The sequence below is a fragment of the Lepisosteus platostomus genome, chromosome 10, assembly GCF_059453375.1.
Source record: "Lepisosteus platostomus isolate fLepPlt1 chromosome 10, fLepPlt1.hap1, whole genome shotgun sequence".
Lineage (NCBI taxonomy): Eukaryota > Metazoa > Chordata > Actinopteri > Semionotiformes > Lepisosteidae > Lepisosteus > Lepisosteus platostomus.
This window is the reverse complement of record NC_142620.1, coordinates 30,684,867-31,680,456: the sequence shown is the minus strand read 5'-3', so window position 1 is coordinate 31,680,456 and position 995,590 is coordinate 30,684,867. Positions and strand designations below refer to the sequence as shown.

The following is a 995,590-nucleotide window of genomic DNA, read 5'->3' as shown; positions in this document are numbered from 1 at the left end:
TGAAATTAGAAGCTTGCCACGCCCGGACTGTTACACCAACGTATTAGCATGTTAAAGCGATTTCATTGAGGAGCCTAGCCTTTCTTAATTAGTACTGTACTTACCGGGTTTTTGAGGGGGGGGGGGTGTCTTTCGCTGTGAAACCGGTTTAATTTGTTACAGCCAGCACTCCTGCAGAGAGGGGGGTTGTACTTGCAGTGTATACAGTAGATGGGAAAGCCAGAGCCGACCTCTACGCCGCCCACGTGTTATGCTCTTCCTTAATGTCTAAGCCGGAACACATCATTATATCTCATTTTGTATTTCTTAAAAAAAAAAACGTTTGCCCAGCCTAACAGTATTGTTGTTATTGTTTTTAACCTGTAAAGCGCTTTGAGGAGCCACCTTTAAAGGCGCCATACACAATAAAGTTCATTATTATTACTATTGTTAATTTGCTGGACAGAGAGGTGAACATTATTACACAGAAGACAAAGAAAGCAATTTATGTTGCATTGTGCATTGTGCTGCTGTAATACAGTTTTAAATAATTAAAAGTCTAAACAGTATCAGCTTTATTTATGGGTTTTAAATAAAGGCGATTTAAACACGATTTAAATCAATATAAATGTTTATATTGTTACGCCTAGGTGACTATTCATTGTTATTAAAATGACTTAAATTCGAACATGTTGTGATATTTAGAAATATAAATTTGTTTGGTGCGAGTGAGGTTTTTTTCCCCCAACAACTTTCCAGAGGAGCTATAAATATTTTAAATAAATACACACAGTATTGCTCATAAGGTCTGATATTTGAGGTCCAGTTATTCAGATGCATACATCTTATTTTATCTCAGCTTTTCAGCTGAGATACACAGATCATACATAAACAATGCAGTAAAAAAATGTCTCATCAAGTATTTAATCATTAGGTATAACAGTTTCCCTTTAGGCCTCTGAAAACACCACCTTCTACCTTGTGAATACCAGTACCTCCTAATTGTCTAAAGGCTTTATTTAAAAAATTTAAAAAAAACTGATGTGCTGAAACAGTACAATTAAACACGCTCTGCAGAAAAGGGGATGGTTGTTAGGTCAGCTTCAGTTTTACACGTACAGTACACATTTGATTTCATTAAAATTATGAGGTACCCTGTATCTGCAGGACTCAAGAGGCTCTCAGTCATGTCACTTTGCAGTTGATGTCTCCTAGAGGTTCCTAGATTCTTATTGTAAATAAAAGGAACAGCATACAGTGGGACTTTTTCAAAAACGGGGAGCAAATTTCAACATCCGACTGCACCGAGCACACAAATATTGGTTCTAGGCTCCTGAATCACTTTTGGTCCCTGGATCATTGCTTTTAACCATTTACACAAGGTTTTTACTGTAAAGGACTTTCACAGCTCCACATAAATGGACCTTCTGGGGCACAGGCTTTAAAGGAGCTTTTTAAAAAAAACAGACTTTGCCTTTCCTGTTATAAGCTATTCTTTTAGCATATGACAAGCATGCCCTTATTATGGCGATATCCTCCTAAACATTGGAGAAATAACTCTAGAAGTTCAATTTAAACAGAAATGCTTCAAATCACTTGGGATACAACAACAAAGTGGTGTATTATAAAGTGTGTTAAAAATGTAGCTAGTTTGTTTTCATACCTTAGATACCTTAGATTATAATAAAACCTCACCATTTAACACCAACAGGTGTTTTCTTGAAGTCTGCTAGCTTCAAAGTTTATGGTTTGGCTTTTGTGTATAATGATAGTGAACTGCATTGGAAATGTAGGAAAGTAAGCATTAATAAGCAGGAAAATTAAACCAAGAAACACCTAAAGTACTGGACTATACTGCAGATAAACTACCGATCAACCTTTTAAGCCTGTACAACCTGCAGAACTTTAATTGATTGGACTCAACAGCCTAAGTTTTAAGGTTATCCTTACAAGTGTGGAAAAGCATAGGCATAATGTTGTAGCCTTTAGAAAATAATATTACGTAACCAAAAACCGCAATATGGAAACAGAACCTGTGTAATTGTTGACAGATGATGTACTCGTAACATTTTTACAAGACGAACTACAACATTTAAAAAATGACTTGTATGTACTTGATATCTCTAATCAATCCACTGCACTGCATTAAAACAAAACGAAAACTAAAACGCCCTGGGCATACCGTTTCGCGCTTCTTATCAGTTGCTCAAAAGTCATTTGACCGTATTAAATGCATAATATAAACCTAGAAACATATACGTGAGTATTTACGTAGTATCGGTGTCAAGACATACCTCTCAAATACTGTAAATCAAGTTAAAAATATCTCAAGACCGATTCTGGTCATAATGAAACCATGTTTCGTGTATGTTTTCTTTAAAGTACCGAGACCAGCCATATACTGTATGTTTATGTTCCAAAATTAATATCGTTTATGGCCTTCACACGTGTTGCAGTATGCTCCTATTCTTTTTATGCTCAGGCACTAAGATTTCCCTTCAGTGGTAAAATTCCATATAAATATTCAATACTTAAACGGGCACAGTTAAGACATTAAATATACATATACATACTGTATACAGTACAGTTTGCATACGGTAATATGTTTATGTTCCTAAATCAATCTCTTTTATGAGCATGTGAAAGGCATGGTGAATCGATTCTCAAAAATTACTGTACTTTGCATGATTGGAAAAAAATGCGTGATTGCGAAATGCTGTGGTGTTACTTTTACAAAGACGGTCAATGAAAAAAAGAATGTGGACCAGGGCAATACTTTGAGTTTACACTTACAGCTTGTCCAAGGTCATTCATTATTAATACTATTAGTAATATTTTCGTGAAAGACTTTGATGGCGACAGCTCAAACATGAGAGGTTGAGCTTTATTAGCTCCACCTTGCGGAAATTCCGGATACTATTATTTTGCTAGTGGTATTTACCGGTAACTCGCGGTATTTACCGGTAACTCGCGGTAGACTGCGTACAGCGTACCGGAAAATAATGTGGTATCGCCCACGCATTTTGAATGGCTGCATCTGTATGTGTGATAGGCCTCTGAGGACCAACTGCAGAGTTGTTTGATAAGATACTCTGGGATGTCTTGTCAAGCAGCGGAGGAAGTGGCCCTTGTTGTGAAGAAATGGCCAGAGAACTGATCAGGGTAAATCCAACAGTTAGGAGTATGTTGTGAAAGTGAGAGAGAACCAGCCATGGTTCACGATAAGCCCTTTTAGTTTACAAACAGAGGCCCAATAGGAAAAGCTCTGGCCAAGGTGCGAAGTTGCATGTAATTGGATAGAAGATGTAAGAATGGATTTTGAAATAATATATAAGGGTGTCGAATCCGAACTGATCAGTTTTGCTTTTCTTGAGATAAAAGGTTAAAGTTTCGGGAGATAAGATATTGATATCGAATAAGCAAGGTTAGGAAGAAGGATCAAAGGATGTGGAAGTAGCAGTCAATTCTGTTAGCTACTGACGTGGGGAATACAACAGTGCTTCTAGATCTTAGTGCTACCTTTGACACGGTTGACTACTCTGTTTTGTTACACAGGCTTGAGTTTGAGGTTGGCTTATGCTGAACAATCCTTAAGTGGTTTACTTCATATTTAACCAACCGTTTTTATTATGTTCAAATATCTAATAATTGTACTGATTCGTCAATGTCACCAGTTCAATTTGGGGTACCACAGGAATCAGTGTTGGGGCCAATATCGTTCACTCTGTACATGCTGCCGCTAGGTAGGATAATATGAAAACATAATATTAACTTCCATTCATATGCTGATGACACTCAAATATACATTTCGTTTACACCTAACGACTACTCTTCTATTATCACTTTAATTAATTGCTTACTTTCTGTAAGTAAGAATTCTATCGTAGCAGTACATATACCGGTTACATATGGCAATAAAGTTCAAGTTTAAGTTCAAGTTCATTAATGAAGTAAACTCAACTCTGATAAAACTGAGGTTCTGTTGTTAGGAGGCAACAATACTGATAGGACTACTTATAACTTCAGCACTTAACTAGGAGGATTTAAAAATTTGCCTCAAAGACTCAGCACATAACGTAGGCATCATATTAGACACAAGGCTCTCATTTAACTCAAATGTTAAAAAAGTATCTAAAACATGTTTCCTACAGTTAAGAAATATTGCAAAACTAAGCCAGTTTCTCTCCACTCAGGATACAGTGAAATTAATACATGCTCTTGTACACAGCAATGTTAGACTACTGCAATGTCCTACTATCAGGGAGTACCCACCGCTCTTTCACCTTACAGTGAATTCAGAATGCAACAGCTAGAACTGTTTTACAGAAAGTAAAACCATATAACCCCTATTCTTAGCTCTCTTCATTGGCTTCCTGTCAGGTACAGGGCAGACTTCAAAATCCTTCTACTTACTAACAAGGCTCTCGGAAGTCAGGCACCTGTCTATCTAAAGGAACTTATTAATGTATGCAGGTCTTGTTCATATTCCACGCATTAATAAAAAACAGTTGGCAGTAAAGCCTTTAGTTACAGGGCCCCTAGCTTATGGAACAGTCTCCCACCCCATGTTCGGGATCCAGAGTCAATCTCAGTATTCAAATTCAGACTGAAAACCTATTATTTCAGCCTAACCTACTCACACCTTACATTATAGCCTGCTCCAACCACAGCTGCTGGTGCTGCTGTACATGCCTTTGTGTGTCTATGTGTTGGCCCACCAGGTATATACAATTATTCTGACCAAACTATCCTATTCTCCTCCCTACATGTCCGTATGGTGCCTGGGCTGGGCACCATCTGAGCTGGATGCTGCATCACTGCCATGGATCCCAGAGGGACATCGTGGATATAGCTATCGTTTAGGAGGATTTTTCTGGTCTACAGAGATCTGCATGGAATACTAACCAACAGAAGACATGATGGATGGATTAACACCCTCATTGTTTCCTTTTTTTTTAGCATGCCCAAAGGGGTTGGGCAGCCAGTTGACCTTGGAACCCTAGAGGTTTATTGTCTCCTTACTAAGGAGTTTTTGGTTCCTCTCTTTTCTGTATTCACAAAATGTATGGTTACTTACATTGTTAAGTACCTTGGAGCAACCTTGTTGTGAAAGGTTTTATAAAATTAAATTGTATCGAATTGAATTGAATAAATTCAAAGCATCTCAGGAAGCTGATGAATGTCAGCAGCAATAGAGATTCCAATGTGCTGTCAACCCAGGGTTAGTGGTAACCAGATACGAAAACATAAATGCAGGATTCCAGGATGTCCGAGGTAAGTGGTGTGTGTTAATTCAGAAGGGGTTTCTCAGATTGCTGGAAGCCTTTTAGAAGGAGAGTTATTTGAGGGTGAATAAGGAATGGACAGGTCGTGCCAAAAAATGGACTTTGTGGAAGAACTGGATGCCACTGAGGTATACCTTAGTAGAGGATACCCGCACTTTGGGCGAGTTTCTACAATAGCAGATAAAAGATGATATGGTGAGAATATTAAAAGATGGGAACTTATGTTTATGGAGAGGTGGAAGGATTAGAAACTTTTCCAGGCAGTCCAGTAAGAACTGAGAGTATGAGGAACAATCCCTGACGGGAAAGGTTGCTGGGCCAGCTGGAAGTAGCAATGGAAAGGATGATTGAGAGGAATTTGAGTTCTGAATAAGTTGGTATTGTGCAAGGTTTCAAATTTACTTCTGGTGCAAAGTCCCTGAACTTCTGAAATGGAAAGTAAGAGAGAGAATCGGCTATAATAGATTTAGATGGAAACCTTCCTTTGTTGATTATATGAACTACTGCAATGTTATCTGAATAAATAAGAACAGATTTATTTTTCCAATTATGGCCTCAAAGAGAAGCAGCAACAACAATTGGGAAGAGAATTCAGAAGGCCAAGAGGTAGTAGCTTCCAAAGCCAATGGAGGGGGCTGCATTGGTAAAAAGCTGGATATCCTAGGGGGCAGACAAGAGATAATTGTAGAAGAAAGATATGCTGTTCCAGTTGGCCAAGAGTAGCTGCCATAGCCTGAGTTCAGATTTCCAGTTAACAGAAAGGCTTACATGATGACGAAGAGAGGATGCTGAAGCGGCAAACTCAAGAAGGTAGGAAATGAATGACCGGCCTTGAGGAATAATGCGCATAATAGCATAATTAAGGTGGCCAAGCAGGGAGAAAATTTCCCTTTTTGTGCAAAATTTAGCAGAAGAGTAGGTAGAAATATATAGCTGGATGCAGTCGAGCTTGTCGTGAGGCAGGAAGGCAAAAAAATTGATGGAATTGAGCATTATCCCAAGGAATTGAATGGTATGGGAGGGTCCAGATGTTTTGTCCAGGGCGAGAGGCACCCTTAGGTTCTTAAAAATGGAAATAAGTGTGGAGGAGGCTCTTGTAGTGGGAGCATGAGGAAAAACTATAGTGAGGAATTCATCAAGAAGATGGATAAGGAAGGGGAGCTTGTAGTTATTTAAGATGATCCAGCAGAGAGCTTCAGCTAAGGTGTAAAAAACTTTTGGGCTACTCTTGCAGCAGAAAGTTAGGCGGACTGCAAAGAAGAACTTATTCCGCCAACAAACTCCGAAGAGATGCCAGAAGATGAGGTCAAGAGGCATCACTTTAGAGGCGATGGAAATGTCAGTCTTAGCAAGCCAAACACCTCGACGTGCCATTTTGATGAGTGGAATGGCATCATCAATCATGATATAATGCAGGGAGAAGTCGGATCTGGGAATAAGACTATTGATGCTTGGCACACAAGAGATATGCAGAGCTGAGAGGTTGATTATGAGGCTTTTTTTTTTATCCGGAGTATTTACAGACTGCTATACCAATGGGATTGATACAGTATGTGGGAAATGGAGGATAATCAAAGGGCTTATCATGAAACCTTTCTCAACTTTGGATGCCAGCAAAGAATCAACGGACTGGGGATCAGCAGTAACAAATTGCAGGTTCCTGCAGATGGCAGGGGAAGATCGTCAAGTTCCTGTCGATGATTGGGAAAGACGGAGCACATGATGTCGCGAAAGATGCTGAAAGCCAGGCAAAACTCATAAATTGTTAGGAATGAAGTCGAGTGAGAATCAGAAGATTTGAGAATAATGAAGACTGTACTGCAGTCGACTGTTCTGGAGTAGGAGTTGTAAGTGGAGGAAGAGAGAAGGTGAGCTAGATTGCCATCTGTACCTCATAAAATTTGCTGCTGGAGTGAGAGGAATGGGAGGAGGCCTAAACACCATTGTATTAGGAGGAGCTGGAAGAGGAACAGCTGTTGGGAGAGAAACGTCCCTGTTTAGGAGGGATGAGGTTGGAGTGATGGGAGCAGGAGCGTGACCAGCTGGTGGTGCGGGAGGGAATGGTGTGTTGGACTAAGTAAAAGGTAGGAGTTGGACAGTTGGAGCCACCACTGAGCTATGTTGGATGCCAGGGGATAGGAGAGACAAAAGATTTAGTAGGATGCCTGCAGACTGGACTTGAGGTAGGATGCTGGGCACACCCGGGGCCGAGGCACCAGCAGTGCAGTGGACAGAGAGATTGGAATCTGGGGCGGAAGGCATTAGATGACTGATGCCAGGTGGGACGCCGGGGATAGGGGAAGATAAGGACAGAAAAGGAGTAGAAAGCAGACTGTGGAAGGAGGGGTTAAAATAGACCTGGGGCCTGACGCTCAGTGGCTTGGGAGATAGAAGTCAAAGGATATTGTGGAGGAGCAGGAGTGCAAGTGTGGGCTGGAGGATGAGCGGAGAAGGCTATCAAGTCGTCTTTGACACCAGGGGAGGGGAAGGGTGTGGGACACCTGCTGACTGTGCTGAAGGTAGTTTGCTGGATGAACTTGGTGCTGTGGGGTCAGCAGCAGGAGCAGCAGGAGCTGAAAGAGAAGAAACTGGGGATGAAGGCAATTGGAAGTTGGGCCATGTTGCACACTGGAGGCAGAGACATAAATTAATTAAAAAAGAGAGGAAGGGGATGGGGGAGGGGCGTGGACCTGGGGCCTTAAACTCGGCAGCATGGGGTTTAGAGAAGGAGGCTGAACAGAAAATCCAGGGTGCAGTTGCTCAGAAAACGTATGGATTGGTTGAGGAAGAGATGCAGCTGAAGATATAGTGGGACAAGACACAACAGGCAAAGGCACGGGCAGCCTAGGGGTCCTCTTATTAGGCTGGAGAACAGAGGCGTGGGTGACATCAGCAGAGAGTGCTGGGGAATGCTGTGGAACTGGAGTTTGCTTTTTGTAGATGGCAGATAGATACGGTGAAAACTGAAATTTTTGGGAGCATTTCATTTAAACTGGACACTGTGTTTTTGGAGCATTATCTGATGGCTTGTCTCAGTTCAGTCAGGAATCACGGGAGACAACCCAGGAGAAAGAGGGGTGGATATACAAAAACCGCAGTGGGGACATTTACGTGTGAGGCAGGGGCTGCCTGGAGAATTCACCGTAGGTGAATGAGAGGGCTGGATTTGTGATGTGGGAAGGACGATGACAGCAGAACATAATCTTCAAAGAGAAGCTGAATCCTGTGAGGACTGGCCAGGAGATGAGCGGTGCTGATAGGAACAAGCAGGGAATGGAGGTGACAGGATGGTGGTAAGAGAAGTACGAGGAACAGCGTGGTCAAGAAGAGTAAGGGAATCCTCAGTGCTATCGAAAAGTTCTTCATCAGAGCAGGAGATTTGCAGATCCATCGGTTATTGAAAGACAAGAGTAGTGCAGGGCAGAGCACTGACTGTGTGATGCAAAATGAGCGAAGAAGAAGAGAGGGTAATGTTCGGAGACTGAGTGCTTACGTCACACTTACATTGTTTTAACCTTTTCTATGAATACTTGTGCTCGTTAACGCAGCAAACAACGTGTATTTTATAGAATCCGCTTAATAGAGAATATAATATGGAATCGTGTATCTAAAGAAATTAATAATGATATTAATTTAAGGATCTAAATATAATATATTTATATAGGTCAAAGTATTACCATAGTCCACTTTCTTTATAAAAATCTGCATCAATTTGACTCATTCACTCGTGATTACTTTGGAAACATTTTGCCTGTCCTTTTTAACTATACACCGCCTATAGAAAGTCTACACCACCTTTGGATAAAGTGAAAAAGAAATCCAGACATTTTACTAAATTAATTAAAAATAAAAAACTAAATAATTGAATGTATAAGTATTCACAGAGACAAGGTACTTGAAAAATACCAGTCAGGGCAAGGATATAAGAAAATTTCCAAGGCATTGAATATACCTCGAAGCACAATGAAGTAAATAATTAAAAAGGTGAGAAAATATGTGATTCTGCCCAGAACTGGCCATCCTCCAAATCTGAGCATCTGAGTAAGAAGAGCAATAGTAAGGGAGGCCACCAAGAGGTCTACGGCAACTTGTAGTTACAGTACTTCATGACAGAGATGGAAGAAACTGCATGATACAACAATAGCATGCACATTTCATAAATCTGGCTTGTACAGGAGGAGTTTGCCCAAAGGCATGTAAGAGACTCAACAATTGGGAAGAAGATTCTATGGTCTGTCCATCCCTACAGTGAAGCATAGTGGTGGCAGCATCATGCTTTGGGGATGCAGCAGAGAATAGAAAACTCATAAAGATAGAAGGAAAGATGAATGGAGCTAAGTAAAGAAAACTTCTGGAGAAAAATGTGCTGCAATCCGCAAGAGCACTGGGCCTTTGAAGATGATTCATCTTCCAACAGTACAATGACCCGAAACATACAGCAAAATCCACACTGGAGTGGCTTAAAACTAAAAAGGTTAATGTCCTGGAGTGGCTCAGTCAAACTCCAGACCTACAGTGCCTTGCGAAAGTATTCGGCCCCCTTGAACTTTTCAACCTTTTGCCACATTTCAGGCTTCAAACATAAAGATATAAATTTTTTATTTTATGTGAAGAATCACCAACAAGTGGGACACAATTGTGAAGTGGAACGAAATCTATTGGATTTTTGAAACTTTTTTAACTAATAAAAAAATGAAAAGTGGGGCGTGCAAAATTATTCGGCCCCTTTACTTTCAGTGCAGCAAACTCACTCCAGAAGTTCAGCGAGGATCTCTGAATGATCCAATGTTGTCCTAAATGACTGATGGTGATAAATAGAATCCACCTGTGTGTAATCAAGTCTCTGTATAAATGCACCTGCTCTGTGATAGTCTCAAGGTTCTGTTGAAAGCGCAGAGAGCATCATGAAGACCAAGGAACACACCAGGCAGGTCCGTAATACTGTTGTGGAGAAGTTTAAAGCCGGATTTGGATATAAAAAGATTTCCCAAGCTTCAAACATCCCAAGGAGCACTGTGCAAGCGATCATCCTGAAATGGAAGGAGTATCAGACCACTGCAAATCTACCAAGACCTGGCCGTCCCTCTAAACTTTCAGCTCAGACAAGGAGAAGACTGATCAGAGATGCAGCCAAGAGGCCCATGATCACTCTGGATGAACTGCAGAGAACTACAGCTGAGGTGGGAGAGTCTGTCCATAGGACAACAATCAGTCTTACACTGCACAAATCTGGCCTTTATGGAAGAGTGGCAAGAAGAAAGCCATTTCTCAAAGATATCCATAAAAAGTCTCGTCTAAAGTTTGCCACAAGCCACCTGGGAGACACCCCAAACATGTGGAAGAAGGTGCTCTGGTCAGATGAAACCAAAATCGAACTTTTTGGCCACAATGCAAAACGATATGTTTGGCGTAAAAGCAACACAGCTCATCACCCTCAACACACCATCCCCACTGTCAAACATGGTGGTGGCAGCATCATGGTTTGGGCCTGCTTTTCTTCAGCAGGGACAGGGAAGATGGTTAAAATTGAGGGGAAGATGGATGCAGCCAAATACAGGACCATTCTGGATGAAAACCTGTTGGAGTCTGCAAAAGACCTGAAACTGGGACGGAGATTTATCTTCCAACAAGACAATGATCCCAAACATACAGCAAAATCTACAAAGGAATGGTTCACAAATAAACGTATCCAGGTGTTTGAATGGCCAAGTCAAAGTCCAGACCTGAATCCAATCGAGAATCTGTGGAAAGAGCTGAAAACTGCTGTTCACAAACGCTCTCCATCCAACCTCACTGAGCTCGAGCTGTTTTGCAAGGAAGAATGGGCAAGAATTTCAGTCTCTCGATGTGCAAAACTGATAGAGACATACCCCAAGCGACTTGCAGCTGTAATCGCAGCAAAAGGTGGCTCTACAAAGTATTAACGCAAGGGGGCCGAATAATTTTGCACGCCCCACTTTTCATTTTTTTATTAGTTAAAAAAGTTTCAAAAATCCAATAGATTTCGTTCCACTTCACAATTGTGTCCCACTTGTTGGTGATTCTTCACATAAAATAAAAAATTTATATCTTTATGTTTGAAGCCTGAAATGTGGCAAAAGGTTGAAAAGTTCAAGGGGGCCGAATACTTTCGCAAGGCACTGTATATCCAATCTGTGGAATGACTTAAAAATTACACAAATGTTCACAAATGGTCCCCATCCAACTTGATGGAGCTTTAGCAATTTTGCCAAGAAGAATGGGCAACAATTTCAGTGTCAAGATATGCAACGCTGATAGAGACTTAGCCAGAGAGACTCACAGCTGTAATTGCTTACCAAGTATTATCTCTGGGGGGGTGAATACTAATGCATTCTATTATTTTCTGTTTTTTATCTTTAATTAAAATGTTTTGATTTTTTTTTCTTCGACATTATACTTAGTGTTGATGAGTGGCAAAAATTCTTAGTTAAATAAATCATGGTTCCATGCTGTAACACAATAAAATGTGAAAAAGTCAAAGGGGGGTGTAGACTTTCTAAGGTACTTAGAAGTTTCCAAGCAGTGTGTTGGTGCAATGGCTTTGGACCCTGCCTTGCTTTCTGGAACCCCATGTTCTATTCCCGCTCAGGGAATGTTTTTTCCTTTAACAAATAAACATTCCTTTTAAAAAAAACAACTAAAATAGTAAATATTATGGACACACTTCATTTTTTGGTATTTCTAAATATCACAACGTATTCAAAGTTAAGTTATATTAGCAACATGAATGGGCAAACATGAATACTGTCAACAGTGGGAGTAAAAACCAATTCAACCAGTTTATTTCAAGTCAATTCAAAATACCTTATTCATTCATGTGGGGCAATTAAATATAAGCCTTTACAACAAGCCCTAAAATGAAATCATATATATTATAATTATAATCAAGAATAAAAAAAATGTATTAAAAAGAACACTAAAACTGAACAGTAATATCGTATCTAATAATTATTAATATGATTTTATTAATAACATCTCAGAATTTCAAATTGTATTTTGAAATTGTATTTTGTTCAGGGTGATTTATCACTGTTATCACAACCTTCACTTTCTTTTTAAAATGTCTATTTTTGAGATAGTATTCCAGACCTTTCTTTAATTTGTGAAACTCCCTCTGTATTTCCTGTCTTCACACATATAAGAATAAACTACATATGCAAATCTTTTCACAGGCAGAAAGATGTTCTGTGCTCAGTAGATCTTTCACCACAGTATGCATTGTTACATTTTTGGGCATCAATCGAAGCATTCTGAAGTCTGTCAAAATCGTAAAAAATGTAACCAAATAGTCTAGGTGAGACGGTTACGTGTCCTGGATAAAGCAATTAGAAAATAGATAAGACTGCTGGATTTACACTTGTAAAAAGATTTATAGAGGAGATATGTTGAATCTTTTCTTTTAAGCTTGGAATGAACTTTTATGTATTCCATTGCAGCTAATTTATATAATGCAGCTCCGCACTTCTTTAACAAACATTTTATTTGTCACAAAGGTTAGGAGTGTTAACATCGCACTGTGTTTGTTATGTAGAATACACAGTTTTGCTTGGGGGATGGGGATGGAATTTTCAGTAGCATATCATTGTTTTTAGCACTTTAACATAAGGCAAACAGCAATCAAATGTCCTGTTTTTTTAAACACTAGTTTTTCCATACTGTAGTTTTAAAACATGAACAAAGACGTGCCACATGCATACAGCATACAGTACAGGTTGTGGGAAATACAGTGGTGTGAAAAAGTATTTGCTTTTTCACACAGGGCCATGTAGGTTTGGATTTTTTTCCCCTTAATAATAAAAACCTTCATTTAAAAACTGCATTTTGTGTTTACTTGTGTTATCTTTGTCTAATATTTCAATTTGTTTGATGATCTGAAACATTTCAGTGTGACAAACATGCAAAAAAATAAATCAGGAAGGGGGCAAACACTTTTTCACACCACTGTACATGCCTGTGGCAGAGTTCAGCATTTTAATTTAATGAGAGGCTGTGTCGATGTTAGTGGTTTATAATAATAATTAACAAACAGTAGAGATATGAAAGCTTAATGTGGCATGTGAAGCATTTGGGCTGTCACCAGAAAACGCCCGGTTTCAAGTCCCAGTCAATGCTGAGGAAAATACCTTTTCCAATTACAAAATTTAAGTTGTATACTGTTTATACTTTTAATAATTTTAAACTTTGTACCGTAATGTTAAACTTTAAACTGATTAAAAAGTTGTATAAAAGTATATTTTATAAAAACAAGGTTGCTCAGTTGGACATAACTACACAACAGTATTCCACCTTCTTCATAAATATTTTATGCATCAAAGTCTTTAACTTGGTAACTTACAGTGGGTTATGGTTTTAATGTTCTTGTTCTAACATTATAAAGTTTATATACTGTACTTCATAAAGTAAAAAGTGATCCTTTAGAGTAATACTTTTGGTATATGTTTTATGTAGCCGGATGTGTAAAAATAGTTTCTCCGTTTACAGCTCGTCCATGGTTTAACTATATAACATATATCTCTTCAGTTTACAGAATATACGGTTTAAAGTTTTAAATTTAAAGTTAAATTGTTGCCTAATTACTGGCTTTTCTGATTGAGATTTTCTCCATTCGGATGTAAACCTGAAAGAGACACACAACAAGCTATAATAGTGGACTATTTTTCTATATTTGGCTATGTAAGAAACAAGCCAAAAGTAATTATCTGGAACAAGTGAACGATTAATTCCGGAAATGCTTTCAGCATGGGATTGCATAACAAACAATAACGAAAGAGACTGTAAATTCAGCCCCATCCCCCAGGCAAAACTGCTTGTTCAAAATTACAAACATAGTGGGATGTATCAGCTCCACCCTTTATAACACACATAATGTTTGTTAAAGAAGTTGGAGCAGGGACCGTCTTTGCATGTGTAGGCTGCAAAGGAACAGGTGATGTTTAACATAAGGCAATCAGCAATAAAATGGCCTGTTTTATAAACATACTCATTTTTCCTGTACTGTAGTTTTAAAACATGAACAAAGACTACATTCCCCATGTGCCACATGCACAAATCACATGAAGTTACATCCACATATATGCTGAACTGATTGTGTACGATTAACTGAGGGTATACTATTGAACTATACTGTATGTACAGTAAATACAGCATGATGCTGTATGGTTTTAAAGCCAATAAGAAATTTATTGGCAGTTATTAAAAAATTACGAAGCTTTCGAAAATGATATGATTGTTATACATTAAGTGGATTTTAAAAAGTACAAGTTTTTTTTTTACAATAACAACAGCATGGTGTTGGGGTATGTACCACATTCTACTACATTTCTTGCCGTGCATTATGAATGGCTGGATCTGCACACATAAAAACCTCAATCGCAATTTCTGTTTAAGGGCATCTTTAAATTTCCTTACTCTCTCCAAGTATCCTGGAGATTATTGGTCATGTGGTCAAGTGGCTGGTATAACTGGTTTTCTTTACTTGTATTTGCTAGCTTGTATTAGGAATATTTTTTAACATGTATTTAAACTTGTTAAACTTGCTAACATTTTTATTAGGATAATTATTAAATTTGGTAAAGCTATTGTTAGGCATTTGGTTAGGTTTTGAGTGGTCTGCCCCTAGACCTATTTTTCCCATAAGCCCTGTTATTTTTATTCTGCCGTTTTTCATAACACAAGGTTTTACAGTGTAGGCATCCTCTCACGAGGCACCAGTAAATGTAGGGGTTTTGTGCATAACTGGGACAATTATTAATTGTAGCAGTAAGTCACAAAATGATTCTTTGATGTCTATTTGAATCAACCTTGCGGGATAACTCAAACAACGCACACACATGGATATTGTTACACGAGAATACATTTATTAATACATAGAATGTGCATATAAACGTAACAGATCTTATCGTGAGGGTTAGCAGAATACAGAAGGTATATATTCAATCACGAAGAGTTACAAACCAAGAGGGACATACATTCAGTATATCATTCATTTAGACCGTTTCGTAAATGAACTTGCATTACAACTTCTACACTAGATACTCAAAAGCAAGTACATGACTCATAGGAATTAAATTGATATCAACTGGGGTTGAGGTAACAATTGAATTCTCAAGCTGTAATGCAGAATGTTGAATACTCATCCAATCTGTGTGGATTCAGATCTCCCGCAGACACAAACAGTGGCAGGCCTGTTGCTGTGTCCAATCGGTGTTCTCTGGCCCAGTGCCAAGCAGTGCTGTTGTGGCTTGCGACATGGTGGGAGAGATTCCTGCTGCGATGCTCTAGCAGTGGGCTCTCTGAAGACTGGCTAGTTAGTTCTGGCTTACTAGCAGAGTTTGTGCACAGGAGAAAAGTGACTGCGGGTCCAGGCAGATCACATTCTTTAGACAGGAAGAAGACCGGTTCATTCCTGATGTAGCACTAGTCCTGAATCCTTTGATTCAGCTGTCCACAGTTCCGACTGTAATTCACTTGTTGATCAGGTGAGCTTTCACGGTGGGTTCACGAGGCTTGCTGCTGGGCTAACCTCGGGTGGATCCTTTGGTTACGCGCTGAGCTGAGTCTGAGAATTCCCAGAAGGAGCCCGGAGGCGCCCTGTGCTGCCTGTTTTACTACGGTCGTTCATTGGTTGAAAGTTTCATGGGCATCCGAGACCCACGTGGGGTTACCCTGCCCTACCAGTTCCTGATTGGCTGATGATGAGTAACAATGCACTCTGACCTTAGAGTTGTAAACAATTTGGGATGAGACTCCCTTGGAATTTCCCAGACTTTAAGGCGCCAGAAATGACCATTTATTAGGATTGCTGGAGAATCTCAGCATTGGGAGTTGTTCCTTATCAGTACACTCTATCAGCTATAAAAACACCTTAATTTTGAACCTAATGGAATGTCCTTTCTGTATCAAGCACCACTGAGATGAAGGAGAGAGGCACTGGCAAGGGAGCAGCAAACTTAATTCCTGTACTTTAATAAGCCTTGCCACTACACCAGGAATGCATCTATCGTGTTATAGTAGAGACACCTGTATATGAAATTAAAATGAATTAATAAAAAATGTATAATTAATGTTAACTTTTTAAGGCCAAACTAGCAACTCTTGTGGTAACATTAAAATATAAGAGACAGAGTAAATTTTACTATTGAATGAAAGTAGCATAAGCATTACTTTCAACAGCACAAACCAGCACAGATGAAACACATTGTTTGTGTGATTAAAGGTATAACTCCTGTAATTTTGAAATTATTATTCTGTTTAAATGGAACAGGGAGTGTTTCCTGCACAGCATGTACTGTAGTTTTAAAACATAGGCCATAAGTTCATCCTGCTACCAACATTGAATAAAAAAAATCTTATGATTTCTATATTTATGTCTTTATTTAGTGGTTTCATTAGTGACAAAGGCTAAACTTTCTTGGAAAAATGTATTTTATGTGTTGCGGAAAAAACTGATTTGCTTTAACAAAGTATGTTTACAAATCCTTTCACCTGGCAATCTACCTGAATGCCCAACTATCTGAGAAGCCCTCCATGAAACCATGGTTGCTATTAATTCATTTAGGGCTCATTGACAGAATTGCTGTTTTTTATGCATGCTAATTTTCTGATTCCTCACTCTGTTTCATGTTTATAGATAAGACTTTATTGATCGTGAAGGGAAATTGATGTACATGTTCATGTACATGATGAACATGTTTGCATGTTCTTTTGTAACATACACCTTTTTGTGATTTTTTTGTATATCTAAGCAAGTGTTCCTGCATCCCTCTTCTGCACTATAGTCATGGCTTTTTTTCTGTTTGTTTATTTCAAAGCAACACCTGCTCCATTTCTAAAACTTTTTGCCCATGTGCATTTTTGTGCACTTTAACGTCCTGAATTTTCATTTGCATTAATTTGTAGAATGAATTTGAGTTTTAGCCTTAAGTTTTCACTATCTTTTGTTTCTTGTCCTACAACTGTTATTATTGATCACCGAATTATTGTACTTGACATGACTTCATTCAGCCTTTCCTGAACGTCTATGACAGGCAGAGTGCTGTTTCTGGTGCGATCTTTTGCAGCTGACATTTCACTGTTTTAAACGAACAAGAAATTAGATTATAAATCAGTTAATCTATATAAACACAGCGTAATTGCCCTCCGAAAATCCTCTTTTTCTTGTTCGTTTTAGAGACCTTGATCGAAACTGATTTTAGATGTCAGAAAGGATTTATTTTCTCTGTATTTCCTACATTGCTTTGTCGAGATTTTAACTTTATATCTAACTTTATATCTAGGCTCAGATTTCAACTATAAATCGTACAGTAATTAATAGCAGTAAATACTGATGTTTTGCGCCCTCTTACCACAAAAATATGTTTTGTAGTTGGGATTAACTTTATTTCGTACGCGTATCTACTCCGATTCGGACACCGAACAGTTAAAGATGGCGGCAAATCAGACACCCAGAGAGGGGGCGTCTTCTCGCCTCCATAACTAAAATGCCAAATAGGAGTGGCTTAAGCGACATACACAGTCGTGTAACTGACAGTTTGAGGTAGCCTATCGTGTAAATTTCGCTTTGTTGCTGATAGGTTAAGCTTTCGAAACTCTGCCCCAAAGTCATGTGACTGATTTTTCGCCCTGTTTCGTTGGTTAAACGCAATGATCACAAGCACCACCATGGTAACTGGGATGTGTAGTTTTTAATTCAGTTTGAATTATAACTGTACGTACTGTCTTCATATTTGGCCAGGGCTTTAAAGAGAAGGCGCGCCAAAAAATTTCGGTGCCGTCGTCTCCGCTTTAAAGGTACCCCCGTGCTGGAAGAATTTGACCTCGGAACGTTTGCCCAGCGTACTGTTAAACCAATGCATTAGCATGTTAAAGCGATTCTATTGAGGGAGTAGCCCAGCTACCACTTAACACTGTACTTCCTACTTTGAATACCTGTGAAACCGGTTTAATTCGTCACAGCCAGCACTCCGGCAGAGAGGGGGTTGAGTAGTGGAAGCAGGCGAGATTTCCAGCGAAAGACACCTCCTCCTCAAAAACCCAGTAAGCAGTAATGCTTTAAGTTGAAAATCGAGGTAGATTTTGAGGATGATAAAGAGGGTAAACTGGGATGGGAGGAGGGTTTGGTTTTGCATAAGGGGCAGAAGATTTCCCTTCTGCTTTGTGTAAGGATGGTATCAAAAGCAATCTTAAGTGGTGAGAAAGCTGTGCTCAATGTATTTAAGGGACTTAAAAGTAAAAGGAGATGCTTCATATTGCTTGACTAATTTTAAAAACTAAGTTATAAATGCAGACGCTCCCTCGGTGCACTGCTCTGGTACGCCGGCTCTTACACAGTGCCTGTCGGCCGTAAGCGTTACAATATACATACCCAACACTGCTTGTACCCATCTGTCATGCAAATAAAACACCTTGAATTGAATTGAATTGAGGGGAGAGGGGGGGAATACTAAAGCCAATACTGGCTCAATACCCTCAATGGGCTTTGACGTGCTAATGCGTTGGTTTAACAGTCCGGGTGTGGCAAGCTTCCAATGTCAACTCGACTCGATTGGAAGACAATGAACGTATTTTAGCCCTAAATAAATTGATAGCAAACATGGTTTACATAAAATACATTTTTCCAAGAAAGTTTATAATAATACGATCTATAGTTGAAATCTGAGCCTACTTTAAAAATAAAGGAAAAGCATTTTCAGAGAGCAATCACGCTGTGTTTATGTAGAAAAAGCGATTAGGTTTATGAGCAATCTAATTACCTATTCGCTTAAAACGCTATATAAAATAAAGTTTATTTAGAGATGAATGATCAGTGTCGCAGTTTAAATAATTTTTGTAGGAGGGCTTGGACAGATTCCAAGTGCATTTTTGCAATTTACGTTGCATTGTCCAATGTTCTGTTGTAATACAGGCTAGAATACAGTTACAGTAGTCTAAACTTTATCAGCCTATTTAAAATATTTTTTTTTGAATCCCCGGCGGAACACACTCCATAGGAATCAGCGCTTTTATACAGTATATCGCCTTTACACACATATATTTAAACACGCGTTTACGATTTAAATCAAAACGCGATTCAAATCAATATAAATGTATATTTTGTAACGCATAGGTGACTATTCATTGTTATTAAAAAGACTTAAATTCGATCATGTCGTGATATTTAGAAATATAAATTTGTTTGGTGTGAGTGAGGTTTTATTTAATCTCTGACCAAGGGAAACGTTTCATTTTTTCAAAGAAATGTTTGTTAAAAAATAAAGTCATAGTTCCATGGGATTCAATCACAGACCATGTGACATGGGAGTCAGGAAACTAACACACAGCGCCACCGGATTTAATAACGCAATAAAAACGCTATAAAATAATGTGACTAGGCACAGAAAAAGTTTACAGCACAGTACAATAATAATTGCTGACCATGACTTTAGAAGCATAAATTACCTTACACTCAATTTAAACACAAGCTGTCTTTCTGTATGAACCTCTAAGCTGGTTCATACAGAAAATGTAGAAATGCATTAGCCTGATTATGATTAAAAAACACATAATTAAACACCCGTTTGCGATTTAAATCAGAACACAATTTAAATCAATATAAATGTTTATATTGTAACGCATACTGTCCAGCCTCCATTTCTCTATAAAAATTTACTCTGTTGCACACACACACACACAATAGAAGCAGGAACCGCTGTCAGAAGGGAAGAAGGTGACTATTCATTGTTATCAAAAATGACTTAGAATCGATCATGTTGCGATATTTTGAAATATAAAAGTCAATTGATTGTCCATAATATCGCTATTCTATTTTTTCGAAGAAATGTTTGTTAAAAGAAAAAAAGTCCAACACCAGCTGGATTCGAACACACAGCCTGTTAGTCACACATCTAGACCGGTAGGCTACAAGACAACTCACATGAACAGGGAGGCGAAACAGCCCTACACAGCCCTGTCGCAGTACACGATATAATCATACCGTTATTAAATTCTTTAGATACGCGATTCCATATTATATTCCCTATTAATCAAATTCTAAAAGTATGCTTGTTGACTCCGGTATCACGTTAGTTAAAGACTTCAATGCTTAAAATGTTTAGGGAGAAATGGAATACTGGTGTGTATTTTTTTCTTTAAAGTACCAAGACCAGCTATATACTGTATGTTTATGTTCCAAAATTAATATCGTTTATGGCCTTCACACGCGTTGCAGTATGCTTCTATTCTTTTTATGCTCAGCTACTAAGATTTCCCTTCAGTGGTAAAATTAGATATGAATATTCAATACTTAAACGGGCACAGTTAAGACAATAAATATACATATACATACTGTATACAGTACAGTTTGCATACGGTAATATGTTTATGTTCCTAAATCAATCTCTTTTATGAGCATGTGAAAGGCATGGTGAATCACTGTACGTTGCATGATTGGAAACAAATGCGTGATTGCGAAATGCTGTGGTGTTACTTTTACAAAGACGGTCAATGAAAAAAAGAATGTTGACCAGGGCAATACTTTGAGTTTACACTTACAGCTTGTCCAAGGTCATTCATTATTAATACTATTAGTAATATCTTCGTTAAAGACTGATGGGCACAGCTCAAACATGAGAGGTTGAGCTCTATTAGCTCCACCTTGCGAAAATTCCGGATACTATTATTTTGCTTGTCGTATTATAGGAGAATTTACGGTAACTAGCGGTATTTACCAGTAACACGTGGTATTTACCGGTAGCTTGCGGTAGACTGCGTACAGCATACCGGAAATAATGCGGTATCGCCCGCGCATTTTGAATGGCTGCATCTGTACATGAACAGAAAAGATTACAATTCTTGATATGAGTATTGCATGAAGTCATATTCACAGATACCCAAACATTACAGTACATTTTCTACAGTATAGTACTGATTAGAGTTGTTCTTGCAGACTGCTTTTTTCTAGATGCCTTTACTAACACCATTGTTTTGCAAGCAGTCATTAAAATTATATTGCATAAATGTTTTTGAACTGAGCATACTGTACCCCAATGGCAAATTGTGATATCAACAATATAAATATTTTGGTCTACAGATGCAGCCATTCAAAATGCGCGGTAAAAACCCGCGGTACGGTAACCTACCCACAAGCCACCGCGGGGCACCGGAGCATACCGCAGGGCAAGTGATTGGCTGGCCAAAATGACCGACAGGGGCACTCGTGGTGCATTGGTTGGTAGTGCAAAGATTTAATCATTTAATGTCTTTACTGTGCACATTTTAATCCGCTTAGTTTTGAATATTTATATGGATTTTACCACTAAAGAGAAATTTTAGTAGCTGAGCATAAAAAGAAGAGGAGCATAACGCATCTGAAGGTCATAAACGATATTAATTTAAAACATTACTGTATGTATGTAAACTGTACTGTGTATGGCTGGTCTTGGTAGTTTAAAGAAAAAATACACACCAGTCTTCCATTTCTCCCTAAACATTTTAAGCATGAAAGTTTTATGAAACGGTACCTAAATATGCGATTGCTGTATAGAATGAATTTTAATTAAAAAAAAATATTTAACACGAACATTAAGCTGTTTACATCTTCCGCCTGAGAACAGTCACCCGTTGCTACCCAACGCAGAATGGTGATTGGCTGACACCATCTGACACCCCTCTGATTGGAGAAAAAAGACGTGCTGGTTTGCTATACCAGGAAGAGGATTTCTTTCAATTCTAAACGTGTATTTTAAAAGTTTAAGAAGTAAAAACCTTACAGCGTACACAGATTTCTAAACTGATCAGGATCATTATCTTTGTCTTATGCATAATAATGTTCACCGCTCTGTCCAGCAAATTAATAATAAACTTTATTTTATATAGCTTTTTAAACGAATAAGTAATTAGATTGCTCATAAACCTAATCACTTGCTTTTTCTTTTTATTTAGGCTCAGATTTCAACTATAGATCGTATTATTAATAACCATAATAACAACCGACCAACAAAAACAACCATATAAACATAATACCAACCAAAAACATAGATAACAACCACAATACAAAATCAAATAATCAAACCATTTTACACTCGCAAAGTCCTCCAATTATCATAATCCCGCCCCTTATGCAAAACCAAACCTTCCTCCCATCCCAGTTTATCCTGTTTATCATAAACAAAATCCACCTCAATTTTCAACATAAAGCATTACACAAAATCAATACCTCAACACTCCATACTCAACAACGATAATTCACAAACAGCCAGAACATGTAACTACACATTCCCAAACAGACCTAATTTCCATAGCCCCGCCCCTTATGCAAAACCAACATCCCTCCCCTGTTCTCTCTCTCCCCTGGCGGTTGTAATTGTTTTTATTTTCAAATAAATTTTAGCAAAGTCATGTATTTTAAAAATCTTAAGATTTTTCTATTTATGTCTTTATTTAGTGGTTTCATTAGTGACAAAGGCTAAACTTTCTTGGAAAAATGTCTTTTATGTAAACCATGTTTGCTATTAATTCATTCAGGGCTAAAATATGTTCATTGTCTTCTAATGAAAGAAGGGTTCCTTTCGCCGTAGTCGGGAGCCTAGCCTTTAACTAGTAAGTACTGTATTTACTGGGTTTTTGAGGGGGGTGTCTTTCACTGGAAATCTCGCCTCCTTCTTTGAAAATACCCGTGAAACCGGTTCAATTCGTCACAGCCAGCACTCCTGCAGAGAGTTGGGTTGTACTTGCAGTGCATACAGTACACGCGTTATGCTCTTCGTTAATGTCTGTGAAGTTTTATTTAATCTCTGAGCCATACTGATTCTTCTGGAAGCCAGTTTCCGCCAGGGAGTAAAAAAAAACACTATGGTATTCTCTCCAATGCAGTGCAGTTAAAAACATACCTCTGATGCTGCTCCTAAATGAATATCGTTTATGACCATCAGAAGCTTTATGCTCCTTTTCTTTTTTGCAGTGGATTGAACAGGGAGAGGCATTTCATGATGTACTTTTCACTGATGAAACAACAGTGGCTCTGGAACAGTTTTCAACCAAGTTGTTTTATAAAAAGGGGAGATATGTACACGTTACTGAAGCTAAAAGTTTAGCCTTTGTCACTAATGTAAACACTAAATAAAGACATATAGAAATCCCATTTTTAGGATCAGAGTCTTACATGTGGTTATTTCGAAAACGTTTGTACGTGCTCCTTCTTACCATGTTACTGTTTACCGTTACTGACCATATTAAGTTTAAGTGCCTGTGGGCACTTTTCCTGTCCGTGGGGGGTGGACCGTCTTTCATTAGAAGGTTAGTCTGTTCTACTCTGAGAATGTAGAGGCGGAGGGAAGTGCCCGCGGTCATTTAATTAGTATTAAAATCTTAGTTATCTTTCTAGTTCACAGGTTTGCATGCATAATTTAATTTTGAAAGCCACTGAGACATCAGGTACTACTGTTGTATTTATGAAAAAGAAACAAAACAAAAAACATACTAACAACTGTGCCATCCTACTCCTTAGTTAATACATTTTATTCATAAACAGTTAACATTGTTAGCAAAATATTTTGAATTATATTTAACCCTATTTTTTCTTTAGTTTTGTATTTAACTTATTATATGATAGTCAGACTTAATGTATATTAATGTATATTTGAACAATGAAAATATATTTTTACAAGATTTTACATTAAGCACTTAAAATTAATATGGTTAATAATAGTAAACTGTAACATGCTGTTACAAGATCGGTTAACTGCGAAGAAAATCCTTTCAGAGAAAATGTTTCAGGTGTGAAGAACAAACCTGTTCCCACACACCCTGCCCCCACTACCATTAGAATATACACAAACATTTTAGCGTTTCATTCTGAGCAGAAGACCCTCACACCTGAAGAGTGCTGGCTGTGACGAATTAAACCGGTTTTACAGGTTTCAATCACAGATTGGGACTCAGTAAAGTAACACACAGCGCCACTGGATTTGATAATACTGTACCTAACCAAAATCCGCAATATGGAAACAGAACCTAATTGTTGATAGATGATGTACTCGTAACATTTTTTCAAGACGAACTACAACATTTAAAAAATGACTTGTATGTACTTGATATCTCTAATCAATTCACGGGTTCCAGCACAAAACGAAACTAAAACGCATACCGTTTCGCGCTTCTTATTAGTTGCTCAAAAGTAATTTGACCGTATGAAATGCATAATATAAACCTAGAAACATATACGTGAGCAGTACTTAAGCACTGTAGTATCGGTGTTAAGACATACCTCTCAAATACTGTAAATCAAGTTAAAAATATCTCAAGACCGATTCTGGTCGTAATGAAACCATGTTTCGTGTATGTTTTCTTTTTCATCTTGAAATAACTCATTTCTAAATACCTTTTTCACTGTTAACATCTTGTAGCAACTTTGCGACAAAATATACACTCTGACAGTTCATCCTGCTACCAACATTAAATAAAACAAATCTTAAGATTTCTATATTTATGTCTTTATTTAGTGGTTTCATTCGAAGCTTACAATGTTTAGGGAGAAATGGAATACTGGTGTGTATTTTTTTCTTTAAAGTACAGAGACCAGCCATATACTGTATGTTTATGTAAAGATTTCCCTTCAGTGGTAAAATTAGATATGAATATTCAATACTTAAACGGGCACAGTTAAGACATAAAATATACATATACATATTGTATACAGTACAGTTTGCATACGGTAATATGTTTATGTTACGCGATTAAAAAATAAATAAATAAAACTGGAAGGTCCAGCACCACCATTATGTTTATATGGTTGTTTTTGTTGGTTGGTTGTTATTATGGTTATTAATAATACGATCTATAGTTGAAATCTGAGCCTAAATAAAAAGAAAAAGCAAGTGATTAGGTTTATGAGCAATCTAATTACTTATTCGTTTAAAAAGCTATATAAAATAAAGTTTATTATTAATTTGCTGGACAGAGCGGTGAACATTATTATGCATGAGACAAAGATAACGATCCTGATCAGTTTAGAAATCTGTGTACGCTGTAAGGTTTTTACTTCTTAAACTTTTAAAATACACGTTTAGAATTGAAAGAAATCCTCTTCCTGGTATAGCACACCAGCACGTCTTTTTTCTCCAATCAGAGGGGTGTCAGATGGTGTCAGCCAATCACCATTCTGCGTTGGGTAGCAACGGGTGACTGTTCTCAGGCGGAACATGTAAACAGCTTAATGTTCGTGTTAAATATTTTTTTTAAATTCAATTAAACGGGCACAGTTAAGACATTAAATATACATATACATACTGTATACAGTACAGTTTGCATAAGGTAATATGTTTATGTTACGCGATTAAAAAATAAATAAATAAAACTGAAAAGTCCAGCACCAGCTGGATTCGAACACACAACCTGCCAGCTGGTAGTCACGCACCTAGACCAGTAGGCTACAAGACAGCTCGCATGATCAGGCAGGCGAAACAGCCTTACACAGTCCTGCCGCAGTACACGGATATAATCATACCGTTATTAAATTCTTTAGATACGCGATTCCATATTATATTCCTTTTTAATCAAATTCTAAAAGTATGCTTGTTGACTCCGGTATCACGTTAGTTAAAGACTTCGAAGCTTACAATGTTTAGGGAGAAATGGAATACCGGTGTGTATTTTTCCTTGTGATATTTTAAGCTCTAGTTGAATGATAGGTGTCGCATTTTAAATCATTTTCGTAGCTAGAAATTATGAAACGCCCTGTTAAAAGCAAGGAAGTTTTTATGCCCCGTTGAAGTAAAACAAAATGCCTGACAAAGTATGGCTTGGACAGATTCCAAGTGCTTGTACAAATGTGCTAAAGAAATTATACTTTGAGTATACAGCTTGTCCAAAGTCATCCATTATCAATACTATTAGTAATATCTTCAGTAAAGGCTTTGATGCATAAATATTTCTGATGAAGGTAGGTTGTGTACTTCTGTCCAACTGAGCAATCTTGCTTTCATAATATATACCAACATTTTAATGACTGATGATTAACATGCTGTAATACACAGTTCAAAATTAAAGGCTCAAATGCTGTACATGAGAGGTTAAGCTCCCCCTGGCGGTTTTACAAGGCGACGCCGGATAGTTAGTCACGTGACACACGTGACACACGTGATACCGCGTGATACTGCGTGATACTGTGACACGCCCACCGCGGTATGCCGCGAAATACCTCACCCATTTTGAATGGCTGCATCTGTAAATGTAGTGCAGACTTGTATTAGCTGCAATGCATCTTTACAGTCATAATTGACAAAGTCGTTTAAAACCAATGTTTTTTTTTTAAATCTGGTCTCAGTTTTCTTTTCACAGTACATGTGTATTTGCTTTAAAGTACTGTACAATAATGGTATGATTTTAAAACTAGGAGTATAATATACTGTATTTTTCAAATTAAAATCTAGACTAAAATGATGTTTTTAATTACTATTTATATACAATTACTAATAATTCTGTATTAGTGGTCTCACTCATTAGTGGCATATTTGTGGTCTCAACGTGGTAACAACATCCTGTTTCAACAATGTAATAATTGCATTTGATGTAATTGTCGCTAATACAGTTACAGTCACTTACAGTATGATTAACAAAGGAAAGCAATAATGGGTTAATAAACATTAAATACTGTACTGAGTTGTGTGAAAGCCAGCAGCTGCAGTGCTTTAAGGATTCACTGTGCCTGGCAGTTTTACAGAGTGGTACAGTCCTGCATCAGATTATGTGGAAAAAAAAAAACAGAAAATCTTGGTGCTGTTCGTCATGATGTGATGCTTACTGCAGTATGGCGCCTGACACCTAGCACATTCTGGATGGACTTCTGTAATCTGTAGGTTTATATAGCTTCTTCTTACTTGTGCTCCTAGGCTGTGGGAGATTTTTCACAAAGAATTGAGCAATGTGACTGCTTAGTAACTTTCACATCATATCTTAAAACAATACCTCTTCAGAAGGTACCTTTCCCTTCCTATTAAGCATGTACACAGTGGTATTCTGACCCGTTGTAATATAAAGGATAGCTAGGACCTAATTTACAAAATCAACTTTTGTAAAGCAAAACAAAACATAAAATGGAACTGAACCTTTAGAAAACAAATCAAGTACATTTTAGCTACATACACACAAAAATCATAAAAACATAGCAGATTATATAGTTACCAGGAGAAGGAATAAGCAAACAAACCCTCCTTGGGTTGGTATTATCATTACTTATTATGATTATTGATTATTATGATAAGATTATCTCTGGAATTATTATCCAGTGAAAATTATGAACAATCTATAAGTATTAAGCCATGCTGAAAAGAGAAGAAAAGAAACACAGCACTTTAACTGTGGAGCCTTCTTCAGATGTGAGAGAGAAAGGAAAATCAGCAGCTGATAAGGTGTGGGAGAACAAAAACCAGGAGTGGAGAAGAGGTGGGAGCAGAAGAGAAGCTGATTTGATGCTCAGGTAGTGTGAAGTCAAGAGAGGTGAGGAGAGGATGAAATCAAAACCTGCAAATAAATAGAGAAGATTAGAAGGAAATGATCTGTCATTGAGAGAAGGGGGAGGGTGTGATCCTAGTTTCAGGATAATTTTGGTCTTTCTCTAATAGAAGTTCCAAAACGCAGACGGAGAGATCGGTATGATCATGGCTGTTAGAGGTGAAATGAGAAACACAGGGCTTGGAGAGATCTTTGATCCTCACATCTGTGACATGTTCCCTTAAATGGTCTCCCAGTCTCATTCCTGTTTAACCAATGTTGATAGCTGGGCATTTACTGCAAGACATGCGGTAAATAAGATGGCTCGAGATACAAGACGTCATCTGAGTGATGCGGAATTGTCCAGAGGGGCCTTAAATGTATATGGTATTGGATATATATTTCCAGGTGATGCAGCAAGTTCTGTTGCAGGGAAAAGTGACTGGTGTGGATGATTGCTAACGGCGGTCAAGTGAGCTGCGAACAAGAAAGTACCGCATATTAGGTAGTCGGCGATATTCATGACTTGGGGGGGGGGGGGTGTCAGAAAAAAGGGTAGCAGTGGAGGGATCATCCTGTAAGATGGGGAAATTGTCATTAATGGTTCTGGGCATAGAAAGGGTGTTAGGTTGGTAGGGAAGCACCAATGGAATGCATCTGGGAGGCCAGGAGTTGATAATGGGCTGATGATCTGAGAGGGCTATGTGAAAGGATCCTGTCAATAACATGGGTGGGGTATCCTCTGTTAATAAAAAAACAGTGCATTTTGAGGGCTCAGTTTTGGAAGTCCGTGCAGTCACTGCAAAGTTGTAAGGGCCTGAAGAACTGTGAAAAAGGGAGATAATTTTTAGTATATGTGGGGTGAAATGCAGCAAGGTGATGCAGCAAGTTCTGTTGCAGGGAAAAGTGCCTGGTGTGGATGTCACCACACACATTTAAGGCCCCTCTTGACAATTCCGTATCGCCATCAACTCCTGGTCAGCAGTTTTAAATTCCTGGAAATTACATCACAGAGGACTTAACCTGGTCTAACCACACCAACATCGTGGTTAAAACAGCATGGCAGAGCTTATTCTTTCTCCACAGGCTAAAGATGCTTGGCATGCCGTCACAAGGCCAGCTTCTACAGGTGCACTATTGATAGTATCCTGACTGGTTACATCACTGCCTGGTATGGGAACTGCTCCGCCCGGGATCGCAAAGTACTGCAGAGGTTGGTGAAGTCAGCGCAGCTTATTACCGGCTGTGAGATACCAAACATCCAGGATATCTACTCAGCTAGATGTCTTAAGAAGTCCAGGTCCATTCTCAAGGACCCCAGTCATCCCAGTCACAAACTGTTTTCTCTCCTACCGTCCGGTAAACAGTACCGAAGCATTCAGTCAAAGTCCAACAGATTACGGAACAGCTTCTACCTCTAGGCAATAAGACTGCTAAATAGCTAACCTACAGCTCCTTAACAAATCACCGGTAATGGCTACATGGGCATACTGTTTTCACTGTACTGTGCATACTGCACTACTTGGATATTATATTTTGCATACACCATGGACACATAGCAACTCTATTTATATTGAATTTTGTCTGTGTTATGTCCCAGTGTGTGGTCTGTGTGTTTTTGTTATGTTCCATACTTCAGACTTTGATTGTTCACCCTCCCCCATTGGTCCATCATTACACCACTGTTTACGTATGACATCCTCTTCAATTAGCTTCTCGACCAATCACAACTCATCTTATGAAGGCTTTCAGAAGGCCTTTCGTTTGACTTCGGCCCCGGTCGGGTTTGTTTTTGCTTTTGGTTTTCGCTTTGCTTAACTTCGCTTTTGGTTTTGCTTCGGCTTTGTTGTTTTGTTGGTTTCTGTTCATCTCTTTGTACTTTCATTTGTTTGTGTTATCCTTATTTTGCCATTACCTTGCCCAAACTTGTTATTGTATCAACCTCTGTGTTCTTTTGTACCATGTTACTTGTCTACTCTCGTTTGTATTCATAGTTCACTTGTGTATTTGTGTGAACTTGTGTATAGAGTTAATTCAGGTTGTTGGGTACATTTTGCACAGATGTAGTTGATTCTTGTATTAGTCACACTAGTTTAGCACGGGTGAGTGCTATTTGTCTTGTATGGTTTTGGGTAGAAGACCATGTGTTTCGTGTTTTCTTTTGTAGTCAGGTTAGCTTTCCCTTACTTTCTTAGCCAGCTCTATTTTGTTTTTTCTTTTCTTTTCTTTGGCACCACTCTAGTTCCCTTACCCTGTCTGTTATTGTGTCCAATTACAAACCAGTCACTTATTCAACTTAAAATCATCACTTTTGCACCGACCTTTGTTATCACGCTTCCTAGTCCCTCACCAGAACCCACCTGCTTCCAAAAAGTATCCTAAATGTTACACCCCTTTACCCCTAGACACTTGGGGTCGTAACATCTGTGTTTATTGCATTCAATTTCTATTACATTATATATTATTATGTAACCTTATTTTTTGTAACCTTAATTTTGTGATTCCCCCCCCCGGTGAGCTCATAGAAAAGACATGTCACAGCATGTAGCAGTAGTTGCTGGCAATATTGTTGTGCATTTGATAAATAAACTTTGATTGATTGATTGAAAGGAGCTAATGGATAGGTTTATGTCCAGCTGTGCATTTGTCTAGCTTGAGGGCTGTAAGACCATCATTGTTGGGAATGATGGTGTATAAGGATGTGATTTCCATGGTAATGTTGTACCAAACAAAGGGCATCAGCTGAGAGTTTGTGTTGAAAATCGTCTTTATTTCATATGCATATGGAAGTCTTGTGTTTGGACACAAGACTTAAAAAACAACACTTACAGTGCTCGTTTATACAGTGAAACAAACAATACAAGATACACTTCCACATGACTCTCTACTTGCATTGTGACTATATATGGTCATTCTAGAAAGCTGACCAGTATATATATTTTCTTTACTGCCAGCTTGCATGACAAGCAGCCCCTTGTGCTAAATAGACCATTTGTCATGGAATGACAGGAGAGCGAAAACGCCCTATGCGTAGCGGCGAGACGGGGGTTAGCCCGCGCTCAGCTGTTCAGGGAATGCCGTATAGAAACCAATGCCCTCAGGTAGCGGATATGGGGCGACATGGTGCTAGGCGGGTCTCGGGACATCCGAACGTTAATGCTGAGCCAAGGCAGAATGAAAGACCCGGAAATATATAGCCCTAGAGAGAGAGAGAGAAACACCGGAAGGACAACGGAGAACCGGAAATGAGAGACAGGACAGAGAAGGAGCGCTCTCTGGCTGCAGAGGGCGTGACACATTTATTCTAGTTGAAGTCACTGGTCATTTCCCTGAGAACTATGCCAGCTATGCGTAAAGACCCCATTTGGCTGTTATCTTTTGAGACCAGACATCCTGGGATGGATTTAGTAAAATATAAGTAAAAAGATACATAGTTAACAAGATATAATACAAACTTTTAGTGAAAACATTTGGTTAATTCCCTCAGTAGTAAAAATGAAACATTCTAGGCCCTGAAACGTTAAAAAGTTGGGGAGCATGGTTGGTGTCCATAATATATGAAAGAAGGTCTTTGATATATAGGTGTTTTTGCCACACCACAACAGTACCACCTTTTTCTGCTGGTTTGAAGACAATTTCACCTTGGGTGAGGGTAGACATGGGTTTACTGGGTGTGTAAAAGGTCTTGGAAGCTTGATTTTTGCATTGGTTAATGAAGTAATCTACTGAAAGAAAAAGGCCAAAGGGGGGAGTCCAACAGCTCTATTAAGGATTGATATTGTTAATGGCATCAGTAACCAGGTTGTCATCAGCTGCCAGTGAAGAGAAGTCATCAGCAAAATGTGCACTGAGACAAATCCTGCAGTAAAAGCGGTTGAGGTCAACTTGGGTTGGGGAGATGTCCAGTGTCTGGTTGCTTGGCAAGGTGGTGAAAGGGTTCTAAAAGTCCCTGAGTTGTAAAATTAGTAACATTCCACTGCCATGTCACCAGTAACTACAGTAACTCAGAAGGTTCAAAAAGCACTAAGGAACACATATCGAAATGAAATGGCTCATTTTTTTAATGACGTAATGTGTCTGAAATGGACCTGACAGGGTATTTTTATCTGATTTGTTCTCAAATTTTGTGGTAATTTGTCTAACAAATCTTCAACACAAAGTGAAAACTATACCAATTTTTCCCCCCATCAGTAATACACATTAAGTTATGTTTTCCAAACACCAAATTCATCTCTTAGACCTACATATGTCTTAGGTTCTTACATTAAAATTGTCATATAAACATTTTTATTTTTTATTTAATGCACAACTTCAGAAAATAATGATCTATCCATCTGTTTTCTAACCTCTTGCAATAGTCTCCAGCTTCCCCTGGGAGATTCCCAGGGGCTACTAGGCTAGCTGATGGATATAATTATTCCAGTGTGTCCTGGGTCTGCCCTGGGGTCTGTTCCTCATTATCACCAGATGCCTAAACCCCCTCAAATGGCTCCTCTCAATCCAGAAGAGCACCGAGTCTGCGGATGTCTATGAAGCGGAATGTCCTTGTACGCACTGTCCATCTACTGAAGCAGAGTTTTAAAGTGCTTGTGCGTTAATGCAGATTGAGCAACAAGTAAACTAATTATTTTCACAACTGCAGTCATCATAATACAATGAAGCATATTTCAATAAAACAATGAAAATATACTGTGGGGTGTCTAATGTGATCTTTACGTATCTCTTCTGTTTTGAGATCATAGCAGGGGCGCCATCAGTCGTCACAGAAGAGATTTTCTGAATGTCAGTTCAGTTTTAGGCAGCACAGCTCTTCCTGGATTCCATCATAGTTACAGTATGTCACAAGAACTGCTAATCGCGGAATGTTGCTTATATCCACGTACTCATCAAGCATAAGACTAAATACTTATGTCTTTTAATGCCAATGTCTGTTTTTAACATTTACAGCAGCTATATCACCCTGCAGCTCTCAACTGGCTACCTAAGCAGGGTTTAGCCTGGTCAGTACCTGGATGGGAGACCTCCTGGGAAGCTATGGCTGCTGCTGGAAGTAGTGTTAGTGGGACCAGTGGGGGGGCACCCACCATGCGGTCTGTGATACCCACTCATGGTAGCGGGGACACTATACTGTAGTGGGCACCTCTTCGGATGAGATGTTAAACCAAGGTCCTGATTCTCAGTGGTCATTTAAGATCCCCGGGCATTTCTCGATAAGAGTAGGGAGTTATTCCAGTGTCTGGGCCAAACATCCCCCCTTGGCCTTTACCGTGGCCTACAAATTGTCCCCATGTATGATTGGCTTGCACTTGCCCTGCAATGGATTGGTCCATCAAGGGTGTACCCTGCCTTGTACTCATTGCTTGCTATGTAGGTTTGCACACTGTATGGTATAAAGTGGTTTTGCAAATGACATGACATTTCACTGAGATGATCTCTTTGTTGTACAGACCATTAAATAAAACATATGGACATCTAAGAAAGGCCTCTTGTATATATTGCCAAAATTAACTGTCTTTCTAAGTTTTGCAACACGTTGTGCAATTTAATAACTTGCTTCTGTGGCTTGATTTTTACTCGCACGGAAATTAGAAAAGATGCTGCTTTGTTTTCTGTACCTCATTATAGCCCATTTGATAGCCTCATCCTTGAACAGTTTTGACCTGTTTTGTCTGAAAATGTAATTGGACACTTGATGTGTGACAAATGATGCACTCACAATGTAATTTACAAACAGCATTGTCTTTATGTTGAACAAATAAATATTAATCTCTCCAAAAGGGCTGAAATAAGTGAAGCAATTTACATGTTGTCCAAAGTGTTTAACTTTACACTTAATTGTCAAAAATGTTATTGGTGGCACAGATTGCAAGCTTTTCTGTGAAAACAAAAGGCTAGCCCCTCTAAATATAATTCTGTAACAATCCAAGTGAAATTCCAAAAACAGCTTTCACGGTGTAGTATGTTGTAGAGAATTACATAACATTCATGCATGTTTTTATCTTTAACTTTATTTCATTGTGCATTATTAGATTTTTATAGCACATTCCACATCACTACACATGCCATTAAAAATCCCTTTGTGCACTATAGATTGCTGACCACTGGTCTAGCTCCTTTCCCTGACATAGAGAGTAAGCCCAGCAACTCTATAAAGAAACCAAGTTCTGCTGCTTGTACCTGTAATCAGTTATTTCAGTAACTACCCAAAGCTTGTGACCATAGTTGAGGATGTGAACCTAGATTGACCAGAAAATAAAGAGCTTTGGTAAACATGATTTGGTACAGCATCTGCATTACTACAACTGCTACACCAATCTGCTGGTCAGTCTCACAATCCCCTCTGCTTTCAATCATGAACTAGACCCCAGGGTACTTAAATTTCTTCCCTTGGGGAGGCTGTTCCCCCACACCAAACCACTCTTTTATGGAACAGAACCATTACTCAGGTGTGAACCTCTGCAGTGTGTACCGGAGATCAGTCAGATGAGACACAGTGGACAACATCATCCGCAAACAGCAGAGATGTAACCAACATCTAAACTGGATATACTCCAAACCTCAGCTGTGCCTTGATATCCCATCCATGAAAATCACAAAAAGAAGAGGAGAAATTACACTCCCTTGGTGGAGTTTGACACCCACCTTTAATGGGCTCAAATTAATGCAGAGAATTCTTGCTCTACTAATACAGGGACTGAATGGCATGCAGAGCGGCCACAGCACCTAATCTTGCAGCACCTACCATAAAATACTCTGGGATAAACACCTATAAGCCTCTGTAGTGTGCTCTCTGAAGGCACCAGTTCTGTAGGGTTTGGGCATTTACGGGGACAATTATTAATTGTAGCCGTAAATCACAAAATTGATTCTTTTGATGGCTTTAGAATCCAACCATGCGATATAACTCAAACAACGCACACACACAGGTACTAATACACGAGGATACATTTATTAATACATAGAATATGCATGTAAACCTAACAGATCTTATCGTGAGGGTTATCAGAATACAAAAGATATATATTCATTCAGTTACAAAGAGTTACATCTATCAAGAGGACATACGTTCAGTATATCATTCATTTAGACCGTTATACTCAAAACAAGTACATAACTCTAAGGAATTAAATTGATATCAACTGGTTGGGATAACAATTGAATTCTCGAGCAGTAATGCATTGAAGTTGAATACTCATCCAATCTCTGGGGATTCAGATCTCCTGTGGGCACAAAGAAACAGTTGCAGGCTGTTGCTGTCCAATCGGCTCTCTCTGGCTGTGCCAGGCTGTGCTGTGTGGCTTGCGACGGTGCGCTGCAGATGCTCACTGACCGGCTAGTTAGTGTTAGCTTTAACTAGCAAAGTTTGTGCACAGGAGAAAAGATGACTGTGGGTCCCAGCAAGTCAGGAAGAGGACCGGTTCGTTCCTGCTGAAGCGCTAGTTCTGAATAGTGATTCAGCTGTCCACAGTTCTGACCTGTTCACGAGGCCTGCTGCTGGTGCTAACCTCGGGTGGATCCTCTGGTTACTCTCTGGCAACCTCCGCTCTAGACTCTTAGAACAAAGGAAAGTTCTGGCACTCGGACACACTGGCCGTTCCGTGGTTGTCCGGGCTGAGTCTCAGGATGGTCAGGAGGCGCGCTGCGAGAATGTCCTGCCCTTGGGAGCCTTCTGCTCCTGGGCCGTCCTGCCCTGGAATTCTCCTTAGAATTCCCTTTAGAAAAGTCTCAGAAGTCCAGAATCTCCTTTTACAGGCTCTCTGTGTTGCCTGTTTTTACCTGGAGGAACTTCAGCTTGTTCATTGGCTGAAAGTTCCATGGGCATCAGAGTCCCACGTGGGTTACTTGGCCCTACCAGTCCCTGATTGGTTGATCAAGGTGAGATATGAGTCACTTACTCCTGACACTTAGGAATGCAGTCCAGATGTCCATCTGGCACTCCCTAGACAAATAGGCGCCAATGGATGACCATTGATCATGATAGCCAGGCTCAGCTAAGTGCATCCCCCTTTGGGAGCTGTCCCTTATCAAAAGAAACCTTAAATCAGCCTGCATGAATAGTTTCTCTGTGGCTGCACCACAGAGATGAACAGAGATGGGGCCTAATTTGGGAAAGCTCAGAACACTTAATTCTTTCTTATTAATAAGCCTCGCCGCTACACCTCCTTCAAGTCCACAACACATCTGCACACATGGGTGGCAACCTTCCATGCCTCCTTAAATATCCATGTGAGGACAAATAATTGGTCTACTGTTACACAGCCAGGATAGGATCTGCTTTGTTCCTCCTTGTTTGCATACTCAACTATCGGGCTGAGCCTGCTCTCCAGCACACTGGCATAGGTTTTTCCTAGGAAGGCTGAGGAGTGTGTTCCATCTGTAGTTGGAACACCACTTCTGGTCCCTCTTTTTTTTTAAAAAAAAAACAGTCTGCCAATCTAGAGGTACTGTCCATGACTTTCCAAGCAACATTGAAGAGGACACCCTGACACTCCAACAATATCCAGTGCCTTCAGAATTTCTGGACAGATCTTAGCCACTCCAACATCTCTAACACTATTTCAAACCCAGACCTAATGTCATATGTGCTAGACACTCAAGTAAGAAGATGGGAAGCTCTGTCTACTGATAACTACTTGGTAGTGATTTGGTTCAAATGGATGTGGCTTCAGCTGGAAAGACCTGGGAGGCCCAAAAGGAAAGAGGGGGTGTCCTAAAAGCAGCTGGCAGATCCCTTTATATAAGATAAGATCACTTTATTAGCCACATACAATTTCTTGCATTAGGAATTTGTCTTTTCAAATACCCCAGCTTGCTCCATTTGAGACACACTGGCACACAAACGGGGAGAGAGAAGCTTGGGGTCAGAGCACAGGGTCAGCCATTTATACAGCGCCCCTGGAGCAGTTGGGGTTAGGGGCCTTGCTCAGGGGCCCAGCAGAGTAGGACTCCTCTGCCAACTGTGGGAATTGAACTAGCCACCTTCTACCCCTGGGAGGATGGGGTATGGGATGACGAGTTCTGACATTCAGAAAAGCTTCTCCTTTATCCTGGAGAAGGTCGGGGAAATTGAGTCCAATTGGACCTTTTTCAAGAACATAATGGATTTATTTGTATTTTTATGAAGGATTATTGCTGCACTGAATTGTTAAACATATAAAGCAAGGGAAGTGGGTGTGTACTGTGACAGGCTAAATAATCTTTTTGGTCTTGACCAGATGAGGTTACGATGGGTCCAGATTCAGTTCTCCAAGGGCCTTGACAAAATTCAACCCACTGGATATCTTTAAAACCAAAAAGTGAAAATCAAACCTGAGGGGACAAATGAAAGCTATGGCAATATATAGGCGAATGAAAGTCCATAAAACCAGGAAATACAGAAATCCAGCAAGAAGTCCAGGGTGAGTACAATTATGCTGGGCAAACGTTCGGAGGTCAAATTCTTCCAGCACGGGGGTACCTTTAAAGCGGAGATGACGGCACCGAATTTTTTTGGCGCGCCTTTTCTTTAAAGCCCTGGCCAAATATGAAGACAGTACGTACAGTTATAATTCAAACGGAATTAAAAACCACACATCCCAGTTATAATGGTGGTGCTTGTGATCATTGTGTTTATCCAACGAAACAGGGCGAAAAATCAGTCACATGACTTTGGGGCAGAGTTTCGAAAGCTTAACCTATCAGCAACAAAACGAAATTTACACGATAGGCTACCTCAAACTGTCAGTTACACGACTGTGTCTGTCGCTTAAGCCCCTCCTATTTGGCATTTTAGTTAAGGAGGCGAGAAGACGCCCCCCCCCCCCCCCCTCTGGGTTCCTGATTTGCCGCCATCTTTAACCATTCCGTGTTCTAATTGCAGTAGCTACATGTACAAAATAAAGTTCATCCCAGCTACAAAACATATATATTTTTGTGGTAAGAGGGAGCAAAACATCAGTATTTACTGCTATGAATTAGTGTACGATTTATAGTTGAAATCTGAGCCTAAATATAAAGTTAAAATCTCAACAAAGCAATGTAGGAAATACAGAGAAAATAAATCCTTTCTGACATCTAAAATCAGTTTCGATCAAGGTCTCTAAAACGAACAAGAAAAAGAGGATATTCGGAGGGCAATTACACTGTGTTTATATAGAATAAGTGATTTATGAGCAATCTAATTTCTTGTTCGTTTAAAACAGTGAAATGTCAGCTGCAAAAGATCGCACCAAAAACAACACTCTCTCTGCCTGACAGACGTTCAGGAAAGGTTGAATGAAGTCATGTCAAGTACAATAATTCGGTGATCAATAATAACAGTTGTGGGACAAGAAACAAAAGATAGTGAAAACTTAAGCTTTTTAAGGCTAAAACTCAAATTCATACTACAAATTAAGGCAAATGAAAATTCAGGACGTTAAAGTGCTAGAGGTGTAAAAAATACAAAAATGCACATGAGCAAAAAGTTTTAGAAATGGAGCAAACAGAAAAAAGCCATGTGTATAGTGCAGAAGAGGGATGCAGGAACACTTGCTTAGATATACAAAAAAAAAATCACAAAAAGGTGTATGTTACAAAAGAACATGCAAACATGTTCATCATGTACATCAATTTCCCTTCGCGATCAATAAAGTCTTATCTATAAACATGAAACAGAGTGAGGAATCAGAAATTAGCATGCATAAAAAACAGCAATTCTGTCAGTGAGCCCTAAATGAATTAATAGCAACCATGGTTTCATGGAGGGCTTCTCAGATAGTTGGGCATTCAGGTAAACTGCCAGGGGAAAGGATTTGTAAACATTTTGTTAAAGCAAGTCAGTTTTTCTGCAACACATAAAAGACATTTTTCCAAGAAAGTTTAGCCTTTGTCACTAATGAAACCACTAAATAAAGACATAAATATAGAAATCTTCAGATTTTTTTTATTCAATGTTGGTAGCAGGATGAACTGTCAGATTGAGCTAAGTGTATATTTTGTTGCAGAGTTGCTGCAAGATGTTAACAGTGAAAAAGGTATTTAGAAATGAGTTATTTTAAGATGAAAATGTTCAGAATAATTGCAAAGCTAGCAGGATAGAGAAAGCACAGAAAACTGGCAGTTAGATTGATCAGATTAGTATGAAAAGTCATTTAGCAAAGGGAATGAGAAGAGTGACAAACTAGTATACTTTAGATCTTTTTTTCTGAACCAGGTGTGGTGTCTCCGGGGGAATAGATAAATATAATAAGTACGAAAGTACTCACACCACACACTCTTCTTTTATTTTAGTGAGGTTTCCTCCTTTTCCTTCGTTTGTCCGTCTTCGAAACTAGTCCGTAATCCGTTTTCTCTGTCCTTGTTCAGGACGTGTTCCAAAAGTTCGTAAGATCCAACAAATCCGCGCCAAGTTCTGTTCCACTCCGTTCCACTCCACTCCACTCCACTCCACTCCACTCCACTCCACTCCACTCCACTCTCCGAAATGCATTCCCTTACTGGCTTCTGCGCCAGTTAACTGTTTCCGGGGCATATATATTTTGTTTCCTGATGAGACCCACCTGCGTCTCGTTGTCTTTCAGACTGAGCCCTTTCCATCTGCGGGTCAGCTGCTTTCTCTTAGCGGCCATCTTGGTAAGGTCTAAGTCAAGTATAGCGTGCAGATCGTTCCTAAAATACCTGTCCAGGATGACCCTTCCTCTGGTCCTCTTACACAGGGAAAATCTGATCATGTTTCTCTATAACAATAATAAAAAACTTTATTTTATATATCAACGTTAAAAGTGGCATCTCAAAGCAATACAGTAGATGTAAAAACAGATTGTAACGCAACGGGGGCTCAGGCGGGCGCCCTTGCCGCATTAGGTCGGCCCCCCACCATCGGGGGCTCGAACCCGGGACTCCCGCATCACTCAACAGGGACCCTGTTGAAGCGGGGTGGGATAGCCCTTCGCCGGGGACGGCGATTTAAGCGGGGGAGACTGTAGCGCTTACGGCCGACAGGCACTGTGTAAGAGCCGGCTTACCAGACTGGTGATGTCGCCGCCCTTCCCTGTGATAGCAGGGCTACAGCTACTGGGCTGTAGAGAGATCTCTCTTTAGCTCACCGGGCTGGGTCCCTGCTGAGTGACGCGGGAGTCCCGGGTTCGAGCCCCCGACGGTGGGGGGCCGACCTAATGTGGCAAGGGCGCCCGCCTGAGCCCCCGTTGCGTTACAAGATAAAAGGACCACAGATTACAAAGGAAATACATATATGAAAGACAAGCAGTTAGAGGTGCTACCAAAATTAGAAAATGAAGCAGATACAGACACTAAGTCTTCTGAAAAGAAAGGTTCTGAGGTTAGATTTAAATGTACTCAGGGTACGTGACTGATATCACTGGGAATACAAATTGAGAGCTCTGGGATGCAGCTAGAGAAGACTCTGTCACCCACAGAATGTAGATGTTCTTGGGAACAGCTAGAAGACCAGAGTCAGACGGACAAAGGTGGGGAGTAGACAGATAATAAGCCATATACTGTAGGTACTGAATGAGGATGAGGAATTTGAAGTTGACTCGAAACCTGATAGGTAACCAGTGCAAGGACTTGAAAACAGGTGTAATGCATCCCTGATAGGATTCTCGCTGTCATATTCTGAACATATTGAAGATTGCTCAGTGTGGATTTAATTTCCCCAGGGTACAGGATGTGCATTTATTAATTCTAGAAAAAAAAAGCCTTTCTTGATTTCTCTAGTTCTTAGTTTCTCTAGTTCCCTTTAAAATAAACTATTATTCCACAATGCAGAGTATTAAATGGCCAGTATTTACACATGATATTTGTGATTTAAAGAAATTAGCACAAGCAGGTTTTGGAGATTTAAGTGTTGGCTGAGTTATTGCAGGATAAAAGCATAGAGATGTTGGTAAGAAGAAGATAATTTTGGGAAAGCTGAGGAATACACTGATAACAAGAACACTTCCTAATGGGGTTAGGCATACTTTTGATGAAGATGATGAAGTTAACAGACTGTATGTTTACATAGATACTGAAATGAGGATTGTATTTTAGATTTTGTGTAGTTGCTAGCATTGAACTGTGTGTTGGATGCACATGAATTGAAGGAATGGGCAAACATAGCTGATGCGGATCCACAGAGCCAGCATATTAAGGTGTTTATAATTAGAGGCAATTTGTTTAAATAACTAGGTATGGATACTGATGTGCAAGAGAGGTGGAAAGGCTGTTTCCTTAAGCCAGCACTATAAAATATTTTATTCTCAGTGAGATGCTGCCATTTCATAGTGGGTTTCTAACACTTTGTATAGTTCCATCCACACAGTGCATTTACTTCCATCCATTTCTAATCTCTTTATCCAGTACAGAGGATTTGGAGCCTATCCCAGTAAGCAACAGACACAAGGCAGAATACACCCTGGACATAGCGCCAGTCCATCACAGGACAGACAGACACAAACACACACACACCAGGGCCAGTTTTCCCATAAACCAATGAACTTACCAGTATGTTTTGGAGTGCAAGAGGGAGTCATATCACACATATGGAGAAAAACCATGTAACCCAGAGAGAACATGCAAACCCCACACACACAGGATGGCAGGAATTGAACCTAGGACCCCAGTGCTGCAAGATAGCAATGCTAACCACTTCGCCACCATTATAAATAGATGGATATCTTAGTTATCTTTCTAGTTCACAGGTTTGCATGCATAATTTAATTTTGAAAGCCACTGAGACATCAGGTACTACTGTTGTATTTATGAAAAAGAAACAAAACAAAAAGCATACTAACAACTGTGCCATCCTACTCCTTAGTTAATACATTTTATTATTCATAAACAGTTAACATTGTTAGCAAAATATTTTGAATTATATTTAACCCTATTTTTTCTTTAGTTTTGTATTTTGTATTTTGTATATGATAGTCAGATTTAATGTATATTTGAACAATGAAAATATATTTTTACAAGATGCGGGGGAAAGTGCAACAACTTATTACAGTGCTAAATGTAATATTATTGATTGCTAATAGTTTATGCTAACACCTAACTTTCTTAATTTGATGTATCTAAAACAGTGAACTTAGTGTAACATACCATTCAGAAATACAATCGAGAACAGTTTTGTGGCGTTTGTATGGATTAAATGTTTCTAAAATGTATAACGTAACAAAATTAAAGACGATTAAAATCTGTAATCTTTTCACTTGTAATGTCATTAGACAGAACAAGAAGTTTCTGCTTTGTCTAAGGATGGTATCAAAAAGTAGTCTAAGTGGTGAGAAAGCTGTTCCTAATGATAATTAAGTGACTTAAAAGTAAAAAGAGATGCTTCATATTGCTTGATTAATTTTAAAAACTAAGTTATAAATGCATATGCGATTGCTGCCATAAGTGCTCCAGGCAGCAGAACGTTCGTTCTGTACCGCTGAACTCCGCGCCTCCTTCCTCTCTCGGTGCCGCGCCCCTTTCTGATGGAGCGCAGTGGGCGGTACGCTATTTTCAGAGCCTCTGATTGGGAAAAAAAGACCTGCTGATCAGTTTCACACAACAGGAATGGGATTTTTTCTCTTCGAAACGTGTGGTGTCTTTATGAAATTCTTGTATTTTAAACGTTTAATTAAGAAGTAAAAACCTTACAGCGTACACAAAGATTCTGAGCTGATCACGAGGAAGAAAAATCACCCATTTTTCGCGCATAAAAAGTGGTTTTTAACTCTTGAAACCTGTTTTTATATGTTTTAAAATTTTGCAATGTCTAAGTTAAGCAGGAACACATCATTGTATCTCATTTTTTATTTCTTTTTAAGAAATTTTAAAAATCGTTTGCCCAGCCTAGTACAATGAAGGATGAATTGTAGAGCTCAGGAGGTTGAAAACACTACAGAACAAGAATTGAAGCCAGAGCAGGGTTTAAGTAGGCTTGGGGAGGGGAGTGTGGTGATGTAATGACACTAGGCCAACCGGTAATGGCTATTGATGTTTCATGTTTCACTTTCTATTCCTTAGTTGCTTTTCCCTCCTTTGAATGTTTCTTTTCACCCATTCCAACCACAAGTATGAGTCTCAAAAATATTTTCATGTTTGCCACCTTATATATTGTTCTCTAAAATGTAAACTCCTCCAATTCTAAAACTGCAAAATTTAACTTCTAAAACTCATAACCTGAGCTGCACTTAAAGTAAGAAAGATTTTAACAATATATGATCTGAAGAAAAACTGAAATCTTAATCAAAATAATGTGTGCATCCCAGATTCCTGCTTAAAGTGAAATCATGGATACATGGTTACCATTGTATTTCAGCCAAAGAAAATATTTCTGTATAGGCTAAATCATCGTAAGACATTCTTTTAAAATACTTTTTACAAAGCTCGCTGATTTACCTTATCAGATTTGTCCTAAATTCTCCAAACACTTCTCATTGCTCAATTACTTCCAGGGGCCATAAACATTTAAAAAGGTAATCCCCTAACCCAAGTTATCCAGTTGTAGTCACCCCCTACTTACTCTATTTTTCTTCAATAGCATTATACTTAATTGACAACATTTGACTCCTCTGTAATCCTCAGTGGCAAGCGCGACAAGCCTTCTGCATTACCACGTAGTTTGGTCCCTTTGTATTCAATGTCATACTGGTGGGCACCCAGGAAGTGTGACCATCACTGTAGCCGTGACGACATCATCACTGAGACACCTTTCCTGGAGTTGAATATTGAGACCAAGGACTGATGGTCCGTAACCATGGCAAACCTTTGACTGTATAGGTAGTGATGGAATGTTTTAACATCCCATGCAAGACTAAGGGCTTCCCGGTCTATTTGTGCATAGTTGCACTTGGTAGTTGTCAGGGATCTGGAGGCCAAGGCTATTGGCCTTCCTGAGCCATCTGGAAATGTGTGACAGCACAATTCCATTCACAGCCAATTCTATATGGCGATGCATCATGCACCAGTCTGATGGGTAAGGATGCACTGAAGTGCACAACATCAGAAGTTATGAATCTCTTCATCTTTTGGAAGGCTTGTTCACAGCTGTTTTTCCACTTCCACTGTGACCTTATCTGCAACAATGCATTTAGAGGGTGCAGCAGAGTAGAAAGGTTGGGTAGGAATTTGGGGTAGTAGTTCACAAGCCCTAGGTATGAACAGAGTTGAGACTCATTCTGTGGCTGTGGTGCCTTAAGTATAGCTTCAATTTTATCTTGTGACCTGTGGAGACCATCCTTATCTATCACGTGTCCACAGTAAGAGATCACTGTTTCAAAGAACTCACACTTGTCTTAATTGGCTCTGAGTCCATACTCCCGCAGCCTAGCCAGGACCTGCTATAAATTATTTAGATGGTACTTGTCGTCTTTCCTCGTCAGAATTATGTTGTCAAGGTAACACTGTGCTCTGGGAATGCTTTGCAACACTTGGTCCATTGCCCTCTGCCAGAGGGCAGGGGAAGAGGCAATTCCAAAAACTAGACAGTTGTACTGGTAGAGCCCTTTATGTGTGTTAATGACTAAGAACTTCTTTGAAGTGTCCTACATTTCCATTTGAAGGTAAGCTTGGGCTAGATCAATTTTTGTGAAGTGTTCTCCACATACCAGAGATGCAAATATATCTTTGATACGTGGCAGGGGATATTGTATTGTATAAAGTGCTGGATTTATACTCACTTTAAAATCCCTGCAGATGCCCACGTTTCCTGTCTTTCATTTCTTCATCACCAGGACTATGGGTGTGGCCCACTCACTCCCCTCTACCATAGATAGAATTCCCGACTTCTTCAAATTCTCTAACTCTGCCTCCACTTTGAAGCTAATTGGAGGTAACTAAGGGTCAAGCCTTATGGAACTTTGGAGTAGTGTCTTCTTTCAGTTAAATTTTTACTTATATTCCTTTCAGTGTTCCTATCCCTCTCTCAAACACTTGTTCGGCATCTGCTAGTATCCGAGCCAAACTCTTACTTGTGTCCTTGTTAGTGCCATATGGGAACACATTCAGTGCTTTTACAGAGCGCCAGTCCAGTGGTATTGTTCTTAGCCACTCGCATCGGAGTAATGCAGGGCCTTCACTTTCCAGTACATACAGGTCTAACTGCTGCTGTTTGCCTTTGTGTTTCACATTCACTGACATTTTGCCCTTTGGGGACACCTTTTCCTCTTTATATGTGTTTAATATCCAATTTACTCTGTGATCTGTCTCGGTAATGCTATGCAAGACAAAATAGATCATCAGTGTCTGAACTGGATTCACTTGTATTTGATTCATTTTCGGTCACCTTGTGCACATTAGTGGTTTTATGCTTCTCTTTATTTTTTCTGTCTTATACGTGTGGCTTTTCTTATGACACTTTCTACACTGCTTCTCCTTAAACCAACAATCATTTGCATCATGAGATGCTTTGCAGCAATGGTAACATTTCTGCTTTTTTTCTAGTTTGACTGACATTTTACTTGTTGCACATTCTGTTTCTCCTTGTTGCAACTCTAATACATCCTTTGCTGCTGTCTCCATAGATATTGTGATATTCAGAGAACGCTCTAGTTTTAAATCTTTCTCTGTTACCTCTGTATGCTCTCACTATTAATCCCACATACAAGCCTGTCCCTTAATGCATCTGCCAGTCCAGCTCCAAATTGACAATGCTCTAAAAGTCTGTACAGCTCTGCCATATATTCTGAAATACTCTCGCCTTTAGATTGGTTCTATTTGTGCAATCTGAACCTTTCAGCTATTACCAGAGGTTTTGGACTTAAATGTTCATGTAAAGTTTCAACAATTTCCTTAAATGTTTTGTCTGCTAGTTTGTTAGGGGTTAACAAACTAGGGAGCAATCCATATGTCTTTGCGCCTATCACACTCAGCAAGACAGACACTCTTATCATCTGCTACATCATTTGCTTCCCAGTACAGTTCCACTCTTTCAATGTAAGTTGCCCAATCCTCAGTGCTACTATTAAATGCTTTAATAGTTCCAATCCTCAACATTTTTGTTAATTCCACAGTCCATTTTCCTCACATGTTAATTAGCTCATGACAGCCACTATAAATTTACTATGTGCATTTCAATGAACTCACGCATTCCCTTTTTGTTAGCAGTTAGTGTGTTTCATTTCACTTTCCTCTCCACTCCTGTTTTCTAATTTTCCTGTTATCCAGAGCATAACGGGAAATCAAAGCAAAGATGTGAATCACATCAGGAAATGCAGATCCATCCTCGTTGCCAATTTGGTCGTGTATGTGTGATAATACAAACTACTAAAAGAAATAAAAATAACAGAAGGCAAGGACTGTGTGTTACGATCCCTGCTTCCCGGAAATGGAAGAAGCAGAAGAAGGCATAGCCCACATTGAATTAGACAACCTATAAGACCACGTATTCACCACTACACCTCCGTTTCATCGTGTACTTAAGCACAGTTTTTCCCCAACCTCCTCGCTCAGTATTGGTTTTCAGTTTGAGCTACTTTGTTGCGCTATGCCTTATTCCCCTTGTCACACCCGACATCCCTCCCTAGAGGGCGCTCCACTGCTCCCATTATTGTCCGTGTGATTAAGCTCCCCAGGTGTACGCTTTTAGTGTTATTACTTAAAGACCAGCTCCTCCAGTCCTCGGGGCTCATCATTAGGGTAAGATGTCACGAGGCCCACCTAGCACCAGGAAACCCTACGTCCATCTCCTGAGGTGTCTCATCCCCGACACCTCCCGCTTCCTGAGCCCGGGGTCTGGAGGATCTCGCCCTGTCACCCTTGGACCTCCATGTTTTGTTTGTCCGCGTGCTCCCCCCTCCTGGGGATTTTAACTTTGTCGCATCCCAGGATGGATTCCTTGTTGATGGACTCTCGGACTGTGTTTTGACCTGCCCTTGGACCCGTTTGGATTTGGATGCCGTTTTGTCTTCCCCGTACACTGTCTCACGGACTGTCACTATTATTTTGTGCACTATTAAACCCTTGTGTGTTCCCTTTTACCACGCCTCCAGCTGCTCTTCTCATTTACTGGACTGAGCAGAACTACTTTCCAATTACGCATTACATATAACATAGCCACCAAGGAGGTATACATTTGCCGAAGGAAACAGATCCAGCAAACAAATCTCCATTCATTAAAATAATCATACCACTACCATTACCAAATGCCTCAGTTTAACAAATTGTGGTGGTAGAAAACTATACCTCTATTTATTTCTCTATGGAGAAATGTCATAGATGCCCATAATTTTCAGAAACTAAAAATACCTTCACGGCCACATCTTATTGATTCAGTCCGTAACAATACTTAAATTGTACTATTTTGAGTGTAAAAAAAAGACATAAGTAATATGGCTCATATTAAGATTTTCTGTAGTTCAGAAGAGGAGGATGGATTTAGTGGTTTGTTAAGAAGAGTAAGCAGAGGGATTTCTTTTGCAAAAAAGTGGATTTTATTGTACAGTATATAAAACATGTGAGGGCAGATGTTGCAGATGTTTAGCCATGCCCCTTGGACCACACCTATACCTTCTACCTCATTATGATTTCTTATTTATTTATTGCACATCTCCAGTCATTGTTTACACATCTTAAAGTTACACAGTACTTGTTTACTTGTACATTGTCTACTGTTTGTTTGTATATTGTCTTGATGCACTGTCTGCACTTTGTGTTTTTACACTTGTTTTTTAACAATCAAGAGACTTTCTGTAAGAATTCCATTGTACCAGTATATGTACCGGTTACATATGGCAATAAAGTTCAAGTTCAAGTTCACGTGCCGGCACACAAATTAATAAAACACACATACACATCAAGAATATATTTTTTCCATACTACAATGCGCTGTATTTTGTTTCACCTCTACATGTATATCTTTTTAACAGTGTAACTTTTCATTAACACAAACGTCACCTTTTCCAAAATCTGTTTGTTTATCCTTACACATTTTCCAACAGTCCTGCTCAGACCAAACACTGTCTGACAGTCTGTACCCCTTTTCAGCTTTTGATGTTCCTGCACAGCCTGTTTTAGCTTTTTGTTCAAACTAAAGGAGTTAAAGGAGTACATTATCTTTTCTTTTATTTAATGCTTTCAGTTTTTCTGTAAGCTCCTTTTTTTTATCTTATTCCGATTTCTCTTTTGCGTTTAACTGCCACCGCAGGTGCCGGCTGAACACCAGGGCTGCAGCTACATCCTTGTGCTTTTGCCAATACTCACATGCTTTCTTACAGGCATCTTCGCCCCAAACTCCCTCTGATAAACTCAGCTTCTTCCTATATTTTTCCTCCTTTTCTTTTAACTTACACTTGTCTGATACATAATCAAACACCTCCACCACATTCTCAAACACCCAGTTAGCACACATGTTCGGTACTGAATATTTACTGTGTCGTGTGTGAGGTAACTGTTCATAGGCAGATGCTTTTACTTGGAAATCCTGTGCATTAATGCACTTATCCAACTAAGGGCGTCTGTCACCTCCAAATCTAAATGCCAAATCTAAAGGACTTACACCGCACTGTTCACAGGTAAAAAACAAGAACACAAGCAATCCTCTTCCTGGATCAGTAATTCACCATCCCCAGAACACCAGCATTGCTGCTTTTGCCCCGGGGTGGATGTACACACCGGGCTCCAGTCAGAGCTATTCTCGGATCTCAACGTCCTTTAAATCCTGTTACTGAGTGATTTGTTCTTTTATTATGAGGTGTGTTTATGTTAGAGTGTTGTGTGTATGTGTATGTTCACAAACAAGGAAAACACATAAAAACTTACATATTATCTACTTCCCTCCTGTTCCCTTTAAAAATAAAAATCCACGCCACTTCGTGTACAATCAAGGCACAACTCAGTTTAGGACCCCGTGCGCAATTAAGGCACAAAACCAGTTCTGAGCTCTGCAATAAAGGCCCAATCCCATCCAAAACTTCACGCGCAATTAAGGCATCTTCTGGAGAATCCTGTTCATGATGCCAAAAATTGTTGTAACAGACAAATAAGTTCTGAATCCCGAGATGAAGTTTAAACAGCTAAGTTTTATTGCATGCAAGGAACAATAAGACTGAAGTATTGTTCGAAATATAAGTACAAAACTTCTAGTTTATATAGCACATTTAGACCGCTTCTGACGTAGTTCGTTTCCATGGTAATGGGGAGAGGTCACGGTGTTCGGATAGTCCCCAGACTTTGACCACTCTTAATGGTTGGTTTTAGGTTTCATTTGTTTGGGGGGAGGGTCCTAGCTGGTATCTGGAATCCTTATGAGTTAACCCACTTTCCTGCCATAACTTAAAGCCTGGAATGTCACAAGAAGTCCAATCTTTGTGAAGAAGGGGTTAACTGATTCCTTTCTTCACATCTTTCTTTTTTCGTTATTAATACATGACTTAGCTTCAGACATGTTGTGATATTTAAAAATATAAAAAATGTCAATATAGTGTCCATAATATTTGCTATTTTAGTTTTTCAAAGTAATGTTTATTTGTTAAAAGAAAAATGATAGCGACAGCAGGGCCTGACCAACAGACCTCAGGCTTATAATGCACACACTTAAGCCTTCACGCGACAGATGTAATCATGTGGGAAGTAGTGAAACAGAAGGACATATCCATAGAAAGTGTATTATACTACTATTTGAGCTACAGTACATTAATATAATTATACCATTATTAATTTATTTAGATACGCTATTCCATATTATATTCCCTATTAATCAAATTCTAAAAGTATGCTTTTGTTTACTCTGATAATGAACATATTCACAGAAAAGGTTAAAACATTAGGACTTTTCACAAAGTATATAAACTTAATATGGTCAGAAGGAGCACTTAAAAATATTTCTGAAATAACCACATGTAAGTGACTCTGATGCTTAAAATGTTTAGGTGGAATACTGGTGTGTATTTTTTCTTTAAAGTACCAATATGTTTATATTCCTAAATTAATATTGTTTATAATCAGATGCGTTATGCTCCTCTTCTTTTTATGCTCAGCTACTAAAATGTCCCTTTAGTTGTAAAATTCCATATAAACATTCAATTCTAAGCGGATTAAAACATGCACAGTTAAGAGAAGTGAACAGAAATAACCATTGGTGAAACATATCTAGTTGTACTGATTTGCTTGTGTTGGATGGGAATCCTGGAAAAGACCTGAGAATGAACTAAAATGAACTAGGGAGGGAAGATCAAATAAGACTGACAGACCCAATTTCCAAGATACCTCTTATCAGAGTGAACCCTTTGAATTAGAAACATGGACTTCACTGAGCGCTTTTAACCCAGTGAAGAGTCTGTCTGGATCAGTGGTGGTATAGGAAGACACTTATCTGAATTCTGGGCCAATTCTCTTTTGCTCATATCAGGGTTATAAAGAGAATTTCAGTTTTGGTTTTGAGAGATAAAAGGTTAAAATCAAGCAAGATTCTTAGCATTAAAATCTATGCTTATATATAATTTCAATAAACTATTCTAGAAATGTGTTCAGGTGTCCTTATTGACTCTGAGCTCTGAATGAGTCATCTTGTAAAGACATCTGTTGGGCTTTATGAATCCCAAAGTTAAAAATTCAGTTTGTTTTATATCATTAGCCAACTCCAACTGTGATTTCCTAAGAAGTGATTTTGAGTTTTAAGAACTTTCTTTTCTTGTCACAAATAAATACAGAGAATCACTAAACTAAAAACTTTACATTAATATATATATATCTAAAACAGTATATGTTAATACATCTTATTAAGGTTAAAAAGTCAATAGTTAGTCTTCCTTACCGCAGCCCTATCTAACACAGCAAGGGCTGGGAGTGAAGCCCCTGCTGTACAAAAAGGTTTGTACTGGTGTAGTGGCAAGGCTTATTATTAAATACAGGAATTAAGTTTGCTGTTCCCTTGCCAGTCCCTCTCTCCTTCATCTCAGTGGTGCTAGATACAGAGAGGCCATTACATTTGGTTCACAATTAAGGTGTTTTTCTAGCTCATAGAGTGTCCTGATAAGGAACAACTCCCAAAGCTGAGATACTCTAGCAACCCTAATAAATGGTCATCTCTGGCGCCTTACTGTCTGGGAGATTCCAAGGGAGAGTCTCAACCCAAGTTTGTTTACAACCCTAAGGTCAGAGTGCATTGTTACTCATCCTCAGCCAATCAGGAACTGGTAGGGCAGGTTAACCCCACGTGGGTCTCGGATGCCCATGAAAGTTTAAACCAATGAACGACCGTAGTTCCTCCAGGTAAAACAGGCAGCACAGGGCGCCTCCGGGCTCCTTCTGGGAATTCTCAGACTCAGCTCAGACAATCATGTAACAGACAGCGTGTCCGAGTGCCAGGACTTTCCATTGTTCTAAGAGTCGAGAACGGAGGTTGCCAGCGCGTAACCTAAGGATCCACCCGAGGATAGCCCAGCAGCAAGCCTTGTGAACCCACCGTGAAAGCTCACCTGATCAACAAGTGAACTACAGTCGGAACTGTGGACAGCTGAATCAAAGGATTCAGGACTAGTGCTACATCATTAATAATAATAATAATAAACTTTATTTTATATAGCGCCTTTAAAGGTGGCTTCTCAAAGCGCTTTACAGGATGACAATAACAATAAATAAGAAGACTACAACAATAAATAAGAAAAATTTCACAAGACAGGACACAATTATAATTACAGCAATACAACAATAACAATAGAGGAGACCGTGGAAGATGGTATTAAGAAGAGCAGAGGGGTGAAGAATGGAACCAGTTAAGTAAAGGCTTTTCTGAAAAGGAGGGTTTTGAGTCTGGATTTGAAGGAGTTTAGAGAAGGTGACTCTCTAATATCCTTGGGCAAGGAGTTCCAGAGCTTGGGGGCATAGCAGGAGAAGGCCCTGTCGCCCATACAATGTAGACGGGCTTGGGGGACAGTAAGGAGGGCAGAATTTGAAGAGCGGAGGTTGCGAGGTGGGGAGTAGGGCGATAAAAGTTCAGACAGGTATTGAGGTGCCAAGCCATGTAAAGCCTTGTAGGTGAGCATGAGGATTTTAAAGTCTACGCGGAATTTGACCGGAAGCCAGTGCAAGGACTCCAGGATAGGAGTAATGTGAACACTTGCACTAGATCTGGTCAGGATTCTGGCTGCTGAATTTTGGACATACTGCAGCTTGTTCAGAGTAGATTTAGATACCCCAGGGAGCAGAGCATTGCAGTAGTCAATTCGAGAGAATACAAATATGTTGATCAGCTTTTCAGCCACAGTTAATGAACCGGTCTTCTTCCTATCTAAAGAGTGTGACCTGCTTGGACCCGCAGTCACTTTCCTTATGAGCAAAAACTCTTGCTAGTTCAGCCAACACTAACTAGCCGGTCTTCAGAGAGCATCAGCAGCACGCCGCAGCATAAATCTCTCCCACTTCTCCCTTGTTGAACCAGCACTGCCTGACACCAGGCCAGAGAAAGCCGATTGGACAGCAACAAGCCTGCCGCTGTTTGTGTCTGCGGGAGATCTGAATCTACACAGATTGGATGAGTATTCAACATTCTGCATTACAGCTTGAGAATTCAATTGTTACCTCAACCCCAGTTGATATCAATTTAATTCCTATGAGTCATGTACTTGCTTTTGAGTATCTAGTGTAGAAGTTGTAATCCAAGTTCATTTACGAAACGGTCTAAATGAATGATATACTGAATGTATGTCCCTCTTGGTTTGTAACTCTTCGTGATTGAATATATACCTTCTGTATTCTGCTAACCCTCACGATAAGATCTGTTATGTTTATATGCACATTTTATGTATTAATAAATGTATTCTCGTGTATTAATATCCCTGTGTGCATTGCTGAGTATCCTGCTGGGTCGGTCTTCTAATAGCCATCAAAGAATCATTTTGTGACTTACTGCTACAATTAATAATTGTCCCAGTAAATGCACAAAACCCCTACATTTACACGTGCCTCTGTGAACGTTGTACAGAAACCTAGAGGATGTGTGTTTCCACACCTTTCTTGTTTGGGCTGATATTAAAATGCCCACAGGGGTCAGCTGATTGTTCTGAGGTGCGACGAGATCTTCCAGTTTTTGGATGCTGGATGAGATCTTAAAAAGCTTTTAACTGTCCCGTAAATTGCAGGGCATGTATCAGAGAATGGGACTTCTAGCATGGGTCTGATACCCCACTCTCTGAACACCTCCCTACCTTACCAAAGCTTGGCAAAATAAGTCCAGATACATGCTTCAGGTGCTGTCGTAAAACCTCTTAGAACAGAGGCCAGAAACTAGCACAGTAACTTCGTAGCAATATCTGGGACAGACTCTCCCCCCCCCCCAAGGGTAGCGGCCTGTACATTATTTCCCTCCTGAGTCTTTCCTGGTTCCTACCCCATAGAAATTGAAACATCAATCTCAGCACCACTGTGACATGGTGTGGGATTGAGAAGGTAGAAGACAGGAAATTCAAGACGGGCAAGAGCTCAGCTTTAATAACCAGCATCTTCCATGTCATGTTGAGGTCCTTCCATTGTATCAGTTTTTTATTTAAGATTGGCAATTTGTTCTGCCAATTCACTGTTTCCATCTCTTCTCCAAAATGCACCCCCAGGACCTTAATTCTCTTCTCTTACAGCCTGAGATCAGGTTCTTCTTTTGGCTCCCTCCAGTTCTGATAAAAAATCTCACTCTTGGATTTATTAATTTTTGCAGAGGAAGGCAAAGAGAACTGATCACAGCACTACAAGCTCTGAAAACAGAGGCATTGTGAGGGAGGAGGTGTCACGATTGTAATCCCTCCCCGTGGTCCGGCGCTTTCACATTTTAGTTGATAATGTGAACCTGCTCCTTTTTCCAGCCTCCCTATAAAAGCCAAAGGCTCACTGTGTTCTGGACTCTGCATTGGAACACAGACGCTCTGAGGCCCGCCTACCTCCAAGTCACCTTACGTCCGCGGCTCGAGGGCATAGGCCTCCTATCGGCGTCCTGAAACAGCCAACTCAGGGACCTGGAGCGCTTGGTCCTGTTAACCCTTTTTTTATCTCCCCGACCCTTCACCAGATCCTGCTCCGCTTTTTAACTTTGTCCGCCAGATCTCGCTCTGCTTTTTAACTTTGTCATGTCTCTTGGATTGGATCACCCGGCTCTGGACTTTTGCCTGCACTGGATTTCCCTTTGGACTCCCCTTGGACTGTTTGCCTGGACAATGCCCCCCCGAGCACCTGCGCACCTTCATCACACCCCCCTGTTCATCTACCAGCCCAGTTCCTTGTCTCCTCTCCATGTCTGTTCACTCCCTTCCGGATACTGCTGTCTGCATAGGGTCCTGAAAAAACACTTCATAACAGGAGGAGAGTGACGTCATCAAAGTACAGACACATCTCCTCCCCCGCTTCCAGGCACTGGTATCCCTTTAATGGCCTTATACTGGCACAAGATACCATAGCCAAAGCCATAGCCAAAACGAATAACAAGGGGGATAATGGGCAGCCCTGCCTCACCCCAGAACAGACTTCAAATGGACGTGATCTATAGCCATTTACCATTTTCCTGATGTTGCTACCTGTGTACAGCAGGTTAATCCATTTTCTTATGATGGGGTCAAACTTCAGGTGCTCAAGTACCGATGGTTAGTACTGCTGGTTTAAGCGGTCAAAGGGCTTTTCTAGCTCTACACCTAAAATGCACAGAGGGAGGGAGCAGTCCTCAGAGGACAGACAGACATCCCTCAACAAGGCCATGTCATCACTCATTAGGCGTCCTGCTATCCCACAAGTCTGTTCTTTCCCTTCTAGCAAGGCCACTACATTTTATAGGCGCAGGAAACTTTCACTACTTTCTTAAACAAGTGAGAGATAGTGCCTTCTCTTAAGGAGTCAGGCAGCGATCCTGTCTTGAAGCTTTCCTCGTATAGGTGCAGAAGAGGACCTTTAAGCAGATCCCAAAAGGTTCAATAAAATTATTTAGAAAGCCTGTCAGCACCCGAAGTTTTCCTCTTCTGTAAGTAGGCTGGACAAATGATTTTTTTTTAATTTTTAAAAAATAAATAAAAAATAAGATACAATGATGTGTTCCTGCTTAACTTTGACATTGCATGACTTTAGAAGCTATAAAAAAAGGTTTAAATAGTTATTAACCACTATTTATGTGTGAAAAATTGGTGATTTTTCTTCTTCGTGATCAGCTTAGAATCTTTGTGTACATGTAAGTTTTTTACTTCTTAATTAAATGCTTAAAATACTTGAATTTTATAAACACAACATGCATTTTGTACAGAAAAAAAAACAAATTCTGTTTTCTTCCTGTTATGTAGAACAGATCAGCAGCTCTTTTTTCCCCAATCAGAGGCTCTGAAAATAGCATACCGCCCACTGCGCTCCATCAGAGGGGGAAGCAGCACCCAGAGAGGGAGGAGGCGTGGAGCTCAGTATTACACAATGACCGTTCTATAGCATGTAGTGCGAATGGCACCAGTTGTGTCTGCATTCATAACTTAGTTTTGTTTACAATTAAACAACATAAATCATTTTCTTTGACTTCTAAGTCCCTTAATTATCATTAAGCACAGGTTTCTCACCACTTAGACTACTTTTTGATACCACTGTTAGACAAAGCAGGACCTTATTGTACTTTCTAATGACATTACACATGGAAAGATGACAGATTGAAATCGTCTTTAATTTTGTTATATATTTTAGAAAAATTATACAAACACCACAAAACTATTCTCGATTGTATTTCTGAATGTAATGTCACAGTTCATTCTTTTAAATACATCTTATTAAGAAAGTTAGGTGTTAGCATAAACTATTAGTAATCAATAATAAATTTAGCACTGTAATAAATTGTTACACTTTTCCCCGCATCTTGTAAAAATATATTTTCATTTTTAAATATACATTAAATCTGACTCTCAGAAAATCCTTTAAATACAAAATTAAAGAAAAATAGGGTAAAAAATAATTCAAAATATTTTGCTTACAATATTAACTGTTTAGAAAAATAAAATGTTTTAACTAAGGAACAGGATGGCAGAGTTGTTAGTATGCTTTTTGCATGTTTTTTTTCCATAAATACAACAGTAGTACCTGATGTCTCAGTGGCTTTCAAAATTAAATTATGCATGCAAACCTGTGAACTAGAAAGATAACTAAGCTCTCCATCCATTTCTAATGGTGGCGAAGTGGTCAGCATTTCTATCTTGCAGCACTGGGGCCCTAGGTTCAATTCCTGCCGTCCTTTGTGTGTGGATTTTGCATGTTCTCTCTGGTTTCCATGGGTTTTCTCTATATGTGTGATATAATGTTCTCTCATATTCCAAAACATACTGGTAGGTTAATTAGCTTATGGGAAAACTGGCCCTGATGTGTGTGTGTTTGAGTCTGTTTGTCATGTACTGTGATGGACAGGCGCTATGTACAGGTGTATTCTGCCTTGCAATCGTTGCTTGCTGGGATAGGATCCAAATCCTCTATACTGGATGAAGAGCTTAGAAAATGAATGGAAGTAAAGGCACTGTGTGGATGGAACTATACAAAGTGTTAGAAACCCACTATGAGATGGCAGAATAGTTGGCTTAAGGAAACAGCTTTTTTACACTTATCTTGCACATCGGTATCCATACCTAGTTAGTTATTTAAATATATTACCGCTAAATATAAACATCCTAAGATGCTAGCTCTGTGGATCAGCATCAGCTATGTTTGCCAATTCCTTCAATTTCTGGGCATCCAACACAGTTCAATGCTAGCAACTACATAAAATCTAAAATACAATCCTCATTTCAGTATCTACAGTATGTCAACATACAGTCTGTTAACTTCATCATCTTCCTCTGCAGTCTATAACATCTCCTGTCATTTTGTTAAAAGTATGCCTAACCCTATTAGGAAATGTTCTTGTTATCAGTGTATTCCTCAACTTTCCCCCAATTTTTTTTTCCTACCTACATCTCTAATCTTACATCCTGCAATTACTCAGCCAACACTTCAAATCCTCAAAAACTTTTTGTGTTAATTTGTTTAAATTACAAATATCATATGTAAATACCAGCCATGTAGTACTCTGCATTGTGGAATAATAGTTTCTTTTAAGGGGAACTAGAGAAACTAGGAACTACGGAAATCAAGAAAGGCTTTTTTTCCCCTAGAATTAATAAATGCACATCCTGTTCACTGGGGTAATTAAATCCACACTGAGCAATCTCCAATATGTTCAGAATTTGACAGCCAGAATCCTGATTGGGTTGCATTACGCCTGTCTTCAAGTCTTTGCACTGGCTTCCTATCAGGTTTCAAGTCAACTTTAAAATCCTCATCCTCATTCAGTATTTATCTGGCTTATTATCTGTCTACTCCCCACCTTGAAACCTTTGTCTGTCTGACTCTGGTCTTCTAGCTGTCCTCAAGAACATCTATATTCTGTGAGTGACAGAACCTTCTCTAGCTGCACCCCAGAGCTCTGGATTTGTATCCCCAGTGATATCAGAGTCACCTACCCTGAGTGCATTTAAGTCTAACCTCAAAACCTTTCTTTTCAGAAGACTTAGTGTCTGTATCTGCTTCATTTTCTAATTTCGGTAGCAGTTCTAACTGCTTGTCTTTCTTATATGTATTAACTTTGTAATCTGTGGTCCTTATAACTGTTTTTACACCTAATGTATTGTTTTGAGATGCTAGTTTTAAAGGTGCGATATAAAATAACGTTTTTTATTATTTTTATAGAGAAACATGATCAGATTTTCCCTGGTTCAGAAAAAAAAAACTCAATTATACTAGTTTGTCATTCTTCTCACACCCTCTTTGCGAATCGGCTAAATGGCATACTAATCTGATCAATCTAACTACTACTTTCTCTATCCTGCTTGATTTATAATTATTCTGAAAATCTTCGTCTTGAAATGAGTAATTTCTAAATACCTGTTTTCACTGTTAACATCTTGCAGCAACTCTGCAACAAAATACACACCGAGCTCAACCTGACAGTTCATCCTGCTACTGTAGGCATCCTCTCACGAGGCACCAGTAAATGTAGGGGTTTGTGCATAACTGTGTCACAAAATGATTATTTTGATGGTATTAGAATCCAGCCTTGCGGGGTAGCTCAAACAACGCACACATGGGTACTAATACACGAAAATACATTTATTAATACATAAAATGTGCATATAACATAGAGGGTTAGCAGAATACAACAGGTATATATTCAATCATGAAGAGTTACAAGTACCAAGAGGGACATACGTTCAGTATATCATTCATTTAGACCGTTTCGTAAATGAACTTGGCTTAGAACTTCTACACTAGATACTCAAAACCAAGTACATCACTCTTAGGAATTAAATTGATATCAACTCTGATTGAGGTAACAATTGAATTCTCGACCGGTAATGCAGAATGTTGAATATTCATCCAATCTCTGGGGATTCAGATCTGCAGACCCAAAGAAGCAGTGGCAGGCTTGTTGCTGTCCAATTGGTGCTCTCTGGCTCGGTGCCAGGCAGTGCTCGGTGCGGCTTGCGATATGGTGGGAGAGATTCCTGCAGCAATGCACTGCTGATGCTCTCTGAAGACTGGCTAGCGTTGGCTGAAACTAGCAAAGTTTGTGCACAGGAGAAAAGTGACTGCGGATCCCAGCAGGTCAGGAAGAAAACCGGTTAGTTCCTGATGAAGCGCTAGTCCTGAATACTTATATTCAGATTGGGTTAATGAAGCTTGCTCCGTTCTTGACTCTTAGATCAAAGGAAAGTTCTGGCACTTGGACACACTGGCCGTTATGTGGTGGTCCGGGCTGAGTCTGAGGATGTTCAGGAGGTGCTCTGAGGCTGAGAATGTCCAGGAGGCGCACTGCGAGAATGACCTGCGCTTGGGAACTGGGATTAGAGCAGTGGATTCTAACAGGCTGTACAAGCTCATCAGGAGAGCAAGCTCTGTCATTGGGTCTGGCCTGGACCCCCTGGAGGTAGTAGCTGAGAGGTGTCCAATTAGAGGCCATCATGGTCTCCCATCCCCTCTATGACATGCTTGTAGAAATGAAGAGCACGTTCAGCAATAGACTGATTCATCCACGGTGCGACAGGGAGCGCTACAGGAGGTCATTCTTGCCTTCTGCCATAAGACTGTACAATGCATCCACCTTGCGCCTGGGCAGAGGCAACATTGACAGTGACCTGTTTCTGGACTAAACAGTAAACTGATACATCTGTTCTTTTTTCTTTTCCCATTTAAAACCATTTTTGTGCAGTATATGCCAGGGACCTGTGCAATACATTTATATTTATTTATAGTCATATTGTGCAATACGACTTTTTTGTGTACTGTTCTGTTATGGTTTGTTCTTTGTGTGTTCTGGACTGTGAGTAACTCTTCTTAATGCACTTCTCACTGTACTGATTGTATTGTATTATTATTGTATCATTCGTTACACTGTGTCTGTTTTGGCTGTGTTAAGCTGCTGTTGCACTGCAATTTCCCTCAAGGGATCAATAAAGTATCTATCTATCTACAGATGCAGCCATTCAAAACAAGTGGGCGATACTGCATTATTTTGCGGTGCGCTTGACGCAGTGTACCGCAAGTTACTGTATTAATACCGTAAATTCTCGCATAGTGCCGCATGATACCACGTGGTGCCGCAAGTAAAATAATAGTATCCAGAATTTCCGTAAGGTGGAGCTAACAAAGCTCAACCTCTCATGTTTGAGCTGTCATCATCAAAGTCTTTACCGATGATATTACTAATAGTATTAATAATGAATGACCTTGGACAAGCTGTAAACTCAAAGTATTGCCCTGGTCCACATTCTTTTCTTCATTGACCGTTTTTGTAAACGTAACACCACAGCATTTCGGAATCATGCATTTGTTTCCAATCATGCAAAGTACAGTAGTTTTTGAGAATCTCCGATTCACCATGCCTTTCACATGCTCATAAAAGATATTGATTTAGGAACATAAACATATTACTGTATGCAAACTGAACTGTATACAGTATGTTTATGAATATTTAATGTCTTTACTGTGCCCGTTTAAGTATTGAATATTTATATGGAATTTTACCACTGAAGGGAAATCTTAGTAGCTGAGAATAAAAAGAATAGGAGCATACTGTAACGCATGTGAAAGCCAATATTAATTTAGGAACATAAACATACAGTATATGGCTGGTCTCGGTACTTTAAAGAAAAAATTCACACCAGTATTCCATTTCTCCCTAAACATTTTAAGCATTGAAGTCTTTAACTAACATGTGAAATAATGTGTATAAAAAGTGGTAGTTTTAAGCTTTTCTGCGAATACGCTCAATAAGCATACTTCTAGAATTTGATTAATAGGGAATATAATATGGAATCGCGTATCTAAAGAAATTAATAACTATATAATTATAATTATATTCATGTACTGCAACACAGTAGTACATGCTGTACAATGTCTGTTGATTCTGTATGTGTAGGGCTGTTTCAACTCTCCTCACCTGACCTTGCGGGTGGTACTGTGCTCTATGTTCCCAACTTCTAAAGAGGTTGTGTGTTCAAATCCAGCTGGCGCCGCAACATTTCTTTTAACAAACAATTCTTTGAAAAAATAGAATAGCAATATTATGGACAATTAATTGACAATAATTATAGAAAAGCACATATTAAATTTGGGAAATAGTTTTAATATGTAAATAGTTCCCTGGTTCTGCACCCCTGGGTGTTTCTCTCTCTCTCAATTCAATTCAATTCAATTCAAGGTGCTTTATTAGCAGGGCTCGTCGTGTGTCTCTCTCTGGTCGGGGCGCGGGAGAGCTCGCTGGCAGGTGGTGACGGAGAACAAAATAAAGGCAGCTTTTAACTCCCCAAGTCTGAGTTTTTGGGTCCGTCCTATCTGAACCCGAAATTGTTACACTATCATTCTGTCCATTGAAAACCTGTTTATATGTGACCTTTCAGAACACCTATCTGTTTTCTTCCTAGCACAATTTATGAGCACTCTGTGATTAAATTAATTCTCATTACATTATCATTCACACTGTGCATAACAAGGAAGATTAATAAACATTACGTTGTCTAATGACAATCTATTGTTTATCTCATGGCTAAATAGTCAAGTCTAGCCAAAAGAGGAAACACTGACTTTATTTAAACTCCAGCGAAAGTATTAATGGTTTTTAATTACCATACTTTTATGGTACATGACTTTGCTAAAATGTATTTACACTTGTAAAAAAACATTCCAATGTTAATGCGACATGGAAGATAATGTGGTGTATTGGTCGTTAGTGAAAAGATTTAATCATTTAATCTCTTTACTGTGCACATTTTAATCCGCTTAGTATTGAATATTTATATGGAATTTTACCACTAAAGGGAAATTTTAGTAGCTAAGCATAAAACGCAGAGGAGCATAACGAAGGTCATAAAGGTCATAAACGATATTAATTTGGGAACATAAACATATTATCTAAACTGTATGTTGCTGTTATTGGTATTTTAAAGAAAAAATACACACCAATACTAACATTTTAAGCACCAAAGTCTTAGATGTGGTTTTCATCACTCTTTGCGGGAGTGCTGGCTGTGATGAATTAAACCTGTTTCAAAGGTATTTTCAAAGAAGAAGGGGTCGAGTCTTCAGCGGGAGGGGGGATCAAGCTGCCCAGCCGTGTGGAATGCTACAGAACCCTAAACAGACAATACACACTAGCCGAATATTTGACCAAGATATCCAGACACAGCTGTATGAGCTCCACCAGTAAAACTCAAAGTATTACGCTAGTCCACACTATTTGCAACCGTCATTTTAAATGAAAAGACTTTATTTTTTCATCGAAAAAAAAGTAACACCCACCACAGGATTTCATTGATCTTACTAACAAGGATGGGACATTAGCTAGGATAAAGGAATAACTTACTTTTTTGTTTATTTCTTTAGCCAGTTATTTGAACATTTCCATCGATTGTACAAGCACTGAAAAACTGTTCAATCCCTAGTTCGTCTGGCATTTTCTTTTACTATAACAGATATAAAAACTCACTCGCTTTTAACAGAGCGTTTCATAATTTCTAACAACGAAAATTTGTTAAACTGCGACACTTTTATCATTCAACGATAAAAACATATATAAAAGATATGTGCATAAGATACTGTCCATGGGAATCCAAGCTTTTGTATCTACGCTAAGAAGTAGTCTTTAAAATTTCTTCATTACACAGTGAAGTCAAAATTCCGGAATGTGCCTATATTAGTACGCTGGGCAAACATTCCGAGGTCAAATTCTTCCAGCACGGGGGTACATTTAAAGCGGAGATGATGGCACAGAAATATTTTGGCATGCATAAAAAACAGCAATTCTGTCAGTGAGCCCTAAATGAATTAATAGCAAACATAGTTTCATGGATTCTCAGATAGTTGGGCATTCAGGTAGATTGCCAGGTGAAAGGATTTGTAAATATATTTTGTTAAAGCAAGTCAGTTTTTCCGCAACACATAAAATACATTTTTCCAAGAAAGTTTAGCCTTTGTCACTAATGAAACCACTAAATAAATACATAAGTATAGAAATCTTAAGTTTTTTTTTATTCAATGTTGGTAACAGGATGAACTGTCAGATTGAGCTAAGTGTATATTTTGTCGCAGAGTTGCTGCAAGACGTTAACAGTGAAAAAAGGTTTTTAGAAATGAATTATTTCAAGAAGAAAATTTTCTGAATAATTGCAAATCTAGCAGGACAGAGAAAGCACAGAAAATAGGCAGTTAGATTGATCAGATTAGTATGAAAAGCCATTTAGCAAAGAGGGAATGAGAAGAGTGACAAACTAGTATACTTTAGATCTTTTTTTCTGAACCAGGGAAAATCTGATCATGTTTCTCTATAACAATAATAAAAAACTTTATTTTATATATCACCTTTAAAAGTGGCATCTCAAAGCAATACAGTAGATGTAAAAACAGTTAAAAGGACCACAGATTACAAAGTAAATACCCAGGCAAACGCAAACGTGTTTTTAATAAAATACTTTTATTCATTCTTTATCAGACTCACATTCCCGAATGTCCCCCGCCCCGGTCAACAATCTTAGGAAGAACACGAAACAGCCCATTAATAAAATTGTTGCAATTTTGTTCAGTCAGTTCTTACCCCCAGAATTTGTAGATCGCATCGATCAGTTCTTGCTTTGTGCTGGGTTTAGCAGTTTTCAAAACATAGTCTTTCAGCGAATGCCAAACCATCTCTATCGGATTTAAATCTGTGGATTCGGCTGGAGTTTTCACCCAGTTCACTCCTTCTGCTACAAGCCTCGCCCTTGCTGCTGTGTGTTTCAGATCGTTGTCTTGAAAGAGTCTTGGTCCAAAGTGCTCCCTGATATATGGGGCGGCATGCTGTGTGACCACGACTTCCTCGAAGAATTCACAATCCATAATTCCTTCGAAAATAAGAAGTGGTCCTGGGGCTCTTCTAGATATACCCCCCCAGACATGAACCTTCAGTGGATGTTTGAGCTTTGGCTTGTCCACATATCTCCCCTTTTTACAAAATGACATTGTTGAAAACTGTTCCAGAGCCACTGTTGTTTCGTCGGTGAAAAGTACATTATGAAATGCCTCCCACCTGTTCAATCCATTGGAGCACCTGTTTGAGTCTTTCCTCTTTGTTTTTTACCCTTATCATGGGGCATGTGTTGGTTTTTCTGTATCTCCATCCAAGCCTTCTGCTCACTCTTCTAATCGATGTCGGACTCACGCTCGCACCGAGGTCAGCCCATAGCCGTCTTTGAACTTGCATCGCCGGTAGCTCATCATTTTCATCCGTCAGTCTGTCGATGTTATTTACCTTTGAAGCGTCCTCGGTTTAGATGCTCTTTGCCTCCTCTCCCCTTTATAATGTCGTCTCACTGTGCTTTCACAAACGAAGATGTCCATGGAAGCCAAATGCTTTACAATGTCTCGTGTTGACTTCCCGTTTCTTTTCATCTTCATTATTTGGTGTGAGAGAGTCTTCATGATTTTGGCCATAGTCTGTCCCCTTACCAAAGCGATGCAGTGGTGCAGCTTGAAGTCTGTACCTGTATACAGTATGGTACAGATAAAACGTACACCATACCGATAAGCTACTACCAGGGAAAGACACTCCTATTTTATTTAAAACACAATATGCCAGGAAATGTGTCTGATGCATTAGCAAGTTAAAAAAATAGCGTCGAAAAGCCAGGCGTAACAATTGTTTCCTTTTTCTGATCACCCATTTTCTGGATACTCGTCTCACCTGCCCTGTTCTTTGTTTTCTTGTTATTTGCTGAGTACTCCTGCCCACTCCTGCCCTCACACCTAAAAAATACTATTTTACAATTCTTTGTGCGGTCCATAGTGCAATTAACCCTTACTAATAAATTTGTGGCCTTTTCAAAGTATGTGCTGGCCTTTGAAAGCGAGATGATCTCTGGTTCTTTGACAAAACAAGGCTCACCAAATAATGTGAAAAAGACATGAATCGAAACCTGTTTTTATAGCTTTTAAAGTTGTGCAATGTGTAAGCAGGAACACATCATTATATCTTATATATGAAAAATACATAATATAGCTCCCAAACAAACGCAAACATGTTTTTAATAAAATGTTTTTATTCATTCATAATCTAACTCGCATACTGTAACTCACATTCCTGAGTGCCCCCCGCCCCGTCTGACAACTTCAGGAAGACTAAGGAAGGACTAAGGAAGTTGTCATCTGTTGTTGAAGCTCTGTGAGCTCTGTGACTTTGAGACCACTTGTTATCCCAAGTTGTTTGAATCGCCACAATTCAAATAGAGAAGAAAGAGCTGACTGACAAGATTTAAGATGTGGTTGTCAATGTTAGATTAAAAAAAACACATTACCCGATGTTAGTTACATTGCTTGAAAAATAATTTTATTTCGAGAGACTGGATAAGTAATTCAAGTGTTTTTTTAACTTCCTGAAAAACAAGTAATAATTTAACAATATGTGCAAATGTTTTATGATATGTCGCTGTTGTGAATGTCTGTGGAGTGTATCTTATTTGCCTGCCCTGGCTGGTGGAGCTCATCCAGCTGTGTCTGGATATCTTGTTCAAATATTCGGCTAGTGTGTATCGTCTGTTTAGGGTTCTGTAGCATTCCACATGGCTGGACAGCTTGTTCCCCCCTCCCGCCCCTCTCTGTGTACAGTAGAGCCTCCTGTACTGGCTGGACAGGAGGCTCTACTGTACACAGACAGGGGCGGGAGGGAGGAACAAGCTGCCCAGCCGCGTAGTTGAAGCTGATACCCTGTATTCTCTCCAGACACAGCAGTATGGGCTCCACAATCCAGGACAGGAAGCTCTACTGTACACAGAGGGGCAGGAGGGGGGGATAAGCCGATACATACTCTTAGAGTTTGATTAATAGGGAATATAATATAAAAATATAGTACTAAAAATAAGATACACTCTACAGACATTCACAACAGCGACTGTCAGAACATAGGACACAGCGACTCAGATACCCATTGAATGGAAATGGGCACTTTAATATTCTGTACGGCTAATATTAAAGCCAATACTTTAATATTCTTTTCTGTATGTTAAACAATAGTGGGTACTGGCCTAATTCGGCCCTGCACCCGTTGTTAGGTGTTTTTCTCTGCACATTGAAGATGTTTCTACAGATCTCCATGTGCAGAATTTCTGTGGGGTGTCCCATTGAGTGTACTCCTGGTCTGTGAGGGGACCCCACACTTCACTGCCGTACAGGGCAATGTGTTGGACTACACTTTCAAATATTTGGAGCCAGATTCTTGTTGGTGGATTGATTTTGAAGAGCCTCCTTCTTATTGCATAGAAAGCCTTCACTGCCAGGTCAAAACTTCCAGATGAGCTGATGGTACAGTACAGTATATGTGATACAGTATGTGATATGCCAAGATATGTGTAACTGGATGAGTGCTCCAATGTGTTGTTGTTAAGTGTGAATTTGTACCTGTTTCCCTGAGGTCTGGCTTTTTTCTGGAAAACCATAACTCTGGTCTTGTCCAGATTCACTGTTAGCGCCCAGGTCTGACAGTGCTGCTCCAGCAGTGCCAGGTTCTACCGTAGCCCCTGTTCTGTGGGCGACAGCAGGACCAGGTCATCTGTATAGAGCAGGAACTTTGATTTCTGTGTCGTGTAGTGTGAGACCAGGAGCCGCAGACTGTTCCAACATCCCTGCTAATTCGTTGATATAGATATTAAACTGTGTTGGGCTCAGGCTGCAGGCCTACAGGCCTGGGCTCAGGCTGCAGCCCTGTCTCACCCCATGGCTCCACGGCCAGTGGTGGTGATGTAATTAATACATTTTTAATAACCAGTGAAATCCAGGAAACACTCAATGTCCTCTTTGAACTTTGGAAGGGAAACACAGAAAGCCTTAAAACGTGTTAAGTTCCCTAAAGCTTTCTCAGTCAGGTATGTTGTGAATGTCTGTAGATTGTATCTTATTTTTAGTTTTTGTTTTGTTTCACGTTAATTTTATTAGGGAGAGTGTCATAGAGACGACTCCCTTAAGCCCCATCTTGATTTAAGTATTTTTATTTTTTCACAATCTGGCCAGACAGAATTCACATTTGCTGCAGCCAAATGGCCTTGCAGATCAGAAAATCAAGGAACAAAACAATTATTGCGCCCGGCTCCTCAATGGGATAACTTTAACGTGCTAATGCGTTGGTTTAACAGTCAGCGTGTGGCAAGCTTCTAATGTCTACCGACTTCGGCAAAAGGAACCTGTCTTTCATTGGAAGACAATGAACACATTCTAGCCGTACATGAGAATATAACATAAATACACCAAGGGATTGGCTGAGTTCCCATCACAAAAAAAAAACAGTGAAAAAAACTGTACACAGTACAGTATGGAGACCAAGACCTTTTATGGGAAGAGACGAGTTGCTTCTGCCGCCCCAGCTTGCAAAGAGCGAAGGGTAAGCAAATACAGCAGGCTTCATCTGAAATATGCGATTATAGCGCATATTACAAGGTATTATTGCAGTTTTGAATTATACATTCAATTATAAATATTTCTTTACAGCCTGTTCTTCAGGAAAACACCACAAGGGCGAAACAATCTTCGAAATCTACCACCAGGACAGTAAAAAAGAAAGCGGTAAGACGGATGAAAAGAAAAGTTTATTTTGAAGTCTGTTCCGCAACTGATGAATACTACTGTCTGACTTTATTTCTTACATATATTACGTTATTTTGCCACAGACTGTGGGTCTCTGCTCTCGGCACGGTACCAACCTGTAGAAGCAGCACCTGTATGGAGACTTTTCGGCAGCAGCGGGAGCAGTACGAAGCATTACTGAGGAGGATTGGGAGGCTAGAGACACTCCTGAAGATGCAGAAGAAGGAGACAGTATGTTCCGGCAGTCAAACGGTAGAGCAGCTGTCTCCCGATAAGTGCCTCTCCCCACCACGCAGGTTGCAATGCCTGGCGGAAGCTCTGCCCCCCACAGAGCACACACCGCCTCAGGACACTCTATCCCGGCCTCTCTGCTCACGACCGCGCAGGAATTGGCTGATGCTGTCCCCGCCGTCTATCTCCCCTCAGGAAGCACCGTTTACAGAGCGGAATTCACAGACGCCAGTGGGACTAACAATTCTCCCAGATATCCAACTGTTGCCCATCACTCAAGGGAAAGAGGGGGGGTTGTACTTGCAGTGCATCGGTATAGATCGGAAAGCGAGAGCCGACTGCTACGCCGCCCTCGTGTTTCGAAATCTTGTGACTTTTGAAATTTACTGGGGGTGGACCACATTGGTAAATTTCGATGGGTCCAGAGGCAAAAGTGCCTTGCCTTGCAATCTCCGAGAAACCATTAGTAGCATGGTGAATCAGATATTCTCAACACTTACTTTGTGCGATTGGAAAATAATTTGTGATCGGATCAATGAAATGCTTCGATGAAGGAGGCGCTCTTTTCGTCTAGTCTAACAGTCTGTGCAGAAACAAAACATTCCTGTTAAACAAGAGGAATGTAAAAAAAATTGGTACAAAACTAAAAAAACAATTTCTTTTTGACAATGAAAACCGGTGTATGTGTGTCTCTCTCTCTCTGCTGGTGCGCGGGCGCGGTGGGGTGCTGGTGGGAGGAAGAACTGACCGAACAAAATTGCAACAATTTTATTAACAGGCTGTTTCGTGTTCTTCCTAGGATTGTTGAGGGGGGACATTCGGGAATGTGAGTCTCATTAAGAATGAATAAAAGCATTTTATTAAAAAGGCATTTGCATTTGTCTGGGTGCTGACAAATTAAAAAACAATTACTTTTTGACAATGAAAAACTGTGTGTCTCTCTCTCCACTGGCGTTTGTAATTGTTTTTATTTTTAAATACATTTTAGCAAAGTCATGTACCATAAAAGTATGGTAATTAAAAACCATTAATACTTTCGATGGAGTTTAAATAAAGTCAATGTTTTCTCTTTTTGGCTAGACTTGACTATTAAGCCAATAAACAATCGTTTGTCGTTAAACAACCTTATGTTTATTAATCTTCCTTGTTATGCACAGTGAGAATGATATTGTAATGAGAATTAATTTAATCACAGAGTGCTCATAAATTGTGCTAGGAAGAAAACAGATAGGTGTTCTGAAAGGTCACATATAAACAGGTTTTTATATGAACAGAATGATAGTGTAACGATGACGGACACAAAAACTCAGACTTGCGGAGTTAAAAAAAAGTTCATTTCAGCTAAAATACATATATATTTTTGTGGTAAGAGGGAGCAAAACATCAGTATTTACTGCTAGTAATTAGTGTACGATTTATAGTTGAAATCCTGAGCCTAAATATAAACATTTCGATCAAGGTCTCCAAGATGAACAAGAAAAAGAGCATTTTCAGAGAGCAATTATGCTGTGTTTATCTAGAATAAGTGATTAGATTTATGAGCAATCTAATTTCTTATTTCTGAACATTATTACGCAGAAGACAAAGGTAGCGATTTACATTGCATTGTGCATTGTGCTTCTGTAATACAGTTTAAAATAATTAAAAGTCTAAACAGTATCAGCTTAATTTATGGGTTGTAATTTAAAAAAAGTCAAAAACAGCACTCAAAATGCGATTTAGAGCTTTCTGGCAAGAGGAGACAACCAAACTAATAATGTAACATACTACTGTTTGTGCATGAACATAGTTACAGTTGTAGTGTGCTCTCTGAAGGCACCAGTTCTGTAGGGTTTGGGCATTTACTGGGACAATTATTAATTGTAGCACTAAATCACAAAATTGATTCTTTTGATTGCTTTAGAATCCAACCATGCGATATAACTCAAACAACGCACACACACAGGTACGAATACACAAGGATACATTTATTAATACATAGAATATGCATGTAAACCTAACAGATCTTATCGAGAGGGTTATCAGAATACAAAAGGTATATATTCAATCAGTTACAAAGAGTTACATATATCAAGAGGACATACGTTCGGTATATCATTCATTTAGACCGTTTCGTAATTGAACTTGGTTACAACTTCTACATTAGATACTCAAAACAAGTACATAACTCTTAGGAATTAAATTGATATCAACTGGTTGGGATAACAATTGAATTCTCAAGCTGTAATGCATTGAAGTTGAATACTCATCCAATCTCTGGGGATTCAGATCTCCTGGGGGCTCTCTGGCTCCGTGCCAGGCTGTGCTGTGCAGCTTGCGACAGTGCGCTGCTGATGCTCACTGACCGGCTAGTTAGTGTTGGCTTTAACTAGCAAAGTTTGTGCACAGGAGAAAAGATGACTGTGGGTCCCATCAAGTCAGGAAGAGGACCAGTTCGTTCCTGATGAAACGCTAGTTCTGAATAGTGATTCAGCTGTCCACAGTTCCGACCTGTTCATGAGGCTTGCTGCTGATGCTAACCTCGGGTGGATCCTCTGGTTACTCTCTGGAACCTCCGCTCTAGACTCTTAGAACAGAGGAAAGTTCTGGCACTCGGACACACTGGCCGTTCCGTGGTTGTCCGGGCTGAGTCTCAGGATGGTCAGGAGGCGCGCTGCGAGAATGTCCTGCCCTTGGGAGCCTTCTGCTCCTGGGCCGTCCTGCCCTGGAATTCTCCTTAGAATTCCCTTTAGAATTGTCTCAGAATAGTCCTTAGAATGGTTCTCCTTCTCCAGGCTCTCTGTTGCCTGTTTTTACCTGGAGGAACTTCAGCTTGTTCATTGGCTGAAAGTTTAATGGGCATCAGAGTCCCACGTGGGTTACTTGGCCCTACCAGTCCCTGATTGGTTGATCAAGGTGAGATATGAGTCACTTACTACTGACACTTAGGAATGCAGTCCAGATGTCCATCTGGCACTCCCTAGACAGATAGGCGCCAATGGATGACCATTGATCATGATAGCCAGGCTTAGCTAAATGCATCCCCATTTGGGAGCTGTCCCTTATCAAAAGAAAACATCTTTAAATCAGCCTGCATGAATAGTTTCTCTGTGGCTGCACCACAGAGATGAAGAGGGAGCTGGGGCCTCATTTGGGAAAGCACAGCAACACTTAATTCTGTCTTATTAACAAGCATTGCCGCTACACAGTATACTGTTATTTCTTTAGATACGAGATTACATGTTTTTTTTAATCCCTGGCGGGACTGGGCGTCCATAAGAAACAAGTTATAGGTTTCATTGCGCTTTGACAGAAACCACATTTCCCAAATTTAATATGTGCTTTTCTATATTTATTGTCAATTAATTGTCCATAATATTGCTATTCTATTTTTTTAAAGAAATGTTTGTTAAAATAAGTCACGGCAGGATTTTAGATGAAAGGCAGCGACCTTAATCAAGCCCAAATCATAATTAAACCCATTCAAAGCCTACGTTACATTTTAGCGTTTCATTCTGAGCAGAAGACCCTCACACCTGAAGAAGGCTTGCGTTTTCTCTCTTCTCTTTTAAGCATGTGTACAATGCTGTAATACAATTTAAAATAAAAGTTTAAACAGTATCAACTAAACTCCATTAATATAAGTATTGAGTGGTATTAAATAAATACAGCTTTTTAGTATAGTTTACACTTTTCTAAAATGTTTTTAAAAAATAAAAATGATTATAATCTAATCATTCCACATTTGATCCCAAAATCCCAAGAAAAATAAATCTAAACGGGGAGAAAGCTATGCTGAAAGTTTATTAAGATACTTAGAAGACAAAGATCACAATTTATGTGAATTTATTGTGAATCAAAAAATACATTTAATTAAACACGCATTTGCGATTTAAATGTTTATATTGTAACGCATACTGTACAGCCTCCATTCCTCTATAAAAATTTAAAAGATCATTTGCGCAGCCTAAGAGGGGGGGGGTCTGCTCTCAGTGACAGCTGACAATCCTCCATACACTCAAGTGAAAAATTAATAATGCCAATGTAAATGGCGTATTTACAATTTGTTGATAATAGAAATGTTAAGTTCTCTAAAGCTTTGTGATAATTTACCCAGGCAGAAAAAGATCAGCTACACTGGGAAGATGAGATACAGAAGATATGATTAATAAACTTTTAAATCTGAAGGGTGATCTAAAGGGATCCCTCCCCCCCCACACACACACACGCGCGATAGAAGCAGGAAGCAGAAGCAGGGACAGTTGTCAGAAGGAAAGAAGGTGACTATTCATTGTTATTAAAAATGATTTAAATTTGAACATGTTATGATATTTAGAAATATAAAAAGACAATTATTTGTCCATAATATTGCTATTTTATTTTTTTTAAGAAATGTTTGTTAAAAGAAAAGTCACAGCACCAGCTGGATTTGAACACACAACCTGTGAGTTGGTAATCAGGCATGTAGACCAGTGGGCTACAAGGGAAGTCGCATGACAAGAGAGGCGAAACAGCCCTACACAGTCCTGTCGCAGTACACGAATATAATCATCTCATTATTAATTTCTTTAGATACGCGATTCCATATTATATTAGCAGAAAAGCTTAAACCTACCACTTTTTCACACGCTATTTCACATGTTAGTTCAATACTTTGATATTTAAAATGTTTAGGGAGAAATGGAATATCGGTGTGTATTTTCTCTTTAAAGTACCGTCTCCTGGAATCTGACTGGCTGACACCCTTCTGAAGTGGTTCCATAATATCTGGTATACAGAAAAAAAAGCGTTAATAAAAAAGCCTGGATTCTCATGTATCTGATACAAAGTATCTTTTAATACAGTCTTTGCTGTGCTCTTGAGGATCCTTGTGATATTTTGAGCTCTAGTTGAATGACAAGTGTCGCATTTTAAATAATTTTCGTAGTTAGAAATTATTAAATGCCCTGTTAAAAGCAAGGGAGTTTTTATGTCCGTTGAAGTAAAAGAAAATGCCTGACAAAGAAGGGTTTGGACAGATTCCAAGTGCTTGTACAAATGTGCTAAAGAAATTATACTTTGAGTATACAGTTGTCCAAAGTCATTCATTATTAATACTATTAGTAATATCTTCGGTAAAGGCTTTGATGCATAAATATTTCTGATAAAGGTAGGTTGTGTACTTTTGTCCAACTGAGCAATCTTGCTTTCATAAAATATACCAACATTTTAATGACTGATGATTAACATGCTCTAATACACAGCTTAAATTTAAAAGCTCAAATGCTGTACATGAGAGGTTAAGCTTTATTGGCTCCTCCTGGCGGTTTTACAAGGTGATGCCGGATACTTTCCGGCATGACGTCAAATGACATGATTAACCCCGTGATACTACGTGATACCGCGACATGCCCACCGGGGTATACTGCGAAATACCCCACCCATTTTGAATGGCTGCATCTGTAGACCATCATGCCACTTACACGGTCACATGATGAGTAGTGAAACAGCCCTACAAATACAGTATCAATTTTTGTGTTGCCGTACAGGAATAATTATATTGTTATTAATCTCTTTAGATACGCGATTCCATATTTTATTCCCTATTAATCAAATTCTAAAAGTATGCTTGTTTACTCCGGTATCGAGTGTATTCACAGAAAAGCTTAAAACTACTACTTTTTATACACATTATTTCACGTTAGTTAAAGACTTTGATGCTTAAAATGTTTAGGGAGACATGCAATACTAGTGTGTATTTTTTTCTTTCAAGTACAGAGACCAGCCATATACGGTTTACATAATACTGTATGTTTATGTTCCAAAATTAATATCGTTTATGGCCTTCACATGGGTTATGCTCCTATTCTTTTTATGCTCAGCTACTAAAATTTCCCTTCAGTGGTAAAATTCCATATAAATATTCAATACTAAAACGGGCACAGTAAATACATTTAAATCTTTCCACGACAGACAAATGTACCACGAGTGCCCCTGTCGGTCATTTTGGCCAACCAATCACGTACCGCGGTATGATGCGTTATGACATAGCCAAATGCCTGCAGTACGTGTTTGTGCCGCGCACTTTGAATGGCTGCATCTGTATTGTCTTCATATTTGGCCAGGGCTTTAAAGAGAGGGGGCGCGCCAAACATGTTCGGTGCCGTCGTCTCTGCTTTAAAGGTACCCCTCTCATGGAAGAATTTGACCTTGAACGTTTGCCTCGCATACTGTAAGATTTCCATAGCCTGTCTAAGCTCTTCTACTGTCAAATCCCTCTCAAGTACTTCCCTATCTTCTACGCTCAAAATTTTTTCTAGCTTTGAGGTAAAAAAAATGAATTTCTTCATCCTGTAGAGCTATACAGTCTTGAGTAGAAGGTCTCAATGCAGACAAGGATAGCACTTGGGTCTGTTCTCTCTCTTCCCCCCTCATCAACTACACTCTCCAGGACAGACTTGGAGCCTACCACTTTCCTGAAAAACAAGCGAGTACACTTCTCATTTTCTTTCAAGAATTGCACTCTGCTTCTTAAGAGAACACCTCGACTACTTTCTTCTGCTATGCTCTGGATGTCCTTTTTTAAAAGGGTGATATCCTCGAGCACATCGAAGCCATTATGCAGCATCGTGTAGATCCTCACTCCATCGGGGATTCCCACACTGGCCCTGAGGAACAGGAGTGGGGAAGAGATCCTTACTTTTCTCTGGGGTTTTTAAACCCTCGTGCTTGTCTGGTGCAGTCTGCAGTTGTGGGCTCATGGTGGATTTCTCTTCCACCAGCCCCAGAGCCACAGCAGGACTGATCCTACTGTAGCTGGTGGCTGAGAGTCTTTGTCCAACAAGGGTTCTTTGTTTGATTTGTCATTTGCTTTGGTTTTTCGGGCCGGTTTGGCTGAAACACACACTGCCTCGTCCTTTTCATTTTGAGTTTATTGGTGTAGGTGTGAGGGCAGTAGTTAAAAAGGTGTCCTTCCATGCTACATAATTTGCACTTTGGAGGCATTAAACAATCAAGAGGCAAAATGTCCCTGTTTGCCACAGGTCTTGAAAAATTTCACAGTGCAGGACAATGCCAAATGTCCCACACCACCACAGCACCAACACACGTTTGGCTGTCCAATATAAAACACATAACCGTAGCAGGCACCCAGCCGGATTGTAGAGGGCAGGATTCCTTGGACTGTTTGTGTTCTGTCAAGGGTTTGTTGGGATGAGAGAGAATCTCTGTTCAAGCTCAGATCATTTTATCCGTTTAGCCATTCTGTTAGTGGGTTTTCCACTGTCTCTATCAGGGTATTGTGTTCCCAGTAGATTATCAGGAGGAAACTTGGGTCATTTGAGAGATGTGAGTATGCCATGGGCCATGTGTCATTGGACCTTATCACTTCTTTATTTGCTTTCCTCCCTCCGCCCAAGGTCTGGTTCAAACTGACTCCACTCACACCTCCATGCCTCAGAACCTAAGTATGGTAATTGCTGTCTGTCTTGACAACCAGTGGGTTCTTAAACTGTTTCTATTTTTTCCCTGCCCCAGTGTCTAAATCAGAAAATAAGTTGAAAACTTTGGGGGGAGGCATACATTGACACAATCCTGGCCACTAATATAACTTAATTAATCACAGCCTGTTCATCCTTCAATAGTTTGCATTCTGTGACACAGTTTGTGTGAACTATATTTTTATAATCAAAATATAAAGTTAAATTGTTTCCTGATTATCATTGCTAAAATTTGCATTTGGTCAAAATATAGATTTTCTCAATATGGATATTGTCATGAACAGTTCTTTCCGGGCCCTATGCAGACGACACGATCCGGAATTGTGAAGAAACAGGGAAAAAGTCATGCAGGAGAGGGTATGGAGACAGGGGGCGTGTCCAAGGGGTGCAGGTGTCCAGGGAGAGTGAATCTGGGGCGAACAATCCATGAGTAAATCCAAATGGGTATCCAAGACAGAAGGTAGAGTCCAAGGCCAGGGGATCCATCCAGGGAATTAAAACCATGAACCGGGTCGGGACCGGCGGGGCGGGGAATCAGGAACAGAAGTTTAAAACCATAACGGAGCCAGACGCAACAGGACCCCATGCTCTCACGAAGCGGAATTCAATGAGGAACCAGGAGTGACGTCTGCTCTGGCTTTTAAGGTGGAACAGAAATAGGGAACAGGTGCAGATATTGGGAGAAAATGAGGAAGGGCTGGAGCGCCCTTAAAAGGAGGAGTAGCGATCGTGACAGATGCAACCCTGAAAGAAACAGTTGCAAGAGCCAATCACATTGACAACAAGCTATAATACAAAACTTTTTTTTCATATATCCGTCTATGTAAAAAAACAAACTGGGAATCAAGTTGGTCACCTTCTGAGTAGCAGGCGACCATCTGAACCACGGGGCTAAACTGCCCACTTAGACACGTACCGGAGGTAATTGGCTACGGCGTCGCGTATCGTGACGCAAGATGACACAGGGTACCGCGGTACGTGATTGGTTGACCGACAGGGGCACTCGTGGTCCGTTGGTCTGTCGTAGAAAGATTTACAGTAAACTTCTTTACTGTGTCCATTGTAGTATTTAATATTTATATGGAATTTTACCTCTGAAGGGAAATCTTAGTGCCTGAGCATAAAAAGAATAGGAGCATACTGCAACGCGTGTGAAGTCCATTAACAATATTAATTTTGGAACCTAAACATACAGTATATGGCTGGTCTCGGTACTTTAAAGAAAACATACACACCAGTATTCCATTTCTCCCTAAACATTTTATGCATCGAAGTCTTTAACTAACGTGATACCGGAGTCAACAAGCATACTTTTAGAATTTGATTAAAAGGGAATATAATATGGAATCGCGTATCTCAAGAAATTAATAACGATATAATTATATTCATGTTGCAAAAAAACTGCAACGGACATAAAAACTCCCTTGCTTTTAACAGAGCGTTCCATAATTTCTAACTATGAAAATGATTTAAACTGCGACACTTATCATTCACCAAGAGCTCGAAATATCACAAGGATCCTCTAGAGCACAGCAAAGACTGTATTAAAAGAATCGCGTATCTCAAGAAATTAATAAGATATAATTATATTCGTGTACTGCGACAGGGCTGTGTAGGGCTGTTTCACCTCTGTCTTCATGTGACTCGATTCAAAAGCCATTTAGCAAAGAGGGGATGAGAAGAGTGACAAACTAGTATACGGTACAGTACTTCAGATCTTTTTTTCTGAACCGGGGAAAATCTGATCATGTTTCTCTATAACAATAATAAAAAACATTGCCACACCCGGTCTGTTAAACCAATGCATTAGCACGTCAAAGCCCATTGAGGAGCTGAGCGCAATAACTGTTTTGTCCCTTGATTTACTGATCTGCATTAATTACAGAAATCGAGTTCCTCATCTTTCCTCCTCTTTGTCGCCCACAGAACACAGGCTGGAGCAGCACTGTCAGACCTGGGCGCTGACAGTCAATCTGGACAAGACCAGAGTTATGGTTTTCCAGAAAAAAAGCCAGACCCCCATTAGTCTTCCTGAGATCGTCGGATTATGAACGAATAAAAGCATCTTATTAAAAACGCGTTTGCTTTTGTCTGGGTATTTACTTTGTAATCTGTGGTTTACATCTACTGTATTGTTTTGAGATGCCACTTTTAAAGGTGATATGTAAAATAAAGTTTATTATTATTGTTATAGAGAAACATGATCAGATTTTCCCTGGCTCAGAAAAAAGACGATTAAAATCTGTAATCTTTCCAAGAAATTTCTGCTTTGTGCTAAGACATTAACGAGTACAACCCCCCTCTCTGCGGGAGGGCTGGCTGTGATGAATTAAACCGGTTTCACGGGTATTTTCAATGTAGGAAGTACAGTAGGACAGCACAAAAAAAAACAGACATTGTGTGGTATAGCACGGAGCTCAGTCAATTCAAACAAGTTCAGTTTCAAAAGAACTGCAACGGACATAAAAACTCCCTTAATTTTAACAGAGCGTTCCATAATTTCTAACTATGAAAATGATTTAAACTGCGACACTTATCATTCACCAAGAGCTCGAAATATCACAAGGATCCTCTAGAGCACAGCAAAGACTGTATTAAAAGAATCGCGTATCTCAAGAAATTAATAAGATATAATTAGATTCGTGTAATTCGTATAATTATATAATGCCAGCGAACTCTTGTTTTTATGTCCACTATAACTACGCTGGGACAACGTTCCGAGGTCAAATTCTTCCAGCACGGGGGTACCTTTAAAACGGAGACGACGGCACCGAAATTTTTTGGCGCGCCTTCTCTTTAAAGCCCTGGCCAAATATGAAGACAGTACGTACAGTTATAATTCAAACGGAATTAAAAACTACACATCCCAGTAACCATGGTGGTGCTTGTGATCATTGCGTTTAACCAATGAAACAGGGCGAAAAATCAGTCACATGACTTTGGGGCAGAGTTTCGAAAGCTTAACCTATCAGCAACAAAGCGAAATTTACACGATAGGCTACCTCAAACTATCAGTTACACGACTGTGTATGTCGACATTATGAAAAAAATGTTTCAGGCATTGATGTGAAGGACAACAGAGCTTTCACTGGCCGATTATCATTTTTATCATTATAATCATTATTATTAATAATGATATTAATTTAAGGGTCTAAATATCTAAACATATGTATCTGTATAGCAGGTAGTATCACTGTATTCCACTTTCTTTGTAAACACGGAAAAACAGATTCACAACGCAAAGCTGTATCGCTGTGTAAAAAAACCCGGTTTGTAATGAGCTGCTGAGCTAAGAATAGGAATGTTCCTGCTGGCAGAGGGGGTGGAAAGTGCCTGCGGTCATTTAATTAGTATGCTTTCAGAGAAAATGTTTCAGGTGTGAAGAACATAGATCTCCAATGCAATTTCAACCAAACCTGTTCCCACTACCATTAGAATATACACAAAGCACTCAAATCTTTCGAGCTAATGATCAGGTGACCCGAGAGAGAGCGAGAGAAACATCAAGGGGTGCGGAACCAGGGAACTATTTACATGGAAAACGGGCGATCTCCCCAGACTGTCTGCCCGTTTCACTGTTACCTGGATACCTCTTTATTTAGAACTCACTAACACTGATTTTTAGTTTAGAAGGATTCAAGTAGGGTTTTAGATGAAAGGCAGCGACCTTAATCTCTGACCAAGGGAAACGTTTCATTTTTTCAAAGAAATGTTTGTTAAAAAATAAAGTCATAGTTCCATGGGATTCAATCACAGATCATGTGACATGGGAGTCAGGAAACTAACACACAGTGCCACCGGATTTAATAACGCTATAAAAACGCTATAAAATAATGTGACTAGGCACAGAACAAGTTTACCGCACAGTACAATAATAAATGCTGACCATGACTTTAGAAGCATAAATTGCCTTACACTCAATTTAAACACAAGCTGTCTTTAGCCCTCTAAGCTGGTTCATACAGAAATGTAGAGATCCAGGCTCAGAACACACAGCTTCATTAGCGAATACATATGCAGGACAACTAGAGAAGACGTTTTACAGAGGATGGATTTTTAGAAACATCCCATTAGTGACATCACTGAAGTCAACTCCTAGGTACTGTAACTGTCGTGTGGATAGTTTCACAAGAATCAGACAAAGGTTTAAGCATCGCTTGTTCTAGATAAAACTGCAAAAAAAACAACAACCCATAATGTACTTCTTTGCGGCTCTGTTTGCCCAAATCATATATTCACAACGTGAAATCTAGAAAATAATATTACGTAACCAAAATCCGCAATATGGAAACAGAACCTGTGTAATTGTTGATAGATGATGTACTTGTAACATTTTTTCAAGACGAACTACAACATTTAAAAAATGACTTGTATGTACTTGATATCTCTAATCAATCCACGGCGACATTGTTAAAAGCAGAGTCCCAGCACAAAACGAAACTAAAACGCATACCGTTTCGCGCTTCTTATTAGTTGCTCAAAAGTAATTTGACCGTATGAAATGCATAATATAAACCTAGAAACATACACGTGAGCAGTATTTACGCACTGTAGTATCGGTGTTAAGACATACCTCTCAAATACTGTAAATACTGTAAAGTTAAAAATTTCTCAAGACCGATTCTGGTCATAATGAAACCATGTTTCGTGTATGTTTTCTTTAAAGTACCGAGACCAGCCATATACTGTATGTTTATGTTCCAAAATTAATATCGTTTATGGCCTTCACACGCGTTGCAGTATGCTCCTATTCTTTTTATGCTCAGCTACTAAGATTTCCCTTCAGTGGTAAAATTAGATATGAATATTCAATACTTAAACGAGCACAGTTAAGACATTAAATATACATATACATACTGTATACAGTACAGTTTTCATACGGTAATATGTTTATGTTCCTAAATCAATCTCTTTTATGAGCATGTGAAAGGCATGGTGAATCGATTCTCAAAAATTACTGTACTTTGCATGATTGGAAACAAATGCGTGATTGCGAAATGCTGTGGTTACTTTTACAAAGACGGTCAATGAAAAAAAGAATGTTGACCAGGGCAATACTTTGAGTTTACACTTACAGCTTGTCCAAGGTCATTCATTATTAATACTATTAGTAATATCTTCGTTAAAGACTTTGATGGCCACAGCTCAAACATGAGAGGTTGAGCTTTATTAGCTCCACCTTGCGGAAATTCCAGATACTGTTATTTTGCTTGTCGTATTATAGGAGAATTTACGGTAACTCGCGGTATTTACCGGTAGCTTGCGGTAGACTGCGTACAGCGTACCGCAAAATAATGCTGTATCGCCCGCGCATTTTGAATGGCTGCATCTGTACAACAGACCACATTACAGTCTATGAGCTTTTCTATGTTCATTACAACTATAAGCACAGTCATTAAAATGAACATCAAAATGTTTCCAAAATATCCACAATTGATATTTTTAGCTGCCAACATTTTTTTAGTTACATGATTCCAAATTAATATTTGCTATCAAGTGGTATTAAGTCAGAACTTCAACATTTTTTAGCAATAACATCAGCAAGTACAGTTTTCTTCTTACATGTTCTTAGAAAAGGTTAAAACATAGTTTTTTATGAAGTATATAAACTTTATGGGATTTAACACATGAAACCTTTTCCAAAATAACCACCGTAAGTTACCAAGTTAAAGACTTTGATGCATAAAATATTTATAATGAAGGTGGGATATGTTGTGTACTTTTTTAAAATTAGTTATTACTACCATCTACTGTATGTACAGTAGGTATGTATTGCATTATTATTTATTTCGATTTCCAGCTACCAAAAATTCACTTTAGTGGTAAAATTCCATATTAATATTCCATATTAAGCTGATTTAAATGTGCACAGTAGGTAATTCATTTACAAGAATATCACACGATCTGTAATTCTAACTATTGTAAGAGGTTGATAAGTTCATGTACAGAAAGATATATATAAATAATGGATTCAATACCAACAAAAACATTTACTGCTTCTTGGTATATTTTTTCCATACATTGCTCATGTATTTAAAGCTAGTGATCACACTTTAATCCATTCGTTGGATTAGTGACATAATTGTCATGGTTGACATCCCTCCTCCTCCACTACTCTTGTCATTAGTTCTGTGTGATTGTTTGTAAGTTCTCCCGGTGTGCCTTGTTTGTCTCCCCTTATTTAATCCCAGTGTCTCCAGTGCTCAAGCTCAGCATTAGGGTTTGGATGTCGTGAGACCTGTCTATCACCAGGCTGCTGGATGCCTGAGGGTATACTGTAGACCTCATCCCCGACATTGCATGATCTCTGAGCCGGGGGCCTGGAGGAACTTGCCCCGTAATCCCAGGACTTCCTGTGTTTATGCTTTCCCCTTCCCGGGGATTTTAACCTTGTGTTGACTCAGGATGGATCTCAAGGCAACAGACTCATGGACTGTGCCCTGACCCTCCTTTGGGCCTGTTTGGATTTGGATGCCTCTCTTTGTTCAAGAACTGTCTCTGTTATTTTGATGCACTATTAAACTCCCATGTGTTTTCCCCAAACTATGTCTCCTGTTTCCTCCAGCCCTTACCAGTTCACATAGAGTCTAACTTAACACCCGAGATGGACCAGGAAGCCAATCTGTAAAAATAAAGCATCATGGTAAGAATTCAACTTTAATGTGGCATAATCTAAGTCATGTGCAACAGCATTGTTTACAAGAAGAAAAATTAAGTTAGATTTTGATGTTTACAATATATATTTTTTTTAATTTCTGGAATCAAGAAATCCATGGCTCATCTAGGTTGCTGGCTTTTGTTACCTTGAATAATTAGATAAATGTGGGACATTTTTGCATCGTTCCTCAGTTCTTGTTTTTTGTCCCGTGAAAGTAACACTGTAAATAAAGATGCAGTGTAGATGGAATGTTCTATAACTATTTACAGGATTATAAATTGCTTCAGATAAGTATTTTTTATTCAATTCATTTTTAAATAGTGCCTTTCACAACAAGGTTACCCCAAGGGACTTAACAAAGCAAGTGACCAAACATGTTGTGACTACAGAACAGAAAAGACTAGAAAACAATGGAGGAGGGGAACCCAAAACTCCTTAGTAAGGAGAAAAAAAACCCTCTAGGGGTCCAAAATCACGTGACAACCGCTGTTGTCTGCACTGGGACTTGGACTTTGTTCTAAGCGCGGGGCCGAGGATCCTGTACGTACTCAAAAATTCTGCAACGACCAACGTGAATGCTCCGCTTGATCGACGGCAGCCTAAATTTGGACCCTCGTCGACAACCTGAATAGCTTATTCAGAAGCAGCACTGGACCGGGAACGAACCAGTTTCTTCCCATGCAAAAGAGTGACTTGCAAGGATCCGCAGTCACACTCTGTGCATAGAGACTTTCTACTAGTCAGCCGGACTGCTGGTAGACCCCTCGGAGCAACTACTGCCCTGTGCGCCGCAGTTAGATTCCTTCGCCCATCCTACTCCGAGCTGCACCTCGATTGGTTGGCCAGTAGCCAGAGGACACCTAGACGGACATCTATTGGATGAAAGCTGGAACAGAGGTTGCAACAGAGCCTGTCAGCTGGTTTGGTGTTCGTGCCGGGTAATCCGAATCCCTACAGTGGATAAGCAAACCCCATGTTCTACATTGCGTCTCGAGAATTTAATTGTTACCTCAACACAAGTTGTTATCAATTTAGTTCATGAGTAATGTATTTACTTCCAAGTCTAGTGTAACAGTGGGTAATAACACTGATTAGATTTGGTATAGCCGAACGATATATTGAAATATATTCTCTGTGTATCTTTGTGTGTTTGCATCTCTTTGAGATTATATACCTTGTATATTGATAACCCTCGCAGTAAGGTCTGCCGCCTGTATCCAGGCAAACTGGTATATGTTTGGTGCACAATTTATGTTTAATAAATTTATCACGTGTATTGAATCCATGTGTGTGCGTTGTTAGTTGTTCTGACGATTGATTTTCTAAAAGCCACAACTAACCACCTCATGATTACTGCTACAATTAATAATTTTCTCAGTAAAATCACAAAACCACTGCATCATTGTGTCTGCTGATAGTCTGTAGTTTTCATTCTCTGTAATTTCCTGAACTGGAACTTGCTTATTGTACAGTAGTTTTTAATTAATTTGGTTATAACTATTTGTACAGTCCAACCCATCCAATCAATTCTGAAATAGATTTGAATGCTGAAATGCAAAAAAGCTATGGCCTAATTTCATTGACTACAAAGGCGGCTTAAATTCTGTAAAATGTGTCTTTGCAAGATAAATCATGAACTTAAAAATTTCAGATAAGTTTAATTGCAGTAATCTCAGAAAACAGTTACTTTTTAGTTGTCTGCTTAGTAGTCCAATAAGTAATGGTTCCTTGCTATGCCAGAAGACAAGAATCAACAGGCAGTTGCTGAGTCATTCCCTCTGCTATCAATAAGTGTTATGTATGTAAAAGTAATGATTGCTCATTAGGAGCAAACTAGGGTGAAGGAATAGAATATTTTAAAGGTGTATTTGAAATTCGTAGAAAAAACTTCCAATTGTATTCCCACTCACATTGCAGCCTCCAAGCACATGAATGTGTGCATTCTGGTTTCTTTTAGCAAAACATATCTTGTAAATACTGTAGCTTTAGTGGTCTCCTGTCTGAGCATACTGTTTTCTCGAGAAATGTCTCTTCTATCCTGTTTCATGTTACGGAATGTTTATTATTTAATATGACAAAAGCTGATCTAGTATGTTGGTAGAATCCATTTGCTGTTGAAAATGTATGAAAATCCGAATGGTTGTCCGTGTTCAATAAAGTTCTGCATTAATTTTAGTATTATCATAACTACAGAAAATTATGCACAATTTGTGTTTCTGATTAAGTAATCAATATTTATCAAGAGCTGCTACCAAAATGCCTCACAATGAATGCTCCCTATTTTTTCTCACACTGAGCAAAAGTCAATATTAGCAACTTAAGAGTAAAAACGTTGAATTTGGTCATGCCCAAAAGATTTTTTTAAAAATAAAGGGGAAAGTTTGATTCATTTCTAAAATACTTTAACAGAGCAGTAGGATCTGGAGTAAGTGAATAATATTATATCTGTAGAAGGAGGAGTAACGACCAAAAGAGAGAACATAGTCAGCATTCATATTCTTTGTGTGGATATTAGAAAAACCGACTTCAGATGTTGGCAATCTGATTTATCAGTATAAAAGAGGTTACCTTAAAAGGAATTTAATCTAATCTGAGTTTAGGACTAGACCAGGTCCCGTGGTGAGACATTGAGCATTGTGAAATTTCCACTTTCAGAAGTGAAACTAAACATTACATTTATCAGGTTTTCGTGTTTTGTCAACTGACATTTGATCTTTCACCATTTATGGGCTAATAAAAGTAAGGCACTGCTTGCTGTATGAAATAAAGACACTATTTCTAACACAGTAGTTTAATGGACAAACCCATATGCCAGTGTAAGGAAGAGTTAGTTAAGTTCCACTCCATCTTTTTCATTTTTATGCTTCTTTCCATTTATCCATCCATTTTCTAACTGTTTAATCCAATACAGGGACACACCAGAGCGGAACCCTATCCCATCCAGCAATGGGCACAAGATACAATCTGGATGGAACGCCAGTCATGTTTCTTTCTGTCTCTAGAATTTTGCATTCCTTTAATGTTTTAAAGACTGTTGTTCAAAATTATCACAAATTGTTGGCTTTTGTATCAAATTAATACACAACTATGTGTTGTAATTTTCAGTTTTAATTGTCTCCTAAACTATAACGATATAGAATCTAAGTATAGCAAATACTGATGTTTTGAAATGCAGCTTATTTCACCTTTCTTATTACAGGTTTTATTAAAGATTTTCTTTGTTCTCTAATTTCATTTTTTTGCAGATAAAGGTATTTATTGAAAATGTTTTAAGAAAACTAGGCAGTTTTATATTAAATATTGTAAACAGACCTTTATAACATGTTTTTTACCATGTACCATTAAACTTATTACATTATTTGTTAAGTGAAAAGAATATAGTTAACGATCAATGACATATACAATAATGTAATATTCCTAACACTCCATTAAAATCTAATTTCTGCCTTCTGTACCCAGTTCTCTACCATTAAAGTAGTCAAAAGGTTGAATCATGCAGGAAAGATTATCAAAGCTGTACCTCCTGACTAGAAGATATCTTTATGCTGCCAGCAACACTTGAATTATTTACTCTATTAAAACAATATTTGTTATGTGTTGGTGATGCAAGTGAAGTCCCTCAAAGTGAGCAAATGCTTCATAGATGTTTCCCAAATATCTCACTTCAGAAACCAATGGTGTGGTAGATATAGGCTGAGATATTATAAATTATTTCCATTATAAAGCACTTTAGCCTTGTGTGGGCATTATCTCCCTTGAATATCCATTTTCAAATATTTAAGCACATTATAGTGTAATTTGAGTTCAACATTCTAGATTTCAGTAATTCTATAATACATGTAATTTTTAGAGTTTATTTTCTAATGGAACAGAATTATTCTAGTGACAGTACAGATTGATTTTGTTATAAATGGGTAGTTACAAAAATATTGAATAACAGGAATTGACCAAGCAGATTAGTCAATAAATAAAATAAATTATTATAACCACCAACTTGTAAGGACTTTTCCAAAAATATACCTGTGCAGTTGGTACAGTTAGAGGCATGTGAATTCTTTGTTTTCTGGCACAACTTTGGTTAAAAAAGTAATAATCCAGGCACACTTGCCCAAACAAATATTATTAACACTGACAATGACACTCACGACACTACACACAACATAAACATACAACACACTCTTTACTGTATTTAAAAGTTTACAGGCAAGGCATTTCAGTGTCCTATGTCTAGTCCACCCAGAAAACCCCAGGCTGCTACCAAGTACTTGGCTCTTAAATAATGCCTACAAAGGCCAAAGAAGAGATAAGATGCACTCTAAACTAAATTAAATCAAACCTACAATTAAATCTCTCTCTCTCAAACCCGGATGCCATAAAATAAATGGAAGCCTATCTCCATGTTCTAAAATACACCCACTAACAGTAGATTAAGTTATATTCTGAGGGATTCCTCACTCAGGAACTCCAAGTTCCCTACATAGCAAGCTCTCTTAGCGAGGTTCAAATGCTTAGAACCAACTGGGTTTTGTTCAGATGATCATGAAGTAGGGACTGACTACTTGTCTGGCTGAGGCTTCAAGCTCCAACTTCTCCTTCCTTTCTTTCTTTTGGTCTGACATTCATTTTCCCCCTTTCTCTCCCCTTTTTACTGGTCTTGTATAATCTCTTTCTGGATTGCTGATTGACTTAATTAACTAAAGTAAACCAAGGTGAATTGTATGATTGCTTTGATCACAGACCCTGGACCCCCTACATCTCAGCAAACATCCCATCTGCTTTGAAACAGGAAATGTTTACACAGCCATGTGTTACACACTTTATCTAGATATATCTAGAACCTGCCTCAAACTGTAATAATACAAACAATACATTTACTTTGATCTAACTATACAATGCTTTAACAAAAGGGATATTTGTTTGTATTACATTAGTCATTGTTGGTAATAGTGAGATATTATGCTTATTCTGTTGAAAAGAGAGGAGAGTAACCAGCTTTTTATTGAATCAGTGTGTAGTGTGCTCTCACGATGCACCAGTTCTGTAGGGGTTTGGGCATTTACTGGGACAATTATTAATTGTAGCAGTAAATCACAAAATGATTCTTTTAATGGTCTTAGAATCCAACCATGCGGTATAACTCAAACAACGCACACACACAGGTACTAATACACGAGGATACATTTATTAATATATAGAATGTGCATATAAACATAATAGATCTTATCGTGAGGGTAAGCAGAATACAAAAGGTACAGATGCAGCCATTCAAAGTGCGCGGTACAGACACGTACCGGAGGTAATTGGCTACGGCGTCGCGCATTGTGATGCACGATGACGCGCGGTATGTGATTGGTTGACCGACAGGGGCACTCGTGGTCTGTCGTAGAAAGATTTACAGTAAACGTCTTTACTGTGCCCGTTGTAGTATTGAATATTTATATGGAATTTTACCACTGAAGGGAAATCTTAGTAGCTGAGCATAAAAAGAATAGGAGCATACTGTAACGCGTGTGAAGGCCATAAATGATATTAATTTTGAAACATAAACATACAGTATATGGCTGGTCTTAGTACTTTAAAGAAAAAATACACACCACTATTTCATTTCTCCCTAAACATTTTAAGCATTGAAGTCTTTAACTAATGAGATACCGGTGTCAACAAGCATACTTTTAGAATTTGATTAAAAGGGAATATAATATGGAATCGCATATCTAAAGAAATTAATAACGATATAATTATATTAATGTACCGCAACACAAGAATAGTACATGCTGTACATTGTCTGTTCATAATGTTTCTGTAGTGCTTTTTCAGGCCCTCGCATGTGACCTTGCCGGTGGCGCTGTGGGTTAGCTCCTGACTCCCATGTCACATGGACTGTGATTGAATCCCACTGGAACCATGACTTCTTTTTTTAACAAACATTTCTTTGAAAAAATGAAACGTTTCCCTTGGTCAGAGATTAAATAAAACCTAACTCGCACCAAACAAATTTATATTTCTAAATATCACAACATGATCGAATTTAAGTCATTTTAATAAAAATTAATAGTCACCTATGCGTTACAATATAAACATTTATATTGATTTAAATCACGTTTTGATTTAAATCGTAAATGCGTGTTTAAATATATGTGTTTTTTGATTCACAATCAGACAAACGCAACATTAATTGATATCTTTGTCTTCTAAGTATGTTAATAAACTTTCAGCATAACATTCTCCCCGTTTAGATTTATTTTTCTTGGGATCTTGGGATCAAACGTGGAAAGATTAGATTGTAATCGTTTTTATTTTTTTAAATACATTTTTTAAAAGTGTAATCTATGCTAAAAAGTTGTACACCACCTGCTATAAAGATACATATTGTAATACTTTTGGGTTCGGATAGGACAGACACGAGAACTCAGACTTGCGGAGTTAAAGCAAGTTAAAGCCTTGATTTTATATATCACCTTTAAAAGTGGAATCTCAAAGCAAAGTAAATACCCAACACTGATTGTACCCATCTGTCATGCTAATAAAGCACCTTGAATTGAATTGAATTGAGGGAGAGAGGGGGGGAGGGCGAGCGAGAGAGCCAGGACAGACAGGCAAATAAGATACACTCAACAGACATTCACAACAGCGACATATCATAAAACGTTTGCACATATAGTTAAGTTATTACTTGGTTTTCAAAGTGCAATGAAATACAATATTGTTGTTGTTGCTGTTATTGTTGTTTTTATCCTGTAAAGCGTTTTGAGAAGCCACCTTTAAAAGTGATATATAAAAGTGCTGATTCTTATGGAATGTGTTCCGATTTCTTTCGCTGGAAATCTCGCCCCCTTCTACTTTGAAAATACCTGTGAAACCGGTTTAATTCGTCACAGCCAGCACTCCTGCAGAGAGTGATGAAAACCGCACTGCGCCACTCCTATTTGGTATTTTATATCTCATTTTGTATTTCTATAAAAAAATCGTTTGCCCAGCTTAACATTATTGCTGTTATTGTTTTTATCGTGTAAAGCGCTTTGAGGAGCACAGCTTTCTCACCACTTAGATTACTTTTTGATATCCATCCTTACACAAAGCAGAAAGTTCTTGTATTTTCCGATGACATACAATTAGAAAGATTACAGATTTTAATCGTCTTTTTTCTGAACCAGGGAAAATCTGATCATGTTTCTCTATAACAATAATAACAATAAAAACTTTATTTTACATATCACCTTTAAAAGTGGCATCTCAAAGCAATACAGTAGATGTAAACCACAGATTACAAAGTAAATACCCAGACAAACGCAAACGCGTTTTTAATAAAATGCTTTTATTCATTCAGCAGAGAGAGCGTAAAACCTGGGCGTAACAGCTGTTCCTTTTTCTGATCACTCGCTCTCTGGATAAACGTCTCACCTGTCCTGTTCTTTGTTTTCCTAATTTGCTGATTATGCCTTCTGCGATCCACTCCTGCCCTCACACCTACACAATGATCCCCCCAGAGTCTCTGCCCCGGGTGATTTGTTTTTTTTTGACAGAGGGTAAAAAACTCTCTCTCTCGCTTGCCCTCCCCCCCCCGTGTATTGTCTGTTTTTTTTGTGCTGTCCTTTGACAAAACAAGGCTCGCCAGATAATGTGAATCGAAACCTGTTCTTCTAGCTTTTAAAGTCCTGCGATGTGTAAGCGGGAACACATCATTATATCTTACATATGAAAAATACATAATATAGCTCCCAAACAAACACAAACGTGTTTTTAATAAGATGCTTTTATTCACTCATAATCCGACAATTTCAGGAAGACTAAGGGAGGTCTGGCTTTTTTTCTGGAAAACCATAACTCTGGTCTTGTCAAGATTGACTGTCAGCGCCCAGGTCTGACAGTGCTGCTCCAGCAGTGCCAGGTTCTGCCGCAGCCTCTGTTCTGTGGGCGACAGCAGGACCAGGTTGTCTGCAAAGAGCAGGAACTCGATTTCTGTAATTAATGCAGATCAGTAAATCAAGGGACAAAACATGTCCCCGGCTCCTCAATGGTTTAACAGTCCGGGTGTGGCAATGTTTTTTATTATTGTTATAGAGAAACATGATCAGATTTTCCCCGGTTCAGAAAAAAAGATCTAAAGTATACTAGTTTGTCACTCTTCTCATCCCCTCTTTGCTAAATGCCTTTTGAATAGAGTCACATGAAGAGAGAGTTGAAACAGCCCTACACAGCCCTGTCGCAGTACACAAATATAATTCTATCTTATTTATTTCTTTAGATCCGCGATTCTTTTAATACAGTCTTTGCTGTGCTCTTGGGGATCCTTGTGATATTTCGAGCTCTGATTGATTGATAAGTTTCGCAGTTTAAATAATTTTCGTAGTTAGAAATTATGGAACGCTCTGTTAAAAGCAAGGGAGTTTTTATGTCCGTTGCAGTTTTTTTGCAACCTGAATATAATTATATTGTTATTCATTTCTTTAGATACGCGATTCCATATTATATTTCCTTTTAATCAAATTTTAAAAGTATGCTTGTTGACTCCGGTATCACGTTGGTTAAAGACTTTGATGCTTAAAATGTTTAGGGAGAAATGGAATACTGGTGTGTATGTTTTCTTTAAAGTACGGAGACCAGCCATATACTGTACGGTTAAGTTCCAAAATTAATATTGTTTATGGCTTTCACACGCATTACAGTATGCTCCTATTCTTTTTATGCTCAGGTACTAAGATTTCCCTTCAGTGGTAAAATTCCATATAAATATTCAATACTTTAACGGGCACAGTTGAGACATTAAATATACATATACATACTGTATACAGTTTGCATGCGGTAATATGTTTATGTTCCTAAATCAATCTCTTTTATGAGCATGTGAAAGGCATGGTGAATCGATTCTCAAAAATTACTGTACTTTGCATGATTGGAAAAAAATGCGTGATTGCGAAATGCTGTGGGGTTACTTTTACAAAGACGGTCAATGAAAAAAAAATGTGGACCAGGGCAATACTTTGAGTTTACAGCTTGTCCAAGGTCATTCATTATTAATACTATTAGTAATATCTTTGTTAAAGACTTTGATGGCCACAGCTCAAATATGAGAGGTTGAGCTTTATTAGCTCCACCTTGTGGAAATTCCGGATACTATTATTTTGCTTGCGGTATTATAGGAGAATTTACGGTAACTAGCGGTATTTACCGGTAACTCACGGTAGACTGCGTAAAGCGCACCGCAAAATAAAGCGGTATCGCCCGCGTATTTTGAATGGCTGCATCTGTATATATTCAATCAGTCACGAAGAGTTACACATATCAAGAGGACATACGTTCAGTATATCATTCATTTAGACCGTTTCTTGAATGAACTTGGTTACAACTTTTACATTAGATACTCAAAACAAGTACATAACTCTTAGGAATTAAATTGATATCAACTGGTTGGGATAACAATTGAATTCTCGAGCAGTAAATCAGTGAAGTTGTATACTCATCCAATCTCTGGGGATTCAGATCTCCTGCGGGCACAAAGAAACAGCTGCAGGCTTGTTGCTGTTCAATCTGTGCTCTCTGGCTAGGTGCCAAGCAGTGGCCATGCTGTTGTGGCTTGCAGCGTGGTGGAGATCCTGTGATGCTCTGCACTGCTCTCTGAAGACCGGCTAGTTAGTGTTGGCTAGCGAAGTTTGTGCACAGGAGAAAAGTTACTGAGGCTTGCTGCTGATGCTAACCTTGGGTGGATCCTTTGGTTACTCGTGGCAACCTCCACTCTAGACTCTTAGAACAAAGGAAAGTTCTGGCACTCGGACACACTGGCTGTTACATGGTTGTCCGGGCTGAGTCTCAGGATGGTCAGGAGGTGCGCTGCGAGAATGTCCTGCCCTTGGGAGCCTTTCTGCTCCTGGGCCATCCTGCCCTGGAATTCTTTAGAATAGTCTCGCACCCCTGGAATTCTCCTTCTCAGGCCTTCTGTGTTGCCTGTTTTTACCTGGAGGAACTTCAGCTCGTTCATTGGCTGAAAGTTTCATGGGCATCAGAGACCCACGTGGGTTACTCGGCCCTACCAGTTCCTGATTGGCTGATGATGAGTAACCATGTCCTCTGACCTTGGGGTTGTAAACCACTTGGATGAGGTTCCCCCTTGGAATCTTTCAGACTTTTAGGCGCCAATGGATGACCATTGATCATGATAGCCAGGCTTAGCTAAGTGCATCTCCATTTGGGAGCTGTCCCTTATCAAAAGAAAACATCTTTAAATCAGCCTGCATGAATAGTTTCTCTGTGGCTGCACCACAGAGATGAAGAGAGAGATGGGGCCTCACTGGCAAGGGAGCAGAAAACTTAATTCCTGTATTTTAATAAGCCTTGCTGCTACAAGTGTGTATGTTGTCTGGCTTTGGACCAAATGTCAGTGTAGTACATGCTCTGAAGTCAGCTACTTAATGCATACTGTACCTCATGTTGATTTTTCATTACAATATTGGCTCTATAAACAAGGCAGGATTTCTGTGTGCATTACGAATATATTTTATTTTTACTTCTTGTACTTTTTTGTTAGCTGATTGTTAATCTCCAGTAATTGAGTTCTACACCCAGGCATACAATTTACAAATGATTGAAAGCCAATAGTGAATTGACTTGTAGATTAAGAGGTACAGTAAACAACTGTAGTTCAGACAATGATTTTTGTTAAAATTCTTTATAGCATTAATGGACATGAACTTCTGATGATTCACTGTAGTTACACATAATTTTTAGGTGGCAAAGGAATAAGTAGAGGTTTATTCCATGCTGAAAAGAGAAGAAAAGAAACATAGTGTTTCAGTTGTGGAGCTTTCTTTGGGTGTCATTTTTAGGTGATAGCAAGAGGAAGTGAACAACAGGATGTGATAAACAGAGTAAGCATACTTAAAGGTCACTTTCAAAGTGAAATGTTTTGTGAAGCAAAGAATATGAAAACCATGAGAGTATTGTCAATCATTTCATTTGTTAATGAAATGATTGACAACTTTCAAACAGAAAGTGAATATTGTGTAGACACCACCAAATTAGTGTAGAAAGAAAAATATAATTCATATATGTAATATGACTATTTCTCTTTTTGTATGTTGTCAGTCTTTTACTTGTCTGTTCATTTTGCTTTCTGTTTTTAATTTATCCACTTTGTGAAGAGGACAATACATTCTACTTTAAGTATGTTGTCCATTACAATGTTCAGGAATGAAGAGCATAGTGAGTTGGTCACTACTGTGACTCTTAATACTAGAATGGAAGAGGTGACCTGCACACTTTTTTCTGAAATGTGCAAGGTCAAGCTACAGATGCAGCCATTCAAAATGAGTGCGGTACGCTGCAGTACAACACGGTGGGCGTGTCGAATCAAAACGCATCATAATGCGTTTACCGCATGCAAATTAAATTATGTTAATAGTATCCAGAATCACCTTGTAAAACCGGCAGGTGGAGCTAATAAAGCTTAACCTCTCATGTACAACGTTTGAGCTGTTACCAGAAAACACCGAGTTTCGAATCCCGATCACTGCTGAGGGACAATCTTTATTCAATTAAGAAATTAAGTTGTATACTCTGTAGGCTTTTAAATTTAAACTGTGTATTACAGCATGTTAGTCATTAAACATTAAAAAGTTGGTATATTTTATGAAAGCAAGATTGTTCAGTTGGACAAAAGTACACAACCTACCACCTTTATCAAAAATATTTTAATTATGCAGAAATATTTTATGCATCAAAGTCTTACCCGAAGATATAACTAATAGTATTAATAATGAATGACCTTGGACAAGCTGTAAACTCAAAGTATTACCCTGGTCCACTTTCTTTTGTAACCATCTTCATAAACCAAACTACTTTATTTTTTCATTTACATAAAATATCACCACAGCATTTCTTTGAACCAATCACGTATTCATTTCCAATAATACAAAGTAATTTTTGAGAATCTCCGATTCACCATGCCTTTCGCATGCTCATAAATTAAATTAATTTAGGAACATATACAGTACATATTATGTTAACTGTATATGGCTGGTATTGGTGAGTTTAAAGTAAAAGTAAACACAAGTATTTCATTTCTCCCTAAACATTTTAAGCATCGAGGTCTTACATGTGGTTGTTTCGGAAATGTTTTTACATGCTCCTTCTGACCATATTACGTTTATATACTTTGTGAAAAGTGATAGTTTTAACCTTTTCTGTGAATACGCTAGTTATCAGAATAAACAAAAGTATACTTTTAGAATTTGATTAATAGGGAATATAATATGGAATCGTGTATCTAAAGAAATTAATAGCAATATTATTGTATCCATGTAAAAAAATCGTTTTGAACATCATGGGTGCTGTTTTTAATAAGCTGCTGAGTAAAGAATTTGAATTTTACTGCTGTCAGCAGTGTTGTGTATATAGTTTTTGTAGAGGCTGTGAAAATTTTCAAAAGTAGAGGTCTTTAAAATGCGCTTGGTTTGAAGGCTGTGTTACGTAGCATTCCCTACACGACAAACTGTATATGGTTGTTATTGGTATTTTAAAAGAAAACTACAAGTATTCCATTTTCTCCCTACTGTATACATTTTAAGCATCAAAGTCTTACATGTGGTTATTTTTACGTGCGTCTTCGTTCAGAGAGCCCTACATTAAAAACTCCAAGCATTTCATTTTGAGCTGAAGACCCTCACACCTGAAGAAGGCTTCACAGCCAAAACATTGCATTTTCTCTCTTCTCTTTTCAGCATGGAATAAACCTATTACTTGTTCCTTTGAAGACTACAGTACTTCTTAGTTAAACATTTGATACATTTTAATTTTGTAAACGTAACACGCATTCCATACAGAAATAAAATAATGTTTTCTACAGTTGTTAAACAGATTAGCAGGTTACTGACAAAATAGTGCACTGTCCACCACTGCCGAGTGATATAACTTTAATATAAACAAGATCTAATACCTGGTGCAGTTTTTACAAAAAACTTATTAAAAAATAATAGAATCCCATGGGTGAGCTCATAAAGCCTGAATACATACTATGCTTATGTCTGCGAAACACCTGATCATCTACTCTAAAGATTTCAGTGTTTTGTGTAAATTCTAATCACAGTGGGGACAGGGTGTGTGGGGACAGGTTGAGGTTGAAATTTAATTGGTGATCTGTATTCTTCACACCTGAAACACTGTCTTCTCTGAAAGCGTTTTCTTCCCTGTATAGCTGATCTTTTGCTCCCTGTGCATGCTTACACAGCTCCCTGGGTGAATTATCATACTTGACTGAGAAAGCTTTAGAAAACTTAACATTTTTATTGTTAAAAAATTGTAAAATTGACATTTATATTGGCATTATTAATTTTTCACTTAAGTGTATGGAGGAGTGTCAGCTGTCAATGAGAGCAGACCCCCCCTGCTTAGGCTGGGCAACCTGTTTTGAATACATCTAATTAAGAAAGTTAGGTATTAGCATAAACTATTAGTAATCAATAACATTAAATTTAGCACTGTAATAAATTGTTGCACTTTTCCCTGTATCTTGTAATATTATATTTTTATTGTACAATATTTTTAATGATTAAATAAACATTAAATCCGACTATTAGAAAATAAGTTAAATACAAAATAAAAAAAAAACATATGGTAAAATATAATTAAAAATATTTTGCTAACAATGTTAACTGTTTATAAAAATAAAATGTATTTTTACATTTTATGATATCACTGGGGATTTGTATTCCCAGTGATATCAGAGTCACCTACCCTGTGTGCTTTAAATCTAACCTCAAAACCTGTCTTTCTTATATGTATTAACTTTGTAATCTGTGGTCCTTATAACTGTTTTTACACCTGTAGCGGTGAGGCTTAAATAATAAGGCAGAATTAAGTGTTTCTGAGCTTCCCAAATGAGGCCCCATTTCTCTGTTCATCTCTGTGGTGCAGCCACAGAGAAACTATTCATGCAAGATGTTTTCTTTTGATAAGGACAGCTCCCACAGGGGGATGCACTTAGCTAAGCCTGGCTATCATGATCAATGGTCATCCATTGGCGCCTATCTGTTTAGGGAGTGCCAGTTGGACATCTGGATTGCATTCCTAAGTGTCAGGAGTAAGTGACTCATATCTCACCTTGATCAACCAATCAGGGACTGGTAGGGCCGAGTAACCCACGTGGGACTCTGATGCCCATGGAACTTTCAGCCAATCAATGAGCTGAAGTTCCTCCAGGTAAAAACAGGCAACACAGAGATTCAACAAGATTCAGAAGGGATTCTGGAGAGGATTCTGTGGACTGTTCTAAAGGGAATTCAAAGGAGAATTCCAGGGCAGGACGGCCCAGGAGCAGAAGGCTCCCAAGGGCAGGACATCCTCGCAGCGCGCCTCCTGACCATCCTGAGACTCAGCCCGGACAACCACGGAACGGCCAGTGTGTCCGAGTGCCAGAACTTTCCTTTGTTCTAAGAGTCTAGAGTGGAGGTTGCCAGAGAGTAACCAGCAGCAGGCCTCGTGAACAGGTCGGAACTGTGGACAGCTGAATCACTATTCAGAACTAGCTCTTCATTAGGAACGAACCGGTCCTCTTCCTGACTTGCTGGGACCCACAGTCATCTTTTCTCCTGTGCACAAACTTTGCTAGTTAAAGCCAACACTAACTAGCCGGTCAGTGAGCATCAGCAGCGCACCGTCGCAAGCCGCACAGCACAGCCTGGCACCGAGCCAGAGAGCGCGGATTGGACAGCAACAGCCTGCAACTGTTTCTTTGTGCCCGCAGGAGATCTGAATCCCCAAAGATTGGATGAGTATTCAACTTCAATGCATTACAGCTCAAGAATTCAATTGTTATCCCAACCAGTTGATATCAATTTAATTCCTAAGAGTTATGTACTTGTTTCGAGTATCTAATGTAGAAGTTATAACCAAGTTCATTTATGAAACGGTCTTAATGAATGATATACTGAACGTATGTCCTCTTGATATATGTAACACTTCGTAACTGATTGAATATATATCTTTTGTATTCTGATAACCCTCTCGATAAGATCTGTTAGTTTAAGGCATATTCTATGTATTAATAAATGTATCCTCATGTATTAGTACCTGTGTGTGTGCGTTGTTTGAGTTATGTCGCATGGTTGGACTCTAAAGCCATCAAAAGAATCAACTTTGTGATTTACTGCTACAATTAATAATTGTCTCAGTAAATGCCCAAACCCTACAGAACTGGTGCCTTCAGAGAGCCACTAACATTACATATTTGGCGTCCCTGAATGGCTATGAATCACTACACACCTAATGTATTGCATTGAGATGCTACTTTTAAAGGTGCGATATAAAATAAAGTTTTTTTATTATTGTTATAGAGAAACATGATCAGATTTTCAGAAATCTGGTTCAGAAAAAAATCTAAATTATACTAGTTTGTCATTCTTCTCACACCCTCTTTGCTAAATGGCTAAATGGCATACTAATCTGATCAATCTAACTACTACTTTCTCTATCTTGCTAGATTTATAATTATTCTGAAAATCTTTGTCTTGAAATGAGTCATTTCTAAATACCTGTTTATATGTTAACATCTAGAAGCAACTGTGAGAAAATATACACTTAGCTCAACGTTACAGTTCATCCTGCTACCTACATTGAATAAAACAATCTTTAGAGTTCTATATTTATGTCTTTATTTAGTGGTTAAATTAGTGACAAAGGCTAAACTTTCTTGGAAAATTGAATTTTATATATTGCAAAAAACTGACTTGTTTTAACAAAATATATTTACAAATCCTTTCGCCTGGCAATCTACCCGAATGCCCAACTATCTGAGAAGCCCTCCTTGAAACTATGTTTGCTATTAATTCATATAAGGCTCTCTGACAGAATTGCTGTTTTTTATGCATGCTAATTTTCTGACTCTATCCCATCAAACATTCATACACTCCCTGCCAGAAATGCACCTGATTATTCAAGACCCTCACTCTCTGCCAAATCTATTTAATGTTTGCACATTCTTTTGTAACACACACCTTTCTGTTTTTTTTATATCTAAGCTTTTGCAATTTGTATTTTTACATTTTACATTTATTTACACCTCTAGCACTTTATCGTCCTAATTTTTTTTACTCCATCCCATCAAACTTTCATACTCACCCTGCCAGAAATGCAGCTGATTATTCAACCCCCTCACTCTCTGCCAAATCTATTTCATATTTGCATGTTTTGTAACACACACCTTTATGTGATTTTTTTGTATATTTAAACAAATGTTCCTTTATCCTTCTTCTGCACTATGTCTAGTAATGGCTTTTTTTTCTATTTGCTTATTTCAAAGTAACACCTGCTCCATTTCTAAAACTTTTTGCTCATGTGTTTTTTGTGTTTTTTGCACCTCTAGCACTTTAGCATCCTAAATTTTCATTTTCCTTAATTTGTAGACTGAATTTTAGTTTTAGCCTTAAAAAACTTAAATTTTCTCTATCTTTTGTTTCTTGTCCTACAACTGTTTTTATTTATCACCTAATTATTGTACTTGACATGACTTCTTTTAGTCACCCTTTCCGGAAAGTCTATGACAAGCAGAGATGCTGCTGTGTCTGGTGTGATCTTTTGCAGTTAAAATGTCACTCGTTTAAATGAATAAGAAATTAGATTGTTCATAAATCAAATCATTTATTCTACATAAACACAACGTAATTGCTCTCTGAAAATGCTATTTTTCTTGTTCATTTTGGAGACCTTGATCGAAACTAATTTGAGATATCAGAAAGGATTTATTGTCTCTGTGTATTTCTGTTGCAGATAAAGTGCGCATTTCCTACACTGCTTTGTTTGTTGAGATTTTAACGTTATATTTAGGCTCAGATTTCAACTATAAATCTTAAACTAATTACTAGCAGTAAATACTGATGTTTTGCTCCCCCTTACCACAAAAATACTGTAGCTGTACTGTATACTGTAACTTTCAAGTTCACTCAGGACAAGTGGAGACGAGATAGCAAAACAAACGACTGCTTTATTCTCCCATTCAAACCAAAACCAAACACAGGATGTACACACACTTAAGGGGACTGACCGAACACATACACAGGTTTAGGGTGGTAACCCGTTAACAGAAGACTATACACTTACAAAGCTCCACAGGACACTTAAACCAATATAACACTATTTACATTTGCAGGGTCAGCTGCTGGTCATCGTGCTGACCCTCAGACTCCCCCCGGCTACAACTCCCAGCCTGCTTCATGGTACCCTGAGTGCCTAGGTGCGCTTCCTCCTCACCACTGGGCGAGGGCGCTACAATATATTTGTATTGTAGCTGGGATGATTTTTTTCTGTATGTGTCTCCCTACTGCGGTTCGGACATGGAACAGTTAAAGTTGGCAACAAGTCAGGCAACCAGAGAGAGAGAGCATCTTCCTGCTTCCATAACTTAAAAGCCAAATAAGAGTGTCTTAAGCGACAAACACAGTCATGTAACTGACATTTTGAGATAGCCTATCGTATAAATTTCGCTTTGTTGATGATAGGTTAAGCTTTTGAAACTCAGCCCCAAAGTCATGTGACTGATTTTTCGCCCTGTTTTGTTGGTTAAGCTCAGGATCACAAGCACCACCATGTTAACAGTTAACTACATGTGTAGTTTTAATTCAGTTTGAATTATAACTGTACGTACTGTCTTCGTATTTGGCCAGGGCTTTAAAGAGAGGGCGTACCATAATTTTCGGTGCCGTTGTCTCCGCTTTAAAGGTACCCCCCTCATGGAAGAATTTGACCTCAAACGTTTGCCCAACGTACTTAAACGTTTTTATTTTGCTCTTGTTTGCTATTAATTCATATAAGGCTCTCTGACAGAATTGCTGTTTTTTATGCGTGCTAGATGTCATTGATTTGGCAAATTTGCTAATTTACATTAGATATGAGTTTGAGGACATGTCCCATGAGGACTTTATGTTCTGTAAGCCGCTACCAACAAGAACTACAGGAGAGCCCATATTTCAGCTTCTGAATTAATTTATCAAAGACAAAAAAAATCTACAGACATATTACAGACATGTCACAGCATCTCGTTGTTGACTCCATCTTGGCCACAGGCTTTGCATGGTCTGATGGCCTGGAGTTTTTCTGATTTAGTGACTCCTCAATTTCTGCAAGTCATTTGTTTATGTATTTGTTTCTTTTCTTTTTCAGCGTGTGTTTGTAAAGTTTTACTGTTTCACAGAAGCTGAGCTTCAGATCTGTGTTATGTGGTTGTCTGTGTTTTTGGTTTGAGAGTTTTCGTAGTGCATTTCTGATATTTTTGCATTCTGTATCAAACCACTTTTCTTTTGCTTTTGTTTTTTGGTAGTTTTTTTATTTAGTTGTTGTTAGATTAGATTTTGATGCTAGTTTGTGAAATAGGTGATTTAGTTTTTGTGTGGCCAAACTTATGCCTAATTTGTTGGTTTCATATGGAGTGTTTAGGAATGTGTCCAACGGTGTCTGAATTTCTTCATCGCCCAGTGCAGTTTGGTTTCTGTCTAAGCTGTCTGTGTCCCATCTATACGCCTGGTTGTGATCTGGCTGTGGCCGGGGAAAGGAGTCTGGGGCCTGACAGGAAGGCAGTGATACAGGAGGGGTCCAGGTCAGTGATGGCATAGTCCACCACACTGCTGCCCAGAGCAGAGCTGTAGGTGAACCTGCCTAGAGAGTCCTCTCTAGTCCTGCCATTGATGATGTACAGGCCCAGCCCTTGACAGAGCTGGAGCAGCTCGTGCCCAGTGCTGTTGACCATGGTGTCATAGCTGCACCTGTGTGAGGTGACCGGTGTGTAGAACAGAGGGGATTGTCTGAATAAATTTGTGTTTCCCTGTGTGCTGGTGAAGTCTGACAGTGTGCCTGTTCATGCATTGAGGTCACTGCAGCGCAGCATGTTTCCTTGGCCGTGGAAGTGACCGATCTCCGTGTGGAGACTGGGGAGAATTCCCTTACTGTAGTAAGGGGATTCTGAGGGCGGGATTTAGACAGCACACAGGAAAACCTCATTTTCTGTGCAGATGATTTTTCCTTTGATTTTAAGCCAAATTCGTGACTCTTCTCTCTTTACTAATTGTATTGAGTGACTGAGCTCTGCTCTGTACCACACAATGATCCTCCCAGAGTCTCTGTCCTGGGTGATTTGTTTTTTTTTTTTTGACAGAGGGCACCATGATCTCCTTGTAGCCTGGGGGACAGTGGGTAGCCATGTCTCCCAAGCACCATGTCTCCTGTAGGATCATGATGTCTGTCTCCTTTACATTCTTAATAAACTCAAGATCATTGCTCTTCAGCCCAAATGCTGACGAGCCCAGACCCTGAATGTTCCACATACTAATTGTTAAAGATCTCATTGTGAGCATTTGAATTATCTTCACAATTTGGACATTTACATCATCAACAAAAACAGAGTATTGTGCTGGATGTGTGGCTGTCACTGTGGGAGCTGGTAGTTCAGCTCATAAGCCGGGTGTAGATGAAATTCAGGAGCTGCCAGGTTTCTCCCAGCTCCAAACTGCTCGGGACCACTGGTCTGGCCAGGGCTGCAATGTAGCTGTGCAGGAGGGGCTTGGTCCGGCTCTGCTGTTGTGCTGGGGGGGGGGGGGGGTTCATGGTTCTGGTCCAGTTCAGCTGCTGGTCTGGGTGAGGGGGCTGGGGTGGGGTGCTGGTTTTGGTCCCATTCGGTCATTGGTCTGGGTTGGGGGGCTGTAGGGTGGTGCTGGTTCTGTTCTTTGTGGGTTGAGCTGGTCTGGGTTGGGTGTGTGGGTGCTGGGGCGTTCCTCTGGTAGTCCTCCTGTTTGTCTCTGGGGTGCTGTTTGGGTGTCTGCCCAGTGTGGTGTCTTTCAGAGTTTTTGTGAAGACTCCAATGGTCTGTCTTTTGAGGTGTTTATGATCATGTAGATGCTGTGGTCCAAGGGTGGAGTGGTGGGCCAGGTAGACGTTTGGGAGCAGGGCGCAGCACCGTGAGATCTCAGCGTTGATTCTCTGGATGGTGTGGTTCTGCTTATCCTATCTCGGCAGCAGGGTGGAGATGACAATTCGGGCGCGAGGGAACTCCTGTATGGCCCTCTCTGCCACTCTCCTGATGGACTAGGCCACCTGCCCCCTCTGGCTCCTCAGGTCATTGGTGCCGATGTGGATGATGATGTGCCGTGGGGCTCCTAGGACCGACCTGGACAGCAGTTGCAGGGCCGTCTCTGTCGTTGGACACCAGAGCTTTGCTGTTTGTAGTCCCAGAAAGAGCCTGTTGATGTACTTCCTGTTGGAGTTGATGAGATGGGCTATTTTCGTGCTTCTGCCTCTGGTGTCCAGTCTGCCAGAGGGTTGCTGTGCTGCTGGGCAAGGAGCTGTGGAGGCGGGCAGTGTGTGAGGTGGAGGTGGGTGGGGTCGTCTGTGGGGCTGGGTGTGTGCGGGCCATCCTGAGTGTTCAGCAAGAACCATTATTCTCCCTGCTCTTCCGTACAGAACTTACAGTACAGGGATACCAATTATCTCAAGCACAACTGGCTTGAGAAGAAACCTTAAAGCAGGAGAGATAGCATGGACCAAGCCTTAGCTATTACTGTCCCTGCCCTTCTGTACGGAGTTTATAATACAGGGACATGAACCATCCCACACCAAACTTCACAGAAAACCTTACAGCAGGAGAGATAGCGCGGACCCAGCCTTAGCCACTACTCTCCCTGCACTGCTGTACGGAACTTATAATACAGGAATACAAACCATCCCACACCTGAATTTGCAGAAAACATTATAACAGGGGAGATTCCAAGGATGCAGCTAGCCCTTCCTGGGAGTACGGGGAAACCCAAACTCACTGCCTTCTTACACCATCGGTATGCTGCGAAAGCACCTTGTCCTCTGAATCAGCAGACAAGAGACTTCGGGACCTTTTTTTTAGAAAAGAGGAGTCCTTATCTCTTATTAAGTGCGCATTAGAACCGTCTCTCCTGCCTTTAGGGAACACAAAGGTTTGGGGATCCAGTGCATGATGCCAAATTGTAGAAAAAGAGGAATTCTCTTAGTCAGGTTCGCTGTGAGAAACGCAGTGAGTTTATTGTGTATGAATACAGGAATGACATGGCCACAGAGTAGCAGTGCAATTCAAAGTTGAGGTATACTGTTTATATACTGTAGACACACAGTTAGAGAAGATGAAACGGATTCCCAGTAAGTAGCTCCACCACCCTCCCCGACTGACACATTTGTACATCAAAGGAGAGCACCTCAGAAAACAGACAGTTTGTTTATGACCCCCCCCCACCAGTCCTGGAGCATCTTGTTATGTTTGTGTTTGACATAGTTTCAGTCTTGCTGGGCCACTGGCAGAGGCTATGCCTAATTTTACGACTTTTTATTTCTCAAGCATCCCAGCAACAGTTAGGGGCTCCAGGGAGCACTTAACCCTTTCCTTCAGGTCTCATCAATGAGAAAGGCAATATATCTGCAGAGTAATTCAAGTGAAACTTAAAGAGGCAGGACTCTATTAATCAATATTACCAACAGTGTAAGTATAGGAGTGTTAATGATCAACATGTATAAAATGTATTTGTTCAATTTGAACATTTAAAATCAGTATTAGGTTCACTATTTAGCTGAAATATCCCTTTAATACCCCTCAACAGGCTAGCTTTGTTAAATAATATGTAGCAGTTTTTGTGAGCGATATAATACCTATTCCATTAAAATTAATTAGTTGTCTTTTCAGGTACAAAAAATATATAAATAATCTGTGGAGAAGAGCTCCTTGACAAAGTACCAGTTCTTGGTGTAATAATATATTCATGTTAAAGTGTTATACAGCTGGTAGTGTATGTTGCATTAGAATTTCACAAGAATGCAACCATTGATGTGTTGCAAATTTTCAAATCAAATTTAAGTTCTTAGAAATTTTGTACCACTTAAAAGCACTTCCTAGACATTTTAAGCATCAAAGTCTTTCATTTGGTTACATACTGTAGTTATTCTGTGCTCTTTCTGACTATTTTAAGTTTATAGACTTCAAAAGTTATAATGTTTTAACATTTCCTATAAATATTTGTGTTCGTTATCTCGAGTTTTCTTTTAACAAATAAACATTTCTTTGGAAAAATAAATAACAAATATTATGGACAATATATTGACTTTTTTATATTTCTAAATATCATAACATGTTCAAAGCTAAGTGATTTATTAATTACAATGAATAATTTCAAACTGCTATTGTACTTCCACTACAGTATAGCTTGTGGGAAATACATTTATTTGTCCTGTGTCAAAGTTTAACTCATTCAGAGCACCCTACATTACAAACTCCAAGTGTTTCATTTGTCTATTGCTACTATTTTGACAGCAATGTAGTTAAAAGGAACATGTCAAAATGTTTCCAAAATAATCATATGGGAACAAGTTGAGGATATGATAATAACAGAGAAATCATAACAATGACCCCATGTTGCTAATCATGCATAACCAACTGAAAGAAATTTTAGAATTTGGTTATTGGGGAATATAATATGGAATTGCTTATCTAAAGAAATTTATAACATTAATTTAAGAATCTAAATGTATTTAAAATCTAAATGTATTTATATAGCTGGTAGTATTACTGTAATCCACTTTCTTTGTAAACACATTTTATTTTTAATTTGACTCATTCACGCATGATGAATTGTGAGAGAGTGATAGATGGAGACAAGATTCAATTCAATTCAATTTATTTTTATATAGCGCCTTTCACAAGGTTGCCCCAAGGCGCTTACCAATGCAAAGTGACCATACATTTTTTCAATACAGAACAAAAGACTAAAAGACAATGAAGGAGAGAAACCAAAAACTCCTTAGTAAGGAGAATAAAAACCTCTGGGGGTCCAAGGTCAACTGACTGCCCAACCCCTTTGGGCATGCTAACAATATCTAATTAAAAAAAGGAAATAAATGAATGAGGTTATTAATCCATCCATCCATCATGTCTCCTGTGTGCTAGTACTCCATGCAGATCTCTGTAGACCAGTAAATGCCTCCTAAATGATAGCTATATCCACAATGTTCGTCTTGGATCCATGGCAGGGATGCAGCATGCAACTCAGGTGGTGCCCAGCCCGGGCGCCACCCGGACATGTAGGGAGGAGAATAGGATAGTTTAGTCAGAACAGATGTATCTAACTGGTGGGCCAACACAGAGACACACAATGGCATGAACAGCAGCACCAGCAGCCATGGTTGCAGCAGGCTATAATGTAAGGTGTGAGTAGGCTAGGCTGAAGTAATACAGATGCAGCCATTCAAAACGAGCAGGCGATACCGCATTATTTTGCGGTGTGCTTGACACAGCCTACCGCGAGTTACAGTAAATTCTCATATAGTACCTCTTAATACCACGTGGTACTGCAAGTAAAATAATAGTATCCAGAATTTCCGCAAGGTGGAGCTAATAAAGCTCAACCTCTCATGTTTGAGCTGTCGCCATCAAAACCTTTACCGAAGATATTACTAATAGTATTAATAAGGAATGACCTTTGACAAGCTGTAAACTCAAAGTATTGCCCTGGTCCACATTCTTTTTTTCATTGACGTCTTTGTAAAAGTAACACCACAGCATATCGCAATCATGCATTTGTTTCCAATCATGCAAAGTACAGTAATTTTTGAGAATCTCCGATTCACCATGCCTTTCACATGCTCATAAAAGAGATTGATTTAGGAACATAAACATATTACTGTATGCAAACTGTACTGTATACAGTATGTATATGTATATTTAATGTCTTTACTGTGCCCGTTTAAGTATTGAATATTTATATGGAATTGTACCACTGAACGGAAATCTTAGTAGCTGAGCATAAAAAGAATAGGAGCATACTGTAACGCGTGTGAAGGCCATAAACGATATTAATTTTGGAACATAAACATACAGTATATGGCTGGTCTCGGTACTTTAAAGAAAAAATACACACCAGTATTCCATTTCTCCCTAAACATTTTAAGCATCTAAGTCTTTAACTAATGTGATACCGGAGTCAACAAGCATACTTTTAGAATTTGATTAAAAGGGAATATAATATGGAATCACATATCTAAAGAAATTAATAACAATATAATTATATTCATGTACCGCAACACAAGAAAAGTACACGCTGTACAATCTGTTGATACTGTTTTTGTAGGGCTTTTTCAACACTCTTCACATGGCCTTGCCAGTGGAGCTGTGGGCTAGGTTCCCAACTTATACATCATACGTTGGGTGTTCAAATCTAGCTAAAGCCATGACTTTTTTTTTAACAAACATTTCTTTGAAAAAATAAAATAGGGTTAGTGTTAGGGTTACTGTCAAACTTTAAATCAACAATTGATTTAAGGACCCTCTGTCAAAGTGCAATGAAATACAATATTGTTGTCGTTGTTATTGTTGTTTTTATGCTGTAATAAGCGTTTTAAGCGTTTTGAGAAGCCACCTTTAAGGGTGCTATATAAAAGCGCTGATTCTTATGGAATGTGTTTTCTTTCTTCTTTTTATCAGCATGGAATAAACCTATTACTTGATTCTTATGGATGCCCGGTTCCGCCGGGGATTAAAAAAAAAAACCATTGAATCGCGTATCAAAGGAAATAACCTTATTCATGCACAAACAGTGGCATGTTACCTTATTAATTTGGGTGTCTCCTCTTGCCAGAAAGCTCTAAATTGCATTTTGAGTGCGTTTTTTTACTTTTTTTAAATAACAACCCATAAATAAAGTTGATACTGTCTAGACTTAATTATTTAAAACTGTATTACAGCAGCACAATGCACAATGCAACGTAAATCGCTATCTAACCGTCATTTTAAATGAAAATACTTTTATTTTTTTCTTTCACAAACACCACAGCATTTCGTTAATCTAACTAACGAGAACAGGACATTAGCTAGCCAATACGATAAAGGAATGAGTTTTTTTGCTAATTTCTTTAGCACATTTGTACAAGCACTTGGAATCTGTCCAAGCCCTACTTTGTCAGGCATTTTCTTTTACTGTAACGGACATAAAAACTCCCTTGCTTTTAACAGAGCGTTTCATAATTTCAAGCCACGAAAATTATTTAAAGTGCGACACTTATCATTCAACCGGAGCTCAAAATATCACAAGGATCCTCAAGAGCACAGCAAAGACTATATTAAAAGATACTTGTATCAGATACATGAGAATCCAAGCTTTTTTATCTACGCTTTCTTTTCCGTATACCAGATATTATGGAACCACTTCAGAAGGGTGTCAGCCTGTCAGATTCCAGGAATCGGTACTTTAAAGAAAAAATACACACCGGTATTCCATTTCTCCCTAAACATTTTAAGCATCGAAGTCTTTAACATGTGAAATAACGTGTAAAAAAGTGGTAATTTTAAGCTTTTCTGATAATATAATATGGAATTGCATATCTAAAGAAATTAATAATAATATAATTATATTTGTGTACTGTGACAGGGCTGTGTAGGGCTGTTTCACCTCTCTTTTCATGTGACTTCCTGAGTAGCCCACTGGTCTATGTGCCTGACTAATACCCTACAGGTTGCATGTTCAAATCCAGCTGGTCCTGCAACTTTTCTTTTAACAAACATTTCTTTGAAAAAAATAGAATAGCAATATTATGGACAATTCATTGGCTTTTTATATTTCTAAATATCACAACATGATCGAATTTAAGTCATTTTAATAACAATGAATAGTCACCTATGCGTTACAACATAAACATTTATATTGATTTAAATCGCATTTTGATTTAATTCGCAAACACATGTTTAAATATATGTGTTTTTTTATTTACAATCAAACAAATGCAACATAAATTGAAATCTTTGTCTTCTAAGTATCTTAAGTAATATGTATTTTATGTGTCACAAAAAACTGACTTACTTTAACAAAATATATTTACTAATCCTTTTGCCTGGCAATTTACCTGAATGCCCAACTATGAGAAGCTATCTGTGAAACCAAAAGAACCGCAATTGAACGAGTGTTGATAATAAGAGAGAGAGAGTCCCCTTTACCCCCATTTTGATTTAAATCGCAAACGTGTGTTTAATTAAATGTCTTTATTGATTCACAATCTGACAAATGCAAGATTTAGATTTATTTTTCTTGGGATTTTGGGATCAAACGTGGAAAGATTAGATTGTAATCGTTTTTATTTTTTAAATACATTTTAGAAAAGTTTAATCTATACTAAAAAGCTGTACACCACCTGCTATAAAGATACATATTGTGATAATTTCGGGTTCGGATAGGACGGACACAAGAACTCAGACTTGCGGAGTTAAAGCAAGTTAAAGCCTTTATTTTTCTTCTCCATCACTACCTGCCAGCCCGGCTCTCCTGCACCCCCGACCAGAGACAGACAGCCCCCACCCACCAACAGCGTGAGCCAACACATGGCCCGCGCGCCCGAGAGAGAGAGAGAGAGAGAGAGAGAGAGAGAGAGAGAGAGTAACACCCTGGGTTGCAGAAGCAGGGAACTATTTACAAGGAAAACGGATACCTCCCCAGACTGTACGCCCGCTTCACTGTGGGACAGCCGCACTGGTCAGCGGCCTTCCTAAACCCCGCCCTGACCACTTTCACTCCTGTCCTGCCCATCTCCGCGCACCCCAGCCGGGTGCTCTTCGGCCTCTGCCCGGGGCGAATGTATATTTAGACCCGGCGCGGCACCGAGAGAGCGTCTGCATTTATACCTTAGTTTTTAAAATTAGTCAAGCAATATGAAGCATCTCTTTTCACTTTTAAGTCCCTTAATTATCATTAAGCACAGCTTTCTCACCACTTAGACTACTTTTTGATACCATCCTTAGACAAAGCAGAAACTTGTTGTACTTTCTAATGACATACAAGTGGAAAGATTACAGATTTTAATCGTCTTTAATTTTGTTACGTTATACATTTTAGAAACGTTTCATCTATACAAACACCACAAAACTATTTTCAATTGTATTTCTGAATGTTATGTTACACTTACAGTAGTTCACTGTTTTACATAAATCTAATTAAGAAAGTTAGGTGTTAGCATAAACTATTAGTAATCAATCATATTGAATTTAGCACTGTAATAAGTTGTTGCACTTTCCCCCGCATCTTGTTAAAATATATTTTCATTGTTCAAATATATATTTAATCTGACTATCATATAATAAGTTAAATACAAAACCAAAGAAAAAACAGGGTAAAATATAATTTTGCTAACAATGTTAACTGTTTATAAATAATCAATTGTATTAACTAAGGAGTAGGATGGCACAGTTATTAGTAAGCTTTTAGTTTTGTTTCTTTTTCATAAATACAACAGTAGTACCTGATGTCTCAGTGGCTTTCAAAATTAAATTATGCATGCAAACCTGTGAACTGGCCTGTGATACTGGCCATGTAATACCCTGCATTGTGGAATAATAGTTTATTTTAAAGGATAGAGAAAGCACAGAAAACAGGCAGTTAGGTTGATCAGATTAGTATGAAAAGCCATTTAGCAAAGGGAATGAGAAGAGTGACAAACTAGTATACTTTAGATCTTTTTTTCTGAACCAGGGAAAATCTGATCATGTTTCTCTATAACAATAATAAAAAACTTTATTTTACATATCACCTTTAAAAGTGACATCTCAAAGCAATACAGTAGATGTAAAAACAGTTAAAAGGACCACAGATTACAAAGTAAATATCCAGACAAACGCAAACACGTTTTTAATAAAATGCTTTTATTCATTCAGCAGAGAGAGAGACACACCGGTTTTCATTGACAAAAGGTAAATGTTTTTCTACATTCATCTTGTCTAACAGGAATGTTTTGTTTGTGGACAGACTGAGGTGGCAGCGGCAGGCGTCGCTTTGGCTTGTCGGAGCTGCGGGGCGAGCATGCCAGAGCTGACTCCCAGTAGGCCGGAGGCCGCCAAGCAGTGACCTCGCCGCTGGAGGGCACGGCCACCCCCGGCGCAGCACCCCGTCCCTCATGCCCAAGTCAAGGCAACCACCCACCTACTGCAACCAGTCCAACGCCAGGATACAGTCCTCACGGACTGGAGCAAGGCAGAAGGGGTGTTTCACCCTCGCAGCTCCAAAGTGCACGGTGAGCGCCCTGGGAGTCCGGCTACCTCGGTGCCCGGCAGGACACCAGGCCGCAGCAGGGTGATGGTGGAACCAGAGTCGACGAGGGCCTGGCAGGGTCTGCCCTCGGTGAGGCAGGGAAGGAATAAGCCAACTCTTCCCACAGCAGGCGGGGTGAAGCGCACCTTCTTGCTTAGAATATTATGGACAATCAATTGACAATAAATATAGAAAAGCACATATTAAATTTGGGAAATTTGTTTTCAAAAGTCCTCATATCAACGATGCCTATACTGTTTTCCTCTCGCTCGCCCTCCCCCCCCTCCCAATTCAATTCAATTCAATTCAAGGTGCTTTATTAGCATGACAGATGGGTACAATCAGTGTTGCCAAAGCAAATAAAATAATAAAATTAACATGGAACAAAACACAAAATAAAAGTAAAATAAAATCTACAGACCTAATACAGATTTTTACAACAGAGACATATTATAAAATATTGACATATACTGTAGACAGAAGGAGCATTATTGGGAGACAGGCTCACTGTTCCTCAGGCTGTGATAGGAGATCACATACTGGGCTGCCAGTTCCACTGAGTTCCCTCCTCCCTCTCCCAGTAGGATTGGAACCCGTTGTGATTTTTACATATACTGTAGGCATGATGTAGACAAATACGTGAGTGTTTCCCTGTATGCTGGTGTAGTCTGCCAGTGTGCCTGTTCGTGCATTGAGGTCACTACTGAGCAGCACGTTTCCCTGGCCCTGGAAGTGACCGATCTCTGTGTGGAGACTGGGGAGAAGTCCCTCACTGTAGTAGGGGGAATCTGAGGGTGGGATGTAGATAGCACACAGGAAAACCTCATTTTCTGTACAGATGATATTTCTTTTGATTTTAAGCCAAACTCGTGACTCTTCTCTCTTTACTAATTGTATGGAGTGACTGAGCTCCGCTCTATACCACTAAATGATCCCCCCAGAGTGTCTGCCCCGAGTGATTTGGGGTTTTTTGACAGAGGGCAAAAAACTCACTCTCTCGCTCGCCTACCCCCTCTCTCTCTCTCTCTCGCCCTCCCCCCGTGTATTGTCTGTTTAGGGTTCTGTAGCATTCCACATGGCTGGACAGCTTGTTCCCCCCTCCCGCCCCTCTCTGTGTACAGTAGAGCCTCCTGTCCTGATTAGTGGAGCTCATACAGCTGTGTCTTGGAGAGAATCCAGGGTATAAGCTTCAACCACATGGCTGGGCAGCTTGTTCCCCCCTCTCGCCCCTATCTGTGTACAGAAGAGCCTCCAGCCTCCAGATTAAGAGTACCCGTCACCCCCATTTCCATTTAAATCGCTTTATACAGCTGTGTATAAAGACATTTAATTAAACACGGGTTTGCGATTTAAATGGAAATGGGGGTGATGGGAACTCTTAATCTAAATAAAAATAAAATAAATAAAACAGGTTTCGATTGTTAATAACCACTTTTCATGCGTGAAACACCTGGTTTCCCAAAGAGGACAGGCTGTGCTCCCACTGCCAGCAAGCAGGGAGAAATAGAGACAGAGGTGCACTTCCTACTGCACTGTGACAGGACACGGGAGAAATGGAATACTGTGTATTTTTTCTGTGAAATACGGTAACAAGACCAGCATTTTGGGTTGTCCCTATACCAGAGATTATGGTAGGCTTCAGAATGGTGATTGGCTGACACCATCTGAAACCCCTCTGATTGGGGAAAAAAGACCTGCTAATCTGTTCTACATACCAGGAAGAGGATTTCTTTCTATTCGAAACGTGTATTTTAAACGTTTAATTAAGACGGAATTAAGACTTTTGGGTTGTAATTTAAAAAAAGACAAAATGCAATTTAGAGCTTTCTGGCAAGAGGAGACACCAAAATTAATAATGTAACATGCTACTGTTTGTGCATGAATATAGTTATACTGCTATTTCCTTGGATACGCGATACCATGTTTTTTTTTTTAATCTCAGGCGGAAGCTGGCATCCATAAGAATCAAGTACTGTAATAGATTTATTCCATGCTGAAAAAAAGAAGAAAGAAAACACATTCCATAAGAATCAGCGCCTTTATATAGCGCCTTTAAAGGCGGCTTCTCAAAACGCTTTACATGATAAAAACAACAATAACAACGACAACATTGTATTTCATTGCACTTTGACAGATCGTCTTTAAATCAATTGTTGATTTAAAGTTTGACAGTAAATGTTTATATTGTAAACATTCTATTGTCATTAAACAACCTTATGTTTATTAATCTTCCTTGTTATGCACAATGAGAATGATAATGTAATGAGAATTAATTTAATCACAGAGTGCTCATAAATTGTGATAGGAAGAAAACAGATAGGTGTTCTGAAAGGTCACATGTAAACAGCTTTTTGGATGGACAGAATGACAGTGTAATGATTTCAGGTTCGGATAGGACGGACCCAAAAACTCAGATTTGCGGAGTTAAAAGCTTCCTTTATTTTTCCTCTCCATCACCACCTGCCAGCGAGCTCTCGCGCGCCCCGACCCAGGGGTGCAGAACCAGGGAACTATTTACATATTAAAACTATTTCCCAAATTTAATATGTGCTTTTCTATATTTATTGTCAATTGATTGTCCATAATATTGCTTTTGTTAAGTTCTCTAAAGCTTTGTGATAGTTTACCCAGTTTACCCATTGTTATTAAAAATGACTTGGATTCGAACATGTTGTGATATTTAGAAATATAAAAAGTCAATTAATTATCCATAATATTGCTATTTTACTTTTTCAGAGAAATGTTTGTTAAAAGAAAAGTCATGGAGCCAGCTGGATTTGAACACACAATCTCTGGTTTACAAGGGCAGCACCTAGACCACAGCACTACACACAAGGTCGCAGGAGGAGTGGTGAAAAAGCCCTACACAAACAGTATCAACAGACATTGTACAGCGTGTACTACTGTGTTGCAGTATATGAATATAATTATATCATTATTAATTTCCTTAGATACGCGATTCCATATTATACTAGCAGAAAAGCTTAAAACTACCACTTTTTTACACGCTATTTCACATTAATTAAAGACTTTGACGCTTAAAATGTTTAGGGAGAAATGGAATACCGGTGTGTATTTTTTCTTTAAAGTACCGAGACCAGCTATACAGTATACTGTATGTTTCTGTTCCAAAATTAATATAGTTTATGGTCTTCACACGCGTGACAGTATGCTCCTATTCTTTTTTATGGTCAGCTACTAAGATTTCCCTTCAGTGGTAAAATTCAATATAAATATTCAATACTAAAACGGGCACAGTAAAGACATTTAAATCTTTCTACGACCGACCAACGCACCACGAGTGCCCCTGTCGGTCAACCAATCACGTACTGCAGTATTTTGCGTCATCGCGTGTCACAATGCGCGAGGCCGTAGCCAATTACCCCCGTTACGTGTCTGTGCCGCGCACTTTGAATGGCTGTATCTGTAGGTCTTCAGTCTAGATTTGAATATTGAGATTGACTCGGCATCCCAAATATGGGGTGGGAGACTGTTCCATAAGGTAGCGGTCCTGTAACTAAAGGCTTTACCGCATAATAAAATTATTTTGACCTGCATTCTGTGATCTAAGCACGTGACTTGGATGGTGAACATTAGAAGTTCCATTAGATAGACAGGTGCCTGATTTTGAGGTCCGCCCTGTACCTGACAGAAAGGCAATGAAGAGAGCTAAACATGGGGGTTATATGGTTGTACTTTCTGCTCCTAGTAACAATTTTAGCTGCTGCATTCTGAATTTGCTGTAAGGTGTTGAAAGAGTAGTGGGTTCTCCCTGATAGTAGGGCATTGCAGTACCCTAACCTGCTGTATACAAGAGAATTTATTAATTTCTCTGTGTCTTGAGTTGAGAGAAACTGGCTTATTTTTGCAATATTTCTTAACTGTATGAAGCATATTTTAGATAATGTTTTCACATAAGAGTTAAAGGAGAGCATTGTGTCTAATATCATGCCTAGGTTATGTGCTGAGTCTTTGAGGCAAATTTTTAAAGCCTCTGAGTTAAGTGCTGAAGTTATAGTAGTCCTATCAGTATTGTTGCCTCCAAACAACAGAACCTCAGTTTTATCAGATGTAGGTTCTTGTCAAAACTACATTCCCCAGAATGCAGTGGGAAATAATGTGCCACCCTCAGTCACCTGACCAGCTGATGCACTGCATCAGAGAGAATGGCTGTAGGATAAGCCCATTAAGAGTGAGTTCATAAACCCAGAATTATGTCCCATAATTACGGGATAGTCCCTATGTCTGCAAAACACCTAATCAACTATTGTAAAGCCTTCAGTGCTTTGTGTATATTCCAATAGCTGAGGGGGCAGGGTGTGTGGGAAAAGGTTTAGACTGCAATTGAATTGGCGATCTGTATTCTTCACACCTGAAACCTCTTGACTGAGAAAGCTTTAGAGAACTTTACATTTTTATTTTCAACAAATTGTAAATATGACATTTACATTGGCATTTTTCTCCTGATGGTAACTGTAACAATTTGTCATATTTTACATTCTTGCAAAACAATCATGATGTTCTCATCCAATCTAATCTTCTGTGTGACATTACCATCGTAATGTTCTTACAAGTGTAAAAAATGGCAATACACAACGTCTCTCCTCTATAACTCTTCAGTTTACAGAGAAATTCCACCAGAGCCAAACAATATTGTCCAATAATACTCTTCTTGTGTCTAAGTTCTAGTTTAGCAGGATTTGCGCGATAAGTACATTGTTTAATGGGGATGACATCACCATGTCTATATCACTGTACAAACAGAGCACCTTCCAATACATATAACTATTGCACGATTCCTTTATCTGTTTCAGCTAAATGAGGAGAATTAAATCAGACAGAATCTCGGAGTGCCAACTGTAAACTCAGCAATGTGATTTACAACTTCTGGGAGGAAGAGCTGACAGAACAAAGTTGAAACAATTTTATTAACAGGCTGTTTCATGTTGTTCCTAAGGGAAGGACATTCGGGAATGTGATTTCACAGATGCTTTTGTTCTGTCTTGCACTGTCAGATTGTGAATCAATAAAAGTATTTAATTATACATGCGTTTGCAATTTTAATAAAAAATAAATGAAAATAGTATGAAAATACTACTTCTTCAGCTTCACAGCCGAAAAGTGTTTTCTCTCTTCTCTTTTCAGCATGGAATAAACCTATTACTTGTTCCTTAACAATTACAACAGTGCATACTACTGAAAATTCCTTCCCATCCCCTAGAACTGTTCTGGTCCATTCTATTCAACATAACATTACACAGCGGGCTGTTGACAGTCCTAGCCTTGTGCCTTGTGAAGGCTGTGTTATATAGCATTCCCTACGTGACAAACTGTATATGGCTGGTATTGGTATTTTAAAGGAAAAATACAAGTATTCCACTTTCTCCCTATACATTTTAAAGCATCAAAGTCTTTCATGCCAGCAGCCATATCACCCTGCAACTCACAACTTGCAACCCACTGATGCTAAGCAGGTGTGAGCCTGGTCAGTACCTGGATGAGAAGACCTCCTGGTGAAAACTAAGGTTCCTGCTGGAAGAGGTATTAGTGGGACCAGCAAGGGGCGCTCACCCTGTGGTCCATGTGGGTCCTAATACCCCAGTATAGTGATGGGGACACTATACTGTAAACAGGTGCTGTCATACAGGTGAGACGTAAAACTGGGGTCCTGACCCTCTGTAGTCATTAAAAATTCCAGGGTGTTTCTCAAAAAGAGTAGAGCTGTAACCCTGGCGTCCTGGCCAAATTTCCCATTGGCCCTTACCAATCATAGCCTCCTAATAATCCCCCTCTATGAATTGGCTTCATTACTCTGCTCTCCGCCCCACTGATAGCTGATGCGTGGTGAGCGTTCTGGTGCACTATGGCTGCTGTCGCATCATCCAGGTGGATGCTGCACATTGGTGGTGGTGGAGAGGAGTCCCTATTACCTGTAAATGGGTGGAGTGTCCAGAAAAGTGCTATATAAGTGTAAGCAATTATTATTATTATTATTATTACATGTGGTTATTTCTATACGTTTTTACGTGCTTCTTTGTTCAGAGAGCCCTACATTACAAACTCCAAGGATTTAATTTTGAGCTGAAGACCCTCACACCTGAAGAAGGCTTCACAGCCGAAACGTTGCGTTTTCTCTCTTCTCTTTTCAGCATGGAATAAACCTATTACTTGTTCCTTTGCAGACTACACTACTTCTTTGTTAAACATTTGAAACGCTTTAATTTTGTAAACTTAACATGCATTCCATTCGGAAATCAATAGTGTTTTCTACAGTTGTTAAGCAGATTAGCAGGTTTCTGACAAAATAGAGCACCGTCCACCACTGCCCAGCGATATAACATTAATATAAACAAGATCTAATACCTGGTGCAGTTTTTACAAAAAACGTTTTTTTAATTAATCGAATCCCAGCTGTGAGTTCATAAAGCCTGAATTACGTACTATGCTTATTTCTGTGAAACACCTGATCATCTACTCTAAAGATTTCAGTGCTTTTGTAAATTCTAAGCACAGTGGGGGCAGGGTGTGTGAGGACAGGTTTAGGCTGAAATTGAATTGGGGATCTGTATTCTTCACACCTGAAACACTGTTTTTTCTGAAAGCATTTTCTTCCCTGTTAAGAGAATTTAACATTTTTATTGTTAACAAATTGTAAAATTGACATTTACATTGTCGTTAATAATTTTTCACTTAACTGTATGGAGGAGTGTCAGCTGTCAATGAGAGCAGACCCCCCCAGGCAGGGCAAACTTTTTTTTTTAATTAAGGCAAATGAAAATTAAGGAGGTTAAAGTGCTAGAGGTGTAAAAAATTAAAAAATGCTAATGAGCAAAAACTTTAAGAAATGGAGGAGGTGAAAGGATTTGTAAATACATTTTGTTAAAGCAAGTCAGTTTCTTTGCAAAACATATAAAATACATATTTCCGAGGAAGTTTAGCCTTTGTCACTAATGAAACCACTAAATAAAGACATTAACTTAGAAATCTAAAGATTTTTTTTATTCAATGTTGGTTGCAGGATGAACCATCGGGTTGAGCTTAGTGTATATTTTGTCGCAGAGTTGCTGCAAGATGTTAACAGTCAAAACAGGAATTTAGAAATGAGTCATTTCAAGAAGAATATTTTCAGAATAATTATAAATCTAGCAGGATAGAGAAAGCACAGAAAATAGGCAGTTAGATTGATCAGATTAGTATGAAAAGCCATTTAGCAAAGAGGGTGTGAGAAGAGTGACAAACTAGTATACTTTAGATCTTTTTTTCTGAACAGGGAAAATCTGATCATATTTCTCTATAACAAAAATATAAAACTTTATTTTATATCGCACCTTTTAAAGTGGCATCTCAAAGCAATACAGTAGATGTAAAAACAGTTTTAAGGATCACAGATTACAAACTAAATACAGTACATACAGTATACTGTAAGAAAGACAAGAAGTTAGATGTGCTACCAAAATTCGAAAATTAGAAAAAGCAGATTAAGACACTATGTCTTCTGAAAAGAGAGGTTTTGAGGTCAGATTTAAATGCACTCAGGGTAGGTGACTCTGATATCACTGGGGAAACAGATTCAGAGCTCTGTGGTGCAGCTCGAGAAGGTCCTGTTACCCACAGAATGTAGATGTTCTCGAGGACAGCTAGAAAACCAGAGTCAGATTCGAAACTCAAAACCTGATAGGAAGGCAGTGCAAGGACTTGAAGACAGGAGTAATGCATCCCGATCAGGATTCTGGCTGTCAATTTCTGAACATATTGGAGATTGCTCAGTGTGGATTTAATTTCCCCAGTGAACAGTTTGTGCATTTCTTAATTCTAGAAAAAAAGCCTTTCTTGATTTCTCTAGTTCCAAGTTTCTCTAGTTCCCTTTAAAAGAAACTATTATTCCAAATGCAGAGTATTACATGGCCGGTATTACATATGATATTTTGTGATTTAAACAAATTAACACAAGAAGTTTTTGAGGATTTAAGTGATGGCTGAGTTATTGCAGGATGTAAGACTAGAGATGTAGGTAGGAAAAAGATAATTTGGGGAAAGTTGAGGAACTGATAACAAGAACACTTCCTAATGGGGTTACGCATACTTATGTCTCCTGACAAAATGACAGGAGATGTTTTAGACCGCATAGGAAGATGATGAAGTTAACAGACTGTATGTTTTCATAGATACTGAAATGAGGATTGTATTTTAGATTTTGTGTAGTTGCTAGCATTGAACTGTGTGTTGGATGAACATGAATTGAAGGAATGGGCAAACATAGCTGATGCTGATCCACAGAGCCAACAGCTTAAGACGTTTATATTTAGAGGCAATTTGTTTAAATAACTAACTAGTTATGGATCCTACAGTATATGTTTCCTTACGCCAGCACTATAAAATAATTTGTCCTCAGTGAGATGCTGCCATCTCATAGTGGGTTTCTAACACTGTGTATAGTTCCATCCACACATTGCCTTTACTTCCATTCATTTTCTAATCTCTTTATCCAGTACAGAGGATTTGGAGCCTTTCCCAGCAAGCAACAGATGCAAGACAGAATACATCACAGGACAGACAAACAGACTCAAACACACACACACTAGAGACAGTTTTCCCATAAACCAATTAACTTACCAGTATGTTTTGGAGTGCGAGAGGAAATCATATCACACATATGGAGAAAAACCAAGGAACCCAGAGAGAACATGCAAAGTCTACACACACAGGATGGCAGAAATTGAACATAGGGCCCCAGTGCTGCAAGATAGCAAAGCTGACCACTTTGCCACCATTAGAAATGAATGGATAGGATGGATAATTTTGAAAGCCACTGAGACATTATGGTACTACTGTTGTATTTATGAATAAAAAACCATACAAAAAGCATACTACAACTGTGCCATCCTGTTCCGCGGTTAATACATTTTATTTTTATAAACAGTTAATACTGTTAGCAAAATATTTTAAATTATATTTTACCCTATTTTTTTCTTTAATTTTGTATTAACGTATTTTCTGATAGTCAGATTTAATGTATATTTGAACTGTGAAAATATATTTTTACAAGATGTGGGGAAAAGTGCAACAATTTATTACAGCTCAAAATTTAATATTATTGATTACTAATAGTTTATGGTAACACTTAACTTTCTTAATTAGATGTATTTAAAACAATTAACTTAGTGTGACATAACATTCAGAAATACAATCAAGAATAGTTTTGTGGTATTGTATAGATTAAACTTTTCTAAAATGTATAACAAAATTTAAAATGTTTAAAATCTGTACTCTTTCCACGTGTAATGTCATTGGAAAGTACAATAAGTTCCTGCTTTGTCTAAGGATGGTATCAAAAAGTAGTCTAAGTGGTGAGAAACCTGTGCTTAATGATAATTAAGGGACTTAAATGTTAAAGAAGATGATTTATGTTGTTTAATTTTAAAGACTAAGTTATAAATGCAGTCACAATTTGTGCCATTCACACCCTGCTCTGTAGAACGGCCATTGTGTAAGACTGAGCTCCGTGCCTCCTCAGTCTCTCAGTGCCACCTCCCCCTCTGATGGAGCGCAGTGGGCGGTACGCTATTTTCAGAGCCTCTGATTTAGAAAAAAAGACCTGCTGATCTGTCCTATATAACAGGAAGAGAACAGAATGTGATTTTTTCTGTTCGAAACTTGTTGTCTTTATGAAATTAATGTATCTTAAACGTTTAATTAAGAAGTAAAAAACTTACAACACACACAAAGATTCTAAGCGGATCACAAGGATGAAAAATCACCTGTTTTTTGGGCATAAAAAGTGGTTATTAACTATTGAAACCTGTTTTTATAGCTTTTAAAGTCATGCAGGGTCAATTGCAACGGACAAGGGCTTAGTATGCAGCTGCGGTTTAAACTTGTGCTACACCTTAAGACCAATTGCACTGAACTTTGCCGCTCTGCTTAGTCTGCAGCACCCTACTAAACCTGTTCTGAATAGCAATGAACACAAAGTAACAGCTGCTGCCCTCTAGAGGTGACTAAAGTAGCAGACTATCTTAAACCACCTCTTCATATGGTTTAAGCAACTTAGTACTGTACTTGGCGTAATGCTAGATTACTTTAGAAGGCTCCTAAATGTAGTGGAAATAATATTGTCACTACGTACTGAATTTATGCATCTGTCGCTTGGAAAATTATTGTAATATTAAACTCAAATTGCTTAACACTCATATCACATTTATTAATAATAAAGTTTATTAGCAAGTGTGTATTAACAAAAGTGTAATTTACATTTAATGTCAATTATAATTATTAGCTGTGAATTTTAAGATATCCTAAGGAGTGAAGAGAACAGAACTAGTTATATAATTGAAGCATGAGCCTTTAATGTGTTCTTTAAAATATAGGAGTCAACTGAATATTTTTGTTAAATATTTTTTGTGGTTATCAGAGGAAAGCAGGGACAATGAGGAAATGGATGGTACAGAGAGTAATATCTGTAGGCAAATGCAAGCATACATTAAAGAGAAAAAACTTGTCAACTTAAAAGTGATTATTTATGATAGTTCTTTGGAACACTGTCCCTTATCTGTACATATTGCAACATCATCGACTGTCTCAAACATAGAACACATTTCAGATATAACATCCCAACAGAAAGGACATTCTCTGCAGCCACAAGATGAGACTGACTCTGACATCGAAGGTCCCTCTGGTCTTGACACTCATGTAAGCCGTTGTAGTGGATCAGCCAACATGATTTAGCAGAGCAACACGCCAGCAAGCTCTTCCCCACTTTGAAAGGATGTTAGAACTGACTACCAAAGAACTTCATTTGAAAAGTACTGTAAGCTCATATTGACACATGAGGAGAGAGAGAAAATTATTTCAAGAGAAAATGTTCTCAAAAGTAAGCAAAAAGGTACACCATGGTAAAGAACTTAAAAAAACAGAAATGCTAAGAAAATCAGAGGGACAATAAACGTTTCTTTTTTTGCTCAATTAATTTTGTAAGTTTAATTTCCAGTTCTGTTAAAAATAAAACTGTTAACTTTACTGGTCATTAGTTTGTGTCTTTTGTAACGGTTTAGCAATAGCGATGTGTTAGCTTGTTTGTCTGGAGTGTCTTGTTAAACAAAGGAAATTAAAGCCGCAATAATACAGTAGCGTTCTGTTTCAAACGTGCAGCTGCGGTTCTCATTTGTTTCGGGACTAATAGCAATTGAGTTTCTCATTAATAACTACGTACCCTCATCCAGTAAATTGTAGCCTAAATGCAGTTCTTAAGTTAAAAACTAACATCAATTTTTCAGGAAATTGAGTTTAAATATGAACAAGAAACAGACAAAGTAATAATTGAATATTAACGTGGCCTACGTATTAATCCACTAATCAAATTAATTGAAATGTTTTGATGCACAGTCCACTGCAGTTCGTGCTAGTACAACAACGCTGAGCCCTGAGAACTGGATTAAGCACAAGTTCAACTGAACTCCATCCTTGTTCTGGACATATTTTCACTGCAATTGAGCTCAGAGCTAGAGATGATTTCCAGAAAGGACTGTACTAACTAAACCGCAACTTAGTAAGCACCTGTGTACTAACTTGGGAATTTCGTTGCAGTTGACCCGCAATGTCTAAGTTAAGCAGGAACACATCATTATATCTTTTTTTTTTAATTAAAAAAATCATTTGCCCAGCCTAGTATTAGCGCACACTGTATTGTCGTAGCAAATTACTTAGGCTGAGTATTTGACACATAAACTAATTTGATTAAAATAGAAAACATGAAAACCCATCCCAATTTTTCAGTGCACATGACAAATTTCCAGGGTCATCTGGCATACCACCTGGGGCCGCTCCGCGTACCACAATTTGAGAACCACAGGGCTAGAGACTTGACGAAAGCAAATCAAGAAGCAACTTACGTGTCTGGAAAATATAAGATCATTAAAAGCTGTATGGAGACAAATACCAGTGCAGTATAGGTGGATCAAATGAGTTAGATAAACAAAGTATCATAATATAGTATAAAAATTTGTTAAAACACAAGTTAAAATGAAGACAGTACAGTCTCTCAGTGGATAGCATTCGTGCACGGTACCGTTGAGCCTGAACAGGTGAAAAAAAAAAAGAACAGGTGAAATGTAAGGTTAGAACCCCTGGTCTAAACAGCTACTGTAAGTCTTTGTTTTAGAAGTAAAGCTGCAAGAGTTTATAGTTCCCAGATTGACAGGGAGTGAGCTCCAGAGTTGTGGAACAAGGTGGCTAAAAGAAATGCATCTTAGCACAAGCCCTGCTTATTTCACAGTTAGTTATTAAATTGTTAAGCATTGTAGGGTTTGGTGTATAAGGCTGTAGAAGCTGAAAGTAAAATTTTGAAGTAATTGTACTGAGTAATGGGGAACCAGTGAAGACATGTCACAGGTGGGGTTATATGATCACTGAGCCTTGAATGTGTTGATTTTGGAATATGTTTTGTTTAGAAAGTGGGTAGGGAGACTCACTGTAAAGGCTTATTACAGTAGTCCAGTTGAGGTGTGATGAAGGCATGAATCAGGTTGTTTTTAGCAGTGTAAACAACAAATGTGGGTAATGTTTCTAACATGAAGATTAGAATTTAGAAGTGTCTTTTATTTTTTAATCAGACCAGAGCTCAAAATCAAAAGTGACCTTAAGATATCTCATAATAAGATATAATTTGGGACTACTATTTATTACCTTTATTGTGTCAAAGGAAATTTGCTTTGTAGGCAGAATGGAAGCAGCGGGGTGCAACACCTCAGAAGGGAATCTAGAGAGATTCCCAGCAGAGAGATACAGGAACTCTGAGGTACTGATAGAGTCACAAGAGTCTGGCCTGTTAAAGCAATGAAATTTGATGCCAAGTAATTGGGCATCACAGTCAGATATTATGATTGATCTTTTTTCATACTTCCCATGAATATTATAAATAAGGAAAAGTGGATAGAAGTCAGCATTTCATTAAAAAAAAATATTTCCCAGAAACAGCTGGAAGATATTCAGCTAGTATAGAGAAAATGGGTGAGTTTTGTTGACGGAATTCAAAGCTTTCTTTTTTCCTTTCTCCTTTGAGTATTCAGGCTGTTGAAAATGTAACAGTAGTCAATGAAATAATTTATAAACTGAGTACTAAAAATGCAATAAATTAGTATTGGAATAGCATTTGTTACTTTTTTATTACATCTCATAAATTTAATTGAAAAAATGGCACTATAAAAAGCACTTTCATATCAAGAGTGTAGGACCTATAAATGTGTATGCATAAGTAGGACCTATATGTGACTCATATAAGGAATGATATATGTTCCCTGTTTTTTGTACAGTGAAATTATGACCTATAATAATAATGTCTGACTGGTTATTTTTATCAAGGTGAATACTACAAACAAAAAAAGGCTTTGTGGAGCGCTGGCACTGCAGTTAAGGATCTTTGCCTGTGGCTGGAAGGTTGCTGGTTCAGATCCCATGGCTGAGAGAAAAATCCTACTCCAGTAGGTCCCTGAGTAAGGCCCTTAACCCTAGTTTCTCCAGGAGTGCTGTATAAATGGCTGACCCCAAGCTCCCTGTCTGTGTGTCTCATGGAGAGCAAGGTGGGGCATGTGAAAAGATGAATTCCTAATGCACAGTTTTGACATTTAATTGCTTCAAAAGTTTACAGTAATGACACTTTGAACTAGCAATTAGTGTTTGTTATACGTACAACCTTCTCCACATATTCAAAGAAAAAACAAAAATTAATTTCATCGCATTGTAATTCCACATAATGGGATACCATATGCAGGATCTAAATACAAAGTACTGTACAATCATACTTTTTAGCCATTTGCTTTGTTCTCTTTTTTCCTGTATTTTAGGTACTGTATATACTGTTAGTTATTGCCAGCTATGGTATTACCGAGCCATTTATTGTAAAAATGACTTGCATATGATGATTTAAACTGTTTTTTACTGTGCTGTTTATTGCATAGTACAATGCATATACAGTATGGACGTTAGGGGATAATATAAGAGGAGACCACTGAACCATTTTTTTTCTCATTTTGTAGTTTAGAAACTTAGTGGGACATTTTTATCAAGGCGTTTTTTAAAATAAAAAAATCTTAGTTTGGCTTTCAACCTATTCCAGATGTCTGCATTTTACTGTATGTGTAAAGAAGCATTTCCAATTTAAGTTCTAAAAGAATTCCATTTTAGCTTTCAATCATGTGTCTTTCTTTTGCTGCTCTGTGTGACATATTGAGGTCTCCTGGGTTGCTTAAGTGAACTGTACCCTGTAGAATTTTATATATTTTGATAGAATCCTCTTTTAATTTCCTGTGCTCTAGACTAAAGATATTTAGTTTACTTAATCTCTCCGTGTGTGTCAATCCCTTGAGACAAGGAATCATTCTTGTTGCTGTTCTTTATATTCCTTCTAATGCTATATATTTTAGTAGCATAGTGGCCAAAACTGAATATTATCTTTTAAATTAGGTCTTAGTGCATTGTAAAGCTTGAGTATCACTTCACTGAATTTAAATTCCACAATTCTGCTATATTATATCAATTATTCTGTTTGATTTTTCATTGCTTCCCCACATTTTTTATGGAGGATATATAAGAATTAGCTTAGGGTCAACTGAGTATAGTTAATGCATGAACTACGGCATGTACAGTATCATGTTCTCTAATCAGTATTAAATGTCATTTACCAAGTGTCTCTTCCCACTTCCAAATTTCTCTTTATGTAATTCCTTTGATAAGTGTATCAGAATCCAAATTGTTGATCAGGAAGAACAGTGGTCCTAGAAGCGATCCCAGAGGTTCTTACATCATTCATTAATTACATCAGCCCAGTATGAGGTCATGCCCATTAAGATAACGTTAGACAAATGTTAAGACATTTTTTATGTTTATATATTACTTAAAATTCCTATGATTTTGGATTTGATAGCCTGCCTTGTAATGATGGACCATATCATACACTTTATGGAAATCTAAATAAATCATATTATAGTGATTTATTATTGTTGTTTGTAGGAAGAATTTAAATTTAAAGAAGTTACAGCAAATAAGACTTCCTCTTTCTAATTCCATGTCTGCTGCTTTGTTTGGTCATTGACAATAAAAATAACAGAAGTACAATGTCTGTGAAAATCATAAATGATATTTATTCATAAATACAAATATATTTTAATAATAATATAGGGTTTGTCCCCTTTTTTATAAATATAAATACATTTTAAGATAAGTAGTTAAATGTGGCTCATGGTATAATTATAAAAATGTTAGCACTACTATTTTGATCTTGGCTAGCCTATCAAAGGATACAGATTATACATTTCCTTGTAGATTTACCCTGGATTTACTCACACAGTTGTTTGATCCTGATTTATTTTGTAACTGCATCAGACATCAGTCATGCTATTGCTTTTGAAGAAAATGTAAAACATCTTTTACAAACATATTGTTTCTTGTCAACTTGTATCATGCCCTCATTCTATCACAGAAGTTCACATTGTATTCTGCTTCAAAAAGTGGAGGATGGGTATATGAAGATGATAAATTATTTTGTGCTAGAGGGCACTAGAATTGCAGAGATGCTAGTGATTTTATATTTAAGGAACACACTGGCAATGTTAGTGCTCTCTGTGTCCATATAGAGTTGGTACAGATGCAGCCACTCAGAACCCACATTAAAATTCATTGCTGTGTTAGACATACTACAGTATGATGTGGTGTACTTCATTGTGTGGCTCATACAGTAGATAGGCGATAGGTCACACTTGTGTTACATTTCACGTTAGATGTAAGTGAAATTATAGCTTCATTAGTCTGTTTCCTTACTGTACATTTTAAATCCACTTTATATGGAATATTAATATTGAATTGTGTAACTAAAGGGAAACTTTGGTAGCTGAATAAAAATACCAGAAGTAAAATGTCTCTGAACATCAAGCACATGCTGGACAAGCACACAGTGCTTGATCCACCCACCCAAACCCTTGTACGCCTTGCAGAATTAATACTCACACTGAATGCATTCTCATTTAATAACTTTTTTACCAGCAGGTTAGTGGAGTCACCATGGGCACCAGAATGGGACCCAGCTATGCCAATATTTTTGTTGGCTGGGTAGAAGAATGCTTCTTCGCTTCCTACACTGGCTTTGTCCCTGACCTCTACAAGCGATACATTGATGACTGCGTCGATGCCTCCAGATGCTCTAATGACCAGCTAGAACACTTCCTGCATCACTTCACCAACTTCCAAATATACAGTTAACACATTTTCCACTACTCTTCCATTTCTAGACATAAACCTATCCATTAACCATTCCCAACACTCTACTTTGGTCACTCCCTATTTCACAGTTCCTTCGGCTATGACGACTCTGCAGTGAACCATGGATTTTTCAAACCAAGCACTCTAGATGCACTCTTTTTCATCAACAGAGGATACCCCACCCGTGTTATTGACAGGGCCCTCACCCAAGCCCTCAGACCGTGAACTTGATCAGGAACTCTCGGCCTAACAACCACATTATTATGGTGCTTCCCTTCCACCCAAACACACTTTCTATCCCCAGGACCATTAACGTCAACTTTTCCATCCTACAGGATGATCACTCCGTTGGGACCCTCTTTTGTAACCGCCCCATCATCTCATATCGCCAACCACCTAATCTGCCTAACCTTCTTGCTCCCATGACCGCCCTCAGCAATCATCCACACCAGGCACTTTCCCCTGCAACAAAGCTTACTGCATCACTTCCAAGTACATATCTACAGATGCAGCCATTCAAAGTGCGCGGTACAGACACGTACCGGAGGTAATTTGGCTACGGCGCCGCGCATTGTGACACACGATGACGCGCGGTACCGCGGTACTTGATTGGTTGACCGACAGGGGCACTCGTGGTTCGTTGGTCTGTCGTAGAAAGATTTACAGTAAATGTCTTTACTGTGCCCGTTGTAGTATTGAATATTTATATGGAATTTTACCACTGAAGGGAAATCTTAGTAGCTGAGCATAAAAAGAATAGGAGCATACTGTAATGCGTGTGAAGGCCATAAACGATATTAATTTTGGAACATAAACATACAGTATATGGCTGGTCTCGGTACTTTAAAGATGTAAGATCTACATCTATATACGACATCTACATTCGATTTAAATCAAAACGCGATTCCAATCAATATAAATGTTTATATTGTAACGCATAGGTGACTATTCATTGTTATTAAAATGACTTAAATTTGATCATGTTGTGATATTTAGAAATATAAAATTGTTTGGTGCGAGTGAGGTTTTATTTAATCTCTGACCAAGGGAAATGTTTCTTATTTTCAAAGAAATGTTTGTTAAAAAAAGAAGTCACGGTACATGAATATGTTTATATCGTTATTAATTTCTTTAGATATGCGATTCCATATTATATTCCCTTTTAATCAAATTCTAAAAGTATGCTTGTTGACTCCGGTATCACGTTAGTTAAAGACTTCGATGCTTAAAATGTTTAGGGAGAAATGGAATGCTGGTGTCACGATGCGTGAGGCCGTAGCCAATTACCTCCGGTACGTGTCTGTGCTACGCACTTTGAATGGCTGCATCTGTATAATGAAATTTGTATTAATTTTATATATCACACAATGTCAAATATTAAAATACTTGTGGTGGGGTGGACATTTTGCATTGGAATTCCAGTATTTTCTGTGTATTTGTGTCAATAGTAAAATGAAAATAATTTCATTTTCTTAATGCCTGCAATATCGTAATGCCATTTTAGCCTTAAAAAGGGAACATTAACAGAATTATCACATTTTCATAATTGGATACAGTATTCAGAAATTATTAGTTTTTCTTTAAGGTTTATCTTTAATCATAGAAGGGTTGAAACCAATACTTTCACAAAATGCATACAGTAATTATAATCTATTTTGACTTAGTGGCATTTGGCTTTTTATGACTATATTTTTGCATAAATACCTGCTGAACATTGATTCTTGCAATATAAACTGATGATAATGCAAAGAAAAAAAGCTAAACTTTCTAAATATGCAATTAGATCATAGATATTACTATATTTAAATAACGTTTGCAAAAAAATCACAAGCAGTGGTCTTTTAAACATCATTGGTTTGGGGGAAAACAAAACTACAGGGGCACCAATAAAGGGATATCCAGTCCACACACTCAGAACTTCTATTATTAATGGTTTATTTTACAATATTGAAACAATACGAGATATAAGGTAACATTGCAATGTTTTCCTGATGTTGTAATTCAGTAATAAAGAACACAAAACAAATGAAACAACCTGTAGTGGCAAACTAACTCAGAGCACCTTAAAAAGGTCCAGAAGCTTCATTCTAACATTATTATATATAAACAAATAAATTTAAACAGACCAAATACATAACAAAGTATTCTCACAGTAAACATTTACAGCGCTTATTCAGATGCAAGGAAACTTCAGGCTAGTTTTATGGGCCCAGACAAGGAGGCTGGATAGTGTTCTTGACAGCACCTGATTGGCATGTAATTCAGGAAAAATAAATATTATGTTACTTTTTATAATTTAAAGCTACAATATTTATTTTGCCTTTTTTTTCTTTATCATTACTCACACACTCTGGGGCACTGTGGTGGCTCTGTGGCTAAGGATCTGCACCTCTGGCTAGTAGGTTGCCAGTTTGTATTCTGTGGCCGGCAGAGAAATTATATTCTTTTGGGCCCCTGAGCAAGGCCCTTAACCCCAACTTCTCCAGGGGCACTGTATAAATGGCTGACCCTGTGCTCTGACCCCAAGCTTCTCTCCCTGTCTGTGTGTCTCATGGAGAAGAAGTGGGGGTATGCAAAGAGAACAAATCCTAATACAAGAAATTGTACAGTACATGGGCAATAAAGTGATCTCATCTTCTCTTAGTTAATAACTTTGTTTACAATTCAACCAATAAGTCATTATCATAACTGGTTTCTGGGTCTATTTACAAGATAAAGTCACCTGTGACACAATAGACGGAATCTTCCTCTGCTCAGCACTAGAGGCCCCCTAACAACACCAATGCACCCCTCTAGATTGTTTTTCTCTCCTCGATTGCCACGTGACGATGTCTTTCATCAGCGCCACCTGAGCTTCTAATTAAGAGCCCTATATTAAATCCTCTCGCAACTGCCTCTTGTTCATTTTAGAACCACGCCATCAGGTAGTCAACTAAGATGCACTCTTTTCTTAAACTGATAAACCAGAGAATTATACTAATGCTTCCCTCTTGAGCTTTACTGTTCACCTTTAGAGAGCTCAATCCCCATTTTATATTATTGAAGAAACCTAACTATGAGCAACTGCACATCTGCTGTCTACCTCTATTCGAGGTATCAAACCTCTAGTGAAAAAGGCACTGCTAAAGACCCACACCTTTAATAACATTTCTAGCAAAAAGTGGGCAATTTATATCTTAATGTTTACAGATGCAGCCATTCAGAGTGCGCGGTACAGACACGTACCGGAGGTAATTGGCTACTGCGTCGTGCACCGTGACGCGCGATTGCGCGAAATACCGCGGTACGTGAATGGTTGACCGACAGGGGCACTCGTGGTCCGTTGGTCTGTCGTGGAAAGACTTACTGTAAACGTCTTTACTGTGCCCGTTGTAGATATTGAATTTTACCACTGAAGGGAAATCTTAGTAGCTGAGCATAAAAAGAATAGGAGCATACTGTAACGCGTGTGAAGGCCATAAATGATATTAATTTTGGAACATAAACATACAGTATATAGCTGGTCTTGGTACTTTAAAGAAAAAAATACACACCAGTATTCCATTTCTCCCTAAACATTGTAAGCTTCGAAGTCTTTAACGTGATACTGGAGTCAACAAGCATACTTTTAGAATTTGATTAAAAGGGAATATAATATGGAATCGCGTATCTCAAGAATTTAATAACGGTATGATTATATCCGTGTACTGCGGCAGGGCTGTGTAGGGCTGTTTCGCCTGCCTGTTCATGTGAGCTGTCTTGTAGCCTACTGGTCTAGGTGCGTGACTACCAACTGGCAGGTTGTGTGTTTGAATCCAGCTGGTGCTGGACATATTACCTTATGCAAACTGTACTGTATACAATATGTATATTTAATGTCTTAACTGTGCCCGTTTAATTGAATTTAAAAAAAAATATTTAACACGAACATTAAGCTGTTTACATCTTCCGCCTGAGAACAGTCACCCGTTGCTACCCAACGCAGAAACACAGCCACTAACTAGCAAAGAGAGGACATTAGCTACCCAATATGATAAAGAAATAAATGATTATTTTGTTTATTTCTTTTGCACATTTATTTGAACATTTCCATCGATTGTACAAGCACTTGGAAACTGTTCATCAGGCATTTTACCGGTCTGGCGCCGGTCTGTGTCTTCTAGGATATAATGCCAGCGAACTCTTGTTTTTATGTCCACTATAACAGACAATCTCCTTTGCTTTTAACCGAGCGTTTAATAATTTCCTAAAATGAAAATGATTTACTTTATTTCCCTCACGGGATCAATAAAAGTATCTATCATCTGTCTAAACTATGGGACAGAATTCTGGGGTCTCCCCATACCAGAGATTATGGTAGGGCTTCAGAATGGTGATTGGCTGACACCATCTGACACCCCTCTGATTGGAGAAAAAAGACGTGCTGGGTTGCCACACATACTGTACCAGGAAGAGGATTTCTTTCTATTCAAAACGTGTATTTTAAAAGTTTAAGAAGTAAAAACCTTACAGCGTACACAGATTTCTAAACTGATCAGGATCGTTATCTTTGTCTTATGCATAATAATGTTCACCGCTCTGTCCAGCAAATTAATAATAAACTTTATTTTATATAGCGTTTTAAACGAATAAGTAATTAGATTGCTCATAAACCTAATCACTTGCTTTTTCTTCTTATTTAGGCTCAGATTTCAACTATAGATCGTATTATTAATAACCATAATAACAACCAACCAACAAAAACAACCATATAAACATAATACCAACCAAAAACATAGATAACAACCACAATACAAAATCAAATAATCAAACCATTTTACTCTCGCAAAATCCTCCAATTATCATAATCCCGCCCCTTATGCAAAACCAAACCTTCCTCCCATCCCAGTTTATCCTGTTTATCATAAACAAAATCCACCTCAATTTTCAACATAAAGCATTACACAAAATCAATACCTCAACACTCCATACTCAACAACGATAATTCACAAACAGCCAGAACATGTAACTACACATTCCCAAACAGACCTAATTTCCATAGCCCCGCCCCTTATGCAAAACCAACATCCCTCCCCTGTTCTCTCTCTCCCCTGGCGGTTGTAATTGTTTTTATTTTCAAATAAATTTTAGCTAAGTCATGTATTTTAAAAATCTTAAGATTTTTATATTTATGTCTTTATTTAGTGGTTTCATTAGTGACAAATGCTAAACTTTCTTGGAAAAATGTATTTTATGTAAACCATGTTTGCTATTAATTCATTCAGGGCTAAAATATGTTTATTGTCTTCTAATGAAAGAAGGGTTCCTTTCGCCATAGTCGGGAGCCTAGCCTTTAACTAGTAAGTACTGTATTTACTGGGTTTTTGAGGGGGGGGGGGGGGGTGTCTTTCGCTGGAAATCTCGCCTCCTACTTTGAAAATACCCGTGAAACCGGTTCAATTCGTCACAGCCAGCACTCCTGCAGAGAGGGGGGTTGTACTTGCAGTGTATACAGTACACGCGTTATGCTCTTCGTTAATGTCTGTGAAGTTTTATTTAATCTCTGAGCCATACTGATTCTTCTGGAAGCCAGTTTCCGCCAGGGAGTAAAAAAAAAAAAAACACACTATGGTATTCTCTCCAATGCAGTGCAGTTAAAAACATACCTCTGATGCTGCTCCTAAATGAATATCGTTTATGACCAGCAGAAGCTTTATGCTCCTTTTCTTTTTTCCAGCGGATTGAACAGGGAGAGGCATTTCATGATATACTTTTCACTGATGAAACAACAGTGGCTCTGGAACAGTTTTCAACCAAGTCGTTTTATAAAAAGGGGAGATATGTACACGTTACTGAAGCTAAAAGTTTAGCCTTTGTCACTAATGTAACCACTAAATAAAGACATATAGAAATCCCTACGTTACAGACTGTATATGGCTGGTATTGGTAGTTTAAAGAAAAAATACACACCAGTATTCCACTTTCTCCCTAAACATTTTAAGCATCAGAGTCTTACATGTGGTTATTTCGAAAACGTTTGTACGTGCTCCTTCTGACCATGTTACTGTTTACTGTTACTGACCATATTAAGTTTAAGTGCCTGTGGGCACTTTTCCTGTCCGTGGGGGGTGGACCGTCTTTCATTAGAAGGTTAGTCTGTTCTACTCTGAGAATGTAGAGGGGGTGGAAAGTGCCCGCGGTCATTTAATTAGTATTAAAATTCACACTGATTCCCTTGCGAAGATACGGACATAGGGATATTCGTGCGTGGTCAAAAAATGGCATAAAAACGACAAAGTGAAGGCTGTGAAAACATTCACAATGTACTTTATACACAAAGCAAATATACCCCCCCCCCCCCCCCCCCCTCAATTCAATTCAAGCTGCTTTATTAGCATGACAGATGGGTACAATCAGTGTTGGGTATTTACTTTGCTTTGAGATGCCACTTTTAAAGGTGATATATAAAATCAAGGCTTTAACTTGCTTTAACTCCGCAAGTCTGAGTTCTTGTGTCTGTCCTATCCGAACCCGAAAGTATTACAATATGTATCTTTATAGCAGGTGGTGTACAGCTTTTTAGTATAGATTACACTTTTCTAGAATGTATTTAAAAAATAAAAAACGATTACAATCTAATCTTTGCACGTTTGATCCCAAAATAAATCTAAACGGGGAGAAAGCTATGCTGAAAGTTTATTAAGATACTTAGAAGACAAAGATATCAATTTATGTTGCATTTGTCTGATTGTGAATCAAAAAACACATATATTTAAACCCGCATTTGCGATTTAAATCACAACGTTATTTAAATCAATATAAATGTTTATATTGTAATGCCTAGGTGACTATTCATTGTTATTAAAATGACTTAAATTCGATCATGTTGTGATATTTAGAAATATAAATTAGTTTGGTGCGAGTGAGGTTTTATTTAATCTCTGACTCAGTGATGGCCTGGCATGGTGAGGTGCGCTGGCAGCTATGTGGTGTTACGCAGTGGTGGCCTGACACGGTGAGGTGCCCTGGCAGCTGTATGATGCAGTGGTGGCCTGGCACGGTGAGGTGCGCTTGCAGCTATGTGACGCAGTGGTGGCCTGGCACGGTGAGGTGCGCTGGCAGCTGTGTGATGCAGTGGTGGTCGGGTATGTAGAGGTGCACTGGCAGCTGTGTGTTGTGACGCAGTGGTGGCCTGGCACGGTGAGGTGCGCTGGCATATAATGAATATATTCATGTGCATCCAACACACAGTTCAACGCTAGCAACTACACAAAATCTAAAATATGAGCTCAACTTGCCACTTACAATACCAACAGTACCAGCTAACTTTAGTAGTGACATTTTCATGGATCTTTTTAACAATAAAATTTACAACATCAGACTTCAGACACAATTAAACAGGCCTCAAAAAAGTCTGGTACAAACATTTTCAGCATGGTGAAACATGGTGAACATTTCCACCACTGCGTCACACCACACAGCTGCCAGCGCACCTCACCGTGCCAGGCCACCACTGCATCACCCAGCTGCCAGCGCACCTCACCGTGCCAGGCCACCACTGCATCACACAGCTGCCAGCACACCTCACCGTGCCCGGCCACCACTGCATCACACAGCTGCCAGCGCACCTCACCGTGCCAGGCCACCACTGCATCACCCAGCTGCCAGCGCACCTCACCGTGCCAGGCCACCACTGCATCACCCAGCTGCCAGCGCACCTCACCGTGCCAGGCCACCACTGCATCACACAGCTGCCAGCGCACCTCACCGTGCCCGGCCACCACTGCATCACCCAGCTGCCAGCGCACCTCACCGTGCCAGGCCACCACTGCATCACCCAGCTGCCAGCGCACCTCACCGTGCCAGGCCACCACTGCATCACACAGCTGCCAGCGCACCTCACCGTGCCCGGCCACCACTGCATCACACAGCTGCCAGCGCACCTCACCGTGCCAGGCCACCACAGCTTCACACCACACAGCTGCCAGCGCACCTCACCGTGCCAGGCCACCACTGCATCACACAGCTGCCAGCGCACCTCACCGTGCCCGGCCACCACTGCATCACACAGCTGCCAGCGCACCTCACCGTGCCAGGCCACCACTGCATCACCCAGCTGCCAGCGCACCTCACCGTGCCAGGCCACCACTGCATCACACAGCTGCCAGCGCACCTCACCGTGCCCGGCCACCACTGCATCACACAGCTGCCAGCGCACCTCACCGTGCCAGGCCACCACAGCTTCACACCACACAGCTGCCAGCGCACCTCACCGTACCAGGCCACCACTGCGTCACACCACACAGCTGCCAGGGCACCTCACCATGCCAGGCCACGACTGCATCACACAGCTGCCAGCGCACCTCACCGTGCCAGGCCACCACTGCGTCACAACACACAGCTGCCAGTGCACCTCTACATACCCGACCACCACTGCATCACACAGCTGCCAGCGCACCTCACCGTGCCAGGCCACCACTGCGTCACATAGCTGCAAGCGCACCTCACCGTGCCAGGCCACCACTGCATCATACAGCTGCCAGGGCACCTCACCGTGTCAGGCCACCGCTGCGTCACACATATTTTAGCGCCATATATTTCATGGATATTATGGAATATAATGGATGGATATATTAGTTATCTTTCTAGTTCACAGGTTTGCATGCATAATTTAATTTTGAAAGCCACTGAGACATCAGGTACTACTGTTGTATTTATGAAAAAGAAACAAAACAAAAAACATACTAACAACTGTGCCATCCTACTCATTAGTTAATACATTTTATTATTCATAAACAGTTAACATTGTTAGCAAAATATTTTGAATTATATTTAACCCTATTTTTTCTTTAGTTTTGTATTTAACTTATTATATGATAGTCAGACTTAATGTATATTTGATCAATGAAAATATATTTTTACAAGATTTTACATTAAGCACTTAAAATTAATATGGTTAATAATAGTAAACTGTAACATGCTGTAACAAGATCGGTTAAACTGCGAAGAAAATGCTTTCCGAGAAAATGTTTCAGGTGTGAAGAACATAGATCTCCAATGCAATTTCAACCAAACCTGTTCCCACACACCCTGCCCCCACTACCATTAGAATATACACAAACATTTTAGCGTTTCATTCTGAGCAGAAGACCCTCACACCTGAAGAGTGCTGGCTGTGACAAATTAAACCGGTTTTACAGGTTTCAATCACAGACCATGTGACATGGGACTCAGTAAACTACAGTAACACCGTATTTGATAACGCTATAAAAACGCTATAAAATAATGTGACTTGGCACAGAACAAGTTTACAGCACAGTACAAAAATAAATGCTGACCATGACTTTAGAAGCATAAATTGCCTTACACTCAATTTAAACACAAGCTGTCTTTAGCCCTCTAAGCTGGTTCATACAGAAATGTAGAGATCCAGGCTCAGAACACACAGCTTCATTAGCGAATACATATGCAGGACAACTAGAGAAGACGTTTTACAGAGGATGGATTTTTAGAAACATCCCATCAGACATCCCATCATATTCACAACGTGAAATCTAGAAAATAATATTACGTAACCAAAATCTGCAATATGGAAACAGAACCTGTGTAATTGTTGATAGATGATGTACTCGTAACATTTTTTCAAGACGAACTACAACATTTAAAAAATGACTTGTATGTACTTGATATCTCTAATCAATCCACGGGTCCCAGCACAAAACGAAAGTAAAACGCATACCGTTTTGCTCTTCTTATTATTTGCTCAAAAGTAATTTGACCGTATGAAATGCATAATATAAACCTAGAAACATATACGTGAGCAGTACTTAAGCACTGTAGTATCGGTGTTAAGACATACCTCTCAAATACTGTTAATCAAGTTAAAAATATCTCAAGACCGATTCTGGTCATAATGAAACCATGTTTCGTGTATGTTTTCTTTAAAGTACCGAGACCAGCCATATACTGTATGTTTATGTTCCAAAATTAATATCCTTCACACGCGTTACAGTATGCTCCTATTTTTTTATGCTCAGCTACTAAGATTTCCCTTCAGTGGTAAAATTAGATATGAATATTCAATACTTAAACGGGCACAGTTAAGACATTAAATATACATATACATACTGTATACAGTACAGTTTGCATACGGTAATATGTTTATGTTACGCGATTAAAAAATAAATAAATAAAAATGAAAAGTCCAGCACCAGCTGGATTCGAACACACAACCTGCCAGTTGGCAGTCACGCACCTAGACCAGTAGGCTACAAGACAGCTCGCATGAACAGGCAGGCGAAACAGCCCTACACAGCCCTGCCGCAGTACACGGATATAATCATACCGTTATTAAATTCTTGAGATACGCGATTCCATATTATATTCCCTTTTAATCAAATTCTAAAAGTATGCTTGTTGACTCCGGTATCACGTTAGTTAAAGACTTCGAAGCTTACAATGTTTATGGAGAAATGGAATACTGGTGTGTATTTTTTTCTTTAAAGTGCCGATTCCTGGAACACCCCTCTGAAGTGGTTCCATAAGAAAAGAAAGCGTTGATAAATACAAGTGTCTTTTAATACACTCTTTGCTGTGCTCTTGAGGATCCTTGTGATATTTTAAGCTCTAGTTGAATGATAGGTGAATAATTTTAAATTATTTTCGTAGTTAGAAATTATGAAACGCCCTGTTAAAAGCAAGGAAGTTTTTATGCCCGCTGAAGTAAAACAAAATGCCTGACAAAGTATGGCTTGGACAGATTCCAAGTGCTTGTACAAATGTGCTAAAGAAATTATACTTTGAGTATACAGCTTGTCCAAAGTCATCCATTATTAATACTATTAGTAATATCTTCAGTAAAGGCTTTGATGCATAAATATTTCTGATAAAGGTAGGTTGTGTACTTTTGTCCAACTGAGCAATCTTGCTTTCATAAAATATACCAACATTTTAATGACTGATGATTAACATGCTGTAATACACAGTTCAAAATTAAAGGCTCAAATGCTGTACATGAGAGGTTAAGCTCCCCCTGGCGGTTTTACAAGGCGACGCCGGATAGTTAGTCACGTGACACACGTGAACCGCGTGATACCCCGGTGGGCGTGTCGCGGTATGCCGCGAAATACCTCACCCATTTTGAATGGCTGCATCTGTATATCTGTTCATCCATGTCATTGCTACTTTTAGAAAGAGGAGTTGTTTTAACAACCTAGCTTTACAAGTGCTTCATTTTCCATTGCACAGCAAAAAAAAGATTATATATTAATTGCAGATAAAGTGAAACCAAGACCAAAAGTCTGTTTTATTTGTAAATGAATCTACAGAATATTAATAAAAAAGCTGAACAAAAATTTGCATGAACGTACTGAGAAACACACTAAAAACATTTTGTTGCGGTTTCTGTGGAGTTATTGTGGCAAAAGTGTAGTTTCCTTGAAGAAAACCTTTTATATAATACAGACTTATAATATATTGCTCAACGTACTGTACAGTACATGGCCATTAGTCATTCAAGTCACTACTGAGCACTGTTTTTTTATTTGCTTTTAAATATGATATATTTTAGTATAATATACTATAATAAATATACTATAAAAATAATAAAGTGAAAAAGTGTTTGCCCCCTTCCTGATTTCTTATTTTTTTTGCATGTTTGTCACACTGAAATGTTTCAGATCATCAAACAAATTGAAATATTAGACAAAGATAACACAAGTAAACACAAAATGCAGTTTTTAAATGAAGGTTTTTATTATTAAGGGGAAAAAAATCCAAACCTACTTGGCCCTGTGTGAAAAAGTGATTGCCCCCCCTGTTAAAACATAAATCAACTGTGGTTTATCACATCTTTGGAAAGCTGAGTTCAATTTCTCTAGCCACACCCAGGCCTGATTACTGCCACACCTGTTCTCAATCAAGAAATCACTTAAATAGGACTTGCCTGACAAAGTGAAGTAGACCAAAAGATCCTCAAAAGCTAGACATCATGCTGCGATCCAAAGAAATTCAGGAACAAATGAGAAACAGCGTAATTGAGATTAATCAGTCTGGAAAAGGATATAAAGCCATTTCTAAAGCTTTGGGACTCCAGCGAACCACAGTGAGAGCCATTATCCACAAATGGCGAAAACAAGGAACAGTGGTGAACCTTCCCAGGAGTGGCCGGCCGACCAAAATTACCCCAAGAGCGCAGTGACAACTCATCCAAGAGGTCACAAAAAACCCCACAACAACATCCAAAGAACTGCAGGCTTCACTTGCCTCACTTAAGGTCAGTGTTCATGACTCCACCATAAGAAAGAGACTGAGCAAAAATGGCCTGCATGGCAGAGTTCCAAGATGAAAACCACTGCTGAGCAAAAAGAACATAAAGGCTCGTCTCAGTTTTGCCAGAAAACATCTTGATGATCCTCAAGACTTTTTGGAAAATGCTCTGTGGACTGATGAGACAAAAGTTGGAAGGTGTGGGTCCCATTACATCTGGCGTAAAAGTAACACAGCATTTCAGAAAAAGAACATCATACCAACAGTAAAATATGGTGGTGGTAGTGTGATGGTCTGGGGCTGTTTTGCTGCTTCAGGACCTGGAAGAATTGCTGTGGTAAATGAAACCATGAATTCTGCTGTCTACCAAAAAATCCTGAGGGAGAATGTCCGGCCATCTGTTCGTGACCTCAAGCTGAAGCGCACTTGGGTTCTGCAGCAGTACAATGATCCAAAACACACCAGCAAGTCCACCTCTGAATGGCTTAAGAAAACAAAATGAAGACTTTGGAGTGGCCTAGTCAAAGTCCTGACCTGAATCAGATTGAGATGTTGTGGCATGACCTTAAAAAAGCGGTTAAGGCTCGAAAACCCTCCAATGTGGCTGAATTACAACAATTCTGCAAAGATGAGTGGGCCAAAATTCCTCCACAGCACTGTAAAAGACTCATTGCCAGCGTTATTGCAAACGCTTGATTGCAGTTGTTGCTGCTAAGGGTGGCACAACCAGTTATTAGGTTTAGGGGGCAATCGCTTTTTCACACAGGGCCATGTAGGTTTGGATTTTTTTTCCCTTAATAATAAAAACCTTCATTTAAAAACTGCATTTTGTGCTTACTTGTGTTATCTTTGTCTAATATTTCAATTTGTTTGATGATCTGAAACATTTCAGTGTGACAAACATGCAAAAAAATAAGAAATCAGGAAGGGGGCAAACACTTTTTCACACCACTGTATGTGTATAATATATTTAAGGATCAAATACATGTAGATAATGTAATGACTTCGGGTTCACTCAGGATAAATGACAAGAGGAGATGGTGTAGACACACAAGCACCTGCTTTTATTTCCTTTTACACAACAAAGAACAAAAAAACAGGATTTACATACAGATTAGGGGACAGACGGTACATGTACACAGGTTAGGGTGGTAACTCTTTAACAGACTCTACAAACTTAACTTATTGAACACTAAGCTTCAGAGAACACGTTAGCTAACGCAGGTCTATTCACATAGGAGGGTCAGTTGCTGGTCATCTTATGGACCCCCGGACATCCCCTGGCTACAACTCCCAGCTGGTGAGGGAATACCCTCAGCAACTTGGTGCACTTCCTCCTCACCACCGGGCAAGGGCGCTACACTTCCTCCACTTGACTCGTACCAGGCTGTACTCATAGTCAGCTAATGGCTGTGGAACCCTGTGTGAGCGGCCTCCCTGCCGACCTGGTAGGGTACCAGGTGGTCTCGGTGTAGGACCACCACTCTCCCCCACTTTCGCAACCGGACACGGTGACAAACCTTGCCCACTACCCCTAGGTCCTCAGCGGGCCACTCCCATGACAGTGCCACCTTAGGGCTAAGGCCCTTGCGGTGGCACGGGCTGTATACCCAAACTAAGTCCCCGGACTGGAAGGCAGGCCCCCTGCAGAGCAGATCGTAGTGCCACTTTTGCCAGATCCCCGCCTGAGTCAGGTGAGTTCGAGCAAAGCTGTGCACTCGCCACATCCACTGCTGCAGGTCCCACTCATAGTCCGGTCTGGCCGGCAGTGCTAGCTCATCTCAGGGCGGGGGAATCGAAGGCCAGATCACATCTCCTGGCCCAGCATGAGCGAGGCCATGGTGCACCAGGTAGATTTCTGGACCGCAGTCCGGTACGACTAGAGCACAAGGGGGAGTTGGCGGTCCCATTCCTACTGATGCTGGGACACCAGGGTGGCCAGCTGGGTGGCAAGCATCCAGTTGAACCGCTCCAGCAGCACATCACTCTGGGGATGCAGTGGGGTGGTCTGTGTCATAGAGATCCCCAGGTGCTGGCACACCCTGGCAAAGACCTAGGACTAGGAAAGTTACACCCCTGGTCACTGTGTAACTCCTCCGGTACCCCCAGCCTGGCAAACATCCCTCCAGTGAAACATCGGCAACTGTAGGGGCACTTTGGTCTGGGAAGGCATAGGCCTTAGGCCTCTTGGTGAATAGTCCACTTCCACCAGGACGTAGCAGTTCTCGCCCTCAGTGCATGGAAACAGGCCCAAAATATCCACCCCTACTCGCTTCATCGGAGCCCCCACCTGGTGTTGTTGGAGGGGGGCCCACACTTGCTGCAGAAGTCCTCTTGAATGGGTGCTAGGTAGCAAGGGGGGCACACTGTCGCTGCACCCAGATGGATGGAGAGTGTCTGTTTGCCCCGGATCGCGGCAAGCTGTCCTGTCATGGTCCTCAGCCGCAGGTCGGTGGCCTCCCATCCTGGGGGATTGGCGCCCTCGGTGTCGGGGAAGATGCCAGGCCGGGGTAGGGTTACCGATGAACTGGTGTAAAGCAGGCCCAGGCAGTGCTGGTCCTCGATCTGGCAGTGGAGGTACAGGCCCCAGCTACATCCGACATGCCCCATGGTGGTGTACGGGGCACCAGTCTTCGCGGTGCTCTCTGAATCGGGGGTTGAGGTCTTCAGGGGTGGCCGTCCCTGTGCTGAGCCACCCTGCTCCCATTTCCTGACGCCGACCTCGGCGTGCAAAGCTCTGGGGCCCGGTGTCCCCTCTTCACACAGCATCGACAAAACAGCTTGCGGGGCTGCTCTGCGGGGTTTACTGCACGAGCTGGCTCCTCTTCCCCCTCACTGGACTCCTCTGTCGCTGCCTCGGTAAGCCAGCAGGGCACACTCCATCTGCTGGTGCTGCCAGCCCCACCGAACATGGCCAGCTGTAAGTGGGGCTGCAGCTTTTCGGGTAAGAGGGCCTTGAGAAAGGCCTGGAGAGCCATCTCCAGCTGCGTCTCCCGGGGGAATGCTGGGTATCCTCGGCAGGTGAGGAAGAAGACATCAGCTACGACCGAGCCCACTTGCTTTCCCAGTCAGCGCCGCCACAGGGTCAGCCTCTCCTGAATCAGGTCCGGTGCCTCCTCCACCCCGAAGCGTAGCTGGAGAGCGTTGCATAGTCAACCCCCCTCCTTCTCTGGGAAATCCAGGAGCACCTGGCAGGCTGCTCTTTCCAGCGCCGCCGCCAGCTCCGGCTCGGCCCGCAAGCTGGAACTGTGCCTCATACGTCTTCCATGACGCTTCCCCATCAAAGCGACTGGGTTGTACCCACGCCGGAAGGTGCAGGAACAGCTGGCCAGCCCCTGAGGAAAGCGCGTCCCCTCTCTGCAGCGTCTGCTGGACAGGAGTAGTGGGGATTCACTCAGCTTCCCCAGGCGGGCCACTACTGGGCAGCCCTTGCAAGGGCTGTGGCCAACCGTTGCACCCAGGAGTTGCTCAGGCTCCAGGTGTTCGCTGATGCTGGGTCCGGTCTCTTTTAGGGTCTGCTGGCGCTTGACAGAGTCCGCTTACGTCTGCCACGGGTTGTCCATCCTGCCCGCTTCTGACACCAATTGTAACGACTACAGGTTCACTCAGGATAAAGGACAAGAGGAGATGGTGTAGGCACACAAGCACCTACTTTTTTTTCACAATAAAAACCAAAAACCAGGATTTACACACACACATTGGGGGACTGACGGTACACATACACAGGTTAGGGTGGCAACTCTTTAACAGACTCTACACAATTAACTTATGGAACACTAAACTTCAGAGAGCACTTTAGTTAACACAGGTCTATTTAAATAGCAGGATCATTTGCTGGTCATCTTACGACATTCCCCGGCTACAGCTCCCAGCCGGTGCTGCGATACCCTCAGTAACTGGGAGCACTTCCTCCTCACCTCCGGGCGAGGCTGCCACAATAATAACTATTGCAGTACTGTTATGTACTGTACACTAATAATTCAAGGTACTGTGATTGTTTCACTTGATCCAGCAGCATGAATGAATAGCTCTTATATTTACTGGGGGGTTGTGCATTGTAGGTTTAGGACTAAACCGGGGCATTCTTTTGCTCTTCAGCCTGCTTACCACTACAGAAACCCTGAGTAAGTTCTGGCCCTATAGAACACTTACTTTTGTGAAGGTTTTAATAAAACAAAGGTTATCTGATTAGCATTGTTTTGCAATGCGTTCGTTTTGCATCGAACTGCGTTTTGCAATGCGATGAAACCAAGCACTGTGTGCAAATAATTGTTAGAGTTCATACATCACTGTTTTGAATATATTGTAACGCCCTCGCCTGGTGGTGAGGAGGAAGCGCCCCTAGGCGCTCGTAGTACCGCTGGGCATGCTGGGAGTGGTAGCCGGGGAGAGTCTGAGGGTCAGCACGATGACCAGCGGCTGACCCTACCTGTGTAAATAATGTCCTAGTAGTTCTAGTGCCCTGTGTAGTCCTGTAAAAGTATAGTGTGTTGTTAGGTAATTACCACCCTAAAGATGTGTACGTGTTCCGTCAGTCTCATCATGTGTGTGTATATCCTGTGTTTGGTTTTTGGTGTGGTTGTTAACAAATAAAGCTAGTGCTTTGTTAATCTGTTCTTTAGTTCTGAAAAGAACCTGCAAACGCTACAATATGTCAGTTTTACTAATAGATGGCTTTCATTGTAATTATTTTTTCCGGTTATCTTTAATGTCATTGAGTCGTGTTTTTAACGTAGTCTAAATAGTTGTTCACGAAAGACGACTAGTTATCATTATTCTGAATATTACGAATGGTGTATTCTTTCCTCATAATTCTCATATTTAGGATAGTTCGGGGGGGGGGATTTAGACCATTACTAATTAACTTTTGAGTCTTTAACAACCTGACATTTACATTTATGAAGGGGATAGGACTTCCATCCTTCCCTCTTCGGAGAGTGGAGCAACTTATGCGCCAGCTCTGTCGCCTTTGCTTTTCCTTTTGCATGGGTGGGAGGAGCCGGTTTCCTGCGATTGTCTGTCTCTTTTTTTTCTCTGAAGTTGCATATTCAAAACCTTAGCCTTTTCACTGAGCAGCCAGTGTTTGTGCTGCTAACCAGCAGATCAGCAGTCAGGTTTGTTCTTGCTACGCCACACGGAGACTGCGTTTGTGTTGCTTTCCTTCCTGGCTAGGAGCTCTCCTTCACTGCGTTTTTCTCCAGCCTTCAAAGATGACAGGGGAAAGAAATGTTCGGCATAGTAAGCTGGTAGGTGACTGTTACCCCTCCCTTCAGTGTGTGTCTCTTCTTAGTGTTTCTGGTTCGTGTCAACACTCTTTTCCTGAGAAAAGCCGAGAGAGAGTGAAGCAAAGCCAGACGTTTAGATGACTGCGTAACCAGTGAAAGAGTATACCAAATACTGGAGTAATTCAAAGCATATTTCTGTTCTGATAATATACGAGGAAAATAATCATATGTTATGTACTATATATACGATATATAGCATGTACTATAAAAATGCTAAGCATTGCTTGATTACCTGCAGACTTACATTTACTGAACTTTTTCTTTCATTCTGTAATGCATTCTGTCGATAATTTTCTAGATTTTGGGTGTCTATAGGACTGGTAACAATGTAAATTATTTTTTTGGCTGGTTTGCAATGTCTTTTTCCTTAGCGATGTTTAATGTTTAGCACTTGTAAATGTTAACATTTAACTGCACGAAAATAGAATTATAGTAACTTGTTCACGTTTATAAATAATAACTGAAAAAACTGATGGGTGTAGGTGGGTTTTACGGCAAATGCACGGCTTTATCATGAGACGAGGTGATTGTGTTGGTGTAGATTTTCTGTAATCGCCTGTACGCCCAGATGTGTTCCACCTTTGTGCCTCTGAGAAATTGTAGTATCAAAGCTACGGTTTTTGAAAATGATGTCGCTGGTGTTTTGTTCACTTCATTATAAAGGTAATGGCAAAGGATACATATATTTATTTCCTCCCAGAAAAGACTTGCAGATTTCTGTCAGTGATTACACCGATGTAAAGTAAATTATATAAACATACAGTATCAGTGTTTTCGTGTGACAGTTACAATAATGGCAGTATGATATTGTGAACATTTTATATTTAGCATTCACTCTTGACGCGGTCTCGGTTTTCATATTTTTCCTTTTAAAATACCCTTTAGATTTTATGTAATTAATTTTTATTTGATAATCGAATAACGTTATAAGACGGCAATGATCTTGTTAACATTTGTGGTAAAATGAATTGATTCATTTTGTTCCCGTAACAAGTTTCTGGAGGTTAAGTGTTTAATTGTTAAGGACTTTAATAAAGATTAAACATTAAGAAAAATCAGTACTTGAATTAGTTCATCATGATCAACTTGAGATCGAAACATTTTAAACGAGTGACATACTAAAACGAATAACAAAATTGAATGACCATAGACTGTAATGGGAAAAAATAATTTAATAGGCTATAAGCCTTAACAGAAATAAAACCATGATTATCTTAACTAAATAAAAAATTGATTGATTGATTGTTCTTTTCTAATGAATGACAAGGGAAACAAAAAAAAACATGAAAAAGTTAACCTTTTGAAGAAAAAAAATCATATACAGAAAAAAATAATATTCCTAACTCAAATTGCAAGTTCATAAATATATTTGCTATTAAATATCCTAATGTAGAAATTGTTATTTTCTATGGAATGGTGGGTATTTAAAAAATATGTGAAAATGGAGATGGAAACAATGCTGAAAATATCTGGAACCATCCAGATTCTGAATTCCATGAATAATGTTTGAAACAAATGTTTCTTGAATAAGAAGACCTTTATTTTTTGAAAAAAAATGTAAAGATGTTAATGGCATAATGGTTACTACCGAGTGCCTGTTTTTTTCTGTGCAATAAATTATTCTAACAAGGAAGATAAAGGTCTGTCCAAATAATAAGACTTATATAACAAAAGACATTAACATGCCACAAATATGAGGAAGCTTGCTTTTAAGAATAAAGATGTTGATGAAATAAAACAAGACTAAAAAATAACAAATGGAGAATCTTAGGCAAAGCATGCATTTAAGCAGCATTTGGAGGATGTTTTTTTTTTAAAGCTAATAGCTGTAGAAGACTCTGGGAAAGAGTATGGCAGGAATGTCTGCACTCAGGAAGATGATTGTGAATAGTAAGTTATGAATGCTTTTCTGTCAGGGTGTCTCGGAGCAGGTAGTTGTCTGAGGATCCTATGCATAGCTGTGAGCTCTGCGGGTTTAAGAGGTAAACAATCCAAAATCGTAATCCAAAAAACGAGATCAAAAGGGAAAAGTCAAATCCAAAAGCCGAGTAAGCCAACAAGAAAATACCGTGGACTAGAAAACTTAAGAGGCCTTACAATAGTGAGCGGGGTTTGGTGAAGGAACTTTAAATACTGAAGGGAGAGGAACGTGGTTGTGTAATGGGTTCAGGAGTGAAAATCTGTGGAATCTGGTGACTGTGAGAATGTGATTGGTTCAGTTAGGAGTGAGAGCATGAAACAGTGGGTTTGGGAATGTAGTGGGGTTTGCGAGGGCGAGTGCGGGACGTGACAGTATCCCCCTTTAGGGTCTGCTCCTGATGACCCCATTGAGCGTTCATGGAAGAAGTCATCAATGAGGCCGTGATCCAAAATATCTCCCTCGTAAACCCATGAACGCTCCTCAGGGCTATAGCCCTCCCAGTCGACAAGAAACTGCCCTCGGCCCCGGAGCCAGTGGGTATCCAGGATCTTGTTAACTGTGTAAGAATGTAGGCCGTCAATGATTTGTGGAGGAGGTCGAGGTTGGGAGAGGGGAGATCTGTGGTAGGGTTTCAAGAGAGAAACGTGGAAGGAGGGATGCACCCTGACAGTTGGAGGGAGGGCAAGACGATAGGTGACATGGGTGATCTGGAAAAGGATGTGGAAGGGTCCAATATAACGGGGTCCCAAATAATGTGAAGGTTGCCTAAGGGGTAAATTCCTGGTAGATAACCAGATGAATTGTCCTTGTCGTAATCTGGGCACAGGTCATCGATGATGATCAGCGGTGGTCTTCTGTCTCAGAGAGCATTTCAGAAAGGAGGATCCTGGTAAGTTCGGAGGTAAGTGAGGAAGCCTTGGTTGGTTTTTGTCAGGCCATTGGCTTCAGGGTGATAGCCGAATGTAAGAGATGTGGAAGTCCCTAGAGATTTCCAAAAAGCTCTCCAAAATCTAGAAATGAATTGAGGTCGCCGATCCGATACTATGTCTGCAGCAATACCATGAAGTCTGAAGCTGTGAAGAACAAAGAGATCAGCCATCTCCTGAGCGGATGGAAGAGCAGGAAGGGGAATGAAATGCGCTGACATGGAGAATCTGTCTACCACAACCATGATGGTAGTCTTTCCTTAACTCCTAGGGAGATCCGTCAGAAAATCCACCGAGATGTGGGACCACGGTCCTAGAATCGTAAGTGGCTGAAGTAGACCAGCCTTCTTGAGATGAGAGGATTTTGCACTGGCACAGATGGAACAAGCCTGCACGAACCCAATAACGTCGGTCTTCATAGAAGGCCACCAGAAATATCTAGAGATTAATTCCAGAGTGCATTTGACACCTGGGTGACCTACAAAACGCAAGTCATTGACCCCAGTGGAGAACCATAGATCAAACTGAGTCTGGAACAAAAAGTCTGTCCGGACGGCACTGGGGAGGAACGCTTTGGTTCATAAGTGCATGTTTGATCTGGTCCCTCAGATCCCATCTAATTGCAGCAATGAACTTCTCAGGGGGTATAACAGGTTCAGGAGGATCTACAAAGTCAGGTGGATCATGGAGACGAGATAGGGTGTCAGCCTTTACATTTTTGGACCCTGGTGTATAAGTAATGAAGAAGCGGAATCTCGAGAAGAAAAGCGACCAGCAAACCCATGCCAGGGTTTAACCGTTTGGCAGCCTGCAAATAAGAAAGATTTTTATGGTTTGTGAGGATAGTGAGAGGGTGTAGGGCCCCCTCCAATGTCGCTATTCCTCCAGGGCAAGTTTGATAGCCAGGAGTTCCCTGTCTCTGACATCGTAATTGACTTCAGCCCGAGACAGCTTCTTGGAAAAAAAGGTGCAGGGGTGGGGAATACCCTTCTCTCTGTGACGTTGGGATAGTACGACACCGACAGTGTTGGCTGATACATCTACCTCCAGAACAAAGGGGAGGTCTGGATCTGGATGATAGAGCAGAGGAGCTGTAGTTAAAAGTTTCTTGAGGTGAACAAATGCTTGGTCTGCTTCAGAGTCCCATTTGCCTCAATTAGTGCTTTTTCGAGTCAAGGCAGTAATCGCGGAGACGATAGAGTTGAATTCCTTATAAAGTGGCGATAAAAATGAGCAAATCCCAGGAAACGCTGAATTTGTTTTAAATTCCGGGGAGTAGGTCAGTTCTGAATGGAGTCGGTCTTGGTAGGGTCAATCTCAATGCCCAGTGGTGAGATGATGTAAACAAGGAAGTGAATTCTGGAAACATGGAAAGTACATTTGTCCAGTTTTGCGTAGAGTTTGTTCTTTATCAAACGGTGAAGTACCTCACCCACATGAGAGATGTGATCCTGAAGACTGCTGGAAAAAATGAGAATGTTATCCAAAGACACCAGGACAAATTTGTGTAGGACATCCCTAAAAACGTTATTCATGAAGCCCTGAAAGTCAGCAGGAGCAATTGCCAACCCAAAAGGCATTACCTGGTACTCATAGTGACCATGGGTTGTTATGAACGCCGTTTTCCATTCGTCACCCTCTCGAATGAGGATTAGGTTGGAAGCTCCGCGGAGATCCAATTTGGAAAAAATAGTGGCACCTCGGAGTGATTCCAGAGCCGACGAGATTAAAGGAAGGGGGTAATTATTCTTGATTGTTATATTATTTAGAGCGTGATAGTCAATGCAGGGCCTGAGGGACCCATCTTTCTTTTAAAAAAAAAAAAGAAACCAGCGCAGACAGGTGAGGAAGAGGGGAGAATGAAGCCAGAGCTTAAAGATTCCTGAATGTAATTCTACATAGCCTGCATCTCTTCACGGGAGAGGGAATAGATATGACCCTTGGGAGGAAGAACTCCTTGAATTAAATCTATGGGGCAATAGTAAGGGTGGTGAGGAGGGAGGGATAGAGCCTTGTGTTTACTAAATGCCAGGTGTAGATCGGAGTAGCGAAAAGGTATTTTGGAGAGATTATTGTGAGAAATATAGGAAACCGAAAGTTTCCGGTGGAGTACTCAACAATGTGAAAGACAGTGAGCTCCCCAGGCAGTGAGTTCTCTTTCTGACCAGGAAATGTGTGGGTTGTGTGTCTATAACCAAGGGAAACCAAGAACCACTGGGTGAGAAGGGGATTGGATGATAAGGAACTGAATAGCTTCCTGGTGGGTGGCACCAATACGGAGATTGAGAGTAGGAGTCTGCCATTTCACCCAACTATGGGAGAAGGGGGATCCATCAAGCATGAGCAGACGAATAGGTGGCGTAATAGAGGAATGTTGTGAGAAGAGGCGAGTCCGGAGTCCAGGAAATTCCCCTTGGATCCCGAATCAACAAAAACAGAGAGAGGAATTTGCTCTTTGTTCCATGAAAGATCAGCTGGGAGAAAAGCCCCGATCCAGACGAGGAAGATGAAGTAACACTGACCCTGGCTATGGGTGGAGAGGTGCAGGGTGGACCTCTTGGGCAGGAGGCCCGGAGGTGATCACGGGAACCACAGTAAAGACAGTGCTCCTTGTTGATTCGGCAGCTTCTCTCCTCAGAGGGAGATCCAGAAAGAGAGAGGGAATAGGAGGGGGTTCGATTATTCGATTTACATTGTGAAGCCTGATCTCAAGTTCAAAAACCCGTGCAATGAAAGCCTCAAGTGATGGGAAGTCCAGGGGTTGATGTGTAATAAGATCCTTAAATTTATCTGATAATCCAAGGCGGAACTGGTGAATAAGGGCCTCGTGACTCCAGCGGACTAGAGCAGCCAGGAAGCAGAACTCACTTGATGTAGTCCTGAAGGGAATGGGACCCTTGAGTGAGGGAATTGAGGCGTGCAACTATAAGGTGATGCGAGTGAAGTTTCCCAAAGAGTGAATGTAGGGCAGCTTCAAAAAGGTAGAAGTTGGAAGTCTCTGGAGCGTTCTGAGAAAGGAGATGTGCGGCCCAATCCAGAGCTCGTCCAGTGAGGTAAGATACCATAAAGGCAATTCTTACTGTATGCGTTGGGAAACAGTCCAGGTGGATGTGAAAAGCCAAATGACAATGAGTCAGAAAACCCTTACATTTGGAGGGGTCTCTATCAAATCTTTCTGGGGAGGGTGGGGGTAATAGATTTACAGGTGCAGGAGTCAGGTGAGCAGGAACGGGAGCTGCAGACTGTGGAGATGGTGACCGCGTGACATGGTTGACTAGTAGCTGGACTGCCGTAGTTAGTTGGCATAGAGTCCGGGAGTGTTCCTGGAGAATGTCAAGTTGATTTTGGCTCACAGGATCCGTATTATGGCTCACTATTCTGTCAGGGTGTCTCGGAGCAAGTAGTTCTCCAAGGATCCTGTGCATAAACAATCCAAAATCGTAATCCAAAAGGCGAGATCAAAAGGGAAAAGTGAAATCCAAAAACCGAGAAAGCCAACAAGAAAATAACGTGCACTAGAAAACTCTAAGAGGCTTTACAATAGTGAGCAGGGTTTGGTGTGTGAGGGAACTTTAAATACTGAAGGGAGAGAAACGTGGTTGGATAATGGGTTCAGGAGTGAGAATCTGTGGAATCTGGTGCCTGTGAGAATGTGATGGGTTCAGTTAGGAGTGAGAGCGTGAAACAGTGGGTTTGGGAATGTAATGGGGTTTGCAAAGGCGAGTGCGAGACGTGACATTTTCAAGATGCAAATATTTGCAAGACAACTGGTCCAGATAATATAAGCGTATTTATTTTGAAATGCTTTGCATAGTAATTCACTCCAGTGCAGCAACCAATTTTCAGTGTGTGTAGACAAGCATAATATTATACCCCTTCCTAAGAAACCTTTTCTGATTGATTGCAAAGACTATAGGCCAGTCGCTCTTGTAGCAGATTTGATTAAATCATTGAAGAAGATTTTGGTTCAGAATCAGTAAATGGTACTTTCATGGTTTACCACAGGAAAAAGCTTAGGACGTGACATGAAGTGGTATGTTAATAATAATAATAATAATAATAATAATAATAATAATAATTGCTTACACTTATATAGTGCTTTTCTGGGCACTCCACTCAAAGTGCTTTACAGGTAATGGGGACTCCCTTCCACCGCCACCAATGTGCAGCATTCACCTGGATGATGCGACAGCAGCCATAATGCGCCAGAACGCACACCACACATCAGCTATCAGTGGGGAGGAGAGCAAAGTTAATGTTAGCCCCCTCCAGCTATGTAATGCTAGATTAATTAGCTACAGATGCAGCCATTCAAAATGGGTGGGGTATTTCGTAGTATACCCCGGTGGGCGTGTCGCAGTATCACGCAGTTAACGGGGTAAATCGCGTCATTTGATGTCATGCTGGAAAGTATCCGGCATCAACTGGTAAAACCGCCAGGAGGAGCCAATAAAGCTTAACCTCTCATGTACAGCATTTGAGCTTTTAAATTTTAAACTGTGTATTACAGCATGTTAATCATCAGTCATTAAAAAGTTGGTATATTTTATGAAAGCAAGATTGCTCAGTTGGACAAAAGTACACAACCTACCTTTATCAGAAATATTTATGCATCAAAGCCTTTACCGAAGATATTACTAATACATTCGCCCCGGGCAGAGGCCGAAGAGCGCCCGGCTGGGGTGCACGGCAAAGAGCAGGACAGGACTGAAAGTGGTCAGGGCGGGGTTTAGGAAGGCCGCCGACCAGTGCGGCTGTCCCACAGTGAAGCGGGTCTAAATTTAGATATTTAGACCCGGCGCGGCACCGAGAGAGCGTCTGCATTTATAACTTTTAAAAAAGTTTTTAAAATTAGTCAAGCAATATGAAGCATCTCCTTTTACTTTTAAGTCCCTTAATTATCATTGAGCACAGCTTTCTCACCACTTAGATTACGTTTTGATACCATCCTTACACAAAGCAGAAACTTCTTGTATTTTCCGATTACATACAAGTGGAAAGATTATAGATTTTATTCGTCTTTAATTTTGTTACATTATACGTTTTAGGAACGTTTCATCTATACAAACACCACAAAACTATTCTCGATTGTATTTCTGAATGTTATGTTACACCTCCAGTAGTTCACTGTTTTAAATACATCTAATTAAGAAAGTTAGATGTAAGCACTTTAGATCTTTTTTTCTGAACCAGGGAAAATCTGATCATGTTTCTCTATAACAATAATAAAAAACTTTATTTTACTTTATTTACCTTTAAAAGTGGCATCTCAAAGCAATACAGTAGATGTAAACCACAAATTACAAAGGAAATACCCAGAGAAACGCAAATGCGTTTTTAATAAAATGCTTTTATTCATTCAGAAGAGAGAGAGCGTAAAACCTGGGCATAACAGCTGTTCCTTTTTCTGATCACTCGCTCTCTGGATACATGTCTCACCTGTCCTTTTCTTTATTTTCCTAATTTGCTGATTATGCCTGCTGTGATCCACTCCTGCCCTCACACCAAAGAAGACTATTTTAAATTTCTTTGCACGGTCCATTGTGCAATTAACCCTTGTATGTGCTGTCCTTAAGGTGATATCACATAAAGGTGATATGGAAAATTATGTTTTTTATTATTGTTATAGAGAAACATGATCAGATTTTCCCCGGTTCAGAAAAAAAGATCAAACATATACTAGTTTGTCACTAGTATACTTTTAATACAGTCTTTGCTGTGCTCTTGAGGATCCTTGTGATATTTCGAGCTCTTGCTGAATGATAAGTGTCGCAGTTTAAATAATTTTCGTAGTTAGAAATTATGAAACGCTCTGTTAAAAGCAAGGAAGTTTTTATGTCCGTTACAGTAAAAGAAAATAATAATAATAATAATAATTGCTTACACTTATATAGCGCTTTTTCTGGACACTCCACTCAAAGCGCTTTACAGGTAATGGGGACTCCCCTCCACCACCACCAATGTGCAGCATCCACCTGGATGATGCGACGGCAGCCATAGTGCGCCAGAACGCTCACCACACATCAGCTATCAGTGGGGAGGAGAGCAGAGTAATGAAGCCAATTCACAGAGGGGGATTGTTAGGAGGCCATGATTGATAACAGCCGATGGGGAAATTTGGCCAGGACACCGGGGTTACACCCCTACTCTTTTCGAGAAACACCCTGGGATTTTTAATGACCACAGAGAGTCAGGACCTCGGTTTTACGTCTCATCCGAAGGACGGCGCCTGTTTACAGTATAGTGTCCCCGTCACTACACTGGGGCATTTAGGACCCACATGAGCCGCAGGGTGAGCGCCCCCTGCTGGCCCCACTAACGCCTCTTCCAGCAGCAACCTTAGTTTTTCCCAGGAGGTCTCCCATCCAGGTACTGACCAGGCTCACACCTGCTTAGCTTCAGTGGGTTGCCAGTTGTGAGTTGCAGGGTGATATGGCTGCAAAGTAGGGCTTGGAAAGATTCCAAGTGCATTTTTGCAATTTACGTTGCATTGTGCATTGTGCTGCTGTAATATAGTTTAAAATAATTAAAAGTCTAAACAGTATCAGCTTTATTTATGGGTTGCAATTTTAAAAAAGTCCAAACTGCACTCAAAATGCAATTTAGAGCTTTCTGGCAAGAGGAGACACCCAAATTAATAATGTAACATGCCGCTGTTTGTGCATGAACAAGGTTATACTGCTATTTCCTTAGATACGCGATTATAAAATATATTTATTTTTTGAATCCCCGGCGGAACCGGGCATCCATAAGAATCAAGTAATAGGTTTATTCCATGCTTAAAAAAAGAAGAAAGAAAACATATTGCATAAGAATCAGCACTTTTATATATTGCCTTTAAAGGTGGCTTCTCAAAACGCTTTACAGGATAAAAACAACAATAACAACAACAACAATATTGTATTTCATTGCACTTTGACAGATCGTCCTTAAATCAATTGTTGACTCTTCTCTCTTTACTACTTGTTTAGTGTGACTGAGCTCCGCTCTGTACCATACAATGATCACCCCAGGGTCTCTGCCCCGGGTGATTTGGGTTTTTTTGACAGAGGGCAAAAAACTCTCTCTCTCGCTTGCCCTCCCCCCCTGTGTATTGTCTGTTTTTTTGTGCTGTCCTTTGACAAAACAAGGCTCCCAGATAATGTGAATCAAAACCTGTTTTTCTAGCTTTTAAAGTCGTGTGATGTGTAAGCAGGAACACAACATTATATCTTACATATGAAAAATACATAAAATAGCTCCCAAACAAATGCAAACGTGTTTTTAATAAAATGCTTTTATTCACTCATAATCTGACAATTTCAGGAAGACTAAAGAAGGACTAAGGGAATTATCATCTGTTGTTGAAGCTCTGTGAGCTCGGTGACTTTGGGACCACTTGTTATTTAATAGAGAAAAAAGAGCTGACTGACAAGTTTTAAGATGTGGCTGTCAATGTTGGATTTAAAAAAACACGTTGCCCGACGTTAGGTGCATTGCTTGAAAAATAATTTTATTTCGAGAGACTGGATAAGTAATTCAAGTGTTTTTTTAACTTCCTGAAAAACAGGTAATAATTTAACTATATGTGCAAACATTTTATGATATTTCGCTGTTGTGAATGTCTGTGGAGTGTATTTTATTTACCTGTCTGTCCTGGCTGTGCTCTCTCGCTCGCCCTCCCCCCCCTCTCAATTAAATTCAATTCAAGGTGCTTTATTAGCATGACAGATGGGTACAATCAGTGTTGGGTATTTACTTTGCTTTGAGATGCCACTTTTAAAGGTGATATATAAAATCAAGGCTTTAACTTGCTTTAACTCCTCAAGTCTGAGTTCTTGTGTCTGTCCTTTCCGAACCCGAAAGTATTACAATATGTATCTTTATAGCAGGTGGTGTACAGCTTTTTAGTATAGATTACACTTTTCTAAAATGTATTTAAAAAATAAAAACGATTACAATCTAATCTTTCCATGTTTGATCCCAAGATCCCAAGAAAAATAAATCTAAACGGGGAGAAAAAAAATGCTGAAAGTTTATTAAGATACTTAGAAGACAAAGATATCAATTTATGTTGCATTTGTCTGATTGTGAATAAAAAAACACATATATTTAAACCCGCGTTTGCGATTTAAATCAAAACGCGATTTAAATCAATATAAATGTTTATATTGAAATGCATAGGTGACTATTCATTGTTATTAAAATGACTTAAATTCGATCATGTTGTGATATTTAGAAATATAAATTTGTTTGGTGCGAGTTAGGTTTTATTTAATCTCTGACCCAGGGAAAAGTTTTATTTTTTCAAAGAAATGTTTGTTAAAAAAAAAGTCATGGCTTCAGCTGGATTCGAACACTCACCATGTGACAGGGGAGTCAGGAACGTAACCCACAGCGCCACCAGCAAGGTCACATGCAGAGTGCTGAAAAAGCCCTACAGAGACATTATCAACAGACAATGTACAGCTTGTACTATTCTTGTGTTGCGGTACATTAATTTCTTTAGATACGCAATTCCATATTATATTCCCTTTTAATCAAATTCTAAAAGTATGCTTGTTGACTCCAGTATCACGTTAGTTAAAGACTTCGATGCTTAAAATGTTTAGGGAGAAATGGAATACTGGTGTGTATTTTTTCTTTAAAGTACCGAGACCAGCCATATACTGTATGTTTATGTTCCAAAATTAATATCGTTTATGGCCTTCACACGTGTTACAGTATGCTCCAATTCTTTTTGTGCTCAGCTACTAAGATTTCCCTTCAGTGGTAAAATTCCATATAAATATTCAATACCACGAGTGCCCCTGTCGGTCAGCCAATCACGTACCGCGGTATTTTGCATCATCGCGCGTCACGATGCGCGAGGCCGTAGCCATTTACCTCCGGTATGTGTCTGTACCGCGCACTTTGAATGGCTGCATCTGTATCTTACCAAATATCTTATTGTTGTATTATACTGAACAAAATAATATTTGACCACAATAACTAGTTTGATTTTATGGAATTAATCAAAGATGCAGGTTATGATAAAAAATGAATGTTGATTTGAATTTTTATAACAAATCTGGGTTGAGTTTCCCGAAAACGATGAATCTTAGAGACTTTCGAGCAACTTTATGATGTTCATACATAACATACGTGCTACTTTTTCGTGCGTTTCCCAAAACCCCTCTTAAACTGTCCTTTTACGAGCAGGTATGAAGTACTTCTTTGTTAACCCCGCCTCCGATGTCGCTTAGCAAAAAGCATCACAGGTAGATTGAAAAACAATCGATTGACAATACTTTAATTATACTGTGTCTGTTTTGGTCCTTCAGTGGAATGAAATAAAGTTGTGAAAAGGAATATGAAGTAAACATGACATCATAATTTAACAACCATTTAAGCGAAAGCATATATATAGGCACAAAATGGGACACTTATTGTTTCTAAGAGAAAGTAAAATAAATGACTGACATGCCGTAAAAAAAACAAGAATGACTGCATGGACAGTATTTGGGTCCTGCACGACGTCTTTCATTTAAAGCAATATTTTCTTTTCATTGCTTTAGCATTTTTCACATTCTTTATGGAATTTAAATCAAATTTAAACTACACCTTAAAAGTACTAAAAGAGGGAGTATTATTGAACCATTTGACTTATGAATATGAAATTTACCCAGGATGACTAATAAATCCATTACTGTATAAATAAATGTTCTTTTTCAAAATTTCCTCTTACATAGTACTACAAAATCTAAAAATCCTTAAAATAAAATCTTAGTATTCTAAATTTCCATAGAATTGTCATGACGTGAATTTAATGTGCTCTGGTGATCTCTGTCGTAAAGGTTGGCGCAGGAGATAGCCAGTTTAAGAAGCACTTAGTGATTAATGAGTGGGTTGGGGAGCACGTAGATTATGAAAGATTTAACGTGCTACTTTAGTTACGATGGATTTTGGGAAACACTCGTAAATTAACGATAGATCTTAAGATCGAGTTTCCGATGTTCTTTGCGCTACAATGCTTTCAGGAAACTCACCCTTGAAATCATTAATAACAATTTAATTAATTAATTACACTATCTTATCTTGCTTTAACTTCACCACCACATCCAATACAGAAAACAATAAGAAAGCTCTTCAATGAGCTTCAACCAGTATTTTTAAAATAAAAACAAAAACAGAAACACTCTGAACTCACTGGTTCTTTAATATCCAGTTTTCTACCTATTTCGTGCTCTGTTTACCTTGTGGCAAGTCCAGCAAGTCTATCTTGCTACACTGTTGAAGAGTTAAAAGAATGCATACAGCTTTAAACATGTTTAGAATACTGTGAGTTTATTTTCACAAACTTCAGACGTTCTTTGGCACTGGAATCCAAGATCAGAGCAAGGTCCAATCACCTTGTGAATCTTCTTCCTTCCGTTAACTCCCTGTCATTCTCTCTCCTTTGTCTTTCTATGCTGTATTGTGTGTGTTTAGTGTTTATTATTTATTATTTTTAAGAAGAGTAAAACATTATTTTGGATCTTCTATGTATCATAGCACTTCTAGAGATAAACAGCTCAGCTTCTACTCAATTGTTTTTTTAATTTTATGATCTTGTTACATTATTATCAAATGTATCTTGATAATTAAAATAAAAATACATATCTTCTGGACCTTATTTCATACAGATGCAGCCATTCAAACTGACCCGTCCCGCATGCAACTACCCACAAGCCACTGCGGCGTAACTCGGTACGTGATTGGCTACCCAAAATGACTGACAGGGTACTGGTGGTGCATTGGTCGTTAGTGAAAAGATTTAATCATCTCTTTACTGTGCATGTTTTAATCCTCTTAGTTTTGAATATTTATATGGAATTTTACAACTTAAGGGAAATTTTAGTAGCTGAGCATAAAAAGAAGAGGAGCATCTGATGGTCATAAACGATATTCATTTATGAACATAAACATTTTATGTAAACTGTATATGGCTGGTATTGGTATTTTAAAATAAAAATACACACTAGTATTCCATTTTTTCCCTAAACATTTTAAGCATCAAAGTTTTACACGTGGTTATTTTGGAAACATTTTTATGTGCTCATTATGTGCTCATTATCGGCATAAACAAAAGCATACTTTTAGAATTTGATTAACAGGGAATATAATATGGAATCGCGTATCTAAAGAAATTAATAACGATATAATTCTATTCATATGCTGTAGCTTAAATCCTGCTAAACTAAAAATTAGACACAAGAAGAGTATTATTAGACAATGTTGTGAGGCTCTGGTAAAATTTCTTCGTAAACTGAAGAGTTAAAGAGGAGACAAGTTGTGTATTGCCTCTTTTTACAATTGTAAAAAGGAACATACCAATGTTAATGTGTCACGGAAGATATTATTAATAATGTAGTGCTTTCGGGCTCGCGTGGTTTTTGCGCCCTACACCCTGCGGGACAGCTGTGTACATACACCTGTTCACAATGTGAGAAATACTGCTCAATACAAGTTTGTGTGAACAACCCACATAGGTGATATTCAGAGATATTGTAGTATTTTCGGGTTCGGCGATGATGGGCACAGTGATTCAGACACTACTCTTCTTGTGTCTAATTTTGAGTTTAGCAGGATTTGTCCAAAAAGCACATTGTTTAATGTGAATGACATTACCCACGTCTATTATCACTGTACAACACCAACTACTTTCAGGTTGTGCCGAAAAATAAAGCACCATTTCATTCAACAAGTGTCTGAGTCACTGTGTCCATCCTTGCCGAACCAGAAAATGCCACAATATTATAAACGGCTGGGCAAACAAAAAAGTTTTTAATTTTTATAAAATAAATCAGTAATGAGATATAATGATGTGTTCCTGCTTAACTTAGACATTGCATGATTTTAAAAGCTATAAAAACAGGTTTTGATAGTTAATAACCACTTTTTGTGCACGATAAACGGGTGATCTTTCTTCCTCGTGGTAAGCCTAGAATCTTTGTGTACGCTGTAAGTTTAACTTTTTTCTCTTTTCTCATCTGCTGCGATTCGGGCACAGAAGGGTTAAAAAAAAGTCAGACAGGCAGAGGGAAGGCAGAGGGAAGGGGGAGGGGTGAAACTGTTACCTGTCCTGGATAAAGTGGTTGGAAAATAAGTCGATTTACACCTGTGAAAAGTGTTCAAATTTTAATGCAGGCACAGCCTGTAATGTCGGGCATATGCGTTAAATATATTTAGATCTTTAAATTAATATCTTTATTGATTTCTTTAGCCTCACAACATTATCCAATAATACTCTTCTTGTGTCTAATTTTTAGTTAAGCAGGATTTGAGCTACAGACCATAAAAAACAGGATTCACTTTTTTCACATATTAAATATTCATATATTAAACTTAATGTGTTCAGAAGGAGCATATAAAAATGTTTCTGAAACATATAAGACTTTGATGCTTAAAATGTTTAGGAAGAAAGTGGAATACTGGTGTGTATTTTTTCTTTAAACTACCAATACCAGCCATATACAGTTTGTAATGTGGGGATTTTTATATTTATGTGTTTAACTAGTTGTTACAATAGTGACAAAGGCTAAACTTTTAGCTTCAGTAATGCGTACGTCGTATGGCCAACATTACATACAGATGCAGCCATTCAAAATGGGTGAGGTATTTTGCGGTATACTGTGGTGGGCGTGTCGCATCAAAACGCGGTATCACGCGGCGTTTCGTGTCATTTGACATCATGCCGGAAATTATCCGGAATCACCTTGTAAAACCGCCAGGAGGAGCTGATAAAGCTTAACCTCTCATGTACAGCATTTGAGCTTTTAAATTTAAACTGTGTATTACAGCATGTTAATCATCAGTCATTAAAAAGTTGGTATATTTTATGAATGCAAGATTGCTCAGTTGGACAAAAGTACCCAACCTACCTTTATCATAAATGTTTTAATTATGCAGAAATATTTTATGCATCAAAGCCTTTACCGAAGATATCACTAATAGTATATAGTAATAGTAGACAAGCTGTAAACTCAAAGTATTATGCTGGCTCCACATTCTTTCTAACCGTCATTTTAAACGAAAATACTTTTATTTATTTTTTTGACAAACACCACAGCATTTCGTTGATCTAACTAATGAGGACAGGACATTAGCTAACCAATACGATAAAGGAATGACTTTTTTTGCTAATTTCTTTAGCACATTTGTACAAGCACTTGGAATCTGTCCAAGCCCTACTTTGTCAGGCATTTTCTTTTACTATAACGGACATAAAAACTCCCTTGCTTTTAACAGAGCGTTTCAGAATTTCTAACTACGAAAATTATTTAAACTGTGACACTTATCATTCAACCAGAGCTCAAAATATCACAAGGATCCTCAAGAGCACAGCAAAGACTGTATTAAAAGATACTTGTATCAGATACATGAGAATCCAAGCTTTTTTATCTATGCTTACTTTTCCGTATACTGGATATTCAGAAGGGTGTCAGCCAGTCAGATTCCAGGAATCGGTACTTTAAATAAAAAATACACACCAGTATTCCATTTCTCTCTAAACATTTTAAGCATCGAAGTCTTTAACTAACATGTTAAATAGAGTGTAAAAAAGTGGTAGTTTTAAGCTTTTCTGCTAATATAATATGGAATCGCGTATCTAAAGAAATTAATAACGATATAAATATATTCATGTACTTCGACAGGGCTGTGTAGGGCTGTTTCACCTCTCCTCATGTGACTTCCTCAGTAGCCTGCTGGTCTATGTGCCTGACTAGCAACCCACAGGTTGTGTGTACAAATCCAGCTGGCGCTGTGACTTTTCTTTTAACAAACATTTCTTTGAAAAAATAGAATAGCAATATTATGGACAATTAATTGACTTTTATATTTCTAAATATCACAACATGATTGAATTTAAGTCATTTTTAATAACAATGAATAGTCACCTTCTTTCCTTCTGACAACTGTCCCTGCTTCCTGCTTCTATCGTGTGTGTGTGTGGATCCCTTTAGATCTCCCTTCAGATTAAAAAGGTTATTAATCATATCTTCGGTGTCGCATCTTCCCAGTGTAGCTGATCTTTTGCTGCCTGGGTAAACTATCACAAAGCTTTAGAGAACTTAACATTTATATTATCAACAAATTGTAAATACGACGTTTACATTGGCATTATTAATTTTTCACTTGAGTGTATGAAGGATTGTCAGCTGTCACTGAGAGTAGACCCCCCCTCTTAGGCTGCGCAAATGATATTTTAATTTTTTATAGAGAAATGGAGGGTGTACAGTATGCGTTACAATATAAACATTTATATTGATTACAATCGTGTTTTGATTTAAATCACAAACGCGTGTTTAATTATATGTGTTTTTTGATTCACAATCAGACAAATGCAACATAAATTGTTATCTCTGTCTTCTAAGTATCTTGATAAACTTTCAGCATACAGATGCAGCCATTCAAAATGCGCGGGCGATACCGCATTATTTTCCGGTACGCTGTACGCAGTCTACCTCAAGCTACCGGTAAATACCGCGAGTTACCGGTAAATACCGCTAGTTACCGTTAGTTACCGTTATTCTCCTATAATACGACAAGCAAGGAGCTAATAAAGCTCAACCTCTCATGTTTGAGCTGTGGCCATCAGTCTTTAACGAAGATATTACTAATAGTATTAATAATGAATGACCTTGGACAAGCTGTAAGTGTAAACTCAAAGTATTGCCCTGGTCAACATTCTTTTTTTCATTGACCGTCTTTGTAAAAGTAACACCACAGCATTTCGCAATCACGCATTTGTTTCCAATCATGCAAAGTACAGTGATTCACCATGCCTTTCACATGCTCATAAAAGAGATTGATTTAGGAACATAAACATATTACCGTATGCAAACTGTACTGTATACAGTATGTATATGTATATTTAATGTCTTAACTGTGCCCATTTAAGTATTGAATATTCATATCTAATTTTACCACTGAAGGGAAATCTTAGTAGCTGAGCATAAAAAGAATAGGAGCATACTGCAATGCGTGTGAAGGCCATAAACGATATTAATTTTGGAACATAAACATACAGTATATGGTTGGTCTCGGTACTTTAAAGAAAACATACACGAAACATGGTTTCATTATGACCAGAATCGGTCTTGAGATATTTTTAACTTGATTTATAGTATTTGACAGGTATGTCTTAACACCGATACTACAGTGCATAAATACTGCTCACGTATATGTTTCTAGATTTATATTATGCATTTCATACGGTCAAATTACTTTTGAGCAACTAATAAGAAGCGCGAAACGGTATGCATTTTAGTTTCGTTTTGTGCTGGGACTCTGCTTTTAACAATGTCCCCGTGGATTGATTAGAGATATCAAGTACATGCAAGTCATTTTTTAAATGTTGTAGTTCGTCTTGTAAAAATGTTACGAGTACATCATCTATCAACAATTACACAGGTTCTGTTTCCATATTGCGGATTTTGGTTACGTAATATTATTTTCTAGATTTCACGTTGTGAATATATGATTTGGGCAAACAGAGCCGCAAAGAAGTATATTATGGGTTGTTGTTTTGTTTTTTTTTTGCAGTTTTATCTAGAACAAGCGATGCTTAAACCTTTGTCTGATTCTTGTGAAACTATCCACACGACAGTTACAGTACCTAGGAGTACGCTGGGCAAACATTCCGAGGTCAAATTCTTCCAGCACGGGGGTACCTTTAAAGCGGAGACGACGGCACCGAAATTTTTTGGCACGCCATCTCTTTAAAGCCCTGGCCAAATATGAAGACAGTACGTACAGTTATAATTCAAACGGAATTAAAAACTACACATCCCAATTACCATGGTGGTGCTTGTGATCATTGCGTTTAACCAACGAAACAGGGCGAAAAATCAGTCACATGAATTTGGGGCAGAGTTTCGAAAGCTTAACCTATCAGCAACAAAGCGAAATTTACACGATAGGCTACCTCAAACTGTCAGTTACACGACTGTGTATGTCGCTTAAGCCACTCCTATTTGGCATTTTAGTTATGGAGGCGAGAAGACGCCCCCCCCCCCCTGGGTGTCTGATTTGCCGCCATCTTTAACCGCTTCGTGTCCGAATGGTAGTAGCTACGCGTACGAAATAAAGTTCATCCCAGCTACAAAACATATATATTTTTCTGGTAAGAGGGAGCAAAACATCAGTATTTACTGCTATTAATTAGTGTACGATTTATAGTTGAAATCTGAGCCTAAATATAAAGTTAAAATCTCGACAAAGCAATGTAGGAAATACAGAGAAAAGAAATCCTTTCTGACATCTAAAATCAGTTTCGATCAAGGTCTCTAAAACGAACAAGAAAAAGAGGATTTTCGGAGGGCAATTACGCTGTATTTATATAGGATAAGTGATTTATGAGCAATCTAATTTCTTGTTCGTTTAAAACAGTGAAATGTCAGCTGCAAAAGATCACACCAGAAACAGCACTCTCTCTGCCTGTCATAGACATTCAGGAAAGACTGAATGAAGTAATGTCAAGTACAATAATTCGGTGATCAATAATAACAGTTGTAGGACAAGAAACAAAAGATAGTGAAAACTTAAGATTTTTAAGGCTAAAACTCAAATTCATTCTACAAATTAAGGCAAATGAAAATTCAGGATATTAAAGTGCTAGAGGTGTAAAAAAATACAAAAATACACATGAGCAAAAAGTTTTAGAAATGGAGCAAACAGAAAAAAAGCCATGCCTATAGTGAAGAAGAGGGATGCAGGAACACTTGCTTAGATATACAAAAAAGGTGTATGTTATAAAAGAACATGCAAACATGTTCATCATGTACATGAACATGTACATCAATTTCCCTTCGCGATCAATAAAGTCTTATCTATAAACATGAAACAGAGTGAGGAATCAGAAAATTAGCATGCATAAAAAACAGCAATTCTGTCAATGAGCCCTAAATGAATTAATAGCAACCATGGTTTCATGGAGGGCTTCTCAGATAGTTGGGCATTCAGGTAGATTGCCAGGTGAAAGGATTTGTAAACATACTTTGTTAAAGCAAGTCAGTTTTTTCTGCAACACATAAAATACATTTTTCCAAGAAAGTTTAGCCTTTGTCACTAATGAAACCACTAAATAAAGACATAAATATAGAAATCATAAGATTTTTTTTATTCAATGTTGGTAGCAGGATGAACTGTGCTAAGTGTATATTTTGTTGCAGAGTTGCTGCAAGATGTTAACAGTGAAAAAAGGTATTAAGAAATGAGTTATTTCAAGAAGAAAATTTTCAGAATAATTGCAAATCTAGCAGGATAGAGAAAGCACAGAAAACAGGCAGTTAGATTGATCAGATTAGTATGAAAAGTCATTTAGCAAAGGGAATGAGAAGAGTGACAAACTAGTATGCTTTAGATCTTTTTATCTGAACCAGGGAAAGCTGATCATGTTTCTCTATAACAATAATAAAAAACTTTATTTTATATATCACCTTTAAAAGTGGCATCTCAAAGCAATACAGTAGATATAAAAACAGATAAAAGGACCACAGATTACAAAGTAAATACATATAAGAAAGACAAGCAGTTAGAGGTGCTACCAAAATTAGAAAATGAAGCAGATACAGACACTAAGTCTTCTGAAAAGAAAGGTTCTGAGGTTAGATTTAAATGCACTCAGGGTACGTGACTGATATCACTGGGAATACAAATTGAGAGGTCTGGGGTGCAGCTAGAGAAGACCCTGTCACCCACAGAATGTAGATGTTCTTGAGGACAGCTAGAAGACCAGAGTCAGACGGACAAAGGTGGGGAGTAGACAGATAATAAGCCATATACTGTAGGTACTGAATGAGGATGAGGATTTTGAAGTTGACTCCAAACCTGATAGATAACCAATGCAAGTACTTGAAAACAGGTGTAATGCATCCCTGATAGGATTCTAGCTGTCATATTCTGAACATATTGAAGATTGCTCAGTGTGGATTTAATTTCCCCAGGGTACAGGATGTGCATTTATTAATTCTAGAAAAAAAAGCCTTTCTTGATTTCTCTAGTTCTTAGTTTCTCTAGTTCCCTTTAAAATAAACTATTATTCCACAATGCAGAGTATTACATGGCCAGTATTTACACATGATATTTGTGATTTCAAGAAATTAACACAAGCAGCTTTTGGAGATTTAAGTGTTGGCTGAGTTATTGCAGGATAAAAGACTAGAGATGTTGGTAAGAAGAAGATAATTTTGGGATAGCTGAGGAATACACTGATAACAAGAACACTTCCTAATGGGGTTAGGCATACTTTTGATGAAGATGATGAAGTTAACAGACTGTATGTTTACATAGATACTGAAATGAGGATTGTATTTTAGATTTTGTGTAGTTGCTAGCGTTGAACTGTGTGTTGGATGCACATGAATTGAAGGAATGGGCAAACATAGCTGATGCGGATCCACAGAGCCAGCATATTAAGATGTTTATAATTAGAGGCAATTTGTTTAAATAACTAGGTATGGATACTGATGTGCAAGAGAGGTGGAAAGGCTGTTTCCTTACGCCAGCACTATAAAATATTTTATTCTCAGTGAGATGCTGCCATTTCATAGTGGGTTTCTAACACTGTGTTTAGTTCCATCCACACAGTGCCTTTACTTCCATCCATTTCTAATCTCTTTATCCAGTACAGAGGATTTGGAGCCTATCCCAGTAAGCAACGGACACAAGGCAGAATACACCCTGGACATAGCGCCAGTCCATCACAGGACAGACAGACACAAACACACACACACCAGGGCCAGTTTTCCCATAAACCAATTAACTTACCAGTATGTTTTGGAGTGTGAGAGGGAGTCATACCACACATATGGAGAAAAACCATGTAACCCAGAGAGAACATTTAAACCCCACACACACAGGATGGCAGGAATTGAACCTAGGACCCCAGTGCTCCAAAATAGCAATGCTAACCACTTTGCCACCATTATAAATGGATGGATATCTTAGTTATCTTTCTAGTTCACAGGTTTGCATGCATAATTTAATTTTGAAAGCCACTGAGACATCAGGTACTACTGTTGTATTTATGAATAACAAAACAAAACAAAAAGCATACTAACAACTGTGCCATCCTACTCTTTAGTTAATAAAATTTATTATTTATAAACAGTTAACATTGTTAGCAAAATATTTTGAATTATATTTAACCTTATTTTTTCTTTAGTTTTGTATTTAACTTATTATATGATAGTCAGATTTAATGTATATTTGAACAATGAAAATATATTTTTACAAGATGCTGGGGAAAGTGCAACAACTTATTACAGTGCTAAATTTAATATTATTGCTAATAGTTTATGCTAACACCTAACTTTCTTAATTAGATGTATTTAAAACAGTGAACTAAGTGTAACATACCATTCAGAAATACAGTCGAGAATAGTTTTGTGGTGTTTGTATGGATGAAACGTTTCTAAAATGTATAAATGTGATTGAATCCCATGGAACTATGACTTTATTTTTTAACAAACATTTCTTTGAAAAAATGAAACGTTTCCCTTGGTCAGAGATTAAATAAAACCTCACTCGCACCAAACAAATTTATATTTCTTAATATCACAACATGATCGAATTTAAGTCTTTTTAATAACAATGAATAGTCACCTATGTGTTACAAAATAAACATTTATTTTGATTTGTATCGCGTTTTGATTTAAATCGTAAACGCGTGTTTAAATATATGTGTTTAAAAGCGATATACTGTATAAAAGCGCTGATTCTTATGGAGTGTGTTCCGCGGGGGATTCAAAAAAATTTTTTTTTAATCGCGTATCTAAGGAAAATTGCAGTATAACTTTATTCATGCACAAACAGTGGCATGTTACATTATAATTTGGGTGTCTCCTCTTGCCAGAAAGCTCTAAATTGCAACATAAATTGCAAAAATGCACTTGGAATCTGTCCAAGCCCTCCTACGAAAATTATTTAAACTGCGACACTGATCATTCATCTCTAAATAAACTTTATTTTATATAGCGTTTTTAAGCGAATAGGTTATTAGATTGCTCATAAACCTAATCGCTTTTTCTACATAAACACAGCGTGATTGCTCTCTGAAAATGCTTTTCCTTTATATTTAGGCTCAGATTTCAACTATAGATCGTATTATTATAAACTTTCTTGGAAAAATGTATTTTATGTAAACCATGTTTGCTATTAATTCATTTAGGGCTAAAATACGTTCATTGTCTTCCAATCAAGTCGAGTTGACATTGGAAGCTTGCCACTCCCGGACTGTTAAACCAACGCATTAGCATGTTAAAGCGATTCTACTGAGGGAGTAGCCCAGCTACCACTTAACACTGTACTTCCTACTTTGAATACCCGTGTAACTGGTTTAATTCGTCACAGCCAGCACTCCAGCAGAGAGGGGGTTGAGTAGTGGAAGCAGGCGAGATTTCCAGCGAAAGACACCTCCCCCCCCCCCCCTCAAAAACCCAGTAAGCAGTAATGCTTTAAGTTGAAAATCGAGGTAGATTTTGAGGATGATAAAGAGGAAAAACTGGGATGGGAGGAGGGTTTGGTTTTGGATAAGGGGCAGGATTATGATAATTGGAGGAATTTGCGAGAGTATAATGGTTTGATATATTTGATTTTGTATTGTGGTCATTATCTATGTTTTTGGTTGGTATTATGTTTATATGGTTGTTTTTGTTGGTTGGCCAATCACCATTCTGAAGCCCTACCATAATCTCTGGTATGGGGAGACCCCAGAATTCTGTCCCATAGTTTAGACAGATGATAGATACTTTTATTGATCTCGTGAGGGAAATAAAGTAAATCATTTTCATTTTAGGAAATTATTAAACGCTCGGTTAAAAGTCTGTTATAGTGGACATAAAAACAAGAGTTCGCTGGCATTATATAATTATACGAATTACACGAATATAATTATATCTTATTAATTTCTTGAGATACACGATTCTTTTAATACAGTCTTTGCAGTGCTCTAGAGAATCCTTGTGATATTTCGAGCTCTGGTTGAATGATAAGTGTCGCAGTTTAAATCATTTTCGTAGTTAGAAATTATGGAACGCTCTGTTAAAAGCAAGGGAGTTTTTATGTCCGTTGCAGTTCTTTTGCAACATGAATATAATTATATCGTTATTAATTTCTTGAGATACGCGATTCCATATTATATTCCCTTTTAATCAAATTCTAAAAGTATGCTTGTTGACTCCGGTATCACGTTAGTTAAAGACTTCGATGCTTAAAATTTTTAGGGAGAAATGGAATACTGGTGTGTATGTTTTCTTTAAAGTACCGAGACCAGTCATATACTGTATGTTTAAGTTCCAAAATTAATATCGTTTATGGACTTCACACGCGTTGCAGTATGCTCCTATTCTTTTTATGCTCAGGCACTAAGATTTCCCTTCTGCTTTGTGTAAGGATGGTATCAAAAGCAATCTTAAGTGGTGAGAAAGCTGTGCTCAATGTATTTAAGGGACTTAAAAGTAAAAGGAGATGCTTCATATTGCTTGACTAATTTTAAAAACTAAGTTATAAATGCAGACGCTCCCTCAGTGCGCTGCTCTGGTACGCCGGCTCTTACACAGTGCCTGTCTGCCGTAAGCGTTACAATATACATACCCAACACTGCTTGTACCCATCTGTCATGCAAATAAAACACCTTGAATTGAATTGAATTGAGGGGAGAGGGGGGGAATACTAAAGCCAATACTGGCTCAATACCCTCAATGGGCTTTGACGTGCTAATGCGTTGGTTTAACAGTCCGGATGTGGCTTCCAATGTCAACTCGACTTGATTGGAAGACAATGAACGTATTTTAGCCCTAAATGAATTAATAGCAAACATGGTTTACATAAAATACATTTTTCCAAGAAAGTTTATAATAATACGATCTATAGTTGAAATCTGAGCCTAAATATAAAGGAAAAGCATTTTCAGAGAGCAATCACGCTGTATTTATGTAGAAAAAGCGATTAGGTTTATGAGCAATCTAATTACCTATTCGCTTAAAACGCTATATAAAATAAAGTTTATTTAGAGATGAATGATCAGTGTCGCAGTTTAAATAATTTTTGTAGGAGGGCTTGGACAGATTCCAAGTGCATTTTTGCAATTTACGTTGCATTGTCCAATGTTCTGTTGTAATACAGGCTAGAATACAGTTACAGTAGTCTAAGCTTTATCAGCCTATTTAAAATAAATTTTTTGAATCCCCGGCGGAACACACTCCATAGGAATCAGCGCTTTTATACAGTATATCGCCTTTAAACACATATTTAAACACGCGTTTACGATTTAAATCAAAACGCGATTCAAATCAATATAAATGTATATTTTGTAACGCATAGGTGACTATTCATTGTTATTAAAAAGACTTAAATTCGATCATGTTGTGATATTTAGAAATATAAATTTGTTTGGTGCGAGTGAGGTTTTATTTAATCTCTGACCAAGGGAAACGTTTCATTTTTTCAAAGAAATGTTTGTTAAAAAATAAAGTCATAGTTCCATGGGATTCAATCACAGACCATGTGACATGGGAGTCAGGAAACCAACACACAGCGCCACCGGATTTAATAACACTATAAAAACGCTATAAAATAATGTGACTAGGCACAGAACAAGTTTACAGCACAGTACAATAATAAATGCTGACCATGACTTTAGAAGCATAAATTACCTTACACTCAATTTAAACACAAGCTGTCTTTCTGTATGAACCTCTAAGCTGGTTCATACAGAAAATGTAGAAATGCATTAGCTTGATTATGATTAAAAAACACATAATTAAACACGCGTTTGCGATTTAAATCAGAACACGATTTAAATCAATATAAATGTTTATGTTGTAACGCATACTGTCCAGCCTCCATTTTTCTATAAAAATTTACTCTGTTGCACACACACACAATAGAAGCAGGAACCGCTGTCAGAAGGGAAGAAGGTGACTATTCATTGTTATCAAAAATGACTTAGAATCGATCATGTTGCGATATTTTGAAATATAAAAGTCAATTGATTGTCCATAATATCGCTATTCTATTTTTTCGAAGAAATGTTTGTTAAAAGGAAAGTCCAGCACCAGCTGGATTCGAACACACAACCTGTGCGTTGTTAGTCATGCACGTAGACCAGTAGGCTACAAGACAACTCGCATGAACAGGGAGGCGAAACAGCCCTACACAGCCCTGTCGCAGTACACGAATATAATCATACCGTTATTAAATTTTTTAGATACGCGATTCCATATTATATTCCCTATTAATCAAATTCTAAAAGTATGCTTGTTGACTCTGGTATCACGTTAGTTAAAGACTTCGAAGCTTAAAATGTTTAGGGAGAAATGGAATACTGGTGTGTATTTTTTTCTTTAAAGTACCAAGACCAGCTATATACTGTATGTTTATGTTCCAAAATTAATATCGTTTATGGCCTTCACACGCGTTACAGTATGCTCCTATTCCTTTTATGCTCAGCTACTAAGATTTCCCTTCAGTGGTAAAATTCAAGATCTACAACAGGCACAGTAAAGACGTTTACAGTAAGTCTTTCTACGACAGACCAACGGACCACGAGTGCCCCTGTCGGTCAACCAATTTTGGGATTAAACGTGGAAAGATTCGATTGTAATTTTTATTTTTTAAATACATTTTAGAAAAGTGTAATCTATACTAAAAAGCTGTACACCACCTGATATATAGATACATATTGTAATACTTTCGGATTCAGATTGGACGGACACAAGAACTCAGACTTGCGGAGTTAAAGCTGCCTTTATTTTTCTTCTTCGTCACCACCTGCCAGTCCGGCTCTCCCAGGACCCCAACCAGAGACAGACAGCCCCTGCCCGCCAACAGCGCGAGCCAACACACCGCCCACGCGCCAGAGAGAGAGAGAGAAAAGAGAGAGAGAGTAACACCCAGGGGTACAGAAGCAGGGAACTATTTACAAGGAAAACTATTTACCTCCCCAGACTGTATGCCCGCTTCACTGTGGGACAGCCGCACTAGTCAGCGGCCTTCCTAAACCCCGCCCTGACCACTTTCACTCCTGTCCTGCCCCTCACCGCGCACCCCAGCTGGGCGCTCTGCAATATGTTTAGATATTTAAATATTTAGACCCGGTGCAGCACCGAGAGAGCGTCTGCATTTATAACTTAGTTTTTAAAATTAGTCAAGCAATATGAAGCGTCTCTTTTTACTTTTAAGTCCCTTAATTATCATTAAGCACAGCTTTCTCACCACTTAGACTACTTTTTGATACCATCCTTAGACAAAGCAGAAACTTGTTGTATTTTCTAATGACATACATGTGGATAGATTACAGATTGTAATACATTTTATTATTTATAAACAGTTAACATTGTTAGCAAAATATTTTAAATTATATTTTACCCTGTTTTTTCTTTGGTTTTGTATTTGACTTATTATTTGATAGTCAGATTAAATGTATATTTGAACAATGAAAATATATTTTTACAAGATACGGGGGAAAGTGCAACAACTTATTAGAGTGCTAAATTCAATATTATTGATTATTAATAGTTTATACTAACACCTAACTTTCTTAATTAGATGTATTTAAAACAGTGAACTAAGTGTAACATAACATTCAGAAATACAATCGAGAATAGTTTTGTGGTGTTTGTATAGATGAAACGTTTCTAAAATGTAAACGTAACAAAATTAAAGACGATTAACTAAGGAGTAGGATGGCACAGTTGTTAGTATGCTTTTTGTTTTGTTTCTTTTTCATAAATACAACAGTAGTACCTGATGTCTCAGTGGCTTTCAAAATTAAATTATGCATGCAAACCTGTGAACTGGCCTGTGATGCTGGCCATGTTATACTCTGCATTGTGGAATAATAGTTTATTTTAAAGGATAAAGATAGAACAGAAAACAGGCAGTTAGATTGATCAGATTAGTATGAAAAGCCATTTAGCAAAGAGGGAAAGAGAAGAGTGACAAACTAGTATACTTTAGATCTTTTTTTTCTGAACCAGAGAAAATCTGATCACGTTTCTCTATAACAATAATAAAAAACATAATTTTCCATATCACCTTTATTTTATATACAGATGCAGCCATTCAAAGTGCGCGGTACAGACACGTACCGGAGGTAATTGGCTTCAGCCTCGCGCAAAATACCGCGGTACGTGATTGGTTGACCAACAGGGGCACTCGTGGTCCGTTGGTCGGTCATAGAAAGATTTAAATGTCTTTACTGTGCCCGTTTTAGTATTGAATATTTATATGGAATTTTACCACTGAAGGGAAATCTTAGTAGCTGAGCATAAAAAGAATTGGAGCATACTGTAACATGTGTGAAGGCCATAAACGATATTAATTTTGGAACATAAACATACAGTACATGGCTGGTCTCGGTACTTTAAAGAAAAAATACACACCAGTATTCCATTTCTCCCTAAACATTTTAAGCATCGAAGTCTTTAACTAACGTGATACCGGAGTCAACAAGCATACTTTTAGAATTTGATTAAAAGGGAATATAATATGGAATCACGTATCTAAAGAAATTAATAACGATATAATTATATTCATGTACCGCAACACAAGAATAGTACACACTGTACGATGTCTGTTGATAATGTTTGTAGGGCTTTTTACAACACTCCTCATGTGACCTTGTCGGTGGCGCTGTGGGTTAGGTTCCTGACTTCTACATCACATGTTGCATGTTTGAATCCAGCCAAAGCCATGACTTCTTTTTTTAACAAACATTTCTTCGAAGAAATAAAATGTTTCCCTGGGTCAGAGATTAAATAAAACTTCACTCGCACCAAACAAATTTATATTTCTAAATATCACAACATGATCGAATTTAAGTCATTTTAATAACAATGAATAGTCACCTATGCGTTACAATATAAACATTTATATTGATTTAAATCGCGTTTAAATCACCTTTATTTAAAATAAAACAGATTCTGTTTAGACTTTTAATTATTTAAAACTGTATTACAGCAGCACAATGCACAATGCAACGTAAATCGCTATCTTTGTCTTCTGCGTAATAATGTTTACCTCTCTGTCCAGCAAATTAACAATAGTAATAATAATGAACTTTATTGTATATGGCACCTTTAAAGGTGGCTCCTCAAACCGCTTTACAGGATAAAAACAATAACAACAATACTGTTAGGCTGGGCAAACGATTTTTTTTTAAAGAAATACAAAATGAGATATAATGATATGTTCCGGCTTAGACATTAACGAAGAGCATAACACATGGGCAGCGTAGAGGTCGGCTCTGGCTTTCCCATCTATACCGATGCACTACAAGTACAACCCCCCTCTCTGCGGGAGTGCTGGCTGTGAAGAATTAAACTGGTTTCACAGGTATTTTTAAAGTAGAACGGGGCGCGATTTCCAGCGAAAGACACCTCCCCCCCTCCAAAACCAAGTAAGTGCAGTACTTACTAGTTAAGAAAGCTAGGCTCCTTAATGAAATCACTTTAACATGCTAATACGTTGGTGTAACAGTCCGGGCGTGGCAAGCTTCTAATGTCAACCCGACTACGGCGAAAGGAACCCTTCTTTCATTGGAAGACAATGAACATATTCTAGCCCTAAATGAATGAATAGCAAACATGGTTTACATAAAAGACATTTTTCCAAGAAAGTTTAGCCTTTGTCACTAATGAAACCACTAAATAAAGACATAAATATAGAAATCTTAAGATTTTTAAAATACATGACTTTGCTAAAATTATTTAAAAATAAAAAAGATTACAAACGCCAGCGGAGAGAGAGAACAGGGGAGGGATGTTGGTTTTGGATAAGGGGCGGGGCTATGGAAATGAGGTCTATTTGGAAATGAGGAGTTACATGATCTGGCAGTTTGTGAATTATCGTTGTTGAGTATGGAGTGTTGAGGTATTGATTTTGTGTAATGCTTTATGTTGAAAATTGAGGTGGATTTTGTTTATAATAAAGAGGATAAACTGGGATGGGAGGAGGATTTGGTTTTGCATAAGGGGCAGGATTATGATAATTGGTGGAATTTGAGAGAGTTTAATGGTTTGATATATTTGATTTTGTATTGTGGTTGTTATCTATGTTTTTGGTTGGTATTATGTTTATATGGTTGTTTTTGTTGGTTGGTCGTTATTATGGTTATTAATAATACGATCTATAGTTGAAATCTGAGCCTAAATAAAAAGAAAAGGCATTTTCAGAGAGCAATTACGCTGTGTTTATGTAGAATAAGTGATTAGGTTTATGAGCAATCTAATTACTTATTCGCTTAAAACGCTATATAAAATAAAGTTTATTATTAATTTGCTGGACAGAGTGGTGAACATTATTATGCATAAGACAAAGATAACGATCCTGATCAGTTTAGAAATCTGTGTACGCTGTAAGGTTTTTACTTCTTAATTAAACTTTTAAAATACACGTTTCGAATAGAAAGAAATCCTCTTCCTGGTACAGTATGTATAACAAACCAGCACGTCTTTTTTCTCCAATCAGAGGGGTGTCAGATGGTGTCAGCCAATCACCATTCTGAAGCCCTACCATAATCTCTGGTATGGGGAGACCCCAGAATTCTGTCCGATAGTTTATGTTGATAGATGATAGATACTTTTATTGATCCCGTGAGAGAAATAAAGTAAATCATTTTCATTTTAGGAAATTATTAAACGCTCGGTTAAAAGCAAAGGAGATTGTCTGTTATAGTGGACATAAAAACAAGAGTTCACCGGCATTATATCCTAGAAGACACAGACCGGTGCCAGACCGGGAGAATGCCCGCAGCGTAAAAGAAAATGCCTGATGAACTAGGGATTGGACTGTTTCCATGTGCTTGTACAATCGATGGAAATGTTCAAATAAATGTGCAAAAGAAATAAACAAAATAATCATTTATTTCATTGTCATATTGGCTAGCTAATGTCCTCTCTTTGCTAGTTAGTGGCTGTGTTTCTGCATTGGGTAGTGTCATGGAAATATCAAGGAATCCACAAGAGAGAGTTCTCACCTGAGTAAGGTCTTTATTTCAATATTGCAATATTGGGAGCCCTGTTGCCACTTTGCAAAGTGCAATCAGAGACTCAATTTGTTACAAGCAGTACAGGGTTTTTATAAGACGTTGCGCTGTAAAAAGCTCAGCGCTTTGTCCCTTCAAAACTTCCCCTTTCCCTAAGACAAAACAGATTACATCTTAGAGCGAGAGAAGAAGCACTAGATTTGTTATTCAAAGCTAATCGGTTACTTTCGGTTAATTCTAACGACCCAGACAGCATATATTGTTTTGGTACATTGTCTTCTAAAGTAACCTAAACAGTGTACTTTGTTGACGCACTGTTTTCTGAAATTCTGCACGTACTGTAGCACAGCAGTTACATCCTTGAAATATATTATCTAAATGCACCAATATATTTTTTGCAAAGCTCTCTACATTTTAAGAATCAATTTACTTATTAGATTTCCACTTCAGTAGCAACGGGTGACTCTTCTCAGGCGGAAGATGGAAACAGCTTAATTTTCATGTTAAATAAATTTTTTAAATTAAAATTCATTCTATACAGCAATCGCATATTTGGGTACCGTTTCATAAAACTTTCATGCTTAAAATGTTTAGGGAGAAATGGAAGACTGGTGTGTATTTTTTCTTTAAACTACCAAGACCAGCCATACACAGTACAGTTTACGTACATACAATGATGTTTATGTTCCTAAATTAATATTGTTTATGACCTTCAGATGCGTTATGCTCCTCTTCTTTTTATGCTCAGCTACTAAAATTTCCCTTTAGTGGTAAAATTTTATATAAATATTCAAAACTAAGCGGATTAAAATGTGCACAGTAAAGAGATTAAATGATTAAATCTTTTCACTAATGACCAGTGCACCACGAGTGCCCCTGTCGGTCATTTTGGCCAGCCAATCACGTACCGCAGTACACCGCAGTGGGTTGTGGGTAGTTGCGTGCGGTACGGGTTTGTATCGCACAGTTTGAATTGCTGCATCTGTAGTTATTAATGAGATACTCAATTGCTATTAGTCTCAAAACAAATGACAACCTCAGCTGCGCGTTTGAAACGGAATGCTACTGTACTCTTGGGGCTTTAATTTCCTTTGTTTAACAAGACACTACGGACGAACAAGCAAACACATCGCTATTGCTAAATCGTTACAAGAGACTCCAACTAATGACCAGTAAAGTTAACATTTTTATTTTTAACAGAACTGGAAATTAAACTTGTCAAATTACTTGAGGAAAAAAAGAAACGTTTATTGTTCCTCTGATCTTCTAAGCATTTCTCTTTTTTAAAGTTAATACTTAACTTAAGTTACTTTACCATGGTGTGCCTTTTTGCTTACTTTTGAGAACTTTCATTTTTTCTTGAAATAAGCTTTTCTCTCTCTCCTCCTGTGTCAGTAGGAGCTTATAGTTAACCACAAATATAAAATAAAACTGATATAAAATATAAAATATTTAACAAATCTATTCAGTTGACTCCTGTATTTTAAAGAACACATTAAAGACTCACGCTCCATTTATATATCTATTTGCTTAAGTTCTGTTCTCTTCACTCCCTAGAATATCTTAAAATTCACAGCTAGTAATAATGATTGACATAAAATTTCCCAGCGACGGATGCATTAATTCAGTATGTAGTGACAATATTATTTCCACTACATTCGGGACCTTCTAATGTGATCTAGCATTATGCCAAGTACGGTACTAAGTTGCTTAAACTTTATGAAGAGGTGGTTTAAGATAGTCTGCTACTTTAGTCGCCTCTAGAGGGCAGCAGTTGTACTTTGTGCTGTGGACTAAGCACAGTGGCAAAGTTCGTTGCAATTGGTCTTAAGGTGGAGTGCAAGTTTAAACCACAGCTGGGTACTAAGCACGTGTTGAACTCTTGTTAGTATGCTACTTTCAGTTCGTTGCAATTGACCCGCTATGTTGGAATCAAAGCCAGTGGATTTTTCTTTGTGTTCTAAAGTACTCCAGAAGTTGTGGTATGTTTTTTTTCAGCACAGTTATCTTGATGTACTGCTTCTGTTACTTTATCCCAGAGTGAGTTTTATGTATGTACTGTCCCAGAGAAGTTGTAATGGTTTAATCTGTCTGTAAAGTACTGACATAAGCAGCAAGCACACTGAAATGCTATAATTTTATTACCAGTTCTTGTAGCCTTGTAGTGCTGGAAAAGGTTAGGAAGAGAACTGATTTGCATATGATACTCTATTAGCATGTCAGTTTGTGTTTGGCAGGCCTTGATCTTTCTAAAGCTAAGTAAAAAAATGTGCCAACAAAATACAAAAAAAATATGATTGTAGACATAAAACTATAAATAACAATCTGATATATTTGATAGTTGCTCCAGATACTTTCCATTCCAGTTTCCTCCTTTCCACTTTTGTTGATTATCTTAATTGATTTTAATTTTTTTCAAAGAGCTACTGCATTTTACCACAACAGAAATTAACAGTATTTCTTTCTTTTAATTATTATCACAAGCTCTTTCAGAGTGATGTTTGTATAGATACGATTGGCAGCCTTCTCACCTGGAAATACAGTTTTTGAGGACACCCTGTTCTTCACAGTTGTGCCAGATTTTCAGATTTCTTTATAAATCTACTGTGCTCACTGTGCTCATGGGTATATCTAATTCCTTGGAATTTGTTAATGCATTTTCCCTGATTTGTGCTTATAACCCTATCCCAGAAAGTTCCCATTGTCTTTATGGAGTAGCTTTTGTTGGAAGCTGTACTAATCAACAGTGTGACTTCAAAGAGAAGATATATTTACACATGTGAAACACCCTAATTGCACATAGGTGGACTCCATTAAAAAAATTGTTACTTATAAAGACTTTTTGTTGCATCAGAGCCTGTTTAGGTGTGTCATAGTAAAGGGGATGAATTCTTAAGCAATCACTTATTTTCTGTTTTATATTTATAATTAATTTAGGAGGATTTATAGAATTATGTTTTTGATGTTATAGATTGCAAATGTTGATCAATGGCAAAAAGGAGCATATGATTACATTGTGATTCTATGTTGTTACTCTCATGCTCAACCAAGTGCCAGTGACTGGTCCTGCATACACACCTCCTGGCGCTGTTAGAACACGCTCTGGCAGAATGTTTACAGTGGGTGGCCAATTAAATCAACATTTAATAATTATTTCCTTATTAGTTCCATTTTCCTTAAATAATTCCCTCTCCCTTCACTCAGGGCTCTGTCATTAGCTTAGCTACTCTGCATTTGCTACTTCGTAGTTTCTTATGCCAGTTTTCCCTTTTCTCTACCTGTTTGTCCTTGCTTAATTATTTCAACGCTTTCCCTGTTCTTTGCAACCACTAGTGTTGGGTTTATCTTGTGTCTTTCTTTTCGTTTTGACTCTCCTTTTTCTCTTGTTACAATGTTCTTCACCATGCTGTTGCCTGAGACCTGATTGTGAGCTCTCAGCTATTTTTCACCTTGCCACATCATTACAGTTGTAATGTGAAAAATCCAAGGGGGAGTGAATAGTTTTGATATCCACTGTATTGCTCAGAAGCTTTATCTTGTGTCCAAACAAGGTAATTCAAGTTTTTTATATCAGGCAATATTTTCAAAATTGGTCATTATGTGTTCAAAGTTGCAATATTGGTTCAAATATATCTTATTGCCTGTATATGAGGAATTATTTGCTAAGAATAACAGACTTAAATACAAATACCCTGGCTAGTGCAGGCCATGGCTAAAATATTAGGAACATCCAATTAAATTAACATACCCTTTCAGTGGTAGGCAATGTGTGGTTGGCATGATGAGCAAACCTCGGTCCTTAATCCTAATGTCTTTATAACTGTTCATATGTAACTATACAACTTCAGGAAGCAGTATGGAATGAGCTGGTGTTCCTTCCTTGCGTGGAAGTAATTGACTTTACAATTGCTGACTAAGGAAAGGAGAAACAAAATCATAACATTCCAAACAAATCCCTTTATTAAATACCTTTAGATAAAGAGTGGAAGCAGGCTTCAGACTGAGAATATTAACTTGCAGCTGCCCTTTTTACAGTGTTATGTTAGTTTCTCATGGTCTCTAATGGCATACTGGGTCTCATCAGCATTACGCAATTTGCATCAGACTCCTAGGTTTACTGTACTGTATTGCTGGTTGGGATTATTTTGTTAGCAGCAGGTAGTAACTGTTAATGAGTAGGTAATAGTTTCCATTGTATGATTCTGAATTTAATTTTTGATGCAATTAATTAGACATAACTCTAATAGTATATATAATAGTATAATATGTTCTAGTATACATCTGTAATCTCTTTTTCTTTAGATGTATTTAAGCCCATTGGTTATTTTAAGTGAAAACCATATATTTGATTGAATAGACTATATACATTATGCTATTGAAATGGCAGTGACTGGAATGGTTTAGCAGTTTTCCTTTAGTCTTGATTTGTCAGCATCTTTTATCTGAAAGTAAAAACAAGTCGACGATATTCCAAAACCTCCTCAGTTACTCAATTCTAATCCTATAACTGTTCATACATATAATGTTTTATAAAAATAACAGTGTTTTTATAAAGTAAGAGCCTAGTTTTCTTTTGCTGTTCTCTTCAACTTTTCAGAAGTGATAGTTTGGCAATTTGTGAATAAATACAGGCCAAGGTGGTGTCCTAATTATTAACATCATGGTAACTTTATTGAGATTACTGCCTCAATGGAAAATATAGCTTGCAGTGGCGATCAACTTTCCACACTGCTGTTTTTCAAAAGTGTCAAACAAGTTGTCGGAAATTATGATTGCAAGTCACCTGTGGGCGGAGTGGTGACCGTGTGGCTAAGGATTTGCGCCTGTGGCTGCAAGGTTGCCAGTTCAAATTCCACGGCCAGCAAAGGAATCCTACTCCATTGGACTCCTGAGCTAAGCCCTTAACCCCAGCTACTCCAGGAGTGCCATTTAAATGGCTGACCCTGCGCTCTGAACCAAAGCTTCTTTCTCCCTTTCTGTGTGCCTGTGTCTCTCATGGGGCACAAGCTGGGGTATGTGAAAAGACAAATTCCTAATGCAAGAAATTGTATATGGCTAATAAAGTGATCTTATGTTAAAAAAATAATAATTTATGAGGGACATTGAATATTTGTAGACATTTAAAGTTTTGATATCACATATCTGTTGGTATCCTGATCTTTCTTGATAATGCTACTGGCAACTGCTTTTATTTTTAATTGAGTCTTGTGTTTAGCAGTTGGTTTGTCTTAAACTGTAAGCCTTATGCCAAATCCCATTTTCTTCTTGGTTTTACTAAAAGTTGAAGCATTTTTTTTATGACCATAAAATAAGGAGGACATAGTGTGATACAAAAATGCATGGTTATAGCAACTAGGTTAGTATAGCTTTTGAGAACAATAAAACAGTCTGTTTACACATTACATAATTGCTTTATGTCTTTAAAACATACATTTTATTAAAGGAGAAGAATAGTTTGTTTATTGGTATTTCCTATGAAGTATTTATTGGTATTTAAACTCTAAGTGGAAATATTAACATCGGTGTCTAGATTCTCAGAGACACCTCCACTGTCACCTTTCTTAGCCTGTAACAGTATGAATTAAGAATAAATACAATATTCTATCCGTTTACATTGCACTGCAAATTTATAATCTCTTTAATGCAAAATGACCACCATATATTTCCATATATGCCTATCAAATGATATATCTATTAATTTTTGCACTGATTGTACGGGGCACCAGATTAAAAGTTTAACTTGCAGTTTTTGAAATCATGTTTACAAATATGTTTTTCTACAGAATACATTCTGTTTGTGTTTTCTACTTAAACTAACTTCGTCTGACTCCAATTAATTAGTAACTTCTTTTGAGGCCAAGGTAATATACGGTAAAGTGAATTGTCTGAAACAGTATTTTGAATGCAGATTTTAAATATCTGATCTGTAACATTTTACAAAATCCATAAGAATTATTCTGGGGATTTTTGACCTCCCAAGGGACTTTACTGTTAAATGGTAGCAATTAAACCTGAACACAAGTTGTGTTTAAGATCCAGATGCCATGTTTTTTTTTTAAGGCAATTAACTGAAATTTTTTTCAACCCAATAGTATTTCTGTACTGAAGGCATTCTCCTTGATATTAACTTGACTTATAAATGTGTACAACTAATACATTTAATCTTCCAGTTAATATTTGCAGGTCTATGTGTAGGACAAATTGTAGTTGAATTATGATTTATCCAGGTTAGTGGTACAAATGTTAAATAGTCATATAGCCATTGGTGAAAAAAGTCCTGTGAACACTGTTTGTTACTACTGAGCTCTGAAAACAGGTGTAATGAATTCCCAGATTTAACAGCAGAAAAGGAAAAATGTGTTAATAATGGTTCAAAAAGAAGTGCTCACTAAGAACAATTTGTAAAATCGATGGACATGGATAAAATGTAGCGAGGAGAGGTTTATCAATATTTCATGAAATATTGCACTTGGCTTCACACATCATTTTAGTTATTTTATATTTCTAGACCTCTAGGAAAAAAAAAGTTTTGTTTAGTCTGGTAATGCGAAGAATGATCAAAAGAAGTATTCTTGCCTTCTTAGAAGAGTCTGGCTTTCAGAATTGCATTATAATTTATAAACGTTCTCCACTTTTCCTACTGCAAAACACTCTCATTCTATTCTGATATGCTGATCAATCTGAAAACAATCTGATGACATCAGATGAATAGCTAATCAGCTGCTGCCTTTGTTTATGGCAACAACTGTGGCAAAACAGAAAACAGTTTTTAATCCCAAGCTGTTCTGAAAGCTCCCTACAGTGTTCAGTCAAATGTGGAATTCACAGTTATATAATATTCAGCAATATGACTGTTTTAGTGTAAAAACTAGTTCTGAAGAACATGTCTGTAGTCATCCTGAATTGTGGAAATCTTAACTACTGTATATATATTCCCTTTGCTTGTGTTGGAGTTTTGTGAATTTGCTGGGACAATTTATTAATTTTAGCAGTAAACCACAAGGTGATTCTTTATGGGTATTAGAAAATCAATTGATCAGCGACGCACACATACGAATTCAATACACGAGATACATTTATTAATACACAAATTGTGCATATAAAACATATAACAGTCTGCCTGGATGCAGATGGCAGATCTTACTGTGAGGATTATCAAAATGCAAAGAGATGCAAAACACAAAGATACAAAGAATATACTTAGGGCTGGGCGATATGGGCAAAAACATTATCACAATAAAAATTCTCATATCAGTCGATATCAATAATTATCACGATAAATGTCAAATCATTATTTCTTTCAAGTTTAAAGGCAGATTTTTTCTCCTGAGTGAAAGTTGAAGAAACCAGACAGTTAATTGGTAAATTAAACAACTCTTTATTTTAATAACACAACAAACACTTGCCAAACAGCAGAAACATTAAACAAATCTGAGGTAGAGAGTATCCAAGTCTTTTTTATGTCAAAATATGCATGAGTAAAATTTACAAAATAAATCTTAATAGAAAAATTAAATACTGCAGTGTGATAAAACACACATAGAAGATGCTCAGACAGACTGCAAAGTTTAAAGTGCTTTAAAGGATCATATCAGAAGAAGTGGTGAAGAATGGCACCGTTTGCAGCTGCCGCTCTACCATCTCCCTACACTCTGCATACAGCCGATGAAGTGCAGTCAGTGCAAAATGTTTCCGACCAGGTAGCTCGTATCTGGGGTCAAGGACTCTGATAAGCTTCTTGAATCCCTCATTTTCGACAGTATTAATGGGAAGCATGTCTTTTGCAATGCAATATGCAACTGCATTTGTGATGTCTTCATGTCTTTTCCTTTTTTTGTCGTAAGGCACGGTGCTCGAAAATGATGCTACTATGGTTTGCTGCTGTTTAGTCGCACTGAATACTGGCCTGGTGCTTATAGATGGACCCCTTCCACTAACAACAGTAGTTTGTGACTGTAATTTTTTACTTTCTGCGTGTTCTAACGGGTGATGTTGTTTTAAATGGTGAAATAAGTTTGTGGTGTTGTCTGTCTTTGCTGGCACGGATCTGCGGCACAGTTTGCAGTGCACGCTGCTCTGTTTTATGTCTGATCATAAAAAGCCGAAATATCTCCAAATTACTGAAGTTGAATGACCTTTTCTGATGACGATGTCATCGTCCTTCGAGCTGGTCGTTGGCAGCACTACATTTGCTTTAGTGTCGCTCATTCCTCTGCTCTAACTACAATCCTGTCAGCCACCAGCGTGTGGGTAAACAGCCCTACGTTAGCTGCCCAGTCTGCAACACGCATGCGCATATCATGCGCAAAGCATGAACATATATATCGAACATTTATCGAACTTTTGTTAAAATTATATAGAGGAAAATTATATTGCGATAATTTTTGTTATCGAATTATCGCCCAGCCCTAAATATACTTGTATACCATTCGGCTATACTGTTTCATTAACCAGTCTCATTAATACTATTTCTACATGAGTATTTACTCAAAAGTAAATACATTACTCATATGAATTGAATTGAGCTGCAATCCAGGTAACACTGACTGGTGCTTCTATGTTTGTTCCTCTGGTTACACAATGACTTTACATTTCATAAGATGTTAAAATATAGTTTTAGGATCTTGATATCTGCAAAGTTAACATTTTTTAATTAGCTTATTTACAATTTGTTCCGGCCGACATGGACTGGAATGAAAAGAGAAGAGCAGAGCGGGATGTAACCAAGCTGAACATTTTTAACCACAACTTTCGGATTATCAGTGCAACAGATTGTGAGATGAATCTAGCCTCCCTGCAGTCTGTCCAAGTACCCTCTACCTAGCATCCACATCTAAATGTGTGGGGCATGGCAGGCTGCAGACACTTTTAGGTTCACTGACAGTTTTTGCCCATTGCATAATAATGGGGAGTGCTAATCATAGACAGAAAATGCAGGTTGGACACAGATGTGGGATTTTATGTTGTTTATTTTAACAAACTACTATATGTTTGTGATTTCTGTTTTTTCTTTTAGTTGATCAATGTTATTCAACTTAAAGACAATGCATTAGTACTTATATATCATATAAAGGAGTGTTACTTACTTCTTGTAACCATACTGTAATACATTATGTGACGGAGTGGACTTGGTCATATGCACATTTGTCTATTCACAAAGTTTCTCTAAACCAAATGCTTGCTAATGATAGCTTAAATAGAATTGAGCAATGATGTGAATAATTAAGTCTGGCAGGCCATTCTATGCTTCTTGGCAAATGCTATAACTTTGATTGATTTGTATTTTTGGGTTTTAGCCAAGTATTTTACTTGATTTTTTTTTTAACAGAGCTCCTTTAAATAAATGGTTTGCATCTTGGAAGAATGTACAGTAGCATTACACTTTTTGCATATGGATCTTTTCCTCAAAGCAGCTCAAATCTTTTAAAATGTCAAATGTCGAGCATTAAAGGAATGCATAGGAAGACAAATCAGATTAGTTAAGGTTTAAATATTTTTCAGTTTGGCAGTTGTGTAAATATGCCTAGACAGCAATGATAATGTCATTCCTAAATCACAGATCCAACATTCAGAGTTGCCAAGCAGAGAATGAAATGATAAGCGGTTTAATCTACCATTGTGCTTTCAGTATAACTTTATGGCTTTCATTATTTGTGAAAGTAGCATCTTTAGTATGAAAAGTTAAAGGAATGTGATTATAAAGTGTGATTCATTGATTTTAAATAACATAGCCTGCACTTAACATTCCTATCAAATCAAAAATCAATAGTGATCCAAATTGTTTTAACTAAAGAAGCCATGTTTACAGATGCAGCCATTCAAAATGCGCGGTAAAAACCCGCGGTACAGTAACCTACCCGCAGGGCACCGAAGGGCACCGCGGTAAGTGATTGGCTGGCCAAAATGACCGACAGGGGCACTCATGGTGCATTAGTTGGTAGTGAAAAGATTTAATCATTTAATGTCTTTACTGTGCACATTTTAATCCGCTTAGTTTTGAATATTTATATGGAATTTTACCACTAAAGGGAAATTTTAGTAGCTGAGCATAAAAAGAAGAGGAGCATAACGCATCTGAAGGTCATAAACGATATTAATTTAGGAACATAAACATTACTGTATGTACATGGCTGGTCTTGATAGTTTAAAGAAAAAATACACACCAGTCTTCCATTTCTCCCTAAACATTTTAAGCATGAAAGTTTTATGAAACGGTACCCAAATATGTGATTGCTGTATAGAATGAATTTTAATTTTTAAAAATTATTTAACACGAAAATTAAGCTGTTTACATCTTCCGCCTGAGAACAGTCACCAGTTGCTACCCAACGCAGAAACACAGCCACTAACTAGCAAAGAGAGGACATTAGCTAGCCAATATGATAAAGAAATAAATGATTATTTTGTTTATTTCTTTTGCACATTTATTTGAACATTTTCATCGATTGTACAAGCACTTGGAAACTGTCCAATCCCTAGTTCATCAGGCATTTTACTGGTCTGGCGCCGGTCTGTGTCTTCTAGGATATAATGCCAGCGAACTCTTGTTTTTATGTCCACTATAACAGACAATCTCCTTTGCTTTTAACCGAGCGTTTAATAATTTCCTAAAATGAAAATGATTTACTTTATTTCCCTCACGGGATCAATAAAAGTATCTATCATCCGTCTAAACTATGGGACATAATTCTGGGGTCTCCCCATACCAGAGATTATGGTAGGGCTTCAGAATGGTGATTGGCTGACACCATCTGACACCCCTCTGATTGGAGAAAAAAGACCTGCTGGTTTGCTATACATACAGTACTGTACCAGGAAGAGGATTTCTTTCTGTTCGAAATGTGTATTTTAAAAGTTTAAGAAGTAAAAACCTCACAGCGTACACAGATTTCTAAACTGATCAGGATCGTTATCTTTGTCTTATGCATAATAATGTTCACCGCTCTGTCTAGCAAATTAATAATAAACTTTTAAAAATGACTTGTATGTACTTGAAATCTCTAATCAATCCACAGCGACATTGTTAAAAGCAGAGACCAAGCACAAAACGAAACTAAAACGCCCTGGGCATACTGTTTCGCGCTTCTTATTAGTTGCTCAAAAGTAATTTGACCGTATGAAATGCATAATATAAACCTAGAAACATATACGTGAGCAGTATTTATGCACTGTAGTATCGGTGTTAAGACATACCTGTCAAATACTATAAATCAAGTTAAAAATATCTCAAGACCGATTCTGGTCATAATGAAACCATGTTTCGTGTATGTTTTCTTTAAAGTACCGAGACCAACCATATACTGTATGTTTATGTTCCAAAATTAATATCGTTTATGGCCTTCACACGCATTGCAGTATGCTCCTATTCTTTTTATGCTCAGCTACTAAGATTTCCCTTCAGTGGTAAAATTAGATATGAATATTCAATACTTAAATGGGCACAGTTAAGACATTAAATATACATATACATACTGTATACAGTACAGTTTGCATACGGTAATATGTTTATGTTCCTAAATCAATCTCTTTTATGAGCATGTGAAAGGCATGGTGAATCGATTCTCAAAAATTACTGTACTTTGCATGATTGGAAACAAATGCGTGATTGCGAAATGCTGTGGTGTTACTTTTACAAAGACGGTCAATGAAAAAAATAATGTTGACCAGGGCAATACTTTGAGTTTACACTTACAGCTTGTCCAAGGTCATTCATTATTAATACTATTAGTAATATCTTCGTTAAAGACTTTGATGGCCACAGCTCAAACATGAGAGGTTGAGCTTTATTAGCTCCACCTTGCGGAAATTCCGGATACTATTATTTTGCTTGTCGTATTTTATGAGAATTTACGGTAACTAGTGGTATTTACCGGTAACTCGCGGTATTTACCGGTAACTTGCGGTAGACTGCGTACAGCGTACCGGAAAATAATGCGAATGGCTGCATCTGTACTAATCATGTTGAAATACTGAATTGTTTTCCTTCTGAATTTTACAAGCATTATAACATGTTGTTTAGACAATTTTGAACTATAATCTGGTTTAATCAGTGTGGAATATTGAATACTTAATGTGTATATTCTGGGAAATTTGCTAGCTGTTAGACATCTCTTACTGCCTATATTTTTGCCATTTTATGTATTCAGTATTGTTTTGGTAGCAGTTTCGTTACGCACTTGATTCAAACAAATGTATTTGTGTTACTTTGCTTGCTTTGTTAAACATCAATAGAAGTAGAGTAAAAAAAGAACTACTTTCAGTATACAAGGACCATCCAAATATACTGTAAAGAAAATAATGGTTTGTATCCAAAGGGGAAATGCCATATGTTTATTATAAATAGAAACTTGTGACTTATTAACATACAAGATAGAAACACAGTCCCCTGCGTCAGAGAGAGAGAGGGGTCTTTACAATATTTTTCCCACCCCTTCTTGTCAGTTGGATTTGTAATAATCTTGTTCTTGTTCTTCACAACAGCTGTTAATTTATAAATAGCTGAATCAAGTTTTTTTAAAACCTCCAGGGAATTGTCTTTTTTGACTAGTGTGAAGAAAAAGTTTCTTGTGGAGCCCTGTTTCAATCCGTAGAATTCTTATCTACCAAAAGATGAATCAGTAAATGTAGATGTCCTGTAACTTTGCCAAACTTTGTGCTGTACATGAATCTTAATGTATGAAACACATTACAATCTGCAAGCTGTGCAATACCACATACGCTTTTGGTTATCAAAGTATAGGACTATAACAGTGTAAAAAAACAAACAGCTGCATAAGTCCAAAACAGGAGGAACACAAATTAAATACAAAGAAATACAAACGTGCATTTCTGAACAATGCAAGCATAAACTTTTTACTTGCCATCACTGTGTACTACTGGAAGTGGGTGGTCGGAAGTGACAAAAGCAGAGATCTCAGAGGCATGCTCAGTTAAATGGACTTGCTAATAACCCTTCAATAAGTCAAGCTTGCTCATTTGGTAAGTGGACTCAACGTGATCAGTACAATCTTCCATTCTAGGAAGAGGAAATTAATTTGGTATTCACGTTTCTGTAGTCTGTACAGAACTGCTTCGTCGCATCAGGCATAGGTACTAGTATACAAGGAGAACTCCACGGACAAATACTCGTTTTCGCTAGACCATGCTCGAGCAAAAAGTCTACCACCTTCTGCAGAATTGCATGTTTCATTGAGTTTACACGATAAGCATGCTGTTTAATTGGAGGGTCATTTCCCAAGCCAATGTCATGGTGATGCACAGTAGTTTGGGTCATAGTGTCAGGGAATAAAACAGAATGTTTTTCAATGAGAGACATTATGTATTTTCTTGACATTATGTATTTTCTGTCAAATGAGACAGGTAGGAAGACAAGTCAGTCAGGACTTCTGAGTTCGCTAATCAGGCACACTGTATTGACACATTACGCATTTCAAGTTAATCTATGTCTGGGCAATATTCACTGCTGCTAGCCACAGATGCAGAAGCCGAAGGAACTACCATGTTATTAACTGACTCATTTCCAGGACGGTCTATCATAGTACGGTTTTAACATATCAATGTGACGCACACGTGTTTGTTGTTTATGGTTTGGAGTGAGAAAACATAATCAGTTGCACTCAGTTTATAGTCAATAATATACGGGCCATTAATCATGCATGTAAAGCCGAACCAGATATTGTTAATAGGAATAAAACCTTCTCTCCTGACTGAAAAAAGGATTTAGTGTCATATCGAGTCTTCATTTTAGACTGCGAAGAAGACAGAGACTTTTGAGGAACAGAACAAGCATGATGTAATCTCTCACGAAAAGTACTAACACAGTCCGATAAATTATGATTATTGTCTGAATCTTCAGAGCTCCATTTGTCTTTTCAGAATTTCAAAGGACCTCTAACACTATGTCCAAATACAGGTTCAGCTAGACTGTACCCTAAGAATTCCTGTGTAGTTTCCCTCACAGCAAACAAAACAAGAGGTACACCCTCATCCCAGTCTTTTACTGTGTCAAAGCAATATGCATGCAGCATGGATTTCAGAGTCTGATAGAATCTTTCAAGCACACCTTGAGACTCTGGATGATAAGTGCTAGAATTGACATGCTCAACAGACAACTGTTTCATGACCTGTGCAAAAAGATTAGACATAAAATTCAATCCTTTGTCAGTTGGTATCACTTTTGGCAACCGAAAGATAGAAAAGAATTTAAGCAGAGCCTTCACAATTACCGGAGCCGTAATTTTACGAAGTGGTATAGCCTCAGGGAAGCGAGTAGCAGCACACATCACGGTCAGCAAGTACAGGTTGCCACATTTAGTTTTCGACGACAGACCAACCAGTCTCCAAAATGGTTCTCCAAAGATGGTATAGGATAGAGCGGAGCAGGGGGAATTACCTGATTTGGTTTTCCTGTTAATTGACAGGTGGGGCACGTTTTACAGTACTGGACCACATCTGCCTTCAGACCCAGCCAAAACAAATGTCTTAAAATATGGTTATATGTTTTCGTAACTCCTTAGTGTCCAGGCAAACAATGGTCATGAGCTAAACACGGGACAATAAGCATTAGGCACGATTATCAGAATTCCAAACCATCATCTCTACAACTGGGAGGAATCCACTTGCACATCAGGATTTCCTTATCTATAAAATATGCCATTTTTTATAAAATATTCTCTTTAACCTCCTTTGAATCCACAACAGCAGACCAACAAGCAGCGAGAAAAGAATCAGCTTTCTGTGCTGCAATAATCTGTTCTCTAGTTAAGGCAATTTCTGTCACGGACGTCCAAAGGGACTAACCAAGGGGAGCAGGAGAGCGGAAAAAGACCCATATGCGTAGCGGCGAGACGGGAAAAAGGCCCGGGCTCATTAGTGCAAAGAGTTCAGGAATGCCGTATAGAAACCTTTGCCCTCAGGGAGCGGACATGGAGCGCCCTGGTGCTAGGCGGGTCTCAGGACATCCGAGCGTCAATGCTGAGCGAGGACAGAGTGCAAGACCCGGAAATATATAGCCCAAGGGAAAGAGAGGGACCAGAAGGACAACAGACCAGAAACTAGGGACAGGACAGAGAAGGAGCGCCCTCTGGCTGCAGAGGGCGTGACAATTTCAGCATAGACATCAGGACACTCTCACTAAATTGCATCTGAGTCCTTTTAACACTACTTGATTCTGGACAAATCAAAGGAATTTTATCCTCTCCAATAGAAGTAGTGGAGCTGTGGTAACTCAGACGGCAAGGGCGTCCTGTCCAGAAGGTCCCGGGTACAATCCCAGGTAGAGGCAAGCGATGTAGCTTGCTCCAGTTCCTTCCAGTGTAACAACACATGCAGAAAATACATCAGGAAAAGTGTGTATTAAGTCATCCAAACAGCTAGTGAATTTTGGTTTATCTAAAACTTCTAAAACAGGTGACACTCTTCCACCAGCCAAATCATTCCCTAAAATAAAAGATACCCCTTTAATAGGAAGGCTAGGGCGAATGCCAACCTTAACAAACCCAGTAACCAAGTCGGACAGCGAACTTTCACATACCCCATCTCTATGCCTTGCACTAACACACTGGAGTCACAAAAGTCTGGTTCGAAAGAGGCAAGATGTCTGCAAGAATAAAAGACTAAGCAGGTCCTTCGGATCACCGGTTATTGACAACAATCCCTCAAAAATAAATGGTTCATACACTTTATTAGTGTCCAGTTTTGCGGTACACTCAATTTCACGAGCATGTGCCTGAGCCAAAACAACACTTTTGGAATTTTGTTGTTTGCCTTTTATCAGTCAGCAATTAAATGGCTGGATTTATGTAAATAAAAACACTCGTTTTTCTTTTAAGCGCGAAAGTTTAGGATTAGGATCGGGAGTCACTACAGTTGTCAAATTCGTTTATTTTTTGTCAATTCCCAGAGAATAGTGTCAAACAGAAGAGGAAAACACATTTTTTTGTGTCAACACAAACTCGTCTGCCAAAATGGCTGCTTGGGAGAGTGAGTACACTTTCTGTTAATTCAGATACGTTTTTGAATTCTTTTAAGTAGAGTTGGCTGCTTAAGTTGAACAAAATCGTTTACAAACGATACATCATTTTTCCAAACAAACTCTTTTCTCCCGTGCAAATTCAAAAAATGTCTGATTTGCAGATTTCCTGTGATTTCTAAACCTTTGACAGTATGCCTCAAGGACTAGTTCATAGGCATGCAACACCGCAGCCTTGACCATGTCATAGTCCAGACCTTGCTCTGGAGTTAACGCCAAACAAACATCTTGAGCCTTACTAGGAAAACAGCACTGCAGCAACAGAGGCCAGATATCCTTGGGCCAGGATAAAACTGCAGCAATACGCATAAAAATATGAATCTACCACTGCTTCCCGGAATGGAGGCACTTAATGCAGATGTCTACTTATATCGATGGCAGCTGGAGCATCGGAGGGATTAGACAATAAGACGACGGGACTGGACTGTGCAGCCAAGACCTCAACAGCTCTCAGGACCTCAACCTCAAGCCACTCTCTCTGCCTCAACCTCCAGTTTTCGAAGCTCCACTTCTGTCAAAGCCAGTTGCAGCTATTTAAGACAGACTGCTCTGGCAGCATCCTTGGACTCTAAATGCCTAGCAGCCACGGGCACAGGCACAGGGCCAGGAGTTGGGGAGGTTTTTACTTCAGCCTCCGCTTCCCCAACTGGACTCACCTCCACCCAAGCAACACTCATATCCATAGGCTTTACCTCAGTGGCAGGTAGGATCTGCAGCTCCACCAATTTACTTAGAAGAGTAGACTTTATCTCCTCCTTCGTAGCTGACTGGGGTACAGAGACATTTAAGAAATCTGCTATCAACAAGAAATCTGCCTTACAGCAGTTCTCAATCTGCTGCACAGTTGGGCACAAGGTAAAATTTTTGAGACAAAATGCCATGACAACACAGGACTACTAAGTCATAGCACCAGACTTGGCCATTAGCCTCGGCTTAAGTGTTGCCTTCCCGTTCCTCTCCACCCATTCATGCAGTTGGTCGGCCACATTCGGCCTCACCAAACCCCTCCAAGGATTAACTTGCAACCCCAAATACGTCTCCTCCTCCAGTGACCCTATTTTGGGTACCTCCATACAAAAGTGTATTTGCAAAACGTTTAAAAAATTGAATCATTTCCCAGTTCTCCAACATTACCACCCTTAGCATTCATAAAAACATATTAAACATACACCACTTCCAGACAACCAAAAATCTTAAAATTCTCAGCAGACATGATCCAAAAGCTGACTTCCAATAAAACGAAAAACAAGGCGCTATAGATCAGGAACAAAATACTGCTTTAATGACACGAAAAGGCACAAATGGAACACAAACAAATCTGGGGGGGGGGGGTCATTGTTAGTGCTGTTTGTAGAAGGGTCAACTTCACGTAGCTAAATTCTACCTGGATACAATTTGATCTTTCCCTGTGAAACTGAAAATCCAGACTTTTTTCAACATATTTACTTATGTGCTTTTTTAAATATTCTGTTCTGGGACTGCAGTATTTTGGAAAACCACCAGGTGGCTAGTGAATGCTTAATGTGGCATGTGGAAGCATTTGGGCTATCGCCAGAAAACAACTGGTTTCAAGTTCAGGTTCACGATTGTAGGACGATAGTAGATTCCAGGGTTTTGAGGAGCCTGACAGCCTGCGGGAAGAAGCTGTTACTGAGTTACAGAGCTAGCCCACACACTGCTATATCTTTTCTCAGATGGTAGAAAGGCAAAGAGTTTGTAGGATGGGGGATGATTGTATTAAATGCTGAACTGAAGTTAATGAACAGCATTCTTACATAAAAATCTTTCTTAATTAGAGAAATAATTAAATAATTATTTTATATATTAAAGATTTTAATTATAGAAATTATTAGACATAGCGATTTTAAAAGCATCGTAGCGCTAAGAACATCATAAACACGATCTTAAGATCTATCATTAATTTAGCAGTGTTTCCCCAAACACATTAAATCCTTTGTAATCTACATGCTCCCTGACCCTTTCGTTAATCACTAAGTACTTCTTAAACTGGCTACCTCTTGCACCAACCTAAGCGACAGAGATTGCCGGACAGAGCACATTAAATTCACATCATGACAATTATCTGCAAATTTAGAATACTAAAATTTTATATTAAGGATTTTTTTTTGTAGTACTATGTAAGAGGAAATTTGGGAAAAGAACATTTATGTATACAGTAATTTATTAGTCATCCTGGGTAAATTTCATATTCATAAGTCAAATGGTCCAATAAGTACTTTTAGTACTTTTGAGGTGGAGTTTAAATTTTATTTAAAATGAACCTCTGTTAAATGGTATGGACAAGCAACAGCTGTCCAATGATCTGAATGGGTTTTATACCCGCTTTGAGTTGAAATCTACAATCACCTCAGCTTATAGTAAATATTCACCCTGTATCTGGAGAGGTTTTAAAAATCGACAAAGCAGAGGTACGTAGGTTTTTTAGGAAAATCAATATTAGGAAAAGTGTGGGTCCAGATAATGTCTGTGGTAGGGTCCTACAATCTTGTGCAGATCAGCTGTTACAGACAGCATCTGCAGTCCATGTAGTAGACCCTGTGCGATGCGGTAAGAGCTGGAGGAAACAGGAGGCGTGGTATGGGAAAACACACAGGGGTTTAATGTTGCACAAAATAATAGTGACAGTCTGTGAGACAGTGAGCGGGTGAGACAAAGAGTGGCATCCAAATCCGAGCAGGTCCAAAGGAGGGTCATGGGCACAGTCCAAGAGTCCATTAATCATAGATCTATCCTTAGAGACGACAAGCATAAAATCCCTGGGAATGGGGAAAACAGGTACAGACAACCGACATGGAGATCCTGGGATAATGGGGCGAGATCCTCCAGACCCTGGGCTCAGAACACAGGAGGTGTCGGGGATGAGGCCTATGCCCTCAGAAATAGGACGTAAGGTATCCTGGTGCTAGGCGGGCCTCGTGACTTCCGTACCCTAATGTTGAGCCCTGGGCCCTGGAGAAGCTAAGAATACATAGGGGGAGACACAACAAGGCACACCTGGAACACATGTAAACGATCACAGGGAACTATTGACAGGAGTAAAATGGAGCACCCTCTAGCAGAGGGATGTCAACCTTAACATCAGCTTAGCACTATTTTTAGTTTTTGCTTCCAGATGTCCTTATACTTACAGGTCATTCCCACTCTGTGGAAGAAATCCATCATTTTTCCTATTCCTAAAACTGCCAAGCCTAGTGGCCTTAACAGCTACAGGCCGGTTGCTCTCACATCTCTCCCAATGAAAACTCTTGAGAGAATAGTGAAGCAACACATCACAAAGAGCACACACACCCTCATTGACACACTGCAGTTGGCATACAGGGAAAGGAGGAGAGTAGACAATGCAATACAAACATTGTTAAATCTGGTCTATCAACATCTGGACCAACCAGGGACCTTTGTAAGGATTTTATTTGTTGGCTTCTTCCCCACTTTCAATGGGGGGGAAGTATTTATCTGACATTTGCTACACATCAATTAGATCAGAACAGGGCTGTGTCCTTTCCCCTTTGCTGTACATTTTGTACACTAATGAATGCATAAGCAAACACACAGATAGACATCTCATTATGTTTGCTGATGAAACAGCCCTGGCCAGTTTATTAAAGGACATAGAATACCATCATGGGCCCATGCTAAATTATTTTACTAACTGGTGCAACGAATTCTCCATAAAGTTAAATGTTTCAAAAACAAAGAAACTGGTTTATTTGATTTTAGGAAAAATACCACACCCCCTCAACCCGCTATAATTGGTGGTCAGCCTGTTGAAATTGTCGATGACTATAAGTACTTGGGACTGGTCATAGACATAAACTTAAAATGGGACAAATGTTGTAACACTATAAAAAAGGCCAACAGAGACTCTTCTTTCTTAGGAAAATCAGCTACTTTAAGGTAGATAAAACTATTCTTACACTTTTCTACAAAACATTCATTGAAAGAATCTTAACATACTGTTTCACTTGCTTGTTTGGCAACATAAGTACCGGTAATTGTAATATGCTGGGTAAGTTAGTGAATATAAATTAGCAAAATAATCAGGAATAATCAAATCAACTTACGTATCCATTACAAACAGAGGTTGACTAAGAATGCCAAAAGCATCATGGAATTTGTGTCTTACCCCCTCCATTCTGAATTCACAGTTCACCCATCTAGGAGATGCCTGTGTCCCCAGGTGTAAAACCAACAAACTCATGAAATCTTTAATTCCCACTGCAATGACACTCTTAAACAATGCAAAGTAACTACCTTGTCTCTTGTTTCTTATCTCCTGTAACACTACTGTATTCTATTCCCTTTTGGTGATGTTTATTTGTCATTGTATTGTGTTTGACTTTGCCATAAAACAGATTTCCCCTAGGGGACAATAAAGCTTGAATTGAATTGTTAATACAATGGCAAATGTAATCGCGGTTCTACTGTTTATTGACTAATATTGTCATACACATGAGTTATTGTTTGGGTGAAAACTTACAGGTTCAGTCTTATTGTTTTCATATTGAAATAAATGTGCATGTGCTGTATTGATGTTAATGGTGTTTTGACAAATAAGGTTGCTTTATTACCTCATCATCATTAGTTTATAATTTGGCATGCAAAGCCTATATTTGAAACACATTAGGCTTAATATCTTCTGTTTTAAATTTTTTTTAAAAGATTTGTTCAATTTACAATTGCATACGCCATTGATCACAATCCTGTACTAGTACAGATGAAAGAACAGGATTCCAATTTATTGAAAACAGAGGAAGAAATGAGACAGAATTGAAGTAAAGTAGATTTGTGTGATTAAAGGCGATCCAACTACATTTTTATTGTGAGATGGTATGATCTCTTTCCATCACAATATGTGTACTTTACTGTAGTAAAACGTCTACCACGTGAATCAAATACAGATCAGCCATTCCAAATGCGCAGAGTACGCTGCATTAAAACGCAGTAGGCGTGGCGCATTATACCGCATGCAAATTAAATTATGATAATAGTATTAGTAAGCACTTTAAAAAACCTTGTAATAAAGCTAATAAAGCTTAACGTCTTATGTACAGCACTTGAGTTGTTGCCAGAAAACGTCTGGTTCCGAATCCCGGTCAATGCAGAGAGACAATCTTTTTCCAATTAAGAATATAAGTTGTATACTTTTAATAATTTTAAACTGTGTATTACAGCATGTTAATCATTAAACATTAAAAAGTCGGTATAATTTATAAAAGCAAGATTGCTCAGTTGAACAAAAGTACACAAGTACCTTCCACCTAATTAAATTATTCAAAAATATTTTATGCATCAAACTCTTTAACTTGGTAACTTAGTGGGTTCTGTTTTTAACGTGCTTGATCTAACATTATTAAGCTTATATTGTGTACTTCATAAAAAGTTATAATGTTTTATCCTTTTCTAAGAATATATAGTGAGAACACTTGCTGTTATTGTAAAAAGATAAATGTTATAGTGATTTAACATCACTTGATAGTTATATGCTATCTGGTAGGCTCCTGGTAGACTCTTGGGGCGGAGTGGTGGCTCTGTGCCTGTGACTGGAAGGTTGCCAGTTCAAAGCCCACAGCTGGCAGAGGAATTCTACTCTGTTGGGTCCCTGAGCAAGGCCCTTAACCCCAACTGCTCCAGGGGTGATGTACAATGGCTGACCCTGTGCTCTGACCCCAAGCTTCTCTCCCTGTCTGTGTCTCAAGGAGAGTAAGCTGGGGTATGTGAAAAGATGAAAACAAGAAATTGTATAAGGCTAATAAAGCAACATTATCATTATTATCATATGCAAATGGAATTGTGTAACTAAGCACCTAAAATATCACAGGTGGACATTTCAGAAACATTTTGACATCAGTTTCTTTTTAAAAATCTTTTATTGTCCTTGTAGTGGTAATGGACAAAGCACTGCACCCAATGGTTCAAAGCGCAATCAGAGTATTACTTTTGGTTTGTTTCTTATATAGTCTATACATAAAAATAGTCTACTATTATAGCTGGATAAAGAACTATTATATGGATAAAGAAATCATGCAGTAGTTACATTACATTACAGTATAGGTATTGCAAGGTGCTCTGTTTTATTAACAGACACTCTGACTAAAACAAGTGTTGTACAGTGATATAGATGTGGGTAATGTCATCCCCTTTAAACAATGTGCTTATCGTGAAAATCATGTTAATCCTGCTCTGGCGGAATTTCTCTGTAAACTGAAGAGTTATAGAGGAGATACATTGTGTATCGCCTCTTTTTACTTGTAAAAAAGAACATTCCAATGTTAATGCGACAAGGAAGATATTATTAATAATGTAGCACTTTTGGGCTCACATGGGTATGCACCCTACACTGTTGGGGGATCAATCCCAGGCCTCTGGTGTCACTCAACAGGGAACCAGCCAGTTGAGCTCAAGGGAGATCTCTCCTCAGCCCGGCAGCTCAGGTCCCTGCTATTCACAGAAGGGCAGTTATATCACCGCGCTGGCAAGCTGGCTCGCACAACCTGTAATGTCGGCCATATGCTTTACAATACCCTTTTAAATCTCAAGCTGTTTACTGTACTTCACACTGGCATGTCATAATCATGGTTGCAAAATAAAAGAAACACCAAACCTTTGATTGGATGAGAATGTCATGATTGTTTCGCAAGGATGTGAAACAACAATTTGTTACAGTTACCATCAGGAAAAAGAAAAGTTTATTTTTTAATTTATTTGTTGCTGGATAGTTATTTCTCAGTTGCTTTGTCAGTTTATCCGTGGGGGAAAGGGGGACTCGTACACTAGGCAAACGATCAAGGTCAAATTCTTCCACAAGGGGAGTACCTTTAAAGCGGAGATGACAGCACCAGAAACTTTTATTTGCAACACATAAAAGACATTTTTCCAAGGAAGCTTAGCCTTTGTCACTAATGAAATCACTAAATAAAGACATAAATATAGAAATCCCTACATTAAAATCTCCAAGCTTTTCATTTTGTCTATTGCTACATTGCGACAGCAATGTAGTCAAAAAGAACATGCCAAGATTGTTGATCAAGTTAACAGTCTGGGTGTGGCGAGTTTCGACTGTTTTCTGCCAGTCTTGGGCGAAAGGAATCTGTCTTTCATTGGAAGGTTCACCTATTCTGCTCGTACATGAAAATATAGGGGGGAAGGAAAAGATAATTTTTTTCACTGACAAAATTGTGTTGTGTTAACAAAAACTATGCTTAACAGCCGCTTGTAAGAGCAAAGTGACTTTCTGCTATCTAAACCATCTTATACAGCTTTTAAAGTCATGCAATGTTTAGGCAGGAACACGTCATTATATCTTATTGTTTATTTTATTTTTATAAGTAAATATAAGGCAACCAGCAATCAAATGTCCTGTTTTTTCTTAACACTCGTTTTTCCATACTGTAGTTTGAGTCTTTGTTTAAACTGTAAGTTCTTTTTATTTCTTAATTAAACATTTGAAACACTTTAATTTTGTAAACTCAACAAACATTCCGTACAGAAATAAAATCATGTTTTCTGAAGGTGTTAAGCAGATTAACAGGTTGCTGACAAAACAGTGCACTGTCCACCACTGCCCGTGATATAACTTTAATATAAACAAGATCTAGTACCTGGTGCAGTTTTTTTTAACTTATTTTGAATTAATCAATTCCCAGGTGTGAGTTCATAAAGCCAGAATTACGTACTATCCCTACGTCTGCAAAACACCTGATCATCTACTGTAAAGCTTTCAGTGCTTTGTGTATTTTCTAATCGCATTGGGGGCAGGGTGTGTGGGGACAGTTTGAGGCTGCAGTTGAATTGGGGATCTGTATTCTTCATACCTGAAGCATTGTTTTCTCTGATAGCATTTTCTTCCCTGTTTAGCTGATCTTTTTCTGCCTACGCATGCTAACACAGCTCCCTGTCTCATTGTCAGCTGACACTCCTCCATACACTCAAGTGAAATATTAATAACGCCAATGTAAACGTCGTATTTACAATTTGTTGATAATAAAAATGTTAAGTTCTCTAATGCTTTCTCAGTCAAGTATGATAATTTACCTAGGGAGCTATATAAGCATGCGTAGGCAGCAAAAGATCTGCTAAACTGGGAAGATGCGACACCGAAGATATTATTAATAACCTTTTAAATCTGAAGGGAGATCTAAAGGGATCCACACGATACAGGTTCCTGCTACTGGAGCGATTCAGAGGAAAAGACAGTGATTATTCGTTGTTATTTAAAAATGACTTAGATGCGAACATGTTGTGATATTTAGAAATATAAAAAAGTCAATTAATTGTCCATAATATTGCTATTTTAGTTTTTCAATGAAATGTTTGTTAAAAGAAAATTTGTGGCGCTAGCTGGATTTGAACAGCTGACATCTCGCTGATAAATTAGGCACTTACAGATGCAGCCATTCAGAGTGCGCGGCACAAACACGTACCACAGGCATTTGGCTACATCATAACACAGCATACCGTGGTACGTGATTGGTTGGCCAAAATGACCGACAGGGGCACTCATGGTGCGCTTGTCGGTCGTCTAAAGATTTAAATGTCTTTACTGTGCCCGTTTTAGCATTGAATATTTATATGGAATTTTACCACTGAAGGGAAATTTTAGTAGCTGAGCATAAAAAGAATAGGAGCATAACGCATGTGAAGACCATAAACGATATTAATTTTGGAACATAAACATACAGTATTATGTAAACTGTATATGGCTGGTCTCGGTACTTTAAAGAAAAAATACACACCAGTATTCCATTTCTTCCTAAACATTTTAAGCATCAACGTCTAACTAACATAAGAAATAACATGTGTATACAGTACTCTGTGAGAAAAGTGGCAGTTTTAAGGTTTTCTGCGAATACGCTCGATACCGGAGTAAACAAGCATACTTTTAAAATTTGATTAATAGGGAATATAATATGGAATCGCGTATCTAAAGAAATTAATAACGATATAATTATATTCATGTACTGCAACACAAGAATAATATACCCTGTACAATGTCTGTTGATACTGTTTGTGTAGGGCTGTTTCACCACTCTTCATGGAACTTGTGGGTGGTCCTGTGGTCTATGTCCCCGACTACTAAACCACAGGTTGGGTGTTCAAATCCAAAAGTTCAAAATTGGTTTCTGTCAAAGCGCAATGAAACCTATAACTTGATTCTTATGGACGCCCGGTCCCGCCAGGGATTAAAAAAAAAACATGCAATCGCATATCTAAAGAAATAACAGTATAACTATGTTCATGCACAAACAGTTGCATGTTATATTATTAGTTTGGGTGTCTCCTCTTGCCAGTAAGCTCTAAATTGCATTTTGAGTGCGGTGTTTGACTTTTTAAATTACAAACCATAAATAAAGCTGATAGTGTTTAGACTTTTAATTATTTTAAACTGTATTACAGCAGCACAATGCACAATGCAACATAAATCGCTACCTTTGTCTTCTGCCTAATAATGTTTAGAAATAAGAAATTATATTGCTCATAAATCTAATCACTTATTCTACATAAACACAGCGTAATTGCTCTCTGAAAATGCTCTATTTCTTGTTCGTTTTGGAGACCTTGATCAAAACTGATTTGAGATGTTTATATTTAGGCTCAGGATTTCAACTATAAATGGTACACCAATTACTAGCAGTAAATACTGATGTTTTGCTCCCTCTTACCACAAAAGTATTGTAGCTGGAATGAACTTTTTCTCGTACGTGTCTCTACCTACTGCGACTCGAACAGGCACCCAGAGGTGTGGGGTGTGTCTTTCCGCCTCCATAACTAAAATACCAAATAGGAGTGGCGCAGCGCGGTTTTCATCACTCTCTGCAGGAGTGCTGGATGTGACGAATTAAACTGGTTTCACAGGTATTTTCAAAGTAGAAGGGTCTAGCAAAGTCATGTACCATAAAAGTATGGTAGTTAAAAACCATTAATACTTTCGCTTGGGTTTAAATAAAGTCGATGTTTTCTCTTTTGATTAAATTAATTCTCATTACATTATCATTCTCACTGTGCATAACAAGGAAGATTAATAAACATAAGGTTGTTTAATGACAAACTATTGTTTATCTCATGGCTAAATAGTCAAGTCTAGCCAAAAGGAGAAAACATCGACTTTATTTAAACTCCAGCGAAAGTATTAATGGTTTTTAATTACCATACTTTTATGGTACATGACTTTGCTAAAATGTATTTAAAAATAAAAACTATTACAAACGCCAGCGGAGAGAGAGAGAGACACACACAGTTTTTCATTGTCAAAAAGTAATTGTTTTTTACTTTGTCAGCACCCAGATAAACGCAAATGCGTTTTTAATAAAATGTTTTTATTCATTCTTAATTAGACTCACATTCCTGAATGTCCGCCCCCCGCCCTGCTCAACAATCCTAGGAAGAACACGAAACAGCCTGTTAATAAAATTGTTGCAGTTTTGTTCGGTCAGTTCTTCCTCCCAGATTTTGTAGATCGCATTGATCAGTTCTTGCTTTGTGCTGGGTTTAACTCGGTGACATTGGAACACAGCGACTCAGACACCCGTTGAATGGAAAGGGACACTTAAAGTTCTGTATGGCTGGCACAGCACCCCACCACGCCTGCGTGCCAGCAGGGAGAGAGAGAGAGAGAGAGAGACACACCAGTTTTCATTGGCAAAAAGTAATTGTTTTTTAACTTTTGTACCAATTTTTTTTACATTCCTCTTGTTTAACAGGAATGATTTGTTTCTGGACAGACTGTTAGACTAGAGGAAAAGAGCACCTCCTTCTTCGAAGCATTTCGTTGATCCGATCACGAATTCTTTTCCAGTCGCATGAAGTAAGTGTTGAGAATCTCCGATTCACCGTGTTACTTATGGTTTCTCGGAGATTGCAAGGCAAGTCACTTTTGCCTCTGGACCCATCAAAATTTACCGATGTGGTCTACCCCCAGTAAATTTCAAAAGTCACAAGTATGCCAGAACATACTGTCTCCTTCTTCTGCATCTTCAGGAGTGTCTCTAACCTCCCAATCCTCCCCAGTAATGCATCGTACTGCTCCCGCTGCTGCCGAAAAGTCTCCATACAGGTGCTGCTTCTACAGGTTGGCACCCTGGCCAAGAGCAGAGACCCACAGCCTGTGGCAAAATAACGTTATTCATGTAAGAAATAAAGGCACACAGTAGTATTCATCAGTTGTGGAACAGACGTCAAAATAAACTTTTCTTTTCATCCATCTTACTGCTTTCTTTTTTACTGTCTTTTTTACTTATCTACTGGTGGTAGATTGTTTCGCCCGTGCTGTGTTTTCCTGAAGAACAGGCTGTGAAGAAATATTTATAATTGAATGTATAATTAAAAACGGCAATAATACCTTGTAATATGTGCTATAATCGCGTATTTCAGATGAAGCCTGCTGTATTTGCTTATCCTTCGCTCTTGGCAAGCTGGGGCGACAGAAGCACCTCGTCCCTTCCCGTAAAACGTCTTGGTCTCCATACTGTACTATGGTCGCTGTAGTGCAGAAAAAACACATTGCCTGAAGTTAAAAAGGCATCTTGCATCACATTGCTTGAAAAATAATTTTATTTCGAGAGACTGGATATTCAACATTCAAGTGTTTTTTAACTTCCTGAAAAACAAGTAATAATTTAACAATACAGTATGTGCAAATGTTTTATGATATGTCGCTGTTGCGAATGTCTGTAGAGTGTATCTTATTTGCCTGTCCTGACTGGTGGAGCTCATCTTGCTGTGTCTGGAGACTCAGGCCAGGGTATCGGCTTGTTCCCCCCTCCCGCCCCTCTCTGTGTACAGTAGAGCCTCCTGTTCTGACTGGAGGAGCTCATACAGCTGTGTTTGTCCTTTGAAACTCATAAAAAAAGATACACTCACCAGAGCTTGCACAACTATTGTATAAAAAGACCTCTTCACTGTGTGAAAATACAACTTTTATAAGTTTATGCAGGTAAATAATTTCTATTAGGAATGATTTTTTAATCTATCAATGTTAGATAAAAAAAAACACATTACCCGATGTTAAAAAAGCATCTTGCATCACATTGCTTGAAAAATAATTTTATTTCGAGAGACTGGATAAGTACTTCAAGTGTTTTTTAACTTCCTGAAAAAGAAGTAATAATTTAACAATATATGTAACATGTTTGTGTTTGTTTGGGAGCTATATTACAGTATGTATTTTTCATATATAAGATATAATGATGTGTACCTGCTTACACATTGCACGACTTTAAAAGCTATAAAAACAGGTTTCGATTTGTGTCTTTTTCACATTATCTGGCGAGCCTTGTTTTGTCAAAGAACCAGAGATCATCTCGCTTTCAGAGGACAGCACAGACTCAAAAGGCCGCAAAGATACTACAGTAGTGAGGGCTAATTGCACTATGGACCGCACAAAGAAATGTAAAGACTTCTTTAGGTGTGAGGGCAGGAGTGGATCGCAGCAGGAATACACAGCAAATGAAAACAAAAAACAAGGCAGGTGAGACGAGTATCCAAACAGTGAGTGATCAGAAAAAGGAAACAATTGTTACGCCCGGCTTTTCGACGCAATTTTTATTTAACTTGCTAATGCATCAGACACATTTCCTTGCATATTGTGTTTTAAATAAGATAGGAGTGTCTTTCCCAGGTATTAGCTCATCTGTATGGTGCAAGTTTATCTGTACCATACTGTATACAGGCAGAGACTTCAAGCTGCACCACTGTATCACTTTGGTAAGGAGACGGGCTATGGCCACAATCACGAAGACTCTCTGACAAAGTAAAAAACAATCACGAAGACTCTCTGACAAAGTTAAAAACAATTACTTGAAAAACTAAACTAACTGTGTGTGCGTCTCTCTCTCTGCTGGCATTTGTAATCGTTTTTATTTTTAAATACATTTTAGCAAACTCATGTACCATAAAAGTATGGTAATTAAAAACCATTAATACTTTCGCTGGAGTTTAAATAAAGTCCATGTTTTCTCTTTTGGCTAGACTTGACTATTTTGCCATGAGATAAACAATAGATTGTCATTAAACAACCTTATGTTTATTAATCGTCCTTGTTATGCACAGTGAGAATGATAATGTAATGAGAATTTAATCACAGAGTGCTCATAAATTGTGCTAGGAAGAAAACAGATAGGTGTTCTGAAAGGTCACATATGAACAGGTTTTCTAAGTACAGAATGATAGTGTAACGAATTTGGGTTCGGATAGACTTGCGGAGTTAAAAGCTGCCTTTATTTTGTTCTCTGTCACCACCTGCCAACGAGCCCTCCCGCGCCCAAACCAGATAGAGACACACGACGAGCCCTGCTAATAAAGCACCTTGAATTGAATTGAATTGAGGGAGAGAGAGGGCGAGTGAGCGAGGGAGAGAGAGAGAGAGAAACACCCAGGGGTGCTAAACCAGGGAACTATTTACATATGAAAATTATTTCCCAAATTTAATATGTGCTATTCTATATATATTTATTGTCAATTAATTGTCCATTATATTGCTATTCTATTTTTTCAAAGAAATGTTTGTTAAAAGAAAAGTCACAGTGCCGGCTGGATTTGAACACACAACCTCTGGTTTAGTAGGTGGGGACGTAGACCACAGTACCACCCCAAAGTCGCCTGAGGAGTTATGAAACAGCCCTACACAAACAGTATCAACAGACATTGTACAGCGTTTACTATTCTTGTGTTGCGGTACATGAATATCAATATATCATTATTAATTTGTTTAGATACGCGATTCCATATTATATTCCCTATTAATCAAATTAATCCGGTATCGAGCGTATTCGCAGAAAAAGCTTAAAACTACCACTTTTTATACACGTTATTTCACATGTTAGTTAAAGACTTAGATGCTTAAAATGTTTAGGGAGAAATGGAATACTGGTGTGTATTTTTTCTTTAAAGTACTGAGACCAGCCATATACTGTATTTTTATGTTCCAAAATTAATATAGTTTATGGCCTTCACATGCGTTACAGTATGCTCCTATTCTTTTTATGCTCAGCTACTAAGTGGTAAAATTCCATATAAATATTCAATACTTAACGGGCACAGTAAAGACATTAAATAGACATATACATACTGTATACAGTACAGTTTGCATACACTAATATGTTTATGTTCCTAAATCAATATCTTTTTTGAGCATGTGAAAGGCATGGTGAATCGGAGATTCTCAAAAATTACTGTACTTTGCATGGTTGGAAACAAATGCGTGATTGAGAAATGCTGTGGTGTTACTTTTACAAAGACGGTCAATGAAAAAAAGAATGTGGACCAGGGCAATACTTTGAGTTTACAGCTTGTCCAAGGTCATTCATTATTAGCACTATTAGTAATATCTTTGTTAAAGACTTTGATGGCAACAGCTCAAACATGAGAGGTTGAGCTTTATTAGCTCCACCTTGCGGAAATTCTGGATACTATTATTTTACTTGCGGTACCACATGGTATCATGCGGCACTATGCGAGAATTTACGGTATTAATACGGTAACTTGCAGTACACTGCATCAAGCGCACCGCAAAATAATGCGGTATCGCTCACTTGTTTTGAATGGCTGCATCTGTAATTATATTCATGTACTGCAACACAAACAGTAGTATATACTGTACACATACTGTACAATGTCTATTGATATGTGTAGGGCTGTTTCACCACTGATCATGTGACCATGCGAGTGGCATGATGATCTAAATGCCTGACTTCTAAGCGAGAGGTCGGCTGTTTAAATCTAGCTAGCACCGCCAATTTTCTTTTAACAAACATTTCTTTGAAAAAATAAAATAGCAATATTATGGACAATTAATTGACTTTTTTATATTTCTAAATATCACAACATGTTCGAATCTAAGTCATTTTTTAATAACAACGAATAGTAACTGTCTTTCCCTCTGATCGTGTGGGGGTCCCTTTAGATCTCCCTTCTGATTTAAAAGGTTATTAATAATATCTTCGGTGTCGCATCTTCCCAGTTTAGCTGATCTTTTGCTGCCTACGCATACATTCACAGCTCCCTGGGTAAACTATCATACTTGACTGAGAAAGCTTTAGAGAACTTAACATTTTTATTATCAACAAATTGTAAATACAATGTTTACATTGGCTTTATTAATTTTTCACTTGAGTGTATGGAGGAGTGTCAGCTGTCAATGAGAGCAGACTCCCCCCCCCTTAGGCTGCGCAAACGATTTTTTAAATTTTTATAAAGAAATGGAGGCTGTATGCGTTACAATATGAACATTTACTGTCAAACTTTAAATCAACAATTGATTTAAAGACGATCTGTCAAAGTGCAATGAAATACAATATTGTTTTTGTTGTTGTTATTGTTGTTTTTATCCTGTAAGGCGCTTTGAGAAGCCACCTTTAAAGGTGCTATATAAAGGCACTGATTCTTATGGAATGTGTTTTCTTTCTTCTTTTTTTCAGCATGGAATAAACCTATTACTTGATTCTTATGGAAGCCTGTTTCCGCCAGGGATTAAAAAAAACACACACTCTCTTGTTTAAAGCACCACGTCTCTTCCCGTTAAAAAGAGGAAACACTTTACACTTTAACTCTTCAGCTCACAGCGAAATTTCACCAGAGCCACTCACTAATAGTTTATGCTAGCACCTAACTTTCTTAACACACAGCAGTGCCCCCGGGTTCCAGTTACTGCTGATTATGCATCAATGAAAAACTGGAGGTTTAAAAAAAGATAATTAGCTCACTGATAGTTTTATGTGGAGGCTGTGAACATTTTCACAAGTTGTGGTCTTCAAAGTGCATTTGGTTTGAAGGCTTTCTGTGTTTCCCTTCCAAAGATATGGACAGAAGAATATTCGAGCATGGTCAAAAAAATGGCTTAAAAACGACATTGAAAACAGTCACAATGTGACACAAAGCAAGTGTTTTCGTAACTCTAGGAGGTCTCGTGAAAAAGCTACAGGTGTGCCAATTGTAATCGTTTTTATTTTTAAATACATTTTAGCAAAGTCATCTATACAAAAAAGTTGCATTTAATACCACTCGACAGCTGGCTGGCTGTGCCGAAAAATAGATAAAAACCGGTTTTAACAACTCTTAAGCAAACTTGTGTTTTTGTTAATGTAAGTTTATCAGTGAAAAGCCCACGGGCATTCTCAGAGCCCTTGTTAGTTTGGAGGCGTGGAAATTCTGACAACAATTGATTTAAAGACGATCTGTCAAAGTGCAGTGAAATACAATATTGTTGTTGTTATTAATGTTTTTATCCCGTAAAGCGCTTTGAGAAGCCACCTTTAAAGGCGCTATATACAATAAAGTTCAATATTATTACTATTGTTAATTTGCTGGACAGAGAGGTGAACATCATTATGCAGAAGACAAAGGTAGCGAATTAAGTTGCATTGTGCATTGTGATGCTGTAATACAGTTTTAAATAAAAATCTAAACAGTATCAACTTGAATTCTTATCTCCATTAATGTAACTATCAAGTGGTATTGAATAATTACAGCTTTTCAGTATAGATTACACTTTTCTGAAATGTATTTAAAAAAACTCCCATCTTCTTTAAAACACAATAGGCCAGGAAATGTGCTTGGCGCATTAGCAGGTTAAAGCGATTCCATTGAGGAGCGAGGCGCGATAATTTTTTTGTTCCTTGATTATCTGATCTGCAAGGCCCTTTGGCTACAGCAAATGCGAATTCTGTGCGGGATTGCCAAATTTTGAAAAAATAATGCTTTCAGAGAAAATGTTTCAGGTGCGAAGAGCACAGACCCCCAATGAAATTTCAACCAAACCTATCCCCACACAACCTGCCCCCACTGTGATTAGAATATACACAAAGCACTGAAATATTTCGAGTAGGTGATCAGGTGTTTGCCAGACATAGGCTTAGTACGTAATTCAGTCATTATGAACTCACACCTGGGATTCGATTAATTAGGGTTTTTAATTATTAGAGTTTATCAAGCCTGAATCGAAACTTGTTTTTAGAGCTTTTAAAGTCGTGCAATGTCTGAGCATGAACACATCATTATATCTTATATATGACAAACGCAAACATGTTTTTAATAAAATGCTTTTATTCATTCATAATCTAACTCACATAACTCACATTGCCGAATGCCCCCCCACCCCTTTTAACAATTTTAGGAAGACTAAGGAAGGACGAAGGAAGATGTCATCTGCTGTTGAAGCTCTGTGAGCTCGGTGACTTTGAGACCACTTGTTATCCCAAGTTATTTGAATCACCACAATTCAAATAGAGAAAAAAGAGTTGACTGACAAGATTTAAGATGTGGCTGTGTTCTTCCTGCGTTTGCGTTTGTCTGGGTGCTGACAAAGTAAAAAACAACTACTTTTTGACAATGAAAAAATGTGTGTGTGTCTCTCTCTCTGCTGGCGTGGTGGGGTGCTGTACCTGCTGTACAGAAAATAACAGTGCCCCTTTCCATTCAACGGGTGGCTGAGTCGCTGTGTCCCATCTTCTGACAGTCGCTGTTGTGAATGTCTGTAGAGTGTATCTTATGAGCTCCACCAGTCAGGACAGGAGGCTCTACTGTACACAGAGAGGGGTGGGAGGGGGGAACTAGCCGATACCCTGGCTTCTCTCCAGACACAGCTGGATAAGCTCCTCCAGTCAGGACAGGAGGCTCTACTGTACACAGAGAGGGGTGGGGGTGTGGAACAAGCTGATACCCTGACTTCTCTCCAGACACAGCTGGGTGAAATCCTCCAGTTCGTACAGAAGGCTCTACTGTACACAGAGAGGGGTGGGAGGGGGGAACAAGCTGCCCATCCCTGTTGTTAAAGCCGATTCCCTGGCTTCTGTCCAGACTCAGCTGGATGAGCTCCTCCAGTCATGAGAGGAGGCTCTACTGTACACAGAGAGGGGTGGGAGAGGGGAACAAGCCTTCGCTTCGCTTGTTGAAAGCGTTCAAAGCAAATGCACTTTGAAGACCACGACTTGTGAAAATGTTCAGAGCCTCAACAGAAAACGATCAGCGAGATAATTCTCTTTTTTTAACCCTCCGGTTTTTCACAGATACGTAATCACACACTTACTGGACCCCCCCGCAGCGGGGGGGTGGGACGCCGTGTGTTAAGAAAGTTAGGTGTTAGCATAAACTATTAATGAGTGGCTCTGGTGGGGGGTCTGCCCTCAGTGACAGCTGACAATCCTCCATACACTCAAGCTAAAAATCAATAACGGCAATGTAAACGTCGTATTTACAATTTGTTGATAATAAAAGTTTTCTAAAGTTTTGTGATAGTTTACCCAGGGAGCTTTGTAAGCATGCGTGGGCAGCAAAAGATCAGCTAAACTGGGAAGATGCGACACTGAAGATATTATTAATACCCTTTTAAATCTGAAGGGAGATCTAAAGGGATCCCTACATGATAGAAGCAGGAAGCAGAAGCAGAAGCAGGAACCGTTGTCAGAAGGAAAGAAGGATACTATTCATTGTTATTAAAAAAATGACTTAGATTCGACAACATGTTGTGATATTTAGAAATATAAAAAGTCAATTAATTGTCCATAAGATTGCTATTTTATTTTTTCAAAGAAATGTTTGTTAAAAGAGAAGTCATGGGACTGGGTGGATTTGAACAGCCAACCTCTTACTTACAAGTCCAGTACTTAGACCACCACACCACTCGCACGGTCACATGAGGAGTGGTGAAACAGTCCTACACATACAGTATCAACAGACATTGTACTGCGTAAACTATTGTGTTGCAGTATATGAATCTAGTTATATCGTTATTAATTTCTTTAGATACGTGATTCCATATTATATTCCCTATTAATCAAATTCTAAACGTATGCTTGTTTACTCCGGTATTTGCAGAAAAGCTTAAAGCTACCACTTTTTATTCACGTTATTTCACATGTTAGTTAAAGACATCAATGCTTAAAATGTTTTGGGAGAAATGGAATACTGGTGTGTATTTTTTCTTTAAAGTACCGAGACCAGCCATATACAGTTTTTATACTGTACTGTAATACTGTATGTTTATGTTCCAAAATTAATATCGTTTATGGCCTTCAACGTGTTATGCTCCTATTCTTTTTATGCTCAGCTACTAAGATTTCCTTTCAGTGGTAAAATTCCATATAAATATTCAATACTTAAACGGGCACAGTAAAGACATTTAAATCTTTCTACGACTGACCAACTCACCACGAGTGCCCCTGTCGGTCAACCAATCACGTACGCGATGAAGCTTGATGACGTAGCCAAATGCCTGCAGTATGTGTTTGTGCCACGCATTTTGAATGGCTGCATCTGCATTTGCAGCTGCAAATGGGGGTATTCATAGATAAAAACAGTAACAACAATACTGTTAGGCTGGGCAAACAATTTTTTTTTAAGAAATACAAAATGAGATATATTGATGTGTTCCGGCTTAGACATTAATGAAGAGCATAACACGTGGGCGGCGTAGCGGTCAGCTCTGGCTTTCTCATTTATACCGATGCACTGCAAGTACAACCCCCCTCTCTGCGGGAGTGCTGGCTGTGACGAATTAAACCGGTTTCACAGGTATTTTCAAAGTAGAAGGGGGCGAGATTTCCAGCGAAAGACACCTCCAAAACCCAGTAAGTACAGTACTTACTAGTTAAGAAAGCTAGGCTCCTCAATGAAATCGCTTTAAAATGCTAATGCATTGGTGTAACAGTCCGGGCGTGGCAAGCTTCTAATGTCTCCCGACTACGGTGAAAGGAACCCTTTTTTCATTTGAAGACAATGAACATGGTTTACATAAAAGACATTTTTCCAAGAAAGTTTAGCCTTTGTCACTAATGAAACCACTAAATAAAGACATAAATATAGAAAACTTAAGATTTTTAAAGTACATGACTTTGCTAAAATTTATTTAAAAAAAATGATTACAAACGACAGCAGAGAGAGAGTGCTTACTTTGTCAGCACCCAGACAAAAATACAATGCTTTTATTCATTCTTAATCAGATGGTGAGAGTGAAGGGGGAGCGATAAGGTTGAAGGTGAGGAAAAAGAAGTGAAAGTGGGGGAAGCTTAATTGACTAGAACAGGGGAGGGATGTTGGTTTTGCATAAGGGGCGGGGTTATGGAAATGAAGTCTATTTGGGAATGTGAAGTTACATGTTCTGGCTGTTCGTGGATTATCATTGTTGAGTATGGAGTGTTGAGGTATTGATTTTGTGTAATTCTTTATGTTGAAAATTGAGGTGGATTTTGTTTATGATAAAGAGGATAAACTGGGATGGGAGGAGGGTTTGGTTTTGCATAAGGGGCGGGATTATGATAATTGGAGGAATTTGAGAGAGTTTGTGGGCTATTTTTGGTTTGTATTACGGATAATTCGTACAAGATATTGAGATTTGTTGATAATTGGAGGACGGTTTTGCTTTAATGGTTTGATATATTTGATTTTGTATTGTGGTTGTTATCTATGTTTTTGGTTGGTATTATGTTTATATGGTTGTTTTTGTTGGTTGGTCGTTATTATGGTTATTATGTTTATTGTGTCATTTTTGATTATTGGATGTAATAATCAAAAAAGAGAGAGAGAGCGAGCGCCTTCTTTTTACTTTTGTTGCCAAAGGGCCTTGCAGATCAGATTCCCTTCCTCCTACGGAAAGACAGACACATGTTTTCACAGTTTAGAAGCTCCTATTCAGACGCAGGCGAGCAGCCCCTAGATAAAACATCAATTTTATTTAAACTCCAACGAAAGTATTAATGGTTTTTAATTACCGTACTCTTATGGAACATGCCACCAGCCATCTGCATTGAACGATTAAAAATAAAAACGATTACGATTGGCACTCCTGTAGCTTTTTCACGAAACCTCCTTTTCACGAAACTTCCAACAGAGCTGTTCAACCAGTTTTTATCGGGCACCTCTTATGTCAGGCGTAAGCGATGAATAAATTTATTTAGTTGAAAAGCTGTACAATGCAAGACATTTCGTTACTCTAGGAGGTTTCGTGAAAAAGCACATTGTGCTGCAGTAATAATTTAAAAAAAAGTCTAAACAGTATCAGCTTATTTATGAGTTGTAATTTAAAAAAAAAGTAAAAAAAACGCACTCAAAATGCAATTTAGCGCTTTCTGGCAAGAGGAGACCCCCAATTTAATAATGTAACATGCTACTGTTTGTGCATGAACATAGCTACTGTATACTGTTATTTCTTTAGATACGCGATTCCATGTTATTTTTTAATCCCTGGTGGGACTGGGAGTCCATAAGAATCGAGTAATAGGTTTCATTGCGCTTTGACAGATCTTCTTTAAATCAATTGTTGATTTAAAGTTTGACAGTAAATGTTTATATTGTAACGCATACTGTACAGCCTCTATTTCTCTATAAAAATTTAAAAGATCGTTTGCGCAGCCTAAGAGGGGGGCAAAAGCACTACAATAGATTAGCATACTGTAGAGGAAAACAGTATAGGCATCGTTGATGAGGACTTTTGAAATCAAATTTCCCAAATTCAATATGTGCTTTTCTATATTTATTGTCAATTAATTGTCCATAATATTGCTATTCTAAGCAAGGAGCGCTTCACCCTGTCTGCTGTGGGAAGAGTTGGCTTATTCCTTCCCTGCCTCACCGAGGGCAGACCCTGCCAGGCCCTCGTCAACACGGGTTCGACCATCACCCTGCTGCGGCCTGGTGTCCTGCCGGGCACCGAGACCGCCGGACCCCCAGGGTGCTCACCATGTACTTTGGGGCTGCAAGGGTGAAACACCCCTTCTACCTTGCCCCAGACCATGTGGACTGTATCCTGGGATTGGACTGGTTGCAGCAGGTGGGTGGTTGCCTTGACTTGGGTGTGAAGGACCGGGTGCTGCGCCGGGGTTGACGGGTGCCCTCCAGCGGCGATGTCAGGTGGCAGTTTGTGGTGTTGCGGTCGCTCTGTGGGGCAGTTCTCCAAGCGGTGCATGGCCAGCCGGAGGCTGCCAAGCAGTGACCTCGCCGCTGGAGGGCACCTGCCATCCCCGGCGCAGCACCCTGTCCCTCACCTCCAAGGCCTCCCACAATGCACAGAGTGCCTTACAGACCGGGTAGGGGCAAGCTTATCTCACCGTACTGGAAGTCAGCTCTGGCACGCTCGCCCTGACACCTGCGGCTCCGGCAGGCCCAGGCGACCCCCGCCGCTGCCACCTCCGCTTCTCGCTCTGGTCATCCCACACACCCCAGACACCTCCCGCCCCGCCCACCGCGAAACTGATTCGTTCCCCCTGCCCCAACAACTCTCACCGGCCCAAGTCAAGACAACCACCCACCTGCTGCAACCAGTCCAACACCAGGATACAGTCCTCACGGAGTGGGGCAAGGTACTGTAGAAGGGGTGTTTCACCCTCGCAGCCCCAAAGTGCACGGTGAGCGCCCTGGGGGTCCGGCTGCCTTGGTGCCCGGCAGGATACCAGGCCGCAGCAGGGTGATGGTCGAACCGGTGTCGACGAGGGCCTGGCAGGGTCTGCCCTCAATGAGGCAGGGAAGAAATAAGCCCCGGCTGTGGCCAACCCTTCCCATGGCAGCAGGTGGGGTGAAGCGCTCCTTCTGGCTTTCCGGAGTGGGGGTAGAGTCGCTCAAGGGCGGCCGTCCCCTCTTTAGGCCACCCCCCTCCCGTTTCCTGACGGCCTCCGGAGTCCCCGGGGCTCCAGCTCCCGGTACTCCCATGGGATGTGTCCCCCCTCCCCACAGCGGTGGCAGATGACCAACCATCGTCGCTCCCCGAGCATCGCCGCGCTGGGCGTCTCCTCCTCCCCATCTGATTCACCGTGCGCCCTTCCATTGGTGCCCACAGGTCTCCTCGAATACAGCATCAGCATGCTCAGCCAGAGCCAGGGCCTGCTCCAAGAGGACCGGCGCGGCCAGCATCACGTGGCACTGCACCTCAGTTGGCGCCAGGGCCCAGAGGAACGCCTGGAGCGCTATCTCCCGGTGGGCCTCCTCCGGGAGAGTAGGGTAACCCTGGTGGGCTAAGTAGGCCACGTCTGCGGCTGTTACCTTCACTGTTACCTGGATACCTCTTTATTTAGAACTCACTCTTCCCCCTGCCTGTCTGGCTTCTTTTAATCCTTCTGTGCCCAGATTGCAGCGGGTAAGATATTTTTCCAAGGAAAAAAGGAGAAATTAAAAAAAGAAATTTCACCAGAGCCCCTTCTCGTGTCTAATTTTTAATTTAGAAGGATTCAAGCAGGATTTTGGATGAAAGGCAGCGACCTTAATCAAGCCCAAATCATAATTGAACCCATTCAGAGCCTACATTACATTTTAGCGTTTCATTCTGAGCAGAAGACCCTCACACCTGAAGAAGGCTTGTGTTTTCTCCTCTTTTAAGCATGTGTACAATGCTGTAATACAATTTAAAATAATTAAAAGTTTAAACAGTATCAACTAAACTCCATTAGTATAAGTATCGAGTGGTATTAAATAAATACAGCTTTTTAGTATAGATTACAGTTTTCTAAAATGTATTTAAAAATTAAAACGATGACTAATCTAATCTTTCCACGTTTGATCCCAAAATCCCAAGAAAAATAAATCTAAACGGGGAGAAAGCTATGCTGAAAGTTTATTAATATACTTAGAAGACAAAGATATCAATTTATGTTGCATTTGTCTGATTGTAAATCAAAAAATAAATGTAATTAACTGCTCTCTAATTGTTAGAATTTAATTTGTTGTAATTTAAAAAAAGTCAAAAACCGCACTCAAAATGCAATTTAGCGCTTTTCCTTGCTATTTCCTTAGACACGTGATTCCATGTTTTATTTTGAATCCCCGGCGGAACCGGGCATCCATAAGAATCAAGTACTGTAATAGGTTTATTCCATGCTGAAAAAAAAGAAGAAAGAAAACACATTCCATAAGAATCAGCGCCTTTATATAGCGCCTTTAAAGGTGGCTTCTCAAAACGCTTTACAGGATAAAAACAACAATAACAACAACAACAATATTGTGTTTCGTTGCATTTTTACAGATCATCTTTAAATCAACTGTTGATTTAAAGTTTGACAGTAAATGTTTATATTGTAACGCATACAGCCTCCATTTCTTAATAAAAATGTAGCCTAAGAGGAGGGGTCTGCTCTCACAATCCTCCATATACTCAAGTGAAAAATTAATAACGCCAATGTAAACGTCATATTTACAATTTGTTGATAATAAAAATGTTAAGTTCTCTAAAACTTTGTGATAGTTTACCCAGTTTACCCATTGTTATTAAAAATGACTTGGATTCAAACATGTTGTGATATTTAGAAATATAAATGTCACTTAATTGTCCATTTCTATATTTATGTCTTTATTTAGTGGTTTCATTAGTGACACAGGCTAAACTTTCTTGGAAAAATGTCTTTGCTGTCTTGCTGATAGGTTAAGCTTTCGAAACTCAGCCCCAAAGTCATGTGACTGATTTTTCGCCCTGTTTCGTTTGTTAAACGCAATGATCACAAGCACCGCCATGGTAACTGGGATGTGTAGTTTTTAATTCAGTTTGAATTATAACTGTATGTACTGTCTTCATATTTGGCCAGGGCTTTAAAGAGAGGGCGCACCAAAAATATTCAGTGCCGTCGTCTCCGCTTTAAAGGTACCCCTGTGCTGGAAGAATTTCACCTCGGAACGTTTGCCCAGTGTACATATAGGCACATCCCGGAATTTTGACTTCAATGTGTAATGAAGAAATTTTAAAGACTACTTAGCGTGGATAAAAAAGCTTGGATTCCCATGGACAGTATCTTATACAGTACACATATCTTTTTCTATTGTCTTTGTTGATCTCTTGAGGATCCTTGTGATATTTTGAACTCTCGTTGAATGATAAAAGTGTCGCAGTTTAAATAATTTTTGATGTTAGAAATTATGAAACACTCTGTTAAAAGCAAGGGAGTTTTTATATCTGTTATTGTAAAAGAAAATGCCTGACGAACTAGGGATTGAACAGTTTTTCAGTGCTTGTACAATCGATGGAAATGTAATAATTGTGTCAAATAAATGTGCTAAAGAAATAAACAAAAAAGTAATTCCTTTATCATATTGGCTTGCTAATGTCCCATCCTTGTTAGTTAGATCAACGGAATGCTGTGGTGGGTGTTATTTTTTGTCGATGAAAAAATAAAGTCATTACAAATAGTGTGGACCAGCATAATACTTTGAGTTTTACTGGTGGAGCTCATACAGCTGTGTCTGGATATCTTGGTCAAATATTCGGCTAGTGTGTATTGCCTGTTTGGGGTTCTGCAGCATTCCACACAGCTGGGCAGCTTGTTCCCCCCTCCCGCTGTTTAAGGAGAAATTGAGTATTGGTGTGTATTTTTTCTTTAAAATACCAATAACAGCAACATACAGTTTACATAATATGTTTAAGTTCCTAAATTAATATCGTTTATGACCTTTATGACCTTCGTTATGCTCCTCTGCGTTTTATGCTTAGCTACCAAAATTTCATTTTTTGACCGGGGCGGGGGGCATTCAGGAATGTGAGTCTGATTAAGAATGAATGTTTTATTAAAAACGCATTTGCGTTTGTCTGGGTGCTGACAAAGTAAAAAACAATTACTTTTTGACAATGAAAAACTGTGTTTGTGTCTCTCTCTCTCCGCTGGCGTTTGTAATCATTTTTATTTTGAAATACATTTTAGCAAAGTCATGTACCATAAAAGTATGGTAATTAAAAACCATTAATACTTTTGCTGGAGTTTAAAGTCGGATGTTTTCTCTTTTTGGTTAGACTTGACTATTTAGCCATGAGATAAACAATACTTTGTCATTAAACAACCTTATCATAAGGCGCATTTATGAGCAATCTTATTTCTTATTTCTGAACATTATTACGCAGAAGACAAAGGTAGCAATTTACGTTGCATTGTGCATTGTGCAGCTGTAATACAGTTTAAAATAATTAAAAGTCTGAACAGTATCAGCTTATGTATGGGTTGTAATTTTAAAAAAGTCCAAAACCGCACTCAAAATGCAATTTAGCGCTTTCTGGCAAGAGGAGACCCCCAAATTAATAATGTAACATGCTACTGTTTGTGCATGAACATAGTTACTGTATACTGTTATTTCTTTAGATACACGATTCCATGTTTTTTCTTTAATCCCTGGCGGGACCGGGCGTCCATAAGAATCAAGTTATAGGTTCATTCATTGATAGATTCATTGCGCTTTGACAGAAACCAAATTATATCGTTATTAATTTCTTTAGATACGCGATTCCACATTATATTCCCTATTAATTTCTATAGGGATTATAAATTATAAATTCTAAAAGTATGCTTGTTGACTCCGGTATTGAGCGTATTCACAGAAAAGCTTAAAACTAACACTTTTTATACACGTTATTTCACGTTAGTTAAAGACTGCGATGCTTAAAATGTTTAGGGAGAAATGGAATACTGGTGTGTATTTTTTCTTTAAAGTACCGAGACCAGCCATATACAGTTTACATACTGTATGTTTATGTTCCAAAACTAATATCTTTTATGGATTTCACACACGTTATGGTAAAATTCCATATAAATATTCAATACTTAAACGGGCACAGTAAAGACATTAAATATACATTTACATACTGTATACAGTACAGTATACATGTTCCTTAATCAATATCTTCTATGACCATGTGAAAGGCATGGTGAATGTGGACCAGGGCAATACTTTGAGTTTACAGCTTGTCCAAGGTTATTCAATATACTGTAAATACTATTAGTAATATCTTCAGTAAAGACTTTGATGGCAACAGCTCAAACATGAGAGGTTGAGCTTTATTAGCTCCACCTTGTGGAAATTCAGGATACTATTATTTTATTTGTGGTATCATGCGGTTTCATGTGGCGCTATGCGAGAATATACGGTATTAATACCGTAACTTGCGGTATACTGCATCAAGCGCACCGGAAAATAATGCGGTATCGCCCGCTTGTTTTGAATGGCTGCATCTGTATATTTACTTGATATTTCCGATCATGTAAGAGTACTGAGGAATACAAGGAGACGGCCCCACCATCCCCCAGACAGACTGAGAAAGCAATTTGGAAGGGTAAACTATCCAGCCATTGCAAAGGCTGCAACTGCAGCAGCCGCTAATAAATAAAAAATCAACATTTTTCTCCTGATCATAACTGTAACAATTTGTCACAATTTCGCTTTCTTGTGTAACAATCATGACGTTTATGAAATATGAAGCTTCCTAATTTTTGAAGAACTGGCTATCAATACGTTTTCTGAGCATCATTAACAACATTAATTTATTGATATAGATATATATATATATATTTATTTAGCTGGTTGTATCAGGGTATTAATTTGATCTATTGCAGTATTTACATGTTCAATTCACATTCATGTTCTCAAAGCAGGGTACTGGGGACCCCACACCCCCAGCCAGACAAAGGTGATAAAGGTATATTTTTAGAATTTCAAAACCTTGGAATGCTTAGGTATCCCTCAGGGACTCATTCCTAGTATAATTCAAACAAAACACCTGTTGGACACACTGTGATCTCGACATGTAGGTTTGATGTAGGGTTGTTAACTTCTGTTTTAAAATGTTTCGAATTTGTATCTATTTTAACTGTTAATACAATGGCAAATATATTTGCTGTTTTACTGTTTATTGCCTAATATTGCAATTATTATTAATGTGTGTGGTTTTTGGAGTTACAATAAATTTAACACACATTTTTTTTATGGAATAGTTTGTATTACATATTGTTAAATCACACTGTTAGGCTATATACTGCAATGAGGAAAAAAATCATACCAAGACTTTTTTTCTCATCTCCTGACACTCCATGTGTGTGAATCACATGAAGTTATATGAATTACATTAAGTTATATCCACGGATACAGTATACCAACATAGTAGCGTAGACAGGTCAATGAACTGTAGTGTGATCGTATACTGTATAAATATACCATCTACACAATATAATACTGTATGGTTTTAAAGCCTGTACTATACAATATGTGAAATATATTTTTATAATAAAAATGTACTTGCTGCTGAAATTTGCATTAAGGCTAATTATTAATTGTCTAAATGTGAAAGTAAACCTGAAAGACGCATCATTCAGCATATAAATTAAATAAGAAAAACCTGTGGTTTGTACAATTACAGATGCAGCCATTCAAAATGAGCGAGGTACGCTGCGGTCAAACGCGGTTGGCGTGGCGCGTCACAATGCATCTTAACGCGTCATATCGTGTCATATCCTGTCATGCCACAGTATTGATAGTTTCCGGAATCACCTTGTAAAACTGCCAGGTGGAGCTAATAAAGCTTAACTTCTCCTGTACAGCATTTGAGCTGTCACCAGAAAACACCTGATTTCAAATCCCGGTCACTGCTGAAGGACAATCTTTTTCCAATTAAGAATTTAAGTTGTATAATAAAAATTAAATAAAAATATTAAACTGTGTATTGCAGCATGTTAATCATAAATCATTAAAAAGTCGGTATATTTGATAAATGCAAGATTGCTCAGTTGGACAAAAGTACACGACCTACCACCTTTATCATAAATATTTTAATTATGCAGAAATATTTTATGCATCAAAGTCTTTATGGAGGATATTACTGATAGCATTATTAATGAATGACCTTGGACAGGATGTAAGCTCAAAGTATTACCATGGTCCACTTTCTTTGTAACCGCCTTTGTAAACGATAAGACTTTATTTGTTCATTGACAAAAAGTAACACCACAGCATTTCGTTGATCCGATCACGCATTCGTTTCCAATCATACAAAATAAGTTTTGAGAATCTCCGATTCACCATGCCTTTCACATGCTCATAAATGATATTAATTTAGGAACAAAAACATATTATGTAAGCTGTATATGGCTGGTATTGGTACTTTAAAGAAATAATACACATCAGTATTCCACTTTCTTCATAAACAATTTAAGCATCAAAGTCTTCCATGTGGTTATTTTGGAAACATTTTTTACGTGTTCCTTCTGACTATATTAAGTTTATATTCTTTGTAAAAAGTTATAATGTTTTAACCTTTTCTTCGAATACGCTCGTTATCTCAGTAAACAAAAGCATACTTTTAGGATTTGATTAATAGGGAATATAATATGGAATCGTGTATCTAAATAAATTAATAACAATATAATTATATTCATGTACTGGAGCTCAAATTATCACAGTAGTACACTTTCTTTGGATATGTCTGCTTCAGTTTCACTCCTTCCCATGTGATTATGCCTGTGGCGTAATGGCTTATGCGTTTGCCTTATATGCCTGAGGTCGGAACTCATACTTTTTAGAATTAAATTATTAGGGAATACAATATGGAATAATATTTTCTGGACACTCCACTCAAAGCACTTTACACGTAATGGGCCCTCCAACACCAACAGCAGAAAAGCTTAAAACTACCACTTTTTCACACGCTATTTCACATGCTAGTTAAATACTTCGATGCTTAAAATCGTTAGGGAGAAATGGAATGTATTTTTCCTTTAAAGTGCCGATTCCTGGAATCTGACTGGCTGACACCCCTCTGAAGTGGTTCCATAAAATCTGGTATACGGAAAAGAAAGCATTGATAAATACAAGTGTCTTTTAATACACTCTTTGCTGTGCTCTTGAGGATCCTTGTGATATTTTAAGCTCTAGTTGAATGATAAGTGTCGCATTTTAAATCATTTTCGTAGTTAGAAATTATGAAATGCCCTGTTAAAAGCAAGGAAGATTTATGCCCGTTGAAGTAAAACAAAATGCCTGACAAAGTATGGCTTGGACAGATTCCAAGTGCTTGTACAAATGTGCTAAAGAAATTATACTTTGAGTATACAGCTTGTCCAAAGTCATCCATTATTAATACTATTAGTAATATCTTCAGTAAAGGCTTTGATGCATAAATATTTCTGATAAAGGTAGGTTGTGTACTTTTGTCCAAATGAGCAATCTTGCTTTCATAAAATATACCAACATTTTAATGACTGATGATTAACATGCTGTAATACACAGTTCAAAATTAAAGGCTCAAATGCTGTACATGAGAGGTTAAGCTCCCCCTGGCGGTTTTACAAGGTGACGCCGGATAGTTTCCGGCAGAGCGTCAAATGACGCGCGATTAACCACGTGACACTGCGTGATACCGCGACACGCCCACCGGGGTATGCCGCGAAATACCTCGCCCATTTTGAATGGCTGCATCTGTAAGTCACCTCTTGACTGAGAAAGATTTAAAGAACTTTACATTTTTATTTTTAACAAATTGTAAATATGACGTTTTGATTGGCGTTTTACTCCTGATGGTAACTGTAACAAATTGTCACGTTTCACATCCTTCCGAAACAATCATGACGTTCTCATCCAATCTAAGGTTTGATGTTTTTTTTTTTATTTTGAAACCATGATCTTGACATGCAGGTGTGAAGTACAGTTAATAGCTTCAGATTTAAAAGGTTATTAATAATATCTTCAGTGTCGCATTAACATTGGAATGTTCTTCCAAGTGTAAAAATTGGTGATAAATGTGTCTCCTAATCTTCAGTTTACAGACAGTCCAAGGTCATTTATTATGAATAATATCTTCCATATCACATTAAAATTGGAACGGTTTTCACAGGTGTAAATCCACCTTTCTAACCGCTTTATCCAGGACAGGTAACAGTTTCACCCCTTCCCCTTACCTCTGCCTGTCTGACCTTTTCCCATTTTTTAACCATTCTGTGCCCAAATTGCAGCGGGTGAGAAAGAGACAGAAATTATTTGTAGCTCAAATCCTGCTTAACTAAAAAATAGAGACAAGAAGAGTATTATTGGACAATGTTGTGAGGCTCTGGCGGAATTTCTCTGTAAACTGAAGAGTTATAGAGGAGTCACGTTGTGTATTGCCTCTTTTTACACTTGTAAAAAAGAACATTCCAATATTAATGCAACACGGAAGATATTATTAATAATGAAATTAATAATTTCAGGCTAACATGGGTTTGTGCTCTACACCCTGCGGGACCACTGTGTACATACATTCACAATGCGAGAAAAAATATTGCTCAATACGAGTTTGTGCGAACAACCTGCATACGTGATATTTAGAAATATATATTGTAGTATTTTCAGGTTCGACGAGGATGGGCACAGTGATTCAGAGACTCGTTGATTGAAAAATGCTTTTATTTTTCGGCACAGCCAACACAACCCCTGCACCCGCATGCCAGCTGAGAGAGAGATGTACCCACAATTGATAAACATACAGAAAAGAGTATTAAAGTATTGGCTACAGCTAAAAAACAGCAACCAAAATTCCTACCACCACAAAGCCCTGCTGAGCCCAACAGCTGAGCCCAAAACAGAGCCCCCTGAGAATGCTGGTCCTGAGGCTCACTGGCCCAAGCCACACAGACACCAGCTAGCCTCAGGACAGCATTGCTAGAACACCACAACTCAGACTCAACCACATCACAGCACAGAACAAACAGCAATATCTCATGCAATGGGACACATGCACACAAACACAATAGGGAGAAATAGAGACAGAGGTGCAATTCCTACTGCACTGTGACAGCTATTCTGGGATTAAAGATACAGTCTTCCCTAATATCAGAAATCTAATCCCAGAGTTCCCACACCTGCCAGAATTACAACGGGTCCCAATCCTACTGGGAGAGGGAGACGGGAACTCGGTTGAACTAGCACCCTGGTATGTGATCTCCTGTCACAGCCTGAGGAACAGTGAATCTGGCTCCCAATAATGCTTAATATGTTTACAGTATATGTAAATATTTTATGATATGTCTTTGTTGTAAATGTCTGTAATATGTTTGTAGATTTTATTTTATTTCTATCTTTTGTTTTGTTTCATGTTAATTTTATTATTTTTATTTGCTATGGCAACACTAATTGTACCTATCGGTCATGCTAATAAAGCACCTTGAATTGAATTGAATTGAGAGAGAGAACGAGGGAGCGCCAGAAAGAGCAAGAGAGTGAGGGCACAAATCCTTTTACCTGGCAATCTACGTGAACATTAAGCAAGTGGTCTCGTAACTCAAGGAGGTCTTGTGAAAATGCTACAGGCGTGCCAAAATTGTTTTCGAACTTCAAGCTAACTTTACCGCGGTTGAAAACCGAAGAAAAAAATTACTCTTAAAAAGTTACAAGAAGCTTGAAATTATTATTATTAGATTAATACTGTTAAGAATGACCAGACACATTATTATTGTTTCAGTGATATTTTTAATACCGCTTTGTTATTCTTGATCCTAATTACAATATATATGATTTCATTTTAAGGCTTGAGGCATCTGTGAGATTGCCCCACTGCATAAAGTGTTTTGAATTAAACTGGTTGAACAACTGTTAAGCACATTGTAGTTTTTGTTAACACAACAGAACTTTGTCAGTGAAAAAAATGACCGCGGGCACTTCCCCCCCCCACATTCTCAGAGGAGAATAGGCGAACCTTCCAATGAAAGACAGTCCCCCTCCCCCCCACGGAAAGACTGACAAATGTTTTCACAGCCTTCACTTTGTTGGGCATGATTTTTAAGCAGCAGACAAAAAATGAGAAAAATCTCTCCAAGCCCATTGTTTCCCATTTCACCTGATCATACTGATCTCTCTGTCTGTATTCACCAAGAGGGGTTTCGGAACTCTTATTGCAGAAAAACATCCGCAACCAAAAATATCCTGAAACTAGGATCATACTGTACCTTCCCACTTCTCAAAACGACAGACTCGTTTTCTTCTAATCCTCTTTATTCATTTGCAGGTTTGACTTCACAGCTCTCTTCACCTCTCTCAACTTCACACCACCTGAATATCTACTCTGCTTCTTTTATGCTCCTGCCCCCTCTCCACTCCCAGCTTTTGTTCTCCCATGCTTTATTAGCTGTCAATTTTCCTCTCTCTCACACCTGATGAAGAGTCCACAGTCAAAACTTTGTGTTTCTTTTCTTCTCTTTTCAGCACGGAATAAACCTTTACTCATTCCTTTGATTTCTTTAGACTTTATTTCAAGAATTAGATATAGCAATAAGTAATCTCAAAAATGATAAATGACCAGGTGGTGACAGCTAACATTAGAGTGGTTAAGGCCTTTAGAAAAGAAGCCATAAAAATGAATATTTCAGTCTTTACCCATTGCGATCCTCCTCAAATAATTTATTGAATGAGATGAGCAAACCTCTTGTTTCATTTCAAACAGGAAGAAACCAAGAATAAGATATGCAACATTACAGCTAAATAAAGATAAAGGGGTATTGCTTCTTTGGTCCTCAATCAGTCCTTTTTTCTCTGGTGAGTACAGGGCACAGAGGCTCTGCTTTCTGTCGTCTAGAATGGAGACATCATTCTGACTGACATGGAAAAACTTTCTGCTTCCTGCTATTCAAACAGTTCTTGGGTGACTGTTGAGATGACTGAGAGCTGCAGCTTATTATCACAGAGGTTTTTGGGAATGTGGTCCCGAAAGGGCTGCACTCTCATACTTCCTACAACAGGTAAATCTTGTCTTTTCAAACAATCAAGACAGAGTGAGGCAAACAGAGGGGAGAGAACAATTATTATAATGTGTTTCTGAAAGTTGTTCAGATTGAGTCCAAATGAAAAGTTCAGGAAATCAGACTTTGATGAACAGTTTAAGAAAAGCAGAATGGAATTGTTATGTTGCATCTGTTGTTTAGCAGTGCTGCAGTGAGTTAACAGATCAAGACCCAAGCTCAGGGCTACAGTGGAACCCAGAAAGATGAGTGGAAGGAGAGATGGCAAGAGAAAAATGAACAGGCAGACTAGCTAGATATTCAAAGGCTACAGATAGCAGTTTGTGCTCTGTCTGTGAAGGAGATTGTGAAGGAAAAGGCTTACCTGGCTTTAACAGACAGTTAATTACTTTTTCTAAATTGGAACTGGTGGAGAAGTGGGAAATCTCTTTTGGGTAAATGCTCGGATAGTTTAGTAGGATAGTGTTTTAGTGGCATGTCAGCAATAGTTTAACGCAGTTAGCTCTATTGTTGCAGCACTGGTCTAGCAGAGAGTCTTGTCTTAAATAGCCTGCCTAATGGTAATTGCCCTAATTGCTTAGCATTCTGACTTAGGTTGCAAGGAACTGGTGGAGGGCTGAATCTCTGAGCAAATGTGTTGGTTGCCCCTGCTCCCAGCCTGGGCATGACAGAAATAAGATAGATATGGTATCAGTGGAAAAAGGATAGCAACACTTTGAAAAGATTGTCCTTGAAACATTGAATATATTAATCCTATGAGCTTGCAAATCAAAATCTAGAAAATAGATCCCAAATAGTTCAGCAGATAAATTAGGAAAAATATAAGAGAAAAAAGCACTTAATGAAATTATTAAAAATAACAGAACCCAGTTAAAGAAAAAGAGTACATTGAACTGCATGCACAAGTTAAAACGAAAGGCCAAGAGAGGGATAAAAAGGAATATGTAGGATAACAATTAAGTAAAATGTATCCAAGTGAATGTAGATAAAATAGAATATGTGCTAAACAAACATTTTACTCGGGTGTCACAAAGGAAGAAATTTGCAATGTGCTACAGAAAGCAGAAAGAAATTATTGAAACGTATTAGCATAGAAGAAGCAGAAGTGCTTCATGTACTTGAAGCACTCAAGATAAATAAATCCCTAGGACCCGCTGACAGCTTGCTAATTGTATACAAAAAAATGAGAGATGTGTTTAGGAGCCTCTCTCAAGTCAGGGATGGTACCTGTCAAAGAAAACTCAGGTTAGGTGTGGTCCAGCAGAGTCCTTTATTCATGCTGATGGAGAGGATACAATCATACAGATCTGAGAGCAGCCTCTCAAATGAGATGGTAAATGCGATGGGTTTTATACAGCAAATTCACTTAGGCTAGCTCACTCTAAATTTTCATATAAGGAGTTGTTATCTCTCTACAAACACTTCTTTGTAATTGACCACTTTATTCTTAAGAAGCAATTTTACCTTGTATACAGAAAAAAGGAAGTATATAAATAAAAGGTGTGAAATTTAGCTAGATATTCTGCAGTTTCTAGCATAGCATCAAAACGTCAAATAAAATGCTTGCAATTGTCCTTTCATACTGTTGCTAGGAAAAATACACATTAGCAAAGCCAAATAGTCACCGTCTTATACACTTATAAAGGTAAATGCTAAAATTCTCCCTCATACCCATGGACAGAAGAATAGTTCATATAGTGACCATCCATAAGGAAGGTGACAAAACTGACTTAAGTAATTATTAACCTTTTAAGTTGAGCCTGTATTTCGACAATTATTTGAACTAAACTAGATAAACACCTACAGTATATGGAAATGACATACTAGGGAATAGCCAACATAGAAAATATAGGCTTTGCCTAATGGACATCCAAGTTTTTTGAAGCACTCAAGTAGGTATCTGCGTCAGCATGCGTAGGCTGCAAAGGAACAAGTAAAGACTTATTCCATGCTGAAAAGATGAAAAGAAACACAATGTGTTTCAGCTGTGGAGACTTCTTTGGGTGTGGAAGAGCGAAGGCTTTTAAATATAGCAATCTGGATGTTTATAAGTGCAGAGTGCTATCAGGGAAGCTAAAAGGCAATAGCGTAACAAACTAGAAATACAAGCTGCCTCTTCCAATGTACGCCAAATGTGTCAGGATATTCAGACAAATTCAGACAAATTGTAAAAAGCTAAAATAAGCAGTGTTACATCCTCTGATACTGATTTCTCTCTACCATATGAGCTGAATGCCTATTACACTCTGTTTGAGAAGGGAATCATGGAAGTGCTGGTGCCAGTGTTCCCAGCCGCGGGTGATACAGTCGTGTCTGTCACAGAGGCTGAAGACAGGGTAACTTGACATGAACATTCTGAAGGCGACCAGTCTGGACGGGGTTCCTGGATGGATCCTCAAATCCTGTGCAGACCAATTGGCCACAATTTTACAGAAGTTTTTAATCTTTCACTTTTACAATCTTCCTTTCCAATGTGTTTTAAGGAAACAACCATTATACCAGTGCCAAAGAAGAATAATGCAACCTATTTTACAGACCGCACTCACATCTAACATAATGAAATGACTTGAACACAGTGGTACCTGAGTGCTTAGATCCCCTGCAGTTTGCATACAGGCATAACTGACAACTCCATTTCCCTGTTTCTTCACACTGCCTTAGCTTGTGAAGCTTGGATGTTGAAGACACATACGCCAGAATGCTATTTATAGATTACAGCTCCAATAGCTTTAACACTATTATTCAATCCAGACTAATCAGCATCTCTCTAGCAGCAGGATTATGGTTTGTGAGGGTCAATGAAAAGCTTTCTTCCACACTGTCAAAATTGGTGCAACTCAGGTCTGTGTGACAACCCCCTACTGTTTAGCCCCCTGCTTTCCTTGTTTACCCATGATTATGTGGCCAGATACAGCGCCAATTCCATTTAAAAATATGCTAATCACATTACCATCATTGGCCAAATCACCAGTAATGATTTGGAAAATTTGGGTGAGGAAGTCTCAGGAAGGCTGGAAGTATTTCTAAGGATAAAAATCATCCTGATTCCTGACTTTTCTCTCCTTCACTTTGGTAAAAGTTATACCCTTGAGAATGAAGGCTGCAATTCATCCTTTCTAATTTTTTCACTTCATTTGAACAATCATTACAGAATGTTGCATGTCTGCTGACAAGTTTCTTCATGATCTGTTTTCAGTTTTCACTGTATTTCTCATTGGATGTTTTTTTTAAAAAACTTGTCTGTCATGGAAAGGTGTCAAGGAAAGAAAAACTTTCATGTTGTAATTTCTTGTTTATCATGCTGCTTTTCCCATTTTCAGAAATTTATTAACCGTTGTGTAGTGATTTTATATGTGGAATATTAAGTGCCTCCCAAAAGTCTTGGGACAGAAAAACCAAAACAAAGCAAATGCAAAAGAACATTTTTTTTATGATCGGATAATTAATGTGTACAATCAGAATGGCAAGTACAATATAATAAACATTTTAGTTTTCAGTAATCAATGCTTACGTTTGATGATATCAGAATTTAATAATACTTTTTCAACACACTGATTTCTAGTGACCATAAGATACATTCACTTTAGGTAAAGGTCAATATTAAAATATTAAAGGTATTAATACATTAAATTATTAAGCATTAAAATATTTAAAGTCCATATTTGATTGCATATCCCTCTGAAGCAATAATTGCATGAAGTCTTCGACCCATTGAGGTCCCCAAATTATGTTATCATCTGTAATAATGTAATCATTGGAGGTGCTTTGCCACACTTTTGCTATATCTACTTCGGGTTCTTGACTTATTTTGAGTGTTGTGATGATTTTTTCTTCACTGTATAAAATGCCCCATTGACCAGTCTTGTATTTTACACTTTTTTTTCTGATGATCATCTCCTAGGTTTCATTCACTTGTTTTTGTTTAAAGATATGCTGCATGGTGAGGTGTCACTCAATATTGTTACAAATGGGGAGGGGTAACAGAAATGGTGAAAATCAGGAATTGACAGAGCGGTTTAGTCAATAAGTAAAATAATTATTAATAACCCCCAACTTGTAACTAATTTCTAGCAATATAGCTAAGTGGCTGATATAATTAGAGGCATGTGAATTCTGTATTCTCTGGCACAGCTTTGTTGAGAGGAGTAATAATCCAGGCACACTTGGTTAAACAAATATTTATTACAATGACAAAACACAAACAACACTACACACAACAAAACATACAACACACATTACTCTTTGTACAGTATTTACAAACATTCTGTTTACCCCCCAAAACACCTGACTGCTACTCTTAATGCCTACAGTAGGCTGGGCAAACGATTTAAAATTTTTTTTTAAAGAAATAAAAAATGAGATATAATGATGTGTTCCTGCTTAACTTGGACATTGCACACCTTTAAAACCTATAAAAACAGGTTTCGAGAGTTAAAAACCACTTTTTATGCGTGAAAAATGGGTGATTTTTCTTCCTCGTGATCAGCTCAGAATCTTTGTGTAAGCTGTAAGGTTTTTACTTCTTAATTAAACGTTTAAAATACACGAATTTCATAAAGACAACACAGGTTTCGAAGAGAAAAAATCCCATTCTTTTCTCTTCCTGTTGTGTGAAACTGATCAGCAGGTCTTTTTTTCCCAATCAGAGGCTCTGAATATAGCGTACCGCCCACTGCTCTCCGACAGAGAGGGGCGCGGAACCGAGAGAGAGAGGAGGCGCGGAGCTCAGCAGTACAGAACGAACGTTCTGCTGCCTGGAACACTTATGGCAGCAATTGCGTCTGCATTTATAACTTAGTTTTTAAAATTAATCAAGCAATATGAAGCATCTCTTTTTACTTTTAAGTCCCTTAATTATCATTAAGCACAGCTTTCTCACCACTTAGACTACTTTTTGATACCATCCTTAGACAAAGCAGAAACTTGTTGTTCTGTCTAATGACATTACAAGTGGAAAGATTACAGATTTTAATTGTCTTTAATTTTGTTATGTTATACATTTTAGAAACGTTTCATCCATACAAACACCACAAAACTATTCTCGATTGTATTTCTGAATGGTATGTTACACTTAGTTCACTGTTTTAAATACATCTAATTAAGAAAGTTAGGTGTTAGCATAAACTATTAGCAATCAATAATATTAAATTTAGCACTGTAATAAGTTGTTGCACTTTCCCCCACATCTGGTAAAAATATATTTTCATTGTTCAAATATACATTAAATCTGACTATTGTAAGAAAACCGGCTCAGGAACGCCAAATATGTAATCATTCATAGCCGTTCAGGGACGCCATAAATGTAACGTTGCCATAGGAAAATTAAATGTAGTGGCTCTCTGAAGGCACCAGTTCTGTAGGGTTTGGACATTTACTGAGACAATTATTAATTGTAGCAGTAAATCACAAAGTTGATTCTTTTGATGGCTTTAGAATCCAACCATGCGACATAACTCAAACAACGCGCACACACAGGTACTAATACACGAGGATACATTTATTAATACATAGAATATGCATGTAAAACTAACAGATCTTATCGAGAGGGTTATCAGAATACAAAAGGTATATATTCAATCAGTTACGAAGAGTTACACATATCAAGAGGACATACGTTCAGTATATCATTCATTAAGACCGTTTCGTAAATGAACTTGGTTATAACTTCTACATTAGATACTCAAACAAGTACATAACTCTTAGGAATTAAATTGATATCAACTGGTTGAGATAACAATTGAATTCTCGAGCTGTAATGCATTGAAGTTAAATACTCATCCAATCTTTGGGGATTCAGATCTCAAAGAAACAGTTGCAGGCTGTTGCTGTCCAATCCACGCTCTCTGGCTCCGTGCCAGGCTGTGCTGTGCGGCTTGCGACGGTGCGCTGCAGATGCTCACTGACCGGCTAGTTAGCAAAGTTTGTGCACAGGAGAAAAGATGACTGTGGGTCCCAGCAAGTCAGGAAGAGGACCGGTTCGTTCCTGATGAAGAGCTATTCTGAATAGTGATTCAGCTGTCCACAGTTCCGACCTGTTCACGAGGCTTGCTGCTGGTGCTAACCTCGGTTGGATCCTCTAGTTACTCTCTGGCAACCTCCGCTCTAGACTCTTAGAACAAAGGAAAGTTCTGGCACTCGGACACACTGGCAGTTCCGTGGTTGTCCGGGCTGAGTCTCAGGATGGTCAGGAGGCGCGCTGCGAGAATGTCCTGCCCTTGGGAGCCTTCTGCTCCTGGGCCGTCCTGCCCTGGAATTCTCCTTTGAATTCCCTTTAGAACAATCCACAGAATTCTCTCCAGAATCTTACCTTCTGAATCTTACTGAATCTCTCAGGCTCTCTGTGTTGCCTGTTTTTACCTGGAGGAACTTCAGCTCGCTGATTGGCTGAAAGTTCCATGGGCATCAGAGTCCCACGTGGGTTACTCGGCCCTACCAGTCCCTGATTGGTTGATCAAGGTGGGATATGAGTCACTTACTCCTGACACTTAGGAATGCAGTCCAGATGTCCATCTGGCACTCCCTAGACAGATAGGCGCCAATGGATGACCATTGATCATGATAGCCAGGCTCAGCTAAGTGCATCCCCCTTTGGGAGCTGTCCTAAGAAACCTTAAATCAAAGGAAACCTTAAACAGCCTGCATGAATAGTTTCTCTGTGGCTGCACCACAGAGATGAACAGAGAAATGAGGCCTAATTTGGGAAAGCTCAGAAACACTTAATTCTTTCTTATTAATAAGCCTCGCCGCTACACTATCATATATTAAGTTAAATACAAAACGAAAGAAAAAATAGGGTTAAATATTTTGCTAACAATGTTAACTGTTAATGAATAATAAAATGTATTGACTAAGAAGTAGGATGGCACAGTTGTTAGTATGCTTTTTGTTTTGTTTCTTTTTCATAAATACAACAGTAGTACCTGATGTCTCAGTGGCTTTCAAAATTAAATTATGCATGCAAACCTGTGAACTAGAAAGATAACTAAGCTATCCATCCATTTATAATGGTGGCGAAGTGGTTAGCATTGCTATCTTGCAGGACTGGGGTCCTAGGTTCAATTCCTGCCATCCTGTGTGTGTGGGGTTTGCATGTTCTCTCTTGGTTACATGTTTTTTCTCCATATGTGTGATATGACTCCCTCTCGCACTCCAAAACATACTGGTAAGTTAATTGGTCTATGGGAAAACTGGCCCTGGTGTGTGTGTGTTTGTGTCTGTCTGTCCTGTGATGGACTGGCGCTATGTCCAGGGTGTATTCTGCCTTGTGTCCGTTGCTAACTGGGATAGGCTCCAAATCCTCTGTACTGGATAAAGAGATTAGAAATGGATGGAAGTAAAGGCACTGTGTGGATGGAACTATACACAGTGTTAGAAACCCACTATGAAATGGCAGCATCTCACTGAGAATAAAATATTTTATAGTGCTGGCTTAAAGAAACAGCCTTTCCACCTCTCTTGCACATCAGTATCCATACCTAGTTATTTAAACAAATTGCCTCTAATTATAAACATCTTAATATGCTGGCTCTGTGGATCCGCATCAGCTATGTTTGCCCATTCCTTCAATTCATGTGCATCCAACACACAGTTCAATGCTAGCAACTACACAAAATCTAAAGTACAATCCTCATTTCAGTATCTATGTAAACATACAGTCTGTTAACTTCATCTTCATCAAAAGTATGCCTAACCCCATTAGGAAGTGTTCTTGTTATCGGTGTATTCCTCAGCTTTCCCAAAATTATCTTCTTCTTACCAACATCTCTAGTCTCTTATCCTGCAATAACAAAGCCAACACTTAAATCTCCAAAAGCTGCTTGTGTTAATTTCTTTAAATCACAAATATCATGTGTAAATACTGGCCATGTAATACTCTGCATTGTGTAATAATAGTTTATTTTAAAGGGAACTAGAGAAACTAAGAACTAGAGAAATCAAGAAAGGCTTTTTTTTCTAGAATTAATAAATGCACATCCTGTTCACTAATTAAAATTAAATCCACACTGAGCAATCTTCAATATGTTCAGAATATGACAGCGAGAATCCTATCAGGGATGCATTACCCCTGTTTTCAAGTCCTTGCACTGGTTACCTATCAGGTTTCGAGTCAACTTCAAAATCCTCATCCTCATTCAGTACCTACAGTATATGGCTTATTATCTGTCTACTCCCCACCTTTGTCCATCTGACTCTGGTCTTCTAGCTGTCCTCAAGAACATCTACATTCTGTGACCTTCTCTAGCTGCACCCCAGAGCTCTCAATTTGTATTCCCAGTGATATCAGTCACGTACCCTGAGTGCATTTAAATCTAACCTCAGAACCTTTCTTTTCAGAAGACTTAGTGTCTGTATCTGCTTCATTTTCTAATTTTGGTAGCACCTCTAACTGCTTGTCTTATATGTATTTACTTTGTAATCTGTGGTCTGTTTTTATATCTACTGTATTGCTTTGAGATGCCACTTTTAAAGGTGATATATTAAATAAAGTTTTTTATTATTGTTATAGAGAAACATGATCAGTTTTCCCTGGTTCAGATAAAAAGATCTAAAGCATACTAGTTTGTCACTCTTCTCATTCCCTTTGCTAAATAACTTTTCATACTAATCTGATCAATCTAACTGCCTGTTTTCTGTACTTTCTCTATCCTGCTAGATTTGCAATTATTCTGAAAATTTTCTTCTTGAAATAACTCATTTCTAAATACCTTTTTTTCACTGTTAACATCTTGCAGCAACTCTGCAACAAAATATACACTTAGCACAGTTCATCCTGCTACCAACATTGAATAAAAAAAATCTTATGATTTCTATATTTATGTCTTTATTTAGTGGTTTCATTAGTGACAAAGGCTAAACTTTCTTGGAAAAATGTATTTTATGTGTTGCGGAAAAAACTGACTTGCTTTAACAAAATATGTTTACAAATCCTTTCACCTGGCAAACTACCTGAATGCCCAACTATCTGAGAAGCCCTCCATGAAACCATGGTTGCTATTAATTCATTTAGGGCTCACTGACAGAATTGCTGTTTTTTATGCATGCTAATTTTCTGATTCCTCACTCTGTTTCATGTTTATAGATACAACTTTATTGATCGCGAAGGGAAATTGATGTACATGTTCATGAACATGATTAACATGTTTACATGTTTACATGTTCTTTTGTAACATACACCTTTGTGTGCATTTTTTGTTTATCTAAGCAAGTGTTCCTGCATCCCTCTTCTGCACTATAGTCATGGCTTTTTTTCTGTTTGCTTTTTCAAAGCATCACCTGCTCCAGTTCTAAAACTTTTTGCTCATGTGCATTTTTGTATTTTTTACACCTCTAGCACTTTAACGTCCTGAATTTTCATTTGCCTTAATTTGTAGTATGAATTTGAGTTTTAGCCTTAAAAAGCTTAAATTTTCTTTTGTTTCTTGTCCTACAACTGTTATTATTGATCACCGAATTATTGTACTTGACATGACTTCATTCACCCTTTCCTGAACGTCTATGATAGGCAGAGAGAGTGCTGTTTCTGGTGCGATCTTTTGCAGCTGACATTTCACTGTTTTAAATGAACAAGAAATTAGATTGCTCATAAATCACTTATTCTATATAAACACAGCGTAATTGCCCTCCGAAAATCCTATTTTTCTTGTTCGTTTTAGAGACCTTAATCGAAACTGATTTATTTTCTCTGTATTTCCTACATTGCTTTGTCGAGATTTTAACTTTATATTTAGGCTCAGATTTCAACTCAAATCGTACAGTTATTAATAGCAGTAAATACTGATGTTTTGCTCCCTCTTACCACAAAAATATATATGTTTTGTAGGTGGGATGAACTTTATTTCGTACGCGTAGCTACTGTGATTCGGACACGGAACAGTTAAAGATGGCGGCAAATCAGGCAACGGGGGGGGCGTCTTCTCGCCTCCATAACTAAAATGCCAAATAGGAGTGGCTTAAGCGACATACACAGTTGTGTAACTGACAGTCTGAGGTAGCCTATCGTGTACATTTCGCTTTGTTGCTGATAGGTTAAGCTTTCGAAACTCTGCCCCCAAGTCATGTGACTAATTTTTCACCCTGTTTCGTTGGTTAAACGCAATGATCACAAGCACCACCATGGTAACTGGGATGTGTAGTTTTTAATTCTGTTTGAATTATAACTGTACGTACTGTCTTCATATTTGGCCAGGGCTTTAAAGAGAAGGCGCGCCAAAAAATTTCGGTGCCGTCGTCTCCGCTTTAAAGGTACCCCCGTGCTGGAAGAATTTGACCTCGGAAAGTTTGCCCAGCGTACCTACAGAGGCCACATAAGAGATGAGCTGCCTTCTAATTAAATACGAAGCAACCTTCAGTTAAATCTCTCTCTCTGCACCCCAGAAAAAGGAGCCTTTATCCCTATCCATAAAAAATGTGCCATAAGCAGGAAAGGTGTTTCCAAGTGAGGTACTTTTAACCAGGAACCCCAAGTTCCCTAAAAACACAGAAAAGCACGCTCTATCCAACAAGGTTCCAATATTTAGCTCCAGTCAGGTTTGATATGATCATGAAGTAGGGGCTCTCGCCTGGTGCAAGCTTCATGTCCCTACTCCTCTGGACTCCTCTCTTCTCCTCATTGCCTGCTTCTTGTTTCTACCTCCTTTCTCCTTTTTTTGTGCTCTTAATGTGATCTTGTATTGTTTTGTTTCTGTACTGCTCTTTGACAATCATTAACCCACAACATAGCTGTGTATACTAAGATAAACTACAATTATTTCTGCTCAAGGGACCCCCCCAGACCTCAGCAAACATCCTCTCTCTTTTAAGGTTCGAAGTGTTTACCCTTTCAAGTATCACAAACTTTATATGAAATCTAAGAGACGCTTCTCAATCACCTAAAGCTGTAACAATATTATTTTTATTTTCTTTGAGAATTTCATTGTCAAGGTTTTTTCAGAAAAATAAAAAGTTACATCTACTTAGCAAAAATAGGAAAGATGTCTTAAGGGTGAAAATGAGTTCGCCATATGTAGGAGGCAGAGTTATGCTGTATCTTTTATAAAATTAAGATTACATAGCCACTGGTAATAGGGACCAGGCAAAATTGTTGTGCAATACTGATTAAGAATGAGTCCCCATTTCAGTAACTAATGTTTTTCACAGCAAATCCTCCAGATTTTTAATGAGTCTGAAAAACTGACCTTCAGAACCACCTTGAAAGCTCTAGTTTATCAGTGCTTTATCTGCACCTAGTTTTTATTCCTGGTTCAGATAATTGTGCTTTTTGTATGCTATTTTTCTTCACAGCCTTCATTGGTAGAGCTACTGGGACACTGGGAGGGGGTGATGTTACTTATTCTTTTATTTCTAGTGACTGAGAGAGAAAAACAGTTTTGGGATTCTGAATAGGCCTAAGAATAATAAAAACTATTTCATTCACTGACCAGTCAAATCAGTTAGAATACTTTTTTTCATCAAAAACCTTGGTGCACCCACATCAGCAGTGTCACCAATGACTACTTCTGTATCCTGACCATCTAGGTAGCTGATAAGATTTTTATTTAGTAAAATTTGTTAAAGTGCAGATATTCAGAAATAATTTTATTTCTCCTCCTTTGTTTTCCAGTCATTGTTTAAGGCAGACACTGCTACAGATGCAGCCAATCAAAAGGCGTGGTACAAACCTGTACTGCACACAACTATTACTGTCATACTGTCATATGTATGTGATTGGCTGGCCAAAATGACCGACAGGGGCACTCATGGTGCATTAGTTGGTAGTGAAAAGATTTAATCATTTAATCTCTTTACTGTGCATGTTTTAATCCACTTAGTATTTAATATTTATGTGGAATTTTATAACTAAAGGGAAATTTTAGTAGCTGAGCATAAAAAGAAGAGGAGCATAATGCGTCTGATGATCATAAATTATATTAATTTAGGACCATAAACATATTATGTAAACTGTATATGGCTGGTATTGGTATTTTAAAGAAAAAATACACACCAGTACTCCACTTTCTTCCTAAACATTTTAAGCATCGAAGTCTTTAACTAACATGAAATAGCGTGTAAAAAAGTGGTAGTTTTAAGTTTTTCTGCTAATATAATATGGAATCACGTATCTAAAGAAATTAATAAGATATAATCATATTCGTGTACTGCGACAGGGCTGTGTAGTGCTGTTTCACCTCTGCCCATGTGAGCTCCCTGGTAGTCTGCTGGTCTATGTGCTGGGTTAATCACCCACAGGTTGTATTAATTGACTTTTTATATTTCTAAATATCACAACATGATCGAATTTAAGTCATTTTTAATAACAATGAATAGTCACCTTCTTTCCTTCTGACAACTGTCCCTGCTTCCTGCTTCTATCGTGTGTGTGTGGGGGGATCCCTTTAGATCTCCCTTCAGATTTAAAAGGTTATTAATCATACATTGGCATTATTAATTAACAAATGCAACATAAATTGTTATCTTTGTCTTCTAAGTATCTTAATCAACTTTCATCATAGCTTTGTCCCCGTTTGTAATCATTTTTATTTTTTAAATACATTTTAGAAAAGTGTAATCTATACTAAAAAGCTGTACACCACCTGCTATATAGATACATATTGTAATACTTTCGGGTTCGGATAGGACGGACGCAAGAACTCAGACTTGTGGAGTTAAAGCTGCCTTTATTTTTTTTCCCCGTCACCACCTGCCAGCCCGCTCTCCTGCGCCCCCAACCAGAGACAGCAGACCCCGACCGCCAACAGCGTGAGCCAACACACCACCCATGCGCCCGAGAGAGAGAGAGAGAGAAAAGAGAGAGAGAGTAACACCCAGGGGTGCAGAAGCAGGGAACTATTTACAAGGAAAACGGATACCTCCCGTACGCCCACTTCACTGTGGGACAGCCGCACTGGTCAGCGGCCTTCCTAAACCCCGCCCTGACCACTTTCACTCCTGTCCTGCCCCTCACCGCGCACCCCAGCTGGGTGCTCTTCGGCCTCTGCCCGGGGCGAATGCGCTACAATATGTTTACATATTTAGATATTTAGACCCGGCGCGGCACCGAGAGAGCGTCTGCATTTATAACTAAGATTAGTCAAGCAATATGAAGCATCTCTTTTTACTTTTAAGTCCCTTAATTATCATTAAGCACAGCTTTCTCACCACTTAGACTACTTTTTGATACCATCCTTAGACAAAGCAGAAACTTGTTTTGTCTAATGACATTACAAGTGGAAAGATTACAGATTTTAATTGTCTTTAATTTTGTTACGTTATACATTTTAGAAACGTTTCATCCATACAAACACCACAAAACTATTCTCGATTGTATTTCTGAATGGTATGTTACACTTAGTTCACTGTTTTAAATACATCTAATTAAGTAAGTTAGGTGTTAGCATAAACTATTAGCAATCAATAATATTAAATTTAGCACTGTAATAAGTTGTTGCACTTTCCCCTGCATCTTGTAAAAATATATTTTCATTGTTCAAATATACATTAAATCTGACTATTATATAATAAGTTATATACAAAACTAAAGAAAAAACAGGGTAAAATATAATTCAAAATATTTTGCTAACAATGTTAACTGTTTATAAATAATAAAATGTATTAACTAAGGAGTAGGATGGCACAGTTGTTAGTATGCTTTTTATTTTGTTTCTTTTTCATAAATACAACAGTAGTACCTGATGTCTCAGTGGCTTTCAAAATTAAATTATGCATGCAAACCTGTGAACTAGAAAGATAACTAAAATATCCATCCATTTCAAATGATGGCAAGGTGGTTAGCATTGCTGTCTTGCAGCACTGGGGTCTTAGGTTCAATTCCTGCCATCCTGTGTGTGTGGGTTTGCATGTTCTCTCTGGGTTACATGTTTTTTCTCCATATGTGTGATATGACTCCCTCTCACACTCCAAAACATACTGGTAGGTTAATTGGTTTATGGAAAAACTGGCCCTGGTGTGTGTGTGTTTGTGTCTGTCCTGTGATGGACTGGCGCTATGTCCAGGGTGTATTCTGCCTTGTGTCCGTTGCTTACTGGGATAGGCTCCAAATCCTCTGTACTGGATAAAGAGATTAGAAAATAGATGGAAGTAAAGGCACTGTGTGGATGGAACTATACACAGTGTTAGAAACCCACCATGAAATGGCCCCATTCCTTCAATTAATGTGCATCCAACACACAGTTCAATGTTAGCAACTACATGAAATCTAAAATACAATCCTCATTTCAGTATCTATGTAAACATACAGTCTGTTATTTAAAAAGTCTGTTGTTTAAGGTTATTTTAAAGGGAACTAGAGAAACTAGGAACTCGAAACTAGGAGAAATCAAGAAAGGCTTTTTTTTCCCTCTTCACCTAGTCAGGCGTGATGATCAGCCTGGCCTGGGGGATGGTGCTCATAGGGCTTTCAGTGCTGCAGGTGTTAATGGCGGTGGTTTTGGAGAGTGGCAGCTGTGGGGGATGGAGGAGGTGTTGGGCAGTCGCAGCTGTGAAGGGTTAGGGAGCGTGTGGCTGTGGGGGGATGGGTGTCGAGCCACAGAGGACCCTGAATCCCTTGGTGTATTTATGCTATATTCTCATGTACGGCTAGAATGTGTAAATTGTCGTCCAATGAAAGGCAGGTTCCTTTTGCCAAAGTCGGGAGACATTTAGAGGCTTGCCACACCCGGACTGTTAAACCAATGCATTAACACGTCAAAGCTATCCTATTGAGGAGCCGGGCACAATAATTTTTTTGTTCCTGGATTTTCTGATCTGCATTAATTACAGAAATCAATTTCCTGCTCTATGCAGACGACCTGGTCCTGCTGTCGCCCACAGAACAGAGGCTGCAGCAGAACCTGGAACTGCTGGAGCAGCACTGTCAGACCAGAGTTATAGTTTTCCAGAAAAAAAACCTGACCTCAGGGAAACAGGTACAAATTCACACTTAACAACAACACATTAACACCTAACAACGGGTGCACGGCTGAATTAGGCCAGTACCCACTATTGTTAAACATACAGAAAAGAATATTAAAGTATTGGCTTTAATCTTAGCCGTACAGTGCCCCTTTCCATTCAGCAGGTGTCTGAGCCGCTGTGTCCTATCTTCTGACAGTCGCTGTTGTGAATGTCTGTAGAGTGTATCTTATTTTTAGTACTATATTTTTATATTATATTCCCTATTAATTAAAGAGTATGTTTCGGCTTGCCCCCCCTTCCTGCCCCTCTCTGTGTACAGTAGAGCCTCCTGTCCTGGATGGTGGAGCCCATACAGCCCATACAGCTGTGTCTGGAGAGAATCCAGGGTATCAGCTTCAACCACACGGCTGGGCAGCTTGTTCCCCCCTCCCGCCCCTCTCTGTGTACAGTAGAGCCTCCTGTCCTGGATGGTGGAGCCCATACAGCTGTGTCTGGAGAGAATACAGGGTATCAGCATCAACTACACGGCTGGGCAGCTTGTCCCCCCCTCCCGCTCCTCTCTGTGTACAGTAGAGCCTCCTGTCCAGCCAGTACAGGAGGCTCTACTGTACTCAGAGAGGGGCGGGAGGGGAGAACAAGCTGTCCAGCCGTGTGGAATGCTACAGAACCCTAAACAGACAATACACACTAGCCGAATATTTTGCACATATTGTTAAATTATTACTTGTTTTTTTAGGAAGTTAAAAAAACACTTGAATTACTTATCCAGTCTCTCAAAATACAATTATTTTTCAAGCAATGTAACTAACGTCGGGCAATGTGTTTTTTTTAATCTAACATTGACAGCCACATCTTAAATCTTGTCAGTCAGCACTTTTTTCTCTATTTGAATTGTGGCGATTCAAACAACTTGGGATAACAAGTGGTCTCAAAGTCACCGAGCTCACAGAGCTTCAACAACAGATGACAACTTCCTTAGTCTTCCTGAAATTGTCAGATTATAAGTGAATAAAAGCATTTTATTAAAAACACGTTTGCGTTTGTTTGGGAGCTATATTATGTATTTTTCATATGTAAGATAAAATGATGTGTTCCTCCTTACACTTCGCACGACTTTACAAGCTAGAAAAACAGGTTTCGATTTGTGTCTTTTTCACATTATCTGGCGAGCCTTGTTTTGACAAAGGACAGCACATACTTTGAAAAGACCGGAAATGTACTAGCAAAGAAATTTAAAATAGTCTTCTTTAGGTGTGAGGGCAGGAGTGGATCGCAGCAGGCATAATCAGCAAATAACAAGAAAACAAAGAACAGGGTGAGATGAGTATCCAGACAGTGAGTGATCAGAAAAAGGAAACAACTGTTACTCCCGGGTTTTCTACGCAATTTTTTTTAACTTGCTAATGCATCAGACACATTTTCTGGCGTATTGTGTTTTAAATAAAATAGGAGTATCTTTCCCTGGTATTATCTAATCGGTATGGTGTAAGTTTTATCTGTACAATACTGTATACAGGTACAGACTTCAAGCTGCACCACTGTATCACTTTGGTAAGGAGACAGACTATGGCCAAAATCACAAAGACTCTCTCACACCAAATAATGAAGATGAAAAGAAAGGGGAAGTCAACATGAGACATTGTACAACATTTGGCTTCGATGGACATCTTTGTTTGTGAAAGCACAATGAGACGACATTATAAAGGGGAGAGGAGGCAAAGAGAATCTAAACTGAGGACGATTCAAAGGTAAATAACTTTCTAAAAATACTTTTCTTGCATGTAAATACAGCTACGCACATTATTTTTAATACTAACTGTTGATCTCTTTTTTTTTTCAAGTTCTTTTGCGTGAGCCATCGACAGACTGACGGATGAAAATGATGAGCTACCGGCGATGCAAGTTCAAAGACGGCAATGGGCTGACCTCGGTGCGAGCGTTAGTCCGACATCGATAAGAAGAGTGCGCAGAAGGCTTGGATGGAGGTACAGAAAAACCAACACATGCCCCATGATAAGGGTAAAAAACAAAGAGGAAAGACTCAAACAAGTGCTCCAATGGATTGAACAGGGGGAAGCATTTCATGATGTACTTTTCACCGACGAAACAACAGTGGCTCTGGAACAGTTTTGAACAATGTCATTTTGTAAAAAGGGGAGATATGTGGACAAGTCAAAGCCCAAACATCCACTGAAGGTTCATGTCTGGGGGGTTATATCTAGAAGAGGCCTGGGACCACTTTTCGAAGGAATTATGGATCGTGAATTCTTCAAGGAAGTTCAAGACAACGATCCGAAACACACAGCAGCAAGATCGAGGCTTGTAGCAGAAGGAGTGAACTGGGTGAAAACTCCAGCCGAATTCCTAGATCTAAATCCGATAGAGATGGTTTGGTATTCGCTGAAAGACTATGTTCGGAAAACTGCTAAACCCGTCACAAAGCAGGAACTGATCAATGTGATCTATAAATTCTGGGAGGAAGAACTGACTGAACAAAACTGCAACAATTTTATTAACAGGCTGTTTCGTGTTCTTCCTAGGATTGTTAACCGGGGCGGGGGACATTCGGGAATGTGAGTCTGATAAAGACAGTCTCTAGTTTGTGGACAGTCTGGATAAAACTTTCCTGTTAGACAAGAGGAATGTAAAAAAACAATTACTTTTTGTCAATGAAAACCGGTGTCTCTCTCTCTCTCTCTCTCTCTCTGCTGGATGTGTCTCTCTCTCTCTGCTGTATGAATAAAAGCATTTTATTAAAAACGCATTTGCGTTTGTCTGGGTATTTACTTTGTAATCTATGGTCCTTTTAATTGTTTTTACATCTACTGTATTGCTTTGAGATGCCACTTTTAAAGGTGATATATAAAATCAAGTTTTTTATTACTGTTATAGAGAAACATGATCAGATTTTCCCTGGTTCAGAAAAAAAGATCTAAAGTATACTAGTTTGTCACTCTTCTCATTCCCTCATTGCTAAATGGCTTTTCATACTAATCTGATCAATCTAACTGCCCGTTTTCTGTGCTTTCTCTATCCTTTAAAATAAACTATTATTCCACAATGCAGAGTATTACATGGCCAGTATCACAGGCCAGTTCACAGGTTTGCATGCATAATTTAATTTTGAAAGCCACTGAGACATCAGGTACTACTGTTGTATTTATGAAAAAGAAACAAAACAAAAAGCATACTAACAACTGTGCCATCCTACTCCTTAGTTAATACATTTTATTATTTATAAACATTTAACATTGTTAGCAAAATATTTTGAATTATATTTTACCCTGTTTTTTCTTTGGTTTTGTATTTAACTTATTATATGATAGTCAGATTTAATGTATATTTGAACAATGAAAATATATTTTTACAAGATGCGGGGGAAAGTGCAACAACTTATTACAGTGCTAAATTCAATATTATTGATTACTAATAGTTTATGCTAACACCTAACTTTCCTAATTAGATGTATTTAAAACAGTGAACTAAGTGTAACATAACATTCAGAAATATGTTTGTATAGATGAAAAGTTTCAAAAATGTATAACGTAACAAAATTAAAGACGATTAAAATCTGTGATCTATCTCTTGTATGTCATTAGAAAGTACAACGAGTTTCTAGTTTGTCTAAGGATGGTATCAAAAAGTAGTCTAAGTGGTGAAAAAAGTTGTGCTTAATGATAATTAAGTGACTTAAAAGTAAAAAGAGATGCTTCATATTGCTTGACTAATCTTAGTTATAAATGCAGACGCTCTCTCGGTGCCGCGCCGGGTCTAAATATCTAAATATCTAAACATATTGTAGCGCATTCGCCCCGGGCAGGGGCATATAATTAAACACGTGTTTGCGATTTAAATCAAAACGCGATTAAATTCAATATAAATGTTTATATTGTAACGCATACTGTACAGCCTCCATTTCTCTATAAAAATGTAAAAGATCGTTTGCGCAGCCTAAGAGGGGGGGTCTACTCTCAGTGACAGCTGACAATCCACAATACACTCAAGTGAAAAATTAATAATGCCAATGTAAATGTCGTATTTACAATTTGTTGATAAAAGAAATGTTAAGTTCTCTAAAGCTTAGTGATATGATTAATAACCTTTTAAATCTGAAGGGAGATCTAAAGGGATCCCCCCCCCAACACACACACGATAGAAGCAGGAAGCAGAAGCAGGGACAGTTGTCAGAAGGATAGAAGGTGACTATTCATTGTTATTAAAAATGACTTAAATTCGATCATGTTGTGATATTTAGAAATATAAAAAGTCAATTAATTGTCCATAATATTGCTATTCTATTTTTTCGAAGAAATGTTTGTTAAAAGAAAATCACAGCACCGGCTGGATTTGATCACACAACCTGTGGGTGATTAACCCAGCACATATACCAGCAGACTCCCAGGGAGCTCACGTGGGCAGAGGTGAAAAAGCCCTACACAGCCCTGTCGCAGTACACGAATATAATTATATCGTTATTAATTTCTTTAGATACGCGATTCCATATTATATTAGCAGAAAAGCTTAAAACTACCACTTTTTTACACGCTATTTCACATGTTAGTTAAAGACTTTGATGCTTAAAATGTTTAGGGAGAAGGGGAATACTGGTGTGTATTTTTTCTTTAAAGTACCGATTCCTGGAATCTGACTGGCTGACACCCTTCTGAATTGTACCATAATATCTGGTATACGAAAAAGAAAGCGTAGATAAAAAAGCTTGGATTCTCATGTATCTGAAACAAGTATCTTTTAATACAGTCTTTGTTGTGCTCTTGAGGATCCTTGTGATATTTTGAGCTCTGGTTGAATGATAAGTGTCTCGGTTTAAATAATTTTCGTAGTTAGAAATTATGAAACGCTCTGTTAGAAGCAAGGGAGTTTTTATGTCCGTTACAGTAAAATAAAATACCTGACAAAATAGGGCTTGGACAGATACCAAGTGCTTGTACAAAAAAAGTAATTCCTTTATCGTATTGGCTAGCTAATGTCCTGTCCTCGTTAGTTAGATAAACGAAATGCTGTGGTGTTTGTCAAAAAAAATAAAAGTATTTTCGTTTAAAATGACGGTTGGAAAGAATGTGGACCAGCGTAATACTTTGAGTTTACAGCTTGTCCAAAGTCATTCATTATTAATACTATTAGTACTATCTTCGGTAAAGGCTTTGATGCATAAAATATTTCTGCATAATTAAAATATTTATGATTAAGGTAGGCTGTGTACTTTTGTCCAACTGAGCAATCTTGCTTTCATAAAATATACCAACTTTTTAATGACTGATGATTAACATGCTGTAATACACAGTTTAAATTTAATAGCTCAAATGCTGTACATGAGAGGTTAAGCTTTATTGGCTCCTCCTGGCGGTTTTACAAGGTGATTCCAGATACTTCCCGGAATGACTTCAAATAACGCAATACACCGCGTGATACTGCTTTTTGATGTGACATGCCCACCGCGTTATACCGCGAAATACCCCACCCGTTTTGAATGGCTGCATCTGTATATAACATCTTTAAAAATAGCATCTCAAAGCAATACGGTAGGTGTAAAAACAGTAAAAACAGGACCACTGATTACAAAGTAAATACAGAAGGAGAAGCAGTTAGAAGTGCTACTGAAGAACTGCTTCTCTTTCTGTAGCTGTGTCAGCATGCGCAGTTTACAAAGGAACAAGTAATAGGTTTATTCCATGCTGAAAAGAGAAGAGAGAAAACACTGTTTCGGATAAGTCTTCTGAAAAGAAAGGTTTTGAGGTTAAATTTAAATGCACAAAGGGTGGGCGACTCTGATATCACTGAGGATACAAATCCAGAGCTCTGGATTGCAGCTAGATAAGGTCCTGTCACCCACGGAATGTAGATGTTCTTGAGGACAGCTAGAAGACCAGAGTCAGATGGACAAAGGTTGCAAGGTGGGGGGTAGACAGATAACAAGCCAGATAGTTACTGAATGAAGATGGGGATTTTGAAGTTGACTCAAAACCTGATACGAAGCCAGTGCAAGGACTTGAAGACAGGCTTAATGCAACCTGAACAGGATTCTGTCTGTCAAATTCTGAATTTTGGAGATTGCTCAGTGTGGATTTAATTACCCCAGTTAACAGGATGTGCATTTATTAATTCTAGAAAAAAGCCTTTCTTGATTCCCCTAGTTCCTAGTTTTTCTAGTTCCCTTTTAAAAGAAACTGTTATTCCTCAGTGCAGAGTTCTACATGGCCAGTATTTACATATGGTATTTGTCATTTAAACAAATTAACACATCTAGTTTTTGATGATTTAAGTGTTGGCTGACTTATTGCTGGATGTAAGACTAGAGATGTAGGTAGAAAAAAGATCATTTGGGGAAAGTTGAGGAATACACTGATAACAAGAACACTTCCTAATAGGGTTAGGCATACTTTTGACAAAATGACAGTAGATGGTATAGACTGCAGAGGAAGATGATGAAGTTAACAGACTGTATGTTTACATAGATACTGAAATGAGGATTGTATTTTAGATTTTGTGTAGTTGCTAGGATTGTGTGTTGGATGCACATGAACTGAAGGAATGGGCAAACATAGCTGATGTTGATCCACAGAGCCAGCATCTTAAGATGTTTATATTTAGAGGCAATTTGTTTAAATAACTAACTAGGTATGGATACTGAAGTGCAAGAGAGGTTGAAAGGCTGTTTCCTTAAGTCAGCACTGTAAAATAATTTATTCTCAGTGAGATGCTGCCATCACATAGTGGGTTTCTAACACTGTGTATAGTTCCATCCAAACAGTGCCTTTACTTTCATCCATTTTCTAATCTCTTTATCCAGTACAGAGGATTAAGATGTTACTGTACGTTTATATACAGTACTTTGTGAGAAAAGTGATAGTTTTAAGCTTTTCTGTGAATACGCTCGTTATTGGCGTAAACAAAAGCATACTTTTAGAATTTGATGAATAGGGAATATAATATGGAATCGCTTATCTAAAGAAATTAATAACAATATAATTATATTCATGTACTATAGGACAAACACTAGTTGTTATGTGACTGTATCAGTGGCGTGGTGGCTTAAGTACCTGACTTATAACCCTGAGGTCAAGTGTTTACATCCAGCTATCGCCACAAGTTTTCTTTTAACAAATAAACATTAGGCTGGGCAATCAAATTTTTTAATTTAAAAAAAAGAAATAAAAAATGAGATGTATTGATGTGTTCCTGCTTAACTTAGAAATTGCAGGACTTTAAAAGCGATAAAAACAGTTTTTTTGTGCACAAAAAAACGGGTGATTTTTCTTCCTCGTCATCAGATATTTCTTGGAAAAATGTCTTTATGTGTCGCAAAAACCTGACTTGGTTTAACAAAATATATTTACCAATCCTTTCACCTGGCAATCTACCTGAATGCCCAACTATCTGAGAAGCCCTCCGTGAAACCAAAAGAATCACAACTGAACGAGTTTTGACAATAAGAGAGAGAAGAGAGAAATAATAAGAGAGTCCCCATTAGCCCCATTTTAAATTAAAACATAAACGCGTGTTTAAATGCCTTTATTGATTCACAATCTGGCAATGCAACGGAAATTGTTATCTTTGTCTTCTAAGTATCTTAATCAACTTTCAGCATAGCTTTCTCTCCATTTAGATTTATTTTTCATACCATCGCTAAACGAAGCAGGAGCGTATTGTGATTCCTATTGGGATCAAACTTGGAAAGATTAGATTGTAGTTGTTTTTATTTTTTAAAAACATTTTTAGAAAAGGAAATCTATACTAAAAAGCTGTATTTATTTAATACCATTTGATAGTTATATTAATAGAGATAAGAATTCAAGTTGATACTGTTTAGACTTTTAATCATTTTAAACTGTATTACAGCATCTTACACATCAAACATGAAAAAGTCGGTATATTTTATAAAAGCAAGATTGCTCAGTTGGACAGTATAAAGCAAGTATGTTTTTTAATGTTTGTAATCGCTATTCTTGCAAGTACAAACACAACATTAACTAGAATGCTACAGAACCCTAAACAGACAATACACCTGAACCTAATATACAGTAGCTGTGTCAGTCTTCTGTGTAAAGAAATCAAGGACATCATGATTTGAACATCATTGGGTGCTGTTTTTAAAAAAACTGTCGAGTAAGGTATACGAATTTTCATATGTTTACGCTCTAAGTTTCAGTTTGTTTCTTTCTCACCCGCAGCGATTCGGGCACAGAAGGGTTAAAAAGAAAGTCAGACAGTCAGGGGGAAGGGTGAGTTGTGAAACTGTTACCTGTCCTGGATAAAGCGATTAGAAAATAGGTGGATTTACACCTGTGAAAAGCATTCCAATTTTAATGCGATACAAAAGACATTCATAAAAAATGATCTTGTACGTTCTGTAAACTGAAAATTTATGAAGGAGACATGTTGAGTATTGCCTCTTTTTACACCTGGAAGAACATTCCAATGTTAATGTGACACTGAAGATATTATTAATAACCTTTTAAATCTGAAGGGAGATCTAAAGGGATCCACACGGCACAAGTCCGTGCTAGATATTCAGAAGGAAAGACAGTGACGTCACCAAGCAGGCGAGCAGACACACCCTCTAATGTCAGGTGTATGCGTTAAATATAATTAGATCTTTAAATTAATATTGTTATTGATTTCTTTAGCCTCACAATATTGTCCAATAATACTCTTCTTGTGTCATACACATATCAATAGCAAGTCTTATACTAATGTTTGTGCTACAGTACATTAATGTAATTACATCATTAATTTTTTTAGATATGTGATTCCATATTATATTCCCTATTAATCAAATTCTAAAAGTATGCTTTTGTTTACTCTGATATCGAGCATATTCACAGAAAAGCTTAAAACTATCACTTTTCTCTCAAAGTACTGTAAATAAACGTACAGTAACATGGTCAGAAGGAGCACGTAAAAACCACATGTAAGCCTTTGATGCTTAAAATGTTTAGGGAGAAATGGCATACTGGTGTGTATTTTTTTCTTTAAACTGCCAATACCGGCAATATACAGTTTACATAATAGGTTTATGTTCCTAAATTAATATCGTTTAAGAGCATGTGAAAGGCATGGTGAATCAGAGATTCTCAAAACTTAACTTGTATGATTGGAAAGAAATACATGATCCGATCAACGAAAATGCTGTGGTGTTACTTTTTGTCAATGAAAAAATAAAGTATTTTTGTTTACAAAGACAGTTATAAAAAATGTGGACCAGGGTAATACATTGGGTTTACAGCTTGTCCAAGGTCATTAATTATTAATACTATTAGTAATATCTGCTGTAAAGACTAAAATATTTCTGCATAAATTAAAATATTTATGATAAAGGTGGTAGGTTTGTCCAACTGAGCAATCTTGCTTTCATAAAATATACCAACTTTTTAATGTATAATGATTAACATGCTGTAATACACAGTTTAAATTTAAAAGTCTAAAGACTATACAACTTAAATTCTTAATTGGAAAAAGATTGTCCCTCAGCAGTGACCAGGATTCAAAATCTGGCATTTTCTGGCGACAGCTCAAATGCTACATGAGACGTTAAGCTTTATTAGCTCCACCTGGCGGTTTTACAAGGTGATTCCGGATACTATTATCATAACTGCGGTGTGATGCGTTGTGGTGCGCCATGCCAACCGCATTTTAATGCAGCATACTCCTTGGATTTTGAATGGCTGGATCTGTATAATATATTTATATTCTTAAATTGATATCATGTATGATGTTCAGAGTCATTATGCTTCTGTTAATTGTATTGACAGCTTCCAAAATTTCCTACAGTTACAAAATTCCATATTAATGAATTATTAGTGAAGAAGAAAGAAGGGGCAGCAAAAATGTTTATAAAAAACTTAATTTTGATGTTTTTAATGTTATAATTTAAAATAAAAAATGCATTGTGACCTTAGTATTTGTGTTTAAAACTAAATACTGTACATAAAAAAACTCAATTGTGATTTCTGTTTCAGGGCATCTTTAAATTCCCTTTTTCTATCTGAGCATCCTTGAGATCGTTGGTCTGGAGGTTCATTTGTATTATCATTTAATATTTATTAATAATATTTTAATATTTAACATATTGTGATATATAACATTAACAAAAATATTAATGCTATATACATATTATTTGATTATTAGAGAAAGTCTTTGTTATGCCCAAGGGACAACTTGTTAAGTAGGTAACTTAGGATTTGACTGGGATTGACTTGCATGATAGTGCAGAATCCAACCACTGAGCCAACAGTGCATCACTCTAAATTGTGTATAATTTTCCATTACAATAGATGATGTTAAAGGAGGACATCAGCACTTTTCTAAAATAACAACAGCAAGTGACCAGGTTAAAGACGTCGATAAAGAAAATGTTTATGAAAAATGTTAAATTAAGTACTGCTACCTACTAAATATGTTATTATTTTTCATTATTTGTTATTCATAAATAAATATCATTAATACTGTTCAAAGACATTATTATACTTTAGTTATTTTTTATTTTTAGCTGCCAAAATTTCCCTTTAGTTACATGATACGGTATTACTATTCCCTATGTGGATTTAAAAAGTACTACAACCTTTTCGTACAACAGTAAAAAATTGATATTCCTGCATTTTAACAGATCATTATGCCATTTTTTGTTGTATCACAGGTAACTAGCCAGCTTCTGTGGGATATGATGTCATCTCTACATTGGTTCAATTGAAGATGGAAACACTGGAGCCGGAGCTAACCTGCCCAATTTGTCTGGAGTTATTTGAAGAACCTCTGCTGCTGCCCTGTGCCCATAGCCTTTGCTTTAACTGTGCCCACCATATCCTGGTGTCTCACTGCTCTACCAACTGGCTTGTTGAGTCCATTTCTGCCTTCCAGTGCCCTACTTGCCATTACGTCATTACACTTAATTTTCGTGGCCTGGAGGGGCTGGAGCGCAATGTTACCCTGCAGAATATTATTGACCACTTCCAGAAAGCTTGTCTGAGCAGACCCAGATTCCCTAGTGAGAGCCACGGTGAGCTCCCCTATAGTACCCAAGGCAGTCCCACCACCAATATGTCACTCGAGCGCATTGGCTGTCAGTTTTGTGAGCAAGATCCGCCTCGTGAGGCAGTTAAGACTTGTGTCACCTGTGAGGTGTCGTACTGTGACCGCTGCTTACGGGCTACACACCCCAACAAGAAACCTTTCACCAGCCATCGGTTGGTAGAACCTGTGCCCGACACCCACCTGCGTGGGCTCACATGCTTGGAACATGAAAATGAGAAAGTCAATATGTACTGCATTGCCGATGATCAGCTTATATGTGCCTTGTGTAAGCTGGTGGGCCGACACAGAGAGCACCAGGTGTCCTCACTGAGTGAACGCTATGACAAACTCAAAGTAAGTTTACTTTTTGCTTTTGTTGAAGAGTAAAAAGTTGATACGGTTGTTAGATAATATGTAGATTAGAGGTGGGATTAATTGCTAGTTGCTAGGCATTTAGAGAGTATATTTAAAATGAATTTACTGCAGTTATACAAATGCAGCCATTCAGAATGCTCAAGGTGCCTTATGGTGTACAACAAACTGTGGTATGGTATGCAGAGAAATTTGTTACATTGTACTGTACCGTGTGTCTGTCACAAACAGTAAATCTTATTTTAATAATTAAATTAAATGTTTATGTATGTGTTAATGCATTAGATTAAAAACTCCATCCTTTTCTGCAGTTTAATCATACTGTACAGTAATATTAATCAAATTCTAAAAAGTATGCTTTTTTTTACTGTGATAACAAGCTTAGGTATTTGCAGAAAAGGTTTAAAACATTATTAAAACATTAGTGGCCAATTACCAGAGCCAATCATATATCCAAGAGCCAGTGTTTTCCACCTGTGGAATTTCAGTCACACTGACACCACTTAATCAGTTAAAACAGTTGTGTTGAATTTTCACTACAATAGGTGGCTTTAATTAAAAGCCCCTACTTTCCCAATTACTTTTGGATACCCATGTTATAAGAAGGGAGAATTAGTGCCAGGTCACATTCTTTCATTGAGGATGCAGGGTGTATTTTATATTAGGTTGTCAATGTATTGTATAATGTTTCACTTTACAGGGTTAGGATTCTGGGTTTCGGGGTCTGTAGAATGAAGACCTCCGTTATCTACTGTTTTGTAAATAGTGTAACTAATGTTGCATGTTGTCTCTTTCTCACCTATTAAGTACCCAGCCTTCCAGTAGCCACTTCTGTCTGGAAGGATGTGTAATTCAAAAAAAGCTACATAAACCCTCATCATTACTTTTTGTAGAAGAAAATCAGTGTTTATCTGTGTTAATACCTGAATAGTTCTAACCAAATGGAATATATAGCATTTTAGAGCACTTAACAACTGTGATGTATTTCTGTATGTACTGTTCAAGGACTCTCAAACACATGTTCCAGTATTATATTTGAATAAGAAAAGGAAATGAACAGGAATATACAACATTTAGAAGCACATAGCATAACTGTTATATACAATATTTGTGTATGCACTGTTCAAGAACTGGACATAATGTACTCAAATATATTTTCCAGTCTTATATTTAAATGAGAAAAGACGATGAACAGGTAGCTACCTATTTTAGTCTGGTTGCAAATAAATTGTTTGAAATGTAAACAAAATCTGTATGGACAGGTAGTAATGAAGCATTTATTCTTGCAATTTTATTTATTCATAAAACCCTATCAAAATACTGCAGTGGTACTTTCAAAACTGGTACAGAAGCACTGCAGCAACTGTTTTTTTGTTTCCTGTCTTTGTGTTTCCAGGTCCTTACAGAATTGCATATCTTAAAACCTACTTTTTCTTTAAAAAATAATTAGCATTAATAACTAAGAGTTAATCTCTAAATATGAAGTAAACAACCCTCAATTTATTTTTTCATTAGATGAGCTAGACTTATAGTGATCACAAAGAATCACATAGATTCACCTAATGGATCCCTTTCACTAGGAAAGCTATTTTGTCTATATTGGAAACTAGACAATCGGCTAATGCTGCAGGACCTTGTAGTTCTGCAAGGTCATAAATGTACTGCAATGATAGGTACAAAATGAAAAGAAACTCAATTTTTCAGACAGCTGCTACAGAAAAAAAAATTGGATAGTAAGGAATTGGGACAAGAAATAGGTCTGAGCATTTATGGGATATATTTTGCACAGTCAGCTACTCTCACAGAAGCTTTGCATGATAAAGGATTCACTGACTGCTATTAACACTTCCTGTCTTAGGACTACAACTATTATAATTTTTATGGCAGCTGAATATCAAGCCTTCATATTATGTATACATTTGTAGAATATTACTTAAATGAATTACAATTACTGAATAGAACAGTACTGAGGACAGTGTGACAAATCTGCACTGTGTACAGCCCCAAAATCAAAATTTTAAATAAAAGCAGTAGATTTCTACTGCATATACAAACTAATGCAAGGCCCACAAATTTCTGAACAAAATGTTTTTGGAAATTACTGTGCACTGTTTAATTGTGAGAACTCATAATTCCTTCTTGAATCTTGCCTCTTTTTCCATGCTTTGGGACACAGTATAATCGTTAAAGCAGCATCAGTAGTCTAGTGATTTTAGACTACTTTCTAATGCAATACATACCTGAAAAACCAAATATCTGTCTGACACACTTAGTTAGATATTAATAAAACAGTACCTTTTTATTTTATAAGAGCTGACATAAATATCTTAACTTTATTTTGTTTTGCTTAACAAGCATTGGATGTAGATTATATGTGTCATTTGATCACAAAATGCTTGCAAATTCTAAAATAGGTATCTAAATTCTAGGTAATCTGCTAGATATAGAGTAGATTACTATATTCTACTACCAATGGGTCAGTTATTAAATATAAAATGTAATCTTTCACCATTTACCTTCAAGATTATAAAACTAATGTCAAACAGATGTAGTGACAAGATCTCTTTCACTTAGAATTAAAATAAGATTTCTAATAATCTATCTGCGCTTATCTGTATCTCAGCCTGGAGTTTTCTCTGGATGGCACAGAAATGTGGCTAAAGAGATCCCTCTGATAAGATACATCATAAAGCTGAATCAAGCTGAACTATGTCATGTTTCTTGTCAACACCAGAATATGTGAGCATATTCTGAGCAAAGCTATAGCTGGGATGAACCGAGTTCTCATTTTATTGAATTTGCAGTCAGATCTCAAGCAGACAAACTGTGTACAGACTGTTTTTAATGACCAAAGTCACCAAGACACTACTTTGGCAGAGCTACCTAAGCTTCAAAGCAAGGAAAAAGTTTTTTTCCTCTCTCTTTTGCTGCCATGGACAAACCCATCCTAGCTTTATACCAGTATGAAGTTTATGAAGAACAAGGACATTTGGCCAACAGATTGTTGAGTAAAATATATTCACATTATAATTAATCAAACACACGTCTGATATTTAGTTATTGATAGTAAATGCATATTTTCCTGTGTCTGAGAAAATAATTGTGATTTGGTTATATGAGATTGATAGAACCTGCAATCTAGACTGTAATACATAATAGTTGATGCATATTTTAATTCTGAAGTTATTAACTCTGGTCTTTGTAATCCCTGGGTGAATGATCAGCATGCTGTGTTCACAGCAGGTCGTTTTAAAGATATATTCTATTACACTTGCATAATTTATGCATGTTTTGGTTATAACAATAAATTGTATAGTGTATGTTTACAATCCGTGTTCAGTCTGTAAATTATTATATTTGATTGGTTCCTAAGAGTCATCAAGTACTCTAGCAATTTACTGATATAGTTTCTGATTGTTACAGTAAATTAAAATCCCCATCTACAACACAGAATTATTTTGAAATGCAAAGGGTGTTAATCATCCATTGTTATTGTACATATCCAAGGCATAATTCTGGGAATAGATAATAGATACAGATGCAGCCATTCAAAACCCTGTACCGCTCACAATTATCTACAGAATAGTGCAGAATACCGCAGTACGTGAATGGCTGGCCAAAATGACCGACAGGTGGCACTTGTGGCGCATTGGTTGTTAGTGAAATGATTGCTTAATTAAATCTCTTTACGGTGCATGTATAAATCTGCTTAATATGGAATTTTACAACAAAGCTGCCACATCTTGTATTCTGAAAAGTGGGGTTTGAATCCTGCTCATGGCAAGTTCTTCTTTAACAAATATACATTTTAAGTAGTTAATATTATGTACATTATATTGGTTTTATTTTTATATATCACAATGTGTTCAATGAATAAATGCCAAAAATAAAAAAATGTAACATTCTCTGCCATGATGGGCAACTGATTCTTTTAAATTTAAAGAAAATCAAAAATAAGAAATAGCATGTCCCTACCTAAAATAGACATTACATGACTTTAAAATCCATGAAAAAACGGGGTTAGACAGTTATTTATGGGTTTAGATAGTTATTGACACTTTTTATGCATGATCATCGTAGATTCTTTGTGCAAGATGTATTTTATAAACTTTTGAATTAAACATTTTAAACATTTTGATTTTGTAAACGCAACATGCATTTCATACAGATAAAATTGCATTCCTTCTCAACTCTTCCTGATGTGTGAAGTAATTAGCATGTTGCTGAGGAAACAGGACACCACCTGCTGAGCTCCATCAGAGGTGGGCCTGAGAGGAGGCTTGGAGTTCAGCAAGACCGTTCTGCAGCTTTGCACTTAGCGTTTCTGTCTACCTTTAAAATTTAACAATTGAACGTAAATCATTTCTTGAGGTATTTTTAATTCTCATTTAATATAGCTTTCTCATCAATGAGTTTTTTATATTTGAAACCATCGTTAAACAAAACAGGTGCTTATTGTACTTCCTAATGACATTACATGTGGTAAGATTATACATTTTAATCATTTTTATTTTTTTTAATTTGAGAAAAGTTAAATCTACACAAATACCACAGATTATTTTCTATTGTATTTCTGGATGTTACGTCACAGTTCAATATTTTATATACATCTAAACAAGAAAGTCAGGTGTTGGCACTCTCCATCACTCGGCCTCACTTTGCCCAGCACCCGCTCCACGACAGACAAAAGGGTGTGAACAATGCTTAACACAAGCTCTGCTTAATATACAGATGCAGCCATTCAAAATACACAGTACAAACCTGTACCGTGGGCAGCTACACTAAAGGGAATTTTTAGGAGCTGAGCATAAAAAGAAGAGGAGCATAACGCATCTGAAGGTCATAAACGATATTAATTTAGGAACATAAACATATTATGTAAACTGTATATTGCTGGTATTGGTATTTTAAAGAAAAAATACACACTAGTATTCCATTTCTCCCTAAACATTTTAAGCATCAAAGTCTTACATGTGGTTATTTTGGAAACGTTTTTACGTGGTTCTTCTGACCATATTACTGTATGTTTGTATACTTTGTGAAAAGTGATCATTTTAACCTTTTCTGCGAATACGCTCGTTATCGGAGTAAACAAAGCATTCTTTTGGAATTTGATTAATAGGGAATATAATATGGAATCGCGTATCTAAAGAAATTAATAACGATATAATTATATTCATACACTGTAACACAAACAGTAGTGTATGTGTATGGCTGATCCAGTGGTTGTTATGTGACTGCATCAGTGGTGTGATGGTTTAAGTGAGTGACTTTTAAGCGAGAGGTTGGGTGTTCAAATCCAGTTATTGCCATGGATTTTCTTTTGACAAACATTTCTTTGAAAAACTAAAATTGCAATATTATGGACACTCTATTGACTTTTTTATATTTCAAAATATCACAACATGTTTGAATCTAAGTCATTTATTAATAACAATGGATAGTTTCAAACTCCTACTGATATCATTATCATCAATATGTGAAAAAAGTGAATCCTGTTTTTTTATGGTCTGTAGCTGAAATCCTGCTTAACTAAAAATTAGACACAAGAAGAGTATTATTGGACAATGTTGTGAGGCTAAAGAAATCAATAATGATATTAATTCAAAGATCTAAATATATTTAACTCATACGCCTGACATTAGAGGATGTGTCTGCCCGTCTGCACGGTGATGTCACCGTCTTTCCCTCTGGGTAGATACAGTAGCAGGAACCTGTACCGTGTGGATCCCTTTAGATCTCCCTGCAGAATTTAAAGGTTATTAATAATATCTTCAGTGTCACAGTGTTTTCAGCGGAACACTTTTCACAGGTGTAAATCCACCTATTTTCTAACTGCTTTATCCAGGACAGATAACAGTTTCACAACTCACCCTCCCCCCTGCCTGTCTGACTTTCTTTTTAACACTTCTGTTCTCGAATTTTCCAAGAAAGATCTGATGACGAGGAAGAAAAATCACCCGTTTTTCGTGCACAAAAAGTGGTTATCAACTATCGGAAAAACCTGTTTGTATCGCTTTTAAAGTTATGCAATTTCTAAGTTAAGCAGGAACACATCATTACATCTCATTTTTTATTTTGTTTTTAATTAAAAAATTCGATTGCCCAGCCCAAGGGCCATTTATAATATTGTGGCATTATTATATAGGACGGACACAGTGACTCACGTTGCTTTATTTTTCAGTACAGCTGAGTACAGAGAGACACACACACACTTTTTCATTGACAAAAAGTAACGCCACACTCTCTTGTTTAAAGCACCACGTCTCTTCCCGTTAAAAGGAGGAGACACTTTAGACTTTAACTCTTCAATTCACAGAGAAATTTCACCAGAGCCTCTTCTCTTCTTGTGTCTAATTTTTAGTTTAGCAGGATTCAAGCAGGATTTCAGTAGAAAGGCACCGACGTCAAGCAAGCCCAAATCATAGTTTAACCCGTTCAGAGCCTACATTACATTTTAGCATTTCATTTTGAGCTGAAGACCCTCACACCATCGTTAGACAAAGCAGGAACTTATTGAACTTTCTAATGACATTAATCATGGAAAGATTACAGATTACAGATTTTAATCATCTTTAATTTTGTTATACATTTTAGAAAAGGTTCATCTATGCATACACCACAAAATTATTCTCAATTGTATTTCTGAATGCTATGTATTAAAAAGAACTTGCAGCTTAATCAATGATTCTAAGATGATCACGAGGAAGTCTATTGCATGTCTAATGCAATTCTAACCCCATTTTCACCATTTTGATTAAAATAAACACGTGTTTAATTAAATGCCTTTATTGATTCACAATCTGACAATGCAATGTAAATCATTATCTTTGCATTCCAAGTCCCTTAATTCACTTTAAGCATAGCTTTCTCACTATTTAGATTTATTTTTCATACCATCATTAAACAAAGCAGGAGCGTATACTACTTCCTCATGGGATCAAACGTGGAAAGATTAGAGTGTAATCCTTTTACATGAAAAGTGAAAAGTGTCATTTATAATACATTATTAATACCACTCGGTAGTTATATTAATAGAGATAAGCTCTCTATTAAAGCTCAGATCAAAGATCAAACAGCAATATCTCATACACTGGGACTGATCTGTGATCTGTGATGTGGTTGAGTGTGAATGGTGGTGCTCTAGCAGGCTAGCTGGTGTCTGTGTGGTTCGGTCGGCAGGCTGTGCCGAAAAATAAAAACCGGTTTAACAACTCTTACGTATACTGTATGTTTTGTTAGACCATTAGACATGCAATACACTTTCTCGTGATCATCTAGAATCTTTGAGTAAGCTGCAAGTTTTTTTTTAATTTTTAATTAAACACTTTAATTTTGAAAACGCAACACACATTCTGTGTAGATACAGTACAATCACATTCTCCTGTCTTCCCATGGTGTAAAACGAATTAGCAGGTGATTGAGATACTGTAACAGTGCGGTGCCCACACTGGGGTAAAGTTAACTTGAAGTTTGAAAATGATGTTGGCAGTAAATTGTGACTGTTTTCACAGCCTTCGCTATATCATTTTTAAGCAATTTTTTTTACCACGCTTGAATATTCTTTTGTTCATATCTTCGGAAGGGAAACACAGAAAGCCTTCAAACCAAATACATTTTAAAGACCATGACTTTTGAAAATGTTCACAGCTTGCACATAAAACTATCAGTGAGCTAATTCTTATTTTTTAAACCTCCGGTTTTTCATCGATGCATAATTACGCACTAACTGGAACCCGAGGGGATCGCTGTGTACACATGTTCACAACGCGAGAAATACCGTTCAATATGGCTTTGTGCAATAATATTGCTATTTTGCTATTGCTGTTTTAGTTTTTCAAAGAAATGTTTGTTAAAAGAAAGCTTATGGCAATAGCTGGATTTCAACACCCGACCTCTCGCTTATAAGCCAGTCGCTTAAACCATAATGCCACTGACACAGTCATCTGACAACTAGTGGAATGGGCGTACACATTTACTACTGTTTGTGTTACAGTGCATGAATATAATAATATCGTTATTAATTTCTTTAGTTACGCGATTCCATATTATATTCCCTATTAATCAAATTCTAAAAGTATGCTTTGTTTACTCCGATATAAAGCATATTCACAGAAAAGCTTAAAACTATCACTTTTCTCACAAGGTACTGTAAATAAACGTACAGTAACATGGTCAGAAGGAGCACGTAAAAACCATATGTAAGACTTTGATGCTTAAAGTGTTTAGGGAGAAATGGCATACTGGTGTGTATTTGTTTCTTTAAACTACCAATACCAGCAATATACAGTTTACATAATATGTTTATGTTATGAAATTATATCGTTTATGAGCGTGTGAAAGGCATGGTGAATTTGAGATTCTCAAAACTTACTTTGTATGATTGGAAACGAATACGTGATTGTGGTGTTACTTTTTGTCAATGAAAAAATAGTATTTTCGTTTACAAAGAGGGTTACAAAGAATGTGGACCAGGGTAATAATTTGAGTTTACGGCTTGTCCAAGGTCATTCATTATTAATACTATTACTAATATCTTCGGTAAAGACTTTGATGCATAAAATATTTCTGCATAATTAAAATATTTATGATAAAGGTAGGTTGTGTACTTTTGCCCAACTGAGCAATCTTGCTTTCATAAAATATACCAACTTTTTATTGTATGATGATTAAAATGCTGTAATACACAGTTTAAATTTAAAAGCTCAAATGCTGTTCATGAGAGGTTAAGCTTTATTAGCTCCTCCTGGCGGTTTTACAAGGTGATTCCCGATACTATTAACATAATCTAATTTACATATGGTAATTTGCGGTATGACCCGAAATGACGCGTTATACCACGTTTTGATGTGACACGCCCACCGCGTTATACCGCAGCGTATCCCACTTGTTTTGAATGGCTGCATCTGTAGTAAGGAAGGTGTAAAGTGACTTTCTGTTCAATTAAATAAAGCTACAGTACAGATTTTAAATTCTTTGAGCAATAATTTGGTGTTTGTCAATATGAGCCACCACTATTATTTTGTGCACCATTAAACCCCTGTGTTTTCCCATACCACACCTCTTGTTTCCTTTAGCTCTTATCTCATTGCGTAGGGTCTTCTACAAAACCGACATGTACAGCAGACCCTGTCCGTTACACTGCTGTTCCAAACACGCAAATCAGATCTAAGGTATAGAGTGCCTTCACATTTTATTGTGTTATAGCATGGAACCGTGATGTTTTTAATTGACAATTCTCTCTGTTTTAAGTCTCGTCATCGGTGGTGTGTGTTTCACTTCATGGACTTCTGTCTTTGAATTAAACGCTCTTTTTCTTGTTAATTGTGGGTGAAAATGGCTATTTTCCGAGAGTGATTACTTTGTTTTCACATATAATAAGTGATTAGATTTATGAACAATCTAATTTCTTATTCTTTTAAACAGCTGCAAAAAGATCGCACCAAAGACAGCACTAGTTCTGCTTGTCACAGACATTCAGGAAAGGGGGGTTAATAATGCAATGTCAAGTGCAATAATTCGGTGATTAGTAATAGCAGCTTAAAAATCAAATCAAAATGTATTTATCAAATGCACAACAATACAGCGTGCAGCAGTAATTGCTAGCAATGAAATGTCTTTTCTGTAAGCTCGGTGGGGGGGGATCACAAAGTTAAAAATGACATAATAAAGTTACATATCAATAGTGCAATAAAAAATTAATAAAATGAAAATAAACTCAATATAAATAGAACTGCTATATGTCTAGGATTTACATTACGTCTAAGTATTGCAGTATGCCAAATACAATTAGTAACCTGACCATTTAATAGATTAATGTAAAAGTACTGGGAACTTCACAATTAAAGAGCTCTGTAGGACAAGAAACAAAAGAGAAACTTAAGCTTTTTTAAGGCTGAAACTAAAATTCAGTTTAAAAATTTAAGGCAAATGAAAATTTGGGACATTGAAGTGTTAGAGATGTAAATAAATGTGAAAATACAAAAATGCATATGAGCAAAAAGTTTTAGTATTGGAGCAGGTGTTACCTTGAAATAAGCAAACAGAAAAAAGCCATGCAAGAGGAAATTAGATTACCTGGAGAAAACCCACATGAACCCAGAGAGAACATGCAAACTCCACAAATACAATAAATCAAGAATTGAACCTTGGACCTCAGCATAGCAAGATAGCAAAGCTATCCACCACTAAAAATGGATGGATATCTTAGTCACCTTTCTAGTTCAAAGATTTCCATGCATAATTTACGTTTGAAAGCCTCTGAGACATCTGCAGCTACTGTTGTATTTATGAAAAAACATACAAAAGGTATGCTAATCACAGTGCCATCTGATTCCTTAGTTAATATATTTAATGTTTATAAACAGTTAAGATTGTTATTAATTGTTGATTGTTAGCAAAATATTTTAAATTATATTTTACTCTATTTTTTCTTTATTAATTTTGTATTTTACTGATTATCCGATAGATTTAATGTACATTTGAACAATGATTTGTAAATTAATATTTTTACAAGATGTGGAAAAAGTGCAACAATGTATTAGTGCTAATTTTAATATTAAAATGATTACAATCTAATCATCCCACGTTTGATCCCAAGAGGAAGTACAATATGCTCCTGCTTTGTTTAACGATGGTATGAAAAATGAATCTAAAATGGTGAGAAAGCTATGCTTAAAGTTCATTAAGATACTTAGAAGACAACAATAACAATTTACGTTGCATTGTAAGATTGTGAATCAATAAAGGCATTTAATTAAACACACGTTTGCAGTTTATATAAAAATGGGGGGTAATGGTTCAATTGTCGTTCTTTTGGAAACATTTTGACATGCTCCTTGTAACTACACTGCTGTCGATATTGAAGCAATATACAAAATGAAATGCTTGGAGTTTGTAATGTAGGGATTTCTATATTTATATCTTTATCTAATGGTTTCATTAGTGACAAAGGCTAAACTGGCTTGCCTGCTTGCCTGCCACACACACTTCAGGACAGTGATGTCACTGCCTTTCGTATGAATCCTTTCATATGGAAACATTTTGACACTGCCTAACAATTTTAGGAAGAACACAAAACTTACTGTACAGTACTTACTTACGGTAGTACTTCTCACTTTAAGAAAGCTATGTGTTAGCATAAACTATTAGTAATCAATAATATTACATTTAGCACTGTAATGAATTGTGCTATTAAATTCTATTCTACTCTGAGAATGTACAGATGCAGCCATTCAAAGTGCACGGTACAGACACGTACCGGAGGTAATTGGCTACGGCGTCGTGCATCGTGACGCGCGTTGACGCAAAATACCGCGGTGCGTGATTGGTTGACCGACAGGGGCACTCGTGGTCCGTTGGTCTGTCGTAGAAAGACTTACTGTAAACGTCTTTACTGTGCCCGTTGTAGATATTGAATTTTACCACTGAAGGGAAATCTTAGTAGCTGAGCATAAAAAGAATAGGAGCATACTGTAACGCGTGTGAAGGCCATAAACGATATTAATTTTGGAACATAAACATACAGTATATAGCTGGTCTTGGTACTTTAAAGAAAAAAATACACACCAGTATTCCATTTCTCCCTAAACATTGTAAGCTTCGAAGTCTTTAACTAACGTGATACCGGAGTCAACAAGCATATTTTTAGAATTTGATTAAAACGGAATATAATATGGAATCGCGTATCTAAAGAATTTAATAACGGTATGATTATATTCGTGTGCTGCGACAGGGCTGTTTCGCCTAGCTGTCTTGCAGCCTACTGGTCTAGGTGTGTGACTAACAATGCACAGGTTGTGTGTTCGAATCCAGCTGGTGCTGGACTTTTCTTTTAACAAACATTTCTTCGAAAAATAGAATAGCGATATTATGGACAATCAATTGACTTTTATATTTCAAAATATCGCAACATGATCGATTCTAAGTCATTTTTGATAACAATGAATAGTCACCTTCTTCCCTTCTGACAGCGGTTCCTGCTTCTATTGTGTGTGTGTGTGCAACAGAGTAAATTTTTATAGAGAAATGGAGGCTGGACAGTATGCGTTACAATATAAACATTTATATTGATTTAAATCGTGTTCTGATTTAAATCGCAAACGCGTGTTTAATTATATGTGTTTTTTAATCATAATCAGGCTAATGCATTTCTACATTTTCTGTATGAACCAGCTTAGAGGTTCATACAGAAAGACAGCTTGTGTTTAAATTGAGTGTAAGGTAATTTATGCTTCTAAAGTCATGGTCAGCATTTATTATTGTACTGTGCTGTAAACTTTTTCTGTGCCTAGTCACATTATTTTATAGCGTTTTTATTGCGTTATTTAATCCGGTGGTGCTGTGTGTTAGTTTCCTGACTCCCATTATTTAAACTGCGACACTGATCATTCATCTCTAAATAAACTTTATTTTATATAGCGTTTTAAGCGAATAGGTAATTAGATTGCTCATAAACCTAATCGCTTTTTCTACATAAACACAGCGTGATTGCTCCCTGAAAATGCTTTTCCTTTATTTTTAAAGTAGGCTCAGATTTCAACTATAGATCGTATTATTATAAACTTTCTTGGAAAAATGTATTTTATGTAAACCATGTTTGCTATTAATTCATTTAGGGCTAAAATACGTTCATTGTCTTCCAATCGAGTCGAGTTGACATTGGAAGCCTGCCACACCCGGACTGTTAAACCAACGCATTAGCACGTCGCCAGTATTGGCTTTAGTATTCCCCCCCTCTCCCCTCAATTCAATTCAATTCAAGGTGTTTTATTTGCATGACAGATGGGTACAAGCAGTGTTGGGTATGTATATTGTAACGCTTACGGCAGACAGGCACTGTGTAAGAGCCGGCGCACCAGAGCAGCGCACCGAGGGAGTGTCTGCATTTATAACTTAGTTTTTAAAATTAGTCAAGCAATATGAAGCATCTCCTTTTACTTAGTGCCTGAGCATAAAAAGAATAGGAGCATACTGCAACGCGTGTGAAGTCCATAAACGATATTAATTTTGGAACTTAAACATACAGTATATGGCTGGTCTCGGTACTTTAAAGAAAACATACACACCAGTATTCCATTTCTCCCTAAACATTTTAAGCATCGAAGTCTTTAACTAACGCGATACCGGAGTCAACAAGCATACTTTTAGAATTTGATTAAAAGGGAATATAATATGGAATCGCGTATCTCAAGAAATTAATAACGATATAATTATATTCATGTTGCAAAAGAACTGCAACGGACATAAAAACTCCCTTGCTTTTAACAGAGCGTTCCATAATTTCTAACTACGAAAATGCCAGGTGAAAGGATTTGTAAACATATTTTGTTAAAGCAAGTCAGTTTTTTCCGCAACACATAAAAGACATTTTTCCAAGAAAGTTTAGCCTTTGTCACTAATGAAACGACTAAATAAAGACATAAATATAGAAATCTTAAGATTTGTTTTATTTAATGTTGGTAGCAGGATGAACTGTCAGAGTGTATATTTTGTTGCAGAGTTGCTGCAAGATGTTAACAGTGAAAAAGGTATTTAGAAATGAGTTATTTCAAGATGAAAATTTTCAGAATAATTGCAAATCTAGCAGGATAGAGAAAGCACAGAAAACAGGCAGTTAGATTGATCAGATTAGTATGAAAAGTCATTTGGCAAAGGGAATGAGAAGAGTGACAAACTAGTATACTTTAGATCTTTTTTTTCTGAACCAGGGAAAATCTGATCATGTTTCCCTATAACAATAATAAAAAACTTTATTTGATATATCACCATTAAAGGTGGCATCTCAAAGCAATACAGTAGATGTAAAAACAGATAAAAGGACCACAGATTACAAAGTAAATGCATATAAGAAAGACAAGCAGTTAGAGGTGCTACCAAAATTAGAAAATGAAGCAGATACAGACACTAAGTCTTCTGAAAAGAAAGGTTCTGAGGTTAGATTTAAACTGGCCCTGGTGTGTGTGTGTTTGTGTCTGTCTGTCCTGTGATGGACTGGCGCTATGTCCAGGGTGTATTCTGCCTTGTGTCCGTCGCTAACTGGGATAGGCTCCAAATCCTCTGTACTGGATAAAGAGATTAGAAATGGATGGAAGTAAAGGCACTGTGTGGATGGAACTATACACAGTGTTAGAAACCCACTATGAAATGGCAGCATCTCACTGAGAATAAAACATTTTATAGTGCTGGCTTAAGGAAACAGCCTTTCCACCTCTCTTGCACATCAGTATCCATACCTAGTTATTTAAACAAATTGCCTCTAATTATAAACATCTTAATATGCTGGCTCTGTGGATCCGCATCAGCTATGTTTGCCCATTCCTTCAATTCATGTGCATCCAACACACAGTTCAACGCTAGCAACTACACAAAATCTAAAATATGAGCTCTACTTGCCACGTACAATACCAACAGTACCAGCTAACTTTAGTAGTGACATTTTCATGGATCTTTTTAACAATAAAATTTACAACATCAGACTTCAGACACAATTAAACAGGCCTCAAAAAAGTCTGGTACAAACATTTTCAGCATGGAATAAACCTTTACTTTAATGGTATAAACCTTAAATGGATTCATATTCTCAATAAGATTTGGTGCTTAGTAACATGACTTAGAAAATGACAGAAGACATACGTATCATGCTTATCCTTCTATTTTTCATAATCGTAAACTCCTTAAGGCAGGTACATTTTCAAAGTACCTGCTCCAGACAGTAACCACTGCTAAGGGTTTATATGAAGCTTGCATTAAAAGACTTTAAACAAATGTCATGTTCCCATAAAAAAGTCATGCCTTGGAGTATAGACCCCCAAAGGAATGCCATAGACTCAAACTGCAAAATAAACACATACAGAAAGAAAGTATTTGTATTGTAATTGCAAATCCTGGTATGAGTGATTGGTATGACTTTCCTCATTACAAATCTCTTATTAGAATTTAAATTTCTCTGTAACTCCATGTCAGAACAGAGAAAATGTAACTGCCTTAAGGAGTTTACGATTATGAAAAATAGAAGGCCTGTTTAATTGTGTCTGAAGTCTGATGTTGTAAATTTTATTGTTAAAAAGATCCATGAAAATGTCACTACTAAAGTTAGCTGGTACTGTTGGTATTGTAAGTGGCAAGTAGAGCTCATATTTTAGATTTTGTGTAGTTGCTAGCGTTGAACTGTGTGTTGGATGCACATGAATTGAAGGAATGGGCAAACATAGCTGATGCGGATCCACAGAGCCAGCATATTAAGATGTTTATAATTAGAGGCAATTTGTTTAAATAACTAGGTATGGATACTGATGTGCAAGAGAGGTGGAAAGGCTGTTTCCTTAAGCCAGCACTATAAAATGTTTTATTCTCAGTGAGATGCTGCCATTTCATAGTGGGTTTCTAACACTGTGTATAGTTCCATCCACACAGTGCCTTTACTTCCATTTCTAATCTCTTTATCCAGTACAGAGGATTTGGAGCCTATCCTAGTAAGCAACGGACACAAGGCAGAATACACCCTGGACATAGCGCCAGTCCATCACAGGACAGACAGACACAAACACACACACACCAGGGCCAGTTTAAATCTAACCTCAGAACCTTTCTTTTCAGAAGACTTAGTGTCTGTATCTGCTTCATTTTCTAATTTTGGTAGCACCTCTAACTGCTTGTCTTTCTTATATGCATTTACTTTGTAATCTGTGGTCCTTTTATCTGTTTTTACATCTACTGTATTGCTTTGAGATGCCACCTTTAATGGTGATATATCAAATAAAGTTTTTTATTATTGTTATAGGGAAACATGATCAGATTTTCCCTGGTTCAGAAAAAAAGATCTAAAGTATACTAGTTTGTCACTCTTCTCATTCCCTTTGCTAAATGACTTTTCATACTAATCTGATCAATCTAACTGCCAGTTTTCTGTGCTTTCTCTATCCTGCTAGATTTGCAATTATTCTGAAAATTTTCATCTTGAAATAACTCATTTCTAAATACCTTTTTCACTGTTAACATCTTGCAGCAACTCTGCAACAAAATATACACTCTGACAGTTCATCCTGCTACCAACATTAAATAAAACAAATCTTAAGGTTTCTATATTTATGTCTTTATTTAGTCGTTTCATTAGTGACAAAGGCTAAACTTTCTTGGAAAAATGTATTTTATGTGTTGCGGAAAAAACTGACTTGCTTTAATAAAATATGTTTACAAATCCTTTCACCTGGCATGTTCGTAGTTAGAAATTATGGAAAGCTCTGTTAAAAGCAAGGGAGTTTTTATGTCCGTTGCAGTTCTTTTGCAACATGAATATAATTATATCGTTATTAATTTCTTGAGATACGCGATTCCATATTATATTCCCTTTTAATCAAATTCTAAAAGTATGCTTGTTGACTCCGGTATCACGTTACTTAAAGACTTCGAAGCTTACAATGTTTAGGGAGAAATGGAATACCGGTGTGTATTTTTCCTTTAAAGTGCCGATTCCTGGAATCTGACTGGCTGACACCCCTCTGAAGTGGTTTCATAAAATCTGGTATACGGAAAAGAAAGCGTTGATAAATACAAGTGTCTTTTAATACACTCTTTGCTGTGCTCTTGAGGATCCTTGTGATATTTTAAGCTCTAGTTGAATGATAGGTGTCGCATTTTAAATCATTTTCGTAGTTAGAAATTATGATATGCCCTGTTAAAAGCAAGGAAGTTTTTATGCCCGTTGAAGTAAAACAAAATGCCTGACAAAGTATGGCTTGGACAGATTCCAAGTGCTTGTACAAATGTGCTAAAGAAATTATACTTTGAGTATACAGCTTGTCCAAAGTCATCCATTATTAATACTATTAGTAATATCTTCAGTAAAGGCTTTGATGCATAAATATTTCTGATAAAGGTAGGTTGTGTACTTTTGTCCAACTGAGCAATCTTGCTTTCATAAAATATACCAACATTTTAATGACTGATGATTAACATGCTGTAATACACAGTTCAAAATTAAAGGCTCAAATGCTGTAAATGAGAGGTTAAGCTCCCCCTGGCGGTTTTACAAGGCGACACCGGATAGTTTCCGGCAGAGCGTCAAATGATACGTGACACCACGTGATACCGCGTGATACCGCGACACGCCCACCGGGGTATGCCGCGAAATACCTCACCCGTTTTGAATGGCTGCATCTGTAGGGGGGAGGAAGAATGTCTGTGGTCTTTTCACTGATAAACTTGTGTCAAGCTGTCAACAAAAACCAGCTGTCAAAAAATATATTTTTTTAAAAGTTAATTGTGTGTCCATAATATTGCTATTTTGATATTGCTAATTGCTATTGCTACTGAGTCTCTTTGTCTACAGTACATTGTTTGTGAACCAACCAAAGCGCTTTGAGGAGCCACCTTTAAACGTGCTATATAAAATAAAGTTTATTATTATTATTATGAATATTGATCAGATTTTTCCTCCCAGAACTTGTTAATTGTTGTTGTTATTGTTGTTGTTATTCTGTAAAGCGCTTTAAGAAGCATACTGTCCAGCTTGTCAGGTGCAATGTAAATACATTTTGTCTCCAAATCCACCACCACTTGTATGAATCATAGCCCTGCCAAACGATGCAAATTCTGCTGCAATGGTTGTGTGAAGGAATTATTCAGTATGGCATCTCCATGTTCAAGTAAACACTGCTCTGTGTGCAAATGCAAATGCATTTATTTATTTTTTTTAAAAGCCACCTTGAAAGGCGCTATATAAAATAAAGTTTATTATTATTATTAATATTGATGATATTCTTCCTCCCAGGACTTGTAAAATTGTTATTGTTATTGTTGTTATCCTGTAAAGCGCTTTGAGAAGCATACTGTCCAGCATATTGTATTTCATTGCACTTTGACAGATCATCTTATAATCACTTGTTGTTAGAATATCCCCCAAGAGGATATTCCCCCAAAGAGGATATAGAGGATATCCCCCAGGAGGTATCCAGGTAACAGTGAAACGGACGTACAGATGCAGCCATTCAAAGTGAGCGGTACAGACACGTACCGGACGTAATTGGCTGTGGCGTCGCTCATCATGACGCAAGATGACGCGGGGTACCGCGGTACATGATTGGTTGACCGACAGGGGCACTCGTGGTCCGTTGGTCTGTCGTAGAAAGATTTACAGTACAGTAAACGTCTTTACTGTGCCCGTTGTAGATATTGAATTTTACCACTGAAGGGAAATCTTAGTAGCTGAGCATAAAAAGAATAGGAGCATACTGTAACGCGTGTGAAGGCCATAAACGATATTAATTTTGGAACATAAACATACAGTACTGTATATGGCTGGTCTTGGTACTTTAAAGTAAAAAATACACACCAGTATTCCATTTCTCCCTAAACATTTTAAGCATCGAAGTCTTTAACTAAAGAGATACCGGAGTCAACAAGCATACTTTTAGAATTTGATTAATAGGGAATATAATATGGAATCGCGTATCTAAAGAATTTAATAACGATATGATTATATTTGTGTACTGCGACAGGGCTGTGTAGGGCTGTTTCGCCTCCCTCTTCATGTGACTTCCCTTGTAGCCTACTGGTCTATGTGCCCGACTACTAACTCACGGGTTGTGTGCTCAAATCCAGCTGGTGCTGGACTTTTCTTTTAACAAACATTTCTTCGAAAAAATAGAATAGCGATATTATGGACAATCAATTGACTTTTATATTTCAAAATATCACAACATGATCAATTCTAAGTCATTTTTGATAACAATCAACAAACAAACATTTCTTTGAAAAAATGAGACGTTTCCCTTGGTCAGAGATATAAATATATAATATATAAATAAATTAAATTTAACTAACGTGAAATAGCGTGTGAAAAAGTGGTAGTTTTAAGCTTTTCTGCTAATATAATATGGAATCGCATATCTAAAGAATTTAATAACGATATGATTATATTTGTGTACTGCGACAGGGCTGTGTAGGGCTGTTTCGCCTCTCTCTTCATGCGACTGTACCAGGAAGAGGATTTCTTTCTATTCGAAACATGTATTTTAAAAGTTTAAGAAGTAAAAACCTTACAGCGTACACAGATTTCGAAACTGATCAGGATCGTTATCTTTGTCTTATGCATAATAATGTTCACCACTCTGTCCAGCAAATTAATAATAAACTTTATTTTATATAGCGTTTTAAACGAATAAGTAATTAGATTGCTCATAAACCTAATCACTTGCTTTTTCTTTTTATTTAGGCTCAGATTTCAACTATAGATCGTATTATTAGTAACCATAATAACAACCAACCAACAAAAACAACCATATAAACATAATACCAACCAAAAACATAGATAACGACCACAATACAAAATCAAATATATCAAACCATTATACTCTCGCAAATTCCTCCAATTATCATAATCCCGCCCCTTATGCAAAACCAAACCCTCCTCCCATCCCAGTTTATCCTCTTTATCATAAACAAAATCCACCTCAATTTTCAACATAAAGCATTACTGCTTACTGGGTTTTTGATGGGGGGGGTGTCTTTCGCTGGAAATCTCGCCTGCTTCTACTTTACGAGTACAACCCCCTCTCTGCCGGAGTGCTGGCTGTGACGAATTAAACCGGTTTCATAGGTATTTTCAAAGTAGGAAGTACAGTGTTAACTGGTAGCTGGGCTCCTCAATGAAATCGCTTTAACATGCGAATGCGTTGGTGTAACAGTCCGGGAGTGGCAAGCTTCCTATGTCAACTCAACTCGATTGGAAGACAATGAACGTATTTTAGCCCTAAATGAATTAATAGCAAACATGGTTTACATAAAATACATTTTTCCAAGAAAGTTTATTTTGAATGGCTGCATCTGTAGGGGGGAGGAAGAATGTCTGTGGTCTTTTCACTGATAAATTTGTGTCAAGCTGTCAACAAAAACCAGCTGTCAAAAAATATATTTTTTTAAAAGTTAATTGTGTGTCCATAATATTGCTATTTTGATATTGCTAATTGCTATTGCTACTGAGTCTCTTTGTCTACAGTACACTGTTTGTGAACCAACCAAAGCGCTTTGAGGAGCCACCTTTAAACGTGCTATATAAAATAAAGTTTATTATTATTATTATTATGAATATTGATCAGATTTTTCCTCCCAGAACTTGTTAATTGTTGTTGTTATTGTTGTTGTTATTCTGTAAAGCGCTTTAAGAAGCATACTGTCCAGCTTGTCAGGTGCAATGTAAATACATTTTGTCTCCAAATCCACCACCACTTGTATGAATCATAGCCCTGCCAAACGATGCAAATTCTGCTGCAATGGTTGTGTGAAGGAATTATTCAGTATGGCATCTCCATGTTCAAGTAAACACTGCTCTGTGTGCAAATGCAAATGCATTTATTTATTTTTTTTAAAAGCCACCTTGAAAGGCGCTATATAAAATAAAGTTTATTATTATTATTAATATTGATGATATTCTTCCTCCCAGGACTTGTAAAATTGTTATTGTTATTGTTGTTATCCTGTAAAGCGCTTTGAGAAGCATACTGTCCAGCATATTGTATTTCATTGCACTTTGACAGATCATCTTATAATCACTTGTTGTTAGAATATCCCCCAAGAGGATATTCCCCCAAAGAGGATATAGAGGATATCCCCCAGGAGGTATCCAGGTAACAGTGAAACGGACGTACAGATGCAGCCATTCAAAGTGAGCGGTACAGACACGTACCGGACGTAATTGGCTGTGGCGTCGCTCATCATGACGCAAGATGACGCGGGGTACCGCGGTACGTGATTGGTTGACCGACAGGGGCACTCGTGGTCCGTTGGTCTGTCGTAGAAAGATTTACAGTACAGTAAACGTCTTTACTGTGCCCGTTGTAGATATTGAATTTTACCACTGAAGGGAAATCTTAGTAGCTGAGCATAAAAAGAATAGGAGCATACTGTAACGCGTGTGAAGGCCATAAACGATATTAATTTTGGAACATAAACATACAGTACTGTATATGGCTGGTCTTGGTACTTTAAAGTAAAAAATACACACCAGTATTCCATTTCTCCCTAAACATTTTAAGCATCGAAGTCTTTAACTAAAGAGATACCGGAGTCAACAAGCATACTTTTAGAATTTGATTAATAGGGAATATAATATGGAATCGCGTATCTAAAGAATTTAATAACGATATGATTATATTTGTGTACTGCGACAGGGCTGTGTAGGGCTGTTTCGCCTCCCTCTTCATGTGACTTCCCTTGTAGCCTACTGGTCTATGTGCCCGACTACTAACTCACGGGTTGTGTGCTCAAATCCAGCTGGTGCTGGACTTTTCTTTTAACAAACATTTCTTCGAAAAAATAGAATAGCGATATTATGGACAATCAATTGACTTTTATATTTCAAAATATCACAACATGATCAATTCTAAGTCATTTTTGATAACAATCAACAAACAAACATTTCTTTGAAAAAATGAGACGTTTCCCTTGGTCAGAGATATAAATATATAATATATAAATAAATTAAATTTAACTAACGTGAAATAGCGTGTGAAAAAGTGGTAGTTTTAAGCTTTTCTGCTAATATAATATGGAATCGCATATCTAAAGAATTTAATAACGATATGATTATATTTGTGTACTGCGACAGGGCTGTGTAGGGCTGTTTCGCCTCTCTCTTCATGCGACTGTACCAGGAAGAGGATTTCTTTCTATTCGAAACATGTATTTTAAAAGTTTAAGAAGTAAAAACCTTACAGCGTACACAGATTTCGAAACTGATCAGGATCGTTATCTTTGTCTTATGCATAATAATGTTCACCACTCTGTCCAGCAAATTAATAATAAACTTTATTTTATATAGCGTTTTAAACGAATAAGTAATTAGATTGCTCATAAACCTAATCACTTGCTTTTTCTTTTTATTTAGGCTCAGATTTCAACTATAGATCGTATTATTAGTAACCATAATAACAACCAACCAACAAAAACAACCATATAAACATAATACCAACCAAAAACATAGATAACGACCACAATACAAAATCAAATATATCAAACCATTATACTCTCGCAAATTCCTCCAATTATCATAATCCCGCCCCTTATGCAAAACCAAACCCTCCTCCCATCCCAGTTTATCCTCTTTATCATAAACAAAATCCACCTCAATTTTCAACATAAAGCATTACTGCTTACTGGGTTTTTGATGGGGGGGGTGTCTTTCGCTGGAAATCTCGCCTGCTTCTACTTTACGAGTACAACCCCCTCTCTGCCGGAGTGCTGGCTGTGACGAATTAAACCGGTTTCATAGGTATTTTCAAAGTAGGAAGTACAGTGTTAACTGGTAGCTGGGCTCCTCAATGAAATCGCTTTAACATGCGAATGCGTTGGTGTAACAGTCCGGGAGTGGCAAGCTTCCTATGTCAACTCAACTCGATTGGAAGACAATGAACGTATTTTAGCCCTAAATGAATTAATAGCAAACATGGTTTACATAAAATACATTTTTCCAAGAAAGTTTATTTTGAATGGCTGCATCTGTAGGGGGGAGGAAGAATGTCTGTGGTCTTTTCACTGATAAATTTGTGTCAAGCTGTCAACAAAAACCAGCTGTCAAAAAATATATTTTTTTAAAAGTTAATTGTGTGTCCATAATATTGCTATTTTGATATTGCTAATTGCTATTGCTACTGAGTCTCTTTGTCTACAGTACACTGTTTGTGAACCAACCAAAGCGCTTTGAGGAGCCACCTTTAAACGTGCTATATAAAATAAAGTTTATTATTATTATTATTATGAATATTGATCAGATTTTTCCTCCCAGAACTTGTTAATTGTTGTTGTTATTGTTGTTGTTATTCTGTAAAGCGCTTTAAGAAGCATACTGTCCAGCTTGTCAGGTGCAATGTAAATACATTTTGTCTCCAAATCCACCACCACTTGTATGAATCATAGCCCTGCCAAACGATGCAAATTCTGCTGCAATGGTTGTGTGAAGGAATTATTCAGTATGGCATCTCCATGTTCAAGTAAACACTGCTCTGTGTGCAAATGCAAATGCATTTATTTATTTTTTTTAAAAGCCACCTTGAAAGGCGCTATATAAAAAAGTTTATTATTATTATTAATATTGATTTAAACCGAATTAAACCGGTTTCATAGGTATTTTCAAAGTAGGAAGTACAGTGTTAACTGGTAGCTGGGCTCCTCAATGAAATCGCTTTAACATGCGAATGCGTTGGTGTAACAGTCCGGGAGTGGCAAGCTTCCTATGTCAACTCAACTCGATTGGAAGACAATGAACGTATTTTAGCCCTAAATGAATTAATAGCAAACATGGTTTACATAAAATACATTTTTCCAAGAAAGTTTATAATAATACGATCTATAGTTGAAATCTGAGCCTAAATATAAAGGAAAAGCATTTTCAGAGAGCAATCACGCTGTGTTTATGTAGAAAAAGTGATTAGGTTTATGAGCAATCTAATTACCTATTCGCTTAAAACGCTATATAAAATAAAGTTTATTTAGAGATGAATGATCAGTGTCGCAGTTTTAAATAATTTCCGTAGGAGGGCTTGGACAGATTCCAAATGCATTTTTGCAATTTACGTTGCATTGTCCAATGTGCTGTTGTAATACAGTTTAGAATACAGTTAGTCTAAGCTTTATCAGCTTTATTTATGGGTTGCAATTTAGAAAAAGTCAAAAACCGCACTCAAAATGCAATTTAGAGCTTTCTGGCAAGAGGAGACACCTAAATTATAATGTAACATGCCACTGTTTGTGCATGAACAAAGTTATACTCCAATTTTCCTTAGATACGCGATTAAAAAAAATAATTTTTTTGAATCCCCGGCGGAACACACTACATAAGAATCAGCGCTTTTATACAGTATATCGCCTTTAAACACATTTATTTAAATAAGTGTTTACGATTTAAATCAAAACGTGATTCAAATCAATATAAATGTTTATTTTGTAACGCATAGGTGACTATTCATTGTTATTAAAAAGACTTAAATTCGATCATGTTGTGATATTTAGAAATATAAATTTGTTTGGTGCGAGTGAGGTTTTATTTAATCTCTGACCAAGGGAAACGTTTCATTTTTTCAAAGAAATGTTTGTTAAAAAATAAAGTCATAGTTCCATGGGATTCAATCACAGACCATGTGACATGGGAGTCAGGAAACTAACACACAGCGCCACCAGATTTAATAACGCTATGAAAACGCTATAAAATAATGTGACTAGGCACAGAACAAGTTTACAGCACAGTACAATAATAAATGCTGACCATGACTTTAGAAGCATAAATTGCCTTACACTCAATTTAAAAACAAGCTGTCTTTAGCCCTCTAAGCTGGTTCATACAGAAATGTAGAGATCCAGGCTCAGAACACACAGCTTCATTAGCGAATACATATGCAGGACAACTAGAGAAGACGTTTTACAGAGGATGGATTTTTAGAAACATCCCATCAGTGACATCACTGAAGTCAACTCCTAGGTACTGTAACTGTCGTGTGGATAGTTTCACAAGAATCAGACAAAGGTTTAAGCATCGCTTGTTCTAGATAAAACTGCAAAAAAAAACAACAACAACCCATAATGTACTTCTTTGCGGCTCTGTTTGCCCAAATCATATATTCACAACATGAAATTTAGAAAATAATATTACGTAACCAAAATCCGCAATATGGAAACAGAACCTGTGTAATTGTTGATAGATGATGTACTCGTAACATTTTTACAAGACGAACTACAACATTTAAAAAATGACTTGTATGTACTTGATATCTCTAATCAATCCACGGCGACATTGTTAAAGCAGAGTCCCAGCACAAAACGAAACTAAAACGCCCTGGGCATACCGTTTCGCGCTTCTTATTAGTTGCTCAAAAGTAATTTGACCGTATGAAATGCACAATATAAACTTAGAAACATATACGTGAGCAGTATTTACGTACTGTAGTATCGGTGTTAAGACATACCTCTCAAATACTGTTAATCAAGTTAAAAATATCTCAAGACCGATTCTGGTCATAATGAAACCATGTTTCGTGTATGTTTTCTTTAAAGTACCGAGACCAGCCATATACTGTATGTTTATGTTCCAAAATTAATATCGTTTATGCCCTTCACACGCGTTGCAGTATGCTCCTATTCTTTTTATGCTCAGCTACTAAGATTTCCCTTCAGTGGTAAAATTCCATATGAATATTCAATACTTAAACGGGCACAGTTAAGACATTAAATATACATATACATACTGTATACAGTACAGTTTTCATACGGTAATATGTTTATGTTCCTAAATCAATCTCTTTTATGAGCATGTGAAAGGCATGGTGAATCGATTCTCAAAAATTACTGTACTTTGCATGATTGGAAACAAATGCGTGATTGCGAAATGCTGTGGTGTTACTCTCTCTCTCTCTCTCTCTCTCTCTCTCTCTCGGGCCTGCGCTCTTGGCTGCCTTGTCTTGTGTTTCTCTCTCGTCTGGGTGTGGGAGTGCTGCTGGCGGGTGGTGACGGAGAAGAAATAAAGCGCAGTTTTTAACTCTACAAGTTTGAGTCTCTGTGTTCGTCCTCAACGAACCCAAATTCATTACATTGGTGTCAGAAGTGGGAGGATGGACAGTGAACACCCGATGATGTCGGACTCAGAGAAGCGCCAGTTCCCCCAGCAGCTGAGTGACCCCCTAAACCGCCTTTTGGGAGCGAGCAGCAGCTGCCAGGGGCCGGGACGACTCCTCAGCACCGCCAGTGGCCACAGCCCTTATCAGGGCTACCCCACGGTGACCTTCTCAGCGGAAGTGGGGCCCTTTCCCGGGTCGCCTCAGGCCGTGTGGCAGGAAGGAGATGCCAGACCAGCAGGGTCTAGCCCGCCACCCCTGCTCCAGCCTGCGCCGGTGAGACCGAGCTGTTATAATGGGGGGATTCCATAGCAAATGTTTTGAGGCCCAGTTCCAGATGCTGGGCCACCTCGCCTCCGTCCTGGATGTACGTTGCTGGATGTACCCGGGGACCAGAGGTACAACTATGCGGCGTTGGCATCGGCCCTCTGGAGGCTTTTTGGCAGGAGAGGGGAGGCGCAGGCGCAGGGACTGCTGCGGGCAAGGTTGGCCCAACGCTGCTGCCTAGCTGGAGAGCCACTGGGTCCAGTTGCCGCAGACATGGCCTACTTAGCCCGCCAGGGTTACCCTACTCTCCCGGAGAAGGCCCACCGGGAGATAGCACTCCAGGCGTTCCTCTGGGCCCTGGTGCCGCCTGAGGTGCAGCGCCACGTGATGCTGGCCGCGCCGGTCCTCTTGGAGCAGGCCCTGGCTCTGGCTGAGCAGGCTGATGCCATATTCGAGGAGTCTGGTGGGCACCAATGGAGGGGTGCACAGGGAATCAGATGGGGAGGAGGAGACGGCCAGCACGGCGATGCTGGGGGAGCGACGACGGCTGGTCATCTGCCACCGCTGTGGGGAGAGGGGGCACATCGCCTGCGAGTGCCAGGCGCTGGATCCCCAGGGACTCCGGAGGCCATTGGGAAATGGAAGCGGGGCGGCCTAAAGGGGGAAAGGCCGCCCTTGAGCGACGCTACCCCCGCTCCGGAAAGCCAGAAAGAGTGCTTCATCCCGCCTGCTGTGGGAAGGGTTGGCCACAGCCGGGGCTTATTTCTTCCCTGCCTCATCAAGGGCAGACCCTGCCAGGCCCTCGTCGACACCGGTTCGACCATCACCCTGCTGCGTCCTAGTGTCCTGCCGGGCACCGAGGCAGCCGGACCCCCAGGGCGCTCACTGTGCACTTTGGGGCTGCGAGGGTGAAACACCCCTTCTACCTTACCCCAGTCTGTGAGGACTGTATCCTGGAGTTGGACTGGTTGCAGCAAGTGGGTAGTTGCCTTGACTTGGGCGTGAGGGTCGGGGTGCTGCGCCAGGGGTGGCGGGTGCCCTCCAGCGGAGAGGTCACTTGCTGCAAGCAGTCTCTTCCTCCCCATCTGATTCCCTGTGCGCCCCTCCGTTGGAGCTCACTGGAGCAGGGGTGGCGGGCTGGACCCCACTGGTCTGGCGTCACTTTCCTGCCACATGGCCTGAGGCGAACCGAGAAAGGGCCCCCCTTCCGCTGAGTAGGTCACCGTGGGGAAACCCTGATAACTGCTGAGGGGTCGTCCCGGCCCCTGGCGGCTGCTGCTCGCCCCCAAAAGGCGCTTTAGGGGGTCACGCAGCTGCTGGGGGAACCGACGCTTCTCTGAGTCCGACATCATCGGCCGTTCACTGTCCATCCTCCCGCTTCTAACACCTATGTAATGAATTTGGGTTCGTTGAGGACGAACACAGAGATTCAAACTTGTGGAGTTAAAAACTGCACTTTATTTCTTCTCCGTCACCACCCGCCAGCAGCACTCCCACACCCAGACAAGAGAGAAACACAAGACAAGCCCGCCAAGAGCGCAGGCCCGAGAGAGACAGAGAGAGAGAGAGAGAGAGAGAGAGAGAGAGAGAGAGAGAGAGAGAGAGAGAGAGAGAGAGAGACCAAGGGGTGAAGAACCAGGGAACTATTTACATGGAAAACAGGCGATGTCCCCAGACTGTACGCCCGTTTCACTGTTACCTGGATACCTCTTGGGGGATATCCTCTATATCCTCTATATCCTCTTGGGGGGAATATCCTCTTGGGAGATATTGTAACAACAATTGATTATAAGACAATCTGTCAAAGTGTAATGAAATACAATATGCTGGACAGTATGCTTCTCAAAGCGCTTTACAGGATAACAACAATAACAACAACAATTTTACAAGTCTTGGGAGGAAGAATATCATCAATATTAATAATAATAATAAACTTTATTTTATATAGCGCCTTTAAAGGTGGCTTTTTAAAAAAAAAACTTTTTTGAAATGCATTTGCATTTGCACACAGAGCAGTGTTTACTTGAACATGGAGATGCCATACTGAAATATTCCTGCACACAACCATTGCAGCGGAATTTGCATCATTTGGCAGGGCTATGATTCATACAAGTGGTGGTGGATTTGGAGACAAAATGTATTTACATTGGGTTGCTGTAAGTGGAGCACTAAGAACCCCAAAGCTCTACTTATTATTTTACAGGAGAATGCACCTGACAAGCTGGACAGTATGCTTCTCAAAGCGCTTTACAGGATAACAACAACAATAACAACAACAATTTACAAGTTCTGGGAGGAAAAATCTGATCAATATTAATAATAATAATAATAAACTTTATTGTATATAGCGCCTTTAAAGGTGGCTCCTCAAAGTGCTTTAAAGGATAACAACCGATGAAACAACAGTGGTTGGGGGTAGGAAATACCTATGAAACCTGTTTGTTCACAATGTGCTGTAGACACATAGTGTTACACCAATGCATTAGCATGTTAAAGCGATTCCATTGAGGAGCCGGGCGCGATAATTGTTAATAATTACTTATAATTATTTTTAATAATAATTAATTTTCTGATCTGCAAGGCCATTTGGCTGCAGCAAATGTTAATTCTGTCTGGCATTACCAGATTGTGAAAAAATAAAAGTATTTTAATCAAGATTCACTTATAAAATTAACGTGAAACAAAACAAAAACTAAAAATAAGATACAATCTACAGACATTCACAACATAAACATATCGTAAAACATTTACATATATTGTTAAATTATTACTTCAAATATATACTTTAGGTTACTGAAACAGCCAGTTAATAAAATCATTGCAATTTTGTTCTTGTTTGGAGGTGGGGATATTCTGACAACAATTGATTTAAAGAAAATCTGTCAAAGTACAATGAAATACAATAATTACGCTGGGTGAACGTTCCGAGGTCAAATTCTTCCGCGACAGGGGTACCTTTAAAGCGCAGACGACGGCACCGAAAAATTTTGGCGCACCCTCTCTTTAAAGCCCTGGCCAAATACGAAGACAGTACGTACAGTTATAATTCAAACTGAATTAAAAACTACTCCTATTTGGCATTTTAGTTATAGAGGCGGAAAGACGCACCCCCATCTCTGGGTGCCTGAGTTGTCGCAATCTTTAACCATTCCGTGTCCGAGTCACAGTAGGTAGAGACACGTTCGAAAAAAAGTTCATCCCAGGTACAATACATTATTTTTAATATTTTTGTGGTAAGAGGGAGCAAAACATCAGTATTTACTGATAGTAATTAGTGTACGATCTATAGTTGAAATCTGAGCCTAAATAAAAAGAAAAGGCATTTTCAGAGAGCAATTACGCTATGTTTATGTAGAATAAGTGATTAGGTTTATGAGCAATCTAATTACTTATTCATTTAAAACGCTATATAAAATAAAGTTTATTATTATTAATTTGCTGGACAGAGTGGTGAACACTATTATGCAAAAGACAAAGATAACGATTTACGTTGAAAGACATTTCATTAAACACGGGTTTGTGATTTAAATGGGAATGGGGGTTGTAATATTTGTGTGCGTCAGCAGTGAAACTGCATGTTGATTGGGGGAGGGCTGAGCGGGAATAAAGGTTACTCAGGGTCACAGGTCATAGTGAATGTAGGAGCTAACGGGTTCGGAGTTACAGGTAAAATAAAGAGTTTGTTCGAGTGTCACATCATCGTCCTGGGTTGTTAATTTCTACACTATACGTGTACGAGAAACAAGACAGGAGTGACGGGAACTCTCAATCTAATTAAAAATAAAATAAAACAGGTTTTGATAGTTAATAACCACTTTTTATGCACGAAACACGGGTGATTATTCTTCCTCCTATTCAGCTTAGAAATCTGTGTATGCTGTAAGGTTTTTACTTCTTAATTAAACTTTTAAAATACACGTTTCGAATAGAAACAACATATGTTGTTGACTTCCTGGTGTGTAGAGCAGATCAGCACGTCTTTTTTCCCCAATCAGAGGGGTGTCAGATGGTGTCACCCAATCACCATTCTGAAGCCCTACAGTAATCTCTGGTATAGGGAGACACCAGAATTCTGTCCCATAGTTTAGATAGATAGATGATAGATACTTTATTGATCCCGTGAGGGAAATAAAGTAAATCATTTTCATTTGAGGAAATTATGAAATGCTCGGTTAAACGCAAAGGAGATTGGCTGTGTTTCTGCGTTGGGTAGCAATGGGTGACTATATTCTCAGGCGGAAGATGTAAACAGCTTAATTTTCGTGTTAAATATTTTTTAAAATTAAAATTAATTCTATACAGCAATTGCATATTTGGGTACCGTTTCATAAAACTTTCATGCTTAAAATGTTTAGGGAGAAATGGAAGACTGGTGTGTATTTTTTCTTTAACCTACCAAGACCAGCCATACACAGTACAGTTTACATACAGTAATATGTTAATGTTCCTAAATTAATATCGTTTATGACCTTCAGATGCGTTATGCTCCTCTTCTTTTTATGCTCACCTACTAAAATTTCCCTTTAGTGGTAAAATTTCATATAAATATTCAATACTAAGCAGATTAAAATGTGCACAGTAAAGAGAGTAAATGATTAAATCTTTTCACTACCGACCAATGCACCACGAGTGCCCCTGTCGGTCATTTTGGCCAGCCTATCACTTTACCGCGGTGCACTGTGGTGGCTTGTGTGTAGTTGCGTGCGGTGTGGGTTTGTACCGTGCATTTTGAATGGCTGCATCTGTATATTACATAATATGTTTATGTTAAAGATTTTGATGCATAAAATATTTCTGCATAAATTAAAATATTTATGATAAAGGTGGTAGGTTGTGTACTTATGTCCAACTGAGCAATCTTGCTTTTATAAAATATTCCAACTTTTTAATGTTTAATGATTAACATGCTGTAATACACAGTTTCAAATTTAAAGTCTAAAGAGTATAGAACTTAAATTCTTAACTGAATAAAGATTGTCCCTCAACAGTGATCGGCATTCGAAACCAGGTGTTTTCTGGTGACAGCTCAAATACTGTACATGAGAGGTTTTATTAGCTCCACCTGGCAGTTTTACAAGGTGATTCCTGATACTATTGTGAGACATATTTGGTTTAGCATATTCAGCTGGTGTTCCTGGAGATGCAGATGATAGTTCAGCCTTAGGCAAAAATATTAGATGAACTGGCAACCGAGCCTCACGACCATGCACCAGATAGAATGGTGTATACCCAGTGCTAGCATATACACTTGTATTGTAGGCAAGCTGAATGGATCTCAGCAACGTGTCCCAAGCTTCATGTGTTTGATATAAACATTTGGCCAGTTGGTCCTTTAGGAACCGGTTAAATCTTTGGATTAACACATTACCTGCTGGATGGTAGGAGGAAGTTCGGGTTTTTGTCACTCCTAACTTAGAGCACAGTTCTTTTACCAAATCTGACTCGAACTGTCGACCTTGATCTGTGTGGAAATATTCTGGAACTCCATGCTCACTTATGTATTGTTCAAAAATAAAGTGAGCGACTGTGACTGCACGCTGGTCTTTCATGGGATACAAGTTCACATACCTAGTAAAATAGTCCTGTATAACAAGAACATACCTGTACCCACTGGGTGAGATAGGGAGTTCAGTTATGTCTGCAGCCACTTTCTGGAATGGTGGACTAGCTTCAATTGTCTGCAGAGGAGCAAGGTTATGGGGTACTGGCATAGCTCTGGATTGACACGCTACACAATGGTGACAATAGCTCTCAATGTCCCTCGCCATAAAAGGCCAGTAGAACTGCTCTCGAGCTCGATGAAGTGTCTTTCTGTGACCAAGGTTCATTTGTTTGTCGTAAACTCCAGCATGCTTATCAGTCCAGCCAGGAACATTGTGAAGCTGCACATCTACAACAACAGACCCAGTATGACAAAAAAGTTAAGTACTCACCTTACCACAAGGGAGACTTAGTTTTATTGAACGATCCAGCTCATTTACGGTGTAAACTGGCGCCACGTTGGAAAGGGCCATACTGTATCATACAGTTAATACGTCCTGCTGATGGAGATGTGGTGCTGTATGTCATTAGACAGAAAGTCTCCCCTGATGGACCTACACGAGTTGTTCATCACAACCGTCTGAAAGCTTATTTGACACCTGCTTTTCCACAGACAGAATGTCTCCCTCCAACTGCACCTGTCGAGCTTCAGCAGACTCAAAGGGTGCCACCCCAGGACAACCCAGATGTGCAGGTACCTAGTGCTACCCCTGAGTTGCCTTCCATCATTTTCTCTGGTGTGAAGCAGTGCCACCATCCTGCCAGACATACAATTAATGAACATACCACTACACAATGCGTCCAACACCTTCCAGGGGAATCAGATCACACTGCAGCACAGGTAGCATCTCAAATGGACAGTACCTCCTGCTCCCCTGATAACCTAGAGCAGTCATCACGACAGCCAAGTCGCAGGCCTGTTAAATTGCCAGCCCATTTCAGGGATTATATTGTAAAATGAAGTTAAACAAAAATGTACACAAAGTGTTTCAGTGGTTTCATGTTGTTTAATGATCTAATACTTGTTTGTTCTAGTATTTGTTACTTGTTATAAAGTTTAGTTATGGTTTTATTTACTTATAGGAATGTTACTTAGAAACGTGGATGTTTCTTTTTCCACGGTGGGTCTTATGTGAGACATATTTGGTTTAACATGTTCAGTGTTCAGTGTGTGGTAATTTCTTTGGTGTGAGTGAAGTTTTATTTAATCTCTGACCCAGGGAAAAGTGTCGTGTGGACAGTTGAGGAGAGAATGCAGGCTCGCACTGTGTCCATTATTTTGATTCTTTTGTCTTCTTCTTGCTTGATCGGCTAGTTTACTTTTTTTGTTTTACCAATAAAGTTTGATAATCGGCCAGTGAAAGCTCTGTTGTCCTTCACCTGAATGCCTGAAACATTTTACCGAACCCAGGATTTTACATAATTAACATAATCTAATTTGCATGCAGTAAAATGCGATATGCGGTTGACGTGATATGACGCGTTGTGATGCGACACAACCACCGCGTTCTTCCACAGCGTACCTCGCTCGTTTTGAATGGCTGCATCTGTACAGAACATCTGTACAGCTTCAGAATGCGTGAGGGATGCTGCAGTAGTTCACAGTCCAGCAGCTGCGCGAGACTGCGGGAGACCGCAACGTTTTAGACATTTTCAGAGTGCTCTACTTTGTAAAATTGCCAGGTGGAGCTCTGAAAGCTTTACATGGTGTGTGGAGCATTTGGGATGTCACCAGAAAATGCGCAGTTTTGAATCCAGGTCAATGCTGAGGGACAGTCTTTTTCCAAATATAGAATTTAGATTGTACACTGTTTAGACTCTTATTAATTTCAAATTGTTATTATACTGGAGCTTGTGAACATGATGTGCCTCTTTCAGGTTCACATCCACGAAGAGAAAATCCAAAGGTAAATTTTGGTAGCAGAAAATAATGAGTGCTGTAATGTAATACATACCTAATGTACACATATTAGATGGTAGTGAAAGCTAAATATGAAAATGTACATAAGAGTAACAGTAACCCTCAACAGTAACCCACTTTATAAATATTTAATGCATCAAAGTCTTTAACTTGGTGACTTACGGTGGATTATGGTTGTAATGTGCTTGTTCAGGCATTATATACAGTTTATATACTGCACTTCATAAAACATTACTGTATAATGTTTTATCCTTTTCCAAGAACACCTAGTAAGAACACCACTTGCTGTTATTGTAAAAATAAGTTGTACTAATTTAATACTACTTTATAGTAAAATTAGTATGGAATCGTGTAACTAAGCAGCTAAAGTGGAAACATTTTGACATTTGTTTTTTTTACAAAAACGTTTATTGTACTTATATCAATGTTGTCTGTCCAGGGGGCAGGGGGTTGGGCAGAGTGATGGAGAGTGAAATAAATTACCATCAGCACTGCCAGCACTTTCCCTTCCCCCTAGTGCGAGATGATAATGCACTGTCTGGCATGAAAAAATCCCTCTCGAGCTGTTTCAGAACATCTTTCAGATGGTCTGGAGGTTCATTCATGTTATTACATCAATATTAATATTAATTTGGCTAGCAACTATGTCACCTTGCAACTCACAACTGGTAAACCACTGAAACTAACCAGGTGTGAGCCTGGTCACTACCTGGATGAGAGACCTCCTGGGAAAAACTAAGGTTGTTACTGGAAGAGGTGTTAGTTGGGACAGCAGGGGGCACTCACCCTGTGGTCCCTGTAGGTCCTAATGCCCCAGTATAGTGACGGAGACACTATACTGTAAACAGGCACCGTCCTTCAGATGAGATGTAAAACTGAGGTCCCGACTCTCTGTGGTCATTAAAAATCCCAGGATGTTTCTTGAAAAGAGCAGGGGTGGAATCCCAGCGCCTTGGCCAAATTTCCCATTGTCCCTTACCAATTATGGCCTCCTAATAATCCCCATCTCTGAATTGGCTTAATGACTCTGTTCTCCTCCCCACTGATAACTGGTCTCTGGTGAGTGTTCTGGTACAATATGGCTGCCATCACATCATCCAGGTGGTGGTGGTAGGGGGGAGTCCCCATTACCTGTAAAGCAGAGTGACTGGACACTTCGTTTCCAGATCACTTGGCACTCGTGAGGTATCCACATGAACACATACACACACATACATAAACATTTAACTATCTAAACAAAGGCGATAACGCTGGTATCCAACGTAAACAAACTAGTCTGGATATCCGGGGATAGCCTTGCTTGCTCTGTGGGTGCACACACGGAGTAAAGTAAGGTTGTTCCCGTATTATCAAAGTTAAACATTAATTCAAACCAAATACCTGTTTTCCTTTGTTTTAGAAGTGAAATGAACCAAATTGGTGATCAACTCACATGTTTTAAATAAATAAGCTGTTTGGATTTCTCACCAGCAAAATTGTTTCTCCCGCAAAACCTGTAGGACCGAAACTTTGGCATGGCAACAGGGGCTGGCTTAGTGGTGCCTGTTTCAGGACTGCACATGCGTGGATTGATTTGTAAGAAGATACCATTAAAAGGGAATAGTATTTTCTTAAACAACAGTTATGTACATAAAAGGAGTATGATATTTTATTTTTGGTAATAATATGTTAATTGTTTAATTGTGTACTTAATGAAGAAAGGTGTATATTAGAATTCTGATTATTATTTTGCTTTATAGTGGAATATTCTAGGGGGAGGAGTTTAACCTAGAAAATGAGCTCTTTAAGATAGGAGGGGAGATATAGGAGAAAGTGGGTTGTGGGGTAGAATAGGAGCTGGCTACAACAATATATTTTTTATAGCAATTAATGAACATATTATTGTACTATAGCTTTCTGTTGTTTTCTTTTTTCCTGGTTAGTTTGTGGTTTTCACTTTGTTTTATTGGGTGTGGACTTTGGGAACACAGTTCTTCTTAATAAACACCATTGCACGTCTTTGCAATTGTGGCTTTGCCATCGTTATTGTAATATTCTATCTACGCCTCTAAACTCTTCAAGGAGGAGAATGACAGCGCCTTGAGTGGAGTGTCCAGAAAAGCACTATGTAAGTGTAAGCAATTATTATTATTATTATTATTATGATGATGTTAAAATTTGATATGTACAATTATCAGAAATGGGAATTTAGTTTGCATAGTATTTTATTGTGAAAGATTCGCAATTATATTCATCTTTGTATTAACAGTTACAGCTGATATTTCACACCTGGAAAACACATTTGTTTTTTTTATAATACTTGGAGTGTGAAAATTGAGTGAGCACCGGGGCGCACAGTGAGATTAACACTGTGAGATGAAATAGAAAATGTTAGTAAATATGTTGACAAATGTCTGGATTTTCTGTTTCACGAGTCAAGTTAAAATTGTATCCAGCTGTAAATTAGCTAAGTGATGTTGCCAATGTTATATACTCTCGCAAGTATGTTTTTTAAATGTTTGTAATTGCTATTCTTGCAAATACATTTTGTATTGTAATTCAGTTTGTGTCTACGTGTTAGTTGGTGCCATAGAAGAGTGTTAAGACTGGCTTTGTTCTCAAAAGTAAAATACCCAAAATGCTATTTCAACTTTTCAATCTCCATTTTATCAAAAGCAATGAAAACTTACATAGTCATTGCAAATTTCAGTGCATACAGAAATTACGTGATCTGCCAAATTATGAGACTGGTACACATAAAGTTTTGTCAAATGGACATGGAACTTCTATTCTTTTATGTACTGATCTGCTACTATATGGAAAGAGAGGGAAAACTTGCATATAACAAATTATTGGATTCCAAATTTCTGTCATCACTATACAGTTATTTCTGCAATAATGCACATTTCCAAAAGGAAAATTAGCTATTACAGGATTGAACGAATAGGGAGTGCTTTTTCCATAATAAAATGCTGGCTATAACGTGACATAAGTATACCTGAATGAGTCACTTGTAGAGTGAAAATCGTTGCATGGTAGTCTGGGCATAGCAAGACATTCTCTCATGTATTGACATCAGTCTTTGTTCAACCTGCATGTGCATCAAAGTTGTTTATCTGTACTCAGCTACTATATTTTCATTTTTGGAAACACTGATATAAATATAGATGTTACAACAATAGGCAAGTTTTGCTAGTGCATGTGGTGCAAGTTAAAGAAAAGCTACAGATGCAGCCATTCAAAATGCATGGTACAACCCCATACCACACAAAATTAACCACAGTTTACCCCGTTGTACCGACAGGGGCACATGTGGTTCATTGGTTGTTAGTGAAACAATTTAATCATTTAATCTCTTTACTGTGCATGTTTTAATCCACTTAATATTGAATATTTATATGGAATTTTACAACTAAATGAAAATTTTAGTAGCTGAGCATAAAAAGAAGAGAAGCATAACGCATCTGAAGATCATAAATTATATTAATTTAGGAACATAAACATATTATGTAAACTGTATATGGCTGGTATTGGTAGTTTAAAGAAAAAATACACACCACTATTCCACTTTCTCCCTAAGCATTTTAAGCATCAAAGTCTTAAATGTGGTTACTTCGGAAACGTTTTTACATGCTCCTTCTGACCATATTTCATTTATATACTTTGTGGAAAGTTTTAACCTTTTCTGCGAATACACTCGTTATCGGAGTAAACAAAAGCATACTTTTTAGAATTGGATTAATAGGGAATATAATATAAAATCACGCATCTAAACTAATTACTAATGATATAACTATATTCATGTACTGTAGCGCAAACAGTAGTATAAGACTTTCTATCGATATGTGTATGGCTGTTTCAGTGGCATTCATGCAACTGAGTCAGTGGTGTGTTAGATTAAGCTTGTGCCTTATAACCCTGAGGTTGGGTGTTGAAATCCAGCTATTGCTGTGAGTTTTCTTTTAACAAATAAACATTTCTTTGAAAAACTAAAATAGCAAATATTATGGGCACTATATTGACATTTTTTATATTTCTAAATATCACATGTTCAAAGCCAAGTCATTTATTAATAACAACGAATAATTTCAAACTGCTACTGATATTATTACTGACAATAAATATTATTGACACTATAATGAATTTGTTGGTCTTTCTAAATATCACAAAACATTCAAAGTTAAGTGATTACCATTTTCCATGAATACTTGCGCTCGTTATCACAGTAAAAGTAACTCATACTTTTCAGAATTTAATTATTATTTTGGAAGTATTTTTACGTGCTTCTTCTGACCATAGTGTTTATATACTTTATATGAGAAAAGTGATATTTTAACCTTTTTTGCGAAAACGCTCACTATTTGGAGTAAACAAAAGCATACTTTTAGAATTTGATTAATAGGGAATATAATATGGAGTTGCGTTATCTAAAGAGCATGCTTGCCAGCACGGTAACGTCACCGCCTTTCCCCCTGAATAGCTAGTCAAATAAGGCAGTGAAAACGTTTGTCTGTCTGTCCGTGGAGGGAAGGGGGACTGTCTTTCATTGGAAGGTACGCCTATTCTACTCTGAAAATGTAGGGGGGAGGAAAAGTGCCTGTGGTCTTTTCACTGATAAAGTTGTTAACAAAAACTACAGATGCAGCCATTCAAAGCGCGCGGTACAAACCCGTACTGCACGCAACTACCTACATCTTACCGTGGTACGTGATTGGCTGGCCAAAATGACCGACAGGAGCACTCATGGTGCATTGGTCGGTAGTGAAAAGATTTGATCATTTAATCTCTTTACTGTGCACGTTTTAATCCCCTTAGTATTGAATATTTATATGGAATTTTACAACTAAAGGGAAATTTTAGTAGCTGAGCATAAAAAGAAGAGGAGCATAACACATCTGAAAGTCATAAACGATATTAATTTTGGAACATAAACATATAATGTTAACTGTACTGTATATGGCTGGTATTGGTAGTTTAAAGAAAAAATACACACCAGTATTCCACTTCTCCCTAAACATTTTAAGCATCAAAGTCTTACATGTGGTTATTTCGGAAACGTTTTTTACGTGCTCCTTCTGACCATATTACTTTACGTTTAAATACTTTGTGAGAAACGTGATAGTTTTAAGCTTTTCTGCGAATACGCTAGTTATCGGAGTAAACAAAAGCATATTTTTAGAATTTGATTAATAGGGAATATAATATGGAATCGCGTATCTAAAGAAATTAATAACGATATAATTATATTCATGTACTGTAGCACAATCAGTAGTATAAGACTTTCTATTGATATGTGTAAGGCTGTTTCAGTGCTTGATATGTCACTGCATCTGTGGTGTGATGGCTTCAATGACCGATTGAGGTCGGGTGTTCAAATTCAGCTATCGCCATGTGTCTTCTTTTAACAAACATTTCTTAGAAAAACTAAAATAGCAAATATTATGGACATTCTATTGACATTTTTATATTTCTAAATATCACAACATGTTCGACGCTAAGTCATTTATTAATAACAACAAATAATTTCAAACTGCTACTGATATTATTATTGACAATAAATATTTTCGACACTATATTGAATTTGTTGGTCTTTCTAAATATCAGAAAACATTCAAAGTTAAGTGATAACCATTTTTCATGAATACTTGTGCTCGTTATCACAGTAAAAGAAGCTCATACTTTTCAGAATTTAATATTTAAGCAGTAAGTCACGAGAGGCCATGCTATATCGTGGATATAGTCACAGTTAAAAGGTGTTTTAACTGTGACTATATTCACGATATAGCACAGCTCTCGATTGCCTTATTGCTTTTATAAAACCGTCCCAAAATATGCGAGTGCTGTATAGAATACATTTAAATTTTTAAAAAATTATTTAACATGAAAATTAAGATGTTTATGTTCCTCCGCCTGAGAATATAGTCCCTCGTTGCTACACAACGCGGGAACACAGCCATAAGTACCATTAGCTAGCAAAGAGGACATTAGCTAACCAATATGAAAAAAAGCAATTGGAAAAAAAAGACCTGCTGATCTGTACTACATACCAGGAAGAGAACAGAATATGATTTTTTCTGTTTGAAATGTGTGTTGTCTTTATGAAATAAATGTATTTTAAACGTTTAATTAAAAAGAAAATAACTAACAGTGTACACAAACATTCTAAGCTGATCACGAGGAAGAAAGATCACCCATTTTTCGCACATAAAAAGTTGTTATTAACTATCAAAACCTGTTTTTATAGCATTTAAAGTCATGCAATGTCTAAGTTAAGTTGCCCAGTCTAAGGGCGTTTATAGTATAAGGGCGTATCTAAAGAAGTAAAGAACAATATAATTATATTCATATACTGTCTGGTCTGTCCTATTTATACGAAAGGCAGTGACGTCACCGCGCTGGCAAGCCCTCAGTCACCTGACCAGCGGATCGCTGCATCAGAGAGAGTGAGTATAGCTTCTGGGAAATAAATTTTCCTGCATCAAAGTTTAACTACTTCAGAGCGCCCTACAGTACAAACTCCAAGCATTTCATTTTGAGCTAAAGACCCTCACACCTAAAGAACGTTCTGTTTTCTCTCTTCTCTTTTAAAGCTCAGATCAAAGATCAAACAGCAATATCTCACACACTGGGACTGATCTGTGATGTGGTTGAGTGTGAATTGCTGTGCTCTAGCACAGTCCCCCTTCCCGCCACGGACAGACAGACAAATGTTTTCACTGCCAATTATTTGACTAGCTATAAGGGAAAGGCGGTGACGTCACCGTGCTGGTAAGCATGCTCTTTAGATATGCGATTCCATATTCCCTGTTAATCAACATCTTGCAGCAACTCTGCGACAAAGTATACACTTAGCTCAACCAGACAGTTCATCCTGTTACCAACATTAAATAAAAAAAATCTTTAGATTTCTAAGTTTATGTCTTTATTAAGTGGTTTCATTAGTGACGAAGGGTAAACTTTCTTGGAAAAATGTATTTTATGTGTTGCAAAAACCTGACTTGCTTTAACAAAATATATTTACAAATCCTTTCATCTGCTCCATTTCTAAAACTTTTTGCTCATGTGCATTTTTGTATTTTTTACACCTCTACCACTTTTAACATCCTTAATTTTCATTTGCCTCAATTTAAAACAAATCGTTTCCCCAGCCTAGGGGGGTCTGCTCTCATTGACAGCTGACACTCAACTGAAAAATTAATAATGCCAATGTAAACGTCAATTTTACAATAGTACATAATTCAGGCTTTATGATCTCACACCTGGGATTTGATTAATTAAAAAAAAAAGTTTTTTGTAAAAACTGCACCAGGTATTAGATCTTGTTTATATTAAAGTTATATCACTGGGCAGTGGTGGACAGTGCGCTATTTTGTCAGTAACCTGCTAATCTGCTTAACAACTGTAGAAAACATGATTTTATTTCTGTACGGAATGCATGCTAAGTTTAAAAATATTAAACTATTTCAAATGTTTAACGAAGAAGTAGTGTAGTCTGCAAAGTAACGAGTGATGGGTTTATTCCATGCTGAAAAGAGAAGATAAAAAACACAATGTTTTGGCTGTGAAGACCAGAGCAGGGAGCAGGGAGAAGGGAGCAGTTTACACAAAAATGGGTGATCTCTCCAGACTGTACGCCCATTTCACAGTAGGTCAGTGGCTTTCCTAATCCCCGCCCTGACCACTACCACTCCCATCCTGCCCCCCACTGGGCGCTCTTCACCCGCAGTGCCAGACGAATGCACTACATTCATGTAGGGCTTTCAGGGTCATGTGGGTTTGTGCCCTACACTCTGTGGTACCACTGTGTACATACAGTACGAACATGTGATATTTAGAAATATAAAAATGTCAATAGAGTGTCCATAATATTTGCTATTTTAGTTTTTCAAAAAAATGTGTTAAAAGAAAACTCACAGCAGTAGCTGGATTTGAACACCCAACCTCAGGATCTATAAGGCAGTTACTTAAGCCATCACACCACAGATTATCAAGCACTGAAACAGCCGTACACATATCAATAGAAAGTCTTATACTACTGTTTGTGCTATGGAAAATTAATATAATTATATCGTTATTAATTTCTTTAGATATGTGATTCCATATTATATTCCCTATTAATCAAATTCTTAAAGTATGCTTTTGTTTACTCTGATAACGTATTCACAGAAAAGCTTAAAATTATCACTTTTCTCACAAAGTTTATAAACGTAAAGTAATATGGTCAGAAGGAGCACATAAAAATGTTTTTTAAAATAACCATGTGTTAGACTTTGATGCTTAAAATGTTTAGGGAGAAATGGAATACTGTTGTGTATTTTTTCTTTAAAATATCAATACCAGCAATATACAGCAATATACAGTTTACATAATATGTTTATGTTCCTAAATTAATATCGTTTAAGAGCATGTAAAGGGCATGGTGAATCGGAGATTCAGTGGACCAGAGTAATACTTTGTGTTTACAGCTTGTCCAAGGTCATTCATTATTAATACTATTAGTAATATATTCGGTAAAGATTGATGCATTAAATATTTCTGCATAATTAAAATATTTATAATAAAGGTGGTAGGTTCTTGCTTTCATAAAATATACCACCTTTTTAATGTATAATGATTAACATACTGTAATACACAGTTTAAATTTAAAAGTCTAAAGAGTATACAACTTAAATTCTTAACTGAATAAAGATTGTCCCTCAGCAGTGATCGGGATTCGAAACTGGGTGTTTTCTGGTGACAGCTCGAATGCTGTACATGAGAGGTTAAGCTTTATTAGCTCCACCTGGCGGTTTCATAAGGAGATTCCAGATACAAATAACGTAATCTAATTTAAAGCGCGGTATGACGCGAAATGACGCATTATGACACGTTTTGATGCAACACGCCCACCTCGTTGTACCGCAGCATACCCTCCTCGTTTTGAATGGCCGCATCCATATGTATATGGCTAGTTTTGGTAGTTTAAAAAAAAATACACACCAGTATTTCACTTTCTTCCTTAACATTTTAAGCATCAAAGTCTTTCATTCGGTTACATAATTTTGGAATAGTTTTTGTGCTCCTTCTGACTATATTAAGTTTATATACTTTGTAAAACGTTATAATGTTTTAACATTTACTATGAACATTTGCGATCGTTATTGCAGTAAAAACATGCATACTTTTTAGAATTTGATTAATCGGGAATATAATATGGAATCATGTATCTAAAGAAATTAATAACGATATTTAAGGATTTAATTATAATTATATAGCTCAAAATATTATCGTATTCCACTTTCTATGTAAGAAAGTGGAATTAAAAGGCCTTTGTAAGGCCGGGCACTTAATATGTGAGAAAGCGACAACATACAACAATGGTGTTACACTATTAGATTACAGAGGTCTTCATTCTACAGACCCTGAAACCCAGAATCCTAACCCTGTAACCTGAAACATTATACAATACATTGACAAGCTAATATAAAATACACCCTGCATCCTCAATGAAAGAATGTGACCCGGCACTAATTCTCCCTTCTTATAACATGGGTATCCAAAAGTAATTGGGAATGTAGGGGTTTTAATTAAACCCACCTAATTAGTGATAATTCAACACAACTGTTTTAACTGATTAAGTGATGTCAGTTTGAATAAAATTCCACAGGTGGAAAAGACAGGCTCTTGGACATATGATTGGCTCTGTTAATTGGCCACTCCTGTGGATTAAAAATCTGGTGTATATAAGCAGCCAGTAGGACAAGGGCTGGAGAGTGTGTAGAGGTTCTTGAAGTAAAGGAAGAGAGTGAGCTTTCAGAATGGACTATTAGGGAGTCTAGATAGCACAGATGTAGTGTTTTGGCTACTGTACTTTAACAGCAGCAAAAAGACTTACAGTTTATGTTCCAGGAAGTGTTTGTGAGAATAAAGAATATGTAGGATTTTGTTGTGATTAGTTGAACAAAAATCCAAAGTGATATGTACAGTGTGCTCAAGAATTATTGGCACCCTTCATAAAGATGAACAAAAAAAGACATACAATAAAAAGGACAGACAAATAGAAAACACATAAAAATAAATAGCAAATAATGTCACCAACTCCTTTTAAATTGTAGTGTTATCAAAACAAAAATTTGTGATCAATTTTTGATCAATTGAGTGGATTAATGACGTATTGTGGTTTTATGTTAATGTTTTAACCTTTTCTATCAATTCTTGCTGTCGTTATTGCAGTAAAAATGTGTACATCTTAGAATCTGCTTAATATGGAATATAATATGGAATCAAATAACCAAATAAATTAATAACAATGTTAAGGACCTAAATATATGTATTCATATAACTGGTAGTATTACTGTAATCCACTTTCTTTGTATACACGTTTTATTTTTAATTTGACTCATTCACGCTTGATTACTTTCGAAACATTTTTAAGCTGTTCGTCACAGCTATGTTTCAAAGCAGCCAGTTGGTGCTGTCTAGGTTCTGTCTAGGCAATCTAAGTTCAATACCCTCTTACAACACAAGTTTTTCTTCTAAGAAATACTTTTTGAAAAATAAAATAGTAAATATTATATACACTATTTTAATTTTTTTGTGTTTTTTTATATATTATAGCATATTCAATGTCGCGATTTGTGAAAAATTTCACAGCTTTTATTTAAACAATATCTAGTACCTGGTTGCGTTTTTAGAAACCTTAGTTTGAATAAAGTAGATCCCAAGTGCAAGTGACTTCATAACGCAAGAAGGCATTATGCTAATTTTTTTGTTCCTTAGTTGAAGCCTTCTGAAGTCTCTCAAAAACATAAAAATGTATGATACTATTTTGTGGCACAATGGGCAACTGATTCTTTTAATTTTAAAGAAAATCAAACTTGCCTAAATAGACTGCGTGGTTTTAAAACCCATACAAATGGGTTTAGTTAAAAACACGGAATCCACGAAAAACTTGTGTTTTCTTCCTTGTGATCAGCTTAGAATCTTTGTATAAGCTGTAAGTTTTTTAACTTTTTAATTAAACATTTTAAACACTAATTTTGTAAATGCAACACCCATTTCGTACAGATACACTACAATCATATTCTCCTGTCTTCCCGTGGTGTGAAGCAAATTAGCAGGTGGTTGAGAAAATAGTGCATTGCTCATTGAGCTCAGTCAGAGAAGAGGCAGAGCTGTAAAGAGACTGTTTATGGCACTGAACGTGTCTGTCTTTAAAACGTAATAATGGAATGCAAATCATTTCTTTTAACTTGAAATCTTTTAATTTTCATTGAACATAGCTTTCTCACCAGTTAGTTTTATATTTGAAACCATTGTTAAAGAAAGAAGGGGCTTATTGTACTTTCTAATAACATTACACATGGAAAGATTATACATTTTAATTGTTTTTTATTTTTTTAAATAATTTTTAGAAAAGTTTAATCTACACAAACATCAGACTATTTTGATTGTATTTCATTAAAAATATTTTATATTCACATAAATAAAGTCAGGTGTCAGGTGCGTAAACTATTAGTAATCAATAATTAGTATTACATTTTGCACTGTGATAAATTGTTGCATTTCCACATCTTGTAAAATCATTAATTTGCAAGCCTGTGTTCAATCATATGTTAAATCTGACTATCATCTGACTTTTCTGTCTCTATCTAGTCTCTCTCACCTGCTGCAATTCAGAAACAGAATGGTTAAAATGGGAACAGGTCAGGCAGGCATAGGGAAGGGGGAGGGGGGAGGGGGGGGCATTTAAAATGGCAAAGAGAAATGGCTTGAAGAGCTGAAAATGTTCGGTGCGGTCTTCTCCGCTTTGAAGGTACACTCCTTGTGGAAGAATTTTCACCTTGAACGTTTGCCTACCTGCTAACACACAGAAGCAAACTGAATACAAAATGTACATGTAAGAATAGCAATTACAAACATTAAAAAACATACTTGCTTTATACTGTTATGCTTTACAGTGTATTAAAACACTCTATGGTTACTACACTATGAGTAATGCTGCCCATTAAACCTCTTTTCCACAATTTCAGGGGGCAAGGTCAGATAGCTGATTAATAGCTGGATACAATTTTATCTTGCAAAAATTCAGATATTTGTCAACTTATTTACTAAAACTATCCATCTAAGTAATTTCACTGTGTAAGCATGCCCCAGTGCTCACTCAATGTTCACACTCCCAGTAAAATAAAAATCCCATTTTCCACATTACCACCTCGCACCAGGGGGGGAAGGACTCATTCAAAAGGGTGTGGTGTGTTAACACAAACTCTGATTAACAAAGCTGCTTGTAAGAGCAAGGTGGCTTTATGGTCAATTAAATAAAGCTACAGTACAGCCAGATGTTAAATTCTTCAAGCAAAATTAGCTGTTAGTCAAAATCTGCTTCTTTTCAAGCAGTACACGACGTCTCAAAAGGTACCCTTTGTCTCTTGTGCAAATTCAACAAAGTTTTATTTTTTATAATTCCAAAATTTGAACGGTATGCCTCAGGGACTCATTGTAGTACTGTAGCGAATATGGTTCGTGCAGGAAAATCAACATATTATACCCTTCCCAGCCAGGTCTCACTTCCTGCTGTTCCAAAGCCATATCGTTTCAATGTGTGAAATTTCTTTTTTTACACCAGCATTTAATCCAATCTATTTTTACCCATCTGGCTATGTAAAAAATATAGCCAAAAGGATCTCTGTAAAAGTTAAATTCCAAGCTGAAAAGACAAGTCTCAACATGTCTTCTCTAACTCTTTAGTTTACAACTTGTCCATGGTCATTCATTATTAACATTGTAACGAACAGCAGGCATACAGATGGTACGTTTAATTAGAAAGTAAAAATCTTATAGCATACACAAAGATTCTAAGCTGATCATGAGGAAGAAAAATCACCTGTTTGTTGCGCATAAAAAGTGGTTTTTAACTATCTAAACCAGTTTTTTACAGCTTTTAAAGACATGCGATGTTAGGCAGAAACACTTCATTGTATCTTATTTTTTATTTCATTTTTTAAAAATAAAAAAAATGTTTGCCCATTGTGTTGATAAACTGTTCCTCAATTACCGGCAATTATAAAAAATAATCCTTCCCCCCTCCCTCGTTTAATTTAAAGATTTCCGTGAAGAAACCCTTAAACACACAACCATCATGTATAATAATTCATCCAGCTGGTTCCCTGTTGAATGACGCTGACAGACGAGGTTCAGTTCCAGGCAGTGTACTATACAGTACAGTTTAAACTTTTTTTTTAATTTCAAGTTAAATTGTTGGCTGATTACTGGCTGCTGACATTTGGATTAAGACAAAATATAGATTTTCTCAATTTGGGTGTAAACCTGAAAGAAACACATTTTCACAAAAAGCTATAATAGTGGACTATTTTTATGCATTTAGCTCTATGAGAAAAGTGATGCTCTGATCGCGCTTTGAACTGCCCGCGTGCTCATTATCTCTACAAGGACAATAGAAGTTTTTTTTAAAAAAGAAACAAATGTTAAAATGTTTCCAAAACATCCACCTGTGGTACTTTAGCTTCTTCGTTACATGATTCCATATTAATATAACTATCAAGTGACGTTAAATCACTACAACATTTATCTTTTTACAATAACAGCAAGTGGTGTTCTTACTATGTATTCTTAGAAAAGGATAAAACGTTATAACTTTTTATGAAGTACTTTTATGAATATAAGATTAATAATGTTAAAAACAAGCACATTAAAACCAGAACCCACTGTAAGTTACCAAGTTAAAGACTTTGATGCATAAAATATTTATGCATAATTAAATTATTTATGATGAAGGTGGAAGGTTGTGTACTTTTGTCCAACTGAGCAATCTTATTTTTATATAATATACTGAATTTAATGATTAACATGCTGTAATACATAGTTTACATTTTGATTATTTTGAAAAACAACTAATTTTGGTAAATCTTGCTCTTACAATTGGCTCTGTTAAGCAGTTTGAGCAGTGATGGAGAGTGAAATAAATGATCACCAGCACTACCAGCATTTTCACTTTCTCCTGGTGCAAGATGATAATGCGCTGGTGAGCAATCTCTCCCAAGCTCTTTCAGAACATGTTGGAGATGGTCTGGGGGTTGATTTCTTATTACATTATTATTAACATTAATATCAATATTTAATATAAACAATGATCAGAAATGAAAATATAGTTTGCATAGTATTTTATTGTGAGAGAATCCCAATTTTATCCGTTATTCTATTAACAATTACAGACGATATTTCTCACCTGAAAACACGTTTTTTTAATTGAACTGGGAGTGGAAGTGCAACAATTTATTACAGTGCAAATTTTAATATTATTGATGACTAATAACACCTGAAATTCTTATTTAGATGTACATAAAATATTGAACAAAGTGTGACATAACATTCAGATATACAATTACGAAATTAATTAATTAATATGAAATCAATGCAAAAATAGTCTGTGGTATTTGTATAGATGAAACTTTTCAAAAATTTATTAAAAATGTAAAATGATTAAAATGTATAACTTTCCATGTGTAATGTCATTAGGAAGTACAATAAGCACATGCTTTGTTTAAATTTAAAACTAAGTGGTGAGAAAGCTATGTTAAGAGATAATTAAAAGACTTCAAGTTAAATACATTTACATTCTATAATTAAATATTAAAGGCAGAAACACACAGTGCCATAAGTACTCCAAGCTGCAGAACTGTTTTTAGGTATTGCTAAACCTCCTTTCTTCTCTGATGGGGCTCAGCGGGTGGTGTGCCGTTTCCTCAGCAGCCCGCTGATTGCTTCACACCAGAAGAAGAGTGGAGAATGAATGTGAATTTATCTGTACGATATGCGTGTTACGTTACAAAATCAAAGTTGTTAAAATGTTTAATTAAAAGGTTAAAAAATCGTACAGTTTACACAAAGATTCTAAGCTGATCACAAGGAAGAAAAATCACCCATTTTTCATGCATAGCATTTTTAATAACTACTGTATCTAAACCCTTTTTCCATGGATTTTAAAGTCACACAATGTCTAATTTAAGTATTGCATGCTATTGTTTCGTATTATGTTTCTTTTTTAATTAAAAGAATCAGTTGCCCATCATGCAGTACAATATTGTTACATTTTTATGTTTTAAGAGTCTTCAGAACACTTCAACTGATAAATAAAATGTAGCATAATGCAACTCACTATAGCTACCAACTGATGCTCAGCAGGTGTGAGCCTGGTCAGTATCTTGATGGGAGACCTCCTGGGAAAAACTGAGGTTGCTGCTGGAAGAGGTGTTATTGGGGCCAGCACGGGGTGCTCATCCTGTAGTCTAATGACCCTGTTGGGTTTTGTAAATTTATTGGGACAATTTATTAATTGTAGCAGCAATCACGAGGTGGTTCGTTAAGGCTTTTAGAAAATCAATTGATCAGCAACGCACACACACGAATTCAATAAATTAGATACATTTATTAATACATAAATTGTGCATAAAACATATAACAGTCTGCCTGGATACAGGTGGCAGATCTTACTGTGAGGGTTATCAAAGTGTATATAAGAAGGTATATAATCACGAAGAGATGCAAAACACAAAGATATACAAACAAAGAATGTTCTTCAGTATACCGTTCGGCTATACTATCGTTAATCAGTCTACATTAGCTACTCACAAGTAAATACATTACTCATGTAAATTGAAATTATATCAACTTGTGTTGAGGAAAGAATTGAATTTTAGATGCAATGTAGAACATTGGGTTTACTTATCCAGATATGGATTCGTATTTCCTGGCACGGACACCAAGACCAGCTACCAGCTGCATCCAATCGCTGCGGCGTTCAATAGGCATCGTCCCAGCATCCTCTGGCTCCCACCCAACCAGTCGGGGTGCAGCTCGGAGTTGGATGAATTTGGAGGAGAGATTTCTGCTGTGGCTACATGCCAACAGTGTGTCTCTCAGGGACCTACTAGTAGTCCGTCTGACTAGTAGAAAGTCACTATGCACAGAGGGTGACCGTGGGTCCAAGCAAGTCACTATTTAGGGGGAAGAAACTCGGTTTGCTTCCAGTATAGCGCTGTTGCTGAATAAAAACTTATTCAGGTTGTCGACAAGAGTCCAAACGTATACTCCAGTGATCAAGTGAAGCTTCCACATTGGCGTTGTCTAGCAATTTACGTACAGGCATTCCCCAGACTGAAACAAGGTTCCAGTACCTATACAGAGAACACCGGTTCACGTGATTGTCTCTGAGGCTGTGAAAAGTGGCCGGAGAAGCAAAGTTTCTGAGCTGTGCAGTGTCTTTTAAACCAGGACCAAGACAGGTTGTGATTGGTCGAAAGTTTAGCGGGCCTTTCAAACCCACTTGGGGTTACCAGCCCTACAGGTTCCCGATTGGTTGGTCAAGGTAAGAGATGAGTCACAATGACCTCTGACATCTAGGACCGCAATCCAGATGTTCACAAGAATCTCACAGACAGATAGGCACCAGGAATGACCATTGATCATGATAGCCAAGCATGGCTGGGCGCATCCCCATTTGGGAGCTGCTCTAAATCAGAACTGCATGAATAGCTTCTCTGTGGCTACACCGCAGAGATGAGAGAGGGATGGGACCTCATTTAGGAAAGCACAGTAATGCTTAATTCTGTCTTATTAATAAGCATTGCTGCTACACTGTAAAAAGGTGCCATCCTTTATGTGAGATGTAAAACCAAGGTCCTGACTCTCTGTGCTCATTAAAAATCACAGGGCGTTTCTTGAAAAGAATAGGGGTGTTACCACAGTGTCCTGGTCAAATTTCCCATTGGCCCTTACCAATCATGGCCTCCTAATAATCCCCATCTATGAATTGGCTTCATGACTCTCTTCTCCTCCCAGCTAATAGCTGATGTGTGGTGAGCATTCTGGCACACTATGGCTGCCGTCACATCATCCAGGTGGGTGCTGCAAATTGGTGGTGGTGGATGGGAGTTGCCATTACCTGTAAAGCGCTTTGAGTGGAGTGTCCAGAAAAGGGCTGTTATGACCCCAGGTGTCTAGGGGTAATGGGGTGTAACATTTAGGATAGGTTTGGATGCAGGTAGGTTTCTGGTGAGGGACTTGGGGAGTGTGACAACAAGTTTGGTGCAAAAGTGATTGATTTTAAAAAAAGTGAATAAGTGACTGGTACATATACAGGTAACCATAACACACAGTGAAAAAGGAACTTGAGCGGTGCCAAAGGAAAGAAAATAACAACACCAAATGGATCTAGCTAATACAGTGAGGTCTAACCTAACTAACCCAAACAAACAAAAATCAAAAGGGTCTTCGGCGTCTTCATGCGCCCTAACTAACCTACACTGAAATAACCAGAACCAAAATACACTAGTGGCACATGTGCCTAACCTAGTGTGTCAAGACAAAAACAAACCTATGTGTACACAGTGTAACCTGATGACCTTACCTATACCTTTTCCCCTGGTGTACAACAAGTTCACAGTTAGCAATAACACGTCATGAGTGAACCAATTGCACGATTATGGGAAAATGGGTAATACCGAAGAAAACACACAAGCAAGGAATAGGGTAACAAATGAGCACAAGCAAGGTAAAAAGGAAAGTAACAAGTGCGGGCAAGGATATTACAAAATGCAGGTTATCAAAACAAAAGAACAAAGCCGAAGCTAACAACGAACCAACACAAACACTAAGAAGCAAATGCAAATACGAGCCAAAGCAAAAGTTGAGCAAAAAGCTGACCGAAACTGAAAGCTAACTGAAGTTGAGCTGAAAGCTCTCAAGGTCAGAACGGTATTTAAACTGTAGATCTAGTTGCTGATTGGTCGGGAGTTGATAGATGATGATGTCACAACTGCAGTGATGGTGAAGTGATGGACCAATGGGGCTGGGGAGTACGTGAATACAGGAAGGGGAAAAAACAAAACAAAAAACATGGAAATGCACATGGACATAACAAGCACTATATAAGTGTAAGCAATTATAATAATTATTAATTAAATTATTTAACACCTGGGATCCACTTTATTCAAACTAAGGTTTATAAAAATGTGAATCGGGTACTAGATATTGTTTAAATTAAAGCTGTGAAAATGTTCACAAATTGTTATTTTTAAAATGCCATGTAGTTTGAAGGCACTGTGTCATTTGTTGGCTGAGTTATTGACATCTAAAGCATCCTGTCTCAAAAATAGTATAATACTAGTATTAATAAGAAAGCGAAGGTTGTGAAAACAGCAACAAATGACCCCAAACAAAATACAAACAGTTTGATTAATTATATTATATTAATTATACAAATTAATATTGTTTATAGTGATCAGATATGTTATTATAGTTCGTTTCAGTGGTGTTTTTAATATAATATTTGTTATTCTCAATTATAATTGTAATATATACTCTTTCATTTAAAGACTTGTTTTAAAGGCTTGTCTTGAATAGCCCCGTTGGGATGTTTCATATTTTCAATTTATTTATTGAAGATGTTGTGATTGTAGAGGTTTGATGGGTTTACTGAGACAATTATTAATTGTAGCAGTAATCACGAGGTTGTTCGTTGGGGCTTTTAGAAAATCAATCGTCAGAACAACTAACAACGCACACACAAGGGTTCAATACACGGGATACATTTATTAATATAACTGTGCACCAAACATATACTAGTCTGCCTGGATACGAGCGGCAGACCTTACGGTGAGGGTTATCAATATACAAGGTATATAATCTCGAAGAGATGCAAACACAAAGAGATACACAACAGAGAATATATGTCAATATATATCGTTCGGTTACCAAATCGCTAATCAGTGTTATTACCCACTGTTACTCTAAACTCGGAAGTAAATACATTACTCATGAATTAAATTGATAACAACTTGTGTTGAGGTACAATTGAATTCTCGAGACGCAATGTAGAACATGGGGTTTACTTATCCACTGTGTTTGGATTTGGAATTCCCGGCACGAACACCAAACCAGCTGACAGGCTCTGTTGCAGCCTCTGTTCCAGCGGTTGTCCAATGGGCGTTGTGTCGGCGTCCTCTGGCTACCGGCCAACCAGTCGAGGTGCAGCTCGGAGTAGGACGGGCGGAGGAATCTAACTGCGGCGCGCAGGGCAGTCGTTGCTCCGAGGGGATCTACCAGCAGTCCGGCTGGCTAGTAGAAAGTCTCTATGCACAGAGTGTGACCGCGAGTCCTCACAAGTCACTCTTTTGCCTGGGAAGAAACTGGTTCGTTCCCGGTCCAGCGCTGCTTCTGAATAAGCTATTCAGGTTGTCGACGAGGGTCCAACTGTAGGCTGCCATTGATCAAGCAGAGCATTCACGTTGGTAGAATTCTGAGTACGTACGGGATCCTCGGCCTCGCGCTTTGAACAAAGTCCAAGTCCTTTTGCAGACAACAGCAGTTGTCACGTGATTGTCTCTGAGGATGCGCGAAAATGGCCAAGGAGAGCCCAGAACTGAGCTTGCGCTCCCTTTTTGATCAAGACCCAGATGTGTACTGATTGGTTGAAAGTTTGGCGGGCATTGGAGACCCACGTGGTATTACCACGCCCTGCCAGTCCCTGATTGGTTGGTCAAGGTGAGATATAAGTCACTTACTCTTGACACTTAGGAATGCAGTCCAGATGTCCATTCGGCACTCCCTAGACTGATAGGCGCCAATGGATGACCATTGATCATGATAGCCAGGCTCAGCTAATTGCATCCCCGTCTGGGAGCTTGTTTCTTATCACAAGAAAACACTCTTAAATCAGCTTGCATGAATTCTTTCTCTGTGGCTGTACCACAGAGATGGAGGGTGAGATGGGGCCTCTTTTAGGAGCATACCAACGCTTAATTCTGTCTTATTAACAAGCATTGCTGCTACATGATATATAAAAATAAAATGTCAATATATTGTACATAATATTCACTACTTTGTTTTTTTTTTTAAATTGTGCATTGAATGTGATTCAAACACTAATTTCCTGGTTGAGAGGCAAGCATTTAATCCACTATTCCAAACCATCATTTGGAGAGAACGCTGAAAAAGGTTGAAATGTTTCCAACATAATCACGAGCGAATGAGTCAAAGAAGTTGATGCAGATGTTTACAAAGAAAATGGAATACGATAATACTTTGAGCTATATAAATATAATGAAATCCTTAAATATCATTATTAATTTCTTTAGATACGCGATTCGATATTATATTCCCTATTAATCGTATTCTACAAAGTATGCATTTTTTTACTGCAATAACAAGCGCAAGTATTCATAGAAAAGGATAAAACATTATAACTTTTTATAAACTATATGAAACTTTATATAGTCAAAAAGAGCACGTAAAAACGTTTCCAAAATAACCACAGTAAGTAACCGAGTGAAAGACTTTGATGCTTAAAATGCTAAAGAAAGTGGAATACTGTTGTGTGTTTTTTTACTTAAACTACAAATACCAGCCATATACAGCTTGTATAATATATTTATATTCCTAATTTAATATCGTTAATGACCTTCAGATGTGTTATGCTCCTCTTATTTTTATGCTCAGCTACTAAAATTTCCCTTTAGTTGTACAATTCCATATTAATATTCAATATTAAGTGGATTTAAACATGCACCTGTAAAGAGATTAAATGAAGCAATCGTTTCACTAAGAACCAATGACCCACAAATACCACCTGTCAGTCATTTTGGCCAGCCAATCATGTACCGCGGTAGGCTGTAGATGTTTGCCCGTGGTATGGGGTTTTACAGCGTATTTTGAATGGCTGCATCTGTAGGTGATTGTCAAGAGAAAGGACAGTGCATTTAAAATATTCTATTGTTCTTTTTATCCTACAAAGAAAAAAAAAACAGGTCCTTAAAAAAGTCTGAAAGAAAACAAAAACTGTAAAGAACTGCAGATTTTTTATTGCATATAAATAGGTTCCAATATCTTCCATTATTTCAAAAAGAAAAAGATAAGACTATTCACAGCTATAAATGATAGCAATTTTGAAAGCTTTATTCCTTTAACAATCTGCCTTTTTTAAGAGATTCTAGAACTTACAGTAAAGTACTGAAATTACATAAAAGTAATGATTTACTGTAAATCTTTAAAGTAAAGATACCCATATACAAATCAGCTTACATCTCAATATCTGTTACACGCCTCAAGTATTAGCTAATGGTTATGCAGTGTATTAATAATACAAATCAGCTCACGGAAATGCTGATGCCCTGTCTAGGCAAAAACAATCTGCCCACTTAAAGTGGACCACTCTAAGCTGGGGGGAGGGATGTGTGACAGTGGGGGGGATTTTCCCACTGTATACCACTAGAGGGCCTTCTAGCTGCCCTCTTTCTAACTAGTTTTGTGTGAGAATGTATTTTAGCACCACCCGGGTCCCTATATAACAATCTCATGTGACCTCCCTGGGTTTGCCTCAGAACCACGGCACCAGCTACAAGGCTGCAAAAGTCTGTTTTACTCCCTTATAAATTCTTCTACCCTCACGTAGATTCTCATAGCTACATTAATTTGTGTGGGCTAAAAAGAAAAGAAGTGACTACATGTCGGCTCTCCACCGGTGAAAAAGGCAGCCTGAAAACCCACTCTGTTAAATTTGGCGCCCAATGTGGTGCTGCCTTAACCTATAGCCACTGTGACAGACCGACTGAGTCTGTTGGAGGAAGTGGTTTGAGCCCTCACTGTGTCTATGTCCAGAGAAAAGCTAATGAACCACCATGTCGAGCTCAAGACAAGTTACAGACACATCTCTCCACGCTCCAGGAGTCAGTCTCAGTGCTACCTGCAGGACCAGGTGACTGCCATACAGGATTGTGCTGGCAGATGGAAGAGAAGATCATGGTACCACCTTCTGAAGCCACACCCGGGACACTGGCACCGGTATACCCAGCCACGTCCTACAGAAAATGACTCCTGAGGATGATGTGGAAGCTTATCTATCAGCATTGGAGAGGATGGCAGAGTGGCTCCAGTAGGATTGTAACCTGTGGGCCAGCATTGTAGCTCCTTTCCTGTGTGGCTCAGAAGGCGTATTATGACCTGGACAGCTCCTCTGCCTCTGACAACGACTCACGTCAGAGCCCAGCGGTTCCGCAAGCTGCAGTACGATCCCCAAGTGTCAGCCCACTCTCTAAATGTTCAACCTAATTTACCTGGCCAAAAAGTGGCTCAGACCAGATACCCTCACTCTGAGCAAGATAGTGGAGCACATAATCTTTGATACATATCTTCTGCAGCTACCCCCAGAGATACGGCAAAACATGACACGCAGACCATAGACAACTTCATGGCCACTCTGGAGAGATATCTTGCTGCAGTGAGTATTGCCAGAGAGAGGGGCTCTGCTGTCTAATCGGGAGCATGCCAGGAATAGAAAAAGGTGTAAGCAAAGAGATGCTGCAGGGTCCACCCAAAGCCCAGGATTGCCATCGCTTCCCTCAGCCAGTCAGCAGGGGGAGCTCAACAGCCGCCGAGCTGTTCCAGATGTGGTATGGGGGGACATGAGGCAGACTACCACCTCTCAGATTATATGAAATTGGATTGCAATATTCCATGCCTCCATAAACCAGCAACTAGGAGTCTGTCTGCTCATGGATTGGGCCCCTCTTTTTCTGAACATATTCCTGAATGGGCAAACCCTGCAAGCTCTAGTCGACTCTGGAAGTGCTCTATGTCTGGTGTACCCTAAGGCTGCATCCACGGGGAACACAAGAGTCATCCTGTAGCTCATTTCAGCCTCCGCCTACGATCCAGGCTGCTGTAGTACAGGGGCTGCCACATCCCCTTATTTTGGGGAGACTCTTTCCCCAATTTAAAGAGCTTTTCACCTCAGCCTACCCTTGGAAGAACAAAAACTCCCTAAAGAGGTAGCTGTCTGTGCACTGGGCAAATGAGGTAGAAAGGAGGTTGCCATCCAGACTGATGTTGAAGCCTCTTCTACTTCTCCCTCTAGAACAATGAGATCAGAGTTTTCCTCAGCCTACACTGATCCCCTTGACAACTGGGAAATGTGGATTTTAGCTGTGGACTTTCCCCGAGACCAGGCTGAAGACCCTACCCTCACCCACGCCAGAGCCCAAGTAGTAGAACTGAATGGGCAACCTGTTGAAGGACACCAGACACATCTTAATTCCTTCATCAAGAACGACCTCCTCTATCAATACAATGGCCCAAATCAGTATGGACTTCTGGTACCACAGACGCACCGTCAGTTCATACTCTGGCTGTCTCACTCTCATCTGCTGGGGGGCATCTCGGGGTAGACAAGATGAGAGGGTCTTGAAAAGAATCTTCCTGCCAGGTGTATATGTTGATGTCTGGCAATACTGCACAGCCTGCCCTGACTGTCAGCTAAAAGCACCGAAGGCCAGAGGCCATTCCACTTTGGAGGGCTATCAGCAGAAGTATAGCCAAAAAGATGGTAAATCTATCACCAGGGTCAGACTGCCTGAAGAAATATTAATTTTCCTCCCAACTAAGTACCTCTGTGTATCATCCACAGACCGATGGCGTGTTAGAGAGGTTTAATGAAGAAGTTCCCTCAAACAGAAAAATAAGACTGAAATCTACTTTTATCCCTGTTAATGTTTGCTATCCAGGAAGTGCCACAGGCCTCAATGGGGTTCTCCCCATTCAAGTTACTTTATGGGAGGTCACCTCGGGGGATTCTCGACATTACCTGAGAGTCCTGGGAGACCCAATGGCTCACCTCCAACAACATCCTGGATCATGTGAACACATTTCAGGAGAGGCTGACTCAGTTAAAACCGATACTGGAACAATATCTGAGAGAGGCACAGGACAGACAGGAGAAATACTAAGATTGCAATGCGCATCTTTGGACCTTTCATCTTGGAGATCGCATAATATTACTACTTACGCAAATTTTGTAGGGACCCTGCCATTGGATGTAAAGTTTGCACTCCGGTGCGAGCAGTAGTAAGGGTCCGGTCGATGACGTGGAGATTCTGCCTTACTGTCCTGTGCCTTTACCACTTGAGCCTGTGAGACAGTAACACTCTCTCCACACCTCTCCCCAAGCTATACTGAGGAAACCCAAGCTCTGAACCAACATCTTTTCTCTGACTTACCGGGGCGAATGAACCTTGTTTATCATCACATCGCGACACCTCCTGGAGTCATAGTTAGGGTACCTCTCTACTGTATACCTGAAGCAAAGAGTGAAGAAATCCATAGGGAAATTCAGAAAATACTGGAGCTGGATGTCATTGAGGAAAGCATCAGTCCCTGGTCCAACCCCATCATTCTGATTCCCAAAGCCAACGGGTCCTGGCATTTTTGCAACATCTTCAGGAAGCTGAACGAAATGTTTTCAATCTGATGCATTTCCTAAGCCCCGGATTGATGAGCTCCTCTAACCAGTTTTGCATGAGAATTTATATTAGCACTACCTGGGTCCTCATTAAGAAACTCTATATAATATTCTCAAGCGATTTCCCTGCATTTGCCTCAGAACCACGGCACCAGCTACAAGGCTGTGGATGTCCATTTTACTCCCTTATAGATTCTTCTACCCTTGCATAGATTCTCATAGCTCCATTAATTTGTGCGGGCTAAAGAGAATCCATCCTTGTGACTACACAGCGGCTCTCTGTCTCAACCTGAGGTATCGACCCTCCGCTGGTGAAAAAGTAATCCCAAAGACACACTCTGTTACATGAGATTTATATACTCAAAATTAAAGATATTGTTCATGATTCACTTCTCGATTCAAAACATACAGTATCTAGTCAGAAATAAATTTGAATAAGAGCACAAAATGAAACCACTGGTTCATAACAGAGCCACAGAGACACATCCAGACAAACCTTGTCCTGATTGCTGTAGTGTTAAGTGGACTAGAGAGCATATGAAGTTAGACCAAAATTGTCGATTAGTTCCACCAATGCTTCTCCACATATGGTGGTTTGCAAACAAATCAGTCCATTCCTGCAGTATGGTGTGCCATTTTATAATGGCGAAATGATTACACACATTTTAACTTAATAATTTATAAAAAACCTGAATGTTCAAACTTCTAAGACTAAAATATTACTCTTCTTATCAGCAAAAACTAAAAACTGAAATGCGTTGATTGCATTTGTATTTAATTCATTATCTCAATATTTGGTGGAACCATTTTTGACAGCAGTTACACCTGCAAGTTTTTTTAGGTAAATTCTTTAGGTAAATCTCTACAAACTGCATACATTTGGTTCACATTTTGCCAATTTTTCATGGCAGATTTGCTAAAGCTTTCATAAGCTTATCACTTATGAAAAGCAATTTCTTCCAAAGTTCTTCCAAATTCCAAATTTCACAGATTCCAAATAGGATTCAAGTCAGGTCTTTGATGGGGTCTGCCACCTTGCATTTAGACAAAAGTGTTCCAGTTTTGTCTTGTCTTACCACAAATGTTTTGGCACCTTTGCAGTGTCACTTTGTTGCAAACCTCATGTAGTTTTTTTTAGGCTTATTTAAACCCTATTTGTAGAGTGACTGGCAGCTCCGTGATTTTGGCCCCCATTCAGACAGCACAAACGATGAAACCCACCTCATTCGTTAGTGCTACGTTTGTGCCGGATTGTGCCATTGAAAGTAACATTCCAGCTTTATTTTTTTCCTGAGATATAGTGCCTTCCTTGTTGGGGGTGTGACGTCACTCAGCCCCCCTACAACGTTGTAGGGGAACCGGACCAGTCTCATTCGTCCGTGCTGTGTTTGTGCCGATTTGTGCCATTGAAAGTAACTTCCTAGCTGCTTTCGTGTGTATCAATGACAAACGGATTACAGCAGACAATGACATGGAACATTTTAATTACAAATAATCGTGTCTTTGGACATGGGAGGAAACTGGACCGTCAGGATGAAAACCATGGCCATGCATGGCGTACATACAAACTCTACACAGATAGCACCCCAGGTCTGCAATTGAACACTGTGGGACAACTAACCACTGTGTCACCATACCACTCTCCATATTAATATAAAATATTATTATGCATAGTCATTGAAGAAAGGACTATACAGATGCAGCCATTCAAAGTGCGCGGTACAAACCCGTACCGCAAGCAACTACCTACGTCATACCACGGTACGTGATTGGGTGGCCAAAATAACCGACAGGGGCACCCGTGGTGCATTGGTCGGTAGTGAAAAGATTTAATCATTTAATCTCTTTACTGTGCACGTTTTAAACCCCTTAGTATTGAATATTTATATGGAATTTTAAACTAAAGGGAAATTTTAGTACTGAGCATTAAAAGAAGAGGAGCATAACGCATCTAATGGTCATAAACGAAATTAATTTAGGAACATATTATGTAAAATGTATATGGCTGGTATTGGTAGTTTAAAGAAAAAATACACACCAGTATTCCACTTTCTTCCTAAACATTTTAAGCATCAAAGTCTTACATGTGGTTATTTCGGAAACGTTTTTATGTGCTCCTTCTGATAATATTAAGTTTAATATGTGAATATTTAATATGTGAAAAAATTAATCCTGTTTTTTTATGGTCTGTAGCTCAAATCCTGCCTAACTAAAATTAGACTCAAGAAGAGTATTATTGGACAATTTTGTGAGGCTAAAGAAATCAATAACGATATTAATTCAAAGATCTTAATATATTTAATGCATACGGCCGACATTACAGGCTGTGCCTGCTCGCCAGCTCGTTGACGTCACATTTTCCCTCTGAATAGCTAGCAGGGACCTCAGCCATTGGGCAGAGGAGAGATCTCCCTTTCGTTCAACTGGCTGACACAGCTACCAGTAAAGCAGAAGGCCCAGGTTCCAGTCCCCAGCTGATTACTGTATTCCACTTTCTTTGTAAACACTTTTTATTTTTAATTTGACTCATTCATGCATGATGAACCATGATTTTGACATGGAGGTGTGGAGGTGTGCAGGTCTGAAGTAGAGTTCACAGCTTCAGATTTAAAAGGTTATTAATAATGTCTTCAGTGTCGCATTAACATTGGAATGTTCTTCTAAGTGTAAAAAGAGGCGATACTCAATGTGTCTCCTCTATAAATTTTCAGTTTACAGACCGCAAAAGATCATTTATTATGAATAATGTCTTCCGTATCACATTAAAATTGGAACGCTTTTCACAGGTGTAAATCCACCTATTTTCAAACTGCTTTATCCAGGACAGGTAACAGTTTCACCCCTCCCCCTTCCCTCTGCCTGTCTGACTTTTTTTTAATCCTTCTATGCACGAATCACAGCGGGTGAGAAAAGAGAAAAAAGTGAAACTTACAGTTGTAACGTTGCCATAGCCAAAATGTAAATGTAGTGGCTCTCTGAAGGCACCAGTTCTGTAGGGTTTGGGCATTTACTGAGACAATTATTAATTGTAGCAGTAAATCACAAAATTGATTCTTTTGATGGCTTTAGAATCCAACCGTGCGACATAACTCAAACAACGCACACACACAGGTACTAATACACGAGGATACATTTATTAATACTGTAGCGGCGAGGCTTAATAATAAGAAAGAATTAAGTGTTCTGAGCCTTCCCAAAAGAGGCCCCATCTCACCCTCCATCTCTGTGGTGCAGCCACAGAGAAACCATTCATGCAAGATGTTTTCTTTTGATAAGGACAGCTCCCAAAGGGGGATGCACTTAGCTAAGCCTGGCTATCATGATCAATGGTCACCCATTGGCGCCTATCTGTCTAGGGAGTGCGAGTTGGACATCTGGACTGCATTACTAAGTGTCAGGACTAAGTGACTCATATCTCACCTTGATCAACCAATCAGGGACTGGTAGGGCCGAGTAACCCACGTGGGACTCTGATGCCCATGGAACTTTCAGCCCAGCCCAGGCCTCATTTGGGAAAGCCCAGAACACTTAATTCTTTCTTATTATTAAGCCTCGCCGCTACACAGTGTTCACAAAGATTCTAGGCTGACCACAAGGCAGAAAGATCACCCATTTTTTGTGCACAAAAAGTGGTTATTAACTATCAAAACTTGTTTTTATAGCTTTTAAAATCATGCAATGTCTAAGTTAAGCAGGAACACATCATGATATCTCATAATTGATTTCTTTTTTAAAAATAAAAAAAATCGTTTGCCCAGCCTAAGGGCATTTATAATATTGTGGCATTTTCGGGTTCGTCAGGGATGGACTCAGACACTCGTTGAATGAAAAATGGCGCTTTATTTTTCGGCACAGCCTGAAAGTAGTTAGTGTTGTACGGTGGTAATAGACGTAGGTAATGTCATCCCCATTAAACAATGTGCTTATCGCGCAAATCCTGCTAAACTAAAAATTAGGCAGAAGAAGAGTAGTGTCTGAATCACTGTACCTGTCCTCACCGAACCTGAAAATACCACAATATATATCTCTAAATATCGCATGAATTCATATGTCAATATAGTATCCATAATATTTGCTATTTTAGTTTTTCAAAGAAGCCTTTCAAAGGCTTGAGGCATCTGTTAAATTGCCCCCACTAGATAAGGTGTTTGGAATTAAACCAGTTCAGCAGCACTTAAGCATACTGTTGTTTGTGTTAACACACAGCTTTGTCAGTGGAAAAAAATGACCGCGGGCACTTTTCCTCCCCCTCTTCATTCTCAGAATAGAATAGGTGAACCTTCCAATGAAAGACACTCCCCCTTCCCCCCAAGGACAGACTGACAAATGTTTTCACTGCCTACAGTATTATTTTAGAAACAGTATATGAATATAATTATATCTTTATTAATTTCTTTAGATCAGCCAAAAAAGAGGTAAGTTAGGCAGAGGGAAAGGCAGTGACATCACCGCGCTAGCAAGATAGATATTCTCTTTAGATACTTTAGATACTTTTCTTCAGATACGCGATTCGATATTATATTCCCTATTAATCAAATTCTAAAAGTATGCTTTTGTTTACTCCGATAACAAGCGTATTCGCAGAAAAACAGAAATCATTTTTAGAATCCGCTACATAGAGAATATAATATGGAATCGATTATCTAAAGAAATTAATAATGATATTAATTTAAGGATTTGAAAGAAAAGGATCAGAAAAGATTCACAAACCAACACAAGGTTGTGAAAGGTCAGAGGGGCTGTCTAGAGTGTAAAATACTTGGTTGCAGCATTTTGAATGTTGTGCTTGAAAAGCTATTGACTCGTGAATAGTACCCCCCTATCCCCATGTTACGCATGGTGCCATATTGAAAAAAATCATTAAAAAATAAGGAAAAGTTTTACAACCCAAACCAAGGTTGTATATGGTGAGGGGGGCTGTCTGGTGTGTAAAACACTTGGTTGCAGCATTGTGAATGTTATGCTCAAAAAGCTATTGAGTCATTAGGAAGACCCCCCTATTCCAGTGTATTAGAAAATCAGTTTGAACATGTGTTGTTTTTAATAAGCTACTGAGTAAAGAATAGGAATTTTCCTACTGTCAGCAGTATTATGTATATAGTTGACCTTTACATGAATGAAAACAGGACATAAAGAAAGGGTTTCAGAAATCAAACAAAGCTTTATTCCCATGCTTACAGGGTTCCAGTTAGTGCGTAATTACGCATCGATGAAAAAACCAGAGGTTTACAAAAAGATAATTAGCTCACTGACAGTTTTATGTAGAGGCTGTGAAAATTTTCACAAGTAGAGGTCTTTAAAATGCGTTTAGTTTGAAGGATTTCTGTGTTTCCCTTGCAAAGATATGGACATAAGAATATTCATGCGTGGTAAAAAAAATGGCGTAAAATCAACATAGCCAAACACTGCTGTGACTTTTGTAATTACTCTAGTCCACTAGAAGAAGGCAGCCACTTACTGTACTTTTTGGACCAGTCTTCCTGCAGTCCGCCCTGCACTCTACGTTTGGGCTGGTCTCTGGCATGTGCCCTGACCAGTCAGACTCTTGCCACACTCCTGGTCGACCATCCATAAGAAGTGTGCTACTGCTACTGATATTATTACTGACAATAAATATTATCGACACTATATTGTCATTACAAACATGTATGCCATACGGCGTACACGTTACTGAAGCTAAAGGTTTAGCCATAAAGACATAAATATAGAAATCCCTACATAAAAAAAACTGTATATGGCTAGCATTGGTATTTTAAAGAAAAAATACACACCAGTATTTCATTTCTCCCTAAACATTTTAAGCATCAAAGTCTTACATATGGTTAATTTGGAAACATTTTACATGCTCCTTCTAACCATATTAAGTTTATATTAAGTTTAAGTGTGGGCAGTTTTCCTGTCCATGGGGGGAAGGGGGACTGTCTTTCATTAGAAGGTTCACCTATTCTACTCTGAGAATGTAGAAGGGGAGGAAAAGTGCCTGTGGTCATTTAATTAGTATTAAAATTTGCACTGTGATAAACTGTTGCACTTCAACTTCTTGTAAAAACATTAATTTGCAAGACTGTGTTCAAACATACATTACATTTGACTATCAAAACACCAGTTGACTTTTTTCTGTCTCTCCCTACTTTCTCTCACCCACTGCGATTTGCAGAATGGTTAATAAAATGGGAACATGTCAGGCAGGCAGGCAGGCAGAGGGAACAGGGTGGAACTGTTACCTGGTAAGGCTTTCTGTGTTTCCCTTGTGAAGATATGGACATAAGAATATTCGTGTGTGGTAAAAAAATGGCGTAAAAACAACAGAGTGAAGGCTGTGAAAACATTTACAATGTACTTCGTACACACAGCAAGTGTTTTCATTTCTCTAGGAGGTTTCTCTAGGAGTGTGCCAAAATCATTTTCTAACTTCAAGCTAACTTTGCCCCTTCACAGACTTTCTTCTTTGAACTCAACTGTACTTCTGTAAATAATGTCGGAGTGTCTGTTAATAAAACAGGGCTTCTTCCAATACATATAAGTACTGCATGATTTATTTATCCATTTCAGCTAAATGAGGGGAATTAAATCAGTCAGAATCTCAGAGTGCCAATAGTAAAAATAACTCTTCTTCCCTCTTTTGTTTAACTTTGTTTTACTTTGTTTAAGAAATCCTTAATCAAAATCTCATCACTTAATTAATCCAGATACACAAATTTATACAAGAGCAAACAACAAGCTATAATAGTTGACTATTTATATGCATTCAGCTATATGAGAACCAAACCGGAAGTACACTGATGCTCCGATCGTGCTACATCTACAACATTTATCTTTTTACAATAACAGCAAGTGGTGTTCTTGCTACTGTACTGGATGTATTCTTGGAAAAGGATAAAACGTTATAACTTTTTTACAAAGTTGAATGCAGGTTGTGAAGACTTTAAAGACTTTGATACATAAAATATTTATGCATAATTAAAATAATTGTGATGAAGGTGGAAGGTTGTGTACTTTTGTCTAACTGAGCAATCTTGCTTTTATAAAATACAGCAACTTTTTAATGTTTTATGATTAACATGCTGTAATATACAGTTTAGAATTAAAAGTCTAAAGAGTATACAACTTAAATTCTTAATTGGATTAAGACTGTCCCTCAGCAGTGATCGGGATTCGAAACCGGGTGTTTTCTGGTGACAGCTCAAATGCTGAACATGAGAGGTTAAGCTTTATTAGCTCCTCCTGGGGATTTTACAAGGTGATTCCGGATACTATTATCATAGCTGCGGTATGATACGGTATGATGCGTTATGATGCGTTGTAATGCGACACGCCCACCGTGCTGTACAGCAGCGTACCTTGCTCGTTTTGAATGGCTGAACCTGAAAGAAGGGTTAAAATCTTTAACCCTAGAGCAGTGGTTCTCAAACTGTGGTACGTGTACCAGGAGTGGTACGGGGAGCGCCGCCAGCTGGTACACCATATGACCCTGGAACTTTGTTGTGTGAACTGAAAAATCGGGACGGGGTTTCATATTTTCTATTTTAAGACGTGTCAAATACGCAGCCTACGTACTACGATACAGCGTGCACTAATACTTGAGCAGATACAGAGCTACAATGTAATTCTATTCCATTCTATAGGAATGTGTGCTACGAACGCAAGTGACCAATTGTATTTAAAAAAAACTACCTCCAGCAAATAGGGAGGTAGGAGAATGTGCGTGATTTTGGAACAATGCCAATGTTGTAAACACAGAAATGCGTGCTACAAAAGTTGGTAATCTTGTGAGCACAGAAAAGCGTGATAGGTAACAGAAAAATATTTAAGAACTTTTCTAGGTTAATTTGAGAAAAATACACAGAGCCTCTCCATGTGTCGCTCCCATGCGCATGAAATAAAAACTTCTTTTAACTTCTGAGACAGACTCCTGAAACGGAAATGGGGAAAATTGCAAGCTTGCAGATTGCTAAAGCAGGTAAGCCCCACACTATTTTTGAAGAACCTTATTTACCATTGGCAAAAGAGCTGACACGGATTATGTGTGGAGAAAAAGCTGCTAAACAGCTCGACCTACTGCCCTTTCTGAAAGACACAGTCACTTATAGAATTATTGAAATGGCGGATGATAGAAAAAGTACGCTGATAGAGCACGTTAGGATGAGCAGATGCTTTTCACTGCAATTAGATGAGTCTGTAGTCGATTTGGCCAATTTGCTCATTTACGTTAGATACGAGTTTGAGGGCATATCCCATGAGGACTTTCTGTTCTGTAAGCCGCTACCAACAGGAACTACAGGAGTGTACAGATGCAGCCATTCAAAGTGCGCGGTAAAGACACCGCAGTACAGATACCGCAGGTAAGATGACACGCGATACCGCGGTGCGTGATTGGTTGACCGACAGGGGCACTCGTGGTCCGTTGGTCTGTCGTAGAAAGACTTACTGTACTGTAAACGTCTTTACTGTGCCCGTTGTAGATATTGAATTTTACCACTGAAGGGAAATCTTAGTAGCTGAGCATAAAAAGAATAGGAGCATACTGTAACGCGTGTGAAGGCCATAAACGATATTAATTTTGGAACGTAAACATACAGTATATGGCTGGTCTTGGTACTTTAAAGAAAAAAATACGCACCAGTATTCCATTTCTCCCTAAACATTGTAAGCTTCGAAGTCTTTAACTAACGTGATACCGGAGTCAACAAGCATACTTTTAGAATTTGATTAAAAGGGAATATAATATGGAATCGCGTATCTCAATAATTTAATAACGGTATGATTATATCCGTGTACTGCAGCAGAGCTATGTAGGGCTGTTTCGCCTGCCTGATCATGTGAGCTCTCTTGTAGCCTACTGGTCTAGGTGCGTGACCACCAGCTGGTAGGTTGGGTGTTCGAATCCAGCTGGTACTGGACTTTTCATTTTTATTTATTTATTTTTTAATCGCGTAACATAAACATATTACCGTATGCAAACTGTACTGTATACAGTATGTATATGTATATTTAATGTCTTAACTGTGCCCGTTTAATTGAATTTAAAAAACATATTTAACACGAACATTAAGCTGCTTACATCTTCCGCCTGAGAACAGTCACCCGTTGCTACCCAACGCAGAATGGTGATTGGCTGACACCATCTGACACCCCTCTGATTGGAGAAAAAAGACGTGCTGGTGTGCTATACCAGGAAGAGGATTCTTTCCATTCAAAACGTGTATTTTAAAAGTTTAAGAAGTAAAAACCTTACAGCGTACACAGATTTCTAAACTGATCAGGATCGTTATCTTTGTCTCATGCATAATAATGTTCACCGCTCTGTCCAGCAAATTAATAATAAACTTTATTTTATATAGCTTTTTAAACGAATAAGTAATTAGATTGCTCATAAACCTAATCACTTGCTTTTTCTTTTTATTTAGGCTCAGATTTCAACTATAGATCGTATTATTAATAACCATAATAACAACCAACCAACAAAAACAACCATATAAACATAATACCAACCAAAAACATAGATAACAACCACAATACAAAATCAAATAATCAAACCATTTTACACTCGCAAAGTCATCCAATTATCATAATCCCGCCCCTTATGCAAAACCAAACCTTCCTCCCATCCCAGTTTATCCTGTTTATCATAAACAAAATCCACCTCAATTTTCAACATAAAGCATTACACAAAATCAATACCTCAACACTCCATACTCAACAACGATAATTCACAAACAGCCAGAACATGTAACTACACATTCCCAAACATACCTACTTTCCATAGCCCCGCCCCTTATGCAAAACCAACATCCCTCCCCTGTTCTCTCTCTCCCCTGGCGGTTGTAATTGTTTTTATTTTCAAATAAATTTTAGCAAAGTCATGTATTTTAAAAATCTTAAGATTTTTCTATTTATGTCTTTATTTAGTGGTTTCATTAGTGACAAAGGCTAAACTTTCTTGGAAAAATGTCTTTTATGTAAACCATGTTTGCTATTAATTCATTCAGGGCTAAAATATGTTCATTGTCTTCTAATGAAAGAAGGGTTCCTTTCGCCGTAGTCGAGAGCCTAGCCTTTAACTAGTAAGTACTGTATTTACTGGGTTTTTGGGGGGGGGGGTGTCTTTCGCTGGAAATCTCGCCTCCTACTTTGAAAATACCCGTGAAACCGGTTCAATTCGTCACAGCCAGCACTCCTGCAGAGAGTTGGGTTGTACTTGCAGTGTATACAGTACACGCGTTATGCTCTTCGTTAATGTCTGTGAAGTTTTATTTAATCTCTGAGCCATACTGATTCTTCTGGAAGCACACCAGTATTCCACTTTCTCCCTAAACATTTTTAGGATCAGAGTCTTACATGTGGTTATTTCGAAAACGTTTGTACGTGCTCCTTCTTACCATGTTACTGTTTACCGTTACTGACCATATTAAGTTTAAGTGCCTGTGGGCACTTTTCCTGTCCGTGGGGGGTGGACCGTCTTTCATTAGAAGGTTAGTCTGTTCTACTCTGAGAATGTAGGGGGGGGGTGGGAAGTGCCCGCGGTCATTTAATTAGTATTAAAATCTTAGTTATCTTTCTAGTTCACAGGTTTGCATGCATAATTTAATTTTGAAAGCCACTGAGACATCAGGTACTACTGTTGTATTTATGAAAAAGAAACAAAACAAAAAACATACTAACAACTGTGCCATCCTACTCCTTAGTTAATACATTTTATTATTCATAAACAGTTAACATTGTTAGCAAAATATTTTGAATTATATTTAACCCTATTTTTTCTTTAGTTTTGTATTTAACTTATTATATGATAGTCAGACTTAATGTATATTAATGTATATTTGAACAATGAAAATATATTTTTACAAGATTTTACATTAAGCACTTAAAATTAATATGGTTAATAATAGTAAACTGTAACATGCTGTAACAAGATCGGTTAAACTTCGAAGAAAATCCTTTCAGAGAAAATGTTTCAGGTGTGAAGAACAAACCTGTTCCCACACACCCTGCCCCCACTACCATTAGAATATACACAAACATTTTAGCGTTTCATTCTGAGCAGAAGACCCTCACACCTGAAGAGTGCTGGCTGTGACGAATTAAACCGGTTTTACAGGTTTCAATCACAGATTGGGACTCAGTAAAGTAACACACAGCGCCAGTGGATTTGATAATACTGTACCTAACCAAAATCCGCAATATGGAAACAGAACCTGTGTAATTGTTGATAGATGATGTACTCGTAACATTTTTTCAAGACGAACTACAACATTTAAAAAATGACTTGTATGTACTTGATATCTCTAATCAATCCACGGGTCCCAGCACAAAACGAAAGTAAAACGCATACCGTTTCGCGCTTCTTATTAGTTGCTCAAAAGTAATTTGACCGTATGAAATGCATAATATAAACCTAGAAACATATACGTGAGCAGTACTTAAGCACTGTAGTATCGGTGTTAAGACATACCTCTCAAATACTGTAAATCAAGTTAAAAATATCTCAAGAACGATTCTGGTCGTAATGAAACCATGTTTCGTGTATGTTTTCTTTTTCATCTTGAAATAACTCATTTCTAAATACCTTTTTCACTGTTAACATCTTGTAGCAACTTTGCGACAAAATATACACTCTGACAGTTCATCCTGCTACCAACATTAAATAAAACAAATCTTAAGATTTCTATATTTATGTCTTTATTTAGTGGTTTCATTCGAAGCTTACAATGTTTAGGGAGAAATGGAATACTGGTGCGTATTTTTTTCTTTAAAGTACCGAGACCAGCCATATACTGTATGTTTATGTTAAGATTTCCCTTCAGTGGTAAAATTAGATATGAATATTCAATACTTAAACGGGCACAGTTAAGACATTAAATATACATATACATATTGTATACAGTACAGTTTGCATACGGTAATATGTTTATGTTACGCGATTAAAAAATAAATAAATAAAACTGGAAGGTCCAGCACCACCATTATGTTTATATGGTTGTTTTTGTTGGTTGGTTGTTATTATGGTTATTAATAATACGATCTATAGTTGAAATCTGAGCCTAAATAAAAAGAAAAAGCAAGTGATTAGGTTTATGAGCAATCTAATTTCTTATTCGTTTAAAACGCTATATAAAATAAAGTTTATTATTAATTTGCTGGACAGAGCGGTGAACATTATTATGCATAAGACAAAGATAACGATCCTGATCAGTTTAGAAATCTGTGTACGCTGTAAGGTTTTTACTTCTTAAACTTTTAAAATACACGTTTTGAATGGAAAGAAATCCTCTTCCTGGTATAGCACACCAGCACGTCTTTTTTCTCCAATCAGAGGGGTGTCAGATGGTGTCAGCCAATCACCATTCTGCGTTGGGTAGCAACGGGTGACTGTTCTCAGGCGGAAGATGTAAGCAGCTTAATGTTCGTGTTAAATATTTTTTTTAAATTCAATTAAACGGGCACAGTTAAGACATTAAATATACATATACATACTGTATACAGTACAGTTTGCATACGGTAATATGTTTATGTTACGCGATTAAAAAATAAATAAATAAAAATGAAAAGTCCAGTACCAGCTGGATTCGAACACCCAACCTACCAGCTGGTGGTCACGCACCTAGACCAGTAGGCTACAAGAGAGCTCACATGATCAGGCAGGCGAAACAGCCCTACATAGCTCTGCCGCAGTACACGGATATAATCATACCGTTATTAAATTATTGAGATATGCGATTCCATATTATATTCCCTTTTAATCAAATTCTAAAAGTATGCTTGTTGACTGCGGTTTCACGTTAGTTAAAGACTTCGAAGCTTACAATGTTTAGGGAGAAATGGAATACCGGTGTGTATTTTTCCTTGTGATATTTTAAGCTCTAGTTGAATGATAGGTGTCGCATTTTAAATCATTTTCGTAGCTAGAAATTATGAAACGCCCTGTTAAAAGCAAGGACGTTTTTATGCCCCGTTGAAGTAAAACAAAATGCCTGACAAAGTATGGCTTGGACAGATTCCAAGTGCTTGTACAAATGTGCTAAAGAAATTATACTTTGAGTATACAGCTTGTCCAAAGTCATCCATTATTAATACTATTAGTAATATCTTCAGTAAAGGCTTTGATGCATAAATATTTCTGATAAAGGTAGGTTGTGTACTTCTGTCCAACTGAGCAATCTTGCTTTCATAATATATACCAACATTTTAATGACTGATGATTAACATGCTGTAATACACAGTTCCAAATTAAAGGCTCAAATGCTGTACATGAGAGGTTAAGCTCCCCCTGGCGGTTTTACAAGGCGACGCCGGATAGTTAGTCACGTGACACACGTGACACACGTGATACCGCGTGATACTGTGACACGCCCACCGGGGTATGCCGCGAAATACCTCACCCATTTTGAATGGCTGCATCTGTACATATTTCAGCTTCTGAATGAATTTATCAAAGAGAATGGCATCGACTGGATAAAATGTGTCGGAGTTTGTAAATACGGTGCTAGAGCGATGACAAGCTGAAACAGCATTGTAGTTGCACGAATTAGAGAGGTTGCTCCAGAAATGAATGGACGCATTGCAACATCCACCGCGAGACCTTTGCCATCAAGAAAATGCCTGACGATTTAATATCTGTTAGACTCTGTTGTGAATTGTATCAAGGCTCGAAAAATGACTTCACTTCTGCTTTGCTCTACTAAACAGGCTTACCCCTCTCACTGAAATGGTGCTTTTTTATTGTTTATTTTTGTTTGTTGTTGTTCCTGTTTTTTTCTGTAAAGCGCTTTGAGAAGCCGCCTTTAAAGGCACTATATCAAATAAAGTGCATTATTATAATATGTATGGTATGTGTGTGAGTGTGTGCACACATGTGCGCTCATATTGGTCATTGAGATTTTCTGGGGTTCCTATGAAAAGAGGACTTGTAGGTGGTATTGGATGCTTTGATTTGATCAGGGGCGGTACTTGGTCGAATAAGTTTGAGAACCTCTGCCCTAGAGCAACAAAAATAAAAAAGGTTTTCTTTACACTTGTTATATAAATCACATTTTTAGCTTCTTTCTTATTCATTTCCTTTCCAAAAATGTACCACAACAGAATACAATATCTAATGCTATTTTATTATATAATAATAAAAAATAGAAAACATAGCATGCTGTTTAGGAGTTTAAGAAGTCTGTGATTTAGATATTGAAAGTGTTTTGTTTGGCCTGATTCAGCAGTTAAGGTCTTTATGGTGGGTCAGCACTTTGTCTCTACAGCAGACAGAATGGCTTTGCAAACTTGGCTTCGGAGTGCAGAGCAAGCTAATATGATACTGCCTCCCCACTAAAAAGGAATTTCTGTACAGATGCTTCTAGATAAACTGGGAAACACTGAAATTGTTTTTCCAATAGATTGAAAATCTATAATGTGAGAGAAATAAGTGTTTTAATCCCTTATGTTGAAACAGTAAACAAAACGAATAATTACATTTCCTTATGTACATATCCAGCCATTCAGATTATGCATCAGAATAAGGTTCTGACTCTGTGGTTATTAAAAATCCCAGAAAGTTTCTTGAAATGAGTAGGGGGGTTGACCGACAGGGGCACTCGTGGTGCGTTGGTCGGTCGTAGAAAGATTTAAATGTCTTTACTGTGCCTGTTTTAGTATTGAATATTTATATGGAATTTTACCACTGAAGGGAAATCTTAGTAGCTGAGCATAAAAAGAATAGGTGCATAACGTGTGTGAAGGCCATAAACTATATTAATTTTGTTACATAAACATACAGTATTACAGTATATTGCTGGTCTCGGTACTTTAAAGAAAAAATACACACCAGTATTCCATTTCTCCCTAAACATTTTAAGCATCGAAGTTTTTAACTAACATGTGAAATAACGTGTATAAAAAGTGGTAGTTTTAAGCTTTTCTGCTAATATAATATGGAATCGCATATCTAAAGAAATTAATAACGATATAATTATATTCTTATACTGCAACACAGTAGTACACGCTGTACAATGTCTGTTGATTCTGTATGTGTAGGGCTGTTTCACCTCTCCTCATGTGACCTTGCGGGTGGTACTGTGGTCTATGTTAATTAATTGACTTTTTATATTTCTAAATATCACAACATGTTCGAATTTAAGTCATTTTTAATAACAATGAATAGTCACCTTCTTTCCTTCTGACAACAGTCCCTGCTTCTGCTTCCTGCTTCTATCGTGTGTATGTTGGGGTGGGGGGGGATCCCTTTAGATCTCCCATAAGATTTAAAGGGATATTAATGATATCTTCAGTGTTGCATCTTCCCAGTGTAGCTGATCTTTTGCTGCCTGGTTAAACTATCACAAAGTTTTAGAGAATTTAACATTTCTATTATCAACAAATTGTAAATACGACATTTACATTGGCATTATTAATTTTTCACTTGAGTGTATGGAGGATTGTCAGCTGTCACTGAGAGCAGATCCCCCCCTCTTAGGGGCTGTACAGTATGCGTTACAATATAAACTACAATATTATATTGATTTCAATCGCATTTTGATTTAAATCGCAAACGCGTGTTTAATTATATGTATTTTTTTATTCACAATCAGACAAATGCAACATAAATTGTTATCTTAGATTGTAATAGTTTTTATTTTTTAAATACAATTTAGAAAAGTGTAATCTATACTAAAAAGCTGTATTTATTTAATACCACTTGATACTTATATTAATGGAGTTTAGTTGATACTGTTTAAACTTTTAATTATTTTAAATTGTATTACAGCATTGTACACATGCTTAAACAGAGAAGAGAGAAAATGCAAGCCTTCTTCAGGTGAAGGTCGCTGACTTTCATCTAAAATCTTGCTTCAATCCTTCTAAACTAAAAATTAGACACAAGAAGAGAAGAGGCTCTGGTGAAATTTCTCTTTTTTAATTTTTTTTTCTTGGAAAAACATCTTACCAGCTGCAATCCGGGCACAGAAGGATTAAAAGAAGTGAGACAGGCTAGGGGGAGAGTGAGTTCTAAATAAAGAGGTATCCAGGTAACAGTGAAACGGGCGGACAGTCTGGGGAGATTGCCCGTTTTCCTTGTAAATAGTTCCCTGGTTACGCACTGCTTCGCAATATCTTCGCAAAGGAACCAGTGCGAATTGTAATAATAATTAAATGACTGCGGGCACTTTCCACCCCCTCTGACAGCAGGAACATTCCTGCAGTATTCTTAGCTCAGCAGCTCATTACAATATAGGGTGTTCAAACAATTTTTTTTTTACACAGTGACACAGCGTCACGTTGTGAATCTGTTTTTCCGTGTTTACAAAGAAAGTGGAATACAGTGATACTACCTGCTATATAGATACATATGTTTAGATATTTAGACCTGGCCCGGCACTGAGAGAAGGAGGAGGCGCGGAGCTCAGCAGTACAGAACGAACGCGGTGCTGCCTGGAGCGCTTAATGGCACCAATCGCGTCTGTATGTATAACTTAGTTTTTAAAATTAATCAAGCAATATGAAGCATCTCTTATTACTTTTAAGTCCCTTAATTATCATTAAGCACAGCTTTCTTACCACTTAGACTACTTTTTGATACCATCCTTAGGCAAAGCAGAAACTTGTTGTACTTTCTAATAATATTACAAGTGGAAAGATTACAGATTTTAATCGTCTTTAATTTTGTTACATTATACATTTTAGAAACGTTTCATCTATACAAACACCACAAAACTATTCTCGATTGTATTTCTGAATATTATGTTACACTTAGTACACTGTTTTAAATACATCTAATTAAGAAAGTTAGGTAATCAATAATATTAAAGTTAGCACTGTAATAAGTTGTTGCACTTTCCCCTCATCTTGTAAAAATATTTTTTCATTGTTCAAATATACATTAAATCTGACTATCATATAATAAGTTAAATATAAAACTAAAGAAAAAATAGGGTAAAATATAATTCAAAATATTTTGCTAACAATGTTAACTGCTTATAAATAATAAAATGTATTAACTAGGGAGTAGGATGGCACAGTTGTTAGTATGCTTTTTGTTGTGTTTCTTTTTCATAAATACAACAGTAGTACCTGATGTCTCAGTGGCTTTCAAAATTAAATTAAGCATGCAAACCTGTGAACTAGAAAGATAACAAAGATATCTACCGATTTCTAATGGTGGCGAAGTGGTTAGCATTGTTATCTTGCAGCACTGGGGTCCTAGGTTCAATTCCTGCCATCCTGTGTGGGGTTTGCATGTTCCCTTTGGGTTACATGGTTTTCCTCCATATGTGTGATATTACTCCCTCTCGCACTCCAAAACATACTGGTAAGTTAAATGGTTGATGGGAAAACTGGCCCTGGTGTGTGTGTGTTTGTGTCTGTCTGTCCTGTGATGGACTGGCGCTATGTCCAGGGTGTATTCTGCCTTGTGTCCGTTGCTTACTGGGATAGGCTCCAAATCCTCTGTACTGGATAAAGAGATTAGAAAATGGATGGAAGTAAAGGCACTGTGTGGATGGAACTATACACAGTGTTAGAAACCCACTATGAAATGGCAGCATCTCACTGAGAATAAAATATTTTATAGTGCTGGCTTAAGAAAACAGCCTTTCCACCTCTCTTGCACATCAGTATCCATACCTAGTTATTTTAACAAATTGCCTCTAATTATAAACATCTTAATATGCTGGCTCTGTGGATCAGCATCAGCTATGTTTGCCCATTCCTTCAATTCATGTGCATCCAACACACAGTTCAATGCTAGCAACTACACAAAATCTAAAATACAATCCTCATTTCAGTATCTATGTAAACATACAGTCTGTTAACTTCATCATCTTCATCAAAAGTATGCCTAACCCCATTAGGAAGTGTTCTTGTTATCAGTGTATTCCTCAACTTTCCCAAAATTATCTTTTTCTTAGCAGCATCTCTAGTCTTTTATCCTGCAATAACTCAGCCAACACCTAAATCCCCAAAAGCTGCTTGTGTTAATTTCTTTAAATCACAAATATCATATGTAAATACTGGCCATGTAATACTCTGCATCGTGGAATAATAGTTTATTTTAAAGGGAACTAGAGAAATTAGGAACTAGTAAACCAAGAAAGGCTTTTTTTTCTAGAATTAATAAATGCACATCCTGTTCACTGGGGAAATTAAATCCACACTGAGCAATCTTCAATATGTTCAGAATATGACAGCGAGAATCCTAACAGGGATGCATTACACCTGTCTTCAAGTCCTTGCACTGGCTTCCTATCAGGTTTAGAGTCAACCCTCAAAATCCTCATCCTCATTCATTACCTACTGTATATGGCTTATTATCTGTCTACTCCCCACCTTTGTCCATCTGACTCTGGTCTTCTAGCTGTCCTCAAGAACATCTACATTCTGTGGGTGACAGGACCTTCTCTAGCTGCACCCCAGAGCTCTCGATTTGTATCCCCAGTGATATCAATCACGTACCCTGAGTGCATTTAAATCTAACCTCTAAACCTTTCTTTTCAGAAGACTTGTATCTGCTTCATTTTCTAATTTTGGTAGCACCTCTAACTGCTTGTCTTTCTTATATGTATTTACTTTGTAATTTGTGGTCCTTTTAACTGTTTTTACATCTACTGTATTGCTTTGAGATGCCACTTTTTAAGGTGAATAATAAAATAAAGTTTTTTTATTATTGTTATAGAGAAACATGATCAGATTTTCCCTGGATCAGAAAAAAAGATGTAAAGTATACTAGTTTGTCACTCTTCTCATTCCCTCTTTGCTCTTTCCCTTGTACACTAATTAATAGCAGTAAATACTGATGTTTTGCTCCCTCTTACCACAAAAATATATATGTATTGTAGCTGGGATTAACTTTATTTCGTACGCGCAGCTACTGCGATTCGGACATGGAACGGTTAAAGATGGCAACAAATCAGGCACCCAGAGGGGGGGGGGGTGTCTTCCTGCCTCCATAACTAAAAAGCCAAATAGGAGTGGCTTAACCGACATACACAGTCGTGTAACTGACAGTTTGAGGTAGCCTATCGTGTAAATTTTGCTTTGTTGCTGATAGGTTAAGCTTTCGAAACTCAGCCCCAAAGTCATGTGACTAATTTTTTGCCCTGTTTCGTTGGTTAAACGCAATGATCACAAGCACCACCATGGTAACTGGGATGTGTAGTTTTTAATTCAGTTTGAATTATAACTGTACGTACTGTCTTCATATTTGGCCAGGGCTTTAAAGAGAGGGCGCACCAAAAAATTTAGGTGCCATCGTCTCCGCTTTAAAGGTACCACCGTGCTGGAAGAATTTAACCTCAGAATGTTTGCCCAGCGTACTAATACAGACACATCCCGGAATTTTGACTTCGCTCTGTAATGAAGAAATTTTAAAGACTACTTCTTAGCATAGATAAAAAAGCTTGGATTCCCATGGACAGTATCTTATACACATATCTTTTTCTGTTGTCTTTGTTGATCTCTTGAGGATCCTTGTGATATTTTGAGATCTCGTTGAATGATAAGTGTCGCAGTTTAAATAATTTTCATTGTTAGAAATTATGAAACGCTCTGTTAAAAGCAAGGGAGTTTTTATATCTGTTATAGTAATAGAAAATGCCCGAGAAACTAGGGATTGAACAGTTTTTCAGTGCTTGTACAATCGATGGAAATGTTCAAATAAATGTGCTAAAGAAATAAACAAAAAAGTTATTCCTTTATCATATTGGCTAGCTAATGTCCCATCCTTGTTAGTTAGATCAAGGAAATGCTGTGGTGGGTGTTACTTTTTGTCTATGAAAAAATAAAGTCTTTTCATTTAAAATGACGGTTGCAAATAGTGTAGACCAGCATAATACTTTGAGTTTTACTGGTGGAGCTCATAGAGCTGTGTCTGGATATCTTGGTCAAATATTCGGCACACGGCTGGGCAGCTTGTTCCCCCCTCCCGCTGAAGAATCAACCCCTTCTACTTAAAAAATACCTGACTTGCGTAGTTAAAAGCTGCCTTTATTTTCTTCTCCGTCACCACCTGCCAGCGAACTCTCCCGCACCCCGACCAGAGAGAGACACACGATGAGCCCTGCTAATAAAGCACCTTGAATTTAATTTGAATTGAGAGAGAGAGAAAGGGGGGGAGAGAAACACCCAGGGGTGCAGAACCAGGGAACTATTTACATATTAAAACTATTTCCCAAATTTAATATGTGCTTTTCTATATTTATTGTCAATTAATTGTCCATAATATTGCTATTCTATTTTTTCAAATGAATGTTTGTTAAAAGAAAAGTCATGGCACTGGCTGGATTTGAACACACAACCTCTGGTTTAGGAGTTAGGGACATAGACCACAGTACCACCGGCAAGGTCACTTGAGGAGAGGTGAAACAGCCGTACACAAACAGTATCAACAGACATTGTACAGCGTGTACTATTCTTGTGTTGTGGTACATGAATATAATTATATAGTTATTAATTTCTTTAGATATGCGATTCCATATTATATTCCCTATTAATCAAATTCTAAAAGTATGCTTGTTGACTCCGGTATCGAGCGTAATCGCAGAAAAGCTTAAAACTACCGCTTTTTATACACGTTATTTCACATGTTAGTTAAAGACTTTGATGTTTAAAATGTTTAGGGAGAAATGGAATACTGGTGTGTATTTTTTCTTTAAAGTACCGATTCCTGGAATCTGACTGGCTGACACCCTTCTGAATCTCTGGTATACGGAAAAAAAAGCGTAGATAAAAAAGCTTGGATTCTCATGTATCTGATACAAGTATCTTTTAATACAGTCTTTGCTGTGCTCTTGAGGATCCTTGTGATATTTTGAGCTCTGGTTGAATGATAAGTGTTTAAATAATTTTCGTTGTTAGAAATTATTAAATGCTCTGTTAAAAGCAAGGGAGTTTTTATGTCTGTTATAGTAAAAGAAAATGCCCGACAAAGTAGGGCTTGGACAGATTCCAAGTGTTTGTACAATCGTTGGAAATGTTCAAATAAATGTGCTAAAGAAATAAACAAAAAAAGTCATTTATTCCTTTATCATATTGGCTAGCTACTGTCCTCTCTTTTCTAGTTACATGTGGCTGTGTTTCTGTGTTGCGTAGCAATGAGGGACTATATTCTCAGGCGGAGGAATGTAAACAGATTAATTTTCATGTTAAATAATTTTTTAAAATTAAAATTCATTCTATACAGCATATTTGGGGACCATTTCATAAAACTTTGATGCTTAAAATGTTTAGGGAGAAATGGAAAACTGGTGTGTATTCTTTCTTTAAACTACCAAGACCAGCTATATACGGTACAGTTTACATACAGAAATATGTTTATATTCCTAAATCAATATCGTTTATGACCTTCAGATTCGTTATGCTCCTCTTCTTTTTATGCTCAGCTACTAAAATTTGCCTTTAGTTGTAAAATTCCATATAAATATTCAATACTAAGCAGATTAAAATGTGCACCATAAAGACATGATTAAATCTTTCTACGACCGACCAACGCACCACGAGCGCCCCTGTCAGTCATTTTGGCCAGCCAATCACGTACCGCGGTATGACGTAGCCAAATGCCTGCAGTACGTGTTTGCGCCGCGCACTTTGAATGGCTGCATCTGTACAAATTCTTTGGCCTGGCAATCTACCTGAATGCTGAACTATTGCGTCTTTTTACACTTGTAAAAAAGAAGCTTCCAATGTTAATGCAACACGGAAGACATTATTAATAATGTAGTGCTCTTGGGCTCATGTGGGTATGCAGCTGAAATGTCACCGTTTAAACGAATAAGAAATTACAGTAGATTGCTCATAAATCCAATCACTTATTCTACATAAACACAACGTAATTGCTCTCTGAAAATGCTCTTTTTCCTGTTTGTTTAAAGTTATACTAGGCAGTGATGGACGGTGTGCTATTTTGTCAACAACCTGCTAATCTGTTTAACACCTGTAGAATGCGTGTTGCATTTACAAAATGAAAGTGTTTCAAATGTTTAATGAAGAAGTAAAAAGACTCAAACTACAGTATGGAAAAACGAGTGTTAAGTAAAAAAAGAGGGCATTTGATTGCTGGTTATTTTATATTTATTTTTAAAAATGAAATAAAAAATAAGATAAAATGACGTGTTCCTGCCTAACTCAAAACATTGTGTGACTTTAAAAGTTATAAAAAATGGTTTAGATAGCAGAAAGTCACCTTGCTCTTACAAGCGGCTTACTAACAATACAACTTTTTCAGTGAAAAAAATGACCGTGGGCACTTTTCCTCCCCCCCTTACCCTATTCTACTTGTACATGAGAATATACTGTAGGGGGGGAGGAAAAGTGCCCGTGGTTATTTTGATATGTACAGTGTGCTCAAGAATTATTGGCACCCTTGATAAAGATGAACAAAAAAAGACATACAATAAAAAGAAAAGACAAATACAAAATGCATTAAAAAATAGAAAATAATGTCACCAACTCCTTTTAAATTAGTGTTATCAAAACAAATAGCCATTTGCAGATTAAGGGTAGATTTTAGAAAACACTCTTGCTGTTCCTGCAATTAAAATTAGTGATCAATTTTTGATCCATTGAGTGGATTAATGACGTATTGAATGGTGGTATAAACTCAACTTTAAAGTTAGGATATACAGATGTAGCCATTCAGAATGTGCAGTAAAAACCTGTACCTCGGGTTTTGGGCTACAGGTACGTGATTTGCTGGCCAAATATGATATAGCGCCTTGTTTTTTTGGGGTCATGATGTCACTCAGCCCCCCAACAACGTCGTAGGGGAACTGGACTGGTCTCATTTCTGAGTGCTGCATTTGTGCCGGTTTGTGCCATTCAAAGTAACTTCCCAGCTGCTTTCTTTCCTTAGATATAACATCTTCTTTTTCAGGGGGTGACGTCACTCAGCCTCTCTACAACGTCGTAGAGGAACCAGACTGTCTCAATCGTTAGTGCTACGTTTGTGCCAGTTTGTGCCGTTGAAAATAGCGTTTGTTCAGCTTTCATTCCCGATATATAGCCCCTTGTTTTTCCGGTGATCACATGACCATGCACAGTGACTTTGACTTCCAGTAACCCCATCTGCCGCCGAGTTCAAGAGCTCTGTTTCCAGCGCGAGAGTAACAATTCTGCAACTTTGTTCCTCTGTTTGCCCGGGCGGGGGGCGGCAGTGGATTTTGCATTTTATATCATTTTCTTCTATGCGTTTGTGTGAACAGGAAAATTAAATTTGTCCCCAATATCATACCCGAATCAGAACTGCGGGTGTAGCTTTAAAAAGCTAACATTAGCAAACAATTGTATGTTCTTACGAAGAGGCTTTAACAAACACGTCACACGTTTAGTCACGGCACAAACCGACACAAGCGTAGCACTAACGAATGAGGTGGGTTTCATCGTTTGTGTTGTCTGTAGGGGGGCAACATCACAGAGCTCTATTATGCATGTTTAATACACTTAATATGAAATATCAATAAGGAATTTTACAACAAAAGGGAATATTGGCAGCTGAACTTAACAGTAACAGGAGCATAATGTCTTTGCACATCGTATTGTCTAAATATATTATGAATAATGTATATGTCTGTTAGTGGTAGCTTAAAAAAAGGTACACAACAGTATTCCACTTTCTTCATAAAGATTTTCTGCATCAAAGTCTTAAACTCAGTCACTTAATGTGGTTAGTCAGGAAAGGTTTTGATGTGCTTATTCTGACTACATAAAGATTTTATATACTTAATGTTTTAACCTTTTCAATGAATTCTTGCTGTCTACGTTTTAAAATCCGCTTAATATGGAATATAATATGGAATCGAATAACTAAAGAAATTAATAACAATGTTAATTTAATGATCTAAATATATTTATTTATGAAGCAGGTAGTCCACTTTCTTTGTAATTGTAAATGTTTCATTTTTTCTTTAACTCATTCACCCATGATTACTTTCAAGCCTTTACAATTACAATTACAAGCCTTACAATAAGGGTTAAAACAAAACTGTATATGTTATAATTATAATCGAGAATAACAAAATAGTATTAAAGACACCGCTGAAACTATAGTAATGTATCTGATCATTTTTAATAGAATTAATTTATTAATAATACATAATAATTTCAAACTTCTTGTATCTTTGTCCTTTGCTTTCTCTGGTTTTCATAAAATTGTTTTTTCTTATTAAAATGCCTATTTATGAGACACGATGTTTCAGATGTCAATAACTTTGGGAAAACATGACACAGAGCCTTCAAACCACAAGCATTTTGAAGATCGCAATTTCAGAAAATTTTCACAGCTTTTATTTAAACAATATCTAGTACCTGGTTGCATTTTTAGAAACCTTATTTTGAATAAAGCGGATCCCAGGTGTAAGTGAGTTCATAACGCTGATACTACATTTTTTATGCATCAGTTGAAGCCTTCTGAAATCTCTCAAAAATGTAAAAAATTTAACATAATATTGTATGGCATGTTGGGCAACTGATTCTATTAATTTTTAAAGAAAATAAAAAATAAGAAACAATAAAATGTCCCTGCCTAAATAAGACATTGCATGATTTTAAAAGCCAGAAAAAATGGGCTTAGATAGTTAACACTTTTCTGCACAAAAAACAGGTGATTGCTCTTCCTCGTGAGCAGCTTAGAATTACTGGCAATGAATGGCAGTGTGTTCATATATTGTATAAATATACTGTATACTGTAGTAGTTCAAGTGGGTAGCTGCGTCAGCATGCGTAGGCTGCAACGGAACAAGTAACAGGTTTATTCTATGCTGAAAAGAGAAGAGAGAAAACACAACGTTTCGGCTGTGGAGCCTTCACCTGAAGAAGACTCCATGGCTGAAACGTTGTTTTTTCTTTCTTCTCTTTTCAGCATGGAATAAACCGTTTATTGTTCCTTTACTGTATACAGTATCATACCGTATGGTTTTAAAGCCACTACAGTACAGTATGTGTGAAATATTTTTCTTAATCAAAATTGTTACATTTCTTGTTGCAAAATTTGTAAAATACTGATTATCCTGATCAACAAGCTATAATAATAAACTATTTTTATACATCCAGCAAAATATTCCCAAAAGGATCACTCTAAAGGTTAATTACAAGATGAAAAGACAAGACTCAATGTGCCTTCTCTATAACTCTTTAGCTTACAGCTCATCCATGATCATTCATTATTCATATTATTAATAATATATTCCGCATCGCATTTCAATGGGAACATTTTTACAAATATAAAAAGAGGTGATATACAACGTGTCTCCTCTATAACTCTTCAGTTTACAGAATAATTCTCACAGGGCCACACAACATTGTCACAACATAGTAAACAACAGCCACTGTCTCCACTGTCATGGTAGTTTCAACATATTGATAAGCTGTTCTCCAGTTACTGACAATTGTAAAAATAACCCTTCTTCCCTCCATTGTTTAATTTAAAGAATTCTGTGAATAAATCCTTAATCATGAAACAAATCACTTTTAATAATTCATCAAGATACACACACTTACGCCAGAGCCAATTTTGCCAGAAACAACCTCCCTGTAGGTTAATGAGACACTGATTAATGAGACAGTATAGCGAATGGTATAATAAATGCATATTTCTTTGTTTTGTATCTCTTCATGTTTGTATCTTTTGATATATATTCTACATCTTGGTAACCGTCACAATAAGATCTGCCATTTGTATCCAGACATAATGGATATTTATAAATACATAAAATTGTGCATATGCATATTAGTAAATGTATTGCGTGTATTTGAACCTACGTGTGTGTGTATTGCTGATTGTTCTGACGATTGATTCCCTAATAGCCATAAAGAACCACCTCGCAATTTACTGTTACAATTAATGAATTGTCCCAGTAAATTCACAAAACTCCTACACTTCTTTCTAATTGACCACTTTATTTTTAAGAAACAAAATTCACCTTTTATTTGGTGAAAAGGAAGTTTGTAAATAGAAAGTGTGAAAAGTAGCTAAACATTCTTTGGTTGTTCTTTGGTTATAGCATTAGCATCAAAAGATCAAATAATGTGCCTGCAATTATTCTTTCATACTGTTGCTAGATAAAAAAGGCATAGTAGCAAAGACAAATATTGTATCTTGTACACTTAAATGCAAAAATTCTTCCTCATTCCCCCTTTTTGTCCTTTCAAGGACATCTACACTCTATTCTCATATCTCTTAGAGCACACATTTCCAAAAAAGTGAGCATATTTTCTTTAAGCATACGACTTTAACAATAATAATAGCCAAAATCACAATCCCATAGAAGATATACTACACTAAGGTAGAGTATAAATTCTTCAACCAGCTACCAATTCCCCAATCATCAGGATTATAGTTGTGATATTTCTTACGCTCTTCCTCTATATGCTCAGCCAGGTTGCTTAAATGTTCAGAATTATATGAATTATATGAAATATAGGTGCAACACTCGGAGCCTATCACAGCACACTGCCTTGGGCAGCGAAAAGGTAGTCCAGTGCCATACGATTCTGCATTGAAATTCTCCTCAGTGCCACCAATGCCATGTTTATTGATCAGAATGATCAGAGATCCTCGGCTGTCTCATTTACCAATCTCTCCAATGAAAGCCATGTTTATAGCTTCACTGGCCAACTTTTCTACTCCATAAGGCAGAAAGGCGATAGCAAAGAACCTTTCAGTTTACATGATCTTGCTTTTCTGGCAAGCAGGCTTAGACTGGAAGGGGCTGTGCTTCTGTGACCTGATATGGGGTACCACATACCCTAGATAACACAATCCCAACTGTCCCTTGGGTAGTCAGATTTAGGCATGCTCCCCTCAAATCCAAAAAGTACCATTTAGGGGTGGCTGAGGTGCGAATTTAAAGCTAGTCAACTTAAAGGTCATATTATTTAAGATAATATACCATATCGAAAGGTGACTTCTTCTCTGCCTGTTATTGAGGTGTCGTCTTTCTCACTTGTTGCACTTGTTGTCTCATAAGTCTCTATTTCATATGCATGTGGAAGAATGGCTTGAAACCACCAAATTTAAAAATAGGTATCTAAAGATGGTGTTTTAACCCTGAAACAAACAGGTTACTACGACATATTCGGAGCGAACGATAAGACAACAACACATCCCCGTATGGTTATTAGTCATATCTAAGTTACAGACTAGACAAAAGTTAGTTCCTTTCATATGTTCTGGGCACACAGCCAGCTTACCACATACATGTCCTCTTATCCTACTGACCAAGGACAGGCAGCACATTTATATATTTATATATTTGGGCGCAAAGCCGACTTCAAGCCACTAGACTGCATAGTTTGCAAAAATACAAAAACGATATTATTATCTCAATTCCCAGGTGTCTCCCTTATCTCTTCACTTCACGGATACTAATACACGACAATACATTTATTAATACATAAAATGTGCATATAAACATAACAGATCTTATAGTGAAGGTTAGCATAATACAAAAGGTATATATTCAATTACGAAGAGTTACAAATACCAAGAGGGACAAACATTCAGTATACCATTCATTTATATTGTTTCGTTAATGAGCTTTGATTACAACTTCTACACTAGATACTCGCAAGCAAGTACGTCACTCAGAGGAATTAAATTGATATCAATTGAATTGAATTGAATATCAATTGAATTCTTGAGCTGTAATGCAGAATGTTGAATACTCATCCAATCTGTGTGGATTCAGATCTCCCGCGGACACAAGGGAACAGCAGCAGGCTGTTGCTAAGTCCAATCGGCGTCCTGTGGCCAGGCAGTGCTGGTTCGGCATGAGGTGGGGGAGAAGGAGGGAGAGATTCCTGCTGCGACGCTGGCAGTGGGCTCTCTGAAGACCGGCTAGTTAGTCCTGGCTTACTAGCAGTTTGTGCACATGGAAAGTGACTGTGGGTCCAAGCAAGTCACACTCTTTAGACTGGAAGAAGTACGGTTCGTTCCCGATGTAACGCTAGTCCTGAATCCTGAGATTCAGCTGTCCACAGTTCCGACCGTAGTTCACTCGTTGATCAGGTGAGTGTTTGCGGTGGGTTCATGAGGCTTGCTCCTTGGCTAACCTCGGGTGGATCCTTCTCGACTCTGGGCCCTGTGCTGCGTGTTTTATCCAGAGGAACTACGGCCGTTGATTGGTTGAATGTTCCATGGGCATTTGAGACCCACGTGGGATTACCCTGCCCTACCAGTTCCTGATTGGCTGATCGAGGTGGAGGATGAGTAACCATGCTCTCTGACATTAGGGTTATAAACAACCTGGGATGCGACTCTCCCAAGGAATCTCCCAGACAGTAAGGCGCCAAAGATGACCATTTATTAGGGTGGCTGGTGAATCTCAGCCTTGGGAGCTGTTTCTTATCAGGAAACTCTATCAGCTAGAAAAACACCTGAAATGTGAACCAAATGGAATGGCCTCTCTGTATCCAGCACCACTGAGATGAGGGAGAGAGAGACTGGCAAGGGAGCAGCAAACTTAATTCCCATATTTTTAATAAGCCTTGCCGCTACATCACCAACAGAGTTCTCAGACTCCTACTCTTCCAGGGCTGCTGGTCTGGCAGCTACATCTGCAGAGTTGTTCCCTTGAATTACTGGAAACATTTTCACTTACACTTTACCACAGCTACTTCAGTCGGCATCTGCAAAGCTTCTAACAGTTCAGAGACAAACCCAGCATTCTTAACTGGAGTCCGTGCCATGGTGAGAAAATCCCTATTACTCCACAGCCATCCAAAATTGTATGTATATATAGAATCTGGATAAATTGCTACAGTTTTCCATTTAGCATATTTACAAGCTTCAATTAAATCTTTTCATTCGGTTTGCTGGTTTAACACCAGATTACTCACAGTTTATACAGCCAGACAGGTAGCCGCACAACACACGAACACAGCCCCTTGGCCACCGCATCAAGGGGCCCTGAATAATAACTCACCAGGCGATGCCTACCTCCATGCTCCTGCACCAGCACAGCAGCTCACAACTCATTTCTTTCACTTACATACAGATTACATACAAATAATCCGTCTGAGGGAATCCAGCCGAGGGCCAGTGCCTGCAAGAAAGCTTGTTTCAAATAATTAAATTTTTTTGCTGCAGGGGTCAAGGCAATTATGTCTTTTTAGACTGCACTACCCCCTTTAAGCCAGTTTATCACTAGGCGAGCTCGTTCTGAGAAGGAATTCACCCTGGCTTTATAATGTAGTTAGTTTTATACCCTTTCTTTGTCAGAAGATCTAATACATGGAGAAGCCCGGCCTTAAGGATTCCCTCATCAGGTAAAACAATTACAATACCACAGAGCTCTATTGAGTTCACATAAATGCTATCTCATACAGTAATTCCTTATAAATGCAGCAGGGCATCCCAGCCCAATAGGTCTTGGGTGTCCCCCATCAATATCTGTAATTGAAACTTTATATCTTTTCCCAAGCATATTGTGACAGCTTGTATCTCCTTTAAACACAACCCTTTAAAACCCCCAACTCCTGTAGTCTCCAGCCACCCGTTAGAAAACTTTATATCACATCATTCTGCTGTATTAGTCGATAGACAGGACAGCTGTGCTCCTGTGTCCCCCAATAGGGGAACCTGAACACCATTTACTGCACACTGTAAGACTATTTATCTTTTATTAAATACTTAGATAAACTTAGGGCGGCTACAAAGGTGTTTCCTAGTTTAAATCTATTATTTCACCCAAAGGTCTCACTTCAGCTTCTGACATGTTCTTTAACTGTGAAATCAAGCCTCTTTTTTTACAATTTCTCCAAAAATGCCCTGCTTTTTTACTGTAATTGCACACTGGCTTATTAGCAGTTTTATCTTTGGGGTTTTGTCCCCCTTTTCCCACAGTGCCAATTACCGCCCCCCCTTCTGGATATGCCTGATCAATATAACTAACCCAGACCTAATTTCTTCCTTCAAGGGGAAGAAATTCCCATTATATCTGGGTATAATTTTGGGGCTGCACTATAATCGCGACAAACTGGTTGCCCCTTTTTCTCCTCATTGGGGAGTTTTTTTACCTCCCATTTGCAGCGCTTGCACTTTTGCATACATGCTTCACTCTATCTTCCTAGCTTTACGAGTTATTAAATCAAATCTGTCTTCACTCTCCATATTATCAGGAAAGTATAGTTATACATTCTTGGCAACATCAGGTTTTATCCAAATCAAGTAAATTTGTTTTATTACTGTGGAAGTATCTTCATACACTTCCTTTTCATCGGATATCCCAGAGTATACAGATGCAGCCATTCAAAACAAGTGGGGTATGCTGTGGTAGAACACGGTGGGTGTGTCGCAGTATACCACGCTGTACCATAAGCAAATTAGATTATGTTAATAGTATCTGGAATCACCTTGCAAAACCGCCAGGAGGAGCTAATAAAGCTTAACCTCTCAAGTAGAGCATTGGAGCTGTCACCAGAAAACATCCGGTTTCGAATCCTGATCACTGCTGAGGGACAATCTGTATTCAAATAATAATTTAAGTTGTATACTCTTTAGACTTTTAAATTTAAACTGTGTATTACAGCATGTTAATCATTATACATTAAAAAGTTGGTATATTTTATGAGCTCAGTTGGACAAAAGTACACAACCTACCACCTTTATCATAAATATTTTAATTATGCAGAAATATTTTATGCATCAAACTTTACTGAATATATTACTAATAGTATTAATAATGAATGACCTTGGACAAGCTGTAAACTCAAAGTATTACCCTGATCCACATTCTTTGTAACCGTCTTTGTAAATGAAAAGACTTAATTTTTTCATTGACAAAAAGTAACACCCCAGCATTTCGTTGATTCAATCAGGCATTCATTTCCAATCATACAAAGTATGCCTTTCACATGCTCATAAAAGATAGTAATTTAGGAACATAAACATATTACTGTATGTACACTGTACTGAATATGACTGGTCTTGGTAGTTTAAAGAAAAAATACACACCAGTATTCCATTTGTCCCTAAACATTTTAAGCATCAAAGTCTTACATGTGGTTATTTTGGAAACGTTTTTACGTGCTCCTTCTGAGCATATTATTGTACGTTTATATACTTTGTGAAAATTAATCATTTTAACCATTTCTGTGATTACACTCGTTATCAGATTAAACAAAAGCATCCTTTTAGAATTTGATTAATAGGAAATATAATATGGATTCACATATCTAAATAAATAATAACGGTATAACTATATCCATGTACTGTTTACATAATACACATAAATACACAGTTTACATAATATGTTTATGTTCCTAAATTAATATAGTTTATGACCTTCAGATGTGTTATGCTCCTCTTCTTTTTATGCTCAGCTACTAAAATTTCCCTTAGTTGTAAATTTCAATATAAATATTCAATACTAAGCGGATTAAAACGTGCACAGTAAAGAGATTAAATGATTAAATCTTTTCGCTACCGACCAATGCACCACGAGTGCCCCTGTCGATCATTTTGGCCAGCCAATCAAGTACCGTGGTATGGCATGGTGGTGCACGCATAGTTGCCCGTGATACAGGTTTGTACCGTGAACTTTGAATGGCTGCATCTGTACTACCCATAAAGTTATAAACCTTTCTGTAAAATCTGAAACATCCTCACTTTTTTTCTGCTGACATGCTGTTACTTTTCTCCAATCAGTTTTCAGTCAAAAATCCAAAAACCACACTAATTCCCACCCTTCTCCCAGGTACTCTATTAAGAGTCTATTTCTTATTTTGCTTTTTTTTCTTCATATATAACTTCGTTTCATTCAGCCATTGCTTTTAGCTTTTCAGGGATTTTTGTGTCTTATCCCATTCCGTTTTCTCATAACAGAATGATAGTTTGTTGAATTCCTAAATGTTTCCCTAAAATAAAACCTGTCTCTGTTTGCCTATTTGCCCGCAACCATATCACCCTGCAGCTCACAACTGGCAACCCAATGAAGCTAAGCAGGTGTGAGCCTGGTCAGTACCTGGATAGGAGACCTCCTGAGAAAAACTAAGGTTGCTGCTGGAAGAGTTGTTAGTGGGGCCAGCAGGGGGCGCTCACCCTACGGTCCACGTGGGTCCTAATACCCCAGTATAGTGATGGGGACACTATACTGTAAACAGGCACCGTCCTTTGGATGAGACGTAAAACTGAGGTCCTGACTCTCTGTGGTCATTAAAAATACCAGGGCATTTCTCGAAAAGAGTAGGGGTGTAACCCTGGCGTCCTGGCCAAATTTCCCATTGACCCTTACCAATCATGGCCTCCTAATAATCCCCATCTATGAATTGGCTTCATTACTCTGCTCTCTTCCCCACTGATAGCTGGTGTGTGGTGAGCGTTCTGGTGCACAATGGCTGCCGTCACATCATCCAGGTGGATGCTGCACATTGGTGATGGTGGAGGGGAGTCCCCATTACCTGTAAATGGGTGGAGTGTCCATAAAACAATATTTTTAGTCCATTGTTCATACACTTTTCTACATTTCAATTCAAACCATATTCCATCTGACAGTCCATATTTCTTTTTAAGTTTTGCTTCGCACTCATCTAATTTCTTTTTTTCTGATAGCCAGTCAGAAAACTCCACTATTTTTTTTTTCTTCACACCATGCACCCCATACAATCCCCTAGTCAAGGCAACCTGATGAACTATTCAGGAATGCGGACCAGGTTTAAAATCCTGACTTTAATAACACACTTCAATCAGGTTTCCACCTTCGGCTCTACTGCAAGTACAATTTGAGTTACTACCCTCAGCCATACTGCAGTTGTGTACCAGGATACAACACCTGGATTTACCTCACAGACAGGATGGAACGCTATTCCTTCAGCAGTCTCTCTTTTTTTATACCCTGCCTTCACACATCCAGTATATTTGAACTGGGAAAACACTTCCAGTATATTTCAACTGGGAAAACATGTCCAGTATATTCCAACTGGGAAAACACATCCAGTATATTTCAACAGGGAGAACAGCCAATACACTTATCAGACATCTACCACCACATACACCATAAAGTCATTATTCTTCTGTACTCGCTTCAACTTCAGAAAAAAACCCTCAATAGCAACACGGAGAGGATAAGGACTTTTTAGAAAAGTTTAGTCCTTAACTCTTTTTAGAAGTGGCCGCCTAGTTTTTCTTCTCCACCTCTCTGTTCCCTCAGCTCGCAGCATCAAAATTGTTGTGTCATTCAAATGACAAAGTCCAGGTATCTGTGTAGCAGAAGACTCTTTATTTTATATGCATATAGAAGAATGGCTTACCACCACTGAACTCAAAAATAAGTATCTAAAGATGGTATTTTATACCACGAAACAAACAAGTTACTATGACATATTCTGAACAAACGATAAGACAACAACACATTCGTATATGGTTATTAATCATATCTAAGTTGCAGACTAGACAAAAGTTAGTTACTTTCATATGTTCTGGGCACACAGTCAGCTTACCTTACACATTATCCTACTGACCAAGGACAAGCAGCACATTTATATATTTTGGTGCAAAGCCGACTTCAAGCCACTGGACTGCATAGTTTTCAAAAATACAAAAATTATATTATTATCTCACTGATAATCCATGATAGATCCCAGGTGTCTCCCTTATCTCTTCACACTCATCGTAAAATTAAAATGACAGGTGGAATTTCCTATAAATTGTGTGCCATTAGTTCTTACAGCACAGATAAATCCCTGTGGGCTTGAGCCCTGTATAATCTTGGGGGGTTTATGAGATAGATCAACAGCTGGATAATAACTTTTATTTACATTATCCCCCTGCCACAGCTGTGCCAAAGTGGTCAGTTCTACCTATGTCATTCAACAGTCAGGAACAGAGCTCAAAAGTGTTTTCTCATCACTATTAAAACATTCAATCACTGCACCACTAGAGCTGGCAGTCAACTGCTGACACTCAAAAATGGTGTTCATTTCCTGGGACTTTGCTTTGATGAGAAATCCTTCTGTTCCTAAGGAGTACACAGAAACACCTCTAACCTTTCCTAATTCTAAGTGGTGTTTCTCATTTTTTTCCAATCACATAAGCATATAGCCAATCTTCTTAGCTTCGGGACCTTGAGCTACTACCAGAATTATATGTGGAGTTACAGCTTCAGCCTGGTGAAATAGTAATTGCTGCTCAGGTGTGAGTGCTACTTCAATGCACATTCCTTCCTTACTGATGAAAACTGAGGAAAGGATCAGAGTATAAGAGCAACCTAAATACAGAGCGCCCTTTTTCTCATACCGAAGATCTTGACACCCTGAACCAAAGTAAACCGTACAGTGCAACTGTTCAAGCCAGTTCTCCACCATCACTTGCTGGTGTGAGCACCACTGCTCTTCCTGCTGAAACTGCAAGAGGACCTTGCATATAAAGCTAATTAAAATACGATAAATATCAGAATTTTTGGCTTTCCACCATAATACTCTATCTTCTGTACTCGTTTCTAGAAGAGACATTATGTAACCTCACTGGTCTTCTGATGTTTCTAAATAAACCCCCTCAGGAGTGCATTTAGTTCACCAGAATGTCAGCAGCCAAGAGAAACGCATGTTTCTCAGAAGGAGGTCCAAGTTCTACAGTTATTAGTTCTGTTAGAGGGACTGGATTAGAAACTCTGGAATATCCTACTGTGTTATCAACATTTCCAGATAATGATAAGGTTGGAAAATCTTTAATTCTGATAGAGAATTTAGTGGCACCCATGTCAACCAAAAAAGACAGTCATTTTTCTTGATCAGGGTTTCTTATTTTTCTTGAAATGGATTTTGGATTGTGCACAGGGCAGGGTTACTTGGTACCTCTCCAGGCTGATAGGCTACTCTAGGCTGATATACATTGGAACGTAGTGGGCCATTATGAGCTTGTTTTGGACAATTCTGTGCCCAGTGGCCTAATCCTCTGCATATTTTACAAACATCTCTCCCTGTCCTGGGTGACACCCTTGACCTCCTCCTCATCCCCAAGCTCCAATCTAGATTCGGTTACTCATATCTTCTATTTGCAAAGACATTAACTTAGTCTGTGCATCATCCTCCTTAAACTTCATTTGTTTAGCACAATATTGTGCAGTAGGTAATAACTCTCTACTGCCTTTAGATTCCCAGTCTATCGCAATCCTTGTTACTTCAGCCTTTAATTTTGGCAATAACCCGTTTACAAACTAGAGAATTATCAGCTTCCTCTTGCCTCAACCCAGAATGTCTCACAAAAATACATCTTAATTCTTTGAGATATTCATTAACATCTTCTCCAGCCCTTTGTTTACATTGATTTATTTTTTACCAATCAATGTGTTGAGGGCAGATCTTTTCTATTGCTTCTAGGAGTCGGTCACATCTCGGCCAATTTGCCTTCTTTTTAAGAGGGTACAGTAAACCTTTAAGAACAATATGATCTAGCAACAAGGTTATGTCACTGTAATTGGGCTTATGAGAATCAATAACAAGGGTTAAGTGTCTCCTAAAATATTTAGGATCATCAGGTAATTTGGGAAAAGACTTGACTAATACAAACAATTTGCTAGGAGACCAAGGTCAATGTACATATACTGAAGTTCCCGATGGACTTGGGAAAGCGCGCATTGGCATTAATTGAACAGAGCCATTACCCCCTGAACCCCCTGGGTTTTCTAACGGTTTACCAGGTACTGGGTCTTCATCTGATTTTGTAGTTTGAGGTTGTTGCAATTGTTGGGCTTAACGTTGCCCCTTTTGTGAGCGTGTGTTTGCAGCTGGGGATCGATTACAATTCCCTCACCAGCATAATAGTCTGGAGGAGGTGCACTCGGAGAAGTCTGTAAAAGTGGACAATACGGATTATAATATGGGGGGTTCCTTTCATCATCATGTTCAAAGGAATAAGGCTCTGGTTCCAGACTGCTCTCTAATTTTGGTGGAGACTTTTTAGTGCACATGGCCATGACCTAAGCTGCAGCTTGTTGTTCATTATTCTCAAGGCTAGCCTTTTTGATGCTTCCCATCATTTCTGTGATTCCTCTTTCCATGACATATGGAAATTTAAGCTGTCAAATTCACTTTCTTTCCTTTCTTCTCCTTCTCTTCTAATGTCTCCCTTAGGCTTTCTAATTTATCTCTGTCATAAGACCCATCTTCAGGGAACTTCTTTTTTCTATTTCAACTTTCCCCTGTCCATTCTGACCACTTACAAAGATCCTTCTTAGTTTCAAGCCCATAATTACCATACATAAATCATGTGCAAGTCCCCTTTTGAAGTACTGGTGCATTTTGAGAGATCTGATTATTTCCAATTATTACTTAAACTGCCTATATTGGCGCCTCTTTCGGCTGATAAACATTTTCCCTTACACCTGTTACCCGAACTTCACAGTTCATGAACGTATATTCAATCTATATCTATTTCTCTTTTGCTTTTGCAGGGACTTGAACCCGAACTATAATCTTTTATTTTCCTCCTGCTGGAACTTGAAACTGGGCTTAGCGGTACTGGAACCTACCTACTCTATCTTATCTTTCGCCAGGACTCAAACTCAGAGTCTGTCTGACCACATGATAAAACTCAACTCATGTACCCTATTGAACTTGGAAAATCCCTTCTATGATCGAGTGAGAACAGCAACCACTTAGGGAATTTCGAAAGGCTCCCTTACCTCTTTTGGTTTCACCCACTCTCTGGGAAAATCCCGCTCCACAAGAAACTGTCAAAGAAAATTCCTCACTCAGGTTAGGTGTGGTTTAGCAGAGTCCTTTATTCATGTGTTTGGAGAGTGTAGCGTTGCCATAGCCGGCCCAGGGACACCAATAAAAAATGTAGTGTGCTCTCTGAAGGCACCAGTTCTGTAGGGTTTGGGCATTTACTGGGACAATTATTAATTGTAGCAGTAAATCACAAAAATGATTCTTTTGATGGCTTTAGAATCCAACCATGCGATATAACTCAAACAACGCACACACACAGGTACTAATACACGAGGATACATTTATTAATACATAGAATATGCATATAAACCTAACAGATCTTATCGAGAGGGTTATCAGAATACAAAAGGTATATATTCAGTCAGTTACAAAGAGTTACATATATCAAGAGGACATACGTTCAGTATATCATTCATTTAGACCGTTTCGTAAATGAACTTGGTTATAACTTCGTTAGATACTAAAAACAAGTACATAACTCTTAGGAATTAAATTGATATCAACTGGTTGGGATAACAATTGAATTCTCGAGCAGTAATGCATTGAAGTTGAATACTCATCCAATCTCTGGGGATTCAGATCTCCTGCGGGCACAAAGAAACAGTTGCAGGCTTGTTGCTGTCCAATCCGCGCTCTCTGGCTTGGTGCCAGGGTGTGCTGTGCGGCTTGCGACGGTGCGCTGCTGATGCTCACTGACCGGCTAGTTAGTGTTGGCTTTAACTAGCAAAGTTTGTGCACAGGAGAAAAGATGACTGTGGGTCCCAGCAAGTCAGGAAGAGGACTGGTTCATTCCTGATGAAGAGCTAGTTCTGAATAGTGATTCAGCTGTCCACAGTTCCGACCTGTTCACGAGGCTTCCTGCTGGTGCTAACCTTGGGTGGATCCTACTGGTTACTTTTGAATAGTAATTCTTGCATTATGAACTAACTTACACCAGGGATCTGCTTTATTCAAAATAAGCTTTCTAAAAATGGAACCTGGTATTATATGTTGTTTAAATAAAATTTGGAAAAAAAAATAATAAATCACGATATTTAAAATGCCTGTGGTTTGAAGGCTCAATGTCATTTGTTTGCAAAGTTATTGATGTCTGAAGTATTGTGTCTCAAAAATAGGCATTTTAACAAGAAAGGCAAGGTTGTGAAAACAGTGACAAATTACCCTGAACACTATACAAGCAGGCTGAATTTATTTAATATTACTCAACGAATATTGTTAATAGTGATCAGATACATTATTTTAGCTCAGTTTCAGTGATGTTTTTAATACCACTTTGTTATTCTAGATTATAATTATAATATATAGGATTTCGTTTTTAGGCTTGATGTAAAGGCTTGCCTTAAATTGCCCCACTGGGATGCGGTATTTTGAATTAAATTGAATTAATCTGGTTGAACTGGTTTTCACTCCCACTGTTGACAATATTCACATTTGCTCATTCATATTTTTAATTTATTGACATAATGTAACATTGAACATGTGATATATAAACAAATAAATAAATGTCAATATAGTGTACATAATATTCACTATTTATTTTTTAAAATAGGATTCTTTATTTGTTAAAACAAAACTTGTGCCCTGACTGGGAATCAAACACAGATCTCTGGGTTGATAGGCACACACCAAATCCACTGAACCAAAGAGCTGCTTAGAAACTTTGGTAAAACAGACAGGTTAAAATGTTTCCAAAGTAATCACATGTGAACAGGTCAAATAAATTAATACAGCTGTTTACAAAGAAAGTGGAATACTGTAGTACTTTGACCTATATAAATGTATTATATTTAGATATGTAAATTAATATCTTTATTAATTTCTTTAGTTATGTGATTACATATTATAGTTCCTATTAAGTGGATTCTAAAAAGTAAACCTTATATATAATAATAATTGCTTACACTTATATAGCGCTTTTCTGGACACTCCACTCAAAGCGCTTTACAGGAAATGGGGAGTCCCCTCCAACATCACCACCAAAGTGCAGCATGGATGATAAACGGCAGCCATAGTGCACCAGAACGCTCACCACACATCAGCTATCAGTGGGGAGGAGAAAAGTAATGAAGCCAATTCATAGATTGGGATTATTAGGAGGCCATGATTGGCAGAGTGATATGGCTGCTGGCATGCTACATATATATATATATTATGTAGTCAGAATGAGCGATATCATAATCTTCCAAAATAACTTCACTAAGTGACTGAATTAAACACTTCTTAAAATTCATTAAATGTTTTTGAAGAAAGTAAAATAATGTTGTGTATTTTTATTTTATTTTAGCTACCACTACCAGCCATATACAGTATGTTTATGTATATTCTTAAATGTTTAGATCTTATGCTCCTGTTATTTTTATGCTCAGCTACCAAAATTCCCTTTTAGTTGTAAAATTAATATTCCATATTCCATATTAAGCAGACTGAATATGCACAATAGAGAGATTAAATGAAGCAGTTGTTTCAATAACATCTAATGCACCACATGTGCCACCTATCATCTTTGGCCAGTGAATCAAATGGTGCGGTAAAACGTAGCCCCTGTAATGTGGTATGGGGCTTTAACGCACATTCTGAATGGCTATATCTGTACAAGGCCACAAGACCCCTGTACTGAAAAAATCCAAAAAGAGGTTAGTTTAAAATAAAGATTTTAAGTAATAATTTGAATTAATTTGTTGCGTACTGTAAGGTGTATTTGTAACTAGGTCTACACTGATCCACACAAAGCACTATTTCTATGAGTAACAACAGTGCGTTTCCCTTCTCCTCTTCCCTTTGACATTACCCTCCAGGAGTCAGCAGTATACACAGACATTTTGCCTTCAGGTTTTGTCGTTTGGGGAAAACAATTGTGGGCAACACCTGCAGGAAATCACCACAGCTGGGAAGCATAGGAAATACTGACACAGACATTGCCAAGAATGCATCCAGTGGGTTTTATGGGAATTGGAGTTCCTAAGGTAATCTGCATCTGTGAGCATACTAGGGACATGTTAGATATTAAACTGAAAAAAACATTTTTTAAATAAAACATTTTTATTAAAACATATAATTGATAATTGCTTACACTTATATAGCACTTTTCTGGACACTCCACTCAAAGAGCTTTACAGGCAATGGGGACTGCCTTCCACCACCACCAATGTGCAGCATCCACCTGGATGATGTGACGGCAGAATGTGCCAGAATGATCACCAACTATCAGTGGGGAGGAGAACAGAGTAATGAAGCCAATTCATAGATGGGGATTATTAGGAGGCCATGATTGGTAAGGACCAATGGAAAATTTGGCCTGGACGCTGGGGTTACACCCTTACTCTTTTCGAGAAACGCCCTGGGATGACCACAGAGAGTCAGGACCTCAGTTTTACGTCTCATTCGAAAGACGGCGCCTGTTTACAGTATAGTGTCCCCATCACTATACTGGGGCATTAGGACCCACATAGACCGCAAGGTGAGTGCACCCTGCTGGCCCTACTAACAACTCTTACAGCAGCAACCTTAGTTTTAAATCAAGACTCCTTCTCTAAAAATAAGTAAATAATATGTACACTAAATTAACATTTAATTATTTTTATATATCACCAAATTAAATATTACAATTATATTAATAAATTAAAAACATTAATGAGTTAGCAAATGTTAATACTTTCAAAGGTGGGAGTAAAAAGCAATTTTACTGGTTTACAACAAGCCTTGAAATAAAAACACATATATATTCTAATTATAATCTAGAATAACAAAGTGGTATTAAAAAGACAATTGAAGTCTCTGCATATTATTAACAATATTAATTTATTAATCATAATAATCTCTATATCTATAAAGCGCAGTGTCTGTTTGTTTGTTCTTAATGCACGCTCTTATTTTTCATCCTAAAGACCTGAAATTGTGCACACAAGTACATCTTACCCTAGGCTAGGTTTTTAACATTTGACATTCCAAACACGCTGAGCATGCGGTAAATTTATGTTTCTTTATTTTATGATGTAATGCGGTGGCGCGTTATCCTTTATCACTCCGTGCAAACTCACAAGTAATCGTGATGTTGTGTTAATATCACTCTATATCTATAAAGCACCTGAAATTTAAACATTCTTATATACCATTTAATTAAATTAGATAGATCAAAACATGCCACCCAAGAAGAGGTCTGGATCATTGGGTAGGTCCACCAATGCAGCTTCAAAAGTCAAAGCAGCGCACCTATCAGAAACAGAAGATCAAAGAGAAGCAAGGTTACATGCACAAAGAACTAGAACAGCTGCAGCTCACCAAGCTGAAACAATTGATCAAAGAAGAACAAGGCAACAGGTAGAACAAGCAAGAAAAGCAGCTCAAAAACAAAGGCAGTTTGACCTTCACAATGCAGCTTTTGATTACATTAACAACTTGGACATCTCACAACACAAAGCTGTTGAAACTATGAGTGTGGTGTGCAATCACTGCAGTGAGAAAAAGCGGAAAGATGAACCACCAGGTCTTTGCTGCAATAATGGAAATGTGAGTCTTTTACCAATAGAACAACCACCAGAGCCTCTTCTTTCATTGATGGAAGGTGACACAGAAAAGTCCAGGCACTTTCTTTCAAGCATCAGAAAGTACAAACATCAAAAAGTTAATGTTTCCAAATGATATCATTTAGTGCTTCAAAACAAGTAAATGAGCCAGGACTTATGCCCACCTTCAAAATCCAGGGACAAGTGCATCACAGAATTGCCTAAATTTGTTCAAATTTATAATAATAAGTGCTTCGCTTTTCTGGACACTCCACTCAAAGCACTTTACAGGTAATGGGGACTCCCCTCCACCACCACCAATGTGCAGCATCCACCTGGATGATGTGACGGCAGCCATAGTGCACCAGAACGCTCACCACACCAGCTATCAGTGGGGAAGAGAGCAGAGTAATGAAGCCAATTCATAGATGGGGATTATTAGGAGGCCATGATTGGTAAGGGCCGATGGGAAATTTGGCCAGGACGCCTGGGTTACAGCCCTACTCTTTTCGAGAAGCGCCCTGGGATTCTTAATGACCACAGAGAGTCAAGACCTCAGTTTTACGTCTCATCCAAAGGACAGAAATTTACTTAATGGGCGATGAACAAGAACAAACAGATCGCAGGTGTCATATTATGCCTGGTGTTGAACAAGAAGTCATTCAGAGCCTTGAAAAAAAAATGTTCCACGAGCACAACAATTTAGTCAGAAGTTTCAAGTCGGTGCTGCAAGATCCTGCACTCAGAAATTACAAAGTCATCATTAGAGCAAACAAGACACCAGCTGGGGAGCATAACAGCATCGTCAATGCCCCAACCACAAATGAAGCTGCAATCCTTTAAGTTGATCAAGATGCAGGAAAACGTGACATTATCCTTCATCAGAGAGATGATACCCTACAGAGAATTTCGGAAACATATTGTTCTTATGATGCGCTCCAGTACCCAATAATATTTTGGAAAGGACAAGATGGCTACTTCATCAACATTCTGTCACTCTCATCATGAAAGAAAGTAACTGCAAGTGATTACTCTGCTTACCAGATTATGGTGAGATCAAACAGTTCCAATCACATTTTGAAGTCCAGAGAACTATTCCACCAGTACATTGTTGACATGTACGCAAAAATCGAAAGCAAGCGTCTTTTGTTCATACTCCAAAATCAGGCACAACTTCGAGCTGAGAAATATCACGGTCTGAGGGATGCAATCACTAGTGACGGAAATATCAAAAACATTGGAAAAGGGGTGGTATTACCTTCCACGTTCACAGGGGAACCAAGATACATGCATGAAAAGACTCCAGATGCCATGACTTATGTCACAAAGTATGGCAGACCTGACCTTTTCATTACTTTCACATGCAACCCTACATGGCATGAGACACAGAGCGAACTTTTCCCTGGCCAAAAGGCAATCCACAGAAATTATCTTATTACAAGAGTTTTTCAGAGAAAGGTGGTGTCCCTCATCAATCTTCTGAAAAAGAGCACAATCTTTGGTGATTCAAGATGCCACATGTATACTATAGAATGGCAAAAGTGAGGTCTGCCTCATGTTCACATTTTGTTCTGGCTGGTCAACAAGATTCACCCTAAAGATGTTGTCAGAATTATTTCAGCTGAAATTCCAGACAAAGTTCTGTTTGATGTTGTAGTGCAAAACATGATTCATGGGCCCTGTGGTCCTCGTAACTCACCATACATGCAGGATATAAAATACATCAAGAAGTATCCAAGAGAGTTCTTACAAGAAACTCAAACTGATCAGGATGGTTATCCATATGCACAAGAGAAGGAAGCCAGAAGATTGTGGCCATGAGGCAATCATCATGATTAATGATCAAGAAGTATTTGTGGACAACAGGTGGGTTGTTCCTTCAATCAAATCAAAATCAAATCAAATCAAAGATTATTTATCAAATGCACAACAATACGGCGTGCAGCAGTAGTTGCTGGCAACTAAATGTCTTTTCTGCGAGCTCACAAAAATCACAAGAATCACAAAATCCACTTCTCTCAAAAACTTTCAAGGCTCACATCAAAGTTGAATACTGCAGCTCTGTCAAATCCATAAAGTATATGTTCAAATATATCAACAATGGCATTGACACGGCAGTTTTTGGAATCCAAAACAAAGAAAGCAACAATGATAAGATCACAAAGTTTGAGATGGGCAGATACATAAGTAGCAATGAAGCTGTTGGAAAATACTGAAGTTTCCCATCTCCAAGCATAATCCCACAGTTTTTCTTCTTGCTGTGCACCTTGAAAATGGGCAATGTGTATATTTCAACCCAGAAACTGTTGACCGTGCAGCCCTCCTTGATGCAAAAGCCACTACATTGACAGCCTTCTTTGATCTCTGTGCTTCAAATGATTTTGCAAAGACACTGCTTTACCATGAAGATCCCAAATACTTCACTTGGGTCAGTGGACCAAGAACATGGAAACCAAGATCACATGGAACACCAACTGAAGGATCTGATGCTCTAGGAAAAATTTACACTGTTCATCCCAACAATGTAGAGTGTTATTATGTGTGTTTACTACTTCACACTGTTAGAGGTCCAACCTTTCTTTGAATCACTTATTGTTCAACCTACAGAGAAGTCTGCAATCTCCATGTACTTCTAGAAGATGACAAGCACTGGGATGAAGCTCTTACAGAGGCTACATTGACTGCTTCACCTTATAGACTAAGAGATCTCTTCTGCATAATGCTCACTGCATCTTTCCAACCCACAAGCATTATGGGAGAATCACAAGGAGGCTCTCAGTGAAGACATTTTGTACCGTGCAAAGCAACTGAATAAAAATACCTCATATGATGATACTATCTTGAGGCTTTGGTGAAAATTCAAGATAAGTGTCATGACCATCAACCTGCCCAGACCAGCCCCCAAGAGAACTAATCAGTACCAGCAGCAGGGCGATTACAAACGCCGCTGCACGTGTTTACTCAACATCAGATGCCCTACTGTGTGGCAGGCTGCACTATTTAAGCCTCTCCAACCCACATATTGCTGCTCGGTATTGAGTAAACTCCTGGAGAGCTGTACGTAATCATTTCTATACCCTTTGACTTCCTGGATTATCAAAGATACCTTTGTCTTTACCGGATTTCTACTTACCTTCCTTCTTCGACCACGATACCGCCTCATGACTTGGATTGTTTGCCACCTGGATTTGACCTGGTTTTCGACCTTCCTTTCTCCCTCCGACTACGAACTCGCTCCTTGTTTCATATTTGTTTGTTGCCGTGCCTCCCACCTACTCCTGCGTCTGCACAGGATCCCTATCTCCTCTTCAGAGTATCCTTACATCAAACTCCTTCATTAGGAGACAAAGAACTGAAGCAATTTGGATTGCCTCAACCAAGAACAGAAAAAAGAGGCAATGCTCAGGGAAACATCCTACAACAAAGAAGAGTTGAAGGAGTTTGTTGCAAGCAATGAAACAAAGCTCACATCAGATCCAGCAAATGTGAACAGAAAAAATCTAGATGCCATTGATCATGGTGTATTATTTTTCCTCGATGCTCCAGGTGGAACTGGAAAGACATTTGTCAATAACTTACTCCTTGCAAACTTGCGTTCACAATGACACCTTGCCCTTGCTGTGGCATCATCAGGTATAGCTTCAACCCTCCTTGCTGGTGGAAGGACTGCCCATTCCAGATTTAAATTGACTTTTGGTCTGATCAGACATGAGTCACTAACTTGCAACATCTCAAAAGGGACATCACTTGCACAGGTATTGATGGAGTGCAAGCTTATTGTCTGGGATGAGTCTGGATGGCTGGATGATGAAATTAATGGGAGGTTTTACATTTTTAATTACATGGATTTCAGACAAACTTTGCCAGTCATCCCAAAAGGAACCAGAGCTGATTAACTTAAGGCTTCAGTTAAAGCCTCGTATTTGTGGAGACATGTCCAGAAGCTTCATCTGGAAACAAACATGCGAGTTCATGTCAAAAAGAATAAGTATGCTGGAATCTTTACTGAAAATATGCTGAGAATAGTAAATGGTACATTGGCAACAGGAAAAGATTGGTCAATAAACCTCCCAAAGCATGTCACTGTTTCTTCCAAAGAAAGTGTTGTATTCCCAAATTTGGCTGCCAAGAACACCTATTGGCTTAGTGAAAGAGCAATGCTAGCACCGAAAAATGAGACAGTGGATGACATCAATGATCAAATGTTGAAAAAGATGCCTGGCAAAGCAAAAGTTTTCAAAAGTGTTAATACTGTTGTTGACACTGATGATGTTGTCCAATACCCTTTGGAGTTTTTGAACACCTTGTATCCACCTGGTCTTCCACCTCACAATCTACCTTTCAAAATTGGATGTCCTGTCATGCTTTTATGAAATTTGGATCCCCCAAAATTGTGCGATGGAACACGTTTAATTATCAAAAATCTTCACTCATATGTGCTTGAAGCATCAATACTCTCTGTATCGTTCAAGGGAGAAGATGTGTTCATTCCAAGAATTCCAATCATTCCATCTGATCTGCCATTCAGGTTCAAACATCTTCAATTCTCCCACTAGACTCGGTTTTGCTATCTCTATCAACAAAACGCAGGGTCAGTCACTCGAAAAAGTGGGCTCGAACCTGGAATCATCATGCTTCTCACATGGACAACTTTACTTCAAACAATTTCATGTCTTTGCTCTAGAAGGCAAAACCAAAAATGTATAAAGAAGCTTTCCACGAGTAAATATGTATGTGAAGATATGTAATACAAATCTTTAAGCACTAAAAAAATACTCAATCTTCATGTTACAGCTAGTAAATAATAAAGTGAAACTACTTGTATTTTGTGGGAGGATGATTTGTCATTGTTTTCACAACCTTCACTTCTTTTTGAAACACAATGATTCAGATATCAATAACTTTCCGAGCAAATCACACACAGCCCTTTTCACACCATTAAAAAAAATATCTACCTGGTTACATTTTTAGAAAACTTCGTTTTTTATGCACAGTTATACATATTCTTGAATAAAGCAGATCTGTGTCAGCGTGTTCATAAGCGAGAATTACTATTCAAAAGCTTATTCAAAAATGTATGTGAAACACCTGATCATATAAAGCAAAATAACACAAACACAACTCAAAATCCTTTACAATTGAGTTGTATCTTGTGTGTGTATTGGGTTCAACTTCTTTTTAATTTTTTGAAACTCTTTCTGTGTTTTCTGTTTTTACTCAGATAAGAATAAACTTCTATTAATAAACTGCAATTCTTTTGACAGGAGGAAAGATGTTCTGTGCTCAATGGCTTTTTCACCACAACACGCATTATGTTACAATTTTTTATGCATCAGTCAGCATTCTGAAGTATCTGAAATAACACATTGTAGGGACAAGGCCAATTATTTCACTTACAATTAAAAACATTGTAAATTCTTTGTGTGCCTGGACCAAACAGCCTGTTGCCTGTCACAGGAATGTAGTGAAAGAAGCCTCTCTCTGTGGTCAGCCACAGGATGACCTAGTGGTCTTTGCATGTGAGCAAGTGAGAGAGATGAGTTTATCATTCGGATAAGGATCTCTCCCAAGACAGTCCAGATCCATTATCAATACTGCCTTAAGATGAATGTCCACGGCGGGTGCCTGGATGTCTGTCAGAGGGAGATAGGCACATCTTGAAATAGTCCTAAAAGTAACAGGACATGGTAAATCATCCAACAAGGTGACCAACCAATCAGGGAACTGAAGGGTGTGGGTACCCATTCCACTTGGTAGCTTCTTCACCAATCGGCAATCATATTTTTCCCAGTCAAAAAGTGATGTGACACCTCTAACTTAGTCACCTTACCTGTCCGCTGAGCCAAGTTGGTTGACCAACAACAGAACCACGTGCTTGCCACACTTGTTGTCTAAACATTGGGATTTATCCCGAAGAACTGAGTTAGAGGGTGAGCTTGTACGTAAAGAGAGAATTCTGCCTGAAGTCTAGTCTGCAGCAGGACCTTCAGTCCAGCTAGCTCCTGCTGTGTGCCCACTTGGTCACCGGTGCAATATGGATGGACTTTTTATCAACATGCCTGAACATATCATTATTCAGCAGTAGCCACTACGTTGGAAGCAAACCGGGTTTCTATCCTTTTTGTGTGACTGCACAGCACAGACTTTGTCCCCAGTTCAGCTCAGTACTGTATCCGGATAATAAAATTGAGGGAATTTATTGTAAGCATAAGCCTACAGCAAGATTATTCTCTTACTCTTCTGATACCTTGAGCTGCCTAAGGACTGGAGTGGCATCGAGTCAGCAGAGCACAGATCGGACAGTGCTGCAATGGACCCAGGATCTGCGACAGATCCTTCTATGCAGGAGTTACTAATCCACAGTCGTGGGTGAGTATAATTCAATATTCACCCTCTTGAAAATTAAGTTGTGTTAAAATAACATCTTAATTTCAATTTAATTCAATTTAAATTGCTGTAGTTACTTAAGAGTGCCTGAATGTTAATTATTTTAATGGGAATGATTAGGGAGTTAGTGTAACCAATGTAGTTTCCTTGCTTTTACTTATCTTTTCTATATCAGCTTGATATTTTGAATACTTTTTATGTACACATTGTTTTATGTATCAATAAATGTATTTTGTGTGTTGTACATCCTTGTGAAGAGTTTTTGTTATTCTGCTGATTGATTCCTAATAGCCAAAGTAAATTCACACAATTTACTGTTAAAACTAAATATTGTTGCTGTAAATTCACAAAACCCCTTCAACACCAAAATTACTGTAGGTTGCATCCCTACTTTAACAAAGCCAGTAATTAAATGAGACTTTAAATGCACAGTATGTAGTGGTACTTTCACATACTCCTTGCCTTGCTATGCCTTGCATTGCCTCCTATGCCTTGCTGAACACTGAAGACACAAAAAGTCTGATCTTTTTAAATAAAAGCCCTTCTAAAACAGAAGATATTGAGTGTAGATTTGAAAGAACACAGGGAATCTGACTCTCCGATATCCTCAGATAAACAGAGAGACTATTGAATAACACAATCAATAAAATATCTGACTTGCAACATATCTCAAACTGCTCTAAAGTTGAGCGCAGAGTCAAATCCGTTTACCTCAATGCCATGACGGACATACCACCAATGACCTCTACACAGTATCTGTAATATACAAAGTGTATTTGCAAGGATAGCAATTACAAACATTTAAAAAAACATACTTGTAATGTAAAGATCGCAGCAATACACACTTATATTAAAACTTAACACTCTATGGGCACTACACACTCACTGAATCTTCAACTTCAGGATAATCAAAGCAAAAAAAATGTGATCTTATATGTTGATGTGAAATAAAGTAGGGTTAATAACTTCTTTTATAAAAGATCTCAGATTTGTTTTAAAATGTGTATCTGTTGTATCTATCTTCTACGCTGTTGTGTGCTGGGGCAGTAGCATCATGACAAAAGATGCAAATAGGCTCAATAAACTTATCAAAAAGGCTGGCTCTGTGTTGGGAATGAGCCTTGACCCCCTGGAGGTGGTGGCTGAGAGTAGAAAGCTAACCAAGCTCACAGCCATCATGAACAACGCCTCTCATCTGCTTCATGGGACTGTTACTGGGCAGCGGGGCACTTTTAGCAACAGACTGCTCCAGCTACGGTGTTCAAGGGAACGTTTCCGCAGGTCTTTCCTCCTGGCGGCTGTCAGGGTGTACAGATGCAGCCATTCAAAACGCATGGGGTATTTTGTGGTACACCACGTTGGGCGTGTCGTGTGTCTCAGTATCACGCGGTGTAATGCGTCATTTGATGTCATACCGGAAAGTATCCAGAATCACCTTGCAAAAACTGCCAGGAGGAGCCAATAAAGCTTAACCTCTCATGTACAGCATTTGAGCTTTTAAATTAAATGTATTACAGCATGTTAATCATCAGTCATTAAAAAGTTGGTATATTTTATGAAAGCAAGATTGCTCAGTTGGACAAAAGTACACAACCTACCTTTATCATAAATATTTTAATTATGCAGAAATATTTTATGCATCAAAGCCTTTACCGAAGATATTACTAATAGTTTTAATAATGAATGACTTTGGACAAGCTGTAAACTCAAAGTATTACACTGGTCCACATTCTTTCTAACCGTCATTTTAAACGAAAATACTTTTATTTTTTTCTTTGACAAACACCACAGCATTTCGTTGATCTAACTAATGAGGACAGGGCATTAGCTAGCAAATATGATAAAGGAATAAATGACTTTTTTTGCTAATTTCTTTAGCAAATTTGTACAACCACTTGGAATCTGTCCAAGCCCTACTTTGTCAGGCATTTTCTTTGACTATAACGGACAGAAAAACTCCCTTGCTTTTAACAGAGCGTTTCATAATTTATAACAACGAAAATTATTTAAACTGCGACACTTATCATTCAACCAGAGCTCAAAATATCACAAGGATCCTCAAGAGCACAGCAAAGACTGGTATTAAAAGATACTTGTATCAGAAACATGAGAATCCAAGCTTTTTTATCTATGCTTTCTTTTTCATATACCAGAGATTATGGTACCACTTCAGAAGGGTGTCAGCCAGTCAGATTCCAGGAATCGGTACTTTAAAGAAAAAATACACACCAGTATTCCATTTCTCCCTAAACATTTTAAGCATTCAAGTCTTTAACTAACATGTGAAATAACATGTGTATAAAAAGTGGTAGTTTTAAGCTTTTCTGCGAATACGCTCGATACCGGAGTCAACAAGCATACTTTTAGAATTTGATTAATAGGGAATATAATATGGAATCGCTTATCTAAAGAAATTAATAATGATATTCATGTACTGCAACACAGTAGTACACAGTAGTTTCTTTGCTCGCGCCCCTCTCTCTCTCTCTCTCTCTCTCTCCCTCCCCATACAGCTGTGTCTGGATATCTTGGTCAAATATTCGGCTAGTGTGTATTGTCTGTTTAGGGTTCTGTAGCATTCCACACGGCTGGGCAGCTTGTTCCCCCCTCCCTCTGAAGACTCGACCACTTGAAAATACCTGTAAAACCGGTTTAATTTGTCACAGCCAGCACTCCTGCAGAGAGTGATGAAAACAACATGTAAGACTTTGGTGCTTAAAATGTTTAGGGAGAAATGGAGTATTGGTGTGTATTGGTGTGTGACTTGTGGAGTTAAAAGCTGCCTTTACTTTCTTCTCCGTCACCACCCTCCAGCGAGCTCTCCCGCGCCCCTTACCAGAGAGAGACACAGGACGAGCCCTGCTAATAAAGCACCTTGAATTGAATTGAGAGGGGGCGGGCGAGCGAGCGAAACACCCAGGGGTGCAGAACCAGGGAACTATTTACATATTAAAACTATTTCCCAATAGCACAATTTAATATGTGCTTTTCTATATTTATTGTCAATTAATTTTCCATAATATTGCTATTCTATTTTTTCAAAAAAATGTTTGTTAAAAGAAAAGTCACAGCACCAGTTGGATTTGAACACACAACCTCTGGTTTACAAGTCAGGAACATATACCACAATACCACCGGCAAGATCACAATTGGGTGGTGAAACAGCCCTACACATACAGAATCAGCAGACATTGTACAGCATGTACTACTGTGTTGCAGTATATGAATATAATTATATTGTTATTAATTTCTTTAGATACGCGATTCCATATTATATTAGCAGAAAAGCTTAAAACTACCACTTTTTATACACGCTATTTCACATGTTAGTTAAAGACTTCGATGCTTAAAATGTTTAGGGAGAAATGGAATACTGGTGTGTATTTTTTCTTTAAAGTACCGAGACCAGCGATATACTGTAATACTGTATGTTTAAGTAACAAAATTAATATTGTTTAAGGCCTTCACACGCGTTATGCTCCTATTCTTTTTATGCTCAGCTACTAAGATTTCCCTTCAGTGGTAAAACTCCATATAAATATTCAATACTAAAACAGGCACAGTAAACACATTTAAATCTTTCTACGACCGACCAACGCACCACCAGTGCCCCTGTCGGTCAACCAATCACCGCGGTATTGCACGAGGACATAGCCAATTACCCACGGTACGTGTCTGTGGCGCGCACTTTGAATGGCTGCATCTGTATAATGCTGCCCTAGGCTAGGACTGTTAGCCCTTTATTTGCTTGTCTATGGACAGCATGTTTGCTCCATTGTACTTTTTGGACAATCAGTCTGTATAAATCTGTGCACATTTTGCACATATTTTATTATTTCTACAGTGACTATGATCATCACACCTATATATAATTTGCACACACCTATATATTTATTTATTTTGTATTTATTTATTTTATATTTATGTTGTTGTTTAATGGTTGTTATAACTATTCTGATGTCTGTTTTTGCTTGTCTTGGGCTGGACTTCTGTAACACATCAATTTCCCTATGGGATTAATAAAGTCTTATCTATCTATAAATACACTGGTGAATATAATTGTGATTCTGCCACAATGAAATAATAAGCAACTATTCACATTTCTGAAAATTGTACATATCAAAGTTTGTCAAATATTAAAAATAATATTAATGATAAAGTAGTAACATGAGTGAACCTCTAGACCAACAATCTCCAGGATGCTTCAAATTTAAAGATGCCCTCAAACATTTTTTCCTGATAGCTTTCCCCCCAAAGGTGTTATATCTAGTCAAAAGCATGCAGTGTCGCAGAGTTTAGCACTTTTGCAAGTTAATGAAAGGCTATGAACTACAGCAGTCCTGCTCCTGTGCCAATGTTAGTGGTTTAATGATAAATCAAATTACAATAAGATTAACTACACAACATCTTTTTTCTGTTTAAGCTAAATGAGAAAAATAGAAAATCAAATCAGTCAGGATCTTGGGGTTTAAGGTAACTTTCTATTCAATGAAATAAGCTACAATACAGTCAAATAGACAGATTTTAAATATTTCAAGCAAAATTGGCCATTTAGGTTTGTCAAAATCAGCTTTTTTGTGAGCAGTACACAACTTCTCAAAAGGTACCCCTTTCTCTTGCGCAAACTCAACAAAGTGTTATTTTTTTATTTTGAAACTTTTGACGGTATACCTCGGGGATTAATTTGAAGCATAATCAAAACAAATCACCCACTGTGCACACCATGATCTGACGTGTGACATACAGTAGGGTTAATAGTTTCTGTTTTAAAAGGCTTCAGATTAATAATATTTTTTAAAGGTTTGTATCTGTTGGAACTGTTAATACAATGGCAAATATAATTGTGGATCTGCTGTTTATTACCTAATATTGTGACTGTTATACATATGTGTTGCACTAGTGATGTTGTTATTGGGGTTACTCACAGGTTCAGTCTTTAGCATTTTCACATTGAAACAAATATGCAAAGATGCATTTTATTCTTGGAATGGTTTATCTTACAAAATGTTAAGTTACACTGTTAAACTATATAGTGCAATGAGGAAACAAAATATAAACAGGCATTTTTTCCCAATTAGGATTTTTTAAGTTTTGTGCATTTACTGGGACAATTATTAATTGTAGCAGCAAGTCACAAAATGATTCTTTGACGGCTATTAGAAAACCGACCTTGCGGAATAACTCAGCAATGCACACACACGGCTACTGATACATGACAATACATTTATTAATACATATTATTAATATATTAATATAACAGATCTTAAGAGTAAGGGTTAGCAGAATATAAAAGGTATATATTCAATCACGAAGAGTTACAAACCAAGAGAAACATACATTCAGTATACCATTCATTTATACCATTTCATAAATTAACTTTGATTACAGCTTCTACACTAGATACTCAAAGGCAAGTACATCACTCGTAGGAATTAAATTGATATCAACTGGGTTGAGGTTACAATTAAATTATCAATCTCTAGTGCAGAATGTTGAATACTCATCCAATCTGTGTGGATTCAGATCTCCTGCTGACACAAGGGAACAGCAGCAGGCTGTTGCTGAGTCCAATCGGCGTCCTCTTGCCCGGTGCCAGGCAGTCCTGGTTCGGCGTGAGGTGGGGGAGAAGGAGGGAGAGATTCCTGCTGCGATGCACTGACAGTGGGCTCTCTGAAGACCGGCTAGTTAGTGTTGGCTGAACAAGCAAGAGTTTCCGCACATGAAAAGTGACTGCGAGTCCAAGCAAGTCACACTCTTTAGACGGGAAGAAGACCGGTTCGTTCCCGATGTAGCGCTAGTCCAGAATCCTGAGATTCAGCTGTCCACAGTTCCGACCGTAGTTCACTCGTTGATCAAGCGAGCATTTGTGGTGGGTTCGTGGTGGGGTCATGAGGCTTGCTGCTGGGCTAATCTCGGGCGGATCCTTTGGTTACGCGCAGGCGACCTCCGTTCTCGACTCTTAGAAGAAAGTCCTGGCACTCAGACACACTGGCCATTACGTGATTGTCTGAGATGAGTCTGAGAACGTCCTGGAGGAGCCCCTTCTGGGCCCTGTGCTGTCTGTTTTATCCAGAGGAACTACAGTCGTTCATTGGTTGAATGTTTCGCGGGCATTCGAGACCCACGTTGGGTTACCCTGCCCTACCAGTTCCTAATTGGCTGATCGAGGTTGAGGATGAATAACAATGCTCTCTGACATTAGGGTTGTAAACAACCTGGGATGAGACTCTCCCAAGGAATCTCCCACCACTGATCCTTGGTGTACACCAAATTGAACTGATGACATTAATGAAGCAGTACAATAATTAGATATTTGAGTATCTAAAATGAATATTTATTAAGGACGGTTCCAGATAAGCCAAACTCAAACTCAAGCTTGTCTAACAAAACAGAGTGGTGAACCGTGTCAATGGCAAAACAAGCAGACGATACCGCATTATTTTGTGGTGCGCTTGATGCCATATACTGCAAATTACGGTATTAATACCGTATATTCTCGCAAAGAACCGCATGATACCGCATAATAACGCAGGTAAAATAATAGTATCCGGAATTTCCGTAAGGTGGAGCTAATAAAGCTCAACCTCTCATTTTTGAGCTGTCGCCATCAATGTCTTTACAGAAGATATTACTAATAGTATTTATAATGAATGACCTTGGACAAGCTGTAAACTCAAAGTATTGCCCTGGTCGACATTCTTTTTTTCATTGACCGTCTTTGTAAAAGTAACACCACAGCATTTCTTTGATCCAATCACGCATTTGTTTCCAATCATGCAAAGTTCAGTAATTTTTGAGAATCTCCGATTCACCATGCGTTTCACATGCTCATAAAATATATTGATTTAGGAACATAAACATATTACTGTATGCAAAACTGTACTGCATACAGTATGTATATGTATATTTAATGTCTTTACTGTGCCTGTTTAAGTATTGAATATGTATATGGAATTTTACCACTGAAGGGAAATCTTAGTAGCTGAGCATAAAAAGAATAGGAGCATAATGCGTGTGAAGACCATAAACAATATTAATTTTGGAACATAAACATACAGTATTACAGTATGTAAACTGTATATGGCTGGTCTTGGCACTTTAAAGAAAAAATACACACCAGTATTCCATTTCTCCCTAAACATTTTAAGCATCGCAGTCTTTAGCTAACGTGAAATAACGTGTATAAAAAGTGGTAGTTTCACGCTTTTCTGCGAATATGCTCGATACCGGAGTCAACAAGCATACTTTTAGAATTGGATTAATAGGGAAAATTATAGGGAATTGCGTATCTAAATAAATTAATTATGACATAATTATATTCATGTACTGCAACACAAGAATAGTATATGCTGTACAATGTTTGTTGATACTGTTTGTGTAGGGCTGTTTCACTATCCTTCATATGACCTTGCAGGTGGTCCTGTGGTCTAGGTGCCTGACTGCTTACCCACACGTTCCTTGTTCAAATCCAGCTAGTGTTGTGACTTATTTTAACAAAAATTTCTTTGAAAAAATAGAATAGCAATATTATGGACAATTAATTGACAATAAATATAGAAAAGCACAAGACAAAGGTAGTGATTTATGTTGCATTGTACATTGTGCTGCTGTAATACAGTTTTAAATAATTAAAAGTCTAAACAGTATCAGCTTTATTTATGGGTTGTAATTTTTAAAAAAGTCAAAAACCGCATTCAAAATGCAATTTAGAGCTTTCTGGCAAGAGGAGACACCCAAACTAATAATGTAACATGCAACTGTTTGTGCATAAACATAGTTATACTGTTATTTCTTTAGATACACAATTTCATGTTTTTTTTTAAATCTCTGGCAGGACCGGGCGTCCATAAGAATCAAGTTATAGGTTTCATTGCGCTTCGACAGAAACCAAATTTCCCAAATTTAATATATGCTTTTCTATATTTATTGTCAATTGATTGTCCATAATATTGCTATTCTATTTTTTCAAAGAAATGTTTGTTAAAATAAAAGTCATGACGCCAGCTAGATTTGAACATGCAATCTGTGGTTTATTAGCTAGGCACCTAGACTACAGGACCACCCACAAGGTCAGCTGAGGAGTGGTGAAACAGCCCTACACAAACAGTATCAAGAAACATTGTACAGCATATACTATTCTTGTGTTGCAGTACATTAATATAATTATATCATTATTAATTTCTTCAGATACGCAATTCCATATTATATTCCCTATTAATCCAATTCTAAAAGTATTCTTGTTGTCTCCGGTATTCCCAGAAAAACTACCAATTTTTTTACACGTTATTTCACATGTTAGTTCTGTAATACTGTATGCTTATGTAACAAAATCAATATCGTTTATGGCCTTCACACACGTTATGCTCCTATTCTTTTTATGCTCAGCTACTAAGATTTCCCTTCAGTGGTAAAATTCCATATAAATATTCAATACTAAAACGGGCACAGTAAACACATTTAAATCTATCTACGACCGACCAACGCACCACGAGTGTCCCTGTCAGTCAACCAATCACGTACCGCAGTATTGCGAGTCAACGTGAGTCTCGATGCACAAGGACGTAGCCAGTTACCCGCGGTACGTGTCTGTGCCACACACTTTGAATGGCTGCATCTGTAGATGCACAAGCACTGTTGCATTCCCTGTGTCAGTAGCTAACAGAATATCATTTACGACTCTTGTTAATGCAGTTTCAGTGCTGTGGCCTGGACTGAAACCAGACTGAAATTTCTCAAGTATATTATTTGAATCCAGATTCACAATTATTCTCTCAAGAATTTTAGATAGAAATGGGACGTTTGAAACAGGCCTGTAGTTGTTAAGAACCTGTGGATCCGAATTTGACTTAATCTAACAACCGCTGCCAGTACTTAGAGGGAATCTTTGACTGAGTGAGGATGGGATCTAGCGGACAGGTGGTTGACTTTTACTTAATAATTCATTTCTTGAGCTCTTGTTCATTAACTAATTGAAAAACACTAAAGAGGTGCTCATATTGTGTCTGTACCAGACTTCTTTGTGGCTTATTTGATTGTGTTTGAAGTCTGATGGCGTTAATTTTATCGTTAAAGGAGTTTGAAAGAGTGAAATTGTCACAACTAAAGTTAGATGGTGCTATAGAATCGGTCTTCTTTGTTAGATTAGATATTGTCTTAAATAGGTAGCGAGGGTTATTTTTATTGCTTTCTATAAGTTCAGAGTAGTAAGCTTTCTTATATTTATATAAGGCTTTCTTATATTTTTGCAGGCTATCAGTCCATGCCAACTTGTAAACCAGTACACCTCCATCTGAGCTCTAGTTTGCGGCACTCCTGTTTAACGGATCGTGTGTAATCATTATGCCATGGAGAGTGTCTACCTTCGTCTTTAACTGGGCAATTTCATCAAGGGCCTGTCTGACCACTGTATTATAGTTATGTGTGATTTCGTGAACCTTATTACCGAAGATGAAGCTAGCATTGTTGTTACGCCACGCCCCTGGAGGAATCGGCATTTCACCTCACATTCCAGCACAGTTCCAAAATAGCCCTTTTCCCCAGCCTATTTAATGCTGCCTCACACTCTTCCCGGTGCACAGTATTAGGGTTTTCCTGGTTAGAGCTACTGCTAGTCTCATTGTTATTTACTACTTGGCTTTTGGCTTCCTGTCCCTGGTTTGTTCTCCATCTATGTCTCCTGGTTTCGGTTTTGGTACTTTTGCTCTCGTTCTGGTTTTGACTCTCGGCTTTCTCGGATTACAGCTCCGCCTCTGGTTATTTGTACTTTTGCACCAGTTAGTTTACCTATGGCTTTCGGACCTTGGATTGTTCTTTCGACTACGCCTTTTGGAGTTTGCCCTGGTTTTCTGCATAGGGTCCTCACTACTAATTCCTAATAGAATACTGAGCCATTAACATGGACCCCGCAGAAGGCGAGGAGATTCTTGCAACATTGCTAACATTATCTCGCAACATTCCCATGGGTTGACTCAGCTGCAGGCATCAATCCAGCAGATCACTGCTCACCTGGCTAATATGTCAACACAGCCAACAGTATCGGATTAAACAAAAGCATACTTTTAGAATTGGATTCATAGGGAATATAATATGGATTTGCGTATCTAAATAAATTAATAACGGTATAACTATATCCATGTACTGTTGCACAAACAGTAGTATAAGACTTTCCAGTGATATGTGTATGGCTGTTTCAGTGGTTGTCACATGACTTGCCTTGGAGATGTGAAAGCTTAACTGACTGACTTATAACCGTGAGGTCGGGTGTTCCAACCCAGCTGTCACCATGAGTTTTCTTTTAACAAATAAACATTTCTTTGAAAAACCAAAATAGCAAATATTATTGGCATTATATTGACATTTTTTTATATTTCTGCATATTACAACATGTTCGTCATGTATGTATACAGTGGTACCGCAGGTTGTAGGGCGCAAATCCACATGAGCCCGAAAGCCCTACAATATTATGTTGAACACTCGCCAGTTTTCGCATCTCTCTCTCTCTCTCTCTCTCTCTCTCTCTCTCTCTCTCTCTCTCTCTCTCTCTCTCTCTCTGTGCGGGAGTGCTGGCTGTGCCAAATTTCACTCCATAAAGTCATCTGAGTCTCTGTGTCTACATTGTTTGTAAACAAATCGGTTTCACATGTAATTTCAAAGTAGAATAGGGCAAGTCTTCCAATGACTTGCACTGTGAATTTGCTCAACTGAAGACCTTCACCACTTGCTTCCGCCTTACTCTGGATTTCCTTCCTGTCTTGTTACACCATCTTGAATCATTGATCATGTCTCTGAGGTACACTGCACTCCAACTTCTTCAACTAAAACAAAACCACTTCTTGGTAAAAGACATATTAGATTATTGCCATTTTACTAGGATTTTACGACCGAGTCGCTACATCCATCGCAGCACAGGATGCCGTTTCTTTCATTCATCTGCTAGCAGAGTCTCTATCCCTGCCTTTCGGCACGTGACTGTAAGTCCATCCCGTACCGGTGCCGACCTAAAAAATCTCCTCTTACTACCGCACCTGGAATGCACTCTGCTTCCCCCTGCATCCCCGAGACTGGCCAGATCAGCGCTACTCAATACCCGCTCCATAAACAACATGGCTCTTCTTTTATGTGACATCATCAAAGAAAAACAACTGGACCTTCTGTGCTTAACCGAAACATGGCACAAACAAAACGATGGACTCCTGTTCAACCAACTAGTCCTTCCTGGATATGGTTTGTTTGACCTTCCACGTCTTTCAGGCATAGGCGGGGGCATCATTGTTATTTACAACCTTTTTTACAGTCTGAGTCCTATTACTATACCTCCTCCGTCTTCTTTTTAGTGTCTTGTTTTAAATGTTTCTATCCCCCAATCTACTATTATTGCCACAGTTTATAGACCACCCAAACCCAGTGAAGCCTTCTTAGGTGAGTTTGCTGATTTTCTCTCATTTTTATGCCTTTAGTTTAAAAGGATCCTTATTCTAGGGAACTTTAATATACAAATTGATTCAAGGTCTTCCAGTCTGGCTAAAGACTTCCTTTGTCTATTGGGATTTTTATGATTTTACTCAGTTTGTTTGTACTCCTACACATAACAAAGGACACACCTTAGATTTAATTATTGCAAATGACTCTTTTGTCCCCCACTGCTCTCCCCTTGATCTAGGCCTCTCTGACCACTTAGCCATTCTTTTCAATCTGGAATTACCTGTTTCTAACACTTCCCCTCACGCTCTATAAATTTCCGCAACTGGCGATCAATTGATCACCCAAGGTTTGCAAATTCTGTTCTTTCCTTCTTATCTTGTTTCTCTTCCTCTGACCCTCTAGAGGACAAAATACGGTTACTTGACAGTGCTCTTTTATCTACCCTCGACACCTTTGCTCCTTTAAAAACTCGAATCATTTCCTTCTCTCGCCCTGCCCCCTGGTACAATGACCATCTGCGATCCATGAAGGCAGCCTCTGACAAACTTGAGCGTAGGTGGCATCTTTCTGGCCTAAATGTACATTATCAGGCTTGGAGAGATTACTTATCTGAATATAAGGTTACTATAGAGTCTGCTAGATCCACCTACTTCTCTCACATCATTGAAAAACACCATAACAACCCCAGACATCTTTTCTCCACTACCAACAGACTGCTCAAGCCGAACTGCCCCACAACATTACCTGCCTCATCACAACTTTGCAACACATTCTTAGATTTCTTTAGTTTTAAGAATGACAACATCCGGCATCAAATTCTCTCCACTACGCATACCATTTCCATACCTCCTCCCTCCTCATCCAACTTCTCTGGTTTCCCTGCTCTCCAGCTTCTCTCTTCTTGACTCAGCATCCCTCAATAAACTAGTTAAGAACATGAAACCCACCACATCTATTTTAGATCCCATTCCTACCACTTTATTTCAGCCCTTTTTCTCTTCTCTCTATCCCACTGTCCTCAATATTATACATGAATCCATGAGCACTGGCATTGTACCAACGGGCCTCAAAACTTCTGCCATTACCCCCATGCCAAAAAAGCCTAACATGGCTCTCGACAATCTTAACAATTTTCGCCCCATCTCCAACTTACCCTTTCTTGCTAAAATTCTAGAATGTGCTGTCACACTTAAGTTACATAATCACCTCATGACAAACAACCTTTTCGAACCCCTACAATCTGGCTTCCGTCAACTTCACAGCACAGAAACTGCCCTGGTCAAAGTCATTAATGATCTTCTAATAGCTTCTGATTCTGGTTCTCTTTCTATACTCATCCTTCTTGATCTCAGTGCTGCTTTTGACACTGTTGACTATAACATCTTACTTTTTCATCTTGAGACTGTGTTTGGAGTTTCTGACACTGCTCTCAAATGGTTCAAATCTTACCTCACTGATCACTGTCACTTTTGTCTCTCTCAATGGGTACAGGTCTAGATTGGTCTTGTTAAGTCCGGTGTTCCTCAGGGCTCAATACTTGGCCCCTTGCTCTTCAGCTTTTACATGTTTCCACTTGGTTAGCTTTTAAGATCACATGGCCTCAGCTTTCATTTTTACGCTGACGATACTCAAATATACATCCATACCAAACCTGAAACTGATGTGGTTGTCTCTCTTCTATCTAATTGCATCTCTGACATAAAAATTTGGATGACTCAAAACTTCCTTTATCTTAACTGCGACAAGACTGAAGTCATGCTTATTGGCACCCCCCATCAACTTCATAAAACCAGTCCTGTAACCCTATCTGTAGATGGTTCTGTACTTGAGCTTCAATCAAAATTGAAAAACCTTGGGGTTATATTTGGTTCTGGCTTAGCATTCAACCCACATGTGCAGCATACTGTCAAAACATATTTTTTTTCACCTCAGAAATATCGCTAGACTACGCCCTATGCTATCGCTAACTGTGGTTGAAAAGCTGATTAACACATTTGTGTTCTCTAGAATTGACTACTGTAATGCTCTACTCGCTGGGGTATCTAAATCTACTCTGAACAAACTGCAGTATGTCCAAAATTCAGAAGCCAGAATCCTGACCAGGTCTAGTGCAAGTGTTCACATTACTCCTATCCTGGAGTCCTTGCACTGGCTTCCGGTCAAATTCCATGTAGACTTTAAAATCCTCATGCTCAACTATAAGGGTCTGCATGGCTTGGCACCTCAGTACCTGCTCTCCTTACTGTCCCCCAAGCCCATCTACATTGTATGGGTGACAGGGCCTTCTCCTGTTATGCCCCCAAGCTCTGGAACTCTCTCCCCAAGGATATCAGAGAGTCACCTTGTCTAAACTCCTTCAAATCCAGACTCAAAACCCTCTTCTTCAGAAAAGCTTTTACTTAACCGACTTCATTCTTCTCCCCTCTGCTGTTCTTAGTACCACCATCCACAGTCTCCTTTTTATATTGTAATTGTGTTTTATCTTGTGATTTTTTTAATTCTTAAAAAATAAATAAAAAATTAGATAAAATGATGTGTTCCTGCTTAGACATTGCAAGAAGCTATAAAAACAGGTTTCGTTAGTTAATAACCATTTTTTATGTGCAAAAAACAGGTAATTTTTCTTCCTTGTGATCAGCTTAGAATCTCTGTGTATGCTGTAAGGTTTTTACTTCTTAATTTAACGTTTAAAATACACTAATTTCATAAAATCAACATATGTTTCGAAGAGAAAAAATCATATTCTGTCGTCTTCCTGGTATGTAGAACAGATCAGCAGGTCTTTTTTCCCCAATCAGAGGCTCTGAAAACAGCGTGCCGCCCACTGCGCTACATCAGAGGGGGAGGTGGCACCGAGAGAAAGGAAGCACAGAGCTCAGTACTGCGCAATGGCTATAAAGCACCAATTGCGTCTGCGTTCATAACTTAGTGTTTAAAATTAAACAACGTAAATCATTTTCTTTGACTTCTAAGTCCTTTAATTAACATTAAGCACAGGTTTCTTTTTTAATACCATCGTTAGACAAAGCAGGAACTTATTGTACTTTCTAATGACATTACACGTGGAAAGATTACAGATTACAAATTTTAATCATCTTTAATTTTGTTATACATTTTAGAATCTATGCATACACCACAAAACTATTCTCGATTGTATTTCTGAATGCTATGTATAAAAAAAAACTTGGAGCTTACTCAACGATTCTAAGATGATCACGAGGAAGTGTATTGCACGTCAAATGGTCTAACCCTATTTTCCCCATTTTGATTACAATCGCAAACGTGTGTTTAATTAAATGCCTTTATTGATTCACAATCTGACAATGCAATGTAAATCGATATCTTTGCATTCTAAGTCCATTAATTCACTTCAAGCATAGCTTTCTCACTATTAAGATGTATTTTTCATACCATCGTTAAACAAAGCAGGAGCTTATACTATTTCCTCATGGGATCAAACGTGGAAAGATTAGAGTGTAATTTTAGAAAACTTTGATTTGTACAAAAAAGGTTGCATTTAATACCACTCGATAGTTATATTAATAGAGATAAGCTCTCTATTAAAGCTAAGATCAAAGATCAAATGGCAATATCTCATACATTGGGACTGATCTGTGATCTATGATGTGGTTGAGTTTGAATTGTGGCGCTCTAGCAGGCTAGCTGGTGTCTGTGTGGTTCGGGCTGGCTGGCTGTGCTGAAAAATAAAAACCTGTTTAACATCTCTTAAGCATACTTGTTAGACCATTAGACATGCAATACACTTCCTCGTGATCATCTTAGAATCTTTGAGTAAGCTGCAAGTTTAAAAAAAAAAATTAATTATACATTTTAAACACTTTAATTTTGAAAACGAGACACAACTTCTGAACAGATACAGTACAATCACATTCTCCTGTCTTCCCATGGTGTAAAAAGAATTAGCAGGTGATTGAGATAACAATGCGGTGCCCACACTGGGGTAAAGTTAGCTTGAAGTTTGAAAATGATTTTGGCACGCCTGCAGCTTTTTCACGAAACCTCCTAGAGATACGAAAACACTTGCTGTTGTCTCAATCCCAAACCGCTCCTGTTAAGGGCGCTCCAGCCCTTCCTCGTTTGAATCATTCCCTGCACCTGTTCCTTGTTCCCACCCCATTTCAGTTCACCTTTAAAAACCAGGTGCTCACTTCACTTGTGGCTCTGCATCTGTTTCCTAATCGTGCGAGCCTGGGACCTGGTTGTGGCTGGCTCCGTTATGTTTTTAAGTTTCTAAGTCTGTTCCTGTTCCTGTTCCCCTCGCCAGTTCCGACCCGGTTCCTGTTTTTAATCCTGCCTTTTGGATAGATCACCTGGCCATGGACTTTTGCCCGTTTCTTGGATTCGCCTATGGATTTATTCTTCGGATTGTTTGCATCAGCCACACCTCCTCGAATCACCAGCACTCTATGGACACGGCCCCCTGTCTATATTCCCGTCTCCTGCATGTCTCCTACGCATGTCGTCCGCAGAGGGTCCAGAAAGAACTGTTCCTGACAGCTGTGTGTACAAAGTGCATTCCGACTGTTTTCACAGCCTTCACTATGTCATTTTTAAGCCATTTTTTGACCACGCTCGAATATTCTTTAGTTCATATCTCCGCAAGGGAAACACAGAAAGCCTTCAAACCAAATGCATTTTAAAGACCACGACTTGTAAAAATGTTCTCAGCCCCCACATAAAACAGTGAGCTAATTCTCTTTTTTTAAACCTCCGGTTTTTCATCGATGCATAATTACGCACTAACTGGAACCCGGGGGGACCGCTGTGTACACACGTTCACAACTCGAGAAATACTGCTCAATACGGCTTCGTGTGAAAAACTCATATATCACCATAGGAAGCATAACAGCGCAGTCTCCAATTACCCAGCACGGGAATAAAGCTTTGTTTGAATTCTGAAACCCTTTCTTTATGTCCTGTTTTCATTCAGGTATGGGTCAACTATATACACAATACTGCAGACAGCAGGAGGAAAATTCATATACTTTACTCAGCAGCTTATTAAAACCAGCACCCATGGTGTTCAAACCGACTTTTTTTACACAGAAGACTGACACAGCTTCGCGCTGTGAATGTGTTTTTCTAAGAAAACAATTGTCAGTGCGGGGCAGGTGGACTGTCGTTCATTGGAAGGCTTGCCCTATTCTACTTTGAAAATACGTGTGAAACCGGTTTGTTTACAAACAATGTGGACACAGAGACTCAGACTTTGTGGAATGAAATTCAGCACAGCCAGCACTCCCGCAGAGAGAGAGAGAGAGAGAGAGAGAGAGAGAGAGAGAGAGAGAGAGAGAGAGAGAGAGAGAGATGTGAAAACCACGCAGCACCAGGTGAATGTACAACATTAATGTAGGGCTTTTGGGCTCATATGGATTTGCGCCCTACACCCTCCAGTACTGCTGTATACATGCAGTATAAACATGTTGTGATATTTAGAAATGTAAAAAATGTCAATATAATTCCAATAATATTTGCTATTTTAGTTTTTCAAAGAAATGTTTATTTGTTAATCGAAAACTCATGATTGACAACTGGGTTTGAACACCCGACCTCTGGGTTATAAGTCAGTTAGTTAAGCTATCACACCACCAAGGCAAGTCGTGTGGCATACACTGAATCAGCAATACACATATCAATGGAAAATCTTATACTACTGTTTGTGCAACAGTACATTTATATACTTATACCGTTATTAATTTATTTAGATATGCGAATCCATATTATATTCCCTATTAATCCAATTCTAAAAGTATGTTTTTGTTTAATCTGATTCGCAGAAAAGGTTAAAACAATTTTTCACAAAGTATATAAATGTACAGTAATATGGTCAGTAGAAGCATGTAAAAACGTTTTCAAAATAACCACATCTAAGACTTTGATGCTTAAAATGTTTATGGAGAAATGGAATACTGGTGTGTATTTTTTCTTTAAACTACCAAGACCAGCCATATACAGTACAGTTTACATACAGTTATATGTTTATGTTCCTAAATTAATATCTTTTATGAGCATGTGAAAAGCATACTTTGTATGATTGGAAACGAATGCGTGATTGGATCAATGAAATGTTGTGGTGGTACTTTTTGTCAATGAAAAAATAAAGTATTTTCGTTTACAAAGACGGTTACAAAGAATGTGGATTAGGGTAATACTTTGAGTTTATAGCTTGTCCAAGGTCATTCATTATTAATACTATTAGTAATATCTTCGGTAAAGACTTTGATGCATAAAATATTTCTGCATAATTTAAGTATTTATGATAAAGGTGGTAGGTTGTGTACTTTTGTCCAACTGAGCAATCTTGCTTACATAAAACTTATAAATTAAATACCAACTTTTTAATGTATAATGATTAAAATGCTGTAATACACAGTTTAAATTTAAAAGTCTAAAGAGCATACAACTTAATTTCTTAATTGAATAAAGATTGTCCCTCAGCAGTGATCAGTATTTGAAACCGAGTGTTTTCTGGTGACAGCTCAAATGTTGTACATGAGAGGTTTAACTTTATTAGCTCCACCTGGCAGTTTTACAAGGTGGTTCCGGATACTATTAACATAATTTGTATACGGTACAGAGCGAATTGATGCGTTATGACGCGTTTCATTGCGACGCACCCACCGCGTTGACTTGTGTATTTGTATGAACTTATGAATTTGTATAGGGTTAGTTTAGGTTGTTGGGTACATTCTGCACACATAGTTGATTTTTGTATTAGTAACATTAGTTTAGTATGGGTGAGTGACTTTTTTTCTTGTATGGTTTTGGGTAGTCAGTGAAGGTTAGCTAGGGCATTTGAAGACGCCGAAGACTTTTGTAGTTAGGTCAGCTTCCCTCTCTTTCTTAGCCAGCTCCATTTTGTTTGTTATTTTCTTTTCTTTGGCACTGCCCTAGTTCCCTTACCCTGTGTGTTATTGTGTCCTATGATGTACCAGTTACTTATTCACCTTAAATAAATCACTTTTGCACCAACACCTGCATCCAAAAATTATCCTAAATGTTACACCCCTTTACCCCTAGACACTTGGGGTTGTAACAAGAAGTGTCTCAAAAACATAAAAATGTAAAATTTATATGGCACAATGGGCAACTGATTCAAAAGAAAATCAAAAACAAGAATCAATAATGTGTTCTTGTCTGAATAAGACATTTGTAGTGTGCTCTCTGAAGTAGGGTTTGGGCATTTACTGGGACAATTATTAATTGTAGCAGTAAATCACAAAATTGATTCTTTTGATGGCTTTAGAATCCAACCATGCGATATAACTCAAACAACGCACACACACAGGTACTAATACACGAGGATACATTAATTAATACATAGAATATGCATATAAACCTAACAGATCTTATCGAAAGGGTTATCAGAATACAAAAGGTATATATTCAGTCAGTTACCAAGAGTTATATATATCAAGAGGACATACGTTCAGTATATCATTCATTTAGACCGTTTCGTAATTGAACTTGGTCACAACTTCTACATTAGATACTCAAAACAAGTACATAACTCTTAGGAATTAAGTTGATATCAACTGGTTGGGATAACAATTGAATTCTCAAGCTGTAATGCAGTGAATACTCATCCAATCTCGGGATTCAGATCTCCTGCGGACTCAAAGAAACAGTTGAAGGCTGTTGCTGTCCAATCCGCGCTCTCTGGCTCGGTGCCAGGCTGTGATGTGCGGCTTGCGACAGTGCGCTGCTGATGCTCACTGACCGGCTAGTAAGTGTTGGCTTTAACTAGCAAAGATTGCGCACAGGAGAAAAGATGACTGTTTGTCCCAGCAAGTCAGGAAGAGGACCGGTTCGTTCCTGATGAAGAGATAGTTCCGAATAGTGATTCAGCTGTCCACAGTTCTGACCTGTTCACGAGGCTTGCTGCTGGTGCTAAACTCGGGTGGATCATCGGGTTACTCTCTGGCAACCTCCGCTCTAGACTCTTAGAACAGAGGAAAGTTCTGGCACTCGGACACACTGGCCGTTCCGTGGTTGTCCGGGCTGAGTCTCAGGATGGTCAGGAGGCACGCTGCGAGAATGTCCTGCCCTTGGGAGCCTTCTGCTCCTGGGCCGTCCTGCCCTGGAATTCTCCTTTGAATTCCCTTTAGAAAAGTCCACAGAATTCTCCTGAATCCTCACTGAATCTCTCTGAATCTCTGTGTTGCCTGTTTTTACCTGGAGGAACTTCAGCTCGTTGATTGGCTGAAAGTTCCATGGGCATCAGAGTCCCACGTGGGTTACTCGGCCCTACCAGTCCCTGATTGGTTGATCAAGGTGAGATATGAGTCACTTACTCCTGACACTTAGGAATGCAGTCCAGATGTCCATCTGGCACTCCCTAGACAGATAGGCGCCAATGGATGACCATTGATCATGATAGCCAGGCTTAGCTAAGTGCATCCCCCTTTGGGAGCTGTTTCTTATCAAAAGAAAACATCTTAAATCAGCCTGCATGAATAGCTTCTCTGTGGCTGCACCACAGAGATGAAGAGAGAGATGGGGCCTCATTTGGGAAAGCATAGCAACATTTAATTCTGTCTTATTAACAAGCATTGCCGCTACAACAGTATCAGCTTTATTTATGGGTTTTAAATAAAGGCGATTTAAACGCGATTTAAATCAATATAAATGTTATATTGTAATGCCTAGGTGACTATTCATTGTTATTAAAATGACTTAAATTCGATCATGTTGTGATATTTAGAAATATAAATGTATTTGGTGTGAGTGAGGTTTTATTTAATCTCTGACCCAGGGAAACATTTCATTTTTCCAAAGAAATGTTTGTTAAAAAAAAAGTCATGGCTCCAGTGGGATTTATTCACAGACCACGTGAGATGGGAGTCAGGAACCTAACCCACAGTGCCACCGGCAAGGTAATGTGCCGAGTTCTGAAAAAGCACTAGAGAAACATTATCAACAGACAATGTACAGCGTGTTCTATTCTTGTGTTGCGGTACATGAATATAATTATATCATTATTAATTTCTTTAGATACGCGATTCCATATTATATTCCCTTTTAATCAAATTCTAAAAGTATGCTTGTTGACTCCAGTATCACGTTAGTTAAAGACTTTGAAGCTTAAAATGTTTAGGGAGAAATGAAATACTGGTGTGTATTTTTTCTTTAAAGTACCGTGACCAGCCATATGCTGTATGTTTATGTTCCAAAATTAATATAGTTTATGGCCTTCACACGCGTTACAGTATGCTCTTATTCTTTTTATGCTCAGCTACTAAGATTTCCCTTCAGTGGTAAAATTCCATATAAATATTCAATACTAAAACGGGCACAGTAAAGACATATAAATCTTTCTACAACCGACCAATGGACCACTGTCGGTCAACCAATCACGTACTGCGTTTTTTTGCGTCAACGCGTGTCACGATGCGCGAGGCCGTAGCCAATTATCTCCGGTACGTGTCTGTGCCACGCACTTTGAATGGCTGCATCTGTATAAAAATTAAATTTTGATTTCTGTTTAAGGGCATCTTTAAATTATCTTGCTTTTTTAGAACATCCTGGAGACTGTTGGTCTTGAGGTTCATTCATGTTATTAATTCTATTTTATGTATTATTATTAAATAATAATACTGTTACAAATTGGGGTTACAAAAATGGTGAAAATCAAAGATTGAATTTACTCAAGAGGTTGGTATAATTTGAGGCATGTGAATTCTTTGTTCTCTGGCACAGGTTTGATGAGAGGAGCAATAATCTAGGCACACTTGGTTAAACAAATATTTATTACAATGACAAAACACAAACTATATTACACACAACAAAGCATACAACACACAAGTTACTCTATGTACAGTATTTATAAACAGGGCATTTCAGAAGCCTAACATTCTGGTCACCCAGAAAACCCCGGACTGCTACTAAGCATTAGAACGAGCATGTTCAAATATTCCTAAAAAACTACAGTCGTTGACCTTGGTTTAAGACTTTGATGCAGAAAATGTTTATGAAGTAAGGTAGAATAATGTTGTGTTATTGTTATGACCACTTTCCTGCGGCATCTCTCAGCTAGCAGTTGCCCTGAGAAAATGGCTCACCGTTGAAAGGATGACTGCTTTGACAGGATTTACTTCTGGTAATCTGTCTTAATTAGTAATTATCCAATCTATTATTCAGTTTCTGTTTCTCTATTTAATGCCAAAGCACTACTTCAATGGTGTTTCATCATTATCATTTCTATATCAAGTTAGTCAAATGCCTTGTCAGCTTTTCCGGGTTGTCATATCACCCTGGAATGCAAAGCCCTCCAAATTGCATCCCTTTACTTGGATCTCGACCCAAGGATCCTGCTACGAAGTTGAATACCAATTCACCTTCAGAGCTCGCCAACAGGAGGCAACAGGAAGCCAAGGCTGCCTGATCCCTGCTGATAGACTGATTTACCAAGGTTCAGATCTTCATGCTCATCACTGACCACCCTCGCTTATCGACGCTGAAGCAGTCTTCCCTTGTCTCCAGCGTAGGACTTCACATACCTCTGACCTGGAACCCTGGACTTTTTCCCAATGACCTCTTTCTCCTGTGCCTCCATCCTGCTTTTCGAGAAGCAGCCTTCATTGTCCAGGACCTCAGGGCTCTTCCCGTGCAGTCAGATGGTCACAAGGTCTTGCTGCAGGCTAGACTTCAGGCAGAATTCTGTTTTTATGTATTGGCCCACCCTCGGCGCTTTAGGAAAAAAAGTTTAAGCTCCAACAAGTGTGGCAGGCATGTGGTTCTCTCGTTAATCAATATGGGTTAAAAGAAAGAGGAGGACAGCCAAGTTAGAAATTATGCATCTCTTTATAACTAGAAAAAATACAGTGGGTGATTGGTCAAGAAAATAACGGGTGGATTTGTTACCCACACCTTGCAGGTTGCTGATTGGTTGTTCATCTTGTTGGACCATGCCTTGTGACCTTTAGGATTATTTTTAGATGTGCCTATGTCCCTCTGCCAAACATCCATCTGGGCTGTCCTGGGAAAGATCCTAATCCAAAGCCCATCTCCCTCGCTTGCTCACAAGCAAATATTACTAGGTCATCCTGTGGCTGACCACAGAGAAGGGCCTCTTTTGCTACATTCCTGGGCAGGCAACAGGCTGTTTGGTTTAGGCAAACAAAGATCACTTAGAAATACTTAATATCACTTAATTCTACGTGAAATAATAGACCTTGTTCCTACAACCAATTAATTTCAAAGGAAGGACAAGACTGTGAAACCAGAAAAAGTAAACAAACCATACCGATTTGTTCTCTCCATTAGGTTCACAAAGATCTCATGTTGAAATCTACAATAATAATAATAATTGCTTACACTTATATAGCGCTTTTCTGGACACTCCACTCAAAGCGCTTTACAGGTAATGGGGACTCCCCTCCACCACTACCAATGTGCAGCACCAACCTGGATGATGCGACGGCAGCCATAGTGTGCCAGAACGCTCACCACACATCAGCTATCCGTGGGGAGGAGAGCAGAGTAATGTGATGGGGATTCATTCATAGATGGGGATTATTAGGAGGCCAAGATTGGTAAGGACCAATGGGAAATTTGGCCAGGACGCCGGGATTACACCCCTACTCTTTTCGAGAAACGCCCTGGGATTTTTAATGACCACAGAGAGTCAGGACCTCGGTTTTACGTCTCGTCCGAAGGACGGCGCCTGTTTACAGTATAGTGTCCCCGTCACTATACTGGGGCATTAGGACCCACACGGACCGCAGGGTGAGCGCCCCCTGCTGGCTCCACTAACACCTCTTCCAGCAGCAACCTTAGTGAGGGTTAGCAGAATACAAAAGGTATATATTCAATCATGAAGAGTTACAAACCAGAGTTACACCAAAGATGATCATTTATTGGGGTGGCTGGAGAATCTCTTGGGAGATTGTTCCTTATCAGGAAACTCTATCAGCTAGAAAAACACCTTAAATGTGAACTAAATGGAATGGCCTCTCTGTGTCCAGCACCACTGAGATGAGGGAGAGAGGGACTGGCAAGGGAGCAGCAAACTTAATTCCTGTATTATTAATAAGCCTTGCCGCTACAGGGGATTTTCTTCCACCACCACCGATGTGCAGCCTCCACCTGGATAATGCAATGACAGCCATACAGATGCAGCCATTCAAAATGCGTGGGGTATTTCGCAGTGCACCGCAGTGGGCGTGTCACATCAAAACACAGTTTCAAACAGTTTCACGCGGTGTAACGCATCATTTGACCGGAAAGTATCCGGAATCACCTTGTAAAACCGCCAGGTGGAGCCAATAAAGCTTAACCTCTCATGTACAGCATTTGAGCTTTTAAATTTAAACTGTGTATTACAGCATGTTAATCATCAGTCATTAAATAGTTGGTATATTTTATGAAAGCAAGATTGCTCAGTTGGGCAAAAGTACACAACCTACCTTTATCATAAATATTTTAATTATGCAGAAATATTTTATACATCAAAGATATTACTAATAGTATTAATGAGGAATGACTTTGGACAAGCTGTAAACTCAAAGTATTACGCTTGCCCACATTCTTTCTAACCATCATTTTAAACAAAAAGACTTTTTCATTGACAAACACCACAGCATTTCGTTGATCTAACTAACGTGGACAGGACATTAGCTAGCCAAAATGATATAGGAATAAATGACTTTTTTTGGTCATTTCTTTAGCACATTTGTACAAGCACCTGGAATCTGTCCAAGCCCTCTTTGTCTGGCATTTTCTTTTACTATAACGGACATAAAAACCCCTTAGCTTTTAACAGAGCATTTCCTAATTTCTAACAACGAAAATTATTTAAACTGTGACACTTATCATTCAACCAGAGCTCAAAATATCACAAGGATCCTCAAGAGCACAACAAAGACTGTATTAAAAGATACGTGTATTGCTTTTTTATCTAAGTTTTCTCATCTACGCTAAGAAGAAGTTTTTAAAATTTATCACACAGTAAAAAGAGATTATGGTAACGTTTCAGAAGGGTGTCAGCCAGTCAAATTCCAGGACCAGAATGATCTGTTTTATGATCGAGAATGTAATATGTTATCATGTAACTAAAGAAATTAATAATGATATTAATTTAAGGATCTAAATATCTAAATCTATGTATCTATATAGCTGGTAGTATTACTGTATTTCACTTTCTTTATAAACACGTTTTGTTAACACCCAAATCGCAGGTGGATTCTGTTTTTTGGTTTGTTATGGTCTGTAGCTCAAATCCTGCTTAACTAAAAATTAGACACAAGAAGAGTATTATTGGACAATGTTGTGAGGCTCTGGTGGAATTTCTCTGTAAACTAAAGAGTTATAGAGGAGACAGGTTGTGTATCGCTTCTTTTGACACTTGTAAAAAATGGAACATGGAAGATAATGTGGTGTATTGGTCGTTGGTGAAAAGATTTAATCTAATTCATTTAATCTCTTTACTGTGCACATTTTAATCCGCTTAGTATTGAATATTTATATGGAATTTTACCACTAAAGGGAAATTTTAGTAGCTAAGCATAAAACGCAGATGAGCATAATGAAGGTCATAAAGGTCATGAACTATATTAATTTAGGAACATAAATATATTACTGTATACAGTATGTATATGTATATTTAATGTCTTTACTGTGCCCGTTTTAGTATTGAATATTTATATGGAATTTTACCACTGAAGGGAAATCTTAGTAGCTGAGCATAAAAAGAATAGGTGCATACTGTAACGCATGTGAAGGCCATAAACAATATTAATTTTGGAACATAAACATACAGTATATGGCTGGTCTCGGTACTTTAAAGAAAAAAATTCACACTAGTATTCCATTTCTCCCTAAACATTTAAAGCATCGAAGTCTTTAACTAACATGTTAAATAACGTGTATAAAAAGTAATGGTTTTAATCTTTTCTGCTAATATAATATGGAATTGCTTATCTAAAGAAATTAATAACGATATAATTATATTCATATACTGCAACACACTGTACAATAGTACACGCTGTACAATGTCTGTTGATTCTGTATGTGTAGGGCTGTTTCACCTTCGTTGCATCTTCCCAGTGTAGATGAACATTTCCGAAATAACCACATTTAAGATTTTGATGCTTAAAATGTTTAGGGAGAAATGGAATACTGGTCTGTATTTTTTCTTTAAAATACCAATACTAGCAATATACAGTTTACATAATATGTTTATGTTCCTAAATATCGTTTATGACCTTTAGACACATTATGCTCCTCTTCTTTTTATGCTCAGCTACAAAAATTTTCCTTAACTTTTAAAATTCCATATAAATATCTAATATTAAGCAGATTAAAAGCACAGTAAAAAGATGAAATGATTAAATCTTTTCACTACCAACCAATGCACCACAAGTGCATCTGTCGGTCATTTTGGCCAGCCCATCACGTACCGCGGTACACTGCGGTGGCTTGTGGGTAGATGCCTGTGGTACGGGTTTGTACCGCAAACTTTGAATGGCTGCATCTGTAACTAAGCAGCTATAATATCACAGGTGGACATTTCGGGAACATTTTGACATCCGTTTCTTTTTAAAAAACGTTTATTGTCCTGCTATTGGTAATAGACAAAGCACTGCACCCAATGGTCCAAAGCGGAATCAGAGGATTACTTTCTGGTTGTTTCTTATATAGTGAATACATACAAATAGTACACTATTATAGCTTGTTCTTTGCATGAATTTGTGTATCTGGATAAATTAAGTGATGGCATTGTGATTTAGGATTTCTTCACGAAAGTCTTTAAGTTAGCAAAGGAGGGAAGAAGGGTTATTTTTACAACTGGCACTCCAAGATTCTAACTGATTTAATTCCCCTCATTTAACTGAAATGGATAAAGAAATCATGCAGTAGTTATATGTATTGGAAGGCGCTCTGTTTTATTAACAGACACTTCGAATCAAACCTGTGTTGTTCAGTGACGATAGACATGGGTAATGTCATCCCCACTAAACAATCAAACTTATCACGCAAATCCTGCAAAACTAGAAATTAGACACAAGAAGAGTATTATTGGACAATGTTGTATGACTCGGGAGGAATTTCTCTGTAAACTGAAGTGGAGTTTGTGTATCCCCTACACATTGTGTATCCCCTATTTTTACACTGGTAAGAACATTCCAATGTCAATGCAACATGGAAGATATTATCAATAAGCTTTTAAATCTGAAGCTGTTAACTCTACTTCACACCTGATGTCAAGATCACGGTTTCATAATGAAAAAAAAACAAAAACTTTGATTGGATGAGAATGTCATGATTGTTTCTCAAAGATGTGCAGCGTGACAATTTGTTACAGTTACCATCAGGAAAAAAAAAGTTAATTTTTTATTTATTTGTGGCTGTTGCAGTGGCTTGCAATGGCTGGATAGTTAACACATCGTATGCTTAAGTAAAAAATGTATATAAATGCCATGTATGTAAACATATTTACAATTGGTTTAAAATAAAAATGTGAAGTTCTCTAAAGCTTTCTCAGTCAAGAACAAGAATTCACGTAGGGAGCTGTGTAAACATGCATAGGCAGCAAAAGATCAGCTAAAAAGGGAAGAAAGCACTTTCGGAGAAAACAATGTTTCAGGTGTGAAGAATACAGTTTACCAACTCAATTGCAGCCTAAAGCTTTCCCCACACACCCTGCCCCCACTGCAATTGGAATATACACAAACAAAGCAATGAAAGCTTTACAGTAGATGATCAGGTGTTTCGCAGACATAGGCATAGTATGTAATTCTGGCTTTATGAACTCACACCTGGGATTTGATTAACTCAAAATATTAATTTTTTTAAAACTGCACCAGGTACCAGGGGGGACTCACTCTGCAGTCTATGTGGGTCCTAATGCCCCAGTTTAGTGACAGGGACACTATACTGTAAAAAGGCACTGTCCTTCAGATGAGACATAAAACTGAGGTCCTGACTCTCTGTGGTCATTAAAAATCCCAGGGCAAGCATAGGGGTGTAACCGTGGCATCCTGGCCAAATTTCCCATTAGCCCTTACCAATCATTGCTTCCTCCTAATAATCCCAATCTATGAATAGGCTTCATGACTCTGTTCTCCTACCCACTAATAGCTAATGTGTGTTGAGTATTCCGGCGTAGCAGATACAGCCATTCAAAGTGCGCTGCACAGGCACGTGATTGGTTTACCGACAGGGGCACTCGTTGGTTGGTCAGTCGTAGAAAGATTGAAATGTCTTTACTGTGCCCATTTAAGTATTGAATATTTATATGGAATTTTACCACTGAAGGGAAATCTTAGTAGCTGAGCATAAAAAGAATAGGAGCATACTGTAACGCATGTGAAGGCTATAAACAATATTAATTTTGGAACATAAAAATGCAGTATATGGCTGGTCTTAGTACTTTAAAGGAAAAATACACACCAGTATTCCATTTCTCCCTAAGCATTTTAAGCATCGAAGTCTTTTACTAACATTTGAAATAACGTGTATAAAAAGTGGTAGTTTAAAGCTTTTCTGCTAATATAATATGGAATCGGGTATCTAAAGAAATGAATAACGATATGATTATACTCATATACTGCAACACAGTAGTACACACTGTACAATGTCTGTTGATTCTGTGTGTGTAGGGCTGTTTCACCCCCCCCTTATGTGACCTTGCAGGTGGTACTGTGGTCTATGTTCCCGACTTCTGAACTACAAGTTGGGTATTCAAATCCAGCCGGCGCTGTGGCTTTTCTTTTAACAAACACTTCTTTTAAATAATAGAATAGCAATATTATGGACAATTAATTGACTTTTTATATTTCTAAATATCACAACATGATCGAATTTAAGTTATTTTTTAATGACAATGAATAGTCACCTTCTTTCCTTCTGGCAACAGTCCCTGCTTCTGCTTCCTGCTTCTATCGTGTGTGTGTGTGGGGGGGATTCCCTTTAGATCTCCATTCAGATTTAAAAGGTTATTAATCATATCTTCAGTGTTGCATCTTCCCAGTGTAGCTGATCTTTTGATAAACTATCACAAAGCTTTAGAGAACTTAACATTTCTATTATCAACAAATTGTAAATACGACGTTTACATTGGCATTGTTAATTTTTCACTTGAGTGTATGGAGCATTGTCAGCTGTCACTGAGAGCAGACCCCCCCTCTTAGGCTGCGCAAAGGATCTTTTAAATTTTTATTGAGAAATGGAGGCTGTACAGTATGCGTTACAATATAAATATTTATATTGATTTAAATCGCATTTTGATTTAAATCGCAAACGTGAATCGCGAATCGCAAACGTAAACGCGAATTTGTCTTCTAAGTATCTTAATAAACTTTTTTTTTTAAGTTTAAAACTGGAAAAGAAAAAGAAGATGCATCAGTTTACTGTTCAGTCCAGAAACAGGTCACTGAAAATGTTGCCTTTGCCCAGACGCAAGGTGGATGCGTTGTACAGTCTTATGGCAGAAGGCAAGAATGACCTCCTGTAGCGCTCCCTGTCGCACCGTGGATGAATCAGTCTATTGCTGAACGTGCTCTTCATTTCTACAAGCAAGTCATAGAGGGGATGGGAGATGTTGTCCATGATGGCCTCTAGTTTGGACACCATTCTCCTCTCAGCCACTACCTCCAGGGGGTCCAGGCCAGACCCAATGCCAGAGCTTGCTCTCCTGATGAGCTTGTTCAGCCTGTTGGAATCCACTGCTCTAATCCCAGAGCCCCAGCTTACCACCCCGTAGAAAATGGCGCTCGCCATCTCCGACTGATAGAACATATGTAGCATTTTACTACACACATTGAAGGACCTGAGCCTCCTCAAGAAGTAAAGTCGGCTCTGACCCTTCTTGTAAATGGGCTTGATGTTCTTAGACCATTCCAGTCTATCTTCAATGTGCACTCGCAGGTACTTGTACGAGTCCACCATCTCCACGCCACTCCCATGCATGTAGACAGGAGTAGGTTGGACCCTCTTCCTCCTGAAGTCTATCACCAACTCCTTAGTCTTAGCTACATTCAATTGCAGGTGGTTCTCCCCACACCACTCCACAAAGCTGCTGACCAGTCCTCTGTACTCTTCCTCCTGCCCACCCTTGATACATCCCACAATTGCAGAGTCATCTGAGAACTTCTGCAGGTGGCATGGCTTTGAGTTGTATTTAAAGTCTGAGGTATAGAAGGTGAAGAGGAATGGAGAAAGAACAGTCCCCTGAGGAGCCCCTGTGTTACTTTCTACCTTTTCAGACACACAGTTTTGAAGTCTCACAGACTGTGGTCTGCCTGTCAGGTAGTCAGTGATCCACGAGATCATGGAGGCATCGACTTGCATCTCCTCCAGCTTCCTCCTTAGAAGTAAGGGCTGGATGGTATTGAAGGCACTGGAGAAGTCGAAAAACATACTCCTTATGGTGTTGCCAGCCTTGTCCAGGTGTGAGTAGGCCCTTTGCAGCATGTATATGATTGCATCCTCCACAGCAACACTGGTCTGGTAGACAAACTGTAGGGTATCCAGTGATGAGCTAACCAGGGGTTTCAGGTGGGATAAGACCAGCCTCTCCAGTGTCTTTATGACGTTTGAAGTCAGTGCAACTGGTCTGTAGTCATTGAGGCAGAGGGGCGCCCTTTCTTTGGTACCGGGACCAGGCATTATGTCTTCCAGAGCACAGGGACTTTCTCCAAGTGCAGGTTCAGGTTTAACAGTCGCTGGAGCACTCCACTCAGCTGATCAGCACAAGCCCTCAGAACTCTGGGACAGATGTCGTCTGGTCCTGTGGCCTTACCCTGGTGCAGCCTCTTCAGCTCCGTCTTCACCTGGTCAGCCGTGATGGTCAGCCTGGCCTGGGGGATGGTGCTCATAGCACTTTCAGTGCTGCAGGTGTTAATGGCGGATTATTCCACAATGCAGAGTATTACATGGCCAGTATTTACATATGATATTTGTGATTTAAAGAAATTAACACAAGCAGCTTTTGGGGATGTGTTGGCTGAGTTATTGCAGGATAAAGGTTGGTAAGAAAAAGATAATTTTGGGAAAGTTGAGGAATACACTGATAACAAGAACACTTCCTAATGGGGTTAGGCATACTTTTGATGAAGATGATGAAGTTAACAGACTGTATGTTTACATAGATACTGAAATGAGGATTGTATTTTAGATTTTGTGTAGTTGCTAGCATTGAACTGTGCGTTGGATGCACATGAATTGAAGGAATGGGCAAACATAGCTGATGCTGATCCACAGAGCCAGCATACAGTATTAAGATGTTTATAATTAGAGGCAATTTGTTTAAATAACTAGGTATGGATACTGATGTGCAAGAGAGGTGGAAAGGCTGTTTCCTTAAGCCAGCACTATAAAATATTTTATTCTCAGTGAGATGCTGCCATTTCATAGTGGGTTTCTAACCCATCCACACAGTGCCTTTACTTCCATCCATTTTCTAATCTCTTTATCCAGTACAGAGGATTTGGAGCCTATCCCAGTAAGCAACGGACACAAGGCAGAATACACCCAGGACATACCGCCAGTCCATCACAGGACAGACAGACACAAACACACACACACACCAGAGCCAGTATTCCCATAAACCAATTAACTTACCATTTTGTTTTGGAGTGCGATATCACACATATGGAGAAAAACCATGTAACCCAGAGAGAACATGCAAACCCCACACACACAGGACAGCAGGAATTGAACCTAGGACCCCAGTGCTGCAAGATAGCAATGCTAACCACTTCGCCACCATTAGAAATGGATGGATATCTTAGTTATCTTTCTAGTTCACAGGTTTGCATGCATATTTAATTTTGAAAGCCACTGAAACATCAGGTACTACTGTTGTATTTATAAAAAAGAAACAAAACAAAAAGCATACTAACAACTGTGCCATCCTACTCATTAGTTAATACATTTTATTATTTGTAAACAGTTTACATTGTTAGCAAAATATTTTGAATTATATTTTACCCTATTTTTTCTTTAGTTTTGTATTTAACTTATTATATGATAGTCAGATTTAATGTATATTTGAACAATGAAAATATATTTTTACAAGATGCGGGGGAAAGTGCAACAACTTATTACTGTGCTAAATTTAATATTATTGATTACTAATTGTTTATGCTAACACCTAACTTTCTTCATTAGATGTATTTAAAACAGTGAACTAAGCGTAACATAACATTCAGAAATACAATCGAGAATAGTTTTGTGATGTTTGTATAGCTGAAACGTTTCTAAAATGTATAACATAACAAAATTAAAGACGGTTAAAATCTGTAATCTTTTCACTTGTATTGTCATTAGAAAGTACAACAAGTTTCTGCTTTGTCTAAGGATGGTATCAAAATGTAGTCTAAGTGGTGAGAAAGCTGTGCTTAATGATAATGAAGGGACTTAAAAGTAAAATGAGATGCTTCATATTGCTTGATTAATTTTAAAAACTTAGTTATAAATGCAGACGCGATTGGTGTCATTAAGCGCTCCAGGCAGCAGAACATTCGTTCTGTACTGCTGAGCTTCGCGCCTCCTCCCTCTCTCGGTGCCATACTATCTAAATATTGTGGTGTCTCCGGGGGAATAGTTTATGTAAACGAAGGTCGTAGTTACACCACACTTTACTGTCCTCCGATCCGTGGCGTTTCTTCCAACAACTGTCTTCCTAATACAGTCCGTAATCCGTTCCCTTAGTCCTGATTCGTTCCGAGTTCCAAAAGTTCGTAATAAAGACAATCCGCGATGTATCCTAAACCAGTGTCCGTAATCCAAAATCATAAACCTCCTTCTCCTTGCAGTGGTTCGTTAGCCCGATCCTTAACATCCACCTCTTTCCACTATTTTCCTCCAAAACGCATTCACCTTACCGGCTGCCGCGCTGTTCACTGCCTCCGGGCCACTTATATCCCGGTTCCTGATGCGTCTCAGCTGTGTCTCGTTGTCTCTTAAGGTAGACCCTTTCCATCTACTGGTCAGCTGATTCTTTTTGTCCGCCATCTCGCTAAGGTCCATCTCTAGCATTTTCAGCGTTTCGTTTCGGAAGTACCTGTTAGAGATGACCCTTCCCCGTGTCCTCTTACATTCCCTCCCCCTGAGATCAGCCCCGACCCCGGGCGATCTAGAAAAAAGCAAACAGTGCATTCGGGAGAGGGCGTCTACATTTCCTTGTTTCCTTCCGGGTCTATAGACCGTCTGAAATTGAAATCTTTGCAGACTAAGACCCCACCGCGTAATTCTATCGTTTTTATCCATATTTTGTAACATCCATGTTAATGGCGCATGATCTGTGTATAGTACAAATTGTCTTCCCAATAAATAATACTTCAAATAGTCTAGGGCCCATTTGATTGCTAGACATTCTTTCTCTATCGTGGAATAGTGTTTTTCGGCCGGATTCAACTTACGGCTGATATACAGAATAGGATGCTCCAGTCCTTCAATCTCCTGCGACAGAATGGCTCCAATCCCAGTGTCTGAAGCATCAGTTTGTACCATGAAAGGCTTACTGAAGTCTGGTACCTGTAAGACGGGTTGAGAAGTGAGAGCTGCTTTTAAGTCTTGGAAAGCCCTCTCTTCCACGTCGGTCCATTTTATTTTCTCCGGACAGCTCATCTTCGTCAGATAGTGTAGAGGGGCGGCCATGGCTGCAAACCCTGGGATGAAACGCCGATAGTAACTTGCCAGTCCCACAAACGTTCGAATTTGCTTCTTGGTAGCTGGTTTGGGCCAGTTCTTGATTAATTGTACTTTCTGATCCTGGGGCATGATCAATCCTCTCCCGATCATATAACCCAGGTAATTGGCTTCCCTAGCCCCCAGACAACATTTATTTGGGTTAGCCGTTAATCCTGCTGCTCGCAACGCTCCAGTCACTGCTTCCAGGTGATATAGATGTTGTTCCCAGGTCATGCTATGGATTACAACGTCATCCAAGTAGGCGGCTGCAAAATCCCGATACGGTCTCAGAATTCGGTCCATCAATCTTTGGAATGTTGCGGGAGCGCCATGCAAACCGAAGGGTAGGACCCTGTACTGATATAGTCCTTCAGGTGTGGCAAAAGCGGTTTTGGCTTTATCTTCTTTGGCCAGCGGCACTTGCCAATATCCCTTTGTAAGATCAAGGGTGCTGATGTATCGAGCGTTACCTAATCGCTCGATTAGTTCATCTATACGGGGCATGGGGTATGCATCAAACCGCGAGATCTCATTTAACCTTTTGAAATTGTTGCAAAATCGGATCGTTCCATCCGGCTTGGGGATCAGAACTATCGGGCTAGCCCACTCACTATGGGATTCCTCGATTATTCCCATCTTCAGCATTTTACCCACCTCTTCTTTAATCAGTTTCCTTTTGGCTTCTGGTACTCGATACGGGGGTAGCCTTACCTTTTTCCCCGGTTCCGTGACGATCTTATGTTGTATAAGGTGGGTTCGACCAGGTGTCCGGGAAAAAACATCTTTGTTTTGGGACAGGAATTCTTGTAGTTCCTGTTTTTGTGCCGGAGCCAGGTCTCCCACGGCTACCGCACCTGTTTCTTCTTCCAGAGGGTCTGGGGAAAAGTGGGTGAGCAGAACTTCGGAGCCATGCCATTTTTTCAGCAAATTGACGTGGTAGATTTGATGCTGCCGTCTTCTGTCATGTTGCTTGACCTTATAGTTGACTGGCCCCACCTTTTCCACCACTTCATAAGGTCCCTGCCAGGATGCCAAGAATTTACACTCTGGGGTTGGAACTAGCACCAGTACTCTGTCCCCAATCTGAAATTCCCTCGCAACTGCTCCCCTATTATAAATTTGTTGTTGTTGAGCCTGGGCTTTCTCCAGGTTTTCTTTCACTAAGGGAACAATAACATTTATTCTTTCTCTCATCTGTTCCACATGCTCAATGATAGTTTGTAGAGGGGAAGGTTGATGTTCCCACGATTCTTTGACCACGTCCAATAGGCCCCGTGGTTTCCGAGAGTATAATAATTCAAAGGGGGAAAATCCAGTCGAAGCCTGCGGTACTTCTCGAACCGCAAACATGAGATACGGGAGCAGCTGATCCCAATTTTTTCCATCCTTTTGCATCGTCTTCCTAAGCATGCTTTTCAGGGTCTTATTAAAACGTTCTACTAGACCATCGGTTTGAGGGTGATAAACAGAGGTTCGGATCTGCTGTATACCCAGCAGCTTACATAAGTCTTGCATGACTTTCGACATAAAAGGTGTTCCTTGATCAGTTAGGATCTCTTTAGGAATTCCGACTCGAGCAAACAGTTGTACTAGCTCCCTAGCTATGTTTTTGGCGGTGGCAGCTCTCAACGGAATGGCTTCGGGGTACCTGGTAGCATAGTCTACTATTACTAGAATATATTGGTGACCCTTGGTGGTTCTGATCAGGGGCCCCACCAAATCCATCCCAATCCGTTCGAAGGGGGTTTCAATAATTGGGAGGGGAATCAAAGGGTTCCTATAATAAGGTTGTGGCGCACTTTTTCTGACACTCGGGGCATTCCCGACAGTACTTCTCGATGGCCTTATAGATCCCTGGCCAAAAGAATCTAGAGAGGAGTCTCTCGGATGTCTTCTTTACCCCCAGGTGCCCACCCAGGAGGTGGCTATGGGCCAAGTTGAGGAGTTTCATCTGGTAAGGCCGGGGAATAAGGAGTTGTTCCTCGCGGGTCGGGATCCCCACTGTAAGGTAGTTGCATAGGGCTTCATCTCTGGGGTCTACCTGCATGGGTTCGGGCAGGCCAGGGCAATAGCTGGCTAAATGCCCTTCTTCCTGACAATTAAAACATCGCCGGGTTTCTTCCCATGGCCGGGGCCTTGAGTCAGACTTCCCCCGAAGGTTTTTTTTTAACTGTATAGGTTCCCGATAGTCACTATACTTTATTGGCCGGTACTTTAGTTCGGTTTCCAGACTCTTGGGACTTCTTCTCTCCTCCCTCCGAAAGTCCCCTTTTCTCTCCCTAATCAGGGCCTCTGTGGCATGGTGTCTGTCCACCCAGTCCACGGCTTGATCTAGGGTCTGGGGATCCCCTTCACTTACTTTTCTTTTCAGGTGCACAGGCAGACTCCTCAGGAAATGATCCAACACCACCCTTTCTACCACCTGTCCTGGGTTTAATTCTTCTGGCTGGAGCCATTTCTTTGCCAGATGTACCAGGTCAAACATCTGAGACCTCGTAGGCTTGTTCATCTGGTAGCTCCAATTGTGGAACCGGACTGCTCGTATCGCCATGGTTACCCCTAGTCTTGCCAATATTTCATTTTTCAGAGTCTTAAATTCTCTGCATCTTCTTCTTTTAAATCATAATATGCCTTTTGGGCTTCTCCAATTAAATAAGGGGCTACTCTCCCAGCCCATTGCTCTTTGGGCCATGCATTTCGAGCTGCAGTTCTTTCAAAAGTGGTTAAATACGCTTCCACATCATCAAGCTCAGTCATCTTTTCTAGCGTAATTTGTTCTTCCTGAGCGGTGCCTCTCCCCGCTACCGGGGCCTGCCGGATTTCTTCCCTTAACCTGCACAACTCTGCGCATATTAATTTTTGCTCCTCTATAATTCGTTCGTTGGTTTCTTTTTGGATTTGGTTCGCCTCCAGTTGCGCTTCGTTAGCTTCTCGTTGTCCTTGCAATGCCTGGAATTGGGCGAGGGTGGCCTGGGACAACTGCTGTATTAATTCTTCCATAGCGTTTCTTCACACGCGCAAAGCGGAACCCGCACACACACACACAAAAAAAACTTGCTCTCTTCGATTCTCAAACCCGAGCGGGAGCTGCCCGCATCCTCCACCAATTGTGGTGTCTCCGGGGGAATAGTTTATGTAAACGAAGGTCGTAGTTACACCACACTTTACTGTCCTCCGATCCGTGGCGTTTCTTCCAACAACTGTCTTCCTAATACAGTCCGTAATCCGTTCCCTTAGTCCTGATTCGTTCCGAGTTCCAAAAGTTCGTAATAAAGACAATCCGCGATGTATCCTAAACCAGTGTCCGTAATCCAAAATCATAAACCTTTCTCCTTGCAGTCGTTCGTTAGCCCGATCCTTAACATCCACCTCTTTCCACTATTTTCCTCCAAAACGCATTCACCTTACCGGCTGCCGCGCTGTTCACTGCCTCTGGGCCACTTATATCCCGGTTCCTGATGCGTCTCAGCTGTGTCTCGTTGTCTCTTAAGGTAGACCCTTTCCATCTACTGGTCAGCTGATTCTTTTTGTCCGCCATCTCGCTAAGGTCCATCTCTAGCATTTTCAGCGTTTCGTTTCGGAAGTACCTGTTAGAGATGACCCTTCCCCGTGTCCTCTTACAATATCTAAAGGTCTAAATATCTAAACATGCATATCTATATAGCAGGTAGTATCACTGTATTCCACTTTCTTAGTAAACACGGAAAAACAGATTCACAACGCAACGCTGTGTCACTGTGTAAAAAAAACAGGTTTGAACATCTTATATTGTAATGAGCTGCTGAGCTAAGAATAGGAGTTCCTGCTGTCAGAGGGGGTGGAAAGTGCCCACAGTCATTTAATTAGTATTACAATTTGCACTGAATTGAACCCATTCAGAGCCTATGTTACATATTAGCATTTAATTCTGAGCAGAAACCCTCACACCTGAAGAAGGCTTGTGTTTTCTCTCTTCTCTTTTAAGCATGTGTACAATGCTGTAATACAATTTAAAATGAACGTTTAAACAGTATCAACTAAACTCCATTAATATATGTATCGAGTGGTATTAAAGAAATACAGCTTTTTAGTATAGATTACACTTTTCTAAAATGTATTAAAAAAAATCCCAAGAAAAATAAATCTAAATAGGGAGAAAGCTATGCTGAAGGTTTATTAAGATACTTAGAAGACAAAGATACAAATTTACGTTGCATTTGTCTGATTGTGAATAAAAAAATACATATAATTAAACACGCGTTTGCGATTTAAATCAAAATGCGATTTAAATCAATATAAATGTTTATATTGTAACGCGTACTGTACAGCCTCCATTTCTCTATAAATATTTAAAAGATCATTTGCGCAGCCTAAGAGGGGGGGATCTGCTCTCAGTGACAGCTGACAATCCTCCATACACTTAAGTAAAAAATTAATAATGCCAATGTAAACGTTCTATTTACAATTTGTTGATAATATTAATGTTAAGTTCTCTACAGCTTTGTGATAGTTTATCAAAAGATCAGCTACACTGGGAAGATGCAACACTGAAGATATGATTAATAACCTTTTAAATCTGAATGGAGATCTAAAGGGAATCCCCCCCACACACACACACGATAGAAGCAGGAAGCAGAAGCAGGGACTGTTGCCAGAAGGAAAGAAGGTGACTATTCATTGTCATTAAAAAATAACTTAAATTCGATCATGTTGTGATATTTAGAAATATAAAAAGTCAATTAATTGTCCATAATATTGCTATTCTATTATTTAAAAGAAGTGTTTGTTAAAAGAAAAGCCACAGCGCCGGCTGGATTTGAATACCCAACTTGTAGTTCAGAAGTCGGGAACATAGACCACAGTACCACCTGCAAGGTCACATAAGGGGGGGGTGAAACAGCCCTACACACACAGAATCAACAGACATTGTACAGTGTGTACTACTGTGTTGCAGTATATGAGTATAATCATATCGTTATTCATTTCTTTAGATACCCGATTCCATATTATATTAGCAGAAAAGCTTAAAACTACCACTTTTTATACACGTTATTTCAAATGTTAGTAAAAGACTTCGATGCTTAAAATGCTTAGGGAGAAATGGAATACTGGTGTGTATTTTTCCTTTAAAGTACTAAGACCAGCCATATACTGCATTTTTATGTTCCAAAATTAATATTGTTTATAGCCTTCACATGCGTTACAGTATGCTCCTATTCTTTTTATGCTCAGCTACTAAGATTTCCCTTCAGTGGTAAAATTCCATATAAATATTCAATACTTAAATGGGCACAGTAAAGACATTTCAATCTTTCTACGACTGACCAACCAACGAGTGCCCCTGTCGGTAAACCAATCACGTGCCTGTGCAGCGCACTTTGAATGGCTGTATCTGCTACGCCGGAATACTCAACACACATTAGCTATTAGTGGGTAGGAGAACAGAGTCATGAAGCCTATTCATAGATTGGGATTATTAGGAGGAAGCAATGATTGGTAAGGGCTAATGGGAAATTTGGCCAGGATGCCACGGTTACACCCCTATGCTTGCCCTGGGATTTTTAATGACCACAGAGAGTCAGGACCTCAGTTTTATGTCTCATCTGAAGGACAGTGCCTTTTTACAGTATAGTGTCCCTGTCACTAAACTGGGGCATTAGGACCCACATAGACTGCAGAGTGAGTCCCCCCTGGTACCTGGTGCAGTTTTAAAAAAATTAATATTTTGAGTTAATCAAATCCCAGGTGTGAGTTCATAAAGCCAGAATTACATACTATGCCTATGTCTGCGAAACACCTGATCATCTACTGTAAAGCTTTCATTGCTTTGTTTGTGTATATTCCAATTGCAGTGGGGGCAGGGTGTGTGGGGAAAGCTTTAGGCTGCAATTGAGTTGGTAAACTGTATTCTTCACACCTGAAACATTGTTTTCTCCGAAAGTGCTTTCTTCCCTTTTTAGCTGATCTTTTGCTGCCTATGCATGTTTACACAGCTCCCTACGTGAATTCTTGTTCTTGACTGAGAAAGCTTTAGAGAACTTCACATTTTTATTTTAAACCAATTGTAAATATGTTTACATACATGGCATTTATATACATTTTTTACTTAAGCATACGATGTGTTAACTATCCAGCCATTGCAAGCCACTGCAACAGCCACAAATAAATAAAAAATTAACTTTTTTTTTCCTGATGGTAACTGTAACAAATTGTCACGCTGCACATCTTTGAGAAACAATCATGACATTCTCATCCAATCAAAGTTTTTGTTTTTTTTTCATTATGAAACCGTGATCTTGACATCAGGTGTGAAGTAGAGTTAACAGCTTCAGATTTAAAAGCTTATTGATAATATCTTCCATGTTGCATTGACATTGGAATGTTCTTACCAGTGTAAAAATAGGGGATACACAATGTGTAGGGGATACACAAACTCCACTTCAGTTTACAGAGAAATTCCTCCCGAGTCATACAACATTGTCCAATAATACTCTTCTTGTGTCTAATTTCTAGTTTTGCAGGATTTGCGTGATAAGTTTGATTGTTTAGTGGGGATGACATTACCCATGTCTATCGTCACTGAACAACACAGGTTTGATTCGAAGTGTCTGTTAATAAAACAGAGCGCCTTCCAATACATATAACTACTGCATGATTTCTTTATCCATTTCAGTTAAATGAGGGGAATTAAATCAGTTAGAATCTTGGAGTGCCAGTTGTAAAAATAACCCTTCTTCCCTCCTTTGCTAACTTAAAGACTTTCGTGAAGAAATCCTAAATCACAATGCCATCACTTAATTTATCCAGATACACAAATTCATGCAAAGAACAAGCTATAATAGTGTACTATTTGTATGTATTCACTATATAAGAAACAACCAGAAAGTAATCCTCTGATTCCGCTTTGGACCATTGGGTGCAGTGCTTTGTCTATTACCAATAGCAGGACAATAAACGTTTTTTAAAAAGAAACGGATGTCAAAATGTTCCCGATTTGTCCACCTGTGATATTATAGCTGCTTAGTTACAGATGCAGCCATTCAAAGTTTGCGGTACAAACCCGTACCACAGGCATCTACCCACAAGCCACCGCAGTGTACCGCGGTACGTGATGGGCTGGCCAAAATGACCGACAGATGCACTTGTGGTGCATTGGTTGGTAGTGAAAAGATTTAATCATTTCATCTTTTTACTGTGCTTTTAATCTGCTTAATATTAGATATTTATATGGAATTTTAAAAGTTAAGGAAAATTTTTGTAGCTGAGCATAAAAAGAAGAGGAGCATAATGTGTCTAAAGGTCATAAACGATATTTAGGAACATAAACATATTATGTAAACTGTATATTGCTAGTATTGGTATTTTAAAGAAAAAATACAGACCAGTATTCCATTTCTCCCTAAACATTTTAAGCATCAAAATCTTAAATGTGGTTATTTCGGAAATGTTTTTACGTGTTCCTTCTGACCATGTTACTGTACGTTTATATACATTACTTTGTGAGAAAAGTGATAGTTTTAAGCTTTTCTGCAAATACGCTCAATATCAGAGTAAACAAAAGCATACTTTTAGAATTTGATTAATAGGGAATATAATATGGAATCTAAAGAAATTAATAACGATATAATTATATTCAGGTACTGTTGCACAAAACAGTAGTAGATACACATATCTATTGATATGTGTATGGCTGTTTCAGGACTTTGTCACATGACTCTATCAATGGTGTGATGGCTTAAGTAACTGACTTATAAGTGTGAAGTTGAGTGTTCAAATCCAGCTCTTGCCGTTTTATTTTAACAAATAAACATTTCTTTGAAAAACTAAAATAGCAATAGCAAAATAGCAATATTATGGACACTCTATTGACATTTTTATATTTCTAAATCGAATCTAAGTCATTTATTAATAACAACGCATAATTTCAAACTGCTAATGATATTATTACTAAGTATTATCGAAACTATATTGAATTTGTTGGTTTTTCTAAATATCACAAAACATTTAAAGTGAGCTAAGCGATTACCATTTTCCATGAATACTTGCGCTCGTTATCGCAGTAAAAGAAACTCATACTTTTCAGAATCTAATTATTTAAGTAATAATGCATGAGAGGCTGTGCTACTGTATATCGTGTATATAGTCACAGTTAAAAGGTGTTGTTAGGCCCGACGTGATGCAGAGGGCCGGCAACCCTTTTAACTGTGTCTATATCCATGATATACCACAGGCCTCGAGTGCCTTATTGATTTTATAAAATGGTCCCCAAATATGCGATTGCTGTAAAGAATGAATTTTAATTGTAAAAATTTATTTAACACGAAAATTAAGCTGTTTACGTTCCTCCGCCTGAGAATATAGTCCCTCGTTGCTACGCAACGCAGAAACACAACCACAAGTAACTACCCAATGGGCAAAAGATGTAGAATATACGTATATTAAACGCATACCTTAGACGTATAAAAGTGGTCCATAATTAGTCTAGAATGAAATTCTAATATACGTATATTGTTATACGTCAATTATACATTTATGATTATATGTTCATTATACATAAATGGTTGGAATTCTATTATACAGATACATTTAGATGACTATTATACATATATGGTTGGAGTTCTATTGTACGGATAACTTTAGAGGACTATTATACATATATGGTTAAAGGTCTATTATGCATCAAAAATAGGTTGTATAGGCTTAGAAACTAGTAAATCAAGCCAATGATTTGGTTTAGAAATTTATTTTGAAAATGTATAATCTTCACACCTGAAAAATATGTAGTTCATATAATACATTATATACAATATTGGAATCAACATATGGATAATCATCATAAAAAATCACAACTAGTAAACTTCAGCTACAAATTCTAGTAACATGGCAATATATATAAAGTAAAGACAAACACAAACTAATTACATGAACACGCTAATATTTAACTCAAAAACACATTTCGATTCAAATATAAGTTTCAAAATTTACAACTTCTATTTTTCCAAGAAAATATTATTACAATGTGAACTTAAGACGATTTTTACTGTTCACCATTTGCAAAGCCCTGTCTATTGTCCTAACAGTTAGAACCAGCAACTTATCATTTTCAGTGTTTAGATTCCAGGCCCCCTGCCTTGCATACGCATTCTTCAATCAAAGCAGTGTGCTCCTTTATTTCTTTTTCTGTCGCTGTTGGGTGGGACTTCAGCACTGCAGCTAGGAGAAAATTTTATTATATTAGTACTCAGATAAATGATGATTAATCTCTTCTTGAATATAATCTCAAAAAAGAACCATTAAGGTTTACTAAGCTCAAAGTTTAATCAATGTATTAAGTTTAGCTTGCATCATAGTAATTGAGCAATAAAGTCTGTCCTAATTAAAGAGTACCCAAAGTTTGAAAGTACAACATAGAATAAGAGTACCTTTAATTGCTCTATTAAGATTTGTGTCTCCCGGGCCCCTCTTTTGGCCTTGATCTTTCCGGTTTGTGCCAGCAAAGTGGAATTCCATCATCAGTTCATTTGTCTTAAGTCTGAAAACCAAATTATCACTGAGCTTAGACATTTTTCAAGCGAGTTTCTGCTCTACGTTTATTTACTCAAATATTTAGGATCGAATGTACTACTGTAATCCTTATATTTTAAAAGACAATTTTGCAATTTTACACCTTGCAAATTCAGTTGTTAACGCATAGGTATCTATAAGCTAAATTTAGTGGATATTTTAACTTGATCAAATTAAAAATGTAAAAACATTTTACAAAATCAATAACCAATACCTTGTCAGCACTGTGAACACACTCTGACATCACTGCCACCTACTCTCCAAAGTTGGTTTATCTGGAAATAATATTATATTAGAAATAATATTTGAAGCTATTTTTACTATTGGATCTTCACTAATCAACTAATCAGACATAAACATTACACATGACCATTCATTGGAACGAACACATTTTCACTTATTAACTACACTTTGCTGCAGTATTTGCTAAGTCTTAGAATACAAAGTGACCATATTTGAAAGTACAAAAGTTGTAGTAACTTTTTAGAACATGGAACTTTATGTAAAACACTTTATTTTGGCATTAAAAGATAAGCAATATTATACATTATAAACTAAAAATAAGAAAGTATGCCAGAGATGGATCCTATTAATCAGATGTAAGCTGTCAAATTATGACCTATCTGTAACCTAGAATACAAGTAGTGAATATTTTCTACACCACAGAGAGAATATAATATCATACCAGCAGCAAGGACAGGCTCGTGTGTACAGAACTCTTCCATTGTGCTCAGCCTCTTGATGTGGAATTGGGAGTCCAACGGTTCTATACACCTTTCCACACGCCTCAATTCATCTCTGATCTCTATCAGGAGACTCAATAACCACTTCTGAAACTCTGAAATCATTCACATTTTGTATCAGCATTTGAAAGGAATTAGGTCAGGATTTTCTTACACTATTGTTATATTAGCATTACTGTAGTATTGCTAATGTGCTACATGCAATTTATAATCTTAAAAATTTAAAATGACACTTATATAACAATTTTCTGGACACTCCACTCAAAGTGCTTTACAGGTAATGGGGACTCCCCTCCACCACCACCAATGTGCAGCATCCACCTGGATGATGCGACGGCAGCCATAGTGCGCCAGAACGCTCACCACACATCAGCTATCAGTGGGGAGGAGAGCAGATTAATTAAACCAATTCATAGATGGGGATTATTAGGAGGCCATGATTGGTAAAGGACAATGGGAAATTTGGCCAGGACACTGGGGTTACCTCCCTACTGTTTTCGAGAAACACCCTGGGATTTTTAATGACCACAGAGAGTAAGGACCTCAGTTTTACATCTAATCTGAAGGACAGCATTAGGACCCACATGGACCTCAGGGTGAGCACCCCCTGCTAGCCCCACTAACACCTCTTCCAGCAGCAACCTTAGTTTTTCCCAGGAGGTCTCCCATCCAGGTACTGACCAGGCTCCCACCTGCGTAGCTTCAGTTGGTTGCCAGTTGTGAGTTGCAGGGTGATATGGCTGCTGGCCATATCACCCTGCCATATACCCTGCAATATCACCCTGCATATACCGCAGTTTGTTGACAAACAGGGGCACTCGTGGTGCATTGGTCAGTTGTAAAAAGATTGAAATGTCTTTACTGTGACCGTTTTAGTATTGAATATTTACCACTGAAGGGAAATCTAAGCAGCTAAAATTCCCACATTTGTAGTTGATTTTGTGTGATCTTCACCTTCACACTATTTTATGTGCCATTTATTGCTTATTAACGTACTATTTTAACCAAAATAATATTAAGTAAGACCTGTATGTATTCAAATAGTATTATTATTATTTATACTTACTTGTCAAAAGAGGTTTGCTGAGATTTTTGCAGATTTCTTCGTGACAGTATTTAACCAAAATGGCGACTAACAAATATCAGCAATGCATTGTGGTATATAACCGGAAGAGTTACTGTGTTAGATATGTTTTCAATGGCAATAATATATGCGTTTATTGATGTTGTCGATATTACGGTTGCAATTTAACACTGATAATATATTGCTGCAATATGCCCCCTGCTGTGTGCTGATGTGCAACTTTAAGGCATACAGTTAGTAAGGAAACTTTCACTATTGTAAGGTATTATATATAAAGATGCAGCCATTCAAAGTGCGCGGCACAAACACGTACCACGGGCATTTGGTTACGTCATCGCACGTCATACGTGATTGGTTGACCGACAAGGGCACTCGTGGTGCGTTGGTCAGTCGCAGAAAGATTTAAATATCTTTACTGTGCCCGTTTTAGTATTGAATAGTTATATGGAATTTTACCACTGAAGGGAAATCTAAGTAGCTGAGCATAAACAGAATATGACCAATAGGACCGCGTGTGAAGGCCATCAACAATATTAATTTTGGAACATAAACATACAGTATTACAATACAGTATGTAAACTGTATATGGCTGGTCTCGGTACTTTAAAGAAGAAATACACACCAGTATTCCATTTCTCCATAAACATTTTAAGCATTGAAGTCTTTAACTAACATGTGAAATAACATGTGTATAAAAAGTGGTAGTTTTAAGCTTTTCTTTGAATACGCTAGATACCAGAGTAAACAAGCATACTTTTAGAATTTGATTAATAGGGAATATAATATGGAATCGTGTATCTAAAGAAATTAATAATGATAAAATTATATTAATGTACTGCAACACAATAGTATACGCTGTACAATTTCTGTTGATACTATATGTGTAGGGCTGTTTCACCACTCATCGTGTGACCATGCGAGTGGTGTGGTGGTCTAAGTACCTATCTAACAAGTCTAAATGACTTGTAAGTAAGAGGTTGGCTGTTCAAATCCAGCCAGCGCTATGACTTTTCTTTTAACAAACATTTCGTTGAAAAAAATAATATAGCAATATTATGGACAATTAATTGACTTTTTATATTTCTAAATATCACAACATATTCGAATGTAAGTCATTTTTTAATAACAATGAATAGTCACCTTCTTTCCTTCTGACAACGGTTTCTGCTTCTGCTTCCTGCTTCTATTGTGTGGGAATCTCTTTAGATCTCCCTTCAGATTTAAAAGGTTATTAATGTCTTCAGTGTCGCATCTTCCCAGTTTAGCTGATCTTTTGCTGCCCAAGCATGCTTACACAGCTCCCTGGGTAAACTATCACAAAGCTTTACATTAACATTTTTATTATCAACAAATTGCAAACACGACATTTACATTGGCGTTATTACTTTTTCACTTGAGTGTATGGAGGATTGTCAGCTGTCACTGAAATCAGACTCTTAGGCTTCGCAAACCATTTTTAAAATTTGTATTAATTATTTGCGTTACAATATAAACATTTACTGTCAAACTTTAAATCAACCATTGATTTAAAGACAATCTGTCAAAGTGCAATGAAATACAATATTGTTGTTGTAGTTGTTGTTATTGTTGTTTTTAACCTGTAAAGCACTTTGAGAAGCCACCTTTAAAGGTGCTATATAAAAGCACTGATTCTTATGGAATGTGTTTTCTTTTTTGTAAACAACAATAACAACAACAATGAACAGAGAAATGAGGCCTAACTTGGGAAAGCTCAGAAACACTTAATTCTGCCTCATTAATAAGCCTCGCCGCTACATATCCCCCCTTTTTGAAGGTCACAAGGTCCCGAGGGATTGTTGCCTTCAAAACAAAACAGAGTTAAGTGATGTCCCTTGTCATTGGAACATTAACCTTAAATGTTCACATTACTCCTCGAGAATTCATACAGGAACCAGCATTGGATACAAACATTATGAACAACATCTGGAGTACTGTATGTATAAACAAGGTAGGAGACATCATCTCAGTCTAGGAATTACACATCAGGAAGTTCACTGTCAATATCTGATACCTCTGTAGTAGATATTTGGGGAGAAGTCACTTCCTTTCTTTTGACATTTCACTCATTTTTGCTACCCGGAGTAAGGCATTCAGAGTACACTGTCAGTCATGATCCAGCTACCCGGCAGTAGTGTTACAATAACACCAGTTCCTGTTCCCAGTCCCCCGATAAACCACAACACCTGTGTTGGGTATCTGCTAAGGTGGTTTGGAGGTTTGTTCCATTAAAGCAAACTCAACTACCTGTACCTCTTCAGGGCTTACTGTTTCTTGGATTTCTATCCAATTCAATAGTGTGGCACCTGAAGGCATCCACGACCTCAAGTTTGGTCTCATATTGTCTGGTTCCAGACCGTACAGTGTTAAGTTCAAGTTGTATATGGCCTCCTCGGGAACTTGCAGGAAAACTGTTTGATTAGGTAGCTGCATTGCGGTAGCTGTATCATGCCTGTCACAAGTCATGGTGACAGTTAAATGTGGTGTGCTGACCAGCCATTTACTTCCCACCTGCTCTTCATGGGGTTCATTAACCTCCCTCTGCCCATTAGTAGCTTTACACCCTTCATTGGTGAATCGTTTAGACACAGCCAATGGATAGCTTTGGTAGCCATACCCATCTCAAGATTTGGAACCGAATTCAATCTTGGATTGCCTCCTGGGTGAGCTATGAGCGATGGGGTTAATGTCACATACTCCTCTACTGAGAAGAGTGGAATCAAGTGGGTTGGGATTTGTGCCGTGGTTAGACTGGCTACAGTGGCACTAAACTCCCTTAACAGGTCTTGTGTCAACATTCTGGCCTGTTGCACACAAGCATAAACCCCCTGTTTAACACCGACAATCATGTCCACTGGTTGGGGAATAAGGTTTAACCCTGTTGCATAGGAAGTTGCCTGTAGGGTTTTCCCTAAGCTTTCCAACTTTTGCTGCTGTCGATACAGTCTGTCACTACCCTCTGGCATCTCTGACACCTGCCTTCTTGGGGCAGTAAGGGTGAGAGTGCCAGTAGCACACAAACCTACCAGAAAAAGCAAACGTGCAACAGTGGCGGCAGCAATCAGTCCTCCCAAAAGTCTTTTCGGGTGGCTGATCCCAGTCATCTCCTTCTGAGTGACTGTTGCCTTTCTAAGCTGGCACAGCGTGTACATGGTGACTTTCTCAGTATGCCCTGTGGCATCTTATGCACCAACATCCTGGAAATCTGGGGAGATCTGACGCAGCTGCTGATGCCGCTCCTCCTTTTCCAGGGCATTTGCTTTTTCGATTTGTTCATGCCTGTGCTCTAGGAACCCTGCAGGGGGCGGTGCAGCGGTGGAGCATGCCTGACCCTCGGCTGAGTGGTCATCTGGAGCACCTGAGTGATCTGGGATTGTTATCCCATTCTCACTGTTCAGGTCCACCCTGCACACCTCCTGATTGAGGAATCCCTCTATCGGCATGTTTACAGTCGTTCGCTGGGCGTGGGTGTAGGACACCTGCTCGCTCCCCCCTTCCCTCACTAGGGGTTCAGGGAGCTGCCCCAGCACTGGGATAGCTAGTTAACTGTCTTTGAACTTACTATCACCCACCAGGCCCATGTCAGTGCGGGCAGGGATTCTGACATCCCTCTTTGCGATGTCCTGCACTGGCAGGCGGGTGGCTTGACCATCCAGCTCCAGTCTGGCTGAACCACTGTTGGTCCGACTCAGACTGACAGACTGAGCTGGTGGCTGTAAGAAAACCGGCTTGGCTTTCATTCCCTGTCCCTTCTGGGGGACTGGGTGTGTTGGCAACCCTGCCGTTGAGGCAGGAACAATCAGGTCAGTCTCACTCACTACCTGGTAGTTGTGAGAAATAATGTTACCTGACTGCAGGTTCCCTGGGTCACAGCAGAGGGAATCGGCATCTGGGATCAGGTGTGTCCACAGCGCAGTAGTCTCAGCGTCCAGCTGGACCTCCTGTCTAACCTGTGAATGTTGCACCAGAGGCACCTGGCGGTGGCCCTGTGACAGCTGCTCAAGCAGATCCTCACTAACAGAGGACCTCTCAGGGCTAAGGGTGAGGGCTACATCACCAACCTGCTCTCCTGCCATCTGGATCCCTTCCACCACTGCAGGGTGGTGTTCCTGACCCCTCTTGGGTGCCAGGGTGCACAGGGAAAGCTCCTTTTCATCGCCAGGTGGGGAGATCTGCTCCTCTTTAGGGATGTAAAAGGGGTGTGCTTTACCTGGTGGATCAGGCGGCTGCTCGGAGCACCGCTCCTGTGGCATGGAGGCTTTTGTGACCTCGGCCGGGGCATGACTTCCCTGTATATTCGGGGAACAAGAAAATATTTTTATTTCTTGTCCAGAGGGAACAGAAGGAATCTCCGCATGGGCTTCTGTGTTCGGTGGGCACTGTGTGAGCACAGTCTGCCTCTTGGCCCCCCTTTCCTTCTGTACAGAAGGCTTAGGAGCCTTGACCTGTTTCCACACTTTGCCTTTCTGGTGATCCACCAAAGGTTCCTCTCTGAGTCGCATGCCCTTTTCTTTTTCTACCCATTTGAGCTTGCCGTGTGACATCAAACACCTTTCAACCTCAGTGTCAATCAGTGTCTCACTGTGTAAGACATCTCCCATGGCAGCCTCGAGGTAAAAGCTTCCTGCTTTTCCTCTCTGTTTTACTGCCTGCTCTGTGACTTCAGGGGTGGAGTCAGCACTCGCTTGGGAGTGGCTGACCTCATCCAGGCAGGAACCCTTCCGCTCAATCAGATAGACTGAGGGAGGGAGAGGGGGCGGGTCTCCGCCTCCTCCAGTGGAGAGTATCAGCTCATTCACGCTTCCGGCAGCCTTGGGGAGCGGTTGTCCCTGTCCTAATAAAGCTTGTTCAAGCCTGGCCAGGCGGGCGGCTACTGAATCCTTTTGTTCAGCCTTTTCTAGCCCTTTCCCTCCCCCGGTGTTCTCATGGCACTTAGGATGCTGGGTGCGGTCCTGTGTGCATGCTTTGGAACGGGGCTTAGCCAGCTCAGGAGCCTGTGCTCCTTCGAGCAGGAGGGAGTTAACCCTGCTGGCTCTGACAGCGAACACAGTCGCTTTAGCAGCTATTTGCTCAGAGCGACTTTGGACATCATACTCCCAGGCTTTCTGCACGAATCTCTTAATATCAGTCATTTTCATGGTCTGTGCATCTGTATGCATTAAGATCATCTTTCTGACTGACGGGTGGAGATTCGCAATGAATAAACCCTTGAATTGTGTGTTCTCCTCGCAACCCTCATCATTTCGCCCTGCAAAATAAGTTCGTCTAAGTCTCTCGTAATATTCGCGAGGGGACTCTGCTCTCTCGTGCTTAATGTTAAGGGCGGCTACTATCGCGGCAGTCGGGTCAATAAACCGATAAGTTTCGATAAGTGCTTGACACAGCTCCTCAAAATCATTACAGACTCCACTCATGTACGGCTCTGCTGGTAGTTTTCCTGACCAGAAACACTTTCTCCTGTTCTGTGGCGTTTGGCAGGTATTGCAGGTTATACCTGAGGTCCTGAATATAACTCTCGATATTATTCTCTGACACTGCAGGGTCAAATCTCTCTATGTCCTTCGCTAGCTCTCTCAGAGAATGGAGATTTATCCTTCTAGCTTCTCCGCTGACGGAGATATGGAAGAGATCGTGGTCAGACCTGTCGCTGCTAGAGAGAGTGCTTAATAGTGACTCGAATTCAGACCTTTTAGCAACCATCGTTAAACTTAAAGAGTATTACTTTTAAGTACGAAATCACAGTTTTACCACAGAAAACCACAAGATCAAGTATGCAATCAACCCGGTAGATTGCAAAAGATCACAAAACAATCAAGCACTGCTTAAAGAGCAAGGGGAACTTTTTTCCTTTTTGGGTTTCAGCACACTGTATTGTCGTGTATGAAACCCGCGGCGTTTTATTTTGAATTGTTCCGCTTGGTTGATTCATTTCAGTCTTTCCACGCCCACCCAGGGACGCCAAAAATGTAATCATAGCCATTCAGGGACGCCAAATATGTAATGTTGTAGTGGCTCTCTGAAGGCACCAGTTCTGTAGGGTTTGGGCATTTACTGAGACAATTATTAATTGTAGCAGTAAATCACAAAGTTGATTCTTTTGATGGCTTTAGAATCCAACCATGCGACATAACTCAAACAACGCACACACACAGGTACTAATACACGAGGATACATTTATTAATACATAATATATGCATATAAACCTAACATATCTTATTGAGGGGGTTATCAGAATACAAAAGATATATATTCAATCAGTTACGAAGAGTTACACATATCAAGAGGACATACGTTCAGTATATCATTCATTAAGACCGTTTCGTAAATGAACTTGGTTATAACTTCTACATTAGATACTCAAAACAAGTACATAACTCTTAGGAATTAAATTGATATCAACTGGTTGGGAAAACAATTGAATTCTTGAGCTGTAATGCATTGAAGTTGAATACTCATCCAATCTCTGGGGATTCAGATCTCCTGCGGGCTCAAAGAAACAGTTGCAGGCTGTTGCTGTCCAATCCGCGCTCTCTGGCTCGGTGCCAGGCTGTGCTGTGCGGCTTGCGACAGTACACTGCTGATGCTCACTGGCCTGCTAGTTAGTGTTGGCTTTAACTAGCAAAGTTTGTGCACAGGAGAAAAGATGACTGTGGGTCCGAGCAAGTGAGGAAGAGGACCGGTTCGTTCCTGATGAAGAGCTAGTTCTGAATAGTGATTCAGCTGTCCACAGTTCTGACCTTTTCACGAGGCCTGCTGCTGGTGCTAGCCTCGGGTGGATCCTCTGGTTACTCTCTGGCAACCTCCGCTCTAGACTCTTAGAACAAAGGAAAGTTCTGGCACTCGGACACACTGGCCGTTCCGTGGTTGTCTGGGCTGAGTCTCAGGATGGTCAGGAGGTGCGCTGCGAGAATGTCCTGCCCTTGGGAGCCTTCTGCTCCTGGGCCGTCCTGCCCTGGAATTCTCCTTTGAATTCCCTTTAGAAAAGTCCACAGAATTCTCCTGAATCCTCACTGAATCTCTCTGAATCTCTGTGTTGCCTGTTTTTACCTGGAGGAACTTCAGCTCATTGATTGGCTGAAAGTTCCATGAGCATCAGAGTCCCACGTGGGTTACTCAGCCCTACCAGTCCCTGATTGGTTGATCAAGGTGAAATATGAGTCACTTACTCCTGACACTTAGGAATGCAGTCCAGATGTCCATCTGGCACTCCCTAGACAGATAGGCGCCAATGGATGACCATTGATCATGATAGCCAGGCTTAGCTAAGTGCATCCCCCTTTGGGAGCTGTTTCTTATCAAAAGAAAACATCTTAAATCAGCCTGCATGAATAGTTTCTCTGTGGCTGCACCACAGAGATGAACAGAGAAATGAGGCCTAACTTGGGAAAGCTCAGAAACACTTAATTCTGCCTTATTAATAAGCCTCGCCGCTACACTGTATACAGTACAGTTTGCATACAGTAATATGTTTATGTTCCTACTGTAAATCAATATCTTTTATGAGCATGTGAAAGGCATAGTGAATCTGAGATTCTCAAAAATTACTGTACTTTGCATGATTGGATCAACGAAATACTGTGGTGTTACTTTTACAATGACAGTCAATGAAAAAATAAAATATTTTCATTTACAAAGACGGTTACAAAGAATGTGGATGAGGGCAATACTTTGAGTTTACAGCTTGTCCAAGGTCATTCATTATTAATACTATTAGTAATATCTTCGGTAAAGACTTTGATGGCGACAGCTCAAACATGAGAGGTTGAGCTTTATTCTCTCCACTTTGTGGAGATTCCAGATACTATTATTTAACTTGCGGTACCATGTGGTATTATGCAAGAATATACGGTATTATACGGTAACTTGCGTTACATTGCGACAAGCGCACCGCATTATAATGCGGTATCACCCAATTGTTTTGAATGGTTGCATCTGTAATGACATTATGGAATAGGATGGGGACAGGCCTAGCGTCACAGGGGGAGGGAGGAGTGTCACCCCCTCAGTTCTGGGCAAAAGGATTTTTGAACACTTTCTCTCACTTAACCTGCACCCTAAAAAAATGTTGTACTTTGTCAATGCTCAGATAACACTAATTGGCACTCACAGTCACTCGGACTGTTTGATGTACAGGAGGGCTATCCGTCCAGGAACTGCACATATCAGTGTCGTTATTTGGTGTAACATTATGATCCTGTTTGCTCAGGTGGGCCGATTCCTTGCAGTAGTTTATCCTTATAATTAAAAATAAAACTAGGACTAGTTATAGCAGTCTGTGCTTTCTGTTGGATTTACAACTATTTTTTCTTAATGATTCAGAACCTTGTTACCGTCGATGTAGCTCCAAAAATGAACACGTATACTTTGTCACTCCAGGCAATACTAACCGCGAGAGTGCCAATAAATATGAAACTGAACTTCATCACAAATACCAGATTGTTAGTCGTTATCTTCTATCATGAAGCACTAATCAATGGCATAGTTGCGAGATTTCATTTGGGCAGCTGCAACATACGGCTCCGTTTCAACAGAAATATCACCGCCACCCTCAGAATTTCAGACGCCCCCCTACAGATTTTTCCCTGGCACCGCGCCCTGATGGGGGACGGGGTATACAGGAAATTGTATCAAATTTTCTATAAAAATAAAAATAGAAAATCTATAGTCATTCAAAAATTTTAGTATTTTTTTCAGGCAGGTGGCAAGACCCCCTCTGCAAAACCCCTGTATACAAAGCTGTGTAAATAAATTACTGTGAAAATAATTTACTTCGTACACTATGCAGATTGCCGTCATACCCATAGTTGCGACACACACAATATATAAAAAGCCTTAGGCACTGTGTTAGATGTTTTTTTGACATTATATATGCGTTTATTAATGTTGTCGATTTTATGGTTGCAATTCAACGTTGATTATACATTGCGGTAATGTATATATACATATAGCCATATTTTCGCCGTGTTATATACGTATATTTGATGAATCACTGCCCACTGGGTAACTAACAAGGACAGGACATTATCTAGCCAATATGATAAAGGAATAAATGACATGTTTTTTGTTTATTTCTTTAGCACATGTATTTGAACATTTCCATCGATCGTACAACCACTGAAAAACTGTGCAATCCCTAGTTCGTCAGGCATTTTCTTTTTCGCTGCAGGAGCACTCCTACTGGTCCTGGTCTCAGTGCCTTCTAGGATATAATGCCAGTGATATGTTAAAATTGGGTTTCCTATAATGCCGCAGCGAACTCTCATTTTTATGCCCACTATAACAGACATAATCTCCCTTGCTTTTAACCGAGCTTTTCATAATTTATAAGAATGAAAATTATTTAAACTATGTGACACTTATCCTTCCACGAGAGTTCAAAATAACACAAGGATCCTCAATTTCTAAATAAATTTATAATGATATTAATTTAAGGATCTAAATATCGAAAGATATTTATCTATATAGTGGGTAGTATTACTGCATTCCACTTTCTTTGTAAACACGGAAAAACAGATTTACAATGCGAAGCTGTGTCACTCTTCTGTGTAAAAAAACAATTTGAACACCATGGCTGCTGTTTTTAATAAGCTGCTGAGTAAAGAATGTCAGCAATATTGTGTATATAGTTTTATGTATATAAAGGCTGCGAAAACTTTCACAATTAGAGGTCTCATTTAAAATATACATTTCGATTAGAAAAAAAACATATTCTATTGTCTTCCTGGTACGTAGAACAGATCAGCAGGTCTTTTTTTCCTCAATCACAGACTCTGAAAACAGCGTGCAGCCCACTGCGCTGCGTCAGAGGGGGAGGCGGCACAGAGCTCAGTATTACACCGTAAAGCATCCATTTTGTCTGCATTCATAACTTAGTGTTTAAAATTAAACAACGTAGATCATTTTTTTTTACTCCTAAGTCCCTTGATTATCATTAAGCACATGTTTCTCAGCACTCAGACAACGTTTTGACACCATTGTTAGACAAAGCAGGAACTTATTGTACTTTCTAATGACATTGGTGGAAAGATTACAGATTTAAATCATCTTTAATTTTGTTATACGTTTTAGAAAAGTTTCATCTATACATACACCACAAAACTATTCTTAATTGTATTTCTGATTGCTATATAATTTAGCACTGTAATAAATTGTGCTAATAATAAATTCTATTCTACTCTGAGAATGTAGGGGAGAGGAAAAATGCCCGTGGTCTTTTCACTGATAAACATGTGTTAACAAAAACTACAGTATGCTTAAGAGTTGTTAAACCGGTTTTTATTATTTTTTTCAGCGTGCTAGAGCACCACAATTCACACTCAACCACATCACAGATCACAGATCAGTCCCAGTGTGTGAGATCTTGCTGTTTGATCTGTGCTTGATCTTTGATCTGAGATTTAACAGAGAGCTTATCTCTATTAATATATTTATATCGAGTGGTATTAAATGCAACTTTTTTGTATAGATGACACTTTTCTAAAATGTATTTAAAAATAAAAACAATTACGATTGGCGTGCCTGTAGCTTTTTCACAAAACCTCCTAGAGTTATGAAAACACTTGCTGTATGTACAAAAGAACATTTTTTTACCATGCTCGAATATTCTTCTGTACATATTTTTGGAAGGGAAACACAGAAAGCCTTCAAACCAAATACATTTTAAAGACCACAACGTGAAAATGTTCACAGCACCACATAAAACTATCAGTGAGTTAATTCTCTTTTTTTAAACCTCTGGTTTTTCATCGATGCTTAATTACGCACTAAATGGAACACGGGGAGACCGCTGTGTACACGTTCACAATGCGAGAAATACTGCTCAATATGGCTTCGAGTGAAAAACCCGTATATCACTATAGGAAGCAGAACAGCGCAGCCTGAAACAGCCGAAACTTCATGTTGTCTTTCTTCTCTTTTCAGCATGGAATAAACCTATTACTTGATCCTTTGCAGCCTAAGCATGCTGTACGCGGCTACTCACTTGTATTAAACCTATTTCACTCAGTAGTTTAAACTAAGTGTAAAGTGCTATCAGGAAAAAAAGTCTCTGTGGGAGCTCATCTGCAATAGAAAGCAACCGGGAACTTCTGGTTAGGATGGGGACGGTAAAGGCAGCATAATACGAATTACCACCCGACAACTTTGTAATAAAGCCCTGAAAAAGTTTTTTTTCTACATTACATTTGAAAAAATAATAACTATGGCTAAAGGAGCTGTCAGGAGAAGCAGGAGAAAACTACCGACCGTGGAAAATGTGAAAATTGCAACTTCGGACCGTAGTAGGAGTAACTCAATGAGCTCTGAACAAGATGGCGCAGACACCAGTCTTTAGAAAATATTATACGAACTTAGAGACTTCAGACAGGAAAATAAAGAGCAGCTTACCGATATTAAACAGGAGCTGAGCAAGGTTAATAAGAGACTGGTTAAGGCAGAGGGACGGATCGAAGAAGTGGAAACAAGGGTCTTAACAACAGAAAGTGTGATAAAGAAACTCTTGAAACGACAAATTACTTTGGAAACTAAATTAACAGACCAGGAAGGAAGATTTATGGAATCCCTGAATAACTTTTCCATTATAACAAACAATTTTATGTGGATCATGATTACCCACCAACAGTACTCAAAAAATGTATGGGTTTCTCAAAAATCTATTTCTCCTCATATAAATCTGGCCATAGAAGAGGAGTGGCTATACTGATATCTCAAAAGGTTCAATTTGAGTTGCTTACAGAAGTTAAAGATAAGGAGGGGAGATATGTATTAGTTTTCGGAAAAAATGGAAGGGGAATTACTAACATGACTTAATGTATATGCTCCACCTGGTAGTGATTTTAATTTTTATTAAAAAATGGTCAATTTGATAGTTAATGCACAAAGGATACTGATATGTGGAGGTGATTGGAATGTGCATCTTAACCCCAGGTTTGATTCTACAAATATATCTTCTCAGAGAGATAAGTCACTGTATAAAAAGATTAATGTACTGATGGAGGAAATGGGAATAATAGATCTTTGGAGAGATTTCTATCCAAGTGGGCGGGATTACACTCACTATTCCTTCCCTCATTCGGTATATTCAAGGATTGATTATTTTTTTATACACAAGACAGATAGACATAGGGTTCAAGATTGCGATATTGGTAGAGTTGATTTTTCAGACCACGCTCCTATGTCATTGTCCTTACGATTAAGTAATAATCATGGAGATACAACATGGAGTATGAACTCAAGTCTTTTGAACGATCCACAATGTAAAGAACAGATAAAACAAGAAATAAAACTATTTTTGGTGGAGAATGATAATGGGGAAGTGGGACCAGAGATGATATGGGACACATTAAAGGCAGTTATAAGGGGGAAAATTATTGCTCTGAGCAGTCATAAGAAGAAAGTAAACAAATTCCAATTATCTAAGTTGAAAGAGTTGGAGAAAAAACATCAAGAAAAACAGGATTCAAAAATCATGCAAGAAATAAAGAAGCTTGGAAACAAAATAGATGTCTTATATACACAGGAAATTGAAAATATATATATATTTACTAGACAAAAATATTATGAATCAGGGTCAAAATCACTAAAGCTGCTGGCAAGAAAAATAAAAAAACAACAGACTGATAATACAAATATATGAAATAAGGAACCAGAACTGTAATGGTGTATTGTATAAATGGGAAGAAATTCAAAACACTTTTACAAACTATTACAGAAAATTATATACACAACACCATTCAGAAAGTGAAGAAAAGATGGATACTTTTCTGGAATCTCTCAGTTTACCAACTCTTACGGAACATCAAAATAATATATTAAAAACAACGAGAATTTAATTCAGTGATTACGAGCCTCAGAGCTACTAAATCACCTGAAACTGATGGTTTTAATTCGGAATGGTATAAAACCTTTCGAGCTGAATACCAAATCTTCTTTCTGCTTGTAATTCGGCATTAATTGATGGAAAAATGCCCCCATCATGGAGAGAGGCTATCATCTCAGTTATCCCTAAGGAGGAGAAAGATAGATTAGATTGTGGATCGTTCAGACCAATCTCAGTCTTAATGTTGATTATAAAATTTATACAGCAATACTGGCTAAAATAATTGAAAAGATTCTCCCTCATTTGATACACTATGATCAAACAGGGTTTATTCAAAATAGACAAACCCATGATAACATTCGACGCACATTGCATATCATGAACCATATTCAGCAACATAATTTAGAAGCTTCTTTGATGAGCCTAGATTTTATACTAACTTCGTTAGTTGGAAATACCTCTATTGGGTTTTAGGTAGGTTTGGGTTATGTGAAAATATTATTAAAGGTATTAAAACTTTATGATAGACCAACAGCACAAATTAAAATAAATGGTTATTTATCTGATAGAATAACTTTAGAACGAGGGACTGGACAAGGCTGCCCTTTATCTTCATTGCTTTTTGCTCTATACATAGAGCCACTAGCCCAGTGGATACGACAAAATAACAAAATAAAAGGTATTTCTATACAAGGGAATGAGCACAAGATAAGACTGTACGCAGATTACATTTTATTATATCTGGAGGATCCCACTAGTTCATTTCTAGAAGTAATGAAACTCTTAGATAGCTTAGGCTTGCTGGCAGGCTATAAGTTAAATGTTCAAAAAACACAAATTGGCATTTAATTACAACCCTCCCGATTTATTAAAAGGCAAATACCACCTTAAGTGGGACCAAAGTTCAATGAGATATTTAGGAGTCTATTTACCAAAAGATATTTCGGTATTAGCAACAATTAATTATGGACCCCTTATAACTACAATTAAATCAGATATATTTAAATGGAACCTAATCCCCTTTATGAGTTTCAGTTCTAGAATTGAATCTGTAAAAATGAATCTACTGCCTCGATTACTCTTCCTATTTCAAGCTCTCCCTGAAGAAGTCTCTGCAAAGCAATTTTCGGAATGGGATAAGATGATTTCTTGGTTTATTTGGCAGGGGAGAAAACTTAGAATTAGATTCAAAACATTGCAACTTTCAAAAGATAAAAGGGGTATGGCTTTACCAAATTTGAAAGATTATTATTATGAATCTCAAGTTAAACCTCTCATTAATTCCTGTAATCCAGAATATCAAGCCAGATGGAAAGATATTGAACTGTCCCTTGTAAATAGGCCCCCAATTCAGGCACGATTAGGTAATAGGAATTTAGACATAATTACTGAAAAAATATTCAATCCATGGATAAAGTTTCAATTAAGGATATGGAATATGATCACAAAAGAGTATAATTTAGGTAAAGTAAAGATACTCAGATGGTGCACCTATGATACGGAGTTTAAACCCAATAAATTGGATAATAGATTTAAATTTTGGATTACTAAAGGAATAACTGCATTTTGTAATATAATGGATAAGAATCAGCTACAAAGTTTTCAGTATTTGAAGGAGAAACATAATTTGGAGAATTCCGATTTTTATAGATATCTTCAAATGCGCCACTATTTTAATAAGGAGATTATATGGGGAGATTTAGATATTGTTAATGATGGGGTAGTGAAAATAGTTACAGAAGCCTACAAATCAGAATTAGGTAAAGGTATTATATCTAGATTATATAAGTTTTATGGAAAAGAAATCATATTCTACAGAGTATATAAAAGATAAATGGATGAAGTTAGAATTTCTAATGAAGAGTGGCTTAAAATTTGTGAATTTCAATGGAGATGTACTAACTCGCATTTGTGGAGAGAGTTTTGGGGGAAAAACATTGTTCGATTTTTCATTACTCCCAGTCAGAAGAAGAGGAAAACTCTAAGTGTTGGAGACAGTGCGGAAACCAAGGTATTCATTGGCATATATTCTGGAACTGCCCTAAAATAAGGCTTTTCTGGAAGGAATTACCCTGGAAACTATATTTGAAAGGAATGTACCTGTAGCGGTGAGGCTTATTAATAAGGCAGAATTAAGTGTTTCTGAGCTTTCCCAAATTAGGCCTCATTTCTCTGTTCATCTCTGTGGTGCAGCCACAGAGAAACCATTCATGCAAGGTGATTTAAGGTCCAAGGACAGCTCCCAAAGGGGGATGCACTTAGCTAAGCCTGGCTATCATGATCAATGGTCATCCATTGGTGCCTATCTGTCTAGGGAGTGCGAGTTGGACATCTGGATTGCATTCCTAAGTGTCAGGAGTAAGTGACTCATATCTCACCTTGATCAACCAATCAGGGACTGGTAGGGCCGAGTAACCCACGTGGGACTCTGATGCCCATGGAACTTTCAGCCAATCAATGAGCTGAAGTTCCTCCAGGTAAAAACAGGCAACACAGAGATTCAACGAGATTCAGATTCAGATTCAACAAGATTCAGAAGGGATTCTGGAGAGGATTCTGTGGACTGTTCTAAAGGGAATTCAAAGGAGAATTCCAGGGCAGGACGGCCCAGGAGCAGAAGGCTCCCAAGGGCAGGACATCCTCGCAGCGCGCCTCCTGACCATCCTGAGACTCAGCCCGGACAACCACGGAACGGCCAGTGTGTCCGAGTGCCAGAACTTTCCTTTGTTCTAAGAGTCTAGAGTGGAGCCTTTACATTTGAGGCTTTATATTTTGGTAAACTGGATTTTGATTGGAGGGGAACTGATTAATAACAAGAAAGTGGCTTCTCACAGATCTACCAACAATGAATGATTGGAATGAATTATTAAAAGAAATATATATAATGGAAAAAATAACATTGTCACTAAAATTACAAATGAAAAAAATTGTCAAATATTGGTTTAGATGGGTTCAGTACATTAAACCTTTAAGGTCAGATTTTGTTGAGATACAAAATAAATTAAATTTAATATGATACATTTATATAGTCTTCTCCCTTTTCCTATTCATAAATGTATACATCTTCTTTCTTTTGAATGTATATAGTTTTGTTAAAATGTTATATAATTGTAAAAAAACAAGAGGAACAAACAGGAATTTGTGCCTGCGATGTAAGCCTGAATAATGGTTGTTCATATGTAAAGTGGTTTTGTTTTGTTCTCTAAAATAAATAAATAATTTAAAAAAAGAAAGCAACCGGTTTGATATGAACAGTAAAATGTGACATATCTGGAGCGTCTAGTATATATCCAACAGTGTGAGCTCATTTGCAAGGCTATTAAGGTTGATTGAGTTACTGTAACAGTCCGGGTGTGGAGAGTTTCTACTTTCCCCTGACTGTCTTGGGTGAAAGGAATCTTTCATCGGAAGGAGTCTTTCATTGGAAGACAATGAACCTATTCTACTCATACATGAGAATATAATATAAATACACCAAGGGATTGGGCTGAATTCACATTACAAAAAAATCTGCGAGCCTGCACTACAGCGGCCATAGTATGGAGACAAAGACTTTTTACGGGAAGAGAGGTGGTGCTTCAGTTGCCTGTATGCGTTAACAAGAGAGTGTGGCATTGTTTTTTTGTCAATGAAAAAGTGTGTGTTTGTGTCTCTCTGTACTCTGTACCGTTTTTCATTCAACAAGTGTCTGAGTCACTGTGTCCGTCCTATATAATAATGCCACAATATTATGAACGCCACTTAGGCTGGGCAATGTAATGATGTGTTCCTGCTTAACTTAGAAATTTAATTACTTTAAAAGCGATGAAAACAGGTTTAGATCGTTAATAACCACTTTTTGTGCACGAAAAATGGGTGATTTTTCTTCCTCGTCATCAGATCTTTCTTGGAAAATATCTTTCTTACCCGATGCAATTCGGGCACAGAAGGGTTAAAAAGAAAGTCAGACAGGCAGGGGGAAGGATGAGTTGTGAAACTGTTACCTGTCCTAGATAAAGCGATTAGAAAATAGGTGGATTTACACCTGTGAAAAGCGTTCCAATTTTAATGCGATACAGAAGACATTATTCATAAAACATTATCTTGTACGGTCTGTAAAATTGAAATTTATGAAGGAGACCTGTTGAGTATCACCTCTTTTTACACTTGGAAGAACATTCAAATGTTAATGCGACACTGAAGATATTATTAATAACCTTTTTAATCTGAAGGGAGATCTAAAGGGATCCACACGGTACAGGTTCCTGCTAGCTATTCAGAGGGAAAGATGGAGATGTCACCGCGCGAGACAGCAGACACATCTCTGTGTCTAATGTCAGGCGTATGCGTTAAATACATTTAGATCTTTGAATTAATATGGTTATTGATTTCCTTAGCCTCACAACATTGTCCAATAATACTCTTCTTGTGTCTAATTTTTAGTTAAGCAGGATTTGAGCTACAGACCATAAAAACAGGATTCACTTTTTTCACATATTGATGATAATGAAATCAGTAGCAGTTTGAAACTATTCGTTGTTATTACTAAATGACTTAGATTCAAACATGTTGTCATATTTGGAAATATAAAAAAGTCAATAGAGTGTCCATAATATTGCTAGTTTTCTATTGCTATTTTAGTTTTTCAAAGAAATGTATGTTAAAAGTTAACACATGGTGATAACTGGATTTGAACACTCAAACACTCACTTATAAGTCAGTCACATAAACCATCACGCCACTGACACAGTCATGGGACAAGATATGTGTAAATACTACTGTTTGTGCAACAGTACCTGCATATAATTATATCGTTATTAATTTCTTTAGATACGTGATTCCATTTTATATTCCCTATTACTCAAATTCTAAAAGTATGCTTTTGTTTACTGCGATAACGAGCGTATTCATAGAATAGCTTAAAACTATCACTTTTCTCACAAAGTACTGTATATAAACATACAGTACCATGGTCAGAAGGAGCCCGTAAAAAAATTTCCGAAATAACCACATGTAAGACTTTGAAGCTTAAAATGTTTAGGGAGAAATGGAATACTGTTGTGTATTTTTTCTTTCAACTACCAAGAGCACCCATATACAGTACAGTTTACATTCAGTAATATGTTTATGTTCCTAAATTAATATCTGTTATGAGCATGTTAAAGGCACGGTGAATTGGAGATTCTCAAGGGTAATACTTTGAGTTTACAGTTTGTCCAAGGTCATTCATTATTAATACTATTAGTAATATCTTCGGTAAAGACTTTGATACATAAAATATTTCTGCATAATTAAAATATTTATGATAAAGATTTTGTTATGGTAGGTTGTGTACTTTAGTCATATTAATATAGCTATCAAGTGATGTTAAATCACTACAACATTTATGTATTGTACATATTATTGGAAAAGGATAAAACATTATAACTTTTTATGAAGTACAGAATATAAGCACCTTAAAGCCAGAACCCATGTAAATTACCAAGTTAAAGACTTTGATATATAGAATATGTATGAATGATTCAAATATTTGTGATGAAGGTGGAAGGGTATGTACTTTTTTCCAAATGAGCAATCTTGGTTTCCTAAAATATACCAACTTTTTAATGTATAATTATTAACATGCTGCAATACACAGTTTAAATTTAAAAGTCTAAAGAGTATACAACTTAAATTCTTAATTGAATAAAGAGTGTCCCACAACAGTGATAGGCATTCGAAACCGGATGTTTTCTGGTGACAGCTCAAATGCTGTAAATGAGAGGTTAAGCTTTATTAGCTCCACCTGCGAGTTTTACAAGGTGATTCCAGATACTATTTACATAATCTAATTTGTATACTGTATAATGCGGTATACTGCGACACGCCCACCGCGTTGTACTGCAGCATACCCCGCTTGTTCTGTATCTGTACATGATTCCAAATTCATATAACTATCAAGTGATGTTAAATCACTATAACATTTATGTTTTTACAATAACAGCAAGTGGTGTTCTTACTATGTATTCTTAGAAAAGGATAAAACGTTATAACTTTTTATGAAGTACAGAATATAAACATAACAATGTTAGAACAAGCATGTTAAAACCAGAACCCATGTAAGTTACCAAGTTAAAGACTTTGATGCATAAAATATTTATGCAAAATTAAATTATTTATGATGAGCAATCTTGCTTTTATAAAATATTCCAGCTTTTTGATGTTTAGTGATTAACATGTTGTAATACACAGTTTTCAATTACTATTAAAAGTCTAAAGAGTATACATCTTAAATTCTTAATAGTTGTGACAGAGATTAGAAACCAGGCTTTTTCTGGTGACAACTTAAATGCTGTACATGAGATATTTAGCTTTATTAGCTCCACCTTGGGGCTTTACAAGGTGCTTCTGGATACTATTATCATAACATGCGTTATGATGCAGTATGATGCACCACGCCTATCGCGTTTTAACACAGCGTACTTTGCGCATTTCGAATGGCTGGATCTGTACCTCTAAATTTTCCACATGACACCTATTAATATACTGATGGAAAAAAGAAACGCAACATTTTCTGGAATGAGAATACTATAGTTATAGCTTATGTAATTTCACAAAATGTTATCAATTTGTTTTAAGCCCTTTGACCAGCAATACAGCTTGTTCAGTGAGACATTGCAACTTGCCAATCACACGAAAGCTCGTTAGGTGCACTTTTACCCAACGAGGTCCATGTGGAGCAATGCCTGATCAGGTCACCTTTAAAAAGGCCTTAATTCAAAGCTTAGGTCACTGCAAGAAAAAGGCCACACATAGTCCATTTTCTGTGCATTCCATAATGCCTCAAATGTCACATGAAACAAGGAAGAGGGCAAATGGCATACTACAGGCAGGTTTCAGCAGACCAGCAGGACAGTTGACAGTCCAATATCCGGTCGCCCTTGAGTGAACACACCAGAGCAGGAGCAGGACTGACAACTGAGACTGGTCCATCTGAGAGATCTTTTCAGGTCTGCCATCCGTACTGCTGCTGTAACTGCTGGCAGACGCAATGCCCGCATTAGTGAAGGGACAGTGAGGCTCCATGCTGCTGGCCTTAGAGCAAAGCGACCTGTCAGAGGCCCTCTTCTCATGCCTCCTAGACGCCACATCCGACTGGCTTTGGCCAGGTCCTCTTCACGGATGAGTCACTCTTCAGTCTGTTCCACGCAGACAGGAGGGCCAGAGTGTGGAGGAGGAGATGTTACATTGTTTTTTTTTCCATCAGGATATTTGTTGGACATGTTATGTAATATAGAATATACAGTAGATATTAGAGAGTGAGTGAATGAACTCTAGACCAAATTACTGCAGTCAGCAGCACTATTTTTTTCAGTCTGTACTTTGCATTAGTTTGCAGATGCAATGTTGTGGTATTGTGTCCCATTCCTCTGGACAGTATTTGCCTGCTCACTAAATTCTGAACCCTAGATGCCACAAGTCCTCTCTCACCCACCAAATATTCAAATAAAGCAAGTGGAGCATCCACAGCATAACTAATATTCTCATCTTAAAACAAATTTGTAATTACACAAACAGCATGAGGGTGTGCCTTATTTGCTTGAATTCTGTCAAGTCAAGATGATCCCATAGGAAGAGCAGGTTGTGAAGTCATAGGACTTGATCAATGTAGTGCGGTGCTGTGAAGTTTCCATCAGTCACCTTTAGTGGAGTTCTGTAGCAACTAGACTGTCCTGGAACTTTATCATAAACATATCATTCTTCACATCTGCATACTTGCTGATGTCCATCAGGAAGTCTACACAAAACCTTGATTCCAAAGACAACTTTTCTCCATTGCGATTCCACCTGAGCTGAGTGTGTCCATTTTATAACATACTGATCAATAAGACTACAGTGTTATTCTCTTGATAAGTAAAGCACTTTGTTTTGCACTTTGTTTTATTTTAGGACTTTCACCAGTATTGGCATTCACCAGATTAAATAATTTCAGCCTCTGTACCCTATCAGTTCTCAATAATATTATGTTTATGCAATGTCAATTGAGCATGTCACTTCATCAGTTATGAACATCAGTTATGAATTATTGATTAATAAAAACCACTCTTACATGTTTAATCAACGTCAAAAATCCATATTCTCTATTTTTCTAAAAATACACATAAATTGTGACAAGTTTGTTTTTGATGCTCTTTATATTTGTGTGTATTCACCAATATACTGTAAGTATTAGAATGAAAGTATGCAATATTAGAATACAATTTTTAAAACGTATGCAAGTATACAAATAACAAAGTACAACTTTGGAATTAAACAGATATACTTGAAGGTACTCAGTAATATGTTGCTTAGTGCTGTTTCTATTAACCATAGCACTCTTTGTGCTGGCCATTATTTTGATTACCCCAAATACACCTGTATAACTAACAATAAATGGTTATGATAACTATATAAGAACTAGAGCACACTCAATAGAGCAGACTATAGCTGTGCATCCTGCTTCTCTTTGTGCTTAGTAAAGGACATTTTTCCCATCTCAACCATTTAACTTTGTAACTCTAAGTCACTTTTGGCCTCATTCCTAACAGCTGCTTCTTTGCCTGTCTGCAACAGTTCGGAGGGACAGTCTGATCTAGGCAGTTTGGGAAATATGATATACCATTCACTTTCTTAAAGCTTCACCATGCACAAAGGATCATTCAGTATCTTTGACATTTGTTTATACCCTTCACCTGATCTGTGCCTTTCTACTTTGAACTAATTTAGTGAATTGTCAAAGTAATCTTGCACCTAAGCTAATTTGGTTTTACACTAGCAAAAGGGGTGAATACAATGCAAACATCATTTTAGTTATTTATTGAAATTTATTTTCTTTTGCATATTAATGTGTTCAGTTAGAGCATTCAAATTTTGATAAAAAAAACTGACTTTGAAAAAATGTGAATACCTAATTTGTATTTCAGGGAAATGGAATTTAGTTGGAAAGGGGTAATTTTTGCTAGGCGCTAAAAATTATATTTAATGACGATTTAATTTTTCTCTCTTTTCGTTTTGTTGTTACACCTTGGGTCAATCAACTAAAGCTGTGGTATGAATTGATAGTCTTCTACACTATTTTACTTCTGTTGTTAAAGGATGTTGTCTGCATGCACTGCAAAAAAAGGAATGTTGCAAATTTTGTGCCTTTCTGTTACATTGATTAACACATACTTTCCCATCCTTTTTATTTTTTCACCAGCAAACTCTGGAAAACAATCTTACAAACTTGGTGAAAAGAAACACTGAGTTAGAAAATCAGATGGCCAAGCTCATTCAAATCTGTCAACAGGTAGAGGTGAGTGAGTTGTATTCAGAGATATGAATTTTCTTGTTGTTAAGTGGAGGGACATTCTTTCTCTGTGAGTAAAATAACGGCAGTTTACTGAAATATAACCAACTAATTCAGCCACATTCAGCCACTTAGAATGATTGTCATGTTTTGCTACATGCTGCAAATAACATACCACAGTACCTCAGAAGCTAACACCCCGCACCTTTTTATTTTTTCAAATACTCTACAGGACTGTACTTCACTGTAAAACCACCAGGTTGCACAGTATATCCTTAACCATTAGGTCTAACGTACTCTACAGTAAATCTTATTTTAATAATAAAAAATAAATATGTACAGATGCAGCCATTCAAAACGAGCAGGGTACGCTTCAGTAAAACTAGGTGGGCGTGTCGCATCATACCACATAATACCGCTGTTATGATAATAGTATCCGGAATCACCTCCAGGTGGAGCTAATAAAGCTTAACCTCTCATGTACAGCATTTGAGCTGTCGCCAGAAAACACCCAGTTTCGAATCCCGATCACTGCTGAGAGACAATCTTTATCCAATTAAGAATTTAAATTATATACTCTTTAGACTTTTAATTTTAAACTGTGTATTACAGCATGTTAATCATTAAACATTAAAACGTTGGTGTATTTTATAAAAGCAAGATTGCTCATTTGGAAAAAAGTACACAACCTTCCACCTTCATCACAAATATTTGAATCATTCATACATATTTTATATATCAAAGTCTTTAACTTTGTAATTTACATGGGTGTTGGCTTTAATGTGCTTATATTCTGTACTTCATAAAAAGTTATAATGTTTTATCCTTTTCCAATATTATGTATGATACGTAAATGTTGTAGTAATTTAACATCACTTGATAGCTATACTAATATGAATCATCTAACTAAGCAGCTAAAGTATCAAAAGTGGACGTTTTGGTAACATTTTGACATTTGTTTCTTTTTTCAAAAAACTTCTATTGTTCTTGTAGTGGTAATGAGCACTGTAATGTAGTGAGCTGCACCCAGGAGGTTCAAAACACGATCTGAGAATTACTTTTGGTTTGGTTCCTATATAACTGAATGCATAAAAATAGTCCACTATTATAGCTTGTTGTTGGCTCTGGCGTGAATTTGTGTATCTGGATAAATTTAGTGATGATATTGTGATTAAGGATTTCTTCTCTCAGTTCTTTAAGTTAAACAGTTTTTAAAATTGACACTCCGAGATTCTGACACATTTAATTTCCATCATGTAGCTGAAACGGATAAAGAAATCATGCAGTAGTTATACAGATGCAGCTATTCAAAATAATCGTGGCACGCTGTGGTATTACCCGGTGGGCGTATCGCATCAAAACGCGGTATACAGTGGTGTGAAAAAGTGTTTGCCCACTTCCTGATTTCTTATTTTTTTGCATGTTTGTCACACTGAAATGTTTCAGATCATCAAACAAATTGAAATATTAGACAAAGATAACACAAGTAAACACAAAATGCAGTTTTTAAATGAAGGTTTTTATTATTAAGGGAAAACAAAAATCCAAACCTACATGGCCCTGTGTGAAAAAGTGATTGCCCCCTAAACCTAATAACTGGTTGGGCCACCCTTAGCAGCAACAACTGCAATCAAGCGTTTGTGATAACTGGCAATGAGTCTTTTACAGCGCTGTGGAGGAATTTTGGCCCACTCATCTTTGCAGAATTGTTGTAATTTAGCCACATTGGAGGGTTTTCGAGCCTTAACCCCTTTTTTAAGGTCATGCCACAACATCTCAATCGGATTCAGGTCAGGACTTTGACTTGGCCACTCCAAAGTCTTCATTTTGTTTTTCTTAAGCCATTCAGAGGTGGACTTGCTGGTGTGTTTTGGATCATTGTCCTGCTGCGGAACCCAAGTGCGCTTCAGCTTGAGGTCACGAACAGATGGCCGGACATTCTCCTTCAGGATTTTTTGGTAGACAGCGGAATTCATGGTTCCATTTACCACAGCAAGTCTTCCAGGTCCTGAAGCAGCAAAACAGCCCCAGACCATCACACTACCACCACCATATTTTACTGTTGGTATGATGTTCCTTTTCTGAAATGCTGTGTTACTTTTACGCCAGATGTAATGGGACACACACCTTCCAAAAAGTTCAGCTTTTGTCTCGTCAGTCCACAGAGTATTTTCCCAAAAGTCTTGGGGATCATCAAGATGTTTTCTGGCAAAACTGAGATGAGCCTTTATGTTCTTTTTGCTCAGCAGTGGTTTTCGTCTTGGAACTCTGCCATGCAGGCCATTTTTGCCCAGTCTCTTTCTTATGGTGGAGTCATGAACACTGACCTTAACTGAGGCAAGTGAAGCCTGCAGTTCTTTGGATGTTGTTGTGGGGTTTTTTCTGACCTCTTGGATGAGTCATTGCTGCGCTCTTGGGGTCATTTTGGTCGGCCGGCCACTCCTGGGAAGGTTCACCACTGTTCCATGTTTTCGCCATTTGTGGATAATGACTCTCACTGTGGTTTGCTGGAGTCCCAAAGCTTTAGAAATGGCTTTATAACCTATTCCAGACTGATAAATCTCAATTACTCTGTTTCTCATTTGTTCCTGAATTTCTTTGGATCGCAGCATGATGTCTAGCTTTTGAAGATCTTTTGGTCTACTTCACTTTGTCAGGCAGGTCCTATTTAAGTGATTTCTTGATTGAGAACAGGTGTGGCAGTAATCAGGCCTGGGTGTGGCTAGAGAAATTGAACTCAGCTTTCCAAAGATGTGATAAACCACAGTTGATTTGTGTTTTAACAGGGGGGGCAATCACTTTTTCACACAGGGCCATGTAGGTTTGGATTTTTTTTTCCCTTAATAATAAAAACCTTCATTTAAAAACTGCATTTTGTGTTTATTTGTGTTATCTTTGTCTAATATTTCAATTTGTTTGATGATCTGAAACATTTCAGTGTGACAAACATGCAAAAAAAAAAAGAAACCAGGAAGGGGGCAAACATTTTTTCACACCACTGTAACACGTCATTTCACTTCATACCGCAAATTTGATTATGTTAATAGTATCAGGAATCACCTTGTAAAACCACCAGGAGGAGCCAATAAAGCTTTACCTCTCATGTACAGCATTTGAACTTTTAAATTTAAACTGTGTACTACAGCATGTTAATCATCATTCATTAAAAAGTTGGTATATTTTATGAAAGCAAGATTGCTCAGTTGGGCAAAAGTACACAACCTACCTTTATCATAAATATTTTAATTATGCAGAAATATTTTATGCGTCAAAGTCTTTTTGCCGAAGATATTACTAAAAGTATTAATAATGAACAACCTTGGACAAGCTGTAAACTCAAAGTATTACCCTGGTCCACATTCTTTGTAACCGTCTTTGTAAACGAAAATACTTTATTTTTTCATTGACAAAAAGTAACACCACAGCATTTTGTTGATCCGTTCACACATTCGTTTCCAATCATACAAAGTGAGTTTTGAGAATATCCGATTCACCATGCCTTTCACATGCTCTAAACTATATTAATTTAGGAACATAAACACATTATGTAAACTGTATATTGCTGGTATTGGTATTTTAAAGAAAAAATACACAACAGTATTCCATTTCTTCCTAAACATTTTAAGCATCAAAGTCTTACATGTGGTTATTTTGGAAACGTTTTTACGTTCTGACCATGGTACTGTACGTTTATATACAGTACTTTGTGAGAAAAGTGATAGTTTTAAGCTATTCTATGAATACGCTCGTTATCGCAGTAAACAAAACATACTTTTAGAATTTGATTGATAAGGAATATAATATGGAATCGCGTATCTAAAGAAATTAATAACAATATAATCATATTCATGCACTGTGCACATTTTAATCCGCTTAGTATTTAATATTTATATAGAATTTTACCACTAAAGGGAAATTTTAGTAGCTGAGCATAAAAAGAATAGGAGCATAATGCATCTAAAGGTCATAAACTATATTAATTTAGGAACATAAACATATTAAGTAAACTGTATATTGCTGGTATTGGTATTTTAAAGAAAAAATACACACCAGTACTTCATTTCTACCTAAACATTTTATGCATCAAAGTCTTACATGTGGTTATTTCTAAACGTTTTTAAGCGCTCCTTCTTACTATGTTCTATATTCTATATTGACATGTGTTGCTGTTTCAGTGCATGTTACACGATTTGCCTTGGTGGCTTGACAGGTTAAATGACTGATTTATAAGCCTGAGGTCGGGAGTTCAAATCCAGCAATTGCTATGAGTTTTCTTTTAACAAATAAACATTTCTTTGAAAAACTAAAATTGCAAATATTATTGGCATTCTATTGACATTTTTTATATTTCTAAATATCACAACATGTTTGTACTGTATGTACACAGTGGTACTGCAGGGTGTAAAGCCCTGCATTAATATTGTGTATGCACCTGGCTCTGCACGATTTTCTCTCTCTCTCTCCCTGTGTGCTGGCTGTGCTGAATTTCACTCCACTGTTTACTAAGTCTGTGACAACGTTGTTTGTAAACAAACCGGTTTCACAGGTATTTTCAAAGTAGAACAAGGCAAGTCTTCCAATGAAAGACACACACTCCACCTTCCCCCACGGATACATGTTTTCTTACTAAAACAGATTCACAACGCAAAGGTGTGTCAGTCTTCTCTGTAAAAAAATTCGGTTTGAACACCATGGGTGCTGTTTTTAAGACGCTGCTGAGTCAAGTATAGGAATTTTCCTGCTGTCATCAATATTGTGTATATAGTTGACCCTTACCTGAATGAAAACAGGACATAAAGAAAGAGTTTCATGAATCAAACAAAGCTTTATTCCTGTGCTAGTCTGGGTAATTGGAGGCTACCCTGTTATGCTTCCTATGGTGATATACAGGTTTTTCGCACGAAGCTGTATTGAGCAGTATTTCTCGTGTTGTGAACATGTGTACACAGCGATCCCCTCGGATTCCACCTAGTGCGTAATTACGCATCGATGAAAAACTGGAGATTTAAAAAAAGAGAATTAGCTCACTGATAGTTTTATGTGCAAGCTGTGAACATTTTCACAAGTCGTGGTCTTTAAAATGCATTTGGTTTGAAGGCTTTCTGTGTTTCCCTTCTGAAGATATGAACAAAAGAATATTCCAGCATGGTAAAAAAAATGGCTTAAAAAAGAAATAAAAAATTAGTTTTGAATGCAGGAAAAATGTATTTCCCAGAAGCTATACTGATTCTTATGGAAGCCTGTTTCCGCCAGGGAGCAAAAAAAAAAAAAAAACGAGCTATGGTATTCTCTCCGATGCAGTGCAGTTAAAATAATATCTCTGATGCTGTTCCTAAATTAATATTGTATATGACCATAGGACGCTTTATGCTCCTTTCTTTTTTCCAATGGATTGAACAGGGAGAGGCATTTCATGATGTACTTTTCACTGATGAAACATCAGTGGCTCTGGAACAGTTTTCAACCATGTCGTTTTATAAGAAGGGGAGATATGTGAACAAATCCCAAAACATCCACTGAAGGGTAGCCTATTCTACTCTGAGAAGAGTAGAGGGGGTGAAAAGTGCCCATGGTCATTTAATTAGTATTAAATTAAAATTCGCACTGATTTCCTTGATTCCAAACACATATTTGTTTCCAATCTCATTTGTTTTGAGAATCTCTGATTCACCATGCCTTTCACATGCTTATAAACGATATTAATATAGGAACATAAACATATCATGTAAACTGTATATGGCTGGTATTGGTATTTATAAAACTTCTTAATTAAACGTTTAAAATACACTAATTCCATAAAAACAAAACACATTTCGAATAGAAAAAATCTAATTCTCTTGTCTTCCTGGTATGTAGAACAGATCAGCAGGACTTTTTTCCCCAATCAGAGGCTCTGAAAACAGCATGCTGCCCACTGTGCTGTGTCAGAGGGGGAGGCGGCACCGAGAGAGGGAGGGAGCTCGGAGCTCAATAATGCACAATGGCTGAAAAGCACCAATTGTGTTCATAACTTGGTATTTAAAATTAAACAATTTAAATCATTTTCTTTGACTTCTAAGTCCTTTAATTATCATTAAGCACAGGTTTATTTTTTGATACCATTGTTAGACAAAGCAGGAACTTATTGTACTTTCTAATGACATTACACGTGGAAAGATTACAGATTACAGATTTTAATCGTCTTTAATTTTGTTATACATTTTAGAAGAGTTTCATCCATGCATACACCACAAATCTATTTTCGATTGTATTTCTGAAAGCTATGAATATAAAAAACTTGTAGCTTACTCAACAATTCTAAGATGATTACGAGGAAGTGTATTGCATGTCTAATGGTCTAACCCCATTTTCCCCATTTTGATTAAAATCGCAAACGCGTGTTTAATTTAATGCCTTTATTGATTCACAATCTGACAATGCAATGTAAAATCATTATCTTTGCATTTTAAGTCCCTTAATTAACTTTAAGCATAGCTTTCTCACTATTTAGATTTATTTTTCATACTATCATTAAACAAAGCAGAAGCGTATACTACTTCCTCATGGGATCAAACATGGAAAGATTGGAGTAATTGTTTTTATTTTTAAATGAATTTTAGAAAAGTGTCATTTATACAAAAATGTTGCATTTAATACCACTCGTTAGTTATATTAATAGAGATAAGCTCTCTATTAAAGCTCAGATCAAAGATCAAACAGCAATATCTCATATACTGGGACTGATCTGTGATGTGGTTGAGTGTGAATTGTGTTTACAAACAATGTAGACAATAATATTTGCTATTTTAGTTTTTTAAAGAAATGTTTATTTGTTAAAAGAAAACTCATGGCGACAGCTGGGTTTGAACACCCAACCTCAGGGTTATAAATCAGTCACTTAAACTGTCACACCACCAAGGCAAGTCATGTGACCACCCCACACATAGCAATGGAAAGTCTCACACTACTGTTTCTACAACAGTACATGGATATAGTTATACAATTATTAATTTATTTAGATACGTGATTTCCTATTAATCAAATTCTAAAAGTATGCTTCTGTTTACTCCGGTATCGAGCATATTCACAGAAAAGTTTAAAGCTTATCACTTTCTTACAAAGTACTGTGTATAAACCTACAGTAACATGGTCAGAATGAGCAAGTAGCACATAAAAATGTTTCCAAAATAACCACATGTAAGACTTTGATGCTTAAAATGTTTACGGAGAAATGACATGCTGGTTTTTAATTTTTCTTTAAAATACCAAGACCAGCCATATACAGTACAGTTTACATACAGTAATATGTTTATATTCCTAAATTAATATCTTTTATCAGCATGTGAAAGGAATTGTGAATCGGAGATTCTCAAGAATTACTTTGTATGATTGGAAACAAATGCGTGATCGGATCAATGAAATGCTGTGGTGTTACTTTTTGTCAATGAAAAAATAAAGTATTTTTTGTTTACAAAGATGGTTAAAAAGAATGTGGACCAGGGTAATACTTTGAGTTCACAGCTTGTCCAAGGTCATTCATTATTAATACTATTAGTAATATCTTCGGTAAAGACTTTGATGCATAAGATATTGTTGCATAATTAAAATATTTATGATAAAGGTGTATAATGTATAATGATTAATATGCTGTAATACATAGTTTAAATTTAAAAGTCTAAAGAGTATACAACTTAAGTTCTTAATTAAGTAAAGATTGTCCCTCAGCAGTGATAAGGATTCGAAACTGGGTGTTTTCTGGCGACAGCTCAAATGCTGTAAATGAGAGGTTAAGCTTTATTAGTGTATATCAGAGAATCACATTTCAGGACCAGAATTATCAGTTTTATAATAGGAAATATAGTATGGAATCACGTATCTAAAGAAATTAATAATTATATCAATTTAAGGATCTAAATATATGTATCTATATAGCAGGTAATATTACTGTATTCCACTTTCTTGGAAAAACAGATTCACAATGCGAAGCTGTGTCACTCTTCTGTGTAAAAAAAACAGTTTGAACACCATGGCTGCTGTTTTTAATAAGCTACTGAGTAAAGAATAGGAATGTTCCTGCTGTCAGCAGTATTGTGTATATAGTTTTATGTACAGGCTGCGAAAACTTTGACAAGTAGAGGTCTTTAATATTAGGTTGTTCATTAATTCTTAAAAAAATAAAGGAAAATCAGGATATAATGACGTGTTCTTGCTTAGACATTGCACAACTTTAAAAGCTATTAAAACAGGTTTCAAAAATTAAGTGATTTGTCTTTCTCCTGATCAGCTTAAATCTCTGTGTACGCTGTAAGGCTTTTACATCTTAATTAAACGTTTAAAATACACATTTTGAATAGAAAAAAACATATTCTGTTGTTTTCGTGGTAAGTAGAACAGATCAGCAGGCCTTTTTTTCCTCAATCACAAGCTCTGAAAACAGCGTGCTGCCCACTGCACTGTGTCAGAGGGGGAGGCAGCACCGAGAGAGGGAGGAAGCATTGAGCTCAGTATTGCACAATGGCCGTAAAGCACCAATTGCGTCTGCATTCATAACTTAGTGTTTAAAATTAAACAACGTAGATCATTTTCTTTGACTCCTAAGTCCCTTGATTATCATTAAGCACAGGTTTCTCAGCATTCAGATTACTTTTTGATACCATTGTTAGACAAAGCAGGAACTTATTGTACTTTCTAATGACATAACAGGTGGAAAGATTACAGATTTTAATAGTCTTTAATTTTGTTATACATTTGAGAAAAGTTTCATCTATACATACACCACAAAACTATTCTTGATTGTATTTCTGAATGCTATGTTACACTTAGTTCATTGTTTTAAATACATCTAATTAAGAAAGTTAGGTGTTAGCATAAACTATTAGTAATCAATAATATTAAATTTACCACTGTAATAAATTGTGCTCATAATAAATTCTATTCTACTCTGAGAATGTAGGGGAGAGGAAAAATGCCTGTGGTCTTTTCACTGATAAACTTGTGTTTAAAAAATCTACAGTACGCCTGAGAGTTATTACACCATTTTATTTTCAGCACAGCCAGCCCTGTTAGAGCACCACAATTCACACTCAACCACATCACAAATCACAGATCAGTCCCAGTGTGTGAGATCTTGCTGTTTGATCTGTGCTTGATCTTTGATCTGAGCTTTAATAGAGAGCTTATCTCTATTTATATATTAATATCGAGTGGTATTAAATGCAACCTTTTGTCGTTTTTAAGCCATTTTTTGACCACACTCGAATATTCTTCTTTCCATATCTTTGGAAGGGAAACACAGAAAGCCTTCAACCCAAATGCATTTTAAAGACCACGACTAGTGAAAATGTCAACTATCAGTGAGCTAATTCTCTTTTTGAAACCTCTGGTTTTTCATCTATGCGTAATTACGCACTAACTGGAACACTAAGAGACTGCTGTGTACACATTTTCACAACGCGAGAAATACTGCTCAATACGGCTTTGTGTGAAAAACCCTTATATCACCATAGTAAGCAGAACAGTGCAGCCTGAAAAGGCCGAAACGTGTTGTCTTTCTTCTCTTTTCAGCATGTCACTTGTTCCTTTGCAGTCTACACATGCTGTATGCGGCTACCCACCTGTTTTAAACCTATTTCACTCAGTAGTTTAAACTAAGTGTAAAGTGCTATCAGGAAAAAAATTCTCCGTGGGAGAACATCTGCAATAGAAAGCAACCGGTTTGACATGTACAGTAAAATGTGACATCTCTGGAGCGTCGAGTATATATCCAATAGTGTGAGCTCATTTGCATGGCCATTAAGGTTGGTTGAGTTACTGTAACAGTCCGGTTGTGGTGAGTTTCTACTGTCCCCTGACTGTCTTGGCCGAAAGGAACTTGTCTTTCATTGGAAGACAATGAACCTATTCTACTCGTATATGAGAATATAATAGAAATACACCAAGGGATTGGGCTGAATTCACATTACAAAAAAATCTGCGAGCCTGCACTACAGCGGCCATAGTATGGAGACAAAGACTTTCTATGGGAAGAGAGGTGGTGCTTCAGCTGCCTGTGTGCATTAAAGAAGAGAGTGTGGTATTACTTTTTGTCAATGAAGAAGTGTGTGTGTGTGGGGGGGGGTGATGTGCCAGCTGTACTGAAAAATAAAGCACCGTTTTTCATTCAACGAGTGCCTGAGTCAATGTGTCTGACCTATATAATAATGCCACAATATTATAAACGCCCCTTAGGCTGGGAAATCAATTTTTTTAATAAAAATGTGTTCTTGCTTAAATTAGAAATGACATTACTTTAAAAGTGATAAAAACAGGTTTCAATAGTTAATAACCACTTTTTGTGCACGAAAAATGGGTGATTTTTCTTCATCGTCATCAGATCTTTCTTGGAAAAATGTATTTCTTCCCCAATGCGATTCGAGCAGAAAAAGGTTAAAAAGAAAGTCAGACAGGCAGGGGGAAGGGTGTTGTGAAAATGTTACCTGTCCTGGATAAAGTGATTGGAAAATAGGTGGATTTACACCTGTGAAAAGTGTTCCAATTTTAATGCGATACGGAAATCATTATTCATAAAAAATGATCTTGTATGGTCTGTAAACTGAAAATGTATGAAGAAGACCCATTGAGTATCGCCTCTTTTTACACAAGGAAGAACATTCCAATGTTAATGCGACACTGAAGATATTATTAATAATCTTTTAAATCTGAAGGGAGATCTAAAGGGATCCACACGGCACAGGTCCCTCCTAGCTATTCAGAGGGAAAGACAGTGACTTGAATTAATATCGTTATTGATTTCTTTAGTCTCACAACATTGTCCAATAATACTCTTCTTGTGTCTAATTTTTAGTTAAGCGGGATTTGAGCTACAGACCATAAAAAAAACAGGATTCACTTTTTTCACATATTGATGATAATGATATCAGTAGCATTTTGAAACTATTCGTTGTTATTAATAAATGACTTAGATTCGAACATGTTTTGATATTTAGAAATATAAAAAAGTCAATAGATTGTCCATAATATTGCTATTTTAGTTTTTCAAAGAAATGTTTATTTGTTAAAAAAGGAACCTTGTGGCAATAACTAGATTTGAACACCCGACCTCAGCCTTATAAGTCAGTCACTTACAGTCACACCACTGAAGCAGTCACATGACAAGTAGTGAAACAGCCGTACACATATCAATAGATATGTGTATACACTACTTACAGTACATGAATATAATTATATCGTTATTAATTACTTTAGATATGCGATTCCATATTATATTCCCTATTAATCAAATTCTAAAAGTATTCTTTTGTTTAATCCGATATCGAGTGTATTCGCAGAAAAGCTTAAAACTATCACTTTTTTCACAAAGTACTGTATATAAACGTAAAGTAACATGGGCAGAAGGAGCATGTAAAAATCTTTTCGAAATAACGACATGTAGGACTTTGATGCTTAAAATGTTTAGGGAGAAATGGAATAGTGGTGTGGATTTTTTCTTTAAAATACCAATACCAGCAATATACAGTTTACATAATATGTTTATGTTCCTAAATTAATTTCGTTTATGACCTTCAGATGCGTTATGCTCCTATTCTTTTTATGCTTGGCTGCTAAAATTTCCCTTTAGTTGTAAAATTCCATATAAATATTCAATACTAAATAGATTAGAATGCGCACAGTAAAGAGATTAAATGACTAAATCTTTTCACTACCGACCAATGCACCACGAGTGCCCCTCTCTGTCATTTTGACCAGCCAACCACGTACTGCGGTACGCCGCGGTTGTTTGTGGGTAGATGCGTGCGGTACGGGTTTGTACTGTGAACTTTGAATGGCTGAATCTGCATTTGAATGAACAGAAAGTTACCTTGTACTCACAAGTAGTTGTGTTAGCAGATGAGTTTGTGTTAACACGTGTTTACTATTTCTGGTTGATTCCCCTCTCAATAAAATAATAAAAACTCAACAGTTCCAATATCTACTGTGACATCCAATGTTAACTCAAGGGCTGTTTCTTTGTGCAGATTAAGGAAAACTGAGAGTGTTTTTACTGCCATAAACCAGGCCATTTAATTGCTGATTGCCTTATGCTTAAGTGTAAACAGCAAAGTTCCAAAGTGTTTGTCAGTAGAAGGGCTAAGGGGGTTGTTGAATTAGTTCGTCAATGCACAAATTATGATGGTTCAGCCACAATAGCACTTATACTACTTATACTACTTTATCTAAAACCTACCAGACAACACTCTCCCACCAACCAAGTTGTTTCCCAGAATGAAAACCCCTTTAATAGGAAGTCTAGGTTGCACCCCTACCTTATCAAAACCAGTAATTAAATGAAAATGTAAATGCATATTATGTAGTGGCACCTTTACTCCACACTGGAGTCATAAGAAGTCTGGTTTGAAAAAGGCAAAATATTTGCAAGAATAAAAGACTGACCAGCACCAACATCTATCAATTTTTTTATAATCTTCTGGTCTTTAGGTTTTCCAGTTATTGACACAAATCCATCTAAAATAAATTGATCACACCCTTATTGTTTTAGATTACATTCAAACACATGAGGACATTTCTGATTTAAAACAACACTAAGACTGAGGGCTCCCTGTCACCGGCCATGGGAAGTGCTTTACAGAGTACAGGTGTTAAAACAACACAACAATAATTCTGTCAACCTGAACTACTGCTATATGTTAACCTGCCTAACAGCTGGCTAGTCACGAGGGTGCACACTTGTGGCTCGGCTAGCATTTTTCATACACAGGCAAACATACCTACATTTTACTCCCCAACCAGTGTTAAAGTAAGAAATCAGTCACACACATGAGTGTTACTTTCTGATTGTCTATTTGTATTTATCTGTTATTTAAAGAGTGCTCTTGTCTGTCTGTCTTTTTCCTTGTTGTAATGCTGTACATCCTGGGCATCTGACTTCCAGGTATGGTGAACTTGGAGGTCCAAACCTGTACTCTGCTCTCAGGCTGGCTTTGAAGTGCTTGCGCTGAAGAGAGCATGCCCACAATGGGTGCTTCCCATTGCAGATAATATAATTCAAATATTTTTTTTGTAAAGTATGAATGTGAATAATTTTAAGAGACGGTGCTATGTTCCAAACGAATGGAGCTAACCTTAGGCAAGCTTTAAGCTAGGAGGGGAGAGAGTTAAGAGAGAAGATCAGAGTGTGATGGGATTCCATAGTTTGATGTGTTATCTGTTTTTTTTTCTTGAGTTATTTCACACTGTATATTTGGTTTTGGGAGCACTGTCAAATCAACTTTCACTCTTGCACACTTGGTGTATACTGTCCAGATGCACAATCTTGTTTTGTAAAATGTTTTACAGTATTTCCTTTAACTGTTTATCCTTTCCTGCATCAGTGTTACCTAATTGTAGCCCGTTCTTCTTTACAGAACTGCCTTAATTTGGTGACATTTAAGGATAGAGAGTTGGGGTCCTGTCCTGGACTGTTTCCATGAATTGGCCCCATATCAGATAATTTTTTTTTTAGGAAGGGTCTCCCAGAATGTTGCTTCTTAAAATAAATTAGAGAAACCAGTGGTCAAAATTCAATTGAGTTAGCAAGAGTATCTAAGGAAGGGCCTTGGGTAGATCAATAGCAATTTTCTCACTTTTGTGGTATATTGTACTCAAAACAGAGAACGTAATCTTTCAGGTTACATTTCTTCTCAATTGTAGCAACCATGTGAAAACTGCCATTGGGAATTAAAGAAAACTAGTTAGCCAGCAGCTATTTCACCTTTTTAGCCTACAACTAGCAATCCATTGAAGCTAAGTGGGTGTGAGCCTGGCCAGTACATGGATGGCCAATTACTGCCCTCACTGAATCTCATACTTCAGGACAAAATACAGAGAAACTGTCTCTTGTGATTCATCCACTCATTTTCTAATTGTTTTATCCAATACAGGGTCACTATGGCATTTTGATCCTTGCAACCACATGCTATTAACAACTCACTCTGTATAGGAGCTGGCAGTAGAGGAGTTATTGTGCTGTGCCCACATTGATCAAAGCATTTTTGGGTTTTTCACCAGCATGAAGTTAATTTTGTGAAAAATGCAAACACAAATGAAAAGGAAACTACAGATTGTTTCAGTAATTAATTTGGAAATGTGCATGGTAACGCATAAAAAATAACTTTTCAATCTGCACTCACAAGGAATATGACATTTTGAAACCTTTTTGAAGGATTGTAATTTACATATGCCAGGTTTACAGAACTACTTCTACTGAAGTATCATTGTCAGGTTTCGTGATATTTTCACTTTGATTAAAATCTTCAGCAGAGTAGATAAATACATTGATGGTTTTGTGACTATGAAACTTGAAAACAAAAAAGCCACACTTTATTCTTTACCTGATCATGTGTAATATTTTTGTTTTATGTTGGTGGTCTCTGTGCTTGAAGCGGTTAGAAAATAGATGGATTGGTGGATGTATAATTGTAAAAACATTCCAATTTAAATACAATACGGAAGACATTATCTTTAAATGCTGTTTAAAAGAGTGCAACTGCCCAATGCCTTTAGGCATGCTAACATAATACAAATAAAAAAAATGAATAAAGGTATTAATCCATAGATCATGTCTTCTATACAGATGCAGCCATTCAAAGTGCGCGGTACAGACACGTACCGCAGGTAATTGGCTGCAGTGTCGCGTATCATGACGCAAATGACGCTGGGTACCGCGGTACGTGATTGGTTGACCGACAGGGGCACTCGTGTTCCGTTGGTCTGTCGTAGAAAGACTTACTGTAAATGTATTTACTGTGCCCGTTGTAGATATTGAATTTTACCACTGAAGGAAAATCTTAGTAGCTGAGCATAAAAAGAATAGGAGCATACTGTAACGCGTGTGAAGGCCATAAACGATATTAATTTTGGAACATAAACATACAGTATATAGCTGGTCTTGGTACTTTAAAGGAAAAATACACACCGGTATTCCATTTCTCCCTAAACATTGTAAGCTTCGAAGTCTTTAACTAACGTGATACCGGAGTCAAAAAGCATACTTTTAGAATTTGATTAAAAGGGAATATAATATGGAATCGCGTATCTAAAGAATTTAATAACGGTATGATTATATCCGTGTACTGCGACAGGGCTGTGTAGGGCTGTTTCGCCTACCTGTTCATGCGAGCTGTCTTGTAGCCTACTGGTCTAGGTGCGTGACTACCAACTGGCAGGTTGTGTGTTTGAATCCAGCTGGTGCTAGACTTTTCTTTTAACAAACATTTCTTCGAAAAAATAGGTAAGCGATATTATGGACAATCAATTGACTTTTATATTTCAAAATATCGCAACATGATCGATATTTGCGATATTTTGAACATATCTTCCCTTCTGACAGCGTTTCCTGCTTCTATTGTGTGTGTGTGTGCAACAGAGTAAATTTTTATAGAGAAATGGAGGCTGGACAGTATGCGTTACAATATAAACATTTATATTGATTTAAATCGTGTTCTGATTTAAATCGCAAACGCGTGTTTAATTATGTGTTTTTTAATCATAATCAGGCTAATGCATTTCTACATTTTCTGTATGAACCAGCTTAGAGGTTCATACAGAAAGACAGCTTGTGTTTAAATTGAATGTAAGGTAATTTATGCTTCTAAAGTCATGGTCAGCATTTATTATTGTACTGTGCTGTAAACTTTTTCTGTGCCTAGTCACATTATTTTATAGCGTTTTTATTGCGTTATTTAATCCGGTGGCGCTGTGTGTTAGTTTCCTGACTCCCATTATTTAAACTGCGACACTGATCATTCATCTCTAAAAAAACTTTATTTTATATAGCGTTTTAAGCGAATAGGTAATTAGATTGCTCATAAACGTAATTGCTTTTTCTACATAAACACAGCGTGATTGCTCTCTGAAAATGCTTTTCCTTTATTTTTAAAGTAGGCTCAGATTTCAACTATAGATCGTATTATTATAAACTTTCTTGGAAAAATGTATTTTATGTAAACCATGTTTGCTATTAATTCATTTAGGGTTAAAATACGTTAATTGTCTTCCAATCGAGTCGAGTTGACATTGGAAGCCTGCCACACCCGGACTGTTAAACCAACGCATTAGCACGTCAAAGCCCATTGAGGGTATTGAGCCAGTATTGGCTTTAGTATTCCCCCCCCTCCCCTCAATTCAATTCAATTCAATTCAAGGTGTTTTATTTGCATGACAGATGGGTACAAGCAGTGTTGGGTATGTATATTGTAACGCTTACGGCAGACAGGCACTGTGTAAGAGCCGGCGCACCAGAGCAGCGCACCGAGGGAGCGTCTGCATTTATAACTTAGTTTTTAAAATTAGTCAAGCAATATGAAGCATCTCCTTTTACTTAGTGCCTGAGCATAAAAAGAATAGGAGCATACTGCAACGCGTGTGAAGTCCATAAACGATATTAATTTTGGAACTTAAACATACAGTATATGGCTGGTCTCGGTACTTTAAAGAAAACATACACACCAGTATTCCATTTCTCCCTAAACATTTTAAGCATCGAAGTCTTTAACTAACGCGATACCGGAGTCAACAAGCATACTTTTAGAATTTGATTAAAAGGGAATATAATATGGAATCGCGTATCTCAAGAAATTAATAACGATATAATTATATTCATGTTGCAAAAGAACTCCAACGGACATAAAAACTCCCTTGCTTTTAACAGACCATAATTTCTAACTACGAAAATGCCAGGTGAAAGGATTTGTAAACATATGTTGTTAAAGCAAGTCAGTTTTTTCTGCAACACATAACAGACATTTTTCCAAGAAAGTTTAGCCTTTGTCACTAATGAAACCACTAAATAAAGACATAAATATAGAAATCTTAAGATTTGTTTTATTTAATGTTGGTAGCAGGATGAACTGTCAGAGTGTATATTTTGTCGCAGAGTTGCTGCAAGATGTTAACAGTGAAAAAGGTATTTAGAAATGAGTTATTTCAAGATGAAAATTTTCAGAATAATTGCAAATCTAGCAGGATAGAGAAAGCACAGAAAACTGGCAGTTAGATTGATCAGATTAGTATGAAAAGTCATTTAGCAAAGGGAATGAGAAGAGTGACAAACTAGTATACTTTAGATCTTTTTTTCTGAACCAGGGAAAATCTGATCATGTTTCCCTATAACAATAATAAAAAACTTTATTTGATATATCACCATTAAAGGTGGCATCTCAAAGCAATACAGTAGATGTAAAAACAGATAAAAGGACCACAGATTACAAAGTAAATGCATATAAGAAAGACAAGCAGTTAGAGGTGCTACCAAAATTAGAAAATGAAGCAGATACAGACACTAAGTCTTCTAAAAAGAAAGGTTCTGAGGTTAGATTTAAACTGGCCCTGGTGTGTGTGTGTTTGTGTCTGTCTGTCCTGTGATGGACTGGCGCTATGTCCAGGGTGTATTCTGCCTTGTGTCCGTCGCTTACTGGGATAGGCTCCAAATCCTCTGTACTGGATAAAGAGATTAGAAATGGATGGAAGTAAAGGCACTGTGTGGATGGAACTATACACAGTGTTAGAAACCCACTATGAAATGGCAGCATCTCACTGAGAATAAAACATTTTATAGTGCTGGCTTAAGGAAACAGCCTTTCCACCTCTCTTGCACATCAGTATCCATACCTAGTTATTTAAACAAATTGCCTCTAATTATAAACATCTTAATATGCTGGCTCTGTGGATCCGCATCAGCTATGTTTGCCCATTCCTTCAATTCATGTGCATCCAACACACAGTTCAACGCTAGCAACTACACAAAATCTAAAATATGAGCTCTACTTGCCACTTACAATACCAACAGTACCAGCTAACTTTAGTAGTGACATTTTCATGGATCTTTTTAACAATAGAATTTACAACATCAGACTTCAGACACAATTAAACAGGCCTCAAAAAAGTCTGGTACAAACATTTTCAGCATGGAATAAACCATTACTTTAATGGTATAAACCTTAAATGGATTCATATTCTCAATAAGATTTGGTGCTCAGTAACATGACTTAGAAAATGACAGAAGACATACGTATCATGCTTATCCTTCTATTTTTCATAATCGTAAACTCCTTAAGGCAGTTACATTTTCTCTGTTCTGACCTGGAGTTACAGAGAAATTTAAATTCTAATAAGAGATTTGTAATGAGGAAAGTCATACCAATCACTCATACAGTACCAGGATTTGCAATTACAATACAAATACTTTCTTTCTGTATGTGTTTATTTTGCAGTTTGAGTCTATGGCATTCCTTTGGGGGTCTATACTCCAAGGCATGACTTTTTTATGGGAACATGACATTTTTTTAAACATATATTTTTGTGGTAGGAGGGCGCAAAACATCAGTATTTACTGCTATTAATTACTGTACAATTTATAGTTGAAATCTGAGCCTAGATATGAAGGTAGATATAAAGTTAAAATCTCGACAAAGCAATGTAGGAAATACAGAGAAAATAAATCCTTTCTGACATCTAAAATCAGTTTCGATCAAGGTCTCTAAAACGAACAAGAAAAAAGAGGATTTTCGGAGGGCAATTACGCTGTGTTTATATAGAATAAGTGATTTATGAGCAATCTAATTTCTTGTTCGTTTAAAACAGTGAAATGTCAGCTGCAAAAGATCGCACCAGAAACAGCACTCTCTCTGCCTGTCATAGACGTTCAGGAAAGGCTGAATGAAGTCATGTCTAGTACAATTATTCGGTGATCAATAATAACAGTTGTAGGACAGTATATAAGGAGGATAAGGATTTTGAAGTTGACTCGAAATCTGATAGGTAACCAGTGCAAGGACTTGAAAACAGGTGTAATGCATCCCTGATAGGATTCTTGCTGTCATATTCTGAACATATTGAAGATTGCTCAGTGTGGATTTAATTTCCCCAGTGAACAGGATGTGCATTTATTAATTCTAGAAAAAAAGCCTTTCTTGATTTCTCTAGTTCTTAGTTTCTCTAGTTCCCTTTAAAATAAACTATTATTCCACAATGCAGAGTATTACATGGCCAGTATTTACACATGATATTTGTGATTTAAAGAAATTAACACAAGCAGCTTTTGGAGATTTAAGTGTTGGCTGAGTTATTGCAGGATAAAAGACTAGAGATGTTGGCAAGAAGAAGATAATTTGGGGAAAGCTGAGAAATACACATATAACAAGAACACTTCCTAATGGGGTTAGGCATACTTTTGATGAAGATGATGAAGTTAACAGACTATATGTTTACATAGATACTGAAATAAGGATTGTATTTTAGATTATGTGTAGTTGCTGGCATTGAACTGTGTGTTGGATGCACATGAATTGAAGGAATGGGCAAACATAGCTGATGCGGATCCACAGAGCCAGCATATTAAGATGTTTATAATTAGAGGCAATTTGTTTAAATAACTAGGTATGGATACTGATGTGCAAGAGAGGTGGAAAGGCTGTTTCCTTAAGCCAGCACTATAAAATATTTTATTCTCAGTGAGATGCTGCCATTTCATAGTGGGTTTCTAACACTGTGTATAGTTCCATCCACACAGTGCCTTTACTTCCATTTCTAATCTCTTTATCCAGTACAGAGGATTTGGAGCCTATCCCAGTAAGCAACGGACACAAGGCAGAATACACCCTGGACATAGCGCCAGTCCATCACAGGACAGACAGACACAAACACACACACACCAGGGCCAGTTTTCCCATAGACCAATTAACTAACCAGTATGTTTTGGAGTGCGAGAGGGAGTCATATCACACATATGTAGAAAAACCATGTAACCCAGAGAGAACATGTAAACCCCACACACACAGGATGGCAGGAATTGAACCTAGAACCCCAGTGCTGCAAGATAGCAATGCTAACCACTTCGCCACCATTATAAATGGATGGATATCTTAGTTATCTTTCTAGTTCACAGGTTTGCATGCATAATTTAATTTTGAAAGCCACTGAGACATCAGGTACTACTGTTGTATTTATGAAAAAGAAACAAAACAAAAAACATACCAACAACTGTGCCATCCTACTCCTTAGTTAATACATTTATTATTCATAAACAGTTAACATTGTTAGCAAAATATTTTGAATTATATTTAACCCTATGTTTTCTTTAGTTTTGTATTTAACTTATTATATGATAGTCAGACTTAATGTATATTTGAACAATGAAAATATATTTTTACAAGATTTTACATTAAACACTTAAAATTAATATGGTAAATAATAGTAAACTGTAACATGCTGTAACAAGATCGGTTAAACTGCGAAGAAAATGCTTTCAGAGAAAATGTTTCAGGTGTGAAGAACATAGATCTCCAATGCAATTTCAACCAAACCTGTTCCCACACACCCTGCCCCCACTACCATTAGAATATACACAAAGCACTCAAATCTTTCGAGCTAATCATCAGGTGACCCGAGAGAGAGCGAGAGAAACACCAAGGGGTGCGGAACCAGGGAACTATTTACATGGAAAACGGGCGATCTCCCCAGACTGTCCGCCCGTTTCACTGTTACCTGGATACCTCTTTATTTAGAACTCACTAACACTGATTTTTAGTTTAGAAGGATTCAAGTAGGGTTTTAGATGAAAGGCAGCGACCTTAATCAAGCCCAAATCATAATTGAACCCATTCAGAGCCTACATTACATTTTAGCTTTTCATTCTGAGCAGAAGACCCTCACACCTGAAGAAGGGGGAGGTGTCTTTCGCTGGAAATCTCGCCTGCTTCTACTTTACAACCGGAGTGCTGGCTGTGACGAATTAAACCGGTTTCACAGGTTTCAATCACAGACCATGTGACATGGGATCAGGAAACTAACACACAGCGCCACCGGATTTGATAACGCTATAAAAACGCTATAAAATAATGTGACTTGGCACAGAACAAGTTTAAAGCACAGTACAAAAATATATGCTGACCATGACTTTAGAAGCATAAATTGCCTTACACTCAATTTAAACACAAGCTGTCTTTAGCCCTCTAAGCTGGTTCATACAGAAATGTAGAGATCCAGGCTCAGAACACACAGCTTCATTAGCGAATACATATGCAGGACAACTAGAGAAGACGTTTTATAGAGGATGGATTTTTAGAAACATCCCATCAGTGACATCACTGAAGTCAACTCCTAGGTACTGTAACTGTCGTGTGGATAGTTTTACAAGAATCAGACATTCTTATTAGTTGCTCAAAAGTAATTTGACCGTATGAAATGCATAATATAAACCTAGAAACATATACGTGAGCAGTACTTAAGCACTGTAGTATCGGTGTTAAGACATACCTCTCAAATACTGTAAATCAAGTTAAAAATATCTCAAGACCGATTCTGGTCATAATGAAACCATGTTTCGTGTATGTTTTCTTTAAAGTACCGAGACCAGCCATATACTGTATGTTTATGTTCCAAAATTAATATCGTTTATGGCCTTCACACGCGTTACAGTATGCTCCTATTCTTTTTATGCTCAGCTACTAAGATTTCCCTTCAGTGGTAAAATTAGATATGAATATTCAATACTTAAACGGGCACAGTTAAGACATTAAATATACATATACATACTGTATACAGTACAGTTTGCATACGGTAATATGTTTATGTTCCTAAATCAATCTCTTTTATGAGCATGTGAAAGGCATGGTGAATCACTGTACTTTGCATGATTGGAAACAAATGCGTGATTGCGAAATGCTGTGGTGTTACTTTTATTATTTAAATAAATAATAAAAATAATAAAAGTTATTTAAATCAGAACACGATTTAAATCAATATAAATGTTTATATTGTAACGCATACTGTCCAGCCTCCATTTCTCTATAAAAATTTACTCTGTTGCACACACACACACAATAGAAGCAGGAACCGCTGTCAGAAGGGAAGATATGTTCAAAATATCGCAAATATCGATCATGTTGCGATATTTTGAAATATAAAAGTCAATTGATTGTCCATAATATCGCTTACCTATTTTTTCGAAGAAATGTTTGTTAAAAGAAAAGTCCAGCACGAGCTGGATTCAAACACACAACCTGCCAGTTGGTAGTCACGCACCCAGACCAGTAGGCTACAAGACAGCTCGCATGAACAGGCAGGCGAAACAGCCCTACACAGCCCTGTCGCAGTACACGGATATAATCATACCGTTATTAAATTCTTTAGATACGCGATTCCATATTATATTCCCTTTTAATCAAATTCTAAAAGTATGCTTGTTGACTCCGGTATCACATTAGTTAAAGACTTCGAAGCTTACAATGTTTAGGGAGAAATGGAATACCGGTGTGTATTTTTCCTTTAAAGTGCCGATTCCTGGAATCTGACTGGCTGACACCCCTCTGAAGTGGTTCCATAAAATCTGGTATACGGAAAAGAAAGCGCTGATAAATACAAGTGTCTTTTAATACACTCTTTGCTGTGCTCTTGAGGATCCTTGTGATATTTTAAGCTATAGTTGAATGATAGGTGTCACATTTTAAATCATTTTCGTAGTTAGAAATTATGAAACGCCCTGTTAAAAGCAAGGAAGTTTTTATGCCCGTTGAAGTAAAACAAAATGCCTGACAAAGTATGGCTTGGACAGATTTCAAGTGCTTGTACAAATGTGCTAAAGAAATTATACTTTGAGTATACAGCTTGTCCAAAGTCATCCATTATTAATACTATTAGTAATATCTTCAGTAAAGGCTTTGATGGATGAATATTTCTGATAAAGGTAGGTTGTGTACTTTTGTCCAACTGAGCAATCTTGCTTTCATAAAATATACCAACATTTTAATGACTGATGATTAACATGCTGTAATACACATTTCAAAATTAAAGGCTCAAATGCTGTAAATGAGAGGTTAAGCTCCCCCTGGCGGTTTTACAAGGCGACGCCGGATAGTTTCCGGCAGAGCGTCAAATGATACGTGACACCACGTGATACCGAGTGATACCACGACACGCCCACCGGGGTATGCCGCGAAATACCTCACCCATTTTGAATGGCTGCATCTGTATGTCAGTACTCCATGCAGATCTCTGTAGACCAGCAAAATCCTCCTAAATGATAGCTATATTCATGATGTCCCTCTTGGATCCATGGCAGTGATGCAGCATCCAACTCAGATGGTGCCCAGCCTGGCGCCATCTGGACATGTGGGGAGGAAATTAGGATAGTTTGGTCAGAACAGATGTATCTACCTGGTGGGCCAAAACAGACACACAATGGCATGTACAGCAGCACCAGCAGCCATGGTTGCAGCAGGCTATGATGTAAGGTGTGAGTAGGCTAGGCTAAAGTAATAGGTTTTCAGTCTGGATTTGAATACTGCGATTGACTTGGCATCCTGAACATGGGGTGGGAGACTGTTCCATAAGCTAGGGGCCCTGTAACTAAAGGCTTTACCGCCAACTGTTTTTTTTAATGAATGCGTGGAATATGAAGAAGACCTGCATTCTGTGATCTAAGCAAGTGATTTTGATTGTATAAATTAATAAGTTCCATTAGATAGACAAGTGCCTGACCTCTGAGAGCCTTGTAAGTAAGCAGAAGGAATTTTAAGTCTGCCCTGTACCTGACAGGAAGCCAATGAAGAGAGCTTAGTATAGGTGTTATATGGTCGCAATTTCTGCTCCTGATAAAAATTCTAACTGCCGCATTTTGAATCTGCTGTAAGGTGTTGAAAGTGCTATAGGTGCTCCCTAATTGTAGGACATTACAATAATCAAATCTGCTGTATACAAAACCATATATTGGTTTCTCTGTGTCTGCTTTAGTTTTGCAATATCTCTTAACTGTAGGAAGCATGTTTTAGAATCTGTTTTAACATGAGCGTTAAACAAGAGCCTTGTGTCTAATATGACACCTAGGTTACGTGTTGAGTCTTTAAGATTACTTAAATATGAAGTAAACCACTTAAGGATGGTTCCAGATAATCCAACCTCAAACTCAAGCCTGTGTAACAAAACAGAGTGGTCAACCGTGTCAAAGGCAGCACTAAGATCTAGAAGCACAAGCGCGGTTGCATTCCCTGCGTCAGTAGCTAACAGAATATCATTTACAACTCTTGTTAATGCAGTTTCAGTGCTGTGGCCTGGGTGGAACCCAGACTGGAAATTCTCAAGTATATTATTTGAGTCCAGATAAGATTGAAGTTGGGCCACAACTTATCTCTCAAGAATTTTAAATAGAAATGGGACATTTGAGACAGGCAGTCTAACAACCGCTACCATAAATTGATCATTTACAACCCCTGATGCAAGGGATGTGTTCTTCATACTAATTATAGGTCCTGCCATTTGTTTTTTATTTCTGTTAGGTTAGTTTATTTCAGTGTAGCCAGTTAGCTGTGTGGAGCATTCCCATTTTTGGCATTAGTGGGAGTTAGTTGGTGAAAATGTCTAACCTAGAATAGTAGAGTAGATTTTTTTATATGCTTCCAGGGGTTCAAGGGAGATGCAAACAGCTTTTTTTAAGTTTGTTTCATAATGTCAGTAATCTTAAGGGCTTGTTGTTTTTGTAATGTAATTGCAAGATATCGATTGCAAACATTAAAAAACATACTTGCTTTATACAGTTATACTGTACAGTGTATTAAAACACTCTATGGTCACTACACTGTGAGTAATGCTGCCCACTAAATCTCTTTGCCACAGTTTCACGAAGGGCAAGGTCACGTAGCTTATTCACAGCTGGATACAATTTTATCTTGTAACATATTTACTGAAACTATCCATCTCAGTATTTATGCATAATTAAAATATTTATGATGAAGGTGGTAGGTTGTGTACTTTTGTCCAACTGAGCAATCTTGCTTTTATAAAATATACTGACTTTTTCATGTTTGATGTTTAACATACTGTAATAGTTTAAAATGATTAAAAGTCTAAACAGTATTCAATTTAAATTTTATCTCTATTAATATAATTATCAAGTGGTATTAAGTAAATACAACTTCTTGTATAGATGACACTTTTCAAAATTAAATCAAATTATAAAAACTATTACAATCTAATATTTCCACTTGTGATCTCATTAGGAAGTACATTACACTCCTGCTTTGTTTAACAATGGTATGAAAAATAAACCTAAATGGTGAGAAAGCTATGCTTAAAATTAATTAAGGGACTTAATCAAAATGGGAGTAATGGAGACTTACCTTAAGTTACATACGTTCATGCATACTTTCCTGTCGGCTAGCTAGCTCATGACGGTGCACACTCGTGGCTTGGCTAGCAGTTGCCTACTTCATACACGCAAAACATTACCACATTTTATTTCAAAATCAGTTCCTGTTATCTGTAGAGATACAAACACAAACTCTGAAGGTCTATCATTATGTTTCTGTTTATTAGTACTTAGCTGTGTGAGAGAGCACTCTGTCTGTTTGTTTGTTGTCTTTCTTTGTGTTGCAGTCTGACAGCCAGGTATGGTGGACTCATTGGTCCAAATCCGATACCCATTTTCAGCTTGGCTTTGTACATTCTGTATATGCTATTGTTTAAAATAATTAATGGATTGCTATGTTTGGAAATTAGTTTATCTTGGGGAAATGCAGCTCAATAATTATGTAACAGTGGTACAGTCAAAGGGGGCAGGGCTATACAGTACCTATTTACGAGGTGGGGAGAGATCTTACAGGAGCTTAGTCTTGCTGTAGCTCAGTAAGGGGTGCCAATAGGTCCTAAGCTTGGTAGGACTCCTGGTCTCTAATTCTTAGAGAAAGGTTTTATGAAATTTTATGTGTATATTTGTTCCATTTTGTCGTTGTTGTTTTTTTTGGTATATATAATTGTTTGTTTCTTGGGAGCACCGTCCTAATAAACCATCACTTTTGCACCTAAGTGCAATTGCAGCTGAGCCATCATTCTGTTTTAATAAGGACTCACTTGGGCACCCCTCCTGCCCTCCCTGTGACAACACCCCAAAATAAATTCACAGTAATAAATGACGTGATCTACATTCACCTTTTTATTAAGTGATAGACAAAAAGCAGGGCAATGACTTTCTCTGCAAGCTAGTCAAAGAAGTAAGTAAGCAACTCAAAGCCTGAAGGCAGCAGCAACAATAATTTAAACACTGTGTATTCTCCTGTCATAGTATAAAATAGAACAATGCAGAGTAAGTAACATTGTTATGTTTGCAACAATGTTTGCAAATGTTGCGATAATTGTGCAGTATGTGCTTCTCGAAACACATTAGTTTTCGAGCAGGTAATTGCTCACTTCTGCTGCAGTAGAGTGTTTTGGAATCTACACGCTCTCCCCGCATTGTTATCAACAATGAAAATGTCTCTGGAATAGGCATGCTGTATAAATGATAAAGCGGAGGCTACGGAGAAAAAAATCGGAAGCAACCGGTTTGACACGTACAGTAAAATGTGACATCTCTGGAGCGTTAAAATACATATTCTTAATAGGCTAATCTACCCGTCATTCTCTCTGATACAGTGAGAACGTATACATCAGCTGGTCGGGTGACTGAGGGTGGTACATTATTTCCCACTGCATTCTGGGGAATGTTGTTTTGACAAGAAACCTCCATCTTGTCTCACTCTCTCACCATTCATTATGCGTGAATGAGTCAAATGAAAAATAAAACCTGTTTACAAAGAAAGTGGATTACAGTAATACTACCAGCTATATAAATACATTAATTTAGATCCCTAAATTAATATTATTAATTTCTTTAGATATGCGATTCCATATTATATTCCCTAATAATTAAATTCTAAAAAGTATGTGTTTGTCTTACTGTGATAACGAGTGCAAGTATTCATTGATATTGTTAATCACTTACCTCACTTAACTTTAAAAGTTTTGAGATATTTAGAAATACCAACAATTTCAATATATTGTTGATAATATTTATTATCAGTTATAATTGTAGTAGAAGTTTGAAATTGTTCATTGATAATAAATGATTTAGCTTCAAACATGTTGATATTTAGAAATATAAAAAATGTCAATATTGTGTCCATAATATTTGCTACTTTAGTTTTTGAAAGGAAGTTTTATTTGTTAAAAGAAAACACATAGTGACAGCTGGGTTCAAAGCCATGACTTCCAGCACAGAAAGCACACAGCTAATCCATTACACCACAAACATAATCCTGTGGGAAGAAGTGAAACTAATGCAGACATTTCCAAAGAAAGTGTACTACCGTGATAATTTGAGCTACAGTATATCAATATAATTATATCGTTATTCATTTCTTTAGATACGTGATTACATTATATTCCCTATGAATCAAATTCTAAAATGCATGCGTTTTTTTACTACAATAATGAGCGTAAGTATTCACAGAAAAGGTCAAAACCACAGTATGTAACCAAATGAAAGACTTTGATGCTTAAAATGTTTAGGAAGAAAGTGGAATACTGGTGTGTATTTTTTATTTAAACTACCAATACCAGCCATATACAGTTTACATAATATGTTTATGTTCCTACATTAATATGGTTTGTGACCTTCAGACATGTTATGCTCCTCTTCTTTTTATTCTCAATTACTAAAATTGACAGTGCACAGTAAAGATATTAAATGATTAAATAATTTCCCTAACAACCAATGCACCACAAGTGCCCCTGTCGGTCATTTTGGCCAGCCAAATCACGTACCGTGGTACACCACGGTGCATTTTGGGTAATTGTGTACGGTATGGAGTTTTACCTTACATTTTGAATGGCTGCATCTGTAGCTGCGTCGGCATGCATAGTCTGAAAAGGGAAGAAGACAGATGCAGCCATTCAAAACGAGCAGGGTATGCTGCGGTACAACGCGGTGGGCATGTCACATCTCAACGCGTCATAAAGCATCATATCGTATAATATTGCAGTTATGATAATAGTATCCGGAATTGCCGCCAGGTGGAGCTAATAAAGCTTAACCTCTCATGTACAGCCTTTGAGCTGTCGCCAGAAAACAAATGGTTTCAAATCCCATTCACTACTGAGGGACAATCTTTTTCCAACTAAGAATTGAAGACTTTTAATAATTTTAAACTCTGTATTACATCATGTTAATCATTAAACATTAAAAAGTCGGTATATTTTTTATAAAAGCAAGATACAAAGGCTAAACTTTCTTGGAAAAATGTCTGTTATGTGTTGCAGAAAAAACTGACTTGCTTTAACAACATATGTTTACAAATCCTTTCACCTGGCATTTTCGTAGTTAGAAATTATGGTCTGTTAAAAGCAAGGGAGTTTTTATGTCCGTTGGAGTTCTTTTGCAACATGAATATAATTATATCGTTATTAATTTCTTGAGATACACGATTCCATATTATATTCCCTTTTAATCAAATTCTAAAAGTATGCTTGTTGACTCCGGTATCGCGTTAGTTAAAGACTTCGATGCTTAAAATGTTTAGGGAGAAATGGAATACTGGTGTGTATGTTTTCTTTAAAGTACCGAGACCAGCCATATACTGTATGTTTAAGTTCCAAAATTAATATCGTTTATGGACTTCACAGGCGTTGCAGTATGCTCCTATTCTTTTTATGCTCAGGCACTAAGTAAAAGGAGAAGCTTCATATTGCTTGACTAATTTTAAAAAGACAATGAACGTATTTTGTGATATTTAGAAATATAAATTTGTTTGGTGCGAGTGAGGTTCTGACCAGGGGAAACGTTTCATTTTTTCAAAGAAATGTTTGTTAAAAAATAAAGTCATAGTTCCAAGGGATTCAATCACAGACCATGTGACATGGGAGTCAGGAAACTAACACACAGCGCCACCGGATTAAATAACGCAATAAAAACGCTATAAAATAATGTGACTAGGCACAGAAAAAGTTTACAGCACAGTACAATAATAAATGCTGACCATGACTTTAGAAGCATAAATTACCTTACACTCAATTTAAACACAAGCTGTCTTTCTGTATGAACCTCTAAGCTGGTTCATACAGAAAATGTAGAAATGCATTAGCCTGATTATGATTAAAAAACACATAATTAAACACGCGTTTGCGATTTAAATCAGAACACGATTTAAATCAATATAAATGTTTATATTGTAACGCATACTGTCCAGCCTCCATTTCTCTATAAAAATTTACTCTGTTGCACACACACACACACTAGAAGCAGGAACCGCTGTCAGAAGGGAAGATATGTTCAAAATATCGCAAATATCGATCATGTTGCGATATTTTGAAATATAAAAGTCAATTGATTGTCCATAATATCGCTATTCTATTTTTTCAAAGAAATGTTTGTTAAAAGAAAAGTCCAGCACCAGCTGGATTTGAATACACAACCTACCAGGTGGTAGTCACGCACCTAGACCAGTAGGCTACAAGACAGGTCGCATGAACAGGCAGGCGAAATAGCCCTACACAGCCCTGTCGCAGTACACGGATATAATCATACCGTTATTAAATTCTTTTGATACGCGATTCCATATTATATTCCCTTTTAATCAAATTCTAAAAGTATGCTTGTTGACTCCGGTATCACGTTAGTTAAAGACTTCGAAGCTTAAAATGTTTAGGGAGAATTGGAATACTGGTGTGTATTTTTTTCTTTCAAGTACCAAGACCAGCTATATACTGTATGTTTATGTTCCAAAATTAATATCGTTTATGACCTTTAGATGCGTTATGCTCCTCTTCTTTTTATGCTCAGCTACTAAAATTTCCCTTTAGTGGTAAAATTCCATATAAATATTCAAAACTAAGCGGATTGAAATGTGCACAGTAAAGACATTAAATGATTAAATCTTTTCACTACCAACCAATGCACCACGAGTGCCCTTGTCGGTCATTTTGGCCAGCCAATCACTTACCGCGGTGCCCTGCGGGTTGGTTACTGTACCGTGGGTTTTTACCGCTCATTTTGAATGGCTGCATCTGTATGTTAAAGGAATAACTTACTTTTTTGTTTATTTCTTTAGTACATTTATTTGAACATTTCCATCGATTGTACAAGCACTGAAAAACTGTTCAATCCCTAGTTCGTCGGGCATTTTCTTTTACTATAACAGATATAAAAACCCCCTTGCTTTTAACAGAGCGTTTCATAAGACAACAGAAAAAGATATGTGTATAAGATACTGTCCATGGGAATCCAAGCTTTTTTAACTACGCTAAGAAGTAGTCTTTAAAATTTCTTCATTACACAGTGAAGTCAAAATTCCAGGATGTGCCTATATTAGCATGCTGGGCAAATGTTCCAAGGTCAAATTCTTCCAGCACGGGGGTACCTTTAAAGCGGAGACGACGGTACCGAAATTTTTTGGCATGCATAAAAAACAGCAATTCTGTCATTGAGCCCTAAATGAATTAATAGCAAACATTGTTTCATGGAGGGCTTCTCAGATAGTTGGGCATTCAGGAAGATTGCCAGGTGAAAGGATTTGTAAATATATTTTGTTAAAGCAAGTTAGTTTTTCTGCAACACATAAAAGACATTTTTCCAAGAAAGTTTAGCCTTTGTCACTAATGAAACCACTAAATAAAGACATAAATATAGAAATCTTAAGATTTTTTCTATTCAATGTTGGTAGCAGGATGAACTGTCAGGTTGAGCAAAGTGTATATGTTGTCGCAGAGTTGCTGCAAGATGTTAACAGTGAAAAAAGGTATTTAGAAATGAGTTATTTCAAGAAGAAAAATTTCAGAATAATTACAAATCTAGCAGGATAGAGAAAGCACAGAAAATAGGCAGTTAGATTGATCAGATTAGTATGAAAAGCCATTTAGCAAAGAGGGAATGAGAAGAATGACAAACTAGTATACTTTTTATCTTTTTTTTCTGAACAAGGGAAAATCTGATCATGTTTCTCTATAACAATAATAAAAAACTTTATTTTATATATCACCTTTGGCATCTCAAAGCAATACAATAGATGTAAAAACAGATAAAAGGACCACAGATTACTAAGTAAATACATATAAGAAAGACAAGCAGTTAGAGGTGCTACCAAAATTAGAAAATGAAGCAGATACAGACACTAAGTCTTCTAAAAAAAAAAGTTTTGAGGTTAGATTTAAATGCACTCAGTGTACGTGACTGATATCACTGGGGATACAAATCGAGAGCTCTGGGGTGCAGCTAGAGAAGGTCCTGTCACCCATAGAACGTAGATGTTCTTGTGGACAGCTAGAAGACCAGAGTCAGATGGACAAAGGTGGGGAGTAGACAGATAATAAGCCATAGATAGATAGATAGATAGATAGATAGATAGATAGATAGATAGATAGATACTTTATTGATCCCGTGAGGGAAATTGCAGTGCAACAGCAGCTTAACACAGACAACACAGACACAGTGTAACGAATGATCAATAATAATAATAAAATACAGACAATACAATCAGTAGAAGAGTTCCTCGCAGTCCAGAACACACAAAGAACAGAACAAAACCAGAACAGTACACAAAAAAGTCGTATTGCACAATATGACTATAAATAAATATAAATGTATTGCACAGATCCCTGGCATATATTGCAAAAAACGGTTTAAAACGTGAAAAGAAAAAGAACAGATGCATCAGTTTACTGTTCAGTCCAGAAACAGGTCACTGTCAATGTTGCCTCTGCCCAAACGCAAGGTGAATATGTTGTACAGTCTTATGGCAGAAGGCAAGAATGACCTCCTGTAGCGTCCCTGTCGCACCGTGGATGAATCAGTCTATTGCTGAATGTGCTCTTCATTTCCACAAGCATGTCATAGGGGGGATGGGAGACATTGTCCTTGATGGCCTCTAGTTTGGACACTATTCTCCTCTCAGCCACTACCTCCAGGGGGTCCAGGCCAGACCCAGTGACAGAGCTTGCTCTCCTGATGAGCTTGTTCAGCCTGTTGGAATCCACTGCTCTAATCCCAGAGCCCTAGTATACCACCGCGTAGAAAATGGCGCTCGCCACCACCGACTGATAGAACATATGTAACATTTTACTACACACATTGAAGGACCTGAGCCTCCTCAAGAAGTAAAGTCGGCTCTGACCCTTCTTGTAAATGGCCTCGATGTTCTTAGACCATTCCAGTCTATCTTCAATGTGCACTCCCAGGTACTTGTACGAGTCCACCATCTCCACGCCACTCCCATGGATGTAGACAGGAGTAGGTTGGACCCTCTTCCTCCTGAAGTCTATCACCAACTCCTTAGTCTTAGCTACATTCAATTGCAGGTAGTTCTCCCCACACCACTCCACAAAGCTGCTGACCAGTCCTCTGTACTCTTCCTCCTGCCCACCCTTGATACGTCTCACAATTGCAGAGTCATCTGAGAACTTCTGCAGGTGGCATGACTTTGAGTTGTATTTAAAGTCTGAGGTAAAGAGGGTGAAGAGGAACAGAGAAAGAACGGTCCCCTGAGGAGCCCCTGTGCTTCTTTACTACCTGTTCAGACACACAGTTTTGAAGTCTCACAGACGAGATCATGGAGGCATCGACTTGCACCTCCTCCAGCTTCCTCCTTAGAAGTAAGGGCTGGATGGTATTGAAGGCACTGGAGAAGTAAAAAAACATAATCCTTATGGTGTTGCCAGCCTTGTCCAGGTGTGAGTAGGCCCTTTGCAGCATGAAGATGATTGCATCCTCCACACCAACACTGGGCTGGTAGGCGAACTGTAGGGTGTCCAGTGATGAGCTAACCAGGGGTCTCAGGTGGGATAAGACCAGCCTCTCCAGTGTCTTCATGACGTGAGAAGTCAGTGCAACTGGTCTGTAAGCATTGAGGACAGAGGGGCGCCCTTTCTTTGGTACCGGGGCCAGGCATGATGTCTTCCAGAGCACAGAGACTTTCTCCAAGTGCAGGTTCAGGTTGAACAGTCGCTGGAGCACTCCACTCAGCTGATCAGCACAAGCCCTCAGAACTCTGGGACAGATGTTGTCTAGTCCTGTGGCCTTACCCTGGTGCAGCCTCTTCAGCTCCATCTTCACTTGGTCAGCCTGGCCTGGGGGATGGTGCTCATTGCTCTTTCAGTGCTGCAGGTATTAGTGGCGGAGGTGTTGGAGAGTGGTAGCTGTGGGGGATGGGGGGGATGAGTAGCTGTTGGGGGTTGTAGCTGGAGGCAGCCATGATTGTGGGAGGATGGAGGAGGTGTTGGGCAGTCGCAGCTGTGAAGGGTTAGGGAGCGTGTGGCTGTGGGGGGATGGTTGTCAGAGGACCCTGAATCAAACCTGTTAAAAAACTGGTTCAACTCGTTCTGAACATATTTAAGATTGCTCAGTGTGGATTTAATTTCCCCAGTGAACAGGATGTGCATTTATTAATTCTAGAAAAAAAGCCTTTCTTGATTTCTCTAGTTCCTAGTTTCTCTAGTTCCCTTTAAAATAAACTGTTATTCCACTATGCAGAGTATTACCTGGCTAGTATTTACATATGATATTTGTGATTTAAAGAAATTAACACAAGCAGCTTTTGGGGATTTAAGTGTTGGCTGAGTTATTACAGGATAAAAGACTAGAGATATTGGTAAGAAAAAGATAATTTTGGGAAAGTTGAGGAATACACTGATAACAAGAACACTTCCTAATGGGGTTAGGCATACTTTTGATGAAGATGATGAAGTTAACAGACTGCATATTTACATAGATACTGAAATGAGGATTGTATTTTAGATTTTGTGTAGTTGCTAGCATTGAACTGTGTGCTGGATGCACATGAATTGAAGGAATGGGCAAACATAGCTGATGCTGATCCACAGAGCCAGCATACAGTATTAAGATGTTTATAATTACAGGCAATTTGTTTAAATAACTAGGTATGGATACTGATGTGCAAGAGAGGTGGAAAGGCTGTTTCCTTAAGCCAGCACTATAAAATATTTTATTCTCAGTGAGATGCTGCCATTTCATAGTGGGTTTCTAACACTGTGTATAGTTCCATCCACACAGTGCCTTTACTTCCATCCATTTTCTAATCTTTTTATCCAGAGGATTTGGAGCCTATCCCAGTAAGCAACGGACACAAGGCAGAATACACCCTGGACATAGCACCAGTCCATCACAGGACAGACAGACACAAACACACACACCAGGGCCAGTTTTCCCATAAACCAATTAACTTACAAGTATGTTTTGGAGTGCGAGAGGGAGTCATATCACACATATGGAGAAAAACCATGTAACCCAGAGAGAACATGCAAACCCCACACACAGGACAGCAGGAATTAAACCTAGGACCCCAGTGCTGCAAGATAGCAATGCTAACCACTTCACCACCATTAGAATTTTATGGATATTTTTGTAATCTTTCTAGTTCACAGGTTTGCATGCATAATTTAATTTTGAAAGCCACTGAGACATCAGGTACTACTGTTGTATTTATGAAAAAGAAACAAAACAAAAAGCATACTAACAACTGTGCCATCCTACTCCTTAGTTAATACATTTTATTATTTATAAACAGTTAACATTGTTAGCAAAATATTTTGAATAATACTTTACCCTATTTTTTCTTTAGTTTTGTATTTAACTTATTATATGATAGTCAGATTAAATGTATATTTGAACAATGAAAATATATTTTTACAAGATGCAGGTGAAAGTGCAACAACTTATTACAGTGCTAAATTTAATATTATTGATTAATAATAGTTTACGCTAACACCTAACTTTCTTAATTAGATGTATTTATAACAGTGAACTAAGTGTAACATACATTTCAGAAATACAATCGAGAATAGTTTTGTGGTGTTTGTATAGGTGAAACGGTTCTAAAATGTATAACGTAATAAAATTAAAGACGATTAAAATCTCTAATCTTTCCACTTGTAATGTCATTAGAAAATACAACACGTTTCTGCTTTGTCTAAGGATAGTATCAAAAATTAGGCTAAGTGGTGAGAAGCTGTGCTTAATGATAATTAAGGGACTTAAACGTAAAAAGAGATGCTTCATATTGCTTGATTAATTTTAAAAACTACGTTATAAATGCAGACGCAATTGGTGCCATTAAGCGCTCCAGGCAGCAGAACGTTCGTTCTGTACTGCTGAGCTCCGCGCCTTCTCTCTCTCTCTCGGTGCTGAGCCGGGTCTAAATATCGAAACATATGTATCTACTGTATATAGCAGGTAGTATCACTGTATTCCACTTTCATTGTAAACATGGAAAACAGATTCACAACGTGATGCTGTGTCAATGTGTAAAAAAAAAAAACGGTTTGAACACCCTATATTGTAATGAGCTGCTGAGCTAAGAATAGGAGTTCCTGCTGTCAGAGGGGGTGGAAAGTGCCTGCGGTCACTTAATTAGTATTAAAATTCGCACTGAATTGAAGGTTCAGAGCCTACATTACATTTTAGCATTTCATTCTGAGCAGAAACCCTCACACCTGAAGAAGGCTTGTGTTTTCTCTCTTCTCTTTTAAGCATGTGTACAATGCTGTAATACAATTTAACATAAAAGTTTAAACAGTATCAACTAAACTCCATTAATATAAGTATCAAGTGGTATGAAATAAATACAGCTTTTTAGTATAGATTACACTTTTCTAAAATGTATTTAAAAAATAAAAATGATTATAATCTAATCTTTCCACATTTTATCCCAAAATCCCAAGAAAAATAAATCTAAACAGGGAGAAAACTGTGCTGAAAGTTTATTAAGATACTTAGAAGACAAAGAAAACAATTTATGTTGCATTTGTCTGATTCCCCCCCCTGATAGAAGCAGGAAGCAGAAGCAGGGACCGTTGTCAGAAGGAAAGAAGGTGACTATTCATTGTCATTAAAAATGATCATTCGATTATGTTGTGATATTTCGAAGTATAAAAAGTAAATTGTCCATAATATTGCTATTTTAATATTTTAAGGAAATGTTTGTTAAAAGAAAAGTCTTGGCACCGGCTGCATTTGAACACCCCACCTGTGGTTCAGGAGTCAGGAATGTAAACCACAGTACCACCCACAAGGTCACATGATGAAAGGTGAATCAGCCCTACACATACAGAATCAACAGACATTGTACAGCGTGTATACTGTGTTGCAGTATATGAATATAATTATATCGTTATTAATTTTTAAGATATGCGATTCCATATTAGCAGAAAAGCTTAAAACTACCACTTTTAATACACGTTATTTCACATGTTAGTTACAGACTTCGATGCTTAAAATGTTTAGGGAGAAATGGAATACTGGTGTGTATTTATTCTTTAATGTACCGAGACCAGCCATATACTGTATGTTTATGTTCCAAAATTAATATCGTTTATGGCCTTCACACGCATTACAGTAGCTCCTATTCTTTTTATGCTCAGCTACTAAGATTTCCCATCAGTGGTAAAATTCCATATAAATATTCAATACTAAAACGGGCACAGTAAAGACAATTAAATCTTTCTATGACAGACCAACGCACCACAAGTGCCCTGTCGGTCAACCAATCACGTACACAATCCGCGAGGACGTAGCCAATTACCTGCGGTACGTTCAATGCCAAGACCTCAGGCTTATACAGATGTAGCCATTCAAAATGCGCGGGCAATACTGCATTATTTTGCGGTGCGCTTTACGCGGTGTACCGCGAGTTACCGTAAATTCTCCTATAATACCGCAAGCAAAATAATAGTATCTGGAATTTCTGCAAGGTGGAGCTAGTAAAGCTCAACCTCTCATGTTTGAGCTGTCGCCATCAAAATCTTTAACGAAGATATTACTAATAGGATTAATAATGAATGACCTTGGACAAGCTGTAAACTCAAAGTATTGCCTTTGTCCACGTTCTTTTTTTCATTGACCGTCTTTGTAAAAGTAACACCACAGCATTTCGCAGTCACGCATTTGTTTCCAATCATGCAAAGTACAGTAATTTTTGAGAATTGATTCACCATGACTTTCACATGCTCATAAAAGAGATTGATTTAGGAACATAAACATATTACCGTATGCGAACTGTGCTGTATACAGTATGTATATGTATATTTAATGTCTTAGCTGTGCCCGTTTAAGTATTGAATATTTATATGGAATTTTACCACTGAAGGGAAATCTTAGTAGCTGAGCATAAAAAGAAGAGGAGCATACTGCAACGCGTGTGAAGGCCATAAACGATATTAATTTTGAAACTTAAACATACAGTATATGGCTGGTCTCGGTACTTTAAAGAAAACATACACACCAGTATTCCATTTCTCACTAAACATTAAGCATCGAAGTCTTTAACTAACGTGATACCGGAGTCAACAAGCATACTTTTAGAATTTGATTAAAAGGAAATATAATATGGAATTGCGTATCTAAAGAAATTAATAATGATATAATTATATTCATGTACCGCAACACAAGAATAGTACACGCTGTACATTGTCTTTTGATAATGTTTCTGTAGTGCTTTTTCAGCACACTGCTTGTGACTTTGCCGGTGGTGCTGTGGGTTAGGATCCTGAATTTAAGTCATTTTAATAACAATGAATAGTCACCTAGGCGTTACAATATTAACATTTATATTGATTTAAATCGCGTTTAAATCGCCTTTATTTAAAACCCATAAATAAAGCTGATACTGTTTAGACTTTTAATTATTTAAAACTGTATTACAGCAGCACAATGCACAATGCAACGTAAATCTCTGTCTTTGTCTTCTGTGTAATAATGTTCACCTCTCTGTCCAGGAAATTAACAATAGTAATAATAATGAACTGTATTGTATATGGCGCCTTTGAGGTGGCTCCTCAAAGCGCTTTACAGGTTAAAAACAATAACAACAATACTGTTAGGCTGGGCAAACAATTTTTTTTTTAAGAAATACAAAATGAGATATAATGATGTGTTCCGGCTTAGACACTAACGAAGAGCATAACACGTGGGCGGCGTAGGGGTCGGCTCTGGCTTTCCCATCTATTGTATACACTGCAAGTATAACCCCCTCTCTGCAGGAGTGCTGGCTGTGATGGATTAAACTGGTTTCACAGGTATTTTCAAAGTAGGAGGCGAGATTTCCAACGAAAGACACCTCCCCCCCCTCAAAAACCCAGTAAGTACAGTACTTACTAGTTAAAGGCTAGGCTCCTCAATGAAATCGAAACAGTCCGGGCGTGGCAAGCTTCTAATTTCAACCCGACTACGGCGAAAGGAACCCTTCTTTCATTAGAAGACAATGAACATATTTTAGCCCTGAATGAATTAATAGCAAACATGGTTTACATAAAAGACATTTTTCCAAGAAAGTTTAGCCTTTGTCACTAATGAAACCACTAAATAAAGACATAAATAAAAAAATCTTAAGATTTTTAAAATACATGACTTTGCTAAACTTTATTTGAAAATAAAAACGATTAGGGGAGAGAGAGAACAGGGGAGGGATGTGGTTTTACATAAGGGGCGGGGCTATGGAAATTAGGTCTGTTTGGGAATGTGGAGTTACATGTTCTGGCTGTTTGTGAATTATCGTTGTTGAGTATGGAGTGTTGAGGTATTGATTTTGTGTAATGCTTTATGTTGAAAATTGAGGTGGATTTTGTTTATGATAAAGAGGATAAACTGGGATGGGAGGAGGGTTTGGTTTTGCATAAGGGGCGGGATTATGATAATTGGTGGAATTTGCGAGAGTATAATAGTTTGATTTATTTGATTTTGTATTGTGGTTATCTATGTTTTTGGTTGGTATTATGTTTATATGGTTGTTTTTGTTGGTTGGTTGTTATTATGGTTATTAATAATACGATCTATAGTTGAAATCTGAGCCTAAATAAAAAGAAAAAGCAAGTGATTAGGTTTATGAGCAATCTAATTACTTATTCGTTTAAAACGCTATATAAAATAAAGTTTATTATTAATTTGCTGGACAGAGCGGTGAACATTATTATGCATAAGACAAAGATAACGATCCTGATCAGTTTAGAAATCTGTGTACGCTGTAAGGTTTTAACTTCTTAAACTTTTAAAATACACGTTTCGAATAGAAAGAAATCCTCTTCCTGGTACAGTATGTATAGCAAACCAGCACGTCTTTTTTCTCCAATCAGAGGGGTGTCAGATGGTGTCAGCCAATCACCATTCTGAAGCCCTACCATAATCTCTGGTATGGGGAGACCCCAGAATTCTTTTATTGATCCTGTGAGGGAAATAAAGTAAATCATTTTCATTTTAGGAAATTATTAAACGCTCGGTTAAAAGCAAAGGAGATTGTCTGTTATAGTGGACATAAAAACAAGAGTTCGCTGGCATTATATCCTAGAAGACACAGACCGGCGCCAGACCGGTAAAATGCCTGATGAACTAGGGATTGGACAGTTTCCAAGTGCTTGTACAATCGATGGAAATGTTCAAATAAATGTGCAAAAGAAATAAACAAAATAATCATTTATTTCTTTATCATATTAGCTAGCTAATGTCATCTCTTTGCTAGTTAGTGGCTGTGTTTCTGCGTTGGGTAGCAACGGGTGACTGTTCTCAGGCGGAAGATGTAAACAGCTTAATGTTCGTGTTAAATAATTTTTTTAAATTAAAATTCATTCTATACAGCAATCGCATATTTGGGTACCGTTTCATAAAACTTTCATGCTTAAAATGTTTAGGGAGAAATGGAAGACTGGTGTGTATTTTTTCTTTAAACTACCAAGACCAGCCATACACAGTACAGTTTATGTACATACAGTAATGTTTATGTTCCTAAATTAATATCGTTTATGACCTTCAGATGCGTTATGCTCCTCTTCTTTTTATGCTCAGCTACTAAAATTTCCCTTTAGTGGTAAAATTCCATATAAATATTCAAAACTGAGCGGATTAAAATGTGCACAGTAAAGACATTAAATGATTAAATCTTTTCACTACCAACCAATGCACCACGAGTGCCCCTGTCGGTCATTTTGGCCAGCCAATCACTTACCGCGGTGCCCTCCGGTGCCCTGCGGTGGCTTGTGGGTACGTTACTGTACCGCGGATTTTTACCGCACATTTTGAATGGCTGCATCTGTAAGTCAGTCACTTAAGCCATGCCACGCCACAGATGCAGTCATGTGGAAAGTACTGAAACAGCCATACACATACCCATAGAAAGTCTTATACTACTGTTTGAGGTACAGTGTATGAATATAATTATATTGTTATTAATTTCCTTAGATACGCAATTCTATATTATATTACCTGATAAAACATTATCACTTTTCACAAAGTATAAAAACTTAATATGGTTAGAAGGAGCACCTAAAAATGTTACCAAATTAACCTCATGTAAGACTTTGTTGCTTAAAATGTTAAGGGAGAAAGTGGAATACTGGTGTGTATTTTTTCTTTAAATTACTAATACAAGCCATATACAGTTTACATAATATGTTTATGCTCCTAAATTAATATCGTTTATGACCATCAGATGCGTTATGCTCCTCTTCTTTTTATGCTCAGCTACTACAATTTCCTTTTAGTTGTAAAATTCCATATATTCAATACTAAGCGGACTAAAACATGCACAGCAAAGAGATAAAATGATTAATTCTTTTCACTAACGACCAATGCACCACGAGTGCCCCTGTCGGTCATTTTTCCCAACCAATCACATACCGCGGTACACCGCTGTGGCTTTTGGGTAGTTGCGTGTGGTACAGGTTTGTTGCGCGCAGTTTAAATGGCTGCATCTGTATATAACGTTTGTGGTGTCACCTATGGAGAAGTTGATATTTGTTTCTCTGAATAAACCCTTTCCATAAGCAGGTCAGCTGGTTCTTCTTGTTGGCCATTTTACTCAGGTCTATATTGAGTATAACAGAGATAATTGACTTCCCAGGCCCCTAGAAAACATTTATTTGGACTGGCCGTTAATCCACTTCTCACAAAGCTCCAGTCACTGCTTCCAGGTGTTGTAGGTGTTGTTCCCATGTCGCACTATGAATTACGACACCATCCAAGTATGCAGCTGCAAAATCTCGATAAGGTCTAAGTATTCAATCCTTTAATCTTTTAAAAGTAGCTGGAGCCCCATGTAAACCAAATGGAAGGACCCGATTCTGGTAAAAGCGTATCAAAAGCAGCAAAAGCGGGCTTGGCTTTAGCTTCTTTGGCCAGTGGCACTTGCCAATTTCCCGCCGTAAGATCTAGGGTACTAATCTATTGGGCATTACCTAATCGCTCGATTAGCTCATCTATACGGGGCATAGGGTATGAATCAAACAGCGAGAGCTCATTTAACTTTTTGAAATTATTACGGAACCGAATAGTTCCATCCAGCTTTGAATACATGATTGGATCAATTAAATGCTGAGGTGTTACTTTTTGTCAATGAAAAAATAAAGTCTTTTCGTTTACATACATGGTTACAAAGAAAGTGGACCAGGATAATATTTTGAGCTTACAGCTTGTCCAAAGTCATTCATTATTAATACATAAGTAATATCTTCGGTAAAGACTTTGATGCATAAAATATTTCTTCATAATTAAAATATTTATGATAAAGGTGGTAGGTTGTGCACTTTCGTCCAACTGAGCAATCTTCCTTTTATAAAATATACCAACTTTCAAATGTTTAATGATTAACATGCTGTAATACACAGTTTAAAATTATTAAAAGTCTAAAGATTATACTTAAATTTACTTATATACTTAAAACTTAAATTCTTAATTGGATAAAGATTGTCCTTCAGCAGTGACTGGGATTTGAAACCATGCGTTTTCTGGCGACAGCTCACGTGCTGTATATGAGAGGTTAAGCTTTATAATCTCCACCTGGCGGTGATTCCGGATACTATTACCATAACTGTGATAACTATATGGTATGACGCAATATGACACGTTATGATGCGTTGTGATGCGACACACCCACTGCGTTTTACTGCAGCGTACCTTGTTCGTTTTCAATGGCTGCATCTTATATTAAAAACATATCATACCTAATAGCAAAAACAGAGGCCAGTAATGACTTGAATTACATATGGTCATATACTGTAGACACATATACTGAGTCTTTATTTGTTAAAAGTGCATTAAGTCAGAGTACAGATGCCATACGGATGCAGCCATTCAAAATACACGGTACAAACCTGTACCGCACGCAACTACCCACAAGCCACTGCAGTGTAACCCCAGTAAATAATTGGCTGGCCGAAATGACCGACAGGGGCCCTCGTGGTGCATTGGTCGGTAGTGAAAAGATTTAATCATTTAATCTCTTTACTTTGCACATTTTAATCTGCTTAGTATTGAATATTTATATGAAATTTTACCACTAAAGGGAAATTTTAGTAGCTGAGCATAAAAAGAAGAGGAGCATAACGCATCTGAAGGTCATAAACTATATTAATTTAGGAACATAAACATATTACTGTATGTAAACTGTACTGTATATGGCTGGTCTTGGTAGTTTAAAGACAAAATACACACCAGTCTTCCATTTCTCCCTAAACATTTTAAGCATCAAAGTTTTATGAAACGGTCCCCAAATATGCTATTGCTGTATAGAATGAATTTTAATTTTTAAAAAATTATTTAACACGAAAATTAAGCTGTTTACATTCCTCTGCCTGAGAATATAGTCACTCGTTGCTACGCAACTCAAAAACACAGCCACTAACTAGCAAAGAGAGGACATTAGCTAACCAATATGATAAAGGAATAAATTATTTTTTGTTTATTTCTTTTGCACATTTATTTGAACGTTTCCATCGATTGTACAAGCACTTGGAAACTGTCCAATCCCTAGTTCGTCTGCATTTTCTTTTACGCTCCGGGCTTTCTCCCGGTCTGGTGCCGGTCTGTGTCTTCTAGAATATAATGCTGGCGATTTTGTGTTAAATTTGAGTTTCCAATAACGCCCCAGCAAACTCTTGTTTTTATGTCCACTATAACAGACAATCTCCCTTGCTTTTAACCGAGCATTTCATAATTTCCTAAAATAAAAATGATTTAAACTATGCGACAGAATTCTGGGGTCTCCCTATACCAGAGATTACAGTACGGCTTCAGAATGGTGATTGGCTGACACCATCTGACACCCTCTGACTGGGAAAAAAAGACCTGCTGAAATGTTCTACATAGCAGGAAGACAACATCATACAGAATGTTGTTTCTATTCGAAATCTGTATTTTAAAAGTTTAATTAAGAAGTTAAAACCTTACAGCGTACACAGATTTCTAAGCTGAATAGGAGGAAGAAAAAGCACCCGTTTCACGCATAAAAAGTGGTTATTAACTATCTAAACCTGTTTTATTTATTTTATTTTTATTTAGATTAAGAGTTCCCATCACCCCCATATCCGTTTAAATCGCAAACCCGTGTTTAATTAAATATCTTTATTGATTCACAATCTGGCAATGCAATGTAAATCGTTATCTTTGTCTTCTGCATAATAATGTTCACCTCTGTGTCCAGCAAATTAATAATAAACTTTATTTTATATAGCGCCATTAAAGGTGGCCTCTCAAAGCGCTTTACAGGATAAAAACAACAATAACAACAATACTAGAGGTTTTCATCACTCTCTGCGGGAGTGCTGGCTGTGACGAATTAAACAGGTTTTACAGGTATTTTCAAAGTAGAAGGGGGCGAGTCTTCCAGCGAAAGAAACCTCCCCACCCCCTCCAAAACCCCTTTTGTTTGCTTACAGTAGTACTTAAGTACAGTACAGTAAGTACAGTACTTACTTACGGTAGTACTTCTCATGTTAAGAAAGCTAGGTGTTAGCATAAATTATTAGTAATCAATAATATTAAATTTAGCAAATAATATTTATTTAGCTAATAATAAATTCGATTCTACTCTGAGAATGTAGGGGGGGGGGGGGGGGGGAGACTGCCCGTGGTCTTTTCGCTGATAAACTTGTGTCAATCTGTCAACAAAAAACAGCTGTCAATATTTTTTAAAGTCCATAATATTGCTATTTTGCTATTGCTACAGTAATTGCTATTGCTACTGAGTCTCTGTGTCTACAGTACATTGTTTGTGAACAAACCGGTTTCAGAGGTATTTTCAACCCCCAGCCACTGTTGTTTCATCAGTTGTTATCCTGTAAAGCACTTTGAGAAGCCACCTTTAAAGGTGCTATATAAAATAAAGTTTATTATTATTATTATTATTATTATTATTAATATTGATCATATTTATCCTCCCAGAACTTGTAAATTGTTATTGTTATTGTTGTTGTTATCTTGTAAAGCACTTTGAGAAGCATACTGTCCAGCTTGTAAGGTGCATTCTCTTGTTAAAATAATAAGTAGAGCTTTGTGGTTATTAGTGCTCCACTTACAGCAACCCAATGTAAATACATTTTGTCTCCAAATCCACCACCACTTGTATGACTCATAGTAGGCTGGGCAAACGATTTTTAAAATTTTTTCAAAAGAAATAAAAAATGAGATATAATGATGTGTTCCGGCTTAGACATTGCATGACTTTAAAAACTATAAAAACAGATTTCGAGAGTTAATAAATACTTTTTATGCGAGACAAAGAGGTGATCTCTTGAAGCTGACATTTCACTGTTTGAAACGAATATGAAATTAGATTGCTCATAAATCTAATCACTTATTCTACACAAACACAGCATAATTGCTCTCTGAAAATGCTCTTTTTCTTGTGCGTTTTGGAGACCTTGATCGAAACTGATTTGAGATGTCAGAACGGATTTATTTTCTGTGTATTTCTGTGTGCGCATTTCCTACATTGCTTTGTTTGTCGAGATTTTAACTTTTTATTTAGACTCAGGATTTCAACTATAAATTGTACACTAATTACTAGCAGTAAATACTGATGTTTTGCTCCCTCTTACCAAAAGTATATTAAAAATAATGTATTGTAGCTGGGATGAACTTTTTTTCAAATGTGTCTCTACCTACTGCCTAGCGGGAGAGCGGGAGAGCCACTGGGTCTGGTCGCCGCAGACGTGGCCTACTTAGCCCGCCAGGGTTACTCTACTTTCCCGGAGGATGCCCACCGGCAGATAGCGCTCCAGGCGCTCCAAATCGAAATTTACACGATAGGCTACCTCAAACGGTCAGTTACACAACTGTGTATGTCGCTTAAGCCACTCCTATTTGGCATTTTAGTTATGGAGGCGAGATGACGCCCCCCCCCCCTCTCTCTGGGTGCCTGATTTGCCGCCATCTTTAACTGTTCCGTGTCCGAATCGCAGTAGCTATGCGTATGAAATAAAGTTCACCCCAGCTACAAAACATATATATTTTTGTGGTAAGAGGGAGCAAAACATCAGTATTTACTGCTATTAATTACTGTACGATTTATAGTTGAAATCTGAGCCTAAATATAAAGTTAAAATCTCGACAAAGGAATGTAGGAAATACAGAGAAAATAAATCCTTTCTGACATCTAAAATCAGTTTCGATCAAGGTCTCTAAAATGAACAAGAAAAAGAGGATTTTCGGAGGGCAATTAAGCTGTTGTAGGAAAACCGGCCGTTCAGGGACGCCAAATATGTAACGTTGCCATAGCCAAAATGTAATGTAGTGGCTCTCTGAAGGCACCAGTTTTGTAGGGTTTGGGCATTTACTGAGACAATTATTAATTGTAGCAGTAAATCACAAAGTTGATTCTTTTGATGGCTTTAGAGTCCAACCATGCGACATAACTCAAACAACGCACACACACAGATACTAATACACGAGGATACATTTATTAATACATAGAATATGCATATAAACCTAACAGATCTTATCGAGAGGGTTATCAGAATATAAAAGGTATATATTCAGTCAGTTACGAAGTGTTACACATATCAAGAGGACATACGTTCAGTATATCATTCATTTAGACCGTTTCGTAAAGTGAACTTGGTTACAACTTCTACATAAGATACTCAAAACAAGTACATAACTCTTAGGAATTAAATTGATATCAACTGGTTGGGATAACAATTGAATTCTCGAGCAGTAATGCAGTGAAGTTGAATACTCATCCAATCTCTGGGGATTCAGAGATGCGGGCACAAAGAAACAGTTGCAGGCTGTTGCTGTCCAATCCGCGCTCTCTGGCTCGGTGCCAGGCTGTGCTGTGCGGCTTGCGACGGTGCGCTGCTGATGCTCACTGGCCTGCTAGTTAGTGTTGGCTTTAACTAGCAAAGTTTGCGCACAGGAGAAAAGATGACTGTGGGTCCCAGCAAGTCAGGAAGAGGACCGGTTCATTCCTGATGAAGAGCTAGTTCTGAATAGTGATTCAGCTGTCCACAGTTCCGACCTGTTCACGAGGCCTGCTGCTGGTTACTCTCTGGCAACCTCCACTCTAGACTCTTAGAACAAAGGAAAGTTCTGGCACTCGGACACACTGGCCGTTCCGTGGTTGTCCGGGCTGAGTCTCAGGATGGTCAGGAGGCGCGCTGCGAGAATATCCTGCCCTTGGGAGCCTTCTGCTCCTGGGCCGTCCTGCCCTGGAATTCTCCTTTGAATTCCCTTTAGAATTGTCCACAGAATTCTCCTGGATCTTACTGAATCTCACTGAATCTTACTGAATCTTGTTGAATCTCCCAGGCTCTCTGTGTTGCCTGTTTTTACCTGGAGGAACTTCAGCTCATTGATTGGCTGAAAGTCCATGGGCATCAAAGTCCCACGTGGGTTACTCGGCCCTACCAGTCACTGATTGGTTGATCAAGGTGAGATATGAGTCACTTACTCCTGACACTTAGTAATGCAGTCCAGATGTCCTACTGGCACTCCCTAGACAGATAGGCGCCAATGGATGACCATTGATCATGATAGCCAGGCTTAGCTAAGTGCATCCCCCTTTGGGAGCTGTCCTTATCAGGAGAAAACATCTTAAATCACCCTGCATGAATAGTCTCTCTGTGGCTGCACCACAGAGATGAACAGAGAAATGGGGCCTCATTTGGGAAAGCTCAGAAACACTTAATTCTGCCTTATTAATAAGCCTCGCCGCTACACTGTGTTTATATAGAATAAGTGATTTATGAGAAATCTTGTTCGTTTAAAACAGTGAAATGTCAGCTGCAAAAGATCGCACCAGAAACAGCACTCTCTCTGCCTGTCATAGATGTTCAGGAAAGGGTGAATGAAGTCATGTCAAGTACAATAATTCGGTGATCAATAATAACAGTTGTAGGACAAGAAACAAAAGATAGTGAAAGCTTTTTAAGGCTAAAACTCAAATTCATTCTACAAATTAAGGCAAATGAAAATTCAGGACGTTAAAGTGCTAGAGGTGTAAAAAATAGAAAAATGCACATGAGCAAAAAGTTTTAGAAATGGGGCAGGTGTTGCTTTGAAATAAGCAAACAGAAAAAAAGCCATGACTATAGTGCAGACGAGGGATGCAGGAACACTTGCTTAGATATAAAAAAAATCACAAAAAGGAGTATGTTACAAAAGAACATGCAAACATGTTCATCATGTACATGAACATGTACATCAATTTCCCTTTGCGATCAATAAAGTCAGAAAAATCTGATCATGTTTCTCTATAACAATAATAAAAAACTTTATTTTATATATCACCTTTAAAAGTGGCATCTAAAAACAATACAGTAGATGTAAAAACAGATAAAAGGACCACAGATTACAAAGTAAATACATATAAGAAAGACAAGCAGTTAGAGGTGCTACAAAAATTAGAAAATGAAGCAGATACAGACACTAAGTCTTCTGAAAAGAAAGGTTCTGAGGTTAGATTTAAATGCACTCAGGGTACGTGACTGATATCACTGGGAATACAAATTGAGAGCTCTGGGGTGCAGCTAGAGAAGACCCTGTCACCCACAGAATGTAGATGTTCTTGAGGACAGCTAGAAGACCAGAGTCAGACGGACAAAGGTGGGGAGTAGACAGATAATAAGCCATATACTGTAGGTACTGACTGAGGATGAGGATTTTGAAGTTGACTCGAAACCTGATAGGTAACCAGTGCAAGGACTTGAAAACAGGTGTAATGCATCCCTGATAGGATTCTCGCTGTCATATTCTGAACATATTGAAGATTGCTCAGTGTGGATTTAATTTCCCCAGTGAACAGGATGTGCATTTATTTATTCTAGAAAAAAAGCCTTTCTTGATTTCTCTAGTTCTTAGTTTCTTTAGTTCCCTTTAAAATAAACTATTATTCCACAATGCAGAGTATTACATGGCTAGTATTTACACATTATATTTTTTGATTTAAAGAAATTAACACAAGCAGCTTTTGGAGATTTAAGTGTTGGCTGAGTTATTGCAGGATAAAAGACTAGAGATGTTGGTAAGAAGAAGATAATTTTGGGAAAGCTGACGAACACACTGATAACAAGAACACTTCCTAATGGGGTTAGGCATACTTTTGATGAAGATGATGAAGTTAACAGACCATATGTTTACATAGATACTGAAATGAGGATTGTATTTTAGATTTTGTGTAGTTGCTAGGATTGAACTGTGTGTTGGATGCACATGAATTGAAGGAAGGATGTGGATCCACAGAGCCAGCATATTAAGATGTTTATAATTAGAGGCAATTTGTTTAAATAACTAGGTATGGATACTGATGTGCAAGAGAGGTGGAAAGGCTGTTTCCTTAAGCCACCACTATAAAATATTTTATTCTCAGTGAGATGCTGCCATTTCATAGTGGGTTTCTAACACTGTGTATAGTTCCATCCACATAGTGCTTTTACTTCCATCCATTTCTAATCTCTTTATCCAGTACAGAGGATTTGGAGCCTATCCCAGTAAACAATGGACACAAGGCAGAATACACCCTGGACATAGCGCCAGTCCATCACAGGACAGACAGACACAAACACACACACACCAGGGCCAGTTTTCCCATAGACCAATTAACTTACCAGTATGTTTTGGAGTGCGAGAGGGAGTCATATCACACATACGGAGAAAAAACATGTAACCCAGAGAGAACATGCAAACCCCACACACACAGGATGGCAGGAATTGAACCTAGGACCCCAGTACTGCAAGATAGCAATGTTAACCACTTCACCACCATTAGAAATGGATGGATATTTTAGTTATCTTTCTAGTTCACAGGTTTGCATGCATAATTTAATTTTGAAAGCCACTGAGACATCAGGTACTACTGTTGTATTTATGAAAAAGAAACAAAACAAAAAGCATACTAACAACTGTGCCATCCTACTCCTTAATTAATACATTTTATTATTCATAAACAGTTAACATTGTTAGCAAAATATTTTGAATTATATTTAACCCTATTTTTTCTTTAGTTTTGTATTTAACTTATTATATGATATTCAGATTTAATGTATATTTGAACAATGAAAATATATTTTTACAAGATGCGGGGGAAAGTTAATACAGTGCTAAATTTAATATTATTGATTGCTAATAGTTTATGCTAACACCTATCTTTCTTAATTAGATGTATTTAAAACAGTGAACTAAGTGTAACATACCATTCAGAAATACCATCGAGAATAGTTTTGTGGTGTTTGTATGGATGAAACATTTCTAAAATGTATAACGTAACAAAATTAAAGACGATTAAAATCTGTAATCTTTCCACTTGTAATGTCATTAGACAGAACAACAAGTTTCTGCTTTGTCTAAGGATGGTATCAAAAAGTAGTCTAAGTGGTGAAAAAGCTGTGCTTAATGATAATTAAGTGACTTAAAAGTAAAAAGAGATGCTTCATATTGCTTGATTAATTTTAAAAACTAAGTTATAAAAGCAGACGCGATTGCTGCCATAAGCGCTCCAGGCAGCAGAACATTCGTTCTGTACTGCTGAGCGCCGCGCCCCTCTCTGACAGAGCGCAGTGGCCGGTACGCTATTTTCAGAGCCTCTGACTGGGAAAAAAAGACCTGCTGATCAGTTTCACACAACAGGAAGAGAAAAGAATGGGATTTTTTCTCTTCGAAACGTGTGTTGTCTTTATGAAATTCGTGTATTTTAAACGTTTAATTAAGAAGTAAAAACCTTACAGCGTACACAAAGATTCTGAGCTGATCACGGGGAAGAAAAATCACCCATTTTTCACGCATAAAAAGTGTTTTTTAACTCTCGAAACCTGTTTTTATAGGTTTTAAAGTCGTGCAATGTCTAAGCCGGAACACATCATTATATCTCATTTTTTATTTCTTTTGAAAAAATTTTAAAAATCGTTTGCCCAGCCTACTATGAGTCATACAAGTGGTGGTGGATTTGGAGACAAAATGTATTTACATTGGGTTGCTGTAAGTGGAGCACTAATAACCACAAAGCTCTACTTATTATTTTAACAAGAGAATGCACCTTACAAGCTGGACAGTATGCTTCTCAAAGTGCTTTACAAGATAACAACAACAATAACAATAACAATTTACAAGTTCTGGGAGGATAAATATGATCAATATTAATAATAATAATAATAATAATAATAATAAACTTTATTTTATATAGCACCTTTAAAGGTGGCTTCTCAAAGTGCTTTACAGGATAACAACTGATGAAACAACAGTGGCTGGGGGTTGAAAATACCTCTGAAACCGGTTTGTTCACAAACAATGTACTGTAGACACAGAGACTCAGTAGCAATAGCAATTACTGTAGCAATAGCAAAATAGCAATATTATGGACTTTAAAAAAAATTGACAGCTGTTTTTTGTTGACAGATTGACACAAGTTTATCAGCGAAAAGACCACGGGCAGTCTCCCCCCCCCCCCTACATTCTCAGAGTAGAATCGAATTTATTATTAGCTAAATAAATATTATTTGCTAAATTTAATATTATTGATTACTAATAATTTATGCTAACACCTAGCTTTCTTAACATGAGAAGTACTACCGTAAGTAAGTACTGTACTTACTGTACTGTACTTAAGTACTACTGTAAGCAAACAAAAGGGGTTTTGGAGGGGGTGGGGAGGTTTCTTTCGCTGGAAGACTCGCCCCCTTCTACTTTGAAAATACCTGTAAAACCTGTTTAATTCGTCACAGCCAGCACTCCCGCAGAGAGTGATGAAAACCTCTAGGCTCTAGGCGAATGCACATAATGTTGGGCTTTTGGTCTCAGGTGGATTTGCGCCCTACAGTTCAACCTGCTGTACCGCCGTGTACTGTACATACAGTACGAACATGTGTTATTTTGAAATATAAAAAATGTCAATATACTGTAGTTTCCATAATATTTGCTATTTTAGTTTTTCAAATAAGTGTTTTTTGTTAAAAGAAAACTCATAGCAATTGCCAGATTTGAACACCCAACCTCAAGCTTAGACTGTGAATCAGTCACTTAAGCCGTGACGCCACCGAAGCAAGTCATATAACATGCATTGAAACAGCAATACACATATTAAAGTAATATGGTCGGAAGTTCAACCACATGTAAGACTTTGGTGCTTAAAATGTTAAGGGAGAAATAAAATATTAATGTGTATTTTTTCTTTAAAATACAAATAACAGCAACATACAGTTTTCATAATATGTTTATGTTCCTAAATTAATATCGTTTATGACCTTTATGACATTCGTTATGCTCCTCTGCGTTTTATGCTTAGCTACTAAAATTTTCCTTAAGTGGTAAAATTCCATATAAATATTCAATACTAAGCGGATTAAAATGTGCACAGTAAAGATTAAATGATTAAATCATTTCACTAACGACCAATACACCACATTATCTTCCATGTCGCATTAACATTGGAATGTTTTTTTTTACAAGTGTCAAAAGAAGCGATACACAACCTGTCTCCTCTATAACTCTTCAGTTTACAGAGAAATTCCGCCAGAGCCTCACAACATTGTCCAATAATACACTTCTTGTGTTTAATTTTTAGTTAAGCAGGATTTGAACTACAGACCATAACAGACCAAAAAACAGAATCCACCTGCGATTCGGGTGTTAACAAAACGTGTTTACAGAGAAAGCGAAATACAGTAATACTACCAGCTATATAGATACGGAGATTTAGATATTTAGATCCTTAAATTAATATCATTATTAATTTCTTTAGATACGTATTACATATAAAATTCTTGATCATAAAACAGATAATTCCGGTCCTGGAATCTGACACCCTTCTGAAACGTTACCATAATCTCTGGTATACGGACACCCCAGAAATTTGACTTTTTACTGTGTGATAAATTTTAAAGACTACTTCTTAGGGTAGATAAGAAAGCGTAGATAAAAAAGCTTGGATTCTCATGTATCTGATACAAGTATCTTTTAATACAGTCTTTGCTGTGCTCTTGAGGATCCTTGTGATATTTTGAGCTCTGGTTGAATGATAAGTGTCGCAGTTTAAATAATTTTCGTTGTTAGAAATTATGAAACGCTCTGTTAAAAGCAAGGGAGTTTTTATGTCCGTTATAGTAAAAGAAAATGCCTGACAAAGTAGGGACAGTTTCCAAGTGCTTGTACAAATGTGCTAAAGAAATGAACAAAAAAAGTAATTTATTCCTTTATTGGCTATCTAATGTCCTGTCCTTGTTAGTTAGATCAACGAAATGCTGTGGTGTTTGTCAATGAAAAAAATAAAAGTTTTTTCGTTTAAAATGACGGTTAGAAAGAATGTGGACCAGTGTAATACTTTGAGTTTACAGCTTGTCCAAAGTCATTCATTATTAATACTATTAGTAATATCTTCGGTAAAGGCTTTGATGCATAAAATATTTCTGCATAATTAAAATATTTATGATAAAGGTAGGTTGTGCACTTTTGTCCAACTGAGCAATCTTGCTTTCATAAAATATACCAACTTTTTAATGACTGATGATTAACATGCTGTAATACATTTAATTTAAAATCTCAAATGCTGTACATGACAGGTTAAGCTTTATTGGCTCCTCCTGGTTGTTATACAAGGTGATTCCAGATACTTTCCAGTATGAAGTCAAATGACGCGTTACACCGTGTGATACTGCGTGATACTGTGTGTTGATGCGACATGCCCAGCACGTTGTATCATGAAGTACCCCACGCGTTTTGAATGGTTGCATCTGTGAGTGTAATACATTCAACATTAAAAATGAAACAACAATGAAATGGAGTTTTAATTGGATGTATGCCATAATACTAGTAGTTTGTAAACTTCAAGGCAGTGCAATAACCCAAACATATTAAACAGCATATATCTGTGGGACATATGATGAATACTGTAACACCATCATGACTCATCATGAAAAAATGTTGATTGCAGCGGGGATTGCCCTTCATTCAAAGTGTTAATAGGTTGCCAGACAAGAAAAATGAGTGATTGATTACTGTGTTTCATTCTTGTTTGTGAACACAATAAACAAGCATATGGGCTTGAGTTTAACAGGTTATCATATCTCTTTTAATGTATAGTGGCATGGCATATTAAAAATACAGGAATTAAGTTTGCTGCTCCCTTGCCAGTCCCTCTCTCCCTCATCTCAGTGGTGATGGACGCAGAGAGGCCATTCCATTTGGTTCAGATTTAAGCTGGTTTTCTAGCTGATAGAGTTTCCTGATAAGGAACAACTCCCAAGGCTGAGATTCTCCAGCCACCCTAATAAATGGTCATCTCTGGCGCCTTACTGTCTGGGAGATTCCAAGGGAGAGTCTTATCCCAAGGTTTACAACCTACATTTTGTGACTTACTGCTATAATTAATAATTGTCCCAGTAAATGCACAAAACCCCTACATTTATTGGTGCCCCGTGTGAGGATGGTTCAGATTGAAATCAGTCGATCAAGTGGAATAATTCAGTGAAAAAAAACGCTGCAGCTTCGGTGCACGGCAATACAGAGTGTACTGAAAGCCGAAAAAAATCCCCTTTGCTCTTTAAGCTACAGTGCTTGATTTTGGTGACCTTTTGCGATCTATCGGCTTGATTGCATATTTGATATTGTGGTGCTCTGTGCTAGAACTGTGATTTCATACTTAAAAGTAATACTCTTAAGTTTTCCTGAGAAATAACGATGGTTGTAAAAAAGTCTGAATTAGAGTCGCTAATAAGCACTCTTTCTGACAACGACAATCCTGACTACTGGCACAGTATTGAGGAATTGAATTTTAATGAAGTTGAAAAACTTCAGGTAGACCTGAGAGCCAAGGTAACAAACAGCTTAGTGCAGGAGGTTCTGTAAATGCAATAGAGGTCGTATCTAATTTAGCTTTAAACCTCGCTAAATAGCTTGAATTTACCTTTATCGAAGTGCCAAAAGCTTCAGGGTAAACTTGAGATATATGGGACTGAGCGGGTTGAGTTGTTAGACATAATCAGTGAGAGAAAGAAAGAAACTGAAAAATGTGAAAGCCAACTCAAAGAGGTTTCAGCAAAACTAGAAGATTTGTCCATTAAGAAAGCTGTTGCTGAGAGGGCTCACAGAAGGCTAGAGGCGTGGAAAAGAAAGGGAATTGTAGAGTTTATACGAATGTAACCGTAAAATGTGCAAGAAATTGTTGCTTATCAGTGAGGATAAAACCTCGCTTAGGCAGGAGCTGGATGCTGCCCTGCTGGGAGCACAGTGGCTGCAGCACAGGCGTTCCTCACAGCCATACAGTCCGGAGCGCTCAGTTAGCCAGGAGCTAAGGGCTCCGCCTGAGAGAGTTCTCCCAAACCGGATCTGTAACAGGGTCATTGTGGGGTAGAGAGCCGAGTCAATTAAGGCGTAGGCCCCCTGACCACAATCTCCGCCATCTCTCTGTTAGCGGAGAAGCTCAGAAAATAAACCAGCTAGCGAAGGACATAGAGAGATTTAACCTCACAGTGTCAGGGAATAACGTCCAGAGTTATATTCAGGAAATCAGGTACACACTGCAGTTTATGCCAGATGCCACAGAACAGGAGAAAGTGTTGCTGGTCGGAAAAACTACCAGTGGAGCCGTACATGAGTGGATGGCTAGGCAGACGAAAGAAGTCTGTAATGACTTTGAGGAGCTGTGCCAAGCCCTAATCCAAGAGTACAGTGTGTTTATTGACCGGACTGCTGCTGTGGCCGCCTCCCATAACGTTAAGCACGAGGGAGCTGAGTCCCCTTGCGAATATTATGAGAGACTTAGACACACTTATTTTGCAGGGCGAAATTATGAGGGTTGCGAAGAGAACACAAATTTCAAGGGTTTATTCATTGCCAATCTCCACCCGTCAGTCAGAAAAATGATCATAATGCATGCAGATGCACAGACCATGAAAATGACTGATATTAGGAGTTTAGCGCAGAAAGCCTGGGAGTATGAGGTCCAAAGTCACTCCGAGCGAGAAGCTGTTAAAGTGACTGGGTTTGCAGTCAGAGCCAGCAGGGTTAATTCCCTCCTGCTCAAAGGAGCAGAGGCTCCTAAGCCAGCTAAGCCCCAGCACAAAGCAGGCAGACAGGACCGCACCAAGCATCCTAAATGCCATGAGGACACCTGGGGAGGGAAAGGGCTAGAGAAAGCTAACAAAAAGGCTAAGCAAAAGGATGTGATAGCAGCCTGCCTGGCCAGGCTTGAACAGGCTTTACTTGGACAAGGACAAACGTTCCCCAAGGCTGCCGGAAACGTGAATGAGCTAAAACTCTCCACCTCAGGAAAGCATGCCATGCCCCTCTCCACTGGAGGAGGCAGAGACCCGCCCCTCCCCCTCTCTCAGTCTGATTGAGCTGAAGGGTTCCTGCCTGGATGAGGTCAGCCACTCCCATGCAAGTGCTGACTCCACCCCTGAAGTCAGAGAGCAGGCAGGCTCTAGACGGCTTCTGGGGAAGTTAAAACAGAGAGGAAAAGCCAGAAACTTCTATCTCAAGGTTGCCTTGGGAGACGTATTACACAGGGAGGCATTGATTGACACTGGGGCTGAAATGTGTTTGTTTAGGTTTATATCATCAGGTTTATACGGCAAGCTCAAACAGGTAGAAAAAGGAAAGGGCATGAGACTTAGAGAGGAACCTTTGGTGGATTGCCAGCAAGAGAAATTGTGGGCTCAGGTCAATGCCCCTAAGTCTTTTGTACAGAAGGAAAGGGGGGTCAAGAGGCATAGTGTGCTCACTCAGTGCCTACCGAACACAGTAGCCCATGCGAAGATTCCTTCTGTTCCCCTCTGGACGAGGAATAAAAATATTCTCTTGTTTCCCGGACATACAGGGAAGTCCTGCCCCAGCCAAGGTCCCAACAGCCTTCCTGCCACAGGAGCGGTGCTCCAAGCAGCTGCCTGATCCGCCAGGTAAAGCACACCCTTTTTACATCCCTAAAGAGGAGCAGATCTCCCCACCTGGTGATGAAAAGGAGTTTTCCCTGTGCACCCTTAGACCAAAATGGGGTCATCCCTCACCCTTAGCTCTGAGAAGTCCTCTATTAGTGAGGATCTGTTTGAGCAGCTGTCCAAGGGCCACCGCCAGGTGACCCCTGTTCAACATTTGCAGGTTAGACAGGGGGCTCAGCTGGACACTGGGACTACTGTGCTGTGGACACACCTGAGCTCAGATGCCAATGCCCTCTGCTGTGACCCAGGGAACCTGCAGTCAGGTAACATTATTTCTCAGAACTACCAGGTAGTGAGTGACCTGATTGTTCCTGCCTCGACGGCAGGGTTTCCAACACACCCGGTCCCCAGGAAGGTACAGAGAAGGAAAGCCGAGCCGTATTTCTTACAGCCACAAGTTCAGTTTGTCAGTCTGAGTCTGATCAACAGTGGTTCACCCAGACCGGAGCAGGATGGTCAAGCCACCCGCCTGTTAGTGCAGAACATGGCAAAGGGGGGTGTCAGAATCCCCGCCCGCACTGACATGGGCCTGGTAAGTGATAGCGAGTTCAAAGACTATGAACTAGCTATTCCAGAGCTGGGGCAGCTCCCTGACCCCTAGCAAAGGAAGGGGGGAGAGAGCAAATGTCCTACACCCACCCCAAGCAAACGATTGCAAACATGCTGATAGAGGGATTCCTCAACCAGGAGGTGTGCAGGGTGGACCTGAACAGTGAGAATGGTGTAACAATCCCAGTTCACTCAGGTAATCCAGATGACCACTCAGCCAAGGGTCAGGCATGCTCCACCGCTGCACCACCCCCAATGGGGTTCCTAGAGCACAGGCATGAACAGATCGGAAAAGCAAATGCACGGAAAATGGAAGAGCAGCATCAGCAGCTGCGTCAGATCTCCCCAGATTTCCAGGACATTGTTGCATAGGATGCCACATGGCATACCGCGAAAGACACCATGTACATGCTCCAGCAGCTTAGAAAGGCAACAGCCACTCAGGAAGAAATGACTGGGATCAGCCACCATAAAAGACATTTGGGGGGACTGATTGCTGCCGCCACTGTTGTGCATTTGCTATTTGTGGTAGATTTGTTTGCTAATGGCACTCTCACCCTGACAGCCCCAAGAAGGCAGGTGTCAGAGATGCAGAAGGAGATGTCAGAGGATAGTGACAGGCTGTGTCAACAGCAGCAAGAGCTGGAAAGCTGAGGGAAAACCCCACAGGTAACTTTCTATGCAACAGGGTTAAATCATATCCTCCACACAGTAGGCAGGATTGTCGGTGTTATAAAGTGGGTTTACACTTGTGTGCAATAGGCCAGAATGTTGACCTGTTAAGGAAGCTTAGTGCCACTGTAGCCAGTCTAGCCGTGGGACAAATCCCAACCCACTTGATCCCTATCTTCTCAGTAGAGGAGCATGTAACCACCCCATCGCTCGTAGCTCACCCAGAAGGCAATCCAAGATTGAATTTGGTTCCAAATCTTGAGATGGGTATGTCTATCAAAGCTATCTATTTGCTGTGTCTAAATGATCCACCACTGAAGGGTGTAAAGCTACTAAAGCGAGCAGAGGGAGGTTAATGAACCCCATGGAGAGCAGATGGGAAGTAAACTTTCACTATGAGTTATGACAGGCATGATACAGCTTCCACAATACAGCTGCCCAATCACTTTTCCTGCAAGTTCCTGAGGAAGCCATAATGCACCTTGGTGACTTAACACTGTACTGTCTATAACCCGACAATATAAGACCAAACTTATATAAGGGGCCACACTGTTGAATTGGGTAGTAACACCAAAAAAAAAACAGTAAGCCTTGAAGGGGTACAGGTAGTTGTGTTTGTCTTTAATGGAACAAACCTTCAAACCACCCTGGTAGGTACCAAACACAAGTGTTGTGGTTCATCAGGGGGGTTGGAAACAGAAACTGTTGCTCTAACACTGCTGCTGGGTAGCTGGATCATGACTGGCGGTGTACTCTGGATACTGTACTCTCACATCAAGACGTACTCCGGGTATTATGAATGAGTCAAATGTAGCATGTCAAAAGAAATGAAGTGACCTCTTTCCAAATATCTGCCTGCTACAGAGGTATCAGTTATTGACAGTGAACTTCCTGATGTGTAAAGCCTAGACTGAGATGATGTCTCCTACCTTGGTTATACATGCTCCAGGTATTATGATAAGCTAAGTGATGGTCAGCTTCTCATGTGAGTGTGACTTGTCATCTGTACTAGCAGATGTTATTCATAATGTTTGTTTCCTGTATGAATTCTCGAGATTCTCGATTCTCGCTGTATGTGCATTCTTAGGTGTAATACTATTAATACCTTCCTTCATGATCAGAATATGAGACATATATAAGTTTCATGTATTGTGGTTGGAATAACAATTGAATTGTATAATACAAAATATTTTAGAGTAACAAATGCTTAAAATCATTACATGATAACAATATTATTTCAGTGACAGGCTGCTGCTACATTCTGAACTTTCGTGTGCAATCGACTGTTCTGCTTATTATGGTATAAATTAAGCCCTGTACTGTAGGGGGAAGCTGCCATTACTTTGGGTTTGTTGCAGTTGAGAATATTTTTAGTACGGAGGTGGGAATTAATGTCAGCATCTATGTTCATTGCAATTGGTATTTTACTAATGTACTAGTTTAGTACGGAGCTGTGTATCAGACACCATTAAATCAATACTAGTTGGTATGCTGATTTGACAATTGTCCCACAATGACTACAAAAAGTTATGTCCAGCAGGCTTTATTTATGGTCTTTAATAGGCCATAAAACAGCAAATACCAATGTCATGTTGTAAGAGAAAGAATAAGTTCTGCTTCCTGAGATGAAGTTAAACAGATAAGTTTATTGCATGCAAGAAAACAATAAAACCGAAGTCTTGTTTCCCACAAGAAACAATAAAACCGTTATTGTTCAAAGTGACGGTACAAACTTTTAGTTTATATAGCCCTTTCCTGCCACTTCTGACGTAACTCATTATTATGGTAATGGAAGAAGAGATCACGGTATTTGGACAGTTCAGAGCCTTTTGGCCAAATGGTCAGGGATTTAGGTTACCCTCCCTGGGGGGTTACCTAGCTGGCATCTGGAATCCTTATCACTTATCTCCCTTTCCTGCCATAACTCTAGTCTGTTGCTTAGAAAGGAATCAGTTAACCCCTTCTTCACATCTTGTATCTTTCTTCAGTCAGCACAAAAAAAACACAAACCCAACTCTAATATCACCTTGTGTGCGCTTTTAATAACAAACAAAACCTTAATTACACGCATGTGAATATATGCATTCATAAGCTAAACATATATTCAATTATTCTCTAGTGCGGTCTCTAGCGGCTTGCCGGCTGTAATTATTCCTGATTAGAATAAATGGAACTTTGACATTCCTTCAAATGCAGAGTAAATTCTGCAAAGGCATTTTTCTCCATCATTTCTACTTGCTCTGTCTGTTTCCAGGTGAACACAGCTGTGCATGAAGCCAAGCTGATGGAGGAATGTGATGAGCTGGTGGAAATTATCCGGCAAAGGAAACAAGTAATTTCTGTGAAAATCAAGGAGTCAAAGGTAGGGTTCTGCTTCTTGTGGATCAAATGATTTAGGAAGGATGCTTGAACCTTCACTCAATCATACATGTTCAAGGACAGTGGTTTTCAACCTGTGGTACTGTGGTACTGCAAGGGGGCCATCAAATGATTGTTGTAATTGTAAAAGAGTCATAAATATATAACATAATATATATATATAATATAAATAACATAGTATAAATATTTTATAGATATTATGGTTAAGCATGCTGCATGACCAACGTGACTGCCATTTAGCACCATTATACGTCAAGACATGACAAGAATGCTAATGATGAATGTAGTTTTACTGCCTAATTACCTTTCATATCATAGATAAGTGGCTTACGTTTGGTTCTCTTATGAGGAAAAACCCAGAGGAAGGCCCATATACAAGCAAATAAACTGCTTCAGTGTCTCACACTGATAACCCAAAATCCAAAACCAAACTAAAAAAGAGAAAATATACAGTAGCAGTGAGTTCCAGGCTCTGGGCATTACATGTGCAGCAACTGAGACTGTGTGTTCCGAAGTGTTATTAAATGAGGCTTTAAAGCCAAACAAATTACAAAGACACCTGGAGACAAAATACAACGATTATGTGTCGAAACCTATTGAGTTTTATGAAAACAAAATTATTGAATCCAGTTTTACGGGAAGCTAAAATACTAAAGCAGTTAACTATTGTAGGCTATTGAGTGTCGGCTATATAGTTGTAGGCTATTGAGTGACCGCATTCGTGCATCTATTGGAAAATCTACTTGTTGAATATAATGTAACAGAGTTAATATCTACTTCAGTTTTATAATTGTTCTGAAAGTTATTGTGCATATTTTTGTTTCTCAACATCTTTACAAGTTCATTGGCACAGAAGGCTACACTCCTGGAAAAATTCTCAATTCATTTTGATTCTGCACGTTCAGTTTTGTTTTTGGTTAATGTTAAGTGTGTGAGATATCATAATAAAGAAAGAGCTGTACTGGTGCCTTAGTTTTCACAATATGTGTAATTACATTTTAAATATACAGGAATATAGATCTATGAGGTTCGCAAACGTTTTCTCTTTAGAATGTAGGAAACACATTTCTTAAATTACATGTTTCTTTGCTGTAAAACCTTCTGAAACATGCATTTTCATTATTGGATAAGTTGTAAATGTTGTGAACAATCTTTTTTAAATTTCTATAAGCTGATGGGTATGAAACATATCTGACAAAAAAGAGGAAGCTGTGATTTTGTCAATGCTTTTTACCTAGACCATCATGTTCCCTGTCAGTACTTTTAATAAACCCTTTTATATAACATAATAAAAATATATATGTATATAAGAAAAAAAAATATTCAAAATTATCAGATACTACTTAAGCAAAAAATCTAATTCAAAAATCATGTCAGAATGCCATGGAAGATATGTGATACGCAACCTACCTTTATCATAAATATTTTAATTATGCAGACATATTTTATACATCAAAGCCTTTACCGAAAATATTACTAATAGTATTAATAATGAATGACCTTGGACAAGCTGTAAACTCAAAGTATTACGATGGTCCACATTCTTTCTAACCGTCATTTTAAACTAAAAGACTTTATGTTTTAATTGACAAAAAGTAACACCACAGCATTTCGTTGATCTAACTAAATAACAAGGACAGGACATTAGCTAGCCAATATGATAAAGGAATACACAATTTTTTTTGTTTATATCTTTAGCACATTTATTTGAACATTTCCGTCGATTGTATAAGCACCAAAAAACTGTCCAATCCTTAGTTCGTCAGGCATTTTCTTTTACAATAACAGACATAAAAACTTCCTTGATTTTAACAGAGCATTTAATAATTTCTAAGAACGAAAATGATTTAAACTATGCAACACTTATCATTCAAAGAGAGCTCAAAATATCACATGGATCCTCAGGAGCACAACAAAGACAGCAGAAAAGATATGTGTATCAGATACATGAGAATCCAAGCCTTTTTATCTATGCTTTCTTATCTACGCTAAGAAGTAGTCTTTAAAATTTCTTTACCACACAGTAAAAAGTAAAAATTCTGAGGTGTGCATCATTTAATCTCTTTACTGTGCACATTTTAATCCACTTAGTATTGAATATTTATATGGAATTTTACCACTAAAGGGAAATTTTAGTAGCTGAGCATAAAAAGCAGAGGAGCATAACGCATCTGAAGGTCATAAACGATATTAATTTAGGAACATAAACATTTTTTTAATGTAAACTGTATGTTGCTGGTAACCAATATTCCATTTCTCCCTAAGCATTTTAAGCATTAAAGTCTTACATGAGGTTATTTCTAAACGTTTTTATGTAGTCCTTTTGACCATATTACTGTATGTGTGTTGCTGTTTCAGTACATGTCATATGACTTGCCTTGGTGGCGTGACGGCTTAGGTGACTGCTTTAGACTTTAAGGGTGAGGTCAGGTGTTCAAATCCAGCAATTGCTGTGAGTTTTCTTTTAACAAATAAACATTTCTTTGAAAAACGAAAATAGCAAATATTATGGAAACTACAGTATATTGACATTTTTTATATTTCAAAATATCACATGAGCCCGAAAGCCCTACATTAATGTGCATTCGCCTGGCACTGCGCGGTTTTCATCACTCTCCGCGGGAGTGCTGACTGTGATGAATTAAACTGGTTTCACAGGTATTTTCAACGTAGAAGGAGGCGAGTCTTCCAACAAAAGACACCTCCCCCCACTGACACGTTTTTAAAAAAAAACAGATTCACAGCGCAAAGCTGTGTCAGTCTTCTGTGTAAAAAAATCGGTTTGAACACCATTGGTGCTGTTTTTAATGAGCTGTTGAGTCAAAGCATAGGAATCTTCCTGCTGTCAGCAGTATTGTGTATATAAAATTAAAAAATCTTGCAGCTTACTCAAAGATTCTAAAATGATCACGAGGAAGTGTATTGCATGTCTAATGGTCTAACAAAAACTGCAGTATGCTTAAGAGTTGTTAAACCGGTTTTTATTTTTCAGCACAGACAACTTTGCCTGCTAGAGCGCCACAATTCACATTCAACCACATCACAGATCAGTCCCAGTGTATGACATATTGCTGTTTGATCTTTGATCTGAGCTTTAATAGAGAGCTTATCTCTATTTATATAACTATTGAGTGGTATTAAATGCAACTTTTTTGTATAAATAACACTTTTCTAAAATTTATTTAAAAAATAAATACAATTACTCTAATCTTTCCACGTTTGATCCCTTGAGGAAGTAGTATACACTCCTGCTTTGTTTAACGATGGCATGAAAAATAAATCTAAATAGTGAGAAAGCTATGCTTAAAGTTAATTAAGGGAGTTAGAAGGCCAATATAATGATTTACATTGCGTTGTCAGATTGTGAACCAATAAAAGCATTTAATTAAACAAACATTTGCGATTTTAATCAAAATGGGGAAAATGGGTGTTAGACCATTAGACATGCCATACACTTCCTCGTGATCATTTTAGAATCGTTGAGTAAGCTGCAAGTTTTTTTTTTATACATAGCATTCAGAAATACAATCAAAAATAGTTTTGTGGTGTATGCATAGATGAAACTTTTCTAAAATGTATAACAAAATTAAAGACGATTAAAATCTGTTATCTGTTATCTTTCCATATGTAATGTAATTAGAAAGTACAATAAGTTCCTGCTTTGTCTGTTCCCTCACACCTGAAAAAGGATTCACAGCAGAAATGTTGCAGGCAGACACGGCTACCCAGCCAAGTAAATGTGTTGCAGTAAATGTTTATATCATCATATCAAATTTTTTATTTCTTTTTTTAAGCAATTTTTTTTACCACGCTCGAGCATTCTTTTGTTCATATCTTTGGAAGGGAAACACAGAAAGCCTTCAAACCAAATGCATTTTAAAGACCACGAGTTGTGAAAATGTTCACAGCTTGCACATAACACTATCAGTGAGCTAATTCTCTTTTTTTAAACCTCCGGTTTTTCATCGATGTGTAATTACACACTAGCTGGAATCCGAGGGGATCGCTGTGTACACATGTTGTGATATTTAGATATTTAGAAATAATGCCACCTCACCGCCGTCCTGGAGGGGAAGGCCTACCAGGCGTTGCTGGATTTACCCAGGGACCAGCGGTACAACTACGCGGCGTTGGCGTCAGCCCTCTGGAGGCTTTTCGTTGGGAGAGGGGAGGGGCCGGAACTGCTGTGGGCGAGGTTGGCCCAACGCTGCCGCCTAGCGGGAGAGCCACTGGGTCCGGTCACCGCAGACATTGGCCTACTTAGCCCGCCAGGGTTACCCTACTCTCCGGGCATTTACAGTATTTAAACCGTACTGTATGTGGCTGGTCTTGGTAGTTTAAATAAAAATACACATCAGTATTCCACTTTCTTCCTAAACATTTTAAGCATCAAAGTCTTTCATTCGGTTACATACTGTGGTTATTTTGGAGAAAAAAAACGGGTGATTTTTCTTTCTTGTAATCAGCCTAGAATCTTTGTGTAAGCTATACGTTTTTTAACTTTTTAATTAAACTTTTTAAACACTTTAACTCTGTAAACGCAACCACACATTTTGTACAGATACAGTACAATCATATTCTCCTGTCTTACCATGGTGTGAAATGCTTTTAATCGTTTAAATATTTTTCGAATTAAATTTGAGAAAAGTTAAATCTACACAAGCATCACAGACTATTTTTTTATTGTATTTCTGGATGTTATGTTGCACTTCAATATTTTATATACATCTAAATAAATTCAGGTGTCAGGAGCATAAACAATTAGTAATCAATAATTAGTATTGAAATTCACACTGTGATAAATTGTTGTACCTCTATATCTTGTAAAAACATTAATTTGCAAGACTGTGTCCAAACATACGTTAAATCTGACTACCAAAAAATAAGTAAAATAAAAACTTATAAAATAAAAAATTAAACCAGGGTTCATTTTTCTTCTGTCTCTCCCTACTCTCTCTCACTCGCTGCGATTCAGACACAGAATGGTTAAAAATGGGAACAGGTCAGGTAGGCAGAAGGAAGGGGGAGAGGGAGGCATCTTCCTACCTCTATGACTAAAGAAAATGTCAAAGAGGACATAAAGAGCTGAAAAAGTTTGGCGCTGTCTTTTCTGTTTTAAAGGAACACTCCTTGTGGAAGAATTTTCACCTTGAACATTTGCCCACCAGCTAACACACAGAAGCAAACTGAATACAAAATGAAGTTGCAAGAATAGTGATTAAAAACATACTTGCTTTATACTGTTATACTGTACAGTATATTAAGCCCACTAAACCTCTTTACCACAATTTAACCGGGGCAAGGTCATGTCGCTGATTCACAGCTGGATACAATATTATCTTGCAAAAATTCAGACATTTGTCAACATATTTACGAAAACTATCCATCTCAGTAATCTCACTGTGTTAGTCTCACTGTATACCCCAGTGCTCACTCAATGTTCACACTCCCAGTAAAATAAAAAAAACAATTTCCTGCATTGTCACTTTACACCAGGGGGGAAGGAAAAGTGCCCGCAGTCATTTTTTTCACTGACAAAGTTGATTAAAACTCATTCACAGGGTGTGATATGTTAAAACAAACTCTGCTTAACAAAGTCGCTTGTAAGAGCAAGGTGACTTTCTGCTCAATTAAATAAAGCTACACTACAGACGGATTTTAAATTCTTCAAGCAAAATTAGCTGTTTGTCAAAATCTACTACTTTGCAAGCAGTACATAACTTCTCAAAAGGTAGCTTTTGTCTCTCGTGCAAACTCAACAAAGGTTTATTTTTTATAATTCCGAAATTTGAACGGTATTATAACATTGTAGCGATTATGGTTCGCAAATGTAAAATCAAAATACCGCCCCCCCTTCCAGCCAGGTCTCACCTCCCGCTGTTCCAAAGCCGTATGGTTTCAAAGTACGTGTCTCTCTCATCCTAGCATTAATCCCGCATCAGCAGGGTCCGTTTGTCAGCACGCCCTTCTCCATTTGGTGGTTTGAACCAAATCTTTGGGTGACGTTGCCATGAAATGCAACAGAGAATACTCCAACCGGTGCGCCGCTCCACCTGCCGTCGGGGGGGAGGAGAACAAAGTAATGTTGCCAAATCATAGATGGGGATTATAAGGAGGCATGGGAAATTTGGCCAGTACGCCAGGGTTACACCCCTACTCTTTTCGAGAAACACCCTGGGATTTTTAATGACCACAGAGAATCAGTACCTCGGTTTTACGTCACATCTGAAAGACGGCGCTTGTTTACAGTATAGTGTCCCCGTCACTATACTGGGGCGTTAGGACCCACATGGAGCGCAATGTGAGTGCCCCCTGTTGGCCTCACTAACACCTCTTCCAGCAGCAACCTTAGTTTTTTCCAGGAGGTCTCCCATCCAGGTACTAACAAGGCTCACACCTGCTTAGCTTCAGTGGGTTGCCAATTGTAAGTTGCAGGGTGACATGGCTGCTGGCTTGTTTCAAAGTATGTGTGAAATATCTTTTCTTACTCCAGTTATTAATCCAATCTAAAATCCAAAAATTTAGCCAAAAGGATTGCTGTAAAGGATAAATTCCAAGCTGAATAGAAAATCTCAAAGTGTCTTCTCTAACTCTTCGGTTCACAGCTCGTTCATGGTCATTCATTATTAATATTGTTACGAACAACAGGCATACAGATGGTACATGCCGGTTGCAACGCGGTGACCGTACATCCCTCTGCTCCCCTGCACATAACAAGGCTGCTGTCCGCTAGTGCTGAAGGAGGTCTTCTATAGCTCAGCTGGATAAACTTCTGTTAAGCAACATAGGAGACCTACGTTTGAGCCCATGTGGTGAAGGATGGACTGGGAAAGGAGCAGCGAGGGCACAAGCCCAAGAATCAGAATTTGTTACAATATTATTAATAATATATTCCTTACTGCATTTAAATTAGAATGTTTTTACAAATATAAGAAGAGGCGATACACGATGGGTAAATATAACCCTTTTCCCTCCTTAAACTTGTGTGAATTGTGTGAAGAAGTCCTAAACCTTCACTTATAAAAATTCATCCAGATACTCACCCTCACACCATAGCCAACAACAAGTTATAATAGTGGACAATTTTTATATATTCGGCTATGTAAGAAAACAAAGTAATTCTCTAATCGGGCTTTGAAACACCTGGGTGAAGGGCACTACATGACAGTCCATTGCCTATTACCATTTTAAGGACAATAATATATAAAAAAAACAAATGTCAAATGTTTCCAAAATGTCCCCTTGTGATATTTTAGCTGCTTAGTTACAGCTAAAATAACTACTGGGATTTGAAACCAGGCGTTTTCTGGTGACAGCTCAAATGCTGTAATAATAATAATTGCTTATATATAAAATGCTTTTCTGGACACTCCACTAGTAGGTAATAGGGACTCTCACCACCACCAATGTGCAGCATCCACTGGGATGATGCGACAGCAGCCACGGTGCATCAGAATGCTCACCCCACACCAGCTATCAGTGGGGAGGAGAGCAGAGTAATGAAGCTAATTCATAGATGGGGATTATTAGGAGGTCATGATTGGTAAGGGCCAATTGGAAATATGGCCAGGACCCCTACTCTTTTCAAGAAACGCCCTGGGATTTTTAACAACTAAGGAATCAGGACCTTGGTTTTACATCTCATCCGAAGGACAGTTCCCATCACTATACTGGGGCATTAGGACCCACATGGACTGCAGGGTGAGTCCCCCCTGCTGGCCCCACTAACACCTCTTCCAGCAGCAACCTTAGTTTTTCCCAGGAGGTCTCCCATCCAGGTAATGGCCAGGCTCATACCTGCTTAGCTTCAATGGGTTGCCAGTTGTGAGTTGCAGAGTGATATAGCTGCTGATATGTTTCTGTCTCTGTACATGTCTCTAATGTCTCGGTACATGAGACATTAAGCCTTATTATCTCCACCTGGCAGTTTAACAAGGTGCTTCCGGATGCTATTATCATATTCCAATTAACATGTGGTAAGATGCAGTATATTGCGCCACACCCAACGCATTTTAACGCAGCTTAGCTCACACATTTTGAATGCCTGGATCTGTACTTAGAGGCACATTATTTCTTTACTCTGTAGTACATCATATGTGAAAAGAGTGTAAGGCACACGGGGTTAAACACGTATTTATCAACAATGACAAAAAACACACTAAACTACAACAACATAAACATAAAATAAACTAGTTATGCTATTTACCATTTTACAAATAGGGCATCCCAGAGGCCTAACATCTTAACCACCCTGAAAAAAACCCAGACTGCTACAAAATAACCTCTTAAAATAATGCCTTCAATGGGCAGGAGAAGAGATAAGCTGCTTTGTGAACTAAGCAGAATACAACCTGTGGTAAAATCTCTCTCACTTCAAATCCAGATACCACATAATGAATAGGAACCTCACCATTCTAGAAATACACCCACTAACCAGGTAAAGCCAAAGGATTTCCTTACACATGAATTCAACAGATCCTTCATTTAGCAATGGTTAAATTGGTTTGAAGACATATTATAATAATTATTATTATTTATTTATATCAAATCAGCAGCATGATATATGCATACATGCACAGACAAATGAACATATAAAAATATAAAATAGTTTTTCTAGGTCTTAACTGGCCAATTTGTTCAAAAACATGCAACTTAGAAAAACTAAAATAGAATAAATTGCCATGAAGTAAGAGCTTGATCTGCTTCTTCAAGCAATTGTAGCTGTAGTTTTGGCTAACAGAGATTGGTTTTCCTCCAGAGTACACATTATGTTCTAAGGAACATTCTCTATATGATTATCTTCAACATTTAAAGCTATGGAGTATTCTCTATTCACCAGCTATGTCTTAGTTTAAGGATTAATCCTGCAAGACAATCCAGGCAATCCCTGATGTGCTCTGAAATGAGTTTCCATATCATTCTTTTCAAGCAAGAATTCTTCTTTGATGTGTTTGTATTAAATTAGATGTTTTTGTATGTTTGTGTATTAAAGATTTGCAGGAAGTAATGCTATAGCCTTTAGCAGATCAAATAAGATTAAGCTGGCAGGAACTGTATAAACTTAGAATTAAGCAATCCATGAACTGAGCCTCATCATAACTTCAATTTAAGTTTTCAGTGCCTGTCTCCATTTAATGCAAACCTTGGTATCCTGTTTCCACTATTATTAATCTCAATAATTACTTGTGATCAAGGCAAACATACAGAGCCCTCCAAATTTATTCATGTCCCTGATGAATTAGGAATAATATAAATCAAATAACAGAGCAAAACAAACAAACAAAGACAAAAGCCTTTTGTCAAACAAAGAGCCTGGAACTGTTTTTTTTCCCCCAAAACACTAAAAATGCTATATAATTCTATAAATGGCATTTATTGGCTTTTATTTTCAATCTGTCCAGAAAGTCCAGAAAACATGAGGGTCAGATTTATTCACAACCCTTTAGTAATCCTCTTCTTGCAGTGATTACACCTCCTGTTGCTCTAAGTTTTTTTTACAACATGAGCTTCATCATTTAGTGGTTCACAGTGCCTCAGAGTTTTCAGTTAAATTAAGTTAAATTAGGATGTTACTAAAAATGTCAAGCTACAAGCCTGTGATTGGAGAACTTAGGGCAAGGATCATATAAAATAGTAAGATGTACATATTTATTAATTTGAGATTTTATTATATTATAATATTATTTTAATACTATATTTTTATTAATTAAAATGTAAGTAAGGCTATTATTGACATTAAAAAGTATCAATGACACACAAATACACAAAAACAAGTGTATGAACTTTTGGTTAGGCTGGGGACTAGAATGTCAGAGTATTTCAGATCATCTCAAAACAATTTTGTAATATAGCCCTGGAAATGCTGTTTTTTTTTAAATTAAGTTTGCGAAATAATAATTATGGTGAAGGGGCTGTGAGGAGAAGCAGGAGTAAACTACCAGCTGTGGAGAATATTGAAATTACATCTTCTGAGCACAGTAGTAGCTCGGTGAGTTCCGAATATGATGGGGCTGATGTCTCCAGAAAATAAAATAGGAACTTAGAGACTTCATATGGGATAATAAACAATAGATCACTGATATCAAACAAATTTTGAGTAAGTTAAATAACAGACAGGACAAGGTGAAGGGATGGATAGAAAAAACTGTGAAGCAGCTTTTGCAATGACAAAATACTATGGAAATTAAACTAATGGACCAAAAAGAAAGATCATGTAGAGACAACATTCAGATTTGTGGTATTCCTAAAGAATCAAAAAGACACTGCATGGTAACTAAAAATCTGCTAAGGGGGGAACTTGATTTACCAAATGATGTGGAACTCAGAATTGAAAGAGCACACAAAGTGTTAGCATCAAAATCCAAAGTCCCAGATACAAAACCCCACTCTATTATTGCCATTATCTTAAGTTTCAGAATTTCTTTTTTTCTAAAGCTTGGCAAAAGAAATAACTTTTCTATAATAAAAAACAATTCTATGTGGTTCATGATCACCCCCAGCCATACTCAAAATGAGTTGAATATTCTGGAGTAAAGAAAGTGCTGAAGTCACAAAAAATAAAATTTTGGACACCATTTACAGTGAGATGAGAGGTTTTCTATGAAGATGAAACCTGTCTGTTCCTTTAAGCACCAGAAGCTAAAATGGACATGACAGAGAGGGATTCGATGATAAAATTATACTATTTCCCCCCACATTTTAAAAAGAGATAGAGTCATTATTTACTTGGCAGTAGGCTGGGAAATGGGGTGGCCATGTAAAGACAAGTTGCCGAAACCCCAATAAAAGGAGAAGCAGCAGAGAACAAAAGATCGTTGTGAGTCGCTGTGAGTTGTCACAAAAGTTGGTCAGGCATTATTCAGTTTTTTTCTGAATCTTTGTGAGCAAGTTTCCATCAGTGTTTAAGAGAATCTGTAAATGGCAAGACAGATAAGATATTTGGTGACTAAGGCCATGTCCCAGTATGCACCCTTGCGGTCTTGTGCCTTTCATATGCGTGTTCTCGCTTAGGTCTGCCAGGACATAAGATGTCCCATATCTAAATTTGTATTTCACATGGGTGCTCATGAATGCCCCCTAATGCACCTTTAATGCACCCTTCCCTAAAGTCTCCATCTGAACAGACTTTGGTGAAGGGAATTACCCCCAGTTCTTTATGGAATGGTGTTGTTTCATGTTGCAGCCTGAAGAAACATTAAAATGTCAGAGTCTGGGTGTTGCTGAAAGAAGAGCTGTTTATTCGTATGAATACGGGAGATCAGCTTGCAAAAACTAGTCTCTCCAAAATATGTTGCTCAGCATTATTTAAACACAGTAACAGACAAGGTTCCTACTTTTGACCTAGATTACCTAATCCCTAAAACGAACCATTTGTTTATAAGTCAAGCTTGGGTAGTGGAAAACAACCCCCTATTAAGACTTTCGTTATTGCTTACATTCACAAAACAAGACATTTGACATCCTTTTAACTACATTTAAGACATGAGCTGTATTGTTCCACTGACATATAGATGCCCCCTGGTGTGTTTCCACTTGTTAGTTAGGAAGCTAAAGGCAAACAGCTTGTTAGCTTATATAAAATCTATAACATTAAGTCTAACAAAGCAGAGAAGTTGGCACTGAGAATAATATATTGTTACAGCTTTAGTTGACTGAGAAATGAAAACAGAAAATAGAAAATGTTTGTGACACTTGGAAGAGCAAACACTTCTAGATTCAAATGAAAGAGGTCTGGGGTCCCTTGAGCAGAAACAATTGTAAGGTATACTTTAGTATACCTAGGTAAAATGTGGGTTAATGATTGTAAAGGAGCAGTACAGAAACACACAATATAAGATCACATTAAGAGCACAAAGAAAGGGAAGAAACAAGAAGCATGGAAGAAGAAGGAGAGTAGTGACAAGTGTACAGAGGATTTGGGACTTGAGGCTTGCACCAGGCGAGAGCTCCTACTTCATGATCATCCAAACCAAACCTGAAAGGAGCTAAGTATTTGAACCTTGCTAGAAAGAGAGCACTATTCTGTGTTCTAGTGAATTTGGGTTTTCTGAGTAAAAGATACCTGTTAGTAATATCTTTCCTGCTTAGGGTGTATGGATATGGATTTCTATGGATAAGGATATGCCAGTAGCCATATCACTCTACAACTCACAACTGGCAACCCACTGAAGCTAAGCAGGTGTGAGCCTTGTCAGTACCTAGATGGGAGATCTCCTGGGAAAAACTAAGGTTGCTGCTGGAAGAGGTGTTAGAGGGGCCAGCAGGCAGCTCTCACGCTGCAGTCCATGTGGGTCCTAAAACCCCGGTATAGCGACGCGGACACTATACTGTAAACAGGCTCTGTCCTTCAGATAAGACGTAAAACCGAGGTCCTGACTCTCTGTGGTCATTAAAAATCCATATGGTCATAATAAATCCCTATGAGACAAGCATGACAGTTGTGCTCCAGTATACCATAACAGAGAAACAGACACCCCATTAATAGTACATTTTAGTTTTAACTCATTTTGCTCAATTGACTGGGACAGACTTAGGGAAGCTACAAGGGAGCTCTATAGTTAAACAGATCTTTCAAAGGACCAATAATCTTCCTCAGACAAAGCTCATTTTTTCTCTGTTCTTCCCTGTCAGCTGAACCAAAGGACAAGCCTCTGCTTTTCTTCATCCTGCATGCGCTTTCTGCAGTTTCTCTTAAAATGACCTGTATTCTTTTTGTTTACAATAATTGTAAACCAGAGATCTCCCCCAGTCAGCCTGTCTATTTAGTTTCTGAGATGTATCCAATTTCTGTGGAATACACCCCATGTGAACTGCTCGCACCTTAGTGTACATTTTTCTCAATCTGTCAGCAGAGTTTGACAAGTTCCGTACATTTCACAGTGGTGTTATTCACCAGTCATAATTCTGAATCTACGGCATTTTAGCGATATCTGGTTTCAAGCCATTAAATAAATTAGGTTAATTACCGATGAGGCATCACACCTTTAATTTAACCTAAGGCTAAGCAGTATAAAGCACAAATGATAACCACTGCGGGACTGTATTTTCCCCATATATTTCAACTTTTGTTTCAATTAATTTTATACAAATACTATGATTAGATAACTCATTTAGCTCCACCTGTACTGTGCTGGTATTTGTACTCATACGTTTTAGACACTTTTATATTTTCTAGTCACTTAAGTTGCTTTTTTATTTGCTTTAGTCAAGTCTCTTTATTTAAGTCCCTAGCCAGTCTGGCTGTCTAGACACACTCACACCATCATCTACTGCAAATAAACTCACAGTTATGCACTGAGGTTTTTTACACACACACATATGCTGGCATACAAGTTCATAAGACACACATACACATCAAGAATATTTTGTTTCGTAATACATCCTTAAGGTCTTAGATTATGTCTTATGCTTCATGAAAATTTTAGTTATAATTTAAATATAACATTTTTGTTTTATCTTTACGTGCATCTATTTTAACAGCATAACTTTTCATAAACACAGCATCACTTATTCCAATATCTGTCCGTTTATCCTTACACAACTGGTTAGAAACTTTCTGACAGTCCTGCTCAGACCAAACACCATTTGATCATCCATATTTCTTTTTCAGCTTCTCCTCACACACACTAAGTACTTTGCACCCAGTATTCAAACACCTTTCCACAAGCTGCAACATCCCACACACCCTCTGCAAGACCTAACTTTTTATTCAATTTCTCTTCAGTTTCCTTCAACCTCTTCTCCTTACTCACACCATCTGATAACTGTACTATTGTCTCATCACACCAGTTTTCATCCACTCTGAAAACAACAATGAAACAACAATGAAGCACATCTGGGCTTCCCAGCAAAAAATAGAATACTCGCCCAAGATCGAACCGGGTCTTACAGCAACCAACTCACCACTGCACCGGTGCCTTCCCTTGGGCCAGGGGAATACCTGCTGGCCCGGCAAACTTACACTCAGGCTGTACTCGCTGGACAAGGGAGCCTCCCCACCATAGCACGAGAGAGTCGGGACGTAAGAGTCCTTACCTTTGATTTTGTGCACAGAATGCCATCTCAGGTGTTGGATGGGAAAGTCTCATGTCGATGGAGTACCCTGCTCTCAGTGCCAAATTGTAGAAACCAAGAGATTTGAGTCTGAAGTGTCCATTTGTCAAGCCAAGCTTTATTGTGTGCATACAAAGAACCACAATAAGGACCCTAGTATTTATAGAAGTTCAAAGGGAATATGGCTCTACACAGCTTAGATATACTTTTCTCTACACCCTCCCCCTCCTGTCTTTGAGGTAACTTTCTCAAGAAACCCGGGGACTCAGAAAGCACTTAAAACTTTCCTTTCTTATCAGAGGTTTAGTATAAACATTCCCCATTAGGGAGTTTAGTACAAGGGGGGAGAAGCATCTGTGCTAAAGCAAGCACAATGAAGGTTAGAGTTTAGCATGTGAATTCAGCAGGAGTTCGCAGCTCCTACCACTATATGGGTACAGAGTAACATACAGATTCTGCTAGCAGGCTCCATCATAAGGTAACAAGAATTTAGACAAACTGACTGAAAAAATACTTAACCAATGGATAAAGCTCCAACTAAAGATATGGAATACAGTTATAAAAGAGTATAATTTAAGTGATGCAGTAATGGTACTCACATGGTGCACCTACGATAAGGATACTAAACCAAACTGGATAATAGATTTATAGTTTGGATAGCAAAAGGAATAATGGGATTTGTTCTAATGTTCTACAAGACCCTCCAGAATTATTCACATCCTTGGTAAAGATGAGCAAAAAGGGCTATGAAAAAATGTTTTTGAGGAAATGAGGAAAAAATCCTAATGTAGCCGGCTTGTGAAGACATTTGTTTCTGAGGTTGAACACCGTCCGCGAACGTGTGGGGATCTTAAAGCACAGACCTGATTAGCCTCAGGTCTGGTAGCTGTACATTCCCATGTGCCGCGAAGTAGGGAGTGCAGTGGGTGACGTGCTCAACTGTTATATACCCTCCCCCTCAGTTTAGAGGGGATTCCCTAAGCATCCAATTGGTGTTGTTGGGAGAGGGCATCGTTGTTTTGGGCATCTGTGTTCCCCACCCGGTGTTGTACCAAAATGATAAGGTTGCAGGGCAAGGAACCACCTGGTCACCCGGACATTTTTCTCTTTATTAGATTTCATCCAGATAAAAGGTTCATGATCCGTAATGAGGGTGAATCCCTGCCCAACAGGTAATATTTCAATGTTTTGATTGCCCACTTGACTGCAAGACACTCCTTCTCCACAATAGCATATCTTTGCTCCTGGGGCAGTAGCTTCCTACTTAAGTAAATGACAGGATGTTCTTCGCAATTAAACTCCTGAGACACAGTTGCCCCTATGCCCTTCTCGGAGGCATCCGTTTGTAAGATGAACCTTTGTTGGAAGTTCGGGCCCCTTTGGACTGGATCCTAGCATAAAGTGACCTTGAGGTCAGTAAAGGTTTTAGCCACCTCCTGGGTCCAGTGCACGGTCTGGGGAGCTGCCGCGCACGTCAAATCTGTCAGAGGAGCAGCCCTCTCTGCAAGGTGGGGAATGAACCGTCCATAATTATTTAGGAGTCCAAGAAGGCCTTTATCTGGGTTTCTGTTTTAGGTATTGGCCAGTCTCGGATTATCTCTATCTAGTTGATTTGAGCCCAGATTTTTCCCTCTCCTACAATGTACCCAAGGTACTTAGTAGAGGTGAACCCACACCAGCTTTTCTTCAGGTTAATAACCCACTTGGCTGAGGGCCGATCTCCTGGCGATAGGACAAGGAGGCCAGGACCCCCAAAAAGAACCAAGCGGGACCCTAAACCATCAATGCAGAATTTGGAAGAAGAAGGGGTTAGAAGAAGGTGAGAAGGTGTGAGCTGTGACGCATGGATTGTTGCAGCGGTAGGGCAGTCAGAGTGCTCGTCTGCGTTCTTTATAGGTTTACTGTAGGGAAGTCATCTTCCGTTGTCCTAGGCGAGTCGCTTATTATAGGTACAGATGCAGCCATTCAAAACGCGTGGGGTATATTGCGGTACACCGCTGTGGGCATGTCGCATCAAAACGCAGTTTCACACGGTGCAACGCGTCATTTGACGTTATACTGGAAAATATCCGGAATCACCTTGTAAAACCACCAGGAGGAGCCAATAAAGCTTAACCTCTCATGTACAACATTTGAGCTTTTAAATTTAAACTGTGTATTACAGCATGTTAATCATCAGTCACTAAAAAGTTGGTATATTTTATGAAAGTAAGATTGCTCAGTTGGGCAAAAGTAGACAACCTACCTTTATCAACACTGTAAGGATCATGTTCTTCGACTTCTCCAGTGCCTTCAATACCATCCAGCCCTTACTTCTAAGGAGGAAGCTGGAGGAGATGCAAGTCGATGCCTCCACGACCTCGTGGATCACTGACTACCTGACAGGCAGACCACAGTCTGTGAGACTTCAGAACTATGTGTCTGAACAGGTAGTGAGTAACACAGGGGCACCTCAAGGGACAGTTCTTTCTCCATTCCTCTTCACCCTCTATACTTCGGACTTTAAGTACAACTCAAAGTCATGCCACCTGCAGAAGTTCTCAGATGACTCTGCAATTGTGGGATGTATCAAGGGTGAGCAGGAGGAGGAGTACAGAGGACTGGTCAGCAGCTTTGTGGAGTGGTGTGGGGTGAACCACTTGGAACTGAATGTTACAAAGACAAAGGAACTGGTGGTAGATTTCAGGAGGAAAAAGGTCAAACCTACTCCTGTCTACATCCATGGGAGTGGCGTGGAGATGGTGGACTCGTACAAGTACCTGGGAGTGCACATCGATGATAGACTGGAATGGTCTAAGAACATCGAGGCCATCTATAAGAAGGGACAGAGCCGACTTTACTTCTTGAGGAGGCTCAGGTCCTTCAATGTGTGTAGTAAGATGCTACACATGTTTTATCAGTCGGTGGTAGCGAGTGCCATTTTCTACGCAGTGGTGTGCTGGGGCTCTGGGATTAGAGCAGTAGATTCCAAAAAGCTGAACAAGCTCATCAGGAGAGCAAGCTCTGTCATTGGGTCTGACCTGGACCCCTTGGAGGTAGTGGCTGAGAGGAGAATGATGTCCAAACTAGAGGCCATCATGGACAACTTCTCCCATCCCCTCTATGACAGGCTTGCAGGAATGAAGAGCACGTTCAGCAATAGACTGATTCATCCACGGTGCGACAGGGAGCGCTACAGGAGGTCATTCTTGCCGTCTGCCATAAGACTGTACAACGCATCCACCTTGCGTCTTGGCAGAGGCAACATCGACAGTGACCTGTTTCTGGACTAAACGCATATACACATCTACTGCTACATCTGTTCTCTTTCTTTTTCTTTTTCTTTTTCCTTTTTACAACCACTTTTGTGCAATATATGCCAGGGACCTGTGCAATACATTTATATTTATATTTATATCTATGGTTACATCTATATTTATATTCATACGTGTGATACGATTTTCTGTGTACTGTTCTGTTCTAGTTTGCTCTTGTGTGTCCGGACTGTGAGTAACTCTTGTATTGTATTGTATTGTATTGTATGTATTGTACTATTATTATATAATTCGTTACACTGTGGCTGTGTTGTGTGTGTTAAGCTGCTGTTGCACTGCAATTTCCCTCACGGGATCAATAAAGTATCTATCTATCTTATCATAAATATTTTAATTATGCAGAAATATTTTATGCATCAAAGCCTTTACCGAAGATATTACTAATAGTATTAATAATGAATGACTTTGGACAAGCTGTAAACTCAAAGTATTACGCTGGTCCACATTCTTTCTAACCGTCATTTTAAACGAAAATACTTATTTTTTTCATTGACAAACACCACAGCATTTCGTTGATCAAACTAACGAGGACAGGACATTAGCTAGCCAATATGATAAAGGAATAAATGAATTTTTTTGTACATTTCATTAGCACATTTGTACAACCACTTGGAAACTGTCCAATCCCTACTTTGTCAGGCATTTTCTTTTACTATAACGGACATAAAAACTCCCTTGCTTTTATCAGAGCGTTTCATAATTTCTAACAACGAAAATGATTTAAACTGCGATACTTTTATCATTCAAAGAGAGCTCAAAATATCACAAGGATCCTCAAGTAGTAAGACAAGAAGTAGTCATTTCTTCATTACACAGTGAAGTCAAAATTCCGGGATGTGCCTATATCAGAAAATAGAGGACTTCTTCTAATATATGTCAGGCAATCAGACTTCAGGACCGGAATTATCCATTTTATAATGGGGAATACAGATGCAGCCATTCAAAATGCGCGGGCGATACTGCATTATTTTCCGGTGCGCTGTACGCAGTCTACAGCGAGTTACCCTTAAATACCGCTAGTTACCGTAAATTTTCCTATAATACCGCAAGCAAAATAATAGTATCCGGAATTTCCGCAAGGTGGAGCTAATACAGCTCAACCTCTCATGTCTGAGCTGTCGCCAACAAAGTCTTTAACGAAGATATTACTAATAGTATTAATAATGAATGACCTTGGACAAGCTGTAAGTGTAAACTCAAAGTATTGCCCTGGTCCACATTCTTTTTTTCATTGACCGTCTTTGTAAAAGTAACACCACAGCATTTCAAGCATTTGTTTCCAATCATGCAAAGTACAGTAATTTTTGAGAATCGATTCACCATGCCTTTTACATGCTCATAAAAGAGATTGATTTAGGAACATAAACATGTTACCGTATGCAAACTGTACTGTATACAGTATGTATATGTATATTTAATGTCTTAACTGTGCCCGTTTAAGTATTGAATATTTATATGGAATTTTACCACTGAAGGGAAATCTTAGTGCCTGAGCATAAAAAGAATAGGAGCATACTGCAACGCGTGTGAAGGCCATAAACGATATTAATTTTGGAACTTAAACATACAGTATATGGCTGGTCTCGGTACTTTAAAGAAAACATACACACCAGTATTCCATTTCTCCCTAAACATTTTAAGCATCGAAGTCTTTAACTAACGTGATACCGGAGTCAACAAGCATACTTTTAGAATTTGATTAAAAGGGAATATAATATGGAATCGCGTATCTAAAGAAATTAATAACGATATGATTTTATTCATGTACTGCGACAGGGCTGTGTAGGGCTGTTTCGCCTCTCTCTTCATGTGACTTCCCTTGTAGCCCACTGGTCTACGTCCCTGATTACCAACTTACAGGTTGTGTGTTCAAATCCAGCAGGCGCTGTGACTTTTCTTTTAACAAACATTTCTTCGAAAAAATAGAATAGCAATATTATGGACAATCAATTGACTTTTATATTTCAAAATATCACAACATGATTGATTCTAAGTAATTTTTGATAGCAATGAATAGTCACCTTCTTCCCTTCTGACAACGGTCCCTGTGTCTGCTTCCTGTTTCTATTGTGTGTGTGTGGGAGGGGGGGGGGAGTCCCTTCAGATCTCCCTTCAGATTTAAAAGGTTATTAATCATATCTTCGGTGTCGCATCTTACCAGTGCAGCTGATCTTTTGCTCCCTGGGTGGGTCAACTATCACAAAGCTTTAGAGAACCTAACATTTCTATTATCAACAAATTGTAAATTTGTAATAGAGTAAATTTTTATAGAGAAATGGAGGCTGGACAGTATGCGTTACAATATAAACATTTATATTGATTTAAATCGTGTTTTGATTTAAATCGCAAACGCGTGTTTAATTATATGTGTTTTTTTTTAATTAAAACCTGGGCGTAACACCATTTCCTTTTTCTGATCACTCGCTTTCTGGATACACGTCTCACCTGTCCTGTTCTTTGTTTTCCTGGTTTGCTGATTATGCCTGCTGCGATCCACTCCTACCCTCACACCTAAAGAAGACTATTTTAAATTTCTTGGCACGGTTCATTGTGCAATTAACCCTTGTATGTGCTGTCCTTAAGGTGATATCACATAAAGGTGATATGTAAAATAATGTTTTTTATTATTGTTATAGAGAAACATAATCAGATTTTCCCCGGTTCAGAAAAAAAAGATCTAAAGTATACTAGTTTGTCACTAGTATACTTTTAATACAGTCTTTGCTGTGCTCTTGGGGATCCTTGTGATATTTCGAGCTCTGGTTGGATGATAAATGTCGCAGTTTAAATAATTTTCGGTGTTGGAAATTATGAAACGCTCTGTTAAAAGCAAGGGAGTTTTTGTGTCCGTTACAGTAAAAGAAAATGCCTGACAGAGTAGGGCTTGGACAGATACCAAGTGCATTTTTGCAATCGGCCTTATTTATGGGTTGCAATTTAAAAAAAGTCAAAAACCGCGCTCAAAATGCAATTTAGAGCTTTCTGGACACCCAAATTAATAATGTAACATGCCACTGTTTGTGCATGAACAGGGTTATACTGCTATTCCCTTAGATACCCGATTAAAAAAAATATAAAAAATGTTTTGAATCCCCGGCGGAACTGGGCATCCATATGAATCAAGTAACAGGTTTATTCCATGCTGAAAAAAAAGAAGAAAGAAAACACATTCCATAAGAATTGACTGAGCTCCGCTCTGTACCACACAATGATTCCCCCAGAGTCTCTGCCCCGGGTTATTTGGGTTTTTTGACAGAGGGTAAAAAACTCTCTCTCTCCCTGTGTATTGTCTGTTTTTTTGTGCTGTCCTTTGACAAAACAAGGCTCGCCAGCTTATGTGAATCGAAACCTGTTTTTCTAGCTATGAAAGTCGTGCGATGTGTAAGCCACAATTCAAATAGAGAAAAAAGAGCTGACTGACAAGATTTAAGATGTGGCTGTCAATGTTGGATTAAAAAAAACACATTGCCCGACGTTTGTTGCATTGCTTGAAAAATAACTTTATTTCGAGAGACTGGATAAGTAATTCAAGTGTTTTTTTTTAACTTCCTGAAAAAACAACTAATAATGTAACTATATGTGCAAACGTTTTATGATATGTCGCTGTTGTGAATGTCTGGGACATGTGCTGGCTGGACAAGAGGCTCTACTGTACACAGAGAGGGGGGGGAGGAGGGGACAAGCCGATACATACTCTTAGAGTTTGATTAATAGGGAATATAATACAAAAATATAGTACTAAAAATAAGATACACTCTACAGACATTCACAACGGCGACTGTCAGAAGATAGGACACAGCGGCTCAGGCACCTGCTGAATGGAAAAGGGGCACTTTAATGTTCTGTATGGCTAATACTAAAGCCAATACTTCAATACTTTAATATTCTTTTCTGTATGTTTAACAATAGTGGGTACTTGCCTAATTCGTCCCTGCTCCCGTTTTTTTGTACCTGTTTCCCTGAGGTCTGGCTTTTTTTCTGGAAAACCATAACTCTGGTCTTGTCCAGATTGACTGTGAGCACCCAGGTCTGACAGTGCTGCTCCAGCAGTGCCAGGTTCTGGCGCAGCCTCTGTTCTGTGGGCGACAGCAGGACCAGGTCATCTGCAAAGAGCAGGAACTCGATTTCCATAATCAATGCAGATTTGTACATCAAGGGACAAAACAATTATTGTGCCCGGGTCCTCAATGGGCTTTGACGTGCTAATGCGTTGGTTTAACAGTCCGGGTGTGGCAAGCCTCTAATGTCTCCCGACTTCGGCAAAAGGCACCCGCCTTTCATTGGAAGACAATGAACACACTCTAGCCGTACATGTGAATATAGCATAAATACACCAAGGGATTGGGTGAGCTCCCATCACAAAAAAAACTGCGAACCTGCACTACAGCGACCACAGTACAGTATGGAGACCAAGACCTTTTACGGGAAGAGACGGAGTGCTTCTGCTGCCCCAGCTTCCAAAGAGCGAAGGGTAAGCAAATACAGCAGACTTCATCTGAAATACGCGATTACAGCGCATATTACAAGGTATTATTGCCGTTTTGAATTTTAAATTCAATTATAATTATTTCTTCGTAGCCTGTTCTTCAAGAAAACACCGCACGGGCGAAACGATCTTCGAAATCTACCACCAGGACAGTAAAAAAGAAAGCGGTAAGACGGAAAAAAAGAAAAGTTTATTTTGACGTCTGTTCCGCGACTGATGAATACTACTGTGTGACTTTATTTCTTACATGAATTATGTTATTTTGCCACAGGCCGTGGGTCTCTGCTCTCGGCCACTGGCCAGGGTGCCAACCTGTAGAAGCACCACCTGTGTGGAGACTTTTCGGCAGCAGCGGGAGCAGTACGACGCATTACTGGGGAGGATTGGGAGGCTAGAGACACTCCTGAAAATGCAGACTTTTGTCAATTGAAACCGGTGTGTATGTCTCTCTCTGCTGGATTTCCCTCTCACTCTCTGCTGAATGAATAAAATCATTTTATTAAAAACGCGTTTGCGTTTGTCTGGTATTTACTTTGGTCCCTTTTAACTGTTTTTCCATCTTCTTTATTGCTTTGAGATGCCACTTTTAAAGGTGATATGTAAAATAATGTATTTTATTATTGTTATAGAGAAACATGATCAGATTTTCCCCGGTTCAGAAAAAAAGATTTAGAGTGCTACACCTAACTTTCTTAATTCGATGTATTTAAAGCAGTGAACTACTGTAGGTGTAACATAACATTCAGAAATACAATCGAGAATAGTTTTGTGGTGTTTGTATAGATGAAACGTTCCTAAAACGTATAACGTAACAAAATTAAAGACGATAAAAATCTGTAATCTTTCCACTTATATGTCATCGGAAAATACAAGAAGTTTCTGCTTTGTGTAAGGATGGTATCAAAAAGTAACCTAAGTGGTGAGAAAGCTGTGCTCCTCAAAGCGCTTTACAGGATAAAAACAATAACAACACTAGTGGCTGGGCAAACGATTTTTTTTTTACAGAAATACAAAATGAGATATAATGATGTGCATGAACAAAGTTATACTGCTATTTTCCTTAGATATGCAATTAAAAAAAATAAATTTTGAATGGCTGCATCTGCATAGTGTAAAATCCTGGGTTCGATAAAATGTTTCAGGCATTAACGTGAAGGACAACAGAGCTTTCACTGGCCGATTATCATTATTATTAATAATGATATTAATTTAAGGCTCTAAATATCTAAACATATGTATCTATATAGCAGGTAGTATCACTGTATTCCACTTTCTTTGTAAACATGGAAAAACAGATTCACAACACGACGCTGTGTCACTGTGTAAAAAAAAAAACGTTTGAACACCCTACATTGTAATAAGCTGCTGAGCTAAGAATAGGAATGTTCCTGCTGACAGAGGGGGTGGAAAGTGCCCGCAGTCTCTTAATTAGTATTACAATTCGCACTGATTCCCTTGCGAAGATATAGACATAAGAATATTCGTGCATGGTCAAAAAATGGCATTAAGCACTTAAAATTAATATGTTTAATAATAGTAAACTGTAACATGCTGTAACAAGATTGGCTAAACTGGGAAGAAGATGCTTTCAGAGAAAATGTTTCAGGTGTGAAGAACATAGATCTCCAATGGAATTTCAACCAAACCTGTTCCCACACACCCTGCCCCCACTACCATTAGAATATACGCAAAGCACTGAAATCTTTCGAGCTGATGATCAGGTGTTTCTGTCAACACCTTCCAGCAGCACTCCCATGCCCAGACAAGAGAGAGACACAAGACAAGCCCGCCAGCCCGAGAGAGAGTTAGAGAAACACCAAGGGGTGCGGAACCAAGTAACTATTTACATGGAAAACGGGCGATCTCCCCAGACTGTCTGCCTGTTTCACTGTTCCCTGGATACCTCTTTATTTAGAACTCACTCTCCCCCTTGCCCGTGTGACTTTTATTAATCCTTCTGTGCCCGGATTGCAGCGGGTAAGATGTTTTTCCAAGAAAAAAAAGAAAAATTAAAAAAAGAGAAATTTCACCAGAGCCTCTTCTCTTGTATCTAATTTTTAGTTTAGAAGGATTCAAGCAGGATTTTAGATGAAAGGCAGCTACCTTTATCAGGCCCAAATCATAATTGAACCCATTCAGAGCCTACATTACATTTTAGCGTTTCATTCTGAGCAGAAGGCCCTCACACCTGAAGAAGGCTTGTGTTTTCTCTCTTCTCTTTTAAGCATGTGTACAATGCTGTAATACAATTTAAAATAATTAAAAGTTTAAACAACTAAACTCCATTAATATAAGTATCGAGTGGTATTAAATAAATACAGCTTTTTTAGTATAGATTACACTTTTCTAAAATGTATTAAAAAATAAAAATGATTACAATCTAATCTTTCCACGTTTGATCCCAAAATCCCAAGAAAAATAAATCTAAATGGGGAGAAAGCTATGCTGAAAGTTTATTAAGATACTTAGAAGACATAGATAACAATTTATGTTGCATTTGTCTGATTGTGAATGAAAAAATACATGTAATTAAACAGGCGTTTGTGATTTAAATCAAAACGCGATTTAAATCAATATAAATGTTTATATTGTAACGCATACTGTACAGCCTCCATTTCTCTATAAAAATTTAAAAGATCGTTTGTGCAGCCTAAGAGGGGGGGGTCTGCTCTCAGTGACAGCTGACAATCCTCCATACACTCAAGTGAAAAATTAATAATGCCAATGTAAATGTCATGTTTACAATTTGTTGATAATAGAAATGTTAAGTTCTCTAAAGCTTTGTGATAGTTTACCCAGGCAGCAAAAGATCAGATACATTGGGAAGATGCAACACCGAAGATATGATTAATAACCTTTTAAATCTGAAGGGAGATCTAAAGGGATCCCCCCCCACACACACACACGATAGAAGCAGGAAGCAGAAGCAGAAGCAGAAGCAGGGACCGTTGTCAGAAGGAAAGAAGGTGATTATTCATTGTTATTAAAAATGACTTAAATTCGAACATGTTGTGATATTTAGAAATATAAAAAGTCAATTAATTGTCCACAATATTGCTATTTTATTTTTTTCAAGAAATGTTTTTTAAAAGAAAAGTCATGGTACCAGCTGGTTTTGAACACCCAACCTGTGGTTCAGAAGTCAGGAAGGTAAACCACAGTACCACCCAAAGGTCACATCAACAGACATTGTACAGTGTGTACTATTGTGTTGCAGTATATGAATATAATTATATCATTATGAATTTCTTTAGATACGTGATTCCATATTATATTCGCAGAAAAGCTTAAAACTTCCACTTTTTATGCATGTTATTTCACGTTAGTTAAAGACTTCGATGCTTAAAATGTTAAGGGAGAAATGGAATACTGGTGTGTATTTTTTCTTTAAAGTACCGAGACCAGCCATATATTGTAATACTGTATATTTATGTTCCAAAATTAATATCGTTTATGGCCTTTAGACGCATCGCACACTTTGAATGGCTGCATCTGTATGTGTTGAGGTGTTGATGGAAGGGAATTCGAACAAACACAGGGTCTAAATGATGAGAAACTATGTAGGATCTTTGTAGATGGGAAAGAAAATCGCTGCTATTATTGGATTGGGTTAGTGGTGATGATGTTATCTGAATGGATACAGGCGCATGTTTGCGATTGTGTCCCCCCAAAAGCAGCAATGGAAATTGGAGACTCCTGTGCTTGATTCACATGGTAGACAGTAGCGACTTGGCCTTTTATAGCTGTTAACTTTGATGAGGGTTTCCTGGACAGACAGATTGGCCGGCTCGGAAATGCAGAGGCGTTTAACCTTTTGGCAAGTAACCCCTTTGCTATCTCATGATAATTTAAGTGTAAGGAACTAACTGCTGGGACTTATGGACTTATGGACTCTGGAACTGAATAGCAAGCATTGATGGCCTTATGACAGATCCATGTGGGCACTGTGGAGAGGAAACCAACTCCTGTTGGGAGAAAATAAACCTCTGGGGGTCCAGGCCCAATGGATGCCCCCCCACCAGGCAGCTAGGCATTTTTGGATAGCTCCAGACTCCGGCTGTAGTACTGAAGCTCTTGGAATTTACAAGTATGGATATTACGTGACGTGAGAACAGTACTGGATCTGAGAAGTAGCAGTGCAGAGTGGGGAAGATGATCCCAGTGCTGAATTGGACGTCGGGGATAGGGACTTGCGTCGAGGGGTGATTGTTGAGTAGCTAGAGGTAGGAATCTGGGTGGACCCAGGGCCAAGAGGCTGCGGCAGCAGCAGCGGAGGATGAGAAGAAGAGAAATGGCCCGGACATGGATTGGACATGGGGTGGGTAAAGGACACGGATGAAATGGGGACATGAGATGAAGGACTTACCTGTCGATAGGGTAATACTGGTAGCAGAAAGGGCGAGAGAAAAAAAAGCATGAAGTCGAGATGGATGCACAGGACATAGGACTTGTATGAATATTAGAGAGGTGGTGCCTGTAGCGGCAGAGCTGAATAGGACAGGGATAGAAACAGAAATGAAATGGGAATGCAAGACACATAACAGCTATGGACTAGGCCAGAGGTAGGATGCCGGGCACCCGGGGCTGAGGAGATGGTCACAGTAGCAGCAGAGACAAGACGAATAGATCCGGGGCTAAATTGAATGTCGGGGATAGGGAAAATGAGACACAGGTTTTAAAAATGCACGCTTCCAGGATGAAAACCCAACTCCGTGAGCAGTTCTGTCTGAGCCTGGGAGAAATACAGTTGCATGGCAGCCTGGAATGTGTTTTTTTATATAAATGGAACACCAGGGATCAGGAAATGAAAAGACAAGGACACAAGACATAAGGGCTGAATTGGACAAATCAAATAAGATGGGGACGAAGGATGTGGGACAACTGCTGACTGGGCCGGAGGTAGGACTCCGGACAGACCTGGTGCCAAGGAGACGGCCGCAGTAGCAGCAGAGATAAGAGGAATGAACACGGGGCTTTATTGAACGCTGGGTTCACGAGGCGTGAGAGGCATGAGAGGCTGGCAGGGATGGCGGGACTGTGGCATGGCGGCGTGGCAGCACAGGGTTTAGAGAGGAGGCTGGATATAGAGAAGGGTGCAGACCCTGGAGAAGGACATTGTGGTGGCTGTCGTGAGTGACAAGCAGAGCTCCCTGGAGAAGCTGTGTAAGATGTAGGCCAAGGAAGGCAGCAAGGACAGAAAAAGGGGCTGGGGCTGAGGCGACACCTCATTCGTGAGTGTGTCCACCGGCGACTGCTCCAAGTTGTACTTCCCCGAAGCCGGCAGGAGGCAGGAGACAATGACCTGGAGAGCCTCTCCCTTGATTCATATGCTTCCAAAGACAGATCCGAAGATGAATGCTACCCAAGGGTGGGCTTAGATTTGGACACCATTGACAGCGGGTTTGCAGAGTCGGACTACAGTTGCCCGGTGAAGGTGAGTTGGTTGAAGAAGAGATGCAGATGAAGGTGTAGCGGGATGAGACAACGGAAGGCGAGGGGCAGAGGCACGGGCAGCCTAGTCCTTTTTCTCTTTCTCTTCTTGCATATTCATGTTTTGTTCTTTCTTCATGTGTTCTCTCTTTCCCCTTTTTTTACACAAAAATGCAATTTAAACGAATGAATCAAAAATCATTTTGCCATTTCAAACACATAGTGGTCATTTTAAATGGCTGCGAACGCTTTCATTGAAGAACCCATGTAAAACTGGGTTAATGAAGCTGTTTAATGTCTCAAAAATGATAAGAAATCTGTCTGGCTATCAGCACTCTGTAGCTCGGTTGCAGGTGAATAGTAAGGTCTATAACCATGAACATATAGAATGGTGTCCAACAAACTATGAAGGCTCCCACCAAGTAAACAACTCTCCTGGTAGCACAGTTTCTCCTGATAGGAAACTTGTGTCCTGCAGTGTGCAGCGCCTGTAGCAGCACGGAGTAGCAGGTGACCATGATGCAGGCTGGGAGAATATAGGCCATCGCACTTTTTTTATTGTATGTCCAAACGGTGCCTTGCCTTCATTGTGCAGGCATGTGACGACGTGAGGGGGCGGGATTCGGAGCTGAGCGGGGGACCCCGAGGTCCGCTACTGTAGCAAGAGGTCTAGCATAGGCTGGAGAACTGCGGCGCGGGTGATGTCAGCAGAGGGCACCGGAAAATGTTGTAGAACCAAAATTACTTTTGTACAGACGCAGCATTCAAATTTTGCGGTACAAACCCGTACCGCGGGCAACTATGCATGTGCCACTGCACCGTACCGCGGTACGTGATTGGCTGGCCAAAATGACCAACGGGGGCACTCGTGGTGCATTCGTTGGCAGTGGAAAGATTTAATCATTTAATCTCTTTACTGTGCACGGTTTAATCGGCTTAGTATTGAATATTTATATGGAATTTTACAACTAAAGGGAAATTTTAGTAGCTGAGCATAAAAAGCAGAGGAGCATAACGCATCTGAAGGTCATAAATAATATTAAATTAGGAACATAAACATATTATCTAAACTGTATATTGCTGGTCTTGGTAGTTAAAAGAAAAATACACACCAGTATTCCATTTCTCCCTGAACATTTTAAGCATCAAAGTCTTACATGTGGTTATTTCGGAAACGTTTTTACGTGCTCCTTCTGACCATATATTACTGTACCTTTATATACTTTATGAAAATTGATCGTTTTAACCTTTTCTGCAAATACGCTCGTTATCGGGTTAAACAAAAGCATACTTTTAGAATTGGATTAATAGGGAATATAATATGGATTCGCGTATCTAAATAAATTAATAACGGTGTAACTATATTCATGTACTGTTGCACAAACAGTGGTATAAGACTTTCTACTGATAGGCATTTGTCACATGAGTGTCTTGGTGGCATAATAGGTTAAGTTACTGATTTATAATCCTAAGGCTGAGTGTTCAAACCCAGCTGTTACCATCTGTTTTCTTTTAACAAATAAACATTTCTTTGAAAAACTAAAATAGCAAATATTATTGGCATTATATTGACATTTTTTATATTTCTAAATATCACATGTTCATACTGTATGTACATAGTGGTACCGCAGGGTGTAGGGCGCAAATCAACGTGAGCCCGAGAGCCCTACATTAATGTTGTGCATTCTCCTGGCGCTGCGCGGTTATCACATCACATCACATCTCTCTTGCTCTCTCTCTCTCTCCCTTACTCTCTGTGTCTACAATGTTTGTAAACAAACTGGTTTCACAGGTATTTTCAAAGTAGAACAAGGGCAAGTCCACCTCCCCCACTGACATGTTTTCTTATAAAAACAGATTCACAATGCGAAGCTGTTTCGCTTTTCTGTGTAAAAAAAAAAACAGTTTGAAAACCATGGGTGCTGTTTTTAAGACGCTGCTGAGTAAAGTATAGGAATTTTCCTGCTGTCAGCAGTATTGTGTACCCTCTTAGGCTGGGCAAACGATTTGTTTAATTTTGAAAAAAGAAACAAAATATATAGATATAAACATTTACTGCAATACGTTTACTTCAGTGGGTAGCTGCGTCAGCCTGCAATGTTTTGGCTGTGAATCCTTCTTCAGGTGTGAGAGTCTTCAGCTCAAAATGAAACGCTTGGAGTTTGTAATGTAGGGCACTCTGAACGAGTTGAATTTGTATTAAAATGTATTTCCCAGAAGCTATACTGAATCTTATGGAAGCCCATTTCCGCCAGGGAGTAAAAAAAACGCGCTATGGTATTCTCTCCGATGCAGTGCAGTTAAAAAAAAAAATCTCTGAAGCTGTTCCTAAATTAATATCATTTATGACCATCAGAAGCTCTATGCTCCTTTTCTTTTTTCCATTGGATTGAACAGGGAGAGGCATTTCATGATGTACTTTTCACTGATGAAAAAACAGTGGCTCTGGAACAGTTTTCAACCATCTCATTTTATAAAAAGGGGAGATATGTGAACAAGCAAAACCCAAAACAATCATATATGCCATACAGCATACGCGTTACTGAAGCTAAAAGTTTAGCCTTTGTCACTAATGTAACCACTAAATAAAGACATAAATATATAACTCCCTATGTTACAAACTGTATATGGCTGTTATTGGTATTTTAAAGAAAAAATACACACCAGTATTCCACTTTCTGCCTAAACATTTTAAGCATCAAAGTCTTACATGTGGTTATTTCGGAAACGTTTATATACTTTGTGAAAAGTGAAAGTGTTTTAACCTTTTCTGCGAATACGCTTGTTATCAGAGTAAACAAAAGCATACTTTTAGAATTTGATTAATATGAAAATATAATATGGAATCGCTTATCTAAAAAATTAATAACGCTATAATTATATTCATGTACGTTCGGAAACGTTTTTATGTGCTCCTTCTGACCATGTTACTGTTAACTGTTACTGATCATATTAAGTATAAGTGGCTGTGGGCACTTTTCCTGTCCGGGGGGAGGGTGGACTATTCTAATCTGAGAATGTAGAGGGGGTAGAAAGTGCCCGCGGTCATTTAATTAGTATTAAAATTTGCACTGATTCCCTTGCAAAGATATGGACATACGAATATTTGTGCGTGGTCAAACAAATGGCATAAAAACAACAAAGTGAAGGCTGTGAAAACATTCCCAATGTACTTTATACACAAATCAAGTGTTCTCACAACTCGAGGAGGTTTTGTGAAAATGCTTCAGGCGTGCCAAAATCGTTTTTGAACTTCAAGCTAACTTTACCCCGGTTTTCATTGTCAGATTGTGAATCCAAAAAGGCATTTAATTAAACATGCGTTTGCAATTTTAATCAATTACTGTATTGATTGAAACACACATTCCGTACAGATACAGTATAATCACATTCTCCTGTCTTCCCGTGGTGTAAAAACGAATTAGCAGGTGATTGAGATAACAATGCATGGCCCACTGAGTGGAATGTTCTCATTTGTTCTCAAGTGTAAAAAGAGGTGATAATTCTTAATAATTCTGTGTCGCATTAACTAACTCTTCAGTTTATTCCGCCAGACAGTACATGAATATAATTATATCATTATTAATTTGTTTAGATACGCGATTCCATATTATATTCCTTGTTAATCAAATTCTAAAAGTATGCATTTGTTTAAGCCGATAACGAGCAAATTCACAGAAAGTGAATTAAAAGACTATCACTTTTCACAAAGTATATAATCTTAATGTGGTCAGAAGGAGCATGTAAAAACGTTTCCAAAATAACCACATGTAAGACTTTGATGCTTAAAATGTTTAGGGAGAAATGGAATACTGGTGTATATTTTTTCTTTAAACTACCAAGACCAGCAATATACAGTACAGTTTACATAATATGTTTATGTTCCTAAATTAATATCATTTATGAGCATGTGAAGGGCATGGTGAATCGGAGATTCTCAAGACTTTTCATGATTGGAAACGAATATGTGATCGGATCAACTAACTGCTGTGTTGTTACTTTTTGTCAATGAAAAAATAAAGTCTTTTCATTTACAAAGATGATAAAAAGAATGTGGACCAGAGTAATACTTTGAGTTTACAGCTTGTCCAAGGTCATTCATTATTAATACTATTAGTGATATCTTCGGTAAAGACTGACAGCAGGAACATTCCTAATCTTTACTCAGCAGCTTATTACAAACAGCAGCCATGGTGTTCAAACCGTATTTTTTTACACAGAAGACTGACACAGCATCACGTTGTGAATCTGTTTTTGCGTGTTTACAAAGAAAGTGGAATACAGTAATACTACCTGCTATATAGATACATATTTTTAGATATTTAGATCCTTAAATTAATATAATTATTAATGTCTTTAGATACGCGATTCCATACTATATTCCCTATTACAAAACTGATCATTTCGGTCCTGAAATCTGATTGGCTGACACACTTTCGAAGCCGTGCTATATTCTCTAATATACACACACCCTGGAATTTTGACTTCACTGTGTGATAAAGAAATTTTAAAGACTACTTCTTAGCGTAGATAAAAAAGCTTGGATTCTCATGTATCTGATATATTTTTCTGCTGTCTTTGTTGAGCTCTTGAGGATCCTTGTGATATTTTGAGCTCTCGTTGAATGATAAGTGTCGCATAGTTTAAATCATTTTCATTCTGAGAAATTATGAAATGCTTGGTTAAAAGCAAGGGAGATTATGTCTGTTATAGAGGACATAAAAATGAGAGTTTGCTGCAGCGTTATATGAAACCCAATTTTAGCAACAAATCACTGGCGTTATATCCTGGAAGGCACTGAGACCAGGACCAGTAGGAGCGCTCTTGCAGCAAAAAAGAAAATGTCTGATGGACAGTTTTTCAGTGCTTGTACAATTGATGGAAATGTTCAAATAAATGTGCTAAAGAAATAAACAAAAAACAAGTCATTCACTCCTTTATCATATTGGCTAGCTAGCTAGCTTGCTTTGAGTTTACAGCTTGTCCAAGGTTGTTCATTATTAATACTATTAGTAATATCTTCGGTAAAGGTAGGTTGTGTAATGTTGCCCAACTGAGCAATCTTGCTTTCATAAAATATATCAACTTTTTAATGAATGATGATTAACATGCTGTAATACAAAGTTTAAATGTAAAAGCTCAAATGCTGTACATGAGAGGTTAAGCTTTATTAGCTCCTCCTGGTGGTTTTACAAGGTGATTCCGGATACTATTAACATAATCTAATTTGCATACGGTAATTTCCGGTATGATGCCAATTGACGCATTTTACCGCGTTTGGATCCAACACGCCCACTGCGTTTTACCGTAGCGTACCCCGCACATTTTGAATGGCTGCATCTGTATATAACATAAAAAACGATATAACATTTTCAATAAAAGTTTTGTCATCCTCTGCGCTGCCAAAGGTTCTTCGGTGCAGTAGAAAATTTACAGGTCCAAAGGTGATCAAAATGCAAGAGAAAATAGCACGGGCTTGTGCAATACGAAAGTTGCACCCGAACATGCAAAAGTCACATGCGAGGGAGAGAGATATCTCATTGGTATTCATAGCATTTGGTGGAGGAAGGACGAATGGAGTGATTGCTAATTACTGATGGTTGGAAATGATTGAGCGTGGTTGTTGTCATTCCTCCAGGACTTTCGTTATATAAACTCCATTAGTCCGGATGCTACAACCTGTAGATGACTGGCCCGGTTCGTTCATGGAATTCGTAGGGTCCCTGTCTTCTCGCGTAAAGTTTGCACTCCGGTGAGGGCAGTAGCAGCATTTTGCAATCCCCAGGGAGGAAGATCCTTAACCGTGCTGAACAGTCATAATACTTCTTTTGTCTGTCTTGCGCTTGCTGTAGATGTTCCTCGACTAGAGGCTTCAGCTGGGCAAGCCTGTTCTGAACTGAATGGACATAGTCGAGTACATTGTGGGAGCACAAGCGCTGAGACTCCCCAGCCTCCCAGGCGACGTCTAGGATTCCCCGGGGTTGTCCCCGTATAATAGCTCGAAGGAGGAGAACCCTGTGGAGGCTTGGGGTACCACTCGGATGGCTAAACATCAGGAGAGGGAAGATTAAGTCCCAGTCTCTTCTGTCGGTTTGTGAAACCTTTTTCAGCATCTGCTTCAGGGTTTTGTTAAATCTTTCCACAAGCCCGTCTGTGGATGCTGCACTAAAGTTCTCAGGAATTTTATGTTCAGTTTAGCTATCTCCTGCATCAGTCGTGAGATGAATGGAGTCCCTTGATCAGTTAATATTTTCTTAGGTAAGCCGAATCTGGTGAAGGGGTTTACCATTTCCTTAGCAATGGTGGTGCTGAAAGCCCTCCGTAGTGGTATCGCCTTGGGATACCTGGATGCGTAATCCACAAAAATGAGGATATATTCATTTCCTAGAGCAGATTTAGGAAGGGGACCTACTATATTCATAGCAATGCGAATGAAAGGTTCGTCAGTGACAGGCATGGGGTGTAATGGTGCTCAGAACTGCAGTTTCGGGGCATTTAGCTGTTAGTCAGGGCAAGATAAAAGCGTCTGACGTCAGCGTATACTCCGGTCCAGACAAATCTTTTCAGGACTCTCTCCCAGGTTTTGTCTATGCCGAGATGCACTCCCAGCAGATGTGTGTACACCAGGTAGAGAGCAAGCTGGCGGTGTTTTGAGGGAACCAGAAGATGCTCCTGATTGGGACCATTGCATTAGTATAAGAGGTCATGCTTTAAAATAAATGAAATCGGAAGTTCCTGGCGAGCTTCAACTAATTGCCCTTACAATTCTATTGCCTGGGCTCGGGCATGGGCCAGGGAAGGGTCTTCAGCTTAGTCTCGGGGGAAGTCTGCTGTGATGATGGCCATCTCCCAGTTGTCAAGGGGGCCTCTTTGTACCGTAGACGGCTCAGTTTGCTAAGATCTGGGGCATGAAGATGCAGGCTTAGACACAGGTTTAGTTTAAGTAGTGTCCCCTTTTCCTTTGCACTTTCCCAAAGCGCAAATGCCTGCCTTGTGCCTCGTTTTTTTTTTTGTGCCTTGGTTTATTTACCAAGCCGTAGTTCATTTTAGATCTGGACACAGAGTACAATTTCTGTTGTCTTCCCCTCCTGTTGTGTACCTGCGCTGGTGGTGTCATCGTCCCGCTCTGAAAGGTTGGCCGCGGGCAGGTGTCTCTCAAGGGTGGCCATGAAATTGTCCACTGTTTGTGGATCGTGCTGAGCCACTGAACGTTGCAGCTTGGGGGGCAATTGCTGCAGGTACACTTCTAGAACAAACCCGCTGGACTAATTGACTTTGAGTCAATGTATCTGGCTTTAGCCACTTTTTGGCCAGATATAGTCATACATATATATAAGTCATACATCTGAGAGCAGTCAGAGACCCGGGAGTCATAGCGCCACATGTGGATGGGCTCGGACGTGAGTCATGACCCTTTCCTAGGTGAGGATTTCCGCCTTCAGGCAGGTATAGTCCGAGACGGACGCACTATCTAGGTCGTAATAATCTTTTTGGGCCACTCCACACAGGAAGGGAGCCACGATGCTGGCCCATAGGTTGCTGTCCCATTGCAGGTGCTCCGCCGTCCTGCTCTCGGGTGAGCCTCCACATCGTCTTCTTCTGCAGGACATGACTGGGCTGGGCCTGAGACGGTGCTGGTGACGCGGGCATGGGTGCAGGTGCGGTGGGCGAAATCTGAATTTTTTCACCCATTTGCCAGCACAGATCCTGTAAAGCAGTTACTTGTTCCTGCAGATATCTGGTTTTTGCAGAAGCTGGCTCCTGGGCGGTGGAGATCTGTGTCTGGAGGGTGCCCTGGGCTTGTCGCTGTAACTCATTAGTTTCCCGTTGCACTGTGTCATGGAAATATAACTATCAAGGAAGCCACAAGAGAGAGTTCTCACCTGAGTAAGGTCTTTATTTCAATATTGCAATATTGGGAGCCCTGCTGCCACTTCGCAAAGTGCAACCAGAGACTCAATTTGTTACAAGCAGTACAGGGTTTTTATAAGACATATATTGTTTTGGTACATTGTCTTCTAAACTAACCTAAACAGTGTACTTTGTTGACGAACTGTTTTCTAAAATTCTGCACGTACTGTAGCACAGCAGTTACATCCTTGAAATATATTATCTAAAAGCACCAATATATTTTTTTCAAAGCTCTCTACATTTTTAAGAATCAATTTACTTATTAGATTTCCACCTAATTCCCTCCTTTTTATTCTTGAAAATGATTAAAAGTTAGATTCTTCATATGGACTCCCAGGAGGCTCCCATACTTCGGATTCTTGCGTTCTTATCAGAACATACTGATGCGCAAACATATTCATTACCATATTTCAAAGCATTGGAATAATATATTTCGTACAGCAACACAAAAACAGGAAGACAAGTATCACAGCCCCTATAATCGGTGTTAGTAACTTAAAGAAAAACATTCCCCCTGGCCCAAACAGTGATTCTAACCAGGAGAGAAATGGGTGAGGCTGTAGAATGAGGCATTAAAGCACATACATAACAAGATGCATTACATTTCTTTAACTTTACAGTATGATTTATAAATTTATACCACAAATTACTCATATCCCCCTCATTATCAGTTTCATTCAGCCAGTTTGTATACAAAGAGGCTTTGCGTTTAGATTCTTCCTCTTTCTGGGTGGTGACAGGCTTCCACATAAAAAGGAAAAAGGCCCAAGCATGTGATCCCCATCTATCCCTTTGGAGACATCACTCCTGCGCTTTGCTCAGTTCGTTTGTGACCTTTTTACAGTCGGAAGCATGAATCCAGGGCACCTGGCACGGCCCCCTCCACCTGAGTGAACACCATTTCTTTTTCCTGAAGTCTTTCACCAGAATCCAGTCTCCTTATTCATGCATTAGTTCTTACAGCACAGGTAAATCCCTGTGGGCTGGAGCCCAGCATTTTTCTTAGGGTTTTTTTTTTACAAGATTGGTCAACAGCTGGGTCACCTAAACAGCTGTCTATCACCCTAATAGAGAATGGCCTAAAACTGTGATTATAGCGAGGAGCATATAGTTATTTCCATTCTAATACATCTGAGTTACACTCAGACTAAAAGCAGGGCTATTTACCCATGCCAATAAACCTAAATAATCACCTCTATCAAAGGGGATTACACCCATGAGCATCTTTTATAGCAATACAATCCCAACATGAGCTCTGATTATTATTTGTGGCTGACTGATAAAGTATTGATTCCATATCCCCATTTTATCAAAGTAAAGCTCCTTACACTTAACAGGTACACTGTCGCCCCCCCTCAGGAAGCTCAACAAACACAGAAACAGTGACAATATAATAATTAATGTTCACTCAGTCTCTGGTGCAGTGGTTCGGTGTCGGCGCAATGCGTAGATCCAGCGATCTCATCCTGTCACTCAGATGGCAGAGTCGGTAGTCAGTTGCACTTGATATGGTCCTTCCCAGCAGGGTTGCAACATCTGGCAGGGTATATCTTCCTCACCACACCCACTCGCCAGATATCAGGTCGTGTCTTCCCTCTACTGGAGGTCTCCAAGTGTCCAGCACCTGTTCACCAGCCCCGTGCACCACTTCAATTAACAACCTACAATACTACAATAGAGAATTAGCAAATTCAACAATCCATTAGCCAAATTCATCCCTCCAGGAAGTTTCGTTGATTGGCCTGTGATGATATCAAACAGGCTCTATTACACAGTTCTGTTTGATCCAGCCCGCATCCCATGGTGCTCCTTCAGTCTGATGTCTAGTCGATCTTTTAGAGTTCTGTTCCTTCATTCCACTGTTCCAGCAGACTGAGGGTGATCTTAGTCCATCTCACCCCGAATAATGCAGCCACAGCCTGTTCCTTGATCATAATACAACCGGTAGGGCAGTGCCCACCGAGGGCTTATCTCCATCATCAAGTGTTTGGTAGACACAGAGGCAGTGACAGCAACCCACTGGGAAAACAGATTATAAGAGCCAAGGTTTCCCTTTACAATTGTAAATTGTAAACATTTGCTACTGCATGAAAGGTTTCTCAGGAGCAGGCCTTTTGAGCTGTAGCACCTGCACCTGAACTCTAGTTGAGTTCCTTTGATAAGCATCACATTGAGATACCACATAAGTGGCTACTGCTTCAAACACGGTCCCCACCCAGGTTTGGGTAACCGGCACACCATTTGACTCACACCCAGGTGTCCGACAGAGTGCATTTGTCGAGCTACAAAGGGCATTAGGCTGTGAGGGCATGCAGGGCGTCCAGTGTGCTGGCAGCACCACACTCTTTTCTAACCATGTCCTTTTCTCTGCTTTAGAGGCCTCAGCCTGAATATCCTGTAGCTGTCCCCTTTTCACCAACAGAGGTTTCACAGGGGTCTAAGACTCCTGTTCTACCAGGACTGCGCACCTGACAGCTACATCTGCAAAGTTGTTCCCTCGAGTTACTGGAAACATTTCTTTATTATGTGATTTACACCTTACCACAGCTACTTCAGTCAGTAGCTGCAAAGCTTCTAACAGTTCAGAGACAAACCCAGTATTCTTAACTGGAGTCCCTGCCATGTTGGGGAAATCCCTATTCCTTCACTGCCATCCAAAATTGTGCAATCCACCAAATGTATATATACAGTCTATATAAATTGCTACAATTTTCCATTTAGCATATTTACAAGTTTCAATTAAATCTTTTCATTCGGTCTGCTAGTTCTACACCAGATTATTCACAGTTTATACAGCCAGGCAGGTAGCCTGCACAACACATAAACACGGCCCCTTGGCCACCTTATCAAGGGGTCCTGAATAATAATAACCCACCAGACGATGCCTATCTCCATGCTCCTGCACCAGCACAACGGCTCACAACCCATTTCTTTCACTTACATACAGATTACATACAGATGATCCGTCTGAGGGAATCCAGTCCAGGGCCAGTGCCTGCAAGAAAGCTTGTCTCAAAACATCAAAAATTCTGCTGCAGGGGTCAAGGCAATTTTGTCTTTAGACTGCACTACCCCCCTTAAACCAATACGTCACTAGATAAGCTCGTTCTGAGAAAGCATTCACCCTGGCTTTATCATGTAGTTGGTTTTATACTCCTTTTTTTTTCAACATCCAGTACTTGGAGTAGCCCGGCCTTATGGATTCTCTCATTAGGTAAAACAATCACAATATCACATAACTCTATTGAGTTAGTTTACATAAATGCTATTTCATGCAGTAATTCCTTATAAAATGCTGCAGTCTGGGCCTAAAATAGGTCTGGGGTGTCCCCCACCCACATCAGTAGTTGAAACTGTACATCTTTACCCAAGCAGACTGTGGCAGCTTATATTTGCTTTAAACACAACCCTTGCACTCCTTCTCCTGTAGCCTCCTGTTACCTGTTAGAAAACTTTATATCACATTTTTATGCTGTTTTAGTCTAAAAACAGAACAACTGTGCTCCTGTGTCCCCCAGTTACTGCACACTGTAAGATTATTTCACTTTTATTTCAATCCTGAGATAAATTTAGGAAGGCTACAGAGGGGTTTACTAGATTAAAACTGTTAGTTCACGCACAGCTCTCGTTTCAGCTTCTGACATGTTCTTTAATTGTGAAATCAAGCCTCTTTCTTCCAGTTTCTCCAAAAAACACATTTTTTTTTTAGTAACTGCACACCAGCTTATTAGTAGTTCGGTATAACATGAAAGTCGCACAATAATTTCGACAAACTGGCGGCTCCCTTTTCTCCTCCTTGGGAGTCTTTTTACCTCCCATTTGCAGCACTCGCACTTCTGCATGCATGCTTCGCGAGTTATTAAATCAAATCTGTCTCAGCTGTCCGTAATATCAGGAAAGCATAGTTGTACATTCTTGGCAACATCAGGTTTTAACACACTCAAGTAAATTTGTTTTATTACTGTGGAAGTATCTTCATTCACTTCCTTTTCATCGGCTAACCCCGAGTATACTATCCATAAAGCTATAAACCTTTCTGTAAAATCTGAAAACATCCTCACTTCCTTCTGCTGACATGCTGTTACTTTTCTCTAATCAGTTTTCAGTGGGTAATGCTCTTTCAAAAATCTCCACACTAATTCCCACCCTTCTCCCAGATTCTCTCTCAAGGCGTTCTATTTCTTCTTTTGCTCTTTCTTTTTCTGCATATATAACTTCGTTTCGTTCAGCCATTGCTTTTAGCTTTTCCATCAGGGATTTTTGCGTCTCATCTATGATATTCTGTTGAATTCTCAAATATTCCTCTAACTATTGTTTATTTTTATCCAAATGTTCATACACTTTTCTACATTCCTGTTCAGCCTAAATTCTGTCTGACAGTCAATATTTCTTTTAAGTTTCACTTTGGATTAATCAAACTTTTTTTTCTTCACACCAAACCATTTTCACGTCTCCCACGCGCCCCGCGGAATCCCCCAGTCGAGACAAACTGACGAACTATCACAATACGGGGAACACGGACCAGGTTCCAAATCCTGGCTTTAAACACACAGTTGAATCGCGTTACCATTTTCGGCGATCTTCTGCGAGTACAGTTCTAGTTACTACCTTCAGCCGTACTGCAGTCGTGTACCAGGATGCAACACCTGGATTTTTTCGCACGGGCAGGGCGAGACGCTATTCCTTCAGCAATCCCTCTTTTTCTACCCCACCTTCACAAAACAGGCATCTAAAACACATACACCATTAACTCATTTTTCTGTTGTACTTGCTTCAGCTTCAGGAAAACCCTGAACCCACCACAGCAACATGGAGAGGACAAGGGACTTTTTAGAAAAGAGGAGTCCTTACCTCTTTTTAGAAGCGGCCGCCTATCTTTTCCTCTCCATGTCCGTATGGTTTAATTTAGATGGATACTTCTTCATCATTTGGGTCATGTATCCGCCAATCTGCCTCCTCTTTTTAGAGGACGTTGTAAACCTTTAGGAACAATATGATCTAGCAACAAAGTTATGTCACTGTAATTAGGCTTAAGACAATCAAGAACAAGGCTTGCCTTTCTTCTAAATTCTTCACGGTCATCAGGCAATTTAGGAAAAGACTTAACTAATGCAAATAATTCACTAGGAGACCAATGTTAATGTACATATGCTGGAGTTCCTTCTGGACCTGGAAAAGTGCACATTGGCATTTCACAAACAAGTGAAAAGGCTTTGGCTCCGGACCGCTTTCTAATTTCGGTGGAGACTTTTTCTTTTTAGTACGCATGGCCATGACTTTAGTTGCAGCTTGCTGTTCTTTACTTTCAAGACTAGTCTTTTTTGAAGCTTCCCATTATTTCTGTGATTCCTCTTTCCATTACATAAGTTTTCCAATTCAATTTCTTTCCTTTCTTCTCCTTCTCTTCTGAGTTTCCCCTTCTTCAGGAAACTTCTTTTTCCTAATTCAACTTTCCTCTGTCCATTCTGATTCACTTACAAAGATCCTTCATAGTTATGGGCCCCTAATTATCATATATAAATTATGTGCAAGTTCCCTTACACCTATTACCCTAGCTTTACAGTTCATGAACATAAATTTTTTTTTTTACTCTAACCCAGGCTATAATTGTTTCTCTGAATTTGTCGTACATGTACTTTTGCTGGACTGCTCGGTCCCATTTTCGTCTCTGAATTTTAATTTCCCATTTTTACCGATCGGTGCCTTACTTAGAACCTTATCACATTAACTACTCCGCAGAGCAAAAACCACACGTCTGTGTTAAGATAAGTTCTTTATATGAGTCCTGGACTCATCAAACCCGTGTGAGAACACCCCTGTGGCTCGCTTCTCAAACTATTAATTTTAAAGGATCACTTACTGACGTCAGACAGCTGCCAATTCTCCAGACGCGTCTCTGGAAGGATAAACAGTTTATCCTCCGAGGTTCGTCCAATTTGCTAAAATTGTCCGGGTCCGGATGGAGTTTCAGCAGCCGTTCGCGCTCAGGTTTGTGATCCCGGACGAGCCCCCAAATTGTCATGGAAATATAACTATCAAGGAAGCCACAAGAGAGAGTTCTCACCTGAGTAAGGTCTATATTTCAATATTGCAATATTGGGAGCCCTGCTGCCACTTCGCAAAGTGCAACCAGAGACTCAATTTGTTACAAGCAGTACAGGGTTTTTATAAGACGTTGCGCTGTAAAAAAGTTCAGCACTTGGTCCCTTCTAAAACTTCCCCTTTCTCTAAGAGAAAACAGATTACATCATAAAGCTTGAGAAGAAAAACTAGATTTGTTATTCAAAGCTTATCGGTTACTTTCAGCTAATTCTAATGACCCAGACAGCATATATTGTTTTGGTACATTGTCTTCTAAACTAACCTAAACAGTGTACTTTGTTGACGAACTGTTTTCTAAAATTCTGCACGTACTGTAGCACAGCAGTTACATCCTTGAAATATATTATCTAAAAGCAACAATATATTTTTTTCAAAGCTCTCTACATTTTTAAGAATCAATTTACTTAGTAGATTTCCACTTCAACTGTTATAGAGGCAGTGAGGGCTTGGATTGCCTCTTCCATAAGGATTAGACAATCAGCCATGGCGACTACAAAACCAGGCAGCCCCATGTTGGGTGCCAAATGTAATAGTGTCAGGTTCAGATGGGTGCTGCCTGAGCACCGGCAGAGCACCTCTTATCCTTGAGCGGTGTGCCGGTGTGTAGTCATCTGGGAAGGCGACTGTTCTCCGGTATACGAGAGGATCATATTCGAAATGAGAATAATAAATCTTTCTGTAGCAAAAGAATAATCCTTGTGTAGCCGGCTTGTAAAGACATTTGATTCTAAGGTTGAACACCCTCCACGAAGGCGTGAGAATCTTAAATCGCAGACCTGATTAGCCTCAGGTGTGGTAGCTGTGCATTCCCATGCACCGTGGAGTAGGGAGTGCAGTGGGAGGTGTACTCCACTGTCACAACACATATAAAGGGACCCAAGACCATTCCTCCATACAGAATCTCTCCAGATCCTTCAGAGTCCTTGGTCCTCATTTGTGGACTCTTTTCTTCAGATCACCCCACTGGTTTTCACTGGAGTTCAGGGGACTGGGATGGCTACTGCAAAAGCTTGATTCAGTGGATAGTGAACCATTTCTGTGTAGATTTGGAGGTATGCTTTGGATAATTGTCCTGCTGAAAGATCCAACTACAACCAAGTCTTAGCATCCTGGCAGAGGCAGCCAGGTTTTGATCTAAAATCTCCTGGTATTTGATGGAGTCCATGATGCCATGTATCCTAACAAGATTCCCAGGGCCTTTGGGCCTTCTCAAAGCACTTTAACCAGTTTAACAGCTCTGTTGTTTTTATCCCATAAAGCGCTTTGAGAAGCCACCTTTGAAGGTACTATATACAATAAAGTTAATTATTATTACTATTGTTAATTTTCTGGACAGAGAGGTGACCATTATTACGCAGAAGACAAAGGTAGCGATTTACGTTGCATTGTGCATTGTGCTGCTGTATTACAGTTTAAAATAATTAAAAGTCTAAACAGTATCAGCTTTATTTATGGGTTGTAATTAAAAAAAAAGTCAAAAACTGCACTCAAAATGCAGTTTAGCACTTTCTGGCAAGAGGAGACACCCAAATTAATAATGTAACATGCTACGGTTTGTGCATGAATATAGTTATACTGTTATTTCTTTAGATATGCGATTCCATGTTTTTTTTTTAATCCCTGGCGGAACCGGGTTTCCATAAGAATCAAGTAATAGGTTTATTCCATGCTGAAAAAAAGAAGAAAGAAAACACATTCCATAAGAATCAGCGCCTTTATATAGCGCCTTTAAAGGTGGCTTCTGGCCTTTACAGGATAAAAACAACAATAACAACAACAATATTGTATTTCATTGCACTTTGACAGATCGTCTTTAAATCAATTGTTGATTTATAGTTTGACAGTAAATGTTTATATTGTAACGCATACAGCCTCCATTTCTTAATAAAAATTTTTAAAATGGTTTGCGCAGCCTAAGAGGTGGAGTCTGCTCTCAGGGACAGCTGACAATCCTCCATACACTCAAGTAAAAAATTAATAACGCCAGTGTAAACGTTGTATTTACAATTTATTGATAATAAAAATGTTAAGTTCTCTAAAGCTTTGTGATGAGGAAGTCATGGTCAAACAACATGCCGCCCCATATATCAGGGAGCACTTTGGATCAAGGCACCGTCTCTTTCAAGACAACGATCCAAAACACACAGCAACAAGGACGAGGCTTATAGCAGAAGGAGTGAACTGGGTGAAAACTCCATCCAAATCCCCAGATTTAAATCCAATAGAGATGTTATGACATTCGCTGAAAGACTATGTTCAGAAAACTGCTAAACCCAGCACAAAGCAAGAACTTATCACTAATGCCGATAATATTAGCTATTTTAGTTTTTTGAAGAAATTCTTATTTGTTAAAAGAAAACTGATGGCACTTGCTGGATTTGAACAGCTGATCTCTCACTGAGAAGTCAGGCACTTTGACCACTGCTTCACTCACATTGTGACATGATGAATGGTGAAACAGCCCTACACATACAGTATCAACAGACATTGTACCGCATATACTATTCTTGTGTTGCAGTACATGAATATAATTATATCATTATTAATTTCTTTAGATATGCAATTCCATATTATATTCCCTATTAATCAAATTCTAAAAGTATGCTTGTTTACTCTGGTATCGAGCATATTCGCAGAAAAGCTTTAAACTACCACTTTTTATACACACGTATTTCATATGTTAGTTAAAGACTTCGATGCTTAAAATGTTTAGGGAGAAATGGAATACTGGTGTGTATTTTTTCTTTAAAGTAACAAGACCAGCCATATACAGTTTACATACTGTAATACTGTATGTTTATGTTCCAAAATTAATATCGTTTATGGCCTTCACACGCGTTATGCTCCTATTCTTTTTTATGCTCAGCTACTACGATTTTCCTTCAATGGTAAAATTCCATATAAATATTCAATACTAAAACGGGCACAGTAAAGACATTTACAGTAAATCTTTCTACAACCGACCAATGCACCACGAGTGCCCCTGTTGGTCAACCAATCACGTACCGTGGTATGACACGCGATGACGTAGCCAAATGCCCGTGGTACGTGTTTGTGCCCTGCATTTTGAATGGGTGCATCTGTATATGGCTGGTCTTAGTAGTTTAAAGAAAAAATACACACCAGTATTGCATTCCTCCCTTAACATTTTAAGTATCAAAGTCTTACATGTGGTTATTTCAGAAACGTTTATATACTTTGTGAAAAGTGAAAGTGTTTTAACCTTTTCTGCGAATACGCTTGTTATCAGAGTAAACAAAAGCATACTTTTAGAATTTGATTAATAGGAAATATAATATGGAATCGCTTATTTAAAAAAATTAATAACGCTATAATTATATTAATGTACTGTTGCATAAACAGTAGTATAAGACTTTCCATTGATATGTGTACTTCTGTTTCAGTGTTCAGTGCATGACTGTGTCTGTAGTGTGATGGCTTAAGTGATTGACTTATAAGGCTGACGTTGGATGTTCAAATCCAGCAATTGTCATGAGTTTTCTTTTAACAAATAAACATTTCTTTTAAAAACTAAAATAGCAAATATTATGGGCACTATATTGACCTTTTTATTTTCATAAATATCACAACATGTTCGTACTGTACCTACACAGCAGGGTGTAGGTGCAAACCTACGTGAGCTCAAAAGCCCTACACTAATGTGGCGCATTCACCTTGCGCTGCGGCTGAAGTGCTGGCTGGCTGGTTGTGCCTACATTGCTTGTAAACAAACCAGTTTCACAAGTCTTTTCTCACCTTCTACATTTACAAAATAGAATAGGCAAGCCTTCCCATGAAAGACAGTCCCTCTTCCCCCCACGGACAGACTGACAAATGTTTTCTTAGAAAAAGAGATTCACAATGTGAAGCTGTGTCAGTCTTCTGTGTAAAAAAAGCGGTTTGAACATCATGGGTGTTGTTTTTAATAAGCTGCTGAGTAAAGAATAGGAATTTTCCTGCTGTCAGTAGTATTGTGTATATAGTTTTATGTACTGATGTGAAGAGTTTCAGAAGTAGAGGTATTTAAAATTAGGCTGGGCAAACGATTTTTTTAATTTTTAAAAAATAAATAAAAAATGAGATAATGATGTGTTCCTGCTTAGACATTGCACGACATTAAAAGCTATAAAAACAGGCTTTGATAGTTACTAACCACTTTTTATGGGTGAAAAACTGGTGATTTTTCTTCTTCCTGATCCGCTTAGAATCTCTGTGTATGCTGTAAGGTTTTTACTTCTTAATTAAATGTTTAAAATACACTAATTTCATAAAGACAACACGTTTCAAATAGAAAAAATCATATTCTGTTGTCTTCCTGGTATGTAGAACAGATCAGCAGGTCTTTTTTTCCCAATCAGAGGCTCTGAAAATAGTGTGCCGCCCGCTGCGCTCTATCAGTGGGGGAGGCGGCACCGAGAGAGGGAGGAAGCGCGGAGCTCAGTATTGCACAATGGCTGTTCTATCGAATGGCACCAATTGCGTCTACATTCATAACTTAGTGTTTAAAATTAAACAACGTAAATCATTTTCTTTGACTTCTAAGTCCCTTAACTATCATTAAGCACAGGTTTCTCACCACTTAGACTACTTTTTGATACCATCGTTAGACAAAGCAGGAACTTATTGTACTTTCTAAAGACATTACACGTTGAAAGAATACAGATTTTAATCGTCTTTAATTTTGTTATACATTTTAGAAAAGTTTCATCTATACATACACCACAAAACTATTCTTGATTGTATTTCTGAATGCTATGTTACACTTAGTTTGAGTTTTAAATACATCTAATTAAGAAAGTTAAGTGTTAGCATAAACTAATCAATTGTAACGCATATGGCCGGCAGGTACTGTGTAAGAGCTGGCTTACCAGAGCGGTGGCGTCACCGCCCTTCCCTGTGATAGCAGGACTACAGCTGCTGGGCTGTAGAGAGATCTTTCTTTAGCTCACCGGGCTGGGTCCCTGTTGAGTAACGCGGGAGTCCCGGGTTCGAGCCCCCAGCGGTGTGGGCAAGGGCGCCCACGGGAACCCGTTGCGTTACACAATAATATAAAATTTAGCACTGTAATAAATTGTTGCACTTTTCCCTGCATCTTGTAAAAATATATTTTAATTGTTCAAATATACATTAAATCTGACTATCAGTTAAATACACAATTAAAGAAAAAAAAGGGTCAAATATCATTCAAAATATTTTGCTAACAATGTTAACTGTTTATAAAAATAAAATGTATTGACTAAGGAATAGGATGCCACAGTTGTTATTATGCTTTTTGTATGTTTTTTTTTTCATAAATACAACAGTAGTACCAGATGTCTCAGTGACTTTTAAAATTAAATTATGCATGCAAACCTCTGAACTAGAAAGATAAGATATTCATCCATTTCTAATTGCTATCTTGCAGCACTGGTTCAATTCCTGCCGTCCTGTGAGTGTGAAGTTTGCATGTTCTCTCTGGGTTCTGTGGTTTTTCTCCTTATGTGTGATATGATTCCCTCTCGCACTCCAAAACATACTGTTAGGTTAATTGCCTAATGGGAAAACTGGCCCTGGTGTGTGTGTTTGTGTCTGTTTGTCTGTCCTGTGATGTATAACATTCAACCAAGTGTTTTACACACCAGACAGGCCCCCTCACCTTATACAACCTTGCTTTGGGTTGTGAAACTATTCCTTATTTTTTATGATTTTTTCCAATATGGCACCATTATACTGGCAGTACATGGGTATAAGGGGGTGCTCTTTACAAGTCCATAGCTTTTGCTGATTACTACTAATCATACTAATTATGCTGTATCTAAGGGTTTTACACACTAGGCACACACACTGACCCATCACAACCTTGCTTTGATATGTGAAGTCTTTCTTTCAGATACCTGGTTATTTTTTCAGATACCTGGATAAGTACATTTTGCAAAGCCTGGTCTGATGAGGGTATGGTATGGACAATGTAACAGTGGTAGGTTTTGCAAGTAGGATATGTAGTGATAGATTTGAAAGAAACAAAGCATAGTTCAGTGGAAGGACTATAGGTTTATCTGCAGGAGTATTGGTTTTGTAAACTAGGGAAAAGGAATCCAACAGCAATACAAAAAGGAAACACAGAAGTGTTTATCGATTAATCAAATCTTTTTTAATCGTTGTATTCCTTATTACATACATGCACAACCATCTCAACAATAGAAATCATATGCGACAATTTTAATGATAAAATATGTATGCAATTCAGTGTTCTATCCAGTAATATTAAAACAAAGGGGGGAAGACCTAGTCTTCAGGGATGATGTTAAAGACCATGTTGTTTGACATGCTGGAGCCAAAAATGTTTGGATTAATTAAAACAGAATAGAATTGTGAAAGTACTCCAAAATGTGTTTCAGTTGTAGAGACAGAACATAATTTCTTGCTATAAAAAAACGTCCCTAGGCATAATTTGTTTGCTATAAATATGTTCCTTAAAAGGAATAAAAAAGCAATTTAAATAGCTTTGACGAAATCTATGGATACTTATCCATTGAGCTGTGAAGCTTTTAGATTTTTTGGTCTTTTAACTGTAGGAGCACCCTTTATTTAAAAGATTTAAAGAACTATAGCTTTCATAAAAATGTGAGAGTATCTTCATGCATTCTTCTTCATTCTTCTTCAGCACTTTACACTTAGTTTAAACTACTGAGTGAACAAGGTTTAACACAGACAGCAAGGGGCAGTTCTTTAGCTGGTTGTGGGTCAACTTCAACATCTGTCCAACTGTGTTTTTGATCATTTTACTTAGGCTTCTTTAAAAAAAAGCAGGATAAGGTCTTCAGATTAAAATATTATTAACTATTACATTAGCTAGATTGAGTGAATGACCTCCTGTTGTTTGTAACCCTTCTAATGGTTTTAGATTCCAGGCACTATTGAAAAGTAACCAGCCACCCCATACTGCACAGCATAGCATAATAGCTATGTTTGAAAATCAAGAAAACAGTAAAGAAAAGTACATCTTTTCTCAGGATAACTCCCCTCACAAAGAAAACTAAGAAACAGTTTCAATATTCCCAAAAAACAGTATGTCTTGCATACAGATGCAGCCATTCAAAACGAGCGGGTCAAACCGCGGTAAAACGCGGTGGGGGTGTCCTGATATAACACAGGTTACCGTATAATACCGCAAATAATTAATAGTATCCAGAATTACCACCAGGTGGAGCTAATAAAGCTCAACCTCTCATGAACAGTGTTTGAGCTGTCGCCATCAAAGTCTTTACAGAAGATATTACTAATAGTTTAAATAATGAATGACCTTGGACAAGCTGTAAACTCAAAGCATTACTCTGGTCCACATTTTTTGTAACCATCTTTGTAAACGAAAACACTTTATTTTTTCATTGACAAAAAGTAACACCACAGCAGTTAGTTGTTCCAATCACTGGACTGCATCAGCTCGCATGGACTTTTCTGACATGGCCTGGAAACAGCGGTATCACCTGAACAAGGTAACCAAACCAGGAAGCATCGCAAACGATGTGAATGAAAACGGGAATGCGGTAAGCATGCTGGGCTACATACAAGACTAAAGACAGAACAGAACAAACATCCTTTACCAACCATTTTACTCGCCAATGTCCGATCCCTCGACAACAAACTCGATGATCTCAGACTGGGACTCTCCACACAATGAAAAATTCAAGAATGCTGCGCTTTTATTTTTACTGAAACATGGCTAACAGACAGTATTACGGACTCGGCAATACACCTAGATGGATTTTCTGCCTCCCGCGTGGACAGAACTACAGAATCTGGTAAAACCAGGGGTGGGGGAGTGTGCATTTTTATTAACAACGCGTGGTGCAACAATGTATCTACCATCATGAAACACTGCTCACCTGCTCTGGAATTTTTAATGATCAAGTGCCGCCCCTTCTATTTACCGAGGGAATTTACAACTGTTATTATCACCGCCGTCTACATCCCCCCTGATGCTAATGGCAAAGAAGCGCTAGAGGTACTGCACGCAGCAATAAACAAACAGGAATCTGCGCAACCTTTATCGTTGCGGGTGACTTCAATCAAACATCTCAAATCCATTCTCCCAAAGTACCATCAGCATGTCTCCTTCCCAACAAGAGGAGAAAACACTTTGGACCATGTTTACACCAAGATTCAGAATGCTTACAAGGCAGTACCCCTCCCCCACTGTGGAAACTCAGAACACATCACTCTGTTTCTCCTCCCGGCATACAGACAGCTGCACAGGAGAGTGAAACCAGTGGTCAGGACGGTGAAAGTGTGGCCTGAAGGAGCTGAATTGGTCCTGCAGGACTGTTTTGAATGCACTGACTGGAGTGTGCTTAAAGAGGCAGCCACACAGGGATCATACACCGACATACAGGAATATGCATCGTCAGTCACTAGCTACATCAGGAAATGTGCTGACGATGTCACACTCACAAAAGAAATAAAAACTTTTCCTAACCAGAAACCATGGATGAACAGTGAGGTTCACACCCTAATCAAAGCAAACCAGACATGCCCCTATCCACATCAACGGGACTGAAGTGGAAAGGGTCAGTAAATTTTTTGGCGTCCATATCACCGAGGACCTCACATGGTCTCTCAATGCCACCTGTCTGATCAAGAAAGCGCAACAGTGCCTGTACTTCCTAATACGGTTTAAGAAGGCTAAGATATGTCCCCAGATCCTCACTAACTTTTACAGATGCACTACAGAAAGCACACTGACAGGCTGCATCACAGTGTGGTATGGCAACTGCAGTGCTGCTGACCGCAAAGCCCTACAGCGTGTGGTGAAAACTGCCCAGTCCATCACTGGGGTTGCCCTCCCATCTTTCCAGGACATTTATGACAGACGGTGCTTGAGGAAAGCTCTAAACATCATCAAAGACCCCACACACCCCAGCTACAGACTTTATGATCTGCTACCATCTGGAAAACGGTACCGGAGCGTTCGGGTCCGGACTACCAGACTGTTGCTGTTATTGCACATTGTCTATTGTTGTTTTTTGGACACTGCCTGTTGTCTCTGTCTTTTTGTTATACAATTGTATTGTTGTTGTCTTTTTTCTTGTACTACTTATGTCCGAGAGCTAGCTAAATAGCATTTTGTTATACAATATACCTGTATATGAGTATAATGACAATAAACTTGAACTTGAACTTGAACATATTCGTTTCCAATCATACAAAATAAGTCTTGAGAATCTCCGATTCACCATGCCTTTCACATGCTCATAAAAGATATTCATTTAGGATCATAAACATATAACTGTATGTAAACTGTGCTGTATATGGCTGGTCTTAGTGGTTTAAAGAAAAAATACACACCAGTATTCAATTTCTCCCTAAGCATTTTAAGCATCAAAGTCTTAAATGTGGTTATTTTGGAAACGTTTTAACATGCTCCTTGCTCCTTCTAACCATGCTACTGTACGTTTATACAGTATACAGTACTTTGTGAGAAAAGTGATAGTTTTAAGCTTTTCTGAGAATATGCTCGATACCAGAGTACACAGAAGCATACTTTTAGAATTTGATTAATAGGGAATATAATATGGAATTGCGTATCTAAAGAAATTAATAACGATATAATTATATTCATGTACTGTAGCACAGTAGTACAGATGCAGCCATTCAAAGTGCGCGGCACAGACATGTACCACGGGTAATTGGCTACGTCCTCGCGCATCATGACGCGAAATACTACGGTACGTGATTGGTTGACCGACAGGGGCTCTCGTGGTGTGTTGGTCGGTCATGGAAAGATTTAAATGTCTTTACAGTACCCGTTTTATTATTGAATATTTATATGGAATTTTACCACTGAAGGGAAATCTTAGAAGCTGAGCATAAAAAGAATAGGAGCATACTGTAACGCGTGTGAAGGCCTTAAATAATATTAATTTTGAAACATAAACATACAGTATATGGCTGGTCTCGGTACTTTAAAGAAAAAATACACACCAGTATTCCATTTCTCCCTAAACATTTTAAGCATCGAAGTCTTTAACTAACATGTGAAATAGCCTGTATAAAAAGTGGTAGTTTTAAGCTTTTCTGCTAATATAATATGGAATCGCGTATCTAAAGAAATTAATAGCGATATAATTATATTTGTGTACTGCAACACAGTAGTACATGCTGTACAATGTACAATTAGTAACCCACAGGTTGTGTGTTCAAATCCAGCTGGCACCGTGACTTTTCTTTTAACAAACATCGCTTTGAAAAAATAGAATAGCAATATTATGGACAATTAATAGACTTTTTATATTTCTAAATATCACAACACGATTGAATTTAAGTCATTTTTAATAACAACAAATAGTCACCTTCTTTCCTTCTGACAACTGTCCCTGCTTCTGCTTCCTGCTTCTATCGTGTGTGTGTGTGAGGGGGGGGGGGGATCCCTTTAGATCTCCCTTCAGATTTAAGAGGTTATTTTAAATAATCTCTTTATCCAGTACAGATGATTTGGAGCCTATCCCAGTAAGCAACAGACACAAGGCAGAATACACCCTGGATATAGCGCTAGTCTATCACAGGACAGACAGACACAAATACACACACACCAGGTCCAGTTTTCCCATAAAACAATTAACTTACCAGTATGTTTTGGAGTGCGAGTGGGAGTCATATAACACATATGGAGAAAAACCATGTAACCCAGAGAGAACATGCAATCCCCACACACATACAAGATGGCAGGAATTGAACCTAGGACCCCAGTGCTGCAAGACAGCAATGCGAACCATTTCGCCACCATTTGAAATGGATGGATATTTTAGTTATCTTTCTAGTTCACAGGTTTACATGCATAATCTATTTTTGAAAGCCACTGAGACATCTGGTACTACTGTTGTATTTATGAAAAAGAAACAAAACAAGTGCAAGAACTTATTACAGTGCTAAATTTAATATTATTGATTTCTAATAGTTTATGCTAACACCTAACGTTCTTAATTAGATGTATTTAAAACAGTGAACTAAGTGTAACATAACATTCAAAAATAAAATCGAGAATAGTTTTGTGGTGTTTGTATAGATGAAACGTTTCTAAAATGTATAACGTAACAAAATTAAAGACAATTAAAATCTGTAATCTTTCCACTTGTATGTCATTAGAAAGTACAGCACGTTTCTGCTTTGTCTAAGGATGGTATCAAAAAGTAGTGAAAGTGGTGAGAAAGCTGTGCTTAATGATAATTAAGAGACTTAAAAGTAAAAAGAGATGCTTCATATTGTTTGACTAATTTTAAAAACTAAGTTATAAATGCAGACTCGATTGGTTCATTAAGCGCTCCAGGCAGCAGAACTGAGCTCCGTGTCTGCTCCCTCTCGGTGCTGCACTGGGTCTAAATATCTAAATATCTAAACATATGTATCTATATAGCAGGTAGTGTACAGCTTTTTAGTATAGATTACACTTTTCTAAAATATATTTAAAAAATAAAAACGATTATAATCTAATCTTTCCATGTTTGATCCCAAAATCCCAAGACAAATAAATCTAAACAGGGAGAAGGCTATGCTGAAAGTTTATTAAGAAACTTAGAAGACAAAGATAACAATTTATGTTGCATTTGTCTGATTGCGAATAAAAAAATACATATAATTAAACACGCATTTGTGATTTAAATCAAAACGCGATTTAAATCAATATAAATGTTTATATTGTAACGCATACTGTACAGCCTCCATTTCTCTATAAAAATTTAAAAGATCGTTTGCACAGCCTAAGAGGGAGGCTCTACTCTCAGTGACAGCTGACAATCCTCCATACACTCAAGTGAAAAATTAATAATGCCAATGTAAACGTCATATTTACAATTTGTTGATAATAGAAATGTTAAGTTCTCTAAAGCTATGTGATAGTTTACCCAGGCAGCAAAAGATCAGCTACACTGTGTAGCGGCAATGCTTATTAATAAGACAGAATTAAGCGTTGCTGTGCTTTCCTAAATGAGGCCCCATCTCACTCTTCATCTCTGTTGTGCAGCCACAGAGAAGGTATTCATGCAGGCTGATTTAATATGTTTTCTTTTGATAAGGGACAGCTCCCAAACGGGGATGCACTTAGCTAAGCCTGGCTGTCATGATCAATGGTCATCCATTGGCACCCATCTGTCTAGGGAGTGCCAGATGGACATCTGGACTGTATTCCTAAGTGTCAGGAGTAAGTGACTCATATCTCACCTTGATCAACCAATCAGGGACTGGCAGGGCGTGGTAACACCACGTGGGTCTCCAATGCCCGCCAAACTCTCAACCAATCAGCACACATCTGTGTCTTGGTAAAAAAGGGAGTGCAAGCTCAGGTAGGGGCTCTCCTTGGCCATTTTTGCTCATCCTCAGAGACAATCAAATGACAACTGCTGTTGTCTGCACTGGGACTTGGACTTTGTTCTAAGCGCGAGGCCGAGGATCCTGTACGTACTCAGAATTCTACCAATGTGAATGCTCCACTTGATCAACGGCAGCCTACAGTTGGACCCTCGTCAACAACCTGAATAGCTTATTCAGAAGCAGCTCTGGACCGGGAATGAACCAGCTTCTTCCCGGGCAAAAGAGTGACTTGCGAGGACCCGCGGTCACACTTTGTGCATAGAGACTTTCTACTAGCCAGCCGGACTGCTGGTAGATCCCCTCGGAACAACGACTGCCCTGCGCGCCGCAGTTAGATTCCTCCGCCCGTCCCACTCCGAGCTGCACCTTGACTGGTTGGCTGGTAGCCAGAGGACGCCGGGACAATGCCCATAGGACAACCACTGGGACAGAGGCTGCAACAGAGCCTGTCAGCTGATTTGGTGTTCGTACCAGGAAATTCCAAATCCATACACAGTGGATTAGTAAACCCCATGTTCTACATTGCATCTCGAGAATTCCATTGTACCTCAACACAAGTTGTTATCAATTTAATTAATGAGTAATGTATTTACTTCCGAGTTTAGAGTAACAGTGGGTAATAACACTGATTAGCAATTTGGTGTTGCCGAACGATATATATTGAAATATATTTTCTGTTGTGTATCTCTTTGTGTTTGCATCTCTTCGAGACTATATACCTTGTATATTGATAACCCTCACAGTAAGGTCTGCTGCTTGTATTCAGGCAGACTGGTATATGTTTGGTGCACAATTTATTATAATAAATGTATCTTGTGTATTGAATCCGTGTGTCTGCATTGTTAGTTGTTCTGATGATTGATTTTCTAAAAGCCACAACGAACCACCTTGTGATTAGTGCTACAATTGATAATTGTCTCAGTAAAACCATAAAACCACTACAACTGGGAAGATGCGACACCGAAGATGTGATTAATAATCTTTTAAACCTGAAGGGAGATCTAAAGTGATCCCCCCACACACACAAACACGATAGAAGCAGGAAGCAGAAGCAGGGACAATTGTCAGAAGAAAAGAAGGTGACTTAAATTTGATCATGTTGTGATATTTAGAAATATAAAAAGTCAATTAATTGTCCATAATATTGCTATTCTATTTTTTCAAAGAAATGTTTGTTAAAAGAAAAGTCACGGTGCCAGCTAGATTTGAACACACAACCTGTGGGTTATTAATCCCACACGTAGACCAACAGGATACCAGCAAGGTCACATGAGCAGTTTTGAAATAGCCCTACACATACAGAATCAACAGACATTGTACAGCGTGTATTACTGTGTTGCAGAACACATATATAATTATATCGTTATTAATTTCTTTAGATACATGATTCCATATTATATTAGCAGAAAAGCTTTAAACTAACACTTTTTATACACGCTATTTCACGTTAGTTAAAGAGTTCGATGCTTAAAATGTTTAGGGAGAAATGGAATACTGGTGTGTATTTTTTCTTTAAAGTACCAATTCCTGGAATCTGACTGGCTGACACCCTTCTGCATTTGTACCATAATCTCTGGTATACAGAAAAGAAAGCGTTGATAAAAAAGCTTGTATTCTCATGTATCTGATACAAGTATCTTTTAATACAGTCTTTGCTGTGCTCTTGAGGATCCTTGTGATATTTTGAGCTCTGGTTGAATGAGAAGTGTCGCAGTTTAAATAATTTTCGTTGTTAGAAATTATTTAATGCTCTGTTAAAAGCAAGGAAGTTTTTATGTCCTTTACAGTAAAAGAAAATGCCTGACAAAGTAGGGCTTGGACAGATTCCAAGTTCTTGTACAAATGTGCTAAAGAAATGAGCAAAAAAAGTAATGAGGAATTTTGCTTTCATAAAATATAGCAACGTTTTAATGACTGATGATTAACATGCTGTAATACACGTTTAAATTTAAAAGCTCCAAAGCTGTACATGAGAGGTTAAGCTTTATTGGCTCCTCCTGGCGGTTTTACAATGTGATTCCGGATACTTTCCGGTATGTCGTCAAATGACGCGATACACCGCGTGATACTGTGTTTTGATGCGACAAACCCACCATGGTGAACCGCGAAGTATCCCACCCATTTTGAATGGCTGCATCTGTATATACACATATCTATTGATATGTGTACGGCTGTTCCACCACTTGTCATGTCTGTATCAGTAGCGTGATGGTTTAAGTACCTGACTTATAAGTGAAAGGTCGGGTGTTCAAATCCAGTTATTGCGATGAGTTTCCTTTTAACAAACATTTCCTTGAAAAACTAAATAAGCAATATTATGGACATTCTATTGACTTTATTATGTTTCTATATATCATGCAGGATAGATATTATTATCATCAATATGTGAAAAAAGTGCATCCTGATTTTTTATGGTCTGTAGCTCAAATCCTGCTTAACCAAAAATTAGACACAAGAAGAGTATTATTGGACAATTCTGTGAGGCTAAAGAAATCAAGAACAATATTAATTCAAAGATCTAAATATATTTAATGCATACGCCTGACATTAGAGGGTGTGTCTGCTCACCTGAACGGTGTCATCACCGTCTTTCACGTCACACCATCTGTGTGGTGTGACGCAGTGGTGGCCGGGCACGGTGAGGTGCGCTGGCAGCAGTGTGGTGTGACGCAGTGGTGGCCGGGCACGGCACGGTGCGGTGTGCAGGCAGCTGTGTGGTGTGACACAGTGGTGGCTGGGCAAGGTGAGGTGCGCTGTCAGCTGTGTGGCCCAGTGGTGGCCTGGCATGGTGAGGTGCACTTGCAGCTGTGTGATACAGTGGTGGCCGGGCACTGTGAGGTGTTGGAGTAGGGGTGTGTGCGGATGGAGCTGTGGTCTGGCCAAAAACCAATAATAAGATACAATCTACAGACATTCACAACAGGTAAATGTTTAATGATATATCTATGTTGTGAATGTCTGTAGATTGTATCTTCTTTTACTTTTTGTTTCATTTCACATGAATTTTATAAGGGAGAGTGTCATAGAGAAGACTCCCTTACCTCTTACCTCCATCTTGATTAAAATCGCAAACGTGTGTTTCATAAAATACTTAGATTTTTCACAATCTGGCAATGCCAGACAGAATCCACATTCACCACCGCCAAACTGCCTTGCAGATCAGAACATCAAGGAATAAAACAATTATTACACCTGGCTTTTCAACGTAATTGCTTTAACTTGCTAATGCTTTACTGTAACAGTCCGATTGTGGCAAGCTTCTAATGTCTCCTGACTTGGGCGAAAGGACTAAAGCTTTGTTTGATTTCTGAAACCCTTTCTTTATGTCCGCACTTTTCTATTAACATTTCATTTAACAATTTTGTTTTGTGGTCTGGGTATTTGGAGGCTATGCTGTTATGCTTCCTATGGTGATATACGGGTTTTTCGCACAAAGCCATATTGAGCAATATTTCTCACATTAAGAAAGTTATGTGTTAGCATAAACTATTAGCAATCAATAATATTAAATTTTGCACTGTAATAAATTGTGCTAATAATAAATTCTATTCTACTCTGAGAATGTAGGGGGGAGGAAAAATGCCTGTGGTCTTTCCACTGATAAACTTGTGTTAACAAAAACTATAGTATGCTTAAGAGTTGTTCAACCGTTTTTTTTTTCAGCACAGCACAGACTGTGCCTGCTAGAGCACCACAATTCACATTCAACCACATCACAGATCACAGATCAGTTCCAGTGTGTGAGATCTTGATGTTTAATCTGTGCTTGATCTTTGATCTGAGCTTTAATAGAGAGTTTATCTATATATATATAATATATTAATATCGAGTGGTATTAAATGCAAAATTTTTGTATAGATGACACTTTTCTAAAATGTATTTAAAAATAAAAATGATTACAATTGGCACAACTGTAGCTTTTTTACGATACCTCCTAGAGTTACGAAAACACTTGGTGTGTGTACACAGCCTTCACTATGTCCTTTTTAAGCCATTTTTTTTACCACGCTCGAATATTCTTCTGTCCATATCTTTGGAAGGGAAACACAGAAAACCTTCAAACCAAATGCATTTTATAGACCACGATATGTGAAAATGTTCACAGCCTCCACATAAAACTATCAGTGAGCTAATTTTCTTTTTTTAAACCTCCGGTTTTATATTGTAATGCCCTCGCCTGGTGGTGAGGAGAAAGTGACTCTAGGCGCTCGTAGTACCGCTGGGCATGCTGGGAGTCCAGGGCGTCATCTATCCTCGGCAGGGGGTAGGAATCTTTCCGGGTACTGGCAGGTACCGCTTGCTCTCGATACTCGCCCGAAGACGGCCTTTTCCGTTCGAGAGGCTGATGGAGAGGGTGGTGGCATCGGTCCCGCGGAACCAGTGTGTGCTGTATCTGGACGATCTGCTGGTTCATGCCCTGGGTTTTGACCAGGCCTTGACGAACCTCCAGGCGGTGCTGGCCTGCATCCGCCGTGCTGGCCTGAGGCTCAACCTCCGCAAGTGCGAGCTCCTGCGGCGGGAGGTGACCTTCTTGGGACATGTTGTTGGACTGCGAGGGGTGGCTACGGACTCAGGTAAGGTCGCCGCAGTGAGGGGTTGGCCGACTCCATGCACCGTCGCGGAGCTGCGCAGCTTTCTGGGGTTGGCCTTGTACTACCGGAGGTTCGTCCGGGACTTTGCCAGTATCGCTGCCCCTTTGCACCGCCTCACCGACAAGGGCCGCCGTTTCGACTGGGACTTGGGCTGTAAGACGGCCTTCGGCCGGTTGCGTGAAGCTCTGGTGGGGGCCCTCGTGCTGGCCTACCCCGACCCGCGGTTGCCGTATGTTCTTGATACCGACGCAAGTAACTCGGGGGGTGGCTGCGGTGTTGGCGCAGGAGGGGCCAGATGGGGAGCGCTTAGTGGCCTTCTATAGTCGGGCTTTGACTAGGGCTGAACGGAACTACTGCGTGACCCGCGAGCTGCTGGCGGTGATGGCGGCGGTCCACCACTTCAGGCCATACCTGTTCGGGACCCGGTTCCGGCTGAGGACCGACCATGCGTCCCTCACCTGGCTGCTCCACTTTAAGGAGCCGGAGGGGCAGATGGCGCGATGGATAGAGATCCTGCAGGAGTATGACTTCACTGTCATGCACCGTGCGGGGTCTCGCCATCTCAATGCTGACGCTCTCTCGCGGCGCCCCTGCGAGGCCGCGGACTGCCACCACTGTGCCCGGCGGGAGCAGCGTGAGGGGGCTGTCCGCACCGTGGCGGAGGCGAGCACCGCGGCCACGGCCCGGGAGGGACCACTGGGGGGTGGGCCTGTCAGACCTGGCACAGCGTCAGGCAGCTGATCCTGACGTGGGGCCGGAGCTCCGCTGGAGGGCAGCAGGAGTGCAGCCTATGCGAGAGGAGCTCGTCCCGCACCCGAAGTCCGTCAAAGCCCTCTGCGCCCTGTGGGAGGCCTTGGAGGTAAAGGACGGGGTGCTGCGCCAGGGGTGGCGGGTACCCTCCAGTGGCGAGGTACGGTGGCAGCTGGTGGTGCCACGGTCGCTCCGCAGGGCGGTGCTCCGAGCAGTGCACGGCCAGCCGGGCGTGGGGCACTTCGGCGGTAAAAAAACCCTGCAGCATATCCGAGGCCATTTTTATTAGGGTCTTTGCCACCGGGACGTGGAGCGGTACTGCCGAATGTGTGCGGTGTGTGTGGCGCAGAAGGGTCCCTCCGAGCGCTCTCGGGCCCCCCTCCAACAACACCAGGTGGGGGCTCCTATGGAGCGGGTGGAGTTGGACGTTTTAGGCCCATTTCCGCGCACCTAGGCCGGGAACCGCTACGTCTTGGTGGCCATGGACTATTTTACGAAGTGGCCGGAGGCCTACGCCCTCCCGGACCATAGTGCCCCCACGGTGGCCGATGCACTGCTGGAGGGGATGTTTGCCAGGCTGGGGGTGTCGGAGGAGTTACACAGTGACCAGGGGCGTAACTTCGAGTCCCATGTCTTCGCCAGAGTGTGCCAGCGCCTGGGGATCACTAAGACGCGGACCACACCGCTGCATCCCCAGAGCGACGGGTTGGTGGAGCGGTTTAATCAGACGCTCGCCACCAGCTGGCCACCCTGGTGTCCCGGCACCAACAGGACTGGGACCGCCACCTCCCCCTTGCGCTCTGGGCATATAGGACCGCGATCCAGGAATCCACCGGGTGCACCCCGGCCTCGCTCATGGGCCGGGAAATGCGAACCCTGGTGGACCTGGTCTTCGCCCGCCACCCGGAAACGGGTCGGCACCACTGGCTGGACCGGACTACGAGTGGGACCTGCGGCAGTGGATGCAGTGGGTGCACAGCTTTGCACGGACCCACCTGACTCAGGCGGGGGTCCGGCAGAATGGCACTACGACATGCGCTGCAGGGGGCCTGCCTTCCAGCCCAGGGACTCGGTTTGGGTGTACAACCCGCGCCTCCGCAAAGGCCTCAGCCCTAAGCTGGAGCCCTCGTGGGAGGGGCCCGCTGAGGTACTCCGGGTGGTGGGCGAGGTCTGCTACCGTGTCCGGTTGCGAACACGGGGGAGAGTGGTGGTCCTGCACCGAGACTGCCTGGCCCCCTACCGGGCCCGGGAGGAGGAGCCGTGTGGGGAGGCTCTAGAGGAGCAGCCGGGGCTGGAGCCGGCCGATAGTGGGGCGTCCGTGGGTCTCCAGCCGTCACCGCAGCGCAGCGGCCGCTCACGCAGGGTTCCACAGCAGTTAGCCGAGTACGAGTACAACTGAGGGGGGTGTTTGACGTCAGCGAGATGCCAGACGCTTCAGGTGGGGGCAGTGTAACGCCCTCGCCTGGTGGTGAGGAGAAAGCGCCCCTAGGCACTCGTAGTACCGCTGGGCATGCTGGGAGTGGTAGCCGGGGAGTGTCTGAGGGTCAGCACGATGACCAGCGGCTGACCCTACCTGTGTAAATAATGTCCTAGTAGTTCTAGTGCCCTGTGTAGTCTTATAAAAGTATAGCGTGTTGTTAAGTAATTACCACCCTAAAGATGTGTACGTGTTCCGTCAGTTTCGTCATGTGCGTGTATATCCTGTGTTTGGTTTTGTGTGGTTGTTAATGAATAAAGCTAGCGCTTGGTTTGTTAATCGCGTCTCCACTGTTCTTTTATTCTGAAAAGAACCTGTAAACGCTACAAAATTGATGTGTAATTAAGCACTAACTGGAACCTCGGGGGGACCGCTGTGTACACACGTTCACAACGTGGGAAATACTGCTCAATACGGCTTCATGCAAGGATAACATCAACAATAACAACAACAATTTACATCTTCTGGGAAGAAGAATATTATCAATATTAATAATAATAATAAACTTTATTTTATATAGCACCTTTAAAGGTGGCTTCTCGAAGCGCTTTACAGGATAACAACTGATGAAACAACATGCGCAAAACACGGGTGATTTTTTCTTCCTCCTGATCAGCTTAGAAATCTGAGTAAGGTTTTTACTTCTTAATTAAACGTTTATATACATGTTTGGAATAGAAAAAATCATATTCTGTTGTCTTCCTGGTATGTAGAACAGATCAGCAGGTCTTTTTTCCCCAATCAGAGGGGTGTCAGATGATGTCAGCCAATCACAGTGTCTGAAGCCGTGCCATAATGTCTGGTATACGCACACCCCAGAAATTTGACTTTTTACTGTGTGATAAAGAAAGACTACTTCTTAGTGTAGATAAGAAAGCGTAGATAAAAAAGCTTGGATTCTCATGTATCTGATACACGTATCTTTTTCTGCAGTCTTTGTTGCGCTCTTGAGGATCCTTGTGATATTTTGAGCTGTCGTTGAATGATAACTGTTGCATAGTTTAAATCATTTTCATTCTTAGAAATTATGAAACGCTCGGTTATGTCTGTTATATAAAAACAAGAGTTTGCTGCGGCGTTATTGAAAAACAGAATTTAAACAACAAATCGCCAGCGTTATATCCTAGAAGACACAGACCAGTGACAGTGGGAGCATGCCCGGAGCGTAAAAGAAAATGCCTGACGAACTAGAGATTGGACAGTTTGCAAGTGCTTGTACAATCGATGGAAATGTTAAAATAAATGTGCTAAAGAAATAAACAAAAAAAGTCATTTATTCCTTAAACATATTGGCTAGCTAATGTCCTCGCTTTGCTAGTTACTAGTGGCTGTGTTTCTGCATTGCGTAGCAACGAGGAACTACAGATGCAGCCATTCAAAATGAGCGGGCGATACCGCATTATTTTGCAGTGCGCTTTATGCAGTCTACCTCGAGTTACCGGTAAATACCGCTAGTTACCGTAAATTCTCCTATAATACCGTAAGTAAAATAATAGTATCCGGAATTTCCGCAAGGTGGAGCTAATAAAGCTCAACCTCTCATGTTTGAGCTGTCGCCATCAAAGTCTTTAACGAAGATATTACTAATAGTATTAATAATGAATGACCTTGGACAAGCTGTAAACTCAAAGTATTGCCCTGGTCCACATTATTTTTTTCATTGACCGTCTTTGTAAAAGTAACACCACAGCATTTTGCAATCACGCATTTGTTTCCAATCATGCAAAGTACACTAATTTTTGAGAATCGATTCACCATGCCTTTCACATGCTCATAAAAGAGATTAATTTAGGAACATAAACATATTACCGTATGCAAACTGTACTGTATACAGTATGTATATGTTTATTTAATGTCTTAACTGTGCCCGTTTAAGTATTGAATATTTATATGGAATTTTACCACTGAAGGGAAATCTTAGTACCTGAGCATACTAAGAGCATACTGTAACGCGTGTGAAGGCCATAAACGATATTAATTTTGGAACTTAAACATACAGTATATGGCTGGTCTCGGTACTTTAAAGAAAACATACACACCAGTATTCCATTTCTCCCTAAACATTTTAAGCATCGAAGTCTTTAACTAACGTGATACTGGAGTCAACAAGCATACTTTTAGAATTTGATTAAAAGGGAATATAATATGGATCTAAAGAAATTAATAAGATATAATTATATTCATGTTGCAAAAAAACTGCAACGGACATAAAAACTCCCTTGCTTTTAACAGAGCGTTCCATAATTTTTAACTACGAAAATTATTTAAACTGCGACACTTATCATTCAACCAGAGCTCAAAATATCACAAGGATCCTCTAGAGCACAGCAAAGACTGTATTAAAAGAATCGCATATCTAAAGAAATTAATAAGATATAATTATATTCGTGTACTGCGACAGGGCTGTGTAGGGCTGTTTCACCTCTCTCTTCATGTGACTCTATTCAAAAGCCATTTAGCAAAGAGGGGATGAGAAGAGTGACAAACTAGTATACTTTAGACCTTTTTTTCTGAACCGGGGAAAATGTTTCTCTATAACAATAATAAAAAACATTGCCACACCTGGACTGTTAAACCAATGCATTAGCACGTCAAAGCCCATTGAGGAGCCGGGCGCAATAATTGTTTTGTCCCTTGATTTACTGATCTGCATTAATGACAGAAATCGAGTTCCTGCTCTTTGCAGACGACCTGGTCCTGCTGTCGCCCACAGAACAGAGGCTGCAGCAGAACCTGGCACTACTGGAGCAGCACTGTCAGACCTGGGCGCTGACAGTCAATCTGGACAAGACCAGAGTTATGGTTTTCCAGAAAAAAAGCCAGACCTCCCTTAGTCTTCCTGAAATTGTAGGATTATGAGTGAATAAAAGCATCTTATTAAAAACAGGTTTGCGTTTGTTTGGGAGCTATATTATGTATTTTTCATATGTAAGATATAATGATGTGTTCCCGCTTACACATCGACGACTTTAAAAGCTAGAAAAACAGGTTTTGATTCACATTATCTGGCGAGCCTTGTTTTGTCAAAGGACAGCACAAAAAAAACAGACAATACACGGGGGGGAGGGCAAGAGAGAGAGTGTTTTTTACCCTCTATCAAAGCAAATCACCCGGGGCAGAGACTCTGGGGGGATCATTGTGTGGTACAGAAGGGAGCTCAGTCAATCCAAACAAGTTCAGTACTAAAGAGAGAAAAGTCAACAATTGATTTAAGGACGATCTGTCAAAGTGCAATGAAATACAATACTGTTGTTGTTGCTGTTATTGTTGTTTTTATCCTGTAAAGCGTTTTGAGAAGCCACCTTTAAAGGCGATATATAAAAGCGCTGATTCTTATGGAATGTGTTCCGCCGGGGATTCAAAAAAACTGCAACGGACATTAAACCTCCCTTGCTTTTAACAGAGCGTTTCATAATTTCCAACTACGAAATGTATTTAAACTGCGACACTTATCATTCAACCAGTGCTTGAAATATCACAAGGATCCTCTAGAGCACAGCAAAGACTGTATTAAAAGTATACTAGTGACAAACTAGTATACTTTAGATCTTTTTTTCTGAACCGGGGAAAATCTGATCATGTTTCTCTATAACAATAATAAAAAACATTATTTTACATATCACCTTTATGTGATATCACCTTAAGGACAGCACATACAAGGGTTAATTGCACAATGGACCGCGCAAATAAATTTAAAATAGTCTTTTTTAGGTGTGAGGGCAGGAGTGGATCGCAGAAGGCATAATCAGCAAATTAGGAAAACAAAGAACAGGACAGGTGAGACGTTTATCCAGAGAGCGAGTGATCAGAAAAAGGAACAGCTGTTACGCACAGGTTTTACGCTCTCTCTTTGCTGAATGAATAAAAGCATTTTATTAACAACGCGTTTGCGTTTGTCTGGGTATTTACTTTGTAATCTGTGGTTTACATCTACTGTATTGCTTTGAGATGCCACTTTTAAAGGTGATATGTTGTAGCGGCGAGGCTTATTAATAAGGCAGAATTAAGTGTTCTGAGTCTTCCCAAATGAGGCCCCATTTCTCTGTTCATCTCTGTGGTGCAGCCACAGAGAAACTATTCATGCAAGATGTTTTCTTTTGATAAGGACAGCTCCCAAAGGGGGATGCACTTAGCTAAGCCTGGCTATCATGATCAATGGTCATCCATTGGCGCCTATCTGTCTAGGGAGTGCCAGTTGGACATCTGGACTGCATTACTAAGTGTCAGGAGTAAGTGACTCATATCTCACCTTGATCAACCAATCAGGGACTGGTAGGGCCGAGTAACCCACGTGGGACTCTGATGCCCATGGAACTTTCAGCCAATCAATGAGCTGAAGTTCCTCCAGGTAAAAACAGGCAACACAGAGAGCCTGAGAGATTCAGATTCAGATTCAGATTCAGTAAGATTCTGGAGAGGATTCAGGGAGATTCAACAATTCTAAAGGGAATTTAAAGGAGAATTCCAGGGCAGGACGGCCCAGGAGCAGAAAGCTCCCAAGGGCAGGACATTCTCGCAGCGCGCCTCCTGACCATCCTGAGACTCAGCCCGGACAACCACGGAACGGCCAGTGTGTCCGAGTGCCAGAACTTTCCTTTGTTCTAAGAGTCTAGAGTGGAGGTTGCCAGAGAGTAACCAGCAGCAGGCCTCGTGAACAGGTCGGAACTGTGGACAGCTGAATCACTATTCAGAACTAGCTCTTCATCAGGAACGAACCGGTCCTCTTCCTGACTTGCTGGGACCCACAGTCATCTTTTCTCCTGTGCACAAACTGTGCTAGTTAAACAACACCAACTAGCCGGTCAGTGAGCATCAGCAGCGCACCGTCGCAAGCCGCACAGCACAGCCTGGCACCGAGCCAGAGAGCGCGGATTGGACAGCAACAAGCCTGCAACTGTTTCTTTGTGCCCGCAGGAGATCTGAATCCCCAGAAATTGGATGAGTATTCAACTTCAATGCATTACAGCTCGAGAATTCAATTGTTATCCCAACCAGTTGATATCAATTTAATTTCTAAGAGTTATGTACTTGTTTTGAGTATCCAATGTAGAAGTTATAACCAAGTGCATTTACGAAATGGTCTAAATGAATGATATACTGAACGTATGTCCTCTTGATATATGTAACACTTAGTAACTGATTGAATATATATCTTTTGTATTCTGATAACCCTCTCGATAAGATCTGTTAGTTTAAGGCATATTCTATGTATTAATAAATGTATCTTCGTGTATTAGTACCTGTGTGTGTGCGTTGTTTGAGTTATATCGCATGGTTGGATTCTAAGCCATCAAAAGAATCAACTTTGTGATTTACTGCTACAATTAATAATTGTCTCAGTAAATGCCCAAACCCTACAGAACTGGTGCCTTCAGAGAGCCACTAACATTACATATTTGGCGTCCCTGAACGGCTATGAATCACTACAATGTAAAATAAAGTTTTTTATTATTGTTATAGAGAAACATGATCAGATTTTCCCTGGTTCAGAAAAAAGACGATTAAAATCTGTAATTTTTCCACTTGTACAGTATGTAATTGGAAAATACAAGAGGTTTCTGCTTTGTGTAAGGATGGTATCAAAAAGTAATCTCAGTGGTGAGAAAGCTGTGCTCATCAAAGTGCTTTACAGGATAAAAAAAATAACAACAATAGTGTTAAGCTGGGCAAAAGATTTTTTAATAGAAATACAAAATGAGATATAATGATGTGTTCCGGCTAAGACATTAACGAGTACAACCCCCCTCTCTGCGGGAGTGCTGGCTGTGACGAATTAAACCGGTTTCACAGTTATTTTCAAAGTAGAAGGGGACGAGATTTCCAGCGAAAGACACCTCCCCCTCCAAAGCCAAGGAAGTACAGTACTGACTAGATAAGAAAGCTAGGCTCCTCAATGAAATCGCTTTAACATGCTAATGCGTTGGTGTAACAGTCCGGGCGTGGCAAGCTTCTAATGTCAACTCGACTCGATTGGAAGACAGTGAACATATTCTAGCCCTAAATGAATTAATAGCAAAGATGGTTTATATAAAATACATTTTTCCAAGAAAGTTTATAATAATACGATCTATAGTTGAAATCTGAGCCTAAATAAAAAGAAAAAGCATTTTCAGAGAGCAATCACGCTGTGTTTATGTAGAAAAAGTGATTAGGTTTATGAGCAATCTAATTACTTATTTGTTTAAAACGCTATAAAAAATAAAGTTTGTTATTAATTTGCTGGACAGAGCGGTGAACATTATTATGGATAAGATAAAGATAATGATCCTGATCAGTTTAGAAATCTGTGTACGCTGTAAGGTTTTTACTTCTTAAACATTTAAAATACACGTTTCGAATAGAAAGAAATCATCTTCCTGGTACAGTATGTATAGCAAACCAGCACGTCTTTTTTCTCCAATCAGAGGGGTTAGACACTCAGTTAAAATCAAAGGAGATTGTCTGTTATAGTGGACATAAAAACAAGAATTCGCTGGCATTATATCCTAGAAGACACAGACCGGCGCCAGACCGGGAGAATGCCCGCAGCGTAAAAGAAAATGCCTGATGAACTAGGGATTGGACAGTTTCCAAGTGCTTGTACAATCGATAGAAATGTTCAAATAAATGTGCAAAAGAAATAAACAAAAAAATCATTTATTTATTTATCATATTGGCTAGCTAATGTCCTCTCTAGTTAGTGGCTGTGTTTCTGCGTTGGGTAGCAACGGGTGACTGTTCTCAGGCGGAAGATGTAAACAGCTTAATTTTCGTGTTAAATATTTTTTTTAAATTAAAATTCATTCTATACAGCAATCGCATATTTGGGTACCGTTTCATAAAACTTTCATGCTTAAAATGTTTAGGGAGAAATGGAAGACTGATAATGGAATGGAATGGAATGGAATGAATGATAAGTGTCGCAGTTTAAATAATTTTCGTAGTTAGAAATTATTAAACACTCTGTTAAAAGGGAGTTTTTATGTCCGTTGCAGTTTTTTTGCAACATGAATATAATTATATCTTATTAATTTCTTTAGATCCATATTATATTCCCTTTTAATCAAATTCTAAAAGTATGCTTGTTGACTCCGGTATCACGTTAGTTAAAGACTTCGATGCTTAAAATGTTTAGGGAGAAATGGAATACTGGTGTGTATGTTTTCTTTAAAGTACCGAGACCAGCCATATACTGTATGTTTAAGTTCCAAAATTAATATCGTTTATGGCCTTCACACGCGTTACAGTATGCAGTAAAAGAAAATGCCTGACAAAGTAGGGCTTGGACAGATTCCAAGTGCATTTTTGCAATTTACGTTGCATTGTCCATTGTGCTGCTGTAATACAGTTTAAAATAATTCAAAGTCTAAACTGTATCAGATTATTTATGGGTTGCAATTTAGAAAAAGTCAAAAACCGCACTCAAAATGCAATTTAGAGCTTTCTGGCAAGAGGAGACACCCAAATTCATAATGTAACATGCCACTGTTTGTGCATGAACAAAGATATACTACTATTTCCTTAGATACGCGATTAAAAAAAATAAAAACATTTTGGAATCCCCGGCGGAACACATTCCATAAGAATCAGCGCTTTTATATATCGCCTTTAAAGGTGGCTTCTCAAAATGCTTTACAGGATAAAAACAACAACAACAAAATTGTATTTCATTGCACTTTGAAAACCAAGTAATAACTTAACTATATGTGCAAATGTTTTATGATATGTCGCTGTTGTGAATGTCTGTGGAGTGTATCTTATTTGCCTGTGTGTACTGGCTCTCTCGCTCGCCCTCCCCCCCTCTCTCCCTCAATTCAATTCAATTCAAGGTGCTTTATTAGCATGACAGATGGGTACAATCAGTGTTGGGTATTTACTATGCTTTGAGATTCCACTTTTAAAGGTGATATATAAAATCCAGGCTTTAACTTGGTTTAACTCCGCAAGTCTGAGTTCTCGTGTCTGTCCTATCCGAACCCGAAAGTGTTACAATATGTATCTTTATAGCAGGTGGTGTACAACTTTTTAGCATAGATTACACTTTTCTAAAATGTATTTAGAAAATAAAAACAATTACAATCTAATCTTTCCACATTTGATCCCAAGATCCCAAGAAAAATAAATCTAAACTGGGAGAAAGTTATGCTGAAAGTTTATTAAGATACTAAGAAGACAAATATATCAATTTATGTTGCATTTGTCTGATTGTGAATCAAAAAACACATATATTTAAACACGCATTTACGATTTAAATCAAAATGCGATTTAAATCAATATAAATGTTTATATTGTAACGCATAGGTGACTATTCATTGTTATTAAAGTGACTTAAATTCGATCATGTTGTGATATTTAGAAATATAAATTTGTTTGGTGCGAGTGAGGTTTTATTTAATCTCTGACCAAGGGAAATGGTCTCTGACCATTTCATTTTTTCAAAGAAATGTTTGTTAAAAAAAGAAGTCATGGCTCCAATGGGATTGAATCACAGACCGTGTAATGTGGTATATCTTCGTTAAAGACTTTGATGGCGACAGCTCAAATATGAGAGGTACAGCTTTATTAGCTCCACATTGCGGAAATTGCTGATACTAATATTTTACTTGCGGTACCACGTGGTATTTTGAGGTACTATGCGAGAAGTTACGGTAACTCGCTGTAGGCTGCGTCAAGCGCACCGCAAAATAATGCAGTATTGCCTGCTCGTTTTGAATGGCTGCATCTGTATATCACAATATTAATAAAAACATTGACCAGATGTGAATACGGTCAACAGTGGGAGTAAAAACTAGCTTAATTCAACTAGTTTAATTTAATTAATTAAAAAAAAACTTTATTAATTCTAGTGGGGCAATTTAACGCAAACTTTTACAAAACAAACTTTAAAACAAAATTGTATATATTGTACTTATAATTGAGAATAACAAAGTGGTGTTAAAAAGACCACTGAAACTTTAATAATGTATCTAATCATTATAAATCACAATATTAATTTATTAATAATAAATAATAATTTCAAACTTTTTTTCAGTGTCATTTGTTTTCTCTGGTTTTCATAACCTTTGCTTTCTTATTAAATTGCCTAATTGTGAGACATCATTTATCACTTTTCATATGCAAAAATCTGAGATTCTAAGATGATCATGAGACAGAAAAGTCACCCACATAATAAGTGTTGTTTAAGTATCTAAAACCATTTTTATAGCTCTTAAAGTCATGCAATGTCTAAGTTAGGCAAGGTCATTGTTTCTTATTTTCGATTTTTGAAAAAAAAATCGTCTCCCCCCTTTCACCTTGCCATAACTGTGGTGGGGATGTAGCATATTTGGGGGATTGTTCAGGATTTTTTTATCTTGATTCACGCTTCCACTTTGGGTTGTTTTAGTTTGTAGTGGTCCTTTGTATTACAGGTATTACTGTATTACAGGTAATTGTAGTGTCCATCATGGCTTTCAGTTTAGAGGATTTTACTTTGCACCCTGACTTTGGAGCATTGAGAAATGTTGCAAGGCAGATGTTTTATTGATGGCGGGTTTTAGTCTGTTGGTTTACTGGGTCCGTATCAGATGATAAATTGAGGAAGGGACAAAACCCCCGACCACAAACAGGCAAAGTTGATAAAGGTGATATAAATACATTTAAAAGGGTGCAGTGTGTTAAACACAAACTCTGCTAACAGAGCCAATTTTAAGAGCAAGATGACTTTCTGCTCAATTAAATGAAAGCTATAGTACAGTCAGACAGATTTTAAATTATTTAAGCATAATTAACTGTCAAAATCACCTACTTTGCAAGCAGTTCAGGACTTCTGGAAAGGTACCTTTTTCTCTCGTGTAAACTCATCAAAGGTTTATTTTATTTATAATTTTGAAACCTTGGACAGTATGCCTCAGGGACTCATTCATACTGTAATCAATACAAAGCCCTTGTAGTGGTTTGATGGGTTTACTGAGACAATTATTAATTGTAGCAGTAATCACGAGGTTGTTCGTTGGGGCTTTTAGAAAATCAATCGTCAGAACAACTAACAACGCACACACACGGGGTCAATACACGAGATACATTTATTAATATAAACTGTGCACCAAACATATACTAGTCTGCCTGGATACGAGCGGCAGACCTTACTGTGAGGGTTATCAATATACAAGGTATATAATCTCGAAGAGATGCAAACACAAAGAGATACACAACAGAGAATATATGTCAATATATATCGTTCGGTTACCAAATCGCTAATCAGTGTTATTACCCACTGTTACTCTAAACTCGGAAGTAAATACATTACTCATGGTCAGTACCTGGATGGGAGACCTCCTGGGGAAAACTAAGGTTGCTGCTGGAAGAGGTGTTAGTGGGGCCAGCAGGGGGCGCTCACCCTGTGGTCCATGTGGGTCCTAATGCCCCAGTATAGTGACGGGGACACTATACTGTAAACAGGCGCCGTCCTTCGGATGAGACGTAAAACCGAGGTCCTGACTCTCTGTGGTCATTAAAAATCCCAGGGCGTTTCTCGAAAAGAGTAGGGGTGTAACCCCGGCGTCCTGGCCAAATTCCCCATTGGCCCTTACCAATCATGGCCTCCTAATAATCCCATCTATAAATTGGCTTCATTACTCTGCTCTCCTCCCCACTGATAGCTGATGTGTGGTGAGCGTTCTGGCGCACTATGGCTGCCATCGTATCATCCAGGTGGATGCTGCACATTGGTGGTGGTGGAGGGGAGTTCCCATTACCTGAAAAGCGCTTTGAGTGGAGTGTCCAGAAAAGCGCTATATAAGTGTAAGCTATTATTATTATTATTATTATTATTACTCATGAATTAAATTGATAACAACTTGTGTTGAGGTACAATTGAATTCTCGAGACGCAATGTAGAACATGGGGTTTACTTATCCACTGTGTTTGGATTTGGAATTTCCCGGCACGAACACCAAACCAGCTGACAGGCTCTGTTGCAGCCTCTGTTCCAGCGGTTGTCCAATGGGCGTTGTGTCGGCGTCCTCTGGCTACCGGCCAACCAGTCGAGGTGCAGCTCGGAGTAGGACGGGCGGAGGAATCTAACTGCGGCGCGCAGGGCAGTCGTTGCTCCAAGGGGATCTACCAGCAGTCCGGCTGGCTAGTAGAAAGTCTCTATGCACAGAGTGTGACCGCGAGTCCTCACAAGTCACTCTTTTGCCTGGGAAGAAACTGGTTCTTTCCCGGTCCAGCGCTGCTTCTGAATAAGCTATTCAGGTTGTCGACGAGGGTCCAACTGTAGGCTGCCGTTGATCAATCGGAGCATTCACGTTGGTAGAATTCTGAGTACGTACGGGATCCTCGGCCTCGCGCTTAGAACAAAGTCCAAGTCCTTTTGCAGACAACAGCAGTTGTCACGTGATTGTCTCTGAGGATGCGCGAAAATGGCCAAGGAGAGCCCAGAACTGAGCTTGCGCTCCCTTTTTGATCAAGACCCAGATGTGTGCTGATTGGTTGAGAGTTTGGCGGGCATTGGAGACCCACGTGGTATTACCACGCCCTGCCAGTCCCTGATTGGTTGGTCAAGGTGAGATATAAGTCACTTACTCTTGACACTTAGGAATGCAGTCCAGATGTCCATTCGGCACTCCCTAGACTGATAGGCGCCAATGGATGACCATTGATCATGATAGCCAGGCTTAGCTAATTGCATCCCCGTCTGGGAGTTTGTTTCTTATCACAAGAAAACATCTTAAATCAGCTTGCATGAATTCTTTCTCTGTGGCTGCACCACAGAGATGGAGGGTGAGATGGGGCCTCTTTTAGGAGCATACCAACGCTTAATTCTGTCTTATTAACAAGCATTGCCGCTACACCCTGCTGGGTCTTGTCACCCGATGTTTCACACACGCGAATCCCATGAAGTCAGATCCACAGATATAACGAACAGGGAGCGTACATGTCAATGAACGGCAGTATGATCACAAACCATATAAATATATACAGTACAGTGGTCTTAAAGACTACTAGAGCATGGTTTTAAATCCACTACAGTACAGTATGTGTGAAATATTCTTCATAATCAAAATTTAAGTTAAACTGCTGATTTATCCTTGCTGAAATTTGTTTTAAGACAAAATATAGATTTTGTTAGTGCAGATGTAAACCTGAAAGAGGCACATCACATTCACAACAAGTTACAGTATGTAGTGTGAATTCACGAGGCACCAGTTCTGTAGGGTTTGGGGATTTACTGGGACAATTATTAATTGTAGCAGTAAATCACAAAATGATTCTTTTAATGGCCTTAGAATCCAACCTTGCGGTATAACTCAAACAACACACACACAGGTACTAATACACGAGGATACATTTATTAATACATAGAATATGCATGTAAACCTAACATATCTTATCGTGAGGGTTATCAGAATACAAAAGGAATATATTCAGTCAGTCACGAAGAGTTATATATATCAAGAGGACATACGTTCAGTATATCATTCATTTAGACCATTTCGTAAATGCACTTGGTTATAACTTCTACATTGGATACTCAAAACAAGTACATAACTCTTAGAAATTAAATTGATATCAACTGGTTGGGATAACAATTGAATTCTCGAGCTGTAAAGCATTGAAGTTGAATACTCATCCAATCTCTGGGGATTCAGATCTCCTGCGGGCACAAAGAAACAGTTGCAGGCTGTTTCTGTCCAATCCGCGCTCTCTGGCTGCGTGCCAGGCTGTGCTGTGTGGCTTGTGATGGTGCGCTGCTGATGCTCTCTGAAGACTCGCTAGTTAGTGTTGGCTTTAACTAGCAAAGTTTGTGCACAGGAGAAAAGATGACTGTGGGTCCCAACAAGTCAGGAAGAGGACCGGTTCGTTCCTGATGAAGTGCTAGTTCTGAATAGAGATTCAGCTGTCCACAGTTCCGACCTGTTCATGAGGCTTGCTGCTGATGCTAACCTCGGGTGGATCCTCTGGTTACTCTCTGGCAACCTCTGCTCTCGACTCTTAGAACAAAGGAAAGTTCTGGCACTCTGACACACTGGCCATTACGTGATTGTCCGGGCTGAGTCTCAGGATGGTCAAGAGGCTCGCTGCGAGAATGTCCTGCCCTTGGGAGCCTTTCTGCTCCTGGGCCGTCCTGCCCTGGAATTCTCCTTTGAGATTCTTCCTTTCAGAAAAGTCTACTACAGGCTCTCTGTGTTGCCTGTTTTTACCTGGAGGAACTTCAGCTCGTTCATTGGCTGAAAGTTTCCTGGGCATCAGAGTCCCACGTGGGTTACTCGGCCCTTCCAGTCCCTGATTGGTTGATCAAGGTGAGATATGAGTCACTTACTCCTGACACTTAGGAATGCAGTCCAGATGTCCATCTGGCACTCCCTAGACAGATAGGCACAGAACAGAGAGATGGGGCCTCATTTGGGAAAGCACAGCAACACTTAATTCTGTCTTATTAACAAGCATTGCCGCTACAGTAGTTTAAATAAAAAATACACAGCAGTATTCCACTTTCTTCCTAAACATTTTAAGCATCTTTCATTTGGTTACATACTGTGGTTATTTTGGAAATGTTTTTAAGTGCTCCTTCTGACTATATTAAGTTTATATACTTCATAAAAAGTTATAATGTTTTAACCTTTTCTGTGAATACTTATCGCTTTTTAGAATTCGATTAATAGGGAATATAATATGGAATTGCGTATCTAAAGAAATTAATAGTGATATAATTATACTCGTGTAGCTCAAATTATCACAGTAGTACACGTTCTTTGGAAATGTTTGCATCAGTTTAACTCTATCCTTGTGATTATGTGTGTGGCGTAATGGCTTGAGCATTTGCTTTTCATGCTAGAGGTTGGGGATTCGAAACCAACTGTACCCATCAGTTGTTTTTTTTAACAAATAAACATTTTTTGAAAAACTAACAATAGCAAATATTATGGACACTATATTGACAATTTTTATATTTCAAATATAACAAAATGTTTGACGCTAATTGATTTATTAATAACAAAAATCCAAAAATCCAAAATCCAATACAGTACAGTTTTGGGAAATACATTTATTTGCCCTTGTCACCGGCCAAGTGACCAGGTTTGGCTCAAAAGAAACTTCCACACAGCAGTCTTCAGATGCAAACAAAACTGGATTTATTGCCAAAAAATAAGGATAACAAAAAAAAAACCCGTCACAGGAGTACTCTCCACACCTTTCCTCCAAAGCACCCTCCTCCATACTGAGCTCTCCAGTCCCTTTTATAGACCCTCCTCTTCTAAGGACCTTCCTCTTAAAGGGACTTGCTCACATTTTTGTTAACAGAGATGGGCAGATTGATCAAAATAAAGTATTTAGCCATCCCAAAATAACTTTAATAACTAATAAATTTTAACAGAGTCATGCAACTGTGATATATTCACTTAAACAAAACAACTAACCTTACATCGGTTATTTATAGATGGCTCACCAGCAACCTTTCCCTTTAAGATCATTTGTGTGATACTACAAACAGGAAAGGTGACTGGTGGCCATCTTGATCAACACAAAATAATACAATACAATACAATACTCCATTGCGTAGTGTTGGGAAACACTGCAGTGCTTTTAGGGGAACAACAAAAAGGGTAAGTATCATTCACACTTCATTCGTTTCACATACACTTTCTCAAACATACCAGAAGGATAGGGGAAGTATTGGAGTATTTCACATTTAGAAAGAAAGAAAAAATAACAAGCACTCTGTCACAGTCCTGCATCAAAGTTTAACTTATTCAGAGCTCCCTACATTACAAACTCCAAGCGTTTTGTCTATTGCTACAATATCGACAGCAATGTAGTTAAAAGGAACATGTCAAAATGGTTGATCGAGTTAACAGTCTGGGTGTGGGAAGTTTCGACTGTTTCCTGCCAGTCTTGGGTGAAAGGAACCCATCTTTCATTGGAAGGTTCGCCTATTCTACTCACACTTGAGAATATAGGGGAGAAGGAAAGGTGCCTACGGTCATTTTTATCACTGACAGAAAAAGTTGTGTTGTGTTTACAAAAAGTATGCTTAACAGAGTCGCTTGTAAGAGCAAGGTGACTTTCTGCTATCTAAACCATTTTTTACAGCTTTTAAAGTCACGCAATGTTTGAGTTAGCCAGGAACACATCATTGTATGTTATTTTTTATTTCATTTTTTAAAATAAATATAAGGCAACCAACAATCAAATGTCCTGTTTTTTCTTAACACTCATTTTTCCATACTGTAGTTTGAGTCTTTGTGTAAGCTGTACGTTCTTTTTACTTCTTAATTAAACATTTGAAACACTTTAATTTTGTAAACAAAACACGCATTCTGTACAGAAATAAAATAATATTTTCTACAGGTGTTAACAGGTTGCTGACAAAATAGCACATGGTCCACTAACCGTACACAACTGCCCAGTGATATAACTTAAATATAAACAAGATCTAGTACCTGGTGCAGTTTTTAAAATATATACTGTATATTTTGAAATAATCAAATCCCAGGCGTAAGTTCATAAAGCCAGAATTACTTAGTATCTCTAACGTCTGCGAAAAACCTATTTACTATTATCTACTGTAAAGCTTGCAATACTTTGTGGATATTCTAATTGCAGTAGGGGCAGGGTTTGTGGGGAAAAGTTTAGGCTGCAGTTGAATTGGGGATCTGTATTCTTCACACCTGAAATGTTGGTTTCTCTGAAAGTGTTTTCTTCCCTGTTTAGCTGCTCGTTTGCTGCCTATGCATGCTTACACAGCTCCCTAGGTGAATTCTCATACTTGACTGATAAAGCTTTAGAGAACGTTACATTTTTATTTTCAACAAATTGAAAATATGACATTTACATTGGTGTTTTTATTAATTTTTCACTTAAGCATATGGAAGAGTAGCACCTGTCAATGAGAGCACCCCTGCTCCCTTAGGCTGGGCAAACATTTTTTTTTAATAAATAAAAAATAAGATACAATGATGTGTTCCTGCTGAACTAAGACATTGCATGACTTTAAACTCTATAAAAACAGGTTTAAATAGTTAATAACCACTTTTTATGTGCAAAAAACAGGTGATTTTGCTTCTGCTTGATCAGCTTAGAATCTTTGTGTATACTGTAAGTTTTTTTACTGTTAGTAATCAATAATATTAAATTGACCACTTTTAATAAATTTTTGCACTTTTTCCCACATCTTGTAAAAATATATTGTCATTGTTCAAATATACATTACATCTGACTTTCAGAAAATAAGTTTAAAACATTTAAAAAATATGGTAAAATATAATTCAAAATATTTTTCTAACAATGTTAACTGTTTATAAAAATAAAATGTATTAGTTAAGGAATTGGATGGCACAGTTGTTAGCATGCTTTTTGTATGTTTTTCTTTCATAAATATAACAGTAGTACCAGATGTCTCAGTGGCTTTCAAAATTAAATTTTGCATGCAAACCTGTGAATTAGAAAGATAACTAAGCTATCCATCCATTTCTAATTGTGGTGAAGTGGATAGCATTGCTATCTTGTAGCACTGGGGCCCTAGGTTCAATTCCTGCCATCCTGTGTGTGTGGAGTTTGCATGTTCTCTCTGGGTTCTGTGGGTTTTCCCCATATGTGTGATATGATTTCCTCTCACAGTCCAAAACATACTGGTAGGTTAAGTGGCGTACGGGAAAACTGGCCCTGGTGCGTGTGCGTGCGTGCGTGCATGTGCGTGCGTGTGTCTTGTGATGGACTGGTGCTATGTCCAGGGTGTATTCTGCTTTGCGACCTTTGCTTGCTGGGATAGGATCCAAATCCTCTGTACTAGATAAAGAGATTAGAAAATGGATGGTAGTAAAGACACTGTGTGGATGGAACTATATACGGTGTTAGAAACCCACTATGAGATGGCAGCATCTCACTGAGGATAAATTATTTTATAGTGCTGGCTTAAAGAAACAGTCTTTCCACCTCTGTTGCTCATCAGTGTTGTAGTGATTCATAGCCGTTTCAGGGACTCCAAATATGTAATGTTAGTGGCTCTCTGAAGGCACCAGTTCTGTAGGGTTTGGGCATTTACTGAGACAATTATTAATTGTAGCAGTAAATCACAAAGTTGATTCTTTTGATGGCTTTAGAGTCCAACCATGCGACATAACTCAAACAACGCACACACACAGGTACTAATACACGAGGATACATTTATTAATACATAGAATATGCCTTAAACTAACAGATCTTATCGAGAGGGTTATCAGAATACAAAAGATATATATTCAATCAGTTACGAAGTGTTACATATATCAAGAGGACATACGTTCAGTATATCATTCATTAAGACCGTTTCATAAATGAACTTGGTTATAACTTCTACATTAGATACTCGAAACAAGTACATAACTCTTAGGAATTAAATTGATATCAACTGGTTGGGATAACAATTGAATTCTTGAGCTGTAATGCATTGAAGTTGAATACTCATCCAATCTTTGGGGATTCAGATCTCCTGCGGGCACAAAGAAACAGTTGCAGGCTGTTGCTGTCCAATCCGCGCTCTCTGGCTCGGTGCCAGGCTGTGCTGTGCGGCTTGCGACGGTGCGCTGCTGATGCTCACTGACCGGCTAGTTAGTGTTGGCTTTAACTAGCAAAGTTTGTGCACAGGAGAAAAGATGACTGTGGGTCGCAGCAAGTCCGGAAGAGGACCGGTTCGTTCCTAATGAAGAGCTAGTTCTGAATAGTGATTCAGCTGTCCACAATTCCGACCTGTTCACGAGGCCTGCTGCTGGTTACTCTCTGGCAACCTCCACTCTAGACTCTTAGAACAAAGGAAAGTTCTGGCACTCGGACACACTGGCCGTTCCGTGGTTGTCCGGGCTGAGTCTCAGGATGGTCAGGAGGCGCGCTGCGAGGATGTCCTGCCCTTGGGAGCCCTCTGCTCCTGGGCCGTCCTGCCCTGGAATTCTCCTTTGAATTCCCTTTAGAACAGTCCACAGAATCCTCTCCAGAATCCCTTCTGAATCTTGTTGAATCTGAATCTCGTTGCCTGTTTTTACCTGGAGGAACTTCAGCTCATTGATTGGCTGAAAGTTCCATGGGCATCAGAGTCCCACGTGGGTTACTCGGCCCTACCAGTCCCTGATTGGTTGATCAAGGTGAGATATGAGTCACTTACTCCTGACACTTAGGAATGCAATCCAGATGTCCAACTCGCACTCCCTAGACAGATAGGCGCCAATGGATGACCATTGATCATGATAGCCAGGCTTAGCTAAGTGCATCCCCCTTTGGGAGCTGGTTTCTTATCACAAGAAAACATCTTAAATCAGCTTGCATGAATTCTTTCTCTGTGGCTGCACCACAGAGATGAACAGAGAAATTAGGCCTAATTTGGGAAAGCTCAGAAACACTTAATTCTGCCTTATTAATAAGCCTCACCGCTACAGTGTCCATACCTAGTTAGTTATTTAAACAAATTGCCTCTAAATAGAAACATCTTAAGATGCATCCTGTTCACTGGGGTATTTAAATCTGCACTCAGCAATATCCAATATGTTCAGAATTTGACAGCCAGGATCCTGATCGGGTTGCATTACGCCAGTCTTTAAGTCCTTACATCATGTTTCGAGTCAACTTCAAAATCCTCATCCTCATTCAGTATCTATCTGGCTTATTATCTGTCTTCTCCCCACTTTGCAAGCATTGTCCGTCTGACCCTGGTCTTCTAGCCGTCCTCAAGAACATCTACATTCTGTGGGTGACAGGACCTTCTCAAACTGCAACCCAGAGCTCTGGATTTGTATCCCTAATGATATCAGAGTCACCTACCCTGAGTGCATTTAAATCTAACCTTTCTTTTCAGAAGACTTAGTGTCTGTATCTGCTTCTTTTTATATTTTTGGATGTACTTCTAACTGCTTGTCTTTCTCATATGTATTAACTTTGTAATCTGTGGTCCTTATAACTGGTTTTACACCTACCGTATTGCTTTGAGATGCTACTTTTAAAGGTGCTATATAAAATAAAGTTTTTATTATTGTTATAGAGAAAGATGATCAGATTTTCCTTGGTTTAGAAAAAAAGATCTAAAGTATACTAGTTTGTCACTCTTCTCACACCCTCTTTGCTAAATGGCTTTGCATACTAATCTGATCAATCTAACTACCTATTTTCTGTGTATATTATTTATTTATAATTATTCTGAAAATCTTCTTCTTGAAATGAGTCATTTCTAAATACCTGTTTTCACTGTTAACATCTTGCAGCAACTCTGCAACAAAATATACACTTAGCTCAACCTGACAGTTAATCCTGCTACCAACATTGAATAAACAAATCTTTAGATTTCTATATTTATGTCTTTATTTAATGGTTTCATTAGTGACAGAGGCTAAAATTTATTTCATGTGTTGCAAAAAACTGACTTGCTTTAACAAAACATATTTACAAATCCTTTCACCTGGCAATCTACCAGAATGCCAAACTATCTGAGAAACCCTCCATGAAACCATGTTTTTTATTAATTCATATAAGTCTCTCTGACAGAATTGCTGTTTTTTATGTGTGCTAATTTTTGCACCTGATTATTCAAGCCTCTCACTCTCTGCCAAATCTATTTATTGTTTTCATGTTCTTTTGTAACACACACCTTTCTGTGATTGTTTTTGTACATCTAAGCCTTTGCAAGTATTCCTGCATCCCTCTTCTTCTCTTCTAAATGTCTAGTCATGGATTTTTTCTGTTTGCTTATTTCAAAGTAACACCTGCTCCATTTCTAAAACTTTTCATGTGTATGTTTGTATTTTTATATTTATTTACACCTCTAGCACTTTAATGTCCTACATTTTCATTTGCTTTAATGTTTAGACTGAATTTTAGTTTAGCCTTAAAAAGCTTTTCTCTATCTTTTGTTTCTTGTCCTACAACCGTTATGATTGATTACCAAATTATTGCACATTATTGTATGTTTTGAAGACCTTGATGGGAACTGATTGAAATGTCAGAAATGATTTTTTTTCCATGAGTATTTCTATTGGGGAAAAAGTGTGCATTTCCTACATTGCTTTATTTGTCAAGATTTTAACTTTATATTTAGGCTCAGATTTCAACTATAAAATTTACACTGATTACTAGCAGTAAATGGATTAACTTTTTTTCGTATGTGGCTCTCCCTACTGTGATTCGGACACAGAACAATTAAAGATAGCAACAAGTCAGGCACCAAGAGGGGGTACGGGGGCGTCTTCCCGCCAAATAGAAGTTGCTTAAGCAACATACTCATACGACATACACATGTCGTGTAACTGACAGTTTGAGGTAGCCTATCATGTAAATTTCACTTTGTTGCTGATAGGCTAATCTTTCGAAACTCAGTCCCTAAGTCCTATGGCTGATTTTCTCTCTGTTTTGGTGGTTAAACGCAAGGATCACAGGCACTTCCATGTTAACTGGGATGTGTAGTTTTCAATTCAGTTTGAATTATAACTGTGAGGGCGCGCCAAACATTTTTGGTGCTGTCGTCTCCACTTTAAATGTACCCCCCTCGTGGAAGAATTTGATCTTGAACATTTGCCCAGCGAGGGAAAGGGAGGGAAGGGAGTAATGTTTGCCCCCCATGGACTGACAAAGCAATTGGGAAGTGTAAACTATATTTAGCCATTGCAAGCCACTGCAGCAGCCAAAAATTTTCCTTGATGGTAACTGTAACAAATTGTCACGTTTCACATCCTTGAGAAACAATCATGACTTTCTCATCCAATCAAAGGTTTGATATTTTTTTTTATGTTGAAACTATGATCTTGACATGCAGGTGTGAAGTAGAGTTAACAGCTTCAGATTTAAAAGGTTATAAACAATATATATTCTGTGTCATATTAACATTGGAATGGTTTTACAAGTGTAAAAAGAGGTGTAACACAACGTGTATCCTTTATAACTCTTCAGTTTACAGAGAGATTTCGCCAGAGCCTCACAACATTGTCCAATAATACTCTTCTTGTGTCTAATTTTTAGTTTAGCAGGATTTGCGCGATAAGCATGTTGTTTAATGGGGATGACATTACCCACGTCTTTACCACTGTACAACACTTGTTTGAGTCGGAGTGTCTTGTAATAAAACAGAGCGCTTTCCAATACATATACTGTAAATACTTCAGGTGGGTAGCTGTTCATGCACTTAGCCAATAGGAGGGGTGAGCGTCACTGGTTATTGTCCTTTCAATGCCATTTTGTGCAATTACACAACTGGAGATTGCTTGTCTGATCTGGCCAGTAGAACTGGATTTAACTCCCATAATTGACAGTATTCACTGTCATTCATTTAATTAATGTATTATTTATATTATTTTCATATTTACACATACTTATTGTGATACATATACACATGTATGATTAATAAAGATGTCAACAATACAATATAAATCTTATTTATTTTATTTAGACATTACAGAAAGATACTATATTTTTTAAAAGTTCAGAAAGCACATTGGCCTGGACGCAAGCCCAGGACCTTCCAGCTTATAGGTGACAATGCTACCATAGGACCAAATCAACACTCAAGCATTTCATTTTCCATTGCAACAATCACGATAGCAAAATGTAGTGAAAACAAAAATGTTTCCACATAACCACAGGTGAACGAGTTCAGGAATTCAATGCAGATATTTACTAATACTGAGAAAGTGGAATACACTAACACTACCAGCTATATAAATACATTGTATTAATATCCAAATTAATACAGTTAATGACATTCAGAAACTGTTTTAAAATTTCTTTAGTCACATGATTCCATCTTAATATTCAATATTAAGGATTTAAAAAAGGTTAAAGCATAATAGTGTTTTACAAAGTATATAACCTTTACATAGTTAGAACAATCACATTTACACCTTTTAAAAAATAACCACAGTAAGTGACCGAGTTAAAACAAGAGTATAAAACACAATTAAGTGATTATTAAAAAAGTAGTTCCTCGTATTTTCCTACATTCTTCCATGAATTTCTGAAACACTGTATTACTATTGGTTCTGTTGTACAAAACATACATAAAACCCTGAATATCTGAGCAGTGTCTGCTATATTAAAAATGATTTACATATTCAATGTAAATGCAAATATTGTCAGTGTTGTGTCCTTATCCTCAAAGTAATAGATAATAAAGAGTTTTTATGCATATTACTACGCTGGAGTAGAAAGACACCCAGAGGTTTGTTATAACCTCTCAAAGCTACTTTACCTAGCTAGACTTACAATCAGACATTTACCTTCCCTGGTTTTGGAGGATAATTATTAATGGTTTGATAAAGGAATTGGAATTGGGGAAATTATTTTAATTATGGGACATATTTTTCTGCCTCCTTCTGATTCCTTCTTTCTTTTTCATTTACTTTGTAAGGTGATGAAGCTCCGTAAACTGGCACAGCAGATTGCCAACTGCCGTCAGTGTCTGGAACGTTCAAGTGCACTCGTCATTCAGGCAGAGCACAGCCTAAAAGAAAATGACCATGCCCGCTTCCTGCAAACAGCCAAGAATGTAGCTGAAAGGTGAGATACTCTTCATATGTAGTAGTAGTAGTAGTAGTAGTAGTAGTAATAATAAAAGTTTATTTATAGAGCACATTTCATTCAATTAGCAACTCAAAGTGCTTTACAAACTAAGCATAAAAATAAAATCTTAAAATTAAGAGAGATACTTTCAGCTGTAAAGGAAAACACAGTAATACAGTTAAGCAACATAAATGTCAATTTATGGTTGAAAAAGAAATACATAGAAATTAGGAAAGTTGTAATAAAATAAGAAAAATAAAAGATAAAAAAGAAAGATAAACAGAAAGATCAAAGAACCATTTTGACTAAAAGATACATTAAAAAGATATGTTTTCAGATGTTTTTTGTAAACAATATACCGAGCCTGACTGCCTAAAAGTGGTAGTGAGTTCCATAATTTAGAAGCATAAAAACAAAAAACAGCCTCTCTCCTCTTTCTGTATTTCACGTTGGTCTTTGCAGAAGACCAGTATTTGCAGATGTCAGGTCATGTATAGGAACATATAACGACAGACATTCAGTAAGGCACATAGGTGCTAGGCCATTTAGAGCTTTAAAAACAAATAAAAGAACTTTAAAATCTATCCTAGATAATACAGGTAACCAGTGAAGTTCTTTCAAAACAATACATGTACTTCTAAAGCAACGTTTCCTTTACTTTATGGTGTGCAGTTACTCATTTGGGTATTACAATGAACATAGAAAATTAATGCTGATTTTTTTCATTCTTTAATGAATCTGCCCATTAAAAAATCTGAACACAAGTTTAAAGTATCCTCCTAAGGATGTTTTGGGTGAAAATATTGCATGAAAATATTTTTTCTGTGGAATCATGATGTGGCCATCAACATTTCACTTTTGATAATGCAGGTGTCTCTATAGAAAAATACATTGCTAAAGAACTATATGTACAACTTATAGGTGCTGTGGGCAGTATAGTTATTAACCTTTTCAAGGATTTAATTAATTTTTATGTTTATGCAGTGATGCCCAAAACTAACAACTTCTTGTATCCAAAGTTTGGTGATTTCTGTACAGTTGTTTTAGAGTTGCATGATTTCTACTTTGGTTCTCGTAAAAATAATGTAGTGCCTGTCCTAGTAGTACAGATGCAGCCATTTAAAATGCACGGTAAAACCCTGTAACACACGAAATAACCCACAGTTCACTGCGGTGTACTGTGGTAAGTGATTTGGCTGGCCAAAATGACCAACAGGGGCACTTGTGGTGCATTGGTTGTTAGTGAAACGATTTACAGATGCAGCCATTCAAAGTGCGCGGTACAGACACCGCAGTACAGATACCGCAGGTATGATGACACGCGATACCGCAGTGCGTGATTGGTTGACCGACAGGGGCACTCGTGGTCCGTTGGTCTGTCGTAGAAAGACTTACTGTAAACGTCTTTACTGTGCCCGTTGTAGATATTGAATTTTACCACTGAAGGGAAATCTTAGTAGCTGAGCATAAAAAGAATAGGAGCATACTGTAACGCGTGTGAAGGCCATAAACGATATTAATTTTGGAACGTAAACATACAGTATATGGCTGGTCTTGGTACTTTAAAGAAAAAAATACACACCAGTATTCCATTTCTCCCTAAACATTGTAAGCTTCGAAGTCTTTAACTAACGTGATACCGGAGTCAACAAGCATACTTTTAGAATTTGATTAAAAGGGAATATAATATGGAATCGCGCATCTAAAGAATTTAATAACGGTATGATTATATCCGTGTACTGCAGCAGGACTGTGTAGGGCTGTTTCGCCTACCTGATCATGCGAGCTGTCTTGTAGCCTACTGGTCTAGGTGCGTGACTACCAACTGGCAGGTTGTGTGTTCAAATCCAGCTGGTGCTGGACTTTTCAGGATGAGGATGTTGTAGTTCGTCTTGAAAAAATGTTACGAGTACATCATCTATCAACAATTACACAGGTTCTGTTTCCATATTGCGGATTTTGGTTACGTAATATTATTTTCTAGATTTCACGTTGTGAATATGATGGGATGTCTGATGGGATGTTTCTAAAAATCCATCCTCTGTAAAACGTCTTCTCTAGTTGTCCTGCATATGTATTCGCTAATGAAGCTGTGTGTTCTGAGCCTAGATCTCTACATTTCTGTATGAACCAGCTTAGAGGGCTAAAGACAGCTTGTGTTTAAATTGAGTGTAAGGCAATTTATGCTTCTAAAGTCATGGTCAGCATTTATCTTTGTACTGTGCTGTAAACTTGTTCTGTGCCAAGTCACATTATTTTATAGCGTTTTTAAAGCGTTATCAAATACGGTGTTACTGTAGTTTACTGAGTCCCATGTCACATGGTCTGTGATTGAAACCTGTAAAACCGGTTTAATTCATCACAGCCAGCACTCTTCAGGTGTGAGGGTCTTCTGCTCAGAATGAAACGCTAAAATGTTTGTGTATATTCTAATGGTAGTGGGGGCGGGGTGTGTGGGAACAGGTTTGGTTGAAACATTTTCTCTGAAAGCATTTTCTTCGCAGTTTAACCGATCTTGTTACAGCATGTTACAGTTTACTATTATTAACCATATTAATTTTAAGTGCTTAATGTAAAATCTTGTAAAAATATATTTTCATTGTTCAAATATACATGAAGTCTGACTATCATATAATAAGTTAAATACAAAACTAAAGAAAAAATAGGGTTAAATATAATTCAAAATATTTTGCTAACAATGTTAACTGTTTATGAATAATAAAATGTATTAACTAAGGAGTAGGATGGCACAGTTGTTAGTATGTTTTTTGTTTTTTTTTAACCCAATCTCCGGGAAACCATTAGTACGATGGTGAATCGGAGATTCTCAACCCTTGCTGCGTACGACTGGAAAAGAATTCGTGATCGGATCAACGAAATGCTTCGTAGGAGGAGGCGGTCTTTTCCTCTTGTCTAACAGTCTGTCCACAAACAAAACATTCCTGTTAGACAAGAGGAATTGAAAAAAAAATGAAAACCGGTGTGTGTGTCTCTCCCTGCTGGATGTCCCTCTCACAAACTGCTAAATGAATAAAATAATTTTATTGAAAACGAGTTTGCGATTGTCTGGTCTTTAAATTCTGGAGATACGCGATTCCATATTATATTCCCTTTTAATCAAATTCTAAAAGTATGCTTGTTGACTCCGGTATCGCGTTAGTTAAAGACTTCGATGCTTAAAATGTTTAGGGAGAAATGGAATACTGGTGTGTATGTTTTCTTTAAAGTACCGAGACCAGCCATATACTGTATGTTTAAGTTCCAAAATTAATATCGTTTATGGGCTTCACACGCGTTGCAGTATGCTCAGGCACTAAGTAAAAGGAGATGCTTCGTATTGCTTGACTAATTTTAAACACTAAGTTATAAATATAAAAATTGCAGGCGCTGCTCTGGTGCGTCGGCTCCTACACAGTGCCTGTCTGCCGTAAGCGTTACAATATACATACAGTACCCAACACTGCTTGTACCCATCTGTCATGCAAATAAAACACCTTGAATTGAATTGAATTGAGGGGAAAAGGGGGGGATACTAAAGCCAATACTGGCTCAATGGGCTTTGACGTGCTAATGCGTTGGTTTAACGGTCCGGGTGTGGCAGGCTTCCAATGTCAACTCGACTCGATTAGAAGACAATGAACGTATTTTAGCCCTAAATGAATTAATAGCAAACATGGTTTACATAAAATACATTTTTCCAAGAAAGTTTATGATAATACGATCTATAGTTGAAATCTGAGCCTACTTTAAAAATAAAGGAAAAGCATTTTCAGAGAGCAATCACGCTGTGTTTATGTAGAAAAAGTGATTAGGTTTATGAGCAATCTAATTACCTATTCGCTTAAAACGCTATATAAAATAAAGTTTATTTAGAGATGAATGATCAGTGTCGCAGTTTAAATAATGTGAGTCAGGAAACTAACACAGCGCCACCGGATTTAATAACGCAATAAAAACGCTATAAAATAATGTGACACAGTACAGCACAGTACAACAATACTGACCATGACTTTAGAAGCATAAATTACCTTACACTCAATTTAAACACAAGCTGTCTTTCTGTATGAACCTCTAAGCTGGTTCATACAGAAAATGTAGAAATGCATAAGCCTGATCATGATTAAAAAACACATAATTAAACACGCGTTTGCGATTTAAATCAGAACACGATTTAAATCAATATAAATGTTTATATTGTAACGCATACTGTCCAGCCTCCATTTCTCTATAAAAATTTACTGTTGCACACACACACACAATAGAAGCAGGAACCGCTGTCAGAAGGGAAGATATGTTCAAAATATCGCAAATATCGATCATGTTGCGATATTTTGAAATATAAAAGTCAATTGATTGTCCATAATATCGCTTACCTATTTTTTCGAAGAAATGTTTGTTAAAATAAAAGTCCAGCACCAGCTGGATTCGAACACACAACCTGCCAGTTGGTAGTCACGCACCTAGACCAGTAGGCTACAAGAGAGCTCGCATGATCAGGCAGGCGAAACAGCCCTACATAGCTCTGCCGCAGTATACGGATATAATCATACCGTTATTAAATTCTTTAGATACGCGATTCCATATTATATTCCCTTTTAATCAAATTCTAAAAGTATGCTTGTTGACTCCGGTATCACGTTAGTTAAAGACTTCGAAGCTTACAATGTTTAGGGAGAAATGGAATACCGGTGTGTATTTTTCCTTGTGATATTTTAAGCTCTAGTTGAATGATAGGTGTCGCATTTTAAATCATTTTCGTAGCTAGAAATTATGAAACGCCCTGTTAAAAGCAAGGAAGTTTTTATGCCCCGTTGAAGTAAAACAAAATGCCTGACAAAGTATGGCTTGGACAGATTCCAAGTGCTTGTACAAATGTGCTAAAGAAATTATACTTTGAGTATACAGCTTGTCCAAAGTCATCCATTATTAATACTATTAGTAATATCTTCAGTAAAGGCTTTGATGCATAAATATTTCTGATAAAGGTATTGTGTACTTTTGTCCAACTGAGCAATCTTGCTTTCATAAAATATACCAACATTTTAATGACTGATGATTAACATGCTGTAATACACAGTTCAAAATTAAAGGCTCAAATGCTGTACATGAGAGGTTAAGCTCCCCCTGGCGGTTTTACAAGGCGACGCCGGATAGTTAGTCACGTGACACACGTGAAATGCGTTTTACCGCGTGATACTGTGACACGCCCACCGGGGTATGCTGCGAAATACCTCACCCATTTTGAATGGCTGCATCTGTAATCATTTAATCTCTTTATTGTGCATATTTTCATCTGCTTAGCATTGAATATATATATGGAGTTTTAAAACTAAAGCAAAATTTTAGTAGCTGAACATAAAATGAAGAGGAAGCATAACGCGTCTGAAGGTCATAAACGATATTAATTTAGGAACATAAACATATTATGTAAACTGTATATGGCTGATATTAGTAGTTTAAATAAAAAATACACACCAGTATAACACTTTATTCCTAAACATTTTAAGCGTCAAAGCGTTTCATTCGGTTACATATTGTGGTTATTTTGGAAAAGTTTTTACGTGCTCCTTCTGACTATATTAAGTTTATATACTTTATAAAAACTTATAATGTTTTAACATTTTCTGCGAATACTTACACTCGTTATTACAGTAAAATTACACATACTTTTTAGAATTTGATTAATAGAGAATAAAATCAGGAATTGTGCATCTAAGGAAATTATGGTATTAATTTAAGGGTCTAAATATATGTATTTATATAGCTGGTAGTATTACTGTAATCCACTTTCTTTGTAAACACGTTTTATTTTTCATTTGACTCATTCACGCATGATAAATTGTGAGAGAGTGATAGATGGAGACAAGATGGAGGTTGTCAAAACAACATTCCCCAGAATGTAGTGGGAAATAATGTACCACCCTCAGTCACCCAGCCATCTGATGCACTGTATCAGAGAGAATGACGGATGGATTAGCCCTTTAAGAGTACAGTTCACACTGTAGGATATGTATTCGACGCTCCAGAGATGTCACACTTTACTGTACATGTCAAACCGGTTGCTTTCCGTTACTGATGCGCTCCCATAGCTATTTTTTTTTCCATAGCCTCCGCTTTATCATTTTTACAGTATGCCTATTCCAGAGACATTTTCATTGTCGATAACAATGCGGGGAGAGCGTGTAGATTCCAAAACACTCTACGGCAGCAGAAGTGAGCAATTACCTGCTCGAAAACAAATGTGTTCCCAAAAGCATATACTCCACAATTATCACAACATTTGCAAACATTCCCGATACGTAACCACGTTATGTACTCTGCATTGTTCTATTTTATACTGTGACAGGAGAATACACACTGTGTTAATTATTGTTGCTACTGGGATTTGAGCTTTGAGTCGCCTACTTACTTCTTTGAGTAGCTTGCAGAGAAAGTCATTGCCCTGCTTTTTGTCTATCACTTAATAAAAAGGTCAATGTAGAACACGTCATTTGTTACTGTGAACGTATTTTGGGGCATTTATAATAGAGAATCCCCATTATCCCCATTTTGATTAAAATCACAAAGGTGTGTTTAATTAAGTCCCTTAATTAAATTTAAGCATAGCTTTCTCACCATTTCTCATACCATCGTTAAACAAAGCAGGAGCATATTGTACTTCCTCATGGGATCGCACATAGAAACATTAGACTGTAATTGTTTTTATTTTTTTCACAAATTTTAGGAAAGTGTCATCTATACAACAAAGTTGTATTTATGTAATACCACTTGATAGTTATATTAATAGAGTTAAGAATTCAAGTTGTATACTGTTTAGACTTTTAATCATTTTAAAATATTACAGCATGTTAAAAGTTAAACATGAAAAAGTATATATATTGTTTTATATTATATTTTATAAAAGCAAGATTACTCAGTTGGACAAAAGTACACAACCTTACAACATTCATCATACATATTTTAATTATGCATAAATACTGAGATGGACAGTTTTAGTAAATATGTTGACATATTTTTGCCAGATAAAATTCTGCCAGAGCCTCACAACATTGTCCAATAATACTTTTCTTGTGTCTAATTTTTAGTTAAGTTGGATTTGAGCTACAGTATATTATGCATTTTTTTTTACTGTGATAACGAGCGTATCTTAGTATAGTCAGAAAGAGCACATAAAAACATTTCCAAAATAACCACAGATTGTAACAGAATGCAACACTTTGACTTTAAAATGTTTAGGAGGAAAGTGGAATACTGGTGTGTATTTTTTATTTAAACTACCAATACCAGCCATATACAGTTTACATAATATGCTTATGTCCCTAAATTAATATAGTTTATGAGCAATCTCCGGGAAACTAAAGTGGTTCCCAGGCACAAGTAACTTCATAATGCAAGAAGGCATTATGCTATACAGATGCAGCCATTCAAAGTGTGCAGTACAAACCCATACTGCACGCAACTACCTACGTCATACCACGGTACGTGATTGGCTGGCACTCGTAGTGCAATGGTCAGTAGTGAAAAGATTTAATAATTTAATCTCTTTACTGTGCACATTTTAATCCACTTAGTTTTGAATATTTATATGGAATTTTACAACTAAAGGGAAATATTAGTAGCTGAGCATAAAAGGAAGAGGAGCTTAATGCGTCTCATGATCATAAACTATATTAATTTAGGAACATAAACACATCATGTAAACTGTATATGGCTGGTATTGGTACTTAAAAGAAAAAATACACACCAGTATTCCACTTTCTCCCTAAACATTTTAAGCATCAAAGTCTTACATGTGGTTATTTCGGAAACGATTGTATGTGCTCCTTCTGACCATATTAAGTTTATATAGTTTGTGAAAAGTTATAATGTTTTAACATTTTCTGCGAATACGCTCATTATCGGAGTAAACAAAAGCATACTTTTAGAATTTGATTAATAGGGAATATAATATGGAATTGTGTATCTAAAGAAATTAATAATGATATAATTATATTCATATACTGTAGCTCAACAGTAGTATAAGACTTTCTATTGATATTTGTATGGCTGTTTCACTGCTTTCCGCATGTCTGTGGCGTGATGGCTAAAGCTTGTGCCTCATAAACCTGAGGTCCGGCTTCAACCCCTGGTGTCGCCATTAGTTTTCTTTTAACAAATAAACATTTCTTTGAAAAACTAAAATAGCAATTATTATGGATACTATATTGACATTTTTTTATATTTCCAATTATCACAACATGTTAAAAGCTAAGTCATTTATTAATAACAACAAATAATTTCAATTTTATTACTGACAATAAATATTATCAACACTATATTGAATTTGTTGGTCTTTCTAAATATCACAAAACATTAAAAGTTAAGTGATTACCATTTTCCATGAATACAGATGCAGCCATTCAAAATGCGCGGCCGATACCGCATTATTTTGCGGTGCGCTTTACGCAGTCTACCGAGAGTTACCGGTAAATACCGCTAGTTACCGTAAATTCTCCTATAATACCGCAAGCAAAATAATAGTATCCGGAATTTCCGCAAGGTGGAGCTAATAAAGCTCAACCTCTCATGTCACCATCAAAGTCTTTAATGAAGATATTACTAATAGTATTAATAATGAATGACCTTGGACAAGCTGTAAACTCAAAGTATTGCCCTGGTCCACATTCTTTTTTTCATTGACCGTCTTTGTAAAAGTAACAACACAGCATTTTGTAATCACGCATTTGTTTCCAATCATGCAAAGTACAGTAATTTTTGAGAATCGATTCACCATGCCTTTCACATGCTCATAAAAGAGATTGATTTAGGAACATAAACATATTACCGTATGCAAACTGTACTGTATACAGTATGTATATGTATATTTAATGTCTTAATTGTGACCGTTTAAGTATTGAATATTTATATGGAATTTTACCACTGAAGGGAAATCTTAGTACCTGAGCATAAAAAGAATAGGAGCATACTGTATGGCAGTGTGAAGGCCATAAACGATATTAATTTTGGAACTTAAACATACAGTATATGGCTGGTCTCGGTACTTTAAAGAAAATATACACACCAGTATTCCATTTCTCCCTAAACATTTTAAGCATCGAAGTCTTTAACGAACGTGATACCGGAGTCAACAAGCATACTTTTAGAATTTGATCAAAAGGAAATATAATATGGAATCGCGTATCTAAAGAAATTAATAACAATATAATTATATTCATGTTGCAAAAAAACTGCAACGGACATAAAAACTCCCTTGCTTTTAACAGAGCGTTCCATAATTTCTAACTACGAAAATTATTTAAACTGCGACACTTAACATTCAACCAGAGCTCGAAATATCACAAGGATCCTCAAGAGCACACCAAAGACTGTATTAAAATAATCGCGTATCTAAAGAAATTAATAAGATATAATTATATTCGTGTACTGCGACTCTCTCTTTATGTGACTTCCCTTGTAGCCCACTGGTCTACATGCTTGTTACCAACTCACGGGTTGTGTGTTCAAATCCAGCTGGCGCTGTGACTTTTCTTTTAACAAACATTTCTTCAAAAAAATAGAATAGCAATATTATGGACAATCAATTGACTCTTATATTTCAAAATTCAAACACAACAACATCATCGAATCTAAGTCATTTTTGATAACAATGGATAGCGACCTTCTTCCCTTATGACAACGGTCCCTGCTTCTGCTTCCTGCTTCTATTGTGTGTGTGTGTGGGAGGGGGGGGATCCTTTCAGATCTCCCTTCAGATTTAAAAGGTTATTAATCATATCTTCGGTGTCGCATCTTACCAGTGCAGCTGATCTTTTGCTGCCTGGGTGGGTCAACTATCACAAAGCTTTAGAGAACCTAACATTTCTATTATCAACAAATTGTAAATTTGTAATAGAGTACATTTTTATAGAGAAATGGAGGCTGGACAGTATGCGTTACAATATAAACATTTATATTGATTTAAATCGCGTTTTGATTTAAATCGCAAACGCGTGTTTAATTATATGTGTTTTTTTTAATCATAATCAGACAAATGCAACACAAATTGATACAGTATCTTTGTCTTCTAAGTATCTTAATAAACTTTCAGCATAGCCTTCTCCCCATTTAGATTTATTTTTCTTGGGATTTTGGTATCAAACGTGGAAGGATTAGATTGTAATAGTTTTATTTTTCAAATACGTTTTAGAAAAGTGTAATCTATTCCTGCCCAGACTGTATGCCAGCTTCACTGTGGGACAGCCGCACTGGTCGGCGGCCTACCAAAACCCCGCCCCGACCACTTTCACTCCTTTCCTGCTCTTCCCCGTGCACCCCAGCCGGGTGCTCTTCGGCCTCTGCCCGGGGCAAATGTATATTTAGATATTTACACCTGGCGCAGCACCGAGGGAGCATCTGCATTCATAACTTTTTAAAATTAGTCAAGCAATATGAAGCATCTCCTTTTACTTTTAAGTCCCTTAAATACATTGAGCACAGCTTTCTCACCACTTAGATTACTTTTTGATAACACCCTTACACAAAGCAGAAACTTCTTGTATTTTCCGTGGAAAGTGGAAAGATTACAGATTTAAATCGTCTTTAATTTTGTTACGTTATACGTTTTAGGAAAGTTTCATCTATACAAACACCACAAAACTATTCTCGATTGTATTTCTGAATGTTATGTTACACCTACAGTAGTTCACTGCTTTAAATACATCGAATTAAGAAAGTTAAGTGTAGCACTTTAGATCTTTTTTTTTGAACCAGGGAAAATCTGATCATGTTTCACCTATAACAATAATAAAAAACTTTATTTTACATATCACCTTTAAAAGTGGTATCTCAAAGCAATACAGTAGATGTAAACCACAGATTACAAAGTAAATACCCAGACAAACACAACTTGTTTGAGTCTTTCCTCTTTGTTTTTTAGCCTTATCATGAGGCATGTGTTGGTTTTTCTGTATCTCCATCCAAGCCTCCTGCGCGCTCTTCTTATCGATGTCGGACTAACGGTCACACCGAGGTCAGCCCATAGCCGTCTTTGGACTTGCATCGCCGGTAGCTCATCATTTTCATCAGTCAGTTTGTCGATAGCTCGCACAATAGGACTTGAAAAAAAAGAGATCAAGAGTTAGTTTTAAAAATAATGTGCGTAGTTGTATTTACATGCAAGAAAAGTATTTTTAGAAAGGTATTTACCTTTGAATCGTCCTCGGTTTAGATTGTCTTTGCCTCCTCTCCCCTTTATAATGTCGTCTCACTGTGCCTTCAGAAACGAAGATGTCCATCGAAGCAAATGCTGTACAATGTCCCGTGTTGACTTCCCGTTTCTTTTCATCTTCATTATTTGGTGTGAGAAAGTCTTCGTGATTTTGGCCATTGTCCGTCTCCTTACCAAAGCGATACAGTGGTGCAGCTTGAATTCTGTATCTATATACTGTATGGTATGGTACAGATAAAACTTACACCATACCCATGAGCTAATACCAGGACACCAGGAAATGTGTCTGATGCATTAGCAAGTTAAAACAATTGCGTCGAAAACCTGGGCGTAACAGCTGTCCCTTTTTCTGATCACTTGCTCTCTGGATACACGTCTCACCTGTCCTGTTCTTTGTTTTCCTAATTTGCTGATTATGCCTGCTGCGATCCTCTCCTACCCTCACACCTAAAGAAGACTATTGTAAATTTCTAGACGTGGTTCATTGTGCAATTAACCCTTGTATGTGCTGTCATCAAGGTGATATCACATAAAGGTTATACTGCTATTTAATTGGATACGAGATTAAAAAAAAAATTGAATCCCCGGCGGAACACATTCCATAAGAATCAGCGCTTTTATATATCGCCTTTAAAGGTGGCTTCTCAAAACGCTTTACAGGATAAAAACAACAATAACAGCAACAACAACAATATTGTATTTCATTGCACTTTGACAGAGCGTCCTTAAATCAACTGTTGACTCTTCTCTCTTTACAACTTGTTTGGAGTGACTGAGCTCCGCTCTGTACCACACAATGATCACCCCAGAGTCTCTGCCCCGGGTGATTTGGGTTTTTTTGGCAAAAAACTCTCTCTCGCTTGCCCTCCCTCCCCCCCCGTGTATTGTCTGTTTTTTTGTGCTGTCCTTTGACAAAACAAGGCTCGCCAGATAATGTGAATCGAAACCTGTTTTTCTAGCTTTTAAAGTCGTGCGATATGTAAGCGGGAACACATCATTATATCTTACATATGAAAATACACCTCCCAAACAATCGCAAACGTGTTTTTAATAAGATGCTTTTATTCACTCATAATCCACAATTTCAGGAAGACTAAGGAAGGACTAAGGGAATTGTCATCTGTTGTTGAAGCTCTGTGAGCTCAGTGACTTTGAGACCACTTGTTATCCCAGGTTGTTTGAATTGCCACAATTCAAATAGAGAAAAAAGAGCTGACTGACAAGATTTAAGATGTGGCTGTCAATGTTGGATTAAAAAAAACACATTGCCCGACATTTGTTGCATTGCTTGAAAAATAACTTTATTTCGAGAGACTGGATAAGTAATTCAAATGTTTTTTTTAACTTCCTGAAAAACAACTAATAATTTAACTATATGTGCATCCGTTTTATGATATGTAGCTGTTGTGAATGTCCATGGACATGTGCTGGCTGGACAGGAGGCTCTATTTTACACAGAGAGGGGCGGGAGGGGGGGACAAGCCGATACATACTCTTAGAGTTTGATTAATAGGGAATATAATATAAAAATATAGTACTAAAAATAAGATACACTCTATAGACATTCACAACAGCGACTGTCAGAAGATAGGACACAGCGGCTCAGACCCCCGCTGAATGGAAAGGGGCACTTTAATGTTCTGTATGGCTAATACTAAAGCCAATACTTTAATATTCTTTTCTGTATGTTTAACAATAGTGGGTACTGGCCTTATTCGGCCCTGCTCCCGTTGTTAGGTGATAATGTGTTGTTGTTAAGTGTGAATTTGTACCTGTTTCCCTGAGGTCTGGCTTTTTTTCTGGAAAACCATAACTCTGGTCTTGTCCAGTTTGACTGTCAGCGCCCAGGTCTGACAGTGCTGCTCCAGCAGTGACAGGTTCTGCCGCAGACTCTGTTCTGTGGGTGACAGCAGGACCAGGTCATCTGCAAAGAGCAGGAACTCGATTTCTGTAATTAATGCAGATCAGTAAATCAAGGGACAAAACAATTGTTGCGCCCAGCTCCTCAATGGGCTTTGACGTGCTAATGCGTTGGTTTAACAGTCCGGGTGTGGCAAGCCTCTGATGTCTCCCGACTTCGGCAAAAGGAACCTGCCTTTCATTGGACGGGAAAGCAAGAGCCGACTGCTAAGCCGCCCTCGTGTTTCGAAATCTTGTGACTTTTGAAATTTACTGGGGGTGGACCACGTCTGTAAATTTCGATGGGTCCAGGGGCAAAAGTGCCTTGCCTTGCAATCTCCAGGAAACCATTAATAGCATGGTGAATCGGAGATTCTCAACCCTTACTTAGTGCGACTGGAAAATAATTTGTGATCGGATCAACGGAATGCTCCGTAGAAGGAGGCGCTCTTTTCCTCTAGTCTAACAGTCTGTCCACAAACAAAACATTCCTGTTAGACAAGAGGAATGTACAAAAACAATTACTTTTTGTCAATGAAAACTGGTGTGTGTGTCTCTCTCTGCTGGATGTCCCTCTCACTCTGTGCTGAATAAATAAAAGGATTTTATTAAAAACGCGTTTGCGTTTGTCTGGTATTTACTTTGGTCCTTTTAACTGTTTTTCCATCTACTGTATTGCTTTGAGATGCCACTTTTAAAGGTGATATGTAAAATAATGTTTTTTATTGTTGTTATAGAGAAACATGGTCAGATTTTCCCCGGTTCAGAAAAAAAGATCTAAAGTATACTAGTTTGTCACTCTTCTCATCCCCTCTCTGCTAAATGGCTTTTGAACAGAGTCACATGAGGAGAGAGGTGAAACAGCCCTACACAGCCCTGTCGCAGTAGACAAATATAATTATATCTTATTCATTTCTTTAGATACGCGATTCTTTTAATACAGTCTTTGCTGTGCTCTTGAGGGTCCTTGTGATATTTCGAGCTCTGGTTGAATGATAAGTGTCGCAGTTTAAATAATTTTCGTAGTTAGAAATTATGAAACTCTCTGCTAAAAGCAAGGGAGTTTTTATGTCCGTTGCAGTAAAAGAAAATGCCTGACAAAGTACGGCTTGGACAGATTCCAAGTGCATTTTTGCAATTTACATTGCATTGTCCATTGTGCTTCTGTAATGCAGTTTAAAATAATTCAAAGTCTAAATTGTATCAGCTTTATTTATGGGTTACAATTTAGAAAAAGTCAAAAACCGCACTCAAAATGCAATTTAGAGCTTTCTGGCAAGAGGAGACACCCAAATTAATAATGTAACATGCCACTGTTTGTGCATGAACAAAGTTATATTGCTATTTCCTTAGATACGTGATTAAAAAAAATAAAAACATTTTTGAATCCCCGGCGGAACACATTCCATAAGAATCAGCGCTTTTATATATCGCCTTTAAAGGTGGCTTCTCAAAACGCTTTACAGGATAAAAAGAACAATAACAGCAACAACAACAATATTGTATTTCATTGCACTTTGAAAACCAAGTAATAACTTAACTATATGTGCAAACGTTTTATGATATGTCGCTGTTGTGAATGTCTGTGGAGTGTATCCTATTTGCCTGTCTGTCCTGGCTCTCTCGCTCGCCCTCCCCCCCTCTCTCCCTCAATTCAATTCAATTCAAGGTGCTTTATTAGCATGACAGATGGGTACAATCAGTGTTGGGTATTTACTTTGCTTTGAGATTCCACTTTTAAAGGTGATATATAAAATCAAGGCTTTAACTTACTTTAACTCCGCAAGTCTGAGTTCTCGTGTCTGTCCTATCCGAACCCGAAAGTATTACAATATGTATCTTTATAGCAGGTGGTGTACAACTTTTTAGCATAGATTACACTTTTCTAAAATGTATTTAAAAAATAAAAACGATTACAATCTAATCTTTCCACGTTTGATCCCAAGATCCCCAAAAAAATAAATCTAAATGGGGAGAAAGCTATGCTGAAAGTTTATTAAGATACTTAGAAGACAAAGATATCAATTTATTTTGCATTTGTCTGATTGTGAATCAAAAAACACATATATTTAAACCCGCATTTGCGATTTAAATCAAAACGCGATTTAAATCAATATAAATGTATATTTTGTAACGCATAGGTGACTATTCATTGTTATTAAAAAGACTTAAATTCGATCATGTTGTGATATTTAGAAATATAAATTTGTTTGGTGCGAGTGAGGTTTAATTTAATCTCTGACCAAGGGAAATGTTTCATTTTTTCAAAGAAATGTTTGTTAAAAAAAAGTCATGGTTCCAGTGGGATTTGATCACAGACCGTGTGACGTGGGAGTCAGGAACCTAACCCACAGCGCCACCGGCAAAGTCACATGCAGTGTGCTGAAAAAGCAGTACAGAAACATTATCAACAGACAATGTACAGCGTGTACTATTCTTGTGTTGCGGTACATGAATATAACTATATCGTTATTAATTTCTTTAGATACGCGGTTCCATATTATATTCCCTTTTAATCAAATTCTAAAAGTATGCTTGTTGACTCCGGTATCTCGTTAGTTAAAGACTTCGATGCTTAAAATGTTTAGGGAGAAATGGAATACTGGTGTGTATTTTTTCTTTAAAATGCCAAGACCAGCCATATACTGTATGTTTGTGTTCCAAAATTAATATTGTTTATGGCCTTCACACGCGTTACAGTATGCTCCTATTCTTTTTATGCTCAGCTACTAAGATTTTCCTTCAGTGGTAAAATTCCATATAAATATTCAATACTAAAACGGGCACAGTAAAGACGTTTACTGTAAATCTTTCTACGACAGAACAACGGACCACGAGTGCCCCTGTCGGTCAACCAATCACGTACCGCGGTACCGCGCGTCATCGTGCCTCACAATGCGCGACGCCGTAGCCAATTACCTCCGGTACATGTCTGTACCGTGCACTTTGAATGGCTGCATCTGTACTTGCGCTCGTTATCACAGTAAAATTAACTCATACTTTTGAGAATTTAATCATTTAAACAATAAGTCATGAGATGGTGAGCTATATCATAGATAAAGTCACAGTTAAATGGTGTTGTTAGGCCCGATGTGATGTGGAGGGCCAGCAACATTTTAACTGTGACTATATCCATGATATAGCACAGGCCTCGAGTGCCTTATTGATTTTATAAAACGGTCCCCAAATATGCGAGTGCTGTATAGAACGAATTTAAATTTTTAAAAATTTATTCAACATGAAAATTAAGATGTTTACATTCCTCCGCCTGAGAATATAGTCCCTTGTTGCTACGCAACGCAGAAACACAGCCACAAGTACCATTAGCTAGCAAAGAGGACATAAGATACAAGAGGACAAAAAGCAATTGGGGAAAAAAAGACCTGCTGATCTGTTCTACATACCAAGAAGATAACAGAATATGATTTTTTCCGTTTGAAATGCATGTTGTCTTTATTAAATTCATGTATTTTAAACATTTAATTAAAAAGAATCAAACTTACAGCGTACACAAAGATTCTCAGCTGATCACGAGGAAGAAAGATCACCCATTTTTCGCACATAAAAAGTGTTTATTAACTTTCAAAACCTGTTTTATAGCTTTTAAAATCATGAAATAGCTACGTGAAGCAGGAACACATAATTATATCTCATTTTTTATTTCTTTTTTAAAAACTAAAAAAATAATTTGCCCAGCCTAAGGGCAAACAATTACAATTACAGTCTTATAATATAAAGTCATATCTAAAGAAATAAATTCCAATATAATTATATTCATGTACTGTCTGGTGGAATAAACTGAAGAATTAGTTAATACATCACAGAAGATAGTAATAATGAAGCAGCAATTTCAGGCTCACACCCTACCAGCAGGCCTCCAGCATCACTCAACAGGAAAGCAGCCAGTCAAGCTACAGTGAGATCTGTCTTCAACCTTGACGGACCAGGTCCCTCCTATTCATATGAAAGGAAGTGACGTCACCGTGCTGGCAAGCCCTCATCAAAGTTTAAGTCGTTCAGAGAGCCCTACATTACAAACTTCAAGCATTTCATTTTCAACTGAAGACCCTCACACCTGAAGAAGGTTTCACAGGCGAAACATTGCGTTTTCTCTCTTCCCTTTTGAGCCTGGAATAAACCTATTACTTGTTCCTTTGCAGACTACGCAGGCTGACACAGCTACCCACTAACAGTAGTTACAGTATATGTATTGCAAGGCGCTCTGTTTTATTAACGGACACTCCGACTCAAGTGTTGTAGAATGATAATAGACAAGGGTAATGTCATCCCCATTAAACAATGTGCTTATCACGCAAATCCTGCTAAACTAAAAATTAGACACAAGAAGAGTATTATTGGACAATGTTGTGAGAGTCTGGCGTAATTTCTCTTATAGTGGAGTTATAGAGGAGACATGCATCACCTCTTTTTATACTTGTAACAAAGAACATTCCACTCAGTGAGCAATGCATTGTTATCTCAATCACCTGCTTATTCATTTTACACCACTGGAAGACCGTAATTGTACTGTATCTGTACGGAATGTGTGTTGCGTCTACAAAATTAAAGTGTTTAAAATGTATAATTAAAAAGTAAAAAAAAAAATATATAGCTTACAAAGAGATTCTAAGATGATCACAAGGAAGTGTATTGCATGTGTAGCGGCAATGCTTGTTAAAAAGACAGAATTAAGTGTTGCTGTGCTTTCGTAAATGAGGCCCCATCTCTCTCCTCATCTCTGTGGTGCAGCCACAGAGAAACTATTCATGCAGGCTTATTTAAGGTGTTTTCTTTTGATAAGGAGCAGCTCCCAAATGGGAATGCACTTAGCTAAGCTTGGCTATCATGATCAATGGTCATCCATTGGCGCCTATCTGTCTAGGGAGTGCCAGATGGACATCTAGACTGCATTCCTAAGTGTCAGGAGTAAGTGACTCATATCTCACCTTGATCAACCAATCAGGGACTGGCAGGGCATGGTAACACCATGTGGGTCTCCCATGCCCGCCAAACTCTCAACCAATCAGCACACATCTGTGTCTTGGTCAAAAAGGTAGCGCAAGCTTAGGCCGGGGCTCTCCTTGAACATTTTTCGTGCACCCTCAGAGACAATCACGTGACAACCGCTGTTGCTTGCATTGGGACTTGGACTTTGTTCTAAGCGCGAGGCCGAGGATCCCGTACGTACTCAAGAATTCTGCAATGACCAACGTGAATGCTCCGCTTGATCAACAGCAGCCTAAAGTTGGACCCTCGTCGACAACCTGAATTCAGAAGCAGTGCTGGACCGGGAACGAACCAGTTTCTTCCCATGCAAAAGAGTGACTTGTGAGGACCCGTGGTCATACTCTGTGCATAGAGACTTTCTACTAGTCAGCCGGACTGCTGATAGATCCCTCAGTGCAACTACTGCCCTGCGCACTGCAGTTAGATTCCTCTGCCCGTCCTACTCCGAGCTGCAACTTGACTGGTTGGCCAGTAGCCAGAGGATGCCTAGATGGACACCTATTGGTCGACTGCTGGAACAGAGGTTGCAACAGAGCCTGTCAGCTGGTTTGGTGTTCGTGCCGGGAAATCCGAATCCATACAGTGGATAAGTAAACCCCATGTTCCACATTGCGTCTTGAGTATTTAATTGCTACCTCAACACAAGTTGTTATCAATTTAATTCATGAGTAATGCATTTACTTCCGAGTCTAGTGTAACAGTTGGTAATAACACTGATTAGGGATTTGGTATAGCCGAACGATATATTGAAGTATATTCTCTGTTGTGTATCTCTTTGTGTTTGCATCTCTTTAAGATTATATACCTTGTATATTGATAACCCTCACAGTAAGGTCTGCCGCCTGTATCCAGGCAGACTGGTATAATGTTTGGTGCATAATTTTTGTTTAATAAATGTATCTCGTGTATTCAATCCGTGTGTGTGCATTTTTTAGTTGTTCTGACAATTGATTTTCTAAAAGCCACAACGAACCACCTCATGATTACTGCTACAATTAATAATTGTCTCAGTAAAATCATAAAACCACTACACATCTAATGGTCTGTAGTGATTCATAGCGGCTCTCTGAAGGCACCAGTTCTGTAGGGTTTGGGCATTTAGTGAGACAATTATTAATTGTAGCAGTAAATCACAAAGTTGATTCTTTTGATGGCTTTAGAGTCCAACCATGCGACATAACTCAAACAACGCACACACACAGGTACTAATACACGAGGATACATTTATTAATACATAGAATATGCATTAAACCTAACAGATCTTATCGAGAGGGTTATCAGAATACAAAAGGTATATATTCAGTCAGTTACAAAGAGTTACATATATCAAGAGGACATACGTTCAGTAAATCATTCATTAAGACCGTTTCATAAATGAACTTGGTTATAACTTCTACATTAGTTACTCGAAACAAGTACATAACTCTTAGGAATTAAATTGATATCAACTGGTTGGGATAACAATTGAATTCTTGAGCTGTAATGCATTGAAGTTGAATACTCATCCAATCTTTGGGGATTCAGATCTCCTGCGGGCACAAAGAAACAGTTGCAGGCTGTTACTGTCCAATCCGCGCTCTCTGGCTCGGTGCCAGGCTGTGCTGTGCGGCTTGCGACGGTGCGCTGCTGATGCTCACTGACCGGCTAGTTAGTGTTGGCTTTAACTAGCAAAGTTTGTGCACAGGAGAAAAGATGACTGTGGGTCCCAGCAAGTCAGGAAGAGGACCGGTTCGTTCCTAATGAAGAGCTAGTTCTGAATAGTGATTCAGCTGTCCACAGTTCCGACCTGTTCACGAGGCCTGCTGCTGGTGCTAACCTCGGGCAACCTCCACTCTAGACTCTTAGAACAAAGGAAAGTTCTGGCACTCGGACACACTGGCCGTTCCGTGGTTGTCCGGGCTGAGTCTCAGGATGGTCAGGAGGCGCGCTGCGAGAATGTCCTGCCCTTGGGAGCCTTCTGCTCCTGGGCCGTCCTGCCCTGGAATTCTCCTTTGAATTCCCTTTAGAACAGTCCACAGAATCCCCTCCAGAATCTTACTGAATCTTACTGAATCTGAATCTGAATCTGAATCTCTCAGGCCCTCTGTGTTGCCTGTTTTTACCTGGAGGAACTTCAGCTCATTGATTGGCTGAAAGTTCCATGGGCATCAGAGTCCCACGGGGGTTACTCGGCCCTACCAGTCCCTGATTGGTTGATCAAGGTGAGATATGAGTCACTTACTCCTGACACTTAGGAATGCAATCCAGATGTCCAACTCGCACTCCCTAGACAGATAGGCGCCAATGGATGACCATTGATCATGATAGCCAGGCTAAGCTAAGTGCATCCCCCTTTGGGAGCTGTCCTAGGACCTTAAATCACCCTGCACTAATGGTCTCTCTGTGGCTGCACCACAGAGATGAACAGAGAAATGGGGCCTCATTTGGGAAGCTCAGAAACACTTAATTCTGCCTTATTATTAAGCCTCGCCGCTACAGGTCTTACCCCATTACCCCCATTTTGATTAAATTCGCAAACACGTGTTTAATTAAATGCTTTTATTGAATCACAATCTGACAATGCAATGTAAATCGTTATCTTTGTCTTCTAAGTCCGTTAATTAACTTTAAGCATAGCTTTCTCATCATTTAGATTTATTTTTCATACCATAATTAAACAGCTAAACAGGGAAGAAAACGTTTATCCCCGGTTTATCCCCAGTTCCACCACGGATAAAAAAAGCACCACATCTCTTCCAGTTAAAAAGAGGAAACACTTTACATTTTAACTCTTCAGTTCACGGCAAAATTTCACCAGAGACACTCATAAATAGTTTATGCTAACACCCAACTTTCTTAACACACAGCACCCCTCCCCCCAGGGGTTCCATTTAGTGGACAGAATAATATTCGAGCGTGTTAAAAAAAAATGGCTTAAAAACTGCATTTTGAAGGCTGTGAAGACAATCACAATGTGACACACAAAGCAAATGTTTTCGTAACACTAGGAGGTTTCGTGAAAAAGTTACAGGCGTGCCAACTGAAATCGTTTTGATTTTTGAATACATTTTAGCAAAGTCATCTGTATAAAAAAGTTGCATTTAATACCACTTGACAGTCAGCTGGCTGTGCCGAAAAATAGATAAAAACCAGTTTAACAGCTCTGTTGTTTTAATCCCGTAAAGCGCTTTGAGAAGCCACCTTTAAAGGCGCTATATACAATAAAGGTCATTATTATTACTATTGTTAATTTGCTGGACAGAGAGGTGAACATTATTACGCAGAAGACAAAGGTAGCGATTTACGTTGCATTGTGCCATGGAACCGGGCTTCCATAAGAATTAAGTAATAGGTTTATTCCATGCTGAAAAAAAGATAAAAAGAAAACACAAGAATCAGCGCCTTTATATAGCACCTTTAAAGGTGGCTTCTTAAAGCACTTTACAGGATAAAAACAACAATAACAACAACAACAATATTGTATTTCATTGCACTTTGACAGATCGTCTTTAAATCAATTGTTGATTTAAAGTTTGTCAGTAAATGTTTTTATTGTAACGCATATAGCCTCCATTTCTTTATAAAAATTTTAAAAATCGTTTGCGCAGCCTAAGACGGTGGGGTCTGCTCTCAGTGACAGCTGACAATCCTCCATAAACTCAAGTGAAAAATTAATAACGCCAATGTAAACATCGGATTTACAATTTGTTGATAATAAAAATGTTAAGTTCTCTAAAGCTTTGTGATAGTTTACCCAGGGAGCTGCTATTTTATTTTTTCAAAGAAATGTTTGTTAAAAGAAATTTGGTGGCGCTTGTGGGATTTGAACAGCTGATCTCTCTCTTAGAAGTCAGGCACTTAGACCACTGCCCCACTCACACGGTCACATGATGAGTGGTGAAACAGCTCTACACATATAGTATCCACAGACATTGTAAAGCATATACTATTCTTGTGTTGCAGTACATGAATATAATTATATCGTTATTAATTTCTTTAGATACGCGATTCCATCTTATATTCCCTATTAATCAAATTCTAAATGTATGTTTGTTTACTCTGGTATCGAGCGTATTCGCAGAAAAGCTTAAAACTACCACTTTTTATACATGTTATTTCACGTTAGTTAAAGACTTCAATGCTCAAAATGTTTAGGGAGAAATGGAATACTGGTGTGTATTTTTTCTTTAAAGTACCGAGAACAGCCATATACAGTTTACATACTGTACTGTAATACTGTATGTTTATGTTCCAAAATTAATATTGTTTATGGCCTTCACATGCGTTATGCTCAGCTACTTCAGTGGTAAAATTCCATATAAATATTCAATACTAAAACGGGCACAGTAAAGACATTTAAATCTTTCTACGACCGACCAATGCAACACGAGTGCCCCTGTCAGTCAACCAATCACGTACCGCGGTATGACGCACGATGACGTAGCCAAATGCCCGCGGTACGTGTGTGCTGAGCACTTTGAATGGCTGCATCTGTATTAAGCTAATAATATAAATTGACATTAGTTGTCCCCTGCTGAACAGGACTTATATCCTTAAATGATCTACTGTAAATGATCGCCACAAAATCATCCGTAACTACAGTATACCACCAATTACCATTTTAACTATTGAAAGAGTGGGAAAACTGGCAGGAAGAATGTAAATGCATAGGCTAACCCATATGCCTGTGCTTATGCCTGATTTTGACATACAATAAACACATACAGCACCTTCTCCAAATCATGGAACACCTTGTATCTGACTGAATATTTTTACTGCGGCAAAGCTTATTAAAAACACAGGAATTAAGTTTGCTGCTCCCTTGCCAGTCCCTCTCTTCCTCATCTCAGTGGTGCTGGACACAGAATGGCCATTCCATTTGGTTCAGATTGAAGGTGTTTTTCTAGGTGATAGTTTCCTGATAAGGAACAACTCCCATGGCTGAGATTCTCCAGCCACCCTAATAAATGGTCATCTCTGGCGCCTTCCTGTCTGGGAGATTCCTTGGGAGAGTCTCATCCCAGGTTGTTTACAACCCTAATGTCAGAGAGCATTGTTACTCATCCTCTACCTCGATCAGCCAATCAGGAACTGGTAGGGCAGGGTAACCCCACGTGGGTCTCGAATGCCTGCGAAACATTCAACCAATGAACGAACGTAGTTCCTCCAGATAAAACAGGCAACACAGGGCCCAGAAGGGGCTCCTCCAGGACATTCTCAGACTCATCTCGGACAATCACGTAACGGCCAGTGTGTCCGAGTGCCAGGACTTTACTTTGTTCTAAGAGTCGTGGATGGAGGTCGACCGCGCGTAACCAAAGGATCCGCCCGAGGTTAGCCCAGAAGCAAGCCTCGCTAACCGCCGGTACCCCACCACGAATGCTTGCCTGATCAACGAGTGAACTACGGTCAGAACTGTCGACAACTGAATCTCAGTATTCAGGACTAGTGCTACATCGGGAATGAACCGGTCTTCTTCCCGTCTAAAGAGCATGACTTGCTTGGACCCACCGCTCTGCTAGGACCCGCATCTCTGATAGTTAAGCCAGGATTGACTAGCCGGTCTTCAGAGAGCCCACTGCCAGGGTGTCGCAGCAGGAATCTCTCCCTCCTTCTCTCACACCTCACACTAGACCAGCACTGCCTGGCACTGGGCCAGAGGATGCCGATTGGACTTAGCAACAGCCTGCTGCTGTTCCCTTGTGTCTGAGGGATATCTGAATCCACAGAGATTGGATGATTATTCAACATTCTGCATTACAGCTCGTGAATTTAATTGTTACCTCAACCCCAGTTGATACCAATTTAATTCCTATGAGTGATGTACTTGCCTTTGAGTATCTAGTGTAGAAGTTGTAATCAAAGTTCATGTCCCTCTTGGTTTGTAGCTTTTCGTGATTGAATATATACCGTTTGTATTCTGCTAACCCTCACTCTTAAGATCTGTTATATTTATATGCACATTATATGTATTAATAAATGTATTGCTGTGTATTAGTATCTGTATGTGTGCGTTGCTGAGTTATCCCGCAAGGTCGGTTTTCTAATAGCCATCAAGGAATCATTCTGTGACTTACTGCTACAATTAATAATTGTCCCAGTAAATGCTCAAAACGCCTACATTGTCATCTTCTTAGTACAGTTACATTGTGAGACCCCTCTGAAAAGTTACAGAAGGTGCATGGAGCCACAGCTAGCTATTTTCTCTGCTTCAGTTGCATTGAAAGACAACATATTAAATTGACATTCACTCGCTGACATACTGTAAATGTTTTTGACAAAAAAACACTTGATATTGGTTTAATGTTTGTTTGGATGGTTGTATTTCTATATTTTTTGGCTCTATAGCGCGTTAGTATCTATAATTATTATATTATTTATTGAAGATGTTTTTTAAATGTTTCCTTTTTTCCACCCCTTTTCAGAAAGGTTAGAAGGTGATGCCTTCACATCACTGCTGTTTTACCATCTGTATGTTCCAAGCAAGTGAATCAGATTTGGAATCAAGAATTTTATCCTCAATGATACTACATGTAATGATACTTTTATCAGATGTGTACACTGTAACAGCAGAGATGTGGGCAAAGGGCAAAGTGTTGCAGTTCACTTAAAAAGTGAGGCTTGCTTGCTAGACAAGGGTTATGTTGTATACTCTGACAGCTCTCTACAAGACATTAAACTATTGACAGGTGCGACACCCCATGTTTTGGGGAGTCCATCCGCCCCTCTCCCCTACGTCATAGGATGACATCATTCTCGGTGAAACTTACTTTTATCTGACTTGAGCATGGATTGTGTCGTTTTGTTCCCATTGCCACTCACAACAGTGTTTGAGGCTGCTCCTGATGAAGGCTGCACTGTAAAGCACATAATTAATCATGTGATGGTCTTGCCAAAGGAGAGACTCTGTTAAAAAAATAGAATTATGTATACTCACCGGAGTTTGGAAATCTTTGTCCTGGTCGAAGCCTTCTTCAACAATTTCATAGGACGTATGACTTGCCATATTCCCCTGGAGTTGGAAAGCATCCAGAGGCTGCTAATTTACATCCAATAGAGCCAATAGAAAAATGCATTCAATTTATAATGGACCCGCTCAAAATTTGCCTTTATTTTCTAAGTATGCAATTGTGTACCTTGGGCTCCCAATTTAATTTGTTGGAGTAAATTAAAAAGTTAATTTCAATCACTACAATGCTGTGAAATACAAGCTATATTTTCATTACCCAATGCTTTTCAGGTTGCTAAAAATCTCACAGCTGTACTAAAGTGTACTAAATTAGACTTAAACAGAAGACACGTGTACATCCCCCATCAGTTTGAATGAATGGGTACATTTGGTCACATTTTTTCGTCCCTTTAAAGACCATCACTTATCACAGCCTTGATTACAACTTTGATAATTGAATGTGCCAGTGTGTAACGCAGGTCTGATTCAGGCCTTAACACATGTGTAAAACGTTCTTGGGAATAATGTTTTGATCACTAGTAGCTAAAGACCTTTTCCAAACACTTACGTTTCATTGTGAATGACATTTATACAGTCTACCTTCTTCCATATAACAACTGAATACTAAAGAATGTTTTCTAAGAGATATCTTTAATTCTAAAATCTTTTTTCATATTTAACACTCATTTTGTGAGAGAATTGATGATGAAGGTAAATGTGCAGAGATTGTGAGTGGTGTTGCGATTGTTGAGATGGCATGGGTGTGAGCAGGGAGGGGGTAGAAACTAATAATACAACTCTAAGGAAGAAAAAATGTGGCTCTTATCATCTCCAGCCAAACGACCTTGGTTGTCCTTGGCAGCTTCAGTCATTATAATAAAATGCATCAAAAATTATTTTTTTAAAAGAAACTATTTCCAATGATAAAGAGCAGATTTACATCTTTATTATATCATTTTTAAAAAGTAAAAAAAAAAGTTTGTGTTGGATGCTGGTTTTGTTTTAATAGCTTTTCAGTGCTTTAAACCATTTCCCATTGCTTTTAATAATATGACTCATTGCATATTATACACGTCATCTTGGACTTTTAAAAATTGATGTTTGAACTCTCTGATTTTGTTTAAATTATTATGATGCAATTTATATTTTCTTTAAACTTTCATAGTAGGTTTTTTTTAATATGATAATCTTTTTTCAGTCTGAGAGGTGAGAGAAAAATGGGGGGAGGTTGTGGGGCTGAAAAATGGCCCATCATCAGCCAGTCACCTTAGCACCCGTAAGAGGAGGGTGTGTCGGTGGGGAGGGAAAGGCCCAATAGATGCTACAGTCTGAATCAGGACCCTGCATTGTGCACGCTTCCTTCGTGGTTGAGTCATGTTGATGTCGAGTGATCCTCAATCATTTTGTGAAGAACAGAGACCAAAAAATGGAAAGCTTTACCTTCTCTTATTGTTAACTTGTCACTTGTTAGAACATCTGATGGGTCAACCACAGGTGTCAGTGTATCAGGTGCTACTCATCAGATTTATAATTCTCTAAGCATGTCCAGACTTTTGGGAGCGGTACTGTATGTCACCTGACTCCAGGACCCTTATGATACTACCTCGGACACCAAGCGATAAATAAATGAATTGGTGAAACAAATTAAAGATGAGCCAGTACCTCACCATTGCACATACAGTGTTCAAGGCTGTGGACCCCAAATATATATCGAATGTCTTTTGATATTGCATAAAGGAAACCTTAGAAATACTTTTTTTACAGTCGGAATTTGTAGAAAAAGAGAATGTTACATTGTAGTTATCAACGTCACTTTAATTTTATTTCTTCACAGATATGAATCAGCCACAAACCCAAATATGAAGAATTCCGCACATATACAAAGGAATTTATAGAAAGGGTGCTTTACATACTTCTTTCTAATAAATTATAATTGCAGTTCCAAAAAATAATGTAGATGTGCTTAAGTTGTAAAAGGGTTTGAGATGTCTTTAGAGAGCATGAATGGCATCATTACAAATCTGATCTTTTCAGATCAGAAAATAAAGTCCAGCACTGTTGCCGGGGGCTGTTCCAAAGTACAATATGTTTTGCATAGCACCTGCAAAACACCATACCCATGGTTACTCTAATGTCTTAACTAATTTCTTTATGCTGCTAGACAGAATAGCACAGCTCTGTGTTTACTGATATAGAGTTGGAATGCAAAAGGGCATTATGAATGCTCTGCAGGACACTGCGATTTTTTAACCAGTGTCAGAATAGTAGTCACCTCTAACAATCTCATTTTCAGCACCAAAATTGAAAAGTTGGGTGATGGAGTTTTCAGAGCTTTATGTCTCATGTGTACTCTGTAACCTGTGTCATTAATGAATTTTGTCACAGGGATTCAGGTTGTAACTGTGAAATGTTAAATTTCTCTGATACAAATAAAAAGAACAAATTTTATTTCTGTTGTCTTGAGAGTGTTCTTTACCCGCACCCAGAATGTTTACTTGTGAGCAAGAGTGACTGGCTCCCCTCATCAAATCTAGTTTTAGAGTACAAAGCACTATATACTGTACATTTTTTTAAGTGGTGCTTGAAACACCTCTCTGGTGCCTGAAATGCCAGATGTGAGATTCAAACCTTTGAGGCATTCAGGCCTCTTTATTTTTTTCCTATAACACTAGGCCTTCCCGGGTATACCATGTAAAGGTACTGCTCAGACAGCCACTCGCACATCTCTTGGCACCTCAGTTTTGCACCCAGGCCCTGCGCACTGCCGTAGTTCCCCATAATAGCTTAGGACCATAACAGACCCATTTGAACTCTAGTGTCTAGGCATGTTGCACTCTAACACAGCAACAAACGTGCTTGCGCACAAAGGATGATGTCAGCCTATGACTTAGGGGAAAGGGGTGGCGGGTGAACTCCCAAATATAGCCCTAGCCTAGGAAAGAGAGTGTGGCACCTGTCAAATGTTTGATGATCTGTGTATCAGCTCACTACTCAAGACCCTGCACAAGAGGAACAGAGATGCATGCAGTAATGTAAAAAAATGTACAGTACTGCAAAAACAGAAGAATACTTCCGCAGCCAACACAGCTCAGATTGAAGCCAGGTTATCCACCCAGTTTCTTTGAGAAAGGCACACTGCTGACAACATCTTTTAAACATGCAGGAAAAGTGATGGTTTTGTCTACTGTTCATGACAACACTGTTATCACCAAGCAATTCTTACAGGCTACAGAGTGATTCATAACCCCAAATGCATTGAAGACTACAAGCAGCATAAGGAGGAAATTAACCATAAAATATTGACCATGAGGAGGCGAGTGAACCAGTTAAGATCATATACAGCTTTCAGCATTAATCCATGAAGTAGTATCATTGACTTTTCCATTTCCAAGTATTCCTGGTCAATGCATTTATACTTTTCCAGGAGAGCATTGCAATTTCAGTGGAGCAAAATGATACAAAGACTGCTAAGAAGAATGCACAGCTGGAGCTGGTCTGGGATATGGCAGATGTTCCAGTATGCCTCAAGGGAGGGCTATTTTTGCCCAGTTTGACAAATCAAAACTGGACTGCAATCTGTGCTCATGCAGAAAAAAAAAGTTTGAAAGAACACAGCTTGAAAAAGCGTGGGGAAAACCATCTACTGGTGCAAAACGTTCTGATGAACCAGCTTTGTGCCCAACAAATGTTTGAACTTTATCTCACAAAGATAGTATACAACAAAGTCTAGAAAGTTGACCAGGTGAAAAATAAATTATGTGTGATAATTTTATTATGTGTAAGATGATTTTATAAAAGATCAGGCCCTTTTAACAGATAATTTAGTATTTTGTCAAAATAATTTGTGAGTCTGTACAGTTTGCATGTTGAAGGCTATGCTTGCGTGTGTGTGGGAGTAGGCAGGGCCTTATATTTAATCATTCAACATTCTTTTATGAATCATACTAAATTTCCCTTTTCATTGAGGTGTTAGAATGTTATATGTAATATTTTCTGATGTTTTTACTCAACAGATCATTTGCCAGTCTTTATGGACGAAATTGGTTCATTATTTTTTAATTTTGGAATGAAATTCATACCAGTGTATTAAGGGTAAACTAAATTATTGATTTTTTGTCTATCAATACTGTTTCACTGCTTCTTAATTGTACTTCTAACCCCTCTTCAACAAACTACTGGGACTAAAATGGGTATAAGATTTGACGTACAGAGGAATTTTAGAGCTGAAAGAGGTGTTGGATGCCTGTTATAACTGAACAATATAAGAAAATCATTGCAGTTAAAGTAAAAGTAAGAAAACAACATTTAGCCCAAACCAAGGAGATTTTGATTTGACTTTCAGATATTGATCTAACAGCCTGGGAGGTTAGTGTCTAACAGTATAACAAATATGAGTACAAATGACTGCTTTGACAATAAAAACTTCAATAAAAAGATCTACTAGACAGTAGTAGTGTTAAAATAATAGAGTGGCATATTATTCTGTAAAGGAGATTTTCACTAACAATTTGGATTTGGAAAAAAAATTGGAAAATGTCTGGAATGTCAGTACCTGCTGTGCTCCAGATTCTTAGATCTGTAGAGAGGTCTGTAAAACCAGACTTTTCTGTAAAAATTAAATGGATATTGTCTATATCTAGTATTAGGTCACACTGGCCTTTCTAATAGTACATGGCTGAATGGATTCAATCACCTGTTGAAGTTTGTGATGTTTGTGACATCTACATTGGATTATTATTTCTCCATCCAGAGTTGCCATGGCAACAGCATCCTCTCAGGTCTTGATACCAGATGTCAATCTGAATGAGGCCTTTGACAACTTCGCTCTCGATTTTTCCAGAGAAAAGAAACTTCTAGGAGGGCTAGATTACTTAACAGGTATGTTAAATAAGTTAATATGTCAGTGAATATTACATCATTTAAAACTGTCCTGCTTCATTTTCTATTACATTACCAATGTAAATGTGTTGATTACATTTGAGATCTTGGTTTAAATTAGGATGGACTTATTTAGTCATTATAATAAGTATTTCTGTATAATCTAAAATGTAAAAATATATTTTCCAACTAGTTTTGTCTTCAAAATAGATAGAATAGAAACTTATATAAAGTGTTGTGACTGTTTACTCAAATGGCTTTGTTCAAAAAATGACATATTTTTAGGATATAACTATAGACTGTATTAGTCCACATGCTAAAAGAGCACGGTCTGATGTGTTCTCTCTTGCATTATATTGACATTACATGAATGCAATAAACACCAGTCTTACCTTGGGTCCTATATTTCCTCTTGAGATTTGCATTTTGTGTTTATTTTTAATAGGAAAAGGGATGCTGTTGAGATTTAAAAGAAGTAGAGTGTGACATGGAAAATTGTTATTGTGTACACACAAAGGAAAATAACAAAGGAGAATAAGCTCTATATATTGTGGTTCTATGAACAACTAAAATTTCTTCTCCCTTTTACACAGTTTGTTACTAAAATTCAGTCTTTTTTCTGTGAAGCACCTAACCCTCCCTCTATTCGAGAAGAGCTCTGTACAGCCTCCCATGACACCATCACAGTCCACTGGACTTCTGAAGATGAATTCAGTGTCAGTTCATATGAACTACAGTACACTATCTGTACTGGCCAAGCTAACTTCATCAGTAAGTAAAACCAATTTCATTCACTGTAGTCTGAAATATTGCACCTGAAAGAGAGCAGAACTTTGATAAATAGGTATGTATACATCCGTTCATCCATTTTCTAACCACTCCATCCACTTCAGTGTTGCTGTTGGCAAGCAACAGGTACAAGGCGTGGAGGAGATGCACATCTCACACAAACATAGACACATACTCACACCAGGACCAACTTTCCCAGAAGCCAGTTCATCTACCAGTACTCATTGTCATTGGACTGTGGGAGGGAATTGGAACACTTCAACTGAAAAATGACAAAAGACGTCGCCATACAGTGGTACACTGCTCAAAGAATCTTGACTAGCCAAAGAAGATCAATAAGTGGTACACTACTTGTGGTGCTTTAGATGTTAATGAAAACACTAGCTTCATTCACTTTACTGTCATAGTCTTTAAATACACTTAATATGGAATGTAACTAAAGGGAAACTTTAGTAGCTGAAAATAAAAATAATTTCTGAACATAATTAACAATATTGATTTATTAATTTAAATATAACATTTTATAGAGCTTTTAGTGGTAATGTATTCAAATTTCTTCATTAACATCTCCATCAAATTATTTTAACTTGGTCACTTGTTGTTATTTTGGAGACTTTTGATGGGCTTTGTGATTGTTGGAATGGAAAATTAAATACTTGTAGTTTAATCAAAACAACAAACCAGGTGATGCTTTGGTTCAGTAGTAGTGTCTTTGCCTATATGTATATAGAAATTGAGAAATAATGTCATACCTTTCCATAACTGCCTACCCAAATCCCTGGTCTTGTACCTTGTATCAATACCAACTTTAAAGAAATGCCTTGGGTTCACCTGGGCTGCTATTTAATAATAATAATAATAATAATAATAATTGCTTACACTTATATAACGCTTTTCTGGACACTCCACTCAAAGCGCTTTACAGGTAATGGGGACTCCCCTCCACCACCACCAATGTGCAGCATCCACCTGGATGATGCGACGGCAGCCATAGTGCACCAGAACGCTCACCACACATCAGCTATCAGTGGGGAGGAGAGCAGAGTAATGTAGCCAATTCATAGAGGGGGGATTATTAGGAGGCCATGATTGGTAAGCGCCAATTGGAAATTTGGCCAGGACACCAGGGTTACACCCCTAGTCTTTTTGAGAAGCGCCCTGGGATTTTTAATTACCACAGAGAGTCAGGACCTCGGTTTTACATCTCATCCGAAGGACGGCGCCTGTTTACAGTATAGTGTCCCCGTCACTATACTGGGGTATTAGGACCCACATGGACCGCAGGGTGAGCGCCCCCTTCTGGCCCCACTAACAACTCTTCCAGCAGCAACCTTAGTTTTTCCCAGGAGGTCTCTCATCCAGGTACTGACCAGGCTCACACCTGCGTAGCTTCAGTGGATTGCCAGTTGTGAGTTGCAGGGTGATATGGCTGCTGGCGTGTGGAGTTTGTGTGGAGTTTGCATGTTCTTTTCATGTTTGCATAGGTTTGCTCTAGGTACTACTAAAGTGTAAAATTAAAATTATGTTTTTCCATAAATTATAATAAAGAAAAAATATAAATTATTTTAATGCCTAGATAAACTTAGAAAACACTATGGATTCACAAGCTGCTATAACATGCTATAACTATATGCTATAACAACATGCTATAACAATTTTATATTAATCTGGCTGAGTAATTTTGCTCTGTGAACCAGCCCTACTTTTATTAATTTCATATTTTACATATTGTTATATATCAAATTAATAAAAACATCAATAATGTATAAAAATTACAATTTCTGGAGAAAGATTATTTCTAATGGGCTTGGCAGTGGCCAGGAATCAAACCCAGGTATTTCACACGGCAGTACAGAATTCTACTGTTAGACACATGGCATGGTAACAATTAGCCTTATATATTTTCAAATTCTCTCTGAATACTCCCAAAGCCACTGTTAGAAGATGGGCATGTCTGGTGACATCACTGGATGGAGTTCTGACTGATTCTGTATTCAGCTGTTCAGCTTGTTCCTATGTAGCATGGTAACAGATTTTAACAAAAAGAAAAAAAGTCAAACCAAAGCCGTAACCAATAGTGATGAAACATGAAGTTATGTCTTATTATAATTAAACAATAAGAACTTATTTGAAGTTCTAACAGCAATTTTGTGACAGTCAAATCAGATAGGCCTTGCAACTCTGTCAGTGAAACTCCTGTTTAAAACCTGCTCCATGCCAAAAAGAGAAGCTACTGTGTATAATAATAATAATAATAATTGCTTACACTTATATAGCGCTTTTCTGGACACTCCACTCAAAGCGCTTTACAGGTAATGGGGACTCCCCTCCACCACCACCAATGTGCAGCATCCACCTGGATGATGCGACGGCAGCCATAGTGCGCCAGAACGCTCACCACACATCAGCTATCAGTGGGGAGGAGAGCAGAGTAATGTAGCCAATTCATAGAGGGGGATTATTAGGAGGCCATGATTAGTAAGGGCCAATTGGAAATTTGGCCAGGACACCGGGGTTACACCCCTACTCTTTTCGAGAAGCGCCCTGGGATTTTTTTAATGACCACAGAGAGTCAGGACCTCGGTTTTACGTCTCATCCGAAGGACGGCGCCTGTTTACAGTATAGTGTCCCCGTCACTATACTGGGGCATTAGGACCCACATGGACCGCAGGGTGAGCGCCCCCCGCTGGCCCCACTAACACCTCTTCCAGCAGCAACCTTAGTTTTTCCCAGGAGGTCTCCCATCCAGGTACTGACCAGGCTCACACCTGCTTAGCTTCAGTGGGTTGCCAGTTGTGAGTTGCAGGGTGATATGGCTGCTGGCTGAGAGGTATAGAGAGGTATTTACAGATTCAGGCCATTCAGAATGTGTGCTTCATAATGCGGCAGTTCACAATGTGTACAACACACCACATTCCCATGCACTGACACTTTTTAGAAATATTCTGCTGTGGGTCTGCACTATATTGTAAAACCACCAGGTGGTGCAGTGAATGCTAAACGTGGTGTGAAAACATTTGGGCTGTCAACAGAAAATGCCTAGATTCAAATCCCAGAGAATGCTCAACCGCCTGGAAAAATTATTTTCAACCAAAGATTTATAGTTGTGTAGTGTTGTGACTTTTATTAATTAAATACTGTATTTTAAAGTATGTTAAATATTAAATTAATTTTAAAAAGAAAGTATTGATATTTTACAAAAACAAAATTACTTAGATGAATATACAAAAATAGTTAATTATAGTTGGTTGTGAATGTGATGTGCATCTTTCAGGTTTACATCTGCATTAAAATAATATTTATTTTACCTTAATGCAAATTTTAGCAATGTTAAACAAAGAAGGGAAGAAAGGTTATTTTTAGAATTGCCAGTAACTAGAGAACAGCTTATCAATATGTTGAAACTGTTCATGATGGTGAAGACAGATGTGTTACACCTTTACATGAGCCAGTGGTTGACTCTGTTGTTTACTAATGTATACTGTCTAGATGGAGATGACCTTGTTATAAGATAAGATAAGATTTTATTGTCCCCTGAGGGACATTTTGTATGGACTCCCAGCACTCCTGTACATTTTAAATAGAATAGAATGCTAAAAAAGTGAAGAAAAACATTACACATTATACTATTAAAAAAAACATTGCACATCATTCTGTTGCACATGTACAGTATAACACATAACAATATGTAACATTTATAACACATCACAAAAACATATTGCACTCAAGTGGGTTGTATGAGTCAAAATTGTGTTTATCCTTGACATTTGCGTTTACAGCTTTAATGAATAGTGGAACAAAGGAATGTTTGTATATGTTTGACTTACATTTGGGAACCCTAAAACGTTTGCCAGAAGGAAGTTGATATTCAGAGTTGAGGATGTGGGAAGGATCTGATATAATTTTTCCTGCCTGTTAGACTAGGGATTTTTCAAAGACTGTCTGCAGGGAGGGGTGCTGTTTCACTCCTATGACTTTCAAAGCTGTCTGGATGAGGCGGGTAATTTGTGTTTTAAAATGAACTGATAGATTACCAAACCACAATGAAATACCATACCTGATAATGTTCTCGATTACAGCATGGTAGAAGAGTAGCATTACTTCCTGTCAAACCCCAAACACTCTTAGTCTTCGCAGGAAATATAAGCACTGCTGAACTTCGAGCAAACACTCTCAACATAAGTAGACCAGCACAGGTTACGGTCTATGTGTACACCTAAGTATTTATATGAGTTAAATGTGAAATGCGAAATATTTTAATCAACGCACTTTATTATTTAAGTCCAAGATCCTGACTGATTTGACTTTCTATTCATCTCATTAAACTGAAACAGAAAAAGAACATATAGTTAAACTGTCACTATTCATTTGCAGATTTTGACTTCACACCTCTTTTCACCTCTCTTGACACACCAGATTAGTGTTGATACTCCTTCTCTCCTCCTCCCACCTTCTCTCAACTCGCATCTTTTGCTCTACCATGTTTTCTGAACTGCTAGTTGTCCTCTCTCCCTCACACTTTAAGAAGGCTCCAGAGTTTAAACATTGTGTCATGGAATAAACCTTAACTTGTTCTTTTGCAGCCTATGCATACAACACAGCTCCCTACTTAAATTTCGTTAACAAACATTTATTACAAAGGGTGGGGGTGTTACATCTCGCTGTGCATGTTATTTGGAAAAGGCAGTTTTGCTCAGGTGATGGGCTGAATTTACAGTATCTTGCACTCTTGCTTTATTATAAGGCAATCAGCAATCAAACCGGCTGTTTTTCCATTGTCTGGTTACTGTACTTTTACAACATAACCAAAGACTACATTCCCAATATGCCACATGTGCAATTCACATTACGTTACAGATAGAGCCATTCCAAATGCATGGTACAACCCTGTAATACGTGAAATTACCCAGTTCACAACGTTGTACCGCAGTATATAATTGACTGGCCAAAATGACCAACAGGGGCACTCGTGGTGCACTGGTTGTTAGTGAAACAAGTTAATCATTTAATCTCTTTACTGTGCATGTTTTAATCCACTTAATATTGAATATTTATATGGAATTTTACAACTAAAGTGAAATTTTAGTAGCTGAGCATAAAAAGAAGAGGAGCATAACACTCACATCTCTGTGATTACATGTGTGGTGTAATGGCTTAGGTGTGTACTTTGCATGCTGGATTCGAACCCAGCTGTCACCATGAGATTTTGTTTTTAACAAATAAACATTGCTTTGAAAACTAAAATACAAATATTATGGACACTACAGATGCAGCCATCCAAAATGGGTGAGGTATTTCGCGGCATATCGCGACACGCCCACCGGGGTATCACACAGTTCACGTGTGTCACGTGACTAACTATCCGGTGTCGCCTTGTAAAACCGCCAGGGGGAGCTTAACCTCTCATGTACAGCATTTGAGCCTTTAATTTTGAACTGTGTATTACAGCATGTTAATCATCAGTCATTAAAATGTTGGTATATTTTATGAAAGCAAGATTGCTCAGTTGGACAAAAGTACACAACCTACCTTTATCAGAAATATTTATGCATCAAAGCCTTTACTGAAGATATTACTAATAGTATTAATAATGGATGACTTTGGACAAGCTGTATACTCAAAGTATAATTTCTTTAGCACATTTGTACAAGCACTTGGAATCTATCCAAGCCATACTTTGTCAGGCATTTTGTTTTACTTCAACGGGCATAAAAACTTCCTTGCTTTTAACAGGGCGTTTCATAATTTCTAACTACGAAAATGATTTAAAATGCGACACCTATCATTCAACTTGAGCTTAAAATATCACAAGGATCCTCAAGAGCACAGCAAAGAGTGTATTAAAAGAAACTTGTATTTATCAACGCTTTCTTTTCTTATGGAACCACTTCAGAGGGGTGTTCCAGGAATCGGCACTTTAAAGAAAAAAATACACACCAGTATTCCATTTCTCCCTAAACATTGTAAGCTCAACAAGCATACTTTTAGAATTTGATTAAAAGGGAATATAATATGGAATCGCGTATCTCAAGAATTTAATAACGGTATGATTATATCCGTGTACTGCGGCAGGGCTGTGTAGGGCTGTTTCGCCAGCCTGTTCACGCAAGCTGTCTTGTAGCCTACTGGTCTAGGTGCGTGACTACCAACTGGCAGGTTGTGTGTTTGAATCCAGCTGGTGCTGGACTTTTCATTTTTATTTATTTATTTTTTAATCGCGTAACATAAACATATTACCGTATGCAAACTGTACTGTATACAGTATGTATATGTATATTTAATGTCTTAACTGTGCCCGTTTAAGTATTGAATATTCATATCTAATTTTACCACTGAAGGGAAATCTTAGTAGCTGAGCATAAAAAAATAGGAGCATACTGTAACGCGTGTGAAGGCCATAAACGATATTAATTTTGGAACATAAACATACAGTATATGGCTGGTCTCGGTACTTTAAAGAAAACATACACGAAACATGGTTTCATTATGACCAGAATCGGTCTTGAGATATTTTTAACTTGATTTACAGTATTTGAGAGGTATGTCTTAACACCGATACTACAGTGCTTAAGTACTGCTCACGTATATGTTTCTAGGTTTATATTATGCATTTCATACGGTCAAATTACTTTTGAGCAACTAATAAGAAGCGCGAAACGGTATGCGTTTTACTTTCGTTTTGTGCTGGGACCCGTAGATTGATTAGAGATATCAAGTACATACAAGTCATTTTTTAAATGTTGTAGTTCGTCTTGAAAAAATGTTACGAGTACATCATCTATCAAGAATTACACAGGTTCTGTTTCCATATTGCGGATTTTGGTTACGTAATATTATTTTCTAGATTTCACGTTGTGAATATGATGGGATGTCTGATGGGATGTTTCTAAAAATCCATCCTCTGTAAAACGTCTTCTCTAGTTGTTCTGCATATGTATTCGCTAATGAAGCTGTGTGTTCTGAGCCTTGATCTCTACATTTCTGTATGAACCAGCTTAGAGGGCTAAAGACAGCTTGTGTTTAAATTGAGTATAAGGCAATTTATGCTTCTAAAGTCATGGTCAGCATTTATTTTTGTACTGTGCTGTAAACTTGTTCTGTGCCAAGTCACATTATTTTATAGCGTTTTTATAGCGTTATCAAATACGGTGTTACTGTAGTTTACTGAGTCCCATGTCACATGGTCTGTGATTGAAACCTGTAAAACCGGTTTAATTCGTCACAGCCAGCACTCTTCAGGTGTGAGGGTTTTCTGCTCAGAATGAAACGCTAAAATGTTTGTGTATATTCTAATGGTAGTGGGGGCAGGGTGTGTGGGAACAGGTTTGGTTGAAATTGAATTGGAGATCTATGTTCTTCACACCTGAAACATTTTCTCTGAAAGCATTTTCTTCGCAGTTCAACCGATCTTGTTACAGCATGTTACAGTTTACTATTATTAACCATATTAATTTTAAGTGCTTAATGTAAAATCTTGTAAAAATATATTTTCATTGTTCAAATATACATTAAGTCTGACTATCATATAATAAGTTAAATACAAAACTAAAGAAAAAATAGGGTTAAATATAATTCAAAATATTTTGCTAACAATGTTAACTGTTTATGAATAATAAAATGTATTAACTAAGGAGTAGGATGGCACAGTTGTTAGTATGTTTTTTGTTTTGTTTCTTTTTCATAAATACAACAGTAGTACCTGATGTCTCAGTGGCTTTCAAAATTAAATTATGCATGCAAACCTGTGAACTAGAAAGATAACTAAGATATCCATCCATTATATTCCATAATATCCATGAAATATATGGCGCTGAAATATGTGTGACACAGTGGTGGCCTGACACGGTGAGGTGCCCTGGCAGCTGTATGATGCAGTGGCCGGGCACGGTGAGTTGCGCTGGCAGCTGTGTGGTGTGATGCAGTGGTGGCCTGGCACGGTGAGGTGCGCTGGCAGCTGTGTGGTGTGACGCTATGGTGGCCTGGCACGGTGAGGTGCGCTGGCAGCTGTGTGATGCAGTGGTGGCCGGGCACGGTGAGTTGCGCTGGCAGCTGTGTGGTTTGACGCAGCTGGTGGCATGGCACGGTGAGGTGCGCTGGCATCTGTGTGATGCAGTGGTGGCCTGGCACGGTGAGGTGCGCTGGCAGCTGGGTGATGCAGTGGTGGCCTGGCACGGTGAGGTGCGCTGGCAGCTGTGTGGTGTGACGCAGTGGTGGAAATGTTCCTGTTTAATTGTGTCTGAAGTCTGATGTTGTAAATTTTATTGTTAAAAAGATCCATGAAAATGTCACTACTAAAGTTAGCTGGTACTGTTGGTATTGTAAGTGGCAAGTTGAGCTCATATTTTAGATTTTGTGTAGTTGCTAGCGTTGAACTGTGTGTTGGATGCACATGAATATATTCATTATATGCCAGCGCACCTCACCGTGCCAGGCCACCACTGCGTCACAACACACAGCTGCCAGTGCACCTCTACATACCCGACCACCACTGCATCACACAGCTGCCAGCGCACCTCACCGTGCCAGGCCACCACTGCGTCACACCACACAGCTGCCAGCGCAACTCACCGTGCCCGGCCACCACTGAATCACACAGCTGCCAGCGCACCTCACCGTGTCAGGCCACCACTGCGTAACACCACATAGCTGCCAGCGCACCTCACCGTGCCAGGCCACCACTGCGTCACACCACACAGCTGCCAGCGCAACTCACCGTGCCAGGCCACCACTGCATCACACAGCTGCCAGCGCACCTCACCGTGCCAGACCACCACTGCATCACACAGCTGCCAGCGCACCTCACCGTGTCAGGCCACCACTGCGTAACACCACATAGTTGCCAGCGCACCTCACTGTGCCAGGCCACCACTGCGTCACACCACACAGCTGCCAGCGCAACTCACCATGCCCGGCCACCACTGCATCACACAGCTGCCAGCGCACCTCACCGTGCCAGGCCACCACTGCATCACCCACCTGCCAGCGCACCTCACCGTGCCCGGCCACCACTGCATCACACAGCTGCCAGCGCACTTCACCGTGCCACGCCACAACTGCGCCACACCACACAGCTTTCAGCGCACTTCACCGTGCCAGGCCACCACTGTATCACACAGCTGCCAGCGCACCTCACCGTGCCAGGCCACCACTGCGTCACAACACACAGCTGCCAGTGCACCTCTACATACCCGACCACCACTGCATCACACAGCTGCCAGCGCACCTCACCGTGCCAGGCCACCACTGCGTCACACCACACAGCTGCCAGCGCAACTCACCGTGCCCGGCCACCACTGCATCACATAGCTGCCAGCGCACCTCACCGTGCCAGGCCACCACTGCGTCACACCACACAGCTGCCAGCGCAACTCACCGTGCCCGGCCACCACTGCATCACACAGCTGCCAGCGCACCTCACCGTGCCAGGCCACCACTGCATCACCCACCTGCAAGCGCACCTCACCGTGCCCGGCCACCACTGCATCACACAGCTGCCAGCGCACCTCACCGTGCCAGGCCACCACTGCATCACACAGCTGCCAGCGCACCTCACCGTGCCAGGCCACCACTGCATCACACAGCTGCCAGCGCACCTCACCGTGCCAGGCCACCACTGCGTCACAACACACAGCTGCAAGTGCACCTCTACATATCCGACCACCACTGCATCACCCACCTGCCAGCGCACCTCACCGTGCCCGGCCACCACTGCATCACACAGCTGCCAGCGCACTTCACCGTGCCAGGCCACAACTGCGCCACACCGCACAGCTGTCAGCGCACCTCACCGTGCCAGGCCACCACAGCATCACACAGCTGCCAGCGCACCTCAACGTGCCAGGCCACCACTGCGTCACAACACACAGCTGCCAGTGCACCTCTACATACCCGACCACCACTGCATCACACAGCTGCCAGCGCACTTCACCGTGCCAGGCCACAACTGCACTACACCACACAGCTGTCAGCGCACCTCACCATGCCAGGCCACCACTGCATCACACAGCTGCCAGCGCACCTCACCGTGCCAGGCCACCACTGCGTCACAACACACAGCTGCCAGTGCACCTCTACATACCCGACCACCACTGCATCACACAGCTGCCAGCGCACCTCACCGTGCCAGGCCACCACTGCGTCACACCACACAGCTGCCAGCACAACTCACCGTGCCCGGCCACCACTGAATCACACAGCTGCCAGCGCACCTCACCGTGTCAGGCCACCACTGCGTAACACCACATAGCTGCCAGCGCACCTCACTGTGCCAGGCCACCACTGCATCACACAGCTGCCAGCGCACCTCACCGTGCCAGACCACCACTGCATCACACAGCTGACAGCGCACCTCACCGTGTCAGGCCACCACTGCGTAACACCACATAGCTGCCAGCGCACCTCACCGTGCCAGGCCACCACTGCGTCACACCACACAGCTGCCAGCGCAACTCACCGTGCCCGGCCACCACTGCATCACATAGCTGCCAGCGCACCTCAGGCCACCACTGCGTAACACCACATAGCTTTCAGCGCACTTCACCGTGCCAGGCCACCACTGCATCACACAGCTGCCAGCGCACCTCACCGTGCCAGGCCACCACTGCGTCACAACACACAGCTGCCAGTGCACCTCTACATACCCGACCACCACTGCATCACACAGCTGCCAGCGCACCTCACCGTGCCAGGCCACCACTGCGTCACACCACACAGCTGCCAGCGCAACTCACCGTGCCCGGCCACCACTGCATCACATAGCTGCCAGCGCACCTCACCGTGCCAGGCCACCACTGCGTCACACCACACAGCTGCCAGCGCAACTCACCATGCCAGGCCACCACTGCGTCACACCACACAGCTGCCAGCGCAACTCACCGTGCCCGTCCACCACTGCATCACACAGCTGCCAGCGCACCTCACCGTGCCAGGCCACCACTGCATCACCCACCTGCCAGCGCACCTCACCGTGCCCGGCCACCACTGCATCACCCACCTGCCAGCGCACCTCACCGTGCCAGGCCACCACTGCATCACACAGCTGCCAGCGCACCTCACCGTGCCAGGCCACCACTGCGTCACAACACACAGCTGCAAGTGCACCTCTACATATCCGACCACCACTGCATCACCCACCTGCCAGCGCACCTCACCGTGCCCGGCCACCACTGCATCACACAGCTGCCAGCGCACTTCACCGTGCCAGCCCACAACTGCGCCACACCACACAGCTGTCAGCGCACCTCACCGTGCCAGGCCACCACTGCATCACACAGCTGCCAGCGCACCTCACCCTGCCAGGCCACCACTGCGTCACAACACACAGCTGCCAGTGCACCTCTACATACCCGACCACCACTGCATCACACAGCTGCCAGCGCACTTCACCGTGCCAGGCCACAACTGCACCACACCACACAGCTGTCAGCGCACCTCACCGTGCCAGGCCACCACTGCATCACACAGCTGCCAGCGCACCTCACCATGCCAGGCCACCACTGCGTCACAACACACAGCTGCCAGTGCACCTCTACATACCCGACCACCACTGCATCACACAGCTGCCAGCGCACCTCACCGTGCCAGGCCACCACTGCGTCACATAGCTGCAAGCGCACCTCACCGTGCCAGGCCACCACTGCATCATACAGCTGCCAGGGCACCTCACCGTGTCAGGCCACCACTGCATAACACCACATAGCTGCCAGTGCACCTCACCATGCCAGGCCATCACTGAGTCAGAGATTAAATAAAACCTCACTCGCACCAAACAAATTTATATTTCTAAATATCACAACATGATCGAATTTAAGTCATTTTAATAACAGTGAATAGTCACCTAGGCGTTACAATATAAACATTTACAGTGCCTTGCGAAAGTATTCAGCCCCCTTCAACTTTTCAACCTTTTGCCACATTTCAGGCTTCAAACATAAAGATATAAATTTTTTATTTTATGTGAAGAATCACCAAAAAGTGGGACACAATTGTGAAGTGGAATGAAATCTATTGGATTTTTGAAACTTTTTTAACTAATAAAAAAATGAAAAGTGGGGTGTGCAAAATTATTCGGCCCCCTTGCGTTAATACTTTGTAGAGCCACCTTTTGCTGCGATTACAGCTGCAAGTCGCTTGGGGTATGTCTCTATCAGTTTTGCACATCGAGAGACTGAAATTCTTGCCCATTCTTCCTTGCAAAACAGCTCGAGCTCGGTGAGGTTGGATGGAGAGCGTTTGTGAACAGCAGTTTTCAGCTCTTTCCACAGATTCTCGATTTGATTCAGGTCTGGACTTTGACTTGGCCATTCAAACACCTGGATACGTTTATTTGTGAACCATTCCTTTGTAGATTTTGCTGTATGTTTGGGATCATTGTCTTGTTGGAAGATAAATCTCCGTCCCAGTTTCAGGTCTTTTGCAGACTCCAACAGGTTTTCATCCAGAATGGTCCTGTATTTGGCTGCATCCATCTTCCCCTCAATTTTAACCATCTTCCCTGTCCCTGCTGAAGAAAAGCAGGCCCAAACCATGATGCTGCCACCACCATGTTTGACAGTGGGGATGGTGTGTTGAGGGTGATGAGCTGTGTTGCTTTTACGCCAAACATATCGTTTTGCATTGTGGCCAAAAAGTTCGATTTTGGTTTCATCTGACCAGAGCACCTTCTTCCACATGTTTGGGGTGTCTCCCAGGTGGCTTGTGGCAACTTTAGACGAGACTTTTTATGGATATCTTTGAGAAATGGCTTTCTTCTTGCCACTCTTCCATAAAGGCCAGATTTGTGCAGTGTAAGACTGATTGTTGTCCTATGGACAGACTCTTCCACCTCAGCTGTAGTTCTCTGCAGTTCATCCAGAGTGATCATGGGCCTCTTGGCTGCATCTCTGATCAGTCTTCTCCTTGTCTGAGCTGAAAGTTTAGAGGGACGGCCAGGTCTTGGTAGATTTGCAGTGGTCTGATACTCCTTCCATTTCAAGATGATCGCTTGCACAGTGCTCCTTGGGATGTTTGAAGCTTGGGAAATCTTTTTGTATCCAAATCCGGCTTTAAACTTCTCCACAACAGTATTACGGACCTGCCTGGTGTGTTCCTTGGTCTTCATGATGCTCTCTGCGCTTTCAACAGAACCTTGAGACTATCACAGAGCAGGTGCATTTATACAGAGACTTGATTACACACAGGTGGATTCTATTTATCACCATCAGTCATTTAGGACAACATTGGATCATTCAGAGATCCTCGCTGAACTTCTGGAGTGAGTTTGCTGCACTGAAAGTAAAGGGGCCGAATAATTTTGCACGCCCCACTTTTCATTTTTTTATTAGTTAAAAAAGTTTCAAAAATCCAATAGATTTCGTTCCACTTCACTATTGTGTCCCACTTGTTGGTGATTCTTCACATAAAATAAAAAATTTATATCTTTATGTTTGAAGCCTGAAATGTGGCAAAAGGTTGAAAAGTTCAAGGGGGCCGAATACTTTCACAAGGCACTGTATATTGATTTAAATAACGTTTTGATTTAAATCGCAAATGCAGGTTTAAATATATGTGTTTTTTGATTCACAATCAGACAAATGCAACATAAATTGATATGTTTGTCTTCTAAGTATCTTAATAAACTTTCAGCATAGCTTTCTCCCCGTTTAGATTTATTTTGGGATCAAACGTGCAAAGATTAGATTGTAATCGTTTTTATTTTTTAAATACATTCTAGCAAAGTGTAATCTATACTAAAAAGCTGTACACCACCTGCTATAAAGATACATATTGTAATACTTTCGGGTTCGGATAGGACAGACACAAGAACTCAGACTTGCGGAGTTAAAGCAAGTTAAAGCCTTGATTTTATATATCACCTTTAAAAGTGGCATCTCAAAGCAAAGTAAATACCCAACACTGATTGTACCCATCTGTCATGCTAATAAAGCAGCTTGAATTGAATTGAGGGGGGGGGGGTATATTTGCTTTGTGTATAAAGTACATTGTGAATGTTTACACAGCCTTCACTTTGTCGTTTTTATGCCATTTTTTGACCACGCACGAATATTCCTATGTCCGTATCTTCGCAAGGGAATCAGTGTGAATTTTAATACTAATTAAATGACCGCGGGCACTTTCCACCCCCGCTACATTCTCAGAGTAGAACAGACTAACCTTCTAATGAAAGACGGTCCACCCCCCACGGACAGGAAAAGTGCCCACAGGCACTTAAACTTAATATGGTCAGTAACAGTAAACAGTAACATTGGTCAGAAGGAGCACGTACAAACGTTTTCGAAATAACCACATGTAAGACTCTGATGCTTAAAATGTTTAGGGAGAAAGTGGAATACTGGTGTGTATTTTTTCTTTAAACTACCAATACCAGCCATATACAGTCTGTAACGTAGGGATTTCTATATGTCTTTATTTAGTGGTTACATTAGTGACAAATGCTAAACTTTTAGCTTCAGTAACGTGTACATATCTCCCCTTTTTATAAAACGACTTGGTTGAAAACTGTTCCAGAGCCACTGTTGTTTCATCAGTGAAAAGTACATCATGAAATGCCTCTCCCTGTTCAATCCACTGGAAAAAAGAAAAGGAGCATAAAGCTTCTGATGGTCATAAACGATATTCATTTAGGAGCAGCATCAGAGGTATGTTTTTAACTGCACTGCATTGGAGAGAATACCATAGTGTGTTTTTTTTTTACTCCCTGGCGGAAACTGGCTTCCAGAAGAATCAGTATGGCTCAGAGATTAAATAAAACTTCACAGACATTAACGAAGAGCATAACGCGTGTACTGTATACACTGCAAGTACAACCCCCCTCTCTGCAGGAGTGCTGGCTGTGACGAATTGAACCGGTTTCACGGGTATTTTCAAAGTAGGAGGCGAGATTTCCAGCGAAAGACACCCCCCCCCCTCAAAAACCCAGTAAATACAGTACTTACTAGTTAAAGGCTAGGCTCCTGACTACGGCGAAAGGAACCTTTCTTTCATTAGAAGACAATGAACATATTTTAGCCCTGAATGAATTAATAGCAAACATGGTTTACATAAAATACATTTTTCCAAGAAAGTTTAGCCTTTGTCACTAATGAAACCACTAAATAAAGACATAAATATAAAAATCTTAAGATTTTTAAAATACATGACTTTGCTAAAATTTATTTGAAAATAAAAACAATTACAACCGCCAGGGGAGAGAGAGAACAGGGGAGGGATGTTGGTTTTGCATAAGGGGCGGGGCTATGGAAATTAGGTCTGTTTGGGAATGTGTAGTTACATGTTCTGGCTGTTTGTGAATTATCGTTGTTGAGTATGGAGTGTTGAGGTATTGATTTTGTGTAATGCTTTATGTTGAAAATTGAGGCGGATTTTGTTTATGATAAACAGGATAAACTGGGATGGGAGGAAGGTTTGGTTTTGCATAAGGGGCGGGATTATGATAATTGGAGGACTTTGCGAGAGTAAAATGGTTTGATTATTTGATTTTGTATTGTGGTTGTTATCTATGTTTTTGGTTGGTATTATGTTTATATGGTTGTTTTTGTTGGTTGGTTGTTATTATGGTTATTAATAATACGATCTATAGTTGAAATCTGAGCCTAAATAAAAAGAAAAAGCAAGTGATTAGGTTTATGAGCAATCTAATTACTTATTCGTTTAAAACGCTATATAAAATAAAGTTTATTATTAATTTGCTGGACAGAGTGGTGAACATTATTATGCATAAGACAAAGATAACGATCCTGATCAGTTTAGAAATCTGTGTACGCTGTAAGGTTTTTACTTCTTAAACTTTTAAAATACACGTTTTGAATAGAAAGAAATCCTCTTCCTGGTACAGTATGTATAGCAAACCAGCACGTCTTTTTTCTCCAATCAGAGGGGTGTCAGATGGTGTCAGCCAATCACCATTCTGAAGCCCTACCATAATCTCTGGTATGGGGAGACCCCAGAATTCTGTCCCATAGTTTAGACAGATGATAGATACTTTTATTGATCCCGTGAGGGAAATAAAGTAAATCATTTTCATTTTAGGAAATTATTAAATGCTCAGTTAAAAGCAAAGGAGATCTGTTATAGTGGACATAAAAACAAGAGTTTGCTGTGGCGTTATTGGAAACACAAATTTAACAAAAAAGCGCTGGCATTATATCCTAGAAGACACAGACCGGGAGAATGCCCGCAGCGTAAAAGAAAATGCCTGATGAACTAGGGATTGGACAGTTTCCAAGTGCTTGTACAATCGATGGAAATGTTCAAATAAATGTGCAAAATAAATAAACAAAATAATCATTTATTTCTTTATCATATTGGGTAGCTAATGTCCTCTCTTTGCTAGTTAGTGGCTGTGTTTCTGCGTTGGGTAGCAACGGGTGACTGTTCTCAGGCGGAAGATGTAAACAGCTTAATGTTCGTGTTAAATAATTTTTTTAAATTAAAATTCATTCTATACAGCAATCGCATATTTGGGTACCGTTTCATAAAACTTTCATGCTTAAAATGTTTAGGGAGAAATGGAAGACTGGTGTGTATTTTTTCTTTAAACTACCAAGACCAGCCATACACAGTACAGTTTACATACATACAGTAATGTTTATGTTCCTAAATTAATATCGTTTATGACCTTCAGATGCGTTATGCTCCTCTTCTTTTTATGCTCAGCTACTAAAATTTCCCTTTAGTGGTAAAATCCATATAAATATTCAAAACTAAGCAGATTAAAATGTGCACAGTTAAGACATTAAATGATTAAATCTTTGCACTACCAACCAATGCACCACGAGTGCCCCTGTCGGTCATTTTGGCCAGCCAATCACTTGCCCTGCGGTGCCCTCCGGTGCCCCGCGGTGGCTTGTGGGTAGGTTACTGTACCGCGGGTTTTTACCGCGCATTTTGAATGGCTGCATCTGTATATTGACATATTTTATATTTCTAAATATTATAACATTTTTGAAGCTAAGTGTTTTATTAATAACAATGAATAATTTCAAGCTGCTACTGTATTATAGCTTGTGGGAAATATATATATATATATATTTGTCCTGCATCAAAGTTTAACTTATTCAGATCGCCCTACATTACAAACTCCAAGAGTTTCATTTTGTCTATTGCTACAATATCGACAACAATGTAGTTAAAAGGAATGTGTCAAAATAGCTGTTCGAGTTAACAGTCTGTATGTGGCGAGTTTTGACTCTTTCCTGCCAGTCTTGGATAAAAGGAACCTGTCTTTAATTGGAAGGTGTGTCTATTCTACTTATACATGAGAAAACAGGGGGGAAGGAAAAGTTCCCGCTGTAAATATTTTCACTGACGAAGTTGTGTTCTGTTATAACAAATATGCTTAACAGCTGCTTGTAAGAGCAAGGTGACTTTCTGCTATCTAAACCATTTTTACAGCTTTTAAAGTCATGCAATGTTTGAGTTAGGCAGGAACATGTCATTGTATCTTATTTTTTATTTCATTTTTTAAAATATAAGAGAACCAGCAATCAAATGTCCTTTTTTTCTTAACACTCATTTTCCCATACTGTAGTTTGAATCTTTGTGTAAGCTGTAAGTTCTTTTTACTTCTTAATTAAACATTGGAAACACATTAATTTTGTAAACGCAACACACATTCCATACAGAAATAAAATCATGTTTTCTACAGGTGTTAAGCAGATTAGCAGGTTGCTGACAAAATAGCACACCGTCCACCACTTCCCAGTGATATAACTTATCTTAACTTATAATATAAACAAGATCTAGTACCTGGTGCAGTCTAAAAAAAAAACTTATTTTGAATTAATAGAATCCCAGGTGTGAGTTCATAAAGCCAGAATTACGTACTATCCCTTACGTCTGCAAAATACCTGATCATCTACTGTAAAGCTTTCAGTGCTTTGTGTATATTCTAATCACAGTGGGGGCAGGGTGTGTGGGGAAAGGTTTAGGCTGCAATTGCATTGGGGATCTGTATTCTTCACACCTGAAACATTGTTTTCTCTGATAGTGTTTTCTTCCCTGTTTAGCTGATCTTTTGCTGCCTATGTATGCTTACACAGCTCCCTAGGTTAATTCTAGTACTTGACTGAAGAAGCTTGTAGTGTCAAACAAATGACAAAGTTCAGGTGTCTGTGAAGCAGAAGTCCCTTTATTCATATGCATATGGAAGTCTGGCTTGCGATCACAAGACTTAAAAAATAAGTAGCTGAAGATGGTCCTTTATACCTTAAAACACAAAGAGTTACTATGACATATTCTAAAAAAATGATGAAAAAGCAACACCTAACAATTAATTTTATATAAGTTGCAGACTAGAGAACAGTTCGTTCTTCTCATATTCTGGGAATACAGCCAGCTTACCAAATAAATGTCCTTATCTTGCTGACCAAGGACAGGCAGCATCTTTTCATACATTTGAGCACAAAGCCTACATCAAGCCGCTAGACTGCATAGTTTGCAAAAAACATACAAAAACACGAAAATTATATTATTATCTCCTGGGCATCTCTCTTATCTCTTCATTCTTCAGTCCTCCCTTAGAACATTATTGTTCTACCAATTATGTTCTACCTCTAGATAAGAGATGTAGAAACCTTTCCCAGGAAATCATTCTTGATCTCTGTGTTCCCTTCATGGCGTACAATTAGCACAGAAGCAGCAGCTTTAGTCCACATGTTTTCCAAGCAGAATATTAACAATATGATAATTATGAATAATATCAGACCCACAAATATGTATTGAACCAAAGACCCTCCCCATGTTCCTAGCACAGACTGTAGCCATGCACCAATGCCCCAATCATCTGGATTATAATTATGATATATTTTTTTTGTTCTTCATCATAAATGTGCTGTGCTAAGTCATTAGTGTGCTCAGAATTGTCTGGAATACAAGTACTGCTTAGTCTTCGCTCACCTAAACAGCTGTTTATCACCCTAATAGAATATGGTCTAGAACTGTGATTATAGCAGGGGGCATATGGTTCGTTCCATTCTAATACATTTGAGTTACACTCAGACTAAAAACAGAACTATTTACCCATGCCAATAAACCTAAATAATCACCTCAATCAAATGGGATTACTCCCATGAGCATCTTTTATAGCAATACAAACCCAACATGAGCTCTGATTATTATTTGTGGCTGATTGATAAGGTATTAATTCCATATCCCCATTTATCAAAGTAAAACTCCTTACACTTAACAGGCACACTGTCGGCCTCCCTCAGAAAGCTCGACAAACACAGAAACAGTAACAACTTAATAATTCATGTTCACTCAGTCTCTGGTGCAGTGGCTCGGTGGCAGTGCGATGCCTAAATCCAGCGATCTCATCCTGTCACTCAGATGGCAGAGTTGGTAGTCAGTTGCACTTGATATGGTCCCTCCCCAGCAGGGTTGCAACATCTGGCAGGGTATATCTTCCTCACCCACACCCACTCGCTAGGTATCAGGTTATGTCTTCCCTCTACTGGAGGTATCCAAACGTCCAGCATCTGTTCACCAGCCCTATGCACTGCTTCAATTAACAATCTACAATACTACAATAGAGAATTAGCAAATTCAATGATCCATTAGCCAGATTTGGCCCTCCAGAAAGTTTTGTTGGTTGGCACCTGATGATATCAAACAGGTTCTGTTACACAGTTCTGTTTGATCCAGCCCACAGGCTACACAGGACAGCAGGCAGAACATCTACCCATGGTGTTCCTTCAGTCTGATGTTTCATTGATCTTTCTGTTCCTTCGTTCCACTGTTCCTGCAGACTGAGGGTGATCTCAGTCCATCTCACCCCGAACAATGCAGCCACAGCCTGACACACTTTCCCTGTGAAGTGTGTCCCTTTATCATAATACAAGCGGCAGGGCAGTGCCCATCGAGGGCTTATCTCCATCTTCAAGTGTTTGGTAGACACAGAGGCAGTGGCAGCAACACACTGGGAAAACAGATTATAGGAGCCAAGGTTTCCCTTTACAATTGTCAATTTGCCAATGCATGAAAGGTTCCTCAGGAGTCTTTTGAGCTGTTGCACCCGCACCTGAACTGTAGTTGAGTTCCTTTGATAAGCATCACATCGAGATATCACATAAGCGGCTACTGCTTCAAACCAGGTCCCCACCCAGTTTTGGGTAACCGGCACACCATTTGACTCACACCTGGGTGTCCGACAGAGTGCCTTTGTTGGGCTACAAAGGGCTTTAGGCTGTGAGGGCATGCAGAGCATCCAGTGTGCTGGCAGCACCACACCCAATCGTCATGCAGCCCCACATTCTTTTCTAACCATGTCCATTTCTCTGCTTTAGAGGCCTCAGCCTGAATGTCCTGTAGCTGTCCCCTTTTCACCAACAGAGGTTTCACAGAGGTCTCAGACTCCTGCTCTACCAGGACTTTTCACCTGACAGCTGCAAAGTTGTTCCCTCAAGTTACTGGAAACATTTCTTTATTATGTGATTTACACTTTACCACAGCTACTTTAGTCAGTAGCTGCAAAGCTTCTAATAGTTCAGAGACAAACCCAGCCTCTTAACTGGAGTCCCTGCAGTGTTGAGGATATCCCTATTCCTCCACCGCCATCCAAAATTGTGGCATACACCAAATGTATATATACAGATGCAGCCATTCAAAATGGGTGAGGTATTTCGCGGCATACCACGACACGCCCACCGGGGTATCATGCGGTTCACGTGTGTCACGTGACTAACTATCTGGCGTCGCCTTGTAAAACTGCCAGGGGGAGCTTAACCTCTCATGTACAGCATTTGAGCCTTTAATTTTGAACTGTGTATTACAGCATGTTAATCATCAGTCATTAAATTGTTGGTATATTTTATGAAAGCAAGATTGCTCAGTTGGACAAAAGTACACAACCTACCTTTATCAGAAATATTTATGCATCAAAGCCTTTACTGAAGATATTACTAATAGTATTAATAATGGATGACTTTGGACAAGCTGTATACTCAAAGTATAATTTCTTTAGCACATTTGTACAAGCACTTGGAATCTGTCCAAGCCATACTTTGTCAGGCATTTTGTTTTACTTCAACGGGCATAAAAACTTCCTTGCTTTTAACAGGGCGTTTCATAATTTCTAACTACGAAAATGATTTAAAATGCGACACCTATCATTCAACTAGAGCTTAAAATATCACAAGGAAAAATACACACCGGTATTCCATTTCTCCCTAAACATTGTAAGCTTCAAAGTCTTTAACTAACGTGATACCGGAGTCAACAAGCATACTTTTAGAATTTGATTAAAAGGGAATATAATATGGAATCGCGTATCTCAAGAAATTAATAACGATATAATTATATTCATGTTGCAAAAGAACTGCAATGGACATAAAAACTCCCTTGCTTTTAACAGAGCGTTCCATAATTTCTAACTACGAAAATGCCAGGTGAAAGGATTTGTAAACATATTTTGTTAAAGCAAGTCAGTTTTTTCTGCAACACATAAAATACATTTTTCCAAGAAAGTTTAGCCTTTGTCACATACACGAAACATGGTTTCATTACGACCAGAATCGGTCTTGAGATATTTTTAACTTGATTTACAGTATTTGAGAAGTATGTCTTAACACCGAGACTACAGTGCTTAAGTACTGCTCACATATATGTTTCTAGGTTTATATTATGCATTTCATACGGTCAAATTACTTTTGAGCAACTAATAAGAAGCGCTAAACGGTATGCGTTTTACTTTCGTTTTGTGCTGGGACCCGTGGATTGATTAGAGATATCAAGTACATACAAGTCATTTTTTAAATGTTGTAGTTCGTCTTGAAAAAATGTTACGAGTACATCATCTATCAACAATCACACAGGTTCTGTTTCCATATTGCGGATTTTGGTTAGGTATTATCAAATCCAGTGGCGCTGTTAGTTTACTGAGTCCCATGTCACATGGTCTGTAATTGAAACCTGTAAAACCGGTTTAATTCGTCACAGCCAGCACTCTTCAGGTGTGAGGGTCTTCTGCTCAGAATGAAACACTAAAATGTTTGTGTATATTCTAATGGTAGTGGGGGCAGGGTGTGTGGGAACAGGTTTGGTTGAAATTGCATTGGAGATCTATGTTCTTCACACCTGAAACATTTTCTCTGAAAGCATTTTCTTCGCAGTTTAACCGATTCTGTTACAGCATGTTACAGTTTACTATTATTAACCATATTAATTTTAAGTGCTTAATGTAAAATCTTGTAAAAATATATTTTCATTGTTCAAATATACATTAAGTCTGACTATCATATAATAAGTTAAATACAAAACTAAAGAAAAAATAGGGTTAAATATAATTCAAAATATTTTGCTAACAATGTTAACTGTTTATGAATAATAAAATGTATTAACTAAGGAGTAGGATGGCACAGTTGTTAGTATGTTTTTTGTTTTGTTTCTATTTCATAAATACAACAGTAGTACCTGATGTCTCAGTGGCTTTCAAAATTAAATTATGCAATAAATAACCACATGTAAGACTCTGATGCTTAAAATGTTTAGGGAGAAAGTGGAATATTGGTGTGTATTTTTTCTTTAAACTACCAATACCAGCCATATACAGTCTGTAACGTAGGGATTTCTATATGTCTTTATTTAGTGGTTACATTAGTGACAAAGGCTAAACTTTTAGCTTCAGTAACGTGTACATATCTCCCCTTTTTATAAAACGACATGGTTGAAAACTGTTCCAGAGCCACTGTTGTTTCATCAGTGAAAAGTACATCATGAAATGCCTCTCCCTGTTCAATCCACTGGAAAAAAGAAAAGGAGCATAAAGCTTCTGATGGTCATAAACGATATTCATTTAGGAGCAGCATCAGAGGTATGTTTTTAACTGCACTGCATTGGAGAGAATACCATAGTGTGTTTTTTTTTTTTACTCCCTGGCGGAAATTGGCTTCCAGAAGAATCAGTATGGCTCAGAGATTAAATAAAACTTCACTCGCACCAAACAAATGTATATTTCTAAATATCACAACATGATCGAATTTAAGTCATTTTAATAACAATGAATAGTCACCTATGCGTTACAATATAAACCTTTATATTGATTTAAATCGCGTTTAAATCACCTTTATTTAAAACCCATAAATAAAGCTGATACTGTTTAGACTTTCAATTATTTAAAACTGTATTAAAGCAGCACGATACACAATGCAACGTAAATCGCTATCTTTGTCTTCTGTGTAATAATGTTCACCTCTCTGTCCAGCAAATTTACAATAGTAATAATAATGAACTTTATTGTATATGGCGCCTTTAAAGGTGGCTCCTCAAAGCGCTTTACAGGTTAAAAACAATACTGTTAGGCTGGGAAAACGATTTTTTTTTAAGAAATACAAAATGAGATATAATGATATGTTCCGGCTTAGACATTAACGAAGAGCATAACGCGTGTACTGTATACACTACAAGTACAACCCCCCTCTCTGCAGCAGTGCTGGCTGTGACGAATTGAACCGGTTTCACGGGTATTTTCAAAGTAGGAGGCGAGATTTCCAGCGAAAGACACCTCCCCCCCCTCAAAAACCCAGTAAGTACAGTACTTACTAGTTAAAGGCTAGGCTCCCGACTACGGCGAAAGGAACCCTTCTTTCATTAGAAGACAATGAACATATTTTAGCCCTGAATGAATTAATAGCAAACATGGTTTACATAAAATACATTTTTCCAAGAAAGTTTAGCCTTTGTCACTAATGAAACCACTAAATAAAGACATAAATATAAAAATCTTAAGATTTTTAAAATACATGACTTTGCTAAAATTTATTTGAAAATAAAAACAATTACAACCGCCAGGGGAGAGAGAGAACAGGGGAGGGATGTTGGTTTTGCATAAGGGGCGGGGCTATGGAAATTAGGTATGTTTGGGAATGTGTAGTTACATGTTCTGGCTGTTTGTGAATTATCGTTGTTGAGTATGGAGTGTTGAGGTATTGATTTTGTGTAATGCTTTATGTTGAAAACTGAGGTGGATTTTGTTTATGATAAACAGGATAAACTGGGATGGGAGGAAGGTTTGGTTTTGCATAAGGGGCGGGATTATGATAATTGGAGGACTTTGCGAGAGTAAAATGGTTTGATATATTTGATTTTGTATTGTGGTTGTTATCTATGTTTTTGGTTGGTATTATGTTTATATGGTTGTTTTTGTTGGTTGGTTGTTATTATGGTTATTAATAATACGATCTATAGTTGAAATCTGAGCCTAAATAAAAAGAAAAAGCAAGTGATTAGGTTTATGAGCAATCTAATTACTTATTCGTTTAAAACGCTATATAAAATAAAGTTTATTATTAATTTGCTGGACAGAGCAGTGAACATTATTATGCATAAGACAAAGATAACGATCCTGATCAGTTTAGAAATCTGTGTACGCTGTAAGGTTTTTACTTCTTAAACTTTTAAAATACACGTTTTGAATAGAAAGAAATCCTCTTCCTGGTACAGTATGTATAGCAAACCAGCACGTCTTTTTTCTCCAATCAGAGGGGTGTCAGATGATGTCAGCCAATCACCATTCTGCGTTGGGTAGCAACGGGTGACTGTTCTCAGGCGGAAGATGTAAACAGCTTAATGTTCGTGTTAAATATTTTTTTTAATTTCAATTAAACGGGCACAGTTAAGACATTAAATATACATATACATACTGTATACAGTACAGTTTGCATACGGTAATATGTTTATGTTATGCGATTAAAAAATAAATAAATAAAAATGAAAAGTCCAGCACCAGCTGGATTTGAACACACAACCTGCCAGTTGGTAGTCACACACCTAGACCAGTAGGCTACAAGACAGCTCGCATGAACAGGCAGGCGAAACAGCCCTACACAGCCCTGTCGCAGCACACGGATGTAATCATACCGTTATTAAATTCTTGAGATACGCGATTCCATATTATATTCCCTTTTAATCAAATTCTAAAAGTATGCTTGTTGACTCCGGTATCACGTTAAAGACTTCGAAGCTTACAATGTTTAGGGAGAAATGGAATACTGGTGTATATTTTTTTCTTTAAAGTACCAAGACCAGCTATATACTGTATGTTTATGTTCCAAAATTAATATCGTTTATGGCTTTCACACGCGTTACAGTATGCTCCTATTCTTTTTATGCTCAGCTACTAAAATTTCCCTTCAGTGGTAAAATTCAATATCTACAACGGGCACAGTAAAGACGTTTACAGTAAGTCTTTCTACGACAGACCAACGGACCACGAGTGCCCCTGTCGGTCAACCAATCACGTACCGCGGTATTTTGCGGCATCGCGCGTCACGATGCACGACGCCGTAGCCGATTACCTCTGGTACGTGTCTGTACCGCGCACTTTGAATGGCTGCATCTGTACAGTCTATATAAATCGATACAATTTTCCATTTAGCATATTTACAAGTTTCAATTAAATCTTTTCATTCGGTCTGCTGGTTCTACACCAGATTATTCACAGTTTATACAGCCAGGCAGGTAGCCTGCACAACACATAAACATGGCCCCATGGCCACAGCATCGAGGGGTCCTGAATAATAACCCACCAGACGATGCCTACCTCCATGCTCCTGCGCCAGCACAGCAGCTCCCAACCGATTTCTTTCACTTACATACAGATTACATACAGATGATCTGTCTGAGGGAATCAAGTCCAGGGCCAGTGCCTGCAAGAAAGCTTGTTTCAAAACATTAAAAAATGGTTTCTGCTGCAGGGGTCAAGGCAATTTTGTCTTTAGACTGCACTACCCCCTTTAAGCCAGTTCGCCACCAGGCGAGCTTGTTCTGAGAAGGAATTCACCCTGGCTTTATCATGTAGTTGATTTTATACCCTTTTTTCCGTCTGAAGATCTAATACTTAGAGTATGGATTCCCTCATTAGGTAAAACAATCACAATATCACATAGCTCTATTGAGGAAGCTCAAATAAGTGCTATTTCATACAGAAATTCCTTATAAATGCCGCAGGGCATCCTAGCCCAATAGGTCTGGGGTGTCCCTCACCCACATCAGTAGTTGAAACTGTACATCTTTTCCCAAGCATACTGTGACAGCTTGTATTTGCTTTAAACACAACCCTTGCCTCCTGTTACCCGTTAGAAAACGTTATATTATATTTTTATGCTGTTTTAGTCTAAAAACAGGACAGCTGTGCTCCTGTATCCCCTATTTATTGCACACTGTAAGATTATTTCACTTTTATTTAAATCCTGAGATAAACTTAGGAAGGCTACAAAGGCTTACTAGATTAAATCTATTATTTCACATTACAGTTTCTGACACGTTCTTTAAATGTGAAATCAGTCCTCTTTCTTGCAATTTCTCCAGAAAATGCTTTTTTTTTTATTAACTGCGCACCATCTTATTAGTAGTTTTATCTTTGGGGTCTTGTCCTCCTTTTCCCCCAGGACTAGTTAACACACCCCCCATCTGGATATGCCCAATCAAGAGATTTATCCCAGCCCTCATTATTTTCTTGAAGGGATCTTATATCTCGGTATAATATTAAAGTTGCACTATAATTGCGACAAACTGGCGGCTCCTTTTTCTCCTCCTTGGGAGTCTTTTTACCTCCCATTTGCAGCGCTCACACTTCTGCATGCATGCTTCGCGAGTTATTAAATCAAATCTGTCTCCGCTCTCTGTAATATCAGGAAAGCATAGTTGTACACTCTTGACAACATCAGGTTTTAACCCACTCAAGTAAATTTGTTTTATTACTGTGTAAGTTTCTTCATTCACTTCCCTTTCATCTGCTAACCCAAGTATACTATCCATAAAGTTATGAACCTTTCTATAAAATCTGAAACATCCTCACTTTCCTTTGCTGACATGCTGTTACTTTTCTCTAATCAATTTTCGGTGGGTAATGCTCTTTCAAAAATCTCCACAGTAATTCCCACCCTTCTCCCAGATTCTCTCTTAAGGCGTTCTGTTTCTTCTTTTGCTTTTTCTTTTTCTTCTGCATATATAACTTCGTTTCGTTCAGCCATTGCTTTTAGCTTTTCTGGATTTTTTATCTCATCCCATTCCATTTTCTCTATGATATTCTGTTGAATTTTCAAATATTCCTATAAAATAAACCCTTCTCTGTTTATTTTTAGCCCATTGTTCATACACTTTTCTAAATTCCTGTTCAGCCTAAGTTCCGTCTGACAGTCCATATTTCTTTTTAAGTTTCACTTTGCATTAATCTAATTTCTTTTTTTTCTGACACCCAGTCAGACACCTCCACTAATCTTTCTTCACACCAAACCATGTTCTCGTCTCCCACGTGCCCCGCGGAATCCCCCAGTCGAGACAAACTGACGAACTATCACAATTCGGGAACACCGACCAGGTTCCAAATCCTGGCTTTAATAACACACTTGAATCGAGTTACCACCCTCGGCTCTTCCGCGAGTACAGTTCGAGTTAATACCCTCAGCCGTACTGCAGTCGTGTACCAGGATACAACACCTGGATTTTTCCGCTAATCGGGATACAACACCCAACCAGGATACAACACCTGGGTTTCCGCGTATCAGGATACAACACCCGACCACGATACAACACTTGAATTTTTCCACGTATCAGGATACAACACCCAACCAGGATACAACACCTGGATTTTTCCGCACGGGCAGGGCGAGACGCTATTCCTTCAGCAATCCCTCTTTTTCTACCCCACCTTCACAAAACAGGCATCTACAAATACATACACCATAAACTAATTTTTCTTTTTTACTCGCTTCAGCTTCAGAAAAACCCTCAACAGCAACATGGAGAGGATAAGGGACTTTTTAGAAAAGAGGAGTCCTTACCTCTTTTTAGAAGCGGCCACCTAGCTTTTCCTCTCCACCTCTCAGAGTTCCCTCAGCTGGGAGTACACTGCTCCACAGCGCCAAATTGTAGCAAAAAAAAATAAATTAAAAATAAGATAATATGATGTATTTCTGCTGAACTAAGACATGGCATGACTTTAACATCTATAAAAACAGGTTTAAATAGTTAATAACCACTTTTTATGCACAAAAAAACAGGTGATTCTTCTTCCTCGTGATCAGCTTAGAATCTTTGTGTATGCTGTAAGTTTTTTACTATTAGTAATCAATAATATTAAATTTTGCACAGTTATAAATTGTTGCTCTCTTCCCCGCATCTTGTAAAAATATATTTACATTAAATCTGACTATCAGAAAAGAAGTTAAATACAAAATTTATGAAAAAATATGGTAACATTTAATTCAAAATATTTTGTTAACAATGTTAACTGTAAAAATAAAATGTATCAACTAAGGAATAGGATGGAACAGTTGTTAGCATGGTTTTTGTATGTTTTTTTCATAAATACAACAATAATACCAGACGTCTCATTGGCTTTCAAAATTAAATTATGCATGGAAACCAGTGTACTAGAAAGACAAATAAGCTATCCATCCATTTCTAATACTGGAGAAGAGATTTCCATTGCTATCTTGCAGCACTTGGGCCCTAGGTTCAATTCCTGCCGTTCTGTGTGTGTGGAGTTTGCATGTTCTCTCTGGGTTCCATCGGTTTTCTCCATATGTGTGATATGATTTCCTCTTGCAGTCCAAAACACACTGGTAGGTTAATTGGCTTAGTGGAAAACTGGCCCTTGTGTGTGTGTGTGTTTGTGGACTGGCGCCATGTCCAGGGTGTATTCTGCCTTGCGTACGTTGGATAGGATACAAATCCTCTGTACTGGATAAAGATATTAGAAAATGAATGGAAGTAAAGGCACTGTGTGGATGGAACTATACACAGTGTTAGAAACCCACTATGAGATGGCAGCATCTCACTGAGGATAAATTATTTTATAGTGCTGGCTTAAGGAAACAGCCTTTCCACCTCTCTTGCACATCAGTATTTATACCTAGTTAGTTATTTAAACAAATTGCCTCTAAATATTAACTTTTTAAGATGCTGGCTCTATGGATCAGCATCAGCTAGGTTTGTTTGCCCATTTCTTCAATTCATGTGCATCCAACACACAGTTCAATACTAGCAATTACACAAAATCTAAAATACAATCCTCATTTCAGTATCTATGTAATCATACAGTCTGTTAACTTCATCATCTTTTTCTGCTGTCTATAACATCTACTGTCATTTTGTCAAATGTATGCCTAACCCTATTAGGAAGTGATCTTGTTATCAGAGTATTCCTCAACTTTCCCCAAATGATCTTTTTCCTACCTATCATAACTATCTCTAGTCTTACATCCTGCAATAACTCAGCCAGCACTTAAATCATCAAAAACATCTTTGTTAATTTGTTTAAATAACAAAATATCATATGTTAATACCGGCCATGAAGTACTCTGCATTGTGGAATATATATATATTTTTTTAAAAGGTAACTAGAGAAACTAGGAACTAGAGAAATCAAGAAAGGTTTTTTTTTCTAGAAATAATAAATGCACATCCTGTTCACTGGGGTAATTAAATCCACACTGAGCAATCTCCAATATGTTCAGAATTTGACAGCCAGAATCCGGATCGAGTTGCATTACGCCTGTCTTCAAGTCCTTGCACTGGCTTCCTATTAGGTTTCGAGTCAACTTCAAATTCCTTATCCTCATTCAGTACCTATCTGGCTTATTATCTTCTCTACTCCCCACCTTGCAAGTGTTGTCTGTCTGACTCTGGTCTTCTAGCTGTCCTCAAGAACATCTACATTCTGTGGGTGACATGAACTAGCTGCAACCCAGAGCTCTGGATTTGTATCCTTAGTGATATCAGAGTCACCTTCCCTGAGTCATTTAAATCCAACCTCAAAACCTTTCTTTTCAGAAGACTCATTTAGTGTCCCTATCTGCTTCATTTTCTAATTTCGGTACCACTTCTCACTGCTTGTCTTTCTTATATGTATTTACTTTTTAATCTGTGGTCATTATAACTGGTTTTACACCTACTGTATTGCTTTGAGATGCTACATTTAAAGGTAATATATAAAATAAAGTTTTTTTATTATTGTTATAGAGAAACATGATCAGATTTTCCCTGGTTCAGAAAAAAAAGATCTAAAGTATACCAGTTTGTCACTCTTCTCACACTCTTTGCTAAATGGCTTTGCAAACTAATCTGATCAATCTAACTACCTATTTTATTTACTTTCTCTATCCTGCTAGTTAATTTTGAAATGTGTCATTACTAAATACCTGTTTTCACTGTTAATATCTTACAGCAGCTCTGCAAAAAAAAATACACACTTACAGATGCAGCCATTCAAAATGGGTGGGGTATTTCGCGGTATACCCCGGTGGGCGTGTCGCGGTATCACGCAGTATCACGGGGTTAATCGCGTCATTTGACGTCACCTTTATCAGAAATATTTATGCATCAAAGCCTTTACCGAAGATATTACTAATAGTATTAATAATGAATGACTTTGGACAAGCTGTATAATTTCTTTAGCACATTTGTACAAGCACTTGGAATCTGTCCAAGCCCTACATTGTCAGGCATTTTCTTTTACTTCAACAGACATAAAAACTCCCTTGCTTTTAACAGGGCGTTTTATAATTTCTAACTACGAAAATTATTTAAACTGCGACACTTATCATTTAACTAGAGCTCAAAATATCACAAGAATCCTCAAGAGTACAGCAAAGACTGTATTAAAAGATACTTGTATCAGATACATGAGAATCCAGGCTTTTTATCAACGCTTTCTTTTCCGTATACCAGATATTATGGAACCACTTCAGAAGGGTGTCAGCCAGTCAGATTCCAGGAATTGGTACTTTAAAGAAAAAATACACACCGGTATCCCATTTCTCCCTAAACATTTTAAGCATCGAAGTATTTAACTAACATGTGAAATAGCGTGTAAAAAAGTGTTAGTTTTAAGCTTTTCTGCTAATATAATATGGAATCGCATATCTAAAGAAATTAAAAACGATATGATTATACTCGTGTACTGCGACAGGGCTGTGTAGGGCTGTTTCGCCTCTCTCTTCATGCGACTTCCCTAGTAGCCTACTGGTCTACGTGTCTGATTACCAACTCACGTGTTGTGTGTTCGAATCCAGCTGGTGCTGTGACTTTTCTTTTAACAAACATTTCTTTGAAAAAATAGAATAGCAATATTATGGACAATCAATTGACTTTTATATTTCAAAATATCACAACATGATCGAATCTAAGTCATTTTCGATAACAATGAATAGTCAACTTCTTCCCTTCTGACAACGGTCCCCGCTTCTGCTTCCTGCTTCTATTGTGTGTGTGTGTGTGGGGGGGATCCCTTCAGATCTCCCTTCAGATTTAAAACGTTATTAATCATATCTTCGGTGTTGCATCTTACCAGTGCAGCTGATCTTTTGCTGCCTGGGTGGGTCAACTATCACAAAGCTTTAGAGAACCTAACATTTCTATTATCAACAAATTGTAAATTTGTAATAGAGTAAATTTATATAGAGAAATGGAGGCTGGACAGTATGCATTACAATATAAAACATTTATATTGATTTAAATCGCGCTTGATTTAAATCGCAAACGTGTGTTTAATTATATGTGTTTTTTTAAATCATAATCAGACAAATGCAACATAAATTGCTACAGTATCTTTGTCTTCTTAGTGTCTTAATAAACTTTCAGCATAGCTTTCTCCCCATTTAGATTTATTTTTCTTGGGATTTTGGGATCAAACGTGGAAGGATTAGATTGTAATCGTTTTTATTTTTCAAATACGTTTTAGAAAAGTGTAATCTATACTAAAAAGCTGTTCACCACCTGCTATACTGATACATATTGTAATACTTTCGGGTTTGAATAGGACAGACACAAGAACTCAGACTTGCGGAGTTAAAGCAAGTTAAAGCCTTTATTTTTCTTCTATGTCACCACCTGCTCTCCCGCACCCCGCCCGCAAACAGAGCGAGCCAACAAACGGCCCGCCCGCCCAAGAGAGAGAGAAACGAGAGAGAGAGTAGGATCGAGGGGTGCAGAAGCAGGGAACTATTTACAAGGAAAACGGATACCTGCCCAGACTGTACGCCCGCTTTACTGTGGGACAGCCGCACTGGTCGGCGGCCTTCCTAAACCCCTCCCTCACCACTTTCACTCCTGTCCTGCTCTTCCCCGCGCATTCCAGCCGGGCGCTCTTCGGCCTCTGCCCGGGGCGAATGTATATTTAAATATTTACACCCGGCGCGGCACCGAGGGAGCGTCTGCATTTATAACTTAGTTTTTAAAATTAGTCAAGCAATATGAAGCATCTCCTTTTACTTTTAAGTTCCTTAAATACATTGAGCACAGCTTTCTTACCACTTAGATTACTTTTTGATACCATCCTTACACAAAGCTATAACTTCTTGTATTTTCTGATACATACAGTACAAGTGGAAAGATTAGAGATTTTGATCGTCTTTAATTTTGTTACGTTATACCTTTTAGAAACGTTTCCTTTATACAAACACCACAAAACTATTCTCGATTGTATTTCTGAATGTTATGTTACACCTACAGTAGTTCACTGCTTTAAATACATCGAATTAAGTGTAGCACTTTAGATCTTTTTTTCTGAACCAGGGAAAATCTGATCATGTTTCTCTATAACAATAATAAAAAAACTTTATTTTGAATATCACCTTTAAAAGTGGTATCTCAAAGCAATACAGTAGATGTAAACCACAGATTACAAAGTAAATACCCAGACAAACACAACTTGTTTGAGTCTTTCCTCTTTGTTTTTTAGCCTTATCATGAGGCATGTGTTGGTTTTTCTGTATCTCCATCCAAGCCTCCTGCGCACTCTTCTTATCGATGTCGGACTAACGGTCACACCGAGGTCAGCCCATAGCCGTCTTTGGACTTGCATCACCGGTAGCTCATCATTTTCATCAGTCAGTTTGTCGATAGCTCACACAATAGGACTTGAAAAAAAAGAGATCAACAGTTAGTTTTAAAAATAATGTGCGTAGTTGTATTTACATGCAAGAAAAGTATTTTTAGAAAGTTATTTACCTTTGAATCGTCCTCGGTTTAGATTGTCTTTGCCTCCTCTCCCCTTTATAATGTCGTCTCACTGTGCTTTCAGAAACGAAGATGTCCATCGAAGCCAAATGCTGTACAATGTCCCGTGTTGACTTCCCGTTTCTTTTCATCTTCATTATTTGGTGTGAGAGAGTCTTCGTGATTTTGGCCATTGTCCATCTCCTTATCAAAGCGATACAGTGGTGCAGCTTGAATTCTGTACCTAAATACTGTATGGTATGGTACAGATAAAACTTACACCATACCGATGAGCTAATACCAGGACACCAGGAAATGTGTCTGATGCATTAGCAAGTTAAAACAATTGCGTCGAAAACCTGGGTGTAACAGCTGTCCCTTTTTCTGATAACTCACTCTCTGCATACACGTCTCACCTGTCCTGTTCTTTGTTTTCCTAATTTGCTGATTATGCCTGCTGCGATCCACTCCTACCCTCACACCTAAAGAAGACTATTTTAAATTTCTTTGCGCGGTTCATTGTGCAATTAACCCTTGTATGTGCTGCCCTTAAGGTGATATCACATAAAGGTTATACTGCTATTTAATTGGATACACGATTTAAAAAAAAATAAAAAAAAATTTTGAATCCCCGGCGGAACACATTCCATAAGAATCAGCGCTTTTATAGATCACCTTTAAAGGTGGTTTCTCAAAACGCTTTACAGGATAAAAACAACAATAACAGCAACAACAACAATATTGTATTTCATTGCACTTTGAAAACCAAGTAATAACTATATGTGCAAACGTTTTTTGATATGTCGCTGTTGTGAATGTCTGTGGAGTGTATCTTATTTGCCTGTCTGTCCTGGCTCTCTCGCTCGCCCTCCCCCCCCTCTCTCCCTCAATTCAATTCAATTCAAGGTGCTTTATTAGCATGACAGATGGGTACAATCAGTGTTGGGTATTTACTTTGCTTTGAGATTCCACTTTTAAAGGTGATATTTAAAATCAAGGCTTTAACTCCGCAAGTCTGAGTTCTTGTGTCTGTCCTATCCGAACCCGAAAGAATTACAATATGTATCAGTATAGCAGGTGGTGTACAACTTTTTAGCATAGATTACACTTTTATAAAATGTATTTAAAAAATAAAAACGATTACAATCTAATCTTTCCATGTTTGATCCCAAGATCCCAAGAAAAATAAATTATGCTGAAAGTTTATTAAGATACTTAGAAGACAAAGATATCAATTTATGTTGCATTTGTCTGATTTTGATCAAAAAACACATATATTTAAATCAATATAAATGTTTATATTGTAACGCATAGGTGACTATTCATTGTTATTAAAATGACTTAAATTCGATCATGTTGTGATATTTAGAAATATAAATTTGTTTGGTGCGAGTGAGGTTTTATTTAATCTCTGACCAAGGGAAACGTTTCATTTTTTCAAAGAAATGTTTGTTAAAAAAAAGTCACGGTTCCAGTGGGATTCGATCACACACCATGCAACTTCGGAGTCAGGAACCTAACCCACAGCACCACCGGCAAAGTCACATGCAGAGTGCTGAAAAAGCACTACAGAAACATTATCAACAGACAATGTACAGCGTGTACTATTCTTGTGTTGCGGTACATGAATATAATTATATCATTATTAATTTCTTTAGATACGCGATTCCATATTATATACCCTTTTAATCAAATTCTAAAAGTATGCTTGTTGACTCCGGTATCACGTTAGTTAAAGACTTCGATGCTTAAAATGTTTAGGGAGAAATGAAATACTGGTGTGTATTTTTTCTTTAAACTACCAAGACCAGCCATATACTGTATATTTATGTTCCAAAATTAATATGGTTTATGGCCTTCACAAGCGTTACAGTATGCTCCTATTCTTTTTATGCTCAGCTACTAAGATTTCCCTTCAGTGGTAAAATTCCATATAAATATTCAATACTAAAACGGGCACAGTAAAGACATTTACTGTAAATCTTTCTACGAAAGACCAACGGACCACAAGTGCCCCTGTCAGTCAACCAATCACATACCGCGATACCGCGCATCATCATGCGTCACAATGCGCGACGCCGTAGCCAATTACCTCCGGTACGTGTATGTACCGCGCACTTTGAATGGCTGCATCTGTAGCTCAACCTGACAGCTGCTGAGTCCTATGTTCATCCTGCAACCAACATTAGATTAAAAAAAATCTTTCGATTTCTATATTTATTTAGTGGTATCATTAGTGACAAAGGCTAAACTTTCTTGGAAAAATGTATTTTATGTGTTGCTGACTGACTTGCTTTAACAAAACATATTTACAATTCCTTGCGCCTGTCAATCTACCTGAATGCCCAACTATCTGAGAAGCCCTCCATGACACTCCATGTTTTTTATATGTGCTATTTTTCTGACTCTATCCCATCAACCTTCATACCCTCCCTGCCAGAAATGCACCTGATTATTCAAGCCCCTCACTCTTTGCCAAATCTATTTCATGTTTGCAAGTTCTTTTGTAACACATACAGTACCTTTCTGTGATTTGTTTTGGTACATCTAAGCTTTTGCAAGTGTTCCTGTATCCCTCTTCTGCACTATGTCTAGTCATGGCTTTTTTCTGTTTGCTTATTTCAAAGTAACACCTGCTCCATTTCTAAAACGTTTTGCTTATGTGTATTTTTGTATTTTTACATTTATTTACACCTATAGCACTTTAGTGTCCTTACATTTTCATTTGCCTTAATGTGTAGACTGAATTTTAGTTTAGCCTTAAACAGCTTAAGTTTTCTCTATCTTTTGTTTCTTGTCCTACAACTGTTATTGATCACCGAATTATGGTACTTGACATGGCTTCTTTTATTCACACTTTCCTGAATGTCTATGACAAGCAGAGATAGTGCTGTCGCTGGTGCAATCTATTGCAGCTGAAATGTCACTGTTTAAATGAATAAGAAATGATATTGCTCATAAATCTAATCACTTATTTTACATAAGCACAACATAATTGGTCTCTGAAAATGCTCTTTTTCCTTTTTGTTTTGGAGACCTTAATCGAACCTAATTTGAAATGTCAGAAGGGATTGAATTTCTATGTGTATTTTTGTTGCAGAAAATGTGCACATTTCCTACATTGCTTTGTTTGTCGAGATTTTAACTTTATATTTATGGTCAGATTTCAACTATAAATTGTACACTGATTGCTAGCAGTAAATACTTATGTTTTGTTCCCCCTTACCACAAAAATATATTTGTATTGTAGCTGAGATTAACTTTTTTCACATATGTCTCTCCCTACTGTTAACTATCCAGCCATTGCAAGGCACTGCAGCAGCCACAAATAAATTAAAAAATAAACTTTTTTTTCTCTTGATGGTAACTGTAACAAACTGTCACATTTCACATCATTCCAAAACAATTATGACGTTCTCATCCAATCAAAGGTTTGATGTTTTTTTTTTATTGTTTTGAATCTGTGATCTTGACATGCAGGTGTGGAGTAGAGTTAATAGCTTCAGATTTAAAAGGTTATTAATAATATATTCCTTGTTGCATTAACACTGGAATGTTCTTACAAGTGTAAAAAAAAAACGTGAACAACAATGTGTCTCCTCTATAACTCTTCAATTTACAGTGAAATTCCACAAGAGCCTCACACCATTGTCCAATAATACTCTGCTTGTGTCTAATTTTCAGTTTAGTAGGATTTGCGTGATAAGCACATTTTATTGGGATGACATTTGCCACCCATTTATTACCCATAAATCACTGTACAACACTTGTTTGAATCAGAATGTACAGATGCAGCCATTCAAAACGGGTGGGGTATTTCGCGGTACACTGCGGTGGGCATGTCGCATCAAAACGCAGTATCAAGCTGTGTATCGCGTCATTTGATGTCATACCGGAAAGTATCCAGAATCACCTTGTAAAACCGCCAGATGGAGCCAATAAAGCTTAACCTCTCATGTACAGCATTTGAGCATTTAAATTTAAACTGTGTATTACAGCATGTTAATCATCAATCATTAAAAGGTTGGTATATTTTATGAAAGCAAGATTGCTCAGTTGGGCAAAAGTACTCCTACCTTTATCATAAATATTTTAAGTATGCAGAAATATTTTATGCATCAAAGCCTTAACCAAAGATATTACTAATAGTATTAATAATTAATGACCTTGGACAAGCTGTAAACTCAAAGTATTACGCTGGTCCACATTATTTGTAACCGTCATTTTAAATGAAAAGACTTTATTTTTTCATCAACAAAAAGTAACACCACAGCATTTCGTTGATCTAACAAACAAGGACGGGACATTAGCTAGCCAATAGGATAAAGGAATAAATTCCTTTTTTTGTTTATTTCTTTATCACATTTATTTGAACATTTCCATCGATTGTACAAGCATTGAAAAACTGTCCAATCCCTAGTTCGTCAGACATTTTCTTTTAGTATAACAGACATAAAAGCTCCCTTGCTTTTAACAGAGCGTTTCATAATTTCTAACAACGAAAATTATTTAATCTGCGACACTTCTCATTCAACCAGAGTGTAAAATATCACAAGGATCCTCAGACTGTACAAAGACTGTATTAAAAGATACTTATATCAGATACATGAGAATCCAAGCTTTTTTATCTACGCTTTCTTATCTTCACTAAGAAGTAGTCTTTAAAATTTATCACACAGTAAAAAGTAAAATTTCTGGGGCTTCCGTATACCAGAGATTATGGTACTGCTTCAGAAGGGTGTCAGCCAGTCAGATTCCAGGACCGGAATGATTGAGAGTGCGGATTGGACAGCAATAAGCCTGCAGCTGTTTCTTTGTGCCTGCAGGAGATCTGAATCCCCAGAGATTGGATGAGTATTCAACTTCACTGCATTACAGCTCTAGAATTCAATTGTTGTCCAAACCAGTTGATATCAATTTAATTCCTAAGAGTTATGTACTTGTTTTGAGTATCTAATGTAGAAGTTATAACCAAGTTCATTTACGAAACGGTCTAAATGAATGATATACTGAACGTATGTCCCCTTGATATGTGTAACTCTTCGTAACTGAATGAATATATATTTTTGTATTCTGATAACCCTCACGATAAGATCGGTTAGACTTACATGCATATTTTATGTATTAATAAATGTGTTCTTGTGTATTAGTACCTGTGTGTGCGTGTTGTTTGAGTTATACCTCATGGTTGGATTCTAAGGCCAATAAAAGAATCAATGTTGTGACTTACTGCTACAATTAATAATTGTCCCAGTATATGCCCAAATCCCTACAGAACTGGTGCCTCGTGAGAGCACGCTACACATTGGTGTCAGAAGCGGGAGGATGGACAGTGAACGGCTGATGATGTCAGACTCAGAGAAGCGCCGGTTCCCCCAACAGCCGAGTGACCCCCTAAAGCGCCTTTTTGGGGGCAAGCAGCAGCCGCCAGGGGCCAGGACGACTACTCAGCACCGCCAGGGGCCACAGCCCTTATCACGGCTACCCCACGGTGACCTACTCAGCGGAAGGGGGGCCCTTTCCCAGGTTGCCTCAGGCCATGTTGCAGGAAGGAGACGCCAGACCAGCGGGGTCCAGCCCGCCACCCCTGCTCCAGCCTGTGCCGGTGAGATCGAGTCGTTATGATGGGGAGATCCCATGGCAAATGTTTGAGGCCCAGTTCCAGATGGCGGCCTGGGCAAACGGCTGGTCTCAGGTGGAGATGGTGGGCCACCTTGCCGCCGTCCTGGAGGGGAAGGCCTGCCAGGCGTTGCTGGATGTACCCGGGGACCAGCGGTACAACTACGCGGCGTTGGTGTCGGCCCTCTGGAGGCATTTTGGCAGGAGAGGGGAGGCGCCGGGACTGCTGCAGGCAAGGTTGGCCCAACACTGTTGCCTAGCAGGAGAGCCACTGGGTCCATTCGCCGCAGACATGGCCTACTTAGCCCGCCAGGGTTACCCTACTCCCGGAGGAGGCCCACCGGAAGATAGTGCTCCAGGCGTTCCTCTGGGCCCTGGTGCTGACTGAGGTGCAGCATGACATGATGCTGGCCGCCCAGTCCTCATACCCTGCCAGGCTCTCGTCGACACCGGTTCGACCATCACCCTGCTGTGGCCTGGTGTCCTGCCGGGCACCGAGGCAGCCAGACCCCCAGGGCGCTCACCGTACACTTTGGGGCTGCGAGGGTGAAACACACTTTCTACCTTGCCCCAGTCCGCGAGGACTGTATCCTGGGGTTGGACTGGTTGCAGCAGGTGGGTGGTTGCCTTGACCTGGGCATGAGGGACGGGGTACTGCGCAGGGGGTGGCGGGTGCCCTCAAGCGGCGAGGTCACTTGCTGCAACCAGTCTAACCTCAGGATACAGTCCTCACGGACCGGGGCAAGGCAGAAGGGGTTTTTCACCCTCGCAGCCCCAAAGTGCATGGTGAGCGCCCTGGGGGTCCGGCTGCCTCAGTGCCCGGCAGGATGACGAGGCCGCAGCAGGGTGATGGTCGAACTGGTATCGACGAGGGCCTGACAGGGTCTGCCCTCAATGAGGCAGGGAAGAAATAAGCCCCGGCTGTGGCCAACCCTTCCCACAGCGGGCGGGGTGAAGCACTCTTTCTGGCTTTCTGGAGCAGGGGGTAGCGTCGTTCAAGGACAGCCTTCCCCCCTTTAGGCTGCCCCGCTCCCATTTCCCAACGGCCTCCGGAGTCCCCTGAGATCCAGTGCCTAGCACTCCCGGCTGATGTGCTCCCTCTCCCCACAGTGGTGGATGACCAGCCGTCGTCGCTACCCCAGCATCGCCGCGCTGGCCGTCTCCTCTTCCCCATCTGATTCCCAGTGCGCCCCTCCGTTAGTTCCCACCGGTCTCCTTGAATACGGCATCAGCCTGCTCAGCCAGAGCTAGGGCATGCTCCAAGAGGACCGGTGCGGCCAGCATCACGTGGCGCTGCACATCAGACGGCACCAGGGCCCAGAGGAACGCCTGGAGCGCTATCTCCTGGTGGGCCTCCTCCGGGAGTAGGGTAACCCTGGCGGGCTAAGTAGGCCACTTCTGCGGCGACTAGACCCATTGGCTCTCCCGCTAGGCAGCAGCGTTGGGCCAACCTTGCCCGCAGCAGTCCCAGTGCCTCCCCTCTCCTGCCAAAATGCCTCCAGAGTGCCGACACCAACGCCGTGTAGTTGTATCTCAGGTCCCGGGTACATCCAGCAACACCTGGCAGGCCTTCCCCTCCAGGACGGCGGTGGGGTGGCCCACCATCTCCACCCGAGACCAGCCGTTTGCTCAGGCCGCCATCTGGAACTGGGCCTCAAACATTTGCCATGGGATCTCCCCATTATAACGGCTCAGTCTCACCGGCACAGGCTGGAACAGGGGTGGCGGGCTGGACCCCGCTGGTCTGGCGTCTCCTTCCTGCCACATGGCCTGAGGCGACCTGGGAAAGGGCCCACCTTCTACTGAGAAGGTCACCGTGGGGTAGCCCTGATAAGGCGCTTTAGGGGTCACTCGGCTGCTGGGGAAACCGGCGCTTCTCTGAGTCTGACATCATAGGCCATTCACTGTCCATCCTCCGGCTTCTGACACCAGTGTAATGAATTTGGGTTCGTTGGGGACGAACACAGAGACTCAAACTTGTGGAGTTAAAAACTGGGCTTTATTTCTTCTACGTCACCACCTGCCAGCAGCACTCCCCCACCCAGACGAGAGAGAGACACAAGACAAGCCCGCCAAAGCCCGAGAGAGAGAGAGAGAGAGAGAGAGAGAGAGAGAGACCGACACCAAGGGGTGCGCAACCAGGGAACTATTCACATGGAAAATGGGCGATCCACACGACAGTTACAGTACCTAGGAGTTGACTTCAGTGATGTCACTGATGGGATGTTTCTAAAAATCCATCCTCTGTAAAACGTCTTCTCTAGTTGTCCTGCATATGTATTCGCTAATGAAGCTGTGTGTTCTGAGCCTGGACCTCTACATTTCTGTATGAACCAGCTTAGAGGGCTAAAAACAGCTTGTGTTTAAATTGAGTGTAAGGTAATTTATGCTTCTAAACTCATGGTCAGCATTTATTATTGTACTGTGCTGTAAACTTGTTCTGTGCCTAGTCACATTATTTTATAGCGTTTTTATAGCGTTATCAAATCTGGTGGCGCTGTGTGTTAGTTTCCTGACTCCCATGTCACATGGTCTGTGATTGAATCCCGTGGAACTATGACTTTATTTTTTAACAAACATTTCTTTGAAAAAATGAAACGTTTCCCCTGGTCAGAACCTCACTCGCACCAAACAAATTTATATTTCTGAATATCACAACATGATCGAATTTAAGTCTTTTTAATAACAATGAATAGTCACCTATGCGTTACAAAATAAACATTTATATTGATTTGAATCGCGTTTTGATTTAAATCGTAAACGCGTGTTTAAATATATGTGTTTAAAGGCGATATACTGTATAAAAGCGCTGATTCTTATGGAGTGTGTTCCGACGGGGATTCAAAAAATTTATTATTTTTAAATCGCGTATCTAAGGAAAATTGCAGTATAACTTTGTTCATGCACAAACAGTGGCATGTTACATTATAATTTGGGTGTCTCCTCTTGCCAGAAAGCTCTAAATTGCATTTTGAGTGCGGTTTTTGACTTTTTCTAAATTGCAACCCATAAATAAAGCTGATAAAGCTTAGACTAACTGTATTCTAAACTGTATTACAACAGCACATTAGACAATGCAACGTAAATTGCAAAAATGCACTTGGAATTTGTCCAAGCCCTCCTATGAAAATTATTTAAACTCGACACTGATCATTCATCTCTAAATAAACTTTATTTTATATAGCGTTTTAAGCGAATAGGTAATTAGATTGCTCATAAACCTAATCGCTTTTTCTACATAAACACAGCGTGATTGCTCTCTGAAAATGCTTTTCCTTTATATTTAGGCTCAGATTTCAACTATAGATCGTATTATTATAAACTTTCTTGGAAAAATGTATTTTATGTAAACCATGTTTGCTATTAACTCATTTAGGGCTAAAATACGTTCATTGTCTTCCAATCAAGTCGAGTTGACATTGGAAGCTTGCCACTCCCAGACTGTTACACCAACGCATTAGCATGTTAAAGCGATTTCATTGAGGAGCCCAGCTACCAGTTAACACTGTACTTCCTACTTTGAAAATACCTGTGAAACCGGTTTAATTTGTAACAGCCAGCACTCCGGCAGAGAGGGGGTTGTACTCGTAAAGTAGAAGCAGGCAATATTTCCAGTGAAAGACACCTCCCCCCCCCCCCCTCAAAAACCCAGTAAGTACAATACTAGTTAAGAAAGGCGTGGCTCCTCAATGAAATTGCTTTAACAAGCTAATACGTTGGTGTAACAGTCCGGGCGTGGAAAGCCTCTAATTTCAACCCGACCACGGCGAAAGGAACCCTTCTTTCATTTGAAGACAATGAACATACTTTAGCCCTGAATGAATTAATAGCAAACATGGTTTACATAAAAGCCCTTTTAGCCTTTGTCACTAATGAAACAAAGGTCACTAGCCTTTGTCACTAATGAAACCACTAAATAAAGACATAAATATAAAAATCTTAAGATTTTTAAAATACATTACTTTGCTAAAATTTATTTGAAAATAAAAACGATTACAAACGCCAGGGGAGAGAGAGAACAGGGGAGGGATGTTGGTTTTGCATAAGGGGCGGGGCTATGGAAATGAGGTCTGTTTGGGAATGTGGAGTTACATGTTCTGGCTGTTTGTGAATTATCGTTGTTGAGTATGGAGTGTTGAGGTGTTGAGTGTGATTTTGTGTAATGCTTTATGTTGAAAAATGAGGTGGATTTTGTTTATGATAAACAGGATAAACTGGGATGGGAGGAGGGTTTGGTTTTGCATAAGGGGCGGGATTATGATAATTGGAGGACTTTGCGAGAGTATAATGGTTTGATATATTTGATTTTGTATTGTGGTCGTTATCTATGTTTTTTGTTGGTTTTATGTTTATATGGTTGTTTTTGTTGGTTGGTTGTTATTATGGTTATTAATAATACGATCTATAGTTGAAATCTGAGCCTTAATAAAAAGAAAAAGCAAGTGATTAGGTTTATGAGCAATCTAATTACTTATTCGTTTAAAACGCTATATAAAATAAAGTTTATTATTAATTTGCTGGACAGAGCGGTGAACATTATTATGCATAAGACAAAGATAACGATCCTAAATAACTAAGATTTCCCTTCAGTGGTAAAATTCCATATAAATATTAAATACTACAACGGGCACAGTAAAGACGTTTACTGTAAATCTTTCTACGACAGACCAACGGACCACGAGTGCCCCTGTCGGTCAACCAATCACGTACCACGGTACCCCGCGTCATCTTGCATCACGATGCGCGACGCCGTAGCCAATTACCTCCGGTACGTGTCTGTACCGCGCACTTTGAATGGCTGCATCTGTATGCAATCAACCCGGTAGATCGCAAAAGATCACAAAACAATCAAGCACTGCTTAAAGAGCAAGGGGAACTTTTTTCCTTTCGGCTTTCAGCACACTGTATTGTCGTGTATGAAACCCACGGCGTTTTATATGAATTATTCCGCTTGGTTGACCCATTTCAGTCTTGCCACAGCCGACCCAGGGACGCCAATAAAATGTAGTGTGCTCTCTGAAGGCACCAGTTCTGTAGGGTTTGGGCATTTACTGGGACAATTATTCATTGTAGCAGTAAATCACAAAATTGATTCTTTTGATGGCTTTAGAATCCAACCATGCGATATAACTCAAACAACGCACACACACAAGTACTAATACACGAGGATACATTTATTAATACATAGAATATGCATATAAACCTAACAGATCTTATCGAGAGAGTTATCAGAATACAAAAGGTATATATTCAGTCAGTTACGAAGAGTTACATATATCAAGAGGACATACGTTCAGTATATCATTCATTTAGACTGTTTCGTAATCGAACTTGGTTACAACTTCTATATTAGATACTCAAAACAAGTACATAACTGTTAGGAATTAAATTGATATCAACTGGTTGTAATTACAATTGAATTCTCGAGCTGTAATGCAGTGAAGTTGATTACTCATCCAATCTCTGGGGATTCAGATCTCCTGCGGGCACAAAGAAACAGTTTCAGGCTGTTGCTGTCCAATCCGCGCTCTCTGGCTCGGTGCCAGACTGTGCTGTGCAGCTTGCGACGGTGTGCTGCTGATGCTCACTGACCGGCTAGTTAGTGTTGGCTTTAACTAGCAAAGTTTGCGCACAGGAGAAAGGATGACTGTGGGTCCCAGCAAGTCAGGAAGAGGACCGGTTCGTTCCTGATGAAGAACTAGTTCTGAATAGTGATTCAGCTGTCCACAGTTCTGACCTGTTCACGAGGCCTGCTGCTGGTGCTAACCTCGGGTGGATCCTTTGGTTACTCTCTGGCAACCTCCGCTCTAGACTCTTAGAACAAAGGAAAGTTCTGGCACTCGGACACACTGGCCATTCCGTGGTTGCCGGGCTGAGTCTCAGGATGGTCAAGAGGCGCGCTGCGAGAATGTCCTGCCCTTGGGAGCCTTCTGCTTCTGGGCCATCCTGCCCTGGAATTCTCCTTTGAATTCCCTTTAGAAAAGTCCACAGAATTCTCTCAGGCCCTCTGTGTTGCCTGTTTTTACCTGGAGGAACTTCAGCTCGTTCATTGGCTGAAAGTTCCATGGGCATCAGAGTCCCACATGGGTTACTCGGCCCTACCAGTCCCTGATTAGTTGATCAAGGTGAGATATGAGTCACTTACTCCTGACACCTAGGAATGCAGTCCACATGTCCATCTGGCACTCCCTAGACAGATAGGTGCCAATGGATGACCATTGATCATGATAGCCAGGCTTAGCTAAGTGCATCCCCCTTTGGGAGCTGTCCCTTATTAAAAGAAAACATCTTTAAATCAGCCTGCATGAATAGCTTCTCTGTGGCTGCACCACAGAGATGAAGAGAGAGATGAGGCCTCATTTGGGAAAGCACAGCAACACTTAATTCTGTCTTATTAATAAGCCCCGCCGCTACAGTACTGTATGGTTTTAAAGACCCTACAGTACAATATGTGTGAAATACATTTTTATAATCCAAATTTAAAGTTAAATTGTTTCAGATTATCTGTTGCTGAAATTTGGATTGAGACAAAATATACATGTTCTCAATGTGGATGTAAACCTGAAAGAGGCATATCTTGTTCACAACAAGTTATCATATTTTTTACATATATCCGGCTATGTAAAAATAATAAGAAATGGTCTGTCTAGGAATCGAACAAGTTACTTTTTGTGTAGCAGGAAGCCATGTAAACCAGTGAGCTAAAGTGCCACTTAAGCACTATGCGCTACATTACAGTCTATGAACGTTTCATTGACCAGGATTTGAAACCTGGCATTTTCTGGTGACAGCCCAAATGCTCCACCTGCCATTTTACACAGGAGTGCAGTCTAACAAAATTATATATTTTTAAAAAGGACAGAGTGCTGCTGTTACTTGAGGGGTGCATGGCACAGTGTGCTGCATTATCTGGTGTGCATTCTGAATGGCTGGATCTGTATGCCGCACCACAAATCATATTCAAACTACATTGCTACATTGTTAAATAACAGCTACATTCTGAAAAAAATATCTTCATTATTTTGGTCCACATTTGCAGAGATGTATTTTTTTATTCACAGTGATGAAATGTGAGTTTTTTTATCATTCACAAGTCTATGGACAGTTATAATTGTCAACCTGTGAGTCAGTACTGTGTTCACCTGTTATAATCTTCTTTTCCCTAATGGTGGACAATTTTTAATGTGAAATGACAGTTCATCCCCACTAATTTTTTTCTTTGCTTTTTATAGGTTTATACAACTCTGTTGACAGCTGGATGATTGTCCCCAACATCAAACAGAACCACTACACAGTGCATGGGCTGCAGAGTGGCACACGTTATGTTTTTTTTGTCAAGGCTATAAACCAAGCTGGCAGCCGAAACAGTGAGCCTGCCAGGCTCAAGACCAACAGTAAGTTGTTAGTTGTATTCAGGAGTTAACTTTTAGAAACAAATACATTCACTAACTTAACTCACCTTCTCTAATTTAAGGCATCTGACAAACAATCTTCTAAATAAGTGTCAAATGTGTAAATGGCTTCCTTCAATGTTTTTCTAAATTAGGCACATCAAAGGTTGTGATTTGGTTTTATAAATAATGTCAAGTCTTTTTGCCCTGCTGGCCAAAAATATAACGTGATATTTTATTTAATCTCTTTAGTCCATTTGGATTAGCAAAAGTTTCCAATTAAATAAATTACACAAGGTTTCTGTGTAGTCCCTGCTTAAGTATAACCCGTTAATCTGTAGTTAAATTATAGCATTGTCCCAGTAGTTTTCTGTTCCAGCAAATTCATTACAAATGAGATAGAATGAATTTCTGAATGCTATGTATAAAAAAAAACTTGCAGCTTACTCAACAATTCTAAGATGATCACGAGGAAGTGTATTGCATGTCTAATGGTCTAACCCCATTTTCCCCATTTTTAATTAAATGCCTTTATTGGTTCACAATCTGACAACGCAATGTAAATCATTATCTTTGCATTCTAAATTCCTTAATTCACTTTAAGTATAGCTTTCTCACTATTTAGATTTATATAATATATGTATATATATATAATAGAGATAAGCTCTATTAAATCTCAGATCAAAGATCAAACATCAATATCTCATACACTGGGACTGATCTGTGATGTGGTTGAGTGTGAATTGTGGCGCTCTAGCAGGCAAAGTTGTCTGTGCCGAAAAATAAAAAACAGTTTAAAAACTTTTAAGCATACTGTAGTTTTTGTAAGACCATTAGACATTAGACAATAAAGTATTTTCATTTAAAAAGAAGGTTACAAAGAATGTGGACCAGCATAATACTTTGAGTTTACAGCTTGTCCAAGGTCATTCATTATTAATACTATTAGTAATATCTTCGGTAAAGGCTTTGATGCATAAAATATTTCTGCATAATTAAAATATTTATGATAAAGGTAGGTTGTGTACTTTTGTCCAACTGAGCAATCTTGCTTTCATCAAATATACCAACTTTTTAATGAATGATGATTAATTAGTAATACACAGTTTAAGTTTGAAAGCTCAAATGTTGTACATGAGAGGTTAAGCTTTATTGGCTCCTCCTGGCAGTTTTACAAGGTGATTCCTGATACTTTCCGGTATGACGTCAAATGGCGTGATACACAGCTTGATACTGCATCTTGATGCGACACGCCCACCACAGTGTACCGCGAAATACCCCACGCGTTTTACAAGGTGATTCCAGAAACTATTAACATAATCTGATTTGCATATGGTAATTTCCAGTTTGACGTATTATACTACATTTTGATGCTACAACCCCACCGCGTTTTACCGCAGCGTACCCCGTGCATTTTGAATGGCTGCATCTGTATGTAATTTCTTGCATTAGGAATTTGTCTTTTCATATACCAGCTCCATGAGACACACAGGCTGGTAGAGAGAAGCTTGGAGATAGAGCACAGGGTCAGCACCCCTAGAACAACAGGGGTTAAGGGCCTTGCTCAGGGGCCCAACAGAATAGGATTCCTCTGCTGACTACAGGATTTGAGCCGGCAACTTTCCAACTACATGTGCAGATCCTTAGTGACAGTGCCACCTTTCTGCCCTTACATCCGCTGTCTGTCACAGCTGTTCGGTGGTGCTGAATTCAAATGTTCACAGAAGGTTCTCGCCCAAAGTTGGTCACTTTCAGACTTCTAAATTCAGATTAGTGAAATGTCGTGCTTATAATGAATTACAAGGTACAAATTCTTCATGTTCAGATTAACGAAAATTCATATACTGAACGTTCTTATACCCGGTTATGAGTGTATTTAAGTTTTCTTATGAATCTTTTTTAATATCATATAAACATAGTACATTTTGGTAGAGAAAGAAAACAGGACAATTAAGTGACTTATTATTACAGCAATCATTCTAATTAAGAATGACCAATAGTGACAAAGAATGGCATAAAGAGTGACATACAGTATAGGACAGCTGAAAGTATAACTAAAAACATTTGCTGCAATATAATACCTGACTGCCATCTCTAATGGCCCCAAAGCTAAGCATATTTCTTAGAGTTTTGCCATCTTAGTGTTCTACATTCATGACAGTATTAGTACTTCTATTTTCACTAATTTCTGCAGTTCTCACAGTTTCAAAAACAGTGTCTTCCATGTACATTAATTATTGTTCTGCAATGATTTTACATTTGCATTCTTAGAATCCTTCTATTGTGTTTAATGTCTTTACTGTGCCCATTTAAGTATTGAATATTTATATGGAATTTTACCACTGAAGGGAAATCTTAGTAGCTGAGCATAAAAAGAATAGGAGCATAACGCATGTGAAGACCATAAACGATATTAATTTTGGAACATAAACATACAGTATTACAGTATGTAAACTGTATATGGCTGGTCTCTGTACTTAAAAGAAAAAATTCACACCAGTATTCTATTTCTCCTTAAACATTTTAAGCATCGAAGTCTTTAACTAACATGTGAAATAACGTGTGTACAAAAAGTGGTAGTTTTAAGCTTTTCTGGGAATATGCTTGATACTGGAGCAAACAAGCAAACTTTTAGAATTTGATTAATAGAGAATATAATATGGAATCGCGTATCTAAAGAAATTAATAACTATATAATTATATTCATGTACTATAACACAATAATACACGCTGTACAATGTCTGTTTATACTGCTTGTGTAGGGCTTTTTCGCCACTTGTCACGTGACCTTGGGAGTGGCGCTGTGGTCTACGTGCCGCACTTGTAAACGACAGGCAGCGCCATGACTTTTCTTTTAATAAACATTTCCTTAAAAATAAAATAGCAATATATAGCAATATATTAATTGAGTTTTTATATTTCTAAAGATCACAACATGTTCGAATCTAAGTCATTTTTTAATAACAATGAATAGTCACCTTCTTCCTTCTGACAACAGTTCCGGCTTCTGCTTCCTGCTTCTACCATGTGGGAATCCCTTAAGATCTCCCTTCAGATTTAAAAGGTTATTAATAATATCTTCGGTGTTGCATCTTCCCAGTTTAGCTGATCTTTTGCTGCCCACGCATTCTTACACAGCTCCCTTGGTAAACTTGTAAATTGTAAATACGACGTTTACATTGGCGTTATTAATTTTTCACTTGAGTGTATGGAGGATATTCAGCTGTCACTGAGAGCAACCCCCCCTCTTAGGCTGGGCAAACGATTTTTTACATTTTTATTAAGAAATGGAGGCTGTATGCGTTACAATACAAACATTAAGTGTCAAACTTTAAATCAACAATTGATTTAAAGATGATCTGTCAAAGTGCACTGAAATACAATATTGTTGTTGTTGTTGTTATTGTTGTTTTTATCCTGTAAAGCGTTTTGAGAAGCCACCTTTAAAGGCACTATATAAAGGCGCTGATTCTTATGGAATGTGTTTTCTTTCTTCTTTTTTTCAGCATGGAATAAACCTATTACTTGATTCTTATGAATGCCCAGTTCCACCGGGGATTAAAAAAAATCCATGGCTTTTATAACAGCAGCACAATGCACAATGATACCTTTGTCTTCTGCGTAATAATGTTCACCTCTCTGTCCAGCAAATTAACAATAGTAATAATAACGAACTTTATTGTATATAGCGCCTTTAAAAGTGGCTTCTCAAAGCACTTTACAGGATAAAAAAAAAACAATAACAACAATACTGTTAGTCTGGGCAAATGATTTTAATTTTTTTTTTTTAAATAACTAAAAAATGAGATATAATCATATGTTCCGACTTAGACATCGCACGACTTTAAAACCTATAAAAACAGATTTCGAGAGTTAATAACCACTTTTTATGCGCAAAAGCGGGTGATCTTTTGCAGCTGTTTCACTGTTTTAAACGAATAAGGAATTAGATTGCTCATAACTCTAATCACTTTTTCTATATAAACACAGTGTAATTGCTCTTTGAAAATGCTCTTTTCTTGTTCATTTTGGAGACCTTGATTTGATTTGGAAACTGATTTGACATGTCAGAACGGATTTATTTTCCGAAGTGGTTAGCATTGTTATCTTGCAGCACTGGGGTCCTAGGTTCAATTCCTGCCATCCTGTGTGTGTGGGGTTTGCATGTTCCCTTTGGATTACATGGTTTTCCTCCATATGTGTGATATTACTCCCTGTCGCACTCCAAAACATACTGGTAAGTTAAATGGTTGATTGGAAAACTGGCCCTGGTGCGTTTGTGTTTATATCTGTCTGTCCTGTGATGGACTGGAGCTATGTCCAGGGTGTATTCTTCCTTGTGTCCGTTGCTTACTGGGATAGGCTCCAAATCCTCTGTACTGGATAAAGAGATTAGAAAATGGATGGAAGTAAAGGCACTGTGTGGATGGAACTAAACACAGTGTTAGAAACCCACTATGAAATGGCAGCATCTCACTGAGAATAAAATATTTTATAGTGCTGGCTTAAGAAAACAGCCTTTCCACCTCTCTTGCACATCAGTATCCATACCTAGTTATTTTAACAAATTGCCTCTAATTATAAACATCTTAATATGCTGGCTCTGTGGATCAGCATCAGCTATGATTGCCCATTCCTTCAATTCATGTGCATCCAACACACAGTTCAATGCTAGCCACTACACAAAATCTAAAATACAATCCTCATTTCAGTATCTATGTAAACTTACAGTCTGTTAACTTCATCATCTTCATCAAAAGTATGCCTAACCCCATTAGGAAGTGTTCTTGTTATCACTGTATTCCTCAACTTTCCCAACTTCAACTTCAACTTTCTTACCAGCATCTCTAGTCTTTTATCCTGCAATAACTCAGCCAACACCTAAATCCCCAAAAGCTGCTTGTGTTAATTTCTTTAAATCACAAATATCATATGTAAATACTGGCCATGTAATACTTTGCATTGTGGAATAATAGTTTATTTTAAAGGGAACTAGAGAAATTAGGAACTAGTAAATCAAGAAAGGCTTTTTTTTCTAGAATTAATAAATGCACATCCTGTTCACTGGGGAAATGAAATCCACACTTAGCAATCTTCAATATGTTCAGAATATGACAGCGAGAATCCTAACAGGGATGCATTACACCTGTCTTCAAGTCCTTGCACTGGCTTCCTATCAGGTTTAGAGTCAGCCCTCAAAATCCTCATCCTCATTCAGTACCTACTGTATATGGCTTATTATCTGTCTACTCCCCACCTTTGTCCATCTGACTCTGGTCTTCTAGCTGTCCTCAAGAACATCTACATTCTGTGGGTGACAGGACCTTCTCTAGCTGCACCCCAGAGCTCTCGATTTGTATCCCCAGTGATATCAATCACGTACCCTGAGTTCATTTAAATCTAACCTCTAAACCTTTCTTTTCAGAAGACTTGTATCTGCTTCATTTTCTAATTTTGGTAGCACCTCTAACTGCTTGTCTTTCTTATATGTATTTACTTAGTAATTTGTGGTCCTTTTAACTGTTTTTACATCTACTGTATTGCTTTGAGATGACACTTTTTAAGGTGGATAATAAAATAAAGTTTTTTATTATTGTTATAGAGAAACATGATCAGATTTTCCCTGGATCAGAAAAAAAGATGTAAAGTATACTAGTTTGTCACTCTTCTCATTCCCTCTTTGCTCTTTCCCTTGTACACTAATTAATAGCAGTAAATACTGATGTTTTGCTCCCTCTTACCACAAAAATATATATGTATTGTAGCTGGGATTAACTATATTTCGTACGCGCAGCTACTGCGATTCGGACATGGAACGGTTAAAGATGGTGACAAATCAGGCACCCAGAGAGGGGGGGGGGGTGTCTTCCCGCCTCCATAACTAAAAAGCCAAATAGGAGTGGCTTAACCGACATACACAGTCGTGTAACTGACAGTTTGAGGTAGCCTATCGTGTAAATTTCGCTTTGTTGCTGATAGGTTAAGCTTTCGAAACTCAGCCCCAAAGTCATGTGACTAATTTTTTGCCCTGTTTCGTTGGTTAAACGCAATGATCACAAGCACCACCATGGTAACTGGGATGTGTAGTTTTTAATTCAGTTTGAATTATAACTGTACGTACTGTCTTCGTATTTGGCCAGGGCTTTAAAGAGAGGGCGCGCCAAAATTTTTCGGTGCTGTCGTCTGCGCTTTAAAGGTATCCCTGTCGCGGAAGAATTTGACCTCGGAACGTTTACCCAGTGTAATATTATATTTCATTGCACTTTGACAGATTGTCTTTAAATCAATTGGCAGAATATCCCCACCTCCAAACGAGAACAAAATTGCAACAATTTTATTAACTGGCTGTTTCTTTAACTTAAAGCATGTATTCAAAGTAATAATTCAACAATATATGTAAATGTTTTAAGATATGCCTATGTTGTGAATGTCTGTAGATTGTATCTTATTTTTAGTTTTGTTTTGTTTCACATTAATTTTATAAGAGAGAGTTTCATAGAGATGACTCCCGTACCCCCCATCTTAATTTAAATACTTTTATTTTTTCACAATCTGGCAATGCCAGACAGAATTCACATTCGCTGCAGCCAAATGGCCTTGCAGATCAGTGGGATAGCTTTAACTTGCTAATGCGTTGGTGTGACAGTCCAGATGTGGCAAGCTCTAATGTCTCCTGACTTTGGCGAAAGAATGTCTGTAGAGTGTGTCTTATTTTTAGTTTTGTAGCCAAAGGGCCTTGCAGATCAGATCAGATTCCCTTCCCCTACAGAAAGACAGACAAATGTTTTCACTGCTTATTAGTCGCTATTCACCGCGCGGTGAGCAGCTCCAATTTCAGGCGTAAGCAATAAATACTTTATATTTAGCTGAAAAGCTGTACAACGCAAGAATTTCGTTACTCTAGGAGGTTTCGTTAAAAAGCTAAAGGCATGCCAATTGCAATCGTTTTTATTTTTAAATACATTTTAGCAAAGTCATGTACCATAAAAGTATGGTAATTAAAAACCATTTATAATTTCGTTTTAATTATAATTATATTTTCTCTTTTGGCTAGACTTGGCTATTTAGCATGAGATATACAATAGATTGTCATTAAACAACATTATGTTTATTAGTCTTCCTTGTTATGCACAGTGGGAATGATAATGTAATGAGAATTAATTTAATCACAGAGTGCTCATAAGCTGATACCCTGGATTCTCTCCAGACACAACTGTATGAGCTTCACCAGTCAGGACAGGAGGCTCTACTGTACACAGAGAGGGGTGGGAGGTGGGAACAAGCTGCCCAGACATGTGGAATGCTACAGAACCCTAAACAGACAATACAGACAATACACACTAGCCGAATATTTGACCAAGATAAGAAACAACAAAAAGAAACAGAACCTGATGAAGTACAGGCTCAGTGACCACAGCCTGGCCATAGAAACTGCGCGACACAGGCAGTCTGGCTGCCCAGAGAGGACAGGCTGTGCTCCCACTGCCAGCAGGGAGAAATAGAGACAGAGGTGCACTTCCTACTGTACTGTGACAGATACTTTGGGATTAGAGAAACATTCTTCCCTAAATTCAGAAATCTAATCCCAAAGTTCCCACACCTGCCAGAATCACAACGGGTCCCAATCCTACTGGGAGAGGGAGGAGGGAACTCAGTGGAACTGGCAGCCCAGTATGTGATCTCCTGTCACAGCCTGAGGAACAGTGAGCCTGTCTGCCAATAATGCTCCTTCTGTGTACAGTATATGTCAGTATTTTATAATATGTCTTTGTTGTAAGTGTCTGTAATACAGTATGTCTGTAGATTTGATATTACTTTTATTTTTTGTTTTGTTTCATGTGAATCTCTTTATTTTATTTGCTTTGGCAACACTGATTGTACCCATCGGTCCTGCTAATAAAGCACCTTGAATTGAATTGAAATTGAGAGAGGGCGAGCGAGAGAGAGAGGGCAAACGAGCGAGATATATACTGCTATTAATATACTGTAGTATCCATAATATTTGCTATTTTAGTTTTTCAAAGAAGTGTTTTTATTAAAAAAAACTAAAAATAAGATATAATCTACAGACATTCACAACATAGACATATCTTAAAACATTAACATATATTGTTAAATGATTACTTTAAATATATACTTTAAGTTACTGAAACAGCCAGTTAATAAAAAGCTAATAAAATCATTGCAATTTTGTTCTTGTTTGGAGTGGGGATATTCTGACAACAACTGATTTAAAGACAATCTGTCAAAGTGCAATGAAATACAATATTACGCTGGGTAAATGTTCTGAGGTCAAATTCTTCCACGACGGGGGTACCTTTAAAGCTCAGACGACAGCACTGAAAAATTTTGGTGCGCCCTCTCTTTAAAGCCCTGGCCAATTACGAAGACAATACGTACAGTTATAATTCAAACTGAATTAAAAACTACACATCCCAGTTACCATGGTGGTGCTTGTGATCATAGCGTTTAACCAATGAAACAGGGCAAAAAATAATTTGCATGACTTTGGGGCTGGGTTTAGAAAGCTTAATCTATCAGCAACAAAGCGAAATGTACACGATAGACTACGTCAAACTGTCAGTTACACGACTGTGTATGTTGCTTAAGCCACTCCTATTTGGCATTTTAGTTATGAAGGCGGAAAGACGCCCCCCCCCCCCCCCCACCTCTGGGTGCCTGACTTGTCGGGATCTTTAACCGTTCCCTGTCCGAGTCGCAGTAGGTTGAGACACGTATGAAAAAAAGTTCATCCCAGCTACAATACATATATATTTTTGTGGTAAGAGGGAGCAAAACGTCAGTATTTACTGCTAGTAATTAGTGTATGATTTATAGTTGAAATCCTGAGCCTAAATATAAAGTTAAAATCTCGACAAACAAAGCAATGTAGGAAATGCGCACACAGAAATACAGAGAAAATAAATCCATTCTGACATCTCAAATCGGTTTCAATCAAGGTCTCCAAAACCAACAAGAAAAAGAGCATTTTTAGAGAGCAATTATGCTGTGTTTATGTAGAATAAGTGATTAGATTTATGAGCAATCTAATTTCTTATTCGTTTAAAACAGTGAAATGTCAGCTGCAAAAGATCACCTGTTTTCGCGCATAAAAAGTGGTTATTAACTCTCAAAATCTGTTTTTATAGGTTTTAAAGTCGTGCATTGTCTAAGCTGGAACACATCACTGTATCTCATTTTTTATTTCTTTTTTTAAAAAAATAAAAACCGTTTGCCCAGCCTAAGAGTATTGTTGTTATTGTTTTTTTTTTATCCTGTAAAGCACTTTGAGAAGCCATCTTTAAAGGCGCTATATACAATAAAGTTCATTATTATTACTATTGTTAATTTGCTGGACAGAGAGGTGAATATTATTACGCAGAAGACAAAGGTAGCGATTTATGTGGCATTGTGCATTGTGCTGCTGTAATACAGTTTAAAACAATTAAAAGTCTAAACAGTATTAGCTTTATTTATGGGTTGTAATTTTAAAAGTCAAAAACCGCACTCAAAATGCAATTTTGAGCTTTCTGGCAAGAGGAGACACCCAAATTAATAATGTAACATGCTACTGTTTGTGCCTGAACATAGTTATACTATTATTTCTTTAGATACGCGATTCCATGTTTTTTTTTAATCCCTGGCGGGACTGGGCGTCCATCAGAATCAAGTAATAGGTTTCATTGCACTTTGACAGATCGTCTTTAAATCAATTGTTGATTTAAAGTTTGACAGTAAATGTTTATATTGTAACACATACTGTACAGCCTCCATTTCTCTATAAAAATTTAAAAGATTGTTTGCGCAGCCTAAGAGGGGGGGTCTGCTCTTAGTGACAGCTGACAATCCTCCATACACTCAAGTGAAAAATTAATAACGCTAATGTAAACGTCATATTTACAATTTATTGATAATAGAAATGATAAGTTCTCTAAAGCTTTGTGATAGTTTACCCAGGCAGCAAAAGATCAGCTACACTTGGAAGATGCGACATCGAAGATATTATTAATAACCTTTTAAATCTGAAGGGAGATCTAAAGAAGCAGGAAGCAGAAGCAGGAACCGTTGTCAGAAGGAAAGAGGGTGACTATTAAAAATTGTTATTAAAAAATGACTTAGATTTGAACATGTTGTGATATTTAGAAATATAAAAAGTCAATTAATTGTCCATAATTTTGCTATTCTATTATTTCAAAGAAATGTTTGTTAAAGGAAAAGTTATGGCACCAGCTGGATTTGAACACCCAACCTATTGTTTACAAGTCTGGTACCTAGACCACCAGACTACTCACACAGTCAGATGAGGGGTGGTGAAACAGCCCTACATATACAGTATCAACAGACATTGTACAGCGTATACTATTCTTGTGTTGCAGTAGCTGAATATAATTATATCGTTAATAATTTCTTTAGATAAGCGCTTCCATATTATATTCCCTATTAATCAAATTCTAAAAGTATGCTTGTTGACTCCGGTATCGAGTATTCGCAGAAAAGCTTAAAACTACCACTTTTTATACACGTTATTTCACATGTTAGTTAAAGACTTCGATGCTTAAAATGTTTAGGGAGAAATGAAAAACTGGTGTGTATTTGTTCTTTAAAGTACCGAGACCAGCCATATACTGTAATACTGTATGTTTATGTTCCAAAATTTATATTGTTTATGGCCTTCACACGCGTTATGCTCCTATTCTTTTTATGCTCAGCTACTAAGATTTCTCTTCAGTGGTAAAATTCCATATAAATATTCAATACTAAAACAGGCACAGTAAAGACATTTAAATCTTTCTACGACCAACCAACGCACCACGAGTGCCCCTGTCGGTCAACCAATCACGTACTGCGGTATGACGCGTGATGACGTAGCCAATTACCCATGGTACATGTCTGTGTTGCGCACTTTGAATTCCAACTTTCAATATATACATTTCTAAGACGCAATGAAAGAAATGTAATAACATCTTAGATATAACATTACTCAACCTTCTGAATATAACTTTATTGATACAACAGTCATGAATTCTGTTTATTGACCCAATAATTCTATTTATGTCAAGTTAATTGTTCTTTATTGGTACTCAAGGTATTTTGTTAACTGCTATCATTTTATTGAAGACAATATGACTTTTTCAACAAATAGTTCTTTACAACTCATTGGATTTACAGTGAAAGTAAGTTTCTGTTAAAAGTTTATTTTAACCAGATTAAATTTTCTATGTTTGGAATACTTGAGGAGTTTCTTTAAAAAAATATTTAGCTCAAAATGGAAGGCTTAATGTCAAAACATTTAAGAAGGGCTCTACGTTATACTTTTCTGTGTACACCTTCTTTCTTATTTCACTACTGTATTCTAAAATAATGTAACTTGAGAAACACAATGCAAATAGAACCATTGTTTTTATTCCTTTATTCCTCCAATGCATTGTAACACACTAAACTAGGGTGGGAGATTTAAGTGTGTGGTTTTAATGTCAAGTCCAGAGTTATAAGTTGAATACTTTCAGCTTCTATTGTAGCTGTGCCATCTTCAGCTCAGAAGTATCTTTTCTTCTTAGTTTGTTGTACAAAGTAATTTACCGAACAAAACAAATGTGTATTTTATCATAAATATATGACAATATAATAAATATAATTTAATCAGATTATGAACTCAAGGTACTAAATATTATTTAATCTTTTATATAACTGATTCTATAAGCAATACCTTTTCTCTTGGGTGGAAAAGGAGGTGGATATATGGTGATGGGGTTGCTCCCACCTTCAGTGAAATTAAGGGAAAGATCTTTGAAAGACAAAGCTAGCTTTTATTAACTTTATGACTTGTTTCTTAATTCTCTGAATTCTTTCCCTTCTGGATTTTTAAAGAGATTTTCTTTTTTTATATATTCTGTCATGCTACAGGAAATTTGGTTGATTAGGAAGACAATTTATTATGCTTTCTTTGAATGATTCTAGGTCAGCCTTTCAAGTTGGATCCCAAAACAGCCCACAAGAAATTACGCCTGTCAAATGACTGCTTGACAATGGAGAAAGATGAAAGCTCACTGAAGAAGAGTCACACACCAGAGCGGTTCAGCAGCACTGGATCCTATGGAGCAGCTGGAAATGTCTTCATTGACAGTGGCTGTCATTACTGGGAGGTCCTACTGGGAACCTGTACATTGTAAGGTCATAGTTGTCTTGCATGGAAAAGGGATAGATTCATTTTAAGTACTTACACATGTAACACTGTAGCTTTGCTCTACTTGCTCTAATTCCTAGCTCTAATTTTACATAATTCCTATGTAAAAGGACCTGTCCTCCAAAGCTAGATTTCAACGGAGTGATATTACTTCTGTAATACGCTCAGAGCACTGAGCCCTAACAAACAAGCTAACAAGTAAAAAGGTTAACTTGCCCCCAAAATTAGAATGAGATTTTTTACTAAGAGTTATCGTACACTGATATGCACATGTAATTGCTTACCTTCAATGAACTACTAACAATCTTATGATTTTTGTTTGTGATACACCTTAAAGTCATCACCCTGGTTAGAAACTGTGAAAGTCACCACTGACTTATTTTGTGTGCAATGTTTAATTTAGTATAATTCAGGTCCTTCTAATTTAGAAGTAAAGATTCTTATTAATAAGTTCATAATTTGTGATCCTTTGGAGTATATTTATAAAACAATTATGATACAGTGCCGTCATAAATGAGATCTTCTCTGTTTACCTAGCTTTACCTTTGTTGTGTTTTATCAAGGTATGCAGCTGGTGTGGCTTATAAATCAGCCCCAAAGAATGAGTGGAATGGGAAGAACTCCTCCTCTTGGGTGTTCGCACGTTGCAATAACAACTTTACTGTTCGGCACAACAGCAAGGAGATGCTTGTAGATGCAAGCCTACAGCTAAGGAGACTGGGCATACTCTTGGACTATGATAACAATATCTTGTCTTTCTATGATGCTATGAATTCCCAGCATCTACACACCTTTGACATCTCCTTCATTCTACCAGTGGTGCCCACCTTTATGATCTGGAACAAATCTGTAATGATACTGTCTGGCCTTCCAGTACCAGACTTCGTAGACTGTACAGAGCAGCAGGAATGCATCTGTAGATCTCAGGAATCACCTTATGTTTCAGGAATGAAAGCTTGTCACTAAGGCTAAAAGACACATTTAATATTAAATTTCTGGGACATTGGCTATTTTCAAACCACTGGAACACTGCATAAACATATGCTATTTAATCATAAATATATATAAAAAAAACATTTTGGTAGCATAAAGTTCACTTTCACAGCATGTGACTTATATGACATGACTACTAGTCTTGTATAATATAATCAATGAGAACAGGTCAATTATTTATGGATATTAAGGTGGATTTCTTCTTTGTAGATTGGTTGTTTTCATAATGCATATTTTGGTTATTTTTTCCATGTGTAAAATGGAAAGGGGTTGTATTTGTAAGTAGATTTTAGTAGAATACAGATGCTTTATCTAACAGAGAAACTGATAGAATTTGATGTTTCTAACATTTAAAAGGTGGGTACATTTTATCCTTTGACTACAAAAATTAAACGCCAAATGTTATAATTCCAAGACAGAAGAATTAAGAAACTCTTAAAAGTCTATTGTAAGAAATTAGTTTAGATTGCGTTGCATGATTTTAACAATTTTACAACACATGTATATAGTTATTCTTGGATTCCTTTTTCAGTAGTGATAAAACATGATACACACTGAGAGTTATGTTCAATGGAAAAACTACCATTTGATTTTGCACAACAATCCACTCATTGGAAACCTATCACATATTTCACGTTCTTGAGATGTGCAACAAAGATCTCTTTTACTTTTTTCCATTCATGACTGCTGTTTCCAGATATAAGTTAAATCAGGAAATCACAAAGAACAACATACAGACTTACAGGATAACAATCCCTGCAAGCTGAAGAAGTTTTCTTTTCTACCAATCTAGAACCTTGTTTTTGGATCTTTACACTGAAATTTTCCTCATTAGAAGGAAGCATGCAAGATGGAAACCTATTAAGATTAAGATGTTCAATTACAGATGCAGCCATTCAAAACGGGTGGGGTATTTCGCAGTACACCGCGGTGGGCGTGTCGCATCAAAACGCAGTATCAAGCTGTGTATCATGCCATTTGACGTCATACCGGAAAGTATCTGGAATCACCTTGTAAAACTGCCAGGAGGAGCCAATAAAGCTTAACCTCTCATGTACAGCATATGAGCTTTTAAATTTAAACTGTGTATTACAGCATGTTAATCATCAGTCATTAAAAAGTTGGTATATTTTATGAAAGCAAGATTGCTCAGTTGGGGAAAAGTACACAACCTACCTTTATCATAAATATTTTAATTATGCAGAAAAATTTTATGCATCAAAGCCTTTACCGAAGAAATTACTAATAGTATTAATAATGAATGACTTTGGACAAGCTGTAAACTCAAAGTATTACGCTGGTCCACATTCTTTCTGAACGTCATTTTAAACGAAAATACTTTTTTTCTTTGACAAACACCACAGCATTTCGTTGATCTAACTAACGAGGACAGGACATTAGTTAACCAATATGATAAAGGAATAAATGACTTTTTTTGCTCATTTCTTAAGCACATTTGTACAAGCACTTGGAATCTGTCCAAGCCCTACTTTGTCAGGCATTTTCTTTTACTGTAACGGACATAAAAACTCACTTGCTTTTAACAGAGCGTTTCATAATTTCTAACAACTAAAATTATTTAAACGGCGACACTTATCATTCAACCAGAGCTCAAAATATCACAAGGATCCTCAAGATCACAGCAAAGACTGTATTAAAAGATACTTGTATCAGATACATGAGAATCCAAGCTTTTTTATCTACCCTTTCTTTTCCGTATACCAGAGATTATGGTACCACTTCAAAAGGGTGTCAGCCAGTCAGATTCCAGGAATCGGTTTCATTTCTCCCTAAACATTTTAAGCATCGAGGTCTTTAACTAACATGTGAAATAGCGTGTATAAAAAGTGGTAGTTTTAAGCTTTTCTGCTTATATGCTATGGAATCGCCTATCTAAAGAAATTAATAACGATATATTTATATGCATATACTGCAACACAGTAGTACACGCTGTACAATGTCTGTTGATTCTGTATGTGTAGGGCTGTTTCACCTCTGCTCACGCGAACTTGCTGGTAGCCTGGTGGTCTATGTTCCCGACTTCTAAACCAGAGGTTGTATGTTCAAATCCAGTTGGTGCTGTGACTTTTCTTTTAACAAACATTTCTTTGAAAAAATAGAATAGCAATATTATGGACAATTAATTGACTTTTTATATTTCTAATTATCACAACATGATCGAATTTAAGTCATTTTTAATAACAATGAATAGTCACCTTTCCTTCTGACAACTGTCCCTGCTTCTACTTCCTGCTTCTATCATGTGAGTGTGGGGAGGATCCCTTCAGATCTCCCTTCAGATTTAAAAGGTTATTAATCATATCTTCGGTGTCGCATCTTCCCAGTGTAGCTGATCTTTCGCTGCCTGGGTCAACTATCACAAAGCTTTAGAGAACTTAACATTTCTGTTATCAACAAATTGTAAATACGACGTTTACATTGGCATTATTAATTTTTCACTTGAGTGTATGGAGGATTGTCAGCTGTCACTGAGACTAGACCCCCCCCTCCCTTAGGCTGCACAAATGATCTATTAACTTTTTATAGAGAAATGGAGGCTGTACAGTATGCGTTACAATATAAACATTTATATTGATTTAAATCGTGTTTTGATTTAAATCGCAAACGCGTGTTTAATTATATGTATTTTTTTATTCACAATCAGACAAATGCAACATAAATTGTTATCTATGTCTTCTAAGTATCTTAATTAACTTTCAGCATAGCTTTCTCCCCGTTTAGATTTATTTTTCTTGGGATTTTGGGATCAAACGTGGAAAGATTAGATTGTAATCGTTTTTATTTTTTAAATACATTTTAGAAAAGTGTAATCCATACTAAAAAGCTGTACACTCCCTGCTATATAGATACATATGTTTAGATATTTAGATATTTAGACCCAGCGCGGCACCAAGAGAAGGAGGATGCGTGGAGCTCAGTTCTGCTGCCTGGAGCGCTTGATGCACCAATCGCGTCTGCATTTATAACTTAGTTTTCAAAATTAGTCAAGCAATATGAAGCATCTCTTTTTACTTTTAAGTCCCTTAATTATCATTAAGCACAGCTTTCTCAACACTTAGACTTCTTTTTGATACCATCCTCAGACAAAGCAGAAACTTGTACTTTCTAATGACATACAAGTGGAAAGATTACAGATTTTAATCGTCTTTAATTTTGTTACGTTATACATTTTAGAAACGTTTCATCTATACAAACAACACAAAACTATTATTGATTGTATTTCTGAATGTTATGTTACACTTAGTTCACTGTTTTAAATACATCTAATTAAGAACGTTAGGTGTTAGCATAAACTATTAGTAATCAATAATATTAAATTTAGCACTGTAATAAGTTGTTGCACTTTCCCCCGCATCTTGATATTTTTTCATTGTTCAAATATACGTTAAATCTGACTATCATATAATAAGTTAAATACAAAGCTGAAGAAAAAATAGGGTAAAATATAATTTAAAATATTTTTCTAACAATGTTAACTGTTTACAAATAATAAAATGTGTTAACCAAGGAGTAGGATGGCACAGTTGTTAGTATGCTTTTTGTTTCGTAAATGCTTTTGTTCTTTTTCATAAATACAACAGAAGTACCCGATGTCTCGGTGGCTTTCAAAATTAAATTATGCATGCAAACCTGTGAACTAGAAAGATAACTAAGATATCCATCCATTTATAATGGTGGCGAAGTGGTTAGCATTGCTATCTTGCAGCACTGGGGTCCTAGGTTCAATTCCTGCCATCCTGTGTGTGAGGGGTTTGCATGTTCTCTCTGGGTTACATGGTTTTTCTCCATATGTGTGATATGACTCCCTCTCGCACTCCAAAACATACTGGTAAGTTAATTGGTTTATGGGAAAACTGGCCCTGGTGTGTGTGTGTTTGTGTCTGTCTGTCCTGTGATGGACTGGCGCTATGTCCAGGGTGTATTCTGCCTTGTGTCCGTTGCTTACTGGGATAGGCTCCAAATCCTCTGTACTGGATAAAGAGATTAGAAATGGATGGAAGTAAAGGCACTGTGTGGATGGAACTATACACAGTGTTAGAAACCCACTATGAAATGGCAGCATCTCACTGAGAATAAAACATTTTATAGTGCTGGCTTAAGGAAACAGCCTTTCCACCTCTCTTGCACATCAGTATCCATACCTAGTTATTTAAACAAATTGCCTCTAATTCTAAACATCTTAATATGCTGGCTCTGTGGATCAGCATCAGCTATGTTTGCCCATTCCTTCAATTCATGTGCATCCAACACACAGTTCAATGCTAGCAACTACACAAAATCAAAAATCCAATCCTCATTTCAGTATCTATGTAAACAAACAGTCTGTTAACTTCATCATCTTCATCAAAAGTATGCCTAACCCCATTAGGAAGTGTTCTTGTTATCAGTGTATTCCTCAACTTTCCCAAAATTATCTTTTTCTTACCAACATCTCTAGTCTTTTATCCTGCAATAACTCAGCCAACACTTAAATCTCCAAAAGCTGCTTTTGTTAATTTCTTTAAATCACAAATATCATATGTAAATACTGGCCATGTAATACTCTGCATTGTGGAATAATAGTATATTTTAAAGGGAATTTGAGAAACTAGGAACTAGAGAAATCAAGAAAGGCTTTCTTTCCAGAATTAATAAATGCACATCCGGCACGTAGACCACCAGGCTACCCGCAAGGTCACATGAGCAGAGGTGAAACAGCCCTACACATACAGAATCAACAGACATTGTACAGCGTGTACTACTGTGTTGCAGCATATGAATATAATTATATAGTTATTAATTTCTTTAGATACGCGATTCCATATTATATTAGCAGAAAAGCTTAAAATTACCACTTTTTATACTTGTATTTCACATGTTAGTTAAAGACTTCGATGCTTAAAATGTTTAGGGAGAAATGGAATACTGGTGTGTATTTTTTCTTTAAAGTACTGATTCCTGGAATCTGACTGGCTGACACCCTTCTGAAGTGGTACCATAATCTCTGGTATACGGAAAAGAAAGGGTAGATAAAAAAGCTTGGATTCTCATGTATCTGATACATGTATCTTTTAATACAGTCTTTGCTGTGCTCTTGAGGATCCTTGTGATATTTTGAGCTCTGGTTGAATGATAAGTGTCGCAGTTTAAATAATTTTCGTTGTTAGAAATTATAAAACGCTCTGTTAAAAGCAAGTGAGTTTTTATGTCCGTTACAGTAAAAGAAAATGCCTGACAAAGTAGGGCTTGGACAGATTCCAAGTGCTTGTACATATGTGCTTAAGAAATTAGCAAAAAAAGTCATTTATTCCTTTATCATATTGGCTAACTAATGTCCTGTCCTCATTAGTTAGATCAACGAAATGCTGTGGTGTTTGTCAAAGAAAAAAATTAAAGTATAAAAAGTATAAAAATTAAAATGACGGTTAGAAAGAATGTGGACCAGCGTAATACTTTGAGTTTACAGCTTGTCCAAAGTCATTCATTATTAATACTTTTAGTAATATCTTCGGTAAAGGCTTTGATGTATACAATTTTTCTGCATAATTAAAATATTTATGATAAAGGTAGGTTGTGTACTTTTCCCCAACTGGGCAATCTTGCTTTCATAAAATATACCAACTTTATAATGACTGATGATTAACATGCTGTAATACACAGTTTAAATTTAAAAGCTCAAATGCTGTACATGAGAGGTTAAGCTTTATTGGCTCCTCCTGGCAGTTTTACAAGGTGATTCCAGATACTTTCCGGTATGACGTCAAATAGCATGATACACAGAGTGATACTGCGTTTTGATGCGACACGCCCACCGCAGTGTACCGCGAAATACCCCACGCATTTTGAATGGCTGCATCTGTATATATATTTTTAGTAATGTATACTTTAACTTTATTCTCAGTTTATTTTAAAACTATTCAAAGAGATCAAAATTATCCAATATACACAGGTATTTGTGAAAATATAAGAATTAGAAAATTCATATTCAGATATAAGATTCAGACTTAAGAATTAAATTAATTTTCTTCCTAGGATCAGACAAAGTTAAGACTTTGTCTAGAACAAAATTCTACAAAATTTTCTGTACATTAAATAACACATCCATTTTTAGTCTACTTCTGATGAAGCCACATAACATAATCACAAGACAAAAAGCATTTATAAAGCAGAAGGTACAGTATCATTGATCTGCATTGCAATAAGTCTAATACAACTAATAGGAAAATTGAGCTTTCAAGCTATTTAAAAATTTTGTTGAAATTATTGTTTTCAATTTTAGCAGTTGTCTATAAATTTGGCAGTTTATTAACGAGCAATAAATGTGAGTAATTTATTTCCAAAGACTTTACAAAAATGTTCTACAAAGTTGATTTGCTTCCATCACAGATATTGTACAATGTGCACTTTTCTTACATTTTTTTGTGTTCTGTATTCAAATGCTTCTGTTTATATATGATAGTTGTGTGAATAGTAGTCTAACAATAATGTAAATCTAGGAAAAATAATCTATATTATATAAAATATATAATATATGAACTAATGTTATGTGAAACTGAGCTGAATTAAAACTCTATTCCCAAATATTTTGCAACAGTTCTTTGTCTTTGAGCTGCGTGGACAGAGAGCTATTAACATTCAACACCAATAATGACAAATGTAGTGTAGATAATGCTGTTGAAAAACGTCATCCATAGTTTTGTGCTGCATTTATGTAGTGATGTATGCAACAGCTCTAAAACCTTAAAAAGAGTTTTAAAACACATAAGATTTATTAAATATATATATTTTTATGTTACAAAGAGACTTTAAGGAATCATTTGCCTTTTTTAACAAACAATATGAAAAACTTCATTCATCGACAGAGATTTGATTGATTCATTGCCAGTCTTCAAGTGTCAAGTCTTTCATGTTTGCAATAGCTATCAGTACTGCCAGGTTTTCCGATTCTAAATTTTAAATGGTTTAGTTAAAAAACAAAAATGTCTCTGAAAATAAAGAATATTTTAAGATTTGAAAATAATTTTAATAATTTTGCATTACTCCATTTTTAGAAGTATATGTTTTAAATAGTTTTAAAATTAAAAGTTATAGAGAGATAAATTGCCTTTATTAGATGATACAAAAGCACAATGAGACCTTGGAACCTTACAAAGGACATAGGCATATTTAGCTATAATAGAATGAAACAGCCAACCTTTATTTGACCAAAGTCAATTAATCCACACTTACAATACTAAGAAATCATGTGATCATGTTGAGAAAACTATGAAATATTAAATCTTAATTAAACAACTCTTTCAGATATTTTATAGCTCATTTGAGAGATTTTATAAAGATTTCAGACTTCTTTTTTTACATTGCTCATCTGGAGTTCAGAATAATGTTAAATGTGACATAATGGCATGTTTTTGTCTTTGGACATAAAAGGAACAGACATTACTAGATATTAAATAACAATTGTGTATGTTATCCTGAGTTATCCCTCAGGACAGCACAACTATTTGCCTCCCATTTTTTCTTTACAGTGCAGTGCACAGACACTTTCACAAATAATGCACATGGAATTGTTTTTTAAAACCTTACAGATGTTCATGATGAATCCTGTCTTTTTAGACTGTTTTGCTAGTATTGGGATGGAAATCATCAGCCTGATTAAACAACTAAACAGTTTTAGTGGATTATAGCCTTATTTCCTTCGGTTTACAGTACCAAAGCTTTTCATGGCTTATATAAGAGGAGGTACTTTATTTGTAAGAATACATAAAGACTGAAACAATAGACTAGTATGTCTAAAATTTTACTCACTTCATTGAAACATAATCTTATAAATAATTCATTTTTACCCCACAATTACAAGTACTGTTTTGAATAAATGTTATGTTATGTCCATAAAAGAGATATAATTAGCAAAACTGTAACTTAATTTGCGCTTTCTAATATACTGACGATTAAAAAATATTTTTGATTCAGTTTTTGTGTGTTCCGATGCTGTGTGACTCCATAACAAAATAAAAATTAAAAAACCTGATAAATCTGTAAATTAAACGAGCAAATCTTCATATCCATAGAGAACTATTAATATTATACAGAAATAAGTACAACACATAAAGATACTAAAAAGTGATGACAAATAATACTATGATATCAATGTTGTCAAGCGGTATTTTGAACTGTCATGAAATTGTATAAACATATAAACCCAGAAGGCTACCATATTTTACCATATTTTGCGTTGTGCTTTTGTGCAAAATTAAATGTTTAACCATAAGAATTGTAGTTTTAGTTTTAAAAAGGAAACATTAGGAAAAAATGTATTTTCTTAAAACAATCTTTAACATGTCAAAATACTTTGTAGCTGTATCAATATGTTTTAAGACTGAAGAAGTAATCAAAGGAGTTTCTCATTGTATCCTTTTTTTAAAAAATGAACAATTCAAAGGATGTTGAAAGATTTGAGCTACAGTATGTACTGATGCACCCATTCAAAATGCACAGTACAACCCTGTACCGCACGAAATTAACAACAGTTCACTGCATTAAACTGCAGTATGTGATTGACTGGCCAACATGACCAAAAGGTGGCACTCGTGGTGCATTGGTTAATAACTGTGCATGTTTTAATCTGCTTAATATTAATACTAATGAGGAAATTTACAATTTTACATATATAGCTGAGCATAAAAAGCAGAGGAGCATAATGCTTCTGAAGGTCATAAACTATATTAATTTAGAAACATACAGATGCAGCCATTCAAAGTGCGCGGTACAGACACGTACCGGAGGTAATTGGCTACGGCGTCGCGCATCATGACGCAAGATGACGCGTCATGTACGTGATTGGTTGACCGACAGGGGCACTCGTGGTCCGTTGGTCTGTCGTAGAAAGATTTACAGTAAACGTCTTAACTGTGCCCGTTTAAGTATTGAATATTCATATGGAATTTTACCACTGAAAGGAAATCTTAGTAGCTGAGCATAAAAAGAATAGGAGCATACTGCAATGCGTGTGAAGGCCATAAACAATATTAACTTTGGAACATAAACATACAGTATATGGCTGGTCTCGGTATTTTAAAGAAGACATACACGAAACATGGTTTCATTATGACCAGAATCGGTCTTGAGATATTTTTAACTTGATTTACAGTATTTGAGAGGTATGTCTTGACACCGATACTACGTAAATACTGCTCACGTATATGTTTCTAGGTTTATATTATGCATTTCATACGGTCAAATTACTTTTGAGCAACTGATAAGAAGCGCGAAACGGTATGCCCAGGGCGTTCTAGTTTTCGTTTTGTTTTAATGCAGTGCAGTGGATTGATTTGAGACATACAAGTCATTTTTTAAATGTTGTAGTTCGTCTTGTAAAAATGTTACGAGTACATCATCTGTCGACAATTACACAGGTTCTGTTTCCATATTGCGGATTTTGGTTACGTAATATTATTTTCTAATTTCACGTTGTGAATATATGATTTGGGCAAACAGAGCCGCAAAGAAGTACTTTATGGGTTGTTGTTTTTTTTGCAGTTTTATCTAGAACAAGCGATGCTTAAACCTTTGTCTGATTCTTGTGAAACTATCCACACGACAGTTACCTAGGAGTTGACTTCAGTGATGTCACTGATGGGATGTTTCTAAAAATCCATTCACTGTAAAACATCTTCTCTAGTTGTCCTGCATATGTATTCGCTTATGAAGCTGTGTGTTCTGAGCCTGGTTCTCTACATTTCTGTATGAACCAGCTTAGAGGGCTAAAGACAGCTCGTGTTTAAATTGAGTGTAAGGTAATTTATGCTTCTAAAGTCATGGTCAGCATTTATTATTGTACTGTGCTGTAAACTTGTTCTGTGCCTAATTACATTATTTTATAGCTTTATCAAATCTGTACATTGTCTGTCGATAATGTTTCTGTAGTGCTTTTTCAGTCCTCAGCACGTGACTGCGCCGGTGGCGCTGTGGGTTAGGTTCCTGACTCCCATGTCACATGGTCTGTGCTTGAATCCCATGGAACTATGACTTTATTTTTTAACAAACATTTCTTTGAAAAAATGAAACGTTTCCCTTGGTCAGAGATTAAATAAAACCTCACTCGCACCAAACAAATTTATATTTCTAAATATCACAACATGATCGAATTTAAGTCTTTTTAATAACAATGAATAGTCACCTATGCGTTACAAAATAAACATTTATATTGATTTGAATCGTGTTTTGATTTAAATCGTAAACGCGTGTTTAAATATATGTGTTTAAAGGCGATATACTGTATAAAAGCGCTGATTCTTATGGAATGTGTTCCGCCGGGGATTCCAAAATTTTATTTTTTTTAATCGCGTATCTAAGGAAAATTGCAGTATAACTTTGTTCATGCACAAACAGTGGCATGTTACATTATAATTTGGGTGTCTCCTCTTGCCAGAAAGCTCTAAATTGCATTTTGAGTGCGGTTTTTGACTTTTTCTAAATTGCAACCCATAAATAAAGCTGATACAGTTTAGACTTACTGTATTCTAAACTGTATTACAACAGCACATTGGACAATGCAACGTAAATTGCAAAAATACACTTGGAATCTGTCCAAGCCCTACTACGAAAATTATTTAAACTGCGACACTTATCATTCATCATTCATCAAACTTTATTTTATATAGCGTTTTAAGCGAATAGGTAATTAGATTGCTCATAAACCTAATCGCTTTTTCTACATAAACACAGCGTGATTGCTCTCTGAAAATGCTTTTTCTTTATATTTAGGCTCAGATTTCAACTATAGATCGTATTATTATAAACTTTCTTGGAAAAATGTCTTTTATGTAAACCATGTTTGCTATTAATTCATTTAGGGCTAAAATACGTTCATTGTCTTCCAATCGAGTCGAGTTGACATTGGAAGCTTGCCACGCCCGGACTGTTACACCAATGCATTAGCATGTTAAAGCGATTTCATTGAGGATCCCAGCTACCAGTTAACACTGTACTTCCTACTTTGAAAATACCTGTGAAACCGGTTTAATTCGTCACAGCCAGCACTCCGGCAGAGAGGAGGGTTGTACTCGTTAATGTCCGATGACATACAAGTGGAAAGATTACAGATTTTAATCGTCTTTTTTCTGAACCAGGGAAAATCTGATCATGTTTCTCTATAACAATAATAAAAAACTTTATTTTACATTATTTTACATATCCCGCTTACACATCGCACGACTTTAATAAATCTATTCTTTATTAATACTAAATAAACAATACTAAAAATACTACAGCAAAGAGGTCACCTGATTTTTGGAATAATTCCAAATAGCACAATGATCCACTGGCATCCCTGAAGTCTGTTTAGTCCATAATCTTCCAAATACAATCACTAAGCAATTATAAGAATTATACCATCCTATTTCTTTGTGCTATACTGTAAAAACTAAACCTATTTTTATAAGGCTTTTACTCAAAAGATTTCCAAACACACAAAGCATTTGTGAAAGTACTATAGTATTTCTAAAGGTTACTAGTACAACATCAATTATTAAAGCTTAACAATAAAGTTTAGATTGCTGACTATGGACTAACTACATTAACTAACTGCAATGCAACAGTATACATTTTACAAGAATATCTGGTTGAATTCTTGCATTTGTAGCTAATTTAATGCGAAAGATTTTAAGTTTTAACAGAAGAAAACTACGAATATGAAAACAGCCATAACAACAAAAATTACTGTGCAAATATCAAAAGGCTACTTCAGTAATGAAATAATAATCACAGTAGAAACCAGACACTGTTTACACCATATTGTTAAGAAAGACTCAAGACAGAAATGTTAATGTACAGCTGGAAAAAACAACTTCTAAAACAACAGTGAAGGCTGCAACATTACGTCCATGCTTTTCCACACTTGTAAGGATAACCTTAAAAATTAGGCTGTTGAGTCCAATCAATTAAAGTTCTGCAGGTTGTACAGGCTTAAAAGGTAGATCGGTAGTTTATCTGCAGTATAGTCCAGTACTTTAGGTGTTTCTTGGTTTAATTTTCCTGCTTATTAATGCTTACTTTCCTACATTTCCAATGCAGTTCACTATCATTATACACAAAAGCCAAACCATAAACTTTGAAGCTAGCAGACTTCAAGAAAACACCTGTTGGTGTTAAATGGTGAGGTTTTATTATAATCTAAGGTATGAAAACAAACTAGCTACATTTTTAACACACTTTATAATACACCACTTTTTTGTTGTATCCCAAGTGATTTGAAGCATTTCTGTTTTAATTGAACTTCTAGAGTTATTTCTCCAATGTTTAGGAGGATATCGTCATAATAAGGGCATGCTTGTCATATGCTAAAAGAAGAGCTCAGGAAAGGCAAAGTCTGTTTTTTTTAAAAAGCTCCTTTAAAGCCTGTGCCCCAGAAGGTCCATTTATGTTGAGCTGTGAAAGTGCTTTACAGTAAAAACCTTGTGTAAATGGTTAAAAGCAATGATCCAGGGACCAAAGGTGATTCAGGAGCCTAGAACCAATATTTGTGTGCTCGGTGCAGTCGGATGTTGAAATTTGTTCCCCGTTTTTGAAAAAGTCCCACTGTATGCTGTTCCTTTTATTTACAATAAGAATCTAGGAACCTCTAGGAGACATCAACTGCAAAGTGACATGACTGAGAGCCTCTTGAGTCCTGCAGATACAGGGTACCTCATAATTTTAATGAAATCAAATGTGTACTGTACGTGTAAAACTGAAGCTGACCTAACAACCATCCCCTTTTCTGCAGAGCGTGTTTAATTGTATTGTTTCAGCACATCAGTTTTTTTTCCCCCAACAACTTGCCAGAGGAGCTATAAATATTTTAAATAAATACACACAGTATTGCTCATAAGGTCTGCTATTTGAGGTCCAGTTATTTAGATGCATACATCTTATTTTATCTCAGCTTTTCAGCTGAGATACACAGATCATACATAAACAATGCAGTAAAAAAATGTCTCATCAAGTATTAAATCATTAGGTATAACAGTTTCCCTTTAGGCCTCTGAAAACACCACCTTCTACCTTGTGAATACCAGTACCTCCTAATTGTCTAAAGGCTTTATTTAAAAAATTAAGAAAAAAACTGATGTGCTGAAACATTACAAGTTTATGGTTTGGCTTTTGTGTATAATGATAGTGAACTGCATTGGAAATGTACAGATGCAGCCATTCAAAATGCGCGGGCGATATCGCATTATTTTCCGGTACGCTGTACGCAGTCTACCGCAAGCTACCGGTAAATACCGCGAGTTACCGGTAAATACCGCTAGTTACCATAAATTCTCCTATAATACGACAAGCAAAATAATAGTATCCGGAATTTCCGCAAGGTGGAGCTAATAAAGCTCAACCTCTCATGTTTGAGCTGTGGCCATCAGTCTTTAACGAAGATATTACTAATAGTTTCAATAATGAATGACCTTGGACAAGCTGTAAGTGTAAACTCAAAGTATTGCCCTGGTCCACATTCTTTTTTTATTGACCGTCTTTGTAAAAGTAACACCACAGCATTTCGCAATCACGCATTTGTTTCCAATCATGCAAAGTACAGTGATTCACCATGCCTTTCACATGCTCATAAAAGAGATTGATTTAGGAACATAAACATATTACCGTATGCAAACTGTACTGTATACAGTATGTATATGTATATTTAATGTCTTAACTGTGCCCGTTTAAGTATTGAATATTCATATCTAATTTTACCACTGAAGGGAAATCTTAGTAGCTGAGCATAAAAAGAATAGGAGCATACTGCAACGCGTGTGAAGGCCATAAACGATATTAATTTTGGAACATAAACATACAGTACATAGCTGGTCTTGGTACTTTAAAGAAAAAATCCACACCAGTATTCCATTTCTCCCTAAACATTTTAAGCTTCGAAGTCTTTAACTAACGTGATACTGGAGTCAACAAGCATACTTTTAAAATTTGATTAAAAGGGAATATAATATGGAATCGCGTATCTAAAGAATTTAATAACGGTATGATTATATTCGTGTACTGCGACAGGGCTGTGTAAGGCTGTTTCGCCTCCCTGTTTATGCGAGTTGTCTTGTAGCCTACTGGTCTAGGTGTGTGACTAACAATGCACAGGTTGTGTGTTCGAATCCAGCTGGTGCTGGACTTTTCTTTTAACAAACATTTCTTCGAAAAAATAGAATAGCGATATTATGGACAATCAATTGACTTTTATATTTCAAAATATCGCAACATGATCGATATTTGCGATATTTTGAACATATCTTCCCTTCTGACAGCGGTTCCTGCTTCTATTGTGTGTGTGTGTGCAACAGAGTACATTTTTATAGAGAAATGGAGGCTGGACAGTATGCGTTACAATATAAACATTTATATTGATTTAAATCGTGTTCTGATTTAAATCGCAAACGCGTGTTTAATTATGTGTTTTTTAATCATAATCAGGCTAATGCATTTCTACATTTTCTGTATGAACCAGCTTAGAGGTTCATACAGAAAGACAGCTTGTGTTTAAATTGAGTGTAAGGTAATTTTACTTACACTCAATTCCCTTACACAAAGCAGAAGGGAAATCTTCTGCCCCTTATGCAAAACCCTTATGCAAAACCAAACCCTCCTCCCATCCCAGTTTACCCTCTTTATCATCCTCAAAATCTACCTCGATTTTCAACTTAAAGCATTATTGCTTACTGGGTTTTTGAGGGGGAGGTGTCTTTCGCTGGAAATCTCGCCTGCTTCCACTACTGTACTCAACCCCCTCTCTCCCGGAGTGCTGGCTGTGACGAATTAAACCGGTTTCACAGGCATTCAAAGTAGGAAGTACAGTGTTAAGTTGTAGCTGGGCTACTCCCTCAATAGAATCGCTTTAACATGCTAATGCGTTGGTTTAACAGTACGCTGGGCAAACGTTCCGAGGTCAAATTCTTCCAGCACGGGGGTACCTTTAAAGCGGAGACGACGGCACCGAAATTTTTTGGCGCGCCTTCTCTTTAAAGCCCTGGCCAAATATGAAGACAGTACGTACAGTTATAATTCAAACGGAATTAAAAACTACACAACCCAGTTACCATGGTGGTGCTTGTGATCATTGCGTTTAACCAACGAAACAGGGCGAAAATTCAGTCACATGACTTTGGGGCAGAGTTTCGAAAGTCCCTTAAATACATTGAGCACAGCTTTCTCACCACCTAAGATTGCTTTTGATACCATCCTTACACAAAGCAGAAGGGAAATCTTAGTGCCTGAGCATAAAAAGAATAGGAGCATACTGCAACGCGTGTGAAGTCCATAAACGATATTAATTTTGGAACTTAAACATACAGTATATGGCTGGTCTCGGTACTTTAAAGAAAACATACACACCAGTATTCCATTTCTCCCTAAACATTTTAAGCATCGAAGTCTTTAACTAACGCGATGCCGGAGTCAACAAGCATACTTTTAGAATTTTATTAAAAGGGAATATAATATGGAATCGCGTATCTCAAGAAATTAATAACTATATAATTATATTCATGTTGCAAAAGAACTGCAACGGACATAAAAACTCCCTTGCTTTTAACAGAGCGTTCCATAATTTCTAACTACGAAAATGCCAGGTGAAAGGACTTGTAAACATATTTTGTTAAAGCAAGTCAGTTTTTTCCGCAACACATAAAAGACATTTTTCCAAGAAAGTTTAGCCTTTGTCACTAATGAAACCACTAAATAAAGACATAAATATAGAAATCTTAAGATTTGTTTTATTTAATGTTGGTAGCAGGATGAACTGTCAGGTTGAGCTGAGTGTATATTTTGTCGCAGAGTTGCTGCAAGATGTTAACAGTGAAAAAGGTATTTAGAAATGAGTTATTTCAAGATGAAAATTTTCAGAATAATTGCAAATCTAGCAGGATAGAGAAAGCACAGAAAACTGGCAGTTAGATTGATCAGATTAGTATGAAAAGTCATTTAGCAAAGGGAATGAGAAGAGTGACAAACTAGTATACTTTAGATCTTTTTTTCTGAACCAGGGAAAATCTGATCATGTTTCCCTATAACAATAATAAAAAACTTTATTTGATATATCACCATTAAAGGTGGCATCTCAAAGCAATACAGTAGATGTAAAAACAGATAAAAGGACCACAGATTACAAAGTAAATGCATATAAGAAAGACAAGCAGTTAGAGGTGCTACCAAAATTAGAAAATGAAGCAGATACAGAGACTAAGTCTTCTGAAAAGAAAGGTTCTGAGGTTAGATTTAAACTGGCCCTGGTGTGTGTGTGTTTGTGTCTGTCTGTCCTGTGATGGACTGGCGCTATGTCCAGGGTGTATTCTGCCTTGTGTCCGTCGCTTACTGGGATAGGCTCCAAATCCTCTGTACTGGATAAAGAGATTAAAAATGGATGGAAGTTAAGGCACTGTGTGGATGGAATTATACACAGTGTTAGAAACCCACTATGAAATGGCAGCATCTCACTGAGAATAAAATATTTTATAGTGCTGGCTTAAGGAAACAGCCTTTCCACCTCTCTTGCACATCAGTATCCATACCTAGTTATTTAAACAAATTGCCTCTAATTATAAACATCTTAATATGCTGGCTCTGTGGATCCACATCAGCTATGTTTGCCCATTCCTTCAATTCATGTGCATCCAACACACAGTTCAACGCTAGCAACTACACAAAATCTAAATCTAAAATATTTTATTCTCAGTGAGAATTTCCAGCGAAAGACACCTCCCCCTCAAAAACCCAGTAAGCAATAATGCTTTAAGTTGAAAATCGAGGTAGATTTTGAGGATGATAAAGAGGGTAAACTGGGATGGGAGGAGGGTTTGGTTTTGCATAAGGGTTTTGCATAAGGGGCAGAAGATTTCCCTTATGCTTTGTGTAAGGGAATTGAGTTTAAGTAAAATTACCTTACACTCAATTTAAACACAAGCTGTCTTTCTGTATGAACCTCTAAGCTGGTTCATACAGAAAATGTAGAAATGCATTAGCCTGATTATGATTAAAAAACACATAATTAAACACGCGTTTGCGATTTAAATCAGAACACGATTTAAATCAATATAAATGTTTATATTGTAACGCATACTGTCCAGCCTCCATTTCTCTATAAAAATGTACTCTGTTGCACACACACACACAATAGAAGCAGGAACCGCTGTCAGAAGGGAAGATATGTTCAAAATATCGCAAATATCGATCATGTTGCGATATTTTGAAATATAAAAGTCAATTGATTGTCCATAATATCGCTATTCTATTTTTTCGAAGAAATGTTTGTTAAAAGAAAAGTCCAGCACCAGCTGGATTCGAACACACAACCTGTGCATTGTTAGTCACACACCTAGACCAGTAGGCTACAAGACAACTCGCATAAACAGGGAGGCGAAACAGCCTTACACAGCCCTGTCGCAGTACACGAATATAATCATACCGTTATTAAATTCTTTAGATACGCGATTCCATATTATATTCCCTTTTAATCAAATTCTAAAAGTATGCTTGTTGACTCCGGTATCACGTTAGTTAAAGACTTCGAAGCTTAAAATGTTTAGGGAGAAATGGAATACTGGTGTGTATTTTTTCTTTAAAGTACCAAGACCAGCTATGTACTGTATGTTTATGTTCCAAAATTAATATCGTTTATGGCCTTCACACGCGTTGCAGTATGCTCCTATTCTTTTTATGCTCAGCTACTAAGATTTCCCTTCAGTGGTAAAATTAGATATGAATATTCAATACTTAAACGGGCACAGTTAAGACATTAAATATACATATACATACTGTATACAGTACAGTTTGCATACGGTAATATGTTTATGTTCCTAAATCAATCTCTTTTATGAGCATGTGAAAGGCATGGTGAATCACTGTACTTTGCATGATTGGAAACAAATGCGTGATTGCGAAATGCTGTGGTGTTACTTTTACAAAGACGGTCAATAAAAAAAGAATGTGGACCAGGGCAATACTTTGAGTTTACACTTACAGCTTGTCCAAGGTCATTCATTATTAATACTATTAGTAATATCTTCGTTAAAGACTGATGGCCACAGCTCAAACATGAGAGGTTGAGCTTTATTAGCTCCACCTTGCGGAAATTCCGGATACTATTATTTTGCTTGTCGTATTATAGGAGAATTTACGGTAACTAGCGGTATTTACCGGTAACTCGCGGTATTTACCGGTAGCTTGCGGTAGACTGCGTACAGCGTACCGGAAAATAATGCGATATCGCCCGCGCATTTTGAATGGCTGCATCTGTACATTTCCAATGCAGTTCACTATCATTATACACAAAAGCCAAACCATAAACTTGTAATGTTTCAGCACATCAGTTTTTTTCTTAATTTTTTAAATAAAGCCTTTAGACAATTAGGAGGTACTGGTATTCACAAGGTAGAAGGTGGTGTTTTCAGAGGCCTAAAGGGAAACTGTTATACCTAATGATTTAATACTTGATGAGACATTTTTTTACTGCATTGTTTATGTATGATCTGTGTATCTCAGCTGAAAAGCTGAGATAAAATAAGATGTATGCATCTAAATAACTGGACCTCAAATAGCAGACCTTATGAGCAATACTGTGTGTATTTATTTAAAATATTTATAGCTCCTCTGGCAAGTTGTTGGGGGAAAAAAAACTGATGTGCTGAAACAATACAATTAAACACGCTCTGCAGAAAAGGGGATGGTTGTTAGGTCAGCTTCAGTTTTACACGTACAGTACACATTTGATTTCATTAAAATTATGAGGTACCCTGTATCTGCAGGACTCAAGAGGCTCTCAGTCATGTCACTTTGCAGTTGATGTCTCCTAGAGGTTCCTAGATTCTTATTGTAAATAAAAGGAACAGCATACAGTGGGACTTTTTCAAAAACGGGGAACAAATTTCAACATCCGACTGCACCGAGCACACAAATATTGGTTCTAGGCTCCTGAATCACCTTTGGTCCCTGGATCATTGCTTTTAACCATTTACACAAGGTTTTTACTGTAAAGCACTTTCACAGCTCAACATAAATGGACCTTCTGGGGCACAGGCTTTAAAGGAGCTTTTTAAAAAAAACAGACTTTGCCTTTCCTGAGCTCTTCTTTTAGCATATGACAAGCATGCCCTTATTATGACGATATCCTCCTAAACATTGGAGAAATAACTCTAGAAGTTCAATTAAAACAGAAATGCTTCAAATCACTTGGGATACAACAAAAAAGTGGTGTATTATAAAGTGTGTTAAAAATGTAGCTAGTTTGTTTTCATACCTTAGATTATAATAAAACCTCACCATTTAACACCAACAGGTGTTTTCTTGAAGTCTGCTAGCTTCAAAGTTTATGGTTTGGCTTTTGTGTATAATGATAGTGAACTGCATTGGAAATGTAGGAAAGTAAGCATTAATAAGCAGGAAAATTAAACCAAGAAACACCTAAAGTACTGGACTATACTGCAGATAAACTACCGATCTACCTTTTAAGCCTGTACAACCTGCAGAACTTTAATTGATTGGACTCAACAGCCTAATTTTTAAGGTTATCCTTACAAGTGTGGAAAAGCATGGACGTAATGTTGCAGCCTTCACTGTTGTTTTAGAAGTTGTTTTTTCCAGCTGTACATTAACATTTCTGTCTTGAGTCTTTCTTAACAATATGGTGTAAACAGTGTCTGGTTTCTACTGTGATTATTATTTCATTACTGAAGTAGCCTTTTGATATTTGCACAGTAATTTTTGTTGTTATGGCTGTTTTCATATTCGTAGTTTTCTTCTGTTAAAACTTAAAATCTTTCGCATTAAATTGGCTACAAATGCAAGAATTCAACCAGATATTCTTGTAAAATGTATACTGTTGCATTGCAGTTAGTTAATGTAGTTAGTCCATAGTCAGCAATCTAAACTTTATTGTTAAGCTTTAATGATTGATGTTGTACTAGTAACCTTTAGAAATACTATAGTACTTTCACAAATGCTTTGTGTGTTTGGAAATCTTTTGAGTAAAAGCCTTATAAAAATAGGTTTAGTTTTTACAGTATAGCACAAAGAAATAGGATGGTATAATTCTTATAATTGCTTAGTGATTGTATTTGGAAGATTATGGACTAAACAGACTTCAGGGATGCCAGTGGATCATTGTGCTATTTGGAATTATTCCAAAAATCAGGTGACCTCTTTGCTGTAGTATTTTTAGTATTGTTTATTTAGTATTAATAAAGAATAGATTTATTAAAGTCGTGCGATGTGTAAGCGGGATATGTAAAATAATGTAAAATAAAGTTTTTTATTATTGTTATAGAGAAACATGATCAGATTTTCCCTGGTTCAGAAAAAAGACGATTAAAATCTGTAATCTTTCCACTTGTATGTCATCGGACATTAACGAGTACAACCCCCCTCTCTGCCGGAGTGCTGGCTGTGACGAATTAAACCGGTTTCACAGGTATTTTCAAAGTAGGAAGTACAGTGTTAACTGGTAGCTGGGATCCTCAATGAAATCGCTTTAACATGCTAATGCGTTGGTGTAACAGTCCGGGCGTGGCAAGCTTCCAATGTCAACTCGACTCGATTGGAAGACAATGAACGTATTTTAGCCCTAAATGAATTAATAGCAAACATGGTTTACATCAAAGACATTTTTCCAAGAAAGTTTATAATAATACGATCTATAGTTGAAATCTGAGCCTAAATATAAAGAAAAAGCATTTTCAGAGAGCAATCATGCTGTGTTTATGTAGAAAAAGCGATTAGGTTTATGAGCAATCTAATTAGGCAATCTAATTGCTCATTAGATTTATGAGCAATCTAATTAGGCAATAATTAGGCAATCTAATTAGGCAATCTGGAGAGGCTGGTCTTATCCCACCTGAGACCCCTGGTCAGCTCATCACTGGACACCCTACAGTTTGCCTACCAGCCCAGTGTTGGTGTGGAGGATGCGATCATCTACATGCTGCAAAGGGCCTACTCACACCTGGACAGGGCTGGCAACACTGTAAGGATCATGTTTTTCGACTTCTCCAGTGCCTTCAATACCATCCAGCCCTTACTTCTAAGGAGGAAGCTGGAGGAGATGCAAGTCGATGCCTCCACGACCTCGTGGATCACTGACTACCTGACGGGCAGACCACAGTCTGTGAGACTTCAGAACTGTGTGTCTGAACTGGTAGTGAGTAACACAGGGGCACCTCAAGGGACAGTTCTTTCTCCATTCCTCTTCACCCTCTATACTTCGGACTTTAAGTACAACACAAAGTCATGCCACCTGCAAAAGTTCTCAGATGACTCTGCAATTGTGGGATGTATCAAGGGTGAGCAGGAGGAGGAGTACAGAGGACTGGTCAGCAGCTTTGTGGAGTGGTGTGGGGTGAACCACTTGGAACTGAATGTTACAAAGACAAAGGAACTGGTGGTAGATTTCAGGAGGAAAAAGGTCAAACCTACTCCTGTCTACATCCATGGGAGTGGCGTGGAGATGGTGGACTCGTACAAGTACCTGGGAGTGCACATCGACGATAGACTGGAATGGTCTAAGAACATCGAGGCCATCTATAAGAACGGACAGAGTCGACTTTACTTCTTGAGGAGGCTCAGGTCCTTCAATGTGTGTAGTAAGATGCTGCACATGTTTTATCAGTCGGTGGTAGCGAGTGCCATTTTCTACGCAGTGGTGTGCTGGGGCTCTGGGATTAGAGCAGTAGATTCCAAAAGGCTGAACAAGCTCATCAGGAGAGCGAGCTCTGTCATTGGGTCTGACCTGGACCCCTTGGAGGTAGTGGCTGAGAGGAGAATGATGTCCAAACTAGAGGCCATCATGGACAACTTCTCCCATCCCCTCTATGACAGGCTTGCAGGAATGAAGAGCACGTTCAGCAATAGACTGATTCATCCACGGTGCGACAGGGAGCGCTACAGGAGGTCATTCTTGCCGTCTGCCATAAGACTGTACAACGCATCCACCGTGCGTCTTGGCAGAGGCAACAGCGACAGTGACCTGTTTCTGGACTAAACGCATATACACATCTACTGCTACATCTGTTCTCTTTCTTTTTCTTTTTCTTTTTCCCGTTTACAACCACTTTTGTGCAATATATGCCAGGGACCTGTGCAATACATTTATATTTATATTTATATATATGGTTACATCTATATTTATATTCATACGTGTGATACGATTTTCTGTGTACTGTTCTGTTCTAGTTTCCTCTTGTGTGTCCGGACTGTGAGTAACTCTTGTATTGTATTGTATTGTATGTATTGTACTATTAGTATATAATTCGTTACACTGTGGCTGTGTTGTGTGTGTTAAGCTGCTGTTGCACTGCAATTTCCCTCACGGGATCAATAAAGTATCTATCTATCTATTACCTATTCGCTTAAAACGCTATATAAAATAAAGTTTGATGAATGATGAATGATAAGTGTCGCAGTTTAAATAATTTTCGTAGTAGGGCTTGGACAGGTTTCAAGTGCATTTTTGCAATTTACGTTGCATTGTCCAATGTGCTGTTGTAATACAGTTTAGAATACAGTAAGTCTAAACTGTATCAGCTTTATTTATGGGTTGCAATTTAGAAAAAGTCAAAAACCGCACTCAAAATGCAATTTAGAGCTGGCAAGAGGAGACACCCAAATTATAATGTAACATGCCACTGTTTGTGCATGAACAAAGTTATACTGCAATTTTCCTTAGATACGCGATTAAAAAAAATAAATTTTTGGAATCCCCGGCGGAACACATTCCATAAGAATCAGCGCTTTTATACAGTATATCGCCTTTAAACACATATATTTAAACACGCGTTTACAATTTAAATCAAAACACGATTCAAATCAATATTCCAATTACCTTCAGTGGTAAAATTCCATATAAATATTCAATACTTAAACGGGCACAGTTAAGACATTAAATATACATATACATACTGTATACAGTACAGTTTGCATACGGTAATATGTTTATGTTCCTAAATCAATCTCTTTTATGAGCATGTGAAAGGCATGGTGAATCGATTCTCAAAAATTACTGTACTTTGCATGATTGGAAAAAAATGCGTGATTGCGAAATGCTGTGGTGTTACTTTTACAAAGACGGTCAATGAAAAAAAGAATGTGGACCAGGGCAATACTTTGAGTTTACACTTACAGCTTGTCCAAGGTCATTCATTATTAATACCATTAGTAATATCTTCGTTAAAGACTTTGATGGCGACAGCTCAAACATGAGAGGTTGAGCTTTATTAGCTCCAGCTTGCGGAAATTCCGGATACTATTATTTTGCGAGCGGTATTTACCGGTAACTCGCGGTAGACTGCGTACAGCGTACCGGAAAATAATGCGGTATCGCCCGCGGATTTTGAATGGCTGCATCTGTATATACACATATCTATTGATATGTGTACGGCTGTTTCACCACTTGTCACGCGACCGTATCAGTAGTGTGATGGTTTAAGTGCCTGACTTAGAAGCAGAAGGTTGGGTGTTCGAATCCAGCTATCGCAACAAGTTTTCTTTTAACAAATATTTCCTTGAAAAACTAAAATAGCAATATTATGGACACTCTATTGACTTTCGCAACATGTTCGAATCTAAATAATTTATTAACAACAACAGATATTAATTTATGTTCCTAAATTAATATATTTTATGAGCATGTGAAAGGCATGGTGAATCAGAGATTCTCAAGAATGACTTTGTATGATTGGAAACAAATGCGTGAACGGATCAACGAAATGCTGTTGTGTTACTTTTTGTCAATGAAAAAATAAAGTCTTTTCGTTTACAAAGATGGTTACAAAGAATGTGGACCAGGGTAATACTTTGAGTTTACAGCTTGTTCAAGGTCATTCATTATTAATACCATTAGTAATATCTTCTGTAAAGACTTTGATGGTGACAGCACAAACGCTGTACATGAGAGGTTGAGCTTTATTAGCTCCACCTGGCGGTAATTCCGGGTACTATTATCTTACTTGCGGTATTATACGGTATTATACGGTAACCCATGTTATACCAGGACACGCCCATCGCGTTTTACCGCGGTATAACCCGCTTGTTTTGAATGGCTGCATCTGTATGTTCACAATGCGATAAATACTGCTCAATATGAGTTCATGCGAACAACCTGCATAGGTGATATTTAGAAATATATATTGTAGTATTTTCAGGTTCGGCGAGGACGGGCACAGTGATTCAGACACTCCATTGACTGAAAATTGCTTTTATTTTTCGGCACAGATAGCACAACCCCCATGCCTGCACGCCAGCAGAGAGACTGATTGATAAACATACAGAAAATAGTATTAAGGTATTGGCTACACCTAAAAAACAATGACCAAAATTCCTACCACCACAAAGCCCTGCTGAGCCAAGAGCTGAGCCCAAAACAGAGTCCTCTATGCCAGCTGGTTCTGAGGCTCACTGACCCAAGCCACATATTAAGCCCCCCCCCATATTCTCATGTATGAGTACAATAGGCGAACCTTCCAATGAAAGATAGTCCCCCTTCCTCCCACGGTCAGACTGACAAATGTTTTCACAGCCTTCACTTTGTCAAAGCCTTAACTCCAATTACCCAGACTGTAATTATGGGAATAACATTCTGTTTTAGTAAGCTAATTGGTTTATTTTTTCTTTATGTCCTGTTTTCATTCAGGTAAGGGTCAACTATATTCACAATACCGCATACAGCAGGAGAATTCCTATTCTGGACTCAACAGCTTTTTAAATACAGAATCCATGATGTTCAAACCAATTTTTTACACAGAAGACTGACACAGCTTTGCATTGTGAATCTTTTTTCTCATTATTTTATTTGATGTGGCACTGTGCACTGGGATAGGGGGATGCTGTTCACAAGCCAATAGCATTTAAACCACAACACCCACAAAGCCTCACTTTGGATTGTGAATCCTTTTTATTTTTTTTTAATAAAGTAATACTACCAGCTATATAAATACACCTTGAACATTTGCCCACCAGCTAACACACAGAAACAAACTGAATACAAAATGTACTTGCAAGAGTAGCGATTACAAACATAAAAAATGTATTTGCTTTATACTGTTTATACTGTCCAACTGAGAAATCTTGCTTATATAAAATATACCAACTTTTTCATGTTTAATGTTTAACATGCTGTAATACAATTTGATTAGATTGTAATCGTTTTTTTTAATACATTTTAGAAAAGTTTTATCTATACAAAAAAGTTGTATTTATTGAATACCACTTGACAGTTATATTAAGAGATAAGAAATCAAGTTGTATACTGTTTAGACTTTTAATCATTGTAAACTGTATTACAGCATGTTAAACATTAAGCATGAAAATGTCAATATATTTTATAAAGTATATAAACTAAATATAGTCAGAAGGAGCACATAAAAACTTTTCCAAAATAACCACAGTATGTAACCGAATGCAAGACTTTGATGCTTAAAATGTTTAGGAAGAAAGTTGAATACCGGTATTTAAACTATGAGTACCAGCCATATACAGTTTACATGATATGTTTATGTTCCTAAATTAATGTTGTTTGTGACCTTCAGACACGTAATGCTCCTCTTTTAATGCTCAGCTACTAAAATGCCCCTTTAGTTGTAAAAATCCCTATAAATATTAAATACTAAGCGGATTAAAATATGCACAGTAAATAGATCAAATTATTTAATAATTTCACTAACAACCAATGCACCACGAGTGCCCCTGTCGGTCATTTTGGCCAGCCAAATCACATACCGCGGTACAAAGCAGTAAACTGTGGGTAAATGCATGCGGTACGGGGTTGTACCGTGCATTTTGAATGGATGCATCTGTAATTATATTGTTATTAATTTCTTTAAATACGCGATTCCATAATATATTCCCTATTAATCAAAGTATGCATTTTTTTACTGTGATAATGAGCAATCATAAGTATTCACAGAAATGGTTAAAACACTATAGCTTTTTAAAAATTATATAAACTTAATATAGTCAGAAGGAGCATGTAACAACTTTTCCAAAATAACCACAATATCTGAAAGAATGAAAGACTTTGATGCCCAAAATGTTTAGGAAGAAAGTGGAATTTTGAATGTCTGCATCTGTACCAGATGTCTCAGTGGCTTTCCAAATTAAATTACGCATGCAAAACCTTGAACTAGAAAGATAACTAATCTATCCATCTATTTCTAATGGTGGCGAAGTGATTAGCTATCTTGCAGCACTGGGGCCCTAAGCTCAATTCCTGCCGTCCTGTGTGTGTGGAGTTTGCATGTTCTCTCTGGGTTCCATGGGTTTTCTCCATAAGTGTGATATGATTTCATCTCGCAGTCCAAAACATATTAGTAAGCTAATTGGTTTATGGGAAAACTGGCCCTGGTGTGTGTGTGTGTTTGTGTCTGTTTGTCCTGCGATGGACTGGCACGTATTCTGCCTTCTGCCCGTTGCTTGCCGGGATAGGATCCAAATCCTCTGTACTGGATAAAGAAATTAGAAAATGGATTGAAGTAAAGGCACTGTGTAGATGGAACTATACACATTGTTAGAAATCCACAATGAGATGGCAGCATCTCACTGAGGATAAATTATTTTATAGTGCTGGCTTACAGAAACAGCCTTTCCACCTCTCTTGCACACCAGTATCCATACCTAGTTAGTTATTTAAACAGATTGTCTCTAAACACTAACATTTTAAGATGCTGGCTTTGTGGATCAGTTGTGTTTGCCCATTCCTTCAGTTCATGTGCATCCAACACACAGTTCAATGCAAGCAAATACACAAATGTTAAAATACAATCCTCATTTCAATATGTATGTAAACGTACAGTCTGTTAACATCATCATCTCCCTCTGCAGTCTATAACATCTACTCTAATTTAATCAAATGTATGCCTAACCGTATTAGGAAGTTATTTTGTTATCAGTGTATTCCTCAACTTTCCCCAAATGATTACACAACAAAATGCAGGATCTTTAGAACAATGACTTAATTGAACTTAGCAAAAGCAGTTAGAGCTCTCCATGTATCCTTGTACCAAAACCTGATGGAAGCTACCACATGTCTACCAACTACAGAAAAGTTAAGTTTAACTAAATGGATACATTTCCAATCCCTCATATCAATGACTGTATTGATAAAATTGGGAATGCCAAGTTTGTAACCAAATTTGACTTATTCAAAGGATTTTGGCAAGTTCCTCTTGCTGACTGTTGTAGCGGCAAGGCTTATTAAAAATACAAGAATTAAGTTTGCTGCTCCCTTCTCAGTCTCTCTCTTCTTCATCTCAGTGGTGCTGGATACAGAGAGGCCATTCCATTTGGTTCACATGTAAGGTGTTATAAGGAACGACTCCCAAGGCTGAGATTCTCCAGCTACCATAATAAATGGTCATCTCTGGCGCCTTACTGTCTGGGAGATTCCAAGGGAGAGTCTCATCCCAAAGTTAGCCCAGCAGCAAGCCTCGTGAACTGCCGGTACCCCACCACGAACGCTCGCCTGATTAACGAGTGAACTACGGTCAGAACTGTCTACAGCTGAATCTCAGGATTCAGGATTAGCGCTACATCGGGAATGAACTGGTCTTCTTCCCGTCTAAAGAGTGTGACTTCCTTGGACCCGCAGTCACTTTTCATGTGCACAAACTCTTCCTAGTTCAGCCAACACTGACTAGCCGGTCTTCAGAGAGCCCATTGCCAGCGCAATGCAGCAGACATCTCTCCCTCCTTCTCCCACACCTCCAGCCGCAACAGGACAGGCTGGCACCGGGCCAAAGGACGCCGATTGGACCCAGCAACAGTCTGCCGCTGTTTCTTTGTGTCTGCGGGAGATCTGAATCCACACAGATTGGATGAGTAGTCAACATTCTGCATTACAGCTTGAGAATTCAATTGTTACCTCGACCCCACTTGATATCAATTTAATTTCTATGAGTGATGTACTTGCCTTTGAGTATCTAGTGTAGAAGAACAAGTAATAGGTTTATTCCATGCTGAATAAACATGGTAGACCTGATAGCCAAGGTTGTAATCAAAGTTCATTTACGAAACGGTATAAATGAATGGTATACTGAATGTATGTCCCTCTTGGTATTTGTAACTCTTCGTTATTGAATATATACCTTTTGTGAACTCTCACTATAAGAAATGTTATGTTTATATGCACATTTTATGTATTAATAAATGTATTGTTGTGTATTAGTGTGCATTGCTGAGTTATCCCGCAAGGTCGGTTTTCTAATAGCCATCAAAGAATCATTTTGTGACTTACTGCTACAATTAATAATTGTACCAGTAAATGCACAAAACCTCTACACTGTGCTAAAGAAATCTCAGCTTTTGTTACACCAGATGGACTCTTCCAATATAAAGTAATGCTGTTTGGCATGAAAAATGTACCGGCAACATTTCAATGTCTTATCAACAACATCATTTCTGGTCTCAGTGGTTGTGAAGCCTACATCGACGATGTTTAGCAAAAGAATTTTAGCATTGACCTTTTATAAGTGTGTAACATAGTGACTATTTGGCTTTGCTAACATGCCTTTTACCTAGCAACAGTATGAAAGGACAATTGCAAGCTTATTCTTTGAAATTTTGATAGTAATCCTAGAAACTGCAGAACATTAAATTTCACAGCTTTTATTTATATACTTCCTTTTGTCTGCATACAAGGTAAAACTGCTTCTTAAGAATAAAGTGGTAAATTACAAAGATGTGTTTGTAGAGGGAAAACAACTATAGAAATTTAGAATGAGCTAGCATGAGTGAATTTGCTGTATAAAACCTATTGCGTTTACCGTCTCAATTGAGAGGCTGCTCACAGATCTGTAGGAAAGGCTGCTCTCAGACCTGCATGATTTTATCCTCTCCATGCGCATGAATAAAGGACTCTGCTGGACCACACCTAACCTGAGTGAAGAGTTCTCTTTGACAAGTGATATGTGGGAAGAACACCTGCAAATTCTTCTAGGATTCTTCGAATGACTGAGCAACACCAAGCTTACAATTAACCTCGCCAAGAGTGAATTTGGATGTGCCTGTGTAAATTATTTAGGACATATTGTCGGGCAAGGTCAGGTTAAAACTATTGCTAAGGTCAGTGCTATTTCTAGTTTTCCTAGACCTGAGGGTAAGAAACAACTGATACTATTACTGAACCTTTGACTCACTTAGAAAGAAAATATATTAAATTTGTATGGTCAGAAAAGTGTGAAAGGCCATTCAAAGAACTTAAGGCCATTCTGAAAAGCGCTCAAGTTTTGTCAGCACCAAATTTCAATTCACAATTCAAAATAACTGCTGATGCAAGTGATGTTGCGGCTGGTGCTATTCTATTGCAAGAAGGCAAATATGGGGAAGGTCATCCAATTTGTTACTTTTCAACAAAACTCAGAGAAATTACTCTACCATTGAATGGTAGAACCTCTGATTCTAGCCTTCCAACACTTTATGTGTTGCAATGCATAGTACAGATGCAGCCATTCAAAATGGGTGGTACAAACCCTGGGTACAGTAATCTACCCACAAGCCACCGCGGGGCACTGTAGGGCACCGCGGTAAGTGATTGGCTGGCCAAAATGACCAACAGGGGCACTCGTGGTGCATTGGTTGGTAGTGAAAAGATTTAATCATTTAATGTCTTTACTGTGGACATTTTAATCCGCTTAGTTTTGAATATTTATATGGAATTTTACCACTAAAGGGAAATTTTAGTAGCTGATCATAAAAAGAAGAGGAGCATAACGCATCTGAAGGTCATAAACGATATTAATTTAGGAACATAAACATTACTCTATGTACGTAAACTGTACTGTGTATGGCTGGTCTTGGTAGTTTAAAGAAAACATACACACCAGTCTTCCATTTCTCCCCTAAACATTTTAAGCATGAAAGTTTTATGAAACGGTACCCAAATATGTGAATGCTGTATAGAATTAATTTTAATTTTAAAAAAAATTATTTAAAACGAAAATTAAGCTGTTTACATCTTCCGCCTGAGAATATAGTCACCCGTTGCTACCCAACGCAGAAACACAGCCACTAACTAGCAAAGAGAGGACATTAGCTAGCCAATATGATAAAGAAATAAATGATTATTTTGTTTATTTCTTTTGCACATTTATTTGAACATTTCCATCGATTGTACAAGCACTTGGAAACTGTCCAATCCTTAGTTCATCAGGCATTTTCTTTTACGCTGCGGGCATTCTCCCGGTCTGTGTCTTCTAGGATATAACGCCAGCGAACTCTTGTTTTTATGTCCACTATAACAGACAATCTCCTTTGCTTTTAACTGAGCATCTAACCCCTCTGATTGGAGAAAAAAGACGTGCTGGTTTGCTATACAAACTGTACCAGGAAGATGATTTCTTTCTATTCGAAACGTGTATTTTAAAAGTTTAAGAAGTAAAAACCTTACAGTGACACAGATTTCTAAACTGATCAGGATCGTTATCTTTGTCTTATCTATAATAATGTTCACCGCTCTGTCCAGCAAATTAAGAATAAATATATTTATTTTATATAGCGTTTTAAACGAATAAGTAATTAGATTGCTCATAAACCTAATCACTTTTTCTACATAAACACAGCGTAATTGCTCTCTGAAAATGCTTTTTCTTTTTATTTAGGCTCAGATTTCAACTATAGATCGTATTATTATAAACTTTCTTGGAAAAATGTCTATTATATAAACCATGTTTGCTATTAATTCATTTAGGGCTAGAATATGTTCATTGTCTTCCAATCGAGTCGAGTCGACATTAGAAGGTTGCCACGCCCGGACTGTTACACCAATGCATTAGCATGTTAAAGCGATTTCATTGAGGAGCCTAGCTTTCTTAACTAGTAAGTACTGTACTTAGTTGGTTTTGGAGGGGGGAGGTGTCTTTAGCTGGAAATCTCACCCCTTTCTACTTTGAAAATACCTGTGAAACCGGTTTAATTCGTCACAGCCAGCACTCCCGCAGAGAGGGGGGTTGTACTCGTTAATGTCTTAGCCGGAACACATCATTATATCTCATTTTGTATTTCTATAAAAAAACCGTTTGCCCAGCCTAACACTATTGTTGTTATTGTTTTTATCCTGTAAACCGCTTTGAGGAGCACAGCTTTCTCACAACTTAGATTACTTTTTGATACCATCCTTACACAAAGCAGAAACTTCTTGTATTTTCCAATGACATACAAGAGGAAAGATTACAGATTTTAATTGTCTTTTTTCTGAACCAGGGAAAATCTGATCATGTTTCTCTATAACAATAATAAAAAACTTTCTTTTACATATCACCTTTAAAAGTGGCATCTCAAAGCAATACAGTAGATGTAAACCACAAATTACAAAGTAAATAATAGACAAACGCAAACGCGTTTTTAATAAAATGCTTTTATTCATTCAGCAGAGAGAGCGTAAAACCTGGGCGTAACAGCTGTAACTTTTTTCTGATCACTCGCTCTCTGGATAAACGTCTCACCTGTCCTGTTCTTTGTTTTCCTAATTTGCTGATTATGCCTTCTGCGATCCACTCCTGCCCTCACACCTAAAGAAGACAATTTTAAATTTCTTTGCGTGGTCCATTGTGCAATTAACCCTTGTATGTGCTGTCCTTAAGGTGATATCACATAAAGGTGATATGTAAAATAATGTTTTTTTTATTATTGTTATAGAGAAACATGATCAGATTTTCCCCAGTTCAGAAAAAAAGATCTAAAGTATACTAGTTTGTCACTAGCATACATTTAATACAGTCTTTGCTGTGCTCTAGAGGATCCTTGTGATGTTTCGAGCTCTGGTTGAATGATAAGTCGCAGTTTAAATAATTTTCATAGTTGGAAATTATGAAATGATCTGTTAAAAGCAAGGGAGTTTTTGTGTCCGTTACAGTAAAAGAAAATGCCTGACAGAGTAGGGCTTGGACAGATTCCAAGTGCATTTTTGCAATTTACGTTGCATTGTGCATTGTGCATTGTGCTGCTGTAATACAGTTTAAAATAATTAAAACTCTAAACGGTATCAGCTTTATTTATGGGTTGCAATTTTAAAAAAGCCAAAAACCGCACTCAAAATGCAATTTAGAGCTTTCTGGCAAGAGGAGACACCCAAATTAATAATGTAACATGCCACTGTTTGTGCATGAACAAGGTTATACTGCTATTTCCTTAGATATGCAATTAAAAAAAAAAAAAAAACTTTTTGAATCCCCTGCAGAACGCATTCCATAAGAATCAGCCCTTTTATATATCGCCTTTAAAGGTGGCTTCTCAAAATGCCTTACAGGATAAAAACAGCAATAACAGCAACAACAACAATATTGTATTTCATTGCACTTTGAAAACCAAGTAATAACTTAACTATATATGCAAACGTTTTATGATATGTCGCCGTTGTGAATGTCTGTGGAGTGTATCTTATTTGCCTGTCTGTCCTGGCTCTCTCGCTCGCCCTCCCCCCCTCTCTCCTTCAATTCAATTCAATTCAAGGTGCTTTATTAGCATGACAGATGGGTACAATCAGTGTTGGGTATTTACTTTGCTTTGAGATACCACTTTTAAAGGTGATATATAAAATCAAGGCTTTAACTTGCTTTAACTCCACAAGTCTGAGTTCTCATGTCTGTCCTATCCGAACTCGAAAGTATTACAATATGTATCTTTATAGCAGGTGGTGTACAGCTTTTTAGTATAGATTACACTTTTTTAAAATTTATTTAAAAAATAAAAACGATTACAATCTAATCTTTCCACGTTTGATCCCAAGATCCCAAGAAAAATAAATCTAAACGGGGAGAAAGTTATGCTGAAAGTTTATTAAGATACTTAGAAGACAAAGATATCAATTTATGTTGCATTTGTCTGATTATGAATAAAAAAACACATATATTTAAACCTGCGTTTGCGATTTAAGTCAATATAAATATTTATATTGTAACGCCTAGGTGACTATTCATTGTTATTAAAATGACTTAAATTCGATCATGTTGTGATATTTAGAAATATAAATTTGTTTGGTGCGAGTGTGGTTTTATTTAATCTCTGACTCAGGGAAACGTTTCATTTTTTCAAAGAAATATTTGTTAAAGGAAATTCATGGCTCCAGTGGGATTTGACCACAGACCACGTGACATGGGAGTGAGGAACCTAACCCACTGCGCCACCGGTAAGATCACATACAGAGCGCTGAAAAAGCACTACAGAAACATTATCAACAGACAATGTACAGTGTGTACTATTCTTGTGTTGCGGTACATGAATATACAGATGCAGCCATTCAAAATGGGTGAGGTATTTCGCGGCATACACCGGTGGGCGTGTCACAGTATCATGCAGTATCACGCATTTCACGTGTGTCACGTGACTAACTATCCGGCGTCGCCTTGTAAAACCGCCATGGGGAGCTTAACCTCTCATGTACAGCATTTGAGCCTTTAATTTTGAACTGTGTATTACAGCATGTTAATCATCAGTCATTAAAATGTTGGTATATTTTATGAAAGCAAGATTGCTCAGTTGGACAAAAGTACACAACCTACCTTTATCAGAAATATTTATGCATCAAAGCCTTTACTGAAGATATTACTAATAGTATTAATAATGGATGACTTTGGACAAGCTGTATACTCAAAGTATAATTTCTTTAGCACATTTGTACAAGCACTTGGAATCTGTCCAAGCCATACTTTGTCAGGCATTTTGTTTTACTTCAACGGGGCATAAAAACTTCCTTGCTTTTAACAGGGCGTTTCATAATTTCTAGCTACGAAAATGATTTAAAATGCGACACCTATCATTCAACTAGAGCTTAAAATATCACAAGGAAAAATACACACCGGTATTCCATTTCTCCCTAAACATTGTAAGCTTCGAAGTCTTTAACTAACGTGATACCGGAGTCAACAAGCATACTTTTAGAATGTGATTAAAAGGGAATATAATATGGAATCGCGTATCTAAAGAATTTAATAACGGTATGATTATATCCGTGTACTGCGGCAGAGCTATGTAGGGCTGTTTCGCCTGCCTGATCATGCGAGCTCTCTTGTAGCCTACTGGTCTAGGTGCGTGACTACCAACTGGCAGGTTGTGTGTTCGAATCCAGCTGGTGCTGGACTTTTATTTTAACAAACATTTCTTCGAAAAAATAGGTAAGCGATATTATGGACAATCAATTGACTTTTATATTTCAAAATATCGCAACATGATCGATATTTGCGATATTTTGAACATATCTTCCCTTCTGACAGCGGTTCCTGCTTCTATTGTGTGTGTGTGTGCAACAGTAAATTTTTATAGAGAAATGGAGGCTGGACAGTATGCGTTACAATATAAACATTTATATTGATTTAAATCGTGTTCTGATTTAAATCGCAAACGCGTGTTTAATTATGTGTTTTTTAATCATGATCAGGCTAATGCATTTCTACATTTTCTGTATGAACCAGCTTAGAGGTTCATACAGAAAGACAGCTTGTGTTTAAATTGAGTGTAAGGTAATTTATGCTTCTAAAGTCATGGTCAGTATTGTTGTACTGTGCTGTACTGTGTCACATTATTTTATAGCGTTTTTATTGCGTTATTAAATCCGGTGGCGCTGTGTTAGTTTCCTGACTCACATTATTTAAACTGCGACACTGATCATTCATCTCTAAATAAACTTTATTTTATATAGCGTTTTAAGCGAATAGGTAATTAGATTGCTCATAAACCTAATCACTTTTTCTACATAAACACAGCGTGATTGCTGGAAAATGGTTTTCCTTTATTTTTAAAGTAGGCTCAGGTTTCAACTATAGATCGTATTATTCTAAACTTTCTTGGAAAAATGTATTTTATGTAAACCATGTTTGCTATTAATTCATTTAGGGCTAAAATACGTTCATTGTCTTCTAATCGAGTCGAGTTGACATTGGAAGCCTGCCACACCCGGACCGTTAAATCAATGCATTAGCACGTCAAAGCCCATTGAGCCAGTATTGGCTTTAGTATCCCCCCCTTCTCCCCTCAATTCAATTCAAGGTGTTTTATTTGCAAGACAGATGGGTACAAGCAGTGTTGGGTACTGTATGTATATTGTAACGCTTACGGCAGACAGGCACTGTGTAGGAGCCGACGCACCAGAGCAGCGCCTGCAATTTTTATATTTATAACTTAGTTTTTAAAATTAGTCAAGCAATACGAAGCATCTCCTTTTACTTAGTGCCTGAGCATACTGCAACGCGTGTGAAGCCCATAAACGATATTAATTTTGGAACTTAAACATACAGTATATGGCTGGTCTCGGTACACACCAGTATTCCATTTCTCCCTAAACATTTTAAGCATCGAAGTCTTTAACTAACGCGATACCGGAGTCAGCAAGCATACTTTTAGAATTTGATTAAAAGGGAATATAATATGGAATCGCGTATCTCCAGAATTTAAAGACCAGACAATCGCAAACTCGTTTTCAATAAAATTATTTTATTCATTCAGCAGTTTGTAAGAGGGACATCCAGCAGGGAGAGACACACACACCTGTTTTCATTGACAACATTGTTTTTTTTTCAATTCCTCTTGTCTAACAGGAATGTTTTGTTTGTGGAAAGACTGTTAGACAAGAGGAAAAGACCGCCTCCTCCTACGAAGCATTTCGTTGATCCGATCACGAATTCTTTTCCAGTCGTACGCAGCAAGGGTTGAGAATCTCCGATTCACCATCGTACTAATGGTTTCCCGGAGATTGGGTTAAAAAAAACAAAAAAACATACTAACTGTGCCATCCTACTCCTTAGTTAATACATTTTATTATTCATAAACAGTTAACATTGTTAGCAAAATATTTTGAATTATATTTAACCCTATTTTTTCTTTAATTTTGTATTTAACTTATTATATGATAGTCAGACTTAATGTATATTTGAACAATGAAAATATATTTTTACAAGATTTTACATTAAGCACTTAAAATTAATATGGTTAATAATAGTAAACTGTAATATGCTGTAACAAGATCGGTTAAACTGCGAAGAAAATGCTTTCAGAGAAAATGTTTCAACCAAACCTGTTCCCACACACCCCGCCCCCACTACCATTAGAATATACACAAACATTTTAGCGTTTCATTCTGAGCAGAAGACCCTCACACCTGAAGAGTGCTGGCTGTGACGAATTAAACCGGTTTTACAGGTTTCAATCACAGACCATGTGACATGGGACTCAGTAAACTACAGTAACACCGTATTTGATAACGCTTTAAAAACGCTATAAAATAATGTGACTTGGCACAGAACAAGTTTACAGCACAGTACAAAGATAAATGCTGACCATGACTTTAGAAGCATAAATTGCCTTACACTCAATTTAAACACAAGCTGTCTTTAGCCCTCTAAGCTGGTTCATACAGAAATGTAGAGATCCAGGCTCAGAACACACAGCTTCATTAGCGAATACATATGTAGGACAACTAGAGAAGACGTTTTACAGAGGATGGATTTTTAGAAACATCCCATCAGACATCCCATCATATTCACAACGTGAAATCTAGAAAATAATATTACGTAACCAAAATCCGCAATATGGAAAGAGAACCTGTGTAATTGTTAAACAACATTTAAAAAATGACTTGTATGTACTTGATATCTCTAATCAATCCACGGGTCCCAGCACAAAACGAAAGTAAAACGCATACCGTTTCGCGCTTCTTATTGCTCAAAAGTAATTTGACCGTATGAAATGCATAATATAAACCTAGAAACATATACGTGAGCAGTACTTAAGCACTGTAGTATTGGTGTTAAGACATACCTCTCAAATACTGTAAATCAAGTTAAAAATATCTCAAGACCGATTCTGGTCGTAATGAAACCATGCAAGGGAGTTTTTATGTCCGTTGCTGTTCTTTTGCAACATGAATATAATTATATCGTTATTAATTTCTTGAGATACGCGATTCCATATTATATTCCCTTTTAATCAAATTCTAAAAGTATGCTTGTTGACTCCGGTATCACGTTAGTTAAAGACTTCTAAGCTTACAATGTTTAGGGAGAAATGGAATACCGGTGTGTATTTTTTTCTTTAAAGTACCGAGACCAGCCATATACTGTATGTTTATGTTAAGATTTCCCTTCAGTGGTAAAATTAGATATGAATATTCAATACTTAAACGGGCACAGTTAAGACATTAAATATACATATACATATTGTATACAGTACAGTTTGCATACGGTAATATGTTTATGTTACGCGATTAAAAAATAAATAAATAAAACTGGAAGGTCCAGCACCACCATTATGTTTATATGGTTGTTTTTGTTGGTTGGTTGTTATTATGGTTATTAATAATACAATCTATAGTTGAAATCTGAGCCTAAATAAAAAGAAAAAGCAAGTGATTAGGTTTATGAGCAATCTAATTACTTATTCGTTTAAAACGCTATATAAAATAAAGTTTATTATTAATTTGCTGGACAGAGCGGTGAACATTATTATGCATAAGACAAAGATAACGATCCTGATCAGTTTAGAAATCTGTGTACGCTGTAAGGTTTTTACTTCTTAAACTTTTAAAATACACGTTTTGAATAGAAAGAAATCCTCTTCCTGGTAGTGTGTATAGCACACCAGCACGTCTTTTTTCTCCAATCAGAGGGGTGTCAGATAGTGTCAGCCAATCACCATTCTGCGTTGGGTAGCAACGGGTGACTGTTCTCAGTCGGAAGATGTTAACAGCTTAATGTTCGTGTTAAATAATTTTTTTTTAATTCAATTAAACGGGCACAGTTAAGACATTAAATATACATATACATACTGTATACAGTACAGTTTGCATACGGTAATATGTTTATGTTACGCGATTAAAAAATAAATAAATAAAAATGAAAAGTCCAGCACCAGCTGGATTCGAACACACAACCTGCCAGTTGGTAGTCACGCACCTAGACCAGTAGGCTACAAGACAACTCTCATGATCAGGCAGGCGAAACAGCCCTACATAGCTCTGCCGCAGTACACGGATATAATCATACCGTTATTAAATTCTTTAGATACGCGATTCCATATTATATTCCCTTTTAATCAAATTCTAAAAGTTTGCTTGTTGACTCCGGTATCACGTTAGTTAAAGACTTCGAAGCTTACAATGTTTAGGGAGAAATGGTATACTGGTGTGTATTTTTTTTTTAAAGTACCAAGACCAGCTATATACTGTATGTTTACGTTCCAAAATTAAGATCGTTTATGGCCTTCACACGCGTTACAGTATGCTCCTATTCTTTTTATGCTCAGCTACTAAGATTTCCCTTCAGTGGTAAAATTCAATATCTACAACGGGCACAGTAAAGATGTTTACAGTAAGTCTTTCTACGACAGACCAACGGACCACGAGTGCCCCTGTCGGTCAACCAATCACGCACCGCGGTATCGCGTGTCATCATACCTGCGGTATCTGTACTGCGGTGTCTGTACCGCGCACTTTGAATGGCTGCATCTGTAATTATATCGTTATTAATTTCTTTAGATACGCGATTCCATATTATATTCCCTTTTAATCAAATTCTAAAACTATGCTTGTTGACTCTGGTATCACGTTAGTTAAAGACTTCGATGCTTAAAATGTTTAGGGAGAAATAGAATACTGGTGTGTATGTTTTCTTTAAAGTACCGAGACCAGCCATATACTGTATGTTTAAGTTCCAAAATTAATATTGTTTATGGCCTTCACACGGGTTACAGTATTCTCCTATTCTTTTTATGCTCAGCTACTAAGATTTCCCTTCAGTGGTAAAATTCCATATAAATATTCAATACTTAAACGGGCACAGTTAAGACATTAAATATACATATACATACTGTATACAGTACAGTTTGCATACGGTAATATGTTTATGTTCCTAAATCAATCTCTTTTATGAGCATGTGAAAGGCATGGTGAATCAATTCTCAAAAATTACTGTACTTTGCATGATTGGAAACAAATGCGTGATTGTGAAATGCTGTGGTGTTACTTTTACAAAGACGGTCAATGAAAAAAAGAATGTGTACCAGGGCAATACTTTGAGTTTACAGGTTGTCCAAGGTCATTCATTATTAATACTATTAGTAATATCTTCGTTAAAGACTTTGATGGCGACAGCTCAAACATGAGAGGTTGAGATTTATTAGCTCCACCTTGCGGAAATTCCGGATACTATTATTTTGCTTGCGGTATTATAGGAGAATTTACGGTAACTAGCGGTATTTACCGGTAACTTGCGGTAGACTGCGTAAAGCACACCGCAAAATAATGCGGTATCGCCCACGCATTTTGAATGGCTGCATCTGTAGCAGTCTGGGGTTTTTCTGGGTGACCCATACTTACCAATATTTACAGTGTAACCAGTGTGGTGTATGTTTTGTTGTGTGTAGTGTAGTTTGTGTCTTGTCATTGTAACAAATATTTGTCTAACCAAGTGTGCCTGGATTATTACTCCTCTCAACAAAGCTATGCTAGGGAATAAAGAATTCATTATACCAAACGCTCAGGTATACTCTAGAGAAATCACTTACAAGTTTTACATATTGACAAAACCGCTCAGTCAAATTCGGATTTTCACCTTTTTAGTAACCCCCCATTTGTAACAATATTGTTATATTATTATTTATAATTCTTCACAGATTCATGTCTACGCAGATTCCTGCTCACTGCTGAATATAAGATAGTAGGTCTCCAGATAATCTGCTTCCATTTTGTCTTCAAAATGTGTCTGCAAGTCACTTGGAGTCAGGCCATTTTGGAAATGTGAGTTGATCTCTTCAAAACGTGTCTGACCGATGCTTTCTGTAAATACAGGTAGATTAACAGTCCTTATATATATCTCATGTGTTTTTAAGAAATTCAATATAAGTCACTATACTTTATCTGCTTCCCTTAACAGTGTAAAATTATCTGATGTTTTTTGTATTTTATTGATGATTTTTGTCATGTGCAGTATATTGCACTCAAAACAGAGAGTGTGAAATCTTTCAGGTTCAATTTCTTCGCAAGTGAAACCAATCGTCTGAAAACTGCCATAGAGGGATTAGAGATAACTAGTTATACCAGTAATTTAACCACCAGAGAGTAAGCCAGCAGCTATATCACACTTTAAACCTACAGATAGCAATGTATAGCTAGCAAACCACTGAAGCTAAGTGGGTGTGAGCCTGGCCAGTACCTGGATATCTCACACTGCAGGACAGAACATTAAGAAAGTGACTAATGTGATCCATCCATCCATTTTCTAATTGTTTTATCCAATAAAGGCTCATATTGGCATTGTGATCTTTACACTCACATGCTCATAACAACTTGTTATGTACAGGAGCCGGCAGTAGAGGGGTTAATGTGCTGTGACCACATTCACTTAAATTGATAAAAGCATTTTGGAGTTCTTCAACTACATGAAGCAAATTTTGTAGAAAAGGCAAAACAAAACTGAACTAGAAACTATAGATTGTTTAAGTAACAGATTTGGAAATGCGAACAGTAAAGTATATAGTGTTAGTCAATGAGAAAACACCTTACTGATCTAAAATAAGACGCTGTATTAAGATGAGACTCTAGCTTCATTGTTCCAACTTTGGGTTTGACTGTTGTCGATCTGTGCATCTAGAAAATTAATTATTTAAGTATAGTTGACATGTTTTATGTAAACAAATGACATTTCAGTCTCCAAAGTGACACAGAATATAAAATTTGAGACTTTTTTGATGGATTGTCATTCACACAAATTATCATAAGTGATGATTTCATGTTTAATGAACTTGAAAACAAAAAAGGCCACATGTATTAACACTTTATTCTTTACCTGATCTTGTGTAAAATGTTTCCTTTATGTTGATGGTTGCTGCACTTAAAGTGGTTAGAAAATGGATGGATTGGTGGATGCATAATTGTAAAAACTTATTCAAAACCTATTCAAATGTAACACAAAGACATTCTCTTAAAATGTTGTTTAAAAGAGATGTGCCCACATACTGTACATTTTCCATCCCCCATAGCATGGACATAGGGAGTATTGAGAAAGCTTTTTTAGTCTTTGTCAAAGAAGACCAAACTTATCTGAATGAGCAGAAAGAGCATTTTGAGGTTTGTTTAGGCTCAAGTCTTCTGCCATTGTTTTTACTGATCACAATCCTTTGACTTTTCTTCATCTTGTCTATAACCATAATAAACTACAGATTCACTGGTCACTTGTGATACAGAGTTACTCCTTGGAAATTTGAAACAAGAAGGGCACAGAGACTTATGTAGCTGATGCACTATCATGTGCTTATAGGTGCAGCCATTCAAAATGAGAGAGGGATGCTGCAGTAATTCGCAGTGCATAGTCGGCAAAGTATTGCATTTTTTTTTCAATAGGGTGGAATACTTTGTAAAACCACCAGGTGTAGCAGTGAAAGCTTAACTTGGCATATGAAGTATTTGGGCTGTTGCCAGAAAATTCCTGGTTTTTCTACTGTCACGCCCTCTGCAGCCAGAGGGCGCTCCTTCTCTGTCCTGTCCCTGGTTTCTGGTCTGCTGTCCTTCCGGTCCCTCTCTTTCCCTTGGGCTATATATTTCCGGGTCTTGCACTCTGTCCTGGCTCAGCATGACGTTCGGATGTCCTGAGACCCGCCTAGCACCAAGGGCGCCCCACGTCCGCTCCCTGAGGGCATAGGTTTCTATACTGCATTCCTGAACTCTTTGCACTATGAGCCCGGGCCTTTTTCCGGTCTCGCCACTACGCATATGGGTCTTTTTCCGCTCTCCTGCTCCCCACGGTTAGTCCCTTTGGACGTTCGTGACAGATACCCTGTCAATGCTGAGCGACAATCTTTTGCCAATTACAAAATTTGTATACTGTTTAGACTTTTAATAATTTTAAACTGTGTATTACAGTATTTTTAACAACTTAAAAAGTAGATATATTTTATAAATGCAAGATTGCTCAGTTGTGCAAAAGTACACAACAGTATTCCACCTTCTTCATAAATATTTTATGCATCAATGTCTTTAACTTGGTCACTTACACTGGATTAAAGTTTATATACTGTACTTTATAAAAATTAATAACGTTTTATCCTTTTCTAAGAATACATAGTAAGAATACCACTTGCTGTTACTGTGAAAAAAAGTTGTATTGATTTAATACCACTTGATAGTTATATTAATATGGAATCGTGTAACTAAGCAGCTAAAATATTATAAGTGGATGTTTTGGAAACATTTTGACATTACTTTTTTTAAAAAATAACTATTATTGTCCTTATTGTGGTAATGGGTGATGGACTGTAATGAAGCGTGCTGCACCCAGGTGGTTTAAAGCCTGATCTGATAATTTTGTTTTATTTTCTTACCTAGCTGAAAACATAAAAATAGCCCACTATTATAGTTTGTTGTTGGCTCCAACATGAATGTATGTATCTGGATGAATTATTATAAGTGATGGTTTCGTGATTAAGGAGTTCTTCACTGAATTCTTTAAGTTAAACAAAGAAGGGAAGAAGGGTTATTTTTACAATTTCCAGTAACCGGAGAACAACCTATCAAAATGTTGAAACTGTACCATGACAGTGAAGACAGATGTGTTACACCTTTAAGTGAGCCAGCCACTGTTGTTTACTATGTTGTGATGATGTTGTGTGGCTCTGTAGGAATTATTCTGTAATCTTAAGAGTTATAGAGGAGACACCTTGTGTATCACCTCTTTTTATATTTTGTAAAAACATTCCAATTTAAGTGCGATATGGTATGTATTATTAATATAACTAATAATGAATGACCATGGACGAGCTGTAAACTGAAGAGTTAAAGAGAAGACATGTTGAGTCTTGTCTTTTCAGCTTGGAATTTAACCTTTAGAGCGATTCTCTTGACTATATTTTTTACCTAGCCGCATGTCTAAAAAAAGATTGGATTAATAATAAATATATTAATAAATAAATTAATAATATTGTTCATACAGTGTATTTATACAATATATGATCACACTGCTGTTCACTGACGCATGTGCTACTGTGGATCTGACTTCATGGGATTCACGTGTGTGGAACAGCGGGAGGTGAGACCTGGCCATGGAGGGGAGGTGAATGAATGAGTCGCTGAAGCATACTGTACAAGTTTCAGAATTGTAAAAAATAAACCCATAATGAGTTTACACGAGGTAAAAGAGTATTTTTCCAGAAGATGTGTACTGCACAAAGTAGGTGAATTTGACAATTAGCTAATGTTGCTTAAAGAATTTAAAATCTATCTGACTGTACTTTAGATTTCATGTAAATGAGCAGAAATTCACCTTGGTCTCAAAAGTGGCTTCCCTAGATTTTGTGTTGACACACTGCACCTTTTTGAAATTATTTTTATCACCTTTATCAACTTAGTTTAACATCTGATATGTCCCCAGTAAATTGAGACACTAACCGCTATCGATAAAACAACTGTCTTGCTGTAACGAAAGCGTTCTTTCCGGACCCTATGCAGACGACACAATCCGGGGATGAGTGAGGAAAACATGGGGAAAAAGGCATGCAGACGTTGGGACTTAAAACGGGGGGCGTGTCCATGGTGCATAGGTGTTCAGGGGGGGGAGTCCGGGGCATACAATCCAAAACAGAATCCAACTGGAAATCCAAGACGAGGCAAAAAGTCCAAAGCCGGGCAGTCCATCCCAGACGAAGACAAACAGGATTAAAAACCGGAGTGGGAACCGGTGGAGGGTCGGGGGGGAAAAGGGGGAACGGGACCAGACGCTATAGATCCCAGACTCGCTTGGTATGGGAACCAATGCAGAGCCCGGAACAGAGTGAGCATCTGGCTTAAGTAGGGAGGCAGGAACTGGGAGCAGGTGCACAAAATCAACACGGGACTGAAAGAGCCGGAACGCCCTTAAGGGGGAGGGACTACAATTGAGACACTTGCAACATTTCTCAGACTGCTCCAAAACCTGGAGCAGAATTAAAACCGCTGAACTGACACCACAATTACATATAATATAAATTGCAGTACCGTTATACCTGTTATACAAAGGGCCACTACAAAAATATGCTACATTCCCCTTTAATTACAGCAACGTGAAAGTGAGAAGCTGATTTTATTAAACATTTGTAAAGAAAATCAAAAATAAGAAACAATGGCATGTTCCTGCCTAATTTAGACATTGCATGAGTTTAAAAGCTTAAACTTTAAACAATAGGACCTCAATTATATTCACCATTGTATTTCCAGTTTCAACACATACAAAACCTAACATAAATCAAAAACATTTTAAAACAGAAACTGTTAACTCTACTTCACACCTGCATGACAAGATCACAGTTTGCTCAGCAGTTCTTTTGTTTGAATTACACTACGAATAAATCCCTGAGGCAGATCATCCAAGGTTTTGAAATTTTGATCACCTATGAAGATACCTGACCTAAATTTAAGGTTGCATACAGATGCAGCCATTCAAAGTGAGCGGTACAGACACCGCGGTACAGATACCGCAGGTATGATGACACGGGGTACCGCGGTGCGTGATTGGTTGACCCACAGGGGCACTCGTGGTCCGTTGGTCTGTCGTAGAAAGACTTACTGTAAACGTCTTTACTGTGCCCGTTGTAGATATTGAATTTTACCACTGAAGGGAAATCTTAGTAGCTGAGCATAAAAAGAATAGGAGCATACTGTAACGCGTGTGAAGGCCATAAACTATATTAATTTTGGAACGTAAACATACAGTATATAGCTGGTCTTGGTACTTTAAAGAAAAAAATACACACGGGTATTCCATTTCTCCCTAAACATTGTAAGCTTCGAAGTCTTTAACTAACGTGATACCGGAGTCAACAAGCATACTTTTAGAATTTGATTAAAAGGGAATATAATATGGAATCGCGTATCTAAAGAATTTAATAATGGTATGATTATATCCGTGTACTGCGGCAGGGCTGTGTAGGGCTGTTTCGCCTGCCTGATCATGCGAGCTGTCTTGTAGCCTACTGGTCTAGGTGCGTGACTACCAACTGGCAGGTTGTGTGTTTGAATCCAGCTGGTGCTGGACTTTTCATTTTTATTTATTTATTTTTTAATCGCGTAACATAAACATATTACCGTATGCAAACTGTACTGTATACAGTATGTATATGTATATTTAATGTCTTAACTGTGCCCGTTTAATTGAATTAAAAAAAATTATTTAACACGAACATTAAGCTGTTTACATCTTCCGCCTGAGAACAGTCACCCGTTGCTACCCAACGCAGAATGGTGATTGGCTGACACTATCTGACACCCCTCTGATTGGAGAAAAAAGACGTACTGGTTTGCTATACACACTGTACCAGGAAGAGGATTTCTTTCTATTCAAAACGTGTATTTTAAAAGTTTAAGAAGTAAAAACCTTACAGCGTACACAGATTTCTAAACTGATCAGGATCGTTATCTTTGTCTTATGCATTATAATGTTCACCGCTCTGTCCAGCAAATTAATAATAAACTTTATTTTATATAGCGTTTTAAACGAATAAGTAATTAGATTGCTCATAAACCTAATCACTTGCTTTTTCTTTTTATTTAGGCTCAGATTTCAACTATAGATTGTATTATTAATAACCATAATAACAACCAACCAACAAAAACAACCATATAAACATAATGGTGGTGCTGGACCTTCCAGTTTTATTTATTTATTTTTTAATCGCGTAACATAAACATATTACCGTATGCAAACTGTACTGTATACAATATGTATATGTATATTTAATGTCTTAACTGTGCCCGTTTAAGTATTGAATATTCATATCTAATTTTACCACTGAAGGGAAATCTTAACATAAACATACAGTATATGGCTGGTCTCGGTACTTTAAAGAAAAAAATACACACGGGTATTCCATTTCTCCCTAAACATTGTAAGCTTCGAAGTCTTTAACTAACGTGATACCGGAGTCAACAAGCATACTTTTAGAATTTGATTAAAAGGGAATATAATATGGAATCGCGTATCTAAAGAATTTAATAATGGTATGATTATATCCGTGTACTGCGGCAGGGCTGTGTAGGGCTGTTTCGCCTGCCTGATCATGCGAGCTGTCTTGTAGCCTACTGGTCTAGGTGCGTGACTACCAACTGGCAGGTTGTGTGTTTGAATCCAGCTGGTGCTGGACTTTTCATTTTTATTTATTTATTTTTTAATCGCGTAACATAAACATATTACCGTATGCAAACTGTACTGTATACAGTATGTATATGTATATTTAATGTCTTAACTGTGCCCGTTTAATTGAATTAAAAAAAATTATTTAACACGAACATTAAGCTGTTTACATCTTCCGCCTGAGAACAGTCACCCGTTGCTACCCAACGCAGAATGGTGATTGGCTGACACTATCTGACACCCCTCTGATTGGAGAAAAAAGACGTACTGGTTTGCTATACACACTGTACCAGGAAGAGGATTTCTTTCTATTCAAAACGTGTATTTTAAAAGTTTAAGAAGTAAAAACCTTACAGCGTACACAGATTTCTAAACTGATCAGGATCGTTATCTTTGTCTTATGCATTATAATGTTCACCGCTCTGTCCAGCAAATTAATAATAAACTTTATTTTATATAGCGTTTTAAACGAATAAGTAATTAGATTGCTCATAAACCTAATCACTTGCTTTTTCTTTTTATTTAGGCTCAGATTTCAACTATAGATCGTATTATTAATAACCATAATAACAACCAACCAACAAAAACAACCATATAAACATAATGGTGGTGCTGGACCTTCCAGTTTTATTTATTTTTTAATCGCGTAACATAAACATATTACCGTATGCAAACTGTACTGTATACAATATGTATATGTATATTTAATGTCTTAACTGTGCCCGTTTAAGTATTGAATATTCATATCTAATTTTACCACTGAAGGGAAATCTTAACATAAACATACAGTATATGGCTGGTCTCGGTACTTTAAAGAAAATAATACACACCGGTATTCCATTTCTCCCTAAACATTGTAAGCTTCGAAGTCTTTAACTAACGTGATACCGGAGTCAACAAGCATCTTTTAGATGATTCAAATCTAATCAACAAGCATACTTTTAGAATTTGATTAAAAGGGAATATAATATGGAATCGCGTATCTCAAGAAATTAATAACGATATAATTATATTCATGTTGCAAAAGAACTGCAACGGACATAAAAACTCCCTTGCATGGTTTCATTACGACCAGAATCGGTCTTGAGATATTTTTAACTTGATTTACAGTATTTGAGAGGTATGTCCTAACACCGATACTACAGTGCTTAAGTACTGCTCACGTATATGTTTCTAGGTTTATATTATGCATTTCATACGGTCAAATTACTTTTGAGCAACTAATAAGAAGCGCGAAACAGTATGCGTTTTACTTTCGTTTTGTGCTGGGACCCGTGGATTGATTAGAGATATCAAGTACATACAAGTCATTTTTTAAATGTTGTAGTTCGTCTTGAAAAAATGTTACGAGTACATCATCTATCAAGAATTACACAGGTTCTGTTTCCATATTGCGGATTTTGGTTACGTAATATTATTTTCTAGATTTCACGTTGTGAATATGATGGGATGTCTGATGGGATGTTTCTAAAAATCCATCCTCTGTAAAACGTCTTCTCTAGTTGTCCTACATATGTATTCGCTAATGAAGCTGTGTGTTCTGAGCCTGGATCTCTACATTTCTGTATGAACCAGCTTAGAGGGCTAAAGACAGCTTGTGTTTAAATTGAGTGTAAGGCAATTTATGCTTCTAAAGTCATGGTCAGCATTTATCTTTGTACTGTGCTGTAAACTTGTTCTGTGCCAAGTCACATTATTTTATAGCATTTTTAAAGCGTTATCAAATACGGTGTTACTGTAGTTTACTGAGTCCCATGTCACATGGTCTGTGATTGAAACCTGTAAAACCGGTTTAATTCGTCACAGCCAGCACTCTTCAGGTGTGAGGGTCTTCTGCTCAGAATGAAACGCTAAAATGTTCGTGTATATTCTAATGGTAGTGGGGGCAGGGTGTGTGGGAACAGGTTTGGTTGAAATTGCATTGATCTATGTTCTTCACACCTGAAACATTTTCTCTGAAAGCATTTTCTTCGCAGTTTAACCGATCTTGTTACAGCATGTTACAGTTTACTATTATTAACCATATTAATTTTAAGTGCTTAATGTAAAATCTTGTAAAAATATATTTTCATTGTTCAAATATACATTAAGTCTGACTATCATATAATAAGCTAAATACAAAACTAAAGAAAAAAATAGGGTTAAATATAATTCAAAATATTTTGCTAACAATGTTAACTGTTTATGAATAATAAAATGTATTAACTAAGGAGTAGGATGGCACAGTTGTTAGTATGTTTTTTGTTTTGTTTCTTTTTCATAAATACAACAGTAGTACCTGATGTCTCAGTGGCTTTCAAAATTAAATTATGCATGCAAACCTGTGAACTAGAAAGATAACTAAGATATCCATCCATTATATTCCATAATATCCATGAAATATATGGCGCTGAAATACAGTATGTGTGACGCATAAAAGACACCAAGGGATTGGGTGAGCTCCCATCACAAAAAAAACTGCGAACCTGCACTACAGCGACCATAGTACAGTATGGAGACCAAGCCGTTTTACGGGAAGAGACGGGGTGCTTCTGCCGCCCCAGCTTCCAAAGAGCGAAGGGTAAGCAAATACAGCAGACTTCATCTGAAATACGCGATTACAGCGCATATTACAAGGTATTATTGCCGTTTTGAATTTTAAATTCAATTATAATTATTTCTTCGTAGCCTGTTCTTCAAGAAAACACCGCACGGGCGAAACGATCTACCACCAGGACAGTAAAAAAGAAAGCGGTAAGACGGAAAAAAAGAAAAGTTTATTTTGACTTCTGTTCCGCGACTGATGAATACTACTGTGTGACTTTATTTCTTACATGAATTATGTTATTTTGCCACAGGCCGTGGGTCTCTGCTCTCGGCCACTGGCCAGGGTGCCAACCTGTAGAAGCAGCACCTGTATGGAGACATTTCGGCAGCAGCGGGAGCATTACGATGCATTACTGGGGAGGATTGGGAGGCTAGAGTTCCAGCAGTCAAACAGTTGAGCATCTGTCTCCCAAAAAGTGCCTCTCCCCGCCGCGCAGGCTGCAATGCCTGGCGGAAGCTCTGCCCCCCGCAGAGCACACACCGCCTCAGGACACTCCATCCCGGCCTCTCAGTTCACCACCGCGCAGGAATCTGTTAAAGCTGTCCCCGCCAGCTATCTCCCCCCAGGAAGAACAGCGGAATTCACAGATGCCAGTGGGACGAATAATTCTCCCAGATGTACAACTGCTACCCATCACCCAGGAGATGGAGGGGGGGTTGTACTTGCAGTGTATTGGCATAGACGGGAAAGCAAGAGCCGACCGCTACGCCGCCATCGTGTTTCGAAATCTTGTGACTTTTGAAATTTACTGGGGGTGGACCACGTCTGTAAATTTCGATGGGTCCAGAGGCAAAAGTGCCTTGCCTTGCAATCTCCGGGAAACCATTAGTACGATGGTGAATCGGAGATTCTCAACCCTTGCTGCGTACGACTGGAAAAGAATTCGTGATCGGATCAACGAAATGCTTCGTAGGAGGAGGCGGTCTTTTCCTCTTGTCTAACAGTCTGTCCACAAACAAAACATTCCTGTTAGACAAGAGGAATTGAAAAAAAACAATTTTGTCAATGAAAACCGGTGTGTGTGTCTCTCCCTGCTGGATGTCCCTCTCACAAACTGCTGAATGAATAAAATAATTTTATTGAAAACGAGTTTGCGATTGTCTGGTCTTTAAATTCTTGAGATACGCGATTCCATATTATATTCCCTTTTAATCAAATTCTAAAAGTATGCTTGTTGACTCCGGTATCACGTTAGTTAAAGACTTCGAAGCTTACAATGTTTAGGGAGAAATGGAATACCGGTGTGTATTATTTTCTTTAAAGTACCGAGACCAGCCATATACTGTATGTTTATGTTAAGATTTCCCTTCAGTGGTAAAATTAGATATGAATATTCAATACTTAAACGGGCACAGTTAAGACATTAAATATACATATACATATTGTATACAGTACAGTTTGCATACGGTAATATGTTTATGTTACGCGATTAAAAAATAAATAAAACTGGAAGGTCCAGCACCACCATTATGTTTATATGGTTGTTTTTGTTGGTTGGTTGTTATTATGGTTATTAATAATACGATCTATAGTTGAAATCTGAGCCTAAATAAAAAGAAAAAGCAAGTGATTAGGTTTATGAGCAATCTAATTACTTATTCGTTTAAAACGCTATATAAAATAAAGTTTATTATTAATTTGCTGGACAGAGCGGTGAACATTATTATGCATGAGACAAAGATAACGATCCTGATCAGTTTAGAAATCTGTGTACGCTGTAAGGTTTTTACTTCTTAAACTTTTAAAATACACGTTTTGAATAGAAAGAAATCCTCTTCCTGGTACAGTGTGTATAGCAAACCAGTACGTCTTTTTTCTCCAATCAGAGGGGTGTCAGATAGTGTCAGCCAATCACCATTCTGCGTTGGGTAGCAACGGGTGACTGTTCTCAGGCGGAAGATGTAAACAGCTTAATGTTCGTGTTAAATATTTTTTTTAATTCAATTAAACGGGCACAGTTAAGACATTAAATATACATATACATACTGTATACAGTACAGTTTGCATACGGTAATATGTTTATGTTACGCGATTAAAAAATAAATAAATAAAAATGAAAAGTCCAGCACCAGCTGGATTCAAACACACAACCTGCCAGTTGGTAGTCACGCATCTAGACCAGTAGGCTACAAGACAGCTCGCATGATCAGGCAGGCGAAACAGCCCTACACAGCCCTGCCGCAGTACACGGATATAATCATACCATTATTAAATTCTTTAGATACGCGATTCCATATTATATTCCCTTTTAATCAAATTCTAAAAGTATGCTTGTTGACTCCGGTATCACATTAGTTAAAGACTTCGAAGCTTACAATGTTTAGGGAGAAATGGAATACCGGTGTGTATTTTTCCTTGTGATATTTTAAGCTCTAGTTGAATGATAGGTGTCGCATTTTAAATCATTTTCGTAGCTAGAAATTATGAAACGCCCTGTTAAAAGCAAGGAAGTTTTTATGCCCCGTTGAAGTAAAACAAAATGCCTGACAAAGTATGGCTTGGACAGATTCCAAGTGCTTGTACAAATGTGCTAAAGAAATTATACTTTGAGTATACAGCTTGTCCAAAGTCATCCATTATTAATACTATTAGTAATATCTTCAGTAAAGGCTTTGATGCATAAATATTTCTGATAAAGGTAGGTTGTGTACTTTTGTCCAACTGAGCAATCTTGCTTTCATAAAATATACCAACATTTTAATGACTGATGATTAACATGCTGTAATACACAGTTCAAAATTAAAGGCTCAAATGCTGTACATGAGAGGTTAAGCTCCCCCTGGCGGTTTTACAAGGCGACGCCGGATAGTTAGTCACGTGACACACGTGAAATGCGTGATACCGCGTGATACCGTGACATGCCCACCGGGGTATGCCGCGAAATACCTCACCCATTTTGAATGGCTGCATCTGTAGGAACAAGAAAAGGTTTACACCATACTGAAAAGAGAAGAAAGGAAACACAACATTTTGGCTGTGGAGCCTTCTTCTAATTGAACTAAATTTCAAGGTCTGCTTCTTTTATGGTTTTGTTGTGAAATGTTTTTGAACTTGTTACACTCCGAGATCCTGACTGATCTGACTTTATGTTTTCCCCATTAAGCTGAAACAGAAAAGGAAGAAATTCTGTAGTTAATCTTTTTGGAATTTGATTTGTTATATTATTTGTTAATTATTATTATTGTTTTTAATAATTATCATTATATTTTTTATTATAAAACCACTAACATCGACACAGGTGTTGCTGCTGTTCAAAGCCTCTCAGTAATTTAAAATACACTGAACTCTGCCACAGGCACCACTTTGAATTTTTAATCTTATTAAGGATATGTTCGCATCACACTAAAATAGGAATGCTTTCACAAATCTTTTATAACCACTTTAAAATAAGATAAGATCTCTTTCTTAGCCATGTACAATTTCTTGCACTGGAAATGAATTTGTCTTTTCGCATACCCCAGCTTGCTCACCAGGAGACACACAGGCACTCAGATGGGAAGAGAGAAGCTTGGGTTCCGCGAGCAGGATCAGCCATTTATGCAGTGCCCCTAGAGCAGCTGGGGTTAAGGCTTTGCTCAGGGGCCCAATGGAGTAGGATTCCTCTGCCGGCCATGGGACTTAAACCGGCAACCTTCCTGTCACAGGTGCAGATCCTTAGCCACAATGCCACCGCTCCTTATCCAGGACAGATAGCAGTCTCAACTACGCTATTTGGTTACATTTTGTATGATTCTAACAGACTTCAGAATGCTTCGACTGATACTTAAAAATGTAACATAATGCATACAGTGTTGAAAGAGCTATTGAGCACAGAACATCTTTCTGCTTGTGAAAAGATTTACATATGTAGTTTATTCTTATCTGTGTGAAAACAGGAGATACAGAGGGAGTTTCACTAATTAAAGAGAGGTCTGGAACACCCTGTCTCAAAAATTATTGTTTTAGTAAGAAAGTGAAGGTTGTGAAAACAGTGACAAATCACCCCGAACAAAACACAATTTCAAAATACAGTTTGAAATTATTATTTTTATTAATAAATTGATATTGTTAATAAATATCATATACAGTATGTTATTATAGTCTTTTCAATACCATTTTGTTATTCTAGATTATAATTATAATATATACAATTTCATTTTAAGGCTTGTCTTTAAGTGCCCCAATTGATTGAATGAGGTATTTTGAATTGACTTGAATTAAACCAGCTGAAATTTTTAAAACTCCCACTGTTGACATTACGCACATTTGCACAATCATGTTGTTGATATAATTTAACTTTGAACACGTGATATTTAGAAATATGAAAAATAATTAAATATAGTGTCCATAAAAATTACTAGTTTGTTAAAAAGGGAATGTTTATTTGTTAAAGGAAAATGCATGTCCTGAGCCAGAATCAAACACCAGCTTCCAGAATGTAAGCCACGCAACAAAGCCATTATACCAACGGGCCGTTCAGTAGCTTAAACTATAGCTGAAGAGGACACGCAAAAATGTTTCCAAGTAATCACAAATGAATGAAAATCAATGCAGATGTTTACAAAGAAAGTAGATGACAATAATACTTTGAGCTATATAAATATATTCTATTTAGATTCTTAAATTAATATAATTATTAATTTCCTTAGATACACCATTCCATATTATATTCCCTATTACGGTTTTACTGAGATAATGAGCCTTTGTATTCATAGTGTAATGTTTCATAGCCGTTCAGGGATGCCAAATATGTAAGAAAACCGTCTCAGGGACGCCAAATATGTAACGTTGCCATAGCCAAAATGTAATGTAGTAGCTCTCTGAAGGCACCAGTTCTGTAGGGTTTGGGCATTTACTGAGACAATTATTAATTGTAGCAGTAAATCACAAATTTGATTCTTTTGATGGCTTTAGAATCCAACCATGCGACATAACTCAAACAACGCACACACACAGGTACTAATACACGAGGATACATTTATTAATACATAAAATATGCATGTAAACCTAACAGATCTTATCGAGAGGGTTATCAGAATACAAAAGATATATATTCAGTCAGTTACAAAGAGTTACACGTATCAAGAGGACATAAGTTCAGTATATCATTCATTAAGACCGTTTCGTAAATGAACTTGGTTATAACTTCTACATTAGATACTCAAAACAAGTACATAACTCTTAGGAATTAAATTGATATCAACTGGTTGGGATAACAATTGAATTCTCGAGCTGTAATGCATTGAAGTTGAATACTCATCCAATCTCTGGGGATTCAGATCTCCTGCGGGCACAAAGAAACAGTTGCAGGCTGTTGCTGTCCAATCCGCGCTCTCTGGCTCGGTGCCAGGCTGTGCTGTGCGGCTTGCGACGGTGCGCTGCAGATGCTGCTGACCGGCTAGTTAGTGTTGGCTTTAACTAGCAAAGTTTGTGCACAGGAGAAAAGATGACTGTGGGTCCCAGCAAGTCAGGAAGAGGACCGGTTCGTTCCTGATGAAGCGCTAGTTCTGAATAGTGATTCAGCTGTCCACAGTTCCGACCTGTTTACGAGGCCTGCTTCTGGTGCTAACCTCGTGTGGATCCTCTAGTTACTCTCTGGCAACCTCCGCTCTAGACTCTTAGAACAAAGGAAAGTTCTGGCACTCGGACACACTGGCCGTTCCGTGGTTGTCCGGGCTGAGTCTCAGGATGGTCAGGAGGCGCGCTGCGAGAATGTCCTGCCCTTGGGAGCCTTCTGCTCCTGGGCCGTCCTGCCCTGGAATTCTCCTTTGAATTCCCTTTAGAACAGTCCACAGAATTCTCCACTGAATCTTACTGAATCTTACTGAATCTCTCAGGCTCTCTGTGTTGCCTGTTTTTACCTGGAGGAACTTCAGCTCATTGATTGGCTGAAAGTTCCATGGGCATCAGAGTCCCACGTGGGTTACTCGGCCCTACCAGTCCCTGATTGGTTGATCAAGGTGAGATATGAGTCACTTACTCCTGACACTTAGGAATGCAGTCCAGATGTCCATCTGGCACTCCCTAGAAAGATAGGCGCCAATGGTTGATCATTGATCATGATAGCCAGGCTTAGCTAAGTGCATCCCCCTTTGGGAGCTGTCCTAGGAAACCTTATCAAAGGACCTTAAATCAGCCTGCATGAATAGTTTCTCTGTGGCTGCACCACAGAGATGAACAGAGAAATGGGGCCTCATTTGGGAAGGCTCAGAACACTTAATTCTTTCTTATTAATAAGCCTCGCCGCTACAATAGAAAAGATTAAAATAGCTAAATTTTATAAAGTATATATAGTCAGAATGAGCACATCAAAACCTTTCCAAACTAACCACAGTCTTTGATGTATAAAATGTTTATAAATAAAGTGGAATACTGTTCTGTATTTTTTTAAGCTACCACTAACAGCCCTCTACAGTTTGTATAATAGATTTATATTCCTAAATCAGTAATGTTCATGTCGTTCAGAGATGTTACGCTCCTCTTATTTTTATGGTCAGCTTCCAAACTTTCCCTTTAGTTGTAAAATTCCATATTTAATAATCTATATTAAGCGGATTTAATCTTACCTTGTACAGACATTAAATGAAGCAATCGTTTCACTAACAACTAATGCACCACAAGTGCCACCTGTCGATCATTTTGGCCAGCGAATCATGTACTGTGGTAGCCTGCACATGGAAACCCACGGTATGGGGTTTTACTGTGCATTTTGAATGGCTACATCTGTTGCTTTGAGGGAATTTTCCCTGTAAGCTGATGAGTTATAGTGGAGTTTATCTTGTGAACTGTCTACGTCATATTAATAAACATTATTTGTTATTAATGACAGGGGTGTTAACTGTTAATTGCAATGGGCAACTTCTTTGGGTTGCGGGTGTTTTTCCTTTGTAGGACTGTCTGGGACCGGCATGGTGACTGGCTAGCAAATGAGCAAATCGCTGGCAGGTTGCTCTGTAACCTGTCAACGATTTGTCAACAAGAGAGCCCAGTAAGTTTAAGGGATACCACTAGATGGCTGAAAAGGCAAGGCGTGGAAGCTGCTGAGTTGTTATCTTCTGAGAATTTTAGGATCTTGTTTGTTGTCAGGTAGGTAGGTGTCAGTATTCACACATTTCCTCATTCACAGCTGAAGAAGGTTCCACAGCCTCCTTTCCTTTTAACAGGGAACCAACATTTACCTCTATCTTTGCAGCCTACACATGCTGAGGTTACTCCCTTTTAATCCCTTTTGCTTGTTCATGTTCATTTGTGTACTAATAATATTATTTTTGTATTAATATGAATATAAAATACTACCACAGATGGCTAAATAATAATACTAATTTATTAATACATTAATATTGTCAATGATGCTCAGAAACATTTTTATTTTAATCTGTTATCTAAATGTTCCATTAGTTACATTATTCTATATTAATATTCCATATTAATTGGATTTAAAAAAAAGCAGTATATTTTTTTAAGGCAGCTCATGTTTTCCCTTACATCTACTGCACCACAAGTGCCACCTATTGATCATCTTTGGAGAATGAATCACAACAACGAAGTAAGCTGCGGTACAGTGAAGAAAAAAGCAGCTCCTGTAACATGTTATTGGCTTTTAATGCGCATTCTGAATTGCTCCATCTGTGACTTAATTTAGGCTGGCAATACCAAAGTGTTTGAATATTCATTAAATCAGGAATTTTCAAATTGTTCTTATATGAATGATCTATTTACTTCATTTTTATTATTTTTAATTGTTATTTCAAAGTCTCGAGACTACAGTCTTTAAAGCATCAAAATATGAAATCTATGCAATATACAGTATTATTTAAGAGTGCAAATATAACTTTCTCAGTGTATATATTGACCACAAAAATACATTTGCTAAATATTATTTTTAAAATATATAATATGTTGTCACCATTGAGCAATGTTATGTCATTTTCCTGTTATCTTTTCCTGAAGGTTATCAACAAGTGTAGAAAACAAAGTCCATCTCAGCCTGGTTTTGGACTTGAAATCCATGCATGGAATTCCAGCAGGATTACCGGTTATGATAATTATTGTGTTTACCTATATACTTTTCTCACAGGTTTTTAAAGTGGCAGACAATCCACCCGCTTCTGTGTTCTCCACTTCCTCCTGGAAAGTGTCATTCTGTGGTGAGACCTCCATGGCAGTCTTGGCATTACTCACCACCTCAGTGAGGTCAACTTCCTCCTCAAAGTCATCAAGGTACTCACTAAATCCACCTCATGTGGCACTGAAATGGGTACAAAGAAAACAAGTATTAAGGAAAAATTATACATATAAAACTTCAATACCATCACTTTCTGACACACTATCAGTACCCACTTGGACTCTGTGACATTATGTTACTATGTTACAATGAAATGTGCTGACTGATCTGGCTTTCTATTTGTCTCATTGAGCTGAAACAGAAAAAATCTTTTTTGAATTGAATTTATTATAAAACCTTTTTCATTTTAAAACAAGCTTTCTTGTCTCCTGACATTGCACATATCATATCCACAGATATACCAAAACAGTAGCATACATGGCAATGAGCTGCAGTGTGAATAAATATAAAGTGTATACAGTATGATAATAAAGAATGAAGAGATAAAAAAGATGCCTGGTAAGTGAGATAATAATATAATTTTCTTGTTTTTGTATGTTTTTGCAAACTATGCAGTCTAGTGGCTTGACATAGGTTTGTGGTCAAATATATATAAAGATGCTGCCTATTCTTGGTCAGTAAGATAAGGGGCATGTATTTGGTAAGCTGGCTGTATGCCCAGAATATGAAAAGAACTAACTGTTGTCTAGTCTGCAACTTAGATATTATTAATTGGCAGGTGTTGCTGTTTTATTATTTGTTTAGAATATGTCATAGTAACTCTTTGTGTTTAAGGTATAAAGGACCATCCTCAGCTACTTATTTTTTAAGTCTGGTGGTTGCAAGCCGGACTTCCATATGCATATGAATAAAGAGACTTCTGCTTCACAGACAACTGAACTTTGTCATTTGTATGAGAGTAGAATGCCATATAGTTTTAAAGCCACTGCAGTACAGTATGTGTAAAATATATTTTATAACCAAAATTTAAATTGTTTCCTACTAACTGTTTCTGAAATTTGCCTTAAGACAAAATATAGATTTTCTCAATGCAGATGTAAACCTAAAAGAAGCAAGCTGAACTCAAAACAAGCTATAATAAACATTTTTTTATATATCTGGATATGTAAAAATAAAAGTAATGGTCTGTCCAGGAATTAAACTGCTTACCATCTGCGTAGCAGGCAGGAATCTAACCACTAGGCTAAATTGCCCCTTTGGGACAATATGCTACATTACAGTCAATGAGCGCTTCCTTGTCCATTACAACTATAAGGACAGCAAAAGTCATTAAAACAAATGTCAAAATGTTTCCAAAATATCCATAAATGATGTTTTTAGCTGCCACCATTTCATAAGTTACATTATTCCATATTAATACATGTATTCCCTATCAAGTGCTATTAAAGCAGTACTACAACTTTTCTTCACAATAATAAAAGCAAGTACTGTGTTCGTATTAGATTTATCATTTTCTAAGAATACATTATAGCTTTTTCTGAAGTATATAAACTTTATGTAGTTGAAAAAAGCACGTTAAAACTTTTCTAAAATAACCACCTTAAGTTACCAAGTCAAAGCCTTTGATGCATGAAATGTTTATGAAGAAGGTGGGATACTGTTGTGTACTTTGTTTTCTTATATTTAGCTACCACTGCCATCTATTGTGTGTACACGAGGTACAGACGCAGCCACTCAAAGTGCGCGGTACAAACACGTACCGCAGTCATTTATAACGTGTCATACCGTGGTACGTGATTGGCTGGCAAAAATGATTGACGGGGCACTCGTGGTGCGTTGGTCGGTCGTGGAAAGATGTAATCATTTAATGTCTTTACTGTCCACTTTTTAATCCACTTAGTATTGAATATTTATATGGAATTTTCCACTAAAGTGAATTTTTAGTAGCTGAGCATAAAAAAGAAGAGGAGCATAACACATCATAAACATAAGGTCATAAACAATATTAATTTAGGAACATAAACATATTACTGTATGTAAACTGTACTGTATATGGCTGGTCTTGGTAGTTTAAACAAAAAATACACACCAGTTTTCCATTTCTCCCTAAACATTTTAAGCATCAAAGTTTTATAAAACGGTCCCCAAATATGCGATTGCTGTATAGAATGAATTTTAATTAAAAAAATGTATTTAACACGAAAATTAAGATGTTTATGTTCCTCCCCTTGAGAATATAGTCCCTCGTTGCTACGCAACGCAGAAACACAGCCACAAGTAACTAGAAAAGAGAGGACAATAGCTAGCCAATATGTTAAAGGAATAAATGACTTTTTTTGTTTATTTCTTTAGCACATTTATTTTAACATTTCCATCAATTGTACAAGCACTGAAAAATTGTCCAATCCCTAGTTCATCAGGCATTTTCTTTTACTATAACAGACATAAAAACTTAATAATAATTAATAATAATAATTTAATAATTTGTAACAACGAAAATGATTTAAACTGTGCAACACTTATCATTCAACGAGAGCTCAAAATATCACAAGGATCCTCAAGAGCGCAACAAAGACAACAGAAAAAGATATGTGTATCAGATACAAGAGAATCCAAGCTTTTTTACCTACGTTTTCTTATCTACGCTAAGAAGTAGTCTTTAAACTTTCTTTATCACACAGTAAAAAGTCACATTTCTGGGGTGTGCATATACCAGAGATTATGGCACGGCTTCAGAATGGTGTCAGCCAATCAGATTTCAGGACCACAATTATCTGCTTTATAATCAGGAATATAATATTGAATCATGTTTCTAAAGAAATTAATAATGATATTTATTGAAGGATCTAAATATCTTAATCTATGTATCTATATAACTGGTAGTATTATTGTATTTCACTTTCTTGTAAACACGTTTTGTTAACACCTGAATCGCAGGTGGATTCGGTTTTTTGTTATGGTCTGTAGCTCAAATCCTGCTTAACTAAAAATAAGACACAAGAAGAGTATTATTGGACAACGTTGTGAGGCTTTGGCGAAATTTCTCTGTAAACTGAAGAGTTATAGAGGAGACGTGTATCGCTTCTTTTTACACTTGTAAAAAAAATATTCCAGTGTTAATGTGACACGGAAGATATTAGTAATAATGTTGCGCTTTCGGGCTTGTGGTGTATTGGTCGTTAGTGAAAAGATTTAATCATTTAATCTCTTCACTGTGCACATTTTAATCTGCTTAGTATTGAATATTTATATGGAATTTTACCACTAAAGCAGCCAACAGCCATATCACTATGCAACTCACAACTGGCAACCCACTGAAACTAAGCAGGTGTGAGCCTGGTCAGTACCTGGACGGGAGACCTCCTGGGAAAAACTAAGATTGCTGCTGGAAGAGGTGTTAGTGGGGCCAGCAGGGGGTGCTCACCCTGAGGTCCATGTGGGTCCTAATGCCCCAGTATAGTGATTGGGACAATGTACTGTAAACAGGTGCTGTCCTTCGGATAAGATGTAAAACTGAGGTCCTGACTCTCTGTGGTCATAAAAAATCCCAGGGTGCTTCTTGAATAGAAGAGTAGGGGCGGAACCCTGGGGTCCAGGCCAAATTTCCCATTGGCCCTTACAAATCATAGCCTCCTAATAATCCCCATCTATGAATTGGCTTCATTACTCTGCTCTCCTCCCCACTGATAGCTGAGATGGGGTGAGCGTTCTGGTGCACCATGGCTGCTGTTGCATCATCCAGGTGGATGCTGCACATCGGTGGTGGTGGTGGAGGGGAGTCTCCATTAGCTATAAAGCACTTTGAGTGGAGTGTGCAGAAAAGCGCTATATAAGTGTAAGCAATTATTATTATAAAAGGGAAATTTTAGTCGCTGAGCATAAAAAGCAGAGGAGCATAACGCATCTGAAGGTCATAAACGACCTTAATTAATTAAGGAACATAAACATATTATGTAAACTGTATGTTGCTGGTATTGGTATTTTAAAGAAAAAATACACACCAATATTCCATTTGTCCCTAAACATATTAAGCATCAAAGTCTTACATGTGGTTGACCTTCTGACCATATAACTCTATGTGTGTTGCTGTTTCAATACCTGTCACATAACTTGCCTTGGTGGCGTAATGGCTTAAGCGACTGACTTACGGTATAAACGTGAGGTTGGGTGTTCACATCCAGCAATCGCTATGAGTTTTCTTTTAACAAAAACATTTCTGTGAAAAACTAAAATAGCAAATATTATGGGCACTACAGTATACTGACCTTTTTTATATTTCAAAATAACACAACATATTCGTACTGTTTGTACACAGTGGTACCGCACGTTGAACTGTAGGGCATAAATCCACATGAGCATGAAAGCCCTACATTAATGTGCATTTGCCTAGCGCTGGACAGTTTTCATCACTCTCTGCTGGAGTGCTGGCTGTGACGAATTAAACTGGTTTCACAGGTATTTTCAAAGTAGAAGGAGGCGAGTCTTCCAGCGAAAGACACCTCCCCCCACGGAAACATGTTTTCTTAGAAAAACAGATTCGCAGCGCAAAGCTGTGTCAGTCTTCTGTGTAAATAAAATCGGTTTAAACACCATTGGTGCTTTTTTTAATAAGCTGCTGAGTAAAAGCATGGGAATCGTCCTGCTGTCAGCAGTATTGTGTATATAAAATTAAAAAAACTTGCAGCTTACTCAAAGATTCTAAGATGATCACGAGGAGGTGTATTGCCTCCTAACCGATGTAACCTCCTAACCTCCTAACCTCCTGTAACCGATGTCTAATGGTCTAAGAAAAACTACAGAATGCTTAAGAGTTGTAAAACCGGTTTTTATTTTTCGACACAGACAACTTTGCCTGCTAGAGTGCCACAATTCACACTAAACCACATCACAGATCACAGATCAGTCCCTGTGTATGAGATATTGCTGTTTGATCTTTGATCTGAGCTTTAATAGAGAGCTTATCTCTATTAATATAACTATCGAGTGGTATTAAATGCAACATTTTTTGTATAAATGACACTTTTCTAAAATTTGTTTAAAAAATAAAAACGAAAACTCTAACCTTTCCATGTTTGATCCCATAAGGAAGTTATATACGCTCCTGCTTTGTTTAACAATGGTATGAAAAATACATCTAAATAGTGAGAAAGCTATGCTTAAAGTGAATTAAGGACTTTAAATGCAAAAGTAATGATTTACATTGCGTTGTCAGATTGTGAACCAGTAAATGCCCTGGCGGGCTAAGTAGGCCACGTCGGCGGCGACTGGACCCAGTGGCTCTCCCGCTAGGCGGCGGCGTTGGGCCAATCTCTCCCGCAGCAGTCCTGGCGCCTTCCCTCTCCCGCCGAAACACCTCCAGACCGCCAGGACCGCGGCGAGGTGGCATTATTTCTAAATATCTAAATATCACATGTGTAGCGGCAATGCTTGTTAATAAGACAGAATTAAGTGTTGCTGTGCTTTCCCAAATGAGGCCCCATCTCTCTCTTCATCTCTGTGGTGCAGCTGTTCATGCAGGCTGATTTAAAGATGTTTTCTTTTGATAAAGGACAGCTCCCAAATGGGGATGCACTTAGCTAAGCCTGGCTATCATGATCAATTGTCATCCATTGGTGCTTATCTGTCTAGGGAGTGCCAGATGGACATCTGGACTGCATTCCTAAGTGTCAGGAGTGAGTGACTCATATCTCACCTTGATCAACCAATCAGGGCCTGGTAGGGCCGAGTAACCCACGTGGGTCTCTGATGCCCATAAAACGTTCAGCCAATGAACAAGCTGAAGTTCCTCCAGGTAAAAACAGGCAACACAGACAGCCTGGAGTAGGAGAATTCTCTGGTGAATTCCAGGGGTGCGAGACAATTCCAGGCAGGACAGCCCAGAAGCAGAAAGGCTCCCAAGGGCAGGACATTCTCGCAGTGCGCCTCCTGACCATACTGAGACTCAGCCCGGACAACCACAGAACGACCAGTGTGTCCGAGTGCCAGAACTTTCTTCTGTTCTAAGAGTTTAGAGCGGAGGTTGCCACGAGTAACCAAAGGATCCACCCTAGGTTAGCATCAGCAGCAAGCCTTGTGAACAGGTCGGAACTGTGAACAGCTGAATCACTATTCAGAACTAGCGCTTCATCAGGAACGAACCGGTCCTCTTCCTGACTTGCTGGGACCCACAGTAATCTTTTCTCCTGTGCACAAACTCTTGCTAGATTCAGCCAAAACTAACTAGCCAGTCTTCAGAGTGCGTCAGCAGCGCACAGTCGCAAGCTGCACAGCACAGTCTGGCACCGAGCCAGAGAGCGCGGATTGGACAGAAACAAGCCTGCAACTGTTTCTTTGTGACCACAGGAGATCTGAATCCCCAGAGATTGGATGAGTATTCAACTTCACTGCATTACAGCTCGAGAATTCAATTGTTATCCCAACCAGTTGATATCAATTTAATTCCTAACAGTTATGTACTTGTTTTGAGTATCTAATGTAGAAGTTGTAACCAAGTTCGATTACGAAACAGTCTAAATGAATGATATACTGAACGTATGTCCTCTTGATATGTGTAACTCTTCGGAACTGAATGAATATATATCTTTTGTATTCTGATAACCCTCACGATAAGATCTGTTAGATTTACATGCATATTTTATGTATTAATAAATGTATTCTTGTGTATTAGTACCTGTGTGTGTGCGTTGTTTGAGTTATATCGCATGGTTGGATTCTAAGGCCATTAAAAAAATCATTTTGTGATTTACAGCTACAATTAATAATTGTCCCCGTAAATGCCCAAACCCTACAGAACTGGTGCCTCGTGAGAGCACACTACACATGTGTACACAGTGATTCCCTCGGATTCCAGCTAGTGCGTAATTACACATCGATGAGGTTTAAAAAAAGAGAATTAGCTCACTGATAGTTTTATGTGCAAGCTGTGAACATTTTCACAACTCATGGTCTTTAAAATGCATTTATTGGTTCACAATCTGACAATGCAATGTAAATCATTATCTTTGCATTTTAAGCCCCTTAATTCACTTTAAGCATAGCTTTCTCACTATTTAGATTTATTTTTCATACCATCGTTAAACAAAACAGGAGCATATACAACTTCCTCATGGGATCAAACGTGGAAATGTTATAGTAATCATTTTGATTTTTTAAATAAATTTTAGAAAAGTGTCATTTATACAAAAAAAGATACATTTAATACTACTCGATAGTAATATTAATAGAGATAAGCTCTCTATTAAAGCTTCAGATCAAAGAACAAACAGCAATATCTCATACACAAGGACTGATCTGTGATCTGTGATGTGGTTGAGTGTGAACTGTGGCACTCTAGGAGGCAAAGTTGTCTGTGCCGAAAAATAAAAACTGTTTTAACAACTCTTAAGCATACTGTAGTTTTTGTTAGACCATTAGACATGCAATACACTTCCTCATGATCATCTTAGAATCTTTGAGTAAGCTGCAAGTTTTTTTAATTTTATATACACAATACTGCTGACAGCAGGAAGATTCCCATGCTTTTACTCAGCAGCTTATTAAAAACAGCACCAATGGTGTTTAAACCGATTTTATTTACACAGAAGACTGAGACAGCTTCGCGCTGTGAATCTGTTTTTCTAAGAAAACATGTTTCCATGGGGGGAGGTGTCTTTTGCTGGAAGACTTGCCTCCTTCTACTTTGAAAATACCTGTGAAACCAGTTTAATTCGACACAGCCACCACTCCCACAGAGAGTGATGAAAACCGTGCAGCGCCAGGCGAATGCACATCAATGTCGGGCTTTTGTTCTCACGTGGATTTGTGTCCTACAGTACAACCTGTGGTACTGCTGTGTACATACAGTACGAATATGTTGTGTTATTTTGAAATATAAAAAGATCAATATACTGTAGTGTCCATAATATTTGCTATTTTAGTTTTTCAAAGAAATGTTCTTGTTAAAAGAAAACTCATAACGATTGGATGTGAACACCAGATTTATACTGTAAGTCAGTCACTTAAGCCGTCACGCCACCAAGGCAAGTCATGTGACATGCACTGAAACAGCAACACACATACAGTAATATGGCCAGGAGGTCAACAACATGTAAGACATTGATGCTTAAAGTGTTTAGGGAGAAATGGAATATTGTTGTGTATTTTTTCTTTAAAATACCAATACCAGCAAAATACAGTTTACATAATATGTTTATTTTCCTAAATTAATATCGTTTATGACCTTCAGATCCATTATGTTCCTCAGCTTTTTATGCTCAGCTACTAAAATTTCCCTTTAGTGGTAAAATTCCATATAAATATTCAATACTAAGCGGATTAAAATGTGCACAGTAAAGACATTAAATGATTAAATCTTTTCACTAACGACCAATACACCACAAGCCCGAAAGCGCAACATTATTAATAATATCTTCCGTGCCGCATTAACATTGGAATGTTTTTTTTACAAGTGTAAAAAGAAGTGTCACACAACATGTAACAGGTCTTCTCTAGAACTCTTCAGTTTACAGAGAAATTCCGTCAGAGCCTCACAACATTGTCCAATAATACTCTTCTTGTGTGTAATTTTTTAGTACGCTGGGCAAATGTCCCGAGATCGAATTCTTCCGCGACGGGGGTACCTTTAAAGCGGAGACGACGGCACCGAAAATTTTTGGCGCGCCCTCTCTTTAAAGCCCTGGCCAAATACGAAGACAGTACGTACAGTTATAATTCAAACGGAATTAAAAACTACACATCCCAGTTACCATGGTGGTGCTTGTGATCATTGCGTTTAACCAACGAAACAGGGCGAAAAATCAGTCACATGACTTTGGGGCAGAGTTTCGAAAGCTTAACCTATCAGCAACAAAGCGAAATTTACACGATAGGCTACCTCAAACTGTCAGTTACACGACTGTGTATGTCGCTTGAGCCACTCCTATTTGGCATTTTAGTTATGGAGGCGAGAAGACGCCCCCCCCCCCCCCCCCCCTCTCTGGGTGTCTGATTTGCCGCCATGTTTAACCGTCCGTGTCCAAATCGCAGTAGCTACGCGTACGAAATAAAGTTCATCCCAGCTACAAAACATATATATTTTTGTGGTAAGAGGGCGCAAAACATCAGTATTTACTGCTATTAATTACTGTACGATATATATTTGAAATCTGAGCCTAGATATAAAGTTAGATATAAAGTTAAAATCTCGACAAAGCAATGTAGGAAATACAGAGAAAAGAAATCCTTTCTGACATCTAAAATCAGTTTCGATCAAGGTCTCTAAAACGAACAAGAAAAAGAGGATTTTCGGAGGGCAATTACGCTGTGTTTATATAGGATAAGTGATCTATGAGCAATCTAATTTCTTGTTCGTTTAAAACAGTGAATTGTCAGCTGCAAAAGATCGCACCAGAAACAGCACTCTCTCTGCCTGTCATAGACGTTCAGGAAAGGCTGAATGAAGTCATGTCAAGAACAATAATTCGGTGATCAATAATAACAGTTGTAGGACAAGAAACAAAAGATAATGAAAACTTCTTTAGGCTAAAACTCAAGTTCATTCTACAAATTAAGGCAAATGAAAATTCAGGATGTTAAAGTGCTAGAGGTGTAAAAAATACAAAAATGCACATGAGTAAAAAGTTTTAGAAATGGAGCAGGTGTTGCTTTGAAATAAGCAAACAGAAAAAAAGCCATGACTAAAGTGCAGAAGAGGGATGCAGGAACACTTGCTTAGATATACAAAAAAAATCACAAAAAGGTGTATGTTACAAAAGAACATGCAAACATGTTCATCATGTACATCAATTTCCCTTCAGGATCAATAAAGTCTTATCTATAAACATGAAACAGAGTGAGGATTCAGAAAATTAGCATGCATAAAAAACAGCAATTCTGTCAATAAGCCCTAAATGAATTAATAGCAACCATGGTTTCATGGAGGGCTTCTCAGATAGTTGGGCATTCAGGTAGATTGCCAGGTGAAAGGATTTGTAAACATACTTTGTTAAAGCAAGTCAGTTGTTTCTGCAACACATAAAAGACGTTTTTCCAAGAAAGTTTAGCCTTTGTCACTAATGAAACCACTAAATAAAGACATAAATATAGAAATCTTAAGATTTTTTTATTCAATGTTGGTAGCAGGATGAACTGTGCTAAGTGTATATTTTGTCCCAGCGTTGCTGCAAGATGTTAACAGTGAAAAAAGGTATTTAGAAATTAGTTATTTCAAGAAGAAAATGTTCAGAATAATTGCAAATCTAGCAGGATAGAGAAAGCACAGAAAACAGGCAGTTAGATTGATCAGATTAGTATGAAATGTTATTTAGCAAAGGGAATGAGAAGAGTGACAAACTAGTATGCTTTAGATCTTTTTATCTGGACCAGGGAAAACTGATCATGTTTCTCTATAACAATAATAAAAAACTTTATTTTATATATCACCTTTAAAAGTGGCATCTCAAAGCAATACAGTAGATATAAAAACAGATAAAAGGACCACAGATTACAAAGTAAATACATATAAGAAAGACAAGCAGTTAGAGGTGCTACCAAAATTAGAAAATGAAGCAGATACAGACACTAAGTCTTCTGAAAAGAAAGGTTCTGAGGTTAGATTTAAATGCACTCAGGGTACGTGACTGATATCACTGGGAATACAAATTGAGAGCTCTGGGGTGCAGCTAGAGAAGACCCTGTCACCCACAGAATGTAGATGTTCTTGAGGACAGCTAGAAGACCAGAGTCAGACGGACAAAGGTGGGGAGTAGACAGATAATAAGCCATATACTGTAGGTACTGAATGAGGATGAGGATTTTGAAGTTGACTCGAAACCTGATAGGTAACCAATGCAAGGACTTGAAAACAGGTGTAATGCATCCCTGATAGGATTCTCACTGTCATATTCTGAACATATTGAAGATTGCTCAGTGTGGATTTAATTTCCCCAGTGAACAGGATGTGCATTTATTAATTCTAGAAAAAAAAGCCTTTCTTGATTTCTCTAGTTCTTAGTTTCTCTAGTTCCCTTTAAAATAAACTATTATTCCACAATGCAGAGTATTACATAGACAGTATTTACACATGATATTTGTGATTTAAAGAAATGAACACAAGCAGCTTTTCGAGATTTAAGTGTTGGCTGAGTTATTGCAGGATAAAAAACAAGAGATGTTGGTAAGAAGATAATTTTGGGATAGCTGAGGAATAAACTGATAACAAGAACACTTCCTAATGGGGTTAGGCATACTCTTGATGAAGATGATGAAGTTAACAGACCATATGTTTACATAGATACTGAAATGAGGATTGTATTTTAGATTTTGTGTAGTTGCTAGCATTGAACTGTGTGTTGGATGCACATGAATTGAAGGAATGGGCAAACATCGCTGATGCGGATCCACAGAGCCAGCATATTAAGATGTTTATAATTAGAGGCAATTTGTTTAAATAACTAGGTATGGATACTGATGTGCAAGAGAGGTGGAAAGGCTGTTTACTTAAGCCAGCACTATAAAATATTTTATTCTCAGTGAGATGCTGCCATTTCATAGTGGGTTTCTAACACTGTGTATAGTTCAATCCACACAGTGCCTTTACTTCCATCCATTTCTAATCTCTTTATCCAGTACAGAGGATTTGGAGCCTATCCCAGTAAGCAACGGACACAAGGCAGAATACACCCTGGACATAGCGCCAGTCCATCACAGGACAGACAGACACAAACCCACACACACCAGGGCCAGTTTTCCCATAAACCAATTAACTTACCAGTATGTTTTGGAGTGCGAGAGGGAGTCATATCACACATATGGAGAAAAACCATGTAACCCAGAGAGAACATGCAAACCCCACACACACAGGATGGGACCTGGGACCCCAGTGCTCCAAGATAGCAATGCTAACCACTTTGCCACCATTATAAATGGATGGATATCTTAGTTATCTTTCTAGTTCACAGGTTTGCATGCAAAATTTAATTTTGAAAGCCACTGAGACATCAGGTACTACTGTTGTATTTATGAAAAAGAAACAAAACCAAAAGCATACTAACAACTGTGCCATCCTACTCTTTAGTTAATACAATTTATTATTTATAAACAGTTAACATTGTTAGCAAAATATTTTGAATTATATTTAACCCTATTTTTTCTTTAGTTTTGTATTTAACTTATTATATGATAGTCAGATTTAATGTATATTTGAACAATGAAAATATATTTTTACAAGATGCGGGGGAAAGTGCAACAAATTATTACAGTGCTAAATTTAATATTGATTGCTAATAGTTTATGCTAACACCTAACTTTCTTAATTAGATGTATTTAAAACAGTGAACTAAGTGTAACATACCATTCAGAAATACAATCGAGAATAGTTTTGTGGTGTTTGTATGGATGAAACGTTTCTAAAATGTATAACGTAACAAAATTAAAGACGATTAAAATCTGTAATCTTTCCACTTGTAATGTCATTAGACAGAACAAGAAGTTTCTGCTTTGTCTAAGGATGGTATCAAAAAGTAGTCTAAGTGGTGAGAAAGCTGTGCTTAATGATAATTAAGTGACTTAAAAGTAAAAAGAGATGGTTCATATTGCTTGATTAATTTTAAAAACTAAGTTATAAGTGCAGACGCGATCGCTGCCATAAGTGCTCCAGGTAGCAGAACGTTCGTTCTGTACTGCTGAGCTCCGCGCCTCCTCCCTCTCTCGGTGCCGCCCCCCTCTCTGACGGAGCGCAGTGGGCGGTACGCTATTTTCAGAGCCTCTGATTGGGAAAAAAAGACCTGCTGATCAGTTTCACACACCAGGAAGAGAAAAGAATGGGATTTTTTCTCTTCGAAACGTGTGTTGTCTTTATGAAATTCGTGTATTTTAAACGTTTAATTAAGAAGTAAAAACCTTACAGCGTACACAAAGATTCTGAGCTGATCACGAGGAAGAAAAATCACCCATTTTTCGCGCATAAAAAGTGGTTTTTAACTCTCGAAACCTGTTTTTATATGTTTTAAAGTCGTGCAATGTCTAAGTTAAGCAGGAACACATCATTATATCTCATTATTTATTTATTTTTTTAAAAATTTAAAAATCGTTTGCCCAGCCTATTTTTAGTTAAGCAGGATTTGAGCTACAGACCATAACAAAAAACAGAATACACCTGCCATTCGGGTGTTAACAAAACGTGTTTACAAAGAAAGTGAAATACTTGAACTTGAACTTTATTGCCATATGTAACCGGTACTGGTACAATGGAATTCTTACTTACAGAAAGTCTCTCGATTGTAAAACAAGTGTAAAAAACAAAACAAAGTGCAAACAGTGCATCAAGACCATATACAAACAAACAGTAGACAATGTGCAAGTAAACATGTAGACAGTTTGAATGTAAACAATACAGACGTGTAAACAATGACTGGAGATGTGCCATAGATAAAAAATCATAAAGAGGTAGATGGTGATGGTGTAGGAGTGGTCCGAGGGGGATGGCTAAATGTGTTCGCCAGTCTCACTGCTTGTGGATAGAAGCTATTGAAGAATCTAGTGGTAAGTGTCCATATGCTCTTATATCTCTTGCCTGAGGGCAGTGGGGTGAAGAGCTCATGCCCGGGGTGGTGACTGTCCTCTGTGATGAAATACAGTAATACTATCAGTTATATGGATACACAGATTTAGATATTTAGATCCTTCAATTAATATCATTATTAATTTCTTTAGATACATGATTCCATATTATATTCCCGATTATAAAGCAGATAATTGTGGTCCTGAAATCTGATTGGCTGACACCCTTCTGAAGCCGTGCCATAATCTCTGGTATACGCACACCCCAGAATTTTGACTTTTTACTTTGTGATAAAGAAAGTTTAAAGACTACTTCTTAGCGTAGATAAAAAAGTTTGGATTCTCTTGTATCTGATACACATATCTTTTTCTGTTGTCTTTGTTGCGCTCTTGAGGATCCTTGTGATATTTTGAACTCTCGTTGAATGATAAGTGTTGCACAGTTTAAATCATTTTCGTTGTTAGAAATTATTAAACCCTCTGTTAAAAGCAAGGGAGTTTTTATGTCTGTTATAGTAAAAGAAAATGCCTGATGAACTAGGGATTGGACAATTTTTCAGTGCTTGTACAATCGATGGAAATGTTAAAATAAATGTGCTAAAGAAATAAACAAAAAAGGTAATTTATTCCTTTATCATATTGACCAGCTAATGTCCTGTCCTTGTTAGTTAGATCAACGAAATGCTGTGGTGTTACTTTTTGTCAATGAAAAAATAAAGTATTTTCATTTAAAATGACTGTTACGAAGAATGAGGACCAGTGTAATACTTTGAGTTTACAGCTTGTCCAAGGTCATTCATTATTAATACTATTAGTAATATCTTCGGTAAAGGCTTTGATGCATAAAATATTTCTGCATAATTAAAATATTTATGATAAAGGTAGGTTGTGTACTTTTACCCAACTGAGCAATCTTGCTTTCATAAAATATACCAACTTTTTAATGAATGATGATAAACATGCTGTAATACACAGTTTAAATTAAAAAGCTCAAATGCTGTACATGAGAGTTTAAGCTTTATTGGCTCCTCCTGGCGGGTTTACAAGCGGATTCTGGATACTATTAACATAATCCATTTGCATATGGTAATTTCCAGTATGACGCCCAATGAAGCATTTTACCGCGTCAACCGCGTCGTACCGCGATTTGATGCAACACGCCCACTGCATTTTACCGTGGTGTACCATTTTGAATGGCTGCATCTGTATATACAGTGGTGTAAAAAGGTGTTTGCCCCCTTCCTGATTTCTTATTTTGTTGCATGTTTGTCACACTGAAATGTTTCAGATCATCAAACAAATTGAAATATTAGACAAAGATAACACAAGTAAACACAAAATGCAGTTTTTAAATGAAGGTTTTTATTATTAAGGGAAAAAAAAAATCCAAACCTACATGGCCCTGTGTGAAAAAGTCATTGCCCATTGATATGGAAACCTAATAACTGGTTGGGCCACCCTTAGCAGCAACAACTGCAATCAAGCGTTTGCGATAACTGGCAATGAGTCTTTTACAGCGCTGTGGAGGAATTTTGGCCCACTCATCTTTGCAGAATTGTTGTAATTCAGTCACATTGAGGGTTTTCGAGCCTTAACCACTTTTTTACAGTCATGCCACAACATCTCAATCGGATTTAGGTCAGGGCTTTGACTAGGCCACTCCAAAGTCTTCATTTTGTTTTTCTTAAGCCATTCAGAGGTGGACTTGCTGGTGTGTTTTGGATTATTGTCCTGCTGCAGAACCCAAGTGCACTTCAGCTTGAGGTCACGAACAGATGGCTGGACATTCTCCTTCAGGATTTTTTGGTAGACAGCAGAATTCATGGTTCCATTTACCACAGCAAGTCTTCCAGGTCCTGAAGCAGCAAAACAGCCCCAGACCATCACACTACCACCACCATATTTTACTGTTGGTATGATGTTCCTTTTCTGAAATGCTGTGTTACTTTTATGCCAGATGTAATGGGACACACACCTTCCAAAAAGTTCAACTTTTGTCTCGTCAGTCCACAGAGTATTTTCCCAAAAGTCTTGGGGATCACCAAGATGTTTTCTGGCAAAACTGAGACGAGCCTTTATGTTCTTTTTGCTCAGCAGTGGTTTTCGTCTTGAAACTCTGCCATGCAGGCCATTTTTCCCCAGTCTCTTTCTTATGGTGGAGTCATGAACACTGACCTTAACTGAGGCAAGTGAAGCCTGCAGTTCTTTGGATGTTGTGTTTTTTTTGTGACCTCTTGGATGAGTCGTCGCTGCACTCTTGGGGTAATTTTGGTCGGCCGGCCACTCCTGGGAAGGTTCACCACTGTTCCATGATTTCGCCATTTGTGGATAATGGCTCTCACTGTGGTTCGCTGGAGTCCCAAAGCTTTAGAAATGGCTTTACAACCTTTTCCAGACTGATAAATCTCAATTACTCTGTTTCTCATTTGTTCCTGAATTTCTTTGGATCGCAGCATGATGTCTAGCTTTTGAGGATCTTTTGGTCTACTTCACTTTGTCAGGCAGGTAATATTTAAGTAATTTCTTGATTGAGAACAGGTGTGGCAGTAATCAGGCCTGGGTGTGGCTAGAGAAATTGAACTCAGCTTTCAGAAGATGTGATAAACCCCAGTTGATTTATGTTTTAACAGGGGGGGCAATCACTTTTTCACACAGGGGCATGTAGGTTTGGATTGTTTTTTCCCTTAATAATAAAAACCTTCATTTAAAAACTGCATTTTGTGTTTACTTGTGTTGTCTTTGTCTAATATTTCAATTTGTTTGATGATCTGACACATTTCAGTGTGACAAACATGCAACAAAATAAGAAATCAGGAAGGGGGCAAACACTTTTTCACACCACTGTATTACATATTAGACTTTATGGCTACTACAGTGCAGTATGTGTGAAATCTATTTTTAATTATCAAAATTTTAAATTAGACTTTCCTGATCATTGCTGAAATCGGCATTAAAACAAAATATATCCCAGTGTAGATGCATACCTAAATAATAATTTTGTTTTGTAAAATAGCCAGTTTTCCTTCTTTACTTAATTCAATATTTAACATACTGTAATACACAGTTTAAAATTAATAACATTATAAACAGTATACAACTTAAATTGTATTATTGGAAAGAGAATGTCTCAAGGGGCTCAGCATTGATTGGGAATTGAAAAAAGGTGTTTTCCGGTGATAGCCCTAATGCTTCCACATGCCACATTAAGCACTCACTGTTCCACCTGGCCATTTTACAAAGTAATGCAGTATCATCAAAGAATATTTTTTTAAAAGGAAAGTGTGCTGCAGTATCTTGAGGTATGAGCAGTGCAATGTGCTGCATCATCCGGTGTGTATTCTGAATGGCTGGATCTGTATTGGTAATCATTAGCTAATCTTTGATAACACTGATAGATATAAAGGGCAATGATCATTTGTTATGTGGTAGTTATCATTACTAGTTTGATGAACATGGACAGTAAGATTCTGGTAAAGACATTGGTAACCCCATTTTGTTAATTTCTACCTAGGTGAATACATAAAGATCAAACAGGTTATATGCAAAATATGATATTTTTCAGACAAGAAAACTCCTTAACCTGATACACTGTGGTACTTTTTCATAGTCACTAACCACAGTGTGTACAGTTGTTGCAAAGAATGATTTCATTAGAATTGAATGGAGTGACTTTTTTGATGCACTGGAATTCTGGTCCTAATGTTACTCAAAGAAAAAATGGATAATTAATTCACCTTTTCTGTTAATGGTACTTTATAATGTACTTTTGGACAGCTAATGCATCACTTGAACATCTGGATATATCAATCCCATTAACAGTTATTACTTGTTTTCTGGGGGATCTATGTAAGTTTAAAATCTAAGTTTAACTAAATTTTAAATTTCAGTTCAGCATGAGACCATATATTTATATTGTCACTTAAAGAGATATCATACGGAAATAAGTGGATAATACTTGGCTACCCCTCATGGAATGAGTAAATGAAGTTGTTATACAAACCCAATACACACCAGTATTCCACTTTCTTCCTAAGCACTTTCAGTAAGTCTTTCATTTGGTTACATACTGGGGTTATTTGGAGATGTTTTTACGTGCTCCTTCTGACTATAATAAGTTTATATACTTCATAAAAAGTTAGAATGTTTAAACTTTTTCTATTCATATTTGCGCATACCTTTTAGAATTTGATTAATAGGGAATATATAATATGGAATAGCGTATCCAAAGAAATGAATAACAATATTAATTTAAGGATCTAAATATATGTATTTATATGCCTGGTAGTATTACTGTAATCCACTTTCTTTGTAAACATGTTTTATTTTTAATTTGACTAATTCACGCATGATGAATTGTGAGAGAGTGATAGATGGAGACAAGATGGAGGTTCTTGTCAAAAATACATTCCCCAGAATGCAGTGGGAAATAATGTGCAACCCTCAGTCACCTAACCAACTGATACACTGCATCAGAGAGAATTACTGAAGGATTAGCCCATTAAGAGCAAGTTTATTTACACAACCTGGGGGGGAGGAAAAGTAATTTTTTTAGCGGACAGACAAAATTGATTAAAACTCATTCAAAGGGGGTCTTGTGTTAACACAAACTCTGCTTAACAGAACAGCTTGTAAGAGCAAGGTGACTTTTTGCTATCTAAACCATTTTGTACAGCTTTTAAAGTCGCACAATGTTTGAGTTAGGCAGGATCACATCATTATATCTTATTTTTTATTTCTTTTTAAAAAAATAAATATAAGGCAAGGAGCAATCAAATGTCCTGTTTTTTCTTAAGACTCGTTTTTCCATACTGTAGTTTGAGTTGCTGTGCAAGCTGTAAGTTCTTTTTACTTCTTAACTAAACATTTGAAACACTTTAATTTTGTAAATTCTGCATTCTGTACAGAAATAAAATAATGTTTTCTACAGGTGTTAAGCAGATTAGCATATTGCTGACAAAATAACACACCGTCCAATAACCGTCCACCACTGCCCAGTGATATAACTTTAATATAAACAAGATCTAGTACCTGGTGCAGTTTTAAAAAAAACAACTTATTTTGAATCAATCGAATCCCCGGTGTGAGTTCATAAATCAAGAATTACATACTATACCTACATCTGCAAAACACCTGATCATCTACTGTAAAGATTTCAGTGCTTTGTTTGTGTAATATTCTAATTGCAGTGGGGGCAGGGTGTGTGGTGAAAGGTTTAGGCTGCAATTGAAATGACGATCTGTATTCTTCACACCTAATACATTGTTTTCTCTGAAAGCATTTTCTTCCCTCTTTAGCTGATCTTTTGCTGCCTATGCATGCTTACACAGCTCCCTACGTGAATTCTCATTCAAAACTCAGAAAACTTTAGAGAACTTTACATTTTTATTTTCAACAAATTGTAAATATGGCGTTTATATTAGCATTTTTATAAATTTTTCACTTAAAGGAATGGAGGAGTGTCAGCTGTCAAAGAGAGACGGACAGACTGATAAAGCAACTTGAAGTGTTAACTATCCAGCCATTGCAAGCCAATGCGGCAGCCACAAATAAATTTGAGTAGGAGTGTCTGTTAATAAAACAGAGAGCCTCCCAATACATATAACTATTGCATGATTTCTTTATCCATTTCAGCTAAATGAGGGGAGTTAAATCAGTCAGAATCTTGGAGTTCCAATTGTAAAAATAACCCTTCTTTCCACCTTTTTTTAACTTAAAGAATTTTGCGAAGAAATCCTTAATCACAATACCACCACTTAATTTATCTAGATACACAAATTCACGCCAGAGCCAACAACAAGCTATAATAGTGGACTATTTTTATGTATTCACTATATAAGAAGCAAACCAAAAGTAAAAATCTGATTACTCTTTGAACCATTGGGTGCAGTGCTTTGTCCATTACCATAACAAGTACAATAAAAGTTTTTTTTTTTAAAAAGGATGTCAAAATGTTTCCGAAATATCCACCTGTGATATTTTAGCTGCTTAGTTACACTATTCCATATTCATAGAACTATCAAGTGATGTTAAATAATTACAACATTTATCTTTTTACAGTAACAGCAAGTGGTGTTCTTACTACAGTATGTATTCCTAGAAAATGACAAAACGTTTTACTTTTTATGAAGTACAGAATAAAAGCTTAATAATGTTTGAACAAGACATTTACAGCAGAACCCACTAAGTTACCAAGTTAAAGACTTTGATGTATAAAATATTTATGCCTTTTGTCCAATTGAGCAATCTTGCTTTTATAAAATATACCCACTTTTTAATGGTTAATGATTAACATGCTGTAATACACAGTTTAAAATGATTAAATGTGTAAAGAGTATACAATTTAAATTCTTAATTGGATAAAGATTGTCCCTGAGCAGTGACCGGGTTTTGAAACCAGGCATTTTCTGGCAACAGCTCAATGCTGTACATGAAACATTAAGCTTTATTAGCTCCACCTGGTGCTTTTACAAGGTGCTTCCAGATACTATGATCATAACATGCGGTATGATGCAGTAAGATGTCCCACGCCTACCGCATTTTGATGCAGCGTACTTCGCGCATTTTGAATAGCTGGATCTGTAAGTATTACGTTTACAACTGACTCAATGGACACATAGTATTGTAACGCCCTCGCCCGGTGGTGAGGAGGAAGCGCGCCTAGGCACTCATGGTACTGCGAAGCAGGCTGGGAGTTGTAGCTGGGGGTGGAGTCTGAGGGTCAGCACGATGACCAGCAACTGACCCTGAATATGTGTGTTATAGTGTTATAGTAGTTGTAGTGTTATAGTGTTATAGTGTCCTGTGTAGCTTTATAAGTGTATAGCCTGTGGTTAACGAGTGACCACCCTAACCTTGTGTACATATTCTGTCGGTCTCATCATGTGTGTGTATATCCTGTATTTGTTTTTTTTGTGGTTTCGATAGGAGAATAAAGCAGTTGCTTGGTTTGTTATCTCGTCTCCATTTGTCCTTTGGCCTGTGGGAACTTAAAAACACTACAGTATGTTCATGTAATTTTGCTATGTGTTATAGGCATCCTCTCATGAGACACCAGTAAATATAGGGGTTTTGTGCTTTCACTGGGAAAGTTATTAATTGTTGCAGTAAGTCACAAAATAATTATTTGATGGCTACTAGAAGACTGACCCAGCAGGATACTCAGTAACGCACACATGGATACTAATACATGAGAGTACATTTATTAATACATAAAATGTGCATATAAACATAACAGATCTTATTGTGAGGGTTAGCAGAATACAAAAGGTATATATTTAATCACAAAGAGTTACAAACCAAGAGTAACATACATTCAGTATATCATTCATTTATACCGTTTCGTAAATGAACTTGGATTACAACTTCTACACTAGATACTCAAAAGCAAGTACATCACTCATAGGAATTAAATTGATATCAACTGGGGTTGAGGTAACAATTGAATTCTCGAGCTGTGATGCAGAATGTTGAATACTCATCCAATCTCTGTGGATTCAGATCTCCCGCGGGCACAAAGAAACAGTGGCAGGTTTGTTGCTGTGTCCAATCGGCGCTCTCTGGCTCGGTGCCAAGCAGTGGTGTTGTGGCTGGAGAGAAGTGGGAGAGATTCCTGCTGCAATGCTCTTGCAGTGGGCTCTCTGAAGACCGGCTAGTTAGTTCTGGCTTACTAGCAGAGTTGTGCACAGGAGAAAAGTGACTACAGGTCCAAGCAGGTCACACTCTTTAGACAGGAAGAAGACCGGTTCGTTCCTGATGTAGCGCTAGTCCTGAATCCTTAGATTCAGCTGTCCACAGTTCCGACCATAGTTCACTTGTTGATCAGGTGAGCTTTCTAAGTGGGTCTACGAGGCTTGCTGCTGGGCTAACCTCGGGCGGATCCTTTGATTATGTGCTGGCGTGCTCCGTTATCGACTCTTAGAACAAAGTAAAGTCCTGATACTTGGACACACTGGCCATTACGTAATTGTCCGAGCTGAGTCTGAGGATGTCCAGGAGGAGCTGAGTCTGAGAAATGTCCATGAGGCACTCCAAGGAACTCTGTGCTGCCTGTTTTACCTGGAGGAACTACGGTCGTTCATTGTTTAAAAGTTCCGTGGGCATTCAGGACACACGTGGGGTTACCCTGCCCTACCAGTTCCTGATTGGCTGTGGATGAGTATCAATGCATTCTGACCTTAGGGTTGTAAACAACTTGGGATGACTCTCCCTTGGAATCTCCCAGACAGTAAGGCGCCAGAGATGACCATTTATTAGGGTGGCTGATGTGTCTCAGCTTTGGGAGTTGTTCCTTATCAGGACACTCTATCAGCAAGAAAAACACCTTAAATGTGAACCAAATGGAATGACCTCTCTGTATCAAGCACCACTTGAGATGAGGGAGAGAGAGACTGGCAAGGGAGCAGCAAACTTAATTCCTGTATTTTAATAAGCCTTGCCGCTACAGTGTTAAGGCTAATAAAATATAAAGTTTATAAAAAAACATGCTGACAATCCCAGATTAACTTAGATTTAGATGCAATTTCTTTGCTAGATAAGACAGCCAAAAGATTCATTTTGTTCTGCATTAAAAGCTTGAAGATATGCTGAATCAGATCTGAGTGAGAATCAGACCCAAGTGACACTGCAGCGTATTGCTCTGCTGAACTAGGTAATTTTGGTTTGCTACACAATACACTATGGGATTCTATGGTAATTTAATCTTATTGTACTAACTTTATTTTAAGTCATTGAAACCTATATTTTCAATTTTCTTTTTACTATGTTGTCCTTGCAACAACCTTTGAGTTTTAGAGGAGAGAGTTGGGGAAGGGTTATAATTTCAAATGAAACCTTCGGCATTCTGTTGCTAGTATTTCTGGAGCTGTTTATACAGCTACAGTTAATGCTGTTAACAGCAAGCTGTTAGTACTTAACCAGGTCTTTGATATTTTCACCTTAGTTGATTTAAAAAAAAAAAGAAAAGTACAGTTCATTCTACAATAGGCACACTTGAAAAAAGTAATGTCCACATTGTTACCTCTTTAAACATGCTATGCTGGAATCAAAGCCAGTGGATTTTCCTTTGTTTACTAAACTACTCCAGAAGTTTTGGTATGTCTTTTTTTTTAATTCAGTACAGCTTATCTTAATGTGCTGCTTCTGTTGTTATTTTTTCCCAGTGTGAGTTCTGCTATTTTTTATGTACTGTTCCAGAAAAATTGTAATGGTTTAACCTGTCTGTAAAGTACTTTTTCTTTGTCTTTTGTTTATGTTTTATTTGCTGATATAAGCAGCAAGCACATTGAAATGCTGTATTTCTATTACCAGTTCTTGTAGCCTTGTAGTGCTGGAAAAGGTTAAGAAGATAATTAATTTTCATATGATGCTCTATTAGCATGTCAGTTTGTGTTTGGCAGGCTCAAACTGCCAACAAAAAATAAAAAATTGCCAACAAAATGCAAAAAAATATATATGTTTGTAGACATAAAGCTATAAATAACAATCTGAGTAGTCTTTGATAGTTCCTCCAGATACTTCCCAGTTTCCTCCTTTCCACTTCTGTTATTATTACTGATTTTTTTTTCAAAGACCTACTGTGTTTTATCATAACAGACATTAACTGCATTTTTTTTCTTTTAATTATTATCACAAGCTCTTCCAGAGTGTTATTTGTAAGTGATGTTTGTATAGTAAGAATGTAAGCTGAGATGCAATGCTTTTTTGTTTTTACACACCAAAAATGAGACAAACTCTGTCATAGAAACATATTCTTGAATGCTTGCTGAAAGAGCGTGAAAGGAATGGTGAGTTACAGGATAACCTGTCTTTTAAAAATTATGTAATGTAGATTACATGATTTTGCCAAGGGAGGTTTTTCTACAGCATTCCAACTCTAAGTTGTCTTCAGCAGTTTGTTTAAACACATGGCAAGAACTGTACATATGTAACATGTGCAGCTCTCCCTATCTCTCAAGCATGCAGAGTGCCACTCCCCAGACAGTGGATAACACCACTATATTAAAAAATAAGGTGGTCTGCCATGGCGGAGTTTAACATTGTCTAGAGGTGGGTAACATCATTTTTGTAACTGACCCTGTTACACAAGAGACACATCAGAATATGTTCTTAATTGTAAAATAGTTTAGCTTTTCTGTTTGTGCTGCTTTATACCAGGACAGTTCCAATTGAGCAAAAAATTAAAGAAGAAGGTGCCCTCCAGACATTAGGTCATCAACCACCTGGCCCAAGAGCACAACGCTCAAGTGATCCTTCTTCAAGAGACTCACACCAAAGACGAGAGCAATATCAAGATATATGGCTACCACCTCATAGGTGCCATCCATCATGTGCACCATGGAGTGGCTACCCTAGTAAAACCTGACAAAAATGCGGAGCATGTAGCCCAATCACGGGACGAAGATACTACACAGTGGATTGCTATTGAAATAGAAGGCCTTACTACTGTCAACATCTACAAACAACCTAGTACCCAGTTCTCCAGTCTTCCAAGCTAACCGCATCCTGTCATCTATGCTGGTGATTTCAATTGTCAATACATCAAATGGGGCTATCAAAAGAGCACACCGGAAGGCCAGGCCCTAGCCGACTGGGCGTCCAATCAAGGTTTAATTCTGCTGTTCGATAAGAAACAAGCCAACACGTTCTTCTCTGCCAGGTGGCAAAGTGGAACAAACCTGGACTTGGTGTTTTTCAGCCCAACAAACAACCACATGCCTTCACCACAACACTCAGTGCTGAGCAGATTTCCGAACTCGCAGCACAGACCAGTAGTCACGTTCCATTCAGGACTTGTGACACCAACTTCAAGTCGTTCATCCACTCGCTGGAACTTCCGAAAAGCAAATTGGACCGGATTCACCAAAGAAACCAGTTCCTTTCCACTTAAACTTCCAGATCCAAACTCAACTGATGTTAAGGACTCAAGGTTCTGCAATATGATTATCTCCACATCTAACAATCATATCCCAAGAGGTTTCCGAAAGACCTACATTCCCGGCTGGGACGAAGAATGTGTAAACTTAGCCTCTGAACTTGAGTCAGCAACCACAACAGAAAGGGTGCAATCCATCAGCTTGGCTCTAATAGAATACCTGGACAATAAAAGGAAACAAGAGTGGAACAACATGGTCTCTGAAATCAACATGAAGCACTCCAGTCGAAGAGCCTGGCAAACCATCTACCAACTTACTGGCCAAGGCCATAAACCACAAATCCAAAACCAGGTCAAAGCCAAAGATGTCGCAAAAGTGCTTGTTGACAGTAGCAAACCAACCCACATAGACAAGCAGTTTGCCAGGAAAGTTAAAGAAGAGATTCACGACAGCTGGCGAGCCAGCTCAGCAGATGATAACAGCCACTGCACCTTCACCTATCCTGAACTGATTGCAGCGATTTCCACCCTCAAGGCAGGGAAAGCTCCAGGACCTGACCACCTGCATCCTGAACAGCTTACCCACCTCTCTGCACCTGCCTTAGAATGGCTACTAGCATTTTTGAACAATTGCCTATTACCAAACAAAATGCCTAAGATCTGAACAACAGCATCATCACTATTCTTAAACCAAACAAACCACTTGAGGACCCAAAAAGCTACCAGCCAATCAGCCTCCTCTGTATCACCTTCAAGCTTATGGAAAGACTAATATTCAACAGAATAAGCTCTATCGTAGACACACAGCTCCCAAATGAACAAGCAGGTTTCAGGCCAAATAGATCAACAACCAACCAGGTCTGCTGTATGGTCAATGATATCGAACAATGCTTCCAAGAAAAAACAGCAGCTTATGACACAGTCTGGCATAAAGGACTCATACTCAAACTGCTTTGTATCATCCCAAACAAGAAAATGGTCCTCTTTATCCAAGAACTAACAGATCATTTACCTTAACATTGGGAAACGACACCTCCAGGAAATTTTACCTTAAGAATGGGGTCCCGCAAGGCTGTTTAACATCTACACAGCTGACCTGCCATGTACAACTGCCAAAAAGTACATATACGCAGACAACATCGCTATTATGCATTGCTCCACAGACATCAAAGCAATAGAAACTACACTATCGACTGACCTGAAAAAGCTGAACTGCTACTTCAAAGACTGGAGGTTAAAACTTAGCATCACTAAGACAGTGAGCAGCATTTTCCACCTCGCCAATTGCCTTGCTAACATAACAATCAACGTAAAGTGCGAAGACAAAACTATTCCATTTGAGAAAAAACAGAAAATTTTTAGGGTTTGTCCTTCACTGCTCACTGACCTTCAAGCAACATCTCGAACAAACAGCAGCAAAAATCCAAGCAAGGAACAACCTCCTGTGAAGACTAGCTAGCACTAGCTGGGGTGCAAATTTCACTGTCTTACGCACCTCTGAGCTTTCTCTAGCCTTCTCGGTAGCTGAGTACTACTCTCTTGCCTGGCACAACAGCAGCCACACGAAGAAGGTAGATACAGCCCTGAACAACAGCATGCGCATTATCACTGGGTGCATTAGACCTATGCTCACTGAATTGCTACCGATTCTCAGCGGCATCTCTCCACCTAATCTTTGCAGGGAAGCAAGTTGCATCAACCTTGCACTGAAAGCCTCGGATGACTCCAACCACCTGCTGCACCATGCCATCTGCAACCGGAACACCACGATCCTCCGACTAGAAAACTGTCACTCACCTTCTAACACAATGAAGCGCCTTATGAAAGAAGCAAACAACGACAATGGCACCAATTGGGCTAACAAAAAGTGGCAAGACACGTGGAATAATAACAACAACAGACTGAAACAGTTTATTGACAATGTATCTAACAAACCTGCTGGAAATGACCTACCTGGACAAGCCTGGGTCAAGCTGAACTGACTAAGAACCGGACATGGCCGTTTCCAGGACACCCTACACAAGTGGGGTCTCACTGATGACCCAATTTGCGAATGCGGCGACGGCAAGTAGCGGATGGCCGACCACATTCTATACTCCTGCCCTCGCTTCAGATGCCCTGGCAACTTCACTGATTTGGATGATGCCAGCCATGACTGGCTGAGGCACCTGACTGTGACAGTATAACTATGTAACCTCTGCAGTTTAAGCTCATAAGAAAAAATAAATAAATACATTCACACAGTGAGTGAAGTAAGTGTTAAATGCGTGCCTGTGCCTTGGATGTTGAAGAACTTTTCAGAAGTCTCTTGCACACGTAGTGCATAAAGCATCTTACATTTCTGTTCATAGTGAGATGAAAATAGAATCATTTGCCTGTCATTTCCAACGAGTGTTCTGACCATGCTGTATAGAAGGGCGAATTAAGTGTAGTGTGTTTATCTGTTCTACATTTACTAATGCATTTAATCTAAGGTTTAAGCAGGCTTGAACAGTGACTAACACTTTTCATATTGACAAACTTTTTTTGACTATGAGAATCTATGAGAATGTATACTTGACTTCTGAATACATTATTTTTTATTACATTCATATGATTTACCCACTGTATTAGACAACACAATATTTATGGCTTTTTCTTGCAGCCTTGGCCATGAAGTCAAATCTCCCTTTTATGGTTCTTTTGGAAATATAAAAGCACATTTATGCAGTGTTCTGCTATATTTTTTATATGTATTTAAATTAAACTCTTCATTTCCTTCTGTATGGGCTTTGTTCTTGTCAATTTCTCCTAGCCACTGTCAGCTCCAAACCCTTCATTTCAGAGTCAGCTGTAAATCCTTCATGTCCGTCTGTACTGCCTCTGCCAAGCTTAGCCATTAGCTGTAGATCTTTCATGTTCATCAATACTGCCACTATGTGTCTGGCCGAACATCAGCACAGCCTTTGTCTCTCTCTGTCTCCCCCAGCCCAGTGTCACATCCAAATCTTTCTCATCCATCAGTAACGCCTCTGTATCTTGTGTTGCTCCAAACCAGTGTCAGCATCACACCGTTTGTGCCCTTCTGTTTTGCCCCTGTTTTTCTGTCTCTCTCCCAGCTCAGTGTCAGTTCCAAACCATTCATGTACATCAGTCTTGCCTCACTGTCTCTCTCCCCGAATCAGTGTGAGCTTCAAAACCTCCATGCCCATCACTTTTGATGTCTCAAACTTTCCCAGCCCCATGTCAGGTTCAAAACCATCTGCTCTGTGTCTCTTCCCCCATGGTAAATGTTAGCTATATGTCGATCACCAACATACTTCAGTGCCTCTTTCTCTTCCATCCCTGTGTCAACTTCAAACCCTTCTGTTCCATTAGTACTTCTCTTTCTCTGTCTCTGCCCCAAACCAGTGTGAACTCTAAGGTTACGTGGACAGCAGTGTTTTTCTGTCTGTCTTTCTCACCCCAAACCCTTCATACCAAACATGATTGATTTTGTGTTCCTTTCCTGTTTCTCAGCTAATTCCAACCCATATATCCATCAGTACTGTCTTTATGTCTTCCTCTCTCCCAGACATATCTTTTCACCAAACACTTCATGTCCATAAATATGGCCTCTCTTCCTGCTCAGTGTCAGCATCAACCCCTTAATTTCTGTCAGTACCCCCTCTCTATCATTCCCCCCAACCAGTGCGAGCTCCAAACCTTTCATACTCAACAGAGAGAGGCTTTATGAGCCCTGTGGGCCGCAAGTTGTTTTACAGCAGCAGTGTTGGTGTACAAACAGACAGAAGAAAAAAAAGACAGGAACAACAACAATATATATACATGTTTACATTGAAGGTCAAGTGTTAAGTAAGGATATGGCTACAGGTATGAATGAGAAATTAAATCTGTGGTTTTGGTGTTGGGGAGTCGGTATCTGCGTTCTGATGGGAGTAACTGGAAATTATTAAACAAAGGGTGTGAAGGATGCAGATGGATTTTGCTTTACACAAAGCACGTGAATGATAGATAAAGAAGAGGGCTAGATGATCAGCACCAATGTTCTTGTGACATACAGATGCAGCCATTCACAGTGCACAGCACAAACACGTACCAAGGGCATTTGTCTACGTCATCGCGCGTTATAACACGTCATACCACTGTATGTGATTGGTTGACCGACAGGGGCACTAGTGGTCCGTTGGTCGGTCGTAGAAAGATTTAATTGTCTTTACCACAAGTAAAATAATAGTATCCAGAATTTCCGCAAGGTGGAGCTAATAAAGCTCAACCTCTCATGTTTGAGCTGTCGCCATCAAAGTCTTTACCGAAGATATCACTAATAGTATTTATAATGAATGACCTTGGACAAGCTGTAAACTTAAAGTATTGCTTGATCCACATTCTTTTTTTCATTGACCGTCTTTGTAAAAGTAACACCACAGCATTTCGTTGATCCAATCACGCATTTGTTTCCAATCATGCAAAGTACAGTAATTTTTGAGAATCTCCGATTCACCATGCCTTTCACATGCTCATAAAAGAGAATGATTTAGGAACATTAACATATTACTGTATGCAAACTGTACTGTATACAGTATGTATATGTATATTTAATGTCTTTACTGTGCCCGTTTAAGTACTGAATATTAATAAGGAATTTTACCACTGAAGGGAAATCTTAGTAGATGAGCATAAAAAGAATAGGAGCATAACGTGTGTGAAGGCCATAAACGATATTAATTTTGGAACATAAACATACAGTATATGGTTGGTCTCAGTACTCAGTAGAAAAAATACACACCAGTATTCCATTTCCCCCTAAACATTTTAAGCATCGAAGTCTTTAACTAACGTGATACCAGACTCAACAAGCATACTTTTAGAATTTGATTAAAAGGGCATATAATATGGAATCGCGTATCTAAAGAAATTAATAACGATGTAATTATATTCATGTACCGCAACAAAAGAATAGTACACGCTGTACGATGTCTGTTGATAATGTTTCTGTAGGGCTTTTTCAACATTCCTCATGTGACCTTGCCAGTGGCACTGTGGGTTAGTTTCCCGACTCACACATCACACTTTGGGTGTTTGAATCCAGCTGGAGCCATTACTTTTTTTTTAACAAACATTTCTTTGAAAAAATAAAATAGGGTTAGTGTTAGGGTTACTGTCAAACTAAATCAACAATTGATTTAAGGACAATCTGTCAAAGTGCAATGAAATACAATATTGTTGTTGTTGTTATTGTTGTTTTTATCCTGTAAAGCAGGAATAAACCTATTACTTGATTCTTATGGATGCCCGGTTCCGCCGGGGATTAAAAAAAAACCCATGGAATCGCGTAAAGTATCTGAGGAAATAAGTAGTATAAAGCGACACCTTTCATCAAACTTTTGACAGGTACCACGCCCCCTTTTCTAGCCAATGGGAATCCACGGAATGTGGATGCCCCGCTCCCTTGCCAGCCAATGGCGTGTTGTTATGGGGGCATGTCCCGCCCCCTCAGGAGCCAATGGTGTGTTGTTAAGGGTCAGAACTCCAGCCTTGCCCCCCCGGCCGGTCAGTCCGAAACCTCAGGGTCCAAAAGCCCCAAGACGGCTCATCTCTCGCTTTAGGTGTGTGAAAGGGTGTATTGGTTTGGAAGGGGACCATGTCTGCAATGGAGTTGAGTGCACTCTATTATAACCCTAGGGAATAGGGTAGATACGGCGGCGTGGGGAGTCTGGTGAGGGCCGCGAGATCCTGGAGTGTGAGCGGCGCCAGCCGCAGCCGGGTGGCCGAGTGGTTGTCCGGTCAGGCTGCTTATACGCTGCACAAGCCAGCGCGCGTACGTTTTAAGAGAAACAGGACGTTGGTGTACGAATTGGACTGACAGTGGGTGATCGTGTGCGGGTGTCCAAAATAAAGGGAGTGTTTGAGAAGGGATATGAACAGACCTTCACAGATGAAATTTTCATTGTCAAAGAGCAGACCTCGGCTCTGAGACCCTATAACAAACTTCAGGACTACGCAGGCGACGACATTAAGGGCTCCTTCTATGCAGAAGAGCTACAGAAGATAAACCCCGCTGTTGAGAACGTCTACCACATCCAAAAGATTTTAGCAGACAGGGGTCGTGGCAAAAACAAACAGCTTTTGGTAAAGTGGCGCGGTTGTACCGATAAATTCAATAGTTGGGTAAAGGCTTCCGAGGTCTGAGACATATAGAGGTGGTGAAAAATGAACCCCAATGGTTTCTATGTGATGCTGGCCAGTAATTCATACTCAAAGATGTTTCCAAAGAACACCAACGCGTGCTTCACGGAGCATCTAGCAAAGGCGATTGACCTGGACGGGAGCTGGGAAGTGGGCCTGGTCAAGCTACACTATCCGCATACACTAAACATGTTTGATGAAGACAAAGTTTTTCTGTTCGTCAGTGATGAGCTCAAGACTATATGGACATGGACCTTACCGAGAGGGTACTACAGCAACATCGAGCAGCTCTTGCATGAAATGAAACGGGCTGAGGAAAAATCCAAGTTAGCGGCCGTAAGTCTTAAATACAACCCCATTAGCCGGTCGGTAAGGATTGTTAGTGACAAACGGTTTGTTATACAGGTGCATAACCGCCTGGCGAGGATGTTGGGTTTCAAATCGGGTGTCGGAAGTGTAAAATCACCGCACCCCGTCGATATGACTGGCGGATTAAACACCATGTATATATACACCGATATCATAGAACACCAGTTAATAAGCGACGTCTACGCACCGCTTTTACGTTGTGTGCCCTTCAGAGGCGTGGATGGTGAATTTGTCACAGTATTGTATGACAAACCCCATTACGTGCCAGTGAGCATCGATCATTTTAACATCACAATTGAAATAAAGACAGATCAAAACGAGCACGTGTCATTTGCATTTGGAAAGGTCATCGTCAAGCTGCATTTCAGACCTGTGAAAGCGACAAACATCTAAAAGGATGACGGTCATCAAGAGCTACGGGGATCCTTCTTTGTATACACACTACTACAAACAACAGGCTGGCTATGGATTACCAGGATTTTCAGGGCTACCGTAAAAATCTGTACCGCGTACAGATGAAAGTCTTCAGTCTGCCTGCAGGGAGCCATGTGTGTAACCGTTCAGTACGGCACGGGTATCGGGGGTATTTTCAGATCGCTATTTAGAAAAGCTGTGCCTTTTCTGAAACGCGGGTTTGAAATAGCTAAGCCGCACATTGAATCGGCGGCTAAAAACATCGCCAAAGACGTGGTTAGCAACGTTATGAGCACGGTCATGTCTAAGGTGGCTGCACATCAGCAGGAAGGTTCGGGTCTAGCATACATCCGTAGAGGTGTCAAGAGAAAAAGACAGACGTCATCATCTCACCGTCGGGGGCCTCTGAAACTTGATAAAAGAACGGCTAAGCCCAGACAGTCATCTCATAAAAGCTTCAGGTCGACCAAGAAGGGCGTGATACATCGCAATCAACGAGATACGAAACAAGACATATTTTAAATATGGCTTTTGTTCACGGCAGGTCTGCAGAATGCGCCAAGTTGGAGCTGGATATATTTCAATTAGCACCTACCCAAACAAGCTTTTACATAGAAGTTCCACCCCTCACGGCCCTAACGGAAAAAGCACCTCTGGAGTTCTACGTCGCAGGCAACGGAGAAGATTATTTAGATTTCAACAACACGCTGCTCTATTTGACCTGTAAAATAACGGAAGCAGACGGTCGGGACATTGATGCGGCAGCCCATGTGAGTCTGGTGAATTACCCCATCGCTGCCATCTTCAGCCAGGTTGACATCACCGTAGGAGACCGATTGATCAGCCAGAGCAACAACTGCTATCCTTACGGAAGCACTTTTGACGGCCAACGCTAAATACCCCATAGACCGCGTACAGATGAAAGTCTTCAGTCTGCCTGCAGGGAGCCATGTGTGTAACCAAGAAAACCTCTTTCTCGGGCAGTTACCCAAAGTGGTAATTTTGGGGTTTGTGGACAATGCGGCATTCAGCGGCAGTTTTACACAAAACCCCTTCAATTTTAAACACTACAACGTTAACTTTCTGGCTCTCTACGCTGACAGTGAACAAATCCCCACTAAACCGCTTCAACCAGACTTCCAGAATGGACATTGAGTGCGTGAATATTTGTATCTGGTGGAAACATCTGGGGAGCGTCTAACAGACAAACCACTTCTGGTGGACTGCGAGGAGTACGTGCGCGGTTACACATTGTTCGCTTTCAATCTCAGCCCCGACGACGAGTGTACAGGTCATTATTCACTTATCAAAACGGGTAATCTGAAAGCTGAAATACGCTTCGCGCAACCGCTACCCACTACAGTTAACATGGTTGTGTAGGCGCTGTTCGACAACGTGATAGAGCTTGATATGAGACGTCGAGTCATTTACGACTTCAGCTAAAAAGCACAGGAGGCCACACAACTTGCACATAAAGATGAACACCAAACAGCTGGAAGACATTCTAACCTGAGACCGCTATACCCGAGACAGTTTTCTAGGCGCAGCGCCCTCTGAGTTTAATAGTTAATACTCACCCACATGCCGCCCCGGTGAACACTGGCTTGCTATTTACTTATCCGATGACGAGGGAGCAGAATTTTTCGACTCCTACAGATTTTCACCCGAAGCCTTTTTCTTTCCCAAGAACATTATTGATTTCTTAAACAGAAATGCTAACTCCATATTTTACAACAGACAATTGCAAGATTCTTTTGCGGTGACCTGCGGACTACATTGCATCTTTTTTTCTATACCATAGATGTAAAGGCTTATCTTTTAGAAACATTTTAGAACTTTATTCTACGAATACAATCCAGAATGACCGCATGGTGGAAATGTTTCTGAAAAACCGACGCTGTGTGAGACGGAGACCCCTGTACCCTTTTAAGCCATTTGAAAATACGAATGTTCAATTATGCGGGTGTTTACGACAATTTAAAATATGTCATAAATGTTAATCGACCGTCTGAAATAAAAATGAAATCGAACATTGTCTGTGTGGTTATTATTTAAAAAAAGACACAAAACATGAATTAAAATCAATACAATATTTTTATTATACATTCGTGGTTATAGCGCTGAAGCTTTTTTTAATACATGTTACATCCAAACCATTTTATTACAAACATTTTTTAACTATATTGCTCATGCTTTTTAATATACATTTCAAGTCATTTATCACAAACACACATACCCAGAGAAAAAATGTTACAAAGACAACCATGTGGGTCTAGGTATTAATGATCGTCTCCTTTCAGCGGTTATCTTAGAGACTGGGTCAGGTGTCGACAACGCTACTGGTTGTTTTAAAGTTTTGACCAACGCTGCACACCCCAGCGGGGTAGCCTTGAGTTTTTCAAGTAGCTCTCGGTTACCAGCGTTGGCTAGCAAGGTGCCTTGTATGTTGATTTCTGCCATAGCCTCCTTGAACACATCCCAACCTTTTGGCTTCTTACCGACCGCAACTGCTTGCTGCTGCGTGAGAGCCCTGACAAGATCAATCATGTGAGAGCCCTCAACGGGTGCCCCCTTGTACATAAATTCCCCTTTTTCATTCCAGACTAAGAATGGTATCTCGGCATTTCTCCGGAACCGCTGAGACATGCTGTCCAAAATATACCCAAAGTCAGCGTCGCTCGATGACGGCAGTTGTGCTAACGTGCGTGATAGCTCGGCGGGTGCATTTTCCGGTAGTACAACAGTTAAAGTCCCCTTTTCTGAAGTCTCCTGGCATATTAATGTCAAATACCGTTGTAATACCTGACTGTACAATTTCACTTTTTCATAATCGGCCAGATGTGAGTGCTGAAGAATGTCTCTCATTTCATCATCCAACCAGAGGGTTGTTATTTTTCTTGCATCACTTTCGAGCCCAGACCGCTCTTGGAGTCGATCGAGCTGTTTCTGAGGTACCAGGTACATTTTTTCAGCGTGCTCCATTATTGACGTTGTAGAAGCCCAGTAATCAATGGTACTGCAATACTCAGCAGGGTCCCGATAAAACCACCGGACTGGTTCACCAAGAGTCTCTTTCTTTTAAGAGAAAGACCCTTTCAACTCAAAGTCTTTATAAGCTTACTCTTTCTCTTCAGGGTCCCAAACTGCTTAGCAGATAACGGTATGTTGCCTTTCAAGGTATTCAAGGCGATTTCAGCTATGGCCTGTACAAGATCATTTGTAGCCCCGCAGAGAATAGCTTTCCACTGATTGGGGGCGGCTTTTACCAGAAAATGTAAGAGAGTCAGGTTTCTCCGAACGCATGAAGACATGACGACGCCTCGAACGTGTTTTTCGACTAAGTCTGTGGTTGCGAGATCACCGACTTTTAGATTTTTTAAATACATAAGCCGTGGGTACATCTGGGGGGAAAAGACCTGTTCGCAAGCGATAGTCATCTGGGGTGTCGGCATTTAAATCCTTTTTAACATGCATGATCATCAGCTGTTGAATAGAAATGTTTTTAAATTCCCGGCACTCTGCATAAGGGTTAACGCCATAGTCAAAAACCAAGTCCCACAGACTCTCAAAGTTAACTTTTTCACAATTGTTCACATTGAGCGTAATGCCTTTCACCTTTAAAGAGGCTTTCCAGCCAGACAGCTTGTACCCGTACGACGTGGGTCCTGTTGACACAAACTCAGTGATGTGTTGTCCAGCATTGATTTCGCTGGTCAGCTCACCCAAATAGTCACCCAGCCCCGGATTCAACTCACCCTCCCGGCTCACAAAGATAACGGAATATGTGTCGTGGTACAGACAGCAGCCTTGCAAAGCATTTAGCAGGTTGTAACTCCAAGCGGGCATAGGTAGTTATAAAGCTAGCGATGAAAATGTTAGTGTTTGAATGGCCTGTATAGTGGTGTTTAGGGTGTTTCCACGTAACACAGGCTTACAGGTTTTCATCGATAAACTCACAGGCTGACACCTCATGATATGGCGTAAATAAGTAACTGAACAATTCATCGGGGTTTCTCACAATGGTGGTCTGTGGTAAATTGTCTCTTTGCCCATACTTGCCCCACAAACTGTTCAAGGCAATTTCTGAAAGCTATCTTTTGGCCAGATTCTTTTTAATGTTGCCGGGGTCCAGCCGGACACCCTCTTTTTCATAATATTCACTGATATATGTTTGTTGTTTCGCAACATCCGTACACCACTCTGGAAACCCCGAAACTTCCTGTTTCCGTTTCAGATGCAGTTTGATGTAGTCGGAAAAAAGATCATGTGAGGCCTTTTCGAAATGCCAAATTTCGCAAATTTTACACACTCTTTACCCCAGATCTAAGGTCATCTGTAATTCAGGGGTGCACCAGACACCAGTCAAGGCGCGATCTTCATCACTGTGCTCGCAGGGAGTGGTCTGTTTTGTTTCAGCACACGTACGACACAGTGTGAAAAACTGTTTTTTGTCAATTTTGGTTGGAAGAACTGAAAAGTACAAACATCTGGATGGGTTAACTTTCACCTTTGCTAAACCGAAATACGGTTTTAAATCTCCAAAGTTGTTATAAAGTATTCGGGGGTGCCCCATTGGGTATTTTTTAGTTTTGTTCACAAACGGATACAGACTGGTGAAATCATAGTAAAGAATTTTTTCACCGGGCTGCACTGTGTAATGCAAACAAATAGCATTTGTTCTCCCCCCAAAAAGCGAATCGCGCGGTTGCAGAGGCTCTGGTAACTGCGCAGCTGTTAGAAATTTACCCAAGTCTACATTTTCATCAACCATGTCTCTGAACTCGTGCACCCACAAAACAAGCACATTAAAACCTATCATTTTCAGAAAATTAATTTTCACCATCGTCTTTCTGTACAACCAACCAAAAGTAGTTTGTCAGTGTCTTAAAATCGTTTTCACAATAACAAACGCTACAACCATGAAAAAAGCAACCGTTGAACGCGTGTTGGATTTTAACGGTGTTCGATGTACATAAGCCACTGAATGCTGGGTGTAGAAAATTGTTTTTGCTGGCGGTGGTAATTGTCATGGGGAAGCAACACTATCGTCTCTTTCTGTAAAAACATAAGTCTGAACATGGTCATGCAGACACTAGCGATGGTCACAAACTGAAAGGGGTCGATGCACACAACGCAGGCGGCCCCTGACTTAGTCACGCGTGTCTGTCTGGTCATATTCATGACCTCGTCCCGAAACCTGACACAGCCTTCTCTTAGAGTTGCCACATCCAGCTGGCAGTAGCGTTTCAACTCTCTCTGTAAGTTAAACACACTTCCCTTGCATTCTTCATACCAAACCAAAAACTCTGCTTTCTCGCTCGGCAGCATGTAGTTAACGTCGTAAAGTTCTGGCGGCGCCATTGGGCCAACATAATTTTGGTTTTCTGAAGTGTTCATCAAGTGTGGAAAATGACCCTCACCCCCGGGGAACCCCATGGCTGCCGGCAGTTTGCTTAATTTCATAGGTAGAAAGTTTAGAGAATCGATAAATTTGATGTTCAGAGCTTTTACGGTCATACACATTATCTTACCACCCTGATTAATTAGTTCAACGTCCATCTTTTCATCTCACAACTGTCTGATTACTGTCTGATTATTGTCATATCCTTTGCCATTGTGCGATATGAACGTATGGTTTTTGAAACATCTATCGATAAATTTACACACAAAATCCTTTAGACAAGTTTCACCATAAAATTCCCAGCTTCGTTTATTGTTAATATGAATGGCGTGGACATAATTTGGTATGTGTGTCCCTGTTTCTTACATGCATTCAAAGTTGAAAAAAATGTACTTGTTTGAAATTTTGGGGTTGCCCAAAGGCGGTATGTAGCACAAATGTGTGTCAGGAGTGTCGATCACGTTGCTACAACGCGAGCACAGTTTCTCTTTACATTTGTGACTTGCGAGGTTATAAACCCCACATTTCTCACACTTACTAACACCCGTCGCCACATTCTGAAAGTGTCTCACCAAACACTGAGAGCTACGACAAAAGACCTTACGGGCCGGGAAATTCTGAATTTCTGCATCAGTTTTGCAACACTGGAGATCTAAACAGGTTTTACAAGCTTTAACACAGGCTTGTGTGCGTTCTTGTGGCTATACGCCGCATGGCAGTTAGTGCAAAAATACGCCGCCCCCACAAAAGCTTTAATATTTAAAACCCCGTAAAAATGCTCTTCATACAGTAGAACAAAAAGTATTTTAGAATTTGGTGGTGTAGGCCCCATTGTAAAATATTTCCAATCACCCTGGTCGTGGTACAAAATTTTAATGACCACCTTTAAATGTTTTTCAAAAGCGGTAATGTCTGACAAACTAATTTTCAGATTCTCTGGAAAACCCAACTCTTTGTGCATTCATTTAGCACCCTGTAACATTTCCCCATCGGTACAACCTTCATTCAACAAACCGTACACACTCCCGGCGAAACACAGATTACCCCATGTGTAATGTAAGTCGATAAGGTGCGCTTTTTTCCGAGCAATTACCAGGCTGTACAGAACGGATTTAAATCTTCGGCGGGCACCCCCCTGCATATTCCTAACTATCGTCACCACTAATTGGAGGCTGTCATCGGTGAGAACTTCTGTGTGGCTCTGTTAAAAAATCGGCAGCATTTAATTCTCCGGGGTGTCTCCTGTGTGAGAACAAGGGTTTGTTAAAACCACCCGCAGTCAAACGCAGCTGTACAAAATCATTTGCCCCGATGTTTGGAGAAAGTTCATCCAATATTCTCTGGACTGCACCATGCACAGCATCTATAGCCTGTACATACGAGGCTATTCTGTTGAGATTAACAAAACGAAATTCTTCATGGTGCTCTTTTGCTCTAAAATTATTATAAGACCTGTTACAACAACGTATACGCTCCAGGAAAACTAAGGGGTCTCTATTCGTCCCTGCACCACCACCAACCTGATTCAGATCGTTCAGCACAATCGGTTCTCGGTTTTCAAAGTTACCGACATCCTGTTCTGCTACAGCACCCCCAGGCATTAAGTTATTTTCTACCACTGCAATCTTATTGCGTGGTTCGGGCGGCCCTTGGGAAATCTGATGCCTCTCTCTGAATCTTTTACGACGCAAAAACATGCTTTTGCCAGTTTAATTATTTTTTTAATGTACAAACGCTTGATGTTGGCAAGCGGTCGGTCTTTTAAACACTTTTTAGACCGCTTGTTTAGTCATTTATCCCTGGGGGTCTTCGCCAATGAACCATGAAATAGCATTATCAGGTTATGAAATCCAGAATTTAGAGTGGCATCCTCTTTAGAAAATATGTCTAAGAGGCTAGCAGCGTAAACCTGGATCGGTTTTGGAAACACGGAATGTACACGTGCTAAAGCTGCTCTTAGATTCTCTAAATCCCGCTTTTTATCGACCTCATTAGTGCCCACCGTTGATAGTAACTGTGCAATATACCACACTGAGTCTCGCACATCACCAAACACCAAGTCTCTAATTGCTTTATTATTTCTCTCCAAAGGCTTGACACGTTTGGTTTTGGGAAGAGCATTAACAGCCGTCTTCGATGCAGTCACTACCTTAGGGTCTGACGTTTCCGCCACATTTGTTTCCCCGCTCGTCGATACAGCTGCTGTGTGAATAAATAAAAGACTTTTTTAATACCACGCCAATGCTCCATATCTCAAAATCAGAAAACAACACTGTGATAAAAATGAAAGACTTTTCAACACAACAATCAATGCAATCTTAACGGTCAAAATCAGAAAACTACGATAACTATGATAAAAATGCCACACGTGGAGCATCCTTACACAAAGGGCTGCGGGTGAATGGAATTGAAGGTTCGGGTTCTGTACGGAGAGGGAAAATACCATTAGTGAAAGAACTCAAGCAAATTACCAAAAAATAGAAAAACAGTGGGAATTTTTACTATAGACACATTTAAATGGGCATGCTAAAAGAATGTTTTATATAATACCGACCTCTTCTCCCAGGCGATCTGATAATATGCTCCGCATCCTCTGGTATAACATGAACATCTGCATGTGTCTCCACAAGGTTTTGCGGTGGTATTGTAAACCCCAAACGAGGTTTTTTAAACGTATAGCGACTTGTCCCTTCACCTGCATCTGTGGAATAGACACATACGTGTATTGGTGTGGAGAAAGTACCCCTGTGTCTTTAAGACTCACATGGTCGTAAAGCGTGATTCAAATCATTGTCGTAATTACTCACCAGTGTTGGGTTGCGCCGTAACTGGTCTTTTTACAGCTGTTGTTTTCGGGGCTAATGGAAATGAATGGATACACACAGTCACGACCAGATTACAGAACAACTCCCTGGTAATTCCATTATAATAATTCAATATTGCCTAGTATACAAATATTATACAACGTTTTGCAACTATAGCTAACATGAGACATGCACCGTGACGTTGTAATTTTCTCACAATAAGCCAGATATACATACCGCTGAAATTCGTGGAGTCCTCGTCTTCGTCTATCAAATCGAACAGTGTTAAGTCTGTAAATAGACTATCTTCAGACTGTTGTAATTGATTGGTGTGATCCATTCTGACGAGTTAGTCGATAACGCGAGACTGTAAGAATTGGAATCCAGCCAAAACTTCGCCTGTTACACCCCTGGTACTTATACCCCAAACCGATAAACATTCTCTTCTAAGAAACACACATGGCCCCCCATAAAACCATTAATCTTAGGTACCATTTGGTACGTACTGGGCTGTAGAAATTATTTTAAGAAACATTTTAGAAAACGGTTTAGACCGTTATAATGTTAAATCTATATTATTTTAAGACATACAACGGTGTCTAAATTTCATAGCGGTTAAAACGTGGTGAAAATGTGCCTCGGTGTCTGTGTTTGATTCACCAACAGACCACTAAGAATATTATTAAGCAAAATGTTTTTTATTAACGGTATCGCTATAAGAAAATGAATCGATTCTTTATAGCGACGTGTTCACAAAGGAAGCTTGACGTTTTGAGGTTTTATTTTTTCGCGATGCGATGTTAAGAACACTTTTTGGGTGAAATACATGTGGTGATTATAAATTAGAAAACTTTACATGAATATAAAATGTAGATACAAAACAGCACTATAACTAACAAAACTATAACTCCTATATCTGTCCGTTTATTGTCACTGTTAATTGTACCCGCTTAAAATTAAATTTTTTTACCTCCCTCCCCCTCGCTATGTGGGCACTTTTAACACCCCCACTCTGCATTCCAGAGCCTTTAACTACCATGACGCCGACCCCTCACAGCACGTCTCCCAAATACCTCTAATATGTGATTTTAAAACTTTAAGATCAATCCGTTAAAGTATAAAGAACAACACCCCATCATTTGTTGCCTGTTAATACCTTAAAGACTTTTACGCTTGCGGTGTGTGGAAATTTATTTCAAACTTTCGAAAAAAGCTGTCGCGAATGTGTTATTAAAAATAAGCTGTGTCTTATTACATTATTTTAAAAACTTTAAGACCAACCCCGCGTGTTTAAAATGTATTTTCTGGGTAAACACATCATTTGTGTTTGTGTAGTGTGTTAATACTTTTAAAGTTTAAAACTTATAAACTGATAAGTGAATACTTTTCGCTCTCGATAAAACAATGGGGGAAGGGAGGTCGTTCTAAACCAATACAACCAATTGAAAAATGTCTTGTGTAATGTAGGCGTGCTTACACCATTGGCGCATATTCTTAAACGCTCCGGCTTGACAGGGTCGCAGCGCCCGTTGTGGGGTTCTGCAAAGATGGCTTCTTTGTGTGGAGAAACATCGGGGTCCGCTGCTCTACAAAGTGAAGAGGTAGGCGACTAAAATATTTTTTCTGATCGTGGAATTGTTGTATCTGCGCTTAGCATATGTCATTTTAATACTTGGTCTTCTTTTTAGCAAAACCTGACCCCGCCCTCTGCGACGTGTGACAGCGGCGAGCATGTGAGTACCAGATATTGAAGAACTGCCGGGTGTTACCGATGATACCTCGCTACAAATGGTAAATATTAATGAAAAACCTTAACTCAAAAGTGCATTAAATGCTCGATATTTTAGATACAAAGCATGTCTATCTTGTTAAGGATTCCTTTTCTTTTTCCTTTAATAGAATAAAGAGGAGGTCGACAGGTCAATCTTCAAACTACCAGCGCAACTGAATGTTTCGTGTCTATGCTTGTGTGTTCGACCAAATGTTAATAAAGTTGATGCCCAACCAGGTTTAGCTAACAATGTCCCTAATGAGCCCGATGTTATGGCCCAGATTGTGAAAGCAGTAGTTTATTGCATCTTCAAACACTGTTTAAAGGGGGTCCTGGTTGATGACTGCCCGGCCTGTTTGATTGACCATTCTGGTCAGCGGGGTCACACATGCCTGTCTGTCGGCTACACAGCTGGGTTTGAAGATGTGACGTTTGCTGCGTTAGAAATTTCTAAGTCTCTCAGTTTAGCCCGAATTTTATCAGCTGCTCTGTACACCGCCTGGTTTCTGGGTTCGTACACCATTACAAATGACACTGAGCGGGGCATAAAACAGTTGCTGAAAAACATAATTGACGACCGCTCCCCATACGCGCATGTACACACCATACTTGAACAGCTGGATGAAAAATTAGTAGACATGACTTTTGATGTGTTGCAAAAGAAACACTATTCTTATTTTTACAGACGCAAAAAAAAAGATCTATGTAAAATGTGAATGCAGCTTTCACTCTGTTTTACAGACCCGGGTGTGCCATCGTCCGAAGAATGAAAAATTTCGAATGTATATGTCTGAATTCTTACTAAGAGTGCTTTACACACTTCGCTCTACAAAGCTTGATATGAAAAACAAAGAGTCGAATGCTAATGTCCTTAAATTTGTTAAAGAGATAGATGTGTATGTCAAGAACTTGAATTAAATTATTGCGGATCTGATGTTTTCAGATCAGAAACGGAAGCTTGGGGGGTTCTACAGTGTGTATTCCAAAATACAGTTGTGTTTTGCACAGAACCTGTGGTAACACCATCCCGCTGATTACGCAGGCAAATTTTTTTGCTCTGCTAGATCGGATCGCCCAGTGTGGTTCGCATGGTTTTAGACATGGGGAGCGGAAGGGGATTATGAATGCCTCAAAGTTTCTCAGCAATGTTGGGTTGGTGGTTACGCGTACCAAACTAATTTTCCGACCAACATTCAATTGTTGAATGCAAACAGGAGCCGGTAACGCATGTGTACTGAGATGTTTCTGTAATAAAGCAGAACACATTTCACATAGTTGCAAACAGGAGTCTGTAAGTTGTGTAAAAAGTGTGCTGCGCTGTTTCTGTGTTTGAAAACCCACTGTTGAAATAAAGCGGTTCACATTTCACATACTTGCAAACAGGAGTCTGTAACTTGTGTAAAAAGTGTGGTGCGCTGTTTCTGTGTTTGAAAACCCACTGTTGAAATAAAGTGGTTCACATTTCACATGGTGTTTGTCCTGCGAGTTCTTTCCGTGAGACCTTACGCAGTCAGCTTGTGCAGCGTATAAGCAGCCTGGCCACCCCACCGTGGCTGGCGGCGCACACACCCCGGGATCTCGTGGCCCTCACCAGACTCCCCACGCCACCGTAACTACCCGATTCCCTAGGGTTATAATAGAGCGCACTCAACCCCGCTGCAGACATGGTACCCTTCCAAACCTATACACGCTTTCACACACCTAAAGCGAGGGATGCATCGCCTTGGGGCTTTTGGACCCTGAGGCTCCAGACCGACCGGCCGGAGGGGAAGGCAGGAGTTCTGACCCTTAATAACACACCATTGGCTCCTGAGGGGGCGGGACATGCCCCCATAACAACACGCCATTGGCTGGCAAGGGGGCGGGACATCCACACACCGGGGACTCCCATTGCCTGGAAAAAGGGGGCGTGGTACCTGTCAAAAGTTTGACGAAAGGTGTTGCTTTATACTACTGAAATAGCAGTATAACCTTATTCATGCACAAACAGTGGCATGTTACATTATTAATTTGGGTGTTTCCTCTTGCCAGAAAGCTCTAAATTGCATTTTGAGTGCGGTTTTTGACTTTTTAAATTACAACCCAAAAATAAAGCTGATACTGTTTAGACTTTTAATTATTTAAAACTGTATTACAGCAGCACCATGCACAATGCAACCTAAATCGCAATCTTTGTCTTCTGCGTAATAATGTTCACCTCTCTGTCCAGCAAATTAACAATTATAATAATAATTAACTTTATTGTATATAGCACCTTTAAAGGTGGCTCCTCAAAGTGCTTTTACAGCATAAAAACAATAACAACAATACTGTTATGCTGGGAAACGATTTTATTTTATTTTTTTAAAGAAATACAAAATGAGATATAATGATATGTTCCGGCTTAGACATTAACGAAGCATAACGAAGGTCATAAAGGTCATAAATGATATTAATATTGGAACATCAACATACAGATGCAGCCATTCAAAGTGCGCGGTACAGACACGTACCGGAGGTAATTGGCTACGGCGTCGCGCATTGTGACGCACGATGACGCGCGGTACAGCAGTACGTGATTGGTTGACCGACAGGGGCACTCGTGGTCCGTTGGTCTGTCGTAGAAAGATTTACAGTAAACGTCTTTACTGTGCCCGTTGTAGAATTGAATATTTATATGGAATTTTACCACTGAAGGGAAATCTTAGTAGCTGAGCATAAAAAGAATAGGAGCATACTGTAACGCGTGTGAAGGCCATAAACGATATTAATTTTGGAACATAAACATACAGTATATGGCTGGTCTTGGTACTTTAAAGAAAAAATACACACCAGTATTCCATTTCTCCCTAAACATTTTAAACATAGAAGTCTTTAACTAACGAGATACCGGAGTCAACAAGCATACTTTTAGAATTTGATTAAAAGGGAATATAATATGGAATCGCGTATCTAAAGAAATTAATAACGATATAATTATATTCATTTACTGCAACACAAGAATAGTACACGCTGTACATTGTCTGTTGATAATGTTTCTGTAGTGCTTTTTCAGCACTCTGCATGTGACCTTGCTGGTGGCGCTGTGGGTTAGGTTCCTGACACCTATATCACACGGTCTGTGATCAAATCACACTGGAGCCATGACTTTGAAAAAATGAAACGTTTCCCTTGGTCAGAGATTAAATAAAATTTCACTCGCACCAAACAAATTTATATTTCTAAATATCACAACATGATCGAATTTAAGTCATTTTAGTAACAAAGAATAGTCACCTATGCGTTACAATATAAACATTTATATTGATTTGAATCGCATTTTGATTTAAATCGTAAACGCGTGTTTAAATATATGTGTTTTTTGATTCACAATCAGACAAATGCAACATAAATTGATATCTTTTTCTTCTAAGTATCTTAATAAACTTTCAGCATAACTTTCTCCCTGTTTAGATTTATTTTTCTTGGGATCTTGGGATCAAACGTGGAAAGATTAGATTGTAATTGTTTTTAATTTTTAAATACATTTTATAAAAGTGTAATCTATGCTAAAAAGTTGTACACCACCTGCTATAAAGATACATATTGTAATACTTTCGGGTTCAGATAGGACAGACATGAGAACTCAGACTTGTGGAGTTAAAGCAAGTTAAAGCCTTGATTTTATATATCACCTTTAAAAGTGGAATCTCAAAGCAAAGTAAATACCCTACACTGATTGTACCCATCTATCATGCTAATAAAGCACCTTGAATTGAATTGAATTGAGGGAGAGAGGGGGGGAGGGCGAGCGAGAGAGCCAGGACAGACAGGCAAATAAGATACACTCCACAGACATTCACAACAGCGACATATCATAAAACGTTTGCACATATAGTTAAGTTAGTACTTGGTTTTCAAAGTGCAATGAAATACGATATTGTTGTTGCTGCTGTTATTGTTGTTTTTATCCTGTAAAGCATTTTGAGAAGCCACCTTTAAAGGCGATATATAAAAGCGCTGATTCTTATGGAATGTGTTCCGCCGGGGTTTTTTAATCGCGTATCTAAGGAAAAAACAGTATAACTTTGTTCATGCACAAACAGTGGCATGTTACATTATTAATTTGGGTGTCTCCTTTTGCCAGAAAGCTCTAAATTGCATTTTGAGTGCGGTTTTTGACTTTTTCTAAATTGCAACCCATAAATAAAGCTGATACAGTTTAGACTTAATTTAAACTGTATTACAGCAGCACAATGGACAATGCAATGTAAATTGCAAAAATGCACTTGGAATCTGTCCAAGCCCTACTTTGTCAGGCATTTTCTTTTACTGTAACGGACATAAAAACTCCCTTGCTTTTAACAGAGCGTTTCATAATTTCTAACTACGAAAATTATTTAAACTGCGACACTTATCATTCATTCCATTCCATTCCATTATCAGTCTTCCATTTCTCCCTAAACATTTTAAGCATGAAAGTTTTATGAAATGGTACCCAAATTTGCGATTGCTGTATAGAATGAATTTTAATTTAAAAAAATTATTTAACACGAAAATTAAGCTGTTTACATCTTCCGCCTGAGACAAGTCACCCGTTGCTACCCAACGCAGAAACACAGCCACTAACTAGCAAAGAGAGGACATTAGCTAGCCAATATGATAAAGAAATGATTATTTTGTTTATTTCTTTTGCACATTTATTTGAACATTTCCATCGATTGTACAAGCACTTGGAAACTGTCCAATCCCAAGTTCATCAGGTATTTTCTTTTACGCTGTGGGCATTCTCCTGGTCTGGCGCCGGTCTGTGACATCTAGGATATAATGCCAGCGAACTCTTGTTTTTATGTCCACTATAACAGACAATCTCCTTTGCTTTTAACCTAACGTTTAATAATTTCCTAAAATGAAAATGATTTACTTTATTTCCCTCACGGGATCAATAAAAGTATCTATCATCTGTCAAAAATATGGGACAGAATTCTGGGGTCTCCCCATACCAGAGATTATGGTAGAGCTTCACAATGGTGATTGGCTGACACCATCTGACACCCCTTTGATTGGAGAAAAAAGACGTGCTGGTTTGCTATACATACAGTACTGTACCAGGAAGAGGATTTCTTTCTATTCGAAACATGTATTTTAAAAGTTTAAGAAGTAAAAACCTTACAGCGTACACAGATTTCTAAACTGATCAGGATCGTTATCTTTGTCTTATGCATAATAATGTTCACCGCTCTGTCCAGCAAATTAATAATAAACTTTATTTTATATAGCGTTTTAAACGAATAAGTAATTAGATTGCTCATAAACCTAATCACTTATTCTACATAAACACAGCATAATTGCTCTCTGAAAATGCTTTTTCTTTTTATTTAGGCTCAGATTTCAACTATAGATAGTATTATTATAAACTTTCTTGGAAAAATGTATTTTATGTAAACCATGTTTGCTATTAATTCACTTAGGGCTAGAATATGTTCATTGTCTTCCAAACGAGTCGAGTTGACATTAGAAGCTTGCCACGCCCGGACTGTTACACCAACGCATTAGCATGTTAAAGCGATTTCATTGAGGAGCCTAGCTTTCTTAACTAGTAAGCACTGTACTACCTTGGTTTTGGAGGGGGGAGGTATCTTTCGCTGGAAATCTCGCCCCCTTCTACTTTGAAAATACCTGTGAAACCGGTTTAATTCGTCTTGTTCTTTGTTTTCCTAATTTGCTGATTATGCCTTCTGCGATCCACTCCTGCCCTCACACCTAAAGAAGACTATTTTAAATTTCTTTGCGCGGTCCATTGTGCAATTAACCCTTGTATGTGCTGTCCTGAAGGTGATATCACATAAAGGTGATATGTAAAATAATGTTTTTTTATTATTGTTATAGAGAAACATGATCAGATTTTCCCCAGTTCAGAAAAAAAGATCTAAAGTATACTAGTTAAGAAAAATAAATCTAAACGGGGAGAAAGCTATGCTGAAAGTTTATTAAGATACTTAGAAGACAAAGATATCAATTTATGTTGCATTTTGTCTGATTGTGAATCAAAAAACACATATATTTAAACCCGCTTTTGAGATTTAAATCAAAACACGATTTAAATCAATATAAATGTTTATATTGTAACGCCTAGGTGACTATTCATTATTAAAATGACTTAAATTCGATCATGTTGTGATATTTAGAAATATACATTTGTTTGGTGCGAGTGAAGTTTTATTTAATCTCTGAGCCATACTGATTCTTATGGAAGCCAGTTTCCGCCAGGGAGTAAAAAAAAAACACACTATGGTATTCTCTCCGATGCAGTGCAGTTAAAAACATATCTCTGATGCTGTTCCTAAATGAATATCGTTTATGACCATCAGGCGCTTTATGCTCCTTTTCTTTTTTCCAGTGGATTGAACAGGGAGATGCATTTCATGATGTACTTTTCACTGATGAAACAACAGTGGCTCTGGAACAGTTTTCAACAATGTCGTTTTATAAAAAGGGGAGATATGTACGCGTTACTGAAGCTAAAAGTTTAGCCTTTGTCACTAATGTAACCACTTAATAAAGACATATAGAAATCCCTACGTTACAGACTGTATATGGCTGGTATTGGTAGTTCAAAGAAAAAATACACACCAGTATTCCACTTTCCCTAAACATTTTAAGCATCAGAGTCTTACATGTGGTTATTTCGGAAACGTTTGTACGTGCTCCTTCTGACCATGTTACTGTTTACTGTTACTGACCATATTAAGTTTAAGTGCCTATGGGGACTTTTCCTGTCCGTGGGGGGTGGACCGTCTTTCATTAGAAGGTTAGTCTGTTCTACTCTGAGAATGTAGAGGGGGTGGAAAGTAATTCTGTGTCGCATTAACTAACCTCTTCAGTTTATTCCGCCAGACAGTACTGGGTTTAAATATATTTGCAACATATGCAACATATTATTAGTTTTTAATAAAATGCTTTTATTCATTCAGCAGAGAGTGAGAGGGACATCCAGCAGAGAGAGACACACATACCGGTTTTCATTGACAAAAAGTAATTGTTTTTTACATTCCTCTTGTCTAACAGGAATGTTTTGTTTGTGGACAGACTGTTAGACTAGTGGAAAAGAGCGCCTCCTTCTACGAAGCATTTGGTTGATCCGATCACAAATTCTTTTCCAGTCGCACGAAGTAAGGGTTGAGAATCTCCGATTCACCATGCTACTAATGGTTTCCCGGAGATTGCAAGGCAAGGCACTTTTGGCTCTGGACCCATCGAAACATAAATTGATATCTTTGTCTTCTAAGTATCTTAATAAACTTTCAGCATAGCTTTCTCCCCATTTAGATTTATTTTTCTTGGGATCTTGGGATCAAACGTGGAAAGAATAGATTGTAATCATTTTTATTTTTTAAATACATTTTAGAAAAGTGTAATCTATACTAAAAAGCTGTACACCACCTGCTATAAAGATACATATTGTGAAACTTTCGGGTTCAGATAGGACAGACACAAGAACTCAGACTTGCTTAGTTAAAGCAAGTTAAAGCCTTGATTTTATATATCACCTTTAAAAGTGGCATCTCAAAGCAAAGTAAATACCCAACACTGATTGAACCAACCTGTCATGCCAATAAAGCACCTTGAATTGAATTGAGAGAGAGAGATTTAAACTGCGACACTTATCATTCAACCAGAGCTCGAAATATCACGAGGATCTCAAGAGCACAGCAAAGACTGTATTAAAAGTATACTAGTGACAAACTAGAGGGCAGGAGTGGATCGCAGAAGGCATAATCGGCAAATTAGGAAAACAAAGAACAGGACAGGCGAGACGTTTATCCAGAGAGCGAGTGATCAGAAAAAGGAACAGCTGTTACGCCCAGGTTTTACGCTCTCTCTCTGCTGAATGAATAAAAGCATTTTATTAAAAACGCGTTTGCGTTTGTCTGGGTATTTACTGTGTAATCTGTGGTTTACATCTACTGTATTGCTTTGAGATGCCACTTTTAAAGGTGATATGTAAAATAAAGTTTTTTTATTATTGTTATAGAGAAACATGATCAGATTTTCCCCGGTTCAGAAGAAAAGATCTAAAGTATACTAGTTTGTCACTCTTCTCATCCCCTTTGGCTTTTGAATAGAGTCACATGAAGAGAGAGGTGAAACAGCCCTACACAGCCCTGTCGCAGTACACGAATATAATTATATCTTATTCATTTCTTTAGATACGCAATTCTTTTAATACAGTCTTTGCTGTGCTCTAGAGGATCCTTGTGACATTTCGAGCTCTGGTTGAATGATAAGTGTCACAGTTTAAATAATTTTCGTAGTTAGAAATTATGAAACGCTCTGTTAAAAACAAGGGAGTTTTTATGTCCGTTGCAATAAAAGAAAATGCCTGACAAAGTAGGGCTTGGACAGATTCCAAGTGCATTTTTGCAATTTACGTTGCAACAGACAATGTACAGCGTGTACTATTCTTGTGTTGCGGTACATGAATATAATTATATCGTTATTAATTTCTATAGATATGCGATTCCATATTATATTCCCTTTTAATCAAATTCTAAAAAGTATGCTTGTTGACTCCGGTATCACGTTAGTTAAAGACTTCGATACTTAAAATGTTTAGGGGGAAATGGAATACTGGTGTGTATGTTTTCTTTAAAGTACCAAGACCAGCCATATACTCTATGTTAAAGTTCCATAGTTAATATCGTTTATGCCTTCACACGCTTTACAGTATGCTCCTATTCTTTTTATGCTCAGGTACTAAGATTTCCCTTCAATGGTAAAATTCCATATAAATATTCAATACTTACGGACACAGTTAAGACATTAAATATACATATACATACTGTATACAGTACAGTTTGCATACGGTAATATGTTTATGTTCCTAAATCAATCTCTTTTATGAGCATGTGAAAGGCATGGTGAATCACTGTACTTTGCATGATTGGAAACAAATGCGTGATTGTGAAATGCTGTGGTGTTACTTTTACAAAGATGGTCAATGAAAAAAAGAATGTGGACCAGGCAAAACATGAGAGGTTGACCTTTATTAGCTTCACCTTGCGGAAATTCCGGGAACTATTATTTTGCTTGCTGTATTTTAGGAGAATTTATGGTAACTAGCGGTATTTACCGGTAACTCGCGGTAGACTGCGTAAAGCGCACCGCAAAATAATGCGGTATCGCCCGCGCATTTTGAATGGCTGCATCTGTATTATTTAAACTGTATGTTGCTGTTATTGGTATTTTAAAGAAAAAATACTGTCAAATCCTGGGTTCGGTACAATGTTTCAGGCATTCATGTGAAGGACAACAGAGCTTCCAATGGCCGTTTATCAAACTTTATTGATAAAACAAAAACAAAAACTATCCGACCAAACCAGAAAAAGAAAAAAAAAATGGACACAGCGCGAGCCTGCATTCTCTCCTCAGCCATCCGCACCACACTTTTCCCCGGGTCAGAGATTAAATAAAACTTCACTAATTTAATGTAATGTAAACTAATGTAATTAAAAAAAAGTCAAAAACCGCACTCAAAATGCAATTTAGAGCTTTCTGGCAAGAGGAGGCACCCAAATTAATAATGTAACATGCCACTGTTTGTACATGAATAAGGTTATACTGCTATTTCCTTAGATACTGTACTCGATCCCATGGGTTTTTTTTTTTAATCCCCGGCGGAACCGGGCATCCATAAGAATCAAGTTATAGGTTTATTCCATGCTGAAAAAAAGAAGAAAGAAAACACATTCCATTAGAATCAGTTTTTATATATCGCCTTTAAAGGTGGCTTCTCAAAATGCTTTACAGGATAAAAAACAACAATAACAACAACAACAATATTGTATTTCATTGCACTTTGACAGATCGTCCTTAAATCAATTGTTGATTTAGTTTGACAGTAACTCTAACACTAACCCTATTTTATTTTTTCAAAGAAATGTTTGTTTAAAAAAAAGTCATGGCTCCAGCTGGATTCGAACACCCAACATGTGATGTGTGAGTCAAGAACCTAACCCACAGTGCCACTGGCAAGGTCACATGAGCAGTGTTGAAAAAGCCCTCCAGAAACATTATCAACAGACATTGTACAGCAGTACTATATGGGAACAATAACATTTATTCTTTCTCTCATCTGTTCCACATGCTGAGTGATAGTTTGTAAAGGGGAAGGTTGATGCTCCCACGATTCTTTGACCACATCCAATAGGCCCTGTGGTTTCCGATAGTATAATAATTCAAATGGGGAAAATCCGGTCGAGGCCTGGGGTACTTCTTGAACCGCGAACATGAGATACGTGAGCAGCTGATCCCACTTTTTCCCATCCTTTTGCATAGTCTTCCTCAGCATGCTTTTCAGGGTCTTATTAAAACGTTCTACTAGACCGTCAGTTTGAGGGTGATAGACTGAGGTTCAGATCTGCTGTATACCCAGTAGCTTACATAAGTCTCGCATGACTTTAGACATGAAAGGAGTCCCTTGATTAGTTAAGATCTCTTTAGGAATTCTGACCCTAGCGAACAGTTGTACTAGCTCCCTAGCTATGTTTTTGGCGGTGGCAGCTCTCAACGGAATGGCTTCGGGGTACCTTGTAGCATAGTCCACTATTACTAAAATATACTGGTGACCTTTGGTGGTTCTGATCAGGGGCCCCACCAAATCCATCCAATCGGTTCAAAGGGGGTTTCAATAATTGGGAGGGGAATCAAAGGGTTTCTATAGTAAGGTTGTGGCACACTTTTCTGACACTCGGGGCATTCCCAACAATACTTCTCGAAGGCCTTATAGATCCCTGGCCAAAAGAACCTAGAGAGGAGTCTCTCTGACATCTCCTTTACCCCCAGGTGTCATCCCAGGAGGTGGCTATGAGCCAAGTTGAGGAGCTTCATCTGGTAGGCCTGGGGAATAAGGAGTTGTTACACTTTCTCCTGTCCCTTCTGCTGCACCTGATAGAGGAGATTATTCTTTGTCATGAAATATGAGTAACCCACTGTACTAGGATCAGTACACCACTTCCCATCAATTTGTCTGACATGTCCCCACGCATATCTCAAGTTTCCATCTTCTAATTGGGCTGTCCCAAACTTACCACGACGTTCTGGGGGTTCCCAGTCCGGTAAATCCATGTTTTCAAACTCATCTCCAAGTTCAGTTCCTCCTTCTTGTGGGATCGTCTCATCAGGGTCGTCGTTAGGGGCGTCACCCCGGTCTTCAGGGCAGGGGACTGGTCTTCGCCTAGCTGTTTGGACAGTGTTCCAAATCTGGAGGAAGTGGGGACAGTCTCGTCTCAGTACGACAGGGTAAGGCAACTGCTCAACCACTCCTACTGTTGAACGGTAGGTCCCTTGTTCCGTAGAGATGCTCATTTCTACCGTCGGATAGACCTTGGTGTCCCCGTGAATGCAAGTAATAGGTATTCCCTCGGTTCTCTGGATCTCCAGTTCTCCCGGAAGTATTGTAGGGGTCACGAGGGTCACAGTACTGCGGGAGTCCAACAAGGCCTCAACGGGTTCTCCCCCTATCTCAACTTTCATAAGATGGGGATCCTCGCAGGTTGGGACCCGTGCTGTAAGGTAGTTAAATTTGGCTTAGTCTCTGAGGTCTACCTGCATGGGTTCGGACAGGCCGGGGCAATGGCTGGCTAAATGTCCTTCTTCCTGACAATTAAAACATCGTTGGGTTTCTTTCCATGATCGGGGCCTTGAGTCTGACCTTTCTCGAACGGGTTTCTTAAATTGTATAGGTTCCCGATAATCAATAAACTTTATTGGTCTATACTTCATTTCGGTTTCCAGACTCTTGGGGCTTCTTCTCTCCTCTTTACGAAAGTCCCCCTTTTCCTCCCTAATCAGGGCCTCTGTGGCATGGTGTCTGTCCACCAAGTCCACTGCCTGATCTAGTGTCTGGGGATCCCCTTCACTTACTTTCCTTTTCAGGTGAACAGGCAGACTCCTCACGAAGTGATCCAACACTACCCTTTCTACCACTTGTCCTGGGTTTAATTATTCTGGCTGGAGCCATTTCTTTGACAGATGTACCAGGTCAAACATCTGAGACCTCGTGGGCTTGTCCATCTGGTATCTCCAATTGTGAAACCGGACCGCTCGTATCGCCATGGTTACCCCTAGTCTTGCTAATATCTCCTTTTTCAGAGTCTCATAATTCTCTGCATCTTCCTCTTTTAAATCATAATAGGATTTTTGGGCTTCTCCAATTAAATAAGGGGCTACTCTCCCGGCCCATTGCTCCTTGGGCCATGCATTTCGAGATGCAGTTCTTTCAAAGGTGGTTAAATATGCTTCCACATCATCAAGCTCTGTCATCTTTTGTAGCGCAATTTGTTCAGCCTGAACGGTGTCTCTCCCCGCTACTGGGGCCTGCCGGATTTCTTCCCCTAATCTGTGCCATGCTTCCTGTACTACTTTTTGCTCCTCTATAATTCGTTCGTTAGTTTCGCTTTGAATTTGATTCGCCTCCCGTTGCGCTTGGATAGCTTCTTGCTGTCCTTTTAATGCCTGAAATTGGGCGAGGGTGGCCTGGGACAATTGCTGTATTAATTGTTCCATGGTTTTTCTCCACACACACAAAGCGAAACCCACACACAACCAAAAAAAAAAAAACCTTGTTTTCTTCGATTCTCAAACCCGAGCAGGAGCTGCCTGCATCCTCCAACAATTGTGGTGTCGCTGGGGGAAAACAGGTGTAAAAGAGATCTAACTCACACCACACTGATCTTCTTTGTTCTTCATCCGTACATCTCTCTAAATCCGATCCGCAATCCGTTGCCAGTATCCTTAAACGATCCAAATCCCTAAATCCGTATGTCCACACTACTCTGCGCCGTATCCAAGCCGTAATCAGTAATCTTAGTCAAAACCGTATCCAATAGTCCGTTATTCTTAAATTCCTTTCAGTACATTCCTAAATCTCTCCTTCCTCTGAAACGCTTTCACCTTATCGGCTTCTGCACTGGCTCATTGCTTCTGGGGCATTTATATCCTGTTTCCTGATGTAGTTCAGCTGTGTCTCCTTGTTTCGCTGTGTAGGCTTTTCCCAATAGTGGGTCAGCTGGTTATCCTGGGTGGCCATCTTGCCCAGGTCTATATCGAGTATTTTCAGTGTTTCGTTCAGGAAATACCGGTTATAAATTACCCTTCCCCGGGTCCTCGAAATCATAAACAATATTAATTTAGGAACATTAACATATTATGTAAACTGTGTTTTGCTGGTCTTGGTATTTTAAAGAAAAAATACACACCAGTATTCCATTTCTCCCTATACATTTTAAGCATCGAAGTCTTTAACTAACGTGAAATAACATGTATAAAAAGTGGTAGTTTTAAGCTTTTCTGCGAATACTTGCGTTTGTTATCGCCTGAAACAAATGCATGGTTTTTAGAATTTGATTAATAGGGAATATAATATGAAATTGCGTATTTAAATAAATTAATAACGATATAATTATATTCATGTACTACAACACAATAGTACACGTTGTATAATGTCTCTTGACAAAGTATGTGTAGGGCTGTTTCACCACTCCTCACATGACCTTGCCAGTAGCGCTGCGGTCTAGGTGCCAGACTTGTAAATGAGAGGTTGGCTGTTTGACATTAAATATACATATACATACTGTATACAGTACAGTTTGCATACAGTTTCTCAAAAATTACTGTATTTTGCATGATTGGAAACAAATGCGTGATTGGATCAACGAAATGCTGTGGTGTTACTTTTACAATGACGGTCAATGAAAAAAAGAATGTGGACCAGGGCAATACTTTGAGTTTACAGCTTGTCCAAGGTTATTCATTATAAATACTATTAGTAATATCTTCGGTAAAGACTTTGATGGCGACAGCTCAAACATGAAAGGTTGAGCTTTATTAGCTCCACCTTGCGGAAATTCAAGATTTTACTTGCGGTAACATGTGGTATCATGCGGTACTATACAAGAATATACGGTAACTTGCATTATACCGCGAGAAGCGCACCACAAAATAATGCGGTATCGCCCGCTTGTTTTGAATGGCTGCATCTGTACTTTCATAAGTCAGCCTTGTTTGTTCTTCCTTATCAGATTCAGGTTACCAAGCCAGCAGATCAGGGTATTCAAGAAAGGACCAGTAGAATAAAACCAACAATAAAACATCAACCTTAAGTTACTTAATCTTCCTTAAGAAAAAAAAAAGATGATGTTGACCTTTTCTGAAGATCGGGTCAGTATTGGCAAAATTAAGCTAGTTTAGAACAGTCCCCAAGTACTTGTATTGTTCTACTAGCTCCACTGAATCTCCCCAAATGCAGGTTAGGGTGGGTGTATTTCCTGAATCATGTCTTTAGTTTTGGACACATTTAGCTGGAGGAAGCTTTGTTCACACCAGGTGACAAAATTATCAACAATTGGTCCATGGCCCCACTCGTTTGGAAGAAGCAGGCTAACAATGACAGTTGTCAGCAAATTTGATTATGTGTCTTGAGTGGTGATAGCTCTTGCAATCATAAGTGCAACAGGGAGACCCCAGAGCAGTGTGAGTTACAAGTCATTCCTGCTTGTTGTTAATGCTATTCTGTTTTGTTTTATCTCCAAAACTAGTGTCGGCACAAAACCGTTAATTTCTATCACTACTGCTGTAGCGGCAATGCTTATTAATAAGACAGAATTAAGTGTTGCTGTGGTTTCCCAAATTTCCCCATCTCTCTCTTCATCTCTGTTGATCAACCAATCAGGGACTGGTAGGGCCGAGTAACCCGCGTGGGACTCTGATGCCCATGGAACTTTCAGCCAATGAATGAGCTGAAGTTCCTCCAGGTAAAAACAGGCAACACAGAGCTCCAAGATTAAAAAAGAACTATTCGAAGGACTTTTCTAAGGAGAATTCCAGGGGTGCGAGACAATTCCAGGCCAGGACGGCCCAGGAGCAGAAAGGCTCCCAAGGGCAGGATATTCTCGTAGCGTGCCTCCTGACCATCCTGAGACTCAGCCCGGACAACCACGGAACGGCCAGTGTGTCCGAATGCCAGAACTTTCCTCTGTTCTAAGAGTCTAGAGCGGAGGTTGCCAGAGAGTAACCAGAGGATCCACCCGAGGTTAGCACCAGCAGCAAGCCTCATGAACAAGTCGGAACTGTGGACAGCTGAATCACTATTCAGAACTAGCGCTCCATCAGGAACAAACCGTTCCTCTTCCTGACTTGCTGGGACCCACAGTCATCTTTTCTCCTGTGCACAAACTTTGCTAGTTAAAGCCAACACTAACTAGCCGGTCAGTGAGCATCAGCAGCGCACCGTCGCAAGGCCGCACAGCACAGCCTGACACGGAGCCCGCAGGAGATCTGAATCCCCAGAGATTGGATGAGTATTCAACTTAATTGCATTACAGCTCGAGAATTCAATTGTTATCCCAACCAGTTGATATCAATTTAATTCCTAAGAGTTATGTACTTCTTTTGAGTATCTAATGTAGAAGTTATAACCAAGTTCATTTACGAAACGGTCTAAATGAATGATATACTGAACGTATGTCCTCTTGATATCTGTAACTCTTCGTAACAGATTGAATATATACCTTTTGTATTCTGATAACACTCTCGATAAGATCTCTTAGGTTTACATGCATATTCTATGTATTAATAAATGTATCCTCGTGTATTAGTACCTGTGTGTGTGTGTTGTTTGAGTTATATCGCAAGGTTGGATTCTAAGGCCATCAAAAGAATCATTTTGTGATTTACGGCTACAATTAATAATTGTCCCCGTAAATGCCCAAACCCTACAGAACTGGTGCCTTCAGAGAGCACACTACACTGCCTGTGTGTCTCCCCCCAAGCCATACTGTATGCTAGCTCTAAATCCTTCTTGGTCATTAGTGCTTTCTCACTTACTCTCAATTCGGTTCAATTCAAGATGCTTTATTGGCATGACCAATAAACGAATTGATGTTGCCAAAGCTTATACAATTAACATAAAATGTATTAGACACATCATAATACATTTACATACACACATATAGAGCATTATTGAAAGACAGGCTCACTGTTCCTTAGGTTGTGACTGGAGATTACATACTGGGCTGCCAGTTCAACCGAGTTTCCTTCTCTCTCTCCCAGAAGGATTGGGAGTTGTTGTGATTTGCAAATTTGGGGAAGAACATTTGTCTGTTTGATTGTGCAGTAGGAAGTGTATCTGTCTTTGTATCTCCCTGATGACAGTCTGTCCTATCTGTGTCACCCAGCTTCTATGGCCAGGCTGTGGTCACTGAGACTCTACTTCATCAGGGTCTGTTTCTTTGTTTTTTCTTACCTTGGTCAAATATTTGGCTAGTCTTTCTGGTTCTGTAGCATTACAGTTTATGTTGTGTTTGTGTATGTGTGTCCCAGTGTGTGAGATACTGCTATTTGATCTGTATAAATATTCATGTCCATCAGTACTGACCTGTGTCCTCTTTCCCCAACCAGTCTAAGTATCAAACCCTTCAAGCACATCTGTACTGCCTGTGTGTGTGAGGCTCTCTAACTCCAAGTTCAAGGACATCTCCAAACCCATGTTCATAACCATTGCTCATGTTTATGAGTACAGCCCAGTGTGAATAAGAGACACAGAGTCAGTAGAAATAGGAACAAGTAATAGGTTTTTTTCATGCTGAAAAGAGAAGAAAGAAAACACAATGTTTAGTCTGTGGAGCCTTATCCGGGTGTAAGAGCAGAAATAGACACTTTGGAACTGACACTGAGCACAGAGAAAGAGACAGAAACACAGAGACAGTACTAATGGGCATGAATGGTCCGGAGGTGATACTGTGCAGGGAGGGAGACAGACACGCATATAAAGTACAAATAAGAATGAAGAGTTTGGCGTTTACTCTGGTTTTGGGGGAAAAAAGAGAGAGTGAATCAGAAAAGGAGCTCACACTGGTTGGGACAAGAGAGGCCATAATGGAAATCAGAATTTGAAGCATACACTGGACTGAGGCAATGCCAATGTGCATGAAGAACATAAAGCTATGGGAGAGAGAGACACACACAGAAGCAGAACTAAGGGAGAAGAAGGTTTTTGGGCTGATACAGGGCTGGGAGTGAGAGAGACACACAAAGGTAGTACAGATCATTAATGAAGGATTTGGCGTTCACTCAATTGCAGGAGAGAAACAGAATCAGTACTAATGAAAAAGAAGGGTTTGGTACTGACACAAGGTTGGGAGAGAAACCAAAAAAAGTGACTGTAACAACGGGCAGGAAGGGTGTGGAGCTCACACTGGTCTTAGTAAGAGAGACACACAGAGGCAATACTGATGGGCGTGAAGGGTTTAGACCTCAGTCTGGTTTAGAGGAGAGAAAGAGAAGCATTACTAATGGAAATGAAGGGTATGAAGTTGACATTGTCTGGGTGAGATCGAAAAACACTAGTAGTAGATATACACATAGAGCTAAAATTTCGCTTGGGGGGAGAAAGAGAGGTACTCTATGAGGCGGAACTCATAGAAATGACGGGATTATACTGACACTAGGTGTGGAGGAAAAACTAAATAAAGGGTTTGCTCACACTTGTTTGGGAGAATCAGAGGAAGTATTGACAGAAATGAACAGGTTGAAGCTGACACCGAGCTGGAACAGAAAGCCACAGATGCCATTCTAAAGGACATGAAAGGTTTGGAGAAGACACTTCTTTGAGAGAGAGGAAAACATTTAGGCAGTACTGATTGATATGAAGGTGTTAGAGGTTTTAGTGGTTTAGTGTTCACACTGGTTTGGGGGGAAACAGAGAAAGAGGCAATCCTGATGGAACAAAAAGGGTATGAAGCTGATACTGGACTCAAAGAGAGACACTGCATCAGTACTAATGTGCATGAAGGATATAGACAAAGATTATATTCTTCTTCTTATTATTATTATTATTATTATTATATTAGCAACATTATTACTTCTGCGGCATCACTTTTTATGCTTGCCAAGTGTGAGGTCCAGATAATTTATGTCCATCAGTACTGACTTCTGGGGTTTTCTCCCTCTCAGTTAGACTTCACACCTTCACACCCTTTAAACCATCAAACCATATACTATCAGTATTGACTCTGTGTTTCTGTCTCTCTCCCATCCCAGCGTCAGATTCAAGCCATTAATGTCCATCAGTATTGTCTCTGTGTATCTCTTTTCCCCAGACCAGTGTGAGCATAAACCTCCATGGATATCTGTACTTCCCTGTGTGACTTTTCTCTTGCTCCTAAACCGGTATCAGCTCCAAACCTTTCATGCCCATCGGTACTGCCTCTGTCTTTCTGTGTCTCTTTTTCTATGCCGTGTCAGCTCCAAACTTGAAGAAGTACCAATGAGCATGAAAAATGTAAGAGCTTACATTTGGCTTAAAAAAAACAGACACACACAGGCAATATTGATAGAAATGAAGGTTTTGGTGCTGACAATAAGTAGGGAGAGAAATCAAAACAGAGTGGCTTTATCAACGAACAGTAACAATTGGAGCTCACACTGTTCTGGGGGAGAGAGAGACACACAGAGGCTTTTCTGATGGACATGAAGGGTTTGGGAGCAGACATCTGGTTGTAAGAGACAGGAAGTACTGATGGAAATGAAAGGATTGAAGCTTACACTGTGCTGGGATGGACAGATACACAAGGCAGTACTGATAGATATAAATGTTTTGTAACGAACATTGGCCTGAAAGAGAGTGTATGAGAGAACCAACACTATTAATACACATGAAGAGCACTGGAGCTGATTTGGGCTATGGCAGAGATGGACACAAAGGCAGTGATGATGTGCATGAAGGGTTTAGATCTGACAATGATGTGGGAAATACACTACAGAACATTAAAACTGCACCAAGAGTGAGGTTAATACAGACATACTCATTGAATAATACAGGACATTAAGATGGTATTGAAAGAGATTAATAAAGACATATTCACTGGATATTTCAGTTTATTAACAAAGGGCTTTGCAAGAAAAAGAGGTTAATACACAGTGACATATATTTACCAATAATTTACTCTTTAACATATATATATATATGTTTGTGGTCATATACAGAAAAAAAACAGTTTACATAGAAATGTTAATTCATTTTACTTCAGAAAAAGAAATCGGTGCTGAATGTGAATATCCATGTGAAAATCTTAGTAATTAAACCTGTTATATAAATAACTGTTATATTTGACGTTTGGGTGGAAATATTTTGGGGAGCTTAAAATCAGTCTGGTATTTGAGCAATATTAGAAGAAAATAAACAAAGCTTTTGTCAGCACTGTTAAAGTTATTTTTAATAAATACTGGTATTTTAGCAAAATTTCATGTATTACATGTTTACTAATATACTGGATGCATATTTTCATATTTTGTGTGTTTCTAGAAACTTTCCTCAAACTGCTAACCCTTTCATGTTGATGATTGACAGACAAACTTGAATGCTGGTCTAAATCTGTATCACACTCTTGGGAGATCTTTGGACTTGAGAGAAATAGAGAGCAGAATGGCGCAGAAAGATCAGACACCGACCCCTGAAGACTCACTTTCTTTAAACCTGATTCTGCAGGATTTGGTGGACGGAGACTTTTAAAGTTTCTCGGGTACGTATATTTGTGTTATTGAAAGTGAAATTACAGCGTTGCTAGCGAGAGCATGTCTGATTTATCCATTTAGTTTCCATTTTATTCTCTGGTTGCGCAGCCAACACAGACAACAAAATCAACGAGTAATACACGGCCAGCTTCATCAGAACAAAAATACGTTTGAGTCATAATTATGAAAAATATGTCCACAGGCCATTATCACAGAAATCTGGAGTGTTTAGTGAGTTACGACAATGCTTTGAATATCGGGTTTTGCGGTCTGTGAGAGTCTTGATGTAAGCCAATGGTTGTATCGATAGCTCAGTGTCTTTTTCTTCAGCATCATGTGTATGTTTGCAGACGCTGGTGAAGGCACCAAAAAACACGTGTTGCATTTTCAATTCCTCCTCAAAATCATGTGGAAACTCTAGGCACTGTCCACAGAAATCCGAAGGAGAAGCGGAATAATTCTAAAACATCATCAAGAAAGGGTCTGTATTAAGAGTTGTCTGTGATGTATTATAAAACACAATTTTATCAATCACAATTAAAGGGAAATTTAACCGATCCAAAAAGTTCCTACTTACTCATAGTAACTACTTTACTATTTTATTGGTAATTTGTGGGTATTTAGTATCGCGGTCTATCCCTAACACTCCCTTTTTATGTCATCCATACAGTAAAAAAAATAAAGGAGACATGGAAGAAACGATGCTCAAGCTTCAAATAACGTTCACGATGCCCAGAATGTAAAACACATTACAACTCGGAAAAAAGGTTAGTATTGTTTAAGCAGTGCCAAGCTGTATTGAAAAACACCTCTTTTATCAGTTACAATTGAGGTTCGCCCAAAAACAAATATGAATTCTGGGACATATCACTTAAACAGTAACTACTTTTGCTGGAATGTTAACTAATTAAAAGTTCCAAGTTTACCCTCATTTTCTGTTTTTGATATATTAAGCATTGCTTACTAATCCTTAATACCCATTTTTTATTTACACAGACGCTGCATATTTGAGAGATGAAAAAGATGTGCATGAAATGAGGGAGCAGACGCTAGTTACAGAGGAGAGTGTTTTAGTATGGACTGTCACAGTTACCAAAAAGCTGGCCAGATCAAAACGTGATCGGCCTTCGGATAAAACTAACATGTATAGAGACTTTGCGAATGGTAGTGTTTTAAAGTGTATGATCTACATACTTCAGTCATTACACTGAACACTAATGAAATGGCTAAAAATAATGTATTAACACACCTAAAAGATTACAGATGCAGCCATTCAAAGTTCACGGTACAAACCCATACCGCACGCAACTACGCACGAGCCACCGCGCCGTACCACGGTACGTGATTGGCTGTCCAAAATGACTGACAGGGGGACTTGTGGTGCATTGGTCGGTAGTGAAAAGATTTAATCATTTAATCTCTTTACTGTGCACATTTTAATCCGCTTAGTAGTGAATATTTAAATGGAATTTTACAATTAAAGGGAAATTTAATAGCTGAGCATAAAAAGAAGAGGAGCATAACGCATCTGAAGGTCATAAACGATATTATTTTGGAACATAAACATATTATGTAAACTGTATATTGCTGGCCTGACATTAGAGGGTGTGTCTGCTCACCTGCGCGGTGACGTCATCTTTCTCTCTGAATAGCTAGCAGGGACCTGTGCCGTGTGGATCCCTTTAGATCTCCCTTCAGATTTAAAAGGTTATTAATAATATACGTTTTCTCAACCCTTGGAATCACAGTGTAACTGACTGGCTCAGAAGAGCCCACTGAGTCAGCCCTTAACGCCAGTGTGCAGAAGTTGTCAAAACGTGTTTTTCAGCACAAATAAACACGTTTTGGCAACTTTGGTCAACAACATGTAAGTTATAGGGCAGAAACAACATACTTTTCAAAACGTGTTTTTCAGCCCGAAATAAACGCGTTTTCTCAACCCTTGGAATCACAGTGTAACTGACTGGCTCAGAAGAGCCCACTGAGTCAGCCCTTAACCCCAGTGTGCAGAAGTTGTCAAAACGTGTTTTTCAGCACAAATAAACACGTTTTGGCAACTTTGGTCACCAACATGTAAGTTATAGGGCAGGAACAGAACACTTTTCAAAACGTGTTTTTCAGCACAAATAAACACGTTTTGGCAACTTTGGTCACCAACATGTAAGTTATAGGGCAGGAACAGAACACTTTTCAAAACGTGTTTTTCAGCCCGAAATAAACGCGTTTTCTCAACCCTTGGAATCACAGTGTAACTGACTGGCTCAGAAGAGCCCACTGAGTCAGCCCTTAACCCCAGTGTGCAGAAGTTGTCAAAACGTGTTTTTCAGCACAAATAAACACGTTTTGGCAACTTTGGTCACCAACATGTAAGTTATAGGGCAGGAACAGAACACTTTTCAAAACGTGTTTTTCAGCCCGAAATAAACGTGTTTTCTCAACCCTTGGAATCACAGTGTAACTAACTGGCTCAGAAGAGCCCACTGGGTCAGCCCTTAACCCCAGTGTGCAGAAGTTGTCAAAACGTGTTTTTCAGCACAAATAAACACGGTTTGGCAACTTTGGTCACCAACATGTAAGTTATAGGGCAGGAACAGAACACTTTTCAAAACGTGTTTTTCAGCCCGAAATAAACGCGTTTTCTCAACCCTTGGAATCACAGTGTAACTGACTGGCTCAGAAGAGCCCACTGAGTCAGCCCTTAACCCCAGTGTGCAGAAGTTGTCAAAACGTGTTTTTCAGCACAAATAAACGCGTTTTCTCAACCCTTGGAATCACAGTGTAACTGACTGGCTCAGAAGAGCCCACTGAGTCAGCCCTTAACCCCAGTAAGCAGAAGTTGTCAAAACGTGTTTTTAAGCACAAATAAACACGTTTTGGCAACTTTGGTCACCAACATGTAAGTTATAGGGCAGGAACAGAACACTTTTCAAAACGTGTTTTTCAGCCCGAAATAAACGCGTTTTCTCAACTCCTGGAATCACAGTGTAACTGACTGGCTCAGAAGAGCCCACTGAGTCAGCCCTTAACCCCAGTGTGCAGAAGTTGTCAAAACGTGTTTTTCAGCACAAATAAACACGTTTTGGCAACTTTGGTCACCAACATGTAAGTTATAGGGCAGGAACAGAACACTTTTCAAAACGTGTTTTTCAGCCCGAAATAAACGCGTTTTCTCAACTCTTGGAATCACAGTGTAACTGACTGGCTCAGAAGAGCCCACTGAGTCAGCCCTTAACCCCAGTGTGCAGAAGTTGTCAAAACGTGTTTTTCAGCACAAATAAACACGTTTTGGCAACTTTGGTCACCAACATGTAAGTTATAGGGCAGGAACAGAACACTTTTCAAAACGTGTTTTTCAGCCCGAAATAAACGCGTTTTCTCAACCCTTGGAATCACAGTGTAACTGACTGGCTCAGAAGAGCCCACTGAGTCAGCCCTTAACCCCAGTGTGCAGAAGTTGTCAAAACGTGTTTTTCAGCACAAATAAACACGTTTTGGCAACTTTGGTCACCAACATGTAAGTTATAGGGCAGGAACAGAACACTTTTCAAAACGTGTTTTTCAGCCCGAAATAAACGCGTTTTCTCAACTCCTGGAATCACAGTGTAACTGACTGGCTCAGAAGAGCCCACTGAGTCAGCCCTTAACCCCAGTGTGCAGAAGTTGTCAAAAAGTGTTTTTCAGCACAAATAAACACGTTTTGGCAACTTTGGTCAACAACATGTAAGTTATATGGTAGGAACAGAACACTTTTCAAAACGTGTTTTTCAGCCCGAAATAAACGCGTTTTCTCAACTCTTGGAATCACAGTGTAACTGACTGGCTCAGAAGAGCCCACTGAGTCAGCCCTTAACCCCAGTGTGCAGAAGTTGTCAAAACGTGTTTTTCAGCACAAATAAACACGTTTTGGCAACTTTGGTCAACAACATGTAAGTTATAGGGCAGGAACAGAACACTTTTCAAAACGTGTTTTTCAGCCCGAAATAAACGTGTTTTCTCAACCCTTGGAATCACAGTGTAACTGACTGGCTCAGAAGAGCCCACTGAGTCAGCCCTTAACCCCAGTGTGCAGAAGTTGTCAAAACGTGTTTTTCAGCACAAATAAACACGTTTTGGCAACTTTGGTCACCAACATGTAAGTTATAGGGCAGGAACAGAACACTTTTCAAAACGTGTTTTTCAGCCCGAAATAAACGTGTTTTCTCAACTCCTGGAATCACAGTGTAACTGACGGGCTCAGAAGAGCCTACTGAGTCAGCCCTTAACCCCAGTGTGCAGAAGTTGCAAAACGTGTTTTTCAGTACAAATAAACACGTTTTGGCAACTTTGGTCACCAACATGTAAGTTATAGGGCAGGAACAGAACACTTTTCAAAACGTGTTTTTCAGCCCGAAATAAACGCGTTTTCTCAACCCTTGGAATCACAGTGTAACTGACTGGCTCAGAAGAGCCCACTGAGTCAGCCCTTAACCCCAGTGTGCAGAAGTTGTCAAAACGTGTTTTTCAGCACAAATAAACACGTTTTGGCAACTTTGGTCACCAACATGTAAGTTATAGGGCAGGAACAGAACACTTTTCAAAACGTGTTTTTCAGCCCGAAATAAACGCGTTTTCTCAACCCTTGGAATCACAGTGTAACTGACTGGCTCAGAAGAGCCCACTGAGTCAGCCCTTAACCCCAGTGTGCAGAAGTTGTCAAAACGTGTTTTTCAGCACAAATAAACACGTTTTGGCAACTTTGGTCACCAACATGTAAGTTATAGGGCAGGAACAGAACACTTTTCAAAACGTGTTTTTCAGCACAAATAAACACGTTTTGGCAACTTTGGTCACCAACATGTAAGTTATAGGGCAGGAACAGAACACTTTTCAAAACGTGTTTTTCAGCCCGAAATAAACGCGTTTTCTCAACCCTTGGAATCACAGTGTAACTGACTGGCTCAGAAGAGCCCACTGAGTCAGCCCTTAACCCCAGTGTGCAGAAGTTGTCAAAACGTGTTTTTCAGCACAAATAAACACGTTTTGGCAACTTTGGTCACCAATATGTAAGTTATAGGGCAGGAACAGAACACTTTTCAAAACGTGTTTTTCAGCCCGAAATAAACGCGTTTTCTCAACCCTTGGAATCACAGTGTAACTGACTGGCTCAGAAGAGCCCACTGAGTCAGCCCTTAACCCCAGTGTGCAGAAGTTGTCAAAACGTGTTTTTCAGCAAAAATAAACACGTTTTGGCAACTTTGGTCACCAACATGTAAGTTATAGGGCAGGAACAGAACACTTTTCAAAACGTGTTTTTCAGCCGAAATAAACGCGTTGTCTCAACCCTTGGAATCACAGTGTAACTGACTGGCTCAGAAGAGCCCACTGAGTCAGCCCTTAACCCCAGTAAGCAGAAGTTGTCAAAACGTGTTTTTAAGCACAAATAAACACGTTTTGGCAACTTTGGTCACCAACATGTAAGTTATAGGGCAGGAACAGAACACTTTTCAAAACGTGTTTTTCAGCCCGAAATAAACGCGTTTTCTCAACTCCTGGAATCACAGTGTAACTGACTGGCTCAGAAGAGCCCACTGAGTCAGCCCTTAACCCCAGTGTGCAGAAGTTGTCAAAACGTGTTTTTCAGCACAAATAAACACGTTTTGGCAACTTTGGTCACCAACATGTAAGTTATAGGGCAGGAACAGAACACTTTTCAAAACGTGTTTTTCAGCCCGAAATAAACGCGTTTTCTCAAGCCTTGGAATCACAGTGTAACTGACTGGCTCAGAAGAGCCCACTGAGTCAGCCCTTAACCCCAGTGTGCAGAAGTTGTCAAAACGTGTTTTTCAGCACAAATAAACACGTTTTGGCAACTTTGGTCAACAACATGTAAGTTATAGGGCAGGAACAGAACACTTTTCAAAACGTGTTTTTCAGCCCGAAATAAACGCGTTTTCTCAACCCTTGGAATCACAGTGTAACTGACTGGCTCAGAAGAGCCCACTGAGTCAGCCCTTAACCCCAGTGTGCAGAAGTTGTCAAAACGTGTTTTTCAGCACAAATAAACACGTTTTGGCAACTTTGGTCACCAACATGTAAGTTATAGGGCAGGAACAGAACACTTTTCAAAACGTGTTTTTCAGCCCGAAATAAACGCGTTTTCTCAACTCCTGGAATCACAGTGTAACTGACTGGCTCAGAAGAGCCCACTGAGTCAGCCCTTAACCCCAGTGTGCAGAAGTTGTCAAAACGTGTTTTTCAGCACAAATAAACACGTTTTGGCAATTTGGTCAACAACATGTAAGTTATAGGGCAGGAACAGAACACTTTTCAAAACGTGTTTTTCAGCCCGAAATAAACGCGTTTTCTCAACTCCTGGAATCACAGTGTAACTGACTGGCTCAGAAGAGCCTACTGAGTCAGCCCTTAACCCCAGTGTGCAGAAGTTGCAAAACGTGTTTTTCAGCACAAATAAACACGTTTTGGCAACTTTGGTCACCAACATGTAAGTTATATGGTAGGAACAGAACACTTTTCAAAACGTGTTTTTCAGCCCGAAATAAACGCGTTTTCTCAACTCTTGGAATCACAGTGTAACTGACTGGCTCAGAAGAGCCCACTGAGTCAGCCCTTAACCCCAGTGTGCAGAAGTTGTCAAAACGTGTTTTTCAGCACAAATAAACACGTTTTGGCAACTTTGGTCAACAACATGTAAGTTATAGGGCAGGAAAAGAACACTTTTCAAAACGTGTTTTTCAGCCCGAAATAAACGTGTTTTCTCAACCCTTGGAATCACAGTGTAACTGACTGGCTCAGAAGAGCCCACTGAGTCAGCCCTTAACCCCAGTGTGCAGAAGTTGTCAAAACGTGTTTTTCAGCACAAATAAACACGTTTTGGCAACTTTGGTCACCAACATGTAAGTTATAGGGCAGGAACAGAACACTTTTCAAAACGTGTTTTTCAGCCCGAAATAAACGCGTTTTCTCAACTCCTGGAATCACAGTGTAACTGACTGGCTCAGAAGAGCCCACTGAGTCAGCCCTTAACCCCAGTAAGCAGAAGTTGTCAAAAAGTGTTTTTCAGCACAAATAAACACGTTTTGGCAACTTTGGTCACCAACATGTAAGTTATAGAGCAGGAACAGAACACTTTTCAAAACGTGTTTTTCAGCCCGAAATAAACGCGTTTTCTCAACTCCTGGAATCACAGTGTAACTGACTGGCTCAGAAGAGCCCACTGAGTCAGCCCTTAACCCCAGTGTACAGAAGTAGTCAAAACGTGTTTTTCAGCACAAATAAACACGTTTTGGCAACTTTGGTCACCAACATGTAAGTTATAGGGCAGGAACAGAACACTTTTCAAAACGTGTTTTTCAGCCCGAAATAAACGCGTTTTCTCAACCCTTGGAATCACAGTGTAACTGACTGGCTCAGAAGAGCCCACTGAGTCAGCCCTTAACCCCAGTGTGCAGAAGTTGTCAAAACGTGTTTTTCAGCACAAATAAACACGTTTTGGCAACTTTGGTCACCAACATGTAAGTTATAGGGCAGGAACAGAACACTTTTCAAAACGTGTTTTTCAGCCCGAAATAAACGCGTTTTCTCAACTCCTGGAATCACAGTGTAACTGACTGGCTCAGAAGAGCCCACTGAGTCAGCCCTTAACCCCAGTGTGCAGAAGTTGTCAAAACGTGTTTTTCAGCACAAATAAACACGTTTTGGCAATTTGGTCAACAACATGTAAGTTATAGGGCAGGAACAGAACACTTTTCAAAACGTGTTTTTCAGCCCGAAATAAACGCGTTTTCTCAACTCCTGGAATCACAGTGTAACTGACTGGCTCAGAAGAGCCTACTGAGTCAGCCCTTAACCCCAGTGTGCAGAAGTTGCAAAACGTGTTTTTCAGCACAAATAAACACGTTTTGGCAACTTTGGTCACCAACATGTAAGTTATATGGTAGGAACAGAACACTTTTCAAAACGTGTTTTTCAGCCCGAAATAAACGCGTTTTCTCAACTCTTGGAATCACAGTGTAACTGACTGGCTCAGAAGAGCCCACTGAGTCAGCCCTTAACCCCAGTGTGCAGAAGTTGTCAAAACGTGTTTTTCAGCACAAATAAACACGTTTTGGCAACTTTGGTCAACAACATGTAAGTTATAGGGCAGGAACAGAACACTTTTCAAAACGTGTTTTTCAGCCCGAAATAAACGTGTTTTCTCAACCCTTGGAATCACAGTGTAACTGACTGGCTCAGAAGAGCCCACTGAGTCAGCCCTTAACCCCAGTGTGCAGAAGTTGTCAAAACGTGTTTTTCAGCACAAATAAACACGTTTTGGCAACTTTGGTCACCAACATGTAAGTTATAGGGCAGGAACAGAACACTTTTCAAAACGTGTTTTTCAGCCCGAAATAAACGCGTTTTCTCAACTCCTGGAATCACAGTGTAACTGACTGGCTCAGAAGAGCCCACTGAGTCAGCCCTTAACCCCAGTAAGCAGAAGTTGTCAAAACGTGTTTTTCAGCACAAATAAACACGTTTTAGCAACTTTGGTCACCAACATGTAAGTTATAGGGCAGGAACAGAACACTTTTCAAAACGTGTTTTTCAGCCCGAAATAAACGCGTTTTCTCAACTCCTGGAATCACAGTGTAACTGACTGGCTCAGAAGAGCCCACTGAGTCAGCCCTTAACCCCAGTGTGCAGAAGTTGTCAAAACGTGTTTTTCAGCACAAATAAACACGTTTTGGCAACTTTGGTCAACAACATGTAAGTTATAGGGCAGGAAAAGAACACTTTTCAAAACGTGTTTTTCAGCCCGAAATAAACGTGTTTTCTCAACCCTTGGAATCACAGTGTAACTGACTGGCTCAGAAGAGCCCACTGAGTCAGCCCTTAACCCCAGTGTGCAGAAGTTGTCAAAACGTGTTTTTCAGCACAAATAAACACGTTTTGGCAACTTTGGTCACCAACATGTAAGTTATAGGGCAGGAACAGAACACTTTTCAAAACGTGTTTTTCAGCCCGAAATAAACGCGTTTTCTCAACTCCTGGAATCACAGTGTAACTGACTGGCTCAGAAGAGCCCACTGAGTCAGCCCTTAACCCCAGTAAGCAGAAGTTGTCAAAAAGTGTTTTTCAGCACAAATAAACACGTTTTGGCAACTTTGGTCACCAACATGTAAGTTATAGAGCAGGAACAGAACACTTTTCAAAACGTGTTTTTCAGCCCGAAATAAACGCGTTTTCTCAACTCCTGGAATCACAGTGTAACTGACTGGCTCAGAAGAGCCCACTGAGTCAGCCCTTAACCCCAGTGTACAGAAGTAGTCAAAACGTGTTTTTCAGCACAAATAAACACGTTTTGGCAACTTTGGTCACCAACATGTAAGTTATAGGGCAGGAACAGAACACTTTTCAAAACGTGTTTTTCAGCCCGAAATAAACGCGTTTTCTCAACCCTTGGAATCACAGTGTAACTGACTGGCTCAGAAGAGCCCACTGAGTCAGCCCTTAACCCCAGTGTGCAGAAGTTGTCAAAACGTGTTTTTCAGCACAAATAAACACGTTTTGGCAACTTTGGTCACCAACATGTAAGTTATAGGGCAGGAACAGAACACTTTTCAAAACGTGTTTTTCAGCCCGAAATAAACGCGTTTTCTCAACTCCTGGAATCACAGTGTAACTGACTGGCTCAGAAGAGCCCACTGAGTCAGCCCTTAACCCCAGTGTGCAGAAGTTGTCAAAACGTGTTTTTCAGCACAAATAAACACGTTTTGGCAATTTGGTCAACAACATGTAAGTTATAGGGCAGGAACAGAACACTTTTCAAAACGTGTTTTTCAGCCCGAAATAAACGTGTTTTCTCAACCCTTGGAATCACAGTGTAACTGACTGGCTCAGAAGAGCCCACTGAGTCAGCCCTTAACCCCAGTGTGCAGAAGTTGTCAAAACGTGTTTTTCAGCACAAATAAACACGTTTTGGCAACTTTGGTCACCAACATGTAAGTTATAGGGCAGGAACAGAACACTTTTCAAAACGTGTTTTTCAGCCCGAAATAAACGCGTTTTCTCAACTCCTGGAATCACAGTGTAACTGACTGGCTCAGAAGAGCCCACTGAGTCAGCCCTTAACCCCAGTAAGCAGAAGTTGTCAAAAAGTGTTTTTCAGCACAAATAAACACGTTTTGGCAACTTTGGTCACCAACATGTAAGTTATAGAGCAGGAACAGAACACTTTTCAAAACGTGTTTTTCAGCCCGAAATAAACGCGTTTTCTCAACTCCTGGAATCACAGTGTAACTGACTGGCTCAGAAGAGCCCACTGAGTCAGCCCTTAACCCCAGTGTACAGAAGTAGTCAAAACGTGTTTTTCAGCACAAATAAACACGTTTTGGCAACTTTGGTCACCAACATGTAAGTTATAGGGCAGGAACAGAACACTTTTCAAAACGTGTTTTTCAGCCCGAAATAAACGCGTTTTCTCAACCCTTGGAATCACAGTGTAACTGACTGGCTCAGAAGAGCCCACTGAGTCAGCCCTTAACCCCAGTGTGCAGAAGTTGTCAAAACGTGTTTTTCAGCACAAATAAACACGTTTTGGCAACTTTGGTCACCAACATGTAAGTTATAGGGCAGGAACAGAACACTTTTCAAAACGTGTTTTTCAGCCCGAAATAAACGCGTTTTCTCAACTCCTGGAATCACAGTGTAACTGACTGGCTCAGAAGAGCCCACTGAGTCAGCCCTTAACCCCAGTGTGCAGAAGTTGTCAAAACGTGTTTTTCAGCACAAATAAACACGTTTTGGCAATTTGGTCAACAACATGTAAGTTATAGGGCAGGAACAGAACACTTTTCAAAACGTGTTTTTCAGCCCGAAATAAACGCGTTTTCTCAACTCCTGGAATCACAGTGTAACTGACTGGCTCAGAAGAGCCTACTGAGTCAGCCCTTAACCCCAGTGTGCAGAAGTTGCAAAACGTGTTTTTCAGCACAAATAAACACGTTTTGGCAACTTTGGTCACCAACATGTAAGTTATATGGTAGGAACAGAACACTTTTCAAAACGTGTTTTTCAGCCCGAAATAAACGCGTTTTCTCAACTCTTGGAATCACAGTGTAACTGACTGGCTCAGAAGAGCCCACTGAGTCAGCCCTTAACCCCAGTGTGCAGAAGTTGTCAAAACGTGTTTTTCAGCACAAATAAACACGTTTTGGCAACTTTGGTCAACAACATGTAAGTTATAGGGCAGGAACAGAACACTTTTCAAAACGTGTTTTTCAGCCCGAAATAAACGTGTTTTCTCAACCCTTGGAATCACAGTGTAACTGACTGGCTCAGAAGAGCCCACTGAGTCAGCCCTTAACCCCAGTGTGCAGAAGTTGTCAAAACGTGTTTTTCAGCACAAATAAACACGTTTTGGCAACTTTGGTCACCAACATGTAAGTTATAGGGCAGGAACAGAACACTTTTCAAAACGTGTTTTTCAGCCCGAAATAAACGCGTTTTCTCAACTCCTGGAATCACAGTGTAACTGACTGGCTCAGAAGAGCCCACTGAGTCAGCCCTTAACCCCAGTAAGCAGAAGTTGTCAAAACGTGTTTTTCAGCACAAATAAACACGTTTTAGCAACTTTGGTCACCAACATGTAAGTTATAGGGCAGGAACAGAACACTTTTCAAAACGTGTTTTTCAGCCCGAAATAAACGCGTTTTCTCAACTCCTGGAATCACAGTGTAACTGACTGGCTCAGAAGAGCCCACTGAGTCAGCCCTTAACCCCAGTGTGCAGAAGTTGTCAAAACGTGTTTTTCAGCACAAATAAACACGTTTTGGCAACTTTGGTCAACAACATGTAAGTTATAGGGCAGGAAAAGAACACTTTTCAAAACGTGTTTTTCAGCCCGAAATAAACGTGTTTTCTCAACCCTTGGAATCACAGTGTAACTGACTGGCTCAGAAGAGCCCACTGAGTCAGCCCTTAACCCCAGTGTGCAGAAGTTGTCAAAACGTGTTTTTCAGCACAAATAAACACGTTTTGGCAACTTTGGTCACCAACATGTAAGTTATAGGGCAGGAACAGAACACTTTTCAAAACGTGTTTTTCAGCCCGAAATAAACGCGTTTTCTCAACTCCTGGAATCACAGTGTAACTGACTGGCTCAGAAGAGCCCACTGAGTCAGCCCTTAACCCCAGTAAGCAGAAGTTGTCAAAAAGTGTTTTTCAGCACAAATAAACACGTTTTGGCAACTTTGGTCACCAACATGTAAGTTATAGAGCAGGAACAGAACACTTTTCAAAACGTGTTTTTCAGCCCGAAATAAACGCGTTTTCTCAACTCCTGGAATCACAGTGTAACTGACTGGCTCAGAAGAGCCCACTGAGTCAGCCCTTAACCCCAGTGTACAGAAGTAGTCAAAACGTGTTTTTCAGCACAAATAAACACGTTTTGGCAACTTTGGTCACCAACATGTAAGTTATAGGGCAGGAACAGAACACTTTTCAAAACGTGTTTTTCAGCCCGAAATAAACGCGTTTTCTCAACCCTTGGAATCACAGTGTAACTGACTGGCTCAGAAGAGCCCACTGAGTCAGCCCTTAACCCCAGTGTGCAGAAGTTGTCAAAACGTGTTTTTCAGCACAAATAAACACGTTTTGGCAACTTTGGTCACCAACATGTAAGTTATAGGGCAGGAACAGAACACTTTTCAAAACGTGTTTTTCAGCCCGAAATAAACGCGTTTTCTCAACTCCTGGAATCACAGTGTAACTGACTGGCTCAGAAGAGCCCACTGAGTCAGCCCTTAACCCCAGTGTGCAGAAGTTGTCAAAACGTGTTTTTCAGCACAAATAAACACGTTTTGGCAATTTGGTCAACAACATGTAAGTTATAGGGCAGGAACAGAACACTTTTCAAAACGTGTTTTTCAGCCCGAAATAAACGCGTTTTCTCAACTCCTGGAATCACAGTGTAACTGACTGGCTCAGAAGAGCCTACTGAGTCAGCCCTTAACCCCAGTGTGCAGAAGTTGCAAAACGTGTTTTTCAGCACAAATAAACACGTTTTGGCAACTTTGGTCACCAACATGTAAGTTATATGGTAGGAACAGAACACTTTTCAAAACGTGTTTTTCAGCCCGAAATAAACGCGTTTTCTCAACTCTTGGAATCACAGTGTAACTGACTGGCTCAGAAGAGCCCACTGAGTCAGCCCTTAACCCCAGTGTGCAGAAGTTGTCAAAACGTGTTTTTCAGCACAAATAAACACGTTTTGGCAACTTTGGTCAACAACATGTAAGTTATAGGGCAGGAACAGAACACTTTTCAAAACGTGTTTTTCAGCCCGAAATAAACGTGTTTTCTCAACCCTTGGAATCACAGTGTAACTGACTGGCTCAGAAGAGCCCACTGAGTCAGCCCTTAACCCCAGTGTGCAGAAGTTGTCAAAACGTGTTTTTCAGCACAAATAAACACGTTTTGGCAACTTTGGTCACCAACATGTAAGTTATAGGGCAGGAACAGAACACTTTTCAAAACGTGTTTTTCAGCCCGAAATAAACGCGTTTTCTCAACTCCTGGAATCACAGTGTAACTGACTGGCTCAGAAGAGCCCACTGAGTCAGCCCTTAACCCCAGTAAGCAGAAGTTGTCAAAACGTGTTTTTCAGCACAAATAAACACGTTTTAGCAACTTTGGTCACCAACATGTAAGTTATAGGGCAGGAACAGAACACTTTTCAAAACGTGTTTTTCAGCCCGAAATAAACGCGTTTTCTCAACTCCTGGAATCACAGTGTAACTGACTGGCTCAGAAGAGCCCACTGAGTCAGCCCTTAACCCCAGTGTGCAGAAGTTGTCAAAACGTGTTTTTCAGCACAAATAAACACGTTTTGGCAACTTTGGTCACCAACATGTAAGTTATAGGGCAGGAACAGAACACTTTTCAAATCGTGTTTTTCAGCCCGAAATTAACGCGTTTTCTCAACCCTTGGAATCACAGTGTAACTGACTGGCTCAGAAGAGCCCACTGAGTCAGCCCTTAACCCCAGTGTGCAGAAGTTGTCAAAACGTGTTTTTCAGCACAAATAAACATGTTTTGGCAACTTTGGTCACCAACATGTAAGTTATAGGGCAGGAACAGAACACTTTTCAAAACGTGTTTTTCAGCCCGAAATAAACGCGTTTTCTCAACTCCTGGAATCACAGTGTAACTGACTGGCTCAGAAGAGCCTACTGAGTCAGCCCTTAACCCCAGTGTGCAGAAGTTGCAAAACGTGTTTTTCAGTACAAATAAACACGTTTTGGCAACTTTGGTCACCAACATGTAAGTTATAGGGCAGGAACAGAACACTTTTCAAAACGTGTTTTTCAGCCCGAAATAAACGCGTTTTCTCAACCCTTGGAATCACAGTGTAACTGACTGGCTCAGAAGAGCCCACTGAGTCAGCCCTTAACCCCAGTGTGCAGAAGTTGTCAAAACGTGTTTTTCAGCACAAATAAACACGTTTTGGCAACTTTGGTCACCAACATGTAAGTTATAGGGCAGGAACAGAACACTTTTCAAAACGTGTTTTTCAGCCCGAAATAAACGCGTTTTCTCAACCCTTGGAATCACAGTGTAACTGACTGGCTCAGAAGAGCCCACTGAGTCAGCCCTTAACCCCAGTGTGCAGAAGTTGTCAAAACGTGTTTTTCAGCACAAATAAACACGTTTTGGCAACTTTGGTCACCAACATGTAAGTTATAGGGCAGGAACAGAACACTTTTCAAAACGTGTTTTTCAGCCCGAAATAAACGCGTTTTCTCAACCCTTGGAATCACAGTGTAACTGACTGGCTAAGAAGAGCCCACTGAGTCAGCCCTTAACCCCAGTAAGCAGAAGTTGTCAAAACGTGTTTTTAAGCACAAATAAACACGTTTTGGCAACTTTGGTCACCAACATGTAAGTTATAGGGCAGGAACAGAACACTTTTCAAAACGTGTTTTTCAGCCCGAAATAAACGCGTTTTCTCAACTCCTGGAATCACAGTGTAACTGACTGGCTCAGAAGAGCCCACTGAGTCAGCCCTTAACCCCAGTGTGCAGAAGTTGTCAAAACGTATTTTTCAGCACAAATAAACACGTTTTGGCAACTTTGGTCAACAACATGTAAGTTATAGGGCAGGAACAGAACACTTTTCAAAACGTGTTTTTCAGCCCGAAATAAACGCGTTTTCTCAACTCTTGGAATCACAGTGTAACTGACTGGCTCAGAAGAGCCCACTGAGTCAGCCCTTAACCCCAGTGTGCAGAAGTTGTCAAAACGTGTTTTTCAGCACAAATAAACACGTTTTGGCAACTTTGGTCACCAACATGTAAGTTATAGGGCAGGAACAGAACACATTTCAAAACGTGTTTTTCAGCCCAAAATAAACGCGTTTTCTCAACCCTTGGAATCACAGTGTAACTGACTGGCTCAGAAGAGCCCACTGAGTCAGCCCTTAACCCCAGTGTGCAGAAGTTGTCAAAACGTGTTTTTCAGCACAAATAAACACGTTTTGGCAACTTTGGTCACCAACATGTAAGTTATAGGGCAGGAACAGAACACTTTTCAAAACGTGTTTTTCAGCCCAAAATAAACGCGTTTTCTCAACCCTTGGAATCACAGTGTAACTGACTGGCTCAGAAGAGCCCACTGAGTCAGCCCTTAACCCCAGTGTGCAGAAGTTGTCAAAACGTGTTTTTCAGCACAAATAAACACGTTTTGGCAACTTTGGTCAACAACATGTAAGTTATAGGGCAGGAACAGAACACTTTTCAAAACGTGTTTTTCAGCCCGAAATAAACGTGTTTTCTCAACCCTTGGAATCACAGTGTAACTGACTGGCTCAGAAGAGCCCACTGAGTCAGCCCTTAACCCCAGTGTGCAGAAGTTGTCAAAACGTGTTTTTCAGCACAAATAAACACGTTTTGGCAACTTTGGTCACCAACATGTAAGTTATAGGGCAGGAACAGAACACTTTTCAAAACGTGTTTTTCAGCCCGAAATAAACGCGTTTTCTCAACTCCTGGAATCACAGTGTAACTGACTGGCTCAGAAGAGCCCACTGAGTCAGCCCTTAACCCCAGTGTGCAGAAGTTGTCAAAAAGTGTTTTTCAGCACAAATAAACACGTTTTGGCAACTTTGGTCAACAACATGTAAGTTATATGGTAGGAACAGAACACTTTTCAAAACGTTTTTTTCAGCCCGAAATAAACGCGTTTTCTCAACTCTTGGAATCACAGTGTAACTGACTGGCTCAGAAGAGCCCACTGAGTCAGCCCTTAACCCCAGTGTGCAGAAGTTGTCAAAACGTGTTTTTAGGCACAAATAAACACGTTTTGGCAACTTTGGTCAACAACATGTAAGTTATAGGGCAGGAACAGAACACTTTTCAAAACGTGTTTTTCAGCCCGAAATAAACGTGTTTTCTCAACCCTTGGAATCACAGTGTAACTGATTGGCTCAGAAGAGCCCACTGAGTCAGCCCTTAACCCCAATGTGCAGAAGTTGTCAAAAAGTTTTTTTCAGCACAAATAAACACGTTTTGGCAACTTTGGTCACCAACATGTAAGTTATAGGGCAGGAACAGAACACTTTTCAAAACGTGTTTTTCAGCCCAAAATAAACGCGTTTTCTCAACCCTTGGAATCACAGTGTAACTGACTGGCTCAGAAGAGCCCACTGAGTCAGCCCTTAACCCCAGTGTGCAGAAGTTGTCAAAACGTGTTTTTCAGCACAAATAAACACGTTTTGGCAACTTTGGTCACCAACATGTAAGTTATAGGGCAGGAACAGAACACTTTTCAAAACGTGTTTTTCAGCCCGAAATAAACGCGTTTTCTCAACTCCTGGAATCACAGTGTAACTGACTGGCTCAGAAGAGCCCACTGAGTCAGCCCTTAACCCCAGTGTGCAGAAGTTGTCAAAACGTGTTTTTCAGCACAAATAAACACGTTTTGGCAACTTTGGTCACCAACATGTAAGTTATAGGGCAGGAACAGAACACTTTTCAAAACGTGTTTTTCAGCCCGAAATAAACGCGTTTTCTCAACTCCTGGAATCACAGTGTAACTGACTGGCTCAGAAGAGCCCACTGAGTCAGCCCTTAACCCCAGTGTGCAGAAGTTGTCAAAAAGTGTTTTTCAGCACAAATAAACACGTTTTGGCAACTTTGGTCAACAACATGTAAGTTATATGGTAGGAACAGAACACTTTTCAAAACGTGTTTTTCAGCCCGAAATAAACGCGTTTTCTCAACTCTTGGAATCACAGTGTAACTGACTGGCTCAGAAGAGCCCACTGAGTCAGCCCTTAACCCCAGTGTGCAGAAGTTGTCAAAACGTGTTTTTCAGCACAAATAAACACGTTTTGGCAACTTTGGTCAACAACATGTAAGTTATAGGGCAGGAACAGAACACTTTTCAAAACGTGTTTTTCAGCCCGAAATAAACGTGTTTTCTCAACCCTTGGAATCACAGTGTAACTGACTGGCTCAGAAGAGCCCACTGAGTCAGCCCTTAACCCCAGTGTGCAGAAGTTGTCAAAACGTGTTTTTCAGCACAAATAAACACGTTTTGGCAACTTTGGTCACCAACATGTAAGTTATAGGGCAGGAACAGAACACTTTTAAAAACGTGTTTTTCAGCCCGAAATAAACGCGTTTTCTCAACCCTTGGAATCACAGTGTAACTGACTGGCTCAGAAGAGCCCACTGAGTCAGCCCTTAACCCCAGTGTGCAGAAGTTGTCAAAACGTGTTTTTCAGCACAAATAAACACGTTTTGGCAACTTTGGTCACCAACATGTAAGTTATAGGGCAGGAACAGAACACTTTTCAAAACGTGTTTTTCAGCCAGAAATAAACGCGTTTTCTCAACCCTTGGAATCACAGTGTAACTGACTGGCTCAGAAGAGCCCACTGAGTCAGCCCTTAACCCCAGTGTGCAGAAGTTGTCAAAACGTGTTTTTCAGCACAAATAAACACGTTTTGGCAACTTTGGTCACCAACATGTAAGTTATAGGGCAGGAACAGAACACTTTTCAAAACGTGTTTTTCAGCCCGAAATAAACGCGTTTTCTCAACTCTTGGAATCACAGTGTAACTGACTGGCTCAGAAGAGCCCACTGAGTCAGCCCTTAACCCCAGTAAGCAGAAGTTGTCAAAACGTGTTTTTAAGCACAAATAAACACGTTTTGGCAACTTTGGTCACCAACATGTAAGTTATAGGGCAGGAACAGAACACTTTTCAAAACGTGTTTTTCAGCCTGAAATAAACGCGTTTTCTCAACCCTTGGAATCACAGTGTAACTGACTGGCTCAGAAGAGCCCACTGAGTCAGCCCTTAACCCCAGTGTGCAGAAGTTGTCAAAACGTGTTTTTCAGCACAAATAAACACGTTTTGGCAACTTTGGTCACCAACATGTAAGTTATAGGGCAGGAACAGAACACTTTTCAAAACGTGTTTTTCAGCCGAAATAAACGCGTTTTCTCAACCCTTGGAATCACAGTGTAACTGACTGGCTCAGAAGAGCCCACTGAGTCAGCCCTTAACCCCAGTAAGCAGAAGTTGTCAAAACGTGTTTTTCAGCACAAATAAACACGTTTTGGCAATTTGGTCAACAACATGTAAGTTATAGGGCAGGAACAGAACACTTTTCAAAACGTGTTTTTCAGCCCGAAATAAACGCGTTTTCTCAACTCCTGGAATCACAGTGTGACTGACTGGCTCAGAAGAGCCCACTGAGTCAGCCCTTAACCCCAGTGTGCAGAAGTTGTCAAAACGTGTTTTTCAGCACAAATAAACACGTTTTGGCAACTTTGGTCAACAACATGTAAGTTATAGGGCAGGAACAGAACACTTTTCAAAACGTGTTTTTCAGCCCGAAATAAACGCGTTTTCTCAACTCTTGGAATCACAGTGTAACTGACTGGCTCAGAAGAGCCCACTGAGTCAGCCCTTAACCCCAGTGTGCAGAAGTTGTCAAAAAGTGTTTTTCAGCACAAATAAACACGTTTTGGCAACTTTGGTCACCAACATGTAAGTTATAGGGCAGGAATAGAACACTTTTCAAAACGTGTTTTTCAGCCCGAAATAAACGCGTTTTCTCAACCCTTGGAATCACAGTGTAACTGACTGGCTCAGAAGAGCCCACTGAGTCAGCCCTTAACCCCAGTAAGCAGAAGTTGTCAAAACGTGTTTTTAAGCACAAATAAACACGTTTTGGCAACTTTGGTCACCAACATGTAAGTTATAGGGCAGGAACAGAACACTTTTCAAAACGTGTTTTTCAGCCAGAAATAAACGCGTTTTCTCAACCCTTGGAATCACAGTGTAACTGACTGGCTCAGAAGAGCCCACTGAGTCAGCCCTTAACCCCAGTGTGCAGAAGTTGTCAAAACATGTTTTTCAGCACAAATAAACACGTTTTGGCAACTTTGGTCAACAACATGTAAGTTATAGGGCAGGAACAGAACACTTTTCAAAACGTGTTTTTCAGCCAGAAATAAACGCGTTTTCTCAACCCTTGGAATCACAGTGTAACTGACTGGCTCAGAAGAGCCCACTGAGTCAGCCCTTAACCCCAGTGTGCAGAAGTTGTCAAAACGTGTTTTTCAGCACAAATAAACACGTTTTGGCAACTTTGGTCACCAACATGTAAGTTATAGGGCAGGAACAGAACACTTTTCAAAACGTGTTTTTCAGCCCGAAATAAACGCGTTTTCTCAACTCTTGGAATCACAGTGTAACTGACTGGCTCAGAAGAGCCCACTGAGTCAGCCCTTAACCCCAGTAAGCAGAAGTTGTCAAAACGTGTTTTTAAGCACAAATAAACACGTTTTGGCAACTTTGGTCACCAACATGTAAGTTATAGGGCAGGAACAGAACACTTTTCAAAACGTGTTTTTCAGCCCGAAATAAACGTGTTTTCTCAACCCTTGGAATCACAGTGTAACTGACTGGCTCAGAAGAGCCCACTGAGTCAGCCCTTAACCCCAGTGTGCAGAAGTTGTCAAAACGTGTTTTTCAGCACAAATAAACACGTTTTGGCAACTTTGGTCACCAACATGTAAGTTATAGGGCAGGAACAGAACACTTTTCAAAACGTGTTTTTCAGCCCGAAATAAACGCGTTTTCTCAACCCTTGGAATCACAGTGTAACTGACTGGCTCAGAAGAGCCCACTGAGTCAGCCCTTAACCCCAGTGTGCAGAAGTTGTCAAAACGTGTTTTTCAGCACAAATAAACACGTTTTGGCAACTTTGGTCACCAACATGTAAGTTATAGGGCAGGAACAGAACACTTTTCAAAACGTGTTTTTCAAACGTGTTTTTCAGCCCGAAATAAACGCGTTTTCTCAACTCTTGGAATCACAGTGTAACTGACTGGCTCAGAAGAGCCCACTGATTCAGCCCTTAACCCCAGTGTGCAGAAGTTGTCAAAACGTGTTTTTCAGCACAAATAAACACGTTTTGGCAACTTTGGTCACCAACATGTAAGTTATAGGGCAGGAACAGAACACTTTTCAAAACGTGTTTTTCAGCCCGAAATAAACGCGTTTTCTCAACTCCTGGAATCACAGTGTAACTGACTGGCTCAGAAGAGCCCACTGAGTCAGCCCTTAACCCCAGTGTGCAGAAGTTGTCAAAACGTGTTTTTCAGCACAAATAAACACGTTTTGGCAACTTTGGTCAACAACATGTAAGTTATAGGGCAGGAACAGAACACTTTTCAAAACGTGTTTTTCAGCCCGAAATAAACGCGTTTTCTCAACCCTTGGAATCACAGTGTAACTGACTGGCTCAGAAGAGCCCACTGAGTCAGCCCTTAACCCCAGTGTGCAGAAGTTGTCAAAACGTGTTTTTCAGCACAAATAAACACGTTTTGGCAACTTTGGTCAACAACATGTAAGTTATAGGGCAGGAACAGAACACTTTTCAAAACGTGTTTTTCAGCCCGAAATAAACGCGTTTTCTCAACTCTTGGAATCACAGTGTAAGTGACTGGCTCAGAAGAGCCCACTGAGTCAGCCCTTAACCCCAGTGTGCAGAAGTTGTCAAAACGTGTTTTTCAGCACAAATAAACACGTTTTGGCAACTTTGGTCAACAACATGTAAGTTATAGGGCAGGAACAGAACACTTTTCAAAACGTGTTTTTCAGCCCGAAATAAACGCGTTTTCTCAACCCTTGGAATCACAGTGTAACTGACTGGCTCAGAAGAGCCCACTGAGTCAGCCCTTAACCCCAGTGTGCAGAAGTTGTCAAAACGTGTTTTTCAGCACAAATAAACACGTTTTGGCAACTTTGGTCAACAACATGTAAGTTATAGGGCAGGAACAGAACACTTTTCAAAACGTGTTTTTCAGCCCGAAATAAACGCGTTTTCTCAACCCTTGGAATCACAGTGTAACTGACTGGCTCAGAAGAGCTCAATGAGTCAGCCCTTAACCCCAGTGTGCAGAAGTTGTCAAAACGTGTTTTTCAGCACAAATAAACACGTTTTGGCAACTTTGGTCAACAACATGTAAGTTATAGGGCAGGAACAGAACACTTTTCAAAACGTGTTTTTCAGCCCGAAAGAAACGCGTTTTCTCAACTCTTGGAATCACAGTGTAACTGACTGGCTCAGAAGAGCCCACTGATTCAGCCCTTAACCCCAGTGTGCAGAAGTTGTCAAAACGTGTTTTTCAGCACAAATAAACACGTTTTGGCAACTTTGGTCACCAACATGTAAGTTATAGGGCAGGAACAGAACACTTTTCAAAACGTGTTTTTCAGCCCGAAATAAACGCGTTTTCTCAACTCTTGGAATCACAGTGTAACTGACTGGCTCAGAAGAGCCCACTGATTCAGCCCTTAACCCCAGTGTGCAGAAGTTGTCAAAACGTGTTTTTCAGCACAAATAAACACGTTTTGGCAACTTTGGTCACCAACATGTAAGTTATAGGGCAGGAACAGAACACTTTTCAAAACGTGTTTTTCAGCCCGAAATAAACGCGTTTTCTCAACTCCTGGAATCACAGTGTAACTGACTGGCTCAGAAGAGCCCACTGAGTCAGCCCTTAACCCCAGTGTGCAGAAGTTGTCAAAACGTGTTTTTCAGCACAAATAAACACGTTTTGGCAACTTTGGTCAACAACATGTAAGTTATAGGGCAGGAACAGAACACTTTTCAAAACGTGTTTTTCAGCCCGAAATAAACGCGTTTTCTCAACTCTTGGAATCACAGTGTAAGTGACTGGCTCAGAAGAGCCCACTGAGTCAGCCCTTAACCCCAGTGTGCAGAAGTTGTCAAAACGTGTTTTTCAGCACAAATAAACACGTTTTGGCAACTTTGGTCAACAACATGTAAGTTATAGGGCAGGAACAGAACACTTTTCAAAACGTGTTTTTCAGCCCGAAATAAACGCGTTTTCTCAACCCTTGGAATCACAGTGTAACTGACTGGCTCAGAAGAGCCCACTGAGTCAGCCCTTAACCCCAGTGTGCAGAAGTTGTCAAAACGTGTTTTTCAGCACAAATAAACACGTTTTGGCAACTTTGGTCAACAACATGTAAGTTATAGGGCAGGAACAGAACACTTTTCAAAACGTGTTTTTCAGCCCGAAATAAACGCGTTTTCTCAACCCTTGGAATCACAGTGTAACTGACTGGCTCAGAAGAGCCCAATGAGTCAGCCCTTAACCCCAGTGTGCAGAAGTTGTCAAAACGTGTTTTTCAGCACAAATAAACACGTTTTGGCAACTTTGGTCAACAACATGTAAGTTATAGGGCAGGAACAGAACACTTTTCAAAACGTGTTTTTCAGCCCGAAAGAAACGCGTTTTCTCAACTCTTGGAATCACAGTGTAACTGACTGGCTCAGAAGAGCCCACTGATTCAGCCCTTAACCCCAGTGTGCAGAAGTTGTCAAAACGTGTTTTTCAGCACAAATAAACACGTTTTGGCAACTTTGGTCACCAACATGTAAGTTATAGGGCAGGAACAGAACACTTTTCAAAACGTGTTTTTCAGCCCGAAATAAACGCGTTTTCTCAACTCCTGGAATCACAGTGTAACTGACTGGCTCAGAAGAGCCCACTGAGTCAGCCCTTAACCCCAGTGTGCAGAAGTTGTCAAAACGTGTTTTTCAGCACAAATAAACACGTTTTGGCAACTTTGGTCAACAACATGTAAGTTATAGGGCAGGAACAGAACACTTTTCAAAACGTGTTTTTCAGCCCGAAATAAACGCGTTTTCTCAACTCTTGGAATCACAGTGTAACTGACTGGCTCAGAAGAGCCCACTGAGTCAGCCCTTAACCCCAGTGTGCAGAAGTTGTCAAAACGTGTTTTTCAGCACAAATAAACACGTTTTGGCAACTTTGGTCAACAACATGTAAGTTATAGGGCAGGAACAGAACACTTTTCAAAACGTGTTTTTCAGCCCGAAATAAACGCGTTTTCTCAACTCTTGGAATCACAGTGTAACTGACTGGCTCAGAAGAGCCCACTGATTCAGCCCTTAACCCCAGTGTGCAGAAGTTGTCAAAACGTGTTTTTCAGCACAAATAAACACGTTTTGGCAACTTTGGTCACCAACATATAAGTTATAGGGCAGGAACAGAACACTTTTCAAAACGTGTTTTTCAGCCCGAAATAAACGCGTTTTCTCAACTCCTGGAATCACAGTGTAACTGACTGGCTCAGAAGAGCCCACTGAGTCAGCCCTTAACCCCAGTGTGCAGAAGTTGTCAAAACGTGTTTTTCAGCACAAATAAACACGTTTTGGCAACTTTGGTCAACAACATGTAAGTTATAGGGCAGGAACAGAACACTTTTCAAAACGTGTTTTTCAGCCCGAAATAAACGCGTTTTCTCAACTCTTGGAATCACAGTGTAACTGACTGGCTCAGAAGAGCCCACTGATTCAGCCCTTAACCCCAGTGTGCAGAAGTTGTCAAAACGTGTTTTTCAGCACAAATAAACACGTTTTGGCAACTTTGGTCACCAACATGTAAGTTATAGGGCAGGAACAGAACACTTTTCAAAACGTGTTTTTCAGCCCGAAATAAACGCGTTTTCTCAACTCCTGGAATCACAGTGTAACTGACTGGCTCAGAAGAGCCCACTGAGTCAGCCCTTAACCCCAGTGTGCAGAAGTTGTCAAAACGTGTTTTTCAGCACAAATAAACACGTTTTGGCAACTTTGGTCAACAACATGTAAGTTATAGGGCAGGAACAGAACACTTTTCAAAACGTGTTTTTCAGCCCGAAATAAACGCGTTTTCTCAACCCTTGGAATCACAGTGTAACTGACTGGCTCAGAAGAGCCCACTGAGTCAGCCCTTAACCCCAGTGTGCAGAAGTTGTCAAAACGTGTTTTTCAGCACAAATAAACACGTTTTGGCAACTTTGGTCAACAACATGTAAGTTATAGGGCAGGAACAGAACACTTTTCAAAACGTGTTTTTCAGCCCGAAATAAACGCGTTTTCTCAACTCCTGGAATCACAGTGTAACTGACTGGCTCAGAAGAGCCCACTGAGTCAGCCCTTAACCCCAGTGTGCAGAAGTTGTCAAAACGTGTTTTTCAGCATAAATAAACACGTTTTGGCAACTTTGGTCAACAACATGTAAGTTATAGGGCAGGAACAGAACACTTTTCAAAACGTGTTTTTCAGCCCGAAATAAACGCGTTTTCTCAACCCTTGGAATCACAGTGTAACTGACTGGCTCAGAAGAGCCCACTGAGTCAGCCCTTAACCCCAGTGTGCAGAAGTTGTCAAAACGTGTTTTTCAGCACAAATAAACACGTTTTGGCAACTTTGGTCAACAACATGTAAGTTATAGGGCAGGAACAGAACACTTTTCAAAACGTGTTTTTCAGCCCGAAATAAACGCGTTTTCTCAACCCTTGGAATCACAGTGTAACTGACTGGCTCAGAAGAGCTCAATGAGTCAGCCCTTAACCCCAGTGTGCAGAAGTTGTCAAAACGTGTTTTTCAGCACAAATAAACACGTTTTGGCAACTTTGGTCAACAACATGTAAGTTATAGGGCAGGAACAGAACACTTTTCAAAACGTGTTTTTCAGCCCGAAAGAAACGCGTTTTCTCAACTCTTGGAATCACAGTGTAACTGACTGGCTCAGAAGAGCCCACTGATTCAGCCCTTAACCCCAGTGTGCAGAAGTTGTCAAAACGTGTTTTTCAGCACAAATAAACACGTTTTGGCAACTTTGGTCACCAACATGTAAGTTATAGGGCAGGAACAGAACACTTTTCAAAACGTGTTTTTCAGCCCGAAATAAACGCGTTTTCTCAACTCTTGGAATCACAGTGTAACTGACTGGCTCAGAAGAGCCCACTGATTCAGCCCTTAACCCCAGTGTGCAGAAGTTGTCAAAACGTGTTTTTCAGCACAAATAAACACGTTTTGGCAACTTTGGTCACCAACATGTAAGTTATAGGGCAGGAACAGAACACTTTTCAAAACGTGTTTTTCAGCCCGAAATAAACGCGTTTTCTCAACTCCTGGAATCACAGTGTAACTGACTGGCTCAGAAGAGCCCACTGAGTCAGCCCTTAACCCCAGTGTGCAGAAGTTGTCAAAACGTGTTTTTCAGCACAAATAAACACGTTTTGGCAACTTTGGTCAACAACATGTAAGTTATAGGGCAGGAACAGAACACTTTTCAAAACGTGTTTTTCAGCCCGAAATAAACGCGTTTTCTCAACTCTTGGAATCACAGTGTAAGTGACTGGCTCAGAAGAGCCCACTGAGTCAGCCCTTAACCCCAGTGTGCAGAAGTTGTCAAAACGTGTTTTTCAGCACAAATAAACACGTTTTGGCAACTTTGGTCAACAACATGTAAGTTATAGGGCAGGAACAGAACACTTTTCAAAACGTGTTTTTCAGCCCGAAATAAACGCGTTTTCTCAACCCTTGGAATCACAGTGTAACTGACTGGCTCAGAAGAGCCCACTGAGTCAGCCCTTAACCCCAGTGTGCAGAAGTTGTCAAAACGTGTTTTTCAGCACAAATAAACACGTTTTGGCAACTTTGGTCAACAACATGTAAGTTATAGGGCAGGAACAGAACACTTTTCAAAACGTGTTTTTCAGCCCGAAATAAACGCGTTTTCTCAACCCTTGGAATCACAGTGTAACTGACTGGCTCAGAAGAGCCCAATGAGTCAGCCCTTAACCCCAGTGTGCAGAAGTTGTCAAAACGTGTTTTTCAGCACAAATAAACACGTTTTGGCAACTTTGGTCAACAACATGTAAGTTATAGGGCAGGAACAGAACACTTTTCAAAACGTGTTTTTCAGCCCGAAAGAAACGCGTTTTCTCAACTCTTGGAATCACAGTGTAACTGACTGGCTCAGAAGAGCCCACTGATTCAGCCCTTAACCCCAGTGTGCAGAAGTTGTCAAAACGTGTTTTTCAGCACAAATAAACACGTTTTGGCAACTTTGGTCACCAACATGTAAGTTATAGGGCAGGAACAGAACACTTTTCAAAACGTGTTTTTCAGCCCGAAATAAACGCGTTTTCTCAACTCCTGGAATCACAGTGTAACTGACTGGCTCAGAAGAGCCCACTGAGTCAGCCCTTAACCCCAGTGTGCAGAAGTTGTCAAAACGTGTTTTTCAGCACAAATAAACACGTTTTGGCAACTTTGGTCAACAACATGTAAGTTATAGGGCAGGAACAGAACACTTTTCAAAACGTGTTTTTCAGCCCGAAATAAACGCGTTTTCTCAACTCTTGGAATCACAGTGTAACTGACTGGCTCAGAAGAGCCCACTGAGTCAGCCCTTAACCCCAGTGTGCAGAAGTTGTCAAAACGTGTTTTTCAGCACAAATAAACACGTTTTGGCAACTTTGGTCAACAACATGTAAGTTATAGGGCAGGAACAGAACACTTTTCAAAACGTGTTTTTCAGCCCGAAATAAACGCGTTTTCTCAACTCTTGGAATCACAGTGTAACTGACTGGCTCAGAAGAGCCCACTGATTCAGCCCTTAACCCCAGTGTGCAGAAGTTGTCAAAACGTGTTTTTCAGCACAAATAAACACGTTTTGGCAACTTTGGTCACCAACATATAAGTTATAGGGCAGGAACAGAACACTTTTCAAAACGTGTTTTTCAGCCCGAAATAAACGCGTTTTCTCAACTCCTGGAATCACAGTGTAACTGACTGGCTCAGAAGAGCCCACTGAGTCAGCCCTTAACCCCAGTGTGCAGAAGTTGTCAAAACGTGTTTTTCAGCACAAATAAACACGTTTTGGCAACTTTGGTCAACAACATGTAAGTTATAGGGCAGGAACAGAACACTTTTCAAAACGTGTTTTTCAGCCCGAAATAAACGCGTTTTCTCAACTCTTGGAATCACAGTGTAACTGACTGGCTCAGAAGAGCCCACTGATTCAGCCCTTAACCCCAGTGTGCAGAAGTTGTCAAAACGTGTTTTTCAGCACAAATAAACACGTTTTGGCAACTTTGGTCACCAACATGTAAGTTATAGGGCAGGAACAGAACACTTTTCAAAACGTGTTTTTCAGCCCGAAATAAACGCGTTTTCTCAACTCCTGGAATCACAGTGTAACTGACTGGCTCAGAAGAGCCCACTGAGTCAGCCCTTAACCCCAGTGTGCAGAAGTTGTCAAAACGTGTTTTTCAGCACAAATAAACACGTTTTGGCAACTTTGGTCAACAACATGTAAGTTATAGGGCAGGAACAGAACACTTTTCAAAACGTGTTTTTCAGCCCGAAATAAACGCGTTTTCTCAACCCTTGGAATCACAGTGTAACTGACTGGCTCAGAAGAGCCCACTGAGTCAGCCCTTAACCCCAGTGTGCAGAAGTTGTCAAAACGTGTTTTTCAGCACAAATAAACACGTTTTGGCAACTTTGGTCAACAACATGTAAGTTATAGGGCAGGAACAGAACACTTTTCAAAACGTGTTTTTCAGCCCGAAATAAACGCGTTTTCTCAACTCCTGGAATCACAGTGTAACTGACTGGCTCAGAAGAGCCCACTGAGTCAGCCCTTAACCCCAGTGTGCAGAAGTTGTCAAAACGTGTTTTTCAGCATAAATAAACACGTTTTGGCAACTTTGGTCAACAACATGTAAGTTATAGGGCAGGAACAGAACACTTTTCAAAACGTGTTTTTCAGCCCGAAATAAACGCGTTTTCTCAACTCTTGGAATCACAGTGTAACTGACTGGTTCAGAAGAGCCCACTGAGTCAGCCCTTAACCCCAGTGTGCAGAAGTTGTCAAAACGTGTTTTTCAGCACAAATAAACACGTTTTGGCAACTTTGGTCAACAACATGTAAGTTATAGGGCAGGAACAGAACACTTTTCAAAACGTGTTTTTCAGCCCGAAATAAACGCGTTTTCTCAACTCCTGGAATCACAGTGTAACTGACTGGCTCAGAAGAGCCCACTGAGTCAGCCCTTAACCCCAGTGTGCAGAAGTTGTCAAAACGTGTTTTTCAGCACAAATAAACACGTTTTGGCAACTTTGGTCAACAACATGTAAGTTATAGGGCAGGAACAGAACACTTTTCAAAACGTGTTTTTCAGCCCGAAATAAACGCGTTTTCTCAACTCTTGGAATCACAGTGTAACTGACTGGCTCAGAAGAGCCCACTGAGTCAGCCCTTAACCCCAGTGTGCAGAAGTTGTCAAAACGTGTTTTTCAGCACAAATAAACACGTTTTGGCAACTTTGGTCAACAACATGTAAGTTATAGGGCAGGAACAGAACACTTTTCAAAACGTGTTTTTCAGCCCGAAATAAACGCGTTTTCTCAACTCTTGGAATCACAGTGTAACTGACTGGCTCAGAAGAGCCCACTGATTCAGCCCTTAACCCCAGTGTGCAGAAGTTGTCAAAACGTGTTTTTCAGCACAAATAAACACGTTTTGGCAACTTTGGTCAACAACATGTAAGTTATAGGGCAGGAACAGAACACTTTTCAAAACGTGTTTTTCAGCCCGAAATAAACGCGTTTTCTCAACTCCTGGAATCACAGTGTAACTGACTGGCTCAGAAGAGCCCACTGAGTCAGCCCTTAACCCCAGTGTGCAGAAGTTGTCAAAACGTGTTTTTCAGCACAAATAAACACGTTTTGGCAACTTTGGTCAACAACATGTAAGTTATAGGGCAGGAACAGAACACTTTTCAAAACGTGTTTTTCAGCCCGAAATAAACGCGTTTTCTCAACTCTTGGAATCACAGTGTAACTGACTGGCTCAGAAGAGCCCACTGAGTCAGCCCTTAACCCCAGTGTGCAGAAGTTGTCAAAACGTGTTTTTCAGCACAAATAAACACGTTTTGGCAACTTTGGTCAACAACATGTAAGTTATAGGGCAGGAACAGAACACTTTTCAAAACGTGTTTTTCAGCCCGAAATAAACGCGTTTTCTCAACTCTTGGAATCACAGTGTAACTGACTGGCTCAGAAGAGCCCACTGATTCAGCCCTTAACCCCAGTGTGCAGAAGTTGTCAAAACGTGTTTTTCAGCACAAATAAACACGTTTTGGCAACTTTGGTCACCAACATGTAAGTTATAGGGCAGGAACAGAACACTTTTCAAAACGTGTTTTTCAGCCCGAAATAAACGCGTTTTCTCAACTCCTGGAATCACAGTGTAACTGACTGGCTCAGAAGAGCCCACTGAGTCAGCCCTTAACCCCAGTGTGCAGAAGTTGTCAAAACGTGTTTTTCAGCACAAATAAACACGTTTTGGCAACTTTGGTCAACAACATGTAAGTTATAGGGCAGGAACAGAACACTTTTCAAAACGTGTTTTTCAGCCCGAAATAAACGCGTTTTCTCAACTCTTGGAATCACAGTGTAACTGACTGGCTCAGAAGAGCCCACTGAGTCAGCCCTTAACCCCAGTGTGCAGGAGTTGTCAAAACGTGTTTTTCAGCACAAATAAACACGTTTTGGCAACTTTGGTCAACAACATGTAAGTTATAGGGCAGGAACAGAACACTTTTCAAAACGTGTTTTTCAGCCCGAAATAAACGCGTTTTCTCAACTCCTGGAATCACAGTGTAACTGACTGGCTCAGAAGAGCCCACTGAGTCAGCCCTTAACCCCAGTGTGCAGAAGTTGTCAAAACGTGTTTTTCAGCACAAATAAACACGTTTTGGCAACTTTGGTCAACAACATGTAAGTTATAGGGCAGGAACAGAACACTTTTCAAAACGTGTTTTTCAGCCCGAAATAAACGCGTTTTCTCAACCCTTGGAATCACAGTGTAACTGACTGGCTCAGAAGAGCCCACTGAGTCAGCCCTTAACCCCAGTGTGCAGAAGTTGTCAAAACGTGTTTTTCAGCACAAATAAACACGTTTTGGCAACTTTGGTCAACAACATGTAAGTTATAGGGCAGGAACAGAACACTTTTCAAAACGTGTTTTTCAGCCCGAAATAAACGCGTTTTCTCAACTCTTGGAATCACAGTGTAAGTGACTGGCTCAGAAGAGCCCACTGAGTCAGCCCTTAACCCCAGTGTGCAGAAGTTGTCAAAACGTGTTTTTCAGCACAAATAAACACGTTTTGGCAACTTTGGTCAACAACATGTAAGTTATAGGGCAGGAACAGAACACTTTTCAAAACGTGTTTTTCAGCCCGAAATAAACGCGTTTTCTCAACCCTTGGAATCACAGTGTAACTGACTGGCTCAGAAGAGCCCACTGAGTCAGCCCTTAACCCCAGTGTGCAGAAGTTGTCAAAACGTGTTTTTCAGCACAAATAAACACGTTTTGGCAACTTTGGTCAACAACATGTAAGTTATAGGGCAGGAACAGAACACTTTTCAAAACGTGTTTTTCAGCCCGAAATAAACGCGTTTTCTCAACCCTTGGAATCACAGTGTAACTGACTGGCTCAGAAGAGCTCAATGAGTCAGCCCTTAACCCCAGTGTGCAGAAGTTGTCAAAACGTGTTTTTCAGCACAAATAAACACGTTTTGGCAACTTTGGTCAACAACATGTAAGTTATAGGGCAGGAACAGAACACTTTTCAAAACGTGTTTTTCAGCCCGAAAGAAACGCGTTTTCTCAACTCTTGGAATCACAGTGTAACTGACTGGCTCAGAAGAGCCCACTGATTCAGCCCTTAACCCCAGTGTGCAGAAGTTGTCAAAACGTGTTTTTCAGCACAAATAAACACGTTTTGGCAACTTTGGTCACCAACATGTAAGTTATAGGGCAGGAACAGAACACTTTTCAAAACGTGTTTTTCAGCCCGAAATAAACGCGTTTTCTCAACTCTTGGAATCACAGTGTAACTGACTGGCTCAGAAGAGCCCACTGATTCAGCCCTTAACCCCAGTGTGCAGAAGTTGTCAAAACGTGTTTTTCAGCACAAATAAACACGTTTTGGCAACTTTGGTCACCAACATGTAAGTTATAGGGCAGGAACAGAACACTTTTCAAAACGTGTTTTTCAGCCCGAAATAAACGCGTTTTCTCAACTCCTGGAATCACAGTGTAACTGACTGGCTCAGAAGAGCCCACTGAGTCAGCCCTTAACCCCAGTGTGCAGAAGTTGTCAAAACGTGTTTTTCAGCACAAATAAACACGTTTTGGCAACTTTGGTCAACAACATGTAAGTTATAGGGCAGGAACAGAACACTTTTCAAAACGTGTTTTTCAGCCCGAAATAAACGCGTTTTCTCAACTCTTGGAATCACAGTGTAAGTGACTGGCTCAGAAGAGCCCACTGAGTCAGCCCTTAACCCCAGTGTGCAGAAGTTGTCAAAACGTGTTTTTCAGCACAAATAAACACGTTTTGGCAACTTTGGTCAACAACATGTAAGTTATAGGGCAGGAACAGAACACTTTTCAAAACGTGTTTTTCAGCCCGAAATAAACGCGTTTTCTCAACCCTTGGAATCACAGTGTAACTGACTGGCTCAGAAGAGCCCACTGAGTCAGCCCTTAACCCCAGTGTGCAGAAGTTGTCAAAACGTGTTTTTCAGCACAAATAAACACGTTTTGGCAACTTTGGTCAACAACATGTAAGTTATAGGGCAGGAACAGAACACTTTTCAAAACGTGTTTTTCAGCCCGAAATAAACGCGTTTTCTCAACCCTTGGAATCACAGTGTAACTGACTGGCTCAGAAGAGCCCAATGAGTCAGCCCTTAACCCCAGTGTGCAGAAGTTGTCAAAACGTGTTTTTCAGCACAAATAAACACGTTTTGGCAACTTTGGTCAACAACATGTAAGTTATAGGGCAGGAACAGAACACTTTTCAAAACGTGTTTTTCAGCCCGAAAGAAACGCGTTTTCTCAACTCTTGGAATCACAGTGTAACTGACTGGCTCAGAAGAGCCCACTGATTCAGCCCTTAACCCCAGTGTGCAGAAGTTGTCAAAACGTGTTTTTCAGCACAAATAAACACGTTTTGGCAACTTTGGTCACCAACATGTAAGTTATAGGGCAGGAACAGAACACTTTTCAAAACGTGTTTTTCAGCCCGAAATAAACGCGTTTTCTCAACTCCTGGAATCACAGTGTAACTGACTGGCTCAGAAGAGCCCACTGAGTCAGCCCTTAACCCCAGTGTGCAGAAGTTGTCAAAACGTGTTTTTCAGCACAAATAAACACGTTTTGGCAACTTTGGTCAACAACATGTAAGTTATAGGGCAGGAACAGAACACTTTTCAAAACGTGTTTTTCAGCCCGAAATAAACGCGTTTTCTCAACTCTTGGAATCACAGTGTAACTGACTGGCTCAGAAGAGCCCACTGAGTCAGCCCTTAACCCCAGTGTGCAGAAGTTGTCAAAACGTGTTTTTCAGCACAAATAAACACGTTTTGGCAACTTTGGTCAACAACATGTAAGTTATAGGGCAGGAACAGAACACTTTTCAAAACGTGTTTTTCAGCCCGAAATAAACGCGTTTTCTCAACTCTTGGAATCACAGTGTAACTGACTGGCTCAGAAGAGCCCACTGATTCAGCCCTTAACCCCAGTGTGCAGAAGTTGTCAAAACGTGTTTTTCAGCACAAATAAACACGTTTTGGCAACTTTGGTCACCAACATATAAGTTATAGGGCAGGAACAGAACACTTTTCAAAACGTGTTTTTCAGCCCGAAATAAACGCGTTTTCTCAACTCCTGGAATCACAGTGTAACTGACTGGCTCAGAAGAGCCCACTGAGTCAGCCCTTAACCCCAGTGTGCAGAAGTTGTCAAAACGTGTTTTTCAGCACAAATAAACACGTTTTGGCAACTTTGGTCAACAACATGTAAGTTATAGGGCAGGAACAGAACACTTTTCAAAACGTGTTTTTCAGCCCGAAATAAACGCGTTTTCTCAACTCTTGGAATCACAGTGTAACTGACTGGCTCAGAAGAGCCCACTGATTCAGCCCTTAACCCCAGTGTGCAGAAGTTGTCAAAACATGTTTTTCAGCACAAATAAACACGTTTTGGCAACTTTGGTCACCAACATGTAAGTTATAGGGCAGGAACAGAACACTTTTCAAAACGTGTTTTTCAGCCCGAAATAAACGCGTTTTCTCAACTCCTGGAATCACAGTGTAACTGACTGGCTCAGAAGAGCCCACTGAGTCAGCCCTTAACCCCAGTGTGCAGAAGTTGTCAAAACGTGTTTTTCAGCACAAATAAACACGTTTTGGCAACTTTGGTCAACAACATGTAAGTTATAGGGCAGGAACAGAACACTTTTCAAAACGTGTTTTTCAGCCCGAAATAAACGCGTTTTCTCAACCCTTGGAATCACAGTGTAACTGACTGGCTCAGAAGAGCCCACTGAGTCAGCCCTTAACCCCAGTGTGCAGAAGTTGTCAAAACGTGTTTTTCAGCACAAATAAACACGTTTTGGCAACTTTGGTCAACAACATGTAAGTTATAGGGCAGGAACAGAACACTTTTCAAAACGTGTTTTTCAGCCCGAAATAAACGCGTTTTCTCAACTCCTGGAATCACAGTGTAACTGACTGGCTCAGAAGAGCCCACTGAGTCAGCCCTTAACCCCAGTGTGCAGAAGTTGTCAAAACGTGTTTTTCAGCATAAATAAACACGTTTTGGCAACTTTGGTCAACAACATGTAAGTTATAGGGCAGGAACAGAACACTTTTCAAAACGTGTTTTTCAGCCCGAAATAAACGCGTTTTCTCAACTCTTGGAATCACAGTGTAACTGACTGGTTCAGAAGAGCCCACTGAGTCAGCCCTTAACCCCAGTGTGCAGAAGTTGTCAAAACGTGTTTTTCAGCACAAATAAACACGTTTTGGCAACTTTGGTCAACAACATGTAAGTTATAGGGCAGGAACAGAACACTTTTCAAAACGTGTTTTTCAGCCCGAAATAAACGCGTTTTCTCAACTCCTGGAATCACAGTGTAACTGACTGGCTCAGAAGAGCCCACTGAGTCAGCCCTTAACCCCAGTGTGCAGAAGTTGTCAAAACGTGTTTTTCAGCACAAATAAACACGTTTTGGCAACTTTGGTCAACAACATGTAAGTTATAGGGCAGGAACAGAACACTTTTCAAAACGTGTTTTTCAGCCCGAAATAAACGCGTTTTCTCAACTCTTGGAATCACAGTGTAACTGACTGGCTCAGAAGAGCCCACTGAGTCAGCCCTTAACCCCAGTGTGCAGAAGTTGTCAAAACGTGTTTTTCAGCACAAATAAACACGTTTTGGCAACTTTGGTCAACAACATGTAAGTTATAGGGCAGGAACAGAACACTTTTCAAAACGTGTTTTTCAGCCCGAAATAAACGCGTTTTCTCAACTCTTGGAATCACAGTGTAACTGACTGGCTCAGAAGAGCCCACTGATTCAGCCCTTAACCCCAGTGTGCAGAAGTTGTCAAAACGTGTTTTTCAGCACAAATAAACACGTTTTGGCAACTTTGGTCAACAACATGTAAGTTATAGGGCAGGAACAGAACACTTTTCAAAACGTGTTTTTCAGCCCGAAATAAACGCGTTTTCTCAACTCCTGGAATCACAGTGTAACTGACTGGCTCAGAAGAGCCCACTGAGTCAGCCCTTAACCCCAGTGTGCAGAAGTTGTCAAAACGTGTTTTTCAGCACAAATAAACACGTTTTGGCAACTTTGGTCAACAACATGTAAGTTATAGGGCAGGAACAGAACACTTTTCAAAACGTGTTTTTCAGCCCGAAATAAACGCGTTTTCTCAACTCTTGGAATCACAGTGTAACTGACTGGCTCAGAAGAGCCCACTGAGTCAGCCCTTAACCCCAGTGTGCAGAAGTTGTCAAAACGTGTTTTTCAGCACAAATAAACACGTTTTGGCAACTTTGGTCAACAACATGTAAGTTATAGGGCAGGAACAGAACACTTTTCAAAACGTGTTTTTCAGCCCGAAATAAACGCGTTTTCTCAACTCTTGGAATCACAGTGTAACTGACTGGCTCAGAAGAGCCCACTGATTCAGCCCTTAACCCCAGTGTGCAGAAGTTGTCAAAACGTGTTTTTCAGCACAAATAAACACGTTTTGGCAACTTTGGTCACCAACATGTAAGTTATAGGGCAGGAACAGAACACTTTTCAAAACGTGTTTTTCAGCCCGAAATAAACGCGTTTTCTCAACTCCTGGAATCACAGTGTAACTGACTGGCTCAGAAGAGCCCACTGAGTCAGCCCTTAACCCCAGTGTGCAGAAGTTGTCAAAACGTGTTTTTCAGCACAAATAAACACGTTTTGGCAACTTTGGTCAACAACATGTAAGTTATAGGGCAGGAACAGAACACTTTTCAAAACGTGTTTTTCAGCCCGAAATAAACGCGTTTTCTCAACTCTTGGAATCACAGTGTAACTGACTGGCTCAGAAGAGCCCACTGAGTCAGCCCTTAACCCCAGTGTGCAGGAGTTGTCAAAACGTGTTTTTCAGCACAAATAAACACGTTTTGGCAACTTTGGTCAACAACATGTAAGTTATAGGGCAGGAACAGAACACTTTTCAAAACGTGTTTTTCAGCCCGAAATAAACGCGTTTTCTCAACCCTTGGAATCACAGTGTAACTGACTGGCTCAGAAGAGCCCACTGAGTCAGCCCTTAACCCCAGTGTGCAGAAGTTGTCAAAACGTGTTTTTCAGCACAAATAAACACGTTTTGGCAACTTTGGTCACCAACATGTAAGTTATAGGGCAGGAACAGAACACTTTTCAAAACGTGTTTTTCAGCCCGAAATAAACGCGTTTTCTCAACCCTTGGAATCACAGTGTAACTGACTGGCTCAGAAGAGCCCACTGAGTCAGCCCTTAACCCCAGTGTGCAAAAGTTGTCAAAACGTGTTTTTAAGCACAAATAAACACGTCTTGGCAACTTTGGTCACCAACATGTAAGTTATAGGGCAGGAACAGAACACTTTTCAAAACGTGTTTTTCAGCCCGAAATAAACGCGTTTTCTCAACCCTTGGAATCACAGTGTAACTGACTGGCTCAGAAGAGCCCACTGAGTCAGCCCTTAACCCCAGTGTGCAGAAGTTGTCAAAACGTGTTTTTCAGCACAAATAAACACGTTTTGGCAACTTTGGGCAACAACATGTAAGTTATAGGGCAGGAACAGAACACTTTTCAAAACGTGTTTTTCAGCCCGAAATAAACGCGTTTTCTCAACTCTTGGAATCACAGTGTAACTGACTGGCTCAGAAGAGCCCACTGATTCAGCCCTTAACCCCAGTGTGCAGAAGTTGTCAAAACGTGTTTTTCAGCACAAATAAACACGTTTTGGCAACTTTGGTCACCAACATGTAAGTTATAGGGCAGGAACAGAACACTTTTCAAAACGTGTTTTTCAGCCCGAAATAAACGCGTTTTCTCAACTCCTGGAATCACAGTGTAACTGACTGGCTCAGAAGAGCCCACTGAGTCAGCCCTTAACCCCAGTGTGCAGAAGTTGTCAAAACGTGTTTTTCAGCACAAATAAACACGTTTTGGCAACTTTGGTCAACAACATGTAAGTTATAGGGCAGGAACAGAACACTTTTCAAAACGTGTTTTTCAGCCCGAAATAAACGCGTTTTCTCAACTCCTGGAATCACAGTGTAACTGACTGGCTCAGAAGAGCCCACTGAGTCAGCCCTTAACCCCAGTGTGCAGAAGTTGTCAAAACGTGTTTTTCAGCATAAATAAACACGTTTTGGCAACTTTGGTCAACAACATGTAAGTTATAGGGCAGGAACAGAACACTTTTCAAAACGTGTTTTTCAGCCCGAAATAAACGCGTTTTCTCAACTCTTGGAATCACAGTGTAACTGACTGGTTCAGAAGAGCCCACTGAGTCAGCCCTTAACCCCAGTGTGCAGAAGTTGTCAAAACGTGTTTTTCAGCACAAATAAACACGTTTTGGCAACTTTGGTCAACAACATGTAAGTTATAGGGCAGGAACAGAACACTTTTCAAAACGTGTTTTTCAGCCCGAAATAAACGCGTTTTCTCAACTCCTGGAATCACAGTGTAACTGACTGGCTCAGAAGAGCCCACTGAGTCAGCCCTTAACCCCAGTGTGCAGAAGTTGTCAAAACGTGTTTTTCAGCACAAATAAACACGTTTTGGCAACTTTGGTCAACAACATGTAAGTTATAGGGCAGGAACAGAACACTTTTCAAAACGTGTTTTTCAGCCCGAAATAAACGCGTTTTCTCAACTCTTGGAATCACAGTGTAACTGACTGGCTCAGAAGAGCCCACTGATTCAGCCCTTAACCCCAGTGTGCAGAAGTTGTCAAAACGTGTTTTTCAGCACAAATAAACACGTTTTGGCAACTTTGGTCACCAACATGTAAGTTATAGGGCAGGAACAGAACACTTTTCAAAACGTGTTTTTCAGCCCGAAATAAACGCGTTTTCTCAACTCCTGGAATCACAGTGTAACTGACTGGCTCAGAAGAGCCCACTGAGTCAGCCCTTAACCCCAGTGTGCAGAAGTTGTCAAAACGTGTTTTTCAGCACAAATAAACACGTTTTGGCAACTTTGGTCAACAACATGTAAGTTATAGGGCAGGAACAGAACACTTTTCAAAACGTGTTTTTCAGCCCGAAATAAACGCGTTTTCTCAACTCTTGGAATCACAGTGTAACTGACTGGCTCAGAAGAGCCCACTGAGTCAGCCCTTAACCCCAGTGTGCAGGAGTTGTCAAAACGTGTTTTTCAGCACAAATAAACACGTTTTGGCAACTTTGGTCAACAACATGTAAGTTATAGGGCAGGAACAGAACACTTTTCAAAACGTGTTTTTCAGCCCGAAATAAACGCGTTTTCTCAACCCTTGGAATCACAGTGTAACTGACTGGCTCAGAAGAGCCCACTGAGTCAGCCCTTAACCCCAGTGTGCAGAAGTTGTCAAAACGTGTTTTTCAGCACAAATAAACACGTTTTGGCAACTTTGGTCACCAACATGTAAGTTATAGGGCAGGAACAGAACACTTTTCAAAACGTGTTTTTCAGCCCGAAATAAACGCGTTTTCTCAACCCTTGGAATCACAGTGTAACTGACTGGCTCAGAAGAGCCCACTGAGTCAGCCCTTAACCCCAGTGTGCAAAAGTTGTCAAAACGTGTTTTTAAGCACAAATAAACACGTCTTGGCAACTTTGGTCAACAACATGTAAGTTATAGGGCAGGAACAGAACACTTTTCAAAACGTGTTTTTCAGCCCGAAATAAACGCGTTTTCTCAACTCTTGGAATCACAGTGTAACTGACTGGCTCAGAAGAGCCCACTGATTCAGCCCTTAACCCCAGTGTGCAGAAGTTGTCAAAACGTGTTTTTCAGCACAAATAAACACGTTTTGGCAACTTTGGTCACCAACATGTAAGTTATAGGGCAGGAACAGAACACTTTTCAAAACGTGTTTTTCAGCCCGAAATAAACGCGTTTTCTCAACTCTTGGAATCACAGTGTAACTGACTGGCTCAGAAGAGCCCACTGAGTCAGCCCTTAACCCCAGTGTGCAGAAGTTGTCAAAACGTGTTTTTCAGCACAAATAAACACGTTTTGGCAACTTTGGTCAACAACATGTAAGTTATAGGGCAGGAACAGAACACTTTTCAAAACGTGTTTTTCAGCCCGAAATAAACGCGTTTTCTCAACTCTTGGAATCACAGTGTAACTGACTGGCTCAGAAGAGCCCACTGATTCAGCCCTTAACCCCAGTGTGCAGAAGTTGTCAAAACGTGTTTTTCAGCACAAATAAACACGTTTTGGCAACTTTGGTCACCAACATGTAAGTTATAGGGCAGGAACAGAACACTTTTCAAAACGTGTTTTTCAGCCCGAAATAAACGCGTTTTCTCAACTCCTGGAATCACAGTGTAACTGACTGGCTCAGAAGAGCCCACTGAGTCAGCCCTTAACCCCAGTGTGCAGAAGTTGTCAAAACGTGTTTTTCAGCACAAATAAACACGTTTTGGCAACTTTGGTCAACAACATGTAAGTTATAGGGCAGGAACAGAACACTTTTCAAAACGTGTTTTTCAGCCCGAAATAAACGCGTTTTCTCAACTCTTGGAATCACAGTGTAACTGACTGGCTCAGAAGAGCCCACTGAGTCAGCCCTTAACCCCAGTGTGCAGGAGTTGTCAAAACGTGTTTTTCAGCACAAATAAACACGTTTTGGCAACTTTGGTCAACAACATGTAAGTTATAGGGCAGGAACAGAACACTTTTCAAAACGTGTTTTTCAGCCCGAAATAAACGCGTTTTCTCAACCCTTGGAATCACAGTGTAACTGACTGGCTCAGAAGAGCCCACTGAGTCAGCCCTTAACCCCAGTGTGCAGAAGTTGTCAAAACGTGTTTTTCAGCACAAATAAACACGTTTTGGCAACTTTGGTCACCAACATGTAAGTTATAGGGCAGGAACAGAACACTTTTCAAAACGTGTTTTTCAGCCCGAAATAAACGCGTTTTCTCAACCCTTGGAATCACAGTGTAACTGACTGGCTCAGAAGAGCCCACTGAGTCAGCCCTTAACCCCAGTGTGCAAAAGTTGTCAAAACGTGTTTTTAAGCACAAATAAACACGTCTTGGCAACTTTGGTCACCAACATGTAAGTTATAGGGCAGGAACAGAACACTTTTCAAAACGTGTTTTTCAGCCCGAAATAAACGCGTTTTCTCAACCCTTGGAATCACAGTGTAACTGACTGGCTCAGAAGAGCCCACTGAGTCAGCCCTTAACCCCAGTGTGCAGAAGTTGTCAAAACGTGTTTTTCAGCACAAATAAACACGTTTTGGCAACTTTGGTCAACAACATGTAAGTTATAGGGCAGGAACAGAACACTTTTCAAAACGTGTTTTTCAGCCCGAAATAAACGCGTTTTCTCAACTCTTGGAATCACAGTGTAACTGACTGGCTCAGAAGAGCCCACTGATTCAGCCCTTAACCCCAGTGTGCAGAAGTTGTCAAAACGTGTTTTTCAGCACAAATAAACACGTTTTGGCAACTTTGGTCACCAACATGTAAGTTATAGGGCAGGAACAGAACACTTTTCAAAACGTGTTTTTCAGCCCGAAATAAACGCGTTTTCTCAACTCCTGGAATCACAGTGTAACTGACTGGCTCAGAAGAGCCCACTGAGTCAGCCCTTAACCCCAGTGTGCAGAAGTTGTCAAAACGTGTTTTTCAGCACAAATAAACACGTTTTGGCAACTTTGGTCACCAACATGTAAGTTATAGGGCAGGAACAGAACACTTTTCAAAACGTGTTTTTCAGCCCGAAATAAACGCGTTTTCTCAACTCCTGGAATCACAGTGTAACTGACTGGCTCAGAAGAGCCCACTGAGTCAGCCCTTAACCCCAGTGTGCAGAAGTTGTCAAAACGTGTTTTTCAGCACAAATAAACACGTTTTGGCAACTTTGGTCAACAACATGTAAGTTATAGGGCAGGAACAGAACACTTTTCAAAACGTGTTTTTCAGCCCGAAATAAACGCGTTTTCTCAACTCCTGGAATCACAGTGTAACTGACTGGCTCAGAAGAGCCCACTGAGTCAGCCCTTAACCCCAGTGTGCAGAAGTTGTCAAAACGTGTTTTTCAGCATAAATAAACACGTTTTGGCAACTTTGGTCAACAACATGTAAGTTATAGGGCAGGAACAGAACACTTTTCAAAACGTGTTTTTCAGCCCGAAATAAACGCGTTTTCTCAACTCTTGGAATCACAGTGTAACTGACTGGTTCAGAAGAGCCCACTGAGTCAGCCCTTAACCCCAGTGTGCAGAAGTTGTCAAAACGTGTTTTTCAGCACAAATAAACACGTTTTGGCAACTTTGGTCAACAACATGTAAGTTATAGGGCAGGAACAGAACACTTTTCAAAACGTGTTTTTCAGCCCGAAATAAACGCGTTTTCTCAACTCCTGGAATCACAGTGTAACTGACTGGCTCAGAAGAGCCCACTGAGTCAGCCCTTAACCCCAGTGTGCAGAAGTTGTCAAAACGTGTTTTTCAGCACAAATAAACACGTTTTGGCAACTTTGGTCAACAACATGTAAGTTATAGGGCAGGAACAGAACACTTTTCAAAACGTGTTTTTCAGCCCGAAATAAACGCGTTTTCTCAACTCTTGGAATCACAGTGTAACTGACTGGCTCAGAAGAGCCCACTGATTCAGCCCTTAACCCCAGTGTGCAGAAGTTGTCAAAACGTGTTTTTCAGCACAAATAAACACGTTTTGGCAACTTTGGTCACCAACATGTAAGTTATAGGGCAGGAACAGAACACTTTTCAAAACGTGTTTTTCAGCCCGAAATAAACGCGTTTTCTCAACTCCTGGAATCACAGTGTAACTGACTGGCTCAGAAGAGCCCACTGAGTCAGCCCTTAACCCCAGTGTGCAGAAGTTGTCAAAACGTGTTTTTCAGCACAAATAAACACGTTTTGGCAACTTTGGTCAACAACATGTAAGTTATAGGGCAGGAACAGAACACTTTTCAAAACGTGTTTTTCAGCCCGAAATAAACGCGTTTTCTCAACTCTTGGAATCACAGTGTAACTGACTGGCTCAGAAGAGCCCACTGAGTCAGCCCTTAACCCCAGTGTGCAGGAGTTGTCAAAACGTGTTTTTCAGCACAAATAAACACGTTTTGGCAACTTTGGTCAACAACATGTAAGTTATAGGGCAGGAACAGAACACTTTTCAAAACGTGTTTTTCAGCCCGAAATAAACGCGTTTTCTCAACCCTTGGAATCACAGTGTAACTGACTGGCTCAGAAGAGCCCACTGAGTCAGCCCTTAACCCCAGTGTGCAGAAGTTGTCAAAACGTGTTTTTCAGCACAAATAAACACGTTTTGGCAACTTTGGTCACCAACATGTAAGTTATAGGGCAGGAACAGAACACTTTTCAAAACGTGTTTTTCAGCCCGAAATAAACGCGTTTTCTCAACCCTTGGAATCACAGTGTAACTGACTGGCTCAGAAGAGCCCACTGAGTCAGCCCTTAACCCCAGTGTGCAAAAGTTGTCAAAACGTGTTTTTAAGCACAAATAAACACGTCTTGGCAACTTTGGTCAACAACATGTAAGTTATAGGGCAGGAACAGAACACTTTTCAAAACGTGTTTTTCAGCCCGAAATAAACGCGTTTTCTCAACTCTTGGAATCACAGTGTAACTGACTGGCTCAGAAGAGCCCACTGATTCAGCCCTTAACCCCAGTGTGCAGAAGTTGTCAAAACGTGTTTTTCAGCACAAATAAACACGTTTTGGCAACTTTGGTCACCAACATGTAAGTTATAGGGCAGGAACAGAACACTTTTCAAAACGTGTTTTTCAGCCCGAAATAAACGCGTTTTCTCAACTCCTGGAATCACAGTGTAACTGACTGGCTCAGAAGAGCCCACTGAGTCAGCCCTTAACCCCAGTGTGCAGAAGTTGTCAAAACGTGTTTTTTAGCACAAATAAACACGTTTTGGCAACTTTGGTCAACAACATGTAAGTTATAGGGCAGGAACAGAACACTTTTCAAAACGTGTTTTTCAGCCCGAAATAAACGCGTTTTCTCAACTCTTGGAATCACAGTGTAACTGACTGGCTCAGAAGAGCCCACTGAGTCAGCCCTTAACCCCAGTGTGCAGAAGTTGTCAAAACGTGTTTTTCAGCACAAATAAACACGTTTTGGCAACTTTGGTCAACAACATGTAAGTTATAGGGCAGGAACAGAACACTTTTCAAAACGTGTTTTTCAGCCCGAAATAAACGCGTTTTCTCAACTCTTGGAATCACAGTGTAACTGACTGGCTCAGAAGAGCCCACTGATTCAGCCCTTAACCCCAGTGTGCAGAAGTTGTCAAAACGTGTTTTTCAGCACAAATAAACACGTTTTGGCAACTTTGGTCACCAACATGTAAGTTATAGGGCAGGAACAGAACACTTTTCAAAACGTGTTTTTCAGCCCGAAATAAACGCGTTTTCTCAACTCCTGGAATCACAGTGTAACTGACTGGCTCAGAAGAGCCCACTGAGTCAGCCCTTAACCCCAGTGTGCAGAAGTTGTCAAAACGTGTTTTTCAGCACAAATAAACACGTTTTGGCAACTTTGGTCAACAACATGTAAGTTATAGGGCAGGAACAGAACACTTTTCAAAACGTGTTTTTCAGCCCGAAATAAACGCGTTTTCTCAACTCTTGGAATCACAGTGTAACTGACTGGCTCAGAAGAGCCCACTGAGTCAGCCCTTAACCCCAGTGTGCAGGAGTTGTCAAAACGTGTTTTTCAGCACAAATAAACACGTTTTGGCAACTTTGGTCAACAACATGTAAGTTATAGGGCAGGAACAGAACACTTTTCAAAACGTGTTTTTCAGCCCGAAATAAACGCGTTTTCTCAACCCTTGGAATCACAGTGTAACTGACTGGCTCAGAAGAGCCCACTGAGTCAGCCCTTAACCCCAGTGTGCAGAAGTTGTCAAAACGTGTTTTTCAGCACAAATAAACACGTTTTGGCAACTTTGGTCACCAACATGTAAGTTATAGGGCAGGAACAGAACACTTTTCAAAACGTGTTTTTCAGCCCGAAATAAACGCGTTTTCTCAACCCTTGGAATCACAGTGTAACTGACTGGCTCAGAAGAGCCCACTGAGTCAGCCCTTAACCCCAGTGTGCAAAAGTTGTCAAAACGTGTTTTTAAGCACAAATAAACACGTCTTGGCAACTTTGGTCACCAACATGTAAGTTATAGGGCAGGAACAGAACACTTTTCAAAACGTGTTTTTCAGCCCGAAATAAACGCGTTTTCTCAACCCTTGGAATCACAGTGTAACTGACTGGCTCAGAAGAGCCCACTGAGTCAGCCCTTAACCCCAGTGTGCAGAAGTTGTCAAAACGTGTTTTTCAGCACAAATAAACACGTTTTGGCAACTTTGGTCAACAACATGTAAGTTATAGGGCAGGAACAGAACACTTTTCAAAACGTGTTTTTCAGCCCGAAATAAACGCGTTTTCTCAACTCTTGGAATCACAGTGTAACTGACTGGCTCAGAAGAGCCCACTGATTCAGCCCTTAACCCCAGTGTGCAGAAGTTGTCAAAACGTGTTTTTCAGCACAAATAAACACGTTTTGGCAACTTTGGTCACCAACATGTAAGTTATAGGGCAGGAACAGAACACTTTTCAAAACGTGTTTTTCAGCCCGAAATAAACGCGTTTTCTCAACTCCTGGAATCACAGTGTAACTGACTGGCTCAGAAGAGCCCACTGAGTCAGCCCTTAACCCCAGTGTGCAGAAGTTGTCAAAACGTGTTTTTCAGCACAAATAAACACGTTTTGGCAACTTTGGTCAACAACATGTAAGTTATAGGGCAGGAACAGAACACTTTTCAAAACGTGTTTTTCAGCCCGAAATAAACGCGTTTTCTCAACCCTTGGAATCACAGTGTAACTGACTGGCTCAGAAGAGCCCACTGAGTCAGCCCTTAACCCCAGTGTGCAGAAGTTGTCAAAACGTGTTTTTCAGCACAAATAAACACGTTTTGGCAACTTTGGTCAACAACATGTAAGTTATAGGGCAGGAACAGAACACTTTTCAAAACGTGTTTTTCAGCCCGAAATAAACGCGTTTTCTCAACTCTTGGAATCACAGTGTAAGTGACTGGCTCAGAAGAGCCCACTGAGTCAGCCCTTAACCCCAGTGTGCAGAAGTTGTCAAAACGTGTTTTTCAGCACAAATAAACACGTTTTGGCAACTTTGGTCAACAACATGTAAGTTATAGGGCAGGAACAGAACACTTTTCAAAACGTGTTTTTCAGCCCGAAATAAACGCGTTTTCTCAACCCTTGGAATCACAGTGTAACTGACTGGCTCAGAAGAGCCCACTGAGTCAGCCCTTAACCCCAGTGTGCAGAAGTTGTCAAAACGTGTTTTTCAGCACAAATAAACACGTTTTGGCAACTTTGGTCAACAACATGTAAGTTATAGGGCAGGAACAGAACACTTTTCAAAACGTGTTTTTCAGCCCGAAATAAACGCGTTTTCTCAACCCTTGGAATCACAGTGTAACTGACTGGCTCAGAAGAGCTCAATGAGTCAGCCCTTAACCCCAGTGTGCAGAAGTTGTCAAAACGTGTTTTTCAGCACAAATAAACACGTTTTGGCAACTTTGGTCAACAACATGTAAGTTATAGGGCAGGAACAGAACACTTTTCAAAACGTGTTTTTCAGCCCGAAAGAAACGCGTTTTCTCAACTCTTGGAATCACAGTGTAACTGACTGGCTCAGAAGAGCCCACTGATTCAGCCCTTAACCCCAGTGTGCAGAAGTTGTCAAAACGTGTTTTTCAGCACAAATAAACACGTTTTGGCAACTTTGGTCACCAACATGTAAGTTATAGGGCAGGAACAGAACACTTTTCAAAACGTGTTTTTCAGCCCGAAATAAACGCGTTTTCTCAACTCTTGGAATCACAGTGTAACTGACTGGCTCAGAAGAGCCCACTGATTCAGCCCTTAACCCCAGTGTGCAGAAGTTGTCAAAACGTGTTTTTCAGCACAAATAAACACGTTTTGGCAACTTTGGTCACCAACATGTAAGTTATAGGGCAGGAACAGAACACTTTTCAAAACGTGTTTTTCAGCCCGAAATAAACGCGTTTTCTCAACTCCTGGAATCACAGTGTAACTGACTGGCTCAGAAGAGCCCACTGAGTCAGCCCTTAACCCCAGTGTGCAGAAGTTGTCAAAACGTGTTTTTTAGCACAAATAAACACGTTTTGGCAACTTTGGTCAACAACATGTAAGTTATAGGGCAGGAACAGAACACTTTTCAAAACGTGTTTTTCAGCCCGAAATAAACGCGTTTTCTCAACTCTTGGAATCACAGTGTAACTGACTGGCTCAGAAGAGCCCACTGAGTCAGCCCTTAACCCCAGTGTGCAGAAGTTGTCAAAACGTGTTTTTCAGCACAAATAAACACGTTTTGGCAACTTTGGTCAACAACATGTAAGTTATAGGGCAGGAACAGAACACTTTTCAAAACGTGTTTTTCAGCCCGAAATAAACGCGTTTTCTCAACTCTTGGAATCACAGTGTAACTGACTGGCTCAGAAGAGCCCACTGATTCAGCCCTTAACCCCAGTGTGCAGAAGTTGTCAAAACGTGTTTTTCAGCACAAATAAACACGTTTTGGCAACTTTGGTCACCAACATGTAAGTTATAGGGCAGGAACAGAACACTTTTCAAAACGTGTTTTTCAGCCCGAAATAAACGCGTTTTCTCAACTCCTGGAATCACAGTGTAACTGACTGGCTCAGAAGAGCCCACTGAGTCAGCCCTTAACCCCAGTGTGCAGGAGTTGTCAAAACGTGTTTTTCAGCACAAATAAACACGTTTTGGCAACTTTGGTCAACAACATGTAAGTTATAGGGCAGGAACAGAACACTTTTCAAAACGTGTTTTTCAGCCCGAAATAAACGCGTTTTCTCAACCCTTGGAATCACAGTGTAACTGACTGGCTCAGAAGAGCCCACTGAGTCAGCCCTTAACCCCAGTGTGCAGAAGTTGTCAAAACGTGTTTTTCAGCACAAATAAACACGTTTTGGCAACTTTGGTCACCAACATGTAAGTTATAGGGCAGGAACAGAACACTTTTCAAAACGTGTTTTTCAGCCCGAAATAAACGCGTTTTCTCAACCCTTGGAATCACAGTGTAACTGACTGGCTCAGAAGAGCCCACTGAGTCAGCCCTTAACCCCAGTGTGCAAAAGTTGTCAAAACGTGTTTTTAAGCACAAATAAACACGTCTTGGCAACTTTGGTCACCAACATGTAAGTTATAGGGCAGGAACAGAACACTTTTCAAAACGTGTTTTTCAGCCCGAAATAAACGCGTTTTCTCAACCCTTGGAATCACAGTGTAACTGACTGGCTCAGAAGAGCCCACTGAGTCAGCCCTTAACCCCAGTGTGCAGAAGTTGTCAAAACGTGTTTTTCAGCACAAATAAACACGTTTTGGCAACTTTGGTCAACAACATGTAAGTTATAGGGCAGGAACAGAACACTTTTCAAAACGTGTTTTTCAGCCCGAAATAAACGCGTTTTCTCAACTCTTGGAATCACAGTGTAACTGACTGGCTCAGAAGAGCCCACTGATTCAGCCCTTAACCCCAGTGTGCAGAAGTTGTCAAAACGTGTTTTTCAGCACAAATAAACACGTTTTGGCAACTTTGGTCACCAACATGTAAGTTATAGGGCAGGAACAGAACACTTTTCAAAACGTGTTTTTCAGCCCGAAATAAACGCGTTTTCTCAACTCCTGGAATCACAGTGTAACTGACTGGCTCAGAAGAGCCCACTGAGTCAGCCCTTAACCCCAGTGTGCAGAAGTTGTCAAAACGTGTTTTTCAGCACAAATAAACACGTTTTGGCAACTTTGGTCACCAACATGTAAGTTATAGGGCAGGAACAGAACACTTTTCAAAACGTGTTTTTCAGCCCGAAATAAACGCGTTTTCTCAACTCCTGGAATCACAGTGTAACTGACTGGCTCAGAAGAGCCCACTGAGTCAGCCCTTAACCCCAGTGTGCAGAAGTTGTCAAAACGTGTTTTTCAGCACAAATAAACACGTTTTGGCAACTTTGGTCAACAACATGTAAGTTATAGGGCAGGAACAGAACACTTTTCAAAACGTGTTTTTCAGCCCGAAATAAACGCGTTTTCTCAACTCCTGGAATCACAGTGTAACTGACTGGCTCAGAAGAGCCCACTGAGTCAGCCCTTAACCCCAGTGTGCAGAAGTTGTCAAAACGTGTTTTTCAGCATAAATAAACACGTTTTGGCAACTTTGGTCAACAACATGTAAGTTATAGGGCAGGAACAGAACACTTTTCAAAACGTGTTTTTCAGCCCGAAATAAACGCGTTTTCTCAACTCTTGGAATCACAGTGTAACTGACTGGTTCAGAAGAGCCCACTGAGTCAGCCCTTAACCCCAGTGTGCAGAAGTTGTCAAAACGTGTTTTTCAGCACAAATAAACACGTTTTGGCAACTTTGGTCAACAACATGTAAGTTATAGGGCAGGAACAGAACACTTTTCAAAACGTGTTTTTCAGCCCGAAATAAACGCGTTTTCTCAACTCCTGGAATCACAGTGTAACTGACTGGCTCAGAAGAGCCCACTGAGTCAGCCCTTAACCCCAGTGTGCAGAAGTTGTCAAAACGTGTTTTTCAGCACAAATAAACACGTTTTGGCAACTTTGGTCAACAACATGTAAGTTATAGGGCAGGAACAGAACACTTTTCAAAACGTGTTTTTCAGCCCGAAATAAACGCGTTTTCTCAACTCTTGGAATCACAGTGTAACTGACTGGCTCAGAAGAGCCCACTGATTCAGCCCTTAACCCCAGTGTGCAGAAGTTGTCAAAACGTGTTTTTCAGCACAAATAAACACGTTTTGGCAACTTTGGTCACCAACATGTAAGTTATAGGGCAGGAACAGAACACTTTTCAAAACGTGTTTTTCAGCCCGAAATAAACGCGTTTTCTCAACTCCTGGAATCACAGTGTAACTGACTGGCTCAGAAGAGCCCACTGAGTCAGCCCTTAACCCCAGTGTGCAGAAGTTGTCAAAACGTGTTTTTCAGCACAAATAAACACGTTTTGGCAACTTTGGTCAACAACATGTAAGTTATAGGGCAGGAACAGAACACTTTTCAAAACGTGTTTTTCAGCCCGAAATAAACGCGTTTTCTCAACTCTTGGAATCACAGTGTAACTGACTGGCTCAGAAGAGCCCACTGAGTCAGCCCTTAACCCCAGTGTGCAGGAGTTGTCAAAACGTGTTTTTCAGCACAAATAAACACGTTTTGGCAACTTTGGTCAACAACATGTAAGTTATAGGGCAGGAACAGAACACTTTTCAAAACGTGTTTTTCAGCCCGAAATAAACGCGTTTTCTCAACCCTTGGAATCACAGTGTAACTGACTGGCTCAGAAGAGCCCACTGAGTCAGCCCTTAACCCCAGTGTGCAGAAGTTGTCAAAACGTGTTTTTCAGCACAAATAAACACGTTTTGGCAACTTTGGTCACCAACATGTAAGTTATAGGGCAGGAACAGAACACTTTTCAAAACGTGTTTTTCAGCCCGAAATAAACGCGTTTTCTCAACCCTTGGAATCACAGTGTAACTGACTGGCTCAGAAGAGCCCACTGAGTCAGCCCTTAACCCCAGTGTGCAAAAGTTGTCAAAACGTGTTTTTAAGCACAAATAAACACGTCTTGGCAACTTTGGTCAACAACATGTAAGTTATAGGGCAGGAACAGAACACTTTTCAAAACGTGTTTTTCAGCCCGAAATAAACGCGTTTTCTCAACTCTTGGAATCACAGTGTAACTGACTGGCTCAGAAGAGCCCACTGATTCAGCCCTTAACCCCAGTGTGCAGAAGTTGTCAAAACGTGTTTTTCAGCACAAATAAACACGTTTTGGCAACTTTGGTCACCAACATGTAAGTTATAGGGCAGGAACAGAACACTTTTCAAAACGTGTTTTTCAGCCCGAAATAAACGCGTTTTCTCAACTCCTGGAATCACAGTGTAACTGACTGGCTCAGAAGAGCCCACTGAGTCAGCCCTTAACCCCAGTGTGCAGAAGTTGTCAAAACGTGTTTTTTAGCACAAATAAACACGTTTTGGCAACTTTGGTCAACAACATGTAAGTTATAGGGCAGGAACAGAACACTTTTCAAAACGTGTTTTTCAGCCCGAAATAAACGCGTTTTCTCAACTCTTGGAATCACAGTGTAACTGACTGGCTCAGAAGAGCCCACTGAGTCAGCCCTTAACCCCAGTGTGCAGAAGTTGTCAAAACGTGTTTTTCAGCACAAATAAACACGTTTTGGCAACTTTGGTCAACAACATGTAAGTTATAGGGCAGGAACAGAACACTTTTCAAAACGTGTTTTTCAGCCCGAAATAAACGCGTTTTCTCAACTCTTGGAATCACAGTGTAACTGACTGGCTCAGAAGAGCCCACTGATTCAGCCCTTAACCCCAGTGTGCAGAAGTTGTCAAAACGTGTTTTTCAGCACAAATAAACACGTTTTGGCAACTTTGGTCACCAACATGTAAGTTATAGGGCAGGAACAGAACACTTTTCAAAACGTGTTTTTCAGCCCGAAATAAACGCGTTTTCTCAACTCCTGGAATCACAGTGTAACTGACTGGCTCAGAAGAGCCCACTGAGTCAGCCCTTAACCCCAGTGTGCAGAAGTTGTCAAAACGTGTTTTTCAGCACAAATAAACACGTTTTGGCAACTTTGGTCAACAACATGTAAGTTATAGGGCAGGAACAGAACACTTTTCAAAACGTGTTTTTCAGCCCGAAATAAACGCGTTTTCTCAACTCTTGGAATCACAGTGTAACTGACTGGCTCAGAAGAGCCCACTGAGTCAGCCCTTAACCCCAGTGTGCAGGAGTTGTCAAAACGTGTTTTTCAGCACAAATAAACACGTTTTGGCAACTTTGGTCAACAACATGTAAGTTATAGGGCAGGAACAGAACACTTTTCAAAACGTGTTTTTCAGCCCGAAATAAACGCGTTTTCTCAACCCTTGGAATCACAGTGTAACTGACTGGCTCAGAAGAGCCCACTGAGTCAGCCCTTAACCCCAGTGTGCAGAAGTTGTCAAAACGTGTTTTTCAGCACAAATAAACACGTTTTGGCAACTTTGGTCACCAACATGTAAGTTATAGGGCAGGAACAGAACACTTTTCAAAACGTGTTTTTCAGCCCGAAATAAACGCGTTTTCTCAACCCTTGGAATCACAGTGTAACTGACTGGCTCAGAAGAGCCCACTGAGTCAGCCCTTAACCCCAGTGTGCAAAAGTTGTCAAAACGTGTTTTTAAGCACAAATAAACACGTCTTGGCAACTTTGGTCACCAACATGTAAGTTATAGGGCAGGAACAGAACACTTTTCAAAACGTGTTTTTCAGCCCGAAATAAACGCGTTTTCTCAACCCTTGGAATCACAGTGTAACTGACTGGCTCAGAAGAGCCCACTGAGTCAGCCCTTAACCCCAGTGTGCAGAAGTTGTCAAAACGTGTTTTTCAGCACAAATAAACACGTTTTGGCAACTTTGGTCAACAACATGTAAGTTATAGGGCAGGAACAGAACACTTTTCAAAACGTGTTTTTCAGCCCGAAATAAACGCGTTTTCTCAACTCTTGGAATCACAGTGTAACTGACTGGCTCAGAAGAGCCCACTGATTCAGCCCTTAACCCCAGTGTGCAGAAGTTGTCAAAACGTGTTTTTCAGCACAAATAAACACGTTTTGGCAACTTTGGTCACCAACATGTAAGTTATAGGGCAGGAACAGAACACTTTTCAAAACGTGTTTTTCAGCCCGAAATAAACGCGTTTTCTCAACTCCTGGAATCACAGTGTAACTGACTGGCTCAGAAGAGCCCACTGAGTCAGCCCTTAACCCCAGTGTGCAGAAGTTGTCAAAACGTGTTTTTCAGCACAAATAAACACGTTTTGGCAACTTTGGTCAACAACATGTAAGTTATAGGGCAGGAACAGAACACTTTTCAAAACGTGTTTTTCAGCCCGAAATAAACGCGTTTTCTCAACCCTTGGAATCACAGTGTAACTGACTGGCTCAGAAGAGCCCACTGAGTCAGCCCTTAACCCCAGTGTGCAGAAGTTGTCAAAACGTGTTTTTCAGCACAAATAAACACGTTTTGGCAACTTTGGTCAACAACATGTAAGTTATAGGGCAGGAACAGAACACTTTTCAAAACGTGTTTTTCAGCCCGATATAAACGCGTTTTCTCAACTCTTGGAATCACAGTGTAAGTGACTGGCTCAGAAGAGCCCACTGAGTCAGCCCTTAACCCCAGTGTGCAGAAGTTGTCAAAACGTGTTTTTCAGCACAAATAAACACGTTTTGGCAACTTTGGTCAACAACATGTAAGTTATAGGGCAGGAACAGAACACTTTTCAAAACGTGTTTTTCAGCCCGAAATAAACGCGTTTTCTCAACCCTTGGAATCACAGTGTAACTGACTGGCTCAGAAGAGCCCACTGAGTCAGCCCTTAACCCCAGTGTGCAGAAGTTGTCAAAACGTGTTTTTCAGCACAAATAAACACGTTTTGGCAACTTTGGTCAACAACATGTAAGTTATAGGGCAGGAACAGAACACTTTTCAAAACGTGTTTTTCAGCCCGAAATAAACGCGTTTTCTCAACCCTTGGAATCACAGTGTAACTGACTGGCTCAGAAGAGCTCAATGAGTCAGCCCTTAACCCCAGTGTGCAGAAGTTGTCAAAACGTGTTTTTCAGCACAAATAAACACGTTTTGGCAACTTTGGTCAACAACATGTAAGTTATAGGGCAGGAACAGAACACTTTTCAAAACGTGTTTTTCAGCCCGAAAGAAACGCGTTTTCTCAACTCTTGGAATCACAGTGTAACTGACTGGCTCAGAAGAGCCCACTGATTCAGCCCTTAACCCCAGTGTGCAGAAGTTGTCAAAACGTGTTTTTCAGCACAAATAAACACGTTTTGGCAACTTTGGTCACCAACATGTAAGTTATAGGGCAGGAACAGAACACTTTTCAAAACGTGTTTTTCAGCCCGAAATAAACGCGTTTTCTCAACTCTTGGAATCACAGTGTAACTGACTGGCTCAGAAGAGCCCACTGATTCAGCCCTTAACCCCAGTGTGCAGAAGTTGTCAAAACGTGTTTTTCAGCACAAATAAACACGTTTTGGCAACTTTGGTCACCAACATGTAAGTTATAGGGCAGGAACAGAACACTTTTCAAAACGTGTTTTTCAGCCCGAAATAAACGCGTTTTCTCAACTCCTGGAATCACAGTGTAACTGACTGGCTCAGAAGAGCCCACTGAGTCAGCCCTTAACCCCAGTGTGCAGAAGTTGTCAAAACGTGTTTTTCAGCACAAATAAACACGTTTTGGCAACTTTGGTCAACAACATGTAAGTTATAGGGCAGGAACAGAACACTTTTCAAAACGTGTTTTTCAGCCCGAAATAAACGCGTTTTCTCAACCCTTGGAATCACAGTGTAACTGACTGGCTCAGAAGAGCCCACTGAGTCAGCCCTTAACCCCAGTGTGCAGAAGTTGTCAAAACGTGTTTTTCAGCACAAATAAACACGTTTTGGCAACTTTGGTCAACAACATGTAAGTTATAGGGCAGGAACAGAACACTTTTCAAAACGTGTTTTTCAGCCCGAAATAAACGCGTTTTCTCAACTCTTGGAATCACAGTGTAAGTGACTGGCTCAGAAGAGCCCACTGAGTCAGCCCTTAACCCCAGTGTGCAGAAGTTGTCAAAACGTGTTTTTCAGCACAAATAAACACGTTTTGGCAACTTTGGTCAACAACATGTAAGTTATAGGGCAGGAACAGAACACTTTTCAAAACGTGTTTTTCAGCCCGAAATAAACGCGTTTTCTCAACCCTTGGAATCACAGTGTAACTGACTGGCTCAGAAGAGCCCACTGAGTCAGCCCTTAACCCCAGTGTGCAGAAGTTGTCAAAACGTGTTTTTCAGCACAAATAAACACGTTTTGGCAACTTTGGTCAACAACATGTAAGTTATAGGGCAGGAACAGAACACTTTTCAAAACGTGTTTTTCAGCCCGAAATAAACGCGTTTTCTCAACCCTTGGAATCACAGTGTAACTGACTGGCTCAGAAGAGCCCAATGAGTCAGCCCTTAACCCCAGTGTGCAGAAGTTGTCAAAACGTGTTTTTCAGCACAAATAAACACGTTTTGGCAACTTTGGTCAACAACATGTAAGTTATAGGGCAGGAACAGAACACTTTTCAAAACGTGTTTTTCAGCCCGAAAGAAACGCGTTTTCTCAACTCTTGGAATCACAGTGTAACTGACTGGCTCAGAAGAGCCCACTGATTCAGCCCTTAACCCCAGTGTGCAGAAGTTGTCAAAACGTGTTTTTCAGCACAAATAAACACGTTTTGGCAACTTTGGTCACCAACATGTAAGTTATAGGGCAGGAACAGAACACTTTTCAAAACGTGTTTTTCAGCCCGAAATAAACGCGTTTTCTCAACTCCTGGAATCACAGTGTAACTGACTGGCTCAGAAGAGCCCACTGAGTCAGCCCTTAACCCCAGTGTGCAGAAGTTGTCAAAACGTGTTTTTCAGCACAAATAAACACGTTTTGGCAACTTTGGTCAACAACATGTAAGTTATAGGGCAGGAACAGAACACTTTTCAAAACGTGTTTTTCAGCCCGAAATAAACGCGTTTTCTCAACTCTTGGAATCACAGTGTAACTGACTGGCTCAGAAGAGCCCACTGAGTCAGCCCTTAACCCCAGTGTGCAGAAGTTGTCAAAACGTGTTTTTCAGCACAAATAAACACGTTTTGGCAACTTTGGTCAACAACATGTAAGTTATAGGGCAGGAACAGAACACTTTTCAAAACGTGTTTTTCAGCCCGAAATAAACGCGTTTTCTCAACTCTTGGAATCACAGTGTAACTGACTGGCTCAGAAGAGCCCACTGATTCAGCCCTTAACCCCAGTGTGCAGAAGTTGTCAAAACGTGTTTTTCAGCACAAATAAACACGTTTTGGCAACTTTGGTCACCAACATATAAGTTATAGGGCAGGAACAGAACACTTTTCAAAACGTGTTTTTCAGCCCGAAATAAACGCGTTTTCTCAACTCCTGGAATCACAGTGTAACTGACTGGCTCAGAAGAGCCCACTGAGTCAGCCCTTAACCCCAGTGTGCAGAAGTTGTCAAAACGTGTTTTTCAGCACAAATAAACACGTTTTGGCAACTTTGGTCAACAACATGTAAGTTATAGGGCAGGAACAGAACACTTTTCAAAACGTGTTTTTCAGCCCGAAATAAACGCGTTTTCTCAACTCTTGGAATCACAGTGTAACTGACTGGCTCAGAAGAGCCCACTGAGTCAGCCCTTAACCCCAGTGTGCAGGAGTTGTCAAAACGTGTTTTTCAGCACAAATAAACACGTTTTGGCAACTTTGGTCAACAACATGTAAGTTATAGGGCAGGAACAGAACACTTTTCAAAACGTGTTTTTCAGCCCGAAATAAACGCGTTTTCTCAACCCTTTGAATCACAGTGTAACTGACTGGCTCAGAAGAGCCCACTGAGTCAGCCCTTAACCCCAGTGTGCAGAAGTTGTCAAAACGTGTTTGTCAGCACAAATAAACACGTTTTGGCAACTTTGGTCACCAACATGTAAGTTATAGGGCAGGAACAGAACACTTTTCAAAACGTGTTTTTCAGCCCGAAATAAACGCGTTTTCTCAACCCTTGGAATCACAGTGTAACTGACTGGCTCAGAAGAGCCCACTGAGTCAGCCCTTAACCCCAGTGTGCAAAAGTTGTCAAAACGTGTTTTTAAGCACAAATAAACACGTCTTGGCAACTTTGGTCACCAACATGTAAGTTATAGGGCAGGAACAGAACACTTTTCAAAACGTGTTTTTCAGCCCGAAATAAACGCGTTTTCTCAACTCCTGGAATCACAGTGTAACTGACTGGCTCAGAAGAGCCCACTGAGTCAGCCCTTAACCCCAGTGTGCAGAAGTTGTCAAAACGTGTTTTTCAGCACAAATAAACACGTTTTGGCAACTTTGGTCACCAACATGTAAGTTATAGGGCAGGAACAGAACACTTTTCAAAACGTGTTTTTCAGCCCGAAATAAACGCGTTTTCTCAACTCCTGGAATCACAGTGTAACTGACTGGCTCAGAAGAGCCCACTGAGTCAGCCCTTAACCCCAGTGTGCAGAAGTTGTCAAAACGTGTTTTTCAGCACAAATAAACACGTTTTGGCAACTTTGGTCAACAACATGTAAGTTATAGGGCAGGAACAGAACACTTTTCAAAACGTGTTTTTCAGCCCGAAATAAACGCGTTTTCTCAACTCCTGGAATCACAGTGTAACTGACTGGCTCAGAAGAGCCCACTGAGTCAGCCCTTAACCCCAGTGTGCAGAAGTTGTCAAAACGTGTTTTTCAGCATAAATAAACACGTTTTGGCAACTTTGGTCAACAACATGTAAGTTATAGGGCAGGAACAGAACACTTTTCAAAACGTGTTTTTCAGCCCGAAATAAACGCGTTTTCTCAACTCTTGGAATCACAGTGTAACTGACTGGTTCAGAAGAGCCCACTGAGTCAGCCCTTAACCCCAGTGTGCAGAAGTTGTCAAAACGTGTTTTTCAGCACAAATAAACACGTTTTGGCAACTTTGGTCAACAACATGTAAGTTATAGGGCAGGAACAGAACACTTTTCAAAACGTGTTTTTCAGCCCGAAATAAACGCGTTTTCTCAACTTCTGGAATCACAGTGTAACTGACTGGCTCAGAAGAGCCCACTGAGTCAGCCCTTAACCCCAGTGTGCAGAAGTTGTCAAAACGTGTTTTTCAGCACAAATAAACACGTTTTGGCAACTTTGGTCAACAACATGTAAGTTATAGGGCAGGAACAGAACACTTTTCAAAACGTGTTTTTCAGCCCGAAATAAACGCGTTTTCTCAACTCTTGGAATCACAGTGTAACTGACTGGCTCAGAAGAGCCCACTGATTCAGCCCTTAACCCCAGTGTGCAGAAGTTGTCAAAACGTGTTTTTCAGCACAAATAAACACGTTTTGGCAACTTTGGTCACCAACATGTAAGTTATAGGGCAGGAACAGAACACTTTTCAAAACGTGTTTTTCAGCCCGAAATAAACGCGTTTTCTCAACTCCTGGAATCACAGTGTAACTGACTGGCTCAGAAGAGCCCACTGAGTCAGCCCTTAACCCCAGTGTGCAGAAGTTGTCAAAACGTGTTTTTCAGCACAAATAAACACGTTTTGGCAACTTTGGTCAACAACATGTAAGTTATAGGGCAGGAACAGAACACTTTTCAAAACGTGTTTTTCAGCCCGAAATAAACGCGTTTTCTCAACTCTTGGAATCACAGTGTAACTGACTGGCTCAGAAGAGCCCACTGAGTCAGCCCTTAACCCCAGTGTGCAGGAGTTGTCAAAACGTGTTTTTCAGCACAAATAAACACGTTTTGGCAACTTTGGTCAACAACATGTAAGTTATAGGGCAGGAACAGAACACTTTTCAAAACGTGTTTTTCAGCCCGAAATAAACGCGTTTTCTCAACCCTTGGAATCACAGTGTAACTGACTGGCTCAGAAGAGCCCACTGAGTCAGCCCTTAACCCCAGTGTGCAGAAGTTGTCAAAACGTGTTTTTCAGCACAAATAAACACGTTTTGGCAACTTTGGTCACCAACATGTAAGTTATAGGGCAGGAACAGAACACTTTTCAAAACGTGTTTTTCAGCCCGAAATAAACGCGTTTTCTCAACCCTTGGAATCACAGTGTAACTGACTGGCTCAGAAGAGCCCACTGAGTCAGCCCTTAACCCCAGTGTGCAAAAGTTGTCAAAACGTGTTTTTAAGCACAAATAAACACGTCTTGGCAACTTTGGTCAACAACATGTAAGTTATAGGGCAGGAACAGAACACTTTTCAAAACGTGTTTTTCAGCCCGAAATAAACGCGTTTTCTCAACTCTTGGAATCACAGTGTAACTGACTGGCTCAGAAGAGCCCACTGATTCAGCCCTTAACCCCAGTGTGCAGAAGTTGTCAAAACGTGTTTTTCAGCACAAATAAACACGTTTTGGCAACTTTGGTCACCAACATGTAAGTTATAGGGCAGGAACAGAACACTTTTCAAAACGTGTTTTTCAGCCCGAAATAAACGCGTTTTCTCAACTCCTGGAATCACAGTGTAACTGACTGGCTCAGAAGAGCCCACTGAGTCAGCCCTTAACCCCAGTGTGCAGAAGTTGTCAAAACGTGTTTTTTAGCACAAATAAACACGTTTTGGCAACTTTGGTCAACAACATGTAAGTTATAGGGCAGGAACAGAACACTTTTCAAAACGTGTTTTTCAGCCCGAAATAAACGCGTTTTCTCAACTCTTGGAATCACAGTGTAACTGACTGGCTCAGAAGAGCCCACTGAGTCAGCCCTTAACCCCAGTGTGCAGAAGTTGTCAAAACGTGTTTTTCAGCACAAATAAACACGTTTTGGCAACTTTGGTCAACAACATGTAAGTTATAGGGCAGGAACAGAACACTTTTCAAAACGTGTTTTTCAGCCCGAAATAAACGCGTTTTCTCAACTCTTGGAATCACAGTGTAACTGACTGGCTCAGAAGAGCCCACTGATTCAGCCCTTAACCCCAGTGTGCAGAAGTTGTCAAAACGTGTTTTTCAGCACAAATAAACACGTTTTGGCAACTTTGGTCACCAACATGTAAGTTATAGGGCAGGAACAGAACACTTTTCAAAACGTGTTTTTCAGCCCGAAATAAACGCGTTTTCTCAACTCCTGGAATCACAGTGTAACTGACTGGCTCAGAAGAGCCCACTGAGTCAGCCCTTAACCCCAGTGTGCAGAAGTTGTCAAAACGTGTTTTTCAGCACAAATAAACACGTTTTGGCAACTTTGGTCAACAACATGTAAGTTATAGGGCAGGAACAGAACACTTTTCAAAACGTGTTTTTCAGCCCGAAATAAACGCGTTTTCTCAACTCTTGGAATCACAGTGTAACTGACTGGCTCAGAAGAGCCCACTGAGTCAGCCCTTAACCCCAGTGTGCAGGAGTTGTCAAAACGTGTTTTTCAGCACAAATAAACACGTTTTGGCAACTTTGGTCAACAACATGTAAGTTATAGGGCAGGAACAGAACACTTTTCAAAACGTGTTTTTCAGCCCGAAATAAACGCGTTTTCTCAACCCTTGGAATCACAGTGTAACTGACTGGCTCAGAAGAGCCCACTGAGTCAGCCCTTAACCCCAGTGTGCAGAAGTTGTCAAAACGTGTTTTTCAGCACAAATAAACACGTTTTGGCAACTTTGGTCACCAACATGTAAGTTATAGGGCAGGAACAGAACACTTTTCAAAACGTGTTTTTCAGCCCGAAATAAACGCGTTTTCTCAACCCTTGGAATCACAGTGTAACTGACTGGCTCAGAAGAGCCCACTGAGTCAGCCCTTAACCCCAGTGTGCAAAAGTTGTCAAAACGTGTTTTTAAGCACAAATAAACACGTCTTGGCAACTTTGGTCACCAACATGTAAGTTATAGGGCAGGAACAGAACACTTTTCAAAACGTGTTTTTCAGCCCGAAATAAACGCGTTTTCTCAACCCTTGGAATCACAGTGTAACTGACTGGCTCAGAAGAGCCCACTGAGTCAGCCCTTAACCCCAGTGTGCAGAAGTTGTCAAAACGTGTTTTTCAGCACAAATAAACACGTTTTGGCAACTTTGGTCAACAACATGTAAGTTATAGGGCAGGAACAGAACACTTTTCAAAACGTGTTTTTCAGCCCGAAATAAACGCGTTTTCTCAACTCTTGGAATCACAGTGTAACTGACTGGCTCAGAAGAGCCCACTGATTCAGCCCTTAACCCCAGTGTGCAGAAGTTGTCAAAACGTGTTTTTCAGCACAAATAAACACGTTTTGGCAACTTTGGTCACCAACATGTAAGTTATAGGGCAGGAACAGAACACTTTTCAAAACGTGTTTTTCAGCCCGAAATAAACGCGTTTTCTCAACTCCTGGAATCACAGTGTAACTGACTGGCTCAGAAGAGCCCACTGAGTCAGCCCTTAACCCCAGTGTGCAGAAGTTGTCAAAACGTGTTTTTCAGCACAAATAAACACGTTTTGGCAACTTTGGTCAACAACATGTAAGTTATAGGGCAGGAACAGAACACTTTTCAAAACGTGTTTTTCAGCCCGAAATAAACGCGTTTTCTCAACCCTTGGAATCACAGTGTAACTGACTGGCTCAGAAGAGCCCACTGAGTCAGCCCTTAACCCCAGTGTGCAGAAGTTGTCAAAACGTGTTTTTCAGCACAAATAAACACGTTTTGGCAACTTTGGTCAACAACATGTAAGTTATAGGGCAGGAACAGAACACTTTTCAAAACGTGTTTTTCAGCCCGAAATAAACGCGTTTTCTCAACTCTTGGAATCACAGTGTAAGTGACTGGCTCAGAAGAGCCCACTGAGTCAGCCCTTAACCCCAGTGTGCAGAAGTTGTCAAAACGTGTTTTTCAGCACAAATAAACACGTTTTGGCAACTTTGGTCAACAACATGTAAGTTATAGGGCAGGAACAGAACACTTTTCAAAACGTGTTTTTCAGCCCGAAATAAACGCGTTTTCTCAACCCTTGGAATCACAGTGTAACTGACTGGCTCAGAAGAGCCCACTGAGTCAGCCCTTAACCCCAGTGTGCAGAAGTTGTCAAAACGTGTTTTTCAGCACAAATAAACACGTTTTGGCAACTTTGGTCAACAACATGTAAGTTATAGGGCAGGAACAGAACACTTTTCAAAACGTGTTTTTCAGCCCGAAATAAACGCGTTTTCTCAACCCTTGGAATCACAGTGTAACTGACTGGCTCAGAAGAGCTCAATGAGTCAGCCCTTAACCCCAGTGTGCAGAAGTTGTCAAAACGTGTTTTTCAGCACAAATAAACACGTTTTGGCAACTTTGGTCAACAACATGTAAGTTATAGGGCAGGAACAGAACACTTTTCAAAACGTGTTTTTCAGCCCGAAAGAAACGCGTTTTCTCAACTCTTGGAATCACAGTGTAACTGACTGGCTCAGAAGAGCCCACTGATTCAGCCCTTAACCCCAGTGTGCAGAAGTTGTCAAAACGTGTTTTTCAGCACAAATAAACACGTTTTGGCAACTTTGGTCACCAACATGTAAGTTATAGGGCAGGAACAGAACACTTTTCAAAACGTGTTTTTCAGACCGAAATAAACGCGTTTTCTCAACTCTTGGAATCACAGTGTAACTGACTGGCTCAGAAGAGCCCACTGATTCAGCCCTTAACCCCAGTGTGCAGAAGTTGTCAAAACGTGTTTTTCAGCACAAATAAACACGTTTTGGCAACTTTGGTCACCAACATGTAAGTTATAGGGCAGGAACAGAACACTTTTCAAAACGTGTTTTTCAGCCCGAAATAAACGCGTTTTCTCAACTCCTGGAATCACAGTGTAACTGACTGGCTCAGAAGAGCCCACTGAGTCAGCCCTTAACCCCAGTGTGCAGAAGTTGTCAAAACGTGTTTTTCAGCACAAATAAACACGTTTTGGCAACTTTGGTCAACAACATGTAAGTTATAGGGCAGGAACAGAACACTTTTCAAAACGTGTTTTTCAGCCCGAAATAAACGCGTTTTCTCAACCCTTGGAATCACAGTGTAACTGACTGGCTCAGAAGAGCCCACTGAGTCAGCCCTTAACCCCAGTGTGCAGAAGTTGTCAAAACGTGTTTTTCAGCACAAATAAACACGTTTTGGCAACTTTGGTCAACAACATGTAAGTTATAGGGCAGGAACAGAACACTTTTCAAAACGTGTTTTTCAGCCCGAAATAAACGCGTTTTCTCAACTCTTGGAATCACAGTGTAAGTGACTGGCTCAGAAGAGCCCACTGAGTCAGCCCTTAACCCCAGTGTGCAGAAGTTGTCAAAACGTGTTTTTCAGCACAAATAAACACGTTTTGGCAACTTTGGTCAACAACATGTAAGTTATAGGGCAGGAACAGAACACTTTTCAAAACGTGTTTTTCAGCCCGAAATAAACGCGTTTTCTCAACCCTTGGAATCACAGTGTAACTGACTGGCTCAGAAGAGCCCACTGAGTCAGCCCTTAACCCCAGTGTGCAGAAGTTGTCAAAACGTGTTTTTCAGCACAAATAAACACGTTTTGGCAACTTTGGTCAACAACATGTAAGTTATAGGGCAGGAACAGAACACTTTTCAAAACGTGTTTTTCAGCCCGAAATAAACGCGTTTTCTCAACCCTTGGAATCACAGTGTAACTGACTGGCTCAGAAGAGCCCAATGAGTCAGCCCTTAACCCCAGTGTGCAGAAGTTGTCAAAACGTGTTTTTCAGCACAAATAAACACGTTTTGGCAACTTTGGTCAACAACATGTAAGTTATAGGGCAGGAACAGAACACTTTTCAAAACGTGTTTTTCAGCCCGAAAGAAACGCGTTTTCTCAACTCTTGGAATCACAGTGTAACTGACTGGCTCAGAAGAGCCCACTGATTCAGCCCTTAACCCCAGTGTGCAGAAGTTGTCAAAACGTGTTTTTCAGCACAAATAAACACGTTTTGGCAACTTTGGTCACCAACATGTAAGTTATAGGGCAGGAACAGAACACTTTTCAAAACGTGTTTTTCAGCCCGAAATAAACGCGTTTTCTCAACTCCTGGAATCACAGTGTAACTGACTGGCTCAGAAGAGCCCACTGAGTCAGCCCTTAACCCCAGTGTGCAGAAGTTGTCAAAACGTGTTTTTCAGCACAAATAAACACGTTTTGGCAACTTTGGTCAACAACATGTAAGTTATAGGGCAGGAACAGAACACTTTTCAAAACGTGTTTTTCAGCCCGAAATAAACGCGTTTTCTCAACTCTTGGAATCACAGTGTAACTGACTGGCTCAGAAGAGCCCACTGAGTCAGCCCTTAACCCCAGTGTGCAGAAGTTGTCAAAACGTGTTTTTCAGCACAAATAAACACGTTTTGGCAACTTTGGTCAACAACATGTAAGTTATAGGGCAGGAACAGAACACTTTTCAAAACGTGTTTTTCAGCCCGAAATAAACGCGTTTTCTCAACTCTTGGAATCACAGTGTAACTGACTGGCTCAGAAGAGCCCACTGATTCAGCCCTTAACCCCAGTGTGCAGAAGTTGTCAAAACGTGTTTTTCAGCACAAATAAACACGTTTTGGCAACTTTGGTCACCAACATATAAGTTATAGGGCAGGAACAGAACACTTTTCAAAACGTGTTTTTCAGCCCGAAATAAACGCGTTTTCTCAACTCCTGGAATCACAGTGTAACTGACTGGCTCAGAAGAGCCCACTGAGTCAGCCCTTAACCCCAGTGTGCAGAAGTTGTCAAAACGTGTTTTTCAGCACAAATAAACACGTTTTGGCAACTTTGGTCAACAACATGTAAGTTATAGGGCAGGAACAGAACACTTTTCAAAACGTGTTTTTCAGCCCGAAATAAACGCGTTTTCTCAACTCTTGGAATCACAGTGTAACTGACTGGCTCAGAAGAGCCCACTGAGTCAGCCCTTAACCCCAGTGTGCAGGAGTTGTCAAAACGTGTTTTTCAGCACAAATAAACACGTTTTGGCAACTTTGGTCAACAACATGTAAGTTATAGGGCAGGAACAGAACACTTTTCAAAACGTGTTTTTCAGCCCGAAATAAACGCGTTTTCTCAACCCTTTGAATCACAGTGTAACTGACTGGCTCAGAAGAGCCCACTGAGTCAGCCCTTAACCCCAGTGTGCAGAAGTTGTCAAAACGTGTTTTTCAGCACAAATAAACACGTTTTGGCAACTTTGGTCACCAACATGTAAGTTATAGGGCAGGAACAGAACACTTTTCAAAACGTGTTTTTCAGCCCGAAATAAACGCGTTTTCTCAACCCTTGGAATCACAGTGTAACTGACTGGCTCAGAAGAGCCCACTGAGTCAGCCCTTAACCCCAGTGTGCAAAAGTTGTCAAAACGTGTTTTTAAGCACAAATAAACACGTCTTGGCAACTTTGGTCACCAACATGTAAGTTATAGGGCAGGAACAGAACACTTTTCAAAACGTGTTTTTCAGCCCGAAATAAACGCGTTTTCTCAACTCCTGGAATCACAGTGTAACTGACTGGCTCAGAAGAGCCCACTGAGTCAGCCCTTAACCCCAGTGTGCAGAAGTTGTCAAAACGTGTTTTTCAGCACAAATAAACACGTTTTGGCAACTTTGGTCAACAACATGTAAGTTATAGGGCAGGAACAGAACACTTTTTAAAACGTGTTTTTCAGCCCGAAATAAACGCGTTTTCTCAACTCCTGGAATCACAGTGTAACTGACTGGCTCAGAAGAGCCCACTGAGTCAGCCCTTAACCCCAGTGTGCAGAAGTTGTCAAAACGTGTTTTTCAGCCCAAATAAACACGTTTTGGCAACTTTGGTCAACAACATGTAAGTTATAGGGCAGGAACAGAACACTTTTCAAAACGTGTTTTTCAGCCGGAAATAAACGCGTTTTCTCAACCCTTGGAATCACAGTGTAACTGACTGGCTCAGAAGAGCCCACTGTGTCAGCCCTTAACCCCAGTGTGCAGAAGTTGTCAAAACGTGTTTTTCAGCACAAATAAACACGTTTTGGCAACTTTGGTCAACAACATGTAAGTTATAGGGCAGGAACAGAACACTTTTCAAAACGTGTTTTTCAGCCCGAAATAAACGCGTTTTCTCAACTCTTGGAATCACAGTGTAACTGACTGGCTCAGAAGAGCCCACTGAGTCAGCCCTTAACCCCAGTGTGCAGAAGTTGTCAAAACGTGTTTTTCAGCACAAATAAACACGTTTTGGCAACTTTGGTCAACAACATGTAAGTTATAGGGCAGGAACAGAACACTTTTCAAAACGTGTTTTTCAGCCCGAAATAAACGCGTTTTCTCAACTCTTGGAATCACAGTGTAACTGACTGGCTCAGAAGAGCCCACTGATTCAGCCCTTAACCCCAGTGTGCAGAAGTTGTCAAAACGTGTTTTTCAGCACAAATAAACACGTTTTGGCAACTTTGGTCACCAACATGTAAGTTATAGGGCAGGAACAGAACACTTTTCAAAACGTGTTTTTCAGCCCGAAATAAACGCGTTTTCTCAACTCCTGGAATCACAGTGTAACTGACTGGCTCAGAAGAGCCCACTGAGTCAGCCCTTAACCCCAGTGTGCAGAAGTTGTCAAAACGTGTTTTTCAGCACAAATAAACACGTTTTGGCAACTTTGGTCAACAACATCTAAGTTATAGGGCAGGAACAGAACACTTTTCAAAACGTGTTTTTCAGCCCGAAATAAACGCGTTTTCTCAACCCTTGGAATCACAGTGTAACTGACTGGCTCAGATGAGCCCACTGAGTCAGCCCTTAACCCCAGTGTGCAGAAGTTGTCAAAACGTGTTTTTCAGCACAAATAAACACGTTTTGGCAACTTTGGTCAACAACATGTAAGTTATAGGGCAGGAACAGAACACTTTTCAAAACGTGTTTTTCAGCCCGAAATAAACGCGTTTTCTCAACTCCTGGAATCACAGTGTAACTGACTGGCTCAGAAGAGCCCACTGAGTCAGCCCTTAACCCCAGTGTGCAGAAGTTGTCAAAACGTGTTTTTCAGCACAAATAAACACGTTTTGGCAACTTTGGTCAACAACATGTAAGTTATAGGGCAGGAACAGAACACTTTTCAAAACGTGTTTTTCAGCCCGAAATAAACGCGTTTTCTCAACCCTTGGAATCACAGTGTAACTGACTGGCTCAGAAGAGCCCACTGAGTCAGCCCTTAACCCCAGTGTGCAGAAGTTGTCAAAACGTGTTTTTCAGCACAAATAAACACGTTTTGGCAACTTTGGTCACCAACATGTAAGTTATAGGGCAGGAACAGAACACTTTTCAAAACGTGTTTTTCAGCCCGAAATAAACGCGTTTTCTCAACCGTTGGAATCACAGTGTAACTGACTGGCTCAGAAGAGCCCACTGAGTCAGCCCTGAACCCCAGTGTGCAGAAGTTGTCAAAACGTGTTTTTCAGCACAAATAAACACGTTTTGGCAACTTTGGTCACCAACATGTAAGTTATAGGGCAGGAACAGAACACTTTTCAAAACGTGTTTTTCAGCCCGAAATAAACGCGTTTTCTCAACTCCTGGAATCACAGTGTAACTGACTGGCTCAGAAGAGCCCACTGTGTCAGCCCTTAACCCCAGTGTGCAGAAGTTGTCAAAACGTGTTTTTCAGCACAAATAAACACGTTTTGGCAACTTTGGTCAACAACATGTAAGTTATAGGGCAGGAACAGAACACTTTTCAAAACGTGTTTTTCAGCCCGAAATAAACGCGTTTTCTCAACTCCTGGAATCACAGTGTAACTGACTGGCTCAGAAGAGCCCACTGAGTCAGCCCTTAACCCCAGTGTGCAGAAGTTGTCAAAACGTGTTTTTCAGCACAAATAAACACGTTTTGGCAACTTTGGTCAACAACATGTAAGTTATAGGGCAGGAACAGAACACTTTTCAAAACGTGTTTTTCAGCCCGAAATAAACGCGTTTTCTCAACCCTTGGAATCACAGTGTAACTGACTGGCTCAGAAGAGCCCACTGAGTCAGCCCTTAACCCCAGTGTGCAGAAGTTGTCAAAACGTGTTTTTCAGCACAAATAAACACGTTTTGGCAACTTTGGTCACCAACATGTAAGTTATAGGGCAGGAACAGAACACTTTTCAAAACGTGTTTTTCAGCCCGAAATAAACGCGTTTTCTCAACCCTTGGAATCACAGTGTAACTGACTGGCTCAGAAGAGCCCACTGAGTCAGCCCTTAACCCCAGTGTGCAAAAGTTGTCAAAACGTGTTTTTAAGCACAAATAAACACGTCTTGGCAACTTTGGTCACCAACATGTAAGTTATAGGGCAGGAACAGAACACTTTTCAAAACGTGTTTTTCAGCCCGAAATAAACGCGTTTTCTCAACTCCTGGAATCACAGTGTAACTGACTGGCTCAGAAGAGCCCACTGAGTCAGCCCTTAACCCCAGTGTGCAGAAGTTGTCAAAACGTGTTTTTCAGCACAAATAAACACGTTTTGGCAACTTTGGTCAACAACATGTAAGTTATAGGGCAGGAACAGAACACTTTTTAAAACGTGTTTTTCAGCCCGAAATAAACGCGTTTTCTCAACTCCTGGAATCACAGTGTAACTGACTGGCTCAGAAGAGCCCACTGAGTCAGCCCTTAACCCCAGTGTGCAGAAGTTGTCAAAACGTGTTTTTCAGCCCAAATAAACACGTTTTGGCAACTTTGGTCAACAACATGTAAGTTATAGGGCAGGAACAGAACACTTTTCAAAACGTGTTTTTCAGCCGGAAATAAACGCGTTTTCTCAACCCTTGGAATCACAGTGTAACTGACTGGCTCAGAAGAGCCCACTGTGTCAGCCCTTAACCCCAGTGTGCAGAAGTTGTCAAAACGTGTTTTTCAGCACAAATAAACACGTTTTGGCAACTTTGGTCAACAACATGTAAGTTATAGGGCAGGAACAGAACACTTTTCAAAACGTGTTTTTCAGCCCGAAATAAACGCGTTTTCTCAACTCTTGGAATCACAGTGTAACTGACTGGCTCAGAAGAGCCCACTGAGTCAGCCCTTAACCCCAGTGTGCAGAAGTTGTCAAAACGTGTTTTTCAGCACAAATAAACACGTTTTGGCAACTTTGGTCAACAACATGTAAGTTATAGGGCAGGAACAGAACACTTTTCAAAACGTGTTTTTCAGCCCGAAATAAACGCGTTTTCTCAACTCTTGGAATCACAGTGTAACTGACTGGCTCAGAAGAGCCCACTGATTCAGCCCTTAACCCCAGTGTGCAGAAGTTGTCAAAACGTGTTTTTCAGCACAAATAAACACGTTTTGGCAACTTTGGTCACCAACATGTAAGTTATAGGGCAGGAACAGAACACTTTTCAAAACGTGTTTTTCAGCCCGAAATAAACGCGTTTTCTCAACTCCTGGAATCACAGTGTAACTGACTGGCTCAGAAGAGCCCACTGAGTCAGCCCTTAACCCCAGTGTGCAGAAGTTGTCAAAACGTGTTTTTCAGCACAAATAAACACGTTTTGGCAACTTTGGTCAACAACATCTAAGTTATAGGGCAGGAACAGAACACTTTTCAAAACGTGTTTTTCAGCCCGAAATAAACGCGTTTTCTCAACCCTTGGAATCACAGTGTAACTGACTGGCTCAGATGAGCCCACTGAGTCAGCCCTTAACCCCAGTGTGCAGAAGTTGTCAAAACGTGTTTTTCAGCACAAATAAACACGTTTTGGCAACTTTGGTCAACAACATGTAAGTTATAGGGCAGGAACAGAACACTTTTCAAAACGTGTTTTTCAGCCCGAAATAAACGCGTTTTCTCAACTCCTGGAATCACAGTGTAACTGACTGGCTCAGAAGAGCCCACTGAGTCAGCCCTTAACCCCAGTGTGCAGAAGTTGTCAAAACGTGTTTTTCAGCACAAATAAACACGTTTTGGCAACTTTGGTCAACAACATGTAAGTTATAGGGCAGGAACAGAACACTTTTCAAAACGTGTTTTTCAGCCCGAAATAAACGCGTTTTCTCAACCCTTGGAATCACAGTGTAACTGACTGGCTCAGAAGAGCCCACCGAGTCAGCCCTTAACCCCAGTGTGCAGAAGTTGTCAAAACGTGTTTTTCAGCACAAATAAACACGTTTTGGCAACTTTGGTCACCAACATGTAAGTTATAGGGCAGGAACAGAACACTTTTCAAAACGTGTTTTTCAGCCCGAAATAAACGCGTTTTCTCAACCGTTGGAATCACAGTGTAACTGACTGGCTCAGAAGAGCCCACTGAGTCAGCCCTGAACCCCAGTGTGCAGAAGTTGTCAAAACGTGTTTTTCAGCACAAATAAACACGTTTTGGCAACTTTGGTCACCAACATGTAAGTTATAGGGCAGGAACAGAACACTTTTCAAAACGTGTTTTTCAGCCCGAAATAAACGCGTTTTCTCAACTCCTGGAATCACAGTGTAACTGACTGGCTCAGAAGAGCCCACTGTGTCAGCCCTTAACCCCAGTGTGCAGAAGTTGTCAAAACGTGTTTTTCAGCACAAATAAACACGTTTTGGCAACTTTGGTCAACAACATGTAAGTTATAGGGCAGGAACAGAACACTTTTCAAAACGTGTTTTTCAGCCCGAAATAAACGCGTTTTCTCAACTCCTGGAATCACAGTGTAACTGACTGGCTCAGAAGAGCCCACTGAGTCAGCCCTTAACCCCAGTGTGCAGAAGTTGTCAAAACGTGTTTTTCAGCACAAATAAACACGTTTTGGCAACTTTGGTCAACAACATGTAAGTTATAGGGCAGGAACAGAACACTTTTCAAAACGTGTTTTTCAGCCCGAAATAAACGCGTTTTCTCAACCCTTGGAATCACAGTGTAACTGACTGGCTCAGAAGAGCCCACTGAGTCAGCCCTTAACCCCAGTGTGCAGAAGTTGTCAAAACGTGTTTTTCAGCACAAATAAACACGTTTTGGCAACTTTGGTCACCAACATGTAAGTTATAGGGCAGGAACAGAACACTTTTCAAAACGTGTTTTTCAGCCCGAAATAAACGCGTTTTCTCAACTCCTGGAATCACAGTGTAACTGACTGGCTCAGAAGAGCCCACTGAGTCAGTCCTTAACCCCAGTGTGCAGAAGTTGTCAAAACGTGTTTTTCAGCACAAATAAACACGTTTTGGCAACTTTGGTCAACAACATGTAAGTTATAGGGCAGGAACAGAACACTTTTCAAAACGTGTTTTTCAGCCCGAAATAAACGCGTTTTCTCAACTCTTGGAATCACAGTGTAACTGACTGGCTCAGAAGAGCCCACTGAGTCAGCCCTTAACCCCAGTGTGCAGAAGTTGTCAAAACGTGTTTTTCAGCACAAATAAACACGTTTTGGCAACTTTGGTCAACAACATGTAAGTTATAGGGCAGGAACAGAACACTTTTCAAAACGTGTTTTTCAGCCCGAAATAAACGCGTTTTCTCAACCCTTGGAATCACAGTGTAACTGACTGGCTCAGAAGAGCCCACTGAGTCAGCCCTTAACCCCAGTGTGCAGAAGTTGTCAAAACGTGTTTTTCAGCACAAATAAACACGTTTTGGCAACTTTGGTCAACAACATGTAAGTTATAGGGCAGGAACAGAACACTTTTCAAAACGTGTTTTTCAGCCCGAAATAAACGCGTTTTCTCAACCCTTGGAATCACAGTGTAACTGACTGGCTCAGAAGAGCCCAATGAGTCAGCCCTTAACCCCAGTGTGCAGAAGTTGTCAAAACGTGTTTTTCAGCACAAATAAACACGTTTTGGCAACTTTGGTCAACAACATGTAAGTTATAGGGCAGGAACAGAACACTTTTCAAAACGTGTTTTTCAGCCCGAAAGAAACGCGTTTTCTCAACTCTTGGAATCACAGTGTAACTGACTGGCTCAGAAGAGCCCACTGATTCAGCCCTTAACCCCAGTGTGCAGAAGTTGTCAAAACGTGTTTTTCAGCACAAATAAACACGTTTTGGCAACTTTGGTCACCAACATGTAAGTTATAGGGCAGGAACAGAACACTTTTCAAAACGTGTTTTTCAGCCCGAAATAAACGCGTTTTCTCAACTCCTGGAATCACAGTGTAACTGACTGGCTCAGAAGAGCCCACTGAGTCAGCCCTTAACCCCAGTGTGCAGAAGTTGTCAAAACGTGTTTTTCAGCACAAATAAACACGTTTTGGCAACTTTGGTCAACAACATGTAAGTTATAGGGCAGGAACAGAACACTTTTCAAAACGTGTTTTTCAGCCCGAAATAAACGCGTTTTCTCAACTCTTGGAATCACAGTGTAACTGACTGGCTCAGAAGAGCCCACTGAGTCAGCCCTTAACCCCAGTGTGCAGAAGTTGTCAAAACGTGTTTTTCAGCACAAATAAACACGTTTTGGCAACTTTGGTCAACAACATGTAAGTTATAGGGCAGGAACAGAACACTTTTCAAAACGTGTTTTTCAGCCCGAAATAAACGCGTTTTCTCAACTCTTGGAATCACAGTGTAACTGACTGGCTCAGAAGAGCCCACTGATTCAGCCCTTAACCCCAGTGTGCAGAAGTTGTCAAAACGTGTTTTTCAGCACAAATAAACACGTTTTGGCAACTTTGGTCACCAACATGTAAGTTATAGGGCAGGAACAGAACACTTTTCAAAACGTGTTTTTCAGCCCGAAATAAACGCGTTTTCTCAACTCCTGGAATCACAGTGTAACTGACTGGCTCAGAAGAGCCCACTGAGTCAGCCCTTAACCCCAGTGTGCAGAAGTTGTCAAAACGTGTTTTTCAGCACAAATAAACACGTTTTGGCAACTTTGGTCAACAACATGTAAGTTATAGGGCAGGAACAGAACACTTTTCAAAACGTGTTTTTCAGCCCGAAATAAACGCGTTTTCTCAACCCTTGGAATCACAGTGTAACTGACTGGCTCAGATGAGCCCACTGAGTCAGCCCTTAACCCCAGTGTGCAGAAGTTGTCAAAACGTGTTTTTAAGCACAAATAAACACGTTTTGGCAACTTTGGTCAACAACATGTAAGTTATAGGGCAGGAACAGAACACTTTTCAAAACGTGTTTTTCAGCCCGAAATAAACGCGTTTTCTCAACTCCTGGAATCACAGTGTAACTGACTGGCTCAGAAGAGCCCACTGAGTCAGCCCTTAACCCCAGTGTGCAGAAGTTGTCAAAACGTGTTTTTCAGCACAAATAAACACGTTTTGGCAACTTTGGTCAACAACATGTAAGTTATAGGGCAGGAACAGAACACTTTTCAAAACGTGTTTTTCAGCCCGAAATAAACGCGTTTTCTCAACCCTTGGAATCACAGTGTAACTGACTGGCTCAGAAGAGCCCACTGAGTCAGCCCTTAACCCCAGTGTGCAGAAGTTGTCAAAACGTGTTTTTCAGCACAAATAAACACGTTTTGGCAACTTTGGTCACCAACATGTAAGTTATAGGGCAGGAACAGAACACTTTTCAAAACGTGTTTTTCAGCCCGAAATAAACGCGTTTTCTCAACCCTTGGAATCACAGTGTAACTGACTGGCTCAGAAGAGCCCACTGAGTCAGCCCTGAACCCCAGTGTGCAGAAGTTGTCAAAACGTGTTTTTCAGCACAAATAAACACGTTTTGGCAACTTTGGTCACCAACATGTAAGTTATAGGGCAGGAACAGAACACTTTTCAAAACGTGTTTTTCAGCCCGAAATAAACGCGTTTTCTCAACTCCTGGAATCACAGTGTAACTGACTGGCTCAGAAGAGCCCACTGTGTCAGCCCTTAACCCCAGTGTGCAGAAGTTGTCAAAACGTGTTTTTCAGCACAAATAAACACGTTTTGGCAACTTTGGTCAACAACATGTAAGTTATAGGGCAGGAACAGAACACTTTTCAAAACGTGTTTTTCAGCCCGAAATAAACGCGTTTTCTCAACCCTTGGAATCACAGTGTAACTGACTGGCTCAGAAGAGCCCACTGAGTCAGCCCTTAACCCCAGTGTGCAGAAGTTGTCAAAACGTGTTTTTCAGCACAAATAAACACGTTTTGGCAACTTTGGTCACCAACATGTAAGTTATAGGGCAGGAACAGAACACTTTTCAAAACGTGTTTTTCAGCCCGAAATAAACGCGTTTTCTCAACTCCTGGAATCACAGTGTAACTGACTGGCTCAGAAGAGCCCACTGAGTCAGTCCTTAACCCCAGTGTGCAGAAGTTGTCAAAACGTGTTTTTCAGCACAAATAAACACGTTTTGGCAACTTTGGTCAACAACATGTAAGTTATAGGGCAGGAACAGAACACTTTTCAAAACGTGTTTTTCAGCCCGAAATAAACGCGTTTTCTCAACTCTTGGAATCACAGTGTAACTGACTGGCTCAGAAGAGCCCACTGAGTCAGCCCTTAACCCCAGTGTGCAGAAGTTGTCAAAACGTGTTTTTCAGCACAAATAAACACGTTTTGGCAACTTTGGTCAACAACATGTAAGTTATAGGGCAGGAACAGAACACTTTTCAAAACGTGTTTTTCAGCCCGAAATAAACGCGTTTTCTCAACCCTTGGAATCACAGTGTAACTGACTGGCTCAGAAGAGCCCACTGAGTCAGCCCTTAACCCCAGTGTGCAGAAGTTGTCAAAACGTGTTTTTCAGCACAAATAAACACGTTTTGGCAACTTTGGTCAACAACATGTAAGTTATAGGGCAGGAACAGAACACTTTTCAAAACGTGTTTTTCAGCCCGAAATAAACGCGTTTTCTCAACCCTTGGAATCACAGTGTAACTGACTGGCTCAGAAGAGCCCAATGAGTCAGCCCTTAACCCCAGTGTGCAGAAGTTGTCAAAACGTGTTTTTCAGCACAAATAAACACGTTTTGGCAACTTTGGTCAACAACATGTAAGTTATAGGGCAGGAACAGAACACTTTTCAAAACGTGTTTTTCAGCCCGAAAGAAACGCGTTTTCTCAACTCTTGGAATCACAGTGTAACTGACTGGCTCAGAAGAGCCCACTGATTCAGCCCTTAACCCCAGTGTGCAGAAGTTGTCAAAACGTGTTTTTCAGCACAAATAAACACGTTTTGGCAACTTTGGTCACCAACATGTAAGTTATAGGGCAGGAACAGAACACTTTTCAAAACGTGTTTTTCAGCCCGAAATAAACGCGTTTTCTCAACTCCTGGAATCACAGTGTAACTGACTGGCTCAGAAGAGCCCACTGAGTCAGCCCTTAACCCCAGTGTGCAGAAGTTGTCAAAACGTGTTTTTCAGCACAAATAAACACGTTTTGGCAACTTTGGTCAACAACATGTAAGTTATAGGGCAGGAACAGAACACTTTTCAAAACGTGTTTTTCAGCCCGAAATAAACGCGTTTTCTCAACTCTTGGAATCACAGTGTAACTGACTGGCTCAGAAGAGCCCACTGAGTCAGCCCTTAACCCCAGTGTGCAGAAGTTGTCAAAACGTGTTTTTCAGCACAAATAAACACGTTTTGGCAACTTTGGTCAACAACATGTAAGTTATAGGGCAGGAACAGAACACTTTTCAAAACGTGTTTTTCAGCCCGAAATAAACGCGTTTTCTCAACTCTTGGAATCACAGTGTAACTGACTGGCTCAGAAGAGCCCACTGATTCAGCCCTTAACCCCAGTGTGCAGAAGTTGTCAAAACGTGTTTTTCAGCACAAATAAACACGTTTTGGCAACTTTGGTCACCAACATGTAAGTTATAGGGCAGGAACAGAACACTTTTCAAAACGTGTTTTTCAGCCCGAAATAAACGCGTTTTCTCAACTCCTGGAATCACAGTGTAACTGACTGGCTCAGAAGAGCCCACTGAGTCAGCCCTTAACCCCAGTGTGCAGAAGTTGTCAAAACGTGTTTTTCAGCACAAATAAACACGTTTTGGCAACTTTGGTCAACAACATGTAAGTTATAGGGCAGGAACAGAACACTTTTCAAAACGTGTTTTTCAGCCCGAAATAAACGCGTTTTCTCAACTCTTGGAATCACAGTGTAACTGACTGGCTCAGAAGAGCCCACTGAGTCAGCCCTTAACCCCAGTGTGCAGGAGTTGTCAAAACGTGTTTTTCAGCACAAATAAACACGTTTTGGCAACTTTGGTCAACAACATGTAAGTTATAGGGCAGGAACAGAACACTTTTCAAAACGTGTTTTTCAGCCCGAAATAAACGCGTTTTCTCAACCCTTGGAATCACAGTGTAACTGACTGGCTCAGAAGAGCCCACTGAGTCAGCCCTTAACCCCAGTGTGCAGAAGTTGTCAAAACGTGTTTTTCAGCACAAATAAACACGTTTTGGCAACTTTGGTCACCAACATGTAAGTTATAGGGCAGGAACAGAACACTTTTCAAAACGTGTTTTTCAGCCCGAAATAAACGCGTTTTCTCAACCCTTGGAATCACAGTGTAACTGACTGGCTCAGAAGAGCCCACTGAGTCAGCCCTTAACCCCAGTGTGCAAAAGTTGTCAAAACGTGTTTTTAAGCACAAATAAACACGTCTTGGCAACTTTGGTCACCAACATGTAAGTTATAGGGCAGGAACAGAACACTTTTCAAAACGTGTTTTTCAGCCCGAAATAAACGCGTTTTCTCAACCCTTGGAATCACAGTGTAACTGACTGGCTCAGAAGAGCCCACTGAGTCAGCCCTTAACCCCAGTGTGCAGAAGTTGTCAAAACGTGTTTTTCAGCACAAATAAACACGTTTTGGCAACTTTGGTCAACAACATGTAAGTTATAGGGCAGGAACAGAACACTTTTCAAAACGTGTTTTTCAGCCCGAAATAAACGCGTTTTCTCAACTCTTGGAATCACAGTGTAACTGACTGGCTCAGAAGAGCCCACTGATTCAGCCCTTAACCCCAGTGTGCAGAAGTTGTCAAAACGTGTTTTTCAGCACAAATAAACACGTTTTGGCAACTTTGGTCACCAACATGTAAGTTATAGGGCAGGAACAGAACACTTTTCAAAACGTGTTTTTCAGCCCGAAATAAACGCGTTTTCTCAACTCCTGGAATCACAGTGTAACTGACTGGCTCAGAAGAGCCCACTGAGTCAGCCCTTAACCCCAGTGTGCAGAAGTTGTCAAAACGTGTTTTTCAGCACAAATAAACACGTTTTGGCAACTTTGGTCAACAACATGTAAGTTATAGGGCAGGAACAGAACACTTTTCAAAACGTGTTTTTCAGCCCGAAATAAACGCGTTTTCTCAACCCTTGGAATCACAGTGTAACTGACTGGCTCAGAAGAGCCCACTGAGTCAGCCCTTAACCCCAGTGTGCAGAAGTTGTCAAAACGTGTTTTTCAGCACAAATAAACACGTTTTGGCAACTTTGGTCAACAACATGTAAGTTATAGGGCAGGAACAGAACACTTTTCAAAACGTGTTTTTCAGCCCGAAATAAACGCGTTTTCTCAACTCCTGGAATCACAGTGTAACTGACTGGCTCAGAAGAGCCCACTGAGTCAGCCCTTAACCCCAGTGTGCAGAAGTTGTCAAAACGTGTTTTTCAGCATAAATAAACACGTTTTGGCAACTTTGGTCAACAACATGTAAGTTATAGGGCAGGAACAGAACACTTTTCAAAACGTGTTTTTCAGCCCGAAATAAACGCGTTTTCTCAACTCTTGGAATCACAGTGTAACTGACTGGTTCAGAAGAGCCCACTGAGTCAGCCCTTAACCCCAGTGTGCAGAAATTGTCAAAACGTGTTTTTCAGCACAAATAAACACGTTTTGGCAACTTTGGTCAACAACATGTAAGTTATAGGGCAGGAACAGAACACTTTTCAAAACGTGTTTTTCAGCCCGAAATAAACGCGTTTTCTCAACTCCTGGAATCACAGTGTAACTGACTGGCTCAGAAGAGCCCACTGAGTCAGCCCTTAACCCCAGTGTGCAGAAGTTGTCAAAACGTGTTTTTCAGCACAAATAAACACGTTTTGGCAACTTTGGTCAACAACATGTAAGTTATAGGGCAGGAACAGAACACTTTTCAAAACGTGTTTTTCAGCCCGAAATAAACGCGTTTTCTCAACTCTTGGAATCACAGTGTAACTGACTGGCTCAGAAGAGCCCACTGAGTCAGCCCTTAACCCCAGTGTGCAGAAGTTGTCAAAACGTGTTTTTCAGCACAAATAAACACGTTTTGGCAACTTTGGTCAACAACATGTAAGTTATAGGGCAGGAACAGAACACTTTTCAAAACGTGTTTTTCAGCCCGAAATAAACGCGTTTTCTCAACTCTTGGAATCACAGTGTAACTGACTGGCTCAGAAGAGCCCACTGATTCAGCCCTTAACCCCAGTGTGCAGAAGTTGTCAAAACGTGTTTTTCAGCACAAATAAACACGTTTTGGCAACTTTGGTCACCAACATGTAAGTTATAGGGCAGGAACAGAACACTTTTCAAAACGTGTTTTTCAGCCCGAAATAAACGCGTTTTCTCAACTCCTGGAATCACAGTGTAACTGACTGGCTCAGAAGAGCCCACTGAGTCAGCCCTTAACCCCAGTGTGCAGAAGTTGTCAAAACGTGTTTTTCAGCACAAATAAACACGTTTTGGCAACTTTGGTCAACAACATGTAAGTTATAGGGCAGGAACAGAACACTTTTCAAAACGTGTTTTTCAGCCCGAAATAAACGCGTTTTCTCAACTCTTGGAATCACAGTGTAACTGACTGGCTCAGAAGAGCCCACTGAGTCAGCCCTTAACCCCAGTGTGCAGGAGTTGTCAAAACGTGTTTTTCAGCACAAATAAACACGTTTTGGCAACTTTGGTCAACAACATGTAAGTTATAGGGCAGGAACAGAACACTTTTCAAAACGTGTTTTTCAGCCCGAAATAAACGCGTTTTCTCAACCCTTGGAATCACAGTGTAACTGACTGGCTCAGAAGAGCCCACTGAGTCAGCCCTTAACCCCAGTGTGCAGAAGTTGTCAAAACGTGTTTTTCAGCACAAATAAACACGTTTTGGCAACTTTGGTCACCAACATGTAAGTTATAGGGCAGGAACAGAACACTTTTCAAAACGTGTTTTTCAGCCCGAAATAAACGCGTTTTCTCAACCCTTGGAATCACAGTGTAACTGACTGGCTCAGAAGAGCCCACTGAGTCAGCCCTTAACCCCAGTGTGCAAAAGTTGTCAAAACGTGTTTTTAAGCACAAATAAACACGTCTTGGCAACTTTGGTCACCAACATGTAAGTTATAGGGCAGGAACAGAACACTTTTCAAAACGTGTTTTTCAGCCCGAAATAAACGCGTTTTCTCAACCCTTGGAATCACAGTGTAACTGACTGGCTCAGAAGAGCCCACTGAGTCAGCCCTTAACCCCAGTGTGCAGAAGTTGTCAAAACGTGTTTTTCAGCACAAATAAACACGTTTTGGCAACTTTGGTCAACAACATGTAAGTTATAGGGCAGGAACAGAACACTTTTCAAAACGTGTTTTTCAGCCCGAAATAAACGCGTTTTCTCAACTCTTGGAATCACAGTGTAACTGACTGGCTCAGAAGAGCCCACTGAGTCAGCCCTTAACCCCAGTGTGCAGGAGTTGTCAAAACGTGTTTTTCAGCACAAATAAACACGTTTTGGCAACTTTGGTCAACAACATGTAAGTTATAGGGCAGGAACAGAACACTTTTCAAAACGTGTTTTTCAGCCCGAAATAAACGCGTTTTCTCAACCCTTGGAATCACAGTGTAACTGACTGGCTCAGAAGAGCCCACTGAGTCAGCCCTTAACCCCAGTGTGCAGAAGTTGTCAAAACGTGTTTTTCAGCACAAATAAACACGTTTTGGCAACTTTGGTCACCAACATGTAAGTTATAGGGCAGGAACAGAACACTTTTCAAAACGTGTTTTTCAGCCCGAAATAAACGCGTTTTCTCAACCCTTGGAATCACAGTGTAACTGACTGGCTCAGAAGAGCCCACTGAGTCAGCCCTTAACCCCAGTGTGCAAAAGTTGTCAAAACGTGTTTTTAAGCACAAATAAACACGTCTTGGCAACTTTGGTCACCAACATGTAAGTTATAGGGCAGGAACAGAACACTTTTCAAAACGTGTTTTTCAGCCCGAAATAAACGCGTTTTCTCAACCCTTGGAATCACAGTGTAACTGACTGGCTCAGAAGAGCCCACTGAGTCAGCCCTTAACCCCAGTGTGCAGAAGTTGTCAAAACGTGTTTTTCAGCACAAATAAACACGTTTTGGCAACTTTGGTCAACAACATGTAAGTTATAGGGCAGGAACAGAACACTTTTCAAAACGTGTTTTTCAGCCCGAAATAAACGCGTTTTCTCAACTCTTGGAATCACAGTGTAACTGACTGGCTCAGAAGAGCCCACTGATTCAGCCCTTAACCCCAGTGTGCAGAAGTTGTCAAAACGTGTTTTTCAGCACAAATAAACACGTTTTGGCAACTTTGGTCACCAACATGTAAGTTATAGGGCAGGAACAGAACACTTTTCAAAACGTGTTTTTCAGCCCGAAATAAACGCGTTTTCTCAACTCCTGGAATCACAGTGTAACTGACTGGCTCAGAAGAGCCCACTGAGTCAGCCCTTAACCCCAGTGTGCAGAAGTTGTCAAAACGTGTTTTTCAGCACAAATAAACACGTTTTGGCAACTTTGGTCAACAACATGTAAGTTATAGGGCAGGAACAGAACACTTTTCAAAACGTGTTTTTCAGCCCGAAATAAACGCGTTTTCTCAACCCTTGGAATCACAGTGTAACTGACTGGCTCAGAAGAGCCCACTGAGTCAGCCCTTAACCCCAGTGTGCAGAAGTTGTCAAAACGTGTTTTTCAGCACAAATAAACACGTTTTGGCAACTTTGGTCAACAACATGTAAGTTATAGGGCAGGAACAGAACACTTTTCAAAACGTGTTTTTCAGCCCGAAATAAACGCGTTTTCTCAACTCCTGGAATCACAGTGTAACTGACTGGCTCAGAAGAGCCCACTGAGTCAGCCCTTAACCCCAGTGTGCAGAAGTTGTCAAAACGTGTTTTTCAGCATAAATAAACACGTTTTGGCAACTTTGGTCAACAACATGTAAGTTATAGGGCAGGAACAGAACACTTTTCAAAACGTGTTTTTCAGCCCGAAATAAACGCGTTTTCTCAACTCTTGGAATCACAGCGTAACTGACTGGTTCAGAAGAGCCCACTGAGTCAGCCCTTAACCCCAGTGTGCAGAAGTTGTCAAAACGTGTTTTTCAGCACAAATAAACACGTTTTGGCAACTTTGGTCAACAACATGTAAGTTATAGGGCAGGAACAGAACACTTTTCAAAACGTGTTTTTCAGCCCGAAATAAACGCGTTTTCTCAACTCCTGGAATCACAGTGTAACTGACTGGCTCAGAAGAGCCCACTGAGTCAGCCCTTAACCCCAGTGTGCAGAAGTTGTCAAAACGTGTTTTTCAGCACAAATAAACACGTTTTGGCAACTTTGGTCAACAACATGTAAGTTATAGGGCAGGAACAGAACACTTTTCAAAACGTGTTTTTCAGCCCGAAATAAACGCGTTTTCTCAACTCTTGGAATCACAGTGTAACTGACTGGCTCAGAAGAGCCCACTGAGTCAGCCCTTAACCCCAGTGTGCAGAAGTTGTCAAAACGTGTTTTTCAGCACAAATAAACACGTTTTGGCAACTTTGGTCAACAACATGTAAGTTATAGGGCAGGAACAGAACACTTTTCAAAACGTGTTTTTCAGCCCGAAATAAACGCGTTTTCTCAACTCTTGGAATCACAGTGTAACTGACTGGCTCAGAAGAGCCCACTGATTCAGCCCTTAACCCCAGTGTGCAGAAGTTGTCAAAACGTGTTTTTCAGCACAAATAAACACGTTTTGGCAACTTTGGTCACCAACATGTAAGTTATAGGGCAGGAACAGAACACTTTTCAAAACGTGTTTTTCAGCCCGAAATAAACGCGTTTTCTCAACTCCTGGAATCACAGTGTAACTGACTGGCTCAGAAGAGCCCACTGAGTCAGCCCTTAACCCCAGTGTGCAGAAGTTGTCAAAACGTGTTTTTCAGCACAAATAAACACGTTTTGGCAACTTTGGTCAACAACATGTAAGTTATAGGGCAGGAACAGAACACTTTTCAAAACGTGTTTTTCAGCCCGAAATAAACGCGTTTTCTCAACTCTTGGAATCACAGTGTAACTGACTGGCTCAGAAGAGCCCACTGAGTCAGCCCTTAACCCCAGTGTGCAGGAGTTGTCAAAACGTGTTTTTCAGCACAAATAAACACGTTTTGGCAACTTTGGTCAACAACATGTAAGTTATAGGGCAGGAACAGAACACTTTTCAAAACGTGTTTTTCAGCCCGAAATAAACGCGTTTTCTCAACCCTTGGAATCACAGTGTAACTGACTGGCTCAGAAGAGCCCACTGAGTCAGCCCTTAACCCCAGTGTGCAGAAGTTGTCAAAACGTGTTTTTCAGCACAAATAAACACGTTTTGGCAACTTTGGTCACCAACATGTAAGTTATAGGGCAGGAACAGAACACTTTTCAAAACGTGTTTTTCAGCCCGAAATAAACGCGTTTTCTCAAACCTTGGAATCACAGTGTAACTGACTGGCTCAGAAGAGCCCACTGAGTCAGCCCTTAACCCCAGTGTGCAAAAGTTGTCAAAACGTGTTTTTAAGCACAAATAAACACGTCTTGGCAACTTTGGTCACCAACATGTAAGTTATAGGGCAGGAACAGAACACTTTTCAAAACGTGTTTTTCAGCCCGAAATAAACGCGTTTTCTCAACCCTTGGAATCACAGTGTAACTGACTGGCTCAGAAGAGCCCACTGAGTCAGCCCTTAACCCCAGTGTGCAGAAGTTGTCAAAACGTGTTTTTCAGCACAAATAAACACGTTTTGGCAACTTTGGTCAACAACATGTAAGTTATAGGTCAGGAACAGAACACTTTTCAAAACGTGTTTTTCAGCCCGAAATAAACGCGTTTTCTCAACCCTTGGAATCACAGTGTAACTGACTGGCTCAGAAGAGCCCACTGAGTCAGCCCTTAACCCCAGTGTGCAGAAGTTGTCAAAACGTGTTTTTCAGCACAAATAAACACGTTTTGGCAACTTTGGTCAACAACATGTAAGTTATAGGGCAGGAACAGAACACTTTTCAAAACGTGTTTTTCAGCCCGAAATAAACGCGTTTTCTCAACTCCTGGAATCACAGTGTAACTGACTGGCTCAGAAGAGCCCACTGAGTCAGCCCTTAACCCCAGTGTGCAGAAGTTGTCAAAACGTGTTTTTCAGCATAAATAAACACGTTTTGGCAACTTTGGTCAACAACATGTAAGTTATAGGGCAGGAACAGAACACTTTTCAAAACGTGTTTTTCAGCCCGAAATAAACGCGTTTTCTCAACTCTTGGAATCACAGTGTAACTGACTGGTTCAGAAGAGCCCACTGAGTCAGCCCTTAACCCCAGTGTGCAGAAGTTGTCAAAACGTGTTTTTCAGCACAAATAAACACGTTTTGGCAACTTTGGTCAACAACATGTAAGTTATAGGGCAGGAACAGAACACTTTTCAAAACGTGTTTTTCAGCCCGAAATAAACGCGTTTTCTCAACCCTTGGAATCACAGTGTAACTGACTGGCTCAGAAGAGCCCACTGATTCAGCCCTTAACCCCAGTGTGCAGAAGTTGTCAAAACGTGTTTTTCAGCACAAATAAACACGTTTTGGCAACTTTGGTCACCAACATGTAAGTTATAGGGCAGGAACAGAACACTTTTCAAAACGTGTTTTTCAGCCCGAAATAAACGCGTTTTCTCAACTCCTGGAATCACAGTGTAACTGACTGGCTCAGAAGAGCCCACTGAGTCAGCCCTTAACCCCAGTGTGCAGAAGTTGTCAAAACGTGTTTTTCAGCACAAATAAACACGTTTTGGCAACTTTGGTCAACAACATGTAAGTTATAGGGCAGGAACAGAACACTTTTCAAAACGTGTTTTTCAGCCCGAAATAAATGCGTTTTCTCAACCCTTGGAATCACAGTGTAACTGACTGGCTCAGAAGAGCCCACTGAGTCAGCCCTTAACCCCAGTGTGCAGAAGTTGTCAAAACGTGTTTTTCAGCACAAATAAACACGTTTTGGCAACTTTGGTCAACAACATGTAAGTTATAGGGCAGGAACAGAACACTTTTCAAAACGTGTTTTTCAGCCCGAAATAAACGCGTTTTCTCAACCCTTGGAATCACAGTGTAACTGACTGGCTCAGAAGAGCCCACTGAGTCAGCCCTTAACCCCAGTGTGCAGAAGTTGTCAAAACGTGTTTTTCAGCACAAATAAACACGTTTTGGCAACTTTGGTCACCAACATGTAAGTTATAGGGCAGGAACAGAACACTTTTCAAAACGTGTTTTTCAGCCCGAAATAAACGCGTTTTCTCAACCCTTGGAATCACAGTGTAACTGACTGGCTCAGAAGAGCCCACTGAGTCAGCCCTTAACCCCAGTGTGCAGAAGTTGTCAAAACGTGTTTTTAAGCACAAATAAACACGTTTTGGCAACTTTGGTCACCAACATGTAAGTTATAGGGCAGGAACAGAACACTTTTCAAAACGTGTTTTTCAGCCCGAAATAAACGCGTTTTCTCAACTCCTGGAATCACAGTGTAACTGACTGGCTCAGAAGAGCCCACTGAGTCAGCCCTTAACCCCAGTGTGCAGAAGTTGTCAAAACGTGTTTTTCAGCACAAATAAACACGTTTTGGCAACTTTGGTCAACAACATGTAAGTTATAGGGCAGGAACAGAACACTTTTCAAAACGTGTTTTTCAGCCCGAAATAAACGCGTTTTCTCAACTCCTGGAATCACAGTGTAACTGACTGGCTCAGAAGAGCCCACTGAGTCAGCCCTTAACCCCAGTGTGCAGAAGTTGTCAAAACGTGTTTTTCAGCACAAATAAACACGTTTTGGCAACTTTGGTCAACAACATGTAAGTTATAGGGCAGGAACAGAACACTTTTCAAAACGTGTTTTTCAGCCCGAAATAAACGCGTTTTCTCAACCCTTGGAATCACAGTGTAACTGACTGGCTCAGAAGAGCCCACTGAGTCAGCCCTTAACCCCAGTGTGCAGAAGTTGTCAAAACGTGTTTTTCAGCACAAATAAACACGTTTTGGCAACTTTGGTCAACAACATGTAAGTTATAGGGCAGGAACAGAACACTTTTCAAAACGTGTTTTTCAGCCCGAAATAAACGCGTTTTCTCAACTCTTGGAATCACAGTGTAACTGACTGGCTCAGAAGAGCCCACTGATTCAGCCCTTAACCCCAGTGTGCAGAAGTTGTCAAAACGTGTTTTTCAGCACAAATAAACACGTTTTGGCAACTTTGGTCACCAACATGTAAGTTATAGGGCAGGAACAGAACACTTTTCAAAACGTGTTTTTCAGCCCGAAATAAACGCGTTTTCTCAACTCCTGGAATCACAGTGTAACTGACTGGCTCAGAAGAGCCCACTGAGTCAGCCCTTAACCCCAGTGTGCAGAAGTTGTCAAAACGTGTTTTTCAGCACAAATAAACACGTTTTGGCAACTTTGGTCAACAACATGTAAGTTATAGGGCAGGAACAGAACACTTTTCAAAACGTGTTTTTCAGCCCGAAATAAACGCGTTTTCTCAACCCTTGGAATCACAGTGTAACTGACTGGCTCAGAAGAGCCCACTGAGTCAGCCCTTAACCCCAGTGTGCAGAAGTTGTCAAAACGTGTTTTTCAGCACAAATAAACACGTTTTGGCAACTTTGGTCAACAACATGTAAGTTATAGGGCAGGAACAGAACACTTTTCAAAACGTGTTTTTCAGCCCGAAATAAACGCGTTTTCTCAACTCCTGGAATCACAGTGTAACTGACTGGCTCAGAAGAGCCCACTGAGTCAGCCCTTAACCCCAGTGTGCAGAAGTTGTCAAAACGTGTTTTTCAGCACAAATAAACACGTTTTGGCAACTTTGGTCAACAACATGTAAGTTATAGGGCAGGAACAGAACACTTTTCAAAACGTGTTTTTCAGCCCGAAATAAACGCGTTTTCTCAACCCTTGGAATCACAGTGTAACTGACTGGCTCAGAAGAGCCCACTGAGTCAGCCCTTAACCCCAGTGTGCAGAAGTTGTCAAAACGTGTTTTTCAGCACAAATAAACACGTTTTGGCAACTTTGGTCACCAACATGTAAGTTATAGGGCAGGAACAGAACACTTTTCAAAACGTGTTTTTCAGCCCGAAATAAACGCGTTTTCTCAACCCTTGGAATCACAGTGTAACTGACTGGCTCAGAAGAGCCCACTGAGTCAGCCCTGAACCCCAGTGTGCAGAAGTTGTCAAAACGTGTTTTTCAGCACAAATAAACACGTTTTGGCAACTTTGGTCACCAACATGTAAGTTATAGGGCAGGAACAGAACACTTTTCAAAACGTGTTTTTCAGCCCGAAATAAACGCGTTTTCTCAACTCCTGGAATCACAGTGTAACTGACTGGCTCAGAAGAGCCCACTGTGTCAGCCCTTAACCCCAGTGTGCAGAAGTTGTCAAAACGTGTTTTTCAGCACAAATAAACACGTTTTGGCAACTTTGGTCAACAACATGTAAGTTATAGGGCAGGAACAGAACACTTTTCAAAACGTGTTTTTCAGCCCGAAATAAACGCGTTTTCTCAACTCCTGGAATCACAGTGTAACTGACTGGCTCAGAAGAGCCCACTGAGTCAGCCCTTAACCCCAGTGTGCAGAAGTTGTCAAAACGTGTTTTTCAGCACAAATAAACACGTTTTGGCAACTTTGGTCAACAACATGTAAGTTATAGGGCAGGAACAGAACACTTTTCAAAACGTGTTTTTCAGCCCGAAATAAACGCGTTTTCTCAACCCTTGGAATCACAGTGTAACTGACTGGCTCAGAAGAGCCCACTGAGTCAGCCCTTAACCCCAGTGTGCAGAAGTTGTCAAAACGTGTTTTTCAGCACAAATAAACACGTTTTGGCAACTTTGGTCACCAACATGTAAGTTATAGGGCAGGAACAGAACACTTTTCAAAACGTGTTTTTCAGCCCGAAATAAACGCGTTTTCTCAACTCCTGGAATCACAGTGTAACTGACTGGCTCAGAAGAGCCCACTGAGTCAGTCCTTAACCCCAGTGTGCAGAAGTTGTCAAAACGTGTTTTTCAGCACAAATAAACACGTTTTGGCAACTTTGGTCAACAACATGTAAGTTATAGGGCAGGAACAGAACACTTTTCAAAACGTGTTTTTCAGCCCGAAATAAACGCGTTTTCTCAACTCTTGGAATCACAGTGTAACTGACTGGCTCAGAAGAGCCCACTGAGTCAGCCCTTAACCCCAGTGTGCAGAAGTTGTCAAAACGTGTTTTTCAGCACAAATAAACACGTTTTGGCAACTTTGGTCAACAACATGTAAGTTATAGGGCAGGAACAGAACACTTTTCAAAACGTGTTTTTCAGCCCGAAATAAACGCGTTTTCTCAACCCTTGGAATCACAGTGTAACTGACTGGCTCAGAAGAGCCCACTGAGTCAGCCCTTAACCCCAGTGTGCAGAAGTTGTCAAAACGTGTTTTTCAGCACAAATAAACACGTTTTGGCAACTTTGGTCAACAACATGTAAGTTATAGGGCAGGAACAGAACACTTTTCAAAACGTGTTTTTCAGCCCGAAATAAACGCGTTTTCTCAACCCTTGGAATCACAGTGTAACTGACTGGCTCAGAAGAGCCCAATGAGTCAGCCCTTAACCCCAGTGTGCAGAAGTTGTCAAAACGTGTTTTTCAGCACAAATAAACACGTTTTGGCAACTTTGGTCAACAACATGTAAGTTATAGGGCAGGAACAGAACACTTTTCAAAACGTGTTTTTCAGCCCGAAATAAACGCGTTTTCTCAACCCTTGGAATCACAGTGTAACTGACTGGCTCAGAAGAGCCCACTGAGTCAGCCCTTAACCCCAGTGTGCAGAAGTTGTCAAAACGTGTTTTTCAGCACAAATAAACACGTTTTGGCAACTTTGGTCACCAACATGTAAGTTATAGGGCAGGAACAGAACACTTTTCAAAACGTGTTTTTCAGCCCGAAATAAACGCGTTTTCTCAACCGTTGGAATCACAGTGTAACTGACTGGCTCAGAAGAGCCCACTGAGTCAGCCCTGAACCCCAGTGTGCAGAAGTTGTCAAAACGTGTTTTTCAGCACAAATAAACACGTTTTGGCAACTTTGGTCACCAACATGTAAGTTATAGGGCAGGAACAGAACACTTTTCAAAACGTGTTTTTCAGCCCGAAATAAACGCGTTTTCTCAACTCCTGGAATCACAGTGTAACTGACTGGCTCAGAAGAGCCCACTGTGTCAGCCCTTAACCCCAGTGTGCAGAAGTTGTCAAAACGTGTTTTTCAGCACAAATAAACACGTTTTGGCAACTTTGGTCAACAACATGTAAGTTATAGGGCAGGAACAGAACACTTTTCAAAACGTGTTTTTCAGCCCGAAATAAACGCGTTTTCTCAACTCCTGGAATCACAGTGTAACTGACTGGCTCAGAAGAGCCCACTGAGTCAGCCCTTAACCCCAGTGTGCAGAAGTTGTCAAAACGTGTTTTTCAGCACAAATAAACACGTTTTGGCAACTTTGGTCAACAACATGTAAGTTATAGGGCAGGAACAGAACACTTTTCAAAACGTGTTTTTCAGCCCGAAATAAACGCGTTTTCTCAACCCTTGGAATCACAGTGTAACTGACTGGCTCAGAAGAGCCCACTGAGTCAGCCCTTAACCCCAGTGTGCAGAAGTTGTCAAAACGTGTTTTTCAGCACAAATAAACACGTTTTGGCAACTTTGGTCACCAACATGTAAGTTATAGGGCAGGAACAGAACACTTTTCAAAACGTGTTTTTCAGCCCGAAATAAACGCGTTTTCTCAACTCCTGGAATCACAGTGTAACTGACTGGCTCAGAAGAGCCCACTGAGTCAGTCCTTAACCCCAGTGTGCAGAAGTTGTCAAAACGTGTTTTTCAGCACAAATAAACACGTTTTGGCAACTTTGGTCAACAACATGTAAGTTATAGGGCAGGAACAGAACACTTTTCAAAACGTGTTTTTCAGCCCGAAATAAACGCGTTTTCTCAACTCTTGGAATCACAGTGTAACTGACTGGCTCAGAAGAGCCCACTGAGTCAGCCCTTAACCCCAGTGTGCAGAAGTTGTCAAAACGTGTTTTTCAGCACAAATAAACACGTTTTGGCAACTTTGGTCAACAACATGTAAGTTATAGGGCAGGAACAGAACACTTTTCAAAACGTGTTTTTCAGCCCGAAATAAACGCGTTTTCTCAACCCTTGGAATCACAGTGTAACTGACTGGCTCAGAAGAGCCCACTGAGTCAGCCCTTAACCCCAGTGTGCAGAAGTTGTCAAAACGTGTTTTTCAGCACAAATAAACACGTTTTGGCAACTTTGGTCAACAACATGTAAGTTATAGGGCAGGAACAGAACACTTTTCAAAACGTGTTTTTCAGCCCGAAATAAACGCGTTTTCTCAACCCTTGGAATCACAGTGTAACTGACTGGCTCAGAAGAGCCCAATGAGTCAGCCCTTAACCCCAGTGTGCAGAAGTTGTCAAAACGTGTTTTTCAGCACAAATAAACACGTTTTGGCAACTTTGGTCAACAACATGTAAGTTATAGGGCAGGAACAGAACACTTTTCAAAACGTGTTTTTCAGCCCGAAAGAAACGCGTTTTCTCAACTCTTGGAATCACAGTGTAACTGACTGGCTCAGAAGAGCCCACTGATTCAGCCCTTAACCCCAGTGTGCAGAAGTTGTCAAAACGTGTTTTTCAGCACAAATAAACACGTTTTGGCAACTTTGGTCACCAACATGTAAGTTATAGGGCAGGAACAGAACACTTTTCAAAACGTGTTTTTCAGCCCGAAATAAACGCGTTTTCTCAACTCCTGGAATCACAGTGTAACTGACTGGCTCAGAAGAGCCCACTGAGTCAGCCCTTAACCCCAGTGTGCAGAAGTTGTCAAAACGTGTTTTTCAGCACAAATAAACACGTTTTGGCAACTTTGGTCAACAACATGTAAGTTATAGGGCAGGAACAGAACACTTTTCAAAACGTGTTTTTCAGCCCGAAATAAACGCGTTTTCTCAACTCTTGGAATCACAGTGTAACTGACTGGCTCAGAAGAGCCCACTGAGTCAGCCCTTAACCCCAGTGTGCAGAAGTTGTCAAAACGTGTTTTTCAGCACAAATAAACACGTTTTGGCAACTTTGGTCAACAACATGTAAGTTATAGGGCAGGAACAGAACACTTTTCAAAACGTGTTTTTCAGCCCGAAATAAACGCGTTTTCTCAACTCTTGGAATCACAGTGTAACTGACTGGCTCAGAAGAGCCCACTGATTCAGCCCTTAACCCCAGTGTGCAGAAGTTGTCAAAACGTGTTTTTCAGCACAAATAAACACGTTTTGGCAACTTTGGTCACCAACATGTAAGTTATAGGGCAGGAACAGAACACTTTTCAAAACGTGTTTTTCAGCCCGAAATAAACGCGTTTTCTCAACTCCTGGAATCACAGTGTAACTGACTGGCTCAGAAGAGCCCACTGAGTCAGCCCTTAACCCCAGTGTGCAGAAGTTGTCAAAACGTGTTTTTCAGCACAAATAAACACGTTTTGGCAACTTTGGTCAACAACATGTAAGTTATAGGGCAGGAACAGAACACTTTTCAAAACGTGTTTTTCAGCCCGAAATAAACGCGTTTTCTCAACCCTTGGAATCACAGTGTAACTGACTGGCTCAGAAGAGCCCACTGAGTCAGCCCTTAACCCCAGTGTGCAGAAGTTGTCAAAACGTGTTTTTCAGCACAAATAAACACGTTTTGGCAACTTTGGTCAACAACATGTAAGTTATAGGGCAGGAACAGAACACTTTTCAAAACGTGTTTTTCAGCCCGAAATAAACGCGTTTTCTCAACCCTTGGAATCACAGTGTAACTGACTGGCTCAGAAGAGCCCACTGAGTCAGCCCTTAACCCCAGTGTGCAGAAGTTGTCAAAACGTGTTTTTCAGCACAAATAAACACGTTTTGGCAACTTTGGTCAACAACATGTAAGTTATAGGGCAGGAACAGAACACTTTTCAAAACGTGTTTTTCAGCCCGAAATAAACGCGTTTTCTCAACTCCTGGAATCACAGTGTAACTGACTGGCTCAGAAGAGCCCACTGAGTCAGCCCTTAACCCCAGTGTGCAGAAGTTGTCAAAACGTGTTTTTCAGCACAAATAAACACGTTTTGGCAACTTTGGTCAACAACATGTAAGTTATAGGGCAGGAACAGAACACTTTTCAAAACGTGTTTTTCAGCCCGAAATAAACGCGTTTTCTCAACCCTTGGAATCACAGTGTAACTGACTGGCTCAGAAGAGCCCACTGAGTCAGCCCTTAACCCCAGTGTGCAGAAGTTGTCAAAACGTGTTTTTCAGCACAAATAAACACGTTTTGGCAACTTTGGTCACCAACATGTAAGTTATAGGGCAGGAACAGAACACTTTTCAAAACGTGTTTTTCAGCCCGAAATAAACGCGTTTTCTCAACCCTTGGAATCACAGTGTAACTGACTGGCTCAGAAGAGCCCACTGAGTCAGCCCTGAACCCCAGTGTGCAGAAGTTGTCAAAACGTGTTTTTCAGCACAAATAAACACGTTTTGGCAACTTTGGTCACCAACATGTAAGTTATAGGGCAGGAACAGAACACTTTTCAAAACGTGTTTTTCAGCCCGAAATAAACGCGTTTTCTCAACTCCTGGAATCACAGTGTAACTGACTGGCTCAGAAGAGCCCACTGTGTCAGCCCTTAACCCCAGTGTGCAGAAGTTGTCAAAACGTGTTTTTCAGCACAAATAAACACGTTTTGGCAACTTTGGTCAACAACATGTAAGTTATAGGGCAGGAACAGAACACTTTTCAAAACGTGTTTTTCAGCCCGAAATAAACGCGTTTTCTCAACTCCTGGAATCACAGTGTAACTGACTGGCTCAGAAGAGCCCACTGAGTCAGCCCTTAACCCCAGTGTGCAGAAGTTGTCAAAACGTGTTTTTCAGCACAAATAAACACGTTTTGGCAACTTTGGTCAACAACATGTAAGTTATAGGGCAGGAACAGAACACTTTTCAAAACGTGTTTTTCAGCCCGAAATAAACGCGTTTTCTCAACCCTTGGAATCACAGTGTAACTGACTGGCTCAGAAGAGCCCACTGAGTCAGCCCTTAACCCCAGTGTGCAGAAGTTGTCAAAACGTGTTTTTCAGCACAAATAAACACGTTTTGGCAACTTTGGTCACCAACATGTAAGTTATAGGGCAGGAACAGAACACTTTTCAAAACGTGTTTTTCAGCCCGAAATAAACGCGTTTTCTCAACTCCTGGAATCACAGTGTAACTGACTGGCTCAGAAGAGCCCACTGAGTCAGTCCTTAACCCCAGTGTGCAGAAGTTGTCAAAACGTGTTTTTCAGCACAAATAAACACGTTTTGGCAACTTTGGTCAACAACATGTAAGTTATAGGGCAGGAACAGAACACTTTTCAAAACGTGTTTTTCAGCCCGAAATAAACGCGTTTTCTCAACTCTTGGAATCACAGTGTAACTGACTGGCTCAGAAGAGCCCACTGAGTCAGCCCTTAACCCCAGTGTGCAGAAGTTGTCAAAACGTGTTTTTCAGCACAAATAAACACGTTTTGGCAACTTTGGTCAACAACATGTAAGTTATAGGGCAGGAACAGAACACTTTTCAAAACGTGTTTTTCAGCCCGAAATAAACGCGTTTTCTCAACCCTTGGAATCACAGTGTAACTGACTGGCTCAGAAGAGCCCACTGAGTCAGCCCTTAACCCCAGTGTGCAGAAGTTGTCAAAACGTGTTTTTCAGCACAAATAAACACGTTTTGGCAACTTTGGTCAACAACATGTAAGTTATAGGGCAGGAACAGAACACTTTTCAAAACGTGTTTTTCAGCCCGAAATAAACGCGTTTTCTCAACCCTTGGAATCACAGTGTAACTGACTGGCTCAGAAGAGCCCAATGAGTCAGCCCTTAACCCCAGTGTGCAGAAGTTGTCAAAACGTGTTTTTCAGCACAAATAAACACGTTTTGGCAACTTTGGTCAACAACATGTAAGTTATAGGGCAGGAACAGAACACTTTTCAAAACGTGTTTTTCAGCCCGAAATAAACGCGTTTTCTCAACCCTTGGAATCACAGTGTAACTGACTGGCTCAGAAGAGCCCACTGAGTCAGCCCTTAACCCCAGTGTGCAGAAGTTGTCAAAACGTGTTTTTCAGCACAAATAAACACGTTTTGGCAACTTTGGTCACCAACATGTAAGTTATAGGGCAGGAACAGAACACTTTTCAAAACGTGTTTTTCAGCCCGAAATAAACGCGTTTTCTCAACCGTTGGAATCACAGTGTAACTGACTGGCTCAGAAGAGCCCACTGAGTCAGCCCTGAACCCCAGTGTGCAGAAGTTGTCAAAACGTGTTTTTCAGCACAAATAAACACGTTTTGGCAACTTTGGTCACCAACATGTAAGTTATAGGGCAGGAACAGAACACTTTTCAAAACGTGTTTTTCAGCCCGAAATAAACGCGTTTTCTCAACTCCTGGAATCACAGTGTAACTGACTGGCTCAGAAGAGCCCACTGTGTCAGCCCTTAACCCCAGTGTGCAGAAGTTGTCAAAACGTGTTTTTCAGCACAAATAAACACGTTTTGGCAACTTTGGTCAACAACATGTAAGTTATAGGGCAGGAACAGAACACTTTTCAAAACGTGTTTTTCAGCCCGAAATAAACGCGTTTTCTCAACTCCTGGAATCACAGTGTAACTGACTGGCTCAGAAGAGCCCACTGAGTCAGCCCTTAACCCCAGTGTGCAGAAGTTGTCAAAACGTGTTTTTCAGCACAAATAAACACGTTTTGGCAACTTTGGTCAACAACATGTAAGTTATAGGGCAGGAACAGAACACTTTTCAAAACGTGTTTTTCAGCCCGAAATAAACGCGTTTTCTCAACCCTTGGAATCACAGTGTAACTGACTGGCTCAGAAGAGCCCACTGAGTCAGCCCTTAACCCCAGTGTGCAGAAGTTGTCAAAACGTGTTTTTCAGCACAAATAAACACGTTTTGGCAACTTTGGTCACCAACATGTAAGTTATAGGGCAGGAACAGAACACTTTTCAAAACGTGTTTTTCAGCCCGAAATAAACGCGTTTTCTCAACTCCTGGAATCACAGTGTAACTGACTGGCTCAGAAGAGCCCACTGAGTCAGTCCTTAACCCCAGTGTGCAGAAGTTGTCAAAACGTGTTTTTCAGCACAAATAAACACGTTTTGGCAACTTTGGTCAACAACATGTAAGTTATAGGGCAGGAACAGAACACTTTTCAAAACGTGTTTTTCAGCCCGAAATAAACGCGTTTTCTCAACTCTTGGAATCACAGTGTAACTGACTGGCTCAGAAGAGCCCACTGAGTCAGCCCTTAACCCCAGTGTGCAGAAGTTGTCAAAACGTGTTTTTCAGCACAAATAAACACGTTTTGGCAACTTTGGTCAACAACATGTAAGTTATAGGGCAGGAACAGAACACTTTTCAAAACGTGTTTTTCAGCCCGAAATAAACGCGTTTTCTCAACCCTTGGAATCACAGTGTAACTGACTGGCTCAGAAGAGCCCACTGAGTCAGCCCTTAACCCCAGTGTGCAGAAGTTGTCAAAACGTGTTTTTCAGCACAAATAAACACGTTTTGGCAACTTTGGTCAACAACATGTAAGTTATAGGGCAGGAACAGAACACTTTTCAAAACGTGTTTTTCAGCCCGAAATAAACGCGTTTTCTCAACCCTTGGAATCACAGTGTAACTGACTGGCTCAGAAGAGCCCAATGAGTCAGCCCTTAACCCCAGTGTGCAGAAGTTGTCAAAACGTGTTTTTCAGCACAAATAAACACGTTTTGGCAACTTTGGTCAACAACATGTAAGTTATAGGGCAGGAACAGAACACTTTTCAAAACGTGTTTTTCAGCCCGAAAGAAACGCGTTTTCTCAACTCTTGGAATCACAGTGTAACTGACTGGCTCAGAAGAGCCCACTGATTCAGCCCTTAACCCCAGTGTGCAGAAGTTGTCAAAACGTGTTTTTCAGCACAAATAAACACGTTTTGGCAACTTTGGTCACCAACATGTAAGTTATAGGGCAGGAACAGAACACTTTTCAAAACGTGTTTTTCAGCCCGAAATAAACGCGTTTTCTCAACTCCTGGAATCACAGTGTAACTGACTGGCTCAGAAGAGCCCACTGAGTCAGCCCTTAACCCCAGTGTGCAGAAGTTGTCAAAACGTGTTTTTCAGCACAAATAAACACGTTTTGGCAACTTTGGTCAACAACATGTAAGTTATAGGGCAGGAACAGAACACTTTTCAAAACGTGTTTTTCAGCCCGAAATAAACGCGTTTTCTCAACTCTTGGAATCACAGTGTAACTGACTGGCTCAGAAGAGCCCACTGAGTCAGCCCTTAACCCCAGTGTGCAGAAGTTGTCAAAACGTGTTTTTCAGCACAAATAAACACGTTTTGGCAACTTTGGTCAACAACATGTAAGTTATAGGGCAGGAACAGAACACTTTTCAAAACGTGTTTTTCAGCCCGAAATAAACGCGTTTTCTCAACTCTTGGAATCACAGTGTAACTGACTGGCTCAGAAGAGCCCACTGATTCAGCCCTTAACCCCAGTGTGCAGAAGTTGTCAAAACGTGTTTTTCAGCACAAATAAACACGTTTTGGCAACTTTGGTCACCAACATGTAAGTTATAGGGCAGGAACAGAACACTTTTCAAAACGTGTTTTTCAGCCCGAAATAAACGCGTTTTCTCAACTCCTGGAATCACAGTGTAACTGACTGGCTCAGAAGAGCCCACTGAGTCAGCCCTTAACCCCAGTGTGCAGAAGTTGTCAAAACGTGTTTTTCAGCACAAATAAACACGTTTTGGCAACTTTGGTCAACAACATGTAAGTTATAGGGCAGGAACAGAACACTTTTCAAAACGTGTTTTTCAGCCCGAAATAAACGCGTTTTCTCAACCCTTGGAATCACAGTGTAACTGACTGGCTCAGATGAGCCCACTGAGTCAGCCCTTAACCCCAGTGTGCAGAAGTTGTCAAAACGTGTTTTTAAGCACAAATAAACACGTTTTGGCAACTTTGGTCAACAACATGTAAGTTATAGGGCAGGAACAGAACACTTTTCAAAACGTGTTTTTCAGCCCGAAATAAACGCGTTTTCTCAACTCCTGGAATCACAGTGTAACTGACTGGCTCAGAAGAGCCCACTGAGTCAGCCCTTAACCCCAGTGTGCAGAAGTTGTCAAAACGTGTTTTTCAGCACAAATAAACACGTTTTGGCAACTTTGGTCAACAACATGTAAGTTATAGGGCAGGAACAAAACACTTTTCAAAACGTGTTTTTCAGCCCGAAATAAACGCGTTTTCTCAACCCTTGGAATCACAGTGTAACTGACTGGCTCAGAAGAGCCCACTGAGTCAGCCCTTAACCCCAGTGTGCAGAAGTTGTCAAAACGTGTTTTTCAGCACAAATAAACACGTTTTGGCAACTTTGGTCACCAACATGTAAGTTATAGGGCAGGAACAGAACACTTTTCAAAACGTGTTTTTCAGCCCGAAATAAACGCGTTTTCTCAACCCTTGGAATCACAGTGTAACTGACTGGCTCAGAAGAGCCCACTGAGTCAGCCCTGAACCCCAGTGTGCAGAAGTTGTCAAAACGTGTTTTTCAGCACAAATAAACACGTTTTGGCAACTTTGGTCACCAACATGTAAGTTATAGGGCAGGAACAGAACACTTTTCAAAACGTGTTTTTCAGCCCGAAATAAACGCGTTTTCTCAACTCCTGGAATCACAGTGTAACTGACTGGCTCAGAAGAGCCCACTGTGTCAGCCCTTAACCCCAGTGTGCAGAAGTTGTCAAAACGTGTTTTTCAGCACAAATAAACACGTTTTGGCAACTTTGGTCAACAACATGTAAGTTATAGGGCAGGAACAGAACACTTTTCAAAACGTGTTTTTCAGCCCGAAATAAACGCGTTTTCTCAACCCTTGGAATCACAGTGTAACTGACTGGCTCAGAAGAGCCCACTGAGTCAGCCCTTAACCCCAGTGTGCAGAAGTTGTCAAAACGTGTTTTTCAGCACAAATAAACACGTTTTGGCAACTTTGGTCACCAACATGTAAGTTATAGGGCAGGAACAGAACACTTTTCAAAACGTGTTTTTCAGCCCGAAATAAACGCGTTTTCTCAACTCCTGGAATCACAGTGTAACTGACTGGCTCAGAAGAGCCCACTGAGTCAGTCCTTAACCCCAGTGTGCAGAAGTTGTCAAAACGTGTTTTTCAGCACAAATAAACACGTTTTGGCAACTTTGGTCAACAACATGTAAGTTATAGGGCAGGAACAGAACACTTTTCAAAACGTGTTTTTCAGCCCGAAATAAACGCGTTTTCTCAACTCTTGGAATCACAGTGTAACTGACTGGCTCAGAAGAGCCCACTGAGTCAGCCCTTAACCCCAGTGTGCAGAAGTTGTCAAAACGTGTTTTTCAGCACAAATAAACACGTTTTGGCAACTTTGGTCACCAACATGTAAGTTATAGGGCAGGAACAGAACACTTTTCAAAACGTGTTTTTCAGCCCGAAATAAACGCGTTTTCTCAACCCTTGGAATCACAGTGTAACTGACTGGCTCAGAAGAGCCCACTGAGTCAGCCCTTAACCCCAGTGTGCAGAAGTTGTCAAAACGTGTTTTTCAGCACAAATAAACACGTTTTGGCAACTTTGGTCAACAACATGTAAGTTATAGGGCAGGAACAGAACACTTTTCAAAACGTGTTTTTCAGCCCGAAATAAACGCGTTTTCTCAACCCTTGGAATCACAGTGTAACTGACTGGCTCAGAAGAGCCCAATGAGTCAGCCCTTAACCCCAGTGTGCAGAAGTTGTCAAAACGTGTTTTTCAGCACAAATAAACACGTTTTGGCAACTTTGGTCAACAACATGTAAGTTATAGGGCAGGAACAGAACACTTTTCAAAACGTGTTTTTCAGCCCGAAAGAAACGCGTTTTCTCAACTCTTGGAATCACAGTGTAACTGACTGGCTCAGAAGAGCCCACTGATTCAGCCCTTAACCCCAGTGTGCAGAAGTTGTCAAAACGTGTTTTTCAGCACAAATAAACACGTTTTGGCAACTTTGGTCACCAACATGTAAGTTATAGGGCAGGAACAGAACACTTTTCAAAACGTGTTTTTCAGCCCGAAATAAACGCGTTTTCTCAACTCCTGGAATCACAGTGTAACTGACTGGCTCAGAAGAGCCCACTGAGTCAGCCCTTAACCCCAGTGTGCAGAAGTTGTCAAAACGTGTTTTTCAGCACAAATAAACACGTTTTGGCAACTTTGGTCAACAACATGTAAGTTATAGGGCAGGAACAGAACACTTTTCAAAACGTGTTTTTCAGCCCGAAATAAACGCGTTTTCTCAACTCTTGGAATCACAGTGTAACTGACTGGCTCAGAAGAGCCCACTGAGTCAGCCCTTAACCCCAGTGTGCAGAAGTTGTCAAAACGTGTTTTTCAGCACAAATAAACACGTTTTGGCAACTTTGGTCAACAACATGTAAGTTATAGGGCAGGAACAGAACACTTTTCAAAACGTGTTTTTCAGCCCGAAATAAACGCGTTTTCTCAACTCTTGGAATCACAGTGTAACTGACTGGCTCAGAAGAGCCCACTGATTCAGCCCTTAACCCCAGTGTGCAGAAGTTGTCAAAACGTGTTTTTCAGCACAAATAAACACGTTTTGGCAACTTTGGTCACCAACATGTAAGTTATAGGGCAGGAACAGAACACTTTTCAAAACGTGTTTTTCAGCCCGAAATAAACGCGTTTTCTCAACTCCTGGAATCACAGTGTAACTGACTGGCTCAGAAGAGCCCACTGAGTCAGCCCTTAACCCCAGTGTGCAGAAGTTGTCAAAACGTGTTTTTCAGCACAAATAAACACGTTTTGGCAACTTTGGTCAACAACATGTAAGTTATAGGGCAGGAACAGAACACTTTTCAAAACGTGTTTTTCAGCCCGAAATAAACGCGTTTTCTCAACTCTTGGAATCACAGTGTAACTGACTGGCTCAGAAGAGCCCACTGAGTCAGCCCTTAACCCCAGTGTGCAGGAGTTGTCAAAACGTGTTTTTCAGCACAAATAAACACGTTTTGGCAACTTTGGTCAACAACATGTAAGTTATAGGGCAGGAACAGAACACTTTTCAAAACGTGTTTTTCAGCCCGAAATAAACGCGTTTTCTCAACCCTTGGAATCACAGTGTAACTGACTGGCTCAGAAGAGCCCACTGAGTCAGCCCTTAACCCCAGTGTGCAGAAGTTGTCAAAACGTGTTTTTCAGCACAAATAAACACGTTTTGGCAACTTTGGTCACCAACATGTAAGTTATAGGGCAGGAACAGAACACTTTTCAAAACGTGTTTTTCAGCCCGAAATAAACGCGTTTTCTCAACCCTTGGAATCACAGTGTAACTGACTGGCTCAGAAGAGCCCACTGAGTCAGCCCTTAACCCCAGTGTGCAAAAGTTGTCAAAACGTGTTTTTAAGCACAAATAAACACGTCTTGGCAACTTTGGTCACCAACATGTAAGTTATAGGGCAGGAACAGAACACTTTTCAAAACGTGTTTTTCAGCCCGAAATAAACGCGTTTTCTCAACCCTTGGAATCACAGTGTAACTGACTGGCTCAGAAGAGCCCACTGAGTCAGCCCTTAACCCCAGTGTGCAGAAGTTGTCAAAACGTGTTTTTCAGCACAAATAAACACGTTTTGGCAACTTTGGTCAACAACATGTAAGTTATAGGGCAGGAACAGAACACTTTTCAAAACGTGTTTTTCAGCCCGAAATAAACGCGTTTTCTCAACTCTTGGAATCACAGTGTAACTGACTGGCTCAGAAGAGCCCACTGATTCAGCCCTTAACCCCAGTGTGCAGAAGTTGTCAAAACGTGTTTTTCAGCACAAATAAACACGTTTTGGCAACTTTGGTCACCAACATGTAAGTTATAGGGCAGGAACAGAACACTTTTCAAAACGTGTTTTTCAGCCCGAAATAAACGCGTTTTCTCAACTCCTGGAATCACAGTGTAACTGACTGGCTCAGAAGAGCCCACTGAGTCAGCCCTTAACCCCAGTGTGCAGAAGTTGTCAAAACGTGTTTTTCAGCACAAATAAACACGTTTTGGCAACTTTGGTCAACAACATGTAAGTTATAGGGCAGGAACAGAACACTTTTCAAAACGTGTTTTTCAGCCCGAAATAAACGCGTTTTCTCAACCCTTGGAATCACAGTGTAACTGACTGGCTCAGAAGAGCCCACTGAGTCAGCCCTTAACCCCAGTGTGCAGAAGTTGTCAAAACGTGTTTTTCAGCACAAATAAACACGTTTTGGCAACTTTGGTCAACAACATGTAAGTTATAGGGCAGGAACAGAACACTTTTCAAAACGTGTTTTTCAGCCCGAAATAAACGCGTTTTCTCAACTCCTGGAATCACAGTGTAACTGACTGGCTCAGAAGAGCCCACTGAGTCAGCCCTTAACCCCAGTGTGCAGAAGTTGTCAAAACGTGTTTTTCAGCATAAATAAACACGTTTTGGCAACTTTGGTCAACAACATGTAAGTTATAGGGCAGGAACAGAACACTTTTCAAAACGTGTTTTTCAGCCCGAAATAAACGCGTTTTCTCAACTCTTGGAATCACAGTGTAACTGACTGGTTCAGAAGAGCCCACTGAGTCAGCCCTTAACCCCAGTGTGCAGAAATTGTCAAAACGTGTTTTTCAGCACAAATAAACACGTTTTGGCAACTTTGGTCAACAACATGTAAGTTATAGGGCAGGAACAGAACACTTTTCAAAACGTGTTTTTCAGCCCGAAATAAACGCGTTTTCTCAACTCCTGGAATCACAGTGTAACTGACTGGCTCAGAAGAGCCCACTGAGTCAGCCCTTAACCCCAGTGTGCAGAAGTTGTCAAAACGTGTTTTTCAGCACAAATAAACACGTTTTGGCAACTTTGGTCAACAACATGTAAGTTATAGGGCAGGAACAGAACACTTTTCAAAACGTGTTTTTCAGCCCGAAATAAACGCGTTTTCTCAACTCTTGGAATCACAGTGTAACTGACTGGCTCAGAAGAGCCCACTGAGTCAGCCCTTAACCCCAGTGTGCAGAAGTTGTCAAAACGTGTTTTTCAGCACAAATAAACACGTTTTGGCAACTTTGGTCAACAACATGTAAGTTATAGGGCAGGAACAGAACACTTTTCAAAACGTGTTTTTCAGCCCGAAATAAACGCGTTTTCTCAACTCTTGGAATCACAGTGTAACTGACTGGCTCAGAAGAGCCCACTGATTCAGCCCTTAACCCCAGTGTGCAGAAGTTGTCAAAACGTGTTTTTCAGCACAAATAAACACGTTTTGGCAACTTTGGTCACCAACATGTAAGTTATAGGGCAGGAACAGAACACTTTTCAAAACGTGTTTTTCAGCCCGAAATAAACGCGTTTTCTCAACTCCTGGAATCACAGTGTAACTGACTGGCTCAGAAGAGCCCACTGAGTCAGCCCTTAACCCCAGTGTGCAGAAGTTGTCAAAACGTGTTTTTCAGCACAAATAAACACGTTTTGGCAACTTTGGTCAACAACATGTAAGTTATAGGGCAGGAACAGAACACTTTTCAAAACGTGTTTTTCAGCCCGAAATAAACGCGTTTTCTCAACTCTTGGAATCACAGTGTAACTGACTGGCTCAGAAGAGCCCACTGAGTCAGCCCTTAACCCCAGTGTGCAGGAGTTGTCAAAACGTGTTTTTCAGCACAAATAAACACGTTTTGGCAACTTTGGTCAACAACATGTAAGTTATAGGGCAGGAACAGAACACTTTTCAAAACGTGTTTTTCAGCCCGAAATAAACGCGTTTTCTCAACCCTTGGAATCACAGTGTAACTGACTGGCTCAGAAGAGCCCACTGAGTCAGCCCTTAACCCCAGTGTGCAGAAGTTGTCAAAACGTGTTTTTCAGCACAAATAAACACGTTTTGGCAACTTTGGTCACCAACATGTAAGTTATAGGGCAGGAACAGAACACTTTTCAAAACGTGTTTTTCAGCCCGAAATAAACGCGTTTTCTCAACCCTTGGAATCACAGTGTAACTGACTGGCTCAGAAGAGCCCACTGAGTCAGCCCTTAACCCCAGTGTGCAAAAGTTGTCAAAACGTGTTTTTAAGCACAAATAAACACGTCTTGGCAACTTTGGTCACCAACATGTAAGTTATAGGGCAGGAACAGAACACTTTTCAAAACGTGTTTTTCAGCCCGAAATAAACGCGTTTTCTCAACCCTTGGAATCACAGTGTAACTGACTGGCTCAGAAGAGCCCACTGAGTCAGCCCTTAACCCCAGTGTGCAGAAGTTGTCAAAACGTGTTTTTCAGCACAAATAAACACGTTTTGGCAACTTTGGTCAACAACATGTAAGTTATAGGGCAGGAACAGAACACTTTTCAAAACGTGTTTTTCAGCCCGAAATAAACGCGTTTTCTCAACTCTTGGAATCACAGTGTAACTGACTGGCTCAGAAGAGCCCACTGAGTCAGCCCTTAACCCCAGTGTGCAGGAGTTGTCAAAACGTGTTTTTCAGCACAAATAAACACGTTTTGGCAACTTTGGTCAACAACATGTAAGTTATAGGGCAGGAACAGAACACTTTTCAAAACGTGTTTTTCAGCCCGAAATAAACGCGTTTTCTCAACCCTTGGAATCACAGTGTAACTGACTGGCTCAGAAGAGCCCACTGAGTCAGCCCTTAACCCCAGTGTGCAGAAGTTGTCAAAACGTGTTTTTCAGCACAAATAAACACGTTTTGGCAACTTTGGTCACCAACATGTAAGTTATAGGGCAGGAACAGAACACTTTTCAAAACGTGTTTTTCAGCCCGAAATAAACGCGTTTTCTCAACCCTTGGAATCACAGTGTAACTGACTGGCTCAGAAGAGCCCACTGAGTCAGCCCTTAACCCCAGTGTGCAAAAGTTGTCAAAACGTGTTTTTAAGCACAAATAAACACGTCTTGGCAACTTTGGTCACCAACATGTAAGTTATAGGGCAGGAACAGAACACTTTTCAAAACGTGTTTTTCAGCCCGAAATAAACGCGTTTTCTCAACCCTTGGAATCACAGTGTAACTGACTGGCTCAGAAGAGCCCACTGAGTCAGCCCTTAACCCCAGTGTGCAGAAGTTGTCAAAACGTGTTTTTCAGCACAAATAAACACGTTTTGGCAACTTTGGTCAACAACATGTAAGTTATAGGGCAGGAACAGAACACTTTTCAAAACGTGTTTTTCAGCCCGAAATAAACGCGTTTTCTCAACTCCTGGAATCACAGTGTAACTGACTGGCTCAGAAGAGCCCACTGAGTCAGCCCTTAACCCCAGTGTGCAGAAGTTGTCAAAACGTGTTTTTCAGCATAAATAAACACGTTTTGGCAACTTTGGTCAACAACATGTAAGTTATAGGGCAGGAACAGAACACTTTTCAAAACGTGTTTTTCAGCCCGAAATAAACGCGTTTTCTCAACTCCTGGAATCACAGCGTAACTGACTGGTTCAGAAGAGCCCACTGAGTCAGCCCTTAACCCCAGTGTGCAGAAGTTGTCAAAACGTGTTTTTCAGCACAAATAAACACGTTTTGGCAACTTTGGTCAACAACATGTAAGTTATAGGGCAGGAACAGAACACTTTTCAAAACGTGTTTTTCAGCCCGAAATAAACGCGTTTTCTCAACTCCTGGAATCACAGTGTAACTGACTGGCTCAGAAGAGCCCACTGAGTCAGCCCTTAACCCCAGTGTGCAGAAGTTGTCAAAACGTGTTTTTCAGCACAAATAAACACGTTTTGGCAACTTTGGTCAACAACATGTAAGTTATAGGGCAGGAACAGAACACTTTTCAAAACGTGTTTTTCAGCCCGAAATAAACGCGTTTTCTCAACTCTTGGAATCACAGTGTAACTGACTGGCTCAGAAGAGCCCACTGAGTCAGCCCTTAACCCCAGTGTGCAGAAGTTGTCAAAACGTGTTTTTCAGCACAAATAAACACGTTTTGGCAACTTTGGTCAACAACATGTAAGTTATAGGGCAGGAACAGAACACTTTTCAAAACGTGTTTTTCAGCCCGAAATAAACGCGTTTTCTCAACTCTTGGAATCACAGTGTAACTGACTGGCTCAGAAGAGCCCACTGATTCAGCCCTTAACCCCAGTGTGCAGAAGTTGTCAAAACGTGTTTTTCAGCACAAATAAACACGTTTTGGCAACTTTGGTCACCAACATGTAAGTTATAGGGCAGGAACAGAACACTTTTCAAAACGTGTTTTTCAGCCCGAAATAAACGCGTTTTCTCAACTCCTGGAATCACAGTGTAACTGACTGGCTCAGAAGAGCCCACTGAGTCAGCCCTTAACCCCAGTGTGCAGAAGTTGTCAAAACGTGTTTTTCAGCACAAATAAACACGTTTTGGCAACTTTGGTCAACAACATGTAAGTTATAGGGCAGGAACAGAACACTTTTCAAAACGTGTTTTTCAGCCCGAAATAAACGCGTTTTCTCAACTCTTGGAATCACAGTGTAACTGACTGGCTCAGAAGAGCCCACTGAGTCAGCCCTTAACCCCAGTGTGCAGGAGTTGTCAAAACGTGTTTTTCAGCACAAATAAACACGTTTTGGCAACTTTGGTCAACAACATGTAAGTTATAGGGCAGGAACAGAACACTTTTCAAAACGTGTTTTTCAGCCCGAAATAAACGCGTTTTCTCAACCCTTGGAATCACAGTGTAACTGACTGGCTCAGAAGAGCCCACTGAGTCAGCCCTTAACCCCAGTGTGCAGAAGTTGTCAAAACGTGTTTTTCAGCACAAATAAACACGTTTTGGCAACTTTGGTCACCAACATGTAAGTTATAGGGCAGGAACAGAACACTTTTCAAAACGTGTTTTTCAGCCCGAAATAAACGCGTTTTCTCAAACCTTGGAATCACAGTGTAACTGACTGGCTCAGAAGAGCCCACTGAGTCAGCCCTTAACCCCAGTGTGCAAAAGTTGTCAAAACGTGTTTTTAAGCACAAATAAACACGTCTTGGCAACTTTGGTCACCAACATGTAAGTTATAGGGCAGGAACAGAACACTTTTCAAAACGTGTTTTTCAGCCCGAAATAAACGCGTTTTCTCAACCCTTGGAATCACAGTGTAACTGACTGGCTCAGAAGAGCCCACTGAGTCAGCCCTTAACCCCAGTGTGCAGAAGTTGTCAAAACGTGTTTTTCAGCACAAATAAACACGTTTTGGCAACTTTGGTCAACAACATGTAAGTTATAGGTCAGGAACAGAACACTTTTCAAAACGTGTTTTTCAGCCCGAAATAAACGCGTTTTCTCAACCCTTGGAATCACAGTGTAACTGACTGGCTCAGAAGAGCCCACTGAGTCAGCCCTTAACCCCAGTGTGCAGAAGTTGTCAAAACGTGTTTTTCAGCACAAATAAACACGTTTTGGCAACTTTGGTCAACAACATGTAAGTTATAGGGCAGGAACAGAACACTTTTCAAAACGTGTTTTTCAGCCCGAAATAAACGCGTTTTCTCAACTCCTGGAATCACAGTGTAACTGACTGGCTCAGAAGAGCCCACTGAGTCAGCCCTTAACCCCAGTGTGCAGAAGTTGTCAAAACGTGTTTTTCAGCATAAATAAACACGTTTTGGCAACTTTGGTCAACAACATGTAAGTTATAGGGCAGGAACAGAACACTTTTCAAAACGTGTTTTTCAGCCCGAAATAAACGCGTTTTCTCAACTCTTGGAATCACAGTGTAACTGACTGGTTCAGAAGAGCCCACTGAGTCAGCCCTTAACCCCAGTGTGCAGAAGTTGTCAAAACGTGTTTTTCAGCACAAATAAACACGTTTTGGCAACTTTGGTCAACAACATGTAAGTTATAGGGCAGGAACAGAACACTTTTCAAAACGTGTTTTTCAGCCCGAAATAAACGCGTTTTCTCAACCCTTGGAATCACAGTGTAACTGACTGGCTCAGAAGAGCCCACTGATTCAGCCCTTAACCCCAGTGTGCAGAAGTTGTCAAAACGTGTTTTTCAGCACAAATAAACACGTTTTGGCAACTTTGGTCACCAACATGTAAGTTATAGGGCAGGAACAGAACACTTTTCAAAACGTGTTTTTCAGCCCGAAATAAACGCGTTTTCTCAACTCCTGGAATCACAGTGTAACTGACTGGCTCAGAAGAGCCCACTGAGTCAGCCCTTAACCCCAGTGTGCAGAAGTTGTCAAAACGTGTTTTTCAGCACAAATAAACACGTTTTGGCAACTTTGGTCAACAACATGTAAGTTATAGGGCAGGAACAGAACACTTTTCAAAACGTGTTTTTCAGCCCGAAATAAACGCGTTTTCTCAACCCTTGGAATCACAGTGTAACTGACTGGCTCAGAAGAGCCCACTGAGTCAGCCCTTAACCCCAGTGTGCAGAAGTTGTCAAAACGTGTTTTTCAGCACAAATAAACACGTTTTGGCAACTTTGGTCAACAACATGTAAGTTATAGGGCAGGAACAGAACACTTTTCAAAACGTGTTTTTCAGCCCGAAATAAACGCGTTTTCTCAACCCTTGGAATCACAGTGTAACTGACTGGCTCAGAAGAGCCCACTGAGTCAGCCCTTAACCCCAGTGTGCAGAAGTTGTCAAAACGTGTTTTTCAGCACAAATAAACACGTTTTGGCAACTTTGGTCACCAACATGTAAGTTATAGGGCAGGAACAGAACACTTTTCAAAACGTGTTTTTCAGCCCGAAATAAACGCGTTTTCTCAACCCTTGGAATCACAGTGTAACTGACTGGCTCAGAAGAGCCCACTGAGTCAGCCCTTAACCCCAGTGTGCAGAAGTTGTCAAAACGTGTTTTTAAGCACAAATAAACACGTTTTGGCAACTTTGGTCACCAACATGTAAGTTATAGGGCAGGAACAGAACACTTTTCAAAACGTGTTTTTCAGCCCGAAATAAACGCGTTTTCTCAACTCCTGGAATCACAGTGTAACTGACTGGCTCAGAAGAGCCCACTGAGTCAGCCCTTAACCCCAGTGTGCAGAAGTTGTCAAAACGTGTTTTTCAGCACAAATAAACACGTTTTGGCAACTTTGGTCAACAACATGTAAGTTATAGGGCAGGAACAGAACACTTTTCAAAACGTGTTTTTCAGCCCGAAATAAACGCGTTTTCTCAACTCCTGGAATCACAGTGTAACTGACTGGCTCAGAAGAGCCCACTGAGTCAGCCCTTAACCCCAGTGTGCAGAAGTTGTCAAAACGTGTTTTTCAGCACAAATAAACACGTTTTGGCAACTTTGGTCAACAACATGTAAGTTATAGGGCAGGAACAGAACACTTTTCAAAACGTGTTTTTCAGCCCGAAATAAACGCGTTTTCTCAACCCTTGGAATCACAGTGTAACTGACTGGCTCAGAAGAGCCCACTGAGTCAGCCCTTAACCCCAGTGTGCAGAAGTTGTCAAAACGTGTTTTTCAGCACAAATAAACACGTTTTGGCAACTTTGGTCAACAACATGTAAGTTATAGGGCAGGAACAGAACACTTTTCAAAACGTGTTTTTCAGCCCGAAATAAACGCGTTTTCTCAACTCTTGGAATCACAGTGTAACTGACTGGCTCAGAAGAGCCCACTGATTCAGCCCTTAACCCCAGTGTGCAGAAGTTGTCAAAACGTGTTTTTCAGCACAAATAAACACGTTTTGGCAACTTTGGTCACCAACATGTAAGTTATAGGGCAGGAACAGAACACTTTTCAAAACGTGTTTTTCAGCCCGAAATAAACGCGTTTTCTCAACTCCTGGAATCACAGTGTAACTGACTGGCTCAGAAGAGCCCACTGAGTCAGCCCTTAACCCCAGTGTGCAGAAGTTGTCAAAACGTGTTTTTCAGCACAAATAAACACGTTTTGGCAACTTTGGTCAACAACATGTAAGTTATAGGGCAGGAACAGAACACTTTTCAAAACGTGTTTTTCAGCCCGAAATAAACGCGTTTTCTCAACCCTTGGAATCACAGTGTAACTGACTGGCTCAGAAGAGCCCACTGAGTCAGCCCTTAACCCCAGTGTGCAGAAGTTGTCAAAACGTGTTTTTCAGCACAAATAAACACGTTTTGGCAACTTTGGTCACCAACATGTAAGTTATAGGGCAGGAACAGAACACTTTTCAAAACGTGTTTTTCAGCCCGAAATAAACGCGTTTTCTCAACTCCTGGAATCACAGTGTAACTGACTGGCTCAGAAGAGCCCACTGAGTCAGCCCTTAACCCCAGTGTGCAGAAGTTGTCAAAACGTGTTTTTCAGCACAAATAAACACGTTTTGGCAACTTTGGTCAACAACATGTAAGTTATAGGGCAGGAACAGAACACTTTTCAAAACGTGTTTTTCAGCCCGAAATAAACGCGTTTTCTCAACTCCTGGAATCACAGTGTAACTGACTGGCTCAGAAGAGCCCACTGAGTCAGCCCTTAACCCCAGTGTGCAGAAGTTGTCAAAACGTGTTTTTCAGCACAAATAAACACGTTTTGGCAACTTTGGTCACCAACATGTAAGTTATAGGGCAGGAACAGAACACTTTTCAAAACGTGTTTTTCAGCCCGAAATAAACGCGTTTTCTCAACCCTTGGAATCACAGTGTAACTGACTGGCTCAGAAGAGCCCACTGAGTCAGCCCTGAACCCCAGTGTGCAGAAGTTGTCAAAACGTGTTTTTCAGCACAAATAAACACGTTTTGGCAACTTTGGTCACCAACATGTAAGTTATAGGGCAGGAACAGAACACTTTTCAAAACGTGTTTTTCAGCCCGAAATAAACGCGTTTTCTCAACTCTTGGAATCACAGTGTAACTGACTGGCTCAGAAGAGCCCACTGATTCAGCCCTTAACCCCAGTGTGCAGAAGTTGTCAAAACGTGTTTTTCAGCACAAATAAACACGTTTTGGCAACTTTGGTCACCAACATGTAAGTTATAGGGCAGGAACAGAACACTTTTCAAAACGTGTTTTTCAGCCCGAAATAAACGCGTTTTCTCAACTCCTGGAATCACAGTGTAACTGACTGGCTCAGAAGAGCCCACTGAGTCAGCCCTTAACCCCAGTGTGCAGAAGTTGTCAAAACGTGTTTTTCAGCACAAATAAACACGTTTTGGCAACTTTGGTCAACAACATGTAAGTTATAGGGCAGGAACAGAACACTTTTCAAAACGTGTTTTTCAGCCCGAAATAAACGCGTTTTCTCAACCCTTGGAATCACAGTGTAACTGACTGGCTCAGAAGAGCCCACTGAGTCAGCCCTTAACCCCAGTGTGCAGAAGTTGTCAAAACGTGTTTTTCAGCACAAATAAACACGTTTTGGCAACTTTGGTCAACAACATGTAAGTTATAGGGCAGGAACAGAACACTTTTCAAAACGTGTTTTTCAGCCCGAAATAAACGCGTTTTCTCAACTCCTGGAATCACAGTGTAACTGACTGGCTCAGAAGAGCCCACTGAGTCAGCCCTTAACCCCAGTGTGCAGAAGTTGTCAAAACGTGTTTTTCAGCACAAATAAACACGTTTTGGCAACTTTGGTCAACAACATGTAAGTTATAGGGCAGGAACAGAACACTTTTCAAAACGTGTTTTTCAGCCCGAAATAAACGCGTTTTCTCAACCCTTGGAATCACAGTGTAACTGACTGGCTCAGAAGAGCCCACTGAGTCAGCCCTTAACCCCAGTGTGCAGAAGTTGTCAAAACGTGTTTTTCAGCACAAATAAACACGTTTTGGCAACTTTGGTCACCAACATGTAAGTTATAGGGCAGGAACAGAACACTTTTCAAAACGTGTTTTTCAGCCCGAAATAAACGCGTTTTCTCAACCCTTGGAATCACAGTGTAACTGACTGGCTCAGAAGAGCCCACTGAGTCAGCCCTGAACCCCAGTGTGCAGAAGTTGTCAAAACGTGTTTTTCAGCACAAATAAACACGTTTTGGCAACTTTGGTCACCAACATGTAAGTTATAGGGCAGGAACAGAACACTTTTCAAAACGTGTTTTTCAGCCCGAAATAAACGCGTTTTCTCAACTCCTGGAATCACAGTGTAACTGACTGGCTCAGAAGAGCCCACTGTGTCAGCCCTTAACCCCAGTGTGCAGAAGTTGTCAAAACGTGTTTTTCAGCACAAATAAACACGTTTTGGCAACTTTGGTCAACAACATGTAAGTTATAGGGCAGGAACAGAACACTTTTCAAAACGTGTTTTTCAGCCCGAAATAAACGCGTTTTCTCAACTCCTGGAATCACAGTGTAACTGACTGGCTCAGAAGAGCCCACTGAGTCAGCCCTTAACCCCAGTGTGCAGAAGTTGTCAAAACGTGTTTTTCAGCACAAATAAACACGTTTTGGCAACTTTGGTCAACAACATGTAAGTTATAGGGCAGGAACAGAACACTTTTCAAAACGTGTTTTTCAGCCCGAAATAAACGCGTTTTCTCAACCCTTGGAATCACAGTGTAACTGACTGGCTCAGAAGAGCCCACTGAGTCAGCCCTTAACCCCAGTGTGCAGAAGTTGTCAAAACGTGTTTTTCAGCACAAATAAACACGTTTTGGCAACTTTGGTCACCAACATGTAAGTTATAGGGCAGGAACAGAACACTTTTCAAAACGTGTTTTTCAGCCCGAAATAAACGCGTTTTCTCAACTCCTGGAATCACAGTGTAACTGACTGGCTCAGAAGAGCCCACTGAGTCAGTCCTTAACCCCAGTGTGCAGAAGTTGTCAAAACGTGTTTTTCAGCACAAATAAACACGTTTTGGCAACTTTGGTCAACAACATGTAAGTTATAGGGCAGGAACAGAACACTTTTCAAAACGTGTTTTTCAGCCCGAAATAAACGCGTTTTCTCAACTCTTGGAATCACAGTGTAACTGACTGGCTCAGAAGAGCCCACTGAGTCAGCCCTTAACCCCAGTGTGCAGAAGTTGTCAAAACGTGTTTTTCAGCACAAATAAACACGTTTTGGCAACTTTGGTCAACAACATGTAAGTTATAGGGCAGGAACAGAACACTTTTCAAAACGTGTTTTTCAGCCCGAAATAAACGCGTTTTCTCAACCCTTGGAATCACAGTGTAACTGACTGGCTCAGAAGAGCCCACTGAGTCAGCCCTTAACCCCAGTGTGCAGAAGTTGTCAAAACGTGTTTTTCAGCACAAATAAACACGTTTTGGCAACTTTGGTCAACAACATGTAAGTTATAGGGCAGGAACAGAACACTTTTCAAAACGTGTTTTTCAGCCCGAAATAAACGCGTTTTCTCAACCCTTGGAATCACAGTGTAACTGACTGGCTCAGAAGAGCCCAATGAGTCAGCCCTTAACCCCAGTGTGCAGAAGTTGTCAAAACGTGTTTTTCAGCACAAATAAACACGTTTTGGCAACTTTGGTCAACAACATGTAAGTTATAGGGCAGGAACAGAACACTTTTCAAAACGTGTTTTTCAGCCCGAAATAAACGCGTTTTCTCAACTCTTGGAATCACAGTGTAACTGACTGGCTCAGAAGAGCCCACTGAGTCAGCCCTTAACCCCAGTGTGCAGGAGTTGTCAAAACGTGTTTTTCAGCACAAATAAACACGTTTTGGCAACTTTGGTCAACAACATGTAAGTTATAGGGCAGGAACAGAACACTTTTCAAAACGTGTTTTTCAGCCCGAAATAAACGCGTTTTCTCAACCCTTGGAATCACAGTGTAACTGACTGGCTCAGAAGAGCCCACTGAGTCAGCCCTTAACCCCAGTGTGCAGAAGTTGTCAAAACGTGTTTTTCAGCACAAATAAACACGTTTTGGCAACTTTGGTCACCAACATGTAAGTTATAGGGCAGGAACAGAACACTTTTCAAAACGTGTTTTTCAGCCCGAAATAAACGCGTTTTCTCAACCCTTGGAATCACAGTGTAACTGACTGGCTCAGAAGAGCCCACTGATTCAGCCCTTAACCCCAGTGTGCAGAAGTTGTCAAAACGTGTTTTTCAGCACAAATAAACACGTTTTGGCAACTTTGGTCACCAACATGTAAGTTATAGGGCAGGAACAGAACACTTTTCAAAACGTGTTTTTCAGCCCGAAATAAACGCGTTTTCTCAACTCCTGGAATCACAGTGTAACTGACTGGCTCAGAAGAGCCCACTGAGTCAGCCCTTAACCCCAGTGTGCAGAAGTTGTCAAAACGTGTTTTTCAGCCCAAATAAACACGTTTTGGCAACTTTGGTCAACAACATGTAAGTTATAGGGCAGGAACAGAACACTTTTCAAAACGTGTTTTTCAGCCCGAAATAAACGCGTTTTCTCAACCCTTGGAATCACAGTGTAACTGACTGGCTCAGAAGAGCCCACTGAGTCATCCCTTAACCCCAGTGTGCAGAAGTTGTCAAAACGTGTTTTTCAGCACAAAGAAACACGTTTTGGCAACTTTGGTCACCAACATGTAAGTTATAGGGCAGGAACAGAAAACTTTTCAAAACGTGTTTTTCAGCCCGAAATAAACGCGTTTTCTCAACCCTTTGAATCACAGTGTAACTGACTGGCTCAGAAGAGCCCACTGAGTCAGCCCTTAACCCCAGTGTGCAGAAGTTGTCAAAACGTGTTTTTCAGCACAAATAAACACGTTTTGGCAACTTTGGTCACCAACATGTAAGTTATAGGGCAGGAACAGAACACTTTTCAAAACGTGTTTTTCAGCCCGAAATAAACGCGTTTTCTCAAACCTTGGAATCACAGTGTAACTGACTGGCTCAGAAGAGCCCACTGAGTCAGCCCTTAACCCCAGTGTGCAAAAGTTGTCAAAACGTGTTTTTAAGCACAAATAAACACGTCTTGGCAACTTTGGTCACCAACATGTAAGTTATAGGGCAGGAACAGAACACTTTTCAAAACGTGTTTTTCAGCCCGAAATAAACGCGTTTTCTCAACCCTTGGAATCACAGTGTAACTGACTGGCTCAGAAGAGCCCACTGAGTCAGCCCTTAACCCCAGTGTGCAGAAGTTGTCAAAACGTGTTTTTCAGCACAAATAAACACGTTTTGGCAACTTTGGTCAACAACATGTAAGTTATAGGTCAGGAACAGAACACTTTTCAAAACGTGTTTTTCAGCCCGAAATAAACGCGTTTTCTCAACCCTTGGAATCACAGTGTAACTGACTGGCTCAGAAGAGCCCACTGAGTCAGCCCTTAACCCCAGTGTGCAGAAGTTGTCAAAACGTGTTTTTCAGCACAAATAAACACGTTTTGGCAACTTTGGTCAACAACATGTAAGTTATAGGGCAGGAACAGAACACTTTTCAAAACGTGTTTTTCAGCCCGAAATAAACGCGTTTTCTCAACTCCTGGAATCACAGTGTAACTGACTGGCTCAGAAGAGCCCACTGAGTCAGCCCTTAACCCCAGTGTGCAGAAGTTGTCAAAACGTGTTTTTCAGCATAAATAAACACGTTTTGGCAACTTTGGTCAACAACATGTAAGTTATAGGGCAGGAACAGAACACTTTTCAAAACGTGTTTTTCAGCCCGAAATAAACGCGTTTTCTCAACTCTTGGAATCACAGTGTAACTGACTGGTTCAGAAGAGCCCACTGAGTCAGCCCTTAACCCCAGTGTGCAGAAGTTGTCAAAACGTGTTTTTCAGCACAAATAAACACGTTTTGGCAACTTTGGTCAACAACATGTAAGTTATAGGGCAGGAACAGAACACTTTTCAAAACGTGTTTTTCAGCCCGAAATAAACGCGTTTTCTCAACCCTTGGAATCACAGTGTAACTGACTGGCTCAGAAGAGCCCACTGATTCAGCCCTTAACCCCAGTGTGCAGAAGTTGTCAAAACGTGTTTTTCAGCACAAATAAACACGTTTTGGCAACTTTGGTCACCAACATGTAAGTTATAGGGCAGGAACAGAACACTTTTCAAAACGTGTTTTTCAGCCCGAAATAAACGCGTTTTCTCAACTCCTGGAATCACAGTGTAACTGACTGGCTCAGAAGAGCCCACTGAGTCAGCCCTTAACCCCAGTGTGCAGAAGTTGTCAAAACGTGTTTTTCAGCACAAATAAACACGTTTTGGCAACTTTGGTCAACAACATGTAAGTTATAGGGCAGGAACAGAACACTTTTCAAAACGTGTTTTTCAGCCCGAAATAAACGCGTTTTCTCAACCCTTGGAATCACAGTGTAACTGACTGGCTCAGAAGAGCCCACTGAGTCAGCCCTTAACCCCAGTGTGCAGAAGTTGTCAAAACGTGTTTTTCAGCACAAATAAACACGTTTTGGCAACTTTGGTCAACAACATGTAAGTTATAGGGCAGGAACAGAACACTTTTCAAAACGTGTTTTTCAGCCCGAAATAAACGCGTTTTCTCAACCCTTGGAATCACAGTGTAACTGACTGGCTCAGAAGAGCCCACTGAGTCAGCCCTTAACCCCAGTGTGCAGAAGTTGTCAAAACGTGTTTTTCAGCACAAATAAACACGTTTTGGCAACTTTGGTCACCAACATGTAAGTTATAGGGCAGGAACAGAACACTTTTCAAAACGTGTTTTTCAGCCCGAAATAAACGCGTTTTCTCAACCCTTGGAATCACAGTGTAACTGACTGGCTCAGAAGAGCCCACTGAGTCAGCCCTTAACCCCAGTGTGCAGAAGTTGTCAAAACGTGTTTTTAAGCACAAATAAACACGTTTTGGCAACTTTGGTCACCAACATGTAAGTTATAGGGCAGGAACAGAACACTTTTCAAAACGTGTTTTTCAGCCCGAAATAAACGCGTTTTCTCAACTCCTGGAATCACAGTGTAACTGACTGGCTCAGAAGAGCCCACTGAGTCAGCCCTTAACCCCAGTGTGCAGAAGTTGTCAAAACGTGTTTTTCAGCACAAATAAACACGTTTTGGCAACTTTGGTCAACAACATGTAAGTTATAGGGCAGGAACAGAACACTTTTCAAAACGTGTTTTTCAGCCCGAAATAAACGCGTTTTCTCAACTCCTGGAATCACAGTGTAACTGACTGGCTCAGAAGAGCCCACTGAGTCAGCCCTTAACCCCAGTGTGCAGAAGTTGTCAAAACGTGTTTTTCAGCACAAATAAACACGTTTTGGCAACTTTGGTCAACAACATGTAAGTTATAGGGCAGGAACAGAACACTTTTCAAAACGTGTTTTTCAGCCCGAAATAAACGCGTTTTCTCAACCCTTGGAATCACAGTGTAACTGACTGGCTCAGAAGAGCCCACTGAGTCAGCCCTTAACCCCAGTGTGCAGAAGTTGTCAAAACGTGTTTTTCAGCACAAATAAACACGTTTTGGCAACTTTGGTCAACAACATGTAAGTTATAGGGCAGGAACAGAACACTTTTCAAAACGTGTTTTTCAGCCCGAAATAAACGCGTTTTCTCAACTCTTGGAATCACAGTGTAACTGACTGGCTCAGAAGAGCCCACTGATTCAGCCCTTAACCCCAGTGTGCAGAAGTTGTCAAAACGTGTTTTTCAGCACAAATAAACACGTTTTGGCAACTTTGGTCACCAACATGTAAGTTATAGGGCAGGAACAGAACACTTTTCAAAACGTGTTTTTCAGCCCGAAATAAACGCGTTTTCTCAACTCCTGGAATCACAGTGTAACTGACTGGCTCAGAAGAGCCCACTGAGTCAGCCCTTAACCCCAGTGTGCAGAAGTTGTCAAAACGTGTTTTTCAGCACAAATAAACACGTTTTGGCAACTTTGGTCAACAACATGTAAGTTATAGGGCAGGAACAGAACACTTTTCAAAACGTGTTTTTCAGCCCGAAATAAACGCGTTTTCTCAACCCTTGGAATCACAGTGTAACTGACTGGCTCAGAAGAGCCCACTGAGTCAGCCCTTAACCCCAGTGTGCAGAAGTTGTCAAAACGTGTTTTTCAGCACAAATAAACACGTTTTGGCAACTTTGGTCAACAACATGTAAGTTATAGGGCAGGAACAGAACACTTTTCAAAACGTGTTTTTCAGCCCGAAATAAACGCGTTTTCTCAACTCCTGGAATCACAGTGTAACTGACTGGCTCAGAAGAGCCCACTGAGTCAGCCCTTAACCCCAGTGTGCAGAAGTTGTCAAAACGTGTTTTTCAGCACAAATAAACACGTTTTGGCAACTTTGGTCAACAACATGTAAGTTATAGGGCAGGAACAGAACACTTTTCAAAACGTGTTTTTCAGCCCGAAATAAACGCGTTTTCTCAACCCTTGGAATCACAGTGTAACTGACTGGCTCAGAAGAGCCCACTGAGTCAGCCCTTAACCCCAGTGTGCAGAAGTTGTCAAAACGTGTTTTTCAGCACAAATAAACACGTTTTGGCAACTTTGGTCACCAACATGTAAGTTATAGGGCAGGAACAGAACACTTTTCAAAACGTGTTTTTCAGCCCGAAATAAACGCGTTTTCTCAACCCTTGGAATCACAGTGTAACTGACTGGCTCAGAAGAGCCCACTGAGTCAGCCCTGAACCCCAGTGTGCAGAAGTTGTCAAAACGTGTTTTTCAGCACAAATAAACACGTTTTGGCAACTTTGGTCACCAACATGTAAGTTATAGGGCAGGAACAGAACACTTTTCAAAACGTGTTTTTCAGCCCGAAATAAACGCGTTTTCTCAACTCCTGGAATCACAGTGTAACTGACTGGCTCAGAAGAGCCCACTGTGTCAGCCCTTAACCCCAGTGTGCAGAAGTTGTCAAAACGTGTTTTTCAGCACAAATAAACACGTTTTGGCAACTTTGGTCAACAACATGTAAGTTATAGGGCAGGAACAGAACACTTTTCAAAACGTGTTTTTCAGCCCGAAATAAACGCGTTTTCTCAACTCCTGGAATCACAGTGTAACTGACTGGCTCAGAAGAGCCCACTGAGTCAGCCCTTAACCCCAGTGTGCAGAAGTTGTCAAAACGTGTTTTTCAGCACAAATAAACACGTTTTGGCAACTTTGGTCAACAACATGTAAGTTATAGGGCAGGAACAGAACACTTTTCAAAACGTGTTTTTCAGCCCGAAATAAACGCGTTTTCTCAACCCTTGGAATCACAGTGTAACTGACTGGCTCAGAAGAGCCCACTGAGTCAGCCCTTAACCCCAGTGTGCAGAAGTTGTCAAAACGTGTTTTTCAGCACAAATAAACACGTTTTGGCAACTTTGGTCACCAACATGTAAGTTATAGGGCAGGAACAGAACACTTTTCAAAACGTGTTTTTCAGCCCGAAATAAACGCGTTTTCTCAACTCCTGGAATCACAGTGTAACTGACTGGCTCAGAAGAGCCCACTGAGTCAGTCCTTAACCCCAGTGTGCAGAAGTTGTCAAAACGTGTTTTTCAGCACAAATAAACACGTTTTGGCAACTTTGGTCAACAACATGTAAGTTATAGGGCAGGAACAGAACACTTTTCAAAACGTGTTTTTCAGCCCGAAATAAACGCGTTTTCTCAACTCTTGGAATCACAGTGTAACTGACTGGCTCAGAAGAGCCCACTGAGTCAGCCCTTAACCCCAGTGTGCAGAAGTTGTCAAAACGTGTTTTTCAGCACAAATAAACACGTTTTGGCAACTTTGGTCAACAACATGTAAGTTATAGGGCAGGAACAGAACACTTTTCAAAACGTGTTTTTCAGCCCGAAATAAACGCGTTTTCTCAACCCTTGGAATCACAGTGTAACTGACTGGCTCAGAAGAGCCCACTGAGTCAGCCCTTAACCCCAGTGTGCAGAAGTTGTCAAAACGTGTTTTTCAGCACAAATAAACACGTTTTGGCAACTTTGGTCAACAACATGTAAGTTATAGGGCAGGAACAGAACACTTTTCAAAACGTGTTTTTCAGCCCGAAATAAACGCGTTTTCTCAACCCTTGGAATCACAGTGTAACTGACTGGGCCAGAAGAGCCCAATGAGTCAGCCCTTAACCCCAGTGTGCAGAAGTTGTCAAAACGTGTTTTTCAGCACAAATAAACACGTTTTGGCAACTTTGGTCAACAACATGTAAGTTATAGGGCAGGAACAGAACACTTTTCAAAACGTGTTTTTCAGCCCGAAATAAACGCGTTTTCTCAACTCTTGGAATCACAGTGTAACTGACTGGCTCAGAAGAGCCCACTGAGTCAGCCCTTAACCCCAGTGTGCAGGAGTTGTCAAAACGTGTTTTTCAGCACAAATAAACACGTTTTGGCAACTTTGGTCAACAACATGTAAGTTATAGGGCAGGAACAGAACACTTTTCAAAACGTGTTTTTCAGCCCGAAATAAACGCGTTTTCTCAACCCTTGGAATCACAGTGTAACTGACTGGCTCAGAAGAGCCCACTGAGTCAGCCCTTAACCCCAGTGTGCAGAAGTTGTCAAAACGTGTTTTTCAGCACAAATAAACACGTTTTGGCAACTTTGGTCACCAACATGTAAGTTATAGGGCAGGAACAGAACACTTTTCAAAACGTGTTTTTCAGCCCGAAATAAACGCGTTTTCTCAACCCTTGGAATCACAGTGTAACTGACTGGCTCAGAAGAGCCCACTGAGTCAGCCCTTAACCCCAGTGTGCAAAAGTTGTCAAAACGTGTTTTTAAGCACAAATAAACACGTCTTGGCAACTTTGGTCACCAACATGTAAGTTATAGGGCAGGAACAGAACACTTTTCAAAACGTGTTTTTCAGCCCGAAATAAACGCGTTTTCTCAACTCCTGGAATCACAGTGTAACTGACTGGCTCAGAAGAGCCCACTGAGTCAGCCCTTAACCCCAGTGTGCAGAAGTTGTCAAAACGTGTTTTTCAGCACAAATAAACACGTTTTGGCAACTTTGGTCAACAACATGTAAGTTATAGGGCAGGAACAGAACACTTTTCAAAACGTGTTTTTCAGCCCGAAATAAACGCGTTTTCTCAACTCCTGGAATCACAGTGTAACTGACTGGCTCAGAAGAGCCCACTGAGTCAGCCCTTAACCCCAGTGTGCAGAAGTTGTCAAAACGTGTTTTTCAGCCCAAATAAACACGTTTTGGCAACTTTGGTCAACAACATGTAAGTTATAGGGCAGGAACAGAACACTTTTCAAAACGTGTTTTTCAGCCCGAAATAAACGCGTTTTCTCAACCCTTGGAATCACAGTGTAACTGACTGGCTCAGAAGAGCCCACTGAGTCATCCCTTAACCCCAGTGTGCAGAAGTTGTCAAAACGTGTTTTTCAGCACAAAGAAACACGTTTTGGCAACTTTGGTCACCAACATGTAAGTTATAGGGCAGGAACAGAAAACTTTTCAAAACGTGTTTTTCAGCCCGAAATAAACGCGTTTTCTCAACCCTTTGAATCACAGTGTAACTGACTGGCTCAGAAGAGCCCACTGAGTCAGCCCTTAACCCCAGTGTGCAGAAGTTGTCAAAACGTGTTTTTAAGCACAAATAAACACGTTTTGGCAACTTTGGTCACCAACATGTAAGTTATAGGGCAGGAACAGAACACTTTTCAAAACGTGTTTTTCAGCCCGAAATAAACGCGTTTTCTCAACTCCTGGAATCACAGTGTAACTGACTGGCTCAGAAGAGCCCACTGAGTCAGCCCTTAACCCCAGTGTGCAGAAGTTGTCAAAACGTGTTTTTCAGCACAAATAAACACGTTTTGGCAACTTTGGTCAACAACATGTAAGTTATAGGGCAGGAACAGAACACTTTTCAAAACGTGTTTTTCAGCCCTAAATAAACGCGTTTTCTCAACCCTTGGAATCACAGTGTAACTGACTGGCTCAGAAGAGCCCACTGAGTCAGCCCTTAACCCCAGTGTGCAGAAGTTGTCAAAACGTGTTTTTCAGCACAAATAAACACGTTTTGGCAACTTTGGTCACCAACATGTAAGTTATAGGGCAGGAACAGAACACTTTTCAAAACGTGTTTTTCAGCCCGAAATAAACGCGTTTTCTCAACCCTTGGAATCACAGTGTAACTGACTGGCTCAGAAGAGCCCACTGAGTCAGCCCTTAACCCCAGTGTGCAGAAGTTGTCAAAACGTGTTTTTAAGCACAAATAAACACGTTTTGGCAACTTTGGTCACCAACATGTAAGTTATAGGGCAGGAACAGAACACTTTTCAAAACGTGTTTTTCAGCCCGAAATAAACGCGTTTTCTCAACTCCTGGAATCACAGTATAACTGACTGGCTCAGAAGAGCCCACTGAGTCAGCCCTTAACCCCAGTGTGCAGAAGTTGTCAAAACGTGTTTTTCAGCACAAATAAACACGTTTTGGCAACTTTGGTCAACAACATGTAAGTTATAGGGCAGGAACAGAACACTTTTCAAAACGTGTTTTTCAGCCCGAAATAAACGCGTTTTCTCAACTCCTGGAATCACAGTGTAACTGACTGGCTCAGAAGAGCCCACTGAGTCAGCCCTTAACCCCAGTGTGCAGAAGTTGTCAAAACGTGTTTTTCAGCACAAATAAACACGTTTTGGCAACTTTAGTCAACAACATGTAAGTTATAGGGCAGGAACAGAACACTTTTCAAAACGTGTTTTTCAGCCCGAAATAAACGCGTTTTCTCAACCCTTGGAATCATAGTGTAACTGACTGGCTCAGAAGAGCCCACTGAGTCAGCCCTTAAGCCCAGTGTGCAGAAGTTGTCAAAACGTGTTTTTCAGCACAAATAAACACGTTTTGGCAACTTTGGTCACCAACATGTAAGTTATAGGGCAGGAACAGAACACTTTTCAAAACGTGTTTTTCAGCCCGAAATAAACGCGTTTTCTCAACTCCTGGAATCACAGTGTAACTGACTGGCTCAGAAGAGCCCACTGAGTCAGCCCTTAACCCCAGTGTGCAGAAGTTGTCAAAACGTGTTTTTCAGCACAAATAAACACGTTTTGGCAACTTTGGTCAACAACATGTAAGTTATAGGGCAGGAACAGAACACTTTTCAAAACGTGTTTTTCAGCCCGAAATAAACGCGTTTTCTCAACTCTTGGAATCACAGTGTAACTGACTGGCTCAGAAGAGCCCACTGAGTCAGCCCTTAACCCCAGTGTGCAGAAGTTGTCAAAACGTGTTTTTCAGCACAAATAAACACGTTTTGGCAACTTTGGTCAACAACATGTAAGTTATAGGGCAGGAACAGAACACTTTTCAAAACGTGTTTTTCAGCCCGAAATAAACGCGTTTTCTCAACTCTTGGAATCACAGTGTAACTGACTGGCTCAGAAGAGCCCACTGATTCAGCCCTTAACCCCAGTGTGCAGAAGTTGTCAAAACGTGTTTTTCAGCACAAATAAACACGTTTTGGCAACTTTGGTCACCAACATGTAAGTTATAGGGCAGGAACAGAACACTTTTCAAAACGTGTTTTTCAGCCCGAAATAAACGCGTTTTCTCAACTCCTGGAATCACAGTGTAACTGACTGGCTCAGAAGAGCCCACTGAGTCAGCCCTTAACCCCAGTGTGCAGAAGTTGTCAAAACGTGTTTTTCAGCACAAATAAACACGTTTTGGCAACTTTGGTCAACAACATGTAAGTTATAGGGCAGGAACAGAACACTTTTCAAAACGTGTTTTTCAGCCCGAAATAAACGCGTTTTCTCAACCCTTGGAATCACAGTGTAACTGACTGGCTCAGAAGAGCCCACTGAGTCAGCCCTTAACCCCAGTGTGCAGAAGTTGTCAAAACGTGTTTTTCAGCACAAATAAACACGTTTTGGCAACTTTGGTCAACAACATGTAAGTTATAGGGCAGGAACAGAACACTTTTCAAAACGTGTTTTTCAGCCCGAAATAAACGCGTTTTCTCAACTCCTGGAATCACAGTGTAACTGACTGGCTCAGAAGAGCCCACTGAGTCAGCCCTTAACCCCAGTGTGCAGAAGTTGTCAAAACGTGTTTTTCAGCATAAATAAACACGTTTTGGCAACTTTGGTCAACAACATGTAAGTTATAGGGCAGGAACAGAACACTTTTCAAAACGTGTTTTTCAGCCCGAAATAAACGCGTTTTCTCAACTCTTGGAATCACAGTGTAACTGACTGGTTCAGAAGAGCCCACTGAGTCAGCCCTTAACCCCAGTGTGCAGAAATTGTCAAAACGTGTTTTTCAGCACAAATAAACACGTTTTGGCAACTTTGGTCAACAACATGTAAGTTATAGGGCAGGAACAGAACACTTTTCAAAACGTGTTTTTCAGCCCGAAATAAACGCGTTTTCTCAACTCCTGGAATCACAGTGTAACTGACTGGCTCAGAAGAGCCCACTGAGTCAGCCCTTAACCCCAGTGTGCAGAAGTTGTCAAAACGTGTTTTTCAGCACAAATAAACACGTTTTGGCAACTTTGGTCAACAACATGTAAGTTATAGGGCAGGAACAGAACACTTTTCAAAACGTGTTTTTCAGCCCGAAATAAACGCGTTTTCTCAACTCTTGGAATCACAGTGTAACTGACTGGCTCAGAAGAGCCCACTGATTCAGCCCTTAACCCCAGTGTGCAGAAGTTGTCAAAACGTGTTTTTCAGCACAAATAAACACGTTTTGGCAACTTTGGTCACCAACATGTAAGTTATAGGGCAGGAACAGAACACTTTTCAAAACGTGTTTTTCAGCCCGAAATAAACGCGTTTTCTCAACTCCTGGAATCACAGTGTAACTGACTGGCTCAGAAGAGCCCACTGAGTCAGCCCTTAACCCCAGTGTGCAGAAGTTGTCAAAACGTGTTTTTCAGCACAAATAAACACGTTTTGGCAACTTTGGTCACCAACATGTAAGTTATAGGGCAGGAACAGAACACTTTTCAAAACGTGTTTTTCAGCCCGAAATAAACGCGTTTTCTCAACCCTTGGAATCACAGTGTAACTGACTGGCTCAGAAGAGCCCACTGAGTCAGCCCTTAACCCCAGTGTGCAAAAGTTGTCAAAACGTGTTTTTAAGCACAAATAAACACGTCTTGGCAACTTTGGTCACCAACATGTAAGTTATAGGGCAGGAACAGAACACTTTTCAAAACGTGTTTTTCAGCCCGAAATAAACGCGTTTTCTCAACCCTTGGAATCACAGTGTAACTGACTGGCTCAGAAGAGCCCACTGAGTCAGCCCTTAACCCCAGTGTGCAGAAGTTGTCAAAACGTGTTTTTCAGCACAAATAAACACGTTTTGGCAACTTTGGTCAACAACATGTAAGTTATAGGGCAGGAACAGAACACTTTTCAAAACGTGTTTTTCAGCCCGAAATAAACGCGTTTTCTCAACTCTTGGAATCACAGTGTAACTGACTGGCTCAGAAGAGCCCACTGATTCAGCCCTTAACCCCAGTGTGCAGAAGTTGTCAAAACGTGTTTTTCAGCACAAATAAACACGTTTTGGCAACTTTGGTCACCAACATGTAAGTTATAGGGCAGGAACAGAACACTTTTCAAAACGTGTTTTTCAGCCCGAAATAAACGCGTTTTCTCAACTCCTGGAATCACAGTGTAACTGACTGGCTCAGAAGAGCCCACTGAGTCAGCCCTTAACCCCAGTGTGCAGAAGTTGTCAAAACGTGTTTTTCAGCACAAATAAACACGTTTTGGCAACTTTGGTCAACAACATGTAAGTTATAGGGCAGGAACAGAACACTTTTCAAAACGTGTTTTTCAGCCCGAAATAAACGCGTTTTCTCAACCCTTGGAATCACAGTGTAACTGACTGGCTCAGAAGAGCCCACTGAGTCAGCCCTTAACCCCAGTGTGCAGAAGTTGTCAAAACGTGTTTTTCAGCACAAATAAACACGTTTTGGCAACTTTGGTCAACAACATGTAAGTTATAGGGCAGGAACAGAACACTTTTCAAAACGTGTTTTTCAGCCCGAAATAAACGCGTTTTCTCAACTCCTGGAATCACAGTGTAACTGACTGGCTCAGAAGAGCCCACTGAGTCAGCCCTTAACCCCAGTGTGCAGAAGTTGTCAAAACGTGTTTTTCAGCATAAATAAACACGTTTTGGCAACTTTGGTCAACAACATGTAAGTTATAGGGCAGGAACAGAACACTTTTCAAAACGTGTTTTTCAGCCCGAAATAAACGCGTTTTCTCAACTCTTGGAATCACAGCGTAACTGACTGGTTCAGAAGAGCCCACTGAGTCAGCCCTTAACCCCAGTGTGCAGAAGTTGTCAAAACGTGTTTTTCAGCACAAATAAACACGTTTTGGCAACTTTGGTCAACAACATGTAAGTTATAGGGCAGGAACAGAACACTTTTCAAAACGTGTTTTTCAGCCCGAAATAAACGCGTTTTCTCAACTCCTGGAATCACAGTGTAACTGACTGGCTCAGAAGAGCCCACTGAGTCAGCCCTTAACCCCAGTGTGCAGAAGTTGTCAAAACGTGTTTTTCAGCACAAATAAACACGTTTTGGCAACTTTGGTCAACAACATGTAAGTTATAGGGCAGGAACAGAACACTTTTCAAAACGTGTTTTTCAGCCCGAAATAAACGCGTTTTCTCAACTCTTGGAATCACAGTGTAACTGACTGGCTCAGAAGAGCCCACTGATTCAGCCCTTAACCCCAGTGTGCAGAAGTTGTCAAAACGTGTTTTTCAGCACAAATAAACACGTTTTGGCAACTTTGGTCAACAACATGTAAGTTATAGGGCAGGAACAGAACACTTTTCAAAACGTGTTTTTCAGCCCGAAATAAACGCGTTTTCTCAACTCTTGGAATCACAGTGTAACTGACTGGCTCAGAAGAGCCCACTGATTCAGCCCTTAACCCCAGTGTGCAGAAGTTGTCAAAACGTGTTTTTCAGCACAAATAAACACGTTTTGGCAACTTTGGTCACCAACATGTAAGTTATAGGGCAGGAACAGAACACTTTTCAAAACGTGTTTTTCAGCCCGAAATAAACGCGTTTTCTCAACTCCTGGAATCACAGTGTAACTGACTGGCTCAGAAGAGCCCACTGAGTCAGCCCTTAACCCCAGTGTGCAGGAGTTGTCAAAACGTGTTTTTCAGCACAAATAAACACGTTTTGGCAACTTTGGTCAACAACATGTAAGTTATAGGGCAGGAACAGAACACTTTTCAAAACGTGTTTTTCAGCCCGAAATAAACGCGTTTTCTCAACCCTTGGAATCACAGTGTAACTGACTGGCTCAGAAGAGCCCACTGAGTCAGCCCTTAACCCCAGTGTGCAGAAGTTGTCAAAACGTGTTTTTCAGCACAAATAAACACGTTTTGGCAACTTTGGTCACCAACATGTAAGTTATAGGGCAGGAACAGAACACTTTTCAAAACGTGTTTTTCAGCCCGAAATAAACGCGTTTTCTCAACCCTTGGAATCACAGTGTAACTGACTGGCTCAGAAGAGCCCACTGAGTCAGCCCTTAACCCCAGTGTGCAAAAGTTGTCAAAACGTGTTTTTAAGCACAAATAAACACGTCTTGGCAACTTTGGTCACCAACATGTAAGTTATAGGGCAGGAACAGAACACTTTTCAAAACGTGTTTTTCAGCCCGAAATAAACGCGTTTTCTCAACCCTTGGAATCACAGTGTAACTGACTGGCTCAGAAGAGCCCACTGAGTCAGCCCTTAACCCCAGTGTGCAGAAGTTGTCAAAACGTGTTTTTCAGCACAAATAAACACGTTTTGGCAACTTTGGTCAACAACATGTAAGTTATAGGTCAGGAACAGAACACTTTTCAAAACGTGTTTTTCAGCCCGAAATAAACGCGTTTTCTCAACCCTTGGAATCACAGTGTAACTGACTGGCTCAGAAGAGCCCACTGAGTCAGCCCTTAACCCCAGTGTGCAGAAGTTGTCAAAACGTGTTTTTCAGCACAAATAAACACGTTTTGGCAACTTTGGTCAACAACATGTAAGTTATAGGGCAGGAACAGAACACTTTTCAAAACGTGTTTTTCAGCCCGAAATAAACGCGTTTTCTCAACTCCTGGAATCACAGTGTAACTGACTGGCTCAGAAGAGCCCACTGAGTCAGCCCTTAACCCCAGTGTGCAGAAGTTGTCAAAACGTGTTTTTCAGCATAAATAAACACGTTTTGGCAACTTTGGTCAACAACATGTAAGTTATAGGGCAGGAACAGAACACTTTTCAAAACGTGTTTTTCAGCCCGAAATAAACGCGTTTTCTCAACTCTTGGAATCACAGTGTAACTGACTGGTTCAGAAGAGCCCACTGAGTCAGCCCTTAACCCCAGTGTGCAGAAGTTGTCAAAACGTGTTTTTCAGCACAAATAAACACGTTTTGGCAACTTTGGTCAACAACATGTAAGTTATAGGGCAGGAACAGAACACTTTTCAAAACGTGTTTTTCAGCCCGAAATAAACGCGTTTTCTCAACCCTTGGAATCACAGTGTAACTGACTGGCTCAGAAGAGCCCACTGATTCAGCCCTTAACCCCAGTGTGCAGAAGTTGTCAAAACGTGTTTTTCAGCACAAATAAACACGTTTTGGCAACTTTGGTCACCAACATGTAAGTTATAGGGCAGGAACAGAACACTTTTCAAAACGTGTTTTTCAGCCCGAAATAAACGCGTTTTCTCAACTCCTGGAATCACAGTGTAACTGACTGGCTCAGAAGAGCCCACTGAGTCAGCCCTTAACCCCAGTGTGCAGAAGTTGTCAAAACGTGTTTTTCAGCACAAATAAACACGTTTTGGCAACTTTGGTCAACAACATGTAAGTTATAGGGCAGGAACAGAACACTTTTCAAAACGTGTTTTTCAGCCCGAAATAAACGCGTTTTCTCAACCCTTGGAATCACAGTGTAACTGACTGGCTCAGAAGAGCCCACTGAGTCAGCCCTTAACCCCAGTGTGCAGAAGTTGTCAAAACGTGTTTTTCAGCACAAATAAACACGTTTTGGCAACTTTGGTCAACAACATGTAAGTTATAGGGCAGGAACAGAACACTTTTCAAAACGTGTTTTTCAGCCCGAAATAAACGCGTTTTCTCAACCCTTGGAATCACAGTGTAACTGACTGGCTCAGAAGAGCCCACTGAGTCAGCCCTTAACCCCAGTGTGCAGAAGTTGTCAAAACGTGTTTTTCAGCACAAATAAACACGTTTTGGCAACTTTGGTCACCAACATGTAAGTTATAGGGCAGGAACAGAACACTTTTCAAAACGTGTTTTTCAGCCCGAAATAAACGCGTTTTCTCAACCCTTGGAATCACAGTGTAACTGACTGGCTCAGAAGAGCCCACTGAGTCAGCCCTTAACCCCAGTGTGCAGAAGTTGTCAAAACGTGTTTTTCAGCACAAATAAACACGTTTTGGCAACTTTGGTCACCAACATGTAAGTTATAGGGCAGGAACAGAACACTTTTCAAAACGTGTTTTTCAGCCCGAAATAAACGCGTTTTCTCAACCCTTGGAATCACAGTGTAACTGACTGGCTCAGAAGAGCCCACTGAGTCAGCCCTTAACCCCAGTGTGCAGAAGTTGTCAAAACGTGTTTTTAAGCACAAATAAACACGTTTTGGCAACTTTGGTCACCAACATGTAAGTTATAGGGCAGGAACAGAACACTTTTCAAAACGTGTTTTTCAGCCCGAAATAAACGCGTTTTCTCAACTCCTGGAATCACAGTGTAACTGACTGGCTCAGAAGAGCCCACTGAGTCAGCCCTTAACCCCAGTGTGCAGAAGTTGTCAAAACGTGTTTTTCAGCACAAATAAACACGTTTTGGCAACTTTGGTCAACAACATGTAAGTTATAGGGCAGGAACAGAACACTTTTCAAAACGTGTTTTTCAGCCCGAAATAAACGCGTTTTCTCAACTCCTGGAATCACAGTGTAACTGACTGGCTCAGAAGAGCCCACTGAGTCAGCCCTTAACCCCAGTGTGCAGAAGTTGTCAAAACGTGTTTTTCAGCACAAATAAACACGTTTTGGCAACTTTGGTCAACAACATGTAAGTTATAGGGCAGGAACAGAACACTTTTCAAAACGTGTTTTTCAGCCCGAAATAAACGCGTTTTCTCAACCCTTGGAATCACAGTGTAACTGACTGGCTCAGAAGAGCCCACTGAGTCAGCCCTTAACCCCAGTGTGCAGAAGTTGTCAAAACGTGTTTTTCAGCACAAATAAACACGTTTTGGCAACTTTGGTCAACAACATGTAAGTTATAGGGCAGGAACAGAACACTTTTCAAAACGTGTTTTTCAGCCCGAAATAAACGCGTTTTCTCAACTCTTGGAATCACAGTGTAACTGACTGGCTCAGAAGAGCCCACTGATTCAGCCCTTAACCCCAGTGTGCAGAAGTTGTCAAAACGTGTTTTTCAGCACAAATAAACACGTTTTGGCAACTTTGGTCACCAACATGTAAGTTATAGGGCAGGAACAGAACACTTTTCAAAACGTGTTTTTCAGCCCGAAATAAACGCGTTTTCTCAACTCCTGGAATCACAGTGTAACTGACTGGCTCAGAAGAGCCCACTGAGTCAGCCCTTAACCCCAGTGTGCAGAAGTTGTCAAAACGTGTTTTTCAGCACAAATAAACACGTTTTGGCAACTTTGGTCAACAACATGTAAGTTATAGGGCAGGAACAGAACACTTTTCAAAACGTGTTTTTCAGCCCGAAATAAACGCGTTTTCTCAACCCTTGGAATCACAGTGTAACTGACTGGCTCAGAAGAGCCCACTGAGTCAGCCCTTAACCCCAGTGTGCAGAAGTTGTCAAAACGTGTTTTTCAGCACAAATAAACACGTTTTGGCAACTTTGGTCAACAACATGTAAGTTATAGGGCAGGAACAGAACACTTTTCAAAACGTGTTTTTCAGCCCGAAATAAACGCGTTTTCTCAACTCCTGGAATCACAGTGTAACTGACTGGCTCAGAAGAGCCCACTGAGTCAGCCCTTAACCCCAGTGTGCAGAAGTTGTCAAAACGTGTTTTTCAGCACAAATAAACACGTTTTGGCAACTTTGGTCAACAACATGTAAGTTATAGGGCAGGAACAGAACACTTTTCAAAACGTGTTTTTCAGCCCGAAATAAACGCGTTTTCTCAACCCTTGGAATCACAGTGTAACTGACTGGCTCAGAAGAGCCCACTGAGTCAGCCCTTAACCCCAGTGTGCAGAAGTTGTCAAAACGTGTTTTTCAGCACAAATAAAGACGTTTTGGCAACTTTGGTCACCAACATGTAAGTTATAGGGCAGGAACAGAACACTTTTCAAAACGTGTTTTTCAGCCCGAAATAAACGCGTTTTCTCAACCCTTGGAATCACAGTGTAACTGACTGGCTCAGAAGAGCCCACTGAGTCAGCCCTGAACCCCAGTGTGCAGAAGTTGTCAAAACGTGTTTTTCAGCACAAATAAACACGTTTTGGCAACTTTGGTCAACAACATGTAAGTTATAGGGCAGGAACAGAACACTTTTCAAAACGTGTTTTTCAGCCCGAAATAAACGCGTTTTCTCAACTCTTGGAATCACAGTGTAACTGACTGGCTCAGAAGAGCCCACTGAGTCAGCCCTTAACCCCAGTGTGCAGAAGTTGTCAAAACGTGTTTTTCAGCACAAATAAACACGTTTTGGCAACTTTGGTCAACAACATGTAAGTTATAGGGCAGGAACAGAACACTTTTCAAAACGTGTTTTTCAGCCCGAAATAAACGCGTTTTCTCAACCCTTGGAATCACAGTGTAACTGACTGGCTCAGAAGAGCCCACTGAGTCAGCCCTTAACCCCAGTGTGCAGAAGTTGTCAAAACGTGTTTTTCAGCACAAATAAACACGTTTTGGCAACTTTGGTCAACAACATGTAAGTTATAGGGCAGGAACAGAACACTTTTCAAAACGTGTTTTTCAGCCCGAAATAAACGCGTTTTCTCAACCCTTGGAATCACAGTGTAACTGACTGGCTCAGAAGAGCCCAATGAGTCAGCCCTTAACCCCAGTGTGCAGAAGTTGTCAAAACGTGTTTTTCAGCACAAATAAACACGTTTTGGCAACTTTGGTCAACAACATGTAAGTTATAGGGCAGGAACAGAACACTTTTCAAAACGTGTTTTTCAGCCCGAAATAAACGCGTTTTCTCAACTCTTGGAATCACAGTGTAACTGACTGGCTCAGAAGAGCCCACTGAGTCAGCCCTTAACCCCAGTGTGCAGGAGTTGTCAAAACGTGTTTTTCAGCACAAATAAACACGTTTTGGCAACTTTGGTCAACAACATGTAAGTTATAGGGCAGGAACAGAACACTTTTCAAAACGTGTTTTTCAGCCCGAAATAAACGCGTTTTCTCAACCCTTGGAATCACAGTGTAACTGACTGGCTCAGAAGAGCCCACTGAGTCAGCCCTTAACCCCAGTGTGCAGAAGTTGTCAAAACGTGTTTTTCAGCACAAATAAACACGTTTTGGCAACTTTGGTCACCAACATGTAAGTTATAGGGCAGGAACAGAACACTTTTCAAAACGTGTTTTTCAGCCCGAAATAAACGCGTTTTCTCAACCCTTGGAATCACAGTGTAACTGACTGGCTCAGAAGAGCCCACTGAGTCAGCCCTTAACCCCAGTGTGCAAAAGTTGTCAAAACGTGTTTTTAAGCACAAATAAACACGTCTTGGCAACTTTGGTCACCAACATGTAAGTTATAGGGCAGGAACAGAACACTTTTCAAAACGTGTTTTTCAGCCCGAAATAAACGCGTTTTCTCAACTCCTGGAATCACAGTGTAACTGACTGGCTCAGAAGAGCCCACTGAGTCAGCCCTTAACCCCAGTGTGCAGAAGTTGTCAAAACGTGTTTTTCAGCACAAATAAACACGTTTTGGCAACTTTGGTCAACAACATGTAAGTTATAGGGCAGGAACAGAACACTTTTCAAAACGTGTTTTTCAGCCCGAAATAAACGCGTTTTCTCAACTCCTGGAATCACAGTGTAACTGACTGGCTCAGAAGAGCCCACTGAGTCAGCCCTTAACCCCAGTGTGCAGAAGTTGTCAAAACGTGTTTTTCAGCCCAAATAAACACGTTTTGGCAACTTTGGTCAACAACATGTAAGTTATAGGGCAGGAACAGAACACTTTTCAAAACGTGTTTTTCAGCCCGAAATAAACGCGTTTTCTCAACCCTTGGAATCACAGTGTAACTGACTGGCTCAGAAGAGCCCACTGAGTCATCCCTTAACCCCAGTGTGCAGAAGTTGTCAAAACGTGTTTTTCAGCACAAAGAAACACGTTTTGGCAACTTTGGTCACCAACATGTAAGTTATAGGGCAGGAACAGAAAACTTTTCAAAACGTGTTTTTCAGCCCGAAATAAACGCGTTTTCTCAACCCTTTGAATCACAGTGTAACTGACTGGCTCAGAAGAGCCCACTGAGTCAGCCCTTAACCCCAGTGTGCAGAAGTTGTCAAAACGTGTTTTTAAGCACAAATAAACACGTTTTGGCAACTTTGGTCAACAACATGTAAGTTATAGGGCAGGAACAGAACACTTTTCAAAACGTGTTTTTCAGCCCGAAATAAACGCGTTTTCTCAACTCCTGGAATCACAGTGTAACTGACTGGCTCAGAAGAGCCCACTGAGTCAGCCCTTAACCCCAGTGTGCAGAAGTTGTCAAAACGTGTTTTTCAGCACAAATAAACACGTTTTGGCAACTTTGGTCAACAACATGTAAGTTATAGGGCAGGAACAGAACACTTTTCAAAACGTGTTTTTCAGCCCGAAATAAACGCGTTTTCTCAACCCTTGGAATCACAGTGTAACTGACTGGCTCAGAAGAGCCCACTGAGTCAGCCCTTAACCCCAGTGTGCAGAAGTTGTCAAAACGTGTTTTTCAGCACAAATAAACACGTTTTGGCAACTTTGGTCACCAACATGTAAGTTATAGGGCAGGAACAGAACACTTTTCAAAACGTGTTTTTCAGCCCGAAATAAACGCGTTTTCTCAACCCTTGGAATCACAGTGTAACTGACTGGCTCAGAAGAGCCCACTGAGTCAGCCCTTAACCCCAGTGTGCAGAAGTTGTCAAAACGTGTTTTTAAGCACAAATAAACACGTTTTGGCAACTTTGGTCACCAACATGTAAGTTATAGGGCAGGAACAGAACACTTTTCAAAACGTGTTTTTCAGCCCGAAATAAACGCGTTTTCTCAACTCCTGGAATCACAGTATAACTGACTGGCTCAGAAGAGCCCACTGAGTCAGCCCTTAACCCCAGTGTGCAGAAGTTGTCAAAACGTGTTTTTCAGCACAAATAAACACGTTTTGGCAACTTTGGTCAACAACATGTAAGTTATAGGGCAGGAACAGAACACTTTTCAAAACGTGTTTTTCAGCCCGAAATAAACGCGTTTTCTCAACTCCTGGAATCACAGTGTAACTGACTGGCTCAGAAGAGCCCACTGAGTCAGCCCTTAACCCCAGTGTGCAGAAGTTGTCAAAACGTGTTTTTCAGCACAAATAAACACGTTTTGGCAACTTTAGTCAACAACATGTAAGTTATAGGGCAGGAACAGAACACTTTTCAAAACGTGTTTTTCAGCCCGAAATAAACGCGTTTTCTCAACCCTTGGAATCACAGTGTAACTGACTGGCTCAGAAGAGCCCACTGAGTCAGCCCTTAACCCCAGTGTGCAGAAGTTGTCAAAACGTGTTTTTCAGCACAAATAAACACGTTTTGGCAACTTTGGTCACCAACATGTAAGTTATAGGGCAGGAACAGAACACTTTTCAAAACGTGTTTTTCAGCCCGAAATAAACGCGTTTTCTCAACTCCTGGAATCACAGTGTAACTGACTGGCTCAGAAGAGCCCACTGAGTCAGCCCTTAACCCCAGTGTGCAGAAGTTGTCAAAACGTGTTTTTCAGCACAAATAAACACGTTTTGGCAACTTTGGTCAACAACATGTAAGTTATAGGGCAGGAACAGAACACTTTTCAAAACGTGTTTTTCAGCCCGAAATAAACGCGTTTTCTCAACTCTTGGAATCACAGTGTAACTGACTGGCTCAGAAGAGCCCACTGAGTCAGCCCTTAACCCCAGTGTGCAGAAGTTGTCAAAACGTGTTTTTCAGCACAAATAAACACGTTTTGGCAACTTTGGTCAACAACATGTAAGTTATAGGGCAGGAACAGAACACTTTTCAAAACGTGTTTTTCAGCCCGAAATAAACGCGTTTTCTCAACTCTTGGAATCACAGTGTAACTGACTGGCTCAGAAGAGCCCACTGATTCAACCCTTAACCCCAGTGTGCAGAAGTTGTCAAAACGTGTTTTTCAGCACAAATAAACACGTTTTGGCAACTTTGGTCACCAACATGTAAGTTATAGGGCAGGAACAGAACACTTTTCAAAACGTGTTTTTCAGCCCGAAATAAACGCGTTTTCTCAACTCCTGGAATCACAGTGTAACTGACTGGCTCAGAAGAGCCCACTGAGTCAGCCCTTAACCCCAGTGTGCAGAAGTTGTCAAAACGTGTTTTTCAGCACAAATAAACACGTTTTGGCAACTTTGGTCAACAACATGTAAGTTATAGGGCAGGAACAGAACACTTTTCAAAACGTGTTTTTCAGCCCGAAATAAACGCGTTTTCTCAACCCTTGGAATCACAGTGTAACTGACTGGCTCAGAAGAGCCCACTGAGTCAGCCCTTAACCCCAGTGTGCAGAAGTTGTCAAAACGTGTTTTTCAGCACAAATAAACACGTTTTGGCAACTTTGGTCAACAACATGTAAGTTATAGGGCAGGAACAGAACACTTTTCAAAACGTGTTTTTCAGCCCGAAATAAACGCGTTTTCTCAACTCCTGGAATCACAGTGTAACTGACTGGCTCAGAAGAGCCCACTGAGTCAGCCCTTAACCCCAGTGTGCAGAAGTTGTCAAAACGTGTTTTTCAGCACAAATAAACACGTTTTGGCAACTTTGGTCAACAACATGTAAGTTATAGGGCAGGAACAGAACACTTTTCAAAACGTGTTTTTCAGCCCGAAATAAACGCGTTTTCTCAACCCTTGGAATCACAGTGTAACTGACTGGCTCAGAAGAGCCCACTGAGTCAGCCCTTAACCCCAGTGTGCAGAAGTTGTCAAAACGTGTTTTTCAGCACAAATAAACACGTTTTGGCAACTTTGGTCACCAACATGTAAGTTATAGGGCAGGAACAGAACACTTTTCAAAACGTGTTTTTCAGCCCGAAATAAACGCGTTTTCTCAACCCTTGGAATCACAGTGTAACTGACTGGCTCAGAAGAGCCCACTGAGTCAGCCCTGAACCCCAGTGTGCAGAAGTTGTCAAAACGTGTTTTTCAGCACAAATAAACACGTTTTGGCAACTTTGGTCACCAACATGTAAGTTATAGGGCAGGAACAGAACACTTTTCAAAACGTGTTTTTCAGCCCGAAATAAACGCGTTTTCTCAACTCCTGGAATCACAGTGTAACTGACTGGCTCAGAAGAGCCCACTGTGTCAGCCCTTAACCCCAGTGTGCAGAAGTTGTCAAAACGTGTTTTTCAGCACAAATAAACACGTTTTGGCAACTTTGGTCACCAACATGTAAGTTATAGGGCAGGAACAGAACACTTTTCAAAACGTGTTTTTCAGCCCGAAATAAACGCGTTTTCTCAACTCCTGGAATCACAGTGTAACTGACTGGCTCAGAAGAGCCCACTGAGTCAGCCCTTAACCCCAGTGTGCAGAAGTTGTCAAAACGTGTTTTTCAGCACAAATAAACACGTTTTGGCAACTTTGGTCAACAACATGTAAGTTATAGGGCAGGAACAGAACACTTTTCAAAACGTGTTTTTCAGCCCGAAATAAACGCGTTTTCTCAACCCTTGGAATCACAGTGTAACTGACTGGCTCAGAAGAGCCCACTGAGTCAGCCCTTAACCCCAGTGTGCAGAAGTTGTCAAAACGTGTTTTTCAGCACAAATAAACACGTTTTGGCAACTTTGGTCACCAACATGTAAGTTATAGGGCAGGAACAGAACACTTTTCAAAACGTGTTTTTCAGCCCGAAATAAACGCGTTTTCTCAACTCCTGGAATCACAGTGTAACTGACTGGCTCAGAAGAGCCCACTGAGTCAGTCCTTAACCCCAGTGTGCAGAAGTTGTCAAAACGTGTTTTTCAGCACAAATAAACACGTTTTGGCAACTTTGGTCAACAACATGTAAGTTATAGGGCAGGAACAGAACACTTTTCAAAACGTGTTTTTCAGCCCGAAATAAACGCGTTTTCTCAACTCTTGGAATCACAGTGTAACTGACTGGCTCAGAAGAGCCCACTGAGTCAGCCCTTAACCCCAGTGTGCAGAAGTTGTCAAAACGTGTTTTTCAGCACAAATAAACACGTTTTGGCAACTTTGGTCAACAACATGTAAGTTATAGGGCAGGAACAGAACACTTTTCAAAACGTGTTTTTCAGCCCGAAATAAACGCGTTTTCTCAACCCTTGGAATCACAGTGTAACTGACTGGCTCAGAAGAGCCCACTGAGTCAGCCCTTAACCCCAGTGTGCAGAAGTTGTCAAAACGTGTTTTTCAGCACAAATAAACACGTTTTGGCAACTTTGGTCACCAACATGTAAGTTATAGGGCAGGAACAGAACACTTTTCAAAACGTGTTTTTCAGCCCGAAATAAACGCGTTTTCTCAACTCCTGGAATCACAGTGTAACTGACTGGCTCAGAAGAGCCCACTGAGTCAGTCCTTAACCCCAGTGTGCAGAAGTTGTCAAAACGTGTTTTTCAGCACAAATAAACACGTTTTGGCAACTTTGGTCAACAACATGTAAGTTATAGGGCAGGAACAGAACACTTTTCAAAACGTGTTTTTCAGCCCGAAATAAACGCGTTTTCTCAACTCTTGGAATCACAGTGTAACTGACTGGCTCAGAAGAGCCCACTGAGTCAGCCCTTAACCCCAGTGTGCAGAAGTTGTCAAAACGTGTTTTTCAGCACAAATAAACACGTTTTGGCAACTTTGGTCAACAACATGTAAGTTATAGGGCAGGAACAGAACACTTTTCAAAACGTGTTTTTCAGCCCGAAATAAACGCGTTTTCTCAACCCTTGGAATCACAGTGTAACTGACTGGCTCAGAAGAGCCCACTGAGTCAGCCCTTAACCCCAGTGTGCAGAAGTTGTCAAAACGTGTTTTTCAGCACAAATAAACACGTTTTGGCAACTTTGGTCAACAACATGTAAGTTATAGGGCAGGAACAGAACACTTTTCAAAACGTGTTTTTCAGCCCGAAATAAACGCGTTTTCTCAACCCTTGGAATCACAGTGTAACTGACTGGCTCAGAAGAGCCCAATGAGTCAGCCCTTAACCCCAGTGTGCAGAAGTTGTCAAAACGTGTTTTTCAGCACAAATAAACACGTTTTGGCAACTTTGGTCAACAACATGTAAGTTATAGGGCAGGAACAGAACACTTTTCAAAACGTGTTTTTCAGCCCGAAAGAAACGCGTTTTCTCAACTCTTGGAATCACAGTGTAACTGACTGGCTCAGAAGAGCCCACTGATTCAGCCCTTAACCCCAGTGTGCAGAAGTTGTCAAAACGTGTTTTTCAGCACAAATAAACACGTTTTGGCAACTTTGGTCACCAACATGTAAGTTATAGGGCAGGAACAGAACACTTTTCAAAACGTGTTTTTCAGCCCGAAATAAACGCGTTTTCTCAACTCCTGGAATCACAGTGTAACTGACTGGCTCAGAAGAGCCCACTGAGTCAGCCCTTAACCCCAGTGTGCAGAAGTTGTCAAAACGTGTTTTTCAGCACAAATAAACACGTTTTGGCAACTTTGGTCAACAACATGTAAGTTATAGGGCAGGAACAGAACACTTTTCAAAACGTGTTTTTCAGCCCGAAATAAACGCGTTTTCTCAACTCTTGGAATCACAGTGTAACTGACTGGCTCAGAAGAGCCCACTGAGTCAGCCCTTAACCCCAGTGTGCAGAAGTTGTCAAAACGTGTTTTTCAGCACAAATAAACACGTTTTGGCAACTTTGGTCAACAACATGTAAGTTATAGGGCAGGAACAGAACACTTTTCAAAACGTGTTTTTCAGCCCGAAATAAACGCGTTTTCTCAACTCTTGGAATCACAGTGTAACTGACTGGCTCAGAAGAGCCCACTGATTCAGCCCTTAACCCCAGTGTGCAGAAGTTGTCAAAACGTGTTTTTCAGCACAAATAAACACGTTTTGGCAACTTTGGTCAACAACATGTAAGTTATAGGGCAGGAACAGAACACTTTTCAAAACGTGTTTTTCAGCCCGAAATAAACGCGTTTTCTCAACCCTTGGAATCACAGTGTAACTGACTGGCTCAGAAGAGCCCACTGAGTCAGCCCTTAACCCCAGTGTGCAGAAGTTGTCAAAACGTGTTTTTCAGCACAAATAAACACGTTTTGGCAACTTTGGTCACCAACATGTAAGTTATAGGGCAGGAACAGAACACTTTTCAAAACGTGTTTTTCAGCCCGAAATAAACGCGTTTTCTCAACTCCTGGAATCACAGTGTAACTGACTGGCTCAGAAGAGCCCACTGTGTCAGCCCTTAACCCCAGTGTGCAGAAGTTGTCAAAACGTGTTTTTCAGCACAAATAAACACGTTTTGGCAACTTTGGTCACCAACATGTAAGTTATAGGGCAGGAACAGAACACTTTTCAAAACGTGTTTTTCAGCCCGAAATAAACGCGTTTTCTCAACTCCTGGAATCACAGTGTAACTGACTGGCTCAGAAGAGCCCACTGAGTCAGCCCTTAACCCCAGTGTGCAGAAGTTGTCAAAACGTGTTTTTCAGCACAAATAAACACGTTTTGGCAACTTTGGTCAACAACATGTAAGTTATAGGGCAGGAACAGAACACTTTTCAAAACGTGTTTTTCAGCCCGAAATAAACGCGTTTTCTCAACCCTTGGAATCACAGTGTAACTGACTGGCTCAGAAGAGCCCACTGAGTCAGCCCTTAACCCCAGTGTGCAGAAGTTGTCAAAACGTGTTTTTCAGCACAAATAAACACGTTTTGGCAACTTTGGTCACCAACATGTAAGTTATAGGGCAGGAACAGAACACTTTTCAAAACGTGTTTTTCAGCCCGAAATAAACGCGTTTTCTCAACTCCTGGAATCACAGTGTAACTGACTGGCTCAGAAGAGCCCACTGAGTCAGTCCTTAACCCCAGTGTGCAGAAGTTGTCAAAACGTGTTTTTCAGCACAAATAAACACGTTTTGGCAACTTTGGTCAACAACATGTAAGTTATAGGGCAGGAACAGAACACTTTTCAAAACGTGTTTTTCAGCCCGAAATAAACGCGTTTTCTCAACTCTTGGAATCACAGTGTAACTGACTGGCTCAGAAGAGCCCACTGAGTCAGCCCTTAACCCCAGTGTGCAGAAGTTGTCAAAACGTGTTTTTCAGCACAAATAAACACGTTTTGGCAACTTTGGTCAACAACATGTAAGTTATAGGGCAGGAACAGAACACTTTTCAAAACGTGTTTTTCAGCCCGAAATAAACGCGTTTTCTCAACCCTTGGAATCACAGTGTAACTGACTGGCTCAGAAGAGCCCACTGAGTCAGCCCTTAACCCCAGTGTGCAGAAGTTGTCAAAACGTGTTTTTCAGCACAAATAAACACGTTTTGGCAACTTTGGTCACCAACATGTAAGTTATAGGGCAGGAACAGAACACTTTTCAAAACGTGTTTTTCAGCCCGAAATAAACGCGTTTTCTCAACTCCTGGAATCACAGTGTAACTGACTGGCTCAGAAGAGCCCACTGAGTCAGTCCTTAACCCCAGTGTGCAGAAGTTGTCAAAACGTGTTTTTCAGCACAAATAAACACGTTTTGGCAACTTTGGTCAACAACATGTAAGTTATAGGGCAGGAACAGAACACTTTTCAAAACGTGTTTTTCAGCCCGAAATAAACGCGTTTTCTCAACTCTTGGAATCACAGTGTAACTGACTGGCTCAGAAGAGCCCACTGAGTCAGCCCTTAACCCCAGTGTGCAGAAGTTGTCAAAACGTGTTTTTCAGCACAAATAAACACGTTTTGGCAACTTTGGTCAACAACATGTAAGTTATAGGGCAGGAACAGAACACTTTTCAAAACGTGTTTTTCAGCCCGAAATAAACGCGTTTTCTCAACCCTTGGAATCACAGTGTAACTGACTGGCTCAGAAGAGCCCACTGAGTCAGCCCTTAACCCCAGTGTGCAGAAGTTGTCAAAACGTGTTTTTCAGCACAAATAAACACGTTTTGGCAACTTTGGTCAACAACATGTAAGTTATAGGGCAGGAACAGAACACTTTTCAAAACGTGTTTTTCAGCCCGAAATAAACGCGTTTTCTCAACCCTTGGAATCACAGTGTAACTGACTGGCTCAGAAGAGCCCAATGAGTCAGCCCTTAACCCCAGTGTGCAGAAGTTGTCAAAACGTGTTTTTCAGCACAAATAAACACGTTTTGGCAACTTTGGTCAACAACATGTAAGTTATAGGGCAGGAACAGAACACTTTTCAAAACGTGTTTTTCAGCCCGAAAGAAACGCGTTTTCTCAACTCTTGGAATCACAGTGTAACTGACTGGCTCAGAAGAGCCCACTGATTCAGCCCTTAACCCCAGTGTGCAGAAGTTGTCAAAACGTGTTTTTCAGCACAAATAAACACGTTTTGGCAACTTTGGTCACCAACATGTAAGTTATAGGGCAGGAACAGAACACTTTTCAAAACGTGTTTTTCAGCCCGAAATAAACGCGTTTTCTCAACTCCTGGAATCACAGTGTAACTGACTGGCTCAGAAGAGCCCACTGAGTCAGCCCTTAACCCCAGTGTGCAGAAGTTGTCAAAACGTGTTTTTCAGCACAAATAAACACGTTTTGGCAACTTTGGTCAACAACATGTAAGTTATAGGGCAGGAACAGAACACTTTTCAAAACGTGTTTTTCAGCCCGAAATAAACGCGTTTTCTCAACTCTTGGAATCACAGTGTAACTGACTGGCTCAGAAGAGCCCACTGAGTCAGCCCTTAACCCCAGTGTGCAGAAGTTGTCAAAACGTGTTTTTCAGCACAAATAAACACGTTTTGGCAACTTTGGTCAACAACATGTAAGTTATAGGGCAGGAACAGAACACTTTTCAAAACGTGTTTTTCAGCCCGAAATAAACGCGTTTTCTCAACTCTTGGAATCACAGTGTAACTGACTGGCTCAGAAGAGCCCACTGATTCAGCCCTTAACCCCAGTGTGCAGAAGTTGTCAAAACGTGTTTTTCAGCACAAATAAACACGTTTTGGCAACTTTGGTCACCAACATGTAAGTTATAGGGCAGGAACAGAACACTTTTCAAAACGTGTTTTTCAGCCCGAAATAAACGCGTTTTCTCAACTCCTGGAATCACAGTGTAACTGACTGGCTCAGAAGAGCCCACTGAGTCAGCCCTTAACCCCAGTGTGCAGAAGTTGTCAAAACGTGTTTTTCAGCACAAATAAACACGTTTTGGCAACTTTGGTCAACAACATGTAAGTTATAGGGCAGGAACAGAACACTTTTCAAAACGTGTTTTTCAGCCCGAAATAAACGCGTTTTCTCAACTCTTGGAATCACAGTGTAACTGACTGGCTCAGAAGAGCCCACTGAGTCAGCCCTTAACCCCAGTGTGCAGGAGTTGTCAAAACGTGTTTTTCAGCACAAATAAACACGTTTTGGCAACTTTGGTCAACAACATGTAAGTTATAGGGCAGGAACAGAACACTTTTCAAAACGTGTTTTTCAGCCCGAAATAAACGCGTTTTCTCAACCCTTGGAATCACAGTGTAACTGACTGGCTCAGAAGAGCCCACTGAGTCAGCCCTTAACCCCAGTGTGCAGAAGTTGTCAAAACGTGTTTTTCAGCACAAATAAACACGTTTTGGCAACTTTGGTCACCAACATGTAAGTTATAGGGCAGGAACAGAACACTTTTCAAAACGTGTTTTTCAGCCCGAAATAAACGCGTTTTCTCAACCCTTGGAATCACAGTGTAACTGACTGGCTCAGAAGAGCCCACTGAGTCAGCCCTTAACCCCAGTGTGCAAAAGTTGTCAAAACGTGTTTTTAAGCACAAATAACCACGTCTTGGCAACTTTGGTCACCAACATGTAAGTTATAGGGCAGGAACAGAACACTTTTCAAAATGTGTTTTTCAGCCCGAAATAAACGCGTTTTCTCAACCCTTGGAATCACAGTGTAACTGACTGGCTCAGAAGAGCCCACTGAGTCAGCCCTTAACCCCAGTGTGCAGAAGTTGTCAAAACGTGTTTTTCAGCACAAATAAACACGTTTTGGCAACTTTGGTCAACAACATGTAAGTTATAGGGCAGGAACAGAACACTTTTCAAAACGTGTTTTTCAGCCCGAAATAAACGCGTTTTCTCAACTCTTGGAATCACAGTGTAACTGACTGGCTCAGAAGAGCCCACTGATTCAGCCCTTAACCCCAGTGTGCAGAAGTTGTCAAAACGTGTTTTTCAGCACAAATAAACACGTTTTGGCAACTTTGGTCACCAACATGTAAGTTATAGGGCAGGAACAGAACACTTTTCAAAACGTGTTTTTCAGCCCGAAATAAACGCGTTTTCTCAACTCCTGGAATCACAGTGTAACTGACTGGCTCAGAAGAGCCCACTGAGTCAGCCCTTAACCCCAGTGTGCAGAAGTTGTCAAAACGTGTTTTTCAGCACAAATAAACACGTTTTGGCAACTTTGGTCAACAACATGTAAGTTATAGGGCAGGAACAGAACACTTTTCAAAACGTGTTTTTCAGCCCGAAATAAACGCGTTTTCTCAACCCTTGGAATCACAGTGTAACTGACTGGCTCAGAAGAGCCCACTGAGTCAGCCCTTAACCCCAGTGTGCAGAAGTTGTCAAAACGTGTTTTTCAGCACAAATAAACACGTTTTGGCAACTTTGGTCAACAACATGTAAGTTATAGGGCAGGAACAGAACACTTTTCAAAACGTGTTTTTCAGCCCGAAATAAACGCGTTTTCTCAACTCCTGGAATCACAGTGTAACTGACTGGCTCAGAAGAGCCCACTGAGTCAGCCCTTAACCCCAGTGTGCAGAAGTTGTCAAAACGTGTTTTTCAGCATAAATAAACACGTTTTGGCAACTTTGGTCAACAACATGTAAGTTATAGGGCAGGAACAGAACACTTTTCAAAACGTGTTTTTCAGCCCGAAATAAACGCGTTTTCTCAACTCTTGGAATCACAGTGTAACTGACTGGTTCAGAAGAGCCCACTGAGTCAGCCCTTAACCCCAGTGTGCAGAAGTTGTCAAAACGTGTTTTTCAGCACAAATAAACACGTTTTGGCAACTTTGGTCAACAACATGTAAGTTATAGGGCAGGAACAGAACACTTTTCAAAACGTGTTTTTCAGCCCGAAATAAACGCGTTTTCTCAACCCTTGGAATCACAGTGTAACTGACTGGCTCAGAAGAGCCCACTGATTCAGCCCTTAACCCCAGTGTGCAGAAGTTGTCAAAACGTGTTTTTCAGCACAAATAAACACGTTTTGGCAACTTTGGTCACCAACATGTAAGTTATAGGGCAGGAACAGAACACTTTTCAAAACGTGTTTTTCAGCCCGAAATAAACGCGTTTTCTCAACTCCTGGAATCACAGTGTAACTGACTGGCTCAGAAGAGCCCACTGAGTCAGCCCTTAACCCCAGTGTGCAGAAGTTGTCAAAACGTGTTTTTCAGCACAAATAAACACGTTTTGGCAACTTTGGTCAACAACATGTAAGTTATAGGGCAGGAACAGAACACTTTTCAAAACGTGTTTTTCAGCCCGAAATAAACGCGTTTTCTCAACCCTTGGAATCACAGTGTAACTGACTGGCTCAGAAGAGCCCACTGAGTCAGCCCTTAACCCCAGTGTGCAGAAGTTGTCAAAACGTGTTTTTCAGCACAAATAAACACGTTTTGGCAACTTTGGTCAACAACATGTAAGTTATAGGGCAGGAACAGAACACTTTTCAAAACGTGTTTTTCAGCCCGAAATAAACGCGTTTTCTCAACTCCTGGAATCACAGTGTAACTGACTGGCTCAGAAGAGCCCACTGAGTCAGCCCTTAACCCCAGTGTGCAGAAGTTGTCAAAACGTGTTTTTCAGCACAAATAAACACGTTTTGGCAACTTTGGTCAACAACATGTAAGTTATAGGGCAGGAACAGAACACTTTTCAAAATGTGTTTTTCAGCCCGAAATAAACGCGTTTTCTCAACTCTTGGAATCACAGTGTAACTGACTGGCTCAGAAGAGCCCACTGATTCAGCCCTTAACCCCAGTGTGCAGAAGTTGTCAAAACGTGTTTTTCAGCACAAATAAACACGTTTTGGCAACTTTGGTCACCAACATGTAAGTTATAGGGCAGGAACAGAACACTTTTCAAAACGTGTTTTTCAGCCCGAAATAAACGCGTTTTCTCAACTCCTGGAATCACAGTGTAACTGACTGGCTCAGAAGAGCCCACTGAGTCAGCCCTTAACCCCAGTGTGCAGAAGTTGTCAAAACGTGTTTTTCAGCACAAATAAACACGTTTTGGCAACTTTGGTCAACAACATGTAAGTTATAGGGCAGGAACAGAACACTTTTCAAAACGTGTTTTTCAGCCCGAAATAAACGCGTTTTCTCAACTCTTGGAATCACAGTGTAACTGACTGGCTCAGAAGAGCCCACTGAGTCAGCCCTTAACCCCAGTGTGCAGAAGTTGTCAAAACGTGTTTTTCAGCACAAATAAACACGTTTTGGCAACTTTGGTCAACAACATGTAAGTTATAGGGCAGGAACAGAACACTTTTCAAAACGTGTTTTTCAGCCCGAAATAAACGCGTTTTCTCAACTCTTGGAATCACAGTGTAACTGACTGGCTCAGAAGAGCCCACTGATTCAGCCCTTAACCCCAGTGTGCAGAAGTTGTCAAAACGTGTTTTTCAGCACAAATAAACACGTTTTGGCAACTTTGGTCACCAACATGTAAGTTATAGGGCAGGAACAGAACACTTTTCAAAACGTGTTTTTCAGCCCGAAATAAACGCGTTTTCTCAACCCTTGGAATCACAGTGTAACTGACTGGCTCAGAAGAGCCCACTGAGTCAGCCCTTAACCCCAGTGTGCAAAAGTTGTCAAAACGTGTTTTTAAGCACAAATAAACACGTCTTGGCAACTTTGGTCACCAACATGTAAGTTATAGGGCAGGAACAGAACACTTTTCAAAACGTGTTTTTCAGCCCGAAATAAACGCGTTTTCTCAACCCTTGGAATCACAGTGTAACTGACTGGCTCAGAAGAGCCCACTGAGTCAGCCCTTAACCCCAGTGTGCAAAAGTTGTCAAAACGTGTTTTTAAGCACAAATAAACACGTCTTGGCAACTTTGGTCACCAACATGTAAGTTATAGGGCAGGAACAGAACACTTTTCAAAACGTGTTTTTCAGCCCGAAATAAACGCGTTTTCTCAACCCTTGGAATCACAGTGTAACTGACTGGCTCAGAAGAGCCCACTGAGTCAGCCCTTAACCCCAGTGTGCAGAAGTTGTCAAAACGTGTTTTTCAGCACAAATAAACACGTTTTGGCAACTTTGGTCAACAACATGTAAGTTATAGGGCAGGAACAGAACACTTTTCAAAACGTGTTTTTCAGCCCGAAATAAACGCGTTTTCTCAACTCTTGGAATCACAGTGTAACTGACTGGCTCAGAAGAGCCCACTGATTCAGCCCTTAACCCCAGTGTGCAGAAGTTGTCAAAACGTGTTTTTCAGCACAAATAAACACGTTTTGGCAACTTTGGTCACCAACATGTAAGTTATAGGGCAGGAACAGAACACTTTTCAAAACGTGTTTTTCAGCCCGAAATAAACGCGTTTTCTCAACTCCTGGAATCACAGTGTAACTGACTGGCTCAGAAGAGCCCACTGAGTCAGCCCTTAACCCCAGTGTGCAGAAGTTGTCAAAACGTGTTTTTCAGCACAAATAAACACGTTTTGGCAACTTTGGTCAACAACATGTAAGTTATAGGGCAGGAACAGAACACTTTTCAAAACGTGTTTTTCAGCCCGAAATAAACGCGTTTTCTCAACCCTTGGAATCACAGTGTAACTGACTGGCTCAGAAGAGCCCACTGAGTCAGCCCTTAACCCCAGTGTGCAGAAGTTGTCAAAACGTGTTTTTCAGCACAAATAAACACGTTTTGGCAACTTTGGTCAACAACATGTAAGTTATAGGGCAGGAACAGAACACTTTTCAAAACGTGTTTTTCAGCCCGAAATAAACGCGTTTTCTCAACTCCTGGAATCACAGTGTAACTGACTGGCTCAGAAGAGCCCACTGAGTCAGCCCTTAACCCCAGTGTGCAGAAGTTGTCAAAACGTGTTTTTCAGCATAAATAAACACGTTTTGGCAACTTTGGTCAACAACATGTAAGTTATAGGGCAGGAACAGAACACTTTTCAAAACGTGTTTTTCAGCCCGAAATAAACGCGTTTTCTCAACTCTTGGAATCACAGTGTAACTGACTGGTTCAGAAGAGCCCACTGAGTCAGCCCTTAACCCCAGTGTGCAGAAGTTGTCAAAACGTGTTTTTCAGCACAAATAAACACGTTTTGGCAACTTTGGTCAACAACATGTAAGTTATAGGGCAGGAACAGAACACTTTTCAAAACGTGTTTTTCAGCCCGAAATAAACGCGTTTTCTCAACCCTTGGAATCACAGTGTAACTGACTGGCTCAGAAGAGCCCACTGAGTCAGCCCTTAACCCCAGTGTGCAGAAGTTGTCAAAACGTGTTTTTAAGCACAAATAAACACGTTTTGGCAACTTTGGTCACCAACATGTAAGTTATAGGGCAGGAACAGAACACTTTTCAAAACGTGTTTTTCAGCCCGAAATAAACGCGTTTTCTCAACTCCTGGAATCACAGTGTAACTGACTGGCTCAGAAGAGCCCACTGAGTCAGCCCTTAACCCCAGTGTGCAGAAGTTGTCAAAACGTGTTTTTCAGCACAAATAAACACGTTTTGGCAACTTTGGTCAACAACATGTAAGTTATAGGGCAGGAACAGAACACTTTTCAAAACGTGTTTTTCAGCCCGAAATAAACGCGTTTTCTCAACCCTTGGAATCACAGTGTAACTGACTGGCTCAGAAGAGCCCACTGAGTCAGCCCTTAACCCCAGTGTGCAGAAGTTGTCAAAACGTGTTTTTCAGCACAAATAAACACGTTTGGCAACTTTGGTCAACAACATGTAAGTTATAGGGCAGGAACAGAACACTTTTCAAAACGTGTTTTTCAGCCCGAAATAAACGCGTTTTCTCAACCCTTGGAATCACAGTGTAACTGACTGGCTCAGAAGAGCCCACTGAGTCAGCCCTTAACCCCAGTGTGCAGAAGTTGTCAAAACGTGTTTTTCAGCACAAATAAACACGTTTTGGCAACTTTGGTCACCAACATGTAAGTTATAGGGCAGGAACAGAACACTTTTCAAAACGTGTTTTTCAGCCCGAAATAAACGCGTTTTCTCAACTCCTGGAATCACAGTATAACTGACTGGCTCAGAAGAGCCCACTGAGTCAGCCCTTAACCCCAGTGTGCAGAAGTTGTCAAAACGTGTTTTTCAGCACAAATAAACACGTTTTGGCAACTTTGGTCAACAACATGTAAGTTATAGGGCAGGAACAGAACACTTTTCAAAACGTGTTTTTCAGCCCGAAATAAACGCGTTTTCTCAACTCCTGGAATCACAGTGTAACTGACTGGCTCAGAAGAGCCCACTGAGTCAGCCCTTAACCCCAGTGTGCAGAAGTTGTCAAAACGTGTTTTTCAGCACAAATAAACACGTTTTGGCAACTTTGGTCAACAACATGTAAGTTATAGGGCAGGAACAGAACACTTTTCAAAACGTGTTTTTCAGCCCGAAATAAACGCGTTTTCTCAACCCTTGGAATCACAGTGTAACTGACTGGCTCAGAAGAGCCCACTGAGTCAGCCCTTAACCCCAGTGTGCAGAAGTTGTCAAAACGTGTTTTTCAGCACAAATAAACACGTTTTGGCAACTTTGGTCACCAACATGTAAGTTATAGGGCAGGAACAGAACACTTTTCAAAACGTGTTTTTCAACCCGAAATAAACGCGTTTTCTCAACTCCTGGAATCACAGTGTAACTGACTGGCTCAGAAGAGCCCACTGAGTCAGCCCTTAACCCCAGTGTGCAGAAGTTGTCAAAACGTGTTTTTCAGCACAAATAAACACGTTTTGGCAACTTTGGTCAACAACATGTAAGTTATAGGGCAGGAACAGAACACTTTTCAAAACGTGTTTTTCAGCCCGAAATAAACGCGTTTTCTCAACTCTTGGAATCACAGTGTAACTGACTGGCTCAGAAGAGCCCACTGAGTCAGCCCTTAACCCCAGTGTGCAGAAGTTGTCAAAACGTGTTTTTCAGCACAAATAAACACGTTTTGGCAACTTTGGTCAACAACATGTAAGTTATAGGGCAGGAACAGAACACTTTTCAAAACGTGTTTTTCAGCCCGAAATAAACGCGTTTTCTCAACCCTTGGAATCACAGTGTAACTGACTGGCTCAGAAGAGCCCACTGAGTCAGCCCTTAACCCCAGTGTGCAGAAGTTGTCAAAACGTGTTTTTCAGCACAAATAAACACGTTTTGGCAACTTTGGTCAACAACATGTAAGTTATAGGGCAGGAACAGAACACTTTTCAAAACGTGTTTTTCAGCCCGAAATAAACGCGTTTTCTCAACCCTTGGAATCACAGTGTAACTGACTGGCTCAGAAGAGCCCACTGAGTCAGCCCTTAACCCCAGTGTGCAGAAGTTGTCAAAACGTGTTTTTCAGCACAAATAAACACGTTTTGGCAACTTTGGTCACCAACATGTAAGTTATAGGGCAGGAACAGAACACTTTTCAAAACGTGTTTTTCAGCCCGAAATAAACGCGTTTTCTCAACTCCTGGAATCACAGTGTAACTGACTGGCTCAGAAGAGCCCACTGAGTCAGCCCTTAACCCCAGTGTGCAGAAGTTGTCAAAACGTGTTTTTCAGCACAAATAAACACGTTTTGGCAACTTTGGTCAACAACATGTAAGTTATAGGGCAGGAACAGAACACTTTTCAAAACGTGTTTTTCAGCCCGAAATAAACGCGTTTTCTCAACTCTTGGAATCACAGTGTAACTGACTGGCTCAGAAGAGCCCACTGAGTCAGCCCTTAACCCCAGTGTGCAGAAGTTGTCAAAACGTGTTTTTCAGCACAAATAAACACGTTTTGGCAACTTTGGTCAACAACATGTAAGTTATAGGGCAGGAACAGAACACTTTTCAAAACGTGTTTTTCAGCCCGAAATAAACGCGTTTTCTCAACCCTTGGAATCACAGTGTAACTGACTGGCTCAGAAGAGCCCACTGAGTCAGCCCTTAACCCCAGTGTGCAGAAGTTGTCAAAACGTGTTTTTCAGCACAAATAAACACGTTTTGGCAACTTTGGTCAACAACATGTAAGTTATAGGGCAGGAACAGAACACTTTTCAAAACGTGTTTTTCAGCCCGAAATAAACGCGTTTTCTCAACCCTTGGAATCACAGTGTAACTGACTGGCTCAGAAGAGCCCAATGAGTCAGCCCTTAACCCCAGTGTGCAGAAGTTGTCAAAACGTGTTTTTCAGCACAAATAAACACGTTTTGGCAACTTTGGTCAACAACATGTAAGTTATAGGGCAGGAACAGAACACTTTTCAAAACGTGTTTTTCAGCCCGAAATAAACGCGTTTTCTCAACTCTTGGAATCACAGTGTAACTGACTGGCTCAGAAGAGCCCACTGATTCAGCCCTTAACCCCAGTGTGCAGAAGTTGTCAAAACGTGTTTTTCAGCACAAATAAACACGTTTTGGCAACTTTGGTCACCAACATGTAAGTTATAGGGCAGGAACAGAACACTTTTCAAAACGTGTTTTTCAGCCCGAAATAAACGCGTTTTCTCAACTCCTGGAATCACAGTGTAACTGACTGGCTCAGAAGAGCCCACTGAGTCAGCCCTTAACCCCAGTGTGCAGAAGTTGTCAAAACGTGTTTTTCAGCACAAATAAACACGTTTTGGCAACTTTGGTCACCAACATGTAAGTTATAGGGCAGGAACAGAACACTTTTCAAAACGTGTTTTTCAGCCCGAAATAAACGCGTTTTCTCAACCCTTGGAATCACAGTGTAACTGACTGGCTCAGAAGAGCCCACTGAGTCAGCCCTTAACCCCAGTGTGCAAAAGTTGTCAAAACGTGTTTTTAAGCACAAATAAACACGTCTTGGCAACTTTGGTCACCAACATGTAAGTTATAGGGCAGGAACAGAACACTTTTCAAAACGTGTTTTTCAGCCCGAAATAAACGCGTTTTCTCAACTCCTGGAATCACAGTGTAACTGACTGGCTCAGAAGAGCCCACTGAGTCAGCCCTTAACCCCAGTGTGCAGAAGTTGTCAAAACGTGTTTTTCAGCACAAATAAACACGTTTTGGCAACTTTGGTCAACAACATGTAAGTTATAGGGCAGGAACAGAACACTTTTCAAAACGTGTTTTTCAGCCCGAAATAAACGCGTTTTCTCAACTCCTGGAATCACAGTGTAACTGACTGGCTCAGAAGAGCCCACTGAGTCAGCCCTTAACCCCAGTGTGCAGAAGTTGTCAAAACGTGTTTTTCAGCCCAAATAAACACGTTTTGGCAACTTTGGTCAACAACATGTAAGTTATAGGGCAGGAACAGAACACTTTTCAAAACGTGTTTTTCAGCCCGAAATAAACGCGTTTTCTCAACCCTTGGAATCACAGTGTAACTGACTGGCTCAGAAGAGCCCACTGAGTCATCCCTTAACCCCAGTGTGCAGAAGTTGTCAAAACGTGTTTTTCAGCACAAAGAAACACGTTTTGGCAACTTTGGTCACCAACATGTAAGTTATAGGGCAGGAACAGAAAACTTTTCAAAACGTGTTTTTCAGCCCGAAATAAACGCGTTTTCTCAACCCTTTGAATCACAGTGTAACTGACTGGCTCAGAAGAGCCCACTGAGTCAGCCCTTAACCCCAGTGTGCAGAAGTTGTCAAAACGTGTTTTTCAGCACAAATAAACACGTTTGGCAACTTTGGTCAACAACATGTAAGTTATAGGGCAGGAACAGAACACTTTTCAAAACGTGTTTTTCAGCCCGAAATAAACGCGTTTTCTCAACCCTTGGAATCACAGTGTAACTGACTGGCTCAGAAGAGCCCACTGAGTCAGCCCTTAACCCCAGTGTGCAGAAGTTGTCAAAACGTGTTTTTCAGCACAAATAAACACGTTTTGGCAACTTTGGTCACCAACATGTAAGTTATAGGGCAGGAACAGAACACTTTTCAAAACGTGTTTTTCAGCCCGAAATAAACGCGTTTTCTCAACCCTTGGAATCACAGTGTAACTGACTGGCTCAGAAGAGCCCACTGAGTCAGCCCTTAACCCCAGTGTGCAGAAGTTGTCAAAACGTGTTTTTAAGCACAAATAAACACGTTTTGGCAACTTTGGTCACCAACATGTAAGTTATAGGGCAGGAACAGAACACTTTTCAAAACGTGTTTTTCAGCCCGAAATAAACGCGTTTTCTCAACTCCTGGAATCACAGTGTAACTGACTGGCTCAGAAGAGCCCACTGAGTCAGCCCTTAACCCCAGTGTGCAGAAGTTGTCAAAACGTGTTTTTCAGCACAAATAAACACGTTTTGGCAACTTTGGTCAACAACATGTAAGTTATAGGGCAGGAACAGAACACTTTTCAAAACGTGTTTTTCAGCCCGAAATAAACGCGTTTTCTCAACTCCTGGAATCACAGTGTAACTGACTGGCTCAGAAGAGCCCACTGAGTCAGCCCTTAACCCCAGTGTGCAGAAGTTGTCAAAACGTGTTTTTCAGCACAAATAAACACGTTTTGGCAACTTTGGTCAACAACATGTAAGTTATAGGGCAGGAACAGAACACTTTTCAAAACGTGTTTTTCAGCCCGAAATAAACGCGTTTTCTCAACCCTTGGAATCACAGTGTAACTGACTGACTCAGAAGAGCCCACTGAGTCAGCCCTTAACCCCAGTGTGCAGAAGTTGTCAAAACGTGTTTTTCAGCACAAATAAACACGTTTTGGCAACTTTGGTCACCAACATGTAAGTTATAGGGCAGGAACAGAACACTTTTCAAAACGTGTTTTTCAGCCCGAAATAAACGCGTTTTCTCAACTCCTGGAATCACAGTGTAACTGACTGGCTCAGAAGAGCCCACTGAGTCAGCCCTTAACCCCAGTGTGCAGAAGTTGTCAAAACGTGTTTTTCAGCACAAATAAACACGTTTTGGCAACTTTGGTCAACAACATGTAAGTTATAGGGCAGGAACAGAACACTTTTCAAAACGTGTTTTTCAGCCCGAAATAAACGCGTTTTCTCAACTCTTGGAATCACAGTGTAACTGACTGGCTCAGAAGAGCCCACTGAGTCAGCCCTTAACCCCAGTGTGCAGAAGTTGTCAAAACGTGTTTTTCAGCACAAATAAACACGTTTTGGCAACTTTGGTCAACAACATGTAAGTTATAGGGCAGGAACAGAACACTTTTCAAAACGTGTTTTTCAGCCCGAAATAAACGCGTTTTCTCAACCCTTGGAATCACAGTGTAACTGACTGGCTCAGAAGAGCCCACTGAGTCAGCCCTTAACCCCAGTGTGCAGAAGTTGTCAAAACGTGTTTTTCAGCACAAATAAACACGTTTTGGCAACTTTGGTCAACAACATGTAAGTTATAGGGCAGGAACAGAACACTTTTCAAAACGTGTTTTTCAGCCCGAAATAAACGTGTTTTCTCAACCCTTGGAATCACAGTGTAACTGACTGGCTCAGAAGAGCCCACTGAGTCAGCCCTTAACCCCAGTGTGCAGAAGTTGTCAAAACGTGTTTTTCAGCACAAATAAACACGTTTTGGCAACTTTGGTCAACAACATGTAAGTTATAGGGCAGGAACAGAACACTTTTCAAAACGTGTTTTTCAGCCCGAAATAAACGCGTTTTCTCAACCCTTGGAATCACAGTGTAACTGACTGGCTCAGAAGAGCCCACTGAGTCAGCCCTTAACCCCAGTGTGCAGAAGTTGTCAAAACGTGTTTTTCAGCACAAATAAACACGTTTTGGCAACTTTGGTCACCAACATGTAAGTTATAGGGCAGGAACAGAACACTTTTCAAAACGTGTTTTTCAGCCCGAAATAAACGCGTTTTCTCAACTCCTGGAATCACAGTGTAACTGACTGGCTCAGAAGAGCCCACTGAGTCAGCCCTTAACCCCAGTGTGCAGAAGTTGTCAAAACGTGTTTTTCAGCACAAATAAACACGTTTTGGCAACTTTGGTCAACAACATGTAAGTTATAGGGCAGGAACAGAACACTTTTCAAAACGTGTTTTTCAGCCCGAAATAAACGCGTTTTCTCAACTCTTGGAATCACAGTGTAACTGACTGGCTCAGAAGAGCCCACTGAGTCAGCCCTTAACCCCAGTGTGCAGAAGTTGTCAAAACGTGTTTTTCAGCACAAATAAACACGTTTTGGCAACTTTGGTCAACAACATGTAAGTTATAGGGCAGGAACAGAACACTTTTCAAAACGTGTTTTTCAGCCCGAAATAAACGCGTTTTCTCAACCCTTGGAATCACAGTGTAACTGACTGGCTCAGAAGAGCCCACTGAGTCAGCCCTTAACCCCAGTGTGCAGAAGTTGTCAAAACGTGTTTTTCAGCACAAATAAACACGTTTTGGCAACTTTGGTCAACAACATGTAAGTTATAGGGCAGGAACAGAACACTTTTCAAAACGTGTTTTTCAGCCCGAAATAAACGCGTTTTCTCAACCCTTGGAATCACAGTGTAACTGACTGGCTCAGAAGAGCCCAATGAGTCAGCCCTTAACCCCAGTGTGCAGAAGTTGTCAAAACGTGTTTTTCAGCACAAATAAACACGTTTTGGCAACTTTGGTCAACAACATGTAAGTTATAGGGCAGGAACAGAACACTTTTCAAAACGTGTTTTTCAGCCCGAAATAAACGCGTTTTCTCAACTCTTGGAATCACAGTGTAACTGACTGGCTCAGAAGAGCCCACTGATTCAGCCCTTAACCCCAGTGTGCAGAAGTTGTCAAAACGTGTTTTTCAGCACAAATAAACACGTTTTGGCAACTTTGGTCACCAACATGTAAGTTATAGGGCAGGAACAGAACACTTTTCAAAACGTGTTTTTCAGCCCGAAATAAACGCGTTTTCTCAACTCCTGGAATCACAGTGTAACTGACTGGCTCAGAAGAGCCCACTGAGTCAGCCCTTAACCCCAGTGTGCAGAAGTTGTCAAAACGTGTTTTTCAGCACAAATAAACACGTTTTGGCAACTTTGGTCAACAACATGTAAGTTATAGGGCAGGAACAGAACACTTTTCAAAACGTGTTTTTCAGCCCGAAATAAACGCGTTTTCTCAACTCTTGGAATCACAGTGTAACTGACTGGCTCAGAAGAGCCCACTGAGTCAGCCCTTAACCCCAGTGTGCAGAAGTTGTCAAAACGTGTTTTTCAGCACAAATAAACACGTTTTGGCAACTTTGGTCAACAACATGTAAGTTATAGGGCAGGAACAGAACACTTTTCAAAACGTGTTTTTCAGCCCGAAATAAACGCGTTTTCTCAACTCTTGGAATCACAGTGTAACTGACTGGCTCAGAAGAGCCCACTGATTCAGCCCTTAACCCCAGTGTGCAGAAGTTGTCAAAACGTGTTTTTCAGCACAAATAAACACGTTTTGGCAACTTTGGTCACCAACATGTAAGTTATAGGGCAGGAACAGAACACTTTTCAAAACGTGTTTTTCAGCCCGAAATAAACGCGTTTTCTCAACTCCTGGAATCACAGTGTAACTGACTGGCTCAGAAGAGCCCACTGAGTCAGTCCTTAACCCCAGTGTGCAGAAGTTGTCAAAACGTGTTTTTCAGCACAAATAAACACGTTTTGGCAACTTTGGTCAACAACATGTAAGTTATAGGGCAGGAACAGAACACTTTTCAAAACGTGTTTTTCAGCCCGAAATAAACGCGTTTTCTCAACTCTTGGAATCACAGTGTAACTGACTGGCTCAGAAGAGCCCACTGAGTCAGCCCTTAACCCCAGTGTGCAGAAGTTGTCAAAACGTGTTTTTCAGCACAAATAAACACGTTTTGGCAACTTTGGTCAACAACATGTAAGTTATAGGGCAGGAACAGAACACTTTTCAAAACGTGTTTTTCAGCCCGAAATAAACGCGTTTTCTCAACCCTTGGAATCACAGTGTAACTGACTGGCTCAGAAGAGCCCACTGAGTCAGCCCTTAACCCCAGTGTGCAGAAGTTGTCAAAACGTGTTTTTCAGCACAAATAAACACGTTTTGGCAACTTTGGTCAACAACATGTAAGTTATAGGGCAGGAACAGAACACTTTTCAAAACGTGTTTTTCAGCCCGAAATAAACGCGTTTTCTCAACCCTTGGAATCACAGTGTAACTGACTGGCTCAGAAGAGCCCAATGAGTCAGCCCTTAACCCCAGTGTGCAGAAGTTGTCAAAACGTGTTTTTCAGCACAAATAAACACGTTTTGGCAACTTTGGTCAACAACATGTAAGTTATAGGGCAGGAACAGAACACTTTTCAAAACGTGTTTTTCAGCCCGAAAGAAACGCGTTTTCTCAACTCTTGGAATCACAGTGTAACTGACTGGCTCAGAAGAGCCCACTGATTCAGCCCTTAACCCCAGTGTGCAGAAGTTGTCAAAACGTGTTTTTCAGCACAAATAAACACGTTTTGGCAACTTTGGTCACCAACATGTAAGTTATAGGGCAGGAACAGAACACTTTTCAAAACGTGTTTTTCAGCCCGAAATAAACGCGTTTTCTCAACTCCTGGAATCACAGTGTAACTGACTGGCTCAGAAGAGCCCACTGAGTCAGCCCTTAACCCCAGTGTGCAGATGTTGTCAAAACGTGTTTTTCAGCACAAATAAACACGTTTTGGCAACTTTGGTCAACAACATGTAAGTTATAGGGCAGGAACAGAACACTTTTCAAAACGTGTTTTTCAGCCCGAAATAAACGCGTTTTCTCAACTCTTGGAATCACAGTGTAACTGACTGGCTCAGAAGAGCCCACTGAGTCAGCCCTTAACCCCAGTGTGCAGAAGTTGTCAAAACGTGTTTTTCAGCACAAATAAACACGTTTTGGCAACTTTGGTCAACAACATGTAAGTTATAGGGCAGGAACAGAACACTTTTCAAAACGTGTTTTTCAGCCCGAAATAAACGCGTTTTCTCAACTCTTGGAATCACAGTGTAACTGACTGGCTCAGAAGAGCCCACTGATTCAGCCCTTAACCCCAGTGTGCAGAAGTTGTCAAAACGTGTTTTTCAGCACAAATAAACACGTTTTGGCAACTTTGGTCACCAACATGTAAGTTATAGGGCAGGAACAGAACACTTTTCAAAACGTGTTTTTCAGCCCGAAATAAACGCGTTTTCTCAACTCCTGGAATCACAGTGTAACTGACTGGCTCAGAAGAGCCCACTGAGTCAGCCCTTAACCCCAGTGTGCAGAAGTTGTCAAAACGTGTTTTTCAGCACAAATAAACACGTTTTGGCAACTTTGGTCAACAACATGTAAGTTATAGGGCAGGAACAGAACACTTTTCAAAACGTGTTTTTCAGCCCGAAATAAACGCGTTTTCTCAACTCTTGGAATCACAGTGTAACTGACTGGCTCAGAAGAGCCCACTGAGTCAGCCCTTAACCCCAGTGTGCAGAAGTTGTCAAAACGTGTTTTTCAGCACAAATAAACACGTTTTGGCAACTTTGGTCAACAACATGTAAGTTATAGGGCAGGAACAGAACACTTTTCAAAACGTGTTTTTCAGCCCGAAATAAACGCGTTTTCTCAACCCTTGGAATCACAGTGTAACTGACTGGCTCAGAAGAGCCCACTGAGTCAGCCCTTAACCCCAGTGTGCAGAAGTTGTCAAAACGTGTTTTTCAGCACAAATAAACACGTTTTGGCAACTTTGGTCAACAACATGTAAGTTATAGGGCAGGAACAGAACACTTTTCAAAACGTGTTTTTCAGCCCGAAATAAACGCGTTTTCTCAACCCTTGGAATCACAGTGTAACTGACTGGCTCAGAAGAGCCCAATGAGTCAGCCCTTAACCCCAGTGTGCAGAAGTTGTCAAAACGTGTTTTTCAGCACAAATAAACACGTTTTGGCAACTTTGGTCAACAACATGTAAGTTATAGGGCAGGAACAGAACACTTTTCAAAACGTGTTTTTCAGCCCGAAATAAACGCGTTTTCTCAACTCTTGGAATCACAGTGTAACTGACTGGCTCAGAAGAGCCCACTGATTCAGCCCTTAACCCCAGTGTGCAGAAGTTGTCAAAACGTGTTTTTCAGCACAAATAAACACGTTTTGGCAACTTTGGTCACCAACATGTAAGTTATAGGGCAGGAACAGAACACTTTTCAAAACGTGTTTTTCAGCCCGAAATAAACGCGTTTTCTCAACTCCTGGAATCACAGTGTAACTGACTGGCTCAGAAGAGCCCACTGAGTCAGCCCTTAACCCCAGTGTGCAGAAGTTGTCAAAACGTGTTTTTCAGCACAAATAAACACGTTTTGGCAACTTTGGTCACCAACATGTAAGTTATAGGGCAGGAACAGAACACTTTTCAAAACGTGTTTTTCAGCCCGAAATAAACGCGTTTTCTCAACCCTTGGAATCACAGTGTAACTGACTGGCTCAGAAGAGCCCACTGAGTCAGCCCTTAACCCCAGTGTGCAAAAGTTGTCAAAACGTGTTTTTAAGCACAAATAAACACGTCTTGGCAACTTTGGTCACCAACATGTAAGTTATAGGGCAGGAACAGAACACTTTTCAAAACGTGTTTTTCAGCCCGAAATAAACGCGTTTTCTCAACTCCTGGAATCACAGTGTAACTGACTGGCTCAGAAGAGCCCACTGAGTCAGCCCTTAACCCCAGTGTGCAGAAGTTGTCAAAACGTGTTTTTCAGCACAAATAAACACGTTTTGGCAACTTTGGTCAACAACATGTAAGTTATAGGGCAGGAACAGAACACTTTTCAAAACGTGTTTTTCAGCCCGAAATAAACGCGTTTTCTCAACTCCTGGAATCACAGTGTAACTGACTGGCTCAGAAGAGCCCACTGAGTCAGCCCTTAACCCCAGTGTGCAGAAGTTGTCAAAACGTGTTTTTCAGCCCAAATAAACACGTTTTGGCAACTTTGGTCAACAACATGTAAGTTATAGGGCAGGAACAGAACACTTTTCAAAACGTGTTTTTCAGCCCGAAATAAACGCGTTTTCTCAACCCTTGGAATCACAGTGTAACTGACTGGCTCAGAAGAGCCCACTGAGTCATCCCTTAACCCCAGTGTGCAGAAGTTGTCAAAACGTGTTTTTCAGCACAAAGAAACACGTTTTGGCAACTTTGGTCACCAACATGTAAGTTATAGGGCAGGAACAGAAAACTTTTCAAAACGTGTTTTTCAGCCCGAAATAAACGCGTTTTCTCAACCCTTTGAATCACAGTGTAACTGACTGGCTCAGAAGAGCCCACTGAGTCAGCCCTTAACCCCAGTGTGCAGAAGTTGTCAAAACGTGTTTTTCAGCACAAATAAACACGTTTGGCAACTTTGGTCAACAACATGTAAGTTATAGGGCAGGAACAGAACACTTTTCAAAACGTGTTTTTCAGCCCGAAATAAACGCGTTTTCTCAACCCTTGGAATCACAGTGTAACTGACTGGCTCAGAAGAGCCCACTGAGTCAGCCCTTAACCCCAGTGTGCAGAAGTTGTCAAAACGTGTTTTTCAGCACAAATAAACACGTTTTGGCAACTTTGGTCACCAACATGTAAGTTATAGGGCAGGAACAGAACACTTTTCAAAACGTGTTTTTCAGCCCGAAATAAACGCGTTTTCTCAACCCTTGGAATCACAGTGTAACTGACTGGCTCAGAAGAGCCCACTGAGTCAGCCCTTAACCCCAGTGTGCAGAAGTTGTCAAAACGTGTTTTTAAGCACAAATAAACACGTTTTGGCAACTTTGGTCACCAACATGTAAGTTATAGGGCAGGAACAGAACACTTTTCAAAACGTGTTTTTCAGCCCGAAATAAACGCGTTTTCTCAACTCCTGGAATCACAGTGTAACTGACTGGCTCAGAAGAGCCCACTGAGTCAGCCCTTAACCCCAGTGTGCAGAAGTTGTCAAAACGTGTTTTTCAGCACAAATAAACACGTTTTGGCAACTTTGGTCAACAACATGTAAGTTATAGGGCAGGAACAGAACACTTTTCAAAACGTGTTTTTCAGCCCGAAATAAACGCGTTTTCTCAACTCCTGGAATCACAGTGTAACTGACTGGCTCAGAAGAGCCCACTGAGTCAGCCCTTAACCCCAGTGTGCAGAAGTTGTCAAAACGTGTTTTTCAGCACAAATAAACACGTTTTGGCAACTTTGGTCAACAACATGTAAGTTATAGGGCAGGAACAGAACACTTTTCAAAACGTGTTTTTCAGCCCGAAATAAACGCGTTTTCTCAACCCTTGGAATCACAGTGTAACTGACTGGCTCAGAAGAGCCCACTGAGTCAGCCCTTAACCCCAGTGTGCAGAAGTTGTCAAAACGTGTTTTTCAGCACAAATAAACACGTTTTGGCAACTTTGGTCACCAACATGTAAGTTATAGGGCAGGAACAGAACACTTTTCAAAACGTGTTTTTCAGCCCGAAATAAACGCGTTTTCTCAACTCCTGGAATCACAGTGTAACTGACTGGCTCAGAAGAGCCCACTGAGTCAGCCCTTAACCCCAGTGTGCAGAAGTTGTCAAAACGTGTTTTTCAGCACAAATAAACACGTTTTGGCAACTTTGGTCAACAACATGTAAGTTATAGGGCAGGAACAGAACACTTTTCAAAACGTGTTTTTCAGCCCGAAATAAACGCGTTTTCTCAACTCTTGGAATCACAGTGTAACTGACTGGCTCAGAAGAGCCCAATGAGTCAGCCCTTAACCCCAGTGTGCAGAAGTTGTCAAAACGTGTTTTTCAGCACAAATAAACACGTTTTGGCAACTTTGGTCAACAACATGTAAGTTATAGGGCAGGAACAGAACACTTTTCAAAACGTGTTTTTCAGCCCGAAAGAAACGCGTTTTCTCAACTCTTGGAATCACAGTGTAACTGACTGGCTCAGAAGAGCCCACTGATTCAGCCCTTAACCCCAGTGTGCAGAAGTTGTCAAAACGTGTTTTTCAGCACAAATAAACACGTTTTGGCAACTTTGGTCACCAACATGTAAGTTATAGGGCAGGAACAGAACACTTTTCAAAACGTGTTTTTCAGCCCGAAATAAACGCGTTTTCTCAACTCCTGGAATCACAGTGTAACTGACTGGCTCAGAAGAGCCCACTGAGTCAGCCCTTAACCCCAGTGTGCAGATGTTGTCAAAACGTGTTTTTCAGCACAAATAAACACGTTTTGGCAACTTTGGTCAACAACATGTAAGTTATAGGGCAGGAACAGAACACTTTTCAAAACGTGTTTTTCAGCCCGAAATAAACGCGTTTTCTCAACTCTTGGAATCACAGTGTAACTGACTGGCTCAGAAGAGCCCACTGAGTCAGCCCTTAACCCCAGTGTGCAGAAGTTGTCAAAACGTGTTTTTCAGCACAAATAAACACGTTTTGGCAACTTTGGTCAACAACATGTAAGTTATAGGGCAGGAACAGAACACTTTTCAAAACGTGTTTTTCAGCCCGAAATAAACGCGTTTTCTCAACTCTTGGAATCACAGTGTAACTGACTGGCTCAGAAGAGCCCACTGATTCAGCCCTTAACCCCAGTGTGCAGAAGTTGTCAAAACGTGTTTTTCAGCACAAATAAACACGTTTTGGCAACTTTGGTCACCAACATGTAAGTTATAGGGCAGGAACAGAACACTTTTCAAAACGTGTTTTTCAGCCCGAAATAAACGCGTTTTCTCAACTCCTGGAATCACAGTGTAACTGACTGGCTCAGAAGAGCCCACTGAGTCAGCCCTTAACCCCAGTGTGCAGAAGTTGTCAAAACGTGTTTTTCAGCACAAATAAACACGTTTTGGCAACTTTGGTCAACAACATGTAAGTTATAGGGCAGGAACAGAACACTTTTCAAAACGTGTTTTTCAGCCCGAAATAAACGCGTTTTCTCAACTCTTGGAATCACAGTGTAACTGACTGGCTCAGAAGAGCCCACTGAGTCAGCCCTTAACCCCAGTGTGCAGAAGTTGTCAAAACGTGTTTTTCAGCACAAATAAACACGTTTTGGCAACTTTGGTCAACAACATGTAAGTTATAGGGCAGGAACAGAACACTTTTCAAAACGTGTTTTTCAGCCCGAAATAAACGCGTTTTCTCAACCCTTGGAATCACAGTGTAACTGACTGGCTCAGAAGAGCCCACTGAGTCAGCCCTTAACCCCAGTGTGCAGAAGTTGTCAAAACGTGTTTTTCAGCACAAATAAACACGTTTTGGCAACTTTGGTCACCAACATGTAAGTTATAGGGCAGGAACAGAACACTTTTCAAAACGTGTTTTTCAGCCCGAAATAAACGCGTTTTCTCAACCCTTGGAATCACAGTGTAACTGACTGGCTCAGAAGAGCCCACTGAGTCAGCCCTTAACCCCAGTGTGCAGAAGTTGTCAAAACGTGTTTTTAAGCACAAATAAACACGTTTTGGCAACTTTGGTCACCAACATGTAAGTTATAGGGCAGGAACAGAACACTTTTCAAAACGTGTTTTTCAGCCCGAAATAAACGCGTTTTCTCAACTCCTGGAATCACAGTGTAACTGACTGGCTCAGAAGAGCCCACTGAGTCAGCCCTTAACCCCAGTGTGCAGAAGTTGTCAAAACGTGTTTTTCAGCACAAATAAACACGTTTTGGCAACTTTGGTCAACAACATGTAAGTTATAGGGCAGGAACAGAACACTTTTCAAAACGTGTTTTTCAGCCCGAAATAAACGCGTTTTCTCAACTCCTGGAATCACAGTGTAACTGACTGGCTCAGAAGAGCCCACTGAGTCAGCCCTTAACCCCAGTGTGCAGAAGTTGTCAAAACGTGTTTTTCAGCACAAATAAACACGTTTTGGCAACTTTGGTCAACAACATGTAAGTTATAGGGCAGGAACAGAACACTTTTCAAAACGTGTTTTTCAGCCCGAAATAAACGCGTTTTCTCAACCCTTGGAATCACAGTGTAACTGACTGGCTCAGAAGAGCCCACTGAGTCAGCCCTTAACCCCAGTGTGCAGAAGTTGTCAAAACGTGTTTTTCAGCACAAATAAACACGTTTTGGCAACTTTGGTCACCAACATGTAAGTTATAGGGCAGGAACAGAACACTTTTCAAAACGTGTTTTTCAGCCCGAAATAAACGCGTTTTCTCAACTCCTGGAATCACAGTGTAACTGACTGGCTCAGAAGAGCCCACTGAGTCAGCCCTTAACCCCAGTGTGCAGAAGTTGTCAAAACGTGTTTTTCAGCACAAATAAACACGTTTTGGCAACTTTGGTCAACAACATGTAAGTTATAGGGCAGGAACAGAACACTTTTCAAAACGTGTTTTTCAGCCCGAAATAAACGCGTTTTCTCAACTCTTGGAATCACAGTGTAACTGACTGGCTCAGAAGAGCCCAATGAGTCAGCCCTTAACCCCAGTGTGCAGAAGTTGTCAAAACGTGTTTTTCAGCACAAATAAACACGTTTTGGCAACTTTGGTCAACAACATGTAAGTTATAGGGCAGGAACAGAACACTTTTCAAAACGTGTTTTTCAGCCCGAAAGAAACGCGTTTTCTCAACTCTTGGAATCACAGTGTAACTGACTGGCTCAGAAGAGCCCACTGATTCAGCCCTTAACCCCAGTGTGCAGAAGTTGTCAAAACGTGTTTTTCAGCACAAATAAACACGTTTTGGCAACTTTGGTCACCAACATGTAAGTTATAGGGCAGGAACAGAACACTTTTCAAAACGTGTTTTTCAGCCCGAAATAAACGCGTTTTCTCAACTCCTGGAATCACAGTGTAACTGACTGGCTCAGAAGAGCCCACTGAGTCAGCCCTTAACCCCAGTGTGCAGATGTTGTCAAAACGTGTTTTTCAGCACAAATAAACACGTTTTGGCAACTTTGGTCAACAACATGTAAGTTATAGGGCAGGAACAGAACACTTTTCAAAACGTGTTTTTCAGCCCGAAATAAACGCGTTTTCTCAACTCTTGGAATCACAGTGTAACTGACTGGCTCAGAAGAGCCCACTGATTCAGCCCTTAACCCCAGTGTGCAGAAGTTGTCAAAACGTGTTTTTCAGCACAAATAAACACGTTTTGGCAACTTTGGTCACCAACATGTAAGTTATAGGGCAGGAACAGAACACTTTTCAAAACGTGTTTTTCAGCCCGAAATAAACGCGTTTTCTCAACTCCTGGAATCACAGTGTAACTGACTGGCTCAGAAGAGCCCACTGAGTCAGCCCTTAACCCCAGTGTGCAGAAGTTGTCAAAACGTGTTTTTCAGCACAAATAAACACGTTTTGGCAACTTTGGTCAACAACATGTAAGTTATAGGGCAGGAACAGAACACTTTTCAAAACGTGTTTTTCAGCCCGAAATAAACGCGTTTTCTCAACTCTTGGAATCACAGTGTAACTGACTGGCTCAGAAGAGCCCACTGAGTCAGCCCTTAACCCCAGTGTGCAGAAGTTGTCAAAACGTGTTTTTCAGCACAAATAAACACGTTTTGGCAACTTTGGTCAACAACATGTAAGTTATAGGGCAGGAACAGAACACTTTTCAAAACGTGTTTTTCAGCCCGAAATAAACGCGTTTTCTCAACCCTTGGAATCACAGTGTAACTGACTGGCTCAGAAGAGCCCACTGAGTCAGCCCTTAACCCCAGTGTGCAGAAGTTGTCAAAACGTGTTTTTCAGCACAAATAAACACGTTTTGGCAACTTTGGTCAACAACATGTAAGTTATAGGGCAGGAACAGAACACTTTTCAAAACGTGTTTTTCAGCCCGAAATAAACGCGTTTTCTCAACCCTTGGAATCACAGTGTAACTGACTGGCTCAGAAGAGCCCAATGAGTCAGCCCTTAACCCCAGTGTGCAGAAGTTGTCAAAACGTGTTTTTCAGCACAAATAAACACGTTTTGGCAACTTTGGTCAACAACATGTAAGTTATAGGGCAGGAACAGAACACTTTTCAAAACGTGTTTTTCAGCCCGAAATAAACGCGTTTTCTCAACTCTTGGAATCACAGTGTAACTGACTGGCTCAGAAGAGCCCACTGATTCAGCCCTTAACCCCAGTGTGCAGAAGTTGTCAAAACGTGTTTTTCAGCACAAATAAACACGTTTTGGCAACTTTGGTCACCAACATGTAAGTTATAGGGCAGGAACAGAACACTTTTCAAAACGTGTTTTTCAGCCCGAAATAAACGCGTTTTCTCAACTCCTGGAATCACAGTGTAACTGACTGGCTCAGAAGAGCCCACTGAGTCAGCCCTTAACCCCAGTGTGCAGAAGTTGTCAAAACGTGTTTTTCAGCACAAATAAACACGTTTTGGCAACTTTGGTCACCAACATGTAAGTTATAGGGCAGGAACAGAACACTTTTCAAAACGTGTTTTTCAGCCCGAAATAAACGCGTTTTCTCAACCCTTGGAATCACAGTGTAACTGACTGGCTCAGAAGAGCCCACTGAGTCAGCCCTTAACCCCAGTGTGCAAAAGTTGTCAAAACGTGTTTTTAAGCACAAATAAACACGTCTTGGCAACTTTGGTCACCAACATGTAAGTTATAGGGCAGGAACAGAACACTTTTCAAAACGTGTTTTTCAGCCCGAAATAAACGCGTTTTCTCAACTCCTGGAATCACAGTGTAACTGACTGGCTCAGAAGAGCCCACTGAGTCAGCCCTTAACCCCAGTGTGCAGAAGTTGTCAAAACGTGTTTTTCAGCACAAATAAACACGTTTTGGCAACTTTGGTCAACAACATGTAAGTTATAGGGCAGGAACAGAACACTTTTCAAAACGTGTTTTTCAGCCCGAAATAAACGCGTTTTCTCAACTCCTGGAATCACAGTGTAACTGACTGGCTCAGAAGAGCCCACTGAGTCAGCCCTTAACCCCAGTGTGCAGAAGTTGTCAAAACGTGTTTTTCAGCCCAAATAAACACGTTTTGGCAACTTTGGTCAACAACATGTAAGTTATAGGGCAGGAACAGAACACTTTTCAAAACGTGTTTTTCAGCCCGAAATAAACGCGTTTTCTCAACCCTTGGAATCACAGTGTAACTGACTGGCTCAGAAGAGCCCACTGAGTCATCCCTTAACCCCAGTGTGCAGAAGTTGTCAAAACGTGTTTTTCAGCACAAAGAAACACGTTTTGGCAACTTTGGTCACCAACATGTAAGTTATAGGGCAGGAACAGAAAACTTTTCAAAACGTGTTTTTCAGCCCGAAATAAACGCGTTTTCTCAACCCTTTGAATCACAGTGTAACTGACTGGCTCAGAAGAGCCCACTGAGTCAGCCCTTAACCCCAGTGTGCAGAAGTTGTCAAAACGTGTTTTTCAGCACAAATAAACACGTTTGGCAACTTTGGTCAACAACATGTAAGTTATAGGGCAGGAACAGAACACTTTTCAAAACGTGTTTTTCAGCCCGAAATAAACGCGTTTTCTCAACCCTTGGAATCACAGTGTAACTGACTGGCTCAGAAGAGCCCACTGAGTCAGCCCTTAACCCCAGTGTGCAGAAGTTGTCAAAACGTGTTTTTCAGCACAAATAAACACGTTTTGGCAACTTTGGTCACCAACATGTAAGTTATAGGGCAGGAACAGAACACTTTTCAAAACGTGTTTTTCAGCCCGAAATAAACGCGTTTTCTCAACCCTTGGAATCACAGTGTAACTGACTGGCTCAGAAGAGCCCACTGAGTCAGCCCTTAACCCCAGTGTGCAGAAGTTGTCAAAACGTGTTTTTAAGCACAAATAAACACGTTTTGGCAACTTTGGTCACCAACATGTAAGTTATAGGGCAGGAACAGAACACTTTTCAAAACGTGTTTTTCAGCCCGAAATAAACGCGTTTTCTCAACTCCTGGAATCACAGTGTAACTGACTGGCTCAGAAGAGCCCACTGAGTCAGCCCTTAACCCCAGTGTGCAGAAGTTGTCAAAACGTGTTTTTCAGCACAAATAAACACGTTTTGGCAACTTTGGTCAACAACATGTAAGTTATAGGGCAGGAACAGAACACTTTTCAAAACGTGTTTTTCAGCCCGAAATAAACGCGTTTTCTCAACTCCTGGAATCACAGTGTAACTGACTGGCTCAGAAGAGCCCACTGAGTCAGCCCTTAACCCCAGTGTGCAGAAGTTGTCAAAACGTGTTTTTCAGCACAAATAAACACGTTTTGGCAACTTTGGTCAACAACATGTAAGTTATAGGGCAGGAACAGAACACTTTTCAAAACGTGTTTTTCAGCCCGAAATAAACGCGTTTTCTCAACCCTTGGAATCACAGTGTAACTGACTGGCTCAGAAGAGCCCACTGAGTCAGCCCTTAACCCCAGTGTGCAGAAGTTGTCAAAACGTGTTTTTCAGCACAAATAAACACGTTTTGGCAACTTTGGTCACCAACATGTAAGTTATAGGGCAGGAACAGAACACTTTTCAAAACGTGTTTTTCAGCCCGAAATAAACGCGTTTTCTCAACTCCTGGAATCACAGTGTAACTGACTGGCTCAGAAGAGCCCACTGAGTCAGCCCTTAACCCCAGTGTGCAGAAGTTGTCAAAACGTGTTTTTCAGCACAAATAAACACGTTTTGGCAACTTTGGTCAACAACATGTAAGTTATAGGGCAGGAACAGAACACTTTTCAAAACGTGTTTTTCAGCCCGAAATAAACGCGTTTTCTCAACTCTTGGAATCACAGTGTAACTGACTGGCTCAGAAGAGCCCACTGAGTCAGCCCTTAACCCCAGTGTGCAGAAGTTGTCAAAACGTGTTTTTCAGCACAAATAAACACGTTTTGGCAACTTTGGTCAACAACATGTAAGTTATAGGGCAGGAACAGAACACTTTTCAAAACGTGTTTTTCAGCCCGAAATAAACGCGTTTTCTCAACCCTTGGAATCACAGTGTAACTGACTGGCTCAGAAGAGCCCACTGAGTCAGCCCTTAACCCCAGTGTGCAGAAGTTGTCAAAACGTGTTTTTCAGCACAAATAAACACGTTTTGGCAACTTTGGTCAACAACATGTAAGTTATAGGGCAGGAACAGAACACTTTTCAAAACGTGTTTTTCAGCCCGAAATAAACGTGTTTTCTCAACCCTTGGAATCACAGTGTAACTGACTGGCTCAGAAGAGCCCACTGAGTCAGCCCTTAACCCCAGTGTGCAGAAGTTGTCAAAACGTGTTTTTCAGCACAAATAAACACGTTTTGGCAACTTTGGTCAACAACATGTAAGTTATAGGGCAGGAACAGAACACTTTTCAAAACGTGTTTTTCAGCCCGAAATAAACGCGTTTTCTCAACCCTTGGAATCACAGTGTAACTGACTGGCTCAGAAGAGCCCACTGAGTCAGCCCTTAACCCCAGTGTGCAGAAGTTGTCAAAACGTGTTTTTCAGCACAAATAAACACGTTTTGGCAACTTTGGTCACCAACATGTAAGTTATAGGGCAGGAACAGAACACTTTTCAAAACGTGTTTTTCAGCCCGAAATAAACGCGTTTTCTCAACTCCTGGAATCACAGTGTAACTGACTGGCTCAGAAGAGCCCACTGAGTCAGCCCTTAACCCCAGTGTGCAGAAGTTGTCAAAACGTGTTTTTCAGCACAAATAAACACGTTTTGGCAACTTTGGTCAACAACATGTAAGTTATAGGGCAGGAACAGAACACTTTTCAAAACGTGTTTTTCAGCCCGAAATAAACGCGTTTTCTCAACTCTTGGAATCACAGTGTAACTGACTGGCTCAGAAGAGCCCACTGAGTCAGCCCTTAACCCCAGTGTGCAGAAGTTGTCAAAACGTGTTTTTCAGCACAAATAAACACGTTTTGGCAACTTTGGTCAACAACATGTAAGTTATAGGGCAGGAACAGAACACTTTTCAAAACGTGTTTTTCAGCCCGAAATAAACGCGTTTTCTCAACCCTTGGAATCACAGTGTAACTGACTGGCTCAGAAGAGCCCACTGAGTCAGCCCTTAACCCCAGTGTGCAGAAGTTGTCAAAACGTGTTTTTCAGCACAAATAAACACGTTTTGGCAACTTTGGTCAACAACATGTAAGTTATAGGGCAGGAACAGAACACTTTTCAAAACGTGTTTTTCAGCCCGAAATAAACGCGTTTTCTCAACCCTTGGAATCACAGTGTAACTGACTGGCTCAGAAGAGCCCAATGAGTCAGCCCTTAACCCCAGTGTGCAGAAGTTGTCAAAACGTGTTTTTCAGCACAAATAAACACGTTTTGGCAACTTTGGTCAACAACATGTAAGTTATAGGGCAGGAACAGAACACTTTTCAAAACGTGTTTTTCAGCCCGAAATAAACGCGTTTTCTCAACTCTTGGAATCACAGTGTAACTGACTGGCTCAGAAGAGCCCACTGATTCAGCCCTTAACCCCAGTGTGCAGAAGTTGTCAAAACGTGTTTTTCAGCACAAATAAACACGTTTTGGCAACTTTGGTCACCAACATGTAAGTTATAGGGCAGGAACAGAACACTTTTCAAAACGTGTTTTTCAGCCCGAAATAAACGCGTTTTCTCAACTCCTGGAATCACAGTGTAACTGACTGGCTCAGAAGAGCCCACTGAGTCAGCCCTTAACCCCAGTGTGCAGAAGTTGTCAAAACGTGTTTTTCAGCACAAATAAACACGTTTTGGCAACTTTGGTCAACAACATGTAAGTTATAGGGCAGGAACAGAACACTTTTCAAAACGTGTTTTTCAGCCCGAAATAAACGCGTTTTCTCAACTCTTGGAATCACAGTGTAACTGACTGGCTCAGAAGAGCCCACTGAGTCAGCCCTTAACCCCAGTGTGCAGAAGTTGTCAAAACGTGTTTTTCAGCACAAATAAACACGTTTTGGCAACTTTGGTCAACAACATGTAAGTTATAGGGCAGGAACAGAACACTTTTCAAAACGTGTTTTTCAGCCCGAAATAAACGCGTTTTCTCAACTCTTGGAATCACAGTGTAACTGACTGGCTCAGAAGAGCCCACTGATTCAGCCCTTAACCCCAGTGTGCAGAAGTTGTCAAAACGTGTTTTTCAGCACAAATAAACACGTTTTGGCAACTTTGGTCACCAACATGTAAGTTATAGGGCAGGAACAGAACACTTTTCAAAACGTGTTTTTCAGCCCGAAATAAACGCGTTTTCTCAACTCCTGGAATCACAGTGTAACTGACTGGCTCAGAAGAGCCCACTGAGTCAGTCCTTAACCCCAGTGTGCAGAAGTTGTCAAAACGTGTTTTTCAGCACAAATAAACACGTTTTGGCAACTTTGGTCAACAACATGTAAGTTATAGGGCAGGAACAGAACACTTTTCAAAACGTGTTTTTCAGCCCGAAATAAACGCGTTTTCTCAACTCTTGGAATCACAGTGTAACTGACTGGCTCAGAAGAGCCCACTGAGTCAGCCCTTAACCCCAGTGTGCAGAAGTTGTCAAAACGTGTTTTTCAGCACAAATAAACACGTTTTGGCAACTTTGGTCAACAACATGTAAGTTATAGGGCAGGAACAGAACACTTTTCAAAACGTGTTTTTCAGCCCGAAATAAACGCGTTTTCTCAACCCTTGGAATCACAGTGTAACTGACTGGCTCAGAAGAGCCCACTGAGTCAGCCCTTAACCCCAGTGTGCAGAAGTTGTCAAAACGTGTTTTTCAGCACAAATAAACACGTTTTGGCAACTTTGGTCAACAACATGTAAGTTATAGGGCAGGAACAGAACACTTTTCAAAACGTGTTTTTCAGCCCGAAATAAACGCGTTTTCTCAACCCTTGGAATCACAGTGTAACTGACTGGCTCAGAAGAGCCCAATGAGTCAGCCCTTAACCCCAGTGTGCAGAAGTTGTCAAAACGTGTTTTTCAGCACAAATAAACACGTTTTGGCAACTTTGGTCAACAACATGTAAGTTATAGGGCAGGAACAGAACACTTTTCAAAACGTGTTTTTCAGCCCGAAAGAAACGCGTTTTCTCAACTCTTGGAATCACAGTGTAACTGACTGGCTCAGAAGAGCCCACTGATTCAGCCCTTAACCCCAGTGTGCAGAAGTTGTCAAAACGTGTTTTTCAGCACAAATAAACACGTTTTGGCAACTTTGGTCACCAACATGTAAGTTATAGGGCAGGAACAGAACACTTTTCAAAACGTGTTTTTCAGCCCGAAATAAACGCGTTTTCTCAACTCCTGGAATCACAGTGTAACTGACTGGCTCAGAAGAGCCCACTGAGTCAGCCCTTAACCCCAGTGTGCAGATGTTGTCAAAACGTGTTTTTCAGCACAAATAAACACGTTTTGGCAACTTTGGTCAACAACATGTAAGTTATAGGGCAGGAACAGAACACTTTTCAAAACGTGTTTTTCAGCCCGAAATAAACGCGTTTTCTCAACTCTTGGAATCACAGTGTAACTGACTGGCTCAGAAGAGCCCACTGAGTCAGCCCTTAACCCCAGTGTGCAGAAGTTGTCAAAACGTGTTTTTCAGCACAAATAAACACGTTTTGGCAACTTTGGTCAACAACATGTAAGTTATAGGGCAGGAACAGAACACTTTTCAAAACGTGTTTTTCAGCCCGAAATAAACGCGTTTTCTCAACTCTTGGAATCACAGTGTAACTGACTGGCTCAGAAGAGCCCACTGATTCAGCCCTTAACCCCAGTGTGCAGAAGTTGTCAAAACGTGTTTTTCAGCACAAATAAACACGTTTTGGCAACTTTGGTCAACAACATGTAAGTTATAGGGCAGGAACAGAACACTTTTCAAAACGTGTTTTTCAGCCCGAAATAAACGCGTTTTCTCAACCCTTGGAATCACAGTGTAACTGACTGGCTCAGAAGAGCCCACTGAGTCAGCCCTTAACCCCAGTGTGCAGAAGTTGTCAAAACGTGTTTTTCAGCACAAATAAACACGTTTTGGCAACTTTGGTCACCAACATGTAAGTTATAGGGCAGGAACAGAACACTTTTCAAAACGTGTTTTTCAGCCCGAAATAAACGCGTTTTCTCAACCCTTGGAATCACAGTGTAACTGACTGGCTCAGAAGAGCCCACTGAGTCAGCCCTGAACCCCAGTGTGCAGAAGTTGTCAAAACGTGTTTTTCAGCACAAATAAACACGTTTTGGCAACTTTGGTCACCAACATGTAAGTTATAGGGCAGGAACAGAACACTTTTCAAAACGTGTTTTTCAGCCCGAAATAAACGCGTTTTCTCAACTCCTGGAATCACAGTGTAACTGACTGGCTCAGAAGAGCCCACTGTGTCAGCCCTTAACCCCAGTGTGCAGAAGTTGTCAAAACGTGTTTTTCAGCACAAATAAACACGTTTTGGCAACTTTGGTCACCAACATGTAAGTTATAGGGCAGGAACAGAACACTTTTCAAAACGTGTTTTTCAGCCCGAAATAAACGCGTTTTCTCAACTCCTGGAATCACAGTGTAACTGACTGGCTCAGAAGAGCCCACTGAGTCAGCCCTTAACCCCAGTGTGCAGAAGTTGTCAAAACGTGTTTTTCAGCACAAATAAACACGTTTTGGCAACTTTGGTCAACAACATGTAAGTTATAGGGCAGGAACAGAACACTTTTCAAAACGTGTTTTTCAGCCCGAAATAAACGCGTTTTCTCAACCCTTGGAATCACAGTGTAACTGACTGGCTCAGAAGAGCCCACTGAGTCAGCCCTTAACCCCAGTGTGCAGAAGTTGTCAAAACGTGTTTTTCAGCACAAATAAACACGTTTTGGCAACTTTGGTCACCAACATGTAAGTTATAGGGCAGGAACAGAACACTTTTCAAAACGTGTTTTTCAGCCCGAAATAAACGCGTTTTCTCAACTCCTGGAATCACAGTGTAACTGACTGGCTCAGAAGAGCCCACTGAGTCAGTCCTTAACCCCAGTGTGCAGAAGTTGTCAAAACGTGTTTTTCAGCACAAATAAACACGTTTTGGCAACTTTGGTCAACAACATGTAAGTTATAGGGCAGGAACAGAACACTTTTCAAAACGTGTTTTTCAGCCCGAAATAAACGCGTTTTCTCAACTCTTGGAATCACAGTGTAACTGACTGGCTCAGAAGAGCCCACTGAGTCAGCCCTTAACCCCAGTGTGCAGAAGTTGTCAAAACGTGTTTTTCAGCACAAATAAACACGTTTTGGCAACTTTGGTCAACAACATGTAAGTTATAGGGCAGGAACAGAACACTTTTCAAAACGTGTTTTTCAGCCCGAAATAAACGCGTTTTCTCAACCCTTGGAATCACAGTGTAACTGACTGGCTCAGAAGAGCCCACTGAGTCAGCCCTTAACCCCAGTGTGCAGAAGTTGTCAAAACGTGTTTTTCAGCACAAATAAACACGTTTTGGCAACTTTGGTCACCAACATGTAAGTTATAGGGCAGGAACAGAACACTTTTCAAAACGTGTTTTTCAGCCCGAAATAAACGCGTTTTCTCAACTCCTGGAATCACAGTGTAACTGACTGGCTCAGAAGAGCCCACTGAGTCAGTCCTTAACCCCAGTGTGCAGAAGTTGTCAAAACGTGTTTTTCAGCACAAATAAACACGTTTTGGCAACTTTGGTCAACAACATGTAAGTTATAGGGCAGGAACAGAACACTTTTCAAAACGTGTTTTTCAGCCCGAAATAAACGCGTTTTCTCAACTCTTGGAATCACAGTGTAACTGACTGGCTCAGAAGAGCCCACTGAGTCAGCCCTTAACCCCAGTGTGCAGAAGTTGTCAAAACGTGTTTTTCAGCACAAATAAACACGTTTTGGCAACTTTGGTCAACAACATGTAAGTTATAGGGCAGGAACAGAACACTTTTCAAAACGTGTTTTTCAGCCCGAAATAAACGCGTTTTCTCAACCCTTGGAATCACAGTGTAACTGACTGGCTCAGAAGAGCCCACTGAGTCAGCCCTTAACCCCAGTGTGCAGAAGTTGTCAAAACGTGTTTTTCAGCACAAATAAACACGTTTTGGCAACTTTGGTCAACAACATGTAAGTTATAGGGCAGGAACAGAACACTTTTCAAAACGTGTTTTTCAGCCCGAAATAAACGCGTTTTCTCAACCCTTGGAATCACAGTGTAACTGACTGGCTCAGAAGAGCCCAATGAGTCAGCCCTTAACCCCAGTGTGCAGAAGTTGTCAAAACGTGTTTTTCAGCACAAATAAACACGTTTTGGCAACTTTGGTCAACAACATGTAAGTTATAGGGCAGGAACAGAACACTTTTCAAAACGTGTTTTTCAGCCCGAAAGAAACGCGTTTTCTCAACTCTTGGAATCACAGTGTAACTGACTGGCTCAGAAGAGCCCACTGATTCAGCCCTTAACCCCAGTGTGCAGAAGTTGTCAAAACGTGTTTTTCAGCACAAATAAACACGTTTTGGCAACTTTGGTCACCAACATGTAAGTTATAGGGCAGGAACAGAACACTTTTCAAAACGTGTTTTTCAGCCCGAAATAAACGCGTTTTCTCAACTCCTGGAATCACAGTGTAACTGACTGGCTCAGAAGAGCCCACTGAGTCAGCCCTTAACCCCAGTGTGCAGAAGTTGTCAAAACGTGTTTTTCAGCACAAATAAACACGTTTTGGCAACTTTGGTCAACAACATGTAAGTTATAGGGCAGGAACAGAACACTTTTCAAAACGTGTTTTTCAGCCCGAAATAAACGCGTTTTCTCAACTCTTGGAATCACAGTGTAACTGACTGGCTCAGAAGAGCCCACTGAGTCAGCCCTTAACCCCAGTGTGCAGAAGTTGTCAAAACGTGTTTTTCAGCACAAATAAACACGTTTTGGCAACTTTGGTCAACAACATGTAAGTTATAGGGCAGGAACAGAACACTTTTCAAAACGTGTTTTTCAGCCCGAAATAAACGCGTTTTCTCAACTCTTGGAATCACAGTGTAACTGACTGGCTCAGAAGAGCCCACTGATTCAGCCCTTAACCCCAGTGTGCAGAAGTTGTCAAAACGTGTTTTTCAGCACAAATAAACACGTTTTGGCAACTTTGGTCACCAACATGTAAGTTATAGGGCAGGAACAGAACACTTTTCAAAACGTGTTTTTCAGCCCGAAATAAACGCGTTTTCTCAACTCCTGGAATCACAGTGTAACTGACTGGCTCAGAAGAGCCCACTGAGTCAGCCCTTAACCCCAGTGTGCAGAAGTTGTCAAAACGTGTTTTTCAGCACAAATAAACACGTTTTGGCAACTTTGGTCAACAACATGTAAGTTATAGGGCAGGAACAGAACACTTTTCAAAACGTGTTTTTCAGCCCGAAATAAACGCGTTTTCTCAACTCTTGGAATCACAGTGTAACTGACTGGCTCAGAAGAGCCCACTGAGTCAGCCCTTAACCCCAGTGTGCAGGAGTTGTCAAAACGTGTTTTTCAGCACAAATAAACACGTTTTGGCAACTTTGGTCAACAACATGTAAGTTATAGGGCAGGAACAGAACACTTTTCAAAACGTGTTTTTCAGCCCGAAATAAACGCGTTTTCTCAACCCTTGGAATCACAGTGTAACTGACTGGCTCAGAAGAGCCCACTGAGTCAGCCCTTAACCCCAGTGTGCAGAAGTTGTCAAAACGTGTTTTTCAGCACAAATAAACACGTTTTGGCAACTTTGGTCACCAACATGTAAGTTATAGGGCAGGAACAGAACACTTTTCAAAACGTGTTTTTCAGCCCGAAATAAACGCGTTTTCTCAACCCTTGGAATCACAGTGTAACTGACTGGCTCAGAAGAGCCCACTGAGTCAGCCCTTAACCCCAGTGTGCAAAAGTTGTCAAAACGTGTTTTTAAGCACAAATAACCACGTCTTGGCAACTTTGGTCACCAACATGTAAGTTATAGGGCAGGAACAGAACACTTTTCAAAATGTGTTTTTCAGCCCGAAATAAACGCGTTTTCTCAACCCTTGGAATCACAGTGTAACTGACTGGCTCAGAAGAGCCCACTGAGTCAGCCCTTAACCCCAGTGTGCAGAAGTTGTCAAAACGTGTTTTTCAGCACAAATAAACACGTTTTGGCAACTTTGGTCAACAACATGTAAGTTATAGGGCAGGAACAGAACACTTTTCAAAACGTGTTTTTCAGCCCGAAATAAACGCGTTTTCTCAACTCTTGGAATCACAGTGTAACTGACTGGCTCAGAAGAGCCCACTGATTCAGCCCTTAACCCCAGTGTGCAGAAGTTGTCAAAACGTGTTTTTCAGCACAAATAAACACGTTTTGGCAACTTTGGTCACCAACATGTAAGTTATAGGGCAGGAACAGAACACTTTTCAAAACGTGTTTTTCAGCCCGAAATAAACGCGTTTTCTCAACTCCTGGAATCACAGTGTAACTGACTGGCTCAGAAGAGCCCACTGAGTCAGCCCTTAACCCCAGTGTGCAGAAGTTGTCAAAACGTGTTTTTCAGCACAAATAAACACGTTTTGGCAACTTTGGTCAACAACATGTAAGTTATAGGGCAGGAACAGAACACTTTTCAAAACGTGTTTTTCAGCCCGAAATAAACGCGTTTTCTCAACCCTTGGAATCACAGTGTAACTGACTGGCTCAGAAGAGCCCACTGAGTCAGCCCTTAACCCCAGTGTGCAGAAGTTGTCAAAACGTGTTTTTCAGCACAAATAAACACGTTTTGGCAACTTTGGTCAACAACATGTAAGTTATAGGGCAGGAACAGAACACTTTTCAAAACGTGTTTTTCAGCCCGAAATAAACGCGTTTTCTCAACTCCTGGAATCACAGTGTAACTGACTGGCTCAGAAGAGCCCACTGAGTCAGCCCTTAACCCCAGTGTGCAGAAGTTGTCAAAACGTGTTTTTCAGCATAAATAAACACGTTTTGGCAACTTTGGTCAACAACATGTAAGTTATAGGGCAGGAACAGAACACTTTTCAAAACGTGTTTTTCAGCCCGAAATAAACGCGTTTTCTCAACTCTTGGAATCACAGTGTAACTGACTGGTTCAGAAGAGCCCACTGAGTCAGCCCTTAACCCCAGTGTGCAGAAGTTGTCAAAACGTGTTTTTCAGCACAAATAAACACGTTTTGGCAACTTTGGTCAACAACATGTAAGTTATAGGGCAGGAACAGAACACTTTTCAAAACGTGTTTTTCAGCCCGAAATAAACGCGTTTTCTCAACCCTTGGAATCACAGTGTAACTGACTGGCTCAGAAGAGCCCACTGATTCAGCCCTTAACCCCAGTGTGCAGAAGTTGTCAAAACGTGTTTTTCAGCACAAATAAACACGTTTTGGCAACTTTGGTCACCAACATGTAAGTTATAGGGCAGGAACAGAACACTTTTCAAAACGTGTTTTTCAGCCCGAAATAAACGCGTTTTCTCAACTCCTGGAATCACAGTGTAACTGACTGGCTCAGAAGAGCCCACTGAGTCAGCCCTTAACCCCAGTGTGCAGAAGTTGTCAAAACGTGTTTTTCAGCACAAATAAACACGTTTTGGCAACTTTGGTCAACAACATGTAAGTTATAGGGCAGGAACAGAACACTTTTCAAAACGTGTTTTTCAGCCCGAAATAAACGCGTTTTCTCAACCCTTGGAATCACAGTGTAACTGACTGGCTCAGAAGAGCCCACTGAGTCAGCCCTTAACCCCAGTGTGCAGAAGTTGTCAAAACGTGTTTTTCAGCACAAATAAACACGTTTTGGCAACTTTGGTCAACAACATGTAAGTTATAGGGCAGGAACAGAACACTTTTCAAAACGTGTTTTTCAGCCCGAAATAAACGCGTTTTCTCAACCCTTGGAATCACAGTGTAACTGACTGGCTCAGAAGAGCCCACTGAGTCAGCCCTTAACCCCAGTGTGCAGAAGTTGTCAAAACGTGTTTTTCAGCACAAATAAACACGTTTTGGCAACTTTGGTCACCAACATGTAAGTTATAGGGCAGGAACAGAACACTTTTCAAAACGTGTTTTTCAGCCCGAAATAAACGCGTTTTCTCAACCCTTGGAATCACAGTGTAACTGACTGGCTCAGAAGAGCCCACTGAGTCAGCCCTTAACCCCAGTGTGCAGAAGTTGTCAAAACGTGTTTTTCAGCACAAATAAACACGTTTTGGCAACTTTGGTCAACAACATGTAAGTTATAGGGCAGGAACAGAACACTTTTCAAAACGTGTTTTTCAGCCCGAAATAAACGCGTTTTCTCAACTCCTGGAATCACAGTGTAACTGACTGGCTCAGAAGAGCCCACTGAGTCAGCCCTTAACCCCAGTGTGCAGAAGTTGTCAAAACGTGTTTTTCAGCACAAATAAACACGTTTTGGCAACTTTGGTCAACAACATGTAAGTTATAGGGCAGGAACAGAACACTTTTCAAAATGTGTTTTTCAGCCCGAAATAAACGCGTTTTCTCAACTCTTGGAATCACAGTGTAACTGACTGGCTCAGAAGAGCCCACTGATTCAGCCCTTAACCCCAGTGTGCAGAAGTTGTCAAAACGTGTTTTTCAGCACAAATAAACACGTTTTGGCAACTTTGGTCACCAACATGTAAGTTATAGGGCAGGAACAGAACACTTTTCAAAACGTGTTTTTCAGCCCGAAATAAACGCGTTTTCTCAACTCCTGGAATCACAGTGTAACTGACTGGCTCAGAAGAGCCCACTGAGTCAGCCCTTAACCCCAGTGTGCAGAAGTTGTCAAAACGTGTTTTTCAGCACAAATAAACACGTTTTGGCAACTTTGGTCAACAACATGTAAGTTATAGGGCAGGAACAGAACACTTTTCAAAACGTGTTTTTCAGCCCGAAATAAACGCGTTTTCTCAACTCTTGGAATCACAGTGTAACTGACTGGCTCAGAAGAGCCCACTGAGTCAGCCCTTAACCCCAGTGTGCAGAAGTTGTCAAAACGTGTTTTTCAGCACAAATAAACACGTTTTGGCAACTTTGGTCAACAACATGTAAGTTATAGGGCAGGAACAGAACACTTTTCAAAACGTGTTTTTTAGCCCGAAATAAACGCGTTTTCTCAACTCTTGGAATCACAGTGTAACTGACTGGCTCAGAAGAGCCCACTGATTCAGCCCTTAACCCCAGTGTGCAGAAGTTGTCAAAACGTGTTTTTCAGCACAAATAAACACGTTTTGGCAACTTTGGTCACCAACATGTAAGTTATAGGGCAGGAACAGAACACTTTTCAAAACGTGTTTTTCAGCCCGAAATAAACGCGTTTTCTCAACCCTTGGAATCACAGTGTAACTGACTGGCTCAGAAGAGCCCACTGAGTCAGCCCTTAACCCCAGTGTGCAAAAGTTGTCAAAACGTGTTTTTAAGCACAAATAAACACGTCTTGGCAACTTTGGTCACCAACATGTAAGTTATAGGGCAGGAACAGAACACTTTTCAAAACGTGTTTTTCAGCCCGAAATAAACGCGTTTTCTCAACCCTTGGAATCACAGTGTAACTGACTGGCTCAGAAGAGCCCACTGAGTCAGCCCTTAACCCCAGTGTGCAAAAGTTGTCAAAACGTGTTTTTAAGCACAAATAAACACGTCTTGGCAACTTTGGTCACCAACATGTAAGTTATAGGGCAGGAACAGAACACTTTTCAAAACGTGTTTTTCAGCCCGAAATAAACGCGTTTTCTCAACCCTTGGAATCACAGTGTAACTGACTGGCTCAGAAGAGCCCACTGAGTCAGCCCTTAACCCCAGTGTGCAGAAGTTGTCAAAACGTGTTTTTCAGCACAAATAAACACGTTTTGGCAACTTTGGTCAACAACATGTAAGTTATAGGGCAGGAACAGAACACTTTTCAAAACGTGTTTTTCAGCCCGAAATAAACGCGTTTTCTCAACTCTTGGAATCACAGTGTAACTGACTGGCTCAGAAGAGCCCACTGATTCAGCCCTTAACCCCAGTGTGCAGAAGTTGTCAAAACGTGTTTTTCAGCACAAATAAACACGTTTTGGCAACTTTGGTCACCAACATGTAAGTTATAGGGCAGGAACAGAACACTTTTCAAAACGTGTTTTTCAGCCCGAAATAAACGCGTTTTCTCAACTCCTGGAATCACAGTGTAACTGACTGGCTCAGAAGAGCCCACTGAGTCAGCCCTTAACCCCAGTGTGCAGAAGTTGTCAAAACGTGTTTTTCAGCACAAATAAACACGTTTTGGCAACTTTGGTCAACAACATGTAAGTTATAGGGCAGGAACAGAACACTTTTCAAAACGTGTTTTTCAGCCCGAAATAAACGCGTTTTCTCAACCCTTGGAATCACAGTGTAACTGACTGGCTCAGAAGAGCCCACTGAGTCAGCCCTTAACCCCAGTGTGCAGAAGTTGTCAAAACGTGTTTTTCAGCACAAATAAACACGTTTTGGCAACTTTGGTCAACAACATGTAAGTTATAGGGCAGGAACAGAACACTTTTCAAAACGTGTTTTTCAGCCCGAAATAAACGCGTTTTCTCAACTCCTGGAATCACAGTGTAACTGACTGGCTCAGAAGAGCCCACTGAGTCAGCCCTTAACCCCAGTGTGCAGAAGTTGTCAAAACGTGTTTTTCAGCATAAATAAACACGTTTTGGCAACTTTGGTCAACAACATGTAAGTTATAGGGCAGGAACAGAACACTTTTCAAAACGTGTTTTTCAGCCCGAAATAAACGCGTTTTCTCAACTCTTGGAATCACAGTGTAACTGACTGGTTCAGAAGAGCCCACTGAGTCAGCCCTTAACCCCAGTGTGCAGAAGTTGTCAAAACGTGTTTTTCAGCACAAATAAACACGTTTTGGCAACTTTGGTCAACAACATGTAAGTTATAGGGCAGGAACAGAACACTTTTCAAAACGTGTTTTTCAGCCCGAAATAAACGCGTTTTCTCAACCCTTGGAATCACAGTGTAACTGACTGGCTCAGAAGAGCCCACTGAGTCAGCCCTTAACCCCAGTGTGCAGAAGTTGTCAAAACGTGTTTTTAAGCACAAATAAACACGTTTTGGCAACTTTGGTCACCAACATGTAAGTTATAGGGCAGGAACAGAACACTTTTCAAAACGTGTTTTTCAGCCCGAAATAAACGCGTTTTCTCAACTCCTGGAATCACAGTGTAACTGACTGGCTCAGAAGAGCCCACTGAGTCAGCCCTTAACCCCAGTGTGCAGAAGTTGTCAAAACGTGTTTTTCAGCACAAATAAACACGTTTTGGCAACTTTGGTCAACAACATGTAAGTTATAGGGCAGGAACAGAACACTTTTCAAAACGTGTTTTTCAGCCCGAAATAAACGCGTTTTCTCAACCCTTGGAATCACAGTGTAACTGACTGGCTCAGAAGAGCCCACTGAGTCAGCCCTTAACCCCAGTGTGCAGAAGTTGTCAAAACGTGTTTTTCAGCACAAATAAACACGTTTGGCAACTTTGGTCAACAACATGTAAGTTATAGGGCAGGAACAGAACACTTTTCAAAACGTGTTTTTCAGCCCGAAATAAACGCGTTTTCTCAACCCTTGGAATCACAGTGTAACTGACTGGCTCAGAAGAGCCCACTGAGTCAGCCCTTAACCCCAGTGTGCAGAAGTTGTCAAAACGTGTTTTTCAGCACAAATAAACACGTTTTGGCAACTTTGGTCACCAACATGTAAGTTATAGGGCAGGAACAGAACACTTTTCAAAACGTGTTTTTCAGCCCGAAATAAACGCGTTTTCTCAACCCTTGGAATCACAGTGTAACTGACTGGCTCAGAAGAGCCCACTGAGTCAGCCCTTAACCCCAGTGTGCAGAAGTTGTCAAAACGTGTTTTTAAGCACAAATAAACACGTTTTGGCAACTTTGGTCACCAACATGTAAGTTATAGGGCAGGAACAGAACACTTTTCAAAACGTGTTTTTCAGCCCGAAATAAACGCGTTTTCTCAACTCCTGGAATCACAGTATAACTGACTGGCTCAGAAGAGCCCACTGAGTCAGCCCTTAACCCCAGTGTGCAGAAGTTGTCAAAACGTGTTTTTCAGCACAAATAAACACGTTTTGGCAACTTTGGTCAACAACATGTAAGTTATAGGGCAGGAACAGAACACTTTTCAAAACGTGTTTTTCAGCCCGAAATAAACGCGTTTTCTCAACTCCTGGAATCACAGTGTAACTGACTGGCTCAGAAGAGCCCACTGAGTCAGCCCTTAACCCCAGTGTGCAGAAGTTGTCAAAACGTGTTTTTCAGCACAAATAAACACGTTTTGGCAACTTTGGTCAACAACATGTAAGTTATAGGGCAGGAACAGAACACTTTTCAAAACGTGTTTTTCAGCCCGAAATAAACGCGTTTTCTCAACCCTTGGAATCACAGTGTAACTGACTGGCTCAGAAGAGCCCACTGAGTCAGCCCTTAACCCCAGTGTGCAGAAGTTGTCAAAACGTGTTTTTCAGCACAAATAAACACGTTTTGGCAACTTTGGTCACCAACATGTAAGTTATAGGGCAGGAACAGAACACTTTTCAAAACGTGTTTTTCAACCCGAAATAAACGCGTTTTCTCAACTCCTGGAATCACAGTGTAACTGACTGGCTCAGAAGAGCCCACTGAGTCAGCCCTTAACCCCAGTGTGCAGAAGTTGTCAAAACGTGTTTTTCAGCACAAATAAACACGTTTTGGCAACTTTGGTCAACAACATGTAAGTTATAGGGCAGGAACAGAACACTTTTCAAAACGTGTTTTTCAGCCCGAAATAAACGCGTTTTCTCAACTCTTGGAATCACAGTGTAACTGACTGGCTCAGAAGAGCCCACTGAGTCAGCCCTTAACCCCAGTGTGCAGAAGTTGTCAAAACGTGTTTTTCAGCACAAATAAACACGTTTTGGCAACTTTGGTCAACAACATGTAAGTTATAGGGCAGGAACAGAACACTTTTCAAAACGTGTTTTTCAGCCCGAAATAAACGCGTTTTCTCAACCCTTGGAATCACAGTGTAACTGACTGGCTCAGAAGAGCCCACTGAGTCAGCCCTTAACCCCAGTGTGCAGAAGTTGTCAAAACGTGTTTTTCAGCACAAATAAACACGTTTTGGCAACTTTGGTCAACAACATGTAAGTTATAGGGCAGGAACAGACTTTTCAAAACGTGTTTTTCAGCCCGAAATAAACGCGTTTTCTCAACCCTTGGAATCACAGTGTAACTGACTGGCTCAGAAGAGCCCACTGAGTCAGCCCTTAACCCCAGTGTGCAGAAGTTGTCAAAACGTGTTTTTCAGCACAAATAAACACGTTTTGGCAACTTTGGTCAACAACATGTAAGTTATAGGGCAGGAACAGAACACTTTTCAAAACGTGTTTTTCAGCCCGAAATAAACGCGTTTTCTCAACCCTTGGAATCACAGTGTAACTGACTGGCTCAGAAGAGCCCACTGAGTCAGCCCTTAACCCCAGTGTGCAGAAGTTGTCAAAACGTGTTTTTCAGCACAAATAAACACGTTTTGGCAACTTTGGTCACCAACATGTAAGTTATAGGGCAGGAACAGAACACTTTTCAAAACGTGTTTTTCAGCCCGAAATAAACGCGTTTTCTCAACTCCTGGAATCACAGTGTAACTGACTGGCTCAGAAGAGCCCACTGAGTCAGCCCTTAACCCCAGTGTGCAGAAGTTGTCAAAACGTGTTTTTCAGCACAAATAAACACGTTTTGGCAACTTTGGTCAACAACATGTAAGTTATAGGGCAGGAACAGAACACTTTTCAAAACGTGTTTTTCAGCCCGAAATAAACGCGTTTTCTCAACTCTTGGAATCACAGTGTAACTGACTGGCTCAGAAGAGCCCACTGAGTCAGCCCTTAACCCCAGTGTGCAGAAGTTGTCAAAACGTGTTTTTCAGCACAAATAAACACGTTTTGGCAACTTTGGTCAACAACATGTAAGTTATAGGGCAGGAACAGAACACTTTTCAAAACGTGTTTTTCAGCCCGAAATAAACGCGTTTTCTCAACCCTTGGAATCACAGTGTAACTGACTGGCTCAGAAGAGCCCACTGAGTCAGCCCTTAACCCCAGTGTGCAGAAGTTGTCAAAACGTGTTTTTCAGCACAAATAAACACGTTTTGGCAACTTTGGTCAACAACATGTAAGTTATAGGGCAGGAACAGAACACTTTTCAAAACGTGTTTTTCAGCCCGAAATAAACGCGTTTTCTCAACCCTTGGAATCACAGTGTAACTGACTGGCTCAGAAGAGCCCAATGAGTCAGCCCTTAACCCCAGTGTGCAGAAGTTGTCAAAACGTGTTTTTCAGCACAAATAAACACGTTTTGGCAACTTTGGTCAACAACATGTAAGTTATAGGGCAGGAACAGAACACTTTTCAAAACGTGTTTTTCAGCCCGAAATAAACGCGTTTTCTCAACTCTTGGAATCACAGTGTAACTGACTGGCTCAGAAGAGCCCACTGATTCAGCCCTTAACCCCAGTGTGCAGAAGTTGTCAAAACGTGTTTTTCAGCACAAATAAACACGTTTTGGCAACTTTGGTCACCAACATGTAAGTTATAGGGCAGGAACAGAACACTTTTCAAAACGTGTTTTTCAGCCCGAAATAAACGCGTTTTCTCAACTCCTGGAATCACAGTGTAACTGACTGGCTCAGAAGAGCCCACTGAGTCAGCCCTTAACCCCAGTGTGCAGAAGTTGTCAAAACGTGTTTTTCAGCACAAATAAACACGTTTTGGCAACTTTGGTCACCAACATGTAAGTTATAGGGCAGGAACAGAACACTTTTCAAAACGTGTTTTTCAGCCCGAAATAAACGCGTTTTCTCAACCCTTGGAATCACAGTGTAACTGACTGGCTCAGAAGAGCCCACTGAGTCAGCCCTTAACCCCAGTGTGCAAAAGTTGTCAAAACGTGTTTTTAAGCACAAATAAACACGTCTTGGCAACTTTGGTCACCAACATGTAAGTTATAGGGCAGGAACAGAACACTTTTCAAAACGTGTTTTTCAGCCCGAAATAAACGCGTTTTCTCAACTCCTGGAATCACAGTGTAACTGACTGGCTCAGAAGAGCCCACTGAGTCAGCCCTTAACCCCAGTGTGCAGAAGTTGTCAAAACGTGTTTTTCAGCACAAATAAACACGTTTTGGCAACTTTGGTCAACAACATGTAAGTTATAGGGCAGGAACAGAACACTTTTCAAAACGTGTTTTTCAGCCCGAAATAAACGCGTTTTCTCAACTCCTGGAATCACAGTGTAACTGACTGGCTCAGAAGAGCCCACTGAGTCAGCCCTTAACCCCAGTGTGCAGAAGTTGTCAAAACGTGTTTTTCAGCCCAAATAAACACGTTTTGGCAACTTTGGTCAACAACATGTAAGTTATAGGGCAGGAACAGAACACTTTTCAAAACGTGTTTTTCAGCCCGAAATAAACGCGTTTTCTCAACCCTTGGAATCACAGTGTAACTGACTGGCTCAGAAGAGCCCACTGAGTCATCCCTTAACCCCAGTGTGCAGAAGTTGTCAAAACGTGTTTTTCAGCACAAAGAAACACGTTTTGGCAACTTTGGTCACCAACATGTAAGTTATAGGGCAGGAACAGAAAACTTTTCAAAACGTGTTTTTCAGCCCGAAATAAACGCGTTTTCTCAACCCTTTGAATCACAGTGTAACTGACTGGCTCAGAAGAGCCCACTGAGTCAGCCCTTAACCCCAGTGTGCAGAAGTTGTCAAAACGTGTTTTTCAGCACAAATAAACACGTTTGGCAACTTTGGTCAACAACATGTAAGTTATAGGGCAGGAACAGAACACTTTTCAAAACGTGTTTTTCAGCCCGAAATAAACGCGTTTTCTCAACCCTTGGAATCACAGTGTAACTGACTGGCTCAGAAGAGCCCACTGAGTCAGCCCTTAACCCCAGTGTGCAGAAGTTGTCAAAACGTGTTTTTCAGCACAAATAAACACGTTTTGGCAACTTTGGTCACCAACATGTAAGTTATAGGGCAGGAACAGAACACTTTTCAAAACGTGTTTTTCAGCCCGAAATAAACGCGTTTTCTCAACCCTTGGAATCACAGTGTAACTGACTGGCTCAGAAGAGCCCACTGAGTCAGCCCTTAACCCCAGTGTGCAGAAGTTGTCAAAACGTGTTTTTAAGCACAAATAAACACGTTTTGGCAACTTTGGTCACCAACATGTAAGTTATAGGGCAGGAACAGAACACTTTTCAAAACGTGTTTTTCAGCCCGAAATAAACGCGTTTTCTCAACTCCTGGAATCACAGTGTAACTGACTGGCTCAGAAGAGCCCACTGAGTCAGCCCTTAACCCCAGTGTGCAGAAGTTGTCAAAACGTGTTTTTCAGCACAAATAAACACGTTTTGGCAACTTTGGTCAACAACATGTAAGTTATAGGGCAGGAACAGAACACTTTTCAAAACGTGTTTTTCAGCCCGAAATAAACGCGTTTTCTCAACTCCTGGAATCACAGTGTAACTGACTGGCTCAGAAGAGCCCACTGAGTCAGCCCTTAACCCCAGTGTGCAGAAGTTGTCAAAACGTGTTTTTCAGCACAAATAAACACGTTTTGGCAACTTTGGTCAACAACATGTAAGTTATAGGGCAGGAACAGAACACTTTTCAAAACGTGTTTTTCAGCCCGAAATAAACGCGTTTTCTCAACCCTTGGAATCACAGTGTAACTGACTGGCTCAGAAGAGCCCACTGAGTCAGCCCTTAACCCCAGTGTGCAGAAGTTGTCAAAACGTGTTTTTCAGCACAAATAAACACGTTTTGGCAACTTTGGTCACCAACATGTAAGTTATAGGGCAGGAACAGAACACTTTTCAAAACGTGTTTTTCAGCCCGAAATAAACGCGTTTTCTCAACTCCTGGAATCACAGTGTAACTGACTGGCTCAGAAGAGCCCACTGAGTCAGCCCTTAACCCCAGTGTGCAGAAGTTGTCAAAACGTGTTTTTCAGCACAAATAAACACGTTTTGGCAACTTTGGTCAACAACATGTAAGTTATAGGGCAGGAACAGAACACTTTTCAAAACGTGTTTTTCAGCCCGAAATAAACGCGTTTTCTCAACTCTTGGAATCACAGTGTAACTGACTGGCTCAGAAGAGCCCACTGAGTCAGCCCTTAACCCCAGTGTGCAGAAGTTGTCAAAACGTGTTTTTCAGCACAAATAAACACGTTTTGGCAACTTTGGTCAACAACATGTAAGTTATAGGGCAGGAACAGAACACTTTTCAAAACGTGTTTTTCAGCCCGAAATAAACGCGTTTTCTCAACCCTTGGAATCACAGTGTAACTGACTGGCTCAGAAGAGCCCACTGAGTCAGCCCTTAACCCCAGTGTGCAGAAGTTGTCAAAACGTGTTTTTCAGCACAAATAAACACGTTTTGGCAACTTTGGTCAACAACATGTAAGTTATAGGGCAGGAACAGAACACTTTTCAAAACGTGTTTTTCAGCCCGAAATAAACGTGTTTTCTCAACCCTTGGAATCACAGTGTAACTGACTGGCTCAGAAGAGCCCACTGAGTCAGCCCTTAACCCCAGTGTGCAGAAGTTGTCAAAACGTGTTTTTCAGCACAAATAAACACGTTTTGGCAACTTTGGTCAACAACATGTAAGTTATAGGGCAGGAACAGAACACTTTTCAAAACGTGTTTTTCAGCCCGAAATAAACGCGTTTTCTCAACCCTTGGAATCACAGTGTAACTGACTGGCTCAGAAGAGCCCACTGAGTCAGCCCTTAACCCCAGTGTGCAGAAGTTGTCAAAACGTGTTTTTCAGCACAAATAAACACGTTTTGGCAACTTTGGTCACCAACATGTAAGTTATAGGGCAGGAACAGAACACTTTTCAAAACGTGTTTTTCAGCCCGAAATAAACGCGTTTTCTCAACTCCTGGAATCACAGTGTAACTGACTGGCTCAGAAGAGCCCACTGAGTCAGCCCTTAACCCCAGTGTGCAGAAGTTGTCAAAACGTGTTTTTCAGCACAAATAAACACGTTTTGGCAACTTTGGTCAACAACATGTAAGTTATAGGGCAGGAACAGAACACTTTTCAAAACGTGTTTTTCAGCCCGAAATAAACGCGTTTTCTCAACTCTTGGAATCACAGTGTAACTGACTGGCTCAGAAGAGCCCACTGAGTCAGCCCTTAACCCCAGTGTGCAGAAGTTGTCAAAACGTGTTTTTCAGCACAAATAAACACGTTTTGGCAACTTTGGTCAACAACATGTAAGTTATAGGGCAGGAACAGAACACTTTTCAAAACGTGTTTTTCAGCCCGAAATAAACGCGTTTTCTCAACCCTTGGAATCACAGTGTAACTGACTGGCTCAGAAGAGCCCACTGAGTCAGCCCTTAACCCCAGTGTGCAGAAGTTGTCAAAACGTGTTTTTCAGCACAAATAAACACGTTTTGGCAACTTTGGTCAACAACATGTAAGTTATAGGGCAGGAACAGAACACTTTTCAAAACGTGTTTTTCAGCCCGAAATAAACGCGTTTTCTCAACCCTTGGAATCACAGTGTAACTGACTGGCTCAGAAGAGCCCAATGAGTCAGCCCTTAACCCCAGTGTGCAGAAGTTGTCAAAACGTGTTTTTCAGCACAAATAAACACGTTTTGGCAACTTTGGTCAACAACATGTAAGTTATAGGGCAGGAACAGAACACTTTTCAAAACGTGTTTTTCAGCCCGAAATAAACGCGTTTTCTCAACTCTTGGAATCACAGTGTAACTGACTGGCTCAGAAGAGCCCACTGATTCAGCCCTTAACCCCAGTGTGCAGAAGTTGTCAAAACGTGTTTTTCAGCACAAATAAACACGTTTTGGCAACTTTGGTCACCAACATGTAAGTTATAGGGCAGGAACAGAACACTTTTCAAAACGTGTTTTTCAGCCCGAAATAAACGCGTTTTCTCAACTCCTGGAATCACAGTGTAACTGACTGGCTCAGAAGAGCCCACTGAGTCAGCCCTTAACCCCAGTGTGCAGAAGTTGTCAAAACGTGTTTTTCAGCACAAATAAACACGTTTTGGCAACTTTGGTCAACAACATGTAAGTTATAGGGCAGGAACAGAACACTTTTCAAAACGTGTTTTTCAGCCCGAAATAAACGCGTTTTCTCAACTCTTGGAATCACAGTGTAACTGACTGGCTCAGAAGAGCCCACTGAGTCAGCCCTTAACCCCAGTGTGCAGAAGTTGTCAAAACGTGTTTTTCAGCACAAATAAACACGTTTTGGCAACTTTGGTCAACAACATGTAAGTTATAGGGCAGGAACAGAACACTTTTCAAAACGTGTTTTTCAGCCCGAAATAAACGCGTTTTCTCAACTCTTGGAATCACAGTGTAACTGACTGGCTCAGAAGAGCCCACTGATTCAGCCCTTAACCCCAGTGTGCAGAAGTTGTCAAAACGTGTTTTTCAGCACAAATAAACACGTTTTGGCAACTTTGGTCACCAACATGTAAGTTATAGGGCAGGAACAGAACACTTTTCAAAACGTGTTTTTCAGCCCGAAATAAACGCGTTTTCTCAACTCCTGGAATCACAGTGTAACTGACTGGCTCAGAAGAGCCCACTGAGTCAGCCCTTAACCCCAGTGTGCAGAAGTTGTCAAAACGTGTTTTTCAGCACAAATAAACACGTTTTGGCAACTTTGGTCAACAACATGTAAGTTATAGGGCAGGAACAGAACACTTTTCAAAACGTGTTTTTCAGCCCGAAATAAACGCGTTTTCTCAACTCTTGGAATCACAGTGTAACTGACTGGCTCAGAAGAGCCCACTGAGTCAGCCCTTAACCCCAGTGTGCAGGAGTTGTCAAAACGTGTTTTTCAGCACAAATAAACACGTTTTGGCAACTTTGGTCAACAACATGTAAGTTATAGGGCAGGAACAGAACACTTTTCAAAACGTGTTTTTCAGCCCGAAATAAACGCGTTTTCTCAACCCTTGGAATCACAGTGTAACTGACTGGCTCAGAAGAGCCCAATGAGTCAGCCCTTAACCCCAGTGTGCAGAAGTTGTCAAAACGTGTTTTTCAGCACAAATAAACACGTTTTGGCAACTTTGGTCAACAACATGTAAGTTATAGGGCAGGAACAGAACACTTTTCAAAACGTGTTTTTCAGCCCGAAATAAACGCGTTTTCTCAACTCTTGGAATCACAGTGTAACTGACTGGCTCAGAAGAGCCCACTGATTCAGCCCTTAACCCCAGTGTGCAGAAGTTGTCAAAACGTGTTTTTCAGCACAAATAAACACGTTTTGGCAACTTTGGTCACCAACATGTAAGTTATAGGGCAGGAACAGAACACTTTTCAAAACGTGTTTTTCAGCCCGAAATAAACGCGTTTTCTCAACTCCTGGAATCACAGTGTAACTGACTGGCTCAGAAGAGCCCACTGAGTCAGCCCTTAACCCCAGTGTGCAGAAGTTGTCAAAACGTGTTTTTCAGCACAAATAAACACGTTTTGGCAACTTTGGTCAACAACATGTAAGTTATAGGGCAGGAACAGAACACTTTTCAAAACGTGTTTTTCAGCCCGAAATAAACGCGTTTTCTCAACTCTTGGAATCACAGTGTAACTGACTGGCTCAGAAGAGCCCACTGAGTCAGCCCTTAACCCCAGTGTGCAGAAGTTGTCAAAACGTGTTTTTCAGCACAAATAAACACGTTTTGGCAACTTTGGTCAACAACATGTAAGTTATAGGGCAGGAACAGAACACTTTTCAAAACGTGTTTTTCAGCCCGAAATAAACGCGTTTTCTCAACTCTTGGAATCACAGTGTAACTGACTGGCTCAGAAGAGCCCACTGATTCAGCCCTTAACCCCAGTGTGCAGAAGTTGTCAAAACGTGTTTTTCAGCACAAATAAACACGTTTTGGCAACTTTGGTCACCAACATGTAAGTTATAGGGCAGGAACAGAACACTTTTCAAAACGTGTTTTTCAGCCCAAAATAAACGCGTTTTCTCAACTCCTGGAATCACAGTGTAACTGACTGGCTCAGAAGAGCCCACTGAGTCAGCCCTTAACCCCAGTGTGCAGAAGTTGTCAAAACGTGTTTTTCAGCACAAATAAACACGTTTTGGCAACTTTGGTCAACAACATGTAAGTTATAGGGCAGGAACAGAACACTTTTCAAAACGTGTTTTTCAGCCCGAAATAAACGCGTTTTCTCAACTCTTGGAATCACAGTGTAACTGACTGGCTCAGAAGAGCCCACTGAGTCAGCCCTTAACCCCAGTGTGCAGGAGTTGTCAAAACGTGTTTTTCAGCACAAATAAACACGTTTTGGCAACTTTGGTCAACAACATGTAAGTTATAGGGCAGGAACAGAACACTTTTCAAAACGTGTTTTTCAGCCCGAAATAAACGCGTTTTCTCAACCCTTGGAATCACAGTGTAACTGACTGGCTCAGAAGAGCCCACTGAGTCAGCCCTTAACCCCAGTGTGCAGAAGTTGTCAAAACGTGTTTTTCAGCACAAATAAACACGTTTTGGCAACTTTGGTCACCAACATGTAAGTTATAGGGCAGGAACAGAACACTTTTCAAAACGTGTTTTTCAGCCCGAAATAAACGCGTTTTCTCAACCCTTGGAATCACAGTGTAACTGACTGGCTCAGAAGAGCCCACTGAGTCAGCCCTTAACCCCAGTGTGCAAAAGTTGTCAAAACGTGTTTTTAAGCACAAATAAACACGTCTTGGCAACTTTGGTCACCAACATGTAAGTTATAGGGCAGGAACAGAACACTTTTCAAAACGTGTTTTTCAGCCCGAAATAAACGCGTTTTCTCAACTCCTGGAATCACAGTGTAACTGACTGGCTCAGAAGAGCCCACTGAGTCAGCCCTTAACCCCAGTGTGCAGAAGTTGTCAAAACGTGTTTTTCAGCACAAATAAACACGTTTTGGCAACTTTGGTCAACAACATGTAAGTTATAGGGCAGGAACAGAACACTTTTCAAAACGTGTTTTTCAGCCCGAAATAAACGCGTTTTCTCAACTCCTGGAATCACAGTGTAACTGACTGGCTCAGAAGAGCCCACTGAGTCAGCCCTTAACCCCAGTGTGCAGAAGTTGTCAAAACGTGTTTTTCAGCACAAATAAACACGTTTTGGCAACTTTGGTCACCAACATGTAAGTTATAGGGCAGGAACAGAACACTTTTCAAAACGTGTTTTTCAGCCCGAAATAAACGCGTTTTCTCAACTCCTGGAATCACAGTGTAACTGACTGGCTCAGAAGAGCCCACTGAGTCAGCCCTTAACCCCAGTGTGCAGGAGTTGTCAAAACGTGTTTTTCAGCCCAAATAAACACGTTTTGGCAACTTTGGTCAACAACATGTAAGTTATAGGGCAGGAACAGAACACTTTTCAAAACGTGTTTTTCAGCCCGAAATAAACGCGTTTTCTCAACCCTTGGAATCACAGTGTAACTGACTGGCTCAGAAGAGCCCACTGAGTCATCCCTTAACCCCAGTGTGCAGAAGTTGTCAAAACGTGTTTTTCAGCACAAAGAAACACGTTTTGGCAACTTTGGTCACCAACATGTAAGTTATAGGGCAGGAACAGAACACTTTTCAAAACGTGTTTTTCAGCCCGAAATAAACGCGTTTTCTCAACTCCTGGAATCACAGTGTAACTGACTGGCTCAGAAGAGCCCACTGAGTCAGCCCTTAACCCCAGTGTGCAGAAGTTGTCAAAACGTGTTTTTCAGCACAAATAAACACGTTTTGGCAACTTTGGTCAACAACATGTAAGTTATAGGGCAGGAACAGAACACTTTTCAAAACGTGTTTTTCAGCCCGAAATAAACGCGTTTTCTCAACTCTTGGAATCACAGTGTAACTGACTGGCTCAGAAGAGCCCACTGAGTCAGCCCTTAACCCCAGTGTGCAGAAGTTGTCAAAACGTGTTTTTCAGCACAAATAAACACGTTTTGGCAACTTTGGTCAACAACATGTAAGTTATAGGGCAGGAACAGAAAACTTTTCAAAACGTGTTTTTCAGCCCGAAATAAACGCGTTTTCTCAACCCTTGGAATCACAGTGTAACTGACTGGCTCAGAAGAGCCCACTGAGTCAGCCCTTAACCCCAGTGTGCAGAAGTTGTCAAAACGTGTTTTTCAGCACAAATAAACACGTTTTGGCAACTTTGGTCAACAACATGTAAGTTATAGGGCAGGAACAGAACACTTTTCAAAACGTGTTTTTCAGCCCGAAATAAACGCGTTTTCTCAACCCTTGGAATCACAGTGTAACTGACTGGCTCAGAAGAGCCCACTGAGTCAGCCCTTAACCCCAGTGTGCAGAAGTTGTCAAAACGTGTTTTTCAGCACAAATAAACACGTTTTGGCAACTTTGGTCACCAACATGTAAGTTATAGGGCAGGAACAGAACACTTTTCAAAACGTGTTTTTCAGCCCGAAATAAACGCGTTTTCTCAACTCCTGGAATCACAGTGTAACTGACTGGCTCAGAAGAGCCCACTGAGTCAGCCCTTAACCCCAGTGTGCAGAAGTTGTCAAAACGTGTTTTTCAGCACAAATAAACACGTTTTGGCAACTTTGGTAAACAACATGTAAGTTATAGGGCAGGAACAGAACACTTTTCAAAACGTGTTTTTCAGCCCGAAATAAACGCGTTTTCTCAACTCTTGGAATCACAGTGTAACTGACTGGCTCAGAAGAGCCCACTGAGTCAGCCCTTAACCCCAGTGTGCAGAAGTTGTCAAAACGTGTTTTTCAGCACAAATAAACACGTTTTGGCAACTTTGGTCAACAACATGTAAGTTATAGGGCAGGAACAGAACACTTTTCAAAACGTGTTTTTCAGCCCGAAATAAACGCGTTTTCTCAACCCTTGGAATCACAGTGTAACTGACTGGCTCAGAAGAGCCCACTGAGTCAGCCCTTAACCCCAGTGTGCAGAAGTTGTCAAAACGTGTTTTTCAGCACAAATAAACACGTTTTGGCAACTTTGGTCAACAACATGTAAGTTATAGGGCAGGAACAGAACACTTTTCAAAACGTGTTTTTCAGCCCGAAATAAACGCGTTTTCTCAACCCTTGGAATCACAGTGTAACTGACTGGCTCAGAAGAGCCCAATGAGTCAGCCCTTAACCCCAGTGTGCAGAAGTTGTCAAAACGTGTTTTTCAGCACAAATAAACACGTTTTGGCAACTTTGGTCAACAACATGTAAGTTATAGGGCAGGAACAGAACACTTTTCAAAACGTGTTTTTCAGCCCGAAATAAACGCGTTTTCTCAACTCTTGGAATCACAGTGTAACTGACTGGCTCAGAAGAGCCCACTGATTCAGCCCTTAACCCCAGTGTGCAGAAGTTGTCAAAACGTGTTTTTCAGCACAAATAAACACGTTTTGGCAACTTTGGTCACCAACATGTAAGTTATAGGGCAGGAACAGAACACTTTTCAAAACGTGTTTTTCAGCCCGAAATAAACGCGTTTTCTCAACTCCTGGAATCACAGTGTAACTGACTGGCTCAGAAGAGCCCACTGAGTCAGCCCTTAACCCCAGTGTGCAGAAGTTGTCAAAACGTGTTTTTCAGCACAAATAAACACGTTTTGGCAACTTTGGTCACCAACATGTAAGTTATAGGGCAGGAACAGAACACTTTTCAAAACGTGTTTTTCAGCCCGAAATAAACGCGTTTTCTCAACCCTTGGAATCACAGTGTAACTGACTGGCTCAGAAGAGCCCACTGAGTCAGCCCTTAACCCCAGTGTGCAAAAGTTGTCAAAACGTGTTTTTAAGCACAAATAAACACGTCTTGGCAACTTTGGTCACCAACATGTAAGTTATAGGGCAGGAACAGAACACTTTTCAAAACGTGTTTTTCAGCCCGAAATAAACGCGTTTTCTCAACTCCTGGAATCACAGTGTAACTGACTGGCTCAGAAGAGCCCACTGAGTCAGCCCTTAACCCCAGTGTGCAGAAGTTGTCAAAACGTGTTTTTCAGCACAAATAAACACGTTTTGGCAACTTTGGTCAACAACATGTAAGTTATAGGGCAGGAACAGAACACTTTTCAAAACGTGTTTTTCAGCCCGAAATAAACGCGTTTTCTCAACTCCTGGAATCACAGTGTAACTGACTGGCTCAGAAGAGCCCACTGAGTCAGCCCTTAACCCCAGTGTGCAGAAGTTGTCAAAACGTGTTTTTCAGCCCAAATAAACACGTTTTGGCAACTTTGGTCAACAACATGTAAGTTATAGGGCAGGAACAGAACACTTTTCAAAACGTGTTTTTCAGCCCGAAATAAACGCGTTTTCTCAACCCTTGGAATCACAGTGTAACTGACTGGCTCAGAAGAGCCCACTGAGTCATCCCTTAACCCCAGTGTGCAGAAGTTGTCAAAACGTGTTTTTCAGCACAAAGAAACACGTTTTGGCAACTTTGGTCACCAACATGTAAGTTATAGGGCAGGAACAGAAAACTTTTCAAAACGTGTTTTTCAGCCCGAAATAAACGCGTTTTCTCAACCCTTTGAATCACAGTGTAACTGACTGGCTCAGAAGAGCCCACTGAGTCAGCCCTTAACCCCAGTGTGCAGAAGTTGTCAAAACGTGTTTTTAAGCACAAATAAACACGTTTTGGCAACTTTGGTCACCAACATGTAAGTTATAGGGCAGGAACAGAACACTTTTCAAAACGTGTTTTTCAGCCCGAAATAAACGCGTTTTCTCAACTCCTGGAATCACAGTGTAACTGACTGGCTCAGAAGAGCCCACTGAGTCAGCCCTTAACCCCAGTGTGCAGAAGTTGTCAAAACGTGTTTTTCAGCACAAATAAACACGTTTTGGCAACTTTGGTCAACAACATGTAAGTTATAGGGCAGGAACAGAACACTTTTCAAAACGTGTTTTTCAGCCCGAAATAAACGCGTTTTCTCAACCCTTGGAATCACAGTGTAACTGACTGGCTCAGAAGAGCCCACTGAGTCAGCCCTTAACCCCAGTGTGCAGAAGTTGTCAAAACGTGTTTTTCAGCACAAATAAACACGTTTGGCAACTTTGGTCAACAACATGTAAGTTATAGGGCAGGAACAGAACACTTTTCAAAACGTGTTTTTCAGCCCGAAATAAACGCGTTTTCTCAACCCTTGGAATCACAGTGTAACTGACTGGCTCAGAAGAGCCCACTGATTCAGCCCTTAACCCCAGTGTGCAGAAGTTGTCAAAACGTGTTTTTCAGCACAAATAAACACGTTTTGGCAACTTTGGTCAACAACATGTAAGTTATAGGGCAGGAACAGAACACTTTTCAAAACGTGTTTTTCAGCCCGAAATAAACGCGTTTTCTCAACTCCTGGAATCACAGTGTAACTGACTGGCTCAGAAGAGCCCACTGAGTCAGCCCTTAACCCCAGTGTGCAGAAGTTGTCAAAACGTGTTTTTCAGCACAAATAAACACGTTTTGGCAACTTTGGTCAACAACATGTAAGTTATAGGGCAGGAACAGAACACTTTTCAAAACGTGTTTTTCAGCCCGAAATAAACGCGTTTTCTCAACTCTTGGAATCACAGTGTAACTGACTGGCTCAGAAGAGCCCACTGAGTCAGCCCTTAACCCCAGTGTGCAGGAGTTGTCAAAACGTGTTTTTCAGCACAAATAAACACGTTTTGGCAACTTTGGTCAACAACATGTAAGTTATAGGGCAGGAACAGAACACTTTTCAAAACGTGTTTTTCAGCCCGAAATAAACGCGTTTTCTCAACCCTTGGAATCACAGTGTAACTGACTGGCTCAGAAGAGCCCAATGAGTCAGCCCTTAACCCCAGTGTGCAGAAGTTGTCAAAACGTGTTTTTCAGCACAAATAAACACGTTTTGGCAACTTTGGTCAACAACATGTAAGTTATAGGGCAGGAACAGAACACTTTTCAAAACGTGTTTTTCAGCCCGAAATAAACGCGTTTTCTCAACTCTTGGAATCACAGTGTAACTGACTGGCTCAGAAGAGCCCACTGATTCAGCCCTTAACCCCAGTGTGCAGAAGTTGTCAAAACGTGTTTTTCAGCACAAATAAACACGTTTTGGCAACTTTGGTCACCAACATGTAAGTTATAGGGCAGGAACAGAACACTTTTCAAAACGTGTTTTTCAGCCCGAAATAAACGCGTTTTCTCAACTCCTGGAATCACAGTGTAACTGACTGGCTCAGAAGAGCCCACTGAGTCAGCCCTTAACCCCAGTGTGCAGAAGTTGTCAAAACGTGTTTTTCAGCACAAATAAACACGTTTTGGCAACTTTGGTCAACAACATGTAAGTTATAGGGCAGGAACAGAACACTTTTCAAAACGTGTTTTTCAGCCCGAAATAAACGCGTTTTCTCAACTCTTGGAATCACAGTGTAACTGACTGGCTCAGAAGAGCCCACTGAGTCAGCCCTTAACCCCAGTGTGCAGAAGTTGTCAAAACGTGTTTTTCAGCACAAATAAACACGTTTTGGCAACTTTGGTCAACAACATGTAAGTTATAGGGCAGGAACAGAACACTTTTCAAAACGTGTTTTTCAGCCCGAAATAAACGCGTTTTCTCAACTCTTGGAATCACAGTGTAACTGACTGGCTCAGAAGAGCCCACTGATTCAGCCCTTAACCCCAGTGTGCAGAAGTTGTCAAAACGTGTTTTTCAGCACAAATAAACACGTTTTGGCAACTTTGGTCACCAACATGTAAGTTATAGGGCAGGAACAGAACACTTTTCAAAACGTGTTTTTCAGCCCAAAATAAACGCGTTTTCTCAACTCCTGGAATCACAGTGTAACTGACTGGCTCAGAAGAGCCCACTGAGTCAGCCCTTAACCCCAGTGTGCAGAAGTTGTCAAAACGTGTTTTTCAGCACAAATAAACACGTTTTGGCAACTTTGGTCAACAACATGTAAGTTATAGGGCAGGAACAGAACACTTTTCAAAACGTGTTTTTCAGCCCGAAATAAACGCGTTTTCTCAACTCTTGGAATCACAGTGTAACTGACTGGCTCAGAAGAGCCCACTGAGTCAGCCCTTAACCCCAGTGTGCAGGAGTTGTCAAAACGTGTTTTTCAGCACAAATAAACACGTTTTGGCAACTTTGGTCAACAACATGTAAGTTATAGGGCAGGAACAGAACACTTTTCAAAACGTGTTTTTCAGCCCGAAATAAACGCGTTTTCTCAACCCTTGGAATCACAGTGTAACTGACTGGCTCAGAAGAGCCCACTGAGTCAGCCCTTAACCCCAGTGTGCAGAAGTTGTCAAAACGTGTTTTTCAGCACAAATAAACACGTTTTGGCAACTTTGGTCACCAACATGTAAGTTATAGGGCAGGAACAGAACACTTTTCAAAACGTGTTTTTCAGCCCGAAATAAACGCGTTTTCTCAACCCTTGGAATCACAGTGTAACTGACTGGCTCAGAAGAGCCCACTGAGTCAGCCCTTAACCCCAGTGTGCAAAAGTTGTCAAAACGTGTTTTTAAGCACAAATAAACACGTCTTGGCAACTTTGGTCACCAACATGTAAGTTATAGGGCAGGAACAGAACACTTTTCAAAACGTGTTTTTCAGCCCGAAATAAACGCGTTTTCTCAACTCCTGGAATCACAGTGTAACTGACTGGCTCAGAAGAGCCCACTGAGTCAGCCCTTAACCCCAGTGTGCAGAAGTTGTCAAAACGTGTTTTTCAGCACAAATAAACACGTTTTGGCAACTTTGGTCAACAACATGTAAGTTATAGGGCAGGAACAGAACACTTTTCAAAACGTGTTTTTCAGCCCGAAATAAACGCGTTTTCTCAACTCCTGGAATCACAGTGTAACTGACTGGCTCAGAAGAGCCCACTGAGTCAGCCCTTAACCCCAGTGTGCAGAAGTTGTCAAAACGTGTTTTTCAGCACAAATAAACACGTTTTGGCAACTTTGGTCACCAACATGTAAGTTATAGGGCAGGAACAGAACACTTTTCAAAACGTGTTTTTCAGCCCGAAATAAACGCGTTTTCTCAACTCCTGGAATCACAGTGTAACTGACTGGCTCAGAAGAGCCCACTGAGTCAGCCCTTAACCCCAGTGTGCAGGAGTTGTCAAAACGTGTTTTTCAGCCCAAATAAACACGTTTTGGCAACTTTGGTCAACAACATGTAAGTTATAGGGCAGGAACAGAACACTTTTCAAAACGTGTTTTTCAGCCCGAAATAAACGCGTTTTCTCAACCCTTGGAATCACAGTGTAACTGACTGGCTCAGAAGAGCCCACTGAGTCATCCCTTAACCCCAGTGTGCAGAAGTTGTCAAAACGTGTTTTTCAGCACAAAGAAACACGTTTTGGCAACTTTGGTCACCAACATGTAAGTTATAGGGCAGGAACAGAACACTTTTCAAAACGTGTTTTTCAGCCCGAAATAAACGCGTTTTCTCAACTCCTGGAATCACAGTGTAACTGACTGGCTCAGAAGAGCCCACTGAGTCAGCCCTTAACCCCAGTGTGCAGAAGTTGTCAAAACGTGTTTTTCAGCACAAATAAACACGTTTTGGCAACTTTGGTCAACAACATGTAAGTTATAGGGCAGGAACAGAACACTTTTCAAAACGTGTTTTTCAGCCCGAAATAAACGCGTTTTCTCAACTCTTGGAATCACAGTGTAACTGACTGGCTCAGAAGAGCCCACTGAGTCAGCCCTTAACCCCAGTGTGCAGAAGTTGTCAAAACGTGTTTTTCAGCACAAATAAACACGTTTTGGCAACTTTGGTCAACAACATGTAAGTTATAGGGCAGGAACAGAAAACTTTTCAAAACGTGTTTTTCAGCCCGAAATAAACGCGTTTTCTCAACCCTTGGAATCACAGTGTAACTGACTGGCTCAGAAGAGCCCACTGAGTCAGCCCTTAACCCCAGTGTGCAGAAGTTGTCAAAACGTGTTTTTCAGCACAAATAAACACGTTTTGGCAACTTTGGTCAACAACATGTAAGTTATAGGGCAGGAACAGAACACTTTTCAAAACGTGTTTTTCAGCCCGAAATAAACGCGTTTTCTCAACCCTTGGAATCACAGTGTAACTGACTGGCTCAGAAGAGCCCACTGAGTCAGCCCTTAACCCCAGTGTGCAGAAGTTGTCAAAACGTGTTTTTCAGCACAAATAAACACGTTTTGGCAACTTTGGTCACCAACATGTAAGTTATAGGGCAGGAACAGAACACTTTTCAAAACGTGTTTTTCAGCCCGAAATAAACGCGTTTTCTCAACTCCTGGAATCACAGTGTAACTGACTGGCTCAGAAGAGCCCACTGAGTCAGCCCTTAACCCCAGTGTGCAGAAGTTGTCAAAACGTGTTTTTCAGCACAAATAAACACGTTTTGGCAACTTTGGTAAACAACATGTAAGTTATAGGGCAGGAACAGAACACTTTTCAAAACGTGTTTTTCAGCCCGAAATAAACGCGTTTTCTCAACTCTTGGAATCACAGTGTAACTGACTGGCTCAGAAGAGCCCACTGAGTCAGCCCTTAACCCCAGTGTGCAGAAGTTGTCAAAACGTGTTTTTCAGCACAAATAAACACGTTTTGGCAACTTTGGTCAACAACATGTAAGTTATAGGGCAGGAACAGAACACTTTTCAAAACGTGTTTTTCAGCCCGAAATAAACGCGTTTTCTCAACCCTTGGAATCACAGTGTAACTGACTGGCTCAGAAGAGCCCACTGAGTCAGCCCTTAACCCCAGTGTGCAGAAGTTGTCAAAACGTGTTTTTCAGCACAAATAAACACGTTTTGGCAACTTTGGTCAACAACATGTAAGTTATAGGGCAGGAACAGAACACTTTTCAAAACGTGTTTTTCAGCCCGAAATAAACGCGTTTTCTCAACCCTTGGAATCACAGTGTAACTGACTGGCTCAGAAGAGCCCAATGAGTCAGCCCTTAACCCCAGTGTGCAGAAGTTGTCAAAACGTGTTTTTCAGCACAAATAAACACGTTTTGGCAACTTTGGTCAACAACATGTAAGTTATAGGGCAGGAACAGAACACTTTTCAAAACGTGTTTTTCAGCCCGAAATAAACGCGTTTTCTCAACTCTTGGAATCACAGTGTAACTGACTGGCTCAGAAGAGCCCACTGATTCAGCCCTTAACCCCAGTGTGCAGAAGTTGTCAAAACGTGTTTTTCAGCACAAATAAACACGTTTTGGCAACTTTGGTCACCAACATGTAAGTTATAGGGCAGGAACAGAACACTTTTCAAAACGTGTTTTTCAGCCCGAAATAAACGCGTTTTCTCAACTCCTGGAATCACAGTGTAACTGACTGGCTCAGAAGAGCCCACTGAGTCAGCCCTTAACCCCAGTGTGCAGAAGTTGTCAAAACGTGTTTTTCAGCACAAATAAACACGTTTTGGCAACTTTGGTCACCAACATGTAAGTTATAGGGCAGGAACAGAACACTTTTCAAAACGTGTTTTTCAGCCCGAAATAAACGCGTTTTCTCAACCCTTGGAATCACAGTGTAACTGACTGGCTCAGAAGAGCCCACTGAGTCAGCCCTTAACCCCAGTGTGCAAAAGTTGTCAAAACGTGTTTTTAAGCACAAATAAACACGTCTTGGCAACTTTGGTCACCAACATGTAAGTTATAGGGCAGGAACAGAACACTTTTCAAAACGTGTTTTTCAGCCCGAAATAAACGCGTTTTCTCAACTCCTGGAATCACAGTGTAACTGACTGGCTCAGAAGAGCCCACTGAGTCAGCCCTTAACCCCAGTGTGCAGAAGTTGTCAAAACGTGTTTTTCAGCACAAATAAACACGTTTTGGCAACTTTGGTCAACAACATGTAAGTTATAGGGCAGGAACAGAACACTTTTCAAAACGTGTTTTTCAGCCCGAAATAAACGCGTTTTCTCAACTCCTGGAATCACAGTGTAACTGACTGGCTCAGAAGAGCCCACTGAGTCAGCCCTTAACCCCAGTGTGCAGAAGTTGTCAAAACGTGTTTTTCAGCCCAAATAAACACGTTTTGGCAACTTTGGTCAACAACATGTAAGTTATAGGGCAGGAACAGAACACTTTTCAAAACGTGTTTTTCAGCCCGAAATAAACGCGTTTTCTCAACCCTTGGAATCACAGTGTAACTGACTGGCTCAGAAGAGCCCACTGAGTCATCCCTTAACCCCAGTGTGCAGAAGTTGTCAAAACGTGTTTTTCAGCACAAAGAAACACGTTTTGGCAACTTTGGTCACCAACATGTAAGTTATAGGGCAGGAACAGAAAACTTTTCAAAACGTGTTTTTCAGCCCGAAATAAACGCGTTTTCTCAACCCTTTGAATCACAGTGTAACTGACTGGCTCAGAAGAGCCCACTGAGTCAGCCCTTAACCCCAGTGTGCAGAAGTTGTCAAAACGTGTTTTTAAGCACAAATAAACACGTTTTGGCAACTTTGGTCACCAACATGTAAGTTATAGGGCAGGAACAGAACACTTTTCAAAACGTGTTTTTCAGCCCGAAATAAACGCGTTTTCTCAACTCCTGGAATCACAGTGTAACTGACTGGCTCAGAAGAGCCCACTGAGTCAGCCCTTAACCCCAGTGTGCAGAAGTTGTCAAAACGTGTTTTTCAGCACAAATAAACACGTTTTGGCAACTTTGGTCAACAACATGTAAGTTATAGGGCAGGAACAGAACACTTTTCAAAACGTGTTTTTCAGCCCGAAATAAACGCGTTTTCTCAACCCTTGGAATCACAGTGTAACTGACTGGCTCAGAAGAGCCCACTGAGTCAGCCCTTAACCCCAGTGTGCAGAAGTTGTCAAAACGTGTTTTTCAGCACAAATAAACACGTTTTGGCAACTTTGGTCACCAACATGTAAGTTATAGGGCAGGAACAGAACACTTTTCAAAACGTGTTTTTCAGCCCGAAATAAACGCGTTTTCTCAACCCTTGGAATCACAGTGTAACTGACTGGCTCAGAAGAGCCCACTGAGTCAGCCCTTAACCCCAGTGTGCAGAAGTTGTCAAAACGTGTTTTTAAGCACAAATAAACACGTTTTGGCAACTTTGGTCACCAACATGTAAGTTATAGGGCAGGAACAGAACACTTTTCAAAACGTGTTTTTCAGCCCGAAATAAACGCGTTTTCTCAACTCCTGGAATCACAGTGTAACTGACTGGCTCAGAAGAGCCCACTGAGTCAGCCCTTAACCCCAGTGTGCAGAAGTTGTCAAAACGTGTTTTTCAGCACAAATAAACACGTTTTGGCAACTTTGGTCACCAACATGTAAGTTATAGGGCAGGAACAGAACACTTTTCAAAACGTGTTTTTCAGCCCGAAATAAACGCGTTTTCTCAACCCTTGGAATCACAGTGTAACTGACTGGCTCAGAAGAGCCCACTGAGTCAGCCCTTAACCCCAGTGTGCAGAAGTTGTCAAAACGTGTTTTTAAGCACAAATAAACACGTTTTGGCAACTTTGGTCACCAACATGTAAGTTATAGGGCAGGAACAGAACACTTTTCAAAACGTGTTTTTCAGCCCGAAATAAACGCGTTTTCTCAACTCCTGGAATCACAGTGTAACTGACTGGCTCAGAAGAGCCCACTGAGTCAGCCCTTAACCCCAGTGTGCAGAAGTTGTCAAAACGTGTTTTTCAGCACAAATAAACACGTTTTGGCAACTTTGGTCAACAACATGTAAGTTATAGGGCAGGAACAGAACACTTTTCAAAACGTGTTTTTCAGCCCGAAATAAACGCGTTTTCTCAACTCCTGGAATCACAGTGTAACTGACTGGCTCAGAAGAGCCCACTGAGTCAGCCCTTAACCCCAGTGTGCAGAAGTTGTCAAAACGTGTTTTTCAGCACAAATAAACACGTTTTGGCAACTTTGGTCAACAACATGTAAGTTATAGGGCAGGAACAGAACACTTTTCAAAACGTGTTTTTCAGCCCGAAATAAACGCGTTTTCTCAACCCTTGGAATCACAGTGTAACTGACTGGCTCAGAAGAGCCCACTGAGTCAGCCCTTAACCCCAGTGTGCAGAAGTTGTCAAAACGTGTTTTTCAGCACAAATAAACACGTTTTGGCAACTTTGGTCACCAACATGTAAGTTATAGGGCAGGAACAGAACACTTTTCAAAACGTGTTTTTCAGCCCGAAATAAACGCGTTTTCTCAACTCCTGGAATCACAGTGTAACTGACTGGCTCAGAAGAGCCCACTGAGTCAGCCCTTAACCCCAGTGTGCAGAAGTTGTCAAAACGTGTTTTTCAGCACAAATAAACACGTTTTGGCAACTTTGGTCAACAACATGTAAGTTATAGGGCAGGAACAGAACACTTTTCAAAACGTGTTTTTCAGCCCGAAATAAACGCGTTTTCTCAACTCTTGGAATCACAGTGTAACTGACTGGCTCAGAAGAGCCCACTGAGTCAGCCCTTAACCCCAGTGTGCAGAAGTTGTCAAAACGTGTTTTTCAGCACAAATAAACACGTTTTGGCAACTTTGGTCAACAACATGTAAGTTATAGGGCAGGAACAGAACACTTTTCAAAACGTGTTTTTCAGCCCGAAATAAACGCGTTTTCTCAACCCTTGGAATCACAGTGTAACTGACTGGCTCAGAAGAGCCCACTGAGTCAGCCCTTAACCCCAGTGTGCAGAAGTTGTCAAAACGTGTTTTTCAGCACAAATAAACACGTTTTGGCAACTTTGGTCAACAACATGTAAGTTATAGGGCAGGAACAGAACACTTTTCAAAACGTGTTTTTCAGCCCGAAATAAACGCGTTTTCTCAACCCTTGGAATCACAGTGTAACTGACTGGCTCAGAAGAGCCCACTGAGTCAGCCCTTAACCCCAGTGTGCAGAAGTTGTCAAAACGTGTTTTTCAGCACAAATAAACACGTTTTGGCAACTTTGGTCAACAACATGTAAGTTATAGGGCAGGAACAGAACACTTTTCAAAACGTGTTTTTCAGCCCGAAATAAACGCGTTTTCTCAACCCTTGGAATCACAGTGTAACTGACTGGCTCAGAAGAGCCCACTGAGTCAGCCCTTAACCCCAGTGTGCAGAAGTTGTCAAAACGTGTTTTTCAGCACAAATAAACACGTTTGGCAACTTTGGTCAACAACATGTAAGTTATAGGGCAGGAACAGAACACTTTTCAAAACGTGTTTTTCAGCCCGAAATAAACGCGTTTTCTCAACCCTTGGAATCACAGTGTAACTGACTGGCTCAGAAGAGCCCACTGAGTCAGCCCTTAACCCCAGTGTGCAGAAGTTGTCAAAACGTGTTTTTCAGCACAAATAAACACGTTTTGGCAACTTTGGTCACCAACATGTAAGTTATAGGGCAGGAACAGAACACTTTTCAAAACGTGTTTTTCAGCCCGAAATAAACGCGTTTTCTCAACCCTTGGAATCACAGTGTAACTGACTGGCTCAGAAGAGCCCACTGAGTCAGCCCTTAACCCCAGTGTGCAGAAGTTGTCAAAACGTGTTTTTAAGCACAAATAAACACGTTTTGGCAACTTTGGTCACCAACATGTAAGTTATAGGGCAGGAACAGAACACTTTTCAAAACGTGTTTTTCAGCCCGAAATAAACGCGTTTTCTCAACTCCTGGAATCACAGTGTAACTGACTGGCTCAGAAGAGCCCACTGAGTCAGCCCTTAACCCCAGTGTGCAGAAGTTGTCAAAACGTGTTTTTCAGCACAAATAAACACGTTTTGGCAACTTTGGTCAACAACATGTAAGTTATAGGGCAGGAACAGAACACTTTTCAAAACGTGTTTTTCAGCCCGAAATAAACGCGTTTTCTCAACTCCTGGAATCACAGTGTAACTGACTGGCTCAGAAGAGCCCACTGAGTCAGCCCTTAACCCCAGTGTGCAGAAGTTGTCAAAACGTGTTTTTCAGCACAAATAAACACGTTTTGGCAACTTTGGTCAACAACATGTAAGTTATAGGGCAGGAACAGAACACTTTTCAAAACGTGTTTTTCAGCCCGAAATAAACGCGTTTTCTCAACCCTTGGAATCACAGTGTAACTGACTGGCTCAGAAGAGCCCACTGAGTCAGCCCTTAACCCCAGTGTGCAGAAGTTGTCAAAACGTGTTTTTCAGCACAAATAAACACGTTTTGGCAACTTTGGTCACCAACATGTAAGTTATAGGGCAGGAACAGAACACTTTTCAAAACGTGTTTTTCAGCCCGAAATAAACGCGTTTTCTCAACTCCTGGAATCACAGTGTAACTGACTGGCTCAGAAGAGCCCACTGAGTCAGCCCTTAACCCCAGTGTGCAGAAGTTGTCAAAACGTGTTTTTCAGCACAAATAAACACGTTTTGGCAACTTTGGTCAACAACATGTAAGTTATAGGGCAGGAACAGAACACTTTTCAAAACGTGTTTTTCAGCCCGAAATAAACGCGTTTTCTCAACTCTTGGAATCACAGTGTAACTGACTGGCTCAGAAGAGCCCACTGAGTCAGCCCTTAACCCCAGTGTGCAGAAGTTGTCAAAACGTGTTTTTCAGCACAAATAAACACGTTTTGGCAAATTTGGTCAACAACATGTAAGTTATAGGGCAGGAACAGAACACTTTTCAAAACGTGTTTTTCAGCCCGAAATAAACGCGTTTTCTCAACCCTTGGAATCACAGTGTAACTGACTGGCTCAGAAGAGCCCACTGAGTCAGCCCTTAACCCCAGTGTGCAGAAGTTGTCAAAACGTGTTTTTCAGCACAAATAAACACGTTTTGGCAACTTTGGTCAACAACATGTAAGTTATAGGGCAGGAACAGAACACTTTTCAAAACGTGTTTTTCAGCCCGAAATAAACGCGTTTTCTCAACCCTTGGAATCACAGTGTAACTGACTGGCTCAGAAGAGCCCACTGAGTCAGCCCTTAACCCCAGTGTGCAGAAGTTGTCAAAACGTGTTTTTCAGCACAAATAAACACGTTTTGGCAACTTTGGTCAACAACATGTAAGTTATAGGGCAGGAACAGAACACTTTTCAAAACGTGTTTTTCAGCCCGAAATAAACGCGTTTTCTCAACCCTTGGAATCACAGTGTAACTGACTGGCTCAGAAGAGCCCACTGAGTCAGCCCTTAACCCCAGTGTGCAGAAGTTGTCAAAACGTGTTTTTCAGCACAAATAAACACGTTTTGGCAACTTTGGTCACCAACATGTAAGTTATAGGGCAGGAACAGAACACTTTTCAAAACGTGTTTTTCAGCCCGAAATAAACGCGTTTTCTCAACTCCTGGAATCACAGTGTAACTGACTGGCTCAGAAGAGCCCACTGAGTCAGCCCTTAACCCCAGTGTGCAGAAGTTGTCAAAACGTGTTTTTCAGCACAAATAAACACGTTTTGGCAACTTTGGTCAACAACATGTAAGTTATAGGGCAGGAACAGAACACTTTTCAAAACGTGTTTTTCAGCCCGAAATAAACGCGTTTTCTCAACTCTTGGAATCACAGTGTAACTGACTGGCTCAGAAGAGCCCACTGATTCAGCCCTTAACCCCAGTGTGCAGAAGTTGTCAAAACGTGTTTTTCAGCACAAATAAACACGTTTTGGCAACTTTGGTCACCAACATGTAAGTTATAGGGCAGGAACAGAACACTTTTCAAAACGTGTTTTTCAGCCCGAAATAAACGCGTTTTCTCAACTCCTGGAATCACAGTGTAACTGACTGGCTCAGAAGAGCCCACTGAGTCAGCCCTTAACCCCAGTGTGCAGAAGTTGTCAAAACGTGTTTTTCAGCACAAATAAACACGTTTTGGCAACTTTGGTCAACAACATGTAAGTTATAGGGCAGGAACAGAACACTTTTCAAAACGTGTTTTTCAGCCCGAAATAAACGCGTTTTCTCAACTCTTGGAATCACAGTGTAACTGACTGGCTCAGAAGAGCCCACTGAGTCAGCCCTTAACCCCAGTGTGCAGAAGTTGTCAAAACGTGTTTTTCAGCACAAATAAACACGTTTTGGCAACTTTGGTCAACAACATGTAAGTTATAGGGCAGGAACAGAACACTTTTCAAAACGTGTTTTTCAGCCCGAAATAAACGCGTTTTCTCAACTCTTGGAATCACAGTGTAACTGACTGGCTCAGAAGAGCCCACTGATTCAGCCCTTAACCCCAGTGTGCAGAAGTTGTCAAAACGTGTTTTTCAGCACAAATAAACACGTTTTGGCAACTTTGGTCACCAACATATAAGTTATAGGGCAGGAACAGAACACTTTTCAAAACGTGTTTTTCAGCCCGAAATAAACGCGTTTTCTCAACTCCTGGAATCACAGTGTAACTGACTGGCTCAGAAGAGCCCACTGAGTCAGCCCTTAACCCCAGTGTGCAGAAGTTGTCAAAACGTGTTTTTCAGCACAAATAAACACGTTTTGGCAACTTTGGTCAACAACATGTAAGTTATAGGGCAGGAACAGAACACTTTTCAAAACGTGTTTTTCAGCCCGAAATAAACGCGTTTTCTCAACTCTTGGAATCACAGTGTAACTGACTGGCTCAGAAGAGCCCACTGAGTCAGCCCTTAACCCCAGTGTGCAGAAGTTGTCAAAACGTGTTTTTCAGCACAAATAAACACGTTTTGGCAACTTTGGTCAACAACATGTAAGTTATAGGGCAGGAACAGAACACTTTTCAAAACGTGTTTTTCAGCCCGAAATAAACGCGTTTTCTCAACTCTTGGAATCACAGTGTAACTGACTGGCTCAGAAGAGCCCACTGATTCAGCCCTTAACCCCAGTGTGCAGAAGTTGTCAAAACGTGTTTTTCAGCACAAATAAACACGTTTTGGCAACTTTGGTCACCAACATGTAAGTTATAGGGCAGGAACAGAACACTTTTCAAAACGTGTTTTTCAGCCCGAAATAAACGCGTTTTCTCAACTCCTGGAATCACAGTGTAACTGACTGGCTCAGAAGAGCCCACTGAGTCAGCCCTTAACCCCAGTGTGCAGAAGTTGTCAAAACGTGTTTTTCAGCACAAATAAACACGTTTTGGCAACTTTGGTCAACAACATGTAAGTTATAGGGCAGGAACAGAACACTTTTCAAAACGTGTTTTTCAGCCCGAAATAAACGCGTTTTCTCAACTCTTGGAATCACAGTGTAACTGACTGGCTCAGAAGAGCCTACTGAGTCAGCCCTTAACCCCAGTGTGCAGGAGTTGTCAAAACGTGTTTTTCAGCACAAATAAACACGTTTTGGCAACTTTGGTCAACAACATGTAAGTTATAGGGCAGGAACAGAACACTTTTCAAAACGTGTTTTTCAGCCCGAAATAAACGCGTTTTCTCAACCCTTGGAATCACAGTGTAACTGACTGGCTCAGAAGAGCCCACTGAGTCAGCCCTTAACCCCAGTGTGCAGAAGTTGTCAAAACGTGTTTTTCAGCACAAATAAACACGTTTTGGCAACTTTGGTCACCAACATGTAAGTTATAGGGCAGGAACAGAACACTTTTCAAAACGTGTTTTTCAGCCCGAAATAAACGCTTTTTCTCAACCCTTGGAATCACAGTGTAACTGACTGGCTCAGAAGAGCCCACTGAGTCAGCCCTTAACCCCAGTGTGCAAAAGTTGTCAAAACGTGTTTTTAAGCACAAATAAACACGTCTTGGCAACTTTGGTCACCAACATGTAAGTTATAGGGCAGGAACAGAACACTTTTCAAAACGTGTTTTTCAGCCCGAAATAAACGCGTTTTCTCAACTCCTGGAATCACAGTGTAACTGACTGGCTCAGAAGAGCCCACTGAGTCAGCCCTTAACCCCAGTGTGCAGAAGTTGTCAAAACGTGTTTTTCAGCACAAATAAACACGTTTTGGCAACTTTGGTCAACAACATGTAAGTTATAGGGCAGGAACAGAACACTTTTCAAAACGTGTTTTTCAGCCCGAAATAAACGCGTTTTCTCAACTCCTGGAATCACAGTGTAACTGACTGGCTCAGAAGAGCCCACTGAGTCAGCCCTTAACCCCAGTGTGCAGAAGTTGTCAAAACGTGTTTTTCAGCCCAAATAAACACGTTTTGGCAACTTTGGTCAACAACATGTAAGTTATAGGGCAGGAACAGAACACTTTTCAAAACGTGTTTTTCAGCCCGAAATAAACGCGTTTTCTCAACCCTTGGAATCACAGTGTAACTGACTGGCTCAGAAGAGCCCACTGAGTCATCCCTTAACCCCAGTGTGCAGAAGTTGTCAAAACGTGTTTTTCAGCACAAATAAACACGTTTTGGCAACTTTGGTCACCAACATGTAAGTTATAGGGCAGGAACAGAACACTTTTCAAAACGTGTTTTTCAGCCCGAAATAAACGCGTTTTCTCAACCCTTTGAATCACAGTGTAACTGACTGGCTCAGAAGAGCCCACTGAGTCAGCCCTTAACCCCAGTGTGCAGAAGTTGTCAAAACGTGTTTTTCAGCACAAATAAACACGTTTTGGCAACTTTGGTCACCAACATGTAAGTTATAGGGCAGGAACAGAACACTTTTCAAAACGTGTTTTTCAGCCCGAAATAAACGCGTTTTCTCAACTCCTGGAATCACAGTGTAACTGACTGGCTCAGAAGAGCCCACTGAGTCAGCCCTTAACCCCAGTGTGCAGAAGTTGTCAAAACGTGTTTTTCAGCATAAATAAACACGTTTTGGCAACTTTGGTCAACAACATGTAAGTTATAGGGCAGGAACAGAACACTTTTCAAAACGTGTTTTTCAGCCCGAAATAAACGCGTTTTCTCAACTCTTGGAATCACAGTGTAACTGACTGGTTCAGAAGAGCCCACTGAGTCAGCCCTTAACCCCAGTGTGCAGAAGTTGTCAAAACGTGTTTTTCAGCACAAATAAACACGTTTTGGCAACTTTGGTCAACAACATGTAAGTTATAGGGCAGGAACAGAACACTTTTCAAAACGTGTTTTTCAGCCCGAAATAAACGCGTTTTCTCAACCCTTGGAATCACAGTGTAACTGACTGGCTCAGAAGAGCCCACTGATTCAGCCCTTAACCCCAGTGTGCAGAAGTTGTCAAAACGTGTTTTTCAGCACAAATAAACACGTTTTGGCAACTTTGGTCACCAACATGTAAGTTATAGGGCAGGAACAGAACACTTTTCAAAACGTGTTTTTCAGCCCGAAATAAACGCGTTTTCTCAACTCCTGGAATCACAGTGTAACTGACTGGCTCAGAAGAGCCCACTGAGTCAGCCCTTAACCCCAGTGTGCAGAAGTTGTCAAAACGTGTTTTTCAGCATAAATAAACACGTTTTGGCAACTTTGGTCAACAACATGTAAGTTATAGGGCAGGAACAGAACACTTTTCAAAACGTGTTTTTCAGCCCGAAATAAACGCGTTTTCTCAACTCTTGGAATCACAGTGTAACTGACTGGTTCAGAAGAGCCCACTGAGTCAGCCCTTAACCCCAGTGTGCAGAAGTTGTCAAAACGTGTTTTTCAGCACAAATAAACACGTTTTGGCAACTTTGGTCAACAACATGTAAGTTATAGGGCAGGAACAGAACACTTTTCAAAACGTGTTTTTCAGCCCGAAATAAACGCGTTTTCTCAACCCTTGGAATCACAGTGTAACTGACTGGCTCAGAAGAGCCCACTGATTCAGCCCTTAACCCCAGTGTGCAGAAGTTGTCAAAACGTGTTTTTCAGCACAAATAAACACGTTTTGGCAACTTTGGTCACCAACATGTAAGTTATAGGGCAGGAACAGAACACTTTTCAAAACGTGTATTTCAGCCCGAAATAAACGCGTTTTCTCAACTCCTGGAATCACAGTGTAACTGACTGGCTCAGAAGAGCCCACTGAGTCAGCCCTTAACCCCAGTGTGCAGAAGTTGTCAAAACGTGTTTTTCAGCACAAATAAACACGTTTTGGCAACTTTGGTCAACAACATGTAAGTTATAGGGCAGGAACAGAACACTTTTCAAAACGTGTTTCTCAGCCCGAAATAAACGCGTTTTCTCAACCCTTGGAATCACAGTGTAACTGACTGGCTCAGAAGAGCCCACTGAGTCAGCCCTTAACCCCAGTGTGCAGAAGTTGTCAAAACGTGTTTTTCAGCACAAATAAACACGTTTTGGCAACTTTGGTCACCAACATGTAAGTTATAGGGCAGGAACAGAACACTTTTCAAAACGTGTTTTTCAGCCCGAAATAAACGCGTTTTCTCAACTCCTGGAATCACAGTGTAACTGACTGGCTCAGAAGAGCCCACTGAGTCAGCCCTTAACCCCAGTGTGCAGAAGTTGTCAAAACGTGTTTTTCAGCATAAATAAACACGTTTTGGCAACTTTGGTCAACAACATGTAAGTTATAGGGCAGGAACAGAACACTTTTCAAAACGTGTTTTTCAGCCCGAAATAAACGCGTTTTCTCAACTCTTGGAATCACAGTGTAACTGACTGGTTCAGAAGAGCCCACTGAGTCAGCCCTTAACCCCAGTGTGCAGAAGTTGTCAAAACGTGTTTTTCAGCACAAATAAACACGTTTTGGCAACTTTGGTCAACAACATGTAAGTTATAGGGCAGGAACAGAACACTTTTCAAAACGTGTTTTTCAGCCCGAAATAAACGCGTTTTCTCAACCCTTGGAATCACAGTGTAACTGACTGGCTCAGAAGAGCCCACTGATTCAGCCCTTAACCCCAGTGTGCAGAAGTTGTCAAAACGTGTTTTTCAGCACAAATAAACACGTTTTGGCAACTTTGGTCACCAACATGTAAGTTATAGGGCAGGAACAGAACACTTTTCAAAACGTGTTTTTCAGCCCGAAATAAACGCGTTTTCTCAACTCCTGGAATCACAGTGTAACTGACTGGCTCAGAAGAGCCCACTGAGTCAGCCCTTAACCCCAGTGTGCAGAAGTTGTCAAAACGTGTTTTTCAGCATAAATAAACACGTTTTGGCAACTTTGGTCAACAACATGTAAGTTATAGGGCAGGAACAGAACACTTTTCAAAACGTGTTTTTCAGCCCGAAATAAACGCGTTTTCTCAACTCTTGGAATCACAGTGTAACTGACTGGTTCAGAAGAGCCCACTGAGTCAGCCCTTAACCCCAGTGTGCAGAAGTTGTCAAAACGTGTTTTTCAGCACAAATAAACACGTTTTGGCAACTTTGGTCAACAACATGTAAGTTATAGGGCAGGAACAGAACACTTTTCAAAACGTGTTTTTCAGCCCGAAATAAACGCGTTTTCTCAACCCTTGGAATCACAGTGTAACTGACTGGCTCAGAAGAGCCCACTGATTCAGCCCTTAACCCCAGTGTGCAGAAGTTGTCAAAACGTGTTTTTCAGCACAAATAAACACGTTTTGGCAACTTTGGTCACCAACATGTAAGTTATAGGGCAGGAACAGAACACTTTTCAAAACGTGTTTTTCAGCCCGAAATAAACGCGTTTTCTCAACTCCTGGAATCACAGTGTAACTGACTGGCTCAGAAGAGCCCACTGAGTCAGCCCTTAACCCCAGTGTGCAGAAGTTGTCAAAACGTGTTTTTCAGCACAAATAAACACGTTTTGGCAACTTTGGTCAACAACATGTAAGTTATAGGGCAGGAACAGAACACTTTTCAAAACGTGTTTTTCAGCCCGAAATAAACGCGTTTTCTCAACCCTTGGAATCACAGTGTAACTGACTGGCTCAGAAGAGCCCACTGAGTCAGCCCTTAACCCCAGTGTGCAGAAGTTGTCAAAACGTGTTTTTCAGCACAAATAAACACGTTTTGGCAACTTTGGTCAACAACATGTAAGTTATAGGGCAGGAACAGAACACTTTTCAAAACGTGTTTTTCAGCCCGAAATAAACGCGTTTTCTCAACCCTTGGAATCACAGTGTAACTGACTGGCTCAGAAGAGCCCACTGAGTCAGCCCTTAACCCCAGTGTGCAGAAGTTGTCAAAACGTGTTTTTCAGCACAAATAAACACGTTTTGGCAACTTTGGTCACCAACATGTAAGTTATAGGGCAGGAACAGAACACTTTTCAAAACGTGTTTTTCAGCCCGAAATAAACGCGTTTTCTCAACCCTTGGAATCACAGTGTAACTGACTGGCTCAGAAGAGCCCACTGAGTCAGCCCTTAACCCCAGTGTGCAGAAGTTGTCAAAACGTGTTTTTCAGCACAAATAAACACGTTTTGGCAACTTTGGTCACCAACATGTAAGTTATAGGGCAGGAACAGAACACTTTTCAAAACGTGTTTTTCAGCCCGAAATAAACGCGTTTTCTCAACCCTTGGAATCACAGTGTAACTGACTGGCTCAGAAGAGCCCACTGAGTCAGCCCTTAACCCCAGTGTGCAGAAGTTGTCAAAACGTGTTTTTCAGCACAAATAAACACGTTTTGGCAACTTTGGTCAACAACATGTAAGTTATAGGGCAGGAACAGAACACTTTTCAAAACGTGTTTTTCAGCCCGAAATAAACGCGTTTTCTCAACCCTTGGAATCACAGTGTAACTGACTGGCTCAGAAGAGCCCACTGAGTCAGCCCTTAACCCCAGTGTGCAGAAGTTGTCAAAACGTGTTTTTCAGCACAAATAAACACGTTTTGGCAACTTTGGTCAACAACATGTAAGTTATAGGGCAGGAACAGAACACTTTTCAAAACGTGTTTTTCAGCCCGAAATAAACGCGTTTTCTCAACCCTTGGAATCACAGTGTAACTGACTGGCTCAGAAGAGCCCACTGAGTCAGCCCTTAACCCCAGTGTGCAGAAGTTGTCAAAACGTGTTTTTCAGCACAAATAAACACGTTTTGGCAACTTTGGTCACCAACATGTAAGTTATAGGGCAGGAACAGAACACTTTTCAAAACGTGTTTTTCAGCCCGAAATAAACGCGTTTTCTCAACTCCTGGAATCACAGTGTAACTGACTGGCTCAGAAGAGCCCACTGAGTCAGCCCTTAACCCCAGTGTGCAGAAGTTGTCAAAACGTGTTTTTCAGCACAAATAAACACGTTTTGGCAACTTTGGTCAACAACATGTAAGTTATAGGGCAGGAACAGAACAATTTTCAAAACGTGTTTTTCAGCCCGAAATAAACGCGTTTTCTCAACCCTTGGAATCACAGTGTAACTGACTGGCTCAGAAGAGCCCACTGAGTCAGCCCTTAACCCCAGTGTGCAGAAGTTGTCAAAACGTGTTTTTCAGCACAAATAAACACGTTTTGGCAACTTTGGTCAACAACATGTAAGTTATAGGGCAGGAACAGAACACTTTTCAAAACGTGTTTTTCAGCCCGAAATAAACGCGTTTTCTCAACCCTTGGAATCACAGTGTAACTGACTGGCTCAGAAGAGCCCACTGAGTCAGCCCTTAACCCCAGTGTGCAGAAGTTGTCAAAACGTGTTTTTCAGCACAAATAAACACGTTTTGGCAACTTTGGTCAACAACATGTAAGTTATAGGGCAGGAACAGAACACTTTTCAAAACGTGTTTTTCAGCCCGAAATAAACGCGTTTTCTCAACCCTTGGAATCACAGTGTAACTGACTGGCTCAGAAGAGCCCAATGAGTCAGCCCTTAACCCCAGTGTGCAGAAGTTGTCAAAACGTGTTTTTCAGCACAAATAAACACGTTTTGGCAACTTTGGTCAACAACATGTAAGTTATAGGGCAGGAACAGAACACTTTTCAAAACGTGTTTTTCAGCCCGAAATAAACGCGTTTTCTCAACTCCTGGAATCACAGTGTAACTGACTGGCTCAGAAGAGCCCACTGAGTCAGCCCTTAACCCCAGTGTGCAGAAGTTGTCAAAACGTGTTTTTCAGCACAAATAAACACGTTTTGGCAACTTTGGTCAACAACATGTAAGTTATAGGGCAGGAACAGAACACTTTTCAAAACGTGTTTTTCAGCCCGAAATAAACGCGTTTTCTCAACTCTTGGAATCACAGTGTAACTGACTGGCTCAGAAGAGCCCACTGATTCAGCCCTTAACCCCAGTGTGCAGAAGTTGTCAAAACGTGTTTTTCAGCACAAATAAACACGTTTTGGCAACTTTGGTCACCAACATGTAAGTTATAGGGCAGGAACAGAACACTTTTCAAAACGTGTTTTTCAGCCCGAAATAAACGCGTTTTCTCAACTCCTGGAATCACAGTGTAACTGACTGGCTCAGAAGAGCCCACTGAGTCAGCCCTTAACCCCAGTGTGCAGAAGTTGTCAAAACGTGTTTTTCAGCACAAATAAACACGTTTTGGCAACTTTGGTCAACAACATGTAAGTTATAGGGCAGGAACAGAACACTTTTCAAAACGTGTTTTTCAGCCCGAAATAAACGCGTTTTCTCAACTCCTGGAATCACAGTGTAACTGACTGGCTCAGAAGAGCCCACTGAGTCAGCCCTTAACCCCAGTGTGCAGAAGTTGTCAAAACGTGTTTTTCAGCACAAATAAACACGTTTTGGCAACTTTGGTCAACAACATGTAAGTTATAGGGCAGGAACAGAACACTTTTCAAAACGTGTTTTTCAGCCCGAAATAAACGCGTTTTCTCAACCCTTGGAATCACAGTGTAACTGACTGGCTCAGAAGAGCCCACTGAGTCAGCCCTTAACCCCAGTGTGCAGAAGTTGTCAAAACGTGTTTTTCAGCACAAATAAACACGTTTGGCAACTTTGGTCAACAACATGTAAGTTATAGGGCAGGAACAGAACACTTTTCAAAACGTGTTTTTCAGCCCGAAATAAACGCGTTTTCTCAACCCTTGGAATCACAGTGTAACTGACTGGCTCAGAAGAGCCCACTGAGTCAGCCCTTAACCCCAGTGTGCAGAAGTTGTCAAAACGTGTTTTTAAGCACAAATAAACACGTTTTGGCAACTTTGGTCACCAACATGTAAGTTATAGGGCAGGAACAGAACACTTTTCAAAACGTGTTTTTCAGCCCGAAATAAACGCGTTTTCTCAACTCCTGGAATCACAGTGTAACTGACTGGCTCAGAAGAGCCCAATGAGTCAGCCCTTAACCCCAGTGTGCAGAAGTTGTCAAAACGTGTTTTTCAGCACAAATAAACACGTTTTGGCAACTTTGGTCACCAACATGTAAGTTATAGGGCAGGAACAGAACACTTTTCAAAACGTGTTTTTCAGCCCGAAATAAACGCGTTTTCTCAACCCTTGGAATCACAGTGTAACTGACTGGCTCAGAAGAGCCCACTGAGTCAGCCCTTAACCCCAGTGTGCAGAAGTTGTCAAAACGTGTTTTTCAGCACAAATAAACACGTTTTGGCAACTTTGGTCACCAACATGTAAGTTATAGGGCAGGAACAGAACACTTTTCAAAACGTGTTTTTCAGCCCGAAATAAACGCGTTTTCTCAACTCCTGGAATCACAGTGTAACTGACTGGCTCAGAAGAGCCCACTGAGTCAGCCCTTAACCCCAGTGTGCAGAAGTTGTCAAAACGTGTTTTTCAGCACAAATAAACACGTTTTGGCAACTTTGGTCAACAACATGTAAGTTATAGGGCAGGAACAGAACACTTTTCAAAACGTGTTTTTCAGCCCGAAATAAACGCGTTTTCTCAACTCTTGGAATCACAGTGTAACTGACTGGCTCAGAAGAGCCCACTGAGTCAGCCCTTAACCCCAGTGTGCAGAAGTTGTCAAAACGTGTTTTTCAGCACAAATAAACACGTTTTGGCAACTTTGGTCAACAACATGTAAGTTATAGGGCAGGAACAGAACACTTTTCAAAACGTGTTTTTCAGCCCGAAATAAACGCGTTTTCTCAACCCTTGGAATCACAGTGTAACTGACTGGCTCAGAAGAGCCCACTGAGTCAGCCCTTAACCCCAGTGTGCAGAAGTTGTCAAAACGTGTTTTTCAGCACAAATAAACACGTTTTGGCAACTTTGGTCAACAACATGTAAGTTATAGGGCAGGAACAGAACACTTTTCAAAACGTGTTTTTCAGCCCGAAATAAACGCGTTTTCTCAACCCTTGGAATCACAGTGTAACTGACTGGCTCAGAAGAGCCCACTGAGTCAGCCCTTAACCCCAGTGTGCAGAAGTTGTCAAAACGTGTTTTTCAGCACAAATAAACACGTTTTGGCAACTTTGGTCAACAACATGTAAGTTATAGGGCAGGAACAGAACACTTTTCAAAACGTGTTTTTCAGCCCGAAATAAACGCGTTTTCTCAACCCTTGGAATCACAGTGTAACTGACTGGCTCAGAAGAGCCCAATGAGTCAGCCCTTAACCCCAGTGTGCAGAAGTTGTCAAAACGTGTTTTTCAGCACAAATAAACACGTTTTGGCAACTTTGGTCAACAACATGTAAGTTATAGGGCAGGAACAGAACATTTTTCAAAACGTGTTTTTCAGCCCGAAATAAACGCGTTTTCTCAACTCTTGGAATCACAGTGTAACTGACTGGCTCAGAAGAGCCCACTGATTCAGCCCTTAACCCCAGTGTGCAGAAGTTGTCAAAACGTGTTTTTCAGCACAAATAAACAAGTTTTGGCAACTTTGGTCACCAACATGTAAGTTATAGGGCAGGAACAGAACACTTTTCAAAACGTGTTTTTCAGCCCGAAATAAACGCGTTTTCGCAACTCCTGGAATCACAGTGTAACTGACTGGCTCAGAAGAGCCCACTGAGTCAGCCCTTAACCCCAGTGTGCAGAAGTTGTCAAAACGTGTTTTTCAGCACAAATAAACACGTTTTGGCAACTTTGGTCAACAACATGTAAGTTATAGGGCAGGAACAGAACACTTTTCAAAACGTGTTTTTCAGCCCGAAATAAACGCGTTTTCTCAACTCCTGGAATCACAGTGTAACTGACTGGCTCAGAAGAGCCCACTGAGTCAGCCCTTAACCCCAGTGTGCAGAAGTTGTCAAAACGTGTTTTTCAGCACAAATAAACACGTTTTGGCAACTTTGGTCAACAACATGTAAGTTATAGGGCAGGAACAGAACACTTTTCAAAACGTGTTTTTCAGCCCGAAATAAACGCGTTTTCTCAACCCTTGGAATCACAGTGTAACTGACTGGCTCAGAAGAGCCCACTGAGTCAGCCCTTAACCCCAGTGTGCAGAAGTTGTCAAAACGTGTTTTTCAGCACAAATAAACACGTTTTGGCAACTTTGGTCAACAACATGTAAGTTATAGGGCAGGAACAGAACACTTTTCAAAACGTGTTTTTCAGCCCGAAATAAACGCGTTTTCTCAACTCCTGGAATCACAGTGTAACTGACTGGCTCAGAAGAGCCCACTGAGTCAGCCCTTAACCCCAGTGTGCAGAAGTTGTCAAAACGTGTTTTTCAGCACAAATAAACACGTTTTGGCAACTTTGGTCAACAACATGTAAGTTATAGGGCAGGAACAGAACACTTTTCAAAACGTGTTTTTCAGCCCGAAATAAACGCGTTTTCTCAACCCTTGGAATCACAGTGTAACTGACTGGCTCAGAAGAGCCCACTGAGTCAGCCCTTAACCCCAGTGTGCAGAAGTTGTCAAAACGTGTTTTTCAGCACAAATAAACACGTTTGGCAACTTTGGTCAACAACATGTAAGTTATAGGGCAGGAACAGAACACTTTTCAAAACGTGTTTTTCAGCCCGAAATAAACGCGTTTTCTCAACCCTTGGAATCACAGTGTAACTGACTGGCTCAGAAGAGCCCACTGAGTCAGCCCTTAACCCCAGTGTGCAGAAGTTGTCAAAACGTGTTTTTAAGCACAAATAAACACGTTTTGGCAACTTTGGTCACCAACATGTAAGTTATAGGGCAGGAACAGAACACTTTTCAAAACGTGTTTTTCAGCCCGAAATAAACGCGTTTTCTCAACTCCTGGAATCACAGTGTAACTGACTGGCTCAGAAGAGCCCAATGAGTCAGCCCTTAACCCCAGTGTGCAGAAGTTGTCAAAACGTGTTTTTCAGCACAAATAAACACGTTTTGGCAACTTTGGTCACCAACATGTAAGTTATAGGGCAGGAACAGAACACTTTTCAAAACGTGTTTTTCAGCCCGAAATAAACGCGTTTTCTCAACCCTTGGAATCACAGTGTAACTGACTGGCTCAGAAGAGCCCACTGAGTCAGCCCTTAACCCCAGTGTGCAGAAGTTGTCAAAACGTGTTTTTCAGCACAAATAAACACGTTTTGGCAACTTTGGTCACCAACATGTAAGTTATAGGGCAGGAACAGAACACTTTTCAAAACGTGTTTTTCAGCCCGAAATAAACGCGTTTTCTCAACTCCTGGAATCACAGTGTAACTGACTGGCTCAGAAGAGCCCACTGAGTCAGCCCTTAACCCCAGTGTGCAGAAGTTGTCAAAACGTGTTTTTCAGCACAAATAAACACGTTTTGGCAACTTTGGTCAACAACATGTAAGTTATAGGGCAGGAACAGAACACTTTTCAAAACGTGTTTTTCAGCCCGAAATAAACGCGTTTTCTCAACTCTTGGAATCACAGTGTAACTGACTGGCTCAGAAGAGCCCACTGAGTCAGCCCTTAACCCCAGTGTGCAGAAGTTGTCAAAACGTGTTTTTCAGCACAAATAAACACGTTTTGGCAACTTTGGTCAACAACATGTAAGTTATAGGGCAGGAACAGAACACTTTTCAAAACGTGTTTTTCAGCCCGAAATAAACGCGTTTTCTCAACCCTTGGAATCACAGTGTAACTGACTGGCTCAGAAGAGCCCACTGAGTCAGCCCTTAACCCCAGTGTGCAGAAGTTGTCAAAACGTGTTTTTCAGCACAAATAAACACGTTTTGGCAACTTTGGTCAACAACATGTAAGTTATAGGGCAGGAACAGAACACTTTTCAAAACGTGTTTTTCAGCCCGAAATAAACGCGTTTTCTCAACCCTTGGAATCACAGTGTAACTGACTGGCTCAGAAGAGCCCACTGAGTCAGCCCTTAACCCCAGTGTGCAGAAGTTGTCAAAACGTGTTTTTCAGCACAAATAAACACGTTTTGGCAACTTTGGTCAACAACATGTAAGTTATAGGGCAGGAACAGAACACTTTTCAAAACGTGTTTTTCAGCCCGAAATAAACGCGTTTTCTCAACCCTTGGAATCACAGTGTAACTGACTGGCTCAGAAGAGCCCAATGAGTCAGCCCTTAACCCCAGTGTGCAGAAGTTGTCAAAACGTGTTTTTCAGCACAAATAAACACGTTTTGGCAACTTTGGTCAACAACATGTAAGTTATAGGGCAGGAACAGAACATTTTTCAAAACGTGTTTTTCAGCCCGAAATAAACGCGTTTTCTCAACTCTTGGAATCACAGTGTAACTGACTGGCTCAGAAGAGCCCACTGATTCAGCCCTTAACCCCAGTGTGCAGAAGTTGTCAAAACGTGTTTTTCAGCACAAATAAACAAGTTTTGGCAACTTTGGTCACCAACATGTAAGTTATAGGGCAGGAACAGAACACTTTTCAAAACGTGTTTTTCAGCCCGAAATAAACGCGTTTTCGCAACTCCTGGAATCACAGTGTAACTGACTGGCTCAGAAGAGCCCACTGAGTCAGCCCTTAACCCCAGTGTGCAGAAGTTGTCAAAACGTGTTTTTCAGCACAAATAAACACGTTTTGGCAACTTTGGTCAACAACATGTAAGTTATAGGGCAGGAACAGAACACTTTTCAAAACGTGTTTTTCAGCCCGAAATAAACGCGTTTTCTCAACTCTTGGAATCACAGTGTAACTGACTGGCTCAGAAGAGCCTACTGAGTCAGCCCTTAACCCCAGTGTGCAGGAGTTGTCAAAACGTGTTTTTCAGCACAAATAAACACGTTTTGGCAACTTTGGTCAACAACATGTAAGTTATAGGGCAGGAACAGAACACTTTTCAAAACGTGTTTTTCAGCCCGAAATAAACGCGTTTTCTCAACCCTTGGAATCACAGTGTAACTGACTGGCTCAGAAGAGCCCACTGAGTCAGCCCTTAACCCCAGTGTGCAGAAGTTGTCAAAACGTGTTTTTCAGCACAAATAAACACGTTTTGGCAACTTTGGTCACCAACATGTAAGTTATAGGGCAGGAACAGAACACTTTTCAAAACGTGTTTTTCAGCCCGAAATAAACGCGTTTTCTCAACCCTTGGAATCACAGTGTAACTGACTGGCTCAGAAGAGCCCACTGAGTCAGCCCTTAACCCCAGTGTGCAAAAGTTGTCAAAACGTGTTTTTAAGCACAAATAAACACGTCTTGGCAACTTTGGTCACCAACATGTAAGTTATAGGGCAGGAACAGAACACTTTTCAAAACGTGTTTTTCAGCCCGAAATAAACGCGTTTTCTCAACTCCTGGAATCACAGTGTAACTGACTGGCTCAGAAGAGCCCACTGAGTCAGCCCTTAACCCCAGTGTGCAGAAGTTGTCAAAACGTGTTTTTCAGCACAAATAAACACGTTTTGGCAACTTTGGTCAACAACATGTAAGTTATAGGGCAGGAACAGAACACTTTTCAAAACGTGTTTTTCAGCCCGAAATAAACGCGTTTTCTCAACTCCTGGAATCACAGTGTAACTGACTGGCTCAGAAGAGCCCACTGAGTCAGCCCTTAACCCCAGTGTGCAGAAGTTGTCAAAACGTGTTTTTCAGCCCAAATAAACACGTTTTGGCAACTTTGGTCAACAACATGTAAGTTATAGGGCAGGAACAGAACACTTTTCAAAACGTGTTTTTCAGCCCGAAATAAACGCGTTTTCTCAACCCTTGGAATCACAGTGTAACTGACTGGCTCAGAAGAGCCCATTGAGTCATCCCTTAACCCCAGTGTGCAGAAGTTGTCAAAACGTGTTTTTCAGCACAAATAAACACGTTTTGGCAACTTTGGTCACCAACATGTAAGTTATAGGGCAGGAACAGAACACTTTTCAAAACGTGTTTTTCAGCCCGAAATAAACGCGTTTTCTCAACCCTTTGAATCACAGTGTAACTGACTGGCTCAGAAGAGCCCACTGAGTCAGCCCTTAACCCCAGTGTGCAGAAGTTGTCAAAACGTGTTTTTCAGCACAAATAAACACGTTTTGGCAACTTTGGTCACCAACATGTAAGTTATAGGGCAGGAACAGAACACTTTTCAAAACGTGTTTTTCAGCCCGAAATAAACGCGTTTTCTCAACTCCTGGAATCACAGTGTAACTGACTGGCTCAGAAGAGCCCACTGAGTCAGCCCTTAACCCCAGTGTGCAGAAGTTGTCAAAACGTGTTTTTCAGCATAAATAAACACGTTTTGGCAACTTTGGTCAACAACATGTAAGTTATAGGGCAGGAACAGAACACTTTTCAAAACGTGTTTTTCAGCCCGAAATAAACGCGTTTTCTCAACTCTTGGAATCACAGTGTAACTGACTGGTTCAGAAGAGCCCACTGAGTCAGCCCTTAACCCCAGTGTGCAGAAGTTGTCAAAACGTGTTTTTCAGCACAAATAAACACGTTTTGGCAACTTTGGTCAACAACATGTAAGTTATAGGGCAGGAACAGAACACTTTTCAAAACGTGTTTTTCAGCCCGAAATAAACGCGTTTTCTCAACCCTTGGAATCACAGTGTAACTGACTGGCTCAGAAGAGCCCACTGATTCAGCCCTTAACCCCAGTGTGCAGAAGTTGTCAAAACGTGTTTTTCAGCACAAATAAACACGTTTTGGCAACTTTGGTCACCAACATGTAAGTTATAGGGCAGGAACAGAACACTTTTCAAAACGTGTTTTTCAGCCCGAAATAAACGCGTTTTCTCAACTCCTGGAATCACAGTGTAACTGACTGGCTCAGAAGAGCCCACTGAGTCAGCCCTTAACCCCAGTGTGCAGAAGTTGTCAAAACGTGTTTTTCAGCACAAATAAACACGTTTTGGCAACTTTGGTCAACAACATGTAAGTTATAGGGCAGGAACAGAACACTTTTCAAAACGTGTTTTTCAGCCCGAAATAAACGCGTTTTCTCAACCCTTGGAATCACAGTGTAACTGACTGGCTCAGAAGAGCCCACTGAGTCAGCCCTTAACCCCAGTGTGCAGAAGTTGTCAAAACGTGTTTTTCAGCACAAATAAACACGTTTTGGCAACTTTGGTCAACAACATGTAAGTTATAGGGCAGGAACAGAACACTTTTCAAAACGTGTTTTTCAGCCCGAAATAAACGCGTTTTCTCAACCCTTGGAATCACAGTGTAACTGACTGGCTCAGAAGAGCCCACTGAGTCAGCCCTTAACCCCAGTGTGCAGAAGTTGTCAAAACGTGTTTTTCAGCACAAATAAACACGTTTTGGCAACTTTGGTCACCAACATGTAAGTTATAGGGCAGGAACAGAACACTTTTCAAAACGTGTTTTTCAGCCCGAAATAAACGCGTTTTCTCAACCCTTGGAATCACAGTGTAACTGACTGGCTCAGAAGAGCCCACTGAGTCAGCCCTTAACCCCAGTGTGCAGAAGTTGTCAAAACGTGTTTTTCAGCACAAATAAACACGTTTTGGCAACTTTGGTCACCAACATGTAAGTTATAGGGCAGGAACAGAACACTTTTCAAAACGTGTTTTTCAGCCCGAAATAAACGCGTTTTCTCAACCCTTGGAATCACAGTGTAACTGACTGGCTCAGAAGAGCCCACTGAGTCAGCCCTTAACCCCAGTGTGCAGAAGTTGTCAAAACGTGTTTTTCAGCACAAATAAACACGTTTTGGCAACTTTGGTCAACAACATGTAAGTTATAGGGCAGGAACAGAACACTTTTCAAAACGTGTTTTTCAGCCCGAAATAAACGCGTTTTCTCAACCCTTGGAATCACAGTGTAACTGACTGGCTCAGAAGAGCCCACTGAGTCAGCCCTTAACCCCAGTGTGCAGAAGTTGTCAAAACGTGTTTTTCAGCACAAATAAACACGTTTGGCAACTTTGGTCAACAACATGTAAGTTATAGGGCAGGAACAGAACACTTTTCAAAACGTGTTTTTCAGCCCGAAATAAACGCGTTTTCTCAACCCTTGGAATCACAGTGTAACTGACTGGCTCAGAAGAGCCCACTGAGTCAGCCCTTAACCCCAGTGTGCAGAAGTTGTCAAAACGTGTTTTTCAGCACAAATAAACACGTTTTGGCAACTTTGGTCACCAACATGTAAGTTATAGGGCAGGAACAGAACACTTTTCAAAACGTGTTTTTCAGCCCGAAATAAACGCGTTTTCTCAACCCTTGGAATCACAGTGTAACTGACTGGCTCAGAAGAGCCCACTGAGTCAGCCCTTAACCCCAGTGTGCAGAAGTTGTCAAAACGTGTTTTTAAGCACAAATAAACACGTTTTGGCAACTTTGGTCACCAACATGTAAGTTATAGGGCAGGAACAGAACACTTTTCAAAACGTGTTTTTCAGCCCGAAATAAACGCGTTTTCTCAACTCCTGGAATCACAGTGTAACTGACTGGCTCAGAAGAGCCCACTGAGTCAGCCCTTAACCCCAGTGTGCAGAAGTTGTCAAAACGTGTTTTTCAGCACAAATAAACACGTTTTGGCAACTTTGGTCAACAACATGTAAGTTATAGGGCAGGAACAGAACACTTTTCAAAACGTGTTTTTCAGCCCGAAATAAACGCGTTTTCTCAACTCCTGGAATCACAGTGTAACTGACTGGCTCAGAAGAGCCCACTGAGTCAGCCCTTAACCCCAGTGTGCAGAAGTTGTCAAAACGTGTTTTTCAGCACAAATAAACACGTTTTGGCAACTTTGGTCAACAACATGTAAGTTATAGGGCAGGAACAGAACACTTTTCAAAACGTGTTTTTCAGCCCGAAATAAACGCGTTTTCTCAACCCTTGGAATCACAGTGTAACTGACTGGCTCAGAAGAGCCCACTGAGTCAGCCCTTAACCCCAGTGTGCAGAAGTTGTCAAAACGTGTTTTTCAGCACAAATAAACACGTTTTGGCAACTTTGGTCACCAACATGTAAGTTATAGGGCAGGAACAGAACACTTTTCAAAACGTGTTTTTCAGCCCGAAATAAACGCGTTTTCTCAACTCCTGGAATCACAGTGTAACTGACTGGCTCAGAAGAGCCCACTGAGTCAGCCCTTAACCCCAGTGTGCAGAAGTTGTCAAAACGTGTTTTTCAGCACAAATAAACACGTTTTGGCAACTTTGGTCAACAACATGTAAGTTATAGGGCAGGAACAGAACACTTTTCAAAACGTGTTTTTCAGCCCGAAATAAACGCGTTTTCTCAACTCTTGGAATCACAGTGTAACTGACTGGCTCAGAAGAGCCCACTGAGTCAGCCCTTAACCCCAGTGTGCAGAAGTTGTCAAAACGTGTTTTTCAGCACAAATAAACACGTTTTGGCAAATTTGGTCAACAACATGTAAGTTATAGGGCAGGAACAGAACACTTTTCAAAACGTGTTTTTCAGCCCGAAATAAACGCGTTTTCTCAACCCTTGGAATCACAGTGTAACTGACTGGCTCAGAAGAGCCCACTGAGTCAGCCCTTAACCCCAGTGTGCAGAAGTTGTCAAAACGTGTTTTTCAGCACAAATAAACACGTTTTGGCAACTTTGGTCAACAACATGTAAGTTATAGGGCAGGAACAGAACACTTTTCAAAACGTGTTTTTCAGCCCGAAATAAACGCGTTTTCTCAACCCTTGGAATCACAGTGTAACTGACTGGCTCAGAAGAGCCCACTGAGTCAGCCCTTAACCCCAGTGTGCAGAAGTTGTCAAAACGTGTTTTTCAGCACAAATAAACACGTTTTGGCAACTTTGGTCAACAACATGTAAGTTATAGGGCAGGAACAGAACACTTTTCAAAACGTGTTTTTCAGCCCGAAATAAACGCGTTTTCTCAACCCTTGGAATCACAGTGTAACTGACTGGCTCAGAAGAGCCCACTGAGTCAGCCCTTAACCCCAGTGTGCAGAAGTTGTCAAAACGTGTTTTTCAGCACAAATAAACACGTTTTGGCAACTTTGGTCACCAACATGTAAGTTATAGGGCAGGAACAGAACACTTTTCAAAACGTGTTTTTCAGCCCGAAATAAACGCGTTTTCTCAACTCCTGGAATCAC

General features: G+C 39.5%; 1 protein-coding gene across 1 annotated transcript; it reads left to right on the top strand.

Moving 5' to 3' along the window:
* Window positions 1-142,608: 142,608 nt before the first annotated feature.
* On the top strand, window positions 142,609-654,495 carry mid2 (midline 2). Its single transcript, XM_088648926.1, has 10 exons — window positions 142,609-142,878; window positions 248,772-249,499; window positions 421,114-421,209; window positions 480,629-480,736; window positions 563,528-563,676; window positions 593,470-593,597; window positions 594,225-594,368; window positions 640,173-640,334; window positions 652,290-652,497; window positions 653,079-654,495. The coding sequence occupies exons 2-10, from the start codon at window positions 248,828-248,830 to the stop codon at window positions 653,479-653,481; spliced, it is 2,070 nt and encodes a 689-aa protein (XP_088505052.1). The 5' UTR covers window positions 142,609-142,878; window positions 248,772-248,827; the 3' UTR covers window positions 653,482-654,495.
* Window positions 654,496-995,590: the final 341,095 nt, after the last annotated feature.

Coding starts and splice junctions, on each gene's coding strand:
- mid2 (XM_088648926.1), top strand. CDS start 248,828: ATGGAAACACTGGAGCCGGAGCTAACCTGCCCAATTTGTCTGGAGTTA. Junction 563,677..593,469: donor GCCAAGAATGTAGCTGAAAG/GTGAGATACTCT, acceptor TTCTCCATCCAG/AGTTGCCATGGCAACAGCAT. Junction 594,369..640,172: donor TGGCCAAGCTAACTTCATCA/GTAAGTAAAACC, acceptor TGCTTTTTATAG/GTTTATACAACTCTGTTGAC.